This window comes from Manis pentadactyla, chromosome 6 (assembly GCF_030020395.1).
Source record: "Manis pentadactyla isolate mManPen7 chromosome 6, mManPen7.hap1, whole genome shotgun sequence".
Classification (NCBI taxonomy): domain Eukaryota; kingdom Metazoa; phylum Chordata; class Mammalia; order Pholidota; family Manidae; genus Manis; species Manis pentadactyla.
In genome coordinates this window covers 105306034-106381499 of record NC_080024.1, presented here as the reverse complement: position 1 = coordinate 106381499, position 1075466 = coordinate 105306034, and the positions used below count along the sequence as shown (strand labels likewise).

Sequence of the window (1075466 nt, the reverse complement as noted above, 5' to 3'; positions counted from 1 at the left end):
TCAGAAAATTCCAAAAGATTGAAATCATACCAACCAACTTTTCAGACCACAAAGGCATAAAACTAGAAATAAACTGTACAAAGAAAGCAAAGAGGCTCACAAACACATGGAGGCTTAACAACACGCTCGTAAATAATCAATGGATCAATGACCAAATCAAAATGGAGATCCAGCAATATATGGAAACAAATGACGACAACAACACTAAGCCCCAACTTTTGTGGGACGCAGCAAAGCAGTCTTAAGAGGAAAGTATATAGCAATCCAAGCATATTTAAAAAAGGAAGAACAATCCCAAATGAATGGTCTAATGTCACAATTATCGAAATTGGAAAAAGAAGAACAAATGAGGCCTAAGGTCAGCAGAAGGAGGGACATAATAAAGATCAGAGAAGAAATAAATAAAATTGAGAAGAATAAAACAATAGCAAAAGTCAATGAAACCAAGAGCTGGTTCTTCGAGAAAATAAACAAAATAGATAAGCCTCTAGCCAGACTTATTAAGAAGAAAAGAGAGTCAACACAAATCAACAGTATCAGAAACGAGAAAGGAAAAATCACGACGGACCCCACAGAAATACAAAGAATTATTAGAGAATACTATGAAAACCTATATGCTAACAAGCTGGGAAACCTAGGAGAAATGGACAACTTCCTAGAAAAATGCAACCTTCCAAGACTGACAGAGAAAGAAACAGAAAATCTAAACAGACCAATTACCAGCAACGAAAGAAGCGGTAATCAAAAAACTACCAAAGAACAAAACCCCGGGCCAGATGGATTTACCTCGGAATTTTATCAGACATACAGGGAAGACATAAAACCCATTCTTCTTAGAGTTATCCAAAACATAGAGGAGGAGGGGATACTCCCAAACTCATTCTATGAAGCTAACATCACCCTAATACCAAAACCAGGCAAAGACCCCACCAAAAAAGAAAACTACAGACCAATATCCCTGATGAATGTAGATGCAAAAATACTCAACAAAATATTAGCAAACTGAATTCAAAAATACATCAAAAGGATCATACACCATGACCAAGTGGGATTCATCCCAGGGATGCAAGGATGGCACAACATTCGAAAGTCCATCAACATGATCCACCACATAAACAAAAAGAAAGACAAAAACCACATGATCATCTCCATAGATGCTGAAAAAGCATTTGACAAAATTCAACATCCATTCATGATAAAAACTCTCAGCAAAATGGGTATACAGGGCAAGTACCTCAACATAATAAAGGCCATATATGATAAACCCACAGCCAACATTATATTGAACAGCGAGAAGCTGAAAGCATTTCCTCTGAGATCTGGAACTAGACAGGGATGCCCACTCTCTCCACTGTTATTTAACATAGTCCTGGAGGTCCTAGCCACGGCAATCAGACAAAACAAAGAAATACAAGGAATCCAGATTGGTAACGAAGAAGTTAAACTGTCACTCTTTGCAGAGGACATGATACTGTACATGAAAAACCCTAAAGACTCCACCCCAAAACTACTAGAACTGATATCGGAATACAGCAAAGTTGCAGGATACAAAATCAACACACAGAAATCTGTGGCTTTCCTATACACTAACAATGAACCAACAGAAAGAGAAATCAGGAAAACAACTCCATTCACAATTTCATCAAAAAAAAATACCTAGGAATAAACCTAAACAAGGAAGTGAAAGACTTATACTCTGAAAACTACAAGTCACTCTTAAGAGAAATTAAAGAGGACACTAACAGATGGAAACTCATCACATGCTCGTGGCTAGGAAGAATTAATATCGTCAAAATGGCCATCCTGCCCAAAGCAATATACAGATTTGATGCAATCCCTATGAAACTACCAGCAACATTCTTCAATGAACTGGAACAAATAATTCAAAAATTCATATGGAACCAGCAAAGACCCCAAATAGCCAAAGCAATCCTGAGAAAGAAGAATAAAGTAGGGGGCATCTCACTCCCCAACTTCAAGCTCTACTATAAAGCCATAGTAATCAAGACAATTTGGTACTGGCACAAGAGCAGAGCCACAGACCAATGGAACTGACTAGAGAATCCAGACATTAACCCAGACATATATGGTCAATTAATATTTGATAAAGGAGCCATGGACATACAATGGCGAAATGACAGTCTCTTCAACAGATGGTGCTGGCAAAACTGGACAGCTACATGTAGGAGAATGAAAATGGACCACTGTCTAACCCCATATACAAAAGTAAACTCAAAATGGATCAAAGACCTGAATGTAAGTCATGAAACCATTAAACTCTTGGAAGAAAACATAGGCAAAAACCTCTTAGACATAAACATGGGTGACCTCTTCTTGAACATATCTCCCCGGGCAAGGAAAACAACAGCAAAAATGAATAAGTGGGACTATATTAAGCTGAAAAGCTTCTGTACAGCAAAAGACACCATCAATAGAACAAAAAGGAACCCTACAGTATTGGAGAATATATTTGAAAATGACACATCCGATAAAGCCTTGACGTCCAGAATACATAAAGAGCTCACACGCCTCAACAAACAAAAAACAAATAACCCAATTAAAAAATGGGCACAGGAACTGAACAGAGAGATCTCCAAAAAAGAAATACAGATGGCCAACAGACACGTGAAAAGATGCTCCACATTGCTAATTATCAGAGAAATGCAAATCAAAACTACAATGAGGTATCATCTCACACCAGTAAGGATGGCTGCCATCCAAAAGACAAAGAACAACAAATGTTGGCAAGGCTGTGGAGAAAGGGGAACCCTCCTACACTGCTGGTGGGAATGTAAATTAGTTCAACCATTGTGGAAAGCAGTATGGAGGTATATCAAAATGCTCAAAACAGACCTACCATTTGACCCAGGAATTGCACTCCTAGGAATTTACCCTAAGAATGCAGCAATCAACTGTGAGAAAGATCAGTGCACCCCTATGTTTATCGCAGCACTATTTACAATAGTCAAGAATTGGAAGCAACCTAAATGTCCATCGATAGATGAATGGATAAAGAAGATGTGGTACATATACACAATGGAATACTACTCAGCCATAAGAAAACGGCAAATCCAACCATTTGCAGCAACATGGATGGAGCTGGAGGGTATTATGCTCAGTGAAACAAGCCAAGCAGAGAAAGAGAAATACCAAATGATTTCACTTATGTGTGGAGTATAAGAACAAAGGAAAAACTGAAGGAACAAAACAGCAGCAGAATCACAGAACTCAAGAATGGACTAACAGGTACCAAAGGGAAAGGGACTGGGGAGGATGGGTGGGTAGGTATGGATAAGAGGGGGGAGAAGTAGGGGGGTATTAAGATTAGCATGCATGGTGGGTAGGAGAAAAGGGAGGGCTGTACAACACAGAGAAGACAAGTAGTGATTGTACAACATTTTGCTATGCTGATGGACAGTGACTGTAAAGGGGTTTATAGGGGGGACCTGGTATAGGGGAGAGCCTAGTAAACATAATATTCGTCATGTAAGTGTAGATTAGTGATACAAAAAAAAAAAAAAGGGCAGTTCCTGTGTGGTAACCTCCAATGAGTTCTACACAATGGTATAAAGGGCATATAAAGGTGTAGGCAAAGGGTCTGTTTGTGTTTATACAGAGGATCAAAGCCTTATTTGGCTACCCCGAAAATGAACTAAGATACAATATGAAAAAGAACTTCCAACATCAGCACTCTCTGGAAGACTCATGCCAGAAGATGATCATCAGAAAACCCCAACAAAGATCCACGCACTGCTACAGCTGTAGATGCACTCATCCCACCAGTTCCTGGACTTGCCATGGGAATGAGGAAGGAGATATCTAAGCTGGCCTGTGCATACAGTAAAACAACAAATTTGACTGGATCTATACTGTTGGAACTCAATCAAGAATTAGGAGAAGTGCAAATTGTAGCGCTACAAAATCTTACAACTACAGACTATTTACTGTTAAAAGAACATAAGGGATGTGAACATTCCCCAGGAATAGGTTGTTTTAATTTGTCTGATTTCTCTCAGACTGTTCAAGTTCAGTTGGACAATATCCACCATATCATAGATAAGTTTTCACAAATGCCTAAGGTGCCTAAGTGGTTTTCTTGGTTTCACTGGAGATGGCAGGTAATTACAGGTATGCTTTGGTTATGTAACTATACTCCTATTATGTTAATGTGTGTGCCCAATTTAAGTAGTAGCTTAAAACCTATACATGCTGAAGTTACTCTACAAGAAGATATGTCAAAGAAATAAACAATCTTCCCATGTTTTCTGCCGCCTGCTACTTCTATAGCTTTTCTTCTTCCTTCCTAATTACAACCCTTAAATAGAATTCGTGCCTCATATCAAATTTACCGAGTATCATAATTCTTCCAAGTGGTAAAGATACCTCAAGAAAAATGCTGGGCATAGAAGCCACAGGGCATAAATATGCAAAGAAATAAAAAGCTAACCATTTCAAACAATAAGGCTTCTCTCTCACTTACCAACTTTACATTTCCCTGTATGGCCCCGGAAGATGACTGGTTAGCCAGAGACGGGTAAGATTCCTCAAGGGAGGAACAACCTAAGACAGGCACAGTCGCAGGGGGGCCATCAGGTGAGAAATTGGGGATCAACAGAGGTGAGGCTTAGAACCTCTCCCCCCTTGTTCTGAGAGAAATCTTCTGCATATGTGGATATTTTATTGCCCTTGTCTAGCTTGGATTAACACATAGTCTACAGGCACACACCTGATCATCTACATTTGCTCTCTTACAACACTAAACTATGTTTTCTACCTTTATCTTGTATCTACCTACCACTTCAGCATTTTATTAAAAATAATAATAATAAAGAGAGAAATGTGGTATCCACATATAAATCAAGTATAAAAATCAAATGAGTATTCATATTTGAACTGACTGTTTATAGTTCATAATGAATGAGCAAACCGAAGGTTTCTGTGATGGCTGCCATTGTACTGTTCACCATGTAAGAACTTATTCACTATGTAAGAATTTTTTCTCCATGTAAGAACTTGTTTGTTATGCCTCAGAAGATTGGAGACTGACGAAAATTAGGCTTGGGGTGGATTAATGATTGTGCATTGAGCATTGACTTCCCTATACAGAATTTTATTGTTGTTACCAACCATTTGATCAATAAATATGAGATGCCCTCACAAAAAATAAATAAATAAATAATAAAATTAAAAAAAAAAAGAATACACACTAACAACCTGACTTATCATTGTCAGTTTTAAACTTGATCACTTGGCTGAGGAATTGTTTGTCAGGTATTGCCACTAAAAGTTTGGTCTTTTTCCCCCTTTTTGGTGGAGCAAGTCACTATACACAAACCACTCTGAAGGAGAGTGCAGTAATGCTGCACTTCTTTCAGGGAGGAGTATGTAAATCATTTGTAATTATTCTATATGGGAGATTTTCTAATTTATCCATTTGTTTATGTATTCAATCATTTTTGTGTATCATGGCATACATATTTGTTTTATACATTAGATATTAATCCAATGACATTTAAAAAAAAAAAAAAAAGAAAAGAGAAAAACAAAGAACATATCTATTGATAATAACCCTAAATGTAAATGTGTTGAATTCATCAATCAAAAGACATACAGTTACTCAATGGATAAAAAAATAAGAGCAGTCTATATGTGGCCTATAAAAGACTCACTTTAAACCCAAAACATACATAGACTAAAAGTGAAGGGATGGAAAAAGATATTTCATGCTACTAAAAGGGAGAAAAAAGCAGGAGTTGCAGTTTTTCAGTTACTTGTATCAGACACAATAGACTTCAAAACAAAGAAAGTAACAAGAGACAAAGAAGGACACTACATAATGGCAAAGAGGTCAGTCCAACAAGAGGATTATAAATATCTGTGCACCCAAATATTTAAAACAAATACTAACAAACTTCAATGGAGAAACAGAATGCAATGCATTCATTTTAGAAGACTTCAACACACCACCCACTCCAAAGGACATATCAGCCAGACAGAAAATAAGTAAGGACACTGAGGCACTGAAAAACACATTGGAACAGAAGGATCTGACAGACATCTACAGAACTTTCTACCCAAAAGCAGATGGATAAACATTCTTCTCAAGAACATATGGAACATTTTCAAGAATAGATCACATACTAGGCCACAAAAAGAGCCTCAGTAAATTCAAAAAGATTGAAATTTTACCAACCAGCTTCTCAGACCACAAAGATATGAAATTAGAAATAAATTACACAAAGAAAACAAAAAGCCCACAAACATGGAGGCTTCACAACATGCTCCTAAATAATCAATGGATCAATGACCAGATAAAAACAGAGATCAAGCAATATATGGAGATGAATGACAGTAACTCAACACTGCAGAATCTGTGGGATGCAGCAAAGGGAGTGCTAAGACGGAAGTATATTGCAATACGGGCCTATCTCACAAAAGAAGAACAATCCCATATGAACAGTCTAAACTCACAATTAATGAAACTACAAAAAGAGGAAAAAATAGGCCCAAAGACAGTAGAAGGAAGGACATAATAAAGATTAGGGCAGAAATGTATAAAATTGAGAAGAATAAAACAATAGAAAATCAGTGAAAGCAAGAGCTGGTTCTTCAAGAAAAGTAAAAAAATAGATAAACTGTTAACCAGATTTATTTTTTAAAAAATAGTCTACACACATAAACAGAATCAGAACTGAGAAAGGAAAAATCACCAAAATACAAAGAATTACAAGAGAATACTATGAAAAATTATTTGCAAACTAATTGGATAACCTAGAAAAAATGGAAAACTTTCTGGAAAAATACAGCCTTCCAAGACTGACCCAAGAAGAAACAGAAAATCTCAACAGACCAATTACCAGCAATGAAGTTGAATTGGTAATAAAAAACCTACCTAACAACAAAACCATAGTCCAGAGGTTTCAGTGCTGAATTTTATCAAACATTTAGTGAAGACCTAACACCCATCCTCCTTGAAGTTTCCCAAAAAGTAGAAGAGGCAGGAATACTTCCAAACTCATTCTATGAGGTTCTATGAGGGCAGCATCACTCTAATACCAAAACCAGGCAAAGTCACCACAAAAAAGAAAATTACAGACCAATATCTCTGATGAACATAGATGCAAAAATATTCAACAAAATATTAGCGAGCCGAATTCAAAAATACATCAAAAAGATCATGCATCATGATCAAGTAGGATTTATTCCAGGGATGTGAGGATGGTACAATATTTAAAAATCCATCAACATCATACACTACATCAACAAAAAGGACAAAAACCACATGATCATCTCCATAGATGCTGAAAAAGAATTTGACAAAATTCAGCATCTATTCATAATAAAAACTATCAACAAAATGGGTATACAGGGAAAATACCTCAAAATAATTAATGACAAACCCACAGCCAACATTATACATAAAAGCAAAAGGCTAAAAGCTTTTCCTTTAAGATCTGGAGCAAGACAAGGATGCCTACTCTCCCCACTTTTATTCAACATAGTACTGGAGGTCCTAGCCAAGGCAATCAGACAACACAAAGAAATAAAAGGCATACAGATGGGTAAAGAAAAAATTAAAATGTCACTGTTTGCAGATGACATGATATTGTACACAGAAAACCCTGAAGAATCCACGTGAAAACTGCTAGAACTAATAACTGAATTCAGCAAAGTTGCAGGAAACAAATTCAACACACAGAAATCCATTGCATTACTATATAGCAATCATGAACTAGCAGAAAGAGAAATTAAGAAGACAATTCCATTCACAATTGCATCAAAAAGAATAAAATACCTAGGAATACACCTAACAAAAGAACTGAAAGACTGATACCCTGAAAACTACAAGACATTCATGAGAGAAATTAAAGAGGACACTAATAAATGGAAATTCATCCCATGCTCTTGGGAAGGAAGAATTAATATTGCCAAACTGGCCATCCAGCCTAAAGCAATCTACAGATTCAATGCAATCTCTATCAAAATACCAATGGCATTCTTTAATGAACTAGAACAAATAGTTCTAAAATTCACAGCAACCACAAAAAACACCAAATAGCTAAAGCAATCCTGAGAAGGAAGAACAAAGCTGGGGGGATTACACTCCCCAACTTCCAGCTCTACTACTAAGACACAGTAATCAAGATAATTTGGTACTGGCACAAGAACAGACCCATAGATCAATGGAACAGAATAGAGAGCCCAGATATAAACCCAAGCATATATGGTCAATTAATATATGATAAAGGAGCCATGGATATACAATGGGGAAATGACATCCTCTTCAACAACTGGTGTTGGCAAAACTGGACAGCTACATGTAAGAGAATGAAACTGGATTATTGTCTATGCCCATACACAAAAGTAAACTCAAAATGGATCAAAGACCTGAATGTAAGTCATGAAAGCATAAAATTCTTAGAAGAAAACATAAGCAAAAATCTCTTGAATATAAACATGAGCAACTTTGTCCTGAATTCATCTCCTTGGGCAAAGGAAACAAAAGCAAAAATGAACAAATGGGACTATATCAAACTAAAAAGCTTCTGTACTACAAAGGAAACCACTTGTAGAACAAAAAGACATCATACAGCATGGGAGAATATATTCAAAAATGACATATCCGACAAGGGGTTTACATCCAAAATATATAAAGAACTCACACACCTCAACAACCAAAAAGCAAATAACCCAATTAAAAAGTGCACAGAGGATAAGAAAGGACAGTTCTCCAAAGAAGAAATTCAGATCAGCAACAGGCACATGAAAAGATGCTCTACATTGCTAATTATCAGGGAAATGCAAATTAAATCCACAATGAGATATCACCTCACTCCAGTTCAGATGGCCAACATCAAAAAGACTAGGAACAATAAATGCTGGAGAGGATGCAGAGAAAGAGGAACCCTTCTACACTGCTGGTGGGAATGTAAATTAATTCAACCACTGTGGAAAGCAATATGGAGGTTCCTCAAAAAACTAAAAATAGAAATACCATTTGACCCAGGAATTCCACTCTTAGGAATTTACCCAAAGAAAACAAGTTATCAGATTCGAAAAGACATATGCACCCCTATGTTTATTGCAGCCTTATTTACAATAGCCAAGATATGGAAGCAACCTAAGCGTCCATCAGTAGATGAATGGATAAAGAAGAGGTGGTACATATACACAATGTAATACTATTCAACCATAAGAAGAAAACAAACCATGTCACTTGCAACAACATGGATGGAAGTAGAGGATATTATGCTCAGTGAAATAAGCGAGGCAGAGATAGACAAGTACCAACTTATTTCGCTCATTTGTGGAGTGTAACAACAAAGCAAAACTGAAGGAAGCAAACAGCAGCACACTCACAGACTCCAAGAAGTTACTAGTGGTTACGAAAGGGGAGGGTTAGTGGTGGGTTGGTGGGGAGGGATTGAGAAAGGGATTGAGGGTTATTAAGCTTAGTACACATGGTGTGGGGGGGGGATCATGGGGAAGACAGTGTAGCAGAGAAGATGTGGCATCTTACTGTGCTGATGGACAGTGACTGCAATGTGGTGTGGGGGGGACTTAATAATGGGGGTGAGTGTAGTAACCACAGTGTTTTTCATATGAAACCTTCATAAGAGCGTATATCAATGATACCTTAATTTTTTTAAAAAGGCCCAAAATGAAATCACTTGTGCTAAGCCCAACATCAGCAAGTGAAAATTTCTACCTAACCTAATTGCACTTTCAGCCTCTCCCAGGAATATAACCTTTAATGAGTTAATCTGGAATTACCTGGTCAGCACTAGTAAGGTAATCTGCTTGATAGGACCCCGCCTTCCCCCAAAAGAAAGAGAGCTTGCCTTAAATAATCCACTCTTTTTAGAATAACTTTTGGGCCCTGCTCTCTTCTGCCTAGAGAAGGCTTCCACTTTGTACAGCTCCTCAGAGCTCCTTTCTGTTTGCCAGATGGGATACTGCCCAATTCATGAATCATTGAATAAAGCCGATTAGATCTTCAGATTTACTGTTCAATTTAATTTTTGAGCCAAATACGTGTACTTAAATGTATACAAATCACAAGTGTATAACTCCATGAGTTTTTACAAAGTGACCACAGCTGTACTCCAATCCTCAGGTCAATAACAGGAACTTCAGCCACCCTTCAGAACCCTCTAGCTCCATCCTAGAGACCACTCTCACTCTGAGTTACTAGCACCCTGACCTCTAACACCACAGATTTGTTTTATCTTATTTGACCTTTGATTATACTGTGTATACTTTTTGTGTCTGACTTATTTGGCTCAAAAGGTTTGTGAGATTCACCCATTTGTTAGATGTAGAAATAGATAATTCATTCTCATAGTATTCAACTGCTTGATTAAATCACAATTTATTTATTTGTTCTAAAAAAAGTAGTAAGAATGTTTCATATCTTGATCTGGGTGATGGTTACATGACTGTATGCACATGTCAAAATTCATTGAGCTTTTCACTTATATTTGTGCATTTTATTGTATGTATCTCAATTTTTTAAAAAGTGTTTGTTTATTTGTTCTAACTTTGGCTGTTCCCAATTTGGAGTTAACATCAATGGTACTATTACGACCATTCTTATACCTGTCTTTTGGTGGACATTTACGCTAATTTCTCTTGGGCATTTATCTAGGAGTGGGATGCTGGATCACAGTGTATATGTATGTTCGGCTTTACCATATATTGCTGTGTGGCTGTACTCTCCTGAGAATGGACAAAAAACAATGTATTCCCCCTATCATCACTATGTTCAACATTATATAGCCATAGTGACAAGTGAGAAAAATTAACAAATAGTATAATGAATGTGAAAGATGAAACAAAGTTGATATAATTATAGCCAATACATTATACAAACAGAAAATGCAAAGTTATCTACAGGCAAACTATTAGAGTAATAAATGAATTTAGCAACATCACTGAATATAAAGTCAATAGTTTAAAAAATCAATTATAATGCTATATAATAGCAACAAATGAATAGAACATTAAAACATTTTAGACAAACTATCCAGGAAAAAATTTAACAAAAGTTTAGCCAGCCCTCTAGGCTGAAAACCACAAACTACTACTGAGAGAAATGAAAGAACTAAATAAATGGAAGAACAGATGTTTATGGCTTGAAAACTTTAGTATTGCAAAGCTATCAATACTTCCCAGAGTATCTACAGAGTCAATGCAGTCTCAATCAAAATCCCACCAGGTTTTATTTGGTGATGGTAAAAGAAAATTTTCCATAGATTATTTACCAATTGAGTAGGCAAATCATGAATTAGTAGGATCTAATATAGCACACAGAAAGGAGTTCTGAAGAGCTGTACAAGGTCAAAGATTTTTTTGGACCAAAGTGAACAAAAACAAGGCAGTTATACTAGGCATTTGATGATTGACTAAAGCAGAGTTACTTTCCTTCTGTGAAGCAAAAGGAAGTCTTGGAGCTGGGTCAGGTCACTTGTGCTGAGAAGACAAATGCTAATTGGTTAACCTAGGCCTTCAGTTTCTGGGAAAGCCAAGCATAGACACAGGTAAGTTTGTTGATGTGGGGCTTAGCGTTAACAGTACCATCTTGGGCCTAGTTTGGACTCTTTAACAGTGGAAATCGACAAGCTGAGTATAATATTTATATAAAAATACAAGGGGTCAAAATGATCTTGAGGAAGGGAAAACTGGAGGTTTTACTCAAACAAATATTAACACACATTATAAAGCTACAATAATCAAAACAGCACAAAGCTAAACAAATAAAATGAAATTGAAAAGAACTCAGAAACTAATTCAAGGTTCTAAGAATAGCCCTGGAGGACTAAGAAAAGATAAGAATAAGAAAAGATCTGGAGGACTTTATCCCTCCAATATCAGGATCTACTATAAAGACAGTGTGGCATTGTTGCAAGGGTTGATAAGCTGACCAGTGGAACTAAACAGAAAGTCCCAAACAGGTTCACACATACACTGTTTGTGTGTGCATGTTTCACAGAGGCTAACACTGGTATGATGGGGAAATGATAGTGTCTTCAAATGGTACTGGTTCCAAAAGAATGGATATTGTTTGTTTCCATTTATATGAAGTTCAAAAATAGGCAGCAGACATTTAAATGAAGTTTGAGAACAGGCAGCAGAATAATGCTTACCTTTGGGACAGTTCAGGTAGGATAGGGATGTCTACTGGGAAGGAGCATGAGGCAACCATTGGGGGTTCTGGAATAATTCTGTATCTTAATTTGGGTGGTACATAATACACACATATCTGTGTGTTCATGTGTGTATAAAAATTCATTGAGCTATACCTTCAAGATTTTTGCCCTTTATTTTATGTGCACTAACCTCAATAAAAATTTTTTAATTTAAATAAATAAAAGTAAATGGTGTTATTTCATTTGGAAATGGAAAACACAGAATCTAACATGATATTTAATAGGCTAATGTCATTTAGTGCATATAGCAAAAGACTGTATAGCTTTCAGAGCTACACAATGCACCTCAAATTGCAAACCTCAAAATATAGATATGAAGCTCATGGGATTAAGATGGGGATTCAGTCCTTCCATATTTGGGAACTATAAACTATATCTGCTGCCTAGGATATGCCAAATACAATTAATGTATCTAACAAAAATACTAATATTTATCCAACTTCATGCACAGCCTCCAAAAGTGGCTTTGGTAAAAGCTCAAATAAATCATAGTTTTTAAAAAAAACAAACAACCACATAACCAAATTATATGGCATATGTGATAGACACTGAATGAACTATCATTATATCTGACAATGCTGGTTATCAATTTCTTGCCTTTAAGCTCCGAAGTCTCCTTTTTTGCATTCTCCATGAGAATGGATCTGGACTCCTCAAACATTTTCCTTCCAGCAGGTGACACTATGTTAAGCTCCGTCAGAAGGCAACAGAGAAACATTGCAGGAGAAAAGGGTTTGTGTCCTGGTTCCAGTGTACTTGCTCAGCAAGCTGCTGCAGCCATAGAGGGCTCTCCAGCACCAGGCTCCTGCAACACCCAGCACCCTCCTTCTTGGGAGGTTTTGTAGCAGAGTGCCTTCCATGAGATATCTCCCCATGAACAGGTTTTCCCATGAGCCCTAGACAGCTCATTTCCAGCAAGCTTCAGAAGGAAGTGTAGTGGGCTGAATGGTGGCCTTCCAAAAATGTTTGCCTCAAACCTGTGAGTGTGAACCTAGGCAGAAAAAGGATCTTTGCCAATGTAATTACATTAAGGATCTTGAGTAAAATCATCCTAGATTATCTGGGTATGTCCTAAATCCAGTGAAAAGTGTCCCTAGAAAGGCAGAGAAAAATTTGAGATGGGAGAAGGCCATGTGGAAGTGGAAGCAGAGATTAGAAAGATGTATCCATGGGGACTCCTGGAGCCACCAGAGCCGGCAGAGGCAAGGATGTATTCTCTCCTAGAGCCGTGAGAGGGAGCATAGCATTGTAGTAGATACCTTGATTTCCAACTTTTGGTCTCCAGAACTCAGAGAGAACAAATTGCTATTCTCTGAAGCCACTGAATTTGTGGTGATTTGTTATGGCAGCCAATTGTCTGGGATTTCCAGTAAGTTCCACTGGTGCAGAACCACAGGGGCTTCTCTGCCATTCCATAAGCCTGGGACCTCTTCTTCAAGGGGGTGCCTGGCTCTCAGCTTCACAGAGATGTGGGATAGCCGAGAGGGGAAAGAGAGGGGAAAGGGTTTTCCTTCTGTTGTTGGGCAGCTGCATCTGGGGAGGTCTCTTTGAGCATCAGGTGAAACCTCAACTTGGACAGGGGAGGGTTCTTGACTGATGAAGAAAGAATTCTTAAACAGTTTGGAAGAGTGTAGATAAGGAAGGAATTCATTAAAGCAAGAGAAGCAGCAAATGGCAGCAGCCATGCAGGCAGCAGAGAGCAAGGAATAACAGAGGGAGGAAAGGGAAGTTCATTGAACTCCTGCTCAGCATAGGGCAAATTGATTGCCAAATCCTGAAACCAGGGTCACCTGGTATGTAGTGTCAGTTTAATCTGCACAGCATGGGAACTAAGCCCCTACCACCCCAGGATTTGGGGGATCCACAGAGCACTGCATGGAGTGAGTTTATGTTCTGAAAACTTCTACCTACTACTGGTCTGAAATAAAACAGGGAGAGACAAAAGGATTGTTAAGACTAGAAAGCTGAATGAAACAGCAAAATGACAAAGATATTTTCCACCAGAGGTGGAGGTTGGAGAGTACTTGTCTTTATCATAGAAAAGAGTTCAGATGTAAGTGCAGTCAGCTTATGCAAAAAGTTTATTTCATTAAAGACAGTACAAACCCAGACAGGAGTGTGAGCACCCTCAGAGATGAGGCATGCTTAATGGCTTTGGATTCTGTCTTAACACTTTCAAGAATAGAGCAACGGATTTGGGGAGTGGAAAGGCTTGACATGTGGTCTCATGAAGTCTGTCTCTGGTGAGAGACCTTGTGTCATCATCCATAGTCTATCCTCTAGATGTTCTGTAAGATAAACTAAACACAAGGAATTTCTTCATCCTGTTTTTCTCCAAGATAATGGTTACCCTCAAGCAGTGGGGACATATCACTTAGGATAGCTTGCCCTGCCTTCAGATAGGGTAGGTTATTGGCTGATTACCATAAAATATGTTAGGAATCTTAACTCCCAACTCTCTGGTTTTAAAATGGAATCTTACACCTAAGATGTCCCTCCTGTTCTTACTATAATATTTATATCTTGGCATTTTCATCATAAGCAGGAAAAATTAATCTTGATGCTTGTCTCATAACCCTGGCTTCCCTCACTTGGACCCTCTCTCAGCTAAAGCAGGATGGATACTCCTTATACCTACCATTCATATATTCTGTAGAGTTTTCTGTGCTTTTTGCTAGTAAATCCCTTGTTACTCCCACCCTCTGTTATAGTTAATCCTTAATATGAAATATACTCGGTTCAAATTATCATGTGATTTCTCTCTTCCTATTAGAGCCAGACTGATACTCTGAGAAATAAGACAAAAAATGTTTCTAAATCTAACTTCTTGCATGAAGAAAAGTACACTTTTTCTTCTTAATATTATGATATAATTTTTAAATAATGAATGAAGGAATAATGAACACATTTATCAAATTCACGTGCATTATGTTCTCCCCACCCTAAAAAACAACCATGTCAAAAAGGAGAGAAAAAACATGAAATGAGTGAGGCTGATCCATTGGGTATGCATATGGAAGAAACAAATTTTTACCCCTGACCTCAGACCATTCATAATAAATAATTCTGATGGACTGGAGAGCTAACTTGAAAGTAACATAATAAAGATCTCAGGGGGAAAAATGATTATTTGTACAACCTTAATGGGACACAGAATGTACTTAACATACCCAGAAAAATTACAAGTTGAGCTACTTTAAAATTAAGAATTTCCGTTTTCCCCAAAACAACATTAAAATTAAAATAGGGAAATGGTAAGCCAGAAAGATGGAGAACTGTTGCAGTGGATATATATAACAAACAACTCAGAACCTGAATTCATAAAGAATGGCTACAAATTAGTATGCAAAAGATATCTCAATAGGAAAATGAACAATACATCTGATGAGGATATTCATATAACCAATAGACAAATCAATAGGGATGTCACCCATTACTCACTAGACGATGTACTTATTGTCATTGCAGGCTTTAGATTCGTGGTTACCAAAGGTTCAAGGGTAACTTCTTTATTATCTAACAGTTTAACTTATCTCACTTAGTATACTATTACAAATACAATCTAAAGGTTTTTTGTTGTTGTTGTTGTTTTCCTCCATTTTCTTCTTCTTCCATTCTTTCTATCTTAGTATTGTATTGTGTATTTTGACTATCCCTTGACTGACTTTGGGGGTGGTTGAATTGATTTTACATCTGCTTAGTAATTAATTGGTCTATATATTCTTTTTTACTACTGTTTTTTTTCTTTTGGGCATAGCTATTTCACTTAGGAACACTTCCATCCTTAGCAGTCCCTCCAAAATACATTGTAGAGATGATTTGTGGGAGGTAAATTCCCTCAGCTTTTGCTTACCTGGGAATTGTTTAATCCCTTCTTCAAATTTAATGATAATCTTGCTGGTTCGAGTTTTCTTGGATGGAGAGAGGTCCTTCTGCTTCAGTGTATTAAATATATCATGCCACTACCTTCTGGACTTTAGGTTTCTGCTGAGAAGTCTTATGATGGCCTGATGGGTTTTCCTTTTTATGTGATCTTTTTTCTCTCTTTGGCTGCTTTTAATACTCTGTCCTTGTCTTTGATATTTGCCATTTAAATGATATGTCTTCTTGTTGTCTTCCTTGGGTCCCTCATGTTGGGAGATCAGTGCACCTCCATGGCCTGAGAGGCTATCTCTTTCCCCAGTTTGGGGAAGTTTTCAACAATTACCTCCTCAAAGACACTTTCTATCCCTATTCTCTCTCTTCTTCTGGTACCCCTATAATGCAAATATTATTCCGTTTGGATTGGTCACATGGTTTTCTTAATATTGTTTCATTCCTGGAGATCTTTTTTTCTCTCTGTGCCTCAGTTTCTTTGTATTCCTGTTCTCTAATTTCTATTTAATTCACCATCTCTTCTACTTCATCTGATCTGCTTTTAAATCCCTCTATTGTATATTTCAACTCAGATACTATATACTTCAACATTTGTATCTCATTCCTGAATTCCTCCCTGAGTTCTTGAATATTTTTCCGTAGCTCCGTGAGCTTATTTATGATATTTATTTTGAAATCTCTTTCAGGAAGATTGCTTAGTTCAGTGTCATTTGGTCCTCTTTCTGGTGTTTGTGGGATTTTGGTTTGAACAATGTTCCTTTGATGTTTCATATTTGTAGGTAGTGCTCTCTAGTGCCCAGATGCTCTACTCACTGGAGTTGCTCAGCCTGTGGAGCAATGGCGGGTATTGCAGGTGAAGGGTGCTGATGCCTGTTCAGATGAAAGAGGTATTTCCTGCTTCCCAACTACTCTGCCTATATCCACTGCCAGGGCCAGTGGGCCGAGTGTGCAGGGAGAAGTCTCTATGCTTTACGCTTGTAACTGCAGTATGTGGGGCCACCCTCTCACTGGCCTGGCACAATGGCTGGGGCAGCTGGTTTGCAAACTGGTGCTGGCTGGGAGGAAGGTACAGCAGGCTACCTATCATGGTGGGGGGCCTTGGTGCTGTGTAGCGATCCAGGGGAATGGAGCACCTGTAGGTCCTGAAAGTTCCCAACCTGCTGGGTGGAGTGTGCCTGGACAGTTTTGTCCACCTGTCCTTTCTCCTGAGCAGCAATCTCTGGCAGCCCTATCACTGTTAAGTCTCTCCAACTGCCCACCTTTCTTTTGTCTCAAAGTGGCTGGATGTGGATCCCTGTTTTCCACAAGCAGCTGGAATCTCAGTCTCTCCAAATGTTCTACGTATCTTAGCTTTCCAACCCCACTAATCTCCAGAGCACCATGTAATGTAGGTTTATGCTCCCAGAACAGATCTCCAGGCCTGGGTGTTCAGTAGTCCCAGGCTTCCACCCTCACTTCGCTCCATTTCTCTTCCTCCCTCAGGTAAGCTGGGGTTGGGGAAGGGCTTGGGTCCCTCTGTATCACGGCTTTGGTACTTTACTCTTTTCCTTGAGGCCTGTTGGTTTCCCCAGGTGTAGACAGTCTGCTGCAGCCTTCTTTCCTATTGCTCTTTCAGGATTTTATGTATCTGCTATATTTTCATATTATATGTGGTTTTGGGAGAAAGTTTCTGACGTACCTCTCAACCCACCATCTTTAATCCTCCACCCATTTCTTATACTCTGCTGAATAAGTACATTTTGACCAGGTAAATAAGGTTCTAACAAGTCAAGCCACAGTAAACTATTCCAGAGTACAAAATGTAGTATAAAAATTTGTTGGAAGAGAAGTTGCCCAAGAAGGATAAATATGTACCTTGCCACTTAATTAAGATAATTATCACATTTTGCCTTGAGCAGTCTTGGAAGGAAGAATAAATAATGGGTAAAGAAGGCAAAAACTAGCTCTGACAAGGAATCTAAAGTAATTAATTCTTGAATGCTTTATTACAACATATTCCATGGTTTATGTCAGATAGTTCTCAAGTATCCTTAATTCTTGAAATCTAAGACTTTTTATTTATTTTGATTACTTTAAATCTCTACCCATCAATGTCCCAGTAAGAAATGGTACCCTCCAAAAGGATAATTAAAGAATATTTAAGGGCAGGGCAAGTTACCAAGTTGTGGACAAGATGTTTAAAAAAATCAATAAAGTAGGGTGAAACATCCTAGGTTAGCAGCAGTGGAGGATTCCTACCACTTTTAGGTCTGAAGATTCAAGAGAAGGCAGTAGTTAACAAAACTCAGAGAATGCACAGGAGTGGGCTGCCTGATGAGTGCTGTGGCTTCCTTTACCCAAGCCCTGCAGTTCAATGACTAGAGCAGGAATACATACTGTATTCATTTCCAATTGCTGCTGTAAAAATTACCACAAACTTTGTGGATTAAAGTAACATAAGTTTCTTACCTTACCCTTCAAGAGGGCAGAAGTCTGAAAATGTTTTATGGGTCTAAAATCAAGGTGTTGGTGACTCTATGTTCCTTCTGGAGGTCAAGTGGAAAATCTGATCCTTGCCTCTTCCAGTTTCTAAAGACCACTGTGGGTAAATTTGTAATATTTCCAGAATATCATCGCCTAGCTTTAGTGCATCTACATATCAACAGGCATTCCTGGGAGGTGAAGAGAAGTAGTTCATCTCCATATCAGTGGGTAATTACCTGGGCAACCGAGGGCTTATCTGAACCTGAGAGGTTGGGTGGAGGTCTTGCTTGCTTCTGCCAGAGCAGGAGAGGGAGATGGCCCTGGACTGCAATTTGTAAGCAATAAATGGGTTTTAAACTTATTTCTCCTTTTGACTGATTTCAGTTTTAGGGGTATTTTGCCCTGAGATTTCCTTTCCCCAGAGTTACAATCACCCACATCACTAGGCTCTTAGACCCTTCAGGCAGTGGCATCAATCTGACCTCAGTATACAAAGATAAATAAATTTTTATTTTATTTTATTTTTATTAAAGTATCATTGACATACAATCTTATAAAAGTTTCACATGAGCAACATTGTGATTATTGCATTCACCCATATTGTTAAGGGAGACATTGTGCATTTTTCTCGGTTCTTGTCCCCACCACAACAAAGAATTGAAGAACAGAGACACAGTAATAAAACAGAGTAAAAGTTTTATTTAAAGTTACTTAAAGAATGAAAGAGTGCTGATGACCTCAGGGCGGAGAGGTGTCCTGAAAGTTTTAAGCTTTATTTAAAGAGAGCAAGTGCACACTTGGAGAAAGGGGAGTGTGAGCTAGCTCATAGAAGAGGCACATTGAAAGGCTAAGATAAAGTTTTGAAGCTACGTGCTTAGAAAGTGTGGCAGTCCTCAGAGAGAGGAGTATACTGAAAAGTTGGAAAAGTGTTTTATTAAAGTTACACACTTAGAAAATGTGGGCAACCTCAGAGAGAGGAGCACACTAAAAGGTTTAGGGTCTTGGATTTTAAAGGCAGTTGAAGATTTTCAGGAATGCAACACAGGGCCAGGTGTGAATTGGCCAAATTGTCCCAAAATGTTTATCTTTATTAAGACATTAACTATCTTTTTTTAAAACTTAACACAAGAAATATACTGCTTTGATTCTTTTCCAGGATGTCAACTTCTGTCTGGAAACATATCAATCAAGACAGTCAACCCTGCCTCCAAGGTGGGCTGAGCCACCATCCATTTGATTAAAATGCAGTCTTAGAGTTAAGATAGAGTTCTTCCAAAATAAGCTGGGCTTTTGAGCAGGCTAAAGTAAATCTTACAATGGTATGTTCTAATTGATACAGTAAAAACATAGGCTATGCTGAGATACTTTTCTTTATCTGGGGAGTATACAAACTTCTAGGCCAAGTTGCACCTGGCCTTTGAGCTTCCTATTTGTAACTTGTTAACTCTTTGAGTCCCCTCTACTTGGTTTTGCTGGCTTTATTCTCTTTCAACCCACCTCATATCTGTTTTCCTGCCTAACAATATTATCAAGTTCCCCAACATACACCCCACTGCAGTCACGGTCCATCAGTGTAGTAACATGCCACAGTCACTACTTGTCTTTTCTGTGCTACACTGTCTTCCCATGATCCCCCCACACCATGTGTACTAATCTTAATACCCCGCAATCCCTCTCTTAATCCCTCTCCACCAACCCTCCCTTAACCATCCCATTTGGTAACCACTAGCCCCTTCTTGGAGTCTGTGAGCCTGTTGCTGTTTGTTACCTTCAGTTTTGCTTCATTGTCACACTCCACAAATGAGGGAAATAATTTGGTACTTGTCTATCTCTGCCTCGCTTTATTTCACTGAACATAATACTCTCTAGCTCCGTCCATGTTGTTGCAAATGGCATGATTTATTTTATTCTTATGGTTGAATAGCATTACATTGTGTATATGTACCACCTCTTCTTTATCCATTCGTCTACTGATGGACACTTAGGTTGCTTCCATATCTTGGCTTTTATAAATAGTGCTGCCATAAACATAGGGGTGCATATGTCTTTTTGAATCTGAGAACTTGTTTTCTTTGGGTAAATTCCTAAGAGTGGAATTCCTGGGTCAAATGGTATTTCTATTTTATTTTTTTTGAGAGGGCATCTCTCATATTTATTGATCAAATGGTTGTTAACAGTTAACAACAATAAAATTCTGTACAAGGGACTCAATGCACAATCATTAATCCACCCCCAAGCCTAATTCTCATCAGTCTCCAATCTTCTGAAGCACAACAAACAAGTTCTTACATGGTGAACAAATTCTTACATAGTGAATAAGTTCTTACATGGTGAACAGTACAAGGGCAGTCATCACAGAAACTTTCAGTTTTGATCACGCATTATGAACTACAAACAATCAGGTCAGATATGAATATTCGTTTGATTTTTATACTTGATTAATATTTGAATCCCACATTTCTCCCTTATTATTATTATTATTATTTTTTTTTTAAATAAAATGCTGAAGTGGTAGGTAGATGCAAAATAAAGGTAGAAAACATAGTTTAGTGCTGTAAGAAAGCAAATGTAGATGATCAGGTGTGTGCCTATAGGCTAAGTATTAATCCAAGCTAGACAAGGGCAACAAAACATCCACGGATGCAGAAGATTTCTCTCAGAACAGGGGAGGTGAGGTTCTAAGCCTCACCTCTGTTGATCCCCAATTTCTCACCTGATGGCCCCCCTGTGACTGTGCCTGTCTTAGGTTGTTCCTCCCTTGAGGAATCTTACCCGTCTCTGGCTAACCAGTCATCTTCCGGGGCCATACAGGGAAATGTAAAGTTGGTAAGTGAGAGAGAAGCCATATTGTTTGAAAAGGTTAGCTTTTTACTTCTTTGAAGATTTATGCCCTGTGGCTTCTATGCCCAGCATTTGTCTTGAGGTATCTTTACCACTTGGAAGAATTATGATACTTGGTAAATTCGATATGAGGCATGAATTCTATTTAAGGGTTGTAATTAGGAAGGAAGAAGAAAAGCTATAGAAGTAGCAGATGGAAGAAAACATGGGAAGATTGTTTATTTCTTTGACATATCTTCTTGTAGAGTAACTTAAGCATGGTTAGGTTTTAAACTATTAATTAAATTGTGCACACACATTAACATAATAGGAATACAGTTACATAACCAAAGCAGACCTACAATTACCAGCCATCTCCAGTGAAACCAAGAAAACCAGTTAGGCACCCTAAGCATTTGTGAAAACTTATCTATGATATGATGGATATTGTCTAACTGAATTTGAATAGTTTGAGAAAAATCAGACAGTTTAAAACAACACATTCCTGGGAACTGTTCACATCCCATATGTTCTTTTCACAGTAGATAGTCTGTAGTCTCAAGATTTTGGAGCGCTGCAACTTGCACTTCTCTTAATTCTTGGTTGAGTTCCAATAGTATAGATCCAGTCAAATTTGTTATTTTACTGTATGCACAGACCAGCTTAGATATCTCCTTCTTCATTCCAATGGCAATTCCAGGAACCAGTGGGATGAATGCAGCTACAACTGCAACAGCGCCAGGATCTTTGTTGAGGTTTTTTGATGATCATCTTCTGGAATGACTCTTCCATAGTATGTTGATGTTGGAACTTCTTCTTCATATCGTATCTTATTTCGTTTTCTGGGTAGCCAAATTGGGCTTTGATCCTCTGTATAAACACAAACAGACCCTTTGTCCACACTTTGATATGCCCTGGTATTTCTATTTTTAGATTTTGAGGAACCTCCATATTGCTTTTCACAATGGTTGAACTAATTTACATTCCCACCAGCAGGGCAGGGGGGTTCCCCTTTCTCTGTATCCTCAACAGCATTTGTTGTCCCAGTCTTTTCAAAGTTGGCCATCCTAACTGGTGTGAGGTGAAATCTCATTGTGGATTTAATTTGCATTTCCCTGATAATTAGCCATATGGAGCAAATTTTCATATGCCTGTTGGCCATCTGAATTTCTTCTTTGGGGAAGTCTCTGTTCGTATCTTTGACCCATTATTTAATTGGGGTATTTGCTTTTTGTTTGTTGAGGTTGTGTGAGGTCTTTATATATTTTGGATATTAACCCCTTGTCAGATATGTAGTTTTTGAATATATTCTCCCATGCTATAAGATGCCTTCTTGTTCTACTGATGATGTCCATTGCTGTACAGAAGGTTTTTGGTTTGATGTAGTCCCGTTTGTTCATTTTTGCTTTTGTTTCCCTTGCTTGAGGAGACGTGTTCAGGAAAAAGTTGCTCATGTTTATATTCAAGAGAATTTTGCCTTTGTTTTCTTCTAAGTTTTAATGCTTTCATGACTTACATTCAGGTTTTGATTTTTTTTTTAGTTTACTTTTATGCATGGAGTTATCAAGTTTCATTCTCTGACATGTAGATGTCCAATTTTGTGAGCACCAGTTGTTGAAGAGGCTGTCGTTTCCCCATTGTATATTCATGGCTCCTTTATCACATATTAATCGGCCGTTTATATTTCTATTTATATCAGGGCTCTCTATTCTGTTCTATTGATCTGTGGGTCTGCTTTTGTGCCAGTACCAAATTGTCTTGACTACTGTGGCTTTGTAGTAGAGCTTGAAGTTGGGGAGCATAATCCCCCCAGCTTTATTCTTCTTTCTCAGGATTGCTTTGGTTATTCAGGGTCTTTTGTGGTTCCTTCTGTATTTTAGAACTACTTGTTTTTGTTCACTGAAGAATGTAGTTGGTATTTTGGTAGGGATTGCATTGAATCTGTAGATTGCTTTAGGCAGGATGGCCATTTTGACAATATTAATTCTTCCAATCCATGAGCATGGGATTTATTTCCATTTATTGGTATCTTCTTTAATTTCTCTCATGAGTATCTTGCAGTTTTCAGGGTATAGATCTTTCACTTCCTTGGCTAGGCTTATTCCTAGGTATTTTATTCTTTTTGATGTGATTGTGAATGGAATTGTTTTCCTGATTTCTCTTTCTGCTAGTTCATGATTAATATATAGGAATTTCACATATTTCTGTGTACTAATTTTGTATCCTGCAACTTTGTTGAATTCAATTATTAGTTCTAGTATTTTGGGGTGTATTTTTAAGGGTTTTCTGTGTACAATATCATGTCATCTGTGAAGAGGGATAGTTTAACTTCTCAATCTGGATGACTTTTATTTCTTTGTGTTGTCTGTTTGCCATGGCTAAGAGCTCCAGAACTATGTTGAATAAAAGTGGGGAGAGTGGACATTTTCGTCTTGTTCCCCATCTTAGAGGAAAAGCTTTCAGCTTTTTGCTGTTATTTATGATATTGGGTGTGAGTTTGTTGTATATGGCCTTTATTATGTTGAGGTACTTGCTCTTTATACTTATTTGTAGAGCATTCTTAAATGTATGGATGTTGTATTTTTTCAAATGCTTTTTCAACATCTATAAAGATGATCATGTGGTTTTTGTCCCTTTTTTGTTGATGTGGTGTATGACATTGATGGATTTTAAAATATTGTACCATCCTTGCATCCCTGAAATAAATCCTACATGTTCATGATGGATGATCTTTTTGATATATTTTTGAAATTTGTTTGCTAATATTTTGTTGAATATTTTTGCATCTATGTTCATCAGGGTTTTTGGTATGTAATTTTCTTTTTTTGTGGTGTCTGCCTGGTTTAGGTATTAGACTGATGCTGGCCTTGTAGAATGAGGTTGAAAGTGTTCCTGCCTCTTCTACTTTTTGGAAAGCTTTAAGGAGAATGGGTATTAGGTCTTCACTAAATGTTTGATAAAATTCAGCAGTGAAGCCATCTGGACAAAGCATTTTGTCCTTAGGCAGTTTTTTTGATTACCAATTCAATTTTGTTGCTGGTAATTGGTCTGTTGAGATTTTCTTTTTCTTCATGGGTCAGTCTTGTCAGGTTGTATTTTTCAATAAGGTTGTCCATTTCTTCTAGGTTAACCAGTTAGTTAGCTTATAATTTTTCATAGTATTCTCTAATAATTCTTTGTATTTCTGTGGTGTCCGTAGTGATTTTTCCTTTATCATTTCTGATTCTGTTTATGTGTGGACTCTCCTTTTTTTCTTGATAAGCCTGGCTAGAGGTTTATCTATTTTGTTTGTTCTCTCAAAGAACCAACTTGTGGTTTCATTGATTCTTCCTTTTTTTTATTCTTCTCAATTTTATTTACTTATGCTCTGATCTTTATTATGTCCCTCCTTCTACTGTCTTTGAGCCTCCTTTGTTCTTTTTCTAGTTTCATTAGTTCATTCAGTTCATTAGAACTGCCTTCACTGTGTCCCACAGATTTAGGGATGTTGAGTTGTTGTTTTCATTTGTCTCCATATACAGCTTTATCTCTGCTTTTATTTGGTCATTGATCCATTGATTATTTAGGAGCATATTTTTTAGCCTCCATGTATGTGTGTACTTTTTTGTTTTCTTTGCATAATTTGTTTCTAGTTTCATACCTTTGTGGTCTGAGAAGCTGGTTGGGACAATTTCAATCCTTCTGAATTTACTGAGGCTCTTTTTGTGGCCTAGTACGTGATCTATTCTCAACAATATTCCATGTGCACTTGAGAAGAATGTATATCCTTCTGCTTTTGGGTAGAGTGTTCTGTAGGTGTCTATTTTGTCCAACTGTTGTAATGTGTTGTCCAGTGCTTCTGTCTCCTTACATATCTTCTGTCTGGTTAATCTGTCCTTTGGAGTGAGTGGTATGTTGAAGTCTCCTAAAATGAGTGCACTGCATTCTATTTCCCCCTTTAATTCTGTTAGCATTGGTTTCGCACATTTAGGTGCTCCTATGTTGGATGCATATATATTTACAATGGTTATATCCTCTTGTTGGACTGACCCCTTTATGATTATGTAATGTCCCTCTACATCTCTTGTTACTTTCTGTTTTGAATTCTATTTTGTCTGATACAAGTACTGCAATTCCTGCTTTTTTCCCCCTAGTATTTGCATGAAATCTTTTTCCATACCTTCCCTTTTAGTGAGTGTATGTCTTTGAGTTTGAAGTGACTCTCTTGTAGGCAGTGTGTAGATGGGCCTTGTTTTTTATCCATTTTGACACTCTATGCCTTTCAATTGGTGCATTCAGTCCATTTACATCTAGGGTGATTACCAATAGATATGAACTTATTGCCATTGCAGTCCTTAGATTTTTGGTTACCAAAGGTCCGAAGTAGCTTCTTTACTGACAGTCTAAATTAACTCTCTTATTATGCTACTTCAAACACAATCCAAAGGTTCTTTTTTCCTCCTCCATTTTCTTCCTCCTCCACTCTTTATAAACTAGGTGTCATATTGTGTACTCTGTGTGTCCCACAACTGACATTGTGGGTAGCTGATTTAATTTCATATTTGCTGAGTAATCAATTGTTCTATTTCCTTTACTGTGGTTTTATTTTCTCTAGTGGCAGTCATTTAGCCTTAGGAGCACTTCCATCTCTAGCAGTCTCTCTGAAATATGCTGTAGATACCTTTTGTGGGAGGTAAATCCCCTCAATTTTTGCTTATCTGGAAACTGTTTAATTCTTCCTTCAAATTTAAATCATAATCTTGCTAGGTAGAGTATTCTTAGTTTGAGGCCCTTCTGTTCCATTGCATTAAATACATCATGCCACTCCCTGCTGGCCTGTAAGGTTTCTGCTGAAAAGTCTGATGATAGTCTGATAGGTTTCCTTTATATGTGTTCTTTTTTCTCTCTCTGGCTGCTTTTAATACTCTATCCTTGTCCTTGATCTTTGCCATTTTAATTATTCTATGTCTTCATGCTGTCTTCCTTGTGTCCCTTGTTTTGGGAGGTCTCTATTCTTCCATGGCCTGACAGAATATTTCCTTCCCCAGATTGGGGAAATTTTCAGCAATTATTTCCTAAAGACACTTTCTATCCCTTTCCGTTCTTCTGGTACCCCTATAATGCAAATATTGTTCCGTTTGAATTGGTAATACAGTTCTCTTAATATTCTTTCATTCCTAGAGATTCTTTCTTCTCTTTCTACCTCAGCTTCTTTGTATTCCTGTTCTCTAATTTCTATTCCATTTACCTTCTCCTCTACCTCATCTAATCTTCTTTTAATTCCCTCCATTGTATGTTTCATTTCAGATACTCCATTCTTCAAGGTGTCTATCTTTTTCTTGAAGTCCTCCATGAGGTCTTGACTATTTTTTTGTAGCTCCGTGAACATGTTTACGATTTTTAAAAAATCTTTATCGGGAATATTGGGGATTTCAGTTTCACTTAGTGCTTTTTCTGGTGTTTTAGGGATTTTGGTTTGTACCATATTTCCAATGATTCCTCTGGAATAATAACTTTGTGTAGGCAGTGACCTCTAGTGTCCAGAATCTCTACTCTCTGGAGCTTCCAGGTCAGTGGAGCGATGGTGGGGGTCACAGGCATGTGACACCTGTGTCTGTTGGGAGGAATGAGCTCTTTCCTGCTTCCCAGCTGCAGAGCCTGCCTCCACTGCCAGGGCCAGTGGGTGAAGCATGCAGGGAGGAGCCTATATGCTATGCCCCTGTATCTGCTGTAGGTGGTGCTGCCCTATGGCTGGCCTTGCGCAATGGTGGACCCAGCAGGTTTGCAACCCGGTGTCAGCCTGGAGGAAGGAGCGGCAGGCTGTGTATTGCAGTGGGGGGTCTCAGTGCTGCCTTGCTAGTCAGGGGGATGGAACACCTGAGACTCCTTAAAGTTCCCCCTGCTGAACTGAGTGTGCTGGGACAATTTTGTCCACCTGGCCTTTCTCCTGAGCAGCAATCTCTATGTAATCCTTGCCCCTTTAGCAGCCCTCTCACTGTTGGGAAATCTTTCAAAGTGCCCATCTTTCCTTTGTCCCAGAAGGGCCAGTTGTGGCTACCTGTTCTCCTCAAGCAGCTAGAATCTCAATCTGAGTATTCTGCCTGTCTTTGCTTTCCAAGACCTCTAATCTCCAGAGTACCATTTAATGTGGGTTTGTGCTACCATAGCACATCTCCAGGGTTGGGTGTTTAGCAGTCTTGAGCTTCTACTCCCTTCCTACTGTGTTTCTCTTCCTTCTACTGGTGAGCTGGGGTGGGGGGAGGGCTTGGGCCCCACTGGATCATGACTTTCCTACTTTACCCTTTTCCGTGAGGTCTTCTCTTCTCCCCAGATGTAGGCCATTTTTGCAGTCTTCTTTCTAGTTGTTCTTTCAGGATTAGTTGTATTTGATGTATTTTTGTATTATATGTGGTTTTGGGAGGTGGTTTCTTCTTCACTTCTCATGCTGCCATCTTGTTTAATCCTCTCATCATTTTTTTTTGTTTTGATCTTTTGCTTCCCTCTTTTAAGTACCCTTATGACTACACTGGGCCCACTCAGATAATCTCCCCAACTCAAGATCTTTAACAACATCTGTAAAATATTTCTGGCCAGGTGGTGGGGATTAGGATGTGGACATCTTTGGGGACCATTGTTCTGTCTGCTGTGCATACCCTGCCTTCTCTCTCCTGCCTCTGATATCCTGCTGGTGTCTCTCATTGGATGGGAAACAAAAAGATAGAGACAAGGGAACCACTGAGATCTATAGAGACCAACCAGTCGGGCACACAGGAGGGAGAGAAGTGTGGAAAATGGACATGGAGATGCAAATGCAGGTTGTCCAGCACAAAGGCATTTAAGGATCTGATACATAGTGACATTCTTTTTCTGATTAAGAAAATAATACATGTAAAAGGAAAAGAAGGGGAACGGAGGGGCGGAAGATGGCGGCGTGAGTAGAGCAGTGGAAATCTCCTCCCAAAACAACATATATCTATGAAAATATAACAAAGACAACCCTTCCTAGAATAAAGACCAGAGGACACAGGACAATATCCAGACCACATCCGCACCTGAGAGAACCCAGCGCCTCGCGAAGGGGGTAAGAAACAAGCCCCGGCCCCGCGGGAGCCGAGCGCCCCTCCCCCCAGCTCCCGGCGGGAGAAGAGCAGGCAGAGCGGGAGGGAGACGGAGCCCAGGACTGCCGAACACCCAGCCCCAGCCATCCGGGCCAGAGTGCAGGGCCCTCGATACTAGGAAAACAGGGCAGCAAGAACAGTGAGCAGGCACTGGAGGCTGGGCGACAGAGGGCATAAGAAAAGCGCGCGACCATTTTTTTTTTGCTTTTTTGCTGTTTTGTTTTGGCGAGCGCTTTTTGGAAGTCTTAAAGGGATAGGGACCCCAATACTAGGGAAACAGGGCAGCAAGAACAGTGAGCAGGCACTGGAGGCTGGGCGACAGAGGACATAAGAAAAGCGCGCGACCATTTTTTTTTTGCTTTCTTGCTGTTTTGTTTTGGCGAGCGCTTTTTGGAAGTCTTAAAGGGATAGGGACCCCAATACTAGGGAAACAGGGCAGCAAGAACAGTGAGCAGGCACTGGAGGCTGGGCGACAGAGGACATAAGAAAAGCGCGCGACCATTTTTATTTATTTTTATTTTTTATTTTTTGCTTTTTTGCTGTTTTGTTTTGGCGAGTGCTTTTTGGAAGTCTTAAAGGGATAGGGACCATAATACTAGGGAAACAGGGCAGCAAGAACAGTGAGCGGGCACTGGAGGCTGGGCGCCAGAGGACATAAGAAAAGCGCGCGACCATTTTTTTTTTGCTTTTTTGCTGTTTTGTTTTGGCGAGCGCTTTTTGGAAGTCTTAAAGGGATAGGGACCCCAATACTAGGGAAACAGGGCAGCAAGAACAGTGAGCAGGCACTGGAGGCTGGGCGACAGAGGACATAAGAAAAGCGCGCGACCATTTTTATTTATTTTTATTTTTTATTTTTTGCTTTTTTGCTGTTTTGTTTTGGCGAGCGCTTTTTGGAAGTCTTAAAGGGATAGGGACCCCAATACTAGGGAAACAGGGCAGCAAGAACAGTGAGCGGGCACTGGAGGCTGGGCGACAGAGGACATAAGAAAAGCGCGCGACCATTTTCTTTTTTTTTTGCTTTTTTGCTGTTTTGTTTTGGCCAGCGCTTTTTGGAAGTCTTAAAGGGATAGGGACCCCAATACTAGGGAAACAGGGCAGAAAGACCGGTGAGCAGAGGCCTGAGGCTGGCACCGGAGAATAAAGAAAAACGAACGACCACCCCCTTTTTTTTTTTTTTCATTTTTTTTTGGTGGTCGTTGTTTTGTTTTGGCGGGTGCTTTTTGGAAGTCTCAAAGGGGCAGGGCGGGTCACTTAATCCAGAGGTAGGGAATCCGGGATCTCTGGGCACCCTAACCCCTGGGCTGCAGGGAGCAGGCAGGCCCCTTACGGAGATAAATAGCTTCCCAGCAGCTCCTGCTCCAACGAGACTCCACCATTTTGGAGTAGCTGCCCGAGCCAGGCCACGCCCACGGCAACAGCGGAGATTAACTCCATAGCAGCCGGGCAGGAAGCAGAAACCCTGTCTGCACGCAGCTGCGCAGCACAAGCCACTAGAGGTCGCTGTTCTCCCAGGAGAGGAGGGCCACAAACCAACAAGAAAGGAAGTCCTTCCAGCCGTCACTCGTCCCAGTTCTGCAGACTATTCCTATCACCATGAAAAGGCAAAGCTACAGGCAGACAAAGATCACAGAGACAACACCAGAGAAGGAGACAGACCTAACCAGTCTTCCTGACAAAGAATTCAAAATAAGAATCATAAACATGCTGACAGAGATGCAGAGAAATACGCAAGAGAAATGGGATGAAGTCCGGAAGGAGATCACAGATGCCAGAAAGGAGATCGCAGAAATGAAACAAACTCTGGAAGGGTTTATAAGCAGAATGGATAGAATGCAAGAGGCCATTGATGGAATTGAAATCAGAGAACAGGAACGCATAGAAGCTGACATAGAGAGAGACAAAAGGATCTCCAGGAATGAAACAATATTAAGAGAACTGTGTGACCAATCCAAAAGGAACAATATCCGTATTATAGGGGTCCCAGAAGAAGAAGAGAGAGGAAAAGAGATGGAAAGTATCTTAGAAGAAATAATTGCTGAAAACTTCCCCACACTGGGGGAGGAAGTAATCGAACAGACCACGGAAATACACAGAACCCCCAACAGAAACGATCCAAGAAGGACAACACCAAGACACATAATAATTAAAATGGCAAAGATCAAGGACAAGGAAAGAGTGTTAAAGGCAGCTAGAGAGAAAAAGGTCACCTATAAAGGGAAAACCATCAGGCTAACGTCAGATTTCTCAACAGAAACGCTACAGGCCAGAAGAGAATGGCATGATATATTTAATACAATGAAACAGAAGGGCCTTGAACCAAGGATACTGTATCCAGCATGACTATCATTCAAATATGACGGTGGGATTAAACAATTCCCAGACAAACAAAAGCTGAGGGAATTTGCTTTCCACAAACCACCACTACAGAACATCTTACAGGGACTGCTCTAGATGGGAGCACTCCTAGAAAGAGACCAGCACAAAACACCCAACATATGAAGAATCGAGGAGGAGGAACAAGAAGGGAGAGAAGAAAAGAATCTCCAGATAGTGTATATAACAGCTCAATAAGCGAGCTAAGTTAGGCAGTAAGATACTAAAGAGGCTAACCTTGAACCTTTGGTAACCACGAATTTAAAGCCTGCAATGGCAATAAGTACATATCTTTCAATAGTCACCCTAAATGTTAATGGGCTGAATGCACCAATCAAAAGACACAGAGTAACAGAATGGATAAAAAAGCAAGACCCATCTATATGCTGCTTACAAGAAACTCACCTCAAACCCAAAGACATGTACAGACTAAAAGTCAAGGGATGGAAAAACATATTTCAAGCAAACAACAGTGAGAAGAAAGCAGGGGTTGCAGTACTAATATCAGACAAAATAGACTTCAAAACAAAGAAAGTAACAAGAGATAAAGAAGGACACTACATAATGATAAAGGGCTCAGTCAAACAAGACGATATAACCATTCTAAATATATATGCACCCAACACAGGAGCACCAGCATATGTGAAACAAATACTAACAGAACTAAAGGGGGATATAGACTGCAATGCATTCATTCTAGGAGACTTCAACACACCACTCACCCCAAAGGATAGATCCACTGGGCAGAAAATAAGTAAGGACACGGAAGCACTGAACAACACAGTAGAGCAGATGGACCTAATAGACATCTATAGAACTCTACATCCAAAAGCAGCGGGATATACATTCTTCTCAAGTGCACATGGAACATTCTCCAGAATAGACCACATACTAGGCCACAAAAAGAGCCTCAGAAAATTCCAAAAGATTGAAATCCTACCAACCAACTTTTCAGACCACAAAGGCATAAAACTAGAAATAAACTGTACAAAGAAAGCAAAGAGGCTCACAAACACATGGAGGCTTAACAACACACTCCTAAATAATCAATGGATCAATGACCAAATCAAAATGGAGATCCAGCAATATATGGAAACAAATGACAACAACAACACTAAGCCCCAACTTCTGTGGGACGCAGCAAAAGCAGTCTTAAGAGGAAAGTATATAGCAATCCAAGCATATTTAAAAAAGGAAGAGCAATCCCAAATGAATGGTCTAATGTCACAATTATCGAAATTGGAACAAGAAGAACAGATGAGGCCTAAGGTCAGCAGAAAGAGGGACATAATAAAGATCAGAGAAGAAATAAATAAAATTGAGAAGAATAAAACAATAGCAAAAATCAATGAAACCAAGAGCTGGTTCTTCGAGTAAATAAACAAAATAGATAAGCCTCTAGCCAGACTTATTAAGAAGAAAAGAGAGTCAACACAAATCAACAGTATCAGAAACGAGAAAGGAAAAATCACGACGGACCCCACGGAAATTCAAAGAATTATTGGAGAATACTATGAAAACCTATATGCTAACAAGCAGGGAAACCTAGGAGAAATGGACAACTTCCTAGAAAAATATAACCTTCCAAGATTGACCCAGGAAGAAACAGAAAATCTAAACAGACCAATTACCAGCAACGAAATTGAAGCGGTAATCAAAAAACTACCAAAGAACAAAACTCCCGGGCCAGATGGATTTACCTCGGAATTTTATCAGACATACAGGGAAGACATAATACCCATTCTCCTTAGAATTTTCCAAAAAATAGAGGAGGAGGGGATACTCCCAAACTCATTCTATGAAGCTAACATCACCCTAATACCAAAACCAGGCAAAGACCCCACCAAAAAAGAAAACTACAGACCAATATCCCTGATGAACGTAGATGCAAAAATACTCAACAAAATATTAGCAAACCGAATTCAAAAATACATCAAAAGGATCATACACCATGACCAAGTGGGATTCATCCCAGGGATGCAAGGATGGTACAACATTCGAAAGTCCATCAACATCATCCACCACATCAACAAAAAGAAAGACAAAAACCACATGATCATCTCCATAGATGCTGAAAAAGCATTTGACAAAATTCAACATCCATTCATGTTAAAAACTCTCAGCAAAATGGGAATAGAGGGCAAGTACCTCAACATAATAAAGGCCATCTATGATAAACCCACAGCCAACATTATATTGAACAGTGAGAAGCTGAAAGCATTTCCTCTGAGATCAGGAACTAGACAGGGATGCCCACTCTCTCCACTGTTATTTAATATAGTACTGGAGGTCCTAGCCACGGCAATCCGACAAAATAAAGAAATACAAGGAATCCAGATTGGTAAAGAAGAAGTTAAACTGTCACTATTTGCAGATGACATGATACTGTAAATAAAAAACCCTAAAGACTCCACCCCAAAACTACTAGAACTGATATCGGAATACAGCAAAGTTGCAGGATACAAAATCAACACACAGAAATCTGTGGCTTTCCTGTATACTAACAATGAACCAACAGAAAGAGAAATCAGGAAAACAACTCCATTCACAATTGCATCAAAAAAAATAAAATACCTAGGAATAAACCTAACCAAAGAAGTGAAAGACTTATACTCTGAAAACTACAAGTCACTCTTAAGAGAAATTAAAGGGGACACTAACAGATGGAAACTCATCCCATGCTCGTGGCTAGGAAGAATTAATATCGTCAAAATGGCCATCCTGCCCAAAGCAATATACAGATTTGATGCAATCCCTATGAAACTACCAGCAACATTCTTCAATGAACTGGAACAAATAATTCAAAAATTCATATGGAAACACCAAAGACCCCGAATAGCCAAAGCAATCCTGAGAAAGAAGAATAAAGTAGGGGGGATCTCACTCCCCAACTTCAAGCTCTACTATAAAGCCATAGTAATCAAGACAATTTGGTACTGGCACAAGAGCAGAGCCACAGACCAATGGAACAGACTAGAGAATCCAGACATTAACCCAGACATATATGGTCAATTAATATTTGATAAAGGAGCCATGGACATACAATGGCGAAATGACAGTCTCTTCAACAGGTGGTGCTGGCAAAACTGGACAGCTACATGTAGGAGAATGAAACTGGACCATTGTCTAACCCCATATACAAAAGTAAACTCAAAATGGATCAAAGACCTGAATGTAAGCCATGAAACCATTAAACTCTTGGAAGAAAACATAGGCAAAAACCTCTTAGACATAAACATGAGTGACCTCTTCTTGAACATATCTCCCCGGGCAAGGAAAACAACAGCAAAAATGAGTAAGTGGGACTATATTAAGCTGAAAAGCTTCTGTACAGCAAAAGACACCATCAATAGAACAAGTAGGATCCCTACAGTATGGGAGAATATATTTGAAAATGACACATCCGATAAAGGCTTGACATCCAGAATATATAAGGAGCTCACACGCCTCAACAAACAAAAAACAAATAACCCAATTAAAAAATGGGCAGAGGAACTGAACACACAGTTCTCCAAAAAAGAAATACAGATGGCCAACAGACACATGAAAAGATGCTCCACATCGCTAATTATCAGAGAAATGCAAATTAAAACTACAATGAGGTATCACCTCACACCAGTAAGGATGGGTGCCATCCAAAAGACTAAGAACAACAAATGTTGGCGAGGCTGTGGAGAAAGGGGAACCCTCCTACACTGCTGGTGGGAATGTAAGTTAGTTAAACCATTGTGGAAAGCAGTATGGAGGTACATCAAAATGCTCAAAACAGACTTACCATTTGACCCAGGAATTGCACTCCTAGGAATTTACCCTAAGAACGCAGCAATCAAGTTTGAGAAAGACAGATGCACCCCTATGTTTATTGCAGCACTATTTACAATAGCCAAGAATTGGAAGCAACCTAAATGTCCATCAATAGATGAATGGATAAAGAAGATGTGGTACATATACACAATGGAATACTACTCAGCCATAAGAAAAGGGCAAATCCAATCATTTGCAGCAACATGGATGGAGCTGGAGGGTATTATGCTCAGTGAAACAAGCCAAGCGGAGAAAGAGAAATACCAAATGATTTCACTTATCTGTGGAATATAAGAACAAAGGAAAAACTGAACGAACAAAACAGCAGCAGAATCACAGAACTCAAGAATGGACTAACAGGTACCAAAGGGAAAGGGACTGGGGAGGATGGGTGGGTAGGGAGGGATAAGGGGGGGAGAAGTAGGGGGGTATTAAGATTAACATGCAAGGGGGGGTAGGAGAAAAGGGAGGGCTGTACAACACAGAGAAGGCAAGTAGTGATTCTACAACATTTTGCTATGCTGATGGACAATGACTGTAAAGGGGTTTATAGGGGAGACCTGGTATAGGGGAGAGCCTAGTAAGCATAATATTCGTCATGTAAGTGTAGATTAGTGATACCAAAAACAAAGAAAAAAAAAAAAAAGGGCAGTTCCTGTGTGGTAACCTCCAACGAGTTCTACACAAGGGTATAAAGGGCATATAAAAGTGTAGGCAAAGGGTCTGTTTGTGTTTATACAGAGGATCAAAGCCTAATTGGGCTACCCCAAAAATGAACTAAGATACGCTATGAAAAAGAACTTCCAACATCAGCACTCTCTGGAAGACTCATGCCAGATGATGATCATCAATAAACCCCAACAAAGATCCACGCACTGCTACAGCTGTAGATGCACTCATCCCACCCGTTCCTGGACTTGCCATGGGAATGAGGAAGGAGATATCTAAGCTGGCCTGTGCATACAGTAAAACAACAAATTTGACTGGATCTATACTGTTGGAACTCAACCAAGAATTTGGAGAAGTGCAAATTGTAGCGCTCCAAAGTCTTACAACTACAGACTATTTACTGTTAAAAGAACATATGGCATGTGAACAGTCCCCAGGAATGGGTTGTTTTAATTTGTCTGATTTCTCTCAGACTGTTCAAGTTCAGTTGGACAATATCCACCATGTCATAGATAAGTTTTCACCAATGCCTAAGGTGCCTAACTGGTTTTCTTGGTTTCACTGGAGATGGCTGGTAATTACAGATATGCTTTGGTTATGTAACTATACTCCTATTATATTAATGTGTGTGCGCAATTTAAGTAGTAGCTTAAAACCTATTCATGCTGAAGTACTCTACAAGAAGATATGCCAAAGAAATAATCAATCTTCCCATGTTTTCTTCCGCCTGCTACTTCTGTAGCTTTTCTTCTTCCTTCCTAATTACAACCCTTAAATAGAATTCGTGCCTCATATCAAATTTACCGAGTATCATAACTCCTCCAAGTGGTAAAGATACCTCAAGACAAATGCTGGGCATAGAAGCCACAGGGCATAAATATGCAAAGAAGTAAAAAGCTAACCTTTTCAAACAATAAGGCTTCCCTCTCACTTACCAACTTCACATTTCCCTGTATGGCCCCGGAAGATGACTGGTTAGCCAGAGACGGGTAAGATTCCTCAAGGGAGGAACAACCTAAGACAGGCACAGTCGCAGGGGGGCCATCAGGTGAGAAATTGGGGATCAACAGAGGTGAGGCTTAGAACCTCACCCCCCCTGTTCTGAGAGAAATCTTCTGCATACGTGGACGTTTTATTGCCCTGGTCTAGCTTGGATTAACACATAGTCTACAGGCACACACCTGATCATCTACATTTGCTCTCTTACAACACTAAACTATGTTTTCTACCTTTATCTTGTATCTACCTACCACTTCAGCATTTTATTAAAAATAATAATAATAAAGAGAGAAATGTGGTATCCACATATAAATCAAGTATAAAAACAAAATGAGTATTCATATTTGAACTGACTGTTTATAGTTCATAATGCATGAGCAAAACCGAAAGTTTCTGTGATGACTCCCCTTGTACTGTTCACTATGTAACTTATTCATTATGTAAGAATTTTTTCTCCATGTAAGAACTTGTTTGTTATGCCTCAGAAGATTGGAGACTGACGAAAATTAGGCTTGGGGTGGATTAATGATTGTGCATTGAGCATTGACTCCCCTATACAGAAATTTATTGTTGTTAACAACTATTTGATCAATAAATATGAGAGATGCCCTCACAAAAAAGAAAAAAGAAGAAGAAAAAAAAGAAGAAGAAGAAAAAAAAAAGGACAGACTTCCAATGTTAAAATAAATAAGTAACCGGGATGTAATGTATAGCATAAGGAATATAGTCAAGATAATGTAACAGCTTGGTAGGGTGATAGCTGGAACCTCGAATTATGTATATAAATGTTCTACCACTGTATTGTACACTTGAAACTAATGTAATGTAATACTGTGCGTCAACTACCCTTCAATAAAAAAATAATTATTAAAATAAAAAAAATAAAAAAAAAAAAAGGAAAAGAAGGGGTGCCAACTCAACAGTCCAAGCAGGTTTATTGCTGAACCTGACAGTGGCCTCTCTATTCTGGCAAGCAAAGCAAAGAAGGCACCTCTTACAGGCTAAGAGGCTTTTTTTGGCTTTTTTTTTTTTTTTGGCAGGCTTTTGTGGGGACAGGTCAGAGAAGAGGTGGGTTTGTGGGTTGCTGTCCTGTCCCCCTGAAAGTTCTTGTAGCCTAAATAAAATGAATCCTAGGTCTCTCTGAGATGGCAGGTGGGCTTATTCAAAATGGCAGTACTCCTGTCTAGGCTGTATCATTCCTGGCTCTAAAGGAGTATAGGAAGATGGGTCTCTATTCTTTTCTTGGCTATTTCCTGCTGAGAGGAGGCAATGAAGGAGACTTCTGATATTTTGAAGCAGGAAGTTGCCCAGGAGATGGCTGCCATTTGATCCTGAAACTATCTTTGGAATAGGGTAAGCAGGGAAGGAAAAGAAGGAGGATGGTGATAAAGGCTATTGGGGCCAAGAGAGCTAGATGAGGTGATGTTCATGGATGTGAGTCTGGTTGGTGTGCACTGGAAAAGGGGAGCCTTTCTTAAAGAGGAAATAAAGGACCCAGGAGGAATGATCCTTTAATTTGGCCAGTGTTGGGGTAGTCAGGATTACTTAGAAGGGTCTAGTCCATTTTGGTTTTAGCCCCTGGTAAGAGTTAAGGGGCTTTCTATGTACCCAGACTCCAGGTTGTAGGGATGGAGGAGTTAGGGTGTGTAGGTTGTCAGAGAGTTTTGGGAGGGTGGAATCAGCATACTTCCAGATGAGATGTCTAAGGGTATTAAGTAAAGAATTTGAGAGAGGGTGGGGTATTTGAATTGGAGGTGGGAAAAGTGAAGGCAATAAGGGGTCTTCCATATAGAACCTCAAAGGGGCTGAGCATAGGGGTTTTGCGGGGAAAAAACCTGTGTTTAAAAAAGGCTAAGGGCAGGAGCTTATTAGTTCAATCTAAATGAACCTGGGGGGAAAACTTGCTTGGGCTCTGTTAGAAGAGGTGATTCACCCTTGCCTACTTACCTGAGAATTGGGGTCAATATAGGATGTGCAATAATGGTTTATATATAGGGAAGAGGCCACATGTTGGGTGATCTGTGAGGTGAATTCAGGTCCATTATTGGTTTGGATAGAGTTTGGGAGTTGGGAGCAGGGGGTGATTTCAGTGAGTAGGATATATGCTGCTATGGAGGATCTTTGATGTAGGAAAGGCCTCTATCTGGAGACAGTGTCAACTAGGACAAGGCAGTATCTTTGTTTCTTTACTGGAGGGATATGGGTAAGGTCTATTTGCCAGTCAGTGCCAGGGAGGGTTCCCTGGAACTGATGAGTAGGGAAGGGAGGAAATCTGAGGTGGCTTTCAGGGTTGATGGTTTGGCATACAGAGCATTGTGCAGTAATCTTTTGTAGGGAGGTCCTAAGAAGAGCAGTAAGATGTATGTGGGTCTGTAGCAATTGGAGAAGAGGGAATGATCTGGCATGGAACTGGTCGTGGAAAGATGAAAGGAATTTATTTTGTGAGCGTTTAGGAAGGACCAGTTTTCCATGGAGGAGTCACCATTGTCCTACTTGCAGTGCCTCCTGTTTTTTGAGTAGAGGTAATTCTTGGGATGAGTAGGACAGTATAAGAGGGAAGTGTGGAATGGAGAGAGGGTTGGTAGCTGCTTGTTTTGATACTCTATCAGCCTTGTTATTTCCACAAATGATGTGTCTGAGATTTTTATCCTGTGAGTTGTATCTTTGATGGCCCTTGAAATGAATGACAGCACCTCTATGGGGTAGAAGTGCCTCTAGGAGATCTTCAATTAGGGGTCCATTTTGTATAGGGGTGTTTTTTGCTGTTAGGAATCCTCTCCTGTGCCAGATCTAGGCATTTGCGTGCAGGATATTATATGCATATTTGGAGTCTGTATAGATGTTTATAGTTGTTTCTTTTGCCAGAGTAAGAGCTCTGGTGAGTGCAGTAAGTTCTGCCCACTGTGAGGTCATCCGCATGGGGAGGGCTGCTGCCTTGACTACTTCTCGGGGAGGGTAGGAGTATTGGCTATCACGATAGCACTCAATGATGGCTACCCTGCCTGGGAGGGGGCAGCCTTTGAAGTGCTCCCATCAATAAATGAGTCAGGAGACCCAGGAATGTGTTCTGAGGTTATGTGATGGAAGCGGGTGAGAGTGAAATCAAGGAGCTCAGTGCACTCATATTGGCAGGAGGAGGGAAGCAGGGTTTAGGAGAAAAGAGTAGCAGAAGTTACCTGAGGGTTGTAGAAGCTGAGAGTGTAAGACTTGGACCTGGGCAGGGGAATGGTTAGATCCTGGTGGCTAAGGTCAGAGAGGTTGTGTGAGGAATATGCCTGTAGGAACTGTGGAGGGCAATTTTGGGGGCTTTGAGGATAAGGAGTGAAGTGGACACTCAGACCTGTAAGCAGAGAGTCTTTTTATCTTTTATCACAGGGTCGAGTTGTCTGGACAAATAGGCAACAAGCTGGAGGAAATCCCCAGCTGATTGTGCAAGTAGCCCCAATGCTTGTGCCTTTTTGTTGGTTAAGAATAGTTTATTCTTAAAGAAAGGTTTATTAGGGTTAGGTAGAGTCATGCAGGTGCCTTGAGGAGTGCTCACTTTAAGAACCCAGAAAGAAGCAGATTTGAGTCTGTCTCTCACACCCCTTCTTGGGGATCCCCGTGGGAGGCCTTGTAAAGGTGTTTTGTAATGAGAGAAATTTGGGATTCAGAGTCTAAAATAGCTAAAAAGGCCCAGGAAGGAAAGACCTCGCTTTGTGGTGGGTAAAAGGAGATTATTAATAGCTTGCTTTTGGGAGGTGGGTACAAAGCAAATGGTATGGGTGAGGTCAAGGTCAGGGTAGGTGACATTTTGCTGTACCAGTTGAGCTTTGTGATCCGAGACACGGTATTTCTTTTTCCCCAGGAATTTAAGGAGGGAGATAGTGTGGAATATAGAATCATTTTTTGAGGGGCTGCAAAGCAAGAGGTCATTGACACTGGAGCAGGCAGCTAGGGGCGAGTTCAAGAGATTGGAGGTTCTTTTATAGTGCTTGGCCAAAGAAGTGGGGGGTGTTCAAAATCCCTGGGGAAGAGCTGTTTGTGTGAGTTGTTGGGCAACAGAGATGTTGGGTCTGTACAGGTAAAGGCAAAAAGTTGTTCGGAATCAGGGCTGATGGAAATAGTAAAGAATGCATCTTTGAGGTCTAGGACAGTGAAGTATTGAGTAGTGGGGGGGATATGGGAGAGGAGGTGTAGAGGTTGGGGACTACTGGGTGGGTAGGAACAACAGCTTCATAAATCTTTTGATGGTCTTGGACTAATCAAAAGGAGCCATCAGGTATTTTTACAGGAAGGATGACTGTATTGTAGGGGGAATGGGTAGGGATGAGGATTTGGGCTTTAAGAAGGTGGTTGATGATGGGTTGTAGGCCAAGATGACCATTGGGGCTCAGGGGGTATTGATTAACTGCAACATCTTGAGTAGGGTCTTTCAGGGCTATTCTGAAGGGTTGGTGGTGTGAGGTTTTAGAAGGGTTTTTTGTGTCCCAAACAATAGGGTCAACTTGTGATTTAATAAGCTGTACCACCTCAGAGGGGAGGGCCTCTTCAGAGGGTATGACTGGGAAAATGAGGAAGTGTTCCGAGGGAAGTGAGGGAAAGTGTAAGGATGCCCCCATGCACTGGAGGATATCTCTTTCCAGAACGGTTTGGGGCAGTGGGTGGTTGCCAGAAAGGAGAGAGTTAAAGTAATATGGCCAAAGGAACAATATAAAGGAGGGGTTTGGGTTGGTGTTTCTATTAACCTTTCATCCCAACAAATGAGATAAAGGAAGGGAGCAAAGGTCCTGAATATTCAGTAAGCACAGAGAGGCTGGCCCCCATGTCAACCAGAAAAGAAATGTCCCTTCTGGCCACCACCATTGTTACCTGTGGATCCACTGGTGTCGTCATGGAGGGGGCCTTGGGATCCAGGCCTCGTCAATTGGTCACTGAAGACAAGGCCTTGAGGGTGGCCAGGTCCTCTGTAGATGTGTCCAGTCACCTGAAGGGGAGAGAACTCAAGGGAGGGGCTGACTTTCCTAGAGGGCAATCCATTTTCCAGTGAGTCCATTGTCCGCAGTTCGGACATGGCTTTGTAGGAGGCCTGGGATTAGGGCAAGCTTTTGCCCAGTGGCCCAGATACCAAAGTGAAAACAGTTGCTAGGTTGGTGTGGGGTGGAGCCTTTTGCAGGCTTGTCAGTGGAAGATTGGATTATGGAGGCCAGAATCTGGTATTTGGCTTTAGCCTTTTTTTCTAGGTTTTTATTCCTCTTCCCAGTTGTTGAAAACTTTAGCTGCAAGGTCTACAAACTCTTTTTGGGGTGTTTGGGGTCCATTTTCTAATTTTTGGAGCTTTTTTATGACTATTTGGGTAAGGCTGGGAAATGAAGTGAAGGTGTAGGAGAGTAAGACCCTCAGGTGAGTTAGGACTGGTGTTTGTGTATTTGATCATGGCCTCTGAAAGGCAGTTCATAAGAGGGCTGGGTTTTCATTCACCCCCTGGGTAATTTCTCTGAGGTGCTTGTAGTTGACCTGTGTATTTTTATTTCTTTCCATTCCTGCCAGGTGACAAGTGATCATGTGATCACGACTTGCCCTACCAGGGTCACTGAGTTGGTATGCCCACTCGAGGTTTTGTGACTCAGTCCTGGGGACCTCTAGAGCTGCCCGGAACATGCTTAGCAGGATGCTGGTGGTGCAACTCGTCAGCATGATTTTCGGCTGCACACCAAATGTGTTCCTTCTCGTCGTCTGTGAGGGTGGATGAGAGGAGGAGGTAAATGTCCCCCCAAGTGAGGTCATACATTTGAGTAACACAGAGGAACTCTTTCCTGGATTTGTCGGGATTTTCTGAGAAGGACCCCATCTTTTGTTCAGTATGCTCCAGATCATTAATTGCAAAGGAGACGTGAACACGAATGGGCCCTTCAATGCCTGCTGCCCCACGGAGGGGTAGGATAGAGTGAGAAGCGGTTTGGGGAGGCATTAGGTGGGAAGTGAGAGTGTAAGAGTGTGTCTGAAGTGGGAAAAAGTGTGGGTTTGGAGAGGGGTTTGTGTTAACAGAAGCAGACAGCCCAGTGGATATCAGAAAGTGGGGGGGGGGTGTTTGCGGGGGAGCCGACGGTGGGGAGGGATTTGGACTTTGCTGGGGCTGTTGGGGAGGAGGAGAGTGATAAGGTGGAGGGTTGTCAGCCAGGTCAGACTCATCAACAGAGTACAGAAGAAGGGGATAAAGGGGGTAAAGTCAGGGTATGGGTAGGGGATTTTTATTTGGCGAGAACTTTAGAGGGTTTTGTTTAGCAGGAGGAGATTTAGGGGGGGTTTTGGCCAGAAGGATTTGAAGAGAGGAGGGGGAAGAACAAAGGGAGGGCTGCACGTGGAGGGTGAAGGAGGCTTGAACATAGGGAACCTCTGACCATTTGCCAGACCTTTGGAGGAAGTCATCAAGATCTTGCAGAATTTGGAAATTGAAAGTGTCCTCAACTGGCCAGTGTGACCGGTATTGAGTTTGTAATAGGGCCTCACAGAAGTAAAGTAAAAAGATCAGGTTTTTTTGGTTTAATGTCTTCTTTTAATCCCAATTGGGAAAGTTTATGTAGGAGACAGCTGCAGGGGGTGTCTCCTGGTGTTTTTGAGGGAGAACTGTCCATTGTGGAAAGGTGAGAAAGGTGGCCAAGGTTGAGAAACAGGCCACTGGGACATCTCCCTGCGATCAGCTTCCCAACTGGAGTCTGTGGGCTCCTGGAGCTGGACAAGATTGTCCTGCATGCTGGAAGGAAGGGTCCCCCCTAGTCAGAGTGCAGGGGGTCCCCTACTGTTATGGTGTTCTCAAATGGAGAACAGAGAGGGAGGGAAAGGATAAAAGGGGAAAGGGAAAGAGGATGGCAGATCAACTTTCTCTGGGTGCCAAGAGAAAGTTGATGAGGCTAGAATCTTACCCTCCTGGGAATGGCAATGGATTAGTGGCCAGTGGTGGAAGTGCAGATTGAGGTCTGGCAAGATGGTCCCCGGACTGGAGTTCGTGAGGGGTGTGTGGGGTGAGGGAGGGGAGGGAAACGGGGTGAGACCCAGGAGGCTTTCATGATCTAGGAGTTAGCCCAGGATGAGCTGCCCTTCCCCACTGCTTCCTAGGTTCGAAAACAGTGGTATCACCCACCAGCTCCCAAAGGTTGCAAAAGTGGTCCTGCTCTCGGCTCCCACTCCCGGGTTTCAGCACCAGATAAAAGGAAAAGAAGGGACACAAATTCAACAGTCCAAGGTTTATTGCCAAATCTGAGAGGCACCTCTCTGTTTTGGTAAGCAGAGTGAAGAAGTGTCTCTTACAGGCTAAGAGGCTTTTTATGGCCAGGTTTTTTGGCTGACTTTTGAGGGCACAGGTCAGGGAAAAGGTGGGCTTGTGGATTACTGATGTGTCCTCCTGAAAATGCTCGTAGCCTAAATACAATGAAACCTAGGTCCCTCTGAGATGGTAGGTGGGCTTATTCAAAATGGTGGTGCTCCTGTCTGGGCTCTATGAACATGTGCAGCTGAATGGACAAGACATGCACGCCAAACTCAAGCTGATCCAATCAGAACCTTTCAGGAATTCAGAATTGAGCCTATCAATCTGTCTCAGTAGGTGAATGGAATGAAAATATGCCCATATTACACCATTAAGACCAGAGAAACAGAAAAAGCATGTAGCTAGAAAAGAGAGAATGACACACACATACAGAGGGAAGTAGAGATTTTTCAAACTATCAATGAATTATAGTTAGAATAAATATATTTTCAGATATGTGTATACATGTTATATATAAACATTTTAAATGATGCAATTATTACCTACAGAAAAAAATGTCATAGAAAGGAAACATTCTTGAATTTTCTATCCCAGTTAATGGCATTAACTCAATCAACCAAACAAATCTGGAAGTTATCTTCAACATCTCCCTAATCCTTCATCTTCTATATCTAATGGTTTACTTCGTTCTGTTGATTCTTTCCTTCTAAGAAATCTCTCAAATCTATGTTCTACTCTGTCTTCCCCTGCTGCTGCCTTAGGTCAGGTTTCATCATCTTCCTGTTGTCTGTCCTGTCTAACTGTGTGACATTCCATTGGGTATTCTGAGGAACCAGCATAGTGTATGGAATATAGTAGATGCAAAATAAATGTGGCTGAAATAATGACTGAATGAATATTTGTGGCACATTCTGCTTGTTTCCAATTTTCCTATCACAAAAATGCTGCAATATCTTTTTTTGATATAACTCATCTATCCTTTTTAAGGATTATTTCCTCTGGAAAAGTACCCACAAGTGGAATTATTGGGCAAAAAGGCAGCACTGTTATCTACATTTAAATTTTCCCAGAGGCAAGCCATGAGATGGAGATTATGTGGGAACTGATGCCAGAAATATGGATAAGGGCATGTGGAAGGGAGCCAGGGAAAGGAAGGAAGTCAGAAAAGGGTTTGTTAACAGCCAGTCACCACTGTATGGTAGCAGGGCCTTGGTTCCACTGGGGAACTCCAGAAGGAAGTACAGAACATACTGACTGCTGAGTTATCCAAACCAAAGGGCAATGAAGCAATGGTGTTACCCACCAGCTCACCAGTTGTCCTGGTTTGAAGAATGCCTATGGAGGTAATTAGCTCTCTGGCACTTCCAGCTTACTCTGTGTGTCAGCTGAGTATGTTCCTGCCATAAACTGAATAGCTTGTGTCCTCCCCAGTTCCTTTGTTGAAGTCTTAACTCCCAAGGTGATGGTATTAGGAGGTGGGGCTTTTGGGGACTGATCAGGTCATGAGCATGGTGCCTCATGAATGGGATTAGTGCCCTTGGAAAGGAGACTGCAGAGAGCTCTTGCTCCTTTTCTGTGAGGACACACTGAAGATGGAAGATGGCCATCTATGAACCAGGATGCTGGCTCCTACCTAGCACACTAAATCTGCTGGCATCTTGATCTTGGACTTCCTGGTCTCCTGAACCATGAGAAATAAATGTTGTTTAAGCCACCCACCCAGACTATGGTATTTTTGTAAGAGCAGCCCAGATGGACTAAGACAGTTCCCATGACCAGATATCTTTAAACAGAAAATAGCATCTGAGAGTAGAGGTGAATGTGGGGATATGGGCAAGGCTCTCAGGGCATCTACTAAAGATGTTTTCATAGCTTTTGAATTGTACCACTAAAATGCTTTATGAAGGAATAGGACAAATGTATACTACAGGTAGAAATCTGTAACCATATGAGTTTACCTACATCCCCCTAACATTAGCAATTACAATTATTCTTAACAAACTTAGGATATTTGAATGCATTGCACTATCTTTGCCTTCTTTTATCTACAATTGCTGCCCACTTCCTTTCATTTTATGCTTGTGAGTAAATTGGGCTGCTTTTAAAGCAAATTACAAATAAGTTAATATAAAAACAAAAGCATTGGTGTTGCAAAACCACCTTTTTTACCAGGTGGAACAGAGATGCTAGACAGTTTTACTTAATATTTCTTTAATTTAGAAAATGTGTACGAAGTATATTCCTGCTATGAAAGATATATTCAAATCACTGAATCTTAAATCAGTTGCACTCAGCATCAGAGCTGTATGAATTCCATCTCTAAGTATCTCTCACTTCCTGTCCCGGGGTTTCTCCGATGTTGTAGCACGACACACTCTAAAGAACCCACTATTCTTCCAAATAAGCATTACTCAGAGGCGCAGGGAAGTTAGCATGGGGGCAAGGGGAGGGAGCACCCTTGATCAATAAGGACTTCTCCTTTCATCCTCTAGGCACACAATTCTGAGATACATTTCTTAAGGTTTCTTATAAGGGCCCAATGCAAATGAGCACCATTTGTCCCAGTGATGGCCAGTATGATAAGACACCCTCCTATTGGCTTTTCCTTACCTTTTTCACTCCCCATCGTACACCATTGATCTTGAGAAGTACTTTCCCATGAGCCTTTGTCTTGACTCTATTTCAGGGAATTAATTTAGACTTAGTAGTAGCCATAGAAAGCAGAAAGCAGGTGGGATTTTGCACACAGCAATAAAGAACCCACAGCTGGTGGTAAGTGTCAAGCAGGAACACCACGATTGCTAAGGATTTCATGTATGGTGGTTTGAAATAGGTGCAGGTGTAAGGTTAAACATTAGGCTACATGGTAGCTCCAGCACCTAAGTGGTATTAGGACAAGGGTGATTATAAAGATTTTGGAGGTGGGTGGCCTTTGTCAAATGCCTTGGAAACCTTGAACAAAGTAAAAGACAGGTTTTGGTCTCCATCTATCAATTTGTGACAGGTGTGAAAGCAAGGGGACCCCTATGGCGGGTGTTTAAGGAGACACTTCTTAGTCACAGAGTGTGCCAAATGAAAATCAGGCACAAAACCTCTTTTATAAGGAAAACAGAAATGCAAAAGAGAATAAATGCATAGCCATAAAATATCTTGTCATTAAAATTAGAGACACAAGAAATACATGGGTGGATTAGTCTGAGAATCTCCCAACTCCAGGGACTGTTGGGCCCTCCAGGCACTAGATGCACACCCCTCATTCTTGCTAGACCCACTAAAGACCTCACCTGAATAGGCATCCCCAAACCGTTTTTCTACTTTTCAAGATTTACCCCTGCCACCACTCACTGCCTCTTGACTGATAATCAGGGTCTGCTCTCAGCACAGTTTGAGTGGGGGAACTATACTCCAGGAAGAAAGCTCATACAATCAGAAGAATTAAAAGACCTGACTAATACGGACCAATGGAAAGGAGAATCAAGTGGGCAACTGTAAATCTTAAGGTGCTGAATGGAAGAGGAGGCAAATATAAGGATGGGTAGAGGAGAATTTATTGATAGAGGAACACACTCCAATGGTTTGGGAGTCCTGGTGAAATCACCTGAATCCACTTATAATTCACTGTTGGGATAACTTCTTGAAGCATGGACAGGACTGTGACCTGCAATGAGTAAAGTGAAGATGTATGAATTTCTTGGCAGAGTACTAGAAAAACTCAGGGACATGGGACGTTAGAATGGACCCACTATGTGGGAACAGAGAATCCACTGTCTGGCTGTATTCCTTGGGAGAACTCCAAAGAGATGCCTTCCTAAAGCACAAGGGCTGCACTTGTAAGAGAGGCCTGGGTGGCTTTGGGAAACTTGATAGGACAGGTCCCTTGAAGGCCAGAGCTGACAAGTGGAGTTGCTACCAATGGCTGCCAAGTATCAGTGGTGATGATAGGTTTCGGAAATAGCAGAGGGGAGGCAGCAGCACAAGGAGGATGAAATTACTGTAATGGGAAGTAAAGCCAGAATGGTGGTTAGAGTGTCTTGCCTTGCAGAGATCTGTGGTGATGACTAATAGGTCATGGTGCTCTGTTCTAGGGAGCAAGGCAGATGACAGCAAAGCAGGGTGTGACTTGACTTGGATAACTTTTGAAAAGAAAAAAAATCAAGTGTGGGAAAGCTGAAGTTTGAAGTTAACCACAGCAGTGGAAAATCACAATCCCTCATTCAATTTCCAAAGCTAAATCAATTCACAGACCTAAAAGCACATTGATTGAAGGGAAGGCTGCCAGTCTCCTTGTTGAATGACTGCACCACCACTAAAAGTATGAATGATAACTATTACCACAGTCCTTTCCCCAAAGGAACTTATAGGCGTATATCAGGATGATAGTGCCTAAGGAAATGGGTAGAGAATATGGGTTGACACAGATACCTCAGGACTTGAAATATCATTATGTTCCTTGAGTTAGAGTTGAGCTTATGAAGGGTAGATAAATGAAGTTCTGATCCAAGTACACCTTACAGTGGGTCCACTGGGTCCATGGACCTGTTCTGTGATTATTTTCCTAGTTCCCAGATGTATAATTGGAATAGATAACTTCCTAGTTTGACGGACCCTTACTATGATTTCCTGACATGTAGAATAAGAGACAGAGGGAGAAGTCACTGAAACTGCCCCCAACCCAGCCAAGATAAAAAGCAGAAGCAATCCTAGGAAGAATTGCAGAGATTAGCATTACCATTAGAGACTTCAAGGATGGAGGATAGTGGCCCCATCAATTTATCTGACTATTCCTGACAAAAATCAGATGAATCTTGATAGATAAGGGTGGACTACTATAAACTTCACTAAGTAGCTCCCATATCATAGGTGCCATGTCTGAGGTAGTATGGACTAAACAATCAACACAGTTTCCAGAACTTGTTATGCAGCTGTTGAGCTGTTAATATTATTCTTCCCAATATCTATCAATAGCGGATTGAAAGTAGTTAGCTTTTACTTGGGATGAATAGTAATACACATTCACTATCTTGATCCAGAACTTTCACTTTTTGTTACACTATGGTCCTCTGGGATCTTGATCTGCTTGGCGTCGGCCACATCGGCTCACTGAGCTGTTCATTCCAAGTAAAAGCTAACTATTATTGATCTTTATTAATGGCCTGCTCATTTACACAGATGGTCTTAGTTTGGAATGGGAGAATCACTTGCATATATTTTCCTGGGACTCCTGTTGAAATTAAGTCTTCAGTTTCACTTTTTTAAATTGGTATTTTATTTTAAACATTTAAGATTAAATAAAATATAGCATAATGTTCACATTTATTTGTTCCAAATGATAGTTATAAGGGGTATTTGTCATATGATTTTTTTTCTTTTTTGGTATTTAAAGGTTTTTTTTTTACTGTGGAAAAACACAAAATTTATCATTCTATCATGTACAATTCAGTGGCTTAAAGTACATAAGCAATGTTGTGCAACCACCACTACTATTTCCAGTCTTTTTCATTGCCCTGACAAAAACCCTATACTTTAAATTATTTTAAGAACAAATTATAACACTTAATAAATAATTTTTAAAAGCTAAAACCAGAACAGTTTTTCTTCAAGAATGTTAACAGGCAGGAATCATGATTATGCAATGTTCAGCAGAGGAGTTCAGTGGGCAAGTTGCCACAGTGGGGTGTCCACAAGACCCTTGCCATCTGGCTCACTGACTATATGAAATCCGAGCACCTGACTCAGTTCCCCCTTCTCCCCATTACCTGGCTACTCCACTCATCCTTTAGGTCTCAGTTTTAGACATTGTTTCCTTTGGGAATTTCTTCCTGCTCCTTAAGACTGAACTATATCTCCTTCCTTTGTTGTGAACAGTACAAGTGCTACCTCATAAGATCTATCACTCTATTATAATTTCCTCCCTGTTTGTCTCACCTCCTAGATTGCCAGCTCCTTGCAGACAAGGGGCTATGTGGAATTCATCTTTACAACTCCCAGCCAGCACAGTTCTCAAATCTCAGTACATGCTTCAGATATTTTTGCTGAATTGCATAGATTCTTGGCCCAGACAATGGGCTGTGGTGGGAATCTACATTGGCAGAGGGCAGAATGAGGGTATTGAATGCCTAGAGATGCTGGGAGGAAATGTTTAGGACAACCACCTACTGGAAGTCATATTACTTATGCTGATTCTCATGAAAAGAAAGTAAACTCACTTAATTTTAATTAAAAATTACAATAGCTGAAATTGTTTCATTTTATTAGTTCCATTTAAATGTCCCATTACAATGTATTTAATCAGTCCTCTATTTTGGGATATTTAGATTGTTTCCTTTCACTATTATAAACAACAGTAAAATAAAGAGCTTTTTGATGTGGGTTGCCAAATGCCCTCTACAGAAGCTTCACTAATTCACTTCCCATAAGCAGCATGCTGTGTGTGGCTAAGGCATGTTAGCCTGGAAATACGAATTTGCCGTGAAAAACCAGGACTGCCTCAGGATATGCAGTGTCCTAGACAGATGTACACAACTTGTTTTAAATGAATACATACAAAGTTTTAACGAAAGCATTACAAAATTCATAAGCCCATACATGAATTTATTGATAAATATTTAGAATAATCAGTGGAGAAGAGATACTTCCATATTTGTTTATCACTCAATCAGTGGTTGTGAAGATTCTCTGTGGGGTCCAGCTACCAGCTCTTTCTGTTCTCCCTTCTGGCTCATGTCATAGTTCCCATTTTGAGAAAAAGCAGCCATGTGATCATTACTTTCAAGGCTCTGGCTCTGGCACCTGTTTGCTGACACAATGGAGACCTTCTTGCTGCTGCAGCCCCTGGGACCATTTCTGTGACGTGGCTGTACCACCACTCTGAGGCTGCATACCTGGTCCACACACTGCTGTAAACACTGGCTTCCACAGACTGTAAGTTGTTTCTGAGTTTCGCTGATGTGGCCATCAATGCCAGGATTCACAGAGTATGTGGGAAGATGCAGGTAAAGATTTGTTTCTGGTCATGATTAAGGTGCCTTTGGAATTTTATAGCATAAAGGTAGAACAACAGCCTTCCAACCATGACTTTTCTTGATCCCTTTAGGCTATGATCTTCACACTCTTAGAATGTAGTGCTTTCAATATGGACCTCACCCTGCCTTCCATACTGTACCACCAGATGGGCTGGTAGCAGGTGAAGGAAATATTTTTGAGCAAGTAAATTACCCTGAAGGACTTAAGCACTGACCAGCTAAAGCAAGACATCATCATGTCAATTGGGGGACAGAGAGGATGTCAACTGGAAGGTCCTGTGGGGGTCAGATAACAAGGGTTGTGCAAGCCCTCAGAAGAGATGATATGGGACAGGGAGCCTGCAGAGGGGCTGAGGTCACCACTTTGGTACCAAAGATGGGGGTATAGGGACAGGACACCTGCTGCCAGTCCTGCTGCCCTTGCTGCTGACAACTGCAGGCAGCATGCAACCCAAATGGGCCATGTGGATCAACAGACATGGACTATCAGCAACTCAGAGCCTAAACTTGTCATGTGCCCAACATGACTAAGAATCACCAGAACTAGTGTGGTAGCACCACTATGGTGACCTAGTCTTTCGAGATTCTGTAAAAGACAATGTCCCAGTAAAGGGCTATGATCTACTCGCAGCCCTCCAGGAACTTCCTGTATCATGAGATACATGGAACTACTGGATACATGAGACCCTGGAACTACTGTATCAACTGAGAGTTCTTATCTCACTCTCCTCCCTCCCCTCCACCCCTGGTCAGCTCATTGGTAGGGTGCTCTGCAGGAGAGAAAGGGCTTCAAGACCCTGAGGGTCTGGGACCAAGTGCCCACTTGGATGGACCGGCCTCATGGGGAGGCAGAAAATGCTGAGAAAGGCAGTACACATGGGCTTCTGGCCACAGATCTAGACTCTAAATGCAGAGCTAAGACTACCACCCACAGCAGTAACTGAATGGTGGATTCTGCAGTATAGTTACTGGCAGTGAGGGTTATTTTCAGTGCCACTGTTGATGGTGAGTCTAATACCAGAATTGAGCAAATGGAGCAAATGTGGAAAGTCTTATGCCCTTGAGCCAGGGGCATCCTAGTGCTCTCTTCGGCCTGATGGTTGCCAAACACACAGGAATGGCTTATAGAATAAAGGAGGGGGAATTATGGGAACACATAGTCCTCATCAACTAAAAATAACTTCATGCTTATTTGTTTTAGTAATGCTCTTACAACTATAAATTTGCTTCATTGGCTATTGGATCCTTTCCTCTCCTTAGCTAAGCTCTGAGCCTAACTTTTGTGAAAGCATTGTTGCAAGGAAGGCTAATGTTTTCATAGAGTCTGCCAAGATAGATAGGAATGACATTTTTTAAAACAGTTCCAGGAAATATGTGATGACTTTTTTTTAAACAAAGAATTCAAAATCTGGAATTGTTAAAAATGCTGTATTGATACTCCTTATGACATTTTTGGAACTTTTAAAACAAAAGTAATGGTTTTAATGGAAAAATATGTGATTTAGAGGACTGTGAGGTTATTGGAATTTTTTAAAACCAATCTTTGATCTTCTACAGCCTAGTAATAGCTTCTCCTTTTATTATGAGAGTGAATAGTCATTTCTTCTTCATTATACAGATTTAACACTTGATAAAAGTCTTTGTCTTTAACTAGCCTGCATTCTTTAAGCTCTATTGTCAGTTTTCAATTACGTAACAGGTCTGTACTTCTGTTATTCTCCCATGGAAGAAAGAAAAGAAGAAAGGAAGGGAGTGAAGCAGGAAAGAAATAAAGAAATAAAGAGAGAGAGAGAGAGAGAGAGAGAGAGAGAGAGAGAGAGAGAGAAAGGAAGAAAGAAAGAAGGAAAAAGAGGGCAGGAAAAAAACAGAAAACTCTGGATTTGTACTTAACTGATTGTCAATATAATGATATCCAATTTAAGTCTGTTTGAAGGATGTTACCAGCAGATGGTCCCTTTGACCTGCATTTCAGCAATGCCTCCTTGCAAAAATTGCTGGTATTTCTCTCTGGTCTCCATGACTAGATTGTTTGGGGGCAGGAGTTGATGAGAATTATTTTGGAAAACTGACTTCTCTCATTCAGACACAGCATTTCCGGAGCAGAGACATTTACTGGCAGCACAATACAGATGATATCACAGAAGTAATTCCCGCACAGCTGAGCTGCTTGATTCCCCAGCTAAACAGTTCTCTGATGTCAGCAGCCTGATGGCCAGTAGGGCTGCCAAAGTCATGCTGCACTGAAAAAGACTTCTCACCACCCTGGAAATGCCACTTTTGCACTAAAATTAATTTCAAATAACAAGTTATTTTTCTTCCTAATCAATATTTGACTTATTTTATGTATATACATTTAGACATACTTTATTTGGTCATAGAGATTTGAAATTTTTAACCAAAATTTAAAAATTTCTAATAACTGAGACAGATCTTCTCACTACACAAACATCATGTAGAGTCAAGGATATGAAAAGACACAAAGTTGTGGGTTTTCCAAGATTGTACACCTCTGTAACAGGCAATATGTTATGTAAAAATATAGAATATTAAAAAATACTGGCATTTTATTGGAATGCATATTCCATACCCACAAACAGACATCTAAGGAAGCTATCTTAACCGTTTCATATTTCCTAAGTGTCAGCCTCTGTTAAGACATGAAATGCATTTTTGCAGATAAACACATGGGCCCTTATAGCTCTCTTATTCAAAAGCTCATTGCTATACAAAAGACAATTCATATTTGAGCAAAGGAGAGAGTTTAGCGGCCAAGAAAGACCTTACATTGTTATACAGTCCAGGGATGGGTGAGTAACTGGGCTTGGAACATGCTCTGCTATTATCAGGTTGAAGAGTACAAATCAATCAACTTCCAGAAAATATCATATTCACATCTCTATTGATCTTAAAGCAGAAGACACCCATGGCGGGAATTTTAAACAGGAGTTACGTAGAGACTGTTTTTTCAGAGCCATGGGCAGTGTTCAGAGCTCCACAAGAGATGCTGAGGCACCTAGGACTAGTAATAGCGGGAAGCTGTGTTACTGGAACCCAGTGAGAGTTGGCCCCATTCCTGGCCACAGCCCACAAGGCCAGGACTGACAGACAATTCTCACCAGGGAGAAGTAATCCACAAGCTCAGCTACACCAGTCAAACATTCTTTCTCAAGAAATTGAACTTCATGGCTAGAAATCAAGCCAGTCCTATGGTGTGAAACCCTACAGTGATGTGAGATACTGTGGAGCTGCAACCAGTCAGTAAAAGCCAAATGAAAGCAGAAATTAAGAGGGTAACAGAGGAATCTGGTCTGGAAAGAAAAGAGCATAGCTATACAGTATGTAGAAATTAAAGACTATGTGGCCACAGAGACACAGGCAGAGATGGCTTCTCTGATATCTGAATCCCCAGGATGATCCAGCTAGTTCTCAGTCCTGCCAGAAGGGATTTACCACATTTACACCTGTTGGTTACACTGGCTTAGAGCAACCAAAATTTTCCTGAGACACCATTAAATACCCAACTAGTTTGAAACATCTGCAACATATCCCATTTAATGGGTTAAACAAATTGTGCTTTATTTATAAATCCCCCATTGTTTCCAATATTTTACACTATAAACATCCTTGTAATCTGAGTACATCCATGATTTTTTTTTTTCTAGAGATGAATTCCAAGAAGTGGAATGGTTGGATTGCATGGATATTTTGATGTGTATTGCTTATTGCCTTCAGTTCAACTAATTTGTACTTGAACAAGGCAGCTCCTGTTTCAACCTATTCTCTAAATATTGTTGTGATATAATGAGTTATAAGAAATACATGTTTGGTCATTCATATGACCAAACGTATATTTCTAAGGTATACACTGGTTTTCATCCACAGTTCCTGAAAACACTGCAGAGTCTTGGGGGTGAAATGGGTGTTTTGCCATATCAATGAGAGACTTTTGGACCCCACCCAAGGGCTGGGGCTGGAGGCTGAATCTCCGATGACCAATAATTTAGTCAGTCATCTATGCAGTGAAGCCCTCACAAAAGCCCCTGAGAAGAGCTTTTTGTGCGCTCTCTCTCTCTCTCTCTCTCTCTCTGCTCTGCTCAGCTGGGCTGGGCTTGGCTGGGCTCGGCTGGTTTGGATCATGCTTTTTGGTTGGAGAGAGCTTTTATGCTTAGGGAACCAGAACGACTCCATATGCCATTGAGCCAGGCCCCAAGCTCCACGAAGATAGAAGCCCCTTTATTTGGGACCTTGCCCTATGTCTCTCTTCATCTGACTGTTAGCTTGTATTCTTTATGGCATCCTTTATTAAACTGGTAAACGTAAGTGTTTTCCTGAGTTCTGTGAGCCGCTCTACCAAATTAATCAGACCCAAGGTGGAGGTTGTGGGAACCTCCAGTCTGTAGCTGGTAAGTCAGAAGCACAGGGAACTGCCTGGGGTTGTGACTGGTGTCTGGACTGGGGGGTGGAGGGCAGTCTTGTAGGACAGAGCACTTACCCTGGGGAATCTGGTACTGCCTCTGGGCAGATAGCATCAGAATTGAGTTGAGTTCTTGGACACCCTGCTGGTGTTTGAGAATTGTTGGTGCTAGTATGTATGGGAAGACCCCCCCTCCCACATACGTACATATTGGAATCACATCTGGGTACCTGAATGAAGTTATACTACTATTACTGCTATGTATAATATTGTTACCAATATACATATATGTAAGGAAAAAAATACACCATTGCTTTTGGCATCAGACGAGTGGGAATCACAACTGTCATTATTATTTTTTCATCCATGCCAGTGTGTTAGGTTAAAAACAAGCACATCATTGTTAATTTTTATTTCATTGATAGAATTTTTGTAAACTACTGATGGGCACTTATATTTGTGTGAATATGTATCTTGAGTTTATGGCATTTGCTTATTTTCTATTGCTGTGGTCAATTTTTCTTACTGATTTGTAGATTTTCAAATTAACCCATTATCTGTCACCATGGCTTAACTATTTTCTGGCTTATTGTTCTATTTTTAAATTTTGGTTTCTTTGACACTGAGAAGTTTTGCAGATTTTCCCTTGTTCTACTTAAGATTAGGAAAATAATATATGATAATTAAAAAACCAAAACCAAAAAGTATATAAATTAAAATGTGACACTCCCCATTTGCTCACCCACACCCAATCCCATAATCCCAGGAGTAAGTGCTGCCAGCATTCGGATGCATATCTTCTCACCATTTTCTAGGCATATACAAACATATACAGTTGAAGTTTTTAAAAACAAAAATGAGATCATACACAATGTGTCCATACTATACTTTAGAACATACTGTATCATGGGACAAATAAATTTTTTAACAATTATTATTCTATAAATTTTTTTTGTCCTAAGATACAGTATGTACAACTTTTCTATGTAGCAATACATCTACTTCATTTGTTAAAATGTGTGACATAATATGAATATATCATATACTTTTATAACCACTCACCCACTCAGAAATACTTAGATAGTTTTAAATATTAAAAATATAACAGTCATAATAGTACAAGTACCTTTGTATTATGAAAGTATCTCTGCAAAGTCAAATGACAGAAGGAATTTCTAAATCAATATGTATATTGAAATTTGATAGTTACTGTCAAACTGTCCTTGAAAAACACTACACTATTAACAAAAAGGATAAAAACCATGTGATCATCTCAACAGATGCTGAAAAATCATTTGACAAAATACAACATACATTCATGATAAAAACTCTCAACAAATTGGGGATAGAGGGTACGTTCCTCAACATAATAAAGGCCATATCCAACAAACCAACAGCTAACATCATATTCAATGGCAAAAAGCTGAAAACTTCTCCTCTACTATGACAAGACAAGGATGTCCTTGCTCACCACTTTTATTCAAGATAGTGCTGGAGGTCCAAGCCATGGCAATCAGACAAAATAAAAAGATAAAAGATATCCAAATTGGTAGGGAAGAAGTAAAACTGTAACTATTTGCAGATTACATGGAATTATACATAGAAAACCCTAAAGACTCCACCGGAAAACTATTAGAACTAATAACTGGATTCAGCAAAGTTTCAGGATACAAAATTAATACACAGAAATCTGTTGTACTCCTATATACTAATGATGAATTAACAGAGAAATCAGGAAAACAATTCCAGTTAAAATTGCATCAAAAAGAATAAAATACCTAGGAATAAACCTAACCAAGGAGGTAAAAGACCTGTACTCTGAAAACTGTAAGACACTCGTGAGAGAAATTAAAGAAGACACAGTAAATGGAAATCTAACCCACCCTCACAGATAAGAAGAATTAACATTGCCAAAATGGCCTTCCTACCCAAAGCAATTTACAGATTCAGTGAAATCCCTATAAAAATACCAACATTTTTTAATGAACTAAAACAAATAGTTCTAAACTTCATATGGAACCACAAAAGAAACCAAATAGACAAAACAATCCTGAGAAAGAAGAACAAAACGGGGGGTATTATGCTCCCTGACTTCAAGCCCTAATGGAAAGTTACAGTGATTAAAACAGTATGGTACTAGAGAAGACAAGTAGTGACTCTATAGCATCTTACTATGCTGATGGACAGTGACTGCAATGGAGTTTGGGGGGATATGTGTGGTGGATAATATGGGTGAATGTCATAACCACAATGTTGCTCAGGTGAAACCTTCATAAGATTGTATATCAATGATACCTTAATAAAAAAACAGTATGGTACTGCACAAGAACAGAGCCACAGATCAATGGAACAGAATAGAGAGCCCAGATATAAACCCATGCATATATGTATCTATTAATATATGATAAAGGAGCCATTAGTATACAATAGGGAAAAGAAAGCTTCTTCAATAACTGGTGCTGGGAAAACTGGACACCTACATGCAAGATAAGGAAACTGGATTACTGTCTAACCCCATACACAAAAGTAAACCTTAGATGGATCAATGACCTGAATGTAGGACATGAAGCCATAAAATTCTTAGAAGAAAACATAGGCAAAAATCTCTTGAACATAAGCATGAGCAATTTTTTTCTGGGCAAGGGAAACAAAATAAAAAATGAACATATGGAACTACATAAAACTAAAAAGCTTCTGTACAGTGAAGGACACCATCAGCAGAACAAAAAAGGCAACCACAGTATGGAAGAATATATTCATAAATGATTTATCCAATAAGGGGTTAGCATCCAAGATATATCAAGAACACATATACCTCAACAACAAAAAAACAAATAACCCAATTAAAATATGTGCAGAGGATATAAGCAGACATTTTTCCAAAAAGACATACAGATGGCAAACAGGAACATGAAAAGATGCTCCACATCACTAATTGTTTGATTTTGTGCAAATCAAAACCACATTGAGATATCACCTCACATCAATTAGAATGTCCACTAACCAAAAGAAAAGAAATAACAAATGTTGGTGAGGACATGGAGAAAAGGGAACCCTCCTCACTGGTGGTGGGAATGTCAATTGGTGCAGCCACTGTGGAAAGCAGTATGAAGATTCCTCAAAAAACTAAAAATGGAAATGCCATTCAATTCAGCAATTCCACTTCTAGGAATTTACCCAAAGAATACAAAATACCTATGTCTATTGTTGCACTATTTATAATAGCCAAGATATGTAAGCAACTTAAGTGTCCATCCATAGCTGAATGGATAAAGAAAATTTGGTACACATATACAATGGAATATTATTCATCCATAAAAAAGGACAGAAATCGTGCCATTTGTGACAACGTGGATGGGCCTAGAGGGTATTATGCTAAGTGAAATACGCCAGGCAGAGAAAGACAAATACCATATAATTTCACTTATTTGTGGAATACAGAGACAAAACAAAGTAAAATTAACAAAATAGCAGCAGATTCATAGACACTGAGAAATGATTGCTGTTACCATGTGGGAGGAGTTGTGTTGGGTGGGAGAGAGGGATAAATGGGCACAAAAATTCTCAATCATAATGTAAGTTGGTCACAGGGATGGTAGCATAAAATATAGCCAATGATTCTGTAATGTCTTCCTATGTTGACAGATAGTAACCACACTAGTTGTGGTGAGGATTTAATAATGTGAGTAACTGGTGAACCACTAGGTTGCATGCTTGAAATTAATATGAGATTGTATATCAACTATATTTCAATTAAAAAAAGGGAATTATGGAAACAAGGTTAGAGCTGGGACAAGAGTTATATTATATGATATGTGAAAGAACATATATATTGTCATGAATCACAGGAATTTTAAGCATAAGAGTAGCAATCTAACTTTGTGTTGTACAAAGATGACTCTCATGTGTGAAAATAAATTAATTATAACACTATACCAAATTACACTTTCTTTAACAACAGAGAATAAAGAAACACATTTTTCTCAATAATTATCAACCTTTTAACTTGCTCTTGACCTGATAGATGAAAACAGTATGTAGATGTTTTACTTTGACTATATTGGTTATTAATGAGATAAGCACGATTTCACAATTTTAATTGGCATTTGTATTCCATCTTCTGTGACAATTTCCTACTTGGTTTTTGTCTCTTATTTGTAAAATTAATTCATATAGATACATATGTTGTAAATCTATTCTTACGAATTGAGGTTTATTTTTAGATGTTTTAGTTGTTGGCTTATGCTGCACAAATATATACATTTTTTTGCACAAATATTTTAAAGTTGTATAAAGCCTATCACATGGGGATCACAGGAAGATGGCAGCATGAGTAGTTCAGAGGAAATCTCCTCCCCAAAACATACATATTTCTGAAAATACAATAAATACAACTATTCCTAAAAGAGACACCAGTGGATGCAGTACAACAGCCAGGTTATATCTACATATGTGAGAACTCAACATCACACGAAGGGGGTAAGATACAAGCTGCAGCCAGGCAGGACCCGAACACTCCCCCACCCCAAAACCCAGCAGGAAGAAAGGAGTCAGAACAGGGAGGGAGTGAAAGCCTAGGACTGCTAAACAACCAGCTACAGAAATCCGCACCCAGAATGCAGACACAAGGTGCACGGGGTGCTGGATATTAGAGAAATGGAAAAGCAAAACATGTGGGCAGGTCCCCGCAACCAGCACCCCTGAGACAAAAGAAAAGCGAGTGCTTTCTGCAAGTCTTAAAGAGACAGGGACCCCATTGCTGGACAAAGTTGTCCCGGCACACTTAGCCAGCAGCTGGGAATCCCGGGGAAACTTAGGCACCCTAAACCCCGGGGAGGCAGTGCAGCTCTGAAGCCCCTCATGGCACTAAGCATCCTGCCAGTTGTTCCTCCAACTGGCACGGACCCTGACACACCGTCCCAATAGTGGGAGAGTGGCAGCACGTACCGGGGACGGCGGCGCCGGAAGGGACCGGGAGCAGATCCATGTGCCAACGGTGCAGGAGGGGACCAGGAGAGGCTTGTGCGAGCCCGCAACAGCGTGACCAAACAGCCTGGGTGCAGCTCATGTGCACCGGCATCAGTGAAGCCACAGGAGCCTGGTAGAGGCCCGCGCGGGAGAGCCCTGCGTGCACCTGCACCGGAGCCAGAGGGAGCAGGTGCGCTCCCAGCAGCCAACCAGAATCCCAGCCCAATGCACAGCTTCCCGGGCCAGACCCAAAGGCTGCTGCTGCCACACAGCTGCTCAGCAGGGGTGCTGCCAGCACAGAGGAGCGCACCTGGCATGCCTGCCACTCCCCACAGGGCTCTGCATTGCTCTGATGGACACGCCACCCACAGCAGCTTAGGGGACTAACCGGGTGGCTGCTCCAGGAGTGCAGGTAACCGACACAGGCAGCGGAGAAGGACAAGGCATCCAGCAAGCAGGAAAGGACTTTCTTCTCCCAGCTGACACACCCGCAACTTGCCTACAGCCACCTCTATCACCATGAAAAGGCAAAAAAATTTAGTCCAGTCCAAGATAGTTCAAACAACACCTGAGAAAGGATCTGCAGAGGCAGACCTAATCAGTCTCTCCGAAAAAGAATTCAAAATAAAAATCATAAACATGCTGACAGACCTGCAGAGAAATATGCAAGAGCTAAGGGATGAAGTCCAGAGGGAGATTACAGACATCCGGTGGGAGATTACAGAAGTGAAACAAACTCTGGAAGGATTTATAAGCAGAATGGATAAGATGCAAGAGGCCATTGATGGAATAGAAACCAGAGAACAGGAATGCATAGAAGCTGATGCAGAGAGAGATAAAAGGATCTCCAGGAATGAAACAATATTAAGAGAACTGTGTGACCAATCCAAAAGGAATAATATCTGCATTATAGGGGTACTAGAGGAAGAAGAGAGAGAAAAAGGGATAGAAAGTGTCTTTGAAGAAATAATTGCTGAGAACTTCCCCAAACTGGTGGAGGAAATAGTTGCTAAGACTACGGAGGCACACAGAACTCCCGAGAGACAGGACCCAAAGAGGACAACACCAAGACAGATAATAATTAAAATGGCAAAGATCAAGGACAAGGACAGAGTATTAAAGGCAGCCAGAGAGAGAAAAAAGGTCACCTACAAAGGAAAACCCATCAGGCTATCATCAGACTTCTCAACAGAAACCTTACAGGCCAGAAGAGAATGGGATGATATATTTAATGAAATGAAACAGAAGGGCCTTGAACCAAGGATACTGTATCCAGCACGATTATCATTTAAATATGAAGGAGGGATTAAACAATTCCCAGACAAGCAAAAGTTGAGGGAATTTGCCTCCCACAAACCACGTCTACAGGGTATCTTAGAGGGACTGCTCTGGATAGGAGCACTCCTAAAAAGAGCACAGAACAAAGCACCCAATATATGAAGAATGGAGGAGGAGGAAAAAGAAGGGAAAGAAATAATCATCAGACTGTGTTTATAACAGCTCAATGAGTGAGTGAGGTCAGGCAGTAAGGTAGTAACCAAGCTAACCTTGAACCTTTGATAACCACGAATCTAAAGCCTGCAATGGCAATAAGTACATATCTTTCAATAGTCACCCTAAATGTAAATGGACTGAATGCACCAATCAAAAGACACAGAGTAATAGAATGGATAAAAAAGAAGAACCATCTATATGCTGCTTACAAGAGACTCACGTCAAACCCAAAGACATGCACAGATTAAAAGTCAAGGGATGGAGAAAGATATTTCATGCAAAAAACAGAGAGAAAAAAGCAGGTGTTGCAATACTAGTATCAGACAAAATAGACTTTAAAATAAAGAAAGTAACAAGAGATAAAGAAGGACATTACATAATGGCAAAGGGCTCAGTCCAACAAGAGAATATAACCATTATAAACATATATGCACTCAATACAGGAGCACCAGCATATGTGAAACAAATACTAACAGAATTAAAGGAGGAAATAGACTGCAATGCATTCATTTTGGGAGACTTTAACACACCACTCACTCCAAAGGACAGATTCACCAGACAGAAAATAAGTAAGGACACAGAGGCACTGAACAACACACTAGAACAGATGGACCTAATAGACATCTATAGAACTCCACATCCAAAAGCAACAGGATACACATTCTTCTCAAGTGAACATGGAACATTCTCCAGAATAGACCACATACTAGGCCACAAAAAGAGCCTCAGAAAATTCCAAAAGATTGAAATCCTACCAACCAACTTTTCAGACCACAAAGGCATAAAACTAGAAATAAATTGTACAAAGAAAGCAAAAATGCTCACAAACACATGGAGGCTTAACAACATGCTCCTAAATAATCAATGGATCAATGACCAAATTAAAATGGAGATCCAGCAATGTATGGAAACAAATGACAACAACACAAAGCCCCAACTTATGTGGGACGCAGCAAAAGCAATCTTAAGAGGAAAGTATATAGCAATCCAGGCATATTAAAAGAAGGAAGAACAATCCCAAATGAATAGTCTTATGTCACAGTTATCGAAATTGGAAAAAGAAGAACAAATGAGGCTTAAGGTCAGCAGACGGAGGGACATAATAAAGATCAGAGAAGAAATAAATAAAATTGAGAAGAATAAAACAATAGAAAAAATCAATGAAACCAAGAGCTGGTTCTTTGAGAAAATAAACAAAATAGATAAGCCTCTAGCCAAACTTATTAAGAGAAAAAGAGAGTCTACACACATAAACAGAATCGGAAATGGGAAAGTGAAACTCATGACAGGCACCATAGAAATACAAAGAATTATTAGAGAATACTATGAAACCCTATATGCTAACAAGCTGGGTAACCTAGAAGAAATGGACAACTTCCTAGAAAAATACAACCTTCCAAGACTGACCAAGGAAGAAACAGAAAATCTAAACAGACTAATTACCAGCACTGAAATTGAATTGGTAACCAAAAACTACCAGAACAAACCCCCAGGCCAGATGGATTCACCGCTGAATTTTTTCAGGCATATAGAGAAGACATAGTACCCATTCTTCTTAAGGTTTCCAAAAAATAGAAGAGGAGGGAGTACTTCCAAACTCATTCTATGAAGCCAGCATCACTCTAATACCAAAACCAGGCAAAGACAACACAAAAAAAGAAAATTAAAGACCAATATCCTTGATGAACATAGATACAAAAATACTCAACAAAATATCAGCAAACCAAATTCAAAAATACATGAAGAGGGTCATACACCATGATGAAGTGGGATTCATCTCAGGGATGCAAGGATGTTACAACATCAACATCATCCACCACATCAACAAAAAGGACAAAAATCACATGATCATCTCCATAGATGCTGAAAAAGCATCTGACAAAATTCAACATCCATCCATGATAAAAACTCTAAAAAAAAATGGGTGTAGAGGGCAAGTACCTCAACATAATAAAGGCCATATATGACAAACCTACAGTCAACATCATGCATAACAGCAAGAAGCTGAAATCTTTTCCTCTAAGATCGGGAACAATACAGGAATGCCCACTCTCCCCACTTTTATTCAACATAGTATTGTATGTACTAGTCACAGCAATGAGACAACACAAAGAAATACAAGGCATCCAGACTGGTAAAGAAAAAGTCAAACTGTCACTGTTTGTAGATGACATGATATTGTACATAAAAAATCCTACAGACTCCACTCCAAAACTACTAGAACTAATATCTGAATTCAGCAAAGCTGCAGGATACAAAATTAATAGACAGAAATCTGTTGCTTTCTACACACTAATGATGAACTAGCATAAAGAGAAATCAGGAAAACAATTCCATTCACAATTGCATCAAAAAGAATAAAGTACCTAGGAGTAAACCTAACCAAGGAAGTGAAAGACCTATACCCTGAAAACTACAAGACACTCTTAAGGGAAATTAAAGAGGACACTAAGAAATGGAAACTCATCCCATGTTCTTGGCTAGGAAGAATTAATATTATCAAAATGGCCATCCTGCCTAAAGCAATCTACAGATTCAATGCAATCCCTATCAAAATACCAACAGCATTCTTCAATGAACTGGAACACATAGTTCTAAAATTTATATGGAACCACGGAAGACCCTGAATAGCCAAAGTAATCCTGAGAAGGGAGAATAAAGCAGGGGGCATCTCGCTTCCCAACTTCAAGCTCTATGCCAAAGCCACAGCAATGAAGACAATTTGGTACTGGCACAGGAACAGACCCACAAACCAGTGGAAAATAAGAGAGAGTCTAGATATTAACCCAAACATGTATGGTCAATTAATATATGATAAATGATCCATGGATGTACAGTGATGAAATGATAGCCTCTTCAACAGCTCATGTTGGCAAAACTGGACCAACTACATGTAACAGAATGAAACTGGATCATTGTCTAAACCCATACACAAAAGCAAATTCGAAATGGATCAAAAACATGAAAGTAAGTAATGAAACCATAAAACTCTTAGAAAAAAACATAGGCCAAAATCTCTTGGGCATAAACATGAGCAACTTATTCATTAATAAATCTCCCTGGGCAAGGGAAAGAAAGTAAAAATGAACAAATGGGACTATATCAAGCTGAAAAGCTTCTGTACAGCAAAGGACACCATCAATAGAACAAAAAGGCATCCTATAGTATGGGAGAATATATTCATAAATGACAGATCCGATAAAGGGTTGACATTGAAATTATATGAACAAGTCACACACCTCAACAAACAAAAAGCAAATAATCCAATTAAAAAATGGGCAGAGGAGCTGAACAGATACTTCTGCAAAGAAGAAATTCAGATGACCAATAGGCACATGAAAAGATGCTCCACATCGTTAATCATCAGAGAAATGCAAATTAAAATGACAATGAGATATCACCTCACACCAGTAAGGATGGACACCATCGAAAAGACAAACAGCAACAAATGTTGGCAAGGATGTGGAGATAAAGGAACCCTCCTACACAGCTGGTAGGAATGTAAGTTAGTTCAAAAATTGTGGAAAGCAGTATGGAGTTTCCTCAAAAAGCTCAAAATAGAAATACCATTTGATCCAGGAATTCCACTTTTAGGAATTTACCCTAAGAATGCAGCAGCCTAGTTTGACAAAGACATATGCATCCCTATGTTTATTGCACCACTATTTACAATAGCCAAGAAATGGAAGCAACCTAGGTGTCCGTAAGTAGATGAATGGATAAAGAAGAAGTGGTACATATACACAATGGAATATTATTCTGCCATAAGAAGAAAACAAATCCTACCATTTGCAACAACATGGATGGAGCCAGAGAGGGTATTATGCTTAGTGAAATAAGCCAGGAAGAGAAAGACAAGTATCAAATAATTTCAATCACCTGTGGAGTATAAGAAGAAAGAGAAAACTGAGGGAACAAAACAGCAGCAGACTCATAGAACCTAAAAATGTTCTAACGGTTACCAAAGTGAAAGGGACTGGGGAGGATGGGTGGGAAAGGAGGGATAATGGGCAAAAATGGGCATTACTGTTAGCATACATAATGTGGAGATGGGGCACAGGGAAGGCTTTACAGCACAGAGAAGACAAGTATTGATTCTATACCATATTACTACGCTGATGGACAGTGACTGTAATGGGTATGTGGTGCAGGTTTGATAATGCAGGGAGTCAAATAATCATAATGTTGTTCACGTAATTGTAGACTAATGATGCCAAAGAAAAGGAAAAAAAAGATTACACAGGCACACACACACACATACATACTCAGCTCCCTTATGTCTTAGGTGGTTTCAACATTTATGAAAATTGTTTTAATAATTTCCCTAGTCATGTAACAGTGGGCAGCAGGAAAATTGTTATTGGATCAGAAGTACACATGATTGTTTATTAAGGTCTCTTGCCCTGGGTTGGAGGTGGAGATGGGGTGGGATGGGATGTCTGCTGTTTGCTGAGACTTGGAGACTTGCTTGTGATCTAGAGGAATGCTGTCCATTAGAAACATAGGGTAAGTCACAGATGTAACTTAAAATTTTCTATTTGCCCTATTTATAAAGTAAAATTAACTTTAAATTACACTTAACCCCACTTATCAAAAAAGAAAAAAAAGAACGTGAGCTGCAAGGTGCAGTGGAGGAGGTAAACGATTTTTACAGAATGAGACAGCAGTGCTGCAAGGTGGTGTGAAGGAGGCAAAGGCCATGGAGGAGAAGGACATACTCGTGAGGGAAGCACAGGAAGAGGCAGCACAAGAATGCCAGCTGTGAGGCATTCAGGTGAAGGTATGAGAGCTGCTGAAGACTGAGCTAATATTCCTGTGAGGCACTGTAGAAAAGGAAAGGGTGTAGCAGAGGAAGCACTTGGGGGAATGGAGAGAAAAGTGCCATTAGCCCCAGAAATGGAGGAGCTCGGGAAAGATGAAGGGGTGATGCCTGAGGCACTGACCTCTCCTCTATTATAAGCACACCCAGTGGTTGTAAAGAAAATAAAGACAAAGCAACCGAGGGTTCCTCTGGGAGATGTTCCTCTGGGAACCCCCACCCAAGGTCATGGAGCACTCTATGCTCCACTCCTATATGCAGACTCAGCCAGTGGATTTAGGTTCCCAGTTTCAGCAGAAGCCCTCAGAGTCAGTATCTGTTTGACTCTTGCCTCTTTGGAATATGGGGGTGGGGTGGAAGGAATTGTTCTGTCTGGATTAGAGATGGGAAATCTGGCTTCCCTGACTGTGCAGCCTGCCTTGAGGCAGCGATTACAAAGTGCATATCAGACTCTAGTAAATCACTCCCTCCTCAATTGGCTTATGGCTGCATTTCATGTTGTGTGGCCCAATCAGGGTGATTTACCATCCTTTCCTGCTAGATGGCAGATGTATGCTGAGCTCCAGCAGGTGTTACAGGAGCTAGGCATGAAAAATGCCACCTACAGTCCAGAGAATTATGGCCCAGATGAGGAGCCTTTTACTTCAGGGATGAGAAATGTGCTTCAAATGGCTCCCACATCCCTCTTTGGGTCTCTAGGGGCCATTCTTACCCCTTACTTAGTGTAGCCCATAAGGGAGGTTTCCCATATAGTAGCAGACTTGGGAGAGGCTGAAGAAATGACAGCATGGAAAGAAATAAGGTCTGCTACTCACAGGAAGAATTTAAAGGTCCCTATGAAGGTTACAAGGACCCAGATGTTGGTTGATTTAATAGAGAGGTGCATACAGAAGGAAATTAGATAGGAAATCAAATAGAATCTTACTGGAGCTGTGGCAGTAATTGAACTGGAGTGGCAGTTCCAGCCACTGAGAATGAAGAGGCAGAGGCCAGAGACACAGCCACAAGTCCATCCTGTGCGTTTGCAAGACTTCCTGCTGGAAAGTGAGCCAACCTCGCCTGAACCCACACAGGAGGATGATTGCAGGACATGATTTGATTGAGGGGAAGGTCGAGGTACCTGCCTTGAGGGACAAGGGAGGACCGGAGGCCACATGTTGAAATATCTATTCAAAGGTCCCCGGTGAATGTACAATGTATCTTGGCTCTGGTGGACACAGGGGCTGAATGATCAGTTTCTTATAGCAACTCTGAGCAGTTTCCTAGGACCAGCACTATTATAGATGGATAAGGGGGTAAGACTATCAGAGTGAAACAAGCCCAAGTCCATTTGGGAATAGGGCCTCTACCCCTAAAGGGGTATACTGTGTTTTTCTCTCCCATCCCTGAATATATTTTGGGGATAGACATCCAGCAGGGCCTATGGTTGCAGACTACTGCAGGTGAATTCAGACTGAGGATATATGTAGTAAAGGCAGTTCTGAGGGAACATGCTAAGCACCTGCCCATAGTTCTGCCCGTGCCTTGGTGGGTTACTAATACCAAACAATAGATGTTGCCTGGAGGGCATAAAGAAATTGGAGAAACCCTCCAGGAACTGGAAGATGTGGGTATTAATTAGCCCACCCATAGTCCTTTCAATTCCTCAGTGTGGCCAGTAAAAAAGCTGGATGGCTCCTGTCGTATGAGAATTGAATGAAATTACACCACCTATGCATGCTGCATTACCCTCTATTGCAGACTCTCAGTCATGAACTAGGAACATAGCATTACATTATAGATCTTGCTAATGCCTTCTTTTCCATTGACACAGATTAGAAAAGTCAGGAGCAATCTGCCTTCATGTGGGAAGGATGGCAGTGGACATTCATGGTCCTTCCACAGGGATACCTCCACAGCCCCACCATCTGTCACAGACTTGTAGCCCAGGACTTGGCAGACTGGGCGAAACCATCAAGGGTGCAGGTGTACCATTATTGATGATATCATGCTCACGTCTGATTCTCTTTCAGCTCTAGGGGGTGCAGCACCTAGACTGCTGCATCATCTACATGAGAAAGGAAAGGCGGTGAACAGCACCAAGGTTCAGGGACCTGGTTTGTCTGTTAAATTCTTGGGGGTCATCTGGTCAGGTAAGACTAAAGTTATACCAGAAGCAGTCGTAGATAAAGTCCAGGCCTTTCCTATCCCTGTAACTGGAATTGTTACAGGTGTTTCGGGGTCTTCTAGGGTACTGGAGGGTTCATCCCACACTTGGCACAAATTCTGAAGCCCTTATACTGTTTGGTATGAAAGGGCATCAGGTGGGACTGGGATGAGACATGTGCATCTGCCTTTACTACAGTAAAACAGGCAGTCAAGTCAGCGCATGCTTTGAGTGTGATAGACCCTTCAAGGCCCTGTGAGATGGATGTTCATATGACTGAAGATGGTCATGGCTGTGGCTTCTGGCAGTGGCTTGAATGAACTTGCCATTCGATTGGATTCTGGTCGCAATTCTGGAAAGGAGCAGAGAGACACCTTAATAGAAAAACAATTGGCTGCCTTGTAACATGCCTTGTTGGATATAGAACCCATCACTGGAATGGCCCCAATAAAGGTAATAACCACCTATCCCATCACGGGGTGGGTATGAGACTGGAACCAAAAGCCACGGAGTGGTGTGGTAAAGACACCTACACTGGCCAAGAGCCTACAACAGCATAGCGCCCTCCCTACTCCCTTGAGTAAAGAACTCCAATGCTTATTGGGGCCAATGACACATACTCATGAAAGGCAAGAAGAATATACTTTAGAACCCTTAGTAGCAGAGAGTTGCTATCAGGAGGGAAGAACCCTTATACCCAATGATGCATGATACACAGATGGCTCCATCCATGGGTGTAGCTTTCCATCCTAAGACTGAGAAAATATGGATGGAAGATGGTGAGGGGAAGAGCAGTTAATGGGCAGAGTTGCAGGCAGTGTTGCTTGTGATCCACCAGGAGCCCTCCCCAATAGTTGTCTGCACTGATAGCTGGGCTGTCTACTGGGGCTTGATCCTGTGGCTACCAACATGGTACCATGCCAGTTGGTTGGTTGGTCACTAACCCCTTTGGGGACAAGAATTGTGGCAAGACTTATGGGCCTGTGTTCAGACTAAAACAGTTACTATATCATGTGACAGGTCATTTGTCACTGGCATCCCCAGGAAATGATGAAGCAGATGAATCGGTCCAGGTACACTGCCAAGAAGGAAAACCTACCTCTGATGTAGCCCAATGGTTACATCAGCATTTGTTGCATGTGGGGTAAAAGACAATGCGGGCTGTAGCCCATTAGTGGAGTTTGCCTTTGACCTTTGAGAAAGTCAGCAGAGCCTGGCAGGGGTGCATGATATGCTCTAAAAGGGACTCACACAGAGTTCCACAGCAACATGGGACAATAGCTAAGGGGCCAATAGTGCTCGTCAGGTGGTGGATAGACTATATTAGGTCTCTGCCTGTGTCAGAAGGGTGCCAATATGCCATGACTTCTGTGAAAACATCTACTGGACTTCTGGTTGCTTTTTGTACATGTTGTGCTGACCAACAGACAATCAAAAGAGGCCTGGACTGTCTCTTTGCAGCCTATAGCTGGCCACAGGTAATTGAAAGTGATCAAGGCACCCACATTACTGGACATGCACTACAAGAGTGGGTGCAACAGTTAGGAATCAAATGGAAGTTTCATGTGCTATACAATCCTACCATGGCAGGCATGATAGGGAGGTACAATGGTTTGTTAAAATGTGAACTGAAGTCAGACACCAATAGTCTACAGGATGGTCAGTCTGCTTATGGACCATGCTATGGAGTTTGAACAAGAAACCCTGAAAGGGAGCACTAAGTCCTGCAGACATGCTAACACATATTGCTGCCTCTCCTATATAAATGCAAGTACAAACCATGGAGGAATCACTGAAGCTGAGGTTTGGCCACCAGAATAATATCTTACTGCTGGCACCACCTGCACTAAACCCTGGAGACTCCATTGAATGGTCATGGTCTTGGACATTTTGACACATGGACCAACAATGGCTGGCACCCCTGGCACCTTGGGGATGAGGCTTGGAAACTGGCCTTCTGTGTATTCCTGGAGTAACAGCAGAGTAGCCCCCAAAGATCACAGTAGTATATCCTGAGTGGCTAGAAGCTAGGAGCATCTTACCAGGGAATTTTATCATTATGGCCACTCCATTCACCTCCAGTAACACTATATACACTCCAAAGTTACCACTACATGGAGAGGGGTAAAGGTATGGTATACTAGAACTGGATGGGACCCCCTTCCTGCCACAGTCCTATCACAGGACCACTCTCTTGCATGAATCCTACCTGATGGACCAGATTTGCCTACATTGGTGTCATTAAAACATGTGTCGTATCGCCCTTAAGGTCTTTGTGGATTGGGCACACAGCTTAGCAAAAAATTGCTACTCACTGGGGTGCATGGAGCTTCCTATCAGTACCACTACTAAGTGTGAGTCATGAACTCATCTGAGTAGAACTGGTTTTGAATATAGCTGAAATAATTTCCTCAGGCTTAAAGATTATTATAATTTTTGTTACCTGTATCATAATTTTTCTTGTTATCTGTATGCTGTTATCCTCTGTTACTGTTGTGGAATCTGGTTACAATGCTCCAGCTTTCTTGCACAGGGACTGTCATGAAAGATTGAGAGCATGTAGATTGTGAGACAAAAATTCTGGAGGGGTGGAGTGTGGGGAAAGTTGGGGTTCCCTTGGCCAGGATCCTCACCTGAACCTAAACTACTTGATGATGTAAGTGGCCTGCTGCTAGGCTCCTGCTTCCACACCCATAGGCAATAAGCTATTATTGACTGAGTCACTATTTAAAGAACTCTGCCCAGTGCTCTGCGGAGGCAGAGATGAAGGAGAATTACAGACCTGCAGACTGTTGGATGCAGATGAAATTCTAGTGCTCCACCTATTGCTCTGAGAACAAGCCAGGTAATAAATCCTTTCATGGCAGGAACATTCCATTAGCATTCCTCAGTCTCACTGAATCCATAGTGAACTTACCCCGGGCTGAAACCCAATGGCAAAACACCATGATACATTGTTATTGTTTTTTTCCTTAAGCAGTAAATTGACTTTTAAAGAAATTAAGAAGAGAGAAAAATATTTTGTGTTTATCCATTTCTTCATCATTTTATAGCATTGTTCATGTCTTAATATAGATTGGGTTTCCATCTGGTATAATTTCCCTTGAGTTCCTGTTTAACTGAAAATGTTTTAATTTTATCTTTGTTTTTTGAAGGAAATTCTCACAGCACATAGAATTCTCATTTAACAGTTTTTGTTCTTTCTATACTTTAAAAATGTCATCTCATTGTCTTTTGGCTTACATTGCTTCTAACGAGAAGTTAGCTGTAATTCTTATCATTGTTCTCATGTAATCTTTTTTCTCTGGTTAGTCAGTATTTTCTCTTTGACTTTGGCATTTGTTAGTTAGACTATGATGTGCCTAGGTGTGGTTTTATTTGTATTTTTCCTGCAAGGACTTGTTGACTTTTTGGATCTTTGGATAATTTTTCTCATCAAAATTGAGATTTATGACAATTATTTCTTCAAAAAACTTTCTACACCATTCTTTTTTCTCTCTTTCTGGGCACCAAATACATTTATGTAGGACTCTTGATATTACCCAAGAGGTCACTGATGCTGTTTTTATTTACTTAATTTTTTCAGTTTTATTCTCTCTCTTGCTTCAGCTTGGATAATTTTTATTTTTCTTTTTTTTTTTTCAGTGTGCCAACTTTCTGTTTTATTAAGGAAAGTCATTATAGCAACAACAAAACTCACAAGTACTACTCTCTGCCATACACCATCACCGTTGTTTCATGAAACAAAAGAATTTTAGCACATATACAGAGTAGGAGAGTCGTAATCCAAAATATAGGGTAATCTTTTAAATTGTATTATTTAGTTTCAAACACAAAAAAATCATTATAAAAATGTTTTTCTCATTTTCTTTCAGACCTGAGTTTGGCAACCATTAGTTGATAAGGACCATTTCGACTCTAAGATTTTATGATTCTAAATATAGAAATACGCAACAAACTTATTTTAAATAGTCTGAGATTATATTCTGTACAGTTATTCATATCAATTCATTGTGTATCCTATGGTGGCCCAAACCAATCATTTATGCTCACATAAAGTTTAAGAGTTCAGTGACTCTCTTTAATTACCAAATAATCATAATAGTTTTATTTTTCACTACACATTGACCTGCAAGCTCTATACTTCATTGAACATCACAATAAGCTATGAAGTACACAACAATAACTCTATGGTCTTTGAATTTGAAAGTAACTGAATTCACACTGTTGATTGAACTGAAATTCAGGTATTCTTAATCCCAAAACACATGCGCATTTCATGGATAATTTTTCTTTTAATTGAAGTATTGTTGATATAAAATTAGCTTGGATAATTTCTAATGAATTTAAAATTTTTATACATTTCTTCAGTTCTAGAATTTCCAGTTAGTTTTTGTGTCCATTTCTCTCTTAATACACTCATATCTCACCTGTATACATATATGTGTGTGTGTATTTATATATATAAACACACACACACAAACACATATATATATATATATATATGTAAATCCTTTAATATGTTCATAATAGTTTTTTTAAAGTTCTTGTTAGCTAATTCTAATAACTAGTTCTCTCCAGATCTGCTTCTATTTACTGTGTTTTCTCTTATGGGTCATAACTTTCCTCCATCTTCACATGTATCATAGTTTTTTGGGTCATATTCTTTACATAGTGCAAAAAAGACCAGTGGAGACTGAAGTATAGATTTTTCTGGTGTATTGTTTATTTCCCAACAAATATGAATCCTTTCCATTATCTGATGTGGTTACAATGGAGTTGATTATTTGCAATCTTCCTAGAGTTGGATTGAGCTGGTGTAGGCCACCACTTCAATGAGGCTGAGTTCAATGTGATTAATTACCTCTAATATCCCATGCAGCAGTTACCTTTTTGGTCTTGTCCAAATTGATATGGAAGAGATATCTATCACAATTTTCACTATTTTTGATTCACCATTGGATGCAATTCCATCAGAATTCTAGAAGCCAAAAATTGTGAGGAATTCATGGGACTCTATGATTGCTCCTTGTTTATCAGCCTTTATGTCCAGTACCTTTATTTTCAAAATGTAGAGGTAAGGTAGGAGGTTCTTCAGCCAAGTGGTTCATACTTGTGTCTGGGGGCTTTTCCAGATTCTAATCAATCCTTCTAGCCCTCACTGTAATCTAAGGCATAGCCACTATTGCCTCTTCATGTTTTCATCTATGGCAGGCTTGTTATTCATTCCCATATACCATCTAGCTGCCTGCCTCCAGATCTGAAAGCTGGTGCAACTCTCTGTTTACCTATGAAAATACCCTTTCTTTCTAAATTCAGTTCATTGAAACTTGTTTCCACCACTGTTCATTAGGTCCATAGGTAAGTATTATTATTTTTTAAACTCAGGTTTTCTTGTTGATATTATGAGAAGGAAGGATTTTCATGCCCATCTACATTCCTAACTGGAATCAGAGTTCAGAGTGTCTTAAATTTCCTTGATTCTTTTCTTTCCTTGATTCTTTACATCCAATTGCTGTGCAAGTTTTGGCAGCTATCTCTACAATATAAATCATCCATTCATCCAGTACTCTCCATCTCCAGCGATCCTACCTAAGCTAGAAGCACTGCTCACTTGGGTCACTGAAGTAAACTACTAACTCATCTCCATAATAATACTGCCCTCTATACTGTTTTCTCCACAGAAAAGTCAGACTACTCATTTAAATGAAAAATCAGCTTCCCTTTCTTAAAATCAGTGATTGTTTCTCACTGTATTTGGATTAAAATACAAATTCCTTATTGTAGCCCACCATGCTCTACATCATCTTATTCTTGCCTAAGTCTCTATTGCACCTCTATTTGTCACGGACCAAAGTTGTACCCACACTGATTTTTTATTTTCCTATCACACACCAAGGTCTTTTTTTCCTTTTGCTCCCCTCCTACTATCCTTTGCATTGCTTTTACTTGCCAGGAACATTCTCCCAGATCATCACAACTTTTGGTTGTCAGATCTATTTCTTCACTGATCCTTTCTGTATTGCATGGTACCAAAATCTGTAAGCATATTTCCTGAGATTCACTTGCCCCTAGGATTTGGTTGGGTTTAGCCAAAGGAAGGCCCTTACAAGAGATTATTAGAGGGTGTGGGGGGGAAGTCATGATAGTCCCCTAAAATCCCTCTTTGAGGAAATATTTTCAGCAGTGATTGCATCTTCTCTGTGGTTCCTGCTCCTTCCAGGCAGCCCCTGACAATGGATTACAGTAAACCTACCTCTTTTGCCTCTTTTGCATAGGACTGGGAGAACTTCCCTTCCTGCTCATTTCTGGATTGCCTTACCACACCCTGTTTTTCTTAACAACTCTTCCAACACCCATATTAAATTACTTCTATTTAACTTTCTGATATAATTATTTTGTTTTGTTTTCTGATGGAATTTAGCTGATGTTAAATTGGCTACATGTCATAATTCAGCTCTGAGCTCAAATAATATCTCTTCAGAGGAATATTTTCCTGACCATCCTGTTCACAGTAGTTTCTAGTAACTCTCACTACATCACTCCCTACTTTATTGTCTGTCTTCTCCCAATAGAATAAAGACTTTAAGAGAGCACAGACCTTATAAATCTTGTTCAGTGCTGTCTCTCTATGCCTAGAATGTTGTCTGGAATATAACACCTCAATAAATGTTTGTGTAATGAATGAACAATTTTTCTAGTGCTTTTATGATTTTAACATCCATGTTTACATGTTTACATTTTAATCCAATTTTATTATAAGATGGAAAGCATAGGAACAATTTCTTTTGTTACATAGCCACTGGCACAAACCCATTTGTTAAAAAACTATTCCTTCTACACTGTTTTGTACTGTTCCCTTTGAATCCTTACACATATTGTACTTTCATTTATTACTGGACTTTCTATTCTGTTTCATAGTTCAACCCATGCAAGCAATGCAGTATTTTGATTATTATATCCTTATAATACATTGTAACAACTGATGGACAATTTCTCCCCACATTATTATTGTAAGAAGTCTAGCTATTATATAACATTTTTATTGGATCTAGATGCCATTTAGAAAAAATGTTAAAGGCCCACAATAATCTTGTTGGTGTTTGATTGAAACTGTTTTAAATACATAGATCAATTTCAGGGGAAAGCAACTTTACAGTATTGAATCTTCCCAAATGGAAAAATAGTGTTTTTTTCCATTTGTTAAAATCACCTGTGTATAGTGCAGCTCTTCAGTAAAGTTTTAGAACTCTCCTCATATAAATTCTGCATAATTTTCTTCTTAATTAATGTTTATTGAGCTTTTAATTATGTGTCAAGAACTTTTTTAAGTACTTTAAATATATTAACATAATTTAATCCACACAACCCTATAGATAGGTACATCAATTAACATTACTCCTAAATAATTTATATTTTTGCTGTTATGTTGAATGGGATGATTTTCCTTTGCATTTTCTAACTCAGATATACAGGAAGGATATTGATTTTTGCAAATATATTTTATAATTGGGCATGTCTATTCCTTTTTAAATGAGTTAAAGAAATTAACAACTTAATATACACTTAGGAATGTTGCCCTGTGATGAAGGTTATATACATCCACATTCATATAGGATTTTTAGTAAACTTAATTTGAATATTTGTCATCAATCATATTTAACAAAAGAATTACTATGATCTAAAAAGATTCCACTATGTGACAAACACTATACTGACCCTTATGTGATATTTTAATCCTTGGCACAATACTCTGTAGTAAAAATTATTATACCCAGTTTACAGATGAGAAAACTAGGGCTCAAAGAGAGCAAGTAATTTCTCCAAGGTCACACATTTCTTCTCTGCTGCTTTAAATATAACTTGTAAAGATATAACAACTGTTCTCATTTAAAAAATTGTTAATTATATGAGACTATAAGATTTTGATAGTCTAAGATAAAAAGAAGTGAGCATAATCAAATAATGCATGAATTTCTGTAGTGCTGCACTCTTCAAACTTTTATTTTAGAATGAGAACCTTCATTTCCTTGTAATTTTACTACGGTTTGAGACAGGGAGGTGTGAAGTCTGAAGATTGCTTCTAATTCCATAAGCCTATGAATGTTTTGATTGTCAAAAAGCTTTAGTTCCTCAGTGCAGTAAGATAAAAGGCCTCAAAGAAAAACTACATGAATCACTCATAAACTACCTTTTTCTTCAATTTTTTTTATTTTGCTAACTGAACTTAAAAATTAACTCAATAAAGCCACTAGCAATGCCACTATTAAGTTCTCCCATTCTCTTGAACCCACCAATGCTCAGGCAGAAATTATGACATGTTATGAAGTTGTGCCATTTAGGGTATATAAAGCTTTTGTTTTTTTTTCCATCTAGTAACACTTGCAGAAATTTTATCCTTTCTTTCTTGTTTATAATGAAATACTTGACTCCCATTTTTCATAGTATGTCAGGTGTATAACTGAATAAAGATGTTCTTTTCCTTCTGCTTGGAAATTATAATCTCCTTAAATAAGAAAACTCTATTTCACAGGATTATCTTTATGACTTACATATCTTTATGATAGTCTCAACTTAAAGTTTCCCTTAAAAAGAAATAGAAACATCACTGATTATGAGGGAAATGCAAATCAAAACTACAATGAAATACCACCTCATTACGATGGTTATTATTAAAAAAACAAAAACAGTAAGCAAGTATTGGTGAAGATGTGGAGAAGTAAGAACACTTTTGCATTATTGGTGGGAATGTAAAATAGTACAGCTCCTGTGAAAAACAGAATGGAGAACCAGAGCAGCTCCCTCGCTGCAGATCTATTGAAAGTCAGCCCTTGACACAAGCATTTGTAAATTAAAAACAAAACGAAGAGAAAAAAAACAAACAGAATGGTGATATCTCAAAAATTAAAAAATAAAATTACCATATGACCCAACAATTCCATTTCTGGGTATATACCCAAAATAATTGAAAGCTGGATCTTGAATAGATATTTGTACATCCATGTTCATAGCAGCATTATTCACAATAACTAAACATGGAAGCAAACCAAATGTCTATCAGCCAATGAATGGATTACCAAAATGCAGTATAGTCATACAATTGAATATTATTCAGTCTTAAAAGGAAGGAAATTGTGCATCATGCTACAACATGGATGAACCTTGAGGACATTATGCTAATTGAAATACACCAGTCACAGAAAGACAAATACTGTATGATTCCATTTATACAAAAACCTAAGTAGGCAAAATCATTAAGACAGAAGATATATGGTGGTTGCAAGGGCTGGGAGGAGGGGAGAATGGGGAATTACTGTTGAATGGGTGTAAAGTTTCAGACTTACAGGATGAAAAAATTATAGGGATGAATGGTGGTGATGTCTGCACAACGTGAATGTATTTAATACCACTGACTATACACTTAAAAATGGTAAGTGGTAAATGTTACATGTACTTTAACACAATAAAATTTTTTTGAAATAATTTGATTCCATAAGTGATAAAAGTTATTTGACTTTATAGAGACACATAGGAAAGTTTGATTTTACTGAACTCAGGCAAGTAATTTTGTGTGTATAGAAAGCATGAATCTAGGGCATAAATATGCAAAGAAATAAAAAGCTAACCATTTCAAACAATAAGGCTTCCCTCTCACTTACCAACTTTACATTTCCCTGTATGGCCCCGGAAGATGACTGGTTAGCCAGAGACGGGTAAGATTCCTCAAGGGAGGAACAACCTAAGACAGGCACAGTCGCAGGGGGGGTCATCAGGTGAGAAATTGGGGATCAACAGCGGTGAGGCTTAGAACCTCACCCTCCCGTTCTGAGAGAAATCTTCTGCATACGTGGATGTTTTATTGCCCTTGTCTAGCTTGGATTAACACATAGTCTACAGGCACACACCTGATCATCTACATTTGCTCTCTTACAACACTAAACTATGTTTTCTACCTTTACCCTGTATCTACCTACCACTTTAGCATTTTATTAAAAATAATAATAATAAAGAGAGAAATGTGGTATCCACATATAAATCAAGTATAAAAACCAAATGAGTATTCATATTTGAACTGATTGTTTATAGTTCATAATGCATGAGCAAAACCAAAAGTTTCTGTGATGACTGCCCTTGTACTGTTCACTATGTAACTTATTCATTATGTAAGAATTTGTTCTCCATGTAAGAACTTGTTTGTTATGCCTCAGAAGATTGGAGACTGACGAAAATTAGGCTTGGGGTGGATTAATGATTGTGCATTGAGCATTGACTCCCCTATACAGAATTTTATTGTCGTTAACAACCTAACAACCATTTGATCAATAAATATGAGAGATGCCCTCACAAAAAAAAAAAAAAAAAAAAAAAAAGGACAGACTTCCAATGGTAAAATAAATAAGTAACCGGGATGTAATGTATAGCATAAGGAATATAGTCAAGATATTGTAACAGCTTGGTAGGGTGATAGCTGGAACCTAGAATTATGTATATAAATGTTTTATCACTGTGTTGTACACTTGAAACTAATGTAATGTAATACTGTGCGTCAACTACCCTTCAATAAAAAATAATTATCAAAAAAAAAAAATTTAGCTAAAAGCTATTCTAATAGCAAAAAAAAGAAAGCATGAATCTGGCCAATGGGATTTCCAATCCACCTTTGTTGAGAGTAAGTTAATAGCCTTCAGTTGGTATATATTTATAAAATGCATTAGATTTAAATAAATAAATTTAACTCTGGTTTTGGAAATTCATACACACACACATACTACTTATGTAGAGAAAGGGATAATAAGTTATTATTTTGTCAAATGTTATGTTAAAGAATAATGATTTTATAAATGTAATGGCTTTTAATGAAAGCTCCTGAGATCACTCAGACTCCTTCATAATGAAAGAGGTGCTATGTTTCTCATTCCATTTTGCAAATTTTGGGCCAAACTAACTGTTAAGAAGAACCTTAAAGAAAAGTCTCACTGTCAAACCACAAACTGCTCTGAAAATGCAAAACAGTGAGGAAGTAAAAAGTCAAACAACAAACAAGTCTAGCGTTCTGTGAAGCCAGAATAAACCACAGACCATAGAAAAATGCTTCCCTTTCAAGGCCTTCGGTATCATCACAGTGGAGAACTGGGGAGTGTGTGGGCCCAGCCAGGCTGTCATCCTGGAGCGTCAGCACCATCATTTCAGTTCTTAGTGGATGCTGGCTCTGAGTTGTCTCTGTTGCCTGTCCCCTCTACTTTGGCACCCAGAGAGTCTCAATGTTGGCTGCAATGTTCCCTGTATCTTAAGGAAGACCATTCAATGTAACTAACTCCTCAAACAACTTCGCCAAATCGTATTCATGAGGCGCTTTATGATTTGTTGTTTTCCAAATAGGTATTATTGATTAGGAAAGGAAGAAAACACTCCCTTTGTACCAGCAGACTATCTCTTTCAGAATAATCTTTTAAACATTTCAACAGCAAACTAGATAGATATTTATCAAAAAAGCACTTGTAAGTATGTGAAATCCCAGTTTAGCTGCTTAAGAGGAAGATATTTAACTATGGGATACTTCCATGAACAAAATTAATATTTTGTTTTAATGACTAGTTCAACCCACATTTCTGTCAAACCATAATTTGGGGCCCCAACCTGATGGTTACCAACCTAAGTTCTTAGTACACAAAACAATAATCTTGTCTGATTCTTGGTTGTTTTTAGTAAGATTTTGTTGCTTTTGTAGATATCTTTAGCTTTGGAAACCTTAGTTCTCAGACACAAACTAAGCAGACATGCCAGAAGATGATGCACTTAACTTTTTAGAAACTGAGAATCTCATCTTTATTATTGTTATTATTATTATTTTAGACAAGCCTTTGCATTTCTCAGTCAAATTAGTATCTAAAAGGGAGGTGCTGCTGGGTTGGAAATTTTGAAATATTTTACACTGTGCAAAATGCATGGACATTTTCTTGAGGTTGTTGGGTGTCCTAGTGTCAGTCTAACCCTTTCGTGACCAACTTGCCCTTATGTGGTATCTTTGAGTTAGGAAGCAGGCACTTTCACAGCTTCCTAATGTTCAACCCATGCCCACCAATATCTGTGGCTTCTCTGGCTCCCTAATTCCCATAAGCAATAGCCTTTACACAAACAAGACAGACAAACATGTGTACCTTAGCACATCAACAGTAACCACAAGATGTCGATGGCAAACTGGCCAACAGAAGTCCCTGTGCATGCTACCAGTAATTCTTGCAGAGCTTTGGGGCTGAGGAAGGGACTCAACCAGCAGACCCCAATATAAGGTTGAGTTTCCCAAAGGGGATTTGTAGACTGGAAAGGCAATTAGAGCAGATGCTTGATGCAAACAAAGCAGAGCTCAGAACCGAGAGGAACTTACCCATGGCCCTTGGAAACAATGAGAAAGAGAACTCAAAAGGTTTTGTAGGTGCCACATCTGAGTTTCTCATTGTCTCCAAAGCTCGCAGAAGTCTCCTTCAATCCAGCCACTGCCACCAAATCTGTTAAAGAATAAAATTCAACTGAGTAAATTTTAAAGATCTTATTGACTTTATTCCATAATTCATAAATCAGGCAGCAGCCTATCTAGCAGATCGAAAGGAGCTCCAAAGGGCTAAACAAAATGGGATAATCAGAAGAGGTCAGGGACAAGAAAGAATCAGATTGCCTTGTCATTCTTTGCTGGATAGAAGGTACCTATCAGGTGGATTACCTCACCAGTGCTGACCAGGAAATTCTAGATTTACTGGTTTAATATTGGAACGGGTTGAAAACTGCAATTACGTTAGGGTAGTAAGTATTGGTTTGTTGATGTGCGGTTCAGCACAAGTGACTCCAGTTTGGTCCTGTTTTCTTTTTTTATTTAAACAATTTTTAATCTACTATTATTTTTCTGTCCTGGGATTCCAGGAAACTATATTGCATTAAGTCATTATGTCTCCTTGGCTGTGACAATTTCTCAGATTTTACATGTATTTGATGATCTTAACAGTTTTGAGGAATAATGATCAGATGTTCTATAGAATGCCCCTCTAGTGGGGTTTCTCTGACATTTTTTTCATGAGTAAACGGGTTGTTTTGGGGAGGAAGACTACAGAGGTAAAGTGCCATTTTCATCATATCAGGTCATGTACCCTTGATGTACTTATGACTGTTTTTGTTGGCTTTGATCACCTGGCTGAGGTAGAATTTGTCAGGTTTCTTCACCATAAAGTTACTCCTTGCTATAGTGTACTTTCTAAAGGAAGTCACCATGTGCAGCTCACAAGTGGATTGGAGAGTTATGCTCCACTTCCTTGAGGATGGAATATCTACATAAATTATTTGGAATTCTTCTGCATGGGAGAATTGTCTATTCTTTTTTTTTTAAATTTATTTTGGTATCATTAATATACACTTACATGAGAAACATTGTGGTTACTGGATTCCCCCCATTATCAAGTCCCCACCACATAACCCATTATTCTCTCTTATTTACTTATTTATCATCATTGATTAATGTTGGTATGGATGCACGGATTTTATACTTTGTGTAATAATCAAATACTCCTTTATTTACTTATTGCTCAAATTGTTCTAGGTTTGGCCATGGAAGCTCTTTCAGTTGGTTTCTGTGTCCTTTGAGAATTATATTAGAAATCAAGATCTGGTTGCTAGATCTGTTATTGATACTGGGCTCTTGTTGCCTCTAGGTCCTCTTAGCTGACAGAGCAAGGAAAGATATGCGTGTACACTAGTATTTGGAAATGTTTCTATATGTAACCATTTGTATCTATATCAAGCTAAGGAGGAGATGTCTCCTATTCTAACTCACTACCATATTGATCATTGTAGTCTTTTCCTTTTTATCTGTGAACTCCTACTTCAATGTGAGACACCTAATACTAACCATATAGCGTCCATTTACTACATTGTTCACTGTATGTGTAGTGGATTCAGAATTGTTAACCTGCAACCCTGAAAGCAACTTCAGAAAAAGGAAAAGGTCAGAGAAGAGTCCAGGGGGAACAATATAGTGGAAGTGGGACCTGGGGAGCAAAGGATCTAGGAAAAAGTTTCTGGTGACAGAATTCCAGACTTATAAGTGAAAAAGGTTTCCAACAAATCTGGAGAGATGTACAACCTCTCTTATAGAGAAATGCAGTTAAACAATAAGGCCATTGTTATCTATCATATAGGGAGAAGATGAAAAAGCATGATAATATTCCAGTACTGTCTGAGAGGATGCTGCTGCTGTAGGTCAGGTTGTGAACTGATACATTGTGAAAGGTAATCTGTCAATTTTATCACAACTTAAAGAGCATCTGCTCTTTGACCGTGAGTTTCACAAGGAGATTCATCATCGTATTGTGTGTACTAGAATAAATTTAGGAACTTAAATGTTCATCAGTAAGGGACTGGTTAAAATGCCTGGCACACACCTCACACCAGTAAGGATGGCCAGCATTGAAAAAACTAACAACAACAAATGCTGGTGAGGATGTGGAGAAAGGGGAACCCTCCTACACTGCTGGTGGGAATGTAAGCTAGTTCAACCACTGTGAAAGCTTATGGAGGTTCCTCAAAAAACTCAAAATAGAAATACCATTTGACTCTGGAATCCCACTCCTAGGAATTTACCCAAAGAATACAACTTCTCAGATTCAAAAAGACATATGCACCCATATGATTATCACAGCACTTTTTACAATAGCCAAGATATGGAAGCAACCTAAGTGTCCATCAGTAGATGAATGGATAAAGAAGATGTGGTACATATACACAATGGAATACTATTCAGCCCTAAGAAAGAAACGAATCCTACCATTTGCAAGAGCATGGATGGAGCTGGAGGACATTATGCTCAGTGAAATAAGCCAGGCAGAGAAAGACAAATGCCAAATGATCTCCCTCATTTGTGGAGTATAACAATGAAGCAAAACTGAAGGAACAAAATGGCAGCAGACTCAAAGACTCCAAGAACGAACTAGTGGTTACCAAAGGAGATGGGTGTGGGAGGGCAGGTGGGGAAGAAGGGAGAAGGGGATTGAGGGGTATTATGTTTAGTACACGTGGTGTGGGGGATCATGGGGAGAACAGTGTAGCACAGAGAAGGCACATAGTGGATCTGTGGCATCTTGTTGCACTGATGGACAGTGACTGCTTTGGGGTATGGGTGGGGGCTTGATAATATGGGTAAATGTAATAACCATATAATTTTTTCATGTGAGACCTTCATAAGAGTGTATATCAATCATACCTTAATAAAAAATTAAAAAAATAAAAATAAAATAAAATGCCTGGCACATAGTAAACGCTCACTGTTAATTGAATGAATGAAAGCATATGTACATCCATAAAACATGTATATCAGCTTAAATATATACACATATACAATTACATATATATAAAGAGGGCCAAGCTATAATGTTGAATGAAAAAAGCAAATCAAAAAATAATCTTATTTATAATAGGATCCAATTTTTGGAAAAATGTTTGTACATTCATAACAAATTTCTGGAAGGATATATAAAACATAATTCTGGCTATTTCTGGAGAGTAAAAATGACAGACAGAAGAGGAAGTGCTAGAGAGATCTGTGCCTTTCCCTTTGTTGAGTTTTTAAATTATGATTATTACTTTTATAATAAAAAGAACAAATGATCTTATTTTGATATCACTTCCTTTGTGTTTATATGGTGTTTTGTGTTGCTATATAAGCTCCTTATATAAAGGTTAAACAAACAAAAAGAACAAAAATGTGTGTTACTCCATTTTGTGTGGTGTTTCTATGAGGTAAATGTCTCCTATAACTTCAAAACTTCATTGAACTTTGTCACTTACTTAAATGCTTTGTCAAGAAAAATTAAGAAGAAAGGTCTGTGTTTTAATCAGCACAGCAAGAACACAGCAAAGGAAGCTGGGTATGAGGGAGATCAAGGACTCATGAGAACAGAAGTTGGAAGCAAGGTGCCTAGAAGAAATGTCAAACTCCATTAAACAAAGACATCAGGAGGACCCCCAGGTTAGCTGTACAGTCCTAAAAGGATCTTGGTTTGAGCCGTATTTTATTTACATCTGAAAGAAAGGATGTCCCCCAGCTGTGACTTGGGTTGCAAGTTAAAAGACGACAGACTGTGCCTAGTGCTACATGACAGTCATGGACCAAGGCTTCTGGGGGCACAGAGGACAGCATGGCTGTCCTCTGTTCATAGCTAGGAAAACCACACAGAAGACAGGATGTTCTGGCAGAATTATGAAGAATGAATAAGAAAGTTTGCAAGGGAAGGAGGGGTGTCAGAGGGGTGTCCACTTCAGGAACAGGGGAAAGCATGCTGTGGCGATGTTAACAGTGCTAACTCCTGGTGATTGTATTCCCTGGTAGCATTGCAGTTAGCCAGTGACCACTTCTGTCCAGTGGACCACAAAACAAAGTGATGTGTCAGTTGCAGACAGAAGCAATGAAAAGTCCCCACACGGCCCTCCAGCTTTCTCTCACCCTGCTGAAGCAACCTGGAAAACACGTGTTGACGTGACAGAACCACAGAAGTTAAGGGGACCTGAGGAAGGATGGGTAAGAAGAAATAGTGCTGTTGTGTTAATTCATTGATATTTCAAGGTTAAATTGTGATTGCAGCGTAACATAGCCTGCCCTGATTAGTAGGCACAGACATTCTTCCTAGGGCTTGACCCTTCAGCATGGAGCACACACCCCAGGAGAGTTTGTGTGGACCAGGCTATGGAGTGAACTTGGCTACCGTTTCTGGTGCTCCCAAGGCTCCAATGCCTCCTGTTCTCTCTCCAGTAGATTCTGCCCATGTTTAAGATTGCAACCAAGAAACCTGATGGGCTTATACATTAAATGTGGCAAAACCCAAATTCATTTTATACAAAGTTCCACTTATACAAGCAGTATTATATTTCAGTTCCAGTACAATTATAGAGAGATAGCTTTTGAATTGGATGGTCATTTGCTGATATACCAAATCCCTTTTCAGCCCGTAAGTGGTTTGGAAATAAAATGAGATCCGATCACTTGATGTGGATTTAGTATGGAGTGTGGTAATTAGGAAGCTTTTGTGGAGATCACAGGCTCCAATTGAGAGAGATGCCCCAAGCATTTCACATGAGTAAAGTTGCACCAATGACAATGCACAAGGTTGGTGGTAGGCATATTGATTTAGTTGTGATGGATCAACCAAGTAGGACAATGAAGAAAGGAAATTGCAGACACAGAGGGGTCAAACGCAAGCAGAAGGAAGTCCTTTATTGTGGGGCTTGGGACATAAGAAGTACTAGGGAAACCCAACTAACTATTCAAATTTTGTACTATTCAAATCTGGGCCTGAGGGAGAGAATTATAGGAGAAAACAGTTAGATGCAGTAACATTATACTCCGCAAAACAGTGTCACCTAAGTAATCTGTATTTACTCTTCAAAGTAACCTTACGAGGTATATATTATTACCCAATTTTGAAAATGGGGAAGTCAAGCCTCCATCAAAGGAATGTATTCATTTTTACCTGGAAGACCCAGAAAGCAAGAGTCCAGGTCAAAGGCAATTGCTCTATTTTATCCGGGAGTGCAGTCCAGGGAGCAGGAGCAACAGCAGAGGGAACCAAACAGGAAAGAGAGCCAATTTGAGATCATGGTTTTTGAGTTGGCATTGCTGAGTGCAGGAGACTGTCTGTGGGACAGTCTTGTGAGCCGATGTAGGACTGAACCTAGGAACAGCCAGGGGAAGCAAATGTATGCCAGTTCCTGCATTTTGTTGGACTGAAGTTCACTGGGCTGTGCTTCATGAATGCCGAAGTGAGTCCACTCATTATCACCGAAGAAGCCAGAGCAGAGGGGCCAAAAGGGGCAGACAGAGGCAAGTGCATCTTCACGAGGTCAGCTGGAACCATGCTAGACAAACACATGAAGAAGACCAGAGGTGTCTGGTAGCCATTGAACTGCATGTGGAATTTTTTCTGGGTCTTCTATTATGTTTGGACAACAGGTGAGTACACCAAGGTTAAGGATGTGGTAGTTAAGTTAAATCCCAGGCTGCAGATAGTCCAAGACTCTAGGGGTCTTATTTACTTTATGAGAATCCTAGAATATTTTTGGTATGGCATAGGATTTTCCATTAGTCTTAGAGTCTGCTTATAGGCAGAAACTGTATAAATTGTCCAAGTATATGAGTACCGTTAAAAATTTTAGCATGAAACAATATATGAAACTGACTTTCATTCATTTATGAATTGAACAAATTCATTTGCATTTGCCAAATCTATTAATCATACATTCTACTGAACAAAACTATGACGAGTGACTAATGAAAAACCTTTGTAGTAATTGCCTGTCTTTCCCAAAGAAGGAAAAATTATTTCTAGGCGGGAGATCCTTATTTCAAACCTCTCATAGGGAAATGAACTTCAGCAGATGAGAAACTCTCCTGTCTTACTCCCGTTTTTCCATCCATAGTGCGAATAGGGTTCCTTCATTAAAAAAACTCTCTTGATGTACTGTGAGAAGTGGAACAATATCATGATGGATGAATCACAAAAATATATGTAGCCTAAGGTTTATTTTGAATTGAATGTCATTGTTATTGCAGATTATTCAATGAACATTGAGCTATTATTAGCAAGTTCTATGAGCTGCTTGGAAAGCATCGGTCACCAGGCAGCCACGAACGGGCAGGAATAGATACTGTGCAGAACTATTATACCATCCTCCAGCATCACTGGAGAAGAATGACTACAGGCTAATTCACTGCAAATGCCAGCGTCTACAAGGACTTCATAAATAACAATGTCAGCATATCCATTCATCACATGTACAGGATAATAGGTATTTTTCATGCAACTTTCTAAGAATTAGAATTTACTCAGATAGAAAAATATATATCCTTTATTCTTATTGTAGTTCTAATATATAATCATGAAAATCAATAACTTAATTTGAACTTACTTGCTCTTCTTACCATCATCTAAATCATTATTTAATGAAACCAAGTGACATGCTTCTCTTCATCTCTATGTGGAAGTGCACATTCAGTTTATTTTAAAACATTTTGCAAAACAACATCACTTTCAGAAAACATTTAATAATTGCCTGGCAAGTTATTCTCTGATGAGGAAAACCTCAAGGGATTGAATAAGCAACAGCCTCTCTGCTTTAAAGACAGGCTGAAGGGAAAGAAACCTTCCTTACTCTCTGGTTCAACTTGGACATTAAATGAACTGAGTTGAGCTGTCTTGGCTCTCCATCTGCTCCATTTCTCTTGCACATGGAGCCTGCCCCTTCACATGCAGCCTAGATACAAACAGGAGAGGCAGGTAGGGGGCAGGGTCCCTAGCCAGGGCATGCACTGTCTGAAAAGCCTGTGCTCAGTATAACCTCCCGAGTTCCACATGGGAGCTGCTGGCACCTCTGCATCCCCAAATCTAGGACAGCTATTAAAATATGGAAGCTGGAAGCACCAGGGCACTGACAAGTCACAGCAGATGGCTATCCATCAGCAGGCTGGCCTGGGGCTTTCTGGCTAAGAGTGAGTCAGTCTGAAAGGCTGCCTGGAAACCCCCACATGCTTCTGAGCCTCTCTCCACCCAGCCCCTGGTGGCATTTCTAGGCAAAAAAGAATAGCCAGAAAACTTCAGAAAGTATAGCCTAGGGGAGGAAAAATGGGAACAGGGTTCCAATCTGTACAAGGAAGATGGCAGGAGAAAAGAAAAGTGCCAAAGAAAGGAGAAAAAAGGACAGGCATACACACACACATACCACCGATACACATGTACACACACACATGCATGCACACACACCACTGACCCACCAGTGCATGCCGGGAGACAGGCCCTTGGGGCTCCTAGGTTCTGGTCTGGGTCCTGCCAGACATCTGGGCATTGGTCTCTAACTCCCCTGGCTGGCATGAACAGGCTGGAAGGGTTGCTGGGTGGTCCTGCACGTCTTCATGGCAGGCAGTCTCCAGGAAGGTCAGGAGGGGTGATGAGGGTGTAAAGCCCCTCAGAACACCCAAAGAGGTGCTTTCCAGGCCTCACAACACCCTCTTCTGCAAGGGTGTTTTACTTAGTATCTATGTGTCCCCAAGAGGATTTCAGGCCCACAAGTCCAGCTAGGAGTAAGCCACCTCATTTCCTCCTTTGTGCGGGCTTCTTGGTGTGGAGACGTTTCTGTGTCCTCTGCTTTTAGAGAAACCTTATGCCTTTAAACTTTGTTTGCATCTTTTCCTTAATCGCCACCTATTGTGACATCAACACATACATTTACACGTGTGTAGATTCCAGAACAAAAATGGTGGTCCACAGACCAAAACAGTTCCCTCTTTCCAGGCCATAAATCACATTTTCTCTTATCATTTCTTGTTTCCTCCCAGACAGAGCTCCTGTGAGGAGTGAGCCTGACTCGCAGCTGCTTCTCCATCCAGTGCTCCTGATGAAGGTTATGATGAGATGTCTTCTGGCACGGGGACCTTTTCATCACCTGGCTGCATTCTTCTGCTCTATTTCCCCTAGTTAACCCTGGGAGCACATCTAAGGAAGAACTACGGCGGTTTGCCTGATTAGTGAAGCATACCCTTGGATGGGTATACCTAGTTGAAAGCCAGCCTTCTGTGACATTGGTTCAGAGGGCAGCAGTTCATAAGGATGTCTACTGGAGGCCTGGACCTAGGACTAGTTGATTCTTTATGGCGTAGTGGTGTGCAGTGCCCAGCCATTCAACTCATGGGTCATGGGTCAGTATCAGTACCACCAGGAAGCTTATCAAAAGTACAAGGACTCAGCTGCCACCCAGACATACTGAGTCAAAAACCTGCATTTTAACAGACCCCCCGCCCCAACCTCAACTGATGCACATTAGAATTTGAGAAGCCCTGGTGTAGTGGGCAAGGCTTTAGGCTTGGCGTTGCAAAATCTGACTTATGCCAGTTCTGAGTTTTACCAACTGTGTGACCTCTGAGCCCCGGCTTCTTTATCGGCAAACTGGAGATGATCAAAACAATCCCTTCCTCACAAGATTATTATGAGGCAAATTAACCTAAAATAAATATATAAGAGCATTCTGTAAACCATACATCACTCTGACTCAAGCACTGTGAGTAATAAGGCCATGCTGCTTTTAACATGGATCAATGTTAACTAAGCAGTATGGTAATTTTGCAACATGTACATAGATCAAACCATTAGGTTGTACATATGAAACGTATACACTGTTATATGTCAATCATATCTCAATAAAACTGGGAAAAAATGAAATAAATCAAGATTTAAATATTTTTTAAAAATAAAAATGTTACCTGAAATACAGATGCAATTCCTGTGTTGATCTATTACCTAGATGTGGGTGTTGTCACAGACTTAGACCGTTGCCTAGTAGACATGAGCCTTGATCCCAAGAGAAGCCAGTGAACTGGTTTAGCACTACTGAAGAGTTGATACACTTAGTGCCAATTTCAGCCTTGGTGCTTTTTATTTAGAAAACTTGCAATGCCAGACTCTGCATTACTGTCAGCTGATACCACCCACCCATCCTTCCCTTGGTAACTAGAGACAATCTGAAGCACAAGGCATTTAAAACACAAATACCCAATGGAGGTATTATTTTCAAGGAGTTCCTTATATATCTAAGGCATTATAACTGCCCATTACTCCCACACCAGGCTTTTATACAGGGCACCCACTGAGGACCTGAAAAACTTGCCTAAAACATAAGATTCTGTATGAGTAAGAGAAGTTTTAATTTGAAAATGTGATACTGTCTTGAAAATACCATGATCTGTATTGTTGCACTGTTGCCATACTAATGGTTCTGCATTTGATTACCTTTAAATATTACAACATTCTTCATAATACTATCATTAACTCTATTTTAGAGACAAGAAAATGAGGTACAGAGCTGTTAAGTGGCTGGTAAAGTAATTAAACAAGAAGGCCATTAGACTGAGGTGGTCCTAATGCCTTCGCAGCCTATGTAAGCAAACCAAAACCAAAGCCAGAGTCAATGCACTTGAATCTGAGAAAATGGAACTTCAGAACAACCAGTCAGACAGACAATGAAACTTTCCCAGATAAGTCAAATGCTTAAATTATAGCCAATCAAATAATTTCCTTGCTTTATGTCTGAATCTTCCCCATAAAAACCTTTCCCCTCAATCGTACTGGAGGGCACTCCTAACCACAGCTGGGGTGGTAATGCCCCATTTCAACTGAGGTACATTCAAATAAACTCATGAAAATTTTAATGTGCCTTATTTTATCCTCTAACATGACTTGCTGAAGATCAAGCAGCAGGCAAGTGTTGACACCAAGTCACCAGGCAGTCTGACTCTAAATCCTCTACAGTGGACTCTGATATTTGTCCTCTGAAAAAGATGGAAATAAGCACTAGGTCAGTGGTCTCAAGTTAGCTACACCTTGGAATCACCTACAGAGTTTTAAAAAGTATTAATGTCACATAGACTGGAAAAAAATATTCTCAGTTAATTCATCTGACAAAAGCCTTGCATCCAGACTCCATAAAGAATCCTCACAAATGAACAGTAAAGGACCAACAACCCAGTCTTTAAAAAGACAAGACTTGAACGCTCCACAAAAGTAGATGAATGGCCAATAAGCCCATGAAAGGAGGCTCAATATCATTAGTAACAAAAGGACTGAAAATAAACTAACAACGAGGTACCCTTTCATACCCACCAGGGTGGCTAACATCAAAAAGAATAACACCAAATGTTGACAAAGATGTAGAGCAACTGAAATTCTCATGCTTAGCTGCTGGGTGTGTAAAATAGCACAACCAGATTGGCGAACTGTGGTGAATTTGTATAAAGTCAAAAATGCACTGAACTTTCAAACCAGCAATTTTAATCCAACATACTTAATGGAGAGAAATGAATGAATCGGTTCCCCAAAAAAACTTCTCCAAGAATGCTTGTAACAGCATTGTTCCAATTATCCAATGTGACTAAAAGACCACCTCCAAATCAGAGGCATACAACCATTTTTCATGCTCACAGATTCTGTGGACAGGAATTGAGAAGGGACACAGTGGCACAGCTCCTCTCTGCCCCACCATGGCCCTTGTGTGATACAGCCATTCCCACTCTGGTCTGGCCCTGGGTTGGGATGGCTGGTCTGAGCTCACCTGGAACTTTCAACCAGAGTCTACAGTAGACTTTCCCAAATGGTGGTCTAAAGGTCCCAGACATATTCCATGCAGCTCAGGGTCTAAGTTGGTATTCCCAAAGAACTTCCCAGCTTTGAGAAGTTGCTTGGCCTTTTAAATTACAGCCTCAGAAGTAATGTAATATCTGCATTAATTCACTGGGGTTGCCATAACAAAACACCAAAGACTGGGGGGCTTGAACAACAGACATTTATGTTCTCACAGTTGTGGAGGCTGGAAAGTCCAAGACTAAGGGTTGGTGGTTGGTGAGGACTCTCTTTCTGGCTTGCAGACTGCCGCCTTCTCACTTGTTTTCATGAGGCTTTCTTCTGTGCACAGAGAGAGAAAACTGGTCTCTCTTCCTCTTTTTATAACACCAGCCCAATATATTAGGGTCTGCCCTTATGACCTCATTTAACCTTAATTACCTCCCACAGTGACAGTACCTGCCGTCGAAGTCGAACGGCCCGAAGGGGAGGCGTGGAGCTGAATATATGTACAACTCACTCTGAGAGGACGCCCCACGTTGGGCACCAGATGTAATGTGCCACTCATCTTCTTTGGCTGAAATGAGAGGACAAAAAACACAGACAGCACAGACAGACAGACAGACAATGGCTGCAGCCCCGATGTGGCGCAGCACCTTTATTTTTATACTGCCTTTCTCGGACCTCAGCCAAGTGCTATACTCATCTTTTCCTTCTCAGGGGGGGGCATGCCAGAAGCAGGGGTGGTGTTTTCATACATCTCAAGGTCTCCCTATTTTCAGAGTGTGGCGTCTTGGCTCGTCTTTGAGGACAAGATATGTTTTTGTGGGCAGATAACTTCCAAGGACGGCACCGGTTGTTCTCAAGCTTGTGCTTTCCCATGCTGCATTCAGACATGGGGGAAGGTGCTTTCCCATGCTGCCTACAAACATGTGAGAAGACAAAGGCCGTCCCCTACATCTCCCCCTTTCTTTAAATATTACATGGCTGAGATCGAACATGTCGAAGGACAGACATTACTTGAATATATATATATATAGGTTTTAACAAACTACTAGTTAAATTGCATACACACATTAACAGAATAGGAATACAGATACATAACAAAGGCAGACTTACAATTACTAGTTATATGTAATGAAATTAAGAAAACTAATTAGATAACTCAGGTATTTGTAAAAACTTATTGACAATGTGATGGATATCATCTAATTGATTTTGGGTAGTTTGAGAAAAATCAGACAAATTGAAACAGCACATTCTTGGAAATTGTTCACATCCTACATGTTCTTTTAATAGCAGACAGTCTATAGCAGAGCGATTCTGAAGCACTGCAGCTCGCACTTCTCCCAGTTCTTGGTTGAGTTCAGATAGTAAAGAAGCAGTCAAGTTTGTTGTTTTGCTATATGCACAGGCTAACTTAGATATCTCTTTCTGCATTCCAACGCCAAGTCCAGGAACCGGCAGGAGGAATGCAGCTGCAACTGCAACAGCCGCAGGATCTTAAAGTTTCAAGTTTTCATCACAATCAGATGGCAGAGGTCGGAGAAGCCCCTTGCGCCTATATCCAGGATGTAGAGCAGGAAGAATGCGTCCTACACCATAGTGTGAAGAAAGGGCTTGATATGTTTTGTTATTAAACAAAAATACCTAACTGTTTGGGAGTCTATATTTAGAAGACCATTTTACACTGATTGTAGAATTACAGTAAGAGGGTACATGAGTACAATCAATACATACACAGTGATTATAGTAGTACTAACAGGTAAATTTAATTAAGCACCAGGAGTAAGTGCCTTAGGGGGAAGAGTGACATTTCTGTAACATAAAACATTCAGTAATAAAGTTTAGCATTATTCCTTTTGACAGTGCTTTCCAGGTAAATATATATTGGGTAAATAAGCCAAATTAGTCCAGTATTTTCCTTGATGAGGAGAAGAAATTCTACTGATATGTTCCAGGGGCCCTCTGGAAAATATCAGAGTTAATTAGAGGTAAAAATACCTTTTTGAATTTGATTTTGGGAAGTTGTCAGAAGAAAGTTTCTTTGGCACTTGCTTAAATAGGATTATAGGTTGCCATGAAGCAATACTTATCTATTAGGTTACACAGTTGTTAGCATAGTTTAGCTTTTAGTCCTTTTAATATTAAGATCTCATTTTTTGAAATACTCGGACAATTCACTGAGACTTTAAGCATGAGAAACTGCTTTGATAAAACAATTAGAGAACCCTTTGCAATCTTTCGACAGAAAAAGCAGATTAACAGTTAAAAAAATTAGGGTTTTTAAACTGAAAACAAAATTCTAATTTTGCTGTGTACTTGATACTGAGACTCATTTGCTTTAATTTTATATAGCATGACCATACCAATTATTTCACAAATTTTCTATAACTTCCTTTTACATTCAGTTCTCCCTCTTTAAATAAATAGCTGTACTTTAGAACAAAGTTACTTTCTTTTATCAAAAGACACATTTTTTAGCATGCAGAACGAATTTCCATTCCTTATATCTTCTCTTATTAAAACATACATCTTTTAGCATAGAGAAATGTTTTGTTTATTACTTTAAGTAGTTTTATTTAGAACTTAAAACCATTAGGAACCTTAATTTTCAGTGAACACTGAGAAGTAGGCTATTGTAAACTGTTAAACTAACATTCTTTAGATTGACAAATTTATGAACACATTTTGTAATTTCTGTAACCATGAACTTTACAGTACAATCTCTCACTAAGCACAAAGTCTATCTTCTTAACTTAGCAAAACTTTAAGGTTTTAGGTTACCACAAAGATTCTCAGGCTGTAGGTAGGTATACACACTGTAACACACAATTATTATTAAGAAGTTCACTTGCTATGTTTAGTTTATTCATTCTTAACAACTATGCTAGATTACTTACAAAACTTTTACTGAATATTAGACAAAGTCGAGCCTCTAAGCATTTTAATCTTGAAAGATTTAGTAGATAACATCAACTTAAGTGACTTTAGGTAAACTTAGGCAGCTGATAACCATAAGGACATGTCCATTTTAGTTCAACTTAAATTAGCATTAATGCTTAATATTTTCTATTAGAATTTTCTGGAAATTTTAGAATGCTCAATTTTCACAAGCACTTGTCTTTAAATCAATCTTATTAATACCCTCCGGAGGTAGAAAAATCTGTCATTTACACTCTTAGACACACAAACATTTAGACTGAGACATAACGACTACAGTTAGCAACACTTTTCATATAAAAACATATACACAGACAAACTGACATAAAGATTTGAATTTCTAATGTTCAATTATCTTCTTTCTTTTTAGCTTACTTGATCAAAGTACTTCAGTTTTCAAGAATACACTCCAAGGGCAAGCAGTTTACATAACTGGGTTAAGGTTTAGACAGCTTCAGTCCAGGGGGCTTTGCGCTGCGCGTCTGCAGCATATGCTTAAGTATCTGTGCAAATAGGACTCGGTTATTTCCAGCCCCCATGATACTCTCAGAGGTTAAATGATTCACCGCCCCTCACCTGTTTCGTGCGCACTGTTATCTCTCAGCGGCTCTCACGTTCTCCTCTGTACTTCAGGTCCCTGTTTGGGCACCACTTGACGGTGCCTGCCGTCCAAGTCGAACAGTCCGAAGGGGAGGCATGGAGCTGAATATATGTACAACTCAACTCTGAGAGGACGCCCCACGTTGGGCGCCAGATGTAACATGCCGCTCATCTTCTTTGGGTGAAATGAGAGAACAAAAAACACAGACAACACAGACAGACAGACAGACAATGGCTGCAGCCCCGATGTGGTGCGGCACCTTTATTTTTATACTGCCTTTCTCGGACCTCAGCAAAGTGCTATACTCATCTTTCCCTTCTCAGGGTGGGCAGGCCAGAGCACCCTGTTGATTTTCTTAGAAACTGTCTAGTAAGCAGGGGCGGTGTTTTCACACGTCCTCAAGGTCCCCCTATTTTCAGAGTGAGGCGTCTTGGCTCGTCCTTGAGGACAAGATATGTTTTTGTGGGCAGATAACTTCCAAGGACTGCACCGGTTGTTCTCAAGCTGGTGTTTTCCCATGCTGCATTCAGACATGGGGGAAGGTGCTTTCCCATTCTGCCTACAAACATGTGAGAAGACAAAGGCTGTCCCCTACACCACAGGTTCTCTTTGCAAATACAGTCACTTCGGGGTGGGGGGGTAGGGCTTCAACATATATATATAATTGGGGTGACATAATTCAGTCTAGAAAAAGGTTATTTCCACGATTCTCTATTATTTGAAGCAGTCACAGCCTGTCCAGCTCCAGCAGGAGAGGAGGGGAAAGCCACTTCTGATGAAGGAGTGTCAAATATTTTGTGGCCATGTTTTAAAATCACTACACTACTCTTGTTCGTAATAGCCCCAAATTGTAAACTCCAAAATCTATCAACATCAAAATGGATAAATGGCAATTAATATAATCAAATATTACTGGGTAATAAAAAGGAGTATAAACCACATGGATGAATCTCAAAAACATTATTATTTTTTTAAAGTTTTTTTAAATTTTGGCATCATTAATCTACAATTACATGAGGAACATTATGTTTACTAGACTCCCTCATCACCAAGACGCCCCCACATACCCCATCACAGTCACTGTCCATCAGTATAGTAACATGCTGTAGAATCACTACTTGTCTTCTCTGTGTTGTAAAGCCCTCCCTGTGCCACTCCCTACATTATACATGCAAATCATAATGCCCCCTTTATTTCCCACCCCTCCATCCCTCCCTTCCCACCCATCCTCCCTAGTCCCTTTCCTTTGGTAACTGTTAGTCCATTCTTGGGTTCTGTGATTCTGCTGTTGTTTTGTTTCCTCAGTCTTTTCTTTGATCTTATACTCCACATATGAGTGAAATAATTTGGTATTTGTCTTTCTCCGCTTGGCTTATTTCACTGAGCATAATACCCTCTAGCTCCATCCATGTTGTGGAAAATGGTAGAATTTGTTTTCTTCTTATGGCTGAATAATATTCTACTGTGTATATGTATCACACCATCTTTATCCATTCATCTATTGATGGACACTTAGGTTGCTGCCATTTCTGGGCTATTTTAAATCATGCTGCGATAAACATAGGGGTGTATCTGTCTCTTTCAAACTGGGATGCTGTATTCTTAGGGTAAATTCCTAGGAGTGGAATTCCTGGGTCAAATGGTATTTCCAGTTTGAGTTTATTGAGGAATCTCCATATTGCCTTCCACAATGGTTGAACTAGTTTACATTCCCACAAGCAGTGCAGGAGGGTTCCCCTTTCTCCACAACCTCACCAACATTTGTTGTTGTTTGTCTTTTGGATGGTGGTGATCCTTACTGGTGTGAGGTGATATCTTATTGTGGTTTTAATTTGTACTTCTCTGGTAACTAGTGATGTGGAGCATCTTTTCACGTCTGCTGGCCATCTGAATTTCTTCTTTGGAGAACTGTCTGTTCAGCAACTCTGCCCATTTTTTAATTGGATTACTTGATTTTTGTTTGTTGAGGTGCATGAGCTCTTTATATATTTTGGATGTTGACCCTTTATCAGATCTGTCATTTATGAATATATTCTCCCATACTGTAGGATGCCTTTTTGTTCTATTGGTGGTGTCCTTTGCTGTACAGAGGCTTTTCAGCTTGATATAGTCCCACTTGCTCATTTTTGCTTTTGTTTCCCTTGCCCGGGGAGATATGTTCATGAAGAAGTCGCTCATGTTTATGTCCAAGAGATTTTTGCCTATGTTTTCCTCCAAGAGTTATATGGTTTCATGACTTACATTCAGGTCTTTGATCCATTTCAAATTTACTTTTGTGTATGGGATTAGACAATGATCCAGTTTCATTCTCTTACATGTAGCTGTTCAGTTTTGCCAAAACCAGCTGTTGAAGAGGCTGTCATTTCCCCATTGTATGTCCATGGCTTCTTTATCATATTTTAATTGACCATATATATTTAGGTTAATATCTGAACTCTCTATTCTGTTCCACTGGTCTGTGGCTCTGTTCTTATGCCAGTACCAAATTGTCCTGATTACTGTGGCTTTGTAGAACAGCTTGAAATTGGGAGGGGAGATGCACCCTGCTTTATTCTTCCTTCTCAGGATTGCTTTGGCTATTTGCGGTCTTTTGTGGTTCCATATGAATTTTAAAACTATTTATTCCAGTTCGTTGAAGAATGTTGCTGGTATTTTGATAGGCATCACATTGAATCTGTAGATTGCTTTAGGCAGGATGGCCACTTTCACAATATTAATTCTTCCTAGCCAAGAGCATGGAATGAGTTTCCATTTGTTAGTGTCCTCTTTAATTTCTCTTAAGAGTGTCTTGTAGTTTTCAGGGTATAGGTCTTTCACTTCCTTGGTTAGGTTTACTCCTAGGTATTTTATTCTTTTTGATGCAGTTGTGAATGGAATTGTTTTCCTTATTTCTCTTTCTGTTAGTTCATCATTAGTGTATAGGAAAGCAACAGATTTCTGTGTATTAATTCTGTATCCTGCAACTTTGCTGAATTCAGATATTAGTTCTAGTAGCTTTGGAATGGAGTCTTTAGGGTTTTTTATGTACAATATCATGTCATCTGCAAATAGTGACAGTTTGACTTTTTTTTTTTACCAATAGGGATGCCTTGTATTTCTTTGTGTTGTCTCATTACTGTGACTAGTACATACAGTACTATGTTGAATAAAAGTGGGGAGAGTGGGCATCCCTGTGCTGTTCCCAATCTTAGGTGAAAAGCTTTCAGCTTCTTGATGTTAAGCATGATGTTGGCTGTGGGTTTGTCGTATATGGCCTTTATTATGTTGCGGTAATTGCCCTCTATACACATTTTGTTGAGAGTTTTTATCATGGATGGATGTTGAATTTTGTCAAATGCTTATTCAGTATCTATGGAAATGATCATGTGGTTTCTGTCCTTCTTTTTGTTGATGTGGTGGATGATGTTGATGGATTTTTGAATGTTGTACCATCCTTGCATCCCTGAGATGAATCCCACTTGATCATGGTGTATGATCCTCTTGATGTATTTTTTAATTCAGTTTGCTAATATTTTGTTGAGTATTTTTTCATCTGTGTTCATCTGGGTTATTGGTCTGTAGTTTTCTTTTCTGGTGGGGTCTTTGGCTGGTTTTGGTATTAGAGTGATGCTGGCTTCATAGAATGAGTTTGGAAGTATTCCCTCATCTTCTATTTTTTGGAAAACTTTAAGGAGAATGGGTATTACGTCTTCTCTATATGTCTGATAAAATTCAGTGGTGATTCCACCTGGTCCTGGGGTTTTGTTCTTGGGTAGTTTTTTTTATTACTATTTGATTTCTTTGCTGGTAATTGGTCTGTTTAGATTTTCTGTTTCTTCCTTGGTCAGTCTTGGATGGTTGTAATTTTCTAGGAAGTTGTCCATTTCTTCTAGGTTTTCCAGCTTGTTAACATACAGATTTTCATAGTATTCTCTAATAGTTTTTTGTATTTCTGTGGGGTACATTGTGACTTTTCCTTTCTCATTTCCAATTCTGTTGATGTGTGTAGATTCTCTTTTTCTCTTAAGTTTGGCCAGGGGCTTATCTATTTTGTTTATTTTTTCAAAGAACCAGCTCTTGGTTTCATTGTTTTCTATTATTTTATTGTTCTCAATTTTATCTATTTCTTCCCTTATCTTTATCATGTCCCTCCTTCTGCTGACTTCAGGCCTCATTTGTTCTTCTTTTTCCAGTTTCAATAATTGTGACTTTAAACTATTCATTTTGGAATGGTCTTCCTTCTTTAAATAGGCCTGGATTGCTATGTACTTTCCTCTTAGAAGTGCCTTCGCTGCGTCCCAGAGAAGTTGGGGCTTTATGCTTTCAGTGTCATTTGTCTCCATATATTGCTTGGTCTCTGTTTTAATTTGGTCATTGATCCATTGTTTATTTAGAAGCATGTTGTTAAGCCTACATGTGTTTGTGAGCCTTTTTGTTTTCCTTGTACAATTTATTTCTAGTTTTATGCCTTTTTGGTCTGAGAAGTTAGTTGGTAGAATTTCAATCTTTTTGAATTTCCTGAGGCTCTTTTGGTGGCCTAGTATATGGTCTATTCTCGAGAATGTTCCACGTGTACTTGAGAAGAATGTGTATCCTACTGCTTTTGGGTTTAGAGTTCTGTAGATGTCTGTTAAGTCCATCTGTTCTCGTGTGTTGTTCAGTGCCTCTGTGTCCTTACTTATTTTCTGTCTGGTGGATCTGTCCTTTGGAGTGAATGGTGTGTTGAAGTCTTCTAGAACAAATGCATTGCATTCTATTTCCTCCTTTAATTGTGTATTTGTTTCACATATGTTGGTGCTCCTGTATTGAGTGCATATATATTTATAATGGTTATATCCTCTTGTTGGGCAGACCCCTTTATCATTATGTAATGTCCTTCTTTATTTCTTGTTACTTTCTTTGTTTTGAAGTCTACTTTGTCTGATACCAGTACTGCAACACCTGCTTTTTTTCTCCTTGTTGTTTGCATGAAATATCTTTTTCCAACCCTTTACTTGCAGTCTGTGTATATCTTTGGGTTTGAGGTGTGTCTCTTGTAAGCAGTATATAGATGGGTCTTGCTTTTTTATCCATTGTTACTCTGTGTCTTTTGATTGGTGCATTCACTCCGTTTACATTTAGGGTGATTATTCAGAGATATGTACTTATTACCATTACAGTCTTTAGATTCATGGGTACCAAAGGTTCAAGGTTAGCTTCTTTAGTATTGTACTGCCTAACTTAGCTCGCTTATTGAGCTGTTATAAGTACAGTCTGATGATTCTTTATTTCTCTCCCTTCTTATTCCTCCTCCTCCATTCTTTATATGTTAGGTGTTTTATTCTGTATTCTTTTGTGTTTCCTTTGACTGCTTTTGTGGGTAGTTGATTTTATTTTTTGCCTTTAGTTAGTATTTGGTTGGTCTGCTTTCTTTGGTGTGATTTTATTTTCTCTGGTGACATCTATTTAGGCTTAGGAGTGCTTCCATCTAGAGCAGTCACTTTAAAATATTCTGTAGAGGTGGTTTGTGAGAGGCATATTCCCTCAACTTTTGCTTGTCTGGGAATTGTTTAATCCCTCCTTCATATTTAAATGATAATCGTGCTGGATACAGTATTCTTGGTTCAAGGCCCTTCTGTTTCATTGCATTAAATATATCATGTCATTCTCTTCTGGCATGTAAGGTTTCTGTTGAGAAGTCTGATGATAGCCTGATGGGTTTTCCTTTGTAGGTGACCTTTTTTCTCTCTCTGGCTGCCTTTAATACTCTGTCCTTGTCTTTGATCTTTGCCATTTTAATTATAATGTGCCTTGTTGTTGTCCTCCTTGGGTCCCTTGTGTTCAGAGTTCTGTGGGCCTCCATGGTCTGAGAGACTATTTCCTCCCCCAGTTTGGGAAAGTTTTCAGCAATTATTTCTTCAAAGACACTTTCTATTCCTTTTACTCTTTTCTTCTTCTAGTAACCCTATAATGTGAATATTGTTCCATTTGGATTGGTCACATAGTTCACTTAGTATTCTTTCATTCCTTGAGATCCTTTTGTCTCTCTCTGCATCAGCTTCACTGTGTTCCTGTTCTGATTTCTACTCCATTCATGGTCTCTTGCACCTCATCCCGTCTGCTCTTAAGTCCTTCCAGAGACTGTTTTATTTCTGTATTCTCCCTCCCAACTTTATTCTTCAACTGTTGCATATTTCTCTGCAGATCCATCAGCATGGTTATAAACCTTATTTTGAATTCTTTTTCGGGGAGATTCGTTAACTCTATCTCCCCAGGCCCTGTCTCGGGGGTTGTCTGGACTGGTAACTTTGGACTGGACCAAATTCTTCTGCCTTTTCATGGTGATAGAGGTAGCTGTAGGCAGGTAGCGCGTGTGTCAGCTGGGAAACCATAGTCCTTTCCTGTTTGCTCATCTCCTTGCCCTTCTCCACTGCCTGTGTTGGTTACCCACACTCCTGGAGCATCCTCCAGATTAATCCCTCAGGCTGCTGTGGGTGGGATCTCTGTCAGGGTAGGGCAGAGCCCTGCAGGGAGTGGCAGGCATGCCGGGTGTGCTCTCTTGTGAGAGCTGTGCCCCCGCTGGGCAACTGTGTGCTGGCAGCGGCCTTTGGGTCTGGCCCAGGCGGCTGTGAGCCGGGAGGAGTTTCTGGGCGGCTGCTGGGGGCATGGTCGCTCCTGGGCCGCTCGGTTGGCTGCTGTTGCCACCGCTGCCACTGGCTCGCACGCTACTGGGCCGGCGTGTTGGGGTCCGCACCAGCCGGGGGAACGACTGGTTGGCTGCTTATCGCCATGAGGGACTTCAGAGCTGCGCTGCCTCCTAGGTGGTTAGGTCGCCTGGAGCTCCCCAGGATTCCCAGCTGCTGGGCTGTGTGTGCCGGGACGATTCCATCCAGCTGTGAAGCCCCTGTCCCTTTAAGACTTTCAAAAAGCACTAGCTTTTCTTTTGTCCCAGGGGAGCCGGTTGTGGGAACCCACTCACAGATTTTGCCCTTCCGCTTCTCTAATATCCAGCACACCGTGCACCCTGTGTCCATGCTCCCAGTGCGGATTACTAGAGCTGGTTGTTTAGCAGTTGTGGGCTTTCACTCTCTCCCCACTTTGACTGCTTTCTTCCCGCCAGGGAGCTGGGGTGAGGGAGGCATTTGGGTCCTGCTGGGCAGCGGCTTGTATCTTACCCCCTTCGTGTGATGCTGAGTTCTCGCAGATGTAGATGTAGCCTGGCTGTTGTACTGTATCCACTGGTCTCTCTTTTAGGAATAGTTGCATTTGTTGTATTTTCAAATATATATATATGCTTTTGGGAGGAGATTTCTGCTGAACTACTCACGCTGCCATCTTGGCTCCTCCTCAAAAACATTATTTTAAATAAAATAAGCCAGACCCGTCCTCAAAATACACACTGTCTGACTGCATTTATATGAAGTCCCAAAACAGGCAAATCTCACTGATGGTAATAAAAGTCAGAAAATGGTTGTGTCTTGCCTGGGGGCAGTCAGAATTCATCACAAAGGAACATGATGCAACTTTCTTTTGAGATGAAAATGTTCTGCATATTGTTTTTGGATGGAGGTTACACAGGTGTATACAATTGTGAAAGCTGTTTGGACTGAACACCTAAGATATGGACATTTTATTATCATGTGGACTATTTCTATTTCTCTATTTACAAAAAAATTAACAATAATAATAGTACCTGGGTGCTAGTCCCAGAGATTTTGGCTCAATTAATCTAGGGATAGGTCCTGGGCAAGAGGAGCTTCAGAAATTCTCTGTATGATTCCAGTGTAAAGTAGAGGCTGAGGCCCTCTGCACCTGGCCAGTACAAGGTCCTTTAGTGGAGGGAGAGGCCTAGGTAATACCTTGCATAGATATCCAGTGCTTGCTGTGTGTGTGTTTCCTATTGCTGCTGTAACAAATTTACTAGCTTAGAACAACCTAAGTTGATCATCTTACTGTTCTGGAGGTCAGTAGTTCAAAATGAGTATTCAGGGGCTGAAATCAAGGTGAAACAGTGCTGGTTCCTTCTGGAGGCTCCAGAAGGACAGTTGCCTTGCCTTTTCCGGTTTCTAGAGGCTGTCCGCATTCCTCAGCTCATGGCCACTTTATTCCCATCTGTTTCTCATCACATTGTCTTTTCTGTTGACTCTGACCTTCCTGTAGCTCCCTTGTAAGGACTATTGTAGTTCCATCAGGCTCACCTGGATAATCCAGGATCATCTCCCATCTCAAGACACTTAACTTAATCGTATCTTCTCAGTTCCTTTAACACATAAGGGAACCTATTCACAGACTTGGGGGGTAGGATGTGGACATATTTGAGGAGACTTATTCAGTCTACCACACTGGGCTGCTCAAAATGCAGTTTCTCAGATGTCAGAGGAGCAACTCCTTACCTAGAACACTGGAGCCCAGAGGGCTTAGGAAGTTTCCATAGCCAACTCAAACTATGTCTTAAAAGTGACCTGTAAAAAGTTTCCTTATCTCCCTAGACTATACAGCATTGCACATTAGCTGTCCTAAATAACCAGGCCCTGGGGTAGTGACTGAATTAACAGAAAACTCAATTTCCTTTCTCAGGTCTCAGGGGGACAAGGCCCATTACAGTGTGAGAACTAGAGAACAGTAACTGCCCTCTGTCATAACGGGAGGAGCAAGTGCAAACATCAGTCAAAAAAGCAATGAAATATGTGTACAGCCTGTTTTCTTACCTCTCCCTTGACATGAGAAATGAAAGTGGATTATTCAAAAGCTGATGCTGAGAACAATGTGTACTGACAGGATCCACTTTGAGGAATTCTTTCTCTCTTTAATTTTCTCCAAACATTTTTGAGTGCTGACTGTGTGCCAGGTGAAGAACACTGGGAAAGAAACTTCTTCAACTCTGATTCTTCCAATTTCTTCCAGAGGAAAATTCATAAAATACCACTTTGCTCTGTTGTTTCCCTGCTAATGGAGTTCTGATTGTTCTTCTCTTCCTATAGGATAAAGGCCAGGGTCTTCAGTCTGGCCCTTGGGGTCCTGTCTTGTCTGTTATCCTATTACTCCTACTGTGTCCTTTTAATATATAACACAAATTACAGTGGGAAGTATAGATCTAAGCGAAGTAACCATGGAGGATCTGTGCTCTCCTTATACCAAGCAAACTTAGGTGTCCTATTCCTGAAACACAGACACTTCTTGGCAGTTCTATCTAAAACCACCCTCTGAACCTTTTGCATGGAAGAAATTGAGTCCTTTATCCCAGCCCCAGACACTGTTGCTTATGCACTGAGAAATACTAGAATGACAAGGGTTTTCCTCTAGCTAGTATTCTGCAAACAGTCTCTATTCTCACTTTGGTCATAGCAAGGAAGGTGGCCCTACTGGGCTGCTGCCATCTCCCTCTGTCCTTCTCAACATGGCTGCAGCCTTTGCTGGAGTCACATATGCACCACCTCTCTCCTGCCTCAAACAGAAATGAAAACTTGCCCCCAGGCTCTTTGCCTGTTTAGACAGACTCCCCCTTCCAGAAATCAGGAGAGAGGCAAAGAAGTCTGCATGACCACTTTCTCCATAACCTGATGCAAGCAGATGAGAGGCAGAATGCCACCTTCTCAAATGTTCAGGCAGGAATGCCATGAAAGGCCATGCACCCGAGGCTAGTCCTTCACTTCCCAGATTAAAGCCTTTTGGCCCAACCGACCAGACCCATGTCAACTCAACTCTAGAGGTGCACTTCTTTCTCTTTCACCAAACTTTCTTCCCTCAACCTCCATAATCCTCCTGTTGCAAGATGATTCCCCATAGTCTCTCACTTTTCTGCATGTCTCACAAGCTACGCAGTGGGTTCCCTTTGTTCTGAATTATCTTTTCAAGAACACTGTATAACAAACAGCCATTCTCCAGAACAAGGGCCGTTTGCTTACACCTTGGGAGATAGTGTCTTCCCCTAGAACAAAGCGGTAGATACTTACTGCCTATTATCAAATATTCAGGGTCCCTGCGCTCAGAGATTCTTCTGAATTGCAATGCCCTGTGTGTATTGTGTCACTTGCTCTGATCATGTTGGAGCTCAGGGAAATGATGTAAGAAAACGTAGGTTCTTTGGCTACTGCTCTTGTTGTGGGTAATAACATGGCTTCTGCCAGTGTCTGTGAGACCAGGACAGGCTAACTCATTAGCCTGCAAGTAGGGTGAGATCTCAGACCATCTGGATCATGGGGATTCCCTGGTGCAAGACTTAGGGCAAACTGCCTCCCAGCCTACTCTGTTAAGGCCTCTAAAACCTGAGCATTTCAAGTTTATTGAGTCAGTTAGCACTGAATTTAGAAATGTAAATATTTCATTTCCAATTTGATAATATGCTGTCTGTTCCATAAAGACCATGGAAAATTTCAGATGTTGCCTACCCTTCGAATCTGCAGTTACAGGACAGTTCCAAGTTCTATGTGAGATGTTTTAGTGCCACCTACAGGCTACCTTTTAATGAGGCTCTCTGAACTGCAGAGATGATCTACTCCCACATCCTCAGTAGGATGGAGGGGCCTCTGCAAAGAAGGCATGAATCTCATAAATATACCGTACAGCAAAAGAAGCAAGAAGGAAAATGTATATATTGTACAATTTACAGAAAGTACAAAACCAGATGAAACTAATTCTATCAGTTTCCAAAGAAACAGAACCAATAGAATATATTCCTTAAAATAAATCTCTTTTATATAAAATAGTAATATATCATAATTTATACAACAATTTATATAAAGTAAGTCCCTATATATGCAGGGAGACAAGAGGGAGAATGTCAATATATGTTTGTATTTACATATAGAGTTGCCCCTTTGAACAGTGCAGGAGTTAGAGGCACTGGCCCCTGTGAAGATGAAAATTTATGTATAACTTTTGTCTCCCCCAAAACTTATCTATTAATAGCATACTGTTGACCAGAAGCCTTATCGATAACATAAAGTTAATTAACACATATTTTGCAAATGTATTATATACTTGTATTCTTACAATAAAGGTAGAGAAAAGAAAATACTTTTTCAAATTGTCACAGGTCTCCAAAAATATGTTCAATATATTTATTGAAAAAAGTCTGCATGTATGTGGGCCCATGTAGTTCAAATCTATATTGTTCAAGGTCATCTGTACATTTTAAGAGATCTATGTTAAGGAACTGGCCCTGGCTCCTGCTTTGTTCTTAAGACTTTCAACTGAATGGATGAAGTCAATCCACCTTATCAAGGATAATCTTCTTTACTTAAAGTAAAGAACTGATTACAGATGTCAATCACATGTGGTACAAAATATCTTCATAGCAACATGAAGACTAGTATTTCACTAATGTAGGCACTATAGCTTAGCCAAATTGACACATAAAATTAAATACTAGTGATTAACCCTTTGTCACTTGGCTCCTATACATACCTCCTTAAACCATATAAAGACAATACCAAGTTCATAATTCCACCTAGCATGATACAACTCTCCTGTGTACAACTTAAAAACACACTAACCCTTTCCTCAGGAGAGGCTGCAAAGTCCTTGAGGGATGTTTACTATTCTACTTGATGTCCCATGACTTAAATATCATGATGTATAATTAACAATACTTAAGTTCTATCATGTACAGTTAATACAGCTTATGTCATATAACAAGGGACTAAGAGGGGAAGAAGACAATGGTATTTGATACAGACACACATAAGCATGTGTGCGCATGCACACACACACACACATATTTGTAACCAAATAAGGAAGAAATACTCGTAACAGTTACTGTCCTCATTTCTGCAGCTGGTCATGTGGTCATAGCTGTTACTTATAACTACATTCTTACTACCTATCCTGTATTTCCTTTGCCTTTAGCAAGCATCTCCTCTTGATCATCAAGGTCATGATTCCTTGCCTGGTGGGGTGACCAAAACCTTCATTCCTGCCCTTAGTGGTTCTTCCTGGATTGGATTGTTGACGTTTTCCATTGACCTTGATGACAAGGCATGGAATACTAAGAGACAGCCAAGGCATCTCCAGTATTGCACTTTTCAGCATCTCCACTGTGGAGTAGCAGCCCAGTTTCCTCTTGGTAGTCAGAACCATTCACTTTAGTCAGCACAGCATGCCTTTCTTTGCCTGCTGACTCAGAGACAAAAGAAACCCAAAGTGGTTGGGCGGCAGTCTTAACTTCCAGTTCAGTGGAATCACTGTTGTGTCTCTGGGTGGAAGGAAGCATTCTTTCCTTTGAAGCTTGATTCCTGGTTATGGGATCATATATTGAACACTGATTCAGAGCAAATACAGCCTCCTGGAGAACTATGTCCCTATCCTGCAAGGTATTGCTACCCAGCTGGCACTGTAACTGAGTCTTTGAAAGGCCATTCCACCATTTTATAATGACTGCTATTTTAGGATGTTGGGAAACATAAGACTAGCTAATTCTATAAGAATAGGCACGTTGCCAATGACTGTGAAGGGGTATATGGGGGGGGGACTTGGTGAAGAGGGGAACCTAGTAAACATAATGTTCTTTCTGTAATTGTAGATTAATGATACCAAAATAAAAAAAATTATAAAAAATAATGAGTACCTGCAAAAAAAAAAAAAAAGAATAGGCACGTTGCCACACTTCATTTGCTGCTAAGTGAATTCCTTGATCAGGAAGCCAGATGAAACACACCTTACTCTTCATCTTAAAAGAGATATCTTCACATGCCCCACACCACTGGACCCCTAGAAATTTCACCGAGGTGAAGGCCCCTGAATTCATGTCGGATTTATTTCCTACTCTCTAACACACAAATGTCTTACCAGTAAGTTTAGATTAGTTGCTACTTTTTGCCCCCTAGGTCCAATCAGCATAATGCCATGAATGTAATGATATCTTGTGAAAGAGAAAGGCAATCAAGATTCCTGTGAACAAATAGGGATAAAGAGTTAATATAATCCTGAGGTAGGGCAGTGAAAATGTATTGCTGGCCTTCCCAGGTAAAAGCCAACCGCTTCTGGTGGTCTTTGACAGGTAAAGAGAAAAAAGCAATTGTCAGATCAATAGCTGCATATCAGGTACCAGGGGATGTGTTAATTTGCTCAAGCCATGAAACCACATCTAGTATTGTAGCTGCAATTGGAGCCACTACCACATTGGGGGTTAAGGCTTCTACATATGAATTTTGGGGACTCAATGCGACTGTATGTGGAGGAAGGGCCTGTAGGGAGGTACTTAAGATTAAATGAAGTTAAAGGGTGGGGCCTATCTTGTAATATTGGTGTCCTCCTGAGAAAAGGATTACAGAAATGTCTCTCTCTCTGATTGTAAATAGAAGAGAAAGATTATGTGAAGACCCAGTGAGAAGGTGGATGTCTGCAAGCTGGGAGAGAGCTCTCACCAGAAATTTAATCTGACAGCACCTCAGTCTGGGACTTCTAGTGTCCAGGACTGTGAAAGAACAAATTTCTGTATAAGCCACCAGACTGGTATTTTGTTGTGGCGGCCCAAGCCAACTAACGCACAGTGAAAGTATATTACTGAAGGCAAACTGCTTCTGGTGAAAGTCTTTGTTAACAAATATTGAGGAAAAAGCATTTGCCATATCAACAGCTGCCAATATGTTTATTTGCTCAAACAGTAAAACCACGTATGTAATGGCAGTTGCAATTGCAGTGACTAACAAGTAAGTTTAGGATAATCCACTGTCATTCTCCAAGAGCCAGTTTCCTACAGAGGCCACATAGGTGAGTTGAATGGGGCTGTGGTGGGAATCACCATTCCTAAATTCTTCAAGACTTTGAGGGTGGCACTTATCTTGGCAAACTCAGGATATAGTATTGCTTTTCATTTACTGATTTCCTAGGTAGAGGCAGTCGTAGTGGGCATGTATCTGGACTTTCCCACTGTAATAGCCCTTTCTACACAGGTTGGAGAACCAGTGCGGGGATTCTGCCAGTTACTGAGTATGTCTACCCCGATTATGCATTCCAGAACTGGGGAAATAACTACAGGATGAGTTTGCGGACCCACAGGACCCACTGTGAGAAGGAGCTGAGCTTAAACTCCTTAGGTCACCTGATCTCCATAACCCTTACTCCGCTTCCGAGGTTTTGGGTCTCCTAGAATGGTCAGTTCAGGGCTAGCGTTCAGTTAATTCCTGAAAAGTCTAATTCTTTCCTTTTCCCCAAAGCATAAACACTATGGTAAAAAGCCTTTGGTTCCTGGGGAAAGGCTTAGAGGAAGATTAACAGTATGTATTTTTGACAGTGTAGCAGGGTCCTTTACGGGGATCTGGCCTTTTACTTAAGGGTTTTTGGGTCTGTAAACTGGGTCAAGTGTGGAATTGACTGCAAGGCTGTGACTCTCTGTTTTTATGATGCAAATTAGTTTCCACATGGAGAACCTTCTAATTTTGAGTTTTTATCACCCCCAAGCCTGTTTTACCTGTGAAATCTTTATAACCATTTTGACCACTTCCTATCTTTTCATCCTTCGAAGTCCTTACCCCCTCACTTCCTCGCTCCCAACCTCACTCCGTCTGTCTTCACTCTCCGGCTGGCCTGGACCCCGTAGTCACCGCTTCAGGGCCTCTCCCGTTTCTTGTCCCAGCAAAGTTGTCTTCACTCGCTCAGAGCGCTCGACCCGTGTCTTGGAAACACCGACCCAAACTGACACAGGGTCTATAACTGTAGAAAGGATTTTCAACTTTCTCTATTTTCCTACGTCGAACAAGGACGTCCTCTGACTCGCTAGAGAACAGGAAAGACCCGAGTCGAGGGCACAACGCGGGACTCCGGGAGGCGTAGGCGCCGCCTCGCGGGGCATGACGGGCCGGGGGCCGGGGAGGGGCGAAGCGCGAGCAACACGCGCTGCGCGCACCCCGGCGGCCCCGTCCCTGCGGTCTGCGGTCGGCGCGCCGCTGGGGCCACCCTTCTCGGAGGCGGGAGGGGCCGACGGAGGAGGCGCGGCCGGCGGAAGCCATGTTTGTGGCGCGTAGCATCGCGGCGGACCATAAGGATCTTATCCATGATGTCTCTTTCGACTTCCACGGGCGGCGGATGGCGACCTGCTCCAGCGACCAGAGCGTCAAGGTGCGCGTGGAGGCCTCGGGCCGGGCCGAGCCTGGAAGGAGGGGGAGTGGAGCGTGCACGGTCCGCTGTCTGAGCGGAAGGACTGCACAGAGGGCGCGTAGAAAGGGGACTGCTCTCGGGCTTGAGGCTCGCCCGCGGGCAAGAGGCCTGGAGCCCAAGAGGAGGGGGCATCCCCCACTCGCGGCTTGCTGTCATTTTCGCCCCGTGCCGGGGTCACAGCTGCCGCGGGGGTTGCGCTGTGGCGCGCCTGCGTAGAGTGGGCGGGCCGGGAGTCTAGGCCACGTGCGCCCTCTCGCCGCCGGGGACCCCGGGAGCACGCGGGGTTCCCGCGCGGGGGCGGTCGCTGTGGACAAGAACCCTGAGCCCCTCACTGTAGGCTAGGGGCCGTCCGAAGCGTGCGCGCGAGGACTGTGGGCCTAACTCCCCGCTTGTTGAGTGAGCCGACTGCCCTTTAGGGCCTGTAGTGCCGTCCGCTCACGAGGTGTGTGTCCCAGTGACGTCGCCTGAGAGGACTGTGGGAACCGACTTTGTTTTGCAATGAAAGAAAATACGAATCCTTTTACATCCAGTGATGTTCTTTGCGTAATGTTCCCTACCTGCTGCTATGGAGGAATTGGAATGTTTGTTGGAGTTTCAGCAAACGTCTGTTGGCTCCTCTGACAATCGGAATTCGCACAATCTGAGGATGATATTTGGGCTTTAGGAACCCAGATATAGGGTAAATGATAATAGACTTGAAGGTGAAAGCTGGAGTGTGGATTATTTACATTCTCCACAACTCCAAAATAACTGAAAATCGGAAGGACGGTTTTTAACTCCTCGTTATTCAATCAAGTTTGATACCAATGATCCCTCAATACAGTTTTGTAACAACTAGTTTTCCCTTTGAAAAAGTGCCGCCAAGTCCATCAAGTACAGTATTGTAACCCATAAAAGGTATAGGATCACTTAAAATTTTTTTTCCATGGTGAACTAACCGTTTTTAAGTGCATGTTACAGTTCAGTTGCTTTAAGTACAACATTCACATTGTGCAACGATAATCACTATACAACCTCGGGACTTTTTCCAAAACTAAAACTCTGTACCCACCAACTCCCTCTTCCCCCACACTGCCTCAGACTGTGGTCACCTCTAATTTTTTTTGAAAAAAATAAGTTTGACTTCTTGGTACTTCATATAAATGGAATCATAGAATATTTGTCGTTTTGTGTATGGGTTATTTCACCATTATGTTTTCAAGATTCATCCATATTTGTAGCATGTATCAGAACTTCATTTTTAAGATCGTTGAATGTATACACCACATTTTGTGAATTAGTTAATGTTTGTTAATTGAATAGGCTATACAATTTTTTTCCTTATCCACTTATTACTAAATCTTTTAATAAATCTTTCAATTTGTAGGTTTGGGTTGTCAAAAGCAGTGTTGCATTGAAAATCTTCATTAATTTAGTGTTTTATATATTTTGGATGATTTCCTTAGGCTGTCCAGTAGACAAATTAATGACTATTTTAAAAGCTTTTGCAAATAATTGGCAAATTGCCTTTTTGCAAGTTGTAGTATTTTACAGTCAGTGAGAGTATTGATAGGATAGCATAATTTCCCGTGTCCAGCATTTTTACATTAAAATTTTTTTTTTGTAGAATACAGACAACATAAAATTTACCATCTTACCCATTTTTAAGTGTTTAGTTCAGTGGTATTAAGTACATTTCACATCTTTTGTGCAACCATTGCTTCCATCCTACAGGTCTTTTTCATTTTGCAAAACTGAAACGCTTGTACCCATTAAATACTTACTCCTTGGCAACCACCAATCCTTACTTTCTATGAATTTTACTGATGTGGGTACTTCATGTAAGTAGAATCATACAATATTTGTCTTTTTTGTGACTTTCTTAAATCACTTAGCAAAATGTCTCTGAGGTTTGTACATGTGGCATGTGTCAGAATTTCCTTTTTAAGGCAGAATATTCCATTTATGTATTGTATATACATATTTTACTTATTCATCTTTCGATGGACTTTGGGTTGCTTTTGTGTTTCAGCTATTGTGAATAATGCTGCTATGAATGTGGGTGTACATATATCTCTTCAAGACCCTGTTTTCAATTCTTTTGGGTCTATACCCAGAAATAGAATTGCTTGGGTCATATGGTAATTACATGTTTTAGTTTTTTGAGGAGCTCCCATACTGTTCACCATTACATTTTTTAACAGATTAAAATGTCTTCTAGGTATGGTAATCTATATATTTTTTGTTCTTAGTAAGGTTATTTTGCTTTTGCTTGTTACATACATAGTTGATCGTCATTATTTGCAAATTCTGTATTTGTGAATTTGCCTGCTCCCTGAAATTTATTTGTAACCCCAAAATCAATACTCACAGTTATTGGCTGATAGGAGCAGAGTGGCAAAACATTGGAGTTGCCTGATATGCATGTTTGCAGATGAGATGAAATAGGAGGACACTTTTCTTTCTTATTTTGGCTCCCATACTGTAAATGAATGTCCTTTCCATTGTCTATTTAGTGCCACATTTTTGTACTTTTAGTCGGTTATTTCACTGCCTAAAATGGTCCCTGCGTGTAGTGCTGAAGTGTTGCCTAGTGTTTTTAAGCGCAAGAAGGTTGTGATGTGCTTTCAAGAGAATATAATATGTGTGTGTTAGGGTTGCTTCATTCAGGCATGAAGTAGAGTGCTGTTGGCTGTGAGTTCATGTTAATGAATTAATAATACTAAATAAGGCATCTTTGAACAGATACAAACATAAAACAATTGTGTATTAATGGTTGACAATTGTGAGTAGAGTGCCCTGTAAATCTAACCTTGTATTTCTCCTATGGGCAGTGATTTAGTATTTGCTAATTTGGTGCTCAGAGAAACATTATAGAACATAAGTACTATAAATAACAAGACTTGACTGTAACTGTAATTGTCTTTATTACCTATTGGAGCACAGTTTCCTTGACCCCTCCATGCTTAGCTCAGTGTCTGACATCCAAGTTTCTCAATATATATTTGATTGAATGAGTGAATGTTTACTTACAGTTATATTCTATTGTGAATTTCTGTTCACCTCCTTTGTTGTATACTCATTCATTCTCAGTGTTTTTCACATTTGTTTTTAGGAATTCTTTGTATAAAATATCTTTTATTTTCTTATAGGTCTGGGATAAAAGTGAAAGTGGGGATTGGCATTGTACTGCTAGCTGGAAGGTTAGTATTTCTTTTTACAGTGACTTAAAAAATGGAAATGTTTGATAATTATTTGGAAGCATCAGTGACTTACTATTCAGCTTTGAGAGAATAACAAAATTTATACTTTTCCTAAAAAGACATTTTACATTTTTCCACTATTAAAGTGATGTATACTTAAGAAAAGTTGAAATTAAGAAAATTTGTGATTTCATAGTATTCTAACATAACTTTTTAGTATTCGTTATGGTTTTCTTTACATTTGTTTAATAGTGATGTTTTGTACAGTTTTATTTTTTGCTTTTTTTAAAAAATGGCTTTACTCAGGAAGAATTTTACATCAATTAAGAGTCATCAATTTTAAATGTACAGTTAATGAATTTTAGAAATTTACATGACTGTGCAGCCATCACCCCATCTAGTTTTTAGAGCACGCCCACCAACCAGAAAATTTCTGTTGTCTATTTGGGATCAGTCCCTATTCCCTTGCCAACTGCCAGGCAATTGCTGAACTGTTTTTTATCTCTGTAGTTTTACCTTTTCTAGACATTTCATACATATGGAATTCTATAATGTGTCTGGCTACTTTCCCTTAATATTTAAAAAAAAAGTATTGATATATAATCTTATGTTGGTTTCAAATGTACAACACAGTGGTTCAGTATGGGAGTGGTTACCCATATTAAATCCTCACTCCCTCTAGTGCAGTTGCTATCTATCAATAGTAGTAAGATGTTACAAAATCATTAACTATATTCTCCATGCTGTGCTACCATCCTGTGACCAGATTTTATTGTGATAGCAAATTATTGTGCCCCTTTATCCCCTCACTATTCACGTCCCAACCCCAAATAACCCCTCCCGCTTGGTAACCATTAGTCCCTTCTTGGTGTCTATGAGACTACTGATATTTTGTTCCTTCTGTTTTTATACTTCACAAATAAGTGAAATCATATGGTATTTGTCTTTTGCTATGGGGCCTATTAACTGAGCTTAATACTCTCTAGATCCATCCATGTTGTTGAAAATGGCAGAATTTCTTTTCTTTCTTTGGCTGAATAATATTCCATTGTGTATATGTACCACATCTTTATCCATTCATCTATGGATGGACACTTAGGTTGCTTCCATATCTTGGCTATTGCAAATGGCATGGTGATAAACTTAGGGCTGCATATGTCTTTTTGAAACAGGGATTTTGTTTTCTTCAGGTAAATTCCTAGAAGTGGAATTACTAGGTCAAATGGTATTTCTATTTTTAGCTTTTTGAGGAACCTCCATATTGCTTTCAACAACAGTTTCACCAACTTACATTCTCACCAACAGTGTAGGAGGGTTCCCCTTTCTTGGCATCCTAGCCAGAATTTGTTGTTTCTTGTCTTTTGGATGTTGGCCATCCTAACTGGTGTGAGGTGGTACCTCATTGTGGTTTTAATTTGCATTTACCTGATGATTAGCGATGTGGGGGAACCTTTCATGTGCATGTGGGCCATCTGTATTTCTTCTTTGGAGAAGTGTCTGTTCAGATCCTCCACCCATTTTTTAATCGGGTTGCTTGTTTGTTGGGTGTTGAGTCATATGAGTTCTTTATATAGTTTGGATGTTAAGCTTTTATCAGATGAGTTGTTACAAATATATTCTCCCATACTGTAGGATGCCTTTTTGTTCTCCTGATGGTGTCCTTTGCTGTACAGAAGCTTTTAGTTTGATGTAGTCCCATTTGTTCATTTTTTATTTTGTTTCCCTTGCCCCTAAGACATGAGTCCAGGAAAAAAATTGCTCATGCCTATATTCAAGAGATTTTTACCTATGTTTTCTTCTAAGAGTTTTATGGTTTCATGACTTACATTCAGGTCTTTGATCCATGTCAAGTTTACTTTTGTATATGGAGTTAGACAGTAATCCAGTTTCATTCTCTTACATGTAGCTGTCTAGTTTTCCCAGCAACAGTTGTTGAAGAGGCTGTCTTTTCCACATTGTATATCCATGTCTCCTTTATTATGTATTAATCGACCATATGTTTGTGGATTTATATCTTGGCTCTCTCTTCTGTTCCATTGATCTATGGGTCTGTTCTTGTGCCAATACCAAATTGTTTTGATTACTGTAGCTTTGTAGTAGAGCTTAAAGACAGGGAGTGTATGTTTTTCCTTCTCAGGATTGCTTTGGCTATTTGGGGTCTTTTTTGGTTCCATATGAATTTTAGAACTATTTGTTCTAGTTCATTGAAGATTGCTGTTGGTATTCTGATAGGGATTACATTGAATCTGTAAATTGCTTTGGGCATATGGCCATTTTCACAATATTAATTTTTCCTGTGCATGAGCATGGGATGTATTTCCATTTATTGGTGTCTTCTTTAATTTCTTTCATGAGTGTCTTACAGTTTTCAGAGTAAAGGTCTTTCACCTCCTTGGTTAGGTTTATTCCTAGGTATTTAATTTTTTTGATGTAATTGTAAATGGAATTGTTTCCCTGATTTCTCTTTCTTCTAGTTCTTTGTTAGTATATAGGAATGTGACACATTTCTGTGTATTAGTTTTGTATCCTGCAACTTTGCTGAATTCAGTTATTAGTTCCAATAGTTTTTTGGTGTAGTTTTTAGGCACTTCTATATATAATATCATGTCATCTGCAAACAATGACAGTTTAACTTCTTCCTTACCAATTTGGATGCTTTTTATTTCTTCATGTTGTCTGATTGCCATAGCTACGACCTTTAGTACTATGTTGAATAAAAGTGGTGAGAGTGGGCATCCTTGTCCTGTTTCCAATCTTAGAGGAAAAGCTTTCTGCTTTTTGCTATTAAGTATGGTGTTGGCTATGGGTTTGTTGTATATGGCTTTTATCTTGTTGAGGTACTTACCCTCTATACCCATTTTTTTGAGAGTTTTTATCATGGATGGATATTGAATTTTGTCAAATGCTTTTTCAACATCTATTGAGATGATCATGTGATTTTTGTCCTTTTTGTTGATGTGGTTTATGATGCTGATTTGATTTTTGAGTATTGAACCATCCTTGTATCCCTGGAATAAATCGCACATGGTCACGATGGATGATCTTTTTGATGTATTTTCGAATTCTGGTTGCTGATATTTTGTTGAGGATTTTTGTATCTATGTTTATCAGGGATATTGATCTGTAATTTTATTTTTTTGGGGTGTCTTTGGTTTGGTATGAGAGTGATCCTGGCTTCATAGAATTAGTTTGGAAGTAATTCCTTCTCATCTACTTTTTGGAATTCTTTAAGGAGGATGGGTATTAGCTCTTCTTGAAATGTTTGATAAAATTCAGCTGTTAAGCATCAGGACCTGGGATTTTGTTTTTTGTTAGCTTTTTTGACCAGTTGAATTTCATTGCTGGTAATTGGTCTGTTCAGATTTTCTGTTTCTTCCTGGGTCAGTCTTGGAAGGTTGTATTTTTCTAGAACGTTGTCCATTTCTTCTAGGTTGTCCAAATTATTGGCATATAAATTTTCATAATGTTCTCCAATAGTTGTTTGTAATTCTATGGTGTCTGTTGTGATAATTCCTTCTTTGTTTCTGATTCTGTTTATGTATGTACACTCTCTTTGTTTCTTGATAAGTCTGGCTAGGGGTTTACCTATTTTATTTATTTTCTGAAAGAATCAGCTCCTGGTTTCATTGATTTTTTTAATTGTTTTAGTCTTCTCTATTTTATTTATTTCTGCTCTATTCTTTATTATGTCCCTTCTACTGACTTGAGCATCATTTACTCTTCTTTTTCTAGTTTTTTTAATTGTGAGTTTAGACTGTCTCTTGGGATTGTTCTTGTTTCTTGAGGTAAGTCTGTATTGCTGTGTACTTCCCTCTTAGAACTGCCTTGACTGCATTTCACAGGTTTTGGGCTGTTGAGTTTTTGTTTTTGTTTGTCTCCATGTATTGTGTGATTTCTGTTTTAATTTGGTCATTGATCAACTGATTATTCAGAAGCATGTTTTTTAGCCTCCATGTGTTTGTAGGCTTTTTTGTTTTCTTTGTGTAATTTATTTCTAGTTTTGTACCTTTTTGGACTGAGAAGCTGGTTGGTACAATTTCAATCTTTTTGAATTTATTGAGGCTCTTTTTGTGGCCTAGTATGTGATCTATTCTGGAAAATGTTCCAAGTACACTTTATAAGGATGTGTATCCTGTTGCTTTTGGATGGAATGTTCTGTAGATATCTGTTAAGTTTAGCTGATCTAATATATTGTTCACTATTTCCTTACTTATTTTCTGTTGAGTATAAGAGTTTTAGACATACAGAAACATGAAACAAATTTTGGAAATGTAATTGGTGGACTGATACTTGTCATCTAGTATTTTTACTGAAAAATACAGATGAAATTCTGTTGATGTAAAATGATAAGACCTTTTTATCCTTTTATTTCCTTGTTAACATGAAGAATTGAAGAATAATATGTAAAATTTTCATATATAAAGGTAATATTACAGAGATTTAAATTATTTTCTCAGAATACAAGGATTTGAGCTTCTGTATATTTGCTCACTCATAGCCTCTTTTCCTAGAATAGTCTAGCCAGACATTGGTTAGAATCATTTAAGCATTCTGTTGCTACATTTTCTGTGTACTGTTAGGCTAGTTCCTTTGTTAGGCTTTTGAACCAAATAATTTTGATGAATTCTATTTATTTTAGTAGGTAGATATTTCTTGTAGAGAGAATTTGCAAGTAAAACAAATAGTAGTTTGGTAGAACCTCTATTTAAAAGCTTGGCTATGCTAAACCTGAAGCAAGTCTGTAACTATTAGCACTGGAAGAGCTCAACTTTATCAGGCTGGAGTTTTCTGCTTTGGTATAGTTGACCCTTGAACAAGATAGATTTGAACTGTGTGAGCCCATTTATATGCAAATTTTTTTTTCAATAAATATATTGGAAAATTTTTTGGAGATTTGTTAAAAATTTGAAAAAAAGTTTCCTTTTTCTAGCTTGCTTTATTGTAAATACAGTATATAATACAGATAGGAAATATGTGTTGATCAACTGTTAAGTTATTGGTAAGGCTTCTGGTCAACAATAGGTTATTAGTAGTGCAGTTTTGGGGGAGTTAAAATTTAATGTATAGATTTTTGACTGCACATCGGTCAGTGCCCCTAATCCCATGTTGTTCATTGGTGAACTGTAAAATGTTAGAACTTGATTCCTGAGGGACTTTAATCCTAAATATAGAATATTTTCTAAAAGTTGAAGTTCTATGACTATGGATTCCACAGATATTGAAAGGATGGGGGAATATTGTGAGCACTACAGTTCATTTGACTCTTAGATGAAATGGAGAAATTTGTTAAAAGATGCAATATGCCACAGCTCACTCAAGAAGAAATAGACAACCTGCAGACACTGCTATTTTAAAAATTGGACTTGTAGTTAGACACCTTCTTGCAAAGAAAACTGCAGCCCAGATGGCTTCATCAGTGTTTGAATTGTTCCAAATACTTCAATAAAAAAAAATACCAAAAAAAAAATGGTTAAAGTTCTAGAATTGAACTTTTTTATTAGATGTTAAGTAGATCAGTTTCCTCCTCTTACTGAAAACTAAAAATACCTCTATTCTATTTCCTCAGGTAAAACCTTAAATGTGTGAAATTATGAGTAAACTTAATTTTTTTTTTTTAAACTCCTCAGACACATAGTGGATCTGTGTGGCGTGTGACATGGGCCCATCCTGAATTTGGACAGGTTTTGGCTTCCTGTTCTTTTGACCGAACAGCTGCTGTATGGGAAGAAATAGTAGGAGAATCAAATGATAAACTTCGAGGACAGAGTCATTGGGTGAGACATTTGTTAGTTTTGAGGGAGTTTGGGGGGTGATGTGTGGGTGGGTGGTGCATGAGTATCCAAAGAGCATTCATCAGTCTTTCCAAGAACATTTCAGGCACTTGGTAAGATGTTAGCACTCCCCCTCTATGTTTGCCAGTTTCTTTTTCGATGTTTTTCTCCTACTTGTTTATTTAACTTTGTTGTGGGCATGGAATGGTACTCAGGAGCACTGGTGGCATTGTTTGATTGTAAATTTTATGAATCCAAAGTATTTGCTTTGTCAAAGTGTACCCTTTAAAATCCTTAAAAAAATTTTTTTTTCTCTTTTGCAGTTACCTTTGCTTTCTTACAGAATATACTATGCTTTATCTGCCTCTACTTTAAGTCTAGCTCTTCTCTGATCAGATGTTTGAATTTAGGCAAGAACATAATTTGTGTGTTGTTCAGGTTCCTCCTGTATAAAATGTGAGAGAATTGAACTAGATTATCTTTAAGACTCATTCCAGTGTTTTTTTTTTCCCCTATTTTTCTTAATAGATAATCAGGCACAAGGCATAAAATTCAAAAGGTACAAACAAGTGTATATAGTGAGAGCTTCCTCCTCTTTTCTGGCCATACAATTTCCTCCCTAGAGGCAACCACTATTACAGATTTTTAGTGTGTACTGGATGTATTCCATGCCTTTCCAAGGACATAAATACAATGTTTTCTTCTCTATTCCTGCAAGTCTTCCCCATCTCCACACTAATGCTTGCATGCTGTCAGTACTGTTCTTTTTTGCTGCTACATTTTTCTTATTGTAGTAAAATATACATAATATTTATCTTAACTATTTGTAAGTGGACAATTCAGTGGCATTAATTACATTCATAGTGCTGGGTACCTATCACCAATATATACCAATATATCATCTATACCAAAACTTTTCATCATTCCCCATATAAACTGCATACCATGAAATAGTACCTTCACTTCCCCCTCCACCAGCCCATTAACCTCCATCTACTTTCTGTCTCTATGAATTTGACTACTCCAGGTACCTGATATAAGTGGAATCATACAATATTTGTCCTTTTATGTCTGTTTTATTTCACTAAGCAAAATGTTTTCAAGGTCTATTCACATTTTAGCATACATCCACTTCTTTCTTCTTATAACCAAATAGTACTGCATTGTGTGTATGTGCCACATTTTGTTTATCCATTCATCTGTGGATGGACAATTGGGTTGTTTCCACCTTAGCCATTGTAAATAATGCTACTCTGAGCACTGGTGTATAGACAACTCTTTGAGACCTTGCATTCAACTTTTTTAGATATACTAGGAGTGGAATTGCTAGGTCTTTTGGTAGTTCTATGTTTAAACTGTTTTCCAGAGTGGCTGCACCATTTTACATTCCTACCAGCAGTACATGAAGGTTCTAATTTCTCCACATTATCACGAATGTTTGTTACTTAACTTTATCAATAGTGGCTATCCTAGTGGATGTGAAGTGGTAGCTCCTTATAGTTTTGACTTGCAGTCCCTTATGGTTAATAACATTGCACATCATTTTATATGCTAATTGGTCATTTGTATATCTTCTTGTGATATTATGACTTACAACATATATATATGTATTTCTCATATATTTGGTCTTCATCCACAGTTTCTGACTCACAGCTCCTGAAACTCTAGGAATTTCTTAAGTGTTGAGCATGATAAAGTTCTCTTATGTTACCTTATGTTAATGAGGTGACTTTGGTAAGCACCAAAGGATGGGGGCTGGTTGCCAGTGGAGTCAACCATGAGATTAGAGGGATGGAACTTTAGTCCTACTCCCCAACCTCCAGGGAAGGACTGGAGGTTGAATCAGTCGCCAGGGGCCAGTGAGTTAATAAGCCATGCCTATGTAATGACACCTCCAGGAAAACCTAAAAGGATGGGATTCAGAGAGCTTCCAGTTTGGTGAACCTGTGGAGATCTGGGGAGAGTGGCTAGCCTGGAGAGGACATAAAAGCTTCTTGCTTTTTTCCCATTCCTTGCCCTATGTATCTCTCCCATCTGGCTGTTCTTGAATGATTGCCTTTTATAATAAATTGGTACTCTGGAAAGTAAAATTTTTCTCTGAGTTCTATGAGCAGCTCCAGCCAATTAATCAATTCTGAGTAGGGGATCTTGGGAACTGAGTATAAGCCACCAGTTAGTGAGAAGCACAGGTCTGAAGTGGGGGTTGGGATGGTGGTCTTATAAGAGTAAACACTTAAACCTGTGGAATCTGATGCTGTGTCCAGGTAGTGTCAGAATTGAGTTAAATTTTTCTCTAATACTTTGCTGGTGACTGAGAATTGTTTGTTGGTATGGGGGATTTTCCCTCCCCTGCTGCAAAATTGGAATTATTACCAGAACCCTTTTACTTCTTTAGGGGAATGTCTATTTAAGTTCTTCGCTCATTATTTTTAATTGGGTTTTTTCTTTTTGTTGAATTGTAGGAGTTCTTTATACATTCTGGATATTGATCTTTTATTGGATAAATGATTTGCAAATATTTTCTCCCATTCTGTGAGTCTCCTTTTCATTCTCTTGATAGTGTCCTTTCATGCACAAATTCATGAAATCCAGTTTATTTTTTTCTTTTGTTCCCTGTGTTTTTGGTGTCAGTTACAAAATCATTGCCAAGTTCAATGTCATGAAGACTTTCCCCAAAGTTTTCTTTTAAGAGTATTATACTTTTAGTGCTTACATTTAGGTCTTTGAATCATTTTGAGTTAATTTTTGCATATGGTATAAGGTAAGTGTCCAATTTCATTCTTTTGCTTATCGATACCCAGTTTTCCCAGAACCTTTTATTGAAAAGACTGTCCTTACCCCACTGAATGGTCTTGGTACTCTCGTTGAAAATCTGCTGACCATATACGGAGAGTGCTCTTTTCTATTCCATTGGTCTATAATTCTTTCCTTATGCCAACACCATTCTGTTTTAATTACTGTAGGTTTGTAGCTTGCCTGCTGTTCATATTGTTTTACATTTTTTTTTATGATGGGAGGGGTTGATCTTTTTACACTCTACACTAGGGTCTGCTTAAGGGGAGGAGAGAAGGGAAGTTTGTAAAGTAGAGGGATTTTTCTAGCAGTAAGTTGAATGCTATGTTGGAATTCTGTAATTATCACAGTGCCAGCTTTGTACCATTCTATTGGTCTCCACTAAACACCTTCTTATAAAAAGTGGATAGTGGTGGTTCAAGTAGGATTTACTGACATTTATGCCTAGGCAAAGAAGTTGCATACCTTCCATTTCACTGTTAAGCATCTCAATTCATTTAATTTATTGCTTGAAGCATACTTTGCATGACAGAATTATGTATATGAAAATGCTCGGATTTAGTGGTTTAGTGACCAGTCTGCTCAAGAGAGAGTACTTATGTACTTTAATAAAGTTAGACTTTCTAAGGTTGACTTTATTCTGTCTTAAAGAGAGTAATTAATTATAGGTTGCTAATTTGTTACTATTGGCCAGCTGTGTATGTGGTATTTTTGTCAAGTGCTTTGGAGGAAATTGAGGCCTAGGCATGTTGTAAATAGCTTATTCAAGGTTATACACCTAATAAATGGCAGAGTTCTATGTGGTTTCAGAACCTATGTATTTTGCACACTACAAATCTTTCTTTATGTATATAATTTATAATGTTAAATTTCTCTTTTTCAGGTTAAGAGGACAACTCTAGTGGATAGCAGAACATCCGTTACTGATGTGAAATTTGCTCCTAAGCATATGGGTCTTATGTTAGCAACCTGTTCAGCAGATGGTATAGTAAGAATATATGAGGCACCAGATGTCATGAATCTCAGCCAGTGGTCTCTGCAGCATGAGATCTCGTGTAAGCTAAGCTGTAGTTGCATTTCTTGGAACCCGTCAAGGTAAGCTTATACAGCAAACCTCTGGTAACATAATCCTGGTAAAAATGGTAATTTTTAAGCTAAGCATTTGATGGTTTTGTTACTTAAAACCGTTTAAGTTGTCATACTCGCTATTTAAAAAAATATATATATTATGTAAAATAAAAATTCTCCTTTCTCCACCCTGTCATGTCTCTTGCTCCCCTATTTCCTTACCCAACAGAAGGAGCCAACCATTGTAAATATTTTGGTGTGCACCTTCTTGGCTTTTTCCATTAATATCCAAATAAATACTTAATGCATTATAATAATGCATAAATGTATGCAAGTAAATATAATGCATAAATATATGCAAATATACAAATATGCTGTCACATGCAGGTAGACACAAAACACACAGACATGCATAGACATATGTTTTCCTTCCTTGCAATTTGCCTTTCATACTTAAAAATAACATTGTGGGCATTTTCCTGTGTATTAGTATATCTACTCCTACTTTATTCCTTTACCTGATGTATAGAGTGGGACTTAGTACTATGCCATAGTTGCTTTTATTAAACTTTTTTTTTTGATATCGTTAATGTACAATTACTTGAATGATATTATGGTTACTAGACTCCCCCTATTATCAAGTTCCCCCCACATACCCCATTACAGTCACTGTCCATCAGCATAGTAAGATGCTATAGAATCATTACTTGTCTTCTCTGTATATACTGCCTTTCCCATGTCTCCCCCCCCCACTACGTTATGTGTGCTAATCGTAATGCCCCTTTTTCCCCTTATCCCTCCCTTCCCACCTATCCTTCCCAGTCCCTTTCCCTTTCCCTTTGGTAACTGTTAGTCCATTCTTGGATTCTGTGAGTCTGCTGCTGTTTTGTTCCTTCAGTTTTTTCTTTGTTCTTATACTCTACAGATGAGTGAAATCATTTGATAAAAACTATTTTTTAAAAAGAATGGTGAATCACTTGGTAAAGAAAAGAATTCAAATAGTCTAGAGGAGTGTACAATGAAAAACAAAAGTTCCCCTATCCCCTAAAAACAAATACTGTTAATAGTTCTGTTTTTAGGTTTTATTTATAGTAATCACTACTATATTTTTAAACAATTTACTTATACCTCTGGTTCTTGCTTCGTTACCTTTACTTTACCTTTGTTATCTGTACTCTCTCTATGAGGGATGAATTTAGCACATTTACAAAGCTTTCCACTTCTGAAGGTATGACTAGTTAGATACCTTATTTGCAGAAATGTTGATAATTGTTCTAGTTATAATGGTGATTATAATTTCGAGTGATATATTTCTCTACTTAGTGATTTATCAACTTTTATAGACTATACGTGGACTCATAGCTCTTTTAAAAAAAATTAGCTTATTTTGCTTTTACCTCACGTCTACCCCTCCATTTCCTAATATTTTGTTATATTGCTTATATACTGGTGAGATTTACAACATTTATATTTACATTCTGTAAACATTTAATATATATGTATATTTTGTCTTTTGACTACAAGTTGACTGTAAACATTAAGTAGCAAGGAAATTTACAGTATTAGATTATGTGAATATTCATTATAGATGCAAATGCAAGCTTTTTCTTGAAAATTGTTATTCATGCAGAATAATCTGGTGTCAACTTCTGATGTGCTTTTTTTTTTCATGATTGCTTCTTGGTTACACTTAGCTCTCACATTTTCATATCACGTGTTGTCTAGATTTATTGTCATTTTGGTGGCACAGCTCTTAGCTCTTAATTTTCTCCCATACTAGATGGATGGCAACGTCTTTGAATTTTAGCATACCTGAAAATATCTTAATTTTAACTCACCTTAATTGTAGTTTGGCTAGTTTTAATTAGAGTTCTAAGTTCAAAATGTAAGAATATCAAAGATACTATTTCTTGCATCTTTTTAACTTCAGGTGTTAATGAGAAGCCTGAGGTTAGTCTGATGTGGTTCTTTTGTAGGTGGCCTGTTCTTTTTGGAAGTTTTTAGCATTTTGTCTTACTACTTTGAGCTCTGTTGCAAGTACATTCTCTTAGTTTGTGTTTTGTCATTTTGACACACTGATGACTTTTCATAGTAAACAGGTTCTGAATTTTAATGTAGCCATATTTATCACTTTCCTTTATTGTTATAGTGCTTTTTCGTGTCTTATTTGAGAAATTCTTCCCCACATTGAGTTTGTCATGTGTATTCTGGAATCACATTTAGGTCATAAAACCTCTTGGAATTAAATGCTTTGTATGATTTGAGATAATAGAATTCTAAAATTTAACCAGAATTTTTCTAGGTGTTTTTTCTTTTAAAACATCTTTATTAGGGAAAATTTCAGATACACCAAAACTAGTAACAGAAGTATAATACATAGATGTCACATGTCCCTCACTCAGCTAAAATATCTTAAAGCTCTCCTTGTTTAATCTGTATGTCTTCCCTCCCAGCTTCTCCCCACCCCTCAAAAAAAGAAAAACTGCATTATTTTGAAGTAAATCCAGACATATATTATTAGGTGTTGGTGTTTGAAAATTCATCCTGCTTGACCCTGAGTGGTCCCTTTCAAACTAAAGGTTATTATCTCAAATTGGGGTATCTTAGGATTCTTTGAAAATTTATCTTCTGTTTTCTCTATTCTGTCTTTTTTGGAAAACTCATCTTTTTTCTAATTAAGGTATTATTGATATACACTCTTATGAAGGTTTCACATGAAAAAACAATGTAGTTACTACATTCACCCATATTATCGTGTTCCCCCCATACCCCGTTGCAGTCTCTGCCCATCAGTGTAGTAAGATGCCACAGAGTCACTATTTGCCTTCTCTGTGCTACACTGTCTTCCCCCTGATTCCTCCCACACCTTGTTTGCCTATCATGATCCTCCTCAGTCCCCTTCTCCCTCCTTCCCCACTTGCCCTCCTCTTTGGTAACCGCTAGTCCCTTCTTGGAATCTGTGAATCTGTAGCTGTTTTGTTCCTTCAGTTTTGCTTCAGTTACACTCCACAAATGAGGGCAATCATTTGGTACTTGTCTTTCTCCGCCTGGTTTATTTCACTGAGCATAATATCCTCCAGCTCCATCCATGTTGTTGCAAAACTCATTTGTGGAAAACTCATTTTTTTATTATTCCTGGATTTATTCTCCATGTTCTTAAAATTGTTTGGAGATTTACTACTCTCTTCCAGATGTCCAACTTGTTCTCCAGGTATACATTTTGTACCATCCATAGATTTTGGGAGTTGACGGGGGGGGGGGGTGGTAATCTTTTTAATTGTTAAGTCTTTCACTGAGTTAGCTTACACTGACTGAACCATTGCTCCTTGGGGAAATACAGGATGAGGTTCCCACAAACCTTTGATCACATTTTTGTCAACTGATCAATACTTAACCCTGTTTTATGTGTATTTCTATTTAAAGACACTTTATTTAGAATATAGTTAGTTCATTAACATTGAACTCTGCCAACAGCATTAAAACTTATGCCTGAATGGAGCTTTTATCTAACATGGGTATTTTCTCCATAACGCACATCACAGCCTTCTTGCTAAGCTTAGAAACACTAAACAGCACTTCAGCATTACACTTGGGGGCCACTTAAACAGCAAAATCACCAACATAGAGCACAAATATGCAGAAAATGTGGTAGAGTGCAAAACAAACACTTGTTTTCAGTATGAGAGCTGAAACAAGAAGGCAGAGCAGGGTGGAACATGTGCATCAGGTGACTCAAAGTTTTTGTAGAGTTGCTCTAGGCATGTCTGTGAATGACCATGAAAGCCCCAAGTATTGAATTTTGGGGGTTATAAATACATTTTAGAAAGTAGGTCAATTTATAAATACAGAATCTGCAAATGATGAAGATCTGCTTTACCTATTTTCTTCAGAAGACCTGTTTGTATAGCTTGGTGTTTATCTTTCATACTCCTTGTTTTCCTTAAGTTTGTGTTAGTCTTTGCTTATCTATTTGTGTTTATGACTAAGAGACTTACAGCCAGTAGAGAAAACCGATATTAGTATTTTTCTCCTGTTAGGTGCTCTGTTAACAGCTCAGTCTTGTACTAGGGGCTTGGCTGAGTTTCATCTAAGTAGGTGGAGTGGTTTGGCAGGATTTCCTTGTGAGGAATATAGACCACTAGAAGAGAACTGGCAGGCTGGGGTACCCCCAAATCGCCAAAGTCAGGAGAACTTGACTTGCGGATGGAACACTATGTATTTTGTTTCTTGTCCCTCTCTCTGCCAGTTTTGGTATACTACTGTATTTTATTTCAGGTTCTTACAGCTCCGCTTTTATCTTCTAATCATCTCGCTAGGAACCCTCCTCAGACTTCTGTAGCTCAGAGCAGAGTCAGCTGCCAGCCATGGGGCCTTCTGATTGCAGTTCTCTAAATGAATCACTTCATGATTGCCCCATGACTCATTCCTACTCTCTGTATTTATTGGAGGTTGGAGCTTTTGGAATTTCTCCTTAATGATAGTAGTATGGGATTTGCTTTTTCCCATTACATGTTCTCTCTCTGATCTGCTGCCTGTCTGATTGTAATTCCTCCAAATTTCTTAATTTCTGATGGCACACTCTGATTTATAGCAGTCACAGTGTTTTTCTTTTATCACTTCCATGGAACCTTAGGAGAAAAGAAAGTGCAGTTAATCAGTCTACTATATTCAGTCAGGATTTGGATGATTTTTCTCACCGTTTAGTTGTGAGTCATTTTGGATAACAGTTTGAATGCAAACATCTTATTTCTGGATGTACAAATGGGATAATCCTTGATTCATATTGTTATCTGGACCTTTTACAATTTGATTTTAAAGTGATTTTTTAAAGAATTATAGTTTTAGTAGTTTTAGAATATGTTAGAATAAATATACTTTTGGTCCTTACTCAAATATTTAATACTGTTAAAAAAAAAGTTATATTTGTAGAACATTTGAAAAAGAAAGTTTTTGAGATGTAGAAATGACTGTGGAATTTACACCTCTTTGGCCAAGAATAACTATGAATAACTTGTAATTTTATTTTATTGCTGGAACACTTTGTAGTTATCTGGTATTTTTCTTATCTTAGGTAATTTGGTCTTATTATCAGAAGTTTTACTAATAAAGCTTTAGAAATAAAAAATTAAGGCTTTTTTAAAATTACCACATTCTGTTTTCAACTTAATGAGTTTGGCAGATCACATTGTCAAGGTCAAAGGTTAAGCAAGAGTGTCAGGTTCATAGAGGTATTACATAATCTGGATGTAGGAGGCAAAGGAAATCAATTTCTAGGTCCTTAGGCATCAAAGGAAAAACATTTAGCCTGGAGTTCACTTCAGCAGAGTTCATTCTCTTTTGCATATCTTTTGCCTTTTTAAAAATGAAGTTGACCACAAATGTGGCTGGAGAGGAGAATGACATGTAAGATCATACCTTGCTGAGGGGTGGCCTTTTCTACTTTTCCTCCTTCCATTGGGGTTACTGTACAAAACACTTACTTGGTCACCATAGGGTTACTTTTTATTACATAGTTAATGACTAAACCTTTCAGGAAGAAACATTTTAAGACCTGTTAAATGTCTTTTTTTTTTCAGTCTATTGAATGTATGAAACCTTTTTGTTTTGGGAACAGAGCTACTTTCTATCTCAGCCATAAGAAAATGTGGTAAAAACAACCCAGAAGGGTTGTGTCCTCAGTCACTGTTTTGAGCATTCTCAAAGACACAGCCTCCCAATGTTTCGCTGTGTGGCATATATGGCAGGATCCAGGCACAGAAGTGACATGTGACTTTTGGGTTATCGAGTTGCTTGAAGCCAGTTTTTGATTCTCTCAATTATGTGCATATTAATTTTTTTGGTATGATTAATATACAATTACATGAGCAACATTGTGGTTACTAGATTCCCCCCATTATCAAGTCCCCACCATATACCCCATTACAGTCACTGTCCATCAGCTTAGTAAGATGCTATAGAGTCACTACTTGTCTTCTCTGTGCTATACTGCCTTCCCCGTGCCCCGCCCCCCCACATTATGTGTGCTAATCATAATGCCCCTTACTCCCCTTCTCCCTCCCTTCCCACCCACCCCCGTACCCCTCCAGTCCCTTTCCCTTGGGCAACTGTTAGTCCATTCTTGGGTTCTGTGAGTCTGCCGCTGTTTCGTTCCTTCAGTTTTTGCTTTGTTCTTATGCTCCACAGTTGAGTGAAATCATTTGGTACTTGTTTTTCTCCGCTTGGCTTATTTCACTGAGCATAATACCCTATAGTTCCATCCATGTTGTTGCAAATGGTAGGATTTGTTTTCTTCTTATGGCTGAATAATATTCCATTCTGTATATGTACCACATCTTCTTTATCCATTCATCTACTGATTGATAGACACTTAGGTTGCTTCCATTTCTTGGCTATTGTAAATAGTGCTGTGATAAACATAGGGGTGCATATGTCTTTTTGAAACTGGGCTGCTGCATTCTTAGAGTAAATTCCTAGGAGTGCAATTCCTGGATCAAATGGTATTTCTATTTTTAGTTTTTTGAGGAAACTCCATACTGCTTTCCACAATGGTTGAACTAGATTCCCACCAGTAGTGTAGGAGGGTTCCCCTTTCTCTGCATCCTCACCAGCATTTCTTGTTCTTAGTCTTTTCTATATTGGCCATCCTAACTGGTGTGAGGTGACATCTCATTGTGGTTTTAATTTGCATTTCCCTGATAATTAGCGATGTGGAGCATCTTTTCATGTGCCCATTGGCCATCTCAATTTCTTCTTTGGAGAATTGTCTGTTCATATCCTCTGCCCATTTTTTAATGGGGTTATTTGCCTTTTGGATGTTGAGGTGTGTGAGCTCTTTATGTAGGTTTCCATGTTAACTCCTTGTAGGATATGTCATTTACAAATCTATTCTCCCATACTGTAGGATGCCTTTTTGTTCTGCTGATGGTGTCCTTTGCTGTACAGAAGCTTTTTAGCATGATATAGTTCCGTTTGTTCATTTTTGCTTTTGTTTCCCTTGCCCAAGGAGATGTGTTCAGGAAAAAGTTGCTCATGTTTATATTCAGGCGATTTTTGCCTATGTTTTCTTCTAAGAGTTTTATGGTTTCATGACTTACATTCAGGTCTTTGATCCATTTTGAGTTTACTTTTGTGTATGGGGTTAGACAATAATCCAGTTTCATTGTCTTGCATGTAGCCGTCCAGTTTTGCCAACGTCAGCTGTTGAAGAGCCTGTCATTTCCGCATTGTGTATCCATGGCTCCTTTTATCGTGTATCATTTGATCATATATGCTTTGATTTATATCTGGGCTCTCTAGTCTGTTCCATTGGTCTATGGGTTTGTTCTTGTGCCAGTACCAAATTGTCTTGATTACTGTGGCTTTGTAGTAGAGCTTGAAGTCAGTGTGCGTAATCATCCCCGCTTTATTCTTCCTTCTCAGGATTTCTTTGGCTATTCAGGTACTTTTGTGGTTCCATATGAATTTTAGAACTATTTGCTCTAGTTTGTTGAAGAATGCTGTTGGTATTTTGAAAGGGATTGCATTGAATCTATGTGTATATTAATTTTATAATTATGTAAAATATTTCTTACTCTTCATTTCTAGTTCCCGTGCTCATTCCCCCATGATAGCAGTAGGAAGTGATGACAGTAGTCCAAATGCAACAGCTAAGGTACAGATTTTTGAATATAATGAAAACACCAGGTTAGTACTGCTTTGGTCTTAATTGTTCCAAATTGCACTTAATTTTTAAAAATTTTATTCCTTTATTCATTAACTGAATTATGCATTATTTATTACATGTTTACTGATTTCCTGTGATATGCTAAGTTCTGTGCTCTGATAAATAAGACTGGATGATGTAGAAGAGAAGGTAATTGATTTCCCAGTATGTACCATCTTACAGGGAAAACCCGAAAAAAGTAAAAAAAAATGGTGATGAATTTTACAAACTGGGAGAATCAGTATGTTAAAAGTTTACTCCTTGGGAGAGGGGATCAAAAGGTTCACCCAAAAGAAGACCTATAGTATAAGTGGAAGTTAGCCAGACAAAGTGGGCAAAGCATTCCACATGGAGAAAACTGCATGTGATAAAGTCCATGAACAAGAGAGAGCCAGTATAGTTTTACTATCATTGGAACATAATAGGCAAAAGGGAGTGTGGTGAGAAATATGCAAGGCTTCTATCTGCAAGACCTGGTGTTCAATGTTTAGGTTTTATCTTAAGGGTTATTATGTGAAGCCATTGAAGGATTTTTGATTTGAGAAATAACAGAGTCAGTTGTAGTTTAACCCCTCCATAGGTGTATTTTGGAGACCTATATGAGTGGATTCAGGGCTCGGATAGTGTTATAATAGATGGGAGATTGTAGTGGCTTTGGAATAGAGGAGCGGCAGTGGGTATGGAAAGAAGTGGGCAATTTGAGAATAATTTAAGAAGTGGTTTCAATAGGATCTGCTGATGGATTAGTTGACAGAGGTGAAGAAGGGGACGCTATCAGAATGATTTCCAAGCTTCTGGCTTAGTAGTTCAGTGGCTAGTAGGCAGTTTCTTGGTATAAGAAACTCTGGAAATGGGATATTTAGGTAGAGTATAACTGCATATGAAGAAGAATTTAATTTTGGTCATGTTAAGATACCTGCAACCTCTACTCTGAAAACTACAAGACTCATGTGAGAAATTAAGGAAGACACGAATAAATGGAAATACATCCCATGCTCATGCATAGGGAGAATTAATATTGTCAGAATGGTGATCCTGCGCAAAGCCATCTACAGATTCAGTGCACTCCCTATCAAAATACCAACAGTATTCTTCAACAAATTAGAACAAATAGTTCTGAAATTCATATGGAACCACAAAAGACCCCGAATAGCCAAAGCAATCCTGAGAAAGAAGAACAAAGCAGGGGGATTATGCTCCCTAACTTAAAGCTCTACTACAAAGCCTTGGTAATCAAAACAATTTGGTACTGGCACAAGAACAGACACATAGATCAATGGAACAGACTAGAGAGCCCAGCTATAAACACAAGCATATATGGTCAATTAATATACAATAAAGGAGCCATGGATATACAATGTGGAAAAGACACCCTCTTCAACAACTGGTGTTGGGAAAACTGGACAGCTACATGTAAGAGAATGAAACTGGATTATTGTCTAAGTCCATACACAAAAGTAAACTCAAAATGGATCAAAGACCTGAATGTAAGTCATGAAACCATAAAACTCTTATTAGAAGAAAACAGGCAAAAATCTCTTGAATATAATCATGAACAATTTTCTTCTGAACACATCTCTTCAGGCACTACAAATAAAAAATGAACAAGTGGCACTACATCAAACTAAAAAGCTTCTGGTACAGCAAAGGACACCATCAGCAGAACAAAAAGGTACCCTACAGCATGGGAGAATATATTTGTAAATGATTTATCCAATAAGGGGTTAATATCCAAAATATATAAAGAACTCACATGCCTCAACACCCCCCAAAAAATTGTCTGATTAAAAAATGGGCAAAGGATCTGAACACTCTCCAAAGAAGAAATACAGATGGCCCACATGCACGTGAAAAGATGCTCCACATCGCTAATCATCAGAGAAGTGCAAATTAAAACCACAGTGAGATGTCACCTCACACCAGTTATGATGGTGAATTTCCAAAAGACAAGAAACAACAAATGCTGGCAAAGATGCAGAGAAATGGGAACCCTCCTACACTGTTGGTGGGAATGTAAATTGGTTAAACCATTGTGAAAAGCAATATGGAGGTTCCTCAAAAAACTAAAAATAGAAATACCATTTGACCCACGAATTCCACTCCTAGGAATTTACCTGAAGAAAACAAGATCCCTGATTCAAAAAGACATATGCACCCCTGTGTTTATCACAGCACTTTTTACAATAGCCAAGATAAAGGAAGCAACCTAGGTATCCTTCAGTAGCTGGTTGGATAAAGAAGATGTTGTACATATATGCAATGGAATATTATTCAGCCATAAAAAAGAAAATAAAATCCATCATTGATGGATCTAGAGAGTATTGTGTTCAGTGAAATAAGCCAGGCAGAGAAAGACAAATACCAAATGACTTATCTCATTTGTGGAGTATAAAAACAAAGCAAAACTGAAGGAACAAAATAGCAGATGCACAGACACCAAGAAGGGACTAGGGGTTACCCAAGGGGAGGGGTTGGTAGGGGAAAGGGGATTAAAGGGCACTGTAATTTGCAATGACGACATAGGTAGGTCATGGGGAAGGCACTACAGCACAGAGAAGGCAATTAATGACTTAACATTTTACTATGCTACTAGACAGTGTCTGCAATGGAGGGGGTCGACTTGATAATATGGGGGAATGTTGAAACCGCTGTGTTGTTTATGTGAAACCATCGCAGTATTGTATATCAATGATACTTTAATTTAAAAAAAAAGATATCTGCAATACCTCTGAGAGCCTTAATGCTGTTTCAGAGGTGTACTCAGGGTCTTGGGAGAAAATGGCATCTATTAGGTGATAAGGTAGAGCTCACAGGTGCTAGACAAAATTCTTGGGTTCAGTAGTCAGCTGTTGGGTAGGGCCAGAAGCAGAAGAGAACTACTTTAACTCCCATAGACTCTGTAGTTCAGAATGTTTCTACTTGGGTTTTTATACTTGCCTTCTGCTTTTGTAGATGCTTGAATTTCTTCAGAGGCTCTGTCTACAATGTTGTTCTTGTAGAATTTGCTGTGATGATGAACATGGTCCAACATCTGTGCCACCTAGTGCAGTGGCCATTAGCCACATGCAGCTGTTGAAGTCTGAGATGTGGCTACTTTAGCTGAAGAATGGAATTTATTAACTTTTATCAGTTTAGTTTTTAATAGGTACATGTGGCTAGTGGATTGTATTGGCCAGGACAGTTCCATAGTAGATAAGTAGAAGTAAGTCATACAAGGTCCTCTTTTGCAGATCTAAAGGGTGTCTCCTTTCATATGTCTCTTTACATTAGGGAGAAAAAACTTCTTTATAAGCATCTTAGCAGGCTTTTTCATCAGGTCCCAGTGGCCAGAATTGGATTATTTGCCCATGCTATAGCTGCAAGAGAGTTAGATAGTGTCTGGCATTTTCTACATTTAGGATAATGGGGAAGGGCATTGGGTGAGTAACTGTCTGCTTGTGGGGATGTATGGGATAGACTTAGGAAGTTATCATACTGTTCAGCTATTTTTGGGGTTTGGTCTGGTTCTTTGAAGTAATTGTTGTTTGAAGGTTCATATATGTATGTATGTATATATGCATATATAGTAATTGAGGTGCATACAATAAAATGCACAAATATTAGTGTATAACTCAATGAATTTTGAGATGTGCAGAGTCATTCATCACCCAGATCAAGATATTGGACATCCTCACTAATTTTTTTCCCCATTCACCTATTTCACCTAACTTCCCAATGGCAACCACTGATGTGTTCTCTGTATCAATTAGTCTGTTTCAGTTTTGTTTTTCATTTGTTTTATTTTTTTTGGATTACATAAGTGAAATCATGTGATATTTCTTTTACTTTTTTCACTTAGCATAATGCCCTCTAGGTCCATGTTGCAAATGACATTCCATTCTTATTTATAGCTGAGTAATATTTGTGTGTGTGTGTATGCATGCCATATTGTTTTTATCCTTATTTATTGATGGACATTTAGCTTGCTTCCATATCTTTGTTATTGTAAAAATGCTGCAGTGAGTATAGGTGTGCATATATCTTTCAGAAATAGTGACTTTGTTTTCTTTGGTTAAATTCCTGGAGGTGGAATTGCTGGGTCATACGGTATTTCTAATTTTAGTTTTTTGAGGAGCTTCCATATTTTTTTCCACAGTGGCTGCACCAATTTTCACTCTCATCAACAGGTTGGAGGGTTCCCATTTCTCCACATCCTTGCCAACACTTGGTATTTCTTTTTTTTTGATAATGGCCATTCTGACTCATGTGAATTATATCTCATTGCAGTTTTGATTTGCATTTTCCTGATGATTAGTGATGTGGAGCATCTTTTCACATGCCTGTTGGCCATCTGTGTGTCCTTGGGAAAATATCTGTTCAGGTTCTCTGCCCATTTTTGATTGGATTATTTAGTTTTCTTGGTGTTGACTGTATGAGTTCTTTAAATATTTTGGATTTTAGCCCCTTATCAGATATGTCATTTGCAAATATATTCTCTCATTCAGTAGGTTGCTTTTTCACTTTGTTGATAGTTTCCTTTGCTGTGCAGAGAACATTCTTCTGTAGATTGAACCTGTTACATGGGAGATACGTGATCGTGAGCTATGTAGCATCCAGTTACTGAGTAGTAATACCATTTAGTACACAGGAAATATTTAAACAATTTAACCAATATTGGATAATTTTATTTATATTGGTGAGTGAAAATACTAAGGTAGACCTTGATAATGATAAGTACCCTGAATTTAAATAAGTTACAAGGCATTTTCTCACATATTATGAAATTTGAATTCTGACAACCACCTTCTAAATAAGATAGGTAGCTTTATGTTATCACCATTTTTTTAATGAAAAAGGAGACCAACGAAGTAAAGTGACTAGTCTAAGGTCAAATATAGGAGTCAGCTGTTACCAGCTTCACTTTTTTATTTACACTCAAATACTTAGAAAATCAGTTACCCTTCTCTCAAAAAATTATTACTAGCTAATCAAGATCTGATTCTAATGAAATTTTTGTTAAATCGTTTTAGGCTAAACTTAAAAAATCAAAAGAAGAAACTTTGGAGGTTAGACTGGCTTCCTAAGTCTGCCCTAACAAATTACTATAAGCTAGTGGCTTAAAACAGAAATATATTCTTAGAGTTCTGGAGGCTAGAATTTGTAATCAGGGTATTGTCAGGGCTCTGCTTTTTCCAGAATCCTGCCTTGTCTCTTCCAGCTTCTGGTGGCCCAGGCTTTCTTGGTGTGTGGCAGTGTCATTCCAGTCTCTTCCTCTGTCTTCACATGGCCTTTTTTTCTCCTTCTCCTCTTCTGTCTTTTATAACAACACTTGACATTGGATTTAGGGCATACCCTAAATCCAGATGATCCCATCCTGAGATCTTTAATTACACCTACAAAGATACTTTTTCCAAATTAGGTCACATTTAAAGTTTCGGTGGGGTTAGGACTTGGACATAACAGCAGAGGTAAACAATACTTTGTTGTGAGGATTGTGAAAGAATTGAGGTTCCTCAACATGTGGATTTAAAAATTTTTCATTTCTGAAAATTTTATTGTAAATTTTTTGTTTTTTCATTAGGAAATATGCAAAAGCTGAGACCCTCATGACAGTCACAGATCCTGTCCATGACATTGCATTTGCTCCAAACTTGGGACGGTCTTTTCATATTCTAGCCATAGCAACCAAAGATGTGAGGATTTTTACGTTAAAGCCTGTGAGGTGAGTTTTCCAAAGTTATTAATTTGAAAGTGGTCTTAACTTGTAATTATTTTCATTTATGGAGGAGAGTATAGAGGCAGCTGTGATCTGAGGAATGTATTCTTCAATGAACATTGTATCTATAAAAATATGACTTTAGGGGTGGGGATTGAGAAAACAGGATGTTCATATTTTCTTATGTTTATTTAGGCTAATAAGTGAATTGGATCCTCTGGATATAATTGGTACTCTATAAATGTTTGAATGAGAGGTGGCAGTTGACTTAGGGAAAATTAGCACTGAGACATTTTGTGAATAATTGATTGAGCTTTCATCTTGAAATTGTTTCAATTCTTTTTCCTTTTTTCCTCCTTCCTTTCCTCCTGTTCTTCTGTTCCTACTGCTTTCCTTTTAAAATTAATTATCATCATCCATTTTATTCCTTAGTGTTGTTTAGGGGAATAAGATCCTCTTTTGTTGTTTCTTTTTTCTTTGAAATACTCACTGAATACCTTTTTTGTGGTATAATCATGCTGGGTACTGAGTCAAATGAAAAGTGACATGGCCCAACTCTCAGTGAGCTAGCTGCAGGAGGAGGGATATGAATGTGCATATTATTATACAATAATTATGTGAATCTATTTGTATTTATTTACTTAGAATGTGTATGTGTATTTTAAAAATCTTTCCTCAGAATTCCTAGGAAAAATTTTGTTTTAACAGGAAAGAACTTACTTCCTCTGGTGGGCCAACAAAATTTGAAATCCATATAGTGGCTCAGTTTGATAACCATAACTCTCAGGTCTGGCGAGTGAGTTGGAATATAACAGGAACAGTGCTAGCATCTTCAGGAGATGATGGCTGTGTAAGATTGTGGAAAGGTAAGAGTTCAGTGAAGGATTTGTTCCTTTATGTTGCTATTTTAGAATTTTCACTTAGAAATGTAAACTCAGATATTTTGGAAAAAATTATCTTTCTACAATGACTTTTAAATTAATGTCATACCAATTTATGTTATTTTGAAGCTTTTATCAGTTTACCTAGTTCATAGCAACTAATCTAAATTGAATTGCTTTTTAAGTTCCCATGTGGAACAAAGCAATTTTAAAATGAAAAGTGTGACAGTATACAATATCTTTAAAGGATATGGTTTGCTGTATGTGTACCTTGTGTGACTGCTCTACAAACTGAAGATAGGACTGCAGTTCTCTCTTAAACAATTGCACTGGCCACGCAGCCCTTGTAGGGGAAAATCCAGGATCTTACCACCCTCCTCTCTGCAACTCCCCAGAGTTCAAGAATCTTGGGGGTGCTGATTCTGAGTTTCTTATAAATGCCAAGCAAGCTGAGAGAACCCTGGTTGATTAACACTGACTCTGGTTGCTGTAGTGTGGTCTGCGCTTTTCCACAGGTGTTTACCCACAGACAGAGGTGTCCTTGGTCTGTCCATTTTGGATACTTAGGATCCAAAATTATAGCTTAGTTCATTTACCCTGAGCAGTTATCGTTTCTCAAAATGCAGTTCAGTGAAGTCTTCCATGGTCAGCTTTAGGCTGTCTTAGAATCCACCCTGACCTCCCTTTCCTCAGTGTCTTTGACTTCATGGGCTTTGCTGCTCTCTCCTGCCTCTCTGCTTTCTGTCAGGACTATCTACCTCCACCCCAGCAGGGGTTTCCTGGGCTTAGTGTCTCCACTGACCAATTTTGTATTGAAAGAATTAGGCTGTATTCGATAAGCCACTCACACCCCAAAAGTTTTGTTATTTATATCTCTGAGGATGTTGGATACCCACATGACTTTATACTTTCATAAACAAGAAGACAACTTCATTACCCTACACAAACTTGTAATTGAAATTCATTATAATAAAGGTGGATTTTTTGATATTTACTTAATGTAATAATTTGGTATTAATTTAGAGAATTGTAAGGAAGGTAAATGGGTGGTGAAAACTTTGTTTTTTAAATTAGTAATTCTCCTAAAATTTAAAAAATTGTTGAAATTGAGATGTATGTATATCATTTAAAAAGTGTGTTTAATGTTTATCCTGAAAAATGTAGCTTATAGGTCTCTCGTTTCTGTAATTGTAATTTAAGGACATGAACACAGATTTGTGTCCTTGAGCATGGGCATTAGTCATGTTAATGTCTTTGACCATTTTCTTTTCAGCTAATTATATGGACAATTGGAAGTGTACTGGTATTTTGAAAGGTAATGGAAGTCCTGTGAGTGGGAGTTCTCAGCAGGGAAACTCAAATCCTTCCCTAGGTTCAAGTACCCCAAATCTTCAAAATTCATTAAATGGATCTTCTGCTAGCAGGTAGGCTGTTTGGTGGGAAAACTAGAAATGACCTTTTTTTTAAATCATTCTGGTAGTCATACTAACACTGTGTTATTTTATGGATTTTAAGATTGAATGAAGATATTCACACAATTATAACACTAAAAAAATTCACTTCATTAACTCTGTATTTGGCTTACTTGGTCATAATATTTACAGGTTGGTTATGAGGCCATTAAACAAACTAAATTTTGTTCTGAAATTTAGTGGTCTATCAAAAATGTCTGTAACTTTAAGATTTTATTTTGCTTCTGAGATAGTGAGATGAAGAGGAAATATGGATAATACTGGGGATTTTAGTTCTAGATGAGCGTTAGTGTGTTGTTGGTGCTGATAGTCTAGCCTCTGATTCAGGTCAAACTGAAATTTCAAATAAAATGACAATTATGTTTTTTTGTGTTTAAAATTTTAATGGGGATCATAAGAGGAAATGGTAAATTCTGAGTTCTTGATTTTTAGAATTTTTAGCATATTATAGACCTTTTTTTATCTTAATGTTTGATATGATCTAAAGAGTCCTTTTTGTTTTCATACTGAAATTTTAAATATATGAATTTGTAAGGTAAAATTGTTTTAATAGGTCTTTGGGAGTAATTCGGAATACCATTTAGGAAACTTCAAAGCACAGCTTTAAAAACTGTCCTGTGGTTATACTGTTGTTGTCTTAAATAAAAGAATTGTATTTAAAATTTCCTCAACTATTTTTGTATTGTTATATTTTTATAAATACGTCCTGCTATTTGATTTTAAGATTAAGTATATTTGCATGAAAACAATTTCAGCTTACCACAGAAGATACGAGATTATAAAGATCATTTCATGAAGCAAAGGATACTAATGTTAATTTTTTTTTAATTCTGGCTTTTGGTTGCTACCTCTACTGCAGATTTTCTTTTGTAAAGAGCTTTGAAGTTTTGATCTGTATTCTTATTGTGCCAATAACCATGTATGTTAGATCTGTGATTTTCCCTTCTCCATTTGTATTATGTTCTTTAACAGAAAGCACAGCTGAGTACCAGCTAACTGGAGTAACTTTGCTGTTTTGCTGCTTGTTGCATGCACACAGGAATGGAAAACGAGCTTCTTTTCCCTTTCCCCAGCACCAAGATACACCAGCAGCCTGCTTACTACTAAATGCAATCCAAAAGGCCTTTAAAAATACAGTGTATATCATTTTTTTGCTAATAGCCAGTTTACTGATAATATTTGAAACTTCTGAAATATAAATGGAGAGGCTTTTTGTTGAGACATTGTCACCAGAACAATTTTTTGAAATGTTCCTGAAGCTAACATGGGTCTTAAAATTAAAAGGATTGTTACCATCCTTATGAATAGTTGGGAGGAGGGAAAATATCACTTTATTCCATTTGGGTAATATAGGCTTATTTCTTCTGTTTTCTAAAACAGTAAGGTAAAATGATGAATTTTATAATTTTAATTTGAAGAATGAATAAATATTTTTCATAAAGATTGTTTTGAGTGCTAATTTATCTTTTGTAGAATTGGTTTATACATGATATTATTCAGTACAATCTGTCAATTTCTTTGTAATATTTAAAAATATTAGTAGAGGAGTTAGAGAAGTTGGAAAGTAATTTGTATGTTTTGTAGCCAAAGCATTGGTATTGCTTCGTGTATAATTTGGTAGTACAACGAAAACACCTTTGTAAGTTTGTAATTCATATTCACTAAAGAGATAAACGTTTCTCATATGTGTTTCTAATAGGTATTTGTGTATTTTTATGGTGTGATCCCATGGCTTAAGGTTTCCTTCAGGTCAAAATTTGGAAACATACTTAAAGAGAAGCAGTTAAAATGTTGCTCAAGTTGTGCATGCACATTAAATTAACCTACACATCCATGTCCCAGGATTTTCTTAATTTAGTTGTCTGCTTCATTTAGTTGAAGTCCTCTAGAACTCTGACCTTGATGACAAAACTATAAATCTGTTTGCTAAAATGCATAAGTATTATGGGTCATTTGTAAAAAAAGAGAATAGTAACAATAGGACATATTCTTTAAGCCCTTTTACTTATCAACATTTTGTACTAAGGTTTTTGCAGAAAAACAGCTAAGTGTATTCAAAAATTGTATTCTTTAAAAGTATGGTGCAATAGTTGGCCATACTATATGAAAATGTATTTGAATTGGTTCTCAGTATCATGTATCCATGAAAAAAATGTGTGCCTGCTGGTACCACAAATGAAGCATTGTTCAAAATAAAGAAAAAGCTTACTAGATTAGTAAATTTACAGGATAATGTCGAGTGTTTCTGAGAAAATGTTTTAAATTACAAAATTAATGTATTTTTTTTGTAACATTCATACCGATAAATTTTTTTTAACATTGTAAGTTTAACAGATTGTATTTCTTTCTTTCAAGTTTCTATACTTGGCTTAAGCAAACTTGATTTTAGTAAGGGTCTTGATTTTTGCTATTATGTTCTGTTAGTTTTGGCATGACTATACTGAAGCTCTTTTTTTTCCAGCATGTGTTTTCTCTTCTTTGGTTCTTTGTATTTACTACTTTTCTCTTTTTCTTCTGTTTTTTCTTTTCTTTTTTTTTTTTTTAACTGTTGTTTTTGTTTTGGTGTTTTGTTCCTGTCTTCATTGTTTCAGGTATTTCTTTCCCCCTCTGGATTCCCCACGGGCTGGATCAAGATGGTCCAGTTATGCCCAGCTCCTTCATTCTCCTCCTCCTCCTCCTCTTCCTCCTCCTCCTCCTCCTCCTCCTCTGGTAGAGCACTCTTGCGATGCTGACACTGCAAACCTCCAGTATCCTCACCCTCGCAGACGATCTTTCTCTCGGCCTCTTAACCCCTTACCTGAGAATGAAGGGGTTTAAAACACTGATTTAACACTTTAAAAGCCTTATTCAAGTGCTTGTAAATGCTTTCATTCCTTGCTGCTTTTTTTCATTTTCTCTGAGAAGATTTTTCTAAATTAGGGTCTGTCTTGCATGTATTACAACCAGAACAGTGTCTGCAACCTAAATGTGTTTGTACTTGTGCATCAAAGGAATATTTGCTTCACTGGTTGATAACCTTTGATGAAATGAGATACAATACATTAACTGTGAGAGTTACAGTAGCTGATTTCAGAGTGTCTGTTTAGCTGTTTAGTACATTTTATTTTTAACTGTTATCATGGTGTTAAGTTTCTTATGGTTTGTCATACTGGTTAATGTGAAAACACATCCATCATAAAGTTCATTCTGCCTTTTGAGACATAAGAAGTGTTTTTGTTTTTTTTTTTATTTTACAGGATAATGTTGCAACTAGTTTGTAAAATAAATCATTCCTGTGTATAAAGCAGCAAAACATAATATGGACTGGTCTTTTTATTTTTTTTAAGGAAATTGCCTTTTACTACTTAGAATTACTGCTTAAAGCTTTAGTAATTATTGTCCAAGTGGATTATTTAATAAAACATACTTTAAAAGATATGAATCTATTGCTTTATAAAAGTATTTGGTAGTTGGTAAAGCTTTTATCTCTGTAAAATACCATGTTGCTAAAAAAAAATCCACACAATCAAAAATTAGGGATGAGCGTGACATTTATTTAAAAGATAGAAAGTCAGTATGTAGATTAGCATCTACAACTGACAGATATTGACTTTAAATCTAATTAGATAACATTTTTCTAAATAATACTTTTAAAATTTGGAATCAATATGGTCAGTAATTATGGGAAATGGTTAAAACTATGAGACTAGAAATATTCTTATGGGTTCAGTTTTCTCAGGATTGTCAAGGGTTTAACTTCCTTCAGGATTAGAGAAAGATGTAAGTTGAACAGCATTTTATGTATATTTATCAGTGAATCACACATAGATGATATAATTATTGTAACTATTAGATTTTAATTTTCAAAAACAACTTTTCCTATGAATAGGGTCATACCCCCACTAGAATCTACTAAATTGCTGGGTAGAGTGGGGAGAGCTCTGGTCAGTTGATTTTTATGGAGGAAGGACATTGAGTTAGGTATAAGCGATACAGGGGGAATGGCAGTCTGGAATATACAGACACATTCCAGGTGTAGACAGAAGATATTTTGTGAAACAAGGGTTGTTCTTTACACTAAAATAGCATCATTTCCGCCCTTAGAGCTAAGTATTTGGTTTATTTTTCAGGATTCAGAAAATGCTTGAGATTTTCTCCACTTACCTGTTCATTGAATGTGGATAAAGGTAGAATATGGGCAATTACACTTTTCAAATGACAAAGCTGGAAGCTTTCAAAAGAGATGTGGGGAGAACTGTGAAGACATCACTGCATTTGACAGGAGGCTAGTCCTGATAAATTAAAACAAATGTTAAAGTAGTGCTCAGGATCAAGCCATATGATGTGGAATGACTGACAAGGTGTTAATGTGGAGGCTCTTAAGGGTAGGAAGAGAAGAAGGGTCTTCAGGTGATAAGACCACCCATTATTGATTTTTTATTTTGGATGGAAAGGGAACTAACTAGTGGACAGTGTCTCCGGGAATGATAGTTGAGCAGTATTGCAGAGGATGTAAAAAGTAAAGTGATCAAACGTCTTTCCCCACCAGACTACAGTTACTACTAGGGGAACTCAACTTGGTGTTTTCACTGTTCTCTCCTCCCAAGTCAGTATGTCTTAACATTCAGTAACTTGAATGAATGAAGTTAAGGAGTTAGCTTTGGAAAAAAGGGACTCTTTTTCCCTCTGAGACCGTAGGGTAGAAATTTTGAAATAAACGCAAGTGAAAGGTGTGAAGTTGAATGACCTTTGGTTTCAGTAAAGTGGTAGTTAAGGCCTAATGTCGAGCGGATGTCGGGGATAGGTTTCATGGACTAATGAAGATAGGAAAACGCAGGAATTAGTAATAAATTATGCCTCATTCCTAACTCCTTTCCACCCCAGACCTACCTTAGCCCATCACAAAGAGGCGATTAGGTGTAGCGAACTGTGCTAAGGCTTGGATCCCGAGGAATGACTTCCTAATTGAAGTTTACTAGTCATGCATATCATGAAGCAAACCACGATACATGAAGCAAACCACGGTGCCAAACGGTGATAGAAAAGACTTACATTTGCTCCGGTAAGGCCAAAAAATGGCAACAGTACTGAACTCGGTAATATCGGGTACTTTGTCCAGTGGAAATATTTGTGTATAAGGTGAACGACGGTACCTTGGGGTCCTAAACCGAGCAAGATGAGCGTTCCTTTTCAAGGTTGGCGAAGGCTGTGTACGCGGGTAAGATCCTGGAGGGCCTCTGGCGGTGAAGAGCTCCTCCGCAGTTGTAGGGCGCAGTTTCCGGGCTTCAAATCTAGGAACGCGCCCTCCTAGCCCAATCATCGGCCTCTTGTCCGCCTTGTCCAATCCAAAGCCAGCTCTGAATCCCCGCCTCTCGGCTCTTGCCGTGAACAGCCGTGAACTCAGGGGCAGCGCGGTACGGCCTGTGTCGGGGAGGACGCGCACGCGCAAGCGCACTTTGCAGCCTCGCTGAGGCGCTACCTTTTTGCAGACCCATCTGCCTGTTTGTCGGCTCCCGCAGGTGGAGCCGCAGACTCAGTGAGGAGGAACACTGGTGCCTTGAGCTGTGCTGCTGCGGGAGGCGAGCGAATCCACTTTGGGCCAGCATTTCGGCTGCGGGCCGACGGGCCAGTGGCGGTTGGGCCGGGGGCTGGCCGGGGGCTGCGGCGCGCGGGCCGGGGTCGGGCCTCCGCGCTCTGTCCGCACCTCCGCACTCAGCTCAGCTGCCACGCTGAATTACGCTCGGTGAGTTTAATTGGACGCCCCTGTGCCCAGGGCTCTTGCCAAGCAGGAGAGATCGGCTTTGAAAGACGCGGGTTTTGATTTTTGGGGTCACATCCTTGTGCACCCCTTTCCACGTGATGACTTCCAGCTCGAGAGACAAACGCACTCCGCGTTTTTCTCTGGAGTTTCTCGTTGCAAAGTGCTTTGTCGACTGGCGGCGTTTGTTTCATGTGTCGTGATGGGCGGTTTTGTTTGTCCTTAGTGCCTAAAACTAACTGCGAAGTAACGTTGTTGTCAAATAAATGCAGAGGGGCCTGCCAGTGGCACCCACTCACTCACGTTTGCTTTGGTTTCTGCCAGGCCGCGTGCACATTCCTCCTACCACTTTCCTACATTCCCGTATCTGATATCTTTATTAAAAACAGGCATGAAATAAGATGTTTACTGTCACTCTACTTTTGTTTTCATTTCTGACGTTGTTTTGTAAAACATGACATCCCTGTTGAGACAGTCATTTGGAGGACAGCTGTTTTTATGACAGTATTTACATACGCTGTTACCATTTTGAGGTCATTCAACTGGAGTTTTGGTTCAAGGCCCTTCTGTTTCATTGCATTAAATATATCATGCCATTCTCTTCTGACCTGGAAGGTTTCTGCTGAAAAGTCTGATGATAGCCTTATGGGTTTTCCTTTGTAGGTGACCTTTTTTCTCTCTTTGGCTGCCTTTAATACTCTGTCCTTGTCTTTGATCTTTGCCATTTTAATTATTGTTTGTCTTGGTGTTGTCCTCCTTGGGTCCCTTGTGTTAGGACATCTGTGGGTTTCCATGGTCTGAGAGACTATTTCCTCCCCCAGTTTGGGGAAGTTTTCAGCAATTATTTCTTCAAAGACACTTTCTATCCCTTCTCTCTCTTCTTCTTCTGATGCCCCTATAATGCATATATTGTTCCGTTTTGATTGGTCACACAGTTCTCTTAATATTCTTTCATTCCTGGAGATGCTTTTATCTCTCTCTGCCTCAGTTTCTCTGTATTCCTGTTCTCTGATTTCTATTCCATTAACAGTCTCTTGCACCTCATCCAGTCTGCTCTTAAGGCCTTCCAGAGATTGTTTTATTTCTGTATTCTCCCTCCTAACTTGACCCTTTAGCTTTTGCATATTTCTCTGCAGGTCTATCAGCATGGTTATGACCTTTATTTTGAATTCTTTTTCAGGAAGATTGGTTATATCTGTCTCCCCAGGTCCTTTCTCGGAGGTTGTCTGGGTGATTCTGGACTGGACCAAATTCTTCTGCCTTTTCATGGCGATAGAGGTAGTTATAGACAGGTGGCATGTGTGTCAGCTGGGAAAACAAAGTCCCTTCCTGCTTGTTCGTTGCCCTGCCCCTCTCCGCTGCCTGTGTGGGTTACCCGCACACTGGGAGTAGCCCTCGGGGTAGCCCAGAGCCCTGCAGGGAGAGGCAGTTGCGCCGGGTGTGCTCTCCTGTGAGAACGGTGCCCCTTTGCGCCTTGCCTCAGCTTCCTCTGCCTGTGCCGGGCAGCTGAGCGTGGGGATGAGACTCTGGGTGGCGGCTGTGGGCATGGCCACTCTCAGGCTGCTCAGCTGGTGTGGCGGGGCAAGCGGGGCCTCGCTGGAGGGGGATGAACTGAACGGCAGGCTGTTTATCACCTTTTGGGGTTTCAGAGCTGTGCTGCCTCCCAGGGGGCTGGGGCGCATGAATTCTGCTGCTAAGCTGAGTGTGCCTGGACAATTCTGTCCAGCTGTGAAACCCCTGTCCCTTTTAAGACTTTCAAAAAGCACTCGCTTTTCTTTTGTCCCAGGGGAGCTGGCTGCAGGGACCTGCTCACAGATTTTACTTTTCCATTTCCCTAGTATCCAGCACACCCTGCACTGTGTGTCTGTGCTCCTGGTGCGGATTACCAGGGCTGGGTATTTAGCAGTCCTGGACTCCCACTCCCTCCCCACTCTGACTCCTCTCCTCCCACTGGTGGGCTGGGGTGGGGGGAGCACTTGCGTCCCGCTGGGTCGTGGCTTGTATCTTACCCCCTTTATGAAGCGCTGGGTTCTCACAGATGTAGATGTAGCCTGGCTGTTGTACTGTATCCTCTGGTCTTTCTTTTAGGAATAGTTATATTTGTTGTATTTTCAAAAATATATATGGTTTTGGGAGGAGATTTCCGCTGCCCTACTCACGCCACCTTCTTGGCTCCTCTCCCTCAACTGGAGTTTTTACTGCTCCAGAATAAACTTGTTCTTTGAATTTCTGTTTTCTGGGCAGAGTTTATGGTAAGCTTTGAAAACTAGTATACTAAATGCCTACATAATTGTTAAGTGTGTCTTAAAATACCAAGTGCAAATGGTGAATGTTGGGAAAGTTTGACAGCATATACTTTTGAATGTATTTAATTGTACATGTAGACCTTCAATTAACTACTACAGTAAGTGATATTTTATATATCCAGAAATGTAATTATAGGAATAAAATATTAGTAAACTCAAATGTGAAATTTTGAGGTTACTTCTTTAAAGAAATAGCAAGAGAAATCCCAAAGATAGCTACTTAGTTCAAATATAGTAAAAGGAAATACATTATATCAATTAGGTGATGGAGGGAAGGGGTAGGTAATGTAATACAGAAGGAAGTTAGGAAATTTTTCCTTCTAGGAAGGCTTTAGGAATGTGGTATGTCCATGGATGATTTAAAACAAACATAATGCTTTCTGGAAACAAAAGGAACTGAGTATTGAATTACATTTTGAGGAATCTTCTGCTATGTTATGTTACTATTGCATCCATAGCAAAGCTCTATCCAAGTACTTAACACTGTATTATAATAGATAGGGCTCATCAGCTCTCAGCTCCCTCAGGGGAGCTGTCTTATTATTTTTGCATTCCCAATGTCTAAGTAGAGTCTCTTTAAGGGTTTCTGTTTGATAATGACTGCTGCATGTTGTATTTTTGCTTAATACCTGAATTTTTTTGGATTGGACTTTTAAATAAGGATAAACCTTAAAGAGCATGGTATATATTTTAATGTGGTTTATATATCTGTAAATGAACAAATAACTTAGTAATTACATGACTAGATGTATGGAGGCTAGTTGGAAGACTTGTGCAATAGTTTAGATTAAAATGTGATGGATGGCAGTTGTTGGGAATATAGAAATGTGTCTCAGCTCCAAAGATATACTTGGAGTTAGAAGCATTCAAATTTGGTAACTAGTTGAGAGAGCAAAAGGGATCAGAATGGTCCTAGGTGTCTGGCTTATATAGCAAGAGAATAGGGATAACATAGGTCAAAACTTAAAGGTAACAGGAAGAGTGGACAGAGGAAAGGCAAGGAGTTTGGTTTTGTATTTTTTGACTTTGTACTACTTGAGAGACCATCGAGGGTAAGGTAGATAGGTATCAGAGAGCTATTTGGAAATATGAATCTAGAGCTCAAGCTAGAGGCAGAGGCAGAGGTTGAATGTGATTTGCAGAGGGAGATGCCGTGAGTGAAAAGGAAAGAATACTCTGGGGCCAGATTTGGCCTGTTGTGAATCCTCTCTCCCACTTGACTATGTAGCCTGGAAAAGTCTCTTAATTCCCTCTTGGCTTCAGTTTCCTCCCTAGTAAGGAAAATGGCTGCCTTGCAGATTTGATGCAGGGGTTAAAGAAATGTATGTAGTACTTAGTACATTACTTGATAATAGAAGAGATGCTGTATGTCAGCTAGATAGCTAGAGGATATAGATGATTTCTTTCAACTCATACTCCCAACTCTGTATCGGTTACTGGGAATGTATGGGTGAACAAGATAGCCATGTTCCCAAGAAACTGATAAGCTGACGTCGAAGATGGGGCCACCCACTGAGAATGTTGCCAGTTATTCATTTATTTCACAAATATTTGAGTGCCTACTATGTGCTAGGCATTATCAGTGTCAGGAAAGAGTGATTGATGGACAGATAAGCAAGGCCATCTCTCTTAAGGAGCAATCTTTTTAGTGGAAGAAGACAAATAAAAAGTTAGTTAAAATAAACAGTTGTGATAGACTGTGGGGTTACATTTGACTAATGAAAAGAATCACCTCTTAAGGTGACATTTAAATTGAGGTGAAAGTCAGGAAGGAGCTAGCCTTGTAGAGTTCCAAAGGAGTATCCTAGGCCCTGAGGTAGGGGTGGGTTTGGGTGTTAGGAACTGAAAAGCCAGTGTGTGGTGAGAGCCTGAGAACGGTTGGAGATGAAGATGAAAATTGAAGGTTTCTATAGGAGTATGATACGTGACTTACATTTAACAGTCCTTTTGGTTGCTGTGTGTATAATTCATTGTAGGATGGCAAGAATAGAAGTGTGGAGACTGGTTAGGGTACCCTTCAGTAGGGTAGTGTTGCAGTAGCAGAGACAGAAAGATGCAGAATCATACAGAGTGTGTTTTGAACACACACGTTTGCCCTCCAGAATGGGCTCTACTGATAGAAGTGTTTTTATTGAATTTAAATGGGTTTAAATGGGGTCTGTAATTTCCAGTTGATTTTAGTCTGTCTTAGAGTCCTATGGTCTGACAGGTTTTGTGCCTGAAGGCTTTTGAATTTGTGTCCCCTATTGTATGAGATGTACAGTGCATGACATAGACTTAAGGTCAGAATCCTGGGTATCCCTAACTTATAAGGAGCAGACAGAGGAAGAAGGTGTCAAGTGAGATGTAATAATAATTTTGGATTCTTCTAAGGTGCTTGGCTATGCAGGGAAGGTGAGAAAATGGTGGCTGGAACTAAAAATGATGGAATGAGAACAGGTTTCCCACCTCCTCCATCCTAATATGGAAGAGTTTTGAACATGAAGGAGAAGAAATAGAAATATTGAAGAGAGGAAAGTGCTGGGGTATGATCTGAGCAGAGGTGCTTATATGATAGTTGGTGAGAAATTTGTTGTGTATTGACATAGTTGAAAACATTCATTTATTCAACAAGTTTATGGAGGGTCTGCTTTGTGCAAGGCACTTCTCTAGATAGGAACTCAGTGGTAAAATGGCCAAGTCTCTGTCTTTGTGGAGCTTACATTCTACTATGGGGAAAAAGTTAAAGAGGTGAATTACATGGCTTGCTAGATGGTGGTCAGTATTACAGAAAAAGAGAGCAGAGCAAAGAGACAGGAGCACCATGCTAGACGATCCAGGTTGATGAGGGAGGACATGATGGTAAGTGGATTTATACAAAGACCTGAAGAAGCAAAGGAGCAGGACGTGAGGATAACCATGTGCTGGGCAGAGGTGGTAAGGGTGCAGGCTCTGAAGCCTTTGTGTGATTTGGGGACAGCAGGATGGTTAGGATGACTGGGGTGAGCAGGAGAGGAGCAAGAGATAGGGCTCAAGATTGTTCAGGCCCTCCTCATTGCCCATTAGAAGGATTGACTTTTGCTCTGAATAAGACAGGAAGCCAGTGGAGGGTTTTGAGCTGAGCTACAGTAGCTGATATTTTACAGAGGCAACTTTAATATGAGGTGAATAGACTAGAGGAGGGGACCTGGAGACAGAAGACTGTTGCAGTGGGTATCCAGACCAGAGGTGGCAGTGGCTTGACCAAGGTGGTAGCTGTGGAGTTGTGAGAAATGGCAGGCTCTGGTTTTATTGTTATGATACAGTCATTGGGATTTATTTAGGGATTGCATATTGCAGGGGTGTGTGCTTGTCATTAATGACTAAGGTTTGTAGTTTGAGCAACTAGAGTATGGAGTTGTCATTTTCTCTGTGGGGAAGACTGAAGAGCAGGCTTTTCCTGAGGGAGTTGAAATGAGGTGGAATCAGAATTCACATTTTAGGTGCCCATTAGATATCTAAAGTGAGAATGTCAAGGAGGTAGTTGAGTATCTGAGGTTCAAAGAAGAGATCCAGGCTGGAGATGTAAATTTCATATGGTATTTAAGACTTTGAAACTGAGGATAATCACCCGGAGAGGATGGGTGGCTGGAAGAGGTCCAGGAGCAGGCCCTGGAACCTTCTCTGTGTGGGGTCCAGGAGATAGGAGGAACCAGCCACGGAGAAGGAAAAACAGCAACTGGTGAAGTTGGAGAACCCATACAGCTATGTCTTGGAAGCCAGTGAAGACAGTATGTCTATAGGAAGGAGTATGAGTCCCATACTGTGAGGTAAGAGAAGATGAGGACTGAGACCCCATGAAATTATGGAGTCTAAAATTGGGCTCCATTTCAGCCATCCAAGAGTAAATTAAGATGTTTTGTATTTTGTTGATTATAAGAAGATACTTTGATGTTTATATTCTCAGCTATGAAGTAGCAAAGTGTTCTGAGAATTTTGTTAACCTCAGAATGCTTGCTGTTCATATCCCTTCTTAGTGCTGTTCAAAAAAATAGTTTCTCCGATTTATCAGTTTTCTAAGACTTAAAAGACTTGTCCTCTTAATCATTTGAAAGAGTTTTATAGTAATATTTGACTTGTAAAAATACTTTTATTGTTTCAGAGAGATGGAAGATTTTCGAGGTATAGCTGAAGAGTCATTTCCTAGCTTTTTAACCAATTCATTAGTTAGTAACAGCGGTATTTTGGAAAACGTCACTCTTTCTTCAAATCTTGGCTTGCCTGTTGCTGTTTCAACACTTGCTAGAAATAGTTCCAGCACTGATAACAGGTAAGAATTATTTGAACTAATGATTTTTTTCTTAAGGTCTATAAAGCCTGTGATATACTGATACCTCTGTAAAATTTCTCAGCCAAGTTTGAGCTTTTGCTTTATCTGAGGAAGATGGCCATGTATTTAAAATTAATCAGAAAAAACCCTTACTCCCTCTTTCCCTATCCCACTGCCTTTCAGAGGTGGGTGGGTATGTTTGGGATTGAGCACCAGTGATCTTTTGGTCTACTAAATGTTTTTCCTGTGTTTGTCCACAATGTTTTGGATTTGTATAGTTCAGCCTTATTGGGGGCTGGTACTTTGAGTTGTATCTTCATGTATGATGTGTATAGGTCACCTGTCTTGTGTATTATATAAAGTTTGTCCATGCTTAAATGTCTAACTAAGCACTGTCCTGTCTTTCTAAACTAAACATTTGGTAAGGAGATCATCTTTACCTTTGGAATGAATAAGTTGTAGTAATTTTCTAAAGACTCTTTTAGTTTTAAGATTTCTCTGTCTCTTGTTTAAGACATACTCCTTATTGATGCTCATGATTACAGTGCTTTGCACGTAGGATGATGGTTTTCAACATGGGAGCCCTATTTGTTTTTACCCCCTGGTGGTTGGTTTTATAATCCTGCAGCCCTAATCTCATGGTGAATTTTAAATATGCATAATTTAATTATTAACAATTAAAACAACTCTTTTGTGTAGGTATGCTGATATCCAGGCATCTTATTTAGTAGAAGGGAGGTTTTCAATTCCATCTGAGTCATCTCCTCGTTGCCAGAGTGAAGCTGAACCACAGCAGAGGTTACACCTTAGTTTCCAGGATGACGAGTAAGTTCATACCTTCATCTTGCTTTCATTGTGTTAAAACTCACTCAGTTCTTGTGGAAAATGAAAGTGTGATTGTGTCTCTGATTAATGCGATGAATCTTTAAGAGTTTTTCTATGATTTTAATCACATTTTTAGTCTTTCAAAACATGTTTTCTGATTCTAAAAAAATAGTATTGCTTGAAGACAAAGGTGTGTAACCCCACTGACTAGAGAATAGCCATTGATTATCTTTTTATTTATAGTTTTCAGACTTTTTTTATGCACATGTACATGTATATATGTATTAAGTCTTTTTTGCAAAAATAGAATTAAACCGTACACATGGTTTAGAACTTTAAAAAATATATTGTGCTCATCTTTCAACAATAATTAATAGGGATAAGTCTCAATGTTAGTGGCTGTACCATGTTAGGGATTTAGATTGGAATTTTGCTATTAAACATTTAATGAATTTCTTTATCCATACATTTTGCACAACTTGCAGATGATTTTATTCAGATAAATTCCTAAGATTGCAATTGCTGAGTTAAGAATATTTAATTTTAAAGACTGTTACTAATGATCACATTGCTCTTCAGAAGACTTGCACCAGTTTACACTCCCAGTAGAAGATGTATGGGAGAATGCCTACTTCTCTGAGTCCTCCCTGACTTTTGGTATTATTTTGATCTTTGATTTTAGAAGGAGAAAAATGTACACATAAATGCACAGAAGAAAGTAGACTTAAAACCAAAATATAAATAATGATTATCTCTTGATGGTGGTATGATAGGCAGTCTTAAAGTTTTCTGTGTTTGAATTCATAATGGAGTGTTTATGGGATTGAAATGTTTATGCATTACTGATATTTTTATTGTGAATTGCCTCTTGATAACACTTAGATACAAGTGCTTTCTGTATATTAAAGATGTTAACTCTGTGTATTCACTCAAAGTGTATTTCGATTGCCGTTTATGTGCCAGGTACTTCTCTAAGTGGTGAGGAAATACCTAAACAGACATTAAACAAAAAGACATTAAAATAGTCTTTTATGCATTTTATAGTATATTAGAAGGGAAAAGTGCTAGGGAAAACAGAACATGATAAGGAGGGTTATTAGGAAGGCTGATGGGTATGGTCAGCGTGGGTCTCATTGAGGAGGCCTGAGACATGAACAGAGATCAAAGGAGGGAGTTAGCCATGAGGATGTGAAGAAGAAGAGGATTTCAGGTGGAGTGGGCAACCAGCATGAAGGCACTCAGGTAGGAGCATACCCAGCATGTTCAGAGAGTAGGATGGAAGCTGCAGTGGGCTGAGCAAAGACTTGGACTCGGACCTGGAGTGAAATGGAAAACCATTCGAGGGCTCTGTCTGAACTGTGTTTCAAAAGGCTGACTGTGGCTACCATGTGTCTACTAGATTGTTGGGAGGCAAGACTGGAGCAGAAAGACCATTCAGAAGGTTGGACTATCAAGGGAGTACAGTAGATGGAGAAGAGAGGAGCATCAAGGCTTGATGTTTGGGGCACTCTAACACAAAGATGCCAGAGAGAGGAGGGACAGACATAGAGACAAAGAACAGGTGATCAGAGGAAGGAAGAGACACTGTCTTAGAAGCTGTGTGAAGAGCATATAAAACAAGAGAGGGTCAAATTACATGAGGACTAAGACATGACCATTGGTATTAGCATAGGTTGGGTCATTGGTAATCCTGACCAGTGGTTTTGGTGGGAGCAGAGAGAGGCACAATAGTGTAGTAAAGGAGCTTAAGAAAGGATGGGGGGTTAACATTGGAGACTGCAGACAGCTTGTGGAATATTGCATAGAAGAGAGCAGAGAAATAATCTGTGATAGCTGGTGGGTGTACTGGATCAAAAGAAGCTTTTCTGGTTTCTGTGGGGGGATAAGTTACTGTATACATGGTAATAGGAATGATGTCCTGGAAAGGTTAAGTTTATGTAAATGAAGAGAATTTCTGGAACAAAGTCTGCATAAATAAAAGAGGCTAGGATCTAAGGTGAGTGGAGGGAATGATGTAGAGGCACAGGACCAGGGCTGATTCCTCTGTGTTAACAGTTGGGAGGGGGAGTACATGGGTATATGTGGTGCTAACAATCTATAGACATTGTCTTTGCAGTGCATCAGGGTTTTCAGTGAAGTAGGAAGCATGCCATGAGGACATTGCTTCCCCTGCTCACATTTCCACATTCCATCCACGCAGTGAGGTGGTGGAAGAGGAGCTCATGGTTTGAAGAAGAGTGAAACAGTCATATGGGAATGTGGGGAAGTAAGCAGCCTAGGGAAATAGTGGGACGGTCAGACAGCATCAGGAGCCTCACTGGAGGGTCATGGTCATGCAAATAGTGTGAGACAGCTCAGTGTGATTGTGGTGTTTTCTTCAATCTCATTCAGCTTCAGGAAAAAGCAGAGAGCTGGGTTTAAGTAGGCTTCTTGTCTGATGAAGGCAGTAAGGGACAAGGGAGTTGAGGATGAATGATGACTGGCCATAGAATTTAGGTTAAGGTTGAGGAGAATCTGTCAAAAGGGTGAGGAGAATGCCATGTGGCAGTATGGGTGGATGGTAGCTTGGGTGGGGTCAAAGGACTAGAGGCAGATGACCTGAGCGGGTTGTAGGTGTTCCCAAGCTTGGAGTCTTTAGGGAGAGTGACTGGAAGTTGTCCTGAGGAGACACTGCTGGAGACATACATATTCCACTTCCACACCTAGCACCACCGTGGCTGTGGGAGAGACAGCAGTGTCCATTTGACAGTGTAGGGGAAGCAATGTCCTCATAGCATACCCATATTTTTCTTAAAGCAGTGAGGTGAAAGGAATGTTCAGAGAAGGGGCTGAATTCTTGAGTTAGCCAGATTTTGCCAATTTAGCACTGTACCTTTTAGAGGGCACAGAAGAAGGGTTTGTTGTCAGGAAGAGAGAGGATATGCAATCTTTGGGGGCTTAGAATGCCAGCAATAAGCAGTCCTAGGCTTCTTTCAGGATGAGAAAGATAGGGACAAAGGGCAGCATGAAGCTAGTCCTACTGATTCAGTGATGTGGGGGTGGGAGGAGAATATTGTAAGGAATCCCTTGTCTCTTTTTGATGGAGGCCAGCCAGTCAGGGAGGTACTCCTGTTTGCCCCTGTTAATGGAAGATAGGAGGCCTGGTGAGTAGGGTGTAGACACAGTGCTGACTGACTCCTGCTGGGTAGAGGCACTTCCGTTGAGTAATCTGAAGACCTGGGCTGTTAGTGTAAGTGTGAGGGCTTCCTGTGTCTCCTGTGATGGAGGGTCCACAGCCTGCAGAGCCACGGTCTTGGTGTCCGCAAGAAGAACAGCTACAGTGACTCCTTCTGTGGAAGCGTGGGATTTATGTTTGTCAAATATTCTTATTCTTACTTGAAAATTAATTAATATTTTACCTGAGTATAGAATTTAAGGGTGAGAATAATTTACAAAATTTTGGAGACATTGCTACATAGAGTAAGAAGCCCGATGTCATTTGGATACTTGATCGTTTGTATCTGAACTGTTTCTCTCTGGAAACTTTTACAGTCTTCCCTGAGTCCTTTGGGGAGTGGTGGTGGGTGTTTTCTACTGGAACTACTAAATTCTATCAATTCAGAGACTTGTGTGCTTTCATTGAAGATAATTAGTACTTTGGTAATTTTCTATTTTTCTCCCTTCTCTTTCTGAAACTATTACTTTGGGCTGTCTGGGATGATCTATTTCTATTGTTTTTCTTATTTTTTTATTTCATTGCAAAAAAGTCACATTCTATATAAGTTCCTAATTTTTTCCCTACCATCCCCTTCTTTTAAGTCACTTGGCAATCATAGTTTTGAGAGTTTTTTTTTCAGGTCGTTTGTTTTTTATAATAAGGGTCTCTTTTCCTGGATGTAATAGCTACTTGAATGTCTCTGAGGATTCTAATTGACATTTTTCAAACTTCTATGAATTTCTTTCTCTGGGATTATTTGTTTAGTTTGTTCATCTTTATTTTTCTCTCTTGAGCTGCTTCTCTGCCTGTGTCTGATTTGTGGCTCTCTTCTAGGTTGCTAGTGTGGGCATCCTCAGCTGTTGGGTATCCAGGTCTCATTTCCATTAGGTCTTGTGTGAGTGGGACACCATTTCTGGCTGGCTTCACTTTAGACTGAGCAGGCTGGGGGGTCTTAAATTCATGCCAAGTATGTATTTAATGCTTTATTCTGGTCTGCTGTCACAACCATGGCTTGCATCTGTGCAGACGTTGTGTGCCTTGTCTGGTGAAGAACCTTCCTAGGTGTTCAGTGTCGTACTGACACTGATTTTTGTTTGTGTGGGTCGGGAGCAGGAGTGGAGCACTGCGTGGCATGGTCAGCTGATGGACTTTCAGTCAGTGCTCTCTCCTGTCTGCTTTCTGACTGTAGTCAGGAAACATTTCTGTGGTTCTTCCTGGCAGATTTGTTTTCTGCTTTTGGGCCCTTTTGTTCTTTTTTTGGGACCACAGATTTCTTTTCTCCTGTACATCCTATCTGATTTCTAAATTCTAGAATCTGAGGTAAGCTTGGGTTAGGACTGGTGGTTATTATCCAGATTGCTTCACTTTTGTGAATATTCTTATATTATTTATTCTCATGGACTCCTGGAAATTGCTTTTGCCACTTGTGCTTGAAGTGTATGACTTAATTTGAAAAATTTTGATAAGCTAATAAAAACAAGGCATTAGGTTTGAGGAGGTAGATTTTTTAGGATTGTTGGTGAATTTACAGTGCCCTTCATTGTCTGTCTGTTACTTGAAGGTCTAATGGTCACACTTTTCTTGGGTGGAGGCTTTAAAATATGAAAACCTAAATGTTCTGACTTTTTTTTAACTTTTATGTTACCACCTTACCTTCCCATACTCCTTTTTTTAAAAATATGTCACAAAGGAACTTTTGTTGTCTTTTTCTCTCCCATTCTCTACTTAATTGAGATATAATTGACATATATTAGTTTCAGGTGTACAACATAATGATCTGATATTTGTTAGGAAATGACCACCACAGTAAGTCTACTGAACATCCACCACCATGCATAATTACAAATTATTTTTTTCTTGTGATGTGAACTTTTAAGATTTACTCTCTTAGCAACTTTAAATATGCAGTACAGTTTTTACTATAGTCAGCATGCTGTATATGCCATCCTAGTTATTTTATTACTGGAAATTTGTGCCTTTGACCCACTTCACCCATTTCTCCCACTCCCACCCCTGCCTCTGGGAACCACCAGGCTATTTTCTGAATCTGAGCTAGGAATTTTTGTTTTTGATTTTAGATTTCATATCTAAATGAGATCATACAGTATTTGTCTTTCTCCAACTTATTTTACTTAACATAATGCCCTCCAGGCCGATCCATGTTGTTACAAATGACAAGATTTCCTTTCTTTTTTATGGCTTACTAATTCTCCATTGTATATCTGTACCACATCTTCTTTATTCACTCTCCATCAATGGACACTTAGGTTTCCTGTATTTTGACTATTGTAAATAATGCTGCAGTGAACATAGGGTACACGTATCTTTTCAAAATAATGTTTTCATTTTCTTTGGGTAAATATTTGTAAGTGGAGTTGCTGGATCACATGGTAGTTCTATTTTTAATTTTTTGAAGAACTTCGATACTGTTTTCCATAGTAGCTCCATCACTTTACATTTCCACCAGCAGTGCATGAGGGTTCCCTTTTCTCCACATTCTTACCAGCACTTGTTATTTCACATCTTTTTGGTAATAGTTATTCTAACAGGTGTGAAGTGATATCTTATTGTGGTTTTGATTTGTTTTTCTTTGATGGTTAGCGATATTGAGCATCTTTTCATGTGTCTGTTGGCCATCTGTGTGTCATCTTTGGAAAACTGTCTGTTTGGATCTTTTGGCCATTTTTTAATCAGATCTTTTTTTGCTATTGAGTTGTACGACTTCTTTACGTATTTTGACTATTAACTCCTTATCAGTTTTATGATTTACAGATATCTTCTTCCATTCAGTAGGCTGCATTTTTGTTTTGTTGATGGTCTCCTTTGCTGTTCACCCCCACCCCTTTTTCCTTCTGTCTTTCCTACATGACTTTATATTCACTTAGAGCCTTTCTACCTACTCCTGCCCCTCTTTTACTCAGCTTCTATTTTATTGAGGTGAAAATTTCCTGTATCTACCTGTGAATGATAAAGGCTTTCTATGTTATTACAGCCTTGTAAAGAGACAGAACTGGGAGGTAAATTAGATTTGGGAGTTCTCAGGCACAAAGGGTTAGGACTGGAATATATAGAGGGGCTGTTTTATTTTCATCCATTTTGGTTGGATTTAAATTTGGCCCTAGGTACCAGCTTGTCACATGATGGGTTTACTGCATTTAGAGGCTTTTTCTTGAAGTTCTACCGTACCCCTCTTCTTGCTCATGAAATGGCTGTGGTGAGCTGCAATGGACCCCAGAGCTTTTGTAGTAGGTGGGGAGGAAAATTGCTTTTAAGGAAGAACATTTTCATTCATATGTTAAACAACAGTGGTAGATAGAAAAATGGGGACAATAACGGTAGCAGGTGCTAAAGGTAAAGCTTTCAAGCATTTAGTAATTCAGAGAATTAGCTGTTTGGCAAATATACCAGTATCCTTTAGGTCTATCTTGTTGATAAAATAAGGAATACTTATTTGGGAAAGAAAAATAACTTGTTTTTATCACTTCAGATGCAGAGTAGCAATATAATTCTATATTTGGTTTTGGTGGATTGTACATCATTGGACCCCAAATAATGGTGCAGTCCCAGGACACCCACAGTGTTACCATTTCTAGTTTCTGGCTATTCCCAAAAATGTTTCTTTTCCCTGTATCCATTTTTTCCTTTTTGAGAGATGAAATACACAGCTGATCAATGGATATTTTGTAGATTTACCCAAGGTAACCAATATTTCATCATTTTTCTGTTTCCTAATAAAAAGTTCTATCTCTAAGAAAAAGAACTATATAGAAAGTCAACATTTGTCAGATGCTGTCCTCAAAGAGTCAGCTTTTCAAAGTGATGTAGCAAGAACAGAACAGGAGGAAGCAAAAACTGCAAAATCCCTTCAGAGCCAAGAGCCTTTTGATAGGATTTTACCACTGGAACAAGTACAAGGTACTGAACCATTAGAAATTATTTCTTAATGTATGTATTTTAATCTTTTATTTCTCTTTGAACTGGTATTTATCTTAAGCTATAGTCAGTAAACGGAAAATGCTTTGGTTTGGCATTTAATACTTACCTATTAATATGTTTATAATACTGCTTTTATAGGTAAAAGTCTCTTATTAATCTCTTAATTGTCTTTACTGATTAAGCTGAAATCACCTTTCCTTTGGAAACCATGTTGTCTGATGGCCACAGCACACTTTATGTCCAAGATGAGATTGTTTCTAATACATCTTTCACATTTCCCCCACCGATTAATTTGTTTCTTATCAGCAGTCATTTTTATTCCTGAACTTGTTTTTATATAAATTGGTGAATTATAAATTCCAAAAGAAATTGCTTTTAAGAAAACCAAGTTGAACACTTTGGAGTCATTTATCAAATTACATCTGGGAAATAAACAATAAAAATGGGGAAATTGTAAAATTAATAAATTTACAGGCTTCTGCTTTCAGATTGCTTTTAAGTACTCTTGTATTTCCTTTAAAGAAGTCAAAACTAGAAATTGAAAACTGTATTCATAGGCTTAAGTAGCAACATAAGCTGTGGTTCAGTACTTAGAAGGCCTTGTGTGAGCCCATATTATAAGATTGAGAAAGAATTTACATTTATAAGTTTAAGTTAAAAACTTTAAGGGGTATTTGTATTTGTCTTGATGAAGGATGTTAAATATGTATGAAAGTAGAGAGAAATAGTGTTAACTCCTCACTTGCAAGGAATAAAAGAAAAAATAAATTAGAATTCAGAATTGAAAATTTGTGCTTCAAAGACTCTGTCAAGTCAGTGAAAAGGCAACCTAAAGATGGGAGAAAATATTTGCAAATCATATATATGATAAGGAACTAGCATCCAGAATGTATAAAGAAGTCTTAAAACTTAAAAAGACAATCCAGTAATGTAAATGGACAAAGGATTTCAAGACATTTCTCTAAAGAAGTTCTACAAATGGACAATAAACACATGAAAAGATGCTTAACATCTTCAATCATCAGAGAAATGCAAATCAAAACCAAGAGATGCCACTTCACACCTTCTAGAATAGCTATAATCAAAAGGTGAAAAATAGCAAGTGTTGATGAGGATGTGGAGAAATTGAAACCCTCATTCATTGCTGGTGGGGATGTAAAATGGTGCAGCTGCGGTGGAAAACAGTTTGGTCTTCAGAATGTCAAACAGTTACCATATGACCCAGCAATTTCAGTTCTAGGTGTATACCCAAGAGAAGTGAAATCATGTGTTCACACAACAACTTGCACATGAATGTCTATACCATTAGTCACAATAGCCAAAAAGTAGAAACAACTGAAATCTGCATCAACTGATGATTGGATAAACAAAATGTAGTATGGCTATACAATTGGCCGTACTACTATTCAGCCAAAAAAAAAGAGTGGAGTATTGATCTGTACCTTAAAAACGCTGTGCTAAATAAAAGCAGCAGACAGACACTAAAGGCCACATCTATCTGATTTACAGTTATCTATAGGTAAATCTATAGATACAGAATAGGCAAATCCATAAAGACAGAAGTAGATTAGTGTCTGCTATAGGACGTGGGAAAGGGGAGAATGGGGAATGACTGCTAATGGGTACAGTGTTTCTGGAATGATGAAAGTATTGTGGAATTAAAGAGTGATAATGGTTGTACAACCACTGAATTGTACACTTTAAAAGCTTGATTTAATGGTATGTAAATTTTATATCAGTTAAAAAAAACCTCCCCATGTATCTATCCCACAGTTTCAGTTAGAATAAGATTTTGTTGTATTTTCTTCATCTCTTTATTTATATTTTTGTTACTTTTTTTTCTGATATTTTAAAATTCCAGTATCATTTTAAACTACGTATTTTAGTATGCATCTCTAAAAATAGGGACACTTTCTTAATGACAACAGTGCTTTTAACACTGCGAACAAACTTAACAACTCTTTCATTAATATAAAGCACTCTAATTAATATTCAATTTAGTTTGCTTGAATTGGGGTCCAGGGAAGGTTATGTTATGATACAGTATATTTCTTGTGTCTTTGAAGTCAGTATCTTACTGAGAAAAGCTAAATCAGTCACCCTGTAGATTGTCCCACTATTTGGATTTGTCTGTCTGCTTACTCATGGTGTCATTTTTCTTGTTCTCTCTTCCCCATGCCCTCTATAAAGCAGAAGTTAGCTTTAAAGGCTTGATCAGATTCATATTCATATTTTGTTGGCATGTGTATAGTTTTTCACACTTCACATCCTAACGTTTTTTTAATTTAACTGACTTATTATAGGTTTTTATATGATCATTTTAAAATGCCTTATTCCATTTAAAGGGAAAATGTTTAATTCATTAATTAGGAATTTCTAACATTCGTTAATTTGCTATTTTTAAGTGCTTTAGGTATTTAGTTGATAAAATAACTGTCTCTCAGTTTGTGTTTTTGTTTTAAACAGACTCACCTATTGATTTTTGTTTACCATCATTGATGAATAATAAGAACAAGGTAATCTTTTACATGTCAATTTCTAGAGTGTTATTAGGTGATGAAAATTCCTATTTCATTAATTTAAGTGGAAAGTAACACTAATATTAGAAGTTATTTGTAAATAGCAGAAGTCTTACTGCTTCAAGGGAGTAGGAATTTGAGAATAGGGCTGGTCCAGGGGCTGTGTGCTCCAGGACCATCAGGACTGTCTCCACCTCACTGTGTGCTGGCAGTCTCTAGAATGTTGGCTCCATGAAGGAAAGGGTTTCTCTTTGTTTTTATTGTATCCTGAGTGCTTGGAACATAGTTGGCACTCAATAATTTGTTGAATAACAGGGAGGCTATTTTCATTTGTAGGCAATCCAAGCTTACACTTGTTTAACATTTGTAATAAAAAAAAAAGCATGATCTTTCTTTGATGGTAAATTAATTTTTTTAAAAAAAGACAACTCTAATGAACTCACTTGGGTCTTATGTCCTGCTCTGAGTAAGTCACTGTGTCCAGGTATGCATTGGGATAAAACACTGATTATGATCCTGGACCTTATGTATACTTCTAAGTGTGTGTATACACACATACATGTGCATTTGTGTACAGATATGCCTCAGTAGAGGAATGTGACTGAACTCCACTCGGACCACATGAAGTAAAAAGAGATGGGCTCCTCAAAGGCAGGGGTGCTGAGCAAATAGACATGAACAGTGAACTGGGATTGCAGACCTCTAGTCTTGTGTTTTTGAGTTGGTTATAAAATATAAACTCCTAATAATTATAAAAGGGGAATGTAATTTTTTTTTCTTCCATAATAATTTTTAAGAATATTTTTGTAAAGTGATTATGAAAGGGCCTAAAGATTTATTTCCTTAGGCTGGGGTTGGCAAACTGTAGCTCATTGTCCATATCCAGTCTGCTGCCTGTGTTTGTAAAGTTTTACTGGAACACAGCCGTGCCTGTGTCTGTATTGTTTATGGCTACTTTTGTGCTACAACAGCTAAATTGAGAAGTTGTGACAGAGACTATATAGCTAGCAAAACCTGAAATATTTACTATCTGGCCATTTACAGAAAATGTTTATCAACTTCTCTATAAGCATGATGAAACCATTCATAACCTTCAAGTGTAAGGGATGCTTACCTCAAGTATAAGTCAGAAAGCATGATTTCTTGAACATTTAGAAAAAAATGGTTTTTAAAGAGAGAGAACATAACATTTCCCATGGTAGATAATTAATTTTCTTAGGATGGTTGAAAAATTGGTTTCCTAAAAGAATTAGAAATCATTGATAATAAAAGAGAGGAACTGTAAAACTTGAAAGCAGCAAAGCAAGTGTACAAACATGAGGTACCTGATAAGAAGGAGATAAAGTGGGGGCAGGAGAGAAATAAATCCATTAGAAAACCTTGACTCAGTGGGAGGGGGTGCCAAGGCTGCATTTGACTGTGGACCCACCTTTGACTGTCCTGAAAGCCAAGGCAGTGAAGGAGGCATGTTTTTGTAGGTCTCATTGTCTAAACAGTATGGGTTACACTACTTAATCACAGTAGAGACGTTTTCCAAGGTCCTTAGTTTCATTGGCCCATGTATGGCACCAAGCATGGCAGAGTGCGTGCAGTTTCCAATAGCACATGTGACTAAAAAGGCAGAGAGATGTTTTACATATTCTTTCTCACACAGATTTTTCCCTAATTTTTAATTAAAATTTTCAAAAAATAAGAGCTTATATCCTACAACAGTAGTAGCCCATGGTGCCCCAAAGGCTTCAATTTTTGTGAGCATAATACAGCACCATCCTCTGTAAGTGTAACTGCATTGAGAGCCCATGTTTTTAACTTAAAAATTAGTATGCTTTTTGAAATCTAATTCTTAGGTACTATCTGATAAATACTTAATATGATTATGAAATAAAGCCCACACTTAGAAGGGAATGTTTCATTTTATTCTGAGCCTTGAGTGTCCTAATACACAACTGAATTTGTGTCTGGGCTCAAATTTATTTGTGTATTAGTATACTCACTATATTACTAGATCCTCTGAGTATGTTCATGTAATTTGAGACCTTAAATTTTAAGGATGTCTTATTGGGTGGGTCTAGGGAGGGAGGTGGCATGGGAGCAAGAATGAAGTTAATACATATCAAACAACTAGCCCTTCTTTGCCTAAATTGTGAATATCGAGCACGGCGGTCCTTTTTTCAGCCTTGTTTTATGGTCTTCAAAGCAGTGAGTGTGTTCCTCTTTCTCTCATTTTATTTCATACAGATTGTCATTCCTGATGCTGTAAAACATTTTGAAGATAAGAATCCAAACGATGACTTAAGCCATACTAGTTTATTAGAAAATGAGAAACTTATGTCACTGACGAGCTTGGAAGACTCTTCTGGTATGTAAAGTACCTCATGTTTTCCTGGTCCTTACCTTGCTGCTCTGCATCTTTCTACTCCTCTGTTGCAATGGTTGATACACCAGCTTTTTGGGTGTTTTTTTTTTTTTTTTTTTTTTCCTCCTCCTTTACCTCCTACTCAGCAGCACTCAAATGGCCCCTCTGTTAAGCGATTGGATTTCTAAAACTTGTTTCAGTTTGTCAGTCCAGATATGATTTATGTTCATCCCTCAGTTTAATATCATCAAGGTACAAAGGAGTCACCTTAGGTGCCACTCAGTGTAACGCATTGTGTTAAGAAATAGGGGTTGCAATGAAATATTTAGCCTCTGCTCTCTAAAAGACCTGCCAAGTGAGAAAAGCAACATACAGCCGAACTCCAACTATATTAAGCCTATCTCAGTAGTACAAATTGTGCAGGAATCATAGGAGGGGGACAAGTTAATTTTGATTGAGGAAGATATCTGACGCTTTATTGAAAGAGGATGCGACTTTTCCTCCTTCTTGAAAAGGCCCTATGGTAGCTCTTAACAGATATGGGAAGAGAAGTACATTTCAGGAAGGGGGGAACAGCTTCAGTAAAGGCCCTAAAATAGGGGCATACAGACTGTTTTGGGGCTATTGCCAGTGGTTTTGTGTGGCAGGTTTACCGCACCTGTAGGAGGCTGAATAGGGGAGTAAATCCAGAAAAGTAGGCAGGGACCAAGTGCATGGCTTTGAAGACCTGATGAGCTGAGTGGGATAAATAGAAACTACAAATTCAGGGCAGATTTTGCTGCCAAAGTATTTAGATATTTTTGGATTATTGAATTGTAGATAGGGAATTGTTGACCTGAATTTGTAGAGATCTTTGTTTTAGTAGGCTAGATTCTTCAAGGCCAAATAGCTTAAGTCAAAGGCTATGAGCATGTTTAAGGCTCCTATTGATTGTAAGACTATCCTTTAGAAAGGCGGTAGCAAGTTAACAATACCATTAGTTTTAGCTTGCCCTTGCCAGGCTGAGTGTTAGAACATTGAAAACCACTGCTAGTGTTTCTTTATTTGTTTATTTGCAACTTTTTGGTTTTGATGGAAGCTGAGTATTTTTGAAACATATCAGTGTTCAATTTGTTGTTTATTTTTTCCTTAATTCCTTCTTCCTCAAGCTCATATATTTGTTTAATGTTTCGTTTTTATACTTAACCATTAATTTACCTAGAATTTATTTTTACTTTTCCTATGATAGGCTAATCTAAACTTTTTTAATAGTTACTGATTTGCCACACCATTTTCTGAATAATCTGCCCTTTTCCCACTGCTCTCAGATTCACATTTATTATATTCTAACTTTTGATACACGCTAGGATTTGTTTTTTGTGCTGACAAAGGTTAAATACTCAGTTTGTATTAAAATGTTCATAGTGATTTTATAGACTGAAATTATAATAGTTTTCTCACATCAAATGTTAAAATCATATAGATCATTGACCCATATGTTTTATCAGCCTTTTTGATTAAAAATTGTTTATAGTTTGGTAACTACATAAAACCTGTCCTATTTTTTCCCCATTTTACCATTAGATGATGATATCGATGATGATGAGTTTTATGATGATCATTTAGAGGCTTATTTTGAGCAACTGGCTATTCCAGGAATGATATATGAAGACGTAGAAGGACAGGAACATCCAGAAAAAGAATTTAAGTTACCTACAAATGATCCTTGTCAGGTGTGTTCCGATCTTTATTGAAAGAAATTTGACATTAGAAAATTATTGCTAGTCTCATTGGATATTGGCATAAATTTAGTTTTTGGTTTTCTTTGAACTCTCTTTTTTCCAGATACAAGCGGATGAGAAATACCTTTCCTGTCTTTTCCTGCTTCTTACCTTTCTGTCACCTACAGAAAAATTAAAGAACAATAGCATGAACATCTATATATCCCTCATTCAGATTAACCAGTTGTTAACATTTTGCGGTCTTTGCATTTTCTTTGTTCCTCCATAAGTACATTTTTCCTGAATCATTTGAAAGTAAGTCATAGAGACATTTCACCCCAGTATTTCAGCATTTATCTACTGAGAATAAGGACATTTTCCTATATAATCACAGTTCTATTAGCTAACTTTGGTATAGTAATTTAAATCACTATACAGTCCATATTTACATTTATCCAGTTGTCTCCAAAATGTCCTTTATTTTTATTGTTTTTGATCCAGAGTTTAATCAAGGATAACACTTGCATTTGATTGTCATGTGTCTTTATTTTCTTTCAATTTGGAGTAGTTCTTTCATGTCATTAGGCTTTATAAAATCTAGGCCCGTTTTGTAAAATGATCCATAAACTAGATATCTCTGATTACTTTTTCCTTTCTGGTTAGATTAAACTTCTGGGTGAGAATTCAGAATCTCTTTCTCATTAAGTAAATTAAGATTAAACATAGGTGAATACTTTCCATTGAAAGTTGTATACTTCCCATTGCATCATGTCAGTGGACATACGTGTCTGTCCTGTTGGTATTTCTGCGTTTGATAATCTTGGTTAATGTGGTATCAGCAAGGCGTCTCCTTGTGAAGGTGCCTTCTTTCTCCCTTTGCTGTCAATAAGTAATCTGTGGGCTGAACATCCTGTTCCCTGACCTTTTACAAACTGGTTTTAGTATCATTGCTGAGGCCTCCCAGAAACAATTATTACATTGGTGGTTACAATGGTGATTTTTTCCAATTCCTCCTATATTAATTACCTGGCATCCTTCTGTGAAAAAGACATTTTCTGCTCCCCATGTTTCCCTACTAAAAATGTTTGTTTTTAATTTAAAAAATAATAAAGCGAATAATTCTTTCAACAGGCAAATGAGAACAGTATTTTAAGCTGTAAATTTCAATCAGAGGATAGTAGTTCTCTGATTTCCAATGGCTCACAGTCTTTGGGAAGTTCTGAAATGAGCCACAAAGAGTCTGAGGAAGGCCGTGTTGTTTGTCTACCTGGGACCAGTAAGTATTGAAAAATGACTCTTTTGTTTCAGTTCTGTTTGAATTGCTTTTTTAAAACAAAAAAATAATTTCTTTAGTATGATTTAGCATCATTACCCCTTCTATCCTCTCTAAAATCTCTAGACAATCTAGAACTTTGCAAAAGAGCTTTTAATAATGTCTGAGTACATTGGTGTTGTTAAAAATACTGTACCTTATATTTCTTGCATTGTGTATTACATATGATGGTGTTCTATTCATACATTTGAGATTTAGAAATGAATTCCCTGTATGTTAGCAGTTTGTCTCCTTTACTTTGCCTCTTACTGGTGTTTATTTTCTCTAGTATGCAAATTGCTATATTTGTCAGATGAATGCTAAGTATTAAGTTTACATAAAATAATTTGAATGGCAAGAAGCAGTTATAATATACTGAAACTGACATTGCACCATAAATTTTTTTTCTAATTTTTCAGGTAATTCTTTAGGTACTAGAGGTAGTAGAAGGCATGTAGATGGGGTGTTTTCCTCTAGTACTTGGAGAATTGACAAAGAGAAACAAAGAGCAGAAAACTCAAAGAGCATTGTTCCACACCAAGACAGAGTAAGTTTATATGCATTCTTTAAAAATATTCTGTGAAAATTATAAACACTCTTGGTACAGTCTCACTATTTTTCAACCAACAATTTTTGTCTTCTGAAAAATAAACAAGTATTTTAAGAAATCCCTACTGATAATATTTCTATGTGTATGTTTTTATCTTTGATATCACTAAGGTCATATTAAATATACATTGTATACATATGCTTAAATTTAAATATTCAATGGCTTACTGTCATTTATATTATTCATTTGAAAAAGTCTTTAGCTTAGTGTTGAAATACAAAAAGCAAATTAATCACCTTTAACCTTGCTTAAGCATGTTTTTCTTCAATTCTTCTCTGTTAATGTTAATTGTTCCCCATTACTTCTGTGCTTAAAACTTGGTAGTCATTTCTGTCTCTTAACCAACTCTTTATCCCCTTTTTAAAAGTAAAATATGTCTCAGGATTGTATGATGATTTTAATTTAGGAGGAGTATCTGTGCTTGTACAGGGAGAGACGGTTGTATCCTTACAGTAATTCTTCGTATTAAACCAGCAAGTTATGATGGAACTGTTATGGGACTGTGTATTAGATTTATTCTTTCCTGTTTACTTCCTCTACCCCTACTCAAGCTCATGGTGCTTACTTCCACATGTCTGATTTGTTGCCTCATCTACAGTATTTTTACCATTCCATTATATTTGTCAACACCAGGTTAACCTTGTTACAGTGGTGCAATAGTCTCCATGTCTCTGTATTTCAAATTAAGAATCCTTAAACTGCTTTATAATCTGGCCCCATGTTAATCTGTCTTTCTCTTGTTTATTTCTCCTACAAATCACTGTTCTTACTTTTTTCTTTCCCTAGTCCAGATTATAATCTTTCCAGTTTTAGGTCAAGTCCTTGGTTATTTTTCAGTAACCCCTGACTAGATTAATTTGTCTGAATTTCTATTACAGTGATTTTATTCTACCTTATAAAATATTATATATAGGAATATTTTCCTCATCCAGAAGTTGCCTATTCAGCAGCTTCAAAAATTTGTTACTCCTTAGAGGAACCAGTTATGTACAAATATAGTACAAATTCCCTTCCCTCAGGTAAGCAGAACAGGTGTTCAGAGTGGATGGGTTTGTCCTCCTTAGGACAGTGCTGTGGATGCTTAGTCATATGTATAATAGTTATCTGACAATATGGACTGATACTTCTCATATATTAACAGGGTCCAGCCTCAGCTAATTAGAGATAACCAATCAAGAAAGAAAAGGGAGACAGCATCTGTTAATCATTTTGACTTTATCAAAATGTAATAGTTGATAAATTTTTTAAAATTGTGTTGCAGTCTGTTTTAAATTGATTGTGTTGTGGTCTGTTTCCCCTTTTAATTCTGTTAGTATTTGTTTCATATATTTAGGTGCTCCTGTGTTGAGTGCATAGATATTTATAATGGTTATATCCTCTTGTTGGATTGATGCCTTTATCATGTAATGTCCTTCTTTGTCTCTTGTTACTTTCTCTGTTTTGAAATGTATTTTGTCTGACATAAATTATCATTGATATGCAATCTTATGATGGTTTCACATAAACAATGCAGTGGTTTCAACATTCACCCATATTATCAAGTCCTAAACCCTCCATTGCGCTGACAATATAGTGAGACATTACAGAGTCAGCAGTTGTCTTCTCTATGCTGTACTTCCATCCCTGTCACCTGACCTACCTATATTCTGAATGCGAATTATAGTGCCACTTACTCCCCCTCTTCCTCCCCACCCCCTCCCCACCCACGCTCCCCAACCCCTCCCCTTTCATAACCACTAGTCCTTTCTCAGTGTCTGTGAGTCTACTGCTATTTTGTTCCTTCTGTTTTGCTTTCTTTTTATACTCCACAAATGAGTGAAATCATTTGGTATTTGTCTTTCTCCTCCTGGCTTATTTCACTGAGCATAGTACCCTCTAGATCCTTCCATATTGTTGCAAATGGCAGAATTTGTTTTCTTTTTATGGCTTAATAATATCCCATTGTGTCTATGTACCACATCTTCTTTGTCCATTCATCTACGGATGGGCACTTTGGTTGCTTCCATGACCTGCTGTGTACTTTCCTCTCAGAATTGCCTTCGCTGAATCCCACAGGTTTTGGGCTGTTGAGTTTTTGTTTTCATTTGTCTGCATGTATTGCTTGATCTTTCTTTTAATTTGATCACCGATCCATTGATTATTTAGGAGCATGTTGTTAAGCCTCCATGTGTTTGTGGGCTTTTTTGCTTTCTTTGTGTAATTTATTCCTAGTTTCATACCTTTATGGTCTGAGAAGCTGGTTGGTACAATTTCAGTCTTTTTAAATTTATTGAGGCTCTTTTTGTGGCCTAGTATGTTATCTATTCTAGAAAATGTTCCAAGTACACTTGAGAAGAATGTGTACCCTGCTGCTTTTGGGTGGAATGTTCTGTATATATCTGTTAGGTCCATCTGTTCTAATGTATTGTTCAGTGCCTTTGCTTCCTTACTTATTTTCTGTCTGGCTGTTCTGCCTATTGGTGTGAATGGGGTGTTAAAGTCTCCTAAAATGATTGTGTTGCGGTCTGTTTCCACTTTTAATTCTGTTAGTATTTGTTTCACATATGTAGGTGATCCTGTGTTGGGTGCATAGATATTTATAATAGTTATATTCTCTTTTTGGACTGATGCCTTTATCATTATGTAATGTTCTTCTTTGTCTCTTGTTACTTTCTCTTTTTTGTAATCTATTTTGTCTAGACAAGTACTGCAACTCCTGCTTTTTTCTCCCTTTTAGTTGCATGTAATATCTTTTCCCATCCCTTCACCTTTAGTCTGTGTATGTCTTTGAGTTTGAGGTGAGTCTCTTGTAGGCAGCCTATAGGCGGGTCTTGTTTTTTTATCCATTCATTAATTGTGTCTTTTGATTGGTGCATTCAGATCATTTACATTTAGGGTGATTATCAATAGATATGTGCTTATTGCCATTGCAGCCTTTAGATTCGTGGTTACCATAGGTTCAATGGTACTTTCTTACTATCTAACAGTCTAATTTAACTCACATAGTATGCAATTACAAACACAATCTAAAGATTTTTTTTCCTCCTTTTTCTTCCTCCTCCATTTGTTATATATTAGGTATCATATTCTGTATTCTTCGTCTATCCTTTGATTGACTTTGGGAGTAGTTGATTTGATTTTGCATCCACTTAGTAATTAGTTGTTCTACTTTCCTTACTGTGGTTTTATTTCCTCTTGTGACAGCTATTTAGCCTTAGGAACACTTCCATCTATAGCAGTCCTTCCAAAATACACTGTAGAGGTGGTTTGTGGGAGGTCAATTCTCTCAGTTTTTGCTTACCTGAAAATTGTTTAATCCCTCCTTCAAATTTAAATGATAATCTTGCCAGGTAGAGTATCCTTGGTTCTAGGCCCTTCTGCTTCTTTGCATTTAATATATCCTGCCACTCCCTTCTGGCCTGTAAGGTTTCTGCTGAGAAGTCTGATGATAGCCTTATGGGTTTTTCTTTGTAGGTGATCTTTTTTCTCTCTCTGGCTGCTTCTAATACTCTGTCTTTATCCTTGATCTTTGCCATTTTAATTATTATGTCTTGGTGTTGTCTTCCTTGGGTCTCTTGTCTTGGGAGATCTGTGCACCTCCATGGCCTGAGAAACTATCTCCTTCCCCTGATTGGGAGAGTTTTCAGCAATTGCTTCCTCAAAGACACTTTCTATCCCTTTTTCTGTCTCTTCTTCTGAATTCCCTATATGCGAATATTGTTGCGTTTGTATTGGTCACACAGTTCTGTCAATATTCTTTCATTCCAGTGATCCATTTCTCTCTCTGTGCCTCAGCTTCTTTTAATTCCTGTTCTCTAATTTCTGTTTCATTTACCATCTCCTCTACTTCACCTAATCTGCTTGTAAATCTCTTCATTGTATGTTCATTTCAGATACTGTATTATTCAATGTTTGTATCTCATTCTTGACTTTCTCCCTGAGGTCTTGAATATTTTTCTGTAGCTCCTTTAGCATGTTTATGATTTTTATTTTGAAATCTTTATTGATAATATTGGTGATTTCAGTTTCACTTTGCCCTCTTTCTTGTGTTGTGGGATTTGGGGTTGAACTAGGTTTCTTTGACATTTCGTATTTGTAGGTGGTTCCCTATATTGCCCAGCAACTCTTCTGCCTGGTCCTACCTAGCCTCTGGAGCCATTATGGGGGTCGCAGGTGAATGCCACTGTTGGCTATCAGAATGAGCTCTTTCCTGCTTCCCAGCTGCAGTGCCTGCTTCCACTGCTAGGGCCACTGGACCAAGTGCACAGGGACGAGCTTCTGTTCTATGCACTTGTATGTGCTGTAGGTGTTGCCTCCTTCTGGCTTGCCTAGCGCAATGATGGGGACAGCCAGTTTATGTGCTGGTGCCATCCGGGAGGAAGGAGCAGTAGGGTGCGTGTTGCCATTGGGGGCCTCGTAGCTGTGTTTCCAGTTGGTGATGGAGCGCCTGAAACTCCTGAAAGTTCCCAACCTACTGGGCTGAGTGCGGCAGAACAATTTTGTCCACCTGTGCTTTCTCCTGAGCAGCAAGCTCTGTGCAGTCCTTGCCCCTTTTGCAGCCCTCTTGCTGTTAGGAAGTCTCTCGGAGTGGCCTTTCTTTTGTCCTAGAGTGGTCAGTTGCCTGTACTTATTCTCCACAAGTGGCTAGAATCCCAGTCTCTCCAAGTTTTCTACCTTTCGTAGTTTTCCAACCTCACTAATCTCCAGAATGCCATGTAGTGTAGGTTTGTGCTCCCAGAGCAGATCTCCAGGGCTGGGTTTTCAGCAGTCCTGGCCTTCACCTGCTCGCTACTCCTTTCTCTTCTTCCCACTGGTGAGCTGGGGTTGGGGAAGGGCTTGGGTCCTGCCGGAGCACCAGTTTAGTACTTTTCCCTTTTCCATGAGGTCTGCTCTCTTCCCCAGGTGTAGGCACTCTGCCACAGCTTTCTTTCCTGTTGGTCTTTCATGATCAGTTGTATTTGCTATATTTTCAAACTGTATGTGGTTTTGGAATGAGGTTTCTCTAATATCTCATACCGCCATTTTTAATCCTCAGCATTTCTTTCCTTTTTAAGGCTAAATAATATTTCATTGTGTGCATATACTACATTTTGTTTATTCACTTATCCATCAAGCAGTCACTTGAATTGCTTCTACCTTTCAGCCATTGTGAATGATGCTACAATGAATATGGGTGTGCAAGTATCTCTTTAGGTACCATCTGCTTTTAGTTTATTTGGGTGTGTACCTAGAGGTGGTATTGCTAGATCATACTGTAGTTCTACTTAAAAAGTTTTAAGAACCACCATACTGTTTTCCAGAGCCACTGCATCATTTTACCTTTCCACCAGCAAAACCTGATAGTTTAACTTTCTTCACATCCTCCACATCCATGCATATGTATATAATACATTACTTAGTTTAATTTTTGAACTTTATATCAATAGCATTATTTTACATATGTTTTTCTGTGGTTAGCTTCTTTCACTCAGTACTACTAAGATTGTCTCTGTTGTTACATGCAGCTATAATTCTTTTAATGTATCCTTTTAATGAACTAGGTTCCTTTGACATTTCGTCCCATATGGCTGTTCCCTTTTCTTGTACTTCCACATAGTATGCAATTCCCCTTTCATTTTTGCGATTCTGATTTGTCCAACACCAAATGGAGTGGTGTATTTTTTCCCTACATGTGTGTATAACAATAACAGTGTTATACACAGCAGTAATAGTAGTATAAATTCATTCGAACACCCGGGCCCAATTCAATGTGTGTAAATATGCTGGAGGAGGTCTTTCTGCACATACTTACACGAGGCAATTCTCAAACACCAGCAGGGTGTTGGAGAACTCAACTCAGTTCTGATCCTATCTGTCCAGAGACAGCAGTAGAGTCCCAGGTTAAGGGTTCTGTCCTACAAGACTGCCCTCCCCCCCAACTCCAGATGCTGCTTGCAAGCCCCATTAAGTTCCTTGTGGGGCTTCTGACCTACTGGCTACAGATTGGAGGTTCCCACAACCTCCCCCTTAGGTTCAATTAATTTGCCAGAGTGGCTCACAGAACTCAGAAAAACACTTATGTTTACCAGTTTACTAAAGGATACAAGCTAACAGCCAGATGAAGAGAGACATAGGGCAAGGTCGCAAATAAAAGGGCTTCTACTTGTAGAGCTTTGGGCCTGGCTCTGTGGCAGGTGAAGGTGTTCTGGTTCCCCAAGCACAGAAACTCTCCAACCTAGAAACAGGATCCAACCGAGCAGAGTGCAAAGGAAGAGAGCTCTTCTCATGAGTTTTGTGAGGGCTTCATTGCATAATCATGATTGTCTAAATTATTCACCAACCTCCAGCCCTCACCCTTGGGTCGGGGAGGGGTCCAGAAGTCTCTCATTAATATGAAAAACACCCGCTTCATGTTTAAGACTTGGCAGTGTTTTCAGGAACTGTGGATGAAGACCAGTATATCTGGTGTGGGTAAAATTGCGCTATTCCCAGAATCTCTCACCTGACCTTAGTGTATCAATAGGTATTTCCAAGCGGTGGAGAGAAGTAGTCCATCTCCATATCAGTAGGTTATTACAAGGGCAAGTGAAGGCATACATGGACCACAAAAGTTCAGTTGGCCTCTTCTTCTGTAGTCTGATCGCAAGAGATGCAGGACGACTGCTTGTAAGAAATAAATGGGTTTCTCCCACTTTATTTCTCTCTTTAACTGGTTTCAATTTCAAAGGTATTGAATAGTTGCATAGTTGGCCGGATCTCTGAACCCAAAGTCCATCTACCTGGGTGTGACCCTTGGGTAGGCTGCCCCTTGAGATGGTGGGGAGATGCCCCGAACCTCCCCCCCGTGGATGGTGGGAAGGTCACAGTGGCTGTAGCAGTAGAGGGTGCAGCTTCACCCTGTAGCCCCTATCTGTGGGGCTTCCAATTGGGGAGCCCCTAGGGGAGAATTGGTCTAGGGTAAAGCACCTCCTAAGTAGGTAGGGTCTTCCCCAGAACTGGGTAAGGGTGGAGACACTGGAAGGTGCAGAATTAGCCCTCCGTCAGATAGAAGATTGATTAGAGGCCCTGAGTGGCCGTATAGAAGCTGGGATTACAGGATCTCTTCCTGAAGGTAGTGATAAGTGTTATTGAGGAGAGAGAGAGACTTTGGTAGGAGTGAGACACACTTCAGCATTGCTTGGTGGGGGCTGGCCGATGACCTGTGGGATGCCCCTGAGAAAGAAAGACAGTTATTGAGAAGTTATTGAGAAGATGGGTTGTGCTCCTCGAGGATTCCTTAGCAACAGCAAGGGAGGAGGCTGCAGGAGAAGACACATTGCAGGAGGCATGTGAGGGAGGGGGAGGGAAGATTGGTGCCTTCAGTCCGGGAGATGGTAGAGGAGGTGTTGAAGAGGATGAGGGGGTGGGGCCGAGGACCGATCTGTTGCTGAGCACCAGCCTCTCCTGTATTAGAGTCCCGCCCCATTATAATTAAGAAAATAACACAACAACTGCAGGTTCCTCAGGGGGAGGAGCCTCCCCCACCCTAGGTTGTGGAGCACTCCATGCTCAGCACCTATACCCAGGATGAGCTGGTGGACATGAGCGTTTGATATCAACAGAAGTCATCAGAATCTCTGCATACATGGCTTTTGTGTCTCTGGGATATGGGGGTGGAAAACATTGTTATGTTGGGTTCTGAAATGGGTAGACTGGCTTCCCTGATGGTTCCCTGGCAGTGGTTGCAAAGTGCCCATCACATGTCAGGTAATCAGGTGCTCCTGGATTAGCTGACAGCAGCCATCATGGTAGTTTGGCCTAATCAGGGTGATTTACTATACATACCCACTACATATGCAGAGCTTCAGCTGGTGTTTCAGGAGCTGGGCATGAAAAATATCATTTATAATATGGACTCCACCCCCCTAGGGCCCTGATAAGGAGTTGTCACTGTAGGAATGAGAAATCTGGTACTCAATACAGCTCCCCCATCTACTTGGGTCCCTAGTGACTATTCTTGCCCCCCACATAGGGTAACCCATGAGTGAGACTACTCATACTTTGGTAGATCTGGGGGAGGTTGAAACAAGACCATAGAAGAAAGTATGGGCTACAACTGAAAGGATTGAGGTGCAAAGGGCTCCAGGAAGGTCTCCAGGACCAAGATGTAGGTTGATTTGATAAAGGCCAGAGTCGTGAAAGAAAAACTTTTGGGCAGCCCAATAGAAACTTGTTAGAACTGTGGCAACAATTAAAGTCAGAGCAGCAGTTCTAGCCGCTGAGGTCCAGGACACGGAAGCCAGAGTCAAAGCCCCATGTTTGGCCTGTGTCCCTGCAAGACTTCCTGGGGACAGTACTCAGGCTCCCCCTGGGCCCTCACCCCCATAGGATCATGACTGGGCATCGTGGTTCATCTGGGGGGGTATCAAGATCCACATGTAGAATTAGCAATTCATTGATTCCCCCGTGAATGTACAACATGTCCTGGCACTGGTGAACACAGGAGCTGAATGTTCTTTGATTTATGGCAACCCTGAGCATTTTTCTGGGACCCCACTGTGATAGATCGCTATGGGGGTAAGGCAATTAGAATGAAGAAAGCCGAAATCCCATTGGGATAGGATGTTTACTCCCAAAGGAGTATACTGTGTACATTTCCCCCTTCCTTGAATATATTTTGGGGATAGATATTCTGCAGGGCCTGTGGTTATAGACCACTGCAGGTGAGTTCAGACTGAGGGTATATGTGGTAAAGGCAGTTCTGAGGACATGCTAAGCACCTGCCTGTAGCTCTTTCTGTACTTCGGTGGGTGATAAATACTAAGCAGTATAAATTGTCTGGGGGACACAAGGAAATTGGAAAAACTCTACAGGAATTGAAGAGGGTGGGAATCATAAAGTTCACTCATAGTCCTTTTAATTCCCCAGTGTGGCCAGTGAAAAAGCCAGATGGCTTTTAGTGTATGACTGTGGACTGTAGGGAATTGAATAAAGTTTCACGCCCTATGCAGGCTCCAATCTCCTCTATAGCACTCTTTATAGACATAGTCATAACTAGGGATGTATCATTATGTTGTGGACATTGCTAATGTTTTCTTCTCTATTGACATAGCACAGGAAAGTCAGGAACAGTTTGCCTTCACATGGTACATCTGGGGGGGTATCAAGGTCCCTTCCCTTCTACATCACCTTGGACATCACTGCCCTTCTACAGGGATACCTCCATTGTCCCACCATTTGTCAATGTACTTGTAGCCCAGGACTTGGCCTCATGGAAGAAACTGCAAATGGTGCGGCTGTATCACTACATTGATGATACCACGCTCATGTGATTCTCTTGCAGATTTAGAAGGGGCAGTTCCTGCACTGCTTTAACATCTATAGGAAAAAGGATGGGCTGTGAACAAGCACCAAGGTTCAGGGACATGGTTTGTTTGTAAAATTCTTGGGGGTTGTCTGATTGGGTAAAACTAAAGTTGTCCTGGAAGTCATAGACAAGGTCCAGGCTTTTCCTACCCCTACCACTGGCAGTCTTTCAAGAGTTTTTGGGTCTTTTGGGCTACTGGAGAGTGTTTATCCCTCAGTTGGCACAAATTCTGAAATTCCTATACTAGTTGGTACAAAAAGGCCTCAGGTGGGACTGGGCTGAAGCGTGGAGCTGCTTTTACTGCTGATAAGTGAGCAGTCAAGGTTGTACAGGCCTTGAGTTTAATGGACTCATTAAGGCCCTGTGAGCTAGATGTTTATGTAATGGAAGATGGTTATGGATGGGGTCTTTGGCAGCAGCTTGAACAGGCATGCCAACCTAGTGGATTCTGGTCACAGCTATGGAAATGAGCAGAAGTCCAGTATACCTTGATAGAGAAACAACTGGCTGCCGTGTACCATGCCTTGCTGGCTTTGGAGCCCATCACCGGAACAGCTCTAACCAAGGTAATAACCACCTATCCCATCACAGGATGGGTGCCAGACTGGACCGAAAGGCCATGGAGCGGTATGGCATAGACGCCTACACTGGCCAAATGGGGCGCATTTTACAGCTGTGTAGCGCCCTCTCTGCTAGCTCCTTAAGTAGAGAACTCTAGCGCTTATTGGGGCCAGTGACCTATACCAGTGGAAAGCAGAAAGAACTTGCTTTTGAGCCATTGGTAGCCGAGACTCCTTATCAGGAGGGAAGAGCCCCTATACCTGAAGATGCTTGGTACACAGACAGCTCCAGTCATGGGCAGCCCCCAAGGTGGAGGGCTGTGGCTTTCCATCCTAGGACTGGCCAATATGGATGGAGGATGGAGAGAGGAAGAGCAGCCAAGGGGCTGAGTTGCGGGCAGTTTGGCTCGTGATCACCAAGCCTTCCATTATAGTTGTCTAAACTGACAGTTGTGCCATTTTTCGGGGCTACCAACGTGGTATCATGCCAACTGGATGGTTGGTCACCAGCCCCTTTGGGGGCAAGAGTTGTGGCAAGACCTATGGGTCTCTGGTCAGACTAAAACTGTTACCATGTATCATGTGACTGGCCATCTGCCTTTTGTATCCCCAGGGAATGATGAAGCAGACATACTGGCCCCGGTGCACTGGCTAGAAGGAAAGCCTGCCTCTGGTGTGGCCCAATGGTTACATCAGTACTTGTTGCATGCAAGGCAGAAGGCAATATGGGCTGTAGCCCATCAGTGGGACTTGCCGTTGACCTTTGAAGAAGTCAGCAGAGCCTGAAAGGAGTGTCTTTTGTGCTCTAAGAGGGTCTTACACTGAGTCCCGCATCAACATGGGACAATAGTAAAGGAGCCAATAACCCTTGTCAGATGGCAGATAGACTCTATTGAGCCTCTGCCCATATCAGAAGAATATCAGTATGCCATGACTTGTGTGGACACAATACTGGCCTGTTCATAGCTTTTCCTGCATGTTGTGCAGATCAGCAAACAATGAAAAGGCGTCTGGAGTGTGTCTTTGCGGCCCATGGCCAGCCACAGGTTATTGAGATTGATCAGTGCATCCACTTTACCGGACATGCATTACAAGAATGGGTGCAGCAATTAGGAATAAAGTCAGAGTTTCATGTACCATGTAACCCTACCAGGGCAGGCATGATAGAGAGGTACAGTGGTTTATTGAAATCTGGCCTGACGTAGGACACCAGTAGTCTACAGCTTTGGTCAGTTCGCTTATGGTCAGTGCTTCGGTGTTTGAATGAGAAGCCCTGAAAAGGAGCCTTGACCTCTATGGACATGCTAACACACATTGCTGCCTCTCCTATACAACTGTATGTGCAAACCAAGGAGGAGTTATTGAAGCCAGGATATGGCCAGCAGAGCAACATCCTGCTGCCAGTCCCAACTGCATTAAACCCTGGAGACTCTGTTGAGTGGATGTGTCCTTGGACATTTCAACACGTGGATCAGTGATTGCTGGCCCTTCTGGCACCTTGGGAAAAAGGCTTGGAAGCTGGCCTCCTGTGTGTTCCTGGAGTAACACCAGAGTGGTCTCTAAATATCATGGTTGTGTACCCAAAATGTCCAGTTGTTAAGAACATCTTACAAGGAAGTTTTTTTAAATCTTTACAGGCAGTGCACGCACCTCCTGTAGCCCTGTATTTTGACCTATCTATAACTTCCTCAGGGAGGGTGGTGAAAGTTTTGTATGCTAGACCAGGATGAGATCCCATTCCTGCCACTGTCCTATCACAGGACCACTCTCTACCTGGTGGACAAGATTTGCCTATGCTGGTGTCATTAAAACATGTATCTTACCACCCTTAAGGGTATTTTCTTCTACAGTCCCTGTGGCCTGGACCTGCCACCTCGCTGCAGGCGCCATGTGATGATTGTTCTGATCTCCCTGCTTGTTCAGCTACTGACTGCCTGTGGAATGGGCGAGCTATGAACTTCATCTGCATAGGACTGTGAATTTAACTGAATCCTCTGGCTTGAGGATTATCATGATTTTATTGCTGTTGCTGTTGTATGTTATTAGTCTGGTTACAGTGCTCCAGTTTTCTCGCACAGGGTCCATTGGGAAAGATGGAGAATGAGTAGATTGTAAGGTGAGATTTCTGGTGTGGTGGGCTGTGGGTAAAATTGTGATATTTCCAGAATCTCTCACCTAGCCTTACTGCATCTCCATATCAATAGGTGTCTCCAAGGGGTGGAGAGAAGTAGTCCATTTCTATTATCAATAGGTGATTACAAGGGTGGGCAAGGGTATATATGGTTCAGAGAGGTTGGGTGAGTCCTCTTCTGCAGCCGGGTTGCAAGAGACATGGGATGACTGAGTGTAAGAAATAAATGGGTTTCTCCCACTTTATTTCTCCCTTTGACTGATTTTGGCTTCAAGGTATTTTGCCCCAGGATTTTCCCCTGGAGTTACACCTAGGTAATATATATTTTGTCATATGAATGGCCAAATATGTATTTCTCATAACTCATTATATCACATTTTCTTATGGAGTCAATGAATGGTATTTAGTAATTTCTCATTTCCAAGTAGTTAATGTTAGGCTGGAGGAAGGAAAAACAAGGACATGCAAACAGAACAGAGAGATGCCATAGGGGGAGAACAGACCAGACCCCAACGTCCATGCCTTATATGGAAAGGGGACAGCTCTCCCTGAATTCCATCCTTCTGATGTGCCAACTAAGACCCAGATGTCAGCCTCCTCCCTCTTGGAAGGAAAAAAAGTTTCTAGTTGTCTATTATGTCACCTTTAGCCAATCATACCCCTCCACGCCCCCTAGGATAGCTTGCCCACTCCTCCCCCTCCTAATCCCTTATAAGCCCCCACCTCCCTGACCAGGGGTGACTTCCCTGGCCTGTAATACCCAGACCACGGAACATCACCTGGGAGTTGCACTCAAATAAACTACCTGGCCCTTTGTTGCCTCTCTTCGCCTGCTTATTTTGGCTAAAATTTATCTTACAATTAAGACCTTTTGTTAATTACTTTTTTCATACACAACACAATATATGTCATGTTAACCATTCTCTTTTATTGAGTCACTTTTGCATTTTTGGTATTCGTTCCATTTGGTTTGGTTATGTCAATATCCTTTTCATGTGCTATGGTTTGATTTGCTAATATTTTTTGAGGGTCTTTTTCATCTATATTATAAGGAATATTAGTCTGTAATTTTCTTGTCATGTCTTTTCGTGGCCCTGGTATAGTAACTATGGCCTTACACAGTAAGTTAGGACATGTTCCCTCCCTTGTGTTTTCTGAAAGAGTTTGAGAAGGATTGGTAATTCTTAAAACAATTAGTAGAATTTAGTGGAGAAGCCTTGTGGTGCAGGAATTTTCTTTGTTGGGAGGTGTTTGATTGCTGATTCAAACTCCATACTTTAGAAAGTTCTGTTGGGATTTTCGATTTCTTTTTTAGTCTGTTTTGGTAATTTGGATGTTCAAGGAATTTGTCTATTCTAGGTTGTTTAATTTGTTGGTCTACAGTTCGTAATATTGTTTTATAATCCTTTATATCTCTGTGACGTTGATAATAATGTCCCTATTTTTCCTTTCTGATTTTAGTTATTTGCATCTCCTCTCTTTGTTAGATAAAGAAGTTTGTCAATTTTGCTGACAAAAGATTTTTCTGTTTTTCTACCTCTAGTCTTCATTATTTCCTTCCTTCCTAGCTCTGGGTTTAGTTTGCTCTTCTTTATTAGTACCTTAAGGAATCAATTGAGAGTATTGATTTGAGATATTTTTCTACAATTTTAATGTAGGTTTTGACAGCTATAAAGTTCTCTAAGAGCAGTGCTTTCACTGTAGCCAGTTAAGTTTTGGTAATGTTGTGTTTTGGTTTTCTGTCACCTTTATAAGTATTTTCTAATTTCCTCTTTGACCCATTGGTTGTCTAAAGTATATTATTTAAATTGCACATTTTTGTGAATTGTCCAGTTTTTCTTCTTTTGTTGATTTCTAACTTTATCCTGTTGTGGTTGGAGAAGATACTTTGTAAGATGTCTTTGTTTTTGTATCTCTTTTGAGACTTATTTTGTGGCTTGCCATATGGTCTATTTTAGACAAAGTGTGTACTAGAGAATATGTGTTCTGTTATTGAATGGAGTATTCTGTGTTTATTAGGGCTAATTTGTTTATTTTGTTGTTCAAGTCCTCTGTTTCCTTATTTTCTATAATTGAATGTAGGGTATGGAATCTCTGACTAATCCTGTAGAACTGCCTGTTTCTCCCTTCAGTTCTGTCAATTTTTGCCTCTTATATTTTGAGAGTGTGTTACTAGATGTGTAGACATTTATGATTGTTAAATCTTCTTGCCTTATAGAACCTTCTATTAATGCATAATGTCCTTTTATATGTCTTGTAATATTTTTTATTTAAAGTCTATTTTTCCCTGATATTATCATAGCCTCCCCAGCTCTGTTTTGGTTGCAGTTTGTTATATCTTCCATCCTTTCACTTGCAATCCATTTGTGTCTTTTGGGTCTAAAGTGAGTCTCTTGAAGCAGCACGTTATGGGATCATGTGTTTTTATCCATTTTGCCAACTGCTGTCTTTTGGAGAGTTTAAGCCATTTACATTTAAAGTAATTACTGATGAGGAGAGACTTTTGCAGTTTTGCTATGTTTTATCCTACATGCATTACAGCTTTTTTTGTTCCTTATTTCTTCCATTACTGCTGCATTCTGATCCTATTCCAATTCCTTTTGTGTATATTCTGTAGCTATTTGTGGTTACAATGAGGATTACATTTAACATTAATAAAGTTATAACATTCTAATTTGATTTTAAACTGACTTCAGTTATATACAAAATCTTGCCTCCTATACAGCTCCATCCTGCCCCTCTTCTGGCAATGATGTCATAGGTCACATCTTTATCCATTGTGCACCCAGTAACATAAATCAGGAATTTTTTTAATGCAGTAATTATTCATTAAATTATGTAGAAAATTAAAAATGGAGCTGCAAACCAAAGTCATGACAGTATTAGCCTTTATAATTGCTGATGTGTTTACCTTTTCTGTGACTCCCTATGTGTTGCTGGTCAACTGGTGGTACCCACAGGCCCCTTAAGCTGTTTGCTTGAGACTCATTAATCTCAGTTGTTCTGTATTTTGCTATGCTAATCTTTATTCTGCTTGCTCCATCTGCTTTTGAAACCCTCTTGTTAATTTTCCATTTCAGTCATTGTACTTTTCAGTCCCAGAATTTCTTTTTGGTTCTTTTTGGTTCATTTTTACAATTATCTCTTTGATAAGCATTTTGTACAGAGATCTTTTCTCTGATTGGGCATGTCTTCCTTTAGCATTTTGACGTATCTTTAAGAAAGTGGATTTAAAAATGTAATAAGTCTAATATGTGTTTACTCGTGTATTTTTACATTTATTTATTTTGAATGGACCATGCTTTCATGTTTCCTTGTATGCCTTGTGTTTTTTTTTTTTTTTTCTGCAAACCGTACATTTGAATCTTACGATGTGATAACCCCGGATATCATATTCTCCCTTTTCTATAGGGTTTGCTGTTTATCTCATTTTTACGCTGTATTTCTGTTCAAGAATCAGCCTGACATTAAACTATTACAGGTCTTTTCTGAGCCTTTATTTTTCCCTGGAAAAAACTAAGGTTTTACATGTGTTTTCTGAGCCTGTATTTTCCCTTGGGCATGAGTAGTGGCTTTCTTAATTCCCTTCTGTAGACAATTATTTTTGATTGTCCAAAGAAATAGGTGTGACTCCTTTAAATATGCTGGTAGCCACTCAGTCCATTGGGAGTTAAAGCAATGGTAGCTAGCCTCTGTAGCATTCCACAGTCAAAACACAGAAACCTGATAAATGGAGACAGAGTCCTTATTGCCTTCTCCCATCCCCCCACCGGCAAGCCTTACTAAAAATGGGGGTTGCCCTCCCATTGTTGCCTGCTAAGGGAAGAGGAGTGGGTAGCCTGAAAATTACTATCATAAACTGCAGTTTATCAGACAAGCATTTCCTTCGTAGCTGTTAAGTGTTCAAATAGATCCAGATTTCCAAAATAGTTGAGAAGTTTTTGCCGGTACCATGCAATTGTTATTTAGGTAGAGACAGACTCCTGATGCTTTCTCCTATGCCATCTTCCCTGACTTCACTCCTCATTATGTTACATTTTTTTTTTTCTTGAGAAACATTATGTTTACTAGACTCCCCCCATCACCAAGTACCCCCAGCAAACCCCATTACAGTCACTGTCCATCAGCGTAGTAAGATGTGTAGACTCACTACTTGTCTTCGCTGTGTTCCACAGCCCTCCCCGTGCCCCCCCAAATTATACATGCTAATCCTAATGCCCCCTTTCTTTTTCCCCGCCCTTATCCCTCCCTTCCCACCCATCCTCCCCACTCCCTTTCCCTTTGGTAACTGTTAGTCCATTCTTGGGTTCTCTGATTCTGCTGCTGTTTTGTTCCTTCAGTTTTTCTTTGTTCTTATACTCCACAGATGAGTGAAATCATTTGGTACTTGTCTTTCACTGTCTGGCTTATTTCACTGAGCATAATACCCTGTAGCTCCATCCATGTTATTGCAAATTGTAGGATTTCTTTTCTTCTTATGGATGAATAATATTCTCTTGAGTATATGTACCACATCTTCTTTATCCATACATTGACTGATGGACACTTAGGTTGCTTCCATTTCTTGGCTATTGTAAATAGTGCTGTGATAAACACAGGGGTGCATCTGTCTTTTTCAAACTGGGCTGCTGCATTCTTAGGTTAAATTCCTAGAAGTGTAATTCCTGGGTCAAATGGTATTTCTATTTTGAGTTTTTTGAGGAACCTCCATATTGCTTTCTACAATGGTTGAACTAGTTTACATTCCCACCAGCAGTGTAGGAGGGTTCCCCTTTCTCCACAACCTCGCCAACATTTGTTGTTGCTTGTCTTTTGGATGGTGACGATCCTTACTGGTGTGAGGTGATATCTCATTGTGGTTTTAATTTGCATTTCTCTGATGAAAAGCAAAGTGGAGCTTTTTTCATGTGTCTTTTGGCCATCTGAATTTCTTCATTGGATAACTGTTCAGCTCCTTTGCCCACTTTTTAATTGGATTATTTGCTTTTTGTTTCTTGAGGTGCATGAGCTCTTTATGTATTTTGGATGTCAATCCTTTATCAGATCTGTCATTTATGAATATGTTCTCCCATACTGTAGGATACCTTTTTGTTCTATTGATGGTGTCCTTTGCTGTACAGAAGCTTTTTAGCTTGATATAGTCCCACATGTTCATTTTTGCCTTTGTTTCCCTTGCCAGGGAAGATATGTTCATGAAGAAGTTGCTCATGTTTATGTCCAAGAGATTTTTGCCTATGTTTTTTTCCTAAGAGTTTTATAGTTTCATGACTTACATTCAGGTATTCGATCCATTTGGAGTTTACTTTGGTGTATGGGGTTAGACAGTGATCCAGTTTCATTATCTTACGTGTAGCTGTCCAGTTTTGCCAGCACCATCTGTTGAAGAGACTTTCATTTCCCCATTGTATTACCATGGCTCCTTTATCGTCTATTAATTGGCCATATATGTTTGGGTTAATGTCTGGAGTCTCTATTCTGTTCCACTAGTCTGTGACTCTGTTCTTGTGCCAGTACCAAATTGTCTTGTTTACTGTGGCTTTGTAGTAGAGCTTGAAGTTGGGGAGCGAGATCCCCCCCACTTTATTCTTCCTTCTCAGGATTGCTTTGGCTCTTCGGGGTCTTTGACGGTTCCATATGAATTTTTGAACTATTTGTTCCAGTTCATTGAAGAATGCTGTTGGTAATTTGATAGGAATTGCATCGAATTTGTATATTGCTTTGGGCAGGATGGCCATTTTGACGATATTAATTCTTCCTAGCCAGTAGCATGTGGGATGAGTTTCCATTTGTTAGTGACCTCTTTAATTTCTCTTAAGAGTGTCTTGTAGTTTTCAGGCTATAGGTCTTTCACTTCCTTGGTTAGGGTTATTCCTAGGTATTTTATTCTTTTTGATGCTTTTGTGAATGGAATTGTTGTCCTGATTTCTCTTTCTATTAGTTCATTTTTAGTGTATAGGAAAGCTACAGATTTCTGTGTGTTAATTTTGTATCCTGCAACTTTGCTGAATTCCGATATTAGTTCTAGTAGTTTTGCAGTGGATTCTTTAGGGTTTTTTATGTACAATATCATGTCATCTGCAAATAGTGACAGTTTGACTTCTTCTTTACCAATCTGGATTCCTTGTATTTCTTTGTTTTGTCTGATTGCTGTGGCTAGGACCTCCAGTACTATGTTGAATAACAGTGGTGAGAGTGGGCCTCCCTGTCTTGTTCCTGATCTCAGAGGAAAAGGTTTCAGCCTCTTGCTGTTCAGTGTGATGTTAGCTGTGGGTTTATCATATATGGCCTTTATTATGTTAAGGTACTTGCACTCTATGCCCATTTTGTTGAGAGTTTTTATCATGAATGGATGTTGAATTTGTCGAATGCTTTTTCAGCATCTATGGAGATGATCATGTGGTTTTTGTCCTTCTTTTTGTTGATGTGGTAGATGATGTTAATGGATTTTTTAATGTTGTACCATCCTTGCATCCCTGGGATGAATCCCACTTGGTCATGGTATATGATCCTCTTGATGTATTTTTGAATTCAGTTTGCTAATATTTTGTTGAGTATTTTTGCATCTATGTTCATCAGGGATATTGGTCTGTAGTTTTCTTTTTTGGTGGGGTCTTGGCCTGGTTTTGGTATTAGGGTGATGTTGGCTTCATCGAATGAGTTTGGGAGTATTCACTCCTCTTCTATTTTTTTGGAAAACTTTAAGGAGAATGGGTATTATGTCTTCTCTGGATGTCTGATAAAATTCCGAGGCAAATCCGTCTGGCCCAGGGGTTTTGTTCTTGCGTAGTTTTTTGATTACCACTTCAATTTCTTTGCTGGTAATTGGTTTGTTTAGATTTTGTGTTTCTTCCTTGGTCAGTCTTGGAAGGTTGTATTTTTCTAGGAAGTTGTCCATTTCTTCTAGGTTATCCAGCTTGTTAGCATATGGATTTTCATAGTATTCTCTAATAATCTTTTGTATTTCTGTGGGGTCCATCGTGATTTTTCCTTTCTCATTTCTGATTCTGTTGATGTGTATAGGTTCTCCTTTTCTCTTGATAAGTCTGGCTAGGGGCTTATCTATTTTGTTTATTTTTTCAAAGAACCAGCTCTTGTTTTCATTGATTTTTTTTTCTATTGTTTTATTCTTGTCAATTTTATTTATTTCTTCTGTGATCTTTATTATGTCCCTCATTCTGCTAACTTTCGGCCTTATTTGTTCTTCTTTTTCCTGTTTCAATAATTGTGACTTTAGACTATTCATTTGGGATTGTTTTTCCTTTTTTAAGTAGACCTGGATTGCTACATACTTTCCTCTTAAGACTGCCTTCGCTGCGTTCCACGGAAGTTGGGGCTTTATGCTGTCGGTGTCATTTGTGTCCATATGTTGCTTGATCTCTATTTTAATTTGGTCGTTGATCCATTGATTATTTGGAAGCATGTTGTTAAGCCTACATGTGTTTGTGAACCTTTTTGTTTCCCTTATATAATTTATTCCTGGTTTTATGCCTTTGTGATCTGCGAAGTTGGTTGGTAGAATTTCAATCTTTTTGAATTTTCTGAGGCTCTTTTTGTGGCCTAGTATGTGGTCAATTCTGGAAAATGTTCCTTGTGCACTTGAGAAGAATGTGTATCCTGCTGCTTTTGGGTGTAGAGTTCTGTAGATGTCTGTTAGGTCCATCTGTTGTAGTGTGTTGTTCAGTGCCTCTGTGTCCTTAGTTATTTTCTGACTGGTGGATCTGTCCTTTTGAGTGAGTGGTGTGTTGAAGTCTCCTAGAAAGAATGCATTGCATTCTGTTTTCCTCCTTTAATTCTGTTAGTACTTGTTTCACATATGTTGGTGCTCTTGTATCAGGTGCATATATATTTATAATGGTTATATCCTCTTGTTGGACTGACCCCTTTCTTATTATGTAATGTCCTTCTTTATCTCTTGTTACTTTCTTTGTTTTGAAGTCTTATTTTGTCTGATACTAGTACTGCAACACCGACTTTTTTCTCCCTATTGTTTGCATGAAATATCTTTTTCCATCCCTTGACTTTTAGTCTGTGCTTGTCTTTGGGTTTGAGGTGAGTCTCTTGTAAGCAGCATATAGATCGGCAGTCTTGCTTTTTTGTCCATTCTGTTACTCTGTGTCTTTTGATTGGTGCATTCAGTCCATTTAAATTTAGGGTGATTATTGAAAGAGATGTAATTATTGCAATTGCAGGCTTTAGATTCGTGGTTACCAAAGGTTCAAGGGTAGCTTCTTTACTATCTAGCCGTCTAACTTAACTCTCTTATTAAACTATTAGAAACACAGTCTGATGATTCTTTATTTCTCTCCCTTCTTATTCCTCCTCCTCCATTCTTTATATGTTAGATGTTTTATTCTGTACTCTTTGTGTTTCCTTTGACTGCTTTTTTGAGTAGTTGATTTTATTTTTTGCCTTTAGTTAGTATTTGGTTGGTCAGCTTTGGTATGATTTTATTTTCTCTGGTGACATCTATTTAGCCTTAGGAATGCTTCCATCTAGAGCAGTCCCTTTAAAATATCCTGTAGATGTGGTTTTTGGGAGGCAAATTCCCCCAACTTTTGTTTGTCTGAGAATTGTTTAATCCCTCCTTCATATTTAAATGATAATCATGCTGGATACAGTATTCTTGGTTGAAGGCTCTTCTGTTTCATTGCATTAAATGTATCATGCCATTCTCTTCTGGCCTGTAAGGTTTCTGTTGAGAAGTCTGATGATACCCTGATGGGTTTTCCTTTGTAGGTGACTTTTTTTTTCTCTCTGGCTGCCTTTAATACTCTGTCCTTGTCTTTGATCTTTGCCATTGTAATTATTATATGTCTTGGTGTTGTCCTCCTTGGGTCCCTTGTGTTGGGAGTTCTGTGGGCTTCCATGTTCTGAGAGACTATTTCCTCCCCCATTTGGGGAAGTTTTCAGCGATTATTTCTTCAAAGACACTTTCTATCCCTTTTTCTCTCTATTCTTCTTCTGGTAGTCCTATAATGCGAATATTGTTCTGTTTGGATTAGTCACACAGTTCTCTTAATATTCCTTCATTCTTAGAGATCCTTTTATTTCTCTCTGCCTCAGCCTGTCTGTATTCCTGTTCTCTGATTTCTATTCCATAAACGACCTCTTGCACCTCATCTAGTCTGCTCTTAAGTCCTTCCAGAGGTTGTTTTATTTCTGTATTCTCCCTCCATATTTGCTCCTTTAGCTCTTGCATATTTCTCTCCAGGTCCATCAGCATGGTTATGACCTTTATTTTGAATTCTTTTTCAGGAAGATTGTTTAAATCTATCTCCCCAGGTCCTCTCTCTGGGTTGTCTGGGTAATTCTGGAATGGACCAAATTCTTCTGCCTTTTCATGGTGATAGAGGTAGTTGTAGGCAGGTAGTGCATGTGTCAGCTGGGAGAACAAAGTCCTTTCCTGTTTGCTGGTCCCCTTGCCCTTCTCAGCTGCCTGTGTCAGTTTCCCGCACTCCTGTAGCAGCCTCCGGATTAATCCCCTAAGCTGCCAGTGTGTGGTCGCCGTCAGTGTAGCCCAGAGCCCTGCGGGGAGTGGCAGGCGAGCTGGGTGTGCTGTCTTGCGAGAGCGGCGCCTCTCTGCCTTCGCTGGGCAGCTGTGCGCTGGCGGCGGCCTTAGGGTTTGTCCCAGACAGCTGCATGCTCAGAGGATATTCTGGGTGGCTGCTGGGGGCGCAGCCGCTCCTGGGCTGCTCCGCCTCCTCCTCGGGCACACCCAGCCGCTCCTGGGCCACTCCGCCGCTGCCACTGCAGGCTTGCGTGCCTGCACCTGGGCCACTTGGCCACCTTCGCTGCTGGCTTGTGCGCCTGCTGTCAAGCTACCGGGCTGCTGTTTCGGGGGCCGCGCTGGACGGGGAACGACTGGCAGGATGCTCATGGCCGTGAGGGTCTTCAGAGCTGTGCTTCCGCCCAGAGTGTTAGGGTGCCTGGTATTTCCCGGGATTCCTAGCTGCTGGACTGAGTGTGCTGGGATGCTTCCGTCCAGCTGTGAGGTCCCTGTCCCTTTTAGACTTTCAAAAGGCACTCGCTTCTCTTTTGTCTCAGCGGAGCCGGTTGCAGGGACCCACTCTCAGAATTTGCTTTTCCGTTTGTCTGATATCCAGCACACCGTGCACTGAGTGTCTGAGCTCCTGGTGCGGATTACTAGAGCTGGTTGTTTAGCACTCCTCAGTTTTCACTCCCTACCCGCTCTGACTCCTTTGCTCCCACCGGAGAGCTGGAGTGTGGGGGAGCTTGGGTCCCGCCGGGCTGCAGCTTGTATCTTACCCCCTTTGTGAGATGCTGAGTTCTTGCAGATGTAGATGTAGCCTGGCCTTTGTACTTTATCCACTGGTCTCTCTTTTAGGAATAGTTGTATTTGTTGTATTTTCAAAAATATATGTGGTTTTGGGAGATTTCCGCTGCCCTGCTCACGCCACCATCTTGACTCCTCCCTATGTTCCCTTTGATTTCTAACTTTTAGGGTCATAATTGGAATTTTGTTTGAAAAATCTAACCTTTCTAAATGTTTTAGGTAAAGTGTATATATTTATAAGTGTGTTCCATAGACACAAAAATGAAAACTAATTGCTTTTTTTTCTTTTTAAATAATGTTTAGTTTTAAAGAGCTACTAGTTCAGGCTATTTATTCCAATTGTTATTCAGATTTTTCAGTTTCTCTATGATCGCTCTTGTGTTTATCTATAAATATCAATTCTAGAAAAGATAAATCAGTCTCCAAATTTAATTGAATTTTTATCAAATGAGTTTTGCACCTCTTAGATTTTCTTATGTATTTCACTGCTTTTTAATGCATACAAGATTAAAGTTATTATAACCTCATTTATAGGATTGTACCTTTTTAGTAATAGTGCCCTTCTTTTTTCCTGTTTAATGCTTCTAACCTTAAATTCTCCTTTGTATATTAGTAATGATGCCCTTACCTTTCCTTTATTTTGTGTTTGTGTTATCTTCTTTTTCATCCCTTTCTTTTAAATTTTTCTTTATTTTTGTTTTAAGTAGCATTAGCTGAGTTTTGTTTTTTAATCTGATAGTCTGTTTTTTAGTGAGCTAGTAAATCTTGTAACATTTAGTGTAATAATCTTGATTTTTATTCTTGTTTTACTTCATTTAATATTTATTTTATATGGTTTTCACCATTTTCAAATTTTTTATTACATTGTTCATCCCTGCTCTTACCTTCTCTCCCTTCCTAGGTATTCCTCCTTGTTTACTTGAAAGTTCTATCATTTTTCATTGATTCTAAAATACACAGTTTTTGTATTTTAACACTTCTAAAATCAACATGTGTCTTGGAGTTACTGATGTCATAGTTTAATGTTTCTTCTTACTGGTATGTACGATAATGGCGAAGCTTGAAATCAGTTGTTAGATTCTTTAAAGGATACTATTTTTCCATTATTTGGAGGGCATCTTTCTCTTCCCTAATTATCAGACCTATTTCTCAGCTGATATTCAGACAGTATCAGCACATTCCCCCTAGGGTGCTTTGTTGCCTCCATTTCCTTTAGACTCCAATAAGATAAGACTTTCCAATAGTTTTATAACTTCCTCTTGAAACCCCACCTCCTAAGAGACCTTTGGATCACTTTTATTGTTTCGTCCTCCTGACATTTCCTAACTCTTTTAAGTTTTGCTAGGAGAGTTACACTGTCAGACTGCAAACATTTATTTTGTGTTTAGGCTTAAAAACTATCAGAGCAACAGCATTCTTCTTCGTTTTTTTTTTTTTTTTAACTGTGTTGAGGGCTGACATTTAATCCATGTTTAGCACCAGGATTTCTACTGTCAGTGTGTTGCCTGTGGGGTGGTGAGGTTGCTCCCCAGGCCCTGCTTCACTGCTGTATTGTTCATCCTGGGTGGAATTTGTCTTAGAGGCATTCACTCATAATCCCACAGATTGGCTCCTTAGCGAAGCACATAAAAGATTCAAGAACACTTCACCAAAGAGTACAGTGATTCTGGAGACTGTTATCACCTGACTGCATTCTTCATTCAAGATTGTTTTAAGTTGCTTTACTGAGGAGAGAGCTAATTTCCCATATTCTTGTGCTTTTTCATCTTTGCTAGTATCATATATTAAAAATAGTTATCTAATTTTAAATGGCATTTGTCTTTTTTTCTTTTGGGATATTCATATTTTGGTTTTATAAGTTTTCTGTGTTAAAGAGATATTTTGATCCTTATGCATTTTATTTATTTACTTACTTGATTCAAGCAACAGAAATTTATTTTCTCACCATTCTGGAGAAGGCTGAGATCAAGGTTTCAGCAGGATTGGTTTCTCTGTAGGCTTCTCTATAGGCCTCTCTGTGGCTTGTGGATGGCCATCTTTTCCCTGTGCCCTCACATGGTCTTCTCTCTGCTGATCCTTACGCATTTTAGGCTCAGTGTTTTTATTCATTTCCTAAGGCTGTGGAAACAAATAAGCAAAATTTTTCTAGCTTAAAACAATAGGAATGTATTCCCTCTCAGTTCTGGAGGCCAGAAGTCTGAAATGAAGGTGTTACAGGGCTAAGCTCCCTCCAAAGGCTCCTTCTGGCCTGTTCAGCTTCTGGTGGTTCCTGCAGTTCCTCAGCTTGCAGCAGTATAACTCCAGTCCCTGCCTCCATCTGTATATGGCCGTTTCCTCTGTGTCCCTCTGTCTCTCTAAAGTCTACCTTTTCTCTTATGAGGACACTACTTGTTGGGTTTAAGGTCCATCCTAAATCCAGGATGATCTCGTCTGAAAGATCCTTAACTTAATTACATCTGCAAAGACTCTGTTTCTCAGTGAGGTCACAGTCTGCAGGTACCTGGGCTTAAGACTTAGACTTACCTTTTTTGAGAGACACAGTCTAACCCACAAGAGTGTTACACTTGCAAGATGTTGCCTCCTGAAGAATATAAACTATCCATCTGTGTTTTCTCTTAGTACTTTTACATCTAAACCTTTAGACCATGTGAAATTTGTTTTCATAAAAGGTAGAGATATAACATTATTGGAAAATCACCCAGCTGATAAATGGTGGCAAGTTGCACTAGGATTTAAACCTGTGAATTTATTTCAACTTCATTATCTTTTCTTTTATATAGAATTACCTCCTTTTAGTATTTTATCTTTAAAAAACTGTCTATGTGGCTGTTTTTCTTTTCATATATCTTATAATGGAAAAGACTGCTTTTACAGGCTTAATTGTCACTTAAGATAATGGTGGTAGCTGAATGTCTAAAAAGAGTATTGTAGGCACTCAAGCACCTTTTCAGTAGCTGTTATTTGAGGAAAGAATAAGAAGTGCCATTTGGGAAAGTATGTTGAGCACAGCTGAGGCACCAGCTGAATTTGCCATGTCTGATGCAAGAATGTTAGAGTCCTCAAAGACATTTTAGTATTTGTTGTTTTACTCCTATTGAAAGATAATAAGTTTGTGTTTTCAAGGGCTGTTATTCATGTTAATTTTTATGAGGTTGGTCACACTGATGGGCTTACCATCCTTGTAGAGAGTTTTAGTGTAATCATAAAAGTTACACTGACATTTCTAACATCCTGTGATGTAATAAACACGTTGGATCCACTTTTTTTTGTCTGTTTGTTTGTTTACCAATTAATCTTAATGGACCAGGTCACAGGTAAGCATTTACTGTGCAATATGTTGCTGATTAAAACCAGAACATTATTAACATATGATAAAGTAAATCATCCTGTACGTATTTATGGGGAAGAGCATATTTTAACTCTTAATTTGTTAAATTTGACATCAGTCATTTTTTTGTTGTTGTTTATAGAGCATTTATTTATTTATTTTTATTTTGGTATCATTAATCTACAATTGCATGAAGAACATTATGTTTACTAGGCTCCCCCCCTTCACCAAGTCCCCCCCACATACTCCTTCACAGTCACTGTCCATCAGCGTAGTAAGATGCTATAAAATCACTACTTGTCTTCTCTGTGTTGCACAACGCTCCCTGTGCCCCCCCCACACTATACATGCTAATCGTAATGCCCCCTTTCTTTTCCCCGCCTTTATCCCTCCCTTCCCACCCATCCTCCCCAGTCCCTTTCTCTTTGGTAACTGTTAGTCCATTCTTGGGTTCTGTGATTCTGCTGCTGTTTTGTTCCTTCAGTTTTTCTTTGTTTTTATACTCCACAAATTAGTGAAATCATTTGGAGGGGAAACAGCCGGGAGGCTGTTTATCTCCATGAGGGGCCTCCGAGTTGCGCTGCTGCCCAGGGAGTTAGGGTGCCCAGAGTTCCCCAGGATTCCCAGCTGCTAGGCTAAGTATCCCGGGATACTTCTGTCCAGCTGTGGGGTCCCTGTCCCTTTAAGACTTTCAAAAAGCACTCGCTTTTCTTTGTCCCAGGCGTGCCGGCTGCGGGGACCCGCCCACAGGTCTTACTGTCCTGTTTCCCTAGTTTCCAGCACCCCACGCACGCACTGTGTCCGTGCTCTGGTGCGGATGGCTAGAGCTGGGTGTTTAGCAGTCCTGGGCTCCCTCTCCCTCCCTGCTCCGACTCCTCTCCTCCAGCCGGGAGCTGGGGTGAGGGGCACTCGGGTCCCGCCGGGCCAGGGCTTGTATCTTACCCCCTTCGCGAGGCGCTGGGTTCTTGCGAGTGTGGATGTAGTCTGGCTGTTGTCCTGTGTCTTCTGGTCTCTCTTTTAGGAAGAGTTGTATTTGTTGTATTTTCAAAAATATATGTGGTTTTGGAAGGAGATTTCCACTGCTCTACTCATGCCGCCATCTTGACTCCACCCCTGGATCCACTTTTATATCTGAATCTTTTAATGGATATTTGCCACGACCATGTTATGAATTTTGGTTCTGGTAAATTATTTAACATTGTTTCATATAGAGTCTAGAAGAATATGTGAATACTGTATAGTCAGTTCCTTTATGTGGTAAACATTTTATTTTAACTGAAAAATTTTTTTGCCATAAAATGTTGGAATGAGTTATGAAAACAAAACTTACTGTTGCTCTGTTACTGATTTCTAAAGGAAAGTGCAAGAGAAGAAGTTTTGGTGAAGACTGTAAAGGCTGCTTATATGGAACCTCACCCTGTGTGTTTTCATGACACAAGTGCCAAGAAAGGTGATTTGACTTGATGGGTTCTTTAAAGCTGGGGGCATGGTTTCCTCACCAAAATAAGCGTTTGGTGTCAGATTCAGAAACAGTTTTGCCTGTGCATAGATGTTTATTTAGACACTGACACTCCTAAAGTGTTCATTCAAAATCTTGCAGACATAGCATCTTTCAAGCCTCTTAGTGATGATGGAATTAAGTCCGTTGGTAGTCTTTGGCCACCAGGTAGTGAAAGGCAAACGTGGCTATTATGAGTGCATTGAAGAAATGAGGACTGTAAGTGGGCTTTTTTTATTTTAAATAAAAGTGAAGAAATATAAAAAATGTTTATATATTTTGATTATGTTTCCAAGTAAAACTTGCCTAATCTTTCATATTAAAATATGTGTTCTGTGGATTTTTATTCACAGATCTAGTTGAAACATACCTAAGTCTTAATCTTCTTTCCCTCCCTCCCTCATTCTCCATTGTAGACTTTTAGACTTTTACTGTGGTTAACACTGGCTTGTCCACTATAAGAGAGATGATTTCCTTTTGGGGAAATGGATTTTCTTTTTTCTAACTAGTTTTTAGGCAGATTTCAGTTCTGGTGATAACTAAAATAGGTCAACTAAATAAAATTATTTAAGAATATTAGTTGTTGTATATGTCATTGGGTTTCTGGAATTTTATTTTTTAGAAATGGATCTACCACAGAGTGTGGTCTATCAAAATGAAGAGGGCAAATGGGTTACTGACCTTGCCTATTACACATCTTTTAATAAAGAACAAGATTTAGATATGTCTCTAATTGATGAAATGAATGAAGACTTCAGATCTGGCTGTAAGTGTATTGGTAACCACTTTATTATACCATTTTCATTGTTTCTGATGGTGTTCTGAGATTGCTCTGTGTATTGCATCAAATCCCTTCTGGAATATATAATACTGAGCTCTTCACTCACTTTTCAGGAAAAGGCTTGAGCTGGTTAGTGCCGAATGAGCTGAGCCTTTCCATTTGTCAAGGACTGTGAGTTAGTCTGGCGCTCTTAATTTTACTTCCGTTTAGAACCTACATTTGTTGCAGAGTTGAAAGACTTTTAAAATCCTGTCTGAACTAAAGAATTTCTGATAAATGAGTAATTACAAAAGCCAATCCATTTTGGAGAAACAGCTAAGAAGTTTAGGAGGAAACGATGGAAGAAAAGTGATGAAAAAGCTAAATGAAATCTAAAAGGATGAGAGCATTAGGAACATCCTATGGGTTTGTTGATTGGCAGAATATGTGGCATTGAAAGGAAAGCCCAGGTTAGGTCTGTGGAACATGTAGCTTTCTGAGCCTTAGTTGAGGGGGGTGTTGCTGTGTTGCTGTGGCCTCTGGTGTCTGATGGGATGAGGAAAGGGGTTCAATGACCTGTCAAGCCTAGTCTATTTTAATGGGCTCAGAAGATGCTGGAAAAAGTTAGTTTGTTCTGAGCTCCTCTTATAATCATGTGGAAGTAGGGATAAATATGGTATTTTTCCAGCCCTTAAGAAACTGTCCATCAGCAAAAAGGGATAAGAAAAGAATATAAAATAACAATCAGCAGCAGAAGAAACAACCAAATGCTTTGGAGTTTAAAAAAAAACAAATTGCATGAGTGTGTGGCAGAAGGGTTTTACATAGGATGTGGCTTTTGGGGTACAGTTTCAACAAGTAAATAATTGGGGGACATGAGAAATTGAGAAATTCCAATGGATGGAATTCTCTTGGTGAAAGAGAACAAGTTGAGAAAGCATGGATGGTTGTGAGAATGGTAATCAGTCTGATGTGGCTGGCATATATGGCAAGATATGGAAAGGAGAGAGGAAGAGATGAAGAAATGAAGCTAGTGAGGTAAATGGGACCAGGGAATGAATGGAGCTTTGACACCATGCCAGAGAGGTGAGGCTTGCTTGGTAAGCAATAGGAGTCACTGAAGACTTGCTTGTCCAACTTGCTTTGTGAGTCGTCTGGCAGCCATGGTCAGTTAAATGGGTGATTCCTTAGGATATTGTAGAAATCTAGGTTTCACAGTGAGAATGAAAAGCCAGTGAAAGACAGAAATAAAATGGTTAGGATTTGGTGACTGGATTTCAGGGGATAGTGGAAAGGCAAGAAAAGATTGAGGTTTATGGTCTAAGTTACTTGGGAAAATGGTGGTGTCATTAACTGTAACAGGAAACTGAAAAAAATTGTAGAATTTGGATAATTGTGCTTTGAAGTGGGGATATTCAGTAGTTGGATATATGAGTCAGAAATTGGAGGTAAAGGTACAGTGAGAACTTGCTCAGTGATACCTTAATTTAGAAAGGGCAGGAGGGTACAGACTTGACAGTGGACATTAACTTTGTCACTCATAAAGTCGGTGGTCATGGAATTCTTATATGTTACTGTCAGGAATGTAAATTAATAAAGCCATTTTGGAAACTTTTTTGGTAGCATTTCATGAAGATGAACTTCATGAACTCTGTACTTTCTGACCTGGGAATTCACCTAAGTATTTTCCCTGTGTACTGGATGTATATAGTCACCAAAAAGACACACACTACAATGTTTAGAGCAGCACTATATAATTATCCCCAAACTAGAAACTCCCAAATTCCCATTAACAGTGAATGGATTGTATTTATTCATACACTGGAATGCTATGTAGCAATAGGAATGAGTGATGTATAAGCCACTTGGGTGAATTTCACAAATATGTTGAATGAAATAAGGCTAATGAAGAATATATGCTATATAATCATATTTGTGTACATTTCAGAAGTACCCTGCTCTGTGGAGAAAGAAGTGAGGATAGTGGTTACCCTTGGCTGGGCATGTAATGATGGCAAGTAGCTCAAGGGGTCTTCTGAGTGCTGACAGTGTCTGTTTCTTGATCTGTCTACACAAATATGTTTAATTGTGAAAATTCATTGATTTATACACTTATATATATTTTCTGCATGTATATTATGCTTGGTAAAAAGTTTTTAAAAATTAGTGATCAAACTGATGATACATATTACAGATTGAGCCCATTTACTTAATATGTAAATAATTCTAATAAAAGGAAAATACCCAACTACTCACAATAAAATTGGGCTAAGGATGTAAACAGGCAGTTCATAGAGAAGGAAATAAAAATGTTGTACCAATTCATTCTTACAGAAAGAAATGGAGAATAAAACCACCCCAGTATACTGTTTTTCAGTTATTTCATTGGCAGTGATCCAAAAGTTTGATAATAAACTATATTGGCAAGACTGTGAGGGAATAGGCACAGCCTCTAGGTGCAGCAGTATTGCAGCATCTAGCAAAATTACACATGCAGAAACCCTGTAACCAAGCAGTTCTGGGAAATCATTCTTCAGATACACTTGCACAAATGGTATATGAAGTATATGCAAAGTTACTGCTTGCCCATTGTTTATAATACCAAAAGCTTGGAAGCAATGTGGGAGAACAAAATAGAGGACTATTAAAATAAGGCATATCCATACAAGGAAATTCCTCATGGCCAAAACAGAAGGTAATGGAGCTCTTTAGGTACTGATATGGAATGATCACTGAAATAAATTATTTAAAATCCAGACATAAACAAGCATATAAAATGTTCTACCATTTGAATAAAAAGGTGGAAGAAGGGAGGACACACATGCATTTGTAAATGCATACAGTGGGAAGATTTTTAAAAACAAAGAAATGGATTACAGAAATCCCTAGGTACTTAAACTCAAAAATCAAATAGACTCAAATAGTGATGGGTTTCAAAGGTACTTTATATAGTGGTTGCTTCTGGAGATGTTGGAAAAGGTGTCAGGGACGGGTAGTCTTTTGAATGTTGTAATCCCTTGTATGTCTTTTGTTTAGCTTCTAAAAACTCTTCATTGAAGTATAATATACAGACATATACCTTTTGCATATATGTGGTGTATTACTATTAAAGGAAAAATAAAATAGATAATGGGGGAATTTAATGAATCCATCCTTTTGGTTAGGGCATGAACAATAGCCAGTTTGGAAAGGATGGCTAGCATGGTTGGTAGGAAAATGGAGATGATTATGGAAGCTATTGAAAGTGTGATGGGAGGAGAGAAAGGATGAACTAGGAAGGGGAATAATACGGGTCCGTGAGGCATGAATGAAATGGGAGCCTTTTTTTAGGGAATGGAAAGGGAATTTTGATCATGTAAGAGGAGAGATTGAGAAGAGGAAGATTGAATCATGGGCATAATTTTATACTGTCAGACCCAGTACATTTTAACTAAAAGTTTACCTCCATAACCAACTTTATTTAGAAAATTTACCTAAGAAATACTACTCCCTCTTCCCCATTTCTGTGTTCCTTCTTTCTGATGGCTCCATATGTTTGAGGTACTAATACTTCTGCTCATTGCATAGAAGTTAAACACTTGGGCTGAGGGTCATAAAGCCTGCTTCAAAATTTAAAAGCTAAAACATTCAGGTGATGTTTGAGAGGACTATTATTTTAGATTTGGCAAAAAGTTTGGACATTAGATTGTTAAAAAAATGAAGTCTGCTTTCTCATAATTCATGGCTGATTTCTGATGAGCATACAAGGTAACAATACCATTGCTGATTTTTCTTTAACTGAAGAATCTCTTAGAGTTCAGGGAAAAAGTACTTAGGAATATACTAAGTTGCATTTGGAGCTGTTTACTTAATAATTTTTAAACTGTGGTATTTAACTCATTGAAGTAAATTATATTCTTTCTGGGTTGCCTTCTTACGAACTGATTTCCTACTTCCCTTCTCATGGGTGTTAGATTTGGTTGGTTGATATTTCACACTTAAGGGCAGTAGTTTTTAACTTTTTTTGAGTCATGGACCCCCACAGAGACTCTTAGTAAAACAATTTTTATGTGGAATATACTATTTTGCATGTGATTTTGGAAGCTTTGTGGTCCTCCTGATGCTCATTCATAGAACTCTACACTAAAAATGTGTATGTGTAAGAACGATGGGCTCACAAGGTAAAGAATTAGCACTGTCCTAATAAGAATCCTGAGCTCTCTCTGGTGCTGTACTTTTCCTGACCGGAAATATTCTCCTGAATATATTTTTAATTTTGTCTCTCAAGATACTAATGTTGGAATGTCAAAGTTTCCAAAGGGCAGTCTGGATATGATTAGGCCCCTCACTAATGAGAGTGGGGACATCTCTCATGTGGGCCACAAGTAGACTGTCTCTTCTAGGCTGCCGTTTACTCTTCCCTTTTGGCTGCTATCCTAAAGTTACAGGCAAGGGCCCAGAGTGGGCAGCAGACAGGCAATCTAGAGTCTAGTCTGCAGACTTTTCAGATTTAGCCAACATGTTTACAATTCTTTTTAATTCTGATACCTTGAGCAGGATCAGATGCTTTCTAGTTTGCCACTAGCCCACCACTCTGTTGTGTGATACCTGGCCGCCTTTGCTCATCCACCCCTCCCTTCAAGACATTTTAGTTTATGGCTTGACTTAGAGATTGGAGGTGTCTGGGCCCATTTATTTCCTTAAGGTGAACTTAGTTGCTCATAGGAATTTTGAGGGTGGCCAGTTGTCCTTCTTTTCCCAAAGTGTGGGGTTTGCTGAGAGGTGGGATTTTTCCTTTATAAAACAGAGACTGTCCCAGGCAAATGGGTGGTTGGGCACCCTTGCAGACATCTTCATGACAAGTGTGTAGAGTGACTTGCCAGGCTGATGTTCCCCATGTATTCATGGGTGAGTACTTTAACTCAGGTGTGCCACATCTTCAAAGCTTACATAGTTATAAAGCTCCTTTAGTAAGTTAGGACAAGTTAGTAACTGATAAAGTCACAGTAAGGCATTTGTTACCAAAAGTTTGAGGACCACAGACTTATATACTTAAATACAGTGTATCAGTTGTGTGATGAAAGCTTTCACATACTTTTTTCAATTTTATTTCTTTGGTATTTCATTTTCCTAGCTAAGTTTTATTTATATACTAGTATTTAATTAGGTACTAGTATAATATAATTATTTAAACTTTCTTTTAAGCTGAAGCATTGGACTTGATTGCACAAGATGAAGAAGAATTTAATAAAGAACATCAGTTTATGCAGGTTTGTATTTTATTGGCATTAACCAAAATTTAAAGTTTTCCCTGTGTTAATTAACTTCAGTATAAGCAAAATGTTCACTTCTCTCTAAATAGATATATAGTTAAGAGAGTTGTATCTTGCTTTTCTCATGTTGAGACAATTTCTTTTCTTCCTTTCATACTCTAAATTACTAATTGAAAAATAACTGGCATACTGAAATAATAAACTCACTTAAAGTCACCTTAATAGACTTCTAAGGTATTTCCATAGTTTTTAACCATATTTTAAAGTGGGGGTAATTCTCTTTGTTTTTATTGAACATGTACTCCTTTCTAAAGATTTATACTACTGTTTGATTAAGCAGTATATTTGTGTGTGTGTGTGTGTGAGAGAGAGAGACAGAGAGAGATCTGGCTCCACCCTTTATTTATTTATTTATTTATTATTAAGGTATTGATATACAATCTTACGAAGGTTTCACATGAGCAAAATTGTGGTTACTACATTCACCTATATTATCAAGTAGCCCCCTATACCCCACCACAGTCACTGTCTATCAGCATAGTAAGATGCCACAGAGTCACTACTTGTCTTCTCTGTGCTACACTGTCTTCCCTATGATCCCACACAGTGTGTGTGCCAGTCATAATGCTCCTCAATCATCCTCTCCCTCCCTCCCCACTCGCCCTCACCAACCCTTCCCCTTTGGTAACCACTAGTCCCTTCTTTGAGTATGTGAGTCTGCTGCTGTTTTGTTCCTTCAGTTTTGCTTCGTTGTTATACTCCACAAATTAGTGAAATCATTTGGTACTTGTCTTCCTCTGCCTGGCTTATTTCACTCAGCATAATATCCTATAGCTCCGTCCATGTTGTTGCAAATGGTAGGATTTGTTTTCTTATGGCTGAATAATCGTCCATTGTGTATTATGTACCACATCTTCTTTATCCATCCATTTACTGATGGACACTTAGGTTGCTTCCGTATCTTGGCTATTGTAAATAGTGCTGCGATAAACATAGGGGTGCATATGTCTTTTGAATCAGGGATCTTGTTTTCTTTGGGTAAATTTCTAGGAGTGGAATTCCTAGGTCAAATGGTATTTCTATTTTTAGTTTTTTGAGGCACCTCCATATTGTAATTAAGCAATATATTAAAACAATGTATATTAGAACTCAAATATTAAAAAAAGGAGTTCCTCATCTTCTGGACTTCATTACCTTTATTAGCTGCTTAAACTTGAGTTTGTCCAAATACTTTAAAAATTGTTTAAATCTTTAAATTTTGCATATTAGAAGAATAGAAAGAAGCTTGCTGGAGTAATAAAATGAAACAATAACTTTCTTCCTAGGAAGACTATATAGATGCCCAGAACACTTCAGTTGCACTAGGTGATACATCCTGGGGAGCTTCAATTAATTACAATTTGTTGAGGAAGTCACTTAGCACATCAGATTTGGACAAAGATGATGCCAGTTATTTGCGCCTATCTTTAGGAGAGTTCTTTGCTCAAAGATCTGAAGCTCTTGGTTGCCTTGGTGGTGGCTACAATGTGAAAAGAGTAAGTATGATATGTGCTTAAAGTGGTTACATTCATTAGCCCTTCTCTTTGGAATGTTATGGTGGCATAGCTAGAGCATAGTATCTTTAAAACAGAGACAGAATAGGGATGTGATAGAATAGTGGTAAAAGCTTAGGTTTTATAGTTGGTCAGACCCTGACTCCAGTCCTAGCTCTGCCTTTTAACTAGTTCTGTGACATGGAGCAATTCCTGTAAGTCCTTGATACCTTAATTTTCCAACTTCTAAAATGGTATGCTATTTCATAGGGTTTTATAAGAATTAAATGTAATGGTATAAATCAAGTATAAAAATCAAATGAATATTCATATTTGAACTGACTGTTTATAGTTCATAATGCATGAGCAAAACCGAAAGCTTCTGTGATGACTGCCCCTGTAATGTTCACCATGTAACTTATTCACTAGGTAAGAATTTGTACTCCATGTAAGAACTTGTTCGTTAAGCTTCAAAAGATTGGAGACTGACGAAAATTAGGCTTGGGGTGGATTAATGATTGTGCATTGAGCATTGACCCCCCTATAGAGAATTTAATTGTTGTCAACAACCATTTGATCAATAAATATGAGAAATGCCCTCACAAAATATATATATATATATATATATATATATATACACGCACTTCCAATTGTAAAATAAATAAGTAACCGGGATGTAATGTATAGCATAAGGAATATAGTCAAAATATTGTAACAACTTGGTATGGTGATAGCTGGTACCTAGAATTATCATGTATATAAATGTTGAATCACTGTGTTGTACACCTGAAACTAATGTAATACTGTGTGTCAACTACCCTTTAATTAAAAAAAAAAAAAAAAAGAATTAAATGTAATGGTGCATGTAAAGCATTTAGCACCAAGTCCAACTTGCAGTAAATATTCAGTATCTGTTAGTTGCTGTTGGTATTGCTCTATCACTGGTTGATGGGAAGAATTCAGAGGTTCATTTCTTTTTTTAACATTTTGTCTAAAAGCTTGTTTTGAAGTATAGGAGTGTTTTGGTTTAATAAGATGTAATACATTAAAAAAATTTTTAATGCAAGTGATAGTGATAAGTCTATGAAGAATGAGGGGGAGGAGCTGCTTTAGCTGTGATGATCAGGGTGACAACTGAGGAGATGGCACTGGGACCTAAATAATGAGGAGGCAGCCACCAAAGTTCTGGAGGAAGAGTGTTCACAGCAAAGGGAGGCCATATGTGAAGGCCAGGAGGTAGGAACTAGAGCTGTGTACTGGAGGACAGAAAGCGAGCCCATAGAGCTAATGGGAATGGGGGTGGGAGGTGGTTTAATGGTAGAGGTAGACAAGGGCCAGATCACAAGGGGTCCTGTAGGACTTGGGATCATTGCAGATGAGCTGGGAAGACATAGTTGGAGGCAGGGGGCAACTTTGTTGTGGTGCCTGGGCCCATGTCCAAGTGTGACGGACAGGATACCACCACATATAAGGAGTCTGGGTGGGAAAGGTTGGGGAACCACAAAGGCAGCAGAGGCTTAGTACTTAGGAAAAAAGGTGGCAAAGGCCAGGATCAATGCTGATAGTACAGAAACAGAAAAATCTGAGGATTCAAGATTTCTTTTAGAGAGAAAGTCAAAAGACTTGTTGATAAATTCCATAGCGGGAGTTAGGGTTACGGAGAGATTGTTTATTAAAACCAATTTCACTAATTTGAAATAATAGCTACGATGTTAGAACTAACAGTTGATTTATAGAACTGACACTGAACTGTGGGTCCTGTTGTATTGAAATAAATCTGTTGGAGAGGTAGGCATTTCTGACTGGATCAATGGGGGTTTGCATCAAGAGAGGAGTAGAAGAGTAACTGAAATCCTTACTAACAGATGAACAAAGAACTGGGTCACTGAAATGCAGACCTATCGTTTGGGATTTCTGTTTTCATATTAGTTATTGCATTCAAGTTGCTGGATTGAGGGGAGAAATTCCCAGGTGAAGATCAGTTGAACATTGAGTGCATTTAAGGAATTCACTTTTCAGGTCTTTCATGTGAAAATTCTATAGGAAAGACAAGTGGGAATCCCTGCACATTAGCAGGGATAAACCTTTCTGAACTTTCATCCAAGTCAGTAGGAATATACCTAATCTTAATACAGATTTTGGGGGATGTATTGTGTAAAATAAAGTAACCTTATGCAGTAAGTTCCAAAAAGGCAGGAAATTTTATCTTTTTTCTTGTCAGTGATGATTATTAACAGTGCCTGACACATAAGGTGCTCAATAATAATTACTGAAGTAAGAAGTCATTTCTGGATTGTTTTAATGTGGATTTCTTAGTAAAGGCAATTTATTTGACAGCATTAGTTCTGATGATAAAAATAGCTAGTAATAAGAGGTAAGAGATTCTATATGAAGTTCATCTCTAGTAATTTAAATTTAAATGAAAAAATCAGAATTATTTTTTTGAAGTCATTTAGCTAGGTTACCAGTATTAAAATATTTCTAGAATTTCTCAAAGCAGTGGAAAATTAAGGAGGTAATTCACCTGTTTGTTTTGTAGCCATCGTTTGGTTATTTTATTAGATCACCAGAGAAGAGAGAACCTGTTGCTTTAATAAGAAAATCTGATGTATCAAGAAGTAATTTTGAAAAAGAAATGGCTCCTCTTAACCATGATCTAGTTCCAGGTAATGGATTAAATAAAGGAGGTTATAGTAATTTTTTTTAACCTGTAATGTGGCTGTATGATCATGTTCTTTATAAGTGAAAATGTATATACCATTTTAATTGTTTTAGTATTAGTTACAGATTTGATTCCTGTATAACCCCACATTGCTCTGAAGTGGAAACAAGTCAACCAAAATCCACCTAACTCGTTTTATAAAATACAAAGTAAATGATAAATAATTTGTTCAAATGGACTAGCCAACTTTAGCCTATTAAACTACTGAGTTAATAAGTTGTAGCTGTTATATTTATTACTTAGGTTTACTTCGTTAAAGAGGTGTTTTGAGATTTGGGCTATGATTGTCTAAATATAAATATCTATAATAAATATTTAAAATCACTCTTTCTTGGTTAACAGGAAATTATCGAATAGCTTCTTTTTGGTAGTACAGTGCAGGGTGCTACATATCATATAAAATTGTTCAGGATATACTCCAGTTCTTGAAGAGCCTGTATTCCAATAGAGGAGTTGGTAGAAAGAGGCTATATGGGTCTAAGTAGTTGATTTCCAATTTTAAAAAAATTTTTTATTAAGGTATTACTGATACACACTCTTATGAAGGTTTCACATAAAAAAACAGTGTGACATTTATCCGTATTATCAAGTCCCCACTCATACCCCAATGCAGTTACTATCCATCAGTGTAGTAAGATGCCACAGATTCACTGTTTGCCTTCTCTGTGATACACTGTTTTCCCCGTGACCCCTGACACCATATGTACTAAACATAATACCCATCAATCCCTTCTCCCTCTCTTCCCACCCGCCCCCCCACACCCCTCCCCTTTGGTAACCACTACTCCCTTCTTGGAGTCTGTGAGTCTGCTGCTATTTTGTTCCTTCACTTTTGCTTCATTGTTATACTCCACAAATGAGGGAAATCATTTGGCACTTGTCTTTCTCTGCCTGGCTTATTTCACTGAGCATAATGTCCTCCAGCTCCATCCATGTTGTTGCCAATGGTAGGATTTGTTTCTTTCTTATGGCTCAATAGTATTCCATTGTGTGTATGTACCACATCTTCTTTACCCATTCATCTACTGAAGGACACTTAGGTTGCTTCCATATCTTGGCTATTGTAAATAGTGCTGCAATAAACAAAGGGGTGCATATGTCTTTTTGAATCTGGGATCCTGTTTTCTTAGGGTAAATTCCTAGGAGTGGAATTCCTGGGTCAAATAGTATTTCTATTTTTAGTTTTTGAGGAACCTCCATACAGCTTTCCACAATGGTTGAACTAGCTTACATTCCCACCAGCAGTTGTAGGAGGGTTGCCCTTTCTCCGCATCCTCGGCAGCATTTGTTATTCTTAGTCTTTTCGATGCTGGCCGTCGTTACTGATGTGAGGTGCTATCACATTGTGGTTTTAATTTGCATTTCCCTGATGATTAGTGATGTGGAGCATCTTTTCATGTGTCTGTTGGTAATGTGAATTTCTTCTTTGGAGAACTGTCTCTTCATATCCTCTGCCCTTTTTTTAATCTGGTTATTTTCTTTTTGTTTGTTGAGACATGTGAGCTCTTTATATATTTTGGATGTTAACCCCTTGTTGGATATGTCATTTACAAATATATTCTCCCATACTGTAGGGTCCCTTTTTGTTCTGTTGATGGTGTCCTTTGCTGTACAGAAACTTTTTAGTTTGATATAGTCCCATGTGTTCATTTTTGCTTTTGTTTCCCTTGCTCGAGGAGATGCGTTCAAGAAGAAGTTGCTCATGCTTATATTCAGGAGATTTTTGCCTATGTTGTGTTCTAAGAGTTTTGTGGTTTCATGACTTATATTCATTTCTTTGATCCATTTTCAGTTTACTTTTGTGTATGGGGTTAAACAATAATCCAGTTTCATTCTCTTGCATGTAGCTGTCCAGTTTTGCCAACACCAGTTGGTGAAGAGGCTGTCATTTCCCCATTGTATGTCCATGGCTCCTTTATTGTATATTAATTGACCCCATATGGTTGGGTTTATATCAGGGCTCTCTAGTCTCTTCCATTGGTCTATGGTTTTGTTCTTATGCCAGTACCAAATTGTCTTGATTACTGTGGCTTTGTAGTAGAGTTTAAAGTCAGGGAGCATTATCCCCCCAGCTTTATTCTTCCTTCTCAGGATTGCTTTGGCTGTTCTGGGTCTTTCGTGGTTCCATATGAATTTTAGAATTATTTGCTCTAGTTCATTGAAGAATGCTGTTGGTATTTTGGTAAGGATTGCATTGAATCTAGATTGCTTTAGACAGGATGGTCATTTTGACAATATTAATTCTTCCTATCCATGAGCACAGGATGTGTTTCCATTTATTAGTTTCTTTAATTTCTCTCATGAATGTCTCGTAGTTTTCAGAGTATAGGTCTTTCATGTCCTTGGTTAGGTTTATTCCTAGGTGTTTTATTCTTTTTGATGCAATTATGAATGGAATTGTTTTCCTGATTTCTCTTTCAGCTAGTTCATTGTTAGTATATAGGAATGCCAGAGATTTCTGTGTATTAATTTTGTATCCTGCAACTTTGCTGAATTCAGATATTAGATCTAGTAGTTTTGGAGTGGATGATTTCCAATTATTGTAAAGGACTCATTTTTTAATTCAGCTTATTTATTTGTGAAATGTTTAAAGCTGAAAAGTATTAAATGAGTTCGTATTTTCAAAGAAGAGATTAAAATCCACAATCTTCTCTAAAGTTTAGACTTTGCAGAATTGAGCCAAATTAACACTGCTATGATCCTTTGTCCTAGTGATTGTACATTTGAACAGTTTTTGTGAGGATATCTGATCCTTAGGGTATAAAGACTTCTTTCTTGGCAGGTAATCATGTTGAGTGGTCCTTATCCCATGACTTGTTTCTGTGAAATAATGTATAGATGAAAGTTGAATAACTGTGTATTTCCTATAGGAGATTTAAAGGCACAACTAAGTGAAGGATCAATTACACTTCAGGCTGAAGAACTGGAGAGCATTTCACAAGCAGATGAAAATGATGTGACATTAGCTGCGAATAAAGGCAAAACAGAGGTATCTTAAAATCTTTTATGAAGGAAAGCAAAACCCATGTTGTTGTGTTCTTCCATAAGATCAAAATAAAGTCACATATGACAAATAAATGAGGTGTAATAGTTGTATTTTTTGAATCAATTTTACTACAGATGTCCTTTACATTTTTTAAAACATTTTTATTAACATATAATAAATATAATAAAACATACAAAAGTTTGTTTAACAAACTTAGAGTCAGTTGAGTTATCAAAACGCATATATACCTGTCAAAAAAAGAGCATTGCCAACAGCCATGCTGTTGGCAGTAGTAAACAGCAGTAGTTACAGTCAAATAGTAGGCTATTAACAGTTAAGTTTTGGGGGAAACAAAACTTAACTGTTTTTGTCCTCCTCCTTTTTTTGTCCTCCTCCTACCTACCACCACTACTGCTTCCTCCTGTCTCACCTCTAATGCTGTATTTTACCTGTTTTTGAACTTTGTACACAAAAAATCATGTAGGATGTATTCTTTTCTTTGATATTTTTCACTTACATTTGCTAGATGCAACTATGTCATTAAATATGTTTGTTATTGTTCTATTATGTGAGTATTCTGCAGTTGATAAATCCATTCTATTGTTGATGGACATTTGGGGTCTATCTTATGTCAGTATGACACTGGTAGAGTAGTTTAGCTTTATAGTAAGTCTTGGTATGTAGTAGCTTAAATCCTCCCCTCTTATTTTTCTTTAAAAGTATCTTTGCTATTCTTGGCCTTTTGCATTTCCATATATATTTTAAAATCAGTTCATCACCTTCCATAAGCTAATCAATCAGCAGCTCTGTTGAGCTTTTAATTGGGGTCACATTTAACCTATAAACAGTAAAATTGATATCTTTATAGTATTAAATCTTTTAATCCGTGAAAATTGCATATCCCTTTGTTTAGTTTTAATTTCTATTTTATGATTTTTTTGGTGTATAAATTTTGTGCAGATTTTCCTACTTTGTGGAAATAGTATTTAAGTATTTCTTCATTTTCCCATTTTTTGTGACTAAACAGACAGACATGTACTCACCATATATCTGTCAACCATGCTTGATTTACTATTAATTCTAATAAATTACCTGTAGATTCTTTGGGTTTTTCAGAGTATTCAGTTGTATCATCTGAGAGTAACAACAGTTATGTTCCTTTGTCTGGCCCTACTTGACTGTACCTTAGAACAGTGTTGAATAGAAGAGATAATGTCAGGTTTTCCTGATGCATTTTCAGGATTTTATCTGAATTCAACGTATGCTGTAGATTTTTATTTTTCATCCGATTTTTAAATTTCCCTTTTCATATTTGTTTGCTAGTTTTGTTTTTAACTTGTAAAGGTTAAAGACAAGGTTGAATCTTGTCAAATGCTTTTTTGCATCTGTCAAGGAAAATATGAACTACTTCTCTTCTTTCGATAGATAATTGGTCAGTTGCATGAAATGGTTTCTGAATATTAAGCTGTTCTTCTACACTTGGAATTAAACCTCACTTGGGTCACGATACATTATCCTTTTTATAGATCACTGGATTCGGTTGTATCTGTCTTTGTAAGATGAATGCCCTTTCTTACAATGCCCTTGTTCGGTTTTGGTATCAAGGTTTTTGGTCTCATTTTTTCTATTTTCTAGAAGAGTTTTTGTAAGATTGCTACTTCAATTGACCCTTGAACAACATGGAGGTTAGGGATGCTGACACCCTGTCCAGTCAAAAATCTGCATATAACTTTTGTTTCCCCCAAAACTTAACTGTTAATAACCTACTATTTGACTGTAACCACTACTCTTTACTACTGTTGACCAAAAAGCCTTACTGATAATATAAATAGTTAACACATATTTCATGTTGCATATAGTATATAGTGTATTCTTACAATAAAGTGAGGGAAAATAAAATGTCTTTTCAAATTGTTGCAAATCTCCAAAAAACTTTCCAGTATACTTTTTTAAAAGAATCTGTGTATAAGTGGATCCACATAGGTCAAAACCATGTTGTTCAAGGACCAACTGTATTTTTCTTTTGATTTTGGTAGAAGATATTGATATTGATGAAATCATCTGATTCTGGAAATTTCTTTAATTCTTTTTTAATTGCAGATTCAATTTCTTTAACACTTATGGTGAGGCTTAAATTTTTTTGTGTCAGTTTTGGTAAATTGCAGTTTTCCAAGAATTGTAATCTTCATCTAAACCTGAAATACATCACCATAATTTTGTCTATAGTATTGTCTTGTGATTATTTAACATGTTAGGTTCTTAAAGGATGTCTTCTTTATTATTTCTAATATTGACTATTCTGCCTTTCTTGGTCAGTCATACCAAGTATTTCTCAATTTTATTAATTTTAAAATCTTATTTATTCTCTGTTTTCTATTTCATACTCTTTGGTCTTTATTTCCTTCCTTCTGCTCTATGGATTTAAATTGTTTTTTAACTTCTTGTGACAAATGCTTAGTTTAACTTTTCTGCCTTTCTGCTCTTCTTTTTTTTTTTTTTTCTTTTAGGAATGTAGTCAATAATGTTATAATACCTCTGTATGATGAGACATAGTAACTGTATTTATTGTGGTGAGCATTTTGTAATATAACTGGTACATCACTATGTTGTACACCTGAAACTGTATGTCAACTATTCTTCAATTAAGAAGTTTTTTTCTTAAATTTAAGTTTCCATGGGTCAGCAGTCTGACACATTTTAGCTGAGTCCTCTGCTCAGGATCTCATAGGCTGAAATGAAGGTATTGATCAGTTGTATTCCCATATGGAGGCTTAATGAGGAGAGGATTCATTTCTGAGTCCCTCAGGTTTTTAACAGCTTTAACTTTTTTGCATTATAGAACTAAATTTGTATTCTCTTGCTAGCTGTCAGTTGAGGATTGCTTTCAACTCAGGGACTCCCCTCTCAGGGCCTTGCCATATGGTTCCCTCCATAGGTTTTCTTACATTTCCATCTTTCTCCCGTTCTGCTCTTATATAAGCATCTGATGGTATGAATTTCACAGAAAGCAGGAATTTTATAGCATCTCATACTTTCTTTTTTTTCATCCTGTCTGTTTTGATGTCATATTTTCATTATCATTCCATTCAATGTATTTTCTAATTTCTCTGGCCCATAGGTTTTTGGAAGTACATTACTTAGCTTCCAAACATTTGGGGATTTTCCAAATTTTAAAATACTTATTCTAGGCCTGTAGTACAGTAATCAGAAAACTTTTGGTTTTAGTCTTTTGAAATTTGTTGAGACATGATATATGGCTCAGCATTCATTCAATTTTTGAAAATGTTTTCTCTGCATGTGGGAGGAATGTTTGTGGTGGGACTGTTGGTTGCCCTCTTGTGTAAATTTCATTTCAGTGAAAATTTTAAATCATGAATGTCAAACTGTGTTAAACTTATTGTGCTTGTTCTTTAAGTTAGTTGTTGAAATCTCACACTATGATTGTGGATTTGTTATTCGTTATGAGTCTATCAATATTTTAAAATTTTGATGCTGTATTTTTAGGTACATACAAATTAGAATTATTCTCTGGTTAATTGATCCTTTTATCATCGTGTGTGACTCCCTTTGTAGTTAGCTTTATGAATTAAGTCTAGTCTGATAGTAACATAACGCCAGCTTTATTTAGTGTTTGCCTGTTATACCTTTTCCTATTATTTTACTTTGAACCTTTCTATATCCTTTTATTTTAGATGTTTCTCTTAAAAGAACATAGAGTTGGATTTTATTTTTCAACCAGTCTCAAAATCTTTTTCTACTTAAGTGTAATGGAATTACCAGTGTATGGGTGTTTGAATCTGCTTTATTGACTTTCTGTTTGTTTCACCTGGACTTTGTTCTTTTTCTTTTATGTATTCTTTTGGGTCATTGAAGTATTTTATATTCTAGTTTTCTCCTTCTGTTAATCTGGTTTTTACATATTCTTTTCCTGTTATTTTAATGATCACTCAGGGTATCATGATATGTCTCCTTCACTTACTAAAGTTTAATAGATAGAGGGCGGAGCCAACATGGCGGCGTGAGTAGGACAGTGGGAATCTCCTCCCAAAAACATATATACTTTTGAAAATACAACAAACACAACTAGCCCTAAAAGAGAGACCAGAAGACGCAGGACAGTGGCCAGACTGCAGCTACACCAGCGAGAACCCAGCGACTGGTGAAAGGGGTAAGATACAAGCCCCGGCCCGGCGGGACCCGAGCGCCCCTCCCCCCAGCTCCCGGCGGGAGAACAATAGGCAGAGCGGGAGGGAGACGGAGCCCAGGACTGCCGAACACCCAGCCCCAGCCATCCGGGCCAGAGCGCAGACACAGTACATGCCCAGGGGGCCCTGGATACTGAGGGAACAGGGAGTAAGACCTCTGAGCGGGTGCTGAAGCTGATGCCCCTGTGACAAAGAAAAGCGGGGGCTTTTTGAAAGTCTTAAAGGGACAGGGACTTAACAGCTTGACGGAAACAACCCAGGTCACAGTACAGCAGCTGGAAATTACAGGGAAAACCGGGTGCACTAACCCCCTGGGCAACAGCTCTGAGACCCCTCACGGAGGCAAACAGTCAAGCAGCCCCCCCATCCATTACCCCACCGGGCGCTGCGAAAGCAGAGAAGCAGCCTGAGACAAATTCCGCCCACAGAAAGGGAAATTTCTCCCTTCCGGCCAGGCAAGACACAAAGACCCACTCTACACGCAATTACCCAACACAAGCCACTAGGGGTCGCAGTTGTCCCAGTAAAGAAAGGCCAGTAGCAAGTGAAAATTTTGGCCCTCCCAGCTGACAGTCAATAGCACCTGTCAACATGAAAAGGCAAAAAAATATGATCCAGACAAGACTAACCCAGACAGCTTCAGCATCTGCTACATCTTCCCCTGAGAAGGAATCTGGGGAGATAGATTTAGCCAGTCTACCTGAAAAAGAATTCAAAACAAAAGTCATAACCATGCTGATGGACTTGCAGAGAAATATGCAAGAACTAAGGAAGGAGAATTCAGAAATAAAACAAGCTCCGGAAGGACTTCAAAACAGAATGGACGAGATGCAAGAGACCATTAATGGACTAGAAAACAGAGAACAGGAACGCAGAGAAGCTGATGCAGAGAGAGATAAAAGGATCTCCAGGAATGAAAGAATTTTAAGAGAGCTGAGTGATCAATCTAAAAGGAATAATATAAGAATCATAGGCATTCCAGAAGAAGTAGAGAGAGAAAAGGGGATAGAAAATGTCTTTGAAGAAATAATTGCTGAAAATTTCCCCAAACTAGGGGAAGAAATGGCCTCTCAGACCACAGAGGTACACAGAACTCCCATGACAAGGGATCCAAGGAGGGCAACACCAAGACACATAATAATTAAAATGGCAAAGATCAAAGACAAGGACAAAGTATTACAAGCAGCCAGAGAGAAAAAAAAGGTTACCTACAAAGGAAAACCCATCAGGCTATCATCAGACTTCTCAACAAAAACCCTACAGGCCAGAAGAGAATGGCATGATATACTTAATGCAATGAAACAGAAGGGCCTCGAACCAAGACTACTGTATCCAGCACGAATATCATTTAAATATGAAGGAGGGATTAAACAATTCCCAGACAAGCAAAAGTTGAGGGAATTTGCCTCCCACAAACCACCTCTACAGGGCATCCTACAGGGACTGCTCTAGATGGGAGCACTCCTAAAAAGAGCACACAACAAAACACCCAACATATGAAGAAGGGAGGAGGAGGAATAAGAAGGGAGAGAAATAAAGAATCATCAGATTGTGTTTATAATAGCTCAACAAGCGAGTTAAGTTAGACAGTAAGACAGTAAAGAAGCTAACCCTAAACCTTTGGTAACCACAAACTTAAAGCCTGCAATGGCAATAAATTCATACCTTTCAATAATCACCCTAAATGTAAATGGACTGAATGCACCAATCAAAAGACACAGAGTAATAGAATGGATAAAAAAGCAAGATCCATCCATATGCTGCTTACAAGAGACTCACCTCAAACCCAAAGACGCGCACAGACTTAAAGTCAAGGGATGGAAAAAGATATTTCAAGCAAACAACAGAGAGAAGAAAGCAGGTGTTGCAATTCTGGTATCAGACAAAACAGACTTCAAAATAAAGAAAGTAACAAAAGACAAAGAAGGACATTACATAATGATAAAGGGCTCAGTCCATCAAGAGGATATAACCATTATAAATATATATGCACCCAATACAGGAGCACCAACATACCTGAAACAAATATTAACAGAACTAAAGGAGGAAATAGAATGCAATGCATTCATTCTAGGAGACTAAAGTTTAATAAAAATTCAGCTTTTTGGGTTTTTTGCTATTCTACCTCTTAGCATTACAAGGTTCTTAAAACATTCAGTGTATTCCACTTTAGTCTTATAAGCTACTATTTTTTTATACCTTAATTCTCTATTTAAACCCCACAGGACATTGTGATGATGATGATTATAGTGATTACTATTATTAATACAGTCAGTATGCTTCTCTGACCTTTCATCTGAGATTAATTTCCTTTTGCTTGAAAAATACTCCTAACTGCTTCTTTTAAAAAGGGTTTGCTGATCATAAATTCTGTTTTTTGTGCCTCTAAAAATATCTTCTTCATCTTCATTCTTGAAGTATATTTTTTGTGTGATACTGACTTCCATATTACAAACAACTTTTAGCAATTTCTATATATTATTTCACATTATGATATTTTAAAAGTTGCTGTCAGTCTACTGTTAACTTCATTAACAGTAATGAATCTTATTCTCTCTAGCTACTTTAAAATTTTTTTCTTTGTTCTGTTTTTATCCGTCTTATCATGTGCTAAGGTATCTTTTGTTCCATCCTGCTTGGGGACTTTGGGGTCTTCTTAAACCTTGGATTGTTGACTTTCACAAGTCTTAGAAAATTCTCAGCAATTATCTCTTTAAATATAATTTTTACTCCATTTCCTCTCCTCTTTTCTCCTCAGAGTTCAGTCACAAATATGGAAGACTTTCTCATTGTATCCCTTTTTTCTGAAATGTTCTTTCTGTTCTGTATTTTGTTACTTTCTCTTTTATGGTTCATTCTGGAGACCTCTTTTTTTTGGACTTCTCTTCCAACTCTGATTCTTTTTTTCAGTTGTATCCAATTTTTTGTTAAACCCATCCATTAGGTTCTTAATTTATAACTGTATTTTTCAGTTAAGGAAATTTACATTTAGTTTTTTTCTTTATAATTTCTAGGCCTCTGTTGAGCCCTCAATTTTGTCTTCTATTTCCTTAAGTATGTTTTAGGTTTTATGTTAGATTTTATGTTTTAGATGTATGTTTTAGATTTTAATAACTTCATTGTCTATACACACCCATGACTGTTTCTCTGACATTTGGACACAGACATGGGTGGGACATCATGTGTCATTAATTGATTAAGGGGTGGACTTTTACAGGAAAAGTTGAAATAATTTGAGGCCATGGAGATACCATCGTCCAGACAGGATTTGTGTTTGGTTCTGACGGGGAACGAGGAACACTGGTGATCTCTGATCACTTTAGCCCAGTAACGGGTAGGGCTGGTTGCAGCTGGGCTTCAGTCCTTAGGAGAGCAGCCTAATTTGTAGCCAGTTTGTAGCCCTTTGAAGTCTCATCCTAAAGCATAGATGTTTACTGTGGCTACCCCAAACCCCTCATCACTGGTGGACTGTGAACTCGATGTTCATACCTTTCCTGCCATAAGAACAGCTTAGCTTAGCCTCTTTGTGAAGTTTTAGCAGCAGCATCTTCTTGAAGCAGCAGATTCCCCTGGGAAAAAGTATCCCCAGTACTGGGCCTACCTTTCTGGGGTTCTTTCTTTTCTCAGATTTTGGTCCCATTGTTATTTCACTACCTTTTTTAAGCTCTCCAGTGCTTTCTAAATCAGGTTTTTTGATATGCTGTCCAGTTCTCATTGTTCTCAGCTGGAGTCAGTTTGCATCACTTAGTCTGCCATTAACAGGAGGCAGAAGTCTTAACTTGCATATTCCCCTACTGCCCCTCCCTGTGGCATACTCTCAATGTATAAAGAATGACAAATGATTCCTGCCCCTTGTATCCTAATATTCCTGAGTCTTGGGCAAAATGCTCAAGTCCAGAAGGACAAGCCTCTTTTTTTTTTCCTGAAGTTGATATATACAGTATTGATTTCTGGTGTACAACTTAACTTGTATTTTTTAATATTAAATAGGTTTGTTACCTTGTTTACATTTCAGTCTTTTACCCATGGTTCCTATATATGTCTGGCTTATAAATCTAACAATTGAATGAAATTGCCAAGAATTATACTTGTAACAGTGGCTCAATGACTTCTCAATATCAGTATCTTAATTTTATGGCTTTAAATTATTCTTTGATTCACTTTTAGCACTTCTTTAACTCCCAGGTTTTTTTTTTTAATAATTGATCATTTCATTTAGTAAGTAAATCAGTACTCTACAATTAAAGTTGGTAACAGCTATCTTCATTAGGATATTTCACTGATAATACCATTAATTTCTTGCTGCTATTAAATCTTATGTAGCATTTATAAAGATTAAACAAATATGTACATGTCCTTAGAACTGAGGGAAATTTATCTGATGTAAATTTTCTCATTTCTAGGATACTTTCCTCATGAATAGCAAACCCCAAAGATACCAAGACAAGCTCCCTAATGCTGGTGATTCTGTACTTAGGATAAGCACCATTGCTTCAGCCATTGCAAATGCATCACTGAGCACTGATCCTTCTCAACTTGCTGCTATGATCAAGTCACTTTCAAATAAAACCAGAGTGGAGACTTTGCAGGAAGATAATAAACAAAACGACTGTCCCCTTGTGTCTCATTTCTTACCTAATGATTTAGAAAAAAGTAATGGATCCAATACATTTGATATGGAGAAATACCTCAAAAAGACGGAAGTTAGTGGATATGAAGGTGGACTGGAAAACTTTTCAAGAGCTGGTGTGTCTGATATTTGGGATTTATCTTTGCCAAAAGAACAGACTACACAAGTCATCCATACAGTGGACTTAGGTGTTACTAATGTAAGTGTAAGGGAACCAGAAGAAACTACAGCAGCTATTTTTTATGGTAAAAACAGAGAGAACAAGAACCAGGAATCATTTAGAGCAACAAAGTCTTCAAATTCAGTTCTTACAAATACAACAGAGAGTGAGAGTGCAGTAGTTGATGTGAACACACATTCCATTGACAACAAATTAAGAGATACTGGTAACAGTGAAAAAGCTACTGCAGTATCTACTCCAACATCTAAGAACTACTCATTAGTGAGGGACTTCAGAAGAGCCTCCCTTTGGCTGTCGGAAGAGAGTGAAGAAATAGAAAATAATAGAGAAAATCAGAGGCAGGATGAATGTGTCAATGAGACAAGCAACAGTGAAAAGCAGGTGACTTTTGAAAAACATTCCACAACCTCACCTAAAAATGTTGGTAAGTGTCAGAGTAATTGATCACATTTACAAAACTGCACAGTGTTTTTCTTTCTGTTCTCATTGTAAAATTCACCTTTTCTGATAGATTTGAAAAATCCCTCTCCTGAGTGTGGCTCAGAGGACGACCAGGATAGTTTCAGACCTTCTACTTCTCCACTGAGTCACTCTTCTCCTAGTGAAATTTCTGGAACAAGTTTTTCAGGGTAGGTGCTTACCTTTGTTTTTTAATAAAAATACATACTCAATATAGGAAAACTGGGAAAAAGTATAAAGAAGGAAATCATTGGTACTATCATCTCTTTGAAGTAACCAGTGTAAATATTTTGTGAATTTCAAGCCATTTTTCTGTGCAAATCTTTATACTCTGCTTTTTTCACTTAAGGTAATTCCCTGTATTTAAATGAAAATTAGTAATAGTACAGACTGAGTAATCTGTCATGGTTTCTTTGATGCTTTTGGTGGATAGTAGTAGATACTGTATCTTACTGCTTTTTGCCATTTTAATGATTTTGAGATGAACAGCATTGCTTATAAAAATTTTTTCTGTATTTTGCCTGATTTTCCTTAGGATAGATACCTAGAAGTGAAATTACCAAGTTAGAAATAAGAATGTTTTAAGGCTGTCTGTATTACCAGTTATTTCCTAAAAGGCTCTTAAAAGTCTTACACTCTTACCATCAATGTATCAATGTATGATCGGAGTGTCCATCTCACTGTTCTTCTCAGCATTTTAAATAACTTAGAAGTGTGAACATTTTTTTATCTAAAGTATGAATGTGCAGTTAGTACTAATGAGATTGTTAAATACCTTTTTCAAGGGTTAGAATAAGAATCCTAGTATTTTACAAGTTTTAACCCAAGCTATAAACTAACTTAACTTTCAACTTATAAGAACTTCTTAAAATACAAAAATTTTTTCAAAAATGCTAAATTAGCATTGTTCAAAAATTATATACATGAGTGTGTGTGTGTATATGTATGTGTAAAACAATGTAAATTGATTGCTTTATCACATGTGTATATGAATATTTATATAGATATGCAGGCACGTGTGTTTATTTCCCTCCCTTACTCTTGTCTCTCCTCTGCCTAGTTCCCCAACCCTCACCAGGGAATTGCTGCTGTTAGTTTTTTAGGTATTCTTGTAGAATTTCTTGATGCATGTATAAGCAAATATGAATATATGGTCTTACTGTCATCTCAGTGTAGGGTCCTTTACATACTTCTTATGTTTGCTATACAAGGTTATTTATGTACTCCTCTATTATATTCAAATTCCTGGAAATGAGATTGCAGGTCAAAGAGGGTATGCATTCATGTTCATATTAAATTAGTACACCCTCTATAGCAATTATATGAATTTAATTTTCCTACCACCAGTTTAGGAGGGAGCCTGTTTTCCCACAGCCTCACCAACAGAATATTTACAAAACTTCTTGAGTGTTGATAATCTTATAGGTGAAGAAACTGGTATATCAATACAATTTTAATTCCTATTTTTAAGAGTGGAAATGAGCATCTTTCTCCATATTTGTATTTCCCTTTCTATCAAATATCCATATTTGTTGTCTGTTTTTTCATGGATTGTTAGTCTATGTCTCCATTTCTATGAACCCATGATATGTTAGAATGACCAGTCCTTTGTGATGAGTTACAGTTGCTAGTCTTCAGAAGTTTTTTCTTTTTTTTGCGTGTATTTTTTGCCACACAGAAAGTATATTACATTTATGAATTTTTTCTTTTGTTATATTATAAAGACCTTTTATAAAAGCCGTTTCCCTACTGAAAGATTTTAATAAACAAAAATTCACTTAAGCAGTGAAATTATCAAAAATGTTCAGTATTGTGGAAAATATTGAATTATATTTCAGAATTACCTATTGAGTGTTTCCCAAAGTGCTACCGAAGTTTTTGCATGTGTATCTGAAATGATATGGGGAAGCTAGAGCTAATATTAGTGGAGAACTTTATTTTTTCCTGTTTCAAAGACTCTTTCTACCTACCTAATTTTGAAAAACTTTCATATACACAACTTATTTAACAGTTAAATTCACATTCTAAAGGACATTAGAGATCATCCACCCCAGTCAAATGTGAAGGTTATTTGGCTATGACTTGTCGTCTTTGATGTCATCTAGACATTTTTCTCCTTCATCTCCCCACTAATACTGGTCTATAAAGTTACCTAAGTGTTTATCTTTGTACTGTTAAGTATTCTTCTACTTCTGACACTTGTTTTGCCAGCTTTTAAATGGTGTTCTTTGATTCCCATGACTGCTGTAACAAATAACCACAAATTGAGCCGTTTAACACAATAGAAATTTACTCTCTCACTATCTGTAGGTTGGAAGTACAGGGCCATGTTCTCTCTAAAGCCTTTAGTGGGGGATCCTTCCTTGCCCCTTCCAGCTTCTGGTACCCTTAGGTGTTCTTTGGCTTGTAGATGCATCACTCTAATTTCTGCCTCTATTCACATGCTGGTTTTTTTAGCCTATGGCTGAGTCCAAATTTCCCTCTTCCTCAAAGGACATCATTCATGGTGGATTAAGGGCCCAACCTACTCCACTATGACCTCATGTTAACTGATTATATCTATGATGACTCCATTTCCAAATAAGGCACATTCTGAGGTTTTGCGGATTAAGGCTTCAATATAGGAATTTGAGGAGACAACTCAGTCCATAGTACTATGTATTTACCAATGAGACAGTTAATGAACTGATTCTCATGTTCTTTCCTTTTCTCCTTTCTCCTTTTCTTTTTAGTTATGTAATTTCTGTGTTAGCATTGCATTTACATTTGGATTTATCACTGTATCCTACACTTGTGTAGTTTTTGTTCTACAGTTAAATGTATATGGTTCTTGCCATCAGGTGCTTCCTCTCGGTCTACTGAATTATGTCCTGTAGTAGTTTGCTTAGAGGGGAACTGAGGGAGCAATGTTCCCTAGGCTCTGTTGTGTTCCAAAGTTACTGTGGCTTTTGTATGTAAAGGACAGGATGGCTGTGTTTAAAATCTTTGGCTTACCCCCCCTGTTTTGAGAGAAATCTTCTGCATCCGTGGATGTTTTATTGCCCTTGTCTAGCTTGGATTAACACATAGTCTACAGGCACACACCTGATCATCTACATTTGCTCTCTTACAACACTAAACTATGTTTTCTACCTTTATCTTGCATCTACCTACCACTTCAGCATTTTATTAAAAATAATAATAAAGGGAGAAATGTGGGATCCACATATAAATCAAGTATAAAAATCAAACGAATATTCATATTTGACCTGATTGTTTATAGTTCATAATGCGTGATCAAAACCGAACGTTTCTGTGATGACTGCCCTTGTACTGTTCACCATGTAAGAACTTATTCATATGTAACAATTTGTTCACCATGTAAAAACTTGTTCGTTATGCTTCAGAAGATTGGAGACCGACGAGAATTAGGCTTGGGGTGGATTAATGATTGTGCATTGAGCATTGACTCCCCTATACAGAATTTTATTGTTGTTAACAACCATTTGATCAATAAATATGAGAGATGCCCTCTAAAAAAAAAAAATCTTTGGCTTACAATTTCTTCCCTCAAGTTTTTTGTAGGGATTGCTTTACTGTCTTTGTGGAATGTAGGAGGGAAATCGGAGATGACCCTAATTCTTTTTGCCCCAGAATCGACTTGCTCTTTTTGTAAGCTTAGGACAATAATGCTTTCCTTTCAAGCCTAGTAATTTCATTAGTCTGTATCTCTGTATTGACTCGTCATGGTTACTTTGCCCTGTCACAGCATACCTTGCAATATGTAGATTTAAGCAGTCTTTTATTTAGGGAAAGTTTTTTAAAATTATTTTTTAAAATACTCTTCTTACTCCATCTCCCCACTGCCCCCACAAACTCCGGTGATATATATGTGGGAACTATTTTGCTTGACTTCTGCATTTATTTTCTCAATTCTTTCTTTATGAACTTTTTATTTTGGAATAATTATAGATCTACAAGCAGTTACAAAGATAGTATGGAGAGATCCACGTACCCGACCCAGCTTCCCCCAGTGGTTATATCTGACATTTTATAGCAGGGACACAACCAGGAACTTGTTGTGGGTATGTGTGGGTAAACTTCAGTGTCATTTTATCACAGGTATGAATTCATGTAGCCATCTCCACAATCAAAGTTATAGAATTTTTCCACTGCTACAATGATCTGCCTCTTTCATAATTCCTGTTACATTTTGTTTGCATTCCACATTTCTCATCTCTAATTTCCTTGCAATGTTTTCTGTGGTGTCTCTTTCCCCATGTGTACTTTCCAATTTCATGTTGGTTTCTTTGGTTCTGATACTTTTTAATTGTATGTGAAGGCATTTAATAAAAGCTGTAAGTACTCTATAAATACTTCCATTATCATGATTTTTCCCCTCACCCTGCCCATTAGTGCTTGATCAGAGACAAAGTGCTGTGCTGGATGGTCTTGCTCTTGGACCCACCTGTTTTTCTTATGCTCCTAAGAAAATAGACTTATCCAGTAGGTGTAGGAAACATACCTGAGAGGGATGCTAAACTTTCTCATGAACTTGGCATCTTGTCAGATGTTTGAATGAGGGCAGATGTTTACCTTCCTAAAGTGACCATGGAATTGATAAGCTTACTCTACATGGGTGAGCTGGCCAAGCACTGCACCCTCACCTCTGAGCCTGGGGCAAAACAATAGGATTTAATGAGAAAAGGCTAATGTATAAGAGAATAAGTGTACTTGGATCTAAAATAGCTGGGAAGACAATGTGAGAGGGACATTAGGTTGCTGAGTTGCTTGGCATCCATGTTTTGCTGCCACAGTCACTAAAACAAATACTAGTTGAAGTTTCTTGATCAATATCTGGCATGTAGATTAATCTCTAAGTCGTTCCAGGGGCATGGTTAGGCTACTGGCAAGCTTATTGGCAGGTTTTGGCCCACTCCTTACCCAGTTTTAGGATTTCACAGCATGCATTGTTGTATTATATTTTTATTGATGTATAATTAACAGACAGTAAAGCACACAAATTTTAGGGGTTTCACTCAGTGAGTTTTTGACACATAAGTACACTTGGTTAAACACCACCCTGATGTACACAGAGCATTAACAAAATACTAGTTAGTGAGTTTTTTTCCTTTTATTTCCATTTTTATTATACTTCACCCCATTAACGATCCTTTGCTCTTTTCCCGTCAGTTCTTCTCCCCCACTCCCGCTTCCACCCCCACCCGAGAACCCACTTTCTGATTTATATGACCATGATTAAGCATCTTATTTGAATGGAATCATATAGCACATTTTGGGTATGTCTAGTTTCTGTTGTTTAATGTGTTTCTGAGATTCATCCTGTTGCACATGTCAATAGCTCACTGTGTCTATTGCTGCATAGTACTTCACTGTATGAATGTTGCCACTTACTGCTAATCCGCTCTTCTGCACAGTATGCATCTTTGTCTAAGCCTACTTTCCAGCTCCATTTTGATGTTCCCATATTGCATTCTCTCCTTTTTTCCTTCATCAATTCAAGAGATTGTGTCAGTCTCTTCAGTTGATTCTCCTGAATTACGATAACCTCTGTACACACAGTTTTTTCTTAAACTAAAGCAAGTTTTATTTTTTCTTTGTTGCCTGTGTTTCACTTCCTCCCCCCTCCTTTGGAGTACAGCAATTTGCCCATTAGTTAATGCTCCCCTCTCTGGTCATCTATGACTATTTTCATTTAAAAATTTTTTCATTTCTTTATACATTCACTCTGTATTGCAGCATAGCTGTTCAAATGTTTATCCTCTCACTAATTTTTAACTGTACTCTTTAATTAATGCCAACATAGACTATAATTTTGTTCTCATTTACTTTTATTGAAATCTTCCTTATGCTTACTTACTGTAATGAAACGGGTTTGCTTTTTCATTCTGCTATTTTTCTGGCTTCTGCCAGCTTGTATTCCATTAAGGTTTTATATTAGTGGTCAAAATCTTCATCTGTTGAGTGGCCACATTTTTTGGGGAGTGCACTTTATCTGATAAGTTTTGCTGTTCATTAGCATTCATACTAACTGGTCTTCTAGCGTCTAATTAGTCTCCAGCAGGTCATTAGAACTGATTTAGAGTTTCTAATTCCAGGTCTGCCTTTGAGTTTCTCTATGGCCAGCACCTTTGGCAGATTTTGGATTCCGTTAAAGTCTGACTTCTCAACATCCTTTTATTTCCATGTTTTATTATAGTTCACTTCTTAATATTTGATGTAATACAACTTAAATGCATTTGTTCCTGTCAATCAAAGGAGCTAGACTAAAACAACACATCACCCCAGTAATCCAGAACTCTTTTATGTTTTATCATGGTATCTGTGTTTTTGTGTGTGTGTGTGTCCATATGTGTTTGTATACAGGAGCCCATGTAGGTGCATGTCATGCAGTTGCTAAAATAGTCCTGAAGCAATTTTGTTAATATTTTGTTTCCTTTGCTTAGAAGTTCAGTAACTAGTATTTTGTCGTACTGTCTTGATATTTTGAGCTTTTTAGAAATCCAAAATTCAAAATACAGTTTTCTCTATGTCCATTGCCCAGCTTAGTATTCAGAACTTTATGCAAAAAAAGTGATGAGGTAAAATTCAGTCAAATTAAGGGCTGAATCAAAACTAAATGGCAGAGTGTAGAAGGTACAGCAACTGTTTCCCCTCCATTTGATGAGTGGGGCTGGCCCTGGGATGGGTATTGGCTAACAGAGTATAGGGCGTGCATTAAATACATGCAGGAACATATTTGCTGCTTTTTAATCTTTTCTTTTAAGTTAATGATGAACGTCTTTCTGAATCAAAGGACAGTATTCAATAGCATGATTTCAATTGGCTGCATAGTGCTTTGTGTGTTTGTGCCATCATTTCCATGGCCTGGTTCCTCCTATATGACATCTAAGATTCCTGACTTCATTATCATTAGTGATATATGATGACATCTCCTTTCAGCCAAGTCTTTGTAATTAGCATCAATTTCTTTTTTTAGAATTAATTCCTAGATTTAGAATGTCTGAGTCATGGGGCTTTTAATATGCATTGCTTAATTGCTCACCCAAAAAGGTGTACTACTTTATATTCCTCTCAGCAATATGTGAGTGTGCCCATTTCTTTGTATTTATTATTTGATTCTTATCTTCATCTTTGCTCTTTGAGGGCAGGAATTTCTTTTTTTTCCTAATTCTTTTTTTTTTTTTCTGGTATCATTAATCTACAATTACATGAGTAACATTATGGTTACTGGACTCAACTATCACCAAGTCCCACCCACACACCCCATTATAGTCACTGTCCATCAGCATTGTAAGATGCTGTAGAATCCCTACTTGTTTTCTCTCTGTTGTACAGCCCTCCCCGTGTCCCCCACACATTATGTCTGCTAATCATAGTGCCCCTTTTCCCCCATTGTCCCTCCCTTCCCACCCATCCTCCCCAGTCCCTTTCCCTTTGGTAACTGTTAGTCCATTCTTGGGTTCTGTGTGGCTCCTGCTGTTTTGTTTCTTTTCTTTGTTCTTATACTCCACATATGAATGAAATCGTTTGGTACTTCTCTTTTCCCTCCTGGCTTATTTCACTGAGCATGCCATTGTGTATATGTACCCACATCTTCTTTATCCATTCATCTACTGATGGGCACTTAGGTTGCTTCCATATCTTGGCTATTGTAAATAGTGCTGCGATAAACATAGGGGTGCATATGTCTTTTTCAAACTGGGCTGCTGCATTCTTAGGGTAAATTCCTAGAAGTGGAATTCCTGGGTCAAATGGTATTTCTATTTTTAGTTTTTGAGGAACCTCCATACTGCTTCCCACAATGGTTGAACTAATTTACATTCCCACCAGCAGTGTAGGAGGGTTCCCCTTTGTCCACATCCTCGCCAACATTTGTTGTTGTTTGTCTTTTGGATGGTGACGATCCTTACTTGTGTGAGGTGATATCTCATTGTGATTTTAATTTGCATTTCTCTGATGATAAGCAATGTTGAGCATCTTTTCATGTGCCTGTTGGCTATCTGAATTTCTTCTTTGCAGAAGTGTCTGTTCAGCTCCTCTGCCCATTTTTTAATTGGTTTATTTGCTTTTTGTTTGTTGAGGTGTGTGAGGTCCTTATATATTTTGGATGTCAATCCTTTATTGGATATGTTGTTTATGAATATATTCTCCCATGCTGTAGGATGTCTTATTGTTCTATTGATGGTGTCCTTTGCTGTACAGAAGTTTTTCAGGTTGATATAGTCCCACTTGGTCATTTTTGCTTTTGTTTCCCTTGCCCAAGGAGGTATGTTCATGAAGAAATTGCTCATGTATATGTCCAAGAGATTTTTTCCTATGCTTTTTCTTAAGAGTTTTGTGGTTTCATGACTTACATTCAGGTCTTTGATCCATTTTGAATTTACTTTTGTGTATGGGGTTAGACAATTATCCAGTTTCATTCTCTTACATGTAGCTGTCCTGTTTTGCCAACACCGGCTGTTGAAGATGCTGTCATTTCCCCATTGTATATCCATGGCTCTTATCCTATATTCATTGACCGTATATGTTTGGGTTAATATCTGGACTCTCTATTTTGTTCCACTGGTCTGTGGGTCTGTTCTTGTGCCAGTACCAAATTGTCTTGGTTACTGTGGCTTTGTAGTAGAGCTTGAAGTTGGGAAGCGAGATGCCCCCTCCTTTATTCTTCCTTCTCAGGGTTGCTTTGGCTGTTCAGGGTCTTTTGTGGTTCCATATGAATTTTAGAACTATTTGTTCCAAGTCGTTGAAGAATGCTGTTGGTATTTTGATAGGGATTGCATTGAATCTATAGATTGCTTTAGGCAAGATGGCCACTTTGACAGTATTAATTCTACCCAAGAGCATGGGATGTATTTCCATTTTTTAGTGTCCTCTTTAATTTCTCTTTAGAGTGTCTTGTAGTTTTCAGGTTATAGGTCTTTCACTTCCTTGTTTAGTTTTATTCCTAGGTATTTTATTCTTTTTGGTGCAATTGTGAATGGAATTGTTTTCCTGATTTCTTTCTGTTAGCTCATAGTTAGTGTATAGGAAAACAACCGATTTCTGTGTATTAATTTTGTATCCTGCAACTTTCTGAATTCAGATATTAGTTCTGGTGGGTTTGGAGTGGAGTCTTTAGGGTTTTTTATGTACAATATCATGTCATCTGCAAATAGTGGCACTTTGACTTCTTTTTTACCAATCTGGATGCCTTGTATTTCTTTGTTTTGTCTGATTGCCATGGGTAGGATCTCCAGTACTATGTTGAATAACAGTGGGGAGAGTGGGCATCCTAGTCTTGTTCCCAGTCTTATGTGAGAAGCTTTCAGATTCTCACTGTTCAGTATGATGTTGGCTGTGGGTTTGTCATATATGGCCTTCATTATGTTGAGGTACTTGCCCTGTATACCCATTTTGTTGAGAGTTTTTATCATGAATGGATGTTGAATTTTCTTGAATGCTTTTTCAGCATCTGTGGAGATAATCCTGTGGTTTTTGTCCTCCTTTTTGTTGATGTGGTGGATGATGTTGATGGATTTTCGAATGTTGTACCATCCTTGCATCCCTGAGATGAATCCCACGTGATCATGGTGTATGATCCTCTTGATGTATTTTTGAATTCGGTTTGCTAATATTTTATTGAGTATTTTTGCATGTATGTTCATCAGGGATATTGGTCTGTAATTTTCTTTTATTGTGGGGTCTTTCCTGGTTTTGGTATTAGAGTGATGCTGGCTTTATAGAATGAGTTTGAAAGTATTCCCGCCTCTTCTATTTTTTTGAAAACTTTAAGGAGAATGGGTATCATATTTTCTCTGTATGTCTGATAAAATTCAGCAGTGAATCCATCTAGCTCAGGGGTTTTTGTTCTTCAGTAGTTTTTTGATAACCGATTCAATTTTGTTGCTGGTAATTGGTCTGTTTAGATTTTCTGATTCTTCCTTGGTGAGTCTTGGAAGGTTGTATTTTTCTAGGAAGTTGTCCATTTCTTCTCGGTTTTGCAGCTTTTTAGCATATAGATTTTCATAATATTCTGTAATAATTCTTTGTATTTCTGTGGTGTCCATCATGATTTTTCCTTTCTTATTTCTGATTTTGTTAATGTGTGTAGATTCCCTTTTTCTCTTAAGAAATCTGACTAGAAGTTTATCTGTTTTGTTTATTTTCTCAAAGAACCAGCACTTGGTTTCACTGATTTTTTTCTGTTGTTTTATTCTTCTCAACTATATTTATTTATTCTCTGATGTTTATTATGTCCCTCCTTTTGCTGACTTTGGGCCTCATTTTTTCTTCTTTTTCCAATTTCAATAACTGTGACTTTAGACTGTTCATTTGGGATTGTTCTTCCTCCTTAAATAGGCCTGGATTGCAATATACTTTCCTCTTAGAACTGCCTTCACTGCATCCCAGAGAATTTGGGGCGTTGTGCTGTTGTTGTCATTTTTTCTCCATATATTGTTGATCTCTGGTTTAATTTGGTCACTGATGCATTGATTATTTAGCAGCATGTTGTTAAGCCTCTGTGTGTTTGTGAGCCTTTTTGTTTACCTTGTGCAATTTATTTGTAGTTTTATACCTTTGTGATCTGAAAAGTTGATTAGTACAATTTCAATCTTTTTGAATTTCCTGAGGTTCTTTCTGTGGCCTAGTATATAGTCTGTTCTGGAAAATATTCTGTGTGCACTTGAGAAGAGTGTGTATCCTTCTGCTTTTGGGTGTAGAGTTCTGTAGATGTCTTTTAGGTCCATCTGTTCTAGTGTGTTGTTCAGTGCCTCTGTGTCCTTACTTATTTTCTGTCTAGTTGATCTGTCCTTTGGAGTGAGTGGTGTGTTGAAGTCTCCTAAAATGAACACATTGCATTCTGTTTCCTCTTTTAATTCTGTTCGTATTTATTTCACATATGTCGGTGCTCCTGTGTTGGGTGCATATATATTTTTAATCGTTATAACCTCTTGTTGGACTGACCCCTTTATCATTATGTAATGTCCTTCTTTATCTCTTGTTTCTTCCTTGTGAAGTCTATTTTGTCTGATACAAGTACTGCAATACCTCCTTTTTTCTCCCTGTTGTTTGCATGAAATATCTTTGTCCATCCCTTCACTTTTAGTCTGTGTATGTCTTTGGGTTTGAAATGAGACTCTTGTAGGCAGCATATAGAGGGGTCTTGCTTTTTCATCCATTCTATTACTCTGTGTCTTTTGATTGGTACATTTAGTCCATGTACATTTAGGGTGATTATCGATATATCTGTATTTATTGTCATTGTAGGGTTTGTATTCATGGTTACAAAAGATTCAAGGGTAGCTTCTTTAGTATCTAACTAACTAAACTCACTTATTAACCTATTATAAACACAGTCTGATGAATCTTTATTTCTCTCCCTTCTTATTCATCCTCATCCATTCTTGATATGTTAGGTGTTTTATTCTGTACTCTTTTGTGTTTCCTTTGACTGTTTTTGTGGATAGTTGATTTTATTTTTTGTCTTTAGTTAGTATTTGGTTTTTCTACTTTCTTTGGTGTGATTTTATTTTCTATGGTGACATCTGTTTAGCCTTATGAGTGCTTCCATCCAGAGCAGTCCCTTTAAAATACCCTGTAGAGGTGGTTTGTGGGAGGCAAATTCCCTCAACTTTTGCTTGTCTGGAAATTGTTTAATCCCTCCTTCAAATTTAAATGATAATCTTGCTGGATATAGTATTCTTGGTTCAAGGCCGTTCTGTTGCATTGCATTAAATATATCATGCCATTCTCTTCTGGCCTGTAAAGTTTCTATTGAGAAGTCTGATGATAGCCTGATGGGTTTTCCTTTGTAGGTGACTTTTTTTTCTCTCTGGCTGCCTTTAATACTCTGTCTTTGTCTTTGATCTTTGCCATTGTAATTGTTATATGTCTTGGTGTTGTCCTCCTTGGTTCCCTTGTGTTAAGAGATCTGTGGGCTTCCATGGTCTGAGAGACTATTTCCTTCCCCAGCTTGGGGACATTTTCAGCAATTATTTCTTCAAAGACACTTTCTATCCCTTTTTCTCTCTCTTCTTCGTCTGGCACCCCTATAATGTGAATATTGTTTGATTTGGATTGGTCTCATAGTTCTCTTAATATTCTTCCATTCCTAGAGATCCTTTATCTCTCTCTGCCTCAGCTTCTCTGTGTTCCTATTCTCTAATTTCTATTCCATTAACAGTCTCTTGCATCTCATCCAGTCTATTCTTCAGCCCTTCTGTCTATTTCATTTCTGTTATCTCCCTCCAGACTTCATCCCTTAGTTCTTGCATATTTCTCTGCAGCTCCCTCAGCATGGTTATGAGTTTTATTTTGAATTCTTTTTCAGGGAGTTTGGTTATATCTGTCTCACCAGGCCCTCTGTCTGGGGTTGTCTGAGTGAGTTTTGACTGGGCCAGATTCTTCTGCCTTTTCATGGCAATGGAAATATTCGCAGGCACATGGCACGTGTGTCAGCTGGGAGAACAAAGTCCTTTCCTGCTTGTGGGTCGCCTTGCCCTTCTCCACTGCCTGTGCAGTCTAACCACACACTGACAGCAGTCTCTGGGTTAATCTGCTGAGCTGCTGTGGGCGGGGCATCCCTCCGGTTAGCCTAGTGCACTGTGGTGGGTCACTGCCTATCCTGGTGTGTTCTTCTATACCCCTTCGTGCCTTCCGGTCCTTGCTCCGGCTTCCGCTGCCTGTGCTGGTTACCCACACACCAGGAGGCAGTCTCTGGGATAATCTCCTGAGCTGCCGTGGGTGCAGCCACTCTCAGGCTAGCCTAAAACACTGCCAGGGTTCGCAGCCACACCGGGTGTATTCTCCTGTGAGAATGGTGCCCCTTCGTACCTTCCGAACCTTGCTCCAGCTTCTACTGCCTGTCCCAGTGAGCAGCACGCTGGGATGAGACTCTGTGGTTGCTGTGGGCTGGGTTGCTCTCCGCCTGCTCCGCAGCTGTGGCAGGTCAGCTGGTCCACTTGCTGTGCCAGCCAGGGGGAACAAATGGCAGGCTGCTTATCGCTGTGAGGGGCTTCAGGGCTGGTTTACCCCCCAGGGGGTTACGGATCCCGAAGTTCCTCAAGATTTCCAGCCTGCTGGGCTGAGTGTGCTTGGACGATTTTGTTCAGCTATTGAGCCTTTGTCCTTTTAAGACTTAAAAAGTGCCGGCTTTTCTTTTGTCCCAGGGGAGCTGGCTGTGTGGACCCACTTGCAGTCTCCATCTCAGACCCTACCCTCGCATTTCTCTAATATCCATTACACCATGCAATGTGTGTCTGTGCTCCTGATGCAGATTACTAGGGCTGGCTATTTAATAGTCCTGTGCTTCCACTCTCACCCCACTCTGACTCTTTTCCTCCCACTGGTGAGCTGGGGTGGGGGAAGTGCTCAGGTCCCTCCGGGTCACGGCTTTGTATTTTACCCGCTTCGTCAGATGCTGAGTTCTTGCAGATGTAAATGTAACCTGGCTGTTGTACTGTATCTTCTGGTCTCTCTTTTAGGAATAGTTGCATTTGTTGTATTTTTAAAAATATATATGGTTTTGGGAGGAGATGTCCGCCGGAGGGCAGGAATTTTTTAATGCTCTGCCCATCAGATATTAGTAAATTTTTATTGGATAAAAGCTGATGTTATGTGACTGTCTATACATTTAATGAAAATGCCACAACATTTTGCTTTTATGGTAGCATATCAGGTACTTCATTCAAAGGAATATACTGTATAATTCAAATAACTAAGGGTAGAAAAATTGAATGCATGGTTGATTTATTGTAAATGCTAGCCTGAGCAGAAACTGTAGATTTGACAAGATTGAGGCAAGCAGGAATGACCTTTTGCTGGTGTAGATAATAATGGAATGGACAACCCCAACCACCAGATTTCTCTTTCAGGTGTGCTGCCGAGTGTTCCACAGTTCATCATCAGAAGCCCCCCTGTAGGAGTGAGTTATGTCAGTTGATGTGTTCACAGGCTGGTGTGAGCAGGCTGACTTATGTGTCTGAACAAGAGAGCACCTATCCCACCACAGCCTCTCATCATGGCCTTGAGAACCAAAAGGTGAGCAGCACCTTATTTCTTTAGTAAGCTTTCTGGCTCCAAAGTGTTACTGATGTAGAACTCAGTCTGTAGTTCAGGCCTGTACAATTTCTGTTGCTATTTTGCCTTTAACATAAATGTGTATGTGTGCATTTGTGTGTGCATTTTGATCAAACAACTGCTTACGCTGGGTAGGCACTAGGAGTACAAATATTTTAATATCTGCCCTCAAAAAGTTCTCAGCCTGGTAGAGAACACATGCAAGACAAGCTGTGGAGTGAAATGCACTATGATAGACCTATCATCTGGGAATTCAGAAGGAAATGACTAAAAACCTGATGGGGGTTGGGGAGAGTGGTTCAGCAGAGGTTTATTTTGGGGAAGGACAGGTAATACATTGAAGCCATAGTTTGTTGGACTTCTTAGAATTAGGCAGAGAGGAAGCAGGAAGGTGGGGGGGAAGGCGGGAGTTATATAAAATACACAAAGAAGTTTGGAGTGGCTTCAGGGAACCTTTTACTTGGGGAAAGGATGGGCCAAATCATGAAGAGGCTTTTTGTAAAATTTGGGAGTTTGAAGCCTCTTAATAAGCAGAACACTGACCTGATCTGTGTTTTAAAAGGTCATTTGCAGTAGCAGTGTGGAGGAGGCATTGAAGGTGGCAAGATTAAAACCGGGACAGTTTGACACAAGGCTACTATAGTCAGTCAAGTGAAAGACTTTTATCATCTGTGTGTGTTTTGTAAATGTGAAAATATTTAGTTTGTCACTGAGGTGAATATGACCTGTGAGTATGCAATATAGACCTCTGCCAAGCTGTTACCAAATACATTCACCAAAGTTAGTATACATACGATGTCCTCTTAGGCAAATTGTATGCTCGTTTCACTGAATGCTGTCTTTTTGATGATGCCTCTCAGCTACTTTATGAGACAGATTACAATTTCCCTAAGCCTATTTCTTCATCTATAAAGAGGGACAGTGATGTGAGGATAGGGCTTGGCACCAAGAAGTCACCACTGAGTACATATTGACTGTTAGTTATTTTTATTGATTGATTGATTGATGGTGATGACTAGCAAATTATCTGATCTTTGTTTATTGGTTTCTTTGTTTCTAAAGCATTGGTCTAGGAGAAATTTCCAAACCAAGTACCAAGAATAATCAGTGAAGGCTAAGCTTATTTTAATTTGTGTGTATATTCCAGCTAGTCCACCTTGCAGAGCTATAGCTGTAACGGCTAAGGTGATACATGATAAAAATGAGCATATGGACATTGACTAGTAGGGCTATTACTCCATACTTAAGAACATAGAACTACATAATTTAGACATTGGAAAATGGAGCTCATAAAAAACATCAGCAAGCCTAACAGCGATATAGACAAATAGCAGGAGTGAGAGCCCTGGAGCTGCCTTCAGAGCTATCTAACTTCATGTCACTATCATTTGAAAGCTTGTTCAACCTCCCTGACCCCCACCCCATTCCTTTGTTACTAACTTACTTAGATTTCTGTTACACAGCTTACAGAAAAGATCCCTTAAAACTGCACAGTTACTTGTCTCTGGTCCTTTATCTGTGTAAATTTTTCAGATATAATTAGTGTACCCCTCCTCTTTAGTCTCTTCATAATTATTTCTATAAAACAATGAATGCAGATTTTCTGACTTTTAATCCTGCATTTCACAACTGCAAAACTGCTTTGTGCAAGCCAGCTGTCTTTCAGACACATTGAAATGTCTGAAAAATGTCATGTAGATCTTTTTATTATGTTGTTTGAGTTCATATGAGCATGTTTGAATTTGTATTATTTAGATTATATGTGGGTTATTTCTTAACATTTTTTGTCGCACTCAGAGTGACATCACCAGTGAGTTGAGTACCACAATTATCCAAGGCAGTCCAGTCCCATCTGAAGAACAGGCTGTGGAAAAGTTAAGAGGACAAGGTCCATTTGAAAGCAGAGGAAAAAGAACATTATCGTATATTATCCAGAAAAACTCAGATATGGAAAATGTGACTGAAACCACTTCTCTGACTAGCAAACCTGAAGATCTAAAACCAAACTTCAGCTTGAGGAAAGAGCTTTGCTGCCAAAGTGGAGATGTATTGGAAAGCAGTACAAGAAGTATGAAGTCAGGCCCCAGTGAACTGAGCCAGATGAGCCTGGCTGTACCAGGCGGGTCAGATCACAGCCACCCAGCTGTGTCAATGCCGCCACTCCACCCCGTGGTACCCCCTGCGACTGTGAACCATGGTGACAGGGTAACTTCTGGAGATGCCCTGAAAGCCCACTGCAGGTGGAGTGGCCAGGTTCCTCCTGAGCCGGCCTCCAGAGCCCCGCACTCCACTGATCCCAGCACCGAGCCTCACGGTCCCGCAGCCCCTGCATTCTCGACTCTACATGCTTTCCCCACAGTACCCTTCACCCAGCAGAATTCGGAAGCACCACCTTCTGCCAGAGACATGGCGCTGCCACATGCTGGCAGCACTCCAGCCTGTGGACTGTTAGGAAGTTGTCCTTACCCCGCTGTGCCAGTGGCAGGCGAGCACATGGGGATCTGTCTAGGTCAAAATAATCGTTCTGGATTGATGGGTTCTTCTCTTTGTAACCTATATTCTAATACCTTAAATCAGAATTTTCTAAGCACAGCAAAACTTTTTCCTGGGCAGCCCATTGGTGCAAACTGTGGAATTGAACTGTGGGATTCAGGAATGATGTCAGGATCTGGTAAGATGCCTTTTCTGTGTTACTGCTTATTGTTGCTTACTATAAAAAATTGAATTTTCTCAAATGAGACTACAAAACGACTTTGTTTTAAGGAGATACAGGTTGGCCTGAATTTCTTGTAAGTTTTTTTCTTCTGAATTGAAAACACAGACCATAATCTATTTCTGTGCAGGGGCCTCTCAGGTGGCCTTAGAAAGACATGAACAGTTACGCAAGCAAAACTCCCTATGCCTTTGTCTTCCTTTCTCTCTCCTGCCCTGCACTCAGATTTCTGTTATTCTTTCAGCTAGGAAGCATCCAGTTCAGAGATGGCCCGCTGAAGGAGTGCATCTCCTTACAGCTTTTAAGGCTTTGGGGGGTAACAGTTGTGATACTAGAGACAGTATCTTCCACTCTGTGGCTTCTCTTACTGACAGGAATCCTGCTAAGTAGAGCTGGGTGCTGTGCTCTTCCTGACACAGTATACACAGTCACCACTGTGCTGTCTTCTCTACTGGTTTTTTCTTCTCAGGGAAATTCCAAATTTAGTTCCTGCAAAAGATTGGATGGCAAAAGATTGGTCATATTAAAAATCTGAGTAGATGTGCATACTTTGAAAGGTAGAGTCTCTGTAGTTTCTTATTAGGTTAGGCAGTGGCTTATATTTGTGGGAGAAAAAAAAGGAACAGATTATTGATAGGTACTAACATCAAAGAATTGATAAGCTGTGAATTGTGAGTCGGATCAATTTTAATTGTTTTTCTTCCTGCGCTGGATACAGCAGGAAAACAGTTGTTGACCAGCCTGTGCTGAGGCTTACACAATGTCAGAGACTCCTAAAGATCCAGGGCACTTTATACCTTAGCTCCTCGGTCATACACAGGTAGTCATATAAAGATTGCTGTTGAACCAGTTGTGTTTTTAATTAGGTGTTTGATGTAACTTGACCTTGGCTATGCTTTTATTTTTACCCAGGAAAAGTAAGAGTACCTGAGGAATTGCAGTTTCCTCATGCTTGCTGTGTTGGCATTGCTTCACAAACTCTCCTTAGTGTACTTAATCCAACTGACCACTGGCTGCAGGTCAGCATCGGGGTTCTCAGTGTTAGTGTTAATGGTGAAAAGGTAAGCCTTCTGTGTCTTTCTTCTTTGACTTAGCAATTGCATTATGATTAATGCTGGATTTCTTCATCATGTAGTTCTTCCTTTTATACTGGGGAGTCTGTTCCCCCATGCTTTCACATTTTGCACAGGATCATCAGAATTGGGGTATTTTTCTTGGTCCCCCTTTTGTTGTATTTCCAGTGTAATAAGTGGGATCTGAATGTATTTCTAATTTTCCATCATTTATTATTATTCTTTATATTTCACTGTTATTTATTTGTAAAATCATGTGAATGGGCTTTTAGTGCTATTTAAAATACTGACTGAAAGCTCTGAGTTTCTGGTATCTAATTGTTGTTTTTGTTAAGTGCAGTTGAATATATCTTACTGTCATTTATCAAAGAAGCAAGTTATTCTGGCTATGTATGCCTTCATTTAGTAAGTGAAGTCTTTTTCACTAATTTCTCTGGTCATGTTCCTGCATGATCTTTTGAAATAACCTGGAAATACAATGTTAACATTACCTCTTATAGTAAGGGTCTGTCATGTGACCAAGTAGAGCTGCTAAAATACTATATTCTTAATCTCCTCTCACAATGGCAATGACCATTTGGATGTCATTGAGTAGGGAGGGTTGAAATATGGTCAGCCACTGCTGCTTCGGAACTTCCTGCTTGTATGACTACTCTTGCAGATGGACATCAGTGGATGGACTTACTCTTCCCTCTCACCTCCCAGTAGAAACTTATTCACCTGGTAAAATAAGATTGGATCTACTCATTCTCCTCCCTTTTCCTAGCCTTACCCTATGATTCCAAGGCTAGTTGGAAAACAGGTGACTGGAGGAAAGTATTGAGAGTAGGAGGAGGTGAGATTGGAGACCTCATTCTAGGGTCAGACAGAAGGTAGTGTTGTCTCTGAAATGAGAGTAGAAAAGAAGATCCCACTTGCAGTGACGATGGAGGGTTTGGAGTGAGTCATAACCATAAACTGGAAGACCTCGTGAAGACCCTAGAGATTAGTGTAACCCCTGCTTGTACAGCTGCACAAGCCAGGTCCCAGGACTGTGTCCAGTGCTGTGAAGGGCTGCCTTTTCCAGTGTCATCTTTCAAGAGAAGTGAGGGTATAAGTAACTGTTTCCTCTAAGATAGACCAGGGGGCACAAATTCATCTTACCATCATAAGGCTTCGTTATTTTGACTAATTGTACTTTACAGATACGAGTTACAAAACTTGGGTATTTTTGAAGAGGTTATAAATTTCTAGATTTGGTGGTTTGCTTAAGCTAATTCAGGTCCCTTAAGCTAGTTGATTCTGCTTCTCAATTTCCAGTATGAAGCCATTTCATAACAAACCATGTGGCTCTTTTTTTTAAGGTGGACCTTTCAGTGTATCCTTGTTTAGTTTTCAAGAATAAAGTCATCATAAGACCTCATGCCACAGAAGAGATAAAAGTTCTTTTCATGCCATCCGATCCTGGGATTTTCAGATGTATATTCAGTGTTGCTTCTTGGCCGTTTTCAGCAGATGCTGAGACAATAGTACAAGCAGAAGCCTTGGCAAGCAGAGTCATTCTCACTGCAATTGCTGAGACCCCAGTGATTGAGGTAATTATTTGTAAGCAAGCCTTTGTCATACCTGGCATTTTAATGAAGCTTGTTTAACCTTAGAAATAGTGTTTGGGAAAAATGAGTTTCTAGGTGAATGTGCCCACAGTTACTCTCAAGCTAACCATTGGTTATTATCTTCCTATTCCAAAACTTAAAATTATTTCTGTTGAGATTATTTCTCAGATATACTTGCTAAGATGTTTATAAAGGAAAGTACAACATTAAACCCCATTTTCCAACTGATTTCTATTACATAATTTTATATGTACTTAGGAAATGTTCATATTCTTCCCCATTTTCCATAGCTGGAGGTTATTTACGAGCTGAAAATGTTTCTCTTCTACAGTCACCTATTTCCTGGAAGTGAAAAAACTTAGGTCTGGCCTACTTGGAATAATGAAGCAGTTAATTGGATTATATGTCTCTGTAGGACAATGGCTCTCAACCTTGGCTGCACACTGGAATAACACTAGGGGTTTTAAATACCCCCAAGTGCCTGAGTCCCACCCAGACCAGCTAAATCAGAATTGGGGGAGAAACATGGCTAGGTATCAGTTATTTTTAAATCTCACCAGATGATTATAAATTGCAGCCTTAATTTAATAAGCACAGCTGTACAAAAAGTATCTTAATTGATTATGAGTAACATCAGAACTAACACACTGAGCAAGGTTGGTGAATATGTGAGGGACGTTGGTGAGGGCTCAGAACAAAGGAAATGCAGGGCAGCTCTTCATGGTAAATAAAAGTTCATTGATTCCTAATATGTGAATTGAACCTAACGTGTTTGTTTAACCACATTTAACAAGTGTTACTAAACTCATTTTACAGTTAATTTGTTGTTTCACCCAGAAAAACTGTTGCTGATTCTCAGTGTAGAGGTGGGGTGTGGGGGACAGGGTAGCCTCCTGAGAAAGCTGATTAGAGTCATTCAGGGTTTCTTCTCACAGTTCACATGCCTTTCCTTACCTTGTCCCAGGAGGAATGCTTAGTAACTTGGCAGTTTCTATATTTTCTAGGACATGCAGGGGGATGTAGAATTTATAGAAGTTCTTATATTATAAACTCCTAATGGTCTTTTTCTTTTTGCTTAAGGGCCATTTTATGTATTTCCAGTCAGCTCTTTGATGCTTGCCCCTCTCTAGGGCAGGGATTTCCAGTTTTGGCACTGTTGTCATTTGGGGCTGGATGATTCTTTGTTGGGGTGGGGCTGCCTTTTGCCGCAGAGGGTGCTTAGTAGCACCCCTAGTCTGCCTACTGGGTGTCACTAGTGCGTCTTTCCCCACTGCTGTGACAACCAAAAAATGTCTCCAGATATTATCAAATTACCCCCACTTGAGAACCAGTGTCATTCCTTTTCTGCATTTCAATACATTCTACTGTACTAGGCTTTTGAACTTGTTCTTAAGTGGCTTGTATTTTTGTCATGAAAAATCACAACTAAGCAATATTTGAAATTCTCATATTTTGAGTGGCTCACATAAGGGATATTTAGTACTACAAGGCAGTGGTCTCTGTCTTATCTGCTCATTGGAATCACCTGATGAACTTCAAAAAATACTGAAGTCTGTGTCCCACTCCCAGAGATTATGATTTGATTAGTTTGAGAAGTGTTCTGGGCTTTTAGTCCAACAGCAGACAAGTTTGGCAACCCTGATGTAAGGAATAGTTCAGTGTTAGCCAGGCCAGTGAAGCCCTTCATGGAGGCATGGAAATTAGTGGAGTGTCTGGGCTCTGAAGGACCAGTGGGATTTAACAAGAACAGTAGTCCCCATGAGAGAGAGCTCAGGAATTTTTAGATGCCATACTTGTTAAAAACTGTTAATTACTTTCTTAACTTGATGAAGGATCTCCCAGGTACCTACAGCAAGCACAGTTTTATAGTATGTGTACTATTATTTTGGCTAGATACATCCAAAGCGATGTCTAATTTATGGTCCCAGAAGAAATGAATGAGAGTGCCCACTATTGCTAACATTTGTTATTGTTAGCTTTTAATTGCTTGTTTACCTCTGGGATATGAAATAACTTCTTTTAGTTTGTATATTTGGACTATTTGTTAGCCATTCTGGTTTCGTCTTCTCTGAACTGACTATTCATACATCTTGAATGTCTTTGCCAATTTTTTCAGATGTTCCTTGTAGTTTGGAGAATAAGTCTTTGCTAACAGTTATGCATTGTGATTATTTTCTCCTATTCCTTGACTCTTCTTTTCAACTTTGTTGTATTTTTTGAGAAATTTAACCAGATTCACTTACTATATATGTTAGCCTTTTAAATATCACTAAGAAACAATATGTTAAGTGGTTAGGTTTGTGAGATCTTGAATATATGTGTGCAGGATAAATAAAAGCAGTTGCCCTATGTTATACAAATTAGTGTTCATCATGAAATTTCAACTTCCATTGACAGTGCCACATATAGATTTAAAAAGTGCTGTGGAATCAGTTTGGATGCATGTGAAGACTAAGCTTTCTGGGTGCTTGAAGACAGCTCAGAATATGTCACTAGTGCAGAAGCCACCAGTGGTGACGATCCTTCTCAGAGTTTGAATACAGCTGTTTTCTGACTAGAATACTCCTCCCACAGACCTCTGTCACTTTCTCCAGGTCTGCTCAAGTCGTTACCCGAACACTGTGCACAGAACGACATCCTCCATCTATCCTCGCACTCCCAGTTCCCTTTAGTCTGTTTGCTTTTCTATTTAGCACTTTTCAGAATCTAGCATACGTAGTTTACTACTTTCTGCTACTGTCTGACCCTCTGCCCCACTGGAGTTTAAGAGATTTTGAGGTCAGAAGGTTGTCTTTTGTTCACTTCCAGAACAGTGCTTGGCGTGTAGGAGAGGCGCAATTAATAGTTGTCGAACTATTGATTCAACAGAAAGCGGAAACAGCATTATTTCTAAACATATATGGTTCTTAAAATATATTATGTATATATATGGCAAGCCAATGAACATCAGTTATTTCATTCCCATTGCTAGAGCTATACATGTTAAATTTGACCAGAAAAGACTATTAGGATCTTCTGTTTGTGAAATTGGTTTATGTACCTTAAAGTACATTTATAGTTGCTGCATGTGTTGGGAGTGTTTCACCTTGCCTCTGCCTCCCTCTTCCCAACTTTTGGTGAGAATATGGGTTGGAGGTTGGAGGAGGAGAGGGAGAGATTCCATGGTCTGGTATGTGTCCAGTTTACATTAATTTTTCTTATAGTTCTTTTATGTATCTTTTAGTTCTAGTTTCTTAGTCTGTATCCAGTCTTCTGTATCTTTGTGAATATTTTCTGTTTGCTTAGTTTTTTTGGCTCCTGACAGAGGTGTTTGTTGATTTGTCAGTTTCTCCTATAATTTTACTGATTTTAATCTTGAATATTGTGCAGCTCTACTGTTACATGTATTTTGGTTTAGGATTATTTTATCTTCTCAATGAAATGGTTCTTTTTTAAATAATTATTCTCCTTATCACTGTTGTCTTAGTCTATTTTGTCTGATGTGAATATTGTATGTCTTCTTTTATTTATTTATTCATTTATTTTTTATTTTTATTTTTTTTTATTCTTAAGGTATCATGGATATACAACCTTACACTCAGGTTTCACATGAGCAGCATTGTGGTTACTACATTCCCCCTATGATCAAGTTCCCACCACATATCCCATTACAGTCACTGTCAGTCAACATAGTGAGATGCAGTAGAGTCACTACTTGTCTTCTCTGTGCTATAATTCCTTCCCTGTGCCCCACCTATATTATGTGTGCTAATCATAATGCCCCTTAATAGCCTTATCCCTCCCTTCCCACCCATCCTCCCGAGTCCCTTTCCCTTTGTTAACTGTTAGTCAATTCTTGGATTCTGTGAGTCTGCCGCTGTTTTGTTCCTTCAGTTTTTGCTTTGTTGTTATATTCTACAAATGAGTGAAATCATTTGGTACTTGTCTTTCTCCATCTGGCTTATTTCACTGAGCTTAATACCCTCTAGCTCCATCCATGTTACTGCAAATGGTAGGATTTGCTTTCTTCTTATGGCCGAATACTATTCCATTGTGTATATGTACCACATCTTCTTTATCCATTCATCTACTGATGGACACTTAGGTTGATTCCATTTCTTGGCTGTTGTAAATAGTGCTGCAATAGGGGTGCATATGTCTTTTTCCAACTGGGCTGCTGCATTCTTAGGGTAAATTCCTAGGAGTGGAATTCCTGGGTCAAATGGTATTTCTATTTTTAGTTTTGGAGGAACCTCTATACTGCTTTCCACAATGGTTGAACTAACTTACATTCCCACCAGCAGTGTAGGAGGGTTCCCCTTTCTCCACATCCTTGCCAGCATTTGTTGTTTGTCTTTTGAATGTTGGCCATCCTAACTTGTATGAGGTGATATCTCATTATGGTTTTAATTTGCATTTCTCTGATGCTTAGCGATGTTGAGCATCTTTTCATGTGCCTGTGGGCCATCTGAATTTCTTCTTTGGATAAGTGTCTGTTCAGATCTTCCACCCATTTTTTAATCAGGTTATTTTCTTTTTGTTTGTTGAGGCATGTGAGCTCTTTATATATTTTGTATGTCAACCCCTTTTTGGATATGTCATTTATGAATATATTCTCCCATATTGTAGGATCCTTTTTTGTTCTACTGATGGTGTCCTTTGCTGTTCAAACCTTTTTAGTTTGATATAATCCCACTTGTTCATTTTTGCCTTTGTTTTCCTTGCCTAAGGAGAGTCGTTCATGAAAAAGTTGCTCATGTTTATATTCAAGAGAGTTTTGCCTGTGTTTTCTTTGAAGACTTTTATGGTTTCATGACTTATGTTCAGGTCTTTTATCCATTTTGAGTTTACTTTTGTGTATGGAGTTAGACCATAATCCATTTTCATTCTATGACATGACCTCTCCAGTGTTGCCAACACCAGCTGTTAAAGAGGCTGTCATTTCCCCATTGTATGTCCATGGCTCTTTTATCATATATTAATTGGCCATATATGTATCAGTTTATATCTGGCCTCTCTATGCTGTTTCATTGATGTATGGGTCTTGCATCACTACCAAATTGTCTTGATTGCTGTGGCTTTGTAGTAGAGCTTGAAGTTGGGGAGTGTAATCCCCCCCTGCTTTATTCTTCTATCTCAGGTTTGCTTTGGCTATTCAGGGTCTTTTGTGGTTCCATATGAATTTTAGAACTATTTGCTCTAGTTCGTTGAAGAATGCTGTTGGTATTTTCCTAGGGATTACATAGAATCTGTAGATTTCTTTAGGCAGGGTGGCCATTCTGACAATATTAATTCTTCTACCCAGGAACATGGGATGAATTTCCATTTGGTAATGTTCTCTTTAATTTCTCTCCAGAATGTCTTTTACTTTTCAGGATATAGGTCTTTCACTTCCTTTTTTAAGTTTATTCCCAGGTATTTTATTCTTTTTTGATGCAATTGTGGATGGAATTGTTTTCCTGATTTCTCCTCTTGCTAGTTCATCATTAGTGGATAGGAATGGAACAGATTTCTGTGTATTCATATTGTATCGTGTAACTTTGCTGAATTCAGTTATTAGATATAGTAGTTTTGAAGTGAATTCTTTATGGTTTTTTATGAACAATACATGTCATCTGCAAACAGTGACAGTTTAATTTCTTCCTTACCAATCTGGATGCCTTTTATTTCTTTGTGTTGTCTGATTGCCATGGCTAGGAGCTCCAGTCCTATGTTGAATAAAAGTGGGGTGAGTGGACATCCTTGTCTTGTTCTCAATCTTAGAGGAAAAGCTTCCAGTTTTTCACTGTTATGTATGATGTTGGCTGTGGGCTTGTCATATATGGCCTTTATTATGTTGAGGTACTTGCCCTCATTCATTATGCTGAGGTATTATACCCATTTTGTTGAGAGTTCTTATCATGAATTGGTGTTGAATTTTGTTAGATGCCTTCTCAGCATCAATGGAGATGATCATATGGTTTTTGTCCTTTTTGTTGATGTGGTTGATGATGTTGATGGATTTTCAAATGTTGTACCATCCTTGCATCCCTGAGATTAATCCCATTTGATCATGGTGTATGATCCTCTTGATGTATTTTGGATTTCAGTTTGCTAATATTTTGTTGAGTATTTTTGCATCTATTTTCGTCAGAGATATTGGTCTGTAGTTTTCTTTTTTTGTGGTGTCTTTGTGTGATTTTTGTATTAGAGTAATGCTGACCTCATATAATGAGTTTGCCCTCTATACCCATTTTGTTGAGTTCTTATCATGAATGAGTGTTGAATTTTGTCAGATGCTTTTTCAGCATCTATGGAGATGATCCTGTGGTTTTTGTCCTTTTTGTTTATGTGGTGGATGATGTTGATGGATTTTCGAATGTTGTATGATCCTTGCATCCCTGAGATGAATCCCACTTGATCATGGTGTATGATCCTTTTGATGTATTTTTGAATTTGGTTTGCTAATACTTTGTTGAGTATTTTTGCATCTATGTTCATCAGGGATATTGGTCTATAGTTTTCTTTTTTTGTCGTGTCTTCGCGTGATTTTTGTATTAGAGTGATACCGGCCTCATATGAGTTTGGAAGTATTCCCTCCTCTTCTACTTTTTGGGAAACTTTAAGGAGAATGCGTATTATGTCTTCTCCACATGTCTGATAAAATCAGCGGTAAAGCCATCTGGTCAGGCAGAGGGTTTTGTTCTTGGGTAGCATTTTGATTATGATTCAGTTTCATTGATGGTAATTGGTCTGTTTAGATTTTCTGTTTCTTCCTTGGTCAGTCTTGGAAGGTTGTATTTTTCTAGAAAGTTGACCATTTCTTCTGGGTTATCCAATTTGTTAGCACATAATTTTTATAATATTCTATAATAATTCTTTGTATTTCTGTGGTGTCCGTTGTAATTTTTCCTTTCTCATTTCTGATTCTGTTTATGTGTGTAGATTCCCTTTTTCTCTTAATAAGTCTGGCTAGAGGTTTATCTAGTTAGTTTATTTTCTCAAAGCATCAGGTCTTGGTTTCATTGATTTTTTCTGTTGTTTTATTCTTGTCAATTTTATTTATTCTCTGATCTTTATTATGTCCCTCCTTCTGCTGACTTTGGATGACATTTGATCTTCTATTTCCATTTTCAGTAATTGTGAATTTAGATTATTTATTTAGAATTATTCTTCCTTCTTTAAATAGGCCTGGATTGCTCTATACGTTCCTCTTAGAACTGCCTTTGCTGCTTCCCACAGAAGTTGGGGCATTGTGCTGTTGTTTTAATTTGCCTCCATATATTGCTTGATCTCTGTTTTAATTTGGTCATTGATCCATTTATTATTTAACCACATGTTGTGAAACCTCCATGTGTTTGTGAGCCTTTTTGTTTTCCTTGTACAATTTATTTCTAGTTTTATACCTTTGTGATCTGAGTAGTTGGTACAATTACAATTTTTTGAATTTACTGAGGCTCTTTTTGTGGCCTAGTATGTGGTCTATTCTGGAAAATGTTCCATGTGCACTTGAAAAGAATGTGTATCCTGCTGCTTTTGGGTGGAGAGTTCTGTAGATGTCTGTTAGGTCCATCTGTTCTAATGTGTTATTCAGTGCCTCTGTGTCCTTACTTATTTTCTGTCTGGTAGATCTGTCCTTTGGAGTGAGTGGTGTGTTGAAGTCCCCTAAAATGAATGCATTGCATTCTATTTCCCCCTTTAATTCTGTTAGTATTTGTTTCACATATGTAGATGCTCCTGTGTTGGGGCATATATATTTATAATGGTTATATTCTCTTGTTGGATTGACCCCTTTATCATTATATAATGTCCATCTTTATCTCTTGTTACTTTCTTTGTTTTGAAATCTATTTTGTCTAAACAAGTACTGCAACACCTGCTTTTTTTCTCCCTATTGTTTGCATGAAATATCTTTTTCCATCCTTTCACTTTTAGTCTGTGTTTGTCTTTGGGTTTGAGGTGAGTCTCTTGTAAGCAGCATGTAGATGGGTCTTGCTTTTTTATCCATTCTATTACTGTGTCTTTTGACTGGTGCATTCAGTCCATTTACATTTAGGGTGATTATCAATAGATCTGTATTTATTGCCATTGTGGTCTTTGGATTCGTGGTTACCAATGGTTCATGGGTAGCTTCTTTACTATCTGTCTAACTTTAACTCACTTATTATGCTGTTATGTACATAGTCTGATGTTTCTTTGTTTCTCTCCCTCCTTTTTCCTCCTCCACTCTTTTTATGGTAGGTGTTTCATTCTGTGCTCTTTTGTGTTTCTCTTGACTGCTTTTGTGGATAGTTGATTTTATTTGTTGCCTTTAGTTATAGTATTTGGTTGGTCTGCTTTCTTTGCTGTGATTTTATTTTCCCTGGTGACATCTATTTAGCCTTAGGAGTGCCTTTAAAATGCCGTGTAGAGGTGGTTTGTGGGAAGTAAATACCCTTAGCTTTTGCTTGTCTGGAAATTGTTTAATATGCCCTTCAAATTTAAATGGTAATTGTACTGGATACAGTATTCTTGATTCAAGGCCCCTCTGTTTCATTGCATTAAATATATCATACCATTATCTTCTGGCCTGTAAAGTTTGACTTAAGAAGTCTCATGGTAGCCTGATGGGTTTTCCTTTGTATGTGATCTTTTTTCTCTATCTGGCTGCCTGTAATACCCCATCCTTATCTTTGATCTTTGCCATTTTAATTATTATATGTCTTGGTGTTGTCCTCCTTGGGTCCCTTGTGTTGGGAGATCTGTGGGCTTTTATGGTCTGAGAGACTATTTCCTTCCCCAGCTTGGGGACATTTTCAGCAATCATTTCTTCAAAGACACTTTCTGTCCCTTTTTCTCTCTCTTCTTCTTCTGGTACCCCTATTATGCGAATATTCTTCCAGTTGGATTTGTCACACAGTTTTCTTAATATTCTTTCATTCCTAGAGATCCTCTTATCTGTCTTTGTGTCACCTTCTCTGTGTTACTGATGTCTGATTTCTATTCTATTAACAGTCTCTTGCACCTCATCCAGTCTGCTCTTAAATCCTTCCATTGTTTGTTTAATTTATGTTATCTCCCTCCGGACTTCATCCCTTAGCTCTTGGAATATTTCTCTGTAGCTCCCTCAGCATGGTTATGACTTTTATTTTGAATTCTTTTTCAGGAAGATTGGTTATATTGATCTCACCAGGTCCTCTCTCTGATGTTTGAGTGATTTTGGACTGGACCAGGTTCTTCTGCCTTTATATGGCAATAGGAGTGATCGCCAGCAAGTGGTGCGTGTGTCAACTGAGAGAACAAAGTCCCTTCTGGCTTGCTGGTCACATTGTCTTTCTCCACTGTGCCCATTAATCGCACACCCAGAGCAGTCTCTGGGTTAATCCCCTGAGCTGTCATCGGTGAGGGAGCCCTTGGGATAGCCTAGGGCACTGGCTGGGGACACAAACGAGCCACGTGTGTTCTCCTGCGGGAATGGCGTCCCTTCATGTCTTCCGGATTTTGCACCGGCTTCCCCTCCCTATGCTGGGCAGCTGGTCACAGAGGGCAGCGTCTGGGTCTTGCATGGTTAGCTGTGCACTGGGAGAAGACTATGGTTGCTGTGGGCCGGGGTGCTTCCAGGCTGTTTGCAGCAATGGCGAATAAACCAGTGTGCTTGCAGTCCTGGCAGGGAGGATTGAACAGCAGGCTGCTTATCATCGTGAGGGTCTTCAATGCTGCGTTGCCACCCAGAGGGTTAGGGTGCCTGAAGTTCCCTAAATTCCCAGCCTGCTTGGCTGGGTGTGCCTGGGTGATTTTATCCACCTGTTAAACCCTTGTTCTTTTAAGACTTTTAAAGTGCCTGCTTTTCTTTTGTCCCAGGCATCCGGCTGAGGGGACCTGTTCACAGTCTCAGTCTCGGATTTTACTTTTCCTTTTCTCTAATATCCAGTATACCATGTAATGTGTGTCTGTGCTCCCCGTGCAGATTACTAGGGCTGTTTATTTAGCAGTCTTGTGCTTACACTCCCTCTCCATTCTGATTCTTTTCCTCCCGCCGGTGAGCTGGGGTTGGGGGAGCGCTTGAGTCCCACTGGGTCACTGCTTTGTATCTTACCCTTTTCATGAGATGCTGAGTTCTCACAGATGTAGATGTAGCCTTTCTGTTGTACTGTATCTTCTGGTCTCTCTTTTATGAATAGTTGTATATGCTGCATTTTCAAAATTTATACAGTTGTTTTGGGAGGAGATTTCCAATCTTCGCCATCTTGAGAAATCCTTCTGTCTGGCTGCTTTTAATACTGTCTCCTTGTCCTTTATCTTTTCCATTTTATTTATTTTATGTCTTGGTGTTGTTCTCCTTGGGTCCCTTGTGTTGGGTGATCTGTGGACATCCATGGCCTGAGAGACTATTTCCTTCCCCAGATTGGGGACGTTTTCAGCAATTATTTCTTCAAAGATGCTTTCTATCCCTTTTTCTCTCTCTTCTTCCTGTACCCCTATAATGCGAATATTGTTCTGTTTGTATTAATCACACAGTTTTCTTGATATTCTTTCATTCCTTGAGATCCTTTTTTCTCTCTCTGCATCAGCATCTTTGTATTCCTGTTCTCTAATTTCTATTCCATTTACCGTCTCCTCTACCTCATCTAATCTGCTTTTAAATACCTACAATGTTGGTTTCATTTCAGCTACTTTATTTTTTAAGGTGTCTATCTTCCTCCTGAATTTGTCCCTTAGGTCATGAATGTTTTTCTGTAGCTCCATTAGCATGCTTATGACTTTTATTTTGAATTCTTTTTCAGGAATTTTGGTGATTTCAGTCTCATAGAGTCCTCATTTTGGTGTTTGAGGAATTTTGGATTGAACAAGGTTCTTCTGCCTTTTCATAGCCCTGGAGTGATCAGAGTGGTCTCAGGCTAGTTGTGTAAGTGTCAGCTGGGAGGACAAAGTCCCTGCCTGCTTCCCAGTCACAGTGCTTGTCTCCACTCTCTGTGCGGGTTAACTACATGCAGGGAGTGGCCTCTGGGTAATCCCCTAAACTGCAGTGCACATGGTGGCCCTCAGGATGTCCTGCAGCAATGGCGGGGGTTGTAGGCCTGTTGCGCAGGTTCTGCCACAAGGAATAAGCCGTTTTGTGCTTTCTGGTCACAGTGCCTGTCTTCACTGCCTTTGCCAATTAACCGCATGCAGGGAGAAGCCTCTGTGTTAAACTGGGTAGTTGCTGTAGGCGGGGCTGCCATCCAGGCTGGTCTGCAGCATTTGCAGGGACAGCATGTTTGCGCATAGGTGCCAGTGGGGAAGAAAGAGCAGCGGGCTGCTTTGCCAACCAAGGGAATAGGGCACTTGAAGCTCCTGAAAGTTCCCAACCTTCTGGGCTGAGTGTGCCGGGGCTATTTTGTCCATCTGTTCTTTCTCCTAAACCCTTGCCGCTTTAGCAGCCTTCTGACTGTTGAGAAATCTTTTAAAGTGCCTGCTTTCCTTCTTTCCCAGGATATCCGGTGTTGGAGCCTGTTCACAGTCTTAGTCTCTGACTTCGGTTTTCAGCCCATCTAATCTCCAGAGAACCATGCAATGTGGGTCTGTGCTCCCAGGGTAGATTTGTAGGGCTAGGTATTTAGCAGTCCTGTGCTTCCACTCCCTCCCTGCTCTGATTCTTTTCCTCCTGCACATGAGCTGGGGTTGGGGGAGTGCTCGGGTCCCACCAGGTCACAGTTCTTTACTTTACCCTTTTCCATGAGGTGTTCACTTCTCCCAAATGTAGACTAGCTGGTGTACTCTTACTTCTGGTCATTCTTTTAGGAATCGTTGTATTTGCTGTATTTTCAAAAATATATGTGGTTTTGGGAGGAGATTTCTGCCACAGTTCTCACATCGCCATCTTTTCTCTCCTTGTATTTCTTCTTTTGTTTAATAATTTCCTGATATATGTGTTTCTCTCTCTTTATTTTTCAGTCTTCAACTTTTATTTTGTTATAATGTCTTTTTAAAAATTCCCAGGTTTTTTTTTTGCCCTGACTTAGAGTGGATTAGTTTAATTTTTCTTTCATCCTAATTTTGCATCTGCATTTGTTGGGAAGTTACACAGTTTCTATTCCATCTTTTTTTAATTGGTTCCTCAAGTCTAAAGTTAATCAGGAGCTTTGTTCTAGTCCCAGTTAACACAAAAAGTCATTTTAATGTTGATCATTTCCTAAATATTTTAGTTCCTAATGGTTTTACAATCCCCAAATTAATATTTTTTTAACAGGTTGACCAAACTATTTATACTTTATTTTGCTCACCATTGCTTCTTAAAGTTTGTTTTTCCCTTTGTGGACTCTGTTCTCTCATCTATATTTAAAACGTACTTATAATTTACTTCATATTATTTCTAGTTCTTCAGGTGCTAATTCTTCCACTAGTTAGCTGTGCTGGGTCTCATTGGTTATTTTCTTTGCCTGGTTTCTAATTCTTTAATTGCTATTTCAAAATTTTTATTGTGAGTTCACATTCATGGAGGCTGCTTTTTGCTATGGAAATCTCATCTGTTCTGGTTTTTCAAAGCATCCCTGCAGAGTATTCTGCATAAATGCTGGGGCACTGTAGGTTTCAGTGATGTACACCTTGGAACTCCTGTGTGTGGTACAGACCTAGGGTTTCGCTTTCTTGAAGATGACCTCGCAGTGCCCACCCACCCCTGGGCAAGCCTACCTGCTGTCTCCACAGACATTTTTCATTGTTATTTTCATAATAATTGCACTTCTTTGTATTTCTGCACTTTATTCAGGAATTCAGACTTCATCCAGCCCCCCATTGCCCACAGCAAGCTCAAGGCCTTCTCTAATGTTCTAAGGAGGGTGTTGACACTCAGCCACCCAGGGAGTGAGTTAACACCAGATCTTCATGGGCCACCATGAAGAAGTTAGCACCCATTGGCCAGTCAGATTTTGATTTCCCTTTGTATTTGACTAGACCAAAAAGACTTATGTGTGTGTTAATATTATACAACATTTATACATGTGTGCATGTGACGGGCCTGTGTCAGGTTGGTCTCCCATGTTTAAAGAAGTCAGTCTTTTGTGATGATAGGTACTCATTTTAAACTTCGATAAGTTTATTTTGATATCATTTAAAACACTTTCAGGCTTGTCAGAAGTTTCAACTAAATCTAAAAATGCCAACATATGTTTTGAAAGGACTTGAGAAGTCAATATTTTCATTATAGAACTCTTTGAAGGGAAGCTTATATATTTTATAAAATTATCAGTTTGTCTTAAGATCTAATATAGTCTTTTCAGTGTAAGAACAGCTACTTCTTTGTTCTTTGTACTATATTTGGGTTCATTCTCAAAAAAAAAGAATTTAACTTTTATTTTTGTAGAAAATAGCAGTTGTAAAATAGCCTGAGGAAACATAGGTAAGTTTACCTTTAGTGCTATTTATGGCTAGAAGGGGCAGTGATAATGAACATAAGCTGTGATATTTATTAATATATTGGTTTTTATAAATCAGTCCTTTTTTTCATAATTAGGTGGAGACAGAAAAGAAAGATGTTCTTGATTTTGGTGATTTGACTTACGGAGGCTGGAAAGCACTCCCATTAAAATTGTTAAACAAGACACACGCCACTGTGCCAATCAGACTTACTATTAATGCTGTAAGTACTAATGTGCAGTACGGAACTGCTTACAGAGCACATTGATTTGGTATTGTAGACACTGCTAGTATCATTTAGTTAATATTCCTTTTGAAAGTATTTTTGTTAAGGATTCTGTTAACAAATTTAACATTACACTGACATTATACTATTAGCCTTACTGAGATTGATTCTTATATTTCTGAACAGAATGCCATAGCCTGGCACTGCTTCACATTTTCCAAGGAATCTGCTCATGCTTCTATGAAAGCTGCTCCTTATGCCGATGTGATTGCTCAGCTGGCAGCTCCTTCTGTGATCAATCACATGATGCCTGCCAGTTATGATGGGCAGGTAAGCTGGCTGGATCAAAGAACTGGTTTAGAATTAAAGAGGAAGTTAAGTTTCCAAAGTATTTTTCTTTCGTTAAGATTTTAATCTGAATGCTGATGTAAATTTTAATTTATTTGTTTTTTTTTTCAGGATCCAGCATTTCTCATAATTTGGGTCCTTTTCCATAGTCCAAAGAAACGGATCACTTCTTCAGGTATCATGTTTGTTTTGTGGGTAATTGCTTTACTCTGTAGCTAAATAAACTACAGAGTCAAGGCTTATTTCATTTATCGGTAAATGTGAACACTTTGAGTAATTTGTCAAATATTCTCTATGGTTTTAAAAAGGGGATGGAGAGCATGCTTTTCTGGGGCAAATCTGTGGAATGGTGGATAACCCAGCAGGTACCACTGAAAACCTTTTGGGAACCTTTTGGTAATTGATTTTATCACATTTTCCAAGTGTATGTTTTTCCTCTTTCTCCTCTCTCTCCTCCACTTATTTCTGTTCCTCTTTTGAGTCCTTTAAAGAATCATCTTAAGATTTTTTATAACCTCCTGAGGGCATAGTGTTGGATCACTCATGGCATTTAGAATTAAGTAATTCTCTGGTGTCTGAACTAAAAGAATGAACTTTTATAGAGATTCTAGACTCAGCAGAAGAATTTTTGGCAAGAGTTGATATAGAAGTTGACAGCCCATACCCTACACCAGTCATCAAAAGTATTAGACTTCAAGCAAGAGCAGGAATAGCTAGGATACATGCTCCGAAAGACTTACAGGTAGCCTAAACTATCCTCATTGCCATCATCTTATGTTCAGGTTTATTTCATTCTAATTGTGATGTCATTTTTAAATGTCTTTTTTACCTCATCCTCTAGACTGTGCACTTGTTTACCAGTATGACTTCCTCAACAAAGCAGCACTTACCTTTGAAAAATGCTGGGAACATTGACGTTTACTTAGATATCAAGGTAAGAATTTGTGTCAGAGTGCTGTAACATAGTGCTCCCTGAACCGAGAGACCCTGAATACTCTCTCATATCCCAGAGATTGTGTGTTGGGTGTCATAGGGGTCACACGGAGGACTCTATGTATGATCTAAAAGCTGGTGTTACTCTATGGAACTTTCCATGCTTTATATATAAGAACCAAGTTCTAGATTAGTTCCTAAAAAATGTGTGTATTATCCTATGGCTAGATAGAATTGGAGGAGAGTGATCCACATACATAGACATTATTTCTGAGACATGTGGGTGAATGAGAGGGTATTAGTGACCTGGAATTAGGGATGGGGTGGGTGATAAAGTTTGTTGTGGAAGAGGAAGGAGAAATCCTTTCCAAGAAAATCAGACAAGGTGGCACAGTGGTGGACAAGAAGGAAGGGAGATAACCTATCATTGTAGATAGAAAGGCACAAAAGACAAGGAGAGGAACTGAGTACAAGTCATATTTGCATAGGTTGGCAATTAGTAATAATTCTATGAATATTTAGATCCCAGATCAAGAAAATCACTTTTCAGTGGATCCAGAGAATCTATTCCTTAAACCTGGAGAAGAACATGAAGTTATAGTTTCATTTACTCCAAAGGATCCCAGAACCTATGAGGAAAGGTAATATAAAATTCTTTATAATGATATGTTTTCACTCACCTCTCAAAACAGTCAACTATTTAGACATGGTTCAGTCAGCCTGAGTGATAGGGCATGTGTGCTCCTCATTGACTCATTGTCAGTTTCTGACTGACTCATTGTCAGTTTCTCTTCTTTTTGTTTACTAAGAATTTCCCTTTAAACCAACTGACTAGAAATTGAGAAATCACTATTTTCAAGTATATTCTGACAAAAGTAAATAAGAAATTGTGAATCTTGATGTTTCTCTTTAACTTTCCCTCCAAGAACACCAACAGTTGACCTTGTCTGTTTCAGTTTAAGATAATTCTCCCTACCCCTTCTCTACACCTGTGACTTTTGGCATCCAAATCATAAGTGAGTATCTCCTTACAATGGTCACAGCACCATTGTCATTAGTACTTAAACTTGCTTGGTAATCCTAGCTTCAAAGCACGCTGTCCTGAGACATATGTGGCCTGTCCCCTGCCAGGGCTACTCTGACCTTATCAGGGAATAGCTGGCCTGCACACTTGTGAATACTCATGCCTGGAGGGCTGGCCCTCATTTCACTGGCTTAGTCCTTATCTGGAAAGCTTTCTAAACCCTTCCCAAGGTCCTCATAGTGGTGTTCAGTAGTGTTCCTGGATCCTGTGAACTTCTCTCCCACGGTGGTGTAGGTGGGATTGTGACAGTTTCTTTCCTTGTCTGTAGTATTCTCTTTAAGTTCTAAGGGAGGGAATGTCATTATTCCTAAACATCCAGCTCAGTCACTTGGACAAAGGAAGAAGCGTGTAGGAAATAGTTACCAAAAGAATTGAATTCTGAACATTCAACTTTAATGGTTTTCTTTATTAGGATCTTGAAAATATTTGTGCAGCCATTTGGACCTCAATATGAAGTAGTATTAAAAGGTGAAGTAGTTTCCTCAGGAAATAAACCTCTTATAACCGGATCTTGCTGCTCAGATATTCCATCAATTTTGTCCAACAAGCAATTTCTGGCTTGGGGAGGTGTCCCTCTTGGTAGAACACAGTAAGTATGCAATAGCAGCCCCTAAGTGCTAAGATTTTGCTGTCATCACCTCATGTTCTCTGCTGTGTTAATTATGACTACGTTAATGTTTTTAGAATTGAGATAAAGCTATCTTGTATTCCTTAATCTACTTATCATTAATTCAAATATTTTAATTAAAATTTTCACCTTTTCTTAAAATGCAATCCAAAACAAAAAGAGAGAAGAGGATTCAATTTTCTTTAGTTCTCTGGTGAGTTCTCTGCTGATTACCAAATTTAGGCAATTTAAAGTATCTTTGTACTTTCTCTGGAAAGCACTATGGAAAGGTAGGAAGAAAAGATAATCAGAGACATTGCATTCTGTTCAAGGAGCTTACAGACTAGTTGTTGGTAAATACTATATATGGTTAGTAAAGAGTACAGGGGATCTCTAATAGAGCAAATATATTGTGTCATAGTTTAATATGAATTTTATCTCTGATCTTATTTTTATATTTGACTGCCTTATGGGTAACTGAGTTAATAAAATTAATTGGCATAAAATACATAGGATAGTACTACTTTTTTCCTTTCATGAGCTTGGCAGCATAGCTAAATTTTTTTACCAACACTTGTAATCAACAATCTTAGTAGTTATTAAACCCAAATGGTAACTTTTTCGTATTTTACACTTTTATGTTTGTCCTGAATGTTTTGCCCATACATTTCTGTGGTACCTGAGAAATATGAATCTTCCAGCTAAATCTCTACCACTTGTGTGAAAAAAATACTTCTTTAAAATTTTAGTCTTGTCCATGCCAGTAGAATCTGATTGAGCTTCTCTACCCTAGAGTTCGTAAATCTGCTTACTCATCTCTGTACTCATCTGTGCCTTGTCTTGATCCAAAAGCAGCTTTCAGAAGACACAGTAAGAGCAAAACAACTGGGGACTGATGCGTGGGAGAGACTGTTTCACAGTCATCATGCCCATGAAGGTTCACTTGGAGACCTTGTAACTTGCCTTGAGGAGGGTCTTGGGCTTGGTTCAGAGGTTGAGAACAAACCAGTGAGTGTGTGACAGGGTACAGCAGGCTCTGCTACAGACCCAAGAGAGCTGTTCTTCCTGGGGGTCCTTTTAAAGAGAAGTCCATAGAATATAGTGAGTCCCAAAGAAAACCACCTTATAGTAAATACACGTGGAATGCCCTCCTTTGAGGTGTTTCTAGGCCCCCGGCAAAGGCGTCCCTGGGTAGTCTGAGAGCTTTGGTACCTAGAGGAATGGTGGGCTGCATGTTCTGTATGCAGCTCTAGGTAAAGGCTTCTCCCAGCTGTCCTTTGGAAAATTCCTGAGTGGCAGTGAATGAGAGGTATTACTCCCTCTTCAGTGGACTCGTAGGTTGTTGGATATGTGTGTCATAAGCTTTTGGCAACCAATTAAGATAGAATCAGGGTTGGCACAAATGTTAAAGGTAAGGCTGAACAAGGACATTTGCCCACATAAGCAGGTTTTACCTGTTCTCTACAGTTGAACCTGAACAGTGTCTGTCTGCCAAAATTTTCCTCAAAACATGAATTTGTGGTCTGTTCTAATACATGCACAAACAGTTCTTTGAAGCCTTTATGTTCTGTGCTGTGGAAGACAGCCAGATTAGTTTAGCTGTTCAGCTCAGCCATCAATGTCTTAAGTAAAAAGGAAGGGATATTAATACACAGAAATCTATTGTATTCCTGTATAATAATAATGAACTACCACAAAGCAAAATCAGGAAAACAACTCCATTTAAAATTTCATCAAAAATAATAAAATACCTCAGAATAAACCTAACCAAGAATGTGAAAGACCTATACCCTGAATACTGCAAGTCGCTTATGAGAGAAATTAAAGAAGACACTAATAAATGGAAATACATCCCATGCTCATGGATAGGAAGAATTAATATTGTCAAAATGGCCATCCTGCCTAAAGCAATTCAATGCAATCCCTATCAAAATACCATCAGCATTCTTCAGTAAACTAAAACAAATAGTACAAGAATTCATATGGAACCACAAAAGACCCTGAATAGCCAAAGCCATTCTGAGAAGGAAGAACAAAGCTGGGGGGATTACACTCCCTAACTACAAGCTCTACTACAAACCCACAGTAACCAAAACAATTTGGTACTGGCATAAAAATAGACCTATAGATAAGTGGAACAGACTAGAGAGCCCAGATATAAACCCACACCATATAAAGCAAATTAATATACAATAAAGGAGCCATTACTATACAGTGGAGAAATGACAGCTTCTTTGACAAATGGGTTGGCAAAACTGGATAACTACATGTAAGAGATCATTGTCTAACTCCATACACAAAAGTAAACTTGAAATGGATCAAAGACCTGAATGTAAGTCATGAAACATGAAACTCATAGAAAACATATGCAAAAATCTCTTGAATGTAAACATGAGCAACTTTTTCCTGAACACATCTCCTTGGGCAAGGGAAACAAAAGCAAAAATGAATGATTGGGATTGTATCAAACTAAAAAGCTTCTGTACAGCAGAGGACACCATCAGCAGAACAAAAAGGCATCCTACAGTATGGAATAATGTGTTTATAAACAACTTGCCCAATAAGGGGTTGTCCAAATATATAAATATATAAAGAGCTCACATGCCTCAACAACCAAAAAACAAATAACCCAATTAAAAAATGGGCAAAGGATCTGAACAAACACTTCTCCAAAGAAGAAATTCAGATGGCCAACAGGTACATGAAAAGATGCTCCACATCACTAATTATCAGAGAAATGCAAATTAAAACCACAATGAGATAACACCTCACACCAGTTAGACTGGAAACATCAAAAAGACTAGGGACAACAAATGCTAGTGAGAGTGCAAAGGGGGACTCTCATACACTGTTAGTGGGAGTGGAAATTATTTCAGACATTGTGGAAAGCAATGTGGAGATTCCTCAAAAGACTAAAAATAGAAATACTATTTGACCCAGGAATTCCCTTCTAGGAATTTACCCGAAGAAAACAAGGTCCCTGATTCAAAAAGACATATGCACCCTTATGTTTATTGCAGCACTATTTACAATAGCCAAGAAATGGAAGCAACCTAAGTGTCCATCAGTAGATGAATGAATAAAGAAGATGTGGTACATATACACAATGGAATACTATTCAGCCATAAGAAGAAAACAAATCCTCCCATTTGCAACAACATGGATGGAGCTAGAGCGTATTATGCTCAGTGAAATAAGCCAGGCGGAGAAAGACAAATACCAAATGATTTCACTCATTTATGGAGTTTAAACAAAGCAAAACTGAAGGAACCAAAAAGCAGCAGACTGACAGACTCCAAGAAGGGACTAGAGGTTACCAAAGGGAAGCAGATAGAGAGGGTAGGTGGGGAAGGAGGGAGAAGGGGATTAAGGGGCATTATAATTAGCACTCACAATACAGGTAGGTCTTGGGGAAGACAGTATAGCACAGAGAAGACAAGTAGTGACTGTAGCATTTTACTATGCTGTAGCATTTTGCTATGACTGCAATGGGGTGGGGTGGACTTGGTAATATGTGTGAATGTCGAAGCCACCGTGTTGCTCATGTTAAACCTTCATAAGATTGTATATCAATCATACTTTAATTTTTAAAAAACTGGAATGAGTATGCCCTTGCCATCATGGTTTTTATTAAGGTACAGACTCTAGAAATTACTGAGTGTCCTGTTGATACACAGTTTACCCTACACCTGATGTTGCTCATTAAGTCAAAAGCAGAAGAGAGGTCACTAAGAGACATCATCATCCTGGTGCTGTTTCTGACTATTGCCCTCCTTGTGATAAGATTTGTAACAAATGAGCAGTGTGGTAGAGATGTCTACTCTTAAAATACAGCTGCTACTCAGATGCCATGCAATCCTGAAATCTCACTTATATCTCATCTAAAACAAAATTATCATGTGCTGAAGTTTTTTGAATGTCAACAATTACATTAGTTAGGTTGAAAATTAGGGCATTATCTTGTGTCTGCTTTTGGACTTGTCAGTGGTATTTTTTCCCCAGCCATTTCCTGAGTGTTCAGTCTTTTATTTATTGACTTCACGTCCTCATCGAACTTCCTTTAAACTAACAGATGTATATGTAAGCTCCATGCCAGTGCAGCGAATTTACCTGGCCTGTCAGGTCCCATGTGGACCGGAGTGGTTAGATGGCTTCCCTAAGCCTAGGGGAGCTTGCCAGTCCTGGGACAAAAGCTGTGCCTTAGTCTGTTGGCCACATGATTGTTAAAAGTGGGCTTCTGAAGTAACACTTCCCAAGCAGTAAGCAGATATTAAACATGTTACTGTAAGTATTCAGCAAGGCACCTAACTAAAATAAGTTTCTTTAGTTTTTCTCACCCCCATCTTGGTGCCCTGCAAACAATAGTAATTGTTCCTATCACATAACTCCTTTGACTCCTGCATAAGGATGTGGCAGCAGAGTTCATGATAAAGAGGTGCCCAGTCTGCTTAGAAATGAATCTTCCTATTCTCTTTCCCAATTGAGAGCTCCTAGGAAGCAGACAGAGGCTGTGTCGGATGGGGGCTAGGAGAGGCCATGGAAATGGGTGGGGTATGGGGAGTGTGTGATGATACCTGCCAGGTGCTCTTCAAAATGGACTCACCTGCTCCACGCCCCCATCCTTTGTAGAAGGAGGTGCTTGTTGCAAAGGGAGATTTGAAGTGAGGTCTTCTTCCAGAGTATGGAGGAAAAATTAATATATAATTTGCAGTGGGGGGGTGTAGTAGTCTCCTTGAGTTAATGTTTTTTGCCTCAGTTCCAGATAGGAAGGATAATAAAGTTTTGTTTTCTAAATGTAAAGTAGTACAAAGTGGTATTTCATTCTAACTTGATATGTGCTGAAGTTCAGAATTGTTTCATTTATTTATTCATTTATTCTAGTTTGTCATAAGTCTGCTTATATAATTTGCTTATATAATTTGATTAGGATTTTAGTATTTTTCTCTTACTAATTTATGTGGACTCTTTATATAAAGATGTTAACCCTCTTTATTTTGTGTAGTTTTTTACTTGTTAAGGTATCATTGATATACAATTTATGCTCAGGTTTCACAAGAGCAACATTGTGGTTACTACATTCCTCCCTATTATCAAGTTACCACCACATACCCCATTACAGTCGGTGTCAATAAGCAAACTAAGATGCTATAGAGTCACTACTTGTCTTCTCTGTGCTATACTTCCTTCCCCTTGCCCACCGTCTATTATTTGAGCTAATCATAATGCCCGTTAATCCCCTTATCCCTCCCTTCCAACCCATCCTCCCCAGTCTCTTTCCCTTTCTTGGGTTAGTACATTCTTGGGTTCTGTAAGCAGGCTGCTGTTCTGTTCCTTCAGTTTTTTATTTCTTCTTATACTTCACAGATGAGTGAAATCATTTGGTACTTGTCTTTCTCTGCCTGGCTTATTCACTGAGCATAATACCCTCTAACCCATCCATGCTGTTGCAAACGGTAGGATATGCTTTCTTCTGTGGCTGAATCTACTCTATTCTGTATATGTACCACATCTTCTTTATCCATTTATCTGTAGATAGACACTTAGGTTGCTTCCATTTCTTTCCTATTGTAAATAGTGCTGCAATAAACATAGGGGTGCATATGTCTTTTTGAATCTGGGATCTTGTTTTCTTAGGGTAAATTCCTAGGAGTTGAATTCCTGGGTCAAGTGGTATTTCTCTTTCTAGTTTTTTGAGGAACCTGCAAACTCCTTCATGCAATTGTTGAACTAATACCATCCCACCAGCAGTGTAGGAGGGTCCCCTTCTCCATATCCTCGCCAACATTTGTTGTTCCGACTCTTTTCACTGTTGGCCATCCTAACAGATATGAGGTGATATCTCATTGTGGTTTTATTTTTTTTATTTTTTTTATCTTTTGGTATCATTAATCTACAATTACATGAGGAACATTATGTTTACTAGACTCCCCCCATCACCAAGTCCCCCCCACAAGCCCCATTACAGTCACTGTCCATCAGCATAGTAAGATGCTGTAGAATCACTACTTCTCTGTGTTGCACAGCCCTCCCATGCCCCCCACGCACTATACATGCTAATCATAATGCCCCCTTTCTTTCCCCCCTGCCCCCTTATCCCTCCCATCCCACCCACCCATCCTCCTGAGTCCCTTTCCCTTTGGTAACTGTTAGTCCATTCTTGGGTTCTGTGATTCTGCTGCTGTTTTGCTCCTTCAGTTTTTTCTTTGTTCTTATACTCCACATATGAGTGAAATCATTTGGTACTTGTCCTTCTCCGCCTGGCTTATTTCACCGACCATAATACCCTCTAGTTCCATCCATGGTGTTGCAAATGGTAGGATTTGTTTTCTTCTCATGGCTGAATAATATACCATTGTGTATATGTACCACATCTTCTTCATTAATTCATCTACTGATGGACATTTAGGTTGCTTCCATTTCTTGGCTATTGTAAATAGTGCTGCAATAAACATAGGGGTGCATATGTCTTTTTAAAACTGGGCTGCTGCATTCTCAGGTAAATTCCTAGAAGTGGAATTCCTGGGTCAAATGGTATTTGTATTTTGAGCTTTTTGAGGAACCTCCATACTGCTTTTCACAATGGTTGAACTGATTTACATTCCCACCAGCAGTGTAGGAGGGTTCCTCTTTCTCCACAACCTCACCAACATTTGTTGTTGTTTGTCTTTCGGATGGTGGCAATCCTTCCTGGTGTGAGGTTATACCTCATTCTGTTTTATTCTTACTTACTTACTTACTTACTTATTTATTCACTCATTCATTTTGTTATCATTAATCTACAATTTCATGAAGAACATTATGTTTACTAGGCTCCCCCCTTCACCAAGTCCCCCCCCCACACACACCATTACAGTCATTGTCCATCAGCATAGTAAAATGCTGTAGAATCACTACTTGTCTTCTCTGTGTTGCACAGCCCTCCCCATGCCCCCCGCACATTATACATGCAAATCGTACTGCCCTCTTTCTTTTTCCTTGCCCTTATCCCTCCCTTCCCACCCATCCTCCCCAATCCCTTTCCCTTTGGTATCTGTTAGTCCATTCTTGGGTTCTATGATTCTGCTGCTGTTTTGTTACTTCAGTTTTTCTTTGTTCTTATACTCCACATATGAGTGAAATCATTTGGTACATTGTGGTTTTAATTTGCATTTCTCTGATGACTAGTGATGTGGAGCATCTTTTCATGTGTCTGTTGGCCATCTGAATTTCTTCTTTGGATAACTGTCTGTTCAGCTCCTCTGCCCATTTTTTAATTGGATTATTTGCTTTTTGTTTTTTGAGGTGCATGAGCTCCTTATATATTTTGTATGTCAACCCTTTATCGGATCTCTCATTTATGAATATATTCTCCCATACTGTACGATGCCTTTTTGTTCTATTAGTGGTATACTTTGCTGTACAGAAGGTTTTCAGCTTGATATACTTCCACTTGTTCATTTTTGCTTTTGTTTGCCTTACCCGGGGAGATACATTCATCATGAAGAAGTCACTCGTGTTTATGTCCAAGAGATTTTTGCCTATGTTTTTTCTTAACAGTTTTATGGCTTCATGACTTACATTCAGGTCTTTGATCCATTTCGAATTTACGTTTGTGTATGGGGTTAGACAGTGATCCAGTTTCATTCTCTTACATGTAGCTGTCCAGTTTTGCCAACACCAGCTGTTGAAAAGGATGTCATTTCCCCATTGCATGTCCATGGGTCCTTTATCATATATTCATTGACCGTATATGTTTGGGTTAATATCTGGACTCTCTATTCTGTTCCAGTGGTCTGTGGCTCTGTTCTTCTGCTAGTACCAAATTATCTTGATTACTGTGGCTTTGTAGTAGAGCTTGAAGTTGGGAAGTGATATGCCCCTTGCTTTATTCTTCCTTCTCAGGATTGCTTTGTCTATTCAGGGTCTTTTGTGGTTCCATATGAATTTTAAAACTATTTGTTCCAGTTCGTTGAAGAACATTGTTGGTATTTTGATAGGCATTGCCTTGAATCTGTAGATTGCTTTAGGCAGGAAGGGCATTTTGACAATATTTATTCTTCCTAGCCAAGGGCATAGAATAAGTTTCCATTTGTTAGTGCCCTCTTTAATTTCTCTTAAGAGTGTCTTGTAGTTTTCAGGATATAGGTCTTTTACTTCCTTGATTAGGTTTATTCCTAAGTATTTTATTCTTTTTGATGCAATTGTGAATGAAATTGTTTTCCTGATTCCTCTTTCTGTTAGTTCATCGTTAATGTATAGGAATGCAACAGATTTCTGTGTATTAATTTTGTATCCTGCAACTTTGCTGAATTCAGATATTAGTTCTACTAGTTTTGGAGTGGAGTCTTTAGGGTTTTTTATGTACAATATCATGTCATCTGAATATAGTGACAGTTTAACTTCTTCTTTACCAATGTGGATTCCTTGTATTTCTTTGTTTTGTCTGATTGCCGTGGCTAGGACCTCCAGTACTATGTTGAATAACAGTGGGGAGAGTGGGCATCCCTGTCTTGTTCCCAATCTCAGAGGGAAAGCTTTCAGCTTCTCACTGTTCAGTATGATGTTGGCTGTGGGTTTATCATATATGGCCTTTATTATGTTGAGGTACTTGCCCTCTGTACCCATTTTGTTGAGAGTTTTTATCATGAGTGGATGTTGAATTTTGTCGAATGCTTTTTCAGTATCTATGGAAATGATCATGTGGTTTCTGTCCTTCTTTTTGTTGATGTGGTGGATGATGTTGATGGATTTTCGAATGTTGTGCCATCCTTGCATCCCTGCGATGCGTCCCACTTGGTCATGGTGTATGATCCTCTTGTATTTTTGAATTCGGTTTGCTAATATTTTGTTGAGTATTTTTACATCTGTGTTCATCAGGGATATTGGTCTGTAATTTTCTTTTTTTGGTGGGGTCTTTGCCTGGTTTTGGTATTAGAGTGATGCTGGCTTCATAGAAAGAGTTTGGAAGTATTCCCTCCTCTTCTATTTTTTGGAAAACTTTAAGGAGAATGGGTATTATGTCTTTCTATATGTCTGATAAAATTCAGCAGTGAATCCATCTGGCCCAGGAGTTTTGTTCTTGGGTAGTTCTTTGATACCGATTCAATTTCTTTGCTGATAATTGGTCTGTGTAGATTCTCTGTTTCTTCTTTCATCAGTCTTGGAAGGTTCTATTTTTCTAGGAAGTTGTCCATTTCTTCTAGATTATCCAGCTTGTTAACATATAGATTTTCATAGTGTTCTCTAATAATATTTTGTATTTCTGTGGGGTCCATCGTAATATTTCCTTTCTCGTTTCTGATTCTGTTGATGTGAGTAGATTCCCTTTTTCTCCTAATAAGTCTGGCTAGGTGCTTAACTATTTTGTTTATTTTTTCTAAGTACCAGCTCTTGGTTTCATAGATTTTTTTCTGTTGTTTTTTTTGTTCTCTATTTTTTTTATTTCTTCCCTGATCTTTATTATGTCCCTCCTTCTGCTAACTTTGGGCCTCGTTTGTTCTTCTTTTTCCAGTTTCAATATTTGTGACTTTAAACTATTCCATTTAGGATTGTTCTTCCTTCTTTAAGTAGGCCTGGATTGGTATATATTTTCCTCTTAGAACTGCCTTCGCTGCATCCCACAGAAGTTGGGGCTTTATGCTGTCGGTGTCATTTGTCTCCATATATTACTTGATTTCTGTTTTAATTTGGTCATAGATTGATTGATTATTTAGAAGCATTTTGTTAGGCCTCCATGTGTTTGTGAGCCTTTTTGTTTTCCTTGTACAATTTATTTCTAGTTTTATGCCTTTGTGGTCTGAGAAGTTGTTTGGTAGAATTTCAATCTTTTTGAATTTCCTGAGGCTCTTTTTGTGGCCTTGTATGTGGTCTATTCTGGAAAATGTTGTATTCTGCTGCTTTTGGGTGTAGAGTTCTGTAGTCCATCTGTTCTAGTGTGTTGTTCAATGCCTCTCTGTCCTTACTTATTTTCTGTCTGATGGGTCTGTCCATTGGAGTGAGTTGTGTGTTGAAGTCTAGAACGAATGTATTGCATTCCATTTCCTCCTTTAATTCTGTTAGTATTTGTTTCACATATGTTGGTGCTCCTGTATTAGGTTCATGTATATTTATAATGGTTATATCCTCTTGTTGGACTGACACCTTTGTCATTATGTAATGTTCTTCTTTATCTCTTGTGACTTTCTTTGTTTTGAAATCTATTTTGTCTGATACAAGTACTGCAAGACCTGCTTTTTTCTCCTTACAGTTTGCATGAAATATCTTTTTCCATCCCTTGACTTTTAGTCTGTTTATGTCTTTGGGTTTAATGTGAGTCTGTTATAAGCAGCATATGGATGGGTCCTGCTTTTTCATCCATTCTGTTCCTCTGAGTCTTTTGATTGGTGCATTCCATCCGTTTACATTTAGGGTGATTATTGAAAGATATGTACTTATTGCCATTGCAGGCTGAAGACTTATGGTTACCAAGGGTTCAGGGGTAGCTTCTTTACTATCTAGCCGTAAATTAACTCTCTTATTAAGGTAGTATAATCACAGTCTGATGATTCTTTTTTTTTCTCACTTCTTATTCCTCCTCCAGCATTCTTTTTATTCTGTACTCTTTTGTGTTTCCTTTGATTGCTTTTGTGAGTAGTTGATTTTATTTGTTGCTTTTAGTTAGTATTTGGTCGGTCTGCTTACTTTGCTGTGATTTTATTTTCTCTGCTGACATGTATGTAGCTTTAGGAGTGCTTCCATCTAGAGCAGTCCCTTTAAAATATCCTGTAGAGGTGATTTGTGGGAGGCAAATTCTCTCAACTTTTGTTTTTCTGGAATTATTTAATCCCTCCTTCATATTTAAGTGCTATTCATTTATTTATTGCATTAAATATATCATTTTCATTGCATTAAATATATCATATTCATTGCATTAAATATATCATGCCATTCTCTTCTGGCCTGTAAGGTTTCTGTTGAGAAGTCTGATGATAGCCTGATGGGTTTTCCTTTGTAGGCGACCTTTTTTCTCTCTCTGGCTGCCTTTAATACTCTGTCCTTGTCTTCGATCTTTGCCATTTTAATTATTGTACTTCTTGGTGTTGTCCTCCTTGGGTCACTTGTGTTGGGAGTTCTGTGGGCCTCTGTGGTCGGAGAAACTATTTCCTCCCCCATTTGGGGGAAGTTTTCAGTAATTATTTCTTCAAAGACACTTTCTATCTCTTTTTCTCTCTCTTGTTCTTCTGGTACTCCTATAATGCAAATATTGTTCCGTTTGGATTGGTCACATAGTTCTCTTAATATTCTTTCATTCCTGGAGATCCTTTTATCTCTCTCTGCCTCAACTTCTCTGTATTCCTGTTCTCTTATTTCTATTCCATTAACAGCCTCATGCATCTCATCCTGTCTGCTCTTAAGTCCTTCCAGAGTGTTTTATTTGTCTATTCGCCCTCCCTACTTTCTCCTTTAGCTGTTGCGTATTTCTGTACATGTTCATCAGCATTGTTATGACCTTTATTTTGAATTCTTTTTCAGGAAGATTGTTTAAGTCTATCTCCACAGGCCCTCTCTCAGGTGTTGTCTGGGTAATTCTCTACTGGACCAGATTCTTCTGCCTTTTCATGGCGATAGAAGTAGCTGTAGGTAGTAGCGCGTGTGTCAGCGAGAACAAAGTCCTTTCCTGTTTGCTAGTTGCCTTGCCCTTCTCCGCTGCCTGTGTCGGTTACCTGCCCTCCTGGAGCAGCCTCCAGGTTAATCCCCTAAGCTGCCATGGGCGAGGTTGCCATCAATGTAGCCCAGAAGTGGCAGGTGCGCCAGGTGTGCTCTCCAGCTAGAGTGGCACCCCTTTGCACCTTGCCCCAGTTTCTTCTGCCTGAGCTGACCAGCTGCACAATGGCAGCAGCCTTTGTGTCTGGCCCGGGCCACTGTGCACCGGGAAGAGATTCTGGGCAGCTGCTGGCGGCACAGCTGCTCCCAGGCTGCCATGCCACCACAGTAGGCATGCGCGGCCATTCCCATGCTGCTCGGCCACCGCCATTCTCAGGCTACTGGGACATTGTGTCAGGGTTCGTGCCTGTTGAGGGAACGACTGGCAGTCTGCTTATCACCGTGAGGGGCTACAGAGCTGCAGTGCTGCCCAGAGGGTTACTGCAGCTGGAGTTCCGCAGGATTCCCAGCTGCTGGGCTGAGTGTGCCAGGATGATTCCATCCAACTATGAGGTCCCTGTCCCTTTAAGACTTTCAGGAAGCACTCGCTTTTCCTTTGTCTCAGGGGAGCTGTTTGCAGGAACCCATACACAGATTTTGCTTTTCTGTTTCTCTAATATCCAGCAGACCGTGTACTGGGTGTCTGTGCTCCCAATGCAGGTTACTAGAGCTGGTTGTTTAACAGTCCTGGGCTTTCACTCCCTCCCTGCTCCAACTCCTTACCTCCCACCAGGGAGCTGGACTTGGGGAAGTGCTCAGGTCCCGCCGGGCTGCAGCTTGTTTCTTACCCACTTTGTGAGATGCTGAGTTCTCACAGATGTAGATGTAGCCTGGCTGTTGTACTGTATCCACTGGTCTCTCTTTTAGGAATAGTTCTATTTGTTGTATTTTCATAACTGTATATGGTTTTTCGAGGAGATTTCCGCTGCCCTACTCACACCGCCATCTTGGCTTCTGCTTCCTCATTGTGGTTTTAACTTTCATTTCTCTGATGATTATCAATGTGGAGCATCTTTTCATGTGCCTGTTGGCCATCTGAATTTCTTCTTTGGAGAAGTATATGTTCAGATCCTCTGCCCATTTTTTAAACGGGTAATTTGGTTTTTGTTTGTTAAGGCAAGTGAACTCTTTTTTTTTTTTATAATGTTAATGTACAATTGCTTGAGCAACATTATGGTTACTAGACTCCCCGTATTATCAAGCCCCCCGCTACATACCCCATTACAGTCCCTGTCCATGAGCTTAGTAAGATGCTATACAATCACTACTTGTCTTCTCTGTGTTGTACTGCCTTTCCCTTGTCCCCCCCACACCCCGCTACATTATGCTAATCGTAATGCCCCTTTTTCCCACTTATCCTTCCCTTCCTACCCATCATCCCCAGTCCCTTTCCCTTTGGTAACTGTTAGTCCATTCTTAGGTTATGTGAGTCTGCTGCTGTTTTGTTCTTTCAGTTTTTCCTTCTAATACTTCACAGATAAGTGAAATCATTTGACACTTGTCTTTCTCCACCTGGTTTATTTCACTGAGGATAATACCCTCTAGCTCTATCCATGTTGTTGCAAATGGTAGGATTTGTTTTCTTCTCATGGCTGAATAATATTCCATTGTGTATATGTACCACATCTTCTTTATCCATTCATCTACTGATGGACACTTAGGTTGTTTCCATTTCTTGGCTATTGTAAATAGTGCTGCGATAAACACTGGGGTTCATATGTCTTTTTCAAACTGGGCTTCTGCATTCTTAGGGTAAATTCCTAGAAGTGGAATTCCTAGATCAGGTGGTATTTCTATTTTGAGTGTTTTGAGGAACCTCCATACTGCTTTCCACAATGGTTGAACCACTTTACATTCCCACCAGCAGTGTAGGAGGGTTCCCCTTTCTCCACATCCTTGCCAGCATTTGTTGTTGTTTGTCTTTTGGATGGTAGCCATCCTTACTGGCATGAGGTGATATCTCATTGTGGTTTTAATTTGCACTTCTCTGATGATTAGTGATGTGGAGCATCTTTTCATGTGCCTGTTGGCCATCTGAATTTCTTCTCTGGAGAAATGTCCATTCAGCTCTTCTGCCCATTTTTCATTGGCTTATTTGCTTTTTGTTTGTTGAGGTGCATGAGCTCTTTATATATTTTGGATGTCAACCCTTTATCGGATCTCTCATTTATGAATATATTCTTCTATAGTATAGGATGTCTTTTTTTTCTACTGATGTTATGTTTTGCTGTACAGAAGCTTTTTAGTTTGATATAGTCCCACTTGTTATTTTTGCTTTTGTTTCCCTTGCCTTGGGAGATATGTTCAAGAAGTTGCTCATGTTTATGTCCAGGAGATTTTTGCCTATGTTTTTTCTAAGAGTTTTATGGTTTCATGACTTACATTCAGGTCTTTGATCCACTTTGAGTTTACTTTTGTGTATGGGGTTAGACAGTAATCCAGTTTCATTCTCTTACATGTATCTGTCCAATTTTGCCAACACCAGCTGTTGAAGGGGCTGTCATTTCCCCATTGTGTATCTATGACTCCTTTATTTTATATTTATTGACCATATATGCTTGGGTTTATATCTAGGCTCTCTGTTCTATTCCACTGGTCTATGGTATCTTCTTGTGCCTGTACCAAATTGTCTTGATTACTTGGCTTTGCAGTAGAGCTTGAAGTCAGGGAGCGTAATTCCCCGTGCTTCATTCTTCCTTCTCAGGATTGGTTTGGCTTTTTGGGGTCTTTTGTCAGTCCATATGACTTTTAAAACTATTTGCTCTAGTTCATTGAAGAATGCTGTAGGTATTTTGTTAAGGATTGCATTGAATCTATAGATTCCTTTAGGCAGGATGGCCATATTGACAATATTATTTCTTCCTAGCCAAGAGCATGAGATGAATTTCCATTTATTAGTGTCCTCCTTAATTTCTCTTAAGAGTGTCTTGTAGTTTTCAGGGTATAGGTCTTTCACTTCCTTGATTAGGTTTATTCCTCGGTATTTTATTCTTTCTGATGTAATTGTGAATGTAATTGTTTCCCTGATTTCTCTTTCTTCTAGTTCATTGGTAGTATATAGGAAAACAACAGATTTTTGTGTATTAATTTTGTGTCCCACAACTTTGCTGAATTCAGATATTAAATCTAGTAGTTTTGGAGTGGATTCTTTAGGGGTTTTTATGTATAATATCATGTCATCTGCATAGAGGGATACTTTAATTTCTTCCTTGCCAATCTGGATGCCTTTTATTTATTTGTTTTATCTCATTTCCATGGCTAGGACCTATGTTGCATAAAAGTGAGGAGTGTGGGCCTCCTTGTCTTGTTCCCGATCTTAGAGGAAAAGATTTCAGCTTCTCACTGTTTAGTATGATATTGGCTGTGGGTTTGTCATATATATGGCCTTAATTATGTTGAGGTACTTGCCCTGTATACCCATTTTGTTGAGAGTTTTTATCATGAAAGGATATTTAATTTTCTCATATGCTTTTTCAGCATCTCTGGAGATGATCATGTGGTTTTTGTCCTTTTTGTTGACGTAGTTGATAATGTTGACGGATTTTCGAATGTTGTACCATCCTTGTATCCCTGGGATGAATCCCACTTGATCATGATTGATGATCTTTTTGATGTGTTTTTTAATTCAGTTTGCTAATATTTTATTGAGTATTTTTGCATCTATGTTCATCAGAGATATTGGTCTGTAATTTTCTTTTTTGTGGTGTCTTTGCCTGGGTTTGGTATAAGAGTGATGTTTGCCTCATAGAATGTGTTTGGGAGTATTCCCTCCTGTTCTACTTTTTGGAAAACTTTAAAGAGAATGGGTATTAGTTCTTCAATAAATGTTTGATAAAATTCAGCAGTGAAACCATCTGGTCTAGGCAGTTTGTTCTTAGGTAGTTTTTTTATTACCAATTCAATTTCTTTGCTAGTAATTTGTATATTCAGAATTTCCATTTCTTTCTGGGTCAGCCTTGGAAGGTTGTATTTTTCTAGAAAGTTGTCCATTTCTTCTAGGTTATCCAGTTTGTTAGCATGTAGATTTTCATAGTATTCTCTAATAATTCTTTGTATTTCTGTGGTGTCCATTGTGATTTTTCCTTTCATATTTCTGATTCTGTTTATGTGTGTGCTCTCTTTTTTTCTTGATATGTCTGGCTAGGGGTTTATCTACTTTGTTTATTTTCTCGAAGAACCAGGTCCTGCTTTCATTGATTCTTTCTATTATTTTATTCTTCACAATTTTATTTATTTCTGCTTTAATTGTTATTATGTCCCTTCTACTGACTTTGGTCTTTTTTTTTTTCTTCCTTTTCTAGTTTCATTAACTGTGAGTTAAGACTGTTCATTTCGGATTGTTCTTCCTTCTTAAATAGGCGTGTAGTGCTATGTTGTTTTTTCTTAGAACTACCTTTGCTGCATCCCACAGAAGTTTGGGCGTTGAGCTGGGTTTTCATTTGTCTCCATATATTGCTTGATTGCTGTTTTAATTTGGTCCTTGATCCATTGATTATTCAGGAGCATGTTGTTAAGCCTCCATGTGTTTGTCACCATTTTTGTTTTCTTTGAACCATTTATTTCTAGTTTCAGACCTTTGTGATCTGAAAAGTTGTTTGGTAAAATGTCAGTGTTTTTGAATTTGCTGAGGCTCTTTTTCTCGCCTAGAATGTGATCTGTTCTGGGAAATGTTCCATGTCCACTTGAGAAGAATGTGTATCCTGCTGCCTTTGGGTGTAGAGTTCCTTACATGTCTTTTAGTTCCAACTGTTCTAATGTGTTGTTCAGTTCCTCTGTCTCATTACTTATTTTCTGTCTGTTTGATCTGTCCTTTGGAGTGAGTGTTTTGTTGAAGTCTCCCAAAATGAGTGCATTGCATTCTATTTCTCCCTGTAATTCTGTTAGTATTTGTTTCACATATGTAGCTGCTCCTGTGTTGAGTGCATAGTTATTTATAATGCATATATTCTCTTCTTGTACTGAGCCTTTTGTCGTTATGTAGTGTCCTTCTCTGTCTCTTGTACTTTCTTTGTTTTGAAGTCTATTTTGTCTTTCAAGAGTATTGCAACTCCTGCTTTGTTTCTCCCTGTTTTTTGCATGAAATATCTTTTTCCATCTCTTCTCTTTTAGTCTGTGTATGTCTTTGGGTTTGAAGTGAGTCTCTTGTAGGCACTGTATAGACAGGTCTTGCTTTATTATCCATTCTGTAACTCCATGTCTTTTGATTGGTCCATTCAGTCCATTTGCATTTAAGATGATTATTGATAGATATGTACTTATTGCCATTACAGGCTTTGGATTCATGGTTACCAAAAGTTCGCGAGCAACTTCTTTACTATCTAACAGTCTAACTTAACTTGCTTATTGTGGTATATAAACACAATCAGAATATTCTTTTTTTTTTTCTCCCTTCTTTTTCTTCCTTCTCCACTCTTTATATGTTCAGTGTCATATTCTGTGCTCTTTGTGTATTCCTTGGCTGACTTTGTGGGTACCTGATTTTATTTTGCATTTAGTTAGTGTTTAATTGCTCTCTTTCCTTTACTGTGGCTTTATTTTCTCTAGTGATAGCTGTTTAGCCTTAGGCACACTTCCATTTAGAGCAGTGCCTTTAAAATACAATGTAGAGATGGTTGTGGAGGTAAATTCCCTCGACTTTTCCTTATCTGGGATTTGTTTAATTCCTCCTTTAAATTTAAATGATAATCTTGCTGGCTAGAGTAGTCTTGATTCAAGGTCCTTCCATTTTGTTCATTAAATATATCATGCCATTCCCTTCTGGCCTGTAAGGTTTCTGTTGAGAATTCTGGTGATAGCCTGATGGGTTTTCCTTTGTATTTGATATTCTTTCTCTCTCTGGCTGCTTTTAATACTCTGTCCTTCTCCTTTATCTTCGCCATTTTATTTATTTTATGTCTTGGTGTTGTGCTCCATGTGTCCCTTGTGTTGAAAGATCTGTGGACATCCATGGCCTGAGAAACTATTTCCTTCCCCAGCTTGGGGAAACTTTCAGCAACTATTTCTTCAAAGACACTTTCTATCTCTTTTTCTCCCCCTTTTGGTACCTGTTTAATGCAAATACTGTTCCGTTTGGATAGGTCACACAGTTCTCTTAATATTCTTTCATTCCTAGAGATCCTTTTTTCTCTCTCTGTGTCATATTCTTTGTATTCCTGTTCTCTAATTTCTTTTCCATTTACTGTCTCATCTACCTCATCTAATATGCTTTTAAATACCTCCATTGTTTGTTTCATTTCAGCTACTGTATTTTTTAAGGTGTCTTATCTTCCTCCTGAATTTGTTCATTAGCTCTTCAATATTTTTTTATAGCTCCATTAGCATGCTTATGACTTTTATTTTGAATTGTTTTTCAGGAAGATTGGTGATTTCAGTCTCACATAGCCCCCTCTTTGTTGTTTAGGGATTTTTGTTTCAAGAAGGTTATTTTGCCTTTTCTTAATACTGTTGCATAGTAAAAAATATTAGTTTTGTTTAGGCGCATCCCCTAGTGTCCAAAAGCTCTGCTCTTCCATGCTGCCCAATGCCTCGAGTGATGTCAGGGGTCACAGGGGAGTGGTGGTGGTGCCTGGGGGTAGGTAAGCGCCTTTTCCTGCTTCCCAGCTGCTATGCCTGTCTCCACTGCCAGACCAGTGGGCCAAACACACAGGGGTAAGTCTCTGTGCTTTGCGTTAGTAACTGTAAGTGGGGCTTCCCTCTGTGTGCCTGATGCCAGGGCAGGGTTTGCCAATTTGTGAGCCAGGTGTGGGGTTGCCAGGAGGATGGTACACAGGCTGCATATCATGGTGGAGGTCCTTTGAGCTGTGTAGCCATGAAGAGGAATGGAGCGCCTGAAGCTCCTGAAAGTTCCCAGCATTCTGTACTGAGTGTGCCACAATTTTGTCCACTTGTTCCTTCTCCTAAACTGTTGCTCAGCCCTCTCACTGTTGAGAAGTCTTTCAAATCACCTTCCTTTCCTGTGTCCCAAGGCAGCTCATTGTGGAACCTGTTCACAGTGTCAGTCTCTGACTTTTGTTTTCACACCCTGTAATCTCCAGAGCTCCATGCAGTGTGGGTTTGTGCTACTGGAGTAGATTTATACAGCTGGGTATTTATCAGTCCTGGGCTTCTGCTCCCTCCGGGCTCTGATTCTCTTCTTCCCACTGATGAGCTGGGTTGGAGAGAGTGCTTGGGTTCCACCAGGTCCTGGCTTTTTTACTTCACACTTTTCCAAGCAATGTTCACTTCTCCCACATGTATACTGGCTGGTGTACTGTTACTTCTGGTTACTCTTTTAGGAATAGATGTATTTGCTGTATTTCCACAGTATATGTGGTTTTTTGAGGAGATTTCTGCCTCACTTCTCATGCTGCCTTATCCCCCACCTCCCCTCCACCAGCTTTTGTATAGTTTCTTTTAAAACAAGAAACTGAGGTTCCTTGATATCACTTGATTACTCTACTACTTGGAAATGATAAACACACTTCTTTAAAAATAAAAAATAAACACATAGGAACAATAGCAGATTTTTTTTCAGATCAGTCTTTCCCAGGCAGTGTATCTGTGGAAGGTTTTGCTTAAGTGTGCTGACAGCCAAATATCTTAAATTTCATTCTAAGACAACGTAAACAAGGCATAGACCACAGCTTGACTAATTTAACTGCTGATTTTCAAAATTTGAGTAAAAGATGTACTCATGTATTCTCTATTGTCCAATGTAGAGAGGAATCATATAATTTTAAAGACTGAAGGATTCTCTTACCACCAACCAGCTACTTTCATGGTAACTTTTTAAAAGTAAGGTTAATTTAGTATTTTGTTTAAAAGACTACTTTGTCCAAATGAATCTCTTAGAGTGAAGAATCTTGACAATGTGTCTAGGACCCCTCATTTCTGTGAGAGCTAGGTATTTGAGTTAATAATAACAATGAATTTGTCACTGGATTTTCATTGATTAATGTTTTATAAGACAGAGAATACCTGTACATATAGTATAAATAATAATGTTAAGGATCTATGATCAGAGAGAAATTAAACCAAAAACCTTCTCTGATGAGAAAGTGAAATTTGAAAGTATGTTTTTAGAAATGTAGAGTTCTAAGACTTTGAAGAGACAATTCCAGGCTGCTAAAATGTCTTATGCAATCAGTCTATCTCTAAACATTGAAGGTGGTTTTAATTGGCTTTGTTTTTATAATTGTAGCAATATCCATGGAGGAAATCCACATTTAAAATATGTAATTGTTTTTAGGCTTCAGAAACTAACTTTAAGAAATAAGTGTACATCTACAACTCAACATTTACGACTGCTTATTAGAGGACAAGATCAGGACTGCTTTCAGGTTTGTGGAGTGTATGGTTTTATGCTGTTTTATGTTCTGTCTGTGTTCAGAAAACTTACATATGCAGGCTATTTTGTATTAATCATCTTTGAAGAATTTATGTTAATGCTGTTTATGCTACTACTTTGTTTTATGCAATGATTATTTTTAAATTGTAGCTTCAGCACACTTTTGGTTCAGAGGAGAGATTGACCAGTAATTGTGAGATCAGAATTGATCCAAAGGAAGACAGTAACATCTTTGTATTATTTGCACCTACTCGATTATCTTGTATGTTGGCTAAACTAGAAATTAAACAACTTGGAATTAGATCACAACCAGCCATTAAGTTCACAGTAAGAGAATTTTACTGCTTTTTTCTTTCTGTAGAGTTTATGACCTGTTTTTTTTAACTATTTTAATATTGATAAATTATTTAAACACTACTTTTTTAAAGTCAAAACATGTGATTGCTTAGATTTACAGATAAATTAGGGAGTAAGTGTATAATTACAACCTTTGTAGAATTGTTGTGTGGTAAAAGCAGTCACCGAAAGTATTTCTGTAAGTAATAATCTCTTGTAATGCTTTTTTATTAAAGTATGGTTGATATACAGTCTTATGTTGGTTTCAAATGTACAACACTGTGGTTCAGCAGTTAAACATTATCAAGTCCTTACCCCCTCTATTGCAGCTAGTATCTATCAATGTACAAAGATGTTACAGAATCATTGACCATATTTATTCTTCATTCTGTATTACCATCCCCGTGGCCAATTTATATTGTGATTGTGAATTACTGTGCCCCTTTATATAATTGTTGTTGCAAAGGAAGATTTGAAGTGAGCTCTTCTTCCAAGTACGGACAGAAAAATAATTTTATTCCCCCACACCCTCCCGAGCCCTTTCCCCCTAGTAACCACTAGTCACTTGTCAGTGTCTGTGAGTCTACTGCTCTTTTGTTCCTTCTGTTTTACTTTGTTTTTATATTCTACAAATAAGTGAAAACATATTTCACTGAGCATAATACCCTCTAGCTCCATCCATGTTGCTGCAAATGGCAGGATTTCTTTTCTTTTTATGGCTGAATAATATTCCATTGTGTATATGTACTACATTTTCTTTATCCATTCATCTACTGATGGACACTTAGATTGCTTTCATTTCTTGGCTATTGTAAATAGTGCTGCAATAAACACAGGGGTGCATATGTCTTTGAATCAGGGATCTTGCTTTCTTTGGGTAAATTCTTAGGAGCAGAATTCCTGGGTCAAGTGGTATTTCTATTTTTAGTTTTTTGAGGAACCTTCATATTGCTTTCCACAATGGTTGAAGTAATTTCCACTCCTACCAACAGTGTAGGAGGGTTCCCCCTTCTCCACATCCTTTCCAGCATTGGTTGTTCCTAAGTCTTTTCAATGTTGGCCATCCTAACTGATGTGAGGTGATATCTCATTGTGGTTTTAATTTGCATTTCCCTGATAATTAGTGATGTGGAGCATCTTTTCTGTGTCTGTTGGCTATGTGAACTTCTTTTTTGGAGAAGTGTCTGTTCATATCCTCCGCCCATTTTTTAATTGGGTTATTTGTTTTTTGGGTGTTGAGGCCTGTGAGCTCCTTATATATTTTGGATCTTAACTCCTTATTGGATAATTCATCTATTAATATATTCTCCCATACTGTAGGATGTCTTTTTGTTCTACTGATGGTGTCCTTTGCTGTACAGAAGCTTTTTAGTATATGTAGTCACACTTGTTCTTTTTTCACTTTGTTTCCCTTGCCCAAGGAGATGTGTTCAGAAAAAGTTGCTCATGTTTACATTCAAGAGATTTTTCCATATGTTTTCTTCTGAGTTTTATGATTTATGACTTACATTCAGGACTTTGATCCATTTCAAGTTTACTTTCATGTATGGAGTTAGACAATAATCCAGTTTCATTCTCTTACATGTAGCTGTCCAGTTTTGCCAATGCTATTTGTTGAAGACCTGTCTTTTCCCCACTGTATACTCATGGTTCCTTTATCATATATTAATTGACTATGTATGTGTGGATTTATATCTGGGCTCTCTATTCTGTTCCAATGATGTATGGGTCTGTTCTTGTGCCAGTACCAAACTGTTTCGATTACTGTAGGTTTGTAGTTCAGCTTGAAATTAGGGAGTATAATCCCCCTAGCTTTGTTGTTCTTTCTCAGGATTTCTTTGGCTATTCGGGGTCTTTTGTGGTATTCTAATGCCTTTAAGTTTCATTTCTGTTTGAGAATTGTGAAATGTGTCCTGCTTTTCAGGAACACATTTTTTTGGTAGATCCAGATGGAACTGTTTAAGATAATGAATTCTCAAGTGAGTTTTATTCTTTCAATTCAGCAAAATACCTGTTGACACTATTTTGCTATTAAAGAAACTAGGGATAAAAAGACAAAAGTTATTGTGTTTTGTTTCTTCCCAGCATAGTTTTTAAAAGAATTTCAAGTCAATTCTTCAGGTACATTCAGAGCACTAAGACATAAGGCTTTAATCAATGAGAAAAAGAAATAAGGACAAGGTAGTCACAAATGAAACTCAAGTGCTGTAAAAGTACCTTTATTACAAACTGCACAGTTGTTTGGCAGTGGGTCTGGGACTGAAATTTTAGCCCATTTCCTGGTGTCAAAGAAGGAATGTGATAAAGTTATAAGATTAACTAAAAGGTTTTGGTTTTTATAGGTATTTATGCAAACCTAGCTTTATTTTATGCTGGAGCTTGACATACTCTCTGTGGAGCTGTTCATTTAGTCCTGTAAACTATGGTGGGCAAAACTGTTTAAAGGTATAAGTTTTTAGAAATAACATCCTTACAGGAGAACCTGAGAAATAGTGCCAAAGTGTTACAAACTCTGATGATCTGTTTTCAAGTAAGGATCAAATGGTTTGTGGAGAGGACTAAATCGGCTGTTTCTTTCAAACTATCCTGAGTATATTTTGATTAGTTTCAGGTTTACCAGCCATGATTGTGAAGTTATTCTTAAGCAAGAGTCTCTGGAGAACTAATAATTCCCTGGTGGTTTAGGGCAAAGCCATTTGATTTGATAGTCAACCAAGCAGAAGTTCAGGTTGATGGCCTCTTAAGACAAACCAGGATCCTGGTGGGAGTCCTTCCTAGGTAGATGCCTCCTGCATATCCTTAGAGGTGGGCTGAATGGGGGCCTGAAGTGCACAGATGAATATGGCTTCTATCTCACAAAAATTTAGACTTTCAGCTTCGATAAGTTGGCTGGTACAGTGGTGGAGGAGCAGTGCCTCCAGGGATGAGCATCTGGGAACAGCTGTGCCTCTGGATCCTTCACACTCACCCTAGGTCAGTCTCTCCACCTGCTCATGCTTCACTCCCTTATCTGAAAGGCACCTAGTTGCCACCCCGACTTTCCAGTTTAGTTCCGAGGAACAAATGAAGTTATCTATGTTTTAGTACCATAAAGCATGATGGGATGGCAATAAAAATGAATGTATTGCATGCTGAGTATATGCCAGGTACTACTCATAATCACTACATGGATTACCACATTTTATATTCAAAACAACTGTATGAGGTCATACCATTATCTCCATTCTGCACATGTGGAAACTGAGGTGTAGAGAGATGCCTGCCCATGGTCGTGCACCTTATATGTCAGTAAGTGGTCTAGGACAGGTTCAAATTCAGGCTGCCTGACTGTAGAACACATGTTTATCTATTTTGTAGGCTCTAAGCTTTCATACTAGCTCTTTGTTTTCTAGTCCTGTATTTCAGTGATGCTCAGAGGCTGTTTTACCCTCCAGGGAGCATTTTACAATATTGGGAAACATTTTTGGTTGTCATAACTGGGGGTAGGAAAAGGGTGCTACTGGCATCTAGTGGGTAGAAACCAGGAATGCAGCTAAACACCCTACAGTACACAGGACAGCCCCACATCAAATGATCCAGTGCAAAATATCTGTAGTGCCCAAGTGAAGAAACCCTGCTCTAGAGTAATCCATTTTTCTTGTTTAATCTTTGGAATAATTAGCATTGCTGTAATTTGTTTTATACAGTAATTATTCTTCTTAACCTTTTAATCAGTAGTTACTTGTGATTCCTTAGGCTTTAAAAATACAGTAAGAACACTTGAGTGTTTTTAAAAGCTAACTTCTTCCCTGGTGTTTTCTGGTTTCATATATAAAATTTATTTGCAAGTTTTTTTGAGAAAAGAAAAATTAGAAACACTTTTGGCTCTAGAAACTGACAGCTCACTCTGATTGAAGTGGGATTTGTAGGAACTTCAGAAGCCTCTTAAAACATTATTATTGTTACTAACAGGCAAACCACTACCAATTTGTGAGGAGCCTAAATTTAATTTCTCCAAGTGCTATTTTGATTAAGTACATAACACAACTCAGAATAAGCTGTGATAGTTTCAGGTTTGCAAGGGGTTCTTTGAAACCTATGTAATAGGAATGAAAATAATTTTTAAAAGGGTATGAAATGTCTTTTCCAGCAGGGTACCTATTTTCCTACATTCTCACTTATAGGGTTTTTTCTGTGAATCCTGTTTCCTGTAGCGCTGAGCCCTGTGGGAGCAACCGGGCTTAGGAACAGTTCTGGTTGGCGCCCTTGCTACTCTGGGGTGTCTTGTCCTCTGAACTTTGAGTGCTTGGCTTCTAGTTGGCCCCTTTGACATGCTTCTCTCTGACTTTGCTAGACCAGAAGCTAACAGATTTTTTCCCCCAAAAGCATTTCATTTCAAAAATTAAAAGAATTAGGTGGTGAACACTCACATACCCTACTACTTAAATTCTACAATTAACATTTTGCTTTATTTCTTTTACCATGTGTCTAATCATCAATTCATCTATTTTTTGTGTGTTTCAAAGTGAATTACATGCATCAGCATGTTCACCCAAACACTTTTTAAGCAAGAATATCTAATCTTACTACTTTATCATCTAAGCTTGGCTGTTGTAGCAGTACAATAGTTAAGCATATTAGGAGGTAAATAGTGTCATAGTTCCTTGACTTGTTTTTCTCTTAAGCCAAAGTCTTTAATATAATGCTTCACTGGAGGTGTGATAACTACTATCCAAAGTACACAAGGAATAGTAATTTTAATTAAATCTGTATTATATTCTTCTCTAGCTGTTATTTAATCTGCTTTCTGCTTACAGAAAAATAACTTTGGATGTATGTATTCTGTGGTTTTAGATACCTTTGTCTGGATATGGTGGAACAAGTCATCTTATTTTGGAAGATGTTAAAAAATTATCTGACAGTTACATGGTAACAGTGAATGACTTAATACCTGGCAAAGAAAGTAGAATTGTTTTTTCTGTTCACAACACTGGCTCTCGGGCAGCCTTTGTTAAAGCAGTAGGTTTTAAGGATTCTCAGAAAAAAGTTTTGCTGGATCCTAAAGTATTAAGGATTTTTCCAGATAAATTTGTGCTCAAGGGAAAAACACAACAAGTAAGTATAAAAGTTTATATATTAGAAATATGACCCCATTTTTTAGGTTAAATTAATACTTATATATTTTATGGCTAAATACTAAAATAATATCTGAAAATAATAGATAAATAGAAGTACTTACTGATTTTCTTGGAATGAAATTACTTATGCAAGAAAAATGTTTAATATTCACCCCTGATTCTTTTTCTTGGCATCAGGATGTTACTGTAATATATAATCCTTCAGACAGAAATAGCAATTATAAAACTGCAACAGAACTTTCAACTATATGCTTTTTTGGTGGAGATGAAATTTCAAGGCAGCAGTATCGAAGGTAGGTCACTTACCTTAGATGATGTTGGGAACTATTCAGTATAAATAATGGAGGCTTTAAAAAATGGTATGGTTTCAGATTGGGAATTTATAGAGTATGTTTCTCTACTTATTAGTGAACCAGTAGGTGAGAAATCTTGGTAAAATTCATGTAGCTGTTAAGCTACCATAATGTGAGGAAAAAACACCTATAAAAAAGTCGTCTCCAAACTTGGCAGTGTGCCTTCTTTTCTAGACATGTGTGCTATGCCTCTTTTCCTTTACTCAGGGGCCTCAGACTTCAAAGTAGGACCACCTTGTAGTGAAAGTAGATCAGTCAGAAAAGCTTTAAGAACTACTGACTGAAAGAATATATTGTATAAGCACACCTGACTTATCTGGAATATTTCTGGGAATGCTGTGAATTTACTTGAAAGAATCAGATGTGTAGTATGTTTAACTTGGCTAGCTTCATAAATCATATACTTCTAGAAAATTTGGTGCATCTAGTTTAAATATAGTTTAATATGCTAAAATGTTGTTAAATTTAGTTAGATTTAGGTATGATTTAACATTCTTGTATGTTGGATTCAGTGTTCTTGTATTACAAAATTTTGTCTCTTAGCCTAGAGGACCTGAATGTGAAGTAAGTGAAGCTCACAATGTTTTATCTCTTAGAAGGAAATCACTGACTCCCAGCAGGGGTGGGGCACATGCATATATCATTATTTCCTTCTTCCAACACTTTATGCCTTGCTTTGTTTTATTCTGATATATAACTTAAGAAATATTTTTATTTTTAACCTGTTGAGGATTATTGGAAATGTTTAAAAAGAGTTCAGTCATAAATTACTACATGATGTTAAAACAGACCCAGTGTGAAGAGCTCAACTTTAAACCTGGTTTTTTCTCAATTAAGTATTTTAGAAATAGAAATTGGCATTTGGAGAAATTCAGTTAGCAGGTTTTTTGTCTGTTTTTTCCTTTTCCTATACTAGGATATACAAATCAGCATATTTAAAACTTACAGTAATGAGATTTCCTTGGTAAATATTGGAGTTTATGGGGAAATTAACATTTAATTCTCTTACCTCAAAATTTTCTAGAAGAGGCCAGAGTGACATAGTTATTTGGTCATTTAAATGTCTTCCTCTGATGTTTAATTTGATCATTCTCTTGATACAGTCTTTTTTTCTGAGGTAAATTTCTAACTATAACCAAATTATCACAAATAATGAAAATATAAGACCTGAAAAAAGTGTAATTTTAATTTTCTTTCTACTCTTATATTAGGGACTTCTTGTTTTGATGTTAGTATCTAACTGAAACTGATTATTATACTACCATATATAACTTTTAAGGGAACTTTCAAAGTAGGCTTTGTTTTTAAAATGACTTACATTAGGACTTAAGACATGAGATCTATTTACTAATATGTCATGCTATTAGTGGGATTTGCCACATATACTAATGAGTTCTAACTAAGGTCATTTTATATATAAAACCACTTTTGTATAAAAAAAATTTCTATTTGGCAGAGCCCTGTTGCATAAACCAGGGGTTATAGGACAGATATTTCCAGAAAATAGTGTGCTGCAGATCATTGATTTTGCTGAAGCCTTTCAAGATGAGCTACTAGTAAATGAAGGTAAGAATTTCAAGATGGCTAAAATCTTTGGGTCATTTGTAGTATTGTCTTGGTCCAGCAATACAATGTAAGAGGAAGACTGAGTTTAGATGTGGCGTCAGGCTGAGCTTGAGCCACAGTTCTGTTGTTTGACTTCAGATAGATGACATCGCTGAAATTCAGTTTCCTTATCTGTAAAATGAATATCTAACTGCTCATCCCGCACAGAATCATTGTGAAGTTAAAATGAGAGAGCTTTGCTATGTATATGTTAAATAGTAGTAATATATTATTGCATCTGTTGTATGGGTAGACTTGGAAACAGGAGAATGGTCCTTAAGCTCAAATTACTGTTTAAGTGTTAATGATTGGAAACTTAAAACTCATTTTGAGATTTCTGTGCTATTGTGCCTACTCTATGATTTTTGGAGGATGTGATGGTGGCCCCCCAAAAAATCCAAAATAGACAGTGGTAGAGTGACTTTAACCTGATTGGTTAGCTCTGTTTGAGCTAAAGAATTAAACTGTTTAATGCTGTTTATTACTGACAAAAAAATATGTATTGAAACATACATACTGTGTAAAATGTACAGATTTTCACTACAGTATTGCTGATAAAATAACAAGTTAAAAGTAACCTAAATGCTTCAAAATGGGATTATTTAATTATGCAATAGAATATCTTTAGGCTATTGAAACAATATGATTCTATGTTAAATGACATGGAAAACTCTTGATTTATTAAGAAAAAATTATTTTTAAAAGTTACGCAGTAAGATCTCACTTTGGTAAAAATAATTTAATGTTCTTTATATAGCTACAGAGGTATAATTACAGGCATAGACATACCAAAATATTAACAGTGACTATGTTCTCATTGTAAAATTTCAGGTGGTAGTGTTTTTGACCCCCACTTTTGCTTTCTAGTTTTCTAATGATGAAGTATGTATTGCTTCTGAGATATGAAATGATAGAGTTAAAAGGATATTTATGCTTATGTAGAGGTGATATAGAGTAGTCTGTGATCTTTTCAGTAATTAGGAGTCTAGATAATTTGCTCAAAGGGAAGGCAAGGGTGGATTATTTTAAAATAACAAGATTTGAAATGGATTTTGTCAACATGTGTTAAGTGAACAGAGTATGGATAGAACCTTGGATTTGGAGTTGAAACTCAGTTCAGAACCATCTCTGCCACTTAGCTCCTCCGAGTTTCACTTTCCTTACTCCATCCTCCTCAGAGCAAAAAAAAAGAGCTGAAACTATGCCATGAACACAAAACTTAGCAATATGTTGCAGCAGAACACTGATGACAATAGGTAGTGTGAGTTTGTAGTGGTTCAGAACTTGGCACAGTTTTGTGATTCAGCAGCATTTCATACAGTGGTTGAATGGGCAGGTAGCCAGAGTCCAGTGTGCCAATCCATACAGGTAACAGATGCTGTCCTTGCCCTTTAGGGGATTTCAGACTGAGGGAAAAACAGGTGATTAAGGCACGGTATGACATGTGCTATGACAGAGCTGTGTTTAGGAATCCAGGTGAGCCCAGAGAAAGGGTACCCCACTTAGAATGACGTGGTTCTGAGGTAAGGGGACCAGCATGGCAAAGGATGTTCCAGGGAGATACAAGTACAGAAATTCAGGAAATGTGTCATTTTAAGCATCATATTGACAAACCCTCCCAGAAGCTCAAGTAACCTGCCGAGATCACCCACCTAAAATGGGGCTGAGTTGGGCTACATGTAGGTCTATGGGATGCCAGATTCCACCTCAGAGAATACTGAATTCCTTGAGATGGTATATATATTATCCGGAGGAAGGAAGGGAACAATCCCACTTAGTTTTGTGTTGGGTAATACCATAGATCACCTATGAGAACATTGTAGTTCAACTTTTAGTGTGATTATTTTGAATAACATGTTTGAACATAGTACTAATTACAAGTTTTATAATTTCACTTTTCTAAATGTGTAATTAGTGGTAAATATTTGCACAGCTGATTTAAACTTTTATAGTCAGATGTCTTGATTATTATGAATATCAGCTTACATTCACTGTAGTCTTCTAAAATTTCTTCTTTAAAAAATGCACTTTTTTTTTGTATCATTAATGTACAATTACATGAGTAACATTACGATTACTACACTACCCCCATCATCAAGTCGCCACCACATACCCCATTCCAGTCACTGTCCATGAGCGTAGTAAGATGCTATAGAATCACTACTTGTCTTCTCTCTGTTGTACTGCCTTCCCCATGCAACCCCCTCTCCATTAACTGTGCTAATTGTAATGCCCCTTTTTCCACCTGATCCCCCCCATCCCACCCATTCTCCCCAGTCCCTTTCCCTTTGGTAACTGTTAGTCCATTTTGGGGTTCTGTGAGTCTGCTGCTGTTTTGTTCCTTCAGTTTTTTTTCTTTGTTCTTATACTCCACAGATGACTAAAATCGTTTCATACATGTCTTTCTCTGCTTGGCTTATTTCACTGAGCATAATACCCTCTAGCTCCATCCATGTTGTTGCAAATGGTAGGATTTGTTTTCTTCTTATGGCTGAATAATATTCCATTGTGTATATGTACCACATCTTCTTTATTCATTCATCTACTGATGGACACTTAGATTGCTTTCATTTCTTGGCTATTGTAAATAGTGCTGTGAAAAACATAAGGGGTGCATATGTCTTCTTCAAACTGGGCTTCTGCATTCCTAGGGTAAATTCCTAGGAGTGGAATTCCTGGGTCAAATGGTATTTCTATTTTGAATATTTTGAGGAACCTCCATACTGCTTTCCACAATGGTTGAACCAGGTTACATTTCCACCAGCAGTGTAGGAGGGTTCCTGTCACATCCTCACCAACATTTGTTGTTGTTTGTCTTTTGGATGGTGGCCATCCTAACTGGTGTGATATCTCATTGTGGTTTTAATTTGCATTTCTCTGATGATTAGTGATGTGGAGTATCTTTTCATGTGCCTGTTGGCCATCTGAATTTCTTCTTTGGAGTAGTGTCTGTTCAGATCCTCTGCCCATTTTTTAATTGGCTTACTTGCTTTTTGTTTGTTGAGGTGCATGAGCTCTTTATATATTTTGGATGTCAATCCTTTATCGGATCTGTCATTTATGAATATATTCTCCCATACTGTAGGATGCCTTTTTGTTCTATTGATGGTGTCCTTTGCTGTACAGAAGCTTTTTAGCTTGATATAGTCCCACTTGTTCATTTTTGCTTTTCTTTCCCTTGCCAGGGAAGATATGTTCATGAAGAAGTTGCTCATGTTTATGTCCAAGAGATTTTTGCCTATGTTTTTTTCTAAGAGTTTTATGGTTTCATGACTTACATTCAGGTTTTTTATCCATTTCGAGTTCACTTTTATGTATGGGGTTAGGCAATGATCCGGTTTCATTCTCTTACATGTACCTGTCCAGTTTTGCCAACACCAGCTGTTCAAGAGGCTGTCATTTCCCCATTGTATATCCATGGCTCCTTTATTCTATATTAATTGACCATATATGTTTGGGTTAATATCAGGACTCTCTATTTGTTCCAGTTCTTTAAAGAATGTTGTTGGTATTTTGATAGGAATTGCATTGAATCTGTAGATCGTTTTAGGCAGGATGGCCTTTTTGACAATATTAATTCTTCCTACCCAACAGCATGGGATGAAATCCCTTTTGTAAGTGTCCTCTTTAGTTTCTCATAAGAGTGTCTTGTAGTTTTCAGGGTATAGGTCTTTCACTTCCTTGGTTAGGTTTATTCATAGGTATTTTATTCTTTTTGATGCTATTGTAAATGGAATTGTTTTCCTGATTTCTCTTTCAGCTAGTTCATCATTAATGTATAGGAAAGCAGCAGATTTCTGTGTATTAATTTTGTATCCTGCAACTTTGCTGAATTCAGATATTGGTTCTAGTAGTTTTGGAGTGGATTCTTTAGGGTTTTTTATGTTCAGTATCATGTCATCTGCAAATAGTAACAGTGTGACTTCTTCTTTACCAATCTGGATGCCTTTTATATCTTTGTTTTGTCTGATTTTCATGGCTAGGACCTCCAGTACTATGTTGAATAGAAGTGGGGAGAGTGAGCATCCCTGTCTTGTTCCCAATCTTAGGTGAAAAGCTTTCAGCTTTTTGCTGTTAGGTATAATGTTAGCTGTAGGTATGTCATATATGGCCTTTATTATGTTGAAGTACTTGCCCTCTATACTCATTTTGTTAAGAATTTTTATCATGAATGGACGTTGAATTTTGTTGAATGTTTTTTCAGCATCTTTGGAGATAATGTGGTTTTTATCCTTCTTTTTGTTGATGTGGTGGATGATGTTGGATTTTCGAATGTTGTACCATCCTTGCATCCCTGGGATGAATCCCACTTGATCATGAAGGATGATCTTTTTGATGTATTTTTGAATTTGTTTTGCTAATATTATGTGGGGTATTTTTGCATCTATGTTCATCAGGGATATTGGTCTGTAATTTTCTTTTTTTGTGGGGTCTTTGCCTGGTTTTGGTATAAGAGTGCTGCTGCCTTCATAGAATGAGTTTGGAAGTAGTCCCTCCTCTTCTATTTTTTGGAAAACTTGAAGGAGTATGGGTATCATGTCTTCTCTATATGTCTGATATAAATCAGCCGTGAATCCATCCGGCCCGGGGGTTTTGTTCTTGTGTAGTTTTTTGATTACCGATTCAATTTCTTTGCTGGTAATTGATCTGTTTAGATTTTCTGTTTCTTCCTTGGTCAGTCTTGGAAGGTTGTATTTCTCTAGGAAGTTGTCCATCTCTTCTAGGTTATCCAGTTTGTTAGCATGTAGATTTTCATAGTATTCTCTAATAATGCTTTCTGTTTCTGTGGTGTCCATTGTGATTTTTCCTTTCTCATTTCTCATTCTGTTGATGTGTGTAGATTCTCTTTTTCTCTTAAGAAGTCTGGCTAGGCGTCTATCCATTTTGTTTATTTTCTCAAAGAACCAGCTGTTTCTTGGTTTCATGATTTTTTCTATTGTTTTATTCTTCTCAGTTTTATTTATTTCTTCTCTGATGTTTATTATGTCCCTCCTGCTTACTTTGGACCTCATTTGTTCTTCTTTTTCCAGTTTCAATAATTGTGACTTTAGACTATTCATTTGGGATTGTTCTTCCTTCTTTCTGGATTACTATATACTTTCCTCTTAGAGCTGCCTTCACTGCGTTCCACAGAAGTTCGGACATTGTGCTGTTGTTGTCATTTGTTTCCATATATTGCTTGATCTCTTTTAATTTGGTCACTGATCCATTGATTATTTAGGAGCATGTTGTTAAGCTCCTATGTGTTTGTGAGCCTTTTTGTTTTCCTTGTACAATTTATTTGTAGTTTTATACCTTTCTGATCTGAGAAGTTGTTTGGTACAATTTTAATCTGGAATTTCCTGAGGCACTTTTTGTGGCCTAGTATATGGTCTATTCTGGAAAATGTTCCATGTGCACTTGAAAAGAATGTTTATCCTGCTGCTTTTGGGTGTAGAGTTCTGTAAATGTCTGTTAAGTCCATCTGTTCTAGTGTGTTGTTTAGTGCCTCTGTGTCCTTACTTATTTTCTGTGTGGTTGATCTGTCGTTTAGAGTGAGTAGTGTGTTGAAGTCTCCTAAAATTAATGCATTGCATTCTATTTCCTCCTTTAATTCTGTTAGTATTTGTTTCACATATGTTGGTGCTCCTTTGTTGGATGCATATATATTTATAATGGTTATATCCTCTTATTGGACTGACCCCTTTATCATTATGTAATGTCCTTCTTTATCTCATTACTTTCTTTGTTTTGAAGTCTATTTTGTCTGATACAATTACTGCAACACCTGCTTTTTTCTCCCTATTGTTTGCATAAAATATCTTTTTCCATCCCTTGACTTTCAGTCTGTGTATGTCTTTTGGTTTGAGGTGAGTCTCTTGTAAGCAGCATGTAGATGGGTCTTGCTTTTTTATGCATTCTGTTACTCTGTGTCTTTTGATTGGTACATTCAGTCCATTTCTATTTTGGGTGATTATCGATAGATCCGTACTTATTGCCATTGCAGAGTTTGGATTCATGGTTACCAAAGGTTCAAGGGTAGCTTCTTTATTATCTAACCTTCTAACTTTAACTCACTTATTATGCTATTATATGTGTAGTCTGATTATTCTTTATTTCTCTCCCTTCTTCTTTTTCCTTCTCCACTCTTTATATGCTAAGTGTTTTGTTCTGTACTCTTTTGTGTTTCCCTTGACTGCTTTTGTGCATAGTTGATTTTATTTTTTGCCTTTAGTTAGTATTTGGTTGGTCTGCTTTCTTTGCTGTGATTTTAGTTTCTCTTATGACATCTATTTAGCCTTAGGAGTAATTCCATCTAGAGGAGTCCCTTTAAAAGATGCTGTAGAAGTGGTTTGTGGGAGGTAAATTCCTTCAACTTTTGCTTATCTGGGAATTCTTTAATCCCTCCTTCAGATTTCAATGTTAATCATGCTGGATACAGTTTTCTTGTTTCAAGGCTCTTCTGTTGCATTAAATATATCATGCCATTCTCTTCTGACCTGTAAGGTGTCTGTTGAGAAGTCTGATGATAGCCTGATGGATTTTCCTTTGTATGTGATCTTTTTTCTCTCTCTTACTGCCTTTAATTTCCTGTCCTTGTCTTCGATCTTTGTCATTTTAATTATTAAATGTCTTAGTTTTGTCCTCCTTGGGTCCCTTGTGTTGGGAAATCTGTGGACTTCCATGGTCTGAGAGACTATTTACTTCCCCAATTTGGGGAAATTTTCAGCAATTATTTCTTCAAAGACACTTTTTATCCCTTTTTCTCTTTCCTTTTTCTTCTGAAACTCCTATTATGTGAATATTGTTCTGTTTGGATTTGTCACACAGTCTCTTAATATTCTTTCATTCCCAGAGATCCTTTTATCTCTCTCTCTGTCACCTTCTCTGTATTCCTGATGTCTGATTTCTATTCCATTAACAGTCTCTTGTACCTCATCCAGTCTGCTGTTAAATCCTTCCAATGTTTGTTTCATTTCTGTTATCTCCCTCCAGAATTCATTGCTTAGCTCTTGCATATTTCTCTGCAGCTCCATCAGCATGGTTATGACTTTTATTTTGAATACTTTTTCAGGGAAATTGACTATATTGGTCTCACCAGGCCCTTTCTCTTGCATTTGTGTGATTTTGGACTGGACCAGGTTCTTCTGACTTTTCATGGTGATAGAAGTCATCACCAGCAAATGGCACGTGTGTCAACTGAGAGAACAAAGTCCCTTCCTGCTTGCTTGTTGCCTTGCCCTTCGCTACCTGTGCCAGTCTCTGGGTTAATCCCCGGAGATGTCGTGGGCAGGGCGGCCCTCAGGATAGCCTAGGGCATTGCCGGGTGTCACAGGCACTCAGTGTGTGTCCTACTTCAAGAACAGTGCCCCTTCATGCCTTTCGAACTTTGCAACAGCTTCCTCTGTCTGTGTCAGGTAGCTGCATTCTGGTGGCAGCCTCTGGGTCTGGCCCGGTTAGCTGTGTGTTAGGAGAAGACTCTGTGTGGTTTCTTTGGGTGGGGTTGCTCCCCGGCTGGTCCACGGCAGTGGCAGGTCAGTCCATTTGCTTGCAGTGCTGGTGAGGGGGAATAAATGGCTGGCTGCTTATCACCCTGGGGGCTTCGGAGCTGCGTTGCCACCCGGGAGGTTAGGGTGCCTGAAGTTCCTTAAGATTCCCAGCCTGCTGGGCTGAGTGTGCCTGGACGATTTTGTCCACCTGTTATACCCTTGTGCCCTTAAGACTTTTAAAGTGCCCGCTTTTCTTTTGTCCCAGCAGGGCCGGCTGTGAGGACCCGCTTGCAGTCTCCATCTCGGATTTTACTTTTCCATTTCTCTAATATCCAGAACGCCGTACAATGTGTGTCTGTGCTCCCGGTGCAGATTATTAGGGCTGGTTAATTAGCAGTCCTGTGCTTCCACTCCTTCCCACTCTTATTCTTTTCCTCCCACCGGTGAGCTGGGGTGGGGTGAGTGCTCGGGTCCTGTCGGGTCATGGCTTTCTATCTTACCATTTTCGTGGGATGCTGAGTTCTCGCAGATGTAGTTGTAGCCTAGCTGTTGTACTATATCTTCTGATTTCTCTTTTAGGAATAGTTGTATTTGCTGTATTTTTAAAACATATATGGTTTTGGGAAGAATTTCTGCCGCCCTACTCACACCGCCATCTTCCAATGGTCACCAGAAAATAGACTTTTTAATAACCAATTCATATGTTGAATACAAGTGTGCTCTATAACATTTCTTGTATGTGTAAATTCAGGTGGACTAATCTAGAGATGTGCAACTTCAGCACTATTTTACAAATCTACATATTCCATTACATGAATATTGCTTGGTTTCTAGTTTAACTTAAATGTGTGTGTGCTGTCACTTAAATATTGTGTGCTCTTAACCTCTCTATGCTTCATATCCCTCATCTTTGAAGTGATGATAGTGATGTCCACCTCAGAGTGATGGTGCTACCTGAATAATATATAGCAGGTCCTGGCTGCAGGAAACTTATGTAAATGCTAGTTCCCACAGATACCTTTAATAACATTCTTATTTTAATGCTTACAAAACCCAAGAGATGAATTGTTTCTCCCTCCCATACTTGATGAGACAAAGCTTAGAGAGGCTATGTTGCCAGAGGTCATAGAGCTAATGATTGGTGGGATTGGTTAGTTCTAATCCATGGCTAGAGCCTGAGCTGCCAGTCAGAACTGTCTATGAAAAACCAATGTCACCTATGCCCAACCTAAGACTATAAATATTGTAAGCTTACCTGTTATTTTGTGGTGTGATTTTGTGAAGATTCATGTATCTCAAACATTATTTTCTGTTTCAGCATATGATCTTCCCCAGCAGCCTAATGATGTTCAGCTCTTTTATGGAAACATTCGTAAAATTATACTTTCAGTAATTGGAGAATTCAGAGATCCCATTTCTAGCAGAGGATTTTTTCAGCCTTCTTCCAGAGCAAGCTTAGAATCTAAAAGGTAAAACAAGCAAATAAAACATCTTTCACCAGATTTCAAGATGATTTGATTCACAGTAGAACTGATCTTTTCCCTGCACTCTTACTTTTTTGTCTCAAAATGTTTATTTCACCTTTATGTTTTAGTTTATGTTAAAATAATTTCAAATTTATGGAAAAACTACAAAAATAGTACAAAGAACTTCCATATGCTGCCTGCACCAAGATTCCCCAGTTATTAACATTTTACCATTTTTACCTTATCGTTATTGATATATAAATATAACTTTTTTCTGAACCACTTAAGAAGAAGTTGCAGGCATGAAGTCTAACTAGCCCTGAGTTTCCTGAAAACACACTTTATTACATAGCCATGGTGAACCCATCAAAATTAGGACATTAATATTGATATAGTATTACCATCTAGTCCACTGATTGCATTTAGATTTCCCAGTTCTCCAATAATGTCCTTTGTAGTTAAGTCAAACAGACAAGAAACTTCCTCTTTGGTCCAGAATTTAATCTAGGATCACATGTTGTATGTAGCTAGCCTGTCTCTTCACTCTCCTTCAATACACTCCCTCAGTCTTTGCCTAGCTTTCATGACTGAACTAACACAAAGGTTGGATTATCAAATGAGATCCACAGAGTCAAAGGTATTATCCAGAATTAAGCTTTACTGATCATTTCAGATGAAACATGAGGAAATCCAGGATTACTAATGGTGCTTCAGAGGTCCTTTTTGAATTATTAATACTCCACTCTGGCTCAAATTTAACCCAAGGTCACTTAAGTTGTGCACATGATACATAGTTTATGCAAAATTGGGAATTATTTCAATCCCAAAAGTTCTCTGTTTTATAATTTGATAACTACATAACTTCCATGATGTTTTCAAACACCTATGCTACATAAATTCATTAATTTCAGATTTCTTTACCATAAACAATTCTAGATGGACCAGGAACATCCCATTAAGAGCATTCCTTAGGTAAGGACATTTGTGCTTTGCTGGGAGATGTCATTAGCAAGATTACAAGGGAATTTGACCAAGTCATATTTCTTTTTTTCCTGGTCATTCCCTGATGAAATGGAGAAGATAGGCTGTAGGCTTCTGCTTATCGTTTTACTTCCAATGACCTTGATGTTTTTTCTGGAGTACAGGCCAGTTACTATGTTAGATACTCCTCAATTTCAGTTTGCAGATTCAGAACACCACAGCAATGAAGCTGTTTGTTTTCTCAGTGCAGATTCTCAGTGTAGACAATGCTGGCTGGTCCTGTTACTAGAAATATTTTTATTCCTTAGTTAAAATGCTGTCTGCCAGTGTTGTCTTCTGTAAAGTTAATTAATAAAATACCTTACAGGGAAATAAAGATGGTGAGTTACCTTGTTCCTCATCAGACTTTTAGCACCCAGTGATAATTATTTCCTGAATAATATCATTACGATCTTGTTTACCAAATGGTGGTTTTCTAATTCCATCTTTCTATAGTTATTGTCTTTCCACTATGAGGAAGAGATCTATTTTTCCCTCTTTTATTTACTTATTCACTTATAGTAGGGTGGACTTATGGATTAAATATTAATCCATTAATCCTTCCTCTTGCTCCTTGATCCTTTTGATGTGCCTACCTCATTCTTTGAGTGCTTCCTTATTCGTTGGCAATAACAGAATAGTCTAGCTTACCTTACACTTTCCCTGTTCCAGCCCTAGAATAGCTGGGACTTCTCTTAGAAGTCCTGATTCTTTCTGGCAGAGAATGGCATTAGCAACCAGTATATGGGTAATAGTGCTACTGTTCTTGAGGTGTCATTACTTCTAGGCCCCCTCAGGTCTGGGAAGTACATGCATTTATATATAAATCCACATGTATCCGTATCTGCCCATAAATTCGTTAAGATCATGAGTTTGCACAGATAACTCCAATTCCCATCTAGCACAGTAGATTCTTTTCCATAATTGTACCTTTTTTTTCTCCAATTACTGAGAATCCTGGCCCCTTTATTCTCAGCATGTTCACATTTTACTCAATCTCCCTGTTTTTAACAATCTTCTCATCACATGGGCCATCTCCCTGAGCCCAGTGTTGCCAACCCATATTGGCTGAGAGTTCTCTGCAAGTCCCCATGCCAGCAGCCAAGAGTGCACCTCTGACTCACCCAGCCACTCACCCCCATCACCCTAGTGCCCCCAGCTCATGCCAGCTTACTTGCTTTTCCCTATACTTTTAATTTTTTAAAGATATTTAAAGATAGTGGTTATATATATTAAAAATTATCTTGAAAATCCTATAAATCGTGAGGAACTGGTTTTAGGAAATAAAAAGCCAACTTCTTACTTTTTAAAAAGTATTTCTGACTTTTGCTGGTGCCTCCATTATTTCTGTGGGCAGTAGAGGTTTGATTTTAAAAGGAAGGGATGAGCGGGTATGGATAAGTGGCAAAGAGAAGAATTTCTCTCTGCTGAGTGTTGACTTGACATGAAGATGTAACTGCTGTATAGTGGGAGAATAACTTCATTTAAGTCATGTGCTTTCATGAGTGCAAAATATATTTGAATCACAAATTTTTATATTCTAGGACTTAGTGGAAAACACTATTTCAACCCTTAATAAAAATCTTAAACTTTATTAGCATTTCTTACCATAGTATTTGCCAAGTTGTTATTGTGCAGTTACAGGTACATTGAGTTTCATTGGTTTTTTAAAAAATTATTGATGTCGGATAATATCTAGTAAATAATTTAAGAGACCCCAGAGGGCATGCAGAAGTCAAGACAGGAAATAAATTAAATCACTGAGTATTCTGATTAAAGGTTGAGGTAATAATATTTGACCTATACTACTTTAAGAACACACAATGTGAAGGATTTTTATTCACTGAAAAATCCACAGTATATAATGTACTTTTAGTTCTCTCTAAATGTTTTTAGGTTTATGAGGAGTTAATGTAAAAACATGTTACTGTGTGGCTTTTTATCATTTTTAATTTATTCTCTATGTGTGTGTGTGCATGTGTGCACATCAGTGACACTGGCAGTTCTGGGAAGCATGGCAGCAGTGCGTCTTTGGATGTCTTACCAGTTAAAGGTCCTCAAGGTTTTCCACTCCTCTCACAAGCTGTTCCCACACCTCAAGATAAGTCATCCTCTGAAGAAATGTGGGCTGTCCAGCCTGAACACTTGGTTTTGGTAGCTCCTTCTCCTTGTGAGTATATCAGCAAGGCCACGACAGGAATGCCCTCAAGAACCCAGGCTATGCTCACTCTGCCTGGGCTCCTCTAGGACATGTGAAGACTTTACGTGCATGGGATTTGTGGTACACTCATGTCCTCTGCTCACCTGCTAGGGACCCATTCAAGACTTGACCAGGCGTGGTTCCAACACAAGGCCACAGTCCCCAGTTCTCAGTCCAAGCTCCCAGGGCCTGTATGAAAGTGTACCCATCCATGGTCCTTTCTCCCACCATATCCCCTGCCCGAAAGAGCTCATTTAGCACTTGGCCTCTTCTACATTTAACACTGATGTAGTAGATTCATAGTAGGTACAAACCTGGTACCTATGTAATGTGCCCAGGATAACACCAGGTGGTAAAAATTTCTGGATGTCCTTTTTTCACTAACTGCAGAGTATTGAACTTTTTTCAGTATCTTTGTAGTTTCCAAGAGTAAACAATGGTCTTGCTTTACCAAGGATTTGAAATTCCTTTGGACTGGAGAAAGCAAAATAAGTTGGTATACTAATGTTTTTATTTAGGATTCATTTTTACTATGTATTAGCATTTATGTTTTTCACTAATGCTAAATATAAGTAACATTTTATTTATCTGATGTAATAGGTGATTTGGCAAAACCTGGATGTTTCCAGATTTTAAATAATTCTGTTAGGTTACTGAAATTTGAGCTCTACTGGCCAGCACATTGCCTTATGGTAACACCACAACATGGATTTATCACACCAGAGTAAGTATGACTTCCCTTTCCTCTGGGTGTCATTCAGATGCTAGCTTGGTAACTTTTTAAGGATCGAATATATATCATTTTAATTTATTCAGTAGAATGTTGCAGTGTGCTGACTCTGTTCAAAGCACCATGGGTGGTTTTGTGGGGCCACAGTGAATGAAAGACTAATGCCATTTAGTGGAGCAAAGAGCATGTCAGCAGCCAGTTACAGTGTATAGCCTGAAAGAGTCAAGAGAAACTTGTGAGGTGGGAAAGATTTCCTCGAGTGGAAGACATCAGGATGTTTTCTGATGATTTATTCTTCCTTCAAAATTACAAAGTAATGGATAATATTGGGCAGGTGATGAGGGGTGGTGTCTGAAGCCCTTATGGTTCTGTCCTTTGTTATCTTGGATTTGGCTCACTTATTCTGCTGATTTTGTCTAAAGGGTATTTTATAGACAAAGCTTCCTGACTTCTAATATGTCTGAGCCATAACTAGCTACTTTCTACAATAGAAGAAAGAATATTCTATGATAGAAGGAAGTCTTTGGGGGCCAAATACTGATAGGCAACTGTCTTGTATATGCAGCTTAATTATCTATAGGAGGTGAAGCTACAGCTCTGCTACTTTTGGAGGACTTCATCTGGGTCTGTACGGGGCATTCATATCTGAAAGTTGCTTCATATTTGGGAATAGCAACTTTGCAGAAGAACAGTGTGAAGTTTATTTACTTTTGCAAAATGATGGAGTATGTATTTTAGGAGAGTTTGTTTGAGACTGAGCTAAGCATGTTAGGGACACTCCAGAGAAGCATCTCTAGGACCAAGCCATCAATTTAAGCATCTGATCAGTGGTTGAACTGATTTGTCAGATTGTTCACAGATATTCTTTCCATCACCCCATGTACTAACTATTAGCAATGGAAAATAATCTTGCTCTGCCATTTTTGATGTATGCACCAAAATAACTTTTGTAACTCGTAAATTCTTTCAAGTCAAAAATCTGATTACATTGTCCACATTGAAAAAGTCATCCTTCACATCCCATAGCTCTTGAAGAGAGCTGTGAGCACAGAAAGTTTTAGCAACTGAGTACAAAAATGAAGCCATCTTTTAAAATTTCTTTGCCATCTTCCCCCTTTTCTTCCAGTTTCTTCCCCAGCTCTTATATTCTGCTTGTTCTGTGACTATCATTCTTTATTATCAAGTGGCTCAGAGCTTTTGTAGTACTGGTCTCTGCTCCAGAAATTTTTATTTTGAATTGCTTTGTAAATGTTATTTTTGTGGCATGGTCTGTTTTCACAAGAGTTTTACCCTTAACTTCATGGGCTCATGCACTCTGCTCTCTGTCAGCCACTGAGCTGGGGTGGATACAGAATGAAGCGTGTGAGAGCTCACATCTGTGCCTACTCTGTCTAAACAATAAGGAAATAGTTGTTCTCTGTCAGAGCAGTATGCATAACTCTGTTGGTTGTTGTTATTACAGTGTAGGATATTCTTGAGTTTCATTCTTAAATTCTTTTTTTCTTAAGGAGTAAGCTACAAATTCTTGTGAGTCCTAATTCTTCCTTATCTACAAAACATTCAATATTCCCATGGAGTGGTTTGATCTATATACACTGTGACAATGGACAGAAGGTACTTTTTTAAAGTTTTTTTTTGAGCAACATTTCTTTTTCAGCTTAAGTTTCATAATCCTTATTGGCATTTACATTTCAGAAATCAAAGAGGGTGTTTTTCTACCCAACTAGACTTACTTAAATAGAGCACTTAGTAGGGGGTTTTTCCTTTAGTGATCTGAACAGTTCTCCTGGAAGCCATTATTATTTCCAAAGTTTGCTTTGAAAAAAAGAAGGAAGTTGAGGGAGACAAGGATAAAGTCAAAGATTTACTTTGAGACCTGATAAATTTTAATTTCTAAATTCAGCAGCATTTCATTTGTTGGCATCACTTTTCTCTGCCATGAATTAAATATCAGAATTGTTTCTTTTGTCTCTTACCCCTTATTTGGTTCATTTCAGAAAATTGTAAAAGTCCAAATCCGAGAAGACTTGACCCAGGAAGACCTTTTCCGTTGTGTGGCCTCCAGCCCGTTTGGAATCCTTTCCCGCATAACTGAGCCTTCAGTCAGTCATCTGGTAAAACCAGTTGTGAAACCGCCTTCCACGGAAGTTAAGATACGGAACAAGACTATGACTTTTCCTACAACAGAACCTGGTGAAACTTCAGGTATCATATCACAGGATCATGTAATTCAGGTGTCTGCTGGAATATTGAGTCCAGGGCTCTTTTCTTAGTTTACCACGTTAGTGACAGGCACAAAATTGTTCCCATACTTCAGGAAAAAAATCAAGTAGCCATTGGCAGCCATTTCTTTGATGAGCTGGATTTGTGGGAGCTTAAAAATCATGAGATGTTAAATCTAGGTATTTAATAACTATATTTGAGGAGTCTTTGATTTTATTTGATTAGACCCAACCCTCACTAGAGTCTTGACCAGAATTGCTAGTAAGCTGAAGAAGGGAGGGAAAATGGGTTGAGCCCAGCCCTGTCACTTACTAATGTGACTTCTAGGCTCCAGAGAAGTTAATTTGACTTGCTCAGTTTCGCTGTTTGTAAAATGGCCATTGTAATTAACACCTATTACAGAGGGCTTTGAGAAACAAATGAAATAATGCCTGTTAAGCACTTAGTATAGTGTTTGAAATCTAGTAGCCCTCAAGATCACTAATATTGCTCAGAAGTCCTGCAAATCCTCCTCTTTCTTTCCTTCCCTCTCTGTGATAATTCAGTCTAAATGGCTAGGCTTGTATGTAGGACCTTAAAAGGAGTCAGGACCATTTTGTAACCTGGCTTACTTCCACTCTAGCTCGGTTTCCTCCTTTCACAGTCCTCTCCCGGACCTTGTCATGCACCAAAAGCTATTTCACCTCAGTTTCAAGCCTGTTACTTCCCAACTGGCTCCCCACCCCATCCAGTCTTTCAGCTCACTTCTTGTAGCAGCTACTGCAGTTCCCTGTGGCCATGCTGCTGTCTTTTCATCCTCACCCCAGCCCTGTTACAGCCCTCCCTGAACTCCATGCTCTGTGGCTTTAGCTCCTGCCTCACTAGCATTCTGACTGCCTATTGCCCCTCTCTCTGCACCCAGTGTCTGCTGTGCACAGCTGCCCTGGCAGAGATCCTGCTGGGGACCTGACCTCAGCTTCAGGCACCCGTACACTGGGGCTTCTCCATCAGCCCTCTTTAGTGAATGGCAGTACCCTCCTCCAACAGTTATTTAATGGCCTCTTCTCAGGCACCTCCCCTCCTGCTCACACACTCTTGGAAATGTAGAGGCCGTTAGACTAGATGAATGACTTCTGCTTCCATCACATGAACCCTTCTGCTTCTCAAGAACTTCCTCCTCCCACATGTCTTCTGGGTAGCTTTCTCCTTCTGGGGCCGCATTTCCATCACACACACAGGCTCCCCAGCACCTATTTAAGAATGCCTCCTGGGCCCCGTGTCCTTGGGCAGCTGCCCCTTCCCCAGAGCCCCTTCCTAGTGAGACACTTGTGCTCCCTGCCTTCACTGGCTCAGGCCACTTGGCTGCTTGCCACCACAATGCCCCCAACCCACTCCTGTTGAGGTCACTGAAAGGGCCTTTTTTATGTCTTTGTTAATTTGACAAAAGGTCAAACACTGTCGACCACTCCTCCTGCCTGGAATGCTGCCTTCTTGTGGCTCTTGGGTTGTTCCTGCCTCTCGTACTCCTTCCAGCTTCCCCTGCTGACTCCTCTTCTTCCTGGGCCTTCTCTCTCTCTGCTCTCCCTGTGCCCCAGAGGTGCACACCAGCACCCACTCAGCTTCTGCATGTGGGCATCTATGCTCCCTCCTCCATTCAGTCCACTAGCAGGTCCTTTGCAGTCTGTCTTCAAAGCAGACCCCATTTCTGCCTGCTGCTTTTCCTCCCCTTGCCTTAATTCAAGCTTGCTGCATGCCCCCTGTGCACCATCTCTAAGCCCAAGGATGGCAGTGATATCTTCCCAGGGCTCCCTCTTCCACCTTGACCCTTTGTAGTCTCCTTTCTCCACAGCAGCCAGTAATTCTTTAAAACTGTATATCATCTTATTACCCCTTTGCTTAACCCCTTAGTGTACTTTGATGAAATCCAAAATAGGATATCTGTCCAACTTGGTTTTGTTAGAAAATGCTGTAGTTCCTGTTGGATTCCTCTAGGGATCTGATGGTTGTATTTTTTTCTCTACAATGAGGTAATCAGTAATTGTCACACATTTGCAAAATAATATGCTTGTTAAATTGCCTCTCTAAGAGTTAGAATTGTTGTACGTGTGTTCCTTTTAGAAAATTTCCTGGAACTTGAAAATCATGGTAACATAGAAGTGAAATGGCATCTGTCATCTTTAGCTCCAGCTTATGTCAAGGTCAGTGATAATTGCCTTGAATGTATTCGTTTTAATGTTTAAACTTCATACAGGGTGTTTTAAAACTGAATTATGAGCAGAGATTGAGATTATTGGTTAAAGTTCCATGATTTCGTTTACTTGATTTTCTCTATAGATGGGGCTAGTACATGGCCAGTCTTTTTCACAGGGTGGTTCTTAGAACCAAACTAGGTTGTATATGTGGAAATATGTGCTTGCTCCATTTAATGTTATCTCAAACATCCCTGATTTTTACCTGAAATAAGTTATTTTGAAAAGTATATTATAACTTTATTATAGAACATTGTCTGTGTGTGTGCATGCATGTACATTTTTCTCTCCCATGTTTTCAGTCAGTGGGACCTAGTACAGGAGATGGAATTGAATTTTCTTTGCCAGTGACTATTAGCTTACTATGTACAGCAGATAGTCTTCACTGGTGGGCACTGCCTGATTGAACATGTGTGTTTTCTAGAATACCGTGGCCTTTTTGCCATGTATTTTTTGTGTGTGACAGTAACAGTTTTGAACCATAATGTTAACAGAATGTGTATAAAAGATACAAATGCTAGAGCTGGGCCTACTGAACAGAAAGAACAGACTGGTGTTGCATAGGATGATAAAATGCACATTCAGTGGGGCCTTCAGTGTCTTTAGGAAAAGGCAGCTCTCTGACAGTATGAACACCATCTTAAAAATCACCTAGCCATGAAGGAGTGGCAGCTGACACGGAAAAGTTATCATGAAGCCCGTGTGAGCAAAATCAAGAAGTGCTCTCTGCCCACTGCCAAGCAGGGTTATGTATCCTCAAAAACCACAAAGGTAATGGTAACATTCAAAGTGGATCCATTGGCTTTTATATTTCTTCATTTGATTGTTTAAACGATTCTTTGTAGGGAGTGGATGAAAGTGGAGATGTTTTTAGAGCTACGTATGCAGCATTCAGATGTTCTCCTATTTCTGGTGTACTGGAAACCCATGGAGTCCAAAAGGTGAATTTTGACATTTTTTCACAGCCAGCTGGTAAGAACGTGGTGTTCACTGACCAGGAGTGCCCCATTTGTATCCACCCAGAGTAGCTTGCTTCAGCTAGACTGGTGCTGCTCACATCCAAGCTGCCAAAAAAGAGGCCTACTCCACACAAGTCAGCAGGCTGTTTCCTGCAGCAAAAAGTCTCTCTTCCTAAACAGCTAAATAAGATACGATGCTCAGCAGTATGATTGGTCTGTGACGTTCTGAGAGAAGTACTTTATATGGCCACAGACTGCCACTAGATCTAGACAGTAGTTTTGTCCACCAGGAAAATCTGCCCCTACTCAAAAACAACTAATGTTCACATCTTAGTGAAAAGTATATGTTCCTAGATAAATGGAGACAGATTCCTTTAGTACCATAGCTTCATCAATTCTGATTCATTTGTTGACCTGACATAGCCCCTTCCAAATACCTCTTAGTGACACTAGTCATTCACTTGGTGTCAGTAATATACTTTTCCTTTTTCATGCTAATAACTGATACTCATTTAAACTATCGCATTTATATGATATAATTTATTCAGAGATTTAGACTTGTAATAAGTTCTAGACTATAGTTATGAACTCATGACTGACCATAAAAGAATATTTGAGCGGTGATAACAGTCACAAAGTCTGTGCATTTTACTGGGTCCGAATAACAGGCTTCCAGCAGATTTCTTTTTTGGAAAAACATGCAGTTCTGCAGGTAAAGTTTATTTCACTTTCCAGACCACGGTAGAGGCAAAACAGCAGAATAGTGAACAAATTGCTCAACAAAGTCTCAAAATATGAGGGGCAAGTTGGGAAAAGATAAAAACCAACAGGAGAGACATCCTGTGTTCACGGATCAGACAATTTCCAACATTATTAAAACACCATACTCTATAAATTGATCTACAGATTCAACACAATCCTAAACAAAATCCCAGCTGGTTGTATGGGTTTTTTGTTTGTTTTTTCTAAGCAATTGACAAGCTGATCCTAAACTTCATATAGACATACAAGGGACCCACAATAACTAAAGTAATCTCGAAAAAGAACAAAGTTGGAGGATTCATACTTCCCATTTACAAAACCTACGGTAATCAACACTGGTATTGACATAAGGATAGACAAGAAGAATACTTGAAATAGACTTGAGAGTCCCAAAATAAACCCTCATAGGTATGGTCAGTTGATTTTTCAATAAGGGTACCAAGACAGTGCACTAAGGAAAATATTTTTCAACAAATAGTGCTGGAACCAACTGGTAGCCACATGGAAAAAAAATTAAATAGGACCCTTTCCTTACACCTTACCTAAAAATTAACTCCACATGGACCATAGACCTAAATGTAACAGCTAAAAGTATAAAACTCCTGGAAGCTAACATACAGTAAATCTCCATGACCTTGGGTTAAGCATTGGTTTCTTAGCTATAACACCAATAAAGCACAAGTGACCTAAGAAAAAAATAGATGAATAGATGATTTGAAATTATCAAAATTAAAAATTTTGTGCATCCAAGAATACCATTAAGAAAGTGAAAAGAGAACTCAGAGTATGGGAAAAAGTGTTCAGAAATTATATACTTGACAAAGGACTTGTATCCAGTATGTGTAAAGAACTCTTACAACTCAATAGTATAAAGACAAATAACTAGTTTAAAAAATGGATAGAGGATCTAAATAGACATTTCTCCAAAGAACATGGTCAATAAAACCGTGAAAAGATGCATAGAATTACTAGTTATCAGGGAAATGCAAAACAACAGTAAGACTGCTTCACTCCCACAAGGATGACTATAATTTAAAAAAATCAGACTGTAAGAAGTATTAGTTAGGATGTGGTGAAATTAGAACCCTCATAATCTGCTGGGGAGAGTGGAAAATGGTGCAACCACTGTGGAGAAGAGTTTGAGAATCAAAAATGGTTCCTCAGTAGGTTAAATGCAGAATTACCATTAAGACCCAGCAATTCCACTTCCAGATATATACCCTAAAAAGTTGAATACCAGTGTTAAAAAAAAAAGTTGTACACAGATATCCATAGCAGCCTAATTTAAAATAGCCAGAAAGAGTGGAAATAACCCAAATGTCATTTCATCTACTAGATGGATAAAATGTGGTATATCCATACAAATATTATTGGTCAATAAAAAGGAATGAAGTACTAATGACATGGACCACATGGATGAACCTTGAGGACATTATGTTAAGTGGAACAAGCCAGACACAGAAGGGCACATACTGTGTGACTGAAATTATATGAAATGTCTAGAACAGGTAAATCGATAAAGACAGAAAGTAGGTTAGTAGTTGTTGGACTGGCAGTGAGGGTGGAGAATGGGGAGTAACTGCTAATGGTGTGGGGGTTTTTTTTCAATTGTTGAAAATATTTTAAAATTAGATTGTAGTGATGGTTGCACAGTTTGGAGTTATCGAAAAACCACTGACTACACTTGAAATGGGTGAATCTTGTAGTATGTGAACTACATCTCCATTAAGCTGTAAAAAAAGAAAAATGAGGATGCAGGACTACATGGTCTTCCAAGAATCTGTACTTCAAGTAGTGACTCTGTGGCGTCTTACTACACTGATGGACAGTGACTTCAGTCGGGTATAAGGGGGACTTGATAAAATGGGTGAATGTAGTAACCACAATGTTTTTCATGTGAAACCTTCATAAGAGTGTATATCAGTGATACCTTAATAAAAAATATAAATAAATAAAATAACCATTAAAAAAATCTCTCCTTTACATACAGGATTTAACATGGAAATGTAACCTCCATGAAGTCTTTGGTTTTTATTGTGTTCATCTCTGTATATATATTGGAGACTGAACTAATTGCTTACCACATTGTCAAATCCCATTTGTCAAATAAATTCAAGGTCTGGTTACATAATTTCTGTTAAGGAAAGAAAAAGCAAGGCACATCTTTCTGGAACCATTTAAGGAAGTATTACCAAATAACACAGTTATTGATGTATATAATAGTGATCCCAGAAGGAAAGAACTTAGTTTCAACCTATTTCTCAAAGTAAGAGATATACACAATAATTTTTCAAAACACTGGCCAGTTTGATAAGGGACTAGAGCTAATGAATGTTAAAGTCACATTATGTGCCTAGTGTATAACATGCAATAATACTGAGTTCTTCCCTCTGCCTATTTTTGGTATTGGAGGTGTAAGTGGGATTTGTAGGACACACAGTATTATAGACCCCATGGTTCCAAATAATTTGTATATTTTCACCATTGAGAACATGTTTTTGTTTTTCTTTTTTTAAGGTATTACTGATATACACTCTTTCACATGAAAAACATTGTGGTTACTACATTCACCCATATTATCAAGTCTCCCCCATACCCTATTGAAGTCACTGTCCATCAGTGTAATAAGATGCCACAGTCACTACTTGTAAGGACATGTTTTTTTACTCCTTTCTTAATCTTGTCAGTGTCTCTATCATATTTAATAGGTACAATTCCTAATCTTCATGATTTCATCTCCTTGATCACTGTCCTGCCTTTGCCTCCATGCTCTCAGGTTTCTTGGCTGCATTCTTTTTTTTTTTTTAACTGAAGTACAGTCTGATACTGGTTTCAAGTATTCAACACAGTGCTTCAACAGTTACCCATATTATTAAATCCTCACCACCTCTGGGTGCAGTTACTCTCCGTCAATATAGGAAGATGTTACAGAACGAGTGACTGTATTCTCCATACTATGCTATCATTCTGGTGACCAACTTTCTGTATGATTGAAATTTTTGTGCTTTTTTATCCCTCTCTCCCTCCACATACACCCACTCAAACTCCTTCCCCATGAGTCTACTGCTCTTTTGTTCTTTGTTTTGTTTTGTTTTTAAATACCACAAATTAGTGAAATCACATGGTATTGGTCTTTCTCAGCCTGGTTTATTTCACTTAGCATAATACCCTCTATGTTATCCATCCATGTTACAGCCCACAGCAGGATTTCCTTCTTTTTTATGGCTGAATAATATTCCATTGTGTATATATGCCACATCTTGTTTTTCTTTTTTTAAAAAAATTTTTATTAAGGTATTATTGATATACACTCTTATGAAGGGTTCACAAAGAAAAACAGTGTGGTTACTACATTTACCCATATTATCAAGTCCCCACCCATACACCATTGCAGTCACTGTCCATCAGTCCCCATCTCCCTCACTCCTGATCTGCCCTCCCACACCCCTCCCCTTTGGTAACCATTAGTCCCTTAGAGTCTGTGAGTCTGCTGCTGTTTTGTTCCTTCAGTTGTACTCCACAAATGAGGGAAATCATTTGGCACTTTTCTTTCTCCGCCTGGCTTATTTCACTGAGCATAATATCCTCCAGCTCCCTCCATGTTGTTCCAAATGGTAAGATTTGTTCCTTTCTATGGCTAAACAGTATTCCATTGTGTGTACCACATCTTCTTTATCCATTCATCTACTGATGGTCATTTAGGGTGTATATTCCATATCTTGGCTACTGTAAAGAGAGTTGCAATAAACATAGTGGTGCATATGTCTTTTTGAATCTGAGAAATTATATTCTTGTGGTAGATTCCTAGGAGTGGAATTCCTGGGTCAAATGATATTTCTATTTTGAGTTTTTTGAGGAACCTCCATATTGCTTTCCACAACAGTTGAACTAGCTTACATTCCCACCACCACTGTAGAAGGGTTCCCCTTTCTCTTCATCCTTGCCAACATTTGTTGTTTGTCTTTTGAATGGTGAACATCCTAACCGGTGTGAGGAGATATCTCATTGTGGTTTTATTTTGTATTTCCCTGATAATTGGTGATGTGGAGCATCTTTTCATGTGCCTGTTGGCCATCTGAATTTCTTCTTTGGAGAAGTGTCTGCACAGATCCTCTGCCCATTTTTAATAGGGTTATTTCCTTTTTGGGTGTTGAGGCATGTGAGTTCTTTATATATATTGAATGTTAACCCCTTGTCAGGTATGTCATCTACAAATATATTCTTCCATACCGTAGGATGCCTTTTGTTCTGCTGATAGTGTCCTTTGCTGTACAGAAGCTTTTTAGCTTGATGTAGTCCCATGTGCTCATTTTTGCTTTGTTTCCCTTGCCCAAGGAGATGCGTTCAGGAAAAAGTTGCTCATGTTTATATTCAAGAGATTTTTGCCTATGTTTTCTTCTAAGTTTTATGGTTTCATGACTTACATTCAGGTCTTTGATCAATTTTGAGTTTACTTTTGTGTATAGGGTTAGACAGTGATCCAGTTTCATTCTCTTACATGTAGCTGTTCACTTTTGCGAACACCAGCTGTTGAAGAGGCTGTCATTTCCCCATTGTAAATCCATGGCTCCTTTATCGTGTAATAATTGACCATATGTGCTTGGGTTTATATCTGGGCTCTCTAGTCTATTTCATTGGTCTGTGGATCTGTTCTTGTGCCAGTGCCAAATTGTCTTGATTACTGTGGCTTTGTAGTAAAGCTTGAAGTTGGGAACTGAGATGCCCCTGCTTTATTCTTCCTTCTCAAGATTGTTTTGGCTATTCAGGTCTTTTGTGGTACCATATGAATTTTAAAACTGTTTGTTCCAGTTCGTTGAAGAATATTGTTGGTATTTTGATAGGCATTGCATTGAATCTGTAGATTGCTTTAGGCAGGATGGCCATTTTGACATATTAATTCTTCCTAGCCAAGAGCATTGGATGAGTTTCCATTTGTTAGTGTCTTCTTTAATTTCTCTTAAGAGTGTCTTGTAGTTTTCAGGGTATAGGTCTTTCACTTCCTTAGTTAGGTTTATTCCTAGGTATTTTATTCTTTTTGATACAATTGTGAATGGAATTGTTCTCCTGATTTCTCTTTCTGCTAGTTCATCGTTAGTGTATAGGAATGCAACAGATTTCTGTGTATTAATTTTATATCCTGGAGTGGATTCTTTAGAGTTTTTTATGTACAGTATCATGTCATCTGCAAACAGGGACAGTTTAACTTCTTCCTTGCCAATCTGGATGCCTTTTATTTCTTTGTGTTGTTTGATTGCCATGGCTAGGACCACCAGAACTATGTTGAATGAAAGTGGGAGAGTGGGCATCCCTGTCTTGTTCCTGATCTTAAAGCAGAAGCTCTCAGCTTCTTGCAGTTAAGTATAATGTTGACTGTGGGTTTGTCATATGTGGCCTTTATTATGTTGAGGTACTTGCCCTCTATACCCATTTTGTTGAGAGTTTTTATTGTGAGTGGATGTTGACTTTTATCGAAACCTTTTTCAGCATCTATGGAGATGATCACATGGTTATTGTCCTTCTTTTTGTTTATGTGGTGGATGATATTGATGGATTTTCGAATGTTATACTATCCTTGCATCCCTGGGATGAATCCCACTTGATCATGGTGTATGATCCTCTTGATGTATTTTTGAATTCAGTTTGCTAATATTTTGTTGAGTATTTTTGGATCTATGTTCACCAGGGATATTGGTCTGTAATTTTCTTTTTTTGTCGTGTCTTTGCCTGGTTTAGGTACTATGGTGATGCTGCCCTCATAGAATGAGTTTCGGAGTATTCCCACTTCTACTTTTTGGAAAACTTTAAGGAGGATAGATATTAGCACTAAATGTTTGATAAAATTCAGCAGTGAAACCATGTGGTCCAGGAATTTTGTTCTTAGGTAGTTTTTGATTACCAATTCAATTTCGTTGCTAGTATTTGGTCTGTTCAGATTTTCTGTTTCTTTTATGTGTCAGCCTTGGAAGGTTGGATTTTTCTGGAAAGTTGACCATTTCTTCTAGGTTATCCGGTTTGTTAGCATATTATTTTTCATAGTATTCTCTCATAATTCTTTGTATTTCCGTTGTGTCCGTAGTGATTTTTCCTTTCTTATTTCTGATTCTGTTTATGTATAGAGACTCTCTTTTTTTCTTGATAAGTCTGGCTAGGGGATTATCTGTTTTCTTTATTTTCTCAAAGAACCAACTCCTGCTTTCATTGATACTTTCTACTGTTTTGTTCTTCTTGGTTTTATTTATTTCTGCTCTAATCTTTATGATGACCCTCCTTCTACTGACTTTGGGCCTTGTTTGTTTTTCTTTTTCTAGTTTTGTTAATTGTGAGTTTAGACTGTTTATATGGGATTGTCCTTCTTTCCTGAGTAGGCCTGTATTGCAATATATTTTCCTCCTAGCACGGCCTTCGCTGAATCCCACAGATTTTGTGGTGTAGAATTATTGTTGTCATTTGTCTCCATATATTGCTTGATCTCTGTTTTTATTTGTCATTGATCCATTGGTTGTTTAGAAGCATGTTGTGAAGGTTCCATGTTTTTGTGGGGTTTTTCACTTTCTTTGCATAATTTATTTCTAGTTTCATACCTTTGTCATCTGAGAAACTGGTTGGTACAATTTCAATCCTTTTGACTTCACCAAGGCTCTTTTTGTGGCCCAGTATATGATGTATTCTTGAAAATGTTCCATGTGCACCTGAGAAGAATGTTTATTCTGCTAATTTTGGGTATAGAGTTCTGTAAATGTCTGTTAGGTCCATCTGTTCTAATGTGTTTTTCAGTGCCTCTGTCTCCTTATTTTCTGTCTGGTTGATCTGTCCTTTGGTGTGAGTGGAGTGTTGAAGTCTCCTAGAATGAATGCATTGCATTCTATTTCCCCTTTTAATTCTGTTAGTGTTTGTTTCACATATGTAGGTGCTCCTGTTTTGGGAGCATAGATATTTATAATGGTTATATCTTCTTGTTGGACTGACCCCTTTATCGTTATATAATCTTCTTTGTCTCTTGTGACTTTATTTGTTTTGAAGTCTATTTTGTCTAATACAAGTACTGTAACTACTGCTTTTTCTCCCTATTAGTTGCACAAAATATCTTTTTCCATCCCTTCACTTTTAGTCCATGTATGTCTTTGGGTTTGAAATGAGTCTCTTGTAGGCAGCATATAGATGGGTCTTGTTTTTTTATCCATTCAGTGACTGTGTCTTTTGATTGGTGAATTCAAACCATTTACATTTTGGGTGATTATCGCTAGGTATGTACTTACTGCCTTTGCAGGCTTCAGATTAGTGGTTACCAAAGGTTCAACGTTGACCTCCTTACTATCTAAGAGGCTAATTTAACTCACTTAATATGCTATTACAAACACAATCCAAAGGTTCTTTTTTTCTCCTCCCTTTTTTTCCTCCTCCATTCTTTATGTATTAGGTATCATTTTCTGTACTCTTTGTCTATTCTTTGATTGACTTTGGGTCTACTTGATTTTATTTTGCATTTCCTTAGTAGTTAACAGTTCTACTTTCTTTACTGTGGTTTTATTACCTTACCTCTGTTGACAGCTATTAAACCTTAGGAACACTTCCATCTATAGCACTCCCTCCAGAATACATTGTAGAGACAGTTTGTGGGAGGCAAATTCTCTCAACTTTTGTTTATCTGGAAATTATTTAATCCCTCCTTCAAATTTAAATCATAATCTTGCCAGATACAGTATTCTTGGTTCAAGGCCCTTCTGCTTCATGGCATTAAATACATCATAACACTCCCTCCTGTCCTGTAAGGTTTCTGCTGAGAAGTCTGATTATAGCTATATGGGCTTTCCTTTGTATGTGATCTTATTTCTCTCTCTGTCTGCTTTTAATAGTCTGTCCTTATCCTTGATCTTTGCCATTTTAATTACTATATGTCTTGGTGTTGTCTTCCTTGGGTCCCTTGTGTTGGGAGATCTGTGCACCTCCATGACCTGAGAGACTATCTCCTTTCCCAGATTGGAGAATTTTTCAGCAGTTACCTCCTGAAAGAAACTTCTATCCCTTTTTCTCTCTCTTCTTCTGGTACTCTTATAATGTGAATATTGTTCCATTTGGATTGGTCACACAGTTCTCTCAATATTCTTTCATTCTTATCCTTTTTTCTCTCTATGCTTCAGCTTCTTCGTATTACTCTTCTCTAACTTCTATTTGATTTACCATCTCCATCATATCTAATCTGCTTTTAAAACCTTCCATTGTATGTTTCATTTCTGCTACTGTGTTCCATAATGATTGGATCTCTGACCATAAATCATTTGTAAGTTCTTGAATATTTTTCTGTACCTCCATGAGCATGTTAATGATTTTTATTTTGAAATCTCAGGAAGATTCATGAAGTCGATTTCATTTGAATCTTTCTCTGGTGTATTCATAACTTTGCTTTGAACCTTGTTCCTTTGACATTTTGTATTTGTATGTAGCACCCTCTAGTCCACACAAACTCTACTCTCTGGAGCTGCTCAGTCCCTGGAGTGATGTTAGGGGTTGCAGGGGTTGGTGCCTGGGGGGAGGAAAGAGCTGTTCCCTGCTTTCCGGCTGCTATGCCTGTCTCCACTGCCAGAACCAGTGGGCCAAGCACACAGGTATAAGCCTCTATGCTTTGCATTTGTAGCTGATGTAGGCTTCCCTCTGGCTGGCTTAATGCCAGGGTAGAGTTTGGCGTTTTGTGAGCAGGTGGGGCTGGCCAGGAGGAAGACGCAGCAGGCTGCCTATCATGGTGGGTTCCTTGGACCTGGGTAGCCAGCCAGGTGCTGGAGCGTCTGAAGATTGTCAAATTTCCCAACCTGCTGGGCAGAGTGCACCCAGGCAATTTTGTCTACCCGTCCTTTCTCCTGAGCAGTAAGCTCTATGCAATCCTTGCCCCTTTATCAACCCTCTCCCTGTTAGGAAGTCTCTCAGACTGCCTGCCTTTCTTTTGTCCCAGAGCAACCTTATATGGATCCCTGCTTTCCACAAGCAGCTAGAATCTCATTCTCTCAGGCATTCTGTCATTCTTAGCTTTCCAACCCCCCTAATCACAAGAGCACCATGAAATACAGGTTTGTGCTCCCAGAGCAGATTTCCAGAGGTAGGTGTTCAGCAGTCCCAGGCCTCCACTCCCTCCCTGCTTTGTTTCTCTTCCTCCCGCCGGTGAGCTGGAGTAAGGGATGGTCTTGGGTCCCACCGGACCATGGCTTTGGTATGTTACTGTGTTCTGTGAGGTTTATTCTTTTCTACAGGTGTATGCAGTCTGGCGCAGCTCTCTTTCCTGTTGCTCTTTCAGGATTAGTTGTATTAATTGTATTTTCATATTATATGCAGTTTCAGGAGTAAGCCTCTTTCTCACCTCTCACGTGGCCATCTTTAATCCTTATCCCCATACCACATCTTCTTATCCACTCATCTATTGGTGAATACTTTGCTTCTATATCTTGGCTATTGTAAATAATGCGGCAATAAACATAGGGGTCATATATTTTTTTGAATCAGGGATTTTGTTTTCTTCGGTTAAATTCCTAGAAGTGGAATTACTGGGTTGTGTGATATATCCATTTTAAGTTTTTGAGGAACCTCCATATTTTCTTCCACAGTGGCTGCCCCAATTCACATTTTCACCAGCAGTGTAGGAGGGTTTGCTTTTCTCCACATCCTCGCCAACACTTGTTATTTCTTACCTTTTGGATTGCAGCCATCCTAACTGGTATGAGGTGATAGCTCATTGTGGTTTTGATTTGCATTTCCCTGTTGATTAGCAGTGTGGAACATCTTTTCATGTGCCTGTTGGCCATCTATATTTCTCCTTTGGAGAAATGTCTGTTTGGGTTCTCCGCCCATTTTCTAATCAGTTTACTTGGTTTTTTGGAGTTGAGGCATATGAGTTCTTGATGTATTTTGGATGTTAACCCCTTGTCAGATATGTCGTTTACGAATATATTCTCCCATACTGTAGGATGCCTTTTTGTTCTGCTGTTGGTGTCCTTTGCTGTACAGAAGCTTTTTAGTTTGATGTAGTCCCACTTTTTATTTTTTATTTTGCTTCCTTTGCCCAAGGAGATGTGTCCAGGAAAAAAATCGCTGCTTATGTTCAAGAGATTTTTGCCTTTGTTTTCTTCTAAGAGCTTTATGGTTTCATGTTTTGCATTCAGGTCTTTGATCCATTTCGAGTTTACTTCTTAGTGTATATAGAGTTAGGCAGTAATTCAGTTTCATTCTCTTACATGTAACTGTCCAGTTTTCCCAACACAAGTTATTAAAGAGACTGTCTTTTCCCATTGTATATTCATGGTTCCTTTATCATATGTTGATCATATATGAATGGTTTTATATCTGAGCTCTTTATTCCATTTTATTGATCTATAGGTATGTTCTTTTGCCAATACCATACTGTTTTCATTACTGTCCTTTTAGTAGAGCTGGAAGTCAGGGAACATAATACCCCCAGCTTTGTTCTTCTTTCTCAGGATTGCTTTGGCTATTGGGGTTTTTTTGTGGTTCCATGTGAATTTTAGGGTTGTGTGCTGTAGTTCACTGAAAAATGCCATTGGTATTTTGGTAGGAATGGCATTGAATGGCTGCATTATTTCTTATGTTCTATATTAACAGAAATTAGGTTGCATATGTGTTTTAATGTTATGTTCAGACTCAAAGATACTGATCGATAACCTAAATAGTAGTATTTTTAACACTAAATTCTTTGTTAAAGAAAGCTCTTAATGCTGGTAAAGTTCATAAAATACTACTTTTAAGTATTACAACTTCCTCATTATTTGAGCTTTTTACAAGTTGTACACATAGTTTGTATATATTACTTTGAGCAGTGTGTTCAGATTGACTTGTTCTGACCAAGATGCTGAAGTTAATACTAATAAAAGCTGCTTTTATGTAATGGTACTGCCTTCTCTACCTCCTGTTAGGCACCCACTATTTGTTCACACTTTCTGTCTATCCATTCAGGCCTCTCCACCTAGTGGCGATCTACTAGGCCTTACTCTATAGCCATCACAATGAGAGACTGGATTGTATTTCTGGGGTTGGACCTTCCTCATTTAGGTCTTGTACTTGACAGCTGTAGAATTTTTTTTTGTCCAATTTTTAAAACTTAACAGTTTGAGGAATATGTTACTTAAAGCCTTAAAGAAAAACGTATTTTGAAATGGATCTGGAATAGTAACAAGCCTGCTAAAAATAGAATTTTTCAAATTATTTTTCAATTAACGTCAAAACTAGCCAATGCAAAAAATATCCTTCCCTTTAATTTTTTCATACCGACACTTTGAATTGGTCGTCTAACTACATGTGTGCAAGGCCCAATGTCTAATTTCTCTTGGATGTGGTGTTTTATAGGTCTCCATCACATTTTTACCCAGAAATAGAGGGCATTATGCCCAGTTTTGGGATGTTGAGTGTCACCCCATTAAAGAGCCTCACATGAAGCACACACTGAGATTTCAGCTCTCTGGACAAGTGAGTATTATTCTGAATTTAAGTAAATAACTGCATGTGTATTTGCTTTGATTGAAACCGATGTGAAAAACTGGCCTGAAAATGCAGACTGTTTTTCTGGTATTATTCTAATTTCATTAGTTCTGTTGCATTGCCTTACGATCTTAATTTTCTCCTTCGTCTTTATTGATTGGCATGTTTGAGGTCTTGTTTTGGCTCTGTGAAATCTGTTTTTGACTTGCTTTAGGTGTAAGAATCTGAAGAGTACAGAGTAGGTTTGTAATTTGTGGAATTTAAAAAAATCTTCGATTGCTTTTTTAAAAATTATGGAGGAAATGCTGAAATTCAAATAGGTAAGTGTCTATATATTTTCCTAGAATATTTACTTCTCCTTCTCGACCTTGTGGTTTTTTATAGAGTGTCAAAGCAGAAAATGAGCCTGAAAATTCACACATTTCCACAAATGCCCTCATTAAAATAGATAATTTAGTTAAGTCCCGAAGACAAGCTGCATCAGAGGCTTCTACTCTCATATCTGGGTATGTTGTTTTTGTCATTCTTAGGAATTTTTTTGGGTACTTTATTGAGTATAATTATATTCAGAAAAATGCTCCATCACTTGACCTGTGAGTTTACATGTGTTGCTACCACTCCAGACAAGAGAAAGTATATTTCTCTCACTCAGAAATTCCTACATGTCCCTTTTCAGTCCTTGCCACCCACTACCTCAAGATGTCTGTTCTGATCTTTTGCCGTAAGTTAGTTTTGTTGAACTTCATATAACTCTACAGTCTTTGTGTCTGGCTTCTTTCACTTAGCATAATGATTTTGGGGGTTGCTTATGTTGAGTACATCTATAGTTAACTCCTTTTGTTTAATACTCCATTATATGAATATCACAATTTGTTATTTTCCTGTTGACATTTGGGTGGCTTCTGATCTGGAATCATTATGAATGAAGGTGCTATAAATATTATTGTGTTTCTATTTTTGTGGACATATTTTTTCAATTCTTTTTGGTAAAAATACCCAAAAGAAGAATTGCTGGGTCATCTGGTAAGCATGTATTGCCAAATAGTTTTCCCAAAGTGGTTGTACCGTTTTACATTCCCAAAAAGTGTATGAAAGTAGATTCTTAAAAACTTTTTTAAATGTGTATTTTATAACAGCAGCTTACACAGCTTTAATGATATTTAATAATTTTACCTAATGAACATGTTTCTTATAATTCTTAACTAATATTTAGTCTAACTTAGTTCTGGAGAAAGATGCTTATAAGAAAAACATGTCCTAAAATACCTGTTAATTAAGTACCTGCTGAATTTAATGTAAATGTGGTCATTTATTTTCTAAAAGGAGTAAAAAATGTATTTTGTAAGAAATTAGAATCCTTTAGGACTACTGGTTACCAAAGGGAAGGAGTTAGGGAGGGTGGGTGGGGAGGGATGGAGAAGGGGATTAATGGGCACTATAATTAGCACACACAACAGAGGTAGGTCATGGGGAAGACAGTACAGCACTGAGAAGACAAATAATGACTCTGCAGCCTCTTACTACACTGATAGACAGTGACTGTGATGGGTGAGGGGGGAGTGAGAACTTGATAATATGGGTGAATGTTGAAACAATAATGTTGTTTATGTGAAAATTTTATAAGATTGTATATCAATGATACTTTAATTTAAAAAAAATAGAATCCTTTAAAGAATATGTGTTCTTACACACTCATCTCATAGTTCCTGAGTGCTCACCTCCTGCCATGCAGTGGAGAAAACAGTCCACAAACCTGCCCTGATCCTGGCCTTCATGGACTTTAACCTCTGGGGAAGGGGCCACATAACAAATACTCATACATTATAACCTATAGAAGGAACTAGAAGAAAATCTGTAGGAAAACATGACAGGGTGTGTCCTCCATGATACCTGGGAAAAAACTCCCTGGAATAGGACCTTTCAGTTGAGGGGTGAGAGGAGGTGACTGGGAGAAGACGTAGGAAAGTGGTGATAATTGGCTCTGGATGGGAGCTGAACACAGCCTGAGGCCTGAGGCCCAGAGTTGGGGGAGGTGAGGCTTGAGAGGAAACCGGGCAGACCATTCCATGCAGAGCCTGTGTGTCAGGTGTTTTTCAGGTGTTTATCTGGAAAGCTATTGAAAGCCACTGAGTGATGTGAGCAGATGCAGGTCTTTATAGAAAAATCTATCTGACTACAGTATGGACTGCTTAGGAGGATGCAAGAGTAGATACAGTAAACCAGAGCAGTCCAGGACTAAGATACTGTCAAGAAAGATGAGAATTAGATTGAGAAGTATATAAGAAGGAAATTTGGATGACTTGGTGGTAGGTTGAATAAAGGGACATAAGAGAGAAGGGGTTCAGGTGGCTCCCAGATTCCATTCCCCAAGATAGAAAATCAAGTGGGGGATTAGAGGGAAAAGATCAGAGCTTAGTCTGTATTTGTGGAGACATAGAAGTCTTTGAGATAACCATAGGGTGTAATTGTGTGGTTGATTGGATAGGTAGGTGCATAGGTGTGTTGCTCAGCAGCTCAGTTTGAGCTGAGATGCAGATCTGGCCTCACTCAGGTGGGAGGTCACTGGATCACAGGAGATGGGATTGCTTAAGAGGTGAAGTGTGAGTAGTTAGGGTTGCAGCGGCAGAGGTGTGGGAGTGGACATGAGCCCACACACACTGATGGGTGGCAGCCTAGAACCTGGAAGCAAGGCAAGAGGAAGTGCCTTCACTGCCATCAAATGCTGCCGAGAGCTGATGTCCCACTCTCTGAGTAGTCTGTCCCTATAAAGTGAAAAGCATCCAGGGGACTGCGCTCGGGTAATTCAGGTGAAATGAGGAGAGGTGGAAGGGCCTCCAGTGCACACCGGGTTTGGCACACAGGATGGAGGTGGTGTCACCCGGCCCCACACAGCCGCAGGGGCATTCCTGCTGTCAGCATCTCACCCTCAGATGAGTTAAATTGCCATTACAAAACTATTTCTTAACAGAGTTGTACGGAAAAACACAAATAAAGCAATGCTTCACAACTTAATATATAAATAGTTTAAATTATGAAGAGTTTTAAATAGTTAACTTTTAACCTATTTCCAAAAGTAGACAGCTTGACTTTACCCACCGTGGAGTTTATGCCCCAGAAGACGTGTATCAGTTCCTGCCAACTAGAGTTGGGGAATCAAGGACATTAAAAGTCAATTTGCGAAATAATTCTTTTATTACACACTCGGTAAGTTGGAAATGCTGCTATGGGTTTTGGGAAAGTAACTGTATTCCACTAGATAAACTTTTCCTAATAATTAGAAGCTGTTTTACAGATGGTATTTAAATTGTAATAATGAGTTAATTTTTTAATGCCTTATACTGATGGGAAGTTCATGACCTTTAATCTGGAAATTGAAAATATTTAGCATTTGTTTTCATATTTTCATTTTTTTACTTTTCTCATTTTTTCTTTCTCTGTACCATCACACCAACATACTTCTGGATAACACTTATCAATACTGGAGTAAATTCATATTAAAATTCCCTTAAATGTTTTTTTCATGAGCATTTATTATCTTACCTAATTTTGTGTCTATATTTAAATTTATAAATGTATCTTTAATGCATAAAACATGCATAGTTTGTTTTAAGTATGCTCAGGTATTTGACTTGCATAACTTCATGAAATGTCTCATATTACATTCTAGCTGAAGTTTTTAAGTCCCAGAGAGCCTTTCTACGTCAAACATTCAAAATATTCTCTGAGGTAAGTTTATCACAAATCAAAATATTCTCATCCTTGTGGGGGTCTCCCTCTGTTATATTCACTCATCTTCATCAACAGCACACACAGCATTGTGAACATGATTCTTTGTAAATGGGAGAGATCAAGAGCCACCACAAAGAACACCTTCCGTTACTGCCCACAGCATGCCTTACTGTAGCACAGTCCAGCTTCACAGTGATTTGGACTTAGCATGTGATTCCTGTTCCCCAGTATTTTGCCAGCAACATAAATACATAGAACCTTAATTATCCATGATTAACATTAGAATAATTCCTGCTTCAAATGTTACTTTTACTATTCTGAGAATCAGGGATTTAAAATTTCACTAATTGGGACAAATCTCTTCCCAGATTAATTGAGGAAACTTATTTTCTGGTTGTCATTCTTCAGATACCCTATATTCTTAAATCAGGGCCTCATTTACTTGTCATCCTTGCTAATTTCTTTTTCCGTATGATGTTCATTTAGTTTGAAATCTTAAACAGATTTGTCACTGTTTTTTAGGATTTTAGCTGTAGGGTTCTATTGGACTTTATACTGAAGAATTAGTTTATCTTCATCTTTGAATCCTTAATTAAGCCACTTAAATATTATAAGATCTTTCATTTTAGCACTAGGAGACTATTCCAAAAACATGCTATATTCTATGAAAACTTGGTCCAGTCTGCAGACCTTCTAACCAGGACTGTCTTAACTGAGCTAATCAAACCAGCAGTGCTGGACCCCAGAAGGCTATACATCTCTCAGACTTCCCTCCACCTCTCACCCTTTCTCTCCTCTCCCGTCTCTTCCACTGCCCCCTACCCATCCTGTGTTACTATAAAATATGTTAGTTATATACTTGAGACTTCCTTTACCTCCCAGGAGACTGAACTAAAGGCACAGAGGCAGATTCAACAATGAACAGAAAGCGATCATAGACTTCATCTGTCTATGCCTCAGTTTCCTCATTCATAAAATGAAGGTGCTAATGCTCTGGGCAGCATGGAGTTGTGAGAAGTAGTAAGAGGCACGTGGGCCGCTAGTGCCTGTCACAGGAAGCCCTCAGCAGACGCAGTGTTAATAAAGCCCTCCTGTCAGCTGGCCTTACTGGTGAGATCCAAGACTGACTCCACAGATTCTCACAGAAATCATGTTTCATACCACTGCTTTCCCATCTAATCCCTTCAGTAACTACATAAGAGGGAAAAGCCTGAGCTTAGAAAACTTCTAAATCTGAGTTTTCCTGCTTCCCCAGCTGAGTTTTTGTCCCTAGCAGTCTGGATCCATCCAGTTAGTGCGAGTTCACCCTGGATGGTGTAAGACTGCTGAGGCTGTGCTGTGTGTTACAGCTGGTGCTGCTAGCCGCACGACTGCAGAAGCAATTCGTTTATTAAAGTAGGTCATTTAAGTTCCCAATTGTAACTTTTTAGTAACCGAGTATAAATAGATCCTGAGCACTTTTGTTATCTAAATTTGAACTTTATCATGTCTCCATTATTAATTTTGTGCTTCCCATTTATCCTCTCCCTGGTTCACATCCCTGATCTTAACCAGCTTTTTGTAGGTGTGTATCTTTAAACACAAAGTAGATCAGAATATTTCTGTGTAAACTGGCCTACAGCTGTTACAACTTACTGGGAGGTCTTTACATTTTTGTTTCAAGGAGTTATCTTTTTAAAAAAAAGATTTTTTAAAAGGCTTCTAAAAATTAAGAAATTTTACAGATCTTTTTTTTAATTCCCTTGAAGAGCCTAGTACCAACTTTTTAGAAAACAGTGCTTGTATTCAGCATGTCTACAGTTTTGTAAAGCTTTATTAATTAAAATAGCTTGTTAAAATTGTTCAGCTTTATGTCACTGTACCCCTTTTTTACGGTATGGTACATAGAGGATGAGGTGATCAGCACTTGCTTGGAGTTAAACATTTATTTTCCAACTGTCTCCACCAAATACATTTCACATGATTTCAAATTCTCTTTTCATGTCATGTTCTTTGCTTAATTTGCTTTCACAGATTTTTTTGTTAAATTCTATTTCAGCTGCAGTTTGTTCTTGACCCTTTGCAGAGAAAGAAACTAAGCCTATCTCAGTGCAGTGGCATACAAGTGGCAGTGCCTATTCCTAATGTGGGATAGACAAGCAAGGCTAGCAAAGGACAGAGACGGGGACTTCCAGGTGGCAGTCCTTCCATGGTGTAGTGTAGTTGTCATGGAGGTATAAATTCCTGGAGTACTGACGTTAACTAAAGTGAAATTATAGTTTTGCAATTAAAATGTCAAATCATTTTCATATTAACCATCTTTATTATTAATCGTATGATTTTTTTTTTTTTAACAAGCCAGTGACATTTCTTCTTCAGTATAAACCTACCTGGATTTGATAGTTGCCTTAGCAGCAGCTGCTTGGTCTCCTCCTTTTCAGGTACATCCTGACTTCAGGATTATAGACATGATGGGAAATGATGCTTAAAACATTAGTGAGAAATGCGGTTTTTATAAATGAGATGGCATTCACCTTGATTTCTAAAAATCAACTTTGAAATATGAAATTTGTTCCTTGCTGGCCTCAAAGTAGTAGTAGACATTTCTATAGAGTTGAACTTACAAACTTGTATCCCAGGGCTAGGATATTTTAAGCTGTCATAAATTAGAGCACTGCTTTTCTATCCAGCCTAAGTCATGCTAATGGTACCTAAAAAACGTAGAAACATAAGAAGATATTTTTAAGCAAAATTTGAACAGCAAGCTACCATTTAAAATAGCATCACAAGACACATTTTGTTTGCTTTATACTCTTTCATGTTATTACTTTAAAATATTTTAAAATGTTTATTCCTTAAAGATAAATAAGATAATGTTATACTTTATTGGTGGCAAGTACTTAAATTATTCTAATCATGACAAGTTTCCAGAAAGTATTCATCCATACTAACTATCATTATGGAACTTAGAATAAATATGTAATGTTACTGATTCCAGCATCAACTTTAATAGCAGCAACTCTATAAATTTGATAAAATAGAATAAAAATATTGTAAAGCAATAATTGTGATCTGTTTAACCAAATGAAGTAAACTCTGGGTCATAGAAAACTCCTCTCTTGACACCTCTAGAGAGTTAAAGTGTATGAAAAGAAACCAGAGAATCTGGTTTCTTTATACATAAGGATGATTTATTTCAGCTCTGCAGAAGCAGAACTTTGCTACAGTACCTTATGTGAAAGCTTACCACAAAACTTAGACACTTTGACTATGGTCAGGGGTTCATGAAATGTAATTGCTGGTTGGAGCAACAGTTGGCTTGCCTTGGCAGGTGGAATAGAATCTGTCCTGAGAATCATGAGGAACAATCCCCAGCTTCGTAATCACACTTGGATTTATTCAATCGCTGTCTGCTCTGCAACACCAGCAGCATGCTTCCAGAGCAGTCACAGGACTCATCGTCTGTAGGGCGCCTGAGGTAGTAACTGCTTTCCTGTAGGCCCCTTTCCCATGCCCAGTGAGGCAGCTCCCAGTAAGGCCTCATGCTGGTGCAGCAGGGGGGCACCCCTGCTGCAGGGGTTTCACCCAGTGCAGGGGTCAGTGGGCCTAAGTGTGTGTTGGGGATATTTAGCCCTTCAAAGTGATAGATTATAAAAAGTAACAGGGATGAGGAAATGTTGACTAGCAGTTTTTGTAAAGGTTCTTTGGGCTCTGGGCAGCTATCTCTTTCTTGTCCCTTTTAGTAGAAAGAATCTGATCCTGTTGCCACTGAGCCCTGAAAAGTGCCTTCTGTTAACCAGCCACATGGCCCAGCTGTGGCCCCTGCTGCTGAAGCATGCTCTTCTGTGCACTGGCGCCTCTGCGCATCCTGGTCAGCTCCTGCTTCCAAGCAGGCAGACCCTGAGTGTCAGTTCAGAGGGAATGACAATTGTCACAAAAGTCACAGACAAGGAAGCCCTATCACTGAGCTGTCAGGACTCCTCACTGATGCATAGGAGCCAAGCAATTTGTTAAAGTTCTCAATTTGGTAATGATGGTACACTGATGTGCTCATATGCTGGCTTTTTTCTACACAAAGTATTTCTTTTAAATTAAAAAAATATGGTTGTAAGTCCAGAGAAAGGAAATCCTGGTTGCAAAATACCTCTAAAACCAAAGTCAGTCAAAGGGAGAGATGAAGTTTAAAACCTGTTTATTGCTTACAAACTGCAGTCTGGGTCCATCTCTCTTTCCTGCCCCTGCAGAAGAAAAATCAGCACTCTCCGTAACCTCTCAGGTTCAGATAAGCCCTCTGTTGGCCAGGTAATTACCCATTGATATGGAGATGAACCTTTCTCCACCCCTGAGGAGCACCTATTGATAAGCAAATTAACCAAAGCCATACTTCTCTCCACCCCTGAACGTCTGTTGATAGGCAGATGCACTAAAGCCAGGCGAGATATTCTGGAAATATTACAGTGTTACCCACAATGATTTAAATAATTTGTAGGTTCTGCTAAGCCTTTAATGCAAATGTAGTGAATGAGGCAGTTTGCAGTGCTCGTCCACAACTGCCTCTGCTATCAACATATTTTTGCTCGTGTACCTTGGCTGTACAGTCAGTTGTTAGCTCCTGGAAGGTTTTGAACTACGCCACTTCACTGGGTTCAGCATGCTTAACTGTCAGGCAGGAAAATAGATATGAGCAGGGTAGAGAGAGAAATAAAGCCAGTAAAGCCCACTATAAGGGACTCAGAGTTAACCAATTAAAACTAGAAACCCAGAAAAGACCCAGAGTTAATGAATTAATCAGTTAAAGCTCAAAAGGCCAAGAGCAACTTGGCCTGGAATGTTTGAATATTCCCCAGATAAAGAAGGGTGTCTCAGCATAGCCCATGTCTTTATTGTGTTAATCATGCAGGCCCAGCTTATTTTTTTTAACTTTACCTATATGCTGTTTTTCCTACTTCAGCCCTAATCAAGTAATTTGCAACCTGGGCAACTAATTTAGTAAGCAGGCCCAGACATGAACAACATAGTGAAAGGCAGGAAGGATTCCATCTTAAAGATAAGATTGCATTTAAAACCCAGGAAGTTAAGAAGTAAGATTCTTAACTTACTCTTTAGCAAACAGACAATAACTCAGCCTACCTTGGGGGCCTGACAGGTGGTCTTGTTTAATATGCTCCCAGACCAAAAAGCCGGTATCTCAGGGAGAAATCAGAGCAGTAAATTTCTTGTGTTAAGTTAATTTTAAGTATTTGGGAGCCACTTAACAAGTCTGCACTCCCATCCCTTTGTCACATTCCTGAAAAATACTTAGAAGTGGGAACCCCCAACCTTTCAGTGCACACCTCTCTCTGAGGTCACCCACACTTTCTAAGTGCCTTAAACCTTTTCTCAACCTTTCAGGGTGCCTCTCCTCCCTGAGGTCACCAGTACTTTTTCTCTCTTTAGGTAACTTTAAATAAAACTTTTACTTTGCTTCACTACTGTATTTCTGCCCATCAATTCTTTGTTGTGGCAGGGACAAGAACCAAGGAAAAATACACAACACCCCCTGAACATAACTATTACCTTTTTCCGTGTGTGTGTATGTTAAAGCAGGTTGTGATAATAGTCAAAGTTATATTTTAAATAGGTCCATCTGACAGGTAGTGTTTTTTGGCTGCATGAAACTGTAGTAAGCTTAATGGTTCTTTGTAAATCACATTCCAGTTTATTCAAAGTATCTGTAAGTCTAAAGCAGATATATTTATCTTAATATATTTCTGAAAAAACTTCCTCAGTCGAATGTAGAGCAGTTCTATTTAATATACTGAAATCTATAGTAATGAGATCCACGGATTTATTTGGGGATATTTAGTAATTCATAAATTATAAAGCCTCTTAAGTTGGATCTTGTAGTATGTTACTGAGTGTTGAAATGCTAACATGAAAGAAAAAATTGTAGTTTGTCAATGCCGTGGACTGGGAGCCCTTTTTTTTTTAAAGCACAATAAGCTTTGATGTGGGAAAATAAACTATAATGCATTTGGAGAAAATGACCCAGACTTTTTAAAATTAATATATCTATTTTTTTCTGTGTCTTCAGTTACATCCAGGAAAAGACTTTGAAATACTTAAACTGTTTTCTAAATTCTAGCCCCATGGGCTGTTGTCACCCAAAAACTAGCACTGTCCTGGGATTTATCAGAATATATGTTGGAAACTAAAGCATTATGAGTGCCAACTGCTGAAATTAACACATGTAGCTATGAGTTGAGGACTAAAGGGTGAAGTACCTTCCCTCGGAGGAAAGTCTAAAAGCTATAAATTTTCACTTAAAAATGCTTAGGACTAAAAGTCGGTGACATCACATAGGCTGTGTGAAAGTTTATGTAGTCTCATTCACCAACTTTGGACCTAGTTTTATCAAGAAAAACAAACCTCCCAACATATGGCTTTTAATCACAGAACACTCATCACCTGCCTCTCTATAATCTCAAAATAAATTTTCAAGATGGGTTTTGATAATAAGTTTCATAGGAGTTTTGGAACCAAAATGCTCATACCTCTTCCTGACAGGCCCAGGGCAAGTCTGTCTGGTCCTCCTGGATCAGGCCAGTGTGTGGTCATGTCGCCCTTTCTTAGGTAGGCAGCGCCTGCTCTTGCAGGTGGCACATGGCAGTCCATGCACAATGGATGAGACCTCATTTCCCTTTTCCTGTTTATGCTGGATAGCAGGAGTATGCTGATGCAGTGCTGTTTGAACCAGATTCCATATTTTCTCTCCTTTGTGCCAGTTTCTTATTAAATAATAGCATCAAAGATAAAACTAAAAAACTGAATATAACTTGACTTGGTTCTTCCATCAAAAACCGCCATGCTTTCTGTAGGCCTTGTGCTTGCTATGGCCAGCGATTCTCTTGCTGTAGCATCAGACTACTGATGTTTCCTTTCTCTTCACAGAGCTCAGCATTACATCAACATGCCTGTGCAGTTCAAACCAAAGTCAGTGGGCCAATTTGAAGCTTTTCTCGTTATACAAACAGACGAAGGCAAGAGTGTTGCTCTTCGACTAATTGGTGAAGCTCTTTAAAAAAGTTAACCAGCATGTTTTGTGTTAAGTAAATTACTTAAGTTATATTTTGGTATCTTCATTTTTCTACACTACAATTACGCTTTTTTATATATTTTGTATGATAAACTGGATATGTATAACTAGATTTTTTGTTTTGAGAAGCTAATACTGAAGATATGACTAAAATATCATGTATCTAGCCTACAGTATTGTACTTAACTTTTACAGGGGAGAAGAGAAATGTATTTTTGCACTGATTATGTTACTCTGAATAAATATGGCTGTATTTTAATATGGTATATTCAGGAAAAAAACTTAATTTCCACTGAACTTGTCTTTTTTTTATATGATGTCGTACAGAAATCAGTTTCACTTTATTCTGCTGATTATTTCCAAGCTCCTGGGTCTGTTCTGTGATTTTTCCTCTCCATTACAGTTTTCTTTCCCCTAAAAAAATTCCCTCTCTGTTCCTTCTTTTAGCTAATTGCCCAGAGTAGAAAGGAAACTTACTTTGAAAGTGTTTTTCTCCAGAGTGGGGAAGTCTTCACATCTGTGCAAATACACTGGAGAGGTTAATGTATTTAGGTAGTATTTATTGTAATTAAAGCTAGACAGGACTGCTGCTCCAGAACCAGGTAAAAGAGGGGTCCCTGCACTAGGTGCCAGTGGGATGTGGCAGAATGGTCACTGAGGGAACAGAAAAGCTCCCCCGTTGGACATCTTCATCTGTGGCAAGGTGTGAGGTAGGAAAGGTGACCTGGCTTTACCCAGAAGGAATGTGATTTTAATTGCTTCTCAGCCATGACTATTAAGTCTCCTTATAAAGTTTTCTCAGCCTCAGCTAATAGCCTTCTCCTTGGAGAATCCCAGATAGTGAGCTTTCACTTAGTGGCTTGGGGGTGATCACAAATAGATATTATTGATGAAGCAAAAAGACCATGTAACATGTGAAAAACTATCTAAGATGTCTTAAATCCAATAAGCAGTTTAGAACCAGTGATTGTGAGCTTGAGATAGAAAAACATTGCTTTTCTCCCTTTCACTGCACTTTCTCTTGCTTAGAAATTCTTACAAATCAAATTTGTGAAAACATTTTTCACAAGTTAAACAGTTGTTGCTTTTACTGCTATTGCCGTACTCCAATTTTAGATTTTGAACATCAAATGTGGATGACTTCACGCTTTAATGTGTATTTGATAACATTCAGCCTCAATTTTAAAATGGTGGTACTGCTTTTTTTTAATGTTTGCTGTCATCTTTCAATTCCTAGGGGTTGTGATATTTGCATTTCTATCTAACCATCCCTTTGCCTTTTAGGTTATACTCAGGAAACAAAAAAAAAAAATGAAGCAAACAAAAACTTGAGAAGTGACTTTCCTTCCATAGACTGTATACTTGTGTGTACATCTTCCTGTGCCTCCATATTTTAGAAACACAGTGCTTGGGGTTTGAAGAGCTGTTGGATGTGAGTGTGGGCCATGGTGCCCTGCAGCCTGTCATGGCTACGGTGAGCTGCAGCACTGTCTCTAACAAAAAGCATCTTGGGCTCTCCTTTAATTAGCTTTCCAGCTGGAGGCCATTTGCTCTTCCTTCCCATACTGATACTTTGAGTCTTAGCCTCTCCTCTGAGCTCAAGCCTCATTTCCAGCTGGATGTTTCCACTTGCTTATCAAATAGACATCTGAAAGGTTGGATTCCCTCTTGCCTCAAGCTTGTTTCTCTAGCTTTCCATATCTACCCATCCAGTTACTCCTCTAACACCTAGGTTTGGTGTTACCTTCATCCCTCATCCTCATCAGCTCTTCAAACCTGATTTCCAGTAGGTCCTTCAGGCTGGGTTTGGTGCTGGCCACTGGCTCAGACCCCTGCACAGTGACCACAGCAGACTGCTGCCTCTGCTCTTGACTCTAGACCCCTCTCCACCAATAAGTCCAGTACAGCTTTTAAATGTAGACCAGAGCCAAGTCTGCCCTGCTTGTATGTGTAATTACATTACACGCAGCCCGAAGCCTGCACTGCTCCATGGCTGACCCTCCCTCCACCCCGTTGGCTCCAGCTCCAGGAAGGGAGCTCTGTGAGCTCAGGCCAGGTCTTCGTTCACCACACCCCATGCCTGGTCAGGGCTTCGCACCTGAGTCATGACTGCCCGGTGGTGCTCAAGGTGCCACGCCCTAGTCTAGAAGGTTCTCTGCTTGCTGCCCTGACTAATGGCCCCACCATGCCTTCTCACCACTCCCAGCAAACATCTCAGGCTCCCCCAGGACTTCTTACCTAGTGTCTCATCAGTCTCCAGTAGATGGTCCCTTGTAAATAAACATTAATTGAGTGCTTCCTATATGCCAAGCAACGTCCTCAGTGCTCTGACACACTTGTCACCCTTAATTCACAGCTTGTCAGAGGAGGACACTCCTGGGAGGGAGATCTGGGTAGGGGAGGTCAGAGACCCTCCTGCTGCTGCCTCCAGGTTCCCGTAGTGGCATCAGGAGACAGATGGGTTGATGGTGGCTGTGGGCAGAGCTGAGTGTCCCGATGGCCTGATGTAGATGAGCAAGCTCGGGATCGGACTGGTTGAGTGTTAACTAAGAGTCACACAACAGGAAAGGGTTGGAACTGGTATCCAAACTTTGTCTTTTCTGACTTGGGTACCCAGTTGCAGGTAGTAATAGAAACTGTTCTTGAAGTGATCAGAAAAAATATAACCTTGGTACAGATGTGCCTTTAAAAGTTGGATTCCCTTTGTGAAGCAACCCTGAGATCACAGATTGGTGCATCCCTGCCCAGGTCTGCACATTGAACACACAGTCCTGGTTGTCAGTCAGGCAAGACACTTGGCAGGCAAGGCTCAAGTTCTGCAGAATTCCGTGATGACTAATGTGCAGCATTACTGATATAATTAGGTCAGAAATGAGACTGGATAAGAGGGCATCTGGTTTTAGTCTTCACTTAAACTCTGAGGGTGGAATGATTTTATATACACAATGCATATATTCCATGGGCACAGATCTCTGGGCAGAATTAAATCAGGCTGTTTCTCACAAATGCAAACTTGTTCTTGCTCTGTTTATTAAATGGCTTTCCTCTTTTTCAATTCAGTATTTTCTAAATTTTTATATTTAACATGGTAGGTTCTTGGATTTTTTAGAGGTTTAATGAAAACCTTATTCTGAAGTGAAAATCTATTTTCCCAGTATCTTCCTAGATGAGGCAGTTCTTATATATGTATTTTGCATTTACTGAGAACTATCCGTCCTCTTAAACACATTTCGTGGCCTCTGCACATTCCGGTTCAGATTGGTTTAGATCCACAGGTTTCAGATTATCAGCTCCCAAACTCCAGCAGCAGACTCACTTGGCATCTGGTAAGTTTGACTTTTCAAATTTTATGCAAGTCATCTTCTTTTTAGGTTGCTAGTCAGCTTTTATTGAATTTCAAAATGCCATGTGAATTCCTGCAACCACAGGTCCAGCTTATTGCCGGTTCCCCTGTGTGGTATCATCCTGCGCTACAAACTCAGGACTCCTCACCCCTAGACCTTGTCCTGAATCTCCAAATCCTACAGGACTACACTTGTGAAAATTGGTATCACTACCTCTGTCATGGTTGTTAACAAACCAATGATACTTCAAAAGAGTAGGAGAAGTGAGTTCATCTGTTTTTGTGTTTCTATACCATTTCCTGTATTACCTTAGTCAATAAGAGAGTGAGCAGGTTCCAGAGCTGTGACCTTCTAAAAATAGTTACTTTGTAAATAAGAATTCATGGAGTAAAGAATGTAGTGGGCATGATAGGCAGTTTCTAGGATGTTCCTGTGCTTGGCCCTGTGCAAACCCCTTCCCCCCATGGCCTGCTTCTAAACAATGGAATACCTCAAGGCTGCTGCAAGTGTCATTTGTGTGATTAGATTACAGAAGATTCTGACTTCCATCTTGCCAACACACTTGTGGCTTTACTGAAGCAAGCTGCCATCCTGGGGAGGGCGATGTGAGAAAGAATCAAGGGCAGCCTCTAACCAACAGCCAGCTAGGGACTAAAGAGCTCAGCCCAGTGGGCCAAAAGGAAGCAAATCCTGACCACCATCATGTAAATGAGCTTGAATTTGGATCCTTCCCCATTCTAGCCTCAGACGAGACCTCAGTCCCAGCCAAGTCCCTGATGGGAGCAGCCTGTGAGAGGTTCCAACTAAGCTGTGCCCCGATGCCAACCCAAAGAAACTGAAGGCATAAGTGCTGGTTGTTGAAGCCACTAAGTTTGTGGCAATTTGTTATGCAGTGATAGGTAAGTAACACAGCAGGTTCCTAATGAAAGAGAACCACACTGCAAATATAAGAAGCTCTCGCAAACTAGCCCTTTTGGAAAACAAGTACACACAAACAGTAGAGACAATTTGACAATGATTCATTCATCTTTATGTGATTAAAAGCTCTCTAATATTAAATGAAATGGAAGCCCCTGTTCTGTTCCATCTTTAAATTAATATTATGCCCAAGTAAAGATCTAGGCACACTGGAACAAAGAATCCTGTAAGTTTTTAAATGCACACCAAACCATTATAAGTACTTGGAGTTTATAGAGCCCTAAGGAAACCTAAGAAGGAAAGTCAGTGTTACCTGTCACTGGAACCTTGAGGGATCAACTTGTTCAGATAGGAGGGGTGCTGTGGGGTGTAGCCCACCTAACAGGTGCACCCATTTGCTGCTGACAGCTGAGCAGTGCTGGGCTGTGAGGATTACGGCACTGAGGTAACAGAGGAGCTGGTAGGTAACAGTGCAAATGGGCTTTTAATCCTCCTTGGCATTTTATAACTGCTGTATTTCTTCTACATCCAGTGCCTGTCCCCAGAATACATACAAACACGTGGAAGTGATGGTGTGTTTAATTCCACGAGCAGGGTTGACACACTGATAGAAAGCAACTTCTTTTTAGGTATGACTTCAGGTAGCCCTGCTTAGTCCCCCAGATTCTCCTTACATTTTGATTGACTCACAATATTGCCCTTCTGGACAATCAGTGTGAGGACACACAATCTTCCATACTTCGCTATACATGAGATTTGACCCCTGAAAAGCTTTGAGGCAGGGCCTGGAGCCCTTCTGTCATGTGAACGGATTCCCAACCCGCATCCTCTGGCTGCATTCAGAGTAGATGTAGGGCTGCCAGGAGGTGGGGAGGACAATGGATGCCTGACCATGCCAGTCAGCCCTCCATCAGCATGACGCGTAACTTTCCAGTCTTGGGAGCTGGTTCTTCAGCAGCTTCTTTGGCACTCCATATTACAATATGCAGAGGCCAGTTTGCTCTGCTGTTGGAGCCAGACTTGCTCTGATCCGACCTCCCCTACTAGGTGCCTCTCAACTAGCTCTTCCACATAATTGTCCACCCTGGGCAGGAGACCTCCCAACTCCTCCTCCCACAGGGACACAAGAGGACCTTTCCTGCCTGCCTTCCAGGTCCTCAGGGAGGATGGTCTGTGACCCATGGGTAGCTGTATGGAGCGATTCTTGAGTGCCTGTTCCATACATCCAACCAGATGTGTGAGGACTGGTTTACTTCTGCAGCTTCAGTGCCTAGAGCAGTGCTGGCTTATGGTAGATTACATGTGTTTGAATGAATGGATGCATCACCACTGAGATTCCTGTGTCTTAGTACTTCAATGGAAGTATCAAGAATATATGGATAATAACATAGGAATGGACATTTGTTTAATATATACTGTATATCTTGAGCCCAAAGCAAATGGTGCTAATAGAGAAGCAGTAGAGTCAGGGGCAGGCCAAGACTCACCCCACAGCCATCACATGACAAGACCCAGAGGACCATCTGATGACTCCTGGTGCAGATGGACATGGGGGAGGGGTGAGATGTGTAAGAAAGGTGATTTAATTGTTGGTATGAAATTCCACAAGATTTTCATTTAAAAATTGTGAACAATAAGAATTCAGTAATGTGACTGGGTACAAAATTGTTATGTAAAATCAGAAGTCCTATATATATAAGAAAATGATGGAAAAAAAGATAAAACAACTGTGAATAAACATAAGGAAATGGGTAAAATTTATATGAAGAACATATCAAAGTCTCCCTGATGATACAGAAGGAGTCTTGAATGGGAGGAAGGACCTGTGCAGCATAGCTGTGGGTCCTCACCTTCAGTGTGAGTAGTCCCCAGTGCTGGGGCAACGGCCCAGGCAGCACTCCCGAGCACAGCCCATGGCAGAGCTCCACTGGGACACTGTGCTCTGGGCTTGCAAGGCCTGCTCTCCTTGGCCTGCCTTGAAGCACCTCTATCAATCTAGTGTCTCCTCCTTTTAAGGAGAATCTATATTTAATAGGTATATCTTTATTTGGATTTCACGTGTCCCTTTATCTGTTGGAGCTTTATGAAGATTGGTAAACAACTATGACCCTTGCTTCAATCTAACATGATCACCCCCAAATGCTGCTTTCCCCATTAGCCCAGTTGCAGTGTGTGAGTAGTAGGCTGGTTAGGAATATATATCTTGCATTATAGTAGAACCTACTTTGAAGAAAAAGATGAGTAACTAAATCTGTTTATTCTGTTTAAATTGATCTATTTAATGTCTTTCCAATAATAATACCTGCAAGGTATTTTTTAAGTGGAAAAGTGATTCTAAAGTTCATATGGAGTAACTACAGGCATAAATAAGTAGGACAGTGCTGAGAAGAGTATAGGGGGTTGGGGGAGCTGGTGACTGCAAGGCTCCAGATAATGCCTCCTGGCGCACAGACAGGTGGGAAGACCACCCCAGGACCAGTGTGGGGACAGGCCTATTTTCCCCACCCCTGGCCTCAGCACCTCACACCCAGGGAGAAAATGTTCTGGGCTTTCTCTCTCCAGGCAGTAGTCCTCAGCACTGACATTTCTCCTTCCATAGGAGGTCCACTGCCAGCTGGGCCTACTACTCTAACTCAGGAAAGGATGGGTTAGGATACAACATAGCAACAATGAATCTGGTGTTTCATCCTCCATGGTCAATGGAAACTTATTGGCATGGGACTCTGGCCACTTCAAATCCTGACCACAGTCATTACAATAGCCTGGGGGAACTGGCTGATGAAAGATCAGTGCAGGAACAGACTCCAGAAAGACCCAAATACAGGAATGCAGTATCTGGTCACCATAGCTTTTCACAGGGGAAAGATGACTTGTCAGGATGAGTCATTTGTTAATAATGAAACTATAAGTTGTCCCAAAAGAAAATATGAGAAACCATTTCAGTTATTAATTTCTAATTACAAAAAAAAAGGAAATCACTTAAGGGGGGGTGGATAAATTCAACCACATATAAATTTAAAATGGTGAGGAAAGCCTAACCACAGTCAAGATACAGATGACAAACTGGGAAAATTTTGTAATACTTATGTAAAGGGGCTTGATATAGTAGTAAGGAAAATCCAATAGAAAACAGGCAAAGACATGAGCAGACAGTAAGAAGGAAATACAAATAATTTTTAAAAATCTTACAGTAAGATTGGCTTAAAGATGGCGGTGTCAGACCTGAGACAGAAACCTCATCCCAAAACCACATATAATATGAAAAAAGAGTAAATACAACTAATCCTGAAAGACCACCAGGAAAGAAGGCTGCGATAGACTGCCTACACTGGAGGAAAGAGCAGACCTCATGGAAAAGGGTAAAGTACAAAGCCAAGATCCAGTGGGACCCAAGCCCTTCCGCACCCCAGCTCACCAGTGGGAGGAAAAGAAACTGATCAGAGAGGGGTTGGAGGCCAAGGACTGCTGAACACCAAGCCTTGGAAATCTGCTCTGGGAACACACACCTACATTACATGGTGCTCTGGAGATTACAGGGATTGGAAAGGAAAGATAGGCAGAATAATCAGAGACATATTCCAGCTGCTTGTGGAGAACAGATACTCACAACTGGCTGCTCAGGGAGAAAAAGGTGGGTACACTGAGAGAATTCCCAACAGCGAGACAGCTACTAAAGGGGCAAGGATTGCACAGAGCTTACTGCGCAGGAGAAAGGACAGATGGACAAAATTGTTTTGGTGTACTCAGCCCAGCAGCTTGGGAACTTTCAGGAGCTTCAGGTGCTCCATCCCCCTAGCTGGAAATACAGCTCAGAGGCCCCCCACCATGATACACAGCTGCCGCTCCTTCCTCCTAGCCAGCACCAGCTCTCAAATCTGCCATCCCTGCCATTGTGCCAGGCGAACCAGAGGGCAGCCCAGCCTACAGCAGCTACAAGGTCATAGCACAGACACTTCCCTGCACGCTTGGCCCACTGGCCCTGGCAGTGGAGTCAGGCACAGCAGCTGGGAAGCAGGAAAGAGCTCTTTCCTCCCAGCAGACACCAGTGCCACTTGCCTGCAACCCCCACCATCACTCCAGGGACTGAGCAGCTCCAGACAGAAGAGTTTCCTGGGCACTAGAGGGCGCTGCCTACATCAAGTTATTACTACAAATAATGAAATGTCAAAAGAACTGGGTACAAACCAAAATCCGACAAACACCAGAAAGAGCCGAGTGAAACAGAAATCACCAGTTTTCCTGATAAGGATTTCAAAATAAAAATCATAAACATGCTCACAAAGCTACAGAAAAATATTCAAGACCTCAGGGAAGAAGTCAAGAGACAGAAACTCTGAAAAATACAGTATCCAAAATGAAACATATAGTGGAGGGATTTAAATGCAGATTAGATGAATAGAGGAGATGGTTAATGAAATAGATATTAGAGAACAGGAATAAAAAGCTGAGGCACAGAGAGAAAAATTCTCTAGGAATGAAACAATATTAAGAGAACTGTGTGGCCAATCCAAACGGGAAACTATTTGCATTATAGAGGTACCAGAAAAAGTAGAGAGAGAGAAAGGGATACAAAGTGTCTTTGAGGAGGTAAGTGTTGAAAACTTCCCCAATCTAGGGAAGGAGATAGCCTCTCAGGCCATGGAGGTGCACAGATCTCCCAACACAAGGGACCCAAGGAAGACAACACTAAGACATAATTAAAATGGCAAAGGTCAAGGACAAGGACAGATGATTAAAAGCAGCCAGAGAGAGAAAAAAGATCACATACAAAGGAAAGCCCATCAGGCTATCATCGGACTTCTCAGCAGAAACCTTAAGGCCAGAAGAGAGTGGCATGATATATTTAATGCAAAGAAACAGATGGGCCTCAAAACAAGAATACCCAGCAACATTATCATTTCAGTTTTATTAAACAGGGATTAAACAATTTTCAGATAAGCATAGGTTGAGAGAATTTACCTTCCAAAAACCATATCTACAGTGTATTTTGGAGACACTGCTATAGATGGAAGTTTTCCAAAGGCTAAATAGCTGTCACCAGAGAAAATAAAACCACAGTAAAGGAAGTAGACCAATTAATTTCTAAGCATATACAAAATCAGATCAACTACCCGAAAGTCAGTCAAGGGATACACAAAAAGTACAGAATATGATACATAATAATATAAAGAATGAAGGAGGAAGAAAAAGGAGGGAAAATAAAAGAACCTTTAGATTGTGTTTGTAATAGTGTACTAACAGAGCACAAAGGTATGAAACTAGAAATAAATTATACAAAGAAAATAAAACAGTCCAAAAACACATGGAGGCTTAACAACATGCTCCTAAATAATCCATGGATCAATGACCAAATAAAAACAGAGATCAAGCAATATATGGGGACAAATGACAACAATAACTCAACACCGTAGAGTCTGTTGGATGCAGCGAAGACCATGCTAAGAAGGAAGTATATTGCAATGCAGGCTTACCTCAGGAAAGAAAAACAATCCCATATGAACATTCTAAGCTCATGATTGTTGAAACTAGAAAAAGAAGAACAAATGAGGCCCAAAGTCAGCAGATGGAGGGACATAATAAAGATTAAAGCAGAAGTAAATAAAATCAAAAGAATAAAACAATAGAATCAATGAGTGCAGGAGCTGGTTCTTTGAGAAAACTAACAAAATAGATAAACCCCTAGTCAGACTTACCAAGAAGAAAAGAGAGTCTTCACATATAAACAAAATCAGAAATGAGAAAGGAAAACTCACTACAGACACCACAGAAATACAAAAAATGGTTAGAGAATACTATAAAAAATTACATGGTAAACTGGATAACCTAGAAGAAATGGACAATTTCTAGAAAAATACAACCTTCCAAGGCTGACCCAGGAAGAAGCAGAAAATCTGAACAGACCAAGTACCAGCAACAAAATTGAATTGGTAAGTCAAGAAACAACCTAACAACAAAATCCCTGTACAAATGGCTTCACTGTGGAATTTTATCAAATATTTAGTGAAGATGTCATACCCTTCCTCCTTAAAGTTTTCCAAAAAGTAGAAGAGGAGGAAATACTTCCAAACTCATTCTAGGAGGCCAGCATCACTCAAATACCAAAACCAGGCAAAGACACCACAAAAACAGATTACAGACCAATATCCCTGAGGAACATAGATGCAAAAATATTCAACAAAATATTAGCAAACACAATTCAAAACTACATCAAAAAGATCATCCATCATAATCAAGTAGGATTTATTACACGAATGCAGGGATGGTACAATATTCAAAATCCATCAATATCATACACCACATCAACAAAAAGGACAAAAATCACATGATCAGCTCCATAGATTCTGAAAAAACATTCATGATAAAAACTCTCAACAAAATGGGTATAGAGGGCAAGTATCTCAACATAATAAAGGCCATATATGACAAACCCACAGCCAATATCATACTTAACAGCAAAAAGCTGAAAGCTTTTCCTTTAAGATCAGGAACAAGATGAGGATGTCCACTCTCCCCACTTTTACTCAACATAGTACTGGAGGTCTTAGCCATGACAATCAGAGAGCACAAAGAAATAAAAGGCATTCAGACTGGTAAGGAAGAAGTTAAACTGTTACTGTTTGCAGATGACATGATATTGTACATAAAAGACTGTAAAGAATCCACCCCAAAACTACTAGAACTGAATTCAGCAAAGTTGCAGGATACAAAATTAGTACACAGAAATCTGTTGCATTCCTATATAGTAACGATGAACCAGCCAAAAGAGAAATTGAGAAAACAATTCCATTCACAATTGCATCAAAAAGAATAAAAATACCTAGGAATAACCCAACCAATGAGGTGAAAGACATATACACTGAAAACTACAAACACTTATGAGAGAAATTAAGACACCAATAAATGGAAGTACATCCCATGTTCATGGGATGTATTACCCATATTAGCAAACACATTTCAAAACCACATCAAAATATTAGCAAACATAATTCAAAACTACATCAAAAAGATCATCCATCATAAGTAGGATTTATTCCAGGAATGCAAGGATGGTACAATATTCAAAATCCATCAATATCATACACCACAGAATTAATATTGTAAAAATGGCCATCCTGCCTAAAGCAATCTACTGATTCAATGCAATCCCTATCAAAATACCAACAGCATTCTTCAACAAACTAGAACAAACAGTTCTAAAATTCATATGGAACCACAAAAGACCCCAAATAGCCAAAACAATCCTGAGAAGGAAGAATAAAGCTGGGGGGATCATGCTCCCTGACTTCAAGCTCTACTACAAAGCCACAATAATCGAGACAATTTGGTACTGGCACAAGAAAAGATTTGTAGATCAATGGAACAGAATAGGCAGCCCAGATATAAACCCAAGCATATATGATCAATTAATATATAATAAAGGAGCCATGGATATACAATGGGGAAATGACAGCCTCTTCAACAACTGGTCTTGGCAAAACTGAACAGCTACTTGTAAGAGAATGCAACTGGATTATTGTCTAACCCCATACACAAAAGTAAATTCAAAATGTATCAAAGGCCTGAATCTAAGTCATGAAACCATAAAACTCTTAGAAGAAAACATAGGCAAAAATCTCTTGAATATAAATGTGAGCATCTTTTTCCTGAATACATCTCCTTGGGCAAGGGAAACAAAAGCAAAAATGAACAAGTGGGACTACATCAAATGAAAAGCTGTACAGCAAAGGACGCTATCAGCAGAACAAAAAGGCATCCTACAGTATGGGAGAATATATTCCCAAATGACATATCCGACAAGGGGTTAGCATCCAAAATATATAAAGAGCTCACAAGCCTCCACATCCAAAAACAAATAACCCAATTCAAAAATGGGCAGAGGATCTGAACAGAGACTTCTCCAAAGAAGAAATTCAGATGGCCAACAGGTACATGAAAAGATGCTCCACTTCACCAAATTATCAGGGAAATGCAAATTAAAACCACAATGAGATATCACCCCACACCAGTTAGGATGGCCAACATCAAAAAGACTAGGAACCATAAATGCTGGTGAGGAATGCTGAGAAAGGGGAACCCTCCTACGCTGCTGGTGGGAATGTAAATTAGTTCAACCATTGTGGAAAGCAATATGGAGGTTCCTTAAAAAAATAGAAGTAGAATTACCATTTGACTCCGGATTTCCACTCCTAGGAATTTACCCAAAGAAAACAAGATCCCAGATTTAAAAAGACATATGTACCCCTGTGTTTATCACAGTACTATTTACATTAGCCAAGATATGGAAGCAACCTAAGTGTCCATCAGTAGATGATGGATAAAGAAGATGTGGTACATATACACAATGGACAATTATTCAGCCATAAGAAGAAAACAAATCCTACCATTTGCAACAACATGGACAGAACTAGAGGGTATTATGCTCAGTGAAATAAGCCATGTGGAGAAAGACAAGTACCAATTGATTTCCCTCATTTGTGGAGTATAACAACAAGCAAAACTGAAGGAACAAAACAGCAGCAGACACAGACTCCAAGAGGGGACCAGCAGTTACCAAAGGGGAGGGTGGGTAGTAAGAGAGGGAGAAGGGGATTGAAGGGTATTATGATTGGCACAGATGGGGTTGGGGTGGGGGTTCATGGGGAAGACCTTGGAGCACAGAAAAGAAGTAGTGATTCTGTGGCATCTTGCTATGCTGATGGACAGTGACTGCAATGCATTGTGGGGGGGACTTCCTAATATGGGTGAGTGTAGTAACCACAATGTTTTTCATGTGAAAACTTTACAGGGGTGTATATCGATGATACCTTAATAAAAAAAGGATTGTGCAAGTTAAAAAAAAATCACTATTATCTCATATCCAATTCCGTGTTCATTTGTCAACCCACCTTGTCTGAGTGTTTTTTACAGGTGGTTTTTTCCAATCAAGATCAAACCCATCGCCTGCTTCTGGCTTGGTGCCCCGTGTCTTGACCCTGAGTCGGTCCTTAGTGCTGTGCATGCTTCTGTCTATCTGTGCTGGTGTTTGTACCCACAAAGCGGCACTGAACACACTCCTCCCCTCCTTCACAGGACCTGATGAGGTAGGGCAGCGAAGTGGGCCAAGCATCATGATTAATTTTCCTGTTTATGATGAAAAATGCTGATACAAACAGTATAATAAGAACAGGAGGGACTCCATCATTTTTTAAATGAAGTATCATTGATATACAGTCATGAATTCATGTGAAAACAACATTGTGATTTCAACATTCACCCATATTATCAAGTCCTCTCCCCCTCACAATCACTGTCTATCAGCATAGTAAGATGCTATAGAGTCATTACTTGTCTTCTCTGTGCTATATACAGTCTTCTCCATGACCTACCTATATTGTGTGCACTAATTATAGTGCCCCTTAATCCCCTTCTCCTTCCCCAATCTCTTCCCTTTGGTAACCACTAGTCCCTTCTTGGAGAGGAGGGACTCCATCTTAAGGCTAAGATTCCATTTTAAAAACCAGGGAGTAGGAGGTAAGATTCCTAATATATTTTATGGTAATCAGCCAATAGCCTATGCTAACTTAAGGCAGAGCCAACCAACAGTCCTAAATATATTTCCACTGCTTGAGCATAACCACTATCTTAGAAAAGAACAGGATCAAGAAATTCCTCGTGTTAAGTTTATCTTACAGAACATCTAAAGTACTGACTATGCATGATGACACAATGTCTCTCACCTGTGACAGACATCATGAGACCACATGTCAAGCCTATGCCACCCTTTCCCACCCTGCCTTCTCTCTGGGGTTGGCCATGCTCCAATGTGAGTGTGTACTGTCTTATATCAAATAAACTTTCTTGTTGCATAAGCCAATTGCACTTGTCTCTGAACTCTTCTCCATAATAAAGACGAGAACTCTCCAACCGCCACCTTTGGTGGTAAATGCTTCTGTCACTTTGCTATTTCATTCAACTTTCTGGACCTAAACACAAGTCTTCACTCTCTTCTACTTCAGACAAGTAGGGAAGAGCTACTGAGATCTCTTGGGATTGCAAGTTCCTGTCACCTGGGTGACCCAGACAGGACTGCAGCTGTACAATCATGCTATTTAGTAGCCTGCCCAAAAATCTTTCTTTGCCTTTGGGAAGCTCTCAGAACATAATCTCACTCCATCCAGTGCTCTGCAGTTCCCCCAAATCCTGGGATTGTGGGGGCTTAGTTCCCATGCATTGCAGATTCAAGCAGACACTGTACACCAGGTGACCCTGGCTTCAGGAGTTGTCAAGGGATCTGCCCTGTGCCGAGCAGTTCAATAGCTTCCTATCGTCCCTCTGCTCTTCCTTGCTCCCTCCTTGCTCTCTGCTGCTGGCAGGGCGGCTTCCATTCACTGCTACTATCCCTTTAATGAATTCCCACCTTACCTACACTCCTGCAACCTCTTGGAGAATTCTTTCTCAAACGGAGTGAAGAACCGCCCCCCTCCCTCAGATCTCACCTAGTGTGCAGGGAGAGACGCCCCCAGACGCAGCTGTCTGACAACACTGAGATGACACCTGCAGAGAGCCAGGGATTGGCCAAGAAACTATCACTGTTTTCTGTGGCCTGCAGTGGGCGCAGGCTTGGGGAAGGGGGCAAGTCTGCATTCTTCCTCAACAGAATGGGGGCTTTGCCTAGAGCACAACTTGCCCACAAAGCAAGGCCATTAGCAGCTCGTCCCAAAGGTAGTCAGCAGTCACACAGCAGACTGTCCCTTGACACCTTACCACAGACTCTCCAGGGGCCCACTTTCTGCCCCTCCCCAGCCAGCTCCCTCAAAACAAACTGATGGGCAAAAACAACAGAACGCACTTCCCTGGGGGCAGAGCCTCATCTCCGGCAGCTCAAGCTTGCCCTCCCAAGATGGCTGTCCAAGAGCAAGGGCCTCAGGGGCTGAGGCCGCCCAGGACAGCCACCCCACCTGGGCTCCTGTTCTGAGCACTGTCATCACATGCCCACCGCCTCAGGGAAGCACTCTGAGGAGCCCTACTTTTCAGACATGGAAACTGAGGTGAGAAGAAAGGCTCTCAGGCCTGCGGGCAGGACTGGCCCGTCCTGTGCTGGGTTGTCTTGCTGTGGCCTTCTGGAGAGACAGGGATGGAGACGGATCTTGAGCAGAGAGAGGGGCAAGAATAAAGGCAGTGGTGAAAGGCTGAAAGGGGCGAGGTTGGAGCCCACGTGGTGAGACGACATGGGTTTGGCCAGTGCCAGCCCGACAGCCAGGCGCGGGAGGGGCCTCCTCCTGCTGCCCTGGAAGCTCCAGTCCTGGTCCCGGGAACCCTCCGATGCCCACTTTGGAGAGAAGGCTGGCAGGCTCCCTCCCTCCCGGGACGCCTCAGTCCCCAAACCCTCCCAGCTGCCCAGCAGCCTCTCCAGGCTTGGGTCTACAGCCTCGCAAACATTTTCATCCTGCTAATACTACTTCAGCCCGAGTGGCAGCTGAAGGAGAGTTGAATTTTATGCTTGTGGCTAAAATATGAAGTAAACAAGATGCGTATCCTTTCATTCATTCCTTCAAAATTCAGGGTGTGCAAGGCAGAGTGCGGCCCGAGTCGGCGTCTGGTGGTGGGTGGCAAGGGTGAATTGAGTGGTGACACCCCGGGCTCTTCACCCCTGCCACCCTTCTCCACTCGGGGGAAGCTCCCGAGCCCCCTGGGTCATTTTAGTTGGCCCATTCAAGATGCTTCCAGCTCTGGCTCGCCTTCCTCCCTTGCCCCGGACTTCAGCGCTGTGTGGGAGGGCGGCCCCCAAGGGAGACTCTGCCTAGCCCAGGCCTGCAGACACTGTCCTTCCGGCAGGCGGGACAGCCTCTGTGGGCTCAGGCTCCCAGCTGCCAGGTGGCCGGGGCCGCGCCCCAGGTGGGACAGTTTTGGGCTCAGGAGCTCCTGCCTAAGTTGGAGTAGATTTTGTTTTTGCTTTTCTGTTGTCTCAGGTGTGGTGCTGCAGAATCCACAGAAGGTTGCAAGGCCCTCAGTTCTGTCGAGGAAGTCAAGACATTTCCAGGCAGAAACGCAGAGCACCCTAACCTGAAAGGAGACCCCTCAGTTTATGGTGAGAGGCCGGGGTGGGGGCTGGTCTCTGAGACCCTCGAAGCATTTTCTAGGTGGAAGCAAACTATTGCTTCAGTGTGCTCAGAAGAGGAGAGTTTAGCAAGAAAAGCTACCCCTTCTATGTGAGCTGCTAGAAGACTCTAAATGGGACCCCTGTAGCTTTTTGTCTGAAGACCTGCAGGAGCATAAAGGCTGGACTGAGAGGTTTGCAGCATGCTCACAGGGCTGCATTGAGTCTGTGTGTGGTTTGGAGCTCATAGGGGTCTAGTCACTAGGAACTTCACAGGTGCCAGTTCTATAAAAAGAAAGAAAGAAACTTTGAAGGACTGATAAAGGCTTGCAATGAAAATGTGAGACATGGACTTCAACAGCCTTCAATGTGCCAGAAGGTTCGGTTTAAGATGTTTAAAAATCCAAGAAAGCACTGTCTGATAAATAGTCTTCATGAAGCCTGGTGGGTTTGTGGTCCAGTTCTCTTCCATCTTCACCACATTGAACAGCTTCCGGAAGGGAATTAATCTGTGTCAGAATGCCTCTACCTGACCCGAGGCCAATGACTTCACCTGAATGCTGACCGTGTGGCAGGAGAGAATGGCCCTGGCTCCTGTCCACTCTGCACTGGGCCCAACCCTGGCCCAGTGCTGTGACAGTCCAGTCACCAGACACAATAGCAAATTCTAGTCAAAATGAACTATCAGGAAGAGCTTGTATAATGAACAGTTTGGACACCTTCCATGACTGATTTCCATGACCAACCAGAAAAGAGGTTGTTTTTTTTCCTTGAGGTTGGCTGAATGCTGGTTTTTAAAAAAAATCTTTGTTTCCCCTTTTCCTATCAACTCCCAAATGATGGGATTTTCTTTTTTGATCAAGGCAAGAATGGCAACAGAATGATGCACGGAGGCTGCACAGGTGGCCTCCTGTAAGGAGGGGGATGCCCTGTGCCCCCTCGGCTGCCCCCGCCCTGTGATGGAGCCAGGCCCGGTGGTGTTCAACTGTGTGGTCTGCTCAGACAGGGCAATGACTGGACTTCAACTTTTCAAAATGGCAAATGTAAATGGTTTCACTGTAAATGGGTATCTGATGCTCACAACACAAACTGAGCATTTGAATAATTATTGTGAGAGTGCAGCATTTGTCAGAGAACACACAACGATCTCTTACTGCAATTATCTTGTTCCAGCTTTAAAATATTAGCTGTCACTTCTTTCAGGGGGCTTGTGAGAAAGGAAAGTCTCTCTTTCTTTAACTCTCTTTTCCCTTGAACGCAATTACCACCTCATTCATGGCTCTTTGTGGCCACCTAATCTCGCCAATTGTGCCTGTGACATGGCCACAAAGCAACATGACTGACATACCTGACAGCTCTGGCTGGTGACAGAGCCACCACAAAGGGGACGGCCTTTTGTGGGATGAGTCCCACCAACCGCCAGCTTCGGAGGACTGTGGGCAGGAAGGTACAAACAGGGAGGGGAGGCGCCGAGCACTGTACCCCTTCTCCACCAGAGAGGCCCTTGTTTCTAACCTGATAGCTCTGTGGCACTAAAGAGCTGAGGATCCTGAGCACATCTACCTAACTGAACCATTCTTGTCTCAACGCAACACATCTGCACGCTCTCTTCCTTTGTCACTCAACAAAACAGGCACTTTGGGGACCTGGCTCCAGTGCACTGGGACCAAATCCACCTTCCCCAGGCTCTCCTGCCCCTCACAATTCCTGCAGCCACACACCCAGTTGCACCCTGTGTACAGGGTCCCCATGTGCAGGGAACCTGTGTCAGAAAGAAGTAGATACACTAACTTGTACTTTTGAGAAGCCCCACAAAGAAGCCCCAACTCTCTCAGTGGGGTCCCCAGCTCCCCTCCCTGGTGCAGTAACTGACCCCAGGGTTAGCCCCTTACATGGCTTACTGGCATCTATGCTTTGGGTTGGTTTTATCTCTGACTTGTGGTCTTTTACCCCATTTTCCTTTTCAGATTACAGAAATAATACATATTTATTATTGAAAACATATCCATCTTCCCATAAAACAACCTGGTTATCAGCCTGGAGCACATTCTCCAAAATGTTTGTGTAATTACTAACCTCCATACAATTAGCAGTGATCTTCCTTACTGAAAAGGACTGTACTGTGCGTCCTGTTTTACAACCTACCTTTCTTTATTCTGTTGTGGACATCTTTGCATGATTGATGTTTTTAGTTACTGATCTTTAATCAGTTTTAGGGGGAGCTCAGCCTTGGGCTCAAGGGGGAACAGTCTGTAACCCCAAGAACCAAAGCCCAACCTTGCTGGCTGGAACTAATCTGCAGACATCACCCAGGCCCTCAACCCCTGGGAAACAGCACTTTTCTCCATGTTACAAAAATTTAAATAAATAGAAACATGCAAAACCTCTTAGCGGCTTTGAGGTTGACATTAAAATCACAGTCAGGAAAACTAAAAATAGAAATACCATTTGACCCAGGAATTCCATTTCTAGGAATTTACCCTAAGAATGCAAGATCCCAGTTTGAAAAAGACATATGCACCCTATGTTTATTGCAGCACTATTTACAATAGCCAAGAAATGGAAGCCACCTAAGTGTCCATCAGTAGATGAATGGATGAAGAAGATGTGGTACATATACACAATGGAATATTATTCAGCCATGAGAAGAAAACAAATCCTACCATTTGCAACAACATGGATGGAGCTAGAGGGTATTATGCTCAGTGAAATAAGCCAGGCAGAGAAAGACAGGTGGCAAATGATTTCACTCATCTGTGGAGTATAAGAACAAAGCAAAAACTGAAGGAACAAAACAGCAACAGAATCACAGAACCCAAGAATGGACTAAGAGTTAACAAAGGGAAAGGGACTGGGGAGGATGGGTGGGAAGGGAGGGACAAAAGGGGAAAAAGGGGCATTACGATTAGCACACATAATGTAGGGAGGGCAGCACAGGGAAGGCAGAATAGCACAGAGAAGACAACTAGTGACTCTATAGCACCTTACTACGTTGATGGACAGTGACTGTAATGGGGTATGTGGGGGGGGACTTGATAATGGGGTGAATCTAGTAACCACAATGTTGCTCATGTGATTATACATTAATGATACCAAGAAAAAAAAATTTTTTAAATCACAATCAGGGGAAAGGCAAACTTGCAATGCAGCAGAAGGACCAGAAGTGAGACCAGGAAGGTGTCCCGGCCTGGTTAAAGCCCCACTTCCTGAAGGCTGGGCAGGCTCGGCACAGCTATTCTGTGACACAGAAGGACCAGAAACCCTTCCAGATCTCAGACCCCCTTGAGCCTCTCTCTCCAGAGTGACCAGCACTCAGGTTTCCTTGTCATGCACATCAGATTGAAACACACATTGAAAGCAAAGCCAGCGTGGAGTGTCAAGCTACCTGGTTACTTCTGCCATCTGAGGGTCCCCACACAGGCCCTGCAGAGAGACACTCAACCACTGCAGTTCTCTGGAGGCACCTGTGAGACTGTCCAGGATCTCCAACGCAGGTTCTTCAGAAAGAAAAAATCTGAAACAGACTGTTATCAATAGGCAGCATTTGGCTGCCCAATAAATTGGCTCCAATATCTTAATTAGTAAGTTTAATTAAGTTTACTCAATGTTGACAGAAAAAGTAATGCTGATTTTAAAATCTCTGCTAAAACAATTTCCTCATTTTAGGTTTTTAAAAATTGTTTATTACAAAAATAGTTAATACTTGAACATGGTAGCAAATTTGATCAAGTCCCCTGAAAGGTAAGCCCTCCTCCTCTGTTCAGAGAGGGCCCCTTGGTTAGGCCTGGAGAAAACTGTTATTACAGGGCACTGTGGCCAGAGGCCTCATGGGCAGACAAGCAGAGGGCAAGGGGTCGCTGGGAAGCTCGGGTGAGGCCATCAGCACAGGATCCTAGCTTGGTGTTGCCTGTTACTGTTGCAGGAGTAAGAATGAGAAGGCTGGGCCTCTCCACCGCAGCCTCAGTGGCCCAGGCATTGTCCTCTGCTCTGCCATTCTTAGAGCTGTCTTGTTTTACACATATATGTTGCTCTAGGTCACCTGTGACTGCATCCAGAGCCCAAAGGGAAGGAGGGGTTCTCTCTCTAGGGAGTCCTGTTTAAAGCTCAGCCTCAGGGGATGCTGGAAAGCCAGTGCACATTTGACCCTCTTGGCACATTTCACCCTGTTGGCTGGAGACAGTCCTGGAGGGAAATGAGTGAGGGACCACTGGCTGGCCATGCACAGTGCCTGTCATGGTGGGCTCTGCTTCCAGCATTCAAAGTAACATGCACATTTACCACACACCACTTTTCACCTGTAAGAGTGAAAAACTAAAAGTTTGCTAACATAGTGTTTTGGCAAGGATGTAGAGAAACAGGCACTCTTCATAAATTTCTGGCAGAAGGAAAAGCTTGTGCAACCTCTTTGGAGAGCAATTTGGCAATATCTATTCAAATTAAAACTGCACATGCCCTTTGACCCAGCAATTCCACACCTCTAGTATTTTATCCTACAGATGTCTGTGAACATAAGTGAGTTGACACCTATATATAGACAGTCTTAGTAGTACTGTGTGTGACAGAAAGACTGAAATAGCCAATATGTCCATCAAATAAATAATGACAAGTAAATAATGGAAAAGCCATACAAAGACATACTACACAGCCATAAATGAGAATGAGGCCGTTTAAAATGTGCTGATACAGAATGGTTTCCAAGGTAGATTTGTATGTATAAAAAAAAGGCAAAATACTATAATATCATTTGTGTTTTAAAAACTATATAATTATATAAAATTACATTGTACATATAATTCTTTAATTTCATTTATCATGTGTCAGACACACTGTTCTAAGCACTTCACAAATATTTACTCTTTTAACTTTGACAACAAAGCTATGAAATAGATATCATTCTTATTGTACTAATGAGGAAAATGAACCACAGGTCAAATTTGCCCAACATCACAAAACTAGTTAAGTGAGGAAGGCGGTATTTGAACTGTGACAACCTGGCTCTCTCTCAGCTCTCTCTGCACACTCATGCACATCCAGGAAGATAGACAAGAAACAGATGCGCTCATTTGCTTCTGAGAGTCATTCTAGGGCTCATGGGCAGGTGTGAGACAGAGACATATTTACTATGAATCTTGTGCATTTTCAACCACATACATGGGAGACCCATTCAAAAGATTACATGTCGTGAAAAATTTCATCGTTCTAACACATTCTTCATGACTTCCTGCATAAATAGAGTGACACCTTTGCACCTTTTAGGCCCCCCATGTTGGGATTGCCCAGTGTACCCCACGATGTGCTCTGGCTAGGAGTGTGGGAGATTCTGAGCTAACGCCTTAGCTGTCGGCTGGTGCCCATCTCCGCTCCCAGCTCTTGGCTCCTATGTGAAGCCTCCTGGCCCAAAACAGAAACACAGGAGCTACATGAAACCACATGTATGCACACGAGGTGAACCACCTTGTCTCAGTACATCTCATGCACCTTGGGGTGTCACTGTATGTAGCTAGGATTGAGGCTCTTTGAAAGCTTATTGTTAAAATACTACTGAATACTTTATATTTACTGTAAGATTTAAGAATTTGTATGTGCTCTTTTTATAAGGAGTATAGAGCTTTTGACACATTTCACATGCATTTTCTTTTTTTAATGAAGGTATTATTGATATACACTCTTTTGAAGTTTTCACATGAAAAATATTGTGGTTACTCTACTCACTCATATTATCAAGTCCCCCCCACACCCCACTGCTGTCACTGTCCATCAGCATAGAAAGATGCCACAGAATCACTACTTGTCTTCTTTGTGCTCCACTCTCTTTCCCGTGACCTCCAACCAGCACCATCTATGCCAATAATAATAACCCTCAATCCCCTTCTCCCTCCATTATTGCACACCCTCCCCTTTGGTAATTGCTAGTCCTTCTTGGAGTCTGTCCCTGCTGCTGTTTTGTTCCTTCAGTTTGCTTCGTTGTTATACTCCACAAATGAGGGAAATCAATTGGTACTTGTCTTTCTGCACATGGCTTATTTCACTGAGCATAATACCCTCTAGTTCTGTCCATGTTGTTGCAAATCGTAGGATTTGTTTTCTTCTTATGGCTGAATAATCATCTATTGTGTTTATGTACCACCTCTTCTTTATCCATCATCTACTGATGGACACTTAGGTTGCTTCCATATCTTGGCTAATGTAAATAGTGCTGCAATAAACACAGGGGTGCATATGTCTTTTTAAATTTGGGATCTTGTTTTCTTTGGGTAAATTCCTAGGAGTGGAATTTCTGAGTCAAATGGTATTTCTACTTCTAGTTTTTTGAGGAACATCCATATTGCTTCCCAGAATGGTTGAACTAATTTACATTCCCACCAGTAGTGTAGGAGGGTTCCCCTTTGTCCGCATCCTCACCAGCATTTGTTGTTCCTAGTCTTTTTGATGGCCATCCTAACTGGTGTGAGGTGATATCTCATTGTGGTTCTAATTTGCATTTCCCTGATAATTGGCGATGTGGAGCATCTTTTCATGTACCTGTTGACCATCTGAATTTCTTCTTTGGAGAAGTGTCTGTTCAGATCCTCTGCCCATTTTTTAATTGGGTTATTTGTTTTTTGGGTGTGGAGGCTTGTGAGCTCTTTATATATTTTGGATGCTAACCCCTTGTCGGATATGTCATTTAGGAATATATTCTCCCATACTGTAGGATGCCTTTTTGTTCTGCTGATGGTGTCTTTTGCTGTACACTTATTTGTTTGATGTGGTCCCACTTCTTCATTTTTGCTTTTGTTTCCCTTGCCAGAGGAGATGTGTTCAGGAAAAAATTGCCCACATTTATATTCAAGAGATTTTTGCCTATGTTTTCTTCTAAGAGTTTTATGGTTTCATGACTTACATTCAGGTCTTTGGTCCATTTCAAGTTTATTTTTGTGAATGGAGTTAGACAATAATCCAGTTGCATTCTCTTAAATGTAGCTGTCCAGTTTTGCCAACACTAGTTGTTGAAGAAGCTGTCATTTCCCCATTGTATATCCATGGCTCCTTTATTGTATATTAATTGACCATATATGCTTGGGTTTATATTGGAGCTGTCTGTTCTGTTCCATTGATCTACAAATCTTTTCTTGTGCCAGTACCAAACTGTCTTGATTATTGTGGCTTTGTAGTAGAGCTTGAAGTCAGGGAGCATTATCCCCCCAGCTTTGTTCTTCCTTCTCAGGATTGCTTTGGCTATTCGGGGTCTTTTGTGGTTCCATATGAATTTTAGAACTGTTTGTTCTAGTTCGTTGAAGAATGCTGTTGGTATTCAGATAGGGATTGCATTGAATCTGTAGATTACTTTAGGCAGGATAGCCATTTCCACAATGTTAATTCTACCTATCCATGAGCATGGGATGTAGTTCCACTTATTGGTGTCTTCTTTAATTTCTTTCAAAAGTGTTTGTAGATTTCAGTGTATAGGTCTTTTGCCTTATTGGTTAGGGTTGTTCTTAGGTATTTTATTCATTTTGATGCAATTCTGAATAGAATTGTTTTCCTGATTTTTCTTTAGGCTGGTTCATTGTTACTATATAGGAATGCAACAGATTTCTATGTATTGATTTTGTATCCTGCAACTTTGCTGAATTCAGTTACTAGTTCTGGTAGTTTTGGGGTGGATCATTTATGGTCTTTTATGTACAATATCATGTCGTCTACAAACAGTAACAGTTTAACTTCTTCCTTGCCAGTCTTGATGCCTTTTATTTCTTTGTGCTCTCTGATTGTCATGGCTAAGACCTCCAGTACTATGTTGAGTAAAAGTGTGGACAATCCTTTGCCAGTACCAAACAATCCTTGCTTGTTCCCGATCTTAAAGGAAAAGCTTTCAGCTTATTGCTGTTAAGTATGATGTTGGCTGTGGGTTTGTCATATATGGCCTTTATTATGATGGGATACTTGCCCTGTATACCCATTTTGTTGAGAGTTTTTATCGTGAATGGATGTTGAATTTTGCTGAATGCTTTTTCAGAATCTGTGGAGATGATCATGTGATTTTTGTCCTTTTCGTTGATGTGGTGTATGATATTGATGGATTTTGAATATTTTACCATCCCTCCATTCCTGGAATAAATCCTACTCGATTATGATGGATGATATTTTTGATGTAGTTTTGAATTGTGTTTGCGACTATTTTGTTGAATATTTTTGCATCTATGTTCATCAGGGATATTGGCCTATAATCCTTTCTTTTTTTGGTATCATTAATCTACAATTATATGAGGAACATAATGTTTACTATACTTCCCCCATCACCAAGTCCCCCGACAAACTCCTTTACAATCACTGTCCATCAGTGTAGTAAGATGCCGTAGAATCACTACATATCTTCTCTGTGTTACACCGCCCTCCCAGGGACCCACCCATATTATACATGCTAATCATAATGCCCCCTTTCTTTTTCCCCGCTCTTATCCCTCCCTTTCCACTCATCCTCCCCAGTCCCTTTCCCTTTGGTAACTCTTAGTCCATTCTTGGGTTCTGTGATTCTGCTACTGTTTTGTTCCTTCAGTTTTTGCTTTGTTCTTATGCTCCACAGATGACTGAAATCATTTGGTACTTGTCCTTCTCCGCCTGGCTTATTTCACCGACCATAATACCCTCTAGTTCCATCCATGGTGTTGCAAATGGTAGGATTTGTTTTCTTCTCATGGCTGAATAATATACCATTGTGTATATGTACCACATCTTCTTCATTAATTCATCTACTGATGGACATTTAGGTTGCTTCCATTTCTTGGCTATTGTAAATAGTGCTGCAATAAACATAGGGGTGCATATGTCTTTTTAAAACTGGGCTGCTGCATTCTTAGGGGAAATTCCTAGAAGTGGAATTCTTGGGTCAAATGGTATTTCTAGCTTGAGTTTTTTGAGGAACCTCCATACTGCTATCCACAATGGTTGAACTAATTTACATTCCCACCAGCAGCATAGGAGGGTTCCCCTTTCTCCACATCGTCACCAACATTTGTTGTTGTTTGTCTTTTGAATGGTGTCCATCCTCACTGGTGTGAGGTGATATCTCATTGTGGTTTTAATTTGCATTTCTCTCACGATTAGCAATGTGGAGCACCTTTTCATGTGTCTGCTGGCCATCTGAATCTCTTCTTTGGAGGAGTGTTTGTTTGGCTCCTCTGTCCATTTTTTTTTTTTTTGGTATCATTCATTAATCTACAATTAGATGAGTAACATTATGTTTACTAGGCTCCCCCCGTCACCAAGTCCCCCCCAAATACCCCATCACAGTCACTGTCCATCAGCGTACTAAGATGCTGTAGAATCACTACTTGTCTTCTCTGTGTTGCACAGCCCTCCCCGTGCCCCCCCCACACATTATACATGCTAATCATAATGCCCCTTTTCTTTTCACCCCCTTATCCCTCCTTCCCTCCCATCCTCCCCAGTCTCCTTCCCTTTGGTAACTGTTAGTCCATTCTTGGGTTCTGTGATTCTGCTGTTGTTTTGTTCCCTCAGTTTTTTCTTTATTCTTATACTTCATGTATGAGTTAAATCATTTGGTATTTTTCTTTCTCCACCTGGCATATTTCACTGAGCGTAATACCCTCTTAGCTCCATCCATGTTGTTGAAAATTTAAGATTGTTTTATTCTCATGACTGAATAATATTCCATTGTGTATATGTACCACATCTTCTTTATCCATGCATCTACTGATGGACAGTACAATAGTTAGGAATTGCTTCATTTCCTTGGCTATTGTAAATAGTGCTGCAATAAACATAGGGGTGCATCTGTCTTTTTCAAATTGGGCTGCTGCATTCTCAGGGGAAATTCCTAGAAGTGGAATTCCTGGGTCAAATGGGATATATATTTTGAGTTTTTTGAGTATCCTCCATAGTGCTTTCCACAATGGTTGAACTATTTTACATTCCCAACAGCAGTGTAGGAGGGTTCCCCTTTCTCCACAACCTCGCCAACATTTGTTGTTGTTTGTCTTTTGGATGGTGGCAATACTTACTGGTGTGAGGTGATATCTCATTGTGGTTTTAAGTTACATTTCTCTGATGACTAGCAGTGTGGAGCATCTTTTCATGTGTCTGTTGGCCATCTGAATTTCTTCCTTGGAGAACTGTCTGTTCAGCTGTTCTGCCCATTTTTTAATTGGATTATTTTCTTTTTGTTTGTTGAGGTACGTGAGCTCTTTATATATTTGGATGTCAACCCTTTATTGGATCTGTCATTTGTGACTATATTCTCCCATACTGTAGGATGCCTTTTTGTTTTATTGGTGGTGTCCTTTGCTGTACGGAAGCTTTTCAGCTTGATATAGTCCCACTTGTTCGGTTTTGCTTTTATTTGCCTTGCCTGGAGAGATATGTTCATGAAGAATTCACTCATGTTTATGTCCAAGAGATTTTTGCCTATGTTTTTTTCTAAGAGTTTTAATATTTCATGACTTACATTCAGGTCTTTGATCCATTTTGAATTTATTTTTGTGTATGGGGTTAGACAATGATCCAGTTGCATTCTCTTACATGTAGCTGTCCAGTTTTGCCAACACCAGCTCTTGAAGAGGCTGTCATTTGCCTATTGTATGTCCATGGTTCCTTGATCTTATATTAATTGACCGTATATGTTTGGGTTAATATCTTGGGTATCTATTCTGTTCCATTGGTCTGTTGCTCTGTTCTTGTGCCAGTACCAAATTGTATTGATTACTGTGGCTTTGTAGTAGAGCTTGAAGTTGAGAATTAGATGCATCCTGCTTTAGTCTTCCTTCTCAGGACTGCTCTGTTATTCAGGGTCTTTTGTGGTTCCATATGAATTTTAGAACTTTTTGTTCCAGTTCATTGAAGAATGTTGTTGGTATTTTGATAGGCATTGCATTGAATCTGTAGATTGCTTTAGGCAGGATGGCCACTTTGACAATATTAATGCTTCTTAGCCAAGAGCATGGGGTGAGTTTCCATTTGTTAGTGTCCTCTTTAATTTCTCTTAAGAGTGTCTTGTAGTTTTCAGGGTGTAGGTCTTTCACTTCCTTTATTAGGTTTATTCCTAGGTATTTTATTCTTTTTGATGCAATTGTGAATGGAATTGTTGTCCTGATTTCTCTTTCTGTTAATTCGTCATTAGTGTATAGGAAAGTAACAAATTTCTGTGTATTAATTTTGTATCCTGCAAGTTTTCTGAATTCAGATATTAGTTCTCGTACTTTTGCAATGGAGTCTTTAGGTTTTTTTATGTACAATATCATGCCATCTGCAAATAGTGACAGTTTGACATCCTCTTTACCAATCTGGCTGCCTTGTATTTCTTTGTTTTATCTTATTACCATGGCTAGGACCTCCAGTACTTTATTGAAGGCAATGGAGAGAGTGGGCATCCCTGTCTTATTCCTGATCTTAGAGGAAAATCTTTCAGCTTCTTGCTGTTAAGTATTATGTTGGCTGTGGGTTTGTCAGGTATAGCCTTTATTATGTTGAAGTACTTGCCCTCCTTACCCATTTTGTTGAGAGTTTTTATCATGAATGGATGTTGATGTTTGTTGAATGCTTTCCAGCATCTATGGATATAATCATGTGATTTTTGTTCTTCTTTTTGTTGATGTGGTGGATGATGTTGATGGATTTTTTAATGTTGTACCATCCTTATATCTCTGGAATGAAACCCACTTGATCATGATGGATTATCTTTTTGATGTATTTTTGAATTCGGTTTGCTAATATTTTGTTGAGTATTTTTGCATCTGTGTATATCAGGGATATTGTTCTGTAATTTTCTTTTTTTGTGGTGTCTTTATCTGGTTTTGGTATTAGAGTGATGTTGGCCTCAGAGAGCCAGGTTGAAATTATTCCCTCCTCTTCTACTTTTTGGAAAACTAGAATGGGTATTAGATCTTCACTAAATGTTTGATAAAATTCAGCGGTGAAGCCATCTGGTCCAGGTATTTTGTTCTTGGGTAGTTTTTTGATAACATGTTCAATTTTGTTGCTGGTAATTGATCTGTTCTGATTTTTTGTTTCTTCCTGGGTCAGCTTTGGAATGTTGTATTTTTCTATAAAGTTGTCCATTTCTTCTAGGTTATCCAGTTTGTTAACATATAATTTTTCATAGCATTCTCTCATAATTCTTTGTATTTCTGTGGTGTCCATAGTGATTTTTCCCTCTCATTTCTGATTCTGTTTATGTGTGTATACTCTCATTTTTTCTTGATAAGTCTCGATAGTGGTTTATCTATTTTATTTTCTTGAAGAACCAGCTCCTGCTTTCAATGTTTCTTTCTATTGTTTTATTCTTCTCAATTTTATTTATTTATGCTCTAATCTTTATTATGTCCTTCCTTCTACAGACTTTGGGCCTCATTTGTTCTTCCTTTACTAGTTTCATTAATTGTGAGTTTAGACTGTTCATTTGGGGATTGCTCTTCTTTTCTGAGGTAGGCTTATATTGCAATATACTTCCCTCTTAGCAGAGCATTCACTGTGTCCCACAGATTTTGCAGTGTTGAATTATTGTTGTCATTTGTCTCCATATATTGCTTGATCTCTGTTTTTATTTGGTCATTGATCCATTGGTTATTTAGGAGCATGTTAGTAAGCCTCCATGAGTTTGTGGGCTTTTTCATTTTCTTTGTGTAATTTATTTCTAGTTTCATACCTTTGTGATCTGAGAAGCTGGTTGGTTCAATTTCAATCTTTTTTAATTTACTGAGGCTCTTTTTGTGGCCTAGTACATGATGTATTCTTGAAAATATTCCATGTGCACTTGAGAAAAATGTGTATCCTGTTGCTTTTTGATGGAGTGTTCTGTAGATATCCGTTAGGTCCATCTGTTCTAATACATTGTTCAGTGCCTCTGTCTCCTTACTTATTTTCTGTCTGATTGATCTGTCCTTTAGAGTGAGTGGTATGTTGAAGTCTCCTAAAATGCATGCATTGCATTCTATTTCTCCCTTCAATTCTGTTAGTATTTGTTTCACATATGTAGGTGATCCTATGTTGGGTGCAAAGATATTTATAATAGTTATATCCTTTTGTTGGACCGACTCCTTTATCATTATGTAAAGTCCTTCTTTGTCTGTTGTGACTTTCTTTGTTTTGAAGTCTATTTTGTCTGATACAAGTACTGCAACATCTGCTTTTTTCTCCCTTTTGGTTTCATGAAATATCTTTTTCCATCCCTTTACTTTCAATCTGTGTACGTCTTTGGGTTTGAAGTAAGTGTCTTGTAGGCAGCATATAGATGGGTCTTGTTTTTTAATCCATTCAGTGGCTCTATATGTCTTTTGTCTGGTGCATTCAGATCATTTACATTTAGTGTGATTATCGATAGGTATGTACGTATTGGCATTGCAGACTTTGGACTCATGGTTACCAAAGGTTCAAGGGTAATTCCCTTACTATCTAACAGTTTAATTTAACTCACTTCATATGCTATTACAAACACAACCTAAAGTTTTTTTTTCCTCCTTTTTCTTCCTCCTCCATTCTTTATACGTTAGGTATAATATCCTGTACTCTTTGTCTATTGCTTGAGTGACATCTATTTAGCCTTAGGAATACTTCCATCTATAGCAATTTCTCCAAAATACACTGTAGAGGTGGTTTGCGGCAGGTAAATTCTCTCAGCTTTTGTTTATGTGAAAATTGTTTAATCCCTCCTTAAAATTTAAATGATAACTATGCTGGATAAAGTAATTTTGGTTTTAGGCCCTTCTGCTTCATTGCATTAAATATATCATGCCACTCCCTTCTGGCCTGTAAAGTTTCTTTTGAGAAGTCTAATGATAGCCTGATGGGTTTTCCTTTGTATGTGATCTTGTTTCTCTCTCCAGCTGCTTTTAAAAGTCTGTCTTTATCCTTGATGTTTGCCATTTTAATTAATGTATTTCTTGATGTTCTCTTCCTTGCATCCCTTGTGTTGGGAGATCTGTTCATCTCCATGGCTTGAGAGACTATCTCTTTCCCCAGATTGGGGAACTTTTCAGCAATTACTTCCTCAGTGACACTTTTTATCCCCTTTTCTCTCTGTTCTGGTACCCCTATAATGCAAATATTGTTCCGTTTGGATTGGTCACACAGTTCTCTCAATATTCTTTCTTTCTTAGGGATTCTTTTTTCTCTCTGTACCTCAGCTTCTTTGTATTCCTCTTCTCTAACTTCTATTCCATTTACCATCTCTCCTACTATATCTAATCTGCTTTTAAATCCCTCCATTGTATGTTTCATTTCTGATACAGAATTTCTTAATGATTGAATCTCCATCTTAAATTTGTTTCTGAGTTCTTGCATATTTTTCTGTACCTCCATGAGCATCTTTATGATTTTTATTTTGAACTCTCTTTCAGGAAGATTGGTGAGTTCAGTTTCATTTGTCCCTTTTTCTGGGGTTTCTGAGATTTTAGTCTGAACCAGGTTCCTTTGACATTTCATATTTCTATGTGGCACTCTCTAGTGCCCAGAAGCTCTAGTCTCTGGAGCTGCTCAGCCCCTAGATTTGAACACTGAAAAGAATAATAATGAGGTAGGGGGTCATAGCAGAGCAACACTGGTGCCTTGGGGGAGGAAATATCTGTTTCCTGCTTCCCAGCTGCTGTGCCTGTCTCCCCTGTCAGAACCAGTGGGCTGAGCACACAGGTGTAAGCCTCTGTGCTTTGTGTCTCCAGCTGTTGTAGGCGGGGTCTCCCTCTGGCTGGCCTGATGCCAGGGCAGGGACTGCCAGTTTGTGAGCCAGTGCCAGCAGGCAGGAGGAAGGCTCGTCAGGCTGCGAATCACAGTGGGGGGCTTTGGAGCTGGGCAGCCAGCCAGAGGGATGGGGTGCCTGAAGCTCTTCAAAGTTCCCAACCTGCTGGGCAGGGCACACCCAGATAACCTTGTCCACCTATCCCTTCTCCTACGCAGCAAGCACTGTACAAACCCCGCCCCCTCAGCATCCCTCTCGCTGCTAGGAAGCCTCTCAGACCACCCACCTTCCCTTTGTCCCAGAGCAGTCAGATGTGGATCCCAATCCTCCACAAATGGCTGGAATCTCAGTTTCTCAATCACTCTGCCTGTCCCAGCTCCACAACCCCACCAAACTCCAGAGCACCACACAATGTAGGTCTATGTTTCAAAGCAGATCTCCAGGTCCAGGTGTTCAGCAGTCCCAGGCTTCCACCCCCTTCCCGCTCCATTTCTCTTCCTCCCACCAGTGAGCTGGGGTGGGGGAGGGGCTCGGGTCCTATCGGATCAAGGCTTTGGTATGTTACCCTGTTTCATGAGGTCTGCTCTGTTCTTGAGGTCTGTATGCAGTCTGGGGCAGCCTTCTTTCCTGTTGCTGTTTTAGGGTTAGTTGTATTAACTATATTTTTGTACTATATGTGGTTTTGGGTGGAGTTCTCCATCTCACCTCTCACGCTGCCATCTTGAATCTTGCTACTACTAATATTATTGGTATTGTTATTCAAAAGCTATTATGTTTGGTGGGCTAAAACAAACAGTTGTAGTATGCCATTATGAGCCAAGATTTTCAGCATAAGAAAAGAGAGAATTATAAAATTAATGAAATTAAGCAAAAGTCTTAATACTAAATTTGAATTTGAAATATTAGAATAACCTTGTGATCTGTTTCTTTCAAAAAAACTTATTTTTGGGAGCCAAGATGGCAGCGTGAGTAGAGCAACGGAAATCTCCTCCCAAAACTGCATATATCTATGAAAATATAACAAAGACAACTCTTCCTAGAATAAAGACCAGAGGACACAGGACAACATCCAGACCACATCCACACCCGCGAGAACCCAGTGCCTGGAAAAGGGGGTAAGATACAAGTTCCGGCCCCACGGGACCCGAGCGCCCCTCCCCCCAGCTCCCGGCGGGAGAAGAGTAGGCAGAGCGGGAGGGAGACGGAGCCCAGGACTGCCGAACACCCAGCCCCAGACATCTGGGCCAGAGCGCAGACACAGTGTGTGCGCGGGGGGCCCTGGATACTAGGGAAACAGGGCAGCAAGAACAGTGAGCAGGTAACGGAGGCCTGGCGCTGGAGGACATAAGGAAAGCGAGTGGCCTTTTTTTTTTTTTCTGTTTTGTTTTGGCGAACGCTTTTTGGAAGTCTTAAAGGGATAGGGACCCCAATACTAGGGAAACAAGGCAGCAAGACCAGTGAGCAGATGCCTGAGGCTGGTGACGGAGAATAAAGAAAAACGAGTGGCCATTTTTTTTTTTTTAATTAAAAAAAATTTTTTTTTTGTGGTCATCATTTTGTTTTGGTGGGTGCGTTATGGAAGTCTTAAAGGGGCAGGGCAGGACACTTAATCCAGAGGTAGAGAATCCGGGGATCTCTGGGCACCCTAATCCCCTGGGCTGCAGGGAGCTCGGAGGCCCCTTACGGAGATAAATAGCCTCCAGGCCACTCCCCCTCCAACGCAACTCCACCATTTTGGAGGAGCTGCCCGAGCCAGGCCATGCCCACAGCAACAGAGGAGATAAACTCCATAGCAGCCGAGCAGGAAGCAGAAGCCCTGTCTGCGCGCACCTACCCAGCACAAGCCACTAGAGGTCACTGTTCTCCCAGGAGAGGAGGGCCACAAACCAAAAAGAAGGGAAGTTCTTCCAGCCATCACTCATCCCAGCTCTGCAAACTATTCCTAATACCATGAAAAGGCAAAACTACAGGCAGAAAAAGATCACAGAGACAACACCAGAGAAGGAGACAGACCTAACCAGTCTTCCTGACAAAGAATTCAAAATAAGAATCATAAACATGCTGACAGAGATGCAGAGAAATACGCAAGAGATATGGGATGAAGTCCGGAGGGAGATCACAGATGCCAGAAAGGAGATTATAGAAATGAAACAAACTCTGGAAGGGTTTATAAGCAGAATGGATAGGATGCAAGAGGCCATTGATGGAATTGAAACCAGAGAACAGGAACGCATAGAAGCTGACACAGAGAGAGATAAAAGGATCTACAGGAATGAAACAATGTTAAGAGAACTGTGTGACCAATCCAAAAGGAACAACATCTGTATTATAGGGGTACCAGAAGAAGAAGAGAGAGGAAAAGGGATGGAAAGTATCTTGGAAGAAATAATTCCTGAAAACTTCCTCAAACTGGGGGAGGAAATAATCGAGCAGACCATGGAAATACACAGAACCCCCAACAGAAAGGATCCAAGAAGGACAACACCAAGACACATAATAATTAAAATGGCAAAGATCAAGGACAAGGAAAGAGTTTTAAGGGCAGCTAGAGAGAAAAAGGTCACCTATAAAGGAAAACCCATCAAGTTAACATCAGACTTCTCGACAGAAACCCTACAGGCCAGAAGAGAATGGCATGATATATTAAATGGAATGAAACAGAAGGGCCTTGAACCAATGATACTGTATCCAGCACCACTATCATTCAAATATGATGGTGGGATTAAACAATTCCCAGACAAACAAAAGCTGAGGGAATTTGCTTCCCACAAACCACCTCTACCGGACATCTTACAGGGACTGCTCTAGATGGGAGCACTCCTAGAAAGAGCACAGCACAAAACACCCAACATATGAAGAATTGAGGAATAGGAATAAGAAGGGAGAGAAGAAAAGAATCTCCAGACAGTGTATATAACAGCTCAATAAGCGAGCTAAGTTAGGGAGTAAGATACTAAAGAGGCTAAACTTGAACCTTTGGTAACCACGAATTTAAAGCCTGCAATGGCAATAAGTACATATCTTTCAATAGTCATCCTAAATGTTAATGGACTGAATGCACCAATCAAAAGACACAGAGTAATAGAATGGATAAAAAAGCAAGACCCATCTATATGCTGCTTACAAGAAACTCACCTCAAACCCAAACACATGTACAGACTAAAAGTCAAGGGATGGAAAAACATATTTCAGGCAAAAAACAGCGAGAAGAAAGTAGGGGTTGCAGTACTAATATCAGACAAAATAGACTTCAAAACAAAGAAAGTAACAAGAGATAAAGAAGGACACTACATAATGATAAAGGGCTCAGTCCAACAATAGGATATAACCATTCTAAATATATATGCACCCAACACAGGAGCACCAGCATATGTGAAACAAATACTAACAGAACTAAAGGGGGAAATAGACTGCAATGCATTCATTCTAGGAGACTTCAACACACCACTCACCCCAAAGGATAGATCCACTGGGCAGAAAATAAGTAAGGACATGGAAGCACTGAACAACACAGTAGAACAGATGGACCTAATAGACATCTATAGAACTCTACATCCAAAAGCAACAGAATATACATTCTTCTCAAGTGCACATGGAACATTCTCCAGAATAGATCTCATACTAGGCCACAAAAAGAGCCTCAGTAAATTCCAAAAGATTGAAATCCTACCAACCAACTTTTCACACCATAAAGGCATAAAACTAGAAATAAACTGTACAAAGAAAGCAAAAAGGATCACACACACATGGAGGCCTAAAAACATGCTCCTTAATAATCAGTGGATCAATGACCAAAACAAAATTGAGAACCAGCAATATATGGAAACAAATGACAACAACAACACTAAGACTCAACATCTGTGGGACACAGCAAAAGAAGTCTTAAGACGAAAGTATATAGCAATCCAAGCATATTTAAAAAAGGAAGAACAATCACAAACGAATGGTCTAATGTCACAATTATCGAAATTGGAAAAAAAAGAACACATGAGGCCTAAGGTCAGCAGAAGGAAGGACATAATAAAGATCAGAGAAGAAAGAAATAAAATTGAGAAGAATAAAACAATAGCAAAAATCAATGAAACCAAAAGCTGGTTCTTTGAGAAAATAAACAAAATAGATAAGCCTCCAGCCAGACTTATTAAGAAGAAAAGAGAGTCAACACAAATCAACAGTATCAGAAACGAGAAAGGAAAAATCACGACGGACCCCACAGAAATACAAAGAATTATTAGAGAATACTATGAAAACCTATATGCTAACAAGCTGGGAAACCTAGGAGAAATGGACAACTTCCTAGAAAAATACAACCTTCCAAGATTGACCCAGAAAGAAACAGAAAATCTAACCAGACCAACTACTGGCAATGAAATTGAAGCGGTAATCAAAAAACTACCAAAGAACAAAACCCTCGGGCCAGATGGATTAACCTTGGAATTTTATCAGACATACAGGGAAGACGTAATACCCATTCTCCTTAAAGTTTTCCAAAAAATAGAGAAGGGGGTACTCCCAAACTCATTCTATGAAGCTAACAACACCCTAATACCAAAACCAGGCAAAGACCCCACCAAAAAAGAAAACTACAGACCAATATCCCTGATGAACGTAGATGCAAAAATCCTCAATAAAATATTAGCAAACCGAATTCAAAAATACATCAAAAGGGTCATACACCATGACCAAGTGGGATTTATCCCAGGGATGCAAGGATGGCACAACATTCGAAAGTCCATCAACATCATCCACCACATCAACAAAAAGAAAGACAAAAACCACATGATCATCTCCATAGATGCTGAAAAAGCATTTGACAAAGTTCAACATCCATTCATAATAAAAACTCTCAGCAAAATGGGAATAGAGGGCAAGTACCTCAACATAATAAAGGCCATCTATGATAAACCCACAGCCAACATTATACTGAACAGCAAGAAGCTGAAAGCATTTCCTCTGAGATTGGGAACTAGACAGGGATGCCCACTCTCTCCACTGTTATTTAACATAGTACTGGAGGTCCTAGCCATGGCAATCAGACAAAACAAAAACATACAAGGAATCCAGATTGGTAAAGAAGAAGTTAAACTGTCACTATTTGCAGATGACATGATACTGTACATAAAAAACCCTAAAGACTCCACCACAAAACTACTAGAACTGATATTGGAATACAGCAAAGTTGCAGGATACAAAATCAACACACAGAAATCTCTGGCTTTCCTATACACTAACAATGAACCAACAGAAAGAGAAATCAGGAAAACAACTCCATTCACAATTGCATCAAAAATAATAAAATACCTAGGAATAAACCTAACCAAAGAAGTGAAAGACTTATACTCTGAAAACTACAAGTCACTCTTAAGAGAAATTAAATGAGACACTAACAGATGGAAACTCATCCCATGCTCGTGGCTAGGAAGAATTAATATCGTCAAAATGGCCATCCTGCCCAAAGCAATATACAGATTTGATGCAATCCCTATGAAACTACCAGCAACATTCTTCAATGAACTGGAACAAATAATTCAAAAATTCATATGGAACCACCTAAGACCCCGAAAAGCCAAAGCAATCCTGAGAAAGAAGAATAAAGTAGGGGGGATCTCACTCCCCAACTTCAAGCTCTACTATAAAGCCGTAATAATCAAGACAATTTGGTACTGGCACAAGAACAGAGCCACAGACCAATGGAACAGACTAGAGAATCCAGACATTAACCCAAACATATATGGTCAATTAATATTTGATAAAGGAGCCATGGACATACAATGGCGAAATGACAGTCTCTTCAACAGGTGGTGCTGGCAGAACTGGACAGCTACATGTAGGAGAATGAAACTGGACCATTGTCTAACCCCATATACAAAAGTAAACTCAAAATGGATCAAAGACCTGAATGTAAGTCATGAAACCATTAAACTCTTGGAAGAAAACATAGGCAAAAACCTCTTAGACATAAACATGGGTGACCTCTTCTTGAACATATCTCCCCGGGCAAGGAAAACAACAGCAAAAATGAACAAGTGGGACTATATTAAGCTGAAAAGCTTCTGTACAGCAAAAGACACCATCAATAGAACAAAACAGAACCCTACAGTATGGGAGAATATATTTGAAAATGACACATCCGATAAAGGCTTGACATCCAGAATATATAAAGAGTTCACACACCTCAACAAACAAAAAACAAATAACCCAATTAAAAATGGGCAGAGCAACTGAACAGACAGTTCTCCAAAACAGAAATACAGATGGCCAACAGACACATGAAAAGATACTCCACATTGCTAATTATCAGAGAAATGCAAATTAAAACTACAATGAGGTATCACCTCACACCAGTAAGGATGGCTGCCATCCAGAAGACAAACAACAACAAATGTTGGCGAAGCTGTGGAGAAAGGGGAACCCTCCTACACTGCTGGTGGGAATGTAAATTAGTTCAGCCATTGTGGAAAGCAGTATGGAGGTACATCAAAATGCTCAAAACAGACTTACCATTTGACCCAGAAATTGCACTCCTAGGAATTTACCCTAAGAATGCAACAATCAAGTATGAGAAAGACCAATGCACCCCTATGTTTATCGCAACACTATTTACAATAGCCAAGAATTGGAAGCAACCTAAATGTCCATCAATAGATGAATGGATAAATAAGATGTGGTACATATACACAATGGAATACTACTCAGCCATAAGAAAAGGGAAAAGCCTACCATTTGCAGCAACATGGATGGAACTGGAGGGTATTATGCTCAGTGAAACAAGCCAAGCGGAGAAAGAGAAATACCAAATGATTTCACTCATCTGTGGAATATAAGAACAAAGGAAAAACTGAAGGAACAAAACAGCAGCAGAATCACAGAACTCAAGAATGGACTAACAGGTACCAAAGGGAAAGGGACTGGGGAGGATGGGTGGGTAGGGAGGGATGGGGGGAGCGAGAAGAAGGGGGGTATTAAGATTAGCATGCATGGGGGGGTGGGAGAAAGGGGAGGGCTGTACAACACAGAGAAGGCAAGTAGTGATTCTACAACATTTGCTATGCTGATGGACAGTGACTGTAAAGGGGTTTATAGGGGGGACCTGGTATAGGGGAAAGCCTCGTAAACATAATATTCGTCATGTAAGTGTAGATTAATGATACCAAAAAAAAGAAAAAAGAAAAAGGCAGTTCCTGTGTGGAGACCTCCAATGAGTCCTACACAAGGGTATAAAGGGCATATAAAGGTGTAGGCAAAGTGTCTGTTTGTGTTTATACAGAGCATCAAAGCCCAATCCCGAAAATGAACTAAGATACAATATGAAAAAGAACTTCCAACATTAGCACTCTCTGGAAGACTCATGCCAGAAGATGATCATCAAAACCCCCGACAAAGATCCACGCACTGCTACAGCTGTAGATGCACTCATCCCACCAGTTCCTGGACTTGCCATGGGAATGAAGAAGGAGATATCTAAACTGGCCTGTGCATACAGTAAAACAACAAATTTGACTGGATCTATACTGTTGGAACTCAAACAAGAATTAGGATAAGTGCAAATTGTAGCGCTCCAAAATCTTACAACTACAGACTATTTACTGTTAAAAGAACATATGGGATGTGAACAGTCCCCAGGAATGGGTTGTTTTAATTTGTCTGATTTCTCTCAGACTGTTCAAGCTCAGTTGGACAATATCCACCATATCATAGATAAGTTTTCACAAATGCCTAAGGTGCCTAACTGGTTTTCTTGGTTTCACTGGAGATGGCTGGTAATTACAGGTATGCTTTGGTTATGTAACTATACTCCTATTATGTTAATGTGTGTGCGCAATTTAAATAGTAGTTTAAAACCTATACATGCTGAAGTTACTCTACAAGGATATGTCAAACAAATAATCAATCTTCCCATGTTTTCTTCCGCCTGCTACTTCTATAGCTTTTCTTCTTCCTTCCTAATTACAACCCTTAAATAGAATTCGTGCCTCATATCAAATTTACCGAGTATCATAATTCTTCCAAGTGGTAAAGATACCTCAAGACAAATGCTGGGCATAGAAGGCACAGGGCTTAAATATGCAAAGAAGTAAAAAGCTAACCTTTTCAAACAATAAGGCTTCTCTCTCACTTACCAAGTTTACATTTCCCTGTATGGCCCCGGAAGATGACTGGTTAGCCAGAGACAGGTAAGATTCATCAAGGGAGGAACAACCTAAACAGGCACAGTCACAGGGGGGCCATCAGGTGAGAAACTGGGGATCAACAGAGGTGAGGCTTAGAACCTCACCCCCCCCCCCGTTCTGAGAGAAATCTTCTGCATATGTGGATGTTTTATTGCCCTTGTCTAGCTTGGATTAACACATAGTCTACAGGCACACACCTGATCATCTACATTTGCTCTCTTACAACACTAAACTCTGTTTTCTACCTTTATCTCGTATCTACCTACCACTTCAGCATTTTATTAAAAATAATAATAATAAAGAGAGAAATGTGGTATCCACATATAAATCAAGTATAAAAATCAAATGAGTATTCATATTTGAACTGACTGTTTATAGTTCATAATGCATGAGCAAAACTGAAATTTTCTGTGATGACTGCCCTTGTACTGTTCACCATGTAACTTATTCACTATGTAAGAATTTGTTCTCCATGTAAGAACTTGTTCGTTATGCTTCAGAAGATTGGAGACTGACGAAAATTAGGCTTGGGGTGGATTAATGATTGTGCATTGAGCATTGACTCCCCTATATGGAATTTTATTGTTGTTAACAACCGTTTGATCAATAAATATGAGAGATGCCTTCACAACAACAACAGCAACAACAACAACAACAAAAAGTACACACTTCCAATTGTAAAATAAATAAGTAACCAGGATGTAAAGTATAGCATAAGGAATATAGTCAAAATATTGTAACAACTTGGTATGGTGATATCTGGTACCTAGAATTATCATGTATATAAATGTTGAATCACTGTGTTGTACACCTGAAACTAATCTAATGTAATACTGTGTGTCAACTACCCTTCAATAAAAAATAATTATCTACAAAAGAAAGAAAAAAAAAAAGAAAACTTTTTTTTTTCCAGTCGGCTCTGCCTTGACAACTCTGAAACTTATGCTAAAACAGGAACAAGGAGCACCCTTGCCTTCCAGATGAGCTTCTACAGTGCTCCTGTAAACACTGATTACAGGTCTGAGGCACAAGGTGTCCATATTCTAGAACACCCTTTCCCACCAGAAAGCAAGGACGCCATCATAGGCGGCCAGCGTCATGTCAGAAAGACACAGACCACAACTTGAAGGGGTTTCCTCAGGCCAAAAATGTGACTATTTGAACACTAAAAAGAATAATAACTTTAAAAAGGATAATAATTACAAACGATTAGAACACATTAATAGGTCTTGTTGTGCCCTGTTTCCTTGAGTCCCCTGTGTGGAGCCGCAGTCACCAAGCTCAGTCGTGAGATGCAAAAACAAAATAGGTCTTTATTGCTAGTTGGAACTAGGGTCCCAGCAGCCCGTCAAAACACAGGACTCAGTCTGAGACCCTGAACAAAGTTCCCTTTTTGCTTTTATACTGTAGCAAAAAACAGGTAGGGGCTTTCCAAGGGGAGTGGTTTATTGTGACCTTAGCTGATTGGCTGATGAGGGTTGCTGGGCAAGGTTTCCATGGGAATGGGCATGGCTTGAGCAGGAAATTCAAAACGGGGGACACGAAACAAAATGGAGGGACATAGTTATTCAAAATGGAAGACACAAAATGGAGGCAGGGGTCATGTAGGGGACACAGCTATTCAAGATGGTGGACACAAAATGGAGGCAGGGTCCCACAATCTAAATTCACAACTTTATAAAAATACTAAAAAAACAAACAAGAAAAACCACAGCTCATCACTTACCTGTTCATAATGATAAGAAGTCGATTTTTTTTCCTGAAAACTTGTAAATAAAAAGAATCATTCATTTATCCTGCTTTTGTATTATAAACTGTAGCTGCCACTTTCTTTCTCTTTCCTGCTTCTGGACTCCCACAATGTGTATGTTGTTCTACTTGATGGTATCCCACAGGTGCCTTCATCTCTGCTTTTCTTTATCCTTTTTCTTTCAGTTCCTCATATATGTTAATTTTCATTGTCCTATCTTCAGGTTTGTTCATTCTTTCTTCTGCCTGCTCAACTCGGCCTTTGAATCCTTGTAGAGGATTGTTCATTTCAATTATTATACTTTTCAGCTCCATAATTTCTTTTTGATTTCCTTGAAGGTTTCCTAACTCTTTATAGATATTTTCATTCTGTTCATACAACATTTTCTTAACTTTTACCACATCTTCCTTTAGTTCTTAGAGCATCTTTAGGACAAATGTTTTTGTCTTTGTCTGCCAGATCTTCCATCAAACCATTTTGTTGGACAGTTTCGGTTTATTTATTTTTTTCCTCTGAATGGGCCATGGTTTCCTGTTTCTTTATATGCTTTGTGGTTTTCTGTTGAAAGCTGGATATTTGAATCTAACAATTCAGTGACTCTGGAAATCAGATTCTCTTACTTCCCCAGTATTTTCTGGATTTTGTTGTTGTTTTTGTTTTTTGCTTCTTATAGGCTGTCTCTGTGCTAAGGATGAGCCTGAGGTGAAAACTTAAAATCTTCTCAGGTCTCTTCTGGATCTTTCCTTGGGTATGTGTGGTCACTTTCTAATATTCCCCACATATATAGTTTTTTTTAATGTTCTAGTCTTCAAGGTCTGGCTTCCAAAAGGGGAAAATAGAAAGTTGAAGTCTGGGTGGGGTGGATGTTGGCCCTTTAAATCCCCTGGAAGTCACTCAGTAGGGTGCTTGCAATAATCAGGGGAGGTGCAACAATAGTTGCCCACTTCAATGTCTGCACCTATGTGATCAGAAGCAACAATTATCAATCAGGATATAGATCCCCAATATTTAGAGGACAGGATCCTTTTCTTTACTGATATACAATCTCGTTTGGTTTCAAATATACAATACAGTGGTTCAACAGTTATCCATATTATTGAATCTTTACCCCCTCTAGTGCAGTTACTATCAATATAGAAAGATGTTACAGAATCATTGACTACATTCTCCATGCTGGAGGACAGGGTCTTTTTTGTCTACCTTGGCTCCCACAAGCTGCATTCAACCTCTTCCAAGCCCAGCTACCTGCCCCGTGGCTAAGGGATAGCTGCCACTGTGCTAGGAGCTGAAATCGACTGAAATTAATTGCAATTTTTATTCTAAGCCTTCTCCAGGGAATTGCAAGCCTTCCATGGACTCCAGAGTTCCAAAATAGCTATATCAGAAAGTTTTGCCAGTACAATTATTGTCTGGGTGGGAAGACAGATTCCTGGTACTTGGTGCTCTAGCATCTTCCCAGGATCTCTGGTTCTTTTTTACAGTTTCTATGCCTGTTGTTTCCTGACTTCATTTGCTTATCCATCTGTGTTCTCTTGTAGTACATGGAACTTCTTTAAGATGGCTGCATGCTGGGTGCTTTCTTCCTATGGTACCAAGCTGAGCTGGCTTGAGGCAGAGGCTATGGGGCTGAAATCATGCAGCATCTCTTAACTCTCAGTCTGACTCTTCCTGCCTCCCAGCTTTCTTGGGGTAGTATGACTTGTTAAGTGATTTATGGGGTTCTTCTCAAAAAGCCTTTTTGGACTATATATATTATTGTTAAGTTGGTGTCTGGGGCTCCTGTTCTGTCGTACTGTTGACATGACTCCCTTGTGAACTTCTTATGATAGCAATAGAAATACTGACATAAAAAGGATGCATTACGCAAAATCCACGATGTGAGGAACCAGAAAACAAATGACACCCTACTAAGGAGTCCTGTCAATCGAAGGCCTCCCTCTGCTGTGGATTGAGAAATCAGATGACTAGCAACTATTGAATGTACCTTGCATAATGTGTTGGCCAATGTGGAAGGGGTCTCTGAATTTTGGTAATGGCCATCTCGTTAGGGAGACGCAGTGTCCACTGAGTGACAGGCGCTCTCATGAGAGGAGGAGGAGGAAGAAGGGCCACCTTGTGGACTGACACAGGCCAGAGCAGGCACCACAAGGGGGCAGAGCTTGGGCTGGGTGCAGAGGTGGTACTGACAGGTGTGCAGGAGTGAGAGGAACAGTCCTGGTTGGATGGGAGAGTAAAGAATGATTTTTTATGTGTGGTAAGATCAAAATAACATAAAATTTGCCATTTTAACCATTTTTAAGTGTCCACTTCAGTGGCAGTGTGAACAGAGTGTTTTGAGCAAAGAATGATTTTATTTTGGGAAGGGTAATCTGGTGCTGCTTTTTCAGCGGAAAGGATTAAAATGCTTTTAGAGAAAAAAAATAGGTCATGGCCATTTGATTCAAATACTCTTATGAAATAGGAAGAGCAAGTGTTATTCCCATTTCTGAGATAAGGAAAATGAAGGTCTGTTAAGTGACCTGCTCCAGCTACACAGACAGATGGGCTTATCAGAGACTAAAACCCATATCTTCATGATATCACTGCAGGCCTCTTTGTGCCTCTCCTTGATGGACAGTCCACCTTCTCGAAGCTCTCTGCATCCTTGCCAAAACAGTATACTAGCAAGCTTTTACTTTTCCCACACTAATAGGTGAAAAATGGTGTATAGTTTAATGAGCACATGGCTTTGAATGCTGGAAGCAGAGCCCACCATGACAATCACTTCATCTATGTACAAAATCACCTCCTGGGGAGATGCAGGGTGCCAGAGCCAGTTAGCAGTGGGTGACAGTGGTGACTGGGCTCCAGGCTACTTGAGATAGGCATTCTGTCCTCAGGAGATAACCACTTTTATTCTAGGAGGTAAGAACATGGTTCAACACATTGAGAAGAAGAGCTTAAATTTCACGGTCATGTAGATTCCACTTATTGAGAGGCCTTGTCTCTTGGTCCCATCCTCCACAGTGAGGCCTCTGTGCCTCTGGTGTTGATGGCCAGTGACAAGCCGGGCCCTGTGATCAGGTTCCGCTGGTGCCAGGCACGTGGGCTAGCACAGGGAGCATGTGCCTGCTGTCCAAAGTGCAGCCTGCCAGAAGAGGGCCCTAAGAATAAATCTGGGAGCCCAGGAGATGTGCCCAGTCACTCTGAAGGAGCAAAGAACAATTAGTAAAGTCTGTGGGTATGAGCACCTTGGGGTTCCTCTGTGGAAGCCACCTAGCTAGGGATGGAGATAGGCTGGCCATGGGGCCAGAGTCCCTCCTGCCTGGGCAGCCTTGTCATGGGTGGTGTGACTTGGTTTGTCTGCCCAGCCACAGGTGAACTCTAACTGAGCCCATGTAGCCTAGCCTTTTCCCCAGGACAGAGCCCACCCCACCTCTGATGGGGGTCTCCAGCTTGTGGCCAAACACTCCCACCAGTGAAGGGTCCGCTTTGGGAAGACAAGCCTCTTCTGTGTGTCATCACTTTCCTTTTCTTGTCCACTCCCTCCTACCTTCCACATGGGGAGCCTGGCACCGTGCCCTGGCAGTATGGGAAGGGCTCTGTCTGTGCCAAACCTCTTCCCCACTCTGTGGCAGCAGGGAGGGCCTCTGGATGCCTGAGCACCCCCAGCTCCCCCAGCCCCCCATCAGGCTGCACTCCCAGTGTCCTTGTTGGTATTTACCCCAGGACTCTCCCCACGTGGGACCCAGTGCACAGGCCTATAACCCTGACCCTCAGGTCTGCTGGGGCCCTGAAACCACCTGAATTTTGGCTGTTAGAGATTTAGGATTCCATCCTTGCTTTGCACCTAATTGGCCACCAGACCTCAGACAAGTCAGTTATTTCTTTACAACCCTTTTCTCTGCTGTAAAATGACTTAGGCTGGATTTGACTTGTTTGTCCAGCGCATTTTGGAGCATTGCCTACAGGTCAGGCTTGGTACACTAGATGCCCATAACACAAAGATGAGCAAAGTCCTGTTTGTGAGGGGCTGGTCCACCCGCCATGGTGGTGAGGTGGTGGGAGTGAAGTGCCCCTGGGGAGGCTGAAGGACAGGGGGCCCGACTGCTCCTTCCAGGCCTGGGGAGCAAGGGCCCCCCAGGAGGCAAACTGTGGGACCTGTGGGACCTCAGGTCTGGAGGGAGCACCTCAGGGTGGGGGCAACGACAGGAAAGGGGGAGGAGGGGCAGAGCTAAGAGCCCATGAGCTGTGGCAGGCTGCTTGCTGCCCTGGAGACCAGGGCCAGCTCAGCACCCTCGGGGTGGCTGTGTGCTCACCCAGCCTGGTCCCAAGGCCTCCTGCTTCCCTCTCCTTCCATGGGAACTTACATGTTCACTCAGGCCTGCTGTTTCTTTTCCCTCAAGAAAGGGCAATAACTGAGCTCTCATTGGTCTTCAGAAAGTAATTTATCCTAGAGATGGTAACTGTGCAACTTCCAGACTCACCTGAGCCATTATCAGAAAACTATTAGTCCCCCAAGGTACAAATAAAGGATGGGATGCACAAGGGATCAGTAGTTCCTCAGTCCCCCAGTTCTGCCACCTGCTGAGGGGCCTGGAGTAGGCACAGCTGGGTGGAGTCTGGAGAAGGGAAGCTGTCCAGAATGTGGACTCCTGCCAAGCACTGGGCAGCCCGAGACCTCGCAGCTGTGTCCTGGAATAAGCTCCAGAGGCACCTGCCAGTGCCAGGGGGAAGCCGGGGCTGGTGAGGTCCTTGCTGCTGGAAAACCGGCACTCAGCCCCAGGACCTAGTGATGTGTCGGGGCTTTACAGAGCAGCACCCACTCCAAAGATGCCTTTACTTATGTCGTTCCTTCTGTTTTTAAGAATGAACACGTCAAGGACTTCTTTAACGCATTATTGAGGGGACAAGCAGGATGGTGGAGCTGGCTTTAAAAGTATTCTTAACCACTAAAAATTGTTGAAATAAAATTGCTAAACTATATACAAAACTGGTCAATGCCTCAGGGCAATAAAACTGTAGCCTCTGAGTTGAGATCTTTCCTGCTGGACAGTGACTATTTGTATGTCTACAGGAAAAAATTCCTTGCACTGCCACTGGTCAAGGATAATTTGTATTGCTATCAGTTTCATACAAGTTAACACCTCTATTAGTTTTGTGAACTACCTCAGTCAATAGACTGTATTAAATGAAAACAAAGATTACCCCTCATGGGCCTGCTAGTCAGTGCTTCAGTATGACATTGAAAGAACAGGACTTTTTCCTATTTCTAGGTGTGATATACTTCTTTGTTTGACAGCTCCCCCTTGTAGTCATAAATAATCTCCCAATATTATCCTTAACACAAGAAGGCCGGTCTTACTCTGTTTTGGCCAATCCATTTGCACAGGGACAGCCAGGGGTGCTCATTAGGCCAAGCAAGTCTCCTTGAAGTCTGGTCAGCAGAACTAGAGCCAAAAGTGCTAACAAATGAGGCCAGAAAATTAATGTTGGTTTAGGGATTTTGTAAAGATTCCAAGATCACATTTTTAATAGCCTTTAACATTCTAGAGATTGAAAAAATTCTCTTCTGTGTTCTACTCTGAGTCTCAGAAATCCTAATTCAGTTCTCTGGTACCATCTGACAGTATCTAAGCAATGTCAGCTGGAAAATTTATGTTAACGACTGTTCCTTTTAAGTATCAGCAGATTTATCTACATCATGGATAGTTTCCATGAGGTGTGGAGACTCGTTTTCTTGTTGAGGATGTAAATTGTCTCTTGGCTCAGCCCAGCATTCACTTGGCTCAACTAGGCCTGTGTTTCCCAAATCCCTTCTCCACTTGGTGCTGGCTGAGAAGGAGCCCAAAGAGAAGTCAACCTGAAGCTGGAAAGCAGAACAGGGAAGTGGCTTTCACCCTGTGCAGGTCTCACAAAGGGTCTGGATTGTCCTCTTCCTCATGACCACTAGCCAACAGTGCCCAGGCCCATCCCAGACCAGAGGCAGTAGCTGCACACACTGCCCACCTGCACTGGGCACCCACCTGCAGGGGCACGACTTCCCGCATGCCTGAGCACCTCCAGAGTGGAAACCTGAGTGTCACCAGGGGTGTAGCTACCAGTTCAGCCCTCTGTCTCCACACTTGGACCCTCTGCCCCTAAGACTAACCCCCTCTTCCTGAGCACCAGGCTAGACCCACCTTTGTCTTTCTGTGGTGTTTGGTCCTGGTTCCCAAACACTGATGCACACACACATCACGTATCTGCTCAGTTGTCTATGGCTTTGAACTTACAAATGGAATCATACTCTATTAATTTTTCTGATGTTCAGATTTTCAACTTTGTTGTTGGTTGTTATCCATGTTGATGCATGATCACTATAGCAATTCATGATCATTTTAAAAAGAGCAAGCTAAATACCTCAAGACCAGTTTGTTATTTTAACAGAGAGAAAGCCAAATTCTAGTCTTGCATTAGTGTAGTATTTGTCAATGAAGAATTCATATGCTTTTTTAAAATGAACAAATCCATTAAGTATGAACAAATTTCACCAACATATTAACACAGTGCATTGTGTCTCTTCAGACTCATCATTTGCAGATGTTTGGAACCAAAGCAAATAAAGTTTACTTTCTTTGAATCTTCTATAACTTTCTATTTTCACTCAAATTGTGTCTTTTACAACTCTTTTTCTCATTCAGGAGTAAACACTTTACAGAACTCTTTTTCCTGGATAAACAAAAGTGCATCCCACTGAATGCACTTAACATTTCCCTGCCACTATTGCTCTGAGAACAGTCTCAGCACCGGTGTGAATTATCAATGTTAACCAAAGTCATTAACTTCTATTTCTCAGATGGAATTGGGAAGTCAGTGACTGAAAACTGTCCACCATCATAAGGGCATTTTAGGAGACAGTGTCACACACAGGGGCCTCTGGAAGCCATTGCTGAAACAGCTGGGGATACAGATGGTTTTTAGGGTTCAATGCTTGAACAGAAGAGCGAGGAAGCAGGGCTGGGTGAGGGAGAAGTCAGTGGAGTCCAGATGAAGCCTGGGCCAGCCCAGCCAAGAAATGACAGAGGGAGTCCTGCACTGGCTGATTAGTGGGGGCACGGATGCCACCTCACTCAGTTCCAGGGTGGCCTGGCTGTACAGTCAGGTGAGGTAGCTCTGCAGGAGAAGGAGCCTGGCAGCATGTCCTTCCTCAAAGGGGCACCCTGGCTGCACACCCCCACACTCACCCCAGCTGGCAAAGCTTACAAACATGGAAGAGGACCTCTATGCCACACCCATCAAAGAGGCAAAAATGGACACATTTAGAACATGAATCCCAAAGTATCATTACTCTATGACATATAAAAATAAGAAATAAGTAATCAGAGATTACTTATTGATTAACTTAATATTGAAAGTCTTAAAGTTAATTAAGTATCTTGGAAATTTTATGTAAAATGACATGTCATAGAATATAATCACTGTTGGTATAAAAAGTTTGTTAGATTTATAACTCAGTTTAGTTGAACACAATGTTACTTTTTTATATCTAAAACTTTATATGGAAGTAGTGTTAGCTTATTAGATTAGAATATCAATATAAGAAGTTTAGGAAGTTCAGATTATCTAGTCCGTGCAAGATAATACAGAATGAAAAAACATTAAAAATGTAAAAAAATAAGATGTATGTTTGCACTATACTTCACATAGGTAAAAATCAAGAAAAAATATGTTAGCTGCTTTTAAATCAAACTTATTACCCTAATGTGATTTAATTTCTTCAATTATATTAACTTAGTTTTTTAATAGAAAAATGCTATAAGCAGTAGAAGTTTTTTGGGGAAAGATTTTCTCTTAAAAGGCACATTAAAGTAACAGAGGTTCAGTTTCTATATTTTCGGGGAATTCTGCAAATAGTAAATTTATGTAAGCACATCTTAACCTCTATAAACCAATCAGAACATTTCTTTGTTGTAATAGACTTTATAATCTAATTTATTAATTCATTCTTGATAATAAGGAAATCTTTCAAATGTGCAAGTGAGAGGTAAGGGCTTTTCTCACTTGGAAACACACATTGCAGCTTTTCATTCTGCAACCTCAGCCACAGGTCATCAACACAGAAACATAAGCCAATGACGTAGCTCTTAAAAACCCATTCCCAAGAAAAGATGGAGGTGTGAGAGGAGAGACAGAGGCTTCCTCCTAAAACCATATACAATTAGAAAATATAGTTGGTGCAACTAATCCTGAGAGAGCAACAGGAAAGAGGAGTGTGCCAGATTGCACACACCTGGAGAAAAGAGCAGACCTCACGGAACAGGGTAACGTACCAGAGCCATGGTCTGGTGGGACCCAAGCCCTTCCCCCACCCCAGCTCACTGGCAGGAGTAAGAGAAATGGAACAGGGAGGGAGTGGAAGGCCTGGGACTGCTGAATACCTAGCTCCGGAGATCTGCTCTGGGAGCACAAATCTAGATTTCATGGTGCTTTCATGATACTAGTGTGATTATGGGGTTGGAAAGCTAATACAGGCAGAATTCCTGGAGCAACTGAGATTCCAGACACTTGTGGAAAGCAGGGATCCATATCCGGCTGCTCTGGGACAAAAGCTTATACCTGTGTGCTCGGCACACTGGTTCAGGCAGTGGAGACAGGCACAGCAGCCAGGAAGCAGGAAACAGCTCTTTCCTCCCCCCAGGCACTGATGCCACTCCCCTGCAACCCCTGACATTGTGTCAGGGGCTGAGCAGCCCCAGAGTAGAGCTTCTGGACACAAGAGGGCACCATATACAAATATGAAACAGCAAAGAAACCTGGTCCAGAGTAAAATTATTAATACAACTCCCAAGAAAGATTTAAATGACATGGACCTCGTGACTCTTCCTGAATGGGAGTTCAAAATAAAAATCATCAACATGCTAATGGAGGTATGGAAAGACATCCAAGAGCTCAGGAATGAATTCAGGTCAGAGATCCAATTGCTGAAGAGCACGATGGAGGGTATTAAAAGCAGGTTGCATATGGTGGAGGAGACGATAAATGAAATAGAAACTAGAGAAGAGGAATACAAAGAAGCTGAGGCACAGAGAGAAAAAAGGATCTCTAAGAATCAAAGAATATTGAGAGAACTGCGTGACCAATCCAAACAGAGTAATCTTCACATTATAGGGATACCAGAAGAAGAAGAGAGAGAGAAAGGGATAGAAAGTGTTTTTGAGGAGGTAGTTGCTGAAAACTTCCCCAATCTGGAGAAGGAGATAGTCTCTCAGGCCATGGAGGGGCACAGATCTTCCAACACAAGGGACACAAGGAAGATAACACCAAGACATATAATAATAAAATTGGCAAAGATCAAGGATAAGGACAGACTATTAAAAGCACCAGAGAGAGAAATAAGATCACATACAAAGGAAAGGCCATCAGGCTAACATCAGAGTTCTCAGCAGAAACCTTACAGGCCAGAAGGGAGTGGCATGATGTATTTAATGCCATGAAGCAGAAGGGCCTGGAACCAAGATTACCTTATCTGGCAAGATTATCATTTAAATTTGAAGGAGGGATTAAACAATTTCCAGATAAGCAAAAGCTGAAAGAGTTTACTTCCCACAAACCATCTCTACAGCCTATTTTGGAGGGACTGCTATAGATGGAAGTGTTCCTAAGGTTTAATATCTGTCACCAGAGGAAATAAAACCACAGTAAAGAAAGCAGAAGAGCTAATTAATAAGTAAATGCAAAATTAAAACAACTATCACCAAAGTCAATCAAGGGATACACAAAGAGTATAGAATATGATACCTAATATATAAAGAATGGAGGAGGAAGAAAAAGGAGGAGAAAAATAAAAAGAACCTTTAGATTGTGCTTCTAACAGCATATTAAGTGAGTTAAGTTAGACTCACAATTGCATCAAAAAGAATAAAATACCCAGGAATAAACCTAATGAAGGAAGTGAAAGACCTATACCCTGAAAACTATAAGACACTCTTAAGAGAAATTAAAGAGGACACTAACAAATGGAAACTCATCCCATGCTCATGGCTAGGAAGAATTAACATTGTCAAAATGGCCATCCTGCCCAAAGCAATATACAGATTTGATGTAATCCTATCAAATTACCAACAGCATTCTTCAACGAACTGGAACAAATAGTTCAGAAATTCATATGGAAACACCAAAGACCCCGAATAGCCAAAGCAATCCTGAGAAGGAAGAATAAAGTGGGGGGGATCTCGCTCCCCAACTTCAAGCTCTACTACAAAGCCACAGTAATCAAGACAATTTGATACTGGCACAAGAACAGATCCACAGACCAGTGGAACAGAATAGAGACACCAGACATTAACCCAAACATATGTGGTCATTCAATATATGATAAAGCAGCCATGGAAATACAGTGGGGAAATGACAGTCTCTTGAACAGTTGCTGCTGGCAAAACTGGGCAGCTACATATAAGAGAATGAAACTGGGTCACTGTCTAACCCCATACACAAAAGTAAATTTGAAATGGATCAAAGACGTGAATGTGAGTCATGAAACCATAAAACTCTTAGAAAAAAACATAGGCAAAAATCTCTTGGACATAAACATGAGTGACTTCTTCATGAACATATCTCCCTGGGCAAGGGAAACAAAACCAAAACTGAACAAGTGGGACTATATCAAGCTGAAGAGCTTCTGTACAGCAAAGGACACCATCAATAGAACAAAAAGGTATCCTACAGTATGGGAGAATATATTCATAAGTGACAGATCCGATAAAGGGTTGACATCCAAAATATATAAAGAGCTCACACACCTCAAGAAACAAAAAGCAAATAATACAATTAAAAAATGGGCAGAGTAGCTGAACAGACAGTTCTCCAAAGAAGAAATTCAGATGGCCAACAGACACATGAAAAGATGCTCCACATTGCTAGTCATCAGAGAAATGCAAATTAAAACCACAATGAGATATCACCTCACACCAGTAAGGATGGCTGCCATCCAAAAGACAAACAGCAACAAATGTTGGCGAGGTTGTGGAGAAAGGGAAACCCTCCTACACTGTTGGTGGGAATGTAAATTTGTTCAACCATTGTGGTAAGCAAAATGGAGGTTCCTCAAAGAGATCAAAATAGAAATACCATTTGACCCAGGAATTCTACTTCAAGGAATTTCCCCTAAGAATGCAGCAGCCCAGTTTGAAAAAGACAGATGCACCCCTATGTTTATCACAGCACTGTTTACAATAGCCAAGAAATGGAAGCAATCTTTGTGTCCGTCAGTAGATGAATGGATAAAGAAGATGTGGTACATATACACAATGGAATATTATTCAGCCATAAGAAGAAAACAAATCCTACCATTTGAAACAACATGGATGGAGCTAGAGGGTATTATGGTCAGTGAAATAAGCCAGGCAGAGAAATACAAGTTCCAAAAGATTTCACTCATATGTGGAGTATAAGAGCAAAGAAAAACTGAAGGAACAAATCAGCAGCAGAATCACAGAACCCAAGAATGGACTAACAGTTACCAAAGGGAAAGGGACTGGGGAGGATGGGTGGGAAGGGAAGGATAAGGGTGGGGAAAAGAAAGGGGGCATTACGATTAGCATGTATAGTGTGTCAGGGGGCATGCGGAGGGCTGTGCAGCACAGAGAAGACAAGTAGTGATTTTATAGCATCTTGCTATGCTAATGGACAGTGATTGTAATGGGGTTTGTCAGGGGGACTTGGTGATGGGGGAGTCCAGTAAACATAATGTTCTTCATGTGATTGTAGATTAATGATACCAAATAATAATAATAATACAATAAAAAAACACCATTCCCACCCAACATAGCCTTCTCATGGAAGTGAGCTCACAAATAGAGAAAAGGTGAACAAGCCAGATTTTCTGTGGTCCTTCTCAGTAGAGAAGGAAGCCCCCATAGAGATGGGCCACCTAAGGGCTGGCCATAAAGGCTGGTTCTTAATCACTGCTGCTGCCAGTGGGGAAGAATATACTGGTTCTGGCCAAACCAGAACCAGAACCAAAGCTGAACAAGAACCAGAAACAGAAGCAGAAAGACAGAGTTAAGAGCAAAAGAGAAGCCATGAATTAGCAGGAGGAACATTCTGGCACCTTCAGGATTCACTGTGTTTCTCTGGTCACATCCCTTTAGCCAGGAGGCAACCAAGAAGTGGAGTTCTGTGGCTGTGTTGGGTGAGTCTGCCATGCATCTTGACAGGGCCTCCAAAACTGTCCAACTAATTCACAACAGATAAAAACATAACTTTCATACAAATACACAGTGAATAGAAGTCACTGATTTATTGAACTCATTAGTGAGGAAACCAGGGGGAGAGTGAAGCCAGTCCCATGGTCTCTTCTGAAATGTCTTCCTGGTGTGCTGAGCTGCATCTCATAGTTTATACAAGAACAAGTCCTAGTATGTGGGGAGGACTTGATAATATGGGTGAAGTTCTTAAAATCTTCCTGGGAAAAACCAGGGCAGACTTTATTGTGGCCATTCTATAGATGAGGAAACAGAGTCTCAGAGAGGCCCTAAGATGGGAGGAGCATGGGCCCTGGTGGGGCCCGTGGGCCCTGTAGGTGATATTTTGTTTTAAGTGCAGATGTTAAAGGACAGGGTCTGAGTCTGTATTAAAAATGTAAAGTACATTTTATTAAGATGCAAGTCCATTCAGAAACTTAGTAAATTGTTTAGACTAACATTTTTCAAGCAGCCATAAATTATTGTACTAGGGTGTGATAAAATCTCTGCTTGGTATTGGTGATGTGTTCCATGAAACGGTATGTTGTAATCCACATACTTCCAGAGCCTATAATTGCGTTTGACCCTTGAGCAGTCTACGTGAATTTACAGGTGGAACTGTTGAATTGGTAAATGTCACTGTAGCTCATGGATGTTTGCGGCAGGACTTTGCAAGCAAACTACCAACATGGGGAATTGTTTCATGATTAGTGGGAAGTTTGAGTATGTGCTTAGCTGGCCACTGCACACTGGGCTGTGTGGAGAAGGCCCTGTGTCCATCCTGGGACAGGACTCAAAAACACTCACAGGGACATCTGCCTGCATGCTCAGCATCATAACATTCACCTAAAATGAATTTATTACTTACCAAAATGCATAGATTTTTGTTTTTGCTAATCCATATTCAAGCTGGCTTTTAAAATTCATTTTACATGCCTCATAACTTTAGTTAACATAAAGGTTTTACATATATATTTAATACATAAATGGTTAGGACATATGTTCATTTATGATTTACTGTGTGGTTATATTATTTCAGTAGCAGAAATCCATATGTTCACATTTCTATTAGATCTTCAGTAATCTTATCTTCATGGATGTTTAAGCAATCTATAATGTATGCAGACTTTTCACCATTTGCATTGATTTATAAATTCAGAATGTAATTCAACACTAAAGACCCAATCATTGTGGTTTTGTTTTTCATGTTCTTGTGGAGTCCTAAATTGTTTATCAAGATTATGATATTTTAAATTTCATTGTGGTTTTAAAAGTTTCTTACATGAATTCAATTTTAAGTAGAATGAGTGAATTGAGTCTACATGAGCTATTTTCTGTCCTCTCCTCTGTTTAGAGTTTGATTATTAATTATCTGTGTGATTAGAATTGTAAACTGATACTGACTTTATTATCATTTTATGATTCTTTAGCATTCATTATTAGCATTTGTTAGTGCCTTTAGTATGTGAGACTTATTAGTCAAGCCACATGGTAAGACATATAAGTGATATTACTAAAATTTCCAATTATTAATGTTATGGACAGATATTTGTTTCCAGGTTTAAATAATTCATTGTCTGTTCCTGAGAGTGTGGGGTTGATTTGAGTGTAAAGAATGTAGACTTATGCGGAGCTCCTCCAGGGGCCCCAGGTTGAAGGCCAGAATATAGGATCACCTGGAGCCCCTGCCTGGGTGTTCCTGGGTCATAAAGCCTGCATATCGGACACTTCTCACCTTTCCCTTCTGGCATGGGCTCTCCCCTCCCGGGTCACCCAGAGGGCACCTCATCCTCCCAGAGGTCCATCTTCTATTCTACTGTCAGATCAGGCCTATTCCCCCAAATTGTTTTGAGATACTTTACAATATAAAGACAAAAGGAAAACAAGCTCTCAGACAAAAACAGTCCAGAAACATTATAGAAAGAGGGGATATAATTGTTCCAGGCACCTGGATTGGGTCACTGTCACTTTTTTTTGTGTGTGTGTGTGTGTTTGGAAGGCATTGTTTGTTTGTTTTGGCAGATTTATTAAGATATGGTTGATAGGCAATTAACAGCACATAGTTAAAGTATAGAATTTGGTGAGTCCTGACATGTGTATGCCATGAAACCATCACTGCAATCAAGGTAATGAATACATCCAGAGGCACAGTTAACTCACAGACATTACTGTTCAACAGTTATTGAGAACTTAACAACAGGTCTTGAGAAAAGGGAGTGATTTTCTGGGCAGAAGAAACACCTGAGCAAGATACAGGGACCATAAAGATAAGAGACGCAACTAATTAATCAGCCACCAGGGGAATGCAAATCAAAGTCACAGTGAGATAGTACTTCACACCCACTAGGATGACTATAATTTTAAAAAGGCAGATAATAACAAGTGCTGACAAAGATGTGGAGAAATTAGGACCATCATACACTGCCAGTAAGAATAGAAAAGTTGCAGCTGCTGTGCAAAACAGTCTAACAGTTAGTTCCTCAAAACAAAGTTAAACATAGTTACCATATGACACAGCAGAGCCTCTCCTAAATGTAAACCCATGAGAAATGAAAGCATACATCCACACAAAAACTTACACATAGATGTTTATGGAAGCATTATTCATAATAACCCAAAAGTGGAAACACCAAATGTCTATCAACTGATGAATGAACAACCCATACAGTTAAATATTATTCAGCAATAAAGAGGAACAAAGCACTGATATATGCTACAATGAACTGTGAAAATAGTATGCTAAGTGAAAGACCATATATTGTATGATTCTCTTTATATGAGATGTCCAAAATAGGAAATCCATAGAAAGAGAAAGTAAACCTGTGGTTGCCTAGGGTTGGGGGAGGGAGTGGGAGTGATCACCAAAGGATACCAGTTTTTTTGGAGGGGCATGAAAATGTTCTACAGTTGATTGTGGAAAGGATGGCACAACTCTGTGAATATACTAAAAACCATTTAATTTTACACTTCAAATAAGTGAATTGCATAGTGTGTGAACTATACCTCAGTAAAGCTGTTGTTTATAATAGGTAATAGGAGTTCCAGTTCAAAACAGCAGCAGAGGAAGATCCTGAAGCAATGACTCCTGTGGACACACCGAGTCTGCAGCTACATACGGAACAGTCTGAAGTTCGGCTGAGTGATGACCACACATCAGGCAAATGAGGAAAAAACCTCATTGGAGAGACTGGGACGCAGTCTTACCATAAACCCCACCCTCAGTTCAGAGTCCCACAGCTGTAAGGAAACTAAAAACTTAGAGTTTCTCCCTGAGAAGTGGAGGGTTCCAACCCCACATCAGGAGCCCCAACTTTTAAGACATGCAATTGAGAGACAGAGCCCCAAAATATGTAACTTTGAAAACCAACTGGGTTCATGTCCCAGGACTCACACTATCCTAGCTATCTGAGATTGTTCTTAAAGAGCTGGTGCCCTCAGACTCACCCATGCCAGGGCCCAGATAGAGGCAGCCAATCATGCGCAAGCTTAAAGCTTATATTAAAGCATTGGCCTGAGGGGCAGACATATGGTTTAACACATAGACCTGAGAGCCTGATGGAACTCTCTCTGGGGACACACTCTCTGCTCATGTACTCCAGAGCACCAGTATCCCCAGGAAGCGAGCTTTTACAGTGTGGGGTGCTCCAATTTTCACAGCTGCCACTGAGTGAACACTTCTTGATTGCCTGGTTCTGGGGACCAAGAAGCTTGTGTTCCTGGCCCCAAGGGACTGTAATAATCAGTGTCATCCAGAAGAGTGCATGCCCCTGTCTGCAGCCCTGATTTTTGCCCCTGCTGCCAGAAGACACTGCTACATTATCTGGCTCTGGTAGCCAGTGGGGCTTATGCTCTTGGGTCCCACTATATTAGACTGTAAACAACATAGAAAGAGTTCCTAAACAGGAAGAGGCAACAGGCCCAGGAGCTTAATCCTTCTGTGAAGAAGGCTTATTAGCTGATCATCATGACTGTGGCCAGAAGGGGCAGGCTTGTAATTAAACATGCACCTCGGGTTCACTGTAATCCTTTCCAGAGACTGCAGAAGGCAGGTGCTATCTTCACGCTCACCTCTGCTGTGCTTCAGAGCATGAGTTATCTCCTGGAGGGGAGAATCATACATGTCCGATGCCCTGGTTTTCATGTCTACTGTCCAGGGAATGCCCCTTGATCACCTGGCTCTGGGGGCCAGGGAGCTTGCATTCCTACATTTCATGAACTATGACAATCAGAGAGGCACTCAGTGTCCTTCCCATGCCAGGAATAGGATGGGACAGCAGGGCATTCTGGAAGATGGGCCACCACAGAAGGACTGTCGCAGGGAGGAGTGCACAGATGCAGGACAGCCATGGGGTTCAGGGACCAAACAGGACTCAATGAGGCCCAAGGGTTAAAAGGAAATTTCTCTTTTTAGTAAAGGAGGTGAAGTGGGTGGAAGCAGAGCCATGAAGGCCCTGCAGCAGCATGGATAGGGTGGCCAGAGGAGATGTGGCCTAGGGAATGGGGACTGAGACTGCGAGGACTCAAAGGAGAGGCTGCAATTCCTCGTATCAGGGAGTAGAGGTTTGTTCTAAAGCTCTTCCACACACACAGCCGGGAGATGCAGTGAAGCCCACCCTTAATTAAACTGTGGCTTCAGGCCTCTGTCTCCTGGAACATTGGTTTTACTCGGCATTAGGGAATGTCTTTTGCGGCAGAACCATCAGGTTCGGCCTTACTTTGCCTCCCTATTGATTACAAGATATTCCAAGGCATGGGACCCATCAGCATCCAGGAAAAGAAAACACACTTTTGCTGAGTGGAGCGGTGTTGCCATTACAGGAGTGCTGGGAGGCCTTCAGTGAGCAGGTGAGAGGAGATACAGAGCTGTCATCTGCCCCCTGGGGAATCCAAAAAGGTTTCCCCCAGAGCAGGGGCCTGAAATGCTCCTCAGGGCTCCGGCATCTCAGCCCACACCTGACTCCCACTGGCTAGGTGTGCTTGGGCACCTCTTACTCTTTACAGGCCTCAGTTTCCTCATCTGTAAGAACAGTGCTCCAGCATTCCCATGGGTAGGATACTGAGCTGAGACGATGTGAGTAAAGCATTAGCAGCGGGATGACCCATAAAATGTTCAGGAATATTTGCTATTATCATCATCGCTCTGGTTTAAGGTGGATCCAGGGGCCTAAAGTCCTGCAGGAATGAGCAGCTCTTTCATTCATGCTTTGCAGGGGTGTCTGGACCAGCCCATAGGCAGGGCCTGTGGGCCTGCTGGGGCCCTGCCTGAGGAGGCTGGTTGTAGGCCCCCCTGGAGCCAAGCTCATGGGACTCATTTTACCCCCCTTTGCCAGACATCCTCTCTGGTGATCTGTCCTTAGGGAGGCAGATGTGGCCAAAAGGTGGCTGTCCCCTCCACCCACCTGCCCTTTAAAAAAACAAAAACAAACCCGTGATCCTTCCCTTCCTCAGGCAGTGAAGGCAGCTGAGGGCATAGGAAGACTGGGAAGAGATTCATGGACCAAAAGGCTCTGGGGAAAACCCTGACCCATGTGCAAAAGCAGCAGTAAGGGCCCCATGAATCCACTGGGCAGGCAGCCCGGCACCTGGGTTCTAGGGGGTACAGTGCATCCTGCCTTCTCAGGCCTGGATGGTTGGGTCATCACATACCTAGGCCGCTGTGCACTGTGCAGCTGCCACAGGCCTGACTGCTGGACGGCAGCAGGATGGGCACTTAGCTGTACCTCATGGGCAGCCAGTGCAGGTGAGCCCAGGCCACGGTGATGAGCAGCTGGCCTCCATACTGCAGGCCTGGGCCATGGCCGGCGCCCCCTTTGGATGTAGCCCATCCCCAGGGTGCTTATGGGTCCACCATACTGGCGTTGTTACAGCTGCTTGGCTTGTCTTTCCTTCCGCAAGCAGCTCCTCCAAGGTGGGGCATTTTCTCTGTGTTTGTATCCATACGGTGTGGCATAGGCAGGCTGCTAATAAGTCCTGTTGAATGAGCAGTGGAGAAAACAGGCTTGATGATGGGAGAGAGGCCTTCAGGCAGGGAGTTGTAGCTGACCTTCAGGCACTGGATGCAACCCTGAACAAGCCCCTGGGGTGGTGCCTCTCAGCCTAAAAGTCCCCTTCCTGTGCACACCCCTGGCAGCAATCCAGCCAGCTCAGATATTTAGGAACACAGAGCCCCTGCCCGGACCTCAGCTTTCATCGGGACTTGCCACAGCACAATAAAGGTGTTTTAGGTTCATTTTTCCCCCAGCACTGTTGTTGATGTCTCAGGACGCAAACGCCCAGGACACCAACCCCTGTCCTCAAAACTCAAAATCCAGGGCAAGGTGTAAAATTAAAACATCTTATATTTTCATGGTCCTTTCATTTCAAAGGAAAAATTAATATTTCCCCATGGAAGTACAAGCTGCCATGATAACAACCATTGACTTACCCTGCACTAATGAGGAAGGGCCAGCTTCAGGGAAACCACACCTTGCTCTCTGGCTACACTGCTCTGTCCTCATCTCTGGTACACCCCAAATGAAGGAGAGTGTCCCTGAAAATCTGATTGTTTCAAAGCTGAACAGAGATCTACTACCTAATTCAGTTAACACACCTTCCAAAAGGCTCACTCCCCAGGGAAGATCATGAGCCAGGTACACTCTAGCAGGAAAATAATCAATACGTTAAAAACTTCTGTGCTTTAATAAAAACCTCCTAAAGATAGATAGAGCTGCAGAGATCTTCAACTTTACCCAGTAGTTTTACTGCTTGTAGTAATATGGGATTGTTATCTCAGAAACCTTTATATATATGTGTGTATAAGTATATACACACATATATAAAAATAAGCTATATATATAAAACATATAACATAAATATATATGTATTTTTATGTTTACTAAAAACATTTTAAACTGTCTACAAAAATAAATATCAGGGTAAAGCAATGAGTAATTAGGTTGTTTGCAACTAAGATTTTCAGTAGAAGATAAAATTGCTATTATAGTCCTAGCCAAAGCAATTAGACAAGAAAAAGATAAAAGGGATCCAAATTGGTAAGGAAGAAGTAAAACTGTCACTATTTGTAGATGACATGATACTATATATAGAAAATCCTAAAGACTCCACCAAAAAACTATTAAAACTAATAACAATTCAGCAAAGTTGCAGGATACAAAATCAATATATAGAAATATGTTGCATTCCTATATACTAACAAACCAGAAGAGAGAGAAATCAGGAAAACAATTCCATTTACAATTGCATCATAGAGAATAAAATACCTAGTAATTAACCTAACCAAGGAGGTGAAACATCTGTACTCTAAAAACACAAAGCACTTGTGAAAGAAATTGAAGAAGACAGAAATCAGTGGAAATCTATCCCATGCTCATGGCTAAGAGGAATTAATATTCTCAAAATAGCCATCATGCCCAAAGCAATTTAAAGATGCAATGCATTCCCTATCAAAATATCAATGGCATTTTCCAGTGAACTAGAGAAAAGAATTCTAAATTTAAATGGAACTAGAAAAGACATCGAATAGCCAAAGCAATCTTGAGAAAGAACAAAGCTGCAGTATTATGCAACCTGATTTCAAGCTACATTGCAAAGCTACAGTAACCAAAAGAGTATAGTACTGGTACAAGAAGAGACCCATGGATAAATGGAACAGAATAAAGAGACCACATATAAACCCACATATATATAGTCAATTAATATATGATAAAGAAGCCATTGTATACAATGGGGAAGAAACAGTCTCTTCAATAAATTGTGTTGGGAAAATTAGACAGCTATATGCAAGAGAATGAAACTGGATTAGTGCTTAGCTCCATATAGTAAAGTAACATGAAATGGATCAAAGACCTAAATGTGAGACATGAAACCATAAAGCTCTTGGAAGAAAACAGGCAGAAGTCTCTTGGACATAAGCATGAGCAATTTTTTTCTGCTCACATATCCCTGGGCAAGAGAAACAAAGTAGAAGATGAACAAGTGGGACTACATCAAACTAAAAATTTTCTGTACAGCAAAGGACACCATCAGCAGAACAAAAAGGCAACATACAGTATGGGAGAATATATTCATAAATTACTTATCTAATAGGGAGTTACATCCAAAAATGTATAAAGAACTCATACACTTCAACACCAAAAAAAAAAAAAAAACCCAAGTAACCAGAATAAAAAATGAGTAGAAGACCTGAATAGGCATTTTTACAAAGAAGAAATACAGATGGCCAACAGGCACAGGGAAAGGTGCTCTATGTCACTAATCATCAGGGAGATGTGAATCAAAACAACACTGAGATACTACCTCATGCCAGTTAGAATGGCCACTATCTAAAAGACAAGAAATCACAACTGTTGTCAAGGATGTGGAGAAAGAGAACAATTCTACACTGTTAGTAGGAATGTAAGTTGGTGCAGCAACTATGGAAAGCAGTATGGAGGTTCCTTTAAAAACCTAGAATACCCAGAGGATAGATGGCAGTGTGAAAAGTGAGACAGAAGCCTCCTCCCTAAACTATTTTCCCACGAAAATACAGCAACTACAACTAATCCTGAAAGAGCCAAAGACTGTAACAGACTGCCTACATCTGGAGAAAAGAGCAGATCTCACAGAAAAGGGTAAAGTAGCAAAGCCACAACCTGGTGGGACTGAAGCCCTCCCCCAATCCAGCTCACAGACAGGAGGAAGAGAAATGGAGTGGGGAAAGAGTAGAAACCCAGGACTGCTATGCACCTTCTGCTAGATATATGCTCCAGGAGCACGAACCCACATTACATGATGCTCTGGAAATTAGAGGGGTTGGAAAGCAAAGACAGGCAGAATACACAGAGAGACTGAGATTCCAGCCACTTGTGGAGAATAGGTACCCACAACTGGCCACTCTGGGACAAAAGAAAGGCAGGCACTTTGAAAGAGTTACCAACAGTGAGAGGAGTGCTAAATGGGCAAGGATTATACAGACCTTGCTGTTTAGAAGAAAGGACAGGTAGACAAAATCTTCCCAGCACACTCAGCCCAGCAGGTTGGGAACAATCCAGAGCTTCATATGTTCCATCCCTCTGGCTGGCAATGCAGTGCTAAGGCCCCATACTGCAGTATGCATGCTTGTGCTCCTTCCTCCTGGCAGGCACCAGTCCGTACAACTGGTGTTGTCCCTGCCTTTGTGTCAGGCCAGCCCAACAGCAGCCCTGCCTATAGCAGCAACAGAGGTGTAATGCAGAGGCTCCTCCCTGCATGTTCAGCCCATCTGACCTGGCAGTAGAGGCAGGCACTGCAGTGGGGAAGCAGGTAAGAGCTCTTTCTTCCCTGCAGGCACTCATGGCATGGGCTTACAACCACCCCCCACCATCACTCCAGGTGCTAGGTAGCTCTAGAGAGTAGAGATACTGGGCATGAGAGGATGCTGCCTACACAAAGTTATTACTCCACAGTAACCATTAGAATTATGAAATGGCAAAAGAATTTTGTACCAACAAAAATCTCTCAAACACCAGAAAGAGGGCTAAGTGTAATTGAACTCATCAATCTTCTTGATAAAGACTTCAAAATAAAAATCATAAACATGTTCACAGAGCTACAAAAAAATATTCAAGACCTCAGGGAGGACTTCAAGAAAGAGATAGAAATATTGAAAAATACAATATCTGACATGAAACTACAATAGAGGGATTTAAAAGCAGATTAGATGAGATAGAGGAGATGGTGAATGAAATAGAAATTAAAACAGGAATGCAAAGAAGCTGAGGCACAGAGAGGATAAAGGATCTCTAGAAATGAAAGATTAATAAGACAACTCTGCAACCAATCCAAATGGAACAATATTTGCATTATAGGGGTACCAGTAAAAGAAGAAGAGAGAAAAAGGGATAGAAAATCTGGGGAAATAACTGCTGAAAACTTCCCAAATCTAGGGAAAGAAATAGTCTCTCAGGTCATAGAGGTGCAGAGACCTCACAGTAAAACAGTTCTAGAAAGACAATACCAAGACATATAATAATTAAAATGTCAAAGATCAAGGACAAGGAGATGGTATTTAAAGCAGCCAGAGAGAGAATAAAAGATCACATACAAAGGAAAGCCCATCAGGCTATCATCAGGCATCTCAGCAGAAACCTTACAGGCCAGAAAGACGTGGCATGATTTATTTAATGCAATGAAACAGAAGGGCCTGAAGTAAGATTATGATTTAAATTCAAAGCAGGGTTTAAACAATTTCCAGATAAACAGAAGTTGAGGGAATATACCTCCCCAAAACAATTTCTACAGTGTATTTTAAAGGGAATGCTATAGATGGAAGGGATCCTAAGGCTAAATCGCTGTCACCAGAGAAAATAAAACCACAGTAAAGAAAGTAGACCAAATAATTATGAAGCAAATGCAAAATTAAATCAATTACGCACAAAGTCAAAGGAAACACAGAGTACAGAATATGACCCCTAACATACAAAGAACAGAGGAGGACAAAAAAGAAGGGAGAAAAAAACACACAACAACAAACCTTTATATTGTGTTTGAAATAGCATAGTGTGAGTAAAATTAGGCTTTTAAATAGTAAAGAATCTGCTCTTTAACGTTTGTTACCCATGAATCTAAAGCCTGTAATCGCAATAAGTACATATCTTTCAATAATCACCCAAAATGTAAATGGACTGAATGCACCAATCAAAAGACACAGAGTAATAGAATGGATAAAAAAGCAAGACCCATCTATATGCTGCTTACAAGAGACTCACCTCAAACCCAAAGACATGCACAGATTAAAAGTCAAGAGATGGAAAAAGATATTTTATGCAAACAACAAGGAGAAAAAAGCAGGTGTTGCAGTACTAGTATCAGACAAAATAGACTTCAAAACAAAGAAAGTAACAAGAGATAAAGAAGGACATTACATAATGATAAAGGGGTCAGTCCAATAAGAGGATATAACCATTATAAATATATATGCATCCAATACAGGAGCACTGACATATGTGAAACAAATACTAACAGAATTAAAGGAGGAAATAGAATGCAATGCATTCATTTTAGGAAACATCAACACACCACTCATTCCAAAGGACAGAGCCACCAGACAGAAAATATGTAAGGACACAGAGGCACTGAACAATACACTAGAACAGATGGACCTAATAGACATCTATAGAACTCTACACCCAAAAGCAGTAGGATACACATTCTTCTCAAGTGCACATGGAACATTTTCTAGAATAGATCATTTACTAGGCCACAAAAAGAGCCCCAGTAAAATAAAAAAGATTAAAATTCTGCCAACCAACTTCTCAGACCACAAAGGTATAAAACTAGAAATAAATTGTACAAAGGAAACAAAAAGGCTCACAAATACATGGAGGTTTAACAACATGCTCCTAAATAATCAATGGATCAATGACCAAACTAAAATAGAGATCAAGCAATATAGGAAAACATGACAATAACAACACAAAGCCCAAACTTCTGTGGGACACAGCAAAAGCAGTTTTAAGAGGAAAGTATATAGAATCCAGGCATATTTAAAGAAGGAAGAACAAACCCAAATAAATAGTCTAAAATCACAACCATCGAAATTGAAAAAAGAAGAATAAATGAGGCGTAAAGCCAGCAGAAGGAGGGACATAATAAAAATAATAGAAGAAATAAATAAAATTGAAAACAATAAAACAATAGAAAAAAATCAATGAAACCAAGATCTAGTTCTTTGAGAAAACAAACAAAATAGATAAGCCTCTAGCCAGACTTATAAAGAGAAAAAGAGAATCAACACACATCAACAGAATCCAAAATGAGAAAGGAGAAATCAAGACAGACCCCACAGAAATACAAAGAATTATTAGAGAATACTATGAAAACCTATATGCTAACAATCTGGAAAATCTAGAATAAATAGACAACTTCCTAGAAAAATACAACCTTCCAAGATTGAACAAGAAAGAAAGAGAAAATCTAAACAGAACAATTACCAGCAACGAAATTGAAGTGGTAATCAAAAAACTACCCAAGAGGAAAACCCCTGGGCCAGATGGATTTACCTTGGAATTTTAACAGACATACAGAGAAGACATAATACCCATTCTCCTTAAAGTTTTCCAAAAAATAGAAGAGCAGGGAATACTCCCAGACTCATTCTATGAAGCCAGCATCACTTTAATACCAAAGCCAGGCAAAGGCCCAACCAAAAAGAAATTACAGAACAATATCACTGATGAACATAGATGCAAAAATACTCAACAAAATATTAGAACACTGATTTAAAAAATACATCAAGAGGATCATACACCATGATCAAGTGGGATACATCTCAGGGATGCAAGGATGATACAACATTCAAAAATCCATCAACATCATACACCACATAAACAAAAAGGACAAAAATCACATGATCATCTCCATAGATGCTGAAAAAGCATTCAACAAAATTCAACATCCATTCATGATAAAAACTCTCAACAAAATGGGTGTACAGGGCAAGTACCTCAACATAATAAAGGCCATATATGATAAACCCACAGCCAACATCATACTGAACAGCGAGAAGCTGAAAGTTTTTCCTCTGTGATCGGGAACAAGACAGGGATGCCCACTATCCCCACTGTTATTCAACATAGTAGTGGAGGTCCTAGCCACGGCAATTAGACAAAACAAAGAAATACAAGGAATCCAGATTGGTAAAGAAGAAGTCAAACTCACTATCTGCAGATGACATGATATCAGACATAAAAAACCCTTAAGACTCCACTCCAAAACTACTAGAACTAATATGGGAATTCAGCAAAGTTGCAGGATACAAAATTAATACACAGAAATCTGTGGCTTTCCTATACACTAACAATGAACTAACAGAAAGAGAAATCCAGAAAACAATTCCATTCACAATTACATCAAAAAGAATGAAATACCTAGGAATAAACTTAACCAAGTAAGTGAAAGACCTATACCCTGAAAACTACAAGACACTCTTAAGAGAAAATAAAGAGGACACTAACAAATGGAAACTCATCCCATGCTCTTGGCTAGGAATAATTAATATTGTCAAAATGGCCATCCTGCCCAAAGCAATCCACAGATTCAAGGCAGTCCCTATCAAATTAACAAAAGCATTCTTCAATGAACTGGAACAAATAGTTCAAAAATTCATGTGGAACCACAAAAGACCCCAAATAGCCAGAGCAATCCTGAGAAGGAAGAAGAAAGTGGGGTGGATCTCGCTCCCCAAATTCAAGCTCTACTACAAAGCCATAGTAATCAAGACAATTTGGTACTGGCACAAGAACAGACCCACAGACCTGTGGAACAGAATAGAGACTGCACACATTAACCCAAACATATATGGTCAATTAATGTACGATAATGGAGCCATGGACATTCAATGGGGAAATGACAGCCTCTTTAACAGTTGGTGTTGGCAAAACTGGACAGCTACATGTAAGAGAATGAAACTGGATCATTGTCTAACCCCATACACAAAAGTAAATTCAAAATGGATCAAAGACCTTAATGTGAGTCATGAAACCATAAAACTCTTAGAAAAAAACATAGGCAAAAATCTCTTGGACATAAACATGAGTGAATTCTTCATGAACATATCTCCCCGGGCAAGGGAAACAAAAGCAGTCCTCAACAAGTGGGACTATATCAAGCTGAAGAGCTTCTGTACAGCAAAGGACACCATCAATAGAGCAAAGAGGTATCCTACAGTATGGGAGAATATATTCATAACTGACAGATCTGATACAGGGTTGACATCCAAAATATATAAAGAGCTTATGCACCGTAACAAACAAAAAGCAAATAATCCAATTAAAAAATGGGCAGAGGATCTGAACAGACAGTTCTCCAAAGAAGAAATTCAGATGGCCACCAGACACATTAAAGATGCTCCACATCACTAGTCATCAGAGAAATGCAAAGTAAAACCACAATGAGATATCACCTCACACTAGTAAGGATCACCACCATCCAAAAGACAAACAACAACAAATGCTGGTAAGGTTGTGGAGAAAGGGAAAACTCCTACATTGCTGGTGAGTATGTAAATTAGTTCAACCATTGTGGAAAGCAGTATGGAGGTTCCTCAAAAAACTCAAAATAGAAATACCATTTGACCCAGGAATTCCACTTCTAGGAATTTACCCTAAGAATACATCAGCCCAGTTTGAAAAAGACAGATGCACCTCTGTGTTTATTGCAGCACTATTTACAATAGCCAAGAAATGGAAGCAACCTAAGTGTCCATCAGTAGATGAATGGATAAAGAAGATGTGGTACATATACACAGTGGAATATTATTCAGCCATAAGAAAACAAATCCTACCATTTGCAAGAACATGGATGGAGGTAGAGGGTATTTTGCTCAGTGAAATAAGCCAGGTGGAGAAAGACAAGTATCAAATGATTTCACTCATCTGTGGAGTATAAGAACAAAGAAACTGAAGGAATAAAACAGCAGGAGATGCACAAAACCCAAGAATGGACTAACAGTTACCAAAGGAAAGGGACTGGGAAGGATGGGTGGGAAGCGAGGCATAAGGGGGTGGGGGCGGCAAAAAAGGGGGCTTTACGATTAGCATGTACAATCTGGTGGGAGGCACGGGCAGGGCTGTGCAACACAGAGAAGACAAGCAGTGATTTTACAGTATCCTACTACGCTGATGGACAATGACTATAATGGGGTTTGTGGGGGAGACTTGGTGAAGGGGGTAGCCTAGTAAACATAATGTTCCTCATGTAATTGTAGATTAATGATACCAAAAAAAAGAACAACAACACCTGATGGCTCCTTCTATTAGTTGAAGGTCTCCAAAAGATTAACATAGCTGTTGTTCTCCACCCACCCAGTAGTCCCTGACCCCTACATCCTCCTCTCCCATATCCCACCCAGTACCCAATATTTTACTGTCTTCAAACTCAAAGACACCTTCTTTACTAATCCCCTGTTTCCCAACAACTCACACAGACAGCTCTTCCCCAGGGATTTGGGTCAGCCCCCACTTCTTTGGCCAAGCCCTACAAAAGGACCTCCAATCTCTCGAACTCACCCCTAGCCACCTAATCCAATATGCTGATGTCTTCTTGCTTTGCAGTCCCTCAAAAAATGATGCTATATCCCATAGTATCTCCCTTCTTAGATTCCTGGGGAAAAAGGAAAACTGTGCCTCAGAACACAAAGCTCAACTGGTACAGCAAAAAGTCACCTAGCTTGGCCTTGACCTCACCTCTACCACTCGCTGCATTCCCACCTTCCAAAAACAAGCTATTAACAATCTCCCTTTCCACAGCATAAAGCGAGATCTTCTTTCCTTCCTGGGGCTCCTTAGCTATTTTAGACTCTGGATCCCAAATTTCTCACTCATTGCAAAACCCCTTTACAACACCTCCCACGGGGATCCCCAAGAAAGGGTGCTGGAGACAGACTTAATTCCTACTTCTTTCTGGGCCCTCAAGCAAGCACTCCTCAAGGCACTTGCTTTGGCCCTACCCAATCCTAACAAACCTTTCTTTCTATTCTTAACCAGCAAAAAGGGACAAGCGTTAGGACTACTCATAGAACCAGCTGGGGACTCCATACAGCCTGTTACCTATTTGTCCAAACAACTCAACTTTGTGATCGCCAGATAAAAGGAAAAGAAGTGACATGAACTCAACAGCCCAAGCAGATTTATTGCTAAATCTGAGAGAAACTTCCCTGTTCTGGTGAGCAGAACAAAGAAGGCCTCTCTTACAGGCTTAAAGGTTTTTGTAGTGTCTTTTTGGTGGGCTTTTGAGGGGATGGGCCGGGGAAAGGGTGGGCTTGTGGCTTGCTAATGTGCCCTTTGACAAATACTTGTGGCCTAAGTAAAACGAAACTGGAGTCTCTCTGAGATGGCAGGTGGGCTTACTCAAAATGGTGGTGCTCCTGTCTGGGCTCTTATCATTTCTGGCTCTAAAGGGGTATAGGAATACAGGTTGCCATTCTTTTCTTGGCTAATGCTTGCTGAGAGGGGGTAATGAAGGGGATTTTCTGATATTTTGAAGCAGGAAGGCCATTTGGATGTGTTCATGAGTAGTTGCCTGGGAAATGGCCGCCATTTGATCCCGTCAAAATCTTTGGAATAGGTTAATTAAGCAGGGGAGGAAAAGAAGGAGGGTGATAAAGGCTAGTGGGGCCAGGAGGGGTAGAAGCCAATGAAGAGGAAGGGGAAACGGGTTATTATCAGGGCCTTCAAGAAATTTGGAAGTTTGCTCATGAAGGCATTTTGCCCCATCCCTGACGAGGCCAGATTTTTTGGTGTAAAAGCAGCATTCTTCTTGGAGTAGAGCATGGAATCCACCCTGTGAATCTGTCAGGAGATCAAGGCCTCTCCAGTTTTGAAGCCAGGGAGTCCACTTGATCTTGTAAGTGTTCCACTTGGTTGGAAACCTCTTTGAGTCCTTCAGTGAGTTCTTTGGACAACCTAGTGAACTCTGAAAGAGAGACTCCTAGGGCCCCAATCCCTGTCCCAGTGCCTGTAATTATTCCCAAGGTGGCCATTAATGGACTAGCTATAAGGCGCATTGTGCCCTGACATGGGTTATGGGAGAGATGTGGATGGGTAGATCAGATGTTGCTAAGGAAAGGGTGGGAGTGAGGAGGCCCAGAGTAGACTCCAGTCTAGTTGGTTGGCAAGAAAATGTATGCCTTGTGTCCACACACCCGAAGATTCACATTTCTGGGGAGCAGCATCCCATAAGATCAACCTGAGACAAGAGGAGAAGGTCTGGGGGTGGGTTGGGAAGTAAATGTCAGACTGCCTTGAATTTGTGCCATACATGGAAGGAGGAGCTAAATGCTGCAGTTGTCAAAGGGGAAAGGGGTGAGGCTGGTTGCAATATTGTAGGACTCTCTTGTTTAATAGTAGCAAACTTTTGGTTTAGGAAGATTCTGCCATCAGGCGTATTGAGATGTTTGCAGTTTTGGGCTCCTCTGTGGGCTAGGGGAGAGTCTTTTAGGGGGTGTTTTCCTCTGTCTTGACAATATCTAGTTGTGGTGGCATTTAGACTTCCTTGGAAAGAAGTGTCCCCAGATACCTGTAAGAGAGTTCCCAGATGGTTAGTATTGTGCTGATCAGAGGGTGGGAGAAGCTGAATGGTGGTGGGGAACAGAGGGAGGGATCTAAGGAGCCCACTGGGGTATAAGGATCTTGTTGGGCTCAAGAGATGCACAAAGGAGCAGGTTGGGTTTGATGGAATCCACTTTGGGAGGGACTGGTTATGGCCTGTTTGGGAAGTTGGTGAGCCTTTAAGGTCTGTCTGATACCTTTTAGTGCCCCTGGAAGTCCGATGTCAGATCCTTCAGCTAGGGCTGTACCTCTGGGACTGGCAGTCTCGGTGGAATGCAGCCCTGCAGAAGTGTGAATCCATGTCCCAAAGGGAGCAGGGATTGCTGAGTCTGCTCTCTGGGAAAGGTGGAGACAGACACAGCAGGGTGGTTGGATAGTTCCATTAAAGGTTTGGATGATTTGAGCTATGTGAGAGAGTGCCTGATTGAGGTATTAAGAAGGGTCCGTGTTGTATGTTAGGGGTCAAGAGGATGAGTAATATTGAAAAATAAAGGATGACAGCAGGAGAACACAGGAGGTAAAGGTGGTGATTTGCCTTGGGGAGAAATATGAGAAGGTTCCCTGTGGCCATAGGCCCTGTATGATTGTATCTAAGGAGGTGGAGGGCAAGTAATGGGAGAGTTCTTCTTTCGGATGGTCAAGAAACAGACAAAGTTATGGAGAGAGAGAGTCATGGGATTGTTTAGCCATGTCTTTGGTCTCTTTAGCTATGGGAGACAGCTTGATGATCTTCAGGGATGTGGGTCCAGTTGCACTGGAAAAGGGGAGCCTTTTTTAGAGAGGAAAAGTGGACCCAGGAGGAATGACCTTTTAATTTGGCCACTGTTGGGGTAGTCAGGATTACTTGGAAGGGCCCTGTCTTGGTTTTAGACCCTGGGAGGGGAGAGGGGCTTCATATATACCCAGTTTCCAGGTTGTAGCGATGGAGGAGTGAGGGTGTGTAGGTTGTCGGAGGGTTTTGGGAGAGTGGAGTCAGTGTAGTTCCAGATGAGGTGTCTAAGTGTATTAAGTAAAGAATTTGAGAGATGGAAGGGTAGGTTTGACTTGGAGGTGAGAAAGGTGAAGGCAATAAGGGGCCTTCCATACAGAACCTCAAAGGGGCTGAGCATAAGAGGTGTGAATTCTTTGGACTTGTGAAGGGGAGAGAACTGAGTTTAAAAAGGGCTAAGGGCAGGAGCTTAGTAAAGTCCAACTGAACCTGGAGGGAAAATCTGGTTAGGCTCTGTTTGAGAAAGTGATTAGCATTCTCTACTTTACCTGAGGATTGGGGTCAATATGGGATGTAGAACTTCCAGGTTATATTCAGGGAAGAGGACTGTTGGGTGACCTGTGAGGTGAATTCAGGTATATTATCAGTTTGTATAGAGGTTGGGTGTCTGAAGTGGGGATGATTTCAGTGAGTAGGATATGTGCTACTGTGAAGGATCTTTTGTTTGATGTAGGAAAGGCTTCTATCCATTCGGAGAAGGTGTCAACCAGGATAAGGTGGTATCCTTGTTTCTTTACTGGAGGTGTATGGGTAAGGTCTATTTGCCAGTCAGTGCTGGGGAGGGATCCCCAGAACTGATGGGTAGGAAAAGGGGAGGTCTGAAGTTGCTTTGAGGGTTGGTGGTTTGGCAAATGAAGCACTGGGTGATAATCTATTGTAGGAGGTCCTAAGACCAGGAGTAAGATGTATGTGGGTCTGTAGGAATTAGAGCAGAGGGAATTATCAGGCATGGAACTGGTCATGGAAAGATGAAAGGAATTAATTTTGTTAGCCTTCAGGAAGGACCATCTTTCCATGGAGGAACCACCATTGTCCTTCCTGTAGTGCCATGTGTTTCTTTGAGTAGAGCTATTTTTGGGGTGAGTAGGAGGGCATAAGAGAGAACAGGAAGTGAGGGATGGAGAAAGGGTTGGCAGCTTCTAGTTTTGCTGCTCTGTCAGCCTTGTTATTTCCATGAATGATGTGTCTGAGATTTTTATTTTTATCATGTGAGGTAGGTCTTTGATGGCCCTTGCAATGAATGACAGCAGCTATAGATAAAATTGTATATTCCCAGAATCTCTCACCTGGCTTTAGCACATCTCCATATTAATAGGTGTTTCCAGGGGGTGTAGTTTTTGCTCTGCTGCTGCTGCAGTTGGGTCAAGAGAGAGGCAGGATGACTGCTTGTAAGCAATAAATGGGTTTCTTAAACTTTATTTCTGCCTTTGACTGATTTCAATTTTAAAGGTATTTTGCCCTGGGATCCACCCCTCCACCCCCCAGAGTTACACCTGGCAGTAGTCAGCAGGACCTCTAAACCTGAGATGTCTACATGGGTGTGAACCTTGGGTGGGCTGCCGCTGGAGATGGTGGGGAGATGCCCGTGTGGATAGTGGGAAGGCCCCAGTGGCTGTAGTGGTAGAGGGTGCAGCTTCACCTGGGAAGCCCCTACCTGCGGGGCTTCCAATTGGGGAGACCTTAGTGGGATACTGGTCTAGGGTAAAGCACCTCCTTAGAGGGGTGGGCCCTCCCCATAATTGTGGAAGGGTGGACCCTCCCCATAATTGTGGAAGGGTGGAGACACCAGAAGATGCGGAATTAGCCTTCCATGAGATACAGGGGTGCTTAGAACCCCTGAGAGACCCTGAAGTTCTGAGCAGCTGACATGTAGGATCTTTTTTCATCAAGATAGTGGAAAGGGTTATCGAGGAGAGAGACAGATTTTGGCATTGCTTGGAGGAGCTGGGTGATGACCTATGGGATGCCCTTAAGGAAGAGAAAGAGTTATTGAGACAACAGGTAGCACTCCTGGAAGAGTCCTTAGCAACGGCAATGGGGGAGGCAGCAGGAGAAGCCACAAAGTAGGAGGCTGTGGGGGAGGGGGAGGGAAGAGTGATGCCTTCCGCCTGGGCGATGGTGAGGGAGGTGTCAGGAGAGGATGGGGGGCGTGGGGCCGAGCCCACTGCTGGAGGCACCAGGGTCTCCTTTATTAAAGGCCCACCTGGTTGTAATTGAAAAAATAAAAATGAAACAAGTACAGGCTCCTCAGGGGAAGGAGCTGCCCCCTCCCCACGCTGTGGAGCACCCCATGCTCTGCCTCTATACCCAGGAAGAGCTGGTGGACATGAGTGTCCAGTACAGGCAGAGGCCATTGGAACCTCTGCCTACATAACTTTTACATCTCTGGGATACAGGGGTGGAAAACATTGTTATGTCAGGTTCTGAAATGGGTAGACTGGCTCCCCTGATGACTCACCCTTCCCTTCAGCAGTGGTAGCAAAGTGTCTGTCACACCTCAGGGAATCAGTCACTTCTGGGTTGGCTGACAGCTGCCATCAGGGCAGTGTGTTCTAATCAGGGTGATTTACCATACTTACCACTAGCTGGAAACGTATGCACAGCTCCAACAGGTATTGTGGGAATTGGGCATGAAAAACATCATCTATAATATGGACCCCCAGGGCCCTGATGAGGAGGTGTTCACCATAGGAATGAGAAACCTGGTGCTGCATACAGCTCCCACATCTCTCTTTGGGTCCTTAGTGAATACTCTTGCCCCCCACCTAGGGCAACCCACAAGTGAGGTTACTCATACTTTAGCAGATCTGGGGGAGGTTGAAACAATAAGGGCATGGAAAGAAGTACAGGCTACAACTGAAAGGAGAGGTGCAAAGGGCCCCATGAAGGTCTCAAGGACCCAGATGTGGGGTTACTTGATAAAGGTCGGGGTAGTAAAAGAAAAATTTGATGGACAGCCCAATAGAATCTTGTTAGAACTGTGGCACCAATTAAACCCAGAGCAGCAGTTCCAGCCACTGAGGTCCAGGACACAGAAGCCAGAGTCAAAGCCTCATGTCTGGCCTGTGTCCCTGCAAGACTTCCTGGGGACAGTACTCAGGATTCACCTGAGTACTGTCCCCCCCATGGGGTGATGACTGGGCATCATGGTTCAACTGAGGGGGGTCAAGTTCCCCACCTCGGGGGACATGGTGGGGACCGGAGGCCACATGTAGAACTAGCAATTCATTGGTCCCTATGGATGTACAACATGTCCTGGCGCTGGTGGACACAGGAGCTGAGTGTTCTCTGATTTATGGCAACCCTGAGTGGTTTCCCAGGCCCCCTGTGGTGATAGACAGCTACAGGAGTAAGGCAATTAGAGTGAAGAAAGTCCAAATCCCATGGAGGATAGAGCATTTACCTCCACAGGAGTACACTGTGTGCATTTCTCCCATCCCTGAATATATTTTGGGGGAGGATATCCTGCAGGGCCTGTGGTTACAGACCATTGCAGGTGAGTTCAGACTGAGTGTACATGTGGTAAAAGCAGTTCTGAGGGGATGTGCTAAGCACCCACCTGTAGCTCTGCCTGTACCTCAGTGGGTGACAAAAACAAAGCAATATAAATTGCCTAAGGGCACAAGGAAATTGGAGAAACTCTACAGGAGTTGGAGAGGGTGGGCATCATAAAGCCCACTCACAGTCCTTTTAATTCCCCAGTGTGGCCAGTGAGAAAGCCAGATGACTGCTGGTGTATGACTGTGGACTACAGGGAATTGAATAAATTCATACTCCCTTTGCATCCTGCTGTCCCCTTTATAGCAGCTCTTAAGGACACACTAAGTCATAAACTGGGGACATATCATTACATTGTGGACATTGCTAATGCTTTCTTCTCTATTGACAGAGCACAGGAAAGTCAGGAACAGTTTGCCTTCATGTGGGAAGGCTTGTAGTGGACATTCGCTGTCCTTCCACAAGGGATACCTCCACAGTCCCACCATCTGTCATGGACTCGCAGCCCAGGACTTGGTCATATGGAAGAAACTGCAAACGGTGTGGTTGTATCACTACATTGATGATATTATGCTCACAATCAATTCTTTTCAGATTTACAAGGGGCAGTTCCTACAGTGCTTTAACATCTACAGGAAAAAGGATGGGCTGTGAACAGCACCAAGGTTCAGGGACCTGGTTTGTTTATAAAATTCTTGGGGGTTGTTGGGTCGGGTAAAACTAAAGTTATTCCTGAAGCAGTTATAGACAAAGTCCAGGCTTTCCCCACCCCTACCACTGTGGCAGTATTAGAAGAGATTTTGGGTCTTTTGGGCTACTGGAGAGTGTTTATCCTGCACTTGGCATGAATTCTGAAGCCCTTATACTGGTTGGTATGAAAGGGTATCAGGTGGGACTGGGATGAGACATGTGTGGCTGCTTTTACTGCTGCCAAGCAGGCAGTCAGGCTGTACAGGCCTTGAGTGTAATGTACTCATCAAGGCCCTGTGAGCTAGATGTTCATGTAACTGAAGATGGTTATGGAAGAGGTCTTTGGCACTGGCTTGAACAGACATGGCAACCTACTGGATTCTGGTCACAACTATGGAAGGGAGTAGAGGTCTGGTGCAGCCTGAGAAGTAAGTGGCCGCTGTGTACCACACCTTGCTGGCTATGGAGCCCATCACTGGAACAACTCCATCCTAGGTAATAACCACCTATCCCATTGTGGGGTGGGTGTGAGACTGGACTCAAAGCCTATGAAGTGGCATGGCACAGATGCCTACACTGGGCAAATGGGGTGCATATTTATAGCACTGTAATGCCCTCTCTACTAGCCCCTTAACTGGAGATCTCCAATGTTTATTGGGGCCAGTGACCTATACCAGTGGAAAGCAGGAAGAACTTGCTTTTGAACCATTGGTAGCTGAGAGTCCTTATCAGGAGGGAAAAGCCCCTATACCTGAAGATGCTTGGTATACAGATGGCTCCAGTCATGGGCAGGCCCCACAGTGGAGGGCTGTCGCTTTCCATCCTAAGACTGATTCAATATGGATGGAGGACAGAGAGGGGAAGAGCAGCCAATGGGCTGAGTGGCAGGCAGTATGGCTTGTGATCACCGAGGAAATCTCCCCTATAGCTGTCTGCACTGAAAGCTGGGCCTTCTATCAGGGCTTGACCCTGTGGCTGTCAACATGGTACCATGCCAACTGGATGGTTGTTCACCAGCCCCTTTGTGGGCAAGAGTTGTGGCAAGACTCAGGGGCCTCTGGTCAGACTAAGACAGTTACTGTATATCATGTGACTGGGCATTTGTCTTTGGCATCCCAGGGAATGATGAAGCAGACACATTGGCCCAGGTGCATTGGCTAGAAGGAATATCTGCCTCTGATGTGGCCCAATGGTTACATCAGTATTTGTTGCATGCAGGGCAAAAGACAATGTGAGCTGTGGCCTGTCAGAGGGGCTTGCCTTAGATCCTTGAAGAAGTCAGCAGAGCCCAGAAGAAGTGCCTTGTGTGCTCTAAGAAGGACTTACACTGAATCCCGCAGTAACATGGGACAACATTAAAGGGGCCAATATCCCCTCATCAGGAGGCAGATAAACTATACTGGGCCTCTGCCCATATCACAATGATATTGGTATGCCATAACTTGTGTGGACATGGCTACTAGCCTGTTGGTTGCTTTTCTTGCATGTCATACAGATCAGCAAACCACCAAGAGGGGCCTAGAGTGTCTCTTCACAGCCTATGGCCGGCTACAGATGATTGAGAGTGATCAAGGCACCCACTTTACTGGACATGTGTTACAAGAATGGGTGCAGCAATTAGCAATAAGTGGAAATTTCATGTATCATATAACCCTACCAGGGCAGGCATGAGAGAGAGATACAAGGGTTTGTTGAAATCTGGCCTGAAGTTGGACACCAATAGTCTACAGGGCTGGTCAGTTCACTTATGGACAGTGCTACAGCATTTGAATGAGAAGCCCTGAAAAGGAGCCTTGTGTATGCTAACACACACTGCTGCCTCTCCTATACAACTCTATGCGCAAACTAAAGAGGAGTTATTGAAGCCAGGATATGGCCAGCAGAGCAACATCCTGCTGCCAGCCCCTACTGCATTAAACCCTGGAGACACTGTTGAGTGGAAGTGGCCCTGGACATTCTGACACATGGACCAGTGACAGCTGGCCCTTCTGGCACCTCGGGGAAAAGGCCTGGAAGCTGGGCTCATGTGTATTCCTGGATTAAGACAGAGTGGTCCCCAAGGAACATAGTGATGTACCCAAAACATCCGAGAGGTCAGAGCATCTTACGGGGAAGTTTTTTAAAATTTTCATGGTCCGTGCATGTACCTCCCACAGCCCTATATACTGACCCATCTATAACTCCCACAGGGAGGCAGGTGAAAGTCTGGTATACTAGACCAGGAGGAGATCCCATTCCTGCCACTGTCCTATCACAGGACCACTCTCTTGCATGTATCCTACCTGATGGACAAGATTTGCCTATGCTGGTGTCATTAAAACATGTATCTTATCACCCTTGAGGGTATTTTCTTCCACAGTCCCTGTGGCCTGGACTTGCATCCTGGCTGCAACTGCTGCATGATGATTGCTCTAAACTCCCTACCTGTACAGCTACTGACCACCTGTGGAATGGGCAAGCTATGGACTTAATCTGCATAGGACTTCGAACCTAGCTGAATCCTCTGGCTTGAGGATTATTATGATTTATGTTATTAGTCTGGTTACAATGCTCCAGTTTTCTTGCACAGGGGCCATTGCAGAAGACAGGGAATGAGTAGATGTGAGGCCAGATTTTTGAAGGGGTGGCCTGTGGGTATAGTTCCAATATTTCCAGAATCTCTCTCCTGGCTTTAGTGCATCTCCATATCAACAGGTGTTTCCAGGGGGTGTAGTTTTTGCTCTGCTGCTGCAGCTGGGTGGAGAATGTGGGACTACTGCTTGTAAGCAATAAATGAGTTTCTTAACCTTTGTTTCTCTCTTTGACTGATTTCAGTTTCAAAGATTTTTTGCCCCAGGATTTCCACTACCCCAGAGTTACAGCAGCTCTGTGGGTAGAAGTGCTGCCTCTAGGAGATCTTGAATTAGGGGTCCATTTTGTATAGAGGTGTTTTTTGCTGTTAGGAATCCTTTCTGGGCATTTGAATGCATTTTATTATATGTGTATTTGGAGTCTGTATAGATGTTGATAGTTTAACCTTCTGCCAGAGTAAGAGCTCTGGTGAGTGTAGTAAGTTCTGCCTGCTGTGAGGTCCCCGCAGGGAGGGTTGCCACCTTCTCAGGGACAGCAGGAGGATTGGCTATCATGATAGCTACTCAATGATGGTGAACCCTGCCTGGGAGGGGGCAGTCTTTGAAGCAGTTCCATCAGTAAACCAGTCAGGGGATCCCAGAATATGTTCTGAGGTTATGTGATGGAAGTGGGTGAAGGTGAAATCAAGGAGCTTGGTGCACTCATGTTGAGGGGTAGAGTCTGGGCAGTTAAGTACTAGGAGGAGGGTGGCAGGGTTTAGGACAGAAGAGGAGCAGAATGTAACCGAGGGTTGTAGAAGCTGAGAGTATATGACTTGGACTCTGACTGGGGAGAGCAGTTTTAGAGCATGGTGGCTGAGAAGGTTGGAGAGGCTGTGTGAGGAGTGTAACTGTAGGTGCTGAGTGCAGGGCAATTTTTTGGGCTTTGGGGATAAGGAGTGCAGCTGATGCGAGGGACCTGTAAGCAGAGGTCAGCCTTTTAGTGTGGCTAAGTTGATTTGGTCCAAAGTCATGAGAGAGTCTGTCCCTACTGGCAAGAAAAAGGACTAAAGGAAGCCAATATTTATTGAATACATTTTTGGGCCAAGGCACTGTGTTAAACACTGAACTCACTGACAGTTAATATTCTAGTAGGGAGCGAACCCGGCTGTTGGTCAAAAGCAATGGAAGGGAGTGGGCCTGGAGAGGCCACTTTATTCATTTTATTTATTTATTTACTTATTTTTGTTTGTTTGTTTCAGTTTTTTTTTTTGGTGTTAAGCTATCATTGATATACAATCTTATGAAGATTTCACATGAGCAACATTGTGGTTACTACATTCACCCCTGTTATCAAGTCCCCCCCACATACCCCACTGCAGTCACTGTCCACCAGGCTAGTAAGATGCCCCAGTGCCCCTACTTGTCCTCTCTGTGCTGCACTGCCTTCCCCAGTGACTCTCAGTTTTTACTTTCTTTTTTTTTGTATATTAACACTTTAATAAAAAAATATATATTTCTTTTCTATACCTAGAATTAAATAAATGCTGATTTTAAAGTCCTCGTTTTAGTGGTTGTATTTCATATCTTGTCTTGTCTTTTTTTTTTTTTTTGAGGGGGCATCTCTCATATTTATTGATCAAATGGTTGTTAACAGTTAACAACAATAAAATTCTGTACAGGGGACTCAATGCACAATCATTAATCCACCCCAAGCCTAATTCTCATCAGACTCTGATCTTCTGAAGCACAACGAACAAGTTCTTACATGGTGAACAAATTCTTACATAGTGAGTAAGTTCTTACATGGTGAACAGTACAAGGGCAGTCATCACAGAAACTTTCGGTTTTGATCACTCTTTATGAACTATAAACAATCAGGTCAGATATGAATATTCGTTTTATTTTTATGCTTGATTTATATGTGAATCCCACATTTCTCCCTTATTATTATTATTGTTATTATTTTTAATAAAATGCTGAAGTGGTAGGTAGATACAAGATAAAGGTAGAAAACATAGTTTAGTGCTGTAAGAAAGCAAATGTAGATGATCAGGTGTGTGCCTATAGGCTAAGTATTAATCCAAGCTAGACAAGGGCAACAAAACATCCACGGATGCAGAAGATTTCTCTCAAAACAGGGGGGGTGAGGTTCTAAGCCTCATCTCTGTTGATCCCCAATTTCTCACCTGATGGCCCCCCTGCAACTGTGCCTGTCTTAGGTTGTTCCTCCGTTGAGGAATCTTACCCATCTCTGGCTAACCAGTCATCTTCCGGGGCCATACAGGGAAATGTAAAGTTGGTAAGTGAGAGAGAAGCCTTATTGTTTGAAAAGGTTAGCTTTTTACTTCTTTGCAGATTTATGCCCTGTGGGTTTTATGCCCAGCATTTGTCTTGAGGTGTCTTTACCACTTGGAAGAATTATGATACTCGGTAAATTTGATATGAGGCACAAATCCTATTTAAGGGTTGTAATTAGGAAGGAAGAAGAAAAGCTATAGAAGTAGCAGACGGAAGAAAACATGGGAAGATTGGTTATTTCTTTGACATATCTTCTTGTAGAGTAACTTAAGCATGTATAGGTTTTAAACTATTAATTAAATTGCGCACACACAGTAACATAAAAGGAATACAATTACATAACCAAAGCAGACCTACAATTACCAGCCACCTCCAGTGAAACCAAGAAAACAAGTTAGGCACCCTAAGCATTTGTGAAAACTTATCTATGATATGATGGATATTGTCTAACTGAATTTGAATAGTTTGAGAAAAATCAGACAATTTAAAACAACACATTCCTGGGAACTGTTCACATCCCATATGTTCTTTTAACAGTAGATAGTCTGTAGTCTCAAGATTTTGGAGCACTGCAACTTGCACTTCTCCTAATTCTTGGTTGAGTTCCAACAGTATAGATCCAGTCAAATTTGTTATTTTACTGTACGCACAGACCAGCTTAGATATCTCCTACTTCATTCCAATGGCAATTCCAGGAACCAGTGGGATGAATGCAGCTACAACTGCAACAGCGCCAGGATCTTTGTTGACGTTTTTTGATGATCATCTTCTGGAATGACTCTTCCACGAGTATGTTGATGTTGGAAATTCTTCTTCATATCGTATCTTATTTCCTTTTCTGGGTAGCCAAATTAGGCTTTGATCCTCTGTATAAACACAAACAGACCCTTTGCCCACACTTTCATATGCCCTTTATACCATTATGAAGAACTTATTGGAGGTCACCACACAGGAACTACCTTTTTTTTTTTTAAGAGAAAGGAATATTATCAGAAAATAGTACTTCCATACCTGATCATCTAACACCCTTAAATGATCAAAATTAAGGATATTTAAAGCATGCATTAATCATTGATTTACAGTTAGTTTTATCCTATCAGTGAGTAATCCCCCTTTCTTTCTTTCTTTCTTTTTTTTGTTATCATTACTCTACAATTACATGAAGAATATTATGTTTACTAGGCTCTCCCCTATACCAGGTCCCCCCTATAAACCCCTTTACAGTCACTGTCCATCAGCATAGCAAAATGCTGTAGAATCACTACTTGTCTTCTCTGCATTGTACAGCCCTCCCCTTTCTCCCACACCCACCTTTAAGCATGCTGATCTTAATACCCCCCTTCATCTTCCCCCCCTTAACCCTCCCTACCCACCCATCCTCCCCAGTCCCTTTCCCTTTGGTACCTGTTAGTCCATTCTTGGGTTCTGTGATTCTGCTGCTGTTTTGTTCCTTCAGTTTTCCCTTTGTTCTTATACTCCACAGATGAGTGAAATCATTTGGTATTTCTCTTTCCCTGCTTGGCTTATTTCACTGAGCATAATACCCTCCAGCTCCATCCATGTTGTTGCAAATGGTAGGATTTGTTTTCTTCTTATGGCTGAGTAATATTCCATTGTGTATATGTACCACATCTTCTTTATCCATTCATCTACTGATGGACACTTAGGTTGCTTCCAATTCTTGGCTATTGTAAATAGTGCTGCGATAAACATAGGGGTGCATCTGTCTTTTTCAAACTTGAGTGCTGCGTTCGTATGGTAAATTCCTAGGAATGGAATTCCTGGGTCAAATGGTAAGTTTATTTTGAGCATTTTGAGGAACGTCCACACTGCTTTCCACAATGGTTGAACTAATTTACATTCCCACCAGCAGTGTAGGAGAGTTCCCCTTTCTCCACAGCCTCGCCAACATTTGTTGTTGTTTGTCTTTTGGATGGTAGCCATCCTTACTGGTGTGAGGTGATACCTCATTGTAGTTTTAATTTGCATTTCTCTGATAATTAGCAATGTGGAGCATCTTTTCATGTGTCTGTTGGCCATCTGTATTTCTTTTTTGAAGAACTGTCTGTTCAGTTCCTTTGCCCATTTTTTGTGTATGGGGTTAGACAATGGTCCAGTTTCATTCTCCTACATGTAGATGTCCAGTTTTGCCAGCACCATCTGTTGAAGAGACTGTCATTTCGCCGTTGTACGTCCATGGCTCCTTTATCAAATATTAATTGACCATATATGTTTGGGTTAATGTCTGGAGTCTCTATACTGTTCCACTGGTCTGTGGCTCTGTTCTTGTGCCACTACCAAATTGTCTTGATTACTATGGCTTTGTAGTAGAGCTTGAAGTTGGGGAGTGAGATCCCCCCTACTTTATTCTTCTTTCTCAGGATTGCTTTGGCTATTTGGGGTCTTTGGTGTTTCCATATGAATTTTTGAATTATTTGTTCCAGTTCATTGAAGAATGTTGCTGGTAATTTGGTAGGGATTGCATCAAATCTGTATATTGCTTTGGGCAGGATGGCCATTTTGATGATACTAATTCTTCCTAGCCATGAGCATGGGATGAGTTTCCATTTGTTAGTGTCCCCTTTAATTTCTCTTAAGAGTGACTTGTAGTTTTCAGGGTATAGGTCTTTCACTTCTTTGGTTAGGATTATTCCTAGGTATTTTATTCTTTTTGATGCAATTGTGAATGGAATTGTTTTCCTGATTTCTCTTTCTATTGGTTCATTGTAAGTGTGTAGGAAAGCTACAGATTTCTGTGTGTTAATTTTGTATCCTGCAACTTTGCTATATTCCGATATCAGTTCTAGTAGTTTTGGAGTGGAGTCTTTAGGGTTCTTATGTACAATATCATCTCATCTGCAAATAGTGACAGTTTAACTTGTTCTCTACCAATCTGGATTCCTTGTATTTCTTTGTTTTGCCTGATTGTCGTGGCTAGGACCACCAGTGCTATGTTAAATAACAGTGGGGAGAGTGGGCATCCCTGTCTAGTTCCCGATCTCAGAGGAAAAGCTTTCAGCTTCTCGCTGTTCAGTATAATGTTGGCTGTGGGTTTATCATAGATGGCCTTTATTATGTTGAGGTACTTGCCCTCTATTCCCATTTTGCTGAGAGTTTTTATCATGAATGGATGTTGAATTTTGTCAAATGCTTTTTCAGCATCTATGGAGATGATCATGTGGTTTTTGTCTTTCTTTTTTTTGATGTGGTGGATGATGTTGATGGATTTTTGAATGTTTTACCATCCTTGCATCCCTGGGATGAATCCCACTTGGTCATGGTGTATGATCCTTTTGATACACTGTTGAATTCGGTTTGTAATATTTCATTGAGTATTTTTGCTTCTCCATTCATCAGGGATATTGGTCTGTAATTTTCTTTTTGGTGGGGTCTTTGCCTGGTTTTGGTATTAGGGTGATGTTGGCTTCATAGAATGAGTTTGGGAGTATTCCCTCCTCTTCTGTTTTTTTTGGAAAACTTTAAGGAGAATGGGTATTATGTCTTCTCTGTATGTCTGATAAAATTCCGAGGTAAATCTGTCTTGCCTGGGAGTTTTGTTCGTGGGTAGTTTTTTGATCACCGCTTCAATTTCTTTGCTCGTATCGGTTTGTTTAACTTTTGTGTTTCTTCCTTGGTCAGTCTTGGAAGGTTGTATTTTTCTAAGAAGTTGTCCATTTCTTCTAGGTTTTCTAGCTTGTTGGCATATAGGTTTTCATAGTAGTCTTTAATAATTCTTTGTATTTCTGTGGAGTCTGTCATGATATTACCGTTCTCACTTCTGATTTTGTTGATTTGTGTTGATTCTCTTTTTCTCTTAATAAGTTTGGCTAGAGGCTTATCTATTTTGTTTATTTTCTCAGAGAACCAGCTCTTGGTTTTGTTGATTTTTGCTATTGTTTTATTCTTCTCAATTTTGTTCATTTCTTCTCTGATCTTTATTATGTCCCTCCTTCTGCTGACCTTAGGCCTCACTTGTTCTTCTTTTTCCAGTTTCAATAATTGTGATGTTAGACTATTCATTTGGGATTGTTCTTCCTTCTTCAAGTGTGCCTGAATTGCTATATACTTTCCTCTTAAGACTGCTTTCGCTGTGTCCCACAGAAGTTGGGGCTTAGTGTTGTTGTTGTCATTTGTTTCTATATATTCCTTGATCTCTATTTTGATTTGTTCGTTGATCCATTGATTATTTAGGAGCATGTTGTTAAGCCTCCATGTGTTTGTGAGCCTTTTTGTTTTCTTTGTAGAATTTATTTCTAGTTTTATACCTTTGTGGTCTGAAAAACTGGTTGGTAGAATTTCAGTATTTTGGAATTTACTGAGGCTCTTTTTGTGGCCTAGTATGTGGTCTATTCTGGAGAATGTTCCATGTGCACTTGAGAAGAATGTATATCCTGTTGCTTTTGGATGTAGAGTTCTATAGATGTCTATTAGGTCCATCTGTTCTATTGTGTTGTTCAGTGCCTCCGTGTCCTTAATTATTTTCTGCCTGGTGGATCTATCCTTTGGGGTGAGTGGTGTGTTGAAGTCTCCTAGAATGAATGCATTGCAGTCTATATCCCCCTTTAGTTCTGTTAGTATTTGTTTCACATATGCTGGTGCTCCTGTGTTGGGAGCATATATATTTAGAATGGTTATATCCTCTTGTTTGACTGAGCCCTTTATCATTATGTAGTGTCCTTCTTTATCTCTTGTTACTTTCTTTGTTTTGAAGTCTATTTTGTCTGATATTAGTACTGCAACCCCTGCTTTCTTCTCGCTGTTGTTTGCCTGAAATATGTTTTTCCATTCCTTGACTTTTAGTCTGTGCATGCCTTTGGGTTTGAGGTGAGTCCCTTGTAAGCAACATATAGATGGGTCTTGCTTTTTTATCCATTCTATTACTCTGTGTCTTTTGATTGGTGCATTAAGTCCATTAACATTTAGGATGACTATTGAAAGATATGTACTTATTGCCATTGCAGGCTTTAAATTCATGGTTACCAAAGATTCAAGGTTAGCCTCTTTAGTATCTTACTGCCTAACTTAGCTCGCTTATTGAGCTGTTATATACACTGTCTGGAGATTCTTTTCTTCTATCCATTTTTATTCCTCCTCCTCCTTTCTTCATATGTTGGGTATTTTTTTCTGTGCTCTTTTTAGGAGTGCTCCCATCTAGAGCAGTCCCTGTAAGATGTCCTGTACAGGTGGTTTGTGGGAAGCAAATTCCCTCAGCTTTTGCTTGTCTGGGAATTGTTTAATCCCGCCATCATATTTAAATGATATTCGTGCTGGATACAGTATCATTGGTTCAAGGCCCTTCTGTTTCTTTGTATTAAATATATCATGCCATTCTCTTCTGGCCTGTAGCATTTCTGTCGAGAAGTCTGATGATAGCCTGATGGGTTTTCCTGTATAGGTGACCTTTTTCTCTCTAGCTGCCTTTAAAACTCTTTCCTTGTCCTTGATCTTTGCCATTTTAATTATTATGTGTCTTGGTGTTGTCCTCTTTGGACCCTTTCTGTTGGGGGTTCTGTGTATTTCCGTGGTCTGTTTGATTATTTCCTCCCCCAGTTTGGGGGAGTTTTCAGCAATTATTTCTTCAGAGACACTTTCTATTCCTTTTCCTCTCTCTTCTTCTTCTGGTACCCCTATAATACGGATATTGTTCCTTTTGGATTGGTCACACAGTTCTCGTTATATTGTTTCCTTCCTGGAGGTCCTTTTATCTCTTTCTATGTCAGCTGCTATGCGTTCCTGTTCTCTGGTTTCTATTCCTTCAGTGGCCTCTTGCATCTTATCCATTCTGCTTATAAATCCTTCCTGGGTTTGTTTCACTTCTGTAATCTCCTTCCTGGCATTTGTGATCTCTCTCCAGACTTTATCCCATTGCTCTTGCCTTTTTCTCTGCATCGCCATCAGCATGTTCATTATTTTTATTTTGAGTTCTTTTTCAGGATGACTGGTTAGGCCTGTCTCCTTCTCTGTTGTTGCCTCTGTGATCTTGGTTTGCCTGTAATTTTGTATTTTCATGGTGTTAGAAATAGTTTGCTGACCTGGAATGAGTGACGGCTGGAAGAACTTCCCTTCTTGTTGGTTTGTGGCCTTCCTCTCCTGGGAGAACAGCAACCTCTAGTGGCTTGTGCTGGGCAGCTGTGTGCACACAGGGCTTCTGCTTCCTGCCCGGCTGCTATGGCGTTTATCTCCACTGTTGCTGTGGTCGTGGCCTGGCTCCGGCCGCTGCTCCCAAATGGTGGAGCCCCATTGGAGGGAGAGCGGCCAGGAGGCTATTTATCTCCATAAGGGGCCTCCATGCTCCCTGCTCCCAGGCGGTTAGAGTGCCCAGAGATCCCCTTATTCCCTACGTGTGGACTAAGTGTCCCACCCTGCCCCTTTAATACTTCCAAAAAGCACTCACCAAACCAAAACAACAACAACAAAATTAAATTATTAAAAAAAAAAAACCGCTCGCTTTTCTTTGTCCTCAGGCACTGGCCTCAGGCACCCGCTCACCAGTCTTGCTGCCCTGTTTCCCTAGTATCCAGGACCCCACGCATGCACTGTGTCTGCACTTTGGTCCGGATGGCTGGGGCTGGGTATTCAGCAGTCCTGGGCTCCCTCTCCTCCCCTGCTCCGACTCCTCTCCTCCAGCTGGGAGTTGGGGGGAGAGGTGCTCGGGTCCCGTGGGGCTAGGGCTTGTATCTTATCCCCTTTGTGAGGCGCTGGATTCTCTCAGGTGTGGATGTGGTCAGGATGTTGTCCTGTGTCCTCTGGTCTCTATTCTAGGAAGAGTTGTCCAAGTTATATTTTCATAGATATATGTGGTTTTGGGAGGAGATTTCCGCTGCTCTACTCACGCCGCCATCTTGGCTCCATCAATCTGGAGAGGCCACTTTATACCCAGCTGTTGTCATTGTGCAAAGAGAGGGAGCCCCAAACCTCAAGGGGGTACCAGTGAACCCTGATATGTTCTGCTGGCGTATGGGCTGTTGGGGAGAAGGAAATTTCCTTTACCCTTCAAGGTTCTTCTAGATGACCTAAGAATCAAATTAACATGAGACAGATTAACAGGAGAAAAAAGCAAAGTTTTATTTACTTGTTAGGGAAGCCATAGATATGAGTTCCAAGAACCATCAGGGACAATGAGGAATGTATGTATGTCACCCTGAGCCAAGGAGAAGGGGGGTATGGGTTTGAGACTTTAAAGGAAAGAGGAAGGAATTCACAGGAATATGAAAAGAGTAAATGTTTGATCAACAGAATACTTGATGTGCTCACAAAACAATGAGGGGCACAAAGAGGAACTTGAACAGACTTAGCCACATCCCTCCCCGTCCACCACTCCTGGTTCTCTAAGGTGAGAGCTCTCCTCCGGAGCATGTCCTCCAGTTTAATTGTTTTTATACAGTTGGGAGCAGGGCTGGGGTGTCCAAGTTTCTTTCTGAGTTTTTTGGGCTTCGACTGTTCTCAACTCTGAACAAATCTGCACCTCACAATGGCACATCTTGGGGCAGCCTGCCCTTGGTCCCTACTGGGTTAATTTGGGGGCCACCAGGGCACCAGAAAAGACAGCATGTATGGACTGCTGTGGCCTTAACAAATTGAGAGTACTCTACTCATTGTAAATAATTTGAAAACACACAAATGTCATTGCTTAGGAAATGTTCCATTCATTTTTACTAGCTGATGTATAGATACTACACGTAAGTGTGTCTGGATGGATCTTTGAGGTAATCATTTGTATTTTCTGCTGTACTTTTTTTAGTCAGAAAGACAGAAATGAGAGGATGGAAAGGAGAAAGGGCCCTTCAAAGATGACGCAGGGAGTTGATCAAATAGAACTGGAATGCCAGAAATGATTCAGAGAGTTAATCAGATGAAGCCACAGGGTCCAAGAGAGACTCAGGAAATATCCAGGGTTTCCCCAGATAAGAAACATTGGAGGCACAAGCACAGCACAGCCCCTGTCCCCATTTCACCAATCAGAACAAGCCTAGAGGGCTGACAGCTGTCAATCAAGGACCTCTCTGCCCTGCCAAAACCACATAAAGGAGCCTCAGAATGAGCGTCCACGCCTGCCTGTCTCACCTTAGCAGGCCTGCTCTGCTACTCTGTGCAGAGTGTATTAAACCTTACTTTGCTTTCTTGACTTTGGTCTCGTCTCACTGTATCTGACTTCCCTGCGACACCAAGCCGAGTCCTTTCCTTCCCAACACTTTTTCTGGTCCTTTACACACTCCCCTTCAAGGGGAGAGAGCAGGCAAGGTTTTTTTTTGTGCCTAAGGAGAGTATTGTAGCAAGGTTGAAGGCAGAAGTTGCCTGCAAAACATTTTCCTTTCTGTCTTGTGATTTTAAGCTGAGGGGGAGAAGAATATATCACTCCAAAATATGCCTCTTTGGCATAAGGATTATTTTAGGCTGGTAATTTAGAAACAAACAAACTGAAAGGAAGGAGCGACACACAGCAGCAATTCACCGGAGAATTCCGCTTTATTAGGGAAAGGTGCTGGGTTATATAAGAAGGGGCATGGGGTGATTGTGGTGTCACTTCTACGGAGCTGGTGGTTATTGGCTAGGTGCTGGGAGTGGGAGGGGGGCGAGGGGTGATTGGGCTTCAGGTGGCGCCGGCGGGAACCGAGGACCCAGAAGAGAAGCAGGAAGTTTGCCATCTTATGGGTGGGGCCCTTCATTCCCCCCTTTCTCCTCTATGGGGTTGTGGACGTTGCTTTCTCTCTGACTGCTTCCTGCTGAACGGGGGCGGAGAAGGGAGTGAGGGCTTGAGGATTGGGAGGAAAGGGTTGATAGGACTCCCCACAGTAAGGGCGAGTAGATGTGGACTTCTTCAGGTTGGAAATCAATGAAGGTTCCCTGTAACCATAGGTCGAGGACTTGTTGATTCTAATGGTGCCAAGAGGATACGGGTGCCAGAAGCCAGGCGTCTGCGGCCATTGTTTCCAGGAACAGTTTCCAGCGGAGAGAGGGGTCCATCTCAGCGTGTGGTGAGGAGGTTACGTGAGGGTGAGGGATCTTCTGTGGCCAGAAGCTGATAGTTCCTGAGTAAAAGCTGGTTGAAAGTTTGATTAGAGATTTTTCCAACTTGGGATTTGATGAACTTTATTATACAGGGTAAGAAGAGACAGGCGAGAAGAATGATTATTACGGGGTCTGCAATGGGCCAGAGCCAGGTAAGGAGGGGGTTTGTTAGTATTGAAGAGAATGGGTTGGAATTGGAAGCAGAGTGGAGGCTGGAGGCAAGGTCGGTGAGTTTGGTAATGTCAGTTTCTACAATGCCGGATTCATTGATGTAATAGCAGCACTCTTCCCGAAGGAAGACGCAGGTGCCACCCTTCTCGGCTGTAAGCAGATCTAAGGCCCACCGGTTTTGAAGGTGACTTTAGCTAGCGAAGTGACCTGTCATTGGAGAGAGGCCAGTGAATCGGCAGTGGATGTCAGGGCTCCCTCAAGTTTGGCGTTGAGATATTTAATTGCCCACAGAGAGTGACCCAAGGCCCCTCCGGAAAACCCTGCCCCAATGGCTGAGGTGGTCAAAGAGATACCGACCATGATGGGAATGGGAAGGAAAGCAGCCCTTTTTGTGCGTGAGGGTAAGGGAGGTTGGAGCTCAAGAAATTCTGCCATGCTGTAAAGTGTAAGCTGTGGGATTAGGGTGATGAGAATGCAGGGTATATTGGAGTTGGGAGGCAGTGAGTTGAAAAGACTGCCATTACACCAAAAGAAGTGTCCTGGTTGTGTAAAAGTTTTAGAGTCAGAGGTGGGGGTGTAGATAGAGAGGCAGTGAAGTGTGCTGGAGGGGGGTGGAGTTGCGCCTACACAGTGGTGGATGGTGAGATTATCTGCGTATTCTGGTTCTCATAGGGGTATGTCTGCCAGGGGGCAGAGGGGTTGTCCTGCATGGAAGGAGTAGTTGGAAATATTAAGGGGCATGGCGGCCAGCAGTGGGCACTGTAGTGATGCGCACAAGAAACAATTGGCGGTGTTGAGGGTGTGGTTGAGAAAGATGGTGGTGTCTTGAATGAGCTGTAACCAAGAGTAGGAGAAATTAGAAGAGGGGCGGGGATAGGAAGATGAAGAGACGCCATAAAATGTTTGAATAATGACTTTTTCGGAATGTCCGATATCTGATGCAACTTGAGAGATCTGGGAATGAGAAGGAACATACTTTTGAGAGATATGAAGGGTACTGTGGGGGGTCGAGGACCCCCCATAGTAAACTGAGGCTGTGACTCTGGTGGCCCATCGAGGGTCCCAGGGATCAGGGATTGATAAGGAGAATGAGCTGTTGGGATATTTTATGAAACGGTTGGAGGAGTAATACTGTGGGTACCGAGAGTCACCCATGTAGTGAATGGTGCAAGACCAGTAGGGACATCCTCCATAGGCGTCTGGCCACTGCCTGCATGAGGCTTGTTTTTGGTCATAGAGGAAGCAGAGGTAGGGAGTGAAAAGGGGGCTGCTAGTGAACACTTTGGTGGAGGGAGGAAAGTGGAGGTATAAAGGCTCGGAGCAGCCTTTTAGAGGGCAGTCTGATGTGGTAATGAGGGCAGTGGTTTTTGTTTGATGCTGTGTGTAAGTCTGTATGACCTTGAATTGCCATACAAAGGAGGCTGAGGTAACGGGGAAGACAATAGAAATGAGGAACGAGAGTGAGAGAGCAGTAAAGGAAGAAAAGGTCATGATTCGGGTATGGATGGCAAAGGGGGTGAACGGGAGATGTGGAGTTTCAAGGGATCAGAGGGATGAAGCGTGGAAGAGTAGACAGCATCTTGGGCTGTATCCAAAGGACTCTGGGTTGGGTCTTGGGTGTCCAGAGGAGGTGGGTCCTGGGTGTTTGGTTTCAACCTGGAGATATGAATCCAAGGGGTGACAGAGTTATCAGGCAGTGAGAGCTTAGTGGCCGAGGGGGTGCAGAGAATGACTGGGTGTGGACCTTCCCATTTTGGGGTGAGAGGGGGCTTATTTTCTGGAGGCTTATAAAACACTAGTTGACCGGGTCGTAAGACAGGAGGGTTTTGGAAGCGGATGGATCCGGGAGGAGCCAATCCTGATATTTCCATAATTCGGTGCAGAGGAGAAAGAGTAGCGGAAGGGCATTGTTGGGAGAAATTGGTCCTTTGTGGGGAGGGAGCCCCGGGGGTAAAATTGGGGGGCCATACATGATCTCAAAGGGTGACAAGAAGGAAGGTTTTTTTGGGAGGGCCCAAATGCGGAGTAGAGCTAAGGGAAGTAAGCGAACCCAGTCAAGGTGTAATTCTAGAGATAGTTTGGTCAGGATGTCTTTTAGAGTCCTATTGGCTCTTTCTACTTTTCCCAAAGCCTGTGGTCGATAAGGACAGTGTAGATGCCAGGGGAGTGAAAGTGACTTGGAGAGGTTCTAAATGATTTGGGCAGTGAGCTCAGGGCCGTTATCTGATTGTAGGGAATTGGGCATCCCAAACCTAGGAAAGATCTGGGTGAGGAGGATAGAGGCAACCGTGGAAGCTCGTTTGTTAGTGGTGGGGAAAGCCTCGACCCATCCTGAAAATGTATCTACCAACACAAGTAGGTATCTGGTACGCTGTACAGGGGCATGTTAGTGAAGTCTATTTGCCAATCTGCGGCGGGGACATTACCCCTTGCTTGATGAGCCGGGAAGGGTCAGGCCTTGAGGGGGGTATTAGGGTTAGTGCGTTGGCAGATGGTGCACCTGCGGGTGATTTGGTTAAGTAGGGTTTTGTCTTCAGGAGAGAGAGAGAAAAAGGATTGTAAAAAATGGATCAAGGATTGGGGGCTAGGACGGAACAGATCGTGTGAGAAGTGGAAGAGGGACTCTTTGTCCTGGGAACAGAGGGTGTCTTGTGATAAGGCTAAAACCACAAGGGCAGATGGACCATTGTCTGGTGCGTCTTCTGATAGGGAAACCGACCGGGCTACTCTGTCAGCTTTGTTGTTACCCCTTGTAATGGGGGAGTCATCCTTTTGATGTGATTTGCAGTGGACTATGCCCAGTCAGTGTGGGAGTTGTGAAGCCTCTATAAGTTTGGTAATTAAGGCTGAATTAGTGATGGAATTTCCTTTTGTGGTGAGGAGGCCTCGTTATTTCCATACTGCCGCATGGGACAAGAGAATGTGGAATACATATTTGGAATCAGCGTACAGTGTGAGAGACATGTCCCGGGCTAGAGTGCAAGCTCTGGTGGCCACAATGAGTTCGGCCTGTTGATTGGTTGTACCGGGGGGTAGGGCTTGTGCTTCGATGACATCTTTGAGGGAGACTACTGCGTATCCTGCATAGTGGGTGCCCTCATGTTTAAAGGAGGACCCATCAGTACACCAGATGAGGTCGGAGTGTGAGAGGGCTCCTTTGGAGATTGTGGAGTGGCATGGAAGGAAGTTGTGAAGGGCTTCCAGGCAATCATGCGAGGGAGTATGAGGAGAGTAGGGTAGAGGAAGAAGAGTAGCCAGATTCAGGGGCGGGCAGGGGAGGAAAGAAATGTCTGGATTTTGGAGGAAAGAGGACAGTAAGGTCAGGAGTCTGGAGGGAGGGTCTGTAAACTTTTGTAGGTTAAGAGGTCTTTTAGGTGATGTGGGGACAGAATGGTAAGGGGTGCCCCGAATGTCAGTTTATGAGCTTCCTTCTGCAAGAGCTGTCCAGCGGCTAATGCCCATAGGCAGGGGGCCCATCCCCGAACTGTGGGGTCTAATTGCTTGGAAAGATAAGCTACTGGGGCAAAGGATGGGCCATAATATTGGCCTAGGACTCCTAGAGCTTGACTAGACCTCTCATGAATGTATAATGAGGGCTTCGACAAATCAGGAAGATGGAGAGCTGGAGCTTCCACAAAGGCTTGACAGAGCTTAATGAAGAAGTGTCGGGGTGAGGAGGATAATGGTTCTTCAGGGGGGCCCTTGCTGAGGTCGTATAGGGGTCTTGCCAACAGGGAGAAGTTAGGGATCCACGCTCTAAAATACCCAGCCAGGCCTAGAAAGGAAAGGATTTTTGTCTTGGTTTTGGGAACGGGCAGGTCAGAGAGGAGTCGTTTTCTGTCCAAGGTAATGGACTTTCTTTGTTGAGATAGAAGGAATCCAAGGTAAGTGACAGAAGGGTAAGAGTTTTGAGCCTTGATGGGGGATACCCGGTAACCTCTGGAAGCTAGAAGGTTAAGTAGGGAGGCAGTGTCAAGTTGAGATTGTTCCCACGAGGGACTGCAGAGTAGAAGATCGTCCATGTATTGTAATAAGGTGGACTCGGAGTGATCATGATGAAACTGTTTGAGGTCCTGAGCTAGGACCTGTCCAAAAATATGGGGACTATCTCGGAAGCCTTGTGGCAAAACTGTCCAAGTGAGTTGTTCAGAATGTCTTGTGTATGGGTCCGTCCAGGTGAAGGTGAAAAAATCTTGGGAGGAGGGGTCCAGAGGGACATAAAAAATGCGTCCTTGAGATCTAGGACTGAGAAGTGGGAGGCCGAGGCAGGGATCTGCGATAAAAGGGTGTATGGATTTGGAACTAAGGGATGGATAGGGACGATGGCCAAGTTAATGAGGCGGAGATCTTGGACTAGGCGGAAAGATCCGTTGGTTTTTTTAACAGCTAATATGGGGATATTAAATGGAGAGTGAGTGGGTCTGAGGTAATTTTTGTTTAAAAGGTCCTGAATGATGGGTTGGAGGCCTATGAGGGCTGAAGTGGTTAGGGGGTATTGGGCCTGACAGATATACTCTGAGGGGTCCTGTAATTTAATAGAGGCAGGAGGACATAGAGCCATGGAGGGACTTGTACTGTCCCAGACCTTGGGATCTACAGGGTGTATGAGGGCAAAACTGGAGCTTTCATCGGATAGAGGGGGGTCATCAGTTATGAGGGCCATCAGAAAGGGGGTACTGGGGGCTGTGGGAGTGGATATAGTTATGGAAACATGGAGGAGAGAAAGGACGTCCTGTCCTAGTAAAGGGATGGGACACTGGGGCATAACCAGGAAGGAGTGGGAAAAAGATATGGAATTGTCCTGGATTGTGCATAAAAGGGGAGGGGTTTTCAATGGGAAGATCTGTTTTCCTCCTACCCTGACTATAGGAGTAATGGCTGGTGTGGTAGGGCCCCGGTATTCTCGCAAGACCGAGAAGGTGGCTCTTGTATCTAGGAGGAAGGAGATGGGGCGACCGTCTACTGTTAAAGTAACCCTGGGCTCCTGTTTGGTGATGGAAATGGTCTGGCGAGAAGACTCCGGGCCCCGTCAATCCTCCTCCGCCAGTCCCACTATGGCAGGCTTAGGATGGGGGTTGTTCGTCCAGTCTCCCCTTCCGGTGGTTGGGCAATCAGACCCCCAGTGGCCCTTTTTGTGGCATCTGGGGCATGGGGTGGTAGGAGGTCTGGGGGAGGGGCACACCCTTGACCAATGTCCTTCTTTTCCGCACTTGAAACAAGCTCCTGGGGGGGCTTGTTTGTAGAGGGGCGCCCAGGTTGTGGTTTTATCAGCTGGGCCAACATCTGAAAGTTGGCCTGATCAGCCTTTTGTTTACGGCGTTCTTTTTCCTCCTCGTGGTTATGAAAGACTTTAAAGGCCACTGTTAGGTTTCTCAGTCTGCAGGGTAGCAGAGCCCTGATCTAAGTTTTTGAGTTTAGCTTTAATGTTGGGGTAACTTTGAGCCAGGAAGTATGTCATAAGTACATGTCTTCTGTCCAGCGTTTCTGGGTCTAGGCTGGTATACTGTAATAGGGCTTGGGTGAGTCTATCTAGGAATTTGGAGGGAGTTTCTTCCTTTTTTTGAATTATGTCCTGGAGCTTTTGAAAATTGACTATTTTATGAGCTGCCTTTTTCAGACCTGCTATTAAGCAGGAGGCGAAAATATCCCAAGAGCGGAGACCTACAGCAGTGTTATAATCCCAGTGCGGGTCTTGTTTGGGGACAGCGGTGGGGCCAGTGGGATAGGTGGGGTCAGTCCAGTGGATTTCGGTAGCGTGTGTTTGGGCGAAATCCCAAACTCGTCTATGCTCTTCAGAAAGGAGGTTATTGGCCAGGAGCATGAAAATGTCATGATGTGTGAGGCTGTAAGACTGGAAGGTCCCTTGAAACTCCCTGATATATGTTGTGGGATCAGTGGAAAAGGAACCAAGGCATTTTTCAAGTTGGGCTAAATCCCCTAAGGAGAAAGGGACGTGGACTCGCACGATGTCTTCGGGTCCCGCCACCTCTTGGAGGGGGGCGATAATTTGGGGAGGCCCCCGGGATCGAGTCTGAGGGGGACTGAAGGGATCCGGCTCAGTCTGTGGGGGAGAAACAGGTGATGAGGGCAAAGACGGAGGAGGCCCCTGGGACCTAGTTAAAGGGGGGCTGAAAGGCTCAGGCTCAATCCGCGGGGGAGGGGCAGGTGAGGGGGGCGAAGGCGGAGGAGGTGAGATGGGGGAGGAGATGGCGGGGGAGGAAGGGGGAAGGGCTGTTGTAGGAGAAGAAGGGGAAGGGAGTGGGCGGGAGCCCTCTGCGGGGGGGGGGGGGGAGGTGGAGCCGGAGGCGACGGCGGAAGAGGGCGGAGGGGTTGTAGGAGGGGGAGGGGCTGAAGGGGGAAGCCTGTATGGTGGAGGTTTGTCGGCCAGGTCAAAGGTAATCGAAGAGGGACTGGGAGTGTGTGGAGGGGAGGGAGATGGCTTGCAGGCTAGGAGAACTTGGGGCGGGGAACAGGTGGTGCAGAGGCCGGGATTTTGGGCTAGGAGGCAAAAAGCCTTGATACAGGGAATCTCCTTCCATTTTTTCAGGCGCTGGCAGTAGTTAAAAAGATCGTGAGTGATGTTAGGATCAAGAGTTCTCCCTGAGGGCCATTGGTTGTTATTGTGTAGGGAGTATGTCGGCCAATCTTGGGAGCAGTATTTATGGAGAAGTTTTGGTTTTATATCAGGCGTCAGGGAGAGGGTGGCTAGATGCTTGAGCAGGCATTCAAGAGGTGAACTTTCAGGGAGGGATGAGGAGGCTCCCATGGCTAAAGGACAGAGAAGGAGACAAACAGGGGAAGACGAATGGAGACCCTCGGACTGGGAGCAGACCGCAAGGAGACAAAGGGCGTCCCCGATGATCCTTGGGGGTCTGCGGAAACTCATATACGAGTCGGTTTCTTAGGAAGTGTGGGTCGTCACCCCGACTTCTCTACGAAGGCAGAGTGCCGGAGTCACGAGGAACCTAGTACTAGGAATTTTCGGCGGAAGGAACAGGAGGAGGAGGGGGGGAAAAAGGGAGCGTTCTCATCCGCAAAGGAGTCACCTCGTTTATGGCTGTTGGAGGAGCGGCCTGAGGGTCCGCCGTAGCCGTGAAGGCCTAAGACGGGGAGAGTTCCTTCCTCGTCCCTGAGCGTCAGGGCCTTGCCGGACAATCATGGTCAATGGCACTGCGATAGCTCGGGGAAGAGCGGCCCGCTCCGGGGGAAAACTTACCCAAAGGCCAAAGAGGAGTGCTGAGTGTGAGGAGCCAGTGCCGGAAAAAGAGGATGAGGGCAAGCTGCCGCTGGTGTCGGGGGAAGACGGGGCCCAGATGGGGTGTCCCGTCTCCTGGGTTTTGGCACCAAAATGACAGGAATTAGTGACACACAGCAGCAATTCACCGGAGAGTTCCACTTTATTGGGGAAAAGTACTAGGTTATATAGGGAGGGACATAAGCTAATTGAGGTGTCACTTCAACGGGACTGGTGGCTATTGGCTAGGTGCTGGGATTGGGGTGGAGCGAGAGGTGATTGGGCTTCAGGTGGCGTCGGCGGGAACCGAAGACCCGGAAGAGAAGCAGGAAGTTCGCCATCTTACGGGTGGGGGCCCTTCACAAACAAAACACAGCATGAGAGAATCTCTGAAAACCAAGTACAAGTTTCCCTTTCATAAGAGATATTTACATTTATAAGGAAAATCTCCATGTTATAAGCATACCGGGACAAGAAAGAGGACTCCAAATCTCCAGAAACTCTTACAATGGAGAAGGCAGGGACGTAAACCTGCATGACAATGTTACCCCTGTTTACTGTGTTTTTCCTGGTAACCTCCCATAACTAGCATTCCCGGCCTCCGCTGCCCCCCATATTCTTCTGTCTTTAGCTGATGATGTTATTTAAGGTGATGGCTTGGGCCATTTCAGGGAGCTATTCAGTTTTCCTGGGTTTCTCCTTGTACACAGGTGTAACTCTGAGAGGGAAATCCTGGGCAAATACCTCTGAAACTGAAATCAGTCAAAGGGAGGGATAAAGTTCACTTCTTACAAGCAGTCGTCCACTTCTGCTCCCCTGTGTATCTCGTGACCAGGCTGAAGAAGAGACCCCCACCCAACCTCTCCTGTCCAGATAAGCCCTCACTTGCCCTCGTATTTACCTATTCATATGGAGATGGACTACTACTCTCCAGCCCCTGGAAAAACCCATTGTATGGAGTTGCACTAAGCCAGGCCAGAGATTCTGGAAATATCGCAATTTTACCCAGGAGATAAACATGTTATTAAATTTTGTTTTTCTCCTGGAACTCTGCCTTTTCATCTAAGAGACATCTTGGCCAAGAACCTAGAAGGGTAGAGGAAATTATTTTCCTCCCCCACAAAACCTAAACCCATATGAGGAAGAGTGAGGTTTGTGGGTCCTGATGCTGTGAGGGTAGCAGGATTGTAAGTCCGGGGAGAGGAAATCCCAGGGCAAAATACCTCTAAAAACCGAAATCAGTTGAAGGGAGAAATAAAGTTTAAAATTCGTTTATTGCTCAAAAACTGCAGTCCCAGGCCGTCTTTCTCCTCTGCTTGGGAAGAAGCTAGCCAGCAAGCAAGCCAGCCCCCTCCCCTTAACCTCTCAGGTTCAGACATGCCTTCCGTTGCTCAGGTAATTACCTATTGATATGGAGATGAACTTCTCTCCACCCCTGAGGAATGATGCAAATGCACTAAGGCCAAACTTCTTTCCACCTCTGAACACCTATTGATATGCAGATATACTAAAGCCAGGCGAGATATTCTGGAAATGTTACAATTTTACCCACAAGGTTCCTAGAGGGTATATGTATGTTGCTGGGGTACAGATCCCGTAGGGTAGGAATGATTTACCTCCAGTTTACAGACTGACCCCTGAGACAGTCTGATGGTGTACAGTAACGAGGGACAGACCAGACCCTCTCTCCTGGAGCTGAGCTCATGCATGCATCTGGTCCTGTGAACTTATTCAGACAGGTCTCACTAACCCAGCAGAACTACCCACAATGCAGCTTCTCTTTCTCACTTCTTCCTCTCCATTTCTTATTTGAATGAAAGGTGCAAAGAGCAGGAAGGGTCATTTTGGAAAGCTTAAGTTTCATCTAAATGTTGTGCATGAAATCCAAATAACAGACTTATATTCTCTGATTCGCATGCATCTTGGAATCTTTTTTTTCCCCAATATTTGCTCATGTTTGCCCTTTCTGTTTTTGTTTCCTTAGATGATAGATTTTTTATGGACTAAGGGTGGCTGGATACAGTCGACACTAGATGAATGGTAATGGATTGTTACTGAGAAAGAAGTTTTCTCACATCCAATTCCTTGAAATAAATTTCAGTTGATTTCCACCCAACCTGGTGATATTTTACCTCAATATTATTTATTATCTATACCAATAGTAGGCTTTACTCATTCCCCAAATATCTCTTGAGCCCTTAAGTGAGTGTCAGGCACAGTTCTCTCTTCTGGAATACACATTCTCCAGTTTTTTGAGCAAAACAAAGTTCTGCTCCTGGGCTTCAGTCTGGGTCCTTGGAATGAGAGTAATAGATTACTAATGGTCAGGGTAAAGATGACCTATAATTGCGTTGAATTTTGCAGAGAGCAAATATCTAAAAATTATATATCTAAATGCTTCCAACTCTCCTGTTGCTGTAATGAGAGAGAAAATGAGAGAGAGAGAGAGAGAGAGAGAGAGAGAGAGAGAGAGAGAGAGTGTGTGTGTGTGTGTGTGTGTAGGGGTGTGGGAAGGAACAGCTTATACAGGGAGAACAGAATGGAAAATGCAGGGATAGGTTTCTCCCACTGCCATTTTCTAGAAATAGAAATAGGGACCTGCAGTTCATACCTATAAATTAGGTAGGACAACAAGAGGAGGCAATGCAAGATTAATTAAAGTTCATCATGAATGGTAAAATTGAAGTTAAGATGTTAAAATGCAGCTCTCACTTTAAAAGGATTAAGTTATATATCACTTTAAAAGGGTTAAGTTATATATCAGGAATTTATGCACATATGAAAGAGAAGAACAAATTGTTTTGTGCTCCTGGAAAAAACTGTTTTCTTCACTGTTCATGGGCAGTTTCTCATTTAGAAGGCAAACACCATTTCTCTTTCTATCCCAAGAGGGCAAGGCTAGTTTTCTCCAACTTCCTAACATGTTGTCTGCTGTCAGTGTGTTATGCATTTGTGTATGTTAAATAAACTGTGTATATGCATATCAGATTCAGATAACCTGAATTAAGCACTTACTAGCTCACTGCTCATTTAAAAAAGTTTACCCATGGCAGCCAGATTCAAAGTTGTCCAAATGCAACTCTATTAGCCTGGGGACCTGGGTATTCTCAACTGGTGCCAGCACTGCCTGCCTTAAAGCAGAAGCTGTCATTGTTGCTGGGCTAACTAAACTGAACTGAGCTGGATGTCAAAGCTGCTGTTGGTAGATGGCAGTATGGTTCAACTCCCATTCCAGCTTTATGTGTAACCAGTTAGGTATTTTAAACCCATCTTTTTGTGGTCTGGGTGTTAAGTAACTAAATTTTTCATAGCCTCAACTTTCTCACCTGTAAGATGGGGAAGTAATAGCTGACACAGTTATTGAGGATTAAATAGGGCAATTTATGTAAAGTACTTAGTACAGGTCTGCACAAATCGCTCTCAATAAATGACAGTTACTGTTATATTACATATAAGCACTGATCAAATTCTACATAGCAATTACCATGATAGTTAAGAACTGAGGGTCCTTTAAGGAAAACTGAATTAAACCAACATTTCACTAACTAAAAAGTTACTGACAAATCATGGATTTCAAAAGATTCTTTTTTCTGATATTACGGAGGTATGAGTTGGTCAGTCTTTTGGAGGAGAGGTTGAAAACCGTCAACTCCCTTAACTTCCTGCAAGTCTGTTAGACCTTACCTGAAACCCCAGGTTAGTATATTTTGGGATGTCTTCAGGGGGTTTAATTTTGATAAAAGCAAATTGTCTGATTTTGGTGACTGTAATAATATTGGGTTAAAATGCCCACACTATAGCAGTAACCAGACCTATCAAAACACGGTTAGTACTTTTGAAGGACAAAAAGCATACTGTCTGCATTCAAGTGGAGTTCAAATACGAAATGGCCTTAAGAGGAGGAGAGATGCAGGTCCTTCATGGAGAAAGGGTCGGTCAAAGCGAGAAGAATCCATCCAACCTTCCAGTCTAGAGCTATTTTCCCTTATAAAACGAAGGGATCCTAAGGGGGTGACCATGTAGGACCAGGAGGAGCCCCGCGGGGCTGACTCACCAAGGAGTCTTCCGTCTCTATAAGTGTCCTGCAGCCCTGCTCTGTGTCTCGGAGGCCGGTGCCCCTTACTCCGCTGCCCGTGGGGCGCACCGGCGCAAGAGGTAACTGGTGCATGAGCACGCCAGTCCTCTCTTCCAAAGCTTGGAGTTCCCAGGCCGGCCGGCGGTGGGCGCGCGCCCGGCGAGGCCCGAGCCCGCAGCCCAGTGCGCAGCTGGCCAGCCTCCGGGGCCCTGGAGTCCCGCGGCCTGGGCGCCTACAGCCTACGAGGTCGGTGCGGCCTGTGAGCGCGGCTGGTCCACCCGAGCCAGCACGACGATCCCTGCCTCCCCCGAGGCCTGGCCGCCCGCCGGGTCCCTGCGCGGAGGGGAATGGGGAAGAGGAGAGACTGGAGGAGTTGGAGACAGACACAGCCTCGGCGAGCCCAGTTACAGCAGGAGGCAGACGGCGGCGGGAGGCGGAACACTCCCCACACCGGCGGCGGGAAGCGGGAGGCGGGACACCTCCTTCAGCGGCCGCGCACCGTCTCACCCTTCCCCCACCCGGAGGCTGCGGGCCGGGCCCGGCGGGACAGGCGGGCGAGTGCTGCTGGCCTGCTTGCCCCGCGCGCCGCCGCGGCCGGCAGGGATACCCTGCAAGCCGGGGAGGAGCCGCCGCGACGCGAGACAGGCAGCGAATCCCTGGGAAAGTGAAAGGGGGGCGGGGAGCGCGGGGGAGGCCCGGGGGGAAGGTCCCCGGCTCTTAAAGAGCCCCGTCGCACCGCGCCCCCCCAACACCCCCTCGGCCCGCCGCGCAGCCCCAGCGGCCGCCCCGCACCCGCGCTTCTCCCGGCGACCGGCGGGGCGGGGAGCCCGGCGAGCCGCACTGCGGGCGGGCCCGCGTCTCCGTTCCCGAGGGCGGCCGCAGGTGAGTGCGGACCCGAGGTGGCTGCTGTGGTCTCGGCGTCCGGCCCAAGTTCAGCGCGGCGCTGGGGCCGGAGGCGGGTAGGAGGAGGGGCGGGGGACGCGGGGACAGGACGCTCCGTGAACTGGACGCTGGCGAGCCTGCGCCGTCGGCTGGGGCCGGAGGGAGCGGCCCGGCACCGTGCGTCCTACCCACTCCGGCGAGTTCCCCAGAGACAAACGTGCGAGGTCAGTGCGGCGGTATAGCTGGTGGGCACGGCAGGCGTGGGGAGGGCGGCTCCGTCGTCTTTGCGGGGCGCTCTGCCGGAGGACCAGGGCAGACCCCCGCCCCACTCTGTGTTCTCTTTCCCGGCGCCCCAGCGCGGGGTCCTGCGCGGCTGCAGGACAGAATTCAGTGCCGCTGGGAGGCGAGGAGGGGGACCGTGTGCACTGCCCAACTGAGGTCTCGTTCCCTCGGGCCGCCGGCGAACCGCTGTATGCTGGGGGCTGGAGGTCAGCGGCAAGCGGAAAGATTGTACCGGATCTTGCGGGGGAGTTTGCGGGAAGGAAGGGGGCGGGAGCGACCAAGCCCAGCACTCAGAGTCCTGCAGCTGTGCGCTCTGCAGACCCGCCTCGCCCGGCGCCCCGGGTTCCCTGCTTGTTGACTTGGGAGCGGAACCGTCCTGAGCCCCTGGCGTGGGCCGGGAAGCCGATTGTGCCGAGCGGTCTGCTGTGACACTTAGGCTAGGTCTCCGGGCCCCGGAGGAAGCAGGCGGTGCTGGATTTCTCTTTGACCCTCATTGTGGAATAAACAGGAAGCAATGAGCACCCAGCCCGGCCGGCACTTGCCTTTGTTGTGGGGTCTGCCTGGCCCGGCGGTGAGGAGGCTGCCCGGGACCCCTGCCCGGTGCGCCGTGGGGTGGGCTTGGGGACGCGCCGTGTGCGTGCGCAGCCGAGGGACACTGGGCTCTGCTCAGGTTAACTCTCTGTGAGGACTGACACAGCCTTTGCGTGTTTGAAAACTTTTTGTTTTTTTAATTGTGAAATGAAGAGGCTTCCGGATGAGGCAGAGCTTTTCAGTAGGACGAAGTGGCCGCGGTGGGTGGGTGGCCCCTAGAGAAGGCGCCTCAGCTCGCTCCCTGACTCCGGGAGCTGGCGGGGCACCGCGCTGCCGACAGGACCGAGAGGCGCTCTTCTAAGCAAGCGGGTCTTTTTCACTCCTACCCAGGTATAGGGATGATTGCTGGGTGACATGGCCACAGAAACCAGCCTAATTTTTGTTTTCGCCAAAGATGCTTTCAATTACCTGGCCGTGGATAGTTTTGATTTGCCTTTTTTCTCTTCCTGTGTCCCATCCCTTCTTTTCTCTTTCTCTCTTCTATGTAATTATTTTGTCAACTTCTCATCCCTGGACCCCTCATTTATGGTTCAGCGTTCTAATGTTAATTACGCTTGTGGTGACTATTGATGGCCTACTGTGTGCTAGGCATTGTGAGAAGGGAGGTGAGATGAAATGTACAGAATGTTGATTCCCAGAGTTACTGTTAGTACGTTTCCTGCAGTAGAGGTGGGTGGAAATGGTCAGCAGTGGAGGTTCTGAAAAATATTTGGCTGGCATGGAGGTTGGTGCCTTCTGTCATGGTGCCAGGACACTTTCCTTAAATGGCCCTTTCTCCTTGTTTGGTGAGCCAAGAAAGGTATTCTTCCATTTGTATGGTACTTGGAGCTTCTGGGCTGAATATTGAATTACAGGGAAGGTGTCTGTAGAGTCTGCACTGAGAAACTGCCATTGCATGGCCCTGTTCTGCAGCTTACCTATGAGTACTTGTATTTTCCGGTATTCATATTGAGTTTATTTGTCATCTGTACATCTGCCTTTGAACTCTGCCCAGTTCTCTTGGCACGTATTCCTTATGTTCAGTAAAGGATCATAATGTCAAATTAGGATCATCACAGAAACAAATGAGTAGATCCAAATATTACCCATGTACATTTATTGAATTATAATATTTGGTTTTCTATCAACTTTTGAATGCCATTTGATGGCTCTTGCAGAGCAGTAATTTTTAAAATGTGGGGGTAAATACCTCGGGATCTTTGAAAGCTTAATTCTTTTAAGAGTTTCACTTTACTATTGACATTGAACACACTTTTAGGAATTAGGGCCAAGACTATAAATGCCAGTAAGGGATTTGCTGTAATGGAGTTGCAGCTACCTTCCTCCCCTGTTTTAAAAGGACCCCTCTAATTTTTTAGTAACATTCTGCTGTTACCCTTGAAAGAGTTTGCTGTCATTGGCCATGGGTCTGGTTTATATGTATGTTTGAGAAAGCTTTTCCCAGCATGGTTTATGGCTATCTCTTGAATCCTCTTGTAGGCTTGGTTTGCATGACCACAGACCTGCAGAGGAATCCAGTCAGTGCTCCCTGCTTATTAAGGGAATTTGTGTCTTGGCACATCATTTGAGATTCAAAGTCCTCCCCACCCCTATAAACCCAAAGTTTTTACATACATAGACAAATATTTATTTTCCCCTAACTGCTGACAGTGTTCTAAGAATAGTTTTCTTGCCTGGCCTGTTGAGAGCAAGGACCCGTCTGCCGAGGTGTTTACAGTTTGGGACTGTGCTGTAGTCTCTGTTGATTTGGCAGCCTGGCAGAGCAGCCTTGCAGCTTATGGGATGCCGTCTGTTTTTTTTCTGGACTGCTGGAGGGGCATGTAGTCAGGGGAATGTAGAGAGGGGACAGTGACCACTCTCTGAGGAAAGTATCTGGAGACCCCTAGGCTCTGTCTGGACCCCTTTGTACACTCCCAGCATGCAGTCATCCCTGGCCTGGGCAGGAGGTGGTTGCTGTGTGTCATCATGTAAAGCCAAGCACCCTGAGGGCTCCTGGCAGGGACACTTGGGATTGTGACTGGTCAGATCTTTCCTGTAGCCCTTGCAATAGTTCCTCTCATCTTTCTTCTGAATCTAGACTTCAGAGTCTCTATGATGTGTGTGTCTTTTCGGTGAGAGTTAATACAGAAGAAAGTAAACTCAAGGAGCCATAGCTATAAAAGAAGATCATTCCATATGTTAATGTTTAACAAACTTTGTATAGACACGTGGCTATTAAATGTGAACAGTGGAAAAATTACTATGTGGTCCCAAAGTGCCCCTTCCTCTCTCCATTCCCTCCTTCTTTAGGTCTCAGAAAACTCTTCTGGAAGCCATTAGTTTCTGATGTCAAAGTGACTTTGTCCCTACATGGGATTTGTTAGTCTAGAATTAAACCTTGACTTGTATTTATGGGTGTGCATGAAAGGTGAATCTTAAGTTTTAAAATAGGAATGTAAAGATTCTGCCTACTATTGGAAAATTTAGGCCACAAGACTTGACAGTTTTTAGGTTTTTTTTTTTTTTTAGCGTGTGTGTGGCATCATTTGCTTCATTGTTAGGCAGTGAAACAGCCAAACACCTGTACTACTAATTGCTAGAAATAGTGAGTTCATATTTCCAATGAATATTGTTTTTCCTCTATCCTAGGAAGATTTGAAAATAATGTTTGTATTGTCTCATATCTATGTGATTTAAGGATAGGTTGCTTTTCTTTGAATTCCCACTAAACATGGTACTTTGGCCTTTTAAGCTGTTTTGTGAGGACTTTTCTTTCCACCAAGCATGTTTTCCAGATAGGTCTTGGAAATTCTGAAGAACATAGCTATAATTTCTCCCTTGATTGGCAGCTGAGAGCTTTCCTAGACAAAAATAAGGCTACACTGTGCCAAATGGTTGACTTTTCTAGAATAAAAACTAAAGGGTATGCAAAAAGTGCTCTGGTTAATATATTGGCATTCCCAGAACCCACTAATACTCCGGCAGCTTGCCAGACACCACTTAATGAGGATGCAGAATGTCTGGCTGAAATCCCCATGAGCAGAAGGGGGTGGGGAGCTGATGTCCACACCCTTTATTAATTTTTAATGACTACTTTTATTTTGCAGATTTTGCTCTGTACCCACCTCATGACTGACCCTCACTATGGCACCTCTCTCCTCATCCATTTATTTACTCATTTATTTGGCACTGGAAAAATGTTGAGACTTTCAAGGTTAAGAACCCTGCTGAGGGATCATTTCTGTCTGTTTGCATGGGGTCTTTTGTTGTTGGTTTTCTTTCTTTTTCTTCTTTTTTTATTTTTGGAAGAGGAAGACAGAAAAGGAGATGACAAACTTTTTTTTTTTAATGATGCTTTATTGTCTGCTGGAAGAGAAGCCTTTATGAAACTAAGTTTGTCAGACAGTTTATGTGACAGTGCAAGTTGGTGCTTGCCAAGCTCCCAGACAGATTGCTAATGTTACATGACAGGGATAAATAAATTACCGCTGTCTGCATCACGCTTGCACTGTGAACACTCTGCAGCCGGTGGCTGGGTGCTGCATACCCAGGGAGGCTGTGGATGTGCAGCTGTGTGGAAGGCCTACTGCCTACTGCCTTGAATTCTGTGACTTAGTAAGGAAATGAAAAGGGTGTGTCTCTTGCTTTTATTTTTGGCTCTAGCAGCGATGAGTCCTGTGTATTGCTGGGTGGCTCTGCCCCCTTGCCCTGCCCCTCATCCCTCCTCTTCCACACCCCCAACCCCCACATTCCTCCGCCCTTCTTACTAGGGGACAAGGCACCTAGTTTCCCTCCAAGGGACCTGCTTTGGACGAAACTAAACTTTGTTCTTAGCTACTCAGGCCTAAGGTTTCTTAAAGCCAAGTTTCAAGCTGTTTACGGTCACATTCTTTCTGCAGGTGCAGACACTGAGAACAAATTGTCTGAGACAAGTGTGTACTGCTCTGGGAGGGGCGGGGTGGCACTCCTTGGGCATAATGTACTTTCATCTCTGGCAATTTGGATAGTCAGCTGGCAGAGTGACAGGTGTAATGAACTTAATGGTCTTGCTCTAGTTGTTAGCGGACACACTGCTCATATTACAAAACCACCTCCTAAGTTGGGCCCCTGCCAAATGACTTGCTCTTCTTTTTCCAGACAGGATTCAGGGCCTGGACTTCTTGAGTGACCTTAAGGTCAATAACTGGGTGGGTGTGAGCAACATCTGTGTGCCCTCATCCACACAGTCCCTCAATGGACCTTGAAATTATCCAGTGTAAGGCTGTTCGTCTAGTTTGCAAAAAGGATCCATTGCACCCACCCCTGACCAGTCATTGTTCCGCGTGAGGTGCAGCAAGGGTCATCATCTGTGGAGGTGCAAAAATCCCTTGCTTCTAGGGTGTGCAGACTGGCAGGCTTCCTGCCATGCCGATTGGTTCTTGTGCAGGGCCACTGTTCTCCAAAAATGGCCTGGGCCATGTCAGCGGGTGAAGGCATGATCAGGCATGTGTTCATTGTGGCCCCAGAGGCCAGCAACCTCTGCACAGAGTTGGGGAGGGACTTTCCATAGTAAAATTTCACTACTTCTGAAAGTCAGGAGCTGGTGAGCCCACAGCAGGAGGCCAGGCTACATTTGGAAGGGCTCCTGAACCTCTGTCCTCCACCAGGCCAGTTGTTCAGAGTGTCAGTGGTGGTCCAAATGCTTGCTTAGTGCTGATTCCATGCCAGCTGCTCTTAGTGCCACACATAGCATAAAGAATTTACTTCCCAGGGTAGTCCTATGAATTAGGCACAACGACCATCCCGCTTTGCAGGCAGGCAACAAGAAGTCCTGAAATTGCCCAAAGTCACAGCTCTTGTAAATGAGAAGTGGAGTCTGATAGCCTGGCAGTCTCTCCATCTGGGTCTGGGCTTTGACTCTAGAGCTGTAGGAGGCAGGTCCAGGCCAGAAGTTCTTCATCAGGGATCACCCACCAGCTGGTGGAGAGGGACAGGGCCATTTCTCTCCTTGTCCCCATGTAGGTCCCTGTGACTAACCATTCAGCAAGCTCCTTCCTCCTTCCCTCCTGCCCTGTCTGGGGCTCTTATATCCCCTTGCAGCATTCCCCATTCTTATTTCTGACCTCAGTCTTCTGTTCCTGTCTTGCTCATGGCAAGAGCCTGGATTTTGAGAATTGGGCTACTGGGTGTTTACCCTTGAATTCCTTGAAACACAGGTGAAGTAAAAATCTAGAGTATTATCGTTGGCTGATGGTATTCTGCACCATTCCTCAGAAGCCACTTCCATTAGTCCCCTCTGGTATAGTGTGTCAAAGCATCAGGACCTGTTTTCTGGGTGAGCTGTGGCCTGTGTAGGAGAAACCTCCTGTCTGCTGTGGGTCTGTGCGGGGAGGCTGGGTTAGGCCCTTGTTGTCTGTGCATTCAGAGGGATCTAGCTCGTGGAGCCTTACCATTTTCCCTTTCCTTTGCTTCTCACATTTGGAAAACAAATAGAAAACATAATCATAACTTTAAGATTCTCTATTTTGCTCCATGGGGGCATAGATTAATCTACCACATATATTGAATGTGCTTCTTGTGAAATATCACCCATCTTAGACAGACTGGAGTGTTTGAGATTATGGGACCTAAGATGGGTTCTCAGGAGCTTCAGCTTGACCTTGGCCTGGCAGGACAGCTCTTTGCAAACCTCCCCTTGGCAGCAGGGCAGGAGTGAAAACCCATTTTAGCTCCTGAGCTCAGCTGGTGGCTGGGATTGGTGCTGTCCGCTGTATAATGTATTACGGCATTCACTGTGGGGCATTTCTGGGCCTTGATTCCATTTGTGCCCAGTTACCTGGGTGGGGTTGGACAGCAGATCTAAGTGGGCCCCTGTTCTGGGCTGTACCTTGTCCTCCCCATCTGCACAGCAGTGACATCCACCTGTTTACCTATCCTGTCCTGGACTGCCCTGTAGTCACCAGCACCCAGGATGCACTGGTCCTGGAGTGGCCACTCCTGTCACCACTGGTGATGCAGGTGCCAGCACAGCCAGTTGAGGACAATGGAGCTAGGTGTACCAACTGCTAGTCCACAGCTTTGCCCACTCCACCTGACTTTTTTTCCATATAGTCTCTGAAATCTTTTTTTCTCCCTAATTGTATGCTTATTGCAGATAAATAGGAAAATAGGAAACAATGAAGAAGATAAAAGAAACAATGAAAATGACTAAAATTACCTATGACTGCTATCTGCTATCTATAGAGATAACCTTTGTTAACAGTTTAGTACATTGTTTCTAGGCCTATTTATTGATTAATTATAAACATCATGTATAGAACATCTATGTTTTAGCATTCCATCCTGAATATTTTTTCATGTGATTTAAATATTTTCTGAAAATACCACTGCTGATGACTGTAATATTCAGTACAACTATATTTATGCTCTATTTTTATTTTTCAAAACCTGTTTTGGGACATTGAGACTGTTAACAGTTTTCTCTATTATAAATAACACTGCATTGAATATTTTGATTACATCCTTAGGATGGATTCTTAAAAGGGAATTTGGTGTGTATGAGAATTTTGAGAAAGTCCTGCAAAGGTGTTACCAGATTGTGTTTCAGAAAAGATGAATACTTTCCACTCCCACAGCTATGAGGGTGACTGCACCCTTGCCAATGCTGAATATTAGTATGAAAAAATTCTTTGTAAATTTGGCAGTAAAATGGTATGATGTTTCAGTTTTCCTTCCCATCCTTTTGTTATAAAAATCTGGGTTTGTATTATCTGGATCATAAGTGAAAGGAGTTTGGATGTTTGCTGGCTTGGTTCTAGGCATACACAGTGATGTTCTAGGCAGATCTCATCAGGATGGATAAAACCTGTGTACTATTTTAATTTCGAATTTAATTCTACTCAGGTAGGTTGTGGCATGCAACAGTAATATGTTTTTAAGTAAAATTACAGGATTTTATGCCCAAGGACTGTGCCTGACCATAGTGTGTAGTAAGTTGAGCTCAGATAAATCCTATTGTTCCCCAGAATCCTCACCCGAACCCTTAGGGGTAACTTGGACTCACATGAGGAACCAGGCCCAGGACCGGGAGTGGATTCAGCAGTGGCTGGTGACGAGTTGTGTGGCATCTCCTTTAGGCACTTACCTCCATCCTTAACAGCCAGTTTTTGAGGTCAAACTCTTCCCTAGCCTTGTGCCTGGAACACCAACATAAAATTCATACTCTTCTTTATTTCCTCTGGATGGTTGATGCTCAACTGAGGGCGCTTTGCTTCCTCTCCTCTATAGATTGGGCCTAGTTTTCTGCTTCTAGCCAAGACCTGAGCCCTTTCAGAGTTGCTTGCAAGTATTAATAGTGTCTGGCTGCCTAAGCTGGTTGCACCTGAAGTTTGAGAGAGAGGATCAGTAGGTTTTGAGTAACTAAAGGCAGGTCAGTTTTGCTTTCTTTGACAGAGGCTTTTCAGTTGAAATGTTGGGATAGGCTAGAGGGGAACCCGGTTATAATGCTGGTTGGAGGGAGCACACCTTTGGGGTTAGTCCCAGTGAGCTTGTTCATTCACGAGAAACCTTCATGCATGTGTGTGTTCAGTGGGTGTAGGTGCTTCCAGTGCTCTGCAGTGCATGCTGGGTGTGTACCCTGTGTCTGGCATGGCCTGGCGGGCAGTGTGCCAGGCCTGTGGGGCCCAGATGGGCACCACTTGCTCCTTTGCTCAGGTGAGTGAGCCCTGGTGCCCAGGCACCGAGGGTGGGGAGCTTTGCTTGGGTAGTTGTCGCCTGGCCTGCATCTCCCCTGGGCTGCCCATGTGGTCAGCCACATGCTGCTTTCCAGGTGCACATCTGTCCTTGCTGAGCAGCAGCCGGAACAGTGCCAAGGCCTTGGAGATGGAATATGCAGAGGACTGCCAGTGGCTGGGAGGGCTGGGAGGTGGCTGTCCAGGTGGTCTGATTAGCAGGGGTGAGGCAGCATCTTCAGAGGAGCAACCTGTTCAGGGTCCCTGGCCAGCGAAGGTAGGAGGTTCCCAGGGGAGTTGTGTGCTAGTGATGGTATTGAATCAGTCTCTGGAACATTTGCTCAGGGCACTTTGGGTGAGTGAAAAATACACCTGTGTACTTTCCCCCATTTGCTGTTGGCTGATGTGCGCAGGGCTGGCAGACTTTTGTTTAATTTGACCTCGCTGGATTTGGCTTGCTCCTTCAGCAGAGTGATAAAATGCCAGAACGTTTTTCTAGTAGGGACAGAGGGCCTTTTTGGACATAATGCCTGTATGATTTCAGGATTGAGGTAATGTTTGCAGTTGGCTGGCTTGGTTGAACATTTGTTTTTCTGCTACTTTGGCTACTAGGATAAACATTGCACCCTTACAAAACCTAGCTTTCATTGTATTAGTGTTTCAGCAAGAGATTCGAAATCTTTTACTTCTAAATTAGAGGTCCTGGGATTAAAAATTTTTTTTCATGTGAAGAGTAATGTGAATATACATACAGTCATAACTACATAATTTATATAGTAAGTTTAACCCAGAGAAATTCTATTTGTTTCCAATAAAAGTTGGACATTAAATGGAGTTGGAGCCTTTGTTATTTAATGGAGCTCTTGATGCATTACTTTGCAATGTGAATGCTCACCGTTTTATATATATAACATGGTTGACATGTTGGATTTTTAAAATTGGAACGCATTTCTGTGCCTGAGGTAAAGGCTCCGGCTCTGGTGCCTGCCGTGGAACAGGCTGTCCCCACTTGACCCACCCGAGGAAGCAACCTCAGGGCTCACATGTGGGCCTGAGTGGCAGCTGCCTGCAGCAGCTTGCTGTCCATGGTGTACATGGGAGGATCTGAACACGTGTTGTCCTCTGGTTTTGAGGAAGGTTTTGCCTGGCTGCGTCCCTGCAGAGCTGTGTGACCTTGGGAAGGCCAGTGTGCTCATCTCTAAAACAACGGTTTGCCTACCTCTTAGGTTTTGAAGAGTGTTAAATGAGACAATGCACATACAAACCAACTGGGAGAGGTCTGCAAACTGCCAGAGTGAGTGCTCAATAATGGCAGCGATTATTAAGTCCAGGAAGTATTTGTGAAGTGCCTCCCCCCACCTCCTATGTGGTGGAGACCCCATCTGCCCCCTAGGGACTTGGAGACCCAAGGAGAAGGTAGGCCCTGTGTACAGAAAGCAGCCACAAGAGTGGACAGTTTTCACTCATCAAGTCTTAAGAGTTGGGGAACACCATTTAAACTCTTAGGAAAAGTTTTGTGCATGGGGAGAGGGAGGCCGCTGGGTCTGCAGGGTGTGGGCACTGAAGGCTGCACTGTCTTCTGCCTTCCTCTTCCTTCCTTCTTTCTCGTTCCACATTCTTACAGAGCACTGTGAAGTCTGTGCACTGGCTCTATCCCTACACTGGTGGGAGACAGGTGCTCATATGGGTGCCACACAGGGTGATGGTCTCCCTGGGGTGATGGCTGCACCAGGAACTAGGAGTGGCCAGGAGGTGCTGGGAGGACATCTTGTCTCCTCTGGTCAATCGAGGAAGACTTCGGGGGGAGGCTGACTTTGGGCTGAGACTTAATGAAAGAACAGAGTTGCCAGGTGGATGAGCAGGGAGAGGCTTGGTGGCTTCCAGGGAGCTGTGTGTATTGGGGTCTAGAAGCTAGTACTAGAGCTTAAAATTCCTGTGTATCATGTGTACAATGCACTATTACTAGCACTCGTATGTAACTTACAAATAACATGACACATGTGTGCTCATGCTCTTTTGCTCATAGGAGTATGTGCTTAAAGAAACTGGGGAACCACTGATGGGCAGGGGTGAGAGGAAGTAGTCAGGGGGTGAGGAGGGGGCTGATTATTTCATAGGTCAGTAGAGCTCCTAAAACTTAGAACTCTAGCTGAGCTTACCCCATGAAAGGGTGAGCATGGCGAGAAAAATCCTAAATTATTTATCAGGGTTTACATGCCTCCAATTCGAAATCCATGTATGTGTCCTGTACTGACTTCTGCAGGCTTCTGAGTTCGCTGGCTGTTGGAGCGTGGCGAGGGTGAGTTCTATGTAGTTGTGGGAGGGCTCTGATGCTCTGGTTTAGGGAATATAAAATGCTAATAGGCATACTTTTGTGACCCAGAGACTTAACCATCAAGAAATTGAGATTATTTCCTCCTTCTCCAGGCAATGTCCATGAACATCTGTAAGAATTGTGAAGGTCAGTGAACATGTCCAAGGGGTGGGGACGGCAGGTGTAGTGAAGACTGGTTGTTTTCCTGCCTCCACAGAGTGTATGTTGTGGCCGGAGCTTGTGTCAGACACACGGAAGTGTCTCCGTCAGTGAGGCACTGTGCGGGTTGGCAGGAGGCAACTCTGTGCTTATTTGGGTTAGAGGAGGGGGCCCACTGGGGAGTGGAGTCGGGAAAGGTTTTGTGAAAAGCATGGCACTTGATCTGGGCCGCTGATGACAAGGCAAAGCCGCAGGAGTGCTTGCTGGGAGTGAATAAGGGTGGGGAATATGGAGGCTGGTAGGAGATCATTGGTCTGCAGGAGGAGCTGTCCTGGCTAGAACTGGATAAAGGTGAGCTGGGCCGTGTGACTGTTGTTACTGGGTCTTGCTTGGTGCTGGCTGAGGCCGGTGGGGCTTGCTGTGCCCTGGAGTGTGCTTCCACCTTTGCCAAGCTCAATCAGTGGCCAATAATAGAGAAGGAAAGCAACCTTTTGGGATAGCTGTCTTCTGTGTGTTGTCATAACAAATCGTTCACACTGGAGACTGTCTTGACCATGATTAATAGTCAATATGTGTTCACATTTCACAAAATGCTTGAATTTCATACCCTGTGCAGTTCCCACCAGGAAGCCAGGTTAATATTTCACATGGTAATAATAATGCTTACTACTTGCACAGCATTTGTAACTTTTTAAACCTCTTTACACGCATCTAATTTCATGTTCCTTGGCTTTAAGGAACAAATAATTAATGAAATGTACATAGAAGTATAATTAAAGGACTTGTTCCTTGTTCTTCCCTATTGTGGCTGTTAGCTGAATGTGGAATTCAGATCAGAGTTTATATCAATGTGCAAACCCTAATTAGAAAGAGATGCCCTGTCATCCCAGCCATAGCAGGATGCTTTCAGAAGTTTGCTGGGACCAAGGCTTTGCAGCTTGCTGGCTAGGCAGGCACCCAGCCGACTTAATTTTGACAGATTATGGGAAAGCACTAAAGATCAACTTCAGAAGTACAACCAAGGCCTTTACCAGGCGGATTGTGCAGAACAGAGACATCACTGAAGGAAGAGCACTGAGTGGCAGCCGGGCATGGATGTGGGATCCTGTTCTCATCTCTTCCCTGCTGCCCAGCCCACACTGCCACCTCCAGCAGCTCCTTTTCTTCACTCAGCTATTTACTGTCATGTGTGGCTCTGCCTCTTCTGCTGTGATTGCCAGGTATTCTGATCCCCTTCTTGGATTCCAAGGGGAAAGTCATTCATACTGCCATTCACACTTGCTTTGCAGTTTTCTGCTCTCACTCCTCCACAGACCTCAGAAGTGCTTAGTCTAATTCCTGCTCACTAAAACTACATGTGGAAACTGCACAGTCCAAGTGGTGGAAGCCTGCTTCTGCTCCTTAAGCTACTAACAGAGACAGGCTGGAGTGTCTGCTGGCTTTGCTGGGCTTTCACACCCAGTAGCAAGGACTTAGATATCAGTCAATTGTTTAGGTGGCAAATGAAGTGCTTTCTTGTCTCCTTGGGTAATTAGTTTGTGTGGTCAATGAGGACTAAATAACTAAGGTAGAGAGGTCAGTTTGCAGCAGTGGCACAGTAAAGTAGGTGGAGTTTGTAATAAAATGGCCCTACCTTTGAGCAAGGTGTCTGCCTTGCAGGGGAGGGGATGAGATGTGCTCTTTCCGTTGCTTAGAGAGGAAACTTGTCTTCTGGCCACAAACACATCTACTGCTGTTGGATAACAGAGTGGTAACTGTGATCTTTTAACTTCATTGGCTTGTTCCCTGTTGAGAAAAGATGGCAAGACATCAGTGGGCCCTTCTTGTTCCTAAGCTTGGTAGAGGGGAAGGGTGGGCAGAGCCCAGGGAAGAAATATAACAGTTGCTTTTGAGAGCTGGCTGAAAAACCACTTAGAAATACTTCATTCTGTGACCTGTCTGTCACCATCACAGGTGCTGTTTTATTGACAGCCTTCTCTACACAAGACATGCTGGGCACTTGGTCCTCTTGTTGCTGGACATGGCCCCCAAGGAAGGCTGCTGAGGAGGCATGGCCAGTCCTGGAGGTGGCATCCAGTGGGGCCTCTCTCATCTTTCAGTGAAGGCCTCTGAACTGAGAACTTCATGCACACATCTGGAAAGTGTAGAGGCAGAATTCTGCTGCAGGTATAGACACTGGTTATGTATTTACATAGAGGATCTTGTCCCTGAACTCTGAACTCCCCATGTCTGTCCCCTCACCTTATTCAGGCCTTGGCCAGACATCCCTCCTCGTGATGCCATCTGTGACAGTGGGCTCTGCCAAATGCTGTCCTCGTTTTCTCTGCCAGTCTCACGAGTGCTGGTGGTTATCTCCCTACTAGGAAATGAGTGCAGGAGGCCAGGCGCATGGTCCTCTTGTTCCTCATTCTGGGACATGCCCAGTGGCCGCCCAGGAATGGCGGCTGCATGACCAAATGGACTATGGCCAGTGGGAGGGCAGGGGGCAGTGGGCTTGATGCAGGGTCTGTGTAGGCCTTGGACACTCAGGGCTGGAAGCCTCCTCCCTCCTTCCTCTCAACTCCTGGGTGTTGCTGTGTGTGGGTGCTGGGTGTCTCACCTGCTACCTTGGGTCAGGTCAGACCTCAGTGCATTGGAAGTCCTGCCAGAAAGGTTGAAGTGCAGCTGCAGAAGTGAAAGGGACGAGGAGCAGGCTGGTGCATCGCGGCCAACATCAGGGCTCTCACCCCCACTCCTCCCTCCCTTAGGTTTTCCTACTCATTTGCATTACATTGAATTTTAGTGTTTTTTCCCCCAAAGTTAACCACCTACCAGGAGCCAGAGGAAGCATTTGTTTTCTGTACTGAGTCTAGCCCTCCCTTTTTCCTCCCCAAAATTTAACTTGTTGGCTGAATAAGTTATGGATGAATTAGATATTCTTTATATGTTTCAAACAGATTTATCAAACTGTAAAAGATCAGCAATTCATTAATTTATTAGAATCATGGGTAGAAGTTTTCTCTTTTGACAGGGTGTCTCTATTATAATTTTGGCTTCCCTCAACTGTTTTCTTCTGTTCTGCGATCAGGAGAAGTTCAGAGCAAATTCTGGTCTGTGCATCTTTTTTCTGTTTATTCACAGAAGACTAAGTGTTTGACAGTTACCTGGAAGACTGACTCATCTTCTATACATCAGCCTGTGCTTGTATTCCATGTTTAGATATGTCTTCTTGAGTTTCATTTTGTTGCCTTGGATTTAAAATCCACAAGGATGTGAAAACTAAATACCTAGTGGAACAAGGGGAAAACCCGAATAAGACAAATTCCAGTATATAGTGGCGAGCGATAGAGCAGTTCATTTCTACTAACGGTTTTTAGCCTGTGTGTGACAGATGACTTGCCTGTGGATTAGGTCAACCTTAGATCCGTCAAGGTCTTTCCTTTTTGGGTTTTTCTTCTCCCTCCCATCCAGAGTGCACATCTGCAGTCCTGTCCCCACCAGAGTTGGCACATACCCAGCCATAGTTGGGTGGGTTTTCTTGAGGGCCTCCAGGAGGAATCTGTGGTGTGAATGATGTGGGCACATGCACCTCCACCCAGGAAACACCCTGAAAGGAAATGTACCCATTCACTACAAGTAGATGTTTTCCATTGTAGAACTCAGGGTGATTTAAAAATTCTATCTTTTCGTCTTTTTTGTATTTCCTATAATCATTTTTATAATAAGAAAATCCCCAGTGAACTTGATTTTCTTGGGGCATGGAATAAAGAGTCAGTTTCTGAAAAATTGTGGAAAACAATTTGATGGGTGTCTTTTTAAGCATTTTGGAAGCATGGGTGGAGTTGCTATGGGGATGGTAAGGTTTTCCTCTCTACAGAGAGTGGTTCCATCTGGCACCACATGCTCCCTGAGCCAAGCTGGGCAGTCCTGTGTGCAGCAGAGTTTCTCATTAGATGTGGAAACAGTTACACATAGAATCATGATTCCATCTTTTCCCCTCAAATCACCATGTAGCTTTGATCTAGAAGCAGGAGCAGAATTCTGAACTTGCTTTCTGCAACCCTGGCCACTCTGCGCCTGTCCTCACCCGAGGGCCTGGTGCATTTCTTACAGTCCGAGGAGTTCTGCCTTTGCAGTAGGGGCAGAGGTGTCTCCTGAGCAGGGTGCACCTTGTCCTACTTGCTTTACAGTTGGAGTTAATTTTCTTTTGCAGAAGTGCTGACATCTCTGTGAGAGGCATTGTTTTCATTTCCTTTGGCTTTGCCCCTCAAACCGCTGCCTCCTTCCCTTCTTGTCCTTGCTTAGAATCAAGATGGTCCCCTCTCCCTTAGAGATCAGGTTATAACATTTTGTACTGGGGTATGGTGGGGACATAATGCCAGCAGTAAGGTTCAGTGTGACATTCAATGGAGATGAAACAAAGTGATTAAGAAAGCAGTTGGCTTCCTGTATGTTATGGATCTTCAGTTACCCCTGGAGGACTCAGGCTCTGCAAGTGTGAAGATACTGGCTTGGAAAAAGGTGGGATTCTGAGAACTAGATGTTGGGGGCTCCCATGTTGGGGCTGCTCATTCTGGGGGTGTAGTCTTAGGCCAGTCTAAGTTCTGGTTCCCTCATCTGGAAAATGCAGGTGGCAATGCTTGCCTTCTCATAGGATGGTTGTGACTGTCAGTTGAGTTGATGACGCTCCTGCTTGGGAAAGGGGAGGACCAGATTTCAAGGAGGTGCACTGTTCCATGTCCTGACCACTAGCAGGGTCACTGACAGGGCGTGGGGCCTGTGGATGGGCTGTTAGCACCTACAGATTCCAGTTTAAATGCAGCATACAAAGTCAGGTCTCTGTGACTGACAGACATGCAGATGGTGACCGGCTGATACTTCTTGCTGTGGAGGCAGAGGCCATAGTTTCATTCCTAGCCCTGGGGCCAAGTGGAACGAGAGTGATTCTGCTTAATGGAAAAAGCAGTTGGAAGTCATTCAGGAAACACAGATTCTTGTTTCCATCTCTGTCCCCAAGTTGCATGGTCCCAGAGCAACTCAGGATCATCCTTCAGTGGACACATTGCTTGACTGCCCTGGGCCAGGTACGGTGATCGCTCAAGACCTCTGACTCAGTTGCCCCCCAAGGACCGCCTTCATGTTGGCATTGTTGTCTAACACTTCCTGTGCATTATTTAATTTGATCCATTTCATTAATTTGTGGGGTTGGGTAGTATCACGGTTGTTCCCATTTTACAGAGGAGGAAACTAAGTCCTAGAGGGTTTTAGCATGTTGTCTGAGGTCACATGCTGTTAATTAAGATTTTGTCTTCAAATGAGTGGCTGGTGTGGAGCCTGGTGGCCACCTGGGTCCCACCTGGCTCTCAAGTTCAAGGATCCTGCTTCCTCTTGAGTCATGGCTCTTGGACTGACTGTGTGGGAAATGGACAGTGGCGTGGGGGTGTTTCCATTACGTCCTTACCCATCAAGCAAATGCTCTGAAAACCCACCTAAAACCCAGAATTTTAAGGATCTACTAGGAACTGCAGATTTAAAAACAAACTCTTTCCTGAGTTGTGGGGCATCCAATCTCTTTTCCACCCATGCCCTGGGACGACCAGGATTTCTCTTTGTTTTCCAGGTGAGGAACCAGAGGCAGACGTCTAAGGACTGGCCATGTGAACTGTAAAGGAGGACGAACACTTTGGGTTCGCTCTTGCTCATAGTGCTGTCCGACCCATCCCCTTCGTGAGTCACCTCTTGTTGGCAGTTCCTCTGCTCACCTGGGAGGATACTGGAACTGCTCACGCTGTGCAATCTTTTATTATTTCTAAATGTCCTTAAAGCTCTTTTCAGTGGGATTGGATCCTTCTTTATTTGGATTGCTAATGTTCACACAAAAGGAAGACTTCTTTTACTGTGTATGCTGAGTTTCTGTGATAAGCTGGGTTATTTTAGAGAAGCTGGTTAGTTAAGTAAAAAGAGTAATCAAGAGAGAAGATATGCCAGCAGGGAATTTTCCATACACATAACAGAGAGGCATGGTGCAGGGGAGGAAGTGGGCTGTGGAGTCCCACCAAGCTGGGCTCCAGTCTCTGTTGAAATAACACACCAAAGGTGTGTGACTCTTTAGGGACATGGAGAGACTGAAGATGGGTGATGCTTGGGGAGGGGCCAGCACCCAGCAGGTGCTGCAGAACTGGAGTGTGGAAATACACATTTATAAAGCCGATTTTAGGTTGGTGCAGGCCACTGTGTCTGCGTCCTGTCCGTGACCCACTGTGCCCAGCCTCTGCCCCAGCCGTGCACAGGCAGCAGCTTCTGCACAGAATGTAGGCATAAAGAGTGCTGCATGTCACTGCAGGTTTGATGGAACATTTGTGTCCTGTGACTGGATTGCTGGTGGAGCAGCGAGGTGGAAGGGGAGAGGATACTGGAAATGTTAATGCAAGCTAATCCAATGAGATAAGCCTACTGAGCTAAGGGATTTGAGGGAACAAAGGGTATTGGAGGGACTACTTAGAAGTTTAAACAGACTCAGTTCTCCCTTTTCACCTACGTCTTGTATAAGGATTCAATAGCTCCTAAATGAGCTGGCCTGAATGGCAATAGAGCCCTTTTAAATTCTAATTAGCTGGTGAATTAACTAGTATGAATTTTGATTAGTTAGGATGAATTACAGGTACTAATGATTGTGCAGTCCTAGAGCAAATGAAAGTACCAGTTACCCAAAGGGGGCTTCGACCAGCACCAGCCTTACGGCCAGAGGAACTTTAAATAGCCTCAGAAAGGCTGTGCATTCTTTTCATGTTGCCTTCTTTACCCTTTAAAGCCCAGACTGAGAAGCCTGGAGTAGGGACAGGTCTCAGGCTTTCCTTGGAGGCCCTGGAAGGAGCGGAGCACTCACTGGTAGCTGGTGGGCCTCCAGACATGCTCTGCCATGCAACTGCATCAGCTTCCTTACTGGAAAAGCTTTGACTGCTTCTGGAGGAGCAGTTGTTTATGTTTGCAGTGGTGGGCCCTCCCCATGCCAGGGAAGTGCATCAGTAATTGGCCTTGCTGTGTTTCAGATAGCCTTGCACGTAGAAACTCATTGCTCAATAGTTAAATAGGCCAGTATTTTAAAAGACTCAATCCAGACCCATCTCAGTGAGGAGATGGGTCACACACATGGTTGGGGTGCTTTGGATGTCCTGGATTCATTTATAAGTGAGGCAGGTGGGGCGCCCCTACCGCCATGGCCTCCCTCAGCCTCCTGTGGTCCAGCTTGCAGAAAGGTCAGCTCCTGGTCAGCAGGTGCCCTGAGCTGCAGGCTCAGCACTTGTGGCCCTGCCCTCCTGCGTGCCCTGCCTTTTTCCAGGCTCTCACTCATTACCCCCTTGTTCTTCCCCTTCCCCTGGATTCTGGGACTGGGAGGTGCTGCTTGACCTTGCCTCTGCCCCTGAGGGTCCCCAGGAATGTCAGCGCTCTGGGCTGGCAGGTCCCCTCCCTCTGTTTCCTCACGGTTCAGTCATAGTGTGCACGCAGTATAGTGTGTGTGCATGTGTGGGTGTGTGCATCGTGTGCATGTGTGTTTGTGTGAGCTCACACCATTTGTTTTCTAAAGGACTGTGCTTGTGCCTGCTTTCCTCACAGTCTGTAAACTAAGACACTGAGGTCTGTGCTGTGCACTTTTATATTCCAAGACATGGCAGGTCTATAGTTACTGCTGGGAAGCTGGGTAGATGAGACACAGCAGCCTTGGGGGATAGTGGTGGATTGGGGTCTAGTCTCATGCTCTTGCATAGGAAAGAATTGGCCTAGTTTTATGCAACTTTGGTCCCTGCTCCTTTATTTGTGATCTTTCAGGCATCTCACCCAGCACAGCGCTAGTTTATGAGGACCCAAAGACATGTAAAGTTCAACACTGGCCATAGAGCTTTCTGTGTGATCTGCCATCATTGTGGATTCACGGGGTCAGCCAGAGCATTCTGGGGCAGACCTCCCAGTGGGGTTTCAGCTGCTGTATCTAATATTCATCATCACTCCAAAAAATAAGTTCTTATACTTTGAGCACTGAGAGTGAGCAGTTGTCCTGCCTGGAAATAGCAAAGCCTGGGCTAAAGCCACTTGGGTGTGGTTGGACTATGGCTAGGAGAAGAGGGAGCAGCAGGAATGGAGGCCCTGAGGCCTGCTTGCCAAAGGCTGCCAGCCTCCCAACTTCTCACTCCTCACTGACCATTGGCTCCTGAAGCTCCCTTGAAAGCTTGACTGTCCCCCTGGAGTTGGGGCTATGAAGCACTCTTCCTTCAACAGAAAATATTGTTCCTCCATTGCTATGCCCAGCTTTGCTCATCTCCAGACAGCTGGTTGGACGCAGATTTCAGGGGACATTATTAAGCATGCCCAACATCATAACCACTCTTGCTGGGGCTGAGGTAAAGACGACTCACCTTGTCTGGGGAATCTCTGTATTCTGCTATAATGGAAAATAAATGTTGAGGGTTCAAGTCACAGAGATTCTCATGTGCCGCAGAGGTCACAGTAGATTGTTCTAGAGAAGTGCATGACTTACGTCTGTACCTTCTGCCACCTACAGGAGACAGGATGACCTTGTTATGGTGCCATATTCTTGTCTTGTTGCCTGGGCTGGTCACTCTTTGCTGTGGGAATAAAGCTCAGGCCCCATAGTCTAGTTCCATCATTTTGAGAGGCTTAGGCTAGTGTCCCCATGAGAGAATGTGTCCTGCAGGAGATCTTAGATTTGTTCTCCCTTCTGTGCTAGTTGCATTCTGTTTCTTTATGCTCAGCCTCCTTCCCAGAAGTGATTTAAGGATAGCTACAAAAATACATATGGTGTTAAAATAATAGTAAAAGTTTGAGGGTTTTAGGAACAAGAAAATAGGAGTTTGAACAGAGCTTTATTAAACAAAGAAATGCTTCATACATGCTGACTTACTAGAATCCTTTATTTATAACGGTCCAAGAAAGTCCATGGAAGCAATTTGGTTTAGGATTCAGTGTTTCAAGTTTTACCCAAGAGAAGGAAATTTCAAGTGACTCCAATACCAGTTCAAATTTCTTTCACAGATAAGAGGCTCAGGCTTTGGGATGTACTCTAAATAGGCCACTTAATTCCGAGTAGTGGTTTGGTTTCAGGCCTGGAGCTGTGTTTGGGTGGTCAGTGACATCTAATTATGGTAGGGCAGGCAAGAGCTTTAGACTTCATTCAGATACAGAAAAATTACCTTCAAGCACATAGTAATGATTTTAAGAAATGGGTTTTTTAGAAATAATAACAGGTTGATAATATTTTACCTTTTAAAATACCAGTGGTCACAGAATGCTATGTAGTCTCTATGGTATATAGAACAAAAAATAAGAACTAAATGAAAAGATGTATTATTTTATTAATTCTAATGTAAGTAATTCCCAAGTAGTTTATTTTAATCTCATCTAACAGTTTTGTCTGGCCTTCCACTGAGCTCTGACCCCACTTGTCCCAACTTAATTTCAGCTGTTAAGCAGTCAGAGTCCCTTCAGCGCCAACGCAGTGCTGTTCTCGTTGTGTCCACGGGAGCAGCAGGGCTGACTGCTGTTTGGCCTTTGCTCCATTTTTCTGGGAGCATCTGGTTGCTTGGCTGAACGCTCCACTCTCCCCGTGAACTCACTTGCCTTGTGCCTTTGTTTTCTAATCCCTCATTTCTGCATCTCCTATCAGAGTGTATCTGAGGTGTCTTTTATTCAGAGGGCACTTACAGTCTTTGTATCTGACCCCAGCTGATCTTAATTTCCCTACCAGACCGTGTTTTCTTTGAGAGCACTTTACAGCTTGGCTTTCTAAAGGGGTAAGGCCAGCATAGTGTGGGGGCAGGGTCCACTGGAACTGTTCCTGCCTCTGCCACTTCCAGCTCTTGACCTTGGGCACATTACTGACTTCTGTAGAGTGGGCATAATAACGTCTCAGACTGAGGAGGAAACACCAGACAAAATAGGGGAACAACACATACCAGTTCACATCAGCATCCATCTCTCCATCCACCTACGCTACCCCAACTGCATCCACCCACTATCATTTATTAAACTTAATTGCCAAGCATAAATCACAATAATGTTATGATAAAGGCCCCCAGTTTTATCTATTACTGATCTGCCTCTCTTTTTGTTATTAAAATTAGTTCTTAACTTTTGAAATCTTTAAAAGGTATTTATTGATGCCCGTGGAGTGCATTGCAGTTAATGTAATCACTTAAATTTATACCTGCAAGGTGTTGCCATCAAAGGCTTAGGTCTCTCCTCCTGCTTTCCCCTGACACACACATACAGTCACTCACACCCTGACACAGACACACATACATTCAGATACAGATACACACAGAGAAAGTCTTATGTATGAATGTTCCTATGTGAAATTTGAGCTTCTAACAGAGCTTATGGATTGGTCCTATGGTTGGGATTTTCTGTCTTTATGGACAGGTGAAAGTACTCATTTAAAAGCTAAATTTAATAAATATTTAGCAAGTGTGTATTGCATGCCTCAGCAATTTTGTTAGGGGCTCTGGAGGAAACACACAGAAGCACCTGAAATATCTGTGTCCTGTGGACCTTAGCATTTCGGGGGGCATTGCTTCTATGCACATGAGACTCTTGGTGGGTACTGCCTTCTCTTTCATTTTGGTGCACCTGCGCACTCTGTCTCCTGGGGTGGTGGTTCCAAGTGGAGGTGTGGTTCCAAGTAGTCAGCGCTGTGAGGGGAAGATGTCAAGAAGTGATTTCAGGGGAGAATATATGCATGAAGTACATATGGAGGGGTGACCCTGACTTTCAAGACCACGTGTCCATAGACATGGAAGAACCCCATGTGTGTCACCTAGCAGGTCCCGAACCCTAGGAAGGGCTGACTGTGCTGTGGCCCCAGCCTATGGAGGGCATGCCCAATTCCACCCTGGCTTTACCATCACTGAGTCCTTATTCATGAAGTACCAGGGATGTTGGGGGAGATTCTCGGTGGGACAGGCAAGCGAGGGGGAGTTTTTTATTCATGCGTGGAACTTAAGTGATATCATTTTTGGGGGCTGAGTTTATTCTGACTGGAAATACTAGTACTCCTAATTAATATTCGTATAAAACTTTGCCAAATGCCTGCTGTATATATATTATTGTCATCCTCACTTTCTAGATGTGGAAACTGAGACTCAGAGAGATTGAGTGACATGCCCAAGTAGCCTAGGCGGGAAGGAGTTCTCTCCGTTCCTTAAGCCCACGTCTTGGCACCTGGCTCTCTGTTCCTAAGGACTGTGGGCAGTAATACTTCTCCAAACAAAATGATCTTTTCTGCTTCAGGAGGGGTGGAGAGATTCGATGTTGCCCAGACCACCACACCTGGCCTCCTGATGGGGGTAGGGGGCAAAGGTCCTCACAGCTCTGCCCACATGTGAGCATGGGCCTGTCCTTTAATTCTCTTTCTGGACCTCTGAATCTACTTGCCTGCAGCCCAATTGGACGACTGAGGGAACAGCTCATGTCGAGCACTGAGCATGTGTCCATCGTGCAGTGTGGCCCAGGGCTCAGAACACTGTAGCTGTCATTACTCTTTTCTCCAGAGTGGGTCTCTGCCTGGAATTACAAGGCAGGCACTGACAGATGTATAAGTAGATGCTGAAGAGCAAATTAAAAATGCATTGTTAAAAATGGATTCAATGTGTGAACAAAGATTGGCATGAAGGTTGGCTCTCTGTATTTTTGGAGGCTAATTAAAGTGCATGAACAATGATAAATTCAGATAACCCATATCATCTAAAATCACCATAAAGCACTCACTGAAGGGCAGATTGCATAGGATGCGGTGCTGGCAGCCTGCAGAGGTCCAAGTGAGCTGCAGCAATCACTGCCATTAAGCCTGCTTTTGCCCATATTGAGATTAGGTGGTGGCCATAGGTCTTGCCTTGGGATCTCAGCTGCCTGGCACCTGGTGATGTGCATTTGGTGTATTTCTGCAGCCCTGGGTTTGGGACACTTGTGGAGTTCTTCCATCCCACTTGCCTACATCACAGAAGTCTGTAAAATGTGTCCTTGGTGATAAGGATAGGAAGACTGATTATTGATGGGTGTTCCACCAAGGTCATGGACAGTTGCTTTCCTGCAGTGGGCCCACAGCTCCCACTGGGTACCTGGCCTGCTGTTTATTGGCTAGAGTGGTTATTAGAGTGGGTAGGGCTCTGTAAAGACATGTGATCCACAGTGATAGAAATCCCCATTTTTTGTCAGTGTCTTGGAAAATTGGCCTCTGGAGATGAACTGGAGTGGGTAGTATCAGAGGTTGTCTTCTATTGCAACATTTAGCTGCTGTGTTTGGAGGACCTGGTGGTCTGCACTTCTATTAGTCACACTTAGGCATGCACTTACTAACCTATGGGTTAAATAGTCTTGCAGGCAGGTCACAAGATCAATAACTTGAGATTTTAAAAAGTAGGTTAGTTTTTTCCTGAAAGTCTCTGATGCCTTTTTATCTTCAATACTTAAAAAAAAGTTTCCTAATAGCAAATGCATATTCATTGCACACAGATACAGCAATGGTGTGCTGAGGACAAAAAAGAAGATAGGGGTAAACTCCAGGCCTCTAAATGTCATAATTAAGAATATATCCATTCCTACCATGCAGACTTTTCATTCCAACCTGGCTAGCTTTAGATGCTAAAGCTAGGTATATCATGGGTTATGTTTCCAGGGTGGGTGCAGGATTTCAAAATCCATATCCCTCCCATTTCTATCAGTAAGCCATTGTTTTTTTTTTAAAAAAAACCTTATCAATTACCTTGCAATAATTGTAGATTTACAGAGGAGTCCCCAAGATAGTGCAGATAGTTCCTGTCTACTCTTCACCCAGCTCCTAAGACTTACATCTTAGCATAACCATGGCACACTTACTACATTGCATTTTGATAATCTGATTACGCATCAAATTAACACTGGCACAAAATGGCTAAATAGACCATAGGCTTGATTTGGATGCCAGTAGTTTTCCTACCAGTGTCCTTCTCCTTTTCCCAGATCCAATCCAATATGCCACATTGCCTTTAGTCCCTGCTCTTTTTTATTCTTTAAGCCATTTTAACTTTTTATTATGGTAAAATTTCAAATTAACAGTATAGAATAGTCTAGTGAACCCAAGCTGATCACCACCCATTCTCAACCATGATCAACTTATGGCTGATCATACTTCTGTCCCCAGCAGTTCTCTTTTCCTGTTAAGTAAGTTAAACCTTTGATGAGTTACTGTAACCCTAGTAGGACCTGACCCATGGGTGAATGGGAGCCGCACAGAGCTGCATGCTTGTCATGTGCCATCACCGGTCTCTTCCTGGTGCTTGAGTTGCTGCTGCACCTTTGACTGAGAATGGGATTGATCTTTGCCTGCCTTCTGCAATACTTTCCACAAAAAATGTTCCAAATGCAAGGAATGTGGAATAAGATTTGTTGGAAAATTCACTCACTCTGCAGCCTTTATTCATCATGTCCAGCATATATTTATTATTCAGCATGTCCCAGTGGCTTAGAAAACCTCTCCAGCTCCACATAATTACACTTTTCTTGTGATATGTGATTTTTGCCACTAAGTGCAGGGTCTAACAGGAGAGGGCTGCCTCATGTTGGTATTCCACCTTCCCCAGGTGTCTGGGATTGCCTGGGATCCTTATGTTACCCCAGATGACAAAGGGTCAAAGAGTCACCCCCTTATTCCACACGTACCCCTTTCTCCTGGCAGAGCTGTTTTCCTGTGCCTTTTCCCGGTTGTTGGCTGGTACCCTGCATAGCCATTACCCCACTAGAAGTTATCTGGTAATTGTTTGTTGAATGAATGAATGAACCACCAGCCTACTAACATAGGTTTATGGGTTTAAAGTGCTAAGCCCCTTCACACCAAAGTGTTAACACTATTAGTGTTTTCAGTGTTGACCCCTTGGAGTTATTTATGTTTTAATGAATGTGTCTTGAAGAACAATTGCTTAACCCGAATGTGGAATTCCTGACCTTGTGGCCTGCTCCTGGGTACTAGGACGCCTTTCTTATGGTCTTCAAAAAAAAGTTAGTGGCTTATATGAAGACTCAACCTTGGTGACTAAGTGAGGCAAATTGAAAATATGTTATTTTTGTGGTTCCATGGCAATAGGGTTGTTTGAAGGGGACTTGGGTCTTCCAGTGAGAAATAATATGTGTTGGAATGTCTTCTCATACCAGAATGAGTCTTCTCACCACAAATGAGGTTTTTAAGGAAACATTGATATCATTGCTGAAGCTCAAATGCAACTTTGTTTTCATTCCATTAGTGGTTACTTATGTGCACACTCTGCCAGGGGACTGACCTCAGGTAGCCTTTGATGCACACATGGTAGGTGTCCAGTAGTCATTGCTAATTTTGCTACGGTTACGAGTGGATACCCAAGGCTGATGATGCAATTGGCATTGCAGTAATGACATGGGAGCATGGTGGGACCCAGCACTGTGTTAGGCATTGGGACTGCTGTAGATGGGGTGACAAAGACCCATCTCTGTGCTTAGATGTCTTACGAATCAGGAGTTCACTGCAGGTAGACATTGATGCATTTTCTGTTTTTTGCCACATAAAAGTGTGATGTCTTTGGTGTCATGTAGTGTCCTCGTGGGACTCAGTCCACTCTTAAGAGGGTAGAGTCTCTGGGATGACTGTGTCACATGTGGTAGATAATCTGAATATATAATGTGTAGAAATGGGTGAAAAATGTGGAGAAGCTGGTGTGAGAAAATAAGATGGGGGTGGCTGATATTACAAGTAAGGCTTGTAGGCAATATTAGAAAGGCCTCCTTTGCTGCCTTCCTCCATGTGCACAGTCCTGTGTGCACAAGGAGATCTGAACCTAGGCCCTCTGTGGAGGTGGTCCCTGTTCTAGTACAGCATCCACATAGGCTTGTTAGTCTTTCTTCTGTTTACTTTGTAACTTAGCGTTTTGCTAGTTTCCCAAACCACTGTCCTGTGCTGAGAGGCCTTGGAACAGGTGGCAGAAGGCAAACACATGCTTGTGTGGAAGCCCAAGCAGCCAGAGGGGCCACAGGGTCCAGGGTCCAGTCTGCTCACTGGTGATCCTGTCACATCGCCTCTTGCACCCCTGCTCCTGAGTCAGAGTGATTTTTTCTGGCTGGCTTGGGCTCCAGGTGTGGGATTGGACTGCTGGGCCAGTCCCTGGGGAGCCCCTCGTCCCTGGGGAGCTCCAGCTGGTAGATGTCTTTATTTGTGACACATTGGCAATGCTGAGAAGTGTCATAGGAGAAAAAAGGATGAGGCAGAGAAGTGCCAGACATTGCAGCTGCTGAGGATGCAGGAGACCTGTGGTCCTGGGAATGGGCAGTAGGGGCCAGAGCCTCTGAGTGACCGGAGGCCATCACTGTGAGAGGAGTTGGACACTATTTTGTATGCTTCTGCCATTCTTAGCAAGAACATGCTTAGGCTGTTTACTAAATGTATCATTTACTCCATTTCTTTATAGAGATGTAACGTGGATCTTGGAACAGTTTAAGAAATCCTTTTTTTCTTCTTCTGTTCCATCAAGTCTTTGAAGGAATTCCTAAGGATGCAGGGCAAACCAGCATTCAGACGGCTAATAGTCTTTCTTTTGACTGATTCCATACCAGCAGGCAAGATTCGCTTTGGGATTGATGATGACCTGTGGCACTAATGGGGGTTAATCTGCAAAGGGGGATGTGGTGTAGTTATCTAGTGAATTCTCCAAGTAAGAGAGGGAGAGAGACAGAGAAGGGAAGGATTCAACAGAAACAGAAAATTGGAATTCAGGATGGTCTTTTTGATATTCTCTTAAAGGCTTAAGGACCACAATCTACTGTATTTTTATTTATTTTCTCTAGAAAAGAACACAGGCTCTCTTGATTGGGCACAAGGCTGTACTTGCCTGTTTACACTCAGGTGTCCTGACCTGAGACCACTGGGGGAGTTTCTGGTGACCTTCTCACCTGTTCTCACCAGCTCAGCATGCCCAGTGCGACCTTGTGGAGCTGACTGGGAAGTGGGGAGAAGTCAGTGACCCAACAGTCCTGTGATTAAGTGTAGACTTGGGGGAGGGGTTTGCCCATGAGGATGAAGGCAAGCAGGGAGGCAGAAGAGGTTCCCTGGCTTGCTGGTGGGCAGTGGGGATTGCCAGAGGTGAAGCTGGGTGCTGTGGGAGAGCCCATCAGGAACAGGGGCTCTGTGGAGGCTGGGGACTCACTGAGCAACTGGGACCAGAAGGAGCAAGGGGCGTAGTGGGCGGGCCGCAGCAGGGGGTTTTCTCTTGTGAGACCTTGAGGGATATTGTAGACCTTGGGCAGTGTCTTGCCAATGGGTTTCAGCCCCAGACAAGTGCACTATGGATTCAGTGAGACTGAAAAAAATGACAGTGGATCGTTCTTGGGGGTCAAAGGGTTTATACCCAACTTTATTCCCATGGTGGTAGGTCGATCACTAGAATCCCGTCCACTCAGAGTGAGTCTGCGTGCAGCAAACCGGTCTCTGTCTCTGGGCCTCTCTGCCCCCGCGGCTGTCTCAGTCTCCGTCCTCGGTGCTGTCACCACTCCAGTCTCTGCTCTCCTGCAGCTGTGTCTCCCAGCGCACTGGGCAGAGCTCTTTTTAACAACGTATTGCCCACATGTGTTTTGTGAGCAAGCTGCCCAGGGCCAGGTGAGAATCCTGGTCGTGGGAACTTTCAGCTTCTCCACAGGCAGCCAGTGGAATGTTTGACAATGAATCGACCAAGCTCTGTTTTCACCTGGCTGAGCATGGAGACTGGGCAGAGGTGGGGGTTCTCACCTTGCCCAGATGAGGAAGCTGGGCACACTCAGGTCAAGGGCTGTCCTGAGGCCTCTCAGCTGATCTGGGGCATAGCCAGGCCTAAAACTCCAGCCACACTGTTTGCTCTTGCAGGTACATCCAATATTGTCTTTCCACTCATGGCTGCTATAGAATTGGATGTGTTCCTACTCTGAACTAGAGTGAGTCTCAACAAACAAAAATGCTCACAAGCATGAAAAAAAAGTAAAAGAAATAAACCCAATTCTTTTAATTCAGAAAGCTCCATGTGGATAAAGTGAAGGTTCCTGTGGCTAGGATTCTCACCTGGCCCTGGTCGGCTAGCTCACTACACACGTGTGGGCAATACGTTGTTATTGACTCTATATAAAGAGCATGCAGTGCTCTGTGTGACATGGTGGCACAGCTGCAAGGCTGCAGGAGAGCAGAGAAGAGTCTGGAGTGGTGTCAGCCCCGAGGACAGAGACTGAGATGTCTGGGGGTGGAGAGGCCCAGAGGCAGAGACAGGCTTGCTGTGTGCAGACTCACTCTGAGTGGACGGGATTCTAGCGATTGACCTGCCACCGTGGGAATAAAGTTGGGTATGAACACTTTCACCCCAAGAATGTTCTACTGTCATTTTTCAGTCTCACTGAATCCATAGTGAACTTGCCTGGGACTAAAACCCATTGGCAAGACACTCCACTATCAACAAAAAGTCGGGTTCCATGTGTAGGGGTCAGGAAAGGTCTTACAATTAGGTGACATTTGAGCAGGGACCCCAGAGAGTGACCTCTGTGGGTATTTGGGAAGATTTCTAGGTACAGGGAACTACCTGCACAGGCCTTGAGGCAAGAGTGTGCCTTGGGTGTGGAAGGCATGTGGATGGTGGGGGGCAGGGATGAAGAGGGATAAGAGGGAGGCCAGGTGTGTGTGTGTGTGTGCATGTGGGGTCCCAAAGGGCCCTGCAGGGCTCAGGTGATGGAGCCTTTCCAGTGCTAGAGCAGAGTAATATTATGTTGGTTTAGGTTTCTTGAGAGCCTCTCTCTAGGGTGAAGTGGGGTAAGGTGGGGGTGACGGTACAGGAGGCTGTTGTGGCAAAACGTCTCTAGAGATGATGGTTCTCCAGGTCCTGCTGGCCCTGGTGGAGGGAATGAGTCAGAACTTGGCAGGTGGTGCTGGGAGGATTTACTGAGGGCTGAGAAAGACTGTAGTGTGTCAGAGTTTTTGCCTGAGCAACTGGAGCTGCATTTTATCAGGATGGGGAAGATTCCTGAAGGAGCAGTTTTGATCATTGTTTTTATTGTGAGGAGACAATTTATTATGATACTACTGCTAGTAGTAGTAGTAGTATTTTGGCCAACTTACAATACTACTGCTTGTTGTCATCTTGTTTCTGTAAGTTCATGATCTTGTGGGGAACACAGAAGTTCCTATGGCCAGAATCCTCACCTGACCCTAAACTACTTGATGATGTAACTGACCTGCTACTAGGCTACTGCTTCCACACCCATAGGCAATTAGTTATTATTGACTGAGTCACTATATAAAGAACTCTGCCCAGTGCTCTGGGTGGAGGCAGAGACAAGGAGGATTACAGACCTGCAGGCTGTTGGACGCAGACATAATTCTAGTGCTTGACCTATTGCTGGGAGAACAAGCTGGTTAAAAAACCCTTTTATCTCAAGAACTTTACATTGTCATTTCTCTGTCTCACTGAATCCACTAAATTCCTAGGGCTGAAACCATCAGGCAAGACAGATCTGTAACCTTTAGAAAACAACATACCACTTGTTTATTTAGACATTGTCTTGCCAATGGGTTTCAACTCCTGGGCCAATACACTATGGATTCAATGTGACCAAAGAAAATGACAGTAAAACATTTCTTTAGGGTGAAAGGGTTATACCCAACTTTGTTTCCATGATGGCAGGTCAATCACTAAAATCCCATTCACTCAGAGCCAGTCTGCATGCAGCAAGTGGGTCTCTGCCTCTGGGCCTCTCTGCCCACATAGCCATCCTCTGGGCCTTTCTGCCTGCACATTTGTCCCACACAGTGGTCCTCTGGGCCTCGGCACTGCCACCTCTCCTGCCTCTGCTCTCCTGCAGCCTTGCAGCTGTGCCACCGTATTGCACACACACACACCACTGGGCAAAGCTCTTTATATAGAGTCAGTAGCAGTGTATTGCTCACACGTGTGTAGTGAGCTAGCCAACCAGGGCCAGGTGAGAATCCTGGCCACAGGACCTTTCATTTTATCCACACTCCACCCCTCCAGGATTCAATCTATGTGCCCTCAGTCCTCTGCAATGGTCCCTATGCAAGGAAGCTGGAACATTGTTCTCCAGCCTCTCCAGCAAAAAGTCTTGCAGACACACAGGCCAATTTTGTTGCTCTGTCTCTTTGGTCTTAATGGCTTGAACTGCTGCTCTGATTTCAGTTGTCGCCATAGCTCCAGTAAGATTTTATTTGGCTTCCCATCTAATTTCCTTCCATCTGCTCATGCCCATATTAAATCAACCCACATCTGGGTCCTTGTGACCTTTATGGGGTCCTTTACATTTTTCTTGTGAGTAGCAGACCTTATTTCTTTCCTTGTTCTCATTGCTTCAGCTTGAGTATAGGGGCGGAGCATAGAGTGCTCCATGACCTGGGGAGGGGCTGCTCCTCTCCTTGGGGAACTCTTGGCTGCTGGGTCTTTATTTTCTTTACAACCACTGGGCATGCTTTCAGTAGAGGAGGGGTCAGTGCCTCTGGTGCCACCCCTTCATCCTTCCCCAGCTCCTCCATTTCCAGGGCTGATGGCACCCTTCTCTCCCCTCCCCCGAATGCCTCCTCTTCTACATCCTTTACTTTTTCTGCAGTGCCTCACAGCAGTGCCAGCTCAGTCTTCAGCAGCTCTCGTACCTTCCCCTCAATGCTTCACAGCTGATGTTCACATGCCACCTCTGTCTGTGCTTCCCTCAGGTGTTTGTCTTTTTCCTTTATGGCCTTTTCTTTCTTTAGAGCACCTGGCAGCACTGCTGTCTCTGTAAGGAATCTTTTACCTCTTCAATGGCACCTCACTGCTGTGTTCTTTTGCTGCCTCCTCTCGCATCAATGCCATTTCCTTCAGGGAATCTTCACAAGTTTGCAACTTGCGTTCTCTTGCCACCATTTCTTGTGTCTCTTTCAGGAGCATGTCCTTCTCTTCTGTAGACTTTTTTAATACTGTGAGAATCAACCAACCCACAGTGCCTGCTGCCTCATGAACACTCTGTTTCTTAAAAGACCTACTTACTATACCAAGGGCCACCCTTACTGCCTCATGTATCACCTCCACCTGCCTCCAGTCCTGGGGTGGGGCCCAGTCCTCTAGGAGGCAAGACACCTCAGACCACATATCCAATGGGGGGCAATCCACTGTCTCCCCATTCAAAGGGGCAGTCCACTGAAGTACCCCTCTGTCTTGCCTATGGGTTTCAGCCCCAGGCAAGTTCACTATGGATTCAAAGTGACCAAAGAAAATGACAGCAAAACATTCTTGAGGTGAAAGGGTTATACCCAACTTTATTTCCAGGTGGCAGGTCAGTCACTAAAATCCTGTTCACTCAGAGCAAGTCTGTATGCAGTAAGCCAGTCTCTGCCTCTGGGCCCCTCTGTCCACATAGCTATCCTCTGGGCCTCTCTGCACAGTCGTCCCACACAGCCGTCCTCTGGGCCTCTCTGCCCAGTTGTCCCGCACAGCTGTCCTCTGGGTCTCTGTCCTCAGTGCTGCCACCACTCCAGCCTCTGCTCTGCTCTTCTGCAGCCTTGCAGACCTGCCACCATGTCATGCCCAGAGCACTGGGCAGAGCTCTTATTATAGTCAATAGCCATGTATTGCCCACAGGTGTGCCTTGAGCTAGTCAACCAGGGCCAGGTGAGAATCCTGGTCACAGGAACTCTCATTTTATCCACACCTCCCATAAAGGAAGTCTGTCTTTTTCCTTGGTCAACAATGAATCCTGCTGACTATGCCAATTGTCTTGCCAATGGGTTTCAGCTCTGGGCAAGTTCACTATGGTTTCAATGTGACCAAACAAAATGACAGTAAAATGTTTCTTTGGTGTGAAAGGGTTATACCCAACTTTATTTCCATGGTGGCAGGTCAATCACTAAAATACTGTTCACTCAGAGTGAGTCTGCATGCAGCAAGCTGGTCTCTGCCTCTGGGCCTCTCTGCTTGCACGGCCATCCTGCACAGCCATCCTGTAAGCCTCTGTTGGCACAGCCGTCATCTGGGCCTCTCTGCCCACACAGTTGTCCCTCACAGCCATCCTCTAGGCCTCTGTCCTCAGTGCTGCACCACTCCAGCCTCTGCTTTGCTCTCCTGCAGCCTTGCAGCCATGCCACCATGTCACACAAACACCAATGGGCAGAGCTTTTTATATAGAGTCAATAGCAATGTATTACCCACACATGTGTAGTGAGCTAGCCAACCAGGGCCAGGTGAGAATCCTGGCCACAGGACCTTTCATTTCATCCACAGACATTGTGAGTTTTAATCATCCAGAAATGAAATGGGGTTTCTTTGAAGAAAGATTCCATTTTGATTCCCACCGGTAAAAGGGTGCTGGGTACATGTAAGGGTTTTAAATGCTCTATTTTTATGTCAAAAGTTTGAATAGCAGTTGTGTATCTTGACAGGACTCAGGTCCATGAACTGCCCTGAATATGGTGGCAGGAAGCGTGGGTGAATCTAAATCCGTTTCCTTCCTCTAAAAACATCTTTTTGTATTTGGAAGTAGAAGCAATTGTATCTGGGGAGTAGAAATTCCTCCTCTTTTAAGTTAGGGTCTTTTCCTGGCTCTCTTATCTAAGGTACCCTTGTGTGGTCCTGGTTAAAAAGCAGATTTCTGCTCCACCCCAATTCCACCTGCCTTTTAACAAGGTCCCCAGGGGATTTGTGCCCTCAAAGTCTGAAAAGTACTGAGTGAGACAGTTTTAAGTGTTCCTGAAGCCTTCTTGCTTCAGGGTCAGCATTTCATCAGGGCCTCTGGGTTTAAATCCAGTGACCACCATGGGTCCAGAGAGCTGGTGTGAACAGGGTCCAGTTACAGAACACCTCCACCCCAGCATCTGAGCAATCTGGTGTCCAGTAGATGCTTTCCTATGGAGTCCTTTGTAAACAAACCCCTGGAGGCTGCTGTGTGTGCTGGTATGCCATAGAGAACATTCTCTTTTTTCTAAGGAGAGGGTCAAAAGTGGGGGTTGGATGAATGGAGGGGGAAGCCCAGGTGTCTGGGCTCCCCTGTTTCAGGGGCACCTGCCAGGGTGAAAGGAAATCTATATTGCTGAAATGAAATGGCTGTTTGATGTACATTGGTGCACTTATTTGGAAAACATTGCCCACAGATCTCAGAACTGTTTGTTGCATTTTCCTTAAACATTTCTCTTGTCAGAATGATGAGAAAATTGCCTGTGTGGGAAACTCGAGAAGTACAAATTTGTTAATACCTCCTTTGACAATGGTTTGTATTCAGAGCTGTTTATGAGCTGTCACAAATAATTTCTAGTTAAAATGTGCGGCCACTGAATCAAGTAGCAGTGGAAAAGTCTGGGAGAATATGCCCATTTCATGGCCCCCGCTCAGGAAGGGCCAAAGCATGTGCTGTGGGGTTGGCTTTTAAATTGGTGAACTGAATTGTAAAGGCTGAAAATGGGCTGGTTCCTGTGGAAAAGCTCTGTTTTGAAATCTCTTTCAATGATCTTTGGAAGCCCAATATGAAGACATACGTTTGGGATTTCACAATTCTTTTGGTGGCTAGGATAGAGAGGACTTCAGTGCCTGTTCTTTTGTTTTCTTATGGTAGAGACTCTGGGGTGGTGCTCTCAGCTCATCATGGGATTATTTCCCATGATGGTGGATTTTTCCTGCCCTGTCCCACTCCATCCACCTTGTGCTCACAGAGACATCTGCATGATGGCCTGTGGCCTGCCTTGAATTGTGAGGACTAAGTGATCATAGAGTATATATTTTTTATGGGTCTGGGGTGTTTTATAGCAGTGATTCTCAGCTGGAGACAATTTTGTCTCTTGGGACATTTGACAATATCTGGAGACATTTTTGGTTGTCATAACTGGGAGATAGGAGGAACAACTGGCATCTAGTGGATAGAGGCCAGGAATCCTGTAAATGTCATACAGTGTAAGGATGGCCCCAAAGCAAATCATCCAGCCCTAGATATTGGTAGTGCTGAGGCTGAGAAGCCCTGTTTTAGAGCTTGTGGCCATTTTAAAAGTGTATAATGGTGGGTAAAGTTAGAACATAAACTTTGGCAACACATTGGTTGAAAAGATGTCCATTCTCCAATGCCTGTTTCTGTTCCTTTTTTATTTGTTTACTTAATATTCAGAAAAAAAATCTGTTGTCTTAAACCCATTTTTTCCCAGTCAGACTGACAGTTGCAAACTGCTGAGGTCCAGATAGCAGTCTTTTATCATAGGTATCCCTACTTTTCTTCTCTGCTCTGGAATGTTTCGTTTGACAGTGAAGAAGCACATATCTAAAGGGATGGCAGGATTTTCTTTTTTAAGCTCCTGATTTGTCATAATCAGTGAATTCTATGAAATCTTTTTTTGTTAACATTAATATGGAATCTGCTACTAAAATAGCCATTGGGGAAAACAGTGAAGGCCATGGACATGTAATGCACTTTCTTGAAGATTTCATGGTCACTGAATTTGGTTATTCACTTAAATTTTGCTTTCATGACTTCAAACACCAAATTTCTTTTTAACAAATATTTAAGTGACTAGAGAGAAGTTTGAGGAATGGAATAATTATCTTTTGTGCCCTGAAGGTTAAATTCTTTTTCACCATGTCCTTCCTTTCTTTTACTACTAGGTCCCTTAAAACCTTTTGTGATCTGATCACATCTTATAGAAATTTGCAATCAATAAATTTGTTCATTAATTCAGTATTGAGGTCAATAATTTCTTTCTAGCTTTTCATTAAGGCTGTGGTTAAGCCTCTCATGATAACGGATTTCCTCTTTCCTTAGCTAGGTTACTGATAATGTTCAAATGAGGCAGAGAAAGGATTAGACCAAAACAATAGTGCTTTTAACCTCTGTAAAACAAAGTCTTCCCAGAAAATGCCCTCTAAAGGGGACTTACAATGGTAATCCAGAATGGACAGAACTGCCACCACATACAGTTTCCGGGCTGACACACTGGCTGGCAGACCCAGTGAGTACACAGGACAGGTTATAGTTTATCTTCTTATGCTCAATTCAGGAGCACAGCGTGTTCCTGAAACAAACTCTGTTTGGAGGCTGTTGTTTTCTTGTAGCACCTGTACAGTTTCACAACACCTCCCGAATGAAAGGCAGATTTGCAGTTTGTGGCTTCCTCCTAATTTTGAATTAACTTTTGGGTAAAGTGCTTACAATACTAAAACTTCCCACAGATCTAGCTCTTAGGTACTAAGTAAAAGACATCATAAGCCTTACAATAGTCTATTAAATATGTGATACATTGTTACATGGTCTTCATTCATTTTCTTCCAGTATTTCTTTAACTTGTTTTCACATTTCTATTTATATTTCTGTTCTATCTCTTTGTATCATATCTATCTGTCATCTATCTATATGTATTTCTGTCACCTTTACCATCTCTCTTTTCTATCCATCTGTGTTTGTCTGTCTTCTCAGCTACCTGTCATGTATATCTGTTTCTGCTTATCTATCATCTCTATCAGCTGTCTGTCCGTCCATCCATCCATCATCCATCCATCCATCCATCCATCCATCCATCCATCCATCCATCCATCCATCCATCTATCCTTGCTACTTCCATTCATTCTCCCTACCCTTAAGAAAAGGCTATAATTTTTTTTCAAGTAGTCTCCTAAGAGCACTTACTGCTTTTTATCAAAGGTTATTGCTTTGACCTACTGATTTTCAATGTCAGTTGAATGACTCATGTGCCATAGCCTTGGAAATGCAGCCTTTGCGGCCTTAAGCTTCTTTCTCACCATAGCACCAAACATTGTCTTAGCTGACTGCTCCCTTGATGTCTGTGAGCACAGTACCTTCTTCAGCTTTTCAGTAGCACTGTTGAAGAGCTCTGAAGCCTTTTTTTTTTTTGCCTGAAGAACCTGTCTGGAGAAGACTGTCTTCTGTGTACTGTCATAAGTGACTTAAATGTATCAGAGCATTTTGCAAATCTTCCTCTAATTCATGTTGACAAATGGCTGAGTAGTATTGGTTTTACATGAACTTGGCCAAATTTGTTCATCATAAGGTGAGTGAAGCATTTGACAATTAGTGGGAAAAGGTGAGATTCTAAAGTATAGCATTTCTGTGACTCAGCCAGTTATTTCCTTCTTCATATTGTATTATTTGTTGTTGCTATTCTTTCTCCCACTATTTCCTTCTGTGCAGGTATTTTTCTTTCTAGGACTTGTCTTTTTTGACTTTGTCTCACATGAATGGTCACTTGCATTCATCCAGCCTCGAAGTCCATTATGTCACATGACTGAACAGAGCCACCCAGCCTTGGTGTAGAGCACCCAAGGGACAGAGAGCTCGTCACCACTGAATGCAGCCCATTTTAGGACGGTGCAGCAGTTGGGTTGATATGTGCTTCTGCATGGCCTCCCTGGGCCTGTGATTCAGAGCAGGGTTTGCTTTTCTTCCTGTTGGCCCTGCAGATATTTGAAGATCTTCTGATGTCCCACCTGACCCTCCTGTTTGCCAGCTTTGCTTTTGCCTTTCCTTCTTGGCACATTGATGGCCCCTCCATATTCTTCTTTTAGATGAAGATGTGCTCACCAAATGGGGTAAGAATGCTTTCCAGAGCCCAGCTAGGATGCACTGTGTCTTACTGTGCTGGCTTGACAAGGAGATGAGTGCATTGGTGAGGAGGTGATGCTGGGGCATCAGTCTTGGCCCCAGTGAACAGCAAAACTTTGCCTACATTCCATTTACTGGTGGAAAACAGACAGTGGGTTCTTGTTGCTTTGCTTGCTAGATGATTGATTTCCTTTATATTATTTACCAAGAAAGAACGTGGTTTCCCAGCCAAGGACTTGGAATCCTGGTTCCTGGTGCATTTTATTAGAGTACTCCAAGTCTTCATTTATAGAAAGATAATTTCAAGAAAATGCTCTGCTGGAGACAGGGTAGATTTCAGCAGATGTTTGTAAAAATGCCAGCTCAGGTCAAGTTGTGGGCCTAGAGTCCTTGCTGTTGGTTTCATATTTTCAACCTCACACCTTCAGAGCTTTTGGGGGTTGTTTGGACAGCTGTATCCTAAAGGCAGCACTGATGAGGTAAGAGCCGATAAGAAGTCCACCCTGGGAATGAACCTTGAGGGTAGAAACTTAGATGATGTTAGAAAATGCGGTGTTTCTGTCCCATTTTTTAATTTCAGAGATGAGTCCAAGATCTTTAAAGACCTTATCTATCCTGAAGACTGCCTGAGACTTACTGGCTTACCTGGATAGGGGGTCATTCTTGGCCTGTGTACAGAGCCTGAGCTGCACACGAGGAAGGGGAAGCAGGATGTTACTTGCAGCTGGGCCTGAGGACAGGTGACACTGTGGCACTGCAGGGGCCACAGGGAGCTTTGTACTTGGGCACTGAGTGGTGTGTGCCCTTGAGCACTGTGCACCATCCTTCCCATGGGCGTCCACAGTGGTCTCCCAGCAGCCTGGTGAAGCCGGCAAGGGCGCCAGTTGGGGACTCCGGCTCAAGGAGGTAGGAGCTGGCTTGGATGGCAGAACTTTGTACTGCTGCCAGCTCAAATCCCAGCCCCGCCCGTACTGTCTGTCCTGGTCCTGGTCCTGGATAATTTGTTCCAACTTCCTGTGCCATGTGTTCCCCATGTAAAAGGAAGATGATGAGTGTCATCCACTTCACAGAGTTCTTACAAAGATTGTATAAGTTAATAACGTAAAGTGCTTAACGCAGGCTGGGCTCTCCTAAATGTTTGTTACAGTGGTAAGAAAGACCCAGGCCTGTCTAGCTGCATTGCCTCTCAGTCTGAAGGTCATTACTGAGTAGAGCTGAACTTCAGCTTCTCCCTGTTAGTAATTGTTATTTCATTTCATAGGGTACAGTCATCATGGCTTAAGAATTTTGGGGGAAACTGTAATATAACTCTGGAGCAGTCTGTGCAGTGGTCATTGAGTGCAGACCATAGGCTGGGGGCATCCACAGGGCACTGTGAGAGTGCCAGGAAGCTGGCTGTGACCCATCCCTCCTTGTGGTGGGTGGGACCCCACTGCTGCCCTTCCGGGCCCTGCCCTGCTCAGGGTTGGTTGGATGCTGTTTCGAACAGGGGATCTGGTGGGGAACTGATGGAAATGGCTGTAATGGTCTGGTGCAGCCCAGGAGGGCACAGTGGGACCTGCCTGCCAGTCCTGCCAGCTGCTGCTCTGCCTTAGGCGGCCAAGGCAGGGATGGGCCTGGAGACAGAGACTTTGGGCAGTTCCCTGGCTTCCTAGACTGCTTTTTTAAAAGGGACTATCTAGAACATTAAACATACCCACATTTAATGGTAAGTATAAATACGTTTTATAAAGTCAGAAGTAAATGATTTTTTGAGTATTTGCCATCATTCAATTATATGGTGTCCTTTAGGAGTATGGCTAATTAAGAATGGACTTTATTTCATAAATATCCTGAGCCCAATAACAGGTAAATACCATTCTTGGGCAGAGAGGTGTTTAACGTGTGTTTTGTGTGAGATACTGTACCATGTTCCCTTTCTGTCTCAGATTGTGAGGAGCACTATGCATTGTTTCATACTTGTTTTGCAAATGGCTGTGGTTTTGGATTGTGTGAAGTAATTTCTCCATAGCCTTTCCCTCTTTCCAAGACTTCAAATCTGGATTGATCTTTGTTTATGATCTTTGTTATTTTCAGTATTGCTGAAAAATGTAGTTGAAAAATATATCTGAAGAAAGCACATGGGTACATTTCACAACTGTGCTGTTCTACAAAAGCATTTAAAATACAGCCCTCCTGAATCTGGAAGATTCCAAGGTGATTTATAAACAGACTTGAATGTTTCAAGGTTGAGGCAGAGGTTGGCAAATTTATCTGTACAAGGATATTAAAGCTCTCTTTTCTTTCACCTGATTTCAAGCTGCTCACCCAGGCTAGAAACCAGGACTTGTTTTGGCCCCTCTCCCCATCCCCGATCCCCACTCTGTGTCACCAAGTTTGGTGATTTTACTTCTTTATTTTTTCACCTGAATTTTTCTATTCCTTCATGATCTTCCTGTCTTAGAATCTCAGCGTTTCTTCCTTGGAACTTTGCATTAGCTTCAGAGTATGTGGCTCTGCTTTCTACCTCTGACTTTGCTCTCCCCTCCTCATGTGTCCTTCCTTGGGTTTAGAGCAGAGGGTCTCAGACTTCGGTGTGTCAGGATCACCTGGAGGGCCCCTTGTAAGGCCTCTAGTCTGATTGGGTGGGTGTGGAGTGGAGCTGGAGACTTTGCATTTCTTACATGTTCCCTGGGTCCCTTTTTGAGAACTCCTACTCTGGTTACCTGGCCTGCACACAGCTGGCCTATCACTGCTTTGCTTCAAAAGGTGAAGGCTGGTGTGGCTTCAGGGTCACAGTGGCCTGGTCTGGGTCTCTGTCTCCAGTCCTTCCCATGCTCCCCGTTTCACTCCAGCAGACCACGTCCTTCCCACTCTGCCTGGACTGCCACCCTCCTCCATTGTACAGCATGGGTACCACCTGAGGTACATGCTTCTCTGGGCTTATCTTGTTGACATGTGTCACAGGAATGAATGGTTCCATGCACTCAGAAGCAAGGCATGCCACATCTCTAATTTTCTAGAACAATTAAATCTTGTTTGAGCCCTGACTTACCAAGTTAAGACAGCTTTTATCAGTCATTTGGGGATAGAGTGTGTGCCCCAGGACCTTGTCACTCACCTCCCCTGCCACCTGCTTTGTTGGTGGTGGGTCCTGCTTGCTTGGCGCTCAGTCAGGGCCTGCTGAAGTCACCCCAGTTAGGGAGAACCCTTGCTCAGCTGCTGTGAGCTACATCCTCTGGGGAGCCTTCTCCATGTGCTTCTCCTGTTTGCATGCTCCTCCACCAGCCTGTAAACACTAAGCCTTCTTTCTTACTCCCTCACATAGATGAATTTAATTTGGGTTTAGATCTGATTTTTCAAATGTTGGTATGTTTAAGAATTATCTGGGGAGCTTGTTAAAAATGAAGAGTCTAGACCCCCTCCCAAGAGATTCTGACTTGCGGCTGAGAGGGTGTCCAGAAGTGTGAGTTTTAGTAAGAATGTTGGGCATTTGTGCTGTAGTTGTTCTGTAGGTTGTGCGGTGAGTAGCACTTGCCCGGACACCTTCACCAAAGCCTTATGTGCCTCAGGGAGTCAGTGCAAACCAGAAAGTGAGGAAGGCACCAAACTAAGGGTTTTGCTTTTTCTTTTCTGTGTGGTATGATGCTCCTGTCCAGAGGTAGGGAGAATTCTGAGCGTCTGTGATAGCTGCCTTCTCCAGTTCTTGACCTCTATTTGGCATTTTTGAGAATGAATTGTTTTTTAATTGGCAAAATAAGCATCTTAGATCAAAAGAAAATTGCTGAAGTGGCATTCATATTGGGATGGTAGCTGCTGATAGCTTTTATGAGGAAGGACGGGAGTTGCTTTAAAGCAAGCCCAGACCAGAAGTTCTGACTGGACTCTTGGTTTCATCCCTGGAGCTCTGTCCCTACCCAACCCTACCTCTTGCAGTTGCCTTTGGGGTGTTAGCTTCAGTTTCATCATAGCCTCAAAGAGTGGTGAGTCACTGACTTGGTGTATAATTGAGATGAACAGAATTCTGAGTAAGAGCAATACTAAAAGTTGCAGATTTTATGTTCCAGTGAGATTGAAAATATTCTGTTAACTGAACGGTAGATGCACTTTCAGATGGAATCCCTTCCTGTAATAACATCACTGTCTGAGTCCCAGCCTAGCTCCTGACTTGCTGTTATCAACATGGTGTCTGTGTTAAGGGGGAGGCTTGTAAAATAGTCCCAGACTGCAATTCTGAATTATAAAGATAAGTTTTAAAGGTGCATAGATGTCTTAAGTTATACCTATATTTGCAAAATGTACTTTTACTTGAAAGGTCCAAATTATTAGGTGTGGTGGAAACACTTTCTGCATGCAGTTGTGTAGAGTCATGCACTTTTAAATCATCAAATAAATGTTTGGTACTTTAGGAAAGTCAGCTTCCAGCTACTAGAGTTGTATGTTTGTGTATATGTTATCTTTCATGTGTGTACACAGGCCTGCAGTGTAGACAGTTATCAGAAGAGTGGTCTGTGAGACCAGCAGCATCAGGTCCACCTGTCAGTGTGTTGTGGTGAGATCTGAGAAGGAGGACAGTTTTATCAAGATTGGGAAGTTTCCCAGGGCATAACCTATGCATGATAATTCCCATTCTAGAGACAACCTGTGCGTGTTCTCATGTTTGAAATGAGCTGTCTATTTTTGCTCAGATCTGGCTCCTGCTGTTGTGCACAGCCCTCACTTCCAACTTGGTGTGCAGGTTGGCTGCTTCCCTTATTCATTCTCATTGATTGTTTCCCAGGGAGGTTGAAGCCCCACTCAGGTGGGGTGGCAGAGACCACCCACATGTAAGCATTGCCCAGTGGCTTTCCTGGGGCCCATGGTGACAGTGTGCCTTATGCGATGGAAGCGGGAGTGTGAGTCACTAACTGTCCTTTCTGAGCTTTGAAGTAAGTAATGTGCAGACCAGGGCATTCTTTCATCAAACTCTTTTATTCTTGTGCTTTTCAAGGTGTACATGGAGATTTTCCTTCTGAGGCTAAGACCCCAGTGTTATACTGGTTTCCTTTGTTGCCACTGTCACAGGGCAGAATTGCTGGTATCTCTGTGGACGGGTTGCAGACAGTGCTTACTCTGCCTTTGCTTGTCCATTCTTTTTCTTGTCCCTTAGTTTCTCCCCTCACGTTTCTTTCCTGTTTGGTCCCTTTCCTCTTGCTTTATCTAGCTCTTGGCTTGACTCTTCTCTTTTCCTCTTCTCTCTCCCTCCTGGTCCTGGTGGCTGTTATAGTTGAGAAGTTGGCCAATCATATTGTGTGTTCAGGTTTTGTGGTTGTAATTCTTTTCCTTCTCATAAAAGTTCCACAATTGAATTTTCCAGCTGGATTCTGGCTAAGTGGAATTTAGTTTCATCTGAAAATCTGAAAACATGGTGCTCTTGGTCTTTGTATGCATATCTGAGTTTCCTGTTCAAGACACCAAGGAAGGGAGATACTTTAGTAAGTCAGTGGATGCAAAATGCTATGCTTTCAAAATTAACCTTCTGTCTGGTTATTTAGTGGTTGAAGCATACCACACACATTGCATCCTGCCCTTTGCTTGATTTTCTCTATAGCACAGCATTGCTACATTAAAGTCATTTTGTGCTTTCCCCCTTTCTCTTACCTGTGTGATTAACTTTAGATTGTACTGCTTTCTTAAAGGTTAAAGTAGTGCACACAGTAAAACCCTAAAATGTTTAGCATCTATGCAGCATTCTGTTGTAAACCTGTAAAAATTCTTAGCAAACTTAGTGGTTTGGAAGGATTTTCATGAGAACTCCTTCAGCTAAAAGGTAGTAAATTCCTTAAAATAACTAAACTTTGGTTTATAACAAGGTCATTGTTTGGCAGTGTCCACATTTTAAAAACTTCCCAGAACTTGAAGGAGGAAATGATTGAGACAACAAAGTGATAAAAAGAAAATTAAGACAGTAAATTAATATTTTCATTATTTGCCAATGGTTGATTTCCTTTCTTCCAGTTTTTAATCCCACATTCTGAATAAATTGGACCTTCTGAAGAACTAGGAGATTAGCTCTAATTTCTCTCTTTGGTTGAAATTGGTTTTGCAGAAGTGGAACTTGGCAGCAAGTATGGAAACTAGCAAATCAGTTTACAGTGTTCTGTGCTTCTTAGTTTAATGAATCTCATGAGAATGAGGAAGGACTGCATGATTTCAAATAAGAAAAGGCTGTACTAGCATAGGTTTTGCCTTTTCTGGAATTTTATTTTTACATTTATTACAGTAATATGTAGAACAGCATGTCAGACTTTAGTGGCCTCCGAATGGGTAGAATTTCAACTCTCATAGTTATTTTTTGATGGTATCCTGGATAAAATGCTGGAAATATTTTCTAGGAATGGTATAAAGTGAACTGGAATGTGGTATTTAAAAAACTGTGAACTAATGAAATATAAGCAGATTGGCTAATGACAGTCTTTACAATCAGATGTGCTCTGAATGTGACCTCCAGTGAGTTAGTAGAAGCAAGTATCTATTTTCGATTACAATGATCAGTAAACATGGGAATATTTGGAGCATCTGTGTTCCTTCCAAATAAAGTAGGGTAGGTGGGCTTTTTTGTGAGTGATGGTTTCATCGTCAGTGTATGTTTTCCAGCCTCCTGGTCCTAGTGAGCCCATTTGATATCACACGGCTCACTTTTAGTGTATCCCAAGTTGGTAGCGTAGGAGTTACCTCCAAAAAAATGTTCTCTTGTCATCCTTGCACAGTTGGTAGGTTTCTGCACTAGGCCTGGTTCTGCTTCCCCCATGTGGCTACTGCCTTTCACTCTTCCTGATGGGCTTTCTTTCACCACCACTGCTGGGCATTCTTTGGCTGAAGCCTACAGTTAGGGGGTTGGTGTTCCCTAAACAGCTGCCTTCCCAGCAGGCCTCTCTGCAGAGGATCCTACTGGGTATTTGAACACATTAGTAGGCGGCTAGGGAGGACTACCTTGATCTGTAAACAGCCCAGGACTGTCTAGGCTTTGTTACTGGGCCATCACATTGGCATCCCCTGGGAGCTTGTTAGAAATGCACAATCTTGGATTGAAATGCATTGCACACCTACTGAGTCTGAATCTGCCCTGCTCTAGAATGCAAAGTAGTGCTTATACCAGACCTATTTTAATGACCATTTACAAGTTTATCAAAGCAAACTTGTAAAGGCAAAGATCTTGTAGCAGTAGAACGTGTTTTCATTAAATGCTGGATTTCAGACTTTATCTGAAAAGTTTGTGCACAGATAGTGCTGGTGGGTTGTGTTCTATTTGGCTTCAGCAGAGAATAGTTAGCTCCTTTTTACATTCTGATAAGTCAGTGCATCTTACCAGGGTGGCTGTGCTGTGAACAATAGTCCTTCCGGTTACCCTATAATTTCCCTAGTAGACTATACCATGTCCTTCTCTAGAGGCTCAGAGGGTAGGTGGGCAAAGTGGGGACAGTTTATGTTGTTACAAATGTGGGGTTTTTAATTCATTACTAGTTATTAAGTGCCTTAACTATTTAAGAGTGTTAAGTAACTTAAGTATTAAAACACCTTGACCAGTGTTTTAGAACTGCAGCTCACAGCTCTTCACAACTCACTGGCAGATATGAAATCATTTTAGTAGATCACAAGCAGTACTAAAAAAGTGATCTGCAATAGAAAAGGTAGAATGTTGTTCACTTAGTAAGGCTAAGTGTTGTTTTAGAAACTTAAAAAAAGTTATATATGTGATACAGATATTTAATAATCTCACCATATTTGATATATGTGCAATGCAATATACATATATGCATATATAGGTATGTATGTACACACATATATATTGCAGTAAAATGTTTGAAAGTACAAAATGACTAGTATAATGGAAGAATTACAGAGGAAGTGTTAAACCATAAGTCTGTGTAATTTAATGGAAGAGAAAGACCAAGCATAGATGTTTAATACTGGCACAATTTACGAAAACGACAAGGAAATATGTCATTTTGCTCTTCAGAGATGTTGGGAAATAGGGTATTATGATTTTTAAACCGTTGTAGTTCCTATAGAGCTATCATAATACCACCAATATATTTAAATACTTAGAATCCAATGATGTATACTCAACACTACCATAATTTTGAACTAATTTGATTTTTCACTGCTGATCTAGACCATCTTCTGTATCTGTGGTGGTATCATGGTAATTGCTCAGCGTCTATGTGTAAGTAAAGGATTGAAAGGCATCCTTTGAGCCCATAAAATGCTTGTTTCCAGGTTCCCACAGGAGGCTTGGTGCAGACTCTCAATTACTTAGACTGTGGAATGAAGGTCTGAACTGTCCATGAAGGCTGAAGAGTGTGGTTTCTGCCTCTTCTTAACCTTCTTCCTCTTCCTGTGTCTTCAGCATCTGGCACAGGGCTTAGTATGTTTAGCATCTTATAAATCCTTGTTGAATGAATGTATGACCGTTTCAGTAGATCCTCATTTCTCTTTGAGTAAAAGTCAAGTTCATACAATTGCTTCTAAGCCCTTGGGAGCCCCATGGCCTCACTGACCTTGTCTCCTAATAATTTAGCCCTCCTTCACTCTTCAGCCATCCCGCTTCCTGTTCCTTAACCTCTCCCTGGAACACCCTTCCTCAGACACCCATGTGTCCACTCCCTCGCCTCTGTCTGGTCTTGGCTCAGATGCCACCTTCTCAGCGAGTCTTCTGCGACACTGTGTCCCTGGGCCCTGCACTGGTGGTCCTCCACCCTGCTCTGCTTCGCCTCTCCACACAGCTCTCCTCCACACAGCAAAGTACTACATCTACCCATTGACATTACTGTTTGACTGTTCACTCTTGTTCTGCTCACTGATGTCCTTCAGCACCTGGAATCACATCTGGCACTTAGCGGGCTCTCATACAGCCTACTGGCAGATTGCATGTTTGGGTGAGTTCAAGTGTGGATTTTGACATACTTGAGTTTCTTCATTCCGTCTCACATGACATGGTGACATCTCTGATCTCTTCCTGGCATTTAATTTTTGTTCCCTCATAGTACCAGGGATTCAGCACATGGAAATAGCTCTCTGTGTAGAGTTGGGTTTATATTTAAAGTTAAACATTAATAGAGATCAATAAAACATTAATAATTTTTATCTCTGGCTTACGAAAACCAGTTGTGATGTTTTACACACAGCACAGACTATGTTTGTCTTGTTTCTCATATTCAATATTTTCAGAGAAATAACACCTTAGGTCCTTTTTATTTTCTGATAGTATATTGTAGGAATTTGGGACATAATGGGTCTTCAAAAACATTGCTGCTTCCCCTGCCTGGGACTGTGTCTGCCACGGCTCTTGAAGAGTCCTGGCTGTGGCCTGACGCTGTGTTAGTTTCTGGTCGTCAGGGCTCTTGTCTGCAGCATGGTTCCATGCCATCTGTGTTCGTCACTGCATGTGGAGTGTTCACAGAAATAACTGAAAGGATCTGGAAGAATCTGCTTGCTGGTGAATGACTTGTTGCTCTTTCCAGTGCCATAATCAAGTCTGATTTTGAAGATAATATTAGGACAAAAATACACTTTAGTTTTCAAAGGAATTCCCAAAAACAAAGCATATTCATTTTTTGATACCTAAGCTGTTTTACTTCATATGACAGCCATTTGTTTTGATTCCTGTGTGCATCTGCTTGGAAGGTAGAATAGGGTTCGAATCCTAGCTTTGCCTCTTAATAGTGGTGTGACTCTGGACACATCACCTAAAATCTATAGACTCTGTTCTTTAAGTTTTCATTTATGTTTTCTAATTTCTCTAGAAATCTGTCAACTGAGAATACTAAATAACATCCATACAAGATTGCTCTGAGGATTAAATGATATAACATGCATAAAGAGCCAGGCTGGGCACTGAGCAAATATATGTTAGCTTTATGGTTCTTACTATTAATGAATGACCAAGATGCCTGAGTATCTTTATCTGTTTGATTTCTTATGGTTATAATTAAGTAAGTGGGGAAACGGGAGGTCTGAAAGAGCAGAGAGCAGAACGCTTGGACCAGGGCTTGGAATCCTGGGTGTGCGGACTGTGTCTTGAAGTGGCTTGCTTGCTGTCTGACAGGATTGTTGAGGCCCCAGGGCCCAGTGCTGTGTGGTAGGATAGGAGGATCATTAGGATGTTTATAAGGCCAGTGGCAACTGCTCTGTCTTATGAGGTGGGCTCTCTGATGAGCGGATGCCAATGGTTGAGCTAGTGTTCTGGTGGTAGAGGCAAGATGCCAGGTCTGTGCCTCCTGGGACTTGACCCACCTGCCTCACTAGGTCAACAGCCTGCACCGCTGTGCTCCTTAATTTCTTCCTCACACCAGAGGATGGTGCTTGAGCTCTTCAAGTGTGAGAGCTTGTAAGATGTAAAAATGGGCATTTGCCTCCAGTCTTCTTCTGAGGCTGCAATTCTGGGGAATGCCAGATGTGGTGATACATGTATGGTTGGGGGGTGGGGTGGGGAAAGGAGTAGGTTGTGTAAGAAACACAGAAAATATGAGACCTGACCTCAAGGATTGGTATTCTTGTGGGGGAATCCTAAGTAAGCCTGAGAGTGGGAATGTGCAGATGGCCTGGAATAGTATGGCAAGTGAATGAGGAGGCCTGCAGAAAGTGAGGTAATCCTGAGGTCTTTTGGGAAGAGGTCCTTCTAGAATGAGTGAAATGTATTAGTAGCCAGTTTTCTCAATCAGAAGCAATGTTGCTCATTATATCGTCTAACTATAGTAATATTTACCATAAAATATTAAGGCACCTACTGTCTCTTAACTCTCTGCAATGACCTGCAAGAGAGAGACCCTGAAGTGCCCATGGTGGGGCTGGATTTGAACCAGGGCAGGGCTCTTTAACACCGTCCAGTGGACATGCTCGTGGAGTTCTTGCCACGCTGACTGACTGCCCTTGCGGCTTGTAACAGATAAGGTAACATCCCCATTTGGATGTGTGCTGCTGTGCTTTAAAGACTGTAGTTTGACACTGAGAACCCCTTCCAGGATGCATGGGAAAGGAGACTGTCCTGCTTGCTTAAGCAAAAAAGAATCTTGATGTCTTCCAGTCACTGTCAGGTTTTTTCATTCCTTTCAAGTACTTTGTGGTCTTTGTGGAGGTGGTGTTGTTTGTCTTTCATTCTTTAAGTTTGCCAATAACTAGGAAATGATTAACTGTTGGACTTGAATGTCACTTAACAGAAATCCTCTTTCTCCTTGTTTCCTTAAGGCACTCTTTCTAGGTCTGTAAAATAGTTTTTCCCTTTATACTTTGAAACATTACTTCCTCTTAGGATCCCTGAAGCATCCCATATTAATGATCTTCGAGTCCTTTAGCGTGCACATACGCATGCCTTTTGTGAAACTGTGTGTCTCTGTGTGCCCGTGCGCAAGCCTGTGCGCCCCTGGGTTTGTGTGCATGTGTGTGCGTGCGCTCCCTGGGGGCTGCGTAGCCTTCCCGGGAGGACTGCGGCGACCACGTTCGCTGTGGTGCTGTCCGTGGTGTAGCACTGCCTGAGGGCGGTCTTGACCCAGTTTCCTTGGAGATGTTTCTGGCCTTTATAAAGCTTAGGCGATGGGGCTTCTGACTTAGCAAGCTGGAGAACTCAAGCCAGAACACAGGGGAGACAGAAAACTTGTCTCTTCTTTAGCTTTAGGCAGAAGGACTTTCTGCTTTGATGGAGATTTTCTTGGTTGACAGGCGAGGTAGGGTGGGAGGGCTGTGGCCTGGGGACTTTGAAGGTCTGTTGGCCTCCGTTGCCCTGTTGGCACAGATCTGGGAGGCCTTGTGGGAGCCGCCTGGACTGCCATCGTCTGCTGGACGCCTCCCCCACCTGTCAGGGGCTTTGAAGAGGCCCCTTCTCCAGCCCTCTGTTCTCCAGAAGATAGGATGTGCCGCTGCAGCCCTTACTGTGCTGTTCTTTTTCCTGGCAGCGGACTGGAACTGTTTAACTGTTGCACCTGCTTTGAGGAGGCCCTTCGTTTCTATTTTGCAAACAAAACTCTTCTAGAAGGAAGCCAGACAGTGGACAGACTGCGCGTGTCTTCAAGATCCCTGTCCTTATCCCGGTGGGCTTTAGTGTCCGCTGGGAGTTGGCCAGAGCTGCCATCTCTCTGTGTGTAACTCGATTTTGAAAGGCACTGATGAAATGGTTGCTGATGCCTTAAGAAACAACTTGTCAAACTCCTGGTTACGGCCAGGCGGCTGCAGCGGCTGCATGCGGCCACTCTGCCCATGCCCATCAGCTTTACAGAGGGTGGTTTGCATTTCCCCCTGGACTCTGCAGGGAGTGCCCCCTGGTGGGGTGGGGGGACCCTTCCCCAGACCCAGCTCAGCTCTCACTAGCTGAGCAGCAGATCGTTTTTGTGCTGGGCATTTGGGCCACAAAGACAAACCTCTGGTCAGTATCTTCTTACAGACTCAGGCATCAGTTCACCTGGAAGTGATTCAGCCCCAGGAAAGAAAATTATAAAACAAAACTGCAGCACTTATAGGTTGGATGAAAGCACACATGCATCTTAACATCTGTGAACATATACCCACAAAATATCTATGTGTGTTACTGCCTCTGCGGTGAGAGTGTTGGGGTCCATCCTTAGGAAACTGCCTCAACTTCTCTGAAAAAATGATGTGAAGTAGTAATAGTTTTGGGATGGAAACCTCTGTTTTCTAGTTTCCTTAGTCTTTTTCTATAACACTAAAATATATTACCTGCTGCTTTGTGTTTTTTCCTGCCTCAACATATAACTTCCAGGAAGGAGCTCTCCTCTTGTCTCCAGGTGTCCTTGTGTTAAATGGCTGCCCTTCACAGGACCCAGTCCCCTGCTGGAGCCAGTTCTATTTCAGAGAAAATGAGGACGCATGCCACCAGGTTTCTTTCTCAACCTTTGTCCCAGAACAAATGTCTTCCTTTATCTGAAAAAGAGAGAATGTTGGGAAGGTAAAGAATAAATATGTTTCCCTTGTGAGTTCCAGTCTTCTGCCACTTGTATATCCCCTTGGTACAAGGGGGACCTTGCTGCATGTTACTTTTCAGGAATACACTCTGCCTCTCACCAGCTTATGGTTCCCAAACTGCAGCCACTGAACCTACAGTGCTGTGTCAGCTGCGGAAATGTGTCAGGGCCATGGCATTCAGGAGATGGCTTGGGGCCAGTGAGATCATCCCATCTCCACAGGACCCACTTTATCACTTTGGAAGCCATGTATGAATTCCTCAAATGCTTAGAACAGCGGGGTGTGGTATGTATGTGAGGAACTCTGCCAGCATCTTCTGTGAGTGCCTATGCTTGCTAATTCTCTCCAGTATCTTGCTCTTGAGTGAATCCTTCTTAGGAAGGCTTAATTTCCTTTGTGGAGTCATGATGTGAATGTGCTGTCTTCTCTCTTTGAAGCACTGGGTTTTGTGTTGATCTGTGTTACAAGATTATGGAAAAGGCGTGCACTTACTGAGGATAGAGGGAGCTAGGTGGGGGCTATGTCTGGGCCTTCTTCCTCTGCTATGGGATGGGTCAGCTCAGTGACCCCTCCAGTTCCCTGTTATGGGTCATTGGCTAATTTTACACATAGAGATGGGCCCAAGAGAGTTGACATTTTGCTGAGAAGAAGAGGTGAGTTTATTGAAATTCTCTGCCTGTATGTCATGGAACTGGTGTTTATAGTTTTTTTTGGCTTCAGTGTGAGAACTCTGCTGTATGAGAGGCCAAGTACCAGGGGATAGACCGTGGAGAGAATGTTCAGGTTTCTTGAGTGATTTATGAGGGAGTGGGAATATATAATAAGATCCTGAATATAGATTTTAAGAGGGTGTGATAGGTTTCTGTAATGAATGAAGGTTTTTATTTCATATTTTCTTAAGTAATTTGACTGATTTGAATGTTTTAAAATATCTCTTTTACTAAACCAGTCCTTTCAAAATCTAAAATAGACAAAACTTTAGTCATAATCTTCTTTGTAATAAAAAACACTAATTTATCTCCTAAGTGTAGCAGAAACTGAATGTATTTTTGTATTCAACTTTTAAACAGAGCTTAAATGAAATCTTGCCTACAAGAATTTGGTTGGAATGAAATACTGATACAAATGGAAAATTAAAAACAAGCCACAGATTCTTAATTTGGAAAATTTCTTAGGGGATTTTTTGTTTTTAACCTTCAGCTGTTAGATAGCTAAATGCCAGAGAAGTGGCAAGGATATTTGGCAAAAGTAGTAACTACTGAGCAGCATTTCTAAGCACTGACTCTGGGTCATAGCTAAAATGAAATAACCATTACTGGAGAAATTGTGTATTCATTATTTGAGGGGTTAGAGCATGAGGCTAAGTGTCTTTCACCTATTCTGAAATTAATTTTGAGGCTCTGAGCTTTGCATGAATTCTGTTGCTTTGGCCTTACTATAGTAACTAGAGATTGATAAATCATAACTCTTTTAATTTGTCTCCTTTTAAAAATATGTTAAAGGCCTTTCATACGCCACATACTCTTCAAGGTTTTGGGGATGTCAGGGTGAAGGTGATATGGTTCTTGCCTACAAGGAGCTCATTGTCAAGTCAGAGAAATGAATTTTCACTTGTGAATCAATGAGGCAGGTAGGGAGGGCTATTCTGATGTATCAGTTATGTACACATTTAATATATACATATGTATTTTATATACCCCCACATTTAATTAATCACTAAATTAAATTTATATTGAATGATGTATAACAAATTACCATAAATTTAGTAGTTTAAACCAAGTACAACACATTATCTCACATTTCTATGGGTTGTGAGTCTGGGAATGGCTTAGCTGGTTCTCTGCTTAGGATTTTAGAAGGCTGCAAATCAAGGTGTTGGCCTGGCTGTGTTCTCATCTGGAGGTATGAGTGGGGAAGAAGCTCATTCAAGTTGTTGTTGAAATTAATTTCCCTGTAGCTGTAGGACTGATGTTCCTGTTTCTTTGCTGGCTGTCAGCAGAGGGCTGTTCTCAGTGGCCCCTGCAGTTAGTCCCTGCCATGGTGGTCCCCTCAAAGGCCCTGTCATAAATGACATGGCAGCTCACTTCTTCAGAGCCAGAAAAGGAGTCTTGTCACTCTCTAGTTTGCTGAGATGGAGTCTTACATAGCATAACTTGCTCAAGGGAGCGATATCTCATTACTCTTGCCGTATTCTCATAGTTAGAAGGAAGGCATGGGTTCTGCTTGCACTCAAGAAGAAGGATTATATTCAAAAAAGTGTGACCTGGGGGGTGGAGTCAAGATGGCAGCGTGAGTAGTTCAGTGGAAATCTCCTTCCAAAAACATATATATTTATGAAAATACAATAAATACAACTATTCCTAAAAGAGACACCAGTGGATACAGTACAACAGCCAGGATACATCTACATCTGTGAGAACTCAACATCACACGAAGGGGGTAAGATACAAGCCGCGGCCAGGCGGGACCCAAATGCCCTCCCACCCCAGAACCCTGCGGGAAGAAAGGAGTCAGAACAGGGAGGCAGTGAAAGCCCAGGACTGTTAAACAACCAGCTCTAGAAATCCACACCACGAGCATAGACACATGGTGCACAGGGTGCTGGATATTAGAGAAACGGAAAAGCAAAACCTACGGGCAGGTCCCCGCAACTGGTGCCCCTGAGACAAAAGAAAAGCGAGTGCTTTCTGCAAGTCTTAAAGAGACAGGGACCCCATAGCTAGACGAAGTCGTCCCGGCACACTTGGCCAGCAGCTGGGAATCCCAGGGAACTTTAGGCGCCCTAACTCCCTGGGCAGCAGCGCAGCTCTGAAGCCCCTCACAGCACTAAGCTGCCCGCCAGTCGTTCCCGCAACTGGCGGGGATCCCGACACACCAGCCCAGTAGTGGGAGAGTGGAGTGCGCGCTGGGGGGCGGCACCAGAGGGGAACAGGAGTGGCCGAGGCGAGCCCTCCGTGACGATGACTGAGCAGCCCGGGAGTGGCCCACGCGTGCCGGCGGCAGCAGTGCCAGAGGGGCCCAGGCGAGGCCTGCATGAGCCCGCGGCAGCGGTGACCGAATGGCCCAGGAGCGGCCTGCACATGCTAGCGGCAGTGGCACCAGAGGGGCACGGGAGAGGCCTGGGCGTACCTGCAGCGGTGCCAGAGGGAGCAGCTGTGCTCCCAGCAGCCGACTGGAATCCCAGCCCAACGCATAGCCGCCTGGGCCAGACCCAAAGGCCGCTGATGGAACACAACTGCCCAGCAGGGGTGCCGCTATCGTGGAGGAGTGCTACTGGCGTGCCTGCCACTCCCTGCAGGGCTCTGCATTGCTCTGATGGAGACCCTGCCCACAGCAGCTTAGGGGATTAACCCGGTGGCTGCTCCAGGAGTGCGGGTAACCGATACAGGCAGCAGAGAAGGGCAAGACGTCCAGCAAGCAGGAAAGGACTTTCTTCTCCCAGCTGACACACCTGCAACCTGCCTACAGCCACCACTATTACCATGAAAAGGCAGAAAAATTGACTCCAGTCCAAAAGAGTCCAGACAACCCCTGAGAGAGGATCTGCAGAGACAGACCTAACCAGTCTCTCTGAAAAAGAATTCAAAATAAAAATCATAAACATGCTGATGGATCTGCAGAGAAATATGCAAGAGCTAAAGGAGCAAGTACAGAGGGAGACTACAGAAATAAAACAATCTCTGGAAGGACTTAAAAGCAGAATGGACGGGATGTAAGAGGCCATTAATGGACTAGAAATCAGAGAACAGGAATGCATAGAAGCTGATCCAGAGAGAGATAAAAGGATCTCCAGAATGAAACAATATTAAGAGAACTGTGTGACCAAACCAAAAGGAACAATATCCGCATTATAGGGGTACCAGAAGAAGAAGAGAGAGAAAAAGGGATAGAAAGTGTCTTTGAAGAAATAATTGCTGAGAACTTCCCAAACTGGGGGAGGAAATAGTCTCTCAGACCATGGAGGCCCACAGAACTCCCAACAGAAGGGACCCAAAGAGGACAACACCAAAACACATAATAATTAGAATAGCAAAGATCAAGGACAAGGACACACTATTAAAGGCAGCCAGAGAGAAAAAAAAGGTCACCTCCAAAGGAAAACCCATCAGGCTATCATCAGACTTCTCAACAGAAACCTTACAGGGCAGAAGAGAATGGCATTATATATTTAATACAATGAAACAGAAGGGCCTTGAACCAATGATACTGTATCCAACATGATTATCATTTAAATATGAAGGAGGGATTAAACAATTCCAGACAAGCAAAAGCTGAGGGAATTTGCCTCCCACAAACCACCTCTAAAGGGTATTTTAGAGGGACTGCTCTAGATGGGAGCACTCCTAAAAAGAGCACAGAACAAAACACTGAACATATGAAGAATGGAGGAGGAGGAAAAAGAAGGGAAAGAAATAATCATCAGACTGTGTTTATAACAGCTCAATAAGGGAGTTAAGTTAGGCAGTAAGGTAGTAAAGAAGCTAACCTTGAACCTTTGGTAACCACAAACATAAAGCCTTCAATGGCAATAAGTACATATCTTTCAAAAATCACCCTAAATGTAAATGGACTGAATGCACCAATCAAAAGACACAGAGTAATAGAATGGATAAAAATGCAAGATCCATCTATATGCTGCTTACAAGAGACTCACCTCAAACCCAAAGACATGCACAGATTAAAAGTGAAGGGATGGAAAAAGACATTTCATGCAAACAACAAGGAGAAAGCAGGTGTTGCAGTACTTGTATCAGACAAAATAGACTTCAAAGCAAAGAAAGTAATGAGATAAAGGAGGACATTACATAATGATAAAGGGCTTAGTCCAACAAAAGGATATAACCATTATAAACATATATGCACCCAATACAGGAGCACCAACATATGTGAAACAAATACTAATAGAATTAAAGGAAAAAATAGACTGCAATGCATTCATTTTGGGAGACTTCAACACACCACTCACTCCAAAGGACAGACCCACCAGACAGAAAATAAGTAAGGACACAGAGGCAGTGAACAACACACTAGAACAGATGGACCTAATAGATATTTATAGAACTCTACATCCAAAAGCAACAGAATACACATTCTTCTCAAGTGCACATGGAACATTCTTCACAATAGTCCACATACTAGGCCACAAAAAGAGCCTCAGTAAATTCCAAAAGATTGAAATCCTACCAACCAACTTTTCAGACCACAAAGTTATAAAACTAGAAATAAACTGTACAAAGAAAGCAAAAAGGCTCACAAACACATGGAGGCTTAACAACATGCTCCTAAATAATTAATGGATCAACGACCAAATTAAAATGGAGATCCAGCAATATATGGAAAGAAATGACAACACCAACACTAGGCCCCAACTTCTGTGGGATGCAGCGAAAGCAGTCTTAAGAGGAAAGTATATGGCAATCCAGGCATATTTAAAGAAGGAAGAACAATCCCAAATGAATGGTCTAATGTCACAATTATCGAAATTGGAAAAAGAAGAACAAATGAGGCCTAAGGTCAGCAGAAGGAGGGACATAATAAAGATCAGAGAAGAAATAAATAAAATTGAGAAGAATAAAACAATAGCAAAAATCAATGAAACCAAGAGCTGGTTCTTCGAGAAAATGAACAAAATAGATAAGCCTCTAGCCAGATTTATGAAGAGGAAAAGAGAGTCAACACAAATCAACAGAATCAGAAACGAGAAAGGAAAAATCATGACGGAACGCACAGAAATACAAAGAATTATATGCTAACAAGCTGGGAAATATAGGAGAAATGGACAGCTTCCTAGAAATATACAACCTTCCAAGACTGACCAAGAAAGAAACAGCAAATCTAAACAGAACAATTACCAGCAACGAAATTGAAGCGGTAATCAAAACACTACCCAAGAACAAAACCCCAGGGCCAGACGGATTTACCTCAGAATTTTATCAGACATAGAGAGAAGACATAATACCCATTCTCCTTAAAGGTTTCCAAAAAATAGAAGAGCAGGGAATACTCCCAATCTCATTCTATGAAGCCAACATCACCCTAATACCAAAATCAGGCAAAGACCCCACCAAAAAAGAAAACTACAGACCAATATCACTGATGAATGTAGATGCAAAAATACTCAACAAAATATTAGCAAACCAAATTCAAAAATACATCAAAAGGATCATACACCATGACCAAGTGGGATTCATCCCAGGGATGCAAGGATGGTAAAACATTCAAGAATCCATCAACATCATCCACCACATCAACAAAAAGAAAGACAAAAACCACATGATCATCTACATAGATGCTGAAAAAGTATTCAAAAAAATTCAGCATCCATTCATGATAAAAACTCTCAACAAAATGGGTATAGAGGGCAAGTACCTCAACATAATAAAGGCCATATATGATAAACCCACAGCCAACATCATACTGAACAGCGAGAAGCTGAAAGTTTTTCCTCTGTGATCGGGAACAAGACAGGGATGCCCACTATCCCCACTGTTATTCAACATAGTAGTGGAGGTCCTAGCCATGGCAATTAGACAAAACAAAGAAATACAAGGAATCCAGATTGGTAAAGAAGAAGTTAAACTGTGAGTATTTGCAGATGACATGATATTGTACATAAAAAACCCTAAAGACTCCACTCCAAAACTACTAGAACTAATATTGGAATTCAGCAAAGTTGCAGGATACAAAATTAACACACAGAAATCTGTGGCTTTCCTATACACTAACAATGAACTAATAGAAAGAGAAATCAGGAAAACAATTCCATTCACAATTGCATCAAAAAGAATAAAATACCTAGGGATAAACCTAACAAGAATGTGAAAGACCTGTACCCTGAAAAACTACAAAACACTCTTTAGAGAAATTAAAGAGGTCAGTAACAAATGGAAACTCATCCCATGCTCTTGGCTAGGAAGAATTAATATCGTCAAAATGGCCATCCTGCCCAAAGCAATATACAGATTTGATGCAATCCCTATCAAATTACCAACAGCATTCTTCAATGAACTGGAACAAGTAGTTCAAAAATTCATATGGAACCACCAAAGACCCCAAATAGCCAAAGCAATCCTGAGAAGGAAGAATAAAGTGGGGGGGGATCTTGTTCCCCAACTTCAAGCTCTACTACAAAGCCACAGTAATCAAGCCAATTTGGTACTGACACAAGAACAGAGCCACAGAACAGTGGAACAGAATAGAGACTCCAAACATTAACCCAAACATATATGGTCAATTAATATATGATAAAGGAGCCATGGACATACCCAATGGGGAAATGACAGTGTCTTCAACAGATGGTGCTGGCAAAACTGGACAGCTACATGTAAGAGAATGAAACTGGATCACTGTCTAACCCCATACACAAAAGTAAATTCAAAATGGATCAAAGACCTGAATGTAAGTCATGAAACCATAAAACTGTTAGAAAAAAACTTAGGCAGAAATCTCTTGGACATAAACATGAGTGACCTCTTCATGAACATATCTCCCCAGGAAAGAGAAACAAAAGCAAAAATGAACAGGTGGGACTATATCAAGCTGAAGAGCTTCTGTACAGCAAAGGACACCATCAGTAGAACAAAAAGGTATCCTACAGTATGGGAGAATATATTCATAAGTGACAGATCCGATAAAGGGTTGACATCCAAAATATATAAAGAGCTCACACACCTCAACAAACAAAAAACAAATAATCCAATTAAAAAATGGGCAGAGGAGCTGAACAGACAGTTCACCAAAGAAGAAATTCAGATGGCCAACAGACACATGAAAAGATGCTACACATTGCTGGTCATCAGAGAAATGCAAATTAAAACCACAATGAGATATCACCTCACACCAGTAAGGATCACCACCATCCCAAAGACAAACAACAACAAATGTTGGCGAGGTTGTGGAGAAAGGGGAACCCTCCTATACTGTTGGTGGGAATGTAAATTAGTTCAACCATTGTGGAAAGCAATATGGAGGTTCCTCAAAATGCTTAAAATAGAAATACCATTTGACCCAGAAATTCCATTTCTAGGAATTTACCCTAAGGATACAGAACTCCAGTTTGAAAAAGACAGAAGCACCCCTATGTTTATCGCAGCACTATTTACAATAGCCAAGAAATGGAAGCAACGTAAGTGTCCATCAGTAGAAGAATGGATGAAGAAGATGTGGTACATATACACAATGGAATATTATTCAGCCATAAGAAGAAAAGAAATCCTACCATTTGCAACAACATGGATAGAGCTAGAGGCTATTATGCTCAGTGAAATAAGCCAGGCGGAGAAAGACATGTACCAAATGATTTCCCTCATCTGTGGAGTATAAGAGCAAAGAAAACCTGAAGGAACAAAACAGCAGCAGAATCACAGAATCCACAAATGGACTAACAGTTACCAAAGGGAAAGGGACTGGGGAGGATGGGTGGGAAGGGAGGGACTAAGGTGGGAAAAAGAAAGGGGGCATTACAATTAGCATCTATAATGTGGCAGGGGTACGGGGTGGGCTCTACAACACAGAGAAGACAAGTAGTGATTTTACAGCATCTTACTATGCTGATGGACAGTGACTGTGAAGGGGTATGTCGGGGGGACTTGGACTTGGTGAAGGGGGGAGCCTAGTAAACATAATGGTCTTCATGTTATTGTAGATTAATGATACAAAAAAAAAAAGTGTGACCCACTGGAGGGTCACCTTAGAATTCTGCCCACCACAGTACATTTCTGGTTGTTCCACTGACTTCTCTTGCCAAGAAATTTGAGCATTTGAATCCTAGAAAGATTGATGAGAGCAGTCCCAGTTGAGTAATAAAAACTATCATCTGGAAAATCAGAAGTGAATTGTTTTCTTCTCTGAGTAGATGGATAACAGGAGGAGAAAGTAATATCCATGGATTCACACTATTGATAGTAAGGAGTTACATAAAAACCACGAGGTGTTTGGCCCAGGTATTTTGGGTGTTCTTCTCTGCAAGACTCTCACAGGAGTTAGATGCATTATTTTATTTGATGTCTTAGCATTGGCTGATGACTCAGGAGTGACATATGGCAGGAACATGCTTTGAGGGACAAGTCTCCTGGAGAGTGCACTGCAGCACATGAGCTACACAGATGGTGGCTCATTCAACCTTGGACAGGAGTGTAATCCTACACATTGGCTGGCTGGGTGCTGAGAGATGCTGGTGGTATCTGAGGCAGAGCTCACCTGACATATGTGTTTACCTGAAATGCCTTTGTAAGGTATGAGGCAGTCACCCGGTGTTCCCTGGGATGGCGTGGTGCACACAGTATGCTCATTAAGTTGGGATGATGCTGGTGGTAGATTGTGTGAACTGGAACTGGACAAGGTCTTGGAGAACCAAATGGGAGGACATTCTACCAACAGGGTTTAGGGCAGCCTTGTAGACAGAATCACGGATGTTGCTACCTTAGCTAAGTCCTCACTAAGCAGGGGTTAGTGTTGCTCCCCAAAGTTAGATGTGTATTTCATAGGAGGAAAAAGATGCCACTGGGCCAGCGTTCCTTTCAGCTGAGTATTGGGTAGATCTGTGTGGTCACAAGACAATTTGGATTAAGAAAGAAAATGCTCTTTTCATTGCCATACTTAAGATGCCTTTAATATAAAAAAACAAAACAAAACCCAAATTTAATAAGGACATTGTCCATTATTTGTTTGGCCCCTTACTGGTGGAAAAGGTCTGGGGATTCGGAGGAACAACTGTTTCTCCTTTGCTTGGGTGATGAGAACTCAGTTCCCTGTGGCTGCTAGAGAGCTGACCCTAGTTCAGTCACATCCCTTACCCCAGATTTTTTGCTATAATTCTCTCTTCCTTTTTTTTATTATTTGATGGTTGTCTTTGTATTCTCACTTTATTTAGTCTGGTATTTGTTCCTTTTATTGTGATAGTCCTTAAATATTTTTTTGGAGCTTGGGGAAGGGGATGGATAAGAGAAACCAAGAAATGGTTCAGTGAAACTTGCTATCTTTCCTTTCAGCAGTTCAAGCCTTATATTTGTAACACCAGACTGCTGTCTTCTGATCAGACCATTTTCAAGAGCTGACATCAGTTTTCATACAGTTTAAACGGTGAGCAGAACTGAAGACTCTTCTCTTTGATACTGTTTGTGAAGCAGAGCTTGTTACAGCAATACCATTGTGAGATGGTGTTCCTCCCAGGAAAGTCGTACAAACTTCTAGGTGCAAAAGCTGTCTATTACATGGGACTTTTCTTTTTTGCTTAATACATGAGTATATTCACAGTGGGCTGTGAATGTATATAAAATACATATTTCTAGATTTACTGAAGAAAATAATCTCATTATTCAACTTGTATTTATTACTGAGCCTGAGTATTTGATGGCCAGATACTTAAAAAACATTTAAGATTAGTGAGAAATGGAATTCTTTATTTCTCATTGTAAATTCTTTGTTTCCTACTTCATAAAATGGGGATAATAATGGGATTGGCATGAGAAATGGATGAACCACAATACTCAGTAGAGCACCTGAGATAGCACACACTAAAGAAATACCAGGTCCTTTCTCCCCCTCAGCTGTTGTGACTTCAAGTGGGCAGATTTCTTCCCCTGTATTGGTAGCACATGTAGCCTTAGTGTGAGGTAGGGGTTGGTCTCCTAATTTGCTGTGTTTGGTTTTATGTTTGTGTGCCTGTGTGTTTCTTTTTGGAGGGTGGGGTGTAAATGGCTGGGCCTTGGTGTATCTGGAAATAGAAGCTCAGATGACACCTATGTGTTATGTTCACCTCTGGACATCCTCAGACCCAAAGCCTGATTTGGAGCTAGTCCTGGTGGGGGATAGTTGTTGAAGGTGTCAGGAAGGTACCAGGAGTATTCTGCCCTGCCTCATCTTGCCCTCTTCCAGCTCTGCCCCTTAAGCATGCCTTTTTCTCTCTCTGTGCCTCAATTTTGTCAACTTTTAAGTAAGCTTAGTGATTCCTGTCCTGATTACTAGGCTATGGGAAACAATGAAGGAACATGAGAATCTTTAGGAAAGTGAGGAATTCTATTAAATATGAGGTGCACCTTTTTCCTAAATTCTTAATGTGCCAGGCATGACTCATTTTTTATGCCAAATCTCTTACTAGAATGTAAGCTTTATAAGGGCAAGAATATCCCTCTCTTCCTCCCTTCCACTTACTTTTTCTCTGGTGTTTAAAACAGTGCCTGGTACATAGAGAAGTTCAATAAAACTTTTGTCAAATGAAATGAATTGATGAATATTCCTCTTGGAGGCTCTGTCAGAGCATATCCAAGCCTTGTATTTGTGGTTGCTATTGGAAGTAGGTGAGGCAGTTGGAGAATCAGATGGACTTTGATGGGCTTCCTTACTGAGGCACACAGGCCCTTGAATTTACATTTAAAATGTAAAAGCTTTTCACAGTTTGGAACCTTCCTAAATTTTAAGTGCTAAGAAGCACACAGTATGTAACAAACCGCACTCTGAGTCAATGTTGGGTGCAATTCCTCTGTATTGCTGCATGTGTGTAGTTCATATGTGTTTCCTTCTTCAGTAGACTTTACTACCAGATATCTGAAAACTTGAAGCCCTCTCATAGGATGGGTGGTGAGCGTTCAAGGCAAGCACTCAGGCTGTGTGTCTTTTGGATGTTTAGTGACTGAGGAAATACTTCTCATTCCTATGATTCCTTATTACTGACAAGATCCCTTATCTTCTTTTGCTTGCTGAGCATTGATGAGTTGTGCTACTTTTCATCCATAGTCTGTGCTATTTTTCTTCCATATTGTGGCATACCCATCACCAGCTTGAAGTGGGCAGTAGCACCTCCCATGTCTTGGGACCAAAGGGAGTTTGGAGGAATGCTGGGCCTTTTGTCATCTCAGCCACAGGCAGCTTTGACCACCTCCGAACACTAGTACTGTCTTAGTAGAATTTTACTGGGTAATCGAACACACCACTGACTGTATCCCTAAGCACTGAGCAGTTTGATTCACAAAATTTTGATGAAAGTAGAAGTAATTCTTGCAAATTGTATAAGTACTCAATTTTTCCCCATATGTGGGCTTAACCTCATCCAACAGCTATTTCAAGCAACTTTCAAAATTGGTAATAGAAAACATTTTCTTGACTATGTTACTGTATGTGGATTTTAATTAAATACAGAGCCATATTACTCCCTCTGAACATCAGAGCGGTTCAAGAACAGGTCCCTGTCTTCAGAACTTGTGTGTCACTTGGTGTTTCTCAGGTCATTTTCAAGCATATACTTGGATTCTGAGGTGTTGTAAGAACTTTCACACCTCTAAAATAGGTTGTTTCAGCTGACTGTCCTGGAATTTATATTTGCTCTGTTACTTGTAAAATTCTACCCCTTAAAACTCACAGCTGAACCCTGAGAATTCTTAAGTGCTGATAAGATGGACAGGTGGCATTACCACTCTGTCTACCTGGTTGGGAAGGCCCAAGGAGGTCTGGATTTTCGCATTAACTGCAGAATGTGCCTGTCTTAATGTACAGTAGATTCCTTTGGACTTGATTTTAAATAGGGTTAGATTCCCATGTTAGGGTTATTATTAAGTGTATTTTAAGTTTTTGACCTCTTTCATAAATGAGGCAGGCAGATGTTTCTTTGCCATATCATATTTGTAAAGTGTAGTCAGAAACACAGCCTTTAGCTCAAATTATGTCCTTGCCACTTTTTTTAACTTTGTTACTTTGGCAAGTACTAAACTCTCTGAATCTCAGATTTTCTTATCTTCAAATGGTATATTTATCTTGTGAAATTATTGTGAAACTGTCTAATTCAGTATTTGGTGTACACTAGGAGTTCAATGAAATATCAGTCATTTTCCATCCAGATACTAGCTCTTCCCCAAGGACCTTGTGCTGGCAGGATCAGAGGGAGAGCGAGCAGAAGCAGCATGGGTCTCATCTTGTTCAGGACAAAGGGGGTCTGCTGAGGAAGCTCATGAGGCATTTTGCAAAAGCGAGCTGAGGTGGAGTTCTGGTGTGGATCACCTGCCTCTGGAATGTAGGTGAAGAACCGTTTTCTTACCTCTTCATGACGGCATGAAACCTCAGACTTAGATCTGGTTGGCTTTCAGCCCATTTGAGAAAGGTTCAGATGGGGAAAATCCTACCTCTCTTTTGGGATCCTTGAGGAAGCTTAAGGGATCTGAAGTGGATGGTGAAGGCCAGGTTGCCATATGAAAGTCTGACAGCCTGAGACCTGTGGTCCCCGTGGGGAGATGCTCCAGCAATTAAAAAATAACCTTAATAGATGATGTATCTCTGCCCTGAACTTCCTGTCTTTTTGTTAAATTTAAACTTTAAAGGTAACTCAGAGAGGATTGGTAGTGCTGGGAGAAATGTTACCTTAGTATGTAGGTAAATAAAGTAATGCTTATTTTTTTCACTTCTGTCTTTGGCACTGTACAATAAAGTAGATGAAAATATGATCAAGCAAACATTAAGAGTTGTGGTGTAAATGAGCACCTTGTGCTGGGGGTTTCCTAACTTGAAGGAGGATTTAAACTCTGCATCTGTGTAAGTGAGGTGAGGATTGTTCAGAGGCCGCATGGAGACTTCCTTTCTGCGTGAGAAGCCAGGTGGCAGTGGGCCCATGCTCTCTGACCCCCAGGTTGTCCTTGGGGAAGTGGTGCCAAGGTTCCTGTTGAAAGGGGTCCTGGGGCAGGTCCCACACAGACTAGCTCTGAGTTCCAAAAGAGTTTCTGGGTTGTCATTCAGGCGCTCTCACCTCCCACCTTCTGTCTCCTCCTCTTCCCTCCCTCCTGCTTACCCCAGGTCTGTGCAGCATCAGGGGACTCAGATCTGAGCTCTGTCTCACTACTTTTCCCTCATTCTTCAACTTTAGGGTTAAGAGTGGCACTGAGGAAAATCAAAACTCAGCGAGGGCATCAGGGATGCTGTGTGCCACGTTTTAGGAAAAACCAGGAAGGCCAGAAGGCGGGTATACCACTCTTAGAGGCTGGAAAGAGAAACTTGTTTCCTCTCTCTTTTCTGTCTGTGGCCTGGGAGCTTGGGACTTTTCTTTGCCTATTTGTTGGATTCTGTCCTAATATTTTTAGACTATATTATCTCTTTAAAGCACACTTTCAGAGTTTATCAGAAAAACACCTTTTTGTTTCTCTTTAAAATCAAACACGATACCAGTTTTATCAGTCGATGCCTAGCACAGTAGTGTCAAACTGCTAAAAAGCTAACAAAGTTTCCACCTAAAAATTTTGTGGGGGAGGTAAGCGTAGGGGGTGTGGGGAAGAGTTTAAAAATAAACCTTTCAGAAATTCTGGGTTGCTTGGTGGTGTGTGTATTTTTCCATGGTGCAGGAGGTTAGAAATAGCATTGCTTTTTATGGGATTCTCAGCAGTGGCGCAAAAATTTGGCTTTGTGGGCTTGGTCGTTCTGGGTGGAGGAGGCAGCTTCTGCAGCCGGTGGGGGGGCAGTGCCTGGCAGGATGTTCTGGCACCATTTCTGTCTGTCTTCCTGCCTCCCTGCCCCCTGCTTGGTGTCACCCGGATGAACAGAATTCAAGTGTAAAATGTGCTTACCAAGGTCAGGTTCTCATTATGACTTGCCTCTGGCAACTGATGCCAGTTGTAACAGACTGAGTCACAGCGGTTTCCACTAAGTTACATTGGTACATGTGCGGGGGTGGTCATTGGGAGAGCAATGGTGATGTGGGAGGGACTGTCCTTCAGGGTGGCTATGTGTCAGACTGGCTGAATCTCTTGAGCCTATGTGAGATGAGATGACTTCCCCTGAGTGTCTTGATATCAGCAAGTGGATGGGCCACCCCTTCAGAAGGAGTCCTATGGAACGTTAGTTACATAATTCTTACAAATGTAGGTAGGTTGCCAGTGTTTCTCAAATTCAGTGCAGAAAGGAATTGCAAAGCTGTTGAGACAGAGGTTTTTAACCCCTGGAGAAGCAGGGCATAATGTGAATTCTTTGAAATTGTGCCTGCTCCTGCAGAGAAAGCCAAGGCTTTGATAGGATTCTCAGTAAAATTTTGACCTCCACAAAGGGTTAAGAGCATTTGCAGCAGAGCATGAGAAAAGAAGTTCATTTAGCTTGGAAAAATCGTTTTGGAAATATAATGAGTGTGGGCAGAGGGAGATGTCAACAGGATTGAACAGGTCAGGCAGAGGAGGAGAGGGCTCCAGATATAAATCGTGTAACCTAATGGGGTTCTCTTTGTAGGCTTTCTTCTTGAACTTCATATAACATTTGGTTTTGTGTTGGCAACGATTCCTGCTGAAGGCTGTTCGAAGATAGTTACTTGACTTTGCAAGCCCAGTGCTTGGGAGAGATGCCTGTTGCTCACAGGTGTCTGGGGCTGTGTGGATTCAGCCTGATCTTTAATACACAGTTTTCCCCTTCTTTTCCTGGGATCTGCTTTCCATGGTTCTCCACATTGTTCTGTATCTGGGGATTATGATAAGGAATTTGGGACACACTTGTCGAGAGGATGGTGAGGAAACCTCAGGTAATGAGTACTTCATCTCAGCTTTCACATGCTGTGGGCTTTGGGGCTGCCCAGCGATACTCTGCCTCAGTGCTTTCAGTCTGATTGGGCCAATCCTGTTTGGGAGACAGGATCACCGAATAAGTGTACAAATAGCTTACAAACACAAAGCATTGCGACTGCCAAACATTCATGTAGGAGAGCGCCTAGGACACTAGGTGAGGACACTAGACACTTGTGCCTAGGTCAGGAGTGGCGCTCATGCTGTTCGGGCTGCATGCCATTTAGGAGCAGGAGACTGCAGATGTAGCTAGACGAGCAGGGAAGCCATGGTGTGGATGGGCCTGTCATTTACAACTGTCTCTGTCTCTTCCAGGGCAGAAGGTAAGGCACTTTGGAGAAGAAGTATTAGGGTGGGGAGGACTTATCCTAAACATTCTACAACTTGAAGCTACACTTAATTTTTAAGAATTCTAAAGCTTCTGCCCACTTTGTAGGTTCTGTTCTGTTCCAATATTCTACGTGTTCTTTTATATGCCAAGAATATGGTGCTTTGGCTTGCTTTATTTCTAGACTTGTGGTAAACTGCATTTACCTAGTAAAGGGACTGTGCAGGGAGGCCTGCTGCCTGCAGGGTTAGTCTGGCAACTACCGCACATCTCATCACTTCATTCCTTGTCTCTCTGCACCCCCATTGATTTACTAAAAATGAGAAAATGTGCTGAGATTCTTGAATCTTATCAGAAAAAGTTTTTTCACAGGTCCAGGTGGGTTTCTGAAGTGTTTTTTTAGTGCTTTGCGAGATTTAAGAGTGCTTTCGAGTCATCATGAAAAGAACTTGTTATTGTGATATTTAACTTAAGATTGTCATATTTAAGTGAGTTACCTTTTTTTTTTTTAATCTTTGGCTCTTATATGTTCTCCGTTTTAAAAAAGTCATGGCAAAATACACATAATATGGAGAATTTTTAACCCTTGTACACTGCTGATAGGAATGAAAAATGGTACAGCTTCTATGGAAAACTGTGTGTTTTAACCATTTTTATGTGTACAGCTCAGTGGCATTGAGTACATTCACTTTGTTGTATAACCATCACCATCATTTGTCTCCAGAACATTTCCATCTTGAAAAACTCAAACTCTTTACCCATTAAACACTAATTCCCCATTCTGCCTCCCCCCATCCCCTGGCAGCCACCATTCTACTTTCTGTCTGCATGAATTTGATTACTCTTGGGACCTCATGTAAGTGGCATCATACAGTGTTTGTGTTTTTGTGACTGGCTTACTTTACTTAGCGTAATGTGCTCAAGTTTCATCCATGTTGCAGCATGTATCAGAATTGCCTTCTTTTTTAAGGTTGAATAATATTATATTTTATGCATATACCTCATTTTGTTTATCCATTTGCCTATTGATGGCCACTTCTGCCTTTTGGCTATTGACATGTTGCTGTGAACATGAGTGTCGAAATATCTCTTTGAGTCCCTGCTTTTAGTTCTTTTGGGTATCCACTAAAAAAAAAATTAACTCCCCAAACTTAAGTTTTAAAGCACACTTTCGATTAGACACCATTAAGAATTGAAAAAAAGGTGTACTGAAGGATAGAGGTTGACCATTTATGACTAGAAGATTTACAAATGGGAAGTAAAAGACGGAATAGAACTGAGAGCTATACTTCAGTATAGCAAGACTGTAGTGCATGTTTTTTGAGTGAAGTTTTATTCTTTAGAAAAGACTCAGGTAGGACCAGATAATCAGCTTCTAAGAAAAACCCACGTGGCCTGGCCTGTAAGTTGCTCTGGGCAGCTGATATGGGAAACTGTCAGGAAATGTAAAGAAATGGAAAAATGGAAAAATTTCTGATCAGGCTCTTATTTTTCCTGAAAATTGGAAACATTTTAAATTGTGACCTTTTAAAGGATAATAATATATTATTTATGATAAGAATTCTGTAAGGTTTTCAGTGGAATGACTTCTGATCATATGCAGTAGGAAGGTTTTCATATTTTTATAGTATCGAATCATTGCAGTGCTTTTTGTGTGGTATGGTAGGTTCACTCTTATGAGCCTACCTACTATTGCTTCCATTTTTTTTTTTAGTGCATAAAATGCCCATCAGATCAAGAAATAAAATGAATATGTGAGAAGATAGAGAAGCTTGTCTTCATCTGAGCAAACCTTGGCTTTCAAAAGCACATGAAGATGCTTCTCAGTCACCAAGACAAAGAAGCTATTGTTGTAAGAGGAGCAGTGGGGAGAATAAGAAGCAACGCGACCAACTGTTTGTGATGAAATTTATCCTTAACACACACATACAGAACTTCACCGAGCACTCTGCAGGGGATGTGGGTACAAAGATGAATGGGAAATATGCCCTATTTTCCAAAGGGACTCATGACCTGATGGAGGAGACCCACAGGTATATCCTTGGTCATAGTCCATGCTGACATGTGCTCAGCATGCTGTGTTGAGGGGGTCCAGGGCAGAGAAATCTGTGTACACTTGTCTAGGAAGGTTTGTAGGTATGCTTACAGGGGTCTTAAAGCATGAACTGTGGTTTTCCAGGTGGACACATGTTAAGGAGAGAGCATTCTGAGCACAGGGAAGGGCTTATGCAAATGAATGGATGTGAAACAAGTAACAGTATGTTAGGGGAAAAGCAAATGTGGCTGGGAGTAATGTATGTGGGCAGGAAGGCAAGAGGGAGAGAGAGACAGAGAGACATAAGGTTGGAAAAGGAAGTTGGGGCCAGACCATGAAGTATTTGAATGCTGTGCTTATATTATCCTATAGTGTAGAGAGTACCATTTTGGGCTTTTCAAGGAAGGTGATGTCATTAGATACATGTTAAGGGAAGTCAAATCTTGGTTGCTATGGGTAGGAGTGAATGGAGGGGGGAGAGAGATGCCGAGAAGACCAACCAGAAAGGGTAGGCAGGAGCCTCTTCCAGGGCAGAAGTGACGGAGAAGAGAGGCTGGAGCAGAGAGGCCTTAGGTGTGTCCGCTGAGCAAATGCGGATTGCAAAATGACTTTTAGGCTTCAGTCCTAGGTGAATGAGAAGGTGGTATGAGCAGGATGTGGAGCTCATTCAGGGTGAGGCTCCTTGACTGACATGTCTGTAGGGCATCTATGAGGAGATGGCTAGAGATCAATTTAGATTTCACTCTGAGGCCAAGAGCAGTGATGATGACAATATGGATATTTGGGGGTCATCAACATATGGCAAGATAATCCTAAAGACACAGAACAAATGAGAGAGCAGAACTTTTGAAAAGGGTGTAAAGGCTGCAAATGTATAACTTTATTTTATTGTAATGATGATGATCTATTCTGTCAAATTTTTGTCTCTCTCACAAGTTGTAAGAAAATAGTTGTTAATCTTTACCATTTAGTCTTGTGTATTCTAACTGAACCCATCGTGCAGCCTTAGAGATTTTCCCCTTGGCACACCCATTATCCAAAGTATTTCCTATCTATACCTGGACACCTTAGGCTTGTGGTAACTCTTGTATAGATCATCTAAAAAAAAAATTGTCCCCAATAGTGCATATTATAGCTAGCCTTCAATTTAGGTGATTTTGGTCCATGAATTCCTCTTCTGAAAATCCCCTGACCCAGTATCATTTATTTTTCCTGTAACTACTCAGAAGTACTTTAAAGAGTTTTACCCCATTGGTTGATCACCAACGATTGTTATAAAGCTGTAAGGAAAAAATAGATTTCACCCCATCCCTATATGTAACTGGGTAGATTTCATTGTTGATGTTCTGCCATTAGAATTGGAACACTCAAAAGCTTTGAAATAAGTCTTCTTTCAAAAATTCATTTTAAGAAATATTATTTTATTAATACATGGCCAAAGGTAGGGATAAAATGGGTTTTGTGTTCTTTATTTCCTGGGTTGAATCTGATACAGAGATGTGAGCATTGACCCCTTGCTTCATTTCAGAAGGTGGGTGAAGGGGTGGGGACACCTTTTGCATAAATAACCTTCTCTTGGCCCATGCGTACTTGTCACAGTCTTCTCTCACCCTGGCTGCTGTGACTTGACTTTGTCGAGGGGCTCTTAACATTTTCCCTATTTATCTGCTCTCACATTATGGAGAGAGTGCCCAAATTATCCTTATTCTGATTTCATGTGGAGCTTGACTGGGTGAAGGGAGAGAGACACTTAATTATAAGGAGTAGACTTAGTCTAAGTTAAAATCAGATTGAATATTTACTTCAGAGAAAATGCTAGTGATTAATATAAATTTCCTGCAATTGAAATAAGAAATAGATCAATTAAAGTAACACTGATGACATTGGTTCAAAGCAGAGAATAATGTTAAAAACCTCAAATCAGAAGAGGCAAAGAAGTTAATTTTAGTTTAATTGTTTCAGTTTTTAAAAAATCTAACATAGACCTAGAAACCATCAGGTAAATGCCAGGTACAATTATTATCTCCAAAGTTATTACTCTAGTCCATAAAGAAGATGGAATGGGAATGATTATCAACTGATATTCACTCACATTTTGAACTGACAGTTTACTTGTGTAGCAATTCTAATTATGTTCTGGGGCTTTTTAAATTGATAAAACATAGCAGATATACAATTCCTCAACTAAATGTAAATAGAATATAACCCAGAAAAAAATGGGCAAATGCCTCAATCTCAACTTCAGATGATTCAGGGAAATGGTCTCTTTTTAATCACCTTCCATCATGTTAGCCCAAATTACACCAATATCTTAACATATCTTAAACATATCTGTTTAAAGGACAGAATTTATTGAAATTGAAAGATATACTTGGGCCATCCATTATTAGAGTTGTTTACACTAAGGCTATCTCAGGTTTACAGCAAAGGAAAATTTATTTGATGATAGGACCAGATATATTACTTTGTTTATTTTACACTAAAATATAACTGAAATAATAGTTTCAGTAATCTTTAAAAAAAGGATCCATAAAGGAATTAGTACAGTATTTTGACCACAAATGGAAAATGTCTTAGAAAGCACTGCTACAAGGTGAGTCAGGCCTCACATAACAATCCTTCCAACCTTGGCAGTCAACCATACTTTCTGTGTTTTGGTGACACTAACAAAGCAGTAAGATCTGCTGATACAGATGTCCTCTTTAGAAGCATTTAAAATGCCCCCACAGAAAAATAAACAAGTATGGAGCTTTGGCAGAAGAACTAAAACACTGTGGAGACAGCAGCATCCAAGCCTTTGGGCACTTTGGCATTTGGGGGCTTTTAGAAACACCATTTGGATCTCAAGGAACCCAAGCACTGTCCTGCTTTGCAACAATTCAGAATGCTCCACTGCTTGTTATTTTCCACATTACTGTAAGGGTTCCAACACTAGACCTGTTTAGCAGTTGCTTTGAATATGCTCTGAGCTTGCTTTACATTATTATGAGTTCTGAAAGCAAAATAATTCAGTTTCAGAGTGCGTAATGGTTTATTTCTTAGGGACTTAAATCACATCATTTCATTTTTTCATTTTTACCTATTGTAAAGATGGATAACCTGAAAGAATGAGACATTACATGAAGCACATAATAGTATTTGTGATGACTCTTAGAGTGTTAGAAGGGATTAATAGAGTATTGTAGATTGCAGCACATTTGAACTTTTCAAAGATTCATAAATATGTAAATAGAAATAAGATTTAGCACTATTAGCTAATTGTTTAAACCTTCAGGAGAGCCATCTTTCTTTAATTTAGAGTTGAAAGAAAAACATTAACTCCATTTTTTGGGAACTTTAATTTTTAGTGGAGAAAACATAAATAGTACTGGTGATTAAGAATTGCTAGTTGTCCACTATAATGCTGTGCAAAGTAAAAGACAGATAAATCATTGGTAGAATAATCTGGAGTCCATCTGTCCCTGTCTGAAGAGTACTTTTCACCTGCAGGCCCAGCTGTGCCCAGTGCTAAGCCATGGGAACTGTGATGGAGAGAGAGTTACGGAGAGAACAGCTGGATTTCAGGCTGCCAGATACAAACTCTTCCTTGTTGTAGTTGGGTGCTTGAGTTTTTCTCGGGGCAAAGGAAGAATCATGCTCAATAAGAAGCTTCCCTCTAAAGGAGAAACACACTCTATCTCAGCCTTTCATATGAATATTGGGGGATCACATAAGGTGCAGCAGCCTGCAGGAACCACTGGAACATTCTGTATGTTCAGTTTAGACAACAAGACCGACCCTGGCCCTGTGTGTGTACCTTCCCAAGTCCAGTTGTGTAGTTCTTACGCATTGGTGGATGTGGTGGGTTCAGGAACTGGGTGGGGCTATAACCCCAGGGAAGACCTTCAGCTTCGTCAGTGTGGCTCAGGGAGCAAACAGGGCCCTGATGGTGGATGCCTTCTTTTTGTTGATGGGGGCTTCCAATCCTTCCACTCATTATCATCAGACTCGATGACTTTGTTTTCCTACAGTTCTCAGGTACATCAGTCCTATAATCCTTGAAGAGAAAGAGGAGCTAGAGATTCCTTCCTGTCCGTTGTTCTCCATAGAAAAGTGTTACTACTTAGGGTGCCCAAAATGTTTAGCCTGTAGTCAGTGTCATGGTTAATTCTTATGTGTCAACTTGACTGGGCCAATGGGTACCCAGATTCAACATTTTTGGCTGTGTCTGTGAGGGTATTTCCAGATGGGGTTAACATTTGAGTTGGTGTACTCAGTAAAGCAGATTGTCCTCCTCAATGTAGGTGGACATCATCCAATCCATTGAGGGCCTGCGTAGAACAAAAGGTGGGGGAACATTAAATTTGCTCCTTTTACTTCCCGCATGCCTGCTTCAGCTGCAGCATCAGCCTCCTCCTGCCCATGGACTGGGCTTTACATCATTGGCTCCCCTTGTCCTCAGGCCTTTGGACTCAGACTAGAATTATACACTGATTTTTCTTGGGTCTCAAGGCAGATTGTGGGACTTCTCAGTCTCCATAATTGTGTGAGCCAATTCCTCGTAATAAATTGTGTGTGTGTGTGTATTGGTTCTGTTTTTCTTGAGAACTCCTACAGTCAGCTTAAGAATTTATAGCATCAGCCTCTTCATTAATCTGATTTTGTTTGTATCCTAAGCATTCTTCTACTATCTCAACATCCACCTCTTTGCATATCTAACTTATTCTGGATAAAATAGTCCTGAAGCCATTAAAACACTATCCAATTTTTGCTTGGCCAGAAGAATTAATAGCTGTTAAAAATCCCATTTTTTTGCTTTCTTCAGTTTTTTCTTTTCCTTTATTCATTCTCTAGTCAGGTATTCTTTTTTAAAAAAAAGATTTGAGTTTGTTTTAGCCATATCTTTATGCCTTATGTGTGTACTAATATGTGCATATTTTCTGTTTTGATTAGCAAAATCGGTATCTTGAAAGGGTTTTAGTGTCTTGTATCAGATGTGTTACCTACTCATTATTTGTGGGCAGCAGCAAAACAATGAGATATTAAACCAACTAGAAATTAAGCACTGGGAAATATTCTAAAAGAAGTTAGAGTATAGCAGAAAAATGAAAAAGTCTTATCCCTAATTTTAAACTATAACTGATTAATACCAAATCTTTGCATCTAAGGTGGGTGTGTAAGAACTTGAGAGGGTTCAGTCTACATATGGACCATCGTTGCCAGCACTGGTGAGCAAGTCCACAGGCCTTGCCCTGCCCCACGGCTCTATGAGAGCACATTAGCTCACCTGGGCCAGATTTGGATCTGATGTAGCACACTGGAATTTTAATTTCCTGAGGCTAAAGTCTGAAGTATTTTCCCACTTTATAGGCAATAAAAACAAACAGAACTAGATAGACTGTTAATCAAGACTTGGTGGAGTTCAGGCCTCTTGAGTCACACCAAAATAGCCCCACAAGAGAGAGAGTCTGAATAGCATCTCCACTGCTCCTCACCACCCTCGCTGCACCTGGTCTGTGTTTGCTGACATCTTCACATCTCTCCTACTGAGGTGCAATCTGTTTTTCTCTAGAAAACAAAATGATAAATGATAATAATCATCAGCAAAGCCTTCTCTGTCACAAGGAAGGGCATCAGAAGGCAAAATCAGTTGTTAATTTTTTCATTCATTTTATATATCCACTCACTCATTCATTCAGCAAGGTATTGAGTACTTGGTTGAAACCGTAAAATATTAGTCCTGGCAAAAGCCTTTTGTACATTGAATTGTACAGGTAGAGAAGGTGAGGCCCAGAGAGCTGCTGTGACTTGCTCGTGGTTACAAGGCTTATAAATGGGGCTGCAGGGCCCGCCTCATATCTCTGAGTCCCTCATGCATCTCTTATCACACCACAGGCTGAGCCCTTCTTTCTCCCACTGCAAGCTCTGTAAACTGGCCTGGTCTGATTTGAAGCTGATTATTCCAGACCTTAGCAGTGCACACCTTAAGGTGCTCAGGAACAATGAAGGTGACATTCAGTATAAAGGTGACTTATCTATAAGAATTGCTGCATTTTAACTAAGCAATGTTTCTGAGGAAGAAAAATGTACCATCTCATGACCAATGCAGTTTTCGTTTGCATTCTTTTATAATTTTAATTTTTTTTATTAAGGTATTATTGATATACACTCTTATGAAGTTTTCACATGAAAAAACAATGTGGTTAATACATTCACCCCTATTATTGTGCCCCCCCCATAACCCTTTGTAGTCACTGTCCATCAGTGTAGTAAGATGCCACAGAGTCCCTACTTGTCTTTGTGCTGCACTGTCTTCCCCATGACCCCACACACACCATGTGCACTAATCATAATACCCCTCAATCCCCTTCTCCCCCCCCCATTGATAACCATTAGTCCCTTCTTGGAGTCTGTGAGTCTGTTGCTGTTTTGTTCCTTCAGTTTTGCTTCGTTGTTACACTCCACAAATGAGTGAAATCATTTGGTATTTGTCTTTGTCGACCTGGCTTATTTCACTGAGCATAATATCCTCCAGCTCCATTCATGTTACTGCAAATGGTAGGATTTGTTTCTTTGTTATGGATAAATTGTATTCCATTGCATATATGTACCACATCTTCTTTATCGATTCATCTACTGGTGGACTCTTAGGTTGCTTCCATATCTTGTCTACTGTAAAGAGAGCTACAATAGACATTGGGGTGCATATGTCTTTTTGAATCTGAGAAATTATATTCTTTGGGTAAATTCCTAGGAGTGGAATTTCCAGGTCAAATGGTATTTCTATTTTTAGTTTTTAGAGGATCCTCCATATTGCTTTCCACAATGGTTGAACTAATTTACATTCCTACCAGCAGTGTAGGAGGGCTCCTCTTTCTACACATCCTTCCCAGCATTTGTTGTTCCTAGTCTTTTCAATGTTGGTCATTCTAACTTGTGTGAGGTGATATCTCATTGTGCTTTTTATTTGCATTTCCCTGATAATTAGTGATGTGGAGTATTTTTTCATGTGCCTGTGGGCCATCTGAATTTCTGTTTTGGAGAATTGTCTGCTCATATCTCCGCCCATTTTTTAATCGGGTTATTTGCTTTTTGGGTGTTGAGGTATGTGAGTTCTTTATATATTTTGGATGTTAGCCCCTTGTCGGATATGTTGTTTACAAATATATTCTCCCATACTGTAGGGTGTCTTTTTGTTCTGCTGATGGTGTCCTTTGCTGTATAGAAGCTTTTTAGTTTGATATAGTCCCATGTATTCATTTTTTCTTTTGTTTCCCTTGCTTGTGGAGATAAATTCACAAAACAGTTGCTCATGTTTATATTCAGGAGGTTTTTGCCTATGTTTTCTTCTAAGGATTTTATGGTTTCATGACTTACATTCAGGTCTTTGATCCACTTCGAGTTTACTTTTGTATATGGGGATAGACAATAATCCAGTTTCATTCTCTTACACGTAGCTGTCCAGTTTTGCCAACACCAGCTGTTGAAGAGGCTGTCATTTCCCGATTGTATGTCCATGGCTACTTTATCATATATTAATTAACCATATATACTTGGGTTTATATTGGGCTCTCTAGTCTGTTCCATTGGACTATGGGTCTGTTGTTGTGCCAGTACCAAATTGTCTTGATTACTGTGGCTTTGTAGTAGAGCTTGGAGTTGGTGAGCATAATCCCTCCTGCTTTATACTTCCTTCTTTGGATATTCAGGGTCTTTTGTGGTTCCATACGAATTTTAGAACTATTTGTTCTAGTTTGGTGAAGAATGCTATTGGTATTTTGATAGGGATTGCATTGAATCTGAAGATTGCTTTAGGCAGAATGGCCATTTTGACAATATTAATTCTTCCTATCCATGAGCACGGGATGTGTTTCCATTCGTTGGTTTCTTCTTTAATTTCTCTCATGAGTGTCTTGTAGTTTTCAGGGTATAGGTCTTTCACTTCCATGGTTAGGTTTATTCCTGGGTATTTTATTCTTTTTGAAGCAATTGTGAATGGAATTGTTTTCCTTATTTCTCTTTCTGCTAGTTCATTATTAGTGTATAGGAATGCCACAGATTTCTGTGTATTAATTTTGTATCCTGCAACTTTGCTGAATTCAGATATTAGATCTAGTAGTTTTGGAGTGGATTCTTTAGGGATTTTTGTGTACAACATCATGTCGTCTGCAAACAGGGACAGTTTAATTTCTTCCTTGCCAATCTGGATGCCCTCATTTCTTTGTGTTATCTAATTGCCATGATGAGGACCTTCAGAACTGTGTTGAATAAAAGTGGAGAGAGTGGGCATCCTTGTTTTGTTCCCGATCTTAAAGGAAAAGCTTTCAGCTTCTCACTGTTCAGTATGATGTTAGCTGTGGGTTTGTCATATATGGCCTTTATTATGTTGAGGTACTTGCCCTCTATACTCATTTTGTTGAGAGTTTTTATCATGAATGGATGTTGAATTTTGTCAAATGCTTTTTCAGCATCTATGGAGATGATCATGTAGTTTTTGTTCTTCTTTTTGTTGATGTGGTGGATGATGCTGATGGATTTTTAAATACTGTACCAACCTTGCATCCCTGAAATAAATCTTACTTGATCATTATGGATGACCTTTTTGATGTATTTTTTAACTCGGTTTGCTAATATTTTGTTGAGTATTTTTGCATCTATGTTCATCAGGGATATTGGTCTGTAATTTTATTTTATTGTGGTGTCTTTGCCTGGTTTTGGTATTAGGGTGATGCTGGCCTCATAGAATGAGTTTGGAAGTATTCCCTCCTCTTCTACTTTTCAGAAAACTTTAAGGAGAATGGCTATTAGGAGTTCACCTAATATCAGTATGATGTTGGCTGTGGGTTTGTCATATATGGCATATATGGCATATATGTCATAAATGTTTGATAAAATTCAGCAATGAAGCCATCTAGTCCAGGCCTTTTGTTCTTAGGCAGTTTTTTGATTGCCAGTTCATTTTCGTTGCTAGTAATTGGTCTGTTCAGATATTCTGTTTCTTTCTGGGTCAGTCTTGGAAGGTTGTATTTTTCTAGAAAGTTGTCTGTTTCGTCTAGGTTATCCAGTTTGTTAGCATATAATTTTTCACAGTATTCTCTAATAATTCTTTGTATTTCTGTGGTGTCCGTCTTGTTTTTTCCGTTCTCATTTTTGATTCTGTTTATGTGTGTAGACTCTCTTTTTTTCTTGATAAGTCTGGCTAAGAATTTATCTATTTTGTTTATTTTCTCGAAGAACCAGCTTCTGCTTTCATTGATTCTTTCTATTGTTTTAGTCTTTTCGATTTTATTTATTTCTGCTCTAATCTTTATTATGTCCCTCCTCTTACTTACCTTGGGTCTCATTTGTACTTCTTTTTCTAGTTTCATTAATTGTGAGTTTAGACTGTTCATATGCAGTTATTCTTTCCTGAGATAGGCTGTATTGCAATATATTTCCCTCTTAGCACAGCCTTCGCTGCGTCCCACAGATTTTGTGGTGTTGAAGTATTGTTGTCATTTGTCTCCATAATTGCTTCATCTCTGGTTTTATTTGGTCATTGATCCATTGGTTATTTAGGAGCATGCTGTTAAGCATCCATGTGTTTGTGGGCTTTTTCATTTTCTTTGTGTATTTTACTTCTACTTTCATACCTTTGTGATCTGAGAAGCTGATTGGTAAAATTTTGATCTTTCTGAATTTTCTGAGGTTCTTTTTGTGGCCTAGTATATGATCTATTCTTGAAAATGTTCTATGTGCCCTTGAGAAGAATGTGTATCCTGCTGCTTTTGGGTGTAGAGTTCTGTAGATGTCTGTTAGATCCATGTGTTCTAGTGTGTTGTTCAGTGCCTCTGTCACCTTACTTATTTTCTGTGTGGTTGATCTGTCCTTTGGAGTGAGTGAAGTATTGAAGTCTTCTAGAATGAATGCATTGCATTCTATTCCCCCTTTTAATTCTGTTAGTGTATGTTTCACATATGTAGGTGCTCCTGTGTTGGGTGCATAGGTATGTGTAATGGTTAATTTCTGTTGTTGAATTGACCCCTTTATTATTATGTAATGCTCTTCTTTGTCTCTTATGACTTTGTTTGTTTTGAAGTCTATTTTGTCTGATACAGGTACTGCAACTCCTGCTTTTTTCTCCCTATTAGTTGCATGAAATATCTTTTTCCATCTGTTCACTTTTAGTCTGTGTATGTCTTTGGGTTTGAAGTGAGTCTCTTGTAAGCAGGGTATAGTTGGGTCTTGTTTTTTTATCCATTCAGTGACTCTGTGTCTTTTGATTGGTGCATTCAGACCATTTACATTTAGGGTGATTATCAATAGGTATGTACTTATTGCCATTGCAGGCTTTAAATTTGTGGTTACCAAAGGTTGAGGGTAACTTCCTTACTATCTATGAGTCTAATTTAACTCACTTAGTATGCTATTGCAAACACAGTCTTAAGGTTCTTTTTGTCTTCCTTTTTCTTCATCCTCCATTCTTTATATATTAGGTATCATATTCTGTACTCTTTGTCTATCCCTTTTAGTACTTCTGGTAACAGCTATTTAACCTTAGGAACACTTCCATATATAGCAGTCCCTCCAAAATACACTGTAGAGGTGGTTTGTGGAAGGTAAATTCTCTCAGCTTTTGATTATCTGGTGATTGTTTAATTGCTCCTTCAAATTTAAATGATAATCTTGCTGGATAGAGTATTCTTGGTTTGAGACCTTTCTGCTTCATTGCATTAAATATATCATGCCACTCCCTTCTGGCCTGTAAGGTTTCTGCTGAGAAGTCTGATGATATCCTGATGGGTTTTTCTTTGTAGGTGATCTTTTTTCTGTCTCTGGCTGGTTTTAGTAGTCTGTTCTCGTCCTTGATCTTTGCCCTTTTAATTATTATATGTCTTGGTGTTGTTTTCCCTGGGTCCCTTGTGTTAGGAGATGTTTGTTTCTCTATGGCCTGAGAGACTATCTCCTTCCCCAGGTTGGGGATGTTTTTGGCAATTCCCTCCTCAGAGACACTTTCTATCCCTTTTTCTCTCTTTTCTTCTTCTGGTACCCCTATAAAATGAATATCATTCCATTTAGATTGGTCACACAGTTCTCTCAGTATTCTTTCATTCATTGAGATTCTTTTTTCTTTCTATGCCTCAGCTTCTTTGTATTCCTTTTCTATAATTTCTATTTCATTTACCATTTCCTCCACCATATCTAATCTGCTTTTAAAACCCTCCATTGTGTTCCTGAATGATTGGATCTGCATCCTAAATTCATTCCTGAGATGTTGAATGTTTTTCTTTACTTACAGGAGGATGTTTATGATTTTTATGTTCAAATCTCTTTCAGGAAGATTGATTTGTTCAGTGTCACTCAATCCTTTTTCTGGTGTTGCTGAGATTTTGCTTTGAACCAGCTTCCTTGGGTATTTCATATTTGTATGTGTTGCCCTCAAGTGCCCAGATACTCTACTCTCTGGGGTTGCTTAGCCCATGAAGCAATATTGGGGGCTGCAGGGGAGTGGTATTGGTGCCTGGGGGTAAGTAAGTGCTTTTTGTGCATCCTGGGTGCTCTTCTGTCTCCACTGTCAGAACCAGTGGGCCGAACACACAGAGGTGAGCCTCAGTGCCTTCTGTTTGTAGCTGCTGTTAGTGGGGTTCCCTCTGGCTGGCCTGATTGCAGGGCAGGGTTTGCCAGTTTGTAAGCCAGGTGTGGGGTGGCCAGGAGCAAGGTGTTCAGACTGCGTATCATGGTGGGGTCCTTTGAGCTGCGTAGCCATCTAGGGAAGTGGAGTGCCTGAAGATTGTGAAAGTTCCCAACCTGTTGGGCAGAGTGCACCTGGGCAATTTTGTCTACCTGTTCTTTCTCCTGAGCCTTAAGCTCTGTGCAATCCTTGCCCCTTTAACATTCCCCTCACTTTTAGGAAGTCTCTCACACTACCTGCCCATATCAGCCAGATATGCTTCCCTGTTTTCCACAAGTGGCTGTAATCTCAGTCTCTTCAGGTATTCCGCCTATCTTAGCTTTCCAACCCCACTGATCACCAGAGCACCATGCAATGTAGGTTCATGCTCCCAGAGCAGATCTCCAGGGCTAGGTGTTTAGCAGTCCCAGGTTTCCACTTCCTCCCCGCTCCGTTTCTCCTTATCCTACCAGTGATCTGGGGTGGGGGAAGGGCTTGCATCCCGCCGGGTCATGGCTTTGGTACATTACCCTTTCCATGAGGTCTGTTCTTTTCTCCAGGTGTATACAGTCTGGCCCCACCTTCTTTCCTGTTGCTCGTTCAGAATTTGTTGTATTAATTACATTTTCATATTATATGTGGTTTTAGGAGGCGATCTCTGTCTCACCTCTCATGCTTCCATCTTTTATCCACTCTTCCTCTTCCATTCTTAAGCTTTCAGTTCTTTTCATGAAAATTGTGCTTAATATTGATGGAATATCCCAAGTAGAGACCACAGCACAGGGAGTTTCTTTTTACCCACAAAATTTTGCCCCCAAATCTGTTGGGCTAGCTGATTAGCTTGGTTTTTGAGCCAATCTGATGAAATTTTGGAAAATGTTCTAATAAAACAAAATTTTCCCTTCTAGGTCACTGCAGAGGAGTACTAGATCTTGGGTGCTTTCAATTTAGTCATTTCTCATGCATTTGTTGTGTGCCATCAAAGGGCTGAAAACTGATGGAGTGCCATGAGTTTCAGGAGTTTCCTGGACTCAAGAAGCTCACTGGCTGTTACTTGGGTGGTGCAGTGCATGGAGATAATGATGATGCATTTCTGAAGCCCTGATGCTTTTTTTTGGTTCATTGTCTTAAGTGTTTCAAAAGCATATGGCAAACAGTAACAACAATTTTGGATGCACCTTGATGTGAACCTAAATTGGTTGGCTGGTGACATTATTCCTGGGTGTGTTCTGTGCATATTTGTGATTCTGTGACTCATGCTCTATTCTTGTTGCTTTCTGAAGCTAATTAAGATGATCACATGGCTTGTAATGATTATAGATTAGGGAAAATTGAGTTATAAAATATTTTTAGCATCTATAGATATTCTAGACCCTCTTCAATCTTTAGGCTTTGAGGTACCCTTCACAATATCAAATGAAATGAAACATCTCCAGTACATGTTGAGAAAGGAGAGAGGGCACTCTTGGGTTAAGAAAATTTTCTCATGCTCATTTTAATGCAAATGCTCAAAACTCAGGATTCCCACCAGCAGTGTAGGAGGGTTCCCCTTTCTCCACAACCTCGCCAGCATTTGTTGTTCCTAGTCTTTTTAATTTTGGCCATCCTAATGAGGTGATCTCTCATTGTGGTTTTTATTTGCATCTCCCTCACAAGAAATAATTGAAAAGAAACTAGCATTATTGATCATCATGAAGCAGGGAAGGAACCTACATGATTGATTATAATGAAGCGTGGAAGGTAGAAATTTCTTGGTTTCTGCTTCCTCTGCCTGATTTCGCAGCACACTCTTTTCTGGTTATTACATAGAGGATTTATTTTGCAGTAAATGAGGCAGCAATAAACTGCCATTTACATTCCTCAGTCTAAAGGCTGTGGGAGATTAACAGTCATGATACAAGTTTTTTTATTTGCTACCTCTTTACTTGTTTCTTGGTAATTCCATGGTACAGAAACCACTGGACAGAGATATGGGATCTTTAATCCATTGGACACTCAGGAAAGGGATGATGACTGAAGCAGTGTGGACTTTAGGAGACCAATTCTGGATGTTTGTGGTGATGCCCCTGGAGCAGCCGTTTTGTGGTTCTGGGTCTTAGGCACTTCATCAGAGGAACACTGAACCTTCATTGTTTAATTCTTAAGTTTTAAAGTGTACACATGATGTAAACATAAACCAACAATCATTGGTTTAGATCTTGGCAAAATTACAAATTTTTTGATGATCTTTGAAGCGTTGGAGCAGTGTTACTCAGTTTTACATCCCTTTTGTGGCCTGTATAAAATTAAGTCAGTTTTCTGTGTTTAGAAAACTAATCTTCTTGTGCACATACGAATTTAGTGGAGGGGTAAAGGGAGAGAAGACCTTAATTCTAGGTTGCCGCTATATAGACAAACTGTAAGTAACCTCATGTGTTAGTGTTTGTATGTTTTATCCAAATGAGCACTACTTCATGATTATTTTATGGCTTCTGTTTCCCTTCTCCTGTTTCTGAACAGATAGTGGAATTATTTAATTAATTTTAGATGCGTGAAGAGAACATCTACTCATGTAGAAGTTGTGCAAATGTATACAAGTCATATACGCATGAGTTGGCTTGGCTAGACTGGAAAATTGCATTGTACGAGCCCTTCATTGCTATCATGGAAGAAAAAATATGGTAGTTCAGTTATCTTATGGTTCATCTTTGGATTAAATCATTGCTTTAGGATACTTTTTCTTTTAAAAAGTCTGACTGCCTCACCAAGTAAGAAGTCTTGCCGAATGTCACCTTCTTTGTTTTTTACATTGCATATGGATTTTCAGGTGTCAGTATTATTCATTATTCATTGTCACGTCTGCTGATCACCTTCTGAAGATACTTTTAAAATTTACCTTAAAAACTTTTTTAATACTGCATTTTACCTTGCTTTAAGTCCCAGAAAACTCATATGTTAATGGCACTTCTGCAGCTAGGCTTGTCCTCTTTATGGATCTCATAGGAGTTAGGCTTTTGTGGGCTGGAAGAGTCCTGTATTTAGTTCAGGTTCAGTGGTAGCTCTCTCTAATTCATGGTAAATTATTTATGAGGTTGGAATGACAGATTTGTCCTAGTGGTTATCCTTTTAACTTCTGGCAATTTAAGTTTAATTCCATGAAGTAAGCTGAGAAATGTACATATTTAATGTTAGTTTTTGTCCATGATGAAAGGGCTTGATGATGGTCAAGGTAACTGTCACTTTGAGGCTGTAGGCTGCGAGCACATCAGAAGGACTTGACCAGAAATGGCTTAAGTAAGAGATAATTATAATTAATGGTTTCTTCTTAAAAAGGCTTAATCATTCAATCTAAATACATAGCAAGAGATTTTTGTCATCAAATATATGAGGTCTGTGGTAGTTTAAAGTTGTTTTTAACAGGAGAGCAAGTTATATCCTTTACTTTTGAACTGAAAGAGACCAAAGCTATCCTAATATATTAAAAAATGTCAATTATAAATGAGGAAATAGAAGTCTGAGAGGTTAAGTGACTTGCCTAAAGTCAGACCCTTAGTAAGCAGTGGAGTAAGCTATGAAGTGAGGGCTCTTCACTGCAGCCTGTGCCCCCAGTAGACCTCATTTTACACTGGAGGATGTTGTAAGGCTAGTTGAAAATGGTAGTTCTAATGGCGCTGGAAAAATTCTGATTGTACACTGTTTACATTGTCATTGATGTTAGGACAGCTTGTTTGAGGGCCAACCCATTGTGCAGAGTAGCAGAAAATGTTTGTCTTTTTAGTTTGGTGTTAACATGAAATAGCTGAGAGATTTAGTAGAAGAGCTGAGAAATTGTCAGAACTCTCAATGGATATAAAAGTGAATTGGGTAAATGTAATACCACATTGTTCTTCTTGTGAAACCTTCATAATTAAGAGTGTATATCAATGATACCTTAATAAAAAAAAAAGAAGACAGCGGAGATTAAGTGATTTTGTTCTCAGAAGTTAGCCTTTTGGGACAGGGCAGAGCAGAAAAGGACTCTGAGAGTTAGGGGCAAACAGAATACTCAGAAAAAGATTTTTATTATAGTATTTTATGTAACAATGAGAATATGTTGATAACCTAATTTCTCCATAACAAAGTATTGACTAAACAAAAACAAAAAACACACAAAAATGTGAATTCAGTCAGATTCATTCATGAGTCATTAGAAAATGTTTGGGAATAAAGAGTGCTTTGGTAACTGGCAAATCAAATTTTAGGAGCATACAGAATATTTTGTAATAATCAAACAATGAAAATCAAGCACTTGATTTGTAGGTAAACTTTTCTTGTGGTGAAAGACATGAGTTGTGCAATCTTTGTTTGCAACTGAGAAATTTAACAGCTTTTCTAAGGGAAGTTTCTTAAATGAAAGTATCCACAGTAGTGAGGTCTCTTGTTGACATCTCGACTTTGTAGATACTCAAGATGTTACTCTGTTACTTGAAATTTTCACTCATACAAGGGCTTGCCCACAACACACCAACATGTGTAACTTTGCATGATGTGCCCCACATCTTGAAGAGCTGTGATGGACCTTGTGTGCACCAGGGAAGAACAGCAAGCAGCTCCTGTACACAAGCCTGCCTGTAGTTGTGAAATCACCCAGGACTGCTAGTAACAATTAAACATAGTTTTTCATATATCCAAAGTCTTGTATGTATGCTTAACCCTGAAGAAGAAATAGAATGCAGTTTTTTCAAGGATTTTAAATCTTTTTTTTAACTCTATGTAATGTTGTGAATATTTATATAAAGTGCATAACTCACAAAGTTATAGCTTAGTTTTTTTTTTTGCATGGCATAAAACTGTGTTTATTTCAAGGTGATTTTTATATTAAGGTATTATTGATATACACTCTTATAAAGGTTTCACATGAAAAAATGTGGTTACTACATTCACCTATATTATTGTGTTCCTCCCACACTCCATTGCAGTCACTGCCCATCAGTGTAGTAAGATGCCACAGAGTCACTATTTGCCTTCTCTGTGCTACACTGTCTTCCCCATGATCCCCCTCACACCATGTGTGCAAATCATAATACCCCTCAAACCCCTTCTCCCTCCCTCCCCACCCACCCTCCCTGACCCTTCCCGTTTGGTAAACACTAGTCCCTTCTTGGAGTCTGTAAATCTGTTCCTGTTTTGTTCCTTCAGTTTTGCTTCGTTGTTATACTCCACAAATGAGGGAAATCATTTAGTACTTGTCTTTCTCTGCCTGGCTTATTTCACTGAACATAATGTCCTCCAGCTCCATCCATGTTGTTGCAAATGACAGGATTTGTTTCTTTCCTATGGCTGAATAGTATTCCATTGCGTATATGTACCACATCTTCTTTATCCATTCATCTACTGATGGACACTTAGGTTGCTTCCATATCTTGGCTATTGTCAATAGTACTGTAATAAACAGAGGGGTATATATGTCTTTTTGAACCTGAGAAATTATATTCTTTGGGTAATTCCTAGGAGTGGAATTCCCAAGTCAAATGGTATTTCTATTTTTAGTTTTTTGAGGAACCTCCATATTGTTTTCCACAATGGTTGAACTAGCTTACATTCCCACCATCAGTGCAGGACGGTTTCCCCTTCCTCCACAACCTTGCCAGCATTTGTTGTTCCTAGTCTTTTCAATGTTGGCCATCCTAACTTGTGTGAGGTGATATCTCATTGTGGTTTTTATTTGCATTTCCCTGATAATTAGTGATGCGCAGCATCTTTTCATGTGCCTGTTGGTCATTGGAATTTCTTCTTTGGAGAATTGTCTGCTCATATCCTCCACCTATTTTTTAACTGGGTTGTTTGCTTTTTGGGTGTTTAGGCATGTGAGTTCTTTATATATTTTGGATATTAACTCCTTGTCTGATTTGTTGCTTACAAATATATTCTCCCATACTGTAGGATGCCTTTTTGTTCTGGTGATGGTGTCCTTTGCTGTACAGAAGCTTTTTAGTTTGATGTAGTCCTATGTGTTCATTTTTGCTTTTGTTTCCGTTGCTCGAGGAGATGCATTTAGAAAAAAGTTGCTCATGTTTATATTCAGGAGGTTTTTGCCTATGTTGTCTTCTAAGAGTTTTATAGTTTGATGACTTACATTCAGGTCTTTGATCCATTTTGAGTTTATTTTTGTGTATGGGGATAGACAATAATCCAGTTTAATAGAATGAATTTTAAAGGATCAACTGGCACCTTGAAATGTTTAGCACCATATATTTTGGGAGGTATGGTGGTTGTGGTCTGGTGACTTCTAAGTGGCAAGAGAATCTTTATGTTGTTTCAGGTTATAAGTATTTTTTAATACCTGAAGAAGAGGAATAACCATTGTGGCTTACCTCTGATCTGTTCCTCTGAGGCTTTAGGACTTCCCTAGTAGAAGTAAACTATGATGCATATTTTGATATGTATGCTTTCAATGATTGTACAAAAGAATTTTATTTGATATTTGTATGAGAAGTTGAGCACTATGGTCCGATAAAGGCAGAAGTCATAAAGTCAGAGTTTTGAAACTCCAAGTACCATAAATATAATCGATTCCATCTTTGGTGTTGTACAAAGAGGAAACCTGAAGCCTGGAGAAGGTTGAGTGCCTTGTGCAGAGTCGTATAGTCATCCAGGCTTGAGATTGGAGCAGAGCCAGTTCCTGCCTTGCCAGTCCAGAGCTCCTTGTGTCCTGTTAGACTGTCCCTATTGTTGGTCCTACAAGGGTTGTGTAGCATTATGCTAAGATGAAAGGAAACATATTATAGCAGAAATAGAATGCAGTAGATTACTTCTCCTTAGCAAGAAGTGATCTCAAAATAAAACTTCTGGGAGATTCAAGATGGTGTGAGAGGTGAGACAGAGAACTCCTCCAAAAACTACAAATAGTACAAAAATAAAGTTAATTAATACAACTAACCCAAAAACAGCAACAGGAAAGAAGGCTGAACCAGACTGCATACAGATCTCACAAACAGAGCAGACCTCATGGAACAAGTAACGTACCAAAGCCTTGATGCGTCAGGACCCAAGCCCTTCCCCTGACGCCGCTCACCAGCTGGAGAAAGAGAAACAGCAGGGAGGGCATGGAAGCCTGGAACTGCTGAACACCTAGCCCTGGAGATCTGCTTTGTGAGCAGAAACCTACATAGTGTGGTGCTTTGGAGGGTGGGGAGCTGCGAAAGTCAGAGTGCTTGAGAGACTGAGATTCCGGCCATTTCTGGAGTACGGGACCACATCCGGCCACTCTGGGACAAAGGAAAGGCAGGCGGGCTGAGAGGCTTCCTAGCAGCGAGAGGGCTGCCGAAGGGCTGGGGTTTGCAAGGAGCTTGCTGCGCAGGAGAACGGATAGCTGGACAGGTTGTCTGAGCATGATATGCCCAGCAGGTTGCGAACTTTAAGCAGCTTCAGGCGCTCCATCCCCCTGGCTGCCTACTCAGCCCCAAGGCTCCCCACTGTGACACGCAGCGTGCCGAGCCTTTCTCCTGGCCTGACAGCACTGGATTGTAAACTGGCAGTCACTGCGCCGGTGTGAGGCGATGCAGAGGGAGACCCTGCCTACAACAGCTAGAGACGTCAAGCACAGAGGCTTGCACCTATGTGCTCGGCCCACTGGCTCTGATACTGGAGACAGGCACCATAGGTGGGAATCATGAAACAGATCTTTCCTTCCCCAGGCACTAGCTCCGCTCCCCGATGACCCTCAATCTCACTCAGCTGGGCACTAGAGGGCATCACATATGAAACATCAAAAGAACCTGGTTCAGACCAAAATCTCACAAACCCCAGAAAAAGGGCCAAATGAAACAGAAGTCACCAATCTTCCTGAAAGAGAATTCAAAATAAAAATCATAAACATGCTTAAGGAGGTACAGAAAAATATTCAAGAACTCAGGAACAAATTTAAGATGGAGATTCAATCATTAAGAAATTCCATATCTGAAATGAAACATACAATGGAGGGATTTAAAAACAGGTTAGATGTAATAGCAGATATTATAAATGGAATAGAAATCAGAGAAGAGGAATACAAAGAAGCTGAGGCACAGAGAGAAAAATAATCTTTAAGAATGAAAGAATATTGAGAGAATTGTGTGACCAATCCAAAGGGAAAAATATTTGCATTATAGGGGTACCAGAAGAACAAGAGAGAGAAAAAGGGATAGAAAGTGTCAATGAGGAGGTAATTGCTGAAAACTTCCCCAATCTGAGGAAGGAGATAGTCTCTCAAGCCATGGAGGTGCACAGATCTCCCAACACAAGGGACCCAAGGAAGACATCAAGGCATGTAATAACTAAAATGGCAGAGATCAAGGATAAAGACAGACTTTTAAAAGCAGCCAGAGAGAGAAAAAAGATCACATACAAAGGAAAACCCATCAGGCTATCATCAGATTCTCAACAGAAACCTTACAGGCTAGAAGGGAGTGTCATGATATATTTAATGCCATGAAGCAGAGGGGCCTTGATCCAAGAATACTTTATCCAGCAAGATTATCATTTAAATTTGAAGGAGCAATTAAACAATTACCAGATAAGCAAAAGCTGAGAGAATTTACCTTCCACAAACCACCTCTACAGTGCATTTTGGAGGGACTTCTATAGCTGGAAGTGCTCCTAAGGTTAAATAGCTGTTACCAGAGGTACTAAAAGGGATAGACAAAGAGTGGAGAATATGATACCTAATATAAAAAGAAAGGAGGACAAAGAAAAAGGAGGAGAAAATGAATCTTTAGACTGTGTTTGCAATAGCATACTAAATGAGTTAAATTAGACTCTTAGATAGTAAGGAAGTTACCCTTGAACCTTTGGTAACCACAAATCTAATGCCTGCAACAGCAATGAGTACATACCTATTGATAATCACCCTAAATGTAAGTGATCTTAATACACCAATCAAAAGACATAGAGTCACTGAATGGATAAAAAACAAGACCCAACCATACACTGCCTACAAGAGACTCACTTCAAACCCAAAGACATACACAGACTAAAAGTAAATGGATGGAAAAAGATATTTCATGCAACTAATAGGGAGAAAAAAGCAGGAGTTGCAGTACTTGTATCAGACAAAATAGACTTCAAAACAAAGAAAGTCACAAGAGACAAAGAAGAACATTACATAATGATAAAGGGGTCAATTCAACAAGAGAAATTAACCATTACACATACCTATGCACCCAACACAGGAGCACCTACGTATGTGAAACATACACTAACAGAATTAAAAGGGGGAATAGAATGCAATGCATTCATTCTGGAAGACTTCAACACTCCACTCACTCCAAAGGACAGATCAACCACACAGAAAATAAGTAAGGTGACAGAGGCACTGAACAACACACGAGAACAGATGGATCTAACAGACATCTACAGAACTCTACACCCAAAAGCAGCAGGATACACATTCTTCTCAAGTGCACATGGAACATTTTCAAGAATAGATCATATACTAGGCCACAAAAAGAACCTCAGAAAATTCAGAAAGATTGAAATTGTACCAACCAGTTTCTCAAACCACAAATGTATGAAACTAGAAATAAATTACACAAAGAAAACGAAAAGGCCACAAACACATGGATGCTTAACAACATGCTCCTAAATAACCAATGGATCAATGACCAAATAAAACCAGAGATGAAGCAATATATGGAGACAAATGACAACAATAATTCAACACCACAAAATATGTGGGACACAGCGAAGTCCGTGCTAAGAGGGAAATATATTGCAATACATGCCTACCTCAGGAAAGAATAACTGCATATCAACAGTGTAAACTCACAATTAATGAAACTGGAAAAAGAAGAACAAGTGAGACCCAAAGTCAATAAGAGGAGGGACATAATAAAGATTGGAGTAGAAATAAATAAAATCGAAAAGACTAAAACAATAGAGAGAATCAGTGAAAGCAGGAGCTGGTTCCTTGAGAAAATAAACACAATAGATAAACTCCTAGCCAGACTTATCAAGAAAAAAAGAGTCTACACACATAAACAGAGTCAAAGATGAGAAAGGAAAAATCATGACGAACACCACAGAAATACAAAGAATTATTAGAGAATACTGTGAAAAATTATATGCTAACAAACTGGATAACCTAGAAGAAATGGACAACTTTCTAGAAAAATACAACCTTCCAAGGCTGACCCAGAAATAAACAGAACATCTGAACAGACCAATTACTAGCAACTAAATTGAATTGGTAATCAAAAACTACCTAAGAACAAAAGGCCTGGACCAGATAGCTTCATCGCTGAATTTTATCATTTAGTGATCTCCTAATATCCATTCTCCTTAAAGTTTATCAACAAGTGGAAGAGGAGGGAATACTTCCAAACTCATTCTATGAGGCCAGCATCACCCTAATACCAAAACCAGGCAAAGACACCACAATAAAATAAAATTACAGACCAATATCCCTGATGAACATAGATGCAAAAATACTCAACAAAATATTAGCAAACCGAGTTAAAAAATACATCAAAAAGGTCATCCATAATGATCAAGTAAGATTTATTTCAGGGATGCAAGGTTGGTACAGTATTTAAAAATCCATCAGCATCATCCACCACATCAACAAAAAGAAGAACAAAAACTACATGATCATCTCCATAGATGCTGAAGAAGCATTCAACAAAATTCAACATCCATTCATGATAAAAACTCTCAACAAAATGAGTATAGAGGGCAAGTACCTCAACATAACAAAGGCCATATATGACAAACCCACAGCCAACATTATACTGAACAGGGAGGATCTGAAATCTTTTCCTGTAAGATCAGGAATAAGGCAAGGATGTCCACTGTCCCCACTTTTATTTAACATAGTTCTGGAGGTCCTCGTCACAGCAGTCAGACATCTCAAAGAAATAAAAGTCATCCAGATTGGCAAGGAAGAAATTAAACTGTCCCTGTTTGCAGAAGACATGATATTGTACATAAAAAACCCTTAAGAATCCACTCCAAAACTACTAGATCTAATATCTGAATTCAGCAAAGTTGCAGGATACAAAATTAATACACAGAAATCTGTGGCATTCCTGTCCACTAACGATGAACCAGCAGAAAGAGAAATCAGGAAAACAATTCCATTCACAATTGCTTCATAAAGAATAAAATACCTAGGAATAAACCTAACCACGCAAGTGAAAGACTTACACTCTGAGAACTACAAGACACTCATTAGAGAAATTAAAGAAGAAACCAACGAATGGAAACACATCCCGTGCTCATGGATAGGAAGAATTAATATTGTCAAAATGGGCATCCTGCCTAAAGCAATCTACAGATTCAGTGCAATCCCTATCAAAATACCAACAGCATTCTTCAATGAACTAGAACAAATAGTTCTAAAATTCACTTGGAACCACAAAAGACCCTGAATAACCAAAACAATCCTGTGAAGGAAGAATAAAGCAGGGGGAATTACACGCCGCAACTTCAAGCTCTACTACAAAGCCACAGTAATCGAGACAATTTGGTATTGGCACAAGAACAGAACCACAGACCAGTGGAACAGAATAGAGTTTCCAGATATTGACCCAAACATATATGGTCAATTAATATATGATAAAGGAGCCATGGACATACAATGGGGAAATGACAGTCTCTTCAACAGATGGTGCTGGCAAAACTGGACAGCTACGTGTAAGAGAATGAAACTGGATCACTGTCTAACCCATACACAAAAGTAAATTCGAAATGGATCAAAGACCTGAATGTAAGCCATGAAACCATAAAATATTAGAAAAAAACATAGGCAAAAATCTCTTGAACATAAACATGAGCAACTTCTTCATGGCCATATATCCCTGGGCAAGGGAAAGAAAAGCAAAAATGAACAAGGGGGACTATATCATGCTGAAAAGCTTCTGTACAGCAAAGGACACCATCAATAGAACAAAAAGGCATCCTACAAATGGGGAAATATATTCATAACTGACATATCTGATAAGGTGTTGACATCCAAATTATATAAAGAGCTCACACACCTCAACAAACAAAGAGCAAATAAGCCAACTAAAAAATATTCAGAGGATCTGAACAGACAATTGTCCAAAGAAGAAATTCAGATGGCCAACAGGTACATGAAAAGATGCTCCACATCCCTAATCATCAGAGAAATGCAAATTAAAACCAGAATAAGATATCACCTCACACCAGCAGGAACAGCTACCATCCAAAAGACAAACAACAACAAATGTTGGCGAGGTTGTGGAGAAAGGGGAACCCTCCTACACTGCTGGTGGGAATGTAAATTAGTTCAACCATTGTGGAAAGCAGTATGGAGGTTCCTCTAAAAACTCAAAATAGAAATTCCATTTGACTCAGGAAGTCCTCTGCTAGGAATTTACCCTAAGAATGCAGGAGCCCAGTTTAAAAAAGACATATGAACCCCTATGTTTATTGCAGCATGATTTACAATAGCCAAGAAATAGAAGGAACCTAAGTGTCCATCAGTAAATGAATGGATAAAGAAGATGTGGTACATATACACAAAGGGATATTAATCAGCCATAAGAAGAAAACAAATCCTACCATTTGCAATAACATGGATGCAGCTAGAGGGTATTATGCTCCGTGAAATGAGCCAGGCAGAGAAAGACAAGTATCAGATGATTTCACTCATCTGTGTAGTATAAGAACAAAGAAAAAACTGAAGGAAGAAAGTAGCAGCAGACCCACAGAACTGAAGAATGGAGTAACAGTTACCAAAGGGAACGGGACTTGGGAGGATGGGTGGGAAGGGAAGGATAAGGGGAGAAAGGGTTCATTATGATTAGCATGTATAATGCAGTCGGGGGTACACGGGGGAGGCAGTATAACACAGAGAAGACAAGTAGTGATTTTATAGCATCTTAGTATGCTGATAGACAGTGACTGTAAAGGGGTATGTGGTATGGGCTTGATAAGAGGGGGAGTTTAGTAACGATAATGTTGTTCATGTAATTGTACATTAATGATAACAATATAAAAAAATTATGTTAGCTTTAAAAATAAGTAAGTAAGTAAATAAATAAATAAAAATAAAGAGAGACCAAGGAGATGTACCAGGGTCCTAAAAAAAATAATGAAACTTCTGAAATTTTTTCTGAAAAGAAGCTTGCATAAAGTAGGGAATGGGAACTCTGGAAACTTTGTTCCATCAATTCCAGACTCTGGCCAGAAATGACCAAGATCGATCCCCTGAGCCCTTCTGATCATGTGGGACCAGGAGTGCTCACCTTGGGTGTGCCCACTGGTGAGTTGCACTGATGACTGGCAGGTCCCATTTTGTTTTCTTAAGAAATTATAGAACCATCAGAAAGTACCCTTTCACTGATATACATGCACTTTTGATATATAAACAGCATTTTGTTGTATATTTAAAATATTTTAGAACAGTGAAAGCCAGAAAATTTAGAGACAAAGAAAAGGGTAAAATCATCCATGGTTTCTTTATTTTCATGGGACCAGTTTTTTCTTTCTGTTCATTTTTTTTATATTTGAATGTTACATGATTTCTGCAAGGTCATAATCACATGCCTATGTGAAAAGTTCATCTTTGGAGGCAGACAGATCTGAGTTTGGTTTTGGGGCCTACCATTTAGTACTTATGTGATGTTGGGCAAGTTTCTTCAGTTCTCTGCATTTCAGTTCCTTCATCGGTAAGGGAGATAATACCTTAAACTCACATGGGATTCTTAATAGAACTGAGGGTGATATTGCACATGAAATGCCTTGCATTTGCAGCCTGTCATGACACTTCATTCACTGCCCACTGTTCTCTCCTGGGCATTTGGGGTTTTTTTTGCTGCATGGTTTGGAAGGAAATTACTATCCTCTTTGGTAAGAGAATACCCTAGACCCTTGTGGCTGGCCTTGGGAGAATGTTCATAGGAGGGGTTGTTGGGACTGAGTGAGTCTGGGGTCCTAAGGATTTCTACATTTTGGAGGGGCCTTTGCTTTGCTAACTGGCAGGTGGAAGTAAAGGGGTGGGGAGGTGCTGTACCCTTTGGTATTTTCTGACCCTGTGGAGGCCACATAGCTCTTCTTCCAGTGTTGTGTAGAGGGCTGGGATAATTCAGCCCTCTTTACTGGAGCTTCCTGGTAAAGACAGGCTACAAATTGAAGGGAATTACCTGTTCTAGTTATTGAACTGTTTCCTGAATTCCAGAGCCATAATATTGGTCCCTAAATCTTACATCTAATGTAGACTGTGTACTAGGCCTAATTGTTGTATCTAGGACAATGGGCAGGCCTTTGTTCAGATGAGAAGGCATATGCAGTGGGGCCAGGATTTGGACTGAAGCTAGAAGTAGAGTGGACCTGTTTTATTTGTAGGCACTTACCAGGAGGGTTCCCTGGAGCAGGGATGCAGTGGGCCACATGGGAACTGTGGTGTGAGAGGCCTGGTATAGCCATGGGGGAGTCAGGTCTGTGGAGGAGCAATCTCTCTACCACTGTTCAGGGCCCGGGCTCTGGTACCATGGTGAGATAGTGCAGGGAGCAGTTAGCCTTTGAAGACTGTAGAGATCCCCAGCATTTATCAAAGGCAAGTTGGCATTCTGTAGAGTCTGGTAGAAAGTCACTGACCTGTGAGGTCCTGGGTGCAAGGGAGTTTAGGTAAAAAAGCATTTGATCAGTACAGCTCCAGTACAGCTGTGACCTCCCAGTCACAGCTCCTTGGGAGAGGTCTGCATCGACAGGACTTGACACTGATCACCTGGGATGCAGCAGTGTAGTTTCAGTCTGTCTTGCTTCAACCTGGGATTGTGTTGAGGCCTGGACAAGTAAGAACATCAGCAGGCCCCATTGTCACACTCTGGGCAAGCAGAAGTCAGTGAGTCATGTATAGTTTGAACATATGAGCTTGTCTGAAATAACTCCATTTTTTAAATACTGGGAGAAATGCCCATGGGATGTCTATATTGGTTCCTCTAAAATTCTAGGACAGACTGCTTACAGTGAGGATTTTATGTAGCATGTCAGCATTTTAAAGTGACGTTCATAGTCAAAGGGGGAGAAGTTGATTTCCTTTGAAAAGTGGTGTTAAAAAACATCATTTTTATAAACTGGCCGCAGGTAGGCTAAGAATATCAGAGCCATCTTCCCCATCAGCTGTGTGCCACTGCTGTGGATAGTGGCTGCGTGTGAGCAAACATGGAAGATTAATGCTGGGCCAGACTCTCTTCCTTGAAAATAATAAATTTGAGGGCTTTTCCAGTTGATGGTATGTCTGTTTGGTTTGCCAAAGCAAAAGCATTTTAAAGTCTTTCTTTGTAGAGCTTTGCTTTTGGAACACCAGCCCCTTCTTCACAGTATCAAGTTAAGTGCGTAGCCCCACTGCCTTCCCTGGCTTCGGATGAAGAGGAAGCCCAGGTAGCCGACTGATGGGCCAGAGATGTGTGAAACGAGGCCTAGAGCACCCTTGAGGCAATCCTGCATTCAGATTAAAGTGCTCTATGGTACAGGTTTTAGGTTTTCGTGGGATGACCAGGCTTGCATGACAATGACCAAGTGAAACTCAAAGGAGACATCCTGACTTGTGACCTCCACAGATGTTGGTGATATCCATGTTAGTGGTCAAGGGTGTTTTAGGGTCCCTGTGTATGGGTGTAGAAACAAAGGGGAGTCCAGTGCCCTTTGGGCTGCCAGAGGATGAGGGGGGCAGGGTGAAAGGCTGCCTGTCTTGTTCACCTGGTGTCTGTGCAGATCATCTCTCATGGTGAAAACACTGGCTCTGTCAGAAAGAGAATGCCTGTTTGTTGGGGGGAATGTACTGGAAATAGGAACAACTGGTCACAGCCTGTCTGGCTCTGCCTCATGGCTGACAAGTCTTAGTTCCTGAGGAATTCCGCCCTCCCCAATTACAGTTTCCCATCCTTGCTTGTCTCTGGAGAGCCATGGTTTCAAGGCCCAGCAAGTGCTTTCTCACAGGTGGGGCTTGTCTAGGGTACAGTGGGGAGACTGTGGCTTCTCTTCCCACACTTCCATGCAACCCCACCTGCCCAGCATCTTGAGGTGGAATGGATGGTTGTAGTGGGAACTCCAGCCCTCTTGGGGGACCTTGGAAATGAGAGGGGCAGGCTGTGCTCTGATGCCTTTTGTCCTAGGATGAAGCATCCTCAGAATGAGCCACAACCCATCCCAAGGTAGGGCTGTGATGTGGTGACCTGTGCCTGTACCGGGCAGTATTGCTGCCTCCTGTGATTAGCTCTCTTCCTAGGCCTGTCCTGGAGATGCCGGGCTCCATCTCTGCTTATATGCTGGGCAGGTATGTGAGAATTGGCCGTAAGATGAAAACTCAAGTGATAGCAGGATGACAGAATCTGGTATCTTCATTTCATTTTTGTATTATCAACCACCTTACCTAAGAATTCCTTGGTTGTATCAACACTAAACAGGATTGTTCAAGCAGGCAAAGGGACTGTTCTATTTTAATGAAGGTTCTAGGCTGCTGCTAACTTCTCTCTAGAGACCTCCATCTAATCTTATATTTCTAAGGGTGAACACCACTTAAGATCAGAGATGGAGTGTGTGAACTGGGACATGACAACTCATCCAGCTCTGAAGTCAGTTGCTAATGAGCTGTATGACTCTGAGCTGCTCACCTCTCAGAGTTTCAGAATTTTCATCTGTGAGTACCTGGAGGAATGTGTCTCTTCCATTGCTACATCCTCAGCACCTAGTGTGTGCCTGGTTGGAGTAGGTGCTTAACAAATAATTGCCTAACAGTTGAAGGAGAAGGTGGGCCCAGAGCCTACCCTACTGTGTGTTCAGGGGAATACTGGTCTTAGGAGATTGGCAAAAGAAAAGATTTTCCAGTCAACTGAGTTTTTTAATACTGCCTGTTACATACCTTTCTTGGAGATTCTTCATGTACCTTTAGCACATTAGAGGCTCTGAGTAAAGAAATCCCACAGTAAAGAAAATCTTAGTGTTGTTTAACTCAGAATTTACTAAACTTATGTGATGCAAGAACACTCTTTTCCTATAGTTCCATTAAGCCTGGAGGAACTTCTGTTGGACTAGATGACTTTGAAGGAGACTTCCTCCTGGGACATTCTAGAATTTGAGAGCGGGGATGTGAGGATGGGACGAATTTACAGGGTAATAAGATGACTGAAGTTTGAGGTTTGGGGCGGGTGGGGGTGGTTAATCTCTAAACAGGGCTCAGACTCCACATTCTGCAATTAACCCTTGGACACCATCTTCTGCATCCACTGCACAGATGGGAACCTTGGGGGAGGTGTTCATCTCTTGAGCTGAATTCCAGTGTGAGAGAGAGCTGCTCCTCTTGTCCTCAGGGAACCTAGGTCAGGGTCACAAAAAGACCACGTTTCTGTCGTGCTCATGCACTTCTTGTTTTTGTCTTTAGCAGACTGTGAGTCTCTTGAAGGCAGGATTCTAATCTAAACTGTGAAAGTCTCTGGGTGTTGTTGGTGGTCTTCACCTACCATAGATGAAATGATGAAGGTGCTAAAAGACACTGTAGAGAATTGGTTTCCTCTGTCATTTTCTCTGCTGGGTCTGAACTGGGCCATGAGCAGAGCAAACAGGAGAGTGCCCCTCTTTCGGCCGCCCTGGGCGGGTTTGGTGGCACCCACGGACACACCTCATCGTGGCCGCCCACTGCTGTCTCAGGGCCCATGCCCCAGCCTGGAGAGTTCCTCTTCACCTGCCCCCACTCCTAGGTGAGCACCTATAAATGTGATTAGGTTCAGAAGCTGAAGTATTTGAATAAGTCAGATCCTTTTGCCCAACTCTAGAATAAAGGCTTGTAGTTATTTTAACAACAGCAAAAATCTTGCAGTCTTCAGCTGTTTCTGGAGGTGGACTAGTAATAGCACACCGTTTGTGTTCATTGCTGTCTCCGGCTGTTTGTTTCCTTGTTCTGATGCAGTCCTGCTGGAGAGACTTGGTTTGTTTCATTTGGAAATGGGATTTTGAGGAGACCCTCTGAAATGCCATCATGAGATCAATGGTTTTCTGTAGCCCAAGTTTGCCAAACCTGGTTTCCAGCAGCTCTGTGGAGAACAACAGCTTGCTAGCTTGGTGTCCAGTTTTCAAGAAAGCTGCTAAAAACCATCGCTTCAAGAAGGACTGGTGCTACCTGAGGAGAGTGATACTTTAGAAGACTAGGTGATTTTAGGGTAGGCTAAGGATGCTTATGTTGTCTCACCTATTCAGTGTTATTTGTGGGAGATATTTCTCATTTTTTTTATAGTTGGCCCTTGAACATTGGGGGGGTTGTAGGCCTAACCCCAGTGCAGTCAAAAATCCATGTAAAGCTTTTGACTCCCCAAACTTTACTGACAGTCTACTGTTGACCCGAGCCTTACCAATAATATAAACTGTAGATTAACGAATATTTTATATGTTATATGTATTATATACATACAATTAAGTAAGCTAGAGAAAAGAATATGTTTTTTCAAATTATCACAAATTGCTAAAAAAAGTTTCTAATATACTTAATGAAAAAAATCTGTGTATAAGTGGACCTATGCTTTTGAAAACCTGTGTTGTTCAAGGGCTGACTGACTGTATTTATTACCTGTGTGAATGGAGGCCAAATGCAGATGAGTGCCTTTTGGGAATTTATACTGCCAGATTGAAAGGCAAATGTTTGCAGTGGTTCCTCTGAAGGGCAGACTGTCAAGAAGGCTCCCCGAGGCTCCCTGTGGTCTTGCCTAAGGACGTCATGGCTGCTCTCAAGCTGCAGAGGGAAAAGAGGAAAATACACAGTTACTGTTTCTGTTTTGGAGTGCTGGAACCTGCTGCTAACTGTAAAATGAGAACTTGGCTATGGTCCAGAAGGAAAGCTTTGGTTTCTTCTTTTTAGGAAGATTTATTGGGAGTAGTCTTTAATGAATAGACCGATTCCCTACATGTCTCCAGCATTGAGGGGCTGTCTTACTCTGGTTGCTCAGGTGACTTCAGGGTTGCCAACAGTAAAGGTGCAAGGTAGGCAGAAGTGCAGCACAAGGAGGGCATGCGTCACACTGCATGTCATACGGGGGCACTGCCCAGCTAGAAATTTTGGAGTTACACATGTTGTCTTCTTATATCCATTGAGGGGGAAATAGGTTAACTTTGCTCTCTGAGGACTTAGCTTTTGATGAATGAAAAAAGTAGTTATTTTATGCATGAGCTAAATCTAAACTAACCTTTCTGCCCCTCACTCCCCAAGATGCTATAGAAAAGAGGAAGGAAGCCGAACAAAACCCCAGTAAAACTCTGGTGAATGGAAAGCAGATGTATTGGTCTATGGGTCTCTTGATAAAAGGGTTTAGATAGATGAGAACTAGGTTCTAACAGTAAAGGAATTAAAGTGGTCCTAATTGTTCCATAAGATACAGTGATAAGCAGGAACTAGCTTACTGTTGTACGGAGGCCAAGGAGTCATGCAAAAATTATGACCCGAAGTGTTGTTAGTGTAATTTGTCACCAGGGAAATTGTTTCTGAAAATTTTTAGGCAAAGGTAACTAGCTGGAAGGACTTGAGTGTAGTCTTCTACTGAGGCAAGTGTGGGTCTAGGCACCTCCATCCAGGTGGATCATCTCGGACCTAGCACAGAGGCTTTCTCATACCAGGACCTGTGGATGGCTTCAAGGCTTCATGCTCAGATCCAGTCTTGGTCAGTGTTGTTGAAGGCAGCAGATCTTAAATGCCCTGGAGGTCTGACACTGTGCTGGCTGTGGGCCAGACCACCTGGAAGAGTGCTGGGGAGGGGCTGAGGAAGGTGATAGTCTTTCAGACCCATCGAGCTCATTCAGCTGCTCTCATTTGATTAACCCATGAGTGTTCATTCAGCCCTTTCAGGTTTTTCCAGTGCAGGATTAAGAAAATGGATTCCATGTGTTTTAGTTCCAAATTATGATGCAAGTGAATAATATCTATTTTCTGAAATTACTTGATATAGAAACAGGCTTGGCCATAGCAGATTGCTGGACCAAGTGCTTTGAGGGGACATGAAGGGTTCCCTGGATGGGGTGGGGTAGACAGTGTAGGAGACAAAAGAACCTCCTGAGGAAGGTGGGCTGTCTGCTTATGCCTCAGCTTGCTGATGTAGAGTCTGTTATGAAAGACAACTATATGCCATGTTTAAGACTGTTATATTATTACTTTTGTTTTATGTTTTGATTAGGTAAATCACATGGTTAAAAAATAAAATCAATTATTAAAAGGTATTCATTTAAAAGTCTGCTTCTGTCTGCTCTGTCCCTGCCCTTCCGCACACTGTTATTAGTTTATTATATATCTTCTGAGAATTTCCTTATGCATTCATAAACAAATTTGAAAATATGTTTAACATCACTACCCTGTTTATCCAAAATGGGTCATAACCATTTTCCTGCACCTTTTTATACTTAATATGTCTTGCAGATCCTTCCACATCAGCATATAGAAAGCCTCTTTCTTCTCTCCCTTTTCTCCACTTCCCTTCCTATTTATGGCTGTCTGGTGTCCCATTTAATAGCTCTTCCATAATTTATTGACCCAGTCCTCTATTGATGAACATTCAACTTAATTCCCAATTTTGTTTATATAAGTAAAATACAATAAATAACATATTTCATTTCACATAACTTAATTTCACTTAATTTAACATGCAAGTGTAACTTTTGGAATAATTCCCAGATGTGGAATTGTCAAGTTAGAGAGTTTATGCATTTGTAGTTTTATTTGACATTGCCAAGACACTTTTGTGGGGGGTTGTACCAGCACAAACCCCATTGGCAGTGGGGATGTGAGCTGTTTTACCACATTCTCAGCAATATTTTTGGAGTTTACCAACCTGATAGTGGAAAATGATATCTAAATGTAGTTTTAATTTTCATTATTATGAATTAGGTTGTGCATCTTTTATATTGTAAGAGCCATTTGTCTTTGTGAATTCCTGTACTTTTTTTCTCTCATGGATTTCTAGGAACAATTTTTTTTTGTATCATTAATCTACAATTACATGAAGAACTTTATGTTTACTAGGCTCCCCCCTTCACCAAGTCCCCCCCACAAACCCCATTACAGTCACTGTCCATCAGCGTACTAAGATGCTGTAGAATCACTGCTTGTCTTCTCTGTGTTGCACAGCCCTCCCCTTTGCCCCCCCCCCACTGTACATGCTAATCATAATGCCCCCCTTTTTTTTCCACACCCTTATCACTCCCTTCCCACCCATCCTCCCCAGTCCCTTTCCCTTTGGTAACTGTTAGTCCATTCCTGGGTTCTGGTTAGTGATTCTGCTGCTGTTTTGTTCCTTCAGTTTTTCTTTGTTCTTATACTCCACATATGAGTGAAATCATTTGGTACTTGTCTTTCTCTGCCTGGCTTATTTCACTGAGCATAATACCCTCTAGCTCCATCCATGTTGTTGCAAATGGTAGGATTTGTTTTCTTCTTATGGCTGAATAATATTCCATTGTGTATATGTACCACATCTTCTTTATCCATTCATCTACTGATGGACACTTAGGTTAATTCCATTTCTTGGCTATTGTAAATAGTGCTGTGATAAACATAGGGGTGCATCTGTTTTTCTCAAACTGGGCTGCTGTATTCTTTTTTTTTTTAATTTTATTTTGGTATCATTAATCTACAATTACATGAAGGACATTATGTTTACTAGGCTCCCCCCTTCACCAAGTACCCCCCAAATCCCCATTCACAGTCACTGTCCATCAACATAGTAAGATGCTATAAAATCACTACTTGTCTTCTCTGTGTTGCACAGCCCTCCCCGTGCCCCCCCCACTGTACATGCTAATCATAATGCCCCCTTTCTTTTTTCCCCGCCCTTATCCCTCCCTTCCCACCCGTCCTCCCCAGTCCCTTTCCCTTTGGTAACTATTAGTCCATTCTTGGGTTCTGTGCTTCTGCTGCTGTTTTGTTCCTTCAGTTTTCTTTTGTTCTTATACTCCACAGATGAGTGAAATCATTTGGTACTTGTCTTTCTCCGCCTGAATTATTTCACTGAGCATAATACCCTCTAGCTCTCAACCCTCAATCCATGTTGTTGTGAATGGTAGAATTTGTTTTTTTCTTATGGCTGAGTAATATTCCATTGTGTATATGTACCACATCTTCTTTATCCATTCATCTACTGGTGGACATTTAGGTTGCTTCCATACCTTGGCTTTTGTAAATAGTGCAGCGATAAACATAGGGGTACATCTGTCTTTTTCAAACCGGAGTGCTGCATTCTTGGGGTAAATTCCTAGAAGTGGAATTCCTGGGTCAAATGGTATTTCTATTTTGAGCATTTTGAGGAACCTCCATACTGCTTTCCACAATGGTTGAACTAATTTACATTCCCACCAGCAGTGTAGGAGGGTTTCCCTTTCTCCACAACCTCGCCAACATTTGTTGTTTATCTTTTGGGTGGTAGCCATCCTTACTGGTGTGAGGTGATATCTCATTGTGGTTTTAATTTGCATTTCTCTGATGACAAGTGATGTGGAGCATCTTTTCATGTGTCTGTTGGCCATCTGAATTTCTTCTTTAGAGAACTGCCTTTCAGCTCCTCTGCCCATTTTTTAATTGTATTATTTGCTTTTTGTTTGTTGAGGTGTGTGAGCTCTTTATATATTTTGGATGTCAACCCGTTATCGGATCTGTCATTTACGAATATATTCTCCCATACTGTAGGATACCTTTTTGTTCTGTTGATGGTGTCCTTTGCTGTACAGAAGCTTTTCAGCTTGATATAGTCCCATTTGTTCATTTTTTTGTTTGTTTCCCTTGCCCGGGGAGATATGTTCAAGAAGAGGTCACTCATGTTTATGTCTAAGAGATTTTTGCCTATGTTTTTTTCTAAGAGTTTTATGGTTTCATGACGTACATTCAAGTCTTTGATCCATTTCGAATTTACTTTTGTGTATGGGGTTAGACAGTGATCCAGTTTCATTCTCTTACATGTAGCTGTCCAGTTTTGCCAGCACCATCTGTTGAAGAGACTGTCATTTCCCCGTTGTATGTCCACGGCCCCTTTATCGAGTATTAGTTGACCATATATGTTTGGGTTAATGTTTGGAGTCTCTATTCTGTTCCATTGGTCTGTGGCTCTGTTCTTGTGCCACTACCAAATTGTCTTGACTACTGTAGCTTTGTAGTAGAGCTTGAAGGTGGGGAGTGAGATCCGCCCCCCCCCCCCACTTTATTCTTCCTTCTCAGGATTGCTTTAGCTATTTGGGGTCTTTGGTGTTTCCATATGAATTTTTGAACTATTTGTTCCGGTTCATTGAAGAATGCTGTTGGTAGTTTGATAGGGATTGCATTGAATCTGTATATTGCTTTGGGCAGGTTGGCCATTTTGACGATATTAATTCTTCCTAGCCAGGAGCATGGGATGAGTTTCCATTTGTTAGTGACCTCTTTAATTTCTCTTAAGAGTGTCTTATAGTTTTCAGGGTATAGGTCTTTCACTTCCTTGGTTAGGTTTATTCCTAGGTATTTTATTTTTTTTGATGCTATTGTGAATGGAATTGTCTTCCTGATTTCTCTTTCTATTAGTTTATTGTTAGTGTATAGGAAAGCCACAGATTTCTGTGTGTTAATTTTGTATCCTGCAAGTTTGCTGAATTCTGATATTAGCTCTAGTAGTTTTGGAGTGGAGTCTTTAGGGTTTTTTATGTACAGTATCATGTCATCTGCAAATAGTGACAGTTTAACTTCTTCTTTACCAATCTGGATTCCTTGTATTTCTTTGTTTTGTCTAATTGCCATGGCTAGGATCTCCAGTACTATGTTGAATAACAGTGGGGATAGTGGGCATCCCTGTCTTGTTCCCGATCGCAGAGGAAAAGCTTTCAGCTTCTTGCTGTTTAGTATGATGTTGGCTGTGTGTTTATCACATGTGGCCTTTATTATGTTGAGGTACTTGCCCTGTACACCCATTTTGTTGAGAGTTTTTATCATGAATGGATGTTGAATTTTTTTGAATACTTTTTCAGTATCTATGTAGATGATCATGTGGTTTTTGTCTTTCTTTTTGTTGATGTGGTGGATGATGTTGATGGACTTTCAAATGTTGTACCATCCTTGCATCCCTGGGATGAATCCCACTTGGTCATGGTGTATGATCCTTCTGATGTATTTTTGAATTCGGTTTGCTAATATTTTGTTGAGTATTTTTGCATCTACGTTCATCAGGTATATTGATCTGTAGTTTTCTTTTTTGGTGGGGTCTTTGCCTGGTTTTGGTATTAGGGTGATGTTGGCTTCATAGAATGAGTTTGGGAGTATTCCCTCCTCTTCTATTCTTTGGAAAACTTTAAGGAGAATGGGTATTATGTCTTCTCTGTATTTCTGATAAAATTCTGAGGTAAATCCATCTGGCCCGGGGGTTTTGTTCTTTGGTAGTTTTTTGATTACCACTTCAATTTCATTGCTGGTAATTGTTCTGTTTAGATTTTCTGTTTCTTTCTGGGTCAGTCTTGGAAGGTTGTATATTTCTAGGAAGTTGTCCATTTCTCCTGTATTTCCCAGCTTGTTAGCATATAATTCTTTGTATTTCTGTGGGGACCGTCGTGATTTTTCCTTTCTCGTTTCTGATTCTGTTGATTTGTGTTGACTCTCTTTTCCTCTTCATAAATCTGGCTAGAGGCTTATCTATTTTGTTTATTTTCTCGAAGAACCAGCTCTTGGTTTCATTGATTTTTGCTATTGTTTTATTCTTCTCAATTTTATTTGTTTCTTCTCTGATCTTTATTATGTCCCTCCTTCTGCTGACCTTAGGCCTCATTTGTTCTTCTTTTTCCAATTTCGATAATTGTGACATTAGACCGTTCATTTGGGATTGTTCTTCCTTCTTTAAATATGCCTGGATTGCTATATACTTTCCTCTTAAGACTGCTTTTGCTGCGTCCCACTGAAGTTGGGGCTTTGTGTTGTTGCTGTTGTTTGTTTCCATATATTGCTGGATCTCCATTTTGATTTGGTCATTGATCCATTGATTATGTAGGAGCATGTTGTTAAGCCCCCATATGTTTGTGAGCCTTTTTGCTTTCTTTGTACAATTTATTTCTAGTTTTATGCCTTTGTGGTCTGAAAAGTTGGTTGGTAGGATTTCAATCTTTTGGAATTGACTGAGGCTCTTTTTGTGGTCTAGTATGTGGTTTATTCTGGAGAATGTTCCATGTGCACTTGAGAAGAATGTGTATCCTGTTGCTTTTGGATGTAGAGTTCTGTAGATGTCTATTAGGTCCATATGTTCTAGTGTGTTGTTCAGTGCCTCTGTGTCCTTACTTATTTTCTGTCTGGTGGATCTGTCCGTTGGAGTGAGTGGTGTGTTGAAGTCTCCTAAAATGAATCCTTTGCATTCTATTTCCTCCTTCAGTTCTGTTAGTATTTGTTTCGCATATGTTAGTGCTCCTGTATTGGGTGCATATATATTTATAATGGTTATATCCTCTTGTTGGACTGAGCCCTTTATCATTATGTAGTGTCCTTCTTTATCTCTTGTTACTTTGTTTTGAAGTCTATTTTGTCTGTTACTAGTATTGCAACACCTGCTTTTTTCTCTCTATTGTTTGCATGAAATATCTTTTTCCATCCCTTGACTTTAAGTCTGTGCATGTCTTTGGGTTTGAGGTGAGTCTCTTGTAAGCAGCATATAGATAGGTCTTGCTTTTTCATCCATTCTATTACTCTGTGTCTTTTGATTGCTGCATTCAGTCCATTTACATTTAGGGTGATTATTGAAAGATATGTAGTTATTGCCATTGCAGGGTTTAGATTTGTGCTTACCAAAAGTTCAAGGTTAGCTTCTTTACTATCTTACCACCTAACTTAACTCACTTATTGCGCTATTATAAACACAGTCTGATGATTCTTTATTCCTCTCCTTTCTTATTCCTCCTCCTCCATTCTTTATATGTTAGGTGTTTTATTTTGTGCCCTTTTGTGCTTCCTTTGACTGCTTTTGTGGGTAGTTGATTTTATTTTTTGCCTTTAGTTAGTATTTGGTTGGTCTGCTTTCTTTGCTGTGGTTTTGTTTTCTCTAGTGACGTCTATTTATCCTTAGGAGTGCTCCCATCTAGAGCAGTCCCTCTAGAATACCCTGTAGAGTTGGTTTTTGGGAGGCAAATTCCTTCAACTTTTGCTTCTCTGGGAATTGTTTAATTCCTACTTCATATTTAAATATTAATCATGCTCTATACAGTATTCTTGCTTCAAGGCCCTTCTGTTTCATTGCATTAAATATATCATGCCATTCTCTTGTGGCCTGTAAGGTTTCTGCTGAGAAGTCTGATGATAGCCTGATGGGTTTTCCTTTGTAGGTGACCTTTTTTCTCTCTTTGGCTTTGTTTAATACTCTGTCCTTATCCTTGATCTTTGCCATTTTAATTATTGTATGTCTTGGTGTTGTCCTCCTTCAGTCCCTTCTGTTGGGAGTTTTGTGTACTTCTGTGGTCTAAGCGACTATTTCCTCCCCCAGTTTGTGAAAGTTTTCAACAATTATTTCTTCAAATACACTTTCTCTCTCTTTTTCTTCTGCTAACCCTATAATGCAGATATTGTTCCGTTTGGATTGGTGACACGGTTCTCTTAATATTCTTTTATTCCTGGAGATCCTTTTGTCTCTCTCTGCATCAGCTTCTCTGCTTTACTGTTCTCTGATTTCTATTCCATTAGTGCCCTCTTGTGCCTCATCCATTCTACTTTTAAGTCCTTCCAGAGATTGTTTTATTTCTGTATTCTCCCTCCCTACTGTGTCGGTTAGCTCTTGCATTTTTCTCTGCCGCTCCATCAGCATGGTTATGACCTTTGTTTTGAATTATTTTTCAGGAATATTGGTTAGGTCTATCTCCCCAGGTTCCTTCTCAGGGTAGGATGTTTGGGTTAGTCTGGTCTGTATCAAATTCTTCTGCCTTTTTATGGCGATAGAGGTAGTTGTGAGGAGTTGGCACGTGTGTCACCTGGGAGAACATCCCTTCTTGCTAGTTTGTGGCCTTTCTCTCCTGTGGGAACGGCAACCCCTTGCGGCTTGTGCTGGGCAGTTGAGTGCAGACAGGATCTCGTTTATTGCCCAGATGCTGTGAAGGAAGCTCCGTCCATGGTTGCTGTGGGCGTGGCCGGTTTCAGGCCTTTGCTCCGCTATGGCGGGGCCATACCAGAGGGGGAACGGGTGGGAGGCTGTTTATTGCCGTGAGGTGCCTCAGAACTATGCTGCTGCCCACGGGTTAGGGTGCCTGGAGTTCCCCAGAACTCCCAGCTGCTAGGCTGAGTGTGCTGGGACACCTCTGTCTAGCTGTGTGGTCCCTGTCCCTTTAAGACTTGCAAAAAGCACTCGCTTTTCTTTGTCTCAGGGGTGCCGGCTGTGGGGATCCACTTGCAGGTTTTACTGTCCCGTTTCCCTAATATCCAGCACCTCATGCACTGTGTGTCTGTGCTTCTGGTGCGAACGGCTAGGGCTGGGTATTTAGCAGTCCTGGGCTCCCTCTCCCTCCCTGCTCTGACTCCTCTCCTCTGCAGGGGAGCTGGGGTAGGTGTGTCGCTCTGTTCTGCAGGGCTGCAGCTTGTATCTTACCCCCTTCGTGAGGCGCTGGGTTCTCACAGATGTAGATGTAGACTGGCTGTTGTCCTGTATCTTCTGGTCTCTCTTTTAGGAATAGTTGTATTTGTTGTATTTTAATATATATAGTTTTGGAAGGAGATTTCCACTGCTCTATTCATGCCTCCATCTAGGCTCCTCCTCCTCTAGGAGCAATTTACACAAGTTAGGAAAGTAGACTTTATGATAAAACTTCCAGGTAGTGTTTCCAAGTTTTTGTCATTTCTCTTTTAACTTTGATTTTAAACAGGCTGAAGCTTTTGATGTTTATGTGCTAATATTTATCAATCTTTTCTTTGTGGCTTTTCAATCTTGAATTCTAAGTAGGAAGAAATTTCCAACATGGCATAGTGTGTTTAGTACTGTAATTGTTTTTAGAAGTTCTGTGGTTGTCTGTTTACAAAACCCCAAAATAACAGGTTGTAACTATGGGGAGAGGAAATTCTGGGACAAAATTCCTCTAAAACCAAAATCAGTCAAAAGGAGAAATTAAGTTTAAATTCCATTTTGTTTACAAACTGCAGTCCAGGGCTGTCTCTCTCCTGCTCCCGCAGAAGCAAGACAGACCTCCCCACAACCTCTCAGGTTCAGATAAGCCCTTGGTTGCCCAGTAATTACCCATTGATATGGAGATGAACTACTTCTCTCCACCCACTAGGAATGCTGGTTAATATGAAGATACACTAAAGCCAGGCAAGATATTCTGGAAATATTACAATTTTACCCACAGGCCACTCCTCCAGAAATCTTGCCTTACAATCCTTTCATTCCTCTTCTTCCTCAATGGTCCCTGGGCGAGAAATCAGGAGTATTGTGACCAGACTAATGACATAAAAATAGCCACAGCAATCAAATTATGACAGTCCTCAAGCCGGAGGATTCAGCTAGGATCAAAGTCCTATGCAGGTTAAGTCTGTAGCTCTCCCATTCCATAGACAGGCAGTAGCTGAAGAGGTGGAGAGTTCAGAGCAATCATCATGCAGCAGCTGGAGCTAGGGGGTGCATCCAGGCCACAAGGACCATAGAAGAAAATACCCATAAGGGTGATGAGATACATGTTCTAATGACACCAGTATAGGCAAATCTTGTCCATCAGGTAGGATACATGCAAGAGAGTGGACCTGTGATAAGACAGTGGCAGGAATGGGATCTCGTACTGGTCTAGTATACCAGACTTTCACCTGCCTCCCTGTGGGAGTTACAGATTGGTCAATATGTAGGGCTACAGGAGGTACATGCATTGGCATAAAGATAAAACAGAACTTCCCTGTAAGATGCTCTTACCTCCCAGATATTTTGGGTACACTACCGTGATCTTTGGGGGGCCACTCTGTCTGCTCTTTCTCCAGGAATACGCACAAGGCAAGCTTCCAGGCCTTTTCTGCAAGGTACCAGAAGTGCCAGCCATTGCTGCTCGATGTGTTGAAATGTCCAGGGCCACATCCATTCAACAGTGTCTCCAGGGCTTCATGCAGGAGGGGCTGGCTGCAGGATGTTGCTCTGTTGGCCATATCCTGGCTTCAATAATTCCCCTTTGGTTTGCATGTACAGTTGTATTGGAGAGGCAGCAAGGTGTGTACAGTTGTATTGGAGAGGCGGCAAGCTAGCATATCCACACGGCTCAAAGCTCCTTTATGTGGCTTCTCATTCAAACACTGTACCACTCACTGTCCATAGGCAAACTGACCAGCTCTGTGTCCGACTTCTGGCCAGATTTCAACAAACCACTGTACCTCTCTATCATGCCTGCCCTGATAGGGTTATATGGTGCATGAAACTTCCACTTTATTCCTAATTGCTGCACCCATTCTTGTAATGCATGTCCAGTAAAGTGGGTGCCTTGATTGCTCTCAATCACCTGTGGCCGGCCATAGGCTGTGAAGAGATACCCCAGGCCCCTCTTGGTGGTTTGTTGATCTGCACAACATGCAGGAAAAGCAACCAATAGTCCAGTAGCTGTGTCCACACAAGTCAGGGCATGCCAATATCCTTCTGATATGAGCAGTGGCCCGATAGTCTGTCTGCCACCTGACAAGGTATTGGCCCCCTTACTGTTGTCCCATGTTGCTGCGGGACTCTGTGTAAGTCCTTCTTAGAGCACACAAGGCACACCTTCCAGGCTCTGCTGACTTCTTCAAAGGTCAATGGCAAGCTCCACCAATGGGCTGCATTGTCTTTTGCCCTGTGTTCAACAAATGCTGATGTAGCCATTGGGCCACAATCAGAGGCAGGCTTTCCTTCTAGCCAATGCACCTGGGCCAGTGTGTCTGCTTCATCATTCCCTGGGGATGCCAAAGGCAAGTGGCCAGTCACATGATATATGGTAGCCTGACCAGAGACCCATAGGTCTTGCCAAAACTCTTTCCCCCAAAGGGCCGGTAACCAACCATCCAATTGGCCTGGTTCCATTTGGTAGCCATAGGATCAAGCCCCAATACATGGCCCAGCTGTCAGTGCACACAAATATAGAGGAACGCTCCTGGGTGATCACGAGCAAATCAGCCCATTGGCTGCTCTTCCCCTCTCCCATCCTACATCCATAATGTCTCAGTCTTAGGATGGAAAGCCACAGCCCTCCATTTCGGGGGCTGCCCAAGACTGAAGCCACCTGTGTACCAAGGATCTTCAGGTATAGGGGCTTTTCCCTCCTGATAAGGACTCTCAGCTACCAATGGCTCGAAAGCAAGTTCTTCCTGCTTTCCACTGGTATAAGTCACTGGCCCCAATAAACATTGGAGTTCTTCACTTAAGGGGCTAGTAGAGAGGGTGCTGTGCTGCTGTAAATATGTGCCCCATTTGGCCAGTGTAGGTCTCTGTGCTATGCCACTCTGTGGCCTTTGGGTCCAGTCTTGCACCCACCCTGCGATGGGATAGGTGGTTATTACCTTGGTTGGAGCTGTCCTGGTGATGGCCTCCATAGCCAGGAAGACATAGTACACAGCAGCCAGTTGTTTCTCTGGCAAGGTGTACTGGACCTCTGCTCCTTTCCACAGTTGTGACCAGAATCTAACAGGTTGGCATGTCCATTCAAGTCGCTGCCAAAGACCCTATCCATAACCATCCTCAGTTACATGAACATCTAGCTCACAGGGCCTTGATGAATCCATTACACTCAAGGCCTGTATGGCCTTGACTGCTCGCTTAGCAGCTTAGTAAAAGCAGCTGCACATGTCTCATTCCAGTCCTACCTGATGCCTTTTTGTACCAATCAGGATAAGGGCTTTGGAATATGTGCCAAGTGTGGGATAAACACTCTCCAGTAGCCCAAACGACCCAAAATCTCTTGTAGTACTGCCACAGTGGTAGGGGTGGGGAAAGCCTGGGCCTTGTCTATGACTGCTTCAGGAACAACTTTAGTTTTACCTGACCAGACAACCCCCAAGAATATCACAGACAAACCAGGTCCCTGAATCTTGATGCTATTCACAGCCCATCCTTTTTCCTGTAGACATTGAAGCAGTGTAGGAACTGCCCTTTCTAAATCTGAAAGAGAATCAGATGTGAGCATAATATCATCAATGTAGTAATACAACTGCACCATTTGCAGTTTCTTCCATGTGACCAAGTCCTTGGCTGCGAGTCCATGACAGAATGTGGAACTGTGGAGGTATCCCTATGGAAGGACAGTGAATGTCCACTGCCAGCCTTCCCATGTGAAGGCAAACTGTTCCTGACTTTCCTGTGCCCTGTCAATAGAGAAGAAAGCATCAACAAGGTCGAAAACATAATGATATGTCCCATTTATGAGTCAGTGTGTCCTTAAGGGCTGCTATACAGGAGACAGCAGCATGCAAAGGGGTTTAACTTTATTCAATCCCCTGTAGTCTACAGTCATACATCAGGTGTCGTCTGGCTTTTTCACTGGCCACTTTTATTCATGGGGAATAAAAGGACTATGAGTGGGCTTTATGATGCCCACCTTCTCCAACTTCTGTACAGTTTCTCTGATCTCCCAGTATAAGCAATTTATACTGCTTAGTATTTGTCACCCACTGAAGTACAGGCAGAGCTGCAGGTGGGTGCTTAGCATGTCCCTTCAGAACTGCTTTTACCACATGTACCCTCAGTCTGAACTCACCTGCAGTGGTCTGTAACCACAGGCCTTGCATTATATATACGCCCAAAATATATTCAGGAAATGTACACAGTATACTCCTTTGGGGGTACGTGCCCTATCCCCAATGGGATTTGGGCTTCACTCTAATTGCCTTACCCCTGTAGCCATCTATCACAACAGGGGGCCCAGGAAACCGCTCAGGGTTGCCATAAATCAGAGAACACTCAGCTCCTGTGTCCACCAGCACCAGGACACATTGTACATTCACAGGGGACCAACAAATTGCTAATTCTACATGTGGCCTCTGGTCCTCACCATGTCCCCCAAGGTGGGGACCTTGATCCCCCCACCCCTCAGTCAAACCACAATGCGCAGTCGTCCTCCTGTGGGTATGACGGCTCAGGCGAATCCTGAGTACTGTTCCCCAGGAAGTTTTGCAAGGACACAGGCCAGGCATGAGGCCTTGACTCTGTTTTCTGTGTCCTGGACCTCAGGAGCTGGAACTGCTGGTCTGGCTTTAATTGGTGCCACAGTTTTAACAAGATTGTATTGGGCTGCTCATCAACTTTTTCTTTCACTACCCCGGCCTTTATCAAATCAACCCACATCTGGGACCTTGAGACCTTCACGGGGACTTTTGCACCTCTCCTTTCTGTCATAGCCTGTACTTCCTTTTGTGCCCTTATTGTTTCAGCTTCCCCCAGATCTGCTAAAGTATGAATGACCTGACTTATGGCAAGAGTAGTCACTAGGGACCCAAAGAAAGATGTGGGTACTGTATGCAGCACCAGATTTCTCATTCTTACAGTGAACACCTCTTCACTGGAGCCCTGGGGGTCCATATTATAGATGATATGTTTCATACCCAATTCCTGCAGTACCTGTTGGAGCTCTACATATGTTTTCCAGATAGTGGGTATGTATGGTAAATCACTCTGATTAGGCCAAACTACCCTGATGGCAGCTCTCAGCCATTCCAGGATTGTCTGATTCTCTGAGGCATGCTGGGCATTTTGTAACAAGAGGGAAGGGTGAGTTGTCAGGGAAGCCATTCTACTTATCTCAGTACTTGACATAATGTTTTCCACCCCCATATCCCAGAGACATAAAAGCCATGTAGGCAGAGATTCCAATGGCCTCTGCCTATACCGGACACTCATGTCCACCAGCTCATCCTGGGTACAGAGGCAGAGCATGTAGTGCTCCACAACCTGGGGAGGAGGCCACTTCTCCCCTTGAGGTTGTTTCATTTTTATTTTCCCAATTACAGCTGGGTGTGCCTTTCAAACAGGAGAGGCAGGTACCTGGGGCGGTGGCCTCAGCAGCGGATCAGCCCATGGCCCTGCCTCCTCTTCTCCCTCCAGCTCCTCCTCCATCTCTGGGACTGAAGGCACCATTCTTTCCTCCCCCTCCCCCACAGCCTCCTGTAATGTGACTTTTCCTGACACCTTCCCCCTCACGGTTGCTAAGGAATCTTCCAGGAGCATGACCTGTCTTTTCAATAACTGTCTGTCTTCCTTAATGGCATCCCATAGGTTATCACCCAGCTCCTCCAAGCGATGCTTAAGTGTGTCTCTCTCTCACCTAAGACCCTCCGTCTCCTCGCTAACCCTCTTGGTAATCCTTCTCCTGTATAACGTTTTTCACTATCTCGATGAAAATAGACCCTACAGTGCCAGCCACTACATCACCACTCAGGAATTCTAAACAGTCTTCTAACTCACAGAGGGCTAATTCTTAAGCTTCTTGTGTGTCCACCCTTCCCTAGTTTTGGTACTAGGAGGTACTTTACCCTAGACCAGTTCCCCACTAGGGGCTCCCAAATTGGAAGCCCCACAGATGTGGGGGCAATAACAGGTGAAGCTGCACCCTCTGCCACTGTATCCACTGGGGCCTCCCCACCATCCACAGGCGGGGTTCCGGGCATCTCCCCACCATCTCTAGGGGCAGCCCTCCCTAAAATTGCACCCATGTAGATAGATTTCGGGTTCAGAGATCCTGCTGACTATGCCAGATATAACTCTGGGGAAAGGAAATTCCAGGGCAAAATACCTCTAAAACCAAAATCAGTCAAAAGAAATAAAGTTTAAAATCCGTTTATTGCTTGCAAAGTGTGGTCTGGGGCTGTCTCTTTCTCCTACTCTGGCAGAAGCAAGCGAGACCTCCCCCTCAACCTCTCAGGTTCAGATAAACCCTTGGTGGCCCAGGTAATTACCCACTAACATGGAGATGAAATACTGCTCTTCAGCCCTTAGGAATGCCTGTTGATATGAAGATGCATTAAAGTTTGGCGAGGTATTCTGGAAGTATTACAGTTTTATGCACACAGGTTAATCAAATTATATTTGCTTTTAGTTTCATATACTTTGCTTTTGTCCTTTCTTCTTGACTTCATTTAAAATAAGATATACTTATTACATTTTTCCATTTCCCATGACTGGAAAGAGATTGTAATTGCCTCACAAAGTTGATAAACAAAGGGCATAACCCTTATTGGGGTGGTTTAGAGTTGTCACGGGGCTGTACTCAGCCCTGTGAGTGAGTCAGCTTTGCCCTCCTCCGAATAACCTGGTGTGAACCTTGCATCACCATGGGAAAGACATTTGGCTTTGCTGTGAAATAGGGCATGGTTCTGAGAGCCACTCTGGAGCGCCTCAGAGTGCTGGTAACAAACAGCCATCAGGTGGCCCTAGGAATTCATGAGTTAGATGAGGATGATTTGGCCAGTGAAAATTGAATTCTGGATAGGTTTTGTCTCTGCCTTATGGTTCCAGTTTCTCTTGCAAGTAATTATTAGATGAGCCAAGTCTGTTAAATTTGTTTCTTAAAATCGTTTTCTCTGCTTGAGTTTACTGAGGACTTGAAGATTGGCTTGTGGGGAGGAGCTCCATGGAACACCCCATCTCTAATAGGCTCTACAGCACTCTTAATAATCATGCATTAAAGATGTTAAATATATTTAAACCAAGTTAAGTCAGTCAGAAAACTGCTTGCTTAGACCTTTGTGATAATATGATCAGATGACTGAATGACCAAATATATATTACTCACGTGTATTTGGTCTTTTTCCACAGTTCCTAACTCACAGACCCTAAAGCTGTTGGGATTTCCTAAGTGTTGAGGGCGATAGGGTGTTTTTGTTATGCTAATGAGATGCCTTGGATTGGCGGCTGGTTGCCAGTGGAGGCAACTCTGTTATTAGAGGGTCGAACCGCTCAGTCCCGCCCTCTGACCTGCAGAGAGGGGAGAGGAGCTGGGGGTGGGATCAGTCACCAGTGGCCAGTGACTTAATCCTTTGTGCCGACTAGAGAAGCCTCGCTGAAACCCCCATAGGCTAGGGTTCTGAGAGCTTCCCGGTTAGTGAACACGTGGAGATGGCGGAGAGTGGCTCGCTGGGAGAGAGCACGGAATCTTTGCACCCTTTTCACATATCTTGCCCTATGTATTTTTTCCGATTGGCGGTTTTGAGTTATATCCTTTATAATAAACCAGCAATTTAGTAAGTAAAACGTTTCTCTGAGTTCTTTGAGCCGCTCTAGCAAATTAATTTAACCTGAGGATGGGGTCTTGGGAACGTCTGTTAGCCAGTTGTTCAGAAGCACAGATGACAGTTTAGGCTTTTGCCGAGCATCTGAAGTGTGTTTCTCCACCGGCGGTGCAGTGCTGTAGGACTGAACCCTTACCTTGTGCAAACATGTGCTGTCTCTGGGTAGATACTCTCAGAAGTGAGTTGAATTTTCAGTTACCCTGCTGCTGTCCAAAAATTTTTTGTATATGTAGGGAGATCCCCCACCACAGGCACATTGGAATTGTTCTTGGAACACCAGTGTAAACTTGAACACTTTAAATTTAAGATCTTATGTAGAATAAGCAGCTTGGGAGATGGGGTGCTTGGGGTCTGAGGGATACAGGAAGTGATGGAGGGATGGGAAAGAGAACTTCGGGATGGTGACTGTATTTAAAGACTGAAAAACACCTGGTGGTCCCATACTTGCTTTATTGAAAAATAATTTGGTGAACACTCTGTCTGCCCTAGCTGGAGCTGTCAGCTTACCCTGGGCATTATTTTGTCAATTGTAGTAAGTCTGCCTTGCTCTACTTGCCTGAAAGCAAGTGGCTGTTTTAACTGTATGTCATTTAAGCACACACACAGTGACAAGGCAATCAGGGTGATTTCTCAGCATTAGGCCTTGAATTCCTGCCACAGGACAGTCCAAACTAAATTCTGCAACCAGTCAAATGTTGGCCGGGAGGTCGCTAGTTAACACAGGTGTAGAGCAAACTGGTACTTCATCCTCCTCTGCTTCCTGCTCCTGGTGCTCCTGTTTTCCTGACGTCCTTCATTTACTATTTCTCTACTGGTGAGCAAATTTAGGTAAACTCAGTAAAATTTAGGATGGATGATTTTTGTGAAGACAACATCCTAGGCAGCAGTAAATTTTAGGGGCTCAGTAAAGGAAGGGATGTCCACGATAGTGTCAGAGACAGACTGGGAGAGTGACATCTTGGTGACAGCACCTACCAGGTGCAGCGCCCCAGCACATCAGATGCTTCTGAAAAGTCATGTAAGATGGGACTGAATGGGGCTTACTGGATTGGAAATTAGGGCATGGGAGACGTTTGCCGGCACACTTTCAGAGCCTGGTTGTGGGATAAAAAGTGAGTATACTGCTCAGTTTCCTGAGTTCTTTCCTCGCAGACACTGTTGAATGGAAAGACTGACCCATTGAAGGCTATTGTTCATTCAAGAATGTCTGTGCCGTATGAACTACTCCATAAGCTGTCAGAGTTGTCATTGGATTGGCTGGTGTGATACATAATTTCTGTGTAACTTTTCTCCAGCCTGTTGCCAAAAAGGAAGTTTTAAAAAGTATTTAAAAAATATTTTAGTTCAAAAAATATTTGAGATTTATCATGACACCCAGAAATGGATTTCGCAGCGTTTGTTGCCCTTCTTTGTGACTCAAGTCATGTGGACTTCATTCTACAGGGTTTACCTTTTCCAAAGAGTTCTGTCATTTAAATAGAACTTAAAACTATTGATAGAATGGTAATGTGATCACTTAATGATGCATCAGGACATGAAATAGAGCCAAATAAATGGCCCAGGTGGTACAGTTTGTGATCTGCAGGCTGTCGGCTCACTTGTTTCATATCAGAACCAATAGAGGACATGCTAGTAAGCCTGCTTGGGCATACAGTCAGGAGAAAGAAAAGAGTACAGCTGCGTCTGCTCTAATAACCAAAAAAAAAAAAAAAAGTGTAACCTTAACCCTTTCCATTACCAGGGAGTTCTTCAGTTCTCTTTTGCTATTAACTTTATTGAGTTTGCTTATATTTGTTCATTCCTTAATTCAACATTAATGGTGGCACTCTTGCATTGGCCCACAGAGGTGACATTTACTCCCTGGGTGTGAGGTTTCCAAGCTTCATTGCTTTTTCTGTCTGGAGTAACAGTTTTCAGATGGATTTTGATCTTCAGTTCAACTTTGTGTTTTGGCGCGGTTTGGTTTATTTACAGTGGACAGTCTGAGAAATACTACATTTTAATCCTGAAATTAACATATTTACTTTTGCTTATTTATTTTACTTGGGAAACTTTGCAGAATTAAACTTCCATTAATAAGCTGATTTGAAATGCTTGAAAGATGTCGGTTTTGGAACCAGAGAGATAAATAAGTTCAAATACCTGGTCAATCCCTTAGCATTACTGTGATCCTAGAGAAATTATTTAACTCAATAAGCCTCAGCTCCCTGCTCCACAAAATGAGAGAACCATACCTCCTTGGAGGGCTCTTGTAAAGATAAAAACAAATTAAAAGCTATCACCATTATTGGGAAAGGCAGAGGAAAATATGGCCTTTCCTATTTTATATTTCAAATTCATTCATTCATCTCTCCATTTTACTGTTGAGTCTGTCAGTGTTTATTGAGTACTTCCTATATTTCAGAACCTGTGACAGTTGGGACCCAAATACAAATAAAATTTGATTCCATTCCATCCTCAAAGAACTACTCAGGGGACTAACTTCAGTCTTGTTAGGGCAGCACAACAGAGCCCACTCAGGACCTCCCGATACTCTGTCTACAGATCTGTGCTTTATGCAAGAGAATCTTCTTGCGTCCTGTGGCTCTGCTGGAAGGCAGGGGGATGGTGGTGGCAGGAAGCTCCTTTGTCCAGCAAGTCTTGGCATTCACTGCACTCTCAGGGACTGCTTTCCTTCCCAGCCATGGTAGCACTGTTGCATTGGCCCACAGAGGTGACATTTACACCAGTGCCATCCTCCTGATTGCAAACCACACTGAATGGTGTTTTCAGTTAGTTGTAATGTTCTCAGGGGAGTTTTCAGGATACTGTTTATGGAGGTCTTCAAAAGTTGAATGTGTTGGGTGCTGTGACAACTGGCAATGCCATCTGCGTTCCTTGTCATCCTGTTGAAGGAAGGTGTCAGATTAATCTGGAGGTGGAGGAGGTGCTTACAGGGCTGATTGAAAGGAGTCCTACATTTTCAGGTTGTTTTAGGAAAATCCCTTGAGTCATCCAGGCTGCCCTCGGCTAACCTGAAAAATTAAAAAATCTGTAGGAAGCTGTATATACTTCAAGGAACTATAGGAAAGCACCATTTAAAAAGTAAATTAAAGATTAAAGATACTACTGCATAGTTTTCCTCTTACAGTTACATGAATGAGATACCTTAAATAATAATAATTATAAAACCACTGGGGAATATTATTCCTTAGCCTCAGTGGTATTATATGCCATATTAGACATTTTTTAACTGTTTAAGCCTAGAGCTTAAAAAAGGTGGTAATAAACTAAAAACACAAGGTTCTATTTGTGTGTGTGTTGTTTTCCATTTTTGTTCTTCACCTTTGATTGTTTTACTTTATTAACAATAGGAGAGAGTTGGTCTGCTTTGCATTCAGCTGTGGGGCATGATCTCTGTGTGTAAGAATTTTTGATGGTAAGGATTATGATTTGATCATAGAATTTTGAGGCCACTGCAAGGGATCTGTTATGTAGTTCATTTTCCACTGTCTCTTCTTTGGAAGAAGGACAAGTTTGCAGAACTTTTTGTGTTCTTACTTGTGCAGAGACCTGTGTGAGTCAGCACTTGACATATGGCAGGGCTCTTTGGGTTAGGATGCTAGCTTTGTCTGGCCTCACAGAAGCTGGAGTCAGTTACTGCCTGGCTCTTGACTGTGCCACGAACAGCCAGCCAGCAGGCAGCATGCTGAGTGCCTGTGCCACAGCCACGTGGTTTGTAAGGAAGTGTGCATAGGCTGCAGTACCATTCAGATGTGCCCTCGAGCCATTTTTTCCTGTGGCGAAGGAGTGCAAGTTCAGGCTGCTTTTATCTCTGGTGAACCTGGCTTCCCTGGGTTAACAGTTGTTTGAAGGACTGTCTTTCCCCGCAGTCTCCCTGCAAAGGGAACACAGGGTCAGTCTCCTTGGCCCTCGAATGCATTTCATTTGGAAAAGAACATTGTGCACCTGTTTGATGTACTGCTTTTTAATTGTTCACAGCTGTTTTCCTTGTAATTTTTTTCCTTCTTCTAAACCATAAGTACTATGAGGACAGTGTGATGGTTTCTGCCTGTTTCTGCTTTACTCCCTTTACCCCATGCCAGTCCACATGCCTGTGTCTGAAAACCAGCTGTGTACAGTGAGGGCCCACTCCCCTCCCCCACTGTGTGATACTGCAGTGCTTGGGTTAAGGAGACTCATTTCTGTTTGCAGTTTTTATGTTTAAGAAGTCAGAAAGGGAGGGAAGCAGAAGAAATCATTATTTTATTGTAAATTAGATGTAACCAAAAAAAAATCTTTCCACTGATTTCAGCCCATGCTTTATTGCCTGAAGAGATTCAGCACAAAGTCAGTATCTAAATGTCTGTTTTCAAATTGTTAGTATCTGGTGAAGAAGCAACATCCGTAAGTTATTCCAGCAATGAATTTGGGAATCAGTGAGGCTTGAGGGAAGATATCGTGGTACAATTTATGGTGTCTTTGGTATATATCCTAAGCTTGGGATTTCTCAGTTGCCAAGTGGTAGATCAGCTGGGACACTTTAAAAGAGAATATTCTGATCTGCCTCAGTGGAATGTTTTACGAATTAGAGGCTTTGAATTGTTTCTGGAAAAGTTGTAAGTAATTGTTTTTATACTGTTCAACTATGTCAGATAATTCTTTAAAAAGTACTCTCTTAATTTTAACACTTTTTGTGATGTGGCTGTTAATCTTACAATAATATATATGTGTTTATAAGGGATAAAAATGACCTAGCTATATTTTTAAAGTTAACATAAAAACCACACATTTGTTGAAAAAGTGTCACCAACTAGAGTTAGACAATAGTCCCACTTGGCCCAGTACATCTTAGAAATGCTCTAGTGATAGTTAAATGTGGCAAATGAGTGTTACGTGTTTTGGAAGTAACCATGAAACCAGTTGTTTAACTTCCTGTCAGAAGGTTTTGACCTGTGTGTCTAATCGGTAGACCTTTTGTTAGGTGGTGTGCATAGACTGATTTTGTTCAAACCAGCAGAACCGCTTTCCTTTCCAGGTGTGCTGAGAGGGTCTCCAGTCACCGGCATGGAGGAAGAAAGCTCTATGTATTTTCTCTTATGTAGTTCCATCAGGCCAAATGAGTTATTAATGAGGCATCAAGCCTTCAAAACCCCAGACGGCTGACTGACTCCCCAGCTGCCATGTGGTTCCCCTTTCCATGATGTGTAAGGCCACCTGTGCAGCCAGGTGTGTGCACTAGCATGTATGACACAGTGGGTTCACCAGCAGGGGAAGCAGTGGACCATGGCAGGGAGCTGTGTGACTGGAGTCCATGGGGAAGAAGAGGCCTTGCTTAAAGGAGTGTAAGCCAGGCAGCATCCCCCCAGTCCAACATTTCATATGTGTGAACATGTTCCCTGAAGCCTCAGAGCTGTACAGGAAAGGCAAGCAGCTAGAGTCTGGAGTCACGTTGGGGAAGCCCCAAACCTTTCAGTCCCCAACTCTGAGACATACCTCTTGCCAGCAGCTTCCTCACCTGGACGGAAGGGACTTGGATTCACCTTCAGCTTCAGTTCCTTCCCTTTGTCACATACCAATGTGTGAATATGTGAGTGCATTAAAAAAATTCTCACTGTTCTCTTGTGTCTTACCCCTCCCTCAAATCTTCCAGGAAATGCATTAAAAAATTCTCAGTGTTGTCTTATGTCCTACTCCTCTCCCAAATCTTCCCTTGAGATTCTTATATCCTTTGCTCCTCTAAGAATTTTTGGACTGTGGCCATATCTGCCTTCCCTGACAGGCAGTGTTTAAACTTTGAAGACTTTCTTCCTTGTCTTGTCTTTGGGTTGATGTTAATTTAATGAGATGGCTGTTAGGGGGCTCTGAATACCTCTCAGATGGTGTTTTGGTGTTAGTATGGCTGGCCAGCTTGCCTGTAGCCATTGGGTCTTAAAGCTTCCAGATTTCTTCCTACACCTTGACTTTATCAATAGTTAAGTTTTGTTTTCCTTGGGAATCCTCTTGACACACACGTCTCCTCTTGTGTGGAGAGTCATTGATTCACTGACCACACAGACAGTAGCCTCAGGTACTGAAAATGTCAGTGAAGCAGTGGTGTCCACAAGCTTACAGAATGCAGAAGTTGTCCAGGCCCTAGGAATAATGTTCTCAAACTGTCATTTCATAGATGAAGAAACTGAGGATCTCACGGTGACAAGAATGGTGACAACCGCTGAGTATCCTTTTGCTGCTTAGAAAGACATTTTTACAGGGTTCAGAATTCAGAGGAGTTTCTTATTTTTGACTAAGTCTTTCAGCCCATGGCTGACCCACAGGTGCTGTTGTGTTGGGAAGTGAAGTAGTAGGTATCACAGTGTGTTGACTATTACAGACCTTTCTTCTTAAGTTTGGATTATGGTCTTTGGAGAAATATAGGAACATGTTTTCTCTTACTTATCCAAACCTTAACCCACAGTTTCTAGTAAAATACTGATATACCTTGATTTTGCTTTTAAAGGTAGAGTTACCTATGGTTGCAGAGCTAAGTTAATCACAAATGAATCCCCAGTCTTTGATAGTTTTTGCTATGTTCATGCTGTACACTACTGTATCTTTAAGTGTACCCACCTTTTTAATAAGGGAGGCTCCCACACCAGTTGGAGATTTCTGTGCACCCAGAGGACTACATTTGTGTATCAGATAGGCACAATCATCACTACATTTGCTTAATTTCAGATTAGTGAGAGGCACCAGCATTACTATAGAGAAAAGGAGAGTGGTTAGAAAAATGTCAGTTCCAGGAAGCTATACAAATAAGACCCTCAGAAAGCTTATTTCATTTTACTTCCTTTCACCCTAGAAGGACCCTCCTCATTGAAAATTGCCCTTGCTTTAAGGGTCTTGTGCCTCTGTGATCCACCTATGTTGACCTTGGGCTGTGGTGTAGCCTTCCCAGTGCAGCCAACATAAGTAGCTTGCAGATCTGCTAGCAGAGACAACATGCTTCTAGCACCCCTGGAAGGTGACAACATGTCAGAGAAACTCTCAGGAGTCTGTCTGACAGAGGAGGACCTCTGTCCCTAGACAACTGTGTGGCATTGAGGACCTAAAGCCAACTTGAACCCTTGGGCTTTAGGGATGAAAAGCAGTCATTAAAATTATTCCTGTATGTGTGTATTTCTGCCACAGCAAAGATCAGAATAGTGCTCAAAAGACTGCCATTAATGATTATCTTCTCTGCTGGCCCCATCAGCCTCAGCTTCTCTAGCAGTTTATGAGAAGAGCCCCAGGTGGAATACATTGGAAAAATCAAGTCTTGAAGAACAAAGGAAATAAACAAAGGATATAAGGGTTAACCCTCTGCACTCATTAGAAAATGGCATGACCTACCTGTTGGATATAACTGGAGAACATTTGCAAACCTTAGAACAAAGTTACTATGTAGTATGTGGGTCAAAAAATTTTTGTATGTTAAATGACACTGGTGCTAAAATAAGTGTTACCAGTTAACAAACATCAACTGTGCAGTATGTTAAATAAAGTATGGAATCGTGTGATTTTCTGAACTCAACAATGCCCTTGTTCTTAAGACAAAAGTGTAAATATATTTGCTTTTATATTAGCTGTAATATGGGAAATACAAGACTATTTTTATTGATATACACTCTTATGAACTTTTCATGTGAAAAACATTGTAGTTACTACACTCACCTATATTATCAAGTCCCCCCCATACCCCAATAAAGTCACTGTTCATCAGTATAGTAAGATGCCACAGAGTCACTACTTGTCTTCTCTGTGCTACACAGTCTTCCCTGTCACACCACCCAAACCAAGTGTACCAGTTATAATACCCCTGAATTCCCTTCTTCCACCTTACCTACCCTCCCTCACTCCTCCCCTTTTGTAACCACTAGTCCCTTCTTGGAGTCTGTGTCTGCTGCTGTTCCGTTCCTTCAGTTTTGCTTTGTTGTTATACTCCACAAATGAGGGAAATCATTTTGTACTTGTCTTTCTCTGCCTGGTTATTTCCCTGAGCATAATACCCTCTACCTCCATCCATGCTGTTGCAAATAGCAGGATTTGTTTTCTTCTCATGGTTGAATAGTATTGCATTAGGTATATGTACCACAACTCCTTTATCCATTCATCTACTGATGGTACTTAGGTTGCTTCCATATCTTGGCTATAGTAAATAGTGCTGCAGTAAACATATGGGTGCATATGTCTTTTTGAATCTGAAATCTTGCTTTCTTTGGTGAAATTTCTAGGAGTGGAATTTCTGGGTCAAATGCTATTTCTACTTTTAGTTTTTTGAGGAACCTACATATTGCTTTCCACAATGGTTAAACTAATTTACACCCACTGACAGTGTAGGAGGTGTCCCCTTTTTCCCCATCCTTGCCAACATTTGTTGTTCCTAGTCTTTTTGATGTTGGCCATCCTAACTGGTGATATCTCATTGTGGTTTTAATTTGCATGTCTGTGGTAATTAGCGATGTGGAGCATCTTTTCATGTGCTTGTTGCCCTTGTGAAATTCTTCTTTGGATAATTGTCTGTTCATATCATCCATCCATGTTTTAGTAGGGTTATTTGCTTTTGGGGTGTTGAGGTGTATGAGTTCTTCATATATTTTGGATGTGAACCCTTGTCAGATATGTCATTTACAAATATATTCTCCCATACTGTAGGATTCCTTTTTGTTCTGCTGATGGTGTCCTTTGCTGTACAGAAGCTTTTTAGCTTGATGTAGTACCACTTGTTCATTCTTGCTTTTGTTTCCCTTGCCCAAGGAGATGCATTCTGGAAAAAGTTGCTCATGTTTATATTCAAGAGATTTTCTGCCAATGTTGTCTTCCAAGAGTTTTATGGTTTCATGACTTACATTCAGGTCTTTAATCCATTTCGAGTTTACTTTTGTATATAGAGTTAGGCAATAAACTAGTTTCATTTTCTTGCATGTAGCTGTCCAATTTTACCAACACCAGCTGTTAAAGGGACTGTCATTTCCGCATTGTATATCCATGGCTCCTTTATCACATATTAAGTGACCATATATGCTTGGGTTTATATCTGGGCTGTCTATTCTGTTCCATTGTGCTGTGGGTCTGTTCTTGTGCCAGTACCAAATTGTCTTGATTACTGTGGCTTTGCAGTAGAGCTTGAAGTTGAGGAGTGTAATTCTCCCAGCTTTATTCTTCCTTTTCAGGATTGCTTTGGCTATTTGGGGTCTTTTGTGGTTCCAAATGAATTTTAGAACTATTTGCTCTAGTTCATTGAAGAATGCTGTTGGTATTTTGATAGGGATTGCAGTGAATCTGTAGATTGCTTTAGGCAGGATGGCCATTTTGACAATATTATTTCTTCCTATCCATGAGCATGGGTTGTTTCTCCATTTATTGGTATCTTCTTTAATTTCTTTCATGAGTGTCTTGTAGTTTTCAGAGTATATGTCTTTCTTGTCCTTGGTGAAGTTTATTCCTAGGTATTTTATTCTTTTTGATGCAATTGTGAATGGAATTGTTTTCCTGATATTTCTTTCTGCTAGTTCATCGTTAGTGTATAGGAATGCAACAGATTTCTGTGTATTTCTTTTGTATCCTGCAGCTTTCTGAATTCAGTTATTACTTCTAGTAGTTTTGGGGTAGGCTCTTCAGGGTTTTTAATGTACAATATCATGTCATCTGCAAACAGGGACAGTTTAACTTCTTCCTTACCAGTCTGGATGCCTTTTATTTGTGTTGTCTGATTGCTGTGGCTAGGAACTCCAGAACTCTGTTGAGTAAAAGTTGGGAGAGTGGGCATCCTTGTCCTGTTGCTGATCTTAGAGGAAAAGTGTCCAGATTCTTTGCTGTTAAGTATAATGTTGGCTGTGGGTTTGTCATATATGGCCTTTATTAAGTTGAGGTACTAAACCTGTATACCCATTTTGTTGAGAGTTTTTATCATGAATGGATGTTGAATTTTGTCAAATGCTTTTTCAGCAGCATCTATGGAGAAGATCATGTGGTTTTTGTCCTTTTTGTTGATGTGATGTATAATATTGATGGATTTTTGAATGTTGTACCATCCTTGCATCCCTGGAATAAATTCTACTTGATCATGATGCATGATCTTTTTGATATATTTTTGAATTCGATTTGCTAATATTTTGTTGAGTATTTTTGCATCTGTGTTCAGGGATATTGGTCTGTAATTTTCTTTTTTTGTGGTGTCATTGTCTGGTTTTGGTATTCAAGTGATGCTGACCTCATAGAATGAGTTTGGAAGTATTTCCTCCTGTTCTGCTTTTTGGAAAACTTTAAGGATAATGGGTCTTAAGTCTGTACTAAATATTTGATAAAATTCTGCAGTGAAGCCATCTGGTCCAGGGATTTGTTCTTAGGTAGTTTTTTGATTATCAATTCAGTTTTGTTGCTGGTAATTGGACTGTTCAGATTTTCTGTTTCTTTCTGGGTCAGGCTTGGAAGGTTGTGTTTTTGTAAAAAGTTAACCATTTCTTCTAGGTTATCCAGTTTCATAGCATACAATTTTTCTTAGTATTTGCTAATAATTCTTTGTATTTCTGTGGTGTCCATCATGGTTTTTCTTTCTCATTCCTGATTCTGTTTATGTGTGTAGACTCTTTTTTTCTTGATAAGTGTGGCTAGGAGTTTATCTATTTTGTTTATTTTCTCTAAGAACAGCTCCTGCTTTCATGGATTCTTTCTGTGTTTTATTCTTCTCGATTTTATTTATTTATGCTCTGATCTTTATTAGGTCCCTCCTTCTACTGACTTTGGGCCTCATTTGTTCTTCTTTTCTAGTTTCATTAATTGTGAGTTTAGACTGTTCATTTGGGATGGTTCTTCTTTCCTGAGGTAAGCCTGTATTGCAATATACTTTCCTCCTATCAAGGCCTTTGCTGCATCTCACAGATTTTGCAGTGTTGAGTTATTGTTGTCATTTGTCTTCATATATTGCTTGATTTCTGTTTTTATTTGGTCATTGATCCATTGCCTATTTAGGAGCATGTTGTTAAGCCTCCATGTGTTTGTGGGCTTTTTTGTTTTCTTTGTGTTAATTTATTACTAGTTTCATACCTTTGTGGTCTGAGAATCTTGTTGGTATAGTTTCAATCTTTTTGAATTTACTGAGGCTCCTTTTGTGGCCTTCCATATGATCTAATCTTGAAAATGTTCCATGTGTATCCTGCTGCTTTTGGATGTAGAGTTGTGTAGAACATCTGTTCTAATGTGTTGTTCAGTATCTCTGTCTCCTTACTTATTTTCTGTCTGGTCGATCTGTCCTTTGGAGTGAGTGGTGTGTTGAAGTCTCCTAAAATGAATGCTTTGTGTTCTATTTACCCCTTTAATTTGGTTAGTACTTGTAACACATATGTAGGTGCTCCTGTGTTGCAGGCACAGATATTTATAATGGTTATATCCTCTTGTGGGACTGACCTCTTCATCATTATGTAATGTCCTTCTTTGTCTCTTGTTGCTTTCTTTGTTTTGAAGTTATTTTGAATACAAGTACTGCAACTCCAGCTTTTTTCTTCCTATTAGTTGCATGAAACATCTTTTTTCATACATTCACTTTTAGTCTGCGTATGTTTTTGGATTTGAAGTGAGTCTCTTATTAGCACTGTATAGATGAGTCTTGTTTTTTTATCCATTCAGTGACTATGTCTTTTGATTGGTGCATTCAGTCTATTTACATTTAGGGTCATTATTGATAGGTATGTACTTATTGCTGTTGCAGGCTTTAGATTAGTGGTTACTGAAGGTTCAAGGGTAAGTTCCTTACTATCTAAAAGTCTAAGTTAGCTCACTTAGTATGCTATTACAAACACAATCTAAAGGTTCTTTTGGTTTTCTCCTTTTTCTTTCTCCTCCATTCTTTATATATTAGGTATCATATTCTGTACTCTTTGTCTATCCCTTCATGACTTTTGTGGTAGTTGATATAATTTTGCATTTTCTTAGTAATTAATTGTTCTATTTTGTTTACTGTGGTTTTATTACCTCTGGTGACAGCTATTTAGTCTTATGAACACTTCCATCTATAGCAGTCCCTCCAAAATACACTGTAGAGATGTTTTGTGGAAGGTAAATTCTCTCATCTTTTGCTTGTCTGGTAATTGTTTAATCCCTCCTTCAAATTTATATGATAACCTTGCTGGGTAGAGTATTCTTGATTTGAGGCCCTTCTCTTTCATTGTGTTAAATATATCATGCCACTCCCTTCTGGCCTGTAAGGTTTCTGCTGAGAAGTCTAATGATAGCCTGATGGGTGTTCCTTTGTAGGTGATCTTTGTTCTCTTTCTGGCTGCTTTTAGTAGTCTTTCCTTATCCTTGATCTTTGCCGTTTTAATAATTATCATATGTCTTGGTATTGTCTTCCTTTGGTCCCTTCTATTGGGGGATCTGTGCACCTCCATGTTCTAAGAGAATATCTCCTTACCCAGATTGGGGAAGTTTTTAGCAGTTACCTCCTCAAAGATACTTTCTATCCATTTTTCTATCTCTTCTTCTTCTGGTACACCAATAGTGAGAATATTTTTCTGTTTGGAGAGGTCACATGGTTCTCAATATTCTTTCATTCCTAGAGATCCTTTTTTCTCTTTGTGCCTCAGCTTCTTTTTATTCCTGTTCACTAATTTCTATTTCATTCATGGTCTCCTCTATTTTGTCTAATCTGCTTTTGAATCCTTCCATTGTATGTTTCAGCCACTACTGACTTCTTAAACGTTTGTGTCTCATTCCTGAATTCCTACCTGAGTTCTTGAATATTTTTCAGGAACACCATGAGCATGTTTATGATTTTTATTTTGAAATCTCTTTCAGGAATGCTGGTGATTTCAGTTTCACTTGGCCCTCTTTCTGTTGTTTGTGGGATTTTGGTTTGTACTAGGTTCTTTTAACATTTCACATTTGTTGGCAGTGCCCTCTAGTACCCAGAAGCTCTACTTTCTCAAGCTTCTCAGCCCCTGGAGTGATGGTGGGGATCGCAGGTGAGCGGCAGTAGTGTCTGTCAGGAGGGATGATCCCTTCCCTGGTTTCTGGCTGCAGTTCCTGCCTCTACTGCCAGGACCAGTGGGCCAAGCGCTCATGGAGAAGCCTCTATGCTTTGCACCTATAGCTGTAGGCGAGGCCATCCTTTGGCTGGCCTGGCACAATGGTGGGGGCAGCTGGTTTGCCAGCTGCTGCCAGCGAGGAAGGTGCTGTGTACTGCAGTGTGGGGCATCATAGCTGCATAGGCAGCCAGTGGGGTGGAGCGCCTTAAGGTCCTGAAAGTTCTCAACCTGTGTGCACTGAGACAATTTTGTCCATCTTTTCTTTTCTCCTGAGCAGCAAGCTCTGTGTAATCCTTGCCCCTTTAGCAGCCCTCTTACTGTCAGAAATACTGTCACAGTGCCCACCTTTCTTTTGTCCCATCATGGCTGGTTGTGGATACATGTTTCCACAAACAGCTGGAATTTCAGTCTCTCCAAATATTCCACCTGTCTTAGCTTTCCAACTGATTTCCATAGCATTCTGTGTAATGTAGGCTCATTCTCCCAGAGTAGGTCTCCAGGGCTGGGTGTTCACCAGTCCTAGGCCTCTACCCCCTCCCTGCTCCATTTCTCTTCCTCCCTCTGGTTATCTGGGGTGGGGGAAGAGCCTGGGTTCCTCTAGATCACGGCTTTGGTATTTCACCCTTTTCCTTCAGGTTTGATGTTTTCCTCAGGTGTCAGCAGTCTGCCGCAGCTTTCTTCCCTGTTGCTCTTTCAGGATTAGATGTATTTGCTTTATTTTCATATTATATGTGTTTTTTGGTGGAGCTTTCTGTCTCACGTCTCACTCCACCATCTTTAATATATATACGAGACTATTTTTATCTGACTTTTGAATACATCATGATTTTTTTTGCAAGATAAAACAGTGACTTTCTCAGTTTATAGCTAATACTAAATTATTTTGTTTTCTTTTATACCCTGGTTGTTTGAACTTTTCTTTTTCTTGTGAGTAGAAGAGGATAGGAAGCAAGGTAACACCAAAATCTGTAAGAGTGGGACAGAGAAGAAATGTACAGATTAAAATTTCAGTGTAGAAAATCTGAGAAGTGGCTAGTTGCAGGTAATTGGGTATATTTTGGTGTATCTTCCAAGTGTAAATATTTTGCTGTTGAGAAAAGCTGATTTACTCTTGGAGTCAGCTTATAGTGTAAGTTCCTGACATTAAGCTTTTGATTGTTGAGGCATCTATTTTAAAGACATCTATCCTGGATAAGCATACTGCTGTCTGTATGACACAGCTACTAGCATGTCAAGTAGAGAAGGAACCAGGCCACCCTACCCATGAACTTCTCCTTTTAGAAAGCCCTGGGTGACCTAGGTAATGACTATGTAACCCTGCTTCTCTTCTCCCTTCCTGCTCCCTAATTCCCAGTTTAATGTTTTAAATTTGTCAGTAAAGGGTGAACCCATGAAACCTTAGATACCTCACTCCCTGACCCTAATAAAGCCAGAGCCTCAAGCCTACGGTTCCTTCTTCTCTCCACCTGTGACTTTGCTGTGTGGCCCTTGGGCTTGCCATGTACCCTCCAGGGCCTTTGAATATGAAATCTTGTTCTTCAATGTTCCCTGATGGTTTTTGCTTATGTGCATCTTACAGTAATAAAAATTATCCATAAGGCCTCGTCCAGTCATGACACTGGATCTACTTGGGGACATGTCTATGGTACTTGGCACATGTAGTATGGGCCCAATTGAGGGCTTCAGGCATTCCTAGCCAAAAGCATCACTGTCAATAGGCTGAGATCTATACAATAGGACTTGAATACCTGTTCTCTCTTCCCTGAAGGTGAAGGCCTGCTTACTGTCAGAGTTCCCAGATGACTCTTAAGAAAAGGGGAGGAGGATCTTGAGGCTTGGAACAGAAACACTGTGTTTGCTTGACTTGGGTTGAGAGTACAGCCAGATTTGTTGAAGTAGGTGGAGTTGAATCTTATGTTTGGCCCAGGTTATGTGGTTTAGTGACTGGGAATATGGAGCAGGTTGGCTCAGAGGGAAGACTCTCCCGTAAAACAAAATGAGTTGGACCAGATGTGGGCTATCATGAAGCAATGAACCCGTTAGTGGAAGATGACAAATCCAAGTTTGTCAAAGCCCAGGAAATGTTCAAAGTTTCAACAGGAGCAGTAGAATATATGTAGTGGGCCTGAGAAGAATTCTGATGGAGATTTGGAATAATTGGATGCAGCTTATTTGGGCTTTAAATCAGCTGCTATTTACTAAGTGAAGCATAAAATGAAAAAAGAATATAAAAATAGAGATAAGAGCATAAGGACAATGTGAGACATGGTAAAATGACCTAATGTGTATAAGTGAAGACAAATGAGAGGAGAGACAGATTGGGGCAGAAGCAATGTTTGAAGTGAGACTGGCTAAGCATTTTCCAAAACTGTCTAAAGACATTAAGCTAGAGATTCAAGAACCTTTACACACTCCAGAGATGGTAAATACAAAAATAACCACCCCTGACAGAATAGTAAAGCCAAAACACAAAGAGAAATTGTTAAAGAGCAGCCAGAGGAAAGAAACCACACATTATCTTTAATGGGCTATTGTAGGACTGACAGCTGACTTTTAACCAAAAATAATAGAAATCAGAAGATAATGAAATGGTTGCTTTTTTTAAGTGATGAAGAAAGTTAACGGTTAGCCTAGAATTCACTTCCCAGTGGAAGTATCTTTAAAAGATTAAGGCAACCAAAGGACATTTTCAGACAGACAAAAGCAGAGAAAATTTATTACCAGACGACTTATAATCAAAGAAATGCTCAAGAGAATTAATTCTTCAGACAGAAGGGAAAATGGTTCTAGATGGAAGCATGGAAATATAGGAAGAAATGAAGAGAAAAAAAAAAAAATGAATGTGTGGGCAATTCTATATGTCTACTGACTGGAACAGTGGTAGCAGCAACTATGACTTGTGGCGTGTATTATATATACAGGTTAAAGTACATGATAATAGCATCAAAGGTGGGAGTGGAATGAAGGCATTTACGTTGTTTAGAGAAGTTGTTAAAGTGCTAATTTATGTTAGATTCTAACAAATTCAGATTATTCAATATAATCTCTAAAATAATGTATAATTAACATGTAATAGAAGGGAAATTGAAGTGATAAAAAGCACTTGATGAATCCAAAAAAAAAAAAGGAGAGATGGAGAAACAGAACAGGAGGAACAAACACAAAACAAACGGCAACATGGTCACTTTTCACTCAAACATATGGTTACATGAAAAGCAGCTAGACAGATAACTTCATTTTTTTGACAGAGATTGTCAGTCTGGGTATTTAAAACAATAGTGATTGTTGCTTACAATAGATACAGAGGAGTTGAAAGTAAAGGGATGGGAAAAGATATTCCATACAAACACACCAAAAAAAAGAAAGCCAGTGTAGCTGTACACCAATATCAGATGAAGTAGACTTCAGGTAAGGAGCATTTCATAATGATAAAAGGTCAATTCCCAAGGAATGTAATTTAACATAAAGGCAGAGGTAGCCACTAAGGGGTAGTCTTTAACAACACCCCAGGTGTACCCAAAGCTCTCAGGGACAAATCTAGTCAGTAAAGGCTCCCTGATTCATCAGCCCCCAAGCATAATGCATACATCCTCCCAGGGGGCTTAGATGGAACATACTTGCCTGCTCAGCTACAGAGATTTTCTTTTTTTTAAAGACAGTGTTTCATGCTTGTCCGAAATCATTTTGATGGATTTACAAAGAGCATTTCATCACTAAGAGGCATATGTCTGGTAAAAAATTTAACATTTGAAATTGGTTATTCTTCATCTTTTAAATAAATTCACCACAGTAAGGGATTATTTGGTGGTACACCTATGTATTTTCTGTGGTGCCACTAGGAAGACCTTACATGTTGTTGAAGTGTAGTCACTGAACAGGGAAAATTTTAAAGAAAGCAAGTTATAAAACAGTTTTGTACATTATGATCCCACTTCAGTTATAAGTCTGTATGTTTATATTCATACAGGAAAAAGTCTGGGAGAATACATCAAAATGTCTGAATGAAAGGATTATGGATAATTTTATCTTTCTTGTTTGTACTTTCACATTTTCTCCAATGAACATGTATTACTTGTGTGGTAAAAATAAAAGTTATTTGAGAAAAAAATCCTTTAGTATATGACACCAGCTTTTTCTATGCAGATAATCTGTCTTCTTTCAATATTTATTAATGTATGCAGTTGGAGTTCATATTGTGTTAAATATTTTCTCTTAGTGTGATTTTGGAATAGAATTTTCTACGTTACCTCATAGTTGAGTATCTGCTGTTTTTAATGACTTTGTTCATTTGTACAATGTACCTGGACTTTCCTCATGTCCATTGCGAGCATGTCAGCGTTGGGAGTGCTCTCTGACACAGGAGTTGTACCCCTTGGAGGTGAGACGACACACTTCCTATAGCTTCCACTTCACAGTACCACCCCCTGCTTCCCCTTCTGCCTGTGGCCAACTCTGCATTGTGGGCGTAGAGCTTTAACTCATGGTGGATCTTAAATATGTCCTCAAAAATTAGAATAAATACTCTTCAACAAATCTAGCATCTTTTTTTTCCCTTCATCTGAGTATAAAATGGCACTGGATGATAATGGTAGCCTTAATGCTGCAGCCGGTCTGTAGCTATGGCAAAAACAGAAAAGAGGGCACTCAAGTGACTGAAGTGCTGGGAACCCTGAATCAAGTGGTCTTTAGATGTGTATATTTCAGGACATGATTGTCTTCCAGCCCTAAAACTGGTGTGGTTTAAGGCTCAGGTCAGGAGGCATTGCTCAGGATCACTATGTTGAACTTACTATTATTTTTTAGTAATATAAATAAAAGAGTTTTTGACCTACACTCCAAATAGAAGAAGGGATGAAAAAACAAAACAAAAGCCAAGTTGATTCACAGACCATAAAAACATTTTTGTTTTGACTTGGGAAAAATGGTGTTCACATTGTTACAGAATCATAGTTACTTCTTATGCTATCCTGAGATTTCAACTTTTTCATAAGCTAATGAATTTTATTGCATATCTCATTAGAAAGGCTTCTGTAGTTTTTATTTTCAAATCTCTTAGCTGCTTCTCTGACTACCCAACTTGCTTTCAAGTTTGTATTAATCTGATTAGGTGAAATGTGCTGTGTTGGCATGATGTTACCTCTTCCTTATGTTTGCTTTTATGCTGTCTAGACTAGGAGGAGCCTTTTAAACTAAAATATTTAAAATGCATCCTCTCACCTAGAGAAGAAACAACTAAAAAAAGGAAAAAACACTACATTTTAGTCTGGTGCTTTTTTCCTAGGATTGCAGTGGGTCTCTTGGTACAGTTTTGTGGATTGAATTCTGTCTGACAAGTGGTTACCCTGACTGTGCTTGAACTCCTGCAGTATCAGGGAATTCATCACCTAAGAAGGCAGCATGATCTTACTTTTGGACAGCTCTGGTTTTGGAAACCTCTTCTTTATGTGGAGGTGAAAAATCTGTGTCTTGTAATTTTCATTAGATAACCATAGCTGAAGACTTGAGGAATACTACTGTTAGTTGGTAGCTGGGAGGAGTAAGCCTGGGGGAGAGGCAGGGTATTCTCTGATTGAAGATAGTTCTTGACTTCAGTATTTCCTTTGACTTACTGTGAATGTCACCAGCATCAGGTGGACTGTTTTCAAGTGGAAAGTCCAGTAGGAATGGTTGTGGATTCCCCTCCTATCTGGGATCCTCCAGGATGTGGCCCCTCTCTGTTACTGGACATGCAAGCCTTGCCTGCATCTGTGGGTGAAATGATTTCTAACAAATTAATGGGGGAAAGTAAATTGGAGGTTGTGAGTAAATGTAGTATTTTAGTGGGCCAAAATGAGCTTTGTAAAGACAGCATAATTTGAGATGTTTGAATTTGCAGCTTTTCACAGCAACTTTTTGTCGCGTTCTCTTTGCATTGTTTATGAAGTCAGCAAGCAGACAGGGTAGTTAATTTTCATCCAGAGCATGCTTCAGGGTTGTAAGAAATTGAGCTCCTGATTTCTTATCTGTCCTAGCAGACAGACAGTTCATTGAAGAACAAGTTCTTTCTCTACCGCTGTACCTCTGAGTCTTTGCATATAGGAACTGCTGCTCACCACATACATCTGTTCATTATTTGGCTCCCTCTCCAGCTTCCTTCTGAATGTCACTATTCTGTGATTTCCCATGGAGTAGCAGACATTTTCAAAACGTGTTGCCAGGCCTATGACTGTGCAGTTTTTGAGAGTTGTAGTTTGTTTGGTTTTTGGTGGCTATAATTATTCGCTTTTGCACTCTATTAATCTCCCCCAAATTTTAAATGGTTCTTTGCAGTTCTGAAATAGTTTCTTTGTGTCTTTTGTTTTCTAGTCTTTCCATATAATTTTATGTCTGTCAGATTTGGATGATTATAATGGCAACTTTTCTAAAACTAATGTATTAAGAATACATGCAAAAACTTGTATTTTTATTTGTGAAGAAAGCAGTGAAAGCCAGTACAGTTATCTTTAGAGTTTAAAAATTAAAATTAGCTGTGCTTGTTCTTTTTAGTAAAATACAGAAAATATTAATTTGCAGCATAGAAAATTTTATCCTAAGAAGAATATCAAGTGATCCAGTCAGATTCTGTGTTAAATTGCCACACACTTACATAATTTGACAATTGCTCCCTGAAAATTATATTTTCCTTCTTGCTTTTTTTTAATAAAAGAAATTCTATTTCAAAAAATGGTTCTTGATGCTTTTGTACTCAGCATTATGCCTCCCATATCAGTTTTTGGATAATGTAAATTTGTGTCTTCTCCACAGATAATTATAAAATCAGCAGTAGCAGCTTGGGATTTCTGCTTTTAAGAAGCTTGTTCAGTGGGGAAGGCAGTTGAGGAAGGGGGCAGTAGAAAGAAAACTGCTTTCCTTCAAATTTCTTGAAAAAAAGCTTTCTTTTGTTCTTTAGAAAATACTCTTTTAAGAAATGTCTATGCATTTAAATTTTTCTGCCTACGTGTTCTTTGTGTGTTTGCTTTCACCAGTGATGGTCCTTTTTAAATCATAAGCTCCTAAAAGTGAGAACTTGTGCTGTGTAAAATGGCAGGACTAGCATTTAAGATAGGAGTGGATGTTTTTTACATGAAGGATGATTTTATGCAGGGGCCATATAGCTAGATCATTTTTAAATTAATTAATTTTATCTTGGTATCATTAATGTACAGTTACATGAGCAACATTATGGTTACTAGACTCCCCCCATTATCAAGTCCCCACCACATATCCCATTACAGTCACTGTCCATCAGTGTAGTAAGATGCTATAGAATCACTACCTGTCTTTTCTGTGTTGAACAGCCCTACCCGTGCCCCCCCACATTATGTGTACTAATCATAATACCCCTTTTTCCCCCCTATCCCTCCCTTCCCACCCACCCTCCCCAGTCCCTTTCCCTTTGGTAACTGTTAGACCATTCTTGGGTTCTGTGTTTGTGCTGCTGTTTTGTTCCTTCAGTTTTCTCTTTCTTCTTATACTCCACAGATGAATGAAATCATTTGATACTTGTCTTTCTCTGCCTGGCTTATTTCATTAAGTATAATACCCTCTCTAGCTCCATCCATGTTGTTGCAAATGGTAGGATTTACTTTCTTCTTATGGTTGAATAATATTCCACTGTGTATATGTACTACATCTTCTTTATCCATTCATCTACTGATGGACACTTAGGTTGCTTCCATTTCTTGGCTACTGTAAATAGTGCTGTGATAAACATAGGGGTGCATATGTCTTTTTCAAACTGGGCTGCTGCATTCTTAGGGTAAACTCCTAGGAGTGGAATTCCTGGGTCAAATGGTATTTCTATTCTGAGTTTTTTGAGGAACCTCTATACTGCTTTCCACAATGGTTGAACTAATTTACATTTCGACCAGCAGTGTAGGAAGGTTCCCCTTTTTCCACATCCTCACCAACTTTGTTGTTGTTTGTCTTTTGGATGGTGGCCATCCTAACTGGTGTGAGGTGATATCTCATTGTGGTTTTAATCTGCATTTCTCTGATGATTAGCGATGTGGAGCATCTTTTCAAGTGCCTGTTGGCCATCTGAATTTCTTCTTTGGAGAAGCGTCTGTTCAGATCCTCTGCCCATTTATTAATTGGCTTATTTGCTTTTTGTTTGTTGAGGTGCGTGAGCTCTTTATATAATTTGGATGTCAACCCTTTATCAGATATGTCATTTATGAATATATTCTCCCATACTGTAAGATGCCTTTTTGTTCTATTGATGGTGTCCTTTGCTGTACAGAAGTTTTTCAGCTTGATATAGTCCCACTTGTTCATTTTTGCTTTTGTTTCCCTTGCCCGGGGAGATATGTTCATGAAGAAGTTGCTAGTGTTTCTGTCCAAAAGATTTTTGCCTATGATTTTTTCTTAGAGTCTTATGGTTTCATAAGTTACTTTCAGGTCTTTGATCCATTTTGAATTTACTTTTGTGTATGGGGTAAGACAATGATTCAGTTTCATTCTCTTACATGTAGCTGTCCAGTTTTGCCAACACCAGCCGTTGAAGAGGCTGTCATTTCCCCATTTTATATCCATGGCTCCTTTATCATATATTAATTGACTGTATATGTTTGGGTTAATATTTGGACTCTCTGTTCTGTTCCACTGGTCTATGGGTCTGTTCTTGTGCCAGTACCAAATTGTCTTGATTATTGTGGCTTTGTAGCAGAGCTTGAAGTTAGGAAGCAAGATCCTCCCTGCTTTATTCTTCCTTCTCAGGATTACTTTGGCTATGCAGGGTCTTTTGTGGTTCCATATGAATTTTAGAACTATTTGTTCTAGTTTTTTGAAGAATGCTGTTGGTATTTTAATAGGGATTGCATTGAGTCTGTAGATTGCTTAGGCAGGATGGCCATTGTGACAATATTAGTTCTTCCTAGCCAAGAGCATGGAATGAATTTCCGTTTGTTAGTGTCCTCTTTAATTTCTCTTAAGAGTGTCTTGTAGTTTTCACTTCCTTGGTTAGGTTTATTCCTAGGTATTTTATTCTTTTTGATGCAATTGTGAATGAAATTGTTTTCTTGATTTCTCTTTCTCCTAGTTCTTTGTTAGTGTATAGGAATGCAACAGATTTCTGTGTATTCATTTTGTATCCTGCAACTTTGCTGAATTCAGGTATTAGTTCTAGTTGTTTTGGAGTGGATTCTTTAGGGTTTTTTTATGTACAATATCATGTCATCTGCAAATAGTGACAGTTTGACTTCTTCCTTACCAATCTGGATGCCTTTTATTTCTTTGTTTTGTCTGATTGCTATGGCTAAAACCTCCAGTACTATGTTGAATAAAAGTGGGGAGAGTGGGCATCCCTATATTGTTCCCAATCTTAGGGGAAATGCTTTCAGCCTCTCACTGTTAAGTATGATGTTGGCTGTGGGTTTGTCATATATGGCCTTTATTATGCTGAGGTACTTGCCCTCTATACCCATTTTGTTGAGAGTTTTTATCATGCATCGATGTTGAATTTTGTCAAATGTTTTTTCAGCATCTATGGAGATGATCATGTGTTTTTTGTCCTTTTTGTTTATGTGGTGGATGATGTTGATGGATTTTCGAATGTTGTACCATCCTTGCATTCCTGGGACGAATCCCACTTGGTCATGGTATATGATCTTCTTGATGTATTTTTGAATTCTGTTTGCTAATATTTTGTTGAGTATTTTTGCATGTATGTTCATCAGGGATATTGGTCTGTAGTTTTCTTTTTTTGTGGTGGTTTGCCTGGTTTTGGTATTAGAGTGATGCTGGCTTCATAGAATGAATTTGGAAGTATTCCCTCCTTTTCTACTTTTTGGAAAACTTTAAGGAGAATGGTTATTAAGTCTTCTCTAAATATCTGATAAAATTCAGTGGTGACTTCATCTGGCCCTGGAGTTTTGTTCTTGGATATTGTTTTGATTACCTATTCAATGTCATAGCTGGTAATTCGTCTGTTTAGATTTTCTGTTTCTTCCTGGGTCAGTCTTGGAACATCGTATTTTTCTAGGAAGTTGTCCATTTCTTCTACATTATCCAGCTTCTTAGCATACAGATTTTCATAGTGTTCTCTAATAATTCTTTGTTTTTCTGTGGGGTCCTTCATGAATTTTCCTTTAGCCAGACCATTCTGTGTCCTAAGCAGGACATAGTGAATGTTAGTGCTCTTTGCCCTCTTCCTTTTCCCAGATCAGGTCATCATCTCACAGGGCTGTGACTGGATAGGGTTGGGCTGCAAGTTTAAGGAGGCATCAAGAAATTCCCTCAGTAATCAAGATTATGAATATTTTAAAAGAGCAAAATTATGACAAAGTCCATGATGAATAATAAACTGAAATTTTAAATAAAGACATTTATTACATTGCGTATCATTGGTTTCCCTTTGCTTCAGGCTTCAATATGGCTTGATACCCAATTAGCTTGTTCTACTAGTTTGTTAAGCTAGTCTCATCTCAATTTTTCTTTTCTTTTTAGTTTTCTTGTACATGATTTGTATATGCATTTTAAAAGGGTATGAGTTGTATGCCTTTCCTTATATTTAGTTTGGAGTAATAAAAAATAGTGAGGTGCCCCAGTAAGGATGGCCACCATCCAAAAGACAAGCAACAGCAAATGTTGGCGAGGTTGTGGAGAAAGGGGAACCCTCCTACACTGCTGGTGGGAATGTAAATTAGTTCAACCATTGTGGAAAGCAGTATGGAGGTTCCTCAAAATGCTCAAAATAGAACCATTTGACCCAGGAATTCCACTTCTAGGAATTTACCCTAAGGATGCAGCACTCCAGTTTGAAAAAGACAGATGCACCCCTATGTTTATCACAGCACTATTTACAGTAGCCAAGAAATGGAAGCAACCTAAGTGTCCATCAGTAGCTGAATGGATAAAGAAGATGTGGTACATATACACAATGGAATATTATTCAGCCATAAGAAGAAAGTAAATCCTACCATTTGCAACAACATGGATGGAGCTAGAGGGTATTATGCTCAGTAAAATAAGCCAGACAGAGAAAGACAAATACCAAATGATTTCACTCATCTGTGGAGTATAAGAACAGGAAAAACTGAAGGAACAAAACAGCAGCAGAATCACAGAACCCAAGAATGGACTAACAGTTACCAAAGGGAAAGAGACTGGGGAGAATGGGAGGGTAGGGAGGGATAAGGGCAGGGAAGAAGAAAGGGGGTATTATGATTAGCATGTATAATGTGGGGGATGAGGGAAAGGGAGGGTTTTGCAACACAGAGAAGATAAGTAGTGATTCTATAGTGTCTTGCTATGCTAATGGACAGTGACTGTAATGGGGTTTGTGGAGGGGACTTGGGATAGGGGAGAACCTAGTAAACATAATGTTCTTCAAAAAAATAAAAATAAATAAATTAATTTAAAAAAAATAGTGAGGTGGTTTGACTACTTAAGCTTTCTTCGGGGTGTTTCAATACATTTCATGGAAATAGCTTAATACCACAAGGAGAAGCTTCTCCAAATACATTATTCTTTGCAGCATTCATACTTTGATGGCTATATTAAGATGAAATATTTTATTTGTTAGAATGGAGTTCATTCTTGATTATGTATCAGCAAAAAGCAGGATTGTGTGTCTGATAAGATGTAAATTATTCAGCGGGATCAGATTTCTTGGGAATGATGTTGAATGAATATAGGGTATAAGGGTTTCCAGTGACTGTTCTGGAATATTTTATTAACCTCTTCTTATGGGTATTCTTTCTTAGTGAATATTCATAATAGGGAAGGAAAGAATCAAGTTCAGGTAAGTATATTATCTTCAAAAGTCATCACAGTTAGTATACCAAATCTTGAAAATGAATTATGTACATTTAGCTCCATTAAATACATTGGCTACATAGTATATTTTTTTGAACAAAATTCTGAAGTGATTTACTTAGTATTTGTTGAGCACCTATGTATAAAGAATAAAGAAATGCAGAGGAGGGGGAAGGAGCAGACTTGTGGATTTAGATGATGGTCAGGTTTTAGCATTTTGATTTTGAGGTGATGATGCTGGGGCATCCAGGTGAACAAGTCCTTCTAGGCCACTGGAAGGGCTGGCCTGGAACGCTGACAAAGGCCCAGAACCTTGAGTCCCTGTCATGCAAAGTGAGACTTGAAGACATAGGTGCTAATATGTATGGGAGGTTGATGGCAGAGCTTTGAGCTAACAAAGAGGACTGAGAGTAAAACTCAAGAGATGGAAATCTGGAGAGTGTACTAAGCTCACGAGATGCTCTAGTCAAACCCCACCTAACCCATCTCAACCTAGTGGAATCCCAGACCCAAACCAACAACTAACACAAACTCCACCCTCACCCGGTTGATAAGTTTGTGCTTTTGTTTACAGTTCACCTTTTAAAGCGATATTTAAAGGCTCTGTCTACTTCCTCATATCCTGTTCACTTCTCAGCTACTTGCAATATAGCATCTCTCTCTCCATGTTACTGAAATTGCTTTTACAGTTGATCTTCATGTTAGCAAATATGAAGAGTATTTTTCATGCCTGTTGTACTGGACTTCTTTGCTGCTTTCAGCTCTGTTGAGTACTTACTCATTTTGAAACCAATGTGTGCTTTGGAGCAAACCTCGATTTCCTTATCTGTAAAGTGGGGATAGCAGTATGTATCTTATTACAAGGTTATATGTGGTTAAATGCGACATATATTAAAGTGCTTAGCAAAGCAGAACATAGCAAGTGCTTGAATAAAGAGTAGATACTGTATTATTATCATTTTTACTACCATTAACAAGCTATTTCTTTGACGTTTGATTCTCCCTTTTTTGGGTATTCTGCTCTTGCATTTATTCTTAAAAATTAGTATTTTGTCACTGGCCCACTGATTTTTTTGACACTTGTGTGTAGGTGATTACTCCAGTGCAGGAGGTCCTCATCTCCCTGAGCTTCTGATTGTTTATGCCATTGTCTTTTAAACAAATGGTGCTGAGAGTAGTAATAATGGTAGTGATCCAACTACTTTTCTAAGCATTTATAAGTATTAACACATGAATTCTCACCACAGCTGGATGAGGTTATTCCAGCACAGACTCTTCGTTGATAACAAGTACTTGTGGCACCAAAGAATAAGAATATGGTGCTGCTGACACTAGAATAGGAGTTACACAGAGTGGACAGGCAGCAGCATCTGTGGAAAGATCCAAACTGGATGAGGATTGGCTGAAACCAAGCCATCAAAATGGCAAGAAGGAGGTCATTTTTGAAGAGCCCAACTGCAGGCAATTCTTTGAAATGAGAGCTGGATTTCAGGTTATTTGGACAGGGAAGGTGGAGAGAAAGTACAGATTCCCTATGCTGCATTTTTTTTTAATTAAAGATTTTAGCATCAAGTGGCATTAATAGATGACCTGGCAGGATGAAGAAATGCTGGTTTCTGAGGCTGGAGCTAATGAATTATGAGAAACTGGAGATGCTGGAAGCTGGGTCTCTGAAAGGGCCCAGAGACCCAACGCTTGCAGGGGCAGCAGTGTTTCCCCCCGATGGGCCTCCTGGGGTTGTCATGTGGGGACGTCCAGAGTCTCAGGTTTGGAGGTTCTCTTCCTTTGCCTTTGGTCTGTCATCACTATGCTCTGTAGTGCTATCCTCATCCTGTTGGCAGGATGGAACATTTCTTGAGCGTCTACTTTGTATTAGGAATGGGGCTATCTAATATCTTCACCACTCTGGAATATATTAATGGTGTTAATTTTTAACTTGAATTGTTTGAATGTACCTTTTGGTTGAGTGGCTTAAAAGCATACAAACAGATAGTTATTGAAAAATTCCTTCACTGTCCCTATTTCCCATTCTTCAAGTTCTCCTACTCCCCATTATTAATCATTCTTATTATTTTCTTATATAAACTTACTAAAATTTTAAGCATATAAAATAGAATATAAAATATACTTTATTTACCTTTTATATCCAACAGGAAAGTAGGAAGAGTAAGAACAGATAAAATGAAACACAAATAAATCTTACGAACATGTGAAAAGACATTCAATCTCACTCATTATAAAAATACAAATTAAAATAGCAGTGTTACATTGTTTTACCTCGTAGATTGATAGAAATCCTGAAAAAGCTGAAAGATTCCTTCCCTGTCTCTATTTTCCATTTGTCAAGTTCTCCTACTACCCGTATCTATCATTCTTATTATCTTCTTATATATACTTCCTAAAATTTTAAGCATATAAAATAGAATATAAAATATACTTTATTTACCTTTTATATTCAAATTTTAGATTCTATGTGTCTTGCCTAGGGTTTCAGCCCTGGGCAAGTTTACTATGAATTTGGAGAGATCAAGAAATGACAGTGGAACGTTCTTGGGGTGAAGAGGTTTATACCCGGCTTTATACTCACTGCAAAGCATAGTGATGACAGCTCACAAGCAAAGCAAGTGTGTAGGTGGAGCACTAGGATCACAGCTGCATCTAACAGCTGTAGGTCCCTGATCCACCTCCACCTCTTCCTCCACCTGGAACACTGGGTGGAGCTCTTTATATAATGACTATATAAATTTATATAATGACTCAGTGAATAATAGCTCATTGCCTACAGTGTGGAAGCAGTAGCCTAGCAGTAGGCCAATTAAATCATCAAGTAGTTTAGGGTCAGGTGAGGATCCTGGGCATAGGAACTTCCATTTTCCTCACACTTATATATACATATTTTTCTACATGTGAATATACATTTACAGGATAAGTTCCCAGAGTGGAGTTGCTGGATTAAAAGTATATGCATTTTTAATTTTGAATAGTTACTACCAGTGCTTTTCCTTTGGGTTGTGCCAATTTACATGTTCAGCAATATATTAGAGTTCTGTTGCTCCACATCTTTGCCAACACTGTATATTATCAGCTTTTTCAGGATTTCTATCAATCTACAAGGTAAAACAATGTAACAGAGTGTAGATAAAATGAGAGTTCCTATGGCCAGGATTCTCACCTGGCCCTGGCTGACTAGCTCACTGCACACCTGTGGGCAATTTGACTCTATATAAAGAGCTCCGCTCAGTGCTCTGGGCGGAACATGGCAGGGTTGCAAGGCTGCAGGAGAGCAGAGCAGAGGCTGGAGTGGTGGCAGCACTGAGGACAGAGGCCCAGAGGATGGCTGTGCAGACAGAGGGGCCCAGAGGCAGAGACTGGCTTGCTGCCTGCAGACTCTCTCTGAGTGAATGGGATTCTAGTTACTGACCAGCCACCTGGAAATAAAGTTGGGTATAACCCTTTAACCCCAAGAACTGTCAATTTCTTGCTGTCAATTTCTTTGGTCACACTAAATCCATAGCAAACTTGTCTTGGGCTGAAACCCATTGGCAAGACACAGAGTTATTTTCATTTGTATTTTTATAATGAGTGAGATTGAATGTCTTATTTTAATTTGTAGTTTAATTATGAGTGAGATTGAATGCTTTTCACATGTTTGTAAGAATTACTTTTCATTTTATTTGTTCTTAATCTTCCTATTTTCCTGTTGGATCATTGGTTATTTTTCTTATTGATCTCTAGGAGCTTTCATATAAGCAGATTAATCTTTTTTGCTGTGGTATGAATTACAAATTTCCTCCTTGTTGTTCATTGTTTTCATGCTTTTCATAAGGTTTTTTTCCCCCTTCCATGCATAAGTTTTTGATTTAAGGTAGTCAAAGCTGTCCATCAAATCTTTCTTTTTGTGACTCTTGGCTTTCAAATCATAGGAGGCTCTTCTAAAGTTATAAAAGGATTTTTCCATGTGTTCTAATAGGACACAAAACTAATAGATAGTTTTGGGCTACCTTAAATTTTTTTCTTTAAACATTTGAATTTTTCATACATTTGGAATTCATTCTGCTGTGGTGTAAGTTATTGATTCAATTCCCGACACCCCTCTCCCCACCCAGATCATTACCCAATTTTAATACCATTTATTGCATACCCACTGATTTGAAATGCTACTTTATCATATGCTAAATTACCATTTGTATTTGGGTCTAGGTTTGGACTTTTTATTCTAATTCATTGGTCCTTTTCATCGTTACTCACTTAATTAATTTATTATTAAAGCTTTGTAATTTCTTATACAGTTTCCCACTCCCCTCTATTTCCTTGGTTATGGTTTTTTTTGTGGATTTTTCCATTTTAGCTTTAGACTTAAGCTTGTTGTGGATAAAGTGAAGGTTCCTGTGGCCAGGATTCTCACCTGGCCCTGGTTGGCTAGCTCACTACAAATGTGTGGGCAATACGTTGTTCTTGACTCTATATAAAGAGCTCTGCACAACACAGTGGCACGGCTGCAAGGCTGTAGGAGAGCAGAGAACAGACTGGAGTCATGGCAGCACTGAGGAGACAGCTGCTGGGGTAGAGAGGCCCAGAGGCAGAGACTGGCTTGCTGCATGCAGACTTGCTCTGAGTGGATGGGATTCTAGTGATAGACCTGCCACTGTGGAAATAAAGTTGGGTATAACCCTTTCACCCCAAGAACGTTACACTGTCATTTCTTTGGTCCCATTGAATCCGTAGTGCACTTGCCTGGGGCTGAAACCCATTGGCAAGACACTTGCCTAGTTTTAAAAAATGTGTATTGTTTGTTAGGATCATGGTAAAAATGTACATTTTGGAGAATTGCCATCTTTATGGTGTTGTCTTCCTGTTCTAGATCATGGTATATCTTTCTATTTGTTCAAGTCTTCTTTTGTGTCCATCAGTTGTGTTTTATAGTTTTCTGTCTACAAATCTTATGGTGTTTAATCTTGGAAATGTAATCTTTTTTATTGCTGTGATAAATAGGACCTGTGATAAATAGCAGTTTTCCAGATGGTTTTCTTGGAATTTCCATGTATACAATCACATAATTTGCAAATATCCATCATTTTGCCTCCTCTCTTCTGTTTTTTAACAGAATTAAATTTAACAGAATTTAATTAGTTTCTTCTTGGACAGTTTTTAGATTACATTGGCTACTGCCTCCAGTACAGTGTTAAATGCACTGGTAGTAGGGAGGATCCTTGTCTTATTCCTAATGTTGCATCTGGTATTTCTCTATTAAGCATGACCAATATAATTTATCATTAATAAACTTGTGATATTGAGCTTTGCTTTTGTTTTCTAAATAAACTACACTTGATCATATTATATTCTTAGTTGACATTGGGTAATGCTTTATGATTTTTACATTGAATGTAGTAAGTGGATAGTCTTACTCTTTTGCTTGATCTTTGTCAGGCTTTGGTGTCAAATGTTGTATTTGATTCTTATAAAATATAGGAAGTTTTCTCTTTTTCTCTCTTCTGAAGCAGTATAAATAACAACTATCTGTGGTAGTTGACTACTCCAGTGAAACTGGCTTGGCATTATTTTGGGAGGGGGTAGCTTTTTGAAACCTGCTGAATTTTTTTCCTGAGAAAGTCAGTCATTTAATATAGCTTTGGTATAATGACTTGTGATAAATTATATTTTCCTAGACACTTCATTTCATTCAGAATTTTTAATTTATTGGTATCAAGTTGAGCAAAACAATCCTCTATGGGTTTAATTTTTTCTTTTTCTAATAGACTATATTTTTCCAGGACAGTTTTATGTTTACAGAAAAATTGAGTGAAAGGTGTAGAGTTTTCTCATATACCTCTTGTCCCCATATAGCACAGCCAATGCTATCAATGTGTGCATTGGAGTGGTATGTTCATTACAGTCAATGAACCTGCCTTGGCACATGATTGTTACCCAATGTATGGTCCACTCTTGGTTTTGTACATCCTGTGGGTTTTGACAAATGTGTAAGAACATATATCCACCATTATATTGTCACACTGAACCCTTTTATTGTCCTAAAAACTGTGCTCCACCTAATCATTCCTTCCTCCCTCCAACTGTTGGTAACTACTGATTTATTTTACTGTCTCCCTAGTTTTGCCTTTTACAGAAAATTGTAATGTTGGAATCATACCCTATACCCTACTTAGCTTCTTTAGTTTGATTTTTTTTCACTCAGTAATATGCATGTAAGGTTCCTCCTTGGCTTTTTGTAGCTTGATAGCTCATTTCTTTTTAGTGCTGAATCATATTCCATTGTCTGGATGCACCATGTTTTTTTAGCCATTCACCTTAGTTGCTTCCAATACTTGGCAATAATGAATAAAGCTGTTATAAATATCCATGTACTGGCTTTTGTGTGGATATAACATTTCAGTTCATTTGTGTTTATACAAAGTGCAGTTGCCTGATTGTATACTAAGAATATGTTTAATTCTCTAAGAAACTACAACTGTCTTCCAAAGTGGCTGTACCATTTTGCATTCCTGACAGTTATAAATGAGAGTTCCTGCTGCTCCAGAGCCTCACCAACATTTCGTGTTGTCAGTATTTTGGATTTTGTCTGTTCATATCTAATAGATATGAAATTCTATCTTTTCTTTTAATTTGTAGTTCCTTAATGACATAAATGTTGAGCATCTTTTCATATGCTTATTTGCAATCTTTGTAACTTCTTCGGTGACATGTCTGTTCAAGTTTTGTCCATGTATTAGTCATGTAGTTCATTTGTTATTAAGTTTTAAGAGTTCTTTGAATGTTTTGGATAAAAATCTTTTATCAGATACAACTTTTATAAATATTTTTTCCCAGTGTGTGGCTTATCTTCTCAATTTCTTTCACAGAGCTGAAGTCTTAAGATTTTAGCAAAGTCTAGAAATAATTATTTCTTTAACAAATTTTGATTTTAGTGGTGTATTAAAAGGTTATTGCTGTACCCAAGGTCATTTAGGTATTCTTCTGTTATTTTCTAGTAGTTTTATAGTTTTGCATTTTACATTTGGTTTATGGTTCAATTTGATTTTCTTTTTGTGGAAGGTATGAGGTCTGTGTCTAGATTATTTAATTATTTTTTTGCATGTGGCTGTTCAGTTGTTCCAGCACCATTTGTTGAAAAGACTGTTCTTTCTCTACTGTATTGCTTTTGCTCATTTGTCAAAGATTAGTTAACTTTATTTATGTGGGTCTATCTGGGCTCTTTATTCTGTTCCTTCATCATTGTCACACTGTCTTGGTTACTGTAGCTTTAAAGTAAGTCTCGAAGTCATGTTGTATCTGTTGTCTCACTTCTCCTTCAATATTGTGTTGGCTATTCTGGTTCTTTTGCCTCTTCAAGTAAACTTTAGAATCAGTTTGTTGATGTCCACAAAATAACTTGCTGTGATTTTTATTGAGATTGCTTTGAATTCGTAGATTGAGTTGGGAAGAAATGACATCTTCAAAGAATTGAGTCTTCCCATCTATGAACATGGAATATCTCTCAATTTTCCTATTAATTAATTTATTTTTTAACCTCATTCTTTGGTTTTTATTTGTCAGAGTTTTGTAGTTTTCATTGTATAGGTCTTTTACATATTTGTTAGATTGATCCCTAAGTATTTTCATTTTGAGGGTGCTAATCTAAGAGGTATTGTTTTAAATTTTAAGTTCTGCTTGTTTATTGCTGGTAGTAGGAAAGCAGTTGACTTTTTAATATTCATCTTGCATCCTGCAACCTTATTGTAATTGCTTATTAAATAGTTTAGAATTTTTTTCTTTTTCTTTTTGGATTTCCTACATAGACAATAAATGTCACCTGCAAAGAGAATTTTATTTCTTCTTCCCCAATATACATATCTTTCATTTCATTTTCTTGTATTATTGCATTAGCTAAAACTTCTTGTTCAATGTTGAAAAGGAATGATGGGAGGGGATATGCTTGCTTTGTTCTGATCTAGCAGAAAAGCTAGTTTCTCCCTGTTAAGCATGTTAGCTGTAGGTTTCTTGTAATTGTTCTCTGTCAAGTTGAGGGAGTTCCCCTCTATTCCTAGTTTGTTGAGAATGAGTTGAATTTTGCTTCTTGGCCTCATCTGAAAAATTTTTAGTTGGTGAATTAAATCAAGTTCATTTAGTTTGAATGTAAGCTCATTATTGATATGATAGATGTGTTTGGTCTTAGTTCTTTTACACATTTTCTGTTTTTATAGTTTTCTTTAGACCTTTTTCATTGTGTGACCTATTATTTGTTTTAATGCATTTATGTTTGGGATGAGTTCTATCATACTATTTTATGTTTTCTTAGAGTTTTAAGTCTTATTGTGGGATCTTAAAATTTTTTTGTTTTAGTTTATTTTAATATTTACAATTGTTTGTATTTTTTCTAGTAGCAACTTTATTGCTATAACCTTACAAAATACTTTTATTACGCTATTTTGTTAGCAAGAAGCTCCTATAATGAGCAGTGCTGTCTAGCACATTTCTTCTTCCTTGTCTCTTCTGTCCCCTCTTGTACTTGACGTTAGTCAATTATCTTATTAATGTTTATCTTCATAAGGTTATTTCTACTGCTTGTTTGATCACATTTGAATGGTATCTTTTCTTTCTCAGCCCTAGGCAATCAATGACATTACCCTAACTCCTAAGATCTTTTACTGCTCTCTTCCACTGCCATATTTTTTTGTTGTTGTTGTTGAGTGTATGCTTTTTACATCACCACACATTATAAAATTTACATTTGGCCAATGACTTTAATCCTTATATTTACTTTAATCTTACTTCAGGGGTTAAGTGAATTCAATTGCCAGTTCTTCTGCTTTTGTTTCCCTAGTTGTCTTTTGGATTCAGGGGTTCAGTAGTTCCTGATTTCTGATGTGTTCAAAAGTATTAGTCTATGATCTTTATACTTGAAGAAATGTCTGTCAGGATAAGAGATCTTAGGCTCATACTTTACTTACATAAGTATTTTCAAGATTTACTGTACTGCTTTATGGTGTTAGCTATTACTGTGAAGAAGTTTGAGGCCATGTTAATGCATTTACCTCTGATAGGCGATTTGATTTTTTTTCTTTTTGCCTAGCTACCCCTAGGAGCCGTTCTTTATTTTGAAAGTCCAAATTTAAAAAGTCCAGTTTCACTAGGACAGTTTTTATGATTGTGTGCCCTTTCATTATATAGATTTAAATTTCCTTATATTCAGGAAAATTTTCTTTATTTTTTTAAGTAAAAATGTGTTCTTATTTCCTACAAAAAACTATGTATATTTTATTAAGGTATCACTGATACATACTCTTATGAACATTTCACATAAAAAACATTGTGGTTACTACATTCACATATTATCAAGACCCTGACACACCCAATTGCAGGAAAATTTTCTTTAAATATTTGTTTTATTCCATTGTTTTTTTGTTTTAAAGATTCTAATTATGCATCTGTTGAATCTCATTTGCAAAATCTTTTTTTTCTCCCCAATCTTTCCTAAGTGTTTCTTTAGTTCATTTTAATTTTCTTGGTTTTTTTAATCCCTGTCCTCTGTCCCTTACTTGGCTTTCTGTGTTATCTTTTCTGTCTTATGCTCATTTCATATTCATATTCATTTCTGTGACCTTTTTTCCCCCTAAAATTTATTTTCTGATTTCTGCCAGCTCATATTTTATTTACCTCCTCTATATTCTTACCACATCTACCTTGAATTCTTACTTTGCACTCTGTGGTCTTCTTCTCTCTGCTTTGTTACCATACAGATGATTATCTTGTTAAACTTAAAAAATGTATGGCAAAATACTGGTTCACAATTTTTATCTACCAAATGGCAATATTCTGGAGAGTGTTCTTTGTCTCTTGGTAAGTTTTACATATTTTTTTGGTAGAATATCTCTTTGTATTGCTTTCCCAATTCCTTTTTGACTGTTCATCATTGAGTGAGCTGTGTTTTTCACTACTAGCTTTTTGCAAGTGCTGTAGTATGGGAGAGCTTTCAGGGTACCTTTCCAGACTTTACAATTCAGAGCCTCCCTCTATCTCTGCTCCATCAGAGGTAGGGTCTAAAAATATGAGTCATTCATGAGATATTTTTTCGAGCTATGAGATTTTTTTTTTTAATATCCTAGTCTCTTCTGATTCTTGAACTTATTTAGGTCTTGGAGGGCTTCTTCTGCCACCTTGCTCATGCCATTTTTTTGCACCTATTTGTGCAAGTAAGGAATATAGCTTGTGTTCTTCAGGATATGCTCTTCACCTTCAAGTATTTTTTTTGCTTGTGATTCTTGGGATCTTCCAATACTGAATCCTTTCATTTTTCTGTGATTCTTCTTCACTTTCCCCTATGCACTTTCTGCCCAATCTCAGTTGTCTCTGGCAGTCCTTAGAAGTATTTTAAGTTTGTAGATTCTACCTGTCTTCTAGTTGCATGGAAAATGGTGTTTGAAAATTCCATACAACTTTTTTCATTGTCTTTAGTGTTTGCTCAATATTCAGAGAAGGAAAAAGTTCTGTTGTTTCCATTATTATGGATAAGAAAAGTCTCACAGTAGAGAAATGCATCACTGTCACCCTGCAAAAAGCAGAGTGAGGATTCAAAACTGAGTTTAAAAGCTTATGCTCTGTCACTAGAACATGCATTCCTTTAAGACTGGAAATACAGCTACAGCAGAGAGTGGTTACATAGACAAAGGAACCTTAGTTTTATTGGATATTTATCACAGAGGTAGATGTATCTAAGTATCAAGTGATGGTCCTGGAAAATTTTTGAGCCTTCGTTTAATGAAATACTAAGAACTTCATGATCTTCTACAGATTCAAGTTTCCTCCCTCCCTTCTTCCATGTTTTCCTTCTGTGGCCCAAAAAGGAGAGTTATAGGTAGATAAGGCTCACTATTCTCATGTGCACTCTTTCTTGCAGTTTCTCTGAATGTGATGGTGTTTTATGTCATCCACCATTCTTCATTTCTGTTCTCCCTTGATTTTTCCTTTTTAGAACTAGAGTCATTAATATAATATGTGGTTTTCCCTTTGTTTTGTTTAAGGGGACTTCTAGTCAGACATTCTGTGGAGATGAGAGGTAAGTGGATAAAATCACATTTCTTTTCTTGTCTAGTTTCACAAGTTTAGAGTGGTTGAGCTTTCTGAAACAGGTCTAAAAACAGAAACTGCTACTGTTGACTCTGACAGAATCCTCAGCCCTGAACATTGCTGTGCCCTTCTTGACTACAGCGTTGGTGGGTTTGTTTGTGAATGTTTCTGAGAGTGTAAAGGTTACTTTCACACATATGTTTACTCTGCAAAGATAAGGTTCTGGTGAAAATAGAACTGAACTGTGTCATGTTCTCCATCTTTGAATTTCTGTGAAGTACACAATTTAGTTTTCAGAGATAATTGGTAGTTGCTACTCAGTATAAAAAAAATAAGGCTTAATTGGAACTCTTAACATCATTGTAGGATGAGACTTTTTTGTACCCATGGTACACAAATTGTACCCTGTGCACAAATTCTGGCTTGTGGGTTTTTTTTGTTTTTAGCTGGGCAGAGAGTAGATAGGGAAGAGTGATGGTGTTTTAAAATGATGCTTCATCAACTTTGTTTCCTCTGGAAAGGACAATGGTAAGTCTAGGTTTGTGGGGTGTGTATGTGTATGTGTGTGTGTTTTGGTCTATTTCAGTGTTGGATGAAGGAAAAAGCACATTCTTTTTGAAGAATTCATAAAACAGTTTAAAGTTTGGTTTATGCTTAATTTGTAATACCTGTGCCATAGCTTATTTTGGTAGGGAAGAAGGAAGCTTCTAAAACTTTGATAGTTTTATTTCCCACATTATAAGGACTACAGCTTGAGAACAACATTCACTGGTTTGAATAATGACTTTTCAAAACTTAATGCATTATATGCTGAACACATCATCTTTTTAAATCCATTTTCCTTTTATGTATCTATTTCTTATATGTGTCCTTTTCATATGTAAAGGTAAAAGGTAGCATAAAAAATTTAAAAACTGTATGTAGGCATATAAGTACAGTACCAAAATTTAATTCTGGTATTCTCTTTTAAAAAAAATAATAAAACAAGCATTTAAAAAAATTATTTAGATTGTAATAAAAGATTATGAAAACATGTTGATAAAAAGTTTTAAAAAATCACTCAATCTCACTTTCTAGGAATGGCTTCCTAGGTGTAGCCACTGTTAATGTTAAATTTATCATTTTAAAAATAATGTGGTTAAGTATACATAACAAAATTTACCATTTCAACCATTTTTAATTATACAGCTCTCTGGCGTTAAGTACATTCACAGTGTTGTGTGACTGTCCCAACCATTCATTTCCAGAATTTTTTCCCAGACTGAAATTCTGTTCCCATTAAACACTATGTCCCCATTTCACTTCCCCTAGCTTCTGGCAATTACCATACTACTTTGTCTCTACGAATTTGAGTGCTTTTAGATACCTCATATGAGTGGAATTATATAGCTTTATCCTTTTTTGTCTGACTTGTTTTACCTAGCATTTTATCTTCAAGGTTTGTCCATGTTGTTCCAGCTGTCACCATTTCCTTCCTTTTCAAGGCTGAATAATATTCATTGTATATATACACCACTTATCTCTTCATCCTTTGAAGAATATTTGGGTGTTTCGACCTTTTGGTTACTATGAATAATGCTGTTATGTACATTGATTGGTTTACACATACATGTTCCAGTCCCTGGTTTCAGTTCTCTTAGGTGTATACCCAAAAGTTGAATTGTTAGAAGGTATTGTTAATTCTCTGGTTAGTTTTTTGAGGGACTTCCATACTGTTTTCTACAGCAGCTGTCCCATTATTCATTCCCACCAGCAATGCACAAGGGTTCCTATTTCCCCTTGTCCTTGCTACACTCATTATTTTCTGCTTTGTTCTTTTCACTTCTTTTCTTTTTAGTAATAGCTGATCTGATGGGTATGAAGTAGTGTCTCATGTTTTCATTTGCATTTTCCTAATGATTTGTGATGTTGAACATCTTTTCATGTGCTTAATGGCCATTTGTATATCTCTTTTGGTGAAATGTCTATTCAAGTTCTTTGCCCATATTTTAATCAGGTTTTCTTTTTTATTTTTTCTTTTTGTTTTCTAGTTGAGTAGGCGTCCTTACGTATTTTGGATATCAATCACATCATATATTATTTGAAATATTTTCTCCAATTCCATGGGTTGCCTTTTCACTCTCTTAAGTACCCTTTCATGCACAAGTGTTTAATATTGTGAAGTCCAATTTATCTATTTTTTGTTTCCTGAATTTTTGGTGCCATATCTCAGAAATCATTGCTAAATCCAATGTCATGAAAGTTTCCCCCTGTTTTCTTCTAAGAGTTTTATAATTTTAGCTCCTATGTTTGTTTAGGTTTGATCCATCTTGAGTTAATTTTTGTATATGGTGTTAGGTAAGGTTCCATTTCATTCTTTTGTGTTTAGAAATTCAGTTTTTCTAAACCAATTGTTGAAAATATTCTTTGCGTGTTGAATGGTCTTGGATCTCTGTTCCATTAGATTGTATATCTGTCTTTATCTCAGACTATATTGGTATGCCACCACATTGGTATGCCACTGAGGCTTTGTAGCAAGTTTTGAAAACAGGAAGTGTGAGACCTCCAGCTTTCTTCAAGATTGTTTTGGCTGTTTGAGGTCCCTTGATATCCCATTTGAATTTCGAAATAGATTTTTCTATTTCTTTAAAAGCACTATTGAGGTTTTGATAGAGATTGAATTGAATTTGTGGAATCACTAATTCCATAGATAATATAGTATTGACATTTCAAAAATATTAAGTTTTCTTAATATTAAGTCTTCTAATTTATGAAGATGTAGTTAAATTCCACTTATATTGATCTTCAATTTCTTTTAGCAGTATCTTTTAGTTTTCAGTGTACAAATATTTCATCTACCTGGTTAAGTTTAATTCTAAGTATTTAATCCTTTTTGGTACTTTGTTCTGAGTATAATTCTATTCAATTGTAAATGGAATTGTTTTCTTGATTTCCTTTTCATACTATTCGCTTTTAGTATATAGATATATAACTGATTCTTACAGGTTGATTTTGTATCCTGCAACTTTGTTGTGTTCATTTATTCTAACAGTTTTTCTTTTTTGTATTTGTGCAGAATCCATAGGGTTTTCTACATGCAGGATCATAACACTTTTGAACAGGGTGATTTTACTGATTTTTTTCCAATTTGAAGTTTTTTTTCCAATTTTCCTTTTTCTTGCCAAATTGCCCTGGCTAGGAATTCCAGTGCTACATTTGACTAGAAGTGGAGAAGGTAGGCATTTTTGTCTTGTTCCCAATATTAGGGTAAAAGCTTTCAGCACTGAGTATGATATTACCTGTAGGTTTTTCATAAATGGCCTTTATAAGGAAACTACACTGAGGTAATTTCCTTCTATTCCTAGTTTATTGAATGTATTTATTGTGAACATTTATCAGATGCTTTTTTTATCCATCAATTGAGATGATCATGTGCGTTTTTTTCCCTTCACTTTCTAAGGTCGTGTATTTCATTGATTTTTATCAATTATGTAAATTATTTACATTCAAGGAATATTGTCGTGTTATATAACACTTTTAATATGCTGTTGAATTTGGCTTGCTAGTATTTTCTTGAGAATTTTTGCATCAGTTGTTGTAAGGCATACTGTTCTGTAGTTTTCTTTACTACAGTGTCTGTCTGGCTTTGATATATGAGTAATTCTGGCCTCCTAGAATGGGTTGGGGAGTGTTCCTTATCTTCAATATTTTGGAAGAGTTTGAGAGGAATTTGCATTAATTCTTTATATTTGTGGTAGAATTCACCAGTGAAGACTGCTTTCATGAGCTTTTCTTTCATAGAAAGAAATATTTATTGGACTGCTGATTCAGTTGCCTTGCTATGTATCTGTTCAGATAATCCCTTTTTTCATAGTTCAGAATTGGTAGGTTATATATTTCTATGAATTGGTCCATTTCTTCTAGGTATCAAGTATGTGGCATACAATTGTTCATACTCTCATAACCTGTTTGACTTCTGTAGTATCAGTAGTGATGTCCCCACTTCCTTTATTTATTTATTTACTTATAGTTAAGGTATTGTTGATATACACTCTTATGAAGGTTTCGCATGAAAAACATTGTGGTTGCCACATTCACCCATATTATTGAGTCCCCCCAATGCCTAATTGCAGTCACTGTCCATCAGTGTAGTAAGATGCCACTGAGTCACTGTTTGTCTTCTCTGTGCTACACTGTCTTACCCCTGATCCCCCCAACACCATGTGTGCCAATCGTAATACCCCTCAATCTCCTTCTCCCTCCCTCCCCAATCCCTCTGCTTTGGTCACTGCTAGTCCCTTCATGGAGTCTGTGAGTCTGCTGATGTTTTGTTCCTTCAGTTTTGCTTTGTTGTTATATTCCACAAATGAGGGAAATCATTTGGTACTTGTCCTTCTCTGCCTGGCTTATTTCACTAAGCATAATATCCTCCTTCTCCATCCATGTTGTTGCAAATGGTAGGATTTCTTTCTTTCTTATGGCTGAATAGTATTCCATTGTGTATATGTACCACATCTTCTTTATCCATTCATCTACTGATGGACACTTAGGTTGCTTCCATATCTTGGCTATTGTAAATAGTGCTGTGATAAACATAGGGGTGCATTTGTCTTTTTCAAACTGGGCTGCTATATTCTTAGGGTAAATTCCTAGAAGTGGAATTCCTGGATCAAATGGTATTTCTATTTACAGTTTTTTGAGGAACCTCCATATTGCTTTCCACAATGGTTGAACTAGCTTACATTCCCACCAGCAGTGTAGGAGGGTTCCCATTCCTCCACATCCTCACCAGCATTTGTTGTTCTTAGTCTTTTCAATGCTGACCATCCTAACTGGTGGGAGATGATTTGCATTTCCCTGATAATTAGTGATGTGCAGCATCTTTTCATGTGCCTGTTGGCCATCTGAAATTCTTCTTTGGACAAGTGTCTGTTCATATCCTTCCCCCGTTTTTTTAATCAGGTTATTTGCTTTTTGGTTGTTGAGGCATGTGAGTTCTTTATATATTTTGGATGTTAAACCTTTGTTGGATATGTTGTCTACAAATATATTCTCCCATACTGTAGGATGCCTTTTTGTTCTGTTGATGGTGTCCTTTGCTATACAGAAGCTTTTTAGTTTGATATAGTCCCATGTGTTCATTTTTGCTTTTGTTTCCCTTGCCTCAGTAGATGCGTTCAGGAAAAAGTTGCTCATGTTTATATTCAGGAGATTTTTGCCTATGTTTTCTTCTAAGAGTTTTATGGTTTGATGACTTATATTCATTTCTTTGATCCATTTCAAGTTTCCTTTTGTGTATGGGGTTAGACAATAATCCAGTTTCATTCTCTTGCATGTAGCTGTCCAGTTTTGCCAACACCAGCTGTTGAAGAGGCTGTCATTTCCCCATTGTATATCTGTGGCTCCTTTATAATATAGAAATTGACCATATATGCTTGGGTTTATATCTGGGCTCTCTAGTCTGTTCCATTGGGCTATGGTTCTGTTGTTGTGCCAGTACCAAATTGTCTTGATTACTGTGGCTTTGTGGTAGAGCTTGAAGTCAGGGAGTGTAATTCCCCCGCTTTATCCTTTCTTCTCAGGGTAGTTTTGGCTGTTCAGGGTCTTTTGCGGTTCCCTATGAATTTTAGAAGTATTTGTTCTAGTTCCTTGAAGAATGCTGTTACTATTTTGATAGGGATTGCACTGTATCTGTAGATTGCTTCAGGCAGGATAGCCATTTTGACAATATTAATTCATCCTATCCATGAGCACAGGATGTGTTTCCATTTATTTGTATCCTCCTTAATTTCTCTCATGAGTGTCTTGTAGTTTTCAGAGTAGAGGTCTTTCATGTCCTTGGTTAGGTTTAGTCCAAGTATTTTATTCTTTTTGATGCAATTGTGAATGGAATTGTTTTCCTGGTTTCTCATTCAGCTGGTTCATCTTTAGTATGTAGAAATGCAACAGATTTCTGCATATTAATTTTGTATCCTCCAACTTTGCTGAGTTCAGATATTAGATCTAGTAGTTTTGGAGTGGGTCTTTAGGGTTTTTTATGTACAAGAACATGTCATTTGCAGACAGTGTTAGTTTACTTCTTCTTTACCAATCTGAATACCTTTTATTCCTTTGTGTTGTCTGATTGCCATGGCGAGGACCTCCAGAACTATGTTGAATAAAAGTGGAGAGAGTGGGCATCCTTGTCTTGTTCCTGATCTTAAAGGAAAGGCTTTCAGCCTCTTGCTGTTATGTATGATGTTGGCTGTGAGTTTGTAATATATGGCCTTTATTATGTTGAGGTACTTGCCCTATATACCCATTTTGTTGAGAGTTTTATCATGAATGGATATTGAATTTTGTTGAATGCTTTCTCAGCATCTATGGAGATGATCATGTGGTTTTTGTTTTTCTTTCTGTTGCTGTGGTGTATGATGTTGATGGATTTTCAAATATTGTACCATCCTTGCATCCCTGGAATAAATCCTACTTGATCCTGATGGATGATAATTTTGCTGTATTTTTTAATTCAGTGTACTAGTATTTTGTTGAGTAATTTTGCATCTATGTTCATCAGGGATATTGGTCTGTAATTTTCTTTTTTTGTGGTGTCTCTGTCTGGTTTTGGTATTAGAGTGATGCTGGCCTCATAGAATGAGTTTGGAAGTATTCCCTTCCTTTACTAGTTTTTGGAAAACTTTAAAGAGGATGGATATTAAGTCTTCACTAAATGTGTGGTAAAATTCAGCAGTGAAGCCATCTGGACCAGGTATTTGTTCTTAGGTAGCTTTTTTGTTATCAATTCAATTTCATTGCTGGTAATTGATCTGTTCAGATTTTCTGTTTCTGGGTCACACTTGGAAGGTTGCATTTTTGTAAAAAGTTGTCCATTTCTTCTAGGTTATCTAGTTTGTTAGCATATAATTTTTCATAGTATTTGCTAATAATTCTTTGTATTTCTGTGGTGTCCATCATGATTTTTCCTTTCTCATTTCTGATTCTGTTTATGTGTGTAGACTCTTTTTTTGTTAATAAGCATGGCTAGGGGTTTATCTATTTTGTTTATTTTCTTGAAGAACCTGCTCCTGCTTTCATTGATTCTTTCTATTGTTTTATTCTCCATTTCATTTATTTCTACTCTCATCTTTATTATGTCCCTCCTTCTGCTCACTTTGGGCCTCATTTGTTCTTCTTTTTCTAGTTTCATTAATTATGAGTTTTGACTGTTCTTATGGAATTTGTCTTTTTTCATGATGTAGGCCTGTATTGCAGTAAATTTTCCTCTAACACAGCCTTCACTGTGCCCCACAGTTTTTGCAGTGTTGAATTATTGTTGTCATTTGCCTCCATATATTGCTTGATCTGTTTTTATTTGGTCATTTATCCATTGGTTATTTAGGAGCATGTTATTAAGCATCCATGCGTTTGTGGGATTTTTCATTTTCTTTGTGTAATGTATTTCTGGTTTCATACCTTTGTGGTCTGGGAAGCTGGTTGGTACAATTTCAATCTTTTTCAATTTACTGAGCCTCTTTTTGTGGCCTAGTATATGATCTATTCTTGAAAATGTTCCATGTGCACTTGAGAAGAATGTGTATCCTGCTGCTTTTGGGTATAGAGTTCTGTAGATATCTGTTAGGTCCATCTGTTCTAGTATTTTTTTCAGTGCCTCTGTGTCCTTACTTATTTTCTGTGTGGTTGATCTGTCCTTTGGAGTGAGTGGAGTGTTGAAGTCTCCTAGAATGAATGCATTGCATTCTATTTCCCCTTTTAATTCTGTTAGTATTTGTTTCACATATGTAGGTGCTCCTCTGTTGGGTGCATAGATACTTATAATGGTTATATCTTCTTTTTGGACCCCTTTATCATTATATAATGTCCTTCTTTGTCTCTTGCTACTTTATTTGTTTTGAAGTCTATTTGTCTGATCCAACTTTTGCAACTCCTGGTCTTTTCTCCCTATTAGTTGTATGAAATATCTTTTTCCATCCCTTCACTTTCATTCTGTGTATGTCTTTGGATTTCAAGTGAGTCTCTTGTAGGTAGCATAGAGATAGCTCTTGTTTTTTTTATCCATTCAGTGACTCTATGTCTTTTGATTGGTGCATGCAAACCATTTTCATTTAGGGTGATTATCGATAGGTATGTATGTACTTATTGCTGTTACAGGGTTTAAATTTGTAGTTACCAAAGTTTTAAGGGTAACTTCCTTACTGTCTAAGAGTCTAAGCTAACTCACTTAGTATGCTATTACAAACACAATCTAAAGTTTCTTTTTTTTTCTTCCTTTTCTTCTTCCTCCATTCTTTGTATTTTAGGTATCATATTCTGTACTCTTTGTGTATACCTTGACTGACTTTGTGGGTAGTTGATTTCATTTTGCATTTGCTTAGTAATTAATTGTTATATTTTCTTTACTGTGGTTTTATTCCCTCTGGTGACAGCTATTAAACCTTAGGAACACTTCCATCTATAGCAGTCCATCCAAAATACACTGTAGAGATGGTCTGTGGGAGGTAAATTCTCTCAGCTTTTGCTTATCTGGAAATTGTTTAACCCCTCCTTCAAATTTAAATGATAACCTTGCCGGGTATAGTATTTTGGTTCAAGGTCCTTCTGCTTCATTGCATTAAATACATCGTGACACTCCTTCTGGCTAGTAAGGTTTCTGCTGAGTAGTCTGATGATAGCCTGATGGGTTTTCCTTTGTAGGTAATCTTTTTTCTCTCTCTGGCTGTTTTTAATAGTCTGTCCTTTTCCGTGATCTTTGCCCTTTTAATTATTGTATGTCTTGGTGTTGTTTTCCTTGGGTCCCTTGTGTTGGAAGACCTGTGTGCCTCTATGGTTTGAGAGACTATCTCCTTCCCCACATTGGAGAATTTTTTAGCAATTCCCTTCTCAAAGACACTTTCTTTCCCTTTTTCTCTCTCTTCTTCTTCATCTGTTACCCCTGTAGTATGAATATTGTTCTGTTTCGATTGGTAACAGTTTTCTCAATATTCTTTTATTCCTGGAGATCCTTTATTTCTCTCTGTGCCTCAGCTTCTTTCTCTTCCTCTTATCTAATTTCTATTTCATTTATCATCTCCACTGTATCTAATCTGCTTTTAAATACCTCCATTGTCTTCCATAAAAGTTGGATTTCCATCCTGAATTTGTTCCTGAGTTCTTTATTTTTTTTCTGTATCTCTGTGAGAGCAAGTTTATGATTTTTATTTTCAAATCTCTTTTAGAAATATTGATGAGTTCATTTTCATTTCACCCTTTTACTGGTGTTTGTGGGGTTTGGGTTTGAACCATGTTCCTTTGACATTTCATATTTTCATTTGGTGCCCCCTAATGCCCAGAAGCTCTACTCTCTGGAGCTGCTCAGCCCCTAGAGCAATGTTGGGGGTTGCAGGGGAGCAGTTGTGATGCCTGTGGGGGAGGAAAGAGCTGTTTCCTGCTGCTGGCTATTATGCCTGTCTGCACTGCCAGACTCAGCACGCCAAACACACAGGTGTAAGCCTCTAGACTTTGCGTTTGTAGCTGCTGTAGGTGGGGCTACCCTCTGGCTGCCCTTATGCCAAGGCAAGGGGTGCTGGTTTGCGAGCCAGGTGCAGGGTGGCCAGGGTAAAGGCCCAGCAAGCTGCGTATCATGGTGGGGGGCCTTGGAGCTGCATAGCCTGCCAGTGTGATAGAACGCCTGAAGCTCCTGAAGTTTCCCAACCTGCTGTGCAGAGTGAGCCTGGACAATTTTGTCTACCTCTCCTTTTTCCTTAGCAGTAAGCTCCAGGCAATCCTTTCCCCTTTAGCAGCCCTCTTGCTGTTAGGAAGTCTGTCAGACTTCCCACCTTTCTTTTGTCCCAGAGCACCTGCATATGGATCCTTGTGTTCCACAGTTCACCGAAACCTCATTCTCTCCAGGTATTCTGCCTGTCTTAGCTTTCCAACCGCATTCATCTCCAGAGCACCATGCAATGTATTTTGTGCTCCCAGGTGAGATCTCCAGGGCTAGGCATTCAGCAGTCCCAGGCCTCCACTCCCTCCACACTCTGTTTCTCTTCCTCCCTCTTGTGAGTTGGGGTTGGGGAAGGGCTTGGGTCTTGCCAGCTCACCACTTTTTTACCTTAACCCTGTTCTGTGAGGTCTGTTCTTTTTTCCAGGTGCATGCAGTCTGGCGCTGCCATCTTTCCTGTTGTTCTTTCAGGATTAGTTGTATTAAATATATTTTCATATTGTATTTGGTTTTGGAAGGAGCACTCTGTCTCACCTCTCACTCCACCACCTTTAATCTCAAGCATTCCCATTTTTGATTTTAGTATTTTGAATCTTTTCTTTTTTTCCCTTAGTTATTCTAGCTAATGGTTTGATAATTTCATGTTTTTGAAGAACCCCCTCTGGGTTTCACTGAGTTAATCTAACATTTTTCTATTCTTTGTTTCATTTATCTCTGGTCTTTATTTTTCCCATTCTTGTGGCTTTTGTTTGTTCTTCTTTTTTTAATTTCTTAAGGTGTAAAGTTAGATTGTTGATTTTAGATTTTTTTTAATGCAAGTATTTAAAGGTGTAAATTTCTTTCTGAGCACTCCTTGTTCATTTCATAAGTTTTGGTATGTTCTATTTTTCTTTTCACTTTTCTCAAGATATTTTTTAAATTTCCGTTATGATTTTTTCTTTAATCTGAACAATAGCATGTTATTCAGGTTCCTGAAGTTTGTAAATTTTGCACTTTTCCTTCTTGTATTGATTTCTGATATTTTCCCACTGTAATTGAAAGGATACTTTGTATGATTTCAGTCTTTTAAAATTCATTGATTTGTGACCTAACAAATGTTTGACCCTTAAGAACACTTCATGTGCACTAGTACTTATCCTATTGTTGTTGGGTGGAGTTTCTGTATATGTGTATTGTGGTACAGTGTTCTGTATGTTGTTCAAGTCCTCTACTTCCTTATTGATCTTCTTTGTATCCATTGAAGGTGGGGTATTGAAGTTGTAGAGTTGTCTGTCTCTTGAATTCTGTCAATATAGCTTCATATAATTTTGAACTTTGATTTTTGGTCCATATGTGTTTATAATTGCTATATCTTCTTCATTTATTGTCTCTTTTATCATATGTAATATTCTTTGTTTCTTCAAACAGCTTTTGACTTAATGAACTTTTTGTCTGGCACTAGTTGAGCCACTCCTGCTTGCATTTACATGAAATAATCTTTTCACTTTCAACCTGTGTGTGTCCTTAGATCCAGAGTGAATCTCTTGTAGACAGAATATTCTTGGATCTTGTCTTTTTCCCCCAAATTCTGCATATCTGTGTCTTTTGTTTGGGGAGTTCAATCTACTATGATGGGGAAGTGCTTATTTTTGTTTTTATTTAATATTATTTGTTTTCTGTTTGGCTTATGACATTTTTGTCCTGTTTTTCCTCCATTATTGTGTTAGCTGATTTTATTTTAATTGTGGTATATTTTGATTCCCTTCTCATTTATGTGTATATGCTATAGATTTTTGTTGTTGGCTCTATGTGCATTACATATAGTATCTTAAAGTTATAAAAGTTTATTTTAAATTGGTAGCAATTTAACATCAATTGCATATAAATACTCCTTTATATCTCTGCTTCCTATTTTATATTATGTCACAAATTACACCTTTGTATATTTAGAACCCATTAGTGTAGATTCATAATTTTAAAATATGTTTTAAAGTTCTGTCAAAAAAATAAAAACTGGGTTTAGAAATCAAAATTATAATATATTACTTATTTTTATATTTGTCCATGTATTCACCTTACAGAAAAAGTATATTTTTCTCTGGCTTTGAGTTGTCTGTGGCTTTTCATTTCAACTTGATGTACTTCCATTAACATTTCTTGTAGGTTATGTCTAGTGGTATGAACTTGTTTAGTTTTTATTTATCTGCGAATGTCATAATTTCCCCCCCACTTTTAAATAAAGCAGTTTTGCCAAAGAATTATGAGTTGACACTTTTGTTTTTCCTTTTTAGTATTTATCATTTATTTTTGCATTGTATTCTGTAAATTTATCATTGCATTTTCTTCTGATCTGCTATTTTTCTGCTGAGAAATCAACTGATAATCTTATTAAGGATCTGTTTCATGTGATAGGTTGCTTTTCTCTTCCTGCTTTCACTAGTCTTTGTACTTCAACAGTTTGTTTATAATATGTCTTGCTTTGGGTCTCATTGTGTTTATCCCAGTGGAGTTTGTTGAGCTGCTTAGAATTGTAGTTGATCTGTGTCTTTCCTCAAATTTGGGAAAATTTTGGCTAATATTTCTTCAAATAATATCTTCCCTTTCTCTCTTCACCTTCTAAGACTCCTGTAATACATATATTGGTCCATTTTTTGGTGTCATATAAGTTCTTTAGTATCTATTCACTTTTCTTTTTGTCTCTTTTTGCTGAGAAGAGTAGATAATTTCAAATGACTTGTATTCAGGCTTTTTGATTCTTTCTTCTACCTATTGAAGTCAGTTATTAAACCCCTCTAGTAAAATTTTCAATTCCATTATTGTGTTTTTTAGCTCCAGAATTTCTTTTTGGTTCCATTTTACAATTTCTGTTTCTCTGTTGATATTCTTTTTTGTTGATGTATCATTTTCCTGAACCCTTTTGTTTTTGTTCATGTTTTCCTTTAGCTCTTTGAGTGTATTTAAGACACTTGCATTAAATTCTTTCTTTATTAACACAGTATGTCTGATACCTGTGTTTCTTCAGGAACAGTTTCATTACTGTTTTTTCTTCTTTTGAATGAGCCATGTTCTCCTTTTTTTCCTCAGTCTTATTGATACATAAGTGACAAAAATTGTATAAGTACTGCTTCTTTTGTATGCATTATGTTTTTTGTTGAAAACTATGCATCTGAAAGAAACCATAGCCACATCTCCCCCTTTTTTCTCAGAGTGGGTATCTGCTATAAAAGACCTTTACTGATTAGTTGAACATTTTCTGAGCTTTGGAATTTTCCATTTGTAAAGGTTTCATGTCTTCTGAGGCCTTTTCTGAATGTGTATCTGGCCTGGGCCCACGTGGGTGCTTTGTTGATTTCTCCATATACATGACTGATTTTAAATGCTTAATTTCCTAAGAATGTCACCTTGGTTTCTTGTCTGGGACTTATATGGTGTATTGTGAAGATTCATATATGTATCTCTTTCTGTAATCCTTTGCTACAGGTGCTTGTGTGTATTGTAGTCCCTCTGTGGCTTTCACTGCTGCTTCCTGTTTCCCGGGGCTTTTCCTAGCCTTAGGTCCAAGCTATGTTTTTTGTTGTTGTTTTGAGCTCTTGAGTTAGGCGACATAGAGACCAATCCCTCAGGCAGCCCCCAGACAGGTTAGAACTTTGCAAATCAAGTCTGCTCTCCTTCTTCTGTTTTAAGGGAGGGAATTGGGAACCAGGTTGCCATCTCTTCCAGATGAAGGTTACGCCAGGCTGGAAAGGGATTGGGACAAGGGTGAATCAAAATGTGGCTTATTGATCAGACCTTTGCTTAGTTACTGTAGACTTTTGTTTTCCACAGCTCCTATCAAGTTAATGTACCCTATCTGAAGTTGTTTTTCTAATGTTTCTACAGATGGACAAGAGGTGGTACCAACTAAAGGTTAATCTGAAGTTTTGATGATATCACTTCTCCATATAATATTCTTTTTTACCTAGTTAATATGTCAATGATAAAACTCAGAGGACTAAAAACATTTAAAGTTTAATTTATTCAACTGCTTTTGGAAATGCGGTATGAAATTGTCAGCTTTTTACATGAAAATTTATTATATGGAAGCTTTCAGTGTGCTGATTTAGGGACAGCACAACTTTTTATTCACGAAAAGAAAAATAATTTTCTCTTAGGACTAGTATGGATTCCTGTTTTGATTTTGAAAACAGTATGGAATGGCCATAATTCAGGAATGTTCCTTCACTTCTATTGGGTGCACAGTCTTTAGTTTTCATAAAGGGTACTTTAATTTAGAAATTAAGTTTTCTTGTTTGATGGAAAGATGTGGAGAACTAGGAGGTCTGAACTGATTTATAGCTCCATCAAATCAAAGTGCAGACAGAACTGTCATCACTTAGATACCATTCTTCTTTTTTTTTTCTTACACTTTTCTTACACTTTGCCTTGTATTTATATTCCACAAATGAAATCCACTTAAGTGAAATCATATGGTATTTTTCTTTCTCTGCCTGGCTTATTTCACTTAGCATAATACCCTCTAGCTCCATCCATGTTGTTGCAATTGGAGGATTTCTTTTTATGGCTGAATAATATTCCATTGTGTATATATACCACATCTTCTTTATCTACTTATCTATTGATGTACACTTAGGTTGCTGTCATTTCTTGGCTATTGTAAATAATGCATCAATAAACATAGTGCATATATGTTTTTGTATCAGGAACCTTGTTTTCTTTGGTTAAATTCCTAGAAGTGTAATTTCTGGGTTGAATGATATTTCTATTTTTAGTTTTTTGAGAAACGTCCATACTCCTTTCCACAGTGGCTACACCAGTAGACATTGCCCCCACTAGCAAAGGAGGGTTCCCATTTCTCCACATCCTCACCAGCATTTGTTATTTCTTGTCTTTTGGATAGTGGCCATTCTGACTGGTGTGAGGATATCTCATTGTGGTTTTGATTTGCATTTCCCTGATGACTAGCAAAAAAAGTGTATCACTTACTAGTTGTAATAGTTTTTTTCTGGAGTCTTTAGGGTTTTCTATGAATAATGTAATATCATCTGCAAATAATGATAGTTTAAATTCTCTCTTACCAATTTCGATGCCTCTTATTTCTTTGTGTTGCCTGATTGCCATGGCTAGGATCTCCAGTGATATGTTGAATAGAAGTGATGAGAGGGACTATCCTTGTTTCTGATCTTAGAGGAAGGGCTTTCAGCTTTTCACCATCAAGTATGATGTTAGTTGTGGTATTCTCATACATGGCCTTTATCATGTTGATGTACATGCCCATTTTGTTGAGAGTTTTTATCATGAATTGATGTTGAATTTTTTTTTTAATTTTGGTATCATTAGTGCACAATTGCAGGAGCAACATTATTAGTTACTAGACCACCACCCCCCATTATCAAGTACCCACGACATATCCCATTACAATCACTGTCCATCAGTGTAGGAAGATGCTATAGAATCACTACTTGTCTTTTTTTTTTTATACTGCCTTCCCTGTGCCCAGCCGCCTCATTATGTGTGCTAATTGTAATGCCCCATTTGTCCCATAATCCCTCCCTTCCCACCCATCCTGCCCAGTCCCTTTCCCTTTCATAACTCTCAGTCCAATCTTGGGCTCTGTGAGTCTACTGCTGTTTTGTTCCTACAGTTTTTTCTTTGTTCTTATACTCCACAGATGAGTTAAATCATTTTGTACTTGTCTTTCTCTCCCTGGCTTATTTCACTGAGCATAATACCCTCTACCTCCATCCATGTTGATGCAAATGGTAGGACTTGTTTTCTTCTTATTGCTGAATAATATTCCATTATGTATATGTACCACATCTTCTTTATCTATTCATCTACTGTTGGACACTTAGGTTGCTTCCATTTCTTGGCTATTGTAAATAGTGCTGCAATAAACATAGGGGTGCACATGTCTTTTTTAAACTGGGTTGCTGCATTCTTAGGGTAAATTCCTAGCAGTGGAATTCCTGGGTCAAATGATATTTCTATTTTTAGTTTTTTGAGGAACCTCCATACTGCTTTCCACAATGGTTGAATAATTACATTCCCACCAGCAGTGTAGGAGGGTTTTCCTTTCCCCACATCCTCACCAACATCTGTTGTTTGTCTTTTGGGTGGTGGCCATCCTTACTGGTGTGAGGTGATATCTCTTTGTGGTTTTAATTTGCATTTCTCTGATGATTAGCTATGTGGGGCATCTTTCCATGTGCCTGTTGGCCATCTGAATTCCTTCTTTAGAGAAGTTTCTGTTCAGATCCTCTGCCCATTTTCTAATTGGATTATTTGCTTTTTGTTTGTTGAGGTGTGTGAGCTCTTCGTATATTTTGGATGTCAACCCCTTATCGGATCTGTCATTTATGAATATATTCTCCCATACTGTAGGATGCCTTTTTATTCTATTGATGGTGTCCTTTGCTGTACAGAAGCTTTTTTGTTTGATATAGTCCCACTTCTTCATTTTTGCTTTTGTTTCCCTTGTCCAGGGAGATATGTTCATGAAGAAGTTGCTCATGTTTGTATCCAAGAGAGTTTTGCCTATGTTTTCTTCTAAGAATTTTATGGTTTCATGACTTACATTCAGGTCTTTGATCTATTTTGAATTTACTTTTGTGTATGGGGTTAGACAATGATTCAGTTTCATTCTCTTACATGTAGCTGTCCTGTTTTGCCAACACCAGCTGTTGAAGATGCTGTCATTTCCCCATTGTATATCTATGGCTCCTTTATCATATATTAATTGACCATATGTGCTTGCGTTAATATCTGGAATCCCTATTCTCCACTGGTCTATGGGTCTGTTCTAGTGCATGTACAAAACTGTCTTAATAACTGTGGCTTTGTAGTAGAGCTTAAAGTTGGGAAGCGAGATTCCCCATGCTTTATTCTTCCTTCTCAGGATTGCTTTGGCTATTTGGGGTCTTTTTTTGTTCCATATATACTTTAGAACTATTTGTTCCAGTTTGTTGAAAAACGCTGTCAGTATTTTGATAGGGATTGCATTCAATCTGCAGATTGCTTTAGACAGGAATGCCATTTTGACAACATTAATTCTCTTAGCCAAGAGCATGCGATGAATTTCTATTTATTAGTGTCTTCTTTAATTTCTCTTAAGAGTGTCTTGTAGTGTTCATGGATAGGTCTTTCACTTCCTTGGTTAGGTTTACTCCTAGGTATTTTATTCCTTTTGATGCAATTGTGAATGGAATTGTTTTCCCGATTTCTCTTTCTTCTAGTTATAGTTAGTGTATAGGAAAGCAACAGATTTCTGTGTATTAATTTTGTATTGTGCAACTTTGCTAAATTCAGATATTAGTTCTAGTAGTTTTGGAGTGGAGCCTTTAAAGTTTTATTATGTACAATATGTCATCTGCAAATAGTGACAGTTTAACTTCTTTACCAGTCTGAATGCCTTGTATTTCTTTGTTTTGTCTGATTGCTGTGGCTAGGACCTCCAGTACTATGTTGAATAACAATGGGGAGAGTGGGCATCCCTATCTTGTTCCTGATCTTACAGGAAAAGCTTCTAGCTTCTAGGTGGTAAGTATGATGTTGGCTGTGGGTTTGTCATATATGGCCTTTATTATGTTGAGGTACTTGCCTTTGATACGCATTTTGTTGAGAGTTTTTATCATGAATGGATGTTGAATTTTGTCGAATGCTTTTTCAGCATCTATGGAAATGATCATGTGGTTTTTGTCCTTTTTGTTGATGTGGTGGATGATGTTGATGGATTTTCTAATGTTGTACCATCCTTGCATCCCTGAGATGAATCCCACTTGAACATGGTGTCAGATCCTCTTGATGTATTTTTGAATTTGGTTTGCTAATATTTTGTTGAGTATTTTTGCATCTGTGTTCATCTGAGATATTGGTCTGTAATTTTCTTTTTTTTTGTGGTGTATTTGCCTTGTTTTGATATTAGAGTGATACTGACTTTGTAGAATGAGTTTGGAAGTATTTCCTCCACTTCTGTTTTTTGGGAAACTTTTAGGAGAATGGGTATTATGTCTTCTCTAAATATCTGATAAAATCCTTCTGGTGCAGGGGTTTTGTTCTTTGGTAGTTTTTTGATTAATGATTCAATTTCATTGCTGGTACTTGGTTTGTTTAGGTTTTCTGTTTCTTCCTTGGTCAGTCTTGGGAGATTGTATTTTTCTAGGTAGCTGTCCATTTTTTCTAGGTTATACTGTTTTTTACATAAAGATCTTCATAGTATTCTCTAATAATTCTTTGTATTTCTGTGTTGTGCATCGTGTTTTTTCTTTTCTCATTTCTGATTCTGTTTATGTGTGTAGATTCTCTTTTTCTCTTAATAAGTCTGGCTAAAGGTTTATCTATTTTGTTTTTTTTCTCAAAGAACTTGCTCTTGGTTTCATTAATTTTAAAAATTGTTTTATTCTTCTCAAGTTTATTTATTTCTTCTCTGATCTTTATTATGACCCTCCTTCTGCTGACTTTGGGCCTCATTTGTTCTTTTATTTCCAGTTGCAATAATTGTGACTTTAGATTATTCATTTGGGATTGTTCTTCCTTCTTTAGATAGGCCTGGATTGCTATATACTTTCTTCTTGGAACTGCCTTTGCTGTGTCCCACAGAACTTAGGGCATTGTGCTGTTGTTGTCATTTGTCTCCGAATATTGCTTGATCTCTATTTTAATTTGGTCAGTGGTGCATTGGTTATTTAGGAGCATGTTGTGAAGCCCCCATGTTTTTGTCAGCCTTTTTGTTTTCTTTGTACAATTTATTTCTAGTTTTATACCTTTGTGATCTGGGAAGCTCGTTGGCAGAATTTCATTCTTTTTGAATTTACTGAGGCTCTTCTTGTGGCCTAGTATGTAGTCTATTCTGGAAAATGTTCCATTTGCACTTGAGAAGAATGTGTATTCTGCTGCTTTTGGGTGTAGACTTCTGTAGATGTCTTTTAGGTCCATGCGTTCTAGTGTGTTGTTCAGTACCTCTGTGTCCTTACTTATTTTCTGTCTGGTGGATCTGTCCTTTGGAATGAGTGGTGTGTTGAAGTCTCCAAGAATGGATGCATTGCATTCTGTTTCCTCCTTTAATCCTGTTAGTATTTGTTTCAAATATGTAGATTCTCCTGTGTTGCGGGCATAGATATTTATAATTGTTATATCCTATTGTTGAACTGACCCCTTTATCATTATGTAATGTTGTTCTTTGTCTCTTGTTACTTTCTTTGTTTTGAAGTCTATTTTCTCTGATACAAGTACTGCAACACCTGCTGTTTTCTCCCTGTTGTTTGCATGAAATATCTTTTTCCATCCCTTTAGTTTTCGTCTGTTTATGTCTTTGGTTTTGAGGTGAATCTCTTGTAGGCAGCATATAGATAGGTCTTGCTTTTTTATCCATTCTATTACTCTGCCTCTTTTGTTTAGTGCTTTCAGTCCATTTACATTTAGGGTGATTATCAATAGATATGTACTTATTGCCATTGAAGGCTTTGGATTCATGGTTACCAAAGGTTCACGGGTCACTTCTTTATTATATTCCATCTAACTTAACTCCCTTATTATGCTATTATATACACAGTGTGATGATTCTTTATTTCTCTCCCTTCTTTTTCTTCCTTCTACACTCATTTTCCTTGACTGATTTTGTGGATAGGTGATATTATTTTGCTTTTCATTAGTATTTGTTTGGTCTACTTTCTTTGCTGTGGTTTCTCTGGTGACATCTATTTATCCTTAGGGGCACTTCTATCCAGAGCAGTCCCTTTTAATGACACTGTAGAGATTGTTTGTGGGATGTAAATTCCCTCAACTTTTGCTTATCTGGGAATTGTTTAATTCCCCTTCAAATTTAAATGATAATCTTATTGAATACAGTATCCTTGTCTTGAGGCCCTTCTGTTTCATTGCATTGAATATGTCATGCCATTCCCTTCTAGCCTATAAAGTTTCTTCTGAGAAGTCTAATGGGTTTTCCTTTGTAGGTGATCTTTTTCTCTCTCTGGCTGCTTTTAGTACTGTGTCATTGTCTTTGATCTTTGGCATTTTAATTGTTATATATGTTTTGATGTTGTCCTCCTTGGGTCCCTCGTTTTGGGAGATCTGTGGACTTCCATGTTCTGAGAGACTATTTCCTTCCCCAGGTTGGGGAAGTTTTCAGCAATTATTTCTTCCAAGACATTTTCTATCCCTTTTTCTCTCTTTTCTTCTTGTGGCACCCCTATAATGCAAATATTCTTCCATTTGGATTGATCACATATTTCTCTTAATATTCTTCCATTCCTAGAGATCCTTTTATCTCTCTCTGCCTCAGCTTTCTCTATATTTCTGTAGTCTGATTTATATTCCATTAACAGTCTCTTCTACCTCATCCATTCTGCTCTTATATCATTCCATTGTTTGTTTCATTTCTATTATCTCCCTCCTGAATTCATCCCTTACCTCTTGAATATTTCTCTGTACCTCCATCAGCATGCTTATGACTTTTATTTTGAATTCTTTTTCAGGAACCTTAGTGATTTCAGTCTCACCAGGCCTTTTCTCTGGTGTTTGAGGGATGTTGGACTGAACAAGGTACTCCTGCCTTTTTATGGCATTGGTTGTGGTCACTGGTGAGTGGCCCATATATCAGCTGGGAGAACAAAGTCCCTTCCTTCTTGCTGCTTGGCTTCCTTGTCTTCACTGCTGTGCCGGTCAACTACACACAGGGAGCAGCCACTGGGTTATTTTCTTCTGCTGCTGTAGTCAGGGCAGCCCTCGGGATGGTCTAGGACACTGGTGCAGGTCGCTGGGCCCAAGGCACATTTTCCCCTTCTGAACAGAGCCCCTTCGTGCCTCCCGGACTTTGCGCTCATCTCTTCTGTCTGTGTTGGTCCACTGCACAGAGGGGGCAGTCTCTGGGTTAATCCCCTGAGCTGCCATGTGTCAGGGCAGGCCTTGGGATGGCCTAGGGCACTGGCAGGGGTCGGAGGCAAGTGTCATGTGTTCTGCTGCAAGAATAGCACCCCTTTGTGTTTCCAGAACTCTGCACCGGTCTCCACTGTGTTTTCCAGGCAACTGCACACAGGGAGTACCCTCTGGATTAATCCCTGTGCTGCCATGGACAGGGTGGTTTTCGGGATGGCCTAGGGCAGTGGCAGGGTTTGCAGATGAGCAGTGCCTGTTTGCCATGTGAACAGAACCCATTTGTGTTTCCCGGACTGTGCATCATTGTCCGCTGTCTGTGCCTTTCAACTGCTCACAGGGAGCAGCCTCTGGGTCTCGGCTGGTTAGCTGCATGCAGTGAGAAGCCTGTGTGTGGTCGTTGTTGGTGGGGCTGCTCCCAGGCTGTTCCAAAGGAATGGTGGGTCAGCCAGTTTGCTTGCAATGCTGGCTGGGGGGAATGCATGGTAAGCTGCTTATCACCATGAGGGTCTTCAGAGCTGGATTGCCACCCAGGGGGTGAGGGCTCCTGGAGTTCCTTAAAGTTCCCAGCCTGCTGGCTGAGTGTGCCCGGATGCTTTTGTCCACCTATTAAGCCCTTGTCCCTTTAATAGTTTTAAACACCTACTTATCTTTTTTCCCAGGGCAGCCGACTGTGGGAACCTGTTCACAGTGTTAGTCTCGGATTTTGCTTTTCCGTTTCTCTAAAATCCAGTACACCATGCAATGTGTGTTTGTGCTCCTGGTACAGATTACTAGGGCTGGTTATTTAGCAGTCCTGTGCTTCTACTCTCCACTCTGATTCTTTTCCTCCCACCAGGGAGCTGGGGTATGGGGAGTGCTCGGTCCTGCCAGGTCACAGCTTTCTATCTACCCTTTTCCATCAGATGTTGAGTTCTTGCAGATGTAGATGTTGAGTTCTTGCAGATGTAGATGTATCCTGGCTGCTGTAGTGTATATTTTGGTCACTCTTTTAGGAATAGTTGTATTTGCTGTATTTTAAAAATATATATGGTTTTGGGAGTAGATTTCTGCCACCCTACTCACGCCGTCATCTTGAGAATCTATCTTTTTTTGATGTATTTTTGAATTCAGTTTGCGAATATTTTGCTGAGTATTTTTGCATATATGTTCATCATGGATATTTGTCTGTAATTTTCTTTTCTTGGAGTGTCTTTGCCTGGTTTTTGTTTTGAGTGTTGCTGGCCTCAGAATGAGTTCGGAAGTATTTCTATCCTCTTCTACTTTTTGGAATACTTTTAAGAAAGATGGATATGAACTCTTCTTTAAATTTTTGGTAGAATTCAGCTGTGAAGCCATCTGCACCTGACATTTGGTTTTATAGGAGGTTTTTTGATTACCAGTTTAATTTCATTGATGATGATTGGTCTGTTCAGATTTTCTGTTTCTTCCTGGGCCATTCTTGGAAGGTTGTGTTTTTCTAGGAATTTGTCCCTTTCTTTATGTTGTCCAATTTATTGGAATATAAGTTTTCATAGTATTCTCTAAATTCTTTGTACTTCTGTGGTGTCCATTGTGACTATTCCTTCTTCATTTCTGAAGTTAGGCTAGCAGTTTATCTATTTTATTTATTTTCTCAAAGAACCAGCTCTTAGTTTCATTAATTTTTTTGTTTTATTCTTCTCTATGTTGTTTATTTCCGATCTGATCTTTATTATTTATGTCCCTCCTTCTAGTAACTTTGGTTTTCATTTGTTCCTTTTTTTCTATTGTCTTTAATTGTGAATTTAGACTGCTTATTTTGGGATTGTTCCTGTGTTTTGAGGTAGGCCTGGATTACTGTTACTTCTTCTTAGAACGGCTTTTGTGGCATCCCACAAATGTTGGACTGTTGTATTTTTGTTCTCATTTATCTCTATGTATTGCTTAATTTCTGTTTTAATTTGGTCATTGATCCATTGATTATTTAGAAGCATGTTGTTTATCCTCCATGTTTGTAGGCGTTTTTTGTTTTCTTTGTGCAATTTATTTCTAGTTTCATAGTACTGTGTCTGAGAAGTTGCTTGATACAAGTTCAATAATTAAAAATGTATTGAGGCTCTTTTTATGGACTATATCTGTTCTGGAGAATGTCCCGTGAGAAAAATGTGTATCCTGCTATGTTTGGGTAGAGTGTTCTGTAGATGCCTGTTCAGTCCATCTGATGTAATGTATTGTTCAGTGCCTCTGTTTCCTTATTTATTTTCTGTCTGGTTGACCTGTCTATTGATAGGAGTAGTGCATTAAAGTTTCTTACAATAAATGTGTTGTAATCTGTTTCCCCATTTTTTTCTATTATTATTTGTTTTATGTATTTAGATGCACCTATGTTGTGCATAGATACTTCTAATGGTTATGTCCTGTTGTTGGACTGACCTCTTTATCATTATATAATGTCCTTCTATGTCTCTTGTTACTTTTTTGTTTTGAAATCAATTTTGTCTGATATATGTACTGCTACTCCTGCTTGTTTCTCCGTTTGCATGAAATATCTTCTTCCATCACTTCACTTTTCATCTGTGTATATCTTTGGGTCTGATATTTGTCTCTTTTAGGCAGCATATAGGTGGGTCTTGTTTCTTTTTGCATTCTTCCAAGCTATGTCTTTTTGTTGACACATTCAGTCCCCTTACATTTGAGGTAATTATTGAAAGATATGTAGTTATTGTCATTTTATTGTTTGCTGTTTGTTTTTATAGCTCCTCTCTGTTCCTTTTTTCTTCTCTTGTACTGTTGTTATTTGATGGTTTTCTTTAGTGTTGCAGTTGGATTTTTCTTTGTTACCTTTTTGTTTATCTATTATAGGCTTTAGTTTTATGGTTACCAAAGGTTCAAGGAAAGCTTTCTGACTATAAAAAGTCTATATTAATTTGCTGATTGCTGTATTTCAAGCAGAATATGAAAGTACTTTTTTTCTTCTTTTTCCTCCTCCACACTTTATGTATTAGGTGTCATAATCAAAACTATTTGGCCTTTGGAACATTCTCATCTACAGCCATCCCTTTCACATATTGTGTAATGCTGGTTTTGTTGTTGTAAATTCTTTGAGCTTCGTTTGTCTGGTAATTGCTTAATCCCTGTTTCAGATTTAAAATGATTATCTTGCTGGATGGAGGATTCTTGGTTGAAGGTTCCCTCTGTTTAAGTACATTAAATATTTTTTGCCACTCCATTTGGCCTGTAGTAAAGTTTCTGCTGAGAAGTCTGTTGATAGCTTGATGGGGTTTCCTTCATAAGTAATATTTTTTCTCTCTCTGGCCTCTTTCAACACTCTCTCCTTTTCCTTAATCTTTGCCATTTTAATTATTATTTGTCTTGGTGTTGTTTTCCTTGGGTTCCTTTTGTTAGGAGCTCTCTGTGCTTCAATTACCCAAGTGTCTATTTCCTTCTCAATATTGGGAAAGTTCTCAACAATTATTTCCTCAAAGACACATTTCTACCCTTTGTCTCTCTCCTTTTTGTACCGGTATTATGTGAATATTGCTTCATTTGTGTTGGACACACAGCTCTCATATCATTCTTTCATTCCTATGGTTCCTGTTTTTCTCTCTGTTCCTCAGCTTTTTGTGTTCCTTTTCTCTAATTTCCATCTCATGGATTGTCTCCTCTACTTACAGCAATCTGTTGTCATTTCCTTCCATTTTGTGTTTTATTTCAGTTACTGTATTCTCTGGCTTTAAAAAAAATCTCTTTTCTGAAGTCTTCCCAGACATGTTTAATACATTTCTGAAGATTAGTGAGCATATTTATGACTTTTACTTTGAAATCCTTATCAAGATTGGTGGTCTCCATTTCATTTAGCCCTCTTTCTGGTGTGCTATCCTGTAATTTTGTTTGGAACATTCCTCTGGCTTCTCATTTTGTCAGGGTTTTTGTGTTTCTTTCTTTGTATTAGATGGACCTGCTGTGCTTCCTGGTCTAGAGTAATGGCTTCATGAAGAAGACGTCCTGTGGTGTACAGAAGCTCAGGACTCTTTCCTTTCCAGTACCTGCTTATCCTTTTCTGTGGAGCCCTAATTGCTGTTGGTTGGCAGTGGGTGGGGTTACCTTTCTGTCTGTCAACAGACAGTCTACTGAGGCTGGTGGTTTTCCTCAGTTGTGCCTATGTGATCAGAGTAGTAGTTTCTCCTAAGATCTTTGTGGGCAGGGCCACCCACTGCCTACCCTGTAGCAGTGGCATGGGTGATGGGTTAACAGAGTGGGCAGGGCTGTTACAGGGTATGTTGCACAATGGTAAGGGATATAGGCTCACAGCTGTGGCAAGTCTCCCTGTTGCAGAGCCCTCATGTGCTCAGCAGTAGCGGGAGCCTTGGAAGTGGGAGGGCCTGCAGCTGAGCAGTGGCAGTTGTGGAGCAGCAGGGAGAGAGAATTGCACACAGGGAGGCACATGGGCTCACTGAGGAAGTGGATTTTGTGGTGGAATGTCCTTCAGGCTTGCAGTAGTGCCACCTGTGCAGTGAGAGTGGAGCCTGGACGAGTGGCGGTATGGAGTTGGGCAATGGGATGCCCTACCAGCTGCAGAGGCAGTTAGTTGCATTCCAGGAGTGCACAGATGCTGTAGCAGCAAGTCCCATGGGTGCCCCCTAGAAGCCGTGAGGCTTGGAGCACCAGGCTTGGCCACCCATTGGGAGGAAGGCGCTCTCAGAGCTGGCTCCTGTAGTTGCCTCCCCAGTTGGTCTGAAACAGGGCTGTGAAAGCTGGCACAGTGTCCCTGTGCCTCCCAGGCAGCAAACTTGGATGCTGCTGGACTGAGTGGGTTGGTCCATCGGTGGCTTGTAGGAAGGTGCCTCAGGGCAGAGCTGCCAGTGACAGGGAGGGAGAACCTGGGAATTCTGAGAGTGGTTGACCCTCTGAGCTGAAGGAGGGCTGAGGAGGTATTTTCCACCTGCCCTTTCTGCTGCAGAGACAGGTCTAACCCTTGCTTCTCTGGCTTCCCTCCCACTGCTGACAAGTCTTTCAAACTGTTGCCCCTGTGTTGGGTCTCGATGGGACCAGTGGAGCATGCCTGTCCTCCACAGGGGACTGGTGTCTCAGTCTCCCAGAGTGTTCCAACTGTCCCTGGTATCCAGTCCCACTAATTACCAGAACCCAGTGCAATGTGGACTCATGTTCCTGGAGCAGATCTCCAGGGCAGGTATGAAGAGTTCCTGGTCACCTATCCCCTCCCATCTCCATTCCTCTGCCCCCCCGACTGTGGGCTGGGAGGGGATGGGCTGGGGTCCCACTTGGTTGCGGTTCTGCCACTTTACCCTTTTCTGTGTGGCATTCTTTTCTTCCCCAAGTGTAGATTTTTTTTGTGTAGTCTTCAGTTCATTTTTAGGTTTAGTTGTATTTCCTGTAGTTGCTTCCTTTGTGTATGTGTGGGAGGAGGTTTCCATCTTGTCTTCCTACTCTGCCATCTTGAGGCTCCTCCTCACCTAGGTATCATTCTTCTGAAAGGAAGGGAAATGTGTAAATCAGAAGGTGAGCCTTCTGATTGTGTGATTCAGAGATTATTCAGCTGGTGTTCTTCCTTTTACCAGAATCTTTTAATGGTTCTAAAGTGAACTTTCTTATAAAATATATTCAAAATAGTTTTGCTGAAGTCTTCCTCATTGTACAGTTTGGTCCACATTGGGTGGCAGGGATGCATGTGGTTAGGTAATAATAGATATGCTGTAGACCTTCACTGAATCCTTTGCTAGTTTAGGGTGTATCTTTTCCCCTGAGGCCACCACCAGTGTCACCAATATTCATCTCCATGGAGGGTCTGTTCTGAAACCAGCTGTCAACATAGAGAGGGCTCCATTTTGACTTACTTAGACCCGTAAAAGGGAAATTAATAGAAAGAGGTGCTTATTTCCAACTCAGTACTGTGTCTTTTTGACACATTGATTATAAATATGTTTTATGAAAAGATTAAAGTTGTCAAAGTGTCACACTGTGGCAAAGACTGTGTGGCACAAGGTCACAGGGAATCTTTTAGAGGCTGTGGAGGTCCTTCACTTCGGGCTACATTGTCCTTTTTTGTTTTTGTTATTTAATCAGAATTTACCTATTCTTTGAATCTACAATTGGAGTGAAACAGTGCTTAAAATTTAGGAAGACTTGAAGACTTGATGAATGTGGAGATCAAGTGAGATGCCAGCTTGCTTTTTCCCTCTGGGTAACTTAAATGATCCTTGAGATGCTATTGAGTAGAAGGCCCGGGTAATAAACTAGGAAGAGATGTGTAGAATCGTCTGCTCTTTGTTCTTTCTAAAGAGTGCTGGTAGAAGCTAGTTATAAGAGAATCTTATGAGGGAGTTAGTCATCCATCCACATAAAGTACTGAGAGATGTTTAGACATTCTAATGGCATTTAGTATTTCCGTACTGTAAAAATGGTTACTTATGACTTACTGAGACCTATCATACTTGTCAGTAATTCATTTCACTTATGCTGAGGTCACTTTGTTTACTGCAAAAGTGACTTATTTTCAAGTCTTAAGTTGATTTCACTGAAGCAGAGCCTAAGACAGCAATATAGATAAAGTGATTTATTGAGGGCATATTCTCAGGAATGGGGGATTGAGGAGAGCAGTGTTGGACATTGGAGGAAGGAGCTGAGCAGGACAGTGGTCTTAGCTAGGTCTCACTGCAGCACCATCCTGCAGGGACTCTGGAGCATGAATTGCACTATGGATGGTCCCACTTTGAGGGAAGGGGATTGGGCTTTGTATTCACTATCAGTCACTCTTTGGCTACTGGCTGCAATGGGGGCTGGCATTTCTGGGCTGTGGAGTGAGTGGACTTTGGGCATAACTTCTGAGAGAAAGGGTTCCTGTTCAACCAAGGGGAATTTTTTTAGAAGGGATAGTTTTAAACCATTGGTAAGTAGTACCCACAGATGCTTGTAATGGGTGTATTGCCACTAAACCAAGTTTACAGTGAACCCAGATAATGTACATGCATTATTTCAAGCCAGTTTACTATCTTTGAGAAAAAAACTTCCATTGTCCACTTTAAATACATTTTTTATCATAAGTCTAATGGAGATGATGCAGGGGTGTAGAAAGAAGAAAAAGGTGAGCATTTTAGTTAAAATTAAAAATAATTTCCCGGGGGGATCATGGGAAGATGGCAGCGTGAGTAGTTCAGAGGAAATCTCCTCCTCAAAACATATATATTTCTGAAAATACAATAAATAGAACTATTCCTAAAAGAGACACCAGTGGATGCAGTACAACAGCCAGGATACATCTACATCTGTGAGAACTCAGCATCACATGAAGGGGGTAAGATATAAGCCACGGCCAGGTGGGACCCAAACACTCCCCCACCCCAAAACCCAGTGGGAAGAAAGGAGTCAGAACGGGGAGGGAGTGAAAGCCCAGGACTGCTAAACAACCAGCTCTAGAAATCCTCACCCGGAACACAGACACAAGGTGCATGGGGTGCTGGATATTAGAGAAACGGAAAAGCAAAACCTGTTGGCAGGTCCCCGCAACCAGCGCCCCTGAGACAAAAGAAAAGCGAGTGCTTGCTGCAAGTCTTAAAGAGACAGGGACCCCATAGCTGGACGAAGTTGTTCCGGCAGCTGGGAGTACTGGGAAAACTTAGGCGCCCTAAACGGAGGCAGTGCAGCTCTGAAGCCCCTCACAGGACTAGGCAGCCTACCAGCCGTTCCTCCAACTGGCGCGGACCCCAACACATGGGCCCAGAAGCAGGAGAGTGGGAGCGTGCGCCGGGGGCGGAAGCGCTAGAAGGAACCGAGAGCAGATCCATGTGCTGCAGGGCTACCCTGCAATGGCGTGAATGAACAGCCCAGGCGCGGCTTGTGCGCACCGGCAGCAGTGAAGCCAGAGCCCGGTAGGAGCCTGTGCAGAAAAGGCCTGTGCGCACCAGCAGCGGAGCCAGAGGGAGCAGGCACGCTCCCAGGAGCTGACTGGAATCCCAGCCCAATGCACAGCTGCCCGGGCCAGACCCAAAGGTCGCTGCTGTAACACAGCTGCCCAGCAGGGTCGCCGCTAGCATGGAGGAGCGCACCTGGCGTGCCTGCCACTCCCCGCAGGGCTCTGTGCTGCTCTGACAGACACCCCGCCCACAGCAGCTTAGGAGATTAACCCGGTGACTGCTCCAGGAGTGCAGGTAGCCGTCACAGGCAGTGGAGAAGGGCAAGGCATCCAGCAGGCAGGAAAGGACGTTCTTCTCCCAGCTGACACACCTGCAACCTGCCTACAGCCACTGCAATCACCATAAAAAGGCAAAAAATTCTGGTCCAGACCAAGATAGTTACACCTGAGAAAGGATCTGCAGAGGCAGACCTAACCAGTCTCCCTGAAAAAGAATTCAAAATAAAAATCATAAACATGCTGACAGAGCTGCAGAGAAATATGCAAGAGCTAACGGATGAAGTCCAGAGGGAGATTACAGACATCCGGAGGGAGATTACAGAAGTGAAACCATCTCTGGAAGGATTTATAAGCAGAATGGATAAGATGCAAGAGGCCATTGATGGAATAGAAACCAGAGAACAGGAACGCATAGAAGCTGATGCAGAGAGATAAAAGGATCTCCAGGAATGAAACAATATTAAGAGAACTGTGTGACCAATCCAAAAGGAGCAATATCCACATTATAGGGGTACCAGAGGAAGAAGAGAGAGAAAAAAGGGATAGAAAGTGTCTTTGAAGAAATAATTACTGAGTACTTCCCCAAACTGGGGGAGGAAATAGTTGCTCAGACTACAGAGGCACACAGAACTCCCAAGAGACAGGATCCAAAGAGGTCAACACCAAGACACATAATAATTATAATGGCAAAGATCAAGGACAGGGACAGAGTATTAAAGGCAGCCAGAGAGAGTAAAAAGGTCACCTACAAAGGAAAACCCATCAGGCTATCATCAGACTTCTCAACAGAAACCTTACAGGCCAGAAGAGAATGGCATGATATATTTAATGCAATGAAACAGAAGGGCCTTGAACCAAGGATACTGAATCCAGCATGATTATCATTTAAATATGAAGGAAGGCTTAAACAATTCCCACACAAGCAAAAGTTCAGGGAATTTGCCTCCCACAAACCACTTCTACAGGGTATCTTAGAGGGAGTGCTCTAAATGGGAGCACTCCTGAAAAGAGCACAGAACAAAACATATGAAGAATGGAGGAGGAGGAAAAAGAAGGGAAAGAAATAATCATCAGACTGTGTTTATAATAGCTCAGTAAGCAAGAGAGGTCAGACAGTAAGGTAGTAAACAAGCTAACCTTGAACCTTTGGTAACCACAAATCTAATGCCTGCAATAGCAATAAGTACATATCTTTCAATAATCACCCTAAATGTAAATGGACTGAATGCACCAATCAAAAGACACAGAGTAACAGAATGGATAAAAAAGAAGAACCATCTATATGCTGCTTACAAGAGACTCACCTCAAACCCAAAGACATGCACAGATTAAAAGTAAAGGGTTAGAGAAAGATATTTCATGCAAACAACAAAGAGAAAAAAGCAGGTGTTGCAATGCTAGTATCAGACAAAATAGACCTCAAAATAAAGAAAGTAATGAGATAAAGGACATTACATAATGATAAAGGGCTCAGTCCAACAAGAGGATATAACCATTATAAACATAAATGCACCCAAAACAGGAGCATCAATATATGTGAAACAAATACTAACAGAATTAAAGGAGGAAATAGAATGTAATACATTCATTTTGGGAGACTTTAACACACCACTCACCCCAAAGGACACATCCACCAGACAGAAAATAAGGACACAGAGGCACTGAACAACACGCTAGAACAGATGGACCTAATAGACATCTATAGAACTCTACATCCAAAAGCAACAGGATACATATTCTTCTCAAGTGCACATGGAACATTCTCCAGAATAGACCACATACTAGGCCACAAAAAGAACCTCAGTAAATTCCAAAAGATTGAAATCCTACAAGCCAACTTTTCAGACAACAAAGGTATAAAACTAGAAATAAATTGTGCAAAGAAAGCAAAAAGGCTCACAAACACATGGAGGCTTAACAACATGCTCCTAAATAATCAATGGATCAATGACCAAATAAAAATGGAGATCCAGCAATATATGGAAACAAATGACAACAATAACACAAAGCCCGAACTTCTGTGGGATGCAGCAAAAGCAGTCTTAAGAGGAAAGTATATAGCAATCCAGGCATATTTACAGAAGGAAGAACAATCCCAAATGAATAGTCTAATGTCACAATTATTGAAATTGGAAAAAGAAGAAAAATGAGGCCTAAGGTCAGCAGACGGAGGGACATAATAAAGATCAGAGAAGAAATAAATAAAATTGAGAAGAATAAAACAATAGAAAAAAATCAATGAAAGCAAGAGCTGGTTCTTTGAGAAAATAAACAAAATACATAAGCCTCTAGCCAGACTTACTAAGAGAAAAAGAGAGTCAACACACATCAACAGAATTAGAAACGAGAAAGGAAAAATCACGACGGACCTCACAGAAATACAAAGAATTATTAGAGAATACTATGAAAACCTATATGCTAACAAGCTGGAAAACCTAGGAGAAATGGACAACTTCTTAGAAAAATACAACCTTCCAAGACTGACCCAGAAAGAAACAGAAAATCTAAGCAGACCAATTACCAGCAATGAAATTGAATCGGTAATCAAAAATCTACCCAAGAGCAAAACCCCTGGGCCAGATGGACTTACCTCAGAATTTTATCAAACATACAGAGAAGACATAACACCCATTCTCCTTAAAGTTTTCCAAAAAATAGAAGAGGAGGGAATACTCCGAAACTCATTCTGTGAAGCCAACATCATCCTAATACCAAAACTAGTCAAAGACCCCACCAAAAAAGAAAACTACAGACCAATATCCCTGATGAACATAGATGCAAAAATACTCAACAAAATATGAGCAAACCGAATTGAAAAATACATCAAGAGGATCATACACCATGACCAAGTGGGATTCATCCCAGGGATGCAAGGATGGCACAACATTCGAAAATCTATCAACATCATTCACCACATCAACAAAAAGAAGGACAAAAAACCACATGATCATCTCCATAGATGCTGAAAAGGTATTTGACAAAATTCAATATCCTTTCATGATAAAAACTCTCAACAAAATGGGCATAGAGGGCAAGTACCTCAACATATTAAAGGCCATATATGATAAACCCACAGCTAACATCATACTGAACAGCGAGAGGCTGAAAGCTTTTCCTCTGAGATCGGGAACAAGACAGGGATGCCCACTCTCCCCACTGTTGTTCAACATGGCACTGGAGGTCCTAGCCAAGGCAATCAGACAAAACAAAGAAATACAAGAAATCCAGATTGGTAAAGAAGAAGTTAAACTGTCACTATGTGCAGATGACATGATATTGTACATAAAAAGCCCTAAAGACTCCACTGCAAAACTACTAGAACTAATTTCGGAATTCAGCAAAGTTGCAGGATACAAAATTAACACACAGAAATCTGTACCTTTCCTATACACTAACAATGAAGTAATAGAAAGAGAAATCAAGAAAACAATTCCTTTCACAATAGCATCAAAAAGAATATAATACCTAGGAATAAACCTAACCAAGGAAGTGAAAGACCTATACTCTGAAAACTACAAGACACTCTTAAGGAAATTAAAGAGGTCACTAACAAATGGAAACTCATCCCGTGCTCCTGGGTAGGAAGAATTAATATCGTCAAAATGGCCATCCTACCCAAAGCAATATACAGATTCGATGCAGTCCCTATCAAATTACCAACAGCATTCTTCAATGAACTGGAACAAATAGTTCAAAAATTCATATGGAACCGTCAAAGACCCCGAATAGCCAACGCAATCCTGCGAAGAATAAAGTGGGGGGGATCTCACTCCCCAACTTCAAGCTCTACTACAAAGCCACAGTAATCAAGACAATTGGGTACTGGCACAAGAACAGAGCCACAGACCAGTGGAACAGAATAGAGACTCCAGACATTAACCGAAACATATATGGCCAATTAATATTTGGTAAATGAGCCATGGACATATAATGGGGAAATGACCATCTCTTCAACAGATGTTGCTGGCAAAACTGGACATGTAAGAGAATGAAACTGGATCGCTGTCTAACCCCATACACAAAATTAAACTCCAAATGGATCAAAGACCTGAATGTAAGTCATGAAACCATAAAACTCTTAGAAAAAATCATAGGCAAAAATCTCATGGACATAAACATGTGACTTCTTCATAAACATATCTCCCCGGCAAGGGAAACAAAGGCAAAAATGAACAAGTGGGACTATGTCAAGCTAAGAAGCTTCTGTACAGCAAAGGACACCATCAATAGAACAAAAAGGTATCCTACAGTATGGGAAAACATATTCATAACTGACAGATCCGATAAAGGATTGACATCCAAAATATATAAAGAGCTCACATGCCTCAACAAACAAAAAGCAAATAATTCAATTAAAAAATGGACAGAGGAGCTGAATAGTCAGTTCTCTAAAGAAGAAATCCAGATGGCCAACAGGCACATGAAAAGATGCTCCACATCGCTAATCATCAGAGAAATGCAAATTAAAACCACAATGAGATATCACCTCACACCAGTAATGATCGCCATCAATGAAAAGACAAACAACAACAAATGTTTGCGAGGTTGTGGAGAAAGGGGAACCCTCCTACACTGCTGGTGGGAATGTAAACTAGTTCAACCATTGTGGAAAGCAGTATGGAGGTTCCCCAGAATCCTCAAAATAGAAATACCATTTGACCCAGGAATTCCACTTCTAGGAATTTACCCTAAGAATGCAGCACTCCAGTTTGAAAAAGACAGATGCACCCCTATGTTTATTGCTGCACTGTTTACAATAGCCAAGATATGGAAGCAACCTAAATGTCCATCAGTAGATGAATGGATAAAGAAGATGTGGTACATATACACAATGGAATATTATGCAGCCATAAGAAAAAAACAGATCCTACCATTCGCAACAACATGGATGGAGCTAGAGGGTATTATGCTCAGTGAAATAAGCCAAGCGGAGAAGGATAAGTACCAAATGATTTCACTCATATATGGAGTATAAGAACAAAGGAAAACTGAAGGAACAAAACAGCAGCAGAATCACAGAACCCAAGAATGGACTAATAGTTACCAAAGGGAAAGGGACTGGGGAGGATGGGTGGGAAGGGAGGGATAAGGGCAGGGAAAAAGAAAGGGGGCCTTACGATTAGCATGTACAGTGGGGGGGGCACGGGGAGGGCTGCACAACACAGAGAAGACAAGTAGTGATTTTACAGCATCTTACTGCATAGATGGACAGTGACTGTGAAGGGGTATGTGGGGGGACTTGGTGAAGGGGGGAACCTAGTAAACATAATGTTCTTTCTGTAATTGTAGATTAATGATACCAAAATAAAAAATAAAATAAAATGAAACAAAATAAAAAAGAAACATAAAAAATACAAGAATTTCCCATCTAATTAAAAGTTTTCCCTTTTAATTGTAAATAAAACAGATACAGAAACATACAAAATGTTTAACAGCATATATTAATATATAACAATACATATGTGATAGATATATATAATAATGTAATAAATACATAGCTTATTAAATTATTCTGTGTTGAATACACCTGAAGCCACCACTGAAGTCAAGATTAGAGCTCTGCCACCCACCCACGCAGCCCTTATGTGTGTTCCTTCCCTATCACAGTCCCATTCTATTCCTTCTATATTAACAACTTCCTGGTGTTTATGATTTTATCGTACAAGTTCAATCAGTAATTTAATATTTCCCTATAATTTTAAAAACCTTGATATGTCTACTAAGTTATTTTTAATATGCAGGTTCTCTTTCTTTACCTTTGCTTTCCTTGAAATATATGTGTGAAAGATTTGGTACCTGTTGACATGTAGTTTACTTCAGTGAGTTTTTCTAGCTGCTTAGTAGTAATGCATGTTTCTCTGTCTTCTGTAATTCCTGTTAACTGGTAGCAGTATCCAGAAGCTTGATCAGAAATTGGTCACTTCCCCGATTACTTCCCTAATCCCCTGAAGTCTTTGAGTCTAGAAACCTTTTTGCCTGCCCCCCACCTGTCCACTTCTCTCCTGCATGTAGCTTCCAACTTGCATGCTACTCTGTTCTGAAAAGTCCCAAGTGCAGAGATTCCTATACTTTCATACAGGGGCTTTAAAACTCCCTGGAATGTTTATCTTGGTCCATCCTTGGCAAGTCTAGAAGATGTGTTGTGTTCTTTCATCAGAAGACATGTAATGTCTGCTTGTCCATCTTTCTTTTAAATGTTATGTTCCTAACTCCATCAATTTATTGGAGGCTATAAACTGGTCATGCAATTTCATTATTTTGTTTTTCCTTATTAAGGCTTTTTATAAGGAGATGCTTCCCCTCATCTAACACTTGGTTATCTGGTGGTACAGTTCATATAAATGTTAAACATTCTTTTTAGTCACCAAATTTCCTCATCATCCTCAGAAGATGACTGATTAATTTTTAAAATATAATTATGAACTAGATTTAAACAAATGGATTCCAATCCACTACAATTATTATTACTGAAATCAAAATGGTCCCGGTATTGACTAATGACAGTCTCTTCCAGTTGTCTGCTGAGTTCTTTTGACATGACATTAGTAGTTTTTGATGGTTTCCCTGCTATCTGTTATGACAATATGTTTCAGGCTTGTTTATACATTCTCTGCATTAGACCTAGAACAAGCTGTTTTTTTCCAAAAAACTCTAATTTCTTTTCATTGAAAATAGCACATCAAGAGTGTAATCTCAGTACTAGGGATGCTCACTGATACTAGATTATTATTTTCAGGTCTTTTCAGTGAACAGAAGTAGGTATATATATATACATATCAAAAGATGAAAATTCTTTGAATTCATCTTAATATATTCACTTAAATTTAGGATTTCAGGATTACTGTGTTTGTATCTAGTCTTTTCTATATTACATTTATCTCCTTGCTTTTACATGGAGAATCCTAGTTCACAAGAACATGATGGATGGTGGAATTATAACATCTGCCTACTCATTTAATTTATCTCATTTTACATGTATAACAGTTAGAAGAAAAATACTAATACTGTCACTAACAATTATGAGTACAGAAAATAGTTTAGTTTAATACAGGAGAAGGGAGGTTGTAATACTATCCTCTTTGAAGTTTTTCAATAATTGAAATTTTGAAGGATGGTCCTAAGTTCTGAATGTTTGTGTCTTCCTCCCCATTCGTGTGTTGAAATCCTAACCCCCAAAGTGATGGATTTAGGATATGGAGTCTTTGGGAGGTGGTTAGGTTATGAGCGCAGAGCCCTCATGAATAGAATTAGTGCCCTTATAAAAGAGACAGCAGAGAGTTAGCTTGCTCCTTCCACTGTGTAAGGTTACACTGAGAACATGGCCAGATGTAAGGAAGCAGGCCCTCACCAGACACCAAACGCTGAATCTGCCAGCACTATGATCTAGGACTTCTCAGCCTCTAGATCTGATGAGAAATAAGTTGACCCTTGAACCAAATGGGTTTGAACTGTGCAGGTTCACTTAATGCAGATTTTTTTCAATCAATATATTGGGAAAAATTTTGGAAATTTATATCAGTCTAAAAACATTTTCTTTTCTCTAGCTTTATCATAAGAATACAGTGTATAATATGTACAGCTTACAAAATACATGTTAGTAGACAGTTTATGTTATTGGTAAGGCTTCTGGTCAACAGTTTGGGGGGAGTCAAAAGTTGTACATGGTTTTTCAACTCTCTGGGGGTTGGTACCTCTAACCTTCACATTGTTCAAGGGTCAACTATCAAGGCTGTTTGTAAGACTCCCAGTTTATGGTATTTTTGTTATGGTAGCCTGCAGGGACTAAGACAGATGGCTTATATTTCAGCTTGAAATAGTCAATATATTGTGACAGAATTATAATTTGGAAAGGTCCTGAAAAGTTAGAAAATACAAGTATGATGAAATTTAACATGGGTGAAAAATAAAGGTCTGAATTGTATTTTGGTTCAGAAACTCAGGTATATAACTTTATGTTGGGAAAGTGAAGAAGTCTGTCTGGGAAAAGGGTTAGTATTAGGTAAAACAAAACACAACAAAACCAAAACCTGTGCTGTATAAAAATATGAGGCTGCTGAAAACAAACAAATCCCACCATTGGATTTTCAGGCTGTATTCGTAGAAGGCTAGTGTGTGAGTCAGTACATGGGATTGCCCCAGGAGAACCCACATAGCTCAGGCCACGTCTGTGTTCAGATTCAAGTTTTGTGCTGAAGTATGGGCGCTGACATACTAGAAATGGTTCAGAGGCACAGACTCTGATGGCCAAGAGTTTGAACTTCATGTCACATGAGAAACAGTAAAGGAATCCAAGGATGAAGAACACTCCAGGGATAAGATAAAGGCCTTCCAATAAATGGAGCAGCTCTTCGTTGCTGGAAGGAGTGGGGTTTTGGCACTACTGAGATGATCATTTTAGGGCCTCTGGGTATAAGATACAGGGAAGCAAAATTCTGCTCCTTGTTGGAAGGCAGTTTCTAACAGTTGGAGTTGTTGAACAATGAGATGGAGTACTTGTCAGGTAATGAGCTTCCCTGTGTTTACAATTATTTAAGCCAGCGTAAAAGCGAAGTCTTATTGTCACCTGCTAACCCTAATACTCCACTGTTCCATTTGGTACGTAATAACAAGGAGGGGATTGAAATTTTTTATGGGAGATAAACATGATTGTGAACTCAATTCTGGGAATTTGATTCCCTGGGAGTGTCTCTTGTGGATACCCAGTTAAGAGACCCTGCCAGTTGAATCTGATTTTATAATAGATGATGAATGATAGGAATATTGGTACTTCATCAGAAATATTGCCCCTAAGAATTAAACTTCCTTGTGACATCTACATTAAGCATGTCTTGCTGTAGGACAACTACAGCAACTACACAGGGTATAGATTCCTCCAACTTGTTTCAACCTCAGATGACATTCTTGAGATTGGATTGTGTGTTTCAAAGGTTTTCTTTCAACCAATAGTCATTTGGCTAAAGCATAGTTGGAAAGTGATTAATTTTGTTTCTGTTCTTGGCATTTGAAATCAGTAAGACTAAGGTATCTTCAGCTTCTGATGGAGCAAAGAGAGCTGTCGGTAGGCCATGTAATGAAAAGACTTAACTTTAAGCTTCAGTGAATCTTGGAGAATGGTGTCTCTTTTGAGCAGTGGGTGAGGCTTGGATACCCAGGATCTCAGCCAAGCTTGCCTTACTCAGGACCCAAGCTACTAGTCATTTCTCTCATTACCAGTGGAGAACAAAAACCCCGCATCTCTGAGCCACTTTAGAAACAGAACAAATATTCTGTGTTCTCAGAAAAATGTGTTATCTGGCCTCAGGTGAGGTTGTAATCTAATTGGGGATGTAGCAAGATGAGGAGATATACAATATTACACTGTATCCAGCAAGGATAGTTACCAATATTTATTAGTGATGATCCTGTTTAGTTTTACTCTCAGTGCTAGAGAGTGTTTTAGCTAGTTAGTCTGGGCCTCTGTTACATATATCCATACTAATATGAGTAAGTATGACAAAAGATCCTGAATTAAGTTGTGGAATTTCTAGAAGACCACAAACAGTCATGAAAAGAACATGAGTAAATATAACATGGATTTTCCAATTTCTGCCCTTAACTGTACTGGCCATTTAAACTTATTTACAGAGATAATTTGACTCAAAAAGGCATCTCTAGTATCCTTTTTCAAAAGGGAAAACAGCCACTGAGAGGCAGGTCAGTTGGACACCTTCTCACACAAAGCCTCTCAGGATTGAAGAGGAAAATTGGCCGTGCTCTGCCTTTTCACTCTGCAGGTAAGTGGGGATGTGACTATGTACATTCCTGCCCTGTGAACATTTCTGATATTTTTCTGACCCCCCCACTTTCCTTTTATTTCTGCTGAATTTGGTCCCTTTTTCTCCAGAGGAGGAGGCAGATGGGTGGAGATGAGGGTAACAACCCTGCCAAGTTTTGCATCAAGAATTGCCTTTAAGGTTTGCACCAAATATTTGAGTGTTGAATGTGCATTGTAGATATTGGCATATAAATGGAGGGAGTGAAGATAGTACAAGTTTAAAGTTCTGAACGCCGAAGCAACCCCAGTGAAAGGAGCCCATTGCTCATCAAGAAGATGCTTGCTGTAGCCACAGGGTTCCCTTTCACTGTTCACTCCAGATATGCCTCTGAAGGTAAGTTCCCATTTCTTCTGTCATTTTAGTCTACACAGCATGCCACTTTTCTGGTGATGATTTCTAATAAGGGCAAGATACTGGGTTTGAGGAAGAGTATATACTTCTTTCCTTAATGTCTAATGCTTCTTGTTGCTCTTCACTTTGGGGGTTGTTCCATGGCTCTAAGCACAGCCCTCTGGAAAGTAGAGCCAGCATTACAGTGGCCCTTAGCCAGCTCTGTATTGTCTCATCTGCTAGAAGATTAAGACATCACCTTTCTGGGATTCTGCAAGAAGGTTCTTTCATCATCTTGCACACGGGCAGGCTTGTCTAGGTGACATCATCACTCCCCTCATCTGTGTCAGGCATTATTGCTGAAGTGAAGGCTGCACAGACAGAGCTGGGAGGGGCCTCTTACACAGTTTGATTAATGAGGAGTAATGAGTTGCATGTTTCTCATTAAGGGCTTCTCTCTCTTAGCATCATGTCAGTTACACACCATGGTGTCCTTCGTGGAGATTTGCCCCCAGGGTCTTGGCAGAGCAATGCATGCTTGCTGTGACTTCTGTCGGCAACTAGATTTCGTATAGGTGGCTTGTCCCGAATGGTGGTTTAATGGGCAAGGTGAGCTAAACTTGTGATTGTTACCCACAGAGGAAGGTGGAAGGGCCAGGACCTGTGTCTGGAATACAATGTAAAGCAGAGGTGTAAGAGGAGAGCCACTTTGGGATTTGTCATCATTGCTTTGCCTTGAGCACCAGCATTTCTGTTAAGGCTGGTTGTGTGTTGTGCTGACTTAGGTAGGACTGTCAGGTAGCAGTTCCAGTGTGATAGTCTCACAGCCTTTATTGGACCATTTCTTGGTTTTTCAAAATGTGAGTCATAATTTTACTCTCATATATTTGTGTCAGTTCAGTGTTCCGGTGACCTTATTCAAAGTCTTTTGTAGTCCAAATAGACTTTTCATGTGGAGCTTTGGAATATGCCAATAAAGTCTGTAGGTAGAGGGAACTGATACACCAGAGGTCAAGGTACAATTTAGAGAAGCTGTTTAGGAATACCACAGAGCCAACCTAGTGTGGTTGTCTGATTCTGAAACCACTGCCCTAGTAGGATATGGCCTAGGTGACCCTTGGATCTAAGTCTATTTGTTTCAGGTATGTATCAAGATGTTTCCACTGGACCTTTGTAGAAATATAAATATATCTGAGCAGATAAATGAAACAAGTAGAAAATTCAAAAGGTAAAGGTAGCAGAAAACAGTTTGGTAGATCTAATAGTATGGAAACCAATTTAATAGAAATGAAAAGGGAATGCAAAGATGATAAATATCATATATTATTCTTGAGTGAGATTTAGTATTTATTTGTGTGAAGGGCAAAAAGCTTCCTTCTGACTCCAGTACTGAAAACTACATGAGAAGTTTGCACATCACTGGATATAAGCACATTGGATACTTTCATGCCTTCAGAGAAGAGCTTAGTTGGGAAAACATTGCTATTTTTTTATTTGTATGAGATATGAGAGCCTGCCTCATTTTTTTGGGAAAAAGTAGTCATGTCTCTAACTAGTTATATGTGCTGTAGTTATCAGGTTAATCATAAAAATGCCAACTGGCAGAAAGGCTTGAGAATAAGAAGAATAGAGAATGTGTGTGGGTGGGGGGGAAGGCTGCAAGTTTCTTCCCTTAATGAAAGTCTTTAGGACTACACCAGAGGAAAATGATGCTAGAAATTTAAATGCAGGTTTCTCAAGTGTGCCCATGTAGTTTAATTATTCCAGTGCCAAAAAGAGCTTTGTCTAAACAGAACAAAACCTGCTATGCATCGTGTCAGAGGAGTCTAGGAGTCAGCTCTTAGGGCAGTTTTGCATTTTTAACTATCATGTTGTCTTCGAGCTAGTGTGAGCTTATGACCTTGGCTTGAAGGAAGTGTTTTGACAGCTGACAGTGGTAGTAGTAGTTCTCATTTCCATGATAAAATATGTAGTGTCAGGAGTAGTACTGTAATAAAAATAAAATAAATGTTGATTGTGGTTTTAAAGGTACCTAAAGTCTTCATAAGTCTCATTTTAAAAATGTGAAACATTTTTATTGCCAGATTAACAGCACTAGAGCACTTCTGTGTGGAATTGTAATATGATTTGACACTACTTTTGGGGATACTTGTCAGTATTAAGAGTCTCTGTAAGGTAAAATTGAGCCGAAATGACCAGGCGAGGAGGTTACAAAGGAGCCAAAAGTTTAATAGGGTGCAATCCCAGGTGATGTTCACCAGTCTGATTAGTCACAACCCGGAGAAGTTGCGCCCAGCAGGGCAGGCAGCAAGTTTTTAAAAAAGGTAGGGGGAGGCAGAGCATAGATTTACAGCGGTGCGAGAATTGGCTAGACTAAGGCACCTTTTTCAGGTTGGGAGGGGGCAGCAGCTGGGGACTTTGGCACGTCATCAGTGTCCAACGTGCTCACCCCTCCCTCTGGTGCCTCCAGCCTTACATTCCAGCCTTTTGATTATAATGGGCGCCGACTTGATCTGGCTACTTCCGGCTGAGGAGGGGTGGCGCGGGGAGGGTTGAGGCTGGTGGGAGGCCAGAGGAGGCTTGGAGGGTAGGGGCGAGTACTGATGTACCCACATGGTCTTGTGTACTTCTACTGTCTGACCTCTCTATCGGTGGCCAGAGGTTCTAGCAGATATGTTGCCTTCATCTCTCTGGACAGATATATCTAGCATGATCACCTAGGCTTTGCCCCATCTAGTACTGTTGTCTGGATGATGAGAGACAGACTGAGGCTTGTTCGTAGCAAGCAGCCTGGATGAAAGAATGGAAAGACAAGCATTGGACAGGACAAGGGAGTATCTTTCTTAGGAGCGAGAAGGTAGGTAGGTAGGAGAGGTGTCCAGAGGAACTTGAGATAAGAGAGTATAAGGGTTAGGGATGACCAGGTGAAGAGGGACTACAGCTTCGTTGATTATCCGCAGGTCTTGAACAAGCTGGTAGGCCCCCGATGGCTTCTTGGCTGGAAGGATTGGAGTGTTACAGGGAGAATTAGTTGGTACCAGAAGCCTTTGGGAAAGAAGATGGTTAATGATAGGTTGGATGCTCTTGCAATGGGTGTGGGAAATAGGAAATTGGGGTCTAGAAGGAGAGGAGGATGGGTCTTTGAGGTGGATGAGGATGGGAGCATGATGGCTCGACACTACAGGAGTAGAGGTGTCTCAGACTATTGGGTTAATGCAGGTTGATGGTACAGGAGGGTCTGTGGAGGCCTCAGGGCTACAACTTATATCAGCTAAGATGACGAGTGAGCTCAGTTGGGGATGACTAAGAGGTAGGGAAATAGAGGCACCACGCTTGGAGAGGAGATCTCTCCCTAACAAAAGGATGGGACAGGACGGGATGACTAGAAATGAGTGGGTAAGAGGGTGGCTCTCAAAAGTGTAGGCTACCGGACCTGTCTCTAGAGGCTTAGAGGGGGTTTCTGTGACACCCACGACCGAGACCTGGGAAGGATGTAAATGCCCATGAAAGGAAGGTAAAACAGAGTAGGTAGCTCCCATGTTTACCAAAAAGGAGATGGACTTACCCGCTACCCACAGCGTGGCCCTGGGCTTGGCAAGGGTGATAGGGGTGTTCGAGTCTAGGCATCTTCAGTCTTCAAGTAGGCCCAGCAGGTCTGGAGGGGAGTCCCACAGGGGGGCCTGCCTCCCACGAGACACTGTCATGGGGGTGTGACTTTCCCCAACTGGGCACTCTACTTTCCAATGACCTCTCTTACTGCAAACTGGGCAGGGTTTAGTCAGCTTGTTGGTTGGGTTGGGGCATCTCTTTGCCCAGTGGCCTCCTTGGCCACACCGGAAGCAGGGTCCCGGAGGCTCACGAGCTCTGGACCGGTCTTTGGTGTGATGAGACCCCTGTCCTGCCAGCCACAGGGCCACTGCAAAGGCTCAGGTTTGGGACATTGTCCTCCTCTCATGTTCTCATCTCGGGTATTAAAGACTTTAAAGACCATGGTTACCAGGTCACGGAGTGGAGTTTGGGGTCCCTCTTCTGCCTTTTTAACTTATGTCTTATGTAACTAATACTTGTTCTGGTGAAACCTAGCTCTTTACTAGTTTAGGAGTAATAAAACAGTGACTATAAATGACAAAAGACTTACAAATGACAATGGTTAAAGATTTGATAAGAGCTTACTGTAAGACAGTTGACATAAGGAAATTTGGATATTTCTGTAACACAAAACATTCAGTAACAAAGTTTAGCATTATTCCCTTTGACAGTGCTTTCTAGGTAATTAAGCAGGTAATTTTATATCAGATAAATAAGCCAAATTGGCCAAATATTTTCTCTAACGAGAAACAATTCCTCTGACATGTTCCAGGGGCTCTCTGGAAAATGTTCAGAGTTAACTAGAGGTAAAAGCACCTTTTTGAATTTGATTTTGGGAAGCTGTTAAAGTTTTTTAAGGCATTTGTCTAAATAGAATCATAAGTTACTATGAAACAATACTTATCTATTTAACTAGAATGACAATAAAAGATTTTAAAGGCAAATACAGAAGGTTACACAGTTATTAGCAAAGCTTAGCTTTTAGTTTTTTCATATTAAGATCTCATTATCTTAAATACTCAGACAATTCATTGAGACTTTAAGCATGAGAAACTTTTGATAAAACAATTAGAGAACTCTTTGTAATCTTTCAATATTAAGAGCAGACTAACAGTTACGAAAACTTTGTCTTTTTAATTGAAAACAAAATTCTAATTTTACTGTGTACTTGATACTGAGACTCATTTGCTTTAATTTTATATAGCATGATCATATTAAATTCTTCCACAACCTTTCTACAACTTTCTTTTTACATTCAGTGTTCTCTCTCTTAAATAAATAGCTGTACTTTAGGACAATTACCTTCTTTTACCCTGAACAAAACGAATGTCCATTCTTTATACTTTCTCTTATTAAAACACACATCTTTTCAGCAAGTAGAGATGTTTTCTTCTTTAAGTAGCTTTAATCTCAAAACTATTGGGAACTTTAATTTTCTGATTATATCAGAACTTTAATTTTCTGATATATCAGAACAAACTGATAAGTGAGCTATTGTAAACCATTGCACTCACTAGCATTCTTTATATTAACAAATTCATGAACACACTTTATAATTCCTGACACCATGTGCTTTACAGCATAATCTCTAAGCACAAAATATGTGGACTTAACTTAGCAAAACTTCAAGATTCTAGGTCACCACAAAAATTTTCAGGCTGTAGGCACACACAGGGCAATACACAATCACTGAGATGTTCACTTGCTATGCCCGTCTCACCCACTCCCAACAACCACGCCACACCACTTACAAAACGGCAGGTGTGGGGAGGGGTGTAGGGTCAGGAGAGAAAGGAGGCAGGTCTGTGCTGGGAGGAGTCTTGTCCGTGGCTTCCAGAACTGGAGGGCGGGAGGAGCGTGTTCTGGTCGGGGAAGAGGGCGGGGAAGGTGGAAAGAGACGGGGAGGGGGAGGCGCAGACACTGGAAGAGGAGAGGAGCAGGAAGGCGGCGTGGCTGGGAACGAAGGACCTGAAGATGGCAGCGACATGGGGGAGACAAAGAACTTAAAGATGGTGGCGGAGAGAGAGGGATAGTGAGCTGAGAGAGGCGGGAGACCAAGGTCCTCTGGAGGATCTGAAAAGGAAGAAGGACTGGGCAGAGTAGGAGGCTGACAATCCTTAACTGGAGATCGGGCCAGGAGAACCTGGGTCGTTGAACACTTAACATTAAAGGTCTGGGCGGGGGCGCAATGTCCAAAAGGCCTGGACATATAAGGCTTCAGACTACTTCCCAGTTCAGCGACAGAAATTGGCTAGGTCAGTGAGGAGGCTAAAATCAAAAGTTCCCTCTGAGATTGATTGTCTAGAGGATACTGGGGCCAAGTCTGAGAACAGAGTCAGACCAGTTTCTGTGTACGGATCTCCTCCACTATATCTAGGGTTGTCAGATTGGATATGAGACACTGCAGAGGGGTCTGAGCCTCCAATTTAGAGGACTGGTTCCCCATGTCTGTTACCCATTTCCCAGAGTCCCTAAACTGGCGAGCTCAGTGTCCCAAACTCGCTCAGGTTAAGAGGAGACAGGGAAGTTCCCAGCACTTGCCCGGAGATCTGGGAGCCCGGATGAGGACGTCTCCTCTATCTCGGGACCAGGACAGGCTTAATGCCCGGAGAACCTGGATGTAGCTACAATTTTGAACCAGGTGGAGACAGGACTGGGAAAACAGACCAGGGGAAAGGAGGGACTCACCAAATTGCTGTCTGAGCTGGCAGAGGTCCTGGGTCGGGGAAGGAGAGGTGAGAGCTGCCAGTGGCTGGCTGGAGCTCTGCACCTCATCTCTGTCCCGGGTTTCGGCACCAGCTGTAAGGTAAAATTGAGCTGAAATGACCAGGTGAGGAGGCTACAAAGGAGCCAAAAGTTTAATAGGGCGCAATCCTGGGTGATGTTCTCTGGTCTGATTAGTCACAGGCCAGAGAAGTCGCGCCCAGCAGGGCAGGCAGCGAGTTTTTAAAGAAGGTAGGGTGAAGTAGAGCATAGATTTACAGCAGCAGGAGGATTGGCTAGCCTAAGGCACCTCTTTCAGGTTGGGAGGGGGCAGCAGCTGGGGACTTTGGCACGTCATCAGTGTCTGACGTGCTCACCCCTCCCTCGGTGCCTCCAGCCTTACAGTGTCCAAATAGTTCCATGTACTGTGCATGTTCTGCCGCCTCTCTTGTAGACTGGATCTTGTTATCAGCAAGGAGTGAAGATAAGTATTACTCTGAATTTTAAAAGATTGTCCTCAAATACACTCAGGTCATGTAAATGTTCTCTTTCAAAGAACAATTAACATAGAGTTTTTATATATATTAAGTGAAAATATTATGCAATAGTCTCTGTGATAGGATACTATTTTTTAAAAATTATATACACATTGTTAACTGATCTGAAGAATACATGCCAAGACATTAATACTGGTTAACTTTGGTAATGGATTGTTAGTATTCATTTTTTATTTACTTCTCTGAATTTTCCATTCTTTCCCATGGTGAACATTATTTCCCCCTTTTTAAAAATGTTTTTTAATGACAGGTATTATTAGATTATTTTTGTGCAGAAGCACATAGCAAGCTAATTAAAAAACCCTCAATGGAGGCACTTTGTTCTCTTTTCTGCTCACCAAGAGATGATGATTCTTTGCATAGTATCATATGTGCAGGAGTCTCTCAATAATTCCTCATTGGAGAAAAGAAGGAAGGAATCAAAGCAACCCAGCAGACAGACAGTATTAAACTGCATGTTTGAAGGAATACCAACTGTGTGTTTGAAGTATGTGATGTGCTCTGAGGGAGTGGGTGCTAGGAACATAGGGCAGTGTCCTTGTCTATGAGCAGCTTACAGTCTGGTTGGAGAGGCAAGACACCCACAGCATGTGAGCTGTACAGTACAAGTAGTTAGAAAACCTGCTCATGGTATCATGCAGGCAGTGGGTGCAAAGGAGATAGGAAGGGAAAAATGAATGTAGATAGGAGTCATTTGGGGAAGCATGTTAGTATTGCTTTGTTTGTTCTTTTTCCTTGGAAAGATCTCCTGCATGGTGGCACGCTTGGAACTCCAGCATCAATCTTTTGCTTTTTATCTCAACTGTTGTTTCTACCAGAGTTACTAAAATAGAAAGCTCTGTTAGCTAAAGCTGGGTACTGTTGTCTTCTAGATACTGGAAAACTTCTTTCTCCACAGATGTCTTCACTAATGCCACTTGAGAATGGAAGCTGGGTTGTGGGAAACGAGACATAAACTCTAGCACAAAGTCAGGCGGCTTTTAATTCAGTAATCACTGTTACAGAAATGATAATTGTCAATATTTGTAGTGCTCTGTATAGAGTGGTGAAATTCATTATAAAGGGCCTTCTCCACCATTTGCTCATAAAAAAAATTCAACAGTGTCTCTTAAAAGACTGCCTGTTCATGTGAATCCCTTTCACTTACAGTTTCTTTTTCTAACACCCAGTTTGTATCTAGACATGGGAAAATGTCATAAGAGTAAATTGATTTGATTTTGAAATATACTTCCTGTAAAAGCCCATTAGATTGAATCATTTTGTTCAAAAGGCTGCCTGTCTTAATGTCACAAAGATTTCCTAGCTGGGTTTTATTAGTTCTTTGACCATGAAGATACACTGATTATTTGAAATTCAAAGTAAATATTTATTTCTGTAAGTTTTGAACTCATAGTAAATTATGTGTTTACTTCAGAATGAATGAGTCTTCTTTAAGAGACCCTGGTTACTTAACAAGAGAGAGTAATCCAGAGCATGGTTTCTTTCTCACATTGTGTCCCTGAAGACAGCTGAGGGAATTATTCACAGGTCCTTTTGTGGAAAAATGAAGCTTTTTGTAGGTTCAGCTAAATTAAATATTTGAGTTTTTTTTTTTTTAAATAATTATTTTTTATTGAAGGGTAGTTGACGCACAATATTACATTACATTAGTTTCAAGTGTACAACACAGTGGTAGAACATTTATATACATAATTCTAGGTTCCAGCTATCACCCTACCAAGCGGTTACAATATCTTGACTATATTCCTTATGCTATACATTACATCCCGGTTACTTATTTATTTTACCATTGGAAGTCTGTCCTTTTTTTTTTTTTTTTTTGTGAGGGCATCTCTCATATTTATTGATCAAATGGTTGTTAACGACAATAAAATTCTGTATAGGGGAGTCAATGCTCAATGCACAATCATTAATCCACCCCAAGCCTAATTTTTGTCAGTCTGCAATCTTCTGAGGCATAACAAACAAGTTCTTACATGTAGAACAAATTCTTACATAATGAATAAGTTACATAGTGAACAGTACAAGGGCAGCCATCACAGAAACCTTCGGTTTTGCTCATGCATTATGAACTCTAAACAGTCAGTTCAAATATGAATACTCATTTGGTTTTTATACTTGATTTATATGTGGATACCACATTTCTCTCTTTATTATTATTATTTTTAATAAAATGCTGACGTGGTAGGTAGATACAAGATAAAGGTAGAAAACATAGTTTAGTGTTGTAAGAGAGCAAATGTAGATGATCAGGTGTGTGCCTGTAGACTATGTGTTAATCCAAGCTAGACCAGGGCAATAAAACATCCACGTATGCAGAAGATTTCTCTCAGAACAGGGGGGGTGAGGTTCTAAGCCTCCCCTCTGTTGATCCCCAATTTCTCACCTGATGGCCCCCCTGCGACTGTGCCTGTCTTAGGTTGTTCCTCCCTTGAGGAATCTTACCCGTCTCTGGCTAACCAGTCATCTTCCGGGGCCATACAGGGAAATGTGAAGTTGGTAAGTGAGAGGGAAGCCTTATTGTTTGAAAAGGTTAGCTTTTTACTTCTTTGCATATTTATGCCCTGTGGCTTCTATGCCCAGCATTTGTCTTGAGGTATCTTTACCACTTGGAGGAGTTATGATACTCGGTAAATTTGATATGAGGCACGAATTCTATTTAAGGGTTGTAATTAGGAAGGAAGAAGAAAAGCTATAGAAGTAGCAGACGGAAGAAAACATGGGAAGATTGATTATTTCTTTGACATATCTTCTTGTAGAGTAACTTCAGCATGTATAGGTTTTAAGCTACTACTTAAATTGCGCACACACATTAACATAATAGGAGTATAGTTACATAACCAAAGCATACCTGTAATTACCAGCCATCTCCAGTGAAACCAAGAAAACCAGTTAGGCACCTTAGGCATTTGTGAAAACTTATCTATGATATGGTGGATATTGTCCAACTGAACTTGAACAGTCTGAGAGAAATCAGACAAATTAAAACAACCCATTCCTGGGGACTGTTCACATGCCATATGTTCTTTTAACAGTAAATAGTCTGTAGTTGTAAGAGTTTGGAGCGCTACAATTTGCACTTCTCCAAATTCTTGGTTGAGTTCCAACAGTATAGATCCAGTCAAATTTGTTGTTTTACTGTATGCACAGGCCAGCTTAGATATCTCCTTCCTCATTCCCATGGCAAGTCCAGGAACTGGTGGGATGAGTGCATCTACAGCTGTAGCAGTGCGTGGATCTTTGTTGGGGTTTTTTGATGATCATCTTCTGGCATGAGTCTTCCAGAGAGTGCAGATGTTGGAAGTTCTTTTTCATATCGTATCTTAGTTCATTTTCGGGGTAGCCCAATTAGGCTTTGATCCTCTGTATAAACACAAACAGACCCTTTGCCTACACTTTTATATGCCCTTTATACCCTTGTGTAGAACTCGTTGGAGGTTACCACACAGGAACTGCCCTTTTTTTTTTGCTTTGTTTTTGGTATCACTAATCTACACTTACATGACGAATATTATGTTTACTAGGCTCTCCCCTATACCAGGTCTCCCCTATAAACCCCTTTACAGTCACTGTCCATCAGCATAGCAAAATGTTGTAGAATCACTACTTGCCTTCTCTGTGTTGTACAGCCCTCCCTTTTCTCCTACCCCCCCATGTATGTTAATCTTAATACCCCCCTACTTCTCCCCCCCTTATCCCTCCCTACCCACCCATCCTCCCCAGTCCCTTTCCCTTTGGTACCTGTTAGTCCATTCTTGAGTTCTGTGATTCTGCTGCTGTTTTGTTCCTTCAGTTTTTCCTTTGTTCTTATATTCCACAGATAAGTGAAATCATTTGGTATTTCTCTTTCTCTGCTTGGCTTGTTTCACTGAGCATAATACCCTCCAGCTCCATCCATGTTGCTGCAAATGATTGGATTTGCCCTTTTCTTATGGCTGAGTAGTATTCCATTGTGTATATGTACCACATCTTCTTTATCCATTCATCTATTGATGGACATTTAGGTTGCTTCCAATTCTTGGCTATTGTAAATTAAATATTTGAGTTTTGAAGATCAATATTTCTTTACCCCTAGATTTACCATTTTATAAGCTCTTAGAGGTCAGGTTCTGTAATATGTTTATTTCATTTAAAAAACTTCAACATGAGAAAAAAATACTTCTGAATAAATATGAGGGTTGTTTGGTCTTGAACATCTGAATTCTTTCTTTGGTTTAATCCCTCTCAAATCCAAATATCCTTCACAGCTCCTTGCTTCAAATAGTAGGAATACTAAAGATTCAAGTTCCATTTTTAAGGTAAAATTGATGAATACTGGACTTGACTCCTGACTTTCTGTCTATAAACAGTTTCTGTGGGAATCTAGGTCATAGCTGAATCTTTATGGTTGGTATCTGAGAGAACCATTCATCCTTTATGCCGTGTCCCTGTGGTCAGTGTTGACAGCAGGTCTCTGAGCAAGATTCAACAAGGGTTAACCCATGCGAAATTACTATTTTTGTAAAATCATTCAATAGTAAGGGGCATTTCTTGGCTATCTGATGTGGTTCATTCAATCTGATGGATGAGTGCCTTATCAACATCCTTGACACGTGGCTCTTCAGCCTTTCTCCAACAACTGCAGTGATGGGGAGCCTATTGCCTCATAAGACAGTCCATTTCAGTTTTGCATGTTCTTAATTATTAAGATTTGTGTCCTGTCAATGAGTGGAAGCCATATTTTAGATTCTACAGACTTTTTCTGACCATTAGTGCCTATGGAGTAGTCCTGTTTGCATCAGTGTTAAAGTCTTTTGGATGTATGAAGGAAGGTATTGTAACCTGCTCCAGCTCCACTGAATCACAATGTGTGGAGATGGAACTTGGAATTTTCGTTTTAAATAAATCACCCAGAGCTTTTGATCCACACAGTCTGAGAACCAGTGCATTGTGTGTGTGAGAGCTCTGTATTGGGGTATAGATAGCTGGTGGGAAGGGGGAGTGTCTGGCAGAGACGGGCATTTCCTGGATACACAGGAACTAGCAGGCAGGGAGGGAGTGAAATGTGTCTCAGGCCTAGACCTGTGTGGCCCATTCCTTGGGATAGAAGGAGCCTGGTAGGTTGATGGGCAGAAAGCAAGCCCACTGTGGCTGACTGCAGGGCCCTGAGTGGAGGGCAGGCCAATAGTCTGGAAAGGTCAGACTGTAGAGGAATTACACATTACACCACAGGCATTGGGGAACCACAATCAGTTTCCATCTAGGAAAGCCCTGAATAGAGGATTGCTCTAGAAACAAACTGTGGCCATGTAAGCAAAGTAGCCTGAAGGGGTCAGTGGGCATGTGGGTAGCTGCGAGTACAGGTGAGAAGCATGGGGTTCTGGGTTGACCACACCTTCTGTTTTGATTTAGGGAGTATAAAAAGAAAAAACAGGTTTTGGAGGACAAATTTGTTTTTGATGTCTTAAAATTGGGTGTATTTAGGGAATATGTGAGTGAGACTGCCCAGTAAGTAGATATAGAGCTTAAGAAAAGTTTTCCGAGCCAGAGTCACAGATGTGGAATTCCTCAGCATGTAGATGGTTGTGAGGATGAGGCTCAAGAGGGAGAAGATGAGGGCCTGATGATGGGACTTCGGGAACATCAACACTAAGGGAGTTGCTGAGGAGGAAGAAGCAAGGAAAGAGAGAAGACAGACATATTGGGAGGGGCCAAAGAGGGTCCGAACCTGATGTGGGATGCCCTGGTAGGTTACCAGGCTACAGTAGCCTACCAGGCTCCTACAGGCACTGCAGTGGGATGGGGGATGATGTGGTAGGACCAGCCATGTAAAGCAGGTGCTACCTCCTGGCCTGGACCCCTTTCAGTTGTGGCTACATTCAGTTCAGTAGCCCAGCCTGCAACAGAACTTAACTTTAAAAATCATATTTAAATTGAACAAGTTTTAAAAACACGAATATAAAACAGTTTTTCCTCATTAAGCAACTCTTGGTTTTATCCATCTGCCATCTATCTGTGGTCCATCTGTCCCACCAGGTAGATGAGAACCCTCTGTGTACCAGGCACTCTTCTAGATGCTTCCACGGCACTCACATGATTCACTTCATTTATATTATTTCTCTAGGTACATTCTCATTTATGTTACTTCTCTAGGCACCTATTTTTGACACCAGGTTGTTGAGGAACACCTAAAGTTTGGAAGGTGCTCCTACCTAGCACCTGTTTGAGCTTTCTAGAAACTACTGAGAAGGAACTTAATTTGTGGTATTCATGAATTCCTTCTTTCATACATTGTGGGGAGGAAAGGACTCTGATAGGCTTCTTTTTTTTTATTTGGTATCATTAATATACAATTACATGAGCAACATTGTGGTTACTAGATTCCCCCCATTATCAAGTCCCCACCACATACCATATTACAGTCACTGTCCATCAGTGTACTAAGATGCTATAGAATCACTACGTGTCTTCTCTGTGCTTTACTGCCTTCCCTGTGCCCCCCGTTACATTATGTGTGCTAATCATAATGCCCCTTATTCTCCTTCTCCCTCCCTTCCCACCCACCATCCCCAGTCCCTTTCCCTTTGGTAACTGTTAGTCCATTCTTGGGTTCTGTGAGTCTGCTGCTGTTTTGCTCCTTCAGGTTTTGCTTTGTTCTTACGCTCCACAGATGAGTGAAATCATTTGGTACTTGTCTTTCTCTACCTGGCTTATTTCACTGAGCATAATGTCCTCCAGTTCCACCCATGTTGTTGCAAGCATTAGGATTTGTTTTCTTCTCATGGCTGAATAATACTCCATTGTGTATATGTACCACATCTTCTTTATCCATTCATCTACTGCTGGATACTTAGGTTGCTTCCATTTCTTGCCTATTGTAAATAGTGCTGCAGTAAACATAGGGGTGCATATGTCTTTTTGAGACTGGGCTCCTGCATTCTTAGGGTAAATTCCTAGGAGTGAAATTCTTGGGTCAAATGATATTTCTATTTTTAGTTTTTTGAGGAACCTCCATACTTCTTTCCACAATGGTTGAACTATTTTACATTCCCACCAGCAGTGTAGGAGGGTTCCCTTCTCTGCATCCTTGCCAGCATTTGTTGTTCCTATTCTTTTCTATGTTGGCCATCCTAACTGGCATGAAGTGATATCTTATTGTGGTTTTAATTTGTATTTCCGTGGTAATTAGCGATGTGGAGCATCTTTTCATGTGCCTGTTGGCTATCTGAATTTCTTCTTTGGAGAATTGTCTGTTCATATCTTGTGCCAATTTTTTAATAGGGTTATTTGCTTTTTGTGTGTTGAGCTGTATGAGTTCTTTATGTATTTTGGATGTTAACCCCTTGTCAGATATGTCATTTTCAAACATATTCTCCCATACCATAGGATGCCTTTTTGTTCTACTGATGGTGTCCTTTGCTGTACAGAAGGTTTTTAGCTTGATGTAGTCCCATTTGTTCATTTTTTATTTTGTTTCCCTTGCCCGAGGAGATGTGTTTGGGAAAAAGTTGCTCATGTTTATATTCAAGAGATTTTTGCCTATGTTTTCTTCTAAGAGTTTTATGGTTTCATGACTTACATTCAGGCCTTTGATCCATTTTGAGTTTACTTTTGTGTACGGGGTTAGACAGTAATCCAGTTTCATTCTCTTACATGTAGCTGTCCAGTTTTGCCAACACCAGCTGTTGAAGAGGCTGTCATTTCCCCATTGTATATCCATGGCTCCTTTATTGTATTAATTGACCATATATGCTTGGGTTTATATCTGGGCTCTCTATTCTGTTCCACTGGTCTATGGGTCTGTTCTTGTGCCAGTACCAAATTGTCTTGATTACTGTGACTTTGTAGTAGAGCTTGAAGTCAGGGAGTATAATACCCCCCACTTTATCCTTCCTTCTCAGGATTGCTTTGGCTATTCGGGGTCTGATAGGCTTCTAGTTCCATTGCTCCCTTTACCTGTGAGGAAACTTGGAACTAGAGAAGTTGGAAAAGTTATCCATGGTCACGTGGAGGGTGGCAAGAGCCCAGGACTGAGTGGTCATCACTCCTAACCAGCCAAGCCCCATTCTCCTCTTGCTTGCTTCTTTTTAAACCTGAATTTATTAGTCTAGAAAATTGCTGGGACTTTATTTTACAGTTTAATTTTGTGTGTGTGTCCTGTGTTTTTACTCCTCCTGAGTTATTATAGTTGGGAGAGATGGAGGAAAAAGTGTTCGGCTTCCTTTCTTTGGTTGTATTTCTGGTCACCTGTTTGTTGTCATAGGTGCTGTATCTGGCCACACAGCTTATAGATAGACATGGTCACAGGAAACATCTCCTCGGAGCTTGAGTCCCCCCAGGCAGAGGAAGGGGCACTTTTTCTTATTCTTTTTTGGTGTGGAGATCATGAGGGGCCTGCAGGTCTTGGCCATGCTTGCCTGGAGAAGCCAAGTTGGTACAAAGCAAAGAGACTGTATTTATTGTGGGAAGAGCTTCTGTAAGTTGGATTTTGTTACAGCAACTCCTTTAGCATTTCTGACTCTGTTCCTACCTGTCTGTAAAGGAGAGATGGGAAACCTACTTAGCTGTGGGGGAAGACCAGCCTCATAATAGATGTGAAGCAATATTACAGTATAAAGAAATACACATATCAATTCTTATTTTGAAATATTATTCAAAATGTGCATCAGGATTAAAAAAATAAGCCTAAGGTGTTCTACAAGATGAAGTATATGACTGTTTGAAGTTCTGTGTTCTGCGGAGTCCGTGCTGAGGAGTGTGGAGGCTGCTGCAGGAGCTGGTTACCAGGAGGCCGGACTGGAAGGGGCAGAGCTTGGCCCTGAGTGTGACAGGGTGACAGCCCTGAAAATCATGTGTCCCCTTCTCGCCTCCCACGTCACTTGAGAGGCACAGAGGTACTGAGACAGCGGATACAGCAAGAAGTGAGGTATGCCATGGGACAAGGGTGGGGATTGGCAGTAAGGTTCACATTTGGGGCAGGGTTGGCAGCTCTGGGGTGCCCTTAGCCCTGCTGATCAATCATGCTGGTGGTGGCATGCAAAATGAGAGTGTAGGCATGTGCCTTCCTTGACAACCCCTCTTCCTTTCCATCTGAAATATTTTTATTGTGAAATCTGGGAGGGGTTGACAAGGTTTCCTAAGTGCTCTGAATTTTCATGGGCAAATCTGTTACAGCAGTGAGCATAGTTTCCAGGCTCTAACAAGTTTACATATTGGATTGAAAATATTAATGAGTCTTTACCTGTGCCAGGAGTTTGTCAGGACTTACTACTGGGGCAGCTCCTGTTCTTTCTTGTTGTCTTGGATACTGTATTTTCCTTTGTCCTTAGGAAGAAACAGGCAGGGTTTCCCCTGTGGGTGTGGAACTGGGCTGGAAGGGTGGGCTTGCCCCATCATGGGCTGAAAAGAAGAGATTTACTCTCTTGCTCAAAAGTTCTTCAATTTCAGAGGGAAGGACCCAGGAGCCAGGCTCTCCTGTCCTTTAATTCCAGTGAATCCCCTCAAAAACAGGGTCATGTCATCTCCCGAAAATGGCTTGTGCAGTTTCTGTCACCCTGGGACCTCGGGCGTACACAGGTTCAGCACAGGAGAGAATGCTGTTGAGGCAGGATGACTGGGCGCACCTGTGCATTGTCACCAAGAGCTGACTAGATGAAGGTTTTTTTAAAAGAAAAACAACAATGGCTTCATCATTTGTAATATCTGCTGTTTTTAATATGTATTATAACTCACAAGCAGATTTTGGGTGTGATTTTGTCATCCCCTTAGAGATGAACTTAGTATGTGTGAATTTTTCCTCCAGTGCCATGTGTTAATTGATCATTATTGATCGATATGTTTTGTTTCCATCTATATCTATCTCCACACGTACACATACTCATGTATATACTGTATATATACAATACATAATGCATAATATATAAATATATATAATATATATCTTTGTATACCACAAAGATGTGTTCACCTGTTAACAGTCTTTACCAGCTCAAGAGTCCTTACCTGTGAGCTGTTTGTTGGCTTAGGAATTCTCTGTTCTCTTATCTGGTCACCTTGCTGCTTAGTATTGTAACTTCCTGTCCAGGTTGGGTGGAGGATTAGTGGAGAAGGAGGAAAATGTTACAGGCCATAATTCTTGTGCCAAAGGAAACTTAGTGAGCGTGTATGTGTCCAGCAATGAGCCAGATGCTGAGCTAAAGGATGAGAGGACCGAGGCTAGCTGGGGCACATGGGAAGGCCGGCTTGGGTGGGACTGGCAGCTGAAGATGGGAATAAACTGCTATTGCAGGAAGGGCTCTGTCTCCATCTTTGGTCTATGGAGAAGGTTCTAGAGTCAAACTCACTGGAGTCAATCCTTGCTACTTAGATGTGGTCCAAAGACTAGCAGCATCACTTGCCCTGGGGACTGGTTAGAAATGCAGAATCTCAGGCCCTGCACCAGATTTGCTGAACCACAATCTGCATTTTACCAGGGTCCCCACAGGATCCACAAGCACCTTAGACTTTGGGAAGCTGTGGTCTCCATCACTGGTTTCCCAGCATGGCCAAGCATAAGAATTACCTTTGGAGCTGATTAAAAACTACAGAATTTGGTCCCAGCCCCCGAGGTTGAATCCCTCTGTCTTCTGGGCTGATCCTTCTGCCCAGCCTGATGTGGGAACCCCGGTCTGCAATGGGTCACTGCTGGTCAGTGAAGGGTTGCTTCAGAAGGTGAGTTACCCTGCTGAATGTGGGTCTGGAGGTTTGCAACTTCTTTGGGTACACATTCTAGCCTGCTGTGAGCCTCCATTTCTCTAAACTTCCATCATGTTTAGAGACATGTTTAGAGTGGACGTGTCATCTCTGAAGAGTGTATGGAAGCCTGCAGGGCCTGGGCTGCATCTCCAGCTGACAGGAATGGAGATTTGCAGGCAGTCTGGCTACCCAGCCTCCATTCTCTTCTCTTCCAGTTCCCATGGAAACAGATTGCAGGAAAACTGGGCATGGTGCTATCTTTACCCTGTTTTTGGTGATTTGAGGTCTGTTTCCATGGGAACCTAGAGGGAAAGGGATGGTAGTAAAGTAGCTACACTGCTTTTAAATTTCAATGGCAGCCTCTGTCCTCACTACAAAACCCTCTTTTACCCAAGTTTACCTCTAGGCCAGGAGCCTGCGCTGCAGTGAGAATGTGGCCATGACTCATTTGTGGGGGAAGGCGGGTGGGGGAGAAGGACAAGAAAAGATGGAGCTCTTAAAATATCCTTGAAAATGCCAATCATTTCCTTTTCTTCCAGGAAGCCATTTTTAGGTGTTTATATAAGTTATTTAAATGTCATCTCTAGCTATTATTTCTTGTGTGGTTTTATTGAACATAATAACATGTTTTTATTCAAAGGAAGTGGAGTTGAGTCATTTCAATAGGAGTGATTTTTCTGATGTGGGGAATCCCTACAGTTAGTGGGTGTGCAGTTAACATTGACTCCTCTGTATGTTGGGGTGGGAATCTAGTGGGATGACAGGGGCCAGGTTAGCCGCGGCAGAGTGGATGTATGTCTGAGTTAGATGGGGGAATTTTGACCTGTGGTAAGGAAAAAGTGAAATGCACCTGAGGTTGACCTACTTAAGTAATTATTTGAAAATGAGAGTATTAAATTCTAATCTAACAGGCCCTGGATTTTTAACTCTGAGTGGTCAGCCCTGGAGTGGAGTTTGGTGGGCCCCAGCAAAATACTCTCTTTTTCCGTTTCCCTCCCCATCTTTCTTTTGCTGTTCTTATGCCTGGTCAGCTGAACATACCTTCCACACATCTCCCAGGGTCTGACAACCACAGGCAGCGTCATCCCTTCCTTCTTCCCTGCTCCCATTTCTGCTATAACCTTTTATTGAGGGCCTGTGAGATGCTGCTGTGCACATGCATTTCATGTGTTTTTTATTTAGTCATCATTGCTGCCTTATAGTTATAGTAATGTCCCATTTGACAGATGAAGAGACCGAGGCTCAGAGAGGTTGTGTTACTGCCTGAGTAGTGTGTGGTGGACTGTTCAGCAGAACTGTCATTCAAAGGCCCATCTGTTTGACCCCAAAGCTGGGCTCACCTTTCTGAGCACAGCACCCCACAGCTGTGTCAATGCAAGGGGGATTGCAGAGCCCCTGAGTGCCGTGTTTGTCACCTGATGGGAGCTGCTCTCAGCACCCACCCCCATCCTATCGTTTCGTCCAGCCAACCAGCTCAAAGAAATAGGCAGCTCTTTGCTCTTTAATGGTAGTCCTGTCTGTTCACATATGGATATTTTTCCATTTCAGATGCATTTATGAGTATATTTAGTTTCTAAGTCAAAATGAACAAAATTTAGTTTTGATGATTGCATGCTTCCTTTTGAATATTTGGCGAACACTGGCCTAGAGAGAGTATTTTAGTATGAAGCAGCAGCAGCTTGCTCTCCTGTGAGGAACAAAGTCAAATCCTCATTCTTGCTGTTGGGGGAACTGATTGACTTCACTAGACCGGGAGGTGGAGAACAGGGCTATGTTGTTCATTCTGGTAAAATCCTCTCCTGTCCTCTGCTTTCGCTTCCCTCCCACGTGGGCCTCCCTGCTGGCCTCCTAGGGGTGTGGAAGCAGAAGGCCTGGGCCTCTCTGAAGAAACGGGCTGCAGGCTCTACCGCAGAGCAGGGGTCATAGTGAGCCAGTTCTACATGTCGACTCCAGAGGGGAAGGGTATAAACAAGGACTAGATTTTGAGAGGGAAAAAGGAACTGAAAGAAGATGCTATTTTAAATGCACAGAAAGTCGCCTGTCAGGCTGGCGAGGTCTGTGGTGTACTTAGATTATGAAAGGCTTCATAGACACTGTGTAGCTAATTTTGGCAAGTGAGGGGAACATGAACCATGATTTCAGGTTACGTATCTGGTGGTTTACATTTCTTCTTGCTGCCAGAGCCCTGCAGTTTTCTTTGTTGGCATGGCAGGAATTCTCTTGTCCCAATCTCGTGGAGGACGTGTAAGACAGACAGGTTTCACTTGACATCGAGGATACTGAGGAGTACACTGATGGGTTGAATATGCTTTGTAGAATGAGAGAATTTCCGTGACTGCTAAGTGCTTCTATAGCTGAGTAAACTCAACAACAGACTCAAACGCATGGACTCAGGTGCTGAGAGAGACTGCTTCCCATCACACTGGGCTTGTAAAGCTGCAGAGGGCATGTCTCTACTGTTGCCTGCGCGGCTGGGCGGGACACGCAGTACCTGTCTGTAGTGCTTTCCCCCATGAATAGCACTCATTTGCATTTACTGTGTAAGAGCACACGCACAGCCTTTTGTTACCAAGGCAGCAGAAATTAGTTTAATGAGCTCTTTCTGCTTGGCTGGAGGCCTCCAGAACACACAGGGACAGGGCTTGTGAAGTCCATTAGTTAAATACCAGGCAGCCTTTCCCCTGAATTCTCTGGCTTCTTCAACAGCTGCTCTTCAGAACAGATGCACTTGTGCGGCTCTGCCTCATCTAGCCTTCCAGGAAGATGTGAAACTCTATCAGGGCTTCCCTAGTACATGTGGAGTCAGGCACTACTCATCCAATGGCTGGGCATGCTGGAGCCTCTCACAGATGTAGTGTTCATTATTGTTTGTAAGTGTTCCACCGAGAGCTCGTTTGTCACACTCTTGGACTGATTGCTGCTGGTGACATCTGCTCTGGGGACCAACCTCAGACAGTACCATTTTGTGTCATGTCCTTCAGACATCTGCTGAAATGCTCATCTCTTTGGATTTCTATGATCAGATTAAATTGTTCCACTAATGCTAACTGACAGAGCTAAGTAAGTTCAGTTTCCAGAATTCGGTGTGTCTTAAATGATGGCTTTCCCAGTTGAATTCCAAGTCATTCTTGAAAGGCTGACCTAGAGATTATCACTTAGCTCTTACATGAGCACCTATAATTTCTCTAAGGTAGTCTTAGAATCTCTGATTATCCTAGGATAGTATGTGATACATTATATATTGTTTCTTCTTCTGGTCCCCTTAAATGAGAAAAAAACTATAGTTTGTTCTTCTGGTCCCCTTAAATGAGAAAAAACAGTGCTTGAGTAGAAGTTTGCGTTCTAAGAGGAGGTAGGATGGGTCTGTACTGATGTCTGCTCTGCAGGCAATAAGAGGGAATCTCTTCCTCTCTCCAGAGGTAAGTGGGACTTCTCCCACTAAATTTTATCATATGGGCATATTCAGGAAATAAGGAGTCTTTCTGCTAAGGAACATATTGCTAAACAGCCCTGTGTGTGTGTGTGTAACTCACACTTGCACCTACATTAAATTGAGCAATGGGCCTCTGGTTAGAGCCTTGTAGGCCTCAGGTGTTGGGGAGGTGCCTGTCAGGTGCTCACTATGTGTCTCTCTCCTCCCAAGTCTGTTGCAGACAACACAGACTTTTCTTTGTGAATATATAAGAAAAATATTATTGGAGTATCTCACCACCTCAGGTCTGATATTGAGTTGTAAAAAATTATAAAATGAAAAGATTTCTTTTCCCTAAAGGAATATATTTTTCACAGAATGAACATGAACAAACAAGACAAACCTACTTAATCAAAATTTAGATATTCCCTGTTTGGAGCTGGTCTGGAGCATCTTATAAGCAAGGGACATTTAAGAAACTTTTCCTAATGCAAGCAACTGAAATTATGCACATCTTTCATTTGTGTAGGGAGCATTGGCTTCTGTATTGCTGATCAATTTTTATTAGCCTTTAAAGTGTTGGTGGTTCTGTTCCAGTACCTCCTGTGGTGAAGAGGAGTGCTTAGATTTATCAAGATGTTGGGAGGGGTTGGTAGATGCCCTCTCTGTGCAGTTTCATTCTTGGGGCCTTGGACAAGCTTACAAAATGCACATGAAGGGCTTAAAAAGTCAGCACTTTACAAAAGGAACAAACCAAACATGGAAGAGGACAGAAGAAAAGCTGATTGGACTGTGCATGATTATTTTCTGGCAAGAAGGTTAAATGCAATTAACATTGGTTAATGTATTTATTGCTGTCTATTGCTGTTTTTTGAGTTTGATATTTCAAGATGAAAGATGAAAAAAAATGAGTATCAAGAGGCTCTTTCCCCTTTTAAAGGCAAGTTCCTTCTTTGTCATTTTTTCTTCTATTCTTCTAACATATTTCATACCAAATACCTTATGCATCTTCTCTAATTTTGTATCATTTTTCCTGTTTCTGTTATTTGTTTTAGCTGACATAGAATGATTTTGAGCTTAGATTTTTATCTATGGAGAACATTAAAAAAGAAATAAAGACAAATCAACCGAGGAACTATGAGATAAAGTGCCACGCTTTGCCCAATTAGGTCAGGTAAGAAGTAGAAGAGGCTGCGTGGGCATATTCTCAAGACATCACTTATCAGTATTCTGCTGAGGTGAGTTGTAATCATGTAGTAACTATTATTTCTTTAGTATTTATTAGAGACCAATGTTTTATATATGTTTCCTCATTAAATGAACGTAATTTTATGAGGTAGGTGCTGCCTCATTTTACACTGCTTTTGCTTTACACATGGGAAAACTGAGGGTCAGAGGGTTAAGTAACTGATCAAATCACATATAGCCTAGAATAAGGTGAACCCAGGGTAGCCTGCTTAGAGCCTGGCTTCTCATCCTCTGGCCTGTTTAGGCATAAAGCTTTCATCTGAGCATGCTCTATGTGGCGGAGGGTCAGGACTCCCTCTAGAGTTTGAGGGCCCTGTGCCCAGCAGCCTCCTCATGCACCATCCCTTTGGTACTTAGGGCAGCTGGCACAGGACAGAGATAGTAGAGTACAAGAGGGTGACCCAGCTGAAGCTCTGATGTGATTCAGTGCAGTATGACTAATATTTATTGGGCACCTGCTCTATTCTATTCCCCATGGCCAATGCCAGGGATACAAAGATTAGCGAGAAGAGGTTTCCATTAGGAAACACCTCCACAGAGATAGGAGAATGTAGGCACCTTGGTTTGCTCTGCTCAGTGCTGTCTTCCCAGCACCTGCAGTAATACATGGCTAGAGTAATGCCCCTGCAAATAGCCCATGAAATACTGAATGAGAAGATGATGCAGCTGGTGCAGAGTCTGTAGTCCAGAGACCAGATGAAGTCAGGCAGGACACAGGTGTTCCACATGGGCAGGACATGGGTAGCTAAGAAGGCTGCCTTAGCTGAGGCAGGGAGTGGCTTTGTGTGGGGAAACTGTAGGTGCAGACCTTGATGGGGAGCGAGGGCATGGAGAATACACGCCAGGATGATGAACATTGTTTCCCATAAGCAGCTGTCAGTCCATATTCTCTTCTCCTACTCTCACCAAAGAATGAATGACAGCTCCCCTTCCCTTTCTACTCATACTTATTAGCCCCCTTTTTGTGTAACCCTCTTTGTCTTTGCCTGTCACGTCCACTGTAAGCTGATTCCATCTGAAAGAATTGGCGGCCACAGTAGGGGCAACCTTGGCGTGCTCAGACTGGGTCCGGTGGCCTTCAGTGCACACTCCCCCGAGGACTGTCTGACTCTGCGCCAAGCCCTTGACCTTCCTTGCCTTCCATGTGGGCATGTTGTGCTGTGAGTATGGCCCAGTTTGGTCCTGGGAGGGTGGAAATGGTCTCAGTGTCCTTCTCCCTGCTGGCAGTGGTGTAGGTGTGCATTGTGTGCCTGTCTCAGCTCCTTCTTTTGGCCAGTTTGTGTGTGTGGAAGAACATGGAGTAGGACCTAGATTGACACCTGTCTTTGTCACCACTGTCACCTTCAACACTTCCCTCCTCCCTGAGCCTCAGGCTCCTCCACACAGTAAAGGGTGGGTGGGTGGTCCCTGAAGGCCTCCTCCATGCCTAGATAGGGTAAGGAGATAGTTATAGTCCTACTTATTCATTAGGGACAGTTATCCTACTAAATTATTTTGGAGGAAACTGTCTCCAGCTTGGTTTAAGTAGCGTCTCAGACTATAGATCCTTCAGGATTTATCAAGTGTTGTATTTGCCAAGGTGACATTTTAAGGGATGTTCTAATATAATTGCTGCTTTTTCCTATTTGCAGCTTGTGTATGTATTTGAAATGAGTATTTTAAATTTTGTACTTGCTTCCTGAAATTGTGACCTAAGTAACCAGAGCCCACCAAGCTACCCAGGGCTAGGATGGCTTTGAGATTGTTTTGTAATAGCTATGAATTGTTTTACACCCCTGAATCATAAAATAGTCCTATTTCCCTTGACCAGAGACACAGTCACAGGATCACACTCAGATCATAGGGGACCTCGAGTTTTACCTCCTTACTTTACAAATGGGGAAACAGGAGCCTGACAGGCTGAGGACTTGATCAGATCCTGTTAGTGGACCTAGAACCGGGTGGGGGTCAACCTGCCTCATGCTCTCCATCCCATGGCTGTGGTGAGGGCAGGGGCCTGTTTGTTCTCAGGGCCTGTTTTTGCTGGTAGGAAATCTTGGCAAGGTCCATACTTTCTGCTTATGAGGTAAAGTGGAGAAGTGTGACATCACTCTCCCAAGGCGACACCAGATTCAAGCTCAGGTTGGAAGTAGATCTCTGGTTTCTTTTTCCCACTTTTTCTTCCCATCTGTCTCACTAAAAGTCCATTGCCACTTTAAACTTAACCAGCCAGTAGTGAGATTTTTTTTGGTAAGCAGTTCAGTACAACTCTTCATATTTTAATTTTTATGTTTTGAATTTTATACCAGTGCTTGAGTTGGTCAAGGCTAGAGCCATCTTTTCATCTGTCAGTGTCCCTTTCTCCCTTGGACTTCTCTGGTGGGCAGAGTAGTGACAGGTCACCAGACACAGGCCTGGGGCCTCAGCTCCCAGAGTCCCTATGGCCTGGAGCCTGTCCGGCTGCTCAGTCGAGCTGTCACCTAGGTAACCAACACTTGGTCAGTGAAGCAGTGTGTCCGCAGTGAGAGGAAATAAAAAATGAAACTGCAGCATTTATTCTTTATGCATACAAATTTTCTGAATGTTACTAGATTTTGGAAAAAAGTTGTTTCACTTTTCTGTTGGGTTTTAGCCTCTGTACCCAGTGTGTGACACTAGTGTTTCCTGAATTGCATATGTCTATTTTTGCAATGTACTTTTAAAGCTGGGATTTGTTGAATGCAGTTAAGTTCTCATTCCCCAGTGATTCCTAAGAAGACTGCATTTCATATAAGTTTTTATGAATAAGTGGTAAAACAAACATATTCCACACTTATTTGCTTAGGGGTTGTGGGTGTTTGTGTTTTTAAAAGTTGCCCTTTCCTGTGGGGTGTTTTCCGCTCTGTGTGTTCTATTTCCTTAGTGACTGTTGGTCTGCTGTGGGAGGAACTTAATGACATTTTTCAAGTGCAGTATTGAATTAATTTATTTCCTGATTTGTCCTGCCCATCTTCCCAGTATAAATAGAACTTGTGTGTGTGTGTGTGTGTGTGTGTGTGTGTGTGTGTGTGTGTGTTCATTTAATAGGATGATGGCAGTGTGCGTGCTGTAGAGGGGCTCTTGAATGTGTGCCTCAGGATTACTCTGACCTTGTGTCCTTGGTAAGTTGCCTTTCTTCCCCCATGATTTTCCTGATTTGAGTATTATCAGGCTTAAGGCATTTCAGTTTAGGGGCATTAGTCCTGGCTATTCTGCACACTAGTTTTATAGCTAAGCTACTTAAACTGCTATGGGGTTAGATTTTTCTCTTTGTGGTTTGAGGGTTATTTAAAGCAACCACCTCCAGGGGCCTCTACGGAGAGGACGACGTTCTCTGAAGTGTGAGTGCGGTAGGAACCATTGCTTGTAATCACCATCTCATCTTGAATAGTGAGGTGGTAGGAAAAGCCCTGCCAGTTCAGAGGCCCAGGCCAGAGCTGAAGCCCAGCTTTTCAGCCCAGGGAGCGCTGCCTGTCACTCCATGGGTTGGGATGGGTGTGTTCTACAAGTAGTTTGCTGAGCCCTTCTGGTTCACCCCTCTGAACACCCTGCCCTTCATGCACTCATCCATTCTTTCAGTAACAATGTATTTCTGAATACTTATCGGAAGCCAGGCAGTGCGTTAGGTGCTGAGGGGAAGTGGAGAGTCAGCCAGTCACTGTCCTTGTCCTCATGGCACTTGTAGTCCTGCGCGAGAAATGGGTGCTGAGCCATCAGGCATACAGCCACAACTATGGCCAGCACTGGGAAGGTGGGCACCTGACTCCCAGGTTAGCCCGGGGGATGATCAAGGAGGCATCTCAGAGGGTCATTTGAGCTGAGAATGGAAGGTAGGTGGCAGGTTATAGCCAGGAGCTACAAAGAGTGGAAGAGGGTAAGGATGAACGGGGCAGGAACTGTTTGTGTAGTTTCTCTGCCTTCTGGCTGGGTCTTGGTTGGTCACTAAGCTGTGAAAGCAGATGTGCTTTGTCTGTTCCCCTGCCCACTGGATCATCTGACATTTTCTTACTGAGCATGGCTGGTTTCCCAGCCCCATTCCTGGTAGTTGGGTCCCTCACTGAAAAAAGCCTCTAAGTTCTGGGGACCCCACCTCTTTCTTGTGTATTTCTAGAAAGGGTAACTTATTTGTGCTTTTAGCGGTTAAGAAGAAAACATTTTATGGCCATTATAGTTCCATTTTAACTTGAAAATTGCATAAAAGGAGACTCTGAGTATATGTAGGAATATGCAAGTTACTCATTAATGAGATAACATAATGCATTTGTCTGGCTTTTTTTGGGAACTGCACATATCAGGCCCTAAAAATTCTGGCCAGTACCATGCCTGAGACCTCAAAATGAGCTGTTAGCACACCTATGCCCATCCCAATCTTTCAGAAGAAGTAGAGTTAAGAATTGGTAAGTGTGATAAAGACAGTAAAGGAAAAAACGTTTGTTGTTTCTTCTGCTTCTACACACGTCTGCCTCAATCTTTCTCTGGCATATAAGATATAATATAGGATAGCTTGATTTTTTAACAAAGTGAAGTGGCTTAACTTTTGCAATGAAACACAAATATATAAACAAAAACCTCGCAATTAAACAACAAAACCTCATCATATTTCATTTTGTATCTGAGTTCAAAGAAAGATTATTTGAACAAATAGTCTAGCATTTCTGTGCACTGAAAGCATCATAGAAAAGGGCAAAGAAAATCAAGGGCAGGTGGACTTCTGTTTTTATCTGACAATTACATTTCCTAATATTGTAAGTATAGCACATATGATTAGTTTAGAAGCTGGTGTAGGACTCGGGGTGCTGATATTGTATGTGTTAATCATTTATGTTGAATGTTTACTCTCACATTTTCTCACATTTTCAAACACTTCAAAACCACCATTTACATAAATGATTTTTAATTAAAATAAATTTGTTACCTATTCATTAAACTTAAGGGCTCCTACTAGGCTACACCATATTAACTGAGATTGTTATTGTAGTTACAGCAAGGCAATACAATTGAATTTCTTTAATTAATGTGCTTCATTAATGCTTAAGGTCTTCCTTAGAGTTAGTCTGTATTAGTGATGTTTACTTTATTACCTTATATTGTATTTGCAGCAACAAGAGGGTTTTAACAGAGGGCTCCTTTCTTTTATGTGCTGTTTTCTTAAATTATTTTTCTTTTCTCTAGTTCCATGGTGAAAAAGAGGAATAGGTTACTTTTTTTTTTAATTAGGGTATCATTGATATACAATCTTATGAAGGTTTCAAATGAGCAATACTGTGGTTTCAACATTTACCCATATTTTGAAGTCCCCCGCAACCCCATTGCAAGTCCATCACTGTCCCGTCAGCGTATTAAGATGCTAGAGAGTTATTACTTGTCTTCTCCCTGCTGTACTTCCTTCCCTGTCACCTACTGAATAGTTTACATTTTCAAAAATTTATTTATAAATTGAGTAGGATGAAGTGGTAGTAGTAGAAAAGGTTTCTTTTCTCCAATACTGGAGAGTCATATTTAGGATTGTTTTTAAAATCTGGGCCTTTGGGCTTCTAACCTTCTTGTTGTTAATGCTGTTTCTTGTGTAGTATAACAACATTAAAAATACCTGATACATTTTGTAAAATGCTTCTATTATAATGTAATATATTTGGAACAGTTTATAGATTAAATTTGCTTTTTCTTCCCATGCTTTAAAAAAAAATAACGTAGCGTTTGTTTTCTACCCTAAGAGTTACTTTTTAAAACCGCTCAAACCAAGTACTTCCTGGCATGCTGATGACAGTGGATACAGACCTCACGAACCAGCTTGGGAAAATGGGTTTCTTCTTTAGAGCGTCTAGGAACTATGAGTGGCCTGGGGAAGGACTTCTGAGTGCTGTGTGACCTTGTGACTGTTCTTAGAGGGGCGCGGAGCAGCCAGTACTCTCTTGTTCCATCTCGTTCCAGGTGCAGGTGCAGCCCCCTGTCCTCCCACAGGCATTGGGGGAATGGTGCAGCAGCCTCCCCCAGTGCCCAGTGTGGTCATGAGCATGACCCTGAGTGTCTTGTTACTTGTCAGTTTTGTCTTCTATGGGTCTGTTAATGCAGTGTTCCAGCAGGTCATCAGAAAAGTGATCTCTTTCTTTTTAATTTCAGCAAGGGGAGAGACAAGTGCAGAGCTGCAGCTGAGACCATACTGAGCTCTCTTGGAGCAGCAGAGACCCATGCAGGACGCTACTGACGGCTGAGGAGGCCCTGACTCTGAGGCAGGACAGCAGTCTTGGCAGGACAGCCTCCTTCACTGCCATGCTCACCATGGCCTCCGCTCTCTGGCTGGACGGCTGACGCGCCCCTGTGCCCTAGGTGCTGCTGGACTGGGTGCCGCCCCAGTTTCCACCTGCGCTCAGGGTGTAGGAGTAGGCAGGTGGGCTTCAGATGTTACCAAGAGTCAGTGAGGGCCAAGCAATGGACTCCGATGAGCTAAGATGGAAGTGACCTGAGGCCTTGCCCAGGCGGCTTACTCTCAACAGGACAGCTTGAGAGTTGGGCACAGGCTTGTCCGGGAGCAGTATGCAGGAGGCTGGTTTTCAGGCCACACGTGCTTTCACAGGTGAGAACCCTCCACACTTAAATGAAAACTTTATTTCCCCTCTTAGTGACAGGTAATAAAATACTAAACAACTGTGGGAAATGAATGTACATTTACATTTATAAACAGTGGCCATACAGAGTTAAGGGGGCTTAGGCTGCCATGGTGACTGATTTGGGTAAAATAATTGCACGTTTTCCTTCTCTCTAAATAGAATTTGAAAAAGCATTTGATGTTTTCTGATTCTGCTTTTGTTGTGTACTCGGGCACACAATATCCTGCAAGCTGCTGTTCTCTAAAGGAAATATGTCACTTGCAGAGCAGTGTACAGGGAATGTTCATTTCTTTACAGATCTGGTAAGACTTTTCCAGGGAATAAGGTTATTGCTGAAGAGGAGGCTCCCCTCCCCATGTGTAGTTTTCTTCCTCGGGTTTATTTGTGTGCACGTGGTGGTGGAGTGGTGACTCTGCCTAACTAACTTATGGTTAGGATACTTCTATGAATGAGCTCCCCCGGCATCAGTATTTGGCATTGATTGGCCGCCTGGCTGCCAGCTTGCACATTTTGCAGAGATTTTACTCAGTTTGGCTGGTGCCCCAGAGCTGTGGCCCGAGACACAGAGGCTGTTGAATTTGGGTCCTGTCCTTGTATGATTCACTCAACATCCCAAGAAGTCACTTAGTCCTTCTGCATCTCTGGCTTCTCATTTGTAAAATGGGGCCATGAAGTTGAAGAACCTCATGGAATCCAGGTTAAACATTTTTAAATAAAAAGAGTTAAAAAATTTTTTTATTTTAAAAGACAGTAGAATAGTCATAAGAAGTGACCACGTTGTTTGGTTCTGTGAGTCCTAAAAACGTGTAGCTTTTCACATTTTGTGGAGAGAGCAGGTCATGCTGTGGGTGGCCTGGAGGGGCTGCAGCTCAGGGTTGGAGCCCACGGATGTGGACTGTACTCTGCCTTCCTGGCTGGCTAGTCACTGAGCTCCTTTCCTTTTGCTCATTTGTAAGGGAGATGGTCTGTGTAGCTCTTAGGGTGCTGCTCTGAGGAAAAATGAGAGACATATGTGAGACAGTTCAGAGCTCGCTGCTCCCCAGGCAGGGCTGCCTGTGCCGCGGAGCCGCAGTGTGGAGCCGGGTTACCTGGTCTGCGCCTTGCTTCTCTGGGTACTCAGACCTCAGAGCGAACTCCTCAGACCTCTTGGCATCTGTGTGTGTAACATAGGAACCTCTATCCCGGGGGCTGTGCTGAGGGGAGTATTCATAGGGTGGTCAGGGTCCATGACGATGATCAAAGCATGATTCAAATGATTTAAATGAAAGCACACACGAGCACACAAAGTTGAGCTTTCTTGAACCATCTTCAGGCTTCCAGACTGGCTGACTGGGAACCCTGCCCTGTCCTCTGTTAATGTACACTCCAGCCGCTTCAGTCACAGGAGCTGCTCCATCATGGAATGCCCCTTCCTGCTTCAGGCTGTGACACCAAGTACCTCTGTGATGTGGCCAGGCGCACTGCCCTTCAACTCTTCTTCCTGGGGAGGAGAGGAATCTAGGAGGTACAACAGCTCTGAGAGGAAGAGGAAACAAGAACACAGAAGGAAGGAAGAGAGAATGGGAAAATAAGAGCCTGAGGCCAAGCTGCACAGGTCTCCAAATGTAGACCAGCCTCATCCCCTCACTCATCAGTTGTCATTGCCACCTGGGCCCTGAGCCCCTGCTGCATTTGTGCCCTCTTCTGCCTGCCTCCTGAGGCTTCTGCCTCACTGCCAGGGCCCAGTCCTTCAGCCCTCCAGAGGGGCCTGACCTCAGAGTGGAGGGTAGCAGGATGCCCTCCAACAGGACTCCAGGCACAGCCTCCTCCTGTCCAGGGCCTGGCATGGGTCCACCTGGCTCACACTTAGACAGTCATGTGCAGCCCTCACCCCTTGCAGGGTGTTCTGCAGTTCCTTTGCCCATAGGGAAAGGAAACCCCCACCTATCAGATCCCAGGGTAGCCTAAGTCTGGGGCCTTGGGACATTAGGCTTTGAATAAGGGACACCCCTAGGTTCTGGCTGGAGAATTTGTAGGAGTTAGGACAGTGCCTGGCATGTTAATGAAGGCCCAAGTAAATGGCAGCTGTTATGACTGTTAACACTCTGGTCGGTGGCTGTGCCCAGGGCCCTGTGTCATCTTCCCACAGTTGCTCTCAGCCTCCCATCTCCAAGTCCCTCCCAGTTATTGCTTATTTTTAACTCATAGCTTTCCCAAGAACTTCATTTCCTTACAAATCTGGCCTCTTCCTATTTGCATAAGCCTACCTAAGTAATAATCAGAACTTACTGCAGGCTTTATCTATGTTACCTGTCACTATTCAGAAGGACTGTGAGGCCAGTGTTAGCCTGTTCTATGTGCTTACAGTGCAGGGGCATACTCAGTAGCCAGGGGCTGGATCTATCCCACTGTTCCTTCCAAATCTTCCAGCATTGTGTGTGACCTCAGCTGCACATGGGGGTCACCTGGGGAGCCTACTGCTGCCTGGGTCTCACCCTCAGAAACTGAGATTTACTGGGCTCTGTGTCACCTAGCCCTGCTATATCAGAACCTGCATTCTGATGAGATCCCCACATGCCTATGCACATGACAGTCTGGCAAGCACTGAGAACCAGCACTGTACAGAGATGCATGGTTAGAGCTGGGTTGGGGGAGTCAAATCTTGAAAAAAGGAACAGACTGGTCCTACTCCTTCAACAGGGATGATCAAAATAACTAATGTGCCTGTTCTTAAGAAATCTGTCAAGTGTCGAACCTTAGCTGTGAGAGCTGCGCACACTAGGACCTGTAGGACAGTGGTTTGGCTTCCTGATAACTCTCAGAAATAATGAGGGGTAAGATAAAGGAGCTGGAAGTGCCTGGCCTTCTCTAAAGGTGGGTTCGTATGGACTCAGCTCACCATTTTTATTCTTTGCCTGATCTTTTTGTCTTTCTTTGACTACAAAGTTGGTGAAAGTTACTTATGATGTAGGATGAAAGAGTTGATCCTCTCTCCCTGCCTAAGAAGCTGGCAAAGCTGTATTTCAGATGGAGGTTAGGAGGAGGCTGGGCTCACCCCCTTAGTTGGTGTGCTTTTCTGTTTTGTGACTTTAGTCTTATCCAGGGACAACTAAAGGTGTTAACATCTTAGTGTTTGAAATTGAAGACTCACTGACTTTGCTCATTCTCTAGGCTAATGGAAAGGAACCTTGACTTAGGTACCTGAAGTGGTGAAGGAGTTAGGGAATTTTTCCTTGGCTTTCAATCTTGTTTTAGGGCAAGACAAGAGTCACTATTCAGTTAACCATACTTCTACTTTAAAAAAATTTGTCAGTTCATTTTATGTTTCAGTTCTCATCAGTGGGGTTGGGGGCTTCTCAGGATTCCTATTTAAGAAGGGCTTAGGGGCTGCAGTCTAGCTGGGAGGGAAGCCTGTGAGACATGTGTGAAGCTGTGTTTGCATGGCAAGCCCACTGCTTGTTTTAAATTGCATGAAATTGCTGTGATGGGTGGTGGGAGCCTGGAAGGCTCTGTGTCCCTGCTGGCCTGCCCTTGTGGTTAAAAGTCTGCTCCTCTACTGTGCTTCCTTTGTGAATGTAGGTATACCCACTTGGATATGTATTGGAAATTCAACTGTCTAATTATGATGTTCTTAGTCTGATCCTTGCATATAGGAACTTACACGTTGTTTTTAGTTTTCTCAGCACATGTAATTTAGAAATGATTTCAATCATTTAAATACTATTTTAAAACAATTTTTTACTGTACAAGTAATATCTGCTCATTGTAAGAAAATTTGGAAAGCACAGAAAATGTAAAAGAAGAAAATTAATTACCTACACATATTCTTGCCATATGGACCTTTCCAGTGTTAACATTTTGGCTTGCCTCCTTTCATTCTTTTTCCTGTGCTAGTTTCTTCTCACAGAACTCTGTTCATCATATGTATATTCAGTTTTATAACTTGATTGTTCCCTTTTAACATCATATTTTGAGTGTTTTCTTTATAAATATGCTTTAAAATTGGTGCATAATATTCTTTTCTGTATGTGTACTTGAATTTTTAAATTGTGCTCTTACTGTTGGGTATTGCAGTTTTTGACAGTTTTTACCCTTAGAAATAAAGCTTTGAGGAACATCTCTGTGCGAAAAGCTCTTCTGTATATTGGGTTTTTTCCTTAGGATAAACTCCTAGAAGCAGAAGTATCGGGCCGGAAGATGTGAAATTTATTAAGGTTTATGATCGACTTTTCAAAGAGATTGGTTGGTTCTAGTTTCGGAGTCTGTGCCGAGCTGTTCTTAAAGCTGCCTGGTCACAGTTGCTCTTGCCTGTCCCCACCATTCCGCTGTGAGATGCAGCTGCCCTGCCTGCCCTGCAGAGCCTGAGATCAGTGCACGCTGGGAGCCCTGGGAGCACGCTGCTGTGAAGGCTGCCTGCGAGCCAGGAGTCAGTGATCAGGATACCAGTACTTCTTCTGGGTGGGTGAAGGCTCACTTGTTCGAAGTGTACTGTTACTGTTCTTTGGGGCAGTCTTTCTGCCTAGCTGTGGTTCACTGAGGCAATGATGTAGATGGATGGACTCCAGCAAGATAAGACTCTTGTAAAAAACAAACCCCCACTGCCTCCAGGCGGGGTCAGTCAGCCCTCCACTTAAGCTTCCTAATAGTGAGGGAGGTTTTGCCTGAGGTTCACTGTATCCTCCGGTGAACTGGAAAGCATCCTGCCTGGGTTATCACCCTGTACCTCCTAAAGAAGATGCTGATTTGAGATTCTGCCTTCTCCCCACCCTTAAAGCCACCCTAAAGATACTGTAAAGGTTTTGCACAAATAATTTTCTTAGACTCTTTGAATCATTTCAGTCGATGTTAAAAAGACACCTAACCTTGGATAACTAATTAAACAAATCAGATTCCTGTAGAACTTGCATCTTTTTGTGAAAAGGGTAATCAGACCTAGTTGTTAAATAAATTAAGGTTATTCCACTTATAAGAGAAAAGGATGAGAGTTGATTTAATAGTCTTTAGGTATTTGAAAAAGAACTTATTTTATGGGTGCTGGTGACCAGGTTTTCTTAGACACTAATGATCGAAAAGGAAGAATTGCTTAAAGTGAATTTCTCCCATGGAATTCTTTCACACTAGACGGAGTCCCGGGACTTGCATGGGGTGACTGTGGCCTTCCCTGGGGGCGTGATTGTGGCTGCACTGTTCCCAGGGCTCTGGACAGCCCCAAGGATCCTGAGCCATGCCTTTCTACTACCCAGACCTTCAGCCCATTACTCATCTTTTCAAGGTTGTGCCCTATGCTGACCCAAGGCTGACTTGGCTCACACTTCCAAAACTGCCTGGAGGATACTTGTTTTGGGAGACACTGAGTGCTGTTTTTCATTAAAAGGTGTGGGATGGGACTCATTACCACATTCTGAAAGAAGAAATTAAATTGGTTTCATTGCTATGGAACATCTCAAAGTCTTTAATAGGAGACTATGCACTGTGAAGGTCCCAAATGAGCAGATGGTGAGCAGCATTTCCCAAACGACAAGACCATGAAAGCTTTTTGGAGAGAAAGCCATGGGGAGGGCAGCTCCCGGTACTCTGTGATGCTGCTTCCTTCCATCTGCAGCCCAGGTGCCCCTGTCTTGCCCGTGCTAGTGCTGCAGTCCCCTCTTGGGGCTGCTGGGGAGCCCATGCACCAGACATACTTGAGCTGTGGTTGATCCTGCTGCCATTCTCACCCCTCTCTAGTTCTCCCAGCATTCTTTAAGTGCAGCTTTAACTATACCTTCTCTTGCCCCACAACTTTCTGCCACTTCTTCTTGCTCTGTATAAAGAGTTTAGACTCCTTGCCTGGCATTCAAATCCTTGGTGTTGGTTTCACTTATTCTCTTGCTGTGACTAAAGTTCTGGACATACTAGGCCACCTACCCATCCCCAGATAGTTTCTGCATTTTTAATATCTCAGTGCTTTTACTAATGCTTTATCTCCATTTTGTTCTGTTCTTCTACCATTCTTCCTCTCTGACTTGAGGGTCTATCTCAGGTCCATGAAGTCTTTTGTTATGTGCATGGGAGGGGCCTACAGGATCTTCTACTTGTGATTTAATAGATGTAGAAATGACTGATAATGGCTTTAAGTAAAATATTGCATGCTTTGGCTTGAGGGAAATCAGGTTTACTGAGAGAGCTATCAGAACGGACTGAGGCATGACATGCTTGGGTTTTGCATTGCTCTATTTAGCCTGATATCTGTCCTCAGTTACAAACCTAACCCTTATTTAACAGCATTGTTTCTGTGTGTAAATAATATGTAATTTGTTGTTTTCTAATAAGCTTTAAACACATCTCCATTTTCTTCCCTATAATCCATTACACACTGTGTCCAGGGTTTTCCAGTTGTGGCAAATGTGACTGTCTTCTTTTTTAGAGGCAGCACAGTTGCTTACTGTCTGAGTGGTATGCATACCTATCTTAAATAAGGACAAGACATAATTTCAGTATTGCCTGTAACTGTATTTATTTTGAGGTTATTTAAATATGTACAGCACAAAGATAGTTATAAAGTTATTTTTATAGCTCTTAAATAGCTATAAAATCAAAATAATTAAAATGCTGTAGGGAATTATAAAGTCAAAAACATTCAAATTACTATTTAATCTGACAGATGCTATTGTTTTGCTGAAATCTTCCATTTCCCAGCTCCTTTTATTTGTGAGCAGAGCATCCTAAAGTGACTCAAACCGATAGTGATAACTCATTGCTGGATTTTAAAATAGATACACAAAGGCTGTATATATTTTATATACAATATATATTTTACACTCAAGGTTGTTTTGAATGCTGGTTTTTACCATCAGGAAAGTAATCTGCATTGGTTTAAGATGAATTCCTTGTCATTGAATGTCAGGGTCAGAAATGACCTACAAATCTTACTAGGTTACTTGAAAAATGTTGACCTTTGTCCATTACACTACTGAAAATTAGATGTTAAAAGTTACCCCTGAATGGAGCTGTTTACTCTGTCAGATGCTTGTGTAGAAAGCAGGAGACTGCTTGGACAGGTGGTCACCTGATTTCTTTCTTGGGTCCTAGACTCCTGCTGTACTGGTGTGCAGATGTTTGTAGGATCCTTCATTCAGAGTCTTGTGCTTACCGTGGCGGGAGGAGCTTGGCGGCTGTGGAGCACGTGCCCTCCAGGAGCCTGAAGTGTGCTCCTAGCTCCTGCTCTGTGACATTGACAACTTTGCTAAAGTCTCTGAGGTACACTTTTTGTAACTGAAATGAAAATAATAACTACTTAACAGGGTTCTGGTAAGGATTAAATGAAGCAACGTGTATCAAACACAGAGAACCTGGCACACAGTTGGTGCTCAGTAAATGTTTCTCTTCATCCTTCAAGAGGTTAACTACATGTAAGGGTCTCCTTTAGCAGGTATTTAATGGGAGATCACACACCATACCTATGAGGGGTTCAAAACAGATGGATCTGATTCTCTCCTTGGAGCTCACAGTCTAGATGATGTCATGAGTGACACACTCCCTGGTTCAGAGAAGGGGCCTCACACACTGCAGGGGAGCTGGGAGTGGGGTCTCAAGAGGCTGAGGACTTCTGCTCAGACCTCTGGCCTTTCTGCTTAGGTAAATCTCCAGTAAATGGCTTCGTCTCTCTTCATTTATATTCCATCTGGTATAATTTCTGCCTCCACACTTGAGTCACTCTGCCTGCCTGTGATCAGAGGCAGCCCAGGCACGACGGTTTCTCCTGCAGGGGTCTTAGTCACCACAGGTCACTGGTGTGTGCCTCAGTAGGCCTGAGATGGAGTTCCAGGTCTGCAGTTGGCTATTTCAGGACAAATGTTCAAATGTGAAAACCCAGAAATAGAAGTGGCATCGGAAATACATACTTTTAACATCTGGATATATGTTTTATGGTTCCATTTAAAAACTTTAACCAACCACAGTGTGAATGTGGTAACATGGACTTTTTTCCTCTCAGCTGACTTTGGTGTTTCAGAGTGTTCCCAGAGCAGTTAAAAGAAGCCAGCTCCTGCTTCCAGATGCAGGATGGCAGCACATGGTCCTTCACACCTGCAGGCAGCACCTGGGCTTAGAGCTTCTTCATATCAGGGGCAAGAGGGGATACCATGCTGGGCTTACCATCTAAGCTTTGTGTGTGTGTGTCATAAAATTTCAAAAAATTAACAGCGTTTTCCTTGCCCTTTTGGAATCATGCCATCATTGATCTCAGATATCCCACAGAGCTGACCTAAGGAATGAAGATTGATTGTCTGCTCTGCCAGGAGCTTTCACATATGTGGCCTGTCTCATTTGATCCTTGTGTCAGCCCTGTTTGGTGTGTGAATTACCCCAGGTTTATTGATGAGGGAACAACACAGGCCCAGAGAGGGCCTGCTCGAGGCCACATCATCGAGCAGGCTGCAGTGCCAGAGCTGAGATGCAGGTCTGGCCGTGATCGGGTTGGATCCTGGGCTTCCCATTGCATGGCCTCAGCTTCCACTGAACATGCAGGAGAGCAGGGAAAAACAGGCTGTTTCCTTCAGAATCCAATACAGGGCATGAGGGACATATGGAGAGAAAGAAGGGAGACGAAGCTCCAAACTGAACTCGCATATTAAGCACTTGTCAGTGTTGTCTGTGTTCTAACTTGTAAACCGTAGACTTTTATATGACTACCTCTTAACATAACCTGGCTGATGTTCACATCATTCTGCCTGGAATGCTTAGGAGGGAAAGCAAGAATGAATCGTGATAGTGACTGTTGCATAGCTATGTGAGTGTACTTAATTCACAGAACTGTACACCTAAAAGCCTTAAAATGGTAAAATTTATGTTATGTATATTTTGCCTCAATAAAGAAAACAGTTATGAACCACAAAAAAAGAACCAATATTGTTGAGCTTATCCCAAGAGCTCAGATTTGAACATGAGTCTTAATGGAGAGACAGAGGGCAGAAATACATGTGGGAAGGTGGGAACAGTTGTGTGTGTGAGGAAAAGCGAGGGCCTCGTTTGACTGAAGGGCAGGTTTGGAATGAGGTGGGTGTACCCACAGCTGGGCTTGCCGGTGAACCGATCCTCCTTTAATGTTGGCTTTGGGTTCTGTAGGAGGAGTGGACTGCGGGTGTCCCACACAGCCTTGGTTCTGCTGGTTCCAAACGTGGATCCTGCTCAGCAAAGCAGAGGCCCCCCAGGAAGCAGCACTGTTCCCTGGAGGGCATCAGTTATTACTTGGGACTCACTGTTCAGAGCCTTGCTCGTGACATTCCTTCCTTACCTCATGCGGTGTGCTTGTTTATGCAAAAAGCTATGACAAATGCAGTCTCCCCCACCTTTTAGTATTTGCAGGGATTTTCGGAGGCCTCAGCACTGGGTGGGTGCTCGGTGTAGATTGGCATCCTGGGCGACCTCTCAGCTGACATGCCCTGGCATCTGGTTCTCCTTGAGTGAGGGCAGTGGTGAGGTTGGAGATGCTGAAAAAATGAGTTTAAACCAGAAATCCCGAAGGCTACTTTCCGTGGGAAGTGCAGGGAGTAGGGCTAGAAATTCCTGGTTTCTTGGGGTCTCCTTTTGTCACTGTGTTCTGTTGTGCTTTGGGCTGGTGCATGGCCTTGCTGGCTGCTGTGTGAGTCCTGGCAAGGAGAGAGGAGACTGACAAAAGAGAAAATGTCTGTGTAAAGTGGTGAGAGACTCTTCTGTGACCACCTCACAGTGTCCAGCCTGACCAGGGCAACAGCCAGTATTCCACAAATGTCGCAGACAAAGGCACTCAGGAAAAGGTGCTGGTACAGAGGTGACTTTCCCTGTGGCTGCTTTAGGGCTTCCTGCCCCTCTTTCCTCATGCACCCCCTTGTGTGTTATAACTTGATTTCCTTCTTGCCCTCCCCTCTGCCTCACCAGTTTCTGGCAGCTGGCACTGGGTGTCTCTTTCTGAGTCTCCTGAGTTGGCGTTTGGCCTGGGACTCTCACACCCAGTTACTTTCCTTGCTTTTCCTTTGAATTCTAGCTGCTCTGTGCCCCTGGCTCCTGGTATCTTGTGCATCTCCTGACTCACGTTTCAGCGATGATCCTCTGATAGCTGGTAGTTAACCAGTGATGTACGTTGGGTGCCATTCCAGGGCAGGAGCATATGAACCACATGGTTGTGCATATCCTGTTCATCACTCCCACTCTGAGCTGCCTTTGCCACTTAAGCTGTCAACCTCTTTTCCTGTCTATGAAACACCAGCCTTGACTCTTGCTGACCGCCTTCTGCTGCCACCCAGTCTTGGCTGGGTTACCATGTGTACATACAGTTCCTCATCCCTACCTCCTCAGGGTGTGTAAATGACAGTAACTGAGAACTGCTGTGTACCAAGCAGTGTTCTAAGCAGTTTATATATAGAAGCACTTGATATACATAGTCTTATTCAAGCTTCAAGACAATTCTATAAACTAGGTGCTACTATGAAGCCCTTTGACAGCTGTGGCAGCAGTCACAGGTGAAGTCGTGACCATGGCCCTGGAAAGATGAGTAGCTGGGGTAGACCCTGTGCCCCCTGTAGCCAGCAGCACAAATGACTGCCCTGTGCCCTGGATGTGGTCAAGGCCTGCCTTTGCCAGACAGGGTTCTCTTCCAGCAATCAGTGCCTGTGGGGACCTGTGGTCTACTTCATGGAGAAATGCATGATACAGTCACGTAGTCAAGAAAACTTGGTCTATAAGGACATTTTTTGACATAGAAATGATAAAATCGTAACCTGTATGCAAACTGGTCTCTACCATAGGGATGTATAATCCTGTTTGCCTTCTCCATTCTAGGTTCAGCCACACAGAGTGTGTCTTGTTACCATGACAGCCTTTCCGGGGTGCCTGGAACTCAGCAAGTGTGGAGGCGCCAAGACCATGCGCCCTCCCAGTGCTGCACGCAGCTTGGTGTGGCGTGTGCTGCCCCGCAGGCCAGCTAGTACTGCCAGAACAGACTTTGTTTTGCATAAAGTCTTTTGTTTCCCTTTAAAAATATAAAATGAACAAGTAAAACTCCATTACCAGCTACTATTCTAGAATGGAAGAAAGATCTGTCTGCCTCTGGTGCACTCCTGCCTCTCAGTGGCTCCATTCACTATTTGGACATTGGTTGACAGTTCATAGTGCAGGAAGGTTCTTTGGGACCTGGAGCACGAAGATTCTATAGAACGCCTTTTGTGGACATAAGGAATGTATAACATTTTAAAATTTACATAGCATTTTCCATATGCTCTGCCTCTGTATCACCACCTAGGAAACGGGGCAAATGGTCCCATCCCACCCCCTTCCCTGCCAGGGCCATGTCCCTGCATGGAATACACAGCAAGGATAGGAGGGGTGGGCTTGGGCTCCTAAGATCTGGATTTTGACTTAAGTCCTGCCATTTGTTAGGGGTAAGATCTTGGCAAGTTACTTAATCTGGATCTCAGGGTTTTTTTTCCAATATAATGAGGAGTCATTATCTCAATCCCATAAGGCTCTGATAGCTAAAGAGAGAACCTAGGTGTCAGTGCCAGACCAGGTCACAAGTTTCCCTCCGTGGCTTCCAAACCATGCAGGAAAGACCCAGGGGCTGTGCCATGAGGGCCACAGAAGCCTGCTGAGGCCTTGGTGTAGAGGCAGGCCTCAGAGACAGCTTGTGCGGGATGAGTCCTGTCCAGCCCTGGTCCAGGCCTGGCTTCTCCTTCTGCCTTCAGTCTTCATGTCATGTGTCTGTGGTGTACTCACAGAGTCAGCATGAGCAGGGGGGAAAATCACAAGTTAGACCCAGGCATGTGGCTGCATGTGAACAGTGCTGGCACTGTTTTGGTAGTTGAGGTGTAGGGACCTATAGGCCAAAAGAGGGCAAGCAGGTCATGGGTGGATTTGATGGTAATTCTGTCTCTGACTTGCCACTCTGTGGATTTATGACACGTCAGGTCACAGTACAGGGCCTAATGTACCATCTGTGCCTCTACTTTTTCTTCCCATTTTTGAGCAACTATACCTGCTGTTTTAGGGGAATAGGGATCGGGAAGCAGTTTTTTTGGTCAAAACTATTTTTAATGTAAAATATTAACATGTTGACCTAAGATATTAGATTAACCCAAGGAAAAACCAACACTGGGAAAATTTACCTTGTTGCTGTTTCCCCTCCCCCTGCCCGTGAATGTTTTATTTCTCTGAGACTGCCTTTACCTGTAAGATGGGAGACGTATGAATGCCCCCTTTCCTAGGTGGTGATACAGAGGCAGAGCATATGGAAAGTGCTGTGTAAATTTAAAAATGTTATGCATTTTTATCAAAATATTAGAGCGTCTCAGCAGAGAGAATGAAGAGTCAGGTGGCATCACCTTGTTCATTCACATTAAACACTGCACCTAAAAATGATTGCTATATAAACTTCTAGTGATGAGACTGTGCCCCTAAGTGAGAAGCAATGTTAGTGTTTGTTGAGCTTTTAGGATATGCCGAGCCTGTCTGAGGTGAGACCCAAGAAGTGTGGAGCCGGAGAGGGAACCCAGACTAAGGAGTAGTTGCCACTATGGTCACTTCCAGGGCGCCACAGGCTTGTGCTGCAGTCACCTGCACTGCATTGGGCAGCAGGGCAGGGCTTTCTGTGAGAAATGACTTAACAAACAGAGATCAGAAGTAGGACGTGACCAACTGAGTGAGTAGGTGGTGTAGGAAAGTGTCCCAGGGAGACTGAACAGCAGGAGCCACCACCCAGAGGTGACGGGTCGGGTGGGGAGCGTGGGTGGCAACTCCGGCCAGCCAGAGCTGAGAGTTGGCACGGGGGTGGAGAGTGAGGGGGGTGGTGGCTGAACAGGGACCCGACACTGTGGTGTATGTGGGAAGTGAGAGATGATTCAGAAGCAGGTTCTGTTGAATAATGGTTGACTGGAAGTAGAGTAGGAGAGAGAGGAAGAGTCCCAGCTGATGCTAAGGTGCCTGGCTGAGGCACCTGGACGATGGGCGGGTGATCGCCTGAGCCAGGCAATGCAGGGGAGGGGGAGGTGTTGTGGGGAGGACCTTGACTTTAGTTGTGGATATATTGAACTGAGGTGCTTTGGGACATTACAGCAAAAACATGGGGCACGCAGCTGGATGTGAACCTGCATCTTCAACTTTATCTGGGTTGGATATGGGTACTTAGGCATCAGCAGCATGTAGCTTTTAGCACTATGCACTCTGTGAATACTGCCTATCCCTTGCAGCAACCTTTATGGGAAACGAGCCCATTTCATAACATTCCTTCCTCTGTGCCTACTGACTCTGCCTCCCTGCCCCTGGCCTTAAGGAATTTCCGTTTCCAGCCAGAATTCGAGCTTGGGTCAAAGTCCAGAAGAATGAGGGTAGGGCTGCATCCTCCAGGAAGCTGGGACTTGGGACTCAGTGTGGAGGCCAGAATTGCTGACACCAAGTGAGTCCCTCTCTTTATGTAACCCTATATACAGGTGAGCAGATGAGACTCTTAAATGTGGTAGCAGGGAAGGGGACACTTGAAGACAATGAAAAGAGTATTTTTGATGGGAGACCACAGCTGGAAATGAACCAGGGCAATAACAAATCCGTTCTGTTCACAGGTATTTTTTAATAAGTTAATCAGGATTAAAAGCATGCATGTGGAGCAAATCTTTTTTCTTAAACATTCTCTAAAAACATTTCGACCAGGAGAAAGCTGTACTTGTGGCATAAGAATGATGGAAGAATGGACATGGTTTATTTATGGGTCCACTCTTACTCATTTAACACATATTTATTGAGCACTTGCTGTTTACCAGGCACTGTAGTAGATTCAGAGGTTGGGATGAACAGGACAGAGATGGCCCCTGCATTCAAGATATTCACAAGTTGGCTGGGGAGACAGGTAATAAACAAACAAACAAAGAAACACATGATTTAAGATAGTACTGGAGTCTTATAGAAAATAAAGTAGGAAAGAAAAGAAGAAAATGATGGGGAATCCTAATGCTGGTAGGATGATCAGTGAAGGCCTCTCTTGGAAAAAGGAAGGGACCGAACATGGGAGATACAGGGATGAGAGTTCTGGATTGAAACAAAGTTGGTGTTTGAGGAACAGCAAGATGATTGCCTGGATGGTCACGTGCCCAGCAGTTTGCTGGGCAGATGCATGGTGACTGCTTTTGTTTGTTTGATTCCCACTGTTCTCTCCAAAGGGAAAGAGAATTGGGGTAAGTGTAAATTTTAGTTAGCACTGTTTATTGTATACTTAGTACATTTAAGTGTACTTCTTGTTTTGAATTACTGCTTTTAAAAAATTGTCCATCTCCCAAACACTGAGTCTACTAGAAGGGCTTATATATTCAAAGTCAATTCTTAGACTTCAATTTCTGTATTTTCTGGTACTTTCTAAGCACACTCCTAAGATACATTGATACAAGTGTGAGAAAAACAACTGTGGGTGGCAGCCAAGCAAATTCTCATTGTTAGTGACTGAGAACTAAGAAATGAAATGGCCCATCTAAGAGAAGACACTTCAGGTGATGAGCCCCCGGGTCCTTCCTGCACGGTTTGGAAGCCATGGAGGGAAACTTGTGGCCTGGTCTGGCACGGTCACCTAGGTTCTCTCTTTACCTATCAGAGCCTTAAGGGAGCCTGTGCCTTTCTCCATCAGAGATTGAGGGACATAGAAGACATGACAGTTTGCTCTGTCTTGCCACTCCAAGCTTTGTCCTCTGCCGAAGGCAGCAGCCTTTTGGGGCCAGACATGTGGAGACCAGGATCTGCTTTTAGCCCTGCTTCCCTTTTTCCACACTGGGCCCCCTCTCAGATAACATCATGGTTTTTTCTCAGTAGGCATCCTTTCAAAATGCTACTACCCCTCTGGCAGGTAACACCACCACCAATTCACGTTGGAATTTATTTTTCTTAGGTTTTTGGACTTACTTTACAAGCAGTCTCTAATTAAGGTAGTTCTTGTCCTTAACCTGGACAGCTACATAATAAATCTATGGGATTCAGTACCAATGGCGGTTTGCCAAATTAGTTTTTAAGCTTGCCATACTTTGTCTTTTCTCACTTAAAATGAGAACATCTGATGCACTTTTCATGATATTTTCAGCATTAAATATCGCTTTTTAAAAAGATAGGAACCAAAAATATCCTTTGTCCTCCTCTTCCAACTCTTGTCTTGAGGATTTGGCTCTTGGTTCCTATGCTTGTAACCATGTGAGGTTCTTTGTTTCTGCGAAGAAGTCAGATACAGCTTGTTGCCCTTTCTTCACAACCGAAGCTGCTGTGCTCTGGTTCCAGGATCCTGCTATTGTGACCTGAATCATACTGTCATTTTAACATGCTATTTTCAGAAATTCATTGATTAGCAAAGATAACTGCCCAATAGCTAAATCTGGAATTAGAAAATTTTTATCTGCAGTAATTTGAACAATTTTTATAATCTAGATGTTTTTCTAGCATTGTAGGGATTTTTTTAATTAAAAATAAATTTATGAAAAAATTTAAAGGCTTTTTGACTTTTAAGTGAAAAACATAACTTTTGGGATGCCAATCTGGGTATATATTTATGAACAAGAGTCATAAAAGTTCTCATTTCCATAAATATTCCTAACACTTTGCAGACATTTTTATAGCTCCTAGGTCAGTGCTGTTTATAGATAGTAGTTAGTGAACATTACATTAGATGAATGAAACACCAAATATTTAAAATGAGTGGGGGACTCTTCCATAATCTCAGTCCCTAATTGGCAGTTCCGCAGAAGCAGAATGTTGATGGATGAATAAGTGTCAGCTAGGCAGGAACTCTCTAGTGGTTGTGTCTCAGGGCTTCTGTCAAACACTTGAATGAAGGTGATAAAAAAGGATGCTTATCAAATTTGCAGATGATAGGAGACAAAGGAATTGTTCAGTTATTGGCTGACAATCAAAAGTTAGAAATATAGCAGTATTAAAATATGGTGAACCAGTCCTAGAATAACAGATGGTTAAATAATAATGGTACATCCTTATGATGAAATACTGTGCAGCTATGACAAAGGATATTAGAGATATTAGGATATTAGAGATAAAGGATATTATGTCCTGGAGAAATGCTTATGATAATGTTAGAGATATTAGGATATTAGAGATAAAGGATATGTCCTGGAGAAATGCTTATGATAATATTTTTATGTGGAAAAAATGTAGGTCATGAAACAATGTGAAGAGGATCATTCTTTTATGTTTTTAATACTCAAAGAACAAAGATAGTATAGATGGGTATGTGTGAAAATGTTATTCGTGTCTACCTCTGAGTGATAGCATGGATGTAATGTGTACTTTTTTTTACCTTACTTATTTGTAGCTTCCAAATTTTCTTTTTTATGTAAAAATGAAAGTGTTTTATGAAACTAATGGGCCAGTAATAACTTACTTTTTTTTGGCTAAAAAACAATTGCATGTTTCTGGTTTAATATTTTAGCTTTGTAATATTATTGTTAAAAGAGTACATCTGAGAATGGATACTAAACTGTTTGCTTTGGGAACAAAGGATAGTGAGCTGTGTGTTGGCAAGTTCTTCCTCTAGCTGTGTGACCATGGTCAAGTTTCTTAACCTCTCTGGACCTCAGTTTATCTGTGAAATAGAAATTAATATTCTCTGAGACCCCCTTCTGATAGTGAACTGTTTGATCTGATGATTCTGAATACCTTATTTAGTGGTCTTTCATTGGGGGATGACTTACTGCTGTGCAGAAGCCTCATTGGACTGTGTCTTTATAGGACCTAGAATGTAAACAAAACAATTCAAATTGGTCCAAATATATTTTTACAACTACAGGAAAGGGGACAGGGAGTCTGTGCCTTTAAAGCTGTTTTTTTCTGTTATGTGTGTTAACACATTCATCTGTAAAACAGGAAATTTAATCAAGGAGAACTTTATTGCAAGAAGTATGCTCCCAGGAAGCAAAGACAGGATGTTGTTTTTACAGTGAAAGGTAGCACCCTGGTCAGGTCCCATTCAGACCTTTATGCAAATGAGGGATGCAAGCTTCTTTTGTCCTAATCAATGGATGCAAGTTGCAGCTCATTGGTTGAGTTGCAGCTGTTCTCTGCATTGTCTGTAGCAGCAGAACTTAACAAGAACTGGTTCTGCTTGGGAGAGCAGACTTCAGTTTGTTGTTTTACTAAGAACATGGAATATGTGTGTGACCTCCATTAGTTCATGGCTGTCCCAACTCTCTTTAGGTTTGGGGCTTCAGGTAGCCTGGTGGAATCCATCTTCTTTTAATGGTATATCTCGATTTGGGGGATGCACAATTCATTTTGCTTTCTTTTATTTTTATTTTTTAAGGTATCATTGATATACACTCTTATGCAAGTTTCACATGAAAAATACTGTGGTTACTACATTCACCCATATTATCCAGTCCCTATCTCCGCATTGAAGTCACTGTCCATCAGTGTAGTAAGATGCCATAGAGTCACTACTTATCTTCTCTGTGCTACACTATCTTCCCTGTGAACCCCCCAACACCATGTGTACTAATTATAATACCCCTCAATCCCCTATCCCACTCACCCTCTTTCACCCCTCCCCTTTGGTAACTACTAGTCCCTTCTTGGAGTCTGCAAGTCTGCTAATGTTTTGTGACTTCAGTTTTGCTTCCTTGTTATACTCTACAAATGAGGGAAATCATTTGGTACTTATCTTTCTCCGCCTGGCTTATTTCACTGAGCATAATACTGTCTAGCTCCATCCATGTTGTTGTGAAGGGTAGGATTTGTTTTCATCTTATAGCTGAATAGTATTCCATTCTGTATACGTACCACATCTTCTTTATCCATTGAGAGTACTGATGGACACTTAGGTTGCTTCCATATCTTGGCTATTGTAAATAGTGCTCCAATAAACATAGGGATGCATATATCTTTTTGAATCTCAGAACTTGTTTTCTTTGGGTATATTCCTAGGACCCAAGAATTCTTGGGTCAAATGGTATTTCTATCTTTACTCTTTTGAGGAACCTCCATATTGCTTTCCACAATGGTTGAACTAATTTACATTCCCACTAGCAGTGTAGGAGGGTTCCCCTTTCTCCACATCCTAACCAGCATTTGTTGTTCATAGTCTTTTCAATGTTGGCCACTCTAACTGGTGTGAGGTGGTATCTCATTCTGGTTTTAATTTGCATTTCCATGATAATTAGTGATGTGGAGAATCTTTTCATGTGCCTGTTGGCCATCTGAAAATTTCTTCTTTGGAGAATTGTCTGTTCATATCCTCTGCCTATTTTTTAATCAGGTTATTTGCTTTTTGAGTGTTGAGGTGTGTGAGTTCTTTATATATTTGTATGTTAACCCCTTGTCAGATATGTTGTTTATGAATATATTCTTCCATACCGTAGGATGCCTTTTTCTTCCAGTGATGATGTCCTTTGCTGTACAGAAGCTTTTTAGTTTGATATAGTCCATTTGTTCATTTTTGCTTTTGTTTCCCTTGCGCGAGGAGATGCATTCTGGAAAAAGTTGTTCATGTTTATATTCAAGAGATTTTTGTCTATGTTGTCTTCTAAGAGTTTTATGGTTTCATGACTTACATTCAGGTCTTTGATCCATTTCGAGTTCACTTTTGTGTATGGAGTTAGAATAATCCAGTTTCATTCTCTTATATGTCACTGTCCAATTTTGCCAACACCAGCTGTTGAAGAGGCTGTCATTTTCCCATTGTATGTCCATGGCTCCTTTATCATATATACTAATTGAGTATATACACTTGGGTTTACATCTGGACTCTCCATTCTGTTCCATTGATCTACGGGTCTGTCCTTGTGCCAATACCAAATTGTCTTGATTACTGTGGCCTTGTGGTGGAGCTTGAAGTCGGGGAGTGTAATCCCACAGCTTTATTCTTCCTTCCTAGGATTGCTTTGGCTATTTGGGGTCTTTTGTGATTCAATATGAATTTTAGAACTATTTGCTCTAGTTCGTTGAAGAATGCTGTCAGTATTTTGATAGGGACTGCATTGAACCTGTAGATTGCTTCAGGCAGGATGGCCATTTTGACAATACTAATTCTTACTATCCATGAGCACAGGATGTGTTTCCATTTATTGGTATCTTCTTTAATTTCTCTCATGAGTGTCTTGTAGTTTTCAGGGTATAGGTCTTTCATGTCCTTGGTTAGGTTTATTCCAAGGTATTTTATTCTTTTTGATGCAATTGTGAATGAAATTGTTTTCTTGATTTCTCTTTCTGCTAGTTCATCATTAGTATATAGGAATGCAACAGAATTCTGTGTATTGATTTTGTATCCTGCAACTTTGCTGAATTCAGTCATTACTTCTAGTAGTTTTGGGGTGGATTCTTTAGGGTTTTTAATGTACAATACAATGTCATCTGCAAACAGTGACAGTTTAACTTCTTCCTTACCAGTCTGGGTGCCTTTTATTGCTTTGTGTTGTCTGATTGCCATGGCTAGGACCTCCAGTACTATGTTGAATAGAAGTGAGGAGAGTGGGCATCCTTGTCTTGTTCCTGATCTTAAAGGAAAAACTTTCAGCTTCTCACTGTTAAGTATGATATTGGATGTGGGTTTGTCATACATGGCCTTTATTATGTTGATGTACTTGCCCTCTATACCCATTTTATTGAAAGTTTTTATCATGAATGGATGTTGAATTTTGTCGAATGCTTTTTCAGCATCTATGGAGATGATCATATGGTTTTTTGTCCTCCTTTTTGTTGAAGTGGTGGATGATGTTGATGGATTTTTGAGTACTGTACCATTCTTGCATCCCTGGAATAAATCCTACTTGATCATGATGGCTGATGCTTTTGATGTATTTTTGAATTTAGTGTGCTAATATTTTGTTGAGTATTTTTGCCTCTGTGTTCACCAGGAATTTCGGTCTGTAATTTTCTTTTTTTTGTGGTGTCTTTGCCTGGTTTTGGTATTAGAGTGATGCTGGCTTCATAGAATGAGTTTGAAAGTATACCCTCCTCTTCTACTTTTTGGAAGTCTTTAAGGAGTATAGGTATTGGGTCTTCACTAAATGTTTGGTAAAATTCAGCAGTGAAGCCGTCTGGTCCAGTGCTTTTCTTATTAGGTAGTTTTTTGATTATCAGTTCAATTTCATTGCTGGTAATTGGTTTGTTCAGATTTTCTGTTTGTTGTCCTTGGAAGGTTGTATTTTTCTAGAAAGTTGTCCATTTCTTCTAGATTATCCAGTTTGGTAGCATATAATTTTTTGTAGTTTTCTCTAATAATTCTTTGTATTTCTGTGGTGTCTGTAGTGAATTTTCCTTTCTCATTTCTGATTCTGTTTATGTGTGTAGACTCTCTTTATTTCTTGATAAGTCTGGCTAGGAGTTTATCTATTTTGTCAGTTTTCTTGAAGAACTAGCTCCTGCTTTCATTGATTTTTTTCTATTGTTTTATTCTTTTTGGTTTTGTTTATTTCTGCTCTCATCTTTACTATGTCCCTCCTTCTACTGATTTTGGGCCTCATTTGTTCTTCCTTTCTAGTTTCATTAATTGTGAGTTTAGACTGTTTATATGGGGTTGTTCTTCTTTCCTGAGGTAGGCCTGTATTGCGGTATACTTCCCTCTTAGCATGGCCTTCACTGTGTCCCACAGATTTTGCATTGTAGAATTATTGTTGTCATTTGCCTCTGTATATTGCTTGATCTCTGTTTTTATTTGTTCATTCATCCATTGGTTATTTAGGAGCATGTTGTTAAGCATCCATGTGTTGGTGGGATTTTTCACTTTCTTTGCATAATTTATTTCTAGTTTCATACCTTTTTGATCTGAGAGGCTGGTTGGTACAATTTCAATCTTTTTTAATTTCCAGAGGCTCTTTTTATGGCCTAGTATATGTCTACTCTTGAAAATGTTCCATGTGCACTTGAGAAGAATATGTGTCCTGCTGCTTTTGGTTGTAGAGTTCTGTAGATGTCTGTAGGTCCATTTGTTCTAATGTGTTGTTCAGTGCCTCTGTCTCCTTACTTATTTTCTGTCTGGTTGATCTGTCCTTTGGAGTGAGTGGTGTGTTGAAGTCTTCTAAAATGAATGCATTGCATTCTATTTCTTCTTTTAATTCTGTTGCTATTTGTTTCACACATGTAGGTGCTCCTGTGTTTGGTACATAGATACTTATAAGGGTTATGTTCTCTTGTTGCACTGACCCCTTTATCATTATGTAATATCCTTCTTTGTCTCTTATTGCTTTCTTTTTTTTGAAGTCTATCTTGTCTGTTATATGTACTGCAACTCCTGGTTTTTTTCTCCCTATTAGTTGCATGAAATATCTTTTTCCATCCCTTCACTTTTAGTCTGTGTATGTCTTTGGGTTTGAAGTGAGTCTCTTGTAGGCAGCATATAGAAAGGTCTTGGTTTTTTATCTATTCACTGACCCTGTGTGTTTTGATTAGTGCATTTAGACCATTTACATTTAGGGTGATTATCAATAGGTGTGTACTTATTGCCATTGCAGGCATTAGATTCGTGGTTACCAAAGGTTCAGGGGTAATTTCTTTACTATCTAACAGTCTAACTTAACTCACTTAGTATGCTATTACAAACACAATCTAAAGGTTCTTTTTCTTTTTTCTTTTCCTTCTTTTTCTTCCTCCTCCATTCTTTATATATTAGGTATCATATTCTGTACTCTTTGTCTATCCCTTGACTAACTTTGGGGATAATTGATTTGATTTTGCATCTGTTTAGTAATTAATTGTTTACTGTGGTTTCGTTTTCTCTGGTGATAGCTATTTAGTCTTAGGAGTACTTCCAGCTATAGTAGTTCCTCCAAAATACACTGTAGAGATGGTTTGTGGGAGGTCCAACCTAGGGAGGTCTCTCAGCTTTTGCTTATCTGGAAATTGTTTAATTCCTCCTTCAAATTTTAATGATAACCTTGCCAGGTAAAGTATTCTTGGTTCAAGGCCTTTCTGCTTCATTGCATTAAATTTATCATGTCCTCCCTTCTGGCCTGTGAGGTTTTTGTTAAAAAGTCTGATGATAGCCTAATGGATTTTCCCTTGTAGGTGATCTTTTTTTCTCTCTGGCTGCTTTTAATTCTCTGTCTTTATCCTTGATCTTTGCCATTTTAATTATTATATGTCTTGGTGTTGTCTTCCTTGGGTTCCTCGTGCTGGGAGATCTGAGCACCTCCATAACTTGAGAGACTATCTGCATCCCCATATTGGGAAAGTTTTCAGCAATTACCTCCTCAAAGACACTTTCAATTGCTTTTTCTCTCTCTTCTTCATCTGGTACCCCTATAATGTGATTGTTCCGTTTAGATTGTTCACACAGTTCTCTCAATATTCTTTCATTCCTTGAGATCCTTTTTTCTCTCTGGGCCTCAGCTTCTTTGTATTCATGTTCTCTAATTTCTATTTCACTTACCATGTCCTCTACTTCATGTAATTTGCTTTTAAATCCTTCCATTGTCTGTTTCATTTCAGACACTGACTGAATCCTTCAGTGTTTGTATGTCATTCCTGAATTTGTCCCTGAGGTCTTGAATATTTTTCTGTAGTTCCCTGAGCTTATGATTTTTATTTTGATATCTCTTTCAGGAAGATTGATGAGTTCAGTTTCACTTGGCCCTCTTTCTAATATTTGTGGGATTTTTGTGTTGAACCAGATTCCTTTGATGTTTCATATTTGTAGGTAGTGCCCTGTAGTGCCCAGTAGCTGTACTCTCTGGAGCTGCTTAGCCCCTGGAGTGATGGCAGGGTCACAGGTGAGTGGCGCTGGTGCCTGTCAGGAGGAAAGAGCTCTTTCCTGTTTCCCAGCTGCAGTGCCTGTCTCCACCCCCAGGGCTTCTGAGCTGGCATGCAGGGAGAAGCCTCTGTGCTTTGCACTTTTAGCTGCCATATGCGTTCTCCTGGTGCAGTGGCTAGGGCAGCTGGTTTGTGAGCTGTTGCTGGCCAGGAGGAAGGGACAGCAGGCTGCATTTTGCGGTGTGGAGCCTTGTAGCTGCCTAGCCAGCCAGGGGAATGGAGCACCTGAAACTCCTCAAAGTTCCCAATCTGCTGGGCAGAGTGCACCCAATTTTGTCCACCTGACCTTTCTCCTGAGCAGCATGTTCTGTGCAATTCTTGCCCCTTAAGTAGCCCTCTCACTGTTAGAAAGTCTCTCAGACTGCCCCTCTGTCCATTGTCCTAGAGCGGCTGAGTGTGGATCCTTGTTTTCCACGAGCAGCTGGAATCTCAGTCTCTCCAAGTATTCTGCCTCTCTTAGCTTTCCCACCCCACTAATCTCCAGAGCGGCTCCCAAAGCAAATCTTCAGGGCTGGGTGTTCAGCAGTCCCAGGCCTCCACCCCTCCCTGCTCTGTTTCTCTTCCTCCCTCTGGTGTGCTGGGGTGGGGGAAGGGCTTGGGCCCCTCCAGATCCCTGCTTTGGTACCTTACTCTTTTACTTAAGGTCTGCTGGTTTCCCCAGGTGTAGACAGTCTGCTGCAGCCTTCCTTCTTGTTGCTCTTTCAGGATTTGATGTATTTGTTATATTTTCACATTACATGTGGTCTTGGGAGTAGGTTTTTGTCTCACGTCTCATGCCGCCATCTTTAATCCTCTCCTCTCATTTTGCTTTCTTATTTCCACCGTTGTAAATCCCAGGATAATGAGAGAGTGGTGACAACTAGAAGGAGAATGGGTGAAAGAGAGTGTGGTCCTTGTAGGGAAAATGGAAGTTCCTATGCCGAGGATCTTCACCTAACCCTAAACTACTTGATGATGTAATTTGCCTGCTGCCTAGGATACTGCTTCCACACCTGTAGGCAATGAGCCAGTATTGTCTGTGTTACTGTATAAAGAGCTCTGCCCAGTGCTCTACCTTGAGGTAGAGACAGAGAGTGGCTTGCTGCATGCAGACTGCCCCAGAGACAGATGTGATTCCAGCACTTGACCTGCCACTGTGAGAATTAAGCTTGGTATAAATGCTTTACCCCTAATGTTCTGTTGTTATTCAGTCTCACCAAATCCAAAGTGAACTTTCCCAGGGTCAGTCCCCCTTAGATGAGACAGTCATCTACATGCACCCTGGCCCCAGGGACGCTCATAAAGGGAGGTGGTGACTGACAGAGAAGCAGTAATCAACTGAGCTGACAGGAGGCTTGAGACAGAGCTCTGATTTTTGTTTGTTATTTTTGTTCCTGTAAATAAAACTCTCTTCTTCTTCACTGCCTACACTTAATGCTCACACTTCTGTCCATGAAATGTGTGGGGTTTTGCCACATGTATTTGAACAAAACAGGTGGATATCCCACAATTTAATGTGATTCTGACACTGTCTGCCTGGTGTTTACGTTAGATCCCACAAGTGAAAGGCTCAGTTCCAGAGGACTGCTCCCTTCAGAGGCCCATAGCAAGTCCGGGCTGTCACCTGTACTTCTGAGTGACTGGCTGTAAATTGGAGGTTCCCATTATTCCTCTAAGGATTCTATTAATTTGCTAGGGTGGTTCAGAACTCAGGAAAACAGCCTACTTACTGGATTACTGGTTTATTTTATACACTCAGCTATAAGGCTGTAACTCAGGAACAACCAGCTGGAGGAGATGCATAGCGTGAGGCATGAAGAAAGGGGTGGAGTTTCCATACACCCTCCAGGCGTGCCACTCTCCCAGCACCTCCATGTGTTCATCAGCCGGGAAGCTCTCCGAACCCTCACCTTTTGGGTTTTTATGGAGGCTTCATTACAGAGGCTTGACTGATCAGATCATTGGCTATTAGGACTGAGTCAATCTCCAGCCCCTCTCCCTTCCCCAGATGCTGGGAGATGGGGCTGAAATTTCCATCCCCTAAATCACATGGTTGTCAGCAGGCAACCCACCCAGATCTTCAGGGGTTTCTAAAAGTCCTCTCATTAACAAAAGCTCTAGTGTGGTTGAAAGGCACTTGTTATAAATAACAAAAGACACCTTTATGGCCCTTATCCCTGAGGAATTTCAAAGGTTTTAGGAGCTCTGTGCCAGATGCAGTTACTAATACTAAATGTGTATTTCTTACTATAAATCATAATATCACAGTCTGGTCCCCCCACTCCCATGGTTAGTGTAGCCTGGGAAATGACTTACTTCTAAGTATAATTTATTAAGAGGCCCATTATTTCAAATTCTTCTGTTTCTTGATTAATGTCCTATTGGGCTGAGCTGAGTCTTTGGGCTGGAATCCATTCTTAAGCATCTCTTTGTGGTTTTACATACTGAACTTGACCTCCCTCATCAAAAGTGCGTGCCATGTCACAGGCCATTCTTTCCTCTGGCAGCTTTGCTGCACATTGCTCTGTGTTTGCACTGTTTTTAGTGCCCCCCAAAGCAGGTGTCCAGCTGTGTGCAGGATTTACCTGAATCCAGATGTCTGATGGCATAGTGTGGTTACACATGACCACGAACTGCGCTCTGTGCTTTACAACACAGTCTGAGATTATGTTAATCTCTTTGGCAACCTTCCTACCCTGTCATGGCCTACATGTGAGCATCCTTGGCCCCAGGCATTGTGCTCGTCACAGTGTGAATTGACAGACATACTCAATTTATAGATCGTGAAAACTCCCAATTCTCTTCATGGGAACTATTGATAAGCAAGATATTTTTCTGTCAAAAGTACTTTCTGTTATTTTAAATTTATGCTTAGATTTTTAAAGCAGTAGTTACACAAACTCAGGACCTATTTTAATATCCATTAGAGTTGTCCATGATATTTCAAAAATGCATGCAAAGAACAGAAATCACAAATTTAATATGTAGGTTATATAAGTAATGAAAAGTAATGTAGTGTGAGAGACATCTAATTAAGATAAACTGATATTAAAGTAGATGTGACATGGCTGCCTCTGTGAGTGCCCTTCTTGGTGGGGGTAGTGCTGAGGCAGTGGAAACCCCTGGGAGATGCCATGGACTTCTTAGCTTTAGCTTCAAATTTGTTTTTTTGATGAACAGGTGATAATAATGATAGTGTGATATTATTATCTGCCATTTTATTTTATATGTAAAATGGGTCAGACACTCTGCTAAGCACTTCATGTCTGGCATCTTGTTTAATCTTTACAGCAACCTTAAGAAGTAGGTATTAAACCTATTTTATACATAACTGAGGCTTAAAGAGGCAATGCAACAAAGCTTGTTTATGGTAGAGTTGGGATTACCCAGATCCTATTTACTTAACTAGCCCATACAAGCTTCTCAATGTACCTTATTCAGAATGGAGACTATAAACTAAATAAATTCATCACTACCTCTTTAAAGATAACACTATCAAAATAATTTAATCCAGCCAGTTTTTTTTTCTATCTCCTTATGTCAGTCACATGGACACAAAAGTTAATATGGATGAGAAAAATTTTGATGTGTGGGTATGTAAGCATTTTCCTTGTTGACTCTCTCCAGCATGCATATGGGCTTGGCCCCTCATGCACTTGGAAGATGTGCAATGGTGGGGTGAGCACTGAGGGGCTTTGTGGATAAAGTGGAGGTTCCTGGGGCCAGGACTCTCACCTGGCCCTGGTCGGCTAGCTCACTACACATGTGTGGGCAATGTATTGTTATTGACTCTATATAAAGAGCTCCGCCCAGTGCTCTGGCTGACATGGTGGCATGGCTGCAGGGCTGCAGGAGAGCAGAGCAGAGGCTGGATTGGTGGCAGCACCAAGGACAGAGACTGAGATGGCTGTGGGCCAGAGAGGCCCAGAGGCAGAGATGGGCTTGCTGCGTGCAGACTTGCTCTGAGTGGATAGGATTCTGGTGATTGACCTGCCATAGTTGAAATAAAGTTGGGTACAGCCCTTTCACCCCAAGAATGTTCTACTTTCATTTATTTGGTCTCATTGAATCCATAGTGAACTTGTTCAGGGCTGAAACCCATTGGAAAGATAGGCTTCTGGACCCTTTCCTGTCCACATCTCATTTTTTTTTCCTAAAGTGAACAATGGTTCACCTCATTGGTTCCTCCCTAAGTCCTTTACTTTAGGCGGAGTAAATGTTTTGTGATAATTCTATGCAACTTTCAAAATCCCAATTTCACATTTCTTTATGGCAGCTGGTAAAGTCCCCTCTAGTTTTGCAGCATATTTCATTCTGTAGTCTAAGAGAGCTGCACATCACAACATCCACTGCTTATCAGAGTAGTGTGCCTGGGACTTAACAGACAGATCCACCCTGGATCCTTACTAACCAGCCCTCCTGATATACGACACATGGTGCATTTCCAACCAATGTGACCTTGGTGACTTCCAGCTGGTAAGGGTCATGTATCTTGATTGGGAAAGTGGTGCTGAGGTACTAGGGAATGGTTTTTGCAATTTCCTTGCTTCCTGAAATGACAGGGACCTATAAAAAAGAAGGTGTGGACCCCATATTCATTAAGTGACATGAGCCAATACTACCCAGGCATTCCTTTGTTACAAAGAAGATGGAGAGTCTGGCATTATGCAGGACCAAGACAGGATGATACATTATCATCCTGTCCATGTCACTGAGCACATGATGCCTCTGCCCACTGGGTTACATTAACCTATCATGCTGACCCACCCACTCCAGATTCCTAGACATGCTTAACCATTTGGCCCACCTCTGTAAGGGAAACTGGTATGGGGCTAGGATAGGCCCCCAGACCTAACGGGGTAGATCATTGAGCCAGCCAGGTAGCACACAATTTCTCCCAGCAGCACCAGACCAACTCACACCTGGCAGATCTTGCTCCTGCTTGCATGGAGTTCAGTATAGCCGTCCCCAGGTGTGCTGGGAGGGAGATCATGGAGGGAAATGGTGAGGGACCTCCACAAGTTAAAGGGTGAAATGTGTGTCCTCCAGAGCCAACTGTCTTGGAGGTGAAATATGATTGTCAGGGTGCCGAGGATCGGATGGTGTGGCAACCAGAGGTGGAGTTGAGTCCTTGATCTTTGGAGCCCAGACACTGATTCAGCAATAAAATTAAGTGACTGTTTATTAATGACAATTGAAGGCCAGGATTGTTGGCCTCTGCTCTTTCATATGCCCATGAATTTACATGGTTTGAATACTGTGGAACAGGATAATAAACAAGGCACATGGTGATGTGGATTTTAAGATAGTCTTCTGATTGTTTTTCCTTTACAGTGTTTTGAATAACTGAGAGTAAGTGTGGGAGAAAGGAGAACTTGGGCTTCTTCATGCATGTGTTTTTGTGCATCACTGTGTGGCAGCTCCTACTTAACTCTGTTGCTTTGCTCTAATAGCCAGTCTGAATGTGATACCACTGCTTCTCTAATTTCATTTCTTATTAGCAACATGTAGACAATCTAGCTTATAGGAAAATGCCCCTTTCCCCTAATCATAACAAGGGATTAATTGAGGGTGGTGTGACTGTCTGGAATAATCTTTCACTGGTACTTATAGAACTCCTCAGGCATTGAGGCTTGAACTAACAATGTGATCGGATGTTAGGATGAATGAGACAAGGTGTTTGCCTCTAGTTGCTTTCATATATTCCATGACTCTTCTGCTCTATACCGTGGTTGCTCCAGGGGGTGCTGTGTCAGTCCTCTCTGTCCAAGGTTTTGACCTTCTTTGGTGCAGATAGCTGTTCAGAGCTCTGAGAACCACTCCCTGGCCTAATGATGGGAATGCAGCTGGCCACTGTCCGAGAAGGATGCTCTGGTTGTTGACAAGGCAGTGGGCTGCCTGTCTGTGCCTCATAGACCTTTTCTTCACACCCCTTACCATCATTTTTATGTGTTGTTGTTTTTTAACAAGTTTCTGTCTCCCCAAGTCCCTGAGGACAGGGACTAGGTTCCATTGTACTACTTTACCTCCAGCCCTTAGTACAAAATAGGTGCTCAATAAATGTTGAGTAAATAAGTAAATGAATGAACTTTTCTAGAGGTAATTTGGCATTGTATAGACAATATACAGCCATTAAAAGTGATGTTGAGAAGGCATTTTTAATAACATGGAAAGTATACTTAATAAGTATAAATACTTATTTACTTAAATTGATATAAATACTTAAATAACAAACCATAATTAGTCCATTTGAAGCATATGCTCCCCCATCCCCATGCCATTAGCACATATCCAAACCTGGGATATGATCACATCTTAAAATTGCTAGTGTTTTCTTTTTCTTTCTTATTGGCACATAAAATAGTATCTTAGTATTACTGTCACCTTTGATTCAATGAAATATAACCTATTAAGAGAAATATGAGGTCTTTTTTGTTAAAAAAAAAAACCTCAAAACGTTCAATGGTAAGTACACAACTAATTAACAGTGCTTTCTTCTGGTTTCTGAGGCTAGGGTGCATTTTCTTCTTTTCTCTCTTAACCTCCTTTTTTCTTTTCCTCTTTTTTTCTTTCTCATTATCTTGCTTCTTTGGATTTTAGCTTGTCTAGGTTTTCTAAATTTTCTATGAATTTTTTGGGCAATGTAAATTAGCTTAAAATCATTTCACAGAAAGTGATTATTATATTTATGTCTCCACAGAGCTCAGACCTCTGAACCAAAGTGAGAGTTAGAGGAGTCATGGGGCTCTGCCTGTGTTACCACCCCCCTCTGGCCCCTCAGATAGATTTGCCCTTGATGAGCTTGATTCTGCCTTTTTCCAGCTTTACCTTTGTTACATGAAATGATTACACCATCTTCTTTCACTAGGGATGTACCTGGGCCACTTTCATAAAGCAGACAAGACATTCCTCCCTAGTAGTGAGGGTTGGATAGAGCTCAGGAGGGGAAGGCGTTGCCTCTGCTTGCTTCCCAGAGAAGGCGAAGGCATGTGGGGTTCCCCTGAGGACACTGGAAAATGCTTAATTGCCCTCTAGGGATCTGTGCTTGACTATAGATGATTCTACACCATACCATTTGTGGTTACCCTGCTGATCGATTATTAACTGTCTCTGTTGCTAATATACATAGGAAAACTTTAAGCTACTCATAGGTCAAACTGTTATGTATTATCTTATGTGGAGCTTATGTTCTTAAAACTCTATTTGCAGCCTGTATGTTTTCATTTGTACTAGAACATATACAAGTTTTTTCATTACATGTTGCAACATGAATGTTCCTTAGATTAATTCTTAATGAACCATTTCATTCTTGCATTAGGGACAATTCACAATAATAAAAAGCATTTTTGGTGGAACAGAAGGGGCAATTTTTCCTTACCACAGAATTCCAGTTAATATATGTAGAAGAAATGAGGAAAATGGAAATTTACCATTAGACCTCCATAATAATAATGGATGTAGGTAATCTATTAATAGGTGCTAAAATTAGTCAGTAAAAGTTAAGGAGAAACAGGGTATTTGAATATTCTTAAAGTATCTCCCTCAAGATAATTACATTACATATGTTTACATAGAAAATAACTGTACAGTAAAAACTGGCAGACATCAAGTACTCAAGGTCAACACCAGCAGAAATAAGCACCCACATTTGGTATCCTGGTTATGATGCAATGAGAAAGAACATCACCTCCGTGGTATTCTTTCTTATAATGCATCATCATAGTCTAATCATGGTAAAACATCACACAAACCCAAGTCAAAGAACATCCTACCAAATACCTGACCAGTACTTTACAGAAGTGTCAAGGTCCTCAAAGACAAGGGAAAACTATAAAGACCTGTTCAGAGATAGAAGAGACTAAGGACCCCTGACACCTGTGTACAAGGTGGGCTCTTAGTGGGACCTGGACCAGAAACAGGAAACCATTGGGAAAAACTGATGAAATCCAAATGGTACCTGTAGTTAATGGTATTATACTAATGTTACTTTCTTAGTTGTGATAATTGTTTTATGGTTGTCAGATTATAACACAAAGGGAAGTGGGGTTAAGGGTGTATGGGAACTCTGTAGTGTTTTTGCATCTAATTATAAGTCTAAAATTATCTCAAAAGTAAGAAGTTAAAAATCCATTATGGATGTATATAACCTTTTAATTTAGTGTTGTTATTGTTTATATGTTGTGCTTGATCACCCATGGGGACTCCAAAATTACAGTTATTGGTTTAGACTGGATTTTGAAGTGCACTGTGTGTACATTTTTTTCCTGCCTCAAATTTGCCTTGCGATTAACCTAACAAAATAGGAAGTGAGACCAATTCATAAAACTTATAAGCCATCTTATAGGAACTTACTGCCCTGTTTCTAAATGGGTAGCTTGATTTTAGTGGATGGTTTATTTTGCCAGTTGGAATAGGGATTCAGCACAAATGAGAGGATGGATTTTGAGTGCAACAGCTCCTTTCCACAATTGAAGGTCCATGAGGAGCAAGATGCCATAGAAGGTGGCAGTTAGTTATTCCGATAAGCAGATCTACAGATTCCTCAAGAGTAGAATTGTCTTGCTTAGTCTCAATATCTCATAGTTTTCCCATAATGGGTGCTCAGTAAGTGTTTGAACAAAGTGTTTGTTATAAACTGATGTTTTACTACTTCCAAGTAAAATATTTAGGTATTTAAAATAGGGACCTCCTAAGGACACATGGATTCATGTAAGGGTTCTTATAGAAGAGCTGGTATTTTGGGTGTTTTTGTTGAAATTGCCATTATGAGATTCTACCCAGTTGTCTACACTGAGTTCTTAAGTTGGTGTTTGCTCAGGATAGCTTACTAACCCTTGGCAGCAGGCAGCCCAGTTACCGCACCTCTGCCTTTTCCCCGTGTACATCCTCCGTGCTGGCCCAGCACACTACCTGCTGTCCCCAGGATGTGGCGTGTCCTGCATGCTCAGCCTCTGCTCAGTTGTTTCCTGCCCTTCAAGAACCTGCACCATTCTTCTCTCTCTCTGAGAAAGTCCTGTTGTTCATCTTCAGAACTTAGGCCAGCAGGTTCCTCTGTGAACTCTTTCCTGACTGCAGGATTCTGTGTGTCTCATTTATAACATTTATCATGGTGTTTCTGGTTAAATGAATTAAATTCATTCATTTGTTCACTCATCCATTCATCTGACATTGATTGCCTATTATAGGCTGGGTACTTGAGGAACTGGAGGCAGAACAGTGAAAGAGCTGACAGGGTCCTTGACTTTATGGGACTCCATTTTAGCAAGGCATGGAGGTTTTAGCTAGTTAAGTAATTATGGTTGTAAGAAGATAATTTATTCACCTATATCCATTTCTAGGTTATGAACTCTTTGAAGGTGTGGATTTTTGTCTTCCTTGCTTTTGTAGCCCTAGCATGTAAAATAGCAACCTGGCAACTAGTGGGTGCTCATAAATGCTCAAACTAACTGAGCATTTAATGGCCCTATCTGCACATGATAATATGGTTAATCCCTTTACTCTCAGTAGCCTCTCGAATTTTTGTTTATCATCTATGAACTGAGCTAATAAAAGGAAGACTTTTACTGGTTCTCCTTCTGGAAGTGCCATTTCCTTCTTCTGGCCCATAGGGAGGGTCACATGTGACAGGGTAAGGTACAAGCAACAGAATCTAGCAGGAAGGGCTCCTCTTGAGCCTTCTATCTCACACCCCAGGCTCCAGGGAAAGCCCACAGTGGTGTACTGGGCTGCAGAGTTGAGGTCACATGGCTGCACCCTGGCTGCAGGCGAGGCTGGCATCCAGGGCTTGATCTGCATTTGCAGTTTTGTTATGAAGGAGCTCCACTTTCCACAGGACCTATGAAGTAGGGAATTCCCTAGCAAAAGGTTTCAGTGCTGAGCAGGAAAAAAGAATTGTCAATGTCTACTGCTCACTGAAATGCAATTGGTTGACTGTAAATATCAGCTATTTTGTGTTTAAGCAAATAGAATATTTGGACAAAGTAAATGAATGCTTATGCAGCGTTTATATAATGGCATATTTAAATATGCATCAAGTTCTTATAAATTTCTCTTTTTAACCTTTTACCTTCATTTAATCTCTAATGTGATCACTAGAGAGGCCTTAGGTCTGTGACCAGGAACTTGTAATTTTCCAAGAACAGTGTTTTTTATAGAACATAGCTTGGTGGAATATGATTTGGGAAAAATCTGAGTACAGAAATTACATCTTTAGAAATCAGAGAGTTCAACTCAGTCATTCAGTCAGTCAACAAAATTGACTGGGTGTCTTGTGTTGACTGTGGTTGCTGTGTTCTAATTTGCGTTACTTAGTAAGTTTTTCAATGAAATTTCTTATCTTCTTTCTGCAAAAGAATACAGCAGGCACATGAAATCACTGAGGAGAATAATAGTTATAAAAGAGTGTTAGCATTTCTAGCCACATCCAGGGTTTCCTTACCAGGTTTGGGGTAATTAAATGAATGGGTGACATTTGCTCTGGACATGTTTTCCCAAACTATAGATGTATTACATGGTCAGCTACCCTTTAATCTGCAAATCCGTGTTGGAGGCCTACCTTTTGCCTTATTTTGTGCTAGGCACAAAAGAAACACAAAGATGAACAAGTCGGAGTTTCTGCCCTTATAAAATGGGTCTTCTGGTTGATGGGACAAACAGGCAGACAGTGAGGAACAGTGCTTCTGGTTGCATCCTTGTAGAGCAGGGTTATTGGCACCTACCTCGTTGGATTCATGGGGCTGTGTGTGTGCAGTGCTTGCTTAGTCACTGTCATTCTTGTCATTGTCACTTAGAGGCCAGAGCACAGACAGGACTCAGATCTTGGAGTCCTTTTGACTTCAGGCTGTGGAATTTGGATTTTACAGAGGGAAATCATGCTTTAATTTTATAATCATATGGTTAACTGGAGAATAGGATAAAGTCCCCTATCTACATAATTTGCCATTTTTAAAATTTATTTTTGCATTTCTGTATTTGTTGCAGCTCAGCAGGAGACCCATTAAACCAAAAGTCCTCATTATCTTCTTGGGCCAGAGACAGTAAACCAGGAGACGGGCTGTCAGAAGCCTACCAGCACTCTCTTCAGCTTGAAGTGTCAGGGCACTCAGAGCAGGAGGGGGTCCACGTGACCCTCAGCTGGTCAACAGGGTAGCCCTTCTGAGGTGGGCCTCATTATTCTCCAGGAAGTAAACTCCCCAAATACCAGGCTCATCTTTATGCAAAAAGAGGTATAAGAACTCTTTGGGAAGCCTATGTAAGCAGTTCTTGGGAGATCACCCTTGCTACTGTTTTCACACATGACAATGAATAATTAAAGTTCACCTGCAGTTCAATCTGGAGATGAGATATTTCGGAGCATCCCTTGCATGGAGGTCTCTGTAAGAATACAAGATAGGGCTATTAGTCCCAGAAATGCTGGTTTACTCCTCAGCTAAGAGATTGTTCACATGTGTGGGACATACCCAGTCTCTTATGACCTGAAAAGAAAGATCATTTGCATTTGTTCATTTAAGATGGGTGATAGGCTAGAGGAATGGCCTTTCTCCAGATGATTGTCCTTGCCAATAAATGGGGTCTGTGCATGTCTACTTCTAGCCTGTGGTGTGCCTGTTTGCAGGCTTGTTAGTAGGACTGTTCTGAGCAGCAGCAGGGGCTGCTCCGCTGAGGGTGGGATGTGTGTGCTTTCTGGACTGAGAGGTCTGGTTGGGGGAACAGAGGTATCTCCTTTGGGCAGGGACTGTCTGAGGGAGCTGGCCATGTTTCTGGGGCTGCAAAATACATAGAATACTAAGGGGTGCTGACTTGTCTTTGAAATAGCCCCAGGGGTTACTTTTTTAAAGGACAGCACCTCCAGCTTACCGAAGGGCAAACATTTCCCCCAGGACAGGTCTTGGCAACCCTTTGGAGCCTAGTGTGTCTTCTTTCCCAGTAGATTTCCAGTTCTTAAAGGTTGTGTGCTGGAGACAAGAACTGCTGGCTGCCCTGTCAGTCTGCAGGATGGATGGGGAGGCTTGTTTGCCTGGAGGGATGCTTTGCATCCTGAATGGGTCCTTTGTGAAGCTGCCTTTTAGTCGCTGTGGAGAGCCTTCCAGGGTGGAAGTTAGGGCGGCAGTACTGTTTGGCCTTGGCCTCATCTCCTTGTTGCCTTGCCCCCATGGGGGTCTTAGGTGCTGGGCCACACAACGGGCATTAGTCCCTCAGTGACTTGCAGGCTGGGGGCTCACAAGGGCTGACCAGGAGGTCTTTAGTAATGACATGGGGATGGTGGGGACTTTCATTCTTTGAGATAATGGAAGCTTCTGGGTTGAAGGAGCTATGAGGGCAAAGGATTCCTAGTAGGAGGGCATCTATCTGCCTGGGAAGCAGGGCCAATGTAGTTGTTCAGTGGGACATAATTAGGAAGTTGATGCTGAGGGTAGTTTAAAGTTTAATGCTTGAAAGGTCTTCAAAAATCTTCTATTTAGTTTCTTCATTTTTTTTCAGGTATGAAAACCAAGGCTCAGAAAGTTTAAAGTCACACAACCACCTTTTAGCAGAGCTGATAACTGGAAACTGGAGTCCTGATCATGGGATGTTAATCTGTGCCCTACCACACACTGGCTGTTTTGAAACATGGCAAATTATCACCCTCAGTTTACCTGTGGGAATGTAGGCCCCAGTTGTGCCCAGTAGTACCTCTTGTGGGTATGTTGTGTAGCTTAAATGAGGTAGTGTGTAGGAGGCCCCTTGACCAGTCACTGATGTGAATGATCGTGAATGATGGCTTTGCTCACCAGCCTCCCGTGCAGCAGCCCTGGGCCTCTGCAGGTTCTTGCCTGAAGGACCTGAAGTTGTATGAAGAGATCATCCCACCACCATCACCTTTTGAAATTCTTGTTTTGTATCCAGTTTTCTCTTCAACAATAACAATAACTTTATCTTTAGTGGTTTGTGGTTCTACCTTCATTCATGGATCCATTATCTCATTTGATGGATTAGGTCAGCAGAGCTTATTATAACACCCTGCTGTAGAGATAGATAAGGAAAACAGACCCCATCAGAGAACCACTGTGTTAATGACACAGCAGTTTAGGGAAAGGTTTGTGTCTACTACAGATGTCTGTGATTCTTGGTATGAGGCTGGTGCCTTAAAACATTTGTGCCCATATCTAATAAAATAGTTCATTCATTCACTCTCTTATTCAACTAAATTTTATTTTCAGTCTGCAAGAAATACGCTGGATGCTATCAGTGAAAAAACATGAACAACACAAGTTTTATAATAAAGGGTAAAAAACATATGTGTTGTAATAGAAGGTGTAATTAATGACTGTAGCACACACATGGGGTGCTCCCTATGCCACAGTCTTCTTGGTGCTATTTGTTATTTGAGTTAATTCTCATAGCAATCTTATGCGATAAGGGCTATTTCTGTCTCCTTTTTATAGCTAAGGGAATTGAAGCACAGAGAGATGACTTGACTTGTCCAAGGTTGCACAGCCAGTAGAGCCATGCTTCAGATCCAGACAGCAATATCCAATCTAACCACTTAGCTACACTGCCTCCAAAATCAGTTGCTACATTAGACAAATGAGGGCAGATAGTTCTGAATAGGGAATGGCTTGTAGCTTGATATTCCATAGTTCACATCTCAGTGTGGTGGGGATAGGTGAGGTCAAGATCTGAAATTTAGAAAAAGTATTTTCAGAAATGTATTTACATAAATTGATTCCTTCTTTCTCAAGCTTATCTGCCAGAATTCACAAGCTTTGTACGAGTATTCAGTGCAAAAGTGAGGTGCTCAGGAAAACCAAGTGATTTTCCTACTTTGGTGTGATAACCTAAGCACATGTCTTTATTTACAAATAATTTGACAAATTGATGATTTGATATATTTCAAACCACACAAATTCATGCTGCCATTATGGTGGCCTAGATTCCTTTTTACTCAATTAATTGTAGGTAATTTTTGTATGTTTTCTTACCTTTTTTACATTTTACAACATGCCAAATCCTGACACCACCAGGCTACACTTCTGTGTTGGTAGATCACACTCATCCACTGAGGAAATACAGCCCCTGGAAATGAAAGACTTTCCCAATTCTACGGCTCACCTCTTGTTTAGATGTTGAGTCCTGGAGGCTTTGCTTCCTGGGCTTTCAGGAATCCTGTGCCCTCACTGAGCCCTGGAACACCTGCTCAGCCCTGAGAGCCTCACAGGCTAGTCCCACTTCCCCTCTATAGCCTTCTGCATCTCTGCCCAGCCCTGGCCATGGTTTCACTCCTGGTGCTAGGAGCAAGCTCGTTTGTGCTCCCCAACTCCTGGGCACTGGATCTATACTAGGACTACCACCTGTGCCTGGGCACCGGCCTCTAGGAGCCAGTGTGGTGCCATCTTTATTGGGAGACTCACCAGGCTCCAGTAACTTGCAGCCCCTGCTCTCTTGTCTGACTTACCATCTGGGACATGGAGATTCTTGTATCAGGTCTGGCTTGTGCCAGGCCTCTTCCAGATCATTCTTCTTGCCTGAATAGTCTTTAAAATTTCATTTTCCATTGCTGTGCTGGATCTCTTCCCATGATTTCTCTGTCCCTAGCCTTATCTATTAAAGGTTTGGGGCCTTCATTCTTCCATTGCAGGCACTTGTCACTATGGATAGATAGCCCTCAGGTATGTGGTCAACTTTTGAATAACCTGTATTTTTTGCTCATCACGCATTGAACACATAAACTGCCTGTGATGTGCCAAGTTCAAAGTTTTGAGCACCATCTAATGAACAAACCTTTTGATTGGTGGTTTGCTGGCACTTGCTGCCAGATGGTAGTTTGGTTCCAGAACATTTATTCATGGGGCAGGCATTCTGCCAGAGAGAGAGAGTTCTAGCTGGTCCCACAGGACTCCCACGCCCAGGGCTGTCAGGCCAGTGCTGCCACCTTCAGACTCGGCATATGCCAGTCTCAAAACCAGAAGATAGAAATCTTATATAAATGAAAGCAAAGATGATTGAATTCAGTGGTGGTCTGATTGTATGACATAAAAAAACTTCATATGCTTTTGTCGCTAACAATAAATACTTGCAGTAAATGCTTCAGTTGGAATGTATTTTACTAGCTTTATAAAATCACCTTAAGGCTGTATTTATAGAATCATTAAGAGTCTAAAGGGAGTCTTTAAAATTTTCAGTTATATTTGGCTGCATTTTATTGAGGGAAATTGTATGCTCTAATTATATTTGGGAATCCATATAAGTTTGGGAGAAAGACCTCTTTATATAGATGTATGTAACAGAGATGTGTGTTCTTTGATATTCAGTCTTTGTGTCATTTTACAACATATTGTGCAATATGAGTGATGATTCAAGTGGGAAAGCAATTAGCTTGGAAGTCGTTAAGCCATAGTTTTGGATCATGGTTTTGCCCAAACTTAGTTTCAGATCTAATATTACATATCTGGGAGTCCTTTAAGTTCTCAATATATGATTTATATAATTCATCCTTAAAATTTCCCCATGATATAAATACTGTTAATCTGTATTTTACAGGCATATAAACTGTGATTCAGAGAGATTAAGTAACTTGCCCAAGATCATATATGTAATAATGGTCACACCAGGATTTGAATTCAGGCAGTCTGATTCTAGTTCCACCAAGTTCTAGCTCCTCCCTTCTTTGGACCAGAAATTTCTAATCTCTAAAGTGAGAGAGTTGGTTTACATGAATCTTAGGGTTTCTTCCAGGCCTGTTATTCTCTGTTCTCAGCTAGTAAGGAGATTGGACATGGACTCCTGTGCATATGTTCCCACAGACACACGAACACAGATTCAGCCGGGTAGTCTTACTGAAAGGCCTATGTAAGTTATGTGTTTCATTGCTGTGGATGAGAACAGAATCTGTACCATTCTGCATCCACCTGCAGAGGAGAAACAAGTGTTTGTCTCTTCTTAATCGGCTACCACACTTAGTGATTTTTAATGGACAGGTGATACCTACAATATTGAGAACTTTTTTAAAGAGGGGGAGTTCTTGGGATACAGCCTTGCAGAGCACACAATGTTTTTTTAATGTATTAGTTCTTCACAAAAGTTAAGAACACAGGCCTTAACTGAAGATAAACATCACAAAAGCACACTTGAGCTCTAACATTTATTTTGCTGGAGACATCCCAGTAAGCGTTGCTCAGGCTCTGGAGCCCAAGCGTGGTCCTTGCTTGCATTGCTTACAGAACACGGGTCCTCCATCGCCCTGGCTCTCATGGTCTGGGCTTTGTAGAGGGTAATGGCTGACCACAGAATACTCACTCTGGAATGATCTGGACACCATAGGAAACATTAGCTCATTCACTGGTGCCGGAAGACACCTCAGTCCTTTATGTCACAGTGTACAAGGGACTCAGCACAACCTGGGGGAGACCTCAGTAAGCAGGATGCTCTCAGCTGAGCAGCTGCTCAGGTTTTGGTGCTAGGATGGGAAAACTCACGTGAGCAACGTTCCTCCACACTATGCATATCAGAAAAAAAACATCAGAGAAAAGCATATCAGGGTCACTGAACAAAGTGATCACTGTTAAAAGCAGAGAATATCAATCTGCATTTAGTACCACAGACTTTTTTAAGTTTGTAGAGGGGATAGCTGTGCAGGATGGAATATTCAAGTTGCCTTGTGGGCCCTTGCTTTGAGCGGGGGGTGTTTTGGGGCATGTTTCTGGACCTGTATATGAGGATGCATTTGTACATCTTGACGCCTCCAGAACGTTTGTGACCTGAGGATAAGCAGTAGATAGGCAGGGTGGGCGTGTGAAATATAGGAGGCCAGACCAGGCATGCATCCCTCTTCTCTAGTCATTCATCACAGAGCCCCTCTTCCTGCCCCTCTGCTTCCCACGCACACACTGTGTCTCAATGTGAGGGCGGGCAGGGAGACCAAAGATGCCAAGAATTGTTTCCTGGCTCTTCTGCAGGTAACCGTCTGCCTACTGAAGCTTTCTGAGCCTCTGCTGTCTCATCTAAGATAGTATGTATATTTGTTGACTGAATGCTAAGTGGTTAAATAAAAGACAGTGGGGATAAAGAGGGTAAAAGTTTGGGTATCTGATGTTTGGTGAGAGTAAGTTGGAAAGGTGACTGCTTTGACTTTCGTTAGTCTGAAGATGAACTTGAAGATTAGGGAAGATGTAATTTGTCCAAGGTGTGGATGAACCAGTGCAGGCCTTTGTGCCTAGGGGTGGGCACTACCTGCTTGAAAAAGCCCAAGAGTACACTCCACCCAGTCCAAGCCTCCTTCCAGTGTCGGAGTCTTCAGAGTTCGGTGAGTCTCATGGGCCTCGTGTCCCTGAGGATGGAGCTCTGGCCTTTGTGGAAGAACCCTGTTGTCGGCCGCCTTTTGTCTGCATGCCTGTGTTTTTGTAGACCTTCTGAGAGGCTGTACTCATCTTCTCCAGTGTTTTCCTGATTGCTGTTAATAGAATGAAAGACACCTTGAGCCCAAGGGGGAGCAGAAATGCAGATACGCTCATGACCTGGGTCAGCTGCGGCACATTCTGCAGAACAAAGGAAAGCAGGCTTGCTGGTGGGCAGGGACTAGAGCCTGCAGGCAGAGAGCAGCACCTGTGGCACTGGTGTTCTCAGGCTGTGCAGCTGTGTCTATGCTGGTGCCCTCCCCCACATGCCAATGGCTTGAATGGCCTGGATCTGGGGCCCAGCAGATAAGGTAACCAATTTGTTTCAACAGAATGGCTGGCCTGTACTTTTGATCCTCCTCGTACATTGAACAAATTTTAATTTCTGTTGTGACTAACAAATTACTCATTCATCTCTAAGTATTACTGAATTAATAGCAGCCTTTTGCCAATATGTATTTCCCTAGTTCATTCCATTATTTTGTCTTTCCTTTATTCATTGAACATTCATTATTATTGAAAAATAACTCAGTGCACTGTGGAAGATGAGGGGAAAAAAGGGCATCAGCCTTTCAAATACCAAGATCCAAAGAAATTCTCTCTCCCTAGCCCAGTAAGCCTTACTAATTGCCACTTGCAAATACAGACACTGTATACTTCTGCAATTGTTTGTTAACCACAACAACAAAAAAGAAAAAACTAGGCTTGCTGTTTTGTCTCTAGCAGCACACCTGTTTTTTCCTCTTCTCCTGTCTCCACAAGATATGCATCTGAAGAGTATGTTGTTAGGTACAACTACCTAGATATGACAGGTCCAAATTTCCCATTTTATTTGCTTGTGTAAGGCAGTGGGCTGAAACTGCTCTCCCAGCTCAACCTTCGTGTGTGATCTCCACTAGCCAGGAATTAAAAGAAGGTGATGTGTGGAAGGAGTGTGGCCCTGGAGTTATTAGCAGCAGTCTGGGGAGTTTCCCCATGGTTAACCCAGCAGTTTTCACTGGCCAGGCGTAACCTATGGCTGAGGATTAGTAAGCAAATGCCTGCAACACTGTTGGTGTCCAGAGCCTTTGTTTTATCTCATTAATATTGATACAGTCATTGTGAGCCAGCACTTGTTTAGAACTGTGACAATTTTTGGCCTTTATGGAAAAAATTTCTGATTTTAAGAAGACATGGGAAAAGCCCTATTTACCAAGTTCCGCATTGAGCTGTGACTCCAGCTGCTTCCAGGAACTGGGAGGCTGAGTCTGTGAGGATTCACCCTCATTACTCTTGCTTCTGCCTTTCTGATTGCTGACACATTGTTTTCATGTGTCTACAGAACTCTTTGGGGCTATCGCCATGTGTGCACTGAAGAGCTGTAGAAAGTCCTGTTAACTTGATTCCTTCTCATGTGTCCTTGTCTCATAGGAAACCTGTAATTATTGACATTTTATAATTTCTGTGAGTGATTCTCTCTTTGTGAAAAATATATACACTTAAATTATTTTCTGGTATTGATGGGCTCCCAATTTATAGCGGAGAGGAGGTGAATGTACTAGTTTGGATGATTTACACAGCTTTAGTGGCTTCAACTAACAAAGACAAATGGATGCTTCTGGTTCAGTGTGAAACCAGGGGACTGATGAGTGTACTGCTCCTTTTACATCTTTCTCTTTACCTTACATGCCTGTGCAGATAGTCTGTGGTGGAAACACAGATTTCAGATGTAAGTGAAAGAAACAAAACTGAGCCTCAAAGTGTACTTCTTTTTTCCCCTCCCCCCAGTGCTTTTTAAAATTTAAGTAGAAGCAGTTATTAGTCACCTACTGGCTAGACTTTGGGGGTGCAAAAATGTGATGTGTTTTGGGCTTGAGAGGTCTCACCAACGGGTGGGACAGACAGACAAATAATGACAGCAAAGTGACAAGTGCTATACTGGAGGGTGGAGGGATGCTCAGGCAGCCATGGAAACATAGGGGCAGCAGTATTTAATTGTGGGTGGAAAGGGAGAGGTTGGGAAGGCTCCACAGACATGGTGTGCTTTTTTTTTTTTCTGGAAGGTCAGTAAGCAATTGTCAGGTAAGAAGTGGAGGGAGCAAGTCATTCTAGGCAAGAGGAATAGTGTGCGTTAAGGCACAGTGATAGGAGGCCGTGGGGTGCTTGAGAGCACTCTTGTGTTTGGGTGTCTGGCTTCCAGGGTGATGTGAGGAGGATTTGGAAATAAGGTTAAAAAATAGGGCCACATCAGGAGGAAGAGTCTTATATGACTAATTCACATGGACTATATTCTGAAGGTGATGAGAATCTATTGAAAGATTTAAGTAGAGGAGTTACATGATATTTATGATTTCAAATAGCAATTTACTTGGTAGAGTAAAGCTTCCTTCATTCAAAAAGTATTTTTTGAGAGCTTATTACATGCCAGATACTGTTCTAGGCCTCAGGGATGTAACAATAAACAATACTGTAAAAATTCCCTATATTCAGGCAAACTTGCATTTTAGTGATCAGAGATCATTTTAAGTGCTGTAGGAAAACTAAAGCAAGGAGCATAGGGAGCCCTGGACATGGGTGGGGAGGAATTCTATGCCACAATTGTTTCTTATTTAAGGTAATTGTTCTATAAATTTGTTTATAGAAATAATAGAGAAAATCTCCTATATTGGCTCTGGAATAGAACTAAAACTCAACTCCATGTGGTTCCTCAAAGAAACTAAAAATAGGAATACCATTTGACCCAGTAATTCCACTCCTAGGAATTAAATCCGAAGAAAACAAGATCCCTGATTGTAGAAGACATACACACCCCTATGTTTATCGCAGCACTGTTTACAATAGCCAAGAAATGGAAGCAACTTAAGTGTCCATCAGTAGATGAATGGATAAAGAAGAGGTGGTACATATACACAATGGAACATTATTCAGGCATAAAAAGAAAAATCCTCCCATTTGCAAAAACATGGATGGATTTAGAGGGTATTATGCTAAATGATAAGCCAGGCGGAAAAAGACAAATACCAAATGATTTCACTTATTTGTAGAGCATAAAACCAAAGCAAAATGGAACAAAACAGAAGTGGACTCACAGACACCGAGATGGGACTAGTGGTTAACAAGGGGGAGGGGCTGGGGAGGATGGGGGAGAAGGGGAAAGGGGATTAAGTGGCACAGTAATTCACAATCACAATATAGATTGGTCACGAGGACAGTGGTACAGCACAGAGAATACAGTTAATGATTCTGTGACATTTTACTACGTTGATGGATAGTGACTGCACTGGCTGGGGTGAGGATTTGATAATATGGGTAACTGTTGAACCACTGTATTGTGTATTTGAAACCAACATAAGATTGTATATCAATGATACTTTACTTAAAACAAACAAAAATCTTAAATTTCAGGACCATTTAGTGTATTTACTCCTTCCACTAATGAGGACAAATGTGACACATTAGAGGGTGGAGATTAGAAAGGTGAAGAGTAACCTCAGAACCATGTTGGAGGTTGTGAATTGTTCTTTAAGCTAGACCAGTTACTGCTATCTCCGTTAAGGACAGAACAAGAAAGAACGGGGTTAATTTCAGCAGGAGCATTAAGGATGGAATGTGGACAAACATGAGTTTTCCATACTGGAGTGGATGGCCTGGGGAGGCAGATGAATTGTTCTCACCATGTTTCCATGCTTACAGAGTCATTGTTAACTACTGTGCTTATCAGTCCAGCTGAACTGAACTCAGCTGCAGCAATGGTGGAGAGGCCTTGGCGTGGGGCATTGCTGGTGTTTGAGGCCTGTTCTATTGTACTTTTGGAGGGGTGGGGGCCAGAAGGAAAGCTAGGCAAGGGTGGAGAGTGATAGGAAGACAAGATTCTGGTCTGTGGAGCAGAGTGATCAGTGGGAGGAGATTTGGGGACAAATGACCACTAGCAACAGGATGCCCAGTGTTCCCAGGTGCTGGGTCATTAGATCACACTACAGAAATGGAAGAGCTCCCAAATGGGTGGGCCCTTGGGGAAGAACTAAGCAAAAAGACAGATTTGTTGTTAATTTCAGAAGGTAAGAATTTTATCAAAGCCAGTATTCTATTGAGAAGGATGGGTTTTAAGATCCTGGCCCTGGGTATTAATCAGATTGTTTTTGAGGTCTCTTCAGTCTACAGGAAATAGTCATCTTTTGGTTATTGGAGAGATAGGCAAAGGAATTCAGATCCTTAGTTGACCCATGGTAATATAAAGAATTTCTTAATGAAAGGCCTGAAATGAGCATGTTTAGGATGAAAAATTTCTTGTCCTTGCAGAACGTGGGATTCTAACCTGGCCTACATTGTCAGAAATAGATAATTTTCTCCAATAAAGCAGTAACCATGGATGGAAGTGGAATGCAAGGCTAAAGGTTCCTCATTTCTCCTGCCCATGGCAGGATTGGTCCAAGGTCATGGGAACCTCTTGCTAAGAACTAAGAAGCCCCCCTACCCACCGCTATTTTTTTCTCTCTACAAAATACAGCATTTAAAGGAGTACATGGCAGTGACTATCTACCCATATTTATTGCTGGCCTCAAATTTAACTAGTGTGGAAACCAAAGGCCATTATCATCTGAAGGTCTCCCTCTAGAGATGAAGAGAGAGCTCTGTCTGCCAAAATCTCTTGAGTGCCTAGGGCTGTGCGTGTTGTAAGGGACCTTTGAGGCTTGCCTGCATACAGCTTCATAAATAGGAGGTCCTCAGCTTATCCTGGGGGTTTGAGGACTGAATAAGGTCTAAAGTGGGAAATTTATTTGAGGAGACAAAGAAGGGCTTCCGAGGAACCAATAAAAATAAGACAAAACAAAAGGTAGCGAACTTTCCTTGTTGGGGGTGAGGGGCATTCTCCATGCATGATAGAGCATCCTGCTATCCATTAAGAAAGCATAAAGATACCATCTCAAAATTCTTGTGTGGGTTGTCTAAAGGAGATGGGGAACACATGAGTTTGGGTAGCTGGTTCCCTATGGCATTTTGAGGTCAGAGAAGTGTGACTTTGTGGGGGGTCTCAGAAGGTAGTTTTCAAAAAGGGAAATTTCATAAAGGGTGGGTGACAGTTGCAGGACTCCCTGGCAGACAGCCACTGCAGACTCAGGCAAGAAAGTGAGACCGTTTTTACCAAATAGGAAAAAATAACTAGCTGTGATCAACTTGAGGAAGACTGATTGGGTCAGCAACACTGAATACATAAATACTTGCCTTACACCCTGGCTCCTGAGCTTGTTTGCAGATATTAAAAAATAAAACAGGTGGAGAACTCAGTGTTCACACCCAGTTGTCAGGGTGCTGGAAGCCGTGACCCAGGAGCTGGCTGTTTCCTTAATAAACATCCCAGTTCATTAGCCAGACAATAGGCTTTCTCTCCAAAACAAAGGGGCTGGGTAGAGAGAACACTGTGATTTAGGAAGTAGGCCACATGACTGGGAGGGACAGACAGAAAAAGCCTAAATGTTTATGACATTGGACACTGTGGAGAGAATGAGTCCATAAATGAAGACCACAGGTAATTAAAAACTGCTTGGCTAATAATTTTAACTAATTCTTTGCCTTAAAAAATCTATGTAATTTTCTAATAATATATTTGAGTTTTAATTCCTTCTTTTTGTCTCTTTACCTCATTTTCCCCATCTACTTAGAATATTTGTTCAGTTAGAGCAAATTTCCTTCACTCAGATACCAGTAGTTAATTATGGTTCCTATAAGAATCTTCTGACAAACTTTTACTTCTGTTCATTGACTTATTTAAATAATATTTATTGAATGCTTACTATATATACCAAACCCTATTTCAGATTCTGAGAATTCATCAGTAAAACCAGGCAGCAGTTTATGTTCTAGTGAGGGAAAAAAGAACCAGAAACATGATGCATATATTTAAATATAATGTTAGATGGAAATAGGAACTGTGGGGAAAAAAAAACAGAAGGAGGACAGGAATGGCCAGGAGTATGGGGAGAAGTGAAATGGAGCAGAGGTTCCAATTTCAAATGGAGTGGTCAGAGAGGATCCCCAGAGACAGTGACATTTGAGCAAAGGCCTGACAGAAGTGAGGGAGATAGCCAAGCAGGTATCCTGGGAAAGTATGTCCTAGGCTAATGAACAGCACACTTAGGTGAGCCTTGTGTGCTCAAGGACAAGGAGGAGGTCATTGTGGTCAGAGTCAGGGAGAGGGGAGGGTGGAGAGTTGAGGGTTTATGGAAGGCTGTGTAGAGCTCCTTGTAAAGACTTGGGGTTCCCCTGAATGAAGCAGTAGCCATTTGATAGTTTTGAGCAGAGGAGAGACCTGATCTGGTTTCCATTTCAGCAGGAACATTCTGGCCACCCTCTTAGGACTAGAATATGGCGGGAAATGTTGCCTGGCAGCTGCATCTGAGGAGCTCTCTCTGTGCACTAGAAGGAACCTCAACCTGGATGGAGGAGGGTTCTTGAGTCTGAATGAGAAGGGATTCTTGAGCAGGTCAGATGAGTGTAGGTAAGGAAGGAATTCATTAGAGTGAAAGTAGAGATGAATGGCAGCTTCCCTGCAGGTGGCTGAGAACAGGTTAAGTGAAGAGAAAGTTCGCTGAACTCCTTCTCAGCTTAGGGCAGATTTCCTTGACAAGGCGTTCCTTCTTGGATCTGTACAGTGTGGGGACTAAACTCCACCACCCCAGGATTTTGGGGAGCTACGGAGCACAGGATGGAGTGAGATTATGTTCTGAGACCTTCCCAAAGGGAGGAGATTTTCAGGCAAACTACTAAGAGCAGACAATGAAGCTGCAGTTCCATCCATGTCACTCAGGCGATGGGAACTTGCAGGCCATATCAGAGCTCTCAGCAGCCCCTCCTGCTTATTAGGAGTAAAGCAGAAACAGAGTGAAGACTTGGAAATAGAATGAAATAGCAAAGAGACTACAAAGATGCTTAGCAGTGGAAGAACGCAGAGACAAGATGTAATAAGTTGAGCAGCAAGAAGGCTTTATTTAAAAATACACACTTAAAGGGGAGTGCAGGCAATCTCAGAGAGGAGGCACACTGAAAGGCTGGGGATTCTGTCTTCTAAAGCTTTCAAGAATTGGGCAAAGGACAGTGGGGTTGTGGGAGATGGGTGTAGGCCTAACATGTGGTCTCATGTCTTATCTCCAGTGAAGGACACTATGTCCTCATCTACAGTCAATCTTCTAGTTAATTTTGTAGGATAAACTTAACACAAGGAATTTATTGGTCCTATTCCTCTCCAAGATAGTGGTTATGCTAAAGCACTGAGAACATACTAGTTAAAACTGCATGACCGACCTTAAGAAAGGTTGGATTATTATCTGATTACTAAAGAATATGTTCGGAATTTACGTCCACATTCTCTGGTTTTTAAAATGGACTCTTAGCCTTAAGATAGGGTCCCTCCTGTTCTTACTATACTGTTTTTATCTCAGCATTTTTCATCATAGGCAGGAAAACTTAACCATGATGCTTGTCCCATGTCCCTGCCCTATTTCAGAAGGACTTTGGAGAAGATGAGAAACTGGTTATCTGGGTGAGAGATAATGGCACTTTAGACTCAGTGATTTTAGTGAGATGGTGTTAAGGGCTGTTCTCAGATACATTTTGAAGGCAGTTTCTGAACACACATTTGAAGCTAACAGAATTTCCAAATGGATGCAAGAAAGGAGTCAGAGATGATTCCAGTGTTTTTATGTGAGCAATGGAAAGGAAGAAGTTTCTGAGTTATAGTAGGCTGTGAGTAGAACCAGTCTGAATTGGAGAACAAAGTGCTTGGGTTCTGGCTATGGTAAGCTGAGCTATCTATTAGGTCCCAACTGGAGATGTGAACAGGTCCCTGGGGAGCTGGGAAACTCAGGATAACTGGGGAGGTACTTAGCCTAGAGACACTGGACTGCGTGAGATCACAAGGGAATGGGCATGTAGAGAAGGGAAGAGCCTGGGCTATCCACAGTTCAGAGATCAGGGAAAGAGGGAGGGTTGGAGAGGGACAGTCAGTAAGGGAGGAGGATGTGTGCTCGGATCTGTGATGCACCTGGTTCCAGTAGGAGTGATGATCTGTGGCCAAGGCTGTCTAGTAAGATGAGGCATGAGGTAACTATACTAGAGGTAAGGACATGAGGTTGCCGGTCACCTGGATAAGCAGTTTTGGTGCAGTGATGGAGGCTAAAGCTTGATTAGAGAATCATTCAGGAGAGAATCACAAATCACAGGCATTAAGCTGTGAGAGTAGAGAAATGGAGAATGGGGCCAAGAGCATTTTTATTTTAAAGATGTGGCAAGTTATAGCAAGTTTGTATAGCTGATGTGAAGAATGCCCTAGAGATGGTGTTGGTGATCAAGATGTACCAAAATGTCCAGAACTGAGAAGTTTAAAAAACCACCTTCATTTGGATAATTATAGAATAATCAAGAGCAGATAACAGAAGTACTTCAGGGCTAAAGTGAGATTTCATTCTTCAAAAACTATTTCCTAAAACTTTATAGAATCATGAATTCTAAGAACTGAAAGGACTTTTAGAATGTAAGACATTTGGGAGAGAATTAAAGATGGCGGTGTGAGAGGTGAGACAGAGGCTTCCTCCTAAAACCACATATAATACAAAAATACAATCAATACAACTAATCCTGAAAGAGCAACAGGAAATAGGGCTGCACCAGACTGCATACACCTGGAGGAAAGAACAGACCTCACGGAACAGGGTAAGGTACCAAAGCCATGATCCGGTGGGACCCAAGCCCTTACCTGACCCCAGCTCACTGGAGGGAGGAAGAGAAACAGAGCAGGGAGGAAATGGAGGCCTGGGACTGCTGAACACCTTGCTCTAGAGATCTGGTCTGGGGTTGGAAACCTAAGACAGGTGGAATACCTGGAGAGTGAGATTCCAGCAAATTGTGGAACACGAGGATCCATATCCGGCTGCTCTGGGACAAAAGAAAGGCGGGCACTCTGAGAGACTTCCTAACAGCAAGAGGGCTGCTAAAGGGGCAAGGATTTAACAGAGCTTACTGCTCAGGAGAAAGGACAGGAGACAAAATTGTCCAGGCACACTCTGCCCAGCAGGTTGGGAACTTTCAGGAGCTTCAGGCACTCCATCTCCCTGAATGGATACTCAGCTCCAAGGCCCCCCACTGTAACACACAGCCTGCCATGCATTTCTCCCAGCCAGCCCACCCCTGGCTCACAAGCCAGCTGCCCCTGCCCTGGCATCAGGCCAGCCAGAGGGAAGTCCCACCTAAAGCACCTACAATTGCAAAGTATAGAGGCTTACAACTCTCTGTTCAGCCCACTGGTTCTGGCAGTGGAGACAGGCATAGTAGCCAGGAAGCAGGAAACAGCTCTTTCCTCCCCCCAGGCAGGAATCTAAACTGCTCCCCTGTGACTCCTGACAATGCTCCAGGGATTGAGCCACTCCAGAGAGTAGAGCTTCTGGGCATTAGACAGCACCACATACAAATATGAAACATCAAACGTACCTGGTTCAAACCCAAATCATACAAAAACCAGAAAAAAACTCAAGTGAAACCAAACTCATCAATCTTCCCGAAAAAGATTTGATAATAAAAATCATAAACATCCTCATGGAGGTAAAAAAATTATTCAAGAACTGAGGAACAAATTCCTGTTGGAGATCCAATCATTATGGAATACAATGGAGGGTTTTAAAAGATTAGATATTGTAGAGGAGATGATAAATTAAATAGAAATCAGAGAAGAGGAATACAAAGAGGCTGAGGTACAGAGAGAAAAAAGGATCTCGAAAAAAATGAACAAATATTGAGAGAACTGTGTGACCAATCCAAACAGAACAATATTTGTATTATAGGGGTACCAGAAGAGCAAGAGAGAGAAAAAGGGATATAAAGTGTCTTTGAAGAGGTAATTGCTAAAAACTTCCCCAGTCTGTTGAAGGAGATAGTCTCTCAGGACATGGAGGTGCACAGATCTCCCAACACAAGGGACCCAAGGAAGACAACACCAAGACATATAATAACTAAAATTGCAAAAATCAAGGATAAGGACAAACTATTTAAAGCAGCCAAAGAGAGAAATAAGATCACATACAAAGAAAACCCATAAGGCTATCATCAGACTTCTAAGCAGAAATTTGCAGGACAGAGGGAATGGCATGATATATTTAATGCAATGAAGAGAAGGGACTCAGATGAAGAATACTCTGTCAAGATTATCATTTAAATTTGAAGGAGGGATTAAACAATTACCAGATAAGCAAAAGCTGAGAGAATTGAGCTCCCACAAACCATCTCTACAGTGTATTTTAGAGGGACTGCTATAGATGGAAGTGTTCTTAAGGTTTAATAGCTGTCACCAGAGGTAATAAGACCACAGTAAAGAAAGTAAAACAATTAATTTCCAAGAAAATGCAACATTAAATCAACTACCCTGAATGTCAGTCAAGGGATACACAAAGAGTACAGAATATGATGCCTAATATATCAAGAATGGAGGAGGAAGAAAAAGGAGGAGAAAAAACAAAAAAGAACCTTTAGACTATGTTTGTAATAGCATACTAAGTGAGTTAATGTAGACTCTTAGATAGTAAGGAAGTTAACCTTGAACTTTTGGTAACCACATATCTAAAGCCTGCAATGGCAATAAGTACATACCTATCGATAATCACCCTAAATGAAAATGGTCTGAATGCACCAATAAAAACACATAGAGTCACTGAATGGATAAAAAAACATGACCCGTCTATATGCTGCCTACAAAAGACTCACTTTAAACCCAAGGACAATATACAGACTGAAAGTAAAGGGATGGAAAAAGGTATTTCATGCAACTAATAGGGAGAAAACACCAGGAGTTGCAGTACTTGTATCAGACAAAATAGACTTCAAAACAAAGAAAGTCACAAGAGACAAAGAAGGACATTACATAATGATAAAGGGGTTAATCCAACAAGAAGATATAACCATTACCAATATCTATTCACCCAACACAGGAGCACCTACATATTTAAAACAAATACTAACAGAATTAAAAGGGGAAATAGAATGCAATGCATTCATTCTAGGAGACTTCAACACACCACTCACTCAAAAGGACAGATCAACCAGACAGAAAATAAGTAAGGAGACAGAGGCACTGAACAACACATTAGAACAGATGGACCTAAGAGACATCTACAGAACACTACCCAAAAGCAACAGAATACACATTCTTCTCAAGTGCACATGGAACATTTTCTAGAATAGATCATTTACTAGGCCACAAAAAGAGCCCCAGTAAATTCAATAAAACTGAATTGTACCAACCAGCTTCTCAGATCACAAAGGTATGAAACTACAAATAAATTACACAAAGAAAACAAAAATCGCACAAACACATGGAGGCTTCACAACATGCTCCTAAATAACCAATGGGTCAATGACCAAATAAAAACAGAGATCAAGCAAGAAATGGAGACCAATGACAATAATCAACACTGCAAAATCTGGGGGATGCAGCAAAGGCTGTGCTAAGAAGAAAGTATATTGCAATACAGGCCTACCTCAGGAAAGAGGAACTATCCCATATGAACAGTCTAAACTCACAATTAACACAACTAGAAAAAGAAAAACAAATGAGGCCCAAAGTCAGTAGAAGGAGAGACATAATAAAAATTGGAGCAGAAATAAATAATATTGAGAAGAATAAAACAATAGAAAGAATCAAGGAAAGCAGTAGCTCTTTCTTCGAGAAAATAAACAAATTAGATAAAACCCTATCCAGACTTATCAAGAAAAAAAGAGAGTCTACACACATAAACAGAATCAGGAATGAGAGAAGAAAAATCACTACAGACACCACAGAAATACCAAGAATTATTGAGAATACTGTGAAAAATTATATGCCAACAAACTGGATAACCAAGGTCCTCACCATGGCCGTCAGACAACACAAAGAAATAAAAGACATTCTAGAAAAATGCAACCTTACAAGGCTGACACAGAAAGAAACAGAAAAGCTGAACAAACCAATTACCAGCAATGAAATTGAATTGGTAATCAAAAACTACCAAAAAACAAAAGACCTGAACCAGATGGCTTCACTGCTGAATTTTATCAAACATTTAGTGAAGACTTAATATGTAACCTCCTTAAAGTTTTCCAAAAAGTTGAAGAAGAGGGAATACTTCCAAACTCATTCTATGATGCCAGCATCACCCTAATACCAAAAACAGGCAAAGATACCACAAAAAAAGAAAATTACAGACTAATATCCCTGATGAACATAGATGCAAAATATTCAACAAAATATTAAGAAATCGAACTCAAAAATACATCAAAAAGATCATCCATCATGATCAAGGAGGATTTATTCCAGGGAGGCAACAATGGTACAACATTAGAAAATCCATCAACATCATCCACCACATCAACAAAAGGACAAAAACCACATGATCATCTCTGTAGATGCTGAAAAAGCATTTGACAAAATTCTTCATCCAGTCATGATAAAAAAAAGTCATGATAAAAAAAAAAAAATCTACACCTCAACAAAATGGGTGTAGAGGGCAAGTACCTCAACATAAAAAAAGGCCATATATGACAAACCACAAACAACATTATACTGAACAGCAAGAAACTGAAATCCTTTCCTTTTAGATCGTGAAAAAGACAAGGATGTCCACTCTCTCCACTTTTATTTAACATAGTTCTGGAGGTCCTCACCATGGCCGTCAGACAACACAAAGAAATAAAAGACATTCAGATTGGTAAAGAAGAAGTTAAACTGTCACTGTTTGCAGATGACATGATATAAATAACCTAAGGAATCCACTCCGAAACTACTAGATGTAATATCTGAATTCAGCAAAGTTGCAAGATACAAAATTAATACACCAAAATCTCTTGCATTCCTATACACTAATGATGAACTAGCAGAAAGAGAGATCAGGAAAACAATTCCATTCACAATTGCATTGAAAAGAATAAGATACCTAGAAATAAACCTAACCAAGGAAGTAAAAGACTTATATTTTGAAAACTACAAGACACTTATGAGAGAAATTAAAGAAGATTCCAATAAATGGAAACACATCTCATGCTCATGGAGAGGAAGAATTAATAGTGTCAAAATGGCCATCCTGCCTAAAGCGATCTATAGATTCAGTGCAATCTCTATCAAAATACCAACAGCATTCTTCAATGAACTAGAGCAAATAGTTCAAAAATTGATATGGAACCACAAAAGACCCTGAATAGCCAAAGCAATCCTGAAAAGGAAGGAAAAAGCAGGTGGAATTACACTCCCCAACTTCAAGTTCTACTACAAAGCTACAGTATTCAAGACAATTTGATACTGGCACAAGAACAGACCCACAGAACAATGAAACAGAAGAGAGAGCCCAGATATAAACCCAAGCATATATGCTCAATTAATACACAATAAAGGAGCCATGGACATACAATGGGGAAATGACAGCTTCTTCAACAACTGATGTTGGCAAAACTGGACAGCTCCATGCAAGAGAATGAAAGTGGGTTATTGTCTAACTCCATACACAAAAGTAAACTCAAAATGGATCTAAGACCTGAATGTACATTATGAAACCATAAAACTCTTACAAGACAACATAGGCAAAATTTTCCTGAATAGAATTCCTGAACGCATCTCCTTGGGCAAGGGAAATGAGCACATGGGACTACATCAAGCTGAAAAGCTTCTGTATAGCAAAGGACTCCATCAAAACCAAAAGACAGCCTACAGTATAGGATAATATATTTGTAAATGACATATCCAACAAGGGGTTAACATCCAAAATATATAAAGAACTCACATGCCTCGACACCCATAAAGCAAATAACCTGATTAAAAAATGGGCGGAGGATTTGAACAGACAGTTGTCCAAAGAAGAATTTCAGATGGCCAACAGGCACATGAAAAGATGCTCCCTCCACATGGCTAATTGTCAGGGGAATGCAAACTAAAACCACAGTGAGATATCACCTCACACCAGATAGGATGGCCAGCATTGAAAAGACCAAGAACAACATATGCTGGCGAGGATGTGGGGAAAGGGGAACCCTCCTACACTGCTGGTGGGAATGTAAGTTATTCAACCATTGTGGAAAGCAGTATGGATGTTCCCCAAAAAACTAAAAATAGAAATACCATTTGACCTGGGAATTCTACTCCTAGGAATTTACCCAAAGAATTCAAGTTCTCAGATGCAAAAAGACATATGCACCCCTATGTTCATTGCAGCACTATTTACAATAGCTAAGATATGGAAGCAACCTAAGTGTCCATCAGTAGAAGAATGGATAAAGAAGATGTGGTACATATACAGAATGGAATACTATTCAGCCATAAGAAAGAAACAAGTCCTACCATTTACAACAACATGGATGAAGCTGGAGGAAATTATGCTCAGTGAAATAACCCCAGTGGAGAAAGACAAGTGCCAAGTGATTTCCCTCACTTATGGAGTATAACCACAAAGCAAGCCTGAAGGAACAAAGCAGCAGCAGACTCACAGACTCCAAGAAGGGACTAGCAGTTACCAAAGGGGAGGGCAGGTGGGGAGGGAGGGAGAAGGGGATTGAGGGGTATTATGTTTAGTTCGCATGGTGTTGGGGGGTAATGGGGAAGACAGTGTAGCACAGAGAAGGCAAATATTGACTCTGTGGCATCTTCCTACACTGATGGACACAGTGACTGCAATGCACTATGGAGTAGGACTCAGTAATATGGGTGAATGTAGTAACCACATTGTTTTTTCATGTGAAACCTACATAAGAGTGTATATCAATAATACCTTAATATAAATAAATAAATAAATAAATAAATAAAATAAAATAGCTGTTTTGCTCCCCACCCTCAACCTGTGGTCTTTTTTGCGTACATTTTGGGAGAAGAAGACATGTGCACCCAGAGGAATGGGTGTATAACTAGAACTGTCAAAATGACTTCACCCTGTCAAGAGAAGAGCTGCCTCCCTGAAGGACATGATAAATAGACCCTCTCTTAAAGGATCGGGGACTTTGTCTACGTTGACTCTGGCCCACACTTCTCTTCGAGTGTATTCAAAGTAAAATTTCACCCTGCTTACTAAAAAAAAAAAAAGAATGTAAGACATTTGGTGACTTTCAGAATTTTTAGGTGGGGGATACCTTTTCCCAGTGAAATCTCAGGGAGAGCCATTTAACATGGTCACAGATCTTAGAACTGCTGTGATTTCTTTGCTGACCTCCCCCACCCCACCCCATCTCCCCGTCTCCTGTTGAAGTGCCTGAGGCCTCAAAGGGAACGCTTGGGTTGGTCAAAGGAAAGACTGAAAACTGCTGGTTTAATCCAGGCACCATATTTACCAGTAAGGGTTCCAGAGGTTAAGATTCTTGCCTGAGGATAAGCACAATATTTAGTTTCAGAGCTGGAATATAAGCTAGTTTCCGCAGTCTCCAGACAGTGGATTGTTCACTTTTCTCCTTGGTGTCTGTGTCCTTGTTCCTTGCACAGAGCAGTGTGTGACTCTTGGATGGATGGATGGATGGATGGATAGATGGATGGTTGGATGAATGGATGGATAGATGAATGGATGGGATGGATGGATGAATGAGTGAATGAATGGCCCAAGTGCAGTGTTTGCAATACACGAGGATAAATGCTCCCCTGTGGGTCCTCCTGGTTGAGTATCGTCCTTATATCTCATTTACCTCAAATGTGTACGGAAAGGACATCTTAGAACTCTTGCTGAGTTTTATGATTTATGCTGCTTACTTAATGGAGCAGAGTTATGAGAGAACAATTACGCAAAGTTAGCTTTTATGAATATGTGGTAAATGCTCAGTGTCCATTAATATTATATTCAAACACATGAATTTCAAACCTATTGGTTGAGAGCCATTAATGGTCCTCTCTAAGGCATACAAGGTTCTTCACAACTGGATGCCTGTCCCCTCTCCCCTGTCTTTATTTTCACATAGCAGGCAGTGGCATCCTGTTAAAATGAGTTAGAAGATTTCAGGAAACAACCCCACCGCCACCCCTTTATGTCTTTTCTGTATCTTGATCATTGTTTTGGTTACATTGGTGGTTTTTTTTCCTTTTTGTATAAACCCGTTGACCTGGACCTTTTCCCCTTCTCCTTCACCTCCCCCTCTCCCATACACAGACACAAACAAACTGTATTGCAATATAGTGTTTTTTTAAAATGTCAGAGTGTATCAGTCCCTGGGCTCAAAATTGTTCATGCCTCAGGTCTCACTCAGAGTAAAAGCTGCTTTCTGTCTAGTGGCTCACAGGGCTCCGTAAGACTGGCCCACTAGCATGGCAGCCACCCCCTGCAGAGCAGTTAACTCAGGCATTTACTGCTAGTTGGTTTCCCTGGTGCTCCACTCAAGAGAGTACTCAGCATGTACTTCAATTGAAATGTAAGTAGCATTCATACTGGTGGGGTTGGACCTGTGTCTGTGTTTTCTTTGGTTGAGCCACAGGGAATTAGGTACTTTATTCATGTCTTTAACATTAAAGTATCATAGTTTTATAATTCTACAAATAATTTGGTTTTTACAGAGATTCTTCTCCTTAAAATAGGCTTTATATTTTTTCTGATAAAAATCATACATAAAATCCAAAAGAAACTTAAAAATTACTAGTGATCCCAGTACCTAGAGGTAGCCACTATTTATATTTTAGTCCACATCCTTTCAAACTGTTTTCCTATGTGCATTGCATATATTGATAATACATTTTGTTCCTCAGAAGTATTCTAAGGTGATTTTTACCTGCTTGCTTTCAGTACTGTTAAGAAGTTAATAAGAATATCTTCTCATATTTTATATACAGAAAAGTTCTGTGTATAAGTGAATGAATTCATTCATTCATTGGTTTTAAACATAGAAAAGAAATAGTGCTATTTATTTGCCAATTTAAATCCTAAAGGACTTCTACTGACTCTTAAAATGTCTGATAGTGTTTTGATGAAAGTTGGGTAATTTTTTAAAGCTGCAGTAAAAGATAATTGTAGGCCTAGAAGTCTACAGCTTGAAAGTACCCTGGACTTTTAAGAACACATTTTGTACCTCTGGTTCTCAGGGAATTTCAGACATGAAAATCATATTTTCAACACCATAGTGGGAGTGATAAGCCCTATCATAAAATGGATTAAGTTTAAAATAATTTTTATTACTGTCTTCAATAGGAGGCCCTCCTATGTTAATCTTTTTACATGGGCGAATGTCCTTTTACCATGTCCTATTTGTTTTTCTGAAGGACAACTGGTTTCAGTAGCACACTTAAGATGGGACTTTCATTAAATACTTATGGGGAAACTTAATTCATTACACAGAATATAAAGCTTCATATTAAATTTCCCTTTGTTCCAAATTTACCACCAGGAAAGTCAGCACCATTTTAGAGTGAGGAGAGAGTGCTGTTAGTGGTGCACTGTCCTCATGACTGACTCTTGGCATTCTGTGTAGATCACCATGTGATGTTAGGTGAGACACATGTGACTTCTGAAAATCTTTTCCCTCAGATTTCCAGATCAGTGTTGATGATATGTGAGATGTTAAGTCTCTTACAGATTCGTCAAAATATTCCTCGCATTGAAAAATCTTGTGGAAGAATGTACATATATATCAAACTTAAGTCATTCACATGCTGTCAAAAGCTGACATTGAGAAGAATAGCCTTAGGATTAACTTTTCATTTCTGAAGATTCTCAAAGCTTTATCTTCCTAATTTGCTAAATCACTGCTTTCTGGATGCTGTCATTCTCGCTCCCTGTATAGAAACTACACCAGTGTTCTAACCTCACTGACAGGTGATATAGGAAATAATATGGGGAGCCCTTTTCCCTTTTTGATAAAACTAGTGTCTAAGATAGCCTCCATACTGTTGTACAGCAGCCTTTGATAAAAAGAATGAGCAGATCCTCTTAAGTCTTAGAAGCAGGAGAAAGTCTGTTTCTGATTAATTGGAATTAATTAATCACACATTCCAGTTACCAGCGTAGCAGCGAGGGCTTGCCTCCCCGCCTCTGGTTTCCTGTCTCCTTGGCTTGCTGGAGTTGGGTTTAGTGGCCAGTTACTAGAGCTCTTCTAAGTACAAAGTTTTTCTTCTTTCTCCTGCATTTCTTGGTCTCCTGGATTTTTTGTCTTTTACTCATTGTTTTCTATATTTATTGAACTTTACTTTTAGGATAGGCAATCTTGTGCCTTGCAGGGGAGTAGGCAGCGTATATATAAAGCAATGAAAATACTGTTGTTGTCTCTATACTAGGAAATGTAAAATTATATTGGTTACGGCAAAATTATGATAATTAAAAAAAACTATTCTTTGTTTATAGGTTATTAATAGCTAAGTTTAATCTTTTTGTTACTCACACTAAGTACATTGAGAAGGCCACCATTACTGAGAGCAAGTTCTAGATTTTAATGTCAGAGATACTGGAGCCAGAATCACTCTCAGTTTTCAGGTTTGTGAATGATAGAAGTGTGAACTGAATGAGGTGATGTTGCTAGATGAATTTTAACAGAAATAGCTGCCATAGACTACTTTGCCAACTCGCAAAAAAAGGCTGATTTTACAGCTGTGATGTAATACTGTATATAGGTCCTTATTTTCTGACTGAGATCATATCTGTGAAAGCTCAGGCTTTAAAAAGAGTGTAGGAAAAGTGGAGAAAAAGTTTTCGTTGCCCTTTTTTCCCAGCTTTAATGAGCTATTACTAAGTTTAAGATGTACAGTGTGTTGATTTGATAGACAGGTTCCTATGTTGCAAAATGATGACCACCAACACCTGTATCTTGTTACCTAATTACTGTTTCTTTGTTTCTTTTTCTGTAGTGAGAACATTTAAGAACTACTCTCTTATCTTCCTGTACTTTTTGTTGCCTTTAAACTAATAGACTGTTGATTCTACCAAATGGATTAGCTTTGGTCTGTGAAATGCAGATTCTCTTGAATCCTGTCCAAGTTTAGGTTTAGAATATTCAAATTGTTAAGCTATGGTCCTTAAAATTTTTTTTAAATATAGTTTTAATATGTAAAAGTTTGGAATTCACAGAACACCCCAAGATACTCCATTCCATTTCTTGGTCTCAGGACTCTTTAATTGCTTGTTTTCTTCAAAGGTAACAAAGTATTAGGAAATTCTCTTACTTTTAATCATTCTTTTCCTTTCTCCTCCTTTACATAGTGTAACCCAACTGGTTAATATTAGTTCAGATTGACATTTAGGACAAAAAGGTTTTTTTCCCCCAATTTGATGGAAATCTTCGGTTTATGTTCCACTACAGGGAATTCATTGTCTGACTTGGGGTAAGTCAGGAATTCTCTCTGGATTATTTCCTCATCTGTGACATGAGAGATTGGACTGCTGCATCTCTAGGGCTCCCTCTGCATTAGAATTTCATGAATCTGTGACAGTTCAGCCACTGAAATTTATCAGAAGCTTTATGTAGGAATGTAGAGAAACTGAATAATAACCCAAATTTGGAGAAAATTCTTTATTACTAAGAATATTATAAATTGATTCTAATATCTGTTGCTGATTCTAGAAATTTTTTTCATAAGAAATCAAATAGGGAGTTATGACCGAAAGGAATTCCATTTTCTTCATTTAAAAAGTCCCAACTTTAAAGAAGAGGAATTATTTCAATATTATAGATTCTGAAATTAAATCTATATCTCCTGAAGGGAAGACCAAGTCCCTGAGTGGTTCACCTGTGTTCAGTTCCAGTATCACACATCTGACATCATCATGAATTTGTAGTCCAAGCCTTTCCAATGTTAAACAATCTTTGAGGCCCTTCAACTTCTAGTTTAGCAGAAATACTTAACAAGTTCCACAAAGAATGGACAAAATATAATTTAAAAAATGTTTAAAATTGTTTCTGTCTTCTTTCTCTGACTTGAGTTTTACTCCATTGAGGACATTTCCTGTTTGTAGTATGTCACAGTGTAGTTTAGGAGCCACACCTAACATGGTCCCATGTTTCTGGAATATCCTGTCAACTGTAGCAACCAGACCCTATATCCCGGAATTGTCAAAATATCTGCCTATTGTATTTAAGAGAGTTTTAAAAAAAAAAGTAAATTGGCAAATACCAACTAAACATTCCAACAAAACACCATTGGCTGAGGAGAGGGCTTAATGTAAGTGAATTATTTACTTCCCATTTGGTTATGGTTCTCCATCTCGGCTGCCATTCAGAATCATCGTAAGGGCCTGTAGAAGCCCCACTGTCCAGGCTGAGCCCCAGACAGTGAGCACAGTGGCCTGCGCTGGGGCTCAGGCATCAGAAGTGGTGGAAGATGTCCAGGTGATTGTGCAGCCAAGGTTAGAGCCACTTCATCTAGTGTTCTTAGTTTGTTTGAAATATCACAGTCATCTAGTTATTAGAGGACCGCCCGCTAATGTCTGAATGCACTGGCTGTAGGATAGCAAAGTGGTGGAAGTGTTTTAGTGGGGCGAGGTAGGGTTGAGTTGGAAGCCCGCCTCTGTCAACATGAGTTATGTTAACTTGGATAGACATTTTACTTTGCAAGTTCATTCCAGCTTTAGCATTAGTCTTTAACAATTACAGCAATTTTCTAGTATTTTCTATGTTACATCAAGAAGTTGATAGTTTGAAATTTTTAATTCAGTTTTGATTTCAAGTGCCATGTGATGGAGGGAACTTTAGTTTGATATTCAGCTAATGAGAAGATTTATATTTAGATTTTATGAATTTGAAATTCAGTGGGTTGATGTTGATATTTCTGTTATCTAAGAAGTAGAGCTTTTGAAGCAAATCAGCACAAGCCTGGTTAATGTGTCCTGAATAATGTGTCCTATTAATTATGTCTTAAGCCTACTTAAGAAAAGAAACTATTTTGAGAACTTTTTTATGTACATGGACATCCTCACTACAAATGAGACTTACACCTTTTCCAAAGCAGGTTTGGAAACTGAGTGGCAGCAGTGGGGGGAGAGCCTGAGACATGAGGCAGAGGATTTGAACATATGTCTGGATTTTGCATTTATTGGCAATTTAATTATGGGCAAGTCACTTAACCTCTAAGTTTTAATTTCCTCATCTATAACCTGGGAATAATATCTACCCTAATTATTTCATAGGGTTCTTATAAGGCTCAGATTAGATCATTCATTTATTCAACAAATAGGTGATTCACTTGAATGTGCCTGTTACTTGCTGGGCAACACTCTAGATGTGAAGATATAAAGAAGGAAAATATGTCCTTGGGAGTTAGCAAATATACTAGTCACTGCTTAGACTTTTAAAAAATTCGTATTATAAACCTTTTAAAGAGGATTAGCTCTTTTATCTTTGTGCTTCCATTTCTCAATACCTGATGCATAATGTAAAAGGGGCTAAAATACTGATTATAGGAGGAATGAATCACAAAATTCATTTCCTTGAAAATATTTTGTTATTCTAGACTGTGTCTCCCTTGAACAAGTTGAAATGAATGGAGGTGTTTTCATATCCCTGTTGGTTTAAAGTTCTATATGAACTTGAACATGGTAGTCTAACCTGAGATGCTTTCAAACCACAGCAATGGTTAATTTTTTAGTTGGAATTTGATTCAGTTCAGGTTGGCATAGGATTTTTTCCAATCACCATTTCAGCAACATTAGGAGTACCTGTTTTTGGCTAATGTCCTTTTTTGTGTTTGGTTTTAATCTGACTCTGATAGTTCTTTTGGAAAGAAAGAAAACATTCTTTCCTCGATAATCCCTTTTTTCCGTTAAGTTAAAAAAAAAACCACTTTGTAAGTGTGATTTCAAACAGCTGGATTTTAATCTTTCCAGCTAATGGGAAGAGAGAGTTTGACTTTAGCAGCACTGCTACCACATGGCCTGGATCATAGTCAGTGCACAGATTTTTAACCTGGACCTTGCTGCCAGTTATAAACATACAGATGCGCAATTGGGCTGTGCTCACATGTTGTTCTAAACTAGGTCAGAGGCTGTGGTCAGTGTCTTTTTCTATACTCTCTTAGGAGACTGTGAACAAATGGAGGATTGGAATACCCTTTCACACTGGGTCACAGAAATCCTTTGAGGATTTAAGCCCTAACTCTTTATAGAAGGAGTAAGGGGTGATTCTCTTTGCAGCCCCACATGTCACTGGCATAGCTGCAGGCAGCCTTGGTGCAGTAATGTCGAGGCTTTAATTAGAAGAATGGAATCTTAGAGTCAAAGGACCTTTGAGTTGATCCACGCCTGCCACCATATTCTAGACAGACAGAATTGAGAAGAAATGAAGAGGCTGGGATAGCATCGGTGGGGGTCCTGCGAGGCTGCTTTTCCTGAGGTTTTTTTCTACTGGCTGGCCACTGAGTGCACCATACTGTGCGAATCCTGCCATCTTCTATGGATGCTTCTAGGAAAAAGCTCCCTGTTGGAATGCAAGGTGATATTCAATGTAAGATATACTTAGACATTTCTATGCCCATGCATATATATAACTATGTAATTTCTTTTATCCTCAAGTGGATAGTAAGGTGTTAAGCTTGCAAATTTATTTTAAAGTATTTTTGAAGCAAATTCCATTTTCATATATTGATTTGTACAGATTTCAGAGTCTTGTGTTCAGTATGACCCAGGGATTTGGGTTGAGCTCCGGCCTATTTTTTAAACCACTCACATGGACCTTGGCATGTATGTTTCTCAGGTAGCAGAGAACACACTTTTTTTTCTCCATGTTTTACATTATAAAATGAGTGCTACCCCGGCCTGGCATTAAACCTGGATTTTCATAGGCACAAGATGAACACCAGAGAGGTTAAATATTTTGTCCAGAGCTTCACAGCATCCAGCGGCAAGTTGGAAATAAAATGTATGAGCCTCCTTTTGTCAAACCTGAGTGCCCCAGTTCTGGATCCCCAACTGCTGCTTCACAGGCTCCCTTCATCCTTGGAGGTGTGGAAAACTGCCAAGGATGTTTTCAAGCAAAATAAGAATCCCATAACTATGACTTTCGCTGGGCCGGCCATGGAAAGGAAGCAGCTGTGTTACTGATTTTGTGGGTTAGAATTGTGGGGTGAGGAATGTATGGCGGGCGCTAGAGTGCCCCTGGGTATGTTCCTGTACAATTCATAAAGGGAAGGTCCTTCCCAAGAGAGCCCTTCTCATGTTCAGTTTCCTGGGCTCTCCAGATCGACTGAGTTACCAATCTATCAAGGCATGCAAATGGGGGGTGGGGGGAAGGTGAAGAGCATCAAGCTTGCATGGACTACCTTATATTTCATGTTGTGCTTTTTCAGAGTGCAAGTTCACCTGCACCAGCGGTAAGTGCTTGTCTCTTGGCTCACTGGTCTGTAACCAGGAAAATGACTGTGGGGACAACAGTGATGAAGAAAACTGTCTCCTGGTGACTGAACATCCACCTCCAAGCATCTTCAACTGTAAGTCCCTCTTAGTCACCCAGGCATCATTAAGCTCGATTATGTTTTGAAATGGTTAGGAGGAAGGGTTCTGAGTGAACAAGGATGTTGTTTGGTCAAGAAGAGAAATTCAGATCTTCACAAAGGAAATGTTTTCTTTTTCAGGTTAGTGCCTGAGAAAGTGGCAAATTCATTCTATTTTCAGGGATAGCCAGTAGCACTGTTTTGGAAGAGGCTTTTGCTACTTATCTTAGAAGCACTGACTGGATTCCAAGAAATAATACCTTGATTTAGTATTCTTCATACCAGTTTTGTAGAATTTTTTAAAAAGTAACTTAAAATAAATTTTAAATGAGTTTAAATAAGCAGAGAAAGATATGTAGTCTATCATTAATCATTAAAATAAGAAAATAGAAAAATTTATATGAGTCTTTTGAAAAAGGTTCTGATGATGTGTTTTCCTATTTGATACTGGATACAAAACAACTTAAGTGAGGTGTTTACATGTGTGAATCCCAAGGCTGAGGCTTTTAGCATTTCTTGAACTTGAAAAAGGTGAAATCAGAGTTTGAAGTTCAACGATTTTTAATATCATGGACTTTGTGAAGGGGAAGGAGAAACCAGGCAGCTTTGAGATATTGCTGAACTTTTCTTAGGAAAAGTGGCTCATTGTCCCTGGGCCCTTCGGCCCGTGAAGCTGGTCGAGGGTGAGAATGTCCTGTGGCAGCAGTGCTGACCTTCTTCACAGGGCCTTTCTACTGAGATCATTTCATGAAACATTCCGCTTCTTTACTGATATTTTTTTAAGGAGTTGTATTTGTTTTTCTTTTACAGATCTTTAAAAATTTGTTATGGAAAACAGCCTATAGAAATACTGCTAGTGAAATGTGAAAGGGAGGAGATTTTTAAAGAGAAATGTTTTTTCTATTCCAAATGTATTTTTATATTGGGGGCAAGCTCAGAGAACGACTGTGCCTAGTGAATTTTAAGCCTACTATTTATGCCTGCTAGATTAGATAGCCTAATAGTGCTGTCGTTTTCCTGTTGTGCCAGTTTGCATTTTCTTGTATTGAGTGTTCTTAGCATCCCATCTCTATGCTTTGAGAAGACAAGTCAAGGTTAAGTGTGTGCTTTCTTGGTGTTTAGCCCATGTGCCTTCTTGGGTGCTGTTTGTGCAGTGGCCTTTGGGTAATGCAGCTTGACTGGACTCAGGGGAGGGTCCCCACAGTGAATGTTCCTGCATGCTGTGGGCCAACTGCTGGCTCGGGACCCTGGCCCTGGCACTTAGCCAGTAGCCAGGCCACTCTGTTGGGTAACAGAGCTCATCTGCACTGTGGACACGAGAATGGGTATCATGGGGAGTAAATGGGTTGGTCCAGCTGAAGCACTTAGGACAGAATCTTGCTAGTGCCAACCACGTGATAGATGTCCCCAAGACTCAGTTGAGGGGGTCTCAGAAGGAGAAGAGCAATATAAAGGCAATTTCTTATTTTGTTTTCTCTACACTTGAGCAACAGAAAACATATATACATGATAAAATACAGAGAGAATATTGTGACTGTGGATGGCACCTTGATTGGATTTGAGAGTTCAGTGTGAAAAGTAGACAGACCAAACCTTTGGACTTCTGCCTTGGGGCATGTCACAATTTCTCTGCTTCTTCAAGTTGCTTCTCCTTCACTTCCAGGTCCTTCCATGTGGTTTTCCCGTTGTGTTGAAACCCCTTCCCTGCCTTTCCTTTCTGGCCTCTCTGCTTCCTTGTTAGTATTCTTTACTGTTTGTTAAAGCCTATTTCCAATCTTTTCTATTCATTTTTTAAAAATATGATCACTTCAGCTTTTGATTAGAAGCCAGATGAAGCAGTTACATGTATAAATGGCTCAACATTACTTGGGTAACTATGAGAGTTTGCCCTAACGAAGGAATCTTAAGGTCGGTCCTGTTGGCAAACTTTAGGGCCCTACTATTCAGGCATAACTGAAACTTGTGTCCTTATAGCTAAAATGGGAGATTATTTACAATGTGCTCTCTTTAAAGAAGATGGAAAACCAGGATATAGCACAAGGGGCATGACTGTGGCTGTGGCTTTAGGTTGACTTGGGTTCAGATTCCAGCTAAAGGAAGTAATTGAACCCCTTCCAGGCATTGTTTTCCTATCTGTGAAACAGGAATAATTTCTGTCACATAAGGTTGCCTGGAGGATTTAGATGAAACAATATGCTGGAAAAGTGCCTACATAATTGCATCATGATTATCATTATCCCTACTCATTAATTATGTGGCCATTTCTTGGGGAAGGGGACCACCATGACTTTGTATTGCCTGTCTTTAATGCCAGGTCTGTTGTTCATATGTAACAGGAATTTTCAGGTGTCCGAGGGTGAGTTCCCCCCAGAGGGTCTACATGTTTCCTACCTACTCTGTCTCTGGGGCTGAAGGCTGCTTGCTCTGATCTGGCCAGCATCTCGTGTACACTGCTTTCTCTTGGTTCTTTGCATGCACCAGAAGGAAGCAGCATTTGTCACCATCAGAAAATTTGCTCTGAGTTTGTTGTGGCTGGTCTGTTCTTTGGTGGTCAGAAGCCTTTGGGAAAGGCTGCTCTGTGTTGATGCTGGAAGATGATCTAATATTGAATGAATATATTCTCTTCCCCATATGCTATCAGGTAAGAATACAAAGTAAACAAAGGATATTTTACTTATTGTTAATAACTGCATAACTAGGCTTTGATGCTCTCCACTTGTAGGTAGGTTTTAATGGATCTACTAATGCATTTCATATAGGAGGTGGACGGGCTACCTTTCATGGATGCTAATGCTGATGATGAGGCTTCCCTTCTTCTCCACCTTGAGAATTACAGGAATTCTTGTCTATAAAATATTGCATTCCAGAAATATGAATAGTGCTTCCTCCTTGTTCCTATTCAAGAACAAGATTCACTTACTTAATCTGCTTTTTCCTTGCCTGGAGGAAACATTCAGTGTTCTGCTGTTTGATTGTGTTTAAAGCGAGGTGTAATCTTCTGGATTTCCAGATGAGTTAGAATTAGTTTTCTCCCTGTATTGTTGGCTGTGGCATGCACCATGGCTCAGATGTCTTGGTCCTCTCTGTCTCTCTCATTTGATATTTGCTAAAATTTAGTATGACTTAAGTGTGAGCCCCAAGGGGTTTTTCACAGATGTGGAGGATTGGCTGTTTTGACTGTCTCATAGGGAAAGAGTTTTACAGGATGCATCTTTCTACAGATGAGGGAAGATGCTATCAGCCTAAATTGCTGATTTTCTCATGATTTTCTCTTAGCTGCTTCATCAAAATATGTACTCCTGAGCACAAAAAATACAAATTATACAGATAAAATGATTTATTATTTATAAATATAAAATTATTTTTGTAAAATTACTATATTTACGAATAAAATTATTTAGGTGCCTTCTTTGATCCTTGTGCAGGAATCATGGGGGACAAAGCAAAACACAGATCCTGTTATCAGGGTGCTGACAGTCCAGTGGGAACTGAAAGATTCACCCACAGAAGGGGGAAAATGAACAAAGGCAGAGAGAACTAAGCAGTTCCAGGATGAGTGTATGAGAATCCTTTTGGTTGGACTGGTAATCATGGTGGCTTCATGGAGGAGGTGTGCTGGGTGGCATGGGAAGGACAGGGCATCAGGGCCAAGAGCAGTGAGTATGGGGAGAGTTAGGGCAGAGGCCCTGACTGGATGGGAGGCCTGGGCTGGGAGTAGCCTGTGCTAGGGTGGAGTGGTGGGATGGGTCCATAGATAAAAGCCATGCTACCCCTTCTGCCCTTGCCTCTAGATAGAGACTGACCGTGTGGGTACCCTGTGCATGGGGAAGGGGGAGGGCTACACAGCTTGCCTGTCTCCCTGAGTGATACCAGCATCCCTGCCCCCTGATTTTCACAGGGTGAACCCTCTGCCTCAGGATTCCTACCATGCTGAGTGTTCCCAGTTATACATTTCCAAAGTCCCTTTGCCACATCTTGATGGGAGAAAGCAGATATCCTTTGACTTTCCAGAAACAATAACTGAGTAGCCTTGGAAAGGGCTGTGTACTTTGAAAGTGTTGGTTAGAACAGACCTCCCTTGAGCAATCACTGCTAAGGCATTTGTGCCACTAGACCTTAAGAGTGGGCCAAGGCTGAAATGCGGCCAACAGCCCAAGGCTGAAATGTAGCCAACAGCCCAAGGCTGAAATGCAGCCAATGGTCAGTCCGACAACTTTCACTTTCAGCTTCAGAGGGATTTCCAGTTAACAGGGGCTCTGGTTCGGGAAAGTAGGGGGTGGGAAGCTCTCATCCCTACTGCAGGGGGAGTTGTTTTTTTCTCAGTAGGTGACTTCATAAAACTCAATCTCAGAACCAGTGAATTGGAGTTAATAAAGTATACCCAATTAAGCCAGGATTTTAACTTCAGGACATTTTCAGAAAGAAACTTTCTTTTTCTTTTTCTAAGGCTATTTAGGATAATAACAACCAAATAAGATAAAATTCAAAATACTAAACTCTGAACTAAGTGTCTTTCTTATGAAGCCAGCTCTTCTTACCTTCTTCTCTTCTTGCCAAAGGGACTGTCACCCTACTTGTCATCTCTGCTCAAGTCACCTATAGGCACCGAGCTGTACCACCTTGAGCTGTACCACAGCACCTTTGGCTGTCAACCCTACCTCCCCAAGTATGTTTGCTTGTTTATTCATTGGTTAATTCACTCCGTTTTATTGAGATATAATTGACATATAGCGCTACATAAATTTAAGGGGTACAGTATAATGACTTGACTTACATATACTATGAAACAATTACCACAATAAGTTTAGTTAGCACCAAGTTTTTTGTATATGGGACCAGGCTCATAACTGTGTAGAAAGCATACCCACAACCAGGCTTCACAAAGACTGGACCTTTAATTTTTTGTATAATGATTTCGGTAAACATGAATGATAATTCTCCAATATAATCAAATATCCTCTTAGAGTTCATATCTTTTCAGATGTCTTATAAATAAATGTGTGTTTTGTTTTGTTCACAGTTTGTTTGTTTGAACCAGGATCCAAAGAAGCTCCAGCATTACTCCAAGATGGACTGACATGTCCTTAAGGATTTTTTTACTCTAGGTTCCCCCTGACTTCTTGGAATTTTGGATGGAAGGGTCTGGGATTATTTTTCTGTAGAGTTTCCATACTCTGGATTCCGCTGGCTGCTGTCCTGTGAAATCACTGAATATGCTCCTCTGTCCCTCACAATTCCTATCAGCTGGTAGTTTCATCCAGAACTTGGGGACATTTGGGTATGGATACAGTCTGCGTGAAGGAGCCTCACAGGCATGACGGCACTGCCCATCCTGTCTGTTCAGCTCTCTGCTGTGTGATTATCATCGATCATTAGGGGTTGCCAAACAGTCATAACCTAATTCTGTCCTTTTTCCTCTGTTTATCAGTGGAGATACTTCTATTAAGAGAACCTCCCCATCAGCTATGGATTATCATGAAGTAGATATCATTTAGGATGAGTTTTAATAATGAGAAAGTTGCCTATTGCCCTTCAGAGAAAACCAATGAGATGTTTGTTTTGGGTCCTGATAAACAGATGAATGAAAACACCTTTGATGTGTGCACTGAACCTTTTTTGGGACCCCGTTGGCTACACTTAGGTGACTGACTCCCAGGTCTCATCCAGGATTCTTAGTAGCCAGTAGCCTGTTTAACTTCAAAGAAGTTTCCCTTCAGGGTTGCAGGGTCTGACTGTGTCCCTCAGTCCCCGGGAGTCTCGTGAGCTCACTGCCTCATACCCGCTGTCCCCTCCCCTGGCTGATCCTTCCTGTTCCTCCGGGCATACTCAGCCTCCTCTTGCCCCTTGTCCTCCCCTACCTACATCTGACTTCCTGAAGTGCCTTCTTCACATCCTGGGCCTCTCAGCCCACCGCCCTCTGCTGTATCCACCTTGCAGAACCTAGGGGCTCTACCCTGCACTCCAGCCCCTCCTGAGAAGCCCCCAGCTGCCAGTGGGCTGGGCCTGAGACCTCAGTCCACTGGGCAGGGCCCTCAGAATGAGAACTGTTGCAGTTCTTCGGTGGAGCCTGCTCCTATCTTCCCTGCACTTGTCCTGACTTTCCCTGCTCGCCTTCACCCTCCGTCCAGACCTGGCCCTTTTCCTTCCAGTGTCTGCTCAGGTCCTGCCGTGTTTGAAAGACAGCTTGACGGCTCTCCCTGTCCCATCTAACCCCTTCTTACCCACCACCGCTCTCTCCTAGCTGTTTTTGTGGGTCAGTCATTCACTGCTAGATCTGGCAGACTTTTTTCCATTTCTCCTTTTATTAGTCTTTCCTCTGTACTTGGTAAGGTTGATCATCCCTTTTTTGAGATTCCCTATTCCATGGGGCCACAGGATTCACAGCTGGCTGGTCTCTGGACACTTCAGTAATTCCTTCTCATTGGCAGCTCCTCTGTCCCCCAGGTACCAGCTTTGCCCATAGTTCTCATTCTTTGCCTTTACCTGGGTAATTCCAGACACTACATGGCATCAAATCTACCCCCATATTCTTATCTCCAGCCCAGCCAGTATATCCAACTGCTTGTAAGGCCTCTTCCAAGCCTCTCAAACTCTTGAGCATCCACCGCTTAACCAATTACTTCTCCCTTCACTCCCAGACCGATTCCTCTTCTGTTATTTTCTTAGTGCTATATATGCCACTGATACCTGCCAGTTACATCAGGTTGGTCACCCTCTGTAACCCCTCCCCATAGCTAGAAATAATTTCTTCTACTTGGAACCTGTAACACTTTGTGCCCCTCTTAAGGTATTTTCTGTTTTACTTGATCATGACATGTAAGCAGATAGAATTCCCATTAGATATTAAGCTCTTTGAAGGCAGGCGCTCTGCATACATCTTTGAAAGCCCTGACACTGCTAATAACATGGACTGTACCTATGGACACTTTTCAAAGTATTTATTGAATTGAACTGAAAGCCATTTATCCTACCTCTGCTACTTTCTACCATGCTATAAGCATGGCCTTGAGTTGAACAGTACCTGTAAGGGTCTCTACTGTAACCCTAGTGCCTACCATAGTGTGCAGAGCATATATATATATACCATATGGTGCATGGCCATATGAAGCATATAGTATGGGGATACATAGCATGCTATACATAGGATATATAGCATATGCTGCATGGCATGTATAGCACATGGTACATTGCATTTATAGCACATACTATGTGGCATATATATGGTATTTGTCATGTATAGCATATAGCACATGGCATATATAACATAAGGTACATGGCATATATAACATATAGTACATAGCACATATAGCATATAATACATGGAAGATATAGCATATGATGCATTACCCTGTAAATATTTGCTGAATGAATGGATAAATGTGATTATTTTAGAAAACTCAAGTCTGACCAGAAGATGGAAAACTTTGGTTTTGTTTTGCTCATGCCCTGCTAGTGGAACTGGAGGGTTGAAAATACCTATATAATTCTTGCAGTTTGAAAGATAGGGCAGAAAAGGATAATATAAGGTGTGTCCTCCCAAATTGTCATTACAATTTTTTTTGGTATCATTAATATACAATCACATGAGCAACATTATGGTTACTAGATTCCCCCCTTTATCAAGTCCTCCCCACATACCCCATTATAGTCACTGTCCATCAGCGTAGTAAGATGTTGTAGAGTCACTACTTGTCTTCTCTGTGTTATACTGCCTTCCCCATGCCCCCGCCCTACGTTATGTGTGCTGATTATAATGCCCCCTTTTCCCTTTATCCCTCCCTTCCCACCCATCCTCCCGAGTCCCTTTCCCTTTGGTAACTGTTAGTCTATTCTTGGGTTCTGTGAGTCTACTGCTATTTTGTTCCTTCAGTTTTTGCTTTGTTCTTATACTCCACAGATGAGTGAAATCATTTGGTACTTGTCTTTCTCCGCCTGGCTTATTACACTGAGCATAATACCGTCTAGCTCCATCCATGTTGTTGCAAATGGTAGGATTTGTTTTCTTCTTATGACTGAATAATATTCCATTCTGTATATGTATCACATCTTCTTTATCCATTCATCTACTGATGGACACTTAGGTTGTTTCCATTTCTTGGCTATTGTAAATAGTGCTACGATGAACATAGGGGTGCATATGTCTTTTTGAAACTGGGATCTTGCATTCTTTGGGTAAATTCCTAGGAGTGGAATTCCTGGGTCAAATAGTATTTCTATTTTTAGTTTTGCAAGGAACCTCCATATTGCTTTCCACAGTGGCTGAACTAGTTTACATTCCCACCAGCAGTGTAGGAGGGTTCCCCTTTCTCCGCATCCTTGCCAGCATTTGTTGTTCCTATTCTTTTCTATGTTGGCCATCCTAACTGGTGTGAGGAGATATCTCATTATGGTTTAATTTGCATTTCCCTGATAATTAGTGATGTGGAGCATCTTTTCATGTGCCTGTTGGCCATCTGAATTTCTTTTTCGGAGAAGTGTCTGTTCATATCATCTGCCCATTTTTTAATAGGATTATTTGCTTTTTGGGTGTTGAGGTGAGTTCTTTATATATTTTGGATTTTAACCCCTTGTTGTATATGTCATTTACAAATATATTCTCCCATACTGTAGGATGCCTTTTTGTTCTGCTGATGGTGTCATTACAGTTTGGTTACCATAAACACCCAAAGTGACCAGAGCAAAAGCCAGCTAGTGTAAAGTATTTATTCTGTGACCAACAGTATGATAGACTTTTACTGTTCTTTCCTGGGGTCCAGGTTTCCCAGTACAGCAACCTTTCAGAGACAGAGACCTTTGGCTTCTGAATATCTATATTATCCCATATATGAATAGCTGGTTCAAGCCAAACCCCAGAGAAATGTGAACTGCTTCCTGCCAGGCCCTAAAGCCATGTGAGTGTGTGCTAGAGTGTGTGACTGTCAGTCTGTGTGTGGTGTGTGCATGCATGAGTATGTAAGTGTGTCTGGGTGTGGGCTTGTTGTACACTTTTTGTTAACTGATTAGTTCAACCAGGGCAGGTGCTCATTTTTTGTCTGGGTTTCATACTGCTCCTGGAAAACATACTTTCATATGGATACAATGTTATAAACTGTGATTAGTTTCCCAGACTGGTCCTACAATTCATTTAAAATTGTCCTACAAAGTTAAATTTCAGGCCCTGATTACCAGTCCTGGAGTCACCACTACTGACTGTGCCTTAGTCAAGTTGTTTAGCTGCTTCATGCCTTGATTTTCTTGTTTGTAAAATGAAAACAGTAATATTATTACTTCCCTTAGAGGGTTCTTCTGAGGATTTAATAAAATAGTTTAGGTCAAGGAATTAGAATAATGCAGGTAGTAAATGGTCAATAAATATTATTCTATTTATAGCCCTGTTTCTCTATTTTCTGTCTTTTAAATTTCATTCTGAAATAATTTCCAAACTTGGAATAAAGTTATAAAATTTATTTTATCATTCTGTCTTTATTATTATTAACATTCTTTTTTTTTTTCTGAACCAGTTCAGAGTAAGTTGCAGACATGTCTTTTTACCTCAAAATACTTATGTTTCCTAAGAAAAAGGCATTCTCTCCCTTAACCATAGTATAGTTACCAAAACTCAGAACGTGTAACGTTGACAGTATCGTTTTCTAATATGCAGTCTGTGTTAACCTCTTGCCGGTGGCCTCAGTCATGTCTCTCCTAGCAGCTGTCCAGTCAGCAAAGGCTCGGAGGATGAGGAGCCGAACACCAGTGGGGGGAGGCTGTGCTAGGAGACCGCTCGGCACCCTCCCCATCAGCCTGTTCCTCACCTCAGGTGTCCCAGAACAGGAGCACCCACCAGGAGCTCACAGACCCAGTGTTTTTAACCACTTCTGTTTCCCTGGTATTTCACATCCCTCATTCAAAGATGAATGGCAGCACTGCACCAGTGGGGCAAGTTTATCAGAAGGCCTGTAGCTTCTCAAAGAGTGCAGGTGAGGCAAGCAGGGAGCTGCCATTTGCTGAGTGCTAGCTATTTATGTACATCATCTCCTGTACCTCTCAAAACCATCCTAGAAAGGTTTCACAGGGAACATTGCTTAGAGAGGTTAGGTGGTGTATTCAGAGTCACACAGCTGCAACTTGGCTGCGGTTGGGAATGAATTGAGGCTGTGAATTTGTTTTTGCTTCTGGGTATTTGTTTTCATGGTCTCCTCCCCCCGCCGCCCACCCCCAGCCCCGCCAACACTGTGAGCATTCACTTACCAGTTTTTAAAGGTTTGTAGGATTCAAGGGTGGAGATAAACAATCTGTTATTGTTTTTAGGCCCATAGAGTGAGTGCTCCAAGAGGGATTGTTTATATGATGGTTTTTAATTGATACATAGATGATGGTAATCTTGGTTTCATCCTGGATTTTCAAATAATTACAAAAAATTAACCAAAGCCCCAGTATGTCAGGGGTCATTGATTTTGTTGAGCTCCTTTGGGTTTTCTCTACTAGGTAATTAATCCCTTTCTCAGTTCTGTCCAGGATGTATACTGTTTACTCTGTCTGGGGGAAGTCAGTTCCCTTCTGTTTTATTTCCCATCTAGAGGGTGAGCATGATGACAGCTGCCTTGTGAACACGAGAGGTTATGTGGCTCAAGCATGGTGGGACTCAATGACGGAGTGACCCTATCTCTGCCATTACACTCCCCCTTCACCTGCTGAGAGAATTAAGAGCCCTCCTGGGCTGGAGGCTTTTTGCTCTAGACCCCTGCTTTTTCCTCCGGATCTTGTGTGAGTCTGTGACCCCTTCAGACTCCTTCAGCTGTGCTGACAGAGGAGTGGGGCTCTGCCTGCTTCTGTGGCCCTGAAATACTCAGTGGATTAGACTCTTGATGTTGCTGACTGCAGGGAGGGTGGGACAAAGGTCTTCCAGTGTGCCGTGTTGTCCCAGAGCATGGTGGGATAGGTGGACCTGGGCTCTGAAGGTTCTTCTTGCTTTTTTCTGGCTTACCTTGCTCAAGGCCAGTAGTAGAGACTGCTTTCCATGAATCAAGCTGTCCTGTGGAGTAGTGTATATTTTTTTGACAGGACTATCCACTCCCTTTTTTCAACCTAAAGAAAAAAGAATTGGTACAATTATTTACTTGGGTGAAAATGACCTAAGATGATATTTAAAACAAGGTGCATCTCTTAGGCTGAGCCTGATCAGGTTGCAGGTTGTCACTGGCAACAAGCTTCCACCTGGGTGCAATCTGTGGGGTGAGCCACAGACGAGGCACTGGCAGCTTGCTCACCCTCCTCCTTCACCACCAAAGAGTATCACACACACACACACACACACACACACACACACACACACACAACGCCCCAACTTTGGTTTGCTACCTTTGTTTCTCCAAGATGGTTTTCTGATTAATTGAAATCTTGTAGGGTCTTGAAAGGCAATTCTGCCTTTTCAAATAAAGGCAGAGAACAAATGGGAGGGAAAGTTTCAATAAACCTTAGGCATCATTTCCTCCTGCTGTGACACTAAATTTACATGGATAAAAACAACCTCTTAGATTTACATTTTGATTCTGTTACTGCTTTCATGTGTGCTGGGCTGTCCCACTTCAGATGAAATTTATCCACTTCTTTAAATATTTAGTAGTCTAGCGTGGATGTTAATGAAAGTCTGGTGGTGCTATTTTGAGAATTGCAACAATGATAGTAATTTTCAGTGTCAGATTCCTGCTTCGCAAAGGGAAAGATAGGAGGAGGAGGAGGGAAAAAGGGTTTCAGTTCTAATAGAGTTTGCCATCCGCTGGGCTGTGCCAGACAGATGGGTCATGAATACTGTCTAGACGCTCTCTGCCTGAGCAAAGCCTTGGTCTCTAAGGACACGCTATGAGACACCGGCTTAAGTAACTGGGGAAAGTCAGGGCAAGCTCTTCTGTAATCAGATAGAAATCAATGCCGATCCTGCTTCCTGGGGGAAGCCAAGGGGTGGGTGGGGAGGTTAGATGCAGAGGGGGCATTAAGAGTTACCAATTTTAGTGCAAATTTGACTAATATTAGGCATTAGGTGAAAGAGTGAAAGGATAGTTGTAGTATGATAATGTTACATATTTAAACTGTACTCTGCCACAGAATGTAGAATGATTTAATTCATACTTGATCCTTGAGAGGGTGGAGAAGAGAAGAAAAGGAGCGTGTCTTCTTGTGTCATTAAAACAAGAATGCAGACCATGGGCGACCTTTGTTAATTGTGTGTATTGATGTGCTCGGTACTACTGTAGTTGAGACTATGTGTCCTGATTGTTCATTTTCTAGGACTTAGCCTCTTAATTAGGAAGGGTTTTAGAAACTCACCTAGCTTGCTTTTTTTTCTGATGCATCTCTGAAAACTTGCCAAAGCTGGATCTCATCACAGGCAGCTCTGCTAATGGCGCCGTAGCAAATGGCGTAAAAACCTCACACGTGCCCTGCTTGGCTGCCGTGGAGTACACGCCGCTTCTTGATTGTCGGTTTACTCAGTGTTTCATCGGTGCAGGAATGGAGTTTACATGACATAAGTAGTGAGTTGCTAATCATGAAAACTCACAGTCTAAATGTGGCAGTGGTGGGGGAAAGGGATGTTGCTGTCAGGATGAAATTGCAGGGAGGCGAGGGGGCCTCCTCCAAGAAGAGCATCACCCAGCTCAGCTGGGAGAGCCTCCTGATTGGGCTTGCTTGATGTCAGTAGTCCTCCACTTGCCTTAGAAAAACTACCCAAAAGGATCTATAGGAAAGCTGTAAAGGGACCATCTTTGAGTATTATTTACAAAAATAAAATGAGAATTCAACCATCTTGTGTTACATCTTGTACTGCAGAAGTGGAGTGACCCCCAGGCCTCTGACTTAACCATCTGGGCTTGTCTCAGTGGAGGCACCAGCATAGGCTTTTAGTTTGGAAAAAACTCCCAACAATTTAAGTTAAGCAATAATCTTCCGTTTATTCCTTCATCCATTCTTGTTATGTCCTAATAGCTAACAGCAGAGGGAAAAGTACATGGTTTTTTCTTCTTCCCAGACAGAATGGAAAATCAAAGATGAAAAATATTCTTAAAGTGCACAATTCCTGGAGAGAAAAGAAATCTTGTGTTCAAATGCTACAGACATAAGTAGTGAGCAAATCCATCCTTGTTCCAAAATGGCTCTTAGAAATATCTCCAAGGCTGTCCAGAAGGAATGGTGGTCTTTCAGAAAGGCCTCTCCTTTCCCTAAAACTCTTGTCTGCTGCCCCATCAGACTCTTATATGTAGGGCATAAATTATTGCACCTTTTGGATAACCTATAAGGAAGGCCCATTTGTGGTAACAGGGTGCAAATTGGGGGTGTGATGCCAACTTACATTGGCAGCCTTGGGTGTCTGGAAGGCAAACCACAACACTTGGCAGAACTACAGCACCTTTTGGTTCTGTTCACTTACAATCAGAGGAATACAACATGCATCTGCCTGTTGCAAAGACTCAAGATTTCATGGGTGACTCATGGACTTGTGTATGTTCCCCTCTTTGAGAAGAGATACTTGCCCTCACATTCTGGAAGGGGCAGTCGGGTGTGTTGCCTTCATCTCTTTGATTCTAAAAAATGGGAGAGAAAAGAACTAGAGCAAAACCTCTGATCCTTAGATCTTGGGGGAAAGGCCAGGTATTGTTTTGCAGCAATGGGGTGTGCTCAGACTAGTAGAATCTCACTAGTCTGAGTTTGAAGCAGCCCTGGTGTAGGGGGGAGGATAGGGGGTGGGCTTGCTGCAAGTGCACGGGAGCATGGGGGATGGGCGGGGTGCAGGTGCACAGGAGCATGGGGGATGGGCGGGGTCAGGTGCACGGGGGCATGGGGGATGGGCTGGGTAGAAGTGCTCCTGGGGAGGCATGGGGGATGGGCTGGGTACAGGTGTACAGGCGGCATGGGGTAGTTGCAGAGTTTGCAGGTGTATGGGGTGGATTAGGTCTTTGTATTTGCTTTTTATGTAGTGCTACAGTATATGGGCTTCTCTTTCTATCTACTGCTAAAATGATGTGCCTGAGAAGATCCATGTCTTGCCAATGGGTTTCAGCCCCAGGTAAGTTCGCTATGGATTCAATGTGGCCAAAGAAATGGACAGCGAAACGTTCCTTGGGGTAAAAGGGTTTATTTACCTGGCTTGTTCTCCTGGTGGTAGATCGAGCACTAGCTTCTCTGCCTCAGCCTAGAGCACTGGGCCAAGCACTCTATGTAGTGAAATAATAGCTTATTGCCTAAAGGTGTGGAAGTGGTAGCCTAGCAACAGGCCAGTTACATCATCAGGTGGTTTAACTTCAGTGAGGATCCTGGCTATAGGAACCCCAGCTTCCCCACACTCCACCCCTCCAGGATTCTGGCCTTACAGTCTACATGCTTTCAATCTTCCGCAATGGTCCCTGTGCGAGAAAGCTGGAGCACTGTAACCAGATTCCACAGCAGCAACAGAGAATAACAACAACTTAGAGATAATAAGAAAAATTAAGATACAACAAGATTTTGATACAGGTAACAAAAAATTATAATAATCCTCAAGCCAGAGGAGGTTCCTAATAACAAAAATTATAGTAATCCTCAAGACAGAGGAAGTTCCCAATCCACAAAAACCTTAGGGGCGATAAGACACATGTTTTAATGACACCAACATAGGCAAATCTTGTCCATCAGGTAGGATGCATGCAAGAGAGTGGTCCTGTGATAGGCCTGTAGCAGGAACGGTGTCCCTTCTAGGTCTAGTATACCACATTTTTACTCCTTTCCCCGTGAGTTACTGAAGGGTCTATATATAGTGCTACTGGAGGTACATGAAGTGGCCATAATGATAAAACAGAACTCCCTGCTAAAATGCTCCTACCTTCTGGCCTTTCAGGATATACTACTGTGACCTTTGGGGGCCACTCTGGTGTTATTCCGGGGATACACAGGAGGCCAGCTTCCAGGCCTTGTCCCCAAGGTGCCAGGAGAGCCAGCCATCGTTGGTGCATGTGTCGAAAGGTCCAAGGCCAATGGAATCTCTGGGGTTCAGTGCAGTTGGTGCTGGCAGCAAGATATTATTTTGGTGGCTGAACCTCGGCTTCAGTGATTTTTCCTTGGTTTGTACTTGCAGTTGTATAGGGGAGGCAGCCATATGTGTTAACATGTCTATGGGGCTCAGGGCTCCCTTTCGGGGTCTCTCATTCAAATGCTGTAGCACTGTCCATAACCAGACTGACCATCCCCGCAGACTATGGTATCTGACTTTACTCTGGATTTTAACAAGCCATTGTGCCTCTCTATTATGCCTGCTGTGGTAGGATTGTATGGCACATGAAACTTCGATTTGATTCCCAGCTGTCACGCCCATTCTTGCAGTGTATGTCCAGTAAAATGAGTGTCCTAATCACTCTCAATCACCTGTGATCAGCCATAGGCAGCAAAGAGATGCTGCTTCTTTTGGTCATCTGCTGGTCTGCACAATGGGTAGGAAAAGCAACCAGAAGTCTAGTAGCTGTGTCCACACAAGTCATGGCATACCGGTATCCTTCTGACACAGGAAGAGGGCCAATGTAGTCTATCTGCCACCTGACGAGGGGTATAGGCCCCTTAGCTTTGTCTCATGTTGCTGTGGAGCTTGGTGTAAGTCTCTTTTGGAGCACACGATACACTCCTGCTGGGCTCTACTACTTCTTCGAAGGTCAAAGGCAAGCCCCCCTGATGGGCTACAGCCCACATTGTTTTTTGCTCCACATGCAACAAACGCTGATGTAACCATTGAGCTACATCAGAGGCAGGCTTTCCTTCTAAGCAGTATATCTGGGCCAGTTTATCTGCTTCATCATTTCCTGGGGATGCCAGTGGCAAATGACCTGTTACATGGTATACTATAATTATATTAGTCTGACCACAGGCCCATAAGTCTGGCCACAATTCTTGCCCCAAAAGGGGTCGGTGACCAACCAGCCACTTGGCATGGTACCAGGTTGGTAGCCACAGGGTCAAGCCCCAATAGACAGCCCAGCTGTCAGTGTAGACAACTATTGGGGAGGGCTCCTGGCTGATCACAAGCTGCACAGCCTGCAACTCTGCCCATTGGCTGCTCTTCCCCTCACCATCTTCCATCCATATTGTCTCAGTCTTAGGATGGAAAGCTATGGCCCTCCATTTTGGGGGCTGCCCTCGGCTGGAGCCATCTGTGTACCATGCATCTTCAGGTATAGGGGCTCTTCCCTCCCAATAGGGGCTCTCTGCTACTAATGGTTCAAAAGCAAGTTCTTCCTGCTTTTCACTAGTATATGTCATCAGCCCCAATAAGTGTTGGAGTTCTTCACTCAAGGGGCTACTAGAGAGGGTACTACACTGCTGTAGGTAAGCACCCCACTTGGCCAGTGTGGGTGTTTGTGCCACACTACTCCTTGACTTTTGGGTCCAGTCTCATACCTACCCCAAGATGGGATAGGTGGTTATTACCTTTATCGGGGCCATTCCACTGATGGGTTCTGTAGCCAGCAAGGCATGATACATGGAAGCCAGTTTTTCTATCGAAGTGTATCATACCTCTGCACCTTTCCAGAGTTGTGACCAGAATCCAATAGGTTGGCGAGTTCATTCAAACTGTTGCCAGAGACCCCAGCCATACCATCTTCAGTCACATGAACATTCAGCTCACAGGGCCTTGATGGGTCTGTCACACTCAAGGTCTGCATGGCCTTGGCTGCCCATTTTGCTGTAGTAAAGGCAGACGCACATGTCTCATCCCAGTCCCATCTGATGCCCTTTCGTACCAACTGGTATAAGGGCTTCATTCAGAATTTGTGCCAAGTGTGGGATAAATACTCTCCAGTAGCCTAGAAGACCCAGAAACTCCTGTAGCAATGCTACAGTTGTAGGGGTAGGAAAGACTGAGACTTTATAACTGCTTCTGGTATAACTTTGGTCTTACCCGACCAGAGCCACAAGTCCAGCCTGTATGTTTGCAAGACTTCCTGCTGGAGAGCAAGCCAACTTCACTTGAGCCCACTCTGAAGGTGACTGGGGAACATGGTTTGACTGAGGGGAAGGTCGAGGTATCTACCCTGAGGGACCTCGGGTATGTGACAGGCAAACCACGTCCCTGAACCTTGGTGCTGTTCACAGCCCATCCTTTCTCCTGTGAATGTTGCAGCAGTCTAGGTGTTGAACCTTCTAGATCTGAAAGAGAATTGGAAGTGAGCATGACATCATCAATATAATGGTACAGCCACACGGTTGGCAGTTTCTCCCATGTAGCCAAGTCCTGGGCTACAAGTCCATGACAGATGGTGGGGCTGTGGAGGGATCCCTGCAGGAGGATGGTGAAAGTTCTTGCCATCCTTCCCATGTGAAGGCAAACTGTTCCTGACTTTCCTGCTCAATGTTAATGGAATGGAAGGCATTAGCAAGATGTACTACATAATGGTATGTTCCTAGTTCATGGCTGAGGGTATCTATCAGGCCTGCAATGGCGAGGACAGCAGCATGCATAGGGGGTATGACTTTACTCAGTTCCCTGTAATCCACAGTCATATGGCAGGAGCCATCTGGCTTTCTTCCTGGCCACACTGGGGAATTGAGAGGACTGTGTGTGGGCTTTATAATACCCACCTTTTCCAGCTCCTGGAGACTTTCTCCAATCTCTTTATGCCCTCCAGGCAGTTTGTATTGTTTGGTATAAGTCACCCTTTGAAGCACAGGCAAAGCTATGGGCGGGTACCTAGCATGTCCCATCAGAACTGCCTTTACCACATGTACTCAGTCTGAACTCACCTGCATTGTTCTGCAACCATACACCCTGCAGGATATCAATCCCCAAAATATACTCAGGAATAGGAGGGATATACACAGTATACTCTTTTGGAGGTAGAAGCCCTATTCCCAAAGGGATTCGGACTTGTTTCACTCTGATAGCCTTACTACCGTGTCCATCTATGATAGTGAGGGTCCCAGGGAACCACTCCTGGTTACCATGAATCAGTGAACATTCATCCCCTGTGTCCACCAGAGCCATAACACATTGTATGTTCACTGGGGACCAATGGATAGGTATTTCTACATGTGGCTTCCAATCCCTCCCTGGTCCCTCAGGATAGATACCTCGACCTTCCCCTCAGTCAAACCATGTTCCCCAGTCACCTTCCTGTGTGGGCTCAAGTGAAGTTGGCTTGCTCTCCAGCAGGAAGTCTTGCAAACATACAGGCTGGACTTGTGGCTCTGTGTCTGACCTCTGCCTCTTTGGTCTTAATGGCTGAAACTGCTGCTCTGGTTTCAGCTGTTGCCATAGCTCTAGTAAGATCCTATTTGACTTCCCATCTAATTTCCTTCCATGTGCTCCTGCCCGTATTAAATCAACCCACATCTGGGTCCTTGTAACCTTCACGGGGCCCTTTAGAAACTTCCTGTGAGTAGCAGATCTTATTTATTTCCAGGTTCTCATTGCTTCAGCCTCTCCTAAGTCTGCTACTGTATGTGTCACCTCGCTTATGGGATGCCCTACATGAGGGGAAAGAATGGCCACTAGAGACCCAAAGAGTGATGTGGGAGCTGTTTGATGCCCCAAATTTCTTATCCCAGTAGTGAGAATCTCTTCATCTGGGCCATAATTCTCTAGACTATAAATGGCAGTTCTTATGCCTAGCTCTCATAACACCTATTGGAGCTCAGCATATGTCTGCCATCTAACAGGAGAGGATGGTAGATCATCCTGATTGGGCCACACAGCACAAAGTGCATCCATAAGCCAATCAGGGAGGGGATGATTCCCTTCTGCTCTGATGTGCATTTTGTGATCGTTGCCTCAAGGCAGGGTGCACTGTCAGGGAAGCCAGCTTTCCCATCTCTGATCCCGACAGAACAATTCAATTCACCCCTAATTTCCATAGATGCAGGAGCCAAGTTGATACTGACTCTGAAGGCTTCTGCCTAAACTGGGAGCCCAAATCCATCAGCTCAGCCTGAGTATAGGGGCGGAGCATAGAGTGCTTCACGACCTGGGAGGGGGCTACTCCTCTCCTTGGGGAACTTTCAGCTGCTGGGTCTTTAATTTCTTTACAACCACTGGGCATGCTTTCAGTACAGGCGGGGCCAGTGCCTCCTGCACCACCCCTTCATCCTTCTCCAGCTCCTCCATTTCCGGGGCTGATGGCACCTTTCTCTCCCTTCCCCTGAGTGCCTCCTCTGCTACAACTTTTACCTTTTCTACTGGCAGTGCCAGCTCAGTCTTCAGCAGCTCTCTTACCTTCACCTCAGTGCTTCACAGCTGGCTTTCTCCTGCCACCTCCGCCTGTGCTTCCCTCAGGAGTTCGTCTTTTTCCTTGATGGCCTTTTCCTCCTTCAGAGCACCTAGCAGCGCTGCCGTCTCGTTTTATAAGGAAACTTTTACCTCTTCCATGGCACCTTGCTGCCAGTGTTCTCGTACTGCCTCCTCTCACATCAATGCCATTTCCTTCTTCAGGGAATGCACAGAAGTTTGCAGCTCACATTCTCATGCCACCATTTCTTGGGTCTTTTTCAGGAGCATGTTCTTGTCTTCTGTAGACTTTTTTAGTACTGTGAGAAGCAGCCAACCCACAGTCCCTACTACCTCACGGGCACTCTGCTTCTCAAAGGACCTGCTTACTATACCAAGGGCCACCCCTGCTGCCTCAGGTGTCACCTCCACTAGCCTCCAGTCCTGGGGTGGGGCCCATCTTCTAGGAGGCAAGCCACCTCAGACCACATACCTGTTGGGGGATAATCCACTGTCTCCCCATTCATAAGGGCACCCCACTGAAGCACCCCTCCCATAAGGGCAGCCTGTCTTTTCTTTGGTCAACAATGAACCCTGCTGACTTTCGCCAATTGTCTTGCCAATGGGTTTCAGAGCTGGGCAAGTTTGCTATGGATTCAGTGTGACCAAAGAAATTGATAGCAAAACATTCTTTGGAGTGAAAGGTTTTATTACCCGGCTTGTTCTCCTGGCAGTAGGTCAAGGACTAATTTCTCTGTCTCCACCCAGAGCACTGGGCCGAGCTCTCTATGTAGGGCAATAATAGCTTATTGCCTAAAGGGGTGGAAGCGATAGCCTAGCAACAGGCCAGTTACATCATCAGGTGGTTTAAGTTCAGTGAGGATCCTGGCCATAGGAACCCCAACTTCCCCACAATCCATAAAGGCTCGGGACGGTTTTTGCAGTGCCAGTGTGGGACAGCAGGGAAAAGTCTCTTAGAGTTTGGGTGCTCAGAGCAGACCTCCTCATGGGGAGGTCTGGAGGCCCCTGTTTCCTGAGCATACTGGCAAAGGGGCTGGGAACATAGGTTGGGGGATGGGTGAGCGTGTATGTCATGGGATTTTATTGTATATTGTATACAGATTCAACATTTGAATGATAGTGGGAATTGTATTTGAGGAAAGATACAGGGTCCAGCTCTTTTTGCCTTTGAGAATGAAAAGTGGAAGCAGTTCAGCTTTGGTGCTGGTGTGTTTGCGGTCTGTGGTCAGGCATGTGCATTGCAGAGATCAGGAAACCTGTGAATTGACACAGTGTTGCACAGAACTTCTGGATGTGATGTTTGGAAGGGCAGGACCCTTAGTGATACTTTTCTTGGAGTCCCAGCACTGGAATTTGCTTTCATCGTAGATGACAGTGAGTGTCCGCATTATCTGTGTGACAGGAATAAGCTGGAACACAGAGTCAGCAGCTCTGCTCCCACAGGGACCTTGGCTCATTAGTACTTTGGGCCTACGTTTTCCTGGTCCACAGGCAAGGAGGGCGGTTTACATCCATAAAGTTCCTTGTGGCTCAAAAAAGAATCAGAATCAGTGACTTTAATTCTGTTATTAACTTGTATGAGAGAAATATTGGGCACACATTTATTCAAGAGAGGTGTTTTATTATAAATAATGTATTTATTTTTAGGTTTTTGAGAGAGCTGTTCATCAGGGTAAAAAGTGTCTACCAAGGCCTGCTAAAATTAGAACCTCCCTCTGTGCCATCCACCCATCCGTTGGTTACACAGTGCCAGGTGCTGCATCTGCCTTTCCCACTGTTACCCCTTCTCAGTACTTTTCAACCCCCACCCCTAATATTGCTATGTAATCTGTTCACTGGGCACAGTAATGATGCAATGTGTGAATCCAGAGTCTAGCACCTAGTAGCACCTTGATGGAAATAGAAAACTGTGATCGCAGCATTAAAATATGCTAACAAGCTGCAGGAGCTAATGGGTGCCGCTTTTACATTGTGAATGTTCATTCCAGGCTGCTGCTGAATGCTGGAAAAGAACAGGAGTGTGTGCTGCTCATATCCCAGTGTTGAATGGTGGGTTTTGTTTATTGCCATGTTATGCTCCAAAAGGGACCTCTTGTCTCCTTTATAAAGTATGCTATCTGTCTGGTGCTATGATAATAGAAGAATGCATACTAGACAGTTTGAGTGCGAGCAAGAGAGCAGAGCTCATGTGGAGGAGAAATGTTAATGATAATGATAGGATGCAGTCGATTGAGTAAAATAGATTTTATCGTGTTGGTGGTTTGTTTATCTAGATGGAGGTTCTGAGCTCTAGAAGAGATTCTGAATGTATTATATAAATGCATAAAAAAATTCCAGTCTACTGAACTTAAAGGGATGATTTAAGTGCATTGCATTGAATTTTAAATATATATAGGATTTTGAATTTCTGGCTTACAGTTTTGTCCTGCATTTGCTGCCTTGCTCATATTACCAAATGACTCCAATCGCTTTACAGTCTTTGCTTTTATTAATACCAAGACATGCCTTCAGCTTCCCCTTCCCCTTATTTGCTGGCTCTCACTTTGCAGAAGTCAGTCATTCATGTGAAAAACATAAGTGGACAGGATAGCCAGATGCTATCCACTGTACAGGGCTGCTGATACTTGTCCAAATTGAAGGATGACTGTTTCTGCAGGGAGCACAGCAGGAGGACATACCTGGCCCACATTGGGAGTTCACTTTAAGCTGCAGGTCGAGGCAGCTGGCAGAGGTGGGGTGGCCAGGGCACTCAGCTCAGGCAGACACACAGCAGGCCTCTATCCAAAGGTACTAGGGCACAGGGAAGCCTTGTGTTCCTCTGACAGGTGCTGCTATGTTGAGTGTTTTGTGTTGCCTTGGAGATGGTATAACCCTGCACCCGCAAATTCAGATCACGATCATTTATCCTTTAGCCATTCAACACCCCTTGGATGTATTTTTCTAGAACCCCCACAGAAGAACAGGGAGTGGAACCTACTAGGTATTCAATCAGTATTTGTTGAATGGATTCATGTGCACCAGTTGCTGTGACAGGCAATCCAAATTGTGTAAGACTTGGTGGTCATTACCTATAAAGGACATAAAGCAGACCAGTGCTGGGATAGCTGTGCACACACGAGCTGGGGACCAGAGCAGAGAAGTCAGCACTGTCAGAGAGGGGCTGAGAGGAGCTCTGCAGAGGACCAATCTCATCCTGGCACCAGGCCTGGGGCTTCCCTGGGCTTGGCTGGCAGGCTGTTCTACCCAGTGAGCACTACACAGGGAGCTTGTGGGCTGTAAGCTTTTTAAGGGCCTACACAAATACTGGAGTCTGAGAAAGATGATACTGCCTCCAAGGTAGGAAAAAAACCTACAAAACTGAAGTGAACACATAACTAAATGTCAACAGAGCAGCAAATCAGCTAGTCAACTGTGATTTATTGTCCCATGTGGGATGTGGGTACATGCTGGTGGTTTAGGGTGCAGCTGTGAGGTGCACACAGGTGCTGACATGACCCTGGGCAGCCTGTGGTGGTGAGAAGCTGGAGCCTGCAGTGACACCTGCTCCTGATTGAGAAGGTAGAGAAACACCAGGAGCCTCTCAGCCTTCTCCCGTAGCCCAGATGCCCCTCTGTGGTATGTCTTCCTCACTGTCTAGTGTGTCTTCACTCTTGACCGAGGAGCTGGGCTCAGTTACTTTGCACACACGTGTGAGGCATGAGAGTAAGGGCAGCTACAAAGATGCAGCCCTGCTCCTGGGCAGCTTGCACATTGGCTTCTCCCAGTGGCGCTACCCAGGAGTGTGGCCGCCCACCTCCCCCTTACCTGTGGGTAGGTCCACTCTGGGAGGTGGGCGGCAGTTGAGGAGTGTTACATGGGGCATTCCTGAAAATGTGAACTGAACACTAACATTTATCGAGAGAGGAGCCTGCTGTGTCATAGCAAGATGAATAAACCCAGAGTCCTTTCTTTATTGGAATTACTGTCAGACTTCGGTGGTAAGATGTGTCTCACTGTGACGGGACAGTGGTGAGGGGGTGGCATGGTGCATGCCAAAACCCTTCCTTCTGCAGAGGAAGGTCTGCCTTGGACCCAGCCCACTGGCCTGGCCCAGACCCCAGGACCATCTCTTTGAGGCAGGACCCTCTTCCCACCCTAGCGGAAAAGGCCCCCTTCACCTATGAACAGAGCAGAAGAGTATCACCAGGAGGGACTCTGAAAGAGAACCAGCTCCCAGCAGTCCGATGGACTGTGCTCTGCACCAGGCGACCTCCCCGAGGGTCTTTCAGTGCAGTAGGACTTGTAGCCAGTACGCCCCACCTATAGTCAAGGGCACCAACTTGTAGTTGAAACTATGAAGTGCTTTGCTGTGTAGTGGGAAATTCAACACAGATTCTAATTAAAGCCACAGTCACCCTTTCTCCAGGCTTTCGAAAAATGCATTGTTACAGTAATTTTGGAAGGATAATTTGATATAACACATTTTTCTCCTGCTTCCTACCTTTCCACACAGAAGTTAAACTTTGAAACAGGTACACACTCTCATCTTTTTCCCCTTCCCTCCCTCTACCCCCACCCTTCACTTCTCTTCTTTTTTTTCATAAACTGGTTAATGGTATCTGCTGTTTATACTATGGGCTGTTTCAAATGAAATGTGGAATGAAGGTTTCAGCAGAGGCGTCAGGGCGCAGGGAATGAGAGGCAGGCAGACTTCAGAGGGCTCATAGCTAGTGTTCTAGGAGAGCAAGTCCACCCTGGGACGTGGCTGCCCCCTACTTGCCTGTGAGGCTGCAGGAATGGTGAGGGGGCAGGGCGCACAGGTTGGGACTGGCTGGTCTGAATAACTTGGGCAGGCTTTGGGCTGCAGGGATGATCTCTAGTTACCTGGTACTTGGCCCTGGGATGATTAAGGCAGAGGAATTTTTGCCTCCTGAGGTGCTTTGGCTGATGGGGTCATCAGGCTCTGGACTAGTCAGTTTGCGTATCAGAGGTGGACTTCCAGCTCCAATAATTGGCTAGCCCTGGGAGGGGCAGGCTCTGCCAGCTAGAAAGGGTTTTTAAGATGTCAAAGCATCATAATATACAGAAAATAAAAACATACAATATACTATCACTATATGTAGAAAAACAGATAAGTGCTGTATCAAAGACACAGCTTTAAAAATATTATTTAGAATGTATAAGTTTGAGGCAGAATAAGTACATTTGTTAACAAAAGGATTTTATCAACATTTAGCAAAATACTTTTATTGCATCAATACTGGACATTTACTAATGAGGATCTAGGGAACTGAAATTGTGATACAAAGAAGAATGTTTCTTGAAAGGTTATTTTATTATACCTATATAGTAAAAATTCATTCTCAATTTCTCAAAATATAATCACTGGTCTTGTGAAAAGTGCAATGCTTTTAATGTCATTTTGGTGGTTTAAGGTACAATTGAACAAAATTGATGATCATAAAATGAATGGATAATGAATCACAATTATGTATTTTTAAGATTATGAAGAAAGCAGAAATATTTGTGAAATAAGCCTGTTTATTGTCTGTTTTCTATTTAGAGTCCCAGAGCTGCTTCCACTATATGATTCTTTTGACTTCCATGTGCATGTATGACAGGTCTCCTTATAGGAGTACGAATCCTAGTCATTACGCAAGTTCCTTCCACTGTTAGAAGAAATGTCTTCTTGTTTAGCTTGCAGCATATGGTGGAAGAATTGCGTGATTCTCTGGTGAGAATACTTCTTCCAAGAACGAAGGGGTATCTTCCATGGACTCCTTGCCAGGAGACAGGGCAAAGGTCCAGGCGGAAAATATTATCTAGTGGTCTGGGTTGGGATATGAATAGTAATTACCAAATGACCAGTGTGGTCGGGGAGTGAGGAACTAGCATGAGTTTTGCCTGAAAAGGGAGGACTCCATTTTAGAAATGGCTGAAACCTGCGTCCTCCTTGCTGCTCTTTCTCTGCATATGTGCCTGTGGAAGAGCGCTGCTTCCGCAGGGGGGCGCTGCCTGCTTTCATGCTGCCGCCTGGACAGGTTGGTTACTCTTCTCTCTGAGCATCTTTGTGAGAGGTGAGCCCAGGAAGGCCAGCCAAGTGGCTGTCATGGTGTCTGAGCTACTTGGGGATCTCACTGGGTTGGTTTCCTCTTCCCTGTCTTCCCATTGTGCTCCTTGATCACCATGTGGGGTCTTCTAACCCTACCTTGTTGGATTTTACTTACTTGTTTAATTACCCCTCTTCTACCAGATTATGAGTAAATCCCTCCAGGGTAGAGTCTATGTTTTATTTGTTTTTAGACTTTCATTATCGAGTGCAAAGCCTACCACATAGTAGACACTCAATGCATGGTGATTTTGGCATAATATTCATATTTATGCAAACATATGTATACATCAATTACACACACATATATTTATTACAATTTTACTTTTGAAAACCATTCCTATAAATAGAAATTAGAAAATAATATTGTATTTGCTTGTATAAACCAGTTTATATTATCAATGTACGTTTAGACCCAACTTAAGCTAGAAAATCTTGATAAATCGTACATCAGTAGGACATTCCATGGTTTTCAGTGTTATCTAAAATTACTTCTGCCTTTCCTTTGCCTTTTCTTTCCTCTCCAAAGAGTCATGTCTGCCTGTCGTGCGTGGTCCAGCTCCCTCCACAAGCTGCCCAGTGCCCTCTGCTGTAAGGAGCTGCTCTCTCAGCTCCATTCTGGCAGTGTGAGGCCTTGCCTTCTCCTGTGTAGCTCACTTGTGTCTCTGCTTATCCTCCTGGCCTTCATGGAGATGAGCTTCCTGAAGGCAGGGAGGGAATTGCGCTTTAGAGACCGTTCTGTCCTCAGCAGTGCCTTGAACATGACTAGCTGCTTGATAAATGTCTGTTGATCGAGTGAGCAAACCCAGGAATGTTCTAGAAGCAGTGTTTCCTGGCACCGTGATGTCTGCTGTCAGTACACCTTCTAATGACTTCTTGGACTTTTCCTAATGGTGAGAATTGTAAATCCATTTCTTGTTGAAAAGTGTCATCATGGTGTGTCTCCTACTTGGATCTAGACCACAGAATAAGAACATGAAGGCCCTGGGTGGAGGGAGCATGCAGGAGCTTGATGGCTGATTCTAAGGTAGGAGCAGTGGAACAAATGACACAGTTGTTGACTTTGCATGACAAGGGATTCAAACTGCCATTTAGACAAAATAAATTTAGCAACTAAGAAGGGAAGCTGCACATTTTTAAAAGTGCCATTTGTCAGCATGAGTGATATAAGCCTTAGCTCTATTTCTTGACTGAGGAAGTAGAAAGAGTCTTATGCACATACCATTTATACAAGCATCATCTGGGGCTTTCTATTTGACCAAACTTGTGGCCTGGTTCGAGCTTGTATGCCATGTGACAATTACATATACCTCCATGAGAGCAGTTCTGCATGTATGTTGCATTCACTGCATTGTTTTGTTAAATTACAGGTAAGGTATGGCAGGCAGAATAATGGCCCCCCAAAAACATCCACCCCTCAATCTCTGAAACCTATGAATATGTTACCTTAAATGGCAGGAGGGACTTTACAGATAAGATTATGTTAAGGACCTTGTGCAGGAGTTATCCTGGACTGTCCAGACAGGTACAAATATATGGGCCTGAAAAGGCAGGGGCCCTTTCCTGGCTGTGGTCAGGAGGAGCTGTGGTAGTGGGAGAAGGGAGAGAGATGTGATGAGAAAAGAACCGGGCCCACATTGCTCTCTCTGAAGAGGGAGAAAGGGGCTTTGAGCCAAGGAGTGTGGCAGTTTCCAGAAGATGGAAAATCCAAAGAAGCATTCTCTCCTAAAGCCTCTGGGAAAGAGCACAGCCCTGCTGATGCTTTTATTTCAGCTCAGTGAGTTTCATTTCGGACTTTTGACCTCTAGAATTTGGGATAACAAATTTGTGTTTTAAGCCACTAGTTTGTGGTAATTTGTTATAGCAACAGTAGGAAACCTAATACCTATGCTCTTTCATACATAAAGATAATGTTTATATAAAAAGAAAAAAGTTTTCCAATTCTACATTTTCTCAGTGTTTACTGTCTGTGAAAAATATAGACATTTACATTAGCTCCATGTCTACAAATTTTAGCCCAGCCCCTTCATCTGAGTTAGCATTCCCTAAGTTCCTGCCTTAGGCTACATGCTAGATCCATCTCTGTTGGTAACAAAGAGTTGAATCTAGAGTCACAGTCTCTGAATCCTCATTCGTGGGCACTATCATTTCACTGCACACTTTCTCAAGGTTTCTTTTGAAGAAGAATACAAAAGAGAGGTGCTTTGTGAGGATAGAGGAATGGAGGTGTATTTGGATATAATACTTACTAATATTATTTCCCTAAATTGATAGTTTAGGGCAGTTCATTAGAGTGGACCCATATCATGTGACCAATGCCATGTGTGTCTTTTTGTTTTGTTTTAATCAATTTGCTGGTTAAAGAAAAATCTATCTTATAAGGAAATGCTGCTGTTGAGGGTGAACAACAACAAAGAATTGGTGATGAGAATATTTAGGTAGGGAATTGATAGCTCCATGACTTTGGGTCATGGACCCCCTTATCAGTAAAAGATTTTTTAGGATAATCCCCATTATATGTGTGTGTAATTATATTTTCTTCCTGCAGTGAATGAGCCATCACTGTGGGTATGTGCCACTCACAGCAGCTAACACTATTCTAGGTAAGTCCTCCTCAGCTTGCTGTTTGTGTGACCTTATTCAGCTGACAAATAATTTACTTTATCATATCATATGGGAATGGACTCGTTTATTTTCTCTGCAAATTCTGTGGGAGCAGGAAGCTGACCTGTGTTGTCCTCACTGGGTATCACAGTGCCAGCCCCCAGGAGGAGCTGCAGGGACATCTGTCAAGCAAATGAATAAATTTATTAATGAATGCTGGAGTATTATGGAAAATGAGAAGAGCCAGAGCTTGGGGTTACTAGGGCTACAGATAGCCTTGAAGAATATATGGGATTTTTGAGAGGCATGAGGAGTACCAAGGAGGAGTAGGGGTGCTCCTTTATAAACAAAGGCAAGGAAGAGCCAGGAGGACTTAGGGCACAGTGAGACTGACTTTACTGAAGGAGAGTGGAAGATTCTTGGAGAAAAGAAAACCTGTGCTGAACAAAGAGTTTGGGGTCGGTTGTTCAGTTGATGTGGTCAACTTCATTCTGCAGGAACTATGGGAAGGTTTTGAGCAGTGGACTGACATTATGCCACAACAGCAGCAGCAGCCACAGCAAAACGGTGACTAATACTTTTAGAACCCTTTACCACCACAGAGTATGCAGATTGTCAGCTGGGATATCAGGAAATAAACACACCGGCTGTGAGACAGGTCTGAGTTGGACAGTGGCAGTAAGAGTAGGAAGCAAGGGGTCAGTAAGAAAACTGCCAACACTTAAGGATGACTGATGAACTCTGGAGTTGGCTGGGGAGAAGCCAGGGGAAACTTTCAGGTGTTAAGCCTGGGTGAATGAAAGATTTGATTCACCAGACTGTTCAGTTTGGTATGAGATAAGCTGAATTTTAGACAGGACTAGGAGACATTCATTGTTCTGTAAGTAGTTAGCTCTTGGAACTGATTTTAGTGATTATAAAAAGAAATCTGGGAGATTCATAATTGGGATATATCTTCTTCCCTTAATTAATGCAAAAGTCTTCTATGACCAAGCCTTGAAAATCTCTGCAAGAAAGGAGTGTGTTAGCACAGCAGGTTGATGGTCCAGAAGACTGGGGCAGGCTCCAATGTGGTGGCTGTAAGGGGTGGAGCAGGGATGGTAAGGACATTGCTCAGAAATGCAAAGACCAAGCAGGACCCCATCCAGGAACTTTTTTGTAGCGAAGGAGCCAGAGGAATCTGACCTTTGGTGAATGACTGTTACGTAGACTCAAGGAAGGTAACGGTGCTCTTGTGAAGGGCATTTGTGGGCTCTTTAGTCACTTTGGGTGGGGTTGCTATGGGGGCCTTCCCTGGCCTCCTAAGGGACAGTTGACAGGCAGGTCCCAACCTTCAGAAGCAGCAACTGAGGATGACTTTAAAGGGTTGTGGAGTGTTTTTCCTACTTGCTGTTCTAGGGGTCCAGGGATGTAAGGATTTCTGTGAAGCAATTGGTGATTGCCTTGAAGGTACTACATACAGTTTCTAGATTCAGGCATGATACATATGTGCACTTAGGGAAGGGCTGCCATGTGAGTGCTGACTTCTTCCTGGGTGGGGTCACATCACCCTTGAACTTCAACAGGTGAGGACAGATTCTCAGGCTCCCTCCTTTTCTCCAGCTCTTTTCTTTGTCTCTGGAGAGAATTCCTTTCCCCTTCTCATCTTTGAAAGGGTGTCCTGCTTTCCAGGCTCCACTTTCCAGTTGTTTGAACCCTCCCTACCCGAGCCTGGGGTTTGGAAAAGCATAGCCAGGGCGTGGCCCATGGACATGAACAGATGAAGACCTGGAGACGTTGACTTTGTTACCTGTTAGCATTGTAGCTCTGTTGTGTTATTTTATATTCAAACAGGCTTAAAAACAGTTCTTAACACATATTCTCATCTCCCACATTATCATTTTTTTGAGATAGTGAGTTGACCAACATATATTGTGCCTTTAGGAGACTCTTAAGTTATTGATCATATAGTGCGCACTCCACCCACACAATTCTGATCTTTTTTTCCTAATCCTGAGAAATCAACTGCAGGTCGCATTTCAGTCATCCCAGCATACTCTCATGGGCATTCCTGTGCTTCAGGAAAGATGGCCCTGGAATAAAGACCAGTTGCTCACACTGCATTTTAGACCATCTTCACAAATACCGTTCCATCTTTGGTGGGAATGTAGCAGCTAAGAAATACGTGTGGCAGAATAAGAGAAAAGGACCCAAGAATTCTTTTTAAAAATGTGTTTCTTAACTTGTTCTCTGGCATAATTTCTGTGTTTATGGCTGGTACTTCTCAGCCTTTCACGAAATTTCTGCTTCTCATAGGCTATTTTAAATTATAAAGACAGGCTTTGATCTAGTCCAAGAAACGGGGGAAATAGACTTCTTTTCTTGCTTTCATCCCCATTTCCCTACCTAATGTTAAATATGGCTATTTCTTCCAATTTAGAGGGTTTTCTTTGTAGAATGTGAATGAGCTATTTACTGGGTAACAAAAAGACAAGCCTTTCAAGTACAAATGGAGCTTTGGAGATCTCTCAATTTGAAAGACTAATCTCTGCATAAACACAACTGTTTCTCCATATTGCTGGGAACACTCCATCTAGCTGTTTGGCCACATTTTTTTTTTTTATGATTTTTATAAAATGAAACTACGGCTAATAGCTCAACAGAGAAGTATCTGGGAACAGTAGCAAGAGAGATGTGTTTACATTGCCTTAAACTGTGCTGATGAGCAAAGAATAGTAATTTTCTACAGAAATTGGTCTAATCTGATAAATAAAATTAGGCATTGCATATTTTCATTCCCCTACATTTTTCTGATTTCATGTCAACCAGTAATCTCACTTCAGTGTTTTAGTTTTCCTTATTAAATGTCTAATTATGTCTGTTGCCTTTTAGGCTCAAGATATTACAGCAAGTCTTCCTTTCTCTTTATGTAAATGAATGACATGACATCAAGGCTATCTGCTATTGCAGATATTTTTGGAGAATTTTGGGAATAATTTGGAGATCACTATGTATCTAGCACCTTCCACCAGGGAAGTACATGTGGGTTTAGAAAGATGGAGCCATTTCACTCAGAAATATTTTGGGGGATGGCAGAGCCTGGCTGTTTGGAGTGTCATATCCATGTACGTGGGGCTTGTGAAACCCTCCTTCCCTTCAGCCCCAATCCAACCTCCAAGGTTTTAGGACAAAATTAGATTAGTGAATTCATGACTTGATAGACTGAAAAGAAAAATGAGGCTCTGTGCTCCATATTCATGTGCATCTGCCCTTCATGGTAACATGCTAATTGGTTGGCCTGGGCACAGACTAGGAAGCCCAGGTTTCCTTTTGCTCACACAGCGTGCCCTATCTGCTGCAATGGGAGAAAGGCAGGCGAGGTGAACGTGGCTGAAAGAAACATTGCTCAGCTTAGGGTGGCAGGCTCTTGGATATGAAGTCAAATGATTGTTTTCTCTGGGAAGCTCCCTATTAAAAATCTACATACTTGGTAATAAGTATATTGCTATTCTGTAATTTAAATTAGTTCATGTTTAACCTGCATAGTATCAGGCTTTACAAACCTGGATATATTTTCTGTTTGTTCCTAGGATTTAGTTAATTGGCACTCAAATGTTGCTTACATGTTCAATTCAGTTAATCAAATAGTATGTCTGCTCTTCATTCCAATGCTGCATGTTTTCATTTATTCTGTAGGTTACATGAATATGTTCGTTCTGTTAGCATGTTGGAGTCAGAAATGAAAAGATGATTTAATCTTTTATAACTTCCTAAAGAATCATACCATTAGGAAATTAGCTTATAGGAGTTATGGACAAATGCACAGTCCTGAATATTTTCAGCTATCAAAAATGAATGAAAGGGATGAGAATTGGAAAGAGTGGGTATGCTGGAACATTTGATTTTGGGGTATGACTTACTCATCACTTGATGGATTCTACAGCCTTGTTCTGGTTCAGGAGGGCAATATTTGGTGCCATTTATACTCTCATTGTCTCACAACTCCAAAAACCACAGTTACATTTGGCATTAGGGTCTGTATCTGTTGGTAGGGAGGACATAGAGCTGAAAGGAAGTGGAATTTCCTATTATAGCTTGTGGATTGGCAGAGGATTTTTGTGTGAAAGACACAAAGTCCATTCAGGCAATTTCTTCCTCTTCACTAAAAGTGTTTTTCTTTATTTCTCAAGCAATGCTAGGTTACGGACATGTGTGGAAACTGTAATGCTGCAAGGTTTCCTCCAGGCCTCTCAGTCTAAACTCCCAACCTCCTCATACTCTCTGCTCCCTTTGCTACTCAATTTTTTTTTTCCTTGTCATTTGTCATTAATTAGCATAATGTATTTTTTACTTATTTTGCTTGCTGGCTGTCCTCTGTCCCAGAATGTTTCTCCAGGAGGGTAGATATGTCTGTTCACTGGTGTGATGTACCGTCAATACTTAGAATAATGCCTGGGAGTACAGTTAATATATCCTGAATGAAATAATGAACTAATCTTTAAAAAGATGCTCAGAGCATAGTTTTTGCTTAGTAATACATATTTTACAGTTAATTATCTTTTTAAAATATAAGGGGATTGTATTAAACATAAGAAAGTCAACCAATGTAATATACCACATTAATAGAAGAAGGAGAAAAACCACATGCTCAGCTCAGTAGACACAAAAACTGCATTTGACAAAATCCAGCATCCCATCATGATAAAACACTAAAAGAATCATTAATAGAAGGAAATTTGTTTCCTCAAAATTAAGGGCATCAATGGTGAAAGACTAAGAGGGAAACCTCTAAGATCAGGGACAAGTCAATGATGCCCTCTTTCATCACTGTTATTCAATATTGTTGAATATTGATATTCAATATTGGAAATTCTAGCCAGAGCAATTAGATAAGAAAAATAAATCATAGGCATCCAATTTGCAAAGTAAGAAAGAAAACAATCTCTATTCACAGATGACATGACCCTAGGTATAGAAAATCCTAAAACACTGGGGCTAATAAACATTCAGCAAAAGTTCATTGATTGTGTTTCTGTACACACGATATGAACAATCTGAAAAGGAAATTAAGAAAACAATTCCATTTAAAATTGCATCTAAAAGAATAAAATACCTAGAAATAAATTTAACCGAGGAGAAAAGACTTGTATACTGAAAACTATAAAACCTTGCTAAAGGAAATTTAAAGACCCAATTAAATGGAAAAACACCATATATTCATGGGTAGAAAGACTTAACATTGCTAAGATGTCAGCTCTTTCTAAAATGATCTATAAATTCAATGCAGTCCCTCTCAAAATTACAACGGCCTTTTTTTTGGCAGAAATGCAAAGCTGATCCTCAAATTCATATGGAATTGTAAGGGGCCCTAAATAACCAAAATAATCTTGAAAAAGAAGAACAAAGTTGAGAGACTTAGAATTCCCAATTTCAAAACTTTATAAAGCTACAGTAATCAAAACAGTATGGTACTGACATAAAGAGACATATAGATCAGTGGAATAGAATTGAGAGTTCAGAAATGTATAACCATACATCTATGGCCAACTGATTTTGAAAAGGGTGCTAAGTCCATTCAATGAGGAAAGAATAGTCTTTTCAACAAATGGTGCTGAGATCACATGCCAAAGAATGAATTTGGAGCCCTACCTCATACCAGTACAAAAATTAACTAGAAATGCATCAATGACCCAAATATAATGTCTAAAGCCACAAAACACTTAGAAGAAAACATAGGGGAAAATCTTCATGACCTTAGGTTTGGCAGTGGATTCTTCTGGTCTTCATCAAAATTCAAAACTTCTGTGCATCCAGTCATTACCAAGAAAGTGAAGACACATCCCTCAGAATGGAAGAAAATATTTGCAAAGCATATATCTCATGAAGATTTACTATCCAGGATTTATAAAAACTCCTTAAACTAAATGGAAAGGCCAATTAAAAAATGGGCAAAGAATTTCAAAAGAAACAATAAAATGAAAAGACAACCTACAGAATGGGAAAAAATATTTGCGAATCATATGTCTGATAAAGAGTTAATATCCAAAGTATGTAAAGAGCTCATACACTCAAAAGCAAAACTATAAATAAAATCCAATTTAAAAATAGGAAAAGGACCTGAATAACATTTTTCCAAAGAATATAGTCAGGTGGCCAATAGGTACATAAAAATATGTTCAGCATCACTGATCATCAGGGAAATTCATATCAAAACTGTAGTGAGGTATCAGCTCACTCTTGTTAGAATGGCTACCATCAAAAAGATGGGAAAAATGCTGGTAAGGATATAGAGTAAAGGAAACCCTTGTGCACTGTTGGTGGGGTTTTAAGTTGGTGCAGCTGCTGTGGAAAATATTATGGATATTCCTCCAAAAATTAAAAATAGAACTACCATGCGACCCAGCAATTCCACTTCTGGGAATATACAGTAGTCCCTCCTTATGCAAGGTTTTGCTTTCCATAGTTTCAGTTACCTGCTGTCTACTGTGATCCAGAAGCTGATGATCCCACTGATGTATCATCAGAAGGTCAGCAGTGATCTAACACTACGTCGCAATGCCTATGTCACTTACCTCACTTCATCTTATCATGTAGGCATTTTATCACTTTACATCATTAAAAGAAGGGTGAGTACAGTACAGTAAGGTATTTTGAGAGAGAGAGAGAGACCACATTTACATAATTTTTATTATAGTATATTATAACTGTTCTGTTTTTTATTAGTAAATGTTATTGATCTGTCATTGTCTAATTTATTAAACTTTATCATAAGTATATATGTACAGGTGAAAACATGGTAGTATATATAGGGTTCAGTACTATCCATGGTTTCAGGCACACATTGGGGGACTTGGCATGTATCACCTGTGAATAAGAGGGTAATACTATATCTGAAGGAAATGAAAACTCTATGTCTAAGAGATATCTGCATTCCATGCTCATAGTAGCATTACTTACAGTATCTAGGACATGGAAACAATCTAAGTGTCCACTGATGGATGAATGGATAAAGAAAATTCCACACAGTGGAATATTATTCAGCCATAAAAAATGAGGAAATCCTGCCATTTGGTACAAAATAGATATACCTTGAAGGAATTAGGCTACAAGAAAGGCAAATACTGTATGATCTCACATGTGGAATCTAAAAAAAAAAATACCAAACTTGGAAAAAAGAGATCAGACTTGTGGTTACCAGAGATGGAAGATGGAGGGCTGACTTGGATTAAGGTGATAAAAAGGTACAAACACTCAGTTATAAGATAAATAAGTATACAGGGAATGTAATGAATAACATGATGACTATAGCTAACACTGCTGTATAGTATATATGAAAGTTGTTAAGCGAGTAAATCCTAAGATTTCTCATCACAAGGAAAAATACCCATTTTTTCCTTTTTTTTCTTTTGTATTTGCATGAGATGATAGACATTAACTAAGCTTATTTTAGCAATCACTTCATTGTATATGTAAGTTAAATCATGCTGTACACCTTAAATTTATGCAGTGCTGTAAGTCAGTTATAGCTCAATTAAACTGGAAAAAAGTTTAAAGATAAAAATAGAATATCAAGAGGAAAAAATGGACAAAGCACTTCAGTAGACATTTCTTCAAAGAGGAAATGCAAGTGTCCAAAAAAGCACATGAAATGATGTTCAACATACCTAGTCATTAGGGAGACGGTAAGTCAAAACTATGCAATATCACTTAACACCTACTAGGGGGCTGTAATAAAAAATCAGAAAATAACAAGCACTGGTGAGGATGGAGAAACTGGAACGCTTGTGCTTTCCTGGTAGTACTATGAAGTGGTGCAGTTGCTGTGGAAGTCAGTTTAACATTTCCTTAAAAGCTAAATGTAAAATTATCATAAGATCCAGCAATTTCACTTCTAGGTATATACTCCAAAGAATTAAAAAGAAACTCCAACATGTATTTGTACACCAGTGTTCATTGCAGCATTGTTGACAACAGCCAAAAGGTAGAAACAATCCAGCTATCAACTAATGAATGGAAAAGTAAATTGTTGAATACCCATACAATGGAATATTATTCAGCCATAAAAAGGAATGAAGTTCTGATATAGGCTACAGTGTGGATGAACCTTGAAAAACATGCTAAGGGAAATAAACTGGGGAAAAAAGAAAAATTACTTTTTAATTCCACTTATATGAGATATGTAGGCAAATTTATAGAGGCAGAAAGGATTTAGAGGTTACCAAGAGCTGGGGGGATGGGGACAGTGGGGCTTACTGTTTGATGTTTTTAGAGTTTCTGTTTGGGGTGATGGAAAAGATGGATAGTAGTGATGGTTGCACAATATAGTGTGAATATAATTGATATCACTTAACTGTATACCTAAAATGGTTAAAATGGCAAAATTTCTGTGGTTGTATAATCCTTACACTGTACGCATCAAATTTGTACCAGAGCAAAACAGCAAATGTCCTGAACCACTGGGCTCAAAGCTTCATGAGATATGTACCAAGTCCCCTTGCACTCTCCCTGGCATATAGTATGAGCTCTGGAAATACTGCTTTGAATGAATGGATTATTAGGTAATTCTCAAGTAGTCGAAACCACAATTTAAAATTTGTCAGTGCTTATCATTATTCTCTGTATATTAATTTTAAAGAATACACTTTGAAATTAGGAATGCATTCTGAGAAGTAGAATGTGGGATCTACAGTAATGAGTCTCCTCTTTCTCGTTCTGAATTGAATTAGGAACTACAGCATCTTGATTCTCTCTTCCCAAGTACAGGGTACAGGAAGACAGGTATAAGGAGATTGTTTTCTCCTTCCCCAGATTGACACCTCACCCCTTGGCTGCATAGGCACCTTCCTCACTAGTAGTGCTCTGGCCTGCCCTCAAGTTAACGTCCCTCCCAATATGTTGAGCAACTAGAGCACCCCACTGAGACCACTGTGATGACACATGTAGGGCCATTGTAACTGCACCCTTCATCTCGCACCTGTTTCTACAACCACATTCACTTCTCCATGCCCAGGCTGACTTTGTTAAAGAAGCATGTCTGCAGGCAATGTGTTGAATGCCATTATTGTGGGTTAAACAGCACACAGTCCTGTAGATATCACTGACAATGTCCTGATTAGTACACACCACTTGTAGCATGTCCCTGTGACTGGTGGTGTTTCCCCCATTGGCTCTTCTCTGTGGCCTTTCTGACTAGTTTGTTCTGATGGGGCCCCTGCCTGCCTGTTTGCACCAAAGTCGGTCTCAAACTGAGAACTGCCCTTTTTAGTCTCAGTGGCCCAGCATAAACAGGCACCTGTGAGAATCAGGCTCATGTCCTTGATCTGGTTAAGTGTGTGTGTGCAAATAGTAAGAGTGAACATGGATCAGGTTCTCCACTCTAGTAGCCTGTCACTGTGTATCTGCTACATAGGGACAGTGAATGTGGTGAGATGTGACACATTTAGCGCAGGTTTCGTGCACAGTAAATGTCATCGTCACCATTAGAAAGGAATGAAGTACTATTTTTCTTTTTTAATGAGGAGGATCAGGCACTGCTTCTCCAGGTTTTCAGGCATCTAATCACTCCATCCTCCAAGATTCAGAAGACCTGGGGTGTTCCTTGATTTTTTGTTCTTACAAGTTTGCAGATGCCACTGGAGCTGCAAGCGGCATCCAAGGGCCACGCTTTGCGAACCACTAGTCTAGAGCCACAGGGAGCATGGTGGGGTACGGGTCCTGGTGGCAGCACAGGACCAAAATGTGGGCAGAAGAGAGGAATGCTCACGGCAGGGCTGCATGCTCACAGCTTTGCCTGGACAGTCCCTGGATCCAGACACCCAGCTTTCTCATTTCTTGCTAATCACACACTGATGGTGCTATGTTTTTCTTAAAGAACAGTGTTTTTGTTTGTTTGTTTTAAGGCTTTTATGGAATTTTTGGCTCTATAGAAGACATTTTCTAAATAGTACCTCTTGTTCCAAGAGTGAACATGAATCTCTTAAGAGAAAGTCAGAAGGTGAAGGAAACTCAGATCATAAAAGTATCGATTTTGATCTATACAGAGAACTGGATTCATTAGGCAGAGTGATTTAGTTTGGGAATCAAAGCCGCACACCTCCCAGCAGCCCTGTAGGACAGGGGTGAGAGGGCATGGCTGTTGGGTGAGGCCTCACTGCGCCCCACACAGCCCACAGGTGGTGCCTCCCCCTGCACACCAAGTCCCAGCCCCCGACAGTTCTCTGCCCTCAGAGCTGCAGTGCAGTTTATCGCACCCCGAAGTGTGACAGCACTGGCCTTCCTCATTTTCATTCAGGCACTCAAGGGGATGACCAGCAAACTAGGCAGATAAAAGAAGTCATTTAGGCTTCAGTTTCAGATAAAAGACTTGAGGTTCATGAAATGTTCCAACACAACAATGTAGCTTCTGTTCTGTGCTGCAAAAACACATTAGAATATGAACAAAGGAGCAGGACTGTGGAGTCTGCAGGACCCTGACCCTGCTGAGGCTGTGAGCCAAGTCTGAGGATTTGGGTCTCCTCCCAACCAGTAGAAAACCTACCTGACAGGCTCCAATCTTATTCATTTTCCCAGACCTCTATCTTCTTACCTTAGTGCATCTGCTTGGTCTTAATGTTAGCAGGAAGGTTAGGAAGAGACAATTTAAGGTCAAGTGCAATAAAATGATTTTATGTAGGAATCACATAGGTCCCTGGCTAATGCTCTACAGAGTTTTATACTATCTCATGAATAATTTTGCTCCACAAATGTACTTTATCTTTGTTTTCAGTGGATGAAAGGGAGCAGGTTTCATAATTCACAGACATTTTAGGAGCCTCTCTTCTTCTTTCTCTCTCTCTTCCTTTAGTGGCATGTAGAGAAGACTGTGGCAGGAACGTGTCTGCTTATCTTTTACAAACTTGCAAAGATGGTGTTATTTTTAATTTACTCATAATCTCAGTATGTCATTATCATTCTCTGAATAGCATTTGTTTGTAGATGGCAACATGAATTAAGCTTCTCAACTGAAATGAAAATACTTTATGGGTACGATGAATGCTGCCCCTACCCCCCAAGCACATCAGATGGGTTTAAACACTTGAAGACAGAAAGTAGTTCACAGAAAAAGTGACAAACCTAATTATAGTCTAATGCTCATATGCCAGGTGAGTTCTTTGCTTCAAAATGGAGACATTAAAATCTGTCTTCATCTTGCCCACACTGCAGTCCCAGACAGGAAAGGAAGAGCACACTGTCTGGATCCATATCTAGCTTCTCTAGTTGTAGGCATTTGTCCATAGTAGAGGTGTTTCTGAATGAATACAATATCCCAGCCGGACAAATGCAAAGACCTGGTGGGTACTGGAGTTCTCAGGTCAGGCTGGGTATGTCTGGCCCAAGGTTTGCTGATGGTGGTTATAGAGGGACACAGGCTGACCTAGGAAATCGGGCAGCCCAAGGACTGCAGGTAATGGGGTTGGTCCAGGATTCTCCTTGGACTCAATTCACTGGCTAGAATGGGTCATGTTTGGTCTGGGGCTAAGGCTGTTCCTGGAACAGAGGCAAATGCCATGGTCTCCTGGGAACTGCAGTTTGGGACCTGAGTTTACCCTGGGTCTGGTATGATTCCTCCCAGTTTCTGGAACATCCCTGAGTTTGATTTAGACCAATCAAGTGCTGACTTGACTTCAAAGGGAAATAGAGCAGACTTGTGAATTCAAGGATGTGAACATTGTTCTGCTGTTTTCAATTCTGTGCTTTTCACTATTTCTTAAGTAGATCTTTTTCATTTAGGCTGGGCAGCTCTTCTCCCTGCCGCTATGAGGAATGCCAAAGTAACAGTGGCTGTTCTGTTTTATATTAATGTGGTGTGTTTTGTGGCTGACGTCCCGGATGCTTTTATGTCTTATGGTATGTGCAGACTCCTGTTACCCTGATTAATGCACATGTGATCTTATGAATAGCTTCTTTCCCCCCAGAACTCAGTCTCATCAGGAAGTAATGAACACATATGAAACAGTTAGCTCACAAGAACAATAGTGTATGACTGCATGCTTGCTGTGTCCTCCACACAGAGGCAGAGCCTTTTATGGAAGTGGTGAGATGTGCTCTGTTCTCTTTCACCCAGCCTGATTCACTCATTGACATCACTTGCTTAACCCTAGGTTTGGTGCCCTGCAGATGTTTGCCTCACCTAATTTTGTAAACAAGAGAATGGAGCAATGTGGTAATGTTTAAATTAGATTATGCCTATATCAGAACAACATTTGATGAGGGATGTTATCTAGACTTATTTTGGTGATCATTTCACAGTATATATAGATACTGAATTATTTTATTGTACACCTGAAACAAACTTGAGGTTTTCAGCAGGAAAGACTTGGGAGTTACTGATGTCATGTATCGCTTTGCCTTGGTAGCTCCCTGTGCCTTTTTAAATGCTTCTTGATAAAGGTTTTCCACAACATTGCTTGATGACATGGCCTGAATTCCATGAATACTAGTCTGAGTGACTGACCAAGATAAGCAAAACTCCTGTCCTGTGACACTGGGGACCCCTGCCTCCCCAAGATTTTGGGAAATTTTTTATAAATGTCACTGAGATCTAAACCTATTCCCTCTGATTTTGTCCTTTTAGAAGTAGAAAGGTGGATGCCTGGCCTTAGGGGAAAGAACCTATTCCCTTCTCCCAGAGCTTTGAAGCCTGTGGGTGAAATGTGATCCTGTCTGGCTGGATGGGATTTGGGATCATCCAGGGAGTAGGGGAATGAAAGGAAGAGTGAAGGGTCCTGGCTGCGCTCAGAGGCTGGGCATTTCTGTGTTGGTATACATGCCTCAGTGTTTGAGGGAGCACAGAGGTGGGGAATGGAAAGCATGGATGCAAACAGAAGCCTATGTACTCACAGCAAGCCTAAGTAAACTCAATAGGTGTTCAGTTTAATTTCTTAAAGAGTAGAGTTCATTATATAATAATTTTCAAGATTTAAAAAACAAAAGCGAGGGTGGAGGTAAGATGGCGGTGAGAGTAGGGCAGCAGAAATCTCCTCCCAACACCATATATATTTTTGAAAATACAACTATTCCTAAAAGAAAGACCAGAAGATATAGTACAACAGCCAGGCTACACCAAATCTGTGAGAACTGAGCACTTCATGAAGGCGGTAAGATACAACCTGGGCCTGGCGGGACCCGAGCGTGCGCCCCACCCCAACACACGGGCAGGAGGAGAGGGGTTGGAACGGGGAGGTAGAGGGAGCCCAGGACTGCTAAATACCCAGCCCTATTCATCCGCACCAGGAACGCAGACACACATTGCATGGCATGCTGGATATTAGGGAAAGGGAACAGTAAAATTTGTGAGTGGTTCCCCACGGCTGGTGCCCCTGGGGCAAAACAAAAGTGAGTGCTTTTTGAAAGTCTTAAAGGGACAGGGGCCTCACAGCTGGATGGAAGCATCCCGGCACACTCAACCCAGCAGCTTGGAATCCCAGGGAAATTCAGGCACTCCAGCTCCCTAGGAGGCAGTGCAGCTCTGAAGTCCCTCATGGTGATAAACAACCTCTCATCCATTCCCCCTCTGGCGTGGCCCCACCATAGCAGAGGAGCAGCCAGAGAGTGGCTGCGCCCACTGTGGCCGCGCAGAGCCACCTTTGCAGCCGCCTGGGCCAGACTCAGAGGCTCCGCTGGTGTGCACAGACATGGGAAGCGGGGACAGGGTGCCAAGTGTCACAGTTCTCATAGGAGAGCACACCCGGCATGCCTGCCCGTCCCTGCAGGGCTCTGAGCTGCCCCAACGGCTGCCCCGCCAGTGGCGGCTCAGAAAATAAAACAGGAAGCTGCTCTGAGGAGGGCAAGGTGACCAGCAAGCAGGAAGGGACTTTGTTCTCCCAGCTAACACATGTGCCAACTGCCCACGACTACCTCTATAGTGAGTGCAAAGGCAGAAGAATCTGATCCAGTCGAAAATAACCCAGACAACCCCTCAGAGGGAACCTGGAGAGATTGATTTTACCAATATTCCTGTAAAAGAATTCAAAATAAAGGTCATAACCATGCTGATGGACCTTCAGAGAAATATGCAAGAGCTAAAGGATCAAGGTAGGAGGGAGAATACAGAAATAAAACAATCTCTGGAAGGACTTAAGAGCAGACTGGATGAGGTGCAAGAGACCATTAATGGAACAGAAATCATAGAACAAGAACACAGAGAAGCTAAGGTAGAGAGAGATGAAAGGATCTCCAGGAATGAAAGAATACTAAGAGAAATGTGTGACCAATCCAGACGAAATAATATTTGCCTTATAGGGTTACAAGAAGAAGAAGAGAGAGGAAAAGGGATAGAAAGTGTATTTGAAGAAATAATTGCTGAAAACTTCCCCAAACTGGGGGAGGAAATAGTCTCTCAGATCATGGAAGCCCACAGAACTCCTAACACAAGGGACCCAAGGAGGACAACACCAAGACGCATAATAATTAAAATGGTAAAGATCAAGCACAAGGACAGAGTATTAAAGGCAGCCAGAGAGAGAAAAAAGGTCACCTACAAAGGAAAACCCATCAGGCTATCTATCATCAGACTTCTCAACAGAAACCTTACAGGCCAGAAGAGAATGGCATGATATATTTAATGCAATGAAACAGAAGAGCCTTGAATACTGTATCCAGTACGATGATCATTTAAATATGAAGGAGGGATTAAACAATTCCCAGACAAACAAAAGTTGAGAGAATTTGCCTCCCACAAACCACCTCTACAGGGTATTTTAGAGGGACTGCTCTAGACGGAAGGACTCCTAAGGCTAAATAGATGTCACCAGAGGAAAATAAAATCACAGCAAATAAAGAAGACCAACCAAATACTAACTAAAGGCAAAAAATAAAATCAACTACTCACAAAAGCAGTCAAAGGAAACACAAAAGAGCACAGAATAAAACACCTAACATATAAAGAATGGAGGAGGAAGAATAAGAAGGGAAAGAAGTAAAGAATCATCAGATTGTGTTTATAATACCTCAATAAGTGAGTTAGGTTAGATGGTTAGATAGTAAAGAAGCTATCCTTGAACCTTTGGTAACCACAAATCTAAAGCCGGCAATGGCAATAAATACGTATCTTTCAATAATCACCCTAAATGTAAATGGACTGAATGCACCAATCAAAAGACACAGAATAATAGAAGGGACAAAGAAGAAAGACCCATCTATATGTTGCTTACAAGAGATGCACCTCAAACGCAAAGATATACACAGACTAAAAGTGAAGGGGTGGAAAAAGATATTTCATGCAAACAATAGGGAGAAAAAAGCAGGTGTTGCAGTACTAGCATCAGACAAAATAGACTGCAAAACAAAGTAACAAGATGTAAAGGAGGACATTACATAATGATAAAGGAGTCAGTCCAACAAGAGTATATAACCATTGTAAATATCTATGCACCCAATACAGGAGCAACAACATATGTGAAACAAATACTAACAGAATTAAAGGAGGAAATAGAATGCAATGCATTCATTTTAGGAGACTTCAGTACACCACTCACTCCAAAGGACAGATCCACCAGACAGAAAATAAGCAAGAACACGGAGGCACTGAACAACACACTACAACAGATGGACCTAATAGACATCTATAGAACTCTACATCCAAAAGCACCAGGATACACATTCTTCTTAAGTGCACATGGAACATTTTCCAGGATAGACCACATACTAGGCCACAAAAAGAGCTTCAGTAAATTCAAAAAGAATGAAATTCTACCAAACAATTTCTCAAACCACAAAGGTGTAAAACTAGAAATAAATTGTGCAAAGAAAGCAAAAAGGCTCACAAACACATGGAGGTTTAACAACATGCTCCTAAATAATCAATGGATCAATGACCAAATTAAAATAGAGATCAAGCAATACACAGAGACCAATGATAACAATAGTACAAAGCCCCAACTTCTGGGGGACGCAGTGAAAGCAGTTTTAAGGGGAAGTATATAGCAATCCAGGCCTATTTAAAGAAGGAAGAACAATCCCAAATGAATAGTTTAAAACCACAATTATTGAAATTGGAAAAAGAAGAACAAATGAGCCCCAAAGTCATCAGAAGGAGGGACATAATAAAGATCAGAGAAGAAATAAATAAAATTGAGAAGAATAAAACAATAGAAAAAATCAGTGAAACCAAGAGCTGGTTCTTTAACAAAATAAACAGAATAGATAAACCCCTAGCCAGACTTATTAAGAGAAAAAGAGAATCAACACACATCAACAGAATCAGAAACGAGAAATGAAAAACCACGAAGGACCCCACAGAAACACAAAGAATCATTAGATAATACTATGAGAACCTGTATGCTAACAAGCTGGAAAACCTAGAAGAAATGGACAACTTCCAAGAAAAATACAACCTTCCAAGACTGACCAAGGAAGAAACAGAAAATCTAAACAGACCAATTACCAGCAATGACATTGAAGCGGTAATAAAAAAACTACACAAGAGCAAAACCCCCGGGACAGATGGATTTACCGCGGAATTTTATCAGACATACAGAGAAGATATAATACCTATTCTTCTTAAAGTTTCCCAAAAAAAAAGAAGAGGAGAAAATACTTCCAGACTCATTCTATGAAGCCAGCATCACCCTAATACCAAAGGTAGGGAAAGACCCCACCAAAAAAGAAAATTACAGACCAATATCCCTGATGAACATAGATGCAAAAATACTCAACAAAAGACTAGCAAACCGAATTCAAAAATACATCAAGAGGATCATACACCATGACCAAGTGAGATTCATTTCAGGGATGCACAGATGGTACAACATTCAAAAATCCATCAACATCATCCACCACATCAACAAAAGGAAGGAGAAAAACCACATGATTATCTCCATAGATGCTGAAAAAGCACTCGACAAAATTCAACATCCATTCATGATAAAAACTCTCAACAATATGGGTATACAGGGCAAGTACCTCAACATAATAAAGGCCATATATGACAAACCCACAGCCAACATCACACTTAACAGTGAGAAGCAGAAAGCTTTTCCTGTAAAATCGGGAACAAGACAGGGATGCCCACTCTCCCCACTGTTATTCAACATAGTACTGCAGGTCCTAGCCACAGCAATCAGACAAAACAAAGAAATACAAGGCATTCAGATTGGTAAAGAAGAAGTTAAACTGTGAGTATTTGCAGATGACATGATATTGTACATAAAAAACCCTAACAACTCCACTCCAAAACTACTAGAACTAATATCAGAATTCAGCAAAGTTGCAGGATACAAAATTAACACACAGAAATCTGTGGCTTTCCTATACACTAACAATGAACTAATAGAAAGAGAAATCAGGAAAACAATTCCATTCACAATTGCATCAAAAAGAATGAAATACCTAGGAATAAACCTAACCAATGAAGTGAAAGACCTATACCCTGAAAACTACAAGACACTTTTAAGAGATATTAAAGAGGACACTAACAAATAGAAACTCATCCCACGCTCTTGGCTAGGAAGAATTAATATTGTCAAAATGACTATCCTGACTAAAGCAATCTACAGATTCAATGCAGTCCCTATCAAAATACCAACAGCAATCTTCAACAAACTGGAACAGATAGTTCAAAAATTCACATGGAAGCACCAAAGACCCCGAATAGCCAAAGCATTTCTGAGAAGGAAAAATAAAGTGAGGGGGATCTTGCTCCCCAACTTCAAGCTCTACTACAAAGCCACAGTAATCAAGACAATTTGGTACTGGCACAAGAACAGACCCACAGACCAGTGGAACAGAATACAGACTCCAGACATTAACCCAAACATGTATGGTCAATTAATATATGATATAGGAGCCAGGGACATACAATGGGGAAATGACAGCCTCTTCAACAGCTGGTGTTGGCAAAACTAGACAGATACATGTAGGAGAATGAAACTGGATCAGTGTCTAACCCCATACACAAAAGTAAATTTGAAATGGATCAAAGACCTGAATGTAAGTCATGAAACCATAAAAGTGTTAGAAAAAATCATAGGCAAAAATCTCTTGGACATAAACATGAGTGACTTCTTAATGAACACATCTCCCTGGGCAAGGGCAACAAAAGCAAATATGAACAAGTGGGACTATATCAAGCTGAAAAGCTTCTGTACAGCAAAGGACACCACCAATAGAAGAAAAAGGCATCCTACAGTATGGGAGAATATATTCATAAATGACAGATCTGATAAAGGGTTGACATCCAAAATATATAAAGAGCTCACACTGCTCAATGAACAAACAGCAAATAATCCAATTTAAAAATGGGCAGAGAAGCTGAACAGACACTTCTGCAAAGAAGAAATTCAGATGGCCATCAGGCAAATGTAAAGATGCTCCACATCACTAATGATCAGAGAAATGCAAATTAAAACCACAATGAGATATCACCTCACACCAGTAAGGATTGCCACCATCCAAAAGACAAAGAACAACAAATGTTGGCGAGGTTGTGGAGAAAGGGAACCCTCCTACACTGCTGGTGGCAATGTAAATTAGTTCAACCATTGTGGAAAGCAATATGGAGGTTCCTCAAAAAGCTCAAAATAGAAATACCATTTTACCCAGGAATTCCACTCCTAGGAATTTACCCTAAGAATGCAGCAGCCCAGTTTGAAAAAGACATATGTACCCATATGTTTATTGCAGCACTATTTACAATAGCCAAGAAATAGAAGCAACCTAAGTGTCCATCAGTTGGTGAATGGATAAAGAAGATGTGATACATATACACAATGGAATATTATTCAGCCATAAGAAGAAAACAAATCCTACCATTTGCAACAACATGAATGGAGCTAGAGGGTATTATGATCTGTGCAATAAGCCAGGTGGAGAAAGAGAAGTACCAAGTGATTTCACTCATATATGGAGTATAAGAACAACAAAAAAGCTGAAGGAACAAAACAGCTCCAGAATCACAGAACCCAAGAATGGACTAACAGTTATCAAAGGGAAAGGTACTGGGTAGGATGGGTGGTACAGGAGGGATAAGGGAGAGGGGGGAAAGAAAAGTGGCATTACGAATAACATGTGTAATGTGGGGTTGGGGCATGGTGAGGGCTATGCAACACAGAGAAGACAAGTAGTGATTCTACAGCATCTTACTATGCTGATGGACAGTGAGTGTAATGGGGTTTGTGGGGGGAACTTGGTGATGGGGGGAGTCTAGTAAACATAATGTTCCTCATGTAATTGTAGATTAATGATACCAAAAAGAATCAAAAATAAACAAAAAACAAAAAACAAAAGCAGTTCTTAAATGGAAAACTGAAGATTTATTCTTACAGACATGGTTAGATGCTTTTGGCTTCTTCACTATGCAGAAAGTAATCTCTCATGATGAGATTATATTGCTAGTTGCCTTTAAAAAAGCTCTTGGTGAAACATTAAGTCAAACCACTTCAGCACTGACTTCACTGTGGTCACTGCATCCCTCTGGGTTTAGTTGGCTTTAGCATGGTGTCACCTCACAGAGGGGCTCTCTGGGAATGTCTGCACCTGGGGTCAGATGCCATGTTCAGTGTTCTTGCCATGGTTATTGATTTCCATTTTAAATGAGTCTGACTTACAACTATGTAATTGTAATATGAAAAATCAAATTAGGCTTTCTTATTCTCATTAGGGGATCAATTGATTACTTTGGCAAAAGGGAGAATCATATAACTTAGAGCAAATTAGATAGAATCATTAAAAATATTTGAAATCCACTTTTGTGTCAAAATTCAGCATTTTCAGATTTTTCCCTTAATTAAAAATCAATATGACTAGAGTTTTGTAATGTGAAAGAATGTTTGTGAAGTTAGATTTGGGGCATAATGACATGTGTCAGAAATAAATGACCTGAACATAGAAAGTCACTTTGGCCACCCTCTCCTGCCCCTCCCCACATTCAGGCTGTCACCATTGTCAGCCAGAGAGGCGTAGCCAGCATCAGCATCTGAGAAAGACATACAGTGATCACCCCAGGCACATGCCGCTCTCTGGCACAGCTTGAGCAAGGCTTCCCAGGAGATCTGTCCCAGAAACCATGTGGGCTGCAGACAGATGTGCCCGTGTCCACCCTGAGTGACAGCATATACAGCTCCCTCCCCTCTGGCCACCTGCCACAGCTATCTTCAGGTGGACAGATTTCTGCCTCTGTTGAAAGTGGTCATGCCTGCCAGGAAGAAGTAGTCTGGCCTTGGGAGTGTGAGCGAAGAGAATGTCAGGTTGCTGAGAGTTACCAAGGAGACAGTTTGCCCTGCTCTGCCTAGGCTTTCTCACCTCCAAGCCCTAATACCACGTCTGCTTTCTGGGCAGGCAGGTGATTCAGGCTCACACCTGAGGAGGCAAGGTTTCTGCAGACAGGCTAATGGCTCGACATTACCTGTGTTGTAGCAGTGGCTTGGTTTCTTAGGGGACATGATGTGACAGTGTTGAGCATGTGTTCCCAGCTGCTGGGAAGAGCTCCAGTGGCTCTAGAGATGTGACTGTTGCCCAAGACGTGGCTCCTATTGTCAGAATCACATGCCCTATACCCACCCTCACCATTCATGTCTCTTTCAGATACAACCTTTTTCTATCCCTGTGCACCAGCATTCACTTATTGGTTCATTCAACAAATATTTATTAAGTGTCTGCCCAAAGTCTGGTCCTTGCTGGGTATGGGGACTCTGCAGCACTCAGGGATAGCAAAAGTCCCATCTGTCCCCTGCAACATGCAGTCTATTGGAAGAGGGCAAAATAAGTTATTATGGGAGGGTCATGAATAAGGGGCTTCAACTTAGAGGATCAAGAAAGCCCCCCAAGGAAATGACATTTAAGCTGGGATGTGAAAGGTGAATAAAGTGTTGGGGTGAGGGTGGCATGTGGAAGTCCTACAGGAGAGAGCGTGGGCAGAGCAGGAGGAGGGTGAGGCTGAAGGGGACAGAGCGACAGAGGTGAGGCTGGTGAGAGGGCCTACTGGATGCCCTGGAAGAAGGGCTGGCTGACTCTTGGGGGTCAAGGAAGGAGACAGAGGCTTCTGGCTACAGATGGAGAAGTGGCAGAGGGGGCAGTTTCGTCACTGTGGACCCTAATCCCATAGACAGTGGGGAGGTGTACTGCAGAGAGGGCTGGGAGCCTGCAGAGAAGGGCCAGAATGGGTGTGTCAGGGGAAGAACCAGTGCCCCACTGTCCCCACCATCACCAGGCCCTTTGGCCTCCACCTCCTGTGCCACAGGCTGGGTGACACTCAAAGGTGGATGAGTCCAGGCAGCTCTACTGACCACATCACACTGTCTTTTATGAAAAACATTCTTCCACCTTCCCCCAAACATTTCTGTTAGTGACATGATTATAAGCAAAGGTGCTTGGCAAAAATCAACACTTTTACTGAACAATTAGAAAAGGGACTATTTATAAGTATTTCAATATCTTAATTTTCCCTACCTCCCTTTAAAAACAAAAATTAGAAATTGAGTGCCAAGTTGCAGAGAGGGGAGGGAGCACAGGGTGACAGAGGGTGTGCTAGACTACAGGTGTCTTCTGGGGTCTGGGGCGAGGTGCTGCTATTCCAGGGTCAGGTGGTGGTTCCCAAAGGGGGTCAGTGATGAAGTCAGCACTATGAGTTGGTCAGCATCTGCCGGGCTTGCTGGGAAGCTTGAGGTGATGAAGTACTTGTCACTGTCTCCTCTGGGGCAGTGACATTAGCCTGAGCCAGGGCTGCTGGAGTCAACCTTGGGCTCCCAGTGAAAAGTGTGTATCTGTGCCCAGCAAGTGCTGAGGGATGTGTTGCAAAGCCCATGCCTCAGTCGGTAGGAGAGCTGTAGCTGAGCCTGGAAGCCCCAGGAGTAAGCACGCAGCCTATGAGACAGGGATTTGGGTTATGGGAAGAAAGGCAGGAGAGGGAGCTGGAGGATACTGGCGTGGAAATGGAAGGTCTGTGGGCTGGTACTTTAAAGGATTTAAGTCTGAGGTAGGAAGCAGAGCTTGAAGGGAAGAGGGTGTGTTTCTGCCCTATATTGGGCAGACCGCTAGGCATTGAGATGTTCGAAAGGCAAATTACTGAACTAATGAGAAATCAAGGGAAGGAAGAATTGCTTTTTATTTTAGACATGCATGTTTCCGAGTTATATTTCAGAAATTCATCTGTTTACAAAAGGCCAAAGTACTCTCCATAAATTCTGAAACTGTTTAGAGCCCCTGAAAACAATTGTAACTCTTATTTCTAGTTTCAGACAAACAAAATAAACTGCCCCCCAACAAGAAGTGTTCTTCTGCTTTTGAAAATCACAAAAGAGAAGATCATTGGAAAGACTGACGGCCTCTGGGTACTTTCTAATGGTTCAGGCTTTAGTTTCTTTTCAAATCAGAAGAATTAGGACACTTGACATTGCTAATAAACAGTGAGTTTTGGATGACTTAAATGGTTTTGCAGTTGGACCATGCTACCTCCCCCAATATATATTTTAAGCTAATATCTTTTTTTATGAATGAAGACTTTTAATTACTTGATGCTAATACAGTGTATTTGAAAAGGACCCCATCCTTTTGTACCGTCTGAAGTTTCCTTTTTAAACCACATGCCTACTGTATCCATTTAAAATAGTAACTAAACAGAAGCACAAAGGGCACAAACTATAAGCTGTGGCTACTCGGCCCCCAAGGGAAGGCCACTCTTGGTTCTTGCTAGTATCTTTTCTAAGACAGTAAATAAATGCAAAGACCTGGTGGGTACTGGAGTTCTCAGGTCAGGCTGGGTTATGTCTGGCCCAAGGTTTGCTGATGGTGGTTATAGAGGGACACAGGCTGACTTAGGAAATTGGGCAGCCCAAGGACTGCAGGTAATGGGGTTGGCCCAGGATTCCCCTTGGACTCAATTCACTGGCTAGTATGGGTTGTGTTTGGTCTGGGGCTAAGGCGGTTCCTGGAACAGAGGCAAATGTCATGGTCTCCTGGGAAGCGCAGTTTGGGACCTGAGTTTGCCCTGGGTCTGGTATGATTCCTCCCAGTTTCTGGAACACCCCCAAGTTTGATTTAGATCAAAAAGTGCTGACTTGACTTCAAAGGGAAATAGAGCAGACTTGTGAATTCAAGGATGTGAACATTGTTCTGCTGTTTTCAATTCTGTGCTTTTCACTACTTCTTAAGTAGATCTTTTTCATATTTAGGCTGGGCAGCTCTTCTCCCTGCTGCTATGAGGAATGCCAAAGTAGCATGGCTGTTCTGTTTTATATTAATATGGTGTGTTTTGTGGGTGACGTCCCAGATGCTTTTATGTCTTATGGTATACGCAGACTCCCGTTACCCCGATTAATGCACATGTGATCTTATGAATAGCTTCTTTCCCCCCAGAACTCACAGTCTCATCAGGAAGTAATGAACACATATGAAACGATTAGCTCACAAGAACAATAGTGTACGACTGCATGCTAAACTGTGATGTAAAGATGAATAGATCTGAAGTTCTATTCAAGGCCGTTGTCTGTTTTCTGAAGTAGTTGTAGGTGTGTCTGTGTCACTGAAAACAGTGTTTGTTGGGATAGTGTTCATGTACGAAGAGATGACTGATGAATTGGGTTGGTTGAGAGGTAAGGAGAGGGGCTTTGCCGTAGAAAAAGAGTAATTAAATAGAGTGGAGTAAAGCAAACCAGCTACATCACAGATTTGTGATAATGAGAAATCATGGACTCTAGATTTTGCCCTTGAGTTAAAACATGGGATTGAGAGACATCTGGAAGTTGACACTTACTATAATAACATGTGAGCCCTGGATGGCAACTTCAGGTGAAAATGTAGTTCATTTGTTCATCCAGCAAATATTGAGCACCTGCTACTGTGAACAATGCAGACAGTACATAGAGCTTAAATTCTGTTGCAGGAAAGAGCCAATAAATGAAATTGGTTAATTAAATGGTATAGGAGAAGGTGAAGAATGTTTTGGAGAAAAATGAAGGAAAGAATGGGTATCAAATGTCTGGGGGTTCCAGTTCTAAATAGGGGGTCAGGGAAAGTCTCACTGGGAATGTGGCATTTGCATGATGACCCAAAGGAATAGAGGCAGTAAGCCTCGCAGAGCTAGAGGGATAGGATTATTCAATGCAAAGGCCCTGGGGCAGAGCCTGCCTGATGGGGCTGAGGGTCATGAATGAAGCAGCTGCATCAGAGCAGAGTGACGGGCTGGCTCACCTGGGCTGGCTCACGTAGGGCTTCACAAACCGCTCACAGGAAGTTTTACTCTGAAATGGGAGGCACTGGAAGGTTCTGAACAGGGATGTCACATGACGTGACTTGCATTTTAAAAGATTCAGCTGGCTGTGAGAGTGAGCATAGGCTGAAGGTAAGAATGGGAGCAGGGAGACTGGAATGATACAAGTGAGAAGAAGGGATGGTGGTGTGCACCTACGGGCGGTCCCTGTGCGGGCACGAAAAGTAGTGGGTGTAATTTGAATGGTGACTCAACAGTGGTTTGCTGTGGATCAGGTAGATTAGAGGTGGGATGTGAGAGCAAAGAGGAGGCAAGAGGACTTCACAGTTGCTGGCCTGATCTCATGGCAGGATTCGTTTGCCATTGACGGAGCCACGGACTCTGTGGGTCGGAGTAGTCTGGGTTTGCACATGTTGAGTTTGTCGTACCCAGTGGATGTCAGGGGACAGGCCACTGGATGGAGCTCCCTGTGTGTCTGGCTCCCAATGTCTGAAAGGTGGAAGGAAGTGGAGAAAGCAAACGTAGGGGTGTGGGAGAGCTGGTGAAATATTTTGTGCAACTCTGGACTTGTCAACAATTTCTCTTGTAATGACATAGAGATTTAAAGTTGCTCACAGTTTTTATGAGGAATGTTCTGATTTTCTTTAGTGAACCTCCCATTTGTCTTTATTTACAGTAACACCCTTATTTACTGCAGGCTGGGTGGAAAAGCATTCCTCTGGAACTCTGTCTGTATTCTGGGCACCCCTAATTGAGAGAAGACAACCTTTTTTTACTTGCATAACAACTTTGCAGCTCTGCTAATAATTTAGTAAATGATTTGCCTATTGCATGTCTTCAACCCTTGTCCTAGGGGACTAAAACCAGAAAATTCCAGAGGTGTGCCATCAAGCATACTTAAGGAGAAGATAGGCAGAAGCTGTATGAGTTACCGAAAGTCAAAGTTGATTAGATTTTCTTACGAATCAATGTTTAGTCTGACTGTTTGGTGGCCCGCATTTCCCTCCAGGGCCAGTTTAGGCCTTGTCTTGAAAGCCAAGCAGTTATCTTGTTAAACTGTGTAATTAGTACCTGCTCCTGCCTCACAGGCAGGAAAGGGATCAGCAGAGGTGTGCATCCAAACTGCCCTCTTCTGCAGGGACAAGACCCAACTGTACTCATACTTGGTCACATTGTTCATACTCAGCTGGCATTTCTTGAGGGTGTTAGTGAGGCCTTTGCTGGGAGATGCTAGATTCTGAAGGTCTGAGAGGGGCAGAAGATCTAGTGGTTAGGAGGACAAAAGGTCAGAGTGGGCAAAATGTGTGTTTTTGGGGTAGCTTCAGAAAACACGTTTTAAGCTATGCTTTTTATATTACCTTTAGAAGATACTAAAAACATTTTGATATCACCAATGAGCATACTGTAGACATTTTTTTTCTCCTATCAGAATTAAAAAGATGTAACTTTTCCCCCAGGAAAGATGGTCTCTGAGCACATGTATGATATAGGTCCCTATACCTTCTTGGATTCTTCAAGTGAGTGTCAGCTAGTCTGATACTGAGTTAGATGTTTTGGTGGTGGATTTAAATATCATTCATAGTTACACAAAGTTGCTTAAGCTTGGCTTTGAATACAACAGTATTTTTTTTAAATTTTATTTTGGTATCATTAATCTACAATTACATGAAGAATATTATGTTTACTAGGTTCCCCCCTTCACCAAGTCCCCCCCACATACCCGTTCACAGTCACTGTCCATCAACATAGTAAGATGCTGTAAAATCACTACTTGTCTTCTGTGTGTTGCACAGCCCTCCCCATGCCACCCCACACTATACATGTTAATCGTAATTCCCCCTTTCTTTTTTCCCGCCCTTATCCCTCCCTTCCCACCCGTCCTCCCCAGTCCCTTTCCCTTTGGTACCTGTTAGTCCCTTCTTGGGTTCTGTGCTTCTGCTGCTGTTTTGTTCCTTCAGTTTTCTTTTGTTCTTATACTCCACATATGAGTGAAATCATTTGGTACTTGTCTTTCTCCGCCTGGCTTATTTCACTAAGCATAATACCCTCTAGCTCCATCCATGTTGTTGCAAATGGTAAGATCTGTTTTTTTCTTATAGCTGAGTAATATTCCATTGTGTTGAATACAGCAGTATTATTAGACATTTTAATACTTATGGTAGAGGATCGTTCTTACAAATTAGAATATAATACTTCTGCAGCTCTTTGGAGAGCCTTGGGAAGGCACATTAGCCAGTGGGAGGGGTCTACAGTGAGACCAGTGACATATTTGGAGAAATATTCTAGAGGATATGTTAAGCCAGTATTAACTGAATACCTGTTATTTGCTAGGACTTGGCTAGCTGTTGGCATCCAAAGATGAAAAGACAAACCCTCATTGAAGGGAGCTTCATAGGCTGGTGGGGAAAGTCATGAGAACAGACAGTGAATACCACTACAGTGGGGATATGTGACAGGTACAGTGAGGTCTCATCCCAGTTGTCTGAATCTGCTTGAGAGAGTCAGGAGGGCTTCCTAGAGGAGGTGACAAAGTTTACCATAGGTGCTGGAGTGCCACCTGACTGGCCTGGAAGCCATCCCTTGCCTCCTCCTGGATGGTTGAAACTTGGGCCTTTGTAAGAGCTTATACAGCTGGTCTGTGTAGATCAAATGACAGGCCTCGGTGGCACTTCAGACCTGTTTCTCATTCTGGGCCCACTCACCCAGCGCCCTTTATCTAGTAGCCCCAGGGAGATGCTCACAGCTTGTTTTTCTGGCTACCAGCAGCTGCTGCTTCAGCCTCTACCCTACCCTGTGGAAACATGTCCACTGTGTGTTGAGAATCACTGTCAGTGCTCCCACCTCAACTGACAGGGGGACTTGCTTTGCTCATCTCTGCTTTTGTTCTCTGTGCATTTTGCCTTACTGTGAGGCAGTGTGGTTGGGCAGTAAAAACACAGATTTGGGACTCAGGAAGGCCCAGGTTTGAATCTTGTCCCAGCAAACCTGGCCCAGAAAGTGTGCTCACATGACTGATGCTGCTTCCTGGTCTCAGGTGACTCTGTGCAGGGATGTATTGAATGGGAGTGTGTATGAGGTGCCAGTTCCTTGGATACATGCATGGTAAGTGGCAGCTGCTCTTGTCTGGGTTTTAACTTGGCCCAGTGCATGGCCCCAGTGTCCCCTACCCACTCTCTGAATTCTCACTGCTGATGTGCATAAATGCTTCAATTTTAGTAATTTAATAGTTTTGTCCATGTGTCAGATACTACTGAGTCCTGTGTGGTGTAATTTTTATATTAAGGCACCAGGATAAATAATATAACCACAGCAAATAAGAATAGAAAACATCAACTATGGTTGTAAATACAGAAAAATAAAGCCTTATTAATGCTTCAAAAAGGGACTTTCCCTTTTTGTCTCCTGGTTTAGTTTTAGAGTAATCTGAAAGTTGCCTCTCCTGAAGTAGCTGTGATTATTGATAATTACCTATGGTACGGGATACATCAGCTACTTGGAAATATCAATAACTAAGAAACAGTCCTAGAAACTGAGTTTTAACTGTATTGTATGCTTTCCAAACAGTAATCAGATGAAGCTTCAGAAACCATCTAATGAGGAAATAGTCCCTAAATCCTATTATTTCCCCAAGGGCCCTGAGGGCTGTTAGCACAGGCAAGTGCCGAGTATGAGAAGCATTTGCACATTGCAGACCTGGTTCCCTGGGATATGTGACATCATAGGTGATTTTCACATGCAAAATAATTCTGCTACACATTTATTTTTGGTTATTATTACTTATTTATTGTTTCCCCTTAGTGAAGTAAAACAATTTCCTTTCTCCAAAACACTGGAAATGTACTTGCTTGACTAATTGTGACAACAAACAGCAAGGTACAATTTAAAGCCATTTGAATTTTTGTAATTCTGCTTTAAATAGAGGTTTTTTTGTTCCTAGTAGAATTTCTGTGAAGGTGATCATTTCTCTTCTGTTCCTCAGCCATAACTCAGTTCAGGAAACGTAATGAATTTGACCTCATCTCCAGGGAGTGGAGAAAACGGCATAGTGCCCTGCCCATCTAGTTGGGTTCCCCCTTTCCTCTTTCTGTGGGATGCCTGCCAGTAAGTATATGAGCTGAAGGACTTCTCAGGCCCTGGCTGTTTGGTTGGGAATTGGTCAGAAAGGCTGTCCTGCCAATGGGTTTCAGCCCAGGCAAGTTTGCTATGTATTCAATGTAACCAAAGAAATTGACAGCAAAACATTCTTTGGGATGAAAGGGTTTATTAGCAGGCTTGTTTTTCCAGCGGTAGGTTGAGCACTGGTGTCTCTGCCTCCACCCAGAGCACTGGGTGGAGCTCTCTATGTAGCGCAATAATAGCTTACTGCCTAAAGGTGTGGAAGTGGCCGCCCAGCAACAGGGCAGTTACATCATCAGGTGGTTTAAGTTCAGTGAGGATCCTGGCCATAGGAACCCCAACTTCCCCCAAAGGTCAAAACCTTTGCAAAGGGGTGACCATGTGTGGATAAAATGAGAGTTCCTGTGGCCAGGATTCTCACCTGGCCCTGGTTAATGAGCTCACTGCACACCTGTGGGCAATATTACTCTATATAAGGAGCTCCGCCCAGTGTTCTGGGCGCGACATGGTGGCAGGGCTGCAAGGCTGCAGAAGAGCAGAGCAGAGGCTGGAGTGGTGGCAGTGCCGGGGACAGAGGCCCAGAGGATGGCTGTGCAGGACAACTGTACAGAGAGGCCTGGAGGACAGCTATGCGGACAGAGGGGCCCATAGGCAGATACCAGCTTGCTGCATGCAGACTTGCTCTGAGTAAATGGGATTCTAGTGACTGACCTGCTACCTGGAAATAAAGTTGGGTATAATAACCCTTTCACCCCAAGGATGTTTTGCTGTCAATTTCTTTGGTCACATTGAATCCATAGCGAACTTGCCGGGGGGCTGAAACCCATTGGCAAGACACCATGGCATCAACTTCATTTCTTGTTGCTGCCTTGGCTTTGTTTCATTGTCAGGGTTGTTAATGTCCACAGACTGCCTGCATGCATTAATTAATGACTTTGTTAGTTTCTTCTTTAATTCATCCAATAAGTGTCTTTTAGCTCTTGCTATATCTTCAACATTGGAGATAAAACATCAAATAAAGCTCCTGCCTTCATGAAGACCAAAAATAAACACTAAAAATATCATGTCATGTCATTTCTGAAGAATGAAATGAGGAGGGAATGGAGAGTAGTGGCAGCAGATGGCAGGGAAGGCCTTCAGGAATGCGGCACTGGAGCAGAGCTGAGTCCCGCGAGGGAGTGCCCACGTGGCCATTTCATGGAAGAGCATTCAGGTGCGAGGAACAGCAAGTCAGAGGCCTGAGGCAGGAGTGTGCTCGTACGGGAGGGGCAGCACCGAGGCCAGAGTGGCCGGAGCACTGTAAGCAAGGGGCGCCGGAGGTCAGAGGCCTGCTTAGGGCCACACGGTCTTTGGTGAGGAATTTGACTTTTACTTCACATGAGAGGGGAAGGCAGTGTAGGACTTTGAGCCAGGAAAAGTGTGAGCTGATTGAAGTTTATAGGATAACCCTGCCTTCCTTATGGAAAAGAAGCCACCTGATTCCTTAGCCAGGCACACCTGCTCTTTCCCCAGTCCTGGAAATGAGAGCGTCCTGGGGCACAGCTGGGGCAGGACCCACCAAGGAAGAGCCGACACCTTTCATCCAGCTAAGTCATTGCTTATACTCTGCTGCCTTGGAGGGCAGAGAAGCAGGACTGGAATATGCCCTGAATGTTGTGGGGGCTTAAACTCTGTCTAGTTTTCCCCCCTGCCACCCTTCCAGGTGCATTTCTGAGGAATGTAGACCATGTGAGAACTGCACTGACAGCAATTTCTGTTAACCAGCCTGAGACCTTCATTGTTGAGCACCAACCATGGATGTTTTAGGGGTGCGAGGCCTGGGAGACATTTGATTGTTGTTTGCCTCTGGGCATTTTCAGCTGTGACAGAATTGTCTTATTTTTTGTCACTTAGACCTTGTTGGTATGCTCTAGATCTGAGTGCAGTGTCCCCTGTGTGCAGATGCACACAACACATGCACACACTCACATGTGGACACTCAGATGTGAGCACTGTTACTTCCATGGCAGATACACAGATAGAAAATACTTGTCAGGACCCATAAGTCAAAGCACTTAAGTTCCCAGAGCAGCAGGGTGTGGCTCAAGTTCCCCTGGTCTACCATTCCTAACACAGGCAGGGGTACCATTATGTCACAGCAACAGTCTTTTTCTAGTATGTGGGTTGGAGTCACATTTCTGCTTTCAAACACCTTTACTGCATTAAAATACTCTTAGGGTCTGTCTGCTCCTTTTAACACGAGAGACTTATAGAAACCTAGAATGGAAGAGGAAGGCAAGGGATTATGTGCCAGGCATGAAGGGAAATAGCTAAAAGATGAATAAAAATTGCATACATTTATTTTCCTTGTGTAAATAACTCATATTAAAATGAATAAAATCCAGATCTCCACTCAGAAATGGGATGTGACCATCTCATTTCTCTTTATTTTTCAATGTATCACTTGAGGATAAACATTCACTTATCCTAAACCTCCGTGATGGTTAGAAAGCTGCAATTAGTTCTTCAGAGACCAGGAGACTTCTGTCTTGGGTATGCCATCTATCCCAAGTGCTGACAACTGGTGACTCACCATTATTGGATATAAAGCTAATGGACCAAAAACAACTTACTGTGACCTAATGTGGTCTAGTGATTATATTCCCTTAAGCTTTGTTACCATCTATTCTAAAATGATAGCAAGTGAATTACATTGAAATTGAACATGTTTTCACTTCATGTATCCTTTTGTGAGATTTTTATTTCAAAATATTACAGTCCATTTAAAAGCATTTACATTGGTGTATTCAGTTTCTGAAAACTAACTTGTGGTATGTGTGCTTTTTTCATATGTGTATTATACCTCAGTAAAAATATAAAAAATTACAGCCTAAAACCCTCTTATGTCTTACCTCATCTTGTGGTTTATAGAAGTTTCCCGGGGAAGTTTTTAATAATGTTTGCCAGAAAAAAAAAGAATGGTCAAAGCAAAGGAGAACTTTGCACTGTCTCCCTGACACATGTGGCCTTGGTTCCTGGATGGTGTTTTGCATCGGGGCCTGCCAGAGCAGCCCTAAGGGCTGTGGATGAGGGTGTGCTCAGTGAAGGGCCGCTGGGCCCTGGGGGGCGCCAGTAGCCCCAGGAGGCAGGACTGAGCTAGCCTCTTGAGAATCTCCACTCTGTAAAGTCCTGAGTAAGAATTGTTCTCCTCCCTAAAATTAACAGACTTTTCTGGCAGTGCTTCTTCTCCTTACAGGATATGGAATAGTGGGTTTTGGTTCTTATAACCAAGGAGTATACCAGTGTTGGCTGTGCCAGTCTCTTCTTTCTTTCAGCACAGGGCACCAGGTGGGGAGAGGCAGGCTGAAGTCTCCCCTCCCTGATGTCAGTGAGCTGTGATTTTATTCTGAATCTCTCAGAGGTTGAAAATGACATCAGAGAGAATCCCTGGGCTGCAAGAGGAATTTAGTTGGACACAGTGGGTAGCCAGGGCATCTCTGTGCCTCTTCACCAGAGGGGAGTCACTCAGTTGCCACCTAGACCTCCCGTGTGGAGAAGACAACAGACTGTATTCCACCTGCTACACACCGTGCAGAGTCCTGTGTAGCTGACGAGGGGGTGGATGGACTGCCTTTGTATAATAGTGTTTTTTAGATGATTTATTATAAGTGTCTTTCTGTAAGGCAATGGAGTAATGAAAACATCCCAGGGATTATTTTTTCTGTCTGTAGTTGATGACCCTTGGAATCCAGCTCTGGTGGCCAGTAGTCACCAGCTCTGTCACTGAATGCATCCATCACGCTCAGTCTACAGACTTGTATGTACCCGTCTAGCTTAAAGACAGAGACTTCTAGAGAGATGCCCTAGGACAGATGCATTTAAAGTTGAATGACAGTAAGTTTGACTTACTGCTGTTTAAAATACTTTGTATGTTGGAAATAATTAATAGCTGGTACCACTGACTCTAAATTGTATGTCATGTTCATAAGTGTATTAATAGCCCATAGTTAAGGTGCTAACATTTGAGTTTACAGCAAAAGAAGCACTTGAGTGTATCAAGGATGTTTGTATACAAGCAGTAATAAAGTTAATATCAGGTGGCCCAGAGGTGTTTTATACCCATTTTACAGACAAAGAATAAGATCTAGAACTAGAGGCCAAGAGAACGGATCTCCTCTTCCTCAAGCCAGCACCTTTCCCGCTAGTGACAGTGTGCAGGTCTGTGCCTTGTCATGCCAGAGCTTTGCACATTGGTGCTATTGGATCACTAGATTTGCAGACCTCCACGAAGAGACTTGCATTAATCACTGAATAACAGAGGTGTTTCTGTCATCAATTTATGGATAGCTATCAAGCTTGCTTCATTGTATCTAGCACTGTAACACTATATTTTATGGGTATAATATGATAGTTTTGTTTTTTTTGCTTTTATATAGTTTTTGGCCCCTCTCCCCAGCCCAACCCTACCCCCACCCCCATTCACTGTTGGTCCACAATAGCATAATAGAATTAATTATAGGTAGACAAGCATCTAGGCCAGAGTTGAAAATGCAGCTTGTCGTTCTGTAAGACCTATGCTACCATAGGCTAAATCTACCAGAAACATGTCATGTTTAAGTTCCTTGAATGGTCAGGAAGTGATACTGTGAGGCCTTACAAATACAGAGGCATATATGTGGTGGCTTCCTGTCAGGATTCCCAGGCATGCAGGAAGGTGAAACTGGGTATTTCTCCCTGTTCCCAGGCACTTGATGGAGTCTTGCCTTTCTGAAAAGCTTTCCTCTCATTCCAGTTTGCCTCTACCTGAAGTGACATCCTTTTACTGCCCAGAATTGTGCTTGCTCCTTTGCCTTGATGTATAGGTAAAAATTATGGAGAGGGTCTGTTTTATTAGTACAACAAAATTGATTATCTCTTCCTTCTCTGTCCGAATCCCAGCTGTGCCTGTTCATTCACCCTTCTTGCATCTGTTAGGAGAAGCAGCTCCGTAGCACAAGCCTCTCCCTTGGCCCCGCAGGACCGTCTGCCTCCCTGAAGCCGACGTAGTATGGCTGAGGAGCACTGTCCAGCCTGAAAGAGGAATGGGGTATTTACACATTGGGGCAGTCTCAGGGAAGGTGTCTCAGGCCCTTTGATCTTTTCCAGGGAAATCTTGGCTGTGGTAGACTGACCCTCCTTTGAGCCCCTCTACACAGAGCCCGTCTGATTCACACCTGAGTGAGGTGCATGCCCAGAATGCTGGTCCTAACTGCATCCTGCAGGAGTTCACTGCTCCCCAGAGAACTGGGCTCTCTGGCCTTTGCTGAAGGGCCCGGGCCATCTGTGTACCCTGTGGGAGCACCACGTCAAGCACAGCCCACCTTGCTCATTGCTTCTATCCCTACTATTCTATTACACAGCTCACCTACTCCTGCTGTCTCTGAATGTCTCTTCCCTGGCCAAAAATATAACTGGAGGGTAATCCTAAGCCTTATATAAGCCCTGTCTTCTAAATACCTTGACATGTTGCCTAAAACCAATAAATTTAATTGTTCCAATTTTAAAATTATTTTCTACAAGTCCACTGAGGCTGGGAATGCACATGCCCTTCATCTGAAAACAAATCCTAACACTCTGGTTTTCTTTTTTAATTGAGTCTTTTGTTTTTTTGTTTTGCACTGAAGTATGGTTCTGTATAAAATGTCATGAAGTTTCTTTCTGCACTTTTGTTAGACCACAGAGTCAGTTTTTAGGGCTAGAAAAAATTGAGAAATTTAGATCTTGAAAGTATAAATCACTAAAAATAATTATGTGAAAACAAATAAATCACTTTTCCTCTCTTTGTACTATGTACTACTGCTTCTGGCTTTGGTGTCCCTAATGTTCTGAGAAGAAATTCTGAGAAATTCTTTCCCTATGTGTTCATAGTTGGGAATCACTTGGAATACTTTGGAAATATTTTCCAATATTTCAATAGAATCCTTTCATTAAGTCATAGAACATTCTGCTGGCTCATGAAATAAGAGCTTTTCTTCTTTACTCAAGAAACTGAGGGAAGCTGAGATTCAGTGGTTTTCTGTGGCTACACCGGGAAATCCCAGTGTGGGAGAGCAGAACATAGTTTTGTATACTTGCTCCACCACTGGGCTTCACTATTTTAGAGAAAAGAAGCACATAGAATAGGCAAAGGGAGGCCAAGGTGAAAGCCACAGGCACATCCACCGTGGCCCCCGGCCCCTAGCCCCACAGTCGTTAGGAGGAAGAATGCTTGTTAGATGGGGGGGGCCTCACCTATCCCCTCTTGGCCCCTTGGTCCTTCCATCCATGGGCTCCACTTCCTGAAACAGTGCTGGCAGTGCCCTGCAGTATGGAGGCAGGCATGCTGGCTCCAGACAGAGTAATGGCCGCACTGCCATCCGGGAATGTGGAGTGGTCACCCGGAGACCTACTCTCCTGTGTCTGGAGGACAGCTGACTGCAGACGTTACCTAGCAACAGTAACAGGATCTGGGGCCAGTCGGGGAGAGGCAGGATGGTTGTTATTAATCATGCTGAGATGAGGCATTGTGGTTTAAAAATGGAAAAGGAAGGGACAGATTAAATATTGACATTTACTGTATTCCAGTTGTGGTAGCTTTTGGCTTGTGTGACACAAAAGCATATATTCAGTGAAAAGAAATAAAATCTTCTAACTTCTGCTTAAAGGGGCTTCAGTTAAAAAAAAGAAAAAGATAGAGCTTAATATGATTCACTTGCAGCCCGGACTCAGTTGAAGAGCTTAGCTACTGATGTCTGTAAAAGCCTTTTATTAACAAGTTCACAATGCAGTGTGTCACTGAAACAGTCTCTTTTAAGGACTTCTCTCAAGTCTTTATCTGAGTTTTGTAAAACAAGTGAAATATATCTTCTTTAATTATATCGACTGTGTCTATACTGTAGAAAATATGCATTAGGTAAGTAACATCTATAATTTATGAACTTGAAGAAAATATGTAACTTGTAAGAAGTTTGGGTGCCTGCCTCTCAGGATATAGGCCTTATCAATGAATTATTAAATGATTGTTAAACAAGTCTTATAAAATGGTAATTTCTAACTCAGTACCTTCTCTCTGTACATGCTGTCCGTTCTCCTATTGTTACAACAGTGCGAGTGAGCCTAAGGAGCTATATTCAAGTTTGGGTATGTCTCAGCCCTGTTCACTGGGACCCTGTGCCCCTGGCCTCCCAGTGCAGTGGTTAGGATGGACCTTAAGAGCTTATTTGATACCATTTCCAAGTTCACCAAGTTTTCACACTGCATAGATCATTGCCTGAGAAAATGAATGTGAAAGTATGGGACTATTCAGAAGGGTTTATGTGGTGGGATTCTGAGGAAATCCTATTAAAATTCCAGTCTGTATCCATAAAAACAGAATTTCATCACAGAAGTGAAATTGGAAATCATTTGGTATAATGGCCTTGTTTTGTAAATTGGGGAATATTCATGTCAGAAAGGTGAATGTAAGTGGGGAACAGGGATCTGAAATTGAGACAGGAATTGAACCCAAATCTCTTTTGTTCTTTAGTCGACAAATCTCAGAGCTTAAAATTCTACTGAAAAATGAAATTGTAAATGTATGTCTTCTGTTTCTCTAAACCTGCCTTCAGTCAACAAATGTTTTCAATACATCAGCCTAAGAAAAACAGCTTTGGTGCTGTCATTTACAGTGAGTCCATTTATTTATCTTAGAGGAAATATAAGGGTATATTTTTCTCCTGTCTTGAAGTAAGAAGCATTTTTTTTTAAGGAAGTTGTTACTAATAATGAAGCTTAGTAAAAAGGAAAGAAATACATCAAGGATTCTTAAATCTTCCCTTAGCTGCTTCTCAAAATTGGGTTAATAATCTTTAGAGCTAAGATGGGTCACGAATAGGTTAATAAAACAAGTTCTGGAACAAGAAAAGGTCCCCTAAGGTCATTGGGCCCAACTCCCAATTAATTTTGTACTGAGATGACAGCTGAAACTCAAAGATCCTGCCTAGATCACATGGCAAAATCATAAGCAGTTATTTTATAAAATTAAGTGAGCTCAAAGATCTCTATTCATCTTTGAACTCAATGTTGTATCACCTTTGCCTTCAACCACCATCCTCTGTCGAGGTTTTTCCCATTGATCTGCCCTCCTGCCCTTCTCTCCCTCCCAATACACACACACTTCAAGGACCCTTTCTTAATTCTGTAACAAACCCCAGGCTGTCTTCCTTCTCCTGCTGCCTCTGTGGCCTTCCCTCCTTGGCCTGGAGGAGATTTGGCTGTGTCAGGAGGAACTGGAAGGGTTATTATGCAGAGGACAGGCCCCAGCTCTTCTGCATGGGCACCAAAGAGAACACGGGAGGAAATGAGCATGGGTGGTGGGTGGCAGCTTGGGAGACTTAGGTCAAGAGTGAGGAAATGAATCCTGAGTCGTGAATGCTGTCAGGAGCTGGAGTACAGTGGGTTGTTAAGAAAGATTGTGAAATCTGCTCCTCTGGAAAAACAAAATGTATGCTTTAAAAATAAGGCAGCCTCACTGCCCAGAATGATTTTAATGGGGTCTTTCTTTACGTCAAGGGGAGAGCCAGATGACCCCCATCTTCCCTCTTGATTCTATTAAAAGATGTTCAGGGAACAAGGTTTCCGTCTAGTGCTTAACAAGTCTTCTGTTGGAGATATTAATACTGTCTTTTCATCTGACCTAAATCTTTCCTGTGGAAGTTAAGCCATGTTCCCAGTGGAGACAAAGAGCAGAGGAGATCAGAATTCCCTCTTTCAAGTATCCAATTAGATTGAGAGTGTTTTGCGTTGGAGAGTGTCAAGAATCAGCACTGAACTGGGCCGCATCAGGTGGGGTTTCAGAGAGAAGGACATCAGTGCTCTGACTCTTGCTTTTGGTATTAGAGTCAGTCTCCCATAATTTAGATTAATAAAGGGATTGGGAGGTGGGAGGAAAAGAGTGTGATTTCAAGGTTTGTGGCAGTTACCGCCACACTACCGCATTAATGTAAGCCAAAGTTAAAACCACAGAGTATAAAATGTCACACTTACACATATATTTGCTCCGGCAAATATGAACGTGGTCAGCCCTGCCAACAGCACCTCAGTGGACTTGAAGATAGAAAACCAAGCAGCACAAGGATTAGAACCTCCTCACTAATAATCTTTTTACATAGCTTTTTATTCTAAGGTATCATTGATATATAGTCTTATGAAGGTTTCACAAGAAAAACAATGTGGTTATTACATTCACCCTTATTATCGAGTCCCCCCCACACACCCCATTGCAGTCACTGTCCATCAGTGTAGTAAGATGCCACAGAGTCCCTATTCTCCTTCTCTGAGCTACACTGTCTTCCCCGTGACCCCACACACACCATGTGCACCAATCATTTACATAGCTTTTTTATTAGTTTAACAAACAGTAAAAATGTGCATATATTCAGGAAATGCAGTAAGATGAATTAATGAGTTTGAAAGCTGTAATGTTCACTTAATTAGTAATTTCCATCCAGCCTTTTGCTCAGCTCATAATGAGCATTCTCCAGTCTCAATAAAGTCTATACTGCTTGGCTTTTGGCAATTTTATTTAGCTTCTTTTTATTACAGATTTAAAAGGGATTCTTACAGCATTAAAAGGGCACGCACTTAATTATTACCATTTTTCAAAAGCAGATTACTAAGCCCTATAAGAAGGCACAGTCGGCTTTCATGTCATAATATTAGATCAAAATACATTTGGAGAGCCTTAATTTTCTTGTATGTGATGAAGGTCTTCCCTTTGGGGAAGGAAGATTTCTGAAAACCAAAGCTATAGTGAGAAGAAATACTTTGTTGGGAGGTGGAAAGACTTTTCATCTGTCACAATGGGATGAAGCCCAGGTGAGAATGACATGGAAGAAATCCTTCTGACTGTATTCCTTCCCTAGGGGAAACTTCATGCTCCCCTTCCTTTTTCACTCTTCACTCTCCTTCCAATATTATTCTTGGGAAAAACAACCAGGCCTCCACTCTCCTAACAATAAAAGACATCACCATGATCTCATTTCCTGTCTATCCCCATCTCCAATGAATTACCTCCCTTATTCACTGGAAATTTTAGTTACTCATTGAGAAACATATATCTGTTGTCCAAGACTGAGATTTGGAAATGTTAAGAATAACTTGAAACTCTTTGTTTATGGAGAGTTGTTTGATCTTTAAAAAAAATATTCAGCTAACCTCATGGAGTCACTGTGCATACAATCTTAGTAGCTCACAGCCCAGCAGCCCTAGCCATGTACAGCCATAGCAGCTCTGTTAATTTTTCTGCCTTTGGCACATTGGAGGAGTTGTCTCTTGCTTCTGTTTTCCAGAGCTCCATCATCCCTGTGAGGTCACATAGGTGATGTCAGAGTGCAGAGGTACACATGTTTCTCCTGTGGCAGGATGATGTCAGGTCTCACATGCTTTTTGTATTGTTCACACATAATCCTGGGCTTATAATGCCTTTTTGGGGAAGATTTCACCCTGGCATCATGCTTTCTGCCCCCAACCACCTGAAGAATGCCTCTGGGAGAAAAGCATTATTCCCAACTCCGGTGAGAGGAATCAAGATTGGAGGAAGTTTGACTGTATCTTGTAGGTGGTCCTTCCTGAACCCATGTCAAGTTAGGCATCCAGTTGCTGACTCCCAGAACAAAAGTCTTGATTTTTTTACTGAATAAAGGTTCATGTCAAGTGGCCTGTGCTATGACATGAATGCATATTGTTGACAGTAACAACAGGAACAGATCATCAAGGGAACAACAGTAAGGAGACCTTTTGGATATTGGCACCGTCGTGTCCATAATCTGTGAGGCCATAAAACAGGTCATCAAAAATAGATGGTATAGCAAATTTAGAATTGTTTTTTAAAAGGGAGAAGAAACCATTGGCAATCTAGTTTTCCAAATATTACAACTGTTACGATAGCTTGAAGTAGGCTTCAAACCCACTGGCTAACCCTGACAACCCATTCTCACTGACAGGATAAATTGGGGAAAAGACTAGCAGTTCCAGATTCGTAGTCAGCAAGAGCAATGCCGTACAATGGCTTGCGGGGGAAGACTTTGCCTTGGCAGTGGGAGGTGGGTGGCTGTGCAGCCCCGAGTTTGTGAAAGGGATTGCAGGTTAGCACTGTGGCTGTCATTGTTAGGGGAAGACTGGGGGTGGGGAGCAAAGGCAGGGAATTACCCTTTTTCTCCCATACCTACTAGTATGATTTCAGCAGAAATCCTGGCGCTCTGTCTTCAATCTTAAACAGGTACAATGGCTAAGAATTAATATTAATGGGCATAATAACAATAATAAACCTGGCAGCCGCATCCAATGAATATGGTCTCCTGCAGTAGAAATATTTACCCGATGTGTCCTGCCAGTTAGAGAGATTTTGGCATTAAACCTAGACATTACCTCATCCTCCTGGGCAGACAGCCGATTTCGATGCTAAGCAAGTCTGCAGAAGCGAAGAGCTGAATACCTGTCTTGATTAGCAGTGTGGCCCTAGACTCTGGTTGGAAGCAATTTTCTTGAGTATTTCTGTCTGTTTGTCTGTCTGTTGGTCTCACCCCCAGTTCCTTTATTTTTCTCTCCAATCCTCCATAGTTGTCATTTACATTGTCTCTTTTCATACTGAGCTAATGTGGGCACATTGTGAAATGTCTGCTAGTCAGGTAGGTGGGTGTTGATACACACAGAGACACGAAAAGGTCAGAATGAAGAGGAGAAGTAGGGTGCCTGTGTGTGCATGTGCATGTGCATGCACACCTGAGTGTGCCTGTGCACATGCCTGTGTGTGCATGAGTGTTCATTCTTTAAGAATCAGGGACAGGTGAATGAAACAGGTTTTTGTTTTGTTTGTTTTAGTACATGGTAAGTACAAGGGGCATTGTACTTGCACAATGAAATGAAGGAGGTTCTATTTCAAGATTTTTAGCAACTAAAATAATATTTTGAAACATTTGAAATCATAGTAAAATTGTGTTTCTGATACTTCTAACATGAGATAACATATTACTTAAAGTGGCCTTATTCCACTAGCCTCAGACCTCTTTGAAGTTAGTACTGTACACAATATAGAAGTTCTGGATAAGCTTAATAAACAAATCTGGGTTAGAAGTAAAATCTTTGGGTAATAAAAAAAATACTGAGAATGCTTTGAATTCTGAAGTACTAAATATTCATTCCAAACTTTTTTTTGATAGGATATGGAAAACCACTCCGTCTGATCCTAGGACCAGCTTGCCTTGTATTTTCTTTAGCTCTTGACTCAGTTTCATATCATATAGGTTTGTGCAATTACTGCTGAGTGAATTAGCTTTTATCAATTGGTGTCACATCTCCTGAAATTCCTTCCCAAAGCTAAATAGCCTCTGTGTTGACCCTGATTGTTAACTAGCTCTTAGGACTCTATGGAGGTATATTTTGTGAAAAATTTTTCTAAAATACTCTTATTTGGGTTAAGCTGTACTCTTTCCTTTACTCTCCCACAATTGAATACTAATTATTGACATGGTATTACCAAATTTTTGTGTATGAAGTGTATTCCAGCCACCAAGTTATTTAAAAAATTTAATACTGTAAGTGCTAAGCTCTTAGGTATACAATATGGCTATCCAGTAGATTCTGAATTATTTGTTGACTCTGCAAAAGAAGAAATATTTAGGGAAAAAGGCAAAGTAGCTTCCTGCTGATGGCAGAATGAATCAAGTTCTGTAGCTGTCCTTCTCATGAGCTCTCAGTCAGTGTGGGTCATGCCTTCTGGAATCCACAGGTTTGACACCAAGCAAGGACTACCCACTGGGAGGATTGTTTGGGCGAAGCCTGTGAAAGTGATCTGCCCACAAAACAGCTCTTCTCAGTGCTTCGAGGTAAATTTCGACTTCTCCTGAGCATCCTCAGAGAACTCAGCTACTGGGGAGTCATCAGTGGGCTGTCTGGCTTCCCCTGGAAGAGTCCCATGTCCACAGGCTGAGACACACTCTGACTGGACAACTCTCCGTGGGCTGTGAGGAGAGTGGGGGGAGTCTGTTGTGTCTTGTGTAGACTTTATGTCCAGACAGTTGTTGTAGGTCAGTGGATGCAGCAAATATCTGCTGTAATAGAAGGAATTTGGGGGAGGAAATGCTCTAGAATGAAGGGTGACAGCAGGGTTTGTTGTATAAATTTGAATTATTTCATGAACATAAACATGAGGTGCTGATATCACATTGGATTTTTTAGGTTTGACATTATTTGCATGAACATGAACATGAGGTGCTGGTATTACATTGGATTTTTAAGTTTTGACCATATACAGATTCTGTCTCCTATGGTTTACCTGTTTCACTATCAACTGATAATATGTGATAAAATGTTTACAACTTATATACCTGAAAGTGGAGATTGATGAGGATGGGTTTTTGTCTGTTTGTTTTTGTTTCACTTTTTTTACTCCATGATTTTTTTTCCCCTCAGTTATGTGGAAGATGGCCCTAACTACTATTATAAATGGTGTAATTGAAAAAACAACACTTTTCTGCTTCAGCACTATTTCTATTCTCTTCAGCCTCTGAAAATCCTCTTCTACAGATAGTTGACAATCTGCCACTGTTTTCAACAAGCAACATGTTTCCCCACCACAGGTACCAGAAGTGATATGTGTGAGGTTCCCTCTCCTGAGTAAAAATACCTTAAGTGCTGTGAATAGGAATGGAGACTTTTCAAAATCTTCTGTATTTTTGTACTTTAAATATCAGATAAAGGAAGCAGATATGAAAAGGGAAGAGGAAAAAAGATCAGAAGGGACCTTCCTTGCTATGAAAGAGACCAATGTATTGAGTTTAAAGCAGCTCAGTATAAAATAGAAAAATTGCAGGTATGGGAATCACTAGCATAGGCGTGCTCGAGACCACCCAGACAAGAAAGCATATGTGCATTTTGAATGGGACCCATTCTGACGTGAACTTTGTTTTACTCTGGGAGAGCATTGTAGACTAAACATCAGGTAAAAGATGAGAAGGGAGAGACTGTGGCTTAAAGAAGAATATCCATTGTCTTCAGATGAACAGGTACACTCAGAGCTAAACAAGTAGTAATACAGAACACACATCTTCTTTTCTGCAAAAGTCAGGAATGTGAGTTATGATTGGTCTGTCTGCTCGTTAATAAACCTATGCCAAAGTCCCACAGAGGTGCCTGCATTACTCGCTGTTGCTGTTTGTGATGAATTCTGATGTGGCAATATCTGTCCTTCATAAGAGGTGCCATCCTTTCCACCGAAGGACTAGGACGGGGCTGTGGAGGGTGGGCAGAGAGGGTGATTTGGAGTTGGAAGAACTTGCTTTGGAGTGTAACTCAGTCATGTGGCTTGGACAAGTCACTAAGTGGCTGTCTCACAGGCTTGTCATGACAGCCTAGAGTATAATCCCTGGCACACTGTGGGGACTCCTAGGAATGGTGGTTACTTCTGAATAAAGAAATGTAATAATGTCTCTTAATTCCCTTAGGTGGTAGGAGCTGGTCACCAATAAGCTGAGTCTCAGCTGCACCTACAGTAGAAAGGAGATGTTACCAGTTAGCACCACTAATAATCAATGTGTAAAATTACAGTTGTTCTCTGACCTTTAAACATTTTTTGTCAAAACATTAAAACTCTACTATATCAATTATAAATGTATAAGGAAATGACAAATAATAGTAAAAATAACATTTATTTAGCATGTTGTAATTTAAAACATTAGAAACATTGAGAATTGAAATGTTTCATTAAAACATTAAAACATTGAGAATTAAAGTGTTGAATTTCTTTGTAAAACTTAACAAGAGTAGTTTGAACAGTGTTTTTTGCCTCTTGTTTTACAACCTAGGATGCTGAACAAGCATTTTTCCGATGCTTTGATCAATTGTCATACTCCTTTTTAAAATTTGATCAGCTTACATTTTATCTTTTGTATTTTCAATGTTGTGAAATATCTGAGTTTCTTTAATGTAAAATTTTTTTACCAGCATCATGTTCTCTGGGATAGTTCATTCTGTTTGTTATGACCACTTTCCTCATTGGTGTCAATTACTCTGAGTTTCTCTGGCTGTACTTCATGGGTCTCAGGGTCACCCTTCCCACTGTCAGCTATTTCTTCTATACTTCCACTTAGAGTAGATTCAGATTTCACTTCCAACATTTTCACTTTTTATTTCTTTTTGTCATTGGCTAGATCCCTCTTTTGATTACTCGTTTTTGTAAAATGTCATGTATGTGTACCCAGGAAAGAGGACACCCACAACTACATGCTCTGCTGTCTGCCTCTGAATGACAGCTGTGTGGTGACCAATCACCTGCAGATGTTCAAAGAAGTGCTGTGACTGCTTACTGATCATGAGGCTCATCTGTTATTTTTACATAGTGATTTATGGACTGAAGAGCTACCTGTAGAGTTTATACTTAGTGCAATTAATATACTCTGATAGCTGAAATTTGAATCTTGTTGTTTGGGGATGATGTTATTTAAGAAAGTATGATAACTAAAATTTTTTCATATCTGAACTGGGTAAAACAAGCATAGTCTATACACAGTTAGATCTTGAAAGAACAGGTAGTATGTTTTCATAGGAATTGGAACCCGTGATTTCTAGTTAAAACTCCATCAGTAATCAGCTGGGGGACTTTCTGCTTGTCACTGAGTCTCTTTGCGCCTCAGGTTTCTCTTCTGTGAAAGCCTGGTGACCTTTTACACAGTCTTCTGCAGCTCTATAATGATTTGATTCTGTTATGTGGGGGCACTATAGAGGGTTCCAGAGAAAGCCATAAAGATGATTAAATGGTTGAAAAAGGAGACGTCTGAGGAGAGGTTAAAACCAGACATACAGTGGCTTGTTTCACATCTGACAAGGTTCACCCTCAGAGCCTGGTGAGCGACTCTTCCATCTCCACTACAGAGGCCTGACCACCAGGATGAGAGATGAAGAGTTTGCAGCAATTACAGGATTGATGTAGCATGAATGAGAGGTAAGGGAAAATTAGAGAGAAAAGAAAGGAAGAGGTGTGGAGGTGGTGCTGAAGTGATCTTTTCATCAACTCGGTCGAAATGGAATTAAATTTAGTTCTTCCAAATAAAAGCTAATACACTGAGGTTAGAGAAATGGAAATAATTTCTGAGGACAAGATCCTTTGAGCCTGCATTGGGTTACCTATGGGAACTGCCAGGCTTGCTTCACTTGTGTCTTTACAAACAGGCCTGTTGGGAATAATCTGAGTGCAGCCTAAGAAAGGAAGAGGGAGAAACCAGGTAAGCTCAGAAGGCCTTGTCACCACTGTGCTTTTTAATCCTGTTTCTGAAAAGAGAAAGCAAAATATTCTCAAAAATAATCACACAGGTATCAGTTCAATACAAAATGTGCATGTTCTTTAATGGTGAAAATTTTTCCTTGAGTATTGACTTGAAAATATTGGGATGAGAAAGAGAATGGTTGATTCTGACTCAATGATATGAAAGGCTTACAGCATCAGTGTATCTGCCATAACACCACCTAGCAGCACGTCTCTCCTGGGCACGTTGGGTTAGGAAGTATCGGCTCTCAGGAGTAAAAATCCCTAAACCTAAACAAAAGACCTTAGCCTCCCCTTTGTTTGTTTGGCTTAACCCCCCCAAATCAGACTGTATCAGGAACCAACCCAGCAAATCTGTTTTTACTGCCATTGGCACTGGGAAAATATGCCCCAGGGACTGCAAAGATGTGAAATATCTGGAGTGTACGTTACTGTGATCGCTTACATGTTTAGTTGAAGACATTTCTTGGGCACAGAAATCCCAATTACTACAGAGTACTTGTACTGCTTAATCCTAAAGTTCTCTGGATTCTCTTCTAACCATCACTGTGTTTATCTAAAATGGATTCGGAGGCAGACCATAGTGTTTTATTTTTAAATTTAATTGTCCTGTTTCTTTTGCTGGTTGTCTCTTGCATTGGGCTTCCAGGATGAAGAGAACTTAATAAGGAAATGTGGCTTTATTTTAGCTACACTTTTTTAACCCCTCAGCTGAACATCGTTTGTGGCATGAAATACCTGACTAAAACACAAAGCTTCCTCCATAGCCTCAGTATGTATTTGATCTTTTAGCTCCCTATGTAGTTAATAGCCACCTAATCACCCATGGCCTTGTTTCCTATGAACAACTTTGTAAGGAAATATTCTGGAACAGGTATACCCTGCATGATTTTATAAGGCACTTGCCAGGAGCTGCCGGAGTGGGAAAGTTTTGGTGCTCAGAGTTTTCGCTCAGGGTTCCTTTCAAATATTGATGTTTTTGAATGTGTATTCTGTTCTAATAGATTTGCTGCTTTTTTCATTCATATGCTAGGTTCCTACTTCCTTAGACTTACTGGCTAATCTTATGTTCATTGACTAATTTTATGTGGTTCATAATTCCTATGTTAAATCGCGTGATCCATTGAATGGCCTTAGGAAACTAATGACTTCTACATTTAACTTGAGAAAATTTTGGAGTTTGACTTTTCCTAGTATTCTGCCTCCTTCTACTTCTAGTTAGCCATAACTGTGTTCATCTGTTATTTAATTTAAAGTTTTCCGTCTATATTTGAATGTTCTAATATTGTCCTAGGTATTTAGTCAAATTCCCTTTGGCTGTAATATTTTGGAGTGTCAAATTTTGCTTGAAAATAAATTCGGCAACATGAATTATTTGCCATAAACACTGATAAGTAAAATTCTTTTGGCTTATTTTATGCATTATCTTGGGGAAAATACCCCATTTCTCTTGCTGTCTTTTGGGCTTCAAAGATTATGCCCTGACTTAACTGGCAATGAGCACAGGTCTCCTATTGGACTATAGACACGAGTTGCCAAGATCAGTTCCTTTAAACTAATAAGGGTCTGAACTGCACAGAGAAGCCTGCTTAGCACCAGAACAGCTTGCATAGTTTGTAAGCTTGATAAATGTTATGGCTTGATTAACAAGTCATCCCAGTCTGCCCTACTCTGCATATTGTTTTTTTCTGGATAGGCTTACCCTGTGGTCACACAGCTGGTCCTGAAAAGCTCTATTCCTGTTCAGTCCTTATTATTCTCTGCACCATTTCTGTCCCCAGGGTTACATTCAGCATCATACCAGTTTCTGGAATCTGACTTGTCTAATGCTTCAGAAAACAGAGTGGACATATCACATTTTCCACATTACCACTGTGAGCTAAACCCAAGATGTTTTTGTAGAGTGTGCAACTTTTTTCTTTGTGAACCTTTAAATTCCATTCTTCTTTCACTTCTTTCTTGAGGGATATTCAAACTTCAGGAGCTGCAGATGTTCCTTGGGGTATGTGGGGAGTGCTAGGCCCCCATTAGCTGACAGGTAGCTCATGGGCCTTCGAGACTTCCACCTCTGCCCTGTCTTGCTCGTCAGTTCCTGTTACCTCAGCTTTCTGTGAGCTTTGAGAGCTTTTGCTGAGTTGTCTTGCCAAGTAGAAAACACTTTAAGCCTTGGACATATCTTAGACTTGATTTCACTAGAGCACCTTCAAGGTTATTTGTAGGCTGTCAGACCTAGGTCACAATAAAAGGTGGATCCTAACTGGCACCCATTAGCCTATCCTTTTAAGTATGAAACATTTAAGAGTTCAGTTGATGAAGACTCTGACTTAAGTCAGAACACAGAGAAATTGCAGACAGGTTAAAAATTCTCAGCAGAAAGTAATAAAGGCTTTTTTCAGCTATAAGATCATAGTATGTTATTATGGATAAAGACAGGCAACTGGGGCAATGAAAAGAGGATGATTAAAATGGTTTTAGACAGACTGATGTCTCTTGTCTGCACCCTATTGAAAATTTGACCATTTTCTAAATGGGAAGGGATAGAGATGGGAAATTACTATTGTTATCTTTCATTTGTAGTGTGTTTCACATATTAACTCTTACATTTACTTCTTGTAAACTATATAGTTCTCTTCCTGTAATACGGACCCACCTGTTTTCAAAGAATCCATGACACCCTTTGGAGTGCTGAAGCCTGGGTTGAATCCTGACCCCTTCGTAACTGGGTATATGACCTAAAAAGAGTTAACATGGTTTATTTCAACCTCAGTTTCTTTATCTGTACAATGAGAGAAGCTGATTACATGGAATGCTGTGAGAATTAAATGAGTGTAAATAAATCACCTAGCACAGTGTCTAATATATAATAGATACTCAACAAGTACTAATTCCATTTACTTCCTCCCTTCCTTCATTATAAAGTTCAGAGTTAACTCATTCTTGTATAATTAAACATAGATCTAAGTCAGGTGGGCCTAGCTGACAGCTAACCAAGATTGTGGGGCCCAAAGTAGAGACTGAGCAGGTAATAATATGGCTATGTATGGTATCCCTAATTGGGATGCTACTTATTATAGGAGCCTTAACACTCCATTCAGATTCAGTGTTTGTATATATGTATATTCATCTGAAGAAGCTGTGGGTTCACTTAATTTTCTAAATTCTACCTTGAGCAGCTGTGTCTCTGAGCTCATTCCAGTTAGATTTAGCCAATCCACATTGGTGATCTAGGCATGTGCATAAGTGTAGAGGTGAAACCCAGGCCTGCATTGCTGCCACAGCCTCTTCCAGTGCCCAGTGAGCAAGTGAGAGCTCCAGATTCAATGTCTCTGCTCAAATCTGCCTCATTTCACTGTTTATAGATGAGCAGGATGAAAAGGTTCTTCCAGTAGCAGAATAAAACATTGCTCTGTGCTGTGATTAAAGAGCACATATTAACAAAACCCCACCAGCTGTGCATCCTCACTTCTCCCGTTACCACTGTGGGCTAAGCACTGAAGGTGTTTTAGTGGGTGGGCATCTTTTCTCTTCATGGACATGTTTCTATATTGAAGTATATTTAAATAGTTTGGGAGCAGTTAAATTACATGAATCTTAAAGGGTCAGCTGTTGTTAAAGAAAGAATGTAAATAGTGGAATACAGAGTAAATAGTCTTCTGTTGTGAAGATGGCTCAGAGAGTGTGCCTGTCTTATGCAGAACACTGGCATGCACTCTTCTATTTCTTGAGACCTTGTCCCTGTAATTATACCTATTCTAAATGGACCAAAATCCTTAGTGAGCTGCATATAGGCATGAGGGAAGAAAAATAAGTAGCTCTGACTTTGCTTTTTGTAATGCTCCCAAATATATAGCAAAGGTGGAGAAGACAAACAGGGTTCTGGTCCTAGAAGTGATTATTTCTATTGTGTTTCATGAAAGCTTTGTCCTAGAAGCCTTTTATTTATAGGACAATTGTCTTAAAAAGCCAAAAGCATATAGAATCCAAGATAGATAAATTAGATTGTCAGATAAAGCAAACCATCGATCAGACGCTTATACAAATTATCCAGGAAGAACAGATGCTTAAACTGCTAATGGGCAACATCAGTGGAAGTTCCCCTCATGTTTACTAACAAATCTCAAACTCTCTATCTTAGACTTACAAATTCAGATGTTTAATTTCCGTCATTTAACAATGGTTTCTCTTTGCTTTATCATTTTCAAGATCTAAAAAAATATCAGACAATGGTTCAAGACTTGTAGGGCTAAAAACATTTCTAAATTATATTTAGATAACTATTTATCTAATTTAGGTATCTATTTGCATTTCATGGGGAATGTTTCTTAAGTAAGCTGAAATGTTTTGATTCCGAAGTTCTCCATGTATGAGACAAAAGAGGATTGTGGGTCTTTGAACCTTTATCAAAATTTATTTACATCTCTTCCTTCTTCTCTGCCCCCAAAACTGAGGGGGTTGCAATACGTGTTGCTATAGCAAAGTCTTAAAAAGATTGTATCTCCATAGCAGCTATAACAGTAAACTGAATCATGAGTGATCTCTTTTAATGATGTTCTGAAGAGCTCATTTTTTACAGGAAGTTTGAGACCTCTGAATTGCTGAGAGCATTCCCATCTTCGTTTAATCAGTCTTGTAAACTGAAGAGGTACAGTGCTAATGGAGTGAAAGCATCTCTTCTTCTGGCAAGGCTGCCATTGAGCTTGTGATTTGTGGAGAAGTCTGAGGGTGCAGACAGAACTTTGACAGCAAGGTTCTTTGCAGACACTTTTACAATGTTGGGCTCTTTATTGTGTGGGTGGCATTCTAAATTCCCATTGTTCCTGAAAACCAACAGAGCAGTACTTTAAATTGACACTATTTTTGATTGAGGGGTCAGTGTCTCAGGGCATTAATGTTGTTTAATCCTCAAGAGTTTTATAAGCTCTGGATGGGATTATATAAAAGGAGTTTGGATTCATTACTCCAGAACATGGCAACTCTCTGGGAGGAAGCCCTTGGCAGTGTTTCCCAAATGGTGTCTTTTTGAAGGAAGGCAGCTTGGTGTCAGCCTGTGCTCCTCAGGCAGCTGGCATCCCTTTAAAAACCTGGCTTCTTCTAAGCAAATATCTGTAACATATGTGTGAGGTATTAAGAAACATTACAGTCCCAGGGACACTCAGGTTCTCACCACACAGTTCAAGTACATTTTGTTTATGTTGTTTCTGTGCCCACACATTTCCCTATCTTCTTGGAAGTCACCACTACCCAGAACTTGGGTTATCATTGCTTTGCTTTGCTTTATAGTTTTCCTCATATGTACATGTTCCTTAACAATTTGTTTTGTTTTATGTGTTTTTAAACTTTATATGAGGACTTACAATATCTGTGTTCTGCAACTTGCTTTATTTTTCAACATGTTACTGACATCCATCCATATTGTTGCATGTGTGGTATTTTTAAATATGCCACAAGGTGAATATATACTTTTTCCTATTGATAGATTTTTGAGTTGCCTTAAATATTTTGTTATTGCAAATAGTATTGACATAAATTTTCTTATTCAGGTCTTTTGGTACATGTGTGCAAGAGATTCTTCACTGTGAATGATGAATGATATTGATAAGTGATTTGCATCTTCAGTTGTGCTAGAAGGCCAGATTGTTTTCCAAAGTGATTGTGCAATTTATACTTTCACCAGAATTATTTCACCAACACTTGATATTGTGAGACTCTTCAATTTTTGTCAGGCTGTTTAGTGTGAAGTAATACTCACTGAAACTCTAATTTACATCTATTTGACATGGTTATTTTGATTTTTCTTGTGTGAATTGCCTCTTAAAGTTTTTTGCCCATATTCTTTTGGGCTGTTTCAGTCAAGATCTGTGAAGGGTCTAAAGTTCTACCTTACTTGTAAGCTAACAATTTAGCCTACCATTCTAGATGCAAAAGACAGGAGATTCCTGGATTAGAGCAAAGGACTTTATTACTCACTGAATAACAAGCAACATGAGCATCAGCATATTTATATCAGTTCTCCTTGCACCAAGTCTCACTTGGGTGCAAATGAGCCCATATGGATGTGCATGCAATGGTTGAATTAAATAAACCCTTAATTTAGGGAACCCAAATCTTTTATAATGAGCAGTAAGCATGCCTGTCCTTTAGTCTGGAAGGACAACTATCTTTTATTATACTGAAGTAAACAAACTTGCCATTTGTTCTAGAGGGAGACCCTGTCTTTATCTCTCAAGGCTACTTACTATACAGATACTCTTGGAATGATAATCCAGAACAAAGGACAGTTAATGCCTCTGATCACAAGATGTGCAGAACCTCAAGAGACCCATGGAGAACTGTTTTCCAATAATAGATAACTCTTGTTTCTGCACCACCTTGGCTTCTGGCAAATTTCCCCATGAGTATGTCATTCTGTTGATCATGGCAAAGATGGAATCAAATCCATTCCATTTGTTTCATGAAACATCTAATTAAGGCAGCTATCAATAGAACTCCAACAGAATAAGGCCAACCTGCAATATTGACTTCAACCTTCTCCCTCAGTATCCCAGAACCAAACAGCTGAAAAAAACTCATAAGTCATCAGTCTACCTGAAAAAGTCAGGTGGCTTTTCCTTACATTTTTCTATTGGCCTTTCCCCTTGGTCTGAGGCATTAATCTGTGTAGCAGGATGGATTGGTGATGGTAGAAACTGCCGTAGCCTGCAGGAGTTCAAGGGCAAGTTTGTCACCTATGCATACTAACCTTGTCCAGAGAGTTGAGGATGACCTGGATGTCTTCTAGAGCCAAGGAACCATTGATCACTAAGTCCAGAGACAAATTTTGTTCCACTTTTTCCAGTCAGATGATTCCCCTTGCAGGATGTTCACTGCCTGCAGGATACACTAAAGTAATAAATCAGATATTCATCCATGAAACCACCTATATAACCAAGGATAGCTTCATTTTGGAGGGAGCTACACAGTTGCCTCAGGGTTGCATGATCTACTGGTGGTGTTTGCTTAAACCTGTAAAGCTCTCTTGTGACCACCACTGTAGGTATCCTGGGGCAAAATACCTCTAAAAATTGAAATCAGCCAAAGGGAGAAATAAAGTTTAAAATCCATTTATTGCTTATAAACAGAGTCTGGGGCCTTCTCTCTTTCCTGCTCAAGCAGCCACAACACCGGCCTTCCCCCTCACCTCTCAGGTACAGATAAGCCCTCCATTGCCCAGGTAATTACCCATTGATACGGAGATGAACTTCTCCACCCCGGAGGAATGATGCAAATGCACTAAAGCCAGGCAAGATATGCTGGAAATGTCACAGTTTTACCCACAGGCTACCCTTCCAGAAATCTCACCTTACAATTTACTCATTCCCCCTCTTCTGACCAAACTAATGACATGCAATAGCAATAAAATCATGATAATCCTCAAGCCAGAAGATCCAGCCTATGCAGATTAAGCAAATATACTTTACAGCACAATCTCTCACTAAGCACAAAATATGTTGCTACACTTGTTTACTCATTCCTAACAACCATGCTAAACTACTCACAAAACTTTTACCAAACATTAGACAAAGTCAAGCCTCTCTTTAAGCATTTTTTTCTTGACAACAGCAACACAATCATGATAATTCTCAAGCCAGAGGATTCAGCTAGGTTCAAAGTCCCATGCAGATTAAGTCCAAAGCTCGTCCATTCCAGCCATCATGAGGCAGCTGCAGCAGGGCGCGCATACAGGTCGCAAGGACTGTAGGGGCAAATAACCATGATTTTGGGGGGCCACTTTGCTGTTACTCCAGAAATACACAGGAGGCCAGCTTCCAGGCCTTTTCCTCAAGGTGCCAGAAGAGTCAACCATCACTAGTCCATGTGTCGAAATGTCCAGGGCCACATCCATTTTATTCCTAATTGCTGCACACATCATTGCAATGCATGTCCAATAAAGTGGGTGCCTTGATCTCTCTCAATCACTGGCGACCGGCCATAGGCTACAAAGAGATGCTGTAGGCCCCTCTTGCTGGTTTGCTGATCTGCACAACATGCAGGGCACTCCTTCTGGGTTCAGCTGACTTCTTCAAAGGTCAATGGCAAGCCCCACCAACAGGTTACAGCCCACACTGTCTTTGGCCCCATGTGAAACAAATGCTGATGTAGCCATTGGGCCACATCAGAGGAAGGCTTTCCTTCTAGCCAGCACACCTGGGCCAAGGCATCTGCTTCATTATTCCCTGGGGATGCCAAAGACAAATGGCCAGTCACATGATATACGGTAGGTGTCTGTGCCATGCCACTCCATAGCCCTTGGGTCCAGTCTTGCACCCACCCCGCGATAGGATAGGTGGTTATTACCTTGGTCAGAGCTGTAACGGCGATGGGCTCCATAGCCAGCAAAGTATGGTACACAGCAGCCTTATTTTCTCGAAGAACCAGCTCTTGGTTTCATTGATTTTTTCTATTATTTTATTCTTCTCAATTTTATTTATTTATTCTCTGATCTTTATTATGTCCCTCCTTCTGCTGACCTTAGGCCTCTTTTGTTCTTCTTTTTCCAATTTTGATAATTGTGACATTAGACTATTCATTTGGGATTGTTCTTCCTTCTTTAAATATGCCTGGATTGCTATATACTTTCCTCTTAAGACTGCTTTCGCTGCATCCCACAGAAGTTGGGGCTTTGTGTTGTTTTTGTCATTTATTTCCATATATTGCTGGATCTCCATTTTAATTTGGTCATTGATCCATTGACTATTTAAGAGCGTGTTGGTAAGCCTCCATGTGTTTGTGAGCCTTTTTGCTTTCTTTGTACAATTTATTTCTAGTTTTATACCTTTGTGGTCTGAAAAGTTGGTTGGTAGGATTTCAATCTTTTGGAATTGACTGAGGCTCTTTTTGTGGCCTAGTATGTGGTCTATTCTGGAGAATGTTCCATGTGCACTTGAGAAGAATGTGTATCCTGTTGCTTTTGGATGTAGAGTTCTATAGATGTCTATTAGGTTCATCTGTTCTAGTGTGTTGTTCAGTGCCTTTGTGTCCTTATTTTCTGTCTGGTGGATCTGTCCTTTGGAGTGAGTGGTGTGCTGAAGTCTCCCAAAATGAATGTATTGCATTCTATTTCCTCCTTTAATTCTGTTAGTATTTGTTTCACATATGTTGGTGCTCCTGTATTGGGTGCATATATGTTTATAATGGTTATATCCTTTTGTTGGACTGAGCCTCTTTTATCATTATGTAATGTCCTTCTTTATCTCTTGTTATTTTCTTTGTTTTGCAGTCTATTTTGTCTGATACTAGTACTGCAACACCTGCTTTTTTCTCCCTGTTGTTTGCATGAAATATCTTTTTCCATCCCTTGACTTTTAATCTGTGTATGTCTTTGGGTTTGAGGTGAGTCTCTTGTAAGCAGCATATAGATGGGTCTTGCTTTTTTCTCCATTCTATTACTCTGTGTCTTTTGATTGGTGCATTCAGTCCATTTACATTTAGGGTGATTATTGAAAGATAGGTACTTATTGCCATTGCAGGCTTTAAGTTTGTGGTTACCAAAGGTTCAATGTTAGCTTCTTTACTACCTTACTGTCTAACTTAACTCGCTTATTGAGCTATTATAAACACAGTCTGATTATTATTTCTCTCCCTTTTTATTCCTCCTCCTCTATTCTTCATGTATTGGGTATTTTGTTCCGTGCTCTTTTTAGGAGTGCTCCCATCTAGAGCAGTCCCTCTAAAATACCCTGTAGAGGTGGTTTGTGGGAGGCAAATTCCCTCAACTTTTGCTTGTCTTGGAATTGTTTAATCCCTCCTTCATATTTAAATGATAATCCTGCTGGATACAGTATCCTTGGTTCAAGGCCCTTCTGTTTCATTGCATTAAATACATCATGCCATTCTCTTCTGGCCTGTAAGGTTTCTGTTGAAAAGTCTGATGATAGCCTGATGGGTTTTCCTTTGTAGGTGACCTTTTTTGTGTCTTGGTGTTGTCCTCCTTGGGTCCCTTGTGTTCGGAGTTCTGTGGGCCTCCATGGTCTGAGAGACTATTTCCTCCCCCAGTTTGGGGAAGTTCTCAGCAATTATTTCTTCAAAGACACTTTCTATCCCTTTTTCTCTCTCTTCTTCTTCTGGTACCCCTATAATGCGGATATTGTTTCTTCTGGATTGGTCACACAGTTCTCTTAATATTATTTCATTCCTGGAGATCCTTTTATCTCTCTCTGCGTCAGCTTCTATGCGTTCCTATTCTCTGGTTTCTAGTCCATTAATGGCCTCTTGCATCCCGTCCATTCTGCTTTTAAGTCCTTCCAGAGATTTATTTCTGTAGTCTCCCTCTGTATTGCTCCTTTAGCTCTTGCATATTTCTCTGCAGATCCATCAGCATGTTTATGATTTTTATTTTGAATTCTTTTTCAGAGAGACTGGTTGGGTCTGTCTCTGCAGATCCTCTCTCAGGGGTTGTCTGGACTATTTTGGACTGGACTAAATTTTTCTTCCTTTTCATGGTGATAGCGGTGGCTGTATGCAGTTTGCGGGTATGTCAGCTGGGAGAAGAAAGTCCTTTCCTGCTTGCTGGATGCCTTTCCCTTCTCTGCTGCCTGTGTCGGTTACCCGCACTCCTGGAGCAGCCACCAGGTTAATCCCTAACCTGCTGTGGGCGGGGTCTCTGTCAGAGCAGCGCAGAGCCCTGCGGGGAGTGGCAGACACACCAGGTGTACTCCTCTGCGATAGCGGTGCCCCTGCCGGGCAGCTGTGTGCCAGCAGCAGCCTTTGGGTCTGGCCTGGGTGGCTGTGCATTGGGCTGGAATTCCAGTCGGCTGCTGGGAGCATGGCAGCTCCCTCTGGCACCACTGCAGGTGTGTGTGGGCCTCTCCCGTGCCCCACTGGCACTGCTGCCGCTCTCCCAGGCCGCTTGGTTGCCGCTGTGGAGGTCTCTCACTGGCCTCTCCCGAGCCCCTCTGGTGCCGTGGTCACCAGCGCATGTGGGCCACTCTCCTAGGCTGCTTGGTTGCCACCACTGCGGGCTTGCGTGGACCTCTCCCGGGTCCTCTGGCGCCAAGGCCGCTGGCACATGTTGGCCGCTCCCGGGCTGCTCAGTCGCCGCCGCGGCGGGCTCACACAGGCCACTCCCGGTCCCCTCTCACACCACCAGCCCACATGGGCCACTCCTGGTCCTCTCTGGTGCTGCTGCCCCCGGCACGCACAGCCCCTCTCCCACTACTGAGCTGGTGTGTCGGGGTTCATGCCAGTTGGGGGAATGACTGGCAGGCTGTTTAGTGCCGTGAGGGGCTTCAGAGCTGTGCTGCTGCCCAGGGGTTTAGGGCGCTTAAAGTTCCCCAGGATTCCCAGTTGCTGGCTAAGTGTGCCGGGACAACTGTGTCCAGCTGTGTGGTCCCTGTCTCTTTAAGACTTGCAAAAAGCACTCGCTTTTCTTTTGTCTCAGGGGCGCCAGTTGCGGGGACCTGCCCGCAGGTTTTGCTTTTCCGTTTCTCTAATATTCAGCACCCCGTGCACCTTGTGTCTGCACTCCAGGAGCAGATTTCTAGAGCTGGTTGTTTAGCAGTCCTGGGCTTTCACTGCCTCCCCATTCCAACTCCTTTCTTCCCACTGGGTTCTGGGGTGGGGGGCATTTGGACCCCGCCTGGCTGCAGCTTGTATCTTACCCCTTTCATGTGATGTTGAGTTCTCACAGATGTAGATGTATCCTGGCTGTTGTACTGCATCCACTGGCGTCTCTTTTAGGAATAGTTGCATTTATTGTATTTTCATAAATATATATGTTTTTGGGAGGAGATTTCCACTGAACTACTCATGCAGCCATCTTGGCTCTGCCTCCTCTCCTTCAATTTTAAATGATAATCTTGCTGGGTAGAGTATTCTTAACTTGAGGCCCTTCTGCTTCATTGCATTAAATATATCATGTCACTCCCTTCTGGCCAGTAAGGTTTTTGTTGAGATGTCTGATGGTAGCCTGATGGGTTTTCCTTTGTATGTGATTTTTTTCTCACTCTGGCTGCTTTTAGTACTCTGTACTGTACTTGTCCTTGATCCTTGCCATTTTAGTTATTATATGTCTTGGTGTTGTCTTCCTAGGGTCCCTTGTGTTGGTAGGTCTGTGCACCTACATGGCCTGAGAAACTATCTTCTTCCCCAGATTGGTACAGTTTTCAGCAATTACCTCCTCAAAGATACTCCCTATCCCTTTTTTTCTCTCTTCTTCTCATACCCCTATATTGCTTATATTTTTTCCATTTGGATTGGTCACACAGTTCTCTTAATATTCTTTCAGTCCTAGAGATATTTTTCTCTCTGTGCCTCAGCTTCTTAATATTCCTGTTCTGTAATTTCTATTTCATTTACTGTCTCCTCTCCTTCATTTAGTCTGCTTTTAATTTCCTCCATTGTATATTTCTTCAGATACTGTATTTTTCAAAGTTTCTATCTCTTTCTTGAATTCCTCCCTCAGGTCTTGAATATTTTTCTATACCTCCATGATCATGTTTATGATTTTCAGTTTGAAATGTTTGTCAGTAAGATTCATGATTTCAGTTTCTCTTGGTTCTCTTTCTGGTGTTTGTGGGATTTTGGTTTGTAGCAGATTCTTTTGCCATTTCATATTTGTAATAATAACTTTGTGTAGCTGGTGCCCTCTAGTGCCCAGAAGCTCTACTCTTTGGAGGTGCTTAGCTCCGGGAGCGATGGCGGGGGTCACAGGTGAGTGGTGCTTATGCCTGTTGGGAGGAAAGACCTCTTTCCTGCTTCCCGGCTGCAGTGCCTGTCTCTGCTGCCAGGGCCTGTGGGCTGAGCTCTCAAAGAGCAGCCTCTGTGCTTTGCACTTGCAGCTGCCATAGACAGGGCCACCCTCTGGCTGGCCTGGCACAATGGTGGGGGCAGCCAGGTTATGACCTGGTGCCAGCTGGGAGGAAGGCACACAAGGCTGCATATCCCAGTGAGGGGGTTGGAGCACCTGAAGCTCCTGAAAGTTCCCAATTTGCTGGGCAGAGTGCATCCAGACAATTTTGTCCACCTGTCCTTTCTCCTGATCAGCAAGCTCAGTGCAGACCTTGCCCCTTTAGCAGCCCTCTTGCTGTTGGGAATTCTGTCAGTGTGCCCACCTTTGTTTTGTCCCACACTGGCCAGTTCTGGGTACTTGTTCTCTGCAAGCAGCTGGAATCTCAGTCTCTCCAACTATTCCTCCTGTCTTAGCTTTCCAACCCCACTAATCTCCAGAGCACCATGTAATGTAGGTCTATGCTCCCAGAGTAGATCTCCAGGGCTGGGTGTTCAGTAGTCCTTGGCCCCCACCCCCTCACCTCTCCATTTCTCTTCCTCCCACCAGTTAGCTGGGTTTGGGGAAGGGCTTGGGTCCTGCTGGATGGAGGCTTTGTTACTTTACCCTTTTCTGTGAGGTCTGCTATTTTCCCCAGATGTAGGTAATCTGTCACAGCCTTGTTTCCTGTTGCTCTTTCAGGATTAGGTGTATTTGTTATATTTTCGTATTATATGTATTTTTGGCTGAAGGCTTATGTCTCATCTCTCATGCTGCCATCTTTAAGTCAATCCTCTCCTTCTTCTCTTTTATAACATACTAAATGCCCTTAACTATATCTCTACACTGATATTTTCCATAGCTGATGTCTTTGCAGGTTGCAGTTTTCTATGCTTTTGCTAGCTGTTGCTTATGGTGTTTCATTTCTCATTTGTTCTGTGATTGTTTTTTTTTAAGTGTGTTTATATTTCTTAAAACTATGTAATGGGAATTCATGAGGTCCAGCTTAAGGATGGGATCCTCCAAAGGCTACATGCATTTATATCTATCAGATGTCTTGGAGCACCCCTCAGCTTTTGACCATTTTCTATTATTGGCCTGAGTGTTCTGACTCACTCAAAAAGTATGATTTTAGGTTATAAATCTGCCTAAGGTCAAGCTTAGTGATATGAATTCTTTTTTTTTTTTTTTTTTAAATAATTATTTTTTATTGAAGGGTAGTTGATGCACAGTATTACATTACATTAGTTTCAAGTGTACAACACAGTGGTAGAACATTTATATACATAACTCGAGGTTCCAGCTATCACCCTACCAAGCTGTTACAATATCTTGACTATATTCCTTATGCTATACATTACATCCCGGTTACTTATTTATTTTACCATTGGAAGTCTGTCCTTTTTTTTTTTTTTTTTTGTGAGGGCATCTCTCATATTTATTGATCAAATGGTTGTTAACGACAATAAAATTCTGTATAGGGGAGTCAGTGCTCAATGCACAATCATTAATCCACCCCAAGCCTAATTTTTGTCAGTCTCCAATCTTCTGAGGCATAACAAACAAGTTCTTACATGTAGAACAAATTCTTACATAATGAATAAGTTACATGGTGAACAGTACAAGGGCAGTCATCACAGAAACTTTCGGTTTTGCTCATGCATTATGAACTCTAAACAGTCAGTTCAAATATGAATACTCATTTGGTTTTTATACTTGATTTATATGTGGATACCACATTTCTCTCTTTATTATTATTATTTTTAATAAAATGCTGACGTGGTAGGTAGATACAAGATAAAGGTAGAAAACATAGTTTAGTGTTGTAAGAGAGCAAATGTAGATGATCAGGTGTGTGCCTGTAGACTATGTGTTAATCCAAGCTAGACCAGGGCAATAAAACATCCACGTATGCAGAAGATTTCTCTCAGAACAGGGGGGGTGAGGTTCTAAGCCTCACCTCTGTTGATCCCCAATTTCTCACCTGATGGCCCCCCTGCGACTGTGCCTGTCTTAGGTTGTTCCTCCCTTGAGGAATCTTACCCGTCTCTGGCTAACCAGTCATCTTCCGGGGCCATACAGGGAAATGTAGAGTTGGTAAGTGAGAGAGAAGCCTTATTGTTTGAAAAGGTTAGCTTTTTACTTCTTTGCATATTTATGCCCTGTGGCTTCTATGCCCAGCATTTGTCTTGAGGTATCTTTACCACTTGGAGGAGTTATGATACTCGGTAAATTTGATATGAGGCACGAATTCTATTTAAGGGTTGTAATTAGGAAGGAAGAAGAAAAGCTATAGAAGTAGCAGGCGGAAGAAAACATGGGAAGATTGATTATTTCTTTGACATATCTTCTTGTAGAGTAACTTCAGCGTATATAGGTTTTAAGCTACTACTTAAATTGCGCACACACATTAACATAATAGGAGTATAGTTACATAACCAAAGCATATCTGTAATTACCAGCCATCTCCAGTGAAACCAAGAAAACCATTAAGGCACCTTAGGCATTTGTGAAAACTTATCTATGATATGGTGGATATTGTCCAACTGAACTTGAACAGTCTGAGAGAAATCAGACAAATTAAAACGACCCATTCCTGGGGACTGTTCACATGCCATATGTTCTTTTAACAGTAAATAGTCTGTAGTTGTAAGAGTTTGGAGCGCTACAATTTGCACTTCTCCAAATTCTTGGTTGAGTTCCAACAGTATAGATCCAGTCAAATTTGTTGTTTTACTGTATGCACAGGCCAGCTTAGATATCTCCTTCCTCATTCCCATGGCAAGTCCAGGAACTGGTGGGATGAGTGCATCTACTGCTGTAGCAGTGCGTGGATCTTTGTTGGAGTTTTTTGATGATCATCTTCTGGCATGAGTCTTCCAGAGAGTGCAGATGTTGGAAGTTCTTTTTCATATCGTATCTTAGTTCATTTTCGGGGTAGCCCAATTAGGCTTTGATCCTCTGTATAAACACAAACAGACCCTTTGTCTACACTTTTATATGCCCTTTATACCCTTGTGTAGAACTCGTTGGAGGTTACCACAAAGGAACTGCCCTTTTTTTTTTTTTTGCTTTGTTTTTTGTATCACTAATCTACACTTACATGACGAATATTATGTTTACTAGGCTCTCCCCTATACCAGGTCTCCCCTATAAACCCCTTTACAGTCACTGTCCATCAGCATAGCAAAATGTTGTAGAATCACTACTTGCCTTCTCTGTGTTGTACAGCCCTCCCTTTTCTCCTACCCCCCCATGTATGTTAATCTTAATACCCCCCTACTTCTCCCCCCCTTATCCCTCCCTACCCACCCATCCTCCCCAGTCCCTTTCCCTTTGGTACCTGTTAGTCCATTCTTGAGTTCTGTGATTCTGCTGCTGTTTTGTTCCTTCAGTTTTTCCTTTGTTCTTATATTCCACAGATAAGTGAAATCATTTGGTATTTCTCTTTCTCCGCTTGGCTTGTTTCACTGAGCATAATACCCTCCAGCTCCATCCATGTTGCTGAAAATGATTGGATTTGCCCTTTTCTTATGGCTGAGTAGTATTCCATTGTGTATATGTACCACATCTTCTTTATCCATTCATCTATCGATGGACATTTAGGTTGCTTCCAATTCTTGGCTATTGTAAATAGTGCTGCAATAAACATAGGGGTGCATCTGTCTTTCTCAAACTTGATTGCTGCGTTCTTAGGGTAAATTCCTAGGAGTGCAATTCCTGGGTCAAATGGTAAGTCTGTTTTGAGCATTTTGACATACCTCCATACTGCTGTCCACAATGGTTGAACTAACTTACATTCCCACCAGCAGTGTAGGAGGGTTCCCCTTTCTCCACAGCCTCGCCAACATTTGTTGTTGTTTGTCTTTTGGATGGCAGCCATCCTTACTGGTGTGAGGTGATACCTCATTGTAGTTTTAATTTGCATTTCTCTGATAATTAGCGATGTGGAGCATCTTTTCATGTGTCTGTTGGCCATCTGTATTTCTTTTTTGGAGAACTGTCTGTTCAGTTCCTCTGCCCATTTTTTAATTGGGTTATTTGTTTTTTGTTTGTTGAGGCGTGTGAGCTCTTTATATATTCTGGACGTCAAGCCTTTATCGGATGTGTCATTTTCAAATATATTCTCCCATACTGTAGGGATCCTTCTTGTTCTATTGATGGTGTCTTTTGCTGTACAGAAGCTTTTCAGCTTAATATAGTCCCACTTACTCATTTTTGCTGTTGTTTTCCTTGCCCTGGGAGATATGTTCAAGAAGAGGTCACTCATGTTTATGTCTAAGAGGTTTTCGCCTATGTTTTCTTCCAAGAGTTTAATGGTTTCATGGCTTACATTCAGGTCTTTGATCCATTTTGAGTTTACTTTTGTATATGGGGTTAGACAATGGTCCAGTTTCATTCTCCTACATGTAGCTGTCCAGTTTTGCCAGCACCACCTGTTGAAGAGACTGTCATTTCGCCATTGTATGTCCATGGCTCCTTTATCAAATATTAATTGACCATATATGTCTGGGTTAATGTCTGGATTCTCTAGTCTGTTCCATTGGTCTGTGGCTCTGCTCTTGTGCCAGTACCAAATTGTCTTGATTACTATGGCTTTATAGTAGAGCTTGAAGTTGGGGAGTGAGATCCCCCCTACTTTATTCTTCTTTCTCAGGATTGCTTTGGCTATTCGGGGTCTTTGGTGTTTCCATATGAATTTTTGAATTATTTGTTCCAGTTCATTGAAGAATGTTGCTGGTAGTTTCATAGGGATTGCATCAAATCTGTATATTGCTTTGGGCAGGATGGCCATTTTAACAATATTAATTCTTCCTAGCCACGAGCATGGGATGAGTTTCCATCTGTTAGTGTCCCCTTTAATTTCTCTTAAGAGTGACTTGTAGTTTTCAGAGTATAAGTCTTTCACTTCTTTGGTTAGGTTTATTCCTAGGTATTTTATTTTTTTGGATGCAATTGTGAATGGAGTTGTTTTCCTGATTTCTCTTTCTGTTGGTTCGTTGTTAGTATATAGGAAAGCCACAGATTTCTGTGTGTTGATTTTGTATCCTGCAACTTTGCTGTATTCCAATATCAGTTCTAGTAGTTTTGGGGTGGAGTCTTTAGGGTTTTTTGTGTACAGTATCATGTCATCTGCAAATAGTGACAGTTTAACTTCTTCTTTACCAATCTGGATTCCTTGTATTTCTTTATTTTGTCTGATTGCCGTGGCTAGGACCTCCAGTACTATGTTAAATAACAGTGGAGAGAGTGGGCATCCCTGTCTAGTTCCCGATCTCAGCGGAAATGCTTTCAGCTTCTCGCTGTTCAATATAATGTTGGCTGTGGGTTTATCATAGATGGCCTTTATTATGTTGAGGTACTTGCCCTCTATTCCCATTTTGCTGAGAGTTTTTAACATGAATGGATGTTGAACTTTGTCAAATGCTTTTTCAGCATCTATGGAGATGATCATGTGGTTTTTGTCTTTCTTTTTTGTGATGTGGTGGATGATGTTGATGGACTTTCGAATGTTGTACCATCCTTGCATCCCTGGGATGAATCCCACTTGGTCATGGTGTATGATCATTTTGATGTATTTTTGAATTCGGTTTGCTAATATTTTGTTGAGTATTTTTGCATCTACGTTCATCAGGGATATTGGTCTGTAGTTTTCTTTTTTGGTGGGGTCTTTGCCTGGTTTTGGTATTAGGGTGATGTTAGCTTCATAGAATGAGTTTGGGAGTATCCCCTCCTCCTCTATTTTTTGGAAAACTTTAAGGAGAATGGGTATTATGTCTTCCCTGTATGTCTGATAAAATTCCGAGGTAAATCCATCTGGCCCGGGGGTTTTGTTCTTTGGTAGTTTTTTGATTACCGCTTCAATTTCGTTGCTGGTAATTGGTCTGTTTAGATTTTCTGTTTCTTCCTGGGTCAATCTTGGAAGGTTATATTTTTCTAGGAAGTTGTCCATTTCTCCTAGGTTTCCCAGCTTGTTAGCATATAGGTTTTCATAGTATTCTCCAATAATTCTTTGCATTTCCGTGGGGTCCGTCGTGATTTTTCCTTTCTCATTTCTGATACTGTTGATTTGTGTTGACTCTCTTTTCTTCTTAATAAGTCTGGCTAGAGGCTTATCTATTTTGTTTATTTTCTCGAAGAACCAGCTCTTGGTTTCATTTATTTTTGCTATTGTTTTATTCTTCTCAATTTTATTTATTTCTTCTCTGATCTTTATTATGTCCCTCCTTCTGCTGACCTTAGGCCTCATCTGTTCTTCTTTTTCCAATTTCGATAATTGTGACATTAGACCATTCATTTGGGATTGCTCTTCCTTTTTTAAAGATGCTTGGATTGCTATATACTTTCCTCTTAAGACTGCTTTTGCTGTGTCCCACAGAAGTTGGGGCTTAGTGTTGTTGTTGTCATTTGTTTCCATATATTGCTGGATCTCCATTTTGATTTGGTCATTGATCCATTGATTATTTAGGAGCGTGTTGTTAAGCCTCCATGTGTTTGTGAGCCTCTTTGCTTTCTTTGTACAGTTTATTTCTAGTTTTATGCCTTTGTGGTCTGAAAAGTTGGTTGGTAGGATTTCAATCTTTTGGAATTTTCTGAGGCTCTTTTTGTGGCCTAGTATGTGGTCTATTCTGGAGAATGTTCCATGTGCACTTGAGAAGAATGTATATCCCGCTGCTTTTGGATGTAGAGTTCTATAGATGTCTATTAGGTCCATCTGCTCTACTGTGTTGTTCGGTGCTTCCGTGTCCTTACTTATTTTCTGCCCAGTGGATCTATCCTTTGGGGTGAATGGTGTGTTGAAGTCTCCTAGAATGAATGCATTGCAGTCTATATCCCCCTTTAGTTCTGTTAGTATTTGTTTCACATATGCTGGTGCTCCTGTGTTGGATGCATATATATTTAGAATGGTTATATCCTCTTGTTTGACTGAGCCCTTTATCATTATGTAGTGTCCTTCTTTATCTCTTGTTACTTTCTTTGTTTTGAAGTCTATTTTGTCTGATATTAGTACTGCAACCCCTGCTTTCTTCTCACTGTTGTTTGCTTGAAATATGTTTTTCCATCCCTTGACTTTTAGTCTGTACATGTCTTTGGGTTTGAGGTGAGTTTCTTGTAAGCAGCATATAGATGGGTCTTGCTTTTTTATCCATTCTTTTACTCTGTGTCTTTTGATTGGTGCATTCAACCCATTAACATTTAGGGTGACTATTGAAAGATATGTACTTATTGCCATTGCAGGCTTTAAATTCGTGGTTACCAAAGGTTCAAGGTTAGCCTCTTTAGTATCTTACTGCCTAACTTAGCTCGCTTATTGAGCTGTTATATACACTATCTGGAGATTCTTTTCTTCTCTCCCTTCTTGTTCCTCCTCCTCGATTCTTCATATGTTGGGTGTTTTGTGCTGTGCTCTTTCTAGGAGTGCTCCCATCTAGAGCAGTCCCTGTAAGATGTTCTGTAGAGGTGGTTTGTGGAAAGCAAATTCCCTCAGCTTTTGTTTGTCTGGGAATTGTTTAATCCCACCGTCATGTTTGAATGATAGTCGTGCTGGATACAGTATCCTTGGTTCAAGGCCCTTCTGTTTCATTGTATTAAATATATCATGCCATTCTCCTCTGGCCTGTAGGGTTTCTGTTGAGAAATCTGACGTTAGCCTGATGGGTTTCCCTTTATAGGTGACCTTTTCCTCTCTAGCTGCCTTTAACACTCTTTCCTTGTCCTTGATCTTTGCCATTTTAATTATTATGTGTCTTGGTGTTGCCCTTCTTGGATCCTTTCTGTTGGGGGTTCTGTGTATTTCCGTGGTCTGTTCGATTACTTCCTCCCCCAGTGTGGGGAAGTTTTCAGCAATTATTTCTTCTAAGATACTTTCCATCTCTTTTCCTCTCTCTTCTTCTTCTGGGACCCCTATAATACGGATATTGTTCCTTTTGGATTGGTCACACAGTTCTCTTAATATTGTTTCATTCCTGGAGATCCTTTTGTCTCTCTCTATGTCAGCTTCTATGCGTTCCTGTTCTCTGATTTCAATTCCATCAATGGCCTCTTGCATTCTCTCCATTCTGCTTATAAACCCTTCCAGAGTTTGTTTCATTTCTGCAATCTCCTTTCTGGCATCTGTGATCTCCTTCCGGACTTCATCCCATTTCTCTTGCGTATTTCTCTGCATCTCTGTCAGCATGTTTATGATTCTTATTTTGAATTCTTTTTCAGGGAGACTGGTTAGGTCTGTCTCCTTCTCTGGTGTTGTCTCTGTGATCTTTGTCTGCCTGTAGCTTTGCCTTTTCATGGTGATAGGAATAGTCTGCAGAACTGGGACGAGTGACGGCTGGAAGGACTTCCTTTCTTGTTGGTTTGTGGCCCTCCTCTCCTGGGGGAACAGCGGCCTCTAGTGGCTTGTGCTGCGCAGCTGCGCGCAGACAGGGTTTCTGCTTCCTGCCCGGCTGCTATGGAGTTAATCTCCGCTGTTGCTGTGGGCGTGGCCTGGCTCGGGCAGCTACTCCAAAATGGTGGAGTCGCGTTGGAGCAGGAGCTGCTGGGAGGCTATTTATCTCCGTAAGGGGCCTCCCTGCTCCCTGCCGCCCAGGGGTTAGGGTGCCCAGAGATCCCGGATTCCCTACCTCTGGATTAAGTGACCCGCCCTGCCCCTTTAAGACTTCCAAAAAGCACCCTCCAAAACAAAACAACGCCCACCAAAAAAAAAAGAAAAAAAAATTTTTTTTTAATTTAAAAAAAAAAAAAAAAAAAAGGTGGTCGTTCGTTTTTCTTTATTCTCCGGTGCCAGCCTCAGGCCTCTGCTCACCGGTCTTTCTGCCCTGTTTCCCTAGTATTGGGGTCCCTATCCCTTTAAAACTCCCAAAAAGCGCTCGCCATATCAAAACAGCAAAAAAGAAAAAAAAAAAATGGTCACGCGCTTTTCTTATGCCCTCAGTCGCCCAGCCTCCAGTGCCTGCTCACTGTTCTTGCTGCCTTGTTTTCCTAGTATCGAGCGCCCTGCACTCTGGCCCGAATGGCGGGGGCTGGGTGCTCGGCAGCCCTGTGCTCCGTCTCCCTCCCGCTCTGCCTGCTCTTCTCCCGCCGGGAGCTGGGGGGAGGGGCGCTCGGCTCCTGCGGGGCCGGGGCTTGTATCTTACCCCCTTCGCGAGGCGCTGGGTTCTCTCAGGTGCGGATGTGGTCTGGATATTGTCCTGTGTCCTCTGGTCTTTATTCTGGGAAAGGTTGTCTTTGTTATATTTTCATAGATATATGTTGTTTTGGGAGGAGATTTCCGCTGCTCTACTCACGCTGCCATCTTCTGCCCCTCCAGTGATATGAATTCTAATGGGAGATTTTTCCATGCATTCAAGACTTGTAATTTTCCTTGTAGGTCAGAATGGTAGGATTGGGACATGGTGGTAGGTTTATATCTTGTTTTCCATTACACTGAGGATATGATCTTCATAGACCCCAGACACCCAGCTTTGCTAGCAGCAGTATTCACTGCTGGACTCCCATGGTCAAAATGCCTTGGATTTTGTCTCCTGTCTACTGTGCTCCAAGAGCATTTAAATGGAAACTCAAATTCATGGCCTTGTAAATACTTTGGAGGTGAATATCTTCAGTGCTCATTGACTCTCTAGGTGCCCACTTCCACTGGGCTTTTGGCTCGTGAGTGTTGCTTGCTTTTCTTCTTCTATTATATTAACTATTTTATTTTTATCCAAAACTTTAGATTTTTTCAGCAGAGGGTGGGTCTGGGGATCTCATTTACTGTATTGCCAGAAATGGACCTCATCTTCTTCTATTTTCAAAGGCAATTGGAGTCAATGTGTACTATTCTCCTTGGTGTACCAGAGAGAGTCAGGGTCAGCACTTATCTTGTCTGCTTTGGGTTTTCCTTCTTTTGGTTAATCTCCTCAAAGGGAACTTGGCCTCTTCCAAAAAGTCTTAAAATCTTCTAAAAGTTAGCAGAAATGAAAATCTCTACCTTCTCTCAAACTATCTCTGGTAAATACCCTGAGAATACCATGGTTTGACAGTTTTTGTTGATTTTTCATTTTCTTGAGCTCAAAGTTGCTCTAAGAATATTTTATAACCTTTAGTGCTGTTGTGCAAAATAGATGCATTTACCAACAAAAACTTAAAGTTTAAAACATAGTTGGAATTCACTAGGTGAAATGAAATGTGTACCTAGCTACAGGTCCCTTAAGTAATGAATACACATGAAAAAGAGTGTAAAAGAAAAAAAAAAGAGTGTAGAAATTGGGTGTGTGTATTTGAAAATAATAGTTTTTTAACCATCAGTGTCTTCTAAAGACCCTGTAATTTACCAGTTCTTTTTGAATATATGCTGTTTAAGGACTTGGACACTGAAGTAACTGTAACTGGTAATTCCTCATAAGAATTCATGAAGATGAGTCTAATTTTCTTAAATATTTAGTAGAAGGCATCTTACCATGTCTGCTAAATATTATCTTCTAATATCACCAGAAAGTGGCTCAGTTGCCTTTCTCTGTTGAAGGGCATATGATCCTATTATAGTGGTGGGGCACAGAAGGGTAACCATCACCTTGATAGCTCTAGTCTAAGTTTTCCTACACTGTGTTTCATGTATCTTTAGTATTCTGTTTGCTGACGTATTACAAGGTGTCTCTTATTTGACAAAGGAATCTATTTTCAAACAGGGTTGGCACCCTGTGTACACACCCAGCTGCTCAAGAATGGCACATGGGGAGCACTTAGGGGCAGCTATTCTTTAGGACAGGTGACCCAGAAGAGGCAACTCAAAAACTATACTCACATAGAACTTTACATGAGATTTAGGAGACAGACACTGACTTTTGTTAAAAAGTAGGCAGGATGCTGCTGATGGAGAATGTGTACCCCCGCCCTCAGCTGCCTCCTGGCCCTGTCACTGGCATTCTTCTGCTGGAAGACTCATCATCCCTTTCCCTGTTGAATATCCTGAGAGTCAGAAAGCCTACTCAACTGGGTTTAATGTGACAGTCTCCATACCTCTTTAACCATGGAATCCTTTCTGTTTTTAGAAAAAAGACCCATTAGCAACTTGCAGACATGGCTGTTTCATGAGCTCAGTTTGAGAGGAGACATTGTTCTAAATGATGCTCTTGTTTTCAGTCTTTACATGTTACCTGGAATTACAAATTGGGAGGACGTTCAAACTGGGTTTTTTGGGATGTATACACTGCTGGTGAATCCCGGTGTGGGAAGGAAACTCACTGTGCCTAAGGATGCGCCTGCTTTGCCTAGGAGCTATCACACATGCCTTTCCTTAAACCAGACTTGGGCCGGCCATTCTTGGCTCTGCTTGGTCTTTCTCTCCAAGTACCCTTTTCTAGCCTGACTTTGTCTGCTTTTGATACATATCCTGACCCCTTCTCCTGTGCTCTGCGTTTCCAGAGTCCATTGTGCCTGATTTAGTTAATTAGTAAGTGTGTGTGTGTTCTCTGAACCTCCTAAATGGACCTGTTCTATATCTTAACTGTGAATATTTGTTTGGAAAAGTCTAAGATTAATTATTTTTTTGTTAAGCATATTGACATGATTAAACACATTGTAATTTGACACAGGTGTAAAAATTGTTTTTGTTTTTGGAATTTTTGTAAGAAACTCATGCTGTTTTCAAGTTTTTTAAAAATATTTTATCATGTTATCTTAAATATATAAAGTATATACATACGTATTTAAGACACTTATCAGATGTTTAAAGTTCAGAAAGCATGTAGTCTCGACCCACTGTTTAGGCAAATTCCTTAAAATCAACCAAGTAGGACTCAAGGTTTAATTAGGAAACATTTTTTGTTTTAATTAGGAAAACATTGTTTGTCTTCTGTGGAGGATCTTCATTCTTCCTGGTTAAATCTTTGGCATTTCCCTGACTCTTCATTTTTAGGCAATAATTAAGATTACAGTCATAACTGAGTAGTTAAAAGCTATCATTTCTCCTCTTCTTGTGCCCCCCAGCCCATATGTGTGGGCGGGAGTCGAGGAAGCAGGGTATGACCCTCTGTCCTTCCGCCCTTATGCTTCCACCCTTCTTCCTTGAGCATTGCAACCAGGGTCAAATCTTACAAGAAGGGCACAGGGAAGTAGACACGGTGTTCCTGCCTGGCAAGGTCCTAGGATGGTTTGCCCTACTCGGGTTTCCATGTATTTATAACTGTCTTTTTTTGGTACTTTCATGGTATGTGAGGCAGAATTCTGAGATGGTCCCCAACATTCCTGCCCCCCAGTGTACACACCCTAGGTAACCCCCTCCTCAGAGTATGCGTGGGAGCTGTGACTGCTAGGGTAGCCACTCCCATGATTAGGTTAAGTTTTGTGGAAGTGTTGGAGGCATTTGGCAGATGTAATTAAGGTCCCCAGTCATCCTGGGTGGGCCTCATCTAACCAGGTAAGTCGAAAGCAGCATCTAATGCCCTCCTTCTGGCCTTAAAGAAGTGAGCGGCCTTGTTGAAGGAAATGGGACCTCATGTCTACAACAGCTAGGAACTGGATTATGCCACCAACATGGATGAATATGGAAGAGGATCTTGAGCTCCAGAGGAGAGCTCAGCCCCATGAGACCTTAAGCACAGAACCCAGCCACACCGTACTGGACTTCCCTTGCTGTATGTGATGCATTATCTTTGCTGACCACTCCCTACTATTTGGATGACCCCTGCACACAGGGAGTTGGAATCCCTTTACTTTTCCAGTTGCACTGTTTGGGGAGTATTTGAACCAGTTTCAGTGAGCTCTCCTTCACCCCTACCATTTGCTGTGGCAGATCTAGGAAATCCCTCAGCTCCCATCTTATGCAGCAGCAGCAGCAGCTACCTTCCTTCACTGCCTGCAAAGCAGCCAGTCAGCCCCGCTCCTTGGTCTCTAGATTTCTCTGGTGGGAATCAGGCAGCAGTCAACTGAGCCTCCCTGACTTGTCTGAAGCTTTTTGGATAGTCTCATGAACCTCTCTGTGCTTTGGCCTTAGGTTAAGGAGAGAGCCAGCTTACCTGCTTCCCCTGCTCCCTGGCCAGGGAGGTGCAGAGCACAGACTCGCCAGAGAAGGCCCCAACCACAGACTCCTCTCCGGCTCCCAGGCGCCTGGGTCGATGTGGATCCGGTGCCCCCTCCTCCCCCCCTGGGGATCGGGAGCGAGCCTCAGAGTGCCAGGGAAGGCCCCCTTTCCACTATTGCCACCACCCTCTGTACTTCAGGGTGGTAAGCATCGAAGGGCCAGTAATTTTCCTGTGCAGCTTGTTTATTTTTATTTTATGCTTTTCCTTTATGCACTTGATCTGGTACCTTTGCTTTGGCATACTATGTTTACTGTGTCTTGGTGCTTCATTCAAAACTTCCAATTTTACAGCCCGTCATACCTGTTTAATTTTTCTCCTAAAGAAAACCAATATAGTTTCTTATGTTTAAAAAAATGTAGCTAAATAGAGGTATATCTTTTTAATTTTCAATTTTTTATTTTGGTATCATTGATCTACAATTACATGAAGAACATTATGTTTACTAGGCTCCCCCCTTCACCAAGTCCCCCCCACATACCCCTTCACAGTCACTGTCTGTCAGTATAGTAAGATGCTGTGAAAAGAGGTATATCTTTTAAGCTGGGATTTTTAGGGAAAAAAAATAAGCAGAGTGATTACTTTGTTGTCTGGCAATGAAAGTTTCCTAACTTTCCTAGTCATTTTATTACTAGAAAGGAAAGTTACTATAGTATGGGTTGACTATTACCCCAGTAATACTGTGACAAACTACTCTAAAAACAATGGCTTAAAACAGTAACCATTTTTTTACTGCTCACTAACCCCTCACTCCCACCCACCCCCACACTATTTATTCTAAAACCTGCTTATTCTAGCAAAAGCCGTGAGATAATCAGATCACATGGAACGTACTGTATGTATTACAGCTTCCAGAAAAGTAGATGTTGTTTTATGCATGATCTCTGAGGTTGAAACCCTGCATTCTTCTCCAGGTCAGACTAAACCCACTATTTATTATCAGCTTCCAAAGCTTTAAGGGTGACTTGATGTTTTTGATCTTAAAAAGAATTAAAATGCCAGTTAAGTTGGCTTGTGTCACCATCCATGCCACCCCCTTCTATATGAAGGCCGCCCTCATTTAAAGCTACTTGTCCTCGTTGTGCCCGCCCAAGTGTTAGAAAAGCTTGATTGCAGTCCCTGTGCTTGATTTGTGAGTCTGCGTGCTTTGCATGGGTGCATGCTCACCAGCAGGCCTATGCACACTTGTGTGCAGTTAGTCAGATACACTGAAACTTGGGAAAGCTGATGCGGGAACAGAGTGGTTTAGGAGTTTAGACCTGCATTTTGTGTCCTGACTTACTATTTATTTATATATTACATATTTATTATATATAATATATAAACAAAATAATATTCTTATTATGTTATTTTTTGTGTGTGACTTTTAGCAAATCACTTAATATCCAAAGTTTTCATGTTCCCACCTGTAAAACAGATACTAACAACTTTCTGTTTTGCAGGAAGAGTGAAGAATAAGGCACCTGGCATGTAGTAAGTGTTCAGTGGGCATTAGTTCCCATGCCTTTGAGTTGTCCATGCAAATCTTAAATTTAAACATTTTAAAGTTGGCCTTTCCAACCATAGAGCACCTGTAGATCCTGGTAATCCTGGACAGTTGGAGTACTAAACCAGTCAGGATCCCCAGGGAGACATGGATATTCCTGTAAACTTGATGGGTTGTGCAGAAATTTTAGCAACACCATTGAAAGTTAACGGAAATGCTTCAGGGTGCAGGGATCCCATCTTGGGCCTACATTGTGGCTGAGAGGGTCTTAGAGTCTGGTGGGGTGGCCTGCCTATAAGAGGCCCCTCCTATAGGAGGCTTGTGGAGTCTCTGAAAGAGGAACTCAAGTAGGAGCCACTCCAGGTTCGGGGGTCATCCACAGCAAAGGGCAGCAGGCATGCTGAGCTGGGCCCAGCCATGGTGCTTGAGACCTTGGAGGAGAGTAGGAGACCTAGCACAGGGTGGGGAAGAGAACTCCAGCTTAACTGGGACCAGGTCCCAGGGAGAATGGGGCCCCGTAAGTGAAAACTGGAAGACCTGTTTACCAAACTGTGTAGAATGTTACTGTGACCACTCTAAAGGAGGGTAACAAAAAGGAGAAACTGCTTTCCTCCCTTCCTGCACCTGGGGTCAGGAGGAGTTTGGGCTCTAGGAGGATTGTGGGGCACTGGTGACAGGACAGCAGAGCCCAGTGGCCACAAGGACTTGGCAGAAATTCTCAAGAGAGTGTCTCTGGAGGGACAGGAGGCCTTGTGTCAGCAGGAGGGGAGCACATCCCTGGGAACTGCTATTCATGTGACTTCATTTGATACTACTGGGTGCTCTCAAATATTTTGGGGCGCTTCCTGGGGATAGTCCCCATGTGATCACAAAGTTCATTCTGTGCTGTATGGCACTCGCTGGGACACCCCGGGGCCTGGACCCAGGCTCAGAAGCCTCACCACCACACACTGCCATCCGCCGGAGGGGGAGACTTCTTTGCCCAGGCATTGTGCCACCTCAGCTTACCCGCATCAGCTCGCCCAGTAAGGGAAGGCTGAGACTCCTACCAGGGGGGCAGTGACTGCTGGGGTGCATGCTGTGGCTGCCTCAGCGGCGCCCCCTCCTCTTTTCAGCCCTGGATCTCCAACGGGTAACTTGCCCTTCCGATGTGTGTGGGTTTTCCCTGTGCCTGCAAACTGAGAGCAGCTTTTTTCATTTCAGAACATTTTAAAAGTATTAAATATGCTTTAAGTCTCATGGACTATTTCAATTTGGAAATATGATTTTATTTCGGGAAGGGGGTAGCTGACTTCCTGTGGGGCTTTTTGTGATACTATTATCACCAAACATTCCCATCGGAAGTGCGTGAAGCACGCTGTCCGGGCCTGTTCATTTCCCTCCCAGTTCAGAGGGGCAGCAGTCCTGGAGCCTTCAGGATTTCTGCAGCAGCCTGTTAGGCCCCTTCTTGTCAATGAGCCTGTGGTGACTCCTTGCTCTACATGGGGTGGAGAAAGCATCAGCCCCAGGTCAGCCGAGACAGACTGTAAGTGTTAGAAGGGATTTTCATAATGTTGGAAAACATACTGTGCACTCAGAACAGGCTGGTGGGTATGAGCAGAGGAAAGGAGACGTCTGTAGGAGTCAGGGGGCAAAGCTAGCCGCAACAATAAAGCTGAAAGTACACAAGCAAAAAATAATCTCTCACGCATTCTTTGTATCCTGAGATCACTTGTAATTCAGCCGTACTTTTAAAATAACAGACAAAATTTTCTCAGTTGTCTTGAGCATTACTCACCGTGTATCTCTCTTACTCTGTTTTTTCCTTTTCATGGTGTTATTTCATCCTAGTCAGGGAAAAATAAAATGTAAATTCCATGATGATATGTAGTGTACAAAATACTTTTCATATATTCTTTTCATCTTTACCAAATGCTTGAAGATGCTTTTCCCATTTACATCTGAGTGAACTGAAACTCAGGTAAGAGGCTTGCTTAGGGACTGCAGCCAGTAAGAGGTAGACACAGCCAAGCGAAGACCTGGGTCCTGCGCCAAGGCTCTTCCTGCCTCCCCCTGCGCCCTTCTCCCTCCTTCCCTCCCTCCCTCCTTTCCTTCCTTCCTCCTCCTGTCCTCCCCCCTACTCTGAGTGGTCTCACAGTCCCTGTGTTTGTTACATTACCATCTATCTCATGAAAGATTATCCGGGTGGGTGTTTACAGTGTATGTTACTGTTGTTTGTGTTGCGTCATGAAAAGCGCTCTGTCGTTTGCAGTAGCCCTCCGCAAAGAGAGGCAAGTCTGCAGGCAGTGCTGAGTGGGTTTGGACTGAATAGGAGAACAGAGAGAACATTGGCCTTCATGAACTGATGCAAGTTCCCTTTGTTAAGACACCACTAAGTTTGATGGTTCTGATCTTAATTCAGCTCAATGGAGAAGGCTCTGAGGCAGGGAAGCCAAATAAATGAATTAAAAAATGCCAGTTCTACAGACACTTCATGACAATCATTACTGATCAGCCTCAAAAAGCAATGCATGGGGGATGGCCTAACATGACTGACAAGGTTGTCATTTGGCATATGAATTTGCCCTTGAGTGAGATGTGTATGTGTACTGTGCCTTCATATGCAGATGGGCCTGCAGGCTGAGGCATAGGCTCATGTGGCCCTCTGACAGGCTCGCCGTTGGGAGATCAGGCCAGTCACAGAACCGGGCTCCATACTGAGGGTGGCTGCTGCCTTGAAAAGACCCCATTCTTCTTCCCATCTTTTCTTAACCCCGTTTCAAAGACCTACTTCCAGGCTGACCAAATGTGAGCCTTTCTCCAACAGGCAGTCTCCCTCCCAGCGATCTTCCTGTCTTCTGACCTTATTTCTGGCCACCATGTGGCCCTCTCCGAGGGAATCTGGTGACTTGGCTGCATGTATGGCTGCAATGAAGCAGAAAAGGGGGCTCAGCTGGAGGGGGAGAGGGAGGCAGCCACAGGAGCACCAAGTGGGGAAGTAGAATAGTGAACAGTCTGGCCTGGGTTACACTGGTGCTTCAGAAGAGTGGGGCAGCCCCTCACGGGGCCCGTCTGTGTCCAAGAGAGCACCCAGGGCTTCAACCAAGGCAAGAGTCAGGCCCGGGGCAGGGGCACTTGGCCTGGCACTCCTGCAGCACAGCCTGCCTCTCTGCTGTGAGCACCAGCGCCTTGCAGCGTGCCTTCTGCTTTGTTTTGGTTTCATATCCTCTACCAGCTGCCTCCCCTCTCTGCTCGCTCATGTGGCACAGGAGGCCGGTACCAGCCTCCCAACTTCCTAGTGCCTGCTTGTCGTCCTTTCTAGGCCCAGAATGCAGCTTCCGCACCTGGCCTGTCCACTCATTGCCTGACGTTCTTCCCTGAACACTACCTGGGCTGTTCCACAGTCACCTGAGAGCAGGTGCCTGAGGTCAGAGCTCTCCCCCACCCCATGTCTAAAAGTACATATGCGAAAACACAAACTAACAACAGCCAACACCTGTTGGGCACCTTCCACATGCTAGGCACTGAGCTAAATGTGCTTCACCTGTATTACCCAGTTTAATCCTCACAGTAACACTGAGTCAAGAACTATTATTATTACCTTTTTGAATATCTTTCTTTCAAAGAGGTGAACATAATTCACCCAAGTCCGCACAGCTAGTTTATGCCATATTCAAAAGAATAGTTTGCTCAGTGCTGGCTTTGGCTGTTGACTCTGGTTCTGCAGGGAAGCATGAGGCTGCATGTGGGCACCCAGCCAGTGCATGGGTTAGAACACCTCCCTGCCTTTAATACACTTGAGTCCTGGGGGTTTTGCAAATATGCAGATTCCAATTTTGAGGTCAGGTTGTAGCTTGAGATTGTACCTTTGTAAACAAACTTCCAGGTGACGTGCCTGCTGCTGGTCTGTGACCATAGCTCTTGGTTTACTGTGCCCTGGATTACAGGAGGGTAAAGAAGACCTGGGACCAGCTGAGGTTGGGTTGAAGGGAAGTTGACATAGCATGGGCTACTTGAAACCCTTGCTTGGAAAATATGAAAATGAAAGATGTTTAAGGAGAACTGGGTCAAAGACTGCATGGACTGATTCTGGCTCTGTGTGGACTAGTGCTTGCTCCTACCTTCTCCTTCCAGGAACCCTGCATGGGTCAGCTGCCCAGTATACAGCAGTGGTAGATTTTAAGGAAGGTCTGGCTGCTGGGAAAGGCTTCAAGGATTTCTGATTTATTTCTTCCTGTTCCAAATAGAATGGTATCCCAGTGTGGATAAAATGAGAGTTCCTGTGGCCAGGATTCTCACCTGGCCCTGGTTAACTAGCTCACTGCACACCTGTGGGCAATACATGGCTGTTGACTCTATATAAAGAGCTCTGCCCAGTGCTCTGGTTGTGACATGGTGGCAGGGCTGCAAGGCTGCAGGAGAGCAGAGCAGAGAATGGAGTGGTGGCAGTGCCGAGGACAGAGGCCCAGAGGACGGCTGTGTGGGATGATTGTGCAGACAGACCCAGAGGATGGCTGTGTGGGACGACTGTGCAGACAGGCTCAGAGGATGGCTGTGTGGGATGGCTGTGCAGGCAGAGAGGCACAGAGGACGGCTGTGTGGGACAGCTGTGCAGGATGGCTGTGCAGGACGGCTGTGCAGAGAGGCCCAGAGGACGGCTGTGTGGGATGGCTGTGCAGAGAGGCACAGAGGATGGCCGTGCAGGATGGCTGTCTAGACAGAGGGGCCCAGAGGATGGCTGTGCAGGCAGAGCAGCCTAGAGGCAAGGGGAGAGACCAGCTTGCTGCATGCAGACTTGCTCTGAGTGAACAGAATTTTAGTGATTGAACTGCCACCTGGAAATAAAGTTGGGTATAACCCTTTCACCCCAAGAACATTTTGCTGTCATTTTCTTTGGTCACACTGAATCCATAGCGAACTTGCCCGGGGCTGAAACCCATTGGCAAGACACCCAGAAAGGCATTCTGAGGATGACTTTTGATGATATAATGCGTGGTGATTACTGCAAGCTACCTGGAATGCCAGCTCCTTTTAAAAGGAGGTCATTCACACGTGGCAGATGATATGATGCATATTGAGACTTTGGCAACCTCCAAGGCAGGCTGTAGGTGTGCAGGACTTTTAGAAGGCCCTGTAGGGGACTGGGCTGCTGCAGAGTTCAGGGTATGAGGCACAAGTAAGCAATACATGCTTTTATGGTGGAATCTGTCGGGTTGGTTTGTGAAGTATGTTTTTCATATTCAGAGCGAACATTCCAAGAAACAGGAATCAAGCTGCCAGCCATCCAGTGTGAAAGAACACTGAGAAAGAAAAACGAATCCTCAGGTCAATAGATAGCCTTTCTTTGAATATTGGCAGGGCATTTGAATATACGTATGCACAAAAGACAGCTTACTGATGTTTTTAACTTGTATTCTGTCCACACATGTTGTCTACATGCAGTACATCCTGTTGCATTATGTTGTTCTGTTCTTTAGAGACACACTGTGGTGCTATCCCACTGAGAAGATTCTAATTAGAAGCACTGTCATCCTTGGATAATGTTTTCTTTCTTGCAAGTTATATGCTTATCACTTTAGTCGGATGCTTTCTATTTCAAAGTACCTCAGATAATTCAAGGTGATTACATGATATTTCAGGGTGTCTCATCCACAAATGTATTTCCTTAGTTATAGAAAAAAAAAATTGCCTGATCATAAAGTTCATATTTAAGTCAAAAGAGTGAGATTTTCCCCCACCTGTGATTCTAGCCTTGTTTCTCCCAATTCCTTGAGGGATAATTTGTGGAGTCACCAAGCTGCTGCAACAAACATGAAAGTCAGCGTAACTGTGTGGAACCGTAATGTATAGCTACAGACTTTAAAAGTAACAAGAGGAAGAAAGACATCTCCCTCTGTTTTCCTGCCAGAAGAGAAACAATCTTTGGATCTAAAAGATACCACCCTTAAAAAAATTTTTTAAACTGAATCCTGAATCCTGGAGCCACTTAATGAACAGTCTTAGAGTCGATTATCAAATAGTCAGTATGTTTCTAGATAGGGAAGAACATGATTCTAACAGTGTTTCATGTTCTTGGGCAAAGTATCTTCCAGCACAATTCCAAAAATATCCTGGCCAAAATGAATGAAATTTTTAGCAGCATCTGCAGTACAAGCAAATTGACCCAAGAATAATCTGCAAATGACCCGGAGGAGAAAGGAAGCCATTCTGAGTTTAGTGGCTCATGTGACTCAAAGCAGCACCACAGGCTCCATGCTGGCCTCAGTCACGAGCTGTTATTCCCTTGGGATGGAAAAAAAACAGGTACTTTAAAATTTTTTATGTGTTTGTTTATTTATATTGAGATACATACAATAAAATGCACAAATCTTAGTGTACAGCTCAATGAATTTTGATATGCGTATACACTAATGCAGCTCTCACCCCATCAAGATATCAAAGATTCCCACTAATTAGTTTTTCTCTTTGCCTATTTCACCCATCTTTCTCAAGCCCTCCTATGACAACCACCAGTCTGTTCTCTGTGTCTATGAGTCAGTTTCTGGAAAAGCACAGGTTCTTAATTATAGTTTGGCAACATGTATAATATGCAGTCACTCTTCAGAGCAGACCCCCCAGAAAATGTGAGTCCTGCCCTCTGGAAGTCTATAGTTGAGTTGAGAGGAAGAAGTCAGTGTATAAAAAATGTTAGCTGGGGCACAGTATTTGGTAAGGGGCACAGACAAGTCCCAGTTATAGAGTCATGTGGGCCGAGGTAAGTCTTCATTCTGAAGGAGCTTCATTGAAAACTCTTCCATGCTATGATTTGGATGGTGTTAAGCTATCTCTTAACATAGTTCTCAGGAATTTGATCTGCTGGGCACCCTGCTGCCTCCAGGCCTGGTTCACTTACTCTTGGCCCCTGCACTTTACAAAGCTATAAGTTGCTAGTTCTTAACTCCAGCTTCTGCCTTGGGCTTAGAACCAACCTAGTCCTGGAGGCAGCAAAGTGGGAAGGGCTGGCACAAGTTACAGTTCAGGATATGGCCCTATGTTTGATGTTTCTTCAACACAAAGACTCTACCGAGCAGATGTTGAATCAGTCTATGGCTTAATAACCACACTATATCACAACATTATAGTACAGAAAGGTTGTATAGTGGGAAGTAAAGAAATTATTCTGGCTAGCTATCATCTGACTTCAGGAGGAGGCAGAATGCCTGGTAACTGAAGGTTTGCTCTTTGGCGTGGAACCTTCAAGGCCCTCATTCAGCATGACAGGTCAAGGTTTTCACTCCCTGTGACCCCTGGTCATAGTCTGAAAATACAGAAAGAGCTGACTTTCCTTAGAGAAATGTGGAGTTATGCTGACTGTCAGACCATGTGAGGGCTTCAGGATGGAGGGAGAAAATGGAGAAAGGATCCTTGTATGGAGAGGACAGTAATATGCAGGTGGGTGGCACCTCAGGAGGAAAAGTGACTACTTACAAGTCTGCTAGTGGATTGCCTGAGGGACCTTCATGTGTTTGCTGTGCCAAGTTGTGATGCCATGTGGACCCACTCCGTGGCCTCTGATTTAAACATTGTGCAGTAGTCCATCTTCGATGTGTTGTTTTGTAGAATAAAGAAGGAAGATCACGTTTAGAGCTGGGTGACTGTATTGAGAGAAGGGAACATTAATGAAAGAACTCAGTGGAAGCAGTGAGTCAGAGTCTAAGTCCAAATGCCTGTGGACTGTTAAACTCTTGGGGAGATGAACTTCCCACAGTACATGGGATGGAATGGTTCATCCTATTTAATTAAAATATTAAAGGGTAATGAGAGGACTCCAAGGCAGCAGATTTTTGGAAGTATATGACTACAAATTCAAATTCAAGGCAGAAACTTCTGTTGTAGAAATCTATACAGACTAAATGTGGCATTAAATTGATGATTATAAAATAGGTCTGTTGGTTACTATGACTGGTGCTCTGAATTTAGTTCTAAACAGATTAGACCAGATCACTGCTTGTTGTACAATGGAGTTGGGGAAAAAAAATACTAACAAAATTAGAGTTCCTGTTTTCTGTATTTCCTAAGGAAGTGTGAAGGGCTGTGGGTGGACAGCATTGGAGTAAAGGCATTTATCTAAGGAATTAACAATCTGGGCAACCAGGTGACCTTGGTGGCTAGCCTAATCTCACTACTGATCTTTTGATGTTTATTGCCTTGCTTGTTTTTTTATGTGCTTGAAGAAGAATCGGCTGTCATCAGACTTCGCAATACAGAAGCATGTTCACCTGTGTAATTGTCAGATATTTTGGATTTCTAGTTCTCGCTCTTCCTATTGTGGACCAGCACCCAGCTCTGCACCTTCAGTCCTTGGGCTCCAAAGCCAGGAGCCAGTGGACCCCTTCCTGCACAGGGGCAGGAGAAGGAGCCCTGGATCAGGAGGTCAGAGACTGCTGGCTGGAACCAAAACAAAACACAGCAAAATAGAAATGAATCTCATTTGGCCAAAAATAACATGCACCTTATGTTTTCTTGGTTTTGGTTAATAATGGTTATTAATTCACCCATTGTTTTCCATTAATTCATTCATCATATTTTCTGAGCACCTACTCTGTGTCAAGAGTTAAGGGATAAGCTGGTGGACAGAGAATGTCCCTGCCCTCATAGTTCTAATTATAGGCTCAAATTTAATACCAACTGGAGGGATCTCTATTTTAATAAACTTGTGTACATTAATCTGCATAGGGAGAGATTTTTCTTGCTATAACTGATTTTTTTTCAGACTGACAGTCCGTTCACTTTAATACATTTCTGGTCCCCACCTGTTGTCAAACATTTGACTGTTTGACTCCTCATTACTTACACTTAAAGAATAAGAAAAAGATAAAGAAAATAACATTGAAATTAGTAGATCTTGGGAATGTAGAGCATCTTGAGAAAGGCTTAATGGTGAAGAAGGTAGAAACAGATTAAGGATTTACATTTAGCTCATAGATCTCAGTTTTTCATACTCTGTATAAACCAGAACATTTCCTACTATGCCTAACAAGACTTTGGTTTTAAATATCTGTGTTTAATTTAAATTTTGATTTTATTATGAATGGTACCCCAGTCACCCATTGCTATTGATGTTTTGGAAATGATTATGCTCCAACCTTTCCCATGTATCCAAATTTATATAATATGGGTTTTTTAAAATACCTATTTTGATAGCAGGCTGGCTGGCAGGATGAATGGAAAGGTGGCTGACTAGGCTTTTTGGAATTGAGTTTAAGGACTCACCTGAATTGGTGAATAACATTCTCCTTTGGGAATTAAAGAGACTTCAAAGTTTCTCTGCCTTTCCCTGAACTGTAAAGTGTAAAGGTTTGAGGAAAGCTGCACAGCTCTCTTGCTTGACAAAAGGCAAAATGGAATGATAGTGTGAAAACTGTATGAAATGACCTAGTTTAAAATGCAGTTTAAGAGTGCATTTAATTTGAACGGGCCATGAAGATGTTGCCTTCCTGTTTGTATTTCTGTTAAATTCTCTGGATAACTTCAGGTGTGTCTCTTGGTTTCCCAAGATAACTTCCTTTGTGTACTTCTGTAGGTTAGAACCCACCATATACTTTTCATTTCTGCCACTGCCACTCCTGATGGGTTTATCTTTTTCTGCCTTCTTTAGATTTTACTGATTATTCTTTCAAGGCACTTCTTATCTGTACTTGCCTGTAACTTTCTTTTTCTTTAGTGTAGCATCCATATGAATATATCAACACTTTTATTTAAAACTAGAGGGTAATTAGCTCACTGCACAGTCTAGGTATGTTTGGTATTTGGGCTTCATGGTGATTTTCCACATATATCAAACTATTTTTAGAGAGCTGGTTAAATTTTTAATGGAACTCATAGTTAAATCACCTTGTAAACAGAAGCCCCCTGTCCCCCTTTTTTTTTGTAAAGAGAAATGTTACTTACATTTTTAAAAATAATTTTTATTTATTTATTTATTTATTTGGAGAGGGCATCTCTCATATTTATTGATCAAATGGTTGTTAACAACAATAAAATTCTGTACAGGGGACTCAATGCACAATCATTAATCAACCCCAAGCCTAATTCTCAACAGTCTCCAATCTTCTGAAGTATAACGAACAAGTTCTTACATGGTGGACAAGTTCTTACATAGTGAATAAGTTCTTAACATGGTGAACAGTGCAAGGGCAGTCATATCACAGAAACTTTCGGTTTTGATCACGCATCATAAACTGTAAACAGTCAAGCCAGGTATGATTATTCATTTGATTTTTATACTTGATTTATATGTGAATCCCACATTTATCCCTTTTTTTTTCTTAATAAAATGCTGAAGTGGTAGGTCGATGCAAGATAAAGGTAGAAAACATAATTTAGTGCTGTAAGAGGGCAAATGTAGATGATCAGGTGTGTGCCTGTAGACTAAGTATTAATCCAAGCTAGACAAGGGCAACAAAACATCCACGGATGCAGAAGATTTCTTTCAAAATGGGGTGGGGTGGTGTGGTGAGGTTCTAAGCCTCACCTCTGTTGATCCCCAATTTCTCACCTGATGGCACCCCTGCAACTGTGCCTGTCTTAGGTTGTTCCTCCCTTGAGGAATCTTACCCGTCTCTGGCTAACCAGTCATCTTCCGGGGCCATACAGGGAAATGTAAAGTTGGTAAGTGAGAGAGAAGCAATATTCTTTGAAAAGGTTAGCTTTTTACTTCTTTGCAGATTTAAGCCCTGTGGCTTCTATGCCCAGCATTTGTCTTGAGGTATCTTTACCACTTGGAAGAATTATGACACTTGGTAATTTTCAATATGAGGCACGAATTCTACTAAAGGGCTGTAATTAGGAGGGAAGAAGAAAAGCTATAGAATTAGCAGACGGAAGAAAACATGGGAAGATTGATTATTTCTTTGACATATCTTCTTGTAGAGTAACATAAGCATGTATAGCTTTTAACAAACTACTAATTAAATTGCGTACACACATTAACACAATATGAATACAGATACATAACAAAAGCAGACCTGCAATTACCAGCCATATCCAGTGAAACCAAGAAAACCAGTTAGGTACCCTAGGCATTTGTGAAAACTTATCAGTAATATGATGGATATTGTCTAACTGAATTTGAATAGTTTGAGAAAAGTCAGACAAATTAAAACAACATATTCCTGGGAACTGTTCACATCCCATATATTCTTTTAACAGTAGATAGTCTATGGTCGCACGATTTTGGAGCACTGCAACTCTCACTTCTCCTAATTCTTGGTTGAGTTCCAACAATATAGAACCAGTCAAATTTGTTGTTTTACTGTATGCACAGGCCAGCTTAGATATCTCCTTCTTCATTTCAATGGCAAGTCCAGGAACCGGCGGGATGAATGCAGCTACAACTGCAACAGCGCCAGGATCTTTGTTGACATTTTTTGATGATCATCTTCTGGAATGACTCTTCCACAGGATGTTGATGTTGGAAGTTCTTCTTCATATCATATCTTAATTCATTTTCTGGGTAGCCAAATTAGGCTTTGATCCTCTGTGTAAACAAAAACAAACCCTTTGCCCACACTTTGATATGACATTTATACCATTGTGAAGAACCTATTGGAGACCACTACACAGGAACTGCTTTTTTTTTAAGAGAAAGAAATATTATCAGAAAAATGTACTTCCACAGCTGATCATCCGACACCCTTTAAAAGATCAAAATTAAGGATATGCAAAGTATGCATTAATCGTTGATTTGCAGTTAATTTTTTCCTATCAGGGAGTAATCCTCCCCTTTTTTTGTTATCATTAAGCTACAATTACATGAATAACATTATGTTTACTAGGCTCTCCCCTACACCAAGTCATCCCCACAAACCCCATTACAGTCACTGTCCTTCAGCATAGCAAGATGTTGTAGAATCACTACTTGTCTTCTCTGTGTTGCACAGCCCTCCCCTTTCCCCCATCCCCCACATTATACAAGCTAATCGTAATACCCCGTTTCTTCTTCCCCACCCTAATCCCTCCCTACCCTCCCATTCTCCCCAATCTCTTTCCTTTGGTAAATGTTAGCTCATTCTTCGGTTCTGTGATTTTGCTATTGTTTTGTTCCTTCAGTTTTTCCTTTGTTCTTTTACTCCACAGATGAGTGAAATCATTTCGTATTTGCCTTTCTCCACTTGCTTAATTCGCTAAGCATAATACCCTCTAGCTCCAGCAAATTGTAGGATTCGTTTTGTTCTTATGGCTGAATAGTATTCCATTGTGTATATGGACCACATCTTCTTTATCCATTCATCTACTGATGGACACTTAGGTTGCTTCCATTTCTTGGCTATTGTAAATAGTGCTGCGATAAACATAGGGGTGTATCTGTCTATTCACATTGGGCTGCTGCATTCTTAGGGTAAATTCCTAGAAGTGGAATTCCTGGGTCAAATGGTATTTCTATTTTTAGTTTTTTGGGGAACCTCCATACTGCTTTCCACAATGGTTGAACTAATTTACATTCCCACCAGCAGTGTAGGAGGGTTCCCCTTTCTCCACAACCTCGCCAACATTTGTTGTTGTTTGTCTTTTGGATGGTAGCCATCCTTACTGGTGTGAGGTGATATCTCATTGTGGTTTTAATTTGCATTTCTCTGATGACTAGTGATGTGGAGCATCTTTTCATGTGTCTTATGAACCATCTGAATTTCTTTTTTGGAGAACTGTCTGGTAAGTTCCTCTGCCCATTTTTTAATTGCATTATTTGTTTTGTGTTTGTTGAGGTACATGAGCTCTTTATATATTTTGGATGTCAAGCCTTTATCAGATCTGTCATTTACGAATATATTCTCCTATACTGTAGGGTACCTTTTTGTTCTATTGATGGTGTCGTTTGCTGAACAGAAGCTTTTCAGCTTGATATAGTCCCACATGTTCATTTTTGCTTTTGTTTTCCTTGCCCAGGGAGATATGTTCATGAAGAAGTCACTCATGTTTATGTCCAAGAGATTTTTGCCTATGTTTTTTTCTAAGAGTTTTATGGTTTCATGACTTACATTCAGGTCTTTGATCCATTTTGAATTTACTTTTGTGTATGGGGTTAGACAGTGATCCAGTTTCATTCTCTTACATGTAGCTGTCCAGTTTTGCCAGCAACATCTGTTGAAGAGACTGTCATTTCCCCATTGTATGTCCATGGCTCCTTTATCATATATTAATTGACCATATATGTTTGGGTTAAGGTATGGAGTCTCTATTCTGTTCCACTGGTCTGTGGGTCTGTTCTTGTGCCAGTACCAAATTGTCTTGATTACTGTGGCTTTGTAGTAGAGCTTGAAGTTGGGAGCGAGATCCCCCCCACTTTATTCTTCCTTCTTATGATTGCTTTGGCTATTCGGGGTCCTTGGTGGTTCCATATGAATTTTTGAACTATTTGTTCCAGTTTGTTGAAGAATGTTGTTGGTAATTTGATAGGGATTGCACCAAATCTGTATATTGCTTTGGGCAGGATGGCCATTTTGACTATATTAATTCTTCCTAGCAGTGAGCATGGGATGAGTTTCAATTTTTTAGTGTCTTCTTTAAATTCTCTTAACAGTGCCTTACAGTTTTCAGGGTAGAGGTCTTTCACTTCCTTGGTTAGGTTTATTCCTAGGTATTTCATTCCTTTTGATGCAATTGTGAATGGAATTGTTTTCCTGATTTCTCTATCTATTGGTTCATTGTTAGTGTATAGGAAAGCCACAGATTTCTGTGTGTTAATTTTGTATCCTGCAACTTTGCTGTATTCTGATATCAGTTCTAGTAGTTTTGGAGTGGAGTCTTTAGGGTTTTTTATGTACAATATCATGTCATCTGCAAATAGTGACAGTTTAACTTCTTCTTTACCAATCTGAATTCCTTGTATTCCTTTGTTTTGTCTGATTGCTGTGGCTAGGACCTCCAGTACCACGTTGAATAACAGTGGAGAGAGTGGGTATCCCGGTCTTGTTATTGATCTCAGAGGAAAAGCTTTCAGTTTCTTGCTGTTCAGTATGATGTTAGCTGTGGGTTTATCATATATGGCCTTTATTATGTTGAGGTACTTGCCCTCTATACCCATATTGCTGTGAGTTTTTATCATGAATGCATGTTGAATTTTGTTCAATGCTTTTTCAGCGTCTATGAAGTTGATCGTGTGGTTTTTGTGCTTCTTCTTGTTTATGTGGTGAATGATGTTGATGGATTTTCGAATGTTGTACCATTCTTGCATCCCTGGGATGAATGCCACTTGGTCGTGTTGTATGATCCTTTTGATGTATTTTTGAATTCGGTTTGCTAATATTTTATTGAGCATTTTTGCATCTTCATTCATCAGGGATATTGGTCTGTAATTTTCTTTTTTGGTGGGGGTCTTTGTCTGGTTTTGGTATTAGGGTGATGTTGGCTTCATAGAATGAGTTTGGGAGTATTCCCTCCTCTTCTATTTTTTGGAAAACTTTAAGGACAATAGGTATTATGTCTTCCCTGTCTGTCTGATAAAATTCCGAGGTAAATCCATCTGGACCGGGGGTTTTGTTCTTGGGTAGTTTTTCTATTACTGCTTCAATTTCTTTGCTCGTAATTGGTTTGTTTAACTTTTGTGTTTCTTCCTTGGTTAGTCTTGGAAGGTTGCATTTTTCTAGGAAGTTGTCCATTTCTTCTAGGTTTTCCAGCTTGTTAGCATATACGTTTTCATAGTAGACTTTAATAATTCTTTGTATTTCTGTGGAGTCTGTCGTGATTTTTCCATTCTTGTTTCTGATCCTGTTGATGTGTGTTGATACTCTTTTTCTCTTAATAAGTCTGGCTAGAGGCTTATCTATTTTGTTTATTTTCTCAAAGAACCAGCTCTTGGTTTCATTGATTTTTTAATATTGTTTTATTTTTCTCAATTTTGTTTATTTCTTCTCTGATCGTTATTATATCCCTCCTTCTGCTGACCGTAGGTCTCATTTGTTCTTCTTTTCCAGTTTCGATAATTGTGATGTTAGACTATTCATTTGGGACTGTTCTTCCTTCTTTAAGTATGCCTGGATTGCTATATACTTTCCTCTTAAGACTGCTTTCGCTGTGTCTCACAGAAGTTGGAGCTTTATGTTGTTGTTGTCATTTGTTTCCATATATTCCTTGATCTCTATTTTAATTTGTTTGTTGATCCATTGATTATTTAGGAGCATGGTGTTAAGCCTCCATGTGTTTGTGAGCATTTTTGTTTTCTTGGTACAATTTATTTCTAGGTTTATACCTTTGTGGTCTGAAAAGTTGGTTTGTAGAATTTCAATCTTTTGGAATTCATTGAGGCTCTTTTTGTGGCCTAGTATGTGGCCTATTCTGGAGAATGTTCCATGTGCACTTGACAAGAATGTGTATCCTGTTGCTTTTGTGTGTAGAGTTCTATAGATGTCTATTAGGTCCACCTGTTCTAGTATGTTGTTCAGTGCCTCCGTGTCCTTACTTATTTTCTGTCCAGTGGATCTATCCTTTGGGGTGAGTGACGTGTTGAAGTCTCCTAAAATGAATGCATTGCATTCTATTTCCTCCTTTAGTTCTGTTAGTATTTATTTCATATATGCTGGTGCTCCTGTGTAGGGTGCATATATATTTATAATGGTTATATCCTCTTGTTGGACTGAGCCCTTTATCATAATGTAATGTCCTTCTTTATCTCTTGTTACTTTCTTTGTTTTGAAGTCTATTTTGTCTGATACTGTACTGCAACCCCTTTCTTCTCTCTGTTGTTTGCATGAAATATCTTTCTCCATCTCTTGACTTTTAATCTGTGCATGTCTTTGGGTTTGAGGTGAGTCTCTTGTAAGCAGCATATAGATGGATCTTGCTTTTTTATCCATTCTGTTACTCTGTGTCTTTTGATTGGCGCATTAAGTCCATTTACATTTAGGGTGATTATTGAAAGATATGTACTTATTGCCATTGCAGGCTTTAGATTCATGGTTACCAAAGGTTCAAGGTTAGCCTCTTTAGTATCTTACTGCCTATCTTAGCTCGCTTATTGAGCTGTTACATACACTGTCTGGAAACTCTTTTCCTCTCTCCATTCTTGTTCCTCCTCCTCCATTCTTTATATGTTGGTTGTTTTATTCTGTGCTCTTTCGTGTTTCCTTTAACTGCTTTTAGTGGGTAGTTGATTTTTTTTTTGCCTTTAGTTAGTGTTTGGTTGATCTGCTTTCTTTGCTGTGATTTTATTTGCTCTGGTGATATGTGTTTAGTCTTAGGGGTGCTCCCATCTAGAATAGTTCCTCTAGAATACCCTGTAGAGGTGGTTTGTGGGAGGCAAATTCCCTCAACTTTTGCTTGTCTGGGAATTGTTTAATTCCTCCCTCATATTTAAATGATAATCTTGCTGGATACAGTATCCTTGGTTCAAGGCCTTTCTATTTCATTGCATTGAATATATCATGACATTCTCTTGTGGCCTGTAAAGTTTCTGTTGAGAAGTCTGATGATAGCCTGATGGGTTTTCCTTTATAGGTGACCTTTTTCTTCTCTCTAGCTGCCTTTAAAACTCTGTCCTTGTCCTTGATCTTTGCCATTTTAATTATTATGTGTCTTGGTGTTGTCCTCCTTGGGTCCCTTCTGTTGGGAGTTCTGTGGGCTTCCGTTGTCTGAGTAACTATTTCCTCCCCCAGTTTGGGGAAGTTCTCAGCAATTATTTCTTCAAAGACACTTTCTATCCCTTTTTCTCTCTCTTCTTCTTCTGGTACCCCTATAATGCGGATACTGTTCCTTTTGGATTGATCACACAGTTCTCTTAATATTGTTTCATTCCTGAAGATCCTTTTATCTCTCTCTGTGTCAGGTTCTATGCATTCCTGTTCTCTGGTTTCTATTCCATCATTGGCCTCTTGCATCTTATCCATTCTGCTTATAAATCCTTCCAGAGTTTGTTTCACTTCTGTATTCATCTTCTGGACGTCTGTAATCTCCCTCTGGACTTCATCCCTTAGATCTTGTATATTTCTCTGCATCTCCGTCAGCATGTTTATGATTTTTATTTTGAATTCTTTTTCAGGAAAACTGGTTAGGTCTGTCTCCTCAGGTGTTGACTCTGTGATCTTTGGCTGCCTCAAATTTTGCCTTTTCATGTCTATAGAGATAGTTTGCAGAGCAGGCATGAGTGATGGCTGGAAGAATCTCCCTTCTTGTTGGTTTGTGGCCCTCCTCTCCTGGGAGAACAGCAACCTCTAGTGGCTTGAGCTGGGCACCTGCGCACAGACGGTGCTTCTGATTCTTGCCCCACTGCTATGGAGTTTATCTACGCTGTTGCTGTGGGCGTAGGCTGCCTCAGGCTGCTGCTCCAATATGGTGAAGCCATGTCGGACAGGGAATGGCGGGAGGCTGTTTATCTCCATGAGGGGTCTCTGAGCTGCCCTGCTATCCAGAGGTTTAGGGTGCCCGGAGTGCCCTGCTGCTGGACTAAATGTCGCAGGATGCTTCCATCCATCTGTGGGGTCCCTGTCCCTTTAAGACTTCCAAAAAGCACTCGCTTTTCTTTGTCCCTGGGGCGCCAGCAGCGGGGACCCGCCCACAGGTCTTACTGTCCTGTTTCCCTAGTATCCAGCACCCCACGCATGTGCTGTGTCTGCGCTCTGGTCCTGGTGGCTAGGGCTGGCTATTTAGCAGTCCTGGGCTCCCTCTCCCTCCCTGCTCCGACTCCTCTCCTCCTGCCAGGAGCTGGGGGGAGGGGTGCTCGGGTCCTGCCGGGCTTCAGCTTATATCTTACCCCCTTCGTGAGGCACTGGATTCTCGCAGGTGTGGATGTAGTCTGGCTGTTTTCCTGTGTCTTCTGGTCTCTCTTTTAGGAAGAGTTGTGTTTGTTGTATTTTCAAAAATATATGTGGTTTTGGGAGGAGATTTCCGCTGCTCTACTCACTCCGCCATCTTGGCTCTGCCCATCCGAGTTTATGATTTGTGTTTTAAAATCTTTATCAAGAAGATTGGTGATTGCAGTTGCATGTAGGCCTTTTTCTGGTGTTTGAGGTATTTTGGTCTGAAAAGGTTTTTTTTGCCACTTCACATTGCTAATGAATAATATGGAATAATGATTATGTGAAGGCGGCGCTCTCTAGTGCCCAGAGCTCTATTTTATGGAGCTGCCCAGTACCTGGAGAGATTGTGGGGTTTTCAGGCGATTTGCCCTGGCACTTGCCAGGAAGAAAGAGGTCTTTCCTGCTTCCCAGCCACAGTGCCTGCTTCCACTACCAGGGACATTGGGCTGAGCGCACAGGGAGCAGCCTCTACATTATGCCCCTGTAGCTGCTGTAGGCAGAGCTGTCTGCCAGCAGCAGCTGCAGGATTGTGAACTTGTGCCAGCAAGTAGGTAGGAGCAGCTGGCTGCATATTACAACGGGGGCCTCTGTGCTGCGTTGCCAGCCAAGGGGGATGGAGCACCACCTTATCCTTTTTAAAGGCTGTTTTGGCTTTAGGTCCTTTTCCTTTCCATAAAATTTTTTAATTGAGTTTGTCAGTCTTTTTGAAAAAGTGTGCTTGTTTTTAATTGCAATAGACTGAATGGAAGGATTAATTGGGAAGAATTACCATCTTAATAATATTGACTCTTCCAATCTATTAACACTGTATCTCTCTCTATATATATACTAAGGTCAACTTTGATTTTTTTCTATGTAAAGTTTTATAATTTTCAGCATACATGTCATTCATTAAATTTACTCTTTAGGGTGTTGTTATGCTTTTATAAATAAAACCATTTCTAATTTATTATTGCTAGCTTAAAGAAACACTATAGGTTTTTATTCATTAATCTCGTATCCTGTGACCTTGCTAAATTCGGTTATTTGTTCTAGCAACTCTGTGTATACTCTTGGTTTTTCTCTGTACAAAGTAATGTGATCTTCACAGAGAGACTGTTTTAATCCCTTCTTTCCAACCTGTATGCCTTTAATTTCATTTTCTTGCCTTACCACATTGACCGATTCTTCAGAAAAATGGTGAATGAAAATGGTAAAAAAAAAAAGGAAGAAAGGGAGGCAAGATGGTGGTGTGAGTAGAGCAGTGGAAATGTCCTCCCAAAACCACATATATTTTTGAAAATACAACAAATACAAGTCTTCCTAAAAGAGAGACCAGAAGACACAGGACAACAGCCAGACTACATCCACACCTGCGAGAACCCAGTGCCTCACGAAGGGGGTAAGATACAAGCCCCAGCCCGGCGGGACCCAAGTGCTCCTCCCCCCAGCTCCCGGTGGGAGGAGAGAAGTCAGAGTAGGGAGGGAGAGGGAGCCCAGGACTGCTAATCACCAAGTCCTAGCTATACACACCAGAGCGCAGATACACTGCATGTGTGGGGTGCTGGAAACTAGGGAAACAGGGCAGTAAGACCTGTGAGTGGGTCCCGGCAGCCAGTGCCCCCAGGACAAAGAAAAGCGAGTGCTTTTTGAAAGTCTTAAAGGGACAGGGACCCCACAGCTGGATGGAAGCATCCAGTGATACTTAGTCCAGCAGCTGGGAATCCTTGGAACCTCTGGGCACTCTAATCCCCTGGGCAGCAAGGTAGCTCGGAGGCCCCTCACAGAAATAAACAGCCTCCCGGCAGTTTTCCCTCTGACGGGTCCGCCATATCAGAGCAGCAGCCCAAGGCAGCCTACGCCCACAGTAACCGCAGAGATAAACTCCATAGCAGTGGGGCAAGAATCAGAAGCGCCGTCTGTGCGCAGGTGCCCAGCTCAAGCCACTAGAGGTTGCTGTTCTTCCGGGAGAAGAAGGCCACAAACCAACAAGAAGGGACGTTCTCCCAGCCATCACTTACACCAGCTCTGCAAACTATCTCTATCACCATGAAAAGGCAGAAAAATTTGATACTGACCAAAATCACAACCCCTGAGAAGGAGATAGACCTAACCAATCTTCCTGAAAAAGAATTCAAAATAAAAATCATAAACATGCTGATGGAGCTGCAGAGAAATATACAAGAGCTAAGGGATGACGTCCGGAGGGAGATTACGTAAGTGAAACAATCTCTGGAAGGATTTATAAGCAGAATGGATAAGATGCAAGAGGCCATTGACGGAATAGAAACCAGAGAACAGGAACGCATAGAACCTGACACAGAGAGACATAAAAGGATCTCCAGGAATGAAACAATATTAAGAGAACTGTGTGACCAATCCAAAAGGAACAATATCCACATTATAGGGGTACCAGAAGAAGAAGAGAGAGAAAAAGGGATAGAAAGTGTCTTTGAAGAAATAATTGCTGAGAACTTCCCCAAACTGGGGGAGGAAATAGTTATTAAGACAACGGAAGCCCACAGAACTCCCAACAGAAGGGACCCAAGGAGGACAACACCAAGACACATAATAATTAAAATGGCAAAGATCAAGGACAAGGACAGAGTTTTAAAGGCAGCTAGAGAGAAGAAAAAGGTCACCTATAAAGGAAAACCCATCAGGCTATCATCAGACTTCTCAACAGAAACCTTACAGGCCACAAGAGAATGGCATGATATATTCAGTGCAATGAAATAGAAAGGCCTTGAACCAAGGATACTGTATCCAGCAAGATTATCATTTAAATATGAAGGAGGAATTAAACAATTACCAGACAAGCAAAGTTGAGGGAATTTGCCTCCCACAAACCACCTCTACCGGGTATTTTAGAGGGACTGCTCTAGATGGGAGCACTCCTAAAAAGAGCACGTAACAAAATACCCAATACATGAAGAATAGAGGAGGAGGAATAAAAAGGGAGAGAAATAATAATCAGACTGTGTTTACAATAGCTCAATAAGTGAGTTAATTTAGACAGTAAGGTAGTAAAGAAGCTAACATTGAACCTTTGGTAACCACAAACTTAAAGCCTGCAATGGCAATAAGTACCTATCTTTCAATAATCACCCTAAATGTAAATGGACTGAATGCACCAATCAAAAGACACAGAGTAATAGAATGGAGAAAAAAGCAAGACCCATCTATATGCTGCTTACAAGAGACTCACCTCAAACCCAAAGACATGCACAGATTAAAAGTCAAGGGATGGAAAAAGATATTTCATGCAAAGAACAAAGAGAAAAAAGCAGATGTTGCAATACTGGTATCAGACAAAATAGACTTCAAAACAAAGAAAGTAACAAGAGATATAGAAGGACACTACATAATGATAAAGGACTCAGTCAAACAAGAGGATATAACCATTATAAATATATATGCACCCAATACAGGAGCACCAATATTTGTGAAACAAATACTAACAGAATTAAAGGAGGAAATAGAATGCAATGCATTCATTTTGGGAAACTTTAACACACCACTCACTCCAAAGGACAGATCCATGAGCCAGGAAATAAATAAGGAAACAGAGGCACTGAACAACACACTAGAACAGATGGACCTAATGGACATCTGTAGAACTACTCTACATCCAAAAGCAACAGGATACACATTCTTCTCAAGTGCACATGGAACATTCTCCAGAATAGACCACATACTAAGCCACAGAAAGAGCCTCAGTAAATTCCAAAAGATTAAAATCCTACCAACCAACTTTTCAGACCACAAAGGTATAAAACTAGAAATAAATTGTGCAAAGAAAGCAAAAAGGCTCACAAATACATGGAGGTTTAACAACATGCTCCTAAATAATCAATGGATCAATGACCAAATTAAAATGGAGATCCAGCAATATATGGAAACAAATGACAACAACAACAACACAAAGCCCCAACTTCTGTGGGATGCAGCAAAAGCAATCTTAAGAGGAAGGTATATAGCAATCCAGGCCTATATTAAGAAGGAAAAACAATCCCAAATGAATAGTCTAATATCACAATTATCAAAATTGGAAAAAGAAGAACAAATGAGGCCTAAGGTCAGCAGATGGAAAGACATCATAAAGATCAGAGAATAAATGAATAAAATTGAGAAGAATAAAACAATAGAAAAAAATCAATGAAACCAAGAACTGCTTCTTTGAGAAAATAAACAAAATAGATAAGCCTCTAGCCAGACTTATTAAGAGAAAAAGAGAGTCAACACACATCAACAGAATCAGAAACAAGAAAGGAAAAATCATGACAGACCCCACAGAAAGACAAAAAAATATTAGAGAATTCTATGAAAACCTATATGCTAACAAGCTGGAAAATCTAGGAGAAATGGACAACTTCCTAGAAAAATACAACCTTCCAAGACTGACCCAGAAAGAAACAGAAAATCTAAATAGACCAATTACGAGCAATGAAATTGAAGCGGTAATAAAAAAAGTACCCTAGAACAAAACCCCCAGGCCAGATGGATTTACCTCGGAATTTTATCAGACAGGGAAGACATAATACCTATTGTCCTTAAAGTTTTCCAAAAAATAGAAGAGGAGGGAATACTCCCAAACTCATTCTATGAAGCCAACATCACCCTAATACCAAAACCAGGCAAAGACCCCACCAAAAAAGAAAATTACAGACCAATATCCCTGATGAACATAGATGCAAAAATACTCAACAAAATATTAACAAACCGAATTCAAAAATACATCAGGAGGTTCATACACCATGACCAAGTGGGATTCATCCTAGGGATGCAAGGATGGTACAACATTCGAAAATCCATCAACATCATCCACCACATCAACAAAAAGAAAGAAAAAAACCACATGATCATCTCCATAGATGCTGAAAGATCATTCGACAAAATTCAACATCCATTCATGATAAAAACTCTCGACAAAATGTGCAAAGAGGGCAAGTACCTCAACATAATAAAGGCTATATATGATAAACCCACAGCTAACATCATACTGAACAGCGAAAGGCTGAAAGCTTTTCCTGTGAGATCGGGAAAAAGACAGGGATGCCCACTCTCCCCACTGTTATTCAACATAGTATTGGAGGTCCTAGCCAAGGCACTTAGACAAAACAAAGAAATACAAGGAATCCTGATTGGTAAAGAAGAAGCTAAACTGCCACTATTTGCAGATGACATAATATTGTACATAAAAAACCCTAAAGACTCCACTGCAAAACTATTAGAACTAATATCGGAATTCAGCAAAGTTGCAGGATACAAAATTAACACACAGAAATCTGTGGCTTTCTTATACACTAACAATGAACTAATAGAAAGAGAAATCAGAAAAGCAATTCCATTCACAAAAGCATCAAAAAGAATAAAATACCTAGGAATAAACCTAACCAAGGAAGTGAAAGACCTATACCCTGAAAACTACAAGGCACTCTTAAGATAAATTAAAGAGGACACTTACAAATGGAAACTCATCCCATACTCCTGGCTAGGAAGAATTAATATCGTCAAAATGGCCATCCAGCCCAAAGCAATATACACATTCGATGCAATCCCTATCAATTACCAACAGCATTCTTCAATGAACTGGAACAAACATTGCAAAAATTCATATAGAACCACCAAAGACCCCGAATAGCCAAAGCAATCCTGAGAATGAAGAATAAAGTGGGGGGGGGGTGGTCTCACTCCCCAACTTCAAGCTCTACTACAAAGCCACAGTAATCAAGACATTTTGGTACTGGCACAAGAATAGAGCCACAGACCAATGGAACAGAATAGAGACTCATAACCCAAACATATATGGCCAATTAATGTGTGAGAAAGGAGCCATGGACATACAATGGGGAAATGACAGTCTCTTCAACAGATGGTGCTGGCAAAACTGGACAGCTACATGTAAGAGAATGAAACTGGATCACTGTCTAACCCCATACATAAAAGTAAATTCGAAATGAATAAAAGACCTGAATGTAAGTCATGAAACCATAAAACTCTTAGAAAAAAACATAGGCAAACATCTCTTGGACATAAACATGAGTGACTTCTTCATAAACATATCTCCCCAGGCAAGGAAACAAAAGAAAAAATGGACAAGTGGGACTATATCAAGCTTAAAAGCTTCTGCAGCAAAGGACACCATCAATAGAACAAAATGGTATCCTACAGTATGGGAGAATATATTCATAAATGACAGATCCAATAAAGGGTTAACATCCAAAATATATAAAGAGCTCACACACCTCAACAAACAAAAAGCAAATAATCCAATTAAAAAATGGGCAGAGGAGCTGAATAGACAGTTCACCAAAGAAGAAATTCAGATGGCCAACAGACACATAAAAAGATGCTCCACATCGCTTGTCATCAGAGAAATGCAAATTAAAACCACAATGCGATATCACCTCACACCAGTAAGGATCGCCATCTTCAAAAAGACAAACAACAACAAATTTTGGCAAGGTTGTGGAGAAAGGGGAACCCTCCTACACTGCTGGTGGGAATGTAAATTAGTTCAACCATTGTGGAAAGCAGTATGGAGGTTCCACAAAGTGCTCAGAATAGAAATACCATTTGACCCAGGAATTCCACTTCTAGGAATTTATCCTAAGAATGCAGCACTCCAGTTTGAAAAAGACATATGCACCCCTATGTTTATCACTGCACCATTTACAGTAGCCAAGATATGGAAGCAACCTAAATGTTCATCAGTAGATGAATGGATAACGAAGAAGTGGTACATATACACAATGGAATATTACTCAGCCATAAGAAAAAAAACAGATCTTACCATTTGCAACAACATGGATGGATGTAGAGGGTATTATGTTCAGTGTAATAAGTCAGGCGGGAAAGACAAGTACCAAATGATTTCACTCATATGTGAAGTATGAGAACAAAGGAAACCTGAAGGAACAAAACAGCAACAGAATCACAGAACCCAAGAATGGACTAATAGTTACCAAAGGGAAAGGGACTGGGGAGGATGGGTGGGAAGGGAGGGAGAAGGGTTGTGAAAAAGAAAGGGGGCATTAGGATTGGCATGTATAGTGTGTGGGGGGCACAGGGGGTGCTGTGCAATACAGAGAAGACAAGTAGTGATTTTACAGCATCTTACTACCCTGATGGACAGTGACTGTGAAGGGGTATATGGGAGGACTTGGTGAAGGGGGGAACCTAGTAAACATAATGTACTTCATGTAATTGTAGATTAATGATACCAAAATAAAATTTTTAAAAAAAGGACATCCTTGCCTTGTTCCTAATCTTAGGTGGAATGCACTGGACCTTTCACAGCTGAGTATATAATATTAGCTGTATATTTTTACTAAATTTTTTAAATCAGGTTGAAGAAATATCCTTCTATTCCTACTTTGCTTGGAGTTTTTGTATTTGTCAACTATTTTTTCTTCATCTATTGAAATTTCAATTGTTTCTAAAAACATTTATTCTATAAGTCCGATTACTTACTTTGAGTTTCAATTCTTAAACCAACCCTCCATTCTTGGGATAAAATTGCATTTAGCCACGATGTATTCTTTTTATCTACTGTTGGATTCTTTTTGCTAAAATTTTGTCAAGGTCTTTTTTGCATCTGGGTTCATGAGTGATATTGGCTTATTGTTTTTCATTTTTGTGGTGTCTTTATCTGATTTGGTATCAGTAATATTGGCCTCATAAAATGAGAAATTTTCCCTTCTCTATTTTCTGAAATAATTTGTGGATGGTTTGGTATTATTTCTTCTTTAAATTTTTAATAGACTTCATTAGAGAAGCCATATGAGGCCTGGAGAGAGGGAGAGAGAGTGTGAGAGAAAGAGAGATTTAATTACAGAGTCAACTTATCTTTCTTGCATTAATTTTTGCATTCACATGTCTTTCAAGAAGTTTGTTGACTTTCATCTAAGTTGTCAAATTTATTGGCACAAAATTGTTCATAATATTCTTCATTACCCTTTTAATATTTTTAGGATCTGTAGTGTTATTTCCTCTTTCATTCCTGATATTGGTAATTTGTGTCTTCTCTCTTTTCTTGACCAATCTAGGTAGAGGTTTATCAATTTTATTGATCTTGTCAAATAACCAGCTTTTCCTTTCATGATTTTTCTCTACTTTTCTGTTTTTTATTTCATTGATTTGTGTTTTTATCTTTATTATCTCCTTCCTTTTACTTGGGATTTAGTTTGCCCTTTTTATGATTTCTAATAGTGAGACCCCAGGTCATTGATTTTATATCTTTCTCCTTTTCCAGCATGAGTATTTAAGGCTATAGACCTCCCTCTAAGCACTGCTTTAGCTGTTTCCCACAAATTTTGAAATTCTTCTTATTATTATTATTTACTGTATCTTCCAATTTCCCTCATGATCTCCTAGTTGATCCATGGATTATTTAGAAATGGGTTGTTTAATTGCCAAATATTTGGGGCTCTCTAGTTATCTTAATATTGTTAATTTCTACTTTAATCCTACTGTGGTCAAACAGTATACTTTGTATGATTTCAGTCTTTAAAATTAATTGCCTCTTGTTTTAAGGCATAGCATGTGGTGTTCCCACAGATATTTGAAAAGAATGTCTATTATGTTGTGTGTGTTGTTAGGAGTAATCTCTTTTATAAGTCCTGATGTTTGATAGTGTTTTTCAGATCTTTGTGTCTTTGCCATTTTTTAAATTATTATTATTACTTTGGGGCTTAGCACACTATAGTTTGTAGGCTAAATCTATTCCACTGCCTATTTTTATAAATAAAGATATATTGGAACATAGCTACATACAATTTTTAAATACCATCTCTGGCTGCTTTTACACTACCAAAGAAGAGTTGAATCATGACAAAGACCGTATGGCTCTACCATATTTGCTATCTGGTCCCTTAATAGGAAAAGTATCCTGATGCCCCTGCCCCACACCGATCAAGTCATTCTAGCAGCTTCTGAGAGGGTGGATTGAAATACTTATTTGTGATCATTATGATTGTCTATGTCTCCTGTTGATTCTATTTTTGCTCTATCGATTTTAAAGCTGTTTTCAGGCACATTCACATTTATGATTGTTATGTACTCCTGATGAATTGACACTTTCATCATAGTGAAATGATTTTTCTCTCTGGTGATACTTTTCATCATGAAGTCTATTATATTTGATAATAATGTTGCCATTCTAGCCTTCTTATGTTTATTGTTTGTATAGTATACCCTTTCAATCAGTTTACTTGAAGGTTTATTTCTGCAAGTTGGCTAAAGAATTAGATGGGGTATGAAGAAAAGTGAAAAGTGTCTTTTGAAAATGGAAACTGAGAAACTGCCTGGAAACTGAGAAAACTAAGGATCAAAAATTAGGTTATGGTTATATGTACCAATTTCATCAATGTCTGAGTTGCAGCAGTAAATCAGGTTTCCTGATTGTTACAGTCTAGGCATGGATGAATATAGTGTGTATAATATGATATTATCAATCCTTGATTTCTTCACCTATAAAATGGGGATAAGAATACTTTTGTAGTTATCTCATACCAAATTAGTGTATGTAGATAGTTGAAGTTGTGACAAAGCAGTTTTAAAGAATAATTTTAAAGAGTGAAACAGTATAGTGTAAATGGGAGCAAAAAGCATCTTTCCATCTCTCTCTCTCTCTGTATTTTTTTATTGAGGTATCATTGATACACAATCTTATGAAGGTTCCACATGAGCAACATTGTGGCTTCAACACTCACCCATATTATCAGTTGCCCCCCCACGCCATTGCAGTCACTGTCCATCAGCGTAGTAAGATGCTATAGAGTCATTACTTGTATTCTCTGTTCTATACTGCCTTCCCCGTGACCCACCCATATTATGTGTCCTAATTATAATGCTCTTACCCCCTCCCCACCTTCCCCAGTATATATTTTTTTATATGAAAGGTGTCATTTAAATGTTTTATTTCTTTCTATGACTCTCTTACTATCACTGTAAAAAGTCTTCTTTAGGGAAGTTTTAGGCTCTCGTTAATATTCACAGCTCTGGGGTTTATCCATTTAATGAAGCCTTTGAAGGAATGATGACTATTTTTTTTCTTATTTGTCCCTAGGAGGGAAATTGTGGGCAGTGTTTTTGCACCTCTTTGGTTCTTAATGAGAAATTCAGTTTCTTTTGGTGAACTTCTGATTTGGGGTTTAATTCTGCTCTCCTCTTTACAAAGAAAAAAATCCCCACAAGTGGTTTCTCAGAATGGAATGACTGCTCTCCCAGGCTTGTTTGAGTAGTGAAAGCTTGTTGGAAAATCATTTTTATGCCTCCCAACAGCACTTTATTCTGAGGCCTCTGGAGAGACGTGGGGCCCAGAAGTGGAATGGAGCATCTGGTGGATGAGCACAGGGATGCACACTGTGGAGCAGTGCGATGCCTGTTTAAATACCGACTAGCTGAAGCGGGATTTCAGGGGAGTAATTTTTCAGTCACTAAATATAGTTCAATTTTATTTTGTCTTATTGGCATAGAAATGGAGCTATTCAAGGGAGGAATCAGAATTTAAGGAAGCTCAAGTTTTGCCAACAGAAAAAACAGATGTGAGCTCTTTTCAACTTTGTGCCCTTCACTATAGAAAGCACTATGTTTGTGTGTTGCAGATATACAAACATGGATTATTTTCCACGTCCTTTTCACTCTTTAAAGACAATACCACCCCTGCCTATTTCAGTGTTCATAACTGTTGTGATGTTTGCATGTTTTTCTTTGCTTAAATGTGAATAACATATGAATTAGGTTTGTATCATGATGGCTGTGTCTTATTTGGAGGAAAGAAGTTATATCAGATATCTATGGGACTTACACAGGGGTAGATATTTGCATATTTGCTCAATTGCATCCTTGTAATTGCAACAGGTAAACGCTATCTAAATGTAATTCTTATTTCAAAAAGAAAATTTCATTACCTGAAAAGAAAGTATAACTGCTTCATACTGGAGGGGAGGAACAAGTCCCTAGCTGGCAGAGAAATGCCCTGATATGGAGCCACATGACTATGTCCTGGGCTGGCTATTGCCACTGGGCCCTTGACAGCTATGGTAGGGCCCACAGGGATATCTCTGGAGGCTCTGACAGCCCTGGAGTGTGTGGGCAGACTGAATGGTAGGCACCAACAGGCTAAAGTTCCTTCTAGCCCAAGAACAAGGAAATAAGTAACAGGTATAGTTGAAAGTACATGAATAGCTGTCAGGGGACATTAGGTAAAACAGGGCTGGTTTTTGTTTTGTTTTTTCGTTTTTACACCAAATCTTTTTGATTTATCTGTATTTGTCTTTTGTTAAAAATACAAATTAAGAAAAACACTGGTAAGAGACATGGGCCAAGAAATTGAGAACTCCCTAATTCTTTGTTTAGTCTCTAAGGCAAAGTAGATTTGTATCTAAAGTTAGATGGATATTAAATAAACTCAGTGTATGTAAGAACACTAATGTTTGCAGATGTCTGCATTTGTTAAGGGTATATTAAGGGAAACAGGAAGTGCCAGGACTTGTATTTTTTCTGGAAGAGATAAACATTCCAAATGTGTCCTGTAGAGCCTATTTTTCCCCTTCAGATACATTCATAACTAACAGAGTTTTGGAAGGGTATTCAATCCTGGTTGGGAACTAGAGATGTGTTTATGCTGTGGGTTGTTAAATATATTTACAGCCTTTTCAGAGAGTTCAGTGGGGGTTCTACAGTGGTTATTTACTAGTCTACTTCAACAGCTGCTGGCTGGAATTAAAGAAAATAATCTACCCAGTGTGATTCATAAGAACATTATAAATCACTTCAGATTATAATGAGCAGTAGGAAAGGTAATTTGAAGGAAGCTCCATACATGCTAGTTACAGCAGGTCAGAAGAAAGATCTGGTATAAAATACATAGATCAGCAGTGTCTGCCAACAACAGTTTTTAAGATGGAAGACTCTCTTGGTGTCTAGCAGCATTTTTTTCTCTACTCTAACTTCTGGGGTTGCCACGATGTTTGCCCACTCTGGTCCCATCAAGTCTGTTGACATCTCCACAAGAGGACAAAGCAGAGCCAATGTCCAACCCCTTTCTGTGGTAGTGCCAGCCATCCATGAGTAAAGTGGAAAACTTAAGTGTTTAGATGCACGGACTCCTTCATGCTCCACTTTCTGTGATGGAGTTTCTTTGCGGCCGATGTGGTGCCATCAGAATGCCAGCAGCTGAGACTTCTCTCTTACCTCCAAAGCCAGCCTGACCCAACAAGGCATTCCCACCATGGTATAAGTTGGGGTTGCCGTTTTGGAAGGTTTTGGGAAAAATGTAACAAAAAGTAAAATGTGCATACCGCTGTACTCAGCACTTCAGACCAGTGAACAAAGATAAATATCCAAGGATGTTGATTGCAACAGTTAAAAATGGTTCACTTTAAATGGCTCATTATAATCCTGAGAACTTGTTTCCACATGAACTGATGTCAACAATGATGACTTAATGCCAACAATGGCTCAAGAAATTACAGTAATTACAGAAAGAGGTTCCCTACAGATTGTTGAATGAAAAAAAAAATGTGAGGGCCCTTTGATCTCCTCTGTGAACATGTGTGTGCACATGTGTGTGTATGTATACAGAGATGCATGGGAGAATAACCACTGAAACGTGAATGGCAGTTTCTCAGGTGGGGTGATTCCGAAGTGCCCTTGGAGATAGGAGCTTGTGGAGACCGGAACTGGTGTTTCTTGCTGCAAGATCATATAGCGTCAGCATTCTGTGTAATTCTATTCAATACTGAATATTGCTAGTAGTTGAGATGCCTCGGGACAGTATCCCATGGTCACAATGCTTGGGAATGTTCTTTAAGTCTCTAAAGTGTGGATTACCCTTGGACCTTGTCTGGTTTGAGAAGTTTATCACACTAGATATCATATGAAAAAATAACTTTGAACTCAAATTCTATTTCTAACATAGTAAATCTCTGTTCAAGGAACTGACTGATATTATGTAGTTGGGAATCCAGTTAGTGGTTTATGAAGTTGTGTCAGTTCAGAATATAAGCCAGTGTCTTTTGTGAAGTTGCTTAATAATCTACTTTCAGACTAGGCCTTGCCAGCTCAGTAAATATTAGGTTATTTTGCCATCCTGAAGCACGTGATCACCGACTGACCTCCTCACCTCCCTTCTCACTTCATGTCTGATCACTTCTTTGCTGTGCAGTGCTTTCCAGGACAATTGGCCTTTTCCCTGTGCTCACCCTGTTTCCTCTCCCTGGATGCACCTTCTCTACCTGAATCACGTCTGTGTCTGCACCTTTATGAAACCATCCCTGATCCTGCAGGCAGAACCTGCTGGACCTCACATCTCCACACAGGTTTCTGAGATGATCCTGTGCACTCTGGTCTCCCTATTGTTTAGTGTTAATCTCCCTTCCTCACTTCCAGGGAGGTGGGCTTGCAGTCCTCTTGAGGTTGCCCTCAGGAATAGAAGGAGAGGGAGGGAAGGAGGTGTTTCAGAAACAAAAAACTCCCTTCTGTTCTTCTTCTTTTGTTGCTTTTCCTCAAGAGTCTTTGGTGTTTTTAAGTGAATCTCTCTCTGAAGTTTGCTTCCCTGCCACTGAGGCTATTTTGAGCACAGATCTGATGATGCTTTATATTTACCAGGAGGAAGGACCTGTGTTGCATGTCCAAGCTCCAAGATACAAAAGATGCCTCCCCTTGGCCTGTATTCCTTCCGAGTCCTTCCCGGTGCCTTTCGCATCTCTTTTTTGCCCAGTTGCTCAGGTTAAGGGAGAACCACTTCTGGATAACCAAGGTAGATGAGGGCTGCAGTCACTGCCCTCTACAGGCAGTTACCTGGTACCCTGGGACAGTGATCGGTGCAGCCCACCACCATTCCAGGGGCACTCATGCTGGGGTGCTCATGGAAAGGCAATTTAGGATTCACTTGTTTACATTTCTTAAGGGTTTACTGAACATGGTTCTTCTGACTCAGTCCTGCCAATTAAATCTCAGATGACCTTGAAAGTTGTCAGGTGTGCGTAGCAAGTATACACAGATGAGCAGTCAGCTTTGTGTGACCTTAAGCCTTCCTGGGACAAGCACAGTGTCTAAGTCCAGTTTGAGCTGAAGGTCTTAAGTGCCTGCTCCTAAAATTATCTCCACCCTATCTCTGTGGCCTGCTGCCAGAACACTCCCAGCAGTGTGATCCTTCTGGGTGTGGAGCCCTCTGAACTTTGAGACCACCTGGCTCTCTCCTATATTGTTTTGTCTATTGTGCTCCTGAGCCCATGCAATGTATGCAGCAGTGTTTTTGTTTACTGTTTGGTCTGCTGGTTGGGGACACAGATGTGTGTTCCAGGATCTGAATGGTTTAACAAACTGAACTGAAGAGCAAGGCCTTTCTCAATTGGAGAAAATTTGCACTGTTGCCTTATTATTAAAATTAACATCCCATTATTTGATAAGCATTTATAAACTATTTTTGTGCATTGACTGTCTTGGTCTGTCTTACATTATGTCTCAGAGATAGACTGGTGGAGTCATCTGGAGTTTGTTGGTGAATGAGAGGCAGCCTATGTGGTCAGCCAGAGCCTAGTTCAAATCCAAACTCTGCCCTTCTCACATCTAGTGTGTGCCCCTGAGGAAGTCAGTTTATGTTTTGAACCACAGATTCTTCAATAAAGACAAAGCAACTACCTCAGAAGGGCTGCTGGGAGGGTTAATTAAGGAAATGAACATTGAGGAGAACCAGTGCAGGCTCTGGCATGGAGCTGGTCCCAGGGACACCGGGACCAGGCCACCCTGAGCATGCACACAGCACATGACTGCACATGCATGCAGTGTGAGTCACCGTGGAACAGAGCCTAGGATCACAAACTTGTAGCCCTGACCCTGCTGTCTAAATTGCTAACCTGCTATGGAACTATGCTGCTTTTCAAAAATAACATCCAGAAAGAGGACTGGGAAACTTTAGTGAAAAGATGATTATTGCTGGAGACACTTGTTTGCCTTGGAGCTGTTTTCCTGGAGTGTTATTACTCAGTCAGGGTGCTGCAATGGGTCAGGGACATTTTTAGGGTTCCATGGAGTCACAACTGTTGATTTTGCTAATAGGGTAAACAAACCTTCTTGGACATCATAAATAGCAGAAGCTATGCTTTCCTTCTCATTTCCTAATCAGGCGAAGGTATTTAAAGCTGGAAGGAACTGAGCCCTGAGCTTAATACTGTTATAGACCTGAAAAGAAACTGTACAAAGAGACAGAAAACTGTGAAATCAGCCCAGTAGTAGGCCCAGAGATTGGTTTACCTTGAGTGGCTTCTGGAAATAATTGTTGTTGGTGGCAGCCTGCATGATGGACTATGGAAGCAAAGTGTGTGTGTGGTTGCAAAGCACCTGATGGAAATTTCATATTGTTTTCCCTTAAGATGAGAAGGAGGAACATCAGAGCTTACAGGTAGACTTACTGATGTTTAAGCTGAAGTGGATCACACCAGTGCTTTTTCAGAGGACAAAGAGAAGCTCGAAGAGGTTTAGTTCAAGTTTCAGATGCTACCTAGGGCAAAGGATTCAACTCCCTGAAACCTCCAGAATGTGAGAAGCAATGGTAGGTGGCATTCATGTGTGCTTCTCTGTATTCTAAGTTTTCTATAATCAGCAGGTATTACTCTTATAATTGAAGGTAGTATTAGATAAAGCATAAATTAAATTTTCTTAGAATATAAACATCCATTGTATGACATCAGCCCTGAGATTTTAATGGGCAGATAGTTCAGTCCTTTCAGGTTCCTCAGAAAGTCCTCTTCTAGGAGAAGAGGGTAGAGTCAGTGTCGTGCCCATGGTGGTCTTGGCTCACTGCCATGACAGCACAGCTCCATGGACTCTGGACACGGCATGGGGGAGGATGGCTCCAGACCTGCTCCCCAGGACTCATCACCTCTTCATCACACTGTGGAGTTACCCACTGCTATGCATGTTCACGTGAGACAGACACCTGGAGCCCAAGAGCTCTGGTTTATAAATACAGAAGGGAAGGGGGCTCTTCGGAGGCCTTGCTCTGTAATATCCACATTAAATGTAAACGAATCCTTTTGGTGGAACCAAAAATCAGACTGAAACCTTACTTCAAATATAGGAAAATATGAATTTGATTAAATGTTAGCTTTTAAAGATTATAAACTATTCAGTGACCCTACATAGCCAGTGCTCAAAGAGAATGGTTCTGTATAATCTTGTCTTATCCTGTTGGGATTTGTTAATGGCCTTTTCTTTCGTGGACTGACGTGGTTAGTACCAGAAGTAATTTTGGTTGTTCTTTTGTGTGACTTCCATGTGGCAGTCCACCATGAATAGTGGTGCTTGTCACCTACAAAATGTGTCACAGGACCACAGCCAGTCCCAGTAACACTAGAGGGTCAGGAAAAAGGTGGAAGATGTGGAGCTCAGAAAGGTCATTTATCACACCAAGGCACACAGTGAGTTCCTATGTGTTCAGGTCATAGTGGAGTTGAGGTATTAAGAAGTGATACCTGTAAATGATAACCTAGAAGCCCATCAAGCAAGAAAGGTGTTATGAAGACCCCAACAGATGAGAGTCCGTTGGCTTCATCTGGAGAGTCATAGTACTGGAAGCACCTTAAACCCAAAGCTGAGATGGGGTTGTTTAGCAGCAGTATGGAAGGACGGGGTTCTGGTGAAGTCACTTGAATGGAGCCACAAACCCATTGCTTCCCCTTCTGGGCCTCAGGAAAATCCCCACCTGTGAAATGAGGCCTTTCAGAGTTAGGGTTCATGGGGTAGCCTCTGTCATTCTGTCCAGGACTTAGTAGGGCTGAGCTTGTGAAAACCAACAACGGTTGAGGCAGAGAAAGAAGGTTTACATGCACAGATGGAGAGGTGAATGTAATTTTTATCCAATTGTAGAGAAATTGAAAAGTTCCTATGGCCAGAATTCTCACCTGGCCCTGGTCGGCTTACCCACTGCACACATGTGGGCAATATGTTATTATTGACTCCATGTAAAAAGAGCTCCACCCAGTGCTCTAGGCTGCACGGCTGCAGGAGAACAGAGGCTGGAGTAGTGGCAGCGCTGAGGACAGAGACCAAGACAGCTGCAGAGGCGGAGAGGCCAGAGGCAGAGACGCATGCAGACTTGCTGAGGCGGATGGGATTCTAGCGCTTGACCTGCCACTGTGGCAATAAATTTGGGTATAAACACTTTATGAATAAAGTGAAGGTTCCTATGGCCAGGGTCCTCACCTGAACCTAAACTACTTGATGATGTAACTGGCCCGCTGCTAGGCTACTGCTTCCACACCCGTAGGCCACACGCTGGTTTTGACTGAGCCACTCTGAACGCTCTGGGCAGAGGCAGAGACGGAGGAGGACTGCAGACCTGCAGACTGTTGGACGCAGACATGATTCTAGTGCTTGACCTGTCACTGGGAGAACAAGCCAGGTAATAAACCCTTTTACCCCAAGAACATGCCATTGTTATTTCTTGGTCTCACAAGTGAACTTGCCTGGGCTAAAACTCAGTGGCAAGACACCGATGTTCGTAACTCATCAGGTGGAAAGCCAAGGAATGAGGGAATGGAAGTCAGTGAGGAAAGCTCTGCGGAAGAATATTACCCCCCCACCCGCCACTTAATTCCTGTGTGTGCTCGAGAGTGATTTGTCTTACAGTGAAATAGCTCAACAGTAAATGGCTGAAGGTGGTGATTTTTTTTCAATACCACAAACCCCAGCACAGTTTGATGTAACTGAATAATGTTGGGTTTACTCAGCGTTCTGGACAAAAGTTATAAACTGTTGTTACACTTGAAGAGGGCATGTGCTCATTGTGGTTTGTAGGTTTCTTGCCAATGGGTTTCAGCTGCAGACAAGTTCACTATGGATTCAATAAGACCAAAGAAATGATAGTGGAACGTTCTTGGGGCGAAAGGTTTATACCCAACTTTATTCCCATGGTGGCAGGTCAGTCACTAGAATCCCATCCACTCAGAGTGAGTCTGCACACAGCAAATCGGTCTCTGCCTCTGGGCCTCTCTGCCTCTGCAGCCATCTCAGTCTCTGTCCTTGGGGCTGCCACCACTCCAGTCTCATCTCTGCTCTCCTGCAGCCGTGCCACTGTGTCTCCCAGAACACTGGGCGGAGCTCTTTATATAGAACCAGTAGCAACATATTGCCGACACGTGTGTAGTGAGCTAGCCAACCAGGGCCAGGTGAGAATCCTGGCCCCAGGAACCTTCACATTATCCACAGTAGGTCAGTGTGGTAAGCACTTAATCTGAGCTGGTTAGGCATGACGCTGTCCAGGTGTCCCCAGTCGCCACCACACTGCTCCCCTTAGTGAAAGCACAGTGAAAGCCAGCAGAGTGGCTCCCGTTTGCTCGTGGGTTCACCCCAGGGACTCTGAGGCAGCAGGAAAGCTTGAAATCACGTAGGGGAGAGTGAGCTGACTTAGAGGGACAGTGTTCCTACATTTTCCTTGATGGAGGCATCTTCTCTTGAGTTTCTACCACTTAAAATGACACTGGAAATTTGCATTGCTGAGGTAAAGCTATGCAGCTGTTGACATTTTTTTGTGTGCTGTCTTGAAATTTATTGATAATAAGATTACAACAGGCCCAGATGTCGGCATTTACAGTTCTCATGCCTATGAAAATCATGCACCTCCTTTCGCTAATCACCTTTCTGTTACTGACTTTATTTCAGTTGTCTTTTGAGGTAAAAAGAAAAAAAACATGCAGCATTTCATCATTTACTTGAGTAACATCCATTTAGAGCACATGGTTCTTTATACCTTAAAGTTGGAATTGCAGATACTGGGTTTCTTTGACAGCTTGAACTATTTTAAAAATTAACTTCCTGCACAAACTACTTGAGAGTAAGAACAGGTCTTAAAACTTATTGGAAAAATCCATCCATGTCTAACAATGTGGGTGTACTTTACTTAGTACTTTAGAAATATTAGATGGCATAATATAATGAATACTGATTGCTTCCATTTTACCATCTCAGAATGGGGCTTGTCTTGCCAGTGGGTTTCAGCCCCAGGCAAGTTCTCTATGGATTCAATGTGACCAAAGAAATTGACAGCAAAACATTCTTGGGGTGAAAGGGTTATACCCAACTTTATCCTCACAGTGGCAACTCAGTCACACGAATCCCATTCACTCAGAGCAAGTCTGTGTGCAGCAAGCTGGTCTCTGCCTCTGTGCCTACACAGCCGTCCTCTGGGCCTCTCTGCACAGTCATCCCACACAGTCATCCTCTGGTCCTCTGTCCTCGGCACTGCCACCACTCCAGCCTCTGCTCTGCTCTCCTGCAGCCTTGCAGCCCTGCCACCATGTTGTGCCCAGAGCACTGGGCGGAGCTCTATTTATAGAGACAACAGCCATGTATTGCCCACAGGTGCGCAGTGAGCTAGTCAAACAGGGCCCGGTGGGAATCCTGGCCACAGGAACTCTCATTTTATCCACACTCCAGCCCTCCAGGATTCTCTCCTCTCAATCTAGGTGCCCTTAGTCCTCTGCAGGGGTCCCTGTGCAAGGAAGCTCGAACATTGTTCTCCAGCCTCTCCATCAAAAAGTCTTGCAGACACACAGGGCAGACTTGTGGCTCTGTCTCTGCCCTCTTCCTCTTTAGTCTTAATGGCTGGAACTGCTGCTCTGGTTTCAGCTGTTGCCATAGCTCCACTAAGATCCTATTTGGCTTCCCATCTAATTTCGTTCCATCTATTCCTGCCTGTATCAAATCAGCCCACATCTGGGTCCTTGTAACCCTCACGAGGTTCCTCAAATTCCTCCTGTGAGTAGCAGGTCTTATTTCTTTCTGGGTTCTCATTGCTTCACTACTGTATGTGTCACCTCACATTTTGTAAACACTGCCTCAAGGCAGGCTGCACTGTCAGGGAAGACAGCTTTCCCATCTCTGATCCCGACAGAACAATTCCATCCACCCCTAAGTCCCACAGGCACCAGCTCAGCCTGAGTATAGGGGCGGACCATAGAGTGCTCCACAACCTGGGGAGGGGGCTGCTCCTCTCCTTGGGGAACTTTTGGCTGCTGGGTCTTTATTTTCTTTACAACCACTGGGTGTGCTTTCACTGCAGGAGGGGCCAGTGCCTCCAGCACCACCCCTTCATCCTTCTCCAGCTCCTCTCATTTCTGGGGCGGATGGCACCTCTCTCCACTCCCCCGAGTGCCTCCTCTGCTACAGTGCCTCGCAACAATGCCAGCTCAGTCTTCAGAAGGTCTCTTACCTTTACCTCAATGCTTCGCAGCTGACGTTCTCATGCCACCTCCACCTGTGCTTCCCTCAGGAGTTCATCCTTTTCCTTGATGGCCTCGTCCTCCTTCAAAATACCTGGCAACTCTGCCATCGTGTCTCCAATGGCACCTTGCTGCCAGCACTCCTGTGCTGCCTCCTCTCATATCAAGGCCATCTCCTTCCTCAGGGAATCCACAGAAGTTTGCAGCTCGTGTGAGAAGCAGCCAACCCACAGTCCCCGCTGCCTCTCGGGTGCTCTGCTTCTCAAAGGACCTGCTTACTATACCAAGGGCCACCCCTACTGCCTCAGGTGTCACCTCCACTTGCCTCCAGTCCTGGGGTGGGGCCCAGTCCTCTAGGAGGCAAGCCACCTCAGACCACATACCCATTGGGGGACAATCCACTGTCTCCCCACTCACAGGGGCAGCCCGCTGAAGCACCCCTCCCATAAGAGCAGTCTGTCTTTTTCCTTGGTCAGCAATGAACCCTGCCAACTTTCACCAGTTGTCTTGCCAATGGGTTTCAGCCCCAGGCAAGTTCAGTATGGATTCAGTGTGACCAAAGAAATTGACAGCAAAACATTCTTGGGGTGAAAGGGTTATACCCAACTTTATTCTCACAGTGGCAGGTCAGTCAGTAGAATCCCATTCACTCAGAGCAAGTCTGCATGCAGCAAGCCGGTCTCTGCCTCTGGGCCCCTCTGTCTGCACAGCCGTCCTCTGGGCCTCTCTGCACAGTCTTCCCACACAGCTGTCCTCTGGGCCTCTGTCCTCGCTGCTGCCACCACTCCAGCCTCTTTTCTGCTCTCCTGCCACCATGTCATGCCCAGAGCTCTATATAGAGTCAACAGCTATGTAGTGCCCACAGGTGTGCAGTGAGCTAATCAACCAGGGCCAGGTGAGAATCCTGGCCACAGGAACTCTCATTTTATCCACAGGGCTCTCTTAATTATTTCATGAGTTGTAAAGCAACTTCTTGAATTTTCAGCTCCCAAAGGCAAGCAGTCTAGTTGAGTTTCACTTTGGTCATAAATTGATGTTGGTATGCATCTTACAGAGATACAGTCACATGGGTGGAGGGCTGTCAGGTTGCGATGGCACTGTGGTGTTTCAGAAAAGCCTTACAAAGATGAGAAATATGTGCATCTAGGCACAGAGAGAGGTGCTATGCAAGCATCTAATTTGATGAACTCGCTCCCTGCTGACAGTTTTTAATGCCCTGTTGATTTTATTCAACATTCATAATAAACAGTTGGAGTTTTATTTAGGCTGAAACCATAATGAAACAGCTGTCTGTATATCTCAGAAACAATGAAATGACTCCTCACATAGTTGAAGAATCAACACTGGATGGGGGGAGCTGGTCCAAGTCACAGGCTCAGGTACAGCTTCTGGAAGGTGCTGGGGAGACTAGGTGTTTGGTCAGGGAGCTTAAAGGCATGGGTTTTTGTATATGTCTTGCCAATGGGTTTCAGCCCCAGGCAAGTTCACTCTGGATTCAGTGTGACCTAAGAAATGACAGTAGAACATTCTTGGGGTGGAAGGGTTATACCTAACTCTATTTCCAGGTGAAAGGTCAGTCACTAAAATCCTGTTCACTCAGAGTGAGTCTGCATGCAGCAAGCCAGTCTCTGCCTCTGGGCCTCTCCACCTACATAGTCGTCCTTGGGCCTTCTGCACAGTCATCCCGCACAGCCGTCCTCTGGGCCTCTGTCCTCGGCACTGCCACCACTCCAGCCTCTGCTCTGCTCTCCTGCAGCCTTGCAGCCCTGCCACTGTGTCTCCCAGAGCACTGGGCAAGGCTCTTTATATAGAGTCAATAGCAACATATTGCCCACACGTGTGTAGTGAGCTAGCCAGCCAAGGCCAGGGGAGAATCCTGGCCACAGGAACCTTCATTTTATCAACAGTGTGTAAGATTCAAAAGACCAAATGATTCTGTTAAATTTATTTTACTCATGAGGCATTTAAACTGAACAATCTATGACTGCGTTTTTACATGTATGAAGAAAGGGAACTGTACCTGAGTATCTGAGTTGTAAGGATGAAACCTAAATAGGCTGTGGTGCTAAAAAAAAGAGGCTTAAGAATCTGCAGAGGAGCAGGGAGCCTGGTGAGCTCCCACGAACCGCACCCTGGGGAAGAGGACTGTCTTGTTTTAGTTTCAGGAACTTAACCGTCTCAGGCTTTTGTAGTTCTTGCTTTCTTGGAGCCAGCAGCAGAATAGTCAAGAAGGCAAGTGTTTTGCTGTCAAAACACTTGGTTCAAATTCAGACACGGCCACATTAGAAGCCAGGGAAACTTGGGAAGTTCCTTAATTTTTCTGAGCTGCATTTTTTTATATAAAATGTATATTATATTACCGGCCTCATGGCTTGTTCTGAACACTGCCATCATCCAGCTAGCATACTTTCATTCAATAAACCCTTTTTTTAAAATGTTGGTCATGTCCACAAAGAGAAATAAGGCACAGTTGCTGTTTTCAATGGGCTTATTATCTACTTAATATAAAACTTAAAAACAGATGACTATAAATTAGGTGAGAAATGCCAAAAAAAAAATATTTCAACAAAATGTTGTAATAGTTCTTTAGAGAGAAGGGATGGCTTCAAAAAGAGTATAAAAAATAGAGAGCCCTGAGCAGGCAGTCACTTCAAATGTAAAAGGAAAAAAAGGTTCCATTCACAGAATTTCAAGATTTCTATAATGAAATAAAAGGAAAGCTAGCATAAGAAAATCTTCACCTGATCAGTATTATGCAAGTTGTGATGGGTGAAAACAAAATTCTGGAACCCATAATGGATCTGTGGATAGATTTAATACTGGAAAGTACAAAAGGCTTAGAATAAATCAAAGCTCTCCAGTATAGAAAGTGAGTAGATTCAATTGCATTATGAAAGTATGTTATAATAAGAAAAGAAATGTCCCTGAAAATACTGATAAGGAAGGTGCTAAGTGTGACAGATTAGACTGGCTTTGTTGAAGTGCATGTAAAGATTGAGTACTGCTGAGCAGTCTTCTGTAATATGCTCAGACAATAGGCAGTACATAAGGATTCACATCACTATTAGCTTAAGAAAAACCAGAGAGCCAGGAGCTGATCACCACTGAGGTGCTAAAGAATACCAAGGTGGTCAGACTGAGAGCCCCTTGGGGCTACCCAGACCTAATGGTGTCCTAGAGAATCCTACAAAGGGCAAGAACCTGATTCATGGAAGTGGTGCCCAGAGCCTGGCTCCTGACCCTAGTGCCAGCATGAGTCCCTTCCTCAGGGTCCAGCCAGTGCTGGTTTCCAATTTGGCATGTCCTGTTCTTTCACTCCATTGAGCCCCCTGACGTACAGACGCTGCCACCCTGGGCCAGGACGCTCTGGCCACACTACTCTCCAGCCACACCCTCCCTGCAGCCCTGAGCAGTGTGGATGCCAGTTCTTCTCAGTCCACGCCCGGCGACTTGGCCTCTGGATCACAAGGTGGCAGAGGACTCAGCACTTCTTGTCTTCCAGGTTCCTGGCCAGTGATTGTCTGTGTGTCTCTGAGTACCACCATCACCACCAGTGCCACTTCCTTAAACTCTGGCAGGACCCAATTGTCTACTTAACCTCGAGTAGTCGAGAACAAAGCAGGTTCTTTCATCCCCCTGTAAGCAGCTTTGGGGCCTGCCTGATGGCGTAGCAGCGGGGTCCCACCCAGTCCTTGAAGAGTTGCACAGACCTTCCCTTTAGGGCCCCAACACACATATGATTAAGTCCACCTGTTGGGTTTCCTTCTATAAAGAATCCATTTCATGTTTTGTTTATGTAGAGACTCTTTTGGGTCATGCTCCTGGGCCATGTGTATTAACATGGTAGGAACAGTGAGTCCTGCAAGGTGGCCGAAGCCTCAGCTGTACCAGAGAGTATGTGATGGAACAGAGAGCAGAGAGGTGTGCCCCAAGCACTCGGGTTTGCAGGGAGGGGGTGACAGAAGAAAGGAGGTAGGTTAGAAGTAGCTGAGACTTGGTGAAGTTGGGGTTAGAAGAGTGGGCAGGACAGTATCACAGAGCACCTGACAGGAGAGGAGCTAGTGGAGGGCCCCTGGCTGAGGGCACAGGAGGAAAAAAGGAAGAAACCTTGCAAAGCAGGCTGAGGAGACCTGGACCTGTGATGCATTTGGGTTTGTGAAGTGGGCAGAGAAGCAAAATGGGGCACCAAGCGGCCCAGTGGCACAGCAGCCAGTGACAAGCCTGGGCAAGAAGCTGCTTCTCTGCAGTTGTCCAGAAGCCCTTTTTCATGACACCTGAGGCTGCTGCTTTGCTGGGGGAATGTAGGTGGATAGCTTCTATCATGGAAGAAGCTTCTGTTAGAATGCTTGTTGGGAGGTGTTTCACTTTTTTCTTGGTGCTTACATTTATGTCTTCTCTGCCTTCTACGAATTTGGAGGAGTTGTACACAATCTTTAGATCTCGACTCCCACATCTTTGAAAGCTCAGATCCCTTTGGTCCCAGGCTGCTTTAGCCCCTGGTGAGTCATGATGCTACCCCAGCCCTGCCACATTTCTTTCCCTCTGCCCCCTCTGCACTGTGTGGTTTGGGCTTTTGGTTGGTGGCCAGGTTCTCATCTTTCTTCCACCACTTCCTAATGATTGGTGGTTGGCTGTCATTGTAGCTTCTAGGGACTTAGGCTCTCTACTCCTCCTCCTTCCCCATTGTGTCCCAATGTTAGGGGGTGCTGCCCTTCTAGAAGGTACAGGGAAGGGGACAGAACCTAAAATTGGCCAGTTTCACTCTTCTTTGGCTACCCTACTGGAATATGGGCATACAGTTACTTACTGAATTTCAGTTTGGAATTGTGAATGGATTTTCTTTACCTGAGTTTACTTCTCTCTTGTAAGAAATACTGAGAGTTTTCTATGCAGAAAAGAACCAAGAATTAGGTTGAAACCAGCCATAATAAAATTATTTTATTTTCTAAGTTTTCTTTTCTTTATTATGTTGATTAGTTAATACTTCATCATCCATGATATATTCTTAAAGAAGGATTTGAAAAATGGTAACAGGTTGGTATTTTGTTATTCATATATTTTAGTAAATATGATGTTCTAGTTAAGTCTAAATATATGTAGACCTGGAATAGTGTTAAAGTTTTTTATCATGGGGAAATAGATGGAAATAAATAAAAAAGTCTCATAGTTGGTGATTCGTTCAGTTATCACTTAGCAACATCAATATTTTTGTCCACAAATAAACGTCTCTATTTGGCGCATGTTGAAAATATTTGTACACTTATGTGTTGGTGACCTGTGTACACATTATCTAAGGCACAAGGATCGTTTTGGTTGTTGCTGGGCTTACGGTACTTAATTTGGGCATCTGGACACTGGTTATAGTGACAGAAAAGCATCTGAAGATGTGAGAAGAGACTTTATAAAGAATAGCACTCTTAAAATATGTCTGCAAACTGTCTCTTAACAGAAAGAAATTACAAAGTTAGCAAAATCCTAAATTAAAAGTATTTATTTCTTCTAAAATAATTATTTGCATGATTTGAACAGAAGTTTTTCCCTTCAGAAGTTGAAACATTATGTCCCCTGTGCCAGGAACAGGGGGTGATCCCATTAATAGCCATGGAACTTAATTTTAGTTTTCTGATACCTTTATTATCTAGATCTAGATCAGCTCAGACACATTGGCTAATTGCCATCCCTGCTGCTTCTAATAGTGTTTGTCCTTCATATAAAAACAATAGCCTTGCCCACCACCAGGATGCTGTGGTATGTGTTCTGAGTGGGTTGCCGTCTTTGGTGTTAATAGTGAAGACAATCCTGACAGTCTCATGAGTGCATCAGTGACCTGAGAGCAGGTCAAGTTAGCTATGCTATTCTGATTTGTAAGTGTAACTGGTATTTATTGACTGAAGTTGCCATTTGTACAACCAGTTACTGAGTGGGTCTTACCATCCAAGGCTATCTCTGTTGAGGTGTCTCTACCTAGCTCATTTTTCACTCTTAAGTATGTTTTATTTCTTCTAATTATTCTAGTCACATAAGTGAAATATAATCCCCTCATCCCATTTGTTGTCTGTCTTGTGCTTGAACAGGTAATAGAGTTACCTTTTTTCCTCTTTCTTCCCTGACTCCTGGCACACAGTAGGCACTCCATATGTAAATGGTTACTGAACCGATGGATCAATGAGTGATTCATAGACAAACACAGGCATTAGAAGTGTTTTCTGTTCCAGTTGTTTGCTCAACATCAATTGTCTGAACTACTAACATAATTCCCATATAGAAATATTCCAAATTATGGCCAAAATCCGAAAGTAACCCATAGTAGTAACTGAGAATGTAACAGACTAGTTACTTTTTTTTTCTAAGTCAGGAAGGCCAAAAATGTTACATAAAAGAGGTGTGTATTTTGGTAGGTCCACTTCAAGCATTTAATTTAAAAATATGGCTTTAGATATAACTTTTCCATTAATATTTCACCTTTATATGGTCAGGTGTAATCTGGAAAGGATAATGTGTAGAAACCAAATCTACACATGAATGTCTAGACACCAACAACTCAGAGTCCAAAGATATTTTTGAATAGATCTACAAATTTTTTTGCTACAATGAACTATTGTCCTTTAATATTATTACCTACTTTAGGGAAAACTAATATTCAGGAACATTATAACAGAGTTTAAGTTTTAGTGCCTTGATCATTAAAAATAATACTTCAGTGAGTAATTTTCCCTTGTGCATATTTTCAAAAGTTAACCAGTAATTCATGTAAATATTCCACCCCCAAGAATGAGGTGTGGGCTGTGCAGAGTGAGTGACTCCTTCTAAATGTATAGTATAAAAAAGGAGAAAAAGACTAACTTCACAGTATAGAATCCAGGCACTGCCACAGCTGGGTGACCAGTGTTAACATCAGTAGTGATGAGTCACATCAATAGTATATATTCTTGATCTGATGTGACAAAAATGACACTCTGCCTTTGTGGTTTTTCCTCCCCCAAATCCATAACTTTATTCATGAGGGGAGAAAGTCAGACAAATCCCAGTCAAGGGTAATTCTACGAACTATCTGATGGTACTCCTTAAAACTGTCAAGATCATTAAAAACAAGGAGAGTCTGAGAAACCATCATAGTAAAGTGTAACCTAAGTGGTCGTGATGAATAAATGTAATATGGTATCCTGGATGGGATCCTAGAGCAGCAAAAAGGCATTCTGTAAAAAAAAAAATAAGGAAATATAAATAAACTATGGACTTTGGTTAAGTTTTCTTTTAATTCTAACCCATAAGAGGAGAGAAAAACATATAGTAGAGTCATGTTACTTGAACACTATCTTTCTGAATTAGTTTGGGATACAAATTTTAGATACAATTGCAGTAAGACAGCAATAGAGTTAGTCACAGCCTTCCTTCTCCATCCATCTCCACATATATTTTTCTTCTTGTTCTGTTTTTAGAAATTATTCACCTAGATGGCTTCTGATGAAATGTGTTGATGTTCTCTTACCCATGGAATGTAATACTAGATAACTTATTGATTTTTGGGTTACTATTTTGATTTGGAGTGGTCTAGAAGACAGCAAACTACAAGTATCTAAGTTTTGTTGTATATTTCTATGAGATATATAGCAACTGTTACCTTAGGGTACAAAGAAGTGTAAATCAGCTGGTTTCTGAGTTGAACAATTACATGATCTGCCCTAATAAGACAGGTGTGCCTCAGAGCAACTGGTTGTGATTAGACAAAGACACAGAAATAAACACTGAAAGAAGTATGGAGTACATAATTGAATTATCCTATAGATGGAGTAAAATTGGGGCTTAGATTATTATTTAGATATTTTTGTAAGGTGTATTATTTTCTAAGAAGGTAGGTAAGTAGTTTTTTGTATGTGAATTATTCTCTTCGTTCTTTTTTAACAGCTTCTCCAGTGTCTTCTTTGTGGCTTCATTATTGTAGACTGAATGTGAGTCTATGTTAAGCATTAGATTTATTAATCATCCAGCATAAGGCAAATGATAGTTTTGGAATGCATCCCTGCCCTATCTCGTCAGTCAATGACTAGGCACATACTTTGCATGCTTATAAGTTGGGTAAATAAAATCTCCTTTAGCATTAGTGATGCTTTTTCTAGAATCATTACGTCTGAAAACTTGACACGTATAAATATGAGCAATTTATTGTCAGTTTGAATTTCTTAGATTTTTATTGTTTCCAGGTGATCAGGGAACATTTTTAGTGAACAAAGCTTACCTCCCCATGATAGGTCATTGTCATTTCTGCATGTTATCAGGGGGCCATAGGGCCTCAGTAGAATGAGTAAGTTGGAGTTGGCAGAAATTACATGTAAACTCTGCTGTCAGTGACCTTACAATCCAATGAAGACACATGATTATGGGCAGTATATGTGTCTCTTTAATCATGTGAAATATATAGAAGAGGACTGAAGTGGATGCACTGGGGAAGAGTGAGGCGTGGCACTTGGCTCTCCCGGAACCCAGATGGGCTTCTTCAAAAAGAGAACTGACTCATGAGCCTCGATCAGATAGCCATGTAGACAAAGCAGAAAGTAAGACTTCTGACTGAGACGGCAAGGCAGCTTCATGTCTCTTAAATATGGGTAGGTTTCCAAAGGTAGGGAATGCATTTGAGTAAAAGGAATTTCAGCCAGTAAAGAAAAACAGAACAGTGGGAAAAGTTGAAATATATTTGGAAAATTCCAAAACAGGGGAGGGGATTGGTGGTAGCTGATTACCTCCTAGTCTTTGCACATCAGATCAGATCAAGGGTACACATTGTCAACGTGACTTACGACTGTTGATGTTGGCCGTGATAACCTGGCTGAGGTAGCATTTGTCAGGTTTTTCCCTGTAAAGTTACCCTTTTGTCCCTTTTCTAAAGGGAACCACCCTTTAAAGGGTGATTCATGCCTTATAAAATATAGGTATTATCAATCTATTGTCATGAAACGTGGCCATTCCAGACCATTCATCAGGCTTAATAAAATCATAAGCAAATACTAGACTTATGCCTATACTTTGGAAAAGATCCAAATCTAAACGACCTTCTCAAAACCGGTACCTGAAGGTGGTTTCCTTTAGACAAAGTTTTTTATAGGCAGACAGGAAGTTAAGAAATGAGGTCAGGAATGGCATTTATGTTAGCATATGGCATGTAATAATCACTGTATAACTGTTAGCCATCATTTTTAACATCATGATCGTGATCATCACTTTCACTGAATAGCACCCAGCTATCAGACACCAGTATACCCAAATTCTTGATAACCAGTCCCATTATTTCCACTTTGAATTTGATTTAGAAAACAGTTTTTGAACAGAAACAAAATGTAATCATTTTTTGAAAATAAAAGGAAGTTTCACATGTTAAAATACAATTTTTTTTTTTCAAACTGTCTCTTTAAAAGGTATTGGAGTAGGGTGCTCTGGGAAATAGACTATTGATTGCACTGTTGTCAGTTACTAAGCAACTATTGCCAAATTTATCTTCACGTTATACAACTTGTGCTTTTATCCAAGCTGGTTGAAATTCTTACCCTTGCGCAAAAATAGACCGAGGGAGGGTGTTGAGTGGGACTGTAGCACTGGAATGGGCTGCACTCATACATATATCCAGTAGGTGTCACTCTGGCAGAAGAAAACAAGAATGGAAAGACACTCTTGAAGTGGGAAGACATCCATCCATTTGAGACTAGCTCTGGCAATGGGGCAGGGTACACAGAGGTCCCTGTGCTGGCCTTAGTTCATCCACTCACACCAGACTTCTCTGACCAGCAGGGGCAGGTTGTCAAGGCAATGTGGAGAGGTGTAGTCATGGAAGGCATTGTTCTGGACCCAACATTTAGGCCACTGCCAACCCAGCTTACCCATAAAGCATTAAAGCAGCAATAAAAGAAAAGCTATAATCTATGTAGGCAAAACCTGAATAAATGGACAGCACTTGTGGGCATATGGGTAGCAAATTTATATTTCTAGCAAGATGAGAAGCCAAAAGATTCCCGCAAGGACTTTATATGTTTCTTTCATATCAGTTAGTGTTTGTTCAGAAATGTAAAATAATTTTGATGTTAGTTAAATACATTTTAACTAAGAAAAATATATTAATAGTGTCATACATAAATTCCCAGAATATTTATGCCAGTGTTGCTTTCTATTAATAGGTGTAATTAGGACAAACGTTACAGGGTAATTTAACTTACATAATAAATGTGTATTTCTAATTCTCACAAAAGTAACTCACCCCATCCCTACCATGCCACAAGAGAAAGTCACTAATGGGCCATCTCACGTGCTTGGGCAATCATGGTATAATGAAGCACATCAACTGCCTAGTTGATAGCTTTCTTATAAGGAATGTCTTGCCAATTTTCAGGAACTTAAAAGTCACTATCACTGGACATGTCATCACTACTACTACTCCAGAATGCAGTAGCAACCACGATCTGCAGGACCAAGGTGAGACTATGTTGTAGATAAAAGTAATTAATCCAGATTGTAAATCACCAATCTTCAGTGGCTGTAAAGGTCTTTCTAAGGAAAAAGAGAATCCCTACTTCCATTTTTCCTTACTAAATAATTGTTGACTAATTAATAACCAAGGGGTACTTCAGTACCAATAGGTGATTAGAACAACATCTGCATGACTGTTGCATCACAGGGTCCTTGAAGTATTACTAGCTCCTTCTGGGACTCACCCCCCTGGCCAATGAATAAATGAATGAATGGCAGAGACCTGGAATAAATTATACTTACCTTGAAATAGCATTCATAGAAAATGTCTAGATATTTAAGCCAAGTTGTTTTTATAATTCAATAATTACATATCAAGTCCAATCCACTAAAAAATTACCAGAATTAGTCTCTATTTGTCTAGAATTGGAATGTCTAGATATATATGTATGTTTATATTTGTATATACACATATTTGTGTGTGTGTATGTGTGTGTGTGTGTATGTACATATAATCAGTTTTTCCCTCAAAGTTTAGAGACCAAGATCAAACTGCTTTACAGTTAGGAAACAGTTCTGGTAACAGCTCTGCAAATTGCTTTTCCAATGACCTTGATTAAATCACTTCCCTTCTCCTGGCCTCAACTTCCCCATCACAGGAGTTGGTTAGAGATCTGTGAGGCGTCTTCTACCTCAAAGATTGTGTGATTATGAGATTACTGCATGCATTTGGACAGTGACTTAATGCTTTCTAACCAGCAGGTTCCTTTCTTCTATCTGTGAAATGCCCAGTCTGCCATTTTATTATGGACCACACTTGGTGTTGAGGTGCAGTAACAAGGAGTCCCCATTGCAGTCTTTTGATCTGATAGTTTTTGAGTATAGGGGTAGTTTTCACCTTTAGGTTAACTGTTAAAGAAAAAGTAGAACTCCTCAGTTCCTGTTTTTCTTTTATTTTTTTCTTTGTATGTTGTTAAAAGCAAACAGAGGAACCAGCAAATTATTTTCAGGGAATTGAAGCCCTCAGGAGGTGAGGTGATCACAAGAGTGTCTCCTTACCTTTGCATCTGTCAGCGTGAGCCAGCTACTTCGCCAGAACTACTATACATAAGGAAAATGTGTGACAGCCCAAGTGACTAAGTGTCTGGCTGCTGACTTTTTCTCTATGGCTTCTAAGTAGATGTTGGGAATCACAGGTAGCTTGGCACAGTCTCAGAACCCAAGGGCATTCTGAGTTCTTCCTTCCAGGCTGTGACTACTGTCTTAGGCAAGCCCTAGAAGAGCTCTGCGTCTTAAGTATGGAGTCTCCATGCCAGTGGGAAGAAGTGGGGCTGAATGTGCTTCCAAAGGGCCCCTTAAGGACTTGCATTTCATAAGACCAATGGAATTCTGACTGACTGACTTAAAAAGGCAAGATTTGAGAATAATTTTTCTCCTCATCTGTGATCTTTTAAATTTAATCTTCTCCCACAAGGTGAGGTATCAGAGCTTGTCTGTGAAAGGATCTTAATGAGATCAAGCTTCCTATTTTGATATTAACCTTTTATGTTGAAAATGATAATTAAAGAAGACCCTGATTTCAACATCAAATGTTCAAGAAACAGAAGCTCTTGTTGGTGGGTTGATAAGAATGTAGAAACTAGAATGCAGAGCTGTGGTTGAAATTACCCATAGAAGAATGTGCAAATGAACTGTGACCTAGTCAGTACCCATAACTGTATCTCTCTTAATAAAGAAGCTTGAGGTCTATGTGGAATAAAGGAAAACAAGTAGCCTAGGCCTGAGTTTTTCATAAGCAACTGTGTGATGTTAGGGAAGTCTCCTAAGAGATGGGATTCTGTTTTGTCACTTGTAAATGGCTTATGATTGTGTCATATGGCCTTAGTGATATTTAAAACTTCCCAGTTTCCAGATCCTATTCCCCAGGGAGTATCCCAAGAAGTCATTAGGGGCCCTATGCTATGCCTGTTCCTCAGGTTCTGTGATTGAAATTCAAAGATTTTAAGATATCTTTTTTTATCTGAAATAAACAGGGGGACAATATATAGATAATTAGTTTTGTTTGCCCCCCGCCTTTAAAGTTAGCTTCTGTTACTACATCCTGTTGTCCTTTATCCCTTTCTTGGTGTATCACCCAGTTATTCCCAGGTTTTAGAAAATGGAATTTTGAAAATTTCTTAATGAGAAATAGATGTACACTTTATAACTTATTAAAATTTTGTACTTAACATTAAATTTTTGAGCACCACTTTTATATTGGAGTAATGCGATAATTAAGAGATTTTTCAAGAAGAGAAGTATATAAGAAAATGAATGGTTTCTGCCATGTAATCAAACTGCAGCAGAGCTACTCGAGCAGAGGAGCCATCTGTTCTAGAGCGCTTCATCACCGTGGGTGGGGTTCTGGTCACAGTTCAAGAGACATGTTCAGAGAAGTCAAGGGTGCGATGATGCCCATTCACAGACACGAACTTTATTTGATGTAGGATCTATACGAATGTTTCCTGGACCTTATGAGATATCAAGCATTAAAATGTACATTGGTTTACTTAAGTGGTCCAGCATGAGGAGGACATGTGTTGCATCTGAAATTAATTTTGAAACAGCTGACCCTTAAAGTTTTCCTGATTGTCAAATGCTCTGGCAATTATAAATAATCATTGTTTTATTTATCCTAGAGAAAACTTAAAAGCCAAAGGCATAGAGCAATGAGTAATAGTAAGAAAGAAAAGTTTGGAAGTCTAAAATACCTGATAAGAGCTCTTTAATTTTACTCAACCATCTGGCATCAGAGACCTCCCTCACCCCTGGGATTGCAGAGTGATTGAGAAGTAGGTGCAGGGCCTAAATTGTGTGATCTTTGGCAAGTTGTTTAATGTCTCAAAGCTTTCATTTCTTCATCTGAAAAGGTGACAGTCATCCTACTTTACAGGTAGATGTACACTGTTGTAAATGTACATCTATGAGATGTAATGAGATGAAATGAGAGTAAATGACACTACACTGTATTGGTAGAGGGATTGTCATGGACGTCATCATCCTTGACTCCTAGGATGCAGTTTGGCTACATTGAGACCTTGTGACTCTGCCAGCTCTGCTGACCTAAATCAGCTGAATCTGAGCCTGCCCTATTTTTCCATCCCCTTAACTAGGTCCTTTGTTTTTCAAATTTATTTTCAGTGAATTTCAGTAAAAAAATTCAGTAAAGGCTATTGATAGGGCATTAATGAACTCACAAGACATATGAGCTCCAAGCTGGTGCCTGCCCCCCTGCCCGCCCCCCAGGAATCTCTGTTCTTCCCAGACTGCACCCTCATATGTGATCTGAGGTAGGGAAGTGGCATGCTAACTTTTGGAAACATTCAGCTGCCAAGTTTCCTCTGCTGCAGACTTAAAATAGATCAGACTGAGAAAGGAAGGTAAAACTTGAACCAACTGTTACCCTCTATATTGAGACTGTTTTGCTTCATCTAGTGTAACTAGTACAGTTCTTTGTTAGGCGAGGAAGAAACTTAACCCCATATCCCATTTCTGACTATTTGGGGACTGAACTGATGGTTTACCATGGGTGTACTTGAATATTTACTATTTCTTGTCAGTAAAGACATGCTTTTTTTAGTAAAACATACTTTTATCATTGGGATGACTGACATCTTTGTTTTAGGGATACCTGATGATTTTCTTTTGGTAATATGAATGTGTTTGCAATACCTACTTAATCTTTAAATCAAAATCCATGTAGTGCTTTTTAGGATGATAATTAAATCCAGCTTAATTTTGGATGGGTGGAAGAATTACAGAGGTGCCTATAAGCACCCAAGATGAAAACCTTTCTGGCCATACCTCTGGATGCCAATAGGAAGAGGGGGTGGGTTCTGGATGGCTCACCAGAGGCCATCTAAATAGAGTTGGTGGGTGAATATTGAGTGGCCTGACTTCCAAAATCTGTCCACACAAAAATGATTTTTTAGTTATAGTGGCATAAGGAAGATAATGAAACGAAGCTAGCTATTCCTCACTTATGGCTAGGTAAGTCTATAGAGAGAATGGACATATTCTGTGTCTTTTCCATATTATTCCTTTCAACTCAACAAAAGAAATATAGGATACAGAGCTTCCTTATAGGGTGCTGTGACAGTCAACATTAGCAGATCAACAGGAATAGATGGTCATAGCTACTAGTGCTGATAAACAGAGGTATCCATAGTTTTTATGCATCAATAAATACTTTAAGTGTCTATCAAATGCCTGGCCCCATAGGAGATAGAAAAGCCACAAGACAGACCCCTTTTCTCAAGGATTGTTAAACAGATGGCCTTTCAAGACCCCTCAATGATTCTCTGAGCCACCATGGTTTAACCCCCCATAGCTAGGACATATCTGGATCATTTCAAAGTTCCAGTTCCCTCCCCTTTTTATACTTTTTGTTGGTGGTTATGGAAATTTTATTTTCCTTTTCTTCTTCCTAAATGGAGCAGTATTCTGGATTGAAAAATGACTGTTATTAAATAATCTTCATTAGAAGCAAACTTAAGTTGTTTTGTCTGAAGGTAAATCACACATCTCTGGCAGTTTCCTTCCTCATGTGTAAACCAGAGCCAGCAGCATGCTGCCCACCTCTGCTGAGTGGGCCAGACCCTGAAGGTTGGGGTTGCTTGTCTTTCTCTGTCTGTTAAGACCTGAATGACCAGTGTGCTGAGATCCTTTGCCTCACCTGCTCTCCTTGGTTTTTGTGTTTTTGAGAATGTAAACAGTTCATTTATATGTTCCTGTTATCTTCAAAAACAACAACAGAAAGTCCCCAAACCCAAAAACCAAAACCCCAAACCTCTGTGAAATCTAAATCACAGTAGGTAAGGGACACTGAGGAGCCCCAGTGACCTTGTTCTGCTCCTGCTATCTCTTCCCTCTCATCTCCTGCTTCTCTTAATTTGGCAGTTTGCCTGGAAACCCACTTTTTTCCCTTACAGTGTGGTTGCTCCAGTCCTCCCTTGCTTATTTCCTCTATCTTGTGGGTCATTAAAGTGTCCAGGTGTATATTATTCTTTAGACTTGATACAACTTAGGTTTGAATCTCCTCACTTCTCTGAAGAATCCTTGCTTTCTGTGTCTCTGTCCACACTCCCCCCTACTACACACACCAAAAAAAAAAGAGACCATAAAAGTAAGGCTCAATCAGTAGGGATTTACTGTGCAAGTCTCTCTATGTATGTCTGTTATGCTTACGTTGCTATTTTGGAACATAGAGTACTTCACCCTGTATTCATCCAAAAGGATATTAAAAGTATCATAGAAAGTAGAAAGAAGCTTGGATTTATTGAACATCTATAGTGTGCTGGTTACTGTGCTGGGAATTTAATCAGTTCAGCCCTTGTCTGAAAAGTAAAGACAATTAAATCTCATTATGTCATGATTTGAACTCAAAGCAGCGATGTAAAAGAAATCATAGCACCAAAGAAAAAAGCTTTTTATGACTATAGCTCCCCATAAAACATAGTGTTCCCAGATAGTTATGTTTCCTAGGGTTTTTGTAAAAATTATGCATTGTCTTTTAGGTTTAACAGTTGTCTATAATAGAGGGGTAGGCAGGGATACCTAAGGGTGGGACCAAAGCCATGGCTGAAGAGAGTGTGTCGTGTGATTCCCACAGCTCCTCTGACAGGCCTCTGTATGGGGAGAAGCTCCAGCAGCAGAAGGGAACAGAGCAAGCCGTCTCCAACAGCGAGCTGAGTCAGGGCCCATTGGGGCTGTTCAGAGCGTGGCATCTGGCAGGCAGGGCAGGTGTCTAAGACATGGGGCTCTAACAGTCCTATCAGTTGATGAGGCTGGAGGGTCTCAATCAGTGAAGAAGAGATCATAGTTGAAGGTCCTTGAACAAGGCCCTTGTTCCCTGGCTGCTTTCTCCCTTCTCTTGAGGGTCTGCAGAATGCTGGCATGAAACCCAACTCTTCTGCTTGATATTCTTGAGATTTCTTCTGTTTTCAATAGAATACTGACCTTGGCATGCTTATGATATATTAAATGACTACAGGTATGTCTTGGCCCAGTGGAAATAATTAACAGAGTTGTTTTACTGTGGTTTTATGACTGTACTATCCATGGCACATGAGTCCCCCCTGCCCAAAGGAAGGAAGGTTTGAAAATATTTTTGTTTGTTTTGCTTATAAACATTCATCCGGATTTTAAAAGTGTCATAGAAAGTAGAAAGAAGCTTGGATTTATTGAACATCTATTGTGTGCTGGTTACTGTGCTGGGAATTTAATCAGTTCAGCGTCCCTCTGAAGAGTGTAACTGTACCCACTGAATGGATGAGAATACTAAAGCCCAGCAGGTTTAAGTATCTTGCCCAGAGTCACACTGCTAACGTGGGAGAGCCCAAACCTGGTCTGGTCCCAAGAGGGAAGGAATGCTGCTAATGCCTCTCAGATCTGTCCTGTTTGGGATTCGCTGATCTTCTCCTCACCTTGTGTTGTTTTGTTTGGTATTAACCATTTCCCCCATCATCCAACCTCACTGTTTTCAGTGTGCTGTTCACTTTTGTAGGTTCAGTAAGCCCGCACTGATGCGGCTGAGATGAATACACTTAAGGAAGAAAAGTGTGTACCTCATGTATTCCTAATTCAGAGATGTCTGGATTGCTTGAAATTCCTGGGGGAGATGGACTGAAGGTGAGGCCTTTTCTGGGGTGGGGAGGATTTTTTGGCCAAGGCACTCTTATGGCTAATTTTGCTTCTTAGTTACTCAGCAGCAGAACAGTACACTTGGCTGTCCTCATCGTGCCTGCTCATAGAAACACTGTCTTCATTTGTCATTGAAACAGTCCTGAGCAACTTACGTTTTTGCCAAAGAGCCAACTGCCTAGATAAAAATAAAAACTCGAACTGTTTACAGCTTTTGAAAACATTTTTCACAGCATTGAAATTCTCTGAAGATTTGAGACTGTCATTAGCACTAGACCAAGTGTTTTGTCTTGGCTCCTTTTTTCATTTTTCTAAATGCAAATGAACTTCCTTTGCTAGTTTCTATTCCATTAATCTTACTGGTCATAATTGTTATGCTAGTAGAATACAGAAAGTTCTCTCTTTAAAATGGAAGTATGAGAACTTTTTTGCCAAAAATATTAGAATATTTGCATATTTTAAAATGAGAATAACAATGATAACTACTGCTTTTAAACTCTAGCTTGAAAATACCTTGGTTTGTTGAAAATAATGTACTTTTTTAATAAACTTACAATGCTGTGGATTTGCTATTGTATTGGGTGTAGGTATTAGGAATTGTGAGTAACAGATATCTGACAGTAGTGCCTTAAAACCACAAATGCTTTTTCCCTCACATTAAAAGTAATTCTGGAAAAAAGCAGTTTTGGGGCAGGTAGAGTAGCTTCACTTAACTCCTGGGGGACCCAGGGTCTTTCTCTCTTTTGACTCCACCCTCCCGGCACTTAGCAGACTTTGAGGTTGCTTTGTGGTCTGGGATGGCTGCTGGACCTCCACCCATGACATCCAGCATGGAGGAAGAGTAAGAAGTCCAAAATAGTACACATTTCCTTCCTTTAAAGGCCCTCCCTAGAAGTCCCCCACAACACGTTTAGACATGAATGTCTCATGACCAGACATCAACTGGTCACCCCTGGCTGCAAGAGAGGCTAGGCAATGCCTCATTCTTGTTAAAGACAGAGAGGCAGGGAGGAAGTAAAGTCAGAAAAGTTACTGCAACATCAGGACATGTGACTTAATTATGATCCAGGGTTCACAAGTTGTAATAGACAGAGCATGTTCGGAGGCTGGTTGGGTCTGGTTTCCAGGTCTAACTGCCTCTTACCTTAGTCAAGTTACTTAGATTTACAGCTGTCTAACCTCTTCTATCGAATTAGCATAAGCTACTAGTTGGCATGATTGCTGTGAAAGGGCACATGGAAAGGCCACCTTGATGTTGTACCTAGGTCAGATGTTAGCTCCACTCATCTTGTACCCTCTACTCAATCAAATTCCCTTCATGGGTATTTAGTACATAAACACTTTATGAATGAATTGATTTCAGTGGCTTAACAGGAGCAAATGCATAATTTGAAAAAAAATTATTAAGACAGAAGAAGTTGTGACAACAATTGAATGTTAGGGGCTTTATTGTCTTGAGATGCTTATCTTAGATGTTGTCTTACATTTAAAAAGCCTGGTACCTAGTAGAAACCTGAGAAGTGTCCTTTTCCCTTCTCCTTCCCACTACTATCTGTTCTTCATGTTGCTCAGCCCGAGAAACTTCTTTCCCAGCCCCTGCCCTCCCCTGGCCACCTTGTCCTCCTACAGGCTCAGGGACTCAGACCCAGGACTGAAATACTAACCAGTAATAGAACTGAGCTCTCAGGGGAATAAATCATTGTACTCCTGTTTCCACAGAAAAAATGCTATCAGTTGCAGGATAAGTCAATTATAATTGAATTTGGGGAACCAATCTAATTCATAAGTTGGACTCTGCTTATATTTATTTTGAAAGGAATCTCACTTATTTCTTTTGAGGAAGAAATATCCTAAAAAAATCTGTTGTGCTAATGACTCACATTATTTTTAGTTTTAATTTCTCTTTTGATATTAACTGAAAATTATACCAACAATTTGGTTGAATTGTATTAAATTTCCCCTGAAAGAATAAGGTACTATTTATTTTCATATATCTGCTTTCTTTGTTATGCATAAGTAAGGCAAGATGGCTGGTCTCCATCAAATTTAAGCTGCTGGGCTTAAGAAGTATTTTGGTGGGGGGGTTGTATTTTATTTTGCAGGCGATTTTTCTTCTTTTTAAAAAATCTTTAGGCCCTCGAAGGACATTCTCAGTCTAACTGAAGCAAAGATAAAAGGCTGTGATAGAAGATGACATTTTAGTTTTCTCCGCAAACTGGCCCTCATAATACTTTGTATTGTACAACAAAGAATTACTGATATGTGACCGACCATCCAGGAGGGTCCGAGCAACCGGAAGCAGAAAGTGTGGCTCTGTGTGTGTGTGTCAGCTCTGCAGCGGGCAGTGGGTCTTCTCAAAGCACTACTACATGGCCCAGGACATAGTGACCTTGTCCTGCAGCTGGTTGCCTAGACTGCCACCAAGCAGGAGCCCAGACGCACAGGGCCTGGTTGAGGCCAGGTGAGAATGGGAGAGTGCACAGTAACTCTCAGGGCTCTGCCAGGCCCCTCCCTGCCTAGAGGCTGTGAAGAAAGGCAGGGCTCCAACAGCAGGGGTGTGGCATGGCCTTGGCCCAGCAACGTCTTTGTCTGTTTTTTTTTATTTGCTGTTTTTTTTCCTTAATTGGGTACTTAATGAGTGCAGAAATGCCGCTGATCAGCACAGCTCTAGACACATTTAAAGGGCATGCTCCTGATTTTGTGCTTGGACAGGTAACCAGGAAGCCTTCAGTTGACTCCTTGTCTGAGGTCCCTTGCAGACCTGCTGTGACGAGATCCAGTGGGCCCTTCACCAGGAGTTGCAGTCTCCTGTGCCCAGGGCTGCTTGAGGGTAAGAACCGCCCTGTGACCATAGGTATGCATGAAGGCTATCTTTCTGAAATGTGTCTTCTCTTCCCTCCAGAGAGCTGTCAAAAGCTGAGAACCACTAAATTCAAAGAGAGTTTCCATTTCCCTGTAACTTCCAGTGCTTCCAAGGGCCCCATATAAAATCATATAAAGTTGAGCACAGCCCCTTAAAGCAGTTCTGTTTCTGCCATCTCCATCCACAGCCCTCTGCATGTGGGGATTACCAGTAGGTCATGCCACTTCCATGCCCACTGCTGTCTCTGGTGGCCTATGAAACAAAGGCCTGGGCTTAATCCTCATTAGTGTCCAGAAAATGTGTTCTCCTAAAACTGTAGATGATCATTTTGGGTAGTCAAGGCTGCTTGATGCCATTCACATGCCAGTGTTGCTTAGAATTAGAACAATGAGTAATTAATTAATCATTGCTAATGTGGGTGAAGAATACACAGGATTCATCCTTTAGTCTAGGCCAGAGTTTTAACAGTTGAGAGGATAGTGAAACAGGTTTAGAGTTACAGGTTTCTTGATGGATTTCAAGTATCAGAAGAAATCAGCCCCCACCACCTCCTCTGTCTGGCTACCTTCTCATCCTGGTGTCATTCTGCAGTTGCCGCAAGTTAGCTGGAATTCTCTCAGCTCCTGGTTCTGTTTGGTGATTCAGATGCAGAGGACCGGGCTTGGAACAGAAGGAGACTCTGAGAACCCTTCAGCCTTTTTACTCATTTTTTGTGTTTGCCTTAGAAAATTTAGGGATCCTTCACCCCTTGTCAAGAGACTTTCTAAATCTTTTATTGTGCTTCTATGCACACAGAGCAGGAAACCCCAGGAGGAAAGCAGAGAAGGGAACCTTCAACAGGGACAAAGTTAAGGTGCTTAGAATTGTCTTATGATTTCTATGTTTCTTGTTAATGTTTCCCAAAGTACAGAGTTCATCATTTTTTAGTTAAATTAGAGCTACTAAATTTTGGCAACTGACCTGTGGTATTTGGGGATAGCTTATTTGAACCATTGTTCATTGAGAAGTGATCATTTTTACATGGACCCTCATAGAACGGGGAATTTTTAACCAGTACCAGTGGTAAGAGTTCTAGTTGGTGGTCTCGCATTTTCCTATTCTAATAGTACGAGCGCAGAGGGTACAAAGTAGCACAAAATTAGAGTTGCAAATCCCTGATGAAGTTTGGGGTGCCTAAGTGCTCCCTCTGTATGGATAGAGCTGCTCCTTGTGGTACGGCTGCTTGTTACAGGATGCAGGAAGGGCCATGTTCATTGGGGAAGGAATTGTTGCTTCAAAAGGTTTGCTTCACAGTGATACTCCTGTGAAGTTTTTCTCAATTTGTTCTTAGAAGTCTTAGGAGTACCCTGGGCTAAAGTGAGAGGTGACAAGAAGAGGTTAACAGAACATGTGTTATAAGCAAACAAACACTGGACTGGAATTCATCTTCTGTCAGATGGGGAAGGAGTGTAATAGTGTTTTGGTGGAAGGAATATAGTTGGAGAAGCCAACTCAGGGTGAGAGACTGCCACCAAATTCAATTTCAGATGTTTAGAACCTTCCGGGTAAAGAAGGTTCAGGTCTTCTGGAGGGAAGAAAAGCCAAATATTTTGTAACTGATGCTCTGTCTCATGTCCCCATCTCAGTATTTTCTGGTCAGGAACTTTATGAAAGAGGCTGCATTTTCTTCTAGGCTGATATCTATATGTGACCACTTGGAGGTGTGTGGGCTTCACGCATAGCCTTGGATGGGGGCTCTCTGGGTAGTTGATGAAGACATTAAAGTAAACTTCATTTCTTAACTGGACTAGTGGAAGCCTATGATTTCAGTTATTCCAAATGCTCACTTTTCCTCTTCGGTAATTGAGAAGACTTTAAGATGGCCAGATATGCAGAAATATATCTATTACCAACTTAATAACAGTCCTTCTACCTTTTGTTATTATACCTGTTACTTGATTACTTTTGTATTATTAGTAAGTCTGGTAGGAAAAAGTGGAACATGGCTGAACTACAGCTCTTGGGTGAAGCCAACCAAGGCAGCATTTTCCTGGTGCTGTCCCCAGTCCTGAGCAGAGTGGCCACTGCTCCAGTCCACAGTGCTCTGTCCCAGCTGCTGTTTAGATCCTTGTCATGTTGTGATTCACCCATCTGGACATCTTGCTCACCATAGTAGCTCCTTTAGGGCAGGAATTACATCCTGTTCATCTTTGTATCCCCAACTCATGGCATCTAAATACTCCAGAAGAACTTACTGTACAGTGCTTTGCAGAATTGCAGGGTAATGTGGCTTTGCCTGGTAACTTCCTATCTCAGGGTTCACTTCCCTTGCTGCCTAAGACTGGCTCTGGACACCCATGGGGCTCTGGCACTGGGTGTGAGCACTTCCCAGACCACTGCTCTGAAATGCCACAAGTTAGAAAGAGATCCCACGGTGGCAAGTGTTCTCAGAACTGCCTTCCTGCTTCTCTGAATCAAGTTCTACTGGGTTCCAAACAGTACCTAAAGGAGAGAATTCAGAGCTTGAAGTTTGTTGTTTCTGAAGGAAGTATTTGTATTGGAGGCCCCTCCCTTTTTGTCCCTTGTCCCCATATAACACCTCCTTAGAGCACAAAGCTTTTTTGGAAGGAGGAGATGATGTACCATCCCATTATTTTCCTTCCCCAGTTCAGTCACTGATGACACTTAAAAAAAAAATAGTTTAAAGGAAGGGTTATGAAGGAAGTCTTTGGAGAGGGTAGTTTGTTTCCTAAAAGTAATCTCAAATGTCAAGAGAGTAGATTTCTTGCCCAGTGTCTTACCTAGTTTATAACCCATCATTTAATGTTCACCCAATCATATTCTAATATTTCTTGTTTAAACCCTTCTGATTGGAACTAAAAATTGTTTCTACTAAGCTGGATAACAGATGCTGTCCTGGCTCGGTTAAATCAGGTATTCATCCTCACTTCACCTAACAGCCTGGGTAGTCTGCCCTGTCTATGGTATTCTGCTAGGCCCTTTGAGCTCAGAACTTTCAGATGGGGTAAGAGATCAAAGACACATGGTGAGTTAAATCGTCATTCAAGGCAGTAGTAGCTCGAGAGCATCCAGTGGCAGTGGAAGGTGGAGTGTTAACTGAGGGATGTTGACAGTGTGGCACTGGAGTCTCCGGAGGGAAGACCACAGGGGAAGCCATGAGTGCCACTTAGGGAAACTTGCTGGTTCCATGGCAGCAAGGGCCCGGCTTTGAAAGAAACATTGACAACATGAAGCAAAACAATATGCAGTTTTCTGTGGAAAAGAATCCTTAGAATAACTTTTTTTTTATTTTATTAAAGTATCTTTGATATACAATATTATATTGGTTTCAAATATACAGTACAGTGGTTCAACAGTTACCCATATTATTTAGAATAAGTTTTTAAAATATTCTTGGATATCTTGACCTCACATGTAACAAGTTCTGCCTTAATTTCCTGGTGGCATTTTTGTTTGGCATTGTGGTTAGCTTTTTTTTAAGTGTCTGAATTTGCATGAGACTAGTTTCATGTTGCCTCATATTTCGGCCCTTGAGATTTGAAGCAGATGTGATAGTAAACACAAACAGGGTTCATAATGGGCAAGTGAACTCCTGGGCATGCTGTTCCGTGCCTGCACTGACTGGGACAAAACTTGATTACTTTGCAAAATGAGACTAATATTTTAGTAGATGTCTAATGGATGAAAGGGCCTGTTTACCAGTTTCTGAGAAGAGATTTAGCTACTCTGCAGTTGCAGTACTGAGAGTCTCAAATAGTGGCTTGTATTGAAGTCGGTCTGCAGTATGCTGGGGGCACACCAGGAGATGCCGGTGATAAGCCTTTGCTCATTTGAGGCCAGTCTTTTCGATGTGGTGATGTTAGAAATTTGGGCAGAATTAATACTGTCAAAATGGCCATCCTGCCCAAAGCAATATACAGATTTGATGCAATCCCTATCAAATTACCAACAACTTTCTTCAACGAACTGGAACAAATAGTTCAAAAATTCATATGGAAACACCAAAGACCCCAAATAGCCAAAGCAATCCTGAGAAGGAAGAATAAAGTGGGGGGGATCTCGCTCCCCAACTTCAAGCTCTACTACAAAGCCACAGTAATCAAGGCAGTTTGGTACTGGCACAAGAACAGAGCCACAGACCAATGGAACAGAATAGAGACTCCAGACATTAACCCAAACATATATGGTCAATTAATATAGGATAAAGGAGCCATGGACATACAATGGGGAAATGACAGTCTCTTCAATAGAAGGTGCTGGCAAAACTGGACAGCTACATGTAAGAGAATGAAACTGGATCACTGTCTAACCCCATATACAAAAGTAAATTCGAAATGAATCAAAGACCTGAATGTAAGTCATGAAACCATAAAACTCTTAGAAAAAAACATGGGCAAAAATCTCTTGGACATAAATATGAGTGACTTCTTTGTGAACATATCTCCCCGGGCAAGGGAAACAAAAACAAAAATGAACAGGTGGGACTATATCAAGCTGAAAAGCTTCTGTACAGCCAAAGACATCACCACCAATAGAACAAAAAGGCATCCTACAATATGGGAGAATATATTAATAAATGACAGATCTGACAAAATATATAAAGAGCTCATGCACCTCAAAAAATAAAAAGCAAATAAACCAATAAAAAATGGTCAGACTATCTGAACAGACAGTTCTGCAAAGAAGAAATTTAGATGGCCAATAGACACATGAAAAGATGCTCCACATTGCTAGTCATCAGAGAAATGCAAATTAAAACCACAATGAGATATCACCTCACACCAGTAAGGATCACCACCATCCAAAAGACAAACAACAACAATGTTGGCGAGGTTGTGGAGAAAGGGGAACCCTCCTACACTGCTGGTGGGAATGTAAGTTACTTCAACCATTGTGGAAAGCAGTATGGAGGTTCCTCAAAAAGCTCAAAATAGAAATACCATTTGACCCAGGAATTCCACTCCTAGGAATTTACCCTAAGAATGCAGCAGCCCAGTTTGAGAAAGACAGATGCACCCCTATGTTTATCGCAGCACTATTTACAATAGCCAAGAAATGGAAGCAACCTAAGTGTCTATCAGTAGATGAATGGATAAAGAAGATGTGGTACATATACAGAATGGAATATTATTCAGCCATAAGAAGAAAACAAATCCTACCATTTGCAACAACATGGATGGTGGAACTAGAGGGTATTATGCTCAGTGAAGTAAGCCAGGCGGAGAAAGACAAGTACCAAATGATTTCACTCATATGTGGAGTATAAAAACAAAGAAAAACTGAAGGAACAAAACAGCAGCAGAACCCAAGAATGGACTAACAGTTACCAAAGGGAAAGGGACTGGGGAGGATGGGTGGGAAGGGAGGGATAAGGGTGGGGAAAAAGAAAGGGGGCATTACGATTAGCATGTATAATGTGTGTGTGGGGCACGGGGAGGGCTGTACAACACAGAGAAGACAAGCAGTGATTCTACAGCATCTTACACTGATGGACAGTGACTGTAATGGGGTTTGTCGGGGGGACTTGGTGAAGGGGGAAGCCTAGTAAACAATGTTCTTCATGTAATTGTAGATTAATGATAACAAAATAAACAAACAAATAAATAAATAAGAAATTTGGACAGAATGAGTTGTGATTCTGTGGATTGTGATTAGAAAAAAGGGCAACCTTTGAGAAAAATTCTAAAACATAAGAAATGGAGATGTTCTAATTCTTAAAAAACTAAAATGTGAATTCATTCTTGGTGGTAGTAAGGGAAAGATGAAGTGAAGGAAGAGTGAGCTTTTGTGTATGTATCTAGCATACACAAATTCCCTCTTATGGAAAAGTGGAGCCTTAATAAGAAAAACTGCTGGCTGTATTATCAGTTGCAAATTGATTTGCTGTAGGTTAATTCTAATATAGTTTGGCTATGTGAGACATACCTCTTATGAAAACAAAATCAGGTTACCTGAAAATGGACTGTTAGTTTCAAGTTAACAACTGACAGCATAGTTTCATCCTGGAATTTTTATTCACTCCTGAATTGTGAATGGGCTTTTCTATTGTTATCTCTAAATCTGAGCTATGATTTTTGTCTTTAAATAGAGTCCATGATACCTTCCACATATGAGGCTGGAATGGGAGTGAAGACAGGGAGGTCAATGCCATTCTACTTCTTCGTGGTGGGGTGAGAGATTGAGTGGGGAGACTAGATCTAATAACCAGTGGTTCTTAACCTTTGAGAATGTGATGTAGGCCAGTGACTCTCATCTCAGAAAAATGCAAATATACCAAGTTAAATATATACTTATGGGGTCTGCACACCCCTGAGGCTCATCTGTGGATTCCCAGTTAAAAGTACTTGCTACAAACTCAATAAAAATAAGTAAATTAAAAAAAAAATAAAAACAGTTGGTTGCATCATCTTTCTGATAAATTATCTCAATATTATTACATTTCCCAATTTTAATAGCTATTTATGTTCCTGTGGAACACCTTAAAGTTTCCCCCAAAGTAGGCTGACTATTCTAGGACCCTGCTTGTCTTAGGACATGAGAGTGACTCCCTTGTCCCACCTTGTGACCTGCCAGACCAACACAGCATCACCACCATGACCACATCACCATCATCACTGCCACCACTGCCACCACCACCATTACCACCACCATCACTGCCACCACCACCACCATCACCACCTCTACCACCAGCACCATCATCACCATTACCACCACTACCACCACCACACCACCATCATCACCATCACCATCTTCCTCACTCTCCTCCTCCAAATAGTGCTTGCTGAGTGTTGTGCTAGATGCCAGAGAATGAGCTGAGGGTGAGGGGTGGTACATAGGAAAGAAGAAACAGAGAAGTACTAATCTTCAAAGAAAAAAGGCAGCTCCCCCTTGGGAGAAGTGACAGTGACACAGAGTATGTGTGGGTATATATTGCAGGTCATGGAAGCAGCCAAATAAGATGCTGATGCTGGCTTATTAACCAAGTATATTTAGCCTGCAGCAACTTCTGTTTTTTGATGGGATAAAAACAAGCTAAACTCAGTGAGGACAAATATTAGAAATCAGAGCAGAATTCTTGAAAATAAGCAGTTTGAAAGATGTCAAGTCTTTTTTTGAGTTAAGGAATCACAGTAGACCATAAGTTGCTTTGAGTTATTAATATAATACTATTTGTTTAAAATTATATTGGTGGTTTATGAATGTGAGAAATATCCAGGAAATACTCATGAAAGATGCAATTATCAGTTATAGTCATTTGATTTTTTAATGTTTAGTTATTTGGTTGAGTATGGGAAGTGTTTAAGAAGGCCAGTTCCTTTTTAGTAGGCAATCACTTCTTCTCCACTCACTGAGCCGAAAGCTCTCTGGCTTACCCCAAGCTGGGTGACTCTTCCTGCATGGATAACTAGCATTGGTTAAAAGGAAGAGAATTCCTGGTCTCCACATGGAGATGTAGCTCCACATGGCATCTACAAATATAGTTCAGTATGACGAGCTACAAATATAGTTCAGATGTTCCCAGCATCTTCCTGAATCGAGGTTTAAATTGATGGAGACACAATGACATTGGATTTGGTTTCCCAAAGTCACCAAGAGTCTATGTATAGTTGAGTTGAAATGCCATATTTGCCTATAGCATTATTTCAGTTACATGTGGATTATAGAGACTTTTGTGAGGTATCCTGGACATCGCCCCATAGTTTGAAATGTCATTTTTTTCTGTAGAAATAATAGTTCCCAATTCCAAATAGCTGCCTTTTGAATGAACTTTCAGAATGCACTCCATCTGTACATCATTTGAGGGCCATATGCACTTGGCAAGAGCCAGACTTTTCTCCTGCTCCCATGTCCCTTTCTCAGCAGAGAGGTGCTGGATACTGTGAGCTATGAAGTCCATCAGGCCTTCATCTCTCTCCCTCCCCTTCCTACCTCCCCTTCCCCAAGTTCATTACAAATCTTAGCACAAATGAATCTATATTTTTAATTCTATGCTTTCTCCCATTCATTGCTTATACATTTCTCATTTCTACTGACACCTTTCCTTGGGATTAATTCAGGGACCTCCTGACCAGTCTCATTTTTCTACTTTCTGCCATGTATGCCCTAGGCCCTGCTCCAGAACTTCAACATCTTTGCAGTGCTGATAGGATAGAGTTCTGAGTCCTGGACCCCAGGGTCTGCATTCCAGACCCCATGTGCCTGACCCCTGTGCTGCTCCAGTAAGCCGGCCAGGCTCTGGGCAGAGTGGGGCAAACCCCTGCTTCAGCCCCTTTGCTGCCCCCTGCAGCCTTCCCTGCCTCCCCAGCCTTGGCCATCATCCCCAGTTGCCTGACTTTTCTATGGGAACCACTCATTGGGCTCTCCGTGCCTGGGGCTATAGTAGGACTAGCTCCCCAGCTGGAGGGTCCCTCCAGCTCAGGAGCTTTCTCAGTCTGCTGGGTTCCCTGGCATCCCCCTCACAACATAAGATGGTGTGACAAGGATGATCTTGGAGTAAGTTTAGATGATCAGAACATCACCTGCTGTTGGGAGGACCCTCCTGGAACCTGAGGGTGATGATCTCTGGAGCAGCTGTTAACAGAGACCCAAGGTGACTGTGCCCAGGCCTGGATTTCTCCTGGGATGACCGTCATCAGTCACCTCCTTTCCTGGGTGATGGGGTAATGGCCTTGTCCAGAGGTAGGGCTTTGGACCTAATAATGGCCACTAAGGATTTAGTGTTTTCCTGCTTTATGAAACCATAAAAATATCTTCGAGCTGTAGCTCTCTTTTTAAGAAAGCTCTTGGCGAAGAGAAGAGCAGCATCACTTAATTGTTACAAGTTCACCCTTTTCTTTTTTTTTAATAGCATGTAACTTTTAGTTCTGAAATTGGATGATTACAGGGTTGCCAGTTGGTTGACACCTGGATCTGTGCTCTGTATAACACCTTTCTGCTGGTTTGTTTTCCTTGTAATGACCTTTTTACAGAGGCTTGTCTCTCATTTTCTGTCTCACTAGTAAACTATCTGGAGACAGTCTAGCATATTTCAAACAGCTGAGCTGCTTACATTCTGTTTTCTCTGGATAAACTCTTCTAAATTCTTTGGAACCTTCTCTTTGGGAACATGAAAAAGGGACTCATGTAGTTATGAAAAGAAACTAGAGATCATCCAGCTATAAAATTGCATCTTAGCATTAGCCTCTGTTTTGTCTCATTCATTTTCTATGCCTCCTTTTCTAAAATTTGTCCAGCAATTTGAACCGATAATTTTAGTTCTTTGTTTTCTGTTTGCTCCCAGACCCTTACCCAGTGGTTAAAAATATAAACAGCAAACCTGTCTCGATGGGTGTGTGAGCAGGTAGGGGCTGAGGACTCAGTGCACTGCTGGCATATGAGCACTCTGAGCTCAGCTGCCATGCTTACCAGGACTGGGTGTGTGTGCTTGTGTGTGCATGACTGGGGCTTGCAGAGGGCAGACCACAGCATTTGGTAGTTTAGAGCTTTACTTAAAAAATGCATGTATCTTTCTTTCCATGATTTATTCCACACTGAAATGTGCATGGCTTTTGAGAGTTGAAGTCACTGTCATTTGCTAGCCATGTATCTTTACTCAAGTAACATTAACCTACTCAGCCTTAATGTCTTCCTCTGTAAAAAATGGGCATAGTGATTCCTGCCAAAAATGAGGGGGGGAAAAACACACACACATAAGCAGCTAGCAAAGCATGAAGCACAGAAGCACTTAGCACTTAGCCTTTGGGTTCCCAGAAGGGCAAGAGTCTATTGGTGAGAAAAGGAAAAGGGGCGAATACTTGTCCTTGTCAGCTCTGTGCCAGGCACCATTTGAACCCTGAATGGGCATTCTGGGCAGTCAGAGAATTAAATCTAAACCTCCCTTTGAATGTGAATTAACCTGAGAGGAGCATGCCATTGCAGAGGAAATGTAATGCTTGGGTAACCATCCCAAGACCAGTGGTCAGGCCTGGCTAAGATGGAGGAAAGTAACTGAGGTTCTAGAGCGAATGTACGCAGCTCTTCTACTTTGGTTTCTTTCTTCTTTTTTAAAATATTTTTTTATTGAAGTATAGTTGATAGACAATATTATGTTCGCTCTAAGAATATGTTGTGAATTGGCAATTATCTACATTATCAAATGCTTATCCCACCTAGTGTAGAGAACTATCAACTACCTTCTCTATGCTGTACTTTCATCCCCATAACTAATTTATGTTATGATTGAGATTTTGTGCCTCTTTGTCCCCCCCACTTTATCCACCCATCCTAACCCCCTCCCCCATGGTAACCACCAGTCACTTCTCAATCTGTGAGTCTATTGCTGTTTGTTTATTTTGATTTTAGATTCCTCATATAAGTGAAATCATATGGTATTTGTTTTTCTCCTCCTGGCATATTTCACATAGCCTAATACCTTCAAGGTCCCTCCATGTTGTCAGAAATGGCAGAGTTTCTTTCTTTTTTATGGCTGAATAATATTTCATTGTCTATATGTAGCACATCTTCTTTAACCATTTATCTTTTGATGGACACGTTGGTTGATTCCATATCTTGGCTATTGTAACTAATGCGGCAATAAGCACAGGGGTGCATATATCTTCTCAGATCAGAGATTTTTATTTTCTTCTGGTAAATTCCTAGAAGTGGAGATACTAGGTCCTATGGTATTTCTATTTTTAGTTTATTGAGGGACCTCCATACTGTTTTCCACAGTGGCTGCACCAGTTTACATTCCTACCAACAGTGTAGGAGGGTTCTCATTTCTCTACATCCTCATCAACACTTGTTATTTCTTGTCTTTTAGACAGTGGCCATTCTGGCTGGTATGAGGAGATGTCCCATTATGGTGGTGTTTTGGATTTCCTTGATTAACAATGTGGAGCATCTTTTCATGTGCCTGTTGGCCATTTGTGTGTCTTCCTTGGAAAAATGCATGTTCATGTACTTGACCTATTTTTAGTCAGGTTGTTTGTTTTTTGGTGTTGAGACATATGAGCTCTTTATATAATTTTGGATGGTAACCCATTATCAGATAAATTGTTCATGAATATACTCTCCCATACTGTAGGTGGCCTTTTCATTCTGTTGATGGTTTCCTTTGCTGTACAGAAGATTTTAGTTTGATGTAGTCCCACTAGTATATTTTTGCTTTTGTTTCCCTTGCCTGGGGAGATATGTCTAGAATAACATCACTCATGCTGATGTTCAAGAGTATTGTTGTCTTTTGTTTTGGTTGTCTCTTTGTTTTTCTTATCATTTTGGTATCATTAATGTACAATTACATGAGCAACATTATGGTTACTAGACTCCCCCATTATCAATTCCCCACCACATACCCCATTACAGTCACTCTCTATCAGCGTAGTAAGATGCTATAGAATCACTTGTCTTCTCTGTGTTATACTGCCTTCCCCATGCCCCGCCCACTACGTTTGTGTGCTAATTGTAATGCCCCTTTTTCCCCTTATCCCTAGCTTCCCACCCATCCTCCCCAGTCCCTTTCCCTTTTGTAACTGCTAGTCCATTCTTGGGTTCTGTGAGTCTGCTGCTGTTTTGTTCCTTCAGTTTTTTCTTTGTTCTTATACTACACAGATAAGTAAAATCATTTGATACTTGTCTTTCTCTGCCTGGCTTATTTCATTGAGCATAGTACCCTCCAGCTCCATCCATGTTGTTGCAAATGGTAGGATTTGTTTTCTTCTTATGGCTGAATAATATTCTATTGTGTGTATGTACCACCTCTTCTTTATCCATTCATCTACTGATAGACACTTAGGTTGCTTCCATTTCTTGGCTATTGTAAATAGTGCTGCGATAAACATAGGGGTGCATATGTCTTTCTCAAACTGGGCTGCTGCATTCTTAGGGTAAATTCCTAGGAGTGGAATTCCTGGGTCAAATGGTATTTCTATTTTGAGCTTTTTGAGGAACCTCCATACTGCTTTCCACAATGGTTGAAGTAACTTACATTCCCACCAGCAGTGTAGGAGGGTTCCCCTTTCTCCACAACCTCGCCAACATTGTTGTTGTTTGTCTTTTGGATGGTGGTGATCTTTACTGGTGTGAGGTGATATCTCATTGTGGTTTTAATTTGCATTTCTCTGATGACTAGCAATGTGGAGCATCTTTTCATGTGTCTATTGGCCATCTAAATTTCTTCTTTGCAGAACTGTCTGTTCAGATAGTCTGACCATTTTTTATTGGATTATTTGCTTTTTATTTTTTGAGGTGCATGAGCTCTTTATATATTTTGTCAGATCTGTCATTTATTAATATATTCTCCCATATTGTAGGATGCCTTTTTGTTCTATTGGTGGTGATGTCTTTGGCTGTACAGAAGCTTTTCAGCTTGATATAGTCCCACTTGCTCATTTTTGCTTTTGTTTCCCTTGCCTGGTGAGATGTGTTCATGAAGAAGTCACCCATGTTTATGTAAAAGAAACTTTTACCTATTTTTTTTTCTAAGAGTTTTGTGATTTCATGACTTACATTCAGGTCTTTGATCCATTTTGAATTTACTTTTGTGTACTGGATTAGACAGTGATCCAGTTTCCTTCTCTTACATGTAGCTGTCCAGTTTTGCCAACACCAACTGTTGAAGAGGCTTTCATTTCCCCCATTGCATGTCCATGGCTCCTTTATCATATATTCATTGACCATATATGTTTGGGTTAGTATCTGGACTCTCTATTCTGTTCCACTCGTCTGTGGGTCTGTTCTTGTGCCAGTACCAAATTGTCTTTGATTACTGTGACTTTGTAGTAGACCTTGAAGTTGAGAAGTGAGATGTCCCCTGCTTTATTCTTCCTTCTCAGGATTGCTTTGTCTATTCGGGGTCTTTTGTGGTTCCATATGAATTTTAAAACTATTTGTTCCAGTTTGTTGAAGAATGTTGTTGGTATTTTGATAGGCATTGCATTGAATCTGTAGATTGCTTTAGGCAGGATGGCCATTTTAACCATATTAATTCTTCCTAGCCAAGAGCATGGGATAAGTTTCCATTTGTTAGTGTCCTCTTTAATTTCTTATAGTTTTCAGGATATAGGTCTTTCACTTCCTTGGTTAGGTTTATTCCTAGGTATTTTATTCTTTTTGATGCAATTGTGAATGGAATTGTTTTCCTGATTTCTCTTTTCATTAGTTCATTGTTAGTGTATAGGAAAGCAACAGATTTCTGTGTGTTAATTTTGTATCCTGCAACTTTGCTGAATTCATATATTTGTTCTTTTAGTTTTGGAGTGCAGTCTTTAGGGTTTTTTATGTACAATATCATGTCATCTGCAAATAGTGACAGTTTAACTTCTTCTGTACCAATATGGATGCCTTGTATTTCTTTGTTTTATCTGGTGCCATGGCTAGGACCTCCAGTACTATGTTGAATAACAGTGGGGAGAGTGGGCATCCCTGTCTTGTTCCCAATCTCAGAGGAAAAGCTTTCAGCTTCTCACTGTTAAGTATGATGTTGGCTATGGGTTTGTTGTATATGGCCTTTATTATGTTGAGGTACTAGCCCTGTATACCCATTTTGCTGAGAGTTTTTATCATGAATGGATGTTGAATTTTGTCCAATGCTTTTTCAGCATCTATGGAGATGATCATGTGTTTTTTGTCCATCTTTTTGTTGATATAGTGGATGATGTTGATGGATTTCGAATGTTGTACCATCCTTGCATCCCTGGGATGAATTCCACTTGGTCATGGTGTAGGATCCTCTTGATGTATTTTTGAATTCAGTTTGCTAATATTTTGTTAAGTATTTTTGCATTTAGATTCATCAGGGATATTGGTCTGCAGTTTTCTTTCTTTGTGGTGTTTACCTGGTTTTGTTATTAGAGTGATGTTGGCTTCATAGAATGAGTTTGGATGTATTCCCTCCTCTTCTATTTTTTGGAAAACTTTAAGGAGGATTGGTATAATGTCTTCTCTTAATGTCTGATAAAATTCAACAGTGAATCCATCTGGTCCAGTGATTCTGTTCTTGGATAGTTTTTTGATTACCAATTCAAATTCGTTGCTGGTAATTGTTCTGTTTAGATTTTCTGTTTCTTCTTTGGTCAGTCTTGGAAGGTTGTATTTTTCTAGAAAGTTGTCCCTTTCTTCTAGATTATCCAGCTTGTTAGCATATATATTTTCATAGTATTTTCTAGTAATTCTTTGTGTTTCTGTGGTGTCCGTCATGATTTTTCCTTTCTCATGTCTGATTCTGTTTATGTGTATAGATTGTCTTTTTCTCTTAATAAGTCTGCCTAGGGGTTTATCTATTTTGTGTATTTTCTCAAAGAACCATCTCTTGGTTTCATTGATTTTTTCTATTGTTTTATTCTTGTCAATTTTATTTATTTCTTCTCTGATCTTTATTATATCCCTCCTTCTGCTGACTTTGGGCATGATTTGTTCTTCTTTTTCCAGTTTCAATAATTGTGAATTTAGACTATTCATTTGGGATTGTTCTTCCTTCCTAGGTAGGCCTTGATTGCTATATACTTTCCTCTTAGAACTGCCTTCTCTGTATCCCACAGAAGTTGGGGCATTGTGCTGTTGTTTTCATTTGTCTCCATATATTGCTTGATCTCCGTTTTAATTTGTTCTTTGATCCATTGATGATTTAGGAGCATGTTGTTAAGCCTCCATGTGTTTGTGAGCCTTTTTGTTTTCTTTGTACAATTTATTTCTAGTTTTATACCTTTGTGGTCTGAGAAGTTGGTTGGTAGAATTTCAATCTTTTTGAATATACTAAGGCTCTTTTTGTGGCCTAGTATGTGGTCTATTCTGGAAAATGTTCCATGTGTACTTGAGAAGAATGTGTATCATTCTGCTTTTGGGTGAACAGTTCTGTAGATGTCTGTTAGGTCCATCTGTTCTAGTGTGTTGTTCAGTGCCTCTGTGTCCTTACTTATTTTCTGTCTGATTGACCTGTCCTTTGGAGTGAGTGGTGTGTTGAAGTCCAAGCATTGCATTCTATTTCCTCCCTTAATTCTGTTAGTATTTGTTTGACATATGTCAGTGCTCCTGTGTTAGGTGCATAGATATTTATAATGGTTCTATCCTCTTGTTGAACGGACCCCTTTATCATTATATAATGTCCTTTATCTCCTCTTGCTTTCTTTGTTTTGAAGTCAATTTTCTCTGATACAACTACTGCAACACCTGCTTTTTTCTCCCTATTGTTTGTATGAAATATCTTTTTCTTTCCCTTCACTTTTAGTCTGTGTATGTCTTTGGGTTTACATTTATGGTGATTATTGATAGATATGTACTTATTGCCATTTCAGGCTTTGGATTTGTGGTACCAAAGGTTCAAGGGTAGCTTCTTTACTATCTAACTGTCTAATTTTGACTCACTTATTACGCTATTATAAACACAGACTGATTATTCTTTATTTCTTTCCCTTCTTATTCTTCCTCCTCCACTCCTTATATGTTAGGTGTTTTATTCTGTACTCTTTGTGTTTCCCTTGACTGGTTATGTGGATAGCTGATTTTAATTTTTGCCTTTAGTTAATATTTGGTTGATGTGCTTTCTTTGCCATAATTTTATTTTCTCTGGTGACATCTATTTAGTCTATTTTCTCTGATAGAAGTACTGCAACACCTGCTTTTTTCTCCCTATTGTTTGCATGAAATATCTTTTTTCCATCCCTTGACTTTTAGTCTGTGTTTGTCTTTGGGTTTGAGGTGTGTCTCTTTAAGCAGCATATAGATAGATCTTGCTTTTTTATCCATTCTGTTACTCTGTGTCTTTTGATTGGTGCATTCAGTCCATTTACATTTAGGGTGATTATTGAAAGATATGTACTTATTGCCATTGCAGGCTTTAGATTCATGGTTACCAAAGGTTCAAGGGTAGCTTCTTTACTATCTAACTGTCTAACTTAACTCACTTATTAAGCTATTATAAACACAGTCTGATGATTCTTTATTTCTCTCCCTTCTTATTCCTCCTCCTCCATTCTTTATATGTTAGGTGTTTTATTCTGTATTCTTTTGTGTTTCCTTTGACTGCTTTTGTGAGTAGTTGATTTTATTTTTTGCGTTTAGTTAGTGTTTGGTTGGTCTGCTTTCTTTGGTGTGATTTTATTTTCTCTGTTGATATATATTTAGCCTTAGGAGTGCTTCCATCTAGAGCAGTCCCTTTAAAATACCCTGTAGAGGTGGTTTGTGGGAGGCAAATTCCCTCAACTGTTACTTACCTGGCAATTGTTTAATGCCTCCTTCAAATTTACATGATAATCTTTCTGGATACAGTATTCTTGATTCAAGGCTCTTCTGTTTCATTGCATTAAATATATCATGCCATTCCCTTCTGTCCTGTAAGGTTTCTGCTGATAAGTCTGATGATAGCCTGATGGATTTTCCTTTGTAGGTGATTTTTTTTCTCTCTCTGTCTGCCTTTAATACCCTGTCCTTATCTTTGATCTTTGCCATTTTAATTATTATGTGTCTCAGTGTTGTCCTCCTTGGGTCTCTTGTGTTTGGAGATCTGTGGGCCTCCATGGTCTGAGAGACTATTTCCTTTCCCAGATTGGGGAAGTTTTCAGCAATTATTTCTTCAAAGACACTTTCTCTCCATTTTCCTCTCTCTTTTTTTCTGGTACCCCCATTATGTGAATATTATTCCGTTTTGATTGGTCACACAGTTCTCTCAATATTCTTTCATTCCTAGAGATCCTTTTATCTCTCTCTGCCTCAGCTTCTCTCTATTCCGGTTCTCTGATTTCTATTCCATTAACACTCTCCTGCACCTCATCCAGTCTGCTCTTAAGTCCTTGTATTGATTGTTTCATTTCTGTTGTCTCTCTCCGGACTTAATCCCTTAGCTCTTGCATATTTCTCTGAAGCTCCATCAGCATGGTTATGACCTTTATTCTCAATTATTTTTCAGGAACATTGGTTATGTCTGTCTCGCCAGGCCCTCTCTCTGGCATTGTTTGAGTGATTTACGGCTGGACCAGGTTCTTCTGCCTTTTCATGGTGATAGAAGTGATCGCCAGCAGGTGGCATGTGTGTCAGCTTGGAGAACAAAGTCCCTTTCTGCTTGCTGGTCGTCTTGCCCTTCTCCGCTGCCTGTGCTGGTTAACCGCACACAGGGAGCAGTCTCTCAGTTAATCCCCTGAGCTGCCATGGGCCGTGCGGCCCTCAGGATAGCTTGAGCACTGCCTGGGGTTGCAGGCCCATGGCATGTTTTCTCCTGCGAGAATGGCGCCCCTTCATGCCTTCCGGACTTTGCACCGGCTTCCTTTGTGCCAGGTAGCTGTATGCTGGTGGCAGCCTCTGGGTCTGGCCTGGTTAGCTGCATGCTGGGAGAAGACTGTGTGGTTGCTGTGGGTGGGGCTGCTCCCTGGCCTGTCCACAGCAATGGTGGTCAGCTGGTTTGCTTGCAGTGCCAGCAGGTGGAATGAACAGCAGGCTGCTTAACGCTCTGTGGGGCTTCAGAGCTGTGTTGCCACCCAGAGGGTTAGGGCACCTGACGTTCCTTAAGATTCCCAGCCTGCTGGGCTGAGTGTGCTGGGATGGTTTTGTCCAACTGTTAAACCCTTGTCCCTTTAAGACTTTTAAAGTGTTCACTTTTCTTTTGTCCTAGGGGAGTGGCTGTAGGGACTCGACCGCAGTCTCCATCTGGAATTTACTTTACTGTTTCTCTAATATCCAGTACACCATACAATGTGTGTCTGTGCTCCCCATGCAGATTACTAGGGCTGCTTATTTAGCAGTCCTGTGCTTCCACTCCCTCCCCACTCTGATTCTTTTCTCCCTGCCAGTGAGCTGGGGTGGGGGGAGTGCTTGGGTCCAACTGGGTCACGGCTTTCTATCTTACCCTTTTCGTGAAATGCTGAGTTCTCACAGATATACATGTAGCCTGGCCGTTGTACTGTATGTTCTGGTCTCTCTTTTGGGAATAGTTGTATTTGCTGTATTTTCAAAATATATATGGTTTTGGGAGGAGATTTCCACCGCCCTACTTACGCTACCATCTTCAGCACCCCCTGCTCAAGAGTTTTTTGCCTGTATTTTCTTCAAAGGTTTTTATGGTTTCATGTCTTATATTAAGTCTTTAATACAGTCTTTTGTCACAGACGTCCTCAAGCAGACCACACCCTGAAGCAGGGCACTACTACTTTGTGGCTTTGCTGGTGTAGTTTCGTCATTGTTTCCTGGCTTTGCTTTTGCTTTCTTTCGGACTCCTCTCACCTCCACAATTCTGGTATGTCATTGGGCTTAAGAAATGTTGTGCACAGAGTGAAGAGAATTGACCTTGTAAGCACTTATGCCATTCTCTGACAACTGGAAGTCCTTTTTGATACTGCTTTTCCCTCTCCCCCAGGTTCTGTCATTGTACTTCTGTGTATTTCTACCACCTTCCCACTCTACCTGCTCTGCCAGTGGCTCGTGACTTCACCTCCTCCTCCCTCAAGCACTGGGACAGCCTGCTGACCGTCTTCCTGTCCTCCTCTAAATGTTTCCCACAGAGCTCAGTTGTTCTGAATCCCAAGTAGATCACATAACCCCACACTCTTTAGTTGCTCCCCCCCTCCCACAAGATCTGAAGTCTGCACCTGCCTTCTTTACTCTCTTCATCACAGCATCCTGGCCACGTCACATTGCTTAAAGTTGCCCCCAGCGCACCATGATCATTGTCGTATCTAAGTCTTTGTTTCATGGTAGTTTCTCTCCTTTGGAATCCTGTCCCTTTCTCCCCTCCCTCTTTCATCTGGCTAATTACTACTTGTCCCTTAACACTCAGATTAGTGGCCACATCTTCCAGGAACCTTCTCTGAGCTCATGCTTCCTCCCACTAGCCAGGCACTTCCTATCTTCTCCCATTGTGGGCTGTAATGTCAGTATTACAGTCTTTGCCAGCTGATTTGTAGCTATCAGTTTATGCCCTCACCCCCAGCAACTTCAGGCTTCTCTGAGAACAGGGACTTACTCATTTTGTTCTCATCAGTGACTAGCACTGTGCCTGGTACTCATGAAGCTTTAATAAATGGATGGGTAGATGGAAGGATTGCTATAAAAGTGATCTCTCCTCATATCCATTCCATGCTAACTCTGGCCCAACAATTATATATCTTCACTTATTTTAATTCAGTTTAATTTAGATTTAATTTCAGAGTATGTAGTGAGGGAAGAAAGTAAAGAACATGTCTGAGGATAATAGTGCAACAAGTGCCTTAGGATATGTCTCCTGATTGATCCTATAATTAGGATAAATCCAAATTGTCCAAATCCCTCAGAGCTTTCCTTCCAAATGAAGTGATTAACTTGCTCTGTAAACTTATTCTTGTTGGGGCTTCAGGCTTTGTGGTGGGCCTGATGGCACTCAAAGCTTTCCTGCCCACATGGGCACTTAGATTGTCTTTATCCTTTGGTTCTACTGCCTGGTGAAATAGATAACAAGGACAGAGCTTATCTTAACACAGGTCTGAGCTTACAAATAAGACCGCCTTTCAGTGAAAAGGCAAATGCAGATGAGGCCCCTTTCCTGGCTAGAATTAGAATGAGCCTCATGCTTGTCTGGCTCCATTGCCGATGGTCAGATGCACTCGACATAATTTCCATAGCACCCAGACAGCCTGAGTACCTAATATCTACCTGTCTAGTCAATATATCAGCTTCCCTGGAGAGAGAAAGCAGGAGTTTGTCACAGGGGCTCGTTTCTAAGGCATCAGGAACAAATTTGTTACCAGCTCTCTTTATTCCAGCATAAAAGCTTCAAGCTGCATTAATTTATTATCTTGGTAGTAAATAACAGCACCTTCTGGGTTTTGTTTTTAAAGGGGGTCTTTTCTGAGCCTTTAATGTTGCAGTGAAGAGATGGGAGAAGAAATGGATTATGCCTGACCATGGGGATTAGCAGCTTGCTCCAGGTGAAGGGTGTCCACACTTAGTAATGAGCAAGAAGGATCATTCTGGTGATTAGTAATTTTTGGCAGTGTAACTTCTGCCCCAGATTTGATTAAGCTTCTGTACAGACTTCCTCTTCCAGGAGATTATCTTTCAAAAGCACATTTGGTTTTCCTCCTCCTTTGAAGCCCATTAGGAAAATTAAAACATTTAATTTTAGTGATGAATTTCACTGATGCAGATGACCGTTCTCCCAGATTCTCTCCACATGTAAGCACAATTGCTACATCAACCAAGATATCTGTTACTTAACACAGACTGGTGTTAAATTATGTGGAAACTGCAGATTCCTAGTAATAACAGGATATTAGAGTGATAAGCCTTATATTGGAAGAAAAATATCCTAATGTTGAACCAAACTGGGGGAACAAATCAAATAGGGTGACTGAAAGTAAGCTCATATCTGCAGACTTAGTTCCTCCTAAATGAACTGTCACCAAACTCTCAGATTTCCCCTGCTTCTTCCCTTAAAGAAGCTGACCAAAAATACTCTGTAATGCATGGCTAGCTAATCCCTGAAGAGCTGATAAATTGAAAGTTGAATGAAAGTTGAAAGTGTGGCAGACTCCTTGAGGCTAAAATTACTATCATCTACAAAATGAAAAAAGTACTCAGAAAAGAACAGAAGATATGGGTTCTGAGTCACAGTTAGCATTCTGTCTTTCTCTGGCCAAAGTCAGATTATGATAGCAGTTGTCCTTTTAATTTTAAGAGAAGCCTCAGAGACTTGAAACAAATACATAACAGTCTTCAGTCAGCTTTTTCTCCTTCCGTACCTAAATATTAAGTAATATCTAATTTCTTGTGGATTTGACTTGTGTTGTATTTAAAAAAAGAGGATCACTTGAGCCTCAGGCAAAACAGATAATGCAATGTAAAAAGAGGAAGTAAGAGCATCAGCTAGGGAGAATTATTTTTCAAACCTTAGAATGCAGAGAAAATGCTTTTATGTTTCATTTGAATGTTCTAAAACCTAAAGATTTCAACTAGGAATTTGCAGTATGACTTCAGATGAGAAAAGGTTTACTTTCGCAAAATGTTCTCAGTTGAACATTACACATTTGTCTGCCCCAGATGGAAGCCAGGGCAGGGAGTTTGGGGGATTTATTTGCTAGGACTTAAATAGATGGGTGCTTTTGATATCCTGAAGATATAACAGAATGAAAAACTGTAACAGACATAGTCTCATGAAAATATTATGAAGTGTATTAATTACTAAAGATGAATTGGCCAGTTGCCTTAACTAAAATGCAACTGAGAAAATTAAAAGTAGAAAGCTACTTTTTTATCCTCCATGCATTATTTATCATTACTTCCTTTAAGACCCAAATTCCTTCTTGACCTTAGTTTTCCTGTGACATTCATGCTGATTTTGAAAGAATGTAAAGAGGAATTTAATTACCTCAGCCAAAGTAACACACAGTAGGGGAGAATAGGGGGAGGGTACAGTGTGATCAGAAGTAGAATGTTTTCTTCCATCAAGATAATTTGACTCAGTATTCTTTTTAAGAAAAAATCATTTAAATTAACATGGTTGTAAGGTCTAGATTCCCCACTGCAGATGGTAGTGAATGCCAGTCAAAAGGAAATTAAAGGAGGGAACTCAAAATACAGAATGGTCCACATAATACGCATTGTCAGTGGAATTCTTGAAAAAATTAGAACTTCTTGTGAAATGAGCAGAAATGAGAGATGTTAAAAAGAGGAACAATTGACTCAGGCACAATATTAATTTGACAGTGAGCTACTAAAAAAAAAGACAACTGAAAATACATCAGAAAGAGGCCCTATTTAGGAGGATAGGGAAGACTGTCTTGGGTTGATGAAAGCTTCCTCCGAGGAGGGTCTGTTTCCAGACAGCACTGGTTTTCTGTTCGCCTCATCAGACATCAGACTGCATGTGACAAGATGGTAATTTTACAAGGGTCCCTTTTAGGAAAAGTTTCCCATCATATAGTTTTGTCAGAATGGGTCATTGATGATACAGTACTTACAACACATCTACATACTCAAGCATCTCACTTTCAGACAAGTCAATTTTGAAGCAGTCTGGATGCCTGAAGAATCTGGGTGGCCCTCTATGTATATATGTCCCTGTAACAATACAGTAAATCTACTCAAAAAGACAAAAGGTATTGCAAGTCCAGAGTCAAGGGAATGAGAGACCCAGAGACCTAGGAAGCCAGCAGTATCAAAACATTATGTGTGTGTTCATTTTTTCTTGGAGATTTTCACTCTTGAAATGCTACCATTTCCCTAGGTCAACAGTTCTCAAACTCTGTCACGTATTACAGTCTGCTGGAGGGCCCCATAAAACCCAGATGCTGCATATCCAATTTCTGATTCAGTAGATCTGAGTTGGGCCTGAAAATGTGCATTTCCAACAAGTTCCCAGGTAGTGCTGGTCCAAAAACCACACTCAGAACCACAGCCTGAGGCATCATGTTCCAGAATTCTGTCTGTGGGCTCAGGCTCACAGATTTTGCAGATTCTTACTGAGCACTTAACCAGCACCTTACCACAAACTGTGTTGGACGTAGGGAATGTGAGACATATACTGTCCTGGCCTTTACTGAGAGCAGCTAATCACTCAGCATCCTTCACAAGAAAAGCTCACATTCACCCTCAGCCCACCTGCAAGGATAAGTTGAGGACCTGCACATCCCTGGGTCCTCACTTAGTTTAATGGGTTGGGATAGTTCAAGACACAAAGAGATAAATACTCCCAATTACTCTTGTCCAGAAGACCTCTTTCCCATCTCCAGTTGACATGTGACAGTGGGTTTTGGAGACTTAACCTCTCTTGGATAGCTGGATATTTGTACAGATTTGGAGGCTTTTGGATACTTTCTAGGGCCCATGTCCAGGCCAGGTACACAGTGGAGTTATTTTTCTCTGGTATTTAAGAACAGTTGTTTATGATAGAGTCTTTACTCATTCATAATCCTGTTTACTCTTATTGCATCCTTTGTCTATTTCTTTAGCTTTACAGCGTCTACAAAAAAAACCAGGATCACTTTCAACCCATAGCTGATCTTGGATCTCTTTCATGTAAATTGGATGGCTGTCCTTTAAGTTACCAGTAATTTATTTATTTTAGACTTCATGACACACCTCATATCTGGAGTCCAGAAAGCGTTATGTAGGTTGCATCATTGTCTAGGTTGCTGAGGAGGACTTGGTCTCATATCACTCATCTATGAAATAATATTCTCACAAGAATAATTTCTTTGTCCTCTTTCGCATTGGAACTTTGAGAAGCCATCTGAAAATACTGTGAAAAGACAGATTAATTCCTTGAATCTGAGGTTGAAACCCCAGTAACATCTATGCTAGAGATCATATCTGTGTTTTAAGGTGCACCTGTGCCTCCTCTCTCCCCCTGCAGGGCTTCCTGTTTCTTCCCCTTTTGATATCATTTTGAGCTTCTTTGCTTTGAATGAACCAGTCAGAGCTGAAAATTTTTACACAGGGATTTTATAAATAATGTAATAATTTTTGGAGGCTGAGAAATCAATATACTGATTTCTCCATTTTCTGAAAATGGATTATTATCCTTTATTTTTTGAGTAGACTATTAAAAATAATGAAACTTCAATTGGAATGTATTTTCAAATATATCATCAAATGATACATTCTTTTTTAAGTTCCAGTTTTCTCCTTTGCCTTAGAATTGTTTTAGAAAAGTACCTCATCAGTAACTTGTTACCTCACCAGGTGAAGGAACAAAAGACACATACCCTCCTCACTGTTTGTTTGGCGGCAGACTCACCTGGTGTTCTCCTTAAACCACTTAAATTTTGGAAAACATTTTTTAGACCTACTGCTCTGTGCCTTGTACTATCAACACAGTTCCTCACAGAGAATAAATGATCACCACTGATTCCTTGGAACTGTCTTAACCTATTTTAGCAGAAATGCTCCCCTAATCCAGAGCCCAGCAACATTGTCTTTATGTTTTATGTTCAGCTGTTTGTGCACTTAAGAAGCTCAGCTAAATTGTCCATCATGCTGCTGTCTTTCTTCTTTTTATCATTAGTTCCTTCCTCCAGAATCTTCTAATCTGTTTAAAATAATCTGTGGTAGGAAAAGACAGTGAAACAATAGTTGTATGCTGCTGCAAGCTGCCCTCCTCTGCTTGAGGTTTTGTCTGTGTGTGGTGACTCATGAGACTTAGAAAAGGAGCTGAGGCCACTGTGACACACACGGATTCATCCAGTAAGACGTCGTGTTTGTTATTGTTTGAAAATCCTTGATAGAGACCCAGAGAGAGTTTGCAGGAACTACATTCATACATTTTAATCAAAGTTTCTGCTGCTGTGCCCACTGGCTTTTCTGACAGCCCAGCTTGTTTGGATGTTTTTCTCAGGGCTGGATTGTGGCATTGCAGCCACGCCTCTCATAGCTCCCTGTAACTCCAGGGGAAATATTCTCCCAGCCTGGGGAAAAATACCTTTGAAACCGAAAGCAGTCAAAGGGAGAAATAAAGTGGAAGAAACCCATTTATTGCCTACAAGCAGTTGTCCACTTCTGCTTCCCTGTGTCTCTCATGACCAGGCTGCAAAAAGGGGCCCCACCCAACCTCTCTGGTCCAGATATGCCCTCAGCTCCCCCTTGTATTTACCTGTTGATAAGGAGATTCACTAAGGCCAGGCGAGAGATTCTGGAAATGCTGCAGTTTCTGGGTAAAACCACACTACCCCAGAAGTCAAGAAAGAGTTGAGTCAAAGTAGCTGGCAGACAGAAGACAGTTGTCTCTAGCTCTTTCCCTGACAGAATGCATAGTTCTGTTACGGGGATTCCTGCAGCTGCTTCTAGCCTCTCCTTGGTCTGTCTTTCCCCAGGCAGGGTCATTACATCCAGGGTTGCCACAAGTAACACCAGGCTTCGATTGCAGTATTGATCAGGCTTTACATAGTGAAGCTAGAAAGAAACAAAAAATCAAAAGAGAGAAGAAACTCAGAAGAGGGAGAAGTGGAGTGTAGGAAAAGGAAAAGGGGCTTTGAGAAATAAGGAAAGCCCAGGGGAGGCAAATGGGTGGAGGTGTGGTGGGGAGAATAAACAAGCAGATGGATGGAAGGAAGAGACTATCCCTTACTGCACGGGGCATTGGCCTCTCCTGTAACAAAAAAATAGAAAGCAAATGAAGAAAGACAGAGGCAGGTACTGAGAATGTGTGGCAGGGTGTGTGCATATGTGTGTGTTCAGAGTCCACTTGTGTGTAGCAGACAATCCAAGTGACCCACAATCTGCAGCATCACATGGCAGGGGGGTGGGGGTGCCACTTTTTGCATGTCCTGAATTGTGCATTCGGAATTCACGTGTACCAGGAGCATCTGCCCGTCCCAAATGCCACCTCTGCCACAATGCCTCCTGGACCACCTGAGTCCTCACCGATTTTTTTTTTCCTTTTCAAATTGGCAGTGCTTATAATCTCTACCAAGGACTCACCCCATCATGGAATTATGGCTGGCAAGGCGTGTTGGATATACATGATCAGCGTCTAGACCCAAAGAAGTCCTGCCTCCTGACTAGTCCTTTCTGTATCCATCAGACCTGCAGACATATTAAAAGCTCAGAAAGCACTTGCTGATCACTTGCCCTGGAGATTTAGTTTAACTTGGGTTTTTTTTTTAACTTTTAAAGCATCTTACATTGAAAACTACTTTGAAAGACCAATTTATTTTTAATCCAGAGGCCTCATTATTTTCACACGAAAAAGAAGAAGCAAAGAAGAAGACTGATGCTCATCTTCTCACTGGAATTTTTTATGCTTTTTGTTTTAAGATGTTTTTTTAAGTATGAATAAAAAAGAGGAGAAGGCCCTAACCCAGTAGTCACGTGTGGGTTTTAGTTGACTTTAATTAGGGAGTTACAGGGCTCCCTTGTTATCTCTGAACAATTAAAACACCCAGAGAAAGAAAGGCAGAATTCAAATCTTGTGCTCTGTTTGCTCGCTATAGAATATGCCATTTCTTCTCACACTTAACAAGTTTTAAAAAATACTTTATAAATAAAAATTCTTTGGAGATTTTTTTGAGATTTTCTAAGGTAATAATTTGTCTAAATTAAAGATTTTTATTATAGGAAATGGTTTGGCATAAAAGATTTTTGACTTCCACATTTGATATCACAGGTAATTAGAATACGAATGAAGAGGTTAAGTAAATCAGCCTTGGCTTTTTGTTTCCTCCCTAAGTCAGCTAAAGTATGAAAGAATGTATTCCACAAGGATGTGTGCACACGCACACTCATGCGTGCATGCCTGTCTGTATGTAGAGAGAGGAAGACAGCAGAATTTTTAAAGTAAATAGAGCAGCAAGGCAGTCTAGGATTGTGATTCTTTCTTTCATTTTTTTTTATTGAACTATAATTGATATACAATGTCATATTGGTTTCAGATGTACAATGTAGTAATTCAGTAATTATGTATACATTACTAAATGTTTACTATGGTAAGTGTAGGACTATAGGACAATGACTCTTAACCCTGGCCACACACTAAAATTACCTGGGAAGCTTTAAAACTTACAGATGCCTAAGCCCACCTCTTAGGCCTCGGATTTAGTCAGTTTGAGATGAAGCCTAGGCACTGGTATTTGTAAAATGCTCAGGTGATAAAATCTGCAGCAGCCTGTTGAGAAGCACCGCTTGAAAGAATGTATGCAGAGTTAGTTCAAAGATTATAAGCAATGGAGCAATATAGAACTCGGCTGTCACTTGTGAATAAGCCCAATGAGAAATAATGCATGGTTTATAATTGTATGCTACTTATACATGTATTGTTTTATTTGATCTTTATGATACCGTTAGGGCATTGAGGGTGACGATAACCATTTTATAAATGAAGAAACTCGTAAGGAAGGCTATGTGACTAATCCAGAGTCACACAGTTTGCAGGTAGGACCTGGATCCTCCAACTAGAGGGACAATGCCCTGGTGTACATGTGTTATTAGTCTTCTGAATTACAACCACAAACCTTAAAAAGACTTCATTAGTGTATTGCTGGTATTTTCTTGATGAAGAATTGAGTTTTGTGGAAAAAGATGATTTACCTTGTTTAATGGGGAGAAATGAAATATTTGAATAGTCAGTTACTCTTTCATCCAGTGTCTTTCAAAGATTTTTAACCTTAACCTACAGTGAGAAATACATCTTCTATCACAGCCCATTTGCAAACATGGACATGTACATGCAGAACCCAAACAAGCCTTCTTGTGGTGCTTATCCTTGCTACTTGCACTCTGATATTTCCCATTCTGTTTTGTTTCTTTAAATTCTGGTTGCAGCTGCCTACTACACCGACTGCCCTAATAGGCTGTGACCCCAGGCTTGAAAAACACTGTACAGCTTCCCTTCCTTCTGAAGGCCCAAGAAGCAGTAAAACCATGATTAGGGAGCGATCAAACAGCCATATGGGAAGACCTGCTCTAGGCCGAACAGTGAATACTATTTGGTAGAGTGAGCAGGAAATATTATTACAGGTGTCCTTGAACATCATGAGTGTTAGGACCACCGGCTCCCCCAACACTTCCATGCAGTGGAAAATCTGCATATATCTTTTGACTCCCCCAAAGCCAGAAGCCTTACCAATAACAGTCAATTCACACATATTTTGTATGTTACATGTATTATATACCATTTCCTAGAACGAAACTAGAGAAAATGTTTTTTCAAATTGTTAGAAATCTCCAAAATTTTCTAATGTTTTTATTGACAAATACCTATGCATAAGTGGACCCACACAGATCAAACTGTACTTAGTAGGCTTGGCAGTATGTAGTCAACCATACTTTTAAAACCCTTTTAAGGAAAAATCACACAATAAAGAGTGTAGGTGTGATTTTTTCAAGGCAGGATCATGGATGTTATGATCCCTTCAGTTTTTAATGTTGCATTTAACTCTTGGAAATATGAGATCAGAAAAAGAAGTATGAACATATAGCATTTATAATCTACACATATTTTAGAAGGAATTTGTAGTTTCTTCTAGAAATCATGTTTCCCAGTTGGGGTGTAGAAGGAAGCCAAAACTTGGTGAAGTGATTCAGGTTCTAGCAATTTCTTAAGAATTTTATTATCTGACTCACATTTTAAAACTTGTTTGTATCAAAAGAGACTTTACATGTAGTAATATCATTTAAATTTTTTTCTAATTGCTTCTGTTTTTCATGGGGGTCAGGAAGGCAGTCTAGTCTTGTTTCTCTGGCAAGACTGTGAGGTTTTTGCAAGCTGACCTGGGCATGGATGTCTCTTTTTCCCTTACAGTGCTTTACATACCGTTGATTACAGAAGATACGCTCTCTGATGGTTCACCTCAGGGAAGCTTAGCTTGCATCTAGGTGTCTGATTTGTGGCCTAGAAATGCAGGGGATTGTGCCAAGGATCATGGGGATGGAGGTGTTTGGTAGTCTTACAACATTTTTCTTCTCCTCCCAAACTTCCGTATATCCAGAATTTCCATAACCATCCTCATTTAGCATTTGCATATATTCACACATGCACACCCGTAACTACACCCTACACACAGCACATCTGTGGGTCCTAGAGAGAGCGTGTCTGCAGAGTGGTGCTGTAAGGAGCAGCTCCCCGCTTAGAGGCAGCATGAGTGTGTGCCCATGAGCTTGCCTGGTGGGGGCAGAGCTCAGAGGAGGGAGGAGGTGGCTCTGGGCTCAGTCTCTTTGTCCACCATGCAGCTGACAGTGTCAGCCACCGTAAGTTCTGGCCACTGCAGGTCCAGCTTGTCCTTATTCTAAGCAATATTGTTTGATTTATACCCATTGTGAACCACTGGTTAATGTTGAAATAATAGGAGATTAAAAAATTATAATCACTTGGCAAGTTTATATCAGTGTTGTCTTGCTCAGGTCTGTGTGTTTCATTATTCTGATAGATATTTCTGGCTTTTCAAAATTTAGTGTTGAAGAAGAGAAGTATGTTGATAATTGCATTCTGGTTAATTTTATATTTATGGAAAAGAAAGATGATCCACACCTAGAAAGATACTTGAAAACAATGGCACAAAACATAAGTATTACAAAACGAAACCTATTGATTATTAAAGCTGGAAATACAAAAATTATAAACAGTAGAAGAAATTGCTAATTGTTAATAATCATAGAACAATTTCATTTCACAGTTGTTTTTTATTATATTGCTTTGTTAAGATATAATTCACATACCATAAAAGTTCCATTTAAAAGTGTACAGGTCAGTAGTTCTTCATATTTTTAGAGAGTTGTGCAACCATCACCATGATCTAAATTTAGAACATTTTGTTACTCCAAAAAGAAACCTTGTAGCCATTAACAGTCATCCCCATTTTCTCCCAAGCTCCCAGCTCTAGACCACCACGTATCCTCTCTTTGTCTGTATAGATTTGCCAAGTTTGGACATTTCATATAAATGGAGCCATACAATATTTGGTCTTTTGTGATAGGCTTCTTTCACTGAGCATGATGTTTCTCAAGTTTCATCCATGTGGTAGCATTTATCAGTACTTCTTTTTTTGACTGATTAATATCCCACTCTGTGGATGTACCATGTTTAGTTTATCCATTCACCTGCTGATGGACATTTGAGTTATTTCTACTTTTTGGCTATATATGTATATACATCTTTGTGTTCATTTATCTTAGGTATATACCTAGAGTGGAATTGCTGGGTCACATAGTAACAATGCTTAACTTTGAGACGAAATACCAGATTGTTTTCCACGGCAGCTGTATCATTTCACATTCCTGTCAATAAGGGATGAAGGTTTCCATTTTTGTATGTTTTCACAAATGCTTACTACCAGTTTTTTTATTATAGTCATTCTAGTGGGTGTAAAGTGGAATGTCATGGGGGTGTTGATTTGAAGTTCCCTGATGGCTAGTGATGCTAAGCATCTTTTCATGTGCAAATTGGCCACTTGTAGATATTCTATGAGAACAGTTTATTGGGTTGTCTTATTATTTTTGAGTTGTAAAGGTTCTTTATATATTCTAGATACAAGTCCCTTCTCAGATATATGATTTGTAAAAATTTCCTCTCAATCCTTTACTTTTCCTTGATGGTGTCCTTTGAAGCACAAAAGTTTTTAACTTTGATTAATATGATGTATCAATTTCTCTTTGTTGCTTTTACTTTTGGTGGAATAAGAAGGCTTTTGGCTAATTAAAGATCACAAAGATTTGCTCCTGTTTTCTAAGAGTTTTATGGTTCTTGGATGTAAATATATATTCTATTTTGAATTAATTTTTGTATACAGTATGAGGAAGAGGTCCAGCTTCGTTTGTTCTGCATGTGGCTATCTGGTTGTCACATTTGTTGAAAAGTCTCTTCTTCCTGAATGATTCCTAAATGCTTCGTGTTTCCATGTGGTGATTTCATCACCTACCTGTAAGGATTCCTCATTTTTGAACAAAAAAATCTGGCTAACACTGTAGTGGGTTTAAAAATTATCTCTTACTCTCAGTACTTTTTCAGCTCATAAATGAGTAAGGTATTAAACTGGATAATTCCTTCAGGTTCCTTGGGATCATTAATATTAGAATCCCTAAATGAGGATATTTTGAGAAAGAAAAGAAAGGGTTATAGACACAACAAGTTAGAAATAGGAAGGAAAAAAAGGAGGGGGTGCTTTTTTCTGGAAAACTCTGATTTTTATAAATTTTTATTTTTATTTTTATTTACTTTCTTACACTACCAGCATAGAGCCGGCTGGCTACTTCATTTTTTCAGAGCCCAAGGAAAGGAAAGACATAAAAGACAATACCCTTAATGTACCAGAGGACAGGTTTAGTTTAACATAAAGGAAAATTGCCCAGTAATACAATTAAGTTTGCTTCTAACACTGTCTTCCCTGAGGTGTGGACTCCCTGCTCCGATGGTGGGGGTGTGGGAGTGGTTAAATGGTCTCTGTGCACTTCCAGCCCTTCTAAGAGCCTAGGTCTAGGAGAAGTAATTCATCACATCTTTTAAATGGGGCCCTTCTGAAAACAGTATTTTTTTGGACCTGCCAGATTTAGAGTTAGCCTGATCAGTGGTTAGGATTTTCTGGAGAGAGACTTCCTGGTCCAGTTCTTGGCACTGCCACTTACTAGCTGTTTGACATTAGGCATGTCACATAACCTCTCTGTGCCTCGGTTCTGTCATCTGTAAAGCTGGGATAATAACTAGTACTCATATGGTACTTGTAAGGATTAAATGGTTTAATTAAATGAGTAAAATACTTTGGAATACTGACTGGCAATAGTAAGTGCTATGTAAGTGTTAGCTATCATGATTGTTTTTTTCTTATTTAGGGTAAGTACACTCCTGTATGCTCCTGCAGGACCTTCATTCATTTGCTCACCAGCTCCCTGCGGAGCGCTCTGCTGGGTGCTGCACTGAGTCATACTGGCCTCACTACTTCACTAGCTCTTCTCAGAACATGAACTAGAGACATCATCGACAAGGACTGCTTCTGGCTTTCTTTGTATCCCATCGCCTCACAGTGACTGGCACGTAGTAAGTGCTCAGCTCTGAAACTAGCACAAATGAGGATTGACCGAATGTTTTCAAAGACACCTGATTACCAGAAAGCAATGAGTGATTCGTATTTTTAAACCATATGTGTGCTAGGTGAGTGTTCAAGTGGCAGAGATGAGAACATGGTGTAGTTACGTAGATCTATGGATTATCTTGGATTTTCCGCCTGTGATTTATCCAGTGTTTGCCTTAGCTTATCCTCTAATACAATAGCCAAAACCCTGGAATGTGCCAAGACTTTATCTCAGCTTTTGAAGACATTAATGCTTTTGCCAAAGTCAGGAACCTAAAGGTCTCAGAAGTTTCTGGGCATATCCTGAAATTTGTAAACAAAACAAAAAGGAGCTCCAGAAATGATAGTATGCACCTCTTTTCCACAATCAGATCGTCCAATCAATGCTTACGATTACAAAGGGACCGCCGCCTTAGAATCTTCAAGAACAATGATCACAACATTTTTCAGTAATTTAGCAACAGCACACACAAAACATGGATGCTACATATGTGTGCCATATACCTTACATGTAGAGAGAGTGTACAGTGTTTGCCTGGAGTGTAGTGCTAATGAAAGTGTGTTTCCTTCTCTCAAGGAGTAAAGTTTTTATGGGGGTAAGAACTGGGAAGTGGAATGGTAATATCTGTGATCTGAGTTATAAACATACTGAGCCTCATTTTTTTATGGCCTACACAGAAATAGGATGACTGGTGAAAGTTATTTAGCCTTCCAGTTTTGGGATGAAATTGAGAAATGTAAGACATTTGAAAAGCAAGATAAAATATTTTTCTGAGTAACATCACTGTATTAAACCTTCAAGTATTAAAATTGGCTATTCTAAGAATTAAAATATTTGGTATATTTTTGTATAAAATATGTGTATATTCCACCTGAAATATGAAGGGGCTTGAGTAGATCATTTCTAGTACCCCTTTAAAGATTCTCTTCCTGTGGAAGGCAGTATGGAGGTTCCTCAGAATGCTCAAAATAGAAATACCATTTGACCCAGGAATTCCACTTCTAGGAATTTACCCTAAGAATGCAGCACTCCAGTTTGAAAAAGACAGATGCACCCCTATGTTTATCGCTGCACTGTTTACAATAGCCAAGATATGGAAGCAACCTAAATGTCCATCAGTAGATGAATGGATAAAGAAGAGGTGGTACATATACACAATGGAATATTACGCAGCCATAAGAAAAAAACAGATCCTACCATTCGCAACAACATGGACGGAGCTAGAGGGTATTATGCTCAGTGAAATAAGCCAAGTGGAGAAGGACAAGTACCAAATGATTTCACTCATATGTGGAGTATAAGAACAAAGGAAAACTGAAGGAACAAAACAGCAGCAGAATCACAGAACCCAAGAATGGACTAATAATTACCAAAGGGAAAGGGACTGGGGACGATGGGTGGGAAGGGAGGGATAAGGGTGGGGGAAAAGAAAGAGGGCATTATGATTAGCATGTATAGTGCGTGGGGGGCACGGGGAGGGCTGCGCAACACAGAGAAGACAAGTAGTGATTTTACAGCATCTTACTACACAGATGGACAGTGACTGTGAAGGGGTATGTTGGGGGGACTTGGTGAAGGGGGGAATCTAGTAAACATAATGCTCTTTCTGTAATTGTAGATTAATGATACCAAAAAAAAAAATGAACCTATGGGGTCAGGATAATGTAATGGTTGTCCTGGAGCATGGTAGTGACTGAAAAGTGCTTCTGGGGGTGTGGGTCATTACATGGGTGTGTGCACTGTACTCACCAAGCTATACACTTACGATTGGGGCATTTTTCGGTGTTATGCCTCAATAAAACATTTAATCTAGAAAAAAAAAAAAGATTCTCTTCCTTCACGTCAGTTTTGTGAAGGCACCATCCTAAGCCTTATTGATAGGAGAAACTTTGGGGTGTGCTGGCCGCAGCTGATCGCCAGCAGAAGTGGGAATCTGTTCCCAGAATCCTGCAATGCCAGGACTCTTCTTCCCTAGCATGTGGCTCTCTCAGGAAGCAGGGAGGCCCAGGAGGACATGAGAGAGCTGGGCCAGATTCATAGGAATGGATCAGTGGCATTTTCATAATTCTGTTCTTAAGAAGAGTCTACTCATGATACTTGAGTTTTGCCAGAAGGAAAAATTGGAATTCCTCTTAACATGTGTTCAGAAGTACTTCGGGACTCCTGGAGTTTTTATGAAGAATGCAAAATATCCTAGAAATTGGATTCCAACACCAGAGACTCTGTTAAGGTGATTAGTTTCATCATTATCATGAACCCTGACACCATGTCATCCTCTACTGCTTCTCCTAAGGGGTGTGAATGGATCAGCAACAGCCCACCAGCACTGGTGGGAGGACAGCAGGACACACCTGCCCTGGGTGCTGAGCCCTGCCTTTAGCCCAAGAGGGCGGCATTATGATTTTACACACATGTGCACACAAACACTTGCATGTCAAGTACTGTTCTTTAAAATCATTGTTGAGTGTCAGTGGCTTGGGCTCAAAACAGATCTTAATTCTACTCTCATTTCCTCTAGGAGATGGGCACAAGTCACAAATTCTTTGAGCCCTAGGTTTGCCCATTTAATTAATGTTTGAATTAGAGCAAAATTTCAGAAACTTTCATGTACAGATGAATCACCTGGGAATTTTGTCCAAATGCAGCCTCTGGTTCAGTAGGTCGGGGTGGGCCTACATTTCTAATCAGCTCCCTGCTATTGCTGATGATACTGGGCCTTGGACTACACTTGGAGCAGCAAGGGTTAGATGTGTTATTTTATGTCATCCTTCCAGGCACACTGTGATACATGGGTATTCTTAGCCTCATTTTACAGATGAGGAAACAGCCTTAGTTCAAGGTGACAGTCAGATGGCAGGACTGGAACCCATCCTTGGGTCTAACTGGTCCCTGAATTTAGCCACTATGAAGACTTTAAACTTCTTCCTTTTTCTTCTGGGACTTAGAAGAGTTAACTGCAGTTTTCAAAGGTAATCCACTTAGTTAGGGAGTAGCTTAGCCATTATGAAAATCTATGCCGTCATAGATGCAGAATAATATATAATTTTTTTTTCCGTTAGAGAAAAAAAATACTATAGTGGTATAGATGATATATAAGGTAAACTCCAAAGTCTGTTAAGACAGGGAGTATTGTTGCATATTAGGAAGCTACTTTTAGGCTATTTATTTTAGCTAATTTATTTAATAAACTTTTAACCAACCTTGTCAGTTTGTTCCATAGTATTGCATATTTTTATATTTGCTGACATTTCTATGAAACGTTGAGGTATTAAGTACTGTGGAACACATGCAGAATATTCACATTTCTACACAAAAACCTCTCTGTTGCAATTTTTTGAGCAGTCAGGACACATTAGTAAATTATTCCATGCTACAGACTCATGTCCACAATTATCAAACCATTACTGTGTTTTGAGTCTGTAGGAGTAAAAGTTTGTGTTCATTTAAAATCCTCATTCATGACCATAAACAGAGCAAACTTACTTAAAATGTACTGTTTTGTTTTCTAAGGGCAAAATTCCAAGGCTTAATTTTTATGTGGAAAACTTCATCTCAGAGCAGAATTTTACAGCATAGTCATAAGCCTCAAAGAATGGGAATTTGGAATGGACCAGGCCATCCGTTCTTAACCAGTCACATTAACAGGCTTACAAGACACATGGCAATGGTTCTGAGAGTCTCTGACAACATGCAGAGACATACAGAATCTTTAATGTAGATTTTCAAGTTAGTGCCCAAAAGGAATCAGGTAGTCAGGCTAAAAAAAGTCCAGATAAGTCTGTATTGATCTGCTGACCTAGTTAGTTCTTTGGTTAGTTTCAATGAACTTCAGTTTGTTGATTGTTGGAGAATTCTAAGTTCACCGCCCACTGTTGGGTGGGTGGATAGGAGCTTCTGGGTCAGCATTACAACTCCCAGCCTGCCTCTTAGCAGCCATTTATTTACCTTGGACAAAAGGCTCACCTTCTCTGAGCCACAGCTCCCTCCTCTGTGAAGTAGGAATAATGAAATGTAATTCACAAGTTGGTATGAGTAAAAGATACAGTGCTTTAAAGTACCTAGTACATAGCAGTTTATAAATGCTAATTTTCTGCTGTATAGCAATTGTGAAAATTTCTATTGTCAGTAAGCGATACCTGTTGAGGGTGGGAACTTGAGGGGGAGAGACAACAGGGTACACCAGGAAGCGCAGGGTACACCAGGATTGGCCCAGGCCAGGTGATAAGCCAGGTTGTATGAATCAGTAAGATTCTGGGATAGCAGAGCACCCCTTTTACCACCCAGAGATTCTCTTTGAAGGTAATGAGCTCTATATAGTCCCTGAGCTAAAAATTTCTGCCCAGTGCTGCCTCTTTTAGCTGTTCAGCTCACAGATGCTCCCAGTTTCCAAAGCTTGTCATATTCAGATCTCAGCTGGAAGCAAGTCCTCAGAGCTTGTTCACTTCCTTAAATAAGTATCTACGTGCTGAAGGCACCTGAGACTAGTTCAACCCTACAGAAAATGCTTGTCTGCCAGATTATATTGAAGATCAGTATGTTTTCCTTGTAAGGACTATAACTACTTAGTAAATACTTGTCAGAGGAATTAAAGAACTGAAGACCTTTATGGAGAAAACCTTGAAGATTGGGTAGAGTGCCTTGTGAAGGCAGAGCTCTTGAGGTCTTCACTGCACTCAGCAGACCCAGTGAAGTGTCTGTCCTGGGCGACCCTTCCTCAAAGCATTTCTAAGACCTTGCCTGTACACAGGGAAACCTTGTACAACTTTGGAACATGTTATCAACCACTAAATTCACACTGGTAAAATCAATTAGCCCTTTGGGGTACTACTCATTTTAAAGATGTATATTTAAAGACAAGGAGGGAGGAAAGAGTTCTTGAATGCAAATGTTTTTTACACTTTCCTACTTAAGTGTTTTTGTTCAGCAGGCTAGTGTCCTCCCACACCCTTCTGCTGTGTGTGCTGCCATTTTCTCTGAATTAAGGGAAAAGAAATATTGGCACCTATCAGTTTAAAAGCCCCAGTGACCCACATGCTGTCAGGACCAGCCAGATGAAGTGTTTGTCAGGGCATGAAGCCCCAATCACACTCTGACATCTATGCTTTTTTTCTGAAGCAACCTTATCAGGCCAGTTCTTAAAAGGGAATAGGAACAAAATTAAGGCCACCACCTGGTGACTTAGCCTCAACAACCCATCAGTGAATGCTGAAGAGAGGCGACTCCCTGTGTTAACCAGGCGGCTTGGCTAGCACACAGCCTGTCCCACGGGAACCCACACAGGAACCTACGCCAGCCAGCTGTGTGCCTGCTGCAAGGTTTGGGCAACACTTTGAAGTAAACTGTTATCCATAAACTTAAGAGCTTTGAAAGTGATTTTTAAATAGATTAAACAGTGAGAATGATTAAACAGGATGAACAAGGAGTTTAGTTAAGATTGACTCCCATAACCCAAATGCTCAGTGATAAGGAAGCCAGCCAGATAAAATAAGTGTGTTAAGGCTAGGTGGAAAACCCTACAGCGTTTAAAAATGAAAAAATATGTTGATTTTTCTGACACATAATATATGTACATTAAATAATGTTAAACCCCAAAGTAGACTAACCGCGACTACTTAAACATGCAAATTTTTCCATCAGCAGTCGCAGATTTTCAGTCCAATAATGGTGGCTAAATCCCTAATTTTCAACAACAGACATGAATGATAGTCATATGCAAATTTTTGGATATTCCTCTTTAAGGACTTGGTTTCACAGTGATCCTGTTACCATGACTAAACTGATGAGAAAAATGCCATCCACAGACAGCAGCGACCCTAGGCCTCCAGGGACAGGAAGAGTGGCTCGCTGCTCTCTGATGCCGGCCCTTCTGAGGGGTGTTCCTGCTCAGCACACGTGGGCCCTAACCCAAGCCCCACCCTCTAAATCCACCCAGCGGAGTGCTGAGGCTCTGATAAGAAATCAGGGAAAGTATAACACAAAAGGGGAACATTGCGTTTTAAATTTAGAAATTGCTCAAGAAAAATCAAACTCTCTTGATTGGCACATGCAAATGTGTGCAACTGTTAATTTTCCTGGTGAAATTCCCATTTCTTTCATCCACATGAAATCTCTGAGAAATCTTGACAAATCTTTTGTTCCTTTCCTACCCCACCCTCGGTAATTAGAACATGAGATAGTGATGTCTTCTGGCCAACCTGAGGGCCCAGCAGTGACATCAAGCCCAGACACTGCTACTGGCCCCAGGTGACACTGGGGCAGACAGCAGGGACTGGCTGCTGATATAACTGCCCTCATTTCTCATGCTGGTAGTAACCAACAGAGTTTAGTTTTGCTTTGACAACTCCTCGGACAGCCAAGACTATTGTTATGGCCCACATGTCATTGCTGTTTACCCTAAATAAGGAAAAACAAAGGTTATTTTGGGCACAGAGCAGTGCTTGTGGCAGGGGTTATTTGCAATATCACCATGGCATGCTGCCCTGCTCACTGTGGCCACACCATAATTTCTTCTGAAGAGTGCTGCAACAGACAGGCAGCCTTTTCTTATGTCTCTTCACACAGCCCCAGGGCAGCAGCATGCACCCGAGATGCTTTGTGGACATATAAAACAAACTGTTTAGACTACCTCAAGGGAAAAAAGACTGCTTACACCGAAATGAATCAGGAAAAAGCGCTCTCCTGAGATATATCTCTGCTTTCATGTTTGAATTGCCTTTTCTTGGTACCTGGGATTCTTTTCTCTAATTTCTAAACCTTGTAAATTACAGCTGCGTAGTAAGAGTTAGAGTCCTGTCTTGATAGGCTTCTCTGTGGCTTATTTGTGCTGCCATGCACTGAGAAGTAACGATGAGAACGGGTAGAGGAGAGGAGCTGCCGGGGAAGGGAGGGCACAGGGAGTGGGGGCAGGGGCTGGAGGAGCACCACCAGCATCTTCCCCTGTTGACTTTGCCAGGCGCCAGTGCAGAGCTTAACTGCAAGAGCCACGCAAGCTGCTCCCATCAGTTAGACTCTGGGGCAAAGAGGACCCGGAGGACAGCCGCAGCTCGGCTTCCACGTGAGGGACGCTGTGGGGGCATTCTGAGCCAGACGTGCTCTTGAAGCTGCACCCACAGCCAGGAAGTGCGGGTGGCTGGGCAGCCCTGTGTGTGCCTGCTCTGCTCGGTAAGCTCTGTTTGCATTTCTTAAACTCTGAAAGCTTCTAGCAGCTATCAAGGGAAGAAATATTGTGTTGAGATTTGCAGATTTCCTACTTTCTGCCTTGTCTGGTTTGATATTTGCCTGTTGGAAAGATTACTGAACACAGTAGAACAGGATAATCTGTCCAGCTGCATTCTGTTCTGTGTGTAATGTGTCCTGTGTAAGGCCAGGTGTGAGAAATGTGGGCTCATCATTACTATGTGTTGCTATAGACAACACTGGGTCCCCGTCTCCTCTAAGGATTTGAGACCCTGGGCTTGTTATCTGCTCTGTGACACTGCCGGCTTCCTGCCACAGAGCTCCTGATTTTTGTGGATGGCAGTTGATAATTGGTAGCCAGTCTGCGGTCAGAGCCACAGCATTGGAGTCTAGCACCTGGGCTGGGCCCCGCTGATACAGTCGAGAGACAGACAGAAACACACACACACACACACACACACACACACTCGCGGGCTCACACCCCATGCTGGCTATAACTGCAGCTCTGAGCTGCCTGGAGAGGAGCTTGCCTGAAGCTGAAGGGATGCTTTGACCTGGGGGCTGCATCACGGTCGGACTCCCCCTGGCAGAGGACTCGATTATGTCCAGTGACCCCCTCAGCAACAGCACACTGAAGGAGGCCCCGTTTAAAGACCTGTTCTTGAAAAAAGGTACACTTCCATAGGCCAGCTGTGACTGATGCCTGCTCTCCGGGGTTTGTTGTACTTGTTCTTGGAGTTTGGTCTGAGGACAGAGTTGAGAAGAGTGGAAGCTCTTTCTAGAGAAGTTTGTGTTTACCTGAGAGGGGTCTGTCAGCTCTGAGACGATCAGGGCTGGACTCTCCTCAGGAAGATGTATTTCAGGCTTTTCATCTCCTTTCTTGTCTGCCATCCGTCTGTTCATGTTGGAGATGTTACATGTAGATACACAAGTTTCTTGCTTTGGAGTTTTGTTTTTTTCAAATGATCTATACATGAGGCTAGGGTTCCCCACCTCCCACCCACCCACCCACCCACTGCCCCGCGGAAATTCTGTAACTGCTAGACTCATGGCCCTTTTTTTTTCAACCTGAGTCATTGGAAACAGCATTTTAAAGAAAAGATGCATTTCTCAGAATGTGGGTGATGTACTGGGTGGTTTCTCAGGCCACCAGTGCAGGAACAGTAGGTGTTAGGAGAGGACTTGACTGAGAGGGAGACAGAGAGTGCCAAGGGAGGTGAGAGACAGACTGGTGCCTGGCTGCAGAGCTCTCAGAAATCTCTGCTCTTAACTGTGGATAAGAGAGTTACTTGTGCAGCTGTATATTTTCTGATACACCTTCCTAAATTAATAATGGGGTGGGGGTGAGGGTAGATTTTAAGTAAATCCTATAGAGGGAATTTTGGTTTTATGTATGTACTTTTTCCCATTTATAGCATGCCAGAGGGGTAGATTTTTAAAAGGTTTATAATTGCTCTTACTCCTCTGATGTGCTTTCAGAAAATTCTGTCAGTCATCTTTCATTGGAGCATATTTAGCTAAACTTCTTTCTAAAGAGATCATAAAATCCTAGATTCGAAAATGCATGGTGAAAAGTTGTATTTAATGGATGCTTGGGCCTTAGTAAATTGAAGAGATGTTATTCTGGCTGGGTGGACTCGCAGTGTCTGTGTCTAGGGATCCTGTAATCAGTCTCACTGCTAACTGCACCTTCTTGCCAGTGCCATCCAAGGCTCCTGCCTTGGCCTGGAATCGGCTGGACAATTCTAGGCCACACCTTGCCCTCAGAAGGTCTTGTGCCGTTTGGTTGTGATCTGTTCTCATCTCTTCTCCTACAGATTACAGATATAATCTCCCACATCTGTTATCATGCAAAACATTTTATATAAATATAGGAATATAAATAGGGTTCTGTAAACATGTGACCTATAGGAACCCTGAGGCTCTTTCCCCAGTCAGTTGCCTTGAGTAGTAGTAGTTGAATAACTGCTATGGAATATGAAAACCTTTAGCAAAACTTCACCACCAAAGTCATTAGTTAAGTGTTTGGTAGAATATGGTTCTGTGCTAGGCACTGTTAAAAGCAGATTAGACACTTGGGGCCCAGCAGTTGGGGTCCCTTCCTTCTAGGGATTTCTTCATCAGTTTATCTATAATGAGCACCAATTTCATACGCAGGCATGTGCTACCTGCTGAGGACGCTGTCCCAACGCTCACTCCGTGGGGGAAGAAGACCAGAAGATGGACACTAATGAGACAGTGAAAAGTGCTGTGACAGGCAGAGCACGGGAGTGAGCCCGTCACTGAGGGGTTAGGAAAGGGCTCCTCAAGTAGGATGAAGCTGGGCAGTGATGGGCAGTCCGCGCATTCCTGGGGGCTGCCTCTTCTCCTCTTCTGCTGCTCTACTTGTTGTAGGACAGATTTGAGTAGTCAACTCATCCCAAAGATGAGTCTTGAAAAGAAAACTCAAAATGTATCATGTGATCATTAGCATTACAGCTCTGTTTTGCCTTCTGAACTTCAAGCTGTGAAGTTATTCTTATGACAGAGGCTGAATTTTCCCCCTTCAACCATGGTGTTTAATGAGTGTGAACTTTCATTCAAGCATTAGTCTCCAAGAGTATTTTTATACCAACATTTCACAAACTTGAGGCAATTATAGTCTATGCAGATTCCAACTCCTGTCCCCACCCATCTTCCTACCCCCACTGCCCAGTCTCTATAGGATTTGGGAAAGAATTTACCAGACTTTAGGAACATTCAGTCCTTTAATAGTATCTTGGAGCCATAAATAAAGAGTAAAACACCCCTAAGACCATCTCCTCTCTCCGCATGCATCTCTACCAGGAGGATGGAAAGGGAGTGCAGACACGCGTTCATTCTGCCTGACCCATAGTGGGGACCTAGGAGGGCCCTTTGGCAGAGAGGGTGCCTGCAGTGTGAGCCTCTGTGGCAGCCAGCTGTGGTCTCAGCATGCCGGTGGGGTCTAGCACTTAGCGAAGAGCTGGTGCTGGGGTGGGAGCAGAGCCATTCATGTGGTGTGAGGGGCCTAGGGGGGCATTCAGCCCTTGGTGCCATCACAGCAAAATGCATGCCACTTTCTCTGAATGCTGCCAGGGTGTCTGCTTGGCCTGGTGAAAGGAGTGGGCTCATGGGTCTCTCATTAGAGGCCCACACTTTGCCCCTCTCGACCCCATTATAGGGTCTGTAAGGGCATAAATTACCCATCTGGATCTTAAAAATAATTAAACGTTTAGAAAACAGAACTTCCATGAAGGATAATATATTAATGGAGGAAATACCAAACGGAAGATGGTGTTAACCACCCCACAAATAGAAATGAGTGTTATATTGGGAGCCTAAGATGGTAGAACCACACTTCCCCAGAATTCTTTAAAAATAGTGCAGACGCTCATGCTTCTAATATGAGTCAGTTCAGCTCTTCGTAAAACCAGGGATAGACTGAGAGACCTCACACAATTTCTTCGGTTCCTGTAATTCTCCACTGTGCAGCTTGGAATTTCTTGGAGATGTTTCTATAAAAATAGATGTCATCATCACCATCATCACTATCACTGTTTTACAGTAATAAGGTGTCATGACGCCTTCCTGTAAATTTTAGACTAGATTTATTACAAAATGTCTGGAGTTTGCATTGCAATGACTCATCTGTCATAGCATCATAAACCACAGCCCCTGAAAGGAGGGGGAGTGTGAAATTTTGATTTTGGCCTAAAATTCTTTCCTAGCATGGCCTGCTTTGTGGCATTCTTCTGTTGACGTCAGCAGCTATAGGATCAAAAGCTGGCACTGGACTGTATTCAGAATCCATATTGGGCATGTGAAATTTTGGAAACCCTAAAGTATCTTACTGTTTTCTCAGAACTGTACTATTCCTGTAGGTTTTTTAAAAAATGCATTTGTTTTAATAGTTCTTCCAGAATTCATTGTTTTTTAAGCCTTGCCTTTCCAGCCCATCCCCCAAAACCAAAACCACAGGAATTTTCCTTTCTGTGTACCCACAGTTCTTTGCGCCATTGCACATTGCCTCTCCCTTACCACAGGAAAACAGACATCTTGTAGAGCCAGACGTGGCAGACCAGGGGGAGGGAGGGACAGCAGGGCCCCATGCAGTGCCAGGTCTCAGCTGGTGTCTGCCTCCCTTTGTGCCCAGACTGCTGCTCCCAGGCATAGGCTTGAGTGCCACCTTGATTCTCAGGAACCAGTAGCATATGTGTGTCTGTTTGGTAAACAGGCCTCTTCAGGCCCTGTCAGAAGGGTTCCCTGTGGAGTGGGTGAGGGCCTCACTGTGCCTCTGTCACCCTTACACAGCTTTTGCAGCCTGGGCCTCCCAAGTTGGGAGCATACTGAAGAGAAATGAATGAGGTGGTAGGTAGGAGGCTGTGTATGTGTGTGCGCAGGAGGGTGTGTATGTGTGTGAGAAGCACGGGGCCAGGACTTGCCACCTCGAAAGGATTGTGGTTTCATCAGGAAGTGGAGAGTGCTCGGCCTGCCTGAGCCCTGAGTGTATAGCACGGGGAATTGCTGGGTGAGGTCCTGAGAGGCCCCTGAAGCATCTTGGTTGAGATCAGGAGTACAGAAATCTTGAAACTGGACACTTTGAAGAACAGGTGTGCTAAATTTCATCGGATACATTCGCAAGTGGAAATGCAAGGTTGTGTCGTGTTTTGCTAGTTTTGTTTTTTGATGTAAAGCTTCTTTTACTTGCCCTGTGAAAGTTGTTTCCTTGAGAAGGTATAAAACCAGGCCTTCGGTGACAGAGCCACATACAGTGGCTGGCAGAACACTTTGGGGGCCCTGCCTGCCTCTGCGCAGTCTCCATTTGGGGCTGGGGATCCTTGGGGAGGGTTCAGGAACGGCAAAGGAAGAGACAGGGATCATCTATCCCCACTACTACCAAAGGTATGAGGAGGGCGGGAAGGCAGGCAGCTGGACTTGCAGGGCCACAGCCCCCTTCCTGTCTGCCAGGCCATGGAGATCCTAGGATATTGTGGTTTTTACTTACCTGGCCTTTTATGATGCATTTTTCTAGAAGAATTTCCTGTTTAAAGTGAAAGAGGGTGTGGGAGGACAGGTATGGGTGGGTGTGCTTAGAGGGGGTCTTGGAGAAAGAGGTTATTGGTAGCAGGGGACTCTGGACATCATTATGCTTGTCCCTACACACCCTCCCTCTGTTCACTCCAATTTTCACTGAGAATCCTCTGGACCCCTTCTTGGGGGGAAGTATCTGTAGCCCCAAAGAGAGTAAAACCTTAATCTTTTCCAGTTGTTTGAGAAAACAGTCTCTCTTCATTGTCTGGTGCCAAGTTCAAAGTGAGTGTCTGCTGTATATCTGGTGCTGCACGGCTCTGCTGGGGCTCCGTGCCCAGGGGCTCTGTGGCATCTTGTGGGTCCCTGACATTGAGAACTGAAAGCAACACCACAGGCGACTGACCTGCAGCCAGGGGCTGAATCACGGCTGCTCTGCTTGCTGTTGCCCCTCTGTCTGATCAGGTGGCCAGGCCTTCGGGACCTGGGCCGATCCCTGCCTGAGAGCTGCTCCTCGTAGCTGGGCTGTGAACCACAGTGAGTGATGCTGCAAGAACCTGGTTCTGGCTGGCCTCTGCTCTTGCCCTGTCCCAAGTGAGAATGCCCATGAGCCCTGTGTCCTGTGTGCCACAGACACACCTGCTGTGGCTGTCCTCCTGCATGAAAACTTAGGACAGCAACCCAGGAGATGCCCTGACCACATATCAGATCCTGGCATCGGGAGTGTCCCTGAGGTGTCCAGGCTGGTAGGGTTTGTACCAGAGCACCTACTAGCAGTCATTTAGACCACAGTTCTCCACATGTGGCCAAGGATCCCTGAGGAGCCCTGAGCCCCTCTCAGGTGGTCAGTAAGGCCAGTCTCCTACATATTCTTCATCCAAAGCAGCGTGTCACAGAAGAGTGGAAGTGAAGCAGAGGAGGACCTGGCTGTCTTCTTTTAAGACAGATGTTAAAGAGATGTGTACAAGTGTAAAGCAACACCGTTCTTATCATTATGTGTTTTTGTTTGGAAAAATAACATATATAACTATTAAGTATTATATATGTTAACATGTAATAAGTTTATTTTTAATCAATAAATACTTAAAATTTTCAGTTTTAATTTCAAATAAAATCAGTACATGTCATCCATACAAACAAAGCTCTTTTGAGGGTAATCACTAGCTTTTAAGAGTATAAGGGGTAACCGATCCAGAGCATTATTATGATAATATATTAGAGCACTGAAGAGGGTGTACAGTAAGTGTGGTGGACACACGGGGCAGGGTGGGTTTCCAGGATGCTGGTCTGCGGGGTAGTGGGCAGGGCTCTGCTCACGGTGTGTGACAGGAAAGCTGGTGAAGTGCAACCTACAGAGCAAGCTGTCCCTCTGAAAGAAAGATTCTTTACCTGTTTCCCACAGTTTCTTTCTTCCCCTTACTTGCAATGAACTTTTTAATATAATGATAGATCAGAAGGTTTATGCCTTTCAGAGAGTATGAAATGTTCTATGTGCTGTCTCAGACCAAAGGAAATAAAATCTAGAGCCAATAAAGATCTAAATGTAAAAATGCAAACTATAAAAATTGTAGAAGAAAAATACTTTTAGAATATTGGAGAAGACCATCTTAATCAAACAGGAGGCTTAGAAGCATAAAAGAAGATGGTATTAGATGACATAATAATGTTTATCTTCTATAGAGCAACTCAGCAGAATTTAAAGAATTTAAAGAACTAGGAGAAAATATTTGTAACCCATGTAGCAAAGACGTATAGTCATAATATGTAAAGACTGCTTACAAATAAATGAGAAAGAAGTGGGAAAACTATAGATAAACTGATATGAACTAATAAGATTATGCAAAATAAAACTACAAATTACTAATAACCATTTTTTAGAATAACAAATTACTAATAATTACTAATTACTTGTAATTGGGGAAATACATATTAAAACAAAATACGTATTTTTGTCCATCAGATTAGTACAAGTGAAAAGGTTGTGCACTGTTAATGAGGCTGTGGGAGCATGCCCTCTCCTGGCAAGAGCCTTTTCAGAAGGCAGAGCCTTGTACCCAGTAGCATTTAAAAGGATACGTCATTGACCCAGAAATTTTCAATTTTAGGAACCTTCCCTGTAGAGATACTTACAAATGTGGGTCAACACACACTCACATACATTCATTCACATGCATAAACAATCTTTTGGTAATAAAAGAAAAAAAGAAAAGAAAACACCTAAACATCCATTGCTGGGAGAATGTAAGTTCCAGTATATGCATATTCTGGAATAGATAGCCACCATAAAGAGTAAGGTCAGTTTATAAATATTCTTGTTTAAAGATGTCTGTGATGTATAAAGTGAAAAAAAAGTAGAACAATATATGTGTACAATAATTCCATTCATTAAAAAGAAGAAAGCCCTTATTCAATAGGCACAGGCACAGAGATACGCAGTGGGAGAACTGTGCTCCCCCCAGGATGGCATGAGGTTAGGTGGGGGGTCAGGGAGTGCTGCAGGCTTACAAAGGAGAACTTTTGCATTGTACACTATGTAGTTTAAATTTTCAGGAAGTCTTCATTATTTTTATAGTAAGAATCCTTTTCAGATAAACACAGATATGCCCCCAAATTTTCACAGATGTATGAAAATATAATTTGATTCCTTTTCTACAAATGGTTATCTATATGGCTTTCCATATTCAGGAAAAGATGACCTAGACAGCCATCTTCCAGGTGAAGAATTAACATATGAAGACTTTGTGTGGGACCACTTATTGTAATCATTACTTTTCCCTCTTTCCAAGTCCATGAACAATGATGTTTTTTGGGGGGGAAAAGAAAATTTGTCGATTACAGGGCATGACTTAACCTGAAAGGCAATTTATGAACACTCTGCTGTTCATCCACAAAATAGAAGAGTTGGTAAACAAAGCATTATTTTGGGCTGCTCTACATACTACATCAGTTGCCTTTGACCTGAGCAGAATTAACTCCCTACTTCCCTGACTACTCGTCACGGGGGTGATGACCCTTGGTTGATGGCTTTCTCCCCCCATACGTCACCACAGCTTCTCTGAGATGCACTCCTTGTGTTCTGTGGCTGGTGCAGGCTTCAGTTTGGTCTGCGGTAGCAGTCCTCCCAGGAAGCATGCCTGTGCAGGTGGACAGAGCACACCTGGAGCCACTTGGCCCAGAACCCGCTCTGGGCTTCAGGTGTGTACACCCTAATTCACTGATTGATCTTTTAGTGATGAAGCCACTTAACTACCTGACACCACAAATACAAAATAAATAGAAATAGGTTCCTGATCATAGTTTCATGTGAGAGACAAACTGAAAAAACATAGTAACATCTTGTGTCATAAATGATGAAGTAAGCTATCCCCAGCCACCCAGCTGGGGAGGCTTCACATGGGCACCAGTTACACAGAGTATCCTGGACATGGGAAGGTCATGTGTAAAGGCAAAGAGAGTGTTTCTAGGCTAACAAGCATGTCACACATCCCACAGACTGAGGATAAATAAGGGCTCATTTATCTGTGCTCCAATTGCAAAGGTCCCTGTCTGTGCCCTCTGACTGGGAGCAGTTTCAGACTTTTCCAGGAGGTTCCTGCCATGAAGAGTTCTGACAGTCCCTTGGAGGTGTTTGGGTGTACATGAATTTGGTGGCTCCCTGGGGATTTCTTCCTCACAGGAAATAGATGCTCAGATGAGCTTCTGGGACTGAACTGGGCTCCCAGCTCCCCTGGAGGCTACGCTGACCAGCTGTTAGGCTGGGGGGGTATCCAGAGTGATGACAGCCAGTCAAGTGGAATGAAGTGGGGAGATCTGCACCTGGGCCTAGCTGACTGCTGGCCTCTAGAGCTGCCAGAGCACTGCCCTTTTATTGCCAGTGAGGGGTGTGCCCAGCTCCCTGTTCTCCAGATGCACCTGCAGCCAGCCCTAACAGGCCAGGGCCACAGGCAGCCCCCAGTGTGCACGTGTATACAGCTCTGTCCCTCAGGTGTTCAGGCAACAGGGTAGGAGTGCAGGACAGGGCAGGACAGGACATAGTGGGATCCGGGGAGACCCACCATCACCCCATCCGAGCTCCCATCCCTCTGCTCCTGGGCTGTGGCTGATGAGACACACAGCTGCAGGTATTAGGGGCCAGGTACTACCCAGACCCTGCCGGCATCATCCGAAGTGTGAGTCCAGATTACGAGAGAGAACACCTCCCCACTGGCCAGCAGCCTGGGCCCTGCTGCAGCAAGAGGGTGTATGTGTGTGTGTATTTGCACATATATGTGCATGTGCCTTTTGTGTATGTGTATCCATACAGTGTCTATATTTATATGCATATAAATGCACCTCACCCATGTGATTATGTGTGTTCATGCATGCTGTTTGTAGGCATGTGTGTGCATGCATGTGTTCGTGTGTGTTTGTGTGCACATGTGTGTGCACAAGTGTTTCAGGTTGGAGGCAGTACTGCATTTGACAGAGCTCTCCCTCTTTTGGTTGCTCTTCATTATACCCCACACCTCCCTGCCCTACCACAAAGTCGTGTGCTGTCTTCTTAACCATCTCCCAGAACCTCTTTAAATTGATGCCCCTGCACAATCTCCTCCTTTCAGTTTGTGGGGAGAGGCAGAGGAAAATGGGTGGGCAGCACTCAGCAGAGCCATAAGTTGGATGCTAGAAAGCAAAAAAGTCTGGTTCTTGGGCTGACCTCACTGAACACCTCCTTCTTCCCCGTAAAACCAAAGCTTCAAACTGCCAACTCAGTGTGCGATTATTCTAGAGGTAGCTCTGTACTCATGTGTGAAGCGTGTGTTGACAGCATTTAGATCTTTGTAATTGCAGTGTCAGAAAGTGCTAGAGGTGACCTGACTGCTCATAAAACAGGGTGTCACATGGTGGGAGACAGTGAAGATATGTTTTCTAAATTACTTCCAAAGGCAAAGCCTTTGAGGAAGGGAGATTGGAGCTTTTTATCCATATGTACTTTCTCTGCAGTGTACTGCATGGATCTCGACACAACCATAAAGGTGGAATTAACTAGAGAAACAGAGACTGGAGAAACAGCTTTGGTTTTGAGAGACTTCCTTAACTCCTCTAGGGGCAGGAAGTATGAGGATGTCATCTGGCAGGAGCAGAGCTTAGGGGATAGTGAGCCCTAAGCTGCCATCTTTCATACTGAAAGAGATGGTGGCCCTTGAGGGCCTGCCTGCCAAGTGGGAAAGAATGGCCCCTGTGGTGGCCAATCTCTGGATGCACAGTGGGCTGGACTTTGAGTTCCATGTGTGAAATGGTGTCTGTTTTAGCACGGCACTTCTAAAGGGCCTGTAAAGCCAATAGAATATATTTTCCTAAGGCCCTTTTCATGATAAAATTGTAAGATAAGGCTTGTCTGAGCACCAAGGTTAGGCTGAGTGCCACACACAGGTCTGTTGGAAAGAGCCCCATGCCTAGGTCTCCTTTCTTCAAATGTTGTTAGAATGTCAACGTCCGGCAGTGGCCTTGGGTAGCAGGCCTAGGGAAAAAAGGGTTTCTCTCTCCCAAAGTCCTCGTAGGCACCAGGGGTGCCTGGTGGTTGTAATGATCAGAGTGCCCTCAGGAGGCAAGCATCTGGAGAGCTGAGTGATGGTGCAAAGGGCACGTGGCTAATACGCTTTCCTCTTCTGTCGCAGCGGAGCTGGAGTTCGCCCAGATCATCATCATAGTCGTAGTAGTCACAGTGATGGTCATAGTCATCGTCTGCCTGCTGAATCATTACAAAGTCTCCACACGGTCCTTCATCCATCGCCCGAGTCAGAGCCGGAGGCAAGAGGACGGGCTGCAGCCGGTAAGTGTAGGCCTGGGCCCCTCGGGTGCTGCCCAGGCCTCTGTCTTGGGCCCCAAAAGTGAGGCTGGCAGCCAGTGAGGGCCACAAAGCAGGACAGCTCTTGTGTCAGCCCAGTATGGTTTATAGGTATTGCAAACTTTCTATTGAAGATTATATACTTACAGAAAAGTGCACTTTGTTGAGCGTTCAGCTCAGCAAATTTTTGCACAACTGAACACCTGTGTAACCAGTACCTAATGAGGAAACAGAATTGACCAGTCCCCAAAAACCCACTCAGGCCCCACTTCTGGGCATGCCCCCCACAAGGTCACCTCTCTCTTGACATTCAGCATGGATGAGTTTCACCTGCCTTTGAATTTCATGACATTAGAATCATACAGTAGGTGTCCTTTCATGTCTTCATGAAAGGCTTTTTTCATTCAACATTATACATGTGAGAACCATCCGTGTTGTCACACACAAACTTGTTCTTAAGTGTGGCCCTGAAGGTGTTCCAGTGATCAAGAACTACTTGTGCAGCACCACCTGCACCTGTAAGGCATCTTGGGGGTTCCACAGTGCCATGGGTATGGGGGAGACAGGAGACTGGCAACCAGACAGCAAGGGCTAGCACCCCTCAGATGGACCAGGGCGGGCTGGGCTATGCAGGGGCTCACAGGGCAGCCCATGCAAAGGCTCTTCAGGTTAGTTTAAGGATTCTATCTACTTCTTGCTCTGAATAACCCTCTTCCTTTGGAAAATTAGGCACAACTATTCAGCTAACCTGCCCTGTGGTCTGTACCTAGGAGACCAAGGGCTACTGGGACTCTGTTCTGAGCTGGCTTTACAGTCGGATTCTTTAGCTTCCGGTGAAAGGTTTGGGAATGATGAGTTTAGGCAGTTATAAATTCTTGGCTTTGGGGGTGGGCAAAGGAGGAAGAGACCCCATGAAACTCATGTATGAGGACAGGGCTATCTGGTGCCTGGCTTAGGAAGGCCATTGTGGGTGTGGGGTACAGCCATCCTGGTGGGTATGGCAGAGGGCAGCTGGGCCCAGGCCCCTGGGACCCCTGAGGAGGGCAGGATCGCACTTCATCAGGCTGCAGAGTTACCCAGTGAGCTGAGGCTGCTGAGTGTTCATGTCCATGGTAGGTGGAGGGAAAGGAAGTGGATGGGGCTGCTCCTTGCCTCTCCAGACCCACAGAGACCAGACAGGGTGCCTCAGGGCTGCTAGCACCCGACCTGAGAAGGAGCCAGCTGCCCCCCGCCTCTGCTGCCTCCCCCTTCCTTCATCTCTCCAGCCCCGAGCCAGGCCCACAAACCCCGCCAGCCCTTGTACCATGGCTTTCATCTCATAGCGGTGGCTTCCCTGGGGGCCCTTTGTCACCGCAGCAGTGTGGTGCCCGAGGGATTCAGGCTTACTGAACACTGGTGTCCTGACTCCTGTAGACTCCCCGTTCTTACAGAAGGGAAGGACAACTCTGGTCACTGAAGGAGGGAAAGAATTCCTCTGAAATTCTGAACACAGAAAACATGTAATTGTCCTGAGTTTAAAGAGGGATGACAGAGAAAATCACCACTGCCGCAGCCTCAGAACTGCAGAAGGATCACCCTTTGCTCTTTGCCAGCCTGAGTGCAAGGGCTGTAAGTGCCCTCTTGCTGTCAGCTCCCTAGCTGGCAGGCAGATTTCAAGTTTCCTCAAGTACATCCATGAATTACCCACCCTCCCCTTCTGCCGCATTCTCCTGCAAGCCCAGAGTACGCACAGAGCGCCGACTGCCCCTCCTGCACCCGGCCTGCTGTCTTCCCCGCACACGTGCTTCCCCCGACCTGATGTGGGTGAGGTGGCTCCTCCCCGCTCCCAACTCAGACCTGCCACAGCTGTCCTCCCTGTCCGCAGCCACTGTTGCCGACTGGGAGCTGCCTGGCACAGTCGGGGGAAGGGCACGGCACACACAGTCATGTCCTTACCAGAGGTGAAGAAGGAAGACAATTTTATGAAAGCAGAAAAGTGAAAATTTAAGTGTGTTTTCTGAAATGTGTCTTCTGTTTCATCTGGAAGGGGATTCATGCAGTGCCCTCTCCCAGGGGCTGCAGTTTGCCTGTGTCTACCCTGCTCCAGGGGCTGCCGGGCAGCAGAGCCTTACTTTCTTGAAATTGAGAAGGTAATTTGGTGACTTTTAGATGTTCCTTAAGGGCTGCACATGGTAAGGCAAGTGAACCCACAGTAACTAGCAAGTGTACTCATAGAGGCCTCTGTCACAGTGTGCCTGAATTTGTTAATAAACACTGGAAAATTTCGTCTATGAGAGCTCAGTCTCAGTTCTGAGCTGGGGGTCATGGAGATGCAGGCTGCACACAGGTTTGTTCCTTTGCTGCCATGATGCTATTTTTTTCTTTTCTTTGAGTGACCCAATTCTGGGTGTTGTTGCTTCCCAATGGTCAGATTTTCCTCAATGAAATGCGGATGTGAATATTGCACAGCTTCACAATGAGCTTTCATCAAAGTTTCATAGACTCAGGATGCATTTTTACACAGTGACCGTATATAATCCAGGCCCAGACTGGGTAGCTCCGTTTCATGAGTACGGCTATTAGCATAGTTTACAATCCAGAGAGGGAAAGAAGCAGGTGAGAAAGACACCACCCTGCTCTCCTTGGAACAGATCCGAATCCATGGTCAGGGCAGCCCTCCTCTTCCCAGGAGCTTGCCCCCTACAAGGCTTTTGCTACCTGATTACCTCCTTCTTCTGTCTCCTTTGAAGAAATGACATGTGCTTAATATAGTACTGGGAAAGCAGTCTGATTAATTTACACTGTGGTTCCCAACAAGGGGCAATTTTGCATCCTAGGCGACCCCTGACAGTGCTGGGAGACATTTCTGGTTTTCACACCTCAGAGACAGGGCACTAAATCCTTTAGTACACTGGGCAGCCCCCACAACAAAAAATGATCTGACCCCACATGTCAGTAGTGCAAAGAGGAAAACCCCTGACCTCACCAGGTGCCAAATGCCACCCTTCCCAGAGCCACTCTCTCATCAGAAGAGGATGCCTGGTAATACAAGTGGATCTCATGGCTGGCTCTGAGCTCCAGCAGAATAAGAGAACACTTCCCGGCAGTGCAGCAGAAAGTGTTGGGGCCCACAGGGAACTTGGGTGGTCAGAGGGCCCCAGTCTGGGACTCCACCCTGGGAGCAGTCTCCCCTAGGGACTTCTGTCTTCCGTTGTCCTTCTAGTCATTCACTGGACATGAGCCAGGCCAGAGCAAGATAAGAAGAAACAGTGCGACGTGTCCTCACTGTGCTCTGCCTCTGCCCCCCACCTCCACCAGCAGCAGCATCCACTGGCTAGTTCTCACTGGGCTTTCTCTTCTTCTGGAAGCCCGGGGTTTCCATGCCCATTGGTGTATGTGGGTGAGGTGTGTGTCCGTTGGCTATAGACTGCAGGAGGAGTTTGGAATGGGCATGAGAACTCAGCTCGAGGTAGTCCCAAGTGGCCCTTCCAGGTGGCCCTCCCTCAGCATCTCAAAGTGACAGCCTGTGACAGCCTCCCCCCTCCCTCAAGGCATGGAGAAGTAGCTGGGCCTGAGCACAGGAGATGGTCACGGTGCTGTGGGGAGGGCCCTGCTCTTCCTGGCGGCTTGGCAGGTGAAGCCTCCTAGGCTCCCCTTGGTACTGTGCGGCTTTGGGCTCCTCTGCGGGGGACTGTGCCACTTGATGTTTGTGGTGTGCTGACCGTGGGGTTTCATGGCTGCCCCCAAGAACCCCCAAGAGCACCTATTACTTTGTCCACCTCTAAATCCTGCCTTCCCAGGAGCCTAAGTGGGAGGGGTTGCCCACCTAGTCCAGATGGAATAATAAAGGACAGTTGGGTTCTGTTTTTGAGGAGGAGGTTGAGCATGTAGATGTTCTGAGTTGACGCCACTTCACTGCCTGACTGAGAGCTGCCCCTCTACGCACTGCATTCTGCTTTAACTGCCAAGGGAAAGCACGCCTAAGGCTAGTAATAGAGGATCTCAGGAGCTCTGCAAATCCCTGGTCCTCAGGTGGAGTCTTCTTCTGCAAGTGGCTGGTTCGACAAGTTGCCCCTCTGGGCCAAGTGCCAGGCTTGCCCTGTTTCCAGGAGGTCTGCTTTGTGCAGTCAAGGCTCCTTCCCTGGCGCCCTGGCTTCCCCACACAGCAGCCACCTGCCCACTGTGTCTCCCCTCACCAGCTCTAACAGTGCCTGCTGGCAGCTCGTACTTTCTATGCAGCTCCCTCTGGCCAAGGGAAGAATGGGTGGAGTCTGCACTGGCCCAGGCCAGTCAGCCTTCATCACCACAGCATTCCAGGGGAGCCTGGGGATAGGACAGTGCTGGCCCTGAGTTTGGTAGAAAGAGCCATTTCTGGATGAAAATGAAAATTAGCAACCCAGGCTTAAATTAAATTACAAGAAAAGTAAATGCTGAAATAATGGTAAACAGCAGTGAGTGGGCTTGTGATATAAACCCATATGTGTTCTTTCTGAGGTAGTCTCAGCATATTTTTTATAACCTGGTTTATGTGATTTCAGAGCTTTGAGACTGTCTAGATTTCTCTCCATTATCTTAGACTGTCAAGTAATAGAAAAACAATAAAGCGGCATACATTTTCCAGATACAGCCCTGAGAGATGTTTGCTCAAGTCTTTGGAGGCTTTTCTGCCATAGCTGGGGGAGGCCCAAGTGGCCTTTTCTGACAGTCTGTAGCCCGGCCCAGTGGGGTCCACTGAGCCCACCTGGGCAGCCAGGCTGTGGTGGACGGTGGACAGTGGGTGAGGCCAAGGTGCCAGCCTTCTTTTGAGGAACAGCAAAGGGGCAAGAACATTTTTGCTTAGTTTGAACTGTAGGAAATGGTGGGTATTCATCCATTTTGACCTATAAAAGTCAATTTTAATTTAAAAATTAACAAAAGGAGTCACATCAGGCACTTCTCCACTACCAACTGCTGCAGGTAATCAGTTGTGAAAATAGGAGTTCCTGGGCCTCCCTGCAGGGACAGAGCAGCACCAGGCCAGCACTCAGCCCAGCCTGTGCTTTCCAGCTCCAGTGGAAAATGCACGTGGGAGACAGAGAGAGAAGCCACATGTTCTGTCCCTGGGCTGTGGGGAAGGAGGACAAGGAATGTGGCTGTTGGCTGTGTAGGAACAGAAACTTGGGTCTCTCAAATCCAGCGTGTTCTGGTATGGGGACTCCCACACCCAGAGACCTTCCCTCCGGACAATGCAGACTTGGCCTGGAGTGTGGCTGGTGTGTGTGGTTGGCCCCATAAGGTGGTTTGACAGAATTTGACTGAATTTGTAAAAATTGAGAGGCTTCACATAAAAATTGGAATTAGCATCTTCTCTTGATAAGTTAGCATATCAGCATGCACTGGCCTCTGTTCCTGCCTGGTACCCCAAGACTGAAGCCATGGCGCAGCTGCCACTCAAGATGGGCCTGTGCTCACCTTTTGACTGCGGTCTCATCTCTTGACCTGGAACCCTCAGCAGTAGGCAGGTGCTGTGGCCACTTATTGGTTTGCACAGTGGTGATTGTTCTTCAGAGAAAATATTCTTCTGCCTCTACCATAAGGGTGAAAATGAAAACAAAGGTAGACCAAGAAGGCTACTGGTTTCCAGAAAATGGGAGAGACCTCCCTTATGGAAGTAAAGATCATTCCTACAAGATCAGGAGTTCAACCAAATGTGACTGGACAACAGAGTACTGCATTTTCTCCACCTGGCCCCTGCTCATTCAGGTCCCTGAAGACAGTCATCCCCCCAGGGTGAATGCCATTTGTGGCTGGCATCTGTGGCCAGGAGGGCAGAGGTGGCTGTGGGCTCCTTTCTGTTGGCCTTGGGAGCGGGCTGGCCTGAGCACAGACAGTTCTGGACACCCATGAGAATTCTCTGCACCAGGCTCAGAGCTCACAGCGCTCAAGAAGCCCACCAGCTGGGTCCTGGGGCCTGGTGAGGGGCTCAGGGTGAGGGAGTCACCACAGTTCATTCCCACTGTGACTGAGGAGTCGGACTGCTCTGGCCTGCCTTTTCTTCTCTTTTTTAAAAATAATTTTTAAATTAAAAAAAAAATTTTAATTTTAATTTTGTTTTTTATTTTGGTATCATTAATCTACAATTACATGAGTGACATTATGGTTACTAGATTCCCCCCATCATCAAGTCCCCCCCACATACTCCTTTACAGTCACTGTCCATCAGCATAGTAAGACGCTATAGAGTCACTACTTGTCTTCTGTGTTGTACAGCCCTCCCCGTGTCCACGCCCCCCGACATTATGTGTGCTACTGATAATGCCCCTTCCCCCCCTTGTCCCTCCCTTCCCACCCATTTTCCCCAGTCCCTTTCCCTTTGGTAACTTAGTCCATTCTTGGGTTCTGTGATTCTGCTGCTGTTTTTTCGCTTCAGTTTTTTCTTTGTTTTTATACTCCACAGAGGAGTGAAATCATTTGATACTTGTCTTTTCCACCTGGCTTATTTCACTGAGCATAACACCCTCTAGCTCCATCCATGGTGTTGCAAATGGTAGGATTTGTTTTCTTCTTATGGCTGAGTAATATTCCACTGTGTATATGTACCACATCTTCTTTATCCATTCATCTACTGATGGACACTTAGGTTGCCTCCATTTCTTGGCTATTGGAAATAGTGCTGCGATAAACATAGGGGTGCATATGTCTTTTTCAAACAAGGCTGCTGCATTCTTAGGGTAAATTCCTAGGAGTGGAATTCCTGGGTCAAATGGTATTTCTATTTTGAGGTTTTTGAGAAACCTCCATACTGCTTTTCACAATGGTTGAACTAATTTACATTCCCACCAGCAGTGTAGGAGGGTTCCCCTTTCTCCACATCTTCACCAATGTTTATTGCTGTTTGTCTTTTGGATGGTGGTGATCCTTACTGGTGTGAGGTGATGTCTCATTGTGGTTTTAATTTGCATTTCTTTGATGATTAGTGATGTGGAGCATCTTTTCATGTGCCTGTTGGCCATCTGCATTTCTTCTTTGGAGATGTGTCTGTTCAGATCCTCTGACCATTTTTTAATTGGATTATTTGCTTTTTGTTTGTTGAATGTGCGTGAGCTCTTTATATATTTTGGATGTCAATCCTTTATCGGATATATCATTTATGAATATATTCTCCCATACTGTAGGATGCCTTTTGTTCTATTGATGATGTCATTTGCTGTACAGAGGCTTTTCAGCTTGATATAGTCCCACTTGTTCATCTTTGCTTTTGTTTCCCTTGCCCAGGGGGATATGTTCATGAAGAAGTTGCTCATGTTTATGTCCAAGAGATTTTTTGCCCATGTTTTTTTCTAAGAGTTTTATGGTTTCATGACTTACATTCAGGTCTTTGATCCATTTTGAATTTACTTTTGTGTATGGGGTTAGACAGTGATCCAGTTTCATTCTCTATATATATGTAGCTGTCCAGTTTTGCCAACACCAGCTGTTGAAAAGGCTGTCATATCCCTGTTGTATATCCATAGCTCCTTTATCATATATTAATTGACCGTATGTGTTTGGGTTAATATCTGGACTCTCTATTCTGTTCCACTGGTCTGTGGGTATGTACTTGTGGCAGTACGAAATTGTCTTGATTACTGTGGTTTTGTAGTAGAGCTTGAAGTTGGGAAGTGAGATTCCCCCTGCTTTATTTTTCCTTCTCAGGATTGCTTTGTGTGGCCTGCCTTTTACTTATCTTTCCCTACTTCATCATGTGTTTAGAAAAGCATGTCTAAAATGATGGAAATGAACTATTTTCAGCAAGGTGCAAAAAAATGAACTAAAGGGCTTGATTATACAGTTATATAATAGGCATGTCTCTGTCACCCCAGAATAAAGAAGAGAGAGCCACAGGCTTCATTTCCCAACAGGCTGGGCTGACCTATGGCAGTGGACAGTTTCCCTCTGGGGTAGGCAGATTCTTGCTGCACCGTAAGACCAGGGGTATTTATTGTCAGTTTTATCCAGTAACAAGTCTCTGTTATTTCATGAGCCACTGAAACTGCATTTCCAAGTGTTGCGGGGATGTCAGAGCAGGACAGCACCCACTGCATACTCCAAGCCTGGGTTTCCTCCGTCTGTCATGCTGCTTCTCTCTGAGCGAGCGAGGGCATTCACAGAGTCAAGCTGCCACACTGGTCAAATAAAAGGAAAAACCTTTGGCTGATCTGATTGAAGCATTAGAAGGTAGCTAATTTTAACAACTTCAAAAAAAGAAAGTTTCCATCAAATAAAAAACAGGAGGCCAAGTTGCTGGCAAAAATTGGATAAGGTTGCTGGGCCAGGTATTACATGGCAGTTTCTCATCTGAACAGAAGTAGATGGGCCTTTTCAATAAACAAGATTTGCCTTTAACACACTGTGAACAGTTCAAATTGTTCTTCAACTGATGTTGTCATTGGTCAGAACAGTTTTAAAATTACTTTCAGAGCTTGCAGGTCATTTTTGGAAAATTTTCAAGGAAAATAAAAAATCTCAATGATAGCAAATCTTCCTGTTCCTTACGAGTTCTCTGAGGATGGATTTGATTTTTGGTACTGCCAAAGTCCACTTAGAGTTAAGTAATATGAATGATGTGGCTGATAAAGCTAAACGATACAATTTTGGTGCAAAGCCAAGTGTGACTCAATAAGACTGATGTCTGAGTTACAAACTGATACTGTAGAGAAAGGTCAGGAAGAACCCACAGCAAACCAATGGCTTCCTCTGGGGAGCAGCAAGGGTAGGACAAGGTGGACGAAGAGAGCCTGGTCTGTGTTGTTAAATCTTTTATGGTAAGAATGTATTCATGTGTTACTTTTGCAGTGAAAAAACAAACTGTGCACATAAAGTGATGCTGAAGGCAGTTCCAATAATGTTCTGAGCAGCTGTAGATGCCACAGGTGACTCATGTGAATATGGATTGTATTGTGACAAAAGTTATGATAAAATCATATTTTTAAATAAAGTTGATGAACATTTTTATAAACAAATTTTAGTAACCTTTTAAACAGGCATTAGCATTTATACTCTAATGGTAAAGTTTCTTTGTTTTTGCTTAGTCCTTGAAAGTTAGTGTGGTTTGTTCTGGGGGAAAAAGTACTTCATCCTGAGTGACCCTTGTTAGAGAGGCTTCCCAAGGCTGTCTAAAGACTCAAGGAGGGTACCTGGGTTCTGGCTTGGAGTTAGTCCCCTACCAGCTCCTTGACCTTGGGAAAGCATTCATCCCATGCCTTGGCTTTCTTTCCCCATAAAAACGGTGATTGTCACTGCCTGGACTGCAAGTGTGTGGTTCAACATTTGCCTGTCACCATGAACTTTCTGATTCCCAGGCTGGTTTCTCTTGAAGTCTAATTGCACGCTATCCCCTATCAACAAGCCTCAGAGAGGCAACTGTGTAGCTTTTCTGCTTATTCCTCTGGCTCACAGACCTCCCTGATTCACTGTCTTCTGGAAATATAAGACAGTGGATTCCCTTTCTTTTCTTCCCAGCAGACTTTTCCTGGATGATTTGTCTTCCTCTTAAGGGACATGCCCTAGATTGAGTAGAGTTGGGAAGGAAGTCTTGAGTCTTGAGAATCAGTCTGTCTGTGGATTCCCAAGGAGATTTAAAGGGGGAGATGCTGGTGGGAACAGTCATTGACATTTAGAAGTATTGCCTCTACATCTAAGCTGTTACTGCCATCTAGGGTGGAAAAGACAGTAACTTGAAAGCTTTGGGGTGGTGGAGAGGTTGCATAAGAAAATGGGAGAAAATTTCACAAGTACAGGTCTTGCTGAATATCCAAAAGTCAGTTTTACCTATGCGTTAAAATTCTCACCCTGGGACAGAAAAAAAATAGATTTCCAAATATTTCAGTACTTTCGTGCACTGAGGAGCCCTTGGATAGAAGCCAGAATACTCAGCAATGGCTTTTCCTTATTTCAGGCTGGCTGTGTCACCGTCAGTGAGTCATGTGCCCTTCGTGGGCCTCAGTTTCCTCACATCTAAAATGAGTGATAATTGGCTTAGATTAGAGGCCTTCAGTTTGAAGAACAGTAAGAAACACCTTTTACATTACAATCAACAGTACTTAACTAGTAAAGTTGTTTTCCTGAGTTCTGAGAGCTGCTCTAGCAAATTAATCAAACCTAATGGGGAGGTCTTGGGAACCTCCAATATTTAGCCAGTAGGTCAGAAGCACAGGGAACTGCCTGGGGCTTGCAACCTACATCTGGAGTTGGGGGTGGAGGGCAGTCTTACAGGATGGAGCCCTTAACCTACCAGTTTAATAAAGGATACAAGTTAACAGCCAGACAAAGAGATACATAGAGCAAGGTCCCAAGTAAAGGACCTTCTATCCCCGTGGAGCTTGGGGCCTGGCTTGGTGGCACATAGAGGCGTTCTGCCCCACCAAGCTTAGAACTCTCTTCAACTGAGAAGTAGGATCCAAGCGAGCAGAGAGCAATAAGCTCTTCTCAGGGGGTTTTGTGAGGGCTTCATTGCAGAATCATGATTGATGAAATTATTGGCAATTGACTGAATCAGCCTCCAGCCCCTGCCCTTGGGAGGTTCCAAAATTCTCTCATTAACATGACAAAACACCCATTTCACCTTTAAGACTCTGCAGTGTTTTCAGAAACTGTGGATGAAGACCAAATATACTTGAAAAATATGTATTTCTTATGGCTCATTATATTGCACATACCCTACCAAGACTGAATCATGAAGAAATAGAAAATCTGAATAGATCTGTAACAATTAAGATCAGTTCAATAACCAAAACCCTCCCCAAAAAGAAAATACCTATACCAGATGACTTCATTGGTGATTTCTACTAAACATTTCAAGAAATTGCACTAGTCTTTTCAAACTCTTCAAAAAAATTGAAGAGGAGGGGATACTTTGTGACTCATTCTATGAGGCCAGCATTACCTGATACCAAAGCCAGACAAAGACACAAAAGGAAAAGAAATCAAAGACCAATATCCCTTATGTAGAAATCCTCAACAAAATACTAGCAAAATGAATTCAGCAGCATACTAAGAGGATTATACACCACAACCAAGTGGGGATTGTTCCTATAATGCAGGGATGGTCCCACATATGAAGATCAATCCATGTAATAGACCATGCTGTCAGAGTGAAGGGAAAAAATTCATAATCATCTCATTGATGCAGGAAAAGTATTTTGACCTAACTCAACTCTTTTTCATGATTAAAAATAGTCAACCAACTAGGGTAGGAGGAAACTACCTCACTGTAATGAAGGCCATCTATGAAAAGCCCACAGCTGATATCTCAGTGGTGAAGGACTGAAAACTTTTCCTCTGAGATCAGGAACAAGGCCAGGATGCTTGCTTTCACAACCTCTTTTCAACATGTTATTTATTGGAAGTTTTAGCAAGAGTAATTTGGCAAGGAAAGAAATAAAAGGTATTCCAATTAGAAAGAAAATACCTAAATCATCTCTAGTCATAATGACATGATTTTATAGGTAGAAAACCCTGGAGATTCCAACAAATGAAAAAACCCTGCTAGAACTAATAAATTCAGCAAAGTTACAGTATAGAAAATCAACATGCAAAAATCAGTTGAATTTCTTTACACTCACAATGAACAACCCCAAAAGGAAACTAGGAAATCAATTCAATTTATAATAGCATCAAAAGGAATAAAATACTTAGGAAAAAATTTAACCAAGGAGGTGAAAGATTTGTTCACTAAGAAATTAGAAATTAATGGAAAGACATCTTGTGTTCATGGATTGGAAGACCTGTACTGTTAAGATGTCAATATTACCCAAAGCAATTTATAGATTCAGTACAATCCCTATAAAAAAATCACAATTATGTGTTTTTGCATCAAATATCAGTATCATCTGTTTTTTGCAGAAATAGCAAAACCCATTCTAAAATTCATATGCTATCTCAAGGGACATCCCTCCCAGATAGACAAAATAATACTGAAAAAGAATAATAGTGTTGGAGTCTCACACATCCTGATTTCAAAACTTACTACAAAACTACAGTATCAAAACAGTGTGGTGCTGGCATTCAGACAGACAGACAGACCAAGGGCAGTCGTTTCAAAAATAGTGCTGGGAAAACTGGAAATCCACATGCAAAATAATGACACTGAACCCTTATTTATACCATATACCAAAACATAACTCAAAATGGATCACAAGCCTAAATCTAAGAGCTAAAACTATAAAACTCTTAAAACAATGGGGATAAAGCTTCATGACATTGGGTTTGGCAATGGTTTCTTGCCTGTGACAACAAAAAGAAACATAAATTGGACTTCAAAATTTTAAAATTTTCAATGGACATGTCAAAAGAGTGAAAAGACAACGCACAGAATGGGAGTTAACATTTGCAAATCAAATATCTGAAAAGGGATTAACATCCAAAATATATAAAGAACTCCTACAATTCAACAACAAAGTAATAGACAACCCAATTTAAAAATGGACAAAGGACTTAAATAGACATTTCCCCAAAGAAGATAGACAAATGGCCAATAAGCACATGAAAAAATTCAGTATCACTAATTGTGATGGTTAATTTTATGTGTAACTTGACTGGCTGGACCAATGCCCATATGGCTGATAAAACATCATTTCTGGCTGTTATCTGTGAAAGTAATTCTGGGAGAGATTAGCATTTGACTCAATAAACTGCATAAGGAAAATCTGCCCTCACCAATGTAGGTGGGCAACATCCAATCCCTTCAGAGCCCAAATAGAGCAAAAAGTTGGAAGAAGGACAAATTCTCTCTCCTTGAATTAGAACATCCATCTAAAAAAAGAAAAGTCAATTGTTATTTTCCACTTACCACTAATACCCCAAAAGTGCCAAACAGTCAGATTTAAAAGGAAGAAAATACAGTCATCTTCCAGGTCTGCAAATAGCACATTTTGGCCCTAGGCATCATAAAGACAATCATTTAGAAGATAAAGTGATTTTTTTTTAAGTTTTTAACGCAGATATTTAGTGTCAAACAAAGTCAACCTATGGGAAATTTTTCATCAATATGGTTATTCATTGACCATTCGGAAGGAGGAAAACACAAGCATATTCCTCAAGCCTAAAGGAGCTGGAAAATGCATATCTTCAAGCCTGCAAGATTTGGAGCTTTCCCATGTCCCTTTTCCACAAGATGTAGATTCAGTAGAGCCCCTATAAGGAACAGCCAGCTCCTCAGGACCCAGGGGCTTCATAGGCCTGGGTCCTTGGGCTGTGCTCAGCAGGGCACCCACAGAGGCAACTTCCAAGGCCAAGCCCAGAAGGCCAGGGCAGCTGACTGATTCAAAGTGTACTGTGCATAAGAGACAAGCTACACACGCACTCTTGTACGGGCCTGCACGTGTGTGTTTATGCTTTTTGTGGTTCTGGAGGGGGGTCACGGTCATGAGGGAAAGCCTCTCCCTCAGCATGGTTACAGTGGTCTGAGCTCTGCCCACAGCGTTCAGACTCAAAAGAAAAATGTCACCCCACTCAGAGATGATCAAATGTGAGGGCCTGACAATGACTGCAGTAGCCAATGACAAACAGCAATGTATTCATTCACAATAAAGGTTTTGTTTTAGCAAATAAAAGAAGGTCCAAGAGAAAATAAAAGCTTGTTACAAAATTGAATTCTATAAAGTTGTTGTTTCTTTTAACCTGCCTACTGCCTCTGGCTTTCACGTCATGGCGTAGGAAGAACCAGGGTGTGGTGCAGGGAACCTCTGCTGATGTTTGTACTCATGGTCATTTCTTCTGTGGACAGCTAGTTGCCATACTGAGCTAATGATCTAGGAGCACAGAGTCATTATATGACTGTGGTCTCTGTTTTGTGTAGCACCTGGGGTTTTGCTGAAACCAAGTAGTGGAAGCCATGGAGAAGAACTGGCTGTGAGGAGTCTTGTGGGTGATGCTGGTTTTAGGAATCTGTTCCCAGCCTCATGAGAAAAGTCTTGAAGAAATCTGAGATAAAGCAACTTTGCTTAAGCCTTCCTTATACTTTCAGCCTTTCCATTCAAAATGCCACCTTTGGAATAGATCATCATAGAAGAAAAGAGAAATCTCAGTGAACTCATTATTCTACGGGAGATAACTGAAAATTGCCCCCACAAATTGTCATTTGTGTGTTACAGCAGGAAACCATTACCTGTAGTATTTATATGCAAGGTGTGGTGCTGCTGTGGAATATGCATTCATTGCTCTGTTTGAGCCTAAACAACCTCCTTTTACAAATAAGGAAAATGAGGCTTGGAGAAACTGGGTAAGCTGCCTGGAGTCAGTGGTAGGGCCAGGACTCCAGCCGTAGGCTTTCCTAGTGTGAGGCCCACTTGTCCTTACACAGCCCAGTCCACTGGGTAATATTGTTATCAGGTAACAATTGGTCAATACCTTTCTTGTTATGGTGACTTTGTTCCAGGCAGAAGAGTAGAGACTGAGAAAAACATGCCAGCAGTGCACATACAGAGAAGGCTCAGGGCCTACTTCCTTCATCCCCTAGATCAGAGGAGCCTCCTTGTAAGCTCCTGGAGCAGGTGTGACAGTCCCCCTTCCCCACCCACCATGTCTGGCTCAGTTTTAATGTGTGTCTCAAGGAACTGGCATTAATAATAGATATGAGATGAGTGATTTGAGATCAGTATACCTTAAAAAAGTAAACCAGAATGGAATCAAATTGATCCCTAGAGTAATGTCACTCCCTTACATTCTGGAATGCTCTTTCTTGAGTAGAACAAAGGGTTGGGGGTGACAGCTTAACAGGGACTGTCTAGACTCTGGCTCCACCCCCACCGACCACCCATGGAAGGATGTGACACAGAACCTGCCAGGTGTGTGTGTGTGTGTGTGTGCATCATCTCAGGTGTTGCAATGAGAAAGGATTGAGTGCTGCCGGAGTATTCAGGGTATGTATAATAAAAGTAATGGATAAATAATGCTTCCCTTGCTTTCAGTTGGAATTCTTATGAGGCAACAGCTATCAAAGAGGGACTGCATCTAAGCCTGTTAAAAATATTAGAAAAATTTTATTCCCATTGCTCAAAATTCTGTGACCTACTTTGAGTATAACCTTATTTCATAGCTTATTCTGAATATAACACAATGTGACAACACAGGCATTTGTAAGAACATTAGAGCTTTCATTGTTGAGATAAAAACTGGTTCCATAATGATGATCCAGAAATGTTGCCATTTGAGTAGATGCCAACCTAATGATGAGTTAGGCCCCAAGGATGTCGCCAATAGCATGTGGAGAAGGCACTGAAGGGATGTCTGCACAAGACGGCCCACAGCTCTGCATCCCGCCAGCCACAGCCTCTCTGTTGGCTACAGGCCTGGATGGGCTCTGCTCACTGCACCATCCATGCTCAGAAGACTTCACTTCAGCAAGGACAGCAAGTCCCCATGGGCTCCACTGCAGCAGGAGAAGCTTGCTGCTGCTGAGGGCTCCCTGGCAAGGCAGGGCAGCCCGGAGGGCAGTGGCCCAAGCCAGTTGTGGTGTGAGTGCCCGTGTGAGGCAGGTCCCTAGGCCACCACAGGGCCCAGATCCTACCTTTCTAGAACTATGTCATTTCCCATCCCCTTATCAGCACCAGGCATTGAATGGGAATGACTGCTTTCTGGGCTGTTGGTTTTAACTGCTTCCCTGTGGCATCCTGTTGATGTTGTGGTTTTAACATCTCCTGTGTACCACAAGGTGAATGGCTTGAAAGACAAGTGTTCTACAAAAGTGAATAAATGGAAGAGAGTGATTGCCATGGAGTGGTTAAATAAGTTGTCATTATCAAAACAGTAATGCTGACGGCAGAGGGAAGCAGCATGGTGAGGGAGAATGGCAAGTAGGTGAGGGTCAGCGGGGTCAGTGAGAGGTGAGGGGAGCAGCCGAGGGGGCGGGAGCAGTCCCAGCCCCGGCGGGAGGCCGGTGACCCAGGGGGGAGGGAGGCCCCCGGTGCTGCAGGGAGGGGGCTCTGAGGGTCCCCAGCATTTCAGGAACCCCCCAGCGAGCACTCCCACCCCACCCTGCAGAGGTCAGGGTGTGGGCCACGGGGTGCTCTTGCTCTGACTAGCAAGAGTGTGTTCCACGCTGCTGGGGGCCAGAAAGCATCAAAGGGGTTTAGTAGTAACAACAATGAGCTTGGTTCAAGTTTGGTGAAATAAGATTGTGAAAGACTTGATCTCTTTTAGACATTTTTCAAGTTTTGCTTATTTCTAGGAAAAGAAAGCCATTGAGGATGGTTATTTCTGTTTTCAGAAAACGTGCATCTCTGCTGGGACTCCCTCCCCTACATTTGGTGGTGGGCTTTCTGGCCGTTTCCTTGAATTTTAAGTTGCCACCTGCTCCCAGAGAGGAAGGTAGTGCTTGGGCATCAATAAGCCACCCACTGGTGGGCAGGACAGGGAGAGGGCCTGGGGCAGAATTGTGAGTCTTAGAAGCTTCTGAGAATGAGCTTTTATGCTGTTTTCTGTGGGAGAATCTCTACAGCAACCCACATTGGTAATGATTGTTCACTGTGGTCCAGAGGCACACGTGCTCTGTGGTACTGTGCAGGCTGCCTCTGCCCGGTGGGGGTCTGCTAGTGGGGATGGTCAGCCACTTTGTTAGATTCACTTGTGTTCTGTCACCTGTCGCCATGCCAGAGCTGTAGTGGCCTGTTACATAATTTTATAGCTAGACCTTAAGCCCAAACTTCCTCTCAGCGCAGCTGAGACTGTCATATTTTTGCCACTGATTCCATGATGTCCTGTGGCTATCTTAGGAGCAGGCTGTATATATTGGACAAACACCCTGTTCAGCCACAAAAGGGCATTTGTATTAGCATGCTGGCCTACAGAAGAGAGCAAGAGAGGACTAGCCTTTTCTCTGAAGACTTGGGGATGTTTTGTCTTGCAGGCCTGCTTGTGGGTGCTTTTAAGTTATAAGGAAGCTCAGTGATCACATAAGGTCATGTATGTGTATTCCTGGGAATCCAGAAACGCACGCATCTCCCCACTTCTCCAGCCCCATAGTTCTTTATTCTCTTTATTATAGTAAACAGGCCTTTAGCTAACAGCCCAACAGAACCAGTCAACAACTGGGTTCAAAAGGAATGACATAGGGAAATGCGTTATAAACAAGTCTGTGGTATGACCCTTCATGATGCCTACTGTTGACTTGTCAGCTTGTCAATCTGGCCAAACATTTTTGAGAAAGATATTAAGCAACTAGGTGTCAAATTACATCTGCCTTATGAATACATAGACTGAAAACTGAATTTACTAGAAGATGCTCAAAGGGCATTCAGGGTTTGAGAACTGCTTTCAATTTGAGAGCCACCCAGTGTGGCTGGGCAGTGCTTGTCTTCACTGCTGCTGAACTCAAAGCTGAGCCACAATTCAAGGGCCTTGGCTGGAGCATGGCCAGCTATGCACCTAAGAGCTTAATTCACCCAGACCCCCCCCAAGTCTACGTACCGCTGAACAGGTTTTGATGACATTTTGAATATATTGCAAGCACACAGTGTATAGTTTAAAAGGTGTTTGACTTTGAATCTATTTCAAATCCAATCTGTTTCAAATATGTTATGGCTGAACCTAAACTAATTTTTCCTTTCTGTCACAATTCTCTGCTTAGATGTTAGGTGTCCCAAAGGACCAGAGTACCCTATTGTTCTGTGTTTTAAACAGGTCTGCCACTGTCAAAAGACGAATGTGACCCCTTGATTTGGGGGGCTGCTAATGCAACTAATGGTTTTCTCATGGTGTTTTTCCCCCCTCCCCCTGTCAGGAAGGGCACCTGTGGCCTTCAGACAGCTCCCGGCCCCGGCCAGTTCCCTCAGAGGTAAGGGGCTGACGGGGTGAGGGTGGGGGGCAGGAGGAGGGCCCTATGTGCAGAGGGAAATAAGCCAGTGCAGCAGAATCAGTGGAAGGGTTAAATGTATTACAGATAACCAAATAACACATTTAATTTAAGGCATATACCTATAACTCTGGTTAAGAAAGTGGGGAGGGGATTTTCCCTAGACTGTCCCAGGGATTATTTGTGCTAGTCTAAAGCTCTTTACAGAAAACAGGTTGAGAATTGCTGGTCTTCACATGATCCCATAAGCTGCTAATAATAAGGCTTGGCAGATGTGGGCATAATTTATTAATACTACATCACGATTCATTCCCAAATCTCCAAATTTAACTGTCTGATTTTTAAAATAACATAGTTTTTTGCTTTTAAGTTAAAAATATGGTGAGAGAAGTCAGTGGACATACATACATATATACATATATATGTGTATAAAATCTTTCCTGTAGAAGAAACCTGGATAGTGGAATATATGAGAGGATTATGTAAGAAATATACTACCTGGATTCATTTTGGAACAATATCAATCATATTTATTTTGGAATAAAAATATTTTTTATGTCAGTTACTAAAAAATACTACATGAAGCTTTTGTCCAGAAAGAAGTAACTGAAAAAGCCTAGAAAACAGAAGTCACTCATTCCCTATTTTTTGATAAGGTGGCAAGCTCCTATAAATAATTCATAAATTGACCCAAAGCCTTCTTCCAGCTCCAGGTACTGTGGTGTGAAATTAAAATTTCCACTTATAATGAAAGCACCGAGCTGCCCCCCACTCCAGGTTCGAGAGCTGCAAGGCCCCAAGAATGCAGGGGGGCAGCCCTCTTGCCTTATAGGCAATGGAGCGGGACCTGTACTTGGGCCCCAGGTGGACGGGACTGGACGCTGTCTGCACCTGCCCTCCACTGTGTCCCGTGTACTACACTCAGGAAATTACTGCGTGTTCTACTTGAACCAGAGCAGATCATACACAGCATATGCAATAACTCCCATTAAACCCAATTCAGTTAACCACGCCTTTTCATTGTTGGACCATCCTGGATAAACTGTGTTTTGCAAGGTGAGTGGTACATCATGAGGAATAAGAAAGCTACACTTTTTTCTGGAATAGACTTTTCCTGTTTTGTCAGGGAAAGTTTTCCAACTGGTGAATTTCCTTGATACCATCATGTCCGTCGTCATCATTGTACCAGGAATGTCTCTAGCTCCCCTCTTTTCCTTGCAGATCATGTATGCCCCACGCTCCAGGGACAGGTTTCCTGCCCCATCCTTTATCCAGAGGGATCGGTTCAGCCGCTTCCAGCCCACCTATCCCTATGTGCAGCATGAAATTGACCTTCCTCCCACCATCTCCCTGTCTGACGGGGAGGAGCCACCTCCTTACCAGGGGCCCTGTGCGCTGCAACTCAGGGACCCTGAACAGCAGATGGAACTCAACCGAGAATCTGTGAGGGCCCCACCCAACCGAACCATATTTGACAGTGATTTAATAGATGTTTCTGTGTACAGTGGGGGCCCGTGCCCACCCAGCAGCAACTCGGGCATCAGTGCCAGCATGTGCAGCAGTGGTGGGAGGATGGAGGGGCCACCCCCGACCTACAGCGAGGTGATGGGCCACTACCCAGGCGCCTCCTTCTTCCACCACCAGCACAGCCACGTGCACAGGGGCAGCAGACTGCCGTTCCAGCGGGACAGCTCGGGGAGCACCGTGGTGCCCTTCCCGGTTAAAGACAGGAAGCCTGGGGACCTTGTCTGATGCTCAACGGCGCAAGTGGAGGAGAATGCCACCCAGGAGAGAGGGGGCTGTGCTGCCCCTCTGCGCCTGGGCACGTGCTATTCAGTTTTAACGTGCTACAACTGAGTAAAGCCAAATGTGCAAATGTGGTCTTTGTTTCTGATTCCTTTCAGGGGAACTGCATGCAGAAGAGACTGAAATAATACAAACTTCCACCCTGTCTGACCGCAAACAGTGTTTATTGGGGGCAGGCGTTGGGGGCAGGGGATGGTTTTGGCAAAGGGTGGGTGTGGGAACGCAGAGAAAGGGATACTTGGAAGCTGTTGTGAAGTAAAACCCACAGAGGCACCTGATGTATTTAACATGAAGGCAGATTTTGCAGAGAAAGAGGCCCAAATGGCCTTTTTCATAACCAACTGATAAGGGTACACTATTATATATCACCCCAGGAAGAATTGGCCAGTTTGCTTTTTCTCCCAAGGTGTGGAGCTCTTATTTTGTTCTAAAAATATGATTCAAAATTTCTGTTTTGTGTGCTCAGAAATAAAGAGGGGGGAGTTAGATGAGCGCACGGAGTTGATGTGTGTTGTGGTGGTGTGGTCGAAGTTGCACCACCTTAATGTTCAAACTCCCTGGGAGGGGGCTCTTTCACAGGAAGCTGTGTGCGCTGCCTCTTCTCCCGTGGATGAGTGCTAGGCAGAACAGCCTGGAGGGCTCCCTTAATCCTGCCGGAGGTAGCCTAACCCCTGCTGCCTTTGTCAGTCAGGAAAGTCATCACCAGAGCTCTGGGAGACTTTTGGATGGAAGATAGCAAGTGCTGAATTCCCGCATTCCTGACCTGTTGAGTCCCTCTGCCAGCCTTCGGCTGCCTACCTTATTAAATTGAACCCAACACATGCATTTATGTGCCCTCCAACAGTGCAGTTTCTTCGGTAGTGTAGTTTTTTTTCCCCTGTGGCATGAAATACACTCAGATACATACATAATTTTATGCAATAAATTGTTTAAGATGCAAGGTGGTTACTTTTAATACTGCTGACACCTGTGACTTCTCAGTGTGTTCCCATTGTGTCTTTCCTTTCCCAGGTAGTTCAGGTCAGGCAGGGCGGCTGCTTGGTGCTGCCAAGGCTCCCATGCAGCCACCTGGCCTTGGCATGAGGGTTTGGCAGTGGGCTCTTTAGGCACAGGAAGCCCCTGGAGGTGACTGAGGAGCGCCATGTTGCCAGGCATGGTAAGCCACTGCACACCACTAGTGCGGTACAGCCCTCTAGCAGGAATGCAGCACTCGGAACCTACCCAGTGCCTGTGGGAGCCTGCTCATTCTCTGCAGTGGTGGCCAGAGCTGGACAATCAGTGACAAACCAGAGCAGGGCTGGGAGCGACTCTCAGAGCACAGGATAAAAAGCACAATGTGCAGTAAGAAAATGCAACTAGACAACTAATTTTAAATACTATTGAATGTCTTAGTCTTAATCCCGATATTTGCAAACATCCATTCTTATGTAAAACACCTTTCTTCTGAAAGTCAGCATGGCCAGTGGCTCCACAGTAGTGGCCCTGGGAGGGCTCATCTGTGGCAGCTACCCACCCGGGGCAATTATGCCCTCCAGCATGAAACAGTGTTTGGGGTGCCATCGCTAAGCACCGTGGACTGCAACTGTCTGAGGATCTAAGCAGCGACAGCCCGTGAAGGCCTGTGTGTGGGCTGAGCTGGAGAAGTCCATGTCCTGTCCACTGCCCCTTGCTGTTTTATGCTGTTTCTGTTGGTTGCAAGGTAGCTGGGTTTTGTTTTGTCTTGGGGATTGGACCCTGCATTAGATTCTCCCATGCCACACAGTAACTTCCACAGAACTAGCTAGGCTCTTAAAAGGAGAAAGAAAAGGGGCAACAGTTGTCACTCGTGCTTCAGACCCTGTCTGAAGTGTGTCCACCGAGGGCTTCAGTGGGGGTCCCAGCCAGGCAGGCCTGCGCCCTCCAGCCCCCCCACCAACCTGCTCACTGCTCTTGGAGCCAGCTGTGCTCAACGGAGGCAGGTGTCTCCTGGCGGGGAGCCTCACCTCACCCTGGCAGCTGAAGATGAGGAACCTTGTCCCAGTGGTGGAGGCTTGGGGCAGGTCATTGCTGGATTGTCCCCTCAGTTGCAAAGTGGGGTTAGCTAATGATGTCATCCTTCCAAACCTTGCCTGTAATTCTGGTAAAGTGGGTGAAACCCATCCCGTAGCTCAAAATGGTTTTACAATGCTTATTTTTCTACCTGCTACAAGAATGAGCCATGGTTAGAAACCTGTACATTCTTTAGTCACTTTAGAAGTATATGAACATTCTGCAGATGTCCACAGTATTGGCAAAATAATTATTTAATTCAAATAACCTTAATCGTCCGAGAAAACAGATTCCTTCCCACTCAGCCTAAAGAATTGCCCTTTGAGTTAAATAGTTAAAGACACAGTCACATCAACCATGGCTTGATTGGTCTTTGAGGATCTTCAATAATGACTTCGTTTAAAAGCCAAGGTCATCAGTTGAAAAGTAATAGTCAGTTTCCCCTTGACATAAGAAAAAGGTGATTGAGAGCAGAGGCTCTTGAAGGTTGTGGCTAGCCTGTTTGCACAGTGCTGCCCCTCGCTGCCTGGTGTGGGAAAGGAGACTATGGGGACGCAGTCTGCACAGCAGGCCTGATACCCAGGAGCCAACATGCTCACAGAACCCAGGCTCCAGTTTAGAAACTGGTGGGTCAGGCAGTCAGGAATAGGCTTAGGAGTTCAGTAGAGCATTTAAAAAATGGATCACAGTGTTCAAAAGGACAGCTGGTGGGAACTGATACTCCTGGGCATCCTGCTGTCCATTTGTCCCGTTTGTCCATTGTCCCAGGGACTTCCAGGAGCATGAAGCCCAAGGTGTGTTGAGTCCCATTTATAGCAGCACAAAGTTCAGGCAGATAGCTTCTTTTTCAGTAAGTGTAGCGTTCTTCAGATACTGAAGCAGTCCTTGGTACAAGATATTTTGCTAAACAAATTAAGCATTTAAAAGTGGATCTATTCTTTGAGTCACTAACCAAACATAATGCCAAAGAAGCTTGGCAAGCTTACCCTGCATTCTCTCCAAGATGTGTATGGACACACAGCCCATGAGAAACTTCAAGATAGCGGAAGGACTATACTTAAGTCCACAAATTTCAGCTCAAGGTTATGGGAGAGGAAGTGGAGCCAGCAGGACAGGGGCCTCAGCACATGGGGCATGTGGTTCACATGACCTGACTTCCCAGAGCTCCACGCTGTCCCCTTCGTTTGCCATCATGAGAAGGAGAAGGGCCCAGAAGGCAAGTCCTTTTAAAAGGGTTGTGCTTCTCTGCTCCGATCCCTGCTTCTCCTAGAGCCAGCCTGCCCTGTGACAGGGCACCTTGCGGCCTGTCTGCCCCACCGGGAGACCCAGGCGCCACAGCCCCCATGGGGCAAGCCCGGTGAGTGCAGTACCGATGACCCCAGCTGGTAGCTTCACCCTTCATTTTCTTAAAATTCCTAAGCTCAGCAGTGTACGAAGGGAAAAACTGGGAAGGATACTTGGGTTTTGTTAACTGTTTGTTTGATTTTGTCTATGTGACTAAAACAGAAAAAACACCAGTGCTTGGCACCAAGCCTTTGTAGGTGACATAGGCCCCCTCCTAGCTTTCCTTCGGTGTTCCCAACCCCAGGGGACAGCAGGGCTGAGGCTCACCTGGTCTGACAGGCCTTGAGGACCATTGAGAAAGTCATGGTTGGGTGACACGCTAGCAAGTCTCCACAGAGACTGTGTCTAACCAGTCACAGAGCAAGAAGCCTTGCATCCCCCAAATCACAGACAATGGTCTTGATTGCTGGGTGCCAGCCCCGCTGGGCATGGGTTCCAAGCAGGCCCTCTTGTCCAGGCCCCAAGCGGCCAGCATGAAAGACTCCCCGAGCTGGAGTCACCACCTCAGCTTAGGTAACTTCACCTCCCATAGAGCTGCATCTTTTGCATAGTCCAAGTGTATAGTTTGCTGCCAGGATCAGGCAGTCAGGCTGCAGTGTCAGGGAGCTGGTGAGTAGTTGGGAGGCCTTGCTGGGCGAGCACCGTCTTCCTTCAGTCCTGTCCCCGCCTTTCGGTGTGCTCATTTACTGTACACGGGGGACTGAACTGCAGACTTCGATGCGCAAACTTGTGTGCTGTGTGGATCCCTATTCATTTTCGAGCTCTGCATGTCAGGAGTTTTAAAGCAACCCATCCACTTCCAGCAGACTCGGGGAGCTGGGGCCCTACCAGCGCCATGCTCTGCTGTCACCTTTGTCGTGCCTCACTTACAATGGTGCTTTATCAGCCATCCGTCTTTCCTTGTGTTTTATTTGTAAGGTGCTGTATATAACTTGAATATATTATGCACATATCCTACCCAATGGGTAGAACAAAAAAATTGTTAATATTGTAATATAATGTATAGATACGAATTTTAACAGAAATGGCATAGAATTTGTGAATGCCTATGTGCTTTGTCCTCTTTTGTAAGGAAATTTGCAAATGTATGCATACAGATAAAAGTCTGTGCAGTTTATTTTCCTATTAAATATCAATATAATAACACAAGGAAAAGAAGTCTGAACAAGTAAGCCACGGTTTATGACCAGCATATGTATAGCAATCGAGAGCTGCATCTTTGCTATGAAAACACTTTTGAAATACTAATTTTAAAAAATCCCACAGCTTTTGGGTTGCCACTATATGCTTCTTAATCTCTTTAGTAATGCTCAGTTGGACCAGTGTGTGTTAGAAAAAAAATTGATTTTTCAATTTGCTTTATGAAAAGACATTATCTCATGTTACAGAATAATGAAGATGGCAGATCCAGGGAAAAGTGCACATTTTGTTAAAATTGCAAAAATTATGTCAGAGTAAATAATGGCCTACAGCAGAGGACTTTGTTCAGCATAGAGCTAACCTTCCCATAAGGTCCCAAGTTTCTCTGGGCCTTTCTCTTTGGAAAAACTGAAGCTGTGGAGTCAATGAACTACCAGTAGTTTGTAGGGACAGAATACCTTGGGAAAGCGAATGCACTGAACACTGCCCTTCATAGAAACTGTCTCGTTTTGGGTTATCATTAGTAGAGATATAGCTAGCAGCCAGAGAATCTTACATTCATTCCTGTTGCTGTCTCATGGTGATCTCAACCCAAAAACAAGCCTGGTTTTGCCATCAGTGAGGGTCACATTTTCAGCTGCATGTTATCACACTGCTTACTCATCATCTACTTCCAGTTCAGTTTTTAGTGTCTGTGACTTCTGCTTTTATCTTAGTATTTTCACATTATGAACAGAAATGCCTACAATGTTTCACTAAAACCACTATTGAACCATGGGTGTCTGCGTCCTTTCCAATGTTGTCTGTGAAGACAATCGTGAGGTTTCGCCTCTCCAATCCATTTCTATTTCATTGTCATCAGAGGGTAATTCTAATAACTCCACATTGTTAATTTACTGTGTGGTGTATGTTGTGATTTTAAAAATCACTACAGGATCATTACCTTAACCTCCACAAAACAAATTACCAATTAATGAGCTGACTAAAAAGTCAGCCTTTTTTTTATAATGTTCTGAAAGGACCTTGAAAAGAGAATTATCTCACGTGCTCTGTCCACCCAGCACGTTGTCTGCTGTGCTGCAGGGGCCCCCTCAGGATCAGTACTGAGAACGGAGGCTCCTTTGGCCAGAAACACCCCACCCTGCTCCGGGTTCCATCTCTTGGGAGAACTGTTGGGCATGCGTGTCATCGGAGAATGTTCTAGACTCAGAGGTTACTAAAATTTGTTACCATGCCATTGCTTCCTTTCTACAGAACTAATGAGGCTTAAACTTCATTGTTAATGATGCTGGTTCATTTTGATGTGCTTGTTGGTATATTGCTATTTTTCATTCCATAGCTTTCAAAAATCCCATTTTCTAATTGTACACTTGTCTAGTTTAAAGCTACTTCAAAATACTGCTCATAGTGTTTATTAGTTAATTTTTATTATAATGCAGCCTACTAAAAAAGTACAACTGTATTGGAACTTTTCAACGGTTCATATGTGACCTGATAATTAGACGTCATTAAGGTATCTAACAGCGATTTGTGCTTTCGTTTCAACACAATTCCCAGTTACACACAGAAAAAGGTTTTCAGCTATTGTGTATTTGCCTCTTTTAACTCAACAGTGGTGATGTAGGTCTTGGAACTGAAGTCTGCAATCACAATACTTTTAAAGAAAGATGTTGCTCTAAGTGCTGTTAGTTATGAAATCAGCTTTTGCTGCTTGTTCTTAATGTTGTGGTCAAACCACAGCACAAAATCATTAAAAATAACCAGTGATATACATGTGTCTCCTGTTTTTCTTTCAATCTCTCAAAAAACAGAGCACATAAGTGGAAAAACACTGCATGTGTTTTAAAATCCATCTAAAAAAAACACTTCTTATGGCTCCCTAGCTAACCTTCCCATTCAGCTTTTCATTGTTCTGACTTTTCGGAAATCGTTATATTCTGCTGTATATAAATCACTCCAGTCAGATCATAGGATTCTTTTCCCAATTCTGGGTTCTACACAGAACACTCAGGGTCATCCTCTGTGGGAGGAGCTGCTGAGAACAGCTTCACCTGGGCCAAGAGCAGGAGTTTACGGTTATCTGGTTTCTGGATGGCTGTCACAGAGGAACTGCAGTTCATCCGCCCAAAGCATGAACAACTTTTCTGCCTTGAGAACCACTGAGCAACAGACACCCTAGGAGGCTCTGGTCCTTGCACTGGAGGTTTGCAGTCTGTGATAATGTAGCACTCTCAATTTCCTTCACTGGGAGATTGGACTGATACTATCTCTAAGCACTAAATAAGTATATGAATCCACAGATGACATGATCATGTATGTACAAAACCTCAGACAATCTACCAAACTATTAGAATTTGGCATGGTTGTAGAAAATACAATTTATTTTTGCATTTCTATGTTAGTAATGAACTTTGGAAACCAAAAGCTTAAAAACACCATTTAAATAATTTTATTTAACTCTAGTCATAACATGCATTTTAGAATCTGAATTTCTTGAAGGGGGATAAGAAAGATATTGGGGAAAGTAACTACAAAAACAAGATTTCTTTCCCTTAGAACAGCAAATAGTTGCTAATAAGCCACAGTATCCTCTGGAATAAATTCTAAAATCTCTTACTCAGCAGATCATTCAAGGAATGTTAAAAAATATTCCCCAAACTTACTATCCCTGAGTGAAGCTAAAGCTAGGATCAACTTTCCTTGTGGAAAAAGTTCTGCACAGAAGGAAAAAGGGAATACAGAGCTTGAGATTCATACTCGATGGATCCTATTCAGTAAACCATGGCGTCTGCTTGCCATAACATGAAAGAGTCCCTCCCACCTCATCTGCCACAAGGTATAGACATACCTGGTGTCACCTGGGAGCAAAGTTGAGTCAAGGATCTCAATGCAGGTAGCTTATCTGGGAGCTGCTCCCAGAGGAGGAAGCAGGAGAATGAGGGAGCAGTGACAGGACAGTAGAGGGGACTGGTGCTGGTCTCCACACTGTGCCAAGAAACCAGAGGGGCACCTTTGCGGGAGGGGAGGTGGGAGCACCAATCTCCAGTTAATGAACATTGCCCTGGGGAATATCTTTCCAGTCATCCTGGGGCTCTGAAGACTTGAGAAGGTGCCCTAAGGCAGAAAAACAAGGCAACCCAGGCCAGGAAGCTGCACAGTCACAAGGAGCTGAAATCAAAGTAGCTACTGAGACAGGGGTGGGGCTCTCACACCCCTGGGGCAGCACACACAACACTGGGCAGATCCTCAGAAGTGCCAGGTGCTGTGGCTTGGTGGGAAACACCAGGTTCCGGACCCACTGTTTGCTCAGGTAGGCTTGGCTCAGTATAGGACCTACGGGCCACCCATCACCATCTCTCGCTCACCATGCGCTCTGCCTGCACTCCCTAGCCCTATGCAGGGAACATGGGAGTCAAGGTGCTTCTGTGCTGCTGAAACACGCCTGCACAGACTCCAGACCCCTCCAATCTGGCTTTCCTGCATCAACTTACTCTGCTCATCAGGTCATTTGTGAAACAGCAAAGCTGCTGACTCCCCCTACCCCTTCAGGGGTCATTTAGAAATGCAAAGCAAGCTTGGAGCGCCCTCTTGCAGAGATCACTCATGGTGAGCTTTGGAATAAACACTGCATTCTAACCCCACAATGATACTTGCAAATAACAGTTGATAATGAGTCTGATATTTGGAACATAATAATTCCATTTCTCTCATTACACTGTTCTGCTTTGAATGGAGTCTAATTTAAACGTACATTTAAAAATAGCCAAAAAGTAAAATGTTCGCATTTGTCAAGTTTTGTTCACAGATGTGTCCGTGCAGACTTCAGCTGCTGCCCTAGTAACACAAATCTTACTCTATACTCTCACCGTTCTAAAAAATCGTAAGTGCAAAAACTATGGTTTTAATCATTTGAACATAGCATAGTGGTGACTGAAACATAGACTTTCAAACAGCCTTGCCAGGAAGAGGTATATACACTTACAAAGAGCTGTATACATTAACTCCTGTATAACTTCATGTACAAGCCATTTGCTCCTGTTACCAGGCATCTGTAAGCACAAAATATTCCAGCAATCCACACAGCAGAGTGAGCCTAATTTGAAATCACAGTACAAATGCTGTCTCTCTGATTGTGGTGCGCCAGGTGACCCCAGGCCCTTGCCTGCTCTCCACCCTGAGCTGCTGCCTAGGCGTGGACTCTGTTGGTCACTCCCATCTTCAGCATGGGACTCTAGACGATTTAGAATCTGTCCCACTTCTGTGAGATTTCCTCCTTACAGTTAAAGGGCTTTGGAGCCTATATACCTCAGTGGTTCAAATAGTAAGTTGATCTCAAATTATTGTCTCTGGCAGACGGTTGTCTTTAAATATCACCTATTCAGTAGGAGCACTGATAGGAAGACTGGAGGATGGTGTGTGCTTGCCATGCAGGGCCCTTGACCAAGGGAGCTGCCATTGCTCTAACTTTATTGCAGATTTAATTTTAAAAATATTTTGTCCAATTACTACAGACATGTATATAGCAGTTTGCTTTGGAATGCTCTCTACACCAACCACTGTAGCTTAAAGTGCCAGTGACAAAAACACACCAGAATAAATTACAGGGGAAATAAAAAAGTTTCTTGAGAGAAACACAAATGGGAACTCAACATACCAGAACTTATGAGATGCAGCCAAAGCAGTTTTAAGAGGGAAGTTCATAGAAATAAACACCTACATTAACAAGAAAGATCCCAAATAAACAACATAAAATAGAAAAAGAACAAACTGAGCCCACTGTTAACAGAAGGAAGGAAATAATAAAGGTTAAAGCAGAAATAAATTAAATAGAGAACACAAAAATAATAGAAAAGATTTAATAGAACTAAGAGTTGGTTCCTTGAAAGATGAACAAAATCAACGAATTCAGTGAAGTTTCAAGAAAACAAAATTAACATACAAAAATCAGTAGCATTTCTATACACTAACAACAAATTTTCTGACAAATCCCATATACAAAGCATTAAAAAAATACTTTTTTTTTTTTTTTGCTTTTTTTTTTTATTGAAGGGTAATTGACAACAGTATTACATTATATTAGTTTCAGGTGTACAACACAGTGATTCAACATTTATATACATGATAATTCTAGGTACCAGCTATCACCATACCAAGTTGTTACAATATTTTGACTATATTCCTTATGCTATACATTACATCCCGGTTACTTATTTATTTTACAATTGGAAGTGTGTTTATATATATATATATATATATATATATATATATATATATATATATATATTTTGTGAGGGCATCTCTCATATTTATTGATCAAATAGTTGTTAACCACAATAAATTTCTGTATAGGGGGGTCAATACTCAATGCACAATCATTAATCCACCCCAAGCCTAATTTTCGTCAGTCTCCAATCTTCTGATGCATAACGAACAAATTCTTACATGGAGTACAAATTCTTACACAGTGAATAAGTTACATGGTGAGCAGTGCAAGGGCAGTCATCACAGAAGCTTTCGGTTTTGTTCATGCATTATGAACTATACACAGTCAGTTCAAATATGAATATTCATTTGATTTTTAAACTTGATTTATATGTGGATACCACATTTCTCTATTATTATTATTTTTAATAAAATGCTGAAGTAGGTAGATACGAGATAAAGGTAGAAAACAGAGTTTAGTGTTGTAAGAGAGCAAATGTAGATGATCAGGTGTGTGCCTGTAGACTATGTGTTAATCCGAGCTAGACGAGGGCAATAAACATCCATGTATGCAGAAGATTTCTCTCAGAACATGAGGGGGGAGGTTCTAAGCCTCACCTCTGCTGCTCCCCATTTTCTCACCAGCTGGCCCCCTGCGACTGTGCCTGTCTTAGGTTGTTCCTCCCTTGAGGAATCTTACCCGTCTCTGGCTAACCAGTCATCTTCCGGGGCCATACAGGGAAATGTGAAGTTGGTAAGTGAGAGAGAAGCCTTATTGTTTGAAAAGGTTAGCTTTTTACTTCTTTGCATATTTACGCCCTGTGGCTTCTATGCCCAGCATTTGTCTTGAGGTGTCTTTGCCACTTGGAAGAATTATGATACTCGGTAAATTCGACATGAGGCACGAGTTCTATTTAAAGGTTGTGATTAGGTAGGAAGAAGAAAAGCTATAGAAGTAGCAGGCAGAAGAAAACATGGGAAGATTGATTATTTCTTTGACATATCTTCTTGTAGAGTAACTTCAGCATGGATAGGTTTTAAACTACTAATTAAATTGTGTACACACATTAACATAATAGGAATATAGTTACCTAACCAAAGCATACCTGTAATTACCAGCCATCTCCAGTGAAACCAAGAAAACCAGTTAGGCACCTTAGGCATTTGTGAAAACTTATCTATGATATGGTGGATATTGTCCGACTGAACTTAAACAGTCTGAGATAATTCAGATAAACTAGAACAACCCATTCCTGGGGACTGTTCATATCCCGTATGTTCTTTTAACGATAAATAGTCTGTGGTTGTAAGATTTTGGAGTGCTACAATTTGCACTTCTCCTAATTCTTGGTTGAGTTCCAACAGTATAGATCCAGTCCAATTTTTTGTTTTACTGTATGCACAGGCCAGCTTAGATATCTCCTTCATCATTCCCATGGCAAGTCCAGGAACTGGTGGGATGAGTGCATCTACACCTGTGACAGTGCGTGGATCTTTGTTGGAGTTTTTTTTTTTTTTTTTTTGCTGATCATCTTCTGTCATGAGTCTTCCCGAGATTGCTGATGTTGGAAGTTCTTTTTCATATCGTATCTTAGTTCATTTTCGGGGTAGCCAAATTAGGCTTTGATCCTCTGTATAAACACAAACAGACCCTTTGCCTACACTTTTATATGCCCTTTATATCATTGTGTAGAACTCATTAGAGGTCACCACATAGGAACTGCTTTTTTTTTTTTTTTTTTTTAATCATTAATCTACACTTACATGACGAATACTTTGTTTACTAGGCTCTCCCCTATACCAGGTCCCCCCTATATACTCCTTTACAGTCAGTCCATCAGCGTAGCAAACTGTTGTAGAATCACTACTTGTCTTCTCTGTGTTGTACAGCCCTCCCCTTTCTCCCACCCCGCTATGGATGCTAATCTTAATACCCCTCTTTTACTGCCCCCCCTTATCCCTCCCTACCCACCCATCCTCCCCAGTCCCTTTCCCTTTGGTACCTGTTAGTCCATTCTTGAGTTCTGTGATTCTGGTGCTGTTTTGTTCCTTCAGTTTTTCCTTTGTTCTTATATTCCACAGATGAGTGAAATCATTTGGTATTTCTCTTTCTCTGCTTGGCTTGTTTCACTGAGCATAATACCCTCCAGCTCCATCCATGTTGCTGCAAATGGTTGGATTTGCCCTTTTCTTACGGCTGAGTAGTATTCCATTGTGTATATGTACCACATCTTCTTTATCCATTCATCTATCGATGGACATTTAGGTTGCTTCCAATTCTTGGCTATTGTAAATAGTGCTGCGATAAACATAGGGGTACATTGGTCTTTCTCATACTTGATTGCTGCATTCTTAGGGTAAATTCCTAGGAGTGCAATTCCTGGGTCAAATGGTATGTCTGTTTTGAGCATTTTGATGTACCTCCATACTGCTTTCCACAATGGTTGAACAAGTTTACATTCCCACCAGCAGTGTAGGAGGGTTCCCCTTTCTCCACAGCCTCGCCAACTAAAAAAATACTTAACAAAACAAATTTAAAGTGTTTTAAAACAATAAATAAATTTAACTAAGGAGGTGAAAGTTACATGTCTTATAACTAAGGAAATTATAAGACATTGATGAAAGAAATCAGAGAAGATACAGTAAATGGAAAGGTATCCCATGTTCATGAACTGGAAGAATTAATATTTTTAAAGTGTCAATACTACTAAAAGTCACTACTACTAAATACTTCTTAAGATTTCCTTGTTTTTTTGAGGTTGTTTGTGGTTCCATACAGAATCAATACAATCCCTATCAGGATACCAATTTTGCTTTATATTCTGTATGGAACCACAAACAACCTCAAAAAAACAAGGAAATCTTAAGAAGAACAAAGCAGGAGGCATCACACTTTCTGATTTCAAGCTATAGTAATTAAAACAGTATGGTAATGGCATCATACAAACAGACAAATAGTCCAATGAAAAAGAATTAAGAGTCTAAAAATAAACCCATACATATATGGTCAACTAGCATTTGACAGGAGAGCCAAGAATACTCAGTGGAGAAAAGACAGTTTCTTCAATACATGGTGCTGAGATAATTGGGCATTCACATGTGAAAGAATGGAACTTGAGCCCTATCTTACACCACTCACTAAAATTAACTGGAAATGGCTTAAAGCCTTAAATATAATAACCTAAAAACATGAACAAAAACATAGAAAAGATGCTCCCTGGCATTGCTCTTGGTAATGATTTTTGGCTATGGTACCTAAAGCACAAGCAACAAAATAAAAAATAAACAGGTGGGATTACATCAAGCCTAAAATCTTCTTCACAGCAAAAGAAACCAACAAAGTGAAAAGACAACGTATGGAATGGGAAAAAATATTTGCAAACCATGTACCTCATAAGGGGTTATATCCAAAATATATTAAAAACACATAACTCAATAGCAAACAAATAATCCAATTAAAAAATGGACAAAACACTCACTTTTCCAAAGATACACAAATGGTCAACAGGTACATGAAAAGATGCTTAACATCACTTGTCATTAGGGAAATGCAAATTAAAACCACAAGATAATCTGGCCTCACACCTCTCAGAATGACCATCAACAAAAAGATACAAGATAACAAATGCCAGTGTAGATGTGGAGAAAAGGAGGCCCTTCCAAACTGCTGGTGGAAATGTAAATTAGTGCAGCCACTATGGGAACAGTATGGAGGTTCCTCAAAAAGTAAAATACAGAACTATATGATCCAGTAATTCCACCTCTGGGAATATATCCAGAGGAAATAGCAGCATTACTTAACAATAGCCAAGACATGGAAACAACCTGCAAGTCCATCAATGGATGAATGAATAAAGAAGAGATGGTATTATACACAATGGAATATTACTCAGCCATAAAGAGGGAAAATTGCCATTTATGACAACATGGATGGACCTTGAGGGAATTATGCTAATTGAAGTAAGTCAGAGACAAACACTGTATGATCTCACTTATATGGTGGAATCTAGAATAAACACCAAATTCAAAGAGTTCAGAGACTTGTGGTTGCCAGAGGTTGGGGGCAGGGAAATGGAAAAAAGGGGCTCCAAAGGTACAAACTTCATTATAAGTACTAGTGATATAATGTACATGACAACTATAGTTACCATTGCTGTATGATATACAGCAGAGTTATTGAGAGTAGATTCTAATAGTTTTTATCACAAGGAAAACTTATTTTTCTTTTTACTTTATCAGTATGAAATGATGGATGTTAACTGAAACAATTGTGGTAATCATTTCACAGAACATGTAAATGAAACCATCATGCTGTGTGCCTTAAATTTGTACAGTGATGTAAGTCAATTATTTCTCAATAAAATTGGGGGGGAAAAAAAAGCAGGCACAAATTTTAATTAGTACCACATAGGGTTGGAGTACCCAATGTCAAGGTAAAGACTACAGCACGAGGCCCAACCTTCCTTTCTATAGGATATAAGTAAAACACACATTTCTCTCCCCATTAATCTAGACCTAGATTTTTTTTGGTTAATGAGCCACACCATGTGGGGTGGGCAAGGAGGTTGTAGAGCCTTAATAATAAACTATAAAACTCCAAAGACAGAATAATTAAAAATAATTTCCTTCCCTGCCTTGCCGCTCCCCCAATCTTTTCTCCTTCTCTGGCTTTCTTTCTGGGAAGGTGGGCTGGTGATGGTGTGGAGATTGGTTAATACTGACTGCCCTTAGAGTTTCCGTCACCTCCCCTGTCTAGGCCTGAAGTAGACCCTGGATAACCTTCAGGATCCAAGTGCTGGGATCTTGCACTTCAGGGCTCCTCTCCCTTTTTGTAGCTAGAACCCACACCATGGTCTTCATTTTCCTTTGCTTCATGGACACAATCACTGTCTTCTGCAACACCATCTAGGAGGACTCACCTTCTGCCTTACTGTCAACCTCCTTTAAGCCTCAGATGAACACATCTATTCTCCATCACTGACTAGAAGTTCTCCCACCACTTGCTGGACTCTGTAAGTGCATCAGCCAAGCACAGCCTGAGGACAGGGAAGGTGAGACGCTCCAGCCCCTCAGTCCTCTGCATTCGGATGGAGGGTCTGCCGTCCATGACAGAAGCAGGTCAGCTTCTCCCTCTCTGGCTGATGAGAAGTAGGCATGCATGCTACCCACATGTGAGTGACAGAGGGACATGAGGCAAATGCAGCACAGCAAGCTTTAGCCTCTCAAGGCCATTAGACACTGTGCCCTCCATAGTGGGCCCCAACGACAAGACACTGAAGAACACAGCTTTTCTCTGTGACACTTCACGCTGTTTCAGAGCTGCTCCCAAGTTGCCAGGGTTTAGGATTGGTCATTTCCTTGGGATTCAGAGAGGCCAGCCTGTGTCCTTTGGTGAAACCTTATAGTTCTTAGTCCAGGATATACTGAACTTCTCAGTGTTAAAATTTTCTACAAATGCCAGCTTCTCTGATCGCTTCATATGTCCCGGTGATTGGCCCCACATAAGTGGAAAATTCCAACCTGAGCTGGCTCCAAGTGTGCCCCAAGTACAGGCTCAGACATCATGACCAGGGTCATGACTCCCCCACAGAGGCAACAGGAAAGAGCAAACTCCCTTTTTATCAAGGGGCAATGGGGAATTTCCTGAGGTCAAATCCTCTTTGGATATATGAAATGTTAAACATGCACAGATGAATAAAGGCTAGATCTAATTACCAAAGTTTTGATTACTTACTCTCAAGGAATGGATTTAGGTGTTTCAAAAGAGCTACTAACTGCTTTGCCAAGATCAATCTAAATAGTAATAAGATGCTAGCACTGAGGCCACAGCAAACGTCCCATCTTGTAGTCTGGGAGGAAAATGAAGCTGGAGCATGAGAAACGAATGCTTCCTTACTGTAATCAGAAATGACACAACAAAATAGCTACTTTTTCCCCTTTCTGTCACTAAAGAAAAAAAGATGAAAACAACAGAATGTAACAGTTGAAGAAAAATTATTAAAAGCCAAAAGATGAAAGACACCAGTAGAGGAAAAATGATGTTAATAAACTGCCTTTAGCTCCAAAACACTTCAGAAGTCCCAAAGCATGGACTTACTTTATCTTAATACCTGGCACCAGAGGACGAATACCAAACCAAAGTTGAGGCGGAAGTTCAGATGCAGCTTCTGTGCCTCTTTCAACATATTGGTCACTATGTTCTAACCACAAGGGGCAAAATTCTATATAAATTCTCTATAAGCAACTCCACATGTCATATGCTTCGAGTAGTCTTTATGGAACACCTGAGGTTTATGACTTAGAAAACTCCTATTAATTTAAAGTGCTTCCAAAATGATGCAGTTACCTAATGGTCTAGATTTCTCAACAGAAGTTGCATAGGTGTTGTGGACAAAAGTATTTGATAGTACTTTTAACTTCTTTTGAAAAGTAAGGCTTGCCCTTTATTTCTGAACCCAAAGAAGGAGGAATGCAAATTATAGCCTACCACACCCTGTACCTTCTTTAACAGGGGAATAAAAAGTACCTGTTGATGGAGCACCATAGCAACCAAGCGCTGTAATTCTATCTACACCTGCAGCTTAGCACAGTCAGAACCTCTGGTATATGAGGACTTTACAGCCTGTGCTTCTGGTCCCCTTAGCACAAGAGAGAACTAAGTAACCACAATTTTTGGGGAAGTAAAGCACCAGTGACAATTAAGTCACCATATTAAGTGTCCAAGGGAAATACTGCCTCAATTCAGTAAAATACAAATTAGCCAAGACATGGTTCAGTGATTACGGAATCTCAAATCTAATACTTAGAGGTGCACAGGTAGTACAAGGCAATATCTGAGATATTTGTGTATAAAGAAAAAATGCTGTATATTCTTTTTTAAAAATATCTAAATTAGGAGAGATTCTCAAGATGGTGACATGAGTAGGGAGGCAGAAGTCTCCTCCCAAAACCTTATATATTTTGAAAATACACCAAACATAACTATTCCTAAAAGAGTGACCAGAAGATACAGTATTTCAGCGAGGCTACATCTACATCTGTGAGAACTCAACATCTCACGGAAAAGGGTAAGATACAAAGCCATGACCTGGTAGGACCCAAGCACTACCCCCAATCCAGCTCACTGGCAGGAGGAAAAGAGTAAGAGTGGGGAGGGAGTGGAAGCACAGGACTGCTAAATAACCAGCCCTAGTAATCTGCACCGGGAGCACAGACATACATTGCATGGTGTACTGGATATTAGAGGAACGGAAAGCAAAATCGGAGACTAAGACTGCAAACAGGTTCCCACAGTTGGCTGCCGTTGGACAAAAGAAAAGCGGATGCTTTCGAAGTCTTAAAGGGACAAGGGTTTAACAGGGGGACAAAATCGTCCTGGCACACTCAGCCCAGCAGGCTGGGAATTTTAAGGAATTTGAGGAACCCTAACCACCTAGGTGGCAATACAGCTCCAAAGCCCCTCACGGTGATAAGCAGGCTGCCGTTCATTCCCCACCACCGGCACTGCAAGCACACCAGCTGACTGGCCATTGTTGCAGAACAGCCAGGGGAGCAGCCGAGCACACAGAAACCCCACAGAGGCTTCTCCCTGCGTGCGGCTAACCGGGCCAGACGCAGAGGCTGACCCGTGCGCACAGTTGACCAGCACAAACAGCAGAAACCCGTGCAGTCCAGAAGGCACAAAGGGGCTTTGTTCTCAAGGTGAACACACATTGCTCACCTGCAACCCCAGCCACTGCCCTAGGCGATCCCAAAGGCTGCACCACCCATGGCAGCTCAGGGGGTTAACCCAGAGGCCACCCTTAAGCCTGGATCACCGACACAGAGTAAGGAAACCGGCACAGAGTCCAGGAAGCAAGAAAGGGCTCTGTTCTCGCAGTGAACCCCCGCCAGTGCCCTAGGCCATCCTGAGGACCGCCCAGCCCACGGCACCTCAGGGAATTAACCCAGAGGCTGCTCCCTGAGTGCAGTTGACGGGCACAGGCAGCGGAGACAGCAAGAAGACCAGCAAGCAGGAAGGGACTTTGTTCTCCTAGCTGACACATGTGCTACTCACTGGCGACCACTCCCACCACCACGAAAAGGCACAAGAACCTTGTTCAGTCCAAAACCCCTCAAACACTAGAGAGAGGGCCTGGTGAGACCGAAAACACCAATCTTACTGAAAAAGAATTCAAAATAAAAGTCATAAGCATGCTGATGGAGCTAAAGAGAAATATGGAAGACCTAAGGGATGAATTCAGGAGGGAGATAACAGAAATGAAACAAACAATGGAAGGACTTAAGAGCAGACTGGATGAGGTGCAAGAGATTGTTAATGGATAGAAATCAGAGAACAGGAATACAGAGAAGCTGAGGTAGAGAGAGATAACAGGATCTCTAGGAATGAAAGAATATTAAGAGAACTGTGTGACCAATCCAAACAGAAAAATATTCATATTATAGGGGTACCAGAAGAAGAAGAGAGAGAAAAAGGGACAGAAAGTATCTCTGAAGAAATAACTGCTGAAAGCTTCCCAAACCTGGGGAAGGAAAGCCTCTCAGATCATGGAAGTCCACAGATCTCCCAACACAAGGGACCCAAGGAGGACAACACCACGACATATAATAATTAAAATGGCAAAGATCAAAGACAAGGACAGAGTATTAAAAGCAGCCAGAGAGAGAAAAATGATCACCTACAAAGGAAAACCCATTAGGCTATCATCAGACTTCTCAGCAGAAACCTATGTGTCTATGTGCAATACTCTCTTGGACATAAAGATGAGCAACTTCTTCATAAACAGGCAAGGGAAACAAAAGCAAAAATGAACAAATGGGACTATATCAAACAAAAAAGCTTCTGTACAGCAAAGTACACCATCAGTAGAACAAAAAGGTGTCCTACAGTATGGGAGAATATATTCATAAATGACATATCCGATAAGGGGTTGACATCCATAATATACAAAGAGCCCAAGCACCTTAAGAAACAAAGAGCAAATAATCCAATTAAAAAATAGGCAGAGGATCTGAACAGATACTTCTCCAAAGAAAGAAATGCAGATGGCCAACAGGCATATGAACAGGTGCTCCACATTGCTAATCATCAGAGAAATGCAAATTAAAACTACAATGAGATATCACCTCACACCAGTTAGGATGGCCACCATCCAAGACAAACAACAAATGTTGGTGAGGATGTGAAGAAAGGGGAGCTCTCCTACACTGCTGGTGGGAATGTAAATTAGTTCAACCATTGTGGAAAGCAGTATGGAAGTTCCTCTGAAAACTCAAAATAGGAATACTATTTGACCCAGGAATTCCACTCCTAGGAATTTACCCTAAGAATGCAGGAGCCCAGTTTGAAAAAGACATATGCACACCTATGTTTATTGCAGCCCTATTTACAATAGCCAAAATATGGAAGCAACGTAAGTGTCCCATCAGTAGATAGGTAAAGAAGATGTGATACATATACACAATGGACTATTATTCATCCATAAGAAAACAAATCCTACCATTTGCAACATGGATGGAGCTAGCAGGTATTAAGCTCAGTGAAATAAGCCAGGTGGAAAAGACAAGTATCAAATGATTTCACTCATGTGTGGAGTATAAGAACAAAGAAAAAACTGAAGGAACAAAACAGCAACAGAACCCAAGAATGGACTAACAGTTACCAAAGGAAAGGGACTGGGGAGGATGGGTGGGAAGGGAGGGATAAGGAAAAAAAGGGGCATTATGATTAGCACACATAATGTGGGGAGGGGGGAGCACGGGGAAGGCAGTATAACACAGAGAAGTAGTGATTCTAATAGCATCTTACAATGCTGACAGACAGCAACTGTAATGGGTGGTGGGGACTTGATAATGGAGGGAGTCTAGTAACCATAATGTTGCTCATGTAATTGTATATTAATGATACCAAAAGAAAAAAATACTTAATTTAGTTTTAAGGAGCTAAGACATCTAACTGGTATAATGATGATACAGAATCACTTTAATTCCATATGTCATATGCTTAGAGTAGTCTTTATGGAAAATAAACTGTCATGTCCACAGAGTAACCTTTATGGAATTATGAAAACAGAGTACAAGGCGACTTTAGCCATGCATTTGATTAAAAAGGTGAGGGACAGCAGCAAGTTTGCTGGCCCACTCTTCTGGAAGGATGGGCCACATGATCTGCCCACTAGAGATGGAGGGAGAAGTGGTGTGCACAGCACCATCAGGCACACATGTGCACACTCACCTTTTTCTTTCTCACTTCATAGTACTCTATCAAGGGGTCAAAATTCAAAACAGAAGCTGGATAAAGGGAGGGAGAAGGAAGGAAAGATGGATGAAAAGGTCTATGCAATTGTTTCAGGAAGAATGAAGATGTGTTTGGGCAGCATGTGGAACATCTTTGAACCGTCCTATGACTTTTCTTACAGACCATGCTGTTCCAGATAAAAAGCAAGGGAGCAAAGCACTCCCTTCCAGGGTGTTCTCTGCGAGCACTTTTATCTGCAAAGAGAAGCTGCCACACTCTGGGAATGAACCTTGGCTTGCTGGGCACTTCCCCATGACTGTCCAGTAATGTCCTCAGAATAAAGAGTAGGCTTAATATTGTATTTAGCCATAAAAGTCTCTGAAATCAAGATGCATTCTTTCTACTAAGATAATTTTTATCAAAATAGCCAGATAATTCCCACAGGATAATTATGATCTGTAATTATTATTGTTGGTGACTACCAATGATGCATAGGAGGAAAACAGTTTTATTTTCAAAACCTAACCTTGAAAAAGCAAAACAATCAAAAATTTGTTCTGACTAGCTAAAATGAAGCAACTTGACACAAAAATCACTAAGGAAAAATCTCAAGAGGGAAAAATTGTATCCAAATGCCTCACTCAGAATTTCTCAAAAATAAGTTATAAGCTCAAAATGCAGGAGAATGATTTCTCAAGAATCAGAAGGCCAGGTTAAAATTCATGGCTGAAGATGAATTCTGGGAAGGAGTGGGCCCGTAGTACATTAAATCTTTAAGGGAAGAATGAAGTCTTGACTCTACTGTACCTTCAGAGATACACAGGGTACAATCTTTTGGAATCCCATTTAGTGCTAACTTGATATTTTACAGCATACACAGGGACCAAGAAAGACTGCCAAAGTTCGTATTTCACAAAATGCATAATTAAAATTGCCCAATTCTGGTTCTAAAGCTTTCTGGGTCAGGTGGTTAAACACCAAGATGGTGGAGATGCTCACACTTTTCTATCTAATGCTCCTGTGTTACTTTGGCATCTCGGCTGACATGATCTGACACATTGTAGACCATGGCATGGATGAAGTCAATTAAGAATTAAGCTTTAAATGCCCCTAAATACCTCAAACCAACATTGTAACACTTAATCTACTTTAGTTTAGACTTTCTGGAGACTCAAAGTTTGGAAAATCTGAAATAAATGAAGGACCCCACTTCAAAAAATGAGCTGTGACCAACTGAAGCAGTATGTCTACATTACCAGGAAAACAAGTATTTTTCAGAGAGAATTAATTCAGAAAATATGTATCTCAAAAATACATTTTATAAAAATGATTACTTCAAAAGTATCAGGGAAGATGTACTTTTTCTGTCTCATTTACTAAAATCAACTTCTGTCCATTTCACTAGTCACTAGATCTACTATATGCTACAATAGCGCTGTTTACAACATCTGGATTGGTTAATAGACAACTTGCTTTTCTTCAAACACCTGCTCTGCCCAAACTACTAAGATCTTTAAAATCCCTGGAATTATCTTCTAAGATCACTGAAATAAGACAGCTAATAGTTGCATTTCATCTTTGTAATATCAAAAAAAACTGAGGATTATCTTTGAAGGAATAATTTTATTATTTTCCCTACTGGGGGGAAGGTGACCTCAGTATATACCTTTTTTTTTCTCCTTTTTTTAAATCTGTAAACTGTACTCTGTTGTATGCAAGGTGTTCCAGTAAAAGACATCTTTGGTACTTCAAAGGTTGGTTTTGCTATTATTCTTGAATAACTAAGTCTCTGACTTCATCTATTTTTCATTTTGATTACTAATCGGCTTTCAATTATTAATTTAGTTACCCATTTCATGTGAGTTCAGTCTCAGTCAGTCCCACTCCTCCTGTCAACACATCCTGCTTAAACACAGACAAGCACGGCCAACACTGGAGGGGCTCTGCCTCCCAGCTCAGAGAAGTTATGCGCGAATTAAAACAGTCTGAGGCTTACTGTAAATGAAATAGGGTTTATTATATATAGCAAACTACATGCATTTACTATATAAATTGATAATTCATTTAAGTTGATACACATCACTATATTCTGTTACCCTAGGATTAGCACCCAAACAACCCATTACAGGTATCACCCTTTTAAGCTACTGTATTGTGCCTGAAGAACTAGGTTAGCAATATGCTCCCAACAGCATTTGACATGATACAAATATTCCTGATGCCAAATGATGACAGAAAAATTTCTCACATCTTCAGAGAATATTTTACTAGAGAATTCCAAAGCACTCATCAGCATCTCACTTTCTATAGCTGGATAAACACAACCCAATTTGGATGGCAACAAAACTCAAATGGACTGAACAGAAGAAGGTAGATAGCCAGGAAAAGGAAAATTTAGTCTCAGTGACTTTACGAAACCACAATTCATCCCCAGTGGAAAATATGCCCTGTGCAATGTGAAAAGAGTTTTCACATATTTAGAAATTGATTTAGAAGAAAGAGTTACATAAAACACAAGATTTTAAAAACACAGGCATAGTCTCAAATGGTTAAAAAATAAAAACAAGAAATTTGTAGATTCTTACCATGTCATATTTGCAAACATATCAATTACTTAATAAAACAAGCTAAAACATGTTGTGTTTAGATTTGAAAATGTGCTGTTAATTTGAAATCATGCCATGAAGACAAGCCATTCTACCTGATCAGGACTGTATGATCAGACCCCTCACCGCTCTGTACAACCACAAGATAGTAAATTAAAACATGCTCCAATATAATGGAGATGCTTCCAATATAATGGGAATCAGATGTTTCAAATGTAAACTTTTTTCCCTTTAAAAAGTATTTTCTAAATTTGGCCATACTAAGTATTTAACAGAAAATCCTGCTGATGAGCACTGATCCCTGCAGGGCTGTTTCTGCCAGGGCCTCTGACTGTCTCTCCGTTTACCAGACACTCAAAACAAAGATGATCTAGATAGAGCCCATTCCCTCTTCAGATACCAATTCAAGGGTTAGAACCAAAGGAAATGGAGTAAAAGGAAAGAGAGACACCCATCCTCAAACATACCCACACCATCATAGCAACTTTGACATCTGACACCAGCTTAATTTCATTCTAAGCAGATCATTTAATGATAGTTTTGCTATTAAAAAAAAATTCAAGTGAAATGCTCAGGCAAGGATATTTCAATATGAGGGGAAAAGGAGCAGCTGCAATTTACAAATTTATTCCATTATGAAACCAGCGTCAACTCTGAAATGAAGACACTGGGAGAAGGTGCTGGCTTGTGGAGACAAAGGCTGTCTTGGAGGCAGGGCAACCCTCAGCAGTTCCTCAGCTGGAACCCTTTACCCTCCTCCAGACCTGTGTCTGCCTAAGAACCACAAGCCTAAGTTGCTGCTTAAGATATTTGATTTCAACCATAACCTTAAGGTATAATTATTGTCACTTTTCCTCTGAAAGATTAGTTGAAAAGGACACAAACAATTTACTTACTTTTATGTTCTAAATGGAAAAGTAGTATGACCATATATATTTCCTTTAAAAAACTTGATTATGATAAGCTTCAGGTAAAAATCATTTCTAAAGGGCCAATTTTTCATTTACATATAGTCAATACATCTTATTCACATATATGTGACTCAAACTATTCACCTTTCTTCATATTAAGTCTCTATTTTAACTGGTATGTAACTGCTATATACTATATTTATACAAAGACTAAATAACCTCTTATTTGCTGGCAGTCTCAATGATAACAGTTTGTCTCCACAACTGAAAAATGAATACAGTTAAAACCTCCATGAACAGCATAAAGATGAAGACCCAGTGTTAACATCCTGTCCAGGGCCCCATCAGTTATTCAAGGAGTCACCTACTTTGTATAAATTATCAACTGCAACAAAACATAAAGCAAGCATCATTCTGAAGACCTTGAAAAAGAGCTCTGACTTGTAAGACATTAACCATTGCTTAATGCTGCCATTGATGTGAAATTCTTATACTCAGTTCCTTTTCCCTTTTCAAAAAACACAGATTTTTTCCATTGATATTTAACTCTAAAAAGGTATCTTAGTTATTTAACCCTCAGACAACTGGCATATTTAGGCAACATACTACAAAAAAATATTTAGGAGCACGTATCTTTGTCCATAGTCTCCAGAGGGTTAAAGTGCAAGAACTATCTATAGCCTATTACATAAGGCACCCTATTCCACTTTTTTCTTAAAAGAAACCTTTTCTTTGGTTTCTTGCAGTTTTTCCGTGAGTCTATCCTTTGTCTCTCCCATTTTCTCTGTGAGAAGTTCCTTTGTCTCTTCCATCCTGTCCTGTAGATACTCTGTCACAGGGGGTGGTGTTGACATGTAGCCTCGACTGCGTAAATACTTCACAGTGAGGGAGGTTCCTCCCAAAGTCGCGGTATAGCGGGCAGGTGTAGCAATCTGATGGAAAAAGCCAACAGGCAGATCAATACCTGATTAGGACTATCCTTTGAAGCAAAAACAATATGAAATTAAAGTCTTGGTAATGACCAAACAGCATAAATCACTTTATTGCTTTATTATGTGGTTAATCTAATGTGGTTATATTTTATACAGATTTTCCCTCCTAACAAGGTTAAGCTCATTTTATACATGTTTGCCACTTAGCCACTGGCCCAGGATTACAGAATATTCACAGTGGAAGCAATGAAGTCTGTAACCATGTACTGGTGAACCTGAGCGCAGGCTCACTGGGAAATCAGAAAGGAGGCTCAGGACCACCACACCAAAGTCCTGCTGACCTGCAGACTCTGTATACTGGAACAAACTAGAACCAAACTACTTCAAATGGTGAGAGACAAACATGAGCCACATGTCTATTCAATGAACTTAGTTTAGTTTCACTTCCAAATCTCTTTCCTTTGACTTTCCTAGGCCTTATGCTACTCTCTCATTATAACCCACACTGAGTTTGGAATCCCTACCAGGAACTTCTATGAGGCCAAAAGGTGGCAAAATGGTACATATATTGCAGATATGCACAGGTTTAACTCTGATCAGAGATTTAAGGACTAAAACTAAATAGTAGATGTAACTAGTCAAAGGGAATCATAATAGCAAAGAGTCTGCATTACACCCTGAGGCTTTCCTTTTAAAATTCAGTCTTGTTGTAGGCATGCCATGTACCAAAACTCTTTGAAAGCTGTCTGTGCTCCTTATCTCCACTTTTCTCTTGAACTTATCTAGGCAACTTGCACCCCTGCTGCTCCCCAGTCACCACAGGACCCTGAGCCGGTAGGACCACCTGAGACAGCTCCCACTTTTTTCCTCAGGCACAACCTCCACTTGGCTTCCTGCTTTCCATTTTCCAGCAGCCCCTTTCCAGTCCTTCTTGCTGATTTCTCCTGTTGCCCTCCTCTGAACACAGTGGGACTGAAGTCAGTCCCTGGACCCCTTCTTTCCCCCCACCTCACTTGCCTAGTTTCACGTTGGCAGTGTCATTTATATACCAGCGATTCTTAGATTTAAATGTAACTTAAAATTTCCAGACAGAGCCTTTACTCTTAATTCCACTATATACAACCACCTACTTCTTTACCATTTGCATGTCTAATAGGATCTCAAGCTGTCATTTGTTCAAAACTGACCTCCTGAGTCCAATGGCTCCATCCCAAACCTGCTCTTCTCAAAATTGCTGCTTCAGAGGAAATGGCAACTTTTATTGTTCAGTTTTCAGGCCAAAAACCTGTAAGACAGCTTCAAATCCTCCTTTCTCTTATGTAATTTACATTCAATCTATTAGAATATCCCCTCAGCTCCACCTTCAAAATTTACCAGAATCCACTTGCTTCTCACCACCTCTCCTGTACCACCTTAGTCCTGGCACTATCAGCAACTCCCCAGACCAGCTGCAGTAACCTTCCACCAGGGCTCTGGGCTTCTACTTGTCCTGCTATATATAGATATTCTCAATCTCAAAGCCAAAGTGATTTTGTTAAAACACAAGTCAGATGTGCAAATGCCCAGTGACTTTTCATCTCCCCATTAATAGGCAGTGTGCTCACAATGGCCTTGCAGGCTGCCCTGATCTGGCCACTCTGTTGCTGGTCTGCCGCTCATTCCTTCCACCCACACTGGCTTCTCCACTGTTCCCTCAAATACTCCAGGTATCCTGCAGACTCAGGATTTTGCACTTAGGATTCCCTGGCTGACAAAGCTCTTTGCCCATACAGCTTCCTGATCACTTTTCCCACCTTCTTGTAATCCTCAGTCAGGCAAACAAACACCACAAACATCTCCCACTGCTGGTCTGTTCTGTCCTACGGGGGTGGGGGTGTGTGTGTGGTGTGTGTGTGTGTGTGTGTGTAACTTTAGCCTCTTTGTCTCTCTCCAGCTGCTTCCTCCTACTAGACCATAAACTCCATGAGGCCAGGATTTTTATGAAGTTTATTTAATTACAGTATTCCCAATACTTAGAATGGTGCTCGGCACATAGCAGGGGGCTTGGCAAACCTTGCCAAACAAAGGTGCATTTCAAGGACAGTGCTTGGCAATTGAGTGCATCTGAGCCAGTGCCACAAGTCATACTCACAGGTTATTTTTTTAATCTTCTTTGCCACACCTTTTTTTGAGGCTTTGCCTTACTAAAGCAATAAATGTCAGTGAGTGAAGCTCTACTTGAGAAACTGTGGGTTACAGAAAATACCCAGGAGAATCCCCTCATTTCCCACCTCAAGAACAATAAACACGAAGAAACACTGCTGACCCTAACCTGCCTACATGTACAACTTCATGTTTTATTTCCAAATCAACAAAGCACATTGAGCATCGATTTGCCTCCAGAGCATAATACCAGGCAGAGTGAAAAGGCAATGAGAGAACATGAGTCTGAACTCCTAGGCACTCATAATCAAATAAGAAAACAAACACTGGGAAACAAAAAACTAACACAGAGACTTGGTATGAGGTGTAAGAGCTGCACACATGCTGGAAGTAGGAGACAAGAAGCAGTTACAATCGGGGAAGTGTTTCACATCATTGTGATAGTTTGATTTATTAAGGTTACACTCAATAGAACTAGAAACTTGATAATTTATGAATTTAATGTTTTAGTGTTGAAACACTCAGCAATTAAGCTTTAACCCTCTAGTCAAAATTACAGTAAGAGAGGAAGAATTACCCCCAAGATTTCAGAGACTTCTAATGAGAGCTACAGAATAAAACATTATGCTTGAGTACTGCTACAAAACCATAATTCTAAATATTTTTATATAACAGAAGCAAAACAAAATAACATCTATTTTTCAAATGTTTTATTTTTTAGGATGAAGCTATACAGAATTTCGTAATTATTTGACAACTGAGAACAATGAGATTAATATGGCTAAATTCCACAATTTATACTGAATCTCCTTTTCCAAAATAAATACCCATAGTTATAGAAATATTTATAAATATGTCATTGTCTGAATCCAGAACAGTTGAAGAAACTGAACTTCTAAAAATGAGGCATACATACTATCTCACAACAAATCTAAGGTTTATTATATAAAATAATTTGAATTAAACTTTACTATTTTACTTATAAAGAAGATGAACTATTATAAACAGTAAAATAAATGTCACATTTCACTACCAAGTGAGGTAGCTTGTGGATCCCTAATTAAGGAAAATTAATATACTATCAATAGGAGAAATGCCAAAGAGATGAGTTTTGGAAATTCAGAAGTCTCATCTGAATGATCACAGCAGGTTATGATTTACTATTTTCAAAGCAGTTCTCTTCCTAAACCATCATTTTATTTACACTTAAAAACTTTAAACTTAGTCATTAGACATATAAGAGATCAGTATATTGTTTTAAGGTTCAAAAGGTAACTAATGAGAGTTAACTTGGGGTTTTATGAGGGAACTAAGCAGGTCACTTTTTAAGTGTGAGGAGCAATCTATTTATAATAGTACCTACCTTAAACAAGGCATATGCTGTTAGTGCATTTCCACTCTGGGAATTTTTCAGAATGTTTACTATGCTGTCAGGTAACCCAATGAGTTCTAGAAAAGGAACGACATTCACTCCTCTAAGAAAGAAACAAAGTATTTTCAAAAGATTATCTGAAAACACCAAAACCAAATTTTGTTTAAAAGTCAATTCTGTCATCAAGCACTTTAGTTTCATTCTAAAAGAACATGTACATAGACATTAGTGTCACACTGTCTCTTAATTTTGCTCTAGTAAATCCTTCTATTTTTTTAAAACAAGCTAATTAGGGATGTCCATGTGCAGAAGCAAGGCAGAAGCTACAAACAGTAAGATAGCTTTAAGTAACCTAAGAGAAAAGGATGGGTCAGAAACATTTACCTGATCTTGGTTCCCTCAAACACCACTTCCTTAGAATGCTCTAAATCAAATAAGACATAGGCTTTTTACCTCTAAAATTACATGTAAAACTATACTATTATTGTAAAAGCAAATAATATTGTAATATCACTTACTGTGTTATTACGCAGAGTAAATGATTCTGTGGGTTTGATAAAAACTTCAATTACTCTAAAAGGATGCTTCTATTCTATTATCAGACTTAAAAGGCAAGTGAAGAAGCAACCACCATAAATTCCAACAAATTTTTGGAGGGAGGGAAAGAAGGCAGAGAAAGCCTCTCATCTGAGCTGTTAAGTCTTAACTTATTCTTTATTTCCCTGATTATCAGTATTGTGCTGTACTGGCGCCTGCTCTCTCCATCTCTCTTATCGTACGTGGTTCTACAGACATTGGGACCCTTCACCCTAAATCAGAACCAGAGTCTTGCTCTGTACTTCTAGATATGCCAACCACACTCAGGAAATCGAACACACACTATGGTGTGCAGTTGGCACAATATTATTTCACAATAGGAGCTCCTGAATCGTTCCGTATGCCCCTTATCAACACCTCGTGTCTTTAGTCTCCTTTTCTCTGTAAGTGCTCCCCAGAACTCTATGTTGAGGAGGAAGGTAGGCTGTCTTTGTTGACACTGAGATTTCTGAAGCTCCCAGGTCAGTTGCATGGCAGGACATCCCTCAATTTGGATTTGTCTGATTGTTTTCTCATGATTAGATTCAAGTTAAATATTTTTCATCAGGAAAAGTGCACAGTCGATTCTGTGTCCATTTCAGTACATCACAAGGGCCACATAATGGGTCAGTTTGTTCTGTCATTGGTTTAATTAAGTTGACTCTTAGTTAAGGTAGGTTCCACAGTTTGCTCCATAGTACAGGTACTCTTCCTCTTTGTAATTAAGCAAAGGAATTGCCTGGATCTGCTGTACCTATGGTAGCAGTAAACATGCAATTTATTTTAAATATTAAAAATTAATTTGGGTAACTGGGAAAAAGTCTCTCTGTGATTTCACTATCATCTAAGAAATCAATAGCCAGGATTATTCATCATCAAGTAAAATTACCTACCATCTACAACAAGAAGGCACTGGGTAAGTGAAAGGAACTTTAAGGGTTAAATTTAAAAAATAACTATAGATCTAACCTGGTTTCTTCTATCTCCACCATAAGCTCCTTTCCAAATCTCCTTAGGTAACAACAGACTCTATGGATCTCATCAATCACTATGTAGAGTATCATTCTACCATGAAATGCTATTTATATCTTCTAGTACCAATACAATTAGAAAATTATTTCACCAATTATTTCCTAGTTCAGACTAAGCCCAGTATGTAAGACCTACAAATTTTACAACAATCACGAAGAGGAAAAAAAGGGCATATATTTGACAAAAATAAGACAAAATGAATGATTTTTTTTAAAGTCTACCATAAAGATCAAACAATAATTACCTTAGACAGTTTGCACAAGTATCCTTTGTAAAATAAAGAAGCAAGGACCTGGTTCCACTTATTTCTAAAATATTGATTTGGTGACTTGATTTTTTTAAAAATAAAAATAACCTTTATTTCTTTTGGAATTGCTACATATGAAATATTAATGAGGTTCTGAGTCAACAGTAATATCCACTTGTCGTCACTTTTTACTCTGGAATTCCCAGGCCTGACAGAAAATCTGTGCTTTACAAGCTGTTAGCTTTATGGCTGTTCAAACTAATGCAGAAATACACAAGGGCAAAAGGACATTCACAGTGCAGATAAAGTGTAGGAAAAACCAGGCAAGATTTTGCATCAGAGTGGATCTGTAACTGTAGTAACCTGAGGCCCAAAACATGAGGCATCCAAATGTAGGGACAAAGCCATCATCAGAGTTACATTTGATCAAACAGAGCACTTCTGGTTAGATTAAGATCTCTGCCAGCTTTTCCCAGACAGAAGTGGCAACAGCTTAGCTTAAAATAAAATCTATTAGCATGCACAATTTAGATCTCCCTGAAACAAAAGTCTGAGATCTGCATCACTGAGTTATCTAAATACAGAATGACATTTTGCTCTGTGGTGCCTAGAAAGGTAGTAATGCTGGTTGTCACAGTGACAAACAAATCCTAATCAGTAATGCAGTGGGACATCAAATGCCCATCTTTCACGTTACAAACTATTTTTTCCCTTTCTTTTAATACTAACTCAGCAACAAGCAAGTAACAGAGAACGTTTTCTAGCTAAAACCAAATAAAATGAAGCCAGCCTCTTGTCAGCTGAACAGAAAGCCTGCATTTAAGATAATCAACTCTAATTTTACAATACAATTATCTCACAATAAAAGGTACACTGCTATTAAAATACACCGTAATTCTTTACCTTCTAAGTATTACTTGTGATTAAGATCTTCACTTAGAACAAATCAACTTTCAATTTCTGAAATACTAAGGATTTAATAAAAACACTAAGAAGGACTGGGCTGAGAAGCAACACATCCTCCTACATAAGTTGGCTATGTGATGCTCTAACTGCACCAGTCTGAGTTAAAGTTGGCGGTGATGGTGGGTCTGTCAATGAAACTCTAATGTTGACAAATAGCCAAAAGGCAAGTTGTGATGGATAAAGGATATGATTTTAAAGTGGACAGTCTTACCACTGTATTGTACACAAGGATCTTACAGAAAAAAGAGGGGGAAGGACAAAACTAAAAAAGATGTATGTATTCCACAGGGTCTAGCAGGATGTCACAACTGCCTCAGGTGCCGGACAGCCCTGAAAAAAATCTTATGTTTAATTCACATCACTCAGTTATTTGGGGTCTGCTGTTTTCATTATAGAATACTTTTAGTTAAGACAAGGAAAAGTGAAAGGAACGGAAGTCTCTTTTTAATAGTCCATATGAAAATCTCATATTCAATTAATTAATTAATTAATTAATATTTCTCTAAGGTCTCCTGGCTGAATTTTTATTTAGGGCAACCTACAGAGGGAGGAAGAAGTAATTGTGACTCATGTTCACAATAATGAATTAAAAAAATCCTTGATTGCTCAAAAAAGAAAATTTAGTACGTAGATAGCCATTCATTAAGTAGAAGGACTGAATGTCTATAATTGTAATTCAAATTGGTACACAATTTTAAGCTGTATTAAAAACTAAAGGCAGTTTTGAAGACTTCTTTAAATATTATACATGTTCAGAAAACATCATCAATAAACAAAGATATTTCATAAAGTGTACATACAAGGATCTCATGCAGAGGGACAATTCTTAAAGAAAATCATCATATATAATGCAGAAGAATATAACTGAGTAACAGGAACATAATGGCAAGACAGATATGAAGAGAAACAGAACAGCATCAATTATACAAGGTAAAAAAAACCCTTTCAGAACCTTTGTAAAGAAACATCCCATATTTCCCAAGAATTAGTACAGTCTCTATTCTATTTTTTTAATTTAGTAAATAATTAGCTTTTTCTAAGGAGTGAGCTTTATATGCAGAACCACCCTATTTTATTAAGACCTTAACATCAAACCATTAAATGAAGCCAAACACTGAAAATCAGTGGACTTTTCAAAAGTATAAAGTAATTCTAAACCCATTAGGAGTATTACTAAGATGCCAAAGTGGTCTACACTGTGGCATGTCACTGCCCTCAGGGCAATGATGCTCTGTCATGCACGGGCCACTACAAGGAAAGCCCAGACAACGTGCCCAAAGGAAGAGGCATACACATCAGCACAAACTCAGTTCTGCTAGTGACAGAAACAAATAGGAAATCACTGGGAATCTGTTACCATATGTACTCCTGCTCCTAAAACAGTATAAATAATATAGTTTACCTTAAAAGAAAGGAAATGTATTTAACAAGAAAGGTATATTTAGAAATTCTAGGTTTTTTAACACCTGGAGGCTAAGTCCACCAAATAAACTTTTCTTTTTAAAAGTTACTTTACTGTGGTGAGAACACCTAACATGAGATCTGCCATAACAAATATTTAAGTGAACAACAAATTAACTTCTGATCAGAACAAAGACCTTATCTTGACATTTATCAGATGTAACATTAAAACATAAGTCTGAAATTTGTTCATTTTTGTGTCCATGAGGGGTATTAGCCAAATAAGTATCTTACTTATTTCCACCAAAATCATCCATATGGAAAAATAATAGATCTCTTTTTACATTTATGAACAATTGAAGAAATATGTTGTACAGAACTCAAGGCGTTGCCAAATTTCTGAAATCTCATGTTTTATTTCTGTTACCCTAGATGCTAATAGATGAGCATAGTGATTAAGCAAGCACGTGGGTTTTGAAATCAGACCGAGTTACTTTGAAAGCTAAGTTATTTTAACTTTCTTGCTTAATCTGTTCTATCATTAACAAATTAAATTTGCACTACCTGCTTCAAATGGGTGCTGTGAAGATTAAATGAGATGATAGTTAACTTTTAGCCTAATGTTTGCTATGCAAAGTCAGCAAATATTAGCTCATTCATTAAAATGTGAAAAACAGCTACAAACAGTAATCCTCATCAATTAAAGACATTAAAGCATTTTAAAAAACTATCTGAGGCTTTCATTAGTACCATTAAGATTAACATTCTGATAAAACAAGGAAAGGCACTCCAGCAAAGACTTACTTTATGGCTGCATAATAAAATGTTCCAAACCAAATACCAGAAGTTATTAGATGCACTGGAATCAAAACTTTTCCATATTGTCTAAATGTCTTCTTAAATCGCTGATAAAGACTAATAGATTTGTCTTGCAAAGGATCAGGTTCTTCCTTTTTTCCTGAAGGAGTTCCTGGGGAGGAGGCACTGGATGATACAAGCCTCCTGCATAAAATGTCTTGCTCCCACTGCTTACTGGGTAAGCCTCCTGGTTGAGGTGGATGAGCATTAAATTGCTTCTTTTCCTTTGCAACACACTGGGCAGTGGTTAAGTGCACCCGTTGTTTTTGAGGGTCCTGTACCAAAACTACTCTGGATTCAACTTTATGCAAAAATAATGGTCCCTTTATGTTTTGACAGTGTCCAAAAAGACCAGCTTTATATGGTTCCATGCATGTCCTATGTGCCAGCTGGAATACAGTCCTAGGTACATTCCACTGCATTTTGAAGATGGCAACTGATGAATTTCAGCTTCTAAAGAGGCAAGATTAAAAAAAAAAATTTCCATTTTAAAACAATCCATTTTTTAAAAAAAAATCATGAGCTATTAGGAAGTAAAAGGACAGACTCTGCTACCAAATCCATAGAAATTAAAGTGAATGTATATAGTCCTAACATACCATAATTAATAAATTCTATCAGAAGACATAATTTAAATATAATATGGTAAACAGGTCCAGCAGATATCATGGAGGATCATGTTTTGAGGCTATTTATTGCTACAAAGGGGATATTTGTGAGGCTGTTATTTTCCAAAGAAGCAGTAAAGTATAATGGGAAAACCATACGATCTGAAAGCAAAAGACATGGACTCTAATGTTTTGGGGACATAATTCCATGCAGCTGTCTTTAGCTTCTGAGTTCAAGTCCACTAGTCAAACAAGGACTGTGTCACAGGATTGTTACAGGAATTATATGAAAGTTCTGATGTAAAAGTGCTTTTCTAAACTAACAAGGATCACAAAAGTGTCAGTTGTTACTTCAAATGTTAAGGTCTGATGAACAGCTGAGATCGGTATCACTTATTCTGTAACACCTTTAGACTAACTTACATTAAAATCATAAATCACCTACGTTATTGGCTGGTGAGAAATGAGACTTTTCCAGATATCTAAAACACTTTGCCAGGAAGACAGTATAATGTAATTTTTTAATTTAATTAAAATGTTTTTATATCATTAATGTACAATTACTTGATTCATTATGGTCACTAGATTCCCCCTTTTATCAAATCCCCCCCACATACCCCATTACAGTCACTGTCCATCAGCGTAGTAAGATGCTAGAGAATCATTACTTGTCTTCTCTGTATATACTGCCTTTCCCATATACCCGTCCCCTAAATTATGTGTGCTAATCATAAGCATAATGTAATTTCAAAAGATAATGACTTGAAATAAAATGGACTCAGATTAGCTAACAGTGGTATTACTTTGAACAAACCATTTAGTGTCTCTCTAGACAGGATTCTCCATTATTATACAGCAATCAGTTCCCCTCCCACAACATCACAGGCAGGACCTATCAGACCCCCAATCTCTACTCCCACCCCACAGCAGTCATCTTACTACTTCCAATATACAGTGAGAATAGATCTTATTTTTAAAATTTACACTAAATAAGTGTGGGAAAAATGGACATTTTTGACCAGAATTCCCACCTGGCCTTGATAGTGCCCACTGTAGATACATATGAGTTTGTTTGCACATCAATGTGATATTTATTGGCAGCAGAGCTACAGTCAGTCATGGGATTGCCGGTCTGGGGTAAGGGGTGGAGAGGAAGCAGCCATTCTCTCCTCCCCTCCATTCCTGGTACATAACTGGTCAGGCACCTGCCAGTCACCAGGGACCTGCCCAGAGTTCCTCTGGGGACAAGGAGCTGAGGGAAGGAGTGTGTGAGGCGGCCAGAGAGACAGCTTGGGAGCCCAGCCAAGGTGGGGAGCCCTAGGCAGTGCTGAGAGTAGGGCTGAATAAAACTTTTAATTCCCAACCTCTAACCCTTGTTTTCCTTCCCCCTCATCAGATTCATAGGGAACTTGCTCCAGGCAGGTAATCCCCTTCCTCCCAGAGCTACAAAGGGTCAACAAGATTTGAGTTAGCACCCCAATAAATCTGCACTCCGATATATATATACTCCATTTTACATGAATATTTGTTATCTAGGGTACAAAGCTGACTATCATCATATACAAACATCCACTAATGAACTGTCCCCTATAAAATTTATCCCGACTCATCGCTCCCTAAATAATAATTAATGTACACTCCTATCAGGCTTTCAGGTAATCCAACAACATAATGCAAATGAATTGCTGTCTTGCCAGTGGGTTTCAGCCCCGGGCAAATTCACTGTGGATTCAGTGTGACCAAAGAAACTGACAGCAAAACGTTCTTTGGGGTGGGTTTATTACCCGGCTTGTTCTCCACGGTAGGTCGAACACTAGCATCTCTGCCTCCGCCCAGAACAATGGGCGGAGCTCTCCATATAGCACAATAATAGCTTGTGGAAGTGGCCGCCCAGCAACAGGCCAGTTACATCATCAGGTGGTTTAAGTTCAGTGAGGATCCTGGCCATAGGAACCCTAACTTCCTCACAGTTGTGAAATGAACTGCAAATCTTGCAAAACAAATAAGGCTCCCAGGAATCCTTGCTAGGTGATACTGGAGACAGATCCAATCAAAAACAAAGTCAATGACAAGTAACAATCTGAAAAATCACCAGTTAACAACCAAAGGGAAAAAGCTACAGGGATGAGGACAGGTGCTTTAAATAAAGAATAACTTAAGTGTTAAATGACTTAGAAAAGCCATAGAGAAAATGATTAAGCCCTTAATTATATCTATAAAACTATTTGTTGTACTAAATAAAAAGTATCTTATTGAGCACTCCTACAATCCCCTATCTACAAATCTATGCTTATGTATATGCCAAGAAGAAAAAACACCAACTAGTTATTCTAAGAATTAGCTCAGCTGGAATTACAACCTAAAATCTGTCAAATATAAAGTTTAGCTTCATTTTTCACAAAAAATTCCTTTCAAACTTTTTCCATGAATTTTTGGTCTCTATTTTGGTAGGATTTATTTTGAAGCTTTTCTCCAACACCATTATCTTTGATTCCTGTCTGTAGTTTTAGTGCAGGTGTTTTCTGAATTCAAAAGGCTTTTTTTCCTCTAAATCTATTTCCTTATAGGTCAGTTTTCCAGCAGTTGAAGTTCCTGCAAATCTAACTTTCAGATAATCAGAATATCAAGTTTCTGTTTGTGAATTAAAAAAAAAACAGAAAAAGGTTTAAAGAAAAATTTTTCCAAGATTTTTCCAAGCTGCCAGGTTGCACCTTTTCCTCTGCTTTCCCCAACTACTCCCTCTCATTTTTAGAAAAAATGTTTATTCTGCCCATTTATTTTCTATTTAGAAAAACATCTTTACTGAGCTATAATTCACATACTATTGAGGTCATTCATTTAAAGTGTAGAAACCAATGATTTTTAGTATATTCACAGTTGTGTAACTATCACCAATATCTAGGTTTAGAACATTTTCCTCACCCCAAAAAGAAACCCCTCACCATTCCCTCAACCTCCCAGGCCCAGACAACAACCAATCTACTTTCTCTCTATATTTGTCTATTCTGGATATTTATATAAATTCATAGTCTGTGGTCTTTTTTGACTGGCTTCTTTCACTTAGCTTAGTATTTTCAAGGATCGTTCCTTATTACCTCTTCAGCTATAGACTGACCTTTGTTCCTTTAAACTTCTGGGCTTGTGGCTACACATTAGTATTATGGCAGTTTGAAGACACTGACGGGTAGTGGAGGTGGTTTGAAAACACAGATTCCTGGTCTCCACCTAGATCAAATAAAACACTATCTCCTGCGGACAAGCTTACTCCTGACAATATGAATTGGGGGATCGTTTCTCATCCAGCAAGCAAATGGCTTCAGTACTAGCAGCAGCATGGGGATTTTCAACGATCACCATCATCATAATGGTAAGATGTTTTTGAGCCCCTACTGCAGGATGATGTTTTATAAATACTTTGCATTTATTAATTCATATTATTCTTGTAATAACCCTAACAAAGGAGGGACTACTGTCACCATTTTATATTTAAGGATACTGAAGCACAGAGAGAGGAAATAACTTGCCCAATATCACTTAAATTGTTAAGTGTTCTGGGACTCAAACCTAGTTTGATCCCAGGCACTGCTGCATCACTAACTTATAGAAGGAAAAGATGATGCCAATTTTCAGTAGACCAAAACACATTAAGATACCTGATGAAAACTCCCTAAGTAAACACAGGGCCCAGAATATGTCTTAAATTTTAACTCAAAAACTAAAATTAAGCTAAAATTAAATATGCTTACACTTAAATGGCAACATGTGGGTAATGGTTAACATACTCAACAGTGCAGCTCTTGACTTCCAAAGGGAATCAATCATAATACTGATGACATACACAAATAAGACTCATTAGATTCCAAGGAACAAACCTACTTTAGATGAGTGCAAGTTAAAGTAGAGGGCAAGTACAGACTGAGCAGTATCCTAACTATTTTAGAATGAATAGTCTTCAGAAACAATAAAAACCAAGGCAAGGTAGGAATTATTTTGTCTCACAGCTAGCACCTGTGTGTAATGTCCCATGCTCACCAGCAGCTTCCATTTCCAGATTTTACTAGTCTACTCATCTTTTCAATTAAAGATCAAAGTTGCTGGTTATTGGCCAGTAATGGAGGTGCCGTTCCTCATAAACCCTACCCAGATCAAATCAGCTATATCCCAACAGGTGGAGGAATAGACCTGAGGAAGTTGTGAACAGGCCCCTAAAATATTTCTGACACAAATGGAGAACCAGGAGTGATGAGCAACTTAATCATAATTTTTTTTCCAATGAAATACAATAATTTAGCAATACATTTAAAAAAACAATGAGACAGCATATTTCTTACACAAAAGTCACTGTTATTTTCCTGTCCCAGCAGTATGAATAGATGAGGGAAGTGTTCCAAATCGCTTATTGCTTCAGTTATGGAAATACATGATGAAATACATCACTGGACTCAAATGAAGAGACAAGATTACATTGCTGTTGTGGCTGCCCTTTTATGCTTTAGAAATTCTATGTAAAGCCCAATTCTGTCATGACTTAACTTTAGTGAGCATGCAGTATAGTAGAGTTTAACAAATGAGAGCTCAGAATCTCAGAAGTCAGACTGCCTGGGTTCAAATCCTGGAAACATTATTTATAAACCATGTACCCTTTGGACAAGTTATTCAGTTTCCCTGTGCCTTGGTTTCCAATTTGCAAAGTGGGGTTAAAGAACCTACTTCTACTTCATAGGGTGTTATGAGGATAAAATAAATGAATATAAGTAAGATGGTTAGAAAATGCCTAGCATGTAGCAAGTGCTCAGAAAATGTTACAAGTTATTAAGCAAGCAAGGTAATCTCTTACCCTTATTCACAGCAAAACAACCTTAGGATCAGTGCATGAGCCAAAAGAAGATTCTACAGGATAAACAGTTGCCCAGCATGGTCCTGGTACAAACCCTGAAAACATGTATGAAATTTTAACTAGCCAATTTAGTAATACCCAGTATTTTAGAGATAAGCCCAAGCCAAGGCATAAGGAAACAGTAGGTAGGAACCTCTCATGTAGCAGTCCTGGGGCAAAGAGAGACAGGGTGAAGGATGAAGACACAGTAATCAAGAGTAAAGCCCTAAGGAAGCAATGTCACCAAAAGAAGAGAAACTGAGTTAAAGGACTGGAGGGAGGGTGGACTAGACTTGAACACATAAGTGAGAAAGCACAAACATTATGTGCTGCTGGGACTCTAGAGTAGTTATCTCCTGAAGCCAAATGATGCAGTTCCATGAGGCTGAATGGGATAGCTAATGAGATTCCTCTCCTCCCTCTATATCCTTTCCAAACACACACTGCTCAAGATTACATAAAGTTTTTGTTCCTCACAATCTCGAAGCCTGAGACATTGAAGCAGCACTAGAAATACAACTGAGTGTACCAGGAATTAACTAATTTATACTCTATTCTTATTTAAGAAATATAAGACATATTGACTAAAAAGTTAAAGAGTTGAAACAGCAATTTTCAACAGCAAGATCTGGTTCTCTATTGTGTGAATTCAAAAAACTCTTCTGTCAAACAAAATCTCATTTGGATGTCCAACAAAGAAAATAAATCTAAAAGCAAAGCTGCTCAGGTTAAAGCAAGAGTGAAAGGAATGGAGTCTTTTGGCTTGCTTTCCTCCAGCCCATACAGCACAGCCACAGAAGCCCTAACAGTGAAAATATAATCACAAAGCGGACGAGTTCTATGTAAATGACAGTCTTACTTTGTCTAACTGCAAGTCACAGCATAGATACTACAGGCACCCCTTGTTTTACTGAACTTCAGATACTGCATTTTTACTCATTGAAGGTTTGCAGCAACTTTGCATTGAGCCAAATCTATTGGTGCCATTTTTCTAGCAGCACTTACTCACTTTGTGCCTCTATCTCATCTTTTGGTAATTTTCAGAGTATTTCAAACTTTGCCATTATTATTAGATTTGTTATGGTGACCTGTGATGTTACTATTTCAATTGTTTGGGGGCACCACTAACCATGCCCACATAAGATGGTAAACTAAATGGATAAAGTTGTGTGTATTCTGACTATTCCCTTCCCCTGTCTCTCTCCCTCTCCTCAGGCCTCCCTATTCCCTGAGACACAACAATATTGAAATTAGGCCAATTAATAACCCTAAATGGCCTCTAAACGTTCAAGTGTAAGGAACAGTCCCATACCTCTCACTTTAAATCAAATTTAGAAATAAGTAAGCTTAGTGAAGAAGGCATGTCAAAAGCTGAAACAGGCCAAAAGCTAGACTTCTTGCACTAGTTAGCCAAGTTATGAATGCAAAGGAAAAGTTCTTGAAGGAAATTAAAAGTGCTACTCTAATGAACACACGAATGACACAGCCAAAGAAAGAATCAGCTAGTCTAAAAGAAGGTCATCAGAAGCTTCCCAAACTGAAATGCAAAGACAAAAAAAGGTTAAAAATCCCACAAAAAAACTGCTGAACCAAACCAAACCCAAACATCCAAGTATTACATTGAAAATTTCAAAAGGTAACATACACATAAGAGGAATGCCAGAAAGAGAAGATACACAGAAAGTAGCAGAAGAAATATTTGAAGTAATACTAGCTGAGAATTTTCCAGAATCTGTACCAACAAACACCAAACCACAGGTCCAGAAATTTGGAGAACCAAGTAGGAATAAATATCTAAAATGCATACCTAGGCATATCACATTCAATCTGCAGAAAATCAAAGACAAAGAAAATCTTGAAGGAAGCTGGAAGGTTAGTTAAAACACCCTAGCTACATGGGAACAAGTGTAAAAGTTAGAGTCAACTTCTCATCAGAAACTAGGCAAGCAAGAGAGTGAAGTGAGTATTTAAACTGGGTAAAGGAAAAACACCAAACTAGAATTCTATATAGAGCAAAATCATCCATCAAAAGTGGGAGAAAAATAAAGATGTTATCAGGCAAAAATTGAAGGAATTCATTACCAGTAGGTTTGTCCTTCAAGAAGGAAATAGTGGAGAAATTTGGATCTACATAAAGGAAGACTGTCAGAGAAGGAATCAATAAAGGTAAAATAAAATCTTTATTCTTAATTGACCTAAAAGATAGTCATTTAACATACTAATAGTATTGGGTGATTAATAGCACATAAATAAGCGAAATGAAAGACTGTTGTCACAATGACCAGGAGGGAGGAATTGAGAATAAGGTACTTGCAACCACATATGATGTAATACAGTGTTATCTGAAGGTGGACTTAGAGTAGGTAACAATATATTTTACAAACTCTAAGGAAACCACTAAAAAATTTATTTTAAAAAAGTACAAGTGAATCATAAAATTCTGAATTAAAACCAGAGAAGGCAGAAAAGAGGAAGAAAAGGAAAGGACAATTGGCAATGAATAAAAAACATTTACAAACATGGCAGATAATAATCCAAAAATGTAATAACTTTAAAAGAAAATGTTCTAAATATACCAGTTAAGAGACAGACTGTCAGAGTGGATTAAAAAAAATAAAGCCAACTAGATTTTGTTTAAAAAATACCCAATTTAAATATAAAGACACATATAAGTTACAATTCAAGAGACGGGGAAAGATATACCATACTAACACTAACAACAAAAAAAGCTGGAGTAGCCATATTAATTTTAGACAAAGCAGACTTCAGAAATTCCTGGATTGCCAAAAAAACAGGGCTATTTCATAACAATAATGTAATGATAAAACATAACAATCCTAACCATGTATACAACGAAAAACAGGAGGAGCAAAATACAGGAGACCAAAAAAAAAAAAAATGACACAACTGAAAAGAGAAACATAAACATCCACTATTGTAATTGGAGACTCCAACACCCCTGTCATTACTTGATAGGTCTAGCAGACAGAAAATCAGTAAAGATATAGCTGAACTTAACAGTGTGATTAACCAACTTGATCTAATTGACATTTATAGATTACATCATTCAGCAACAGCAGGATATACATTCTACTCAAGCTTACATGGAACATCCAACAAAACAGAATACATTCTGGGACATAAAATACACTTTCATGTACTTAAGAGACTGGAAATCATAAAAAGTATGTTCTCAGACTATAATGGAATTGAACTAGAAATCATTAACAGAAAGCTAGCTGGAAAGCCCCTAAATATCTGGAAATTAAACAACATACTTCTAAATAATCCACAGGTCAAAAAAGACTAAGAAGAAATTTTAAAATTATTTTGAAGTAAGTTAAAATGAAAATACAACTTTTCAAAATTTGTGGGATGCAGCAAGGCAGTACTTACAGAGAAATTTATAGTACTGAATGTACAGATTAGAAAAATGATCTAAACTCAATAAGCTGAATTTCCACCTTGTGAAACTAGAAAAAGAGGAGTAATATAAACCTAAAGCAAGCCAAAGGAAAAAAAATACAAAAATCAGAGTAAAAATCAATGACATTGAAAAGGAAAACAACAGAAAATAAAACAAACCAAAATCTGGTTCTTTGAAAGATACAGTAAACTGATAAATCTCTAGTCAGGCTAACCAAGAGAGGAAACACAAAATACCAGTATCAGAAATGAAACAGGAGTCATGACTACTAATCTGGATCAAAGACATTTAAAACTAATAAATACTGGGAACAACTCTATGCCCACAAATATGGTAACTTATATAAAATAGACCAAGTCCTTGAAAGACATAAAACTACCAAAATGTATACAAGGAGAAATAGTTGACCTTAATAACGCTGTATCTTTTAAAGAAATTGAATCAATAATTAATAACCTTTCAACAAAAGGAACCACCAAGCCTGGATGTTTCACTAGTGCATTCTACCAAACATTTAAGGGAGAAATAATACCAGTTCTCCACAACCTTTTCTCAAAAATGGAAGCAGGAAGTCTTCCTAACTCATTCTGTGAGGCCAACATTACCCTGATACCAAATTTAAATAAAAAAAGATATCCAAGGAAGGAAAATCACAAATTGGTATCTCTCATGAACATAGATGTAAAATCCTAAACAAAATATTAGCAAATCCAATCCAACAATGTTAAGGAAGAATTACACACCCCAACGAAATGGGATTTAATCCAGATATGCAAGGGTGGTTCAACATTTGAAAAACCAATGTAATCTATGAAGAAGCTGAAGAAAAATCATATGACTACATGAATTGATACAGCAAAAGCAACTGACAAAATCTAACACCCCATTCATGATTTTAAAAACTCTCAACAGACAAAGAGTACAGGAGAACCTGAACTTCTTCAATCTGATGAAGAACATCTACAACAAACCTACAGCTAATCTAATACTCAATAGTAAGAGACCAGGACACTTTCTTCCTAAGACTGGGAACATGACAAGATGTCCTTTCTTACCACTCCTATTCAACACTGTACTGCAAGTCCTAGCTAGTACAATAAGACCCCCTACCCCCCCAAAAAGCATACAGATTGGAAAGGAAGAAATAAAACTATCTTTATTTACAGATGGCATAATTGTCTATGCAGAATATTTCAAAGAATCTACAAAAAGACTCTGGTCCTGGAACTAATATACAAGTATTGCAAGGTTACAGGATACAAAACCAATACATGAAAATCAATTACTTTAGTATATACTAGTAATGAAATTTAGGAATTTAAAGTTAAAAAAATCCAATACCATTTATAAAATGGACTTTACACCACCAAAAGCACAATCCATGGGGAAAAAAAGGTAAGTTGGACTTCTGCTCTATGAAAAACACTGTTTAAAGAATAAAAAGACAAGCCACAAACTAGGAGAAAACATCTGCAAAATACGTATCAGATAAAAGACTCTTATATAAAATACAAAAAGAACTCTGACAAAATGGGATAAAGAAGTGGAATAATCTCTGTAAATAAGATACACAGATGTCAAATAAGCACTTGGAAGATGCTGAAGTCACTTCACCTTTTAGTAGAGCTGTCATCAAAATGACAAGAAACAACAAATACTGGTGAGGATGTGGAGAAAAGGGAAACCTCGTCTGCTGGTGGTGGGAATGTAAACTGGTACAGCCACTATGGGTAATAGTATGAAGGTTCCTCAAAAAATTAAAAATAGAACTACCAGATGATGCAGTAATTCCACTTCTGAGTATCTGCAGTAAATGAAAACACTAACTCAGAAAGATATATTTACCCTCATGTTCATTGCTTTTTATAATAGCTAAGATATTGGAAACAACCTAAGTGTCCAATGGATAAAGCAGTCATGGTATGTATACACAATGGAATATTATTAAACCATAAAAATGGAAAAACTTGCCATATGCAACAACTGTGATGGACCTTGAGGGCATTATGCTCAGTGAAATAAGTCAGACACAGAACTGCATGATCTTATTTATTTGTGAAATCTAAAAAGAAAAAGAGAGAATCTGAACTCAATGATACAGAGAACAGACTGATGAGTGCCAGAGGTGCAGAGACAGCACATGTGGTAATGGATGTTAACTAGACTTATTGTGGTGACCATGTCACAATACATACAAATATTGAATCATTATGTTGTATACCTGAAATATATGCCAATCATATCTCAAAAAAAAAGAAAAAACAAAACGTTCAACATGTCACTAGGGTGTTGCAAATTAAAACAATGAGGGATACCATTACACACCTATTAGAATGACTAATACTCAAAACACTGAAAACACCAAATGCTGGTGAGAATGTGGAGCAACAGGAACTCTCACACACTGCTAGTGGGAATGCAAAATGATACAGCCACTTTGGAAGACAGTCTGGCAGTTTCATACAAAGCCAAACATAGGATTACCATATGATTCAGCAGTATCAGACCTAGGTACTTACCAAGTGAGTGAAAAAGTCATGTCTACACAAAAACCTGCACACACAAATCTTTACCACAGCTTTATTCATAATTGCCCCAAACCTGAAATAACCACAAAGTCCTTTAATAGGTGAATGGATAAGTAACCTGAGGAGCCTCCAATACAATAGAATATTATTTAGTGATAAAAAGAAATGAGTTACCGGAGAGGATTAAAGATGGTGGCATGAGAGGAGAGACAGAGGCTTCCTCCTAAAACTGGATACAATTAGAAAATATAGTTGGTGCCACTAATCCTGAGAGAGCAACAGGAAAGAACACGGTGCCAGACTGCATACACCTGGAGAAAACAGCAGACCTCACCAATGGGGTGACGTAGCAGAGCTGTGGCTCAGTGGGACCCTAGCCCCTCCCCAACTCCAGCTCAAAAAAGAAACTGAGCAGGGAGGGAGTGGAAGGCTTGGGACTGCTGAATACCTAGCTCCGGAGATCTGCACTGGGAGCACAAACCTACATTTCATGGTGATTTCATTATACTCTTCCGATTATGGGGTTGGAAAGCTGGGACGGGCAGAGTTCCTGGGGAGACTGGGATTACGGCCACTTGTGGAAAGCGGGATCCATATCCAACTGCTCTGGGACAAAAGCTTATATCTGTGTGCTCGGCCCACTGGTTCAGGCAGTGGAGACAGGCACAGCAGCCGGGAAGCGGGTAACAGCTCTTTCCTCCCCCCAGGTACCAATACCACACCCCTGCAACCCCCAACATTGCTTCAGGGGCTGAGCAGTTCCAGAATAGAGCTCCTGGACACTAGAGGGTACCATATACAAATATGAAACACAAAAGAAACCTGGTCCAAAGTAAAATTATTAATAAAACTCCCTAGAAAGATTTAAATGATATGGACCTCGTGACTCTTCCTGAAAGGGAATTCAAAATAAAAATCATCAACATGATAATGGAGGTACGGAAAGACATCCAAGAACTCAGGAATGAATTCAGGTGGGAGATCCAATCACTGAAGAGCACGATGGAGGGTATTAAAAGCAGGTTGGATACGGTGGAGGAAACAAGAAATTAAATAGAAACTAGAGAAGAGGAATACAAAGAAGCTGAGGCACAGAGAGAAAAAAGGATCTCTAAGAATGAAAGAATATTGAGAGAACTGTGTGACCAAACCAAAAGGAACAGCATACCCATTATAGGGATACCAGAAGAAGAAGAGAGAGAGAAAGGGATAGAAAGTGTCTTTGAGGAGGTAGTTGCTGAAAACTCCCCCAATCTGGGGAAGGAGATAGTCTCTCAGGCCATGGAGATCCACAGATCTTCCAACACAAGGGACCCAAGGAAGAAAACACCAAGACACATAGTAATTAAAATGGAAAAGATCAAGGATAAGGACAGACTGTTAAAAGCAGCCCGAAAGAGAAATAAGATCACATACAAAGGAAAGCCCATCAGGCTAACATCACACTTCTCAGCAGAAACCTTACAGGCCAGAAGAGAGTGGCATGATGTATTTAATGCCATGAAGCAGAAGGGCCTGGAACCAACATTACTTTATCCGGCAAGATTATCATTTAAATTTGAAGGAGGGATTAAACAATTTCCAGATAAGCAAAAGCTGAGAGAATTTACCTCCCACAAACCATCTCTACAGTCTATTTTGGAGGGACTGCTATAGATGGAAGTGTTCCTAAGGTTGAATAGCTGTCACCAGAGGTAATAAAACCACAGTAAAGAAAGTGGAACAGCTAATTACTAAGCAAATGCAAAATTAAATTAACTACTCACAAAGTCAATCAAGGGATAGACAAAAAGTACAGAATATGATACCTAATATATAAAGAATGGAGGAGGAAGAAAAAGGAGGAGAAACAGAAAAGAACCTTTAGATTGTGTTTGTAACAGCATACTAAGTGAGTTAAATTAGACTCTTAGATAGATAGTAAGGAAATTAACCTGGAACCTTTGGTAACCACGATTCTAAAGCCTGTAATGGCAATAAGTATGTATCTTTCAATAATCACCCTAAATGTAAATGGATTGAATGCACCATCAAAAGACACAGAGTAATAGAATGCATAAAAAAGCAAGACCCACCTATATGCTGCTTACAAGAGACTCACCTCAAATCCAAAGACATGCACAGACTAAAAGTCAAGGGATGGAAAAAGATATTCCAAGCAAACAACAAGGAGAAAAAAGCAGGTGTTGCAGTACTAGTATCAGACAAAATAGACTTCAAAACAAAGAAAGTAACAAGAGATAAAGAAGGACATTACATAACGATAAAGGGCTCAGTCCAACAAGAGGATATAACCATTATAAATATACATGCACCCAACACAGGAACACCAGCATATGTGAAACAAATACTAACAGAATTAATGAGGAAATAGAATGCAATGCATTCATTTTAGGAGACTTCAACACACCATTCACTCCAAAGGACAGATCCACCAGACAGAAAATAAGTAAGGACACAGAGACACTGAACAACACACTAGAACAAATGGACCTAACAAACATCAATAGAACTCTACATGCAAAATCAACAGGATACACATTATTCTCAAGTGCACATGGAACATTCTCCAGAATAGACCACATATTAGGCCACAAAAAGAGCCTAGATTGAAATTCTACCAACCAAATTCTCAGTCCACAAAGGTATAAAATTAGAACTAAATTGTACAAAGAATGCAAAAAGGCCCACAAACACATGGAGGCTAAACAACATGCTCCTAAATAATCAATGGATCAACATACAAATTAAAATAGATATCAAACAATATATGGAAACAAATAACAACAACAACACACAGCCCCAACTTCTGTGCAACGCAGCAAAAGCAGTCTTAAGAGGAAAGTATACAGCAATTCAGGCATATTTACAGCAGGAAGAACAAACCGAAATGAATAGACTAATGTCACAACTAACGAAATTGGAAAAAGAAGAACAAATGAGGCCTAAGGTCAGCAGAAGGAGGGACATAATAAAGATCAGAGAAGAAATAAATAAAATTGAGAAGAATAAAACAATAGAAAAAAATCAATGAAACCAAGAACTGCTTCTTTGAGAAAATAAACGAAATAGATAAGCCTCTAGCCAGACTTATTAAGAGAAAAAGAGAATCAATACACATCAACAGAATGAGAAATGAGAAAGGGAACATCATGACGGACCACACAGAAATACAAAGAATTATTAGAGAATACTATGAAAACCTATATGCTAACAAGCTGGAACACCTAAAAGAAATGGACAACTTCCTAGAAAAATACAATCTTCCAAGACTGACCAAGGAAGAAACACAAAATCTAAATAAACCAATTATGAGCAAAGAAATTGAAGCAGTAATCAAAAAACTACCCAAGAACAAAACCCCAGGCCAGATGGATTTACCTCAGAATTTTATCAGACATACAGTGAAGATATAATACCCATTCTCCTTAAAGTTTTCCAAAAAATAGAAGAGGAGGGAACACTCCCAAACTCATTCTATGAAGCCAACATCACCCTAATACCAAAATCAGGCAAAGACCCCATCAAAAAACAAAACTACAGACCAATCTCCCTGATGAACGTAGCAAAAATACTCAACAAAATATTAGCAAACCAAATTCAAAAATACATCAAGAGGATCATACACCATGACCAAGTGGGATTCATCCCAGGGATGCAAGGATGGTACAACACTCGAAAATCCATCAACATCATCCACCACATCAACAAAAAGGACAAAAAACACATGATCATTTCCATAGATGCTGAAAAAGCATTCGACAAAATCCAACATCCATTCTTGATAAAAACTCTCAACAAAATGGGTATAGAGGGCAAGTACCTCAACATAATAAAGGCCATATATGATAAACCCACAGCCAACACCATATTGAACAGTGAGAAGCTGAAAGCTTTTCCTCTGAGATAGGGAACAAGACAGGGATGCCCACTCTCCCCACTGTTATTCAACATAGTACTGGAGGTCCTAGTCACGGCAATTAGATAAAACAAAGAAATACAAGGAATCCAGATTGGTGAAGAAGTTGTTAAACTGTCACTATTTGCAGATGACATGATATTGTACATAAAAAACCCTAAAGACTCCACTCCAAAACTACTAGACCTGATATTGGAATACAGCAAAGTTGCAGGATACAAAATTAACACACAGAAATCTGCAGCTTTCCTATACACTAACAATGAACTAATAGAAAGAGGAATCAGGAAAACAATTCCATTCACAATTGCATCAAAAAGAATAAAATACTTAGGAATAAACCTAACCAGGGAAGTGAAAGACCTATACCCTGAAAACTATAAGACACTCTTAAGAGAAATTAAAGAGGACACTAACAAATGGAAACTCATCCTATGCTCCTGGCTAGGAAGAATTAATATCATCAAAATGGCCATCCTGCCCAAAGCAATATACAGATTTGATGCAATCCCTATCAAATCACCGACAGCATTCTTCAACGAACTGGAAGAAATAGTTCAAAAATTCACATGGAAACACCAAAGACCCTGAATAGCCAAAGCAAAACTGAGAAGGAAAAATAAAGTGGGAGGGGATCTCGCTCCCCAACTTCAAGCTCTACTACAAAGCCACAGTAATCAAGACAGTTTGGTACTGGCACAAGAACAGAGCCACAGACCAGTGGAACAGAATAGACTCCAGACATTAACGCAAACATACGTGGTCAATTAATATATGATAAAGGAGCCATGGACATACAATGGGGAAATGACAGTCTCTTCAACAGATGGTGCTGGCAAAACTGGATAGCTACATGTAAGAGAATGAAACTGCATCACTGTCTAACCCCATACACAAAAGTAAATTCGAAATGGATCAAAGACCTGAATGTAAGTCATGAAACCATAAAACTCTTAGAAAAAAACATAGGCAAAAATCTCTTGGACATAAACATGAGTGACTTCTTCATGAACATATCTCTCCGGGCAAGGGAAACAAAAGCAAAAATGAACATGTGGGACTATATCAAGCTGAAAAGCTTCTGTACAGCAAAGGACACCATCATTAGGAGAAAAAGGTATCCTACAGTATGGGAGAATATATTCATAAATGACAGATCCGATAAAGGGTTGACATCCAAAATACATAAAGAGCTCACGCACATCAACAAACAAAAAGCAAATAAGCCAATTAAAAAATGGGCAGAGGATCTGAACAGACAGTTCTCCAAAGAAGAAATTCAGATGGCCAACAGACACATGAATAGATGCTGCACATCACTAGTCATCAGAGAAATGCAAATTAAAACCACCATGAGATATCACCTTACACGAGTAGGGATCGCCACCATCCAAAAGACAAACAAGAAATGTTGGCGAGGTTGTGGAGAAAGGGGAACCCTCCTACACTGCTGGTGGGAATGTAAACTAGTTCAATGATTGTGGAAAGCAGTATGGAGGTTACTCAAAAAGCTCAAAATATAAATACCATTTGACCCAGGAATTCCACTTCTAGGAATTTACCCTAAGAATGCAGCATCCCAGTTTGAAAAAGACAGATGGACCCCTATGTTTATTGCAGCACTATTTACAATAGCCAAGAAATCGAAGCAACCTAAATGTCCATCAGTAGATGAATGGATAAAGAAGATGTGGTACATATACACAATGGAATATTATTCAGCCATAAGAAGAAAACAAATCCTACCATTTGCAACAACATGGATGAAGCCAGAGGGTATTATGCTCAGTGAAACAAGCCAGGCAGAGAAAGACAAGTACCAAATGATCTCACTCATATGTGGAGTATAAGAACAAAGAAAAACTGAAAAACGAACAGCAGCAGAATCACGGAACCCAAGAATGGACTAACAGTTACCAAAAGGAAAGGGACTGGGGAGGATGGGAGGGAAGGGAGGGATAGGGGCGTGGAAAAAGAAAGGGGGCCTTATGATTAGCATGTATAATATGTGTGGGGGGCATAGGGAGGGTTGTGCAACACAGAGAGGACAAGTAGTGATTCTACAGCATGTTACTACACCGATGGACAGTGATTGTAATGGGGTTTGTGGGGCATCTTGGTGAAGGGGGGAGCCTAGTAAACATAATGTTCTTCATGTAATTGTAGATTAATGATAACAAAATGAATTTTGAAAAGTTTTTAAAAAATGAGTTATCAAGACTTGAAAAGACATGGATGAAACTTAAATCCATGTTGGTAAGTGAAAAGAGTCAGTCTGAAAAGCCTATATATCGTGTGATTCCAATTATAAAGCATTCTGGAAAAGGCAAAACTATAGAGACAGTAAAAAGATCAGTGGTCTCTAGGGGCTCCAGGGTAGCGGTGGGAAAGGATGAACAGGTGGAGCACAGGGCATTTTTAGAGTGATGAAATATTCTGTATGATATTCTAATGGTAGATAAATGTCATTATGAATTTATCAAAACTCATAGAACACACACACAGTGAATCCTAATGTACACGAACTTTAGCTAATAACATACTGCTATTGGTTCATCAATTCTAACAAATGTACCAGAGTACCATAAGATGTTAATAATGGGGGAAACTGTGTCAGGTGTGTGGGAGGTAACATGGGAATATCTCTGCTCCATGTTTCTGTAAATCTAAACATCCCTAAAAAAAAAGTCTATTCATTTTTTTAAAGTACAGTACACTGTGGCTTTACTGGTATTAAGTATAGCCTTAACCTGAAGTGTACGTATGAGACGTATGAGGAAGGGATAAATGTAGAACTCATGTGATTGAGACATAATAAAAAGTTAAATGAAGAAAATAATTGTCTCATTACACAAATGTTCAATTATCACCAAAGAGGAGGAAATACAAATGTCCGTCTTTCAACAAACTATTATTCTTATTTATTCATTTCTATCTCTTAATCACATCTTGACTACTGTTTCAAATCAAATTTAGTTTGCTGTTTAGAAAAAGTAAAAGCACACAAGTTCATTTGTAGTACATTCTGGGCTATTACTTTCCTGCTCCTTAACGCATTTTATGGCTTCAATTTAATTTCTATTACATCATCTATCTCCTTCAACCTATTCTGCTTTTGAGCTAATACCAGAACTGAGCCACAAAAACAAGTTGTGGTAATGATGGAGGCATTGTTAATTCTTAGTCTTCAGAAAAGGTTAAATTATGCCCCCTATTGAGTTCCCAAGAAATTTCATTAATAATCCATTGGTTTCCAGAAGATGATGGTGTGAGAGGTGAGATGGAGAATTCCTCCCCAAACCACAAATAATATGAAAATATAGTTAATTAATATAACTAACCCTAAAACAGCAACTGGAAGGAAGACTGAACCAGACTGCATACAGACCTCACGAACAGAGCAGACCTCACGAAACAGGGTAACGTACAAAAGCCTTAATCCAGTGGGACCCAAGCCCTTCCCCCACCCCAGCACACTGGTGGGAGGAAGAGAAACAGAGTGGGGAGGAGGTGGAGGCTTGGGACTGCTGAACACCTAGCCCTGGAGATCTGCTTTGTGAGCAGAAACCTATATAGTGTGGTGCTCTGGACGTTAGGGAGCTTGGACAGGCAGAGTACTTGAGAGACTGAGATTCCGGCCGTTTGTGGAGGATGGGATCCACATCCGGCTGCTCTGTGTCAGAGGAAAGGCAGGCAGTCTGAGAGGCTTCCTAGCAGCGAGAGGGCTGCTGAAGGGGCAGGTTTTGCACGGAGCTTGCTGTGTGGGAGAAGGGAGAGCTGGACAAGGCTGTCTGGGTGTGCTCTACCCAGCAGGTTGGGAACTTTGAGGAGGTTCAGGCACTCCATCCCCATGGCTGCCTACTCAGTTCCGAGGCCTTTCACAGTGACGTGCAGCCTGTTGCGCCTTCCTTCTAGCCTGCTGGCACTGGTCAAAAACCAGCAGTCACTGTGCTGACGTCAGGCCAGTCAGAGGGAGGCCCCACCTACAACAGCTAGAGATGCAAAGCACAGAGGCTTACACCTGTGTGCTTGGCCCACTGGCTCTGACACTAATGACAGGCACTGCAGATGGGAATCAGGAAAAGATCTTTCCTCCCCCCAGGCACCAGTTCCTTGACCCTATGAACCCCAACCTCACTCTAGGGGCTGAGCAGCTCCAGACACTGTAACTTCTGGGCACTAATGGGCACCACAAAGAAAAATGAAACGTCAAAAGAACCTGGTTAAGACCAAAATCTCACAAACCCCAGAAAAAGGGCCAAACAAAACCGAACTCACCAATCTTCCTGAAAGAGAGTTCAAAATACAAATTATAAACATGCTTATGGAGGTACAGAAAAATAATTCAAGAACTCAGGAACAAATTTAAGTCAGGTATTCAATCATTAAGAAATTCAATACCTGAAATGAAACATACAAAGGAGGGATTTAAAAGCAGATTAGATGTAGTAGAAGAGATGGGAAATGGAAAAGAAATTAGAGACAAGGAATACAAAGAAGCTGAAGCACAGGGAGAAAAAAGAATCTCTAAGAATGAAAGAATATTGAGAGAACTGTGTCACCAATCCAAAGGGAACAATATTCACATTACAGGGGTACCAGAAGAAGAGAGAAAAAAGGATAGAAAATGTCCTTGAGGAGGTAATTGATAAAAACTTCCCCAAACTGAAGGAGATAGTCTCTCAAGCCAGGGAGGTGCACAGATCTCTCAACACAAGGGACCCAAGGAAGAGAACATCAAGACATATAATAATTAAAATGGCAAATATCAAGAATAAAGACAGACTATTAAAAGCAGCTAGACAGAGAAAAAAGATCACATACAAAGGAAAAACCATCCGGCTATCATCAGACTTCTCAAAAGAAACCTTATAGGCCAGAAGGGAGTGGCATGACATATTTAATGCAATGAAGCAGAAGGGCCTTGAACCAAGAATACTCTACCTGGCAAGGTTATTATTTAAATTAGAAGGAGGGATTAAACAATTTTCACATGAGCAAAAACTGAGAGAATTTACCTCCCACAAACCACATCTACAGTGCATTCTGGAGAGACTCCTATAAATGGAAGTATTCCTAAGGCTAAATAGATGTCACCCAAGGGATAGACAAAGAGTACAGAAATGAGTAAAAGAGACTGTTACATAATAAGGGAATTACCCTTGAACCTCTGGTAACCACGAATCTAAAGACTGCAATGGCAATAAATACATACCTACCGATAATCACCCTAAATGTAAATGGTCTGAATGCACCAATCAAAAGACATAGCGTTACTGAATGGATTAAAAAACAAGACCCATCTATATGCTGACTACAAGAGACTCACTTCAAACCCAAAGATATCCACAGACTGAAAGTAAAGGGATGGAAAAAGATATTTCATGAAACTAATAGTGAGAAAAAAGCAAGAGTTGCAGTACTTGGATAGGACAAAATAGACTTCAAAACAAAGAAAGTCACAAGAGACAAAGAAGGACATTACATAATGATCAAAGGGTCAGTCCATCAAGAGGATATAACTATTATAAGTATCTATGCACCCAACACAGGAGCACCTACATATATGAAACAAATACAAACAGAATTAAAGGGGGAAATAGAATGCAATCCATTCATTTAATTTAGGAGACTTCAACACACCACTCACTTCAAAGGACAGATCAACCAGACAGAAAATAAGTAAAGAGACAGAGGCACTTAATGACATATTAGAATAGAAGGACCTAACGGACATCTACAGAACACTCCATCCAAAAGCAACAGGATACACAGTCTTCTCAAGTGTACATGGAACATTTTCAAGAATAGATCATACACTAGGCCACAAAAAGAACCTCGGTAAATTAAAAAAGATTGAAACTGTACCAACCAGCTTATTAGATCACAAAGGTATGAAACCAGAAATAAATTACACAAAGAAAATGAAAAAGCCCACAAACACATGGAGGCTTAATAACATGCTCCTAAATAATCAATGGATCAATGACCAAATAAAAACAGAGATCAGGCAATATATGGAGACAAATGACAAAAATAATTCAACAACACAAAATCTGTGGGACACAGCAAAGGCTGTGATAAGAGGGAAGTATATTGCAATACAGGCCTACCTCTGGAAAGAAGAACAATCCCCAATGAACAGTCTAAACTCACAATTAATGAAACTACAAAAGGAAGAACAAATGAGGCCCTAAGTCAGTAGAAGGAGGGACATAATAAAGACTAGAGCAGAAATAAATAAAATTGAGAAGTATAAAACAATTGAAAGAATCAATGAAAGCAGGAGCTGGTTCTTCAAGAAAATAAACAAAATAGATAATGTCTAGCCAGACTTAACAAGAAAAAAAGAGTCTACGCACATAAACAGAATCAGAAATTAGAAGGAAAAATCACTATGGACACCACAGACATACAAAGATTTATGAGAGAATACTATGGAAAATTATATGGTAACAAACTCGACAACCTAGAAGAAATGGACACCTTTCTAGAAAAATACAACCTTCCAAGGCTGACCCAGGAAGAAACAGAAAATCTGAATAGACCAATTACCAGCAAAGAAATTGAATATGTAATAAAAAAACTACCTAAGAACAAAACTCCTGGACCAGATGGTTTCACTGCTGAATTTTATCATTTAGTGAAGACCTAATACCCATCCTCCTTAAAGATTTCCAAAAAGTAGAAGAGGAGGGAATATTCCCAAACTCATTCTACAAGGCCAACATCACTCTAACACCAAAACCAAGCAAAGACACCACAATAAAAGAAAATTACAGACCAATATCCCTGATGAACATAGATGCAAAAATACTCAACAGAATATTAGCAAACCGAATTCAAAAAAACATCAAAAAGATCATCCATCATGATCAACTGGGATTCATCCCAATGATGCCAGGATGGTACAACATTTGAAAATCCATCAATATCACCCACCACATCAACAAAAAGAAGGACAAACCACATGATCATCTCCATAGATGCTGAAAAAGCACTCGACACAATTTAACAACCATTCATGTTAAAACTCCCAACAAAATGGGTATAGAGGGCAAGTATCTCAACATAATAAAGGCCATATATGACAAACAGACAGCCAACATTATACCTAACAGCAAAAAGCTAAAAGCTTTTCCTTTAAGATCGGCAACAAGACAAGAATGCCCACTCTCCCCACTTTTATTCAACATAGTTCTGGAGGTCCTAGCCACAGCAATCAGACAACACAAAGAAATAAAAGGCATCCAGACTGGCAAGGAAGAAGTCAAACTGTCCCTGTTTGCAGATGACATGATATTGTACATAAAAAACCCTAAAGAATCCACTCCAAAACTACTAGATCTAATATCTGAATTCAGCAAAGTTGCAGGATACAAAATTAATACACAGAAATCTGTTGCATTCCCATACACTAATGATGAACTAGCAGAAAGAGAAATCATGAAAACAATTCCATTCACAATTGCATCAAAAAGAATAAAAAACCTAAGAATAAACCTAACCAATGAAGTGAAAGCCTATACCCTAAAAACTACGAGACACTCTTAAGAGAAATTAAAGAAGACACTAATAAATGGAAATTCATCCCATGCTCATGGGTAGGAAGAATTAATATTGTCAAAATGGCCAACCTGCCTAAAGCAACCTACAAATTCAATGCAATCCCTATCAAAATACCTACAGCATTCTTCAATGAATTAGAGCAAATAGTTCTAAAATTCATATGGAATAAAAGATCCCAAATAGCCAAAGCAATCCTGAGAAGGAAGAATAAAGCTGGGGGGATTATGCTCCCTGACTTCAAGCTCTACTACAAAGCCACAGTAGTCAAGACAATTTGGTACTGGCACAAAAACAGACCCATAGACCAGTGGAACAGAAGAGAGACCAGATATTAACCCAAGCATATATGGTTAATTAATATACGATAAAGAAGCCATGGATATACAATGGGGAAATGACAGCCTCTTCAACAGCTGGTGTTGCAAAACTGGACAGCTACATGTAAGACAATGAAACTGGACCATTGTCTAACCCCATACACATAAGTATACTCAAAATGGATCAAAGACCTGAATGTAAGTCATGAAACCATAAAACTCTTAAGAAAACATAGGCAAAACTCTCTTGGACATAAACTTCTTCATGAACATATCTCCTTGGGCAAGGAAACAAAAGCAAAAATGAACAAGTGGGACTATATCAAACTAGAAAGCTTCTGTACAGCAAAGGACACCATCAGTAGAAAAAAACACAGTCTATAGTATGGGAGAATATATTCATAAATGACATATCCAATAAGGGGTTGACATCCAAATTATATAAAGAGCTCACACGCCACAACAAAAAGCAAACAAGCCAATAAAAAAATGGGCAGAGGATCTGAACAGACACTTCTCCAAAGAAGAAATGCAGATAGCCAAGAGGCACATGAAAAGATGCTCCACATCCCTGATCATCAGAGAAATCCAAATTAAAATCACAATGAGATATCACCTCACACCAGTTAGGATGGCCAACATCCTAGAGACAAACAACAACAAATATTGCTGAGGATGTGGAGAAAGGGGAACCCTCCTACACTGCTGGTGGAAATGTAAATTAGTTCAATCATTGTGGAGAGCAGTATGGAGGTTCCTCAAAAAACTGAAAATATAAATACCATTTGACCCAGGAATTCCACTTCTAGGAATTTTCCCTAAGAATGCAGGAGCCCAGTTTGAAAAAGACATATGCACCCCTATGTTTATCACAGCACTATTCACAATAGCCAAGAAATGGAAGCAACCTAAGTGTCCATCAGTAGATGAATGGATAAAGAAGATGTGGTACATATACACATTGGAATATTATTCAGCCATAAGAAGAAAACAGATCCCACCATTTGCAACAACATAGATGGAGGTAGAGGGTGTTATGCTCGGTGAAATAAGCCAGACCGAGAAAGACAAGTATCAAATGATTTCACTCAACTGTGGAGTATAAGAACAAAGAAAAAACTGAAGGAACCAAACAGGAGCAGACTCACAGAACCCAAGAATGGATTATCAGTTACCAAAGGGAAAGGGACTGGGGAGGATGTGTGTGAAGGGACAGATAAGGGGGTAAAAGGCATTATGATTAGCACACATATAATGCACTGAGGGAGGACACGGGCAAGGCAGTATACACAAAGAAGAGAAGTAATGATTCTATAGCATCTTACTATGCTGATGGACAGTGAATGTAATGGGGTATGTGGGGGGTACTTGATAATAGGGGGAGTCTAGTAACCATAATATTGTTCAAGTAATTGTACATTAACGATATCAAAAAAACATAAAAACCCTTATACTGAAGGGTAATATACATATTAAAAAGTGTTCAGACTCTTAAAAAAATCCATTGGTTTTCAGAGCAGACTTCAATGTCAAATGTATCACTTATAAAGAAAATCAATGACTTTCTCCAAAATTACATATATTCTTTTACATAAAAATGTTTCTGTATCTCTTTTAGAGGATCTGAGTTCCATAAATCAAGTCATGATGATCTGTTAAAAGTCACACTGGTCCAGAATCCATAGGGTTCCACATCCACCCACTTTCTTTTTGGCTCTGGTAGGTGTTATCCTATTGTAATTGGAAGAATACAGGCTTTTCATCAGAAAGATGTGAATTCTAAACCTTTCTGGCATTACTTCTATTTTTTCCTCATTCTTAAAATGGGGTATCAATAATGAGTTCTAGTTTCCCTTCTTCATCTTCTCACCTATGGACCTGGTCAAACCAAGTTCATATTCTTCCTTCACCTAAACTTTTGCCATTATTCCATTAGGTGACCCATGTAAAAATCCCAGTTTCTTTAGCAATTCAGTCCACTGGTCCTGTCGTTGACCTTAAAATCATTGTATACTACTCCACAACTGAAAGTCTGAAACTACACTATCCCACTCTCTACAGCCTCTTTTACTTCCAGCCTCCACTTCCATACTCTCAACTCTAATCCAGGGAATTGCCCTGCCCCCTTTTCCCCTTCAAATCTAACAGCTCCTCTTGGTTTCACTCTGAAATCTTTATCCAGCCTAGACTCTGCAGTGCATTACTTAAATTACTACTTTGTACCCCTGCAATACCAGCCCACAAAATCTAATTTCGAGCCAGGCTAACCATCTGTTTTTCTCACAAAATTTGGGTAGGTGAGTACTAACGAAACCCACACAATGGAGTACATTAGTACCAGCATATATTGATGGTCCATCATCCCACCTTAGAAAGGCTCTGAATGCTGTGTGATAACCCATGATGGTTTCTGATCAGATCAGCTTCTTATCCCATTCCTTTCAATGACCATTCCATACTTTTCCCAATCTCTTCAAGCTGCTTACACTTTAGTTTCAGCTGATGACAGAATATAAAGTATGCATCAGTCATGTCTCTCCTGTTTAAAACTGCAGTTTCTCTTAGAATAAGAGCGTAAGTTCATATGATTGCCTACAACACCTTACCAAATCTCCCTTTCCCTCTCTAAATGCATCATCTACTCTCAGTCTTCTTGTTCACTGCTCCAGGCACCCTAGGCCCCTTGCAGCTCTTCCAAAATGCTAAAAAGACTCCTGCTTTAAGTATTTTGCACTAGCTGTTCCCTCTGCTTAGAATAGTCTTTCTCTAGATAATCTGCATGGCTACCCCCTTCATTTCTTATAAGTCTTTGTTTAAATGGCACCTGATCTGTGAAGCCTACCTTGATTATCCTACATAAAATTCCAGCACAGCTCTCAATCCTCCCCTCCCTTACAGCACTGACACTTCAATCTTCCTTATCTTGTTCTATTTATTTCCTTCGTCATAGTACTTATCTTCTAACATCCTATGTAACTTGTGGTTACTACTTACCCACAAGGACAGAGATTTTTTTCCCCTGTTTTGTTCACTGTGCCATTCCAGGTTCCTCTAAAATAAACGCTGGCTGATACATAGGAGTGGCTCAAGAAATATTTGTTGAATGAATAATCAGCTGAAGCTATTTCCCTCTTCCCTTTAAAAATGAACTAAAGTTATTAAGGTTGAATTTTCTCAACTTTAGCCTTTCCCCTTCCAGAGTTACCAATCCATACCCATCTCAGAATTCATTAACCCCTTCCTTGTCTAACTCCTTCCTCAGAAAACAAACTGTAGTAACAATGGCAATCAGACAAGAAAAAGAAAAGTCATCCAAGTTGGAAAATAAGTAAAACTGTCAGTATTTGCAGATGACATGATACTACATATAGAAAACTCCTAAAGACTCCACCAAAAGCTGTTAGAACTAATAACTAGATTCAGCAAAGTTGCAGGACACAAAATTAAAACACAGAAATCAGTTGTATTCCTACGTACTAACAACAAACTACTAGAATGAGAAATCAAGAAAAGAATTCCATTTACAATTGCATTAAAAAGAATAACCTACCTAGGAATAAACCTAGCCAAGGAAGTGAAAGGCCTATTCTCTAAAAACTGTAAGACACTGATGAAAAGATATGAAAAAGACACAAATAGATGGAAATCTATCCCATGCTCAGGAATAGAAAGAATATTGTCAAAATGGCCATCCTGCCCAAATCAATTCAGAGAGTCAATGCAATCCATATCAAAATGCTAAAGGCATTTTTCAATGAATGAGAGCAAATAATCCTAAAAATTTATATGGAACCACAAAAGACCCCAAATAGCCAAAGCAATCTTAAGAAAAACAAAGCTGTGGGTTTTACACTCCCTGACTTCAGCTGTACTACAAAGCTACAATAATCAAAATAGTATGGTACTGGCACAGGAACAACAGACCCATAGATGAATGGAACAGAATAGAGTGCCCAGAAACAAAATCATGCACATATGGTCAATTAATATATGACAAAGGAGGCAAGAACATACAAGGGAAAGACAGTCTCTTCAATAAAAATAGTTTGAGAAAACTGGACAGCTACATGCAAGAAAATGAAACTGGATTACTAAGACCATCCACAAAAGTAAACTTGATACAGATTAAAGACCTAAATAGAAGACATAATACCATAAAACTCTCAGAAGAAAACATAGACAAAAATCTCTTGAATAAGCATGAGATTATTTTCTGGACATATCTCCTTGGGCAAGGGAAACAAAAGCAAAAATAAACAGGTGGGACTACATCAAACAAATGCTTCTGTATAGCCAAGGAGATAACAAAACAAAAAGGCAACCTATAGTATGGGAGAATATATTCACAAATGATATATCCAATGAAGAGCTAACATCAAAATATACAAAGAACTCATAAAACTCAATACCACAAAAACAATAAACAAACTAGAAAATGGGCACAGGACATGAACAGACATTTTTCCAAAAAAGAAATACAGATGACCAACAGGCACATGGAAAGATATTCCACATCACTAATCACCAGGGAAATGTAAATCAAAACCACTGTGAGATTATCGCTTCACAACAGTCAGAACAGCCACTATGCAAAAGACAAGAAATAACAAGTGTTGGCAAGGATGTGGAGAAAGGGAACCATCCTAATCCTACACTGTTGAAAGGATGTACACAGGTGCAATCACTAAGAAAAGCAGTATGGAGGTTGAGTAAAAAACCTAAAAACAGAAATACCACACAGCCCAGTAATTCCACTTCTACACATTTACTCAAAAAGTATATATATAATCTGATTCAAGAAGATACATGCAGTCTTATTTTTATGGCCACAACATTTTCAATAGCCAAGATATGGAAGCACCCAAAGTATCCATCAATAGATAGATGGATAAAGAAGATACGGTACATACACACAAAGGAGTATTTATTATTCAGCCATTAAAAATAAGGAAACCCTGCCATTTTTGACAACATGGATGGGCCTAGAGGGTATTATGCTAAGTGAAATAAGCCAGGCAGAGAAAGAAAAAGACAAATACTGTATGATTTCACTGATATGCAGAATCTAAAAACAAAATGAAATGAACAAAACAGAAATAGACTCACAGACACTGAGGAAATAACTGGTGGTTTCATGGGGGAGGGTTTGAGGTGGGGTGGTGGATGAAATAGGTGAAGGGGATAAAGAGGCACAAAATCTATATAAATTAGTCATGGGTATGAAAGCAGAGCATAGAGAATACAGTGAATAGTTCTGTAACATCTTTCTATGTTGACAGAACTACACTAGTTGTAAGCACTTTATAATGTAAATAACTGTTGAATCACTATGTTGTATACTGAAGCCAATCTATATTTCAGTAAGAAATAAACTGCAATAATGAAAAAAAAATTAGGCCAACTGATAATGCTACAATGGCTTCTAAGTGTTCTAGTGGAAGGAATCACACATCTCTCACTTTAAATCAAAAGCTAAAAATTACTAAGCTTAGTGAGGAATGATGTGAAAAAATGAGACAGGCCAAAAGCTAGGCCTTGTGCACCAAACAGCTAAGTTGTGAATGCAAAGAAAAAGTTCTAGAAAGAAATTTAAAGTGCTACTCCAGTGAATATACCAAAACAGCCTTACTGCTAATATGGAGAAAGTTTTAGTGTCTGGGTTGAAGATCAAACCAGTCACTGACATTCCCTTAATCCAAAACCTGATCTAGAGCAAGGCCCTAATTCTTAATTCTCTTCAGTTCTATGGAGGCTCAGAGAGGTAAGGAAGCTGCAGTAGAAAGAGTTTGACACTAGCAGAGGTTGGTTCGTGAGCTGTAAAGAAGCCATCACCACAACATGAAAGCACAAAGTGAAGCAACAAGTGCTAAAGAAAGAAAAGATGAACCATTCCTCCATTCAAAGCCAGTCCTCCCTCTGTGTTCTAGATCTAACCCCTTCCTGTCTTTTACAAGACTCTGCTCAATCACATTTTCCTTGTATTTTTCTACTGCTTTTATCTTTCCTGCACTTCAACCACCCTCTCCTCTGGCTTTTTCCTTCAGCATAATAGATTTGCTATTAAGAAAATAATATCTGCCCAATTTCCAATTATCCCCACTGCATTTAAGGATTCCCCAGTTCAGTGTCAACAGTTCCCTTTGTGATTTCTGAACCACAGAGCTCTTCAACGATTTGGGGGCTCTCCTAACAAGTTTACCTCTCACCTTTGTGGAGAAAGTCCCCTGGTAGGTGAGCTGGTCCTACACAATAAGCCCACTCTACCACTCCATGCTATCTAAGCCTTTGGATGCCATCCTCTACAGTGCACCAAGGCAGGCCTGGCATTGCAACTTCATTTAGTGCAGGTCACCGCAGATTCCATGCTTCAGCCAACCAAAGTGTTAGAGCCCTTTCTAACCTCCACAAACTATAATAGTGAATCCAGAATCTGCTTAGTGGTCCCTTATCAATAAATTTGGCCTGATCCAACTTCATGTTCCTTCCATTATTATCCCATACCCTTAATATCCACCCCCATACATGTTCCCCAGGTTTCTATGCGTATAAATTGAAATAAATCATGCAGTTTTTAAGAGAGTAGAACACCTCCTCATGGGTCACACTATGCAGCTGACCCTTGAGGGTCTGCTGGGACTTGAGTCTAGTTACAGGCCTAGAAGCAAGAGGGGCGGTAGGGGTAGTTCCTGAGGATAATCAGCAATGCTTGAAAGACAATTTACCTCAAATAATTCAGGCAAAAATGGGTTAACCTCCATGAAAGGGAAGGAAGGACTGCTTCTACTGGCAAAGAAGACTGATTACAATGGGGTTCAGAACTCAATTCCAAATTTGAGGATCTCATTCCTTCCCAATGAGCACTCTCATTTTAACAGCATACACCCTGTCAGAAAAAATACATCCATTTTTCACTGTTATTCAGCCACTTTGTAGATGAGACTCTGGGTTTGGGTTTTGGCAATCTCAGCTCTGCATCTACAGCAGGTAAGAGTTTCTTTAGGACAGACATAGAAACTTTCTATGCAGAGCTGGAGCTGGGTACTTGAAGACCTGAACTCATCCCGTTCTTTCCCCACTTCTTCCAGCAGTTAGGGGAAACCAGTCAATTTCATACTTGTTAAATTGACAAAAATGTTTTAAGTCATCAAATACGTGGTCACCCAGAACCTTGTCCTTTTTAAGTATTTGGGTGATAATTTGTGTTTTGAGTATTTCTATTGCATTATCACCCCTTGGAAATAGTCATTCATGCCTTTAAATCTAATCAGATTAGGGAAGGTCAAAAAACAATTCAGAAAATTCATCCTTAACATCCTTTTCCTCTAGAATTGCTCAGTACCAAAATCTGAATCAAACAGGGTTCTACAGAGATACAGAACCAATAGGAAAAAATATATACATATATCAGTATCTTGTCTTTAGGTTTATTTATATTTAGATAAATAAGTACTTTTATCTATTAGAAATGCATCACTAGATCATTTAAATACATTTAGATTTATTGTAAGAAATTGGTTTACACAATTGTGGGAGCTAGCAAGTCTAAAATGTGTAAGGTAGATCTGCAGGCTGGAAACTCAGGCAGGAATCGATGCTGCAGTTTTTTACTTCTTGAGAGACCTCTGATTGAAATTTAGACCTTCCACTGACTGGCTGAAGCCTACCCAGATTGCTGAGGGCAGACTCCTTTAAAGTCAATGATTGCAGATGTTAACCACATCTTCAAAATACCATCTCAGTAATACCTAGTTTAGTATTTGATCAAATAACAAGGTACTATATAGCCTTGACAAGCTGACATACAAAACAAATCATCACATAAAAAACTTAGAGATTTCTCAAACAAAACTTAATTTCAACTATAGGAAAAGCCTTTTAAACAAGGATTTCTTATGTGCTCCAAAAAGGCAGCAAAATTTCAGTAGGGACACTATAGTGAGTGGACTGGAGGAACAGTTTGTCCTCTACTGTTTGGAGAAACAGACTTCCATAAACCACCTCTTTCCTACCTTCAAGAACACCAACATTTTTCGGAAGCTGTAACACTGTATCCATAAAAACAATGTTTACATTTTTAAAAAGTGATCTACAACTCTACAATAGAAATTATACTTTACACCTCTCAGGGCTCAATTTGAGAACACTGAGTTAAAAAAAAAAGGAATGACATCTACTGAATCTGTTGCTTGCCTTTATGCTGAGCAGAAATTACAAGTTACTATTTCATTTTCCCTCACTGACAAAGTATAATCCAAATCAGGAGAAATTCAAACCAGGCTGGGTGAGTGGGTGAAAAACAGGTAAAATAATCCAAACAGCACATAAAGAAGTCATATAAAGGGGTTGAAATAAATCTTGTATGTCCTTTAAAAATTAAAAGGATTGTTTTTAAAACTTTCTTGGTTATTCATTCTTCAGTAAGCATCCATGGTGTGCCAGGCACCACTGAACCTGAGTTAAATCACTAGACAACATAATGATTGCTGTCTTGGTGGAGCTCTCAGCCTACATGATAACATCTTTATTTAACTATTTTCTCTCTGCACATAATAACCCAACCATTAATTATCAAAACATTTTCTGAAAACCTATTATTGATGCCAGAGTTCTTGTTTGTGGAGTCGAAGAATGAATTTAGCAAACACTCAAGGTAGGAGAGCCAGAGGCTTTAATTTAGAGATAAAAGTGAAAGGACAGAGCTCCTGGCTTAGGGGTGTGGACTTGTTAAGTGGTGTCAGGAAGTTGGGGTTCCTATGGCCAGGATCCTCACTGAACTTAAACTACCTGATTATTTAACTAGCTGGGTGCTAGACTACCGCTTCCACATCTTTAGGCAATAAGCTATTATTGCACTATATAGAGAGCTTGGCCCAGTGCTCTGGGAGGAGGCAGAGACTCTAGTGCTCGACCTACCGCCAGGAGAACAAGCCAGGTAATAAACCCTTTCACCCCAAAGAAACGTTCTACTATCATTTCTTTGGTCACACTGAATCCATAGCAAACTTGGTGGACCCACTGGCAAGACAATGGCAAAGTCGAAGGGTTCATTGTTGACCAAGGAAAATGACAGGCTGCCCTTATGGGAGGGGTGCTTCAGTGGGCTGTCCCTATGAAAGGGGAGACAGCGGATTACCCCCAACAGGTATGTGGTCTGAGGTGGCTTGCCTCCTAGAAGATGGGACCCAACCAAGGACTGGAGGCAAGTGGAGGTGATAACTGGGGCAATAGGGATAGCCCTTGGTATAGTAAGTAGGTATTTTGAGAGACAGAGTGCCCATGAGGCAGCAGGGACTATGGGTTGGCTGCTTCTCACAGTACTAAAAAAGTCTACAGAAGACAAGGACATGCTCCTGGAAAAGACCCAAGAAATGGCGGCATGTAAACTCAAGCTGCAAACTTCTGTGGATTCTCTCAAGAAGGAAATGGCATTGATGCGAGAGGAGGCAGCACAGGAACACGAGCAAGGTGCCGCTGAAGAGGTAAAAGACTTCTTACAGAATAAGACGGCAGCGCTGCCAGGTGCTCTGAAGGAGGAAGAGGCCATCAAGGAAAAAGACGAACTCCTCAGGGAAGCACAGGCGGAGGTGGCACAAGAAAGCTGCAAAGCATTGAGGTGAAGGTAAGAGAGCTGCTGAAGACTGAGCTAGCACTGCTGCAAGGCACAGTAGAAAGGGTAAAGGTTGTAGCAGAGGAGGCACTTGGGGAAGGGGAAAGATGCCATCAGGCCAGGAAATGGAGGAGCTGGGAAGGATGAAGGGGTGGTGCTGGAGGCACTGACCCCTCCTTTATTGAAAGCACACCCAGTGGTTGTAAAGAAATTAAAGACCCAGCAGCCAAAAGTTCCCCGAGGAGCAGCCCCCTACCCAGGTCGTGGAGCACTCTATGGTCCGCCCCTATACTCAGGCTGAGCTGATGGATTTGGGCTCCCAGTTTAAGCAGAAGTCCTTGGAGTTAATACCAGCTTGGCTTCTGCATCTATGGAAATTAGGGGTGGATGGAATTGTTCTGTCAGGATCAGCAATGGGAAAGCTGGCTTCCCTGACAGAGCAACCTGCCTTGAGGCAGCGATTACAAAATGTACTTCAGAGCCCAGGGAGTCACTCCCTCCTCGATTGGCTTACGGCTGCACTTTGTGCTGTGTGGCCCAATCCAGGTGACCTACCATCCCCTCCTGTTACATGATAGACGTATGCTGAGCTCCAACAGGTGTTACGAGAGCTAGGCATAAGAAATGCCATCTATAGTCTAGAGAATTATGGCCCAGATGGAGAGATTTTCACTACTGGGATGAGAAATATTGTGTTTCACATGGCTCCCACATCCCTCTTTGGGTCACTAGTGGCCATTCTTCCCCTCACTTAGGGCATCCCATAAGCGAGGTGACAGGTACAGTAGCAGGCTCAGGAGAGGCTGAAGCAATGAGAAAACAGAAAGAAATAAGGTCTGCTACTCACAAGAAGAATTTAAAGGGCCCCATGAAAGTTACCAGGACCCAGATGTGGGTTGATTTAATACAGACAGGAGCAGATGGAGGGAAATCAGATGGGAAGTTAAATAGGATCTTACTAGAGCTATGGCAACAGCTGAAACCAGAACAGCAGTTCCAGCCATTAAGACCAAAGAGGCAGAGGTCAGAGACAGAGCCACAAGTCCAGCCTGTGTGTTTCCAAGACTTCCTGCTGGGGAGCAAGCCAACCTCACTCAAGCCCACACAGGAAGGTGACTGGAGAACACGGTTTGACTGAGGGGAAGGTCTATGTACCTTCCCTGAGGGACCAGAAGCCACATGTTGAAATTCCTATCCATTGGTCCCCAGTGAACATACATGTCCTAGCTCTGGTGGACACAGGGGATGAATGCGCACTGATTCATGGTGACCCTGAGCGGTTCGCTGGGACCCCCACTATCATAGATGGATATGAGGGTAAGGCTATCAGAGTGAAACAAGCCCAAATCCCTTTGGGAATGAGACATCTACCCCCAAAAGAGTATACCGTGTATATATCTCCTATCCTTGAGTATATTTTGGGGATTGATATTCTGCAGTCTATGGTTGCAGAACAATGCAGGTGAGTTCAGACTGAGTACGTGTGGTGAAGGCAGTTCTGAGGGGATATGCCAGGCACCCACCCATAGGCCTGTGCCTCAGCGGGAGACTAATACCAAACAATACAAACTGCCTGGAGGGCATAAAGAGATTGGAGAAACTCTCCAGGAGCTGGAAAAGGTGGGTATTATAAAGCCCACCCATAGTTCTTTCAGTTCCCCAGTGTGGCCAGTAAATAAAGCCAAATGACTGTGAATTACAGAGAACTGAATAAAGTCATACCCCCTATGCATGCTGCTGTCCCCTCTATTGCAGGCCTGATGGATACCCTCTGCCATGAACTAGGAACATACTATTTTGTGGTAGATCTTGCTAATGCCTTCTTTTCCATTGACATTGGGCAGGAAAGTCAGGAACAGTTTGCCTTCACGTGGGAAAGACGGCAATGGACTTTCACCATCGTTCCACAGGGATACCTCCACAGCCCCACCATCTGTCATGGACTTGTTGCCCAGGACTTGGCTACATGGGAGAAACCGCCAACCGTGTGGCTGTACCATTATATTGATGATGTCATGCTCACATCTGACTCTCTTTCAGATCTAGACGGTGTAGCACCTAGATTGGTGCAACATCTACAGGAGAAAGGATGGGCTGTGAACAGTACCAAGGTTCAGGGACCTGGTTTGTCTGTCAAATTCTTGGGAGTCCTCTGGTTGGGTAAGACCAAAGTTATACCAGAACCAGTTAAAAATAAAGTCCAGGCCTTTCCAACCCCTACAACTGTAGCACTGCTACAGTAGTTTTTGGGTCTTCTAGGCTACTGGAGAGTGTTTATTCCACACTTGGCACAAATTCTGAATGAAGCCCTTATACCAGTTGGTACGAAAGGGGGCCGGGTGGGACTGGGATGAGACATATGCATCTGCTTTTACTAAAGCAAAATGGGCAGCCAAGGCCGTGCAGGCCTTGAGCGTGATAGACCCATCAAGGCCCTGTGAGCTGGATGTTCATGTCACTGAAGATGGTTATGGCTGGGGTCTCTGGCAGCAGCTTGAACGAACTCGCCAACCTACTGGATTATTCTGGTCACAACTCTGGAAAGAGGCAGAGGTGTGATACACTTTAATAGGAAAACAACTGGCTGCCATGTATCACGCCTTGCTGTCTACAAAACCCATCACTGGAATGGCCCCAATAAAGGTAATAACCACCTATCCCATCTTGGGGTGGATATGAGACTGGATGCAAACGCCAAAGAGTGGTGTGGCACAGACACCTATACTGGCCAAATGGTGCGCATATTTACAGCAGCATAGTGCTCTCTAGTAGCCCCTTGAGTGAAGAACTCCAACACTTATTGGGGCCAGTGACATATATTAGTGAAAAGCAGGAAGAACTTGCTTGTGAACCATTAGTAGCAGAGAGTCCCTATCAGGCAGGAAGATCCCCTATACCGGAAGATGCATGGTACACAGATGGCTCCAGCTGCGGGCAGCCCCCAAAATGGAGGGCCATAGCTTTCCATCCTAACACTGAGACAATATGGATGGAAGATGGTGAGGGGAAGAGCAGCCAATGGGCAGGGTTGCAGGCCATGTAGCTTGTGATCAGCCAGGAGCCCTCCCCTATAGTTGGCTGCTGGGCTATCAGAGCTTGACCCTGTGGCTACCAACCTTGTACCATGCCAACTGGCTGATTGGTCACCAACCCCTTTGGGGGCATGAACTATGGCAAAACCTCTGGGCCTGTGGTCAGACTAAAATAATTACAGTAAACCATGTAGCAGGTCATTTTCCACTGGCATCCCCAGGAAATGATGAAGCAGATAAACTGGTCCAGATACATTGGTTAGAAGGAAAGCCTGCCTCTAATGTAGCCCAATGGCTATATCAGCGTTTGTTGCATGCGGGGCAAAAGACAATGTGGACTGTAGCCTGTCAGTGGGGCTTGCCTTTGACCTTTGAAGAAGTTATTAGAGCCTGGCAGGAGTGTGTCATGTGCTCCAAAAGGGACTTACACTGAGTTCCACAGCAACATGGAACAATAGCTAAGGGGTCTATACCCCTCGTCAGGTTTCAAATAGACTATGTTGGGCCTCTACCTGTGTTAGAAGGGTATCGGTATGCCATGACTTGTGTGGACACAGCTACTGGACTTCTGGTTGCTTTTCCTACCCTTTTCCTACCATTGTGCAGACCAGCAGACGATCAAAAGAGGCCTGGAGCATCCCTTTGCTGCCTATGGCCGACCACAGGTAACTGAGAGTGATCAGGGCACCCATTTTACTGGACATACACTGCAAGAATGGGTGTGACAGCTGGGAATCAAATGGAAGTTTCATGTGCCATACAATCCTACTGCATGATGGTTATGGCAGCAGGCATGATAGAGAGGCACAATGGCTTGTTAAATTCTGGACTAAAGTTGGATGCCAACAGTCTGCGGGGATGATCAGTCCACCTATGGACAATGCTATGGCGTTTGAATGAGAGACCCCAAAAGAGAGCCCTGAGCCCCATAGACATGTTAACACATATGGCTGCCTCCCCTATACAACTGCAGGTACAAACCAAGGAAGAATCACTGAAGCCGAGGTTCAGTCACCAAAATAATATCTTGCTGCCAGCACCAACTGCACTGAACCCTGGAGACTCCATTGAGAGGACGTGGCCTTGGACCTTTCAACACATGGACCAACAATGGCTGGCTCTCCTGGCACCTTGGGGACAAGGCCTGGAAGCTGGCCTCCTGTGTATCCCTGGAATATTAGCAGAGTGGCTGCCAAAGGTTACAGTAGTATATCCTGAACGGCCTGAAGGTAGGAGCATCTTACTGGGGAGTTTTGTTTTATCATTATAGCCAGTGTTTGCACCTCCAGTAGCACTATATAGAGACCCTTCAGTAACCCCCCACAGGGAAAGGAGTAAAAGTATGGTATACTAGACCTGGAAGGGATCCCCTTTCTGCTACAATCCTGTCACAGGACCACTGTCTTGCATGCATCCTACCTGATGGACAAGATTTGCCTATGTTGGTGTCATTAAAACATATTTCTTATCTCCCCTAAGGTCTTTGTGGATTGGGAACTTCCTCTGGCTTGAGGATTATTATAATTTTTGTTACCTGTATCAAAATCTTGTTGTTATCTTAATTTTTGTTATTATCACTAAGTTGTTGTTATCCTCTGTTGCTGTTGTGGAATCTGGTTACAGTGCTCCAGCTTTCTCGCACAGGGACCGTTGCAGAAGATTGAAAGCATGTAGACTGTAAGGTCAGAATCCTGGAAGGGTGGAGTGTGGGGAAGCTGGGGTTCCTATGGACAGGATCCTTACTGAACATAAACCACCTGATGATGTAACTGGCCTGTTGCTAGGCTACCACTTCCACACCTTTAGGCAATAAGCTATTATTTCACTACATAGAGTGCTTGGCCCAGTGCTCTAGGCTGAGGCAGAGAAGCTAGTGCTCAATCTACCACCAGGAGAACAAGCCAGGTAATAAACCCTTTCACACCAAAGTAACGTTCTACTGTCATTTCTTTGGTTACACTGAATCCATAGTGAACTTGCTTGGAGCTGAAACCTATTGGCAAGACAAGTGGTACCTGAATTTTTAGAATTAAATTAGCACAAGGACCTTCCTGCTCTGATTTCTCCCTGAGTTACTGGCATCTTGGTCTGGGAGCATATCAAACAGGACTGCCTACTCAGCCCCCAAGGTGGGCTGAGGTATTGTCTATTTGCTAAAGATTAAGTTAAGGATCTTACTTCTTAACTTCCTGGGTATTAAAATGCAATCTTATCTTGAAGATGGAATCCTTCCTGCCTTTTACTATGTTGTTTATGGCAGGGCTTGCTTGCCATTATTAACTGCCCAGATTGCAAGTCATCTCATCAGGTCTGAAGGAGGAAAGACAGCACATAGGCCTAGGCCTTTTAGCATGTGTAAGCCATGGATCCAAATCCTACACACTAATTTCCAAGGGCCAAAATACCTCTAAAAACCGAAATCAGTCAAAGGGAGAAATAAAGCTTAAAATCTGTTTATTGCTTACAAACTGCAGTGGGGGGCCTTCTCTCCTGCTCCAGCAGAAGCAAAACCAGAACTTCTCTCCACCCCTGTGGATATTCAAACATACTAAAGCCAGGCAAGATATTCCGGAAATGTTACAGTTTTACCCACAACATGCTAAAGTGATTCTTACACATGATTACAAACGATTAGCTTACATGGGCTACTTTCCTTTATTTGTGGAGTATTAGTTGATCTCACTGAAGAACGACTCTAGAGCTTAATGTCTAACACAGAGTTTGGGTAGGGGGTTTCCTTGCATGTAAAGTACATTGCTCTGACTGTAAATATCCTGCCTTGCTTTTTCCAGAGGCCCTCACCCTACTCTGACTATACCCATGGTCCCTGTCTCACTATGCGCCAGCCAGTTTCCAGTTCTGAGTGAGGTCTTTTAGCAGGTACTGTTTCATTGTTAGCATAGAGTCTGGTCTCTGGAGCCAGAATGCCTGGGTCCAAATCCTACACACTAATTTCCAGCTGCATGACCTTGGCCAAGTTACTTGACCCTCATCTATACAGCAAAAATAATTGTAACAACTACCCCTAACAACTACTGGATTGTGTTAGAATTAAATGAGTTGAAATGTGTAAAGCACTTAGTCTGGCACACGGAAGATACTAAAATACTAGCTATTATTATTTTAATTCAATTCCAGCAAACAAGATATTACACAGGCAGTAATGGGAGGAAATAACAGCAATGGTAACTTTAAAACATTTTATCTAGTCCATTTACCCCCTTCATTACTACTACTTTCAAGAGTTCTTCCTTTTTTCTCAGTTGAATTTACGTGACTTCCAGGTATTATAAGAATGACAAAATGTGATCTCTAATACCTCATGCACAACACCAATTCACGGTGGAGTCTGTAGGAACATATAATTAAGAGGCTTTTAAACTAGTGAAAAAAATCTTAGAAAGTCAAAATTAAACTCATTTATCCTAAAATTACAACAGCAATTACCCCTAGAAAATTAGTATCAGACCGTGCAGATAATGGCCAAACACTGTTCTAATGCATGCATATGTAAATAGTAAATTCAATCTCCAGCACAGCATACTTTTGCAGTTGTCAATATTCATGAACTAAAGTAAATTCTCAACCTACCTTACTAAAATACAAGCAAAGTCATCTGAAATCGATGGCTCATCCTCATTTGTTAAAAATAGGCCTCATCCCTTGGTTTCTAAGGGATCAATAACCTCAGAAAGGTTAATACCCACAATTTACAAGTGACTAGACTGTTAAACACATGCTGGGAATGTTGCCTTCCCCCAGGCTAAGTCTACTCATTAATTTAACTGTGCCCATTGACAAGTGGGCAGGCTAGTAAAACACATTTTCACAGCTGCTTTTAAAGGGATCAATTTTGGTAAATAATAATGCAAGATGGACTGTAAATCTGGTATTTTACATCCTTAAAGTGGAGAGGTGCTGAGGCACAGAACGTTAATACACACACGCATCAGTAATCTTAGTTTTCAAGTACGGTTTTGACCCTAGCCTGAGGTTCAAAGCCCTTTACTACAGAGCTTTGGGCTTTTAGTACAGTAGCTGCCATCTCATCGACTCTCTAGGGGAAATTAGGGAATGAACAAAAAGTGTATTGTCTCCCGCAACCATCCCATACCAAAGTCCAGCCAACAAAAAATATTCCAATTTAGGCGTTTTTAAGAATAGGCATGGGCGGCCCCTTTCTCCAGAATTTGACAGATGAGAATGGCCTCTTTGCAGGGAGGTACTGCGGACCTTCCCAAAAGGCGGCAGGGAATAACTGCCAGACCCGGAGAAGATGTTGCTTGTTTTTAAAACAATTCCGGGGGCGGATGGGACCCAGACACCTCCTCGGAGGGCTTCTGAGGAAGGGTAGGGCAGAGAGCAAAGGGTTACAGAGCCTAAGGCTGAAGAACAGTCCCAAAGGCAGGACTGGCCCGCGGCAGGAGACTTCCGTCGGCCGCCGGCTAAGGTGGGGAGGGCAAACGTGGATGACCCTGGCCCCGCAAGCGAACCCATGTCGCCGCCCGTGAGGGGAGCGCCCCGGGTCGGCTCCAGCACGTGTACGGGGTTGAAGGTGCCCTTCCGACGCCTCCCGCTGCCCCAAGAACTTTGGGCCCTGGCTACCTTCTAGGACGCTGAAGCCGCCGCTGCTTCCCGCTGCACAGGCCGGACGAGAGCACTCAGATGCTACACAGGTGTCACTCAAAAGTGACCAAACCAAAAATGGGTCAGGACGCCGAACGACGACCGCCCTTCAACCCCAGCCCCGCCAACCTCATCCGCGAGCAACGTGCTCGCGGTCACGGCGCGTCCCTCAGCAAGCCGCCGTGCATGGGACGACGGAACTCGTAGTTCCGGCGCGACGGCCGCGAGGCACTCCACTCCGGGCTGAGAGCGGTATCATGTGACCCGCACACCTACCGGAAATGGCGTACAACCCTCGCGTGGCGAGGCGCCGCTTCCGCAAACAGAACGGTGGATAGCTGTATCGGTGAGTGGTGGCTGGAGCTCTGGCCCTTCGTTTTTTCTTTGGTTGTAGCCCCTCCGCCGCCGCTGCCGCGGAAGTAGAAGGGGCGCTCCAATTACTCCTGACGGGGCCTTGCTTTCGCGTTAGCCCTGTGCATTCAGACCCATTACGAGGGCTTTGTTGTGCCCCCAGCCCGAAAGAAAATGGGCACTACTTGTGAGAGTGCAAGCGCTGTGATTCCTCCAAACCGAGCGAGCCCGGCTCTGGAGAAGCCCAAAGAGCGGCATCACGCCGCAACCCAGGGCCGCGTTGACAGGACGGGCTGGGGATGGGTTGTCGGAACCGAAGAAGCGTCTATAATGTCTTGAGCGGCTATTCGGAAACCTGAGCGACGGGTTTAGTAGGATTTAGGTGCGCCAAGGACTTCAGGGTGAACTTGGCTGGAGAATTCACTTCACGGCTCTGTTGCGTCCTTAACGGCCCCCGAGCTGTCTAGCAGGCGAGTCAGGGCGTCGAGCTTGCGCTGCTTGTGGGTGAGCCCGGCGGCCTTGACGCCCTGCCCCGTGGTTATCTGGGAAACGTAATGACGGAGACGTGGCTTCACTGAAAGGTGTGACTGGAAAGCCAAGTCAAAATACCTATTTGGACATTTAATCCATATCCATTTCTTTGTCAGTTAACTACCGTACGCTCCTTTCTCAAGATTCTGAGGGGCAACTCTCTTGAGTTTGGAGTTTATTCATTGTTCCACTTTGAAGCTGGTTTTAAACATTCTTACCCATTTCTACCATCGTTTACAATTCTGTCTTGTCTACGCTCACCGAATTATGTTTTTTTATTTTATCTTTTAATGACTTTCACATTATCATTATTCTTTTTTTATTTTGGTATCATTAATATACAATTACATGAGTAACGTTATGGTTACTAGACTCCCCCCATTATCAAGTCCCCACCACATACCCCATTACAGTCACTGTCCATCAGCATAGTAACATGCTATCGAGTCACTACTTGTCTTCTCTGTGTTTTACTGCCTTCCCTGTGCCCCCTGCCCTACATTATGTGTGCTGATGCAAATTACCCCTTTTCCCCTTATCCCTCCCTTCCCACCCATCCTCCCCAGTCCTTTCCCTTTGGTAACTATTAGTCCATTCTTAGGTTCTGTGAGTCTGCTGCTGTTTTGTTCCTTCAGTTTTTGCTTTGTTCTTATATTTCACATTTGATACTTCTCTCTCTCCACCTGCCTTATTTCACTGAGCATAATACCCTCTAGCTCCATCCATGTTGCAGATGGTAGGATTTGTTTTCTTCTTATGGCTGAATAATATTCCATTGTGTATATGTACCACATCTTCTTTATCCATTCATCTACTGATGGACACTTAGGTTGCTTCCATTTCTTGGCTATTGTAAATAGTGCTGTGATAAACATAGGAGTGTGTATGTCTTTTTCAAGCTGGGCTACTGTGTTCTTAGGGTAAATTCCTAGGAGTGAAATTCCTGGGTCAAATGGTATTCCTATTTTGAGTTTTTTGAGAAACCTCCATACTGCTTTCCACAATGATTGAACTAGTTTACATTCCCACCAGCAGTGTAGGAGGGTTCCCCTTTCTCCATATCCTTGCCAACATTTGCTGTTGTTTGTCTTTTGGATGGTGGCGATCCTTACTGGTGTGAGGTGATATCTCATGGTGGTTTTAATTTGCATTTCTCTGATGACTAGCAATGTGGAGCATCTTTTCATGTGTCTGTTGGCCATCTGAATTTCTTCTTTGGAGAACTGTCTGTTCAGCTTCTCTGCCCATTTTTTAATTGGCTTATTTGCTTATTGTTTGTTGAGGTGCTTGAGTTCTTTATATATTTTGGATGTCAAGCCCTTATTGGGTATGTCATTTACAGATATATTCTCCATACTGTAGGATGCCTTTTTATTCTACTGATGGTGTCCTTTCTGTACAGAAGCCTTTTAGTTTGATGTAGTCCTACATGTTCATTTTTGCTTTTGTTTCCCTTGCCCGTGGAGATATATTCATGAAGCTGATCATGTTTATGTCCAAGAGATTTTTGCCTATGTTTTTCTCTAAGAGTTTTATGGTTTCATGACTTACATTTTAGGTCTTTGATCCATTTTGAGTTTACTTTTGTGTATGAAATTAGACAATAATCCAACTTCATTCTCTTGTTGAAGAGGTTCTCACTTCCCCATTGTATATCCATGTCTCCTATATCGTATATTAATTGATCATATATGCTTGGGTTAATATCTGGACTCTCTATTCTGTTCCACTGGTATGTGGGTCTGTTTTTGTGCCAGTACCAATTGTCTTGACTACTGTGGCTTTGTAGTAGAGCTTGAAGTTGGGAAGCAATATCCCCCTTGGTTTATTCTTCCTTCTCAGAATTGCTTTGGCTATTTGGGGTCATTTGGGGTTCCGTATGAATTTTAGCACTATTTGTTCCAGTTCGTTGAAGGATGCTCTCAGTATTTTGATAGGGATTGCATTGAATCTGTAGATTGCATTGGGCAGGATGGCCATTTTGACAATATTAATTCTTCCTACCCAAGAGCATGGGATGAATTTCCATTTATTAGTGTTCTCTTTAATTTCTCTTAAGTGTCTTGTAGATTTCAGGACATAGGTCTTTCACTTCCTTAGTTAAGTTTCTTCCTAGGTATTTTACTCTTTTTGATGCAGTTGTGAATGGAATTGTTTCCCTGATTTCTCTTTCTGCTAGTTCATCGTTAGTGTATAAGAATGCCACAGATTTCTGTGTATTAACTTTGTATCTTGCAACTTTGCTGAATTCAGATACTAGTTCTAGTAATTTTGAAGTGGATTCTTTAGGGTTTGTTATGTACAATATCATGTCATCTGCAAACAGTGATAGTTTGACTTCTTTCTTACCAATCTGAAAGCCTTTTATTTATTTGTGTTGTCTGATTGCCATGGCTGAGACCTCCAGTACTATGTTGAATAAAAACAGGGAGAGTGGGCATCCTTGTCTTGTTCCCTATCTTAGGGGAAAAGCTTTCAGCTTCTCACTGTTAAGTATAATGTTGGCTGTGGGTTTGTCTATATGGCCTTTATTATGTTGAGGTACTTGCTGTCTATACCCATTTTGTTGAGAGTTTTTATCATGAATGGATGTTGAATTTTGTCAAATGCTTTTTCAGCATCTGTAGAAGTGATCATGTGGTTTTTGTCATTTCTGTTGATGTGGTGGATGAGGTTGATGGATTTTCGAATGTTGTACCATCCTTCCATCCCTGAGATGAATCCTACTTGATCATGGTGTATGATCCTCTTGATGTATTTTTGAATTCAGTTTGTTAAAATTTTGTTGAGTATTTTTGCATCTATGTTCATCAGGGATATTTGTCTGTAGTTTTCTTTTTCTGTGTTATCTTTGCCTGGTTTTGGTATTAGAGTGATGCTGGCTTCATAGAATGAGTTTGGGAGTATTCCCTCCTCTTCTACTTGTTGGAAAATTTTAAGGAGAATGGATGTATGTCTTCTCTAAGTGTCTGATAAAATTCAGCAGTGAATCCCTCTGGTCCTAGAGTTTTGTTCTTGGGTAGTGTTTTGATTACCGATTCAATTTCGTTGTTGGTAATTGGTCTGTTTAGATTTTCTCTTTCTTCCTTGGTCAGTCTTGGAAGGTTGTATTTTTCTAGAATGTTGTCCATTTCGTCTAGGTTATCCACTTCATTAGCATATAGATTTTCGTAGTATTCTCTAATGAATCTTTGTGTTGCTGTGGTGTCCACCATGATTTTCGTCTTCCTTATGTCTGATTGTCTTTATGTGTGTAGATTCTCTTTTTCTCTTAGTAAGTCTGGCTAGGGGTTTATCTTTTTTTTTTTTTTCTCAAAGAAGCCGCTCTTGGTTTTATTGATTTTTTTTCTATTGTTTTAGTCTTTTCTATTTTATTTATTTCCTCTCTTTTCTTTATTATGCCCCTCCTTCTGGTAACTTTGGGCCTTATTTGTTCTTCTTTTTCCTGTTTCAATAATTGTGAGTTTAGACTATTCATTTGGGATTGTTCTTCCTTCTTTAAATAGGCCTGGATCACTGTATACTTTCCTTTTAGAACTGCCTTCACTGTGTCCCACAGAAGTTGTGGCTTTGTGCTGTAGTTGTCATTTATTCCCGTATATTGCTTGATCTCTTTTTAATTTGGTCATTGATCCATTGATGATTTAGGCGTGTGTTGTTAAGCCTCCATGCTGTTTGTTAGCGTTTTTGTTTTCTTTTTTACAATTTATTTCTAGTTTTGTATCTTCGTGTTCTGAGAAGTTGGCTGGTACAATCTCAATCTTTTTGAATTTACTGAGGCTCTTTTTGTGGCCTAGTATGTGGTCTGTTCTCAAAAATGTTCTGTGTGTACTTGAAAAGAATGTGTATCCTGCTGCTTTTGGGTGTAGAGTTCTGTAGATGTCTGTTAGGCCCATCTGTTCTAGTGTGTTGTTTACTGACTCTGTGTCCTTACTTATTTTCTGTCTGGTTGATCTGTCCTTTGGGGTGAGTGGTGTGTTGAAGTCTCCTAAAATGAATGCATTGCATACTGTTTCCTCCTTTTATTCTATTAGTATTTATTTCCCATATGTAGGTGCTCCTGTGTTGGGTGCCTAGATATTTATAATGGTTATATCCTCTTGTTGGATTGACCCCTTTATCATTATGTAATGTCCTTTATCTCTTGTGACATTTTTGTTTTAAAGTCTGTTTTGTCTGATACAAGTACTGCAACACCTGCTTTTTTCTCCCTATTGCTTGCATGAGATATCTTTTGCCACCCCTTTACTTTTAGGGTGTGTATGTCTTTGGGTTTGTAGTGAGTCTCCTGTAGGCAGCATATAGATGGGTCTTGCTTTTTTATCCATTCTGTTACTCTATGTCTTTTGATTGGTGCATTCAGTCCATTTACATTTAGGGTGTTTATCGATAGATATGTATTTATTGCCATTTCAGGCTTTGGATTCGTGGTTACCAAAGGTTCAAGGGTAGCTTCTTTACCATCTAATCATCTAACTTAACTCATTTATTACACTATTATAAGCATAGTCTGATGATTCTTTCTCTCCCTTTTTCTTCCTCCTCCACTCTTTATATGTTTGGTATTTTATTCTGTACTCTTTTGTGTTTCCCTTGGCTGTATTTGTGGATAGCTGATTTTGCATTTAGTTAGTATTTGGTAGGTCTGCTTTCTTTGCTTATATTTATTTTCTCTAATGACATATATTTAGCCCTGGGAGAACTTCCATCTAGAGCAGTCCCTTTAAAATACAGTGTAGAGATGGTTTGTGGAAGGTAAATTCCCTCAACTTTTGCTTATCTGGGAATTGTTTAATCCCTCCTTCAAATTTAAATGATAATCTTGCTGGATATCGTATTTTTGGTTCAAGGACCTTCTGTTTCATTGCATTAAATATATCATGCCATTCTCTTCTGGCCTGTAAGGTTTCTGCTGAGAAGTCTGATGATAACCTAATGGGTTTTTCTTTGTAGGTGATATTTCTTCTCTCTCTGGCTGGTTTTAATACTCTGTCCTTATCTTTGATCTTTGCCATTTTAATTATTATATGTCTTGGTGTTGTCCTCCTTGGGTCCCTTGTGTTGTGGATCTGTGGACTTACATGGTCTGAAAGACTATTTCCTTGCCCAGATTGGGGAAGTTTTCAGCAATTACTTCTTCAAAGACACTTTCTATCCCTTTTTCTGTCTTCTTCTTCTTCTGGTACCCCTATAATGCGAATATTGTTCCATTTGGATTGGTCACACAGTTCTCTTAATATTCTTTCATTCATAGAGATCCTTTTATCTCTCTCTGCCTCAGCTTCTCTCTATTCCTGTTCTGTGATTTCTATTCCATTAACAGTCTCTTGCACCTCATCCAGTCTGCTCTTAAATCCTTCCATTGTTTGTTTCATTTCTTTTATCTCCCTCTGGAATTCATCCCTTAGGTCTTGTATATTTATCTGTAGCTCCATCAGCGTGCTTATGACTCTCATTTTGAATTCTTTTTCAGGAATATTGGTGTTTTCGGTCTCACCAGGCCCTCTCTCTGGTGTTTGAGGGATTTTGGACTGAACAACATTCTGCCTTTCATGGGGATGGATGTGATCGCCAATGAGTGGTGCATGTCAGCTGGGAGAACAAAGTTCCTTCCTGCTTGCTGGTCGCCTTGCCCATCTCCGCTGTCTGTGCCAGTCAACCGCACACAGGGAGCAGCCTCTGGGTTAATCCCCTGAGGATGGCCTAGGGCACTGGCAGGGGTTGCAGGCGAACAGCATGTGTTCTCCCACATGAACGGTGCCCCATTTGCTTTCCGGACTCTGGGTTTGTCTCTACTCCCTGTGCTGGGCAACCGCACACAGGTAGCAGTGTCTGAGCTGCCATTGGTGGGGCAGCCCTCGCGATGCCCTAGGGCACTGGCAGTGGTTGCAGGCCCACAGTGCATGTTCACCACAAGGCCAGAGCCCGTACATGCTTTGCAGACTCCATGCCAGTTTCCTCTGCCTGTGCCGGTCAGGTGGGTGTAGGTGGCAGCCTCTGGGTTAATCTCCTTAGCTGCCCTTGGTGGGGCGGCCCTCAGGATGGCCTAGGGCACTGGTGGGGTTTACAGTCAAGCAGTGCTTATTCGCTGAGGGAATAAAGCCCCTTTGTGCCTTCCAGACTCTGCACTGGTCTCCACTGTCTGTGTTTGTCAACTGTGGGCACTGGGCAGCCTCTGGGTCTGTCCCAGTTAGCCGTGCACTGGGAGAAGTGTCTGTGTGGTTGCTGTGGGCAGGGCTGCTCTGCAGCAATGGTGGGTCAGCCAGTTCGCTTGCAGTACTGGCGTGGGGAAATGAATGGCAGGGTGCTTATCACTATGAGGGGCTTTGGAGCTGCGTTGCCACCCAGGGGATTGAGGCGCCTGAAGTTCCTTAAAGTTCCCAGCCTGCTGGGCTGAGTGTGCCAGGACAATTTTGTCCACCTGTTAAACCCTTGTCCCTTTAAGACTTTTAAAGCGCCCACTTTTCTTTTGTCCCAGGGCAGCCGGCTGTGGGAACCTGTTTGCAATCTTAGTCTTGGATTTTACTTTTCCGTTCCTCTAATATCCAGTACACCATGCAATGTGTGTCTGTGCTCCCGGTGCAGATTACTAGGGCTGGTTATTTAGCAGTCCTGTGCTTCCATTCCCTCCCCACTCTGATTCTTTTCCTCCCTCTGGTGAGCTGGGGTGGGGGAATTGCTTGGGTCCTGCCAGGTCACGGCTTTGTATCTTACCTTTTCATGAGATGTTTGATGTAGATGTGGCTTGACTGGTGTACTGTATCTTCTGGTCACTTTTTTAGGAATAGCTGTATTTGCTGTATTTTCAAAATAAATATGGTTTTGGGAAGAGATATCCACCACCCTACTCACGCTGCCATCTTGAGAATCAGGACTCTGATTATGTTTTTGTGATATTTCACTTACAGAAATAATATTAAGTTCACTCTCATTCCTGACACTAATTTTTAGTGATTAATTATAGTTAAAGGTGAAAAATCACATTGGTTTATTTGAATTTAAAACCTATTTCTATTTCTCTTTTAGGAAATAAATGGCAGGGAGGAGGAGGTAGGGATTGGATAATTGGGTTTTACTAGGTAAGCATTTTAAGCAGTTACTCTGAAAACTACATTTCTTAGTGATTTTTTTCCCTCTGATTCAGTTCTTCCTGCTTTGGTATGCCTTGGTATTTTACTTCAAACCCTGGACAGTGAAAACTATTATCTTCTAAATCCTTCTGGGTTTATAGTGAGTTGTTTTGACTCATTCCCTTGAGCAGCTTTATTTCTTATTTTATTTCTTTATTGAAAAGACTTTTGCCCTCCCACCCCCTCCATAACTTTCCGGTTCTGAGTTTGCTGAATCTCACTGTTGTTTGGACTTTTTCTCTCCCTTCTTCATTTGGTTTGAATAATACTTTGATAAAAAGTATAATCCTAATACTTTAATAGCGGTATATAATCTGTAAACTTCTTGGAGACTAGTATACACAGTGCCTCATTGAGCTCCTCTGTAGTTCAGTAAATTTGTTGAATGACTTCTTGTCCAAAAGATAGGTTCACTTATCGCTTTCCTCCTCCCCCTCCTATTTTACACATAGGCCTAAGAACATTGGAAAGAAACTTAATGATCATTAAGTTGCAGGCTGGGTTTTGAAACTTCTGTCCAAAGCCTTTTCTCTCTCATCATTTTCTACCTAATTCTGACAGCCATTATGAAATAAGGATTTCAGAAGTCATCTGTAGGTTCCCAGCCTTTTCCTGTTGGTGGCCTTAATGTCTCTGACTTTTTTCAGTATTACTAGGCCAAAACAAATACCTAGCAGTACCACTTTAGTAGTTTACTCCAAAAAAATTTAGTAGTATTTATGTCCTCACAACTTAATTTTTTAATATGCAAATTTAAATAAAAAATGATTCTGTGTTTAATTCTTAGTTAACCACTAGTGCTTACTAATAGTGTGGGTCACCTGTTGGGTACTGGACAACTTCTCAGACCTTGAATCAGATTTGAGTTCACCATCTTTATTTCCTTTTTCACATTGATTTTCTCTGGTACCACCGAAATCTCAGCTCCACAGAGTTCTGATGTTACTGATAAGAAAGGTAACGCAGTATACTTGTTGAAACTGTGCCATTTGAAGCTGTATCTGTGATATCTTGCGCATGTCAGATTCTACTCTTTCCCGTAATATTTTGAAATATTCTGCTTTTTCTGAATGTTTGTTACAGTGCCCAGCACACAGTTTGGGAATCAAGTCTGTAGAATAAGGATCAGAATAGAAATGGAACTATTACTCGCATAGTACCCCTACTTCATTTGTCAGTTTCCATGCCAGTAGTGACTTCTGTGGTTAAGATTGTAGAAGTGTTTGGGGATTATAATTAGCGCTTCCATATTAGCATATTCAGAAGTTCCTATGTAATATATACCAATTAACATTGTTTTCAATATTCTATAATGATATATTTTTTAAACTAGTTGATCACTGAAATTAAGTGGCTACTTGCTGGTTAAATTGTTTAAAGTCTCATTATTATATTTACAAATAATATCACATTTTTGCCATTTCAGTGTTAGTTCATAAAGTTTTATGGTGTAAGTAATCAAAAATGGAAAATTCTGCAAAAGCAGAGGAATGTGCAGAGATCTCTCTTGAAGAGGCAAAAGCACCAATAAATTCAGAAACAGTGTCTTCATTCAATATTAATGAAATCTCAACCACTATTGGGACTGGACTTTCTAAAGAGGCTCCTACCTGCGGGCAGGTAGACACACCAAAAAAGAGAAAAATGGAGTTTGAAGATGATCTTGTAAAGGAGAGTTCTAGTTGTGGGGAAGATTCTACATACAAGAAAAGAAAACTTGATGATGAAACTGTCCCAGAAGAAAAAGGGTCTGGTGATGATGAAGGTATTTCAAGGAAAAGAAAACTGGAAATTAAGGATTTTCCAAAAGATGAACCTTCTGCTGAAGATGGTACTAAGAAAAAGAGAAAAATAGAACTCGAGGATGTTCCTGAAAGGCACAAAGTATGTTGAATGTATTTTCTTTTATTTGTAATGGAATATGCCAGATTGAAAATTGGAGCAGCTGTGAAATAATACTGGTTTTTACATAATCTTACTAAGTTAAGAATGTTCTATTTCTAATAAATTGCATCTTAAGATAGAATGTAGGCTTTTAAAACTCTTGTAATTGTTTTTATATATGTGAAATTTCTGCTAATGAAATAATTTTTATGCTATTTCAGGACTCTTTATTTAACTTGAACCTTGATAGCTAGTTTTTATTGTTTGCTTTTCCTTACTGTTTTAAAAAAGATAAGAGTATAAGGTTCAGATGATTTGCCTTTTTTCCCTTTTTATTAGGTGTTCATCTTTTTTGTGTGAAGTAATTGAGATTATCACTAAAAATGATAAATTTGAAGATGATACCCAGCTTTACAGTACTTTCTTAATGTAATACCTTAAGCTATATTGTTTCCAACTTTCTGGGGGTAGTTACATACATTTTATCTAAGTGGTTGCAAAAGCCTGATAAGTAGCAGGGATATTACAGAGCAAGGGATAGCAGGTCCTTTCCATCTGGGAATACTATATTGTGAAGGACAGAATCTGGATTTGGAGGGAAAGAGTATTTAGTGTTATTTCATTAAATGAGTAAAAACCTGCCATCAGCCTTGAAGAGGAAAGTGGCAGATAAGCTAGGTATCTGTCATTGGTGGAGTGAGAAACTTGCATTATAAACACAGTTTTCAAACTTTTACTAGCAAGAGATCCCTTTTTTCAAGCGAAAAATCTTAAACTTAATATGTAAAATAGGTCAAAGGTGAAGCACTTCAGTTGAATAGGGAAGTTGGGGGATCTGAAGCCCGGCACTTTTAGGGTCTTAAATAGGGAGTATAAAAGGAAATTATTGAATTAGATTAATAGCAAATAATAGAAATCACTGACACTGAACATAATGTGAGTTCTAATCACTTTGTGTATATTATTTCATTTAATACAACAATTTTTTAATAATATAATAAATATAATTTCTATTTTATTCTTGTAAGAACCTCATCCACTGACTGGCATTTATTGAATAAATCAGAACTTTTGCAGAGTACTGTTTTTATTAAAACATTGATACCAAAATTATACAGACGAAAGAGCAAGATGAAAATTTTAAACCAGGACATTTTTAAAAATAGGGAAAAAGGGAAAACAAATCTTATGTCTGATTATAATTAGTGGAATTTCTGTGGTTCATTGCTTATTGAAGCTTATCCATGCCAGTGGTATTTTATCCTTACATAGGTCAGATGCTCTTCAGGCTTATTTTTGCCATGTTCTAATCCTTAGTTTTGTTCCATTCTCTTATTTTCAGAACTTGGAAGAAGGACACAGCTCAGCTGTGGCTGCCCACTACAATGAACTTCAGGAAGTTGGTTTGGAGAAGCGTAGCCAAAGTCGTATTTTTTACTTAAGAAACTTTAATAATTGGATGAAAAGTGTCCTCATTGGTAAGATTGTTTTTTCATTTATAGCTTGAAATTTTTTGTTTCAGCTAATGTCTCTTTTTTTTTCTCCCAAAAGGGTTAATCATACACTATGCTACTAAGTCTTTAATTCTGATTCATTTAATTACCAAACCTTGACTTTTTAAAACGAGTCAAAGCTAAAACTAGGTATTTGAGATAAATTCTTCTCATATTTATTTCTGGTTGACTACATAAGATATTAATGTTTTTTTTTTTTTTTCTTTTTTTTTTTTTTTTTTAATAATTATTTTTTATTGAAGGGTAGTTGACACACAGTATTACATTACATGAGTTTCAAGTGTACAACACAGTGGTAGAACATTTATATACATAATTCTAGGTTCCAGCTATCACCCTACCAGGCTGTTACAATATCTTGACTATATTCCTTATGCTATACATTACATCCCGGTTACTAATTTATTTTACCATTGGAAGTCTGTCCTTTTTTTTTTTTTTTTTTTTTTTTTTTGTGAGGGCATCTCTCATATTTATTGATCAAATGGTTGTTAACGACAATAAAATTCTGTATAGGGGAGTCAATGCTCAATGCACAATCATTATTCCACCCCAAGCCTAATTTTTGTCAGTCTCCAATCTTCTGAGGCATAACAAACAAGTTTTTACATGTAGAACAAATTCTTACATAATGAATAAGTTACATAGTGAACAGTACAAGGGCAGTCATCACAGAAACTTTCGGTTTTGCTCATGCATTATGAACTCTAAACAGTCAGTTCAAATATGAATACTCATTTGGTTTTTATACTTGATTTATATGTGGATACCACATTTCTCTCTTTATTATTATTATTTTTAATAAAATGCTGAAGTGGTAGGTAGATACAAGATAAAGGTAGAAAACATAGTTTAGTGTTGTAAGAGAGCACATGTAGATGATCAGGTGTGTGCCTGTAGACTATGTGTTAATCCAAGCTAGACCAGGGCAATAAAACATCCACGTATGCAGAAGATTTCTCTCAGAACGGGGGGGTGAGGTTCTAAGCCTCACCTCTGTTGATCCCCAATTTCTCACCTGATGGCCCCCCTGCGACTGTGCCTGTCTTAGGTTGTTCCTCCCTTGAGGAATCTTACCCGTCTCTGGCTAACCAGTCATCTTCCGGGGCCATACAGGGAAATGTGAAGTTGGTGAGTGAGAGAGAAGCCTTATTGTTTGAAAAAGTTAGCTTTTTACTTCTTTGCATATTTATGCCCTGTGGCTTCTGTGCCCAGCATTTGTCTTGAGGTATCTTTACCACTTGGAAGAATTATGATACTCGGTAAATTTGATATGAGGCACGAATTCTATTTAAGGGTTGTAATTAGGAAGGAAGAAGAAAAGCTATAGAAGTAGCAGGCGGAAGAAAACATGGGAAGATTGATTATTTCTTTGATATATCTTCTTGTAGAGTAACTTCAGCATGTATAGGTTTTAAGCTACTACTTAAATTGCACACACACATTAACATAATAGGAGTATAGTTACATAACCAAAGCATATCTGTAATTACCAGCCATCTGCAGTGAAACCAAGAAAACCAGTTAGGCACCTTAGGCATTTGTGAAAATTTATCTATGATATGGTGGATATTGTCCAAATGAACTTGAACAGTCTGAGAGAAATCAGACAAATTAAAACAACCCATTCCTGGGGACTGTTCACATGCCATATGTTCTTTTAACAATAAATAGTTTGTAGTTGTAAGACTTTGGAGCGCTACAATTTGCACTTCTCCAAATTCTTGGTTGAGTTCCAACAGTATAGATCCAGTCCAATTTTGTTGTTTTACTGTATGCACAGGCCAGCTTAGATATCTCCTTCCTCATTCCCATGGCAGGTCCAGGAACTGGTGGGATGAGTGCATCTACAGCTGTAGCAGTGCGTGGATCTTTGTTGGGGTTTTTTGATGATCATCTTCTGGCATGAGTCTTCCAGAGGGTGCAGATGTTGGAAGTTCTTTTTCATATCGTATCTTAGTTCATTTTCGGGGTAGCCCAATTAGGCTTTGATCCTCTGTATAAACACAAACAGACCCTTTGCCTACACTTTTATATGCCCTTTATACCCTTGTGTAGAACTCGTTGGAGGTTACCACACAGGAACTGCCCTTTTTTTTTTTTTTTTTTTTTTGCTATCACTAATCTACACTTACATGACGAATATTATGTTTACTAGGCTCTCCCCTATACCAGGTCTCCCCTATAAACCCCTTTACAGTCACTGTCCATCAGCATAGCAAAATGTTGTAGAATCACTACTTGCCTTCTCTGTGTTGTACAGCCCTCCCTTTTCTCCTACCCCCCCATGCATGTTAATCTTAATACCCCCCTACTTCTCCCCCCCTTATCCCTCCCTACCCACCCATCCTCCCCAGTCCCTTTCCCTTTGGTACCTGTTAGTCCATTCTTGAGTTCTGTGATTCTGCTGCTGTTTTGTTCCTTCAGTTTTTCCTTTGTTCTTATATTCCACAGATAAGTGAAATCATTTGGTATTTCTCTTTCTCCGCTTGGCTTGTTTCACTGAGCATAATACCCTCCAGCTCCATCCATGTTGCTGCAAATGATTGGATTTGCCCTTTTCTTATAGCTGAGTAGTATTCCATTGTGTATATGTACCACATCTTCTTTATCCATTCATCTATTGATGGACATTTAGGTTGCTTCCAATTCTTGGCTATTGTAAATAGTGCTGCAATAAACATAGGGGTGCATCTGTCTTTCTCAAACTTGATTGCTGCATTCTTAGGGTAAATTCCTAGGAGTGGAATTCCTGGGTCAAATGGTAAGTCTGTTTTGAGCATTTTGATGTACCTCCATACTGCTTTCCACAATGGTTGAACTAACTTACATTCCCACCAGCAGTGTAGGAGGGTTCCCCTTTCTCCACAGCCTCGCCAACATTTGTTGTTGTTTGTCTTTTGGATGGCAGCCATCCTTACTGGTGTGAGGTGATACCTCATTGTAGTTTTAATTTGCATTTCTCTGATAATTAGCGATGTGGAGCATCTTTTCATGTGTCTGTTGGCCATCTGTATTTCTTTTTTGGAGAACTGTCTGTTCAGTTCCTCTGCCCATTTTTTAATTGGGTTATTTGTTTTTTGTTTGTTGAGGCGTGAGAGCTCCTTATATATTCTGGACGTCAAGCCTTTATCGGATGTGTCATTTTCAAATATATTCTCCCATACTGTAGGGATCCTTCTTGTTCTATTGATGGTGTCTTTTGCTGTACAGAAGCTTTTCAGCTTAATATAGTCCCACTTACTCATTTTTGCTGTTGTTTTCCTTGCCCGGGGAGATATGTTCAAGAAGAGGTCACTCATGTTTATGTCTAAGAGGTTTTCGCCTATGTTTTCTTCCAAGACTTTAATGGTTTCATGACTTACATTCAGGTCTTTGATCCATTTTGAGTTTACTTTTGTATATGGGGTTAGACAATGGTCCAGTTTCATTCTCCTACATGTAGCTGTCCAGTTTTGCCAGCACCACCTGTTGAAGAGACTGTCATTTCGCCATTGTATGTCCATGGCTCCTTTATCAAATATTAATTGACCATATATGTCTGGGTTAATGTCTGGATTGTCTAGTCTGTTCCATTGGTCTGTGGCTCTGCTCTTGTGCCAGTACCAAATTGTCTTGATTACTATGGCTTTATAGTAGAGCTTGAAGTTGGGGAGTGAGATCCCCCCTACTTTATTCTTCTTTCTCAGGATTGCTTTGGCTATTCGGGGTCTTTGGTGTTTCCATATGAATTTTTGAATTATTTGTTCCAGTTCATTGAAGAATGTTGCTGGTAGTTTCATAGGGATTGCATCAAATCTGTATATTGCTTTGGGCAGGACGGCCATTTTAACGATATTAATTCTTCCTAGCCACGAGCATGGGATGAGTTTCCATCTGTTAGTGTCCCCTTTAATTTCTCTTAAGAGTGACTTGTAGTTTTCAGAGTATAAGTCTTTCACTTCTTTGGTTAGGTTTATTCCTAGGTATTTTATTTTTTTTGATGCAATTGTGAATGGAGTTGTTTTCCTGATTTCTCTCTCTGTTGGTTCATTGTTAGTATATAGGAAAGCCACAGATTTCTGTGTGTTGATTTTGTATCCTGCAACTTTGCTGTATTCCGATATCAGTTCTAGTAGTTTTGGGGTGGAGTCTTTAGGGTTTTTTATGTACAGTATCATGTCATCTGCAAATAGTGACAGTTTAACTTCTTCTTTACCAATCTGGATTCCTTGTATTTCTTTATTTTGTCTGATTGCCGTGGCTAGGACCTCCAGTACTATGTTAAATAACAGTGGAGAGAGTGGGCATCCCTGTCTAGTTCCCGATCTCAGAGGAAATGCTTTCAGCTTCTCGCTGTTCAATATAATGTTGGCTGTGGGTTTATCATAGATGGCCTTTATTATGTTGAGGTACTTGCCCTCTATTCCCATTTTGCTGAGAGTTTTTAACATGAATGGATGTTGAACTTTGTCAAATGCTTTTTCAGCATCTATGGAGATGATCATGTGGTTTTTGTCTTTCTTTTTGTTGATGTGGTGGATGATGTTGATGGACTTTCGAATGTTGTACCATCCTTGCATCCCTCGAATGAATCCCACTTGGTCATGGTGTATGATCCTTTTGATGTATTTTTGAATTCGGTTTGCTAATATTTTGTTGAGTATTTTTGCATCTACGTTCATCAGGGATATTGGTCTGTAGTTTTCTTTTTTGGTGGGGTCTTTGCCTGGTTTTGGTATTAGGGTGATGTTAGCTTCATAGAATGAGTTTGGGAGTATCCCCTCCTCCTCTATTTTTTGGAAAACTTTAAGGAGAATGGGTATTATGTCTTCCCTGTATGTCTGATAAAATTCCGAGGTAAATCCATCTGGCCCGGGGGTTTTGTTCTTTGGTAGTTTTTTGATTACCTCTTCAATTTCGTTGCTGGTAATTGGTCTGTTTAGATTTTCTGTTTCTTCCTGGGTCAATCTTGGAAGGTTATATTTTTCTAGGAAGTTGTCCATTTCTCCTAGGTTTCCCAGCTTGTTAGTATATAGGTTTTCATAGTATTCTCCAATAATTCTTTGCATTTCCGTGGGGTCCGTCGTGATTTTTCCTTTCTCGTTTCTGATACTGTTGATTTGTGTTGACTCTCTTTTCTTCTTAATAAGTCTGGCTAGAGGCTTATCTATTTTGTTTATTTTCTCGAAGAACCAGCTCTTGGTTTCATTGATTTTTGCTATTGTTTTATTCTTCTCAATTTTATTTATTTCTTCTCTGATCTTTATTATGTCCCTCCTTCTGCTGACCTTAGGCCTCATCTGTTCTTCTTTTTCCAATTTCGATAATTGTGACATTAGACCATTCATTTGGGATTGCTCTTCCTTTTTTAAATATGCTTGGATTGCTATATACTTTCCTCTTAAGACTGCTTTTGCTGTGTCCCACAGAAGTTGGGGCTTAGTGTTGTTGTTGTCATTTGTTTCCATATATTGCTGGATCTCCATTTTGATTTGGTCATTGATCCATTGATTATTTAGGAGCGTGTTGTTAAGCCTCCATGTGTTCGTGAGCCTCTTTGCTTTCTTTGTACAGTTTATTTCTAGTTTTATGCCTTTGTGGTCTGAAAAGTTGGTTGGTAGGATTTCAATCTTTTGGAATTTTCTGAGGCTCTTTTTGTGGCCTAGTATGTGGTCTATTCTGGAGAATGTTCCATGTGCACTTGAGAAGAATGTATATCCCACTGCTTTTGGATGTAGAGTTCTATAGATGTCTATTAGGTCCATCTGCTCTACTGTGTTGTTCAGTGCTTCCGTGTCCTTACTTATTTTCTGCCCAGTGGATCTATCCTTTGGGGTGAGTGGTGTGTTGAAGTCTCCTAGAATGAATGCATTGCAGTCTATATGCCCCTTTAGTTCTGTTAGTATTTGTTTCACATATGCTGGTGCTCCTGTGTTGGGTGCATATATATTTAGAATGGTTATATCCTCTTGTTTGACTGAGCCCTTTATCATTATGTAGTGTCCTTCTTTATCTCTTGTTACTTTCTTTGTTTTGAAGTCTATTTTGTCTGATATTAGTACTGCAACCCCTGCTTTCTTCTCACTGTTGTTTGCTTGAAATATGTTTTTCCATCCCTTGACTTTTAGTCTGTACATGTCTTTGGGTTTGAGGTGAGTTTCTTGTAAGCAGCATATAGATGGGTCTTGCTTTTTTATCCATTCTGTTACTCTGTGTCTTTTGATTGGTGCATTCAACCCATTAACATTTAGGGTGACTATTGAAAGATATGTACTTATTGCCATTGCAGGCTTTAAATTCGTGGTTACCAAAGGTTCAAGGTTAGCCTCTTTAGTATCTTACTGCCTAACTTAGCTCGCTTATTGAGCTGTTATATACACTGTCTGGAGATTCTTTTCTTCTCTCCCTTCTTGTTCCTCCTCCTCGATTCTTCATATGTTGGGTGTTTTGTGCTGTGCTCTTTCCCGGAGTGCTCCCATCTAGAGCAGTCCCTGTAAGATGTTCTGTAGAGGTGGTTTGTGGAAAGCAAATTCCCTCAGCTTTTGTTTGTCTGGGAATTGTTTAATCCCACCGTCATATTTGAATGATAGTCGTGCTGGATACAGTATCCTTGGTTCCAGGCCCTTCTGTTTCATTGTATTAAATATATCATGCCATTCTCTTCTGGCCTGTAGGGTTTCTGTTGAGAAATCTGACGTTAGCCTGATGTGTTTCCCTTTATAGGTGACCTTTTTCTCTCTAGCTGCCTTTAACACTCTTTCCTTGTCCTTGATCTTTGCCATTTTAATTATTATGTGTCTTGGTGTTGCCCTTCTTGGATCCTTTCTGTTGGGGGTTCTGTGTATTTCCGTGGTCTGTTTGATTACTTCCTCCCCCAGTGTGGGGAAGTTTTCAGCAATTATTTCTTCTAAGATACTTTCCATCTCTTTGCCTCTCTCTTCTTCTTCTGGGACCCCTATAATACGGATATTGCTCCTTTTAGATTGGTCACACAGTTCTCTTAATATTGTTTCATTCCTGGAGATCCTTTTGTCTCTCTCTATGTCAGCTTCTATGCGTTCCTGTTCTCTGATTTCAATTCCATCAATGGCCTCTTGCATTCTATCCATTCTGCTTATAAACCCTTCCAGAGTTTGTTTCATTTCTGCAATCTCCTTTCTGGCATCTGTGATCTCCTTCCGGACTTCATCCCATTTCTCTTGCGTATTTCTCTGCATCTCTGTCAGCATGTTTATGATTCTTATTTTGAATTCTTTGTCAGGAAGACTGGTTAGGTCTGTCTCCTTCTCTGGTGTTGTCTCTGTGATCTTTGTCTGCCTGTAGCTTTGCCTTTTCATGGTGATAGGAATAGTCTGCAGAACTGGGACGAGTGACGGCTGGAAGGACTTCCTTTCTTGTTGGTTTGTGGCCCTCCTCTCCTGGGAGAACAGCGGCCTCTAGTGGCTTGTGCTGCGCAGCTGCGCGCAGACAGGGTTTCTGCTTCCTGCCCGGCTGCTATGGAGTTAATCTCCGCTGTTGCTGTGGGCGTGGCCTGGCTCGGGCAGCTACTCCAAAATGGTGGAGTCGCGTTGGAGCAGGAGCTGCTGGGAGGCTATTTATCTCCGTAAGGGGCCTCCCTGCTCCCTGCAGCCCAGGGGTTAGGGTGCCCAGAGATCCCGGATTCCCTACCTCTGGATTAAGTGGCCCGCCCTGCCCCTTTAAGACTTCCAAAAAGCACCCGCCAAAACAAAACAACGACCACAAAAAAAAGCAAGAAAAAAAATTTTTTTAATTAAAAAAAAAAAAAAAATTTTTAATTAAAAAAAAAAAGGTGGTCGTTCGTTTTTCTTTATTCTCCGGTGCCAGCCTCAGGCCTCTGCTCACCGGTCTTTCTGCCCTGTTTCCCTAATATTGGGGTCCCTGTCCCTTTAAGACTTCCAAAAAGCGCTCGCCAAAACAAAGCAGCAAAAAAGCAAAAAAAAAAAAAAAAAAAAATAATGGTCGCGCGCTTTTCTTATGTCCTCTGTCGCCCAGCCTCCAGTGCCTGCTCACTGTTCTTGCTGCCCTGTTTTCCCAGTATCGAGGGCCCTGCACTCTGGCCCGGATGGCTGGGGCTGGGTGTTCGGCAGCCCTGGGCTCCGTCTCCCTCCCGCTCTGCCTGCTCTTCTCCCGCCGGGAGCTGGGGGGAGGGGCGCTCGGCTCCCGCGGGGCCGGGGCTTGTATCTTACCCCCTTCGCGAGGCGCTGGGTTCTCTCAGGTGTGGATGTGGTCTGGATATTGTCCTGTGTGCTCTGGTCTTTATTCTAGGAAGGGTTGTCTTTGTTATATTTTCATAGATATATGTTGTTTTGGGAGGAGATTTCCGCTGCTCTACTCTCGCCGCCATCTTCCGCCCCCCCGATATTAATGTTTTTGATTGATACTAATTTGATAATCAGGCTTTCAAAAGGCAATGTGCTCTTTTTAACTTAAAACTAAGGTTACCTAGTGCTAATCAGTGGTTATTCTACTCTAATGCTTTTGGAGCAATGATGTAGTGTTGGATTAAACATTCAAGTTCCATTAAGTCAAGAAAATGGACAGCATCATGATATTTTACCTCTGGGCCTTTAATGAATTGATAAAGGTCATGTGTGTTGACTGTTCAGTGAACTTGTTTTTCTTGTGCGGTAACTGCGGAGAAATAAAGTGTACTTTGAAGATTGATGAAGACATTCCACTTTTGCAGCCAGTATTTTATCTATGGAAGCTCACCTTTGAAGTTGAAATGGATGTCAGTGGAGGAAAGGATTCAGAATGTATTTAGTCCTATATATTTCTAGTACGTTAAAGTCATATTCTTACATGAGTTTAGAGAATTTTTAAAAGCCAGTGTGTTTGGAACTTTTTCACAGTAAAGTTTTTTAAGTTCAGCCATATTTTCTACTAACAATGTAGAAAATATAATCAGGAAAATTGGTCATTTCTAAAAAGACTTAAGTCAGACTTTAAAATTTATCTGTCAGCATATTTATGTTTTTCTTTCCTTCTTCAGCTGTTCCAGCAACTGTCTCAGTGGGTTGTTTGCTATCTGCGATTGTCCTTGTGGTCCTAATGCAGTCCAGGTGGCCTGTGCCAGCTGCTTCTCTGGCTTTTTTCCTTTCTCTTTTCAACACCCATTCTTTGTCATTCATTTTCTCTTTCTTGTTGGTACTTATAGCTCAGTAACTAGTTGAGTGGTCTTCTTGAATTTGATGAAGATATCTTTGATTTATGGTGATCACTTCCCCTGTCTTTAGTCTTACTACGTGGAAATAAAGAGCTTTTGTAATTCTTGTTTTTCACTGTTTCAGTGTTGTTTAATGCTGTTTTCTTAAGATTCATAGCAGAAAGTTAAATATGGAATACTTGTGCTTCTGTTGAAAGCAAGATCCTATGGATAGTGAAAAGCAGAAGTATTTACACAGAATATTTTAGCAGTCAGAAATAGTACACGTGAAATAGGAAGAGTTAAACTCAAACAGGAAGAGTAGATCTAGGATTTAGGATTGTATCAAGTTTTAAAATTGCTGAATACTTTAGTTGTCTAAAAGTGTTAGTATACCTTTAATATTTGAACCATTTGGCTAAGGATGTATGGAGATCTGCTGATAATCATTGGCTGTTAATGTGATTTTGTAGAATGGAATGAAAGATTCCATTTTTACTTAAAAGTGTTTAAGAATTCTGATGACAGTAAAATTGGGAGGAATGTGTAATTTTTTGAGTAGTTCTTGTATTTCTTTTGGTGGCAAACCTGACATCTTTTATGAAAATCAAATAGTCTTATCCCATAATTATTTTGATTTACTTAAGTATATAATAAGCTAAATGCTTTGGAAAGGGAAAATTGCAAAAAAAAAAAGTGTTTTACGAACAAGTGTTGAGTCATTTTGTATTAATTATTAATTAAAATGGCCGATATTTAATGTTGAATCAAATCCTGAAAGTAACCTTCAAAAATGTGTTTAAATTTTTTAAAATACCAGACCCATACTGTTTCATCTTTAATACTAGAGGATCAAGTTATTAATTCTTAGTTATTTTCAAAATGTTTGTCAAAAGTTATATTTATATAACATATGTATGTTATAATTATATAATTACATAAATGAACATTTAGTAGTTTATGTGTTGGACAAAAGTTAGTTATTAGAGGCATAACAATTTATACGTTAGTAAAAATGGACAAGAGATCATTTATTATGACATTTCTCTCTTTTAGGAGAATTTTTAGAAAAGGTACGACAGAAAAAGAAACGTGATATCACTGTTTTGGACCTGGGATGTGGTAAAGGTGGAGATTTGCTCAAGTGGAAAAAGGGAAGAATTAGCAAGCTCGTTTGTACTGGTAAGATAAAAAATGGCATGTGAAAGAGTAATTTGTGGCTAGTTAGGTAAGTGGAAAATAAGAAGTACCTCATTACCCAATGACACTAAAATATCTTATGACAAAATATCTAGGGGGTACACATGAGATAGGTGTTTCTTAAAATGAGTTGTGAGACATTAACAATGGTGTTATAATCCTAAAAGAAAGAAGCAATGAAAGATTATTGAAGTCATGTTTAAAGCACAAACTTGAATTCCACTGGCCAAAGATAGAACAATTTCTTCATTAAAAGGTGTGTGATTACAGTGGACTGAAACACATCAAATAAAAGGAAACATCTTGTTCACCCTTGGAGTTTGCTAGAAAGCTTACTCATTAATCTGAAATTCAGAAATTAAGTGTGGGAGGGAGGAAGGTTGAGTATTTATCTTCCCTACTGTATATGAACCATATTTCAAGGTAACCAAATATAGGAAAAGGGGAATTCCTTTTTATTGAAAAATCGTAATAAAGGAGAAATGATGAAAATCACTATTTTCTACCCTTCATGCAATAATAGAGCTAAGCAATAAGCATAAAAAGATGTGAAAGCTTTTAGGTGAAAGGTTGATAGGAACTTAATAACTGAAAGAGTCAAATCTCTGAATCCACTCTTCAGTTTTCACACTGAAGGATGATGACAGGAGACATCCTGTTCTTTCCATTGTGACGATTAACAGGAAGTGCATGGCACCACCTTTGAAATATTGCCTAGATTGGCATTTCTCAAATTTCTTGGTTTTATGGCCACTGTACACGCTTAAAAAATAATTGAGGACCCCGAAAGCTGCTGTGTATGTGGTTATGTCTATTAATTATAGACATTAAAATGGAGAATTATAAAAATATTTTTAATTAAATAACATTTAGTGAGAAGACTGGAATTTTGAAAAGTGTGTTTACAAATCTCTTTCAAGTCTGGAATGAAACAATTGGATTCTCACACCTGTTACTGCATTCCATATGTTTTGATATGTTACTTTATTGATAAGTACTTGTAAAATGAAGGACTTTCAATAGCATTTCTGATAACTGAGGATATTCATCTTTGGTACTATATCAGAACTTGGTACTATATCAGAACAAGTGGTAGTTCCTTCAAGGTCATTTACAGTATGGAATCTGAATTCATATAGATGAACTTTTCATAATCTGTTACATTTAAATCCATTAGTCTACGTTGCACTTTGAATGGATATTTTTTCCTGCAAGATTTTGTAATTTGGAGAAGTATTGTTCACTTAAGTTACGTTGACATCAAGAAATGATGTCTAATGTTGACATTAAAAAATGACATTTGTGTTGAATCACTGTTGTACACCTGAAACTAATGTAATACTGTGTGTCAACTACCCTACAATAAAAAATAATTATCTACAAAAAAAAAAAAAAAGACATTTGTTTAATATCACTAACAGTCAGAAAAGTCTTGAGCATTGGCAAGATGCCCAGCCCATGGTAGTAGAGACGAGTTTTTCAGAATTGTAATTTTCACTTGAAAGCTCAGATTTTGTCATTGGTAATAAATACTGTATGTTGTTTTCCTTGAAGTGACAGGCTTACTTTCTTCATTTTCAAGAAAATGTCTGCCAAATTGCCAAGTTGAATAACCAGTTTGTCCATGGTTCAAGCGAAAACAGTTTTCTTTGAAAAAAGTGGCCAGTACAATTCAAAAGGCAGTTACCCCACTCCTGATCAGACTTTTTTATATAGCTGAAACATTTTACTGCTTTCCATTTCATTACACAGAATATGGAAAACATGTATTCAAGAGCCAAGATTTAATAAAGTTAATTTTTACTGCTTTATCAAGGACATTCTTAAATGAAATTGGCTTTTTTTTCCTATGCTAGTTTATAGTAGTGAAGACTATATTAACTATTACCAATACTATTTGGTGTTACTACCTTGTATTCATGATTAAGGTACCAGCATTTTACCCACCATTGCTTTTGCATCATCAGTGCGAATCTCAACACAAGGAAAAGGCAAATACATTTTATTAAGAAAAAATTGATATTTCCAAAGTTGGTTGTATAGTGTTAGGTTTTATAACAAATTTGAATCTAAACTTCCAACTTTTAATTTGTGATAAGCATTTAAAAATCGTGATAGAACTTACCAGTGTCTATTAAGAAAGCTTTTAATCCTTTTGAAAAACTATAGGGCATTTGCATTGCATCAAAGAGTTTTTCTTCTTTGAAGGAAAAAACCTTTTTGAGTGTACTAAGGTTTGATTTCATGCCATAGTTTATCTGTTGAGATTAATGTCTAGATTTGCGCCATCTTTGCGTTTACATTTTCTCTCTGTGGGTCTTTGTTGATAGTTACTAACACCTGTTTCCCTTCCAGATATCGCTGATATTTCTGTCAAACAATGTCAGCAGCGGTATGAGGACATGAAAAACCGTTGTCGTGATAATGAATATATTTTCAATGCAGAATTTATAATTGCTGATAGTTCAAAGGTATAGGATTTTTTGGTTATTTTGTTACTTTTTTAAATTTTAGTTTCAGTAAATGATTTGTTTTAAAAACAGCTCTTTTTTAAAAATGTGCTCTGAAGCATTAAAAATCTTAGGATATACATTTTCAGTTTCAATTCTGTTTCTGGTAAATTTTGTTAAATCTACTCAAGTTCTGGGAATTGCTTGCTTTTAATAATTAAAATTTTTTGAATAGTTTGTCACTTTCCTGTTTGCACAAGATTTATCTTCCAGTGTTTTGAAATAGAACTGGACTTACCAGTAATGTATTAGAATAATAAATTTGTTCACCTTGTAATTTACTAGAATAGTGTCCCAACATATCAGAGTCTGATGTTATCCACCTTCTTCCTGTCTCTGACTCTCTTTACAACTGTGACAGTTAAGAACTAAGACACACTTGAATAGTGAAAGTCTCTGCTTAACTTTATGTTCTTTGACTTGCTACCTCATTAAACTATTATAAGTACCTTTAACTCTACACATTTTATTTGCAGTTGTGAAAGTGAGAAGTGGTAGTATTTTTCTAGGAAGTTGGAAACTGGCGTTTAAAGAAATGTTCCAAAGGCCAGCTTTGTATTTTTTTTTAACCCTAGTTACTGTTCAACATCATTTTACTTTCAAGTAAAGCTAAATGAAAGGATCAGCTCCTTTCAATATAGTTGATTATTTTTTAACATGATTTGAGAATCTCTGGTTTTTAAAATGACTATGAAAACAAATCAAATTCTGTTGAACCAGAACTAAAGATTTCATTATGACCTTTATTAAACATAATAACAGAAATGATATGTTAGTGGGAGGGGCATATCTGCTTTTATTCTAAGGACTCATTCTAGAAATCACTGAAAGTTTTTATGTTTCAGTTAGCTTCAAAATCTTGGCCCATTTTAATTTATTTCAGGAACTTTTGATTGACAAATTCCGTGACCCAGAAATGTGCTTTGACATCTGCAGTTGTCAGTTTGTTTGTCATTACTCATTTGAGTCCTATGAGCAGGCTGACATGATGCTCAGAAATGCCTGTGAGAGACTGAGCCCTGGAGGCTATTTTATTGGAACCACTCCCAATAGCTTTGAACTGATGTAAGTACTTTTAAATATATTGTGGTTTAAAAAATACTCAGCATTAAGCTTATTTTAAAGTAACAACTATCAGAAATAGAGTTTATAAAACATACCATGTGTATCTTAAAAGGGATGAGCACTTTGATAATGTGTTTGAGTAGAAACTCAAAACAAGTTCAAAAGAGATTTACAGTTGAACCCCTAAAACATTTTCATGTGTAAGTTGGAGATTGATACTCTATCAAACCAGAGGTGGTATACTGCTAGTCTAACTCCAGGTCAGAAATGAGGCACAGAGGCTTAACCAGCTGTCATGAGAGTAAAACCTACTTGCAATCTAATTTTACTGGTGAGATTGTTAATGATCTTTGAGTGCATTGTTTCTTAAAACAATGCTCATCCAATTAAAAACAATCAAATGTCTTTAAAATTGCATCATGTAGTTTTGTTCACATACATAATCTGATAAAAATAAATGAGCTAATACCAATTTTAATCTTTTTATTTTGGTTTGGGGATAACCTTTGTAGAAGACGTCTTGAAGTTTCAGAAACAGAATCGTTTGGAAATGAAATATATACTGTGAAATTTCAGAAGAAAGGAAATTATCCTTTATTTGGCTGCAAATACGACTTCAACTTGGAGGGTGTTGTTGATGTCCCTGAATTCTTGGTCTATTTTCCATTGCTAAATGAGTAAGAATGTCATTAATCTGTTACTGTTCTCTTTTTGCCTTAAGAGAGAAAGAAGAGAGGGGAAAAAAGTCAGCATTTCTATTCATTTTTCATTTTAAATGAGACCCCAAAAAAAGTATAACCTTGTAAAAGAAAGAGGTTACCTTGTAGCCTCAAATTCAGGGTTGGTGCCATAGATTTTCCAAAAGCCTTACTTAGTTTTCTTTAATTCCTGGAATAATTTTATGCAGAAGGTAAAAAAGGGAGCCTGTTGGCTTCACCATATGGCAGAAAATAACTGACATTGCAAACAGCAAAAAGCTTTTTTTTAAAGTAACTACTAGTAACTTTGGTAATAAGAGTCCCATAGAGCAAAATCCTCCTTTTGACAGGATAGGTATTGAAAGGTGTTTCATATTTCACTATAGCTTTGAAATTAGGCAATGTTGCTAATAAAATCCCAATTCAGGAGTGTATTCACTCATGCACCTGAATTCCTAGGAGTCCTGGCAAACCATAGACACAGGGAAAGCCCAGCTACCAGGCTTCATCAGGTAAGGCTTCAAGGCTTTATGAGACATCTTGGTCTTGGGGTTTTCCCTAATAGGGAGAATGGAAGAGTTCACTTAATGTAGGGCATGTCACAGTTGACTGAACTTGATTTCCTGCTTTTTAAGAACAGAAGTTTTGTTAACTGAGGAAAAAGAAGAGCTTTATTTATTGCTTGTTTTTGTTTGGTGATTATTTGAATTATCTGTCAGCTTGTGAAATTAAGGGTATAATATGATTTTCAGAATTCTGCAATATCTGAAAATTTTATACAATATTTAATATAATACAAGAAAATTAAGTAGCATATGAGCTAACATGAGGAAAATTGTTATGCGCAATTTAAAAGCTGAAAAGTTAAAAAGTTTAAATACATTTTTTCCCCTTAAAATTAGTACTCTTTTGGTATATGTTACTGCTCTTTAACTTTATAAAAGAAAAGTATTTTTAGTAGGTTGTTTCATGTGTTTAATATATTAGATTGGTATTTTAGGTTAACAAAGTTGGTGATTTGAGTATACCCAAAAAGATTAAGAATACAATGAAAGGTTTTTTTTAATGTTAATATGCAAGCACTTAAATGTTCTTTTTCTTTTTTTTTTATTAAGGTATTATTGATATACACTGTTATGAAGGTTTCATACAAAAAAACAATGTGGTTACTACATTCACCCATATTATCGAGTCCCCATCCATACCCCATTGCAGTCACTGTCCATCAGTGTAGTGAGATGCCACAGATTCACTATTTTCACTATTTGCCTTCTCTGTGCTACACTGTTCTCCCCGTGATCCCCTACACCATGTGTACTAAACATAATACCTCTCAATCCCCTTCTCCCTCCCCCCCTCCCCTTTGGTAACTACTAGTCCCTTCTTGGAGTCTGTGAGGCTACTGCTGTTTTGTTCCTTCAGTTTTGCTTCATTGTTATACTCCACAAATGAGGGAAATCATTTGGCATTAAGCACTTAAATTTTCTACTTAAATTCATCACTTTAGTATCTAAATTTTTAAAAAATTACTGAAACATATCATTTGGTAAGACAATCTGAAAATGTGTAGGCACTTTGAAATGCCATTTTGCCATAAGAAACTGAACAAAAATACAATTAGTTTTTATGTGGCAAACCTATTCAAATTGGTCAAATCCATTTCAGTTGTTTGTAATTATGAAATTTCTTAGTTGTTAAACTTGGTCTCATTCTTAAGGGCTTGTTTTGGAGATTTATGATAGAAAATGAACTGCCTGGAATAGAAGAGACTTTTAATTTTACTCATGTTGTCTTTCCAAGGCAGGCTAATTCAAGTTACAGGGACTCCTGTCTCACATATGCCTCTTACATACCAACCACACTGGCTCACAAATGTTTCTTTCACCCTCTCCCCTCAGCTGTTACCTCACAAGCATTTCCTCCCATGTACCCTTTCAGAATTTTTTCCTCTCTTCCTCTCCTTATTTACCTGCTGCCTCTTTACCTTCTTTACCCGGGCTCCCTAGTATTGTCTGCAGATAGTTATAAACTTGACAAATGCTGTGAGGGAAAAAAAAGAGTATAGTAGGGAGACCTAATGTTATTGAGGACTTAAGGAGCTCCCCTGGAATGTTTAAGTCAACATTTAAAAGATGAAAAGGAGTTGGCCAGTTGAAGACTGGAAGGGAGAATGTCCCAAGTAGTGGGAGATGTGTGAGGCCCTGAAGTGGGAAAGAGCTTGGCTCATTCAAGGAACTGAAGGACAGCCACTGGTCTTAAGGAATCATGGACTAGGTGGCTCAAAATGAGGTGGCATTCCTACAAATGTGTGCCTTAGAAGCCATGTCATAGGCTTTTGAACTCTGTCCTAAGAGTGCTAGAGAGCCAGTGAAGAGCATAAAAATACATGTATGCATATTGGAAAGCTCAGTCTAGCTGCAGTTAGAAAATTCATTGAGGGGGAATAAGAACAGAAGCAGGGAAAGAAGTGCAGTGTTGCAGCTGAGTGGTGATAGTGACTGGGCAAGATGGACTGTGGTGGGTGCTTAGGAAGTATTTGATAGTGACTGGGCAGTGAAGAGGCAGGAGGTGGGCCTTTGTGGTAGGCAGGTTATAGGTAAGTGGAGAGGATATGGTGGGCATAGGAGAGGGGGAGATGGCATGGGGAGCTCCCAGATTTCTGGCATGCATTGTTAGATAGATTTACTGAACTAGCAAAGATTGGCTAGCAGAACAGCATAGTGGGGTTCAGCCTGGGATATGGAAAGTTAGAGAATGCCTGGAACACATCGTGGTAGACATTTCTAGGAAGCAGTGGATAAATGAGTGTGACGAAAGACACAGCTGAGCTACAGAGAGCTGCTGGCAAGGTGTGTAAAGTAGGGAAGTGCAAACGCAGTAAGGCTCTGGGCCAAACTCTTTAGAACCTTAAATTTAGAAGTTGGATTTAAAAAAACCTGCCAAAGAGATTGCAAAGAAGCAGCCCAAAATGCAGGATAAAAATTAATAGTATATTCTGCCAGAGAAACCAAGAATGAGTTGGCAGCTGTTTTCAGTGCCACTGTGAGCAATCAAGTAACATGGAATCAGTAGAAAAGTGCTCTTACAGCTCTTAGTTCTCATCTCACAGCCTTCCATTTTACTTCCTGACCTGTTACATTAATAGTTACCTGTGACCCATTAGAATGCATGTTTCCTTATGAGCATGGTATGAGCTGCATGGTATGCAGCATCCTCTAATGAGTTAAAGAGGAGATCTTAGCTTAAAAGTTAAGCCCAGAAGATGTCACCATCACTGTTGTGTGAAAGTAAGCTACTGAGGAATTACAAGGATTTTGGAAGCCTTTTCATTGAGTAATCTCTTTTGGACAGAATGGCGAAGAAGTACAATATGAAACTAATCTACAAAAAAACATTTCTGGAATTCTATGAAGAAAAGATTAAGAACAATGAAAACAAAATGCTGTTAAAAAGAATGCAGGCCCTTGAGGTAAGTATTTAGAGAAGGTGTAAAAGTTTAAGGTCATGGTAAACTTATTTGGCTGTTTCTGAGATTCCTTTTAAGGCCAGGTAGACAGCCAATATTTATATAAATTACAAGGTTATTTATAACTTACTCTAGACTCTTCTCCAGGACAGAGCTCAGCACAGAAACTTTCTGTGGTGGGTGCTTAGGAAGTATTTGAATGAATCATTGATGCTGTCATCAAATTCTGTTTTCTAGATAATAATGTTTTTAAATCGGATTTCTTAATCTCAGGACTGTTGGCATTTTGGACTGGATAATTTCGTTGTTGGGGGGCTGTTCTGTGCACTTAAGTTCAGCATTCCTGGACTCTGCTCACTCAATGCCACTAGCACCCCCACCCCCAGTTGTGACAGCCCCAGATGACTGCAGACATGGTCAAATGTCCCTTCAGGTGCAAAATCACCCCCAGTTGCATAGAAACCACAGGGCATAAATAAGCAAAGAAGTAAAAAGCTAACCTTTTCAAACAATAAGGCTTCTCTCTCACTTACCAACTTTACATTTCCCTGTATGGCCCCGGAAGGTGACTGGTTAGCCAGAGACGGGTAAGATTCCTAAAGGGAGGAACAACCTAAGACAGGCACAGTCGCAGGGGGGCCATCAGGTGAGAAATTGGGGATCAACAGAGGTGAGGCTTAGAACCTCACACCCCCTGTTCTGAGAGAAATCTTCCGCATACGTGGATGTTTTATTGCCCGTGTCTAGCGTGGATTAACACATAGTCTACAGGCACACACCTGATCGTCTACATTTGCTCTCTTACAACACTAAACTATGTTTTCTACCTTTATCTTGTATCTACCTGCCACTTCAGCATTTTATTAAAAATAATAATAATAAAGAGAGAAATGTGGTATCCACATATAAATCAAGTATAAAAATCAAATGAATATTCATATTTGAACTGACTGTTTATAGTTCATAATGCATGAGCAAAACCGAAAGCTTCTGTGATGACTGCCCCTGTAATGTTCACCATGTAACTTATTCACTATGTAAGAATTTGTACTCCATGTAAGAACTTGTTCGTTAAGCTTCAAAAGATTGGAGACTGACGAAAATTAGGCTTGGGGTGGATTAATGATTGTGCATTGAGCATTGACCCCCTATACAGAATTTTATTGTTGTCAACAACCATTTGATCAATAAATATGAGAGATGCCCTCACACACACACACACACACAATATATATATATATATATACACGCACTTCCAATTGTAAAATAAATAAGTAACCGGGATGTAATGTATAGCATAAGGAATATAGTCAAAATATTGTAACAACTTGGTATGGTGATAGCTGATACCTAGAATTATCATGTATATAAATGTTGAATCACTGTGTTGTACACCTGAAACTAATGTAATACTGTGTGTCAACTACACTTCAATAAAAAAATAAAAATAAAAAATAAAAAATCACCCCCAGTTGAGAACTACTTCCTTCCAGTAATGCACTTTGATTACATTAGTAGTGTAAAACTTTTCTTAGGTCCAAGATGAGCTGATAGACCATACAATATAATTTAGTTCTTTGGTTACTGGCTAGCAAGATCTGGGTCTTTTATACTGTGTTGTTGCTGTGACCTGCTTTAACTCCTGGATTTTTGTACTTCCCTGATGCCACAGTTAAGGTAGCCTACTCAAGCTTAAACAGTGTGTAGCCATTGATGAATTTTCCTTATGTCCTTTATTGGTGTTTAGTTGGACAGATTAAAATACTCAGCATTTCTGTTACTGATCAGCAGAATCATATTACCCAAATGGTCATGAAATTGTAGAGAGTTTATTCAGTTTTGAATTTTTTAAAGTACTTTAGATACTCAATAGTAAATTTAGATACTTACAAATAATAAATAAATACTCTTATTTATCCTCATAATTACTCCCATGAAGTAGCAAAGCAGCCACATTTCAGTTTTAAATGGGCAGTCTGAGGCTCAGGAGAAATGACTAGTTCAAGGTCACATGGCTATTAGCTTTCAGGTTTTTTTCAGTGTTTATAGGTGGTCTTCAAACAAAAGTCTCCCACTGGAGTTGTATCCACATAGCCCTGTCCACAGTTTTGAGAAGAGGGTCGTCATCTTTAAATCTAAATGGTCTTTTCAAACCAATAATTACTAAAATGTTATATTCTTCATTGGTTATATTTCCTGTATTTTAGAATTAGGAATGCTTGTATTTGCTTTATGTTAGGAGGAGAGGCTTGTTTTTGTTAGTTTTAAGGAAAGGAGAAAACTAGAAAAAGTGTGTGTGCATAAACTGCAATGCATGTGCATGCCCTTAGTACATCATTTTTACTCCATGGTGCTCTGTGTACAGTAATCAGTTATTTATACTTTCTCTTAGCATGTAGGTAATTAATTGGTTTGTGTAACTTATTCAGAAATATATGTAGGCTGTGGGATATGGGATAGCAGGGTCCCATTCCTTCAAAGATTTATGGTATATTGAGGAAATCAACATATAAGCAAATAATTCAGTACAGGGTGAGGACTGCAGTAATGAAAGATTCAAAGTGCTGTGCATATTTAAAAGGGCCGAAGAAAGTAAACTGTAAGAGTGAAGACAGAGAAACATAAGAAGGGGATGTTTAAGAAAGCACTAAGAACTTTTCAGTATTTCTTTAGTGCAGTGGTTCTCCAGTCTTCCTTTTCTCCCAGTACTGTCCTTTGGGATAGGACCTGTCACTGTGGCTGTCCAGGGACATACATGAGCAGAAAAGGGTGTAGTTCGAAAAAGTCCTTTGGTTTTTCCTACTTCTTCACCAAGTCACTTCTGCAGGCCTGTAAAGACTTTGAGCGGAAGAGGAATGGCCCAACAAGGGTGAGAACATGTTACAACGGGAGGCAGAAAGAACAGTCAGAATGGTATTGCTTTAGTACAGGTCAGCGGTGTAAATGGGTCTGTTTTCTGATGTTTGCTATAAAAAAAGTCCTTTCCTACAGCTGTCAGTGTTCAGCTGGCCCAGAATTTAAGCAAGAACCAGAAGTTTGTTCTGTTCTCCTGGAGCAGTGCAGCAGAGGGGAGGAAGAATGAAGAGACTTGAGCCAAGGGGGTGTACTTGTAAAGTCCTGACACTTGGTTCTTTTTTCTCACCTGAATATAGTACTAGAATAGTAACTACTTTGAGAGAGACACGTAATAGGATGTATGTATAGTAGCAAATTTTGAAAAAGCAGTTTTGCAGCTTTATAAATCATATGTTGTTTGGTCTTTTACAATTGCTGATACGAGATAGGAACCAGACATCCAGTGACAGGCAAATAATCACATAGAGGAGTCTTATGTGTCCAAAAGAGTAGTTTGGCAGTCATTCAAATTAAAGTTTTGAAGCTTTGTGATATGACAAAACCACAAGATATGGCATTGACAGTTAAAAAAAAACTTAGCAATAGAAAGTGGTATTTCTTAAGTCCCTTGTGTTAAGATGCGATAAAAAGTAAAGTTGCTTAGTGGTAACAGTATGGGAATTCATAAAGCTAAACACTTTTTAAACAGCAAACAAATAGCTAAACTTCTAATATCTGAGCTTTCTGCAGGATATTTATAAAGAAAGGGAGAAAAGAAGATAACAAAGTAGACATTCCTGGATCATTTTCTTAAAAATTTGTCAGAAAGATCTGTCTTAAGTGTTTCCTTGCTAGCTGGTTTGCTGTAATGAGACAAAGAAAGGAATTACAAACAATACATAATTTTTGTGGAGTAGATGGCTGTTTTAGTAAGTATTCTTTGCAATTCACTATGTTTTGATTGACATATATTACCAAAAAAAATACTATACTCCATATTATAAAGAGATTACTTAAAATGGATTAAAAATAATGCTTGAGATAATTTGAATAAACATTTAGCCAGCATACCCTCTAATACAGCATTTTTGGGAGTGGCCTTTCAGATTCTTGTGGAAATATGGAGACAGCCTATGTTTTGAAGTCTGGAGTATTTATCGTCTTGAACTTGTGTTCTCTGACAACTTGAGTTTTTCATTTATAGTATTTCTAATCGCTGTTAATGCTTTCCATGGCTATTAAACCATCATAATGTTCAAATTAATATTTAGCTCTTTTGATAGTAACTTCTTTCAGCTTTGTGTTATAACAGAAAAACCTAGGACAGGACGGATGCCAGGTTTGCTGCTAAGTGGTCCTTGGTGGTGATTAAACAATGTAGTTTAGGCCAACTGTAAATATTCTATGATTACACTCAAGGTTGACCATCACCACTGCTTCATTAGAGGATTCCCTTCACCCATTTTTTTTTCCATATTTCAAAAGTATGTGTAGTTTATATTCTTAAAGTAATACTTAGGGACTATTGTCTTAGTTATTTTATTTCAGTGATTTCGTGTGCTTAATTGTGAATTGTGAATTTCACTGTACTATCTTAACTAGGAATTGTCTTTGATTCCCTAGCCATATCCTGCAAACGAGAATTCCAAACTTGCCTCTGAGAAGGTGGATGACTATGAACATGCAGCAAAGTACATGAAGAACAGTCAAGTAAAGTTACCTTTGGTATGTTTTCATTTTTAACATATTCTATAGCCAATTTTAAAAAGCATATGTTATAGGGAAACTTAGGAAATTATTTCAATGGTTTTGAACAGTACTTGGGTTCACTGAGTTACAGATCACATACAAATCAGTCCACTTCCCCTAAGTTATGATGATTTTTTATAATCTATAGGCTATAGGTTAAAATGTACTTCATGAACTGTGAATAGAGTGATAGCTGAAGATGAGGAAAAAGTTAAAGGCTTGGTTATATTCCTTGCTATATCATTTTATCTTAACCTAAGTGCTATTAACTCATATGTTCCATAGGTAAAATTCAGGAGCTAATGATCTTAGATGGGAAAAAAATCCATCTTCATTTTCACTGACTTCTATGTGGAAGTTCACATTTTCTTTAATTATGGATGCAGCAATACCACAGTGTTGTTAGCTGTAGCCATGACTTTGTCACAGATATTTTCATCATACATTTTGGTGACATCTTAAACTATTTACATTCATCACTTCTTCAAAATGACAGTAATTACTAGAATTACCATTATTTCTTGTTAGTCAATGTATGTGCAGAAGCAGCACATATATTACTGTATCAAAGATTTTTTTGGTATTTTGATAAGATTTTAAATATAATTTCTATCCTTTGTATGATATGTACTTTATTTTGTGATTCCTTTTGTAAAAATACGAAAATCTTCCTCTTGTAATACTATTTGATGTTTTGAGATAAGCTTTTTTATTTTTCATTTTCCAAGTTAAAAATTTAAGGTAGTTGCTTTTTCCAGTTACACACACTTGGAATACCCTCTACACAAATTCACCCTTTGAGAATCAGCGGTTTAGAGAATTTGGCAGGAGTGTAAAAGTGGTAAGAAGATGACACTAAACATTAATCTCACTGATTTCTTCTGTATGTTCAGATCACAATATTCAGTTAATTGTATGTTCAGTGAAGTTAGGGTTGTTTGGGCACCTCTGTCCATTACTGAAAGAAGCATAGATATACTTCCATATTCAATCTAAATTTTCTTTCTTTCTTTGTAATTTTAGGGAACCTTAAGTAAATCAGAATGGGAAGCTACAAGTAAGTATATCATCTGTGTACATTTACTGATATTTTCAAAGATTGTTTCAAAGTGATCATTAAAATCTGAAAACTGTAGAATTTTTCTGACATATTAGTTGTGTGTGTTTATGTTTAGAAACCCCTGTATGTATGTGTAATACCCCCTTTCTTGCATAGCTGTTTAGTGCCAAGAGAAAATAGATGCAAGATGTTCCTTCAGGTAGACTTTCACAAGCATTCTTAAACACTTTCATTGCCTGCTTGTTACTATTTGGCCATCTGTATATGATGTCTTTTCATCAGATTTCTATTGGAAATATGAGAACACATCTATGGATTTTATATAAGTCTGACCACTCTGATATTGACAGTGAAAGCATAATAAATAATAGAACCTTTAGTGAAGTAGCAGTGAGCAGGATATTCTTGAGCATTGTGGGACTGGGCACAGATATGGTATGGAGACATTCTGAAGTGATTTATCTATCTTCCAAAGAGAAGTAAGAAGCCTGGAAAATCTGTGAAGTCCTGTCGTTCTTCAGCAGATAGGTGCTAAGGAAGTTAGCTGCCAGAGCCTCATTGTTAAGATGATGAGAATACCCTTACATGGTTGCCCTGTGGACTTAAAAGGTAGTTCCAACTGTTCAGTTAAATGTTTGTTGATCATGTTGAATGCACAGTGGTCATCGAAGAAAACCCATTTGAAAAACATTGAGTATTACATTAAGTTCTGTGAGAGTCCTTTGGGGGGTAAAAAAGTAGACAAGTAAGGACCTTGTGCCTTCCACTGGAAGCAGACACAAATGCACTACTAGGCAAACTGTCCTAAGTGCTAAAGTTACTATAATGGGGAAAGCAGATGAAAGGGAGTCATCATTAATGAAAACTAATGAAATCTGGGAAATAATCATATTTGGTATTACTGAGTGTTTAACATGTACTCAAAGCACTACTGAAAGCTTTTCTTATAACTCATTTAATCCTCACAGCCTTGTGAGTTGACTACTATTAGTTTTATCTTCTTTTCACAGATAAGAAAGCAGTTAAATAACTTGACTAAAGTCGCATTGCTAATCCGTACTTGTGACCATGTCTCATGGAAGCCCATGTCAAAGGAAATTTTCTTAGGATTTGGTGAATTACAGAGAGAGGAAAAGGAAAGACAGGTTGGGCCAACATTTTGAGCCTATTTGTCTTAGAACATCAGTACCCTTACTAGAAATGGAACTGGGGGATATATTAGGGACATGATTCTCTTTGACAAACTGAGAAATGTGTGCATTGACTACCCATTGCATTACTTTGTTTAGAGAGGAAGTGAGCCAGCTCTCTTAGAGAGCCTGCCAATCCCAAAGTACAATGTAAGGAAAACAACTTTGGGCAAAGGTCATGATGGTGGTACTGGCTATAGTTTAGAACTGTATTTTTACATTAAATATAGACTTTAGGGATAACATGACAGTGAAGAATTGGATGGCACTCAAGACAGTTGAGGAAGAAACAGATTACGGATGTGAAAAGAGCATGAAAGGAGCAATGGCCAAATTGTACCAGGATCTACCATCTCGGGATTGACTAGTCTGCTGCTCTTTGGTGAATTGCGTACACTATTCTAAACTGGAGGGCTTCATGGGCTGGAGAACATCCTGCCTGATGTCACAGTCTAATAAGTGTAAGAAGCTATATTTTAAACTCCTACTAGTCTAATCATTAAGCAAGTATTACCAGAACTCGCTGCTCCTCTAGAAGATTCTTTAAATGTGATAGGACAATAGAGAATTGTTGCTAATTTGCTTTTAGAAGTGGTTCAAGATTTGTTTCTTTAAATCCCAGTTGAAATACCTGTGCCCTGTGCAGAAAGCATTTTATGCAATACCTGAGACTTTCAGGAAGTTTGAGTTACAAAGGAAAGAATTGGCGTTTTGAAATCAGACTGCATCTTAATGTTTTGAAATGACCCTATATTAGTGCAGGTCAGGACTGCCGTGTTGTTTGCAGTAGGTATAGGTGTGTCTGGGGTGGTTTGGCAGGGTTAGACTGCAAAAAGATAACATGGAGTATGGGGCAAGCTATGTGATACTGGCCTGTCCTAAATCTTTTGACATCCTTGTGAATGCTCTAGACTGCTTTGCTTCCTTATCTTCTAGAAGAATCTCTAGTGTTGATAGCACCCTGCCTGTTTTCTGTCCACCTGTCTGCTACACATCAGCCATATTTCATTTCCCTTGCAGAAAAATGGGGAACTAATAGATAAGGAGCAGAGAGTAGCATGACCAAAGTAGTACTTCAAAAAGAATGGTATGGTACTCCTGTATCTGTTGGATCAGAAGGGCAGAAAGATGGAGGATTGGGAGGCTATTTTGTGGTCTGCTATTGTTCATCCGTTCCCCGTTCCGAAGTTATCTCAAGGAGCATGGATGCCAAATTATGTGGCCTATTATCTTGACTCACTGCTTAAATGTCCTAGCACACACCTGAACATCCTTGTAATGTTTTAAGGAATTGTCATCTTTTCAGATACATTCTTACATAACGTCTGTTGGTATCTTATGAAAATATATAATAGAATTTGAACTTAAGTGTGATTCAAAACAGGGAACCAGAGATGTATTTACATGTCTTTGAATGAACACACATCAAAGCAGGTAACCTTATTTAAGGTGCTGGATTCATGCAGGAATATCACTGTTGGGGCCAGATAAAGAATATCTCAAAGAATCCACAATCATGGGGCTTTGGCTCAATCTCTTTACCAGGCCTTACAACACAACAGTTAGATAATTGGATGGATTTTACTGTGCTCCATATATATGTTCCTTAAAATTGTTCTTACTAGATTTTTGTTTTTTATTTTCCTGAATAGAAAACTTAAAAGTACCACTGTCAGTAGTGCTCCTAACAGTGCAGTTATTCTCTCTCGCTCGCTCCAGGTGAAAAGAATTATGTCATATTATTTTCTTTGCTTTCATTCTTTCCATTTTTCTTAATCTCAGACTGTTTTAGAGATTTTTAGAGCTGTTGAATTGGTTTTCTCAAAGGCTATATCACTCAATATTACAGTAGGTTGGTACTTGTTTTCATGTAAACAGATACAGTTCTGTATCTGCTTAAATGTCACTCAAAATAGTTGAGGAACTCTTAGAAATAATGGGATTTTTATCCTCTTCAAAAGCTGCTGGAGAATTTTCACCAAATTATGAACAGGACTGAGATGTTGTTTTGTTTACCCTGAGGATGTGAGAAACCAAGCTCTAACTTTTATTTATTTTCTTTTTAGGTATTTACTTGGTTTTTGCATTTGAGAAACAGCAGTGAGCACACATGCAGTAGCACGAGAGCAGCTGTGTTTCATCTTATGCAGGTCTGAACGATCCATCCTAGATTTGACAACTTTCTGTTTATTTTAATTGTCCTAAATGTGCAGGATGCAGCAGGAAAATGCCAGTGTATAAATTCAACGTTTGCTGTCTGTGACAGATGAACTTTTGTGTGTGTATATAAGAATGAATAGGGACCTTTGTCTTTAAAAATCTATTTTTAAGTAATTCTAAGAATTCCATCTATCTTTACTCTCTTAGCTCATAAAAATTATCACTTGTTAAAGCCACAGAACTCTTTCACAGAACTCTGATCTGTTCAATGTTTGTTTACAGTATTAAATTTATTGCAATTATAGAGTTGATGAGGGAGCATACTGGTTTGTGGGGCAGGGTGTGTGTGCTCATTTCCATAGTTTTGTTATATAGTGTGTTTCAAGGTTAAATGGTTTGCATTCTGTACAATTGAATATAAGTGTTCAATATATATTGCTAAACTTATAAGTTTAAAACTAAATTTTAGATGGTCATGAAAGTTATTTACCTGTAATTTTGGCCAATGATTACATTTCATTATAAGTAATAACTACTTTACTTGCTAATATGATGCATTTCTGGAACTGGATAGAACATTTCAGAGGCCAGCATAGAATTGTTTTGGATTTTAGAGGCTTTCTCTGAAGAATGTCCTACCATAGCAATTAATGTTTCTAGTTATCAAGAATGTAGTTAGACAGATTGACCTTTCTTTATTGAATAAAATGCCATAATTCTTTTTCTCAAGATTTAATGAAAATCTCTCTCATGTGAACATGTTGCACATTTTCTTCAGATTTATATGTGGTACGGCCACAGGAGGATGTGACTATAAAGGAAGCCTACAGATAGACTCTGATGAATTCTCTCTGAGGTTAGCTGTCAGTTACTGGCACTATGTGCTATAGGCCCATTACACACTTTGGCCCAAAAAGCAGCAGTTTCTCTTGTTCTTCTGTTAAAACGTGGACTTTGCACAGTGTAAGATCCAGCATCTCATCACTAACTAGAATTGCATTTGCCATTTCAGAACGATTACAGTTGTCAGCCCTGGCTTCTTGCTTGAGTCCTTCCAAAACTGACACCTAGGTGAACTATTGTCCTTACTTTACATCACCACTTAGAAAAATGTGGCAGTTTTTAGATGTAGTGAAAAACTTAGCAAAGCAGAGCAATTATTGCATATTCTTTTAAAAATCACTTATCCACTGCATGGTTTTAATAGACATTACTCTATAGAATTATCTAGAGTACTTGTTTAAAAATTATAGTCTCTTATTCATTTATATACATGAATTGTTCATGGTTTTAGAATAGCAGATCTTTTAGCAAGAGAACACAGGTTACCTACTTTTTGTTCCTTCTGCAGCCTGTCGATACCCAGTTTGCAAGGTTGGAGTTACTAATTTACAAAAATTCAGATTTTTTTGCCTTCGTGGTTTTTTGTAAGTCATTTGGGGAAATAAATTATAGTACTTCTTACTATGGTGGCTGCCATTAGCTAACTAAGATTTGGTAATGGTGCTGGGATGGAGGAGATAGTGAGCTTTTACTGTTACATGTATCTCCAAGTTCATTGTAGTTCTGCTGAACATGCCAGAATGTATTTCGATAGTTCAATGGAGTATGAAAGCTGTATTATTTCCTATCACTATTCTCATTTAGTGGTCTTAGCTAATCCTAAACAAGTAATAAAACATATTTTTAGCTGCCTCCTGCTCATTCTACTCCATGAATGATTTGGGGGAGAGAATTCCCCCAAATGCTGGAGTAATTGGTAGTAATACAAAACAGAGAAAAGGAAGCTGGAGGCCCCAGGGCCTCCAGTGGGTAGAAAGGAACAAAAGGAGCCCAAGTGTACCATGCAAGGCTCTGGGGACTGAGTGAGCCGTGTGTGTGCAGAAGGGGTGCAGAACCATGCCTGGACGATGCCCTTTCCTTTGACCTCTGTTGGCCTCATTTCCTTTTCTGTTCTTTACTCTCTGACATCTCCTTGTTACAATTAAGTGGGAAGTGACTGAAGAAGAAACAGTTAGGAAAAGGTAATCCCTACCCACCATCTCCCCTCACCAAGATAAAAGCTTTGCACATAATATACATGCAGTCTCTGTATTTGGTGATTTTTCTATTCAAGACTTGGAGTAATTGTTATGAAAGGGGCATGGCTTTCCCCGTTGGGTCGCTGAAGTAGTTCATGATAATGACTGCAGGGCATTACCTGCCATTCAGTGTGTCCTTGGTGAAAGTGGAAATGAAGATCAAGTCAGTCACTTGTCGACAGACACCACCTAAGATTGGGGGGATTGATTTGGGAGCATAGCTGGATTCTGATATAACTAGAACACTCAAATTGAATTCTTTGGGTCTAGAATAAGGGAAGGCACAATGTAGCCACAGTGTTCATGGAGAGAGAAACTAGCCATTTCCAGCTGCATCCAAATGGGAGGTGTTTGGTGCCCAGTTTCTAGTGTGACTCCCCAAAGAAGTTTGCCTTCAGGGAGAGAAGGCATTGATTGGAGACTTCAACTTTTATCAACTAATCTGTGTTATTACTTTAAAAGGCAGATTATCAGTACTGAGTCCTAGTCCACCACTTCCCCAGACCTGGAAATGGAACACATGATTGCTGTGTAAATTTGTGTTCCAGCATTAAAAGAGCATCAGAGCAGAGATGTACAAAGCAGTGGGCTTTGAGGCAGGGTATGCAGTTGATCACCAGTGGAGAGGCAGAACAAGCCTGCCAGTTCTTAGACATCAATCCAGATCTCCAGTCCCATTAGCTCTCCAGGGAGATTATTTTTCAGCTTTCTTAGCTGATTGCCATTATGGTATTTTGATATATCTTCAGATACCTGTCTCATAAAGATTTGGCTGCTTCTGTGGGTCTGCCTACAGGGAGAAAATGCCAGTGTGAATATTCTAGATTCTGAACTTCCCATTGTAGATGAACTCTTTGTTGTCTACCTCAGATTTTGTATCATGAGCCGGTCACTATCAAGGCCCTGGGTCTTCAAAATAGAGGTCAGGTCCAGGGACAAGGGTGCCATAATAAAAGTTTACCAAAATGCCTGTGGTAGTTTACTGGCCTTTGGTAAAATAGGAAGCATATGGTGTCACCACCTCCCTAGATGCTGTTATGTCAAAATACTTACACCTGGTAAGTTTCATTTCCCACCCTCTGACAGAGCAACATTTCTGATTCTCTGAAGGCAATGGATGCAATAGCTGCTACACTTAGTGATAGACTTTTTAGCAGGTATAACAGATATATTTGGGACTGGGCTGGGGAACAGCCAGCTCTCCACCTCGGGTCTTCCGTTTCTCCTCTGCTCCCATTCCATAGCCGTGAGGCATGTGTGCGTGCTCTTCACTGCAATACTTAGCATATGTGGGATTCTCAGGAGTACTCCTCAGTTTCCCTGGGGAGACATGTGGGGGTCAGTCCCAAAGCCTGCTGCTCCTTACTTATCTTGGGGACAGCATACCTTAGATAAAGCCATGCTGACAGCTAACACTTACTAAGCTCCAACTTAATATTGTTTTTCTAAACGTTTTGTGCATTAACTTATTTAGATTTTTATAATAGCTGTATGAGGTAAGCACCATTACCCCTACTTTAATAATGAGGGAACTAAGGCACATAAGAGGGAAGGAATCATTTCTTTAGTCTGAATTGGTAATCCAGGCAGAGGCATTTTTGTTGAAGTATAATGTACAAACAAGTCCATGCTTTTTCACAAATGGAACACATGTATAATCAGCGTCCCAATCAGTAATATTACCAGCACCCAGAAGCCCCCCTTGCTTCCTTCTAGTTACTACTTCCCAAAGGGTAACCACTAACCTGACTTCTAAGAGCATAGATTGTTTTGTCTGTTTTTGGATATCATATGAATGGAACCAAGCAATATGTATTCTTTTATATCTGGCTTATTTGCCCAACATTACATTTGTTAGATTTTTGTTGCATGTATTTGTTCCATGCTTCCCATGGCTGTATAGTAATCCATTGTGTTAATAAACTGCATATTTATCTGATGGATGTTTTGTTCATTCCCAGCTTGGGAACTATCAGTAGTAACACTGCTTCAAATATTCCAGTACATGAACTCTAGTGCACATAGGTACCCATTCCTGTCTAGGAGTGGAGTTGCCGGGTCACAGTATATACATTATACTCAGCTTTCTGGATATTGTCGGTTTTCCAAACTTACAGTTGTTCCACATATTTGCCAACAATCAGCCTTTTTCTTTCTGGCAGGCATTGTGGGTAAAACTGCAGTATTTCCAGAACCTCTCACCTGGCCTTAGTGCATCTCTATATCAATAGTTGTTTCCAAGTTTGGAGAGAAATGGTCCATCTCCATATCAGTAGGTGATTACAAGGGGGAACCAGGGCATATCTGGGCCGGAGAGGTAGGGTGGGGTCCCTTTTTGCAGCCAGGTCACAAGAGACATGGGCAAGCAGAAGTGGATGACTGCTTGTAAGCAATAAACGAGTTTCTCCCACTTTATTTCTCCCTTTGATTTTGGCTTCAAAGGTTATTTCCCCTGGGCTGGGAACATACAATTCCCCCCACCCTGTGAAGTTACACCTGGTGGTAGTTGCTAGTACCTCTGAACCCAAAATCTGTCTTTGTGGGTGCAACACTTGGGCAGGCTGCTACTGGAGTTGGTGGTGAAATACACAGAAACCCTCCTGTGGATGGTGGGGAGGCCCTGGTGGCTGCTGTGGTGGGGAGTGATGACTCACCCTCCCCTCTGGCAGTGGTGGATGGTACGGCTTCACCCAGGAGCCCCCTGTTCATGGGGCTTCCACTTGGGGAGCCCCTAGTGGGAAGTTGATCTAGGAAAACACCTCCTGGATGAGTAGGCCCTTGGAGACATCAGAGTTGTGGAATAAGCCCTCCGTGAGATAGAAGACTGCTTAGAGGCCCTGAGTAGCCGTGTAGCAGCCAGCATTGTGGGAATGATAGTGGAAAGGGTTTTTGAGGGGAGAGAGAGAGACACTTTGACATCGCTTGGAGGAGCTGGACAATGACATGGGATGTCCTTAAGAAAGACAGTTGTTGAGAAGACAGGTTGTGCTACTGGAAGATACGATAGCAGCAAGGGAGGAGGCAGCAGGAGAATCCGTGTTGCAAGAGGCCTTGGGGAGGTGGAGGATATAGCATTGCCTTCAGCCCTGGAGATAGTAGAGGACATGTTAGGGAAATATGAGGGGGTGGAGCGGAGAGCAGAACTGTTACTGAGGTCCCCGCCTGAGGCACCAGCCTTTCCCTTACTGAAGGCCTGCCAGGTTGTAAATAAAGTAAAAACGCAACAACCTTGGGCTCCTCAGGAAGAGGCCACCCCCTCCACAGGTTGTAGAGCACTCCATGCTCTGCCCCTATACCCAGGATGAGCTCATGGACATAGCATTTGGTTTCAGCAGAAGCTGTTGGAACCTCTACCTACATGGCATTTGTGTCTCTGGGATATGGGGGTGGAAAACATTGTTACATTGGCTTCAGAAACTAGTAGACTGGCTTCCCTGATGACTCACCCCTCCCTCTGGCAGTGGTTGCAAAGTGCCCATCCCACCTCAGGGAATAAGGTACTTCTGGAATAGCTGACAGCTGCCATCAGGGCAGGTTAGCCTAATCAGGGTGATTTATACATACCACTAGCTTGAAAATGTATGCAGAGCTCCAGCAGATGTTACAGGAGTTGGGCATGAAAAATATAATCTATAATATGGGCCTCCAGGGCCCTGATGAGGAGTTGTTCACCATAGGAATGATTGGTGCTCCATACAGCACCCCCATCTCACTTTGGATCCCTAGTGACTATTCCTGCCCCCCATAGGGCAACCCATAACTGAGGCTACTCGTACTTTAGCAGATCTGGGGGAGGTTGAAACAATAAGAGCACAGAAGGAAGAATGGGCTATGACTGAAAGGAGAGGTGCAAAGATCCCCATGGAGGTCTCCAGATGTGGGTGGATTTGATAAAGGCTGGGTAGTAAAATAAAAATTTCATGTGCAGCCCAGTAGGATCTTGTTGGAGTGGCACCAGTTAAAGCCAGAGCAGCAGTTCCAGTTGCTGAGGTCCGGAGCACAGAAGCCAGATGCAAAACCCCATGTCTGGCCTATGTCCCTGAAAGACTTCCTGAGGGAGAGTACTCAGGCTCCGCCTGGGCCTCACCCCCACAGGAGGATAATTGGGCATTGTGGTTTGACTGAGGGTGGGGGTCAAGGCCCCCACCTTGGGGAACACAGTGGAGACTGGAGGCCACATGTAGAATTAGCAATTCACTGGTTACCTGTGAATGTATAACGTGTCCTGGCACTGATGGACACAGGAGCTGAACGTTCTCTGATTTATGGCAACCTGGAGTATTTTCCTGGGACCCCTGCTGTGATAGATGGCTATGGGGGTAAGGCAATTAGAGTGAAGAAAGCCCAAATCCCATTGAGGATAGGATTTACCTCCAAAGGAGTATACTGTATACATTTCTCCCATCCAGAAATATATTTGGGGGGTTCATACCCTGCAGGGCCTGTGGTTACAGACCACTGTAGGTGAGTTCAGACTGAGGGTACATGTAGTAAAGGCAGTTCTGAGGGGACATGCTAAGCACCCCCCTGTAGCTCTACCTGTACCTCAGTGGGTGACAAATACTAAGCAGTATAAATTGCCTGGGGGGGCACAAGAAGATTGGAGAAACTCTACAGGAATTGGAGAAGGTGGGCATCATAAAGCCCACTCATAGTCCTTTTAATTCCCTAGTGTGGCCAGTGAAAAAGCTGGACTGCTCCTGACACATGACCTTATATTATAGGGAATTGAATAAAGTCACACTGCCTTTGCATGCTGCTGTCCCTCTATAGCAGCCCTTATCAACACCCTCAATCATGAACTAGGGATGTATCTTTATGTTATGGACCTTGGTAATGCTTTCTTCTCTCTTGACATAGCACAGGAAAGTCAGGAAGAGTTTGCCTTCACGTGAGAAGGCTGGCAGTGGACATTCACTGTCCTTCCACAGGGATACATCCACAGTCCCACCATTTGTCACAGAGTTGTAGCCCAGGACTTGGCCACATGGAAGAATCCACAAAGGTGCAGCTGTATCACTACATTGATGATAATCGTGCTCACGTCTGATTCTCTTGCAGATCTAGAAGGGGCAGTTCCTAGACTGCTACAACATCTACAAGAGAGAGGATGGGCTGTGAAAAGCACCAAGGTCCAGGGAACTGGTTTGTCAGTAAAGTTCTTGGGGGTTGTCTGTTCAGTTAAAACTAAAGTTATTTCTGTAGCAGTTATAGACAAGGTCCAGGCTTTCCTTACCCCTACCATTATGGCAGTATTACAAGAGTTTTTCAGTGTTTTTGGCTACTGGAAAGTATTATCCCGCACTTGGCACAAATTCTGAAGCCCTTATACAGATTGATATGAAAGGACATCAGGTGGGACTGGGATGAAACATGGAGCTGCTTTTATTGCTGCTAAGTGAGCAGTCAAAACCGTACAGGCCTTGAGTGTAATGGGTTCATCAAGGCCCTGTGACCTAGATGTTCATGTACCCAAAGACGGTTATGGATGGGGCCCTTGGCAGCAGCTTGAATGGATACACCAATCTGTTGGGTTCAGGTCCCAACTATGGAAAGGAAGCAGAGGTCTGGTACACCTTAATAGAGAAGCAATTGGCTGCTGTGTACCATGCCTTGCTGGCCATGGAGCCCATCATGGAAAAGCTCCGACCAAAGTAGTAACTACCTATCCCATCATGGGGTGGGTGTGAGACTGAAAGCCTATGAAGTGGTGTGGCACAGATGCCTACACTGGCCAAATGGGGTGCATATTTCCAGCAGCATAGTGACCTTTCTACTAGCCCCTTAAGTGGAGAACTCCAGTGTTATTGGGGCCAGTGACCTATACCAGTGGAAAGCAGGAAGAACTTGCTTTGAGCCATTGGTAGCTGAGAGTCCTTATCAGGAGGGAAAAACCCCTATCCCTGAAGATGCTTCGACACAGATGGCTCCAGTCATGGGCAGCCCCACAGTGGAGGGCTGTGGCTTTCCATCCTAAGACTGATTAAATATGGATAGAGGACAGAGAGGGGAAGAGCAGTCAGTGGGCTGAGTTGCAGGCAGTATGGCTTGTGATCACCGAGGAAACCTCCCCTGTAAGTTGTCTGCACTGAAAGCTGGGCCTTCTAGCAGGGCTTAACCTTGTGGCTACCAACATGGTACCATACCACTTGGATGCTTGGTCATTGGCCCTTTTGAGGGCAAGAGTTGTGGCAAGACCTATGGGCCTCTGGTCAGACTGACAGTTGCCATATATCACGTAACTGTCCATTTTCCTTTGACATCCCCAGGGAATGATGAAGCAGACACATTGGCCCAGGTGCATTGGGTAAAAGTAAAGCTTTAGCCCAATGGTTACATCCACAATTGTTGCATGTGGTGCAAAAGACAATGTGGTCTGTAGCCTGGTGCTGGGGCTTGCTGTTAATCTTTGAAAAAGTCAGTAGAGCCTGGAATGATTGCCTTGTGTGCTCTAAGAGGGATTTACACTGAGTCCCACAGCAACATGTGACAATAGTAAAGGGGGAGATGCCTTACAATACTAAGGTGGCAGATTTGCTATATTGGGACTCTGCTCATTTCAGAAGGCTATCGGTATGCCATGACTTGTGTGAACACAGCTACTGGGCTGTTGGCTGCTTTTCCTGCATGTTGTGCATATCAGCAAACCATCAAAAGAGACCTAGAGCTTCTTTTTGCAGCCTATGCCTTGCCACAGGTAACTGAGAGTGATCAAGGTACCCACTTTACTGGACATGAGTTACAAGAATGGGTGCAGCAATTAGGAATAAAGTTTAAGTTTAATGTACCATATAACACTACCGGAGCAGGCATGATAGGTACAATGCCATTTTGAAATCTGGCCTGAAGTTGGACATCAGTAGTCTATGGAGCTGGCCACTTCGCTTATAGACAGTGCTATAGCATTTGAATGAGAAGCCCCGAAAAGGAGCCTTGAGTTCTGTGGACACGCTAACAACACATAGCTGCCTCTCCTATACAACTGTATATGGAAACCAAAGAGAAGTTACTGAAGCCAGAATATGACCAGCAGAGCAACATCCTGCTGCCAGCCCCAACTATGTGAAACCCTGGAGACTGTGTTGCGTGGATGTGGCTCTGGATATTCTGACACCTGGATCAACGATGGCTGACCCTTCTGGCACTTTGGGGAAAAGATCTGGAAGCTGGTCTCCTGTGTTCCTGGAGTGACAGCAGAATGGCCGCCAACGATCATGGTAGTGCACACAAAATGGCTGGGAGGTAAGAACATCTTATGGGGAAGTTTTGTTTTATCTTTATGGTCAGTGCATATACCTCCTGTAGCCCAATATATTGACCCAACTGTAACTCCCACAGGGCGGGAGGCGGTGAAGGTCTGGTATACTAGACCAGGAGGAGATCCCATTCCTGTCACTGTCCTTTCTCAGGACCACTCTCTTGCACGCATCCTCTCTGATGGACAAGATTTGCCTATGCCGGTGTCATTAAATCATATATCTTATGACCCTTAATTATTTTCTTCTACAGTCTCTGTGGCCTAGACCTCACCCCTGGCTACAGCTGCTGTTGGATGATTACTCTGAACTCCCTATACATTCAGCTACTGGCACCTGTGGAATGGGTGAGCTATGGACTTAATCTGTATAGGACTTTGAACTTAGCTTTTATTAGTTTGGTAACACTGCTTCAGCTTTCTTGCACAGGGGGCCATTGCAGAAGATGGGGAGTGACTAGATTATGAGGCGAGATACCTGGAGGGATGGGCTATAGGTAAAATTGCAATATTTCCAGAATCTCTAACATGGACTTAGTGTATCTCCATATCAATAGGTGCTTCCAAATGGTGGAGAGAAATAGTTCATCTCAATATCAATAAGTGATTACAAGAGAGAGCAAGGGTATTTCTGGACCTGAGAGATTGCATGGGAACACTTTTTGCATCTGGGTTGCAAGAGACATGGGCAAGCAGAAGTGTATGACTGCTTGTAAGCAATAAATGGGTTTCTCCCACTTCTCCCTGTGACTTATTACAGCTTCAAAAGTTACTTGCTTGGGCTGGGAGCATATTTTCTCCCCAGAGTTACAGACATGTAGTGGTGTCATTGTGGGTATAATTCTATTTCACTGATTATTAATGAGATTAAGAAATTTTCATGTGCCCTAATACCAAAACCAGGCAAAGAAAACACAGAAGAAGAAAATTACAGACCAATAACCCTGATGAACACAGATGCAAAAATAGTCAACAAAATATTAGCAAACCTAACTGAAAACACATCAAAAAGATCATCCATCATGATCAAGTAGGATTTATTCCAGGGATGCAATGATGGTACAATATTCGAAAATCCATCAACATCATCCACCACATCAACAAAAAGAAGGGCAGAAACCACAGGATCATCTCAATTGATGCTGAAAAAGCATTTGACAAAATTCAACATCCATTCATGATAAAAACTCTCAACAAAATGGGTATAGAGGGCAAGTTCCTCAAGATAATAAAGGCCATATATGACAAACCCACAGCCAACATCATACTTAATAGCAAGAAGCTGAAAGTTTTTTCTTTTAAGATTGGGAACAAGACAGGTATGCTCACTCTCCCCACTTTTATTTAATATAGTTCCGGAGGTCCTAGCCATGGCAATCAGACAACACAAAGAAATAAAAGATCCAGATTGGCAAGGAAGAAGTTAAACTGTTACTGTTTGCAGATGACATGATGTTGTACATAAAGAAAACCTAAAGAATCCACTCCAAAACTACTAGATCTAATACTTGAATTCAGCAAAGTTGCAGGATACAAAATTAATGCACAGAAATCTGTTGCATTCCTATACACTAATGATGAACTAGCAGAAAGAGAAATATGAAAACAATTCCATTCACAATTGCATCAAAAAGAACAAAAAATACCTAGAAATAAACCTAATCAAGGAAGTGAAAGACCTATGCCCTGAAAACTACAAGACACTCATGAGAGAAATTAAAGATTACCAATAAATGGAAAGACATACCATTCTTATGGACAGGAAGAATTAATATTGTCAAAATGGCCATCCTGCCTAAAGCAATCTACAGATTCAGTGCAATCCCTCTCAAAATACTGACACCATTCTTCAACAAACTAGAGCAAATAGTTCTAAAATTCACATGGAACCAAAGATCCCAAATCGCCAAAGCAATCCTGAGAAGGAAGAAAAAAGCTGGTGAGATTACGCTCCGGGACTTCAAGCTCTACTACAAAGCTGCAGTAATCAAGACGATTTGGTACTGGCACAAGAACAGCCCCACAGACCAGTGGAACAGAATAAAAAGCCCAGATATAAACCCAGTCATTTGAATGAGAACAGAATAGAAGGCCCAGATATAAATCCAAATTAATTAATATACAATAAAGGAGCCGTGGGGATATACAATTGGGTTAAATGACAGCCTCTTCAACAACTGGTGTTGGTAAAACTGAACAGCTACATGCAAGAGAATGAAACTGGATCACTGTCTGACCCCATATAGAAAAGTAAACTCCAAATGGATCAAAGACCTGAATGTAAGTCATGAAACCATAAAACACTTAGAAGAAAGCATAGGCAAAAATCTCTTGAATATAAACATGAGCAACTTTTTCCTGAATGCATCTCCTTGGGCAAGGGAAACAAAAGCAAAAATGAACAAATGGGACTACATCAAGCTAAAAAGCTTCTGTACAGGAAAAGATACCATCAGTAGAACAAAAAGGCATCCTACAGTATGGGAGGATTATTTGTAAATGACATCTGCCAAGGGATTGACATCCAAAATATATAAAGAACTCACATTCCTCAATACCCACAAAGCTAATAACCTGATTAAAAAATGAACAGACAATTCTCCAAAGAAAAAATTCAGATGGCAAGCAGGCACATGAAAAGATGCTCCACATCACTAATTATCAGGGAAATGTAAATTAAAACTACAATGAGATATCACCTCACACCAGTTAGGATGGCCAACATCAAAAATACTGGTACAGCATATGCTGATGAGGACGCGAAGAAAAGGGATCCCTCCTGCACTGTTGGTGGGAATGTAAACTAGTTCAGCAATTGTGGAAAGCAATATGAAGGTCCCTCAAAAAACTAAAAATAGAAATACCATTTGACCCATAAATTCAACACCTAGGAATTTACCCAAGAAATCAAGTTCTAAGATTCAAAAAGACATATGCACCCCTATGTTTATCACAGCACTATTTACAATAGCCAAGATATGGAAGCAACCTAAGTGTCCATCAGTAGATGGATGCATTAAGAAGAGGTGGTTCATATGCATAATGGAATACTATTCAGCCATAAGAAAGAATCAAATCCTACCATTTGCAGCAACATGGATGGAGCTAGAGGGTATTGTGCTGAGTGAAATAAGTCAGGCAGAGAAAGGCAAATACCAAATGATTTCCCTCATTTGTGGAGTATAAAAATGAAGCAAAACTGAAGGAACAAAACAGCAACAGACTCACAGACTCCAAGGGACTAGCAGTTACCAAAGGGGAGGTGGGTCAGGTGGGAGGGAGAAAGGGATTGAGGGGTATTATGATTAGCTCACATGGTGTGGGGGAGGTCACGGGGAAGACATTGTAGCACAGAGAAGACAAGCAGTGATGCTATGGCATCTTACTACGCTGATGGACAGTGATTGCAATGGGGCATAGAGGGGATTCAATAATATGGGTGAATGTAGTAACCACATCGTTTTTCTTGTGAAACCATCATAGGAGTGTATCTCAATGATACCTAAAAAAAAAAAAGAAATTTTCATGTGCCTATTGGCCTTTGTCCTCTTGTGAAATGTCTGTTCAAATTCTTGTCTGTTTTTCTGTTGGATGGACTGTCTTTATTTGTAGAAACTTGTTGGATTTTAAAAAGTATTTATTTTGGACACGAGCCCTTTGTTAAATGTATTGTGAGGTATACTTGATGAAAAGAAGTTCTTAATTTTTATTTATCAATATTCTCTTCATAGGTGCCATATTTTGCTTAAGAAATGTTTGCCTACTGAAAGATCTTGAAGATGTTCTATTTTCTTCTAAAATCTTTTTTGTATTACCTTTCAGTTTTAAATCTGAAATCTCACTAATTTTTGTTAATAGTGTAAGATGGGGGATTAAGGTACAAGTTTTCTGTTATGGATTTTTTAAATTATTATTTTGGTATCATTAATCTACAATTACATGAGGAACATTATGTTTACTAGACTCCCCCCAGCACCAAGTCCCCCCAAACACAAACCCCATTACAGTCACTGTCCATCAGCATTGTAAGATGCTGTAGATCACTACTTGTCTTCTCTGTGTTGAACAGCCCTCCGCATGCCACCCCCCACATTATACATGCTATTCATAATGCCCCCTTACTTTCCACCCCCCTTATCCCTCCCTTCCCGCCCATCCTCTCCAGTCCCTTTCCCGTGGTAACTGTTAGTCCATTCTTGGGTTCTGTGTTTCTGCTGTTTTGTTCATTCAGTTTTTTCTTTTGTTCTTATATTCCACAATATGAGTGAAACCATTTGGTACTTGTCCTTCTCCACCTGGCTTCTTTCACTGAGCATAATACCCTCTAGCTCCATCCATGTTGTTGCAAATGGTAGGATTTGTTTCCTTCGTATGGCTGAATAATATTCCATTATATATATGTACCACATCTTCTTTATACACTCATCTACTGATGGACATTTAGGTTGCTTCCATTTCTTGGCTATTGTAAATAGTGCTGCGATAAACAGGGGCGCATCTGTCTTTTTCAAACTGGGCTGCTGCATTCTTAGGGTAAATTCCTAGAAGTGGAATTCCTGGGTCAAATGATATTTCTATTTTGAGCTTTTTGAGGAACCTTCATACTGCTTCCCCAATGGTTGAACTAGTTTGCATTCCTACCAACAGTGTATGAGGTTTCCCCTTTCTCCACACCCTCGACAACATTTGTTGTTGTTTGTCTTTTGGATGGTGGCAATCCTTACTGGTGTGAGGGAATATCTCCATTGTGGTTTTAATTTGCATTTCTCTGATGACTAGTGATGTGGAGCATCTTTTCATGTGTCTGTTGGCCATCTGAATTTCTTCTTTGGAGAACTGTCTGTTCTGCTCCTCTGCCCATTTTTTAATTGGCTTATTTGCTTTTTGTTTGTTGAGATGCATGAGCTCTTTATATATTTTGGATGTCAACCCTTTATCAGATCTGTCATTTGTGAATATATTCTCCCATAGAGTATGATGCTTTTTGTTCTCTTGGTGGTGTCCTATGCTGTACAGAAGCTTTTTTGCTTGATGTAGTCCCACTTGCTCATTTTTGCTTTTGTTTCCCTTGCACGGGGAGATGTGTTCACGAAGAAGTTGCTCATGTTTATGTCCAAGAGATTTTTGCCTATGTTTTTTACCAAGAATTTTATGGTATCATGACTTACATTCAGGTCTTTGATCCATTTTGAATTTACTTTTGTGTATGGGCTTAGAGAGTGATCCGGTTTCATTCTCTTACATTTAGCTGTCCAGTTTTGCCAACACCAGCTGTTGAAGAGGCTGTCATTTCCCCATTGTATGTCCTTGGCTCCTTCATTGTATATTAATTGACCATATATGTTTCATTTAATATCTGGACTCTTATTGTGTTCCACTGGTCTGTGGGTCTGTTCTTGTGCCAGTACCAAATTGTCTTGATTACTGCAGCTTTTTATTGGAGCTTGATGTTGAGAAGCAAGATGCCCCCTGCTTTATTCTTCCTTCTCAGGATTGCTTTGGCTATTCAGGGTCTTTTGTGGTTCCATATGAATTTTAAAACTATTTCTTCCAGTTCGTTGAAGAATGTTGTTGGTATTTTGACAGGCATTGCATTGAACCTGTAGATTGCTTTAGGCAGAATGGCCATGTTGACAATATTAATTTTTCGTAGCCAAGAGCATGTAATGAGTTTCCATTTGTTAGGGTCCTCTTTAATTTCTCTTAAGAGTGTCCTGTAGTTTTCAGGGTATGGTCTTTCACTTCCTTGGTTAAGTTTATTCCTAGGTATTTTATTCTTTTTGATGCAGTTGTGAATGGAGTTGTTTTCCTGATTTATCTTTCTGTTAATTCATCATTAGTATATAGGAAAAGAACAGATTTCTGTGTATTAATTTCATATCCTGCCACTTTGCTGAATTCGGATATTAGTTCTAGTAGTTTTGGAATGGAGTCTTTAGGGTTTTTTATGTACAATATCATGTCATCTGCAAATAGTGATAGTTCAACTTCCTCTTTACAAAGCTGGATACCTTGTATTTCTTTGTTTTGTCTGATTGCTGTGGCTAGGACCTCCAGTACTCTGTTGAATAATAGTGGGGAGAATGGGTATCCGAGTCTTCTTCCTGATAGAGGAAAAGCTTTCAGCTTCTTGCTGTTAAGTATGATGTTGGTTGTTGGTTTGTCATATATGGCCTTTATTATTATGTTGAGGTACTTTCCCTGTATACCCATTTTGTTGAGAGTTTTTATCATGAATGGATGTTGAATTTTGTCAAATGCTTTTTCAGCATCTATGGAAATGATCATGTGGTTTCTGTCATGTGGTGGATGATGTTGATGTATTTTCTAATGTTTTATCATCCTTGCATCCCTGAGATGAATCCCACTTGATCATGGTGTATGATCCTCTTGAAGTATTTTTTAATTCGGTTTGCTAATATTTTGTTGAGTATTTTTGCATCTATGTTCATCAGGGATATTGGTCTATAATTTTCTTTTTTCGTGGGGTCTTTGCCTGGTTTTGGTATTAGAGTGATGCTGGCTTCATAGAATTAGTTTGAAAGTATTCCCTCCTCTTCTATTTTTTGGAATGCTTTAAGGAGAATGGGTATAATGTCTTCTCTATATGTCTGATAAAATCCAGCGGTGAATCCATCTGGCCCAGGGGTTTTGTTCTTGGGTTGTTTTTGATTACCAATTCAATTTCATTGCTGGTAATTGGTCTGTTTAGATTTTCTGTTTCTTCCTTAGTCAGTCTTGGAAGGTTGTATTTTTCTAGAAAGTTGTCCATTTTTTCTAGGTTTTGCAGCTTGTTAGCATATAGATTTTCATAGTGTTCTCTAATAGTTTTTTGTATTTCTGTGGAGTCCATTGTGATTTTTCCTTTCTAATTTCTGATTCTCTTGATGAGTGTAGATTTTCTTTTTCTCCTAATAAGTCTGGCTAGGGGCTTATCTATTTTGTTTATTTTTTCAAAGAACCAGCTCTTGTTTTCATTGATTTTTTTTCTATTATTTTATCGTTCTCAATTTCATTTATTTATTCTCTGATCTTTATTATCTCCCTCCTTCTGCTGACTTTGGGCCTCATTTGTTCTTTTTTTTCCAGTTTCAAAAACTTTTACTTTAGACTATTCATTTGGGGATGTTCTTCCTTCTTTATATAGGCCTGGATTGCTATATACTTTCCTCTTAGAACTGCCTTCACTGCATCCCACAGAAGTTCGGGCTTTCTGCTGTCGGTGTCATTTGTCTCCATATATTGCTTGATCTCTGTTTTAATTTCGTCATTGATCCATTGATTATTTAGAAACATGTTCTTAAGCCTCCATGTGTTTGTGAGCATTTTTGTTTTCTTTGTACAATTGATTTCTAGTTTTATGCCTTTGTGGTCTGAGAAGTTGGTTGTTAGAATTTCAATCTTTTTGAATTTACTGAGGCTCTTTTTGTGGCCTAGTTATGTGGTCTATTCTGGAGAATGTTCCATGTGCACTTGGGAATAATATGTATCCTGATGCTTTTGAGTGTAGAGTTCTGTAGATGTCTGTTAAGTCCATTGGTTCTAGTGTGTTGTTCGGTGCCTCTGTGTCCTTACTTATTGTCTGTGTGGTTGATCTGTCCTTTGGAGTGAGCGGTGTGTAGAAGTCTCCTAGAATGATGCATTGCATTTTATTTCCTCCTTTAACTCTGTTAGTATTTGTTTCACATGTGTTGGTGCTCCTGTGTTGGGTGCATATATATTTATAATGGTTATATCCTGTTGTTGGGCTGACCCCTTTATCATTATGTAATGTCCTTTTTATCTCTTATTACTTTCTTTGTTTTGAGGTCTATTTTGTCTGATACCAGTACTGCTACACCTGCTTTTTTCTCCCTATTGTTTGCATGAAATATCTTTTTCCATCCCTTAACTTTTAGTCTGTGTATGTCTTTGGGTTTGAGGTGTGTCTCTTGTAAGCAGCATCTAGATGGGTCTTGCTTTTTTATCCATTCTGTTACTCTGTGTCTTTTGATTGGTGCATTCAGTCCATTTACATTTAGGGTAATTATTGAAAGATATGTACTTACTGACATTGCAGGCTTTAGATTCATGGTTACCAAAGGTTCAAGGGTAGCTTCTTTACTATCTAACTATCTAACTTAACTCGCTTATTAAGCTATTTTAAGCACAATCTGATAATTCTTTATTTCTCTCCCTTCTTATTCTTCCTCCTCCATTCTTTATATGTTAGGTATTTTATTCTGTGTTCTTTTGTGTTTCTTTTAACTCCTTTTGCGAGTAGTTGATTTTATTTTTTGCCTTTAGTTAGTGTTTGGTTGGTCTGCTTTCTTTGTTGTGATTTTATTTTCTCTGGTGACATCTATTTAGCCTTAGGAGTGCTTCCATCTAGAGCAGTCCCTCTAAAATACCCTGTAGAGGTGGTTTGTCGGAGGCAAATTCCCTCAACTTTTGCTTGTCTGGGAATTGTTTAATCCCTCCTTCATATTTAAATGTTAATTGTGCTGGATACAGTATTCATGGTTCAAGGCCCTTCTGTTTCAGTCCATTAAATATATCATGCCATTCTCTTCTGGCCTGTAAGGTTTCTGTTGAGAAGTCTGATGATAGCCTAATGGGTTTTCCTTTGTAGGTGACCTTTTTTCTCTCTCTGGCTGCCTTTAATACTCTGTCCTTGTCTTTGATCTTTGCCATTTTAATTATTATATGTCTTGGTGTTGTCCTCATTGGGTCCCTTGTGTTGGGAGTTCTGTGGGCCTCCATGGTCTGAGAGACTATTTCCTCCCCCAATTTGGGGACATTTTCAGCAATTATTTCTTCAATGACACTTTCCCTTTTTCTCTCTTCTTCTTCTTCTGGTACCCCTATAATGCGAATATTGTTCCATTTGGATTGGTCACACAGTTCTCTTAGTATTCATTCACTCCTGGAAATCCTTTTATCTCTCTCTGCGTCAGCTTCTCTGTGTTCCTATTCTCTGATTTCTTTTCCATTAACGGCCTCTTGCACCTCATCCAGTCTGCTCTTAAGTCCTTCCAGAGATTGTTTTATTTCTGTATTCTTCCTCCCAACTTTATCCTTTAACTCTCCAATATTTCTCTGCCGATCCATCAGCATGGTTATAACCTTTATTTTGAATTCTTTTCGGAGAGATTGGTTATATCTATCTCCCCAGGCCCTCTCTTGGGGGTTGTCTGGGTAATTCTGGACTGGACCAAATTCTTCTGCCTTTTCATGGTGATAGAGATAGCTGTTGTCAGGTAGCACATGTGTCAGCTGGGAGAACAAAGTCCTTTCCTGCTTGCTGGTCACCTTGCCCTTCTCCACTGCCTGTGTCAGTTACCTGCACCCCTGGAGCAGCCTCCAGGTTAATCACCTAAGCTGCTGTTGGCGGGGTATCCTTCAGGGTATCTTGGAGCCCTGAGGGGAGTGGCAGGCATGCTGGGTGTGCTCTCCTGGAAGAGCGGCATCCCTGCCAGGCAGCTGCGCACTGGCGGCAGCCTTTGGGTCTTGCCTGAGTGGCTGTGCACCAGGAGGAGATTCTGGGCAGCTGCTGGGGGCGTGGCTGATCCCAGGCTGCTCTGCCACCACTGCTGCCCCAGGCTCATGTGGGCCACTCCCAGGCCGCTCGGCCACTGCCACCGTCTGCTCATGTGGGCCTCTCCTGGGCCCCTCTGGTGCTGCTGCTGCCAGCATGCATGGCTGCTCCCTACCGTGTGCACACGCGGCCACTCTTCTGCTACTGGGCCAGTGTGTCAGAGTCCGTGCCAGCCGGGGGAACGACTGGCAGGCTGCTTATCACTGTGAGGGGCTTCAGAGCTGCGCTACTGCCCAGGGGGTTATGTCACCTAGAGTTCCCCGGGATTCCCAGCTGCTGGGCTGAGTGTGCCAGGACGATTTCATCCAGCTGTGAGTTCCCTGTCCCTTTAAGACTTTTAAAAAGCACTCGCTTTTCTTTTGTCCCAGGGGAGCCAGTTGCAGGGATCCTTTGCAGGTTTTGCTTTTCCATTTCTCTAATATTCAGCACACCGTGCACCATGTGTTCCCAGTGCAGATTACTAGAGCTGGTTGTTTAGCACTCCTGGGCTTTCACTCCTTCCCTGCTCTGACTCCTTTCTTCCCGCCGGGGAGCTGGGGTGGGGAGGGCACTCCTGTCCTGCCCGGCCATGGCTTGTATCTTACCCCCTTCGTGTAATGCTGAGTTCTCACAGATGTAGATATAGCCTGGCTGTTGTACTGTATCCACTGGTCTCTCTTTTAGGAATAGTTGTATTTGTTGTATTTTCAAAATATATATGTTTTTGGAGGAGATTTCTGATGAACTAGTCATGCTGCCATCTTGGTTCCGCCCCATTTTATTATTTCTTATTTTATGTTTCCTCCTTTTGTTTTCTTCCACTGTTCTTTTATACCTTCTTTTAAATTATTGAGTATTTTTTAAACAATTCCATTTTAGTTTATTTACTTTATAGTTTTCAATTAATTATTTTTTCAATATTCTACTTAGATTTTAAATACACATCCTTAGCTTCTCATAATATATTTAGAGCTAATATAGCATCATTTCTTTAGGCAGAAAAACATATTGGGGGTAGAGGGAGAATAGGCTGGTAAAGTCTACTAAAAGGGATTCAAAGAGCTAATCACATAAAACTAGAGAAACAGAAAAGACTCACAGAGTTAATGAGTTAATTAGCTGAAGCTCCAAAGGCCAGGAGAAACTTGCAATGTCTGTGTAGTCCCCAAATAGAGAAAAGTATCTATGCACAGCCCATGTCTTCATCATATCAATTAGATCATGCCATTGTTAGATTTACTTTAGCCTGCAAAGGCCTGGCTTATTGTTTAACTTAACCTATATGCTGTTTTTTCCTCTTCCTCTAGTCCCTAAACAAGTAACTTTGTAACCAGGGCAAGAGACAGAGCTCAGAAGTGTAAACAAACCTGTGTTGTCAAAGAATGCTGAAGTCCCCGACAAAGTCACCTAAATAACCCAATTCTTAAGACAAAACTTCAAAGGAATTATTAATCTCCTGTAAACATCATGTCTTATGCTGACTCTTACCCAAAAAAGCCCTATAAAACCCCAGACCCCAAAACCTTAAGCACGCTTCCTATTTGAGCCTGCCCACACTCATCTTTCTTTGAGTGTGTCGCTTTCTCTCTACCCTACTTCAGATAAGTAGGGAGGGGCTACTGAGAGCTCTGATTTGGGCTTACAAGTTCCCATGGCCTGGGTGACCAGGGAAGAACTGTAGCTATATGATCATACTACTTAGCAGCCTGCCTTAAAATCTCTTTTCTTTGTCTTTGGGACATTCTCAGGACATAGTCTCACTCCACCCAGTGCTCTGCAGCTCCCCCAAATCCTCGGGTGTTAGGGACTTTGTTCTCATGCCATGCAGATTCAAAGAGATACTGAACACCAGGTAACACTGGCTTCAGGAGTTGGCAAGGGATTATTGCCCTTAGGTGAAGCAGTAGTTCAATGAGCTTCCCTTTCTTCTGTTTTTCCTTCCTCTCTGCTTTATTCAAGTAAATCTGCCTTTAGCTACCTTGACTCAGGCCCACTCCTTTCTTGGAGTGCATTCAAATAAAACTTTTACCCTGCTTCACCTCTGTGTCTCTGCCCTTTAAATCTGTTGTGTTGGGGACAAGAACCAAGGAAAATAAATTCACCCCTCTGACAATTTCACATAATAGTAGCAGCCTTGCAACTGCAGAGCTCTATTTACCACTCAAATCCTTTATGCCATAGCTATCCTACATATTCTGCTCATATAAAGTCTCACAATAAAATATTGTATAAATTTCCTCTAAATAGTCATATGCAGTTTCAAGAAATGAAAATAAAATAATTATTTATATTTACTCATCTATTTACAATTTCAAATGCTGTTCATTCTTTCCTAAAGCAATGAGTTTCCTCTGGTATTCCTATTTAGTTTGAAGAATTTATTTTAGCAATTCTTATAGTACATGTCTGTTATTGATAAATTCTCCTAATTTTATTTTTCTGAAAATATCTTTGTTTTTCCTTCATTCTTAAAGGATTTTTCTTTCCTGGATATGGAATACTGCATTGGCAGATATTTCTTTCAGCACTTCCAAGTGGAAGGCTGGAGGCACCGAGGGAGGGGTGAGGACATCAGACACTGAAGACATGCCAAGTCCCTGGCTGCTGCCCCCTCCCAACCTGAAAAATGTGCCTTAGGCTAGCCAGTCCTCCTGCTGCTGTAAATCTATGCTCTGCCTCCCCCTACCTTCTTTAAAAACTCGCTGCCTGCCCTGCTGGGTGCGACTTCTCTAGCCTGTGACTAATCAGACCGGCGAACATCGCCTGGGATTGCGCCCTATTAAACTTTTCACTCCTTTGTAGACTCCTTGCCCGGTCATTTCAGCTCAATTTTACCTTACAGCTGGTGCCGAAACCCGGGAGGAGGTAAGGTGCGGAGCTCCAGCCAGCCACTGGCAGCTCTCACCCCTCCTTCCCCGATCCAGGACCTCTGCTAGCTCAGACGGCAATTCGGTGAGTCCCTCCTTTCCCCCAGTCTGTTTTCCCAGTCCTGTCTCCACCTGGCTCGAAATCGTAGCTACATCCAGGTTCTCCGGGCATTAAGCCTGCCCTGGTCCCGAGATAGAGGAGACGTCCTCATCCGGGCTCCCAGATCTCCGGGGAAGTGCTGGGAACTTCCCTGTCTCCTCTTAACCTGAGCGAGTTTGGGACACTGAGCTCGCCAGTTTAGGGGCTCTGGGAAATGGGTAACAGACACGGGGAACCAGTCCTCTAAATTGGAGGCTCAGACCCCTCTGCAGTGTCTCATATCCAACCTGACAACCCTAGATATAGTGGAGGAGATCCGTACACAGAAACTGGTCCTACTCTGTTCTCAGACTTGGCCCCAGTATCCTCTAGACAATCAATCTCACTGGCCCTCAGAGGGAACATTTGATTTTAGCCTCCTCACTGACCTAACCGATTTCTGTCACTGAACTGGGAAGTAGTCTGAAGTCTCATATGTCCAGGCCTTTTGGACATTGCGCCCCTGCCCAGACCTTTACATTAAGTGTTCAATGACCCAGGTTCTCCTGGCCTGATCTCCAGTTAAGGATTGTCAGCCTCTTACTCTGCCCAGTCCTTCTTCCTTTTCAGATCCGCCGGAAGACCTTGGTCTCCCGCCTCTCTCAGCTCACTATCCCCCACTCTCCGCCACCATCTTTAAGTTCTTTGGCCTCCCCCGTGTCGCTGCCATCTTCAGGTCCTTCGTTCCCAGCCACGCCGCCTTCCTGCTCCTCTCCTCTTCCAGTGTCTGCGCCTCCCCCTCCCCGTCTCCTTCCGCCTTCCCCGTCCTCTTCCCCCACCAGAACACGCTCCTCCCACCCTCCAGTTCTGGAAGCCACGGACAAGACTCCTCCCAGCACAGACCTGCCTCCTTTCTCTCCTGACCCTACACCCCTCCCCACACCTGCCGTTTTGTAAGTGGTGTGGCGTGGTTGTTGGGAGTGGGTGAGACGGGCATAGCAAGTGAACATCTTAGTGATTGTGTATTGCCATGTGTGTGCCTACAGCCTGAAAATTTTTGTGGTGACCTAGAATCTTGAAGTTTTGCTAAGTTAAATCAACATATTTTGTGCTTAGAGATTATGCTGTAAAGCACATGGTGTCAAGAATTATAAAGTGTGTTCATGAATTTGTTAATCTAAAGAATGCTAGTGCAATAGTTTACAATAGCCCACTTACCAGTGTTCACTGAAAATTAAAGTTCCTAATGGTTTTGAGGCCTAATTAAAGCTACTTAAAGAAGAAAAGATCTCTACTTGCTTAAAAGATGTGTGTTTTAATAAGAGAAAGTATAAAGAATGGAAATCCATTTTGTTGAGAGTAAAAGAAGGTAATTGTTCTAAAGTACAGCTATTTATTTAAGAGGGAGAACACTGAATGTAAAAAGAAAGTTGTAGAAAGGTTGTGGAAGAATTTAATATGATCATGCTATAAGTCTCAGTATTAAGTACACAGCAAAATTAGAATTTTGTTTTCAGTTAAAAAGACAAAGTTTTCTTAACTGTTAGTCTGCTCTTAATGTTGAAAGATTGCAAAGAGTTCTCTAATTGTTTTATCAAAACAGTTTCTCATGCTTAAAGTCTCAATGAGTTGTCTGAATATTTAAGATAATGAGATCTTAATATGAAAAAACTAAAAGCTAAGCTTTGCTAATAACTGTGTAACCTTCTGTATTTGCCTTTAAAATCTTTTATTGTCATTCTAGTTAAATAGATAAGTATTGTTTCATAGTAACTTATGATTCTATTTAGACAAATGCCTTAAAAAACTTTAACAGCTTCCCAAAATCAAATTCAAAAAGGTGCTTTTACCTCTAGTTAACTCTGATTTTTTCCAGAGAGCCCCCTGGAACATGTCAGAAGAATTTTTTCTCATTAGAGAAAGTATTTGGTTAATTTGGCTTTTTTTCTCATTAGAGAAAGTATTTGGCCAATTTGGCTTGTTTATCTAATATAAAATTACCTGCTTAATTACCTAGAAAGCACTGTCAAAGGGAATGATGCTAAACTTTGTTATTAAATGTTTTGTGTTACAGAAATATCTGAATTTCCTTATGTCAACTGTCTTACAGTAAGCTCTCATCAGATCTTTAACCATTGTCATTTGTAAGTCTTTTTTCATTTATAGCCACTGTTTTATTAGTCCTAAACTAGTAGAGAAGTAGACTTCACCAGAACAAGTATTAGTTACGTAAGACATAAGTTAAAAAGGCAGAAGAGGGACCCCAGACTCCACTCCATGACCTGGTAACCATGGCCTTTAAAGTCTTTAATACCCAAGATGAAGAACATGAGAGGAGGACAGTGTCCTGAACCCAAGCCTTCGCGGTGGCCCTGTGGCTGGCAGGACAGGGGTCTCATCACACCAAAGACCGGTCCAGAGCTCGTGAGCCTCCGGGACCCTGCTTCTGGTGTGGCCAAGAAGGCCACTGGGCAAAGAGATGCTCCAACCCAACCAACAAGCCGACTAAACCCTGCCCAGTTTGTGGTAAGAGAGGTCATTAGAAAGTAGAGTGCCTAGTTGGGGAAGGTCATCCCCCCACGACAGAGTCTCATGGGAGGCAGGCCCCCCTGAGGGACTCCCCTCCAGACCTGCTGGCCCTACTTGAAGAATGAAGATGCCTAGACTTGAACACCCCTATCACCCTTGCCCTGCCCAGGGCCACGCTGTGAGTAGCGGGTAAGTCCATCTCCTTTTTGGTAGATACGGAGGTTGCCTACTCTGTTTTACCTTCCTTTCATGGGCGTTTACATCCTTCCCAGGTCTCGGTCATGGGTGTCATGGGAACCCCCTCTAAGCCTCTAGAGACAGGTCCGGTAGCCTACACTTTTGAGAGCCATCCTCTTACCCACTCATTTCTAGTCATCCCGTCCTGTCCCATCCTTTTGTTAGGGAGATATCTCCTCTCCAAGCATGGTGCCTCTATTTCCCTGCCTCTTAGTCATCCCCAACTGAGCTCACTCGTCATCTTAGCTGATATAAGTTGTAGCCCTGCGGCCTCCACAGACCCTCCTGTACCATCGACCTGCATTAACCCAATAGTCTGAGACACCTCTACTCCTGTAGTGTCGAGCCATCATGCTCCCATCCTCATCCACCTCAAAGACCCATCCTCCTCTCCTTCTAGACCCCAATTTCCTATTTCCCACACCCATTGCAAGAGCATCCAACCTATCATTAACCATCTTCTTTCCCAAAGGCTTCTGGTACCAACTAATTCTCCCTGTAACACTCCAATCCTTCCAGTCAAGAAGCCATCTGGGGCCTACCAGCTTGTTCAAGACCTGCGGATAATCAATGAAGCTGTAGTCCCTCTTCACTTGGTCATCCCTAACCCTTATACTCTCTTATCTCAAGTTCCTCTGGACACCTCTCCTACCTACCTACCTTCTCACTCCTAAGTAAGATAACCCCTTGTCCCGCCCAATGCTTGTCTTTCCATTCTTTTGTCCAGGCTGCTTGCTACAAACAAGCCTCAGTCTGTCTCTCATCATCCAGACAACAGTACTAGATGGGGCAAAGCCTAGGTGATCATGGTAGATATACCTGTCCAGAGAGACAAAGGCAACATATCTGCTAGAACCTCCGGCCACCAATAGAGAGGTTGGACAGTAGAAGTGCACAAGACCATGTGGGTACATCAGTACTCACCCCTTCCTTCCAAGCCTCCTCTTGCCTCCCACCAGCCTCAACCCTACCCATGCAGCCTCTCCTCAGCCGAAAGTAGCCAGATCGAGTCAGCACCCATTATAACCAAAAGGCTAGAATGTAAGGCTGGAGGCACCGGAGGGAGGGGTGAGTACGTTGGACACTGATGACGTGCCAAAGTCCCTGGCCCCTCCCAACCTGAAAAAGGTGCCTTAGTCTAGCCAATCCTTGCACCACTGTAAATCTAAGCTCTGCCTTCCCCTACCTTCTTTTAAAACTCGCTGCTTGCCCTGCTGGGCATGACTTCTCCAGCCTGTGACTAATCAGACTGGTGAACATCGCCTGGGATTACGCCCTATTAAACTTTTGGCTCTTTTGTAGCCTCCTCGCCTGGTCATTTCGGCTCAATTTTACCTTACACCAAGATGTTGTTCAACTATCTTCCTGCTTTCACTGTTTCTGACAGTAAGTATAAGGTTATTTGAATCATTGTTTCCCTCTGTGTAGTATGTTCTATTTTTCTGCCTCCTTTAAAAATTTTTCTCTTCATCTTTACTTTTCAACTGCTTGAATTGGATATACATAGAAATGGTTTTCTTTATATTTCCTGCTTTGGTGTACTGAGCTTCTTGAATCTGTAAATTGATGTCTTCAAATGTGTAAAGTTTATGGCCATTATCCAATTTTTTTGGTCTGCCTAATTCTTTCTTCTTCTTGTGGGATTTGGACTACCTGTGCTAGACTTTTTGATATTACATAACAGTTTCGTGAAGTTCTGTTCATTTTTGTACAACCATGTTTTTCCTTTCTCTTCCCAAATTAGATTATTTCTACTGATATAGCTTCAAGTTCATGGGCTCTTTCACTGTCATATCCACTCCACTGTTGAACCCATCCAATGAATTTTTAATTTCTGAAATGTCCATTTCTATTTTTTACAGTTCCTATTTTTCTGGTGATATTTTCTATTTTTTCATTCATTCATTTTGCATACATTTTCTTTTACCTCATTGAGCATTAATAGCAGTTATGTCTTTGTTGACATTTATAACATATGAGTCATCTCAGAGTTGGCCTTTTTTTGTTGTATTTTCTTCTAAGTAAGGGTAAATTTTCCTAGTTCGTGTATTGACTAGTTTTGAATTTGATCCTAGAAATTATGAATATTACGCTGTAGAGACTCTGATTTCTGTTGTAGTCCTCTAAAGAATTTTGAAGGTTTTGTTTAGCATGTAATTAACTTGCTTAAATTCAAATAGCAAACTATTGATCACCTGTATGTTGGCAGTTCAAAATCCACTTTAGCTCTTTAAGCCTTATATGCAAGCTATGTTGAGTGTGCCCTCTATGTGCTTGGTTCAGGGCCAGGCAGAGACTTAGGCAGATTAATACACAAAATTTAGGGGCTCCTATTTTTCTTGTTTACCCCCTCTATAACAACTCCCTTGATTTTCTGGCAGCTGTAGTTGCCCTGGTTCCTCAGGCTAGAAAAAAAATGGGCTTTATAGGAGAATTTTAATTACCCTGCATGGTACTGAGACTGCTGTCCCTCAGATCAAAACTACAGAAATGGAGATTCATCCATGTCACTCCCTTCTTCCAAGATATAAATATGTCCTATCTAAAACTTGCTGGCCTTTTGTTCACTTCTCAGAACTTTGGGTATTTAACAATTGTGTCCAGGGTATATAATTATCTCTTAGAGGGTTGGCTATTAGGAGCCTACTTCAGCACACTTGACATGGAACTCAAGCCTTTCTTTTAAATATTTCTTATAAGGCTTCTAGAAGGTCATCTGTAATAAATTTGGTCACAACCTAAGGTTAAAAATTGGTAGCTCAATCTTTCAGATCCCTGTTTAATTATCTGAAATGATAGAAATAATAACAACACATAAATATACTATCATTTAATTATTCATTAGTCAACAAATATACTGCATTTTATGCTAAGCACTTTAAATGCACTCTTATCAAATCCTCACTATATCCCTATCTAGGCATAGCATACCTGTAAAGAGAGTCACTAGTCCAGTTTTATAGATGAGAGAAATGAGGCTTCAAAGAGCTTGGGTTATTTTCCAAAGATCCCCCATATATGAATCCAGCTCTTTCTGAATTTAGAACCTGAACTTTTAAGCACTAATCAATGTATATGTTAGGACTATTTTTTAAGCATAGAAACTAGTGAAAATCATAACAACACAACTATAAATTTAGAGCTGTAGTGAAGATGTGCCATGGAAATATTTAGAAGCATGTATCATCAAAGAAGCATGCAAATAGTTTTCAGGAAAACATTCAGGGTTCCTAGACCTAGACATTTTTCTTTGCTATGGTTATGAGAAAGTGGTTTAGTCATGATGCTGAAAGCATAATTTTTAGACTGAAATTCTTGTTAATTGTTATAATAAATTTAGAGATGAGCTTTCTAGTTAGTAGTATTTTTACATATTGAGAGTTAGAGATTAAGAAAACAGGGGAAATGGGCAAGGAAAAGGCCCTATAGAGTGAGAGTATCAGAAGAGGAAGCACTAAACTAAGCAACCCCATTTTTATGCTGTGGTCAAAAGGCTCCAACTACTTGTCTGACACTGGAGTAATAACAATAGACATTAACATTTATCAAGCATTTACCACGTTCTAAGCATTATGCTGAGCATGGTCTAATTTATTTCTTACAAAAATCCCATGTGGTAGGTAATATTATTGTCTCTATATAATAGTGGAATCATGGAGTCTTCTTGAAATTAAATATCTTGTTCAAGGTCATATAAATAGTAGGCATGGAGCTAGTATTTGAACCCCACTGAGCCCCAGTGAATTCTAAATCACTCTATCACCTCTCAGGACAGTGTTTTCCCTATCTTAAAAGGTTTACCACTTCTAGACATATTCCATAAAATTTAGTCAACATTTTAACTTTATTGGTATTATGACAGTTTTCAAAGTGTCCCAAACTCTCTTGAGTTGGATATCATCAAAAAGGCAGGCTGCTAGAAGGAAGAAGAGAAGTTTTGGCATTCTTCACAGTTAAGGTTTTTGTAATATCACATCCTTATTCATCACCCCCAGACTGCTAGGACCTATAGAAAATTGAAAAGGATAAACTAGCGACATAAAAAATAAATAATTTTAACAGGTTATGAGCTCTTGGAATTTGTTACCTCAGATGTGATATAGCTTCTACTAATATGAAACTCTTAAGGAATTAATTAGGTAAATTTATTAATAACCCAAATGAAGCAAGAGACACTCTTCTGGAGGGTATGTTTTAACTTTTTGTGGGGCTCCTACCCCTGCTCACCTGATTTTGTCAGAGTTCTGGGGAACATAGTCAAAATCTGACATTGAGACATTAGGGAATATGGAAAAATATGTACTTTCATTGCATGAGGTTATATACCTATTTAGAGGCTCTTAAAGACTTAACATATTGTCAAAATTTTCAATAATAGTACAGACTACATTTACATCAGTAAAAGAGCATGTGTGTAGATTTGCAAAGAGGAATAACTGGATTATTTTCTCAGTAATATTTTACAAATAATAGGTCTTAAATTCTTACACATTTTGGCAAAATATGTAACAGTTGTTTGCTATGATCATATAGTAACGTTGACAGGAGATGGCACCGTGAGTATAAAAATTTCCAGCTGCAAACTGTTGCATGTGTAGCAAATACGGACCTGCATAAAACAGATAAAAATATCACTAAATATATTTAAAGGAGTAGCCAACTAATTATTACATACAGAATTTCTTCTTTTCCTTTATCTTAAAAGGAATATTTATGGAAACAACATATCTTGAATTACTATTTTTTGTTACTGTTCCCATTTCTCATTAAATTCATTAAAGGTTATTCATGAAATATATATTTAATTATATCAGTTTAAATAACTTCAAATTATAAAATACAATTAAAAATAAATATTTTGTCAAAAAACATATTCTAGCTTTGTAAACATGGCCATAGTTGGTATAATATATGTTAATATTTATTTTTACTTTGCAAAGGTAGCGCAATATAAAAACATCTATTAATGTAATATATATTAATAAATTGAAGAAGAACAAATGATATCTGATAGATGCTGAAAAAGCATAAATAAAAATCAACATTCATGAAAAATAAAAATGCTATTAGAAAGTGAGGCAGGAAAATAGCATCTTCAACTTGATGAAAGGTAATTTTCAGAAAACAAACATTGGTGAAATTTTAAAAAGGACTCCTTTCAAAGTTAGGAAAAACATAAGCAATACCTCAATATTTGCTTATTTTTGCCATTGTACTGGAGGTCCTAGTCAGAGAAATGAGAAAAAGAATGAGAGCTACATTTGCAAATATTAAGTGTCTACATAGAAAACCCCAAAGAATCCAAAGACAAACCAATAAAATGAATGTGTCATCAGTAAGGATTCATGGAACACAAATGGTTAACATTGTGGAAATCTAACTCAACCTCATAGGCACTGGAGCCCAAATAACCAAAGTCTGAAGATATCATAAATTGGTGAGGATATAGGCAAACAGGAATTTCCATACATTGGTGGTAGAATTATAAATTGGCAGAATATTTTGCAAAATAGTTTTGCATTTTCCAGTTAATTTGAGGTGTGCCCACTCTGTGAATATGCTCTATGTGCTCTGGAGAAATTCTTCTACATGCTCATAAGCAGACAGACCCAAGAATGTTCAGAGAAGCATTGCTCATAATGAACAATTTGAGACAACAGGAAAATAGACAAATGATGTTTTATTCATACAGTGAAATAACACACAGCAGTGAAATGAATGAACTACGGTATCAATACAAGTGGAGAAAAATTACAGAAAAATAGGTGCACTATGTTACCATTGATGTAAAAAATTTTTTAATGCAAAACAGTATCACATATGGTCTCAAGTCTGTACTGCCTTGCACAACTTCGAGAAGCACCATTCAGGTGACTTAGTTTATAATGAACTCCAGTCCAATATGCATGGCTCTCCATGGAGTAGTCCAATGCAGGCCCCCTGAAGGCTGGCTCTTAGAGAGAAGGTGGTAGGAAGGAGAGCTCTGGGCCTCCAGTCTATCTGTAATGTTTTATTTTCTTAAATAATTTGAAGCAAACATAGACAATGTTATAATTTGGTAAAGCTGGGTGTTACCTACATCTTTTCTATTTTCTATATTGTGTATGTTGAAATATTTAATTAATAAAATACTAAATTAAATGAAGTCAACACCAGAGTAAGTCCCATAGTCAGAAAGATTTATCTCTTTTCATTTCTGCTCAAAGAAAACATCATTTGCAAAAGAGCTATTTCAATATAGTTACACCCAGAGAGAGAAGAGAACTGAATCTGAATATAAACATATAGAAGTGAGAAGATGAAAGGCTTTCTTATGATTAAGGAGTGAAAATTAACTTAATATTAGCCTAAGCAGCAAACTAGTTAACAACTAGATTTTTATTGGAATAAAATTACACAACATATTCCAAAGTCAAACAGAGATGTTTACTATTTGAATTGTTCATGCCATTGCAGTTTCCCTTTGAGGTACTTGGTATAAAACCACTAAATCTCAAAACATTATTGTGTCATAGCTTTCAGATAATTCATAGAAGGAAGGCACTCAGTAGGAGCATTTGGCAGAGTTTATTTCCCTTTAAAAGGGAATGTATCATTAGCATTTTAGCAAGAAATCTTTATTTGGCAAAATATTAGAAATAATTTGAGCAGTAGATATATTAGAAATTTGTGTGGTGGAGGGAGTGGTCTCTGAATTTTAAAGACCATCTTTGAACAGTTGCAGAGATCAGGCAATGTCTGTGCACAATATATCAGTTGTGATGCAAAGGAGTGGCTTGTCGATGTGTGGAGGTCTGAGTGGACTAGAGCACTGGCACACCAGATATGCCTAAGATTTTCACCAATACCCTGAACAGGGGTTGATGAATAATCACATAATCTTACTAGAAATGCACCAGGATATTATTCATGTGCTGTCTCTATTATAGTAAGAATATTAGATATTAAAACATCTTGATGAAGAAATGGGTGAAGGATGTACAAGCGTCTGAACAAGGTAGGTTTACTGAATGCCCCATGCCCCAACTGGATGGGGAAGGTGAGAATATCTCTTACAAAACCATGTTTGAATAGGTGCTTGAATAGTTTTATTTTACACATTTCTTACATCTGTCTGCTCACAAACACTAAGTAAGTAATACAAACATCCTCCAAGACCTCAAATTTAGCTTCACTGCTTTCAGAATATTTTTGTGATGAGCAGAACAAATGATGCTTTTTATGAATGGGAAAAACCACATTAATTGTCCACTTTGAGGTTTAGTTCAGATAATTTTAGCCCAAAGGAATAAAATAAAAATTATCTGCTTCTGAAATTGTGCCTTCCAGCTGTTCTTTTTTTTTTTTTTTTTTTTAGATAATTATTTTTTAATGAAGGGTAGTTGACGCACAGTATTACATTACATTAGTTTCAAGTGTATGACACAGTGATAAAACATTTATATACATAATTCTAGGTTCCAGCTATCACCCTACCAAGCTGTTACAATATCTTGACTATATTCCTTATGCTATACATTACATCCCGGTTACTTATTTATTTTACCATTGGAAGTCTGTCCTTTTTTTTTCTTTTTTTTTTTTTTTTTGTGAGGGCATCTCTCATATTTATTGATCAAATGGTTGTTAACGACAATAAAATTCTGTATAGGGGAGT

The 1075466-nt window shown here is 40.8% G+C and overlaps 5 protein-coding genes and 1 long non-coding RNA gene across 44 annotated transcripts; 4 read left to right on the top strand and 2 right to left on the bottom strand.

Moving 5' to 3' along the window:
- Nucleotides 1–90630: 90630 nt before the first annotated feature.
- Nucleotides 90631–109755, bottom strand: LOC118918435 (uncharacterized). The gene is made up of 3 exons (XR_008998293.1): nucleotides 109603–109755; nucleotides 107846–107947; nucleotides 90631–90770 (listed from the first exon to the last, which is right to left on the bottom strand). It is a non-coding gene; the product is annotated as an uncharacterized LOC118918435 (long non-coding RNA).
- Nucleotides 109756–109863: 108 nt separating this feature from the next.
- SEH1L (SEH1 like nucleoporin) lies at nucleotides 109864–142016 on the top strand. 4 transcript variants are annotated; one of them, XR_005027148.2, is made up of 10 exons: nucleotides 109864–110116; nucleotides 113287–113337; nucleotides 118965–119111; nucleotides 122785–122996; nucleotides 130554–130652; nucleotides 136232–136372; nucleotides 137075–137232; nucleotides 138521–138671; nucleotides 139692–139855; nucleotides 141311–141461. XR_005027148.2 is itself a non-coding variant. In XM_036897242.2 (9 exons), the coding sequence occupies exons 1-9, from the start codon at nucleotides 110006–110008 to the stop codon at nucleotides 141534–141536; spliced, it is 1296 nt and encodes a 431-aa protein (XP_036753137.1). In that variant the 5' UTR covers nucleotides 109864–110005; the 3' UTR covers nucleotides 141537–142016. The 4 variants fall into 4 exon arrangements, 3 of the variants coding, with proteins under 3 accessions (XP_036753137.1, XP_036753138.1, XP_057360005.1); XM_036897242.2 differs by lacking the exon at nucleotides 139692–139855 and having other exon boundaries at nucleotides 141311–142016; XM_036897243.2 differs by having other exon boundaries at nucleotides 139692–142016.
- A 2105-nt stretch (nucleotides 142017–144121) lies between these two features.
- CEP192 (centrosomal protein 192) lies at nucleotides 144122–322325 on the top strand. Of its 6 annotated transcripts, XR_008998291.1 has the most exons (47): nucleotides 144122–144441; nucleotides 150883–151050; nucleotides 151750–151875; nucleotides 158811–158986; nucleotides 161474–161523; nucleotides 163765–163885; nucleotides 165446–165594; nucleotides 166714–166858; nucleotides 167314–167441; nucleotides 194478–194571; nucleotides 195242–195385; nucleotides 200564–200628; nucleotides 201957–202166; nucleotides 204703–204829; nucleotides 207756–207874; nucleotides 216480–217311; nucleotides 217399–217516; nucleotides 231203–231368; nucleotides 233205–234078; nucleotides 235033–235181; nucleotides 236537–236767; nucleotides 250215–250340; nucleotides 250530–250673; nucleotides 250803–250866; nucleotides 251294–251433; nucleotides 251533–251625; nucleotides 252147–252265; nucleotides 253121–253297; nucleotides 273204–273294; nucleotides 273453–273629; nucleotides 278472–278732; nucleotides 278933–279048; nucleotides 280565–280674; nucleotides 289501–289651; nucleotides 292660–292838; nucleotides 293469–293592; nucleotides 295107–295212; nucleotides 295596–295803; nucleotides 297919–297998; nucleotides 298895–298990; nucleotides 311114–311233; nucleotides 311630–311751; nucleotides 314320–314449; nucleotides 314913–314971; nucleotides 316230–316369; nucleotides 318285–318431; nucleotides 321884–322016. XR_008998291.1 is itself a non-coding variant. In XM_036897238.2 (45 exons), the coding sequence occupies exons 2-45, from the start codon at nucleotides 150887–150889 to the stop codon at nucleotides 322011–322013; spliced, it is 7308 nt and encodes a 2435-aa protein (XP_036753133.2). In that variant the 5' UTR covers nucleotides 144122–144441; nucleotides 150883–150886; the 3' UTR covers nucleotides 322014–322325. The 6 variants fall into 6 exon arrangements, 4 of the variants coding, with proteins under 4 accessions (XP_036753133.2, XP_036753132.2, XP_036753134.2 ...); XR_005027146.2 differs by lacking the exon at nucleotides 318285–318431 and having other exon boundaries at nucleotides 321884–322021; XM_036897238.2 differs by lacking the exons at nucleotides 316230–316369; nucleotides 318285–318431 and having other exon boundaries at nucleotides 314323–314449; nucleotides 321884–322325.
- A 100860-nt stretch (nucleotides 322326–423185) lies between these two features.
- On the top strand, nucleotides 423186–937492 carry LDLRAD4 (low density lipoprotein receptor class A domain containing 4). 29 transcript variants are annotated; one of them, XM_057504003.1, is made up of 9 exons: nucleotides 423233–423399; nucleotides 482931–483018; nucleotides 611687–611835; nucleotides 611946–612210; nucleotides 640546–640999; nucleotides 704304–704444; nucleotides 911448–911602; nucleotides 929334–929387; nucleotides 930627–937492. In XM_057504003.1, exons 5-9 carry the CDS (start codon nucleotides 640960–640962, stop codon nucleotides 931155–931157), a joined length of 921 nt encoding a protein of 306 aa, XP_057359986.1. In that variant the 5' UTR covers nucleotides 423233–423399; nucleotides 482931–483018; nucleotides 611687–611835; nucleotides 611946–612210; nucleotides 640546–640959; the 3' UTR covers nucleotides 931158–937492. The 29 variants fall into 29 exon arrangements, with proteins under 29 accessions (XP_057360002.1, XP_057359986.1, XP_057359979.1 ...); XM_057503996.1 differs by having other exon boundaries at nucleotides 482928–483018; nucleotides 612055–612210; XM_057503993.1 differs by having other exon boundaries at nucleotides 482928–483018.
- A 15666-nt stretch (nucleotides 937493–953158) lies between these two features.
- On the bottom strand, nucleotides 953159–1005521 carry FAM210A (family with sequence similarity 210 member A). 2 transcript variants are annotated; one of them, XM_057504020.1, is made up of 4 exons: nucleotides 1005008–1005521; nucleotides 964152–964658; nucleotides 959117–959228; nucleotides 953159–955611 (listed from the first exon to the last, which is right to left on the bottom strand). In XM_057504020.1, the coding sequence occupies exons 2-4, from the start codon at nucleotides 964625–964627 to the stop codon at nucleotides 955378–955380; spliced, it is 822 nt and encodes a 273-aa protein (XP_057360003.1). In that variant the 5' UTR covers nucleotides 964628–964658; nucleotides 1005008–1005521; the 3' UTR covers nucleotides 953159–955377. The 2 variants fall into 2 exon arrangements, with proteins under 2 accessions (XP_057360003.1, XP_036753155.1); XM_036897260.2 differs by lacking the exon at nucleotides 1005008–1005521 and adding an exon at nucleotides 1004694–1004891.
- Nucleotides 1004972–1047225, top strand: RNMT (RNA guanine-7 methyltransferase). 2 transcript variants are annotated; one of them, XM_036897259.2, is made up of 11 exons: nucleotides 1004972–1005060; nucleotides 1014153–1014610; nucleotides 1015953–1016088; nucleotides 1026329–1026454; nucleotides 1028828–1028943; nucleotides 1029866–1030047; nucleotides 1030560–1030724; nucleotides 1034097–1034214; nucleotides 1038670–1038756; nucleotides 1039819–1039852; nucleotides 1043112–1047225. In XM_036897259.2, the coding sequence occupies exons 2-11, from the start codon at nucleotides 1014191–1014193 to the stop codon at nucleotides 1043147–1043149; spliced, it is 1422 nt and encodes a 473-aa protein (XP_036753154.2). In that variant the 5' UTR covers nucleotides 1004972–1005060; nucleotides 1014153–1014190; the 3' UTR covers nucleotides 1043150–1047225. The 2 variants fall into 2 exon arrangements, with proteins under 2 accessions (XP_036753154.2, XP_036753153.2); XM_036897258.2 differs by having other exon boundaries at nucleotides 1038670–1038771.
- Nucleotides 1047226–1075466: the final 28241 nt, after the last annotated feature.

Excerpts from the sequence above, each read along its gene's own strand:
- RNMT (XM_036897258.2), top strand. The coding sequence starts at position 1,014,191 with ATGGAAAATTCTGCAAAAGCAGAGGAATGTGCAGAGATCTCTCTTGAA. Across the intron at positions 1,016,089-1,026,328 it reads GATGAAAAGTGTCCTCATTG|GAGAATTTTTAGAAAAGGTA; the intron begins GTAAGATTGTTT and ends TCTCTCTTTTAG. Across the intron at positions 1,038,772-1,039,818 it reads GTCAAGTAAAGTTACCTTTG|GGAACCTTAAGTAAATCAGA; the intron begins GTATGTTTTCAT and ends TTGTAATTTTAG.
- SEH1L (XM_036897242.2), top strand. The coding sequence starts at position 110,006 with ATGTTTGTGGCGCGTAGCATCGCGGCGGACCATAAGGATCTTATCCAT. Across the intron at positions 122,997-130,553 it reads ATTTCTTGGAACCCGTCAAG|TTCCCGTGCTCATTCCCCCA; the intron begins GTAAGCTTATAC and ends CTTCATTTCTAG. Across the intron at positions 130,653-136,231 it reads GAATATAATGAAAACACCAG|GAAATATGCAAAAGCTGAGA; the intron begins GTTAGTACTGCT and ends TTTTTTCATTAG.
- CEP192 (XM_036897237.2), top strand. The coding sequence starts at position 150,887 with ATGGAAGATTTTCGAGGTATAGCTGAAGAGTCATTTCCTAGCTTTTTA. Across the intron at positions 194,572-195,241 it reads TGACACAAGTGCCAAGAAAG|AAATGGATCTACCACAGAGT; the intron begins GTGATTTGACTT and ends TTTATTTTTTAG. Across the intron at positions 250,341-250,529 it reads TCAGACTTACTATTAATGCT|AATGCCATAGCCTGGCACTG; the intron begins GTAAGTACTAAT and ends ATTTCTGAACAG.
- LDLRAD4 (XM_057504005.1), top strand. The coding sequence starts at position 640,960 with ATGCAGGAGGCTGGTTTTCAGGCCACACGTGCTTTCACAG. Across the intron at positions 911,603-929,333 it reads AAGAGGACGGGCTGCAGCCG|GAAGGGCACCTGTGGCCTTC; the intron begins GTAAGTGTAGGC and ends TCCCCCTGTCAG. Across the intron at positions 929,388-930,626 it reads CCCGGCCAGTTCCCTCAGAG|ATCATGTATGCCCCACGCTC; the intron begins GTAAGGGGCTGA and ends TTTTCCTTGCAG.
- FAM210A (XM_057504020.1), bottom strand. The coding sequence starts at position 964,627 with ATGCAGTGGAATGTACCTAGGACTGTATTCCAGCTGGCACATAGGACA. Across the intron at positions 959,229-964,151 it reads TTTTATTATGCAGCCATAAA|AGGAGTGAATGTCGTTCCTT; the intron begins GTAAGTCTTTGC and ends TTTCTTTCTTAG. Across the intron at positions 955,612-959,116 it reads CAGCATATGCCTTGTTTAAG|ATTGCTACACCTGCCCGCTA; the intron begins GTAGGTACTATT and ends TTTTTCCATCAG.